This window comes from Diplodia seriata, assembly GCF_021436955.1.
Source record: "Diplodia seriata strain FDS-637 chromosome Unknown scaffold_8, whole genome shotgun sequence".
Taxonomy (NCBI): domain Eukaryota; kingdom Fungi; phylum Ascomycota; class Dothideomycetes; order Botryosphaeriales; family Botryosphaeriaceae; genus Diplodia; species Diplodia seriata.
In genome coordinates this window covers 1,456,835-2,517,369 of record NW_027117315.1, presented here as the reverse complement: position 1 = coordinate 2,517,369, position 1,060,535 = coordinate 1,456,835, and the positions used below count along the sequence as shown (strand labels likewise).

The following is a 1,060,535-nucleotide window of genomic DNA, read 5'->3' as shown; positions in this document are numbered from 1 at the left end:
AGTCGGGGTTGGTAGCAATGCGAACGACACGGGCACCCGAAAGACCTGCAAACTCATCGTCCTGGAACTGCTGGCTGACGAGCCAAGGAATAAGATCACCACCGGCCCTCTGGCCCCTGCTCAAGCTGCTCAGGACACTCTCTCGGCTAATCTGACCCTCCATGGCAACTTGGATAACACAAAGAGGCTCCGGGAGCTTGTTACTGCCTTCGTCGACGGGAGGAACCAGAGCGAACAGTTGGTGAGCCGGGGCATCCGACATGAGTTGCAGGTCATTAGGAGAGTTCTTGTAGTGGCTTGCCACGTAAAGGGCCATCATCTGCTGCAGGAACTTTTCAGAAACAGGGTGGAAGGAAAACAGGGTATCTCGGTTAACGTGCAAAAGCTGGCACTGGGATGGGTCGGGGCATCCCTGGGTATTCATCCTTGAACGGGGGAGAGTTGCGTCGAGGCAAAGCAGCTTGTTCATCCACTTCTCCACAGCATCGCCCGGTGCGTATCTGATGGATTCGGCGAGAGTGATCTCGCGGAGCGAACGGCCACCTGCGACGGAATCCGATCCATTCTTCGCTTCCTTGCCAGTCGAGCGGTCGGCAATCACTTGGTCGGCGCCCTTCTTGGAGCCACCCCGAGATTGCTCCCTCAGCTTTTGGATGAGCTTAAGAGAGAGCGACCGTCCAGTTCCCTCGTAACCGTTGATTGTCGATGCCATGAAAACCAAATAAGGACCCATCAACTTCTGGACCAAAGGCAGTGGAATAGCTGCGGCCTCATCAATGACCAACAGTTCGGCCTGGCCCAGGACATGGGCATCCTGCGGCTGGATGTACTGGATGGTCTGCCTGTGCTGGCGATGCACGTTGACGCGGACGATGGCCTTGTTGAAATCGGGATTCGTGGACTGAATGATGGAGTAGTCGACGTGGTCCATGTATTCCAGCGCGTCAAACCCCTTGAAGACGAACTCGAAGAAAGTCTTCAAGTTCTCGGGGCTCGGGGCGGTGATGAAAATGTTGCTGTAGCCGTGGGCAACGGCAGCGGCAACGGCGACGCCAAGCGCGGCAGACTTGCCACGACCTCTGGCAGCAGTCAGGGTGACGGTGCTTTGGAGCGTCTTCTCCGCGATGGCATCGATGAAGGTCAAAAGACCCTTGGCCTGGTCCACGGTACGGGCGAGGGACACCAGGGAGCCAACAGGCTGAGAGTCGGCAAGCGACTCCTTGATCTCCTCCAGTTCCTTCGCCTGGGGCGTCTTTCCTTCCAGCTCCGGGTCGGGCGGCGGCAGCTGGCGCACGTTCTTGCCACCGGAGATGGGAAGGACATTCAGCTCGTCATCTACCACAAGACACGACTCGCAGCTGCCGAGGGAGAGAATGAAGCGCTCGTTGAAGCGGGCAACGACGTCACCATGAGCCTCGGTGCGGTAGCGGGAGTGCACATCCATGGACATGGTATAGAGCTGCTTCAAGCTGGACATGCCCTTGAGCAGCAGGATGACCAAACCTCCGCCCTCGACAGTCTCGATGGTGCGGGCGAGCAGGTTGGGGGTGAGGGCCTCGAAATCCTGCAGAATGCACATGCCGTAGGTGTTTCCGAGAATCTTGTCCGTCTCCTTGTAGTAGACATAGCGGATGTTCTGGGTGGAGATGAACAGCTCGAAGGGGTCGTTCTCGTCGGCGTCGCGGATACCGCGCTTGATCTCCTTCTTGATCTTCTTTTCGCGCTTCTTGCGGTGGCTGCTGAAACCCAGCAGCTTGTTCTTGTATGCCCACAGCACGCTCTTGTTCAGCTTGACGTCGACATTGAGTAGGATGTGGTAGAGGTTGACGATGACATCCTTCTGGTGGTCTCCGACAACGACGAAAAAGCTGCGCTTGCGCTCCTGGGCTCCGTTGCGGATCAGGGCGGGAATGCGGGCGTCAATGGCCTTCTTGACCATGGTGGGCAGCTGCGGCGCCGTGTCCGCGGCGGGCGGTGGATTCGAGGAAGGGCGCAGGCGATGCGCGGGATGCGGGCGGGGCGCGTCGCGAGCGTTGGATGGCGCGTCGGTCCAGGAAGAAGCGCACGGCGGCGCAGGGTATCTCGGGAGTCGGGGAGGGAGCTGTCGCGCGGCGGCAGTGAGAGGCGGTGGTGTTCAGAGCTGGAGAAAAAAGTGCGCCAAGATTCCGCGGCGATAAGATAAGCTCCGGCTAGCGGGACCCTGGGCTGCCCCGAGCTCGGCTGTGGCTCCGCCTGCGACGACGCGGCCACCATCATGTCGCACAGCCTCACCATCTTGCGCGCACTTCTCCTTCTTTCGCTCGCTCCGCTGCGGCGTCTAATATGATACTTGCCGGCTAACACAACCTCATGGAGCGGCTAGCCGCTCTCTGGATCGCGTACGCTTGTTCCCGCCTGTCGTTCCGCCTCGCGCAGCCATAGCGAAACTCACACGTCGCAGAGGGCTCCTTGCCTGCACCGCACACCTCACCGCCTCCCTCGATAAATCTATCGCTCTCCAACGTCCCGTCCACGCTTCGGTTGTGGTCCTGCTCTTCGCCGGTGTTGCTCTGCTTCTTACCGACAAAGTACGCCCCTTGCGCTCCAAATCCACCGCCCCGGAACAGCAGTATGCGCCAATTCCTTTGTCAGACCTCGGCGATGCGCATGGCTCGCGCCCTGTGTCGCCTGTACCTGCCGAGCCGCCTGCTGTCCAGGATCCCCGTCCGAAGCTCGGCCTGAAGCTGCAATGCGTCCTCCTTGTATTCCTCCTCTGCACTCGCATCGAAATACTGCGCCAGGTTGTCGCAGGCAGCGAATGCTCACAAGCCACCCGAGAGACACTGGCACCCATATTCATTGCTGTCGCCGACTGGTGGTTGGTCCGGCGTCGTCAACGTCCGCAACGTGAACGGAACACCGACGAGAATGACATGGACACGACTTTGTACAGCGATGCTTTCAGCGGCCTTGCCGGTAGTAGCTGGAGGCCTCTGGTGGCCATTGCCCTTCTCGCATGGTCTTGTACCGCCGCCATTGCGCGCGCTCTGCCTGCAAAATCTACCTATATTTGCCCTCCTATTTCCCGCGATTACATCATGATACCCAGGCTTCAGATTGCTGGCGTTTTACTGGATGGTTTCCTTGCTATGTTAGTGTATCAATTAGTAGACTCATATCGTCCGGGACCTGGCCGCTCCGCATCCAGGGGAATAAATTGCCTGGGAATGGCGTGCGTGGTAAGTTTGATTCTCTGCCCATGAAAGGAGCCTTAAAAGGTACCTGAATGAGGATTTACACTCAAGCCTCCCTCTAGAGGGTCATGTCTCTCTCGCCTTCAAGCCTGCGCTTGACTTCCTTCAAAAAAAGAAAAGAAAAGAAGAGTCATTTAACGAAGAGAAAGGACGACTGCGTGTGCTAACTTCACCCCGCCCAGGTGTCCGCTGTCATCTGGATGTTGATCGGTGCTGGCATGTATCAGTATGCCTCTGATTATGGACGTAGCCTGATCAGCCCCACCCCAATGCACTTCACTTCAAGCGTCATCTGGTTAGCAGTCAAAGCATCGCTTGTCATGACATGCGCCGTTCATTCTGTATGTATCTTTTCTCTGCGATAATATCGCCCGCTGACACACAAAAACAGGCTAAGCATTTGGGGATGCTAAATATCTCGGTCCTAATTCTCTTCACTGCTGCCTCAGTTTCTCTCTTCATGGCCACATGGAACCACTCACACCCCTTCCCACCACTTCCGGGAGGAATGGTCCTTTCCCTCGTCGGCATGACCTTCAGCTTGGTTTTTTATTCCCTCCCCGAGTCATCAAATCGTCAAGGACTCCACTCATTGTCCAGGCCGAAGCCGCTTTCGCAGCTCTGGGGCTTCTATCCCATCCTTGGTGCGCTGTTCTTCCTGCAGCTGCTGCTGGTGTACAATGGAGATGACGAAGTCCGATACCATCCAATCGACATGCTCATGTTCAGTGCCAAAGAGAGAAACGATGAATGGCTTCAATGGGCCTCATCCAGCCTCTCGATTGAAACGGCAGCTGTGAATTACACAGCGCGGTATAAAAGACATCCTCCGCCTAATTTCGACGCGTGGTATTTGTATGCCACCGGTCGCTCGTCGGTCATTATAGATGACTTCGACTCGATTCACGACGATTTGCTTCCTTTCTGGTCGCTAAGCCCGGCTGAGATCAGACAGCGCACGTGGGAGGCCATCGCCGACCCGTCCAAAAACATCGGTGGAATCTTCATCCGCGAGGGCAAAGCTCGGATTGCTCCCAACGTGCCTCGGAATCAACGACTGATGCTCGACAGCATTGTACAAATAATCGACAAATTTGGCCAGTGGCTTCCCGACATGGACCTGGCTTTCAACCTCAACAATGAATGCCGGGTGGCTGTCCCTTTCGAGGAAATGGAGACCATCAAGGCAGACGCTGCGTACGCAATCGACAAGGAAAAGCCGGAGAACGACCTGGCAAATAATTACTCTCCAGAGCGCGAGGTTGGATGGCAAAAACTCCCAGAAGCTCCCACCAGTGCGGATTACTTTGTGACTCTATCCAGACGCTCAACTTGGGACGAATTCGGCGCGAGCACCTGCCCACCCAACTCGCCGGCGCGGACTCAACGAATCTGGAACCGTAGAGACTTCTGCGCCTCATGCGCGCTTCCGCACACGCTGGGGGCGTTCTTCGCCAACTGGACGCTGGCCTCAGACATCTGCCACCAGCCCGACCTCGCCAACCTCCACGGCTTCTACACGTCGCCCAACACCTTCGTCGGCACGCACCGCCTCATGCCCGTCTTCAGCCAAAGCAAGGCACCCGGCTTCAACGACATCATCTACCCCTCGGTGTGGAACTACATCAACCGCGTCGCGTACGCGCCCACGCCCGAGCACCCCGACCCGCCCTTCACCGACAAGCAGCCCGACCTCTTCTGGCGCGGCGCCACCTCCGAAGGCTTCGCGGGCGGCGGCGGCACGGCCTGGCGCGGCATGACGCGGCAGCGCATGGTGCACGCGCTCAGCCTGTCCAACGACACGGCGGTGCTGCCGCTGCCGCACCCCGTCGCCAGCTACAAGCGCAAACTGCGCTACGTCCCTATCGCGCCGGCCGCCCTCCGCGCCGCCATCCCCGTCGACGCCGCCTTCGCCGACATCGCGCGCTGCGGCGAGCCCGCGTGCTCCGCCGAACGCGACCACTTCCTCGGCCCTGCCCCGCCGGAATTCGCGTCCCTCGACGCATCCACCCGCAGGAAACGCCGCCGCGACGAAGCGAAGAAGAACACCACCCCCCTGCAGGCCCACTGGAAACACCGCTACCTCCTCGACGCCGACGGCGCCGGCTTCAGCGGCCGCTTCCTCGCCTTCCTGCGCTCGCGCAGCCTGCCGCTGAAAGTGCATCCGCTGCACCGCGAGTGGTGGCACGCCCGCGTCGCGCCGTGGCTGCACTTCGTCCCGCTGGATCCGCGGCTGCAAGGCGTGTGGCCGACGCTGGCGTATTTCGCGGGGTGGGAAGGGAACGTCGGGGGTGTGGATGTTGTATTCGAGGGGAGGACGAAGCAGGCGGAGAGGATTGCGGAGGAGGGGAGGAGGTGGGCGGAGAGGACGTTGAGGAGGGAGGATATGGAGGTTTATTTTTTTAGGCTGTTGCTTGAGTGGGGGAGGTTGACGGATGATGGGAGGGACGGGCTGGGGTTTGTCCCTGAGGGGGGTACGGGGGCGGCGGTCGTTGAGGGGGAGGGGGGGCGGTGAATGTTTGTGATGCGTGCGTGCTTGGAGGGGGATGGGATGGCTGGGATGCATGCGTGTGTCGTTGTATGTACGGACTGCTGATGGGGATGGGGTAGATGCCGCACTCCGACTGCGTGACGCTAGCGATATAACGACGCCTGGCTCTGTTTTGCGTGCCCCAGAAGACTGGGGATGGGGCGTTTCTTGTACGGCTTGTCCCAGCATGGCAGAGTAACAGTGCTGATTGATTCAATCTTGTTGTCTGTTGTATGCCTAACTGCAGCTCTTTTTAAAGGTTCTAATGCCACGTACCTATCGCATTAAAAAGCGATGCCCGAGTTCGCTCGTAGGCGACGAATGCAGAGTACCGGAGAACGAGACCAGCGAATCGGCTTTCTTCTAAGCATTCCACTCCACGCACTTTGCATCGACTTCAAACACTTCGAGTTGCACCTTCACGGTCGCATCCACTTCTACGCAACGCTGTGTTCTGCGCAGATCATTCCTTCGAGTTTCAACAACTCGATCGCCATGGCCGCAGGCCTTCTCGTCACCATTATCCCACAGCCTAACAATGACGCCTCGGTCCAGCAGTATACCTGAAAGTCAACTCGCTTACGAACATTTGCACATCACCTCTCTGGCCAGCGACTCGACTCCCTCTCTGTTACCTCTACGCGTCGGACCTCTTCGACATTCATAACCTAACTGCTCCACCGTCTTCTTATTACAAAAGCAGCGTTGGAAGTTCAGTGTAAAACGCATCGATTCCGATACAGACGTTGGTGTTGCCGTCCTCGAGGAGAATCCTGGAGCGGACAGTGGCAACGCTGTACTGACCTCGATGAGTCCTCGGTTTCAACTCCCAGCCAATACCACTCGTTTCGCCTCGGCGTTGACCAGGCTTCGTGGCTTCCCGTATACTGTGCTGGGGACTTATAATTGGCAGACTCGCTGGCTTGTCTTTTTGGGCGATGTACTGTACTGGCTGCAGGCGAGTGGCGTTTCCAGATGCCAGGCAAGGTGCGTTCGTCATTCATGCTGGATGGATGATAGTCAATCCTCTTTCTTGCTGAAACGGCGGAAGGGGGGATATACCTGTCGGACCGATCGAGTCTGACCCCCGAGCCGGACAAACGAGTTCATGGAGTTGCGAAAGATGGAGAGCCAACTGCGCCCAGTCTCACGAAACACGATCCTTGAGGCCTTTCGGCGTCATGGCGCACCCGTTGACGTCAAGCCGGAAGGCAGAGCCACCGTTGTCAAAGCATGGCTCGCGACCGTCAACCGCCGTGACATTGTGAAGTCCCATCCACTCCGTTGCAGACGGGGTTCTGTGGATATTTCTCAAGCACCTCATCAAAGTCAAGCATATCCAGCGACCGTCGGCAACGGCAACAAACGAGGTAAGGCATTCCGTTATCCAAAAGCCAGGCGAGCCTCATTGTCAGCGGCGCCCGTAGGACATCGGCTCCAGGATCGTCCCGTCCGATTACGGCAAACCGCAACAAGCTTGACGCTCCGTTATGCACACATTTCCTCACGAACAACCAGAGCTGGCAAAGGCCGCACATCTGTATCGGATCAGCAACCCCGCCCCGCCAATCTCACGGGCCAACACGGCTCCGGGCCCAGGCGGGAAGTATTCCGTATCCCCATCGGCGTTGCAGCAGGACGGGAGGCAGGGATTTCCGGTGCGGTCAGCGCCCGAGTTCAGGCAGCTTGACGGGTCCCCCCTTCTCATGATATCGCTGATGATGATGGAACCAGAAGCCATGGCGAGGCGGGAAACACGGCCATTTTGCACGCTGCGTAAATGTACTGCTCTGCGGGGCGGAGACCGGAAAAGTCCCTGTCGGGCAAAGGATATTAGCTACAATCGGGTTGCCGGACTATCGGGAGCAAACCAAAAGCCATGAGCACTGTGAGATCTCTGCGTAGAGCAAGGAAGCATCCGCCGGGGTAAAGCCTCGTGTTTGTCAAGTCCGGGGAGAGAGAGAGAGCATGCTGCTGTTGCTGTGGATCAGAGAGGCGTTGTCATCATGTGTTGTGTTTGGACAATGCCGCACTCGCCTTCATGTTGTGGTCAAGTAGAATCCCCCACCGGGCGCAGCGGTCGGACAAGGTCATGGAACGGCGGCGTTGTTCAAGCTCGGCGGGCTCGAGCGGCATTGAGGGTGCAACTCTGATTGGCGGTGCAAACATGCGGCGGGATTCAAAGAGGCAAGAGCTGTCCTGCCGGCTGGCTTTCGGTCAGGCGGTCGGATGGTAGGAGTCCGTCGCGCAGTCGGACGAACGAAAGGTCGTGCCCATCAACAGATCTGCGGTACAGAGCGAGATCTAAGCGTATCATGGCCCCGGAACTCATTCTCCAGGGCGGGAACAGCTCGACTATCTTGCTGGCAGGCGAGGCGGTCGTACTTCATGTGCAAGATGCTCTTCCTGTCTTACTTCCCTGGCACAAGGTGCTGTAATACAAGGTTCGGTGCCTGCGGTATGATCGGTGCGGCGCTGTTTCATATTCCTGCGCAAGGCCATGCAGGCCGAGTACGGCGTGCGCCATCATGCAGGGTCTTGGCTCAAAACCGATCGGACGTCAAGACTTGACGGTCGCCAGGCGTGCGTCAAGCGCTGCGAGGGTACGGCTGCCGTAAATGTCAGAATCAAGTCAAAGATCACGGTCGGATGCGAGAAACGGTCGGCCGCAGAGTCGTATCACTGTGGGAACGCTCAAGCGGAAGCGGGATGGCTCATCAGCTCGAGCGCCGGCTGGGATGTTTCGCGCAAGCAGCGGGGGCGCGGATTGCTTGAACGCACATGGTCAGATGTACGGGCACACGAGCGTGGGCGAGAGCGGCTGCGTTTGCTAAGAAAACTATGGTAGGTCACGAGCAGTGCGGGCGGCGGGGCTTGCTTACCGTTTGATGAGCTGCTTGTATTTGCGGGTCGCGGAGACCACGCAAGGGTACCACGCGCTGGCTGTCACGGGGAGAAGGGGTGCGCCCAGAGGGCGAGGAGTATAAGAGGATGTCTTGCGGCAGATAATGCTCAAGCCTTGCTTTGAGTAAAAGAGGCTCGTATATGTCCTGATATCATGTCGCGTTGGGGGCTCTCTTGACATCCTGTCCGCGACCCGGTAGCTTGGGTCGCCCTAGACCTGCCGTATGAAGAAGGAGTGGCGCCCAGCGCGGCGGTAGCGGCGCGTGGCAGCACGTGTGATTGGTGTTGTTCGCCACAGAGGCGCGTCTATAAAATGCTCCCCTGACTTTCAGCGGTCACCGCCACCCACGAAACAACTCCCGCCGCGTCACCCAGAAACTTTTTTCTCTCAACCCGCCCTCCAAGGTTCGAGCAAGCTCTGCTCAAAAAGAAAAAAGCTTCTACCATCGCAAAACGCCGAACAGCTATACAGTAAGGAAACCCTCAAGCCTATCCTCATCACTGAGCAAGATAAACCCGCTAACTGATCAGACACTCCAAGCACCCCGCAGTGAAGGTTCAGCCACCATGAACCAGAACACCCTCATCCTTCAGGCTGGCGCTCCCTCTTTCCGCTGGAACGAGCTGCCCGGCGAACTAAAAAACCGGGTATATGCGGAACTACTCCAGTCCGAATCGGCAGTGACCATCGTCTCGTACCAGGAAGGACCCAACCTCCTGCATGACATCCGCCTCGGTCGCAACGACAACTCCCTCGAGAGGAGCCCTGACAACTACTACGACCCGGACAAGCTCTGTCCGAACATCTTGCTAGCCAGTAAGCAGACCTACTGGGAGGGCGCCGCCATTCTCTATAAAAACAGACTCAGCTTCAGCGACCCCTGGACCTTCGACCGGTTCATGATGCGCATGACGGAGCGCCACGTCCCAGCCGTGCCAGTCGTCCCAACCGTGCCAGTCCTCCCAGCCGTGCCAGGCGCCCCCGCCACCAGCTCTGAGCCGCCTGCCCCCCAGGAGCTGGGCGGGCCGCGTGACTTTCTCAAGGCCCTCACCCTGTCACCTACGACATCCCGCGGCGAACAGATGCTGCTGTTCCGGATCGACACCGGCTGGCGCATCTGCGTTGAGCAGTTCCGCAACCTGCGGAAGATTACCCTAGACGGTATCGACATTGCTAACCTCGAAACCGACGTCCGCACCTTCGCGGCGTATGGCGGCTTCCGCCAATTGGTCGATCACCGCCGTGAGAGCAACGGGCCTGCTCTCGTGGATGAAATGATCGAGGTCTCAGAGCGTACTGCGCTCCTATACTGTGAGGCCTACCACGAGGAGACCCCGTCGCCCGACGAGGGCCCTGCTCTTCGCGCCGAGGCTGAGAGCTGGTTCAAGGAAATCATGAAGGACGGCTTGGCTGAGACGGACATGCCGCAGAACAACTGGGACTTCTAAAGGACGATGAAGGGGGGATGTGGTGCTTGGATCGACGTCACATAGGGAGGAAGCTGTGGATGTACTGATGGCGGATAACCACAAATGGAATAATGGGCTCGATAATCTTGACTTTTGACGATGCTGTGATTCTGTGACCCGCACCAAGCGCACTTGCTTGTAGATGGCGTGCTGTACTGCTTGCAGGCCTTTTATTTACTTCTCCAAATGCTGCACGATGTAGCAAGTAGTCATGCCGACAGGCCGTGTCCGCTGCCACTATCTTTTCTGGCGCAACCAGCCGAGTTTCACCACCTCCGACGGGCTCGTTTCCCAGCCGGAGCCGCCGTCGAGCGTCGTCCCTCGCCACTGCCGTCACTATTTTATGAGCATTCCTTTCGACAACACCGTCCCTTATGACTGCTGAAATGCCTGTAACATTGTGAGATTGACGCATCTGGTTACGAACGGCGCCGTAGGTGGGCGTAGTAGGCGGGCGCGGGCAGGCGCAAACGGTCGTAAAGAACGCAGACAGAGGTGTCTCCGCCGAAACGCCAATTAAACGACTTCATATTCGCCGATGACTCGTTTTCACTTGCGCCCGCGTGCACATGCTTACGACGGGCTGGAAGGTATGTAGGAGCCAGCACTGTTGTGTCTATACTTTTATTGCATTACAACCGGAAGATCGATGTACTATTCAGATTTGCAGCCAATGAATACTTATTCAATTATAAGAAAACTTAGGTATACTCGAACCGTTTCGGCGGAGGAGCAAAACGCAAATTCAGGTTATGGCGTAAAATGTGGAATTGATTGAGCACAGCTAATACCATGCTTGCATTTATTAAGACTTTCCTCGGGCTTATTTTCTTCAAATGCAATGTCTTAGGATTATACTTTCTTCCTAATCGCACTTTCTTCCTGTTTGCACTTCTTCTCTAGTTTTACATGGACCCAGCTGCTCGTCGATCAGCGGAGCGAAGATGGGATGGTGTCCATGGCATGATTGGGATGTCGCATCACACGGCTTGATGCTATTACAAGGAGAGGTACGGAAGACCTTCGTCGTGAAGCGGGAGGGATATCTGGGATATCCCAGAAGAGGGTTTGCCGCTGCCAGGCCTAGCTATTCCAAGCTCTACCTTGAGCAATGCTTGTGTTTGCGATATGGCAGTGTGTTGCTTGCCGATGGGGAAGGAAAAACAATGCAACAGACATGTTTGGTGGAGGCTTGGGAGAATTTGAACAACTTCATTGCTATGATCATTTTTAATTCTGTGCCAAATAAAAGCTTGTACCAAGCGGATTTGCTTAAGGGTCGCGTGCTCTCTTGCCTATGGCAGCCTGGTCATACTGCCTGATGCCAATTAAGCGGGCAAGCGGCTTGGCTTACAAGCAGTATTTACATTACTACTATATAAATGTGGCTTTTGTACGGTCCAGAGGCGATTCGGCACGGCCTATCCTGTGCCCAAGCTCATATATATTTCTCAAAACCGCACACCTGCTGTCGACGCCGCTGTCCTGGTATTAATATAGACCCCGAAGGCTTTCCTCCTCGCCGTGCGATTCCCTCTTCCATCGAAGACGCAGACTACTACCAGTAACAGGACGGCTGCCTCTTGCGTGGAGAGAAAATGACGGTCCCGGTCTTTAAGTACGGCTCTCCAAGCCACACCACCAATCAGGTCCACGTAGACAGCGAGAGGTCCATCATGGTCGAGGACCGTCTGTCCGGCCAACCAGTCGGATACTTCATCGAGACCGACTTGAGGCGCACAAAGAAACTTCACCCCAACCACAATCGCCATGAGCCAGAACCCCCAGAACAACATTCAGCCCCAGGGCGCCGCTGCCTCCTTCCCTTGGAACCGGCTCCCGGGAGAGCTGAAAGACCTGGTATACGAGGAACTGCTCGTGTCCCAATGGCCCGTGGGCTGCACCTGTACCGCGACTTCGACGACGAGCGCAGCGGCGCGGGAAACTTCTACGACAGCGATAATTAGCTCTGCCCCGCCGTGCTGGCCGTCAACAAACAGTTTTACGCCGAGGGCGCCGCGATGCTGTGGCGCCGGAACAACCTCGTCTTCGCCAACCCGTGGACGTTTCACCGTTTCATGGTGTTACTCAATCGCCAACAGCAGCAATGCGGCCCGCTGCCCGCCGGCCTCGCCTCGCCCCAGAACCTGCTCTTAAACCTCATTCTTTCGCCATCAGCAATCGAGCAGCCTCGCGGCGACCAGACGAACTTGTACTGGATCGACGAGGGATGGCGCATCTGCGTCGAGACGTTTACCAACCTACAGACCATCACGCTTGATGGCCGCAACATCGGCGACCTGGAGAAGAACGTCAAGACTTTCGCCGGCTGGGGCGGCTTCCCTTCGTTATAAATCTTGGCAGAGTATAGGTAGGTAGACATCACCCGCGGTGAATTATTGTTCCGACGAAAGTTTCCCGATCCGGCTAACGCTTTGGCGTCGCAGTGTTTTGGTCGCCCCGTTCGGTGACTCGGCACGTGCTCACCACCTCCCCAGTCCCTCCCCGCTCATTGGAGCGGGTTTTGCGCAACGCGCACTGCGACATCACGGCCGCCACGCAAACTGCGACCTCTTCGATTCGCACTTGCGCAAGCCGCTCCCGGCGCCGCTCCTTACTTCTGACGATCAACGCGACGCAGCTCATCCGCCACTATGGCGGACACTTCACTTCGCCCGGCTGACATTGAGCGCACCAACCGAGACATGGACGCCGTCATGAAGGGCGACTACAATGGTGACGTTGAAATCAAACCGGAGCTGCTCCAGGTATATAAATCCGCGCCTGACCCCCCTTCACAAACGCTAACAGCCTTTCCACTGCAGATACTGCGCTCTCGAAACCCTGCGACGCCGCCGCCGCACCAGATCTTCCCTTGGGACAAGCTGCCATCCGAGCTCAAGAACCGGATCTACGAGCTCAGCCTCGCCGTTCCGCACCCGCTCATTGTCGACGAGTGGCTTGGCCGCTCCAGCCTTTGCCACGACAGAAGCATGTGCTGCAGCCCGCCCGACCTCGACAACTACAGCCGTAGCTGCAGGCACGCGCTCACGCCTAGCCTGCTCCGCATCAACAAGGAAACGTACAAGGACGCGATGCCGATCATGTACGCCAACGAGCTGTACTTCAGCGACAACAACGTGTTCAGCACCTTCCTCCGCGCCCGCCGGCCGGCCGTGCTGCAGAAGGTCAAGAAGCTCATCCTGTGCGGCATTCACTGGAGGCTCTGCCGTGACATGGTCGGCCTGGTCGAGCTCGACAGCCTCGCGTTCGAATTTGACGGCGAGGGGGTGCTGGGCGTTGAGAGCTGGGCTTGGGAGATCTTTAGCACCGCCTACTGGTACCTCAAGTCGCTTGCGCCGGAGAAGGCGAAGAGCATCGTCAGGCTGGATCCCACAACGCGGGCGAGCATCGAGCGGTCGGAGGATCTTGAGGAAATGGTGCGCGCGCGAGTGCTGGAGCTGCTTCGGGACCCGCAGTACGACATCCAGGCGCGGGCTTGCGCTGGAGGAGATTGCCCCGATCCTCCGAGGCCTTACGACAATTGGACGTGGCAGTGATGTTGACGGTTTCCCGAGCTCGTGGTTTAGCAGCGCCGCGTACGAGGTTCTCTGAGGTCATATAGATATATGGTTGACACGCTCGATCCCATGCGCTCCTGTGACACCGGCGCCCAGTATGCCACCGTTCTCTTCCACGACTCGTTCATGGTTGAAGACCGTCCGTCCGGGCCTTACTACAAAGTCAGCATCCAGGGCTGCATGTCTGGTTCAGGAAGCATACGCAAGAGCGCGTACGCCAGGGGAAACACCGGAACCCAGTACGCGACCGTACTGATTCATGACTTCTTTAAAAACGGAGGACTTCCCAGCGCCGAGGTCATCCGGGACTGTTTTAGGTCCTCGTCCGCCCGCTGTGACGAAAAGGCAGCAGACAATATTAACGCCTTCGCGATGACCCACGAAATGAGGGGCAGCATTGTTCAGGATCCTTGAACCCGTTCGCGCCCGTCAAAAAATTGCGTCCTTGCTGGCCGCCGGGCGGGCGCGCGGCCTGGCTAACACGCTCGCGCACTCCGCCGCCCGGCGCGACACCTCCGCACGGGCTACATTCGACCCGACACTTGCCCGCCCCGGCCTCAAAAGCGCGTCTACCCACCAAGGACCTCCACATCCGCAACATCTCCCTCCACTGGACAACTTTCCATCCACTCTCGAGCCAAAACCAAGAAGAGTCACCATGGAGAGCACGTCGCCCCTTCCGCATGATGTCGAAATGTCCACCGACCAGGATATGAGCAACGTCGTCGAGCCCCACGTCGAGAACGACATCGAAGTATGATTCCCTGCGCTCCCTCTCTAATCGTACGCGCTAACCACCACATCAGGAGAACAAGAGCATCGTCGCCACGCAGCGTCAGCAGAGAGTCTTCCCATTTGCCAAGCTGCCCGCGGAAATCCGCAACATGATTTACGACTACGCTCTCAAGGTCGACTACATCCTCTCCCCCTGGGCCTACGAGCCAGAATGCACTTCCCTCTACAACCCGAACGACAACTTCTGCATATGCTACCCCCCGGCGCGAGTCTGCGGGTGCTTCGAATGTTCCGGCAACGTCCCCAAGCCCAGCCCCGTCCCCAACCTGCTTCTCGCGGACAAGCAGACGTACAGCGAGGGCGCCGCCATGCTCTACGACAACGTGGTCAACTTCCACCGCATCGGCGACCTCGAGCTCTTCCTCAAGTCGCGCCGGCCGGGCTCGAAGCTGCACCCGCGCAGCATCGTCATCAACATGGAGGAGCCACACTGGGAGGTCTTCGTGCACCTGATGGGCTGCGCCGTGGGAGACTGGGAGGACCGTGTTTCCGACGCCGCTCAGGACGTTGCGCCGCACGCCTTTGAGATCTTCTCGGCCGCGTGGGACTACTTCAAGTCGCTGAACACCGATGAGGTCGACGACAACGTGATGGAGCTGAAGCTCATCTTCGGAGGCGCCACTGACCCCTGGTGGACTGGAGACAACTGGTGCTTTTTGATGCCGCGGATGCTCATGCATGCGGTGCACTGGAAGCTGGCGGAGCTGGCCCCGAATCGGAGGTTTCGTGTTCGCGGTCTGGTCGTCAACTCCGATAACAAACAGGACTGGGACTACTACAGCCAGAAGGAAGAGTGGCTGGATGCGTTTCTGGATGACTGGTGGGGACCTATCGAGCCGATCCGCAAATATTGTGCTGTTGAGGACGATATGTTTGAGGAGGATGTGATGCGCTTGATATCGTGGCCGTGGGGTACCGGCCAGTTGTAGAACTCGAAGGGAACTCACAATCTTCTGCAACACCTACTGAAACACTTCACATTTTCAAACCCGAATGGTGAGAAGGACACTATATATTACCATGAGCGAAGCCTGTGGTTGTATGAGTGGTCTGGGAGACGCAGCATTGAACTTGAAGAGAATCTACCAAGATGAGTTCTAGGCAGCGCTATCTAGACCAAACGTCAACACGGCTCTATGAGGAATGAGAGATAGAGAAGAAAATCCCACACTTCTACATCACCTACTGGTACTTGATGAGACTCTTCACATTGTCAATGTCGAGTGACTTCAAGTTTACTGGTGCCTTGGCTCTTCCATCGTCGGCCGGCGGTGACACGATGCCCCCGGATGAGATAGGAATCCGGTGGACACAGTTTACACCTACGGCTGCACTCGATAGAGCGCCGCCCGCTCGTGGTCGGGTTCCCAATGCGGTTAACCCCCTCGCTTCGTCGCCGCCGCCTCCCGCTCTCCTCCCGCTCTCCTCCCGCTCTCCTCCCGCTCTCCTCCCGCTCTCCTCCCGCTCTCCTCCCGCTCTCCTCCCGCTCTCCTCCCGCTCCAACCACAAAAGCAACTCCGCCGACCAAGGACCGCCACGCACCCAACAACTTCTTCGACTCGACTTCGGCCCATCCACCCTGAGTCTCATCCAAAACGAGCCATGATGGAGAACGCTTCGTCTTCCCCGTGTGACATCGAACCGACGAACCAGAACATGGACATCAACGACAACGCCGTCGGTGAGACCGGTCTGAACGCGTGGGAAAGTTTTGGACACAATGTCAAGAGCGAGATTACGGTATGCATTCCGGCGCTTCGTCGTCCTGAGTACGCGCTAACAGTCCGTTCCTCTCAGGAGTCGCCTGTCCAGCGTCATCCGCAACGACCTTTTCCCTGGGACAAGCTGCCCGGCGAGCTCAAGAACAAAATCTACGAGCTCGTCTTGATCATACCGCACCCGCTCACCCTGAGGGGCCTCTACTCGGCAGAAGACTCCCGCGTCAACTTTCACATGTGCTGCGTCTGCGACCGGTCAGAGTGCGACTGCAACTTCAGCGAGCAGGTGTGTGCCACATGCGACCATTGCTGGCACCGGTTCGCGCCCAACCTGCTCCGGGCCAACAAGGAGATTTACCTGGAAGCGCTCCCAATCCTATATAAGAACGTTGAGATCATCCTCGACCGCGGAAGTGACAACGGTGTTTTCCTCGACGCCCGTCGTTTGAGCGTGAACCGTCACTTCAAGAAGTTCATCACGGACGAGTACACGCACTGGACGACGTACATCAAGCTGATTGGCTTCGACCTCGACAGCATCAGCATCACCTGCGGTGTAGACTACGAGATTGACAGCGTGGACGCCGACATTGAGAGCAAGGCTTGGAAGATCTTCCGCTCCGCATACTGGTACCTGAAGTCCCTCGATACAGATAAGGTGTGGAGTGTGGTTAAGTTCACCGGTCCCTGGACCTTTTTCGACGACACGGTGTTTCAAAATGAGGTCGAGGAGGCGGTTCGCGGACGGATCGTGGAGCTGCTTGAGGACCCAAGCCCTGAACTGCGCGCGCGGGTTATGGCTGATCAGTACGGAGCGTACATCGATCCCTCGTCTCCTTTCAACCCGCCGACCAGTTGGCCAGAAATTTACGACTGGAATTATGTCTGGGAACGCGGCCGTATAGGGCTCTGAGGAGGGCAGGTAGTTAGCTAAAAATAGAAGCGCGTGGAAGGGGTCTAAAAAATACGATCATTGCGAGCCTGCTCGTCCTGCAACGTTCACTCAAATTAACAATTTCACTCCGTTGTTATTTGCCACGGACCTCTTCACGTGCTTGCCTTGATTCTCTTTTCTGGGCGCTCTCTCCTCCATTGTAAACGCAAGTCCACTCCCCAAACCCCTCGCGACACCGAACAACTCCTTCGTCCCATCCATCTTCCGCGACAAAATCCAAAAAGCGCTATATGACCATGAACAACGCGTCGCCAATCTCTCACGACGTCGAAACGGACACCACCGACCAATCCAGCAGCCACACGGTCGAGTCCGCATCCGAAAACACCAAAGGCGCCAGCGTACATACGCTCTGCATCTCCGCCCCGCCGTCCGCCCCGCCATTCGCGCCGCCGCCGCCGCCACCTTTCTATCCATCTTCCACAAAAGCCCTCCCCTTCCTCGCCCTCCCCGGTCCGCCGAGCTCCGCATGCGCATATACGCCGCCGCCGCGGCCAACGCCAACACCATCGAACCCAGCCGCAAAACGCGCCGATCTCCAACTACCACTCCCGGGGCCCGCAAATAGCTGCGCGCGCCCCACTGCTGCGCGCCGGCCCGGCGCCCCTCCCATCTCTCTCTTGAGTCTCTGCACGTAACCGGCTATATACTAACTACATGCTTTCACGCCCCGCGTGCCCGTGCCCGTGCCCCGCATAGCACAGTCTCATCCCCATCTCCCTCCCTGCTGCCTCTGCCAACGAGGGAGACAACGATGGTGATAAAGGGGATATCGTCTTTAAGCTGCGGCTGTTGTGTGATGGCTAGGTGCATCTAATGTCGGTTGCGCCGGAGGAAGGAGAGCAGTTCCAGATGCTGGAGATGGTGCCCGGGCGGGCGTTTGAGGTGGGTTGTGTGGTGGTTAATGATGGATATGCGGATCTGGATGAGGGGCTTTGTATAGAGAGGGAGTTGGCGGAGGATCCGGATAGGAATTAGCTGTGTCAGATAGCATCATAAACCTAAGGGGGCAAAGGAAGATGGGATTCGTGAGGGAAAAAGAAGACAATATTGCTCAATCGAACTACCTCCACTCGTGACCTCAATTGCACCATCTGTGACTTTTCTGTTGCCGCTACTGTTGCAGCCAATATAGCGGTATGCTGTCTGAAATACGCTTTCACGATGCATCAGATCAGGCCACCGAGATCTCCATTGACTCCAAGTCGTCCGATTCGGGCTCTGACCAGGCCGATCCTCAACCTTCTCCATCCAAAGCCCCCAACACTCCTCCCGTCACGAGGTCCGCTGCGGTGGCCTCGACTCCGAGCCGCTTCGATGGCGTCATCCGGAGCGCCTTCTGCTTCCAGGATGGCCACGATCTCGTCCGCCTCGCTCTGATTTGCGTATAGAGCGTCTCGCGCCGGCATTCCGATCCGTGCCAGGTTTCCTTCGAACGCTTTGCCCATTTGGGCAATCACCTGGATTGTCATCCTCGAAGTCTTCGCGTCGCCGGTCTGACGCGCCGGGGTCAGCGGCGGAACCCCTTTGCAATCAACATGATCCGTCACCATTTCCGATTAAGAGGACCACGAAACAGAAGACAGCCGGCCAGACCAGTAGGGTCCACCGATCGTCTCGGAAGATGGAGAAGGGGGACTATGCCAGCCTGACACAGTAGGATCCCATGGCGTCCTAATAGTTCCCTGCTCCAACAACGCTGGCTTCTAGGGCCATGACCACGCTGCTGGCAGAGGGGAAGCTAATAGAGCCCCAGTCGCACATGCACGATTTGCTAGACTATGTACATGCGTAGCTCATTAGCCGTGTCGAGGAAGCTCGATGGGCTTACCATCCGTTCAACTCGTCTCGGGGCCTCCAACTGTGTTACCTCTTTCAGTGTCTCTACCCAACTATCTTATAGGCTTTCTCAAAGATTCCAAGTAGCCTTCGGAAGAAACGTCGCTGAGGGATATGTGTTAAAGCTAGATGAATATGGTGTTGTCCAAATCCACAACCGCCGGGTGCGGGGAGAGATTTCAAAACGGCATCCAGAACATCGACAGGTCGTCCGTCTTGACTGAAGAAACTGGGAGTTGCGAGCACTTTAATGGGAACTCCCGGTATGTTGGCTGCAACGCCTCTCATATGTAGAGATACCATGGAATACTGCAGTCTCAGATGCTACGTCTCCCACTGCGCTTCCGTCAACAGAAGGCCGGGTCGACAAATAGATCGCACCGCCCGCACCAGCCTCGCGAATACATCTAGACATAGATGAGCATTTCCAAGCTCGAGGCTTCTTACTACTTGGGAACACAGAAACACGGAGAGGCGAAACTTTCCGAAAAAGAGCTCCTTCCAGTGCAGGATTTGAGTCTCAATGAGTTCCCTCTTTCTACTTCCTCGTCACGTATCCGAAGGGAGCGATCATGAATCCAAAAGGGATAATATTATTTATTGTTTAGCTCAGACTGCCGCATCATGCTAATAACAGGCCCCTGCCGTGGACGCATGTGAGCCTTCAATGCAAATTCCCTCTCCCGAAATCCCACAAATCGCCCAGCCTCGATCCAATTTATATAGAGCCAAGAAAACCAGATCTGTCTCCATCAAAATCGCACATCGCCTTCCCACCAAGTCAGGCATCGCCAAATCTGTCTCCATCAACATCGCGCGTCGCCTTCCCACCAAGTCAGGCAACGCCAAACTGCAACCATCCTGTTGCAGCACGTAAGGTCAGCCAGTGCTGCGCTTCGCAGCCATCCGCATCTCACGTGAGATGCGGATAGTCATCCAACCTGTCCATCTCCCTCTGGCGGCGCTCCATCCTCTTCTGCTTACGCCTTATCTCCTCCTCACGTCCCTCAGCCGTCTCCATGCGCTCGGCCTTCTTCAGCTTCCTCGCCTCCTTCAGCTCGTCCGTTTTAATTCCTCTTGGTAAAGTGCCTCGCACTGCACCTCACAGCAAAGGAGTTGCACAAACCATGTCCACCCCCCCTCCCCTCCACTCTTCCTGACGCTCTGCAAAAACGCCCAGAAATGGCGTCCCCAGACATCATTCGGCAAGCTCGGCACCAGCGGCCCATCATCGCCACCGTCATTCGCCCGCCGATCCGATGATCCCGGCTCCCTCCCCAGCACCTCTGCCATCCTCGCAATGCATATCTCCGGCTCGCCAGTGGCGACGTCCGTCCCCAGCCCGACCTCGATCAGCCAGCGCATCATGGCGACGTAACTGCCGCCGACGCGCACGAACCACTGCGACATGCAACACGCGGCCGCGGGCGGGCAGATGGCGGCGAAGCGGCCGACGTCCGGGGCGACGACGTCGAATGTCTCGAGGCGCGGCGCGCGAGTCCGCAGCGTGTGGTAGATTTGCAGTATCGCGGGCCCGCTGGTGCCGATCCAGTCGCTGCGCGGCGCGGCGCGGTGCAGGGTGAGGTGGCGGAGGAGGGCGAGCGGCGGCGCCGTGGTGGTGGTGGCCGGTGGGTGCGGGCCGCACTCCACCTGGCCCCACGGGTTCTCTGCGCTGCGGGCGGCCGCGGTCTGCGCTCCGTCGGGGGGCGGGTACCTGTCATACAACCATTTGCTGCGCAGCAGGTCCTGGTGCGCGGCGGCGAGTTCGTTCTTGGATAATTTCTTGGGCGCTGGCTGCGGCTGTACTGCTGGTGGGCGCTCCACCCGGCGCAGCCAGGCGCGGAGCTTCAGCTCGCTCGTAAAGACGAACTTGTTCTCGCCGTAGAGGATGGGCGCGGCTTCGGCGTAGGTCTGCTTGTTGAGAAGGAGCAGCGCGGGGACGAGGTTGAGCGTAGGCGGCTTGTCGAACAAGGAGATGCGCTTGTGCGCGTCGATGGGAGCGGGGGTTGTCAACGCGTGTTTGTATATGAGGTTTTTGAGCTCGCCCGGGAGGTCGGCCCAGCGGAAGATGTTGCGGGCAGCGGCGGCGGCGGCGGGATGTCCAGACTGTGGAGTTGGGGTCAGTGGGGATGGGGGTGGGAATGGGATGGGATGACGGACCTCGTGTACTTCGCCATGCTTCTTGCTCGTGGTCTTGGGAATGGGAGTTCTGCTGTTGCTTATGTTCTTCACTGTAATTGTGGGTCTGAGCCTCTTCTTTGGCGGCTTGGGCATGGCATCGTCGTTCTTGGAAATGCGTCCATCAGCTGGGCTGGGACTTGGGCTCCTGGATCTCTTCCGCGATGGGTTCGGGATAGCGTCGTCCGCCATGTTGCCCGGAGGAGTGACGCGCTCATTGGCGGTGTTGCCATGCTGGACATCGATATTCTGCTGCGGAGTCTTGTTCAGTAACGAGTCCGCGGTGGGAGGGATTTCTACCTTCTTGCACTGGTTGCATACTTCTTCTTCATTGGCAGCTGTGGTGCTGCGCTGAGGTGAAACGGGCGCATCGGACGGGTGATATTCTTCCTTCTTGCACTTCTTTCGCAGCGGCTCTTCCGCAATCTCGTCTTTGATGTCGCACGGGGGACCACGCTTCTTGGAAGGGTTGAGGTCGCCGGTCTCGATCTTCTCTTGCATCTTGTCGTACAGGATATCATGCGTGGCATCAGTGGCATCGGCGCGCCTCTTAATCGTCTTTCGGGGAGGTTCTTGCATGTCGTCATGAACCGTATCGCGCGCAGCGTCAAGGTCATCGGCACGCCTCTTGGTCCTCATCTTGGAGGGCTCTTGGATGTTATCGTGGAGGGTGGCGGTGTTGCGCACGGCGGCTTGTGGGCCGTCGGCACGCCTCTTCGTCCTCGGCTTCATCGCTGATGAAGCGGGGTCCGACATGGTGGTGGTAGCTGTCAAAGCTGAAGGTGGGACAAGGTGAGTAAGTCGACAAAAGTCGCGGGTGGAGCGGGTGGGTTCAAGCGTGAAGCGGCTCGAAGGTGGAGTGGATGGAAGGAGGAGGGAGGGCGGCGCCGCGTCGAAGGGCAGCTTATACGGCCGGGGCGGCAGGTTGCGACCCAGCGCACGGTCGCTTACTGGCGCAATCTGATAACACCGTTGACGAAGGGCGCGCCAGTCGACTTGCTGTCCCCCTCAGTTGGCGTGTTAACTGAGGGGAGTGAAGGTTAGGTACAGAGCTGGGTTACGTCATGGGCTGCGGTCGCGGCTTAGGTCAGTCTTTCTTGGGCTACCCGCGATACGCGATGAGATGGCTTGCGCTATATAATCTCTTGGGAGTCACCGCCGAGTGCGCCGTAGTAAGGACGACCGGCGGGTGCGACATAATGGCCAAGGTCGAAATCAGTTTTCAAGAGGCGACTGCCCAAAGAACGCTCCGTACATCTGATAATCGGGGGAAGCTGAGCGGCAAGGGATGCGTAGCTAAAAGTCGCTGCCCGCATCATGCTCGACTGGAGGAGCGAGTAGTGTATGTACCAGCCGGAGACGAGTTAACTTCTGGGCAAACAACGATGCGCAATACCAGACCTAAGCCACCAGCGCAAGCGGTCTGCTTACAAGCGGGCTTTAGATATCCGATTGCAAGCTCAAGCGCTTTATATTAAAACCCTTATCAATCGGGTCTCCAAAGCCGCTGTCAATTCGATTGCTTGATAGATTGACAATCCGCTTGCGCTTGCTGCGAACCATACGGCTAACCAGCTGCGCATATACATACCTTAGCAACTCGGCCACGTCGAACTGGAATGGTCCCATGACCTATACCATTGGCTCCGTTTGCTCCGTAGTAGCGTGTTCATGGCCCTAGGATTCAGTGTTGTTAATATAGAAAAGTCCCTGGACTCCATGGGATCCCATTGTTAACACGACCGGATGTGTCATGAAAGCGTATTTCAGACATCGAATAGATTCCTAAAGCTAGCTAGTTCTATACTAGGTGATGGGCTTCTTACCTATCACCGCTATCAAGTGGCGTTGGGTGCTTCAGGCAAGGTAGCTAACAAGTCACTAAAGACAAAGACGAGGTCCGATCTTTGTTTAATTTATTTAGCGGTGACCTAGATCTTTGTCTAATTACCTAATCTTTGTTCAGGCTCCTTTGTCATTTGTGGTATAGTTAATCTCTGGGGTGCCGAAAAGAAGCTATCACCATGACCCCAGCGACGATTTAGAAGAAGTGCTCGGTCAAGAGAGGAATGGCAACATGGAAAAGAGTCACGACATAACTGGAGGAACCCTGTTTGGTACCAAAAGGTGTTTTATATTTTCCATCTAAACAAACACACGCATACCCATTGCCCTACCATCTGTAAGGCCCCATCAAGACAATTTAGTGCACTGCACCCGGAAAAAGAACCGTAAAGCCAGTCCAACCAGTCCGAGTCCATCATAACAACCATCCAAAGCAGACACAACCGTCCCCCATCCATCGGCCGATCGCTCAGGGGCCATGGACCGGCAATCTGACCCGAACGTGCGAGTGCGGCATGCGCTCCCACTTGATCTGAAAGCTCCAAAGGTCGACGCCCAACTTGATGACCTTCCCGTGGGCATTCACCAGCCTGCGGGTGTGCGTCGGGTAGACGTGCCAGTCGGTGCGCGGCTGGTTGTTGCCTGAATAGCCCGGGACCAACGGGGCCGCTCCACGACGCACCGGCGGATGGTAACTCAGTCCGACGCCGTAACCACCACCACCACCACCACCAAGCGCGGCGATTCCGAAAAGCAGGACCATCCGGGGCGGCATGTAGCGGCGCGCCAGCGAGTCGAGGAAGTCGTGCATGACGACGCTCGGCGTCTCGCGCAGGGTACGAGCGCGGTCTTCATCAACAACAGGCGTCAGGATCAAGCCGGCGCGGTTAGTGGGGATGGCCATCTCCCAGACGAGCGTCTTGCCGTGGAAGACGTACCAGAGCGCGGCGTTGCGGACGAAGACGGCGGCGGGCAGTTTGTGGTGGACCCAGCAGTGGAAGTCGCGGACGGTGACGAAGCGCAGCGTGTTGCCGAGGTGCAGGAACAGCCGGGCCTCCGTGTAGATCTGCCTGCTGGCGCGCAGCAGGCCCACGTTGGGGTTACGCGGGCCCAGGGTCCTGTCGGTGGCGCGCCATAGGCTGTAGTTGGTGGGGAGGTAGGAGGGGGGCGCGACCCTGCCGGGATGCCCCTGCTGCCGGATCACGATGTTTTGGTCGTCCTCGAGCGCGTAGGCGTAGATGCGGTTTTTCAGCTCGCCAGGCAAGTCGTTCCAGCGGAAGATGTTGCGGGGCCGGTTGGCGACGGTGGTGTTCTGGGTGCCAGAGTTCTTCAAGTTGTCCAGAGTCTGAGTGGCTTCCAATCTCTCAGCCACTTCATGCCCACCCTCGTGCTTCTTCCGCGCAGGCTCTTGGTTGATGCCCTGGGGGCTAGGACCAGCTTTGCGCTTCATGACAGGTGAACTTTGGTTGATCGTTGAGTTTGGGTTGATTGTTGGTTTTGCTCGGATGGCCAGTGGCCGGTGGATGTCGGGAGCAAAGGTGGAGTGTGGTGCGGATGTAAGTTTTGAGAAGAGGGCAGACTTATATACCGTCGTTGAGACAGTCAGTAAGTGGCCTGTTAAGTAACAGTGAAATGTTTAGTTTATGTCGAGTGTTTAGTCTATATCGAGTGTTTACCGGGTAAACATAGAAAAGAAATAACATACTATACTATAATTACTTCTCTATAAAAGAATAGTATAGTTAACTGTTAGTTTTAATCTAATTGCGCGCGTAATTACTTTTCGACGAGATATCTATTAGATTACTTAGAAATAAAGAATAGTTAAGAAAAGAGATAGATAAACAAATACTTTAACTAATCCTCAGCGAAGCGAAGGGAGGAGCGCCGTCGCCGCTCGAGCGGAGGGCCGAAGGTCCGTAGCGACGCGGCAGGTGCGCCGACCGTAGCGTAGCTAGGGATTACGTTCAAGATTGGGGCCATCGGTAGAATCTCGGAAGCGTTTCTTGCTCCTATTGGCCGCATGAATGGAAGCTTGGCAAGATTCTCGCTCTCCTATTGGCTTAATCCATTTCCAGGGTAACGTGATCTCGCGTACTCGCGTCGACGCGTTTGCGTACCTTCCTAACTCTTCGATAAGCACCTCTCGGGCGAATAATACTAGCACCAGCAGCGAGCGAATACCAGCACTAGCGACGGCGGCGAGCGAACAGCAGCACCAGCGGCGACGGCGAGCGAACAGCAGCACCGGCGGCGGCGGCGAGCGAATAGCAGTACCGGCGGCGGCGAGCGAATAACAACATCAGCAGCGAGCGAATACCAGCAGCAGTAATCACCGCCTACGCTTCGCTTCGCTGAGGGGGGTTCGCATGGATGACATCAGATATCAGTTCCAATCCATGCGCCTAAATAAGGTTATATAGTCCATATGTTATCCGAGTAATATCTATGTAATACCCGTACATTTAATCGCGTAGACCAGCACGAGAGATATCTTTTAACTAATCCCTTACTTTCTAAATACTTAACATTTCTATAACTCTGCCATGTTTGCAGGACCTGCTTTGTTCGACACGCACAGTCTTCACGAAAGCTGCATACGCGGACAAAGACAAAGGACCCGTCGGAACCAGACGGGCGGCGGCGGATAACGCGCAGCGGCTGCGCATGTTCAAAGCACGTCCACGGACTACTGCTTGTCGTTCGAGGACCAGCAACTCCATGATGTCCGAGTCGGCGAGAAAAGAAGAGGTCCGGGACCAATCTTCTCGCGGGTATGATCTCGCCCGATCAGCTCAGGCGTATTCGGCAAGTTGGAGGCGCAGCTGTTTCTGCGGCGTGGCGAGGGGATTGATGTTTCCGTGCCGTTTCTCACTATTACTACCGGCGCCGACGGCGATGCTGTAGCGGGACGGGGATGCTTGAGGTTCTAGTTCGGCAGTGGATGTGGTGGACGGTGAGTCCCTTTTGGTGACTGTGGTGGTGGGCTCGATCACTGATTGGGATCGGAGTCGGGGTCGGGGTCGGAGTCGGACATACCGTAGGCGCTGCAGAGTCCGGAGTGTCTTGCGGGATCCATTGCAAGGCCTCGGGTGGCCAGTGGGGCGTGATGGGGTGATCGGGGTAGCCGTGGGGTGGAAGTGTTCGAGGGTGGTCGTCGTAGGAGTGCTTGTCGACTCAATTGGGAGAACACGCGAAGACTTGGCTAACTAGACCAAGGTATGGATCTCGATCTGTACTGCGAACTGACGTAAGAGAGCAGTGATTGGAACACAGCATTATGAATGCTGGGAGGTGGCGGAGTTAGTGGGCGGCGGATGGAGATAAGCCGAGTTAAGTCCAGGTCATCCTTTTGGCGCCCATCACTGCCAGGTATTGGCCGAAATAGTCCTCTGCGCGACCTTATATATTGACAGAATATAGAGAAAGACGAGAAGAACATCCTCCTACATTCCAAGCTCCAAAGCCCAACTGATTATCCCACCGAAACACCCACTCCAAGCGCTCTCCCATCCAAAAACCACACAAGACCCAGCACACAACAGCCCCCACCAAAATGCCCCCCTCCCCCCGCATCCTCCTCACCGGCGCAACCGGCTACATCGGCGGCACAATCCTCACCGCCCTCCTCGCCACGCCCACGCCGTCCTTCGCGCTCCCCATAACCTGCCTCATCCGCTCCCCCTCCGCCGCCGCCACCCTCACATCCACCTACGGCGCGACCCGCATCCGGCCCCTCCTCTACGGCGGGCTCGACGACCACGCCACGGCGACCGCGGCCGCCGCCCAGCACGCCGACGTCGTCATCAACGCGGCGCTGGGGTACGACGCGGGCGCCGCGCTCGCCCTGCTGCGCGGGCTGGCCGCAGGCAGGGACGAGACGATTGCGACCGAGCCGTGGTACGTGCACCTGTCGGGGACGTCGAATCTCGGCGACCGCAGCGTGTCGGGGGCGTGGGTGGAGGCGCAACGCGTCTTCGACGACGACGATGCGCGGGGCGTGCACGCGTGGGAAACGCGCGTGGAGGGGTTGCATCCGTACGTGCAGCGGGGGGCGGAAATCGCGGTGGTGGACGAGGGCGTCGCGTTGGGCGTGAGGACGGTCGTCGTGATGCCGCCCATGGTGTGGGGGAGGGGGACGGGGGTCGTGGGGAGAAGGCAGAGCACGCAGGTGCCGGCGTATGTCAAGGCGGCAAGGGCGAGGGGCCGGGCGGTGGTGATGGGGGATGGGCGGGGCGCGTGGGATCATGTGCATGTGGAGGATTTGGCGGGGCTGTACGGGGTGCTGGTGGAGAGGGTTGCGGTGGGGGGTGGGGAGGGCGTGCCGTGGGGGAGGGAGGGAATTGTGTTTGCGGCGGATGGGAGGCAGACGTGGAGGGAGGTGGCGAAGGCGGTGGCGGAGGTTGGGGTCGAGGGCGGGTGGTTGAGGGAGGGGGGAGTGGACGAGGTGAGTGTGGAGGAGGGGACGAGGATTTTTGCAGAGGTGTACTTGGGCAACGTGGATGAGGAGATGGTGGAGTTGGGACTGGCCAGTCATGGGAAGACGGTGCCAAGTGTGGCGAGGAGGCTGGGCTGGAAGCCGACGAGAGGTGGGGAGGAGGCGTGGAGAATGGGGCTGAGGGAGGATGTCAAGGCCGCGTTTGAGACGTCTTAGTGACTATGGACGTAGTCATTCCATTGTCGATCCCAACTATATTGCCCATCGTAATTTAGTCCGTAGTGATAAAGGAGGAGGTCATTTGCTCTCGATAACATGGAAGATTGCAGTACCCACCAGTCTGCTGAACTCTTCCCAGTTCTGGTATGTCCGTACAAGTACCTAACGCCGATTCCCTTTTTGCCCGCTCTGAATATGCTTGTTCTCTTCCACAGCCCGCTCAATCGCACATGCATCCCACTGTTTAGCCATCAGCCAGGATGCCCGCAACCCTCAGGCACAGATCCAGGATTTCCAAGTGCTCGTCCGCACCGTCGACCAGCCTCTTGTCCGTCTCCGAGAAGACCATGGTAATCTTGTTCTTCTTGAGATCCTCAACCTTCTCGTCAAACAGCACCATCTCGTAAAGCTGCGAAACCAGCTGCGTCGCGCTCCAGCCGTCGGCAACCATGTCCTCGACCGCCTGCGCAACGTCGGCATAGACCTTGCCCTTGGCGCGCGGCTGCATGGCGTCGTACAGCCGCTCCATCGTCGGCGCCGGGATCACGCCCGCAATCTCCTCAATCACAGGCACCGAGACGGGCTTCTTCGCCTCATCTACATCCATCTCATCCCCGTCATCCTCCACAACCTTCGCCGCCCCTTTCCTCTTCGTCTGCTGTTGCTGCCCCTCCACCGCCTTCACCGCCCCCACCAACCTCGCCGCGCTCTGCAAGAAAGTAATGGCCTTGCGCAAATCGCCCTCGCTCACCCTCACCAACGCGTCCACCGCCCCATCCCCCAACACGACGCCCTCGGCGCCGGCAATGTCCTCCAACCGCCTCGCCGCACTGCCGGTGTCGAGGCTCTTGAAGCGGAACTTGGAGCAGCGGCTGGCGAGCGGGTCGATGATGCGGGTGACGTAGTTGCAGACGAGGCAGAAGCGGGTGATGCGCGAGTACGTCTCCATGGTGCGGCGCAGCGCGCTCTGGGCGTCCTGCGTCATGCTGTCGGCCTCGTCGAGGATGATGATCTTGAACGGCGGGCACGGGTGCCGCCGGCGGTACTCGACGCCGGCCGGGCCCGCGGGCGGGTTGGACAGCTGCTGCCGCGCGAAGTTCTTGACCTTGTCGCGCACGATGGCGATGCCGCGCTCGTCCGACGCGTTGAGCTCGAGCACCCGCGACCGGATCAGGTCGGGCCCGTAGAGCTGCTTGGCCAGGGCGAGGATGGTCGAGGTTTTGCCCGTGCCCGGCGGCCCGTAGAAGAGCATGTGTGGCAGGTTGGAGGATTGGAGTGTGCGGGAGAGGACGGTGACGGTGTGGTCTTGGCCGTTGACGTCGTTGAGGGATTTCGGACGGCTGCGGGGCGGGGATGAGGACGTTAGTGGTGGGGGGTCGAGATGGATTTGGGAGGCAATGTTGCGCGCTCACTATTTCTCGACCCACGGCTGCAGGCTGCTGGTCTCGTTGGGCTTGGTGGTGGGAGCTTTGGACGAGCTTGAGGCGGCAGCGGCGGCTTGCCGCGCCTTGAGGTCGAAGAAGTTGGCCATTGCGACCGGTGGCGGAGGAGGAAAGCGGTGTCGCCGAGCGAGGTCGTTGAGGTTGTTGTTGGTGGAGATGGTGGTGGTGGTGGTTTTCGCGACGCGTCGGGGTTCGTGTCATGGCGCGTCGGGCTGACACGTGATGACGCAATACCTTTCAATCAGAAATGCTCTTCCCGTTCCTTTTGAAGATATCATCGATGTCGGCAATATCAACGAACGGAAGAGATTGTGACTGATATGAAGAATTGAACTAAAAGTAGTATCGTGAACAGCAAATATCGCGATCAATTAGCAATGTGGAGGCTTTTGACTTCAGTACTCCGACCACATCCTCGCATTTTGGTATACATATAGATTCAGACACGTTTGTCAACGGTTTGTAATGATTATTTTCAATCAGCCTGAGGGCCTTGCTGAGTGGAATATCTAACACTAACTCGCTACTCAATACGGACGCAGTCGAAGCTATGGTTAACCGAGAGAGGGATTAGAAAGAGCAAGAAAAGAAGGTACTTCGGGGTCAGCGAAGTCCGCTTAAGCGCGCTAGTCTGCCTGTCATAAAATATACTCCAACGCCCTGCTAAAATGCACTCGGTCCATGTTCAAGCACCACGCCCCCCTTTCCTGGATATCACGCCGTAACAATGCAAAACACTCTGTCTCCCCGACTATCCATCCCTTCGTCTTTATCTCTTTTTTTCCCTTCAACGTCCTCCTCTCGGTCTCTGCTGCTTATCTTGCACGAGCCTGCTGCCTACTCTCAAGGCGACGTACTTGTCAATGAGCGGATCATATGCAGCCGTCACGTCCAGCACCGTCCTGGCCTTGTCACCGCGAATCTCAATCAAGCCCGTCACCAGAACCGTACCACGCGGGGGCTCGAGCTGCGGGCGCTTCCAGTTCTTCAGTAGCGTGGACGAGAATATCGACAAGGCAATGGATTGAGGAGGAATGGGCTCGAACTCTGGAAGGTTGGTGTGCTTTTCTGCGGCCGCCGTCTTGCCCGCTGCGTTGGCGTTCGCATTTGGGTCAGCACTGGCAACGGTCCGTTCAGACGTGTTCGGGGGTGGTGCGAGCGGGCGGTTAGAACCTTCTTGTTTCGCCCGCTGCATGGCTTCCAGGTGCCGTGCTAGGACGTCGATGGAGGGGTCGACCTTTGGGCTCAGACCGATCCACTCTCGAAGCTTGTTCATCTGCACGTGCCAGAGGTACTGTGTGCTGGCCAGAGCTCCAGAAGCGACAGCTACGGGCCAGAGCGCCCGCTTCAGTCTTTGGTAGTTGATTTGATCCACAGGACGTCTCGTCCACGCAATGTAATCATCGGCGATCTCAATCCTGCAGAGCATTAGCACTCGAATTCGCAAGAAGCAACCTCAAAGTAATCCGACAGCAGGACCTCGTGTTATGTTTGACATCAAACGTCCGGACAACGACCGTTGCTTGTATTGGATGTTTGACATCCAGCGAGACTTCTCGACAATGCCAACATGGGTCCGGCAACACGATTATCTCAACAAATCTACACGTCTGGGATGACTCACCCTGCACGTTCGTATTCCTGAGGAGGACCATCCGGAAAGACGATATCGAGCCAATACCGACCCTTGGTGACGTCCACATGGCCAAGACGTTTCGCAGCCGGATCGCGGGCGATGTGAGTGCGCACCAGGCTCACGAGCTTATCTGTGACACGTTAGTAACACACACCAGCTATCGGGTGCACTGCACATACGGCGAATCTGCTCGTGCCGCTTCTGGTCGAGGGCGACTTTTCTGAACTCCTGCCACTCGGGATCGGAACCTCTGTAGAACCTGCGCGGCACCGGCGTCGCCCATCCTAGGGGAATGAATAGGGCATCGTCGTCCCATTCCTCGTCCTCGTCCCAGTCTTCCCCCTCCTCGCCCTCTTCCCCTTCTTCTTCTTCGTCCACGACCTCGAATAACGGCGCTATGACGAGCAGCATCCAGGTATAGGCGGCGCCCGTGTAAATTGTTCCGGCTAGCAAGCGCCTGAAATAACATGTGTCAGCACTGTTCTAGCGGACCGAGAAGCCTCTCAGCCGGGCGACGTACTTCCAGGTGAAGAAGCGGCGCTTGATGCGCACAGGCGGTGCGTTCAGAGTCGAGGCATGGCGCGCAAACGGTGCGAATGGTTGCCGACGGACGACGGGGGCGACGTGGCGGAATGCGCGCAGCGGTCGTACGGCAGATGGCTTAAACATGGGAAAGGAATGACTCGGCGAGCTGTGTCGCGGCGGACATGAACGAAGCGCGCGGAGAGGGACGCGCGATGCGTATGGATGAGAAAGTATAGTGGTGTCTGTAGCAGCGACGGGCGCAGTGCCGGCGAGTGGGGTGGTGGACGAGAAAGGTGACGAGGTCGGGGAGAGATAACTATGGCGGCGAAAGCGGCGGCGAGGCTTCACAAGATGCTGGGGCGGATGATGAACACAGGTGGCCCGCGCCGAATGAGCTCCCGCCCGACTGCGACCCGGCGTCGGCGCCTTGTTTCGCCGCTCCATCCCAGCTGCAACCCGACTGCAGCAACCAGCATCATCGCCCGGCCAGCTCGCAGCTGTTCCAGTCCACATCCATCTTCCCATCCGCCAACCACCCATCATGAGGCTGTCCGGCAGCTTCGTCGCCTCTTCCCTGCTCGCCCTGGCCGCTGCAGCAGCTCCCCAGCCTCGTGTCTTCGTCCAGGACCTCGGCGCGCCGACACTTGGTAGCCAATCGACTCCCACTCTGAGCCCCGACACCGCCCGCCTGGTGTTTGCGCAGAGGCTGGGCCTTTCGCAGTACCACAGCTTGAAGCATGCCGACGATGACACAATCCAGTACATCAACGACTTTGGCGGCTCGCGACACCAACTCTTTGATGATGAGCAGCTCGGCGATGAGGCCAAGCACGTTATGCTCGTCGTCGAGGGCGTGAAGGACACGGCAGGTAGGGTGCATCTATCTGGACATCATCTGCAGTCGCTAACATGGTTCCGGTAAAGTTCTGGACTCCGCATCCTTCTCTCTCTCCGAAACCCCCGGCGCCGATGCCACCTCTCGTCTGCTTGAGGACTTCACGATCCAGTCCGAGCACCTTTCCTCTGCTGCCAGAGCCTCGAACAAGAACACCGTCCCCAAGGCGATCAAGGACGTTCTGGACAAGATTCCCGAGGATGTTGAGACCAGACTCAGCAATGGTATCCTGATCGCCCACATCCGCAACCAGGATAACAGCGACTACTCCTCGACCATCCGCGAGCTGGCCGATTTGTGCGCCTCCAACTGGCCCTTCACCGTCGCCGTGATGCCGCCCACCACCAGCAACTTCATGAAGCGTTCGCCGAATGCGTGGGGCCAGTACGACGTGCCCAAGCGCTCCGCCGGCGCCGAGCGCAAGCGCCCCGAGGCCATCCTCTCGGAGGCGCCCGAGAGCGACTTCATCCAGCGCGTCAACAAGACGGCGGCGGCGGCCCCGAAGAGCCCCAACAACGCCACCGTCATCAGAGGCATCCTGCCCGCCTGCTTCCCGTCCAAGGAGTCGTGCGAGTCGACGACCAAAGATTGCAGCGGCCGCGGCTCGTGCTTCAAGAAGTACATGGACACGGACAACAACAAGGCCTGCTACACGTGCCGCTGCGAGGCCCAGGTCAAGACCAACGCCGACGGCAGCAAGAAGACGACCTACTACGGCGGCCCCGCCTGCCAGAAAAAGGACGTCGTCATGCCCTTCTGGCTGTTCGCCGGCTTCGCCGTCGCCATGGCTTTCATGCTCAGCTATGGTATTGGCTTGCTCTACACCATGGGTAACGAGGAGCTTCCCAGTGTCATTGGCGCTGGTGTCTCCGGCCCTTCGGCGAGACGCTAAGGAGCTCCGAAGCACCCGCTCTCAACTTTTGAGGGCACGAAACGGTTTTACGAAGGAGATGGACATCCGTATTTGGGGGTATGGTGAGGCGGGTTAGAAGCCGAGCGTTGGTCCGAACATACGATCGAATATTTGATCATTGTTCTTCGAGCAGATGAGCGTCTCGACTGCCCGCGGCGGTCGTGTGGAAGGCAGAAGTTTAGAGAATGCTGCTGTGGAGAGGTCATTATGTGGATCAAATTCCATGTACAAACACTGGTTGTATGGGTTGGCGTCTTTGCGAAATTCCAGGGTTGGTACAGAACTACAGCTTTTTTTCTTTCCTTTCCTACAATGAATGATGCCACCACGGTGAAAGAAGAATCGAGCCGGGGCATCAACGACGCTACCGGTTTTCCTACGTAGGCAGTCAAATCCAACATCTGGATGAGGATGCTGCTTTTAAAAATGCACGAATATGGCCAGATCTTTGGATTCAACGACCCACGAAAACAATGCACTTTTGTGTGAAGGAGATGCAAGCGGGGCCAATTTCTTTTTTTCACCCACTGCAATGAATGCACCTAAGATACTGCCTTAGTAATGTGGCATGTGTAACATGCCTGATATCGCAAATGCGAACCCCCACCAAACGCCTCGCGCCCGCAATGCTTTGAAATCCCTCTCTCCTCAACGACACACACCCCGACACGGGACGGGACGCAAAACGCCCCGTCTATTTCCTGCCCTTGCCCTTCTTCTTGGAGCTCGTGCCGGAGACCATGGAGCCGGCGGTGCTCGGTCTGGACATGGAGCCGGTGGTGGAGGCGTTGTCGACGAGCACGGTGTCGTCGTCGCTGCTCTTGGTGTGAACGCCGGCGGCGGCGGCGGTGCTGCCCTCGTCGGCGCCCAACTCCTTCATGAACTCGGAGCGGATGGCGCCGCGCTTCTTCTCCCACCAGGCCTTCTCGTTGGCCGTCTGGGCCTGCAGCTCCTCGACGCGGGCCTTGAGGATCTGGTTCTGCGCGACCTCGGATGCGTTCTGGAAGATGGTCTGGCCCCAGTTGGGGGCAAAGGCGTTGGCCTGGGAGCAAGCAGCAATGTTAGTTTTTGGATTGAACGAGGCATTGGAAGGGAGGGAAAGCGCACTTCTTGCACGACGTCGCGCAGCTCGGCCTCGATCTCCTTTTCGGCGCGCTGGAAACGCTGCCACAGGTCGTCGCCGACGCTGCCGCGCTGCAGCAGCGACTGCAGAGCTTGCTTGGCGTTGCGGATCTCGACGATGCGGTGGATGTCTTCGACGGCGCGGCGCAGGAGGGCAGCCTTGAGGACCGAGTCGGGCACCTTGGGCTGCTCGATGTGCAGCAGCGAGAGGTAGATGTTGCGGGTGGTGTGCGCGCCGAACCAGGGCGCCAGCGACGCGGCGCGCGAGGCCTTGCGGGCGCGGTACAGGTGCGAGAAGGTGGCCATGGAGCCGATGAGCAGGCCCAGGTAGGCGAAGGGCACCGCGAGCGAGATCCAGTCGACCATGGTTGCGGCGGTGGGTTGTGGTTTGACGCGAGGTTACTGTTAATTGATGGAGGCCGAATCGGCGTCGACGGGGTCTGGTGTTGTCGAGGCAGCTGTGGACGGGTCGCGGTCTCACAGGCGCATCACAGGCGGACGGTGGCAGAACGAGTGGCTGACGGCAGGCGCGAGGACGCAGCTTTGTGCAGCGGGAGAGAGCTCGTTTGGAGAAAGTAGTGACTTGTAAGGAAACGTGTCGACCCGCGCGCCCCGGGGAAATGCCGACCGGGGCCGGCTTGACGTAGCACGCGAGTCGCTAGCTCGAGAAGCTCACCCGCCGCACGACTACCTGCCTGCTTCCAAGAGCTTCCCCGACCACTTCGCGCAACCCCCAAACTCCCGCTTACGACCGCGATCCGCCCCGGATAGCTCCCACACCCAGCTTCGCTCGTCCCCGCCCGCCCCGTCACCGCCGCCGATAAAGCTTTTGGAGTCGACCGCCGCCCGTCCAGCATCCGCAGCCACCCCGCTGCGCGCGCCGCCACCATGATACTCCGCTTCCAAAGCCGTAACGGCCAGTTCCGCCTCACCGTCGACGCCAAGGATGATTTCACCACTGTAGCCTCGCAGATTGTCGAGAAGCTGCCTCCCAATACCGACCTCTCTTCCGTCACCATCTCGCCGAAGCCGCAGGATAAGACGTCCGCTCGGAAGCTCGAGACCTTGAAGGGTGTGACTTTCGAGCGCGTTGGACTCAGGTATGGATACGCTCTTGCCAGCTAGGTTCTTTTTCCACAGCTCTAACCCGTGCTATTGCAGTCACGGCTCTCAGGTGTACATCGACTACGAAGAGCAGAAATCCGAGACAAACGGACATGCCAACGCTCCCGCACCCACCGCCGCCCGCCTCAGCGGAAAGCCCATCGCTGCCGCCGACATGCCGACCGTGCCCATCGGCGCCGCGAAGCTCATTAAGCGGCCGTGGGAGGTTATCAAGCAGTCGCCGCTCGACGACCGGTTAGATAAGCTCGATGGCAAAATCACAAGGCCGAAGGACCAGAAGATGTGCAGGCACGGCCCCAAGGGCATGTGCGACTACTGCATGCCGCTCGAGCCTTACGATGCCGGCTACCTGGCCGAGAAGAAGATCAAGCACCTGTCGTTCCACTCGTACCTCCGCAAGGTCAACGCCGGCAAGAACAAGCCCGAGTCCGGCAGCTCCTACATGCCCCCGCTCAGCGAACCCTTCTACCGGGTGCGCGCCGACTGCCCTTCCGGCCATGCCCCGTGGCCCGAAGGTATCTGCAGCAAGTGTCAGCCCAGCGCCATCTCGCTGCAGCCACAGCAGTTCCGGATGGTAGACCACGTCGAATTCGCGTCTCCCGACCTCATCAACACGCTCTTGGACTTCTGGCGGACATCTGGATGCCAGAGATTAGGTTTCCTGTACGGCAAGTACGAGGAATACACCGAGGTGCCTCTGGGCACCAAGGCCGTCGTGGAAGCGATATACGAGCCGCCTCAGGTGGGGGAAATGGATGGCATCTCACTCAATGACTGGGACAACGAGAAGGAGGTCGACGAAGTTGCACGGTTGTGCGGCTTGGAAAGAATTGGTGTGATCTTCACGGATTTGCTGGACGCAGGTGCAGGCGATGGATCCGTCATCTGCAAACGACACGCGGACTCCTACTTCCTCTCCTCGCTGGAAACGTGTTTCGCTGCAAGGTACCAGGCGAAGTTCCCCCGGCCGTCGAAGTGGAGCGAGACTGGTCGCTTTGGCTCCAACTTCGTCACCTGCATCGTGAGCGGGGATGACGAAGGCCAGATTGCTATCTCCGCGTACCAGGCATCAAACACGGCAGTAGAGATGGTCAAGGCGGATATCATCGAGCCATCGGCAGATCCGACTGTGATGTTGGTACAGAATGAGGAGGAAGAGAACAAGCTTGGCCGCTCCCGCTACATTCCCGAGGTCTTCTACCGTCGGGTCAACGAATACGGCGCCAATGTGCAGGAGAACGCAAAGCCAGCCTTCCCTATAGAGTACCTCTTCGTCACTCTTACTCACGGTTTCCCAACCAACCCCAACCCCAAGTTCGCAGCAACAGGATTCCCTGTCGAAAACAGAGAGGTCGTGGGCATCAGCCAGGAAGTCACGGCGCTTTCGAAGCAGTTGAATGCCAAGTCTGGCGGCCCCAAGCTCTCCGATCCCACGAGCATTGCCCAAGTTGCCGACTTCCATCTTCTGACCTTCGTCCACGGGTTGGGCATTCTGGGCAAGGTAATGTGCATTTCAGTATGGCACAGTGTTTAGGCTAACGTGATTTCCGCAGGACGAGGAGGCATTGCTGTGTCGGGTTGCAGCAGAACACGATGTATCCGAGGGATCTCAGCTTCAGCACACGCCAGGTTGGGCGACGCTGATGGCAATCCTTCAAGAGACTGGTGAGCAACCATCCAAGCGCACGCATTCTCAATCCTTTGCCCCTTCTTCATCGACTCCGTCAGGGCCGCCCACCAGCCGCAAGCGCAAGATGGAAAATGCTGCGAGCGGCGCGGGTAGCGGTGGCAACGGCGGTGGTCAGTCTCAATCTTCGTCAACAAACAACTCGGCATCCGACAGCGAACGACTTGCTAAGCGCATCAAGGGCGTTAGCTTAACCCCCAGCAAGTGAAGAGAGAGAGCGCGCCGACGACAACAACGCTTTGCTGGACCATCATCATTTTCGCGACGGGTACTACGATTGGGAGGGGCTTCTTACGGGAGCCTGCCTGCCTTGCTTTTCCCCTCTCCGTACCTCCTCCTCCTCCTCCTCCTCCATCCACTACGAAAAATAAAACTCAATACCACTTTGGCGTTCTTATCACGGCTTACAGGGCTTCTTCCGCACACCTTGGGATCCTAGGTCTCTAGACATGCTTCGTTCATCTGATCCTTTGCCTTCATCCGCCTCTCTCTCTCTCTCCCTCTCGCGACCGACTACCCCCACGCCGCCCGCCATGCTCTACGTGGTTTCTCTTTTCTTGTTCTTCGGTGGGTTGGAGCGACACGGATTATGCTTTTCAACGACGAAAGGGAAATTAGATTGAGAAAAGGGAGGGGGGAGGGGGATGGTCGGTGACTTTACATTGTGCACACATGCGGCGGCAGTTTTGAGTCAAAACAACTCGCGAAACAAATGACGTGGGATCTGAAGGGAGCTGCCCACTCACGCACCGGCGAAGAAAGGGGATCGATGGATGGGAGGTACCTTTGCTAGCTTCAACGATAGAAAGGGTGGTGGTTGTGGTGGTGGCTATGGAGACTCGGATTCTTTGGGAGTCGTGGCAGTGCGGTTCACTCTGCTCCTGGGAGATGATGCGGCGGAGGAGGGAGGGCTTTTTTCTTTTTTAATAGATGCTGCTTCTGCTGCGTGGATGTGTGTGTAGAGGGGGAGCAATGAAGCTTTTTTGTCAGTGGGATTTGTTTTGCTCAGGTGTTGTGATTGCGTGTTTCGTTCGCTCGTGGTGCGTGTGCTTTGGTGGCGGAGGAGGAGGAGCGGTCGTTGAGGGCCGACGGGAAGGTGACATCCGACCGATACATGCGCCGCTGGCTTTGAAAAGTGGCTTAGCAGTCTGTCTCACTGAGGTATGAAGCTGCGCCTTCGACTACCCCGGCTATGTCCACGTTTATCATCTTGCAAATGCGACCGGAAGCATCCTCGCAGCAGGCGATGGACGATATGAATTCACACTACTTATGGACGTAGTTGGGTCCATTGTTCGGACGTGAATTTGGGTCGTAAATGCGGACAAACGCGTCCATGTATTGGGTTCAACAACCCATGTAAGACGTGTACAAAACTTATATCTACATCCGGGTATCAGCTTCAGCTGTCCATGTAGTAAGAGTGTAGAATTTCCGCCGCGGATATTAAATACCCGTTACTTCCGCCATTGCCGCCAAGGGATCGGTTCTCGCGTCCATACCCATGAGCAACTGGTTCGGGGTAAACCCCGTGGTCGCGTTGACCGCGTTATTCATCGAGGCTTGGATGTGCGGTAACACCGCCGTCCATTCGGTATCGGGGTACGATACGACGTGGTAACGTATCGCGATTTCGACTGTCTGGTTCGTACGTTCGGATTGACCGTCTGCCTGTGGGTGATATGCTGTAGTCATGTGCTGTTTGATTCCAAGCCTTTCGCACGCTTGCTTCCAGAATTTGGAAGTGAACTTCGGGTCACGATCTGTTATTTGGATCCTTGGGAATCCCCATCCATGGGCTAGACCACTGGCGGTGGCTTTGGATAAAAATGCGAGACGGTGGCTGCTAATGATATTGCGTCGGCGTTTCTTGGTTGTGGATCGTGAGATCGTCAATGTAGGCTCTGCTGAGGTCCCGACAATCCCTCAGGATCCAGTTCAACTGCCTTTGCACGTACGCCACGGAATTGATGAAGTAAACGTGAGTCTGGAATTTGGACATACATACCCAGATATCGGATTCCACGGCCTACTGAATAAGTGTAGCGCTCTCACCTGGCCCGCTTGACCGCTCCGCTCCTTCCTCCTTCCTCCTTCCGCAGCTGCCGTCCCAGGAAAGGAAGGAACGGAAAGGAAGGGTATAAAACTCCGCCATGTGACCGCCTCCTCCATCAACTCTACAACATCGCCACCCAAAGACTCTACCCCCGTCCGGCACCTCCCAATCCACGACGCGCCTCAAGCATTGCTCAGCGCGTACACCCCGTCTACGCTCTACAGTAACGACGTCCACAGCGACACAAGAAGGTACTTGTTGCACGTACTCTCACTCGTGCACCTCACCTGAAGACCCACGCTAACCACAAGACGCACAAGTGACTCGATAAAGCCAGCTCAAGATGGCTTCTCAGAGCGAAAAGGCACGCGATTTGACGGAGAACGGCGACACCAACGGACAGGCGCCAGTTCAAGACACGGCCCGTTCCGAACTCTCGTCGAAGTCAATGGCAACGGAGTTGATGGCTCTAATCGCCACATACGAAGAGACGAAGGACCGCAAGTTTCTGGAGCAAGCGAAGGGTCTGATTAGGAGGAATGACAAGGCTGCCTTCTGCGGAAACAGGATGCTGTACAAGCTGGCGTGCGGCGATGAGGGGCTGACGGAAGAAGAGAGCGAGGGCGCGTACGAGGAATTTTGTGTGAGTTGCATGAACGAGTGACTCGACGTATGCATGTGCTGATGGTAGATTTTAGGTCATGGTGCCCAACGCGCGCAAGTGGCCGCTCCAGCCGGCTCACCTACAATTCGTGGCACAGGGCTTGCGCGAGGCCGGACTGACTCTCGTGCCCCAACAGATTCGCCATTTCATGGCCGTGGTGGCGATTCGAACCGACAGCGGAGAATACGGCACCGTTGGAGCGGGCGACTTCGCTCGGCATATCACGGATGAATTGGACTGCATATTTGGTTCAGTTGCGTCTATGGAGCCTTTACTGAATGACAGGCTCAAGGTCCAGTTGAAGTTGGTGGAGGTCAAGCTGACCGACATCGTCGAGTCCAGCCGGGCCTATACCGCGGCACTGAAGAGATCCCTGGACGACGACAAGTTGCCTCAGGAAACGGTTGCCATCATGTCGACGTACGGAGAGATTGCGGACGTTGACTCGGCCAAGCTCCTTGCGACTCGCATGTACAACGACACCGCCGGAGAGATCTTCAAAATCCAGGAGCGTGCAGAGGAGAAGTTGGAAGCCCTCATTGAGGTACTCCAGGCATTCAACAAGGATTAGTTGGTGGTGGTTGTACCTGTAAGCGGGAGGCCTGACGAGAACGATAGGCCGTTCGACTTAGTTGGAACGAACTAACCAGACACTGCAAAGCTGGATTATATCCAGCCAGAGCCAAGTCGCTTGATGGAGAGCAGCTCTTTACGACTATATCTTCACGGCTGCTCTAGCTACAAAAATCATGGCTGATATCTTGAAAGATGTCATACCGCAGGCCGACTGATGGTTCTTCGGCTTTGCCGAAGACATTGACCAGCACAATTGCTGGCACTCTCTTTTTAGATGAAAATAAAATTACTTTTATGCGTGAGAGGAGTGAGTGACTTGTTGGATCGAAAGTCGATGTGATGATGTCTGCCTGCTGCGGGATAGTTCGATCACCTCAACTTTGCGGCACCAAGAGTATTGCACCCTGGCGACGTAAGTAGATGGATTCTATATGTATTCGTGTCAAGAACGAAAACTCGTGTCCAATCTCACTTACGTGGTAGTTGAAGTCTAAGTTCGGATATGCTCGTTTAAATTGGAACTTGTTTGGTCTAACGACTCACGTAGCTCGTCCGTAACACCATAACGAAGCCTTCACGGACCCTGCCGATTCAATGACAGCATCGAAGAAATAAGCGGCATCTTTCCCTTCCCACAGGCGAGGCTCTCGCAACGAGCGACCATCTGCCGTTGTTCTTTCTATCGTCCAATCACGACAGCCACGTGCCTGCCATGATCCCTGCCGCACATCCCCGAGCCATCGCTTCCCCCGGTTTAACGCGCCCCCGGCTACGCCGCTCGGAGCAGACTCCCACTTATCGTAGACCGCATCCGCCAGGGAAACGTTCACCGGCCGATTCACCGAGTTTAGCGTACCACTCATCTCGGGTCGACCACTTGGCACCTTAGGCGAGCAGCTGGGTAAATATAAAGAGCTGCAAGGAGGAGCTTTCATAATGAAGTCGCTCGTTCCACGCCATCCTCGCTCGTTCCACGCCATCCTCGCTCGTTGGTCTCTCCTTACCCCGCAGTATGAAGACGTCAACGTTTAGCGTGGCCGCTGCCGCCGCCGCCGCCACCCTCACAACTGGCGTTAGCGGTGAACAGGACTTCAATCCCCTGCAGCATCTTGGTGGCAACGGGCAGTGGTTCCCTGGTGGGGAATCCCAATCGATACAGGCGAAGAGCGTTTCAGCTAACGTGATCACCAGGACCAAATGTCTTTGGCATTGACCCGGCAGCTCCTGAGGGCTGCACTGTTGATCAAGCCGCTTTCGTGTCCCGGCATGGCAGCCGTTATCCGGACACAGGGGCTTATGCTGAGTGGACCGCTCTGGAGGCCAAGGTACGTAAATGCTTACCCTGGTCCTGTTGCTCTTTTTTATGCGGCCAAAACATTCAACAACCGCATCAATTCCACTGCATTGGCGAGGGTTTCTTACACAAATACCATATACTGACACCAGCAGATCAAAAACGCCACCTTCACCACCAACGCCACCGCCCTCCAATTCCTGCACACCTGGACCCCCGTCCTCACCGACCCCGCGCAACAAATCGCCCAGCTCTCGCCCACCGGCCGCAAAGAGCTCCTCGCCATGGGCGCCTCCTACCGGGCCACCTACCCCACCCTCTTCGAATCGCCCTTCACGCTCTGGGCCAACGCCTACGCCTCCTCCCCCCGCGTCCTCAACTCCGCCCAGCTCTTCGCTCGCGGCTACCTCGGCCCCAACACGACCGCTGATCTATCCTCGTCCTCCATCTACCTCCTCAACGCCACCGACCCCCGCTCCCTCGCCAACAGCCTCGCGACGTCCAACCTCTGCCCCGCCTACGCCGACAACGGCGGCGGCCCGGACAAGGATGCATGGGACGCGACCTACCTCCCGCCCGCGACGGCCCGCATCAACGCGCTGCTGAAGGGCGATCTGGTCTTCGCCCCGTCCGACGTCGGCATCTTCGCGTACCTGTGCGGCTTCGAGACGCAGATCGCGGAGACGCGGTCGCCGTGGTGCGGGGTGCTGACGGAGGAGGAGGTGTTGGCGTACGAGTACGCGCAGGACTTGAGGTACTGGTACGGCGCCGGTCCGGGGAACGGGGTGGCCAGCGTCGCGATGGTCCCGTTTTTGCGGGGCGTGGTGGAGAGGTTTAGAGATGGTCCTGGGGCGGTGTATGTGGGGAGTGATGGGGGGAGCTGGACCCCGCCGGCGTTGGTCGCGGCGTTTACGAATGATGGACAGGTGGCCCAGGTCGCTGCGGCGGTGGGGGTTTTCGACGGGTTGGACGATCTGCCCGGGGACGGGGTGGTGGCGGATCGGGTGTTTCGGGCGAGTCGGTTCGTGACGATGAGGGGGACTGTGGGGCTGGAAAGGTTGAACTGTGGGGATGAGGGCGTGTATGTGAGGGTGAAGTTGAATGATGCGGTGTATCCGGTGAGGGGGTGTGAGGATGGGCCGGGGAGGAGTTGTGGGTTGGAGGCGTATGGGAAGCTGCTGAGTGATAAGTTGGAGGCGGTGGGCGGCTTTAGGGAGGTTTGCAACGTGACGGATACGACGGTGCCCGAGGGTGAGGAGAAGACGACGTTTTTGTGGGATCGCGCGTTGCCGTTTGAGTCGTTGGCGAGGCCTTGAGGTTCTTTATATGCTCTTGAGATGATGGGACCTTGACTCTTGTAGAAGGAGTGACCATACATGAAGATATGCTTTTCTACAAATGACTTGGTCATGGCTGGATATGAAAACTACGCTGTAGTGTCTGGTTGTTTGTTTGCACCATCCACGTTGAGCGGGGAATGCTCTTAGTGCTGTAGAGATGAGGAAGTAGAGTTATCACGCAACCGACATCTGACAACAAGTCACTCACCCCTCTTGCGCTTTGAAGCAACCCGGCTACCATCTACAAGCAACGCACAAGCAGTCAGCCACAGCGCCTACAGCTTCGCCGCCTCCCTCAGCACCTCCCTAGTGAGCACGTCACCTTTCCTGCGCTCCGCGCTGAGCCGGCCCATGCGCAGCAGGCGCGCAATCATGTCCTCGTCGCCGAAATGCGAGTTGTGCTCGAAGCGCGGCTCTTCATCGTACGCGACGCGCGCAGCATCGACCAAGATCCTCGCCGTCATGCCAAACACTCTGAACCGTTCCTCCTCCGCCGCCTGCGCCGCGTCTTTGGGCGGCGGGTCGGATAGCACATCACCCTCCTTACCCCTCGCACCCGCACCCGCCTTCGCCCTCTTCCTCCGCGGCGCCTCCTCTTTCCCCTCCTCCTTCGCATCCTCCGCCTCCCCACCCCTCCCTCGACCACCACCAACCCCCTTCGCCCTCATCACCGCCCCCGCCTGCCCGACCGGCACGTAAAAATTGTGCATGCGCCACCGACTCTCATGCCAATCCGTCCACTGCCCCTGATACCACTTGGCCGGAAACCCCGCGGCCTCGACGCCCGCCTCGGCCTCCCCCGCACTCGCACTCCGCTCGCCCTCGGCGAGCAAAAAGCCCTTGAACGGCGCCGTGAACACGGCCGCGACTTCGTGCGGGGAGAGGCGGGGGATGAGAAGATCTTCGGCGGTGGGGATGACGTTGTCGTCGTCTTTGGCGGCGGAGGCGTCGTCGGCGGCGGCTGCGGAGGAGGCGGCGGGGGAGGCGGGAGACGGGGAGGATGAGGAGGAGGGACGTTGGCGGGGGAGGCGATCCGCAGCCAGAAACGCGACGCACGGCCGCACGGCCAGCTCGGTGCGCGCGAGATTCGCCGGCATCTGGCACAGGTGCTCGACGCGGAAGGGAGACGGCAGTTTCTCGTCGGCGAGGGGCAGCCCGATTTCCTCCCATGCTTCGCGGCGCGCGGTTTGGAACGGGGTTTCCGTCGGGGCGTCGGCGCGGCCTGCGTCGTCATCATCAATCACCGTTACTCCTCACCATTTTGATAAACGGGGGAAAGGGAATGAGAGAGAGAGAGAGAGAGTCTTACCACCCGGAAGCGCGGCGTGGCCGGCGTACGTGTTCATGCCGGCGGCGCGCATGGTCAGCACGACGCGCAGGTCGCCGCGGCGGTCGGCGAAGAGCAGGATCAGCACGGCGGCGCGGCGCGCGAGCGGGACGTTGAAGTATTGCGTCGGCGGGGGCTTGTAGGCGCGGAGGCGCGCGAGGGCCGCCTGGTGGTGCTGTTAGTTCGGGGGTGTGCTGGAGAGAGAGAGAGGGGGGCGTACCGCTGAGGCGGGGGTGAGGGTGGCCATAGCAGCAGCAGTGACAGGCGAGGTGGTGCTGTTGCCATGATGGTGTGTTGTCGGCAGTAGTGGTGAGCACGACTTTTGTTGTCGCCGTTGATGTCACACCCGCGGTGGGACGTGCGGGAAATCCGGGGGTGAGGTTGCGGGGACCTCGGCTCACAACAGCTCAGCCCGGCTCGGATTGCCGTTTGCGGGAATCCATCATGTACGCTCTCGTCAGCCTCTCTGATTTCTTTGCCTTAGCTACGAGATTGGTTTCGTCAAATCACAATGCTCGACACCCTTTTTCTACATGGGTAGTTGTGAATAATACCATCCATCACCCCCAATCCCTACCATCCCACTCAAACTCCTCCCCCTCTCCCGGCGGCGGGCTCTCCCTCATCCCCAGCATCGCCCCTCTCAACCTGTCCATCTCCCCGCCCGCCGCCCGCGCCATCTCTTCCCGCATCGCCGGCAGCACACGATGCGTCGGCCCGCAGTTCACAAACTGCCACCCGCGCCCGACCAGCGCCGCCGCCGCATCCGCGTCCGCCGCGAGGACCGCGTCGGCCGATGCGGCGATGGGGATGTTGTCCGCGTCTGATGAGCCACCGGGCGGGATCAGGGGGTGCGGTCCGACGAAGAGCTGAGGTGCCAGCCGTTAGCGTCCGTCCGTCAAAGACTGCGTAGAGAGAGAGAGAGAGAGAGAGAAGTGCTTACCGCATCGATCCCGGGCACCGCCGCGATATCGTCGACGTTCTCGGCCGCGCGCCTTGAGTCGATCTCGACGACGACGACGAAGCGCGGCGAGGGGCAGCCGGTGGCGACGACTGCGCGTTCCGCTTGCGCCTGTTGTGCCTCCTCGTCAGCATACACATATATATATGACAATCTCCACGTCGATTACTCTACCTTCGTCTCGCACATGGCGACCATGACGCCATGCGCGCCGCAGTCCTGCGCCCACCGAATCCTCTTCTGCTCGCTCGCCAGCACGCGCACGATCGGCGACGCGCCCGCGGCCGCCACGTCGTCGACGACGAGGGCGAGGTCGGCGGCGGTGCCGATGCGGCCGCGCTCGCAGTCGATGATGACGAACTGCTCGTAAAACCCAAGTTAGAAGGGGGAAGGTAAGCAAGAAAGTAATGATGAGAGAACCCCGAGCTGAAGAGAAGGACAGCCGTGAAGGATAAAACGGGAAAGCAGAGAAAAGATAGCCGTAAAGGAGCAAAACGAGGACAAAGGAAAAAAAAAAAAAAAAAACACAGCAACGTACATCGCCGCCCAGCCCCGCGATGCTCCCCGCCAGCTCCGCGTTCCGGAACTGGATCCACTGGCCCACCGCCGCCGAGCAGCCGCCCTCGCGATCGGCCGCGGCGTGCTGCAGGCTGAACTGCAACCGCGTCGGGCCCCGCGGCGGCGACATCATCTTCGTTCCCGGCATCTCAGTGGTGGTGGTGCGCGCGGACGCTAGCCCGGAAATGGTAGTGGGTGTGGTACGTAGTGCACAAACGGCGAGGAGATGGTTACTTGACAAGTGATGGCCGAGAGTATGTGAGGGACGATGACGGCTTTGGGAATGAGATGCCGGAGATGAAGGGTCTTGGAGGGCTGGCGGGGTGGGCGGATTGTGTGCGTTTGTTGGTGGTGGTGGTGGGTGCTCGCCGTCGATGCTTCTCCGACGGAGTTCCGCTTCCGCTTCCGCCGGAGGTGGCCATGCCAGGCTCGTGAACTTGTTGTAGCTGCTTTGTATGTACAAATACTGCGCCATACTTTCTTCCCTAGGTAGTCGGATCCAATTTCCGGAGATGGTTGTCTACATTCAAGACTTGTATCTACGTCTGGACAATGGCTGAGGGAGATACTTGTTCTGCTTATGGACAACGGCCGAATTGAATTGGTATTGGATCCAACTTCTACGCGTCGACTTCTCGGATACCGTAGCTGAACATCTCGTTCGACTGCACCGCGTTCTCATCGACAAGCTTCCTCGCAGTCTCCACGCCCGCAACGGGGACGCGATACTCAAACTTCTTCCCCGGCGCCGGTCCCTTCCCATCGACCAGATAAGGAAATGGCAAGTACTGCAAGCGTTAAGATCAGCAAATAATATAAAGGATAAAGGGGGGAGAAAGGAAAGAGAATGAAGTAGGTCACAAACCTCGGGAAGCAGGCCCAGCTGCCTAAGAAGCGTCGCCTGGTCCCACGCGATATGCTCATGATAGAGCCGATCACCACGGATGTTCACAACAGAGGTAAACGGCACCTCCAGCGGCTTGCCCGTCGGCGGGACTCCCGGCACCCTATCCACCCCGACCCATCAGCACAAGCCAGCCACCTCCCCCCGCACACACGAAAACTTACAACCAATCCACAACGCGATCATGCGTACACCTAAACACAAACTCATCGATAACGCGATCGACCCCCACCGTCCGACTCACCAACTCCAAACTCGTATCCGGCGGGTTGCTGTGGACGAAATGATTGCGGTAAAACTGCGTCAGGCGCTCGCGGCCGACGCCGCCGGTGACGGTCGGGATGTGGTTGACGTAGGGCTCTTGGACCATCGTCGCCATGGTCTTGTCGACGGCGCGCTCGCCGAACTCGTAGAGACAGTGCTCGTTCCAGATGGCCTCGAGGTCGAACAAGGGCCCGCCCAGCAATGGCTTGATGAAGGCGAGGGAGCGCGTGTGGGCGAGGGCCGCCGGCCCGCTGCGGTAGGATGGGTGCGCGGGGAGGGTGAAGTTGGATGGGGCGGCGGGGTAGATGTACGTGGTGGTGGTGGTGGTGTCGGCGGAAGGTGCTGGGGTCGACTGGTCGGGGGCGTGCCAGAGGGTTGGGATGGATGTTGCGGCTGGTGGGACGGGGGTAGCCGAGTAGTTGATGATTGCGGCGATGCGCGGGTTGGTGGCGGCGTTCAACGTCTTGTATGCCGGCGTGGGTAGCGGGACGTAGGCTGTTGGGGGTATATATCGTCAGCTTTTCTTCCTCCTTCTCAGCATGCTTTACACCGCAGCATATCCGCCGAATCCAACGCCCGGGCGTAGACGTATGGTCCGCACTCAAGACCCTCCCCATCTACCCTTCCCATCGCAACACAGTACAAGCATCCCCAGCACCCTGCCCTCCCACCCCTCCCCACCCACACACACAAAAACAACCATACATACCAACAACCCCGATCCCCCCCTCCCCCTCTATAGACGTACACACCCGCCCCAACCCCCTCAACGCCTCCACCGCCCTCCCCCAATCCCCCTCAAACCCATCCACACCACCCGCATCACGCTCATCGCTTAACGTAACCTGCACCACGGCAAACCCCTCCTCCGCCCACTTCAGCAACGGCGGCGGATCCAGCGTCGCGTCGCTGCCGTACAGCGGCAAGTCGGCGCCGACGACGAGGACCAGGCCCGGCCCCGTGCCGCGCCGCGAGAGGGGCGGCTGTAGGACGATGTTGGGGGCGATGGGTTGAGGGGGTGCGGACGGGATGGGGACGGGCGTCATGGTGTCTTTTTTTTTTATGCTTTGCTTTTCCCCGCGGGTGGTGGTGTCGTTCGATGTGTTGGTGGTGGTGGTAGTGGTGGGGACGAGACGGAGAGCTGGAAGATGTCGTGTGTTGGATAGGTACGGTGTGAGGTTTTTGTTGATGATGTGTTTTATCCCCACGTTACGCTGCTGGCTGATGAGGGGCAGGCAACAAACGCAAACACACGAGAGTGAGGGGCTGGCTTATCGCGGCAGGGCTGCCGGCATCCCACTTACTCCCACTCCACTCCACCTAGTAATAAGCCTCACGAATAAGTCCGATTTCTTACAACTCGCCTGACCGATGGGGAAGGATGTGAGCGCGACGACGATGATGATGATGTTCGTCTAGAATAAACAAGCGCCCGCCGCAGACCCGACGATGGCTCGCCAAACCGACGGTAGGTAAAAACTTACATGATACATAATCCTGCACCGTATGAATAGGCAGTCGAGTCAAAGTCCGGACGTAGATATGCGCATTCAAAACCCACATATACGTCCACAAATTGGATTCGACTACACCTGTGGGAAGACTGGTAGCATCGTTGCCAGACTCGAATTTCCCGTCATCTGCTGTGGAATCGAGAGGCAGCAGCATGCGCCCAGATTCGGGTTGCATGCTTCGAGTCCCCCACATTTCGGAACACGACAGGGTGGCTTGCTTCTCTTGAGCAGTAGTACTGATGCACGAGACTACATGCTGTAAGGTCCGCAGATTGCATCGGCCCCCCTGCTTGAGGAGAGTGACAGCGTTCGGATGCACCACTCTGAAAGATGCATCTGGACCTGCAGACCTTGCTCCCGATACGAGTCTCTCGATGATAAGCTTCCGGGTTTCGTGAGTTTATCTACATATATCACGGACGAGCCGGGTCCCGTCGGCAATGACAGGTAAGTAGCGGCGGCTCTGCCCAAATTTCAGCGACAGCGGCAGCGTGGTTAAGTTAACCAGGACGACGACTGCTCTTCGGGCATCCATTCTTCGACGCCGGCGGTTATAAATAAGTCCATACATACATACATACATACCGTGCGCCACCACGCCTCCAATTCGTGCTCCCGTCGTACACAACGGCAAAAGAAAGCGAGAGAGAGGGAGGGGGAAAAAAGGCAATGCATACTCAAATCATCAGATCTCTTTGTGTGCGTGCAACAACGACTAGCAGATAAGCTACTGCTACGGTAGCACGGCGCTTGCGTCAACGATCCGCCCACCCGCCGCCGCCGCCGCCGGCGTCGCCGCCAAGCCGCCGTCTCCGAAACCAGTAGGACCGGACAACTTTTTGGCTCCGTCCAACAAATAATCCCGGCTCTTTTTCTTGGTTGTTAGGAAATCCAAAAAGTGTGGCTTGAGCTTAAATGGAGAACCGGATGGAAAGAAACTAAGAAGAAAAAACAAGGAACACTATTGCCTGGATGGACGCCATCGACGAGTCGATGTCCGGGGATTTTGCTTCGATTACTTGCTTCCGACCACTCACGTAGAAAACAATAATGAAATCTTCGATCTGTATCTGGCTGCTTATTTTGACTACTCACGTAGTCAGAGTAGTGAAGCCCACCACACGACTATCCAGCTATTTGCTTAACAAACCACGAAAGAAACAGACATGAACCCACACCTACGTCTAGTACCGTGCTTCAACCACCCACGTGGCGGAGAGGAGAATTCGTCACCTCTAGCGGTAGCAGGTAGGCAAAGTACCGGGGAGAATCCTTCCCAGGCGGCCACGGCGTGGGAGGGGACAAAAAATCTCCTGTGACGCCATCGAGCTGAACCGAGCTTACTGCCATCGAGCTAAGATACATCGGCGGCACCCACCACCAGCACCCAACCTGATGATCCTGATCGAACGAAACGAAACGAAACGGTCCAGAAGTACGTAGTGAGAGCCTGGGGGATCAGCAGTACCCGCGTCTCCACTCTACTCTCCGTCACGCCCGGATCAACGCGACGATCTCGCAACGTAGGTAGGTAGGTGGTGGCAGCGACGCCAGCCTGCCATCATTCTTCGTCAGAACCAGCACCATGATGTCCTTGCTCTTTCTGCCGGTGGTGGAATCTGAGCGGGTCAGCTCGTTGCTGGTGCATCTGTACCTCGACACCACCCCTCTACAAGTCACTCGCTGTGCTCGAGCAAAAAGCCAGCCGCTCGCAGTCCCGGCGATGGGCCAGACCCAGGCGTCCAATGCATCTTATTCGCCGTCTGTCCCTGCGCATCGATGTTCTTGCCGCCTTGGAGCTCCGGGATCCTGAATATGTCCGGGGAAGAAAGGCGGCGAGCAGAACAAGAATTGCTCGGGAAAAATAGACACGGCTGCTTCACTACTGCAACGCAATCAGTCAAGCGCGATCGAGCGTGTGTGGTGCCTGGTCTTGCTTTCCGTGTCTTCCGCCGGCTAGAAGACGCTGACTCAAGCGTGGAAGTATGCGGGTCAAGCAATGCAGTCAGCGCGGGATCTAGCTGCAAAGCGGGCCTCGGCGCCCGGCCCATGACGGACCGAACGAATTGGATTGTCAACCGAGTAAGTGGGCCAGCAAGCGTACACAGTAGTACACACAGTAGAGCACCCACAGGCTTCGCAGGCTGCTGTCTGTGTGCGGAGACTGGTGCGTGGCTACTGCGATGATCAACCTGCAAAGGTAGAAGAGCAACTCTTGCTCCTTAACAGATCCACATAAGGATCGAAAATCCAAGAATAGGGGTAGTTGTGGATGTTGTCGTGAAAATCAGTGACTGTTGTGGAGCAGGCCATCGACAGCCGATAAACATGGCCTGACCGAGTCTCCGCAGTCGGTTGGAAATCAGCGCGCAAATGGCCTGTTATCGGCCGAGCGGCGCATCCTGGCGGCGCAGTATCCACACTGCGGAACTCACCATGTCCCGGGTCCCGCCGTCACACTATCGCCTTTTCAGCATCCAGGAAGTGGCTGTTGCGGGAGGCAATATATTAATTATGATCTGCGCCGGGGTCGCGAGATGACGGCAAAGCTGATCATATGGACTTCGAACGTCACCGGCCATCTCGGCGTGCAAGAGACGTGCAACGATGCGTTCGGCATTTGGGCCATCTCGAACGGGTATGGGCGGATGTGGAGAGAAACAAAGCCATTCTCCAGGATCTGCTGCGGAGCGCGACGGAAGCGGCGGAAAGCAGCTTTGCGCTGTTCAGCGGGGTGGCAGAACAAAGAGAAATGCTGGACCCTGGCTTCTTTGTATCAGCGAGACAGGAGGCCTGCGAGGTGTCACTGAACTTGGAGGTGTCACTGAACTAGCAGGCGACAAAAGATTCAAGCCTTCTAAGCTCACCGAGGTCGACACACTCTTTCTGTGGTAGTTAGATACAACTTAGACCCCGACGTAAATGTGCGCATAGGAAACTTACATTCACGTCCGCATCCTGTATTCAACCACCCATCCCATGTGAGTATAGTGGAGCATCTCTGCACAGTATGAGGCAGATGCGGGTGGGCCAGTTTCTTTGGCGAGGGTGCCAGGAACCTTCGGTTTGCATGAGCCTGAAGCAGTGTCAGAAGCTGCCAAGGGCGGGCCGGGATCCCTGGTTGCAAGCAGGCCTCGGACAAGAACAGGACGAGAACTGGGGAGATGAGCCGGTCGCAGACCCTGACACGCACGCGGTGTTGTCGGTGTGCAACCCTCGTAACTGCGGAGCGAGGAATGCACTCTGTCGCATGCGGCCGAGGCGTCGCCACCGGGGCGAGTGCGCGTGAACGCGAATACGCACCTTATCTAATCTCGTCAGCATGGGTGTGAGGAGAAGTGCATGCTGGCGGAACGAGCACAGCTGGCTGGGCCGCGAAGCCAGTTACGTCGTAGCCAGGTGGGCGATCGGCAGTCTATCGATGGTGTGCGGGAGGAGGGCGTTGGCGGCCGTGGCGGCCTGACTCCCCGCAACATGACATCTTCGCCGGCTTGCCCAGGCCGCCGACGCCGGGACGCGCCAATGACGACCTGCGGTTTGCGCGTCCAGTGCGCGGAGTGGTGGCCGGCCTGCTTCAGATCGGGCGGAAGGCAGGAGAGTAGTGTGGCAGCAAGGAGCGGCCACGCCAGCTGTCGCAAGGTCTCGTCACCGACTTTCGAGCTTCTTGCCCTCTTCGTCGCAGCCTGGAGCGGCAGGCGTCGTGGCGTGAGGCTGAGGCCGTCTGTGCTGGCGGGCGGCGGGCTGCCAAAGCTTCTTTCTGTCGCCTTCCAAGCAGCGAGGAAACGCAGGCGAGGCAGTCGCCGCGGGCTCGGGGGCGCCGCTATTTTTATCGCCGTCACGGCTGCCCGCCCGTCTGGCGCCCCAGCAGTGCGCCGCGAGCAGCCCGGACGCCTGGCGAGCTGCAAAACATGGTCGGCCGTGGCGCGCAAGGTCGCACTGGGCGCGGCGGCTTGGTGTGAACAGCTCCCGTGCTTCCGGGCGGGCTGTAGATCGAATGCGTCGTAATGGGCGGCTGTGCCAGGCCAGCGCTGGCGCCAGCAAAAGCACGCCAGCCGGCAGCCGCCCTATTTGTCCCAACCACCTCGCTCACGCGTCGCTTCCAAACTCACTCGTCTTCGTCTCCGTTCACCTGCCGCCGCCTCGCTCGTTGCAACACACTGCACTTCACACCCGCACGGCTCACCAACACCTGGCCCGCGCCCTCGCGTCCATCGTCCCCGTCGCATCCATCGCACCGCTCCGGCGCCAGCTGCACTGTCCACGCCCCTAGCCGCGCCGCTATCTCTCGCTTGGTCGCTGATAGCTGCTCGCATTGCCGTTTCCCGCCTGCATTGCGCGGAGCTTTGGCCGTTCTTTTCATTAAATCAACACCGCCTTGCCTGCCCGGCCCAGTTTTCCCCGTCCTTCGGGCCTTCCACTGCAGCTGAAACTACCCGATCCGCACAAACGCCCGTCATGGAGTATCACACGAACCAGCGTCCGCGCTCCAAGAGTGGCTTTAGCTTCAAGAGCGAGAAGAGCGATAAGAGCCATGGCTCCGACCGAGTTCACCGGCCCAAGATCAAGGACCTCCACGAGTCCAACGCCGAGAAGCACAGGAGACAGCTCAGCGGCACCTCGAAAGCCAACCCCAACGCCGCCATGGAAGAAGCCCAGCCGAGTGCGTTGCGCGCCCGCCCCAGCCCCGCACGAATCTACCGCTGACCATCGCAACAGTCGCTGCCGCCCTCGAGGCTCCCACACTGGGATCACTGCGCGCCATATCCCACACAGACGTCGACGGCTCGCCCATTCGTGAGTCTCCCTTCCTGAACGATGACCTGATGACGCGCTACGAGTCCAATGTAGTTAACTTCGCGCCTGCACAGCCGAACCCGATCTCTCCAACCCCACCCGTTCGCGTTGGGAGCGTCCTCTTGACACGATTCGCAAGTTCGAGGCGCAGATTGACGGCGAATACAAGCGGAGGACCGGCGGCGCACGAACTGGTGAGCTCACCCGAGGTGTTCAATTGCATTCACTCCCGCTGACATCACGCAGATGTCGAATCGGTCGCCGATTTCAGCGGTTACACCAGCCGCCGCAGCAGCTACTATGGAGGTACGTGAAACGGCAATGTCTCAGCCCTGACGACCCTTTAATCATGCCCGCGGAGCATCGTCCCCGTTCGCTTTTCTTTGCTTTCAATGCGGCACCTGAGGCCTTTGGCGGCACAGCCAGGCCCATGGAAGATCGCTGCCGCTTCCCGCGTGGCCCGTCTTGGCATGGCGATCGGCATCCCAACCACGAAATACTGACGCATCCGCCCGCTGATCACACGCTAATTTTGGCTCATCGCTTGCAGGAAACGGCAACAATCGTTACTCTAGCAGCACCGCCAACGGCTATGGCGGTGGCGGTGGTGGTTACTACGGCGGCCGCAACCCGGCTTCCCCACGCCCGGCTGAAGATGCCTACATGCCAACTCCCGTCGCCGGCCCCGGCCGTAACCGATTTGGTCAGCGTCTGCAGCAAGAGTTGATGCCTCCGCGTCCGCCTGCGCATAACCAGGGCCTCTACCCAAGCCATTCGTACCAGCAGTCCCGCGACACGGTGAACACCGGCTTTTCGAACAGTTCCGGCGAGGCTTATGGCAACCACACCGATCCCAGCAGCGAGAACAGCTCTATTGAGAGGATGCCCCCCGTTCAAAAGCCTGACCTGGGCGAGCAGTATGGATTCAATGGCTTTGGCGGAAGCCCAGTTGCGGACGGATACGACTACAATGCCAACGGCTACTATGATCAACAAGGTTATGCTGGAGCGCCGGCGGTTGGCGCCGAGCCGCCCTACAGCAAGAGCCAGGCGCCACTGCCACCGGTACCTGCGCACGACAGCGTTAACGGAGCGCCGAAGATGGGTGACGGACCGCCACAGCAACCAATTGCGGCTGCTCCGGCTCGCCGCCCGGTTGCCAACGGCGACGGTGAGAAGAGAAAGAGTTGGTTCAAGAGGAGGTTCAGCAAGGATTAAGCCGTCGTTGTGATGTTGCCGGTCGCCATGGTTTTTTACGCTTCTCGATATCGTGGCTTGTCGGAGGATTAATGACCTTCTGCTGTGCGGGGGAAAGTAATGGCTTGACGAACAACAAATTCCCGGGGTTTTGCATTATCTGTTGGCGTTTTGGGCATACAACAATAAGAACCCCTGGATGGCGGGTGATGGGGGCGTACAGGAATTCGGAACCTTGGCTCGTCAAAGACCCGAGGAAATGCAGGCTCGCTTTGAGCCTCGATTCTTCCACGGTTCTTTGAGCTTGGTTCTAGTTCATATTACGGAACTTTGGCTAAGAAGGCGGCTCTTCTTTTGCCGTTGGCTGACTGAGAATTCACCTTTTTTTTTCATAGATATATAATCTCGATGCACCCCTCACCGCTTTGGCATCATTAATTCGCTTCGGGTTCATCGATAGGTTGGCTTGGAGATGGAAATTGTCAAGGGAAGAGGGATGCTGTTACGAAGAAGCAAGACTGATCCGAAATGCAATGTTTTTCCTTTGAGTGCATGTGTACTTTGGTGGATGTGAGAAGTGACCTTTGGTTCATATGCTTGACGAATGATCGTCTTCGGACGATTACAGGCATGCTTCGGGTCTTGAGAGATGCTTGGTATAGAGCGGGAAACGTAAACATTGTCTTTATTTCTACGTGGATGGTTGAAGAGGTTGGTTGTTTGGACATAGATATGCGATGAGGCGGCGCATAAGAACGTTCGGACGATCTCTTCAACTATCTCTGTACGGGATGAAATTATGTCTTTACAGCATGTTAAAAATAAATTTCCTCTTTGCGCTCCACCAAGAATAATATACAATCCCACATAGATGGGCAGTTGAATACAAGATCTGGGCGTAAATGTGAGTTTTAAATACGTACACTTACGTCCGGATCCTATATTCAACTGCCTATATGAATATTGTGACGACTGGTATCACCAGCATACCACGGTTTCAGTACGATTGTTCGCAAATCTTATAGATAGCATACTGATTACAACGATTTTCACAGGTCGATGAGTGAGTTGTAGGTGTTAAGTTTTGTAGCCATCTTACCATATTTTATGTGCAAGCCCGCCAGAAGCAACCCTTTTTTCCCCTTCCTTTTTGTGCGGGATCGTAACTTGCTTTGTCGCTCCACTATACAGCTTTGGCCACCCATGTCGCCAACAACCCTCTCAGACTCAATGGCTTTTGTGGGATGGTGGAGTTGCGCGGCCAAGCCATTTTTTCTATCTTGCCTTCTTTGCCTCCTTCTCCGCCTCAAGCCTGTCGGACTGGTCTTCCTTCATGGCGACGATGACGTAGCCGATCAGCACTACGTTCGCCATAACCGCGGCCAGGCCGCCGGCGAAGGTTGAATTTCCTTGCGTGGTGTTAGCAAATTGGACAAATGAAATGTTCCCTGTGCTTGTCTTTGAACAATGGGGACAGTGTGAGGGAGCGGCAAACCTTTGAAGATGGTGTTCACCGTCATGAAGTAGGTGCCGATGGGCAGCGTTATCATGGCAAACGTGAAGCCGAGCAGCTTGAAGATGACGTGCCTGCAGATTGCGGGAAGAAGCAGCTGTTAGCAAACACCGTGATGCGCAACTTTGTTGGGACAATGGTCATTGGAGGGGTGGGATTGAATGTTTGTCACTTTGCCGTCTCGTGGCAAATGTGTAGGCGAGACGCATAAAGAGAGGGTATACGAACGCAGGAACGGCGGGCGCGATGTTGCTGTCGCCCAGTGGCGCACCCATGCCTGGCGCGGCTGCAGCATCATCCTGGTCCAAGAGCGTCTTCTCGGTCGAGACAATCCTTCGCGAGGCCATCTTGACTTTTTGTTGCTGGGACTGCTGGATGTCTCGAATGCAGAGAGGCGACGAGGGGAGGAGCGCACTGGACTTTGGGTCTGGCTGCCTTGTGCACGGACGGTAGCGCGCCAAGGCGGGGGCGGCGGCGGCCTGCGACGTTCGGGCGGTGGCAGGGGTTCGCGTTTGAGCGCGATCTCGAGGGACCGCCCGCTCGGACCCTTGCACGTCCTTTCGCGAACCCGCGCTTTCTTTTGGTCCCGCTCACCATCAACGACGCTCTCTTTCTTTCCTCTCCACCCCACACCCGTCATCGCTGCGCTTCGCTCGCCCCGCATTCTGCCCGACGGTCGCCGATCGTTTGCAAGCTTTGCTTCCTCCAGCCTTTGGATACAGTCCAAACTTTTCCAGCAAACGCACATCGAGACCCACATCTTCGCCTTTGGCTCACCCACCGGTGCAGCGCAACCTCGCCGAGCCTCAATCCCACCCGGGTCACGCACAAGAGCATCGCGCTTGCCATGGACAGCGACCCCATTGACACTACGCCCGCGAAGCGCCAGCACGCTGACGCCGCCTACAATTCCCAAGACGACAGCGGAGACGACCTCTTCGCCGATTACAACGAGACGGTTGCGACTCTGCCGCTCTCTCACCCGATCAACCCTCCTGCCCCTCCACAGCCCTCACCATACTTCAGTTCGCCCGCGCCCGCGATTACCCAGCCCACGCAGATCCTGGATACCCCGATGCGAGACCGAACCGATTCAAACGCCGTCGTTCAGGTGCCCGCATCCTCACCGACCCTCACCTCACAAGCTATAAACTCACCTTCCCCGGCCAAGTCCCGCAAACTTGGCTCACTTGCGCAGAACGGAGCTGGCTCCCGCCAGCCTCGCATACCCATGGCATCAGCCGGAAGCTTCAGCGACGACTCACCGGCGGGTGAGACGTCCGACGACGAACTTTCGAAGCCCATGTCGAAGTCCGACATCAAGCCTTCAACTTTCGTCAGCAAGAGCAAGCCTCGCTACAGCATTCCGCCTCCCAAGGATGCTGCCCCGTCCCCCTTCCAGCAAGTTCTGGCGCAGTACTCCCACGAGGAGCCCGCCGGTCGTCTCCAGAAGCGCTCCGCCGATGACATGGCGAACGCTTATTCACCCCCGATGAAGAGACCTCGACCTCAGTCACGTCAGACTGGCCCGTCTCGTGCACGACCTGTCGATCAGGTCGATGAGCCGAAGCGTGACATGAAGTTGGGAGACATTACAGATTTCTTCCAAATGCAGAAGGTCAAGCGGATGTCGATGGTATACTCTGGAAAGCCCATCTCACTACTGTACGAAGCATTGGTTCGCAAGAAGGGACAGTACGAAGATGCCCTCAGTTATGTCTGTGAGCTTGAGGAGGAGGAGCGCAGGAAGGCGCCCAAGAAAGAGACCATCGACCTCACCGAGGATGACGCATCATCGGTCCCGGCCTCCAAGTTCACCACCAACAAGTCTGTGCAATCGAGCAAGTCCATTGCGTCCAAGTATAGCTCCATGCTTGCGAAGAAACCGGAAAAGCCAACTTCTGTGGTTGAGATCGCTGACGACTCATCCGCCACCGAGACGCCGCCGCCGGTGAAGTCACGCGGTCGCTTGATGAGGGGCCGTCGTCCTGTTGCCAAGTCGCCTTCACCAGACGACGAACCAACTCCCCAGAGGCAAGCACCGGAGCGCCCGCCGAAGAAGGCCGTCGCTCTCGATTCCGATTCAGACGCCTCGGACGACGAGGAAGAGGTGGACGAGGAAGCTCTACAGGAAGCCAGGGACAGCCTTCTTGTATACCTCAACACATGCTCCGCCTTTGAACTTGCGGATCTCTCCGAGAAGCCCTTGAAGGACTGTGAGGGCGTCTTGGAGAAAAGGCCCTTCAAGAGCTTGGATGCGGTTCGGAAGGTGGAGCTCAACCCGCCCAAGCTGACCAAGACCGGAAAAGTGCCTCGCACTCACGTATCCACCGGCACGAAGGTCCTGAACGATGCAGAGAGGATGTGGACTGCTTACCAGTCGATCACCGAACTGGTACAGCAATGCGAGGCTATCGGCGAGCCAATCAAGGCAGCGATGGTGCGTTTTGGAGCAAAGTCGATTGCCTCCAATGCCTCTGGCGAGCTCGATCTTACGAGCCTCGATGATGCTAAGAACGACTCCGGCGTGGGCACACCTGGCTCACCCTCGCAGACTGACGACGATGATCGCATTCCTGTGAGCAAATCGAGATCCACCACTCTACGGAAGCCTTCCATCATGGCCGAAGACCTGGTGTTGAAAGACTACCAATTGGTTGCTCTCAATTGGCTGAACACCCTTTGGACTAACAAGCTCTCGGGTATCCTCGCGGACGATATGGGCTTGGGCAAGACCTGCCAGGTTATTTCGTTCCTGGCTCATCTCAAGGAGACGGGCCAGAAGGGCATCCATTTGATTGTGGTCCCCTCCAGTACCATTGAGAATTGGATCAGGGAGTTCCGGAAGTTCATCCGGGAGGGAACGATGCGCGTCGAGCCCTACGCCGGCTCCCAGAAAGAGCGCGGCGAGCTCAGGGTGCTGTACGAGCAGGACAAGCACAACATTGACGTGATTGTCACGACCTACTCGACCATGAGTTCAACGGACAAGAGCGACCAAAAGTTTCTCAGCAGACTTGGCCCGACCGTCACCATATTTGACGAGGGCCACGAGTTGCGCAACAGCACGTCGCAGAAGTACAAGTGCGCGATGCGAATCCCTGCAAAGATGCGCCTTCTGCTCACGGGCACGCCCCTGCAAAACAACTTGCAGGAGATGACGTCGCTTTTGGGCTTCATTATGCCGAATGTCTTCGCCGAACATGCCGACAACCTCAATTTCATCTTCCGTCGCAAGGCTACGACAAGCGAGAAGAGCAGCCACAACACTCTTCTGTCGGCCTCACGCACCGACAAAGCGCGGACAATGATGACACCGTTCATTCTGCGGAGGAAGAAGGAGCAGGTGCTCGGCAAGGCGCTGCCCAAGAAGACCAGCCGAGTCGAGTACTGTGAGCTGCATCCAAAGCAGAAGAAGGTCTACTCGGATGTCCTTGCCCTCCAACAGGAGGCGTTCCAGAGGATGAAGTCGAACCGTTCCAGTTCCAAGACTTCCAACTACCTCATGAAGCTTCGTCTTGCCGCGTGCCATCCTCTTTTGGAACGTAGTTTCTTCGACGACGAGAAGGTTCTGCAGGTAGCGAAGGTTCACTATGCGACCGGGTCCAGCCCTAGTGTGCAAAGGACCGTCGATGAGCTCTTGCCAATGAACGATTACAAGCTCATGAACTGGATCGCGGGCGATAGTCGGTTTGACAAGTTCCAGATGAAGGAAGACCTGACGTTCGCGTCAGGCAAAGTTGAGAAGGTGTTGGAGCTTGTGAAGGGATACCAGAAGAATGGTGATCGCGCTCTTCTGTTCTCGGGATTCACAATGGTCCTGGACGTCATGGGGGATGCTCTCAGCGCCAAGGGCATTCCCTTCCTCCGCTTCGACGGGTCGACCGACACGGCAACCCGCCAAGACATCATCGACCAGTTTTACGAAGACGAAGACATCCCCGTCTTCCTGCTCTCCACCGGCTCGGGCGGCACGGGAATCAACATCACGGCCGCCAACAAGGTCATCATCCACGACATGTCGTGGAACCCGCAGGACGACATTCAGGCCGAGAACCGGGCGCACAGGGTCGGCCAACAGCGCGACGTCGAGGTGGTCCGCCTCGTCTCGCGCGGCACCATCGAGGAGCAGATCCTGGCGCTCGGCCACTCGAAGCTGGCGCTGGACGAGAAGGTCGCGGGCGCCGGAGCGCTCGGCAACGGTCCCAAGATCGAAAAGGTCATGAAGGATACCATCGAGAAGATGTTGATGGACCAGGCCACGGAGCCGACCGGAGATGTGCAAGGCGCCACCGATGCAGGCGGTCAGGACATTGCCGAGCAGTTCAAGGCCGGCATGCAGAAAAAAGGTGTTGAGATGGCGGAGTAGAGGAGGTAGGGAACTGGTGTTTGGGCAATGGACGGAGTAAAAAAAGAACAGAAAAAGGAAACAACATGGGAACCACAATGGGCTGGGCTAATTGCGATAGAATCTTTCTTTCCTCCTGGGTCGGGAAACTCTCCGGTGTTCGTCATCATGGATTTTTGTTTTTTTGTTTCTTTTTTGTGCAGCGTTTTGGCTGCGCTAGAGTTGATACCAAGGTTACATGCATTCTAGTAGTAGAAGACACTAGCATGTGTATAAATATGAATGACACTTCCGATTTGCAAAGGTCGACAATGCAATTGCTGCTGATTGAGCGACTGAGCGTGGAGCGTGCCGCGTGCTGCGTGCTCCTGTAGTAGATTCGTCCAGGACGCCATGTTCTTGCTCCGTGGGCAGTTCAATACAATATCCAGTCATGCGTTTCCGCGTCGAAACACTCCCATCTACGTAAGCACATCAAATTCAGCAGCCAGCGAATGTACGGCTCATTTCTTTGAGCGTAGGTAGGTGGGCATGGCTGTTGCGCGGAACGACGGTTTCGCCGAAACGCCGGAGGTCGTTGGGTTCGCACTGCAAGAAACCTCTCGCGAACTTTTTTTTTCTTTCTTTCCTCACCTCCATCATTCTACCCGCGTCAACAACACGCGACGCACACTGCCCCGCCGCCGCACGCCCGCACCGCCGATTCCACCATGATTCCCGCCACGCCGACGACCTGAGCAAAGTCTGAAGGGCGGCCGCGCGCCCATGGCTTTGCTGCTTCGCTACGTACGACAAACGAGCGAGAGTGCCAATAGGGCCGCGCCGTGCCGTCCGCCCGCCCGCCCATGAATTTCGAAATGTAAGCTACCCATTCTTTTCCCCCTCTCTTTCCACTCGACCACGCCTCTCTCCTCGCACGCGGTCGGAAAAAAAAGCATCCTTCATATGATGAGCAACATCGCAAAACCCGAGAATCATCTCATAATATAGGAAGAGCCGGATTAGGTATGGTTCAGACGAAAATCGCCTGGGCCGTCGCTGCTTATAAAAGGGTGTTCTGAAGAAGGCAAAGCTCAAGAAAGTGTTATTTTTCTTGGTTTTTGATGGCCGCGTCGTGTTTGAGGAGGAGGGCGTGTCGTCGAGGGTTGAAATGCGCGTTTGGATATGGTTGTGCTGACCTCTTTGTGTGTGTGTGCGCGCGTTAGGAACGGATGCCCGACTGTAATTTCGAGTGAACGCATGCGTGCTGCCGCGAGGACTGGCGTCGGAAACGAATGCGTGCTGCTGGACTGTTGCACCACCACCACCACTGGGGATAATGGCTGCTGCCTCTACCGATATCACCACCGTTGCTGCCAACGAAAGGAAACGGAAAAACTGGGGGAATGGGCGAAATGGCCTTCTCGGCGCCTGTGCTGCTCCCTTGCGGAGAGGCGGCTTGGTGACGGTCATCTCCCTGCACCAGCCCTTCCCCGAGTGACTTGGGTACGGACGGACCGGCAGACCTTCGCCCTCCGGCGACCTCGGGCCACGGCGCGACCCTCGCGCGCAATCCTGCATGGAGAGAGGCAGCTACCACCCTTCGAGCTCCCGTCCGTGGGTGAGTTTAATTTCGAGGTATGATGACACAGGAAGGAGCCTTGGCATCGAGGAAGTCCTCGACATGTAGACCTCCCTCCGATTGGACAGCCTCGTGAGTCCCTTCGAGGGCGCGGATGCTTCTGCAACGTGCTCCTACTTTCGGATCTACTGCTGGTCCTTAGCGGGAAGCGGAAATGGGTGTCGTTCTTGAGGAAGTTGACCAAAAGCTGTGTCTGGAGAGCGTCTTCGGGACGATGGCTCTCGACGCCCAGTCGAATGTCTTCACTGTGTGCTGTAAGACCGGGTTCAATTGCTCTGGGCATGACCAGATGATCCGTCGGGACTGTCACTACGTGCAGGGGCAGCCTCTGCGAGGAACGCCCAGGTGATTGGCGTAATCGGTACTAACTTCAATCGCCGGGCAGGCTGTTTCAATAGCAGTTGTAGTAGTTGGAAGGCCAAGGAGAAGTGTGCAGGACGCTGCCATGAGGAAGACTTCATGGCGGTAACTCGCAGTAGGCCGCACTAAGTGACTTGATGACTATGGGTGCTTGTGGGTCTCTAGCACTCGTGTGGGACGAGTTTCGAGACGGACCAAGCGGTGTGATGGGTCAAAATAGATGATTCTCCTGGTGCGAAGTAACGACCATCTTAGTCGCCATTTGCGCGGCGAGATGTTTAGTATATCCACGTTAATACATACCTGCTTAAAACAACACATTCCACATTTACGCTGTAACAAGCACTGCCATAGCAGGGTACAGAAGCTTTAAGGACTGAATCCCACCGACACCACTGCCGCTCTTTATGTTTTCCTTGCCGTGGACGCTGCGGTCGTTGTCAGCGAGGTGCGTGCCAGGCATAGTAGCAGGTTGTAGAAATATTTGAGCTCTCCGAGCGCCGAGTGTTGAAGACACGAAGGAATGAAAGGGAACGAGGAAGAATCGCAATGATGAGAGAGATCTACTTGCATGTGTAGTCGGATCTATTGCCCGGACGTAAGATGTCGGTCTTGAATGCATGCAAACAAACGCATCCCTACCTATAGGTTCGACTACCCCCGCGTACGTACGCCACTCGAGCGCTCTTGTAGCCGCTTCTTGCTGCCGCTTCGGCTGCTTTTTATTTTCGACCGGGCAGACACGTACCCAGTGATCAGAACTGTTGAAGTAAAGGCACCTGCCCTCCGCCAGGCGCCGCAGCCTTGTTTCCTCGTCCAGAGGGGGACCGGCACGAATGATGTATTGGAGGGCGATTCTCCGGTCGGTGCCGTATTAGTAGCTACGGGCGCGGGGGCGAGGAGGGGGAAGACGGGGCGAGGTGTAGAAGGTTTAAGGCAGGGAAGGGACGTACGCCGGCCCTTGATATTGATGCCATTGTTGTTGTTGTGGTGGTGGTGGCGGTAGGGATGTAACTAATGCCTACCTTCTGCAGGGCGCTCTTCCCCATTTCCCAATCATTCCCCTCCGACCAACCTTGATCGCACACACATATACCTCCCCAGCCATCCCGTCTTCCATCAACCGCAGCCGTGTGCGTGGTGGCGTGCTCGGCTACCCGCCTCGTTCCCAAACCGCCATCTCCGCACCAACACATTTCCCGATGCGGCCGGCCTACACCAGCTAAGGCGCCTCGCCTCTTGCCCCGACTCCTATTGCCTGTACCTTCTCTTGCATCGTGCCAAGTCCGAAGGAGGAGACTCTTTGGCCCAGCAGCGTTGTACAAGGGTAAGCAACGAACGACTTGGTCGGCACCAGGCGAAGTCCTTTCAGGTCGATGCGCTTCAAGACCTCACGCAAATGTCCGTCCTTCTCCTGCCCCTCCCAGCTGTCGTTGGCGTCGTTACGGCTACCGAGCTCGTCGTCGTAGTATTCGTCGTACTCCTCCTCCTGCCCCCTCCCAGCTGTCGTTGACGTCGTTGCAGCTGTCGAGCTGCCCCGTGATGATCCATGCATATGAGTGGTAACTGCTGCTCATTACCACTCGCTGTTGAGGGGATGCTCTCTCTTCGTTGGCGGCGTCGTCGACGGTGGAGGGAGGAGGAGGTGGTGCGTGGGCGGAGGCGGAGGGAGGGCCATCATGGTAATGATAATGATAGTGGATGACCGGATGGTTGGCCGCTATGGCCTTCTCGATCCGACCGAGGATGTCGTTCGAATCCTTCGTATAGCTTAGAAGACTTTTCATGTTCGTCGTCGTAGTAGTCCTCCTCTTCCTTCTGCCCCTCCCAGCTGTCGTTGACGTCGTTGCGGCTGTCGAGTTCCCTCCCCCGTGATGATCCACTTGACCATGCGGAACACGAAATCCGGCTTGTCGGTGGGGAGGAGGGGTAGGATATTGGTCCTGGCCTCCATGAAGTGTCCGTTCAACGCGTTGTTGAAGAAGACGCTGGTTTCCGTGAGCGGGAGCTTGGGGACGCGGATGGGGAACTTGTCGGACCCGACCTCGAGGATGATGGTGACTGCTGCCCATTGCCACTGAGATAAAAACGCCCTACGGTGGCGCGGACGGGACTCGTGGTGGACCCGGAGCTCTTCGACCACATCATGAGCGCTGCATGGCACTGTCTCGACGACACCCCCTTCCTGGGAAAGAACCCACTGTTCGCAAGATGCTTTGCTTCCTAGAGCGATCTGGAGTTAGCTGCTTCACAAGCCTCACTCCAATTCTACCCCGGCCTTTTTAAAACCTTGCAGTCTACCACTCCGCCCTTTGTCGAGTTCTTTAAGAACACGCCAGCTGCCCCTAAGTCGATCTAGGCGGTATACGCCCTAGAAAGGTTGAGAAGTCCGTCCTGCAGGCTAGTCGACAGACGGGCGGTAAAGGTGGCGATGAGTGGACAGGTCGTAGGCGTAGAGCGGGCGACGAGACGTGGTGTTCTGGGAAGAGACCGTGGTGTTCTGGGAAGAGACCGTGGTGTTCTGGGAAGAGGCCGTGGTGGTCTGGAACGGCGGCCGGAGAGGCTGGCGGTTGAGAGTTACTCATGTATGGGAAGAAGGGGTGATTTTCTGGGAAGAGGCCGTGGTATTCGACGAGTCGAGGAGGAGCGGTGGCTGGGCGGGGGATTGTGGCTACAGATGGCCAGAGCGGTGTTGCTTGATAGCCGGGATATTTCGTGAGCTGGCCTTCCGGGCCCATCGGTATGGATGGGGTTGGTTGATTCGGGCTGCGACGGTCCTTCTACCGCTGGCTGTGGCGGAGGCGGAATCGACGCCGCGACGGGCGTTGGTACTCGTCATCTTTAGGAATAGGCATGATAGCTTTCTACAGTCGGGCGCTGTCGAAGGGAAGTTCAGCGAAGATGGAGAAGAGGATTTCGATAGAGGAGTTTGTTTTATAAGTCAGGAGTGCGGCAGGTATGGGTATCGTTCGTGCTATGTGGTAGATGTCGTAAGCCAGTGCCCGTCGAATGTCGTCGGCTTCCCACGAGTGCTCTTGCCCTTTTAGGAAATACACCGTGCCGTCCACGGACCATGGCGACGAACGAGTCAAGCACGAATTTGTCTTTCGGGACGGGAACGGACGACCCGTCCACTGCCGCTGCCTACCATTACGGGGTGAAGCAAGGAGAGCGTTGCGAGCGGCATCAGCTTGCCCGGCGCCGGCGCGCAGGTGCGCTCCCGCGGCGCCGGCAAGGGCGTTTGCCGTGGTCGTGGCAGCGGCAGCGGCAGCGGCGAGAAGGGAAGGGCCGCGGCCCCGCCTCCAGCACGACGCATTCGCCCAACTGCTCGCCTACCGCCTGCACCAAGACTACCACACCTTCTTCTTAGCGGGCGAATGGCCCTTGGAACAGCACGAGGATACGGCCAAGGCGCAGGCCACCACCCTCAAGGCTAAAAAGGACGTGAAGAAAAACGCTATTCAGTCAAAGTTCTGGATCATCAAGGACGTTGACGACAAGAAGGGCATTACCCTTACAGACGAGTGCCTCGGAGTCAAGGCAGCTACCTACCCACGTCAGCAAACCCTGATCGACCCGGACCGGACCGCACCCCGAGCCCACCTCGCCCGCTACGACCTTTCCCCACGCAATAGGAAGATGCTCCAAGATTACATGGCGTCTAAGCTGAATAATTTCGGCAAGGACAAGCGTTCACCGACCCACGCCAGAGAAACGCGCTCCTTGAGTGGTCTTCAGCCACTCTGCCATCCTTCCCATAACCCGGTCGCTCAGGATTGTGTAAGGTGGCGGCAGACAGGTCTTTGAGATGTTGATGTCCGTATCGTAGAGGACCCACTGGCGGTACTTCTCTGCCTGGTCTTGTGTACTCGTCTTCTGCTTGCCCTTCTGGTTCTCTCGCTTCACGATGGTACCGCGGGGCGACCGGATCTTCCAGCGTGCGTGCGTATCATTTGCTTTGGGAGCTCTGGGCGTCCAGAATGGGGGCTGGGTATCGTCGGAGTCGTTGCTCAGGGCATTCTGGGAGGTTCGCTGTGCTGGCGGGCGGTTGGCTGCGGTGGGCCCGCCCCATCCCCCACCCCGGGTTCTACCTGCCATAGCAAGCGGGCGATTACTAATCTAGGTAAGTGAGTGTGTATATAATATTGACCAGCCAGCCAGCCAGCCAGCCGCCAAGTGCCCGTTGACATCCGAGGAGAGAAGGAGGAAGAAGAACACGAAGAGAGAGGGGTCGGAAGAGAGTAGCGGCAGCGGCAGCTCTAGCGGTTGCAGTGAGACGTCTGACCCTGATGGCATCGTCTTCATCCCCAGTTGGCGCAGATGGAGCTGTGAAGCTTTCCGTTTGGAGCGCGCAGGAGGTGGACTTGCGGCGGCGGCGGCGGCCGGGCGGGATTGGAGGAGGCGGCGGAGGAGGGTGCGGCAGCGGGTGCAGCGGCGGCGGATGTGGGAGCAGACATGTTCGTCGTGGTGGTGGTGGTGTTGGTGTTGGGGTGTGGACTTTAAAGCAGACCTTGTATACATCTGCGCCCGGGGTAGTTGAAGAAGATATCCGGACGCAAACGTAGATATAAAAGTCGTACAAACACATCCGGACACGGGATTCCACTACCGACGTAAGTAGAGGGTGTATGTAGTATTGCAGGTTGAAGCCGGAAGAAAACTACAACTTCCAATTAGAGCACCTGTCTCATTTCCGCAAATGTGAGAAGAAGCGACAGTCCGCTTTGAACGAACACATAGACCCAAAGCCAAGTATATACATACAACGCAATGAAGGACCATACATACATACATCCATGCATTCGAACAATAATTGTTTTTTTTTTTCGTTTCTTATACATTTCCATTTCTCTTCCCGCGTCCCGTCATCAGTCTTAGCCCATAAACCTCCTCCTCTTCCGTAGTCAATATGCCCATTCCACCGGGAGATGAAAGACCTTACCCCTTCATTCCCCAACCCATCACCCCTCCCTCACAACAAGTCGAAGAGAAAGAGAGAGAATCAGAGTCAACAATTAGCTCTGCGTCGGCATGTTCACGCTCGCCTTCTGCGCCAGGGCGTCCTCGTGGCGCCAGAGCGAAGTCACCGTCTTAGTCTGGGTGTAGAAGTTGATGCCGGGCTTGCCGTAGAAGGTGCTGGCGCCGCCGCCGGCGACGGACCTCTTGTTTCCTGTGAAAGAAAACATGGGAAGTGGGACCGGCAGGGGCACCTGGGGTGTAGCATTAGCATCAGGAGCATGAAGCGGTGGTGGTGGTGTTGGTGGTGGTGCATCGTGGGGAGCGTGGATGGTGGAGATAGGGGAGATTGGGGAAAGTCGTGGCCGCTCGGCCCGGTCCCCGGAGATGCCGGCCCAGCTTCCGGCGTTCGGCCAAGAGCATTTCGAGGAGGGCAGGCTTTCTTTTGCAGAACAAAAGTTCACAAAGGTCCATGGAGTGCTGGAATAGGTCATCCGGACCGAGATTTGTCGTTTGACGTCCAACAATAACCACTCCGGACGACGAATCCGACTCTCGATGAAGGCATACCATGCCTTCTGGATTCCATCCATTTCGAGAAGAGAAAAGGGAAGAAATAAGAAGTCACTTACGTTGATACCAACCTGCCCAGCCTCGATCTCACTGCGGAAGCGTTCTGCAGTCGGGCCGGAGCGGGTGAAGATGGCGGTGCCGTTGCCGTACTCGTTCGCGTTGATCAAGTTAATAGCGTCGTCGACGGTCTCGACGTTCAGGCAGACGAGGACGGGGCCGAAGATCTCTTCCGTGTAGCACTTCATGTGCGGCTTGACGTTGGAGATGATGGTGGGGCCGACCTGTACAAAAAAGAACCAACCACATCAGCACTCTTTTTCTCGTTTTGTCTCTCGTTCAAGAGCTCCCCGACTCACCCAGTTGCCGTTCGGATACTTCTCCGGCTTATACCCCCTCCCGTCCAGCAGAATCGTCGCGCCCTCCTCCTCAGCGCTAGCGATGAGACCCTCAATCCGCTTCTTCGACTCGGGACTGATGACAGGCCCCAGATCGGCGCCGGGCTCGAAGCCGCCGTTGACGCTCAGCGCCTTCGCGCGCTCCGCAATCTCGGGGATCCAGTCCTTCGTCTCGCCGACCATGACCAGGGTGCTCAGGGCCATGCAGCGCTGGCCGGCGGCGCCGAACGCCGCGCCCGCGATGGCGTTCAGCGCGTGGTTCTTGTTGCAGTCGGGCAGCACGGCGGCGTGGTTTTTTGCGCCGAGGTTGGCCTGGCAGCGCTTGCCGTTGGCCGACGCGCGCGAGTAGATGTACTCGCCCGCCTTGTTGCTGCCCACGAAGCTGACGGCCTTGATACGCGGCTCGTCGAGGATGAAGTCGACCGTCTTGGCCGCCCCATGCACGATGTTGACGACGCCCGGCGGGAAGCCCGCCTTCTCGCACAGCTCGGCCAGGATCATGCACGCGCCCGGGTCGCGCTCCGACGGCTTGATGACCAGCGTGTTGCCCGTCGCCGTCGCGATCGGGATCGACCAGAGCGGAATCATGGCGGGGAAGTCTGTTTTTGTGTCACCGCGTCAGCCCATGCATGCGTGTACATCTTGCTTCATGACAGCTGCATGCAGCCAGCCGTGCAGCGTATCACGAACACGTCGAGGAAAAGGACGACTACTTACTAAACGGACAAATCGCCGCCGTCACGCCCAACGGCTCGCGGTACGTCCTCGTCTCCATGTCCTTGCTGACCTCCATCACCTCGCCCGTGAGCTGCGTCGTGATGCCGCACGCCGTCTCGGCCACCTGCAAGCCCCTCAACACGTCGCCCTTGGCATCCGCAAACGTCTTGCCCTGCTCGAGCACGATGCTCGCCGCCAGCCGGTCCCAATGCTCACGGATCAGCGCGGTGAATTTGAACATGACCTGCTGGCGGTGCAGCAGGCTCGTCGCCCGCCACGCGGGGAACGCCTTCTCCGCGCTGTCGACGGCCGCCTTCAGCTCGGCGTCGGTGCTCTGCGGCACGCGCGTGACGAGGTTGTTGGTGGCCGGGTCGTGCAGGTCGATCCATTTGGTCGCGGCCGAGGGCACGAATTGGTTGTCGAGGAAGTTCTGCGTGTCCAATGGCTCGGCCACGGCATCGTGCGTCGTGATGTACGAGTCGACGGTCGAGGCGGCCGTCGTAGTGGCAGCGGCGGGCTTGAGGTGCTGTGCGGTTTGGTGGAGGCGGCGCGTGGCCACGCGGCCGACGGGCGGCTTTGCGGATGCCATGGTTCTCGTGGAGAAGGAAGCTACTCTGGGGCCGACGGTAGTGCGGGAGGTGAGAGCGGGGAAGTTCCGTGCGAGCAGGCGGCGAGCGGCCATTGTCTGGGCAGCGTCGAGCTTGATTGCGGGAGCGTGAGGGGAAGGAACAGAGGATAGAAAGCAGACTCAACTGGCCAACGCTCACAGTGAGAGTGCTTGAAAGGAGAGAGCTAGCAGACGGACGGGCAAGGTGTTGCTCGGCTTAAGCATGACGCTGCCGGCTAGCGGAGGGCGTGGGGAAGATGAAGCCGAGGGTCAACACTTGGCCCCTGCGCGCGCCCTTCTCCGCTCCCGCTGGAAACAAATCCCCTCCTCCGCCGTCGGCGCCGGCCTTGCGCGTCGGCCTGCCTTTTTCGGCATCGCTATCAAGACACAACACGTCGCAATTGTTTCCCGCTTGGAGCAGCGCACATACGTAGGAATGAGCAATCCATTTACCAAACAATAGGTATAACACACCCAACTATCAATATACGCTTTCGAACCAATGAACTCCTATAGGTAGAGAGCACGCCGCTTGAATTTTTGTTGATCCTTCGACTTCCACTGCCACTTCTGCCATCCATCATCCGGCCTTGTTCTACGAAGAGGAGCGAGTCTGACGCTTGGTCGCCTCACCGGCCTTCTCGGCACCAGTGGACACCGCCTCAGCCGCCTTGTCCTTGGCCTCACCAGCCTTGGCCTTAGCCTTGTCGGCCGTGGCCTTGACCTGCTCCTTGGAGGGAGCAGAGCCGCCGCTGAGAACAACCGCAATGAGGGCGATCACGATGGCGGCGATACCACCAAGGCCACCAGCAATGTCGGGAAGCATGCTAAGAGCGGCCATGGGGTCCTTGGGGAGGATCTCGAAGAACAGAGCGGTGCGCTCCTTGATGTAGTTGACCGGGTCCTCCTTGAAGTCGAGGTCAAGGGGAGACTTGGCCTTGTCGTCCTTCTTGGGCTTGGTAGCCTCCTCCTCGGCCTTCTCAACCTTGATCTTGACATCGTACGACTCCTCCTGGAGCTTCTGAGCATCCTCGATCGAGTGGCCGACGTAGATGTTGTCAAAGAGGATGTCCTTCTGCATGGTCCAGATCTCAAAGCCAATCTGCAACTGCGTTAGTGTGCACACGCTAGCTGGGAGCCTTGTCAAAACTTACAGCGCCAATGGGCTCAAAGTTGGCCGGGGTCTTGTCCTCGAAGTAGTCGGGGTTGGCGATCTTGCGAGGAGCCCACGGACCCTTGTAATCCGGGTTGTCGATCAGAGGAGCGGTCCACTTGCCCTTGTAGGCAGGGTTCTTCTTCATGGGAGCGGTCCACGGGCCACAGCCAGAAACCTCGTCACACTTGGGGTTGGGGACAGTAGGGGCAATGAAGTCACCATCCTCCTCGTCATCCCAGTCCTCGGGCTTCTCGGCCTCGGGGTCGGGAATGGTGCTGGGCTCGTCCTCAAGCCAGTCGTCAGGCTTCTCGGCCTCCTCGTCAACAATCTCGTAAGGAGCGTCCTCATCCCAGTCCTCGGGCTTGGTAGCCTCGGGGTCGGCGATCTTGGCCTGGTCGACCCAGTCCTCAGGCTTGCTGTCGTTGGGGTCGTCAATCTCCTCGGCGGGGTTGACGGCGGGAGTGAAGTCCTCAAGGAGGGTGCCGTTGCGGATCGACTCGCCGTTGATCTTGATCTCAAAGGTCTGGTCCGGCTTGACAATGAGAGTGTAGAGGGCCGACGTCTTGGAGATACGGGCCGCCGGGGGGTTCTTGAGGTGCTTCTCCTCGTACTCGCCAGTCTTGGGGTTCTTGTGCTTGAAGATGAAGTGAACCTAGAAAAGAAGTTAGGCATGCACCAAAGTAACGCCAATGCAAACAGTATTGCATCAATGAGCGCACGGAAGCCCGCGTATGCAGCCGCTCAAAAGTGCGAAGAGCATGCGAGCGCACAACTTTCCATGCACCAATTGTTGCAATACTTGTCCGAATGAAGTAGGAATCCACTCCAAACGTACCTTGTTGGTGGCACCGCACTTGTCAGGGCCGAACATGATGACGTAGGGCGAGGCGTTGGAGAATTCTTCGGCGTGGAGAGCCTTGTTGTCCTGGAGGAGCTTCATGTAGGCACCACCGCACTCGAGGCCATCTGGCATCATTGTTAGCTTCTTCCTCCCGAGCCAGTAGCGCGGCAATCACGTACCCTGGAGCTTGACCTCGTACTGGACAACGAGGGTGTTGTCCGTGTTGTCGACAGCCTTGGGGAACTTGGCGGAAATGGCGTGGTGAGCAGCCTTGTCCTTGATGACGAGACCCTTGTCGCCCTCAATTCCCTTGAGGGTGGTGGGCTCCTCAACGGACCAGGTGCCGACGTAGGCCCATTCTTCTTCGGTGTTCTCCTTCTTGGCGTGCGAGACCTTCCAGCGCTCTTCCCAGTCGTCGGTGAACTGCTCGAAGAAGGGAGCAGTGAGGGCGGTAGGCTGCGGAACACGCTGTTAGCTTTGCACTAGCTCTGCACGAAGACTCTAGCTTCGGGGGAGCGACGTACGGTGAAGGTAGGCTTCTCAACAGCCGAGGTGGAGGTGGACGACGAGGCTTCTTCGGCGTGGACGGCGGCTGCGCTGAGCAGCGCGATGGGGAGGATGTTAGCACGCATGGTGGAGTCCGCTTGCTGTGGCTACAAGCAAGGGCGATGACCAATGGCAGAAAATTCGAGTGATCAACGGAATGCGAAGAGGGAGAGGTGGAGATGCGGTTGAAATAGCTGGGCGCGCGAGCTGCTTGTGACCACCGTGGCAGTTACCCGGCGTAATTCTGCCGCGCGCCGCTGACCGCCTGCCCGTGCGAGATCCCCACAGAAGTCGCGGCCGGCTGGCGCTGCGCCACGGCACGTTGGCGCGACGCGACTTCTCCGGCGCCGCGGCCAGTGCGCCTCGGCCAGCCTCAGCCGCGGGGAGCTTATTTCCTTCTAGAGTCTTCGCCCGCCCTGTCATCAAACACAGCCTCGCCGTCGTATTAGGCAGGTGGCACTGCTCCAATCTCGGCCGCGCTCTCGCTCTGTCGTCGACCTTGCTGCTCGGCAGCACGCAGGCAGGAGGCAGGCGCCCTGCCAAGGCTGCGACTGCCGAGACTTTGACGGGCGGAGCGCAGGCGTGGGGTGGAACGCGAAGGAGCCGGCCGGAGGAGGCGAGGGTCTAGTAGAGGACCGCATGTGCTCAGCAGCGCGCATTGACGCACTATATAGAGGCGCGCGCGTGTTTGTGCCACGGTGAAACAGGCACGGCTACGCTGGCCTCATCTCCTGCGGGCTGCCTCCGGATCGTGGCTCTCGAGTGCGTGCAAGATGGAGGCTGGCCGTCCAGTCCGGTGCCAGTTGTTCTTTCCTGCGAGCGGGCCCCAGGGCGCTAGCGACCAATCGGGTGCGGTCTCTGTCGCTCGGCTAGGCTTCTCACGCGCTTCCCCGCCGATTGCTCTGCCAACGTCTTGCGAGTGGGCTCGCCGCACTCGCGACGCCTCTCTCGTCGAACGAAAATGCAGCTCTCTCCTCGCCATCATCACCTGCAGCTCTTGGGTCCCGTGTGCGTGGCATTCTCTGCAGGCCCATCCTTGTCCCGCCCCGAGCCGCAGCCCACAGCGAGCCCTGTTCCGTGACTCTGCTCTTCTCCAGTCCACCAACCCCCCGCTGTTCTGCCCGGCTCTCGAGGCCATTCGTCCAGCTCGTCATCAGTCTTCCGGCGGCGTCTGGCGGGGCAGCAGCGGGCGCACATGAAGCAAGAAAAAGAAAGTTCATTTCTGGTCCTCAACACTAGTCTCGCCTACGGTGCTTTACCCACGTTGCCCCTCTTGTGCGGCCCGAAATCACTGAGGACTCAGCATTCCGGCTGCTCTTTCCACCGCCAGTTCCCGGCTCCATCCAGCTATTCCGCTTCCAAAGAGTGATCTTCAGCAGAGGGAGCCTGTCGTACCACGGGCCAAGCATCTGGCACGTCCGCGCGGCGAGACTGTGAGAGGCCGTCGTTGCTACTGGCACGGCGACCAGCACGAGGAGCACTAGGCCACTGTCAGATTCGCGATGCTCCGGATCGCTAGAGAGGGAGCCAGGCACTCACGATCGAGATCTTCTGGACGTCCATGACACATTAGCCAGCCCGTTCTCTCCACACCGCTCGCCCTCAGGACCCCACCCGTAACAGGAAATTGGCTTACCAGACAAGTGTCACGCTTACAAGGGTCGATGCAGGCCGGGTTGCTTTGGCACCCCTGCAGCGCAAGTCAGAGTGGGCGGGCTGCCAGGCACGAGGGAGCGGCGGGTCATACCGTCATGCACGAACTGTAGGCCGCGTCGCACGTCTTGTCGCAGCCGCCAGAGGACCGCGCCGTGACGGCGCCGGCGGCGAAAACCGTTGCAATCAGCATGGTGGCGGGTCGCATGGCTGCGGTAAGCGAATGGATGGCTCCTTTATCGGCAGGTATCTGTATGTGCTGCGTGGGAGAACCGGCGCGGCGAACGAGTGGACATGGGATTGAAGCGAGCGTGGGAGATTGAGGGGGAAGGAAAGGGAGGGGGACGACGGCAGATGCGACGGTGCCGCGGACTTAAGTACCAGGGCCTCGGAGGGCCCATGATTGGGCGTGCAGAAGGAGGAAGTTGGGGCAAGAGCAGGTGAGCGCGGTGGAAGGCTGGCCGCCTCATCTGCACGTTCTAGTGCTCTGGACAGCGAGGTGAGAAATGCAAGACGTGCCCGAAGGTGCCGGCCGGGAGCCCTCCAGTCGTCTTGGTCCGCCCTGGTTCTTTGCGGCCTCCTCCCACGCACCTGCGAGTCCGCGATAGGGCAGCATTGCGTTTCGAGAGCCATGCGAACGCAGGGCTGTCTCTGTGCGCTAACGAAAAAGCAGAAAAGCGGGGACGCAGCAGTCCCCACGCCTGGAGAGAATGTGCCTGGCACTAAGCCGCAAGATGCAGAGAAGCGGCCTGGCAGCCATGGGCACGGGAGCGGCCACCACCGATAGTCTGATTCAATACTGCTTCTGGCTTGACAGGTCACTGTTACGGCAGTCAGCCCTTGATCCAGCACATACCCCGCCCTTGTTCTAGATCGCCAACCCAATTCGCCCGGCGTCCGTATCTACCTGCAACAGCCAGCTCTTCCCGGATCTTCCACGCTGCCCAACCGCAGCCCGGGGCGTGGGAGAGGGATGCCTGCCCCTCCTATCCCGCCGCTACAGACTCTTCTGCTTGTGGAAAGGCCGGATGCGTGGCCTGCGCACTCTTGTCCGAGGTCTCCGCTCTTGCTGGCAGACTGCCAGGTGCGCTGTGCACGGCCAGTCCAGGCCGAATGTGGCATCATCAATCTGACTCAGGAAGTGTGTGGATTGAAGAGGAGCCTTGTCCGGGATCGTCATACGGATTGGCGGTGACCAGGAACACTGCGACGGAAGAGAGGGTCGTCCCGAGCCCAGCGTGGATGCTCCATGGCCGCCTGCGAGCCGTGAGCGGTAAGGCTGTCCCAGCAACCCGTTCCATGCGATAAAGCACGGGGTCCGAAGCGCGTGCGATTGAGATGCAGATGTAAGCCAAGTGGCCTCACATCGACGCCGGCCACCGTGTGCTGTTGAAGCATCCTTGGGCCACGAAATTGCGCGTCTCTTTACCGCACTTTCGCCCCGGGACCAATGATGCTTCAACGCCCTACAACCTCCAGCTCCCAGGATGCCACGGTGCCCTCCAACTGTTGCGAGCCTGCGCCGACTACGTCCCGCACCGACCTCGCACGAGTCGGCCGCGAAGACGGCTACCCCGCTCCTGTATCCGTGCCCTCTAGGTCTTTCTGCGCGGACCGGCGAAAAACTCCACCCCAGCTCGGTCCTTGCCATCACTGGATAACGGGCCCTGAGGGGCGTGCGGGACTTGACCGCGAATGATCATGACGGACCGCTAAGGACGACACGAGCGCACCCTGCGTCGAATCACGCCGGCCCCCGGCACACCACGGACGTTCTTTCGAAGTCGCTCATGATGAAGTGCGGTCCAGGGTCTGAACTCACGGTGCGAACGGTGAGCTGGGACCATCAGTGCGCACTTGCTACTGGACCAGCATCACCGTGCGCAGCAGTATACCGCTCCATTGGCATGGATCATGTCCGAGATAAGCAGCCCTAGCTGAAGAGGCTGGAAGCTTCCCGTTCGTCATCCCACCCGGGCGCCTGAATCAGGGCGAGCGGCGCAGTCGCAGCGGAAACGGCAAATGCAGTATGCCGTTTCGCAGGTATACGAGCTAGACAGCGCTCCCGCTGCGTCGGAATCATCTCCACCAGACGATCTGCAGCGCCCGACTGGATGCATCACCGACTCTTGCTCAGATACCGCCAAAGCGGAGCCGCGGTACGTAAGGGCCGGAGGTATTACCTCAACCGGATCCGCGCCTATGACTGGATGCTCGCACGCTCTGGGGGTCTCGACTCTAATCTGCATTGACATGTCTTTAGCGTCCCTCTCATACTGCACATCGCCAGAGCATGTGAAGGGACGTTCCACAAAGAGCAATCTTGTTGGACGACGATCCTATCTTTGAAACGCACACCGATTCCCAGCCTACCTTAGTATCTGCTCAGTCGGTTGCGCTCTCTTCTCTCGGGGCTCACTGGATACGGCCTGGACCGGAAGATCACACCGCTGGGTGAACAGCCTTCACCGAGATTTCCAGGGGGAGAGTATGTCACGAGGAACGCAGATATCAGGCTCCGGCTAGGATCCAAGTTGATGTGAATCCGATGAGCGTGAGCAACAGCCATCTGAGATATAGCACCGACGGTGCGTCCGCCCGCCCACAGCATCGCAGGTAAGATCCGTCCCCGACAGTTCGGACCCGGCGCCGGTCTACCCTAAGCTTGTGGGGACCGTGATCTGTGGAGGGGGCAACGACTTTTTCCTTTTAAAGTTCAGTGATTGCTCGCTTCCCTCGCGCCGGTGTGACGTTGATGGACAGAGATGGCAGCTGTGGCAAACCGACATCGTCATATAACACTCTCCACCTTTCTCTTTCGACATGATAGACAGCCTCATCAGCGGTGCTGCGACTATCCCGGTCTCTTGCATCACTGGACCGGAAATCCGACCTTCCCTCTTCCAGAACCTCCTCCGCGCGGTAGTTCGTTCACGTTGCAGCCGGGACGTGCACGGGAATCCGCCGCCGGCCCCCCGGACGACAGAGAGCGTGCAGGCAGCTGGATGAGACGCGGCACCACCCCTCCAAGCTAATCATGCAGCTTGGCTCGCATTACCTTCTCCACTTCCAACCAATCGCCTTGCTTTGCCCAACGGCGACCCAACCCAAGCCTCGCGCGAAACAACACACAACAAACGACCCGGAGGCCGTTCCTGTATGGGATCATGCCCACTTCCCCCTCCCCGATGGGGACGTTGGGCACTGATCCCTCTTACCCTCGCCGTGTATCCCGGGTGGCTGCCCGATGTTGCGGCTTGTTGTTGCCGAACAACGGTCAGACGACGTGCCAATAACCGCAGAGCGGCCCCCCTTACCTAGTCTCGGGTACTTATCTATCGTATCCCTCGTGTCTTAGTACCCTGCCCGGAGCTGATCCTTTTTTTTTTTTTTCGCGGGCACACACGGACCATCGTGCATTGTGGAGCGGGCAGCCCCTCCATCCATAAGTACCACGTGAGCACCGTTGCACATCCAAAAGTATGCCCAACACTGACTCCTTTTTCATACCAACGCAACATGCGCTGTTACCACTGGTTGGGAGAGAAGGATCTTGGCTTTCCTGCTCAGGGGAGGGGGCTGGCTGGCTGTGACGGTTCAGCTGCTGCACGCGCGTCACCTCACTCCCCCCATCCGGGAAGTTCCAGCCAGCTTTTTTTCAGGCAGCATCGCAGAACAGTATCTCGATGCTGCGGCGCTGCTCTGTTCGGCTGCAGGACGTCGTGTAACTTCGGGCTCGCCCGTCGTCACACCGCGGGCAAGTGGAGACAAGTTGGAGCCCTGGACCGGGGACAATCAATATCAGAAAACGTTTTAAATTCCTCACGGCAATGCTGAATGAGCTTAGCGCTTGGGAAGGAGTGAGTCCCCCGAATGGTTTGGTGGTTGGTGTGGAGAAAAGGAAAAAAAGACAAACGCCCAAGGGGGGGGTGGAAAAACAGGAACTGGTCTCTCCCCCGGCCCCCTGCCGCCGCGTTGCAGCATCGTGCAGATCAAATCTACGGCACAAGGATCGGCGGCGAATCACAGCAGTGCGCATGCCCGCTTAGTACTACTCACAAGCATGCCACGGTCTTCTCCAGGACGTCCACCACCTGCGTCCGGAACGCCTGCTGCAGCTTGAGGTCTTCCTTTGTGTCGTCGGTGACGCTGAAGTCTGTGCTGAGACACTTCACGACGACGTCTCGGTACTTCTGTCCCATCTTGTCGCCGAGCCGGTGCCGGGCCTGCTTGATCAGCTGGTCCCGGATCACGTACGGGTCGCGCGCGGTTCTGAATTGGTTTCTCTCGAGGGTGATGGCTTGTTGCCAGAGGCCGATTTCTAGGAGCACGACGCCTGAGGAGTGGGTGCTTTTTGTGAGTAGGTTGCACGTCGAGCGCTTGAGATGGAAAGAAAGGGGTGAAGCAAGAGAAGAAGGAGGGGGGTTGGATATAATGGATGTTGGGTCTGGGCAAATGAAAACAAAGAGGGTATGATGTTGAAGTAAAAGGAACGGCACGGCACGGCGAGGAGAGCACCTACCCAACGCATATATGTCGTGGATCTTGCTAAAAGGCTTGTCCGGCATCCCCTGCCGGACGGGGTGCCGGTACACGTCTCGCTCGGGGTTGTTGTCCGGTAAGCCGTGCGAGAAGTCAACCTCCGGCCTGCTGTACTCGAAGCCAAGCACAGAAGGCTTTCCGTAGTCGATTGTGCTCCTCATAGTTGGCGGTGTCTTGTCGTTTCTCTCTCTTCCCCCTCCCTCCAGCTTACCGGTTCCGTCGGCGTCGTGGAGGGCTCGTCCACTTTCCGGAAAGAAAAGGATGTTCTCGCTCCGGAAGCTCTCGTGGACCCACTTCACCATATGCAGTTGGGCTATACATCGAGACAGCGCAAGGGCAAGTTTGAAGCGGTCGCCGAGGGAGATGCGGCTATTCCTGGACCCGAGGACGCGAAACAAGGACTGCGCCCCTGTTGGCTCCTCGGTGCCTGTCGGAAGCTCGAAAACAAAGGCGACGGATCGGTTGCTGGGTACGTACTTCCAGCCGACGCAGCGCGGGATGCAGAAATCGAGCTCCTTCGGTTGGTTCAACAGCTTGGTGAGCTCGTCGACGCGCGCGCGCGTGCGCGAGTTGAGATCGCAGTACCGGTGCTCTTGCAGGTACCTGCGATCGCCGTGCTCGACCAAACCGAACCTCGTCTCGATCGGAGATGCCGCACGGAGAGACGGAGCCCAGGTATCGTCGAGTTCGGCGGAGGGCGCAGGCGTCTGCGCTGCGTCGCGCGCCGTCAGCTGCAGTGTGGCGTCGATGCTGAAGCCTAGCTTGATGGAGCTCTCGTCTTTTTGAAGGCGGCGGAGGTGCTGGATGTCCAGACCGATATCCGACGCCAGGCAAAGCAGTTTGATCTTCTCGTGGACGCCGTTGTTGAGCTCGGAGAAATCGGACAGGATCTCGGCCGTGCGTTTCTTGTCGTGGAAAGACCATTTGAGAAGGTTGAGAGATGTTTTTGGGAGACTCCTCCATGACGAACTGGGGGAGGGGCTTCTGATGCTGTCTGAGCTCTTCACGGATAGCTCTGTCATTGAACTTGTGCTTGAGTCTGCACGGCTGTGTTTCTCGAGAATCTCCACGGCTTCCTTTAGCACATGGACAGCTCTGTTCAAAGAAACCCTGATCTCCTCTTGAGAATCGACATTGAACTTCTCGAACAACGCAAGGCTGCCGTAAATCGGCGAGGGTTCGAAAAGGAGATGTTGGAGAAGGTGCGTTCGAGTGTTTTCAGTCCGCATCTTGTCGGACAAGCGATTTGTTTCCTGTGTTGGTCAGAGAACAATCTGTTGTGTGGAAAATCAAAGACACTTGCATCTTGAAGTGATCGGGCGTCGCGAACAAGCTGAGCGGTACGCTCGCCCAGTTTCAGCAGGGCATCGCAAGCAGCCAGCGTCAGACCCGCAATACTTGTTGGATCAATCATCCTTCATTGAACCTGGAGCGCAGCATTAGACATGGACTTTCCACTCTTTATTGAAAAGAGTAAAGGGAGAAAGGTGTTCGGGATTGTATGACTCCGACGTGGGGGCTGAAGCCTACGGTGCATGTGACCCAAGCAAAAGTGCGCCACGCAGCAGGGGGTTCTCCAGTACGCAGCCTTGCGCCAATGTTTTCGTAAGCGCTAGAAACCAGAAGCTGAAGGAACTGCCAGCCTCGTAACCTTCGGCTTTTCACCCTCGACGTGCGCCCGTCTTTCTTGCTGGAGTTCATCTTGGTGTCGTGAAACCCGCTATCTTTGTCACATCTGTTCGCTTCCATGGAAGCAGAAGAGGTCCAATTGCTTGACGTGAGCGAAGAGGCCACGTTAGGGCTATCCGCGCAAGTGGCTGACGATTCCCACTTCCCCTTCCCTTGGAACACCACTCTGACCGTTCTGACAAGCGTCGGGGGTTTCTCAAAACCCGAGAGACGCCAAATAAAATCTCTCCAAGACCTTGTCGCGACCATACAACGCCTCGAGCTATCGACGTTTGATACCGCGGAGCTGCAAAATGAACAATTTATTGGGGAGGGAGGCTCGTATAGGGTTTCGAGGCGCGAGCACCCAGGTTCGGGTCGGGTATATGCTGTGAAAGAAATCAAACTGCCGCACGGACATGCGGATCTTGCTTCCTTCGAATGGCAAGTCGGCTGCGTTCTGAGAGACATCGAGGTATACTGCCATCTTCCTTTAAATCCCCTACAAGAATCTTTGCTCAACAACCCAAGAGTGGGGTGTGGAAAGCGTGCTTGTGGCAATTTTGGGAGTATCAATTCTTCCGTAATCCATTGGAGTCTTTGGAATAACCGGACTGATGGTGGCTTACAGACTATGGCATGCCTTTCTGAGAACGAACACATCCTTAATATATTCGGATACGGCTGGAATATCCAGAGAGGAAGCATCATCCCCGTTGTGATCACTGAATACGCCGCCGGAGGAACCCTGAGGAACTACCTTCGAACCAGGCAGGTGCCGCTTCACGAGAAACTTCGGTTTTGCCAAGACGTTGCCCAAGGGTTGCACGCTCTCCACGAATGCGGTGTCGCGCACGGGGATCTAAAGCTCGAGAACATCCTTGCGAGCACATCATCTAGTAATGTCATCGCCTGCCTCTCGGACTTCGGTCACTCCATCCACCTCTCCGACAACAACGAGGACGGAGACGACCACCAGCGATATGGGGGTACCCCGGCTTACAATGCTCCCGAGATACGCAGCAGCAGGTTGCGTAATCACGAGGATCTCGATTACAGGAAATGCGACATCTGGTCCCTCGGCCTGCTATGTTGGGAGATACTCGTCGATGGAGAGCCATACTATCAAAAGTCGAGAGTTGCCAATGCGGGCTTACCGCCGTCGGTAGTCTCAGACCTCGTCGACCACGGGCCCGCTGCCAGCCTTTCGGATTGTAATCTGACCGACAGGTTTCTCCAAAGGCTTGGGGCTGTCAAGCTTCAACTTTGTGACATCGCCCGTGATGACTTGTCTCGTAACTTTGGCTCGCTGCTTACACCTGCGCAGCTAGTGATTCTTCTATCACTTTTCGAACAATGCCTTGCGGTCGATGTCCTTCAAAGAGCTGCAAACGTTCAATCGCTCCCGTTCCTAAGGATAGCCATGTCAGTCACCTTTACATGTTCTTTTCGTATCCATAGAGACCAAGGAAATTTTTTGCTGGAGCGGTGACTAACGAGTGTAGAATCAAGAGCGTATCCGGCCAATCGGCGAAGCTACTAACTTCCGGTCGTACACGACCCTCATACGAAGTAAGAAAAACGGCCTATCATACTACGACACAGCTGACCATGTCTCCACAGACCTTCTGGAAGTCGAACCCGCTACCACACAGATTCAAGTGCCAGCTTCTTGCTGAATGCGAAAGAGTAGCCGGCGACTCGAACGGGCCCTTTATCGCCTCAAGGGCTGCACTTCACGCATCACTTTCATATATGAATGGATTTGGATGTCAGATGGATATCCATCAGGCTATTCATTGGCTGAACATCAGCATTTCCAAAGGCTTTCGAGATGCCGAAATTTTCTTACCGGCATTCGAGGATTCCCTGGTTCCCAGTGACCCAAACATGGAATCAGACGAGTCCTTCAAGTCTTTCATTATCCACCGAGAATGCCGGAAGATTGTACTGAAAGGCTTGGGTCTTGGCCATCTTCATCCGTCAAAGCACCAGTGGTATGAAGACAGGATATCTCAGCTCCGTAAGCCGGGAGCTTCGCTTTCTCCAACTATTGATGCCCAGGATCGAAACGGCAACACCTTGCTCCAACTTGCTTGCAGGGCTGGGGAGTTGGAAACCGTCGAGTGGCTTCTCGAGAAGGGTGCAGATCCGACCATAGCGAACAGTCATGGTTGTGTCCCGTTGCACTGGCTTTTCATGCTTCCACCCGCCTCGATCGCCAGCATCGCCAATCTCCTCAGTCGACGAGTGACAACGAATATCAACGCTTTCGCTTTCGTGGAACAGGTCATAGATGCACAAATCCCGCTGAGGCTTGTTGGCACCCCTCTGGCTTATTCCGTGGCAATGGAATCAAATGAAGCAGTACTGGCGCTACTCAAGCTTGGGGCTGACCCACTCGTGGGATCGGCTCGGTCAATGATGTATTCCAAGGGCCCATTGGTCACTCGTTTCCATCTATCTGCCTTGCATGTCGCCTGCTGGAATCATCTGAGCAAATTTGTCTCGTATTTTGTTGAAAATATTCCGCTGGTGGATCTGAGTTACCGCCACTCAGTCCCCAGTCTACACCCACAAGACGTAGCCGACTTCTGTTGGTATACCTTCCCGAGCGCCTCGCAAGCGGAGCTCGTTCTTCGACATGGAAAAGCAACATCTTCGGCTGCACGCGCAACAGCCGAAGTCCTGATACGATTTGGACAGTGGTATGGCTACAGGCCAGATCCCATGTCGCTGTTCCTTCCGCCGGTGCAGCAAGGAAATTTGAAGGCCGCCTACGTCGTGCTGGATGCGGTGAGGTCCTTCGACGTTTATGGGCACGGTCCACCGATTCGCGGTTATCCATGGTTCGTTCGGGCGACGGATACGGTCTGCTCCGGGTCATTCAGCACTCAAACCAGCGTCGCGTTTCTTGATTTCGGAGTAGAGTTGATGGATGCTCTCAAACCTTGGGCCGGCGAAGCCATCGTAGGGTTTTCTGCTCACATACCCATTGCACGGCACAACGCAGAAATACTGGACTGGTTCCACGCGAGGCTTGTGCAGATGGGAGACGGCTCACGCTCACATCTGGGCTATCTGTTGGGGGAGATGATCAAGAGCGGGTTCTCCTCCGACTATGACATGCGCAAGTTCATCGAGCACGCACCACCGGAAGCATTGCAGCATGCGGCATATACCGCAATTGAGTTCCACGCAGCTTTAGACCTAGAGCAGATCCTCCAATGCGGCAAGCTTGAGGTTGGGGTTTGCAAACTTCTCGACGCGGCAACAGACCTGAGAACGAACCCCCATATTATCAACACTCTTTTGGCGCATGGAAAAGCCCAAGGCGTACCTCAAGGCTCCCTCTCAACCAAGATCAACGAGCTCATGGTCGGTGCTATCCGATCTGGATCGCTGAGCTTGATGCGTGTTCTGATCGACCAAGGTGCCGACCTCATGGGTGAGATATCACCTGGGAGACGGGCTGGCATACCGGGGCCTACATGTTTGTTCCATGCAGTGAGCTCGGGCAGGAAAAGCGTCCTCGGCTTGCTCCTGGAATCAGGCGCGAAGCCCGATCCACAGGTGGAAAGCGCTGGATTCCCGCTACTATACCAGGCCCTCTTCAAACTCGACGATTACCACCCTTCGGCTAATCGGGCGGCAGTGTTTGCCTGTGCACAATTGATACTGGAAGTGGGTGCGGAATTCAAAAGACATGTCAACGGAGGTGGTACGCTCCTCGAGGTGGTGCTGCGGCAAAGAAGAGAGCAAAGTCACTACGATTTTGCAGAGGTCTTGATCTGCCGGGGCGCCAATCCAAACGTTACGGATATCTCTGGCGAATCGTTGCTTGAGTATGCCATCCGCGAGCAAGACCTCAAACTTCTTGGGTTTCTGTTGCAGCATGGTGCCTCTGTCGACAACCCTCTTCTGGGATTGGCGGTTTTCCATGCGTCGCTGAAGACCCGCATGAGTGTTCGAAGTGACCAGCGGATACGTGAGCTTACTGTTCTTTGTGCTTTCATCGAATCGCTCCTCGAAGCCGGCGCGGACCCTCGCGCTGTCGTTATACACGACCCCGTGAAACGTCACCTCGAAGTGGCCGCTGAGGAGAACAATGGGCCTGGGTGCCTGGCCCTATTGAGGATGCACCAGAAACTCGCGAGTATTAAGACTGTTTCCTTGGAGAGTCCACCCAGCAGCCCATGGCACGGCATGCGTCGGCTTTTGCGCGGCAGATACTTCAAGCAAAAGGGACCTTCAAAATGCAGCACTGACGGCCTATTTGATGTCCAGTCGACAAACAGGGCATGGCGGAAAGCCGTGGAACGGGAAAGCTGGGATAGCGTCGCCGCTTTCTTCGAGGCAGGTCTGGCCGGATCCACGAAATTGTTCAGCGTACCGAGTGGGTTGAAGCTTTTGCAGTACGCCATCCAAAACGAGAATGAAGCTATTTTGGTAGCATTCATGGGCGATCGACTGCACACACCCGGTGAAAGCCCCGACGCTCATTTGGGGAAAGTCTGGAAGCAGATTCAAACTTGTTTCCACAGATTCGAAACTATCGAGCGTTACGGCCAAGGAACACTTGTCAATAAGGATTTTCATTTTGAAGAATTCCTAATCGCGAACAAATGCCGTCTACAGAACCTATGCACCGTCGGAGGTTACCACCGTAAGCTGGGATGGCAAGAGATGGTAGAGAAGGGCTACATCGAAACCCAATCCGAGAGTGGTCTTTTCCAAGTGGTCGAGGCAGGCTTTGGTCAGGATTCGGAATCGGAAATGCTGAGCGGAATTTTTCTCAACCCCGAAGTGGAAGAGCAGATTGAGCGCCTCGGGGGCTTCTGCGAATGGCCCCGCTCCACTCCTCAGTCAACGATACCGGTGAGATTCCCTACAGAAGTCATACCAACGATATACTTCAAGGAATTTCCTCATTCCTCCGTTCAAGCTGCCACCAGCTCTCCAGCAACTTGGAACGTTGCCGAAACAATCGTCAGTCGTCTATTCAAGCTGGAAGACGCTTGCTTGATGGCTCCAAGCATCCACGAATATGTGGAATTCCGACTTGACCCCGGCTTCTTAGAGGTTGTTTCTGTCGATTTTGGAAACCATGGATCATGTTCTCAATTTCAATCAGGGCAAGTTCAGGTCTCACTCCTGGCCTTTGAGGCTGCGGTCCGTCCCGCTACATTTGACCAGGCACTTTGTGATCAGGCCATTGGGGTCGCACTGGCTGGCGGCTTTAGTGTTGCACAATTACCAGTGGGCTATCAAGACAGCCTGAGTGGTCAGTTGTTCTATGTAGACCCGCACAGTTACCGTTACCCTTTCCGGCGTCAATACAGACAACTAAAGCACCTACCGAGCTTAACCCCCACGTAAATAAGCTCAAAAGACACAAGGCAAGAATACTTACAAGTAGAAGCGCGTAAGCAAGTTTCTTTACAAGAGAGAAAACTTGTCATAGATCTTACATCCCTCATAGTCGAAAATTCAAAACTCGAACTCATTCCCATAAGTAACCCATCTATCTACTTAACAGCATACATTTAAAGTCTCGCGGTAGTCAAAATCACTATTCACTATTCTATAGAGCCTTAAGATATCTTATACATCCCGTGGTTTCTATATGCAGTAGCAATAGCCTCATATGTAGTTTCAATGCCGATTTTAAGAGGCTGTAAACAAAGCCATACATGGCGCAAAGTACACGACCCGGTCCCAATTCTATATTACTGCGACGAAGAAGTAAATCACATCTACATCTAATAACACTGAGACATTCACACAATAGCACACACGCACATAAAACACAGCAGAAACCACAAAAAAATAGATTCCAAACACCCCAAATCCCACACTCATCCCCTTCCCTTCCATCACACGAAAGGGGAGGAAAGAGAGAGACCAAAAACAGACATCTAAACGCCACACGCTATGACTTCTTCTTAAAAAAGCATTCATCCGAGACGACCATCTATCTCCCTCAAAGCTCCTCCCTGTGGTCCGGCTTCCTAAACTCCCAACTACGCGGCTTACTCGGCAAGCCGAGCCAAAAGTCCCACAAGCGGCTAAGCTCGACGATGGTGATCCGGATACTAAACATCAGCACGTTAGGCAACTCCCCAAGAAAAAGATTCGAAAAAAAACTCACAACTTCCCCGGAATAGCCGCCCACTGCCTGAGCACCCACCAATACGCATTCCACACCAGCTCCGCCTCTTCCTTGACCGACTCCCACGGCGTGGGGTTCTTCAACCGGGGCTTGCGCATAAACGCCGGATACCCGTCGTCAGCCTCCGCCTTCTCCTTCTCCTCCTTTTCCTTCCTTCCCCTCTCCCTCTCCGCCTCCAAACTCTTGCGAGCCTCATACGCGTCCTGAATCGGGGTAGGCAAGACCGGCGGCGCCGTGGGAGCATCCACGACTCGGGACGCAGGGGCGTGCTTCAAGCCGTCGCGCGCGTCGATCATTTGGCGGAACTGCGTGACCGCTCGGATGGAGTGGGAGATGCGGCCGAGAGTGTTCACGAGGGCGACGAGTTCCGTCCTGCGCAGGGGCGGCGCGGCGGCCGGGTTGTGTTCGTCGTACTCGAAGAGGACCTTGAGGGCGGTGCCGTAGCCCGTGACCTGCAGCTTGCCCCACAGGCGGCACTTGTCGCAGCCGACGCAGTCCATGACGCGCGAGACGTTGCGGAAGCGGTGCTTGAAGTCGTCTTTCAACACCGCAGCCTGCGAGTCGCGGAACATGACGGACTCGTCGAAGATGGATTCGCGCTGGTTGGCGGGGATGGTGTCGACGAGGGACAGCACGAGGCTCTTGGTGGCGGCGTCCTGGGCGGGGTCGGCGGCGCAGAAGCGGTAGTCGCGCAGGTGGGTGCGCAGCTTGCCGACGGCGCGCAGCACGAGGGCGTAGTTGAAGTACAGGTTCGAGATGCGGTCCGGGTGCGCGTGCAGCCGCTGCTCGTAGCACGCCAGGTTCGGGTGCCACTCGCCCGTCGTCTGGTTCAAAAAGTCCCAGCACAGGTGCGTGCTGATGGACGCGTGCATGCCGCTGACGACGCGGTAGAAGACGCGCTTCTCCAGGCACTCGTCGTCGAGCTCGAGCTGATTGTCCACACGGGGCCACGTCGCGCCCTTGTTCGCTATCGCCGACTGCACGCTGCGCTGCAGCGGCTGGTTGCGCATCACGTTGCGGAGGTCCTGCGCCGCCTGGCCGGGGACGCCGCCCAGGCCGCCCATGCCCAGGCCACTGCCGGCGAAGGGCGTGACGCCGTCGCCGCCGTCGGGGCGGGGCTTGGAGAAGCAGTTTTCGCGGTAGATGGCCTCCCACACCTGTTGGGAGCCGACGCCGGCGTAGCCGGTGAAGCGCTCGGGGTTGTCCAGCAGCGAGACGTAGTCGCCCTTTGCGGCCGCGCCCTCGTCGTCGGGCACGCAGTAGTCGCGCTCGTCGCACTCGTCGTCGTACTCGACCACGCAGCTCTCGCCCACGCCCTCACCCAGCCCGCCCTTCAATGGCTTCGGTCCCTCGTCCCTGCCCGGGTGCTCCGCCTTGGGACCTTCGAGCTTCCCTAGCTCCTCGGCCCGCCACACCAGCGGTATGTCCGCCTCGTTCTCCAGCGTGTTGACCGCGCACGCCACGTTGCCGCACATGCCGTTCTCGTCCGACCAGAACGGGCACTTCTTGTTGTACAGGTTCAGCCGCCAGTACGAGAAGAAGTCCGTCTCGCGCGTGATCTTGTCCAGGTAGGGCGCCACTTCTTCGTTGATCTCCTCGAGGTCGGCGTACGTTGCGCATGCGTCCGATACGATGGCGCCGGGCTCGAACTGCAAGTTCTCAGTATGGCGTCGTTCTCCTCGAGTGCATGTTGGAGGGCGGGCGGATGGAGACGGGTGTGGAAATCGGAAGCTTACCGCGCATTGATCGGGTTTGTGCTGTGCTGCATGTGAGGCTGCGTGGGACGAGCCCAGCAGGGCGAAGACCGCCAGGTAGAAGCGCGTTGTTCGCCGCATGGGTGGTGGTGGTGAGTGGTTGAAGTTGGGAAAAGCTGCGGAGACGGGCGTCAGTAGTGCTAGCGGGCGTGGGGCTGACGAATGCCAGGGAGAAAGGGCGGAAGACGCACTTTAGGTGGTACGCATGGGGCGCACGCGAGTGTGTGAGAAGGGCAGCAGCAGCAGCTCGCGAGGGTGGGCTTGAAACGGCGGATTATTTGTAGGACAAAGAGGCCAGATTTTGTCTCGCTGAACCACACATGCGACAGGCACCCGCCCCGTCCCGGCCCGGACACGGTGGCGCAACTGTCAAAGAGCCGCCCTAGCGCCTGGTTGTCAATCCTCTCAGCCCAGAACAGACGCCCGTCATGCCACGGTGGAATTGTTTAGGAGTCGCCTGCAGCTGCGGCGCGCCTGAGATGACAATCGTTCCACCGTCCGCCTCTCCCCGCAAGGTGGCCTTCTTGGCCCTCGTATGTTTGATGCACCCTAATAACCACCGTCACCTTCCTTTGCACATGCTGCCCCGCTGCTTGCGGCACAAGCCACACAGCCACAGCCCACCCCTGCCCGCCACACTCTCTCGGATCTGATCTGCCCGTGGCCACTCGCCCCGACGGCCCGCCACGAGAAGCTTCTCCGCAGCAGCCGAGCCAGCCCCGCCGTGACACCCGCCATGATTGAAGCTTCTCGTGCACGCATGTGTTATCAATAGCGATTTGAGAATACAGAGAAAAGGCTCCGGATTCACATTGCTCATCACAATTCTTATGGAAACGACTTTTTGGAGATGTTCATGTAATCTTTCCCAAACCGCCCCATGTTCCTTTGAATCCGCCATCCCTTTCCATCCAGTCTATACATCCCTTTGTTTGCGCATCCGGAATCCATATAGTTCCCTCCCAATGCTGACGCTTGTAATACAAAAAAACAACACCACGCTATGCAAAAAGCCTCGTTAGGCTGGGTATCTTTTCCATTCTTTTATAACAGTTTCCTTCCGAAAGTGACAACGCCCCTTCAGACGGCGTTGATGAAGGCCTCGGCCGGAAGGTTGGCCTTGGCGGATTCGAACGTAGCCAAAGCCGCGTTCGGGTCCCATGCGCTCTCCACGAGGCACATCCTGGAGTAGTCGACCGTCATGCCCGTGTGCTTCGAGAACTCGAGAACCAGCAGATCTTGCTCGGAGAGGACCGGCTCGGCTGGGGCCTGTTCTGGCTGGAAGGCAGTGGATCCGCCGTAGGCGCGGACGGTGAACATGTCGTTGATGACGCGCAGACCGGTTCCGGTGAGACCGGGGCCAAGCGTGATCGACCTATCGTAAGAGCGACGCTTGGTGGCTTGGCCCGTGGAGACGTCGATCTCTTCGTACTCGCCGTGGACCGTGATGAGTAGTCCAACGACTCCCTGGGGGTATTGGCCAGTGCCATCAGGAACAACTGGCAGCGACTGGCTCTCGATGTGGACCTTTTCGGGCTCGGCGGCATGCCTGGTCATGGGGATGATGGCGAAAGCCTCGCGGATCTGATCCTGTCCGACGAAAAGGCGAGACTGGCGTGCCGGAGCATGGGTGATGGCCTTGAGGTTGCGGCTCTTGCGGATGTACGACTCCCACTCTGACTTGGTGAGAGCCTCGTTCGCCGAAGCGTCGCGAAGAGCGTGGGTGTTGACAGCGAAGCTGAACTGGGACGTCTGATCGTAGTAGGCGGTGACCAGGGCGTTGCGGTCGGCGTCGAAGCCTGGGAAGAAGGCCGACACAAACGTGTTGGTGACGTCCTCGTCTCCCAGCATGGTGCGAGGCTTGACGGGGAGGCTCTTCTTTTGCGATGCAGTGGCCTGGGCAACTTCTGCATCGGAGCGAACCTGGACTGCATTCAGGAAGCGAAGGCTGGGGAACCACTTGAGGATCTCAACGGCGTAGTCCGGGACTTGTTCAATGGGGTTGTTGGTCAGAACAAGATGGTCCAGCTTGCGGAAACGGTTCTTCCAGGGGTGAAGGTCCTCCAGCTTGGCGAATTTGTTGTTGCTCAAATCGAGGTTCTTGAGGTCCGGGAACGTGAATGCCAGGGTTTTGACATTGTCCAGCGACGTCAGCTCGTTGCTGTGGAGGGTGACTGCGTCGAACCTCTCCCGCTTCTCTTGGGGCGACTTGAACAGAGTGTCGCATTGCTTCATGACGGCAGGGAAGACCTTGGCGGCCGTAGAGCTTCCCATGTCGAAGACGCCAAGCGACTTGAGGTCGGGATCCAAGCCAAGTGAGCTAAGGTCAAGAAGCTTGGCTTCGGCGTTGTAGCGGCGCTCGAGCATGCTGGTCAGAGTGGCGCGCAGCTTGAGTACAGCGTCGTCTTGCTCAGGGGTGGGTGAGCGCTGCTTGTCTGCCTTTTTGATTGCGATGTTGGCGCCCGAGAAGCTCCAACCATCCATGCGGAGCATAGAGTTTCCGACGTCGGTGGGAACAGAGAAGACCAGGCTATCGTCACTCTCCTTCTGCCATTTGTCGAGGTGGACGTCAACCCTGCCGGTCATGCGGCCCGCCCTCACGGCCTTCTGCCTGCCGATGCGAGTTTTGTTCTGGAGGAAGCTGACCAGAGCGCTGACTCCTTTGTCTTCGTTGGAGGCAGCCTTGCTGTTCTTCCAGCCGGTGACGCGGATCTTGGTGTATTGGGAGCGGGGTTCGTTGTTGCGGGGACGCGAACGGACATTGGTGGAGGCCGAGTTGCCAGAGGCTTGCATGTCGACTTCGTCCTCGAGGGCGTTGAGGTTCAGGCCCTTGCGGCCAAGGCTCGGGCGGTTGCCAGCACCACCACGAGCGCCGGTCTTGCCGATGCGATTGTTACTGTTGCGAGGGCGCGAATCCATGCTGATGTCACCGTCCCTGTCGGCGCGACCGGGGCCGCGCTTCTTGGAGGCAGCACGGCCGGAGGAGAAGTCAGGATTGCGCTTCATGGTGGAGGCCATTGCGAAAGAGGCGGGCGGTTGGTGGTGGGTGAGGTTGTGGGGTTGGTGAGGTCGCTGACAGGCGCACGCAGTGCAGCGCTGATGGGCGGATCGCGACGGGGAGGTGGGTGTGTGGGCGACGCACAGTGCAGTGACGGACTGTGGGCGTCGGAGAGGGTGGGGAGGAAGAGGTAGAGGAGGAAGCGCGACAAAGACGCAGGCCATAAGTCAAGCCTGACTCAATGGGTCCGTGCGCACGGCTATTGTAGCCGCTGCTATTGTGCACGCTGCCTCACTTCGACATTCACTTTCACTTTTGACCAAACACACCAGAACCGAGCCACTGCTTCGCGAGTGCTGCAGCTGCAGTATGGCACAAGTAGCGGTACTATCGGGATTTATAGCCTCACCCGGCTGCGGCCGTGCTGCGCCCCAAGGCAGCCAACACGCCACGTCAGGCACTCACGGTTGGTGCCTGGAGATGCCTGCGGCTCATGTCGCACAGCCGATCGCTCCGGAGCCATACCCCGCAAAAAGCTTGATCTACTTGCCCCTCTGCCCCTCTGCCCCTCTGCCCGCCGGCCTGGTCACTTCTCCCGGCGCGGCGTCACCGGCACGCAATGAAATGATTCGCTTACCCCGGTAGATCACCTTAGGCTTCATCATTCTACGGAGACTACTATCTTCGCAGACTTAAGGCAAATATATTTCCCGTCTCAGACCCAGTGTTGCCACCGACCCAAAATTGCAAAGATACGCTTTGACTGCTCTTGAACTACGTTCATGTTCGACATTCCTCGAGCTGCGCATTCTTGGCGTAAGGTTATGGTTAAATTGGGCGTCGCAACTCTGGATAGGTTGCAACTCTGGGTCCAAGACGACAGTCTTGAATTTTCGTCACCTACCCAATTATGACGCAATTTTTTTTTGAGACACATGGAGGAGTTCAATTCTTTTGCGGCCCACTTTGCGTTGCGCGCCCGCCTATGAAGCCTTGCCCCATCTGTAGGTATGTGAATTGTCCCAAGGTCGCGAGAAGGCCGTCCTGTAGGAATCCCTGCTGATGAGTTTGGGCTTTCTTTTTTTTTTTTTTTGTTGGACCTCTCTTTCATCGGATCATTGACGTAACCTTCCGGCTTCTTCTTGCCGGAAACTCTGGAATTCCGGACTAGTTCCAAGTGCCTCTGCAGTGTATGCTCTTACCTCAGATGAATCGGAAATATCACCATGCTTGGGAAGAAGTGTTCAAACATCTTCGGGCCACAGTAGATTGAAAAGTACTGAGCTCACATCTATGTCTGGTCATTCACTTCTACTACCGACATAACATTTGCATCTCATTCAAGATTTGCACCATCAATGATCGAAAAGTATCGGAATTACTTCATATTGTAGAAGCTATTTATAGCACCCATATCCAAACCAACGCCTTACTAAGAGTACAATGTGCGCGCATTATCATGTATATCGTGAAAAAATCTCATCTACAATCAACTTCCCTCCATTTCCGGCAGAGTCGCCTAAACCTTCTCGTTCTCGATGGTATGGCTGATGCTCTTCTTGCGGATAGCCTCGTCCTCGGCCTGGGCGAGAGACATGTGGCGCTGACCGGGATGCAGTTCCGCAACCTCCTGGAAGGAGACGGTCGGGACGAAGTTCTTGCTCTTCCAAGCCTTGTCGACCTTTCCGTAGAGCTCATCAACCTGCTCCAGCGAGAGGCCCTTAGTCTCGTAAATCATGGCCCAGACGAAGAAGATGCAGATGAAGCAGCAGCCGCCCCAGATAAAGAACACCTTGGCGCCGAGGTTGGCGTCGCCGGGGTCATTGTTGACGAGGTAAGGGGTGGCGTAGGCAATGGCCCAGTTGAGCAACCAGTTGGAAGCGGTGGTCATGGAGAGGGACTTAGCGCGGACCTTTAGCGGGAAGATTTCACCTGTAACCACCCAGGCGACGGGGCCCCAGGAGCAGGCGAAGAAGAAGATGTAGATACAGACGAATGCGATCATAGCGCGCTGGGCGGGCTGGTCGGAAACCGAGGAGACGGTGCCAACGATCGCGACGATGAACTGGCACACAGCCATACCGATAGCTCCGAAGAGAAGTAGTCTGCGACGGCCCCAAGCTTCGACCATCCAGAGACCCGGGAAAGTAGATCCAACGTTGATGCACGAGGTGATGAGAGAGATGGTGAAGGGGTTCTGGAAACCGGCATTCTTGAAGAACGAAGTTCCGTAATAGAAGATGAAGTTCACACCAGTCAGCTGCTGCAGAGCCTGAAGCGCACATCCAGTAGCCAGACGCTTGCCAAGGTTGCCGCGGAAGCAATCCCCGTAGGTGGCCTTTCCGAGAGACAGCTCGTACTCGTGGTTGGCGGTGATCTCGCCGAGTTCCTCGACGATGGCAGGGTGCTGCACATCAAGCCTCCTCAGACGCGCAAGCGACCTGGCGGCTTGCTCGGGCTTGCCATTTTTGATGAGGAAACGTGGAGTCTCGGGCAGGATGAGCATTCCGACGACGAGGATGATGGCCCAGGCAAACTGGACAGCGATGGGAATGCGGTAAGAGCCAGAGTCGTTGCGGTTTTTGGTGGCGTTTCCAACGATGGAAGCAAGCAGCAGACCGATAGTAATGGCAAGCTGGTAGCAACCGACAATGGTACCACGGATCCACTTGGGTGAAGTCTCGGACTGGTACATGGGAATCAAAGCACTGATCATGCCGACTCCGTATCCAGCGAAGAAGCGACCGGCGACAAACAAGGGGATGCCAGTTGCGGCAGTCTGGAGGATGACACCGATGGTGAAGACGAGGGTGGACACGATCAAGCCATAGCGACGGCCGAAGAAGTCACCAGTAGGGCCGGCAGTCAGGGCACCGAAGAAGGTTCCGGCTGAGAGGATAGAGACGATTTCGGAAGTCTGGTCGGAGGTGACGTCCAGGTGGTTGGTCTTGGGGTTGATGTAGCCAGTGGAGAACTGATTCTGCCAGTAGTCCATGCCCAGAATGTCGCCAATGGTACCCGTATCATATCTGCCATGGTCAGTGATGTGCAAAGGGGCGATGGGAGACGGCAGCTGCATACCCATAGAGGACACCACCGAAGGCAACGAAGACTCCAATGACAATGGCGGGCACGGCCGAGCCGACGGCGTCTTCGGGTTTCTTGATCATGAACGGCATGATGGGCAAGAAGCGGGAGCTGCTGCGTCGAGCAAACAGGCAGACTCGTTAGGAACGAACTGAGAGAAGGAAGCGTGTCACGGGTCGAGTCGATGATGGGGGAGCAGCAACAGCGCGGGCTGCCACAGTATTTGTAGAAAACCGTCAGGCGGCGTGGAGACGGGCATTGGGGATCTGGGGAAGGAGCGCAGGCCAATTGGCAGGAGCGAAGCATTGCCGGGGAAGCTTAGCGCGGCTTCTCGAGGGGCCTGGCACCGGCCTAGGACCGCCGCAACTCCACCCTCCATGCGTGTGGCCCCATCGAGATCCTCACTCGCTGGCCAGCAGCCCCGTCCCAAGATCCCGTGCAGCTAGCAGCCCAGGCAGCCAGGCCCCGCCGCCCCGGATTGGACGCCGAGCGTCACATAACGACCGCCGCAGCGTACGCCCGCCGCTACTGCGACTGCTACCATACCGCTACCACCCACACCAACCCCAAAGGCCCTGCAAGCCACCTGCACCTCTAGTCCGAGCCGGCAGAAGCCGGCCGCCGCGTTCGATGCTCTCTCGAGATGACGCAGCACGCGATCCTGTGCTACACCAGGTCGCTGCCACACAATCGGGCCAGAACTACGATGCGTTCGGAATGCCCATGATGAAATGGTCGGATCGACGCTGCAAAGATGTGAGGTCGCCGTGGCGAACATAAGAATACGAAGCGTGTCTGCCCAGCCAGTCGGCCATGCTTGATAGGTGCTTGGCAGCTGGGCGCATGCTTAGCGTTTGTGGGGTTGATGCCGACAGCCACAGGCCTTCCTCACCGTCATCGCAGCCTCTCAGCGAGCGCTGCCCGCCTTGCCGGCCCTACACGCCACCACCCCCCTCATGCGTCGTCGGATCCTGGAGCGTGGCCGTCTGACTGTCGTGCCCGAACCTGTCAGAGCCGAGCCTTCTCTCACCAAGAAACAAGGCCAATCAGACCGACGCCAGTCCTTCCAGAACACGCATGCCGTGCTTCGAAAAAATTCTGCTGGGGCGCCCGCTGCCGTCAGCATCGCCGTTGCCACCGACGCTCAACCACTCTTGGCAGTCGTCCGTTGTTAGCGGCATTAGCGGCGGCATTGCAATGGCCAGAGTGATTGGGTGGGGCTTGAGGCTGAGCTGCACGCGCCCGACGCGTTCCAGATCCATGGTCCACTCCTGCGTTCCTCGAGCTATGACAGCCATTGCCGGCCTCGCCGGGCCTTCAGGAGAGACGACATTTTCAAAGCAATCCGTGTGTCATCGGCTGTCGCATCGGCGCGACCCTGAGACGAAATGGTCGAAATTGCACTTCGGCTTCATCCCTTGGGACCTGTCCAGAATCGTAGGAAACGGCCACGGTGGGATCGATGATGGAGCAGACACTGATGACGATGGCATGATCCAAAGCGCGCAGGGATTGGCGCCGGCGTCATCGCTTGAGCCTCTTCCCCACATTTCTCCATCTGCAGATCATCCTTCTTCTTGTGGCAATCATCTCCATGTCCGAGCGAACCATCGCAACAGTGACAAAAACCGACAGCGCAGCCTTCGCCCCCATCACCCGTCTCCACGGTGATCCACCAATGAATGTGTGTCCATCTCCCGCAGCCACCCACCATACTCTTGCTTCCTGCCGCTGCCGCCGAATAGTATCGCCGCTCACTACAGAAAACTCCGAGCTCCGTTTTCGCCGCATCCTATGGGCTTGCTTACCCGTCCGGGGAAACATCGCACCCCGCCCGCTTCCGCAAGCTCAACAGCATCAGCGCACTTCGGAAATCGCCCCGAACAAGCACATGTATGACAAAGGCTAAATGAACAAGCGTTGTGGCGCCCACTATTGATCCAGAGTAGTCTTTTTGTTGAAGTCCCAAGACCAGGATGCCCAAGGCAAGGGTTCGTACGCTGTTCATGGACTACACCAGGAGATTGGTCGGATGCTTGCTCTGCGGGACTGTAGGACACAGAGGAACTAACCCTTCGCAGTCGTTTCATCGACAATGACAGGCGATCCACGTAGATGAAGCCGTCGTCTGATCATCTACTCCAAACACTTCAACCGCCCAACGGCTGCACTATGCTTTGAATTGGGATGATCACATGCTTCAACGTCTGACAGAAACTGAATGCAATTTCCTCAACAATGATAAGGCCGGCACGCATCGACGGATTGTCACGCTGGCGACCCATGCATGCATAGATTGACTTCTGGCGCCTCGAGCCGCTTAGCGCATGCCTTCATGCAGAGCGAGTAAGTAAAATCACCCAATATTCTCTATCTAGTTCGAGCCCGAGCCCAGCGCGCCCCCAGCGGAGCCCCATCGCGGGAGGGGCGGATACTCGGAGCCGCCCTGCACCGCGGATCGGCCGCCCGAGGAGATTCCAAGCACCCCGCACCCTGCCACCCTCCAGCATTCGAGGCCGCTCCAGCTGCGCAGCTCGCTCTGCTACCTCGAGTCTCTCAAGCACTCTATCCACAACGACCACCAACCATACTTTCACTCCCGGCGACTGTTGGCCTGCACCCAGCGTTCGCCTCGTCGTGAAGACAACACAACCGGCCGCTACGTACGCCGACTGAGAACGACTCAATGACCCGGCTGGCTTTTGACCCGAGACACGCAGCCAGCATTTTTCCCCCTACGTGAATGAATCCAGTCTCAAGCCCGCCGCCGCCGCCGCCTCCACTTCCACCTCTACCGTCAACAACGGCCTCGCAGCCAGCCAGCCATACCCAGAGTTTTTGTCTTTGAGGACGTACGTGGGCTACGTTGCGTGGAGCAAGTCAACACACACACACGCGCGTCACACGCACGAGCAAAAGAAAAGAGAGAGAAAAAGGCCGATCCCACCTCCTCTCTCTCTCGCAACCCACCCATCGTTGAATGAGTGAAAGAAGAAGAAGAACAAGAAGAATAGTTTAAACGCGCCAACGTGGAGACAGGCGGGAGACAGGAAGGGGCGGGGCCGGCGCCGGGGCGGAGCTCCATCATACATCTCCCGAAGTTTGTGTGTGCCTGGTTTCGAGGCAGGTTCTCGCCCCCTTGATTGACTTCCAGATCCCTAGTATACGCACTGCCTGTCGACCGGGTGAACGGCGAATGTATGATGCACCCGATCAGACTGTACGGTACGGGATGAAGGCGCCGCCGGAGCATGACAGAGGAGGAGCAAATGCTCAGGTATCGTCCCGGGTCGGAGGCGGCGACGAGCAGCTTCTCCCTGCTCGATGCCATCGACGTCGATGCTGGGAATTCAGATCTGTCTGCCGGCCGGGTATCGTGGAGCAGGCAGCCTTTTCATCGTGAAGGGGGGATAAACATAGGTGTTCGGAATGATACGACGGGGTCAGTCCCACGTAAGTCGAGTGACAGTTCAAAACTAATACCACAGCACTTTTCCCCCCTCCCCCCTTCAACCATTACGGACTTTTGACACTTATCTACTACTTCATGTCCCACTCTCCCATGCTAAATGCGTTTTCTCGCCACCCGCGCCTAAAAAAACTAATGAATACCGCACGTGTTAAGAAAGAGAAAAAAAACCATGTGAGCAAAGAAAAAAAAAAGGCCAGCTCGGGTCGAATCTCCCAAGTACCAACAGCTTTTCCATCAAACCGTCACCCAAATCAACTTTCCAAGCGCCAAGACAGGATGAAAGAGATATGAAAAGAAAAAATTTGAAGCCCGGCTCCAACCACCGCCGTGCAAGCAGAATAACCAACTCCCCTCTCCCTATCCTTTTCCCCCGCCCATCCGTGCTTTCCCATCCGTAAGCTCCAATCCCACCCTCCAAGTAGGAATGGAAAGGCGCAAAAAACCCTCGTAACCGGAAACTCCAAAAAAAAAAACGCCATTATATAACCAACCCAGCCCAGCCAAAGACCTCTTCCCCCACCCCACCTAAGCACCGCAACCACCAATCGTCGAAAATCCACCCCAACAGCAATCCCCTCAATCCAAACACTTTCCCCCTTCGCCTCCCCCACCCCCGTCGTCACCCCCCACCTCCCCCGCCGCCTACGCCACCACCCCCAACCACTTCAACCTCGCCATCGCTCCGTCCCGGCGACCGCACGGGGACCGGCGGTCGCCGCTCCTCCATCCGCAACGCCTTCTGCATCGCGCAATCACGACTCCGCAAAAACAGTTCCTGGATCAGGGCCAGCCGCCGCTCCTCGTGTTCCCCGTCGTGACGTATCAGCGGTATGCCGCGGGGCCCGCGTCGGGTGAGGATGGCCTTCTCCTCGGCGGACAGCGGAATGTCTTCGAAAATGCGACGCGGCCCGCGATTGGAGCGATGATGGACGTATTGCGCCGGATGCGGGTGCGGCGGTGGGGGTGGCGGCGTGGTTAGTGCGTGGGTGGAGATGCGGGAGAGCTGGTGTTGGTCCCAGGGGGACCGTTGAGATGGCGCGTTTGTGGAGGGTTGGAGCTGGTGGAGCTGGATTGGCTCCGGATCGCCGGGCGGGCGGTACCGGAATGGAGGCTGTTGCGGTGTTGGGAGGTGGAGGTTATCAAATGGCCTCAGTGTGGACTGGTGTGGAAGCGTTCCGGGTGACTGATGCTGATTCACGGTGTCAAACCTGGGCTGGTTCGGATTTTGAGAGGTGGAGAGCGGCCTCAGGGCATTTTTCGGTGTGAAGGAAGCTTCTGGGTGTATGAACTGATGCTGCGTTTGGCCAGCATATACGTGGAGAAGGTCTTGCTGAGACGGCGAAGGAGCGCATTGTTGCTGCGGTTGACCAACTTGAGCGTGATGAGGGCTCTGGTGAGGCGGCGGAACAGCTGATTGTCGTTGATCCCCTTGTTGTAGCACCGGAGCACGCTGGTTCAAGTTGGGAGCCTGCAGACTGGTAGGGGCAGGCGCTTGCACAATTGGAGCTTGGAGACCAGCGCAAGCTTGATTTTCGAGATAATGTGCTTGCAAGGCTTGATCTTGGAAGCCAGGGTGAGGTTGATAGCCAAAAGCAGGTGCTCCAGGAGGTGTGGACCCGTGATGTGGCGGAAAGGTAGGATCTGCCTGCTCGTGCTGCTGATACTGCTGATACTTTTGTCCGAGAATCAACATGATGTCGTTTTCCGAGTCGGAAACGGCATTGGGATCGAGAGTGGGAGGGCTCCAGATGGGCCCGTCACTAATCATGGAGGTGGAAAAGGAGCTGACGACGGATGCGGCATCCAGAGGAGTCAGCGGGCTCGTGGAAGTGCCGGGGGTGCCATCAGGCGATTGGGACCGACTCCAGGACCAAAGCGGTGGATGCGAGTTAGGAAAGGTGTCGAGCCACTCGTGGACGCGCAAGTGGTTGATGTTCAAGCTGTCAATGTAGAAGCGCTGCCTCAGGTCTTTCTGGTGAGCAGATGCGACTCTGACATAATCATCAAATTTGCTTTCATTGTCGACGATGTGACTGCGGAGTCGTGCCAAATCCGTTCGCCGGATCTTGGCTATTGCGTCGTACGTCCTGATGCTGTCTGCCATGGCCTGGGTAAGAAGATTAATTCTGGTATCGCATAGAAGCAAGAAGACTGCTCACCGTGCGTAGCTTTTCCATCCATGTCTGCTGTGTTTTGAGCGAAGAAATGAAGTCGATCAAATCACCTCCAGTGGCTGCAGGTGGATGTTGTTTGAATGCTGCAGTAGGCTGACTGGCGCACAACTTGCCACTGTTTGCCGGCTTGTTTTTCTTCAGCCTCCTGACGTGAGACAGAGGGGGCTTGCTGGACTGAGTGCGTCTCCTCTGTTTGGAGTCAGTGGAATGGTTGGCAAGAAGATTCAGAATGTTACCATGTACTGGGCACGAGCCTTGCCCATCCTGTACTCGGCGCGAGAGAATTTAGCCTTCATGCTTGCAGCTTGCACGACTAGGTGATGCTGGAAAGGCGGTGCGGGGCGATAATGATGAAGTAGTTGAGGCGATGAAGCCTGCCCGTTGACGTGGCCATGAAACCTCTGCACGGGTGCCCAGTGTGCGATGCAGGGCCCCGTCGTCTGACGCGAGCACCGGAGCGGTGCAATTGCGTCAGGAAACCACGCGCGGCATTACCCTGAGACGCTCTTTCCACTTTGTCGTCGGCCAAACCATCACCCGCTTGCCACAATCAGGTGGGCAGGTGCGGCTACAAATCCACGTGCCGCCCACCTGCACCTCTTCCACCACATGGGACATATAAACCCCATCTGCCCCAGGCCTGCCATCTCTTCTTCAGCATCCTCAGATCGCAGCATCGCCAGACTTCAGTCTCAAGCATTAACGTTCAACTTCTTCATCACCCTGTTGAGCTTCCAACCTCCGCATCTCGCAATAATGCCTGCTCCCATCGACACTACCTCCGCTCCTCTCTCTGTAAGACCCCTCCCTCCCCCCCTCCGCATCCTCTTCACTTTTGATGCTATCATGTGATTGCCTTCTTGCTCATCCCCTCACCTGCTTCAATCCAACCTCACTTGCACATACGTCATTCATGTCTGTATACATATAGCTCACATGACATCCTCTTCTCTAGCCTCCGCTCCTGACGCCAAACCTCCCGCCTGACGCTTCCGTGGAGGACTACGAGAAGGCGATCGAAGTGGAGAGGAAGAAATACGAGAAGATGCTCGAGGCGAAGCAGAAGATGCTCGCGCGGTACGACTGGGCCCAGGCCGCGTGCGCCGAGGCCCAGACGGCGCTCGAGCAGCAGCCTTCAGTTGAGCACAACCAGTCTGCTGGCGTCCAAGGCCAGCAGGGCCAAGCCGAGACTCCGGGCAAGGAGCAGAACCAGCTCGAGGTAAGCTCCCTTTTCTCAATCCTTGGGAAAATCTTTCACCACAAGAGAAAAGCGAGAAGCTGACAAATTTCTCTCCTTTCACTCTTGCAGACTCCTGAGTCCAGCAACAACTCGACCCCTTCGAAGCCGGCCCACAAGCGCGTTCGTTCCTCGTTGAACGCCGAGGCGCCCGAGTTCGTTCCCCGCTTCATGAACTCTGACGCGGACGACAAGTTCTCTTCCCGCTGAACACTCCACGAGGTACAACGCGGTCCTCCAGGTCTTCGTGTTCTGACACAAAAACAAAAACAACTTCATGATGATGGTCAAGGTGACCGCTACTTTGGGGGGAAAACAATTGGATCGAAACAGAAATATTCTTGGGACATTTGGTGGAAATCTTTTGAGAGTCCATAGTCTTACTTTGCTAAAGGAAAAGAAATCTCGAAAAGTCACGGTCGACGATGGAGTTTATGGGGCAAGGCAAACAACAAATGGGAGGGAAATTTCGGAGTTCAAACATGGCTTGATAGGTTGGAGGCAAAATCATTTTATTCGGCGGAAAGCATGTACCACATGCCTCAATACATTCTGCCATTTACCACGATTGAACACTCCTTTCACAAAACCGTGTCCCCTCTTCTACTGACCACTGTGCCTCTCAATGCCATCATCATCTGACTGGTCGACCGACCACTTTCAACATACAAGCACTCAAAAAAGAAAAGGAACAAAAAAGGTTAAGACAAGGCATTGATGATATAGTACACATATCCCATTATCATTACAATCATACACCACACTACCCGAACGGCCCCGATACCTCCCCCTCCCCCACCAATTACCACTCGCTCTCTCCCCAAATAAAAAATTTAAACAGTAAAAGTGCCCTTAAGCTGCACATCCCGACTCGACCACCCAACATGCACAGCAAAGTCACCACTCGGCACGCTCCACTCCTGCGCCGCGACATCCCACACCGACAGATCGCGACGCATGAGGCCGAACTCGACGCTCTTGCTCTCGCCCGGCTGCAGCTCGACCTTGTCGAAGCCGCGCAGCTGCCGGACGGGCGTGCCCTCGCCGGCACTCTCAGGAAGCTCGACGTACAGCTGCGGGACGGCGGCGCCGGCGACGTCGCCCGTGTTGGCGACGGTTGCGGTGACGGTGTAGACGGTGTCCCAGAGGGCGGGGGTTCCGCCGGGGGTGACAGCCTCGGCCGCGGGAGGGGCGCCGGCGAGGGAGGTGGAGTTGGAGGCGGGGGCGATGGAGAGGGCGGACAGGGCGAAGGTGGTGTAGGAGAGGCCGAAGCCGAATTCGTACCGGACGGAGATGTTGTGGTAGTCGAAGTGGCGGTAGTCGATGAGGAGGCGCTCGGTGAAGTCGGACTGCCAGGCGTTGGTGTCGTTGGTGCTGGCGACCGAGGTGGTGATGTTGGCGAAGTTGTAGTCGGCCTCCTCGTACGCGATGGTGTAGGGGAGGCGGCCCGAGGGGTTGACGTCGCCGTAGAGGATATCGGCGATGCTGTTGCCGAGCTGGTCGCCCGGCAGGTGCGCTGCGATGATGGCCGTGACGTTCTCGTTGTCGGCCCACGGCATGAGGGTCAGGCCGCCCGAGGTCGTGATGACGACCGTGTTGCTGCAGTTGGCGGCGACCTGGGTGACGACCTCGTCGCCGTCCCAGTTGACGTGCAGGTTGGTGCGGTCCTCGCCCTCGGCCGCCCAGGTCTTGAGGAAGACGAGGCAGACGTCCGGGTCCGGGTGGATCTGCGAGGCCCAAGTGCCCGAGGTGGTGAGCGCCGTGTTGTTCAGGATGTATTGCACGATGCCGTCTTCGGACTCGACGCGGGCCTTGATGGCCTCGAGCGGGCTGACGACCGAGGTGAAGCGGGCGCTGCCGGAGCCGCCGCCCGAGGGCAGGCAGCCGTACTCGTAGTCGTTGCCGTGGGGGTACATGCCGTTGGTGAGGTCGGCGGCGGCGTTGCCGAGGACTGCGACGTTCTTGGGGCTCTTGAGGGGAAGGGCGCCGTTGTTCTTCAGAAGGACGGAGCCGGCGGCACCGAGCTTGCGGATGTGCACGCTGTGGTTGCTCCGGACATCGACCGAGGTCTCGTTGTTGAGAGCGCCTGCGGCCTTCCAGTCATCGTACCAGTTGCTCTCGGGCTGGAAGTCGTTGACAGCGGGGTAAGCACCGCTGGAAGGGTCGACACCGGGGAAACCCTCGTCCTGGCCGAGAAGGTAGTAAGGAGTGAGGACACGCTTGACCATGTCGTCAACGCGCGTCTCAACAACGCTACCGTTCTGGACGGCCGTGGTGAGGTTGCCGCCGAACCAAGAAGGAACGCCGTCAAGGGTAGGCTGCCAGTTCCAGGCACCAGGCATGGTCATGTCGAGACCAGACTCAACAGAGGCAACACCGCTGTGGGTGCCCATCCAGTCGGACATGACGTAGCCCTGGAAGCCGAGCTCAGTCTTCAAGATGCCGTTGATGGTCTTGGAGTTCTGGCAAGCGTAGGAGCCGTTGATGCGCTGGTAGCTGCACATGACACTGGCGACACCGGCGCGGACGGCGTTGGCGAAGGGCCAGACGTAGAGCTCGTGGATGGTGCGGTCGTCCACGTTGGAGGAGACGGACATCTGCTCCTGAAGGTTGGGGACGTGCTCGGGATCAAAGGTGTCCTCAGGGTTGCGCTGGGTCTCCTGCTCGTTCACAATCCAGTGCTTGGCCGTAGCCTGAACACCAGTGCTCTGAACGCCGAGAATAGTCTCCTCCATGGCAACGCCAGTGAGGTAAGGGTCGGGTGAGAAGCCCTCCCAGTTGCGGCCGGCCATGGCGCTGCGGCCAAGAGGACCAGCGACGGGGCCAAGGAAGATCTGGGAGCCCTTGCCACGGAACTCCTCACCAAGGAGCCTGCCACGCTCGTGGATGAGGCTCCTGTCCCAAGAGGCGGCAGCAGTCAAGCCAGCGGGGAAGGCGCTGGCATGGTCGGCCTGGCGAATGGCGAGAGGACCATCCTGGAGACAGAGCCCCTTGAAGCCGACGCGAGGAATGGGTGCGATGTTTCTGTGCTGGAGTCAGTTGACAGTTCATCGGATGAGAAGAGAGCACGCACCCAACGCAGGGACCCGGAGCACCAGTGAGCAGGCTGACCTTCTCCTCGAGGGTCAGGTTGCTGAGGAAGGCCTCGGCCTTCTCCAGCGCGCCAGCCCATCCGGTCAGAGAAGCCGAGTCAATGCCGGTCATGTTGGGCGAAGGGAAGACGGGAGGGCTGGTGGTGAACAGCGAGTGGTCCCAATCCTGGGCAGCCTCAGCGCCAGCTACGGCGCCGAGGAGGAGCGCAGCCAAGTTTGTGAGAGGCGCCATTGTTGCTTGCTGCGAGTTGTCGTGGAGGCTTGGCTTGGAGCTTCATCTGAGGCGCGGCCTCGCTGGCTCTTTAAAGGACGAGCAGAGCGGCATGGGCACGGATGCGGGAACGGTTGGGAGCAACGCTGGCGCCACGACACGAGGTTTGCTGGGCGCAGCGATTGTCGGCGGATGGTAGGTCGGGCTCTGGGGTCAACGTCATCCGGATTCTGGGAAAGGCTCAACACGGGGATGCCTGCGGGCGTGCACAAGACGCGGGGCCGTGCAGAAGGCGGAGGAGCTTGTTCGGGTAAGGCTGCGGAGAGCAAGACTCGGTGTGGAGCCCCGTGTGCCGCGAATCTACCGCCCGTACGGCATTCATTCGCGCCATGGTGGTGAGCTCCTCAAGTGATGCTGCTGTTTCTTCAACATCCATCCACGCTTCTCTCCGCCGATTGCGCTTGGAATGCCGAGGCGAAGGCGTCTGTGGGAGCTCGGATATCCAGCGCCTGCTTCTCCGCAGCGCCTCCCCGGGCGATCAATGGGGGACGTTTGGGCGCCATGGCAAGGCTCAGAGCCGCCGGCGGCAGCTGCCGGGCGGGAAATAGCCGGAGAGCAGCCGGATGGCAGTCCCCGCGGATGGTGGGTGGTGCGAGGCCGGGCGGCTCACGAGAGAGAAGAGGTGGTGGTTGCTGCGAAGTCGGGCCGAGCTGGGGAAATTGCGGGCGGTGGGCGCACCTGCTCTCTTCTCCGCTGGAGGCCCGGATTCCGCCTCTGTTCTCCAACAAATCTTTCTCCACTCTCACCACACTTTCTCGCTTGCTGGCTTGCTGCACCCCGCTATCCCATCTACACGACGCCCGACGATTTGCCGGCAGGGCCCACCCACCCGGGCGCCAGGTGCGCCACCGTGCCACCAATGTGGTCGCGTGCAGCCCCAAAATCTGCCGGTGCGGAGGAGCGCAGGGGTCGACCAAAAGCCGACGATTGATGATGTGATGCCACTCGGGAATCCTCCGCCGGCGTCCGGGGTGCGCGTCGGCTGCTGCGTGAGTGGCGGCCGTGGCGTGCGGCAGGCGTGCTTGGTGTTGCTTCTCTCATTGTACCCAACCTCCAGGCAGTCGACTGCTTGAGCTGATTTAGGCGGTGATGGAAACAGGGGTCCAACGCAGCAGACACTCGCCGTAGTGCCATCACACAGCGGAGGCCTCGGGCGAAGAGCGAGCGAGCGAGGGCCACCACGAGAGCCCGAAGGCCTCCTGCCGCTGACCATGCCCACCGCCTGACGTCGCGTGGCTTGCTGGAGTTCCGACGATGTGCCGTCCGTCCTGGCTCTGGCGGCCGTGAGGTGATGGTCGAATCCAAGTCCCCCGAGTCCTGTCCGCTCCCCACGTGCCCCCGCGTCAAAACTTGGCAGCCAACAAGCCAGCAAGGAGAGCTCCCCCGGCGCTCCGCCCATCCCCGTCTCCAGCCTTCTTACCTCCGAGAAGAGCCGACGGCAGAGCGGCAACGGCGGTGCGGCGTGAAGGAAAGACCACCCCAAGAACTGCCCGCATTGCGCGCTCGGCGTTGGAGTCAGTCTCGCCAGTCATCCCCGGTTAGGCAACGGAGCCGCGCGGAGTTCCCCCACGATCCTCATTCTCTCGGAACCCGAAGAAGTTCCACGACCGGCATCGCAGAACATCGTTGGCCAGCCTGAAACCCTGTCCTGGACGTACGAAGTATCCCTCCCGCAGCATTCTTCGGCAAATGCCTTGCGGTCGCTGGTGAGATCGCCGCGTGATGGTCACCGACTACCCCAACAGTGTGGAGCGTCCTCACTACCCTTGCTCTTTTTTTTTTCGCCAAGGCAATATACCCGACGATCCCTTATGTCATGATGTCCGCTCGGCTCGCGCGGTTTTTTTTCTCATTCATCGTGAGGTTGCATCGTCGTGGTGTCCTTGGCAATGGTGGCTAGCATGTAACCTGCCATCATCACCGGTCTTGTGTCGCGGCAGGCGTCCAGTGGGAACTGCTCGGGCGAGACCTGGAGAATAGCCACGGCTGTGGTGAATCTTTCTCACCTTGCGAAAAAAAGAATAGGAGAGATGGGCTGACCCGCACGAATATGGGAAAATGCGGGAATCGTCTTCCGGGGACGGTGAAGAGAATTGTGGAGAGAGCGGACAACGATGGGGAACGCGACAGCTGAACATCGCTCACTGACGAGTTACCTCACCCCATGCCGTAGTGGTGGCTTTGTGTTGGAATTTTTGAGGGAAGACGCCATTGGAAAAAAAGGAAACGCGAATGTGAAAGTAAATCTCGTCGGCCGAGGGTAATTTTCGGAACATGATGAAGTCGACGATGAGAACGACATTGCTAGCACTGCTAGCAACGAACCAGATGGAGGCCTCCAGTGGACTGTCGGATAGAAAGTAAGTGCTCATGATCCGTGGAAACTCACGTGAAGCGCAAAGTAGCGAAGTAAAAGGCCTCTCTCGGCGGGACTCGCCCCTCGCACACCTGAAGATAAGTCATCACTTCCAGGTCGACCGCGAAGACAGTCCGAGGTGGGAGCAGAGGGACCGACACCAGCGCGGGCGCCGTACGCTTATCTTATACCCGCCGCGCCGCTGGGTAAAAGGCCACACCAACTTCCTCCCCGCGACCCCGAATCCCTCCGCATCTGGGGGTGTCGCGGCTCCACCAGGAGCAACTCCAGGCTAAATGTAAGGGAAACCAACGAAACAGCAAGAAAGCAGGAACTAGTGCATCACGAGAGAGGTTGGTAGCGCCAAGAACGCCGTCATTCCTCTGCCACGTGGTTGACCTGCCGCTTGGGGTGCGACTAAGCATGGGTTCCGAGCGGGAAGCGCTGCCACCAGAGCCAATCGATGGCAAGGGATCAACGTCCATTTAAACTATCCGCTAGGATTTTCGATCCCGGGTACGAAATACAGTGGCCGGTCTGATTGCGTGCGGGATGGATGCCTTGCAGCACTGAGACGTGCCGATCAGCCAGCGAGCGCTGATCGACACCTCAGTCCGCCATCGCCGCAATGTGCGGTACCCCGGTAACAATGGTGAGGCTGGGGAAGATGAGGTAAACTGTCAGCACGGAATGAATGGGATTATGCGGTGTGGCGGTGTCGTCCCTAGGTAATCCAGGAGTACAGCGGAACGAATACCCTTCGTGTGCTGAATTTAGATCTTGCTCGAACTTTCCCGAGACATTCGTTCATCATGCGAAAGTTGATCCTGGCTCTACGTGCCGCACCAACGCATGACAAGCATCCAGGGGAAAACATGACCATCCTATAACGAAAAACCACCACACCGTGCACATGATAGAGGCACACACGCCATCGTGAAGGCCAAAGTGCAAGAGAAAAAAGAGATACACATCACGACTCACCACGCACGCACATCGCCAAGCAAAGAAAAGGAAGGGAAAAAAAGAGAAATTCGGAATAAAAACGCTATGCTCATACCAACTCATACTTCACAGCCATGCACACGCATCATCGTCGTCATCATCATCAAGATCCGAACATATGGACCAACTAATAACCCCCTTTCCTTTCCTCCTCCCACACTCTCTCATCAATCGCGCGTGTATTACAGATGGATGAATAAAAAACATCCCCCAGACCAAAAAAAAAAAATTTCCGCAACATGCCTCTCATCACCTCTTCCCTCTTCCCACCCCCACCCCCAAACAAACAAACGAGAAGAATCTACCAATCATCGAAAGAAAGAAAGAACAAGAAAAACTAACTACATCCCCGCATCCTTCCCCTCGCACAGCGGACACCTAAACTCCCTCCCGCCCTCACCATCCTCATCCACGTCGTCATCGCCCCCCACCGACACCTCGGCCGCCGAGGCCGACGCGGCCGCGGCCTTCTTCGCGGCGCTCTTCTTCTTCTCCTTGAGCAAGCAAGACCGATGCCACAGATGCCTACAAGCAAACACGACCAACGGGCCCACAGCGCCAGCACCGGCACCACCCTCACCCACCCCCTCATCCCCGTCTCCGTCTCCATCTCCGTCTCCGTCACCGCCACCACCACCACCACGCCCGCCGCCCTTCCCACCAAGCCCCCCCTCCACATCCCCATCCCCATCAAGATCATCAAGATCCACCGCATCCGCCTTCCCCTTCCCCCTCCTCGCCCTGCCGGCCTCTTCCGAATCGCCCCTGCACGCCCACCTCCCCCTCCTCTCCCTCTCCCCCCTAGCCCTCCTCCTCTCCCACGCATCCCACACGGCCGCGCCCGCGCCGGGGCCCCACACGCGGCGGCGACACCCCTCGCACACGTTTCCGCGGGGGCGCCAGCCGCGCGCGCGGCGCGCGTGGGCGGCTGCGACGGCGGCGAAGACGTCGCGTTCTAAAAAGCGGTTGGCGAGCCGCGTCAAAGTCTCTTCGAAGGTGTAGGCCGCGAAGACGGAGGCGAGGACGGCGCGGAGGTCGGATAGGGAGGGGCTGGTGAGTGCGGCGCGGGCGAGGAAGGCGCGGAGGATGCGGAGGAAGGAGGGGGAGGGTTGGCCGGGGGCGGTCGCGGCGGCGGCGGCGGCCGTGGCCGTTGTTGTTTTGGTTGTGGCGGCGGTTGTAGATTGGCGTCTCTGTTGCTGTTGCGCCGCGGATGCTCGAGCACCGACGGCGGTGAGCGATTGGTGGCTGCTGCTGGGTTTGATGTTGTCGCTGGCGGCCATGCAGGCGAGGAGCGCGCTGAACGTGTGCTGGACGTTGCTGCGGAGGCTGTTGGTGATCTTGTCCGTGTCGATGGCGGCCTCTTGCGGGCTTTTGGCCTTGAGTTGCGCGATGGATGTCGAGGCTTGCTTGGTCATCGCGACGGTGATGTCGATCAGGTCGAGCCAGAGGAGCTCGTCGGGCTCCAGGTCCTTCTCCGTGCCGAGATCCCCGTTGACGGCCCGCTTTCTCGAGTCTGACGGCTTCCTCTTGTTGCGGGTTTGGCCTTGGCATAGCCAGGTGCCGATCTTGGTGTATTTGTGTACCGCTTCCAGAAGATCTGCGGCCGCTTCTTCCGTGTTTGACTCGTCGGGACTTTCGCCGGCGGCGTCGAGCAGGCCGACCAGAGCAGTCTCCAGCGTGCCGAGATGTTTGACCAGTCTGTCCATGGCTTCCCGGATCAATCCATCTTGGGCCATGAGGACAACGGCCGCATCAACCACGCCGCTGCTCTCCATGGCTGGCAGAACTTTGTCGAGACGCAAATCTCCCGAATTGAGAAGACCAACATAGTCGGCAACGTGTGTGGGATCATACCTACACATGAGTTGCACATACTGTTCGACGAAACGAGCTGTTGGAACCTCGGCTGGAAGAGGCTGCTTGACATGCGTGGCCTGGTTTTCTGGTTCCAGAAGTGCTCTGAGGAACAGGAATTGGACGTAATGATCTGCTTCCAGGGTATCGAGAACAGACTCCAGAAGCACGGGTGCCGAGTTCTTTAGCGTCCGCGCCGTCAGAGCTGCATCGATGTTTGCAAGGACCATTGCATGAGCAAGAATGACAGCATGGACCTCGCTGACTTGTCGTTTGTTGAGTCCCCTGCTTGGTCTCAAGCAGTCTCGGATACACTCAAACACCGCCGGCCGATCATCCGTGTCATTGAGATACGTCTGAACAAGACGCGCGTATTCCTTTGCACTGCTGTACACCGATTTGAGCACACGATAGAACCCAGCCTTCTCGAAAAGCGGAACAAGCGACTGGATGTCTGTCGGGTGGTAGACCGAGAGCAAGTACTCGACACTGAGCTGGCAGTCATCTGCCACGGCATCGGAAGGATAATCACACAGACCTTCAAGCAACTTGTGGAGCGCGCTTCCAGGGAGAATGATGTACTGCGGGAACTTTGGAAGATTGCGAGCCACAAACATGTATAGGTAGGTGGTATCCTCGGACTCGAACTGGCCCTCCGACATGACACCCAGTAGAATGTTCAAGATGTATTGGCGCGTTGGTCTTCTCCCCGAAGAACGGTCGGAGGCGGATACGCCATTCAAGGTTCCATTTGGCGACTGGTCTCCGTTTAGGTAAGAGTCCTCGAAGGCCTCGTTGAGCATGCTCATGAAGCTTGGTGTGTCAAACTTGAGAATTGCCCTCAGGTACGGAAATGACTCGGCAGATTCCTTGTCGTCGAGTGGTTGAAAGACGTCGCCGCTGCCTTTCGGCCACTCTGTAGGTTTTCCGGAGAAAATGTAGGAATACAGCGCATCTTTGGCGCCATCGGCGTCGTCATCCGGCAACACGTTGCCACCAGGATAAACACGCCCCGTGAGGGTATACGCAAGGTATGGGAAGATTTTCATTGCGGAGGCGAGGTAGTGCTCTTCTGCTGGTCCGGAAGGCTCACCACCCGACAAGACGACTTTGACCAGGGTGAGTAGGTCAATAAGCGGGGTGATGTAGTCGCGTATGGATCGGGTCCACACATAGATCAATGCATCATACAGACTGTACTGCCTGCAGAGGATCGTGACCTGGTTGATGTCTATTGTGGCTGTGTCCAGGTGGCAGATCATTTCCTCAAGCCTGTCGGTACGAGTCTGCAACGCGTACTGTGTTATCATGTCCTTCAAAACATCTGGGGGCACGGACGTGATTTCGTCCTCGACAATGTATGGCTCCAGAACCTCGAAAAACACGTCCTCCGACGACGCGTTCTGGAACGCTTCGTACACATCCTCAAACAGGAAGTCCATCTCTTCCATGCTCAGACATGCCGAAAAGCTTGCAGACGCCAACTCGAATAGCTGAGAACGGGAGGTCTCATCGCCCGAAGATTCTTTCCTGGCGAAGGTATATCTCAGGGAGGCGGAGATCATTTCCAAAAGCTTTTCCTGGACTAAAACGTGTCTGGCAGCATCGTCACTAGGCAACCCTACGGTGAGTTTGTCGGCGTCTCCGTTGTAGTAGGAGGTCGCTAGCTCAATGGCAGCTATGTAGTCTCCTTCTTCCATGAGCGCAAGAAGTCGATCTGCCCAGTTCGATAGCGTTCCAATCGAGACGTCATTGAAGCCCAGAAGGAACAGTCTCCCTTTGTAGGCCCGAAAGCTCATGTAGAAAGCATCTGCGACAACACCGTGCATGGAGTCATCCTGCTCGTCCAGCTGTTCCACCACAGAATGGAGCTGACGCGAGAACAGGTCCTGATGGAAAATGTGCTTCTGAATCAGATCAAATGAGTCCGTCATCCGGAGAGAGCTATCTTCCAGGATGATAAGACGTTGACTGATTGTGAGCACACCGAGGACGGATCGGCTGATCCACTGTACGGCAACGATTGCCTCCTCAGCCCTCCATCTACTACGGGGTTTGAAGCGAAGAGAAGCTCGTTGTTCCTTCTCCTGCCGATCTGCGACTTCCACGTCCAGGACTGTGAGCACATTTGACCAGCAGTACACGAGTTTCGTCTTTGAAACGGCTTGCGGGCCGTCCTCCCCCGAACTCTTGAGCTTTACAGCGGGGAACCACGCCAAGCAACCGCTCAAAGTGCTGTGGGGGACTATCTCTTTTGGTCGTGACATTTTGTGTTGCGTCTCGGCAATCGGTGTGGTCGAAACGATCACAAGCAAGTAAGGAGTCAGCAGCGCGGTGAGCCCGAGTGCGTCGGTCGGTTGCTCCACGTTTCCCAAAGGCAACGGTGAGAATGCAAGAACAGAACTGGACTTCCGCGGCTGGTCTATAGCGCCGGCAGAAGGTGGGTATCTTCCTAAAATTCGGGTCGTCTTCACCGTCCGACCGACAGCCCCCAAACCTCGTGTTGCGAGGTGAGAGAAAGCCATGCCACCTTCATCTGCCGACACCAGCGCAGTGTGGCGCGTTCCCAGAAAGCCTAGATGAAGAACAGATACATCGGAGAGATGGCCATCCGACGACCGGTTTTCAGCTTGTCGTTTGTCGATGGGTGGGATATGGAGGAATGGCTTCGCAGATCTAGCGATCTCCCATGTGAAAATATTTCCAGAAGCATGGCCGCCGGCAACCGTCGTGTGGTCGGCCGATATCGCAAGAGCCGTAACCGCGCCAGATTCAATTGCTACACTTTGTTAACATCCCTGGTACTCCGCATTTGATTGAGGGCGCCCTACCTTTTGTACCGGGACCAATGATGGATTTCAGCGTCTGGTGGTAGTCGAAAACTAGAATTAGTCCTTTTGAAGTTCCGATGATAATAGACGCGGCAACGGCCAGACAGGTCGGCCGGCCAAAATTCCGTTTACCAAGCTCTGAGAAAGCCTGGCCGGATATCCTTTTCAGCTTTGTCCACCGAACAACTTCCCATGGCGGCTGCGGTGTGTCTGCTTCGTCTTGGTTCTGGAATAGTTGGCTCGAGAGCGACGACTGTCTCGAGTTGGATCCAAGGAAGGCGGGTGAAAGTGCTCTCGGCGAGTCGCGCGGTGAGACTGGTGTCCTGGCAGAGAATCGACGTTCGAAAGGCTGCAATGATGGCGGTCGCTGGCCTCTCCCGAATGACGCGAATGACTGAGGGACACTACTGCCGGGGGAAGAGAGTGCGGAGCCCTAATAATGTTAGCAGAGCAGCTTGGGAGATGGCAGGAGCAGCGCACTTGTACTGAGGGAGTATCATCCGGTGCTGAGATGGAACCCTCTGGGCTCATGGCGCTGAATGAAGCATTCCGGATGGGTAACGATGGCGAAGGGCTCGCGGGTCCCACGTCCTCCTGCGTTTGCTGTTCCTTGACCTTGCCATAGCCATGGAAGTTGATCCCGTTGGTCCCGTTCGTTCCGTTGGTGGCAGTCCCCGAGTCCACGCGCAGGTCTCTCTGTTCTTCCTCGATAATGTGTCTGAGCTCCGAATCGGCACGCGCCAGGTCAGGCGCGGAATCATTGCGCAGGCTGGCCGCGGCTCCGTCAGCGGTCTTGACATCTTGGCTGCCACCGCTGACGTCGCTGTCTCCGTCTGCGGAGCTCATCTGGGTCGCCTTTCGATGCTCATAGCTTCGCCAGCGGGCGTGTGTGGTGGGCGGTTTCCAATGGCTATGGAGGCGGGGTGGAAAGCTGCAATCGGCGGTAACGCGGGCGGTCCGAGTGCGCGCGACTGGCGTTGGTGCCTATCGTGGAGCGGGCGCGTTGACTGCGGCGCGGGGCGAGACGGACGGCGGGGGCGCGGGGGCGGGAACAGGGTTGCAAGGCTGGTGCGAGGGTGAGCTTTGCGACTCTGGGCAGACGGCGGTGATGCGTGCGGTGGGCTGCTCAGCTTGCCGGAGCTATGAGACTATCGCAGGCATCGATTCGACAACCGGGCGGCGCACGGGCAGGCACGTGCAACGGCGTCCCAGTCGTGCGCGCCTTCCCTGCGTCGTGCTCAGCCACACGCCACAGGCGAATCACCATCCGCCCAGCCGCCAAATGTCGCAGCCAGGTCGTGTCCCGCCTCCGCCCTTGGCTCCCGCCCCTCGATAGATTATCCTCATTTCCTCGGCCAGTCTTTTGTCTCTGCCTCGTCCTCTTCTCTCTGTCCGCTGCTCACTCGCTGCTCGTTTGCCTTGTCGCCTCTTTCGCGCGCGCCTGCCGCGCTGCTGCCGGATCCCGAACGCCTCAACGTCCGACAGTTGCTCTCCCGTCCCAGACAGTCACTGAAACTCCCTGCGTTCCACGCGCAGCCTCAAGCTGCTTCGTAGCCACATTGCGTGTACAACCACACCTTTGCTCGCCCTCTTCAACCTCGCGTCCTTTATTTCTTTCTCTTTCCTCGTCACTCCAAAATCCAATCTTTCCAAATCGCCATCACTGAACGAACGCCTTCTACGCCTCACCACCATGCTCCTGCCCCGCCAAGAACCTGCGGGCGACCCGGCCTTCACGAGCGACGACGACTACGTCTATGACTCTTTCTGGTTCTCTCAAGTAAGCTGCGCCGCTGGCAGTAGCAAGGCCGAACTAATAAATGGGCCACCAGACTGGCATCATCATCAAATATGTCATCTTCGGCACCTCCCTGTTCATCTTCTTGGTCTGGTTCATCGGCGGCTACATCCACGCCCAGCGTCGGATGAAGAAGGGCCTCGCGCCGTTGGCCTACCACAAAGTGCGTAAATCCCGCTCGTGATCTTCGTGTTTTTGAAGGCCAAGACTAACACTGTGCAGTGGCTCGTTCCGAGGTATCAGCGCGCGCGCTTTGAACCGCAGCTGCAAGGCGTAGTTTACTACCAGTATCACGGCCAGCAGCCGCAATACTACGCTGCCGGCCAGAACGGCTATCCCATGCAGGGTTACCAGGAGCCTCCGCCACTGTACAACCAGGACATGCCGCCTACCTACCAGCCGCCTCCCGGAGCCTCCAAGGCCGATCCGCAACAACATTACGGCCCTCCCTCGCCGCAGTACGCACCACCACCGGGACCGCCGCCTTCGGGCTCTCAGGCCCCACAGGGCACTCAGCAGACGGGTGTTCTCGGCAACGAACCCACGGCTCCAGCGCAGGCGCACTACACGGGGAGCTCGAACCCGTATCGTCTTTAGGCGTTCATGACTACAGTAATGGTTCTCATCAAGTTGTAATACACCGGATAATTTGATTCTGCGGGCAAAGTAGGGAGCTGCACCGCTCACTGGATGAGCGTACTAGCGGCGTTTGACGGAAATACGCTGTACACGTGCTACAGACACATCGATACCAACCAAAGTTGCACGAAAATATTACTTGATTTACTTGGGAATTGCATAAGCGTGTGGTCCTACGTATCATAGAGAAATTAATATGAAACCCTCCATCTGCCTCATTCGATTTCCATTGGCTCGACTTCCATGTCGTCGACGGAGCTGTTCGCGTCCGTCGACATGGCGTCGGCGTCGGCGTCTTCAGCTGCGAAGCCATGTCTACCAGGGATAAGTTTCGTGGAGTCGTTCGATTCAGGTAGCGATGCGGATTTCTGCTCTGCTCTGTGTCGCGCTTCAATGATGGCCTTTCTCACGCTGTCTTTGTCTTCGGGGACGGACAACGAGGCAGGCACACTGTAGAGCACGAGCTGGTTGTTGGCAGTGCGCTCCAGCTCTTTGCCGTTGCTCACCAAGACGTGTTTGGGTATCTTGTGGAGATGCTTCTCGATGTCGGGGAGGAAGATGGGGTTCTCCTCATCGGATTCAAGCTCGGCCAGCTCTTCGTCGAGATCGTAGATGTAGACCTTGTCCTTGGTGTCTTCGAGCTGCATCCAATCGTCGTCGCGGGATCGGGGAGCGGGAGTGCGGGAGGAGCTTGGATCGGGAGGCGGTTGGGAGTCGGCGTGGGACGACGATGCGGGGACGGGGATGTAGAGCTTGCCCGAGTTGTCTGGGGCAGCGGGTCAGCGGACGCGGCAGACGCAGCGCGCACGAAGGGGCGGCATACCGATGTTGAGGAGGTTGAAGCGCTTGGACAGGCGCTGCTCGGACTCCAGCGACTCGGCGGCGGCGCGCTTGAGGCCGCGATGCGGCTCAGTGTCCGTGGACATTACCTCCGCGTGGGTGGCCATTCCATCACCTCACACTCTCTCAGCACACGTGCATTCAACAGTCAGCCTCACTCATCGCATTGTCGGTCGGGGAATGCTGCGACTCCGTGTGGGGGCCGTGTTGGATCGAGTAAGCAGCTTCGTGAGTCACGGCGGGCGAGGGCGATATTTATCACCACTTGGGTTCCGCGCGCAGAAGCTTCTACAAATCCCCGGCACTTCCCACCGCACCACCCGCACCCTCCACCCGGCCGCCAACCCGCCCCCAGGCCGCGTGCCCACCATCCGCTCCGCACCCATCGCTCGCGCCGCCGCGAGACCAACCCGCTCCCTCCGACCACCGCCGTGCCCCGCAGCGCCGCCCTCGCTGCAGCCCCGCCGTACAATGGCTTCAATCGTCGACGAGCAGCCCGAGTGGTCTGCCCAGCGTGTGCGCGACACCTTCCTGGACTACTTCAAGAAGAATGGCCATACCTTCGTGCCCTCGTCGTCGGTCGTGCCGCTGTCGGACCCCACCCTGCTCTTCACCAATGCGGGCATGAACCAGTACAAGTCCATCTTCCTGGGCACCGTCGACCCCAACTCGGACTTTGCCACCCTGAAGCGCGCCGTCAACTCGCAGAAGTGCATTCGCGCCGGGGGCAAGCACAACGACCTGGACGATGTCGGCAAGGACAGCTACCACCACACCTTCTTCGAGATGCTGGGCAACTGGAGTTTCGGCGACTACTTCAAGAAGGAGGCCATTACGTACTCGTGGGAGCTGCTGACCAAGGTCTACGGCCTGGAGCCCGACCGCCTGTATGTGAGCTACTTCGAAGGCGACAAGAGCTTGGGTCTCGAGGCCGACGAGGAGGCGAGGCAATACTGGAAGGATGTGGGCGTTGCCGACGATCACATTCTGAAGGGCAATGCCAAAGACAACTTCTGGGAGATGGGCGACCAAGGCCCCTGCGGTCCTTGCAGCGAGGTCCACTACGACAGGATAGGCGGCCGCAACGCCGCTCACCTGGTCAACATGGACGACCCCAATGTCCTTGAGATCTGGAACAACGTCTTCATCCAGTACAACCGCGAGGCCGACCGGTCGCTGAAGCCGCTACCCAACAAGCACGTCGACACCGGCATGGGCTTCGAGCGTCTGGTTTCCGTGCTGCAGAACAAGATGTCCAACTACGACACCGATGTCTTTACCCCGCTGTTCAAGACCATCCAAGAAATCACCGGCGTGAGGGATTACCAGGGCAAGTTCGGCGACGAGGACACCGACGGAATCGACACTGCTTACCGCGTCGTTGCTGACCACGTTCGTCTGCTCACCTTCGCCATTTCCGACGGCGCCATTCCCGATGCTGTTGGCCGTGGCTACGTTGTCCGCCGTGTCCTGAGGCGAGGCGCCCGCTATGCCCGCAAGTACCTGCACACCGACATTGGAAGCTTTTTCTCCAAGATTGTGCCGAAGCTTGTGGAGCAGGTCGGCGGCATGTTCCCCGAAATCAAGAAGAGGGAGCAGGATGTCAAGGAGATCCTGGACGAGGAGGAGCAGGCGTTTGCCAAGAGCCTGGACCGTGGCGAGGTCATGTTTGACAAATACGCAAAGCAGGTCGAGGCGAGTGGAAGCAAGAAGATTGCCGGAAAGGATGTGTGGCGGTTGTACGACACGTACGGTTTCCCTGAGGATCTGACCCTCATCATGGCTGAGGAGAGGGGTCTCACCATCGACGATGCCGAGGTCAGAGAGGCGCAGGCCATCGCAAAGGAGGCCAGCAAGGGCGCGAAGAAGGCTGGTGCCAACGTGGTCAAGCTGGATGTGCACGCTCTCGGCCACCTTCAGGAGACGAAGGTTGCTCCGACGGACGACTCGTTCAAATTCGCAAAGGACAACATCACTGCCAAGATCAAGGCCATCTTCCACCCCGAGAAGAAGTTCATCAAGAGCACCAGCGAGGTCGGTGAAGGCGAGCAGATCGGTCTGGTCTTGGACAAGACGAACTTCTACGCCGAGCAGGGTGGTCAGGAGTACGATACTGGCAAGATCCTGATTGAGGGTGCCAACGAGGCTGCGTTCGATGTTCAGAACGTCCAGGTCTCAAATGGCTACGTTCTTCACACCGGCTTCCTCAGCTATGGCGCTCTTTCGCTCGAAGATGAGGTCATCTGCGAGTATGACGAGCTTCGCCGCAACCCGATCCGCAACAACCACACCGGCACCCACGTGCTAAACTATGCCCTTCGCGAGGTTCTCGGTTCAGATATCGACCAGAAGGGTTCTCTTGTCGCCCCCGAGAAGCTGCGTTTCGACTTCTCGTGGAAGAAGGGCGTCACCGAGGCCGAGATCCAAAAGATCGAGGAAATCTCCAACGGCTACATTCGCGACAACCGCGCCGTGTACATCGAGCCCATCGCCGTTGCCGATGCATACAAGATCCGCGGAGTGCGCGCCATCTTCGGGGAGAAGTACCCCGACCCCGTCCGCGTCGTCTCGATCGGTGCCACGCTCAAGGAGATCATGGCGGACCCCGACAACGAGAAATGGGGGAAGCTCAGCATCGAGTTCTGCGGTGGCACGCATGTGTCCAGCACGGGCGAGATCAAGGAGCTCGTCGTGCTCGAGGAGAACGGCATCGCCAAGGGCATCCGCCGCATCATCGCCGTCACGGGCCAGGGCGCGTACGACGTGCAGCGCGTGGCGGTCGACTTCTCCAAGGAGCTGGAGCGCTTCGAGAAGACGCCGTTCGGGCCGGACAAGGACGCGCTGCAGAAGAAGATCCAGGTCGAGCTGAACGAGCTGTCCATCTCGCTGCTCGACAAGGCCCGCTTCCGCGAGCGCTTCGACAAGGTGACCAAGGCGATCGTGGCCGAGCAGAAGAAGCAGAGCAAGGCCGCCGCCAAGAAGGTCGTCGATGCCATCACCGACTACTTTGCGCAAAACAAGGACGCCAAGTTCCTCGTCCAGAAGCTCGAGTACGACCCCCAGCACACAAAGGGCGCCATCGGGGAGGCCATCAAGCACGTCAGCAGCAAGCAGAAGGATAAGACGGTCTACCTCATGGCCGGCGATGTCAAGGACGGCAAGGTCGTGCACAGCTGTTACTTGGGTGATGTAAGTCCTTCCTTTTTTTTTTTCACCCCGAGAAATCTGTGTTCGAGCATGTCCGGTTGCTAACACTCGATGCAGCACTTCGAGACCCAGGGCGCTTCTGCTGCCGAGTGGTCCAACGCCGTGTCCGGAGCCGTCGGCGGCAAGGCCGGTGGCAAGGGCAAGACCTCGGTCGGTCAGGGCACCAACGCGGACAAGTTGGACGAGGGCTTGGAGCTCGCGACGAAGTACTTGGAGAAGTTCCAGATCTAAATGTTGAATATCGAAAAGGAAATCCAAGAGGAAAATAAAAGGGGGAAAGGAATGGAAAGTGGAAAAAGTATTCCAAGAAGGCTAGATTTTAGTTATGTGAATCACTGCATCGTTGATTGCCGTTAAGCTTGGCCCTTTTCTTTCTCCGGTTCCTTGTGTTTCTGGAAACGTTCGAGCGTGCCCCCTGCCTCTGGAAATTGCATGCCATGAGGCTTGGGCTATCACATGAGGTTGAAATCCTTTTTATCCATTGAGAGACCTGAGTAAAGCGGACGCAATAGTGGCAATTCGTTCGACTACAAACGCAAACATGCCATCTAAGCACAGAAATGAGCTTAAGCAACCGCCCATACGTAAGCGTTCAAATTGACCGAATCTTATGTTTGGACTGCTTCGACCGTGTATGCCATTCCCCATTTCTCTCTTGACAATTCACACTAAAAGCATTTGTTCTGTCACAACAGCCCTCCTCTCTTCCAACTCGCCGAGACCTCACCCACTGCATGGGATTATCTGCCGTCTCCCCAATCCTTCACCCACTCCCCTCCTTCCACACCGGATGAGCGTTGCATACAGCACAAGCACAGTTCCGGACCCCCATAGTATTCGAGAAGCCTTGTCTCACGTGTCGTCTCTCTAGCTCTCCCCCTCCCCCATTGGAGGGGAGGGAGAGAGAAAGAAGGAAAAAAGTTAATTCTTTACAATTGTATTGGAAAAAATAAAGTAAAAAACGAGCTATAAGCACAACATGCTAAACCAGACACACACACACACGCACACATTTCTACACCAGCATCGCCATAACGATGACGGCCGCCAGATCGCCATGCCATCTCCACTGTCAATCATCAACAACAAACTTCCCTCTCCCCCTCCCCCTCCCCTCCCATCTCTCACGCCCACGCCCCCACCAACGCCATCAACCCGCCCCCCGCCACGACCGCCGCACAAGCCTGAAGCCTCCTCTTCCCCCGCAAAGTCTGATAACTCCCATCGCTCAGGAAATCCTCCGCCAGCAACTCAACAAGGCCAGCGAACAGCAACAAACCACTACTAACAGCATTCATCAATCCGACCGTCAAAAGCCCCGTCTGGCTCTCGGGGTCGTACAAATTATGAATGCCCAACCCGATGGCCTGGCCGAGTGGGGTCGTGGTGCCGTACGCGAGGGCCATGAGCCACGGCTTGGGCGAGCGGTGCGGGAAAGCCAGGGCGGCGATGCGCGACCCGAGCGCGAGGCCTTCGAAGGTCTGGTGGAACGAGATGGCGACGAGGAGGACGACGAAGGGAGGCCCCGTGGCGACCGAGATGGCCATGCCGATGAAGACGGAGTGGAAGAGGATGCCCGCTTCGAGCAGGAGGCATTGGAGGAGCTGCTTGCGCTGCTGCTGGTCCGGGGTGAGGGGGGAATGGGGGTTGTGGTGTGTCGGGGGTGCCTGGGGCGAGTCGCTGCTTTGGCGGTTGGAGGAGCGGTATTTTTGCGAGGGCGCGCCGTTGAGGAGGCCCGAGGCGTCGGTGGTGGACGAGGTTCCTCCGCCGGCATAGTCGTCGAGCTCGGGGAGCTCGAGGTCCGAGTCGGAGTCGCTGTCGTCGTCGCCGTGGTGGATCGGCTTCGTCTGGGCCTCTTCGTCGTCGAGCGGGAGACGGCTGTGGCCCGGCGACGGCGTGGGCGGAGGGATCGAGGGCGAGACGCCGGCGACCAGGTTGTCCGTCTCGGCGTAGTCGTCCAGCACAATGTCCGGCGGCCGGTGGGCGGCGTCCGGCCGCAGGCTGCCCTGCTTGAAGCGGTTGAAGCTCGCGCTGCGCCCGTGGCTGCGCGGCCGGCCGTTGCCCAGCTCGTAGTCGTCGTGTCCGTGCGAATGGTGGCCGTGTGTCTCTCCTCCACCCAGCGTGTCGTACTCGCTGCCGTGCACATGGCCCGCTCCCCTGCTCGCGAAGAACATCTCTATCCCAACCACCACGAATACAGCCGTCATGGCGATCAGCCCGGCCATTGCCGGGTACCCCTCGTTCCAAAAAGCCGGCAGACATGGGTCCGTTAGCGAGGTGAAGGCCGTGGGTAGCAGGTGTACGAATGCCGTCGCGATCAGCACGCCGGTGCCGAAGTGTCTCGAGAGGAACAAAAAGTGGTGTGGGACGGGGAGGCGCGGGAATCGGCGGACGATAATGGGGAAGGCGCAAGCTGTGGGAGATCAATCGTCCGTTAGCATTGCAATTTACAGCGCAGGAGTCCGCCGGGTGAGCGGGCAGTCGGAAGCCCTCGCCCTGCCTGCCCTCCTGCCTGCCCCTCGTCCTGCTCCCCAAGCCCCCAACGCCATTGTTCTTGGGAAGATTGTTTTACCTCCGGTGCTCAGGACCAAGATCAACACCAGCGCGAAGACGTGCAGCGGCGTGTTGTACTCGCCCTTCGTCTTACTCCCGCACGTCGGCCGCGACCCGTCCGCGGTCGGCGTCGATTGCTTCATGCCGCCGTGTCTCCGTTGGAGCTCAGCGTGGAGCAGCGCGGTCGGGATGTTGGTCCATGGTGCTCCGGGCGATATGCCTGCGCGGGGTTGCATGAGTCGTTAGCCATGGCTCGCGCAAGTCGGACGATGGGGTTCGTTGCGGTGAGGGGAGCGGGAAAGAGGAGGTGGTGGCTGCAGGGTCTGGGAGGTCGCAGAGGGCTGGTTTAGAGTTCCGGGTAGGATTTACCTCTTGCATTCAACGCATTGTCGTCATATGCGTTCATGGCTCACAGCGTGCTTGCCGCCGCCGGTGCAATTGCTTTTTGCCCTCTTTCTCTTCGTGGGTATACCAAGGGCGCGCCGGAAAATGAGTGCAAGACGTCTCAAACCATGGCGTGCGCACGATAGTGAGAGACAAGGGATTGTGTTGGCAACAAAAAAAAGAAAAGAGAAAAAAGGGTTCAGAAGGGAGAGCGGGATGCGCGCGTTCAACGCACGACGTAACGCGCGGAAGACCCCGGCAGACCGCCGGGCCGCGGAGCAGATCCCCAAACCCTGCCACCTGGTGTTCCAGAAGCTTGGCGAGCACTCCTTCCACGAATTAAGGGGCTTTGTCGGCGTGGGGCTAAGCACAATCTCTACACAGTATTGTCTCCTCTATCTACGAGCCGTCATGCGTACTCTTGCGATAAACACTCCAGAGGCTACGAACGAGCAACGAGGCAAAATGCCCGATAAAATAGAAAATCTCGCTCCATTCCGTTCATCATTGATTCAATCGCTGTCGCTATCGTCGACCACCCTTCTCCTCTTCCCCGCTTGACGGACAATTGGCTCGGCTACCTCATCCTCCTCGTCATCATCGCTGTCCGCAACCACGGCATCGCTGCGATGCTTGCCCGTCGGACTCGTCTTCTTCTTTCCGACCAATTGACTGATATCAGGAAACTCGTCGTCGTCCGAGTCCTCCGGCTCCCTCTGGTCAGAAGACGTGAACAGCTTCGTGCGTTTAGTAGTCGCCCTGATAGAGGGCAACGAAGAGCTGAACATCTCGACGGCTTCGGCGTCGTCGGCGATGAACTCGGCCAATTCCGAGTCGGGCAGCTCGTCGTCCTCCAACTCGTCCTCGCCTTCCGTGTCTTGCGTGCCCAGGTCGATGGCCTGCGACCGGAACCGCATCCGGGGGTCCGTTGGCGGCGGGCTGCTGCTCCCCCCCTCTCCGACCTCGTCCATGATCCGCCTGTTGCGTGATTGCTTGGGTGTCATGCCAATGGGATACCCCGTCTCCTCGTCGTCGCGCTCCGTCTCCTCTCCCGAAACCTCGTCTGCTGACGGCCCTTCCTCGATATCAGACATGTGCAAGCTGTCTCTGAACCTTTTCTCGAGTTCTTCGGCTCCACTACCTTCTATGGTGTGCATTCGGTTGACCATCTTGACAAAGTTCGTAGTGAGTCGACTGTGTGTCGAAACATACTTGGTCCGTCCTCTCCGTCGCTGTCGCTCTGGATGTAAAGTCAGTGCCGGCGGCGCGATTTCTCTGTCGTCATCTGCATCGTGAATGTTCTGGTAGAACCTCTGCAGCTGCCTCTCCTCATGGCTACTGAGGAACGTCTCCTCGGCCGGAACCGGAGGCTCCACTTCCTCGACGACTGGCGCTTTCTTCGTCCTTTTCTTTGCGCGAGGCTTGCCTTCACCATCGGAATCGCCGTTCAGACCAGCAGCTGAAATAAAGCCTGTAATCACGCCATCTGGCATCTGAAACTTCTTTGCTGGCCGCTTGGTCTTCCTACCCTTCCCCGCCCGGGGCATGGGCAGATCGGGCTGTGAGTTTTCAATCGGGATCTCTATGTGCTTCATCTCCACTGTTGGTTCAATTCCCCTCGGTACAATCCTTCTGGCCAGATCCGTGTGGAATTTGAACTCGCTGCCATTAGAGATTTTCTCCTGCATCCTTTCGTATGCGTCCTTGGCTTTGAACGCATCGTTCTCTTCTTTGCCCTCCATCTGCAGCAACAAAATCTTCCCTTTGCGCTTTCGACCGGTGCGGCCCATTCGTTGCAGCATGCGGATCGGTGAGGCCTTTTGGTCGTAGCAGACGATGAGGTCAACCTCCCCGATGTCCAAACCTTCCTCTCCGATGGACGTTGCAACGAGCGTGTTATAGACGCCCGCCTTGAATTGCCTCACGACCTCTTCTTGGCGCCGTTGGTCCATGGCTTCCGAAGTCTTAGTGGCTGCCTGCCCTACGAAAACGTGAGGCCGGATCATAGGCTCATTCAGCTTGAGCACCCGAACGATGTCCTCTGCACTATCTCTCCAATGCGCAAAGACCATGACTTTGGTGTGCGACCCCTCAGGTCCCTCTCCTGCATCCAGGAAATGGTTGAGCACATGTCCGCGGAGGTGCTCGAGTTTCGGATGCCCGATGTAGTCAGGTTTTGCAGTCCAGTCCCTGAGTAGTTTCATTAGTTTCTCAAAGTTCTGGTTATTTGTGATTTCTTTCCTCCACTTGGTCGTTGCATCGGTCTTGTAATCGCAAAGGATGCGGTAGAATGGACGAAGGCCGTGGAACTTGAGCACATCTATCCCTCGACCCAGGCTCATGAGAGCTTGGAATATCGAATTGATCATGCCTTTGACAGGTCCTGACGCTTTCCTACCAGCATCTGACCTCGCCCAGCTGGCTCTTGCTTGGTTGAGGCCGAATTGGCTGATAATCAACGGATCTTTGGACCAGTACGCATTTTGCTGATTCAGCTTGTCCAACACGGGCTGTACGGCCTTTGAAAAGAGGTCCTTGGCTACAAGCAAGTCCTTGTTATCTCTCAGGACTTTCTTCTCAACTTCGCGCTTGTGTATAAAGGGTTGGATGTCCATGGAATTCTCCATTCGAATCTCGACGCGAGAGATCTCCAGCCCGTCAATAACCTTTTGAACCGTCTCGACGTCGGCGCCAGGTGTTGCAGTCAGAGCAAGAACTCGGAAACTTTGGTTGAACCGTCGGACAAACTTGACAATCTCGACGTACGCGTAAGCGCCCGTTGCTCTATGTGCTTCGTCCACAACGAGCAGAGCGATCTTCTTCGCATCACAGTATCCGGTCTTCAAATCATTGATCATAGTCTGCGGGGTCATGAAGAAAACTCTTTTTGTCTTCCACTCCTCTGCTCGAAGGCCGGGATCGACTTCACCCGTCAGCATAGTGGTCTGCGAGCGGCGAATACCGGCAATCCCTAGGCATGCGTCAATCTGTTGGGCTACCAGAGGCTTGGTTGGAGCAACGAAAACAATCTGTGCCTCAGTGGTCCAGCGCAGGAAATTAAGCATGATTGTAGCCGCGATGAAGGTTTTCCCCAGACCTGTCGGCAGCGCAACGAGAAGATTGTGGTACAATCCGCGGTGGACAATGTTGAATTGATAGTCCCGAATACTGCCAAGGTTCGTGGGATACACCCAGGTCTTCATAGCTTCCAGGTCTATTTTGTGATGAGTCGGCGGCTCGTCCTTGTTGGCGGCGGGCCAATTCTGGCGCTTGTTGATTTGTGACGGAGGCACAGCGGCGGAGCCACCATAAAGAGTCGTCTGTCTTAGACCGTTGAGAGGAGCAGCAAGTCGTTGCGGTCCAGCGGGCGTCCGATTATCTTGCGATGAAACCATGATAGCCTGGTCCTGAGCCCTACCGGCTCGCTGAAACTCTGGAGAAGTCATTGATGATATTGAAAATGCGTCGGAAGGGAGATCGAGAAGCTCCTGGTCAATTTCGTTGACAGTGCCGTTCCTATTCACCAACAATGTCAATGGAAGCTTCATAGGGTTTGGAGAGACTTACAAGTTTTGTGCAGAATACGTCGTAGGCTTACTGGCCACAGGAGGACCATGCGACACCAGACGCTGGAAGATAGACTCGTCGATATCGTCCAGGTCGTCATCGTCGAATTCGTCACCACCTGGGGCGGCAAATGGAGTTGGGTGAGCCACCGGAGCTGCATTGGGTCTTGCTGGGCTCGGTGGAGAGCTGGGGAAGTCGTCCACATTTGCTGCATCAATTGGGGAAACATTGTCATCGATGGTGGGATGCTGCGCAGCCTCAACAGAGTCGGGATAGGCAACCGCACCGTCATGGGGATGCGTTGTCGGTGTTACGGCGCTTGGTGGTGAGCTTGAAAAATCGGCTGGATCCAGCTCCATGTCTGCTTGAAAGTTTGGTGCAACAGATCGAGACGGGACTTGCGCATGTGCTTCTTCAGAACTTAGGTTAGGAACTACCTCACGCGCAATTTCAGGAAGTTCTGGCAAGGGCGACCCCGGTGGAGCTGTTGAAGGGCTTCTTCGAGGTGCTTGGATCCGAGGGGATCTTGGGGAGCTGAAAGGTGAGCTGTGGAATGGTCCACTATGCTTAGGACTTCGTTGAAGAGCCTTTGGCGTATCATGTGGAGTTTTCACGGGTTGAGCGTCATGTTGCTTTTGGTTCTGGGGCTGTTGCTGCGCATGATGAGGGATGACAGGGTGAACTCGGCTACTCGCGTGAGCAGGAGGAGGCGGAGGAGCGGGAGGTTTGTAAAAGACAGGAGGTCTCGGTGGTGGCTTTTCGTCCTTTGGCTTTTGCCAGATGGCACCTCGAAGCATCCACGGGGGACTAGAATCATCCTGTGGGAGCTGTGTCAAGAATAACTCTTGTAAATCTCTCTCAGCGGGTTCGTAAGCCTTGTTCTTTTGCTTTTTGCCCGGTCTCTCGGGTGAATCCTCATCTTCATCCTCGTCGAGGCGCTTGCGGGCCTGTCGCTTCGGCTTCTTGGCTGAGGGTTCGCCGTCGTCTTCGGGGACGGCACTCTTCCGCGGCCTTCCTTTCGGCTTCTTGGGCGGCGGGCTGTCTTTGTGCTGCGGGTCGGCGGATTTTCTCGTACTCGCATTCCGCTTCTTTGCCGCCTTTGGCTCCGGAGGGGGCGGCGCATTCTCGCCGTCGCTGCTCTCAAGCACGGTGAAGGTCCGTCTCTTCCTGGGTGGCATGATGGTCACCGCAAGTGCAGAGGCTGCCGCACGGATGCTATAACAGCAGGAGGCGAAGATCAGACACGACGTTTCGGCGATGGATTGACGTTGCTGGTGGCGCCTGCCTGGTGCGGCGAGTCATTAAACGCCTCAGGCCGACTACGTTTCACCGCACATCCGGCCGCTCTTGGCACATGGCGAGGGCAAGGGCGAGCAGTCGGGCGGCAGCTCCCACGGCGGTGGTGTGCGCGTGGACAGGAGGGTGTCTGGTGACGGGGCGAAGTAGGCGGCAGCTGACTTGGCGAGGGCGCGTCGGCGGGCGTGTTTGGGTGCCGGACGCGTCTCGGACTCGGGTGCCCTAGAGGCGGCGCCGAGAGCCGCTAGTCGGGGTGCATGCACGTTTGAAATGAATACGGGCCTAGTCCGGAATCTGCGAGAAACAGAGTGCCCGAAGCATAAATATAGCTAACCCCAGATTTTCCGTGCCGCCAATCCTACTGCCCACGCGCCTTCTCCTATTTAACGCTCTGCCGTTGCTGCCACTGTCGTTTGCCCGCTACCGCCGCTCGTCCTTCGCTTTCTGCCGCGTCAACATTCGCTTCCAACTCCAGCACTACTATCATTCCAACCAGCCAACACTAAACATCATGCGTTTCTCCACCGCCATTGTGACCGGCCTCTGCGCCGTCCTCGCCACGGCTGCGTCTGACAGTGCCACCACCACCTCGGCCTCGCTCTCTCCTACTGCTTCTTGCCTAGCCACGTGCAAGGACGGCGATGTGACGTGCCAGGCCCAGTGCGTTGGCACTGCCCACCCCGACGAGACCAACATGAACGACACCACCGAGTGCATGGCCAAGTGCGACCAGGGCGACGGTTCTGCCGCTGCTGCCACCAAGTTCGCCAACTGCGAGCAGGCCTGCATTTCGTCCTACTTCCCTGTTGGCAGCGGTACCGCCGCCGCCGGCGCTGGTAGCAACACTGCTGCTTCGGCCTCGGCCACTTCCACTGGCTCCTCTGGCTCCAGCTCTGCCTCGGGTTCTTCGGGCTCCTCTGGTTCTGGTTCCGCTTCCGGCACTGCTGCCCAGACCGGTATGTTTGGACACGGCAACGGCCCGGAAAGTGCAATGGCTAAACTAGTGCAACAGGCTCCTCTACCGCTAGCGGTTCTGCTGCGTCATCTTCTTCGTCTGACAGCGCTGCCAACAGCAACGTTCAGCTCGGCATCTCGGCTGCTGGCGCCGCCGGTATCATCCTTGTCGCTCTTGCTCTGTAGGGATCAGTCACTGAACATTGGTGGGACGCGGACGAATTGAACGGATGACGATCTGGGACGGGGATGAAGAAAATTGGAAAACATGCATCGTTCTTAATTAGTGGCTCTTCTTGTATAATATTGCATACCCAACACTACCAAACACTTTAATGATGGACATGATTGTTGTTGTCCTGTGTGACATCAGGCGTACTGACAGCATTCCTGGCCGTTGATTTCGGCCTAGTGTGTAGCACGCGAGCGTGTCTTCGGGTCCGCGTGGTTGTGGTGCGGCGAAAGTCAGCGTGCGGTTGCGGAGCTCGAGCTGGTGCTCCATAGCCGAGTCAGGTAGCGCGCCGATCCCCCCCATGCGAGCTCACGGCGGGCGTCCCGCACCACGACAACAACACCCCGCTACAGCTCCCAACCGACCCGAATTCCTGCACCATGTCTTCCGCCGACCCGTTCGATAGCGCCCTGTCAGTCTCGCTCGCTTGCTGCCCCCGCCCCCGCACGACGAGCGCACTAACCCCCGCCGCGCCAGGGACCTCCTCCGCCGCCTGAACCCCAAGGACACGGCCACGAACGTCGACCGCCTCTGCCAGCTCGCCCCCTCGCTGACCGAAGACCTGCTCGAGTCCGTCGACGTGCCGCTCGCCGTCAAGCGCTGCACCAAGACCAAGCGTGACTTCCTGTGCTGCGACTACAACCGCGATGGCGACAGCTGGCGGAGTCCGTGGAGCAATGAGTTCGAGCCCCCGCTGGAGGACGGTGAGGGCGTCGTGCCCAGCGAGCGCGTGAGGAAGATGGAGCTCAAGGCCAACGAAGCCTTTGACGTCTACCGGGAGCTGTGAGTCGCAACCTGCACGCATTCGGGGGCCGCAGTGGACCTGGCGAAGGACAATGATGTGCTGACGTTGCATGCGATGCAGGTACTACGAAGGTGGAATCTCGAGCGTGTACCTGTGGGACATGGAGGACGGCTTTGCTGGCTGTGTGCTGCTGAAGAAGTGTACGTTTTGCATTGGCTGACGTGGGCAACTGCTGACGACGATACGTAGCCGTCTCGCCATCCAGCAAGACCACGGGCGGATGGGACAGCATACACGTCTTCGAGGCGCTTGACCGTGCTCGCACTGCCCACTACAAGCTCACCAGCACCGTCATCCTCAACCTCGGAACCGATGGCAATGATCTTGGATCGTTGGACCTCAGTGGGAACATGGTTCGCCAGGTCGAACAGGACATGCCTGTGGACGACGACACGTCGCACGTTGCCAACATTGGCAAGATGGTGGAGGATATGGAGCTGAAGATGCGCAACTTGCTGCGTAAGTCCAATGTCGAGGATGATGTATGTGATCACTTTGGCTGACCCTTTACAGAGGAGGTCTACTTCGGCAAGGCCAAGGACGTTGTCGGCGATCTTCGGAGTGAGTCTTCCTTGTCCAGTAGCAGGCGGCGCGCATCAGCTCACCCTTCTCTTTTAGGCATTGCTTCTTTGAGTGAAACGAACCGCGACAGAGCTACGCACAAGGAGATGATCAGCAGCATGGGCGGTGGCCGGTAAAAAGGATCTGGGTGCCCTTGGGCTCCACATAAGGAGACGCTGGAAAAGCAAAGCGAGCATGCAGCAACTTTGCGTGGATTGGCTGATGCACTGCATAGGAACTATTACTTTTTGTGCGCAGGTCCAAAATGGGCGGGGATTCATGCCCGACATGCAAGTGCATAAGCGCTGTCCAAGCACGGCCCTTTTCCATGAGACATCGGCCCACCGGTTTTTTAATCCAATCGATTCCGCCAAGATCCAATTGCAGTTGAACGCCAGAGAAAAAGCCAGCCGCCCGCAGAAGAACTAGAGCGGATTGGTTGTGATCACGTGAAAGTCGGACCAATTGGCTGTGTCCGTAGCCGAAGCGGAAGGATCTCTGACAAATGCCGATTCCCCCTCTCGTCTCAAGCTTCGCCTTTCCTCCCCATCGTCTCGTAACGCGTGACATGCCACCGACATCCGCCACGTCGCATCGAAAGCAGCCTTGCAACGGGTGCAGGTCGCGGAAGAAAAGATGTGACGTACGTCCCGTACTCCTTTCTCGACGCTCTACGCCTATTGGTCTCATTATTATTTCATTTCCCCTTTGCTCCGAACCCTGTCATCATCAATGAGCCGCCTGACCCTTTGTTCCATGTTGACACCATCATTTCCCCACAGACGGCACGTCCCGCTTGCTCGAATTGCCGCAAATGGGGCATCTCATGTGATTACACAAACCGTACTTACGCAGCGGAGAGGGCATTCGCCTTTGGCTCCACCAACGAATGCTTTGACCAGAGCAGTTGGACCTTTCCCTTCCAGGACTCTGTTCCCGCAGTCAACCTTCCGTGGCAAGTGGACCAAGGTTCGGCTCAGAATAATGCTCTTACCATACCAGACATCTTTTCCGGGCTAGACACGGATTTGTCCTCGGAGGTCTTGTCAATGATACCGGAAACACGAGGACATGTAACAAATTCTGTAGGAGTGGATCCCGCCGCTCTCATTCATAGTAGTATCGAAGCACCGGATCAGAACAAAACCCAAGCTTCCGACTCCGGGTCAGGAACTCTTACAGATGCGAGCACTGCCTCGCCTTGTCCAAAGAACGATCTTCCACCCGATCCGTTGTTACTGGAACTGGTGAACATCTACTTTGCCCACCATCAGATCATCCTGCCTTTTCTCCACAAAAGTCGTTACGTACAGAAAGTCGAGCGCTTTCGGCGCGAGAGTCCGAGCCGACAAGAATCTGCACTGCTGTACGCTGTGATTGCAATAGCAGCCGTATCCCATCCGGATGCTGCAGTCCGAGACCATCGGCTTGAGTGGTTTACCAAGTCCAAACAATTAAGCGAAAACACCGAGAAAAGGTATCCGTCGCTGCAAGAGATCCAAGCGAGTCTTTGTATCTGCATACTTGCATGGACCACGGGTGACTATCCTCTTTGCTGGTTGTCGATCGGAACAGCCTGGCGACAGTCAGTCACCCTGGGGCTGAACCGTGTCGATGGCGAGCAATACAGTGTTGTCCAGGAAGGCGGCCTACCTAAATGCGCGCTGGAGAGGGAGGAGCAGCGGCGAACAATATGGACGTTGTTTTTGATGGACCGCGGCATGGCGTTCCCTTGCGGGTGGCCACACGCCATCGATGACAGGCAGTTCATGGTGAATTTGCCAGTCGATGAAGATGTGTTCCAAAGTGCCGATGAAAAGGTGGGACTGCAATCACTTATTGACGGAATCGCATGTTGACCTCAGATATAGACACCAGTGTTGAATAGTACAATGCCTTTCAGCCGCAACCTACGGAAGATGATCACAGCCACTCCAACCGAGGCTAGCCCAACGTCATTCCAGGCCATACTGAAAGCTTATGTCCTATTGGGTCGTGTTACAGAACACGTGCACTCAATGGAAGCTTCTTCCGACCCAGAGGAACATTTCAGCGAATTCCAGCAGTTAGACACGGAGCTCAGCCGATTCAAACTGAGCCTTCCAAGAACCACCACAACAATACGATCGTCGTCATCCGTCAAAGAAGCAACCCACGCATTCTGGTTGAATGCCATTACAAGCATTCTGATAATCCTGCTTCACCATCGGCCCGAGAAAGCCGCGCGTAAGCCTCCACAACCGCCGTTGGCCATCCAAACCCCGGTCTCTGAAAGCCATGGTAGCATCGAGGGCTTCGAATACTGCATCGCAGCCACCGAGAACCTCTCCCGAATGATCCAAGACGCGACGAGGATCTCAATCGACTCCCTGATCAACCCACACATCGGCTCCTCCCTCTACGGCTGCGGCAGGACGCTCGCTCTCCACTACGCTGCTAGCGAAAGGAAGAGCGAGAAGGTCAGATCGGACGTTGACATGTATCTGCTGGTGTTCGATCGCATAGCGGACGTTTATCCGACCCTGGCCACCAAGTTCGGGAATGGGATGAGGTACACCCTCGCGCAAGCGCCTGAGGCCGCCTACGAGATGAAGGCGGACGGCGCGAGGGGCATGTTGACCAAGTGTGGTGACTGGGCCGGATCGGATCCGCAGGCCACGCTGCAGAACCTCACTGCGGCGTTTTCTCGCGGTGAATGACGAACTATTTTCACGGCATGTGAGGGAAGAGACTTGGGTTCAATCAGTTCAGCATTGTAGTGCGGGCCAAGGTCATTTGACGCATCCAAACGAATATATCAACAACCAATCCACGAAGAAAAAGCCATCCCGACAGAAAACCTCGATTTGCTCCTACCTAATCACCATACCCAACACGATCGGAGAACCAAAACGGGCCAGGAAACACACACACACACACACACACCAGCCTCCCCTCCCCCCCTCAAGTCAAAAGCGTGCCCCCATTCGACTCGACAATCGCGCCCGCCGCAAAATGATCCTTCATCAGATACACATACGCCTCCGCCGTATCCTCGGGTCTTCCCACCCTGCCCACCGTCGACCTCTCCCCAAACCTCCTCCTCATCGCCTCCCTCCCCTCCACCGGCACACTCCCCCACAACGGCGTCTCCACCGCCCCCGGCTCGACCAGGTTCACCCGCAGCGGCGCCAGCTCGACCGCCAGCCCGCGCATCGCGCCCTGCAGCGCGCCGCCGTACGCCGCCGCCAGCGTCCACCCCCCGGGCGACGGCCGGTTGGTGTTGACGCCGCCGGTCAGCGTGAGCGATGATGTCGGGCTGGGTGTTGTGAATTCTGGTAGCAGCTTGGCGAGCAGCAGGGCGCCGACGAATCGCACCGCGCCGCCCGCATGGATCGCGGACGCGGTCAGCGAGGATACTGGCGTCAGGGGCAAAGCGTCGCCCGCTGTGTATGCGACGTGGTCGATGCGCCCGCGCCCGTTGCCCGCGACGGTGGCGGCGAGGAGGGCGCGGAGGTTGGCTTCGACGACGGAGGAGGCGCCGTCGCCGCCGCCCGAGAGGTCGCAGGTGTATCCGCTGACGCGCGAGTGGTCGGAGGCGGAAGGGAGGGTGCCGAGCAGGTGCGAAAGCGCGGCGGCCAGCTTGGATGGGTTGGAGCCCGAGATGGTGACGTGGGCTGCGGACTGGGCGAGGGCTTCGGCCGCGACGGCGAGCCCGATGCCGCTGGTGCCGCCGATGACGAGGACGGTTTGGGTGGAGAGCTTGGGGGGCATGGTGGTGGTGGCTGTGAAGTTTCTTCTTCTTCTTTGTCGTCGTCGTCGTCTTCGTTCTGCCTTGAACGGTTGGTTGGGAGAGGGAGAGATGGTGTAGAAGAGGTTGGCGTTGGTGGCTTTTGCTGTCTGGTTTCGATGCTCTTTTTCTCCTCTGCCTGTTGCTGCTGTTCTCCCTGTTTTTACCAAGTAGACGAAGGACTCATGGCCCAACTTATATATACCCTACCTACCTACCACTCTCATCTCTCCCCCGCGGCTTATCCCCTATCACAACTGATCCTCTCCGCCGCCACCGCCGCCGCTTGTCGGCGACAAAAAAGCCAAGGAACAAGAAACCTTCCTCCTTCACATAGCACTACTACTGGTCCAGACGTTGAGAAAGAAGGGAAGGAACGGGAACACTGGACTGGCTTCCCCGCGCGCAGCCGCTGTCGGCGACGCTAAACCCAAACAGGCAATTCGGCGGGCCGCTCGTGCATACATAGGTAGAGGTCCTGCTTTTAGCGTCGCCGCCCGCCGCCGCCGCCGCCGCCGCTGCCGTTGTCCAGTAACTGTTACATAGGTAGGCGAGGGACATGGAGTCGGGATATCAATCTCGCCGACGGGACGTGGGCCTGCAAAAGGAAGCAAAAAGTTACGCCCTGCACCTCCGGCCGCCGAAACGAAGCGCCACGCACGCGTGTAATAATCTACGCCCGCGTTCAGCCTCTCTCTTTCTTTTTCTCTCTCCCAGTCCCTAAGAAACGCGTCGTTGCCACCGTCGTGGCCGTCGTCGTGGGAGCAGTCATGCGTTATTGGCATGCGGTGCAATGAATGTGCCGTGCCGTGCCACCCACATATGTACCTACTCACACCGAAACGAGTGGCGGCAGCGGCTGTACAACGTCGGGAAAGGGGGGTGCGTGCACATTGATTTTCGGGTCCTTTCTTTTTTTCTATTACGTTTATATTCTCGCACGGTGTGTCAAAGAAAGGAAGAAAGAAAAAGAGAGAGAGAGAGAGAAAAAAAAAAAAAGCCGAAAGATGTGAGGAGGTTAGAGATTTAGACAAGGAAGACGGCGAAGGAATTGGCGAGGAAAAAAGTAAGTAGGAAGAAGTAGAGACTGGCTAAGCCTTATTAGCCCCTCGTTAGTTCTAGAGATGTCTCTAGGTACACGAAACCTTCGTGACGCACGTTACATACATGCTGTCTCACCACTAGCAAACAAGATTCACAATAGAGAAAGACATCCAGAATTTCAACACTAAAAAGCTTAACCTACAAGAAGCACCACCACTGAAACAGCTAAGCATCCTCGTCCGAACTAAGACAGAGACAGCTAAGATATGCCGTCACACATACACCCCCAGAACGCAACTGAATCATTTCAACACCAAGCCATGCAGTGAAAGACGATTATGACAAGAGTTTTAGAACTATCGAACCCTCCTATTATCCATCCCTTCCATTTCCGAGTTCCAACACGCTGAATCCCCCACCCATAAGCCCATCAATCGCTGTGATATACAACAACAACAAAGACAGCTCAAAAATAGGAAGGCAAGAAGATAAAAGAGTCAATACACACGAAACGCCCAATGCCCATTTTTGTTTCCCATCGCCAACGCTTCCCACTTTGTGTGTGGTGTGATGATGTGAAAGATGCTGATGACAAAATGCTGTGCGCCCCAAGAAATGCTCTTCCACAAAAGCCATAATGCCTCTACTAGCCATCAACCTGAAAGGGCCCCGAGAAACAAAACATGATAAGAGCGACCAAAAACAAAAGTAGATCGATGCATCGATGCAATGCTTTCCCTTACATGCTCGATAATGACAAACGCGCTGATGATATATGCAGCGTGAAAGAGATGATGGAATCCACCACTTCCAAAAGCACAAAAGACGCCGGAACGAATATGCTCAAACGTCATCGCCGTGCCATTAGACCGCTCCTTGCTCGTCCCCGCTCCTGGGTGTGTTGGTATGGTTACGCCTCGCTCAACCTCTTCTGGGCGATTTGCCAGCCTGCTTCTGATCCCAGGCAGCGCCGTAGGGCTGCGGGGTGAGCCTCTGCTGGCTGGGTTGCTGTTGCATCATGGGCATACCACCCATGTACCCCTGCTGCGGCTGTTGCTGTTGTTGTTGCTGGGGGAAGTAATTGCCCTGCATCTGAAAGTTCGCACCGGGGGTAGTAGGAGTCCCCATCGCCATGCCGTAGTTCTGCATGGGCATTTGCATGCCTTGCATGCCCAAGCCCATCTGCATCTGGTTCTGTTGCATGTGCTGCGCTTGCATCATTTGCATTTGTTGTTGCTGACGTATCATCGCAGCTTGCTGCTCCTGCTGCATCCTCAAGTTTTCACGCTCGGCGCGTCGCTGTGCGTCGCGCTCAGCCCGCGCCGCCTCGGCCTGAGCCTGGTGCTGACGGGCGACAATGGCCTGTTGCACCAGGGCGCTGCGACTGCCCTTCTTGAAATCATCCTTCTCCCTCTGCCGGGCTGCAATGGCGCCCACGAGGCCAGATTGCTTCTCGGGTTCAGCCTGAGCTTTGGTCTTCGCCATGTTGATGAGCGGGGTGCCAGTGAGGCGAGCAACATGTTCTTGCTCGCGAGCCGAGAGCTGGGCAGACTCGGCGGTATTGATGAGACCAGCGGGTTGTGCGTTCAGCATCGCATTGGGACCCCGCGAGTTGGGACGGGCAGGCGGATGCATGGAAGCGTCCAAGGCTGCTGACGCTCCACGAGAGTGGTAGCGAGATGGCTGGTGACTATCATTCAGCAGCGCAGATGCATTCCGCGAATGGGGGCGGTTGCTTTCACGCTCCTTGGGGGGTGTTTTCTGGTGGAGCTGTGACCAATCTCCGGATTGATTCCGGCTAATAGTTGGCGTCTTGCTTTCAGGCCCAAGAAGGTTAGGGGTAGATTGGTTCCGTCCGTGAGAGAACACGGGCGATACACTCGAGCCGGCACGCTGCTGGACCCATTCCTCGGGCGTCAGGCTCAAGCGATAGCCTGGGCTTGCGCTGCGGCGACCCGAAGTTGGCTGCCAGAGCGCGCTCCGGCGGCCGTCTTCGCCATCCAGGTTTGACTGCGGCGACTTCGAGTTCGCGCGGCGATGTCCTGGCGTGTTTGGGCTACTCCTACCGAAGTAGCCTTCCTGCAACATGTCACCCGCAGTGCCAGGACGAGGCGTGTGCGGGTTCGAAAAGTCAGTAGCGGACAAACGATCCCTCGATTTCGATCTTGAGTGGCCGTCCTGGGTGATGGTGCCACTGGTTCCCGGACGGACCGAGTTGGGGTCCATCTTGGTCAAATCGTAGGTTGGACCAAAATCAATGGTAGGAAGGTCCATGTTCTGAGTCGGCTTTGCGTCCTCTTTGTAGCGTGCGTCGCCAACGACGACTTCTTCGTGCGCTGGCGGCGGTGGGGGAATGTCGCCAACGGTCTTCAAGCGCCCGACCCGAGGTCTCTCAATTGACGGTCTCGACTGTTTCGTGCTCGCACTCTTGACGCTGGCGTAGTCGGGCGTGCCAGTCGACTCGTCATCATAGACGCTGCTGGACATAGTCTGCGTTCGCTCAGCTTCATCCTGAGCGGCCAGCTGATTGAGAATCATGTCAGGATTAATCATATCTCTTCGAAAACTGTCAAGACTCGAATTTGAAGGAGACTTAGGAATGGCGGGGTTGTCCGCCGAAAGGGGAGTGCTTAACCGACCTGGAACTGGCTTCCGCTGAATGCTATGTCTAGCAGAGAGACCTCCGGGAGACTGCGATCCTGGAGAAGTGCGGTCGTATTGCCCGCCTTGGTTAGCGGCGGCCATTACACCCTGATGAGGAAAGTAGTCCTGAGGCATTTCCCTGTGTTCAGGCACCGGAGGCGCCGTTGGAGAGAAAGTCGCGCTTGTCGCAGAGTTAGGTTCGCCTTGCGCGATGTACGGAGAGGCAGGAATCGTAGGGAGACGATTGTTTTGCTGGTCGTTCCAGTACTGCCGGTTCTCTTCAATCGACTGCCTTCTGACGTCGGAATATTGATGCTGGTTGCGGTCCCGCTCGTCACTCAAACGGCCTGGAGAGCCCCCGCCGTTGCGGTTCGACTTCCAAGCGGCCGCAGCTGCAGCCGGAGCAAGATGGCCTGGGATGGGCCTGTGGCTGGCTTCAGCCATCTCCTGAAGCGTGGCCTCATCAATGCCAGATTGGGCTCGGCGCATCTCTTCGGCCTCGTAAGGTTGGATTCTCGGCTTCGAGCCGGGTCCGTGAGAAAACTCAGGAGGCGAGTGAACAGGGGTAGGGGGAGGCTTAGCAGCAGACGTGGCGCCGATCTCGGGGAGATCGTGGGGTGATTCGCCTTCTGACGCAAATTGGTCATGGCCGGATGAGTGCGTCGAGGAGACGTCGCTTGCGGGGCTGTCGCGGTTCAGGCCGTTAAGTGCAACGCGATGGGGTGGCGGTGCGGGAGCACCGTCATAAAGATCCTCCGAGGCATTGCGGCTGTGCATCAACCTGGAATTTCCGACCCGTTCAGACACTGAGCGCTGGTGGCGCATCAATTGGCTGCCGGGAGAGGCGGTTTCGGCGCGGCGCGGCGGCAGGACGCTAAATTCTCCGCCCCTTGCAGGAGACACATTCCGAGTGCCAGGCTGAGAGTGAGTAGAGCTGCCATCGTTGAACCGGATAGATGTCGTGCGAGACGGAGGCAAGCTGGTCCGGCTTGTGGTGTTGCGCCGGCTGCGCTGGCGATCGGGCGGGACGGCTGTCATCCTCTTGGACGTCAAGTCCTTCATTTGCTTCCTCCACTGCCGTTCCGACCAGTTCTGGCTGCCATCGCCGTGGATCAGGCTTGCCACGTCCAGAATATCCAAGTATCCATATCTCCGGTCCTTGGGCATGGCAAACATGAGAGAGCGGGTATCCAACGCATCAGCGACCAAGCGTGTTGGCCTGCCGTAGATTCCGAAGGTATCGAATACGGGGAAAAGGAACCGGAGCATAATCTCGAATCCCGAGACTGCGGGGTGCACCTCAGGCATGACGAAAACGAAGCCTTCCGTGGTGGACTCGGGTTTCGAGTGGATGGTGATGCGGCCTTCGACCTTGACCAACGTCGACTGATCAATGAGGGGTTTGGATTGGGGGTATATGGCATATGCTGAATATGCATCTGTGATGGTAGCGATCGGCCGCGTCTTCTTGGTAACTTTCCTCGTCTCGTAGAACTTGACATCGCCCTTCAGCACCGGCTGCGAGCGGTCGTAGATGGTCTGCTTCTTCAGGGCCTTCTGAATCTTATTGACCTCCTTCTCGTCTGGCGGCGTGATGACACACCAGCAGCGTCTCCACGGGGTGCCGGCACCGAAGCGCACTCGGGCCCAGTCTTCATACTTGAACTTGGTCCTCTCCATGATGGCGCGGATGTTGTTCAAGAACCGGCCCTTTCCGGCGATGAGCGATCCAGTATATGCCTCCTGCAGACTCGCGTGCTCAAACATGGCGAGACGGATGCCAGCTGTCCATTGCGTGAGAGAGTTGATAGAATTAAAGTGGAAAAGGTAGCGGTTATTTGCGGCAGTGGAGACGCTCAGGACGTTGTTGAGCATCTGGCTGCCGGGGCCGTTCATCGGTAGCGATTCAATCTGGCAGTGTTAGCCCAAACGTAGCGTGGCTGGGCCGGCTGTCAGCGTACCATTTTGATCGAGGCGTCAGCCAAGTTGATGAAGCTTGGCACAACCTCGCCATCCTCGCCGGCTTCATCCAGCCGCTGGGCATCCCAGACCGAAAGCACGGTTCCCACGAGCTGGGCGAAGACTTCCGTCCAATTCCGGTCGGGGCTGGGCCGTCCGCCTGCAAACGTGTCAGCTCAGCTTGGGTTAGGGGACTTTGCGCGCGGCACACGTACGGGCGTCGAGGTCGTGCAGCTTCAGGAAGTAGCCCTCCTGGTAGAGCTTGTTGGAGTGCGAGTTGAGGAAGGTGAAGATGGGCTGCAGCTCGGGCAACGTGTCTTGGGCGACCTCCATCAGCGGCGGCTGGTACGTCTGGACCATGGAAATGGGGCGGGAGGAAGGCCGCGAGTCGGAGCGGTTGCGCTGCTGCTGGGTGGGAGAGGATTTGACGAAGTTGTCGAGGTTGTGGCTGGACTGGGCAGGCGTGATCTGGGACTGCTGAGGCTGCGCCGGGGTTTTGGGCGAGGATGAAGCAGTGTCGCGGGCAGGCGTGTTCCCGCGCGGCGAGGAGGAGCCGCCCCATTGGGACATGAACGAGAGGACTGCAAGGGAGTCAGCGGCGTGCATGGCCTCAGCCAGAATTAGCAGTTAGGGTTGACGCACCCCGCGGACGAGGCATGTTCGCGGCTGGGCTTGTGGCTAGCCGGGCAGGTGGGATCCACGGCAGAATGCGTGTGAGGAGCTGGGCTGGTGCAGCGCGCGCGTCGGAGCACGCGGAGGTTTGCAGAACTGGGACGTGAGACAGCACAGGAGCGAGCGACAGCCGCTTAAAGGCGACGCGGTATGAAGGAGAAGGGGCGGTCGCGGCTGAGGCAGCAAGGACGGCGGCGGGCTAGGGTCAAAAAAAGACGCTGGTGCTGGGCGGGAGCGCGCGGGTTGCGCTCAGGGTCAGCCGCTTGCTGGATGACGCCTGCGGGTGACGTGCCGGGGCCGATCGGTGGGTGGACTGCTGGCCGTGTTTCAGGGCGGCGCGTCCGCGGCAGAGGCCTGCGTTCTTGTATGCGGCGGCGGCGGGAGAGACGGGAGCGAACAATCAGCGCCCAAGGACAATGCGGCTGTCTTTGCGCTTTAAGAGAATACGAGGCGCCGCGCTGACGCATCCGGCCATGGTGGAGGATTACGTCTCCGCGAGCATGCGGTGCGCGTGAGGCTTCAGCTCTTAACCCAATCCAGCTGCGATTGCTCGAGTGATCGCCTTCGACCGGGGTCGCTGCTCAGGGCCGCCGAAGTGGCTGGGTGGAAGCCCGCGCCAGGCCGTGCCCGCGACGACTGCTCGACAACCATGCTGCGCGCGCTCGACGTCTCGCTCACGCCGGCCCTGATGAGCCCGCCCACGGCGACGCCAGCAGCCAGCCCAGCCCAGAGCACCCGACCCGTGCAGCCGCGTGCGCCCCACGCGCCACCGCCGTCAATTCTCCGCGCCTGATTGCTGCGCCCGTCGCGTCGCCCATGCCTCATAGCTCAGGCCCGCACCCACCGGCCGACGCACCCGCCGCCGCTCAAGCCCGCGCCCACGCCGCATCGCCCAGCGCCCTCCCGCACGCTTCGCCGCAGAGCTCCATCCACCCCGCCCGCGCCATGGCCGACCCAATGCCGCCCGCCGCCAGCCTGCCGCGCGACGAGCGCGACCAGTCCTTCGCCAGCTCGCGCCGCGAGGACTCGGCTGGCCACGAGCGGCCGTCGCCCATGGCCTCCAATGGCACCCCGGCCGCCGACAAGAAGGAGGACGACAAGAAGGAGCCGCCTACGCTGGATTGGTCACAATTCAACGCCGCTTTCACCGTGAAGCACCACGCCTTCCCCAGGGACACGGCCAGGCCCGGCAAGAAGCGCAAGCGCGGCCGCGTCCGCAAGCCGCTGTTGGAGGAGGATGCATTCGACGAATCGCTACAGACTCTGTACACGGTGGAGCCGGCCAAGTGGTGGGACGACACGCGGCGGTACCGCAAGTTCACAAGTGAGTGGGCGCGTTTTCATGCTGGCGTGGGAACGGATAACACTGACAGGGAGCCATCATCATCGTGATGGAAAAGTCGCCAACGAGTCTTTTCGCTCGGGCGATGCCGTGTACGTGAAGCCTGCGGCGGACGAAGCTCCCGAGGGCCCGTTAGAAAGCTGGGTCGCAAAGGTGCTGGAGGTGCGCGCCGCGTCGGAGCAGCACGTCTTCCTGCGCGTTTTTTGGATGTACAGACCGGAAGATCTCCCTGGCGGCCGTAGGCCTTACCACGGCGCAAACGAGGTGATCGCCAGTAACAGGATGCAGATCATTGATGCCTTGACGGTCAATGGCAAGGCCGACCTGAAGCATTGGGCCGAGGACGATGATGGCGATGTGCTAGGCGCAGACCAACTGTTCTGGCGGCAGACATTTGACTGGGCCAATGGCAAAGGCACCGGCACACTTTCTGTAAGAATCTACCTGCAGCACCCAACCGGTGAAAGGCTAATGCGCGCCATTCCAGTCTCTCCGCAAACACTGCGTCGACGAGGCGCCATTCAACCCCGACTCGGTCCTTGTTCACTGCGACTCGTGTGACATTTGGCTCCACGCTGAATGCCTCGAGAACGAAGCGATCAAACAAGCTCACGCGGACAACGGCCTTCCGGAACCGAGCTTCTTCCCGTTGTCGCACCGAAGCACACCATATACGCAAGCTGCCGAGAATGGCGCTGTCTCTAAACGTCCGAAGCTGGGAGTAAAGGCTTCAAGGGTGGGACCAAAGTTCGGTGCGGAAGTTGTGACCGACTCGGACGGAAAGAGCCGCATGCGCTTTAATGACCTAAGAGGTGAACACGTAGGAGAGAGGTTCGAGAAGGCGATCCACTGCCTGAAGTGCGGGGCGCTTATTGAATGAATTGACAGTGTTTGGAGGGAACGTTTCGACGCATTCGCTTACTTCGTCCAAGTCGTTACGGGATCGGGTTCTAGCGAAGTATCCAGTAAGCGAGGCGTTCATGGGTGGGTAGGCGCAGCAAAACGAAGAGAGAAGGAATGTAGGCTTAGATGCGTTTTCGGATATTCCTTTTCTTTTATCGTTGGCGGCCACTCCTGAATTTAGCATAGTAGCGATGACACGACAGACAATAAAGTAAGTATTCAGTGATCAGCGGACCCTTGATTCCTTGATGTTTCGTCGTTGCTATTAATGGAGCAACACTCCCACGTCTCTTGTGATGCGCAATCAGTACCGCGATGGCGGAAGAAGCGGGTCCCACGGTGCAGGGACACAGGGATGAGGTCAGAGTCCCCTCACCCGCACGTCCTGGCATCATCATCCCCACTTGGCGTACGCAAGCACCGCCTCCTTCGATCCACCGTCTGGGGTAAAAAGGGAAGCGACGTGTCAATCTTCGACGGCGCGCGGACAAGGCCGGACTAACTAACCACACCGCCAACGCATCCTTGTCGAGCTGGCTTCTGCCATCCCGCCATCCCGCCTCCCCCAAACCCGGTTTCCATCCCTGTTCCTTTCCTCATTAGTAACCCACTTCGTTGTAGATCATTTTACTTACGCCCTAGTCGTCTGGTTCCCAGTCAACATGTACAAATATGTCATAGTAGTCCTTTACGGGGTTCTGTCACGGTAAGGGTAAGATCCGCCCTCTTGCCCGGGCCGCCTGAATTAGGTCAGCGTTGTGTTATTACCCTTCCTCGCTTGACTACGTACCTCCACAGCCGCAGCGACGGGCTGGGCGAGGGTAGCCGGAGCGACAACTGACAGGATGACGACCGCGATGCAGAGCTTCATGTTGATTATTTTGCAAACTGGAGGTCAGCTATGGAGATAGATGGTTCGTGGGCTCGCACCTTCTTTATATCCCACAGTTTGAGGTGCCGATTGCATGCTTTTTTGCATCCCCAACAATGATAGCTATGTAAGTGACATTGCCAAGACTAGTACCGTGGGTAAGGTAAGATACGATGGCTCCTATCTTCTTGTTGTAGCGCCCGGTTCAACGCTATCGATTTCCTTGGCGAGCTTATTTCTTCCCGGGACGCCTCCAATAATGAGCTAGCGAGGAAGAAGGAATGGGAAGGCAGGGGCGGAATGCGAACGCCTCATTCATCACCTGAGGCGGTCTGGGCGCCGTTGGCAAAAAGGCAAAACAAGGGGGGGAGAGCATGCGTCTTTCCGTCTTTCCGTCTTTCCGTCTTGCCGATGCTCAACATCTGACAGCGCGCGCGTTCAAAATGGCGTGGTGGTTCGCTGACGTGCAGCTTCGGCAAAGCTAACGTGACTGGACTTCTACCGAAATCCTTGATTTTTGCGAATCTCCAAGATCTACAGAAGAGGCTGACAACGGTAACCCAAACGGTTAGGAATCGAGAAAAGAAAAAAGAAACCAAACGGCAAATCTCGCCGCATCTACGACTCCAAGAGTGCAAGCTTCCACCGCAAACAAGACCCCGACTTCTCCCTCTTCCCCTTTGTTTCGAGAGGCTGGCGATTCCTGCCCAGGTGTTGAGAAATGCTGGCACGGTAGCGGTCTGCGCCAAGCTAAACGGCCAAGTTCTCCTTTCCCACATCCGGCCTGATGTCGTTTCTATTCTCGAACAAAACGCGCCCCCCGCCGTCGTTCCGGGTCGGGGCGGCATGACGTTTCTGGCCGATCGCCATCGTCATTGGTCGACGCTAACTGTCCCGTCGACTAATTGATCATTTTACTTCCCGTAGCTAGACGACGAACGGACTCTCGCCCTTTCCACTTCCCGGTTTTGGAGGCCTGGCCTTGCCGATACTACTGCGGCGGCACTTTGCTAGGAGAGGTCGATCAGGCATGCATCTGCGCCAGGACAACATCGAGATTGCGTTCGCTTCCGGCTTGTGGACGCGCGGTGTTGCTTGCCGTGGCGGTGTCTGCCTGACGGACGAGGCAACTTCTCGGAACCTCGGGAAGACACGGGAAATGCTCAAAAATTAAGAAAAATAAATAAAATGAAGGTTCCGTTGATCCTCGATGATTTGTGTGATGGTTGCAATGGAACTGATAATACTATAAGGCTACGGATCATGTTCTTGATGCATGTTGCTAAGAGGGTTTAGCATCACACTCTCATATACCGTAATCCAAGTCTCCCACTGGATAACATGTTCGAGTAGTTGTTTTAGCGTCCGTTCATACTTGCCGGCTCGATTTCGGTTTCGGTAGGATTTGCATCACTGACACCTGATGGAAAGATACGTTCACGGAAAGCAGAACAGTAATTTTGGACAGTGCGGGCCCTGCGGTCGTCCCAGCTCACAGCCAGTAGTTTTACGGAAGACGTTTTGAGTAACGTGAATGAGCTGATGGAAGAATACGATACTAAGTGAATTGAGCATCTGGAACGCAACTAAAGCGTGCAACACGCGCGACGACGTGGCGTCACAACAGCAAGAACAAGGGAAGGGGACGGCGTGAATCGAGAAATACGGTCGCGCGCAAAGGCCCTTTCAGAGGCGGTGCACTGGCAAAGGGCGTGCCGCTGCCGCATTAGGTAAATAGTGGTGTTCTAACGGCTGCTCAAGTCTTTCTAATTTACCAGCCAAGTGTTGCAATACTAACGAAATAGACACCATGATGGATCTAACCGAGCGGAAAGAAAACTTCCTTGGGCGTAAGTCTTCAGGTTACCATGGTCCGAGTATATGGAGAAGCTGGATCCGAAACGGTAGTCCACAGTATAAATGGGAGAAGTAATGACGAATACAATATGACCAATTTGAATCCCATAATCCCAGCAGTTCAGGGCGAGTGTTAAACCACTAACTAGTTTTGTCGAACTCAAGGGTTCAAAGTCAAGTGTAGCATCAACAGGTGATTGCTGGGAGACTGGGTCGACCCTTTATCGGCTTTGAATGGCGTCTACTGGAGAATTGCCACCCCCTCCCCCCCCCCCCAAATAAAAAAGCCCGGTCATATAAAATTTACAGGAAACATGTACTAGACTTTGCACGATCAATAGAAGCATACACCTGGATGAGGTTTTACGGGTCTAAACCTCCATCATGCCATTGCACTCGCAGAAAGAAAATTGTATCTCCGTGAAGGAGACAGAACGAATTCGTTTTTTTCTCTTCCGAATTTCACACCCCACTGCAACTTCATCTATCCATCAGGCACTGGGCACACTCGTTACCAATCAAGCACGAAATTCATTATCTAAGTTCGTAACCGTTTCCCAATCACTTCAGATGCTCAGACGGCTCTAAAATGAAAAAAACCACATGTGGCCATCAAGCGGGCAACAAAAGTAAAAAAGCAAAAGAAACTCCGATCAGATCGCCATGCCCGCATGCATGATCGACTCACATCAAAAGCACAAGCGCCCCCATCTCCATCTCCTTACGCCGCATCTCTCCAACTAGTGCCCGGCCGCTCCCCCTCCAAAAAAGCAACACCCCAAACAAAAAAATTCTCCGAACCCCACCGGACCGTGATGACGATCAACCAGAGCCGCGGCAGCATCATGTGCCTACTAGTCGACGCCGCCCCAGCCAGCCAGCCAGCCAGCCAGCGAGCGACCATCAATCACTTCTTCCAACGACCCAGTACGACGCGACGCGACCCACAAAACCTTAACAAAGGCCCACGCTCCCCCTCCCCTTCCCAATACACCTCCACATCCTCGTCGATAGTAGCGTGCATGCCCCAAACGGTATGTGGTTCCCAATCCTTCCCGCCCACCCCCGGCGGATCACATACAAACGCCCAAAACCACAACAACTTCGAACACGGTCGGCAGGCCGGGACGCTCCTTCCGCCGCCGCTCGCCGCCGCTCCCCGCCCCACCAGCCGGTCACCGACTATCAATTCGGCACGTTCCGGGATATTCATGCAGGAGAAGTCACACTTGACTCCCCCGGACCGGGCGCTCGGTCCGAGAGGAGAGAGAGCGAACATACCGATCGGGAGAAAGAAGAGCACGATCCCCCGCCGCCGCTGACCGGGGGGATGAAAAGAGGCGCGTGATCGGCTGCCGTTTACCCTTTTTTGCGGTGGCGGAGAAGGGTGAAGCTTCAGATCACACACCGGTAGTAGCGGGGAGGAGGAACCAATACTGACTGATTGATTGACGACGATATGGAGGGCGAGAGGGCGAGAGAGAGGGAGAGAGAGCACGGGGGTGATCGGATTTAGCCTCGCAGGCTGCAATCCGATACATGATGGATTGTCCCAGGCCCCCCTCCCTCCCCTTCACCCATGTTCCGTTGTAAACGATAGGCTTGGCGGTACGTACGGCCGGCGGGCCTGGAAGTGAGGCTTTCCGTGAGCTATGACGTGTATATCTGGCCCAGGCAGCCGGGTTGCATGGTAGTTGCGATCGTGGTCACAGTGGTACGTTGCACTCCAGGGGGGAGGTGAAGGAACGGAATATGGCGCCGCTCCTCGAGTGCGAGCTGATGACGTCCGGGTATGGCACACGCGCGGACATTAGATAGGAAAAGAAACAAAAAAAGGCAAAGGTGATTTGGAATGCTTCACGACGCCGCGGCGTAAAGTCTGGGGTGCGTATACCGACGGACCTCTGATTCAGTGGTTGTTCTATTTTTTCCCACCCCCCAATAACGTGCCGGCATAAACCGGCCGCGAGAAAGAGGAACTGATATGCAACGAACGAGCGTTCCCAGGCGGTCGGGATGAGTTGACCACCCCCCCGTCGAAATAAGGATCCGTGATCCCACGGATATGCTATTGGACGTTATGCTATAGTTCAAAGCTTTTTCCCAATTCGAAGCGTCGACACGTAGATCGGCTTCCTCCGCAATTCCAGCCGAACATCATGTGTAGTCGAGGCCAGTGTACGATGTATCATCGGAGGTAGCGGAATAAAGAAGGGCGGCAGCGAAAGGGGAAAAAGCGAGGCCGCAATAGCTGAGCTATTAAGTCGAGCGGATTTGCGTAGGGTAGCAGTTCCCATTCGCCCATCACATCTGCCGTCTCCCCACTACTCTAATATGATCGACGGCAAGGAACACCGGTGGCGCCGACGGAGGCCTCCCGTTGGAAAGCATAATGGCGTGTTCCCTCTCTCCCCCTTGCGGAACGGGAATAGCCGTGGATCGCTGATAAGTGTGACTGGAAAAAGCGGTTGTGGCGGTAATGGGGATTGATCGACGAACGGGTGGAGGAAGCCGGCCGGAGTGAGGCGGGTACATCCCCCGCCCCCTTCGAGTCATCAGAAGGGCTGGACTCAATTCGCTGGCGGATCGACGTGCTCAGAGAGCGGTGGGTGGTGGAACTGATGGAGACTTGGCCAACGAAGAGAGAGAGATGTGGGCCGGCACGGAAGACACTTGGAAAGCAATGCGTAGTAGCCGTGCAGGTCCTTCTCCCCAGCTCTCGATCCGAATTACGAGCAAAAAAGCGATATCGTCCCTGCGATCAGCCGGGGGGATGGCCATCAGACGGGACGAAAAGGGTAAAGTCTTTGGCGATGCTGCTGTGCCACACGAAGGCGGCGAAAATCCAGATCCAACCAAACCGCGCAATCGACACTACTGCAGCTGCAGTCACGTTCCAGACGCTTCCGCGCATCAACCATGGCGAACAGCAAACGGCCGACCGGTGTGACGAGTGGGGGCTGCCGACGCCAATTAAGCTGCAGGCGACAAGGGAAAGGAGAAGAGAATAAGACGGTGAGCCATAGTAGCAGTGTACCTATCAGCGGACTTAACGGAACGCAGGCCACGAGCTTTGTGCAGACAATGCTTCGCCTGATTTGTAATGCAGGTCCACGCGCGCAGGCGTCTGCAAGGTGGAGGGGGCAAAGTCGGGCTGCATGCAAAACGCAATGCACCGCCCCTGCAGCCACACACGTGTCTGCTGGCGTCCGCTTCCCCACAGCAGCGGCATGAAGATCCCGCCCGGCGGGCGGCTAGTGAGGCGGTAAAGCGGGGATCAGACACGGATGAGGAGATAGTGCAGCCGGCTATTAACATACAAGGGGCGATTGACGGACGCCACGGCTCACAACCGTTATGCAGCCATACACGCGGACAACTGATGGAGCAACGACAATGAAACCCCACAACAATCGCCACAAGACGCGTTCCGGTGTGTGCCTGAGGGAGAAACAGGAATGCTCGTGCGGGTTGCTGATAGCGACATCAGGCCACGAGAGGAAAGAAAGGATCGGAAGGAATTATTGGACGCGTACCCATGGGCCGCCCAAGTGTTGGTACGAGATCGACGAGAAGCAACCAGGCTCAAGCATTCGAGGGAGGAGTCCGAAAAGAAACGAGAGGTGAAAATCCCAGAGGCATCATATCGAGCGTGGAGCCTCGACACATCCCAACCGCCAATCACCCTAACGATTGCACTTCGCCACAACAGCTGAGGTATTTCCGCACCGGTCCAACCTCCGCTCGCCACCCAATCCGAAAAACCGATGGACAACGAAACAGACTCCACATCTCTTACACGGCCAGCACACACTTTCCCCGTCGTCACTGTACGTACTTAGCAAAGCATCGCGAAGAACACAGTCCAACCTACGGCCTCTCCTCACATGTACCCGCTCTCCCTACCGCCTCTTCCAGCCGAACCCCATCATCCGCGCCAAAAGTTGGAGATGCCCTTCCGTTCCTTCAGGAACGCGGGCGGGCCGCGGGCGGGGGGAATGGCGGGAGCTGAGCCGGATTTCGCGCCCGAGCTCCAGCGCCAGGAGCCGGGCTGCCTCGTTTCGCCCCTCGCTCCTTCATCCTTCGATACATCGCCGGAAGCGGCGCGGCGGCTGCGCGGCGCGGCGCGTGCCGCTCTCAAAAGCAACAACAGCCAAACGAGGGAAAAAAAAAAAAAGCAAACCGGAGAGACCCCAAAAGCCGGGCCCGCGCATTTGGAAACAAAACCATCTTCTATGTATCTACGTACTACTTGTGTATATCTAACGTGGGGCTTGTCGAAAAAAGGAAAACGAAGAGAGGAGAACTCGCATCCGAGGCGCGCTAGTAGCGGTAGTATCTACGCCCAAAATCTCATTGCTGCGCCGCGCCGCGTTGCGCCCCGGGAGGGAGGTGGGCAGAAGGCGTCGTCGGGAACTAGATTATACTTTGGCACTACTGGAAGCAGCACAGACAGAGCGGAGGGTTACCCAAGACGTACAATAAAGAGAGAAAGAGATGTCGAGAAGAAGATACCAAGAGATCGTCAGGGACGAGAAGGGCGGTGCGTCGGGCGCTAGTAGCAGTAGAGGGACGACAAAGGTATTGAGGCTGTGGAAGGGCCACAGTACATAGTAGTGAGTGACGGCAATCGGCGATGTAAGACATGGCGCGCCGATCCCCAAGCCGGTTAGGCGAAGCCGGGGAAGAGCGGCAGCAGCCGTGAGGGGTGAGACGGGGGATGCTGGAGATTGGAGACGGGTCCCTGGACGCGTTCGTCGTAGCGATGAGGCCGACATGGCCGTCGGACAGCCCCGTCCCTGGGCATGCGTGCGCGGTGAGTCGTGCTGTGATGACCAAGCCTCGGGCCTGAGCGCGTGTGCCCGTGGCCGGCAACCGGGGCGGCGCGCGACACGGGCTACACAGGCTAGGAGCGCGTGCACCCGGGCGCGCTGGCCAGCATGGAGAGATGGGCAGAAGATACGAAGTTGGTGTCGTCAGAAATGCCCCGAAGCCGAGGGCAGAAGCGAGCTGGCTAGCCGCTGCTGACTCGACCACGGCCTGCAATAGGCAAGAGAGACAGAGCCGCAGAGCTTCGCCCAGCCCGCCAATCTCGCTTTCTCTCACCCGCCCCATCACACCAAGCCGCACATCCCGCTCGCTTTGCCTCGGCGCGCTCGAGCCATCATCACCACCACCGCCGCCTGTTCCCATGCTGCCCGAACATACTTCGCCAACGAAACGAGGGACTGGGCCTCTCTTGTCGCGTCTCCTCAGCCCTCTCCAGCCAACCACGCAATGCAGTTGCTACGGCGCACAAGCACCAGCCTCTCCACCTCCGTCCGCCGTCATCGTTGCACAATCGCACTCGGCCATTGACGGCTCTGCCCTGCCCGCCCGGAGATGGCGCCGGCCCACGCTCTGATGATGAGCCACCCGAGATTGAACAAAGCTGATCTTAGACGAACGAACGGCAGCCGGCGAGCACGCTCCCTCCCAGAAGCAGACGCAGAGCTCCTCCTACGATCCGTTCCCCCTTTCCCTCCCCTTGCCGATAGCGCGTCCGCGTCCGCGTCCGCCTTCAGGCGACGTCGAGCGCCGACCACGCTCCGTGCGTGCGGAAACTGACACCAGCCACAGCCGCGACGACGACGCCATCGCTATCAGCAGCAAACGCCGCCGGAGCTCGGTGCAAACGTATATTGTATTGTGCCCTGATTGTGTGGCCGCGGCAACGGGAGCGAGAGGGAGAGACGGAGGAGACAAAGAGTGAATCAGGTCTTCTGGACCGGGACCATATAGCCATTATTTTCTGATTGACCATGTATGTTGCAAATAGCAGTTTACCGCCAGCTAATAAGCGTGTGTAACATGGGCGAAAGACAAACGACGACCATCCCATCATTATTTGCAAGTAATGCATCGTCGTCACAGCTCTTGCTCTTGTCCCTACAATACCCGGCCTCAATCAATCACTCAATCAATCAATCAATCAATTCAATCGACACACAAAGACCACAAACGCACTGTACCCGCGCTTACCCCCTTATGACGTAGCCCCCACCCGCAAGGACCATGCCCTTCGCCCGGGTGTGTGTCCGGGCCCTGTGCGAGCGTCGCGTGCTCAAGTGCCAATGCCCATGGGACGGTCCTCTCAACGGTGCTACGTCCGCACCGGAAAGTGTGAGTGCCCGCGTCCCGTCCGCCGTCTGCCGACCGAAAGCAAGCAAAGCAGGCAGGCAAGCAAGCAAGCCCAAAAAAAAAAAAAGAAACAAGGTGCACACACGCCCCTTGCTGGCACCGTGGACCGACCGCCAGCTGTTCCGGCGGGCGGTCCCCCCATCATCCTCCCCCTACCCCTACATATGACGAGCCGGCCGAAAAAGGGAAAACAAACAGAGAATCCGAACCAACCAACGTGGAGCAGCCCGCCCGCCGGGTTGCCGGGGGGCCCTTCCTCGGCCGAATGTCACTCGACTCGCGCTACTTGTCGAAACGGGTCAGCATGGGATTGTGTTCCCTCTCATCCCTCCCCCCCTCCCTCCCTCCCCAAACGAATGATGATGCGGGATGTAGTAATCGTATCATACGATGATGCTGGATTGAGATCGTGAAGAAAGACAAACAAAGCACATCATCCGAACAAGGCACCATCATCATCATCATCGTCGCTACTGGTAGGGTTGCGGAAAACGGCGAAATGATGGTAGCATAGCACACAGCAGAGAAAATGAGAGAGGAAGAGAGAGAGAGAGAGAGAGAGGAAGTTATCGGATCCCGGCTTGTATGACTTTTCCTTATTCTTTCGCATTTCCCCCCGCCCGCAGCTTTCCCGGAGATCGTCTCTCTCTCTAAATGTGTATGTTATGTACAACAACCCTCCTTTCTCTCTTCCTTCCCTTCCCCACGACAATCCTTCCAACTATAGGCTCTCGGACATTTGTGAACAAATAAGGAGATCGGTGTGGACGTTGATAGGAAAAGACAACAGCAGCAGTAGCAGCAGCAGCAGCATATCGGAAGAACCGAACGAAGACGCTGAAAAGTTTCGAGATGTATGTAGGAAAACAAAAGAAAAGAATAAAAAAACACACGGCATGACGCAGCAGCAGCAGTCAGAGAGCAAGCACACGGGGCAACTGGAAAAAAAATATCACACACACGCGCACACGGCAACAAACAGAACGCTCCGATATTATGCACAAACCAGAGAATGCCACCCACACCCATGACGCTCTCGCCAGGCAAAGCATCCCGGACGCTTTTCAGCTGATAGCTGGGATACCTCCGACGATAAGCAACACGTCCAAAATATGATCAAAACACAGCAATGGGAAGAAGCCCCGCCGTCAGCCCCCATCTTTACCACGCTCAAATGAGCTGGCCTGATAAGGGATGAGAATGTGCAGCTCCTTCCCATTCTATCTCGCCGACTTGGATCGCAACGAGTCCAAAGATCTGAATTATGTTGGTCAAGTTGCACCCTACGGCACCACAGACATGCGTCAAACCATGTCGGAGGCGCGGCTGACCTGATGATGGGAGAGTGAGAGCGCAGTGGAGCTTCGTCCTCGAACTCGGGGGTTTTCGAGCACGATCATTTCCACTGGCGCCAAACTAGGGTTTTTGTTGTGTGGTGGGACAAACGGAAGCCCTCTGTGGGACCGGACTCCGAATCTAGGAGAACTTCAGGAGGTGCAAAGCGGTAATAAAAGGCCGTCTCGTCGTTCGGATTTGAATGTTGTAATGTAGATGTCTGGAGCTCGCGCAAGGGGTATCTTGGTAAAGGAGGGTTTGACGTTGGCTGTATGAGCTTGTCCAAGAGCAGAGGAGGTCGGATGAGTAAATGTTGGAGAGGTGGTTGGAGTTTTATCGAAGGGCGTCGGGTCAAAGTGTTGCATTCGTAATTGGGTCAGCCGTCCACTGCATGAGCGTCGAGCAAATGGCAAGTCAGCAGGAAAAGATTTCGGTTGTCGTCGGGCGGGGCTGTTATGGCCACCAGCCCATTCGCTTGTAACTTTCTACGACGTCCTCAAGCTTGTCCTTCGTGAGGACGGGATGCTTGTATCTGTGGCAGACGGAGAATATTAGCCTCGCACCCCCTGTGACTCGCATCGCAAATGAAGACTTACTCAAATCCAGTCTCTTGCTCGAAGAGACTGCCGTCCATGCTGAGGTCAGTGTCCTTGAGGATTTCTTTCTCCATAAAGGGGCTCAGCGGGTTGGGGTTAGCCTTCGAAATGCCAGCCTTCTCCTGCAGTTCCGCCCAGGGATCAAGTGTTTCATCGTTGACGTCGTCAACGACGTGCTCTAGGTTCAAGCGGGCAAATGCTGAGATAAGGGTGCCGTGGAAGCCGGTCGGGATGTTGAAGGTTTCGTGTATTAAGTTTGCCAGGATTCCTTGAGCTGTACGCACGGTCCTATTAGCAACGCCGAACGCGAACGCCATTTACTCGGACCCTGTGGCACGGCACAGAGCAGTGGTTCGCGACGCAAGGCACAGAGCACGCCAAACGAGCGGGGGACTGCCCTGAATCGTGCACCGCCGCTGCTCAAGGCGAGCGCGCTTGACGGGACGAGTCCAATGCAATTCTTCGCTCGCCAATGCAGCATATTCTCGGAGGACGGGATGTACTTACAGGTGTTGGTGTGGTCGACGACGTTGAAAATGGCCGGCTTGGGCTTCGGCTCCGCCTTCTTGTCGTACCAATCGGCTGCGGTCCACAATGCCCGGGCGACGTCTTCGACGTGAACCGTGTTGGAGCGGAGCTCGTCCTTCCACAGCCACTTCATCTCCTTGCCGAGCGACTGGTAGACGCGAGCCATGCAGAGAGCGGTTGCAAGGAACTTGCTGGTGTAGGGGCCGTAGACGTGCGGCAGGCGCATGATGATCAGGTTCAGGCCCTCAATCTTGGCCAGATCCTCCTCGGCCTGCAACTTCCACTTGGCCATCTTCAGCCACGGCTTCAGCTTGTCCGTCTCCTTGCGCGGCGGCGCCTCGGGCTTGTAGACCATGCCGGTGCTGAGCTCGACAAAGGCCTTGACCTTGCGGCGGGCAGCCTCGCCGCCAACGGCCATGGACAGAGCGTACGAGCGCATCTTGTAGACCTCGTCCTCCTGCGAGTAGCGGGTCTCGCCGCCGCAGTTGAACACATAGTCGAACTGCTTGCCGTCGGGGCGGTCGAAGATGCGGGTGAGGGATTCTGCAGAGCTTAGCGGGAGGGCGGCGGGGCAGAGGGAGCGGCGACTTACGTTCGCGCGAGGCGTCGGCCTGCATGAACTTCTCGCGCGAGCAGGCGTCGGCGAACTCGGGGGCCAGCCATGCCAGCTCGGGCAGGTGCTTGTCGACGATGCGCACCTCCGAGGCCAGCTGGGCGTCGTGGAGGTGCTTGGCCAGGAAACGGCCGGTGTAGCCTGCAAAAGTTAGCCGTGGCCGGCAGCGGGAGCAGGAGCGGAGCAGGGCTACGCACCCAGACCGCCGATTATCAGCACCGAGGGCTTGTCGGCGGGGTCGGCCATGGTGATGGTCGGCGAGGTCGTGGCTGATCGAGGGCGAGGCAGGAGCGGTGGTGGGACGAGTGGGAGGGTGGTCGTGGTGGGCTAGGCGGGAGTGGGCGGTGGGCGTGCGGTGCAATTGGCGTGGTCTGGGAGGGCGGTGTCGAGGAGAGCGCGGGAGCGGTGCGGGCTTGGGCGAGGGGGAGGGATGCGATTGTTCGGGCACTGGCTGGCCTGCTGTCTGCCTGCTAGCCCGGGGGGCAGGTTTGCTTTAATGACCGGCCGCGCTGCGCTCGCGGGCAGCAGATCAGCAAATTTCCCAGCGGCCGCGCCAAATGGCGATGATGCAGCTCCGATCATGCAGCCCCGTTAAGCTTCATTTTTGCGACTGCGCGCCCTCTGTGCGACCCGGCGTGTGCTGCCCTCGCCGTCGCAGCGGGGCGCCGCGCTCAGGCACCTCTGCACGCTCAAGCCTCGACCCAGCGGACGCAAGCGCTGCCGCTGCACGCGCCGGCCAAAACAGGGTCAGCTGAGCGGCTGCTCAGGTACCCGTCCTGTCCCCGGCCGGCCTCCACCGCGCGGCGACGGCGACGACGCTGCACGCAATCCGCCATTGCGCCATCGCGCGCCCCAGGCCATGTGCACATGTGCGAGCCTCCGCCGTGTGTGCCAGCGTGGCCCGCCCGACGGGGCCCCGTCCTCGCGCCCTGCGCCTCCTGTGATTCCAAAAAGCCCTATCGATCTGCGCCGCGATGCGCGGCTTTTTGGGTTTTCCCGCTCCCGTCGCGGCCGTCATCGGTGGCGCCCGCCAGAGGAGGGAGCGGCACTTGCCAAAGACATGCACGTCCATTGAAACTTTTGTCCCTAGCTCTATATATGTCATGCCAGATGAGGCACAGCCAGCCTGCAGTGACCCGGCAGTGGCACACACAGAGATCGTCCCGCACCTGCATGAGCGGCCGCCGGGTCCAGTGTGGAGAGCTGGCTGCCACTCCCAATCCCTCGCAAAACCACTCTGAGAGCCCTATGCACCGCACCCTGCCAAACGCCCCGACGGCTATAGCTTGCCGGCCGCTATGCAGATGAAAATCCATCCTTTTATTGCACCTGCCCAATGCAGGCCTACCCCGCCTGCTGCGCGTCCGTGAGGGCCCAGCCGCGCCCCTGCAGCGAGCCTCCCCGCTGCCGCACGCCCGTCGAAAAACCAAAACACCACTTGCCTTTTCAAGAAATCTTGTGCAAAATAGCAGCCGGCGGCCATCGAACTGCAAGCCTTCTACCCTGCGCCTGACGCCCATGAGCACAAAAGAATGCAACCGGGAGAAATGGAAAGAAATGGTCGGGGCTGCTGTGCAACCCTAGAACTCCCAGTCTTCGCCCGCCGACTTGATCGCCCAGTCGAACTTCTCGCGCAGCGTCTTGGAAAAGAACCGCTCGATCGGCACGTCGAACTTTTTCGAGAACACCACCGTGAGGCGCGGGTCGATGTAGTTCTACACCAAGCGTTAGTACAGCCATCTTCCCGGCACACCCGAGCCGCACTTACGATCTTAGACGTGCCAAGCGCAACTTCCTTGTTGTTATCCTTGTCCTCCAGCTGCACCTTCGCCGTCTCGATGCGTTGCTGCAGCTGCTCGACTTTGGTCTCCAGCTTGTCGACCGTGACACCCTTGCCCTCAGCCTCGACCTTCTTCGTCTTGTTTTCCTTCTTGAACTTCTTCTCCAGGTCGTCTGCGACTTCGAGACGCTCTTGAAGTTCCTTGGCCTTCATCTCTTTTTCACCCTCGGCCACCCGCTTTTCGTTGTCCTTCTCGAACTTCTTCTTGATCTTGTCGCGCTGCTCCTCGACAAGTGCCTGCTGATGTTGCTCGACCCACTCTTGAGTGAGATCTTCAGGAAGCTCAAAGTATTCTGCTCCCTTCTTCTTCTTCACCTTGGTGTCGAGGTCAATCATCATTTGCTTCACGCGCCACTGCTGATACCGGAGACCGTTGATCTTCTCCTGCATCTTCTCAATCTGATTACTGTGGTTGGCAGCAACAGTTCTCTTGTGGTTGCAGAGGATGGCGACCTTCCGGTTGGCTTCGTTGTAATCCTTGACCTTCTCGGCAATGCTTCCAGTCGACTTCATCTCCCTAAGCAACCTCGCCATGGTGTATGAGGCGTTGTAGGTACGGAAAACCTTCGCCGTCAAACCCTGCATGTACGTGCTGAGATACTTGTTCAGACCCGAGGTCGTCAGTCTGTCGAAGACTTCGTCGCCATCCTTCTTTGGCGCCTTCTTGAAGATCTTCAGGTTTTTGAACACCTGCGGCTCGACCTCGACCTCGTCGTAGAAGCGAATGCTGTCCTTTCCGAGGAAGTCGAAGACGACCGTGTTCGGCGGCTTCAACGTGATGTTCTCATACTTCAACGAACAGCAGCCCACCGTATCTGCCTCGTCCTCTCCCTTCTCGTTTCCGGCACGAAGGGCGAATTTGTCGATGAGATAAACGGCCGTGGCACGTTGGCGATCTGCCATGACTTCGGACTTGAGGTCGCGGGTGTAATCCTTTCGAATGCGATCAATATGCTTCTTGAGCTCTCGCGCCTTTTCGAATTTCTTGAAGTCGCTCTGGCCCTTGATGTCGGAGTTCGCTGCAAGCATGACGTACTTGTAGGCACCGTTGATGTTCTCTTGCCACATGGCGAGCCAGGTGCCGGTCTGGTCGTGCTTGACTTCCTTCCACTTGTGGCCAGCCGGGGGCGGCGGAACCTTCGCTTCTTTGCCGATGTTGAGCGTGATCTGCTCTGGCAGGACTCTCTTCTTGACCTTCCCCGTCTTCGGATGCTCACCACGACCACGGAACAAGCCGGGAGGTTCAACGCGGAAGTTTCCAACTTTTTGCTTGCGTCCATCCCAAAGACAATGCATGTAGGCCGCTTCAGCCTCATCCTTTGCTGCCTTCAAAGCTTTCTTCTCCGCTGCGGGAAGCGCCTTCTTGGCCTCGCGTTGTGCCGCGTAGTATTCGTAGATGTCCTTGAAATCGCATTTGTCGAATTTTTCGATTTTGACCTTCTTGCCGTCGGGCCCTTTAGCGTGACCAGTCTTGTCTAGAACCTCTTTGAAATCGTGGAAAAAGTTCTTTTGGAACGTGGGATTCTCGACGTTGTGGGTGGAGTTCAGCATCGATCCGAAGAAAGTGGCGACTTCCTCAGCGTCCTTGTGCAGGCTGACGGGCATTCCGTTGTACTTGAGCTTGACGTTCTCCGGGAGAGGCTCATATTCCGGAGGAAATACGACACCGTTGTGCTCCAGCGTCTGCCACTTGATGGAGTTATCACCCTTGGTCGGATCCTCCCACCATTTGTACTCTTCCTCCTCGGCGTCAGCCTCATCGTCATCGTCCGTCTCCTTCTTTGCGGCTGCCTTGGCCTTGGTGGTCTTCTTTGGTTCTGCCACCTTCGCCTTGCCCCTCTTGGCAGGCGGTGCTTTTTTACTTAGTGGTACGTCGTCGTCAGACTCCTCCTTCTTGACCCCGTTGGCCTTTCTAGCAACCGGCTTCTTCTTCTTCGATAGAGGAATATCATCGTCACTCTCACTTTCCTCCTTCTGGGGCTTTCTCTTGACGGGTGCCTTCTTTTCCGCAGCGCGAATAGCCTTGGCTTCCTTCTCAGCAGCCTGCTCAATGTGTTTCTTTTCGTTGGCAAGCTTTCGCCCGAGAGGAATGTCGGAGTCGGAAGATTCGCCGACATCGGCTGCCTTGATCTTCGGGGGCAGCTGCTGCCTTGCGGTCTTCTTCGCCAAGGGTACATCGCTCAACTCGGAATCCGAAGCAGAAGTGGCCTTGGGGGACGAGGTCTTACGCCGCTTACTCTGTAAAAGGCATCAGCGCAAGTGAAGCGCACAGATAGAAAGTGAGGTGACGCACCAGTGGCTTATCGTCCTCGTCGGAGCTAGAGGATTCCTTGTAGCTTTTCCCGTTGATGCTTGCGCGCTGCTTGCGCTTCCCGTTGGCAACGCCATTCGGCTCGTCAATGTCCATTTCCCGGACGGGGCCATTGCGTATTGATATGTCGACTTCGAGCTGACCGTTCGACGAGGGTACTTGTCGGTCCATGGTGCTGTCCACGCTCTTGGGGATGGTGTCGGCAGACATGGCTGAGAGGATTACAAAGGTCAGCAAAGTGAGGAGGCGGGGCAAAGCAAGGCAGGTGAGGTGAGGTGCAGGCAAGCACGCAGGTGTGAGGGGAAGCGTGCAAGGCAGGTGGCGCATGAGAGGTGAGAGGAGCAAACTGGAGACGGCCGGCGCATTTCAGCCGAGCGAGTGGATCTTGGTTTGACGTACCGCCGTTGGTCTTGCCCTTGACGAGGGGCGTGTCGCTGTCGGAGGAGGACATGATGCGAGGCGGGCGACGGGTGGCGGGTGAGCGTGCGAAAGGGAATCCAGGTCTGCGCTCAGCTGCGACGGCCCGCTGAGTGGCACCGAGTCTGGCGAAGATGCGCGAACCGAGTGATGTCGGCTTGGGGAGGGTGGTGGGCGAGAGCCAGCGGAGGCCGACGCGCGCGGACACGGGTAATTGAAGGGAGGCGATGATGGCGGACCGCAGCGGGCAAAAGTGCACACTGAGAAGCGAAGAGAAGGGAGCGGGTGTACAAAGGGAGCTTAAGAGGAACCCTTCGATTCTGGGCCGGCCGGGTCACGTGGCCGCGGCACTAGCGAATCACCGCAACCTCGCCGTGAGGTTGAAGCGCAACAACTTCTCCGCCGACCATCCGGAGCACCACGCCCACGTCGGTTCGCATCGTCCGCTTCATCACTCTCCCCTCCGCACCCGCCCAGCCCCAATGATGCTCTCGAGAGCTGCCCGCCCGGCTCTGCGAGCTGGCCAAGCGGCCGTCGCCCGGTAGGCTTCCGATCGCCCGCGCCCGCGCCCGCCCTGCGCTCAATCCTCGATTCGATGCAATTGGCATCAGATACTGACTCTGCGCCTGCAATTGCTAGCCCCGCGACCGTCAATGTCGCCGCCGCCGCCAACTACGCCACCCTGCGTGAGATCGAGGACCGTCTCAAGTCGATTCGCAACATCGAGAAGATTACCAAGACCATGAAAATCGTCGCCTCGACCAAGCTCACCCGCGCCCAGCGCGCCATGGAGTCGTCGCGCGTCTACGGCCAGGCCTCCAACGCTGTCTTCGAGCAGGCCGAGACCAAGCCGCTTGAGGCCGATGGCAAGAAGGACCTGATGATCATCTGCAGCTCCGACAAGGGTCTCTGTGGTGGTATCCACTCGGGTCTGTCCAGGTTCACGCGCAGGGTTCTGCTGGAGAAGCCCGACACCGATCTCGTCATTCTCGGCGAGAAGTGCAAGGCGCAGCTGAGCAGAGGCAATGCCAAGAACATCCAGCTCAGCTTCGCCGGCATCGGCAAGGACATTCCTACCTTCGCGGACGCTTCGGCCGTTGCCGACCAAATTTCTCGTCTCCCCGGTGACTACGCTTCCGTCAAGATCGTCTACAACAAGTTCATCAACGCGCAGTCCTACGAGCCCACCCCCATTGATGCTTTCTCGGAGGAGGCCATCACCGAGTCCCGTTAGTTTTCGGTCCGGTTTCCACATGGAATATCAAGTACTAATGCTTCCCAGAGAACCTTTCTTCCTTCGAGATCGAGGACGAGACTCTCCCCAACCTCCGTGAATACTCTCTGGCCAACTCTCTCTACTGGGTACGACTCTTGTCCTTGTGAACAATTGGACGCTTCTAACAGATTCTAGGCTCTGGCTGAGGGCCACGCCTGCGAGCAGTCCGCTCGTCGCAACGCCATGGACGTGAGTAACATTATCCATCTCAAGATATGCCCGGGTGCTGACCTTGCCTACAGAACGCCTCCAAGAACGCCGGCGACATGATCAACAAGTTCCAGATTCTCTTCAACCGTACTCGCCAGGCCGTCATTACTGGCGAACTTGTCGAGATTATCACTGGTGCCGCCGCTTCCGAGGAGTAAGAGATCGATTTGACAGCATCTACTTAAAAATCCCATTCCGTCGATGCCGGAATTCAGGTCAAATCCCCCGATTGCGTGTATGTAGAATACAACCGTTGTCTGATATCCCAACATTGAGAAACATTATGTGAGAAATGCGCTGGGGAAATTGCTAAGCACGATCTCGTGTGAGTGCAGTCAATCCGACTTCTGGTGCTGAAGCGGGTACATCTGAAACAGCTGACACTGCCAGTAGCCGTTCAAGGGTTTCAGGTTGGAACACTGGGCTCTATTACCTATAACGGATGTGATACGTTTACCTTGACCCTGCCTCCCGACAGACCGTATCCAGGTCAATCGAGGAAATAGTGGCCACCCTCATTCTGGCTGACAACCTAAACCAAACCAACAGGAGCGGCTCTGCAATGGACAAGATGTGCTGGTCCGTAACTCGATGCAGTCGAGGGGTCAAGCAGCTCTGTGGTAAGTCTGACCAAGAGTAGGGGGCTTGAAAGCTATGTGGTAAATATGATCTGCACTAAGGGCAATATGAATGTCCTAATAGAGGTGAGATCACTGTGAGTGCAATAGGTAGGTGATACTGTGCCTTTGGGCCAATGAGTTGGTCGATGCCTACGGTACTCAAAGAGCATGACTAGCCGAGGGTGGTAGCGGACAGTCAACAGTCAGGGGCTGGCCATTCAACCCAGGGTCCCAGACGAGAGGACTACTACAGCCGAACGCATTACGATATGTGAAGGGCTCGCATACCATGATTTGGCTGCACCACAACACCGGCCTCTTATCTTGCACTATCAAAGTCTATCGAACCGGAACGTTGGAAAACATATGTTTGCGGAAACAAAGAGGTAGTTGGAATGTGCCGAGTCCCTCAAGGTGTACAAATTCTGCCCGCGCTTCGACCACTCGACGATAACACAGATAGGAGCCGGGAGGAAGGACCACACGCGGCTATGGCGCCTCGGAATTGGGCTACGCAAGGTTCCTATTATCGTGAAATATAGACGACATGATCTGAAACACAGATGCAAGCCATACGACGCCTCACAAAAACCGGGGACTCGGCGATTTTGCTTGGACGGCCGGGGTTGATAATTACCGGATGTGGAAGCCGTGTAACCACGCAATTTTCCCGTTTGGCATCTCTGGGATGATTCAACCTGAAGTCCCAGAGACCCCCAAGGACGCGGAGGCTTCGGTTCGCGCACCAGGGTCTTTTACCGGTGAGCGATGGGCGTCCGGGGTAATGTTTTTGCGCCGTATCCACATTTTTCGAGGCTGGTCACCGCTCTTGTTGTTTACGCTCTTTGTCCCGGCACTCGCCGCGCGCAGCAACCCCCGACTTCTCGCCGACCGCGTCCAAGGCCTTGTCAACACTGGGAGTCCGCCTCACTATAACCCCCTAGCCTCGGATTTGCTTGCAATCCCCGACTCTCCTGCGCGCCATCCTCCCTGCACTAAGGAGCCACCATGATCCCAACGCGGGACATCGGCACCCGCTACAATGGCCTCGCGACCGTCCCGAAGTTCGGTCTGCACGTGCCGGCGTCGGACGAGACCACGGGCGACGTGCGCAAGATGCTGAATGAGGTGAAGCACCTCTACTTCGACCGCCGCTACAGGCAGTGCGCGTCCAAATGCCTGGCACTTCTGGAACAAGACGGTCCGGACGTAAGCTTCCTTACAATTCACTTACTGAACGCCGCTGACAACAGCCATTGCAGCATCACCCTCTGATCCGCACTTTTCTTTACTTCTACGCCGCCTTGTCGTATGACACGCTGGCGCGTTCCATGCACAATCACTCCGTTGCGCGCCTGCCTTCTCTTCAGCAGTCAGAGGACTTCTACAACAAAGCCCTTGCCACGCTGCCAGAGCCTCTGCCCATTCACCAGGAAGGAGATCGCCCGCTGTCGCCGCCGCGATTGTCACTCAGTCTGCCAGCCCAGGATGACCAGCCAAAGAGCAGGCAGGCCATACCCAGCATGTGGGACCTCACCTCGACCTTCGATGCGTTTGACCTTTCGTCTTCGGCTTCGAGGCGTCACTCGTTCAACAGTTCGAAGCACACCCGGACGGACTCGCTCGTGACCGATGTCTCGTGGGCCGGAGACCTGGACTCCGACCCCTTCACCGACGACAAGCACGACCACAAGCCGGAGAACAACTACCTCTCCGTCGAGCCGCCGAGCGTCAAGCGGCCGTCGCCGCTCCAACTCCGCAAGGCCAGGTCCAGCGACTCGCTGCTGTCCGAAAAGAGCGCGCACACGGACTCCCCGGCGCAGACGCCTAGCCGTAGCAACGAAAAGAACAACAACGGGCTGGACACTGCCTTCCGGTTCCCGCCGCCGGAAACGCCGCCCCCGCAGACGCCCCCGCCGCAAACGCACGGCTTCGTGGACATGGTCGAAGGCACGCCCATCCAATGGGCGACGCCCAGCTCGCAGCAGCGCCAACAGCAGCAGCAGCAGCACCTAAGCGACTACGACGACACCGATGACGAGGATGATGATCGTCAGCAGGGACAACAAGACGATGCCGACCCGACCACTCCCACGCCCGCACGTGTCGTGCGCGCGCCCGTCGAGCGCACGCATCCCTGCCCGCGGCTGCTGTTCCCCCGCGACAACATGTCGTCCAGCAGCAGCAACAGCCTGCTCCCGCTGCCGCTCGGCGCGCGCATCCAGCACTACAACGGCGACCTGTCATCGTTCCGCGCCCAGCTCGTCTCGCACCTGCTCTCCATCCAGCTGCTCAAGAGCGCCGACCTCAGCCCCGCCTCTAGTCGCTCCGTCTCCTCGTCCTCGACGTGGTCCGAAGCCACCGCCACCAACTCGGGCGGCGCGGCCGAGGAGAACAGGCGGCGCAGCGGCGTTTTGATGTCCGCCCCATCATCGCAGCAGCAGTCCGAGACGGCAGCGGCGGCGAATGGTGGCGATGGTGCTGCTGCGATGACGAATGGACGCGGCATGACGCCCGGTCAGAAGGCGGACCGCATCCAAGATGGCCGGAAGCGCATGTGGGCCCGGGAGCGCTTCGATCCCAGCGGCTGCCGCGAGCTGGCCAGGTTGGCGCTGCAGGAGTGCGAGGCGTGAGGAAAGTGGCTGGCCGCGTTGGCGACCCTTCCACCACGCACCCACGCACGCACCCACGCGTACCCGCTACAATTTTGGGAGCAACAACTTCTGCTGCCGCGAGCTGGGGGACGGGAGAGATAAGTTGCCGGCGTAAGGTGCGGCAGCGTATTGAGGCTGGATCTGCCCGAGACTGAAATCGAGCAAAAAGACCTGCGGACGGTGCTCTTTGAGCAAGGGAGTCGCGCACTACACCACGCACTTCGTTATTTCTTTTGCCTCGTTGGCAGTAGAGGAGGAGGGCGTCCTTTTCCCCCTCTTTTCTTTCCTTTGTTTTCCCCTTGGTCCCACCCCCCACCCCCCCTTCCTTTCGATTTTTGAATTGTGAATATTAACGAGCGGAGAGAAAAGCACGAGATTAATGACGAGAATCGGGACAGAAGCCGAAGGCGTATGATTGATGAACAAAGATATCAGCGCGAACGAGAAGCATAGACAGCATTGTATGTACGAGACGGAGAGCGAGCATTGGCAGGCATTTTGCTTTTTTTACCTTTTCTTCTCTACTATTCCCCCAATAATGTTTGTAGAGCTTGCCAAAAAGACGGAGATACCCTTCAGCGATAGCACGACATCTTGAAAGACACGAACACTAGAAATTTGGACTTTTGTTAAGCTGTTGTTTTCTTTCATTCTTTGCAGTGTGGAAGTCCTAGGTCATCTTCGTGAAAAAAAAAAAAACCGGTTGCCCGGATTGAAGACCACGAAAAAGCATCTTCCCTTCGGCATGGCTTCAATTTCCATTCGCCGCCCTCTATCAATCACGGATGTAACTTTTGGTCAGGGATAAGAAGCAAAAAAAGCCAGACCCCAAAGCTGCCCCTCTTTTGTAAACCATCGCCACGAAATTACCAAAAACATCGAGCAATATCCGCCCACGCACCAATTCAAATCCCAACCGGAACGCCTTGGCTATGCAAAATCCATCTTTTTGGAGGGTATACGGGCAGCGAGACTACCTCATCAGGTTCGCCATGTTCCTCTTCATGACCTGGCACTTGACCTTGAGCGCCTTGACGCTCTGGATGAACAGGTCGTCGCTGTCGAACTGGCCGGTGCTCTCGACGTTGAAGATGAAGTGGTCGCGCACGCGGCCGAGCTTGACCTTGTGCTTGAACTCGTCGTGGCGCAGAACCTCGCGGGTGACGGTGTCGTTGAAGGGGTTCACGACGACGGCCTTCTTCTCGCCCTCGTGGCCGGCGTACGGCGAGCCGGGCTGGGCGGCCTCGGCGGCGGTGACGGTCTGCTCGGCGACGACGCCGGCGGGAAAGCAGCGCGCGAACTTGTGCGCGTCGGCGCCGAGGATGGGCTGCGTGATCTCGATGTGCGGCAGCAGGCGGTAGGTGGCGGTCGCGACGGGCGAGAACTTGGCGTGGTCGGCGCCGATGCTCTTGATGCAGTGCATCGAGAGGTTGATGCTCTGGCCCGGCCGCAGCTTCGCGATCAGGATGTCCGGGTTGACGGGCTGGATGGCGCCGTCGCCAGCGAAGAGCTCCGTCTGGCGGCCGGTGGGGACGAACTTGATCTGGGACGCGTATACTGTGTGGATCGCCGTCAGTTTTCATGTGGTTGGCGGTGGGCTGTTACGGGCCGTACCATTGGAGTTGATGAAGAGCTTCTTCGGGTCCGTCTCTCCCTTCTTGGCCATATCTCGCGCTTCCGGCGCCCAGTCGCACTGCACGTTAAGCTCCATGACCACGGTGTTGTAGTCGGTGTGCGCCGCTTCCTCGGATTCGCCGCTCTCAGGCTTCTTGTACCAGGTCATGTTTCTAATAGCCTCGGGGTTTCCTTTGAGCGGGATCAGACCCAGGCGGTGGGCCAGCACCTCGTCCTGGATGATCGAGGTGTTCTTGATGATGTAAACATCCTCAATGGCGAGCGTGGGGAGCTCGGCGATCATAATACGGCGGAAGGCGTTGGCGATGGCGGCATCGACGCCGACGAGAGAGAACTGGGCTTCGAACTGCTCGTTCCGGTGGAAATCGACACGGAAGTTCTGGAAGGTATGAGCATGCTGCAATGCGAATGGCTTGGCAGCCAGCGCGTACCTGCTTGAACTTCTCCAGGCTCCATTTGTGGTCTTCGCCGGGGAAGTGACCGGGGAAGTCGGTGGAAGAGATGTTGGAGACATGCTCAGCGTGGACGCCGACGATCTGTGGTATATTAGAAAAGCGCGGGGGAGAAGGGCCAAAACGAGCATACCCGACGGCGCTCCAGCTCCTCCTGGGTTGGCTGATGCTTTTGAACCATGACGTCTGGGCGAGTCTTCGTGCAGTCTATTACTGTCGGCGCATCGAAAAAAGTTGCGACTGCTCTGACTTCTCTGGCGGGTGAACCGCGGCCGAGGGATCTGCCGCCTGCGACCGCCCTGCGACTCGGCTCTGCACCATGCTCGGGAGGCGTGCGAAACCCTGGCCGCAACACAGACGAACAGATGCGAACAACGACCGCGACAGAGGCCCAAATAATGCTTGGATCAGTGGTCTGGCTTCTGGAGGGATACCCTCGTCTCGGATTTCTACTTTGTCTAGCTTCAATCGAGAACAATTGCTCCCATCCGCGCCCGTTTTCCTCAATTCGTGGGGGTGCGTTTGGCCATGGTTTCGCACAGGCGGCGCAGGCCCGCTAGCCAATCGCCGTGGATTTGAATCGTCGACCTCATCATTCGGAGACGCAGCTCCCGCCCATCGCCTCTCCACTCTACCACTCGTCGCCCCCGACAATCGACCTGCACAGGGCCTGGCATTGTTCCCACCAGCGACAATGCCCGTCTCCCTCGCCAGAATCGCCGGCACTACCGCGCGGAGGCTCGCCGTCTCCTCCCGCGCCCCGGCCACGCGCAGCGCCCTCCCGCGCTACACCAACCTCGCCCGCAGCATCTCGACCTCGCTCCCGCGCCACTACGCCGAACCCCTCCCCACCACCCATCTTGTCGAGACCGAGGAAGACTACGCGACCCCCATCAACGAGACCACACTCCACCAGGAGGAGGCCGACGCGAAGGGGCGCAAGATCCGCCACTACACGGTCAACTTCGGACCCCAGCACCCGGCCGCCCACGGCGTGCTGCGTCTGATTCTGGAGCTCAATGGCGAGGAGATCGTCCGCGCCGACCCCCACGTCGGCCTGCTGCACCGTGGCACCGAGAAGCTCATCGAGTACCGGACATACCTGCAGGCTCTGCCCTACTTCGACCGTCTCGACTACGTCTCCATGATGACCAACGAGCAATGTTACTCGCTGGCTGTCGAGAAGCTGCTGAACATTGAGCTTCCCGAGCGCGCCAAGTACATTCGTACCATGTTTGGCGAGATCACCCGTATCCTTAACCACCTCATGTCCGTCTTGTCGCACGCCATGGATGTTGGTGCTTTGACGCCTTTCCTGTGGGGTTTCGAGGAGCGTGAAAAGCTGATGGTAAGCGTGGCACTCGTGAATCGATAAATGACGGTCGGTTTAATCTTTTACAGGAATTCTACGAGCGTGTCTCCGGTGCCCGTCTCCACGCTGCCTACGTCCGCCCTGGTGGTGTTTCTCAGGATCTTCCCGTTGGCTTGCTGGACGATATCTACCAGTGGGCTACTCAGTTCGGTGACCGTATCGATGAGACTGAAGAACTCCTGACGGATAACCGTATCTGGATCGGCAGAACCAAGGGTGTTGGTGTTGTCTCGGCTGCCGACGCGCTCAACTACAGTTTCACCGGTGTCATGCTCCGTGGTTCCGGCGTCCCGTGGGATATCCGCAAGTCGCAGCCGTACGACGCCTACGACAAGGTCGACTTCGAGGTCCCTGTGGGCGTAAACGGCGATTGCTACGACCGCTACCTCTGCCGCATGGAAGAATTCAGGCAGTCTCTGCGTATCATCCACCAGTGCCTGAACGACATGCCCGCCGGCCCCGTGAAGGTCGAGGACTACAAGATCGCTCCCCCACCGCGCGCCGCCATGAAGGAGAACATGGAAGCCCTGATCCACCACTTCCTGCTCTACAGCAAGGGCTACTCGGTCCCGCCGGGCGAGACCTACAGCGCCATCGAGGCGCCCAAGGGCGAGATGGGTGTCTACCTCGTCAGCGATGGCAGCGAGAGGCCGTACAGGTGTAAGATCAGGGCGCCCGGTTTCGCCCACTTGGGTGCCTTCGATCAGGTCTCGAGAGGTCACTTGCTGGCGGATGCCGTGGCTATCATCGGTACGATGGATCTTGTGTTCGGTGAGGTGGATAGGTAAAAGATGGGGGGTGGATGGGAGCATATTAGGAGGTCATAGAGGCAACCTAACCTTGTACATTTGTTTGTAGCGCCATTTACCAGACGGTATGGAATTTCTTTGAAACGACTGTGATGTCTCCAGTGCCTGTGAGTTCGCGTTTCCAGCCAAGGTCGCGCGCGCTCTTCCGCCCTCTCGCCGGCCTTCCCTCCTTCCAATGTTTGGCTGCTTTGACTGTCAGATTGCACTTTCCCTGTCGCCCTCAGGTTTGCGCTCTACCACCCCAATTCTCTACTGAACAAGGCATGTATTGACAACCAACCCATCCGTCACCCGTGGCTGTGTATCGCATGAGCAATGGGTCGTAATCGTACGTTTCGTCGCATCTAACCTCCTGAATAGAATCAAACATCTCTCAAGGTCCGCATAAAATTCAAAGTCATGCTGTTCTGAAAGGCGTTGAGTTCTGTGCTGCTCAGTGTTCGTATCTCGGCCATATCCAATTCTTATACTAACCTCTACATCTTTAAAGGGTTAAAGAACCGCAACGAAAATGGAAGCTACAGTTTTTGCACTACTGTAATCTTTGCTAGAAATATATAGATATCCACTAAGTCTAGAATAGGTACTTTAAATAGAGTTCTTGATATGCATGGTCCCAGAGCTTGGGCGTAGCCGGGATAGTTGGACTCCGTTATTAACCCCTTTCTCTTTTCCGGTCCAACACTACTTTCTCCAGGCCATTACCTTAGCCTTGGGAGAGATCGTACTTGGCCGGGGTAAGGAGGCTATGAGGACGATCAGCCACCTCTAAGAACCAGCACCGGAGTTTCAGACGTCGCAATCATGCGCGCCTCTACGGAACAGGCAATAAGCTGAAAGGATAACCTCGCACATCAACGAGCCACCACCAAGGCTCGGCTCCAGACACATGCAGACCGAAGACGGTGGTGGATGCTACCGAAAACCCCCTCTACATTTCCCCCCCTCCCCCCCAACCACCCCAAGTACTTTTTCCGTCGATCTACTTATTTCTCCACCTCCTCCTGCTCCTCCGTGCTGCCTACCCGGTGTAACGGGTGCCCGACCACCGTCGTCCCAACGGTGTCCGGCCTCGGCGCGCCCGCCCGCGTCGTCGCTTCCACCTCCCTGCACCTGCGGGCCAGGTCGGTGATGTGCTCGTCGGTGCTGTCGGCGCTCAGGCCGAGCAGCGCCTGCTCGAGCTGGTACAGGTAGTCCTTGTTCTCGCCGCTCGGGCCCGAGCTGCGCGCGATGTGCTCGGCGAGCCGCTGGGGGTTCTGGGGGCCCATGAACTGCGGGTTCTCCGGGAGCCCGATGTAGACGAGGCAGTGGATGGGGTTTTTGTTGTTGTCGGAGCCGGCGGCTGGGTGGAAGGGCGTGTATTGGATGCTGTACCCGTTGATCTCGCGGATGTCCAGGTAGTCGCGGACCGAGGCGGCGTGCGAGGCTGGGATGTGGTATGCTGCGCCCCAGACCTTCTCGGCGGGGGCGTCGTGCTGGAGAGAGAGAGTGTGTGTGGTCACGAGGTTATTCCTTTTTTTTTCTCTTGTGCTTGCTGTGCCGAGCGTATGCATGCTGGGACGGCGTGGTACGTACATGGTCGGTCAGAGTTTCCCAGTGGGCGCGGTCGATCAGCGTCGCAACCCTACCTGGCGCTTCGGGCGTGCCGCGGTGGTCTTCGCTGAAGCGCGCGTTCGGTCAGCCCGGGTTTCTGCGCTGGCTTGGGGGCCAAAGAACAGAGGGGGGGTTCGGGGCGCGTACCTCGCCTGCAATGCGGCCGTTATCTCTCTGTCCTGCTCTCGTCCGTAGTCTTCCGAAACACGTCTTGCCGCGCTTGCTGCACTGCCGTCTATTTTTCTTGTGCCGCAGCATCCGTTCACGCAGCCGCACGTACCTGCCAAAAGCGGCGAACATAGCCTTCGATGTAGCCTGGGAGGCGCTGGTCTGCAGGGAGATTCGTGAGTGGCTCAGCAATTGTGGCGGACGGGCTGGCCTTCACGGCGGGGGAAAGTGTGTACCATAGTGTGGCGGTGGCTTCCATATCAGGCTTCTACAGGTGTTGAAATTGGTTAGGCAGGTGGGTCGAGGGGAAGCTTGGACAGAGGACTTACCCGTAGCCAAAGAGCCAGAAATCCTCCTGTGTTTCACTCATGGTTGGTGTTTCGAGAGGTGCTGTGGAGGTGGGAGGAGCTGCAGCAGCTCCCGAGTTCGCGTGGCGCCAAACGTCATCCCGCACGGAGCGCACGCCTTCCCCGGTCCTCCGACTGCACCTCAACACCATCCTACCGGCCATCGTCATTTTCCCAAAGCATGCTGACAGCCCCAGTACGGGGATTCTAGCACTGCGCAATCGTCGTCCGACCTGCGCCTCGATATTGTTCAGCTCTCCTCCGCCGCCAAGCGCCGCCATGTAGATCTTGATAGATCGCCTCCCTCAATTCGTCGACGCGGCACAGCAAGGCAGCGCACGGTAGTCATCAGGAGCATGGAGACCGAAGTGCGTCCGCCTCCAAGTACCGACCCGGCGGAACGCGTTTGATCTACCGAGATATTGATGTTTGCCTGCTATTAAGCGCCCGTTGCCTTGCTCGCGGACCGTGAGCTGATTTGCTGGTGCGGCACAGCACAATCTACGCCTATACCTTTTCGGAAACGATCAAGATCTGGGTATGCAACGCCGTGGCTGCTCGGTCTGGCGATGCAATGCTCCCATCAGTAATTTGAGCATCCCGAGCAACTGATATCAATTCGTGGAACGAGAAGCTCCTCCGAGCACACTCGTCTTTATACCGCCACAAAATAAAGGAAACAAACCACCGCACACCTGCGTGCTTTTCCGCACTTTCCCCATAATAGCAACCTGATCCGGTCCGATTGCGGAACCTCCATTGTAGCCGCTGTAGGATGGAGCTTCCGAGTGGTCTGTCAGCTGTACTTCTAACAAATCAGCTTCGGTGACGCTGTTATCACCCCGTCGACGCTTTCACTCATCCAATCCCAGAGCCGACGACCCCTTAAAAGAATGAGATCCGGCATCGGGCCTGTGGACACGTTCTGTAGATCGGCAATAACGACGTGTGGCGAGTATCGCGGCACAGTCTCAACTATGCTTTGCTGCCTGAGTTCCGCGAATTCTGAATGGATACCGAGAGCTCGGGGGCTATGTAGTGCCCCCCCTGGAAGCTCCATGGGTAAGAGGAGTGCTAAGAATAGCAACGTTCGTGCCTCTCGTCCCAAGCTGCGGTGGACATGGCTCGCCCGGCTTCATCTAGGCTACTAAGCTCGTACGTGATGATCTATGGGTATAAAGTAAGTGCTCGCTGAACTGAATGCTATTGAAACCAGAACTGCTTCATTGACTACACTTTTACTTTTGAGCATCATTCTTGTTCTTCCTTATCCACACTCTTCCTGAACATTGCATGTCACATTGCTCCAGCCCTGTTATGTCTGCTTACGGCACACCTATCCCCGGAGCCTCTGCGGACACCCCTCCTTATTCACCTGAGGCTCTCGCCGCTAAGCTCCAAGAGGTTGGGCTCGACGAACCAGACGTGGAGATGAAGACTGTTTCTCTAGAAGACACGGCACTCGGCCAACTCCAAAATGGCGATCAAGCCAGTCTGCTCGATGTCATCGACGAGCTTCGTGGCCACGGAATCAGCAAGCACATCGACCTCCCGCAACTGATCGTCTGCGGCGACCAATCTTCCGGCAAAAGTTCCCTCCTCGAAGCCATCACGCACCTCCCCTTTCCCACAAAAGATGGCATCTGCACGACATTCGCGACAGAGGTTGCCTTGCGCCGCTCGCCGCGCCGCGAGATCAAAATCAGCATCATCCCCGGGCCCTCGCGCAGCGACGCCGACAAGGAGCGCCTCAAGCGCTTCAGCGCCACCTTCACCAACCCTTCCGACTTCCCCGGCCTCATCGACGACGCGAAGAAGTGCATGAGCGGCAGCTCATCCCTCTTCTCAGACACCCCGACGACGACGACGAGCAGCGCCAGCAACAACAAGTCCATCAACGACGACGTCCTCCACCTCGACATCTCGGGCCCCAACTGGCCGCCCCTCACCATCGTCGACCTGCCCGGACTCATCCAATCCGAGGCGCGCGGGCAGACGGCGGCGGACGTGCAGACGGTGCGGCGGCTGACGCAGACGTACGCGCGCAACCCGCGCTCCGTCATCCTCGCCGTCGTCGCCGCCAACTACGACCACGCCAACCAGGCGGTGCTGCGGCTGGCGCGCGAGGCGGACCCCGAGGGCCGCCGCACGCTGGGCATCGTGACCAAGCCGGACCGCGTCGTCGTGGGCGGCGAGGACGAGGCGGCGGTCGTGCGGCTGGCGAAGAACGTCGAGCACGAGTTGAGGCTGGGGTGGCACGTCGTGAAGAACCGCGACCATGCGATGAAGGATGCCCCGTCCGAGGCGCGCGACAAGGCGGAGAAGGAGTTCTTTGCGAACGGCATCTGGGGGAGTGTGCTGAAAGCGCATGTGGGCGTCGACGCGCTAAGGACAAGGCTGGGTGGCATTTTGCTGCGCCAGATCCGGACGGAGTTGCCGGTCCTCCAGGAGGAGATCAAGAAGGGTATCTTGGAGTGCGAGGGCGGACTGGCGCGGATGGGGGAGCCGCGCGAGAGCCCCAGGGACCAGAGAGCTTACTTGGTGGACATCAGCAAGACGTTCGAGAGGCTGACCATGGACGCCGTCCGCGGGGCGTACCAAAACGAGTTCTTCACCCAGCCGACGGAGGAAGAAGCCCAGTGTCGGCGTCTGCGCGCCGTCATCCAGAACGCCAACGAAGATTTCGCGTTCGTCATGCAGAAGTACGGGCACAGCAACACCATTGTCGACAACGAGGGCGAAGAGCCTGAGTTCAAACGTGCCACATCGATCAATTCATCTGGCTGCTCCATCCTCGAGAGCTCCGCTCCCGCTCCCAGGATCACCCTTCGGTCCGAGTACCTGGAAGAGATCGAGGAGATGGAGCGCAGCCGCCGCGGCTGCGAGCTTCCGGGCATGTACAACCCGCTCCTAGTCTGTGACATCTTCCGCGAGCAGGCGAAGCCATGGGAAGTCATCGTGAAGGAACATGCCGACATCATCTGGCAGGCCGCTCTCGGCTTCCTGGAAACGTTGCTCGACTCGCTGACCGAAGGCCATACCAACTACGCGCTCCTGGAAGAGCACATCCAGCCCATTATGGATGCAAAGAAGAAGGAGCTGTTCGCGAAGATCCAGGAGCTGTTGAGACCTTACAAGTCGGAACATCTGATCACCTATAACCCGCTGTTTCGCGAGTCGATGCAGAAGCTCAAAGTCAAGAAGCTGCAGAACGACGTTTCGCAGCGTCTTGAGCGTTGGTGTGCAGGCCCAGATACGTTGAAGATCCAAGTTACGCCGCAGGAAATCACAAAAGCCATGGATTCGTCGGGTGTGGATGATGAAGGCGAGTCCGCTTCGGAGGAGCTATTGTACTGCATGGAGGCATTTTATAAGGTGTGTTCCCACATCTGGACGCTATCTATTTGGCCGAAACTGACGGTTCGAAGGTTGCTCTCCACACTTTCATCGACAATGCGGCCACTCTTGCCGTGGAAAGCTGCCTTGTATCCGCTCTTCCCGACATCCTCTCACCGGGGGTTGTTTCGGAGATGGACGATGAAACCCTAGCGAGCCTGGCATCCGAGTCCGAGGAAACCAAGAACGAGCGTTCCATGCTTCGGGAGAGGTTGAAGAGTTTGAAGGAGGGGTTGAAGATAGTGGGCAGACATGCCCGGCAGGCGCCACCACCAGGTAGGTAGTTCTACCTCAACTTGATGTACATCGTGTCTTATCAAATGAAACTTCTTGTAAATGTGCTTTGACTCTTCCATCAGCTTGTCTTGCGTAGTTACCTATTACGATGCTAAGTACTTGATAGAAACACCTCGGAAGCCTGCAGCCAGAACTAAGCACGCCACTCCCACTCCTGCAAAGCCAAAGCGTACTCCAGCGCAACCATCTACCCCGTTGCCGAATTCTGAGTCAAGGCCTTCTAAATCTTCATTTTCCATGCCCTCAATGTCAAGGTCGGTCCCTTCGGGCGCACAATCAGTATTTTCCGCCCCCGCAAGCCCACCAGAGAACCGCCCCAGCATTCCTTTCCAGGCCTACGTGGAGAAAATCCATGGAACTGGCCAGACCGAACACTACCAGACGATCACCTCCCAACAGCCTTGGCGCAACTCCTCTGTTGAGGAACTGAGACTGCAGGACTATACCACTTCGCCTGGAGGTGGTCTCTCTGGTGCTAAAAACAACACCAGCAGCGCATCCAGTCCGTTCGGCGGCGCCCAGAACAACAACAGCACCACTGGCGGATTCTTTTCCAACAGCGAAAGCGGAATTTTCGGCGCCAACAAACCACCTGCCACCGGCGGCCTGTTCGGCAATAGCAACAGCAGCGACGCCTCATCCGGTCAGTCCACGCCCTTCGGCGGCAGCAGCAGGTAAAACAAAAAACGAGAGACACCGTCTTATTCATTGATAAACCTGAAGCTGACCGAGTCGACCATCAGACGCGCCACACCGGCCTCAGCTGCAAGAAGGCTTTTCAGCCCGCGGCAAACCTAATCAATTCCGTATCCGTATTCGGAGCGAGCGGAGTCTCGCGGATGACGCTCCGTGTTGCTACGCTGGACCGAGCCCGGTGACGGCGCTGTCGATCGATCTGGCGGGGTTTCATATATCTGGTGGCGAGCAGCATGCTTATTGACGCCTTTCTTCTACCCCGTTCGTCTTATCATCATCATAATCGTCCACGATTTGATTTCTTAGACTTTTGGGCCGTAGTGAAGGGCAGAGGTTTCCGTAATTCCGTGTCCGGAGACGGATGTTGTGTGCTTACACGAGTTGCTGGAGTCTACTTACTTCGGAAGCAATGATTCGATACGCAGATCCACATCTGATGTTTGCTTTCAAATGCCCGCATAGGGTCGTACGGTGGGAGAGACCGATCTGGGACGCGGTCAATTCTTTTGCAGCTGACCCCTGTAGGAACGGCGCGTCGTCTGTCCCGCAAACTTCCGTGTGGCGAACGATGCGGGAAAGCCAGTGGTGGAGAATAACCCAGGTCTCTTTTTCCCAAACGTTTTTCCTATATGCATGGATGGTGTCGCCAACCAAGCTCCCCCCTTATCAGCGATCAACTACCACCCACCAACCGTCACACAGCACCTCATTCGTCAGACCCCTATAGCCTAATCCTTCACATGTATTTTCGTTACGCGTTCCCGTTGCGGCTTTTAAAGAAATGCAAAATATGAGACACATCACATTTCTTCCCCCCCAAACTCCTTTTCGCCACGCGGGACAGGCAACCCACCTTTTACCCCAAAAACACCCGTGTGCATTCCCCGAAGAAGTAAGATCTCCTGTAACTGCACGGCTATCGACCACCATGTAGACATGCATGTCTCAGTGTTGGATCTCAAAGGCGAGTAGAGATGTGATATTTCCAAGCCGCGAGAAAACCGGCTTGCTTCCTTTTTGGGGCATTATGAGGAAAAAAAAAAAAAAAAAACCACACTCGACGCGCCACTTCATGCCACGAAGGGGGAGGGAGGTTGGAGAAACGCAAAGACAATGAAGCACGCTTCGAGCCAAGAAGAACCAGCGCTTTTTCACTTGCCACGGGCACTCATAATTACTAACCACCACCGCCTCCAGCAATATGCATTACCAAACCGGACCAGCCATCATAAGCAAGCAAAGAAGAAGAAATTGAGAAAGAAGAAAAAGAAGACCCCCCTCACAGCGCCTTCTCCACCGCGACCAACTCCTCGAACCCCTGCCTCCACTTCGCGCTCTCCTCCTTGCCGGGCCGGGGCAGCGGCTTGCGCGCGTAGCCGCCGTAGCCGAAGAAGGACGAGAGCGCGCTCTTGGTACCAACAACACCACCACGGATAGCAGCCCAATCACCCCTCGCGACGACAGCCTGCAGCTCGCGTGCGGCCTTGAGGTCGCCCTGCTCGTACAGTTCGATCAGGCGCACGCAAGCCTTGGGAGCGATGTTAGCGAGGCCAGCGATGATGCCAGAGCCGCCAGCGATGAGAGTCTGCAGGGTGAAGTCGGCGGAGCCGCCGGCGCAGAAGAAGCCGGAGCCGGTTTCGGCGGGGGTCGCGGCGGATGTGGCGGCGGCGACGCGGGCGAGTTTGCCCGTGTTGCCGCAGGTGAGCTTGACGCCGACGATGTTGGGGTGGGCGGCAAGGGAAGTGATGGCGTCGGAGCTGAGGTCGAGCCCGGCGACGGCGCCCGGGTAGTTGTAGATGAGGACCGGGACGGGCGACGCGGCGGCGACGTCGAGGAAGAAGGAGGCCACCGTGTCGGCCGCGAAGAGGCCCTGGTAGTAGGCCGGCGGCAGCACGAGCGCGTAGTCGCCGCCCGCGGCGTGCGCGTCGACGCAGAGCTGGATGGCCTCGCGCGTGGATTGCGCGCCGCAGCCGACGATGACGGGCAGCTGGGTGAAGCCGGCGGCGTCGAGGGCTTGGCGGGTGGTCGTGGTGATCAGGTTGCGCTCGGCGTGCGAGAGGTGCACGGCTTCGCCGTTGGAGCCTTGGGTGGTGATGCCCGCGACGCCGGCTTGGGCTAGACGGACGGCATGGGAGGCCGTGGTCTCGAGGTCGACGTCCTCGCTCACGGGGTCGAAGAAGGCGGGGGTGGGGACGTAGACGCCGGGCAGCAGCGGGCGTCTGCCCGTGTTGTTGGTGATGTTGGGTTGCTGAACGGCGCCGGCAGTCATGGTGTAGTTACCGTTGGAGGGCGGTGTGTCTTGGTGAGGGGACATGGTCGGGCGGGGCGTAGATGGAGGGTTTTATGGCGAGGGCTGCGATGGTTGAGGTGAGGTGAGGCAAGAGCGCCGGAGGGTAGGCACGAATGGGGGAATTGATATACGTCGGAAGCAGCGTGGGATGTATCACGAAGGCATAGGAGTGGAAAGAACTAGCCGAGGCGGGATCGGCCATAGGGCAGGCACGCTGGAGAGGGCGTGGGGGTTGCAGCGTGTGGAGAGGGAATTATGGGACGCAAGGTCGGACCGGCAGCAAAGACAGCGGGCGGGAGGGCAGACAGTGCAGAGGGCGACGGTTGCAAACGGATCAGGCACCGGGCGGGACAGGCCAATCGGGAGGCAAAGCGAGCAGACAGGTGGTGTTGAGACGGCGGCGTGGATTGGCCGGCTGTGGCTCTGCTCTGTGGCTCCGGCTCCATAGCGTGGGGGTCACTGGACCTGCGACTGCTCATCTGATATCATCTAGCTGTCACCGCAACGCGCGAAGCCTCCGCTGGTGTTTCCTGCTGTCATGGCCATGCCCCGCGACGCGTGCTGGTGCCAGAAGCCTCGAGCGGTCGCAGCGGGCACCACTCCTTGCACGGGGCGCGCGTCATGGGACCCGGCGGGGTGATACTCGACGGGTGCATCGGCGCTGCGAGGCTCGGGCAGGCTGCAGCACAAGATCTCGGAATGGGCGGAGAGGCGGAGAGGCGGAGAAGCGGAGGCGGTGCGGTCGGTTAGGTTGTTCCTGGCAGTGGCAGTGGCAGCGGCAGCTTCGCCTCAAGCGACGACCCCCACGCGTGGCGATCACAGCCGGCACGACAACCTCCATCAAAGCCCCGAACGAACCGCCGCCCTCGGCACCCTGCACTCGCTGCCGATGTGCCACTGCTTTCCTGCCGAGCCGACCTCGTTGTTACTTGCGGACGTCGCATCAGCCTGCCTGCTTTCGACGGGCTAGCCCCGTCACTGCCCGCCACATGCACCTCTCGGTCCAGCACCGCGGCTGACCGGTGTCCTCGATGATAATTCCTCGACTGCATCGGGCTGAGCTTGTCCGAGGGCAGCCTGGCCTGGATGGTGAGAGCGGCGCCTCGAAGCAAGGCCGGAGCCAGATGGCCTACCCCACAACGGGCAAGGGAGCCGTCTCCGCGTTCCCCGGCGAGGGTCCAAGAGGCACCCTGGAGCTAATCATTCTGGTTCACTGCTGCCGCTTGACCGGCCTCGACGGACAGCCACGGGCAACGGTGGACAAACCGCCATCCTTGTCCTGCAGAAGCTATATGAGGATCCATGTGATGGACGCGAGCCTGCGGCTGCATCATCGGCAGCCCTCTAACGTGCGTGCTGAGCTTGGCGCCCTCGCCATAGGCACCGCGCAGCCTCCATCCCGCGCGAGTCGTTGGTTTCGAAGGGGTAATAATTACTCGATGGGCGGAAAAGGATCAATGGCATCGATCCAAAGACCAGCAGAACGAAGCTCCGCATCGCGCCCCAAGCCTCCACACCCCGCCCTACGCATTTACCCCGCCTCGAGCCCTCCCCATACATGTACCCACCGCCTCCGGCTGATGGCTCCACAGTATACACCTCGCCTTGTACGACCGACTGCTTTTCCTCGCGCGTGAGCCATTTTCCACGCCTTGCCCGCTCTAAGCGACGGCAATTGATTGCAGCTTGGTAATCACAGTGGCTGAATGTAGCATGATGATCCCGTAGCGTGCAGAAACAGGAAGCCTTCAGCCGCGGCATCTCGGCACCGAAACCTAATGCTCGAATGATCGAAGCCGGGCGCGGCTATAGGTGCCGACTGCGTAGGATGCTCCGCTGCTGCTCGAGGATGGTCTATCTATCTGCATCACTGTTCCTCCTCGAGCTTCCTGCAGGCCTTCGAAAGCCGCCCCACGCTGTCCTATCTTTCGATATTCGCGTCGTCTCGGACCCGGGGCTCTGTATGTACACGTTTGGAGGCGAGAACCGTCGATCAGCCCATTCCTAGTCGCGGGACATCGATTTTCGTCAGCATGCAAGGAGCAGTTAGGTTAATGCGCGCGATTTTTGCGATCCAGCTGATGTTCTGCGAGCTGTTGAGATTGGAGGCTCGGCAGGTTGGGGCGTTCTAGACGTCAGCTCAACGCGTCAATCGACATGGCCCCATCGGCAAGAAACACCCGTACGCCCTGCAGCCTCTTCAGTATCCTCATCATCGACTTGGTGTCCATCCCCCCAACCCCCCGAAGTTCGCAAACCTCGACCGTTGTTCAGCTTGTGGTGATTTGTCGAGGCCGTCCATTGTGCGACCCGATGTCGACCCTCGACTTGTCTGCTGCGTTCTCTGCACTGTACCCTCGAATGAGCACCCAGCTTTGGAGTCCTGAGCCAAGTGGGGGAGGATTCTGCAAAAAGTGGCACCACAGCGGCTGGGTGATGGCTTGTTACGCTTGTGCCTAGGACCTGATTAGCGGGAGTGAATCTGAGCATTTGTCCTTGCAAACATCTCCAGTGCCTGACTCTCTAACGGCGGTGACGGGCCAGCACTCTGCGTCTGAGCCCACAGCCGGCGGAAGAGGCTCTGGCCGTTGGCCCCGGCCGTTGGCTCCCTGCGATGCTTCCCCCAGGCAACCAGATGGCCAGTGCGCCTTCCGAACGTGTCGAAACTACCCAACGAACGCGACTTAAAAAACGCGTCGAGCGAAAAGTACTGCTCCACCAACCCTACACCACCGCTTGCGCGACGAAGCGCAAACGACCACTCTTGTTGAGCCGTCATTACTTGGAGTGGCTTTCGTTCACTTCTGCAACCCCTCAAGCGCAGCATTGCTTCACAAGCACCGTCCGGCGTCGAAACATTCAACCACGCTCTTCAAGCCTGCACAAGATGTTTGGTTTCATGGCAATGGTTGGACGTGTGGCCCAACAGGTGGTCCAGACGTTCAGCGCGATGCTGTCGGCGTCGCACCCGGTGGCCCTCGCCCGGCGTGTGCGTTGGGCCTTGAACCCTCCCAAGGTACACTCTCCACCCACCCACGGCTTCAAGAAGCTCAGATCTGCACTGATCAGTCCATCGCCAGAGTTCCTTTGAGGGTGCTGACAACTACCTTCTCGCCCTGCCTCGCGAGCTCCGCGACCGCGTCTACGAGTACCACATCAACCAGCTCACCTTCAACTACATCAGTAACCCCACCTGCAACCATGTGACCAACTTGACTCAGACTGAGCTACACTTTATAGGCTGCTCCATCTCGGGTGCCGGTCTTGACAGTAACTGGCGCGCCTTCAAAGAGGCACGCGGTCTCCATCCGTTGTCGGACGGTTACGATCCCCAGGTCAGCCCCGAGCTCGAACAGGCCTACCTCAGGACCAGCACCTTCCATACCGCCGTCAAGTTGGCCGCAGACTCCAAGGGGGTCAAGAATCCGCTGCGCAAATTTCTCGAAAACATCGGCGGTGATGCTGGTCAGATCTGCAACCTCCAGCTTCGCATTCTCACGTACAGCCCAGAGTCCTACACTGAACTCATTTGCAATCCTGACGCCCTCTTTGATGCTGACGTTTTGACCATGGTTGCCGAAGAAGGACTTGATCTGCGCAATGAGATGAGGCACTGTGCTGCCAGACTGGCGATGATGCTCAGGGCGTACAGATTCTGCGGACAAATTGGCCTGGTGGGTCAATACATGGATGAAGAAGATGTGTTCTTCAGTGTTACTGTGATAAAGAAAGGCCTAGAGGTCGCGGATGTGGCCTTCCGAAAGGGAATGGAATGGAGGGATGTCATCCAGGAGGTCCTCGTGGGCGAAGAGATGGATGCCCTTGTCAGGTTCTCAACTGAACGTAAGTCTACCCTCCTTCACAGACACTCTGAGAACGGAAGGGGCTCATGAAAATCATTCCAGCCACTAGGACTGTGGCCACCTCTGCCTACACGGAGATCGAGTGGTGCTTCGTCAAAGTCGACTTCTCAAAGGAGTAGAACACCAGCTGGTGTGAAGCATACTACGCTCCCAGTTGGGGGAAATAACTGGACTTGGAGGACATATTCCGACTACAGAAACCCGATCAATTGGGTATGTTTGGACGATAGTGGATCGATTTGATTACATCCATTCCAGCAAGTGCTAGGTCTGATACACATTACACTTCAAAGATACCCGGAGGAGTGCACACGTGCTTCAGGCAGGGTTTGTATAGAATGCAAATATTCTATAGAAAGAGTACATGCAACTCAGCAGTCTACTTTCAATGCTAAGCTTCTAGTGCCACGGTAATGCATTGTGCCGATCGTCCGTTCCTAGGATTCCATCAGTAGTGGACTGAATCGCGCGACGATCATTCCTCCTTCGACGTTCGCGTTCTCTTAAATCTAACGTCAGAGCAATCCAAACCGGTTCCTACTTCCGATTATACATCGAACATGCCGTTTGAACACCCTTCTCTACTGATCGAACCTCCGCAGCGTGCGCTCCCTTTAATGATTGAGTCGTCACCATGACTCTCAGCATCAACGCCAGCCTCGCTTACGATGACAAGCGACGCAGTCTTATTCCGAGCATCCGGATACCGCGATAACGGACAGCAGCCACAACATGTCTATAAGAAATTACACATCGGAGCCGGCCGGGTTACAGAACCACGCATCGGTTCATGCGGCTCCTGGCAGGGCCAAGCGATATCGCGGCCAATGAAACAGCCGACAGACGCAACGAGGGCCAGGCGCGAGATACGCGAACACGCCCGCCAAGGCGCTTCATCTCCGCTCCACGGCGGCGGAGCAGCTCGAAAGGGCAGACACCTTCTAATTCACGTAACTGCCAGCTTGGCGGATGCTTGGGACGTGACGACGCCGACGAGGAAGATGTATATAACGAGCCGACGCGGTGCGTCGTTGGCAAGAGAAGGAGACAGCAGCCACTGCGTGCCTCCAATCGCCCACTCCGGCCGTACTCGAACATGCGGACGTCTTCAGGGATTCCATGGGCCAAGGTCGCCGCCACGGCGCTGCTGTACCTGCACACCGCGTCTGCCGTCACCATCAGCGAGATCAACGGCGACGCCTTCATCTCGCCACTCAAAGGCCAAGCCGTGACCAACGTGACCGGCCTCATCACTGCCAAAGGGCCGTCAGGCATCTGGATCCGCTCGTCTACTGCCTCGGAGAGCGTCGGCTCCGACTCCATCTACGTCTTCTCCAGCAGCATCGGCGCCAACCTCACCGTCGGCGATGAAATCAAGCTCGATGCCACCGTCGCCGAGTACCGGTCCTCGTCCGCGTACCTCTACCTCACCGAGCTGTCCTCGCCCAAAAACGTCGTCGTCGTGTCCTCCGGTAATGCCGTCGAGCCTGTCCTTGTCGGCAGCGGCGGTTTGACGCCGCCTACGAAGCAGTTTTCAAGTCTAGACGGCGGCGATGTGTTCGCGGTGCCGAACAACGAGAGCCAGATTTCGGTTGTTAACCCCGTTCTGCAGCCGGACGCGTACGGGATGGACTTTTGGGAGAGCTTGTGCGGCGAGCTGGTGACGATCGAGGCGCCGGTAGCGCTGGCGAGGCCGAACTCCTACGAGGAGGTGTGGGTGAGGGGGAACTGGACGGTGACGGGGTTGAACGGGAGGGGCGGTTTGACCATGACGGATGCTGGTATGTTTTGCGCCGAGTGCCACGAGAGGCAAGCCAGCTGACACAGTTCCTTCTCTCCCTTACCAGACGCCAACCCCGAAGCCATCATCATCGGCGACCCCCTGGACGGCACGACCAGCCCAACCACCATCAAACTCGGCGACACCCTCTCCGACATCACCGGCGTCATCACATACGCATACGGCTTCTACTACCTCCTCCCCACCACCGCCCTCACCGTCCTCGACTCCGCCCTCCCCACCCTCCCTCCCCCCACCACCCTCACGTCCACCAACTCCTGCTCCAGCCTGACGTTCGGCTCGTACAACGTCGAGAACCTGTCGCCCAGCTCGCCGCACCTCCCAGCCATCGCCGCCCACATCGTCACGCACCTCGCCTCGCCATCCCTCCTCTTCCTGCAAGAGATCCAAGACGACACGGGCCCCACCACCGGCGACAACGTGACGTCGGCGAACCTCACCCTCTCGACCCTCGTCGCCGCCATCGCCGCCGCCGGCGGGCCCGCCTCGTACGCCTTCGCCGCCATCGACCCCGCCGACGGCGCCGACGGCGGCCAGCCCGGCGCAAACATCCGGGTCGCCTACCTGTACGACACCACCAAACTCGCCCTGCTCAACCCCCACCCGGGCAACGCGACGGACGCCACGACCCCTATATCCCCCACGCAGCTCTCCTTCAACCCCGGCCGCGTCGACCCCGCCAACGCCGCCGCGTGGACCGACAGCCGCAAGCCGCTCGCCGCGCTGTGGGAGACGGTCGGCGACGGCGACGGCGGGAGGCTGTGGACCGTCAACGTGCACTGGGCGAGCAAAGGCGGCTCGAGCACTCTCGCCGGCGACGCGCGGCCGCCCGCGAACGGCGGCGTCGACGTGCGCGCGGCGCAGGCGGACGCGACGGCGGCGTTTGTCGCGAGCGTGCTGGCCGTCGACGCGGGCGCGCACGTCGTCGTGGCGGGGGATTTCAACGAGTTCGCGTTCGTGGAGCCCGTCGCGCGGTTCGTCGAGGGGAGTGGGCTGACGGATGCGGACGTGGCGGCGGGCGTGGAGGAGGCGGAAAGGTATACGTATCTGTACGATGGGAATTGCCAGCAGCTGGACCATGTGTTTGTGAGCGGGGCGCTGGCGGCGAAGGGGGTCGGGTACGAGCATGTGCATGTGAATACGTGGGCGGGTGGGGAGGGGTCGGTGAGCGATCATGATCCCAGCGTGGGGAGGGTGGATATTTGTGTTTGATTGCGATGGGATGGATGGGTGGATGGGCTTCTCGAGGGAAGGGAAGTGGAACGGCGGGTGACAAAAGTGATTTCCCACCCGCGTCTGCTTCGTGGAAAAATTCTACATGGGAGGGGTGGTTGAATGTAAGATCCGGACGTAAAGATAAGTCATCAGTACGTGGATTTGTGTCCGGATCCTGTCTTCAACTGCCTATATATTATTATGAAGATGCGGAAGCTATGTGAGGCAGACACGGGTGGGCAATTTCTTTTGTCACCCGCTGTGGTGGGAGGCGGAGTTAGCTGGAAAGGAAGGAAACTCGCACTAAGATATCATGAACGAATGAGCCTTTTGTTATAAATGAGCGTTAAGTGCGAATCCGCAGGGACAGAGTCTGGTAGCATCCGATGCCATGACCAATGCGACCACTCATTGAAGGTAAGGAATGTACATTTTCATACGCTAAAAAGTGCTTTTGAAGAACCGCTCACTACTGTATCTATACTTCGAACTCACAACTCTCCGTGTTTCGGGGCAGCATCCTCTTCAACGATCTCTTCGACCTCAATCTTGACAGGCTGCTGTTCGGTGTCTACCTTGACATCCTCCTCCTTAGACTCGACGATAACGCTTTGCGGCAGCTTCTCCTTCTTACCCTCACCCATCTTGACGGCATCGATCCACTCCTCGACGCTCTTTTGAGAGTAGTCGCTGCCCGAGTAGTGCTTCCACCAGGACTTCTTGGAGTTCGTAACGATCAGCTCGAAGTCCTTCTCGTTCAAACTGAGCTCCTTGCGGAGCTTGGCGGCACCTTCATTGTTAAGAGGAGCTGTGAACACAGGGAACAGGCGGTGGCCACCCTGGGTGTGCTTCTTGATAACTTCGGTTAGGGAAGCAAGCGCAAGCTGCGCCTCCTCGGGAAGCGGCTCGGTGGCGTCGGTCTTTGAAGGGAGAAGAGCCAGAATACAGTTGTGAGACTTCGTGGACAGACACTCTTTCTGAAGAAGCTCTTCGCTATCAAGCATGAGAAGGCGCGGGCCAGAGTCGGTAACATCAATGGGTTTGCCCTCGTCAGACGTGGCGGCATCCTCTTCTTTCTTGGTCTCCTTCTTAGCCTCCTTCTTACCATTCTTATCCGCCTTGGCCTTCGCCGGAGCAGGATCAGGGTTTGGTGAAGCGGCCTGGGAGAGGAACTCGACCATAGACTCCTTCTTCATCTCACCATCGTAGATAATGGCTTCCTTGTCGCCGCCGGGAAGCAGAACCAGGGTGGGGAACCTGCCAATACCGAGAGTCTCAACGGCCTTCTTCTCCTTGTTGCGGATCTGAGCGACCTGAATGCTCCCCAGGAAATCGATGGCCAGGGAACGCAGAAGCGCGCTTGTGGTGCCCTTGTCGGTGAACAGAATAGCCTTTGCGCCATCTTTGTCTTCGCTCAGGAAGTCGTCGAACTCCTTGTCAGTCACGCGCTTGACGTGGTTGGGGATCTTCTCGATCACGGCATCGACGATAGCCTTTGCGCTCCTAGCGCCCTTGTAGTCCTCCACGGCGGGCTTGCCCGGCTTCTTGCTGGGGCGCACGATCTTGAGGGTGGGAAAGCCCTGGACACCCATCTCGGCGCAAAGTCGCTTGTTGACATCGTCGTCGCAGTCAATGGCGGCAACCTTGGCAAGGCCGGCGAGACTCTTGGCGACCTTCTCGTAGGTAGGTTTCAGGTTCTGGCAGTGGCCGCACCAGGGCGCGTAGAACCTAGTTGCTAGGGTCAGAAGCTAGGACCAAGTGGTGTTGCGACTACACCGGCAGCTTACTCGACAATCTGGCACGCGTCAGTGGCATTTCAGCAGTACAACGTCCGGCAGTACTTACAGACGTGTGGTTGGACTTCGCGATCAAGCTGCTGTAGTCCTTTGCCTCGACCTGCAGGACGGGCGAGTTCTTGGGGTACATGGCAGCGAGGGCGGGCGACGAGAAGAAAAAGGCGACCGCAGCAGCGGCCAACGTCTTGTGGGACACCATGGCGGCGGGGGAGCTGCGGACGACGAGCAAGAGCAGAGTGAGGGGGCAAGCGAGAGGGGGCGGGCGCGGGAGCAGCAATAATAAATGTTGTGGTGCAAGTGCAAGCTGGCCTCAATGGCGCTAATCGATTCGCGGGGATTCGAGAAGGCGCATCTCCCGCGGCTCGAGGTGGCCAGAGCTCCAGGCGGTCAGCCGCACCAGCACCACAACGTCAGGCACCCGCATCCATCCCACTCCCCACCTTCCTCGCCAGAACCCCGCCATGACGTCCAATATACCCCAGGGCCTGAAGGCCGCCGACATCACCCGCTTCGCCCAGCGCGCCGCCCAGCTCGAGAAGTTCAAGCCCGTCGTCTCCTACTGGTGTAGGTCCCCGCCGAGCAGCCGCGCCCCGCCAAGCTGACCCCGGCCTGCAGGCGAATATTTCATCGTGAACCAGATCATTGCGAAGGGCCTGCACACCGCCGACGAGGAATGCATGCAGTACACCACCACCCTGATGGACAAGCTGGAGCAGACCAAAACCCAGCATGCCGACAATGACGCCATCCTCGACGACGTTGCTGCGAAGGTCTACGTCGAGCAGTTTGCGCTTGAGACCTTTCAGAGGGCCGACAACGCCGTGCGCGCCAACAAGGCTTCAGCGTACGCACATGGCCCCTCCGTGTCCAATTGCCTGCTGACATGCCCTCAGCCAGACAGCAGACACCTTCCGCGCCGCTGCCACCTTCCTTGACCTCATGGGCGTCTGGGGGCCCTTGGATCCCGAGCTCGCCGCCAAGTCGAAATTCGCCAAGTACCATGCTCTCCGCATTGCCAAAGCCCTGAAAGCCGGCGAGGACCCGAATCTGTCCAATCCCGTACAAGAGCCCGAGCCTACCACCGGAGAGTCCGCCCCCATGCTTGATCCAAACGATCCCGAAGTCCAGCGCATCAACGGCAATTCCTCGCTGCAGCCCACCGTTGAGACGGCTCCCCCTTCTTTCGCCCCCTCTCCCTCCCAGGAGCCCAACGCCCAGCCCTTTCCCGGCGAGGGCCCCACCCACGGCGACGTCTCCCCACTCGAGGCCGCAGAAGACCAGGACCGCCAGAACTCTGTCGGCGGGGGCTACTTCCCCGCCGTACCTACCTTTACATCCGAGGTTCCTGCCCCTAGCTTACCCACAGCGCCGGAGCAGGCCATGGACGACGCGCCCCCAGCGGCTCCCAACGATGGCCAGTACAACCCGAAGGACTTCTACCAACCGCCCCCTTCAGCGCCTACGGCTTTCGCGCCACCGCCATCGCAGGGCGTGCCGCCCATCGCACAGACCAACATACCGCCACCTACGGCTCCCCGAGGAATGGACAATTATAGGACGGATGACGATTCGGTGATGAAGGCGCAGAAGCATGCGAAGTGGGCAATCTCGGCGTTGAACTTTGAGGACGTTCCCACGGCGGTCAAGGAGTTGAGGAACGCTCTGGAGACGCTTGGTGCGCGGTGAAGCCCAGGGCGGCTTGGTTCTTAGGATGCGTGTTTGGATTTTGAGCGTTGTGAACTCGCGTTGACTTGTCCGTACCCGCTGTAAGATTGAGTGAGATACCCCGAAAGGATTGTTATGTTCGAGAGTAGTTTGCAGAGTTACAGTGGATTTTTGAAATGAAAAACATGTATTTTTATCAACTCGCGCGGACGCTTACTTTCCTTACTGGGGGTTTCGCAGTGCTGAACTGAAGGACGCTTTGCGAAACAAACCCCATTATCAACAGAGAAATTAAAAGTATCGGGGCTGGTACGAGTGATGGAAACATATGGGCAAGTGGGGGGGGGTTGGTTAGGCGGAGGGCATTAAGTCGAGTGTGGAGGGGATGATGGCACGCATGTCCACCCACGACCCTGCTCATGTACTCGGGAAATACAACGCTCTAATTGGAATATGCAGGAGAAAAGATCTGGGTTTATGTCATACAGAAGCTCTCAGTCACAGTCCCGGCTCCATGCGCGGTTAAGGTGTTGTTCACCTGGCTAAAGATCTTCCAACCAACCTCACTTCAGCAAAAGAATCATACCCTCTGGAACGATTCTCACCGGGGCTTGCTTCTGGGCTGCCGGCCAGGTGAAATGTTCTGCCTCCTTCCGTAACTGACAGGGAATCCTTTATAAGTGTTTGGGCTTCCAACTTTCCCGCTGCTTCCACACTCAACTTCAACACCCGCTCCGCCACTCATCGTCGCAATTCTTGCATTGTTTCACACAGACCGCAAACCGCCCAGAAACATGGGTTTCTTCGACCGCATCAAGGCCGCCGTTCGCAAGGTTGGCAAAGCCGTTGCCGCGGGCCTCAACACTGTCACCAAGACCGTTGCGAAGGCTGCGACAACCGTCAAGAAGACCGTTGCGAAGGCCGTGACAACCGTCGAGAAGGCCGCGAAGACGGTTGCTGCAAAAGTTGCGACCGCCGCAACCAAACTCAAGAACGACTTCAACGCCTTCATCGCCAAGGCATCCTGCTTATTGAGGAGGATTCGCATGAAGCTGCGGATCAAAGTCACCCGTGCCATTTTGTGGGTCAAAGCGAACCCTTGGAAGGCCGCCGGCATCGCCGTCGCAGTCGCTCTAGCCATTGCTTTGCCTCCTGTCATTCTGCACGTCGTGGGTTTCACCGCTGGCGGTATAGCTGCAGGTGAGTGAGAAGAAACTGCACATTCCCCGATCTCACCGTGAGCGCGTTTCCAAGGTTAGACCGAGACTGACCTCGCAACCAGGTTCCCTCGCTGCGGCGATCCAAGCGTCAATCGGTTCCGTCGCCGCTGGCAGTTTCTTTGCCACTCTCACTAGCGCAATGATGGGCGGTTACGGCGCTCCGATCGTATTTGGTTTGATCTACTCCGCTATCGTGGCTGCACTGTTCCTGTGGAAAGGAAGGTTTGGCGGTGGGAACGACAGGATGGCACAATGAGCGCAAGGACTCCGCGGCACTAAGCTTAGCTCTCGCATGGGTGTGGATTGCTGTTGCTTGAAGCCGGTGGGTTTGGTATTCATTGATTGGTTCTACGAGTGCTTGATGCTCCAGGCTGGCACTCCACGCCTAAAGGAAGGATGAAGACTCAATACATTGACCTGAGCTTTCATATTGACTCATTAACGATATACTGAGGTGACAGTTCTGCGCATGTCAATGGTTCATTACCTTGTGTATACGATATTGCCCCTCGCAGTCTGGTCCCCAGGTCGCCACTCTAGCAAAAGGTTCCGGCTGTTTCCACACTCAACATGAAGCCGTTACAAGCGTGAGATTTCTGGTTCTTCTTCCTTCGCAGTTTCTTCATCGCACCCTCACTCCGTCACTCACACCCTTCATCAACAATCCAGCCATCCACGACAACAACAACAACAACAAAAAAAAAAAAAAAAACAACTCCCCAGTTCGAACCACGCCGCGAGCACTCTCACCACCAAGTCACCACCAAGACCAGAGGCAAAAAAGGCAAAAACTTATATGAGCTTGCTCAACCCGAGGGAAGCGTGCTATATAGGAACAGGCTCTTTGAGAACCGCCTGTTTTTGACCGTACCCCATTCTCACCTGGGGCGCCCACGCTCCTAGCTGTCGTGGCAGAAGAATCCTAAACCCAATGATGGGAACGGTTCCGCAAACCACTCGGCCAGTTCTTCACTTGGACGGGTCTATAGTGGGGATTTTGACTTTGTTAATTATATAGCCAAACACAGCCATGGCCGCGTTCGTGTTTGCTACCGCCACGCGCCGTACAGCGGCAGTCGCGTTCGCTCTCTTCGTGATGGTCGCCGTCGCGATACCGGTCATCGTCGTCAGCAAGATCAAGCAACTCGCCACAAACGCCTGCACCTCGGTCAAGAAGGGGCTCGAAAGCTTCCGCTCTGAGGCACCTCCCATCATCAAGAAGGAGCTTATTCGGCTCAAAGACGCTACCAGCGCTTGCTTCCGCCTCATCATCGCTTGGGTCAAGGAACGCCCGTACCTCACCGCCTTGATTGTCATCGCAATCATCCTGGCAATCATGCTCCCTTCGGTCATCTTTCACGCCGTTGACCTCACTGCCACGGGTGGCGCTGTTGGCTCCTAAAACCTTTGGCTTTGTCATGGTTCAGCGCTTTATCTGAGACCAGGAGCCGGGGCGCTTCCGCAAATTTGACAGCCTGAAATCGGAACAGGGTAACCAGTTGGCATCGGTGGAGTCAGCTCACTTCTCCCCGAAAGCCACGCAATGTACTTTTACCAGTCTTCGGCCCATTTCTTTTACCCAGACTATTTCCTCTACGCGCTCAGGATTAGCCGCGCAATCCAGCTCCACTGCTGCGCGTAGTCTGTATTCTCAATATCAAGCAAATACCCAGGTTTAAGAAGATGCCATAACCTTTCATATCAACGCCTGAGAGATACAATGGAGTAACGATGCTGTTCTGCTCAGCGACCAGCACCGGGTGATCGAATTCCGCTTCACCAACATCATCGATTCAAGATCGACCCTTGCCGCCAGGTGAGCATTGCCACTCATCCGCTTAACTCCTAAGTGATTGCCAACCAACATACTGTATTGACGGCAGCGGTATCCTAATTGTTGACCGGTGTTTCCCGAGTATGCCCAAAAGAGTACATGGCGCTGGAATTTCCCCCAATGGCGTACTGAGGTGCATTTGTTGGTTTACAAATAAGCGCGTTGCATCTAGAATACAGTATGACTTCACGATGCAAAAACGTTTTTCACCCCGAATGTTTTATTTCTACACTGGATCTTTCTCTACTCCGACGCTTGCTTGATGAAAATAAAGCAGAGAAATTCCAGTATTGCCGAATTAACAGTTTGTGATACTCGAAGAATAACCACTAGTGTCAAGCCTGTAGGCCTTCCGCATGGCTTGCTTGCTTAGTAGCCAACCGCCGTGAACAACGCATGATGCCGCATACAGGCTGCTCCGCAAAGAAACCCAAACGACAACCTGCGCCGCGGCAGCAAGCTCATAGAAGAAGCAGCCAGGAAAAGAAGAAGAAGAAGGAACAAGAGGAAGAAGTAAAGAAGTGAGTTAGCCCGACCAGCTCACTCACTCACTCACTCACTCACTCCTCCTACTCCTCCTCCTCGTCCTTGCCATCGTTCCACCACTCCATATCGGCCTTGAAGTCATCCAGCATCGCGCCCAGCTCCTGGCCATCCTTGCCCCACTTGGCGAGGTCGGGCCCGCGCTTGGCGGTCAAGGCGTTGATGAAGCCCTCGAGCAGCTCGTACATGTCGTGCTCGATGTTGACGACCTTGCCGTCGTCGTCGCTGTTCTGAATCTTGTCGCTGAGGAGGCGCACATGGGCCGAGAGCTTCCACATGCTGTGCCTGGTACGCTCGATGGAGGTCTCTAGCTCGCTCTTTGTGTAAGGGCGTGTTAGCTGTTTCACTTGTTTGGGGGAGGGGAGGAAGATCGAGATGGGGAAAGAAGCATCAAGGTTGTTAATAAGAGAGAAGAAGAAAAACAAGAAAAGTGGAAGAAAGGAAGAGAGAGAAACAAGAAAAAGAGGAAGGAAGAGAGAAGGAAGGGGAAAAACACACCAAAACCTCCTCGTCCTTGCCCAGAATGACCTTCATCATCAACCACACCATGCGCCTGTCCTTGGCCTTCAACATGACCATCGGACGACCACCATCACCATCACCACCACCACCGCTCGACTTGTTGGCGCCATCGCCACCGTCCTCGTCATCATCATCATCGAGCTCATCCGACGTCATGCCAATCTCCTCGCGCGTCAGCGCCCTGGCCTCGATCTCGCTGCCGTACGCTTCGATGGCGTCGACGGCCGCGTTCAGCGCGTAGGCCGCCTGCCTGTGCCGGTCCACCAGCCGCCAGAAGTCGGTCGTCTCGAGGTGCGCGTCGAGACGGCTCTTGCCGGCGGCGTTGTCGCTGGCGTTCTTGTTGTCGCTGGCGTTGGCGTTCTTGTTGTCGCGAGCAGCGGCGGGACCAGCGGCGGGACCAGCGGCAGCAGTGGTGTTGTTGTTGTCCTTGTCGCTGGCCTTGGAGATGTTGAGCGCAGGCTGGTGCGTCGCCGCCTGGCGGTGGCTCATGTTCATGATGGCAGGGTCGATGTTGGCATGATTGTTGTCCTTCTTGCGGATGAACTTGCCGTCGGCGGGCAAGTGGATGTACTTGGCGTCAGAGCGCGAGGCCGAGGCCATGGTGTTGGCGACGGGAGCAGCGGCAGAAGCGGCAGTGATGCGGGCGTCGTTGGTCTTGTCAGTGTAGCGCGCGTGTTGCTGCTGGTGCGCTCCCTGCTGCTGCGGGCTGTCCATGCCCATGACGTGGTCTTCACCGTCCTTGTCGTCGTCGATGACGGTCACGTAGTCAGAGGTGGAGGCCGGAGCCGAGGGCGAGGCCGTGGTGGCGGCAGACGGACGCGCGGTGGTGTTGGCGACGCTGTTGTTGCTGTGCGCGGATGAAGCAGCATCAGCAGAGAGAACCTCGTCGGCGATGGCGATGGCGGTATCGACCATCTGCGCGTCGATGTCGGCGGGGTTTGAGGGGGTCGCCATGGTTGCGGCAGTGGAAGGTGTTAGGTCGGTGGAGTTTGTGTTGGTATCGGAGGTAGGTTGGAGGGAGTGGGAGGAAAAGAGGAGCGGAAGACACTTAAAGTAGCAGGTTTGCGTGCCCAGTGATTGTACTGCCACCCGGGGGACTTGTATGCCCGGAAATTTTCTTTTTGGTTCCATCACCCAAATCCTTGACGGAGTAGCGTGAGTGTAGAGCACCCACGGGGCACCCAAAGCCTCATGGCAATTATCTACACGACCCCATCTCACACACTTCTTCTCCTTCACTATCCTACCGTCCTCACCTCCTTCGCAACCGCATTGCACAGCTGCACGCCCACCCCAGCCCCCGTCAACACATGTATCCACAGCCTCTGAGTATCGCTCAGCCGGTCATTCTCGCTCTTCACCTCCGCAAACATGACCTCCCCACGCTCGGGATGCCACAAAAACAGATCCGGCACGCCGCCGCCCCTCTGCCCATACTCCTGCGCAACGACCCTGCAAACAGTCGCCAACGCCTCGCCCTCGAAACACTCGGCAATCTCCACAAGGTCCCCGACCTCGAATGCCCAGTCGAGCCCCACGACACACGTCTTCCGCTCCGCGTGCGCGTCCCATACGCCGCGTATTAGCCGCGGCGCGTCGCCGTTGGCGATGCGCGCGAGGCGGTGGTTGATCTCCGACAGGCGGGTCGGGAAGAAGGCGTCGGTGTGCAGGTCGAGCGGGCACGTCTGGAAGGGCGTCTGGAAGACGTTGGGCACATACGCGAAGATCACGTCGTAGAAGAGGTGGGCGAAGAGCGTGCGCACGATGCCGCCTTCGCTGTGGAAGCCCTTCCACCCCTGCGCGCGGTAGTGCGACAGACACATGGCCTCGACGCTGCATTCGCCGCCGCCTTCGTGCTCGTCGAGCCAGATGGTGCGGCGGATGCCGCGGCGGGCTGTGGTGGGGAAGGGGGAGCTGTTACGTCGGTTTTTGTCGGGCGTAGACTCCCTCTCGATTCGAATTCCTTCGATCGTCACTTCGACGGGAGTGGCCAGCCGGACGTGGCTGAACGAGTGCTGGAAGCGTTTGGCGATCTTGAGCGCTTTCTCGAGCTTCGCGACGCGCTTCTGAAGGTCGTAGTGGTATATTTGATGGACCAAGTTGTCTTGTAGTCCTTCCTCGCATGTTTGAAGCGCGATCTGCCTCCAATGCCTCTTCTGCGATTCCTCACTGCGGCCTTCCGATGGCATCAAACCGGCCATGTAATGCTCTTCGAGCAATGCCTTGCGTTGATACCAAGCGCCACGGCGTGATGCATGGAACAAACGTTGGGTGAGCAACTCTGTCAACAGCTCATGCTCCCGCTTGTGTTGCTTGAATTTTCCAAGCACGTAGGTGGCCTTGTGGACAATACGAGTGTAAACCCAAGCGGGAGATAGCCGTCGCAAGTAGGCACCCTCACCGCTGATGTATATGCTATCTTCCTTGGCTTGTTCTTCTTGGATCAGCACAAGCCAACGGGGGTACACATCTTCAAACAAATCAAGGATTACTTGCAAATCTTTCGGACCCGGCGTGCCATTGAATTCTAGGATATTGTCAACTCGGAACTGTGTTCGCAGGGATGCCTCGAATTCAAGCAGCAGAGCCCGGGAGGCAAAGATGTTTGCAGATCTGGATACGACGTAGTCTGGATAATTGCGCCGTGCTATCTTGGCCAGGATGATGGTCGTCAGGGACTTTTCAGTCCATTCCGTAGAACGGTAGAAGACCAAGTGAACCCGCTCGAATAGCTTCAACGCCGGCAAGGAAAGTCGTATGCAGGCACCTGTCTCAGCCATAATCTTCCGTACCCAATGGGTGTCCCGATTCGCGTCCTCGGGCAGAGGCGTGTTTTCACGTGTTGATGAGCTGTCCAGATCACCGTCGGCGGATTTTGTGGATGCGTCGGTATCAGACCTTTTCAGGCCCACCCACCCAAGACCAGTTTGTTTTTGGCTTGCTCTCCGAAAAGATTTGAGGAGCTCTTGTTTATTTCTGCCTTGGACTTTGGCATCCTTTGCCAATGCCTTAAGCTCGTCCAGCTTGAGCAACGACGATGCCTCTTCAAGCGTGTCGATGTGGTCTTCCGATCTGTCCGCCAAGGTGAATGCTGGCCCTAAGGTTGTTCCTGCTGGAGGTTCGAGCTCGCCCGGATTGCTTTGCGCTGGGGCTTTCGAATCAGGCAACGGTCTTGCTTGCTGCAGAGACGCGATTGCCGCATCAAGATCCGCGATATCACTGTGATACCCCAATCTATTGACGCGGTGCCAGGCCGACGTTTTCCGGAGGAAGAGGCGAACGTATCTGTGGAGCCCATGAGCTTTCCTCTTACAGATCGAGGAGGATGTGCATACAGGTACTGCGCCTCGTATTCTAGAGCCCGCCATTGCGAGAAGACCTCCATCTCCGCCTCGTCAAACAAGTGGCGCTCTTCCTCCAGAACAGTGTCCAAAGCCAGGTTAAAGGCATCGACGTATATCGAGCTCCTCCCTTTGACCCACTTGCCCTCTCTCAGTCGACCATCCTGGCCCAGCCTCTCGGCTTCTTCGGCAGCCCGTTGTATCTCGTATGCCTCAATGGCTTCTTTGTCCGTCTCGACCGGCGGCAAAGCGCTCTCGAGATCGGTACGGGCGGCAGGAGCTGGCGCGTCCGCGTCCGCGTCCCCGTCGTCGCTCTCGGCATCGGAGTCGGGAATCACCCTTCGCACGGCCGGCTTTGGCGAGCCGGGAGACTGCGCGTGGTCGGCAGCATCGCCATCGGCCTCGTCGCGCTTGACGCGCTTCAGCGGGCGTGCCGGAGCGCCGTCGTCGCCGTCGTAGTTGGTCGACTTCGGGTGAGGGATCAGCGTGGTCTGCTTCTTGCCCAGCATCTGGTTGTGCTTGGACGGGCTTCGTTGCTGGAGCACCATTCCGTCGTCGCGGAGAAGAAGCGCGGGTGCATCGCGAATCGTAGGTACAGCGACGGTGGTGAGGGTCGGACTGCAGCCTACTGCCGCCGTCACGCGCTAACGCCAGTCGCCACGACGCGCGTGCACGTGATTTGAGTGGCGTTGGTCACCCTTCTCATTGTTGCACCTGCTTTCTTTGATCCTCGTAGTGAATGTTTTCGTAGACATGCCAATGACCCGCTGACCAGCAAAGCCTACGCAATTCGACACGCGTATTGACCCTTGCAAGCTCTTGGAGAACCGTTTGATTCTCCCTCATTGGGTCGAGCAACCTGTCGCTGCGAGGGAAAGTAGGAAACACAAAAGCGGTGGTGGATGTTGCACCAGAGGCAAAGAGGGGGAGGCTGAGCAGCTGCGCGTCACTCCTGGTGGACGACACGTGCTGGAAGGGACCCGTACATGCGGAAACTCAGGGTCCCCACCGGGTTATTCTTAACTGTCGATCAAGGAGTGATCGTGCGAGGAATGCATGGGGGCCGATCCTCTGCGCAAGCAAGTCGGGACACGTAGATCAAGAAGCAGAAAGAAGCCAAAAATAAGTGGTCATGAAGTCGTCTTATGCATTGTGTTGCTCATGCAGAGAGTGAGAGATCAACCGAAGTCTAAATGCCATCGACCCCTCCGCCCGAAATTGCCTTTTCCATGTTCCCAGGATATCCCATCAAAGTTTTGTAGAAGTTTCGTCAACAGCGTCCCAGGAACCAGTCCCGTGCCATCTGTGTCGTTTTTGTAGCGTTCATGTCTCACAAACTGTGCGTGTCGTTGACGGAAAGAGAAAACCCCCGATTCCCCCATGAAACCCCAGGGTATATGTGCCGTTCCAAACCGTGAACCTCAAAGAAGAAGAAAAAGCTAATCGAAGAGAAGAAAAAAGATGGTAAACCATGCACAAGAATCAAAGCACGTAAGGAATGATGGAGAATCGAAGATCACCAAGCCATGTAACCCCCTAGTCATCGCCAAGGATATCCAAGTCTGAGAACGGAGAAAGACAAAGTCTTCATTTCTTCCAGGCGCCGTGAGCACGCTTCTTGTGTGCCATCATGTGGGCGACCTTGTTGGGAGTCCCAGTCTCCACAGTCGTGCCGACGCCGTTGGCGAACATGGAGTACGGGATGGGCTCGCCGGGCTGCCAGTCAGCCGCGGCTTCAGCAGCAGTCGGCGTGGCAGCGGGAGTGGCCCCGGGCGTGACCGTGACATAAACAGTCGTCTTGGAGCGCACAGAGCCAGTGGCGAGGATATCGGAGTTGTTGCCGGCCGGGTATAGAGGGGTCAGGGCGTCACTGACAGCGGGGACAGCGGGGGTGTTGTATCCGTAGGGCGTCGACACCGGGATGGGAGTGGCAACCGGCGTGGTCTGGCCAACGGCCGGAGTCAGGGGAGTCGAGCCATATCCACCCGCCGAAGAGCTGCTGCCGCCGGTGCTTCCGTCGTTCGAGTAGACCTTGAGCGAGTTGATGGACCAGTAGGCGTCCTTGAAAGCCTCGGGGTTGTTCTGGACGTAGTCGTCGCAGGTGCTGGCCTTGGCACTGCACGTCTCGTCTGTGCTCCACGTGTTGCCGGCCCAGTCGCCGCAGAAGGTGGTGTCGAGGATGATGTTCATTTTCTTGAAGTGCGAGGAGACCTCACAGCCACCCTGGAAGAGGGCGCGCGGCTGGCCCCACGAGGTCGGGTCCGGGCTGCCATTGGTGATGTCGGAAGGGATGGAGCTGCGCTCGAAGTACCACACCTGGATTTTGTTGTTGGTAGGGTCAAGCTCGGTGGCGAAGACACCGCCTTTGTCCTGGTTGAACGTGGAGAAGGTGTTGGCCTCGCTGTCGTGGATGGCGCAGCCCGTGTTGTCCTCGGTAGCGTGGGCATAGCAGTTGGTGCTGCTCACGCTGCCCGCCATGGCGCCGGTGCTGGCAATGGAACAGCCCTGGGCGGTGTGCAGAGTCATCTGGTTGGCGACTTGGCTGTTGGTTCCCTCGAGAATGTCGATTTCGCCACTGTCACGTGTCAGTCTATTTGCGGAGGTGAGGTGAGACTGAGATGAGCTTACCCAGCAGGCCACTCGCCCTCGCCGAGCATCCAGAAGGCGGGCCATGTGCCGCAGATGCCGCCGGGGAAATGCTCAAGATCGAGAATAACGAGGCCTTCGTCGTAGGCGGCAGTGCTGGAAATGCGGACACTGGCACGGCCGTCGGAGGACGAAGAGGAATAATCGACGCCCATGTAGACCTTGCCGTCGGAAACGTCGATCAGGCTGGAGCTGTTGGCAGTGGCAGCGTCGACATAGTCGACAAAACCTGGGGCAGAGCATGAGCGACGTGTTTAGGTGGAGGAGCGGGCTCGAGCTTACCGTTGGTCGGGTCGGCGTCGGTGAAGAAGTCGAACATGGAAAAGAAGTTTTCGGGGGAGTAGTCGTCCTTGAGGGCATAGCCAGCTATGCTCGAGCCCACGAGGGCGGACGAGGCGATGAACGACGAGAAGCGCATGTTGATTGTTTGTGGAAAGAGGGTGAGTGCAGAGCCAGTCCGCAACGAAAGGAATGAAGAGAGATCTGGGGGCAGATCTGGAAAGAAAAGCTGACGGGGAGATCAACAAGCGCGGTCAACGGCTGGACGTCGAAAGCGTGGAGTGCAGGTGGCAGGCGCCTATATACCCCGTGCAGCGAGCGCGCGGAGCTAACGATTGGAGATCATGTTTGCGAGGGGCAGGGGCCGGCGGCTGGATGCCATTGGGCGGCAGCGGGCGGCGGGCCAGAAACGCGGGCGCAGAAGAGGTGGGTCTGCGGTCAGGGAAGACAGATAGTACTGTGACTGACGATGGTTCCGAAACGAGGAGCCAGGATGAAAGGGCGGGCGTAGCTGGCCAGTGGCGAGGGCGGCAGCGCGCGCGGGCTGCAGGAACAGCACAATGGGCTGCTCGATGCGGCTGAGATCGGCATGGTATCGTGAAACGCGACTTCGCCAGGAGGTGGAGGGCCTGGCGGCTGGAGCGCAGATGATTCGCCCGCGCGATGCTGTTTCAGGCTCGTGGCCTGCCCGGCAGCCGCCCCGGCCCAATCGATTCCCGAAAATCGTCGTTTCTGCGCGTCGCCCTCTGCACCTGCACACCGCAGCAACGCAACCCACGCCGCCTTTTGAGTCGCGCCTGACGCGAAAACCCAGGCAAGGAGCCTTCACTCCCCTCTATTTGATCTTCACGCGCCACCTCAATCCGCTCTGAAACCCCGACATGCTTCCTCGCGTGCTGCATTATTGACGGCGGACAGCGGCCTGCGCCACCCGTGCGCCCACGGCTGACTACCCTTTCGCGTGCATCTCCCGCCTTGGACCGTTGACGCTATTGCGCAAGCTCTCGGCACGACCAGTTCTTCACGCTTCCGCTCGAACTGTGTGGCGGTGCCGCCGCTAAGCCACTTGAATCAGCACACCACCGGTCAGCGTTGGTCTATCATCAGCTGCTTCTCGCCGCAGTGGAGCTATATGTGGCCAGGCCAGCCTTGCCGGAGAAGGTCCTACAAAGGCTTACGCAACGTCACACGCAGCCGAACGCCACTACTAAAAGTAGTGACTGAGTCCAAAATACCTCCCAGCCTCGCTGTCTTGCCTGCTATATCTCGTATCCGGTGGAGCATTCAAGTCAGCCTCCAAGAACAATGTTTGGCCGCCTGATCAAGGGAGGCGACGACGCTGTTCATGCGTGGTACGTGGCCACGACTTTCTAGCAGTCTTCCTGCCTCGTATCGCAGAGACCATTATCGTCGGAGGTTCCGTGTTAACAGTCCCCTGCCGAGCCGCGAAGCCTACGCAGTAAAGATCCTCAACCTCCTTGTCCTCGCGGTACCTGCCGGGCCAGGCACCCCGTTAAATACCCAGGTTTGCTATTTCTCTGCTGCATGCTTATGCTTATGTTGCTTCCCGAGCCCGCTTGAGCACTACGTCCGAATGCTGCGCAAAGTCTGCAGCCCCCCTGCGCCCGCAATCGGCCGTTCCGGACGTCTCCAAGACATACAAGTGGCACAACTGACCTGCAAGCCGTTTTGTTTCAAATGCTCCTTCGGCTAGGTGATGCGCATGAAGAGCTGGAGCGAATGAGTGCCTGGGCAGCCTTATGCACGCCCACCCCACCGTTAATTCAAGACATCAGCCAATCAGCGCCCGCCTACGTGCTCTCCTTCGCTCCAGCTAGGCAGGTCTAGATGCGCAGAGTTTGCGGAGATTGAGAGAAGGAAGCTGAGTCTGTTTAAGCCTGTGCGAAGGCCGCGATGCCTCGGGGGATCTCCCCGCAAGCTTCGCCAACAACGTCGATCAGCGCGACGCGTTACTACTAGTCAACTGCATGTTTCTTCGCGTCGATGACTCGTGTTCTATTTGCTTCGCCGCCTCCTTTTCTTTCTTCCTTCTTGTTCCCCCAAACGTCGCCTCGGTGCCTATCCGGTACCTGACCCTGAAAATGCCGCGTTCTCGCGTGGACATGGATCCGCGACGATCCCACGACGATCCTAGCATCGGGACAAACCCAGAAGGATCGTGTGAACTTCCCCGCCGCACGACCAGGGTCATGACGGCAGAAGCCAGCGGCGTAAGGAGGAACAGAAAAAGAAAGAAGAGGCGGCGGCACTGGTCGCCGCACCACTACTCACTGGCGGCTACGGCCGGTCCGAATCGGCGACGGGCGCCAAGTATAAGCTGCTCTTGGGCGGTTTCTTTCCATTCACTGGCTAGACGGGTTTGATGAGGGGATAGAATGCACACACAGAAAGAGTCAGTCCCCCTTGTACAGTTGTACCAGCTCCGACGACGGAAAAATGTAGATTGGACTACGGCTAGATGCAGCCTGCAGTGGAAAGACACGACAGCTGCCGGGCGGCCGCGGCTTGCAGCAGCGTGCTGCAAATCCCATCCACCAAACCCTGACTACTGCAGGAACAGAAGCGCAACAACGAAAGTACATAGCGCAGCCAGCTGTGTCATAATCGACCGACGTCGGTCGGATCTCCGATGATAGCCCCCTCGGAGATAAGTCCTTCCTTTTTTCTTCTACTTGTCCTTTATCCACCTGGTGACTGCCGTTGTCGGAGAAGGTTCGTTTGCAAATTTTCGCCTTCGTTTTCTGCTTGGCACTTCCGGAGCACTCGCAACGTTCAAGGGTCACGAACGTACGCTGAGGTGGGGAGGATTCGGTTGCGTCTTCCTTCGGGCGGCTGCGGCATGACGTATAGGACTTTTCCATTGGAGCACTACCCTGACTGTGAGCCCAAAGGAAGAGGGCGAAAGAGGATGCAGATCGCACTGTGTGTGTGGCTATGCAGTTAGGGGTGTATCGCTAAGATAGCAGCTTATACTGGTGTGTGCCAGGGCACGGGATTGTCCCCCGTTCACCTTTCCACCTCCGCATCGTCTATCTTCCTGCACAGATTGCTCCAAGCCTACCAATTCGAGCTTTTGCTGCTGGAGAGACAATGATTCCCGGGCGCCATTTCAACCTCCGCGTCGAACACGTTGCTTGGAGCATGTGTATGCACCTCTTCCGCCATATGCATGTGGATGGGCTAACGCATGCGAAGCTAATGCATCAACCTACATACCATCCCCACATAATGCGTCTACGTGATCCAATCGCTCGCAACGCAACGTGCAGCGAGGGACAAAGAGAAATGAAAACAAAAGAAGACCAGGTTCTTTTCCAACTGCGAACAACTGTGCTTACTGAGCAAGGGTAGCCTCACGCTGCAAGCTTATCTGTGCCAGTCAATCTACCTGTAACGCATGTATAGCAGTGTTTGTACGACGGAAGTGCCATCATTAGCAACGATACAGCACTTGTATCCCAATTTCTTTCTTATCGCTGACTCACACATGCACAGATCATTATCCAAGCCTACCAGTCTGTATTCTGTGCCTCAACAGTGTCAGTGAGGAATCGCCAACCAGCATCCATGGAATTGAATCCGCTCGACTTCGTTCTTCAATTTGAAATTTCTACGCGTCTTGCCCATACCGACCTTCATCCACATCCTATCCTTTCGGCAGAAATGAGTCGAAAAAGAGCAGTGCATGAATAGTAACGGGAATCATCGATTACGATAGCCGGTGACGAATTGACTCGCCCGGTGCCACCGGATTTTAAAGCAGAGCTTTTGATTACCGTCGAATATCACATGTCATGTGCAAGTCTGCGGGACGGACGATGGAGTGCAGGTTTTGCTCCTGCCCAACTTGTTCCGCAACTAGGCCTCAGTAGGCATCAGCGCCTTCCTCACATCCTCAAACCTCAACTCTGAATCCTCAGCTCTTCTGCCCTCGCTCCCCAACACCCGCCCGCTCAGCATGGCGCCACCAAACCAATATCGTCCACGGTACCAGTACCGATCACCTGTGAGGTCGCGATACAGACCGCCTGTCGGACCGGGAGGTGGCTGGCGTCATGATTGCTAAGTATACGCCGAGGCACTCACCGCGAGGTCATACTCCTACCCATGAACTCTTGCGCTCCGCACCCGACCTCGTCCAGATACACCCCCCACACTTTGGTTCCGGCGCGGTTGTCGCCTCTACCCTTGTGGCGACTAGCTTTTAGACTCGCATTTGCGTCCGGATGTTTTGCTTCAGCTATCCATGTAGGAAGAAGAGCCGGGCTTGGTCGTCAAATTTCTCCATGATCTGCTGCGGCGGGTACTGGGATACTACGCGGCCATCTCAAGTTAGGTAAGACAGTGTATACAAGTGATAAACCAGCTCACGTCCAAAGCTTCCTGTCAGTCGGACTATTCGCCATGAATGCGCGACAGGAAATGATCAATTGACATCTCGCGCGCGTCTGCAAGGATTTAGTGCTTGCGCTATACTAGCTACTGCCTGCGTTGCTGCGCTGGCGCGGTACGGTACGGTGGTTGCGGTTGACCGGTCCGTCCCATACTACTGACCACATGCTCGATATTTCGGCCCGTTCAGGTCCCACCTACCCTGCCGAAGGAGTTTCCCGGCGCCGAGCAAAATAAAAAAACAAAAAATGCATGCGGTGTTTGCGCGTCCACCGCCGCGTTTTCCATGCGCCGAGAACGCCCGCTTGCTCGTTGCCGAACCCCCGGCAACCAACCAACTTTTTTCTTTTCTTGGGGATCAAGGTCGAATAAACGGCTGCCGAGCGCGGCCAGCCAAAACCTCCAACGCTGAGCCTCCAATGGTACAGTGCCGCGTTCCCTCTTACCGCTTGCTTCCCCACTTCACGTTACGTTTCACCGGTAGCCACCCGCCGTCGCAGCAGCTGTCCGCTACCAACGATTCCCGAATTCCCTGCCTTATTCGCCCGCCCCGCCACGTCTCTTCACCGCGTTTCAGGATGAATGTCCTCACGACCTTCGAAATCTCCTCATCAGCCGTCCAGGATACCGCTCTCCTTCAGGTTGCGGAACAGCTCGGGCTCGAGGAACTTGGAGATGGTGACGTCCTCGGACAGGCCCTTGCGGCGGCGCGTCTTGAGCACGAAGTCGCGCGCCGTCGCCTGCGCCGACGCCGGCTCGAGCGGGCGCAGCTTGATGTCCTTGTCGAGCGGGTCGCCGGGCACGATGGACCAGCGGTCGAAGACGAGCGAGACGGTCGCTTGGCCCTGGGTGTGGATCTGTAAGGCGGGAAAAGGTTAGTTCTGACTTTGAAACAGCTGACAGCGGGTGATTGATGAGGAAAAAGCTTACTCTGAGGTCGGTCTCGAAACCGAAGGAGTCGATGACGGGGAGCAGGCCCTTGACCGAGTACAGCGGCGTGCCGGCGATGGGACCGTCCTGGAGGACGTGGCCTCTTCTCCGGGCAAGCACCGTGTACGTGCTGCTGACGGCGTCGGCGGGTCCGATCATCGAACAAGAGTAAACGGGCTCCATCAGCCTCGGGCTCGCCATCAGGAAACTCGAGTAACACGCCCGTCTTGCCGTCGGGATGATCTGGCCACCGCCGCGGAAGATGGGCTGAGAATCTAAACTGACGTCCGTGAGGCGGAACTTGGTGTTGCGGATGGGCTCTTCGCAGAGCGGGCCTTCACGGGTCGCCCAGCTGAATCCCTGGCGGATGGTATCGCGTACGCTCCTCAGCACTTTCTGATCCACCTCCGAAGGGAGCGTGTCGTTTTGAAGGATGTTGGGCCCTTGGTCCTCCGGTCCGAACGCCCAGATGTTGCGGGAGGCGAGCAGATCGTAGCCGTAGTTCTCCTCGAAGAATTTGCCGACAACGCGCACCGGGTCCTTGATGTTGACCTTGCCCGCCTCGATGTCCTCCGCGATGCCGGAATCCAGAGGTTCCGCGACCATGGTGAGCTTGTTCTTCTTGTTGGGCGTGAGCGCGTAGCACTTGATGGCCGAAGTCTCGACGACGGTCTCGCAGAAACGAGTCACGGGGTCGGACACCTTGATCTCCATTTCCGCGTACAGGCGACGGAGATCGTGGAGAACGCAGTCCATGTACAGCTCTCCGGTGCCGAGGATTACGTGTTCACCCGATTCCTCCACCTTCGTCGTGATCAGCGGGTAGCTCTTGTTGATTTTCCGCAACCCCTCCAGCATCTTCGGGAGTTCTGAAGGGTTGATAGGCTCCACAGCCACCTTCAGGACGGATTCGAAAAAGTGCTTGACGGGGCGGAAAATGTATGCATCCTCGTCTTCGGGGAGCTTGGGAGGAACAATGGTGGCCGTTTTCACGATCGAGTTGTCGACGCCACCAAGCAACACCCAGTTTCCTGCGGGCACACCGCTGACGGGGGCATTGTACCTCGACTCGGCAATCCAAGCGTCGCTGATGGTCGCCGTCACCATGTCTTCTTCGTCTTCGATGGTGTACCCTTCTCCAAGAACGCGAACCTGGTCGCCCGGCTTCGCGATACCGCTGAGAACCCGACCGAAGGAGTTGAAACTTCTGGCGTCGGTCGTGTTGAAAAGCTTCGTGACATGCACAACAAGGGGGCCATCTTGGTCGCATTTCTTCATGGCCTCGGCTGTTTGTGTGTCCGTGGGGCCTGTGTAGTAACGCTCCAGATAACGGTTTGCTCCTTCAATGGGCGAGGGAACATGCTGAACAATCATATCCACAAAACCGGTGGCCGGACCAAAGAACTGCTCACAGGCGAGCTTGAGGAGCTGCTTCGCATCAGTTTTGTACTGAGAAGGCTTCAACGTAATTCCCAGCGAAGCCAGCGTCTCCTTGAGATCCTCGGGGCTCTCGCTAAGCGTGTGGGAGTAAAGCTTGTAGATGGGTTCCAACACCCAGTGAACGAAGGATCTCTTTGCACCCTCTTCTACGGCCTTTCTGGTGAACTTCCGGCTTCTCGGGTTGAAGAAAATGTCGCCCCACAGACGCTTGGCGAAGTCATCTGGGTTAATGCCGGAGCCGGGGTAGCTGTCGGCGTACATCTTTGTGAAGGATCCGAGGGTAAAGCACCATCCCATGGTGCTGCAGGCGAAGGCCACATTGCCCCTCTCAGGGCTCAACCGGTACTTTGCGCCCTGTCCAGGAATGGTATTTTCGATGACGGTGTTGACCTCTTCCACGACATGCTTGAGCTTGAAGTAGGCATCTGCCGGAGGCAGCTTCAACTCCAGAATCAAGCGATCCATCTTGTTGATGACCAGCGTAAGGGCCATCCCCTCCAGCACGGCATGCTTGATTATTTGCTCGGTGTTCACCTGCACGCCCTCGACCACGTCCACGACCAGCACCACTCCGTCGGCCAGCCTCAAAGATGCGGCAACCTCGTCCACGAAGTTGACATGACCAGGAGTATCCAAGACGTTGACCAAATGCGACTTTCCCTTGGAGCTCTGCAGTACCAAGCTCATGGGACCAGCCTTGATAGAGACACCGCGTTCGCGTTCCAGCAAGTGGGTATCCGTGTAGCGCAGCTGCTCGTCGCGTCTGCGGCCTAATCTCTTGTCCAGCCTTTCCTGGATGTCATGCGTCTCCAGTACCAATGTGTCCATGAAGGCAGTCTTCCCGTGGTGCAGATGTCCAGCCAGGGCTACATTCCGTACTTGGTCCGGGTAGTTCATGAGATCGGTCATGAAGTCGCGGGCAAAGCGCACGGGCGGGAGGTCGGCTTCCTCGATGTTGAACTTCTTCTGGACGACGGGCTCGATGATGGGCTGGGTCAAGGGCTGCGCGTCCTCTTCCTGGACCAGGGTTTCGACATCGGCGCCGTAGACCTGCTGGGCTGTGGGATAGTACTGCTTGTCTTCGTGCAGGATGACGGCATTGGACGGGCCCTCGTCGTCGACCTCCATGAGCTGCTGGTCATTGGCGGGCTCGTCGTCCTCGGGCTCGTCATCGTAGACGTAGGCGTCCGCCGCCGCCGCGCCATGATCGGATTCCTCTTCAGACTCGGCCTCTCCGATAAAGTTGCCAAACCTGCGGCATCATCAGCATTGGACCAGAAACGGGCACGGGAGCGCGGTCGCGTACTCGTCGTATAGGTCATCCATGGTGGGCGACAGGGAGCTCGGCGCGGGGGTGGAGGTGGCGGGGGTGCTCAGCAGCTGCGAGCTTTCTTGTGACGGAAGACTTTCGCGAGCTGCTGGTCGACTTTCGCGCGCAGACTTGGCGTGGCGGTGCGCGACTGTGGCTGGTGGGCTGCGCGCTAGTGGCTAGTGGCTAGTGGCGCTCGGGGCTCCTCAAAGCGGATGGGGGCGAGGGGTCCGCTCTGGTGCGCGTGCTCCCAATTGTTGGTGCTCAGGCCCAAGCTCCGGCGCCGGAGCCTCCCCTCGTGCCATTATTTTTACTGACCGCCAGCCCAACTGCTTCCTCCTCCTCACTCCCCGCGCTCTCTCTGAAATTACCTCTCATTCCTCTCGAACAGTCCCAGCCGCCATCATGTCTGGCCTCCCGACCGTCTACATCGTCTCCGCTGCCCGCACCCCGCTGGGCATGTTCCAAGGGTACGTTGACGGCCCCGCCAATTGCTACCCTCGCGTCGCTGACCTCTTCCAGCTCTCTGGGCAGCCAGACCGCGGTTCAGCTGGGTTCCCACGCCATCAAGGGTATGCATCTGAATCTCCCGTACCAATTGCTGCCTCCAACTGACACGTTTGACAGCCTCGATTGAGCGCGCCGGCGTCAAGCCCGAGGACGTCCAGGAGGTTTTCTTTGGCAATGTCCTCTCTGCCGGGTAAGTCGCCGAACGACACCTCTCCTCTAGGGGATGCGCTGACAGTTGCCAGCCTGGGCCAGAACCCTGCCCGCCAGTGTGCCCTCGGCGCCGGCCTTCCTGAGGCCACCATCGCTACCACGGTCAACAAGGTGTGCGCCTCTGCCCTGAAGGCCATCATCCTCGGTGCCCAGACCATCATGACCAACAACGCCGAAATCGTTGTCGCTGGTGGCACCGAGTCCATGTCCAACGTCCCCCACTACCTCCCCAACCTGCGCACCGGCGCCAAGTTCGGCGACCAGAAGCTCGTTGACGGCGTCCTGAAGGACGGTCTCACCGACGTGTACAAGACGGAGCACATGGGTGTCCAGGCCGAGCAGTGCGCTTCCAAGCACGGCTTCTCCCGCGAGGACCAGGATGACTACTGCATCCGCTCCTACAAGAAGGCCCAGGCCGCCCAGGCGAACGGCTGGTTCAAGGACGAGATTGCCCCCGTTGAGGTCAGCGGCGGCAGGGGCAAGCCCAACGTCCTCGTCGAGCAGGACGACGAGCCCAAGAACTTCAACGAGTCCAAGACCAAGTCCCTCAAGCCCGTCTTCATTCCCGGCACCGGTACCGTTACTGCTGCCAACGCCTCCCCGCTGTCCGACGGCGCTTCCGCCGTCGTCCTCGCCTCCGAGGAGGCTGTCAAGAAGTACAACCTGAAGCCGATTGCTAAGATCAGGGGCTGGGGCGACGCTGCTCACGCTCCCAACGAGTTCACCACCGCTCCTTCCCTCGCCATGCCCAAAGCTCTCAAGCACGCCGGCCTCGAGATCGGCGCTGTTGACGCTTTCGAGATCAACGAGGCCTTCTCCGTCGTCGCCCTTGCCAACATGAAGCTGTGCGGCATCTCCGAGGACAAGGTCAACCTCCACGGTGGTGCCGTCGCGCTCGGCCACCCTCTTGGCTGCTCCGGTGCCCGCATCGTCACCACCCTGATCGGCGTCCTCCGCCAGAAGGGTGGCAAGATTGGCGCCGCCGGCATCTGCAACGGCGGTGGCGGTGCCTCTGCCATCGTCATCGAGACGGTGTAAAAGATGAAAATTTCCAAGCATTTCTTATCTCCTTGTTTAATTCCCCTTTGCTAGAAAAAGCACGACTTTATGGATGAGATATACCAGCTTTTTGGTAGACGACTGGATGGATGCCCTTAGATGAGCATCACTGCCCTTGGGCCGCAGGAGGAACATACTACATACTCCAAATAGCACAATCTACAGCAACAACGCAGCAAAATGCGGTTGGGCTTACTGCGGACGATTATTCCTCCCTTCTTAGTGATCATTTGAAAGCAATCCTTCGCTGTGATATTGCTCGCAAACTTGCGCGGAAAATTCAGCCTCGACTGGACGCGTTGCCCTTTTTAATTACGACCCACAATCAAAGCGGGTTCCCTCATCTTCGACGTCTTTTGTAGGAACAATAATGGCGCCATTATTCTTAATCTTTCCCCCCCATGCTGTTAGGATTAGTAATTGCGTTCATCAGGCAGCAACGTTTTTTACTTTGTTGCGAGATGGTAAGTCGCCCGAGCTGAGACATGCATGGTCCGCTCTGGGAGGTCCGAGCTTCGGGGGCCATGTTTCTTCTTTTACCGTTTTTGGTCGTCCGAGGTGCGTTGTTGGTACGACTTGCTGTTTGTTACTAACTTGAAGCAATCACAAAGGACTGTACCGATGGCTGGTGTCCGTTAAATGCACGTCGGAGGTCAGGGATGTGAGCGAGCGGTAGTACGGTCGTATCATTCTCAAGGGCATTGGATGTTCGGAGATGGGATTCACGGTTTATTGTTGAAAGTCTCTTTCCTGTCCCCTTTCTTTTTCGGAATATTAACAAACACAGCTGCTATATACGTGCATTATTCTGGATGCGAAGCGGTTGGCTTCTGCTTCCGCGCATCCAAGCGAGAATGTGCTCGTTGTAAGCCTGGGCATGCAAACCTATGGCTACTCTCTATTCACATGAGGATGCTTGGAAGCTTTGCCCTCCATAAGCAAGAATTGCGGTAGATCGTAACCATTAAATCAGGACTTACTGGTAGAGCCGAAACCAAACCGTGTTCAAACGCTGAGATAGATTATAAGCCGTAAACCGTTGAAAGCCGGTCCAAACTCTAGTATTAGGACGACCATGCGTTCAGGGAATATTCAAAGAAACCCCTGCCCATAAACCACTTCGAACGAGTTGTTTACATAAATGTTGCAAACTCTCAGCTCCGCATTTTAGGTAACCTGGTTGTGTGACCTCAAAGGGATATCGCGTGGCTTTTCTCGGAGATCTTGTAACAACTCGCATGACCTTCCAAACCAAGAGGTCCGCGGGCTTTAACGATACCAAGCTCTAGATCCTCGCTGAGTCCGGTCGCGTTCCAATCTCTTCAAGAACTTGACGGCATCCGTCCCATACCGGATCGCCCTACGCACATCTGCACCGCCACCAACGAGCACCTCCGCAGTCTCGTCATGGCCAGCGCAAGTTGCCCAGTATAGTGGCGTCGGCTGCTGGCCCTGGGTGAGGTCGACGTTCGCACCTCCCGCCACAAGCAGCCGGGCAATTTCTGTATATCCCTCCCGCGCAGCCCTTGAAAGAGCGGTCTTGCCCTTTTCATCTTGAATATCAAGAGACACGCCGTGATTTATCAAAGCTTTGACTGTCTCTTTATCGTCCAGATGAACCGCTAGCATGAGAGGGCTCATGTCTTTGGCGTTCTTCATCTCCGCTTCACAGCCTCTCTCAAGAAGGGTTTTGACGATTTCAGCTTGACCGTGCTCTATTGCAAGCATCAAAGCAGATCTCTGAGTTGAGTCTCTCGTGTTGATATCGACACCTGCATCCAGAAGGGTCTGCACCATTTTGAGCTCGCCGCCCTTTGAGGCTTCCATGAAGATAAGGTTGATATCGAGTCCTTTCGTCGAAAGTAGCTTGGTCGTCGTAACATGACCATTGATTGCAGCGAGGAAGAATGCGGTGCGTCCTTCTGAGTTTGTAAAGTCGACAGGAGCACCCTTTTCCAATAGTGACTCCACCACCTCTCTTGCTCCATTCTGAGCCGCAAGGTGTAGAGGCGTACATCCACGTGAGTCCTGAGCATCCACCCGAGCCCCAAGATCCAGTAGTAAGCGAGTCATGCTTTTTTTCCCTCTGGAGGCGGCAATATGAAGTGGCCTTTCGCCGCGAGCATTGACAGTCAGCTCCAGATCTGCCCCTTTTTCGACCAGAAACCGTGCAAATTCAAAAGCTTCATCTCGCACTGCCAAAGAAAGAGGCGTGCTCCCATCTGCATATTTCATGTTTATAGTTTCAGGGTCTCGAGCAACAAATCGGCGCGGAATGGAACCGTAAGGATCATCTCTCCTAGCACTCATTGCCACCCGTAGCGGCGTGGCACCTGCCAGGTTCAAGGCCTTTGTTAAAGCATGCGGCGAGGCAAGTAGCATCTGAACAGTGGATTCTGAGCCGAACTGAGCAGCGTAGTGTAGCGGAGTGTCTTTCGTGTCTTTGGTAGCGTATCCGACATCCTCTGGGGTTATCTTGAGGAGAAATTTGACAACCGATGTGTGATTGGCCTTCACAGCAAGGTGGAGAGGAGTCCGACCCTGTTTGTCGCAATCATTATCAGGGCCTGTATAATCCAGTATTGCCTCCAAAACTCTTCGTTTTCCAACAAACGCGGCCATCCCGGCGGCAGTATTTCCTTGAGAGTCGAAAAGACGTGGATCGGCGCCGGCAGAGACCAAGGGCGCAACCACTTGAGCATGACCGCATAGAACCGCACGGCTAATTGGATAGTATCCTTCATCATCACAGATGTTTGGATCTGCACCTGCTTGAGCCAGTAAGGCCACCATATCCACACTTCCCTTGATAGCAGCCTCGTGAAGCGGAGTCGTGCCGGTATTGTCTTTAGCATTGATGTCCAATTTCTGAGTAAGAAGGTATCTCGAAGATTCCTCCTCTGATCCCCGTACTGCAGCATGTAGCACGGTCCGTCCAGTGGTGCTGTCTTTACGGCTTAGGTCGACACCACACTCCACCATCATCTTCAAGGCTTCCGTATTTCCCCAGTTGGCTGCGAGATAGAGCGAACTTCGAGAAATCCCGTTAGGTGCCAAAGGGTCTGCTCCAAAATCCAGGAGCACTTTTACCGAGCGGTTCGAGAGCTTGCCGACTGCCAATGAAAGCGCCTCTGTGACATCAGGGCATATATTATTGGACCGGCAGTGCGACAAAAGGCATTCGACAATCTTGGAACGGTCCAATTTTGCGGCAATTTCCAACAATTTTCTTTCTGTCCCGTTATGATCGATTTCACAGCTTAAGTTTTCCGTCACTTTGAGAAGATGCTGGAAAATTTCAAGATCACCCGTTCGCGCAGCTTCGCGCAGGGCTGGTCCTCTCCTGTGTGATTCGCGCACATGTATGTGCTTGCTCTCGAGGTACTCTAGTGCTCGTTCCTGATGGCAACTCTTGCACGCGAAGTCTGCCCCTAGATCCACCATACGGTCGACCAAGGTTGAAGCGGCCGGGCGTTTGTTTTTGTCTGCATCCACCGTGCGGCGAGTCATGTCCAGGACAGCTGAATGTGTCGACGAAGAAGTTTTCGTTCTGAGGGCATTAATCCATGAGTCGACTGCCGGCTCGTTGTCGCCATACCAAGGGGAGCAGGTCCCGTTTTCACGTAGGTACTGGGCAATGTCATCGAGTGAATATCCGAGGAGTGCAGAGACCATTTCCAGGAAAACACAACCAAGGCTGAAGATGTCAGACGCCCTGTTCCGATCCTGTTTGAGGGGGTCAGTACTTGAAGTCATAGTCATGGCACATTTTCTTACACTTTGGTCCAGGACCTCCAGAGGAGCGTATTTCTCCGTATACGCGTAGGCCACTTTGCCTCTGGTAATGCTCGGGTCTGAATCGTGCCATTTTCCGGAAGAGCCGAAGTCTGTCAGGAGGATTTCATTGCCGCAGACAAGCAGGTTGGGTGGTTTGATGTCCTTGTGCCGCACGTTCTTGCTGTGCAGATACGCCACGCCCGACGCGAGACATCCAAAGAACTTCTGTATCAAGGGATCGCCAATGTGAGATTTGATCCAGGATGACAGGTCTCCATCTGCAACCGGCAGCATTGTGAACGCTATCCATTTCGGATCTTGGTAGCTTCCAACAAAGCGAACAAGGTGGTGGTGCTGGACATCCTTGAGAATTTCAAGCTCCTGCTTGAACAAGTTGATCTTGGCCGCGTTATCTCGGTGCTCGAAAGCCTTCCTCGCGTAAAACTTCCCGCTGAACTGGCCTTGCACGCAATCCACTGTCCCAAAGCCGCCCTGACCGAGTAGCCTGGTTGATCTCAAGGGGCAGCCGTCAACATTTTCGAACAACACATGCTGCTTAGTTCGCGGCCCTGATCGTTGACTCTCAGGAAATACAAGGTGCTGTAACTCAAGAAACTGTTTACAGGCCGTTTCGTCCCGAAAACCACTCGGTAGGGTCCAGTCGGTGTATGGAAGGTGATCGTCGGAATAGTCGCGAAAGGTGTCGTGAAACCGCGTCAAACGGCAGAGGTGCAAAAGAGCATATGTGCGCGGTCTTTTGCTCCCATCCAAGTCCCCGTGTTGCTTGAGTAGTCTCTCAACTTCTGCCACGGTTTCGTCCTGAAGGCGTGCAAACTTTGCGGGGTCACCGACCCAATCGATTGGCTGGAGGACGTTCGAAATGGCAGCCTGAAGTGTTGGAGTAGCCATCCGGCCCCATTAGCGCCTGGCTTGGCGCAGACAGACTGGTTAAGGCAGAGTTGATGAAGTTCGAGGTGCTTGTCCTGGCGCCGCGAGGCTGGGCCGCTGATCCGTGATACTTGGGGTGTCGGGACAGACGGAGCTTCAGTAAACGGATCCCTCGGTTGTCGAGGCTTGGAGCAGGGTTGAGAAGCCGGTCTGGTAGACCGAGTCGCTTGAAGCGTCGGTGCAACTGAAGCGGAGGTGGATGTCGGGGTAAGTGTGTATAAGCATAGGGAACTCCGCCACAAGGCTGGCTTGAGCCGAAGTCCCGTTCGCGATTGGCCGTCTGCGTCGAGCAGATCTCGTGATGTGCGATAGATACCTAGCACCACGTGGGGGCCAACGAACAAAGTCAGGAAATGCTTAAGCTCGCGCCTCCCAACCTCTCAAGCTCAGCCGTAAGAGCTCGCAACTGCAGATCATCGCATACCATTTTCTTGTCTTCTACTTTTTTTTCCTATCTCGATCCGCATTAACTAAAGGAAAAATACAAAGGAAACAGCCGTCAGCGATCCATCACGTACGCTTCTTAATGGCCTCGTCCTTTCCCTCTCTCCCTTGCCACCATCCATCTCTCTCTCTCTCTCCCCCTTGCCATCATCATCCTATCATCAATCCGCCCACCCATCCCTCCCTCAACCTCACAAATATCCCAACCCCGCACCCCCCACGACCTCCAGATCACTCTTAACAACCCACTCTTCCACCCCCAACTTCGCCGCGCCCTCCGCCCTCCTCTGACTCCCCAACTCCATCCACCTTGCCAACAACCCGCCATCAACCACCACACCGCGACTGCTCCCAAACGCCTCGCCGCCGCTTTGTTGTTGGTTGTAATCGGCGGCGCGGTGCGCGCGCGGGTTGAGGCCGGCGGGGTGCTCGAGGGCGCCGAGCAGGAACGTCTGCAGCGCGCCGAGCCGGCGGTACTGGTGCTCCGAGACGGGGGTGAGCAGCGCGAGCGAGCCCGCGAGCGAGGTCACGAGGACGTGGTGCTGGGTGAAGGCGGCCGGCGGTTGTTTGGCGTCGACATCCATGGCGTCGTCGTCGCCATTCGCGTTGGCGGCGGGGTCGTAGTCGTCGTCGTCGTCCTCGTTCTCGTTGTTGTTGTTGGCGCCGTTGGGGGAAGATGACGAGGCGTTGTTGTTGTTGTTCGGGGCGCCGGCGGACGAGGGGGAGAGGGTCGAGGGGAGCAGGGTCATGGTGGTGGTGAAGTGGCCGGTGTGGAAGGTGGATTTGTGGAGGAGGCGCTGGCCCGACAGCGACTTGGGGTGCTCCGGGTCGTACTGCAGCACGTGCAGGTTGCAGTCGGCGTCGGCGACCATCAGGTACAGCTGCTTGTCGTGCGGCAGGAACTCGGCCGCCATGACCTCCATGTGCGCGCGGCTCTTGCCGAAGAGGATCATCTTGTACGGGTCCTCCTGCGGAGAAGAAGCGTGTCAGCGTCGAGTCGTTTTCTGGTCGGGGTGAAAGACTGCTGCTTACCGTGTACCCGACGAACCAAGCTCCCTTGGCGGCGTCGCCCATGAGCAGCATCCCCGATCCCTTCAGCTCTCGCGCGACCGTCACGTAGCACTGCATGTCCATGAAGGCAACGGGCAAGAGCGTGCCGTCCTCCTTCAGCCCTCTGACCATGCACTTCTGGCCTTGCGCCATGAGCAAGAAGCCTTGGCTGCCGACGTCCGTGATGGCAGTGACCGAGCCCCTGACCTCCTCCTTGGCGATCAGCTTCAGCTTGCGGTTGGTCTCTGGACGGCTGGGCTCGGGCACGACGTTGATGACCTCGAACACGTATATGCAGCCGCGGGATGGCAGGTCTTCGCCGCGGATGAAGCCCGTACCCACCGTCACGAGCTGCTTCCGTTCGTGCGTGTTCTCCGAGACTTCGAGGTTGAGCACCTTGATGGTGAGGACTACCTCGAATGCTTCAAGCTCGTACCTGAAACACGGTCAGTTTGAGAGCATCCAAACAATAGATACTGTCCTTACGTGTCAATCACCGTCATGGTCCGCGCATCAAGAACTTTGATCATGCCGTGCTCGACCATTGGCTTAAACGAGATGTCTGGAGAAAGGGTGTCAGCAAAAACCCAAGGCAGCGGAGACGCCGGGGGATATGAAACTCACTCTCTTCAAGCCACTCATGATGATGTTCATCCTCAGGCAATGTGAATGCTTCTTTCTCACCCACACCCAGAACGAGGACATCCTTCGGCGGGTGGTAGCACATGGCCTGAATATCCTGTCCCATAGGGACCTTCTTCACCGCCCAGCCGACGTCGCCGTAGCGGAACCCCTGCGGGAATTGACAGACGCGCAGATTCCCCTGTTGAGAACGCCAGATTAGCGACAGTCGCAAGCTGAAATTTGGTTCGGAGCACCCACATCGGTATCAATGAAGGCGAACCCGCGATCACACTCGGCGGTGTGGAAGCTGCTCAGGTTCTTGACCGACTTCGTTCTCATCTTAATCACCCTCGGGAGGCTTGACGATTCCTTCAGGATGAAGCTTGGCGACGACCCTGCCATGAAGACGGCGCTGTACCCGCCAACGTTGGAAAGAGGGGTTAGGATACACTCCCTGCCATCTGCGAGCTCTTCGGTCTCCAGAGCAGGTTCTTCACTGAATTCTGGAAGTCGCGGCTGAGATACTTTGAGCCATCTCAAGTTTTCAATGAAGGGCTGCTCGGCTTCCTGGGCGGGGAAATGGTATGGTTGGTAGATGACCAAGTCATTTGATGAGGTGCGGACCTGACGATATAAGCAGTTGTTGAGCGTGGGAAGGGGGGGATGCATACAATAAGGTATAGGCTTTTCGACGTCGAGTCGCCAAGATCCGTCACGAGAATTTCACTCAATGTTGCTTTTGCGGACGATCGACGAGGGGTGAAGTCCGCTGTCAGCATTGGCGGCAGGAACCCAAGGCTTGCAGCGACGTAGGCCGGCTTGGACAGATCCGGCATCGTGTACACCTGTTCACAACATCAGTCGGCACTCTGACACGGATGAGAACGTTGCTCTTACATGCAAACCGCCTTCTGCGCTAAGAAGATAGGCCACTGCCTGGTCGCCAGTGGATGGTGATTGATGAATGCAACCCGAAAGCCACTTGGTGGTCAGCAAGCCGTCTCCCCGATCCATCTCTTCCATCTCCCCGTTGGCATCCGCCTGCAAGACGATGACGCTAGAATCATCGCGCAGCACAAGGATGTAGGGGTCTGCAAAGCTGGCACTGACAATCCTCAGTTCCGAGCCGTTCTCGTCTTCCATCGGAAGGATTTGGTCCAGGCCAAGTTCTACACAAACGAAAAATTAGTCATGCTCTGGTAGAATGCACTCCACGGCAATGCACGAATTCGAGGGCAGAGAGAAGGGTAAGGTGGAAACATTGTATTGATCTAAAAGCACATGATTTGTGGAAGCTGCCGCAGTCCGATCTGTCCTCTTGAGCTTCCACGCAATCGCTCTAGCCACAGTTCGAGCTGCGAATTGGCCGACAGAGACACCGCAGCTTGGCCGCCGTGCCGGACCGCTGTAGACCAAGGCAGCTTCAAGCTTCATCTTGGCCGTGCGGGCAACAGTCGGTAGCATGCCGACTGAATGGGCACCGTGATCTAGCGTTCTAGCAGTTATGGAGAACGAGTATGAAAATTTAGACTTACCAGCATCGTAGCTGCGGATCTCAGCTTTCAACACCTGCACTATTCGCGTGCCGCCAGCAATGGTGCCTACATTGATCGTGGCCGCGTCTTCGCGCTCAAAGTCGCCTTGACTGGTCTCTTCGAAGCCAGTGGCTGCGATCTTGAAGACAGCAGACTCTTCGCCGCCCTCATCATTTGATCTCGAGACGATCAAGAACTGGTCATAATCCACATCTGCTGCAAGCTTTGCTTCGGCATCTTGTGGGCCGGCAGCTAACATTCCTTTGGGAGCCGGTTTTTTAGCATGGACGGACCAGACAGCCCGGGCAGTAGCAAACTCTCCTTTCCGCATGATGACAGGATCGATTTCCCGTCTCATGACCGCGAGTGCTCCAGCTTTACCACGCCCGATCGACGCGACCAGGTCGAGTTGGTCCGTTGTCTTCTCCACGGGCCCACCCGCGGCGTCTGTTGCCTTGTGGCCAGCTAGAGCCATATCCTTGATTGGCGCTAAGCTTGGTAAGTTGTCATGGATCCTAAAAGTATAATTGCTAGGATCGCTGGAGTCTGTTGACGCCGCCGCAGTCTTTGCGCTGGACGGTCCATCGCCGTACAGATCGTCGTCGTCCTCCAAATCTTCCTCGTCGAACGACAACTCGGCATCATCAGCAAGCATCTCAGCATGCGTTCGCTTCTTGGATAACTGTGTCGCCTTCTTTGTCCAGCCAAGAACGACCGAGTCACCGTCTTCGCTGCCAATGAACATCCTATTGCGGCCTAAACCCGTCGTGCAAGAAGCTGCTGTGATCATAACCAAGCCTCCCTTGTCTTCCGTCACTCTCCGGATGGATATGCCGGAAACCGACCGTCCATCGAGCTTGAAGCTGATGATAGCCAAGCTACCATCATGAAGAACCACGAGCAAGTCGCCAGTTTCAGAAGACAGGAGCTCTACGCTAGCACCCTCCAGCCGCATTGCAAGGTCAGACTGGTCCGTCATTGGGAAAGAGGAGCATTGCTTGGCAAATTCATTGACAGCAACCGCGTTGGTTTTTCCAGCTTGGTCGACATGAATGAACTGGTTTGCACCGAGGAGGAGGGCGCCACCCACAGGGAGAGGTAATGGGAGGACCTTGGCAGTATCGTACGGAATACCGGGGACTGAAAGCAGGGCGGTGGATGCCTTCTCCTCCAGATCCAGCGTGAACACCGTGTAGGTAAGAACATCCCGGCGCTCGTAGAGCAGTGAAGCAGCGGCCGCCTTGTTTGCTGAGATGATACCAAACGTAGGCTCACGATACTCGTGAAGAAAGTCGAGGTGGACGGGGTGGGTCAATGTAGGATCGATCTGCGGCAATGACAGTGCAAAGGAAGATTTGTATGGAGTCTGAGGCACATCGCCATTGGTCGCCTTCTCCTTCGCGGCAGGAGCGTCCATGGGCTCATCCAAGTCCGGGTCGTAATCGTCGCCCTCGACTAGATCGTCGCCGAGCTGACGGAACGGCAAGATGGCCAAATGTCTCGCGCCAAATTTGAGAGCGGCACATCTGCTGCTCGGATCGGCAACCAGGAAGTTGTGATACTGGCCCAAATCGGCATCCCACGGAGCTCCCTGCAGCTCTTCGCCCTCGTAAAAATGGATGGAGATGGTCGAGAGCGTATGGTTGATAGGATCCCACTCGACCAAGCTCATCTTCGCATCTCGAAAAGCGATGAGAAGAGCATCTGCACCAGATTTTGTGTCGAGGCCCTTGATGCGGGCGAGCGAGAGGACGGTGCCCTGCAGCGGATACTCGGCGACAAGGACCAGCTTGGAGGTGTGTTCGGTTCGCTGGACGAACAGGTCGGCGGGCTCGGAGGGGTCGTCGGCGGCGACAGCTGTAGCGGGGCCATCCTTCTGAGCCTGGCTGACCTCGGTGACGATGGACTTCAGTTCAAAGATCTGAAGCAGCGACGTCTTCGCAACGACGAGGTTGTGGGCCTTGGGGCCCAGGAAGGCCAGGCTGACGGCATTGGAGACGGCGGTGGGCGGGGTGAGCTCAGTATAGACCTGCATGGTGTCGTCGGAGGGGGCGTAGGACAGGCGCGAGCATGGTGCGCGAGGCAATGGACGCGGTCAGTGGAGGGCGCGGTGGTGGTGGTCGCGAAGCGGAATGCCGGACGCGCCAAGCATTCATTGCTGTGGCTGCCGGGCAGCAGCAACGCGGATCGCTGTGGCTGTGGCGGTGCGCACGTCCCCACGTCATCGTGAACAGCTCCCGCAGCAAGCTTCACCCCAGCCGCCCGGAATCATTTCCTACACCTGCTCAGCCCACTTCTTGCCTCGCTCTCCCAAAATTTCCGACTGATCCTCACCCGCCAGCTTCCAGCGTCGCCTGCAGACGCAATCCCTCCGCCATGGCGCTCATCCAGACGAGCTTGATCTGGGTCGCCTACGCCGTCGCAATCGTCATCCTACTGGCCATCGCCGCCATCTTCGTCTACATCTACCAGACCCCTCGCGAACGCGCCGCCTCGGTGACCACAGTATGCATCTTCACCGTGAGCGCCCTCTGGGCCACCATCCTGCTCATGCCCGTCGATATCGCCCTCACGTCGGCCACCAACATCTCCAAGGAGGGTCGCCGCAAGGACTGGGCCACGCACGACAAGGTTGACGACATTGTTTACACTCTGAAGATTGTATACTACACCCTGTACTCGCTGGATGCCGTGCTGTGCCTTCTGGTCGTTCCTTTCACCTACTTCTTCTACGAAGAGTACGACGAGGGTGCCGAAGAGGATGGCACGCAGACCCTTGGCAGCCGCCTTTGGGGTGCCCTCAAGTATACCATCGCTCTGATCGTGCTGGTCGTCATTCTGTTCCTGGTTGGCTTCTTCGTGCCTGTTGCGAAGAGCACCAAGCACAGGCACCTAGACTTGGATTATTTCAAGAACCTCTTGGCTGAAAATCGTAAGTCGTCCTTGGTGCTCGGTCCAATGATAGAAAACTAATACACCCTATCAGATGGCGAGCGAGCCCTCACATTCGCATTGGGCCTTTTGATTACCGTTGGTACTGTCGTGTACGTCCTCTACACAGCTGCCGGCCTCGCGCTGCTGCCTGCAGCAATGATCAAGTCTGCTCCGTCCATCTCTGCCCCAACATTGGCCGAAGACACAGCGTCGCAGCTCGACTCAAACCGCGAGCGTCAGAGACAGCTCGAGCGTCGCAACGAGGGCCGTGCTGAAGGCTTGGATGCTCGCGATCGTCGCGAGCTTGAGTCCCTTGTGCGCGAGGAGCGCACTCTCGTCAGGCGGGAGCGTCTTGCGGTTGAAGCCAGCGGCTCGGAAGAGGGTTGGCTGATGAGGGTCTGGATCAAGATTGAGGCCGTCTTCAGACCCATCAAGCTACTCGGTGGACTCCTCCTGATGATCTTCGCCCTGCTGATCTTCGTCTCCATGCTGATCACGGGCATCGACAAGGCAAAGAACTCGATTTGCAAGGCCGGATGTGGTTACGTTCTTGGCCACATCAACATCTTCCAGCCCGTCAACTGGATCTTCGTCCAGTCCTCGAAGGTTTTCCCCATTGACTACATAATCTTCCTTCTGCTGGTCCTCTTCTTGTTCTCCGCATCAGTTGTCGGCATTGCCACTGTGGGCATCCGCTTCCTCTGGATCACCATCTTCCGGATCAGGAAGGGCCACACAAGCCCTCAGGCCCTTCTTCTGGCAACCGTGCTACTGACGTTGATGGTTCTGGCTATCAACTACTCGGTTGCCATGATGATTGCGCCGCAATATGCCACTTTTGGCCCTCAGACCTATTGCGACCGTCCTGCCCAGCACCCAGGAGAGCAGCCGGACTGCTCGCAACACAAGAGTGCCATTAAGCCTTGCACCGAGCTCGCTGAGAACCCCGTCGCGAAGGATGTCTGCACTCCTAGTGTAGTCACGACTTTCATCAACCGTGTGACGGTAAACTTCCCATTCTTCGGTGTGGTGGACTTCTGGGCCCAATTTGCATTCCTTGGTAAGTATAACTTTTCCTACTCCTCTGAAGGACCGAGCTAACAATGTCCAGCGGTGTATTTGATCGTTTTCATCACCATGTTGTTCCGTACTCCAAGGCTCGACGTGGCTCAACTCGACGATGACCTTGAGGAAGAAGAAGAGGAAGGCTTGCTGTCCAGCACGGGTCGCCGCTTCAACGCTACATGGCAAGACATCACTGGCCGTTCAAAGGCCAGAGCGGCGGCCTATGGGGCGACCGACAACGGCAATAGCAACGGCGGTCAATCCGAGGGAAGGGACACCAACTGGTGATCTCGCAGCAACCTCGACTCTCTCTCTCTCATGAACCTGCACGAAAATAAGCTACCGTATGATGTAATGTCTGGTTACTTCGACTTCTGCTTTTCCTGTTCTTCCTTTGGCTCTCCGTATGCTCATGATATCCCAAGGTGGTCATTATTACCCTTTGTGAGGAATCTGGTAGTGGTGGATTTTTGAATTTTGTTATTGAAATTAAGCTGTTCAAACATCTGCGTGGGTCTTGAGCTAGTTGATACTGCAAGTCCCAATAAAATCTTGTTTGAATTTCCGAGCAGTAAACCATTGAAAAGCTCTGCGTCTGCAAGTCTCGCTGCTGGTAATAGTGCAGGCTGGGGAGGCAGCTGAGTGCAAGCCATGCGGTCTAATTTAACTCACACCAAGTGTTTAACATGACTCAATGAAGAACACAGCCACGGCGATTCTTGGTACGCCATCATCTAGACTTACCCCTCTCGGATAGGTCTCCACCGTTGCTATAAAGGCTGTGGTCGAGAGTAGAATTCTAACTTCGGAAATAGTCGAGGTTCTTGAAAACGAGAATGGCAGCCCGGAGCTTCTTGCTTTGCCCAAAGCTCTTGACATACAGACATCACAGCCGGACCGCTCACCGAAACAAGGTGAAATCACTTGAGAATATTCTAAGCCTGTAGCATCATATCAGGTGTTAATTGCCCATCCGGAGTTGCAAAAGCCCAGACCAAAGTAGTATTTCAACCCGGAGATTTGAACTTCCAGGCTTCAACCCCAAACCGAGCCCAATCGGCGACGGGCTACCTACCCCGTGTAGCACCAAGCCTTGCATGGCCACGTCCTTGTCCGTGAATCAAGCCACCACCATAAGCCGCCGCCCTTGGTCGTCATCGTCGTTTTCCAATTTTTTTTTTTCTTCCGACCAACAACACAATGGCGACGACACCGGCAGCGACCGCAAGCCGACCAGGGGCAGCAGCAGCGCCGACCACCGCCCATCGCCACACTCTGCAAAGTGGCAAACACGCTACATGCCGGCAGGCACGGCTCCCGCCGATGCAAGACTGGGCAGGTGGCGGCGGCGGCGGCGGCCAGAGATCCTGTCGCATGGGTCGGTCAGTCGATTTCTCACTTCACTTTACCGGGCGCGCGCAGCAGCAGCAGCAGCAGAAAGATGTGAAAGATCTTCGTTTTCGTCTCACAGGAATCTGGGGTTGAGGCTCGGTGTGGAAAAGTGAACGAGGATATGTATATAGTTGATGAGAAGGTGGAAGGCAAATTTGGCAGTCGCAGCTTTAGGGGTTTCCTGGTGGATATGGAATGAGTGGGATGTGTCACCGGGCCGGGACGGTAGCTTGCGGGACATGATCAACAGGGCGATACCTTTGTAGATGCAATGGAAGCCATTGACAGTACGCTCAAGCTTTCGGTTCTTCGCCAAAACAAAACAGTCCCGCTCCAGTCCTCATCAGCACCGACAGCGCGAACGCAACAAGTATGACCGGCATCGTAGAGACCGCGGAGTGTCGTTGACTGAGGCAGGGTCTCTCCCATCTCAACCTAGATGGTGCAGTTTCCGTCAGGGTGCTCGATGTCATTTGCCGCATGGGCAAAGGAAGACAAACCGCGAGTGGCGTTGATGTGAAACTTCGAGTCGTATGTAAAGAGAAGAAGGGAGAGCAAGGAAGTGAAGTCACGAGGAAGAAGTCTCTGGCTCAGTTTATATATACCATCACCCACGACCCTCTAATTCCTTCTTGATGTCGACCGCCAGAAGCAATCCAAACACCGTAGTCGTCAGCTAGGTACGAAACCAAAGAAAGTCAGTTCCGCCCGCTTGGCGTCAAGGGTTATCGGGGCAAAAAGCGCTACGGGCACTCACGATTGTACTCCCAATCATGATGGTGAGGATCTCCCAGCCACCGGCGAAGACCTTGCCGCGCACAATGGCATTCTGCTGGCGCCAGAAGCGGAAGGCGCCGAGGATGACCATGGCGATGGCGGCGATGATGAAGACGGCGGCCAGCGGCTTGCCGAGGGCGTGGTAGCCGTAGTGCGGGTCCGGGTTGGGGGCGTGCTGCAGGCGCATGAGCTGGGCGATCATGACGCCCGTCATGGAGAGGGCGATGGAGGTGCGCAGGTAGCCGAGGAAGGTGCGCTCGAGGGCTGTTTAAACGAATCCGGCCGTGTCAGCGAAGACTGAGCTGGTGCTGGTGGTGGTTTCGGTTGATATGCACGCACGCCCCGCAGGGTTTCCCCCAGCCAAACTATATCGCTGACATGGGACGAGAAGGAATACCCCGGGACAACAAAAAGACAAACGGCACTCACCCAAATGATCCCTCATCCCACCCGCCGGCACCGTCACGCTGACCTGCCTCCGCCACCACCTCGTCACCACATCCCACCAACCCACCTCCTGCCTCGTCAACATCAGCTTCCTCCGCTCCCTCACGCTGCATTCGTCCCTGCAAGTCGGCACCTCCGACGGCGGCGGCAGCGGCGGCGCATTCTCCAACTCGCCGAGCACCGTCGCGTCGGCCGTGCTGTCCGACACGGTCGGGATGCGGCCGACGATACGGTGCCGCGACGTGGACGAGGAAAAGGTGGAAGAGGCCGAGGACATGGGGGCGAGCTCCGTGGCCTCGCGGTCGTTGGGCGTGGCGAGGGCCGTGTCGTTTAATGCTCGAGCCTCTGTTTGTTCTCCGGCTCCAGCTCCTTCAGCCTCCGAGACGCGGCGAAGAGGGTGGTGGCCATGATGATTGTCGGAAAGAGGCACGCCGCCTGGCTGCACGGCCAGGTCGTCGCCCGTTGTGCCCTCACCTCGCGCTGCACTTGTCGGGGATTGGGCGCAGTCTGACGGGAGGTTACTAGAAGCACAGGAAGGACGATCGGCGGCGCTGGCTGTCGTTGGTGCGAGGCCGTCGCGCGGTGGAGCGTGGTGACGACCGGGAAGCGATGGCGTGCTCGCAACGCTCCCGTTCGATTGGGCGTTTCGTGTGGAGCGACGCGGAGGACTACCACCTTCGGCGCGGGTCGGCTCGTCGTTGCCGTTGCTTCGGTCCATGGTTCGTCCTAGCTTGATATTGCCTTTTCTGTCCGCACATCTAAAGTGTGGAGAAGGTGGCCGCTTTCCAGCCGGCAATGCATTGATCTGGAGTGGCAATTGCGAGCGTGGAGGGGGAGGAGCGACGCAGGCAGAGCGTTCGGCGATTCGCAGCGCCCTCCCTATTGGATGGTCGGCGACCTCTCCTAGGTCCCGCTCCAAGCTCCAAGCTCCAAGCTCCCTCGGGCAATGCTGCAGGACAGGCGGTGACGTCGCCAGCGCGGAGGCACGGCTATGCGCTCTTGGCCGACTCCGATACGCCGGATCGAAACGGCATTGGTCACGCACATATAGGGAGTACCAATATGAGTAGTAGACTTACCCGGCGATTGCATCATCGAACTACAGGTGCGACAGCTTTTCTTCCTGCAGAACCTGCGCAATAAACGACTGGCTTCTCTACGCCTTCAACAATGATCGAGGAGCCAGGACGCAGAAATCAACATCTATTAATTATTTTGGTAATGAGCTACTCTCGTTCCGCCAGTCCACCATTCGGCAATCTATCAGTTTCCCCTGCATCCTGTTGCTCATCTACACACTGGTAGAGAGTCTTCGTGTGCTGAGAAATGTGCGAAAGCCGTGAATACCCAAACGTCTTGCGCCTACAAAGCTGGCACAGAAAGGGAATTCCAAAGACAAAATAATCGCCCAGTAGCAGATCAGTGGTAACCATTGGGGTACGTCTCCCGGCGCTGTGTGTACTTGTCCAAGGTATCCCCACTCATCGTCCAATGTAGATCTCGACCGCCCAAGAAGTTGACCTCAATCCGCCTCACTTCCTGCTTGTCGCCATGTACCAGCTGCGGCTCGTTCAACATTGCGTATCTCCTTATTTCCATCTTTGCTCTTGAGTCATGTGACACATTGACGCCATTTTTGAATTCGTACTGCTGGATAATGAAGTCGATGAAAGCGTTTGTCCGGGCATTGTCCGTCATGCTTGCCGCCGGGTTATAGCTGACCCTGGTCAAGAACGCCGCACTACTATCGCCGCCAGTTGAATGGCTGACCGGCGTCATTGGGGTTGTCCTTGTGCTTAATGAAGAACGAGGTCGCACGGTTGTGTGTCGCACCTGCGCCACTCGTATGGTGTGGTCCGCTCCCTCGTCGCTGCTCCCCTCCTCGTCCTCTATGCTCGTTGTCTGCTGCCAAAGACCCTGAGCCACGCACAGCGGGGCTTTGGGGGATTTTACTTACTGGAGCGGGCTTGGTCGCCGATCTAGTGTTCGTAAGCTCCTCCACCCGCTTCCCCAGCACCTCAAACTTCTGTTTCAACTCGTTGATCTCCCTTCGAAGCTCCTTGTTTTCTTCACGGAGAGTCTTTCCCGGATTAGCTTCCTCTGTGCTGGATTTGCTCCGCTTGATAAACTCCTCCACCGCCTTCTTCGTATCCCCGCTTTCCTTTCTGACCGCCCTGTTCTCATTATCATGACGGCCGAGCACGGTTCTGGTTTCTTCCTCGAGTTTCTTAAATGCCTTCTTCGTCGCATCTGTGTCTTTCTTAAGCTCGTCGACCGCATTTCCGATGTGCTCATTCTCCCTTGTACGCTTCTCGCTCTTTCGAATAAGGTCCTCTTGCAAGAGCTTTTCAAGTGTCGCGCGGTTGGCCATGGATTCTTCACGAAGCTTCTCAACCTCTTCCTTCAGCGCCGCGTTTTCCTCCTTGACCTCTCGAATCTCCGACATCTTGGGTCCATCCTCCCCCCACAGCTCCTCGATCTGGGTGGGGTTGTTGTTTCGCTGCAGGGTCGATGCCTCGTGATCGTGTTCGACGCGGTCCACGCTCCTTTTCAATGCAGTCAGCTCCTGTGCCATTTCCCTCTTGTCTGTCGCCATCCTCGCATCCAGCTCTTTGAGAATCTCCCAAACTTCGGACGCAACCTCGCCGTCGCCGACCATGCTGTTTCTGATCCATATCTCGCTGAGTGGAAGCGGTTGCTGCTGTTCTTGTTGCTGCGACGGGTACTGTTGATGCTGTTGATGCTGCTGATGGCGCTGAGGCTGCGGCAGCGTATTCTCCGTTTGCATGCTGTTCTGCGCGTAAGAATACGGTGTCGGTGTCGGTGCCGACGCCGATGACGACGCGCCGCCGTAGTCACCCATATCGATGTCGGGCGACGTGTCGACAAGGTTGGTGTAGTGTGTAGGAGGGCCCATGAGCGAGCGGAAGCGGATGACCGCGCGTGACGTGGCGCGTAAAGACGACCAGGAAGAAACTTGCGGGGTGTTTGGTGTAAGGTTTGTGTGGAGTGTGGAGTGGAGGTTTCCGCGATCGGTGCTTTTGTACGCGTGGGCGGCGGCGGGAAGGGAAGGTGCGAGTGGGTTGGGTCGGGCAGGAAGGAGCGACACCCACCGCGCGGGAAGACTTGAAGAAAGATCTGGCCTCGGGCAGTGATTGATTTTCTCGGCCAACGCGCACTGTGAATGTACAGGTTTTTCCTTCTTGCGGGTAAGATCGAACTCCACAGAATAGGGTCGAGGCCGATGAGCTGCGGGAACCTGCATGACGCCCCCGTTTGCTTGGACTAGCAAGCAATACTCGACGGTCTTCCGTTCGTCAACCAGTCCCTCGTCGTCCAATATACTTATCTGTTATCTGTCATGGTTGTTGCTTTGAAACAAGGTCATAGCTTGGGGCGGGTTCTTCAGACTAGTTCAGTGACCATTAACTGTTCCACAAAAGCATTAACCCACGGCAATTATGGTGCTCTCTGCTTCACAATTGACGTACCTCTATTCAGTAGAACATCCAGCATCGAGTCTCACTGCCGCAATCCACCAACGTACTAGGTTGTATCTCAACTCTATTGATTGGCTCCCTACCGTACCGTATTCTAACCCGCTCCGTTCAAAAACTCCTCTAGTTCTCCAGGCATGTCTCTTTGCTCATATGATTCCTTCGGTAAACCCATCCTACACCTCCTTCACGCCCTCGGCCTTCGCAAACTCCCCCTTCGGCCAGCCCTCGACCTCGCCCTCCCCGACCGCGACCCACGCGCTCAACGGATCCGCCCAGATCTCCCACCTCTCGAACCGGCCCTCCTCGTCCCAGCCGCCCAAGACGTACACAAACTCCTCGCGCCACTTCCGGCCCGTCTGGACGCTCTCGAACGTCCCCCTCCCCACCACCGTCACCGTCCCCTTCAGCCCGTGGTTCAGCGCGTTCCCGTTGACGCCGCCGTTGCCGCTGCCGTGCCACAGCAATCCCTGCGCCACCTTCTTCGCCGGCTCCCACAGGTGATGATGGAACTGGTTCTCGCTGGCGCCGCCGATGACGCGGCCGCCGGCCGTCGCGTCCGCCTCGAGATCCACCACGAACCCGTCCACGCCGGGGAAGCTGTGCTCGTCCAGGTGCATCCGCAGCGTCTGCGACAGCGCCGCGAAATACCTCTCGCACGCCTCCGCGCCCACGTGCGGCTTGCCCAGGAACGGCAGCCGCCCCGCCGACGCCCAGTGCGGCCCGTGTTCCAGGATCGTCGGCTCCGCCCCGTGCGACGCCGACGCCGGGTTCACGAAGAATTGGCCGAGCAGGTCGCGCGGCGCGGGCGGCGAGAGCAGCGCTTTGCAGAAGGCTTGGGCGCGGTGCCGCAGGAGGCTGGCGCGGTCGTGGTTGGCGGCGGATGACATGATTCGCGGGGGGGTTTTTTTTTTGGTGTTGTTCTTTTATGCTGCTTCGGATTGGATTTCGGTCTGTAACGTGCGGTCGTTGCTGTTCTATGCCGGTTCTTGGTCTATTCTCCAAGTCTTTTTTCCGGGCGATTGGATGGTGTCGTCGGAGGGGTAATCAGGAGGATGCGTGGGTTGTTCCTGAATCGGGGCGGGCCGGGAGTTTTGTTGTTCTGTTCCTTCTGAGAAAGGAAGGATGGCGTGAGTATCACTGCCGCCGATCGCCGACGTCAATCGCGTCTCGGGAAGCGGTCGGGATTCGTGCTGGTTTTCGGCCCCGGGTGTTGCCTAGCCTTCTTCCTTGACTCGGTCGCTTCGGTCGATTACAAGGCGGAGAGGGGAGGGAGTCTGTGTGTGAGGTTGTAGACGCCAAGGAAATTGAATGGTGAGGGAAGTCGCACGCTGAAGTGCCGGTGCTGGTACAGCCTTACCGCGATAAGCTCTCCCACCCGCCTAAATAGTCGTAGAGGGGCAGTCACGAAGCGACCGAGGGGCACGGAGATTGACACCCCTATGACGTCAACTGGCATGATGTTCCGAGCTCCCCGGATCCTTGACTAATGGGCCAGCTCTGTGAGTTCCGTCGCACTGGGCCAGAAGCGCGGGAGTGGGGAAATAATCTGCATGCATGCGGTGTCGGTCTCTGCAGCTTCGGCGGTGAGAGACCCTTTTTCTCCTGAGACCAATTGAGGACGAGAGTGTATCCATTACAGGTAAAGAAGCTACGCTCAAATAGATTAATGGTAAGAATGATAGTACGTGTCCATGTTTCCAATCCCTACACACGAAAGCCCTCCAACTCCAGGCTGCGTAACCGGTCCCATGTATGCCTGCGTACTCAACAATCTGCCGTTTCCTTCCTTCCTATCCATATTACCACACCCCTAGTATCTCCTCCACGGCAAATCGTACTCCGCCGCTGCCTTCACCAATTTCTTGAGACTCTTCTCCATCGCCAGCCTGCCCTCAAGCGTCTGCCATACCCGGTGCGGGGCCTTGTTCACGACAGTCCAGTCGACGAGGTTGTCCGTCAGATGCGTCAAGTCCCTCTGCTTCCGCTCCCACTCGCTGTCCCTCCTCGTTTCGATGCCCGAGCTGACGACCACAACCGGCGCGTCGCGCTGCTGGATCGTCCGGCTGCTGACCAGCTCGTTCTTCGTGAGCGAGTCCGCCACGAGATTCTCTTGCAGTTGCGCTTTGATGTACTTTCCGCTCTGGTACGCGTTGCGACCGTACACCCGGTCCTCGCGCGTGCGGCCGCTGAAGATAGCACCGCCGAGACGCTCAATGCCAAGCGGAGAGATCACGCCCCAGCCCCAGAGCAGGAAGCCGCGGCCGGGCGAGGACAGCCTGTGCAGCAGGTCTTCGTGCATGGGGTCGACCATCATGATGCCGACCACGTCCCGCAGGTGCCTCGACGAGAAGATGCGGCTGGTGACGCTGCCGATACCGGCAGAAACAAGGATCCAGGGGCCTTCTTCCCCTGCGCGAGCGAGAGCCTCCGAGAGCGCATCGGCCGACATGCCAGCCGAGTGCGGAGAGGGCGCATTGTCTGACCAAGCGTAACCAGGTCTGTCCCAGTAGCAGTAGCGGCTGATTGTCCCGTTCTGCATGGCATTGTAGACCCAGTGCTCGAAATCATACTCGGACGGCTCTTCGCCGGCTTCGAGGATGACAGTAGGTTCTTTCTTGTCGTTGGTATACGTGACGTTGCCAACGCAGGCGAGGTGGACTGCGTACTTGTCGCCGTCGACCAAGTATCTCTCGCCATCCATTGACAGCGTCGAGTCGCGCGCACGGAGGCCGAGTGTGCCCGTCATCAGAATGGTGATGACGACGAAGATGATCAGGATAGTGGTCGAGAGCAGCACGGCGACCCACTCTTTCAGTGTCCTCCGGGTCTCCGGTCGGCCAGTCAGGCGCTCCTCCTCTTCGGCCTTTCCCCATGCCACAATGCGATCGGCTATCACGCACCACGCGGCGATTACTACTGCCCACACAGCAGAGGCAATGCCAATCCAGCCTTCCTCAAGCCGTATCCGAGGGACCGCCAGGACGAGGATCATGTCGATGAGTAGTACGCCCGCAACGATCCCAGCGCTTATGCGCATGGCGCGCGAAGGTGCGGAGAAGAAGAGGAGGGCGACCAGTAGGTTGCCGACAGTTAGGGAGGTGAAGGAGAAGTCGAAGAATCCGGAACCGCGCGAATGCATGCCGGGCGGCGAGACGAAGATGCACACCAGGAGCAGCACCCACCACAGGAAGGAGATTACGAGGAAAAGGACGGTGAGGTAGCGCGTGAATCGCACGCTCCAGAGGTTGTAGGGCGAGACCTGTGGCGACTTAGCACGAGCTTCGCTGCACTGTTAGAGGCAATACGTACGGCCGGGTCATCGGGATCCAGGTAGCCGTCGGAATTGGGCGGATGAGGGTGGTGCAAGAGCCTTGTCCGCTCATCGGGCTCGCGTTCGTCGTAGGACCTTCGAGGACCATCGTCGCTGCGGCGCGGGGCCCCAGAATCGGAGCCGTTCATGTCGTCGTCCTTGTTGGAACCCCAAAGAGAGACCATGCTCGCGAGAAAGTCGGGCGATGGGGGGAATTGGTTGGCGATGGTCGCCTTGAGAGATGCGGGGAGGTCAAGGCAGCGGCGAGGAGGCTGGTATTCAGGGTAGACGGAATGGTGATGTGATTGAATGGAGGATCGGAGCAAGGAAGCGGCGCGCTGGCTGGGCCGGGCACGACGTCATCCGGCGCAGCTCTACGCTCAATGCAGCGTCCGCATTTTCGTTTTGCTGCGCGTCACCTTGTCCACTGGCGCGGCCACCCCGCGATGCTTGCTATCTGGCGGATACGGCTCCGCTAGGCCCGGCTTCTCATTCGTGGCCGCAGCTTCGACGGCAAGCTCGTGCGTCCGATGCAGCTCTGAGTGGCCGGCCGCATGTGGGCTCGTGAGCTCTGACCCATGCGCAGATCTGCGTGCATCAAATCACCCGCCATGCGCCTCACACTCCCCTCCATTTAACACCCTCAAATCCACCGCCACCGGGCTGACACCGAGCGAATATCTGATTATCCTCCAGATCCCCATGCATTGAAAGCTAAGCGAAATCGAGATCGATCAGTCTAGCCCCTCCCGCTGTTCTGGTTATCTTTTGGCGCTCAGCTCCGCTGTTAGCGTATACGCCTCATCAACATATCCCCAGATGTTAAGACCGTTCTGGCCCTCGAAATATCATTGCTGCCTGCGGGGTGCGCCCCAACGTTTTCTCAAGCGCATACATGCTCAACGTACCCGTGTAAACTTGAGCGAACGCGAGCAATCACGGTTAATATATCATCCTCGATTCAATATGCACCAACCAAAAATGAGGGATAGGACCAATGAACAAAAAGCCGGTGCGAGGTAGAAAATGTGGATAGTGGTACAAAATTAGGGGCTTGGAGTATCCGACTCTGCCCATCCCATGGTGGCGTTGGCCACTAAAGATCTTACTGAAAACCGCTACGATATGGAAACCTGCAAATGAAAAGCGCTTTTCCGAACGATAACAAGAAGCCGCCACGGAAACTGTAATAGCCAAGTCTATGACCGACACCTCCCCACGAACCAAGTTCGGTTGCGTCATATGCGCCCCATCTGGCGAACGATCCGAGAAGGAGTGGCTTAATGCGTGTATGCACAGTGATTATTCATCGAGTGGGAATCGTGTCGAAAAGTAAAGTGGGTATCTTTCCCGGAACAACAGAGAAATGAACGGATGGCTTGACAGAATACTTGAACCAAAGTCCCAAAAAATCATGTATCCTGAACATTGACGCAAGGGCTGTTAACACAGGATAAGGAAACGTATTGCTTGATGGCAGAGTGTTTTAGTGACTGTGGCCGCTGCCGTCGCCGTGGTTGTGAGGAGACGGGTCCCGCGTTTCCTCGGTGGATTTGGGAGGGCAGCACTGAGTGCTGTCACCGCAAGCCTCTCCACAAGCGAGCAAGCAGGTCTCGGGCTCACTTCTGAGACTTCCCGTCTTGCTAGCCTGCTTGCTGAGCTTCTTGTTGAGTGTGCTGTTCCTCGAGTTCGGGTCGCCATCGCAAGAGCTGTTGTCGCTGCCAGAAGCGGTATGGTTGTGTCCCTCGTTGAGGCAGAACTCGGGCTGGATAGTGGAAGAGTGGATGCCATATGCGTGCAGGCATCTCCGAATTGCACGCGCAAGCTCCATATAGCGTGCGGATCCCTGACCCTTGAAATCATAGTCAACCTGCACGTGTAGGGAGGCAACCAGCTTGGTATCACTGAGCTGCCACACGTGAAGGTGGTGGCAACTGATGATACCAGGAAGATCAAGAATGTCGCTTTCGATATCCTCGACGTTGATGCTGGTGGGCGCAGCCTGGAGCAGGATACGGGAAGCAGCCTTGCAGAGAGGGATAGCCGAGAGGAGGATGATCACGGTAATGATCAAGGAAATGAGAGGATCCGAGTAGAAACGCCAGGAGTAGTCCGTGAGCCAGATGATGAGAGCAGAAGCAATCACACCAATGTTTCCGAGAGCATCACCCATAACATGGAGGAACACTCCACGCATATTGAGATCGTGACCATGACCGTGGCCACCGCCGTGTCCGGCGTCTTGGGGCTGGTTGTGCTTGTGGCCTCCGTGCAAATCGTGCGAGTGACCGTGCGAGTGGCTAGGCTTGCGCCTGGTCGAGCTCTTGCCGTTGCTCTTTTGCAAGAGCGGGGAGTTCTCAGTAGGGGCAGTACCTTCAGCGGTGCCGTTCTCGTTTCCATCGCTATCCGAAGAATCCTCGGACTCGACAGAATCCAGGCGCGCAGCGTTGATGATCTCGTTCCTGAAAGAAGCCGGGTGAACAGGTAGGTCTCCAAACCCGCCATAGCCACCCCTCGACCTCGACCTGCTGTGACGGCGAACCTGGCGGCTCGTGCTAGAGGAAGGCCTGGCGGTAGCCTCGCTCGAGTTGTCTCCCAGATCACTAGAGTTCTTGGACGACCGCTTCATACCTTGGCTCGAGGGCCAATTTCCAAACCTGCTCTCGGGCAAAACATCCACGATGTTACCTCGCTCGTCCGCGATAGCATCGACGGCGTGGTCCGCATGGCTGTGTCCCTCCTCGGCCGCACCAAGCTCATCGTTACCGTGAGAGTGACCGTGTCCGCCATGGCTGTGGCCGTGGTCGTGGAAAAGGAACAGGCCGAGGATATTGGAAGCCAGGCCAAAGCAGCCGACAATAAGGACAAGCCTAGGGTTGCCGACTTCCTGTGGTTCGACAAAACGTTGAATGGCCTCGAGGAAAATGGACAGGCACAGAGCGACGAGGAAAACACCGTTGATCAGTGCTCCGAGGGTCTCGGCGCGTTGGAACTGCGGCGCGGTTAGCGTATTTGTATTTTATTTTTTTTCATTTCCTTCGTCGCGCGAAACTTACGCCGTAGGTAAAAAGTCGCGAATGGTTCGTTGCATTGGCGGCTCTCACAGCCCAAAGACCGACGCAGAGGGAGAGCACATCATTGAGCTACATTGACGTCAGCAAAGATCTGTCAGACATGTCTGGAATCGGAGTTACGAACCATGTGGAAGGAGTCCGCCACTAGCGCCAGGGAATGGACGGAATAGCCTGCGGGACGTTATTAAGAGGCCGTCGTGACGACAGCGCGCTGCATACCGACGATGAGCTCGAGAAAGAAGAAAGCGCTGTCAATGCCCAGCAGAATGGAGATGCGGGTAGTTTTGGAGAGCCCCATGTTGCCGAGTGACGACACGCGTCTGTGGCGTGTTGCAGAGAGCGGGTCGGCGAGAGGGGTCTGCAGCGGCGAGCTGCGCGGTGGTGTCGATAGATGCAGGCGACGACGGGCGTGGGTGTTGTGGAGGGAAGGTGGTTGGAATGAGAGGAGTGCGTCGTAGAGTGGAGGACCCTCAGACTTTGGGCGGGCAATGTATTAATGGCTATCGATAGCCCGGCCGGGGCGTTCGGGCCACTGCGTTGCCCCCCGGGGCGCCGCCCGCAATCCGCCTGCACCTGCGGTACCGCCGAGTCCACATTTGCACGTGCTGAGTTGCTCTGGTGCCACCGCAGGCAAGGAAGAGCACCACACAACGAACACAGCAGCGCCAATAATACTTTTTCTCCGAGGCGAATGCGCTTCAGCGCGGATTGGCACGTCTCAACAAAGGCAATTTAGGCATCGATCTGATCTATTATTTAGCCCCGCAAGGGCCAAGGGGTAAGGGAGTGAACTCCGAACTCCGGTGCGCTTACGACGGCCGAACGCCTCAAGCGGACTTCAGCACGCCACACATTCATCTCTTCGTCTGCAACTGTTGGCATCCTCCTGCCACGTGGTTTCTCCTCCCGATCAACGAAGGCAAGTTGCGGAACTGTGCTGCGTTGGTCGGATCTGCGAGCGAGATCGGTTCCGGCAACGGGCCTCAATTCCGGAATCCATTTCACTTCCAGCCAGTCGGACACTGATCGGGCACCTGCTGCCATCGAGACCCTGAAAGAACAGATCGCTGCAGCATTGAGATCTCCAGACCGTCAGATCTTTGCACTTGCAACATTATGTATTCCGATCTGGCGTCCCGCAGTTTGTTCTTGTTCGAGGACCCTGAGTCAGGAGTGAAACGTCAATGGTCTTCGATGCTACGCCATCACATGGAGCGGTCCTCTTTGCCGAGTGCAAGGAGATCAGCTGGCCATATGCAAACATTTATGCGACTCAGGACGTCTCACAAGGATGATGATCTTGCAGCTGCAGGTAGCTGCAATAAACGAACTCCGCAACCACAACATGTACGGAATTCCGAACAGCTGCCGACTGGGCTGTATAATCTTCTGTCAGCCACAGAAAATTCTAGACAAACCCACTGAAGGCGGGTCTGGACACCGCTTGAGACCGATGGTAAGGTCTCGTAATACTTAGCAAACAAAGAAGTTCTCAATGGCAAAGAGAATGGGGCTCACGTCAACGCGAAGCTTTTGGGCGGGCGGCTCCGGACACTTATGACGGCATACAATCTAACAGGGTCTTGCAAAGGATGCAGAAGGGAATCATCGCGCTGTTGCATGGTTTGAGCGCTGTGCGATCTAGTAACATGCTCTGTGTTCCGCGTGATTTGTGTGCTTTTGCGAGCGTGGGATATCGCCAGCCAAAAGAGAAGCAGGGTAGCTTAAACTGACAATAATGCCATGCCGAAGTTCGGCGGTTGCACGCGCTCCTGCCTAAGGCGGTAATATACAAGGTGATGTGCTTTCGGCCCTTAGCCCCCGCTGCCCGCTGCCCGCTGCCCGCTCAGCCGTCAGCCCTGTCAAACGTCATTCGACCGCTCCCCACTCAACACCAGCGCCTCACTAACGCGTCCTCCGCAAAACTCAGCCGCGATCGCGAAACGCAAACGCGCCGACCATGCGACCATGTCGTTCACCATCCCCGACAGAGTGCTCTGGCTCGGCATAGGCGCAGGCATTTATGCCTTAGTCCGCGGCGTCAGCTACGGCCTGCACGACGTCTACAACCTGACCGAAGTTGCGCCCGCCCCCGACTCGCCGCGCGCCGTCGCACAAGGCACCGAGGATGGTACGTCGCATGAGAGCGATTCGCCATTTCGCGCGTCGTCTGCACTACCGTTGCGCTAACTCTGCGAAACCAGATATCCCGCTGCCGAGCCTGCAGGTCCTCGCGACGCAGCATCCCAACCTCGAGATCCGCAAGGCCGCAACCTCTATCGTGACGACGCGCGTCCTCAATGACCCGTCCACTATCCGCCGCATCCTGGCCGACTACAAAAAGCCCGACGGCGCCCCGGACCAGCGCGCCGCGCGCAACGCCATCCAGCTGATCCGTACCACCAACGGCGTCGACCTCGAGGATTGGGAGGAGGAGCACAACAACGAAGACGATGCCACGGTGGCGGTTGAAGTGGGCTTTGATGCCGCGGGGCGCGGCGGTCGCTCGCGCTCGACCGCGGACATGCGCCGCGAAATGGCGAGCCGCTACTGGGCGGTCGAGCATGTGGATGGCGACGACTGGGACGATGCGTCTGACGACAACAGCCATGCCGCAGATGTCACATCTGACGACGGAAACGACGATCAGGACCTGACTATCACGGTGGGCGGCGGGCGTGCCGACACTGAGAACACCGGCGCTGGAGCGCAGCCCTCGAGGCGTGGTGGCGAATTCGACGCTTTCGTCGAGGCCGACGTATCCGCGCTGTTCGAGGACATCAGTCGCCCAGAACCCTCTTCGGACGGCGTCATCGAAGCTACTTATGGGACTACGGCTGCTGCTTCCGGCAGTGTCCTCCGCGAGGGCGGCGACACCACAACGGTCTGGGACCGCCACCGTCTTCCGGAGAGCCGGCGCGCTCATGGGCTGAGGGAGCGGCGCCGTGGTGACACTAGTCATGTTGTGGAGGATATCCCGAGACCGCACGGTAGGAGACATCTCCGGGCTCGGAGCAGTAGGGAAAGCGAAGAAGAAGTGGCTCGGCGGCGCGTCAGACGTGAGGCCGTTGTCGTCAATGACGGAGACAGGCCGATCAGTCAGGATGATATAATTCAAAGGCCGCTGCAGCGGCGGTCGTATTAGGGTTCTGGGCGATCGACGTCTTTTATAGTATCGCTGTGCATTGGGTGGGAGTTCTTTGGGAGGTTGGCAGGCTGGGATAGCCAATGATGACATTAGCGAGAATGACTGCGATGGCTTCATTGCATGGATGGGGTTTACGGAGTAGGATGCATAATGATTGATGTTTCAGTCTCTGCTACAGCAAAAGGGTTTTCGAAATGAGAATGCTCTTATTGACTATTGATCTCTTTCGTATGGAGTACATCTTCAATGTAAAGACAGTTCGTCGATTTAAATGGTTCTAGACTCAGCTACTGTTCTCCCCTTTCTTCCATGATCTTTACAGTCTCAACCAGCATTCCTTTCCACAGCTACACCTCTCCCATCAGCACAAGCAAGCCATGCTTAAGCTCCAAGGAGCCCACAAGTAGCAAACAGATCCCAGCAAAAGTCTCAACCTCCCCTCCACCATAGCAGCTACCCACACACACACACACACACCCACACACACACATACCCACTCAATCAACAACCCACTCGTCCACCCAAAAATCCAGCACATCCCGCGCCGTCTGCTCCCCAAGCAGCCACACCATCTCCCGCACCTTCCCCCTCACACCCTCGTCCCCGCGCTCGTGCGCGACCGCCACCGCCGCAACCTCGCGCAGCGACCCGAACAGGTCCGTCAGCCGGAACAACGCGTCGCGGCCCAGCGGCACCCCCGCCGTCGCATCCGCCGTGCACCACGGCAGGAGGTCGAAGGCGGTGTTGAACGCGGACGACGAAGACGACGACGACGGCGCGTCTGCTGCTTCTGCTGCTGCCGCCGCCGTTTTGCGCTCCTGCACCAGTCGCGCGGCGCGTCCGGCGGAGTTGGCGCGGATGTAGGTTTTGAGTAGTTGGGGGAGGGAGGTGGTGGATGGGAGGGGGAGGATGGGGATGCTGGAGAGGGCGGGGTCGGTGAGGAGGGTTGCGCTGAGGTGGGCGTGGGCGTGGAGGCCGTTGGTGGGGGGTTGCTGCTGGCCGGGTTGGTTCGTGGCTGTACTGTGCGTGGAGGTGGGGGTGTCTGGGTTGAGTAGGAAGACGATGATGGAGTCGATGCTGCCGTTGAGCGCGGAGAAGTGCTGGATGCGGGAGAGAGTGGTGAGGAGCGCGGAGGGTGTGGTGCAGGTGGGTGAGAGGAGGAGCACACGGAGGGTGCGTGCGGTGTCTGCATTTCCCTGGCGAGGAAGAGGGAGCGCGAGATCATGCGTGCTAAGGCGGTTCTCTGAAGGAGATTCTCAGTGAGGTTATTGATCTGTGGGGTTTGGATTGCTCACCTCGTAGATTTAGCCCTGGGTTTGCGGTGAGGGCTGGGATGACCGATGAGAACGACTTGCGGCGATGAAGAGTTGTACAGAACATCTTGAAGCACTTGTAGCGTACTTTGAGTGAGAAAGAGAGCGTAGGGCCTTATGCATTCAAGAATTGAGGTTTTGGCCATAAGTAAGCTTTTTTATTTGAAGGGGAAGCGCCACCCGGTGAATGATCCTGCCGGTTTCATCAAGAACACCAATGGCAAACCACAACCCACCAATATTCATAACTGCTGCGAGCTTTTCCATTTTTCGCCGGCGAACTAGAAGCCTAGAATACATCAACCAATAGATAACGCCCCAAACCGTCTATAATTTTTTTTCCCAGTAGTTTTACTGAAGATTCTATACGATGGGAGATTGGGGTATCGACAAGTGGCCATGAGGAGAGAATATGAACATATGGTGGGACTGTACAATATGCTTGTTCTAGAGTGATCCCCGAGAGCCATTTTAGGCCTTCCGAGCTTGCGAAAGTGCTGCTTTCGAGACGTTGGGATCTTCCGCGTCTGGCGGCGTAACCTCTTTCGTTGATGGCTCGGGCGGGGCAGCACGCGCCGCTGATGCATGTAAGGCTCGGTGTTCCGCATCTCTCTGGGCTTCTTCACGGGCAACCTCTTCAGGAGCAACGCGAGCTTTGAGCAACTTGATCTCCTCCATAAGCTGCGAGTTTTTCTCCGCAAGCTCATCCAGCCTGTCGTCGACTACGTCCCGGCGGTCACTGGCCTTTTTCCTCGACCTCCACTGCTCCCATATAATGATGCTGCCCGCAACAAGGAACATGAAGGTCTCGGAAATGAAATTGGCGCCCATATCAATGGCCTTGTTCTCAGAAAGAGGTCTGACCCTCGGATTCTTGGGCTTGTGCTTCTCAGTGATTTCTTCTTTCTGTTTCTCCAGCGCCTGCTCGTCCGCTTTCGTCTGCGCCTCGGTCTTGACGGTGGGAACCTGCGCCGCGCGTCGCTTCGCCTCGGCTTCTTTAAGCTCCCTTTGTATTTGTCGTTCTATGACCGCCGGGTCCTGTAGCAATCCTACGCGCCATCGGACGTCGAGACGGTGTAGGGATTGTGCGAATGCGACGCAGGTTCGTCGGAAGCTCTCATGGTTGCGGGCGCTACGTTTAATGCCGTTCTAGCCGCGATCAGCCCGTGCATTATTGATAGTTCCAACTTGGTAGACTCACGGCAATCGGCTTGGCAAGCGTGCGAACGAAGAGAGACCCGATCTTCAGAGTGAGAGACATGGTTGCTGCTGCCTACAACGGTGCGGAGTTGGTGGGAAGCGTGTGGAGCGAGAGTTGGCGGTAATCCTAAGCCATCGAGATCGAATGCGTGCGAGGACTTGGGGGTGTCGGGTCCCAATGCGATGGATTGCACTCGAGTGGACGCGTTTTGCGGGCGATGCAGGACCTGGGGAGGTGCGTCATGCTCGGCGCTCGGCGGGACGCTGGGTGCTGGGTGGTGCCTGCAGTTCGGGCCTAGCGGGGATGGAGTCGGTGGCAGGCGGTGCAGGGGCCGCGCTGGTGGCTGGTTGCTAGGGCACCTACGCGGTAGTGTAAACAGAAACCTCGGTTTCTCATACCGCTTCCGCTGCCCAACCTCCAAGTCCCCAAAACACCATTACGAAATGTCTGTCCACGCCGACCCGCCTCCATCGCTGGTGCGGGAGCCCCATCGATTTGAATATGAAACCGCAGAACAACTCGGGAAGGGCGGCTTCGCCATCTGCCATCGCGCCGCTCTTCTGGACAATGGAAAGCCCACCGGACGGATGGTCGCCTTAAAGATCGTCAAGTCGAAGATGGAACCTCCCAAGCTTGCGCAGAAGGTGTGCAAATACCTGCGTGCCTGCACGCGTCCTGCTGACGTCCAGCCCTAGTTTGTCACGGAACTGCAAATACACTCGAAACTTCACCATCCGAACATCGTCGACTTCTACCGCGCTTTCTCCTTCGAAACCAGCACATACGTCGTTCTTGAAATCTGCGACAACGGGTCCTTGGCGGATATCCTCAAGAAGCGGAGGCATTTCACCATGCCTGAGATTCGCCGCTTCCTAATCCAGACCTGCGGTGCTGTCAAGTACCTCCACCACCGAAATATCATCCACAGAGACCTGAAGACCGGGAATCTCTTCCTTGACAAGGACATGAACGTCAAAGTAGGAGATTTCGGCCTCGCCGCTGTCCTGATTTCGCAAAACGACCTCGGAGCACGAAGGACTACCATGTGCGGAACGCCAAACTATCTTGCGCCGGAGATTCTCGAGAAGGGCGGCAAAGGCCACAACGAGAAGGTCGATCTTTGGGCTATTGGAATCATCGCGTACACACTGGCCGTCGGAAAGGCGCCGTTCCATGCACCAAAGAGGGAAGATATCTACAAGAAGCTCCAGACACGTGATTACAGCTGGCCGGATGCCGCGAAGACGACGAACGACATTTGCCTTGAGCTGAAGGATCTAGTGGGCTCTCTTTTGGTGCATGAGGATGACAGGCCGAGCCCGGATGAGATTGTCAGCCACGACTTTTTTAAGCTTGGATATATCCCTGCGAGGCTGGACGCGAAGTACAAGGCAGGTGCTCCCAAATGGCCCACACGGGCACTCACTGCCTCGGCGCGTGCCCGCGGCTACTCTGATGAGTGGTTCAAGCTCTGTAAGGAGTCAGGTGTCGGTGAAGTTGCAGAGGGTAAGGTTTTTTCCGTCATTGGAGGTAGGAAGATCAGGTCGGTCGTGAAGGACTGCGAAAAGGAACTCGCTCTTGGACGCCAGCCGGTCGTCCCCATTCCGTCCGATACTGTCTACGTGCCGTACCCGGATCGTAATGACTGGCCGGACGTGAACCCCTGCGCACTGGCTGAAATTGTCGAGGATAAGGAATCATCTCAGGAAGGGGGCCACTTGGCTGAGATTACCGGCAACGACCGTGCTCAATCGGCACTTATGAAGCCACCCACGAGAGGGGGCAGGACGTTCTCGCACAAGGAGAATGTTGCGCCACAACCCCTCCAGACAGGCGAGAAGCTGGAGAGGCCGAAGCGCACGAGGAGTGTCCAGGCAGCAATTCGCACAGTCAGTGCGCAGAGGCCGCCGAGGCCATCAAGGGAAATCCACAACGCACCAATGGCTAGATCTGCCAGAGAAATGCCATCATCAGACTCCTCCTTGGAGGAGCTAGGCGAGATTGAGCCAATCCCCAAGGTTCCGGCGCCGGTCAAGAGAAAACAGCCTGAGAGGGTCGACTCGCTAGAACCGACTTCGCGCCCTTCCACGCCCTCCGATCCCTCTCTAATCCCTCATTCCGATCCCGAGTCGGTACTTGCGCGGGTCTCGACATTCCGCGACAACATCGCCAGAGCTTTGGCCAACCGGCCATACGCGACACGGAAGCCAGCCAGTTCGTATTCGCTCCCATTCGTATCGAAATGGGTGGACTACTCCAGGAAACATGGAGTCGGGTACGTTCTTGAAAACGGAAATATCGGGTGCATCCTAGGAGCCACTTCACGCGAACCGGTGACGCATGTGGTGGTCCGAGATGGCTACAAGCACCTGCAGGCGCTTGGAAAAGAGCCAAGCTCGGTTGACAAGGTGCCACTGGAGTACTACACCGACTGTGGGGAGAAGGGATTGCGCAGCACAGAGGTTGCGAAAGAGAGGAGACGTACAACTGGCATTCTCTGGGCCAAGTTCGGCAAGTACATGTGCCAGCAAGGCCCGTCGCAGGGCGACGAAATGCAAAGCGAAGACGACAAAGTTGCCGTGTTCGTCCGATTCTACCAGCGATTCGGAAGCGTGGGAATCTGGGGATTCGGTGACGGCTCGTTCCAGGTAAGCGAAGTGAAGCAGATCATTGCGGCGGGAATAATCGCTCACGCATTACAGTTCAATTTCCCCGACCACACCAAGCTGGTGCTCTCGGCGGACGGCTGCTTCTGCAACTTTACGTGTCTGTCGCTGGAGGCAGCGCAGTACCTGGAGCAGTTCGGCGAGGTGCCGTACAAGTACATTAAAACGCGCAATACTCTGACGACCTCTCTGCGCACCCTACTCAATGCGACGGGAGAAAAGGGCGCGCCGATCAAGGCGCTGGCAGAAGCGAACTACCTCAAGGAGAAGCTGCAGTTCATCATGACGGTCATTGACGGCTGGGTGGCAGGCGGTGGCCTCGGCTGCTCGACGCGGGCAACGGCGCGGCTGCGGTGGGAGGGGCCGCTGGTGGAGGACGAGAGGAAGCAGGAATGGGTGACGGTGGGGCGGGCTGGCGGCGATGCGCCGCGAGGGTCGGCGTAGGCAGCAGTTGCAGTTGCAGTGCAGTTGCAGTTGCACTTATTCCGGGCTGGGTGTTAGTTAGGCGGGCGGAGTTCTTTGGGATTACCCTGCTGACGCTTGGGCAGCATTGGCGGCATGGCTGGGCGTTGGACGAGCAGCCTCTTTTGTGACGCGTCTTGTTCTGTTGGGATACCTTAGGCAGCGGTGGCTTTCGTACAGTAATGACAAATGAACAGGCAGCAATTAATTCGGTCTAGAGCAACCACCAACGGCGCTGCGGGATGTGCGGGAGAGCGCCAGCTGGCAGCGGGTGGATTGCGCGTCGGGCGCAGCACCGCCACGGCGCGCCACAGGCCAGGCTGGAGGCCCCTTCTGCCGCCTGCCGCGCAGTGAAGCCCGGGGCGTGACGCTGCCCAGTGAGTGACGTCCGCCCGCCAGGCCTCTCATTTCGCCCTCCCGTAACATACCGCGCCCCATTGCGATCTCCATTGCGCGCAAACCCTCTCTCCCCCCACACCCTCTCTCGCAGACTCGCGCCTGTCGACTCGGCCCAGGCTGCTCCTCTGCACACGCGACAGCCACTCCCATTCGTGATACCCGCCCCCGACTCGTGGGGTACAGCTGTTCCTGACTGCCTTCAGGGCGCACACCGGACCCACCATGGTGAGCCGCCGACAACCCCACGCCCCGAGAGCTCGAGCAACTTGACTAACCAGGCTGTCCGCCTCCAGGCCGTGACCAAGCGCGCAGGGCGCAAGAAGGACCAGGGCGGCTCCAAGCAGCCCGCTGCCGGCGGCGGCGGCGGCGGCGGAAAGGGCTTCTCCAAGAAGGCCGTCTTCGAGACCACCAAGAAGAAGGAAGTCGGCGTGTCGGACCTGACGCTGATCAGCAAGATCTCCAACGAGGCCATCAACGAGAACCTGAAGAAGCGCTTCGAGAATGGCGAGATCTACACCTACATCGGCCACGTGCTGGTCTCGGTCAACCCGTTCCGGGACCTGGGGATATACACGGAACAGGTGCTGGAGAGCTACAAGGGCAAGAACAGGCTGGAGGTGAGACTACCAAGGACCGGGTCGGCGCCGCAAAGATACTGATTGCTACGCCGTACAGATGCCGCCCCACGTCTTCGCCATCGCCGAGTCCGCATACTACAACATGAACGCGTATAAGGAGAACCAGTGTGTCATCATTTCCGGCGAATCGGGAGCCGGCAAGACCGAGGCAGCAAAGCGCCTCATGCAGTACATCGCCAACGTGTCGGGTGGGAGCAACAGCTCCATCCAGGAGATCAAGGACATGGTGTTAGCAACGAACCCGTTGCTGGAGTCGTTCGGAAACGCGAAGACGCTGCGCAACAACAACTCGTCACGATTCGGAAAATACCTCGAGATCCAGTTCAACTCGCAAGGAGAGCCCGTCGGAGCAAACATCAACAACTATCTGCTCGAGAAGTCGCGAGTTGTCGGTCAGATCAAGAACGAGAGGAACTTCCACATCTTCTACCAATTCGCCAAGGGCGCCGCACAGAACTACAGGGAAATGTTCGGCATTCAGCAGCCGCAGTCCTACGTCTACACGAGCAAGTCACAATGTTACGACGTGGACGGCATAGACGACCTCGCCGAGTTCAAGGACACGCTCAACGCCATGAACGTCATCGGCATGTCGCAGGACGAGCAGGACAACGTTTTCCGCATGCTCTCGACCATTCTTTGGCTGGGTAACGTAACTTTCGTAGAAAACGATGAGGGCAATGCGGCCATATCAGACCAGTCCGTGGTTGATTTCGTTGGCTATCTATTAGAAGTTGAACCGGCGCACGTCAACAAGGCCCTAACCCAAAGAGTCATGGAGACCAGTCGCGGTGGCCGCAGAGGCTCTGTCTACGACGTTCCGCTGAACCGCGCACAGGCAGCATCTGTTCGGGACGCTCTTGCGAAGGCCATCTACTTCAACATGTTCGATTGGATCGTCATGAGGATCAACATGTCGTTGAAGGCTCGCGGAGAGCAAGCTCACTCGATAGGTATCCTGGATATCTATGGATTCGAGATCTTTGAGCGCAACAGCTTTGAGCAACTGTGCATTAACTATGTCAATGAGAAGCTGCAGCAGATCTTCATCCAGCTGACCTTGAAGGCTGAGCAAGAAGAGTACGACAGAGAACAGATCAAATGGACCCCCATCAAGTATTTCGATAACAAGGTCGTCTGCGAACTGATCGAAGAGAAGAGGCCCGCGGGTGTTTTTGCCACGCTTAACGACGCCTGCGCAACTGCTCACGCCGATCCCTCCGCCGCCGACAACACCTTCGTCCAGCGTCTCAACGGCCTCTCGTCACACCCCAACTTCGCGGCGCGCCAAGGAAACTTTATCATCAAGCACTACGCCGGCGATGTCGAGTATGCGGTACAGGGAATGACGGACAAGAACAAGGACCAGCTCCTGAAGGACTTGCTTGTTTTGGTCGGCCAGAGCTCGAACCAGTTCGTCCACACGTTGTTCCCTCACCAGGTTGATACGGACAACAAGCGCCGCCCGCCAACCGCAGGCGATAAGATCAAGGTCTCCGCGAACGACCTAGTCGCGACTCTCATGAAGGCCTCGCCCTCGTATATCCGTACCATCAAACCGAACGAGAACAAGTCGCACAGCGAGTTCAACGATGCCAACGTCCTTCATCAGATCAAGTACCTTGGTCTCCAAGAAAACGTCAGAATTCGCCGTGCTGGTTTTGCTTCTCGTCAAACATTCGAAAAATTCGTTGAGCGCTTCTTCCTTCTATCGCCCAAGACTTCGTACGCCGGAGAATACACCTGGACCGGCGATTACAAGACTGGAGCCAAGCAGATCCTTAAGGATACCAGCATCCCCGCGGAGGAATGGCAAATGGGTGTCACCAAGGTGTTCATCAAGACTCCCGAGACGCTTTTCGCTCTGGAGACTATGAGAGACAGGTACTGGCACAACATGGCCATTAGGATCCAACGTGCTTGGCGAAACTACTTGCGGTACCGCGCCGAGTGTGCGACCCGTATCCAGCGGTTCTGGAGGAAGCTGAACGGCGGCAAGGAGTTCATCCAATGGCGTGATCAGGGTCACCAGGTTTTGGCCAACAGGAAGGAGAGAAGACGGTACAGCTTGACTGGATCCCGGCGCTTCATGGGAGATTACTTGGGTATTGCCAACCAGGGTGGCCCCGGTGAGGTCATGGCGGATTCCATCAGCATCAGGGGGGAACCGGTGCTCTTCTCGTGCAGGGCCGAAGTGCTCATCTCAAAGCTTGGTCGGTCGAGTAAGGCTGAGCCTCGTACGCTGATTCTGACGAAGAAGAACGTCTACATCGTCAAGCAGGCCATGGTCAACAAGCAAATCACAATTCTTGCGGAGCGGACAATCACCCTGGGAGCCATCAAGTTTATCAGCTGCTCGAATCTCAAGGACGACTGGTTCTCAATAGGCGCTGCTTCGCCTCAGGAGCCAGATCCCCTCGTCCACTGCATTTTCAAGACCGAGTTCTTCACCCACCTTACCAATGCCAGCCGCGGCACCTTTGAGCTCAAGATTGGGCCGACCGTCGAATACAACAAGAAGCCTGGCAAGATTGCCACTGTCAAGACTGCCAAGGATCCCCAGGTTCCGCCGCAGCAGGACTTGTACAAGAGCTCAACGATTCACACCAGCCCAGGAGAGCCGCCCAACTCGGTCTCTAAGCCGACACCAAAGGGCAAACAGGTCGCAGCGAAGCCAATCACCAAGGGCAAGCTTCTACGACCCGGCGGTCCTGGCGGCGGTCCTTCTAAGCTGGCCAACCGGCCCAAGCCCACGCCTCCCCCTGCTCCCGCCGCGGCAGCGCAGCCCAGAGCCATGCCGCAACCGGTTGCCGCATTGTCGAATGGCCATTCACGCACTGCATCATCATCGTCTGGACGGGCGCCCCCACCCCCACCTCCGCCGCCTGGCCCACCCGCAGCGCCGAAGGAGCCTACTTTCAAGGCCCTCTACGACTTCAATGGCCAGACAAGTGGCGAGCTCAGCGTCGCGAAGGACGAGGTCATCCTCATCCTCCAGAAGGAGAACAACGGTATGCTCTTCCAACTCATCATAAACCTGCGACACCAAAAAAAGTATACAGCCAACTAACATATTTTCTCAACAGGCTGGTGGCTCGCCAAGCGCATGGACGGTTCGGCACAGGGCTGGGCTCCCTCCGCCTACCTCGAAGAGGTCGTCCAACCCGCGGCCAAACCCACCCCTCCCCCTCCCCCGCCGCCGCCGGCATCCCGCCCCGTCCCCACGCCTCCCAACGGCGTCGCCGCGGCGGCCGCCGCCAAGAAGCCGGCTCCCCCCGCTCCCCCGGCCAAGCGTCCGGCCGGCCGGAAACCCGCGCCCCCGCCCGCGCCGAGGGACAGCGGTTACTCGACGGCCGAGAGCGGCGCGAGCAACGGTGGTGGCGGCGGCGCGCCCAGCATGGCGGGCGGATTGGCCGAGGCGTTGAGGGCGAGACAGGCGGCGATGAACAAGAAGGACGATGACGAGGATGATTGGTAGAGGTGTGCGGCGTGAAAGGTGACAGGGGCGATAGGAGATGGGGTGGAAGAGGGCGGTTTTTGGCGGAATTGGAATTGATGGATGTTATGCGGGGGGAAATGCATGAATGGGTCATGGTCAGGGCTAGGATGATATTTTGGCCGTGGTCTGCTGCTTTTGGACTCCCTTTTCTTCCACCAGGGAAGGGGCTCGTTTTGATGATGTTTTTTTTTGCGGCTAGTTGTTTACTTTTTTGCTTCTCTCTTGCCTTTTATATACCTCGGTAAATACTTCGCTGGGGCGTTGATGAAGGCGAGAGGATGGAAAAGAACATGAAGCCGAGACATCTCTCTCTCTCTGACAGACAAAGGTGGGAAGAACATAAGGTGGTGGAGGGAGAGCGGGGATAGATTCCGACGAACTTTTATTCAGGTTTGAGACGTGGGTTTAGTATAGAATCTATTATTTTTTTTCTTGTTTAGCACTGCCGCTTGCTACCAGGTAGTTGTTCCCTCTCGCGGTTTTGATGTTCATCCCTCGAAGGTTCAGTTGCGAGCACGTGGAATACTCAGATGGGAAGAGCGTTCTGGACGCGGCACACGATGAGTGGTCATTTACGATGCATTTGAGCGTTGGATCTCGATTACCGGAGTTGGGGGACTTGATAACAGTCCCAAAAGCTACAGGATCAAACCTGAATATTATCAAATGGTCAGAGGCGTGGGTTGAGCGATATCGTTTGGAATTGATCTACGGAACCGGGCGGCTCTGCCTTTGCACGGCCACCCATCAGCCGTGACCTTTTGAGAGTGAAAACCAGAGCAGAGAGCCGGATCACACCACGTTCTTCTCGAGCCATTCCTCCCATTGCTCCTTTGTGAAGCTGCTGGAAATGCTGTTTTCCACAACGCCCTGCCACGTCATCACCCTCGTCAGCCAAAAATGCGAGAGAAAAGTTCGGGATCACATTCGACGGGAAGACTTACGTTGAACACCACGGTGGGCGTGACGTGGATGCCCACGAGCCGGTTCGTCTTGACCATGACCTTGACGTCGTCCGTCACCTTGTTGCCGGTGTTGAGCGCGCCGTCGGGGCCGGGCCGGTCCGAGATCTCGAGCAGGCCGTAGACGTCCCCCTCGTCCAGGCCGACGCCGGCGGCGATCTTGGCCAGGCGCCTGTACGTGGCGTTGCGCGTCTCGTTGACGACGCTGACGTCGAAGAAGTCGGTCTGGGCGTCGAACAGCGCGCGGCTGAAGTCGGGGAACTTGGCCGGCGCGAGCCGCAGCACGGCGGCGCCGGCTTCGTGGACCAGCGTGGACGAGGGGTGCCACGGCTGGATCTGCTGGCGGAAGATGATCTGGAGCTTGGCGTCGTATTTGGATTTGATGGTGGGCAGGACGTGGTCGTAGATGGTGGTGAACATCTTCTTGGAGAACTGTGCCGGATGTCAGCGGCATGGCTTTTTTTGGGGATAGACGCTAGAGTCTACTTACCGGGCAGACATAGTCGAGGTCTGTGAAGAGAGAGAATTGCATGTTAATCATGGCCCTTTGCATGGAGGTGTGGGGGATGTACATACAGAGTTCGAGGGTGTGTACCGTCTTCACGCCAGAAGCGAGCTTCTGGCCAGCGAATTTGGGTGCCAATGCCATTTTCTTTTTTCAGTCTAGTTTGTGTGCGATATTCTGTATACAGGACACCAGAAGGGAAGGGAGAAGAGATCGAGGTTGCAGACTTTGGGGTGGATGGGAGGGAAGCTATGGCACGAGCGAAACCCCGCGATGACGACAGTGGGGCCGATAAGTACCCCGGACGCTTCGGACGTGCACCTTCCTCAACTTGCAAGCAACCACGATAACTCATTTATCCCAGCAATCGATTCAACCTAAGTATGTCCCCAGGCCATAGTGTACGAATAAGAAAAGCCGCTTGCCTGGTCGGAGCAGCGCTGAAGGTATCATATCATCAATCCAACGCCGCGAATAAAGCACCATGCTCCCTAAGGGCATCTCACGCCGAGTTCAAAACGCCCTTGATAACCCATATCTCGCCGTTAGCAACCTTGTCGGCGATGCTGGAAACCTCGATGTTGCCGGGCTGGAGCTGCATCGCTATCAGTACTCTTGCGAGCATATGTAGGCCGCCGTCGCCTTACCATCTTCTTGCCATTCTTGATTTCGTACCACACCGTATTGCCCGCAAGCGACTGCATCTTGTGGTTCTCCTTCCACGGGCTTTCAGGGACGATGTGCGCGTTGACGAAGCGCTCCAAGTTCTTCTGCGCGCGGCTTGGGCCATCGGCTCCTTCGTATGCATTCGCACCCAGAGACTCGTACTCCCGGGGGTCCTCCCAGGGCTTGTGCGGCAGGCCGTGCATGGCGCTGTTATCAGGCGCCAGGATGGTGGCGTTCTGGGAGCCGTCGTTCAGACGGGCAGCAACCGAGTCGACATCCCGCGTGAACCCGCTGAAGATGTTGATGCTCCGATCCTTGCCCATCACGTCGGACAGGATCGGGGCGTCGTCGGACGAGGCGGCGGGCGGCATGACGATACTGGGGATGTTGAAGGACGGCACTTGGTCGAGCACGTCGGCGAGTCTCTCGTGCATAAAAGGGCCAGCTCGGGCGGAAGTCACAGGGAAGAAAGTGGAGGCGAGCAGTGATCCTAGAAGCAGAGGGTGCCACATCTTCGAAGGTTGAGTTGTCAGGGTCTGGAGCAGGGCAAGCGGCGACTGGCCGGGCATGGGAGACCGCCTTGCCCCGGCCGTGCGTCATCGGCGGCCACCCGTCGCGCTATCTTATCGACACGTGCCAGCTCCGTTAGCGCGCCTTCCTTGCTCGCTTCGTCGCGCCCGAGCTTCCATCATCTCTTCCGCCGCTGCTGCCTCTCCTCCGCGCCGACCTGGACAACACCGACCCGACATTCAGCTTCGCGTCTTCGCTCGCACCGTAATCTTGGGTTGCTGTGCCCCAGTCGCTGCTACAAAATGGCCTTTCCGTGCGTCCAAGTCTCCGAGGTACGTTATAGAAGATCCGCGCGTGTCCTGTCTCAAGCTCACATTCTTTGCAGGAGGAGTTTCGCGAGTTCGGCCGCAAGCACTTTCCTGGCGCACCGCAGCCGGCAATCCTTCCGCCGTTTGTGACGTCGTCGACCAATGCGCCGCCTCAGAGCAACACGTCTCCGTCCTCTGCTGTGTCCGACATTGCCTACAATGCCGGCTTCACTGCAGGTGCCAGCTTCGGACACGCCAGTGGACGTGTTTCTGGCTATACTGAAGGCTACAATGCGGCACTCGCCCTGTTCGGCCGCCAGACTGCCAATGTTACCGTCCCTGCTGAGCGGAGCCGCAATCACGTTGAAGGTGAAGGTGAAGACCAGGTCTACGACGCACACGGTTACGAGGGCGACACCGACTGGGGCTTCTATTCTGATGGAGCCAAGCGCACCATTGATGATGAGGCTGTCCAGTTCTACCGTCGCTCTGAGCTCATGCAAATGCTCAAGGACGCCAAGAATCGTGTTGCTGATCGCAAAGATCGCGAGAGGGAGGAGCAGTTTGAGAACGAGGACAAGTCCGAGGCAGAAGTCAAGGCTCAGATGGAGGTCGACGCACAGGAGAAGATCGACACCCATGACCACGGTGACGCTGAGTGCAATGCTTCCGAGCAGATCGAACTGGACAAGGCTGAGCCTCAGGTTGGATATGATGTCGAGGAAGTCACCCAGCCTATCGACCCCCTCGCGTCGTCCACCGGCAGCCCGCTGACCAATGAGTCGAACTCTATCAAGCCCGAAGTGGTCAGCTCATTCGTCGAAGAGGACCAGGCCGATTCGGATGCCAACACCCCCTCGTCTACGTCTACAACATTGGTCGGTAGCGAGTCCTGTAAGCGCCCAATTCCTCTCAATTCAAAGAAGAAGATGACTGCTATCCCAGAAGCAAACAGGGGCAAGAAACGCAAGCGCTCTGCACGAAATCTCCCAGTGGATATTGAAGGCATTACCTACCGCAGGATTGCTCGTGAATTGGATGAGATGCCGAGCGAGTCGGTAGAGCTCGACTACTGACCGCCTTTTCTTGCTCCTCTAAGCTGTTACTATCAAGCCATCGATACCCGTATTCGTCTTTAGCAACCGGGGGGCTGGCATTCTTGAATAGAACCAAGGTACAAGGTATGTACACTGCTTCGGCCCCACATCAGCATGTTATGATGAAACCTTCGTATCGTCATCCTTAGGCGTAGATCGAGGCGCATGATGAGCGCTCAAGGGAGGAACGTCTTGCTGTGCACTTGGTGTACACATGTACGGGACCTTGAGTGCCACATGGGCAGTCTTGATACTGCCGAGTAAAAATCTTCTCTCTGACTACATGCACACACACAATACGTTTTCATCCAAAATATCATCCAAAGCACCGTGCTGACTAGTGCCCTACAGATATGACGAGCCGAAGCTCTACTAGAACGATTTTGCATTGGTAAAAAAAATAAAACTGCGAGGGTTGGGAATACATCTGGACGGAATGCGGTTATGGATCATTACGTAGTCGCGTCCAAGCAATCGAGCCAGCCACTCACCAATCCCAGAGTTACTGTGCCCCACCTAGAAGCGTTGTCACTACTTGAAATATTTCATCGGCAAAGACGGATACTGAAGGTATGCTGTTCATTTTCTTGAGAATTAAGATCGACGGTTAGGAACGCCTGGTAGAAAGGGAAAATGGAGGTGGGAATAGGGTGGATGGACGCAGACGGCGCGATAAGAATTGAGCGTTCTCCACAAGAACAGAGCAAGAATGCTTTTGTGTTGGGTTGATAGGGCTTGACGCAGGCGGTTGCGCGGCCTGCAGGCGCGACACGCGTTGAACCCTGGTTGCAGCCGCGGACAAGGGGCCCAACTGCGCGTCTAAGCTCCCGCCCCAAATCCCGCGCCGCTGCAGCCGCATAGGAGACCCGGACTCCAAAGTTGCTTTCCCCTCGCCCTCTTGCCGCCTTTCAGCTGAAAGATGCCCACCGCTCCTGTGCCCTCGCCCAGTCCAACATGACCGCCTACGATGACTGGGGCTATCCGGTCTCTTCGTCGCGCAACCGCTTCCGCGAACCACCCACCCTGATGCAGCACGTCCAGCTGTACGCCAGATCGCTCCTCATCCGCGCCCAAATCTACAACCCCAATGCCCCCGCCGGCAAGACCTGGAACCCCCGGCCAATCTTCTCCGTGCCAAACATCCTGACCCTCTTCTGGCTGTTCTTCGTGTACTCGAACGAGCGCTCGGCGTTCCGGGACGGCATCGACGCCTGCGACTGGGGCAACTGGGAGAGCTGGGTGCGGCCGCCCCGCGCGTGTATTCGATTGCTGCATCTTGAGCGCTGACGCCATGGAACACAAAATTAGCCGCACGATGCCACGCCGCACCGCCTCGTCTTCGTCGCGGACCCACAGCTCGTCGACCCGCACACCTACCCCGGCCGCCCATGGCCTCTGTCCACCCTGACCGTCGCGTATACCGACCAGTACCTCCGCCGCTCGTGGTCGCTGATCCAGGAGGATCTCTACCCGGACACCGTTTTCTTCCTGGGGGACCTTTTCGACGGCGGCCGAGAATGGACGGCGGACGGGAGCGTGAGCGAGGACAAGACGTGGAAAAACTACGGAGACAGCTTCTGGCTGCGTGAATATGATCGTTTTGGCAGGATCTTTTTCAACCACTGGGGTGATGCTGGAATGGCGCCAAGGCTGGGGCAACCGGGACGTAAGCTTATTGCTGGACTGCCTGGAAACCATGACCTGGGATTCGCTGCGGGCATTCGGACGAATGTGCGCAAGAGGTTCAATGCCTACTTTGGCGACGGTAACCGAATCGACGTCGTCGCGAACCATACCTTTGTCTCGATAGATGCTGTTTCGCTGAGCGCGCTGGGACATGCCGCCGGCTCCGAGGACATTTGGAAGCCGACCCAGGATTTCCTCGACCAGGCGCAGGCGGAGAAGAGGCGGGCTGTTGCGAGAGATCTGAGGGCGAGGAAAGGCTTGAATCCCAACCCGCTCTACAAGCACAAGGTTGTTGGTGGCGCAGACATGGCGACAGCCAAATTGCCAGTTGCAGACGCCGGCGATGCCGAGTTCCCTACTATCCTACTCACCCACGTCCCTCTGTACCGAGCCGAAGGTACTCCCTGCGGTCCGTTGAGAGAACACTGGCCGCCCACCGAGCCACCAAAGGGCCAGAAGGAACCCGTCTTCCCCGACGACCGTAACGCCATCGCCGTGCGGGGCGGTTACCAATACCAAAACGTCCTGACCAAGGACGTTTCCAAAGACGTCACCGAGAAGATCGGCAACATCGAGTACGCCTTCTCGGGCGACGACCACGACTACTGCGAAGTGGTGCACAAGGGCTACCACTCCGGCGGTCACAGCGGCATCCGCGAAATCACCGTCAAATCCCTGTCGTGGGCCATGGGCGTCCGCCGCCCCGGCTTCGTCATGCTCAGCCTGTGGAACCCGGTCGACGACGCCGGGCAGCCCCTCAGCGCGACGCCGGAGCCCACCGTGCAGAGCCACCTCTGCCTCATGCCCGACCAGCTCGGCGCCTTCATCCGCTACGCCCTCCTCTTCGCCGTCACCCTCTTCATCCTCACGGTCCGCGCCCTCGTCTTCAAGATCAAAGCATCTTCTTCTTCTTCCTCGTTGTCTCCGAACTCCGACGACACGCCCATCCTCCCCCTCTCCGAGGACCACCACTACAACAACAACAACAACAACACATCCTCGGCCGAGCAGGAGAAACGAAAGCTCCACCACCTGGGCGCCGCGGCCGAGGAAACCGCCCACAACGGCCGCAACCGCACCGACTCGATGGGCAAGGGCGCCTCGTCCAACTCGTCGACGACGTCGCCCGACAGCAAGACGGGCCTGTCCGCCCGCTCGGCCACGCAGCAGCAGCCGCGGAGCAGTGCCAGCCCCGTCCCCTCCTCGGGCGGCTACGGCTTGCCTCCTTCATCCTCATCGTCGCCGGTGAACGGCTACGGCGTGTCCGGAATCTACGGAAACAGTGGGCCCAGCAATAATAACGGCGGGGCGAAACTACCGCTCGTCGCGTACGCGGGCTTCTTCCCCGACCGCGCCGAGGAGAAGAGGAGGGAGCGGGAGAATGCGACGGTCAGCACGAAGCCGGTGAAGAAGAGGAAGAAGAAGGGCGAGGGCGTGTTCAGGGCCGAGTTGGGCAGGAGCGTGGCGAGGGTCGCGGCGGTCGTGCTGGGATGGTATTTTTGGTTGATATGGAGGTGGTGAAGGAGGGTGTCGGATGGATGGGGTGGATGGGGTGGATGGGTGGATGGGTGGATGGGTGGATGGGTGGATGGGTGGATGGGTGGATGGGTGGATGGGTGGATGGATGGATGGGATGGGATGGGATGGGATTGGATGCGTCTCGGCCCTGTCTGTCTTGTCTCTCTCTTGTCTTCCTTCCCTTTTACCCCTCACCCTCACCCTCCCCTCCCCCCTTTTTGGTCTGTGCGGGGAAGGAAAATAGGTGTTCTTGCTCTTGCACGCGGGTTGCCGATGACGTACTACCACTACTACTATTATTATTACTGCTACTCTGTAACGATGTTGGACAACTGTACACGGGTTCGTCTTTTTTTTTTTTCTTCTTCTTCTTCCCTCGCTCTCCTTTGGTGCATAGATTCCGAGCATTTTGTTTCGCTCTTTGCTGCATTGCATCCATCGGTTGTTGCATGTTACATTACATCACTTCTGGCTTGTTATCATTCTGGTTATGCTCAACCTTAACCCTTGCATGGTTGTTGGTATCTGGCTGGCGTCCGGGGGGTTTTTTTTTTTTTATCTTTTGCTCTCAATCTTGGGAAGAACAACACGCATAAGAGAGACATATACATAAAATTTTCGATCATTTCACCTTTTCGTCGTTCGTTCGTTCGTCGAGGGGGGGAAATACAGGAACAAATATCGTATATCAACGTGCCGTGGAAAGTTTTTACAATTATCTAGTATACTAGCGTCGTCATGGTCGCTTTTTCTCTTTCGTCTTCGTGGTCTCAGTCATCAAAAACATATGTATACCCTCCTCTCATCAAAGCCTATCGTCTCGTCCCTAGAAGGGAGGAGCGAGAGAGAGAGGGGAGAAAGAAAGAGAAATCAAACGTGCATCCACCTCGCCATCCACGTCTCGGTAACCTGCTTCGCCTCATCCACCAGCCCCATCTCCAGCAGCAACTGCGTCGTCCCCCTCACCGCGCTCTCCAACGCCGACCAGATCCACGCGTGCGTGAAACTCGTGTGCTCCCCGACAAACACCGTGTGGTGCTCCGTCTGATAGTAAGCCGGCAGGTACAACTCCTGCTGGCCGACGAGCGGGGACGCCCAGGCGCCGGCTTGGAAGTTGTTGTTTTCCCAGCAGATGCGGTCGTAGGCGCCCGTGAATTGCTCCGTCGCGACGTCGCCGTGCACGGCCGTCATGGCGCGGACGACGTGCGCGACGTGCTCGGCTTCGGTCATGCTGCCGAGCGTGCGGGCGATGGTGCCGGACTGGTACGAGGCGAGGAGGACGCCCGGGCCGGTGCTGTTGACTTGGTACGAGGGGTAGCAAATGTTGCCGATGCCGGCCCAGGCGGAGGTGGAGCCGCAGCCGCCGATGATGGGCGGGGAGAGATGCTCCCAGAAGCGCGTTTCGTAGTGCAATGCGACCTTGCATGACTGCTCGTAGTTCAGAGTGCTGATGGCACGGGCGAGCAGGCCCGAGTAGGAGGGGAGGTCCCACAGGCGCACTTTGGAGAAGGGCACGGCGACCACGGCGTAGTCGAAGGAGAGGGAATCGAGAGTTGTGCCCCAGGGGCCGTCGGGCCGCCAGGATGCCGTCGTCTGCTGCGTAGTCTCGTTATATGAGAGTTGCTCAACCTGCTTGCCGAAGAGGGTTCGGTTGGCAACGAGCGGGGTGAAGGCTTTGGGCAGCCGGCTGAGGCCCTTGTCGATGGTCCGCCATTCCGTGGCCGAAAAGTATACTGTGTCGTATAGCCATTCTGGGTTGTCGCTTGCTGTGGAGACGGCCTCATCGGTGACGTTGAGGTCGGTCTGCAGCTTGTAGCGTAGGTAGCCGGCTTCGGAGAAGTCGAAGTAGCCCTCGGCCACGGCCTTCTTGTGCGCATCGAATACGTTGGTGGCGATATCCCGCATCTTCTCCCACGTCAAGGCATCCCAGACCTCAATCGCCTCGAGGGCATTCTCCACGGCGGTGGCGTTGGAGTAGGAAAGAGTGGCGTCGGTGCTGTCAACAGGGTCGTTGGCGCTCTTCTGGATCCATTTGATGAAGTCGACAGACCAGGCGGGGTCGTGGCCGTTCATCTCGTTCAGCGCATCGGCCAATTGAAACACCATGCGGTGATCCATGATCTGGATAGTATCATTGGTCGTGGTATTGGTCAGGCTGACGGGAAACCGCATAGGTCCCATTTCCTGGTATTGATAGTCCTCAGGAGCGGTGTCATTGAGGTAAGAGGTGTGAACACGGCCTCCAATGCGCTCACTGGCCTCGATGATCTTCCAGTTGGTGATACCGACGGACTCGAGGAGATACTGCCACACAAGTCAGGATGCCAATTCAAACAATCCGAATGGGAAATGGTCGGCTTACAGCAGTCATCAGCCCAGACATGCCACCGCCAATGATGCCCACACTCTTGTTCATGGCTTGAGCCACAAAAGCGGAGCCAGGCTCCTTCTCCTTCAAATACTCGACACCGTCGAACCAAGGGCCCATGGGGTCGGCAATGTCTGCAAAGGAGGTGCTCCTGCGAGCTTTCCTTCTCTTGACCTTGAAAGCATCTGACCTGCCGACCAGCTCATCTCCGGCAAAAGCATGCAGGCAGCCACCGGACTGGATTTCGGCAGGAGGAAGCCAGACGAAGCGAGTTGGTCTGTTGTCCTCCCAGCCTAGATTTCTCTTGGCCAGCGGGTGGTTTCCCACGTGAGTCTTGCCGACACGGTGGTGTGCCTCGTACGGACTGGCGATATCGCAAGAACCATAGTGGACGGAAAGTTCGCCATCAATGGGACCGGCGAAGTCAATGTGAATATTGGTAATTCCGTCGGCTTCAGCAACAAAGGGGCCCCTGAAAACAACAGTCGTAGACCTAGGGACGGCAACGGCGGCGGTATTGCCAGCCAGGAGCGCGGCGGCGGCAAAGGTGCCCGAAATGAGGCCAGCAGAGTGGAGGAGACCCATGTTGGATCGGGAGGCAAGGGAAAGACTTGAGAATCGGGCTGCAGAGCCAGAGGGCAATCCTGCATCCTTCCGGCCTTAAATACTCGGCAGAGGCTGCACAGAAAGCGTGCAGACATGGCAATCTTGCGGGTATCTACCGAGCCTCAACGGTGAAGGCCGGCCTTGGCACGCCCTTGAGCTGACCATTTGCCGGAGCCTGAGTCAGATCGACAAGATAACAGCAGTGGGCGGTGATCGTTTGTGGCCCGGTCGAGCTCTGGCATTGCCGGAAGCACTGCAGATTGCGGAGAGCGGATTCCCCGCGGTCGTCGTGTTAGGCAGCACGGGCTGGGGAAGAGCAGGGGATGCGTGTGGTAAGCATCCTGACGGTTTAGCGAGCGGTGCGACGAAACAGCTCGCAGCGATAAGGCCGGACTGCAGCGGGAAGGCATGATTGACGTAGTGGGCGGCCGGAAGGGGCAGTCCGAAGATATGTCGGGCCCATCGCCGTTCGCCGACGGGAGAGCACCGGCCGGCCTTGGTGATATCGAGAAGGTCGACGCGAGAGTGGATCGGCGACTTGGTGGGTTCGACACGGGAGGTCTTCAGGCCCTGCCGGCCCATCTGGATAAGCGTGTGGTGGTGCGGCTCTGTAGTGACATGATTACGCGCGGCCAAAACGTAAAGTGCGGCGTGGTGTCCATCCAGGGGAGGCTCGGTAGGAGGTGCAATTGTCGGCAGCGGCCAGGTGGTCCAAGAAAGAAAAGAGAAAGGTAGCAAAGAGAAGCGTTTTATAGTCTGCCGTGCAGCCGAGCCTTGGCCCAGTGCGAAATAGGCATGAGGATGGGCAGCTGCGGCGTGTGCAAGGCGACTCCCCGATTGCGCCATGGTCATGACTCGTGCTCCCGAAAGTCGTGGCCGAGATATGACTCGCCAGTCTTTTCACCTCACCATCGCGCCTCCCGCAAAAAGCTTGAGTGAGCGCACATGTCCAACGCCACATCCCCAGTCCTCGCCAGTCAAGTCCCATGGCCGCCAAAGGCTCTCTGTCTTTGAACGCCGCCGTCCGCCAGCCTCCGGATGAGACCGGCCACTCGAAGCTTTTTACGACGACCGTCGTGGCTATCAAAGCCTCATGCAAAGAAACAAGCCCAGCCACAGCGCAAGCCATGGGTCGCCTATGAACCTGCCCCGCGTCCCGAGCATGAAACTAGAGAAGCCCTCTCCGCTGCTTCATCGACCTTCACCCTCGACCACGCAAGGGCGTTGCAGCTCAATGAACTCCTTCGTACCCCAGTGAACCCGCTTCGAGTCCGCTTCACGTGCTCTCCGGATAAGCAGCCCTATCTGGACCTGTTCAATTTGTACCTGTGGAGGAGTTTGGCCGATCCAACCCACCGGAAGACGGCAAAGGCTTTATGGAGGCTGTACATCAAGTTGCAGCTGATTTCGCCCAAGTTCCTGCGAGCCCTGTCCTCCGACGCTTGGGACCTCTTGTGGCGGACACAGTCTCTTCGCACCTTGGCCGAGCCCAAGGTCGCTACTCATTTGACCCAGCTGGTTGAGGATATGCAAGCTACCGGACGTGTGGTCAACTTCGAGCAACGCCTCGTCTACATTGAGACGCTCTTCGGTCAGGGCGCCCGTGAAGCAGCAATCGAAAAATGGCAACAGGGTTACCGAACCGAGAGCGGGTCCCGAACTGGAGATAGCTACAGGTCCGAGTACCTAGAGCTTGGCGTCCGTATTCATGCTGTGGCTGGAGACGTCACCCGCGCCCAGGAGCTTCTCGCCGACTTATTTGCTTCCCATCCGGTGCCGAACCCACGCCTCATTCTGTACGTGTTTGCTGCCTGCCTTCAAGCGCCGGATGAAGGAGACAAGCATGCGAAGCAAGCCTGGGCGCTCTACTTGCACCTAAAGGACCTGCTTGGAGACAGCATGGCAGTGAAGGATTTTGAGAAGTGTTACACTGGTTTTCTGAAAGCGGGATACAGCGGACATGCCTTCGGCGTCTTCCGTGACCTGATGTCGGCTGAAGCACTTCGTGGTTCCGAAGGCCACAAGGCCAATGCAAGCATCCTTAAAGGCTACAACGACCTGGCCGCTGTCCTCGACAGTGAAGACCAACTAAACGAACTCTTTCTGACGGGCTTGTCTTCAATGCCGCAAATTCACCAGAACAAGTTCTTCTTCGGCAAGTGGATCAATAAACTAATTGCGGCGGGAGACGTCGATTCGGCAGTCAGGGTATACGAGCTAATGTTCGAGAGAGACGTACAACCTCAGGCTCGTCATCTCAACGCCCTGATTGGGGGGTGGATACAGAGCGGCGACCCTAGCAACATAGACAAGGCTGAGAACTTGGCTCTTCAGATGGTCGTCAAACGCATCACTACAGTGCGGCGTCGCAAAGGCCTAGTAACATCCCCCCCACGCGACCTTTCCGCAAAGCTACGGCCGCCGCCGAAGCTGTTCCTCCGTCGAACCCTACCGCCTGCAACAAGCGATACATTCGGCTTCTTGAGACAAATCTACCTGCAAAGGAACGACAGAACGAAGCTTGAGAGTCTCTGTACCTGGCAAGTGCTGCATGCCGAGCTCCGCACCCATACCGAGGTCCTGAACAAGCAACTGTCCTTCTACCTTCAACGCGGCTACCTCAGTGACGTCTGGCGCACCTTCAAACACGAAGTCCTCCTCCGACCCTCGCCAAAGGTCAAACCCACCCGTCCGGACATCGGCACCTTCGCCCTCCTCTGGGAAGCCTCCCACTTCAAGCAGCGCACCCTCGGCCGCAGCACCCCCTACGAGCTCCGCTCCCCGCGCACCTCCTTCCCCCCACCCACCATCATCCTCCGCCACACGCTGGCCTGGTCCCGGTCCAACACCCCCGCCGCGCGCAACGACTTGCCCGCGCTCTCCCGTTCCCGAATCCCCAACCACATCGTCGCCACCTACGCCGCGTGGAACGACCTCGCCGGCTGCCTCGTCGCCCTGCACGTGCTGCACCGCCGCCTGCGCTCGCCCGTGACGCAGCGCACGATCGCGCTGCTCGCCCGCGCCCTCGCCCGCCTGGGCTTCCCGCCCGCCGACGTGCGCTCGCGCTCGCCCCTCCGCCGCCGCCAGCTCAACGCCTCGGCCGGCGTCCACCACAACCTCGACAAGGTCCTGCAAGCGCTGCGCGCGCTGTTCCAGCGACGGCTGGACGCCCCTTCTCCTTCTTCTCCTTCTTCCTTCTCCTCAAAGGACAGCAACAACGACGCCGCCGCCGCCGCCGATGATGGTGACGATCCCAAACTCCGTGACAGGGACAGGGGCCTCCTCTTGCTCGAAGCCCTCAGCGAGCTGACGCGCGCCATCCTGCTGCGCCAGGGCGAGCCGCCCGCCCGCATCGAGGCGCAAATCCACGGCATCAAGCGCAGCCTCGGCGACGACGAGCTGCCGACCGGCGACAGGGACGCTTGGGAGATCGCCAGGGAGTTGGGGATACGGTACTGATCATCCGTTCGAAATCATCACGGTTGCTGCTGCTTGATTTTCGACTGACTGGCTGATTGACTAGCTGACTAGCTGACCTGCTGGTGGTGCCGGCAGCGTTGTAGTATTTTTGTAATGTCAACTGTAGTGTATGTATAACAGAGAGTACGGGTTTAGGGATTATTCAACCTGGGAGGGAGGCATTCTTATTCCTTTTCTTTTTTGTATTATCTCCCTTCGGATGGGAAAGGATGTCCGTGAACGAAAACGAAAAAGGGGCGTGTGTATTGTACTGTATAATACTTCGCATCTCCATGGCGTTCGGGGCGGCGGCATTTGGTTTGGAAGAGAAGAAATGTCTCCAAAGTCGGGGGTCTCGAAAACCCACGCGTTCTTCTCAACTCATCAATGATACCCCAACTACTCCTCATTGCATCGAACTGTAAAAAAGAATACATCGCGGGTTTCGCACCAGATGCTATGCAACCACATGCGAAGGGCACTCGCACAATTCTTGCTTTTCTTCTTCTTCTTCTTTTTTTTTTTTTTTGAATCTCATTAACTATCCGTTGTCCATATATGTATGTCTGTTCTTGTACAAATTTGGGAATCTTTTTAACTACTGTGAACCACTACTTTCACGCTTCCATGGTTATCCCATCTCGCGCTGCCCGCTGCTTCTCTCTACTCTTTGACATGTATGGCAAGACCCGTTGGTGAATGTGTTGTGGACCAACACAAGACTGCCTTGAGGCCATCCGAGCCAGCATATGTACAAAGAGTGCGAGATATAGGGCGATGGATGGGGAGAAAGGAAGAAGGAAAAAAGAAAAGGCCTGAAACCATGTCCGTCTATGCAGATAAAAGGAATTGATAAAGTTTTCTGAATCTTATGCAGCAAAGGAGAAGAAAATGCAGAGTAAACCAGATTATCAGTGGGAAAAGGTGTCTTGTCAAAAGAAGAGAGTGACAAAGTAAGATTGGCGAGGTGCCGCCTATTGTGATAGCAAACAAAAAGGAAATGTTTCCGTAAAGGGAATATGCCAGCAAGATGGAGGGTGGTTCGGGAAGCAGAAGAAAAGATACTGCCTCGACAAAAGGCCCTGGGAAAGAGAATTTGACTTGTGTGATATAATGCAGCCGACAAGGTCTGATGAGTCTCAGCCGTGTACCGTTCGCTGAGCAGGCGAGTAGGTTTGCCCTATCGCATCCTCGGTTTGTCATCCACAGGGGACGAATCGTGGTGATCCATGGAAATAGTATATGCAATGCAGTCGTCAAAAAGACGATCAAAGGCCGTTAAGAAAGCGTAGAATGGGGTATAGGCGCAATGGAGAATCTGAAGAGGAAAGAAGGGGTATGCAAGTTTTTTCCCAGCCACACCGTTGAACGCCGCGAGGTTGGCCAACAACTCCTGTTTCAATGATTTTGCTCGTTGCGAAAGGATTCTGAGAGCAATACTCTCTGCTGAAAGAGTGAGAGCGTGGATGTGTATAACCGTGCTGAGGATGAGCGAAGTCCACGCCAACTTCCTGCTCGTCCAAAAAGCGTTTCGTATAATCGAAATGTGCTCGCGCCAAGAAGAAAGAACGGCAGGCGTGAATCCAAGCTTGGCTGGAATACGCCCAATTGTGCATGTGCTCATTCGCAAATGGCCTTCGTAAGCAGGTTCGGCTCGTGCACTAGGCGAGCGAACTCTCTGCCCTTCGTAGAACGCGTCTCGCGGTCCCACCGACACCTTCGACGTCGCTGGTGTCGGTGCTACTCATGCTGACCGATGTGGCGGCTGAGTGGGATGCAGCCAGGCTGCCGTTGATGCTGCCATTGCGGGGTCTTCTGTTTGCCCGTCGAGCCTGTGCCTGTGAGCCGCACGCTTTGAGCGTCCGGCGCAAAGTCTTGAGATAAAGCACATGATCTCTTGCGACCCTGCTAGCTTCAGTCACCATCATACGCTGGTCGGCAGTGTTGTCCAGTGTCGTGGGGTGTGGCGGGGTAGGTCGAGCAGTGCGTAGAGGCATCCTCAGCCTTCCTTGAGCAGCGATGGAGAAGCTTGCCGCGCTCCGAGGCGAGTAGGTAGCAACCGATGTACGAGGTGTCGTGAGTTGAGTGATGTCGCCGGAGAGGGCCAAAGCAGTATCTGGAGAGGCGAAAGTGCTGCTCGAAAAGGACCCGTTCGTGGATGGAGGTGTACTCGAAAGCAAAGAGTCCTGATAGCGCCATGTGCGGGGAGACTCAGGATTGAAGGACGGAACACTGGTTTGGGACACCTGACGCCGGCTCTTGATGGTCTCGTCATTGAGGCCGCCTTCGTCTGGAAGGACGTTTGCCAGTGCACTCGGAAAGTTCGAGAAGGCAGCATCCCCAGATTTCTTCGAATCGCTGCCTTTCGTGCGCCTTTTGGGGTTTATCAGGCGATGAGCTAATGAACCATTCGACTCACGCACGACTGAAGACTTCCTCGACCCGACCGAGACACGGTGCTGCTCCTCACGACCTTCGACAATCGGTCCATGGTCCGACACGTATCCTTGGCCCTTCTCATCATCCTGGTCACCAGGCGTGAGAAGCCCTGAGATCTGCTTATGAGGCTCGGACTGAGATTGACGATGATAGGAGGCACGGTTGTTGTTCTGCGAGAGCTGCGCCTGCTCTTCAAGATCGAACGGGTTGCCGGTGGTGGCGTCGGCGTCGTTGCTGCTGGTAAAAGAATTGACCATGGAAGCCGCTGTGGTAGGACGAGGAACAAGGCCGACGTCAGCAAAGTCCAGATCGATCATCGAAGTCCGTTCAGGCGATCCCGGTGCCGACAGAGAGGATATGAAGTCGTCGAATTGGCCAATGGGTTGTGTCGCCGCGTGGCGAAGCGGGGGGCGCCACGCATCTCCCAACGGCGGCGACGGACCAAGACCTCCCGAAGCACCCCTGTTGCCCGCTGAACTTCCCTCGGCTGCGCCCATTGGGAATGAGAATCCCGGAAGCATGCTGCCGCGACCGTTGCTCGACTGGGCTGCCATGGCGGGCAGTTGCAGCTCCTTCGTACCACGACGTTGCACCAGCCGGCTTGTCCGGTAGTCTGGCTGTGACTCGTCCTCCGATACCTCTGCCGTTGCAAAGGTCCAGTCCATAGTGCGACGGTTCGGCGTGTCCTCAATCTTAGCGTCTTCTGGAATGGGCGGTGGCTCCATGACGGGAAACTTCCAGTCCTTCGTCGCACGCCTGGCAGTCTCGACTGGTGGAGGTTCCATCATGGGGAATTTCCAGTCTTTGGTGGCGCGCTTCTCTCCAGGTGGGTCCATCATCGGGAACTTCCAATCCTTGGTAGCGCGCCGCGAAGTTCTGTTGGGTTGATACGTGTATTCTTCATCATCGTCGTCTTCCAACTCTTTCATGATCCTGTTGATTCGACTAGCGCGCAAAGTGCTTGCATTGGCGAGATCCAGGTTTGGCGTCATCTCGAATCCAGCATCCACGGCGTCCAAGTCGATCATCGTAACTCTGTTCGAAGCGCCGTTCGGCTCCCAGTTGCGGAGCGCCAGATCAGACTGCGACGACCGATCCGGGCCGTCGAGCTGTAGCATTGACGGATCTTCACCATATTTGTATTCCGGCGCCTCCAAATTGAATAGTCTCTCCAGTCCTTCTTCTCCACGTTTGATTTGCTGCTCCTTCATCGCCTTTTGGTGCATCATGAATTTGCGTCCGCGGCCTCTGGGTGCTGAAGCATCTTCCATGTCGTCCTGCCGTACGTCGCCGCCATCGCGAAATGGGTCCACCATTGAGAGGCGCTTCTCGTACGCAAAATCTCTTTCAAACTCCACAGTAGTGCTGAACACCCAGTCCTCGCCAATCTCAGATGAAGGGTCCGCATCTAGCCCCTCCGCTCCTCCTGCAGCCCAAAGCGAAGTACGATTGCCGCCACGGTCTTGCCAGTCCAGGAAACGCTTGACCAGAGTGGATAGGCTAGTGTTTGGAAAGCTTTCCTGGGTTCCAAACACGTAAGGGTGCTCGAGGACTTCCGCAACAGAGGGGCGTTCGTAGGGTCTCTCCTTAAGGATGAATGACACAAAGTCCCTGAGTCCATTGGAATATTGGTTACCTTCTAAACGCGGGGCTTGGCGTCGGTTTGCGAGGAATTCGAAGTTGCGTCCAGCGTCCGGGGGCAATCCAGTTGCCATCTCGAAAATGGTACATCCAAAAGCCCAGCAATCAACCTCGGTTCCATAGCCAGCGCCGACCTGGTCTTTGATCATTTCCGGAGGCATCCAGTTAGGCGTACCGATGATGGTAGATCGCTTGTCAAAGCTGGTCTCGAGCAGTCCAGATACACCGAAGTCAATGAGCTGAACATTTCCGTCCTGACTAATCATAACATTTGCGCCTGTTTGCCAAGGTCAGTACGTTGGGTCCCATGATGCAGGGATTTCGTTCGAGTACTCACATTTGATATCACGGTGAAGGATACCTGCGTCGTGTACGAATTTTAGGCCAACCGCAACCTCTCTCGCGATGGGAATGATGAAATGCTCCTCGAGCGGCATAGGCTTTTGTGGCGTTCCACCCGGAGTAGCTCTCATCAAGGTGCGAACGCTACCACCGGCAACGTACTCGGTGATCATCCACAATTGGGAGTGGAACGCGAAAGATTCGTAAAATTGGTTAACGTTCTTGGCTGAGCTGTCCCGAAGTTGCTGCAGGATAGAAGTCTCCTTGACGAGCTGTTTGACAGTCTCATCTCGGTGCTGAGTGGCTTCTGCGTAGTCAGCTTTATCAATGTCGCAGATTTTGATTGCGACAAGCTCGTTGTGTTCCCGACGTTTGCTATTAGGATGGTTGGTCAGCATGCAGTAAATGATCAGGATACACTTGGAGACATACCCCTTGTAGACACGCCCAAAGGCGCCCTTTCCGATGAGCTCAAGGAAATCGTAAGGTGGGGCAGCAACGCCAGAGCGGTCGGCATGGAGCTCAACAGCCTTCTGCATCTCTCTCGCCGCCTCGGCCTGTCTGGCCTTGGCGCCATTGAGGCGAGGGCTCAGTAAGTCGACTGCCATGTCTTTGCCGCTCGAACGTCGTCTTCCGTTGGAACTGCGACGAGCGTTGCTTCGAACAAGAGTGCACTTGAAACTAGGAGGGTCGAAAAGAGGTTCTGGTGGGGATAACGGTACGTAGTCTACCAGTAGCAGAGCATCGCGTAGATCAGCTGGTGGGAGTTGCGTCGAGGGGGGTGGCGTTGGGTACGCGTCCGAAAAAGTGGTGATTGTGGCAGGCGCTGTAGATGGAGAGCTTGGGAGTATCGGGCTTCTGAATTTCGAAAGGTTCTGAGGCGATGAAATGGCAAGCTGTTTCAGATGTGCAGAGGGTGGCGGCTCCGGAAAGGATGAGAAGGGCTTTGCTTTGTGCAATATCTCGGGCTCGGGCTTGGGTTCGGTGTAGACCCGACGAAGCCTCGGCAATGGTGGCTCGGGAAGCTCTTCCTCTGACGCCCGTGTTAGCGGCCAAGATATTTGCTCCGGAGTCAGCTTGCGCCGGCTCTTCTTTCCGCGGCCCTGCCAGACCTTCCACGCCGGCTCGCTGGCCGGCATGGTGAGGAGGCGTAAGGTCGAAAGTCGAGAAGTTGACGTCGGGCGCAGCGCAGAGGGTTGAAGTTGTTGTGTGACTAGGACACGAAGCAGTAGAGGGCAGCCATGGCGGGTTGGTGGTGGAGGCTGTCAAGGGTGTGGTTGGTGGGATGGGGAAGTGGAGCGGCGGGCGGAAAAGGAAGCGGCGACTTACAGAGGCAGAAAGCGCAGCTACGCGAGGATCGGCTGGTTCAGATTCAATGACGTGATCCTGCGCATGGCTTCCTTGGAGTCGTCGCGCGGCCCAGTGACAGCTGAGGCAAGGTCGCAGGGTTGCCTGGCGACTATCTAGATGTCACGGGTCAAGTTGGGCGGCGGACGCGGTTCCGTCTCCGCCCTGGCAGCCAGTTGGACAATGGCGCGCCGTCTCAGCTGGGGCGGCGCAACGGCGGGGCTGAGTTGGACGGGTCAGGGCAGGTGCAGGTGAGTGAAGTCCGACCGGTGGACAGGTTTCTGTGGGCTGCGAGGTCGAGGAAAAGGAAAGGGTCCGCGTCGAAGGGAGCCGTCTGGCACGATCCGCGACCGGGATCCTCCCGAAACGAATGGCGCGGCGCCCCGTGCGGAAGGGACGAGCGCAGCCACTCACGGCGCTGCGCCCTGCCTGGTTTGACGGTTGCCGCCACAGGTGATGTCAGCCCCGGCGCCCTCTACTTCTTGCTTGCTGCCCCAGCCCGCTCTAGCCCACTCCCTCTATCGCACACAGCACGCGTCGCATCTCGAAGAACATGGCACCAAACGACAACTGGCTCAACCGCTCCGTCCAGGGCGCCGTCGCCGGCGCCGGCGGCTACGTGGGCGGCTTCATCAATAGCATGGGCAACGGCGTCTCCGGCGTGGGTCGCGGCATCGGTAGCGGGTGCGCTCCCTTCCCTCTTGGGCCATCCCCCACGATCTCAACGGCAATCCTCTTGGACGGGCCCCGTGCTGACTCCACCATCACCTCTAGTATCTCCAACACCGCCCGCGGCTGGGGCGACGGCGTGCGCGGCTACGGAAACGGCGTCAAGGACGCGACTCGGGCTTCCGGCCGCCGCGCTCCCACTGCCGCCAACCCTCTGGGCCTTCCCGGCGGCTCCACACAGAGCGCAGCCATGATGAAGTCGAAGGTCAAGGGCATCACCAACAATGGCCCCACGGGTACCGCTGGTAACCCGCTCGGCCTGAAATAAGGGGCAACCACGGTCGGAGTTTCTTTGATTTGGCACGGCAAATGATTTACGATGATGATTTGGATATATAAAAATGTAAAACAACTGAGCGCTCGTCGCTCGCTCAGCCTCACAATCGCCGCACTCATCTCGTGAATTATGTTGATTTATTCTATCTGTCACTGCGCTTTGGCTTCTTCAGGCCCTTTGCGGCAGCACCGACTCCTGTCGCAGCCGTGTCTATCCACGCCGTACCTAGTTTTCAACAGCCCTTCCTTCAAAAGCCCAGCCTATTAATAACAATGCTGAAATGCCAATCCTTAACCCGAGTCGCTAAACTTTTACTGTTCCAAACTCCGCGCTAGAGGGAATCTTGCCATAAAACCCAAGGGGAAAAAAAATGAGGAAACGCCAGAACCCATACCCATACCCTTACCCTTACCCATACCCATACCGATCCGTTCTTCAACTGCTAGGAATTATGTGCTCGCCTCCGTGGCGGTACCGTCTTCGAAGATCTCTTCATCATCCGATTCATCCGCCTGCGAGTCGGAATCGCTGTCGTCGTCCGCTTCCTCGTTATCAAGGCCTGGGATGCTCTTCCATTCGTTGTAATCACCTTGCATCCAACGCTTACTTCTTGGAAGACTGTATGGATCGAAGGGGAAGTACGAGTCCAACTGAAAGGCGCTCTCATTGCTCTTCGCAGTAAGGGCAGTCTCTCTCTCCTGCATGCCGTTCACGGCCCCAGCAGAAACAAAGCGTGAAAGCTTCAGCCGCTTGTTTGTCTCGAGGAGCGGAAATACGTAAAGGAAGCGAAGGTGATGTGCGATGCGGGCAAACTGTGTGACGACACCAGGAGAGCAAACCTTGAGCGGGTTGAACTTCGAATAGATGTTGCGCATCATGAACTCTTTCGCACCCGGATACCAGGCCAGGTCACCGCCTTGAAAGAGGATTTCCTCGTCATCCGCGTAGCTGTCGGTCTCGCTAACAATAAGGTCGCGCCAGCGGAAGCAGAAGATGTAGAGAAGTGCCTGTGCCAAAGAGTAATAGCCAGTGTAGCGTCGTAAATCCGGCCCTTTGCAGTTTCCCTCGTACTTTGCTCGGAAATCATCAAGCTGCCCTCCAAGAACCTCGAATGTAGCTCGGACCGTATCCTTGGGCACATGAGCGCCGCGAGCAATAAAGCTGGCAAGGTAAGCCGCGGCAGCGAGTCGCATCATCTGCGGACGGGTCTTGTCGAACGCAAGATCGGCGCAAACAAACGTGAACCTGTCAATGAAGGATGGCGATGTCTGCGCGAAGTGGAAGAGGAGAAATTGCGTGTGTCGAGACCTGTATGTCGGCAGAATGATGTTCTTGAACTGAGCAAGCAGAAACTCGAAAGTCTCCGAGGCATCGATATGCGTGCCCTTGACGAAAATAGGGTGGTAGTACTCGAAAAGGATGTCGACAACACTATCCATCTTTCCGACCGAGTTCTTGAGCTCCTGAATGCGCTTCTGGTCGCTGTCCAAGCCGTCTTCGCTAGACAGGTCGTCGTCGCTGTCGTCGTCATCATCGACGTCGGACTCATCGTCTTCCTCGTCGTCTTCGTCGATGGCCTCACGCTTGTACAGGGCCTCTTGTACTATAGCTTCCTCGAACTCCTCTTCCAGATCCTCCATGTCGACCTGAATCTGGACGTCCAGCTTGACAAGGTTTTCGGTGATGAGAGCCAGAGCTAAACTCTTGAGTTCCGGTGCGTAGCCCATGAGTTCCATGAGGTTGTTGACGTATGTAAGGTATACCTTGGCGGTTTCCTGTGTGGACGGGAACGAGGACTGTAGTAAGGCTGTCAAGACGCTGCTTGCCGAGGGGATGAGCTGGAGGAGGCGCTTGAGGGTCTCGTGCACACGTTGGCGAAGCTCTGGGCGAGTGATGGACGGGTCTCTCTCGTGGCGCAGATTCGGAGAGGGAACTGTATGGTGTCAGCGAGACAAGCACACGCAGTGAGCGTGAGGTCCGACATACCACCATGGAAGTATTTCACAAGCGATTGGAGGACCTGGGCAGTATATCCTCCATGTGCAGACATCAAACTAGCAAGGAGCGTGACATAGAGGCGCTTGAAAGCCTCGTCCCGAGCCAGCCACTGGCAGTCGAGAACAGCATGGACGAGTCCGGAACAGTTCTTGTTCAACAGGCTCACGTGGCCGATGAGCGCGACGACATATTTTCCCAGCAGCTTTGTGCTTGGGGCAGCGCTTGCCGTGGGGCGTGCCGTGAAGAGAGTCTTGATTTCGTCATAGGACGCACTGTCGCCCGCAACGTGCTTATCTATGGCGCGGCGCACCTCCTCGCGAACGAGCTCGATACCCTTCTCGTCAAAGTCCTCTAGCAGGCGAATGTCGACGGTAGGGTCGAAGGAAACCCTCGGTTTCTTGCTTCTTGCCACAGCAGGCGCTTCATTGTCAGAGTCGGAATCCATGTGCCTGCGCTTGAGGCTGGGGCCTGCAACGAGGGCCTTGGCGGGGGCTGACGGGAACGCGTCAACAGGAGCAGCGAGTGAGACCATGCCGGTCTCGCTCAAGGGTCCGGAGAGGGTGAGGAATGAGAGTAAGAGTAACGATGTGGGCGCGTAAGGGTCGTGTGGAGGAGTCGTGTGTGCAGGGCGGGCAGGATGAGAATTTGGCGATCTGAGCGAGCCGCCAAGACTGCGTTAACGCGGCGGGGCCCGTGCGCTCTGCAAGGGTGCAAGGGTCCTTTCGCCTTCACTTTGCAAAAGACCAACTCACCTCTGCTTCAAGCCGCGAAGGTATTGCGCCATAGTGCTGTAGTTGTTTGAATCCAGTATGTGAGTGCGAATGTCTGCATTCGAGAATCACATCTGCGTCCGGCTGTTGGACCCAGTTGACCAGGTACATGGTATAACATCACTGCAAGGCAGACGCGGGTAGTGTGTCGCACTGTGACGACCATCGTCGTCGTTGCCTCGGCCAAACTTTCCTCTCGGCCTGCATCCAAAGGGTCCGTCCGTGCGGAAAATTTTATGGGCAGCCCCACATCCGACCAGAACCACCTCTTCGCCCAATGAAAAGAACATGGGCAATAGGCAATAAGAATGCACATCCCGGTGTTGGCCGAGGAACAATTAAAGGCCTTTTGTCGGACCCTTCTGCCTGCAAAGTATGAATCGATGGACTGTCTCTTTACAGACACGAAGTCTTCGTTGGAGCAACTAAAGAGAGCCCGGCCGACCGTCTGAACAAAAGACAAAAAGGGAAGCAGACCCTACTCGGCATCAGCTTCCAGAACATAAAGCCAGTAAAAAATAATTGGAAAAATGTCAATATACCGCCATGGAGACGACCCGACTATTGCAACTTGACAAAAAGACATGTTGGTGCGAAGTACGTAGGTCCTACCCGGGATCGGCAATTCCGTCGGCCGCGCGGCTTGCGTCGGCTTCTTGACACACCGGCCCGCCCGGACCCCACGTGACCCCACCCGCATAAAGAAAAGTTACCCCATGTCGAAACCAGCCACAAAAAGGACCCCAAAGCCGACAAAAAAAAGATCGTAGGTCCTACCCGGGATCGAACCGGGGTTGCAGGAATGTTCTGGTGATCAGAATCCTGAGTGCTAGCCACTACACTATAGAACCGAATGGTTGTTGGTGACATCTTCCTAGTACCTGGATACAAATTTTGCACGTTGATTTTATATACTATGTTTTTTCTTAACGTCTTAGAGCAGAGCTCGAAATCCCTTGGTGGCTGTTATCTTCTTGCTGGTCTGCTGCGCCGCGTCATGTCACTTGTTTCAGCCAACTTCGGAGTCACGGACGTGCTTGACAGTCTGACATGATAGAATTGATAAACGCTCAAGATACGTGGGAGCGAATGGACAAATCGCAATGTAACAACTAAAAGAAGGTCTGAGATTTCCCCTCATCGACGTACTCCTCCAATTGCAAAGCACGACTGTGCGTTCCTTGGTGGACGGGCTCGCCATGACTAAGAAGACCTAGGCTCGGTGTAGTCGCACTTGAGGTCGTAAAACTGGACGCCGCGATAGGCTCCCTCCGTCTTGACCTCGTAACCATGCTCGGGGGAGGTCCAGGTCATGGTGAACGGCACCTGCATCACGCTTCGGGTGACGGTCGCGGACGCGACCACGGTGCTGTGCGGGGGCGCCGTCGCTTCGAACGTGGCCGAGAACTCGGTCACCTTCTTCGTGGTCGAGCCCCACTTGAACTCGTTGCTGACCGTGGCCGAGACCTCGATCTTACCCTCGGCCAGCAGCGGGACGCCGCACGAGAAGGAGGTGCCGACCTCGACGGCGAATCCAAGCGTGTACTCGAACGAGGACTCGTTCTCGGTCGCCTCCTTGAACGTCGACGAGATCTTCTGGTCGACGGACGAATTGTTCGAGAGGTTGCTGCGGGCGAGCATGATGGGCGTCGTGTCCAAGATCTTGCCCTCATCGACGTTGAATTTGATGCCCTTGAAGACCATGTTCTCGAAAAAGAGACGGAAGTACTGGTCGTCATACTTTGTGTTGCCTGAGCCCCAGTTGTCCACCTGCGGGTCCTGGTGCGTGCGTGAGAAGAGGATGGTGTCACTGTACGGGCAGACAAGCCGGAAGTTGTTGATGCGCTGGCCGGTGCCTGGCTCGAGCACGAACCAGTTGTCTTCGTACTTTCCGTCTGAGTCGATGGTACCAACATTGGGTTTCATGTGGGTTCTGGAAAAAATGACCTCCTGCGTATGTTTGCTCTTGATCAGGTACTTTCCCTGATGGCTTCCACTCCCCGGAACAATGTACCACCACTGGTCGGCGAACTCTTCGCCGAAAGGATGGTGCCAGAAGTATGGGGATCGGTGGTGACGAGAGAAGAGAGCCCTCGAGCTCGAAAGCCCAACGATCCGGACGGGTACTTCCTTGGGCGGGATGTAGAGGCTAGACATGGTGAATGAACTAGGTGGCAAGGCTTGTCGAGGTTGGATAGAGGCTCGATGGAAGCGTTGTTTGGAATGAAGGTGTAAAAGACTGGTCTTGTCGAGGACCGGGACTTATAGCCCATCAAATAGAAAACCCTTCCACCTACCACTGTGCTTCGTATTCCAGCCGGTTATCCGGCCGATCGCACTTCTTTTAGCATTGTGCGACGAGGCTGGCTTACGCTGCTACCCGGGCGCGTATGCAAGTAAGCGGTCCCGTAGCCATTGATAGCCAATATGCCGCTTTCCGTCGAAAGCGCTGGTCACAAGGCGGCAGAAAGCTGGTTTTGGCCGGCAGAAAACTGAATAGCCAGATGCAGATTGAGCGCGTCCGGCTTCCTGAGTTCACATAATACGTTCTTCAGCCGCCGGAATGCTGGTTAGAAAGTCGGAGCCATAGCGCAGCGAGTGAATAACGATAACACTATAGAACCTTGAAGTTGGGACTGCCGGCATTCCATATATACTAAAACGTCAAAAACGATGCTCCACACTACCATGGCCCACATCGATGCTGATCAACATAGCTAAGTAAAGCATCTTCCGTGTCCGAAAACCACTGAGCCAGCACCGACAGTAGGATGAAACACTTCCGCTCAATGTACCTCACTAAGCCTCTTGTCACAAAGACAGATCAGCGTGGGACTGAGAGAGCCAGACACTGGTAGAGCTGCGCATGTGGGTGCAAAGCAGATAGAGAATGTCGATTCCAGGTGGATTTTGCTGGACAGGTTGTCCATTAAGAGTATGGCAAGTAATGGCGAAGGCTAGTTCATCCACACAACAAGCTGTGGAATCGACCTTGCGACATCTATGACTTGTCGGTTGGCGCATCAAGGTCCTTGATCGACGCGCCCAGTGCAGGGGTGGCAAGCACTTGCATGTGTGGCGGGGTTACATCCGGATGAGATCTCCTCTGGAAGCCCATCTCAATAAGCGCATGGATTTTAAGCTAAATCTTAGTTGTACGCATAGGAGTCGAAACACGGAAGAAGAGCAGGGAAACAGCACAAATTGAAAGACCAACCGCCGGAACGTCGCCGCCTCGCCCCTCCACCAGATTCGTCGCCGGAACGTGAGCGCCTCGCCTCTCCTTCTCCGGATTCGTCGCCAGAACGTGAGCACCTCGCTTCTTCTTCGCGAGATTCGTCGCCGGAACGTGAACATGTCGCTTCTTCTTCGCCGGGAGCTTCGCTGGATCCTGAGCATCCCGTCTCTTCGCCGGAACCTGAGCCTGTCTCCGAACCTGAGGCGCCTCAGCAGCCGGCCGTGCAGCCCAAAGGCAAATATTGTCTTGTAATTGGCCGTGCCTCATCAATAAAACCCAAGCTGATCCAACGCAAGAATAAGACTCAGCCAAAGATAGTTAGTATGGATGGGAAGAAAAATGAGGAAAGAAGAAATGGCGTGGAGTTGGGTCGACGCCTGGTAGCCAACGCACCTCACCCTCATCAAATTACCTGGATCCAAGCAGTTTTCGAGGCTCGCCAGGGTATTATTGACTCGCATTTCTTCAAGGCCATTGACGCTCTGGGCAGGGAAATTGTCCGAATCGTGCGCAAGGTACCAACGAGCCAATTACTTACTATACTCATCTGGTCGGTGGACGGATGGACGGTATAGAATCCAAGTCCTCCGAGATAGCTAATGCATGGCGTCGGGTGAGAGGGAAAAGCTGAATGGCTTGGTGTCTTCATCTTCGGCTAGAATAGGAAAGGCGTTCTAGTCAGTTGCCGGGTCCGGCTGGATGTTCTCTTCATCCCGTCTCTCCGAGAGGAATACCCGGGTCTTGTCATGGTCCATGTCCATGGAGACTTGCTTGGGCTTCTGCGAGCCAGACCTCGAACTTGGCGCCGCAGATCGTTAATCCATAGTGGCGGATAGCAAGGCTATCCTCATCAGTCCAGAAAACATCTGGACGCGCCTTTATGGCCCTATGCCGAAGCTTATACCTGCTGTATTGGCTAAGAATAGCCGAGCATGCCATCCGATTTACCCCTTTTCGGTGACCTTCTGGCTCTCTGAAGTCCCTCTTGTACTCAATCGACATATATGGCGCAAAGGCCCTGTCTTGGTGAACATGTACGTAGTTGATTGCGATTGAGGTCCATTGGACCTTGAAGGGTTGTAGAAGAATGTTTATCTTCGAGTACCATTGGTCTGCTTCAGCTAGTTTTTGCGGTGGTTTGACGTTGAGTGGACGAGCCGTATACTTCCCCACGAAGCAGCGCCAGCCCCCGCAATTGCTTCGGCAGGGTCCCAATCTCCGTCGGAATCGGCTTCTCTGCCACCCAGAACTCTCGCTTCGTGGATTTTGATTTGTAATGTGCACCATCCGACGCACAATGACTAGCGGGCGTTTGGCCAATACCAGCATTTCCCAGTTGAGCTGGCACCAGCTAGGCCCTGGACGGCGGCCTCAGGGGGTGAAGAGATGCTTCTCGAACCCAAACGCATCACATCAAATAAGCGAACCATGTGCAAGAGCTCGCGAGAAGAGGGCGATGCTGCAGCATATCGGCCGATGGAGGGGGCACTGCGGATCGAGAGTGGCCGACAAGGGGTTCGGGCAGAGCAACGCTAGAGTTGCCCCACCAGCCTGTGATGATCAGGGCGGGGAGAACAAGACGAGCGGGTGCTAAGCTGCGAACGGAAGCGGACCGTATCGTAGTCAGGCACTGCTGTATGTCAGCACGTCCAATCAGCGACGCTCCAGCCGGCCAAGCAGCAGCGCGGAATAGGACCGCAGAGGGCCACAGGCGATGATGGGAGCCAGAGAGGGTGGACGGGCCAAAGAGTGGCACGGCGGAGCGATCGAAGGCGGTTGCAGCTGCTGTGCGAGCAAAGGTGCAGATTGGTAAGGGTTTGTTAAGCATGTCGGTGGGATTGCCAATCGCCGCAATCAATCGTCACGTATCCGCTGCGCACGGTCCACGCGCAGCAGCTGTGCCCTCGTCCCGTCCCCCGGGTTAAATACAGCTGCCAGCCGCAAGCGGGAAGCCTTTCAACTAACTCGCCGCTCTCTGCATTCCCCAGCTCTCAGCCCTCAGCTCCCCCCTCTCAGCTCCCACCTCAATTGCATCGATCCGCAACAATGGCTCCCAAGATCGCCATCGTCTTCGTACGTTACCCCGCCTAGCTCGCACGAGCTCAATGGCGTGCTGACAGCTTCCTCGCCAACAGTACTCGATGTACGGCCACATCAAGCAGCTGGCCCTGGCCGAGAAGAAGGGCATTGAGGCTGCTGGCGGCACCGTCGACCTCTACCAGTACGTCAATGCTCCACATCCGATGATGCAACACCACCCACTAATAATACCCCTCTCTCCACCAGGATCCCCGAGACCCTCTCCGACGAGGTCCTCGGCAAGATGCACGCCCCCGCCAAGGACGCGTCCATCAAGACGCTCGACAGCCCCAAGACGCTCGAGCAGTACGACGCCTTCCTGTTCGGTATCCCCACGCGCTACGGCAACTTCCCCGCCCAGTGGAAGGCCTTCTGGGACCAGACGGGCGGCCAGTGGCAGACGGGCGCCTTCTGGGGCAAGTACGCCGGCCTCTTCGTCAGCACCGGCACCCCCGGCGGCGGCCAGGAGACGACCGCCATCAACGCCATGTCGACCCTGACCCACCACGGCATCATATACGTGCCGCTCGGCTACAAGCACACCTTCGCCCTGCTGGCCGACCTCAGCGAGGTCCGCGGCGGCTCGCCCTGGGGCGCCGGCACCTTCTCCGCCGGCGACGGCTCGCGCCAGCCCACCGAGAAGGAGCTCCAGCTCGCCGAGGCCCAGGGCAAGGCCTTCTACGAGACCGTCTCCAAGGTCAGCTTCGCGTGACTAGCTAATGACGGGACGGCCGAGGCCACCACCAACGGCGCTGCCGCCAACGGCGCCGAGAAGAAAGATGATACCCCTGCTGCCACTGCTTCCAAGCAGCAGGCAACAACGTCTCCGAATGAGCCTCAGCAGAAGGAGAAGAAGGAAGGTGGTCCTTGCGGTCTCCCCGTCAAGTGCTCGATAATGTAAACCGGAAACGGAAATAAACGTACCAATTCAAAATCACGGAATCCCGTTGTGTTCAAGCATCCGTGAACTAGTTGGTCTGCAAGTCAATAGCATGAGGTTTCCATGTTCCTCGGACTAAGGATTAAATCCATTAATCTCCCATCACTCCACTCACAGTTGCCCTGAGCATGCAGGATATTGAGTCAATTGAATATGTTCGTAGTAAAATGGGGTATTTGTACGCTTTCACGTCATACGGCGTCATTTATTTCGTCCAGGGCAGTCCCAGCTTTTTCATTTCAACAGCGAGCTGGAAGATGTAGTCCAAGCTGTGAACACAGGATAGTCAGTATTCCGAGTGGACACATCACGCATATCCCATCGACATACCTCTCACACTGGGTCTTGGCCTTGTGGACATTGTCCCCCCAGACGTAGATGCCGTGTCTGCGGACCAAGACAGCGTAGGTGTCGGGGTATTTCTCCATGGCCGCGGCCAGGCTGTCCGTCAGGTCCTCCTCGTGTGCCGTGTTCTCGATGACGGGGATGCGCAGGCGGTCGAAGTAGCCGAGGTTGCCCTGCTTGCCGCGGCCCTTGGGGATGCCCTTGATCTGCTCGATCATCTCGATCTCGAAGCAGGCGTCGCTGCCAAAGTCGCGCTCGATGAGCAGGGTGACTAGCACGGCCCACTGCGAGTGCGTGTGGATGCAGCAGCCAGCGCCGTTGTCGAAAGCGGCGAGGAAGAGCGGGGTGCAGGCCGACGGCTTGAGCACCTGCGGCCTGCGCAGGTACTCGCGCGTCTTGTAGTCCAGCACGAACATGTCGGTCGGCTTCATGAGCTCCTTCTGCACGCCCGACGGCGCGATGAAGATGTGGTCATGCTGCTTGATGCTGGTGCCGCCGCCGGTGCCGGTGACCTGTGCGGAAGTCAGCGGCGCGGCTCTGCTTCCGTGCGGGCGAGTGGTGGTGATGGTACCCAGCCCAGCGTGTAAAACTTGCGGCAGAGCTCGCAGATCAGGTTGGCCGGGTGCTCCGGGTCGGACGAGTGGATCAAGGCGTCATTGTTCTGTTCGGAAGCCATGGCGTCGCGTGCGGCGTGTTTGCAGCCTGCTTGGGAGGGGAAAAAAATAAAAAGCGGCGGAGAAGGCGGGGATGGCCGACTTTTGCAGATCTTATCGATAGTCCGGATGGCGTCACGCCTGTCCACGCCTGTCAACAGGAGAGCACCATGATCAGCAGCAGGACGGGAGCCATGCGCCATGCTTACCAAATGCACGCCGAACACTATCTCGACCTCGAGCACACTATCAGCAGAGTTCGGAGATATTTCCTTGTATACACAACCTTTGCCTACTTGGACCATTGACATCGCCGGGTTGGGAACCGTGACGCAAACACATTTCGAACATGTATACATCATCCACTGACGCTGTCGATTTTAGATTTTCCAGCATGTGGGCCATACGTTGGTTCCATAATGGGTCTCCAGGACTTATATAAGCACATATACCCACCAACCCACAACAACAACAAGCCGTGCTCTTCTCTTCCCTCCTCCAGGCGTAATCAAGCCCACGTCACAAAAAAGAAGAAGAACCACCAGAACAACAGCAGCCATGCCCAAAATCGCCATCACCGGCGCCTCCGGCAAACTCGGCGGCGCCGTCCTCCGCAACCTCCTCTCCCACGCCCTCATCCCGCCCCACGACATCGTCGTCACAACCTCCTCGGGGACCCCCGACGACCCGCGCTGGCAGCACGCCCGCTCCCTCGGCGTCGCCGTCCGCCACGCCAGCTACGACGACCGGGGCTCGATGGAGGCCGCCTTCCGCGGCTGCTCGCGGCTGCTGCTCGTGTCGACGCCGCGCATCAGCATGGATTTCGACGACGCGCCGCTCGGCGCCGGCCGCGAAGCCCACCACATCGCCGCCATCGACGCCGCGCGCGCGGCCGGCGTGCGGCGCGTGTACTACACCTCGCTCGGCTTCGGCGACGACAGCGTGGCGGGCGTGATGCGCGCGCACAACCGGACGGAAGCGTACCTGCGCAGCCTGGGGCCCGACGACATCGCCCACACGATCGTCCGCGAGGGCCTGTACAACGAGTCCTGGCCTCTGTACCTCGGGCACGGCGACCTGTCTGGGTCGGACGACCGCGGCGAGATCGTCGTCGCCGGCGACGGCGCCATCAGCTGGGCCGCCATCGACGACCTGGGGCTCGCGACCGCCACCATCCTGGTCGCGGAGGGGGATGACGACGGGTACGCCGGCGCCACGGTGATGCTGGCGACCACGGCGCCTGTGACGCTGCGGGAGGTCGCGGCCATGGTGTCGGCGGCCAAGGGGCGCCGGGTGGAGCTGAAGGTCGTCGGGCGCGCCGAGCACGAGAGGTACTACGTCGAGGAGCGCGGCGTCGAGGCTGCGTACGTCAGGTGGTGGTCGACGACGTACGACGCCGTGCGGGACGGCGAGTGCGAGAAGAGGGATCCGTTGCTGAAGCGGATCCTGGCCGGGTATGACGGCCGCAAGCCCAAGCCGATCCGGGAGACGATAGAGGAGATGTTTGCGCGACAGTGAGGAGAACGCGGATCTCTGTCTTCGCTGTCGTTCGAGCGGGTCTTGTATCACATATCCCCATCACGAAGGCATTCCGACTGTAACAACAATATCCAAGCCTTGCTCACCCAGCTAAATGTAAATGACCGGTATGGGGACAATGGCATGAGCTCTTGGAACTCTGCGTTTAGAGAGAAGCTGATAGGTGCGTGGATTGGCAAACTTCACTGTACAAACATACATGCAGCTTTTGAAAGTTGATTTGTCGATTTTCGTCTAGCCCTTCGTCACCAATGCTAGAAGTCCCCCTTCAAGTAATGAGTTTATCTCGCTTTGTTTGCATCACTTTGCTCCCTCTATTTGAAGGGCAGATCTGTGAACGCATTTCAACCAACCATCCATCATCCATCACTGCCGTTTCACGCCGTAAAACTCTTATGTACAATGTCCAACCGGATGAGAGAAAGAATAGGGAGGAAGGCACCAGTAAAGTTCGAGAATTATCTCGGCCATGCTGCAAATAGCTGGCGGCACCTGGGAACGAAAGGTAAAGAAGTGAAAGAGAAATCTGAAACCTCACAAGCTGCCGTGAAGAATTGGGGAAAGGGTGGGGGTGATACCGCGAAAAGTTCAAAGACCGACGTGCTTTTGCTGATATTCGCCACTTTGACCGGGACACGCAGAGGGCGCGTGCGCACCATTGAGTGCGGTCATTTTGGAAGGGTTATGTAGACGCCACAGAAAGGCTCTTAAGCGGTAGCGGTAGCCTCAGCGGATTTCTCGTCTGCCTTGCCCTCTTCCTTTGCAGTTTCAATGCTTTCTGCTGCAGGCTTGTCTGCGTCTTTAACATCTTCCATGGCGACGTCACCAGTTTCGTTGGCCTTAACGTCCTGGGGCTTAGGCTCGTCCTTGACCTCCTCAGGCTTGGTCTCGGCAGGAGCATCCGCAGCATCCTTCATCTCGACGTCTTTCGCAGGCTCCTCTGCCTTGGATTCAGCCTGAGGTTCCTCAGACTTCGGCTCTTCGGTCTTAGGTTCCTCAGTCTTCGGCTCCTCAGTGGTGGCTTTCTCCGACTTGGCCTCAGCCGTGTCCTCCTTTGCCTCAACACCGTTGGCCTTCGTCTCGCCGCTCACATTCTTTCCCCAGGCATTGAGCAGATCAGTAGAACGCTTCTTGAAGTTGTAAACCTCTTCCTTGGGGATTGAATCCAGCTTGATGATCGCCTTCAAGACCTTGTTGATCTTCGTATCCTTGATGATCTTCTCCTCAAGGTCTTGGTGTGACTCAAGCTGAGTGAAGTACTCGGCCATCTGTTGCATCTCTTCCTCTTTGGGAGTCTGATCGCGGGTCAGGAACCCCTTTTGGAGACGGTGACGGAGGTACAGGACTAAATTTTCTGGTTAGTTCCCGACTTGTGCAAAGGATGGATGCATATTCGCAACAACTTACTGGCCTTGGAGCGCTTCTCGAACCTTGCCTCGGGAGTGAGCTCTTCCTCGACTGGCTTGGGTGTGGCAGACTCCTCAGACTTCTTGGAGTTCTTCGCCTTCGAAGCCGGGGTCTTCTTTGTCTTCGTGCTTGAAGAGTCCGCCGGCGTCTTGGGGCCATTGACCTTCAGCTTGGTCTTAGGAGTCTTTGCGGGCTAGAAAATCTTAGTTACGTGTTCACAATCAGGGGAACCATAGGCTTACCTTGTCGTCGTCAGCGTCGGCATCAGTCTTCCTCTTCTTGGCACTCTTCTTGCTTGCGGAGTCAGAGCTACCAGCTGCATCCTCCATCTCTACGTCTTCGATACCAGCCTTGCTCTTTCTCTTGCCCTTCTTGGCAGCCTTTTCAGCCTTTTCCGCTTCCTTGGCCGCACGCTCTTCTGCGTCCTCGGCCATCGCTTTCTCGTGATCCATAAGAAGCTGCTTGAAATACTCAAGGCTTTGGCCTTCAGCGGCGACTTTCCAGGCCTCCCACAGGTTCTTCGCTTTCTTGCCCTGATCGTTGTTTTCGACCGCCTTCTTCACCTCGTCGAGGTCGAGACGGGTGAGGTCGGTGTTGACTTGCCATGCGCTGCGCGTCGTGTTAGGATACTGTCCAAAAGCGAAGGGGGGAGCGAACTTACAATTCGTTGGTACCCAGAAACATGACCGGATACCTGCGGTCACGGACGTTTTTGCCATTGTCGGCGAAATCCTCCCGATAGGTTCCATCAGGCCGGATAGCGCTGACGGGTCGCTTGGTAAGCAGTGTTTCAGGGAGCATACCCTCATCGCAGATGATCACGGGCCAGGCAGCGTAGCCCTTCATCCTAGCCCACCAGTAGGTACCGGGCTGAACGTCGAGGTTGATATTGGCCATGGACTTCTTGCTCTTGAGCTGCTTCTTTCCCCCCTTATCGCCACCAGTGGACTTGCGCCTGCCATTGGATGTTGGCGCACCGTTGGCATCGTTGCCAGCCTCAGCTCCTGGATGGTTGTCAGCAGATGTATCGAACTCTCGCAACGGCGAGACTCGTAGCTCGTCCGATGGCTTCCTGACCTGTGTCCTTTTCTTCGGCATTGTCGCCATCCTTGTCCGACGTAGCCGGTTCTCCGACGCTGGTAGAAGTGGGCTCCTCAGCGGGAGGCTGGACTAGACCAAGTGACATCTCGTCAGTATCGTCGCTTACGAGCGCACGCTCGGTGTGCCACTCACCCGCCGAAGTAGTGTCGGGGTTGGTATCGTCTTTGGGGGCGGCTGCCACGCCATCGGTGGTCGCGTCAGCCGTGGTGGCCCTCACCTCGACAGCAGGCGTCGAGGTCTCGTCGGGCTTGGGCGAGGCGGCAGGAGCCGGAGCAGCAGCCTGGTCGGCCATTGTGGTGGATTGGGTCGACACGCGAGATCTGATGTAGGGCGGCTCGAGAGCGACGCGTTGGGGGTGTGTGGCGTGGGCGTAAACAAGGGTCGCAGTCGTGGAGCGCGACGGGGAGGGTGGTGCGATGATGGCGAGGTAGGATAGGAGGATGGAAGGCGATGAGGTTGATGTTCGGGCGTGGGTAGAGGAGGGTGGGAGGATGGGCCTTGGGGTTTTCAGAAGGTCGGGGAAGAACGACGACGGAAAATGTGCCCAGGTGCTTAGTCAAGGCGGCGACGCGACGCGAACGGACGTCGCAACGCGATGCGCGACACAACACGGCCGAACAGAGCAACCAATTGCGCCGAGCGTGCAGGTCGCGTGTCGGTCGTCGGGCAGAGCAGCGAGCCTGGTCGAGTGAGGAGTCGCGTGCGAAAGGCTTAGGCGGCTGAGGGTTCGCTTCGGCGAGAGGAGCGGCGCGCATCAAAACCAACTTCCATGCCCGAGCTTCCGCGTGGTTGCCTGCAAGAGTGAATGAGTCTCTGGCGGCGACGCGCTGCCTCACCGAGTCTTTGTCGATCGACCTGCGCCGTATCGCGCCATCAGCCGGGCTGGAGGCATCCATCACGACCTGTCCGCCCAAGCGGGGTAGCTCTGTCTCCACGCGTCACGGGCGCGGGAGCCGGCCACGCCACACCAGCGCTGCGCTCCGAGGGAGGTTGCCGAGCACCAGATAAGGAAAGCCGGTAATTTCTCCAGATATTCAATTATTTCGTATTTGCTACCTCAATGTCTGGCTGTGCGGGTAGCAGTTCCGCATCTGTCACATGTTATCAGATGCACTTCATGGGGGATTGGAGAGTACTTGCCCATTCAACAGGACCACCCCTTCCCCGGCCCAAGCCCTTGTCTTCGCACCCCAAGTTCGTTTCCTTGCTCTTGCAACCTCATTGAAGCCGTCCTTTCATTTGCAGGCCATGAACCAGGTGGGGGGTTTGTGGTGCGAAAGGTGCGTCTGTTGTGAGATAGTGGAAAGACTCCGAAAAAGAAAGGGAAATCTGCGCTGGACGGGCATGTCCATGCAGAAGGAGACGCAGGAACTGAGAACCCGTTCCGAACGACTGGTCCTTGGCTCCGGTAAAGCGATTCATTGGGAATCAGCCAGCCGGAGCTTGCAAGGGTGAGGAAATGAAAAGGACGAGACGAGAGCGTGCACTACGTGACAGGACCAGCCCCAAAACGACTGACCAGCAGAATCTTACCGCTCGCATTCTTGGTGGTCCTTGTGGGACGAGTTGTTTCGAATACAGACACCGTAACACTTCGCTCCAGACTTTCGCCGTCCACATGGGTTTCAAAGCAGAAGTCGCGAAGAGTGGTGCTTCGGCGTATGCTCCGACAGACTACGTGTTGTCAAGATATTACGCGGGATTCAACGCACGCTCACCTCCGCTGGACCAGGGTTGCTTGCGCGGCAGTGTCCCGTGAAGACGGCATTGTAGACGGCGAGGACCTGATACAGAGCGTAGCAGGTTGTTTCCCTTGACAGGCGCGGGCCCCTACGTAGCGCTAATGCACAACCTCCAACAGTGCGTGTCCGCTCTGTGTCCACACCAAACGCTGGCCCGGCGTCGCCTCGATGAGACTGGCCATATGTCCGGCAGCAACCCGGGAGCGTATATAAGTAGGACCTGGCGATTGAGTCGGCGGTGGGAGCGATGGCTAAGCTCCCATGGCGGGGCGACGTGCGGTCAAATTCCGGGGGCTAGGTGCGAGACGCAGGGCGGGTAAGGCGACCAGGACGTGTTGGGCATTCGCGGCACGCGGTGGATGGCTCGACCAGAGCGGGCTCGCATCGCTGTGAAAAAGTTTGGTTTAGGTTGTGGACTTGGGTGTGCCGGGCTGGGGCTGGCGTGTCCAGGTCCGAGCGGATAGCGGGCTCACGTTGGGCGGGAGTCTCGCTTGCTTAGTCAAAGGCACCACGTGAATCCTCAGGACCTGACATCCCATTTTCTCCAACATTTTCCCAGGGACATGCTGCGAGGTCATTTGCATGAATTTGCATGTAGGCATGCGAAAACCGGGTGCCGGCCTCCTGACTCGTGGGACCGGCTGTCCGCGCCCGTGTACATGCTTATCGATGTCAGATCTAAATCTGGAGCCATGGGGAAGCAGACAAGCAAGGGCCCCTGTGGCTGTTTCCTTCAAATAGGAATCTCTAGCTTAACTTTTGACTGTCACAGCTGAGCTATCGTTTGGTCAGTCACGTCAGCCACACCACGCCATCCAATACCGGCATGCAAGTGTCATTGCGAGGGAATGAAATCGCATTTTCTAGGTCATCATTGGCCCTGTGTTGAATGCCGGTCTGGCCATCTCCACCAGACGATCTGCCTGACTGGAACCATTCAGAATTGTCCATGACGTATCACAGCCCAACTCCTGCCGGTGCTTTGCTTCATCCGCAACGCAAAAGTCCCAAACGCCCATCTCATGCTCCCTTCTAAGCAATATGCCCGACTCCGCCTCTAGTGTCACCGTTGTTCTCAACGGTGGCCCAGTCCATGTCCCATGCATTCTCAGGGTCTTCTCTTCACAAACTCCTCCAGATCCGACCTGGTGGCTACTCCCAGCACGAAGCGCCTGCTCGCGTCTGTTACAACCGCAAAGTCCTGCTTCTGGCCCTCCGTACCATTTCCCTCGAAGAATCCCTCGAGCTCCTCAAGGGGCGTATCCATCGTGATGACCTTGTAAACGCGGCCTTTGCGGCGGAAGCGCTGCATGGCGTCCCTGACAGGGCTTGTCTCCTGGACCTTCCCCTCCTTGAGCTGCTCTTTGAGACGCGGGATATTGAGGTAGCCGAGAAGCGCACGGTTTTCCGGTGATACGACGGTCAAGTGCGTGTAGTCGCGCTCGAAGGCCGACATGAGCGCGTGCGAGACTGGGTCGGTGGGCGAGACAGACAGGGCAGACGGCGGGTCCAGGTCCTCGACCGTGGCCTATACGCGGTCAGCGCCGGATACATCGGGGAGCTTTGCGCATCTCGATTTCGGTCGGGCGGCGTCGGAGGGGAGCACCGCGGGGCAGGTGGGCTAGGTGGGAGGGTGCCGGGGCGAAGGGAGCCCCGCCGACGATTACATGCGTGCACTTACCCCACGATATTTATCGGCCCACAGGGACGTCGTCGCAGGTGACACCCCGTTAGGGGTACTGGCGGGCATTGTGCTAGCGGCCATGGGAGCGTTGTTCGAGCTTGTTGCGAGGAGGAATTCCCGTGTTGAGTTTTGAGTCAAAGAAACGGAATGACGTGGGGCGAGCATGTGAGGTGAGCTGGAGGCTCATGCAGGGTCTCCCGTCCTTTGCGAGTCAAATGCATCACAACACTTCACGATCAACTGTTCATTCATTTCCACTACCGCGCCCTTTTGAACGCCGATTAGCTATGCACAGCACCATCGCATCTAGTACCGTCGGTTTCACTCCTTGAACACCAGCTTGAACTTGAACACCGTCAGGAACGCCGGATCGGTGACGGCGACTTCCTCTCCGCTTGCAAGCAATTCACTCAGCTTTCTCTTAAGGTTCGGTCGGGTCTGCTCTTCCAGACTAGGAGGGAATTGCTGGTAAAGCGTCTTGGCTTCCGATCGGATGCTCGGCTTCTTGAATTGCCTACAGTCTTGTGATTAGTTTTGTTCCGGCCTGTTTTACAGCGAGTACCCACGTCTCCGGCCTCTCTGCAAGGCTTTCCAGGAACTCCTCCAACGAATCTGCCGAGTCGACATCGAGTGTCCTAGCGAGGTTGCCGCAAATTGGGCAATCGTCCTTCTTCTCGTGCTCGAAAGTGTAAGTATACACGCTGTCGTCACCAGTGTAGTACATGTAGTTGCCATTCCCACTGTCCGGCATTCCAAGGGCAGGGTTAGTAGTGGTGGCGATCTTGAAGGCTTCATTGCAGCATGCCGCGGCAACGATAGCATTGGTCGACGCAATCGCAGGGATGATGTTCTTGACCACGCCCTGCGTCATTGAATACGTGACGCCGGGGATGTTGAATTCTTTGGCACGGACGAGAGCCTTGTTGTAAAGCCAAGTGATGTGCTCAGGGTCGTCGGTGTCGAGAGTATCTCCCTTGCGCTCTTCTTCCCAAGCTATGATGTGCGCCCACTCGATACAGTGCTGCGGCTGCCTTGGGATGGTAGCAAGTGTACAGAGAGGAACTGCAGCACGCGGGGCATGCATGTCCAGCTGGCACTCGATGCAAGACGTCATGGTCGGAAGAATGACGCGTGCCTGACCCTTGAAGCCTGGAGTCTGACTTAGCAGTGGTCTTCACAGGTGAAACGACTGCGAAAGATAGCTTACCTTCTGTGCCACCATCGATCAACGGCTTCAGAGAGTCTGGGTTGTCGATGTCGACCATATCAACAAGCGTGGCATTGATCCATCTGCGCGCCTCGATGCTGTCTAGGCCGCACACTACCATGGCAAACTGCAAGTAGAAATCCTCATCCTTGTCCTGGATTTTACCACAGTAAGGCGTGATTTTGACGCCCTTGACGCGCTTCTCCACAAAACGAGCTGCGACCTCGGCCTTGTACTTTCCAACATCGGACTGGCGGAAGAGGAACTGCCGATTGAGGTTTGACACGTCAATGGTATCTATGAACCGGGTCAGGTCATGTGATAACGGTTGGTGCAAGGCTTGATTTAGGCCATACCCATGTCGATAACGTAGATGTCTTTGAATCCGGACAACGCAAGGTTCTTGAGGATTTCGCAGCCAAGACCTCCAGCGCCACTACTTGCGGTGAGCACAGCACGAGGGCGATGGAAGGCGACAAGCATACATGACCCTAGATACATCAGCACGGCCTCGCCCAAAGCTTTGTGTCGAAGACACTCACAAAACCTTCATACTTGCCACGACGTCAAGCACAGCCGGGCTAGGCTCGAAATCGGGGTCCGCGAAAGGGCCATGGCGGCTAACGATGTTCTGGAGGTATTTCCTAAGACCTGTCAGCAAACGGTACCAGGAAAGATGTGGCGGGCATCTACCATCGCGCTGGAGAGGAGCCCATGTCATCTGCCATGGTCTGTGGTGACGATATCAGATTCAGTGCGGCGGGGAGATGCAACGGGAGAGGTGACGGAGCTGTTTGGGGATCCAATGGCGTCAAAGCTCCAGCCTGCTTATCGATAGCCGCCGCTGCCTAATCCTTCGCCGTGGTTTATCCGCGCCACTGCTATTCGTCTGCAAGTCTGCAACTTCTTCCGTCAACACCGGCTTCTTCATGGGCCTGTCGCCATGACTTAGTGCGCGACAATGGATGACCTGCTGACCGCCGTTGGGACCACCAGGCTGAAGCCTGTTGTGGCTCTCGAGGACTCTCTTACTACAACCGATATTGCCGGGGATCCTGGAGCTACCGGCGTAAGCTCTCCGGATCAAGCCTTGGCGGCTCTGCGAGATCAGCCTGACGCCCAGAAATTACACCGTATTTTGAGCTACCTCGAGGCGACAGCTAGCAGCTCGGAGGGTTTCAACGTCAAAGCTCCAGGGCCACTTTCTGCCCAAATCATCAGCACACTCGTGAACGACACCATCCCGAATTATTGGGACGCTTGGCCAGCTACCTTCTCGTCTAAGGATGACAAAGGCATTCTCATTGAGTGTCTGAGGAGTGTCAGTGGTCTTGGTGCCATCGTGGCACGTCTCAAAGGCTTGGTCCAGGACTCTCGCCAAACCCAAAACCAGCCGGGCGGGAAGCCCAATAGTGCTGAACAGCAAATCAGGGTACTCTCTGATGCTTTGGCTAATCTCCTACAAGAGAGCGTCGTGTTAGACCTGTGGAGAGTCATTCAAAATTCTACCAACGCTCCGACCCAGAGACAGATTTTGTGGCGCGAGCTTGTTTCTCTGCTCGCGGCTGGAAGGCTCGTCTCCGTTGCGGCTCAAGCGACAGATTTGCTGAAGAGTACGACAAGTGGTCAGCCTGATCCTTGGTATGCCTCTGGATCAAATTTCGCAAAGTGGATTGGACGCTCCGCAGCTATTTTTGTCAGTGACGCTGCAGACTCAACTGGATCAGACGGTGCACTTCTCTTGGGCAAATCCCTAACGCTAGGATACCCAGGTGAGATTCCACGACTTTGAAACTATGACATGCAGCTAATGGCCAGACAATGTTTTGTGGGGGTTCCTGTCCAAATTCCCCCTCAACGATGCGAACAAGCTTCCATTGTTTCAGCAAACTATCCGAAAGCTTCGTGCACACGAGCAAAGACAGGTTCTTTTTACTCTCTTGAACATCCTATCGAGCAAAATCCTCACAGTCCGAGATGAAGAACTCAAAGAGACACGCAAAGCCATTTCAGCTTCTGTGGTGTTTCTGCAGGCCGTCACAAACAACGATACCATGAAAGAAAGCCTCGCCCTGTGGCTCACGAATCCAACGGGCGGGTGCGCAAATGTATCATTTGGCGCAAGACGTGTTGCCGTAGCCGCCTTGCAATCGGACGAAGGTGAGAGATTCTCCCCCCGTAATAAGCAGGCGCAGAGCTAAGAATATATAGATAGGATGTGTAAAGTCTTGGAAAGAAGCATGGAACAGTTCGGGGATGAGCTCTTCATCAGACACACACCGATCCTACAGCAAGAAGGTGATTGCCTATGTCGAGTGGCAAAATACAATCACTAACGCATCATAGCTTTGGCTCAAATCCTCCTCATGTCCTCGGGCTATATTCACCGCATGCAACCCATGCTTCTATTCACCCTAGCAAGGTCAAGCGTACAAATGCGGGGCACCTCGAATCGCTTGGGGACTTCCTCTCCACGCGCCCGCTTCCTAGGAATGATCGTTGCTGCGGCTATATCTGAGCTCGTAGACAAGCCTGAGAATCAACTGAATTTCGGTATCCCTGATACTGAATCCGAAGAAGCAGGTTGGTTCAGGCAACTTCCTCAGCTGAATGATCCAATTGGTAGCATCGCGGACTTCGAGCAAGTGGTGGCCGAGCGGACGACTCCAGACACCAAAATTTCACGTCCCCACTTGCAGGCAAAGCAAAACACGGGAGATCTTCCGGGAAGACCGAAGAAGGGGCACACAGAGACAGGCCCAAAGATCATCGAAATCATGGATGACTCAGACGAGGACGAGGACCTCGTGCCTTACGCGAAACCAGACTCTGATCCAGAAGACGACTCCGAGGATCCAACTCAGGTTACCAGAAACAAACCCACACCACCTGTCTACATACGGGACCTACTTGCAGGTCTTCGAGAAAGTGAAAATTACGATCGTCACCAGCTTGCTCTGTCGAGCGCAGCCGATCTTATTCGACGGAAGACAGGCTTCGGTAAAGAGGTCAGGGACAATCTTGAAGAGCTTGCTTCCGCCTTAGTTGGCCTGAATGACCAGTTTGACTTGGACAACTTCCAAGAGATGCGCCAGCAGGCTTTGATTGCAGTTGCGATTGCCGAGCCGACACAAATGGGGCCGTACTTGGTGAGATGCTTCTATGCTGGCGATTATTCTATCAGCCAGCGTATCGGTATACTTGCCGCCATCGGTCTCGGAGCACGGGAAATGGCTGGATTCAAGGAGGACGGGGACGCGTCAAATGCGAGGCCGCGCCTGGACCAGGATTTCCCCTCAAAAAAGCTTCCTGAGAAGCTACACAGACTTTATTCGACAGAAGATAACGCGGTAGACGCCATTACGAATAAGCTAAAGCACACCATGATCTCGCCTCTAGCGCTTGACGCAGCGGATAAAGCGGCTGGGCCCAATGCGCTCAAAGTTCGCACCTTCTCGTCGCGCATGGAGGTGGAAAAAAAACGTAAGATTATCACTAATGAACTCGCCAAGGTCGTGGCACAGAGCTACTTCTTCCCGCTTACTGCTGGTTGGTGGACACACTCAAGAGCACTGTAAGTCTAGATATATGGACGCGTTGGCTGCTCATGCTGACTACCATTAGGGGCACGAGCAACATCTTTTACTCACCCACAATACTGCCCGTATTTCTCAAGACACTTGCCATACTCCTGCATTCGTCTGGGTCGTCCACCCTCTCTCTCCCACAGATGACTTCGGAGCTTTGGGATTTGCTGCTTGCAGTCAGAGCGCCTGCTCTTACAGACTCTGCCATCCTCGAGGGAGTTCTTTTTGCGTTGCTGATGCTTCTGGAGGTGAATGAAAACCAGCAACGTCTCGTGCACGAGCACGGCAGAGAGCTTCTAGAGACACAGGAATGGACCAAGATGGTATTTGATCGCACTGGCGGGGGAAGTGGCGAGGAGGAGCGGGTCAGGACGCTCGCGGCGGGAGTACTCGTGAAATGCGGGGAGATTATTGAGAGATATCAAGGGTCGTTGATGGGCGACATGATGGATTTCTAGGCCTCTCCGTTCGATGCATGTCTATACCAAAGATGGCCAGAGAAGAATGGAGAGATAATGGATTCCGCTACCTACATCAGCTTGGTGAATCGGCTCCTCTCAACGCTTGGACTGCCCATGTGCGTTTGCGCTGAAGATCGCCGAAGTTTTCACTGCTGCTCTTCCGACATGGCGAACACGACTAAAGCGGCTTAGCGCGGTCTTGGCGCGTCACGGTTCGGCGGTGCAGCAGAAGACCGCCGCCCGCCGTTCCTCAGCGCCGCATCGTCAACTTCCTGCTCCACCCCCGCTCTGCCGTTTGGACGGACGCACTACATGTCGGTCGCATAAACAGCCTACCCGGTCGAAGCGCATATTGGCTCATCACCGCCACCAGCCCGCGAAGATGTCCGACGGTAAGCTTGACGCGCTCAACGTCACCACCAGCAAAGCTAATGCCCGCACAGCCGACTTCGAGACCATCAAGCGCCTGCAGCAGGAGCGCAACGCCGCCGCTTCAGGGAAGAAAGGTTCAAAGACTTTCGACCCGGCTAACCAGAGGACTGACAACTCAACTAAGGCCTCCCTGACGGAAAGCTTTGACACCGACCTGTATGAACGCAATGGCGGCAACAGATACGACGGCTACCTCACCTCCATCCCCGCCAACGACGATGAGGACATGGATGATGCCGACGACGGCCGCAGGCTCGTCGGCCAGTACACCGCCACCCGTGCCCAGATGGACGAGTTCGCCACGGGAGACGGCATGGAGGAGGACCTTCTGATGGATCGCGAGAAGCAGGCCCAGATCCAGTCTCGCGAGACCGATTATCAGAGACGCCGCTTCGAGCGTGGCACCGGCGACGACGAGGGCCTGAGCTACAAGGACATCATGAAGAAGCGTGAGCGCGAGCGGGAAGAGCGCGAGAAGCAGGAGAAGAAGGCGAGGGGCGAGGACGTCGACGAGCACCAAGCTACCCTGAAGGATGGCGGCGACAAGACACCTACGGGTGGCGACAAGACGCCTACGGAGAATGGTGCCAACGGCGCCGCGGCTGGCCGCAAGCGCAAGAAGCGTTGGGACGTCTCGTCAGAGGACACGGCGACCAATGGCACGAACGGTGCCGTGGAGTCTGAGCCCAAGAAGCGCTCCCGGTGGGACCAGACCCCGTCAGTCCCTGTTCCCGGCGATTCAGATAGCGCTTCGAAGCGCAGGTCAAGGTGGGATCAGGCACCGGCTTTGGGTGCGACACCTGCCCCCGGTGCTGCTGGCCTCGCCACGCCTGTCCACCCATCCCAATCTGGCCAGGTTCTTTCTTTTGGCACGGATATCTCTGGCCGCAACGCCCCCATTTCAGATGAGGAGCTCGACGAGTTACTGCCGGGTGAAGCGCAGGGGTACAGGATCCTCACCCCTCCACCTGGCTATGAGCCCGTCCGCGCACCTGCAAAGAAGGTGGCAGCCACTCCCACCCCCAATACCGCCAGCCTGGCTGGTGGCTTCATGATGCAGGAGCCTGAAAATGCTCGGGCTCTTGGAAAGCAACTGCCCAACGAGATTCCCGGTGTTGGCGAATTACAGTTCTTCAAGACTGAGGACATGCAATACTTCGGCAAGCTGATGGATGGTCAGAATGAGGAGGAGCTGAGCGTGGATGAGATGAAGGAGCGCAAGATCATGCGGCTGCTGCTCAAGGTCAAGAACGGTACCCCGCCTATGCGTAAGACTGCGCTTCGCCAACTCACGGACAACGCCCGCAACTTTGGAGCTGGGCCCTTGTTCAACCAGATTCTCCCCTTGCTCATGGAGAGGACGCTCGAAGATCAGGAACGCCATCTTCTCGTCAAGGTCATCGACCGCGTTCTTTACAAGCTCGATGACATGGTCCGGCCATACGTCCATAAGATTCTTGTTGTCATCGAGCCACTGCTCATTGACCAAGACTACTATGCTCGTGTTGAGGGACGCGAGATTATCTCGAACCTGGCCAAGGCTGCTGGTCTCGCTCACATGATCAGTACGATGAGGCCCGATATCGACCATCCCGACGAGTATGTCCGCAATACCACCGCTCGTGCCTTCGCAGTCGTTGCCTCGGCTTTGGGCATTCCTGCACTCCTTCCCTTCTTGCGGGCCGTTTGTCGGAGCAAGAAGTCGTGGCAAGCTCGTCACACTGGCGTCAAGATCGTCCAGCAAATTCCTATCCTGATGGGCTGTGCCATTCTGCCTCATTTGAAAGGCCTCGTCGACTGCATTGGCGACAACTTGAACGATGAGCAAACGAAGGTGCGGACTGTCACAGCTTTGGCAATTGCTGCACTGGCAGAGGCAGCGAATCCCTACGGTATCGAGAGTTTCGACGACATCCTGAACCCGCTGTGGACTGGAGCTCGTAAGCAGCGCGGAAAGGGTCTTGCTGGCTTCCTTAAGGCTGTTGGCTACATCATCCCCTTGATGGACGAGGAGTACGCCAACTACTACACTAGTCAAATCATGGAGATCTTGCTACGCGAGTTTTCTTCGCCAGACGAGGAGATGAAGAAGGTCGTTCTCAAGGTCATCTCCCAATGCGCCAGTACAGAGGGTGTCACTGCCGGTTACTTGAAGGAGAACGTTCTGGACGACTTTTTCAAGAGCTTCTGGGTCCGCCGCATGGCTTTGGATAAGCGCAATTACAGACAAGTCGTGGAGACAACCGTTGATCTTGGCCAGAAGGTCGGTGTCAGCGAGATCGTGGAGCGCATTGTCGTCAATCTTAAGGATGAGAGCGAGCCCTACCGCAAGATGACGGTCGAGACGCTGGAGAAAGTTATCGCCGGTCTTGGTGCTGCCGACATTGGTGAAAGACTGGAGGAGCGCCTCGTCGACGGTATCCTGCATGCGTTCCAGGAGCAGAGTATCGAGGATATTGTCATGCTCAATGGCTTCGGCACCGTCGTCAACGCTCTTGGTACCCGATGCAAGCCTTATCTCCCTCAGATTGTCAGTACCATCCTCTGGAGACTGAACAACAAGTCTGCCACCGTCAGACAACAAGCCGCCGATCTGGTTTCCCGCATAGCGCTCGTTATGAAGCAGTGCGGAGAAGATGCGCTGATGGGAAAGCTCGGGACTGTTCTGTACGAATACCTCGGTGAGGAATATCCTGAAGTGCTTGGCTCGATTCTGGGCGCTCTCAGGTCCATCGTCACCGTGGTGGGCATCAACCAGATGCAGCCGCCCATCAAGGATCTCCTTCCGCGCCTGACTCCCATTCTTCGCAACCGGCACGAAAAGGTGCAGGAGAATACGATTGATCTCGTCGGACGTATCGCTGATCGCGGTCCCGAGAGTGTCAACGCTCGTGAGTGGATGAGAATTTGCTTCGAGCTTCTGGACATGCTGAAGGCCCACAAGAAGGGCATTCGTCGCGCAGCTAACAACACGTTCGGCTTCATCGCCAAGGCCATCGGCCCGCAGGATGTCCTTGCCACCCTCCTAAACAACCTTAGGGTGCAGGAGCGCCAGTCCCGTGTTTGTACGGCCGTCGCCATTGGCATCGTCGCCGAGACGTGTGCTCCCTTCACGGTTCTGCCGGCGCTGATGAACGAATACCGCGTTCCCGAGCTCAACGTCCAGAACGGTGTGTTGAAGTCACTCTCCTTTCTCTTCGAGTACATCGGCGAGATGGCCAAGGACTATGTCTACGCCGTCACGCCGCTCCTTGAGGACGCTCTCATCGACCGCGACCAGGTCCATCGCCAGACAGCCGCGTCGGTGGTCAAGCACGTTGCTCTGGGTGTGGTGGGTCTAGGTTGCGAGGATGCCATGGTGCACCTGCTCAACCTGCTCTACCCCAACATCTTCGAGACCAGCCCTCACGTCATCGACCGTATCATCGAGGCCATCGAGGCGGTGCGCGTTGCCGTCGGCACGGGTGTAGTCATGAACTACGTCTGGGCCGGTCTCTTCCACCCGGCCCGCAAGGTGCGCCAACCGTACTGGCGCCTGTACAACGACGCGTACGTCCACTCGGCCGACGCCATGGTGCCGTACTACCCCGACATGGGCGACGCAAACACAGTCAGGCACGAGTTGAACATCATCCTGTAGGCTAGGGGAACGAGAGATGTGGCGCGGAGCTTCTTTCCCTTTATCTCATATTCAAGGCGTGGGTTAACTTTGGCGAAATCGAGCGGCCAGACTATTCCTTTTCGATTGTTGATCATCGGCACATTGGGGTTATTTTCCTTTTCGCTTTTCTATGGGCATATGGAGAGGATATCGTTCCCTTTGCCTTTTTTTGTTTTGTTTTCCAACAACAGCGCTGACATAACGGTGGGGAAGTGGGTACTTTTTCTTCGTTTTCAAATCGGGGCAATTGCGAGCGAGTTGTGTGCAGGGAAAAACAAAAAATCGGGTCGGCGATGGTTTTATTTTGCTCATTCTCTCACAGGATCACGGGAGACGACTGGGTAGTGGAAATGCGACAGAAGATATCGTAGCTATGACGATAGTTGACCCTGCGGGTGTGTGAATGGCTGCTGTGAGGTGTGACAGTGTACGGAGTCCATTCAGCTAGCGGTACGGGGTTGATCCAAATCATCAGCTTTCTATTGCCCAACATCTTTCGCCTGTTGAATTCGGCTGTCCCTTTTTGGTTCCTTTGGTGCTAGGTCTCCATGGCACTTCCTTGGCTTTTGTTCCCAACATCCTGGTTCTCAGGTACATCACTACTCCACTAGTATTCTTGTGGGCTTCCGATGGACGAAAACAAGGGCGGTGGCCAGAAGATGAAATCTCCTACGGCCCGCTATTGGCCGAGAGTGCCATCCCTCACCACTCTGGGTACCAGAAATCCACGGTTACTCTTACATACGGTTAGGGCGTGAAGGACTCAGACTTTATAGCGCAAACGGGCGATTACTTGACAGCGACGGGCCATGCCCTCGTATGGCTACCTTATCCCGTCCTGTTTTGATTTTTATATTTCCTATGCCGCTCGATTCTGAAGACGAGAGACGGAATTGGTGCAGCATCTAAGTATCGACGCGCGGACCTCTGGGCGATACACAAAGAGTAGTGTCCTCGAAAACGATGACGTTATCAGAGAATTCTCGAGTTGGTAAGTAACAGCTCTATGGATTTCTCATGAACTAGATTTGGTTTGCTCTCCGCGCTGCCGGACAGTACTCCAAATCTCTCATCAGCGCGAATCATGCGCGTCAAGTACGTATTCCGTGTAACATGGGTGTAGCTAACGCGTTGCAACAACATACAGGCGAACCTTGACGTCAGTTTTCAAAGAATTCGATACCGCTGCGACGCCATTCCGATAGATATACGTATCACATCCTCTCCCACATGGCGACGAAGACCGGAGTAAGAGCAGCGAGCGACGCGACGCTATCTCCTACACATTTGTCACATGAAATTGGAAGGACGCTCGCCCTCGCCGATATCGACAAGGCAGAACGACTGTCACGATACCGCAGCATTCTCATCCGATCGACTCTCAAGGAATTCGCCGGGCCAAGAAGTCATAGCACGAGAGACAGTGCGAAGGACTACAACCTTACAACACCAACTTCCATGCTATCTCTGAAGGGTTGGTCAATCCCGACGAGTATCAGGGGTGGCAGTAAAGCCACCTCTGATACTCGTCGGAAGCCAGGGCTCATGAGACACTGTTCTGCTGCTCTGGAGTGGAACCACGTCGGATCGAATACGTCCCATGTGCTCGAAGTCCCAGGCGATCGCTTCTTCCCGGTTGTATAGCAGCTCCAGAAGAAACTCCCTTTCCAAAGGCAGCAGGCTGTCGCCAATCTTGAGGGCGTCGATCTCTTCTGGAGGGAATTTCTTCCTGATCAGATGATCGAATGGCCCGTCAGGCAGCTCCGCTGAGATTGCCCGTCCTCGCTCAATGGCTTCCTCCCTCCAGCTGGGGTTGTAGGTAGGGACACTTCCGTCCGAGCCGGCATTGCCTACTGGATGCACCTTGACCCCCTTCTTCTTGTACATGGTGTTGACGCGTACTTGTTTTTCTAATACTCGTCGGAAGCCATGTTAAAACTACGGCATATCGAAGAGCGTCCCTTACAAACGCTACAACTGGGAGAATAAAAAGATCAACAGCAATGTAAATACATGGGAACCCGACGAAAGTAAATCGGTCTGAAGCAGCAGAAGCAGAACCCTGTGACAGGGGGGCTTTTTGTCTTCAACTGACGACGGCGAGCCGACGACTGCAAAGGAGAGGTGTATAAACCTCCCTCCTCATGCTCCTCCATCTCTTCTTTGCATTCCGAACAACCTTCAGAACACTGGCTGCCTTCGCGCAGCCCCGGTACTTCAACAGCAGTGCCTCCGCGCGCTGCTTTATCGTCACTTATCCAAACAGGAATCTTGCGCTGTTATAAACGGCTTGGCACATTAACGTCCTGTTATAAACGCCTTGGAACATTCGCTTCGGCCGTTTAAGAAAGCAGCTGGCGCATTTCACACTCATTTTGTATTGCTTATTGCGCGCTGTATTTATTCTCTTCGCCCCTCGTTGCTTTCATAACCTCAACACCACGTCCAGTAGCCCTCAGGGGCAGCCTCTGCCTCCTTGGGGGGTAAAAAGGAAGAAAAAAAAAAAGATACACCCCCATACACACGACGACAACAAAGCTTCGGAACTAGCCAGAAGCTAACCGAGCAGCTGGGATTCGCTACCGGATCCTTGGCTTGTGGGGAAGCGATATTTGGCATATACAAGCGAAGGAGAAGTGGAGAAAAAACGTGGAGGAGAGAAAAAACAGCCATCGGCGTAAAAGATAAAAAAAAAAAAAAAAACCGGAAAGAAACCAAGGCGGCCAGCGGCAGGGGCAAGGCAATATTCAATGCACCAACGGCTACGGCGTAATATGCAGGTCGCTTCCGAAACAACAAACATACATAACATACATATTCTTCAAGCTGGGTGATCAGGCGTATGAACCCGCCGCAACGGTACCACTCGGGCCGCATACCCAAATGCGGAACATGCACCCCAGGAACCATTACGCCCAAGAATATCATCCGTTGACTATTATTACTCTACGTGTAAGGATACGCGGCGTACGTGCCGCCCGCACGTCCAACGGCTTCATGTCTCATCACCACTCCCCTCCCCACATTACTGCAGCGTGCATTCTCCTTGCCGCTGACGCATGAGACATCATCGTCATCATCATCCGGCTACCCTATTCCCGATCAGAAGCCGTGGTCGCTCAGCCAATCGGAGATGACGTCGTAGCCCGCGGTCGCGTTGTAATGCGTCGTCAGCCCGTGTCCGGTGTTCGGCTGGATGTAGGCCAAGAAGTCGGCCGGGTCGACGTTGGGGAACGAGTCCTGGACCTGCGCCGGGATGGACGGGGCCACGCCGCCCGTCTCCAGGCAGTCGCCGCCGCAGAAGGGAAGATCGCCAGCTGCACGTTGCTGTGTCAGCAAACAGCACAGCACCCATAGTCGTTTGACTGAGAGGATGTCGAGGAAGCAGAAGAAAAAACAAAACAAAAGAATGGGGAAATAAGAGAGAGAAGAGGCTGGAGGGATAGGGGAGTCTTAGGGAGGCAAATGGCTGTACATACCACCAGTGAAGACCAACACCGGGCCGTCAAAGTCGTTCACCGCGGGCGCGCTGGCGATGGTCAGCAGCTCGCCAACGGCGACGGGCTGCTTCGTCCTCTCGGCAAGCGCCAAGATGTCCTCGTCGAAGAACGGCGGCAGGAAGAACTGGTACTGATTGGCGCCCGAGTTCGCGATCGTGATGTAGCCGTCGGGCAGGTCCAGCGGCGCGGGCAGCGCGGTCAAATCGACGGGTGCCACCCAGTCGTACAGCGGGCTCGACTGGAACAGGAAGTCCTCGACCGTCTGGGCCAGGCCTGGGGAGCCGAAGCGCAGCGGGGCGTTGATCGAGGCCTGCTGGAAGTTGCCGCCGGCGAGGAACGAGGGGTTGAAGGTCGAGTTGAGCGAGAAACCGGTGAGGACGAGGCCGTCGGTGATGTTGGGGTACAGCGCGGCCAGGATGTACGACTGGATGCTGCCGAACGAGTGGCCGACGTGCACGACGCTGGAGTAGCTCGTGTTGACGCCCGGGAAGCTGCCGTCGCGCGCCTGCTCCGTCAGCGCCCGCAGTGCCGCGATTTCGATGTTGATCTGGATCTCGTTGAGCGGGTCGCCGTGCTGCGACTGGCCGGTGCCCAGCCGGTCGTAGCTGAGCGTGGCGAAGCCGGCGTCCAGGGCGGCGTTGACGTAGGAATAGTTGTAGTCGTGGAACGAAATGTCCCAGTATCTGCGAGGCTATCAGTGCGTGCTGCTTCGCTGTGCTTCTTTGGAAAGGTACACACGTCTTGTCGAAGCCGATGCCGTGGGTCAAGATCTGCAAAGTCGTGTTGTCCGAGGCCGTCTGGTCGTCCCAGCAGTACTGAGTGCTGATGTTGTAGGTGCCGCTGACGGTATGGTACCCAGTCAGGGCCTCGTCGGTGAAGTTGTGGCCATTACGGGTCAAGTTCTGGATGAACCACGTGACATCAATGTTGCTGTGGGGGATGGTGTTGGCGTCGAACACAGCATTGCGGGACTCGACGTCCACCGGGACCGTCTGGTTGAGACACTGCTTTGCGGCCGAGGCCACGGAGACGAGGGCCAGGCCCGTTGCGACAGCGTTGCTAAGCATGTTTGCAAAGTGACAATTGCAAAGGAGAAGGCTCGCTCAAGGAACCGACGGTCCGGAGCTTCTTTATACATATTACTGAACAGGTGCCCGAGCTCCGATGGCGCCAGAAGAACGATTTCTGGGTTTAGTCCGACGACAGGCCTCGGATCCAACGTGCCAAATAGTGATGCGATTGACATGCTGAGTCAGTCATGCCGGCCGGCGATCTTTGGCGCCCGTGTCGGGGAAAGAGAGCCCACTGGACGGAAGATTTTGGCAATTGTCATCTCTTTGGGAAAGGGGGAGCATGACAACTGCGTCCCGGCGTCATCATCCCGCAGGACGGCAGGTACATCTGTCCCCGGTAGCAAATGCACCTAAGACTAGCCGTCCCGGCGTAAGTCGTGCTGTACAGTCCAAGGCAAAGAAAGGGCAATGTCCGATGACGAAGATGCTTTGTAAGGGAGCCAGAGTCAAGAAAGCTTGGGGCAATGGAGGCCCAAGGCTGTCGAATGCCGGAGGAGCCGGAGAAGAGGCTGTGGACGGGGGGAGCCGAGTTGGATTTGGATTTGGAATTGGGCGGTGAGCAATGGCAAGAGAGCAGTGGGCGTCATCCTGAAGAGTGTGGGGAAAGAGAACGCGCTGACCGTGCGCAGCCCCGTTTGCACCGGCGTGCATGGAAGGATGGCGGGCGACAACGGCGCCACGGCTTGTCGTCATTGGCGTCAACCTAAATCTTAGGCGCATACAGAGCCGTCAACTCCACCACGCGGCTCTGTCTGCTGCGGAACTGACGGTGCTGAGGCCAGAATGGCCAGAATCGACCACTGGAGCGGCCCAATGCCGGCGATGGCGGAGATTGACTCGAGCCAAGGTGCTGATCCTCCTCTTCAGGACTCCCATCCGCGTGTATTTGAGATAATTCCGCCCAAAGACTCTTCGAAAAAGGGCCTTGATCCAAAGACAGCGGGCGCCCTCAGCCACAGGGGACGATGCCTGCATGCATGCTCTTGTCAGCTTACACCCCCCCATGCAGAACACAGACTTGATTACAACTACTCTACTGTGTAAACAAGAGCAATTATCGACTCCGATTCCGCCTCCGCCCTGCTCGTCGCGAAGTCCCACGGCCCGGGCAGGCCCCTCTTTGCGTCCCCCATTACGACATCGGCCTGAGCCTGAGCCTGAGCCGCATCCACCAAAACCCAAATGTCCCCGCACATTCTACCGAGGGATGCTAGACAAGAGAACGACTCTACAGACCGGCGGTGAAACAATGCCCAGCTTTTCAATGTGCAGGAATGGGCCCGTACCAACAGAGACCCATCCAAACAACCAACGCCTATCACAATCATGCTGCGCATCAGTGATCTACCCTCCCTCCCGGCAAATGCCCCCTCGTCGTCGTTATGCCCTAGAAGGAAACCCGAGATTCGGGAACAAGTAAAAACCCCGTCTCAAAAATACAAACAAAAAAAAAGACGTAACGCCGCACATGCTCTAGCAGTGGAAAGGAAAAACAATCCTTATTCAAACGTCATCTGCATTTCCTTCTCCTTCCCCCACTCGTCGGCCTCGTCGTCGGCCCACGCGTTGTGCTCGAAGCTTGCCAGGTTGACCGGCAACGTGCTCGACGTGCGCAGCGGCGGCCTCTCGACGCTGGGCGAACTCCACGTCGACGACGGGTTGGCCCCTCCTTGTCTCGACGCTGGCGGCGTCTCGTACGACGTTTCGAACGTCATCGAGATGTTGCCGCCGTCGTCCTCCCACCGGTCTGGGTTTGCGTCGTACTCGGAGCCGTCGTAAAGATGCGACGACGTCGGCTTGCTGCCGCTGCTTTGCTCAAACATCGACTCGTCGAAACTCTGTGTTTGGCGGAGGTTGGAGCGCGGGCTGCCCAGCGCCATGGGCGGAAGAGTGCTGTCAAGCTGTTTGACCTCGATCCCCTGTGCCGCAATATCCGCCGCCTCTTGTTTGATGGCCTCGACGTCGAACAGCACGTTCTTGTTAGCGTCGGTGCCCGCCCCCTTGGCCTTCTCATCGTACATTTCCCATTCCTTCTTCTCCGCCTGTTTCTTCTTGAAAAAGCTCCATCCACTCTTCTTCTGCGGCTTCTGCTCCATTTCTTTGCGCGCCTCTTCAATCTCGTTGATCAGCTCGCGCTGTCTTGCCTCGTGGTTGTCAGGATCCGGGTCTTCGATCTCGGCGAATTCGTCGCTTTCTACAGCCCATCCCATCTCGCGCAGCAGACGAGGGATCGCTGAACGATACGCCATGTGCCCATTCACCATCTCAGTGACGTCGAAGTTCTCGATCCCCGGGCAGTCGACTGGGGCAAGACCAGCCACCTTCATGATGCCTCCGCTGGTTGCGCGGAAAAGATACCCAAGGATCCAGTCGTTCGTTGCGTAGCCGTTGACGAACCGTCCCGAAACAGCCGATCTAGCCTTGAGGTACTCGTCCTTCTTCGCCACCATGGGCGAGCCAAAGAGGAATACGTTTTGCACCAAGCCGTACGCTCCTCTCCTTGAAAGTTCCTGCAGACACGAGAAGATGACACGGGCTCCCAACGAGAAGCCGACGAGCGTCGTGGGCCGCACGCCAAGGTTGCGGTCAATGAGCGAGTCGGCGAGAAGCAACCCGGCCAGCTCTGCGCGTGCCAGTGACACGTTCCATGGATTATCGATGAGGTAGGACAATTTGGTCAAAACGATCGGAAGTTGTAGCGCACCCATGAGAGCAACGAGGATGGTGCTACCAAGGACTTGTTGTAGGCCTTGAGTAAGAGCCTAGAAGCGAGTCAGTTTCGGCAACTGTGATGGTGCAGGGAGCACTTACCTCTGTGGCTAGAATATTGATAGTTTGACCCATACTTTGCAGCATTTCCGGTTCCCAAAAGACCGAGTAGATATCTCCCATCACAGGATCCACCGTACTAAACGGCAAGCGGACATCGTCAACCTTGCCATTCATCCACCCGGACACGGTGATGATCATGTTCACCCTCTTGTTGTTGTGAAGAGGCCTGTACTCGAACGTCTTGACAGCTCCTGTTCTGCGGTGCGAAGCTCGCACACCGACCGTGCCTCCCGAGATTACACCAGTAGTGGTGATAATGGCTGCGCCACCGGCGCCTGCGAGGAAGCTGCTGGTGCCGGCAACACCAATGGTCGTGAAGCCAGCTGCAAGACCTGCGCCGATAACCGGGGCGAGGAGACCTGCCGACAGGCCGATGACTAGTCCTCCTCCAACAGTAGCCAGACCCATCATCACCAGTCGTCTACTCTTCTGCATTTTAGCACGACTTTCCAGATGCTGCTCATCGTTCCAGTTCTGGTCGTTCGCTGCCTCTTGCATCTCAAGCGCATCCGTAACGCGCTTCTCGAAGCGGCAGATGTCGAGATCGGGCACCTCCAAGTATTTTCCGACCCTCTCCAATAACTCCCGTGACCGCGCATCATAGACAGAATCAGCGATTAGTACGAGGAACAGATCGCACAGAACAGTCCATCGCAGGTCAATGTCAATACTCTTGGTTGTGGGGAGTTGGGAAGGAGTGCGGACTTCTGGCATGTCGTCTCCACCATGATCTTCGTAGGGCGGAGGCACCGACGAACCTGGAGTGCCCGGGACCGGAGTGGATGGAGCACTCGACGTGGAGCTAGGCCGCGGAGACGACACAGACGGTCGGCTTGATGCGGGCTCGGCTACGGGATTTTTCACCCGGGCATTCTGCATGAGTGCTGGGGTGAGATCGTTGGGCTGAACTCCATGCTGACCCAGTTGTTCGATCATGATCTGCTCTGCAGATTCGATCTCCATGTGGCTGTACAACCGAACCATCATCTTTTGGCTCCACATCTTCATGGCTTCCGAGGACGTGTCGACCTGCTTCTTGCTTGCCTTTGTCCTCTCCAGCTTTTCAAGCTCCTTGACCATTTCCAGCATGGTCAATCTGACGACTCCGACGTACGCGATCCTCTGGCCCTCGGTGAGCAGATCCTTAGTGGCCTGCATCTGCGACAGCGGATCCCGCGCTTCCTCGTCGTCGTCCGCAACATTGGTGCTTTTCGCACCCTTGAACAGATAAGCCGTGTTGTCGTCCATGCTTGTGGCCGATTGCGCGTCCTCGTCAATCTGGACCCTCGTGTATCCTTTTCCAGCGCCACCCAGGGCGCCGTATTCCATCACCTCCTCATCACTGAAGTCGTCCTTCTCCCGTGCGATCAGCCTATTATCGTCGTTATACATGTCATATGAAGCATAAGCAGGCATTTCCTGCCACCCGCCGTCGTCCCAATCATCGTCCTTCTTTTTCTTCTCCTCCTTCGGGGCCAGCTGCTGATGCGACCATTCCGACACGGCGCCCGCCTCTGTATGCTTGTGATCGGCAGCAGTCGCCTCCGCAACGACGTCCGGTCGGGACTCCGCACGCGTGTGGCCACCTTGCGCCGACGACGCGTGTTCGTCTGACGGGGCCGGCCTGACGTCGTGCTTCACAGCCACATCATCGCCAAGAGCGCTCCCCAGCAAGGCCGGAGGACCGGAGCTCGCAGCGGGCGGCGGGGCATGCTGCGCCGCAAGGGCCTCTGCCTCCCACAGGTTTTCCGCGGGCCTTTCTTGGTGCTGCGGCTCCTCGGCGGCGGCGGCGGCGGCGCTGCGCAGGTCCTGCTCGCTGGCCTCGGAGAGCAAGCGGCGCGGAGGCTTCTTCCGTATGGGCAGGCCGAAGTCGTCGAGTTCGACACTCAGATCGACAGGGTCCTGCTTCGGTGGCGCTTGGGCGGACTGGGGAGCTACCGGCGCTGGGGGCTCATTTGCGGCGGCGGCGGGAGGAGGAACAACAGGAGCGGCGTCCGAGGACATGATTGTCCTCGTCGAGGCGCGGGGCGAGGAACGACGTGGTGGGCGGAGGCAGGAGGTGGCAGAGGACAGTGGGCCGTTGCTCGCGGGCTATGAGGGAGCGGAAGTCGGCATTGAAAGTGGTGTGTTGGATTGTGCTCGCAGAGACAGAGAAGGCCTGGTCATCCCGGGCTGTCTGCTGCCCCATCCGCTCGGCGCTGCCCCTGCCCTTTGAGACATTGCGTAGGCAGGCAGGCACCGGACCGGCGACGGCGGTGCGCACGGGCCAAAGCTTATCTTTTTGGGTCCGCCGGCCGCGTTTTGCTCTGCGACGCTGCACGCAACACCCGCCCAAGCGCGCGCCCAGAACTTTTTTTCTGTGAACGTCGTCGTCGAGCCGCATCCGTCCCGCTCCCCACCAGTCCAGTCACCATGCGCGGCAAGCGGGCGAAGCAGTACCGCAAGCTGATGCACCAGTATGCCCTCACCTTCGGCTTCCGCGAACCATACCAAGTCCTGGGTGCGTCCAATTCCAACCCGCCAACGCAGTCGCCTGCCTGCCCCTCCATCCCGCGCGTCTGGCTAACCCTGTTGCCGCAGTCGACTCCGAAATCGTCCTCGACTCGACGCGCATGAAGATAGACCTCGCCAGCTACCTCGAGCGCACCCTCCAGGGCAAGGTCAAGCCGATGATCACGCAGTGCTCGATGCGCCACCTCTACGCCGCCAAGGACCAGGTCGCCATCGGCCATGCCCAGGCCTTCGAGCGCCGCCGCTGCAACCACCACACGCTCGACGAGCCGCTCTCCACGCTCGACTGCGTCAAGTCCGTCGTCGACCCCAAGGACTCCAAGACCAACAAGCACCGCTACGTCGTCGCCAGCCAGGAGCAGCCGCTGCGCTCCTACCTGCGCAAGATTCCCGGCGTGCCCCTGATCTACATCAATCGGAGTGTCATGATCATGGAGCCCATGGCCGGCGCCACCGAGGACGTGCGCGACAGGACGGAGACGGAGAAGTTTAGGGCGGGCTTGAAGACGCGGCCTACTGCTGCGACGGCTGCCACGCCGAAGAGAAAGCGGAGTGAGGATGGGGAGGGAAGCAACGACGATACGGACATGGAGGACGCGCCCGCACAACCTGAGCCGAAGAAAAAGAAGAGGACGGGACCGAAGGCACCGAATCCATTGAGCGCCAAGAAGCCGAAGAAGAGATCGGAGCAACAAACACAGAAAACTTCAGACAAGCCTCCTAACGCCGACAAGCCCACTGGTGAAGGGGCAACTTCCGAAGAGCAGGCCAAGCGTAAGAGAAAACGGAAGAACAAGGCGGCCAAGGCGGATGGAGAGGCGCCGGAGCAAGCGGAGCAAATCGCGCAAGCGGCATGATGATTTTCTATCTCATCGGCAGTTGCTTTCTGCCCGTCTATGCGTTTCTTCATTGCCGTTTCACTCCGAGGCCATCCCTCCGCGGTTATATGATTCCCAATTTCCGTTTAGCTATTCAGCATTGCCTGGCGTTTTGGTAGTGGGCACGGTGCCCGGAAAAGGAAATGGAAAATCCAAATAGGGTATTTAGTTTAGAATCAAGGATCAAGGATCAAAAATGATACCAGAACGCTTCCGCGCATCCAGATCGAGCAGTTCAGTCAAAGTACGTTCATCAAACTTTCTTTCCCTGCGCCAGGAGATCCGAGACTTTTGGCGGCAGCACGAGAGTGCTCCTATCGTTGCGCTTGAGAAACTCGACAACGGTCTGCGCGCATTGATCCGGCACATCTTCCTGGATGAAATGACCAGCCGCCGGATAGACCTGAAGCTGGAATTTGCCTGCCACGGTCTAAAATTAGTAAAATGTACAATATAAACAGAAACGGGACAAAGAAGCGGCCGTAAATGGGCGTGTGTCCAAGAAAAGATTGGTGCAGTCCGAGAGGATGCATAAGCTGCTGACTGACCTTGCATCTGCCCAATCATGAGCTCCTTGTCCAAGCGATCCGTCCCCGCGAGGAGCAGCAGCTTCGCGCCCCGGGCCGTGAGGAACTTGCTGCTCATGCCCTCGAACCAGTTGGTCCAGTAGGGCTCGGTCTGCGCGAGGTCCGTCTTCCACACCCACTTGCCCGACTCGAGCCGGCGCAGCAGGCTGGGCACCGAGGCGCGGGCGCTGTCCGGGTTGCGCAGCGTGCGGCTGCGGATGTGCCAGTCGATGGCGGCGTCGGGCGAGGGGAAGATGGACGGCCGCGTCGACAGGTAGGTGTGCATGTGCTTGAGAGCGTCGATGGCCGAGCCCTCGACCACGTCCAGGACCGCGTAGCCCATGACGGTCGCTGCGCCGCCCGGCAGCACGCCGCTCTTGGCCGCCTCGACGACGACGGCGCCGCCCAGGCTGTGCCCGACCAGCAGCAGCTGCGGCGTCTGCGCCCACCCCAGCTTGGCCGCCGTGAGCCGGATCATGCGCGCCAGGTCGGCGCTCAGCTTCGTGACCGTCATGCTGCCGTCGACGCCGCCGTCGCCATCGACCACGACCGACCCGTGCTCGCGCGCCTCGACGGCCAGCACGCCGACCTCGGGCATCAGCCGCCGCACCTCGAGCGCGAAGAGCGCCCACGTGAGCGCCGACGAACCCGCGCCGTGGTGCAGCACGAGCAGCGGCGTCTTGGGCGTGGCCGGCGGCGTCACGTACACGTGGTACTGGGCGTGCTCGCCACTGGCGTCGTCGCGGTGCTCTAGGAACAGCTCCTGCGCGAAGTACCGCGTCCAGTCGACATTGGCGGCCGAGGCGGCGGTTGGCGGGGCGGCGGACGGCTGCTTCTGCGTCGACGGGGGCACGACGGTGCCGGTGGATGAGACGGAGGATGCGGAGGACGAGTCGTCTTCTATCGACTGCTGCAGCCCGGGCTCTTCTTCCAGGATCTCGGCGATCTTGTTGGTGTTGGCGCTGGGTGCTTTGGTGCCCAGCTTGGTCTTGCCAATGGTCTTCGCCAGGTCACTCATGCTGGCGGTGTCTCGAAATCGTTGTTTCGGCGCGGTAATTGCAGCATTGGAATTGCGGTGGATTGGACTTGATGGTCGAGGTGAGGTGACAGCATCAGCAAGCTTCCATATCGATAGATGCACGAGCCATCCGGTGGCGCAACCGTCCGCCATGCGTTGGTAGTCGTTGCCGCTCTCGGCCTCCTGCCATGTGCGATTCGATGCAACGAATACATCTGCTGCCAAAAAGAGGGCGGCCGCGCTTTGCAAGCCTGGAGAGCAACACCCCATGGCGACAAGCTGCGCCCGAATACAGGACCCAAAGCAAAAGAAAGTTTCTGGTAAACAGGCTCGGTTGTCCTCAAGCTTGTGCGACAGCCTTTTTTGGGGAATAATGCAGATCAACTTGCCTGCAGGAGTCAGATGTCAGAGCGTACATTGGTATTCGAAGTACGGGCATGAATAGGCCTTGCTCTCTAAATGAAACGCTATCGTCCTCTGCACTCATCAGGCATTCCGATGAAAAGACAAGAACAACATGCATACCGCAAAGCGAGTGAGCAGGAAATGTTTATTTTACTGAGCGCGATATACAATGCATCTCGATGCTGAATAAAGTGTAGAAATGGTATCAATCATTAGTCATAAAGCGCGAGACTACAGTGTTGTTTTCTCTTTTGAAGTCCAAAGGCCCTACCGAAAGATGGGCAATGGTAGTAACGAAGGGGGTATCAGGTCGTTGTGTGCAGTTCCAGTCCGATCCATCCAAACGGCTTTGACAACGAAATAAAGCAACAACGCCGTAACAAAACGAAGGAGAACAAAACAAGCGAGCTGTACCACTACTCGTCTTCGGATGACACTTCGCTGTCATCCTCGTTGATCCTTCTCATGGCGTTGGCGTGTTGCCCGCCTCTCTTGGGGGCACCACTGCCCAGCCGCCAGCTGCCCCTCGCGTCCAGCTCGATTAGGCCCTCCTCACGCAGCCACTTCTCGAGCACACCATCCTTACTCCACCGCTCGACGCCATACATCTTCGCGTCGGATCCCTTGGGGTCTTTCTCGAAGTGGCGACCGACGTGCTCCATGCGCTCTTCCCAGCTGCCAGGGCCCTCAAAGGACCGGTTGCAGAAGAGACATGAGCTGCACGGCGGCGCGTCGCGCAGCTTCAGGTAGCATTGCTTCTGGTACTCGGCCATGTTGTCTTCTGTGACAGGAGCATCCTTTGTGGGCGGGCTGGAGTAGGAACCACTCTTGTTGCCCGGCGTCGCGCTGTTGGATGCCATGTGCATGCGACGCAGATGCTGCGCGAACAGGTCTTTGCGGTTGAAGTCATTGAAGGACTCGGTGGCGCCGCCGTCGAGGGTACTCGGGCATAAATTGCAGCGCCAGAAGCCGAGGCGGATGTGCTGGGTGCTAACGTGTCGCTTCCATTCGTTCTTGGAAGCGAAGGTGGAAGAGCAAGAGTATCCTGCGAAGGGGCAGGGGAAGGGCCGGTTCGCCGCGTTGCTGTCCTTGGTGGAATTCGACTTCGAGGAGTGGGACTTCGAGCACTTGGCGATGCGACCGCGTCCGCTGCTGGCGCTGTAAGACGTCTTGCTTGCGTTGCTACTGCGCCGGGTTGTGCTTTGAGAGCTACCGCTCGAACGAGATGTTCGGCGACGGCGCTGCTTGCTGACAGGCTTCCAGTCGGAGTCGGCTTCATCTTCGCTTTTGACGACAGGCTTGACAGACTCAGCGTCGCGGACGCGGATGACGTCCTCGTCGTTCAGACGGGTACAATGGTGCTCATCGGTCGCCATTTTGCCGTTGAAGAGGATGGTTTCCTGTTCGCAGGCAAACCCCATCTTCATGTCGTGGCATTCATCGTACTCCGCTGGCGGCTCGGTCTCTTCGCAAGGAGAGGGGTATGGCTGGATGTCCGAGAGGGTGCAAGAACCGCCAGCACCAAGGGTCGCTTCATCCATCGAGTACAGTGGATATGTTTTGTACTCGCTGTAGGTCGTGTCTTGGGAACCGTATGACGGACTGCTTCCGCGCTCGGGGGAGCCGAAGCTGTTGGTGCTGAGGTCGTCTTTATGTGAGAGGTTGTAGCTGCTGCTTGAGGACACCGACCAGCTTGAGCGGTAGTTATCCGGAGATCTCGGCCTGATACCCCTTCCAGCGTATGGCAGGGGCTGTGGTTCGAAGCAAGGCTCAAGGTCGAAGTGTTGGTGCTCACGATCGGTTCTGCTGTCGAGTTGGAAGATGTTTGTCTCGAAGAGAGGGCGCTCCGGCCCGCTCAAGTAACGTTGCATGTTGGACATGGCGTACGCCGGCGCGGAGTCCAATGTCACCCCTGAGCCAAAAAGCATGATTGATCTCTGATTGGGACGCGCACCAGTCCAAGGAACCTCCCGATCAGACCATCGGTATCCATCCTGGAGGTGACCCGCGTTGAGCTGGATCTCGGGGAGGTCATTGAATGCTGAAAAACGGTGGTCCATGGTGTGTGTGTGTGAATGTAGGATGGGTCTGCACAGCAGCGGAGGCAATGTGTAGCAACGTATGTGGGTATAGTGGAGGCTCAGTAGCGAAGTGACATCAAGTCAAACTGCGTAGGAGCAATAAGAAAAGAGTTTTTGGTCAAAGCGTTGTTGCGGGAGCGTACCGTTAGTGCTTAGTTCGGGAAGCCTTGATTTGAAGCACAGCTCGGCGATTCTTATACAGCAGTGTTGGTTGCTCAAGACGGCGGAATGCAGAAGGGTGAATGAGGCGGAGCAGGATACACCTTTAGGAAAGTGATAGGTCTGAGGCTAAGAATGGAAGGGCTGCAAAGCGTGTGCTCCGCCCTGAAAGTCGTGATTGTGTATCAATGTCCTGCATCGCAACGACTCCCTGGATCGCGCTCTTAAGCCGGAGGCCCCACGGTACGTCTCGCAGAGCCGCATCGACGCACCCTCCACCAGTTGCACGGGGGCCAGCATCGGCTGGCAGCGTGCCGCAAGGAGCAAGCCATCGACACGCGACCCCTGCATGCTGACCGGTCTGTGTGTGCAGCGCTCGATTTGGTTTGGGGTAAGCCATTGTGGCAGAGTCCTTCTGTCCCACCACAACGGACTGCAGATCCCGCCATGGGCTACTGATCGGGCGCTGGAGCGTGAAGACTCTGGGAAAGAAGGCGGGCGGGGCGTGTGAGAACGGGGAACCAGCGCCGCGCCTGCATCTCTGAGGTGATCCATGCCGTCCGGGGAGGCGCTGATGGCTGACCAGCGCACTGCTGGAGCGCCTAGCGCGCCCGCGAGCGAGAGGCCGGCGGAGCTGTGCGGCTGAGCCTGCTGGCAGGGACGCGCGCGGGACTGCGGGTGCGCCCATTCGTGCCTTGGAAGTTCGGGGGCCAGGAGGGCGTAGAGGTGCGCCGGCGACGGACGAGATGCGACTGACAAACGCGCCGCGCTGCCCTCAACCCCCACGGGTTCGCGGCGTCGCAATCTCGCGCGCAAAAGCAAGCTCGCGCGCCGATGCTGCACCCACTGATCGAATGCGGACGCCCGCAGCGGGGGCAGACTGAGCGGCGGCCGGGGGGAGTCGAGCGGAAACGAGGCAAACAGAGCCGCGAGCAGGCAGCAAGCGGTGCGGGTTGTGCACCACCGCCCTTGATTGAATTGGCTGCCGGCATGTCTTGGGCGCGGCTGATGCCTGGAGCACGTCGGTTGTTGGCCCCCAGCTGCGGCGCTGGCTCTTATCCATTGGACGACGCTGCACCAGCACATGCACCGACAAGCCCAGTGGGGCGATGCACATTTTTCATTATCCATACCGACGGCTAGCTATCGTTAGACAAAAGGAGGCTCTGCTGGCTCTCCGCGCGAGTGTGCCTTGTTGGCTGCCCCAGGCCGGCTGGCCTTCGATCATCCCGCATGCCTCCATGCGGGCGCGGGAACCACCGGTCAGCCAAGGCGCTACCCTGCGCGGGAGCCGTTGCGTGCCGTTTGCTGCTCCGCCCCGTCGCATTTGCGTGGCTGACCTGCAGCGGACCAATAATAACCGCGGCTATGATCTTCAGGTCAACTTCGCCAGCAGCCGCTCCTCGACCCCGTCGAGGATCCAATAGTGGTCCACCACCTCGAGGTTCTCCGCCTCGTTTTGAAACAGCTTGTCCGGGTCCTGGTCTGGGCCCATCATCCCGCCGGGGTTCATCTGCGCCATCTGCTGCGTCACTTGGCTTGCAGCTGCGGGACGTTTGCTGTTAGCTTCCGGTCAACCAGAGACATGGGGGCTATGACGTACCGTTGTTGCTGCCCAGGATGAAGGTGTAGACGGGTTGCAGGCCAAAGAGTGTCAGGAAGTACCACGACAAGCTAGACACCCACTGCACGTCAAGGTCGCGTGTGCCCACGCCCGATTGGAGCATCGACTTGAATTGTGGCGTCAACGGGAAGGGGAGCTTCACTGTAACCTGGTCAGCCGAGAACGTCGCCCCGTCACGCAGCCCATGTTGGGGGCAGTTTTGTATGATGTTGCAACGGCGGGACTTTGCACGCGGGCAATGGGGCCATCTGCCCGGCTTCGCAAGCTGCAACAGCACTCGACAACCTTGCCGGGGCGAATTTCCCCATTCCTCGTGTATACCTGCCCCGCCGTCGACCTGCTTTCCCGGCCAGAAGTTCAGGCAGCCACTTACAGATGACGAATCCAGAGAAGAAAGCATTGATCCATCCCATGATCAGCGTCTGCGGAACCATCATGGCCACATTGCCCTTCATTGCGCCCATCATGCCTTCCATCGCTGCGGGGTCGCTCATTGGGTTGGGTCTGGGCTTTCCTCTGGCCTCAGGATCGGCAAGGAAGGCGCCATCCTTGAAGGCAGACACAAGGTAGTTCTTGCGGCTCTGGAACGATGACGGAGACAGGACGTTGCTGTTGGAGCGCAGGTTGACGCCGCGCATGAGCGACCGGTGCTCGCGCAGCTTCGGAAGGGTCTGCTTCTTGGGCGTTGATTGCAGCAACACCATCGCGTAGTGTCGGAGGACACCCGTGAGGACCTGGAGAGGTCAGAAACGCATGCGCATACTGCTGTTCCACGGCGAGAAACGCACCATGACCACCGTGATGGGCAATAGGATCCACCAGCTGCATCGACTGTTAGCTTCCAGGCGACGACCTGGACCGGCGCTCGCGGACGTACAACAGGGAGGGATCCCGATGGATCGTCTGCGCCAGCGGCTGCGCCATGATGCCGAAGTACCGGGACGTTGAGCCGATCGTGCCTTTCGTGCTGCAGAGCTCGGAGTTGGACTGCGATGGAGGAAGGCGGCGTCGTGAAGTGGACCAAGGCGCGGGCGCGGCTGCCAACGCTCGGACAGGGATCCGCAGCCGGCAGCTCCATGAGAACACCTTGTGCTTCAACCGCCGACTCCGCGGGCCGTGACAACACTCTCGTATATTCGCGCACCAGAGCTCTGCACCGGGACCGCTCACTGTTCGGACCAGTTAGACCTTCGACAATTGCAAGCATGCCGGACCAGCAGAAAATTGCCGTTTATTCTGTCCCCGGTACGCCGCATCTCCGCTGGAAGCTACTCCGATGCGAACGCTGACGCCGTGCGTGCAGACCTTAAGAACACCACCGACGATGCGCTACCCAACTACCTGAACTCCCTGAAATTCCGCCAGTCCCACAGGCTCACCGATGTGCGTCTTGCTATCGGCTACACAGCCGTCATCATCGCCGGCGCTCTCTTCTACTTCGACTACAAGTTCGGCTGGGACGCAACAAAGGCATACACAGGCCCCGCTGTGGTCGCGTACTTTGTCCTGAACAGCGCTTTCATGTACTGGATGTACTTTGTGGAGAAGGGCACTGTGTATTCGGGCGAGAAGGATGGCATTAAGGTATGCAGCCCACGATCCACAGACGGACGCCATTGGACAATGACGCTGACGACGCACAGCTGGACATTGCTTCGCGAGTCGAGAAGAACATGCCAATCTACCACTTGACCGTCCGCTTCGCTCCGAAGGACAAGAAGAATGCCAAAAACAACCTCTCGCAGGAGATCCACCTCCAAGCCCCCTTCACGCGCTGGTTCACGACCGACGGCTACTTCGCCACCAAGCCCTTCCAGCAGTTCATCGCGTCCGAGGTTCCGATCGTCGGGGCAGCGGATCCAAACAATGTGGTCGAGGAGATTGGCCGCGGCTCCGGCCCCGCAAACGAGATCCTCGTGGACGGCAACGTGCAGGATGTGCTGAGCCAGCTGAAGGACGCCGGCGCCAAAGCGAGGAGGAGGGGCTGAATAAGGATCTGGAGGAACGTGGAGGCGTTACGAGTTGCGGGCGTGGCATTGATTGCTTGCATTGCTTTTTCTTATCTGTTCTTGGACGCGTCACGGATGGGCCTAGACGCAATGCGTGCGGAGAGCCGTCACTAAGAGGAGCACGAGCTGAAAATCAGGAAAAGAGGCGTCGTGTTGTGCATTGCTACCCAAGACCTGGTTGGTATCTACAGATACAGACATGCTGGCTTTTACAGCTATGAGCAAAAAAGATTTGAGAGAGAAAACAGGTGACCCCCGCGCCAAGACCATGCGCCTATGCTGCAGTGTGATGTGAATACATGTATGCCTTTATCTTCATCCATTTCGTGGTTCACTCGTCAAGCTCCATCATGCTGAGCATCTCCAATTCTGTCTTGACGACGCGTTCAAATTCTTCGCGCTGAATCCCGGCCGACCGGGCCAATCTGTACAAGCTCTTGATATCGGTGCTGATATGCTGCTTGATTGCAACTTCCGCTTGAGAGGAGGCTTCCGCCGCCTGCTCCATCCGCTCAATCGAGCCCGATAGCGAAGAAGCAGGCGATTCGGGGCGTGGCTGGTTGATCTCGTTGCTCGCATCCTGGCCGTTTTGTTGCGGGGGCGGCAGTGACGAGTCGTACCCTCCCGGACCAAGGTTAGTAGACTCCAGGGGTTCGACCTGAGGCTGGCGTTCGGTAACCAGGGTGTTTCCATTGAGGGTCGACTCGATCGAATCGTCAACCTCCTCTTCTGGGTCGTGCGCATCCAACGCGGGTTGCACTTCCATCGCGTACCGGGCGAAGTACTCGAGTTCCGACGCTGACGGCATCTGCACATTCGAGCCAGGCGCGGGAGAGCGCTTGACTGGTGTTCTGGCAGGTGTCCTACCCGGAGTCCTATCATAAGCATTCCAGTAGTCATCGTCGTCGTCGTCCTGCTCCTCTTGGTTGCTGTGTTGGCGCTGGTCGGGCACGCTACGGGCGTGGGGACTAAGCGTGTCTTGACGGAGAGCATCTTGAATGTATGCGACCTTGGAGCCCTCGTTGGCTTCGTCCATGCTGTCGAACCACTCAGTGCCGTCATTCATATCCTCAAGAGCACGAAGCTCGCTGAGGCGCCACCCAGGACCGCCGCTGGCCTCATCGGTCATGCACCAGAGGTATATCGGCAAAAGCTTGAACTCTTCCAGCTCGAGCCTGGCTTCCAGCGTCTCCTCGTCTCTCCGCCTGTACCGGACACCCTTCACGTCCTCAAACTCGATTTCGCCAGAGGACGGGTGTGGTTCGATGTCAAGGTTCTCGACAATCTTTAGGAGCTTGCTGGCGCGTTCTTTGTCCCAAGAGAGGAGCGGCAGCCATGACTCGTTGGGGCCATTTGTGGCAGAGAGAAGTTGGACGCGCTGGCGCAGAATCGGCGAGAGAATCGGAAGCAGGGCTGGAGGGGGTTGTGGGGACACGAAGGCGGTGGGTAGACAAGCAAGGAGCGGAGGAAGCAGAGTTCGAGGCTCCGGCGGCGGGATAAATTGGACCATTCTCGTGGCTGAAGCGGTACCGTTGGTCGTAAGATGAAGGCTGCTGGAGAACGGAGGATTTGGAGAGGCGGGCGGGAGCTAGCAGCAAGTGTCGTGGGTTGTCCTCGTGAAACGGTAGTGGGTGAGACGTAGCAGTCACATGCAGATCGACAGCTGTTCAAATCTGCAGTTTTGCTGGCGGGCGGACAATTGAGACGGGGCTGGGGGCGAGAGGAGCGGCGGAGGGTGGGAATAAGAATAAAAGCTAGAAGCCAACGCTCGAGCCGTTGGGCAACGGGCAAAAGTCATAGGTGTTTGGTAGCATCTCGACCCCTCTAGATCCCTTCGTCCGCGCTGGGCCAGGCATGCAGCGGCACGACGATGACGCCCGCCGCCGATTTGCCGGACGCGTCCGATGATCCCTGCGCGCCCCAATCGTAAAGTGCCGCGCCAGGGTCCGTCCGTCCTTGGGCTGCGGAGACGAGCTCCGCGAATCGCACGCGGGGCTCTGCTGGCCGGCAGAGCTGCTCCATTGCCACAGCATGTTCGACAGGAGTGACGTGCAGCAGGCGTTGCCGTCAAGCATTGTGCAAGCTTCTGAGAGCAGCACTACGCACGAGTATCGCACCTCCCCGGTCATGCCTATCTCGCGCCGCGTCCCACGCCCCGCTATGGAGCTGTCCCCTGCATTGCTCCACTTGTCTACTCCGCATGCGTGAGGGCGATGCTCGAGCACGACTCTGCGCACCACCTCCGTTCAGCAGTTGAGGCGAGGCACCACCTTTTGGGCAAGATTGAGACCGATCGGACGACATCAAACCCGCTTGCTCAACAAAACCGGCCAGCGGAGCATTACGGGCCGTGTCATGCGCGCAACAGATCTGGTGTGCCCCTAGGGCGAACGCCTCGGCGGAGAGGATGCGACTTCGCTCTGCGCTGATGCCTTAGGCAGACCCTCGGCCACAACAGCCGCCACGGCATCTCCGGGCTCTGGGCCATTTTTATCTGCATGTGGAATGCTTGGCCTGTGAGCTGCGACGCCGCACAAGAACCTCAAACGTTCGCCCGCGTAGACTTGCTGGAGTCCCGAGACGATCAGCAGAAGCTCTGCCACTGCCATTCGTGACGAAGCCAAGGCACATCACTGCAACGTTCTATGTGTCCAGCGCGCGGCGGATTGAAACGCTGTCGCGTGGGGTTGCCGGCTGCCGGCTGCTGCGCGGGCAGAGCCGACGTCGGTTTGGGAGCGCCCGTTGCAGTACCTCCCTAGGGACCGCCACCCGCCTGTCACGAGCTGGGCGCAGCGAGGCTGGACGCGGTGCACCGCCCTGGAGAGAGATCCTAGAGGCAATCTCGCGCGCGGCGAGTCGCGAGCCCCATCATGCTGTCGAGGATCGTCAAACCACGGCCGGCTGCGGTTGCCGGCTCCACCAGCCAGCGGCAATTGGAGAGCCTCATTAGGCACGCAGTCGAGGACAGGGCGGATCCTGCTGCGCTAGGCGTGGCTTTGAATTCCGAAGGGGTTTCATCATTTCGCGCCCGCAGCGCTGTGCGGTGGCTGAGCCGGCCGTTCTGCACCTTGACGTCGCTCGCCCGGCGCGAAGTCTGCCTCGCAGACATAGGCCGGGCCACGAGCTCTGCGCAAGAGCTTGTCGACGGCGATGGCGCCTGATGGATCCGCAGGCAGGCTCCCGCAGCGCGATGTCTTGGCTCGCGCTCCAGCGCTCCAGCTGCTCAGCGCCGCCTCGCGTCAGCCTCGCGTGTCCGCTGCGCCCGTGCTGTGACACTCTCGGCCGGTCTGCTCGCGGCGGGAGTGAACTGGGAGCTCACTGCCTGTGTCGCCTCCAGACATGCCGTCAGCCGGCCTGCCCTGCTTCAGCTTTCTAGAAAAGCGGCCGCCATCCTTGCCCAGCGCGCCTGTGCCTGACTGAGCCGCGGCTTCCTATCCCTCCAGCCAGTTCGCCAATCGCCTGCCCGACGACAAGCGCCCGCCGCAAGCTCTCTTTTGAACTCGGCCTGCCGCTGTCCGCACCGCCATCCACCTCTCCTCGAGCAAGTATTCGGTTGCGCGTCGCTGCCGCCCGCCCCCTCTCGGTGCCTGCCCCGCCGCCGCACCCACTGCTCGTGCAGATCGTCGCGCGCACCGTCGACCCGATACCTGGATAGTCCCGCGCGCCTCTGCTACCGGCGGCTAGATGCTAAATCTGCCATGTCCCTGGTGGGCCCAGTGATCCCCGTCCACTCCGACGACGACGACGACAATAACAACAAGAATGCGCACACCCACGCCGACATCATGAACGACTTTTACTCCGCCTCTGCTGCTGCCGAGGCGTACCACAACCCGCTCTACCGCCCCAGCCACTCGCGCAGCAGAAGCTCCCATAGCCGCACCTCTCGGCACTCGCCCGCAGAAGACATGGCCGCTCTCCCGTCCATGCCCAGTCATGACACCTCCATGAGCCTGCAGCCCCCCGACTTTTCCCAAACACAACCCCCCAAGCCAAGCAACATGTATCAGGATACGCAAATGGCGCAACCCTCATTCAGCACCTCCGCTAACAACATGTCGCCTTCCATTTCGTCCTATCACGAGCACACCACGCCAGAGACCTTTCTTTCAGACCCCGTCTACAACGACATCAGCCAGTACACCACTCCGGGCTTCGACGACGAGCTTCTTGAAGCCCAGGTGAACATGGAATTCCTTTCTGTTGGTGCCATGAACACCTTCAATGCCGGCTTTCCCGACAGCTCCGTGGTCTCGCAGCATTCATCCGGACCCAGCAGTGTCAACGCTTCCAACAACAACCTTCTAGCTCCTACTTTCTCCACAAGCTACGGGGGGCCCACGCATTTGGTATCTCCTTGTCTGACGACCCACTCAAGCCCGGGCTCTAGCAACGAGTGCTTGCCGAACCCGTCTCTTGGCTCGGCACTTGGCGATAACGGTGATTCCGCTTCAAGGTCGTTGACGCCTGGTATGGAGGACCACTCGCACGGCATGCCGATACCACAGCAGCAACAAAGCCCGGCGCTAACGGCAAGCCCAGGTGGCGGCTTTCTTGACGTTCCTCAGGACCGCTCGACGAACTTCCCAAGCCCTGTTGTCCGAATCGAGAACTATAGCAGAGACGAATCACCGGCCCGCGCAGATGTTAACCGTAGTCTCAGTAACAAGCGATCCGGCAATCATCTCTCCCCACACGACTTGGTAGAGTCAGATGATGACGAGTCTGACCAGTCGTTTGTACGAGAGGTTCCGATACGAACAGCACAGGTACCGGCACCGCTACGTGGCGAGGATGGCTCATGGATCCGCAATGCCAGCTCTGGACAGGCTGGAGTGCACCCTGATGAGCGGAAGGACATGCAGGATCAACATGTTCCCAGTCTTAAAGAACAGGAAGATCAGCGTCTCATGGAGGAAAGAAACCACGACGTCGCTGAATGGCTCACGAAGAGTGAAGTGGGGAGTGAAGCTGGTGGGCCCGAGAACCGACCGCGCCGTAAGAAACAAGCGGCAGTCGGACGCCGCAGGGCACGCAGCACAAACGACATTCTATCTCGCCCTCGGGCAGGGCTGGGTGTCCAGTTTCCTCCATTCAATGTTCCAGGACCTGGCGTGCATCTCAACGTCGAATCGGAAGACGAAGATCTTGGGTCTTCTGAAGGAGATGACGCCAGTGATGGCCCAGAGTCCCCACCAGCTCAAGTCGATGTCGAACATGATAGAGATCAAAGCTCCTACTTTCCGCGCATGCCGCGCCCCACGCAAGACGAGAACCTCCCACCGTACGTTAGCCCATGGCGTGATGCTCCACGACCTTCGGAACCATCCGAGGTGAAATACCAACCGGATACGTCCAACGCCGCCATGATGAAATTCCACCAGCGCGCTAGAGACTTGGAGACAGCCTCATTGGCAGTGACTGTTGGCTCGCAGCGCCGCAGGAGCGAATCAGAGATCGGCAGTATACGTCACGCTGCTGGAATTTCGAAGGACATAGGTCCAAATGCCGAAGCGAACAGACCCAAGGAAAAGACACGAACGAGGAAAGGAAGTCTGCTGAACAATCTGAAGCGCCATCCCAGTAACATTCTCAAACGCAAAGGTAGCCACCCAAGCCATCCTTCGCAGCAGGGGACAGCTGCACCTTCACCCCCTGCGCTTTCGCTTGAGACCTCAGTCATCGTACCACCTGAGCGCACAAGCAGCTGGGGGCGATCAAAGTCCCCCAAGCACGACACTAGTCCCACTGCCCTTTTCAAGGATCATGGAAGCCTTGCACCGTTCACATATGCAAAGAACCGCATACGAAGAAGTAGGAGCCGGAGTGACATCGGCAGTAAAACGCCAGGTCTGTCGGAGCTCATGCGAACGCACGGTGGCCCGCCAACCCTGTCCTTGGTGACACCCGCAAACACGACCGATACCTCCAGGCCCGGGCCTCGTGGAGCCGAGGGGAGTGGAGATGAGGACGATGCCGATTTTGACGATGTTGGCGGAGTTACAATGGACCTCAAGGTCCGGTCAGACCCCATCATACCCACAATCGAAGGATTCCGTTCTCACGCACGCTTGCTCAATCCACGAGTCGACGAATACATGATTGAGCGAATAGCCCAGGAGCAGCATCGGCGATACAAGAAGCTGCTCGATCTCAAGGTCAAACACCTAAAGGCAGTCAAAGAGAAGAGCTGTGGGTCGAAGGGCTTCTGTACTGCTCTGGGTGGCCAACCCAAGATCCTTCCTCCCCCCGCGAATAAGAAAGAGGGCGAAGCACCTTTTGCTGGTTTTCAGATCGTTGTTTCGTCCGACGATGAGCTTGACACATCGGAGGAAGGCACTATCATACCGAAGTCGCTCCCGGCCGGTTTCCCCGTTCCTCCTGTTAGACGCATGCCGGCCGAGTTCGAATGTCCGCTCTGTTTCAAGGTTAAGAAATTCCACAAGCCCTCGGACTGGACTAAACATGTGTACGAAGATCTTCAGCCGTTTACATGCACCTTCCCGAACTGCGGGGAGCCCATGTCGTTCAAGCGGAAGGCCGACTGGGTCAGACATGAGGACGAAAGACACCGTCAGCTCAAGAGATGGATCTGTGAAAGGCAAGGCTGCGGGCATGTGTGCTACCGCAAGGACAACTTCGTGCAGCATCTTATACGTGAGCACAAGGTACCAAACCCAAAAGCCAAGGTCGGCCACGCGACAAATGCACCAAGCAATATCCAGATCGATGTGCGCGCATGGAAGGCAGGGGAGGATGTCTTGGGGGGTCCCGGTGACATGTCGGACAAGATTTGGGCTTTGGTGGAAGTCTGCCGACAGGATACACCCTGGCAACCAGGACAGGAGTCGTGCCGGTTCTGCGACAATATCTGCCCCAGCTCGAAGAAGTTGACGGTCCATCTGGCAAAGCACCTTGAGCAGATCAGCCTGCCGATCCTCCGGCTGGTGGAGAACAACCAAGTTTCTGCAGACAGCATCATCAGCCCTGTGGAAAAGCCACACACGCATCGACCACGGGCTTCTTCGTCGGCAGCCCCGGCAGGGTCAGACAGCAACTCGAAGAACAGCCAAAGTCTCAGCGCCAACTCGAGCTACTCGAGCTACAACCAAGATGCACCCGCCCCCGCAACGTCGAACGGCATGCACACATACCCGCCCCCACAGTTCCAGCATTATGGGGCTCAGCCTCGGCAACAGCCTCAGGCAGCGGTGTCGTACGGCGGCAACATGGCATCCAGCTTCACAGTGCGGTCGTACCCGCTGCCGGCTGCAGCGAGCGGCATGCGACTGGACCCCAACCAGTACGCATCCAACGGCTACCCTCCGGCGATCACGCCGATCACGGACTTCGCACAGGGCGGGCAGGTATTCCACTCGCCGGTTGAGGGCGCGCCCTTCGGCAGCGACCTGCCAACGAACCTGTATGCTTACAACAGGCCGCTCGGCTCGGGCTTCGCGGGCGGCATGCCGATGGCGGGACCGGGGCAGAGCGAGCAGGTGAACGGGCCGTACCAGCAACTGCCGTCATCATACCCCAGGCAGCAACAGGGCTATCCTGGGTACGAATATTGATTTAGTTTTCCTTGAGGCGGGCGTCTTTGATTCAGAAGGGGAGGTGGACGAGGGTGTTCTGTTGGCTGGTTTTACGATATCCCCGGGGCTCATGGATGATTCCCTTCTAACGGCCGTGCTCAGCAGGAGATGAGGGTGGTTGACCAACGAATAGGAATCTAGTTTTTCTCATGCTATGGCTGCGAACGTGGCCAGTGATGCGCATTCCGGCCCCCACGCGCGTATTTGGCCCCCATCTTCATCTTCACGGCCGCGCTGCAGGTACGGCGGGCGGCACGCTTGGGGCCGCGGCTGCTGGCGCCCGGCTGGCTGCAGAGCTGCTGGCGGCCGTAGGTTGGCGGCGGGCCGGAGCATCAGATGACGGGGGCGGCGATGCGACAGTGAGCGGCGGCGGAGGGCGGAGGGCGAGGGCGCGAGCACTGGGCTGGCAGGCAGCAGGCAGCAAGGCTCTCGCGTCACCCGGCAGCCGCTGCCCCAAGCCTGGCTGACCCCGGCCGCATCAGCATGCATGCCTGTGTCTCCTTCCCGGCTGAGATCCGCCGTTGCTTTTTTCTTCGCTGCAGCTGCACAACCCATCTCGCACAGCCGCAGCCGCGTCTCTGCCCGCCCACGCCTCGCCCTCGCCCTCGCCCACGCCCACGCCGCGCCCTTTCGTCACACCGGCCTCCCGCCCGACCCACGCATGCTTCCTAAGCCCGCGAGCCCCCGGCGGTGAGGGCGGCCGCGAGTACTAATGCCCCCAGCGGCTCGCAACCACTGCCACTGCCACTGCCACTGCTCCCCGCACAATCCACGGCCCCGAGGCTGACCACGCTCGCGGCCGTCTTTCATGGCTCTCGCGCCCGCACGCCCTCCTCCGCGGTTCTCGTGCAGTCCTGCGCCAAGCAGCCGTTGGTCTGCCCGGCGTGACTTTGTGCTTTCGGGCGCTGACCACCTGCCAGGTCGCCATGTCGCAGAACGGGTACCCGGCCTACACGACCTACGAGGCCGGGGCTGCCGTATGTAGCGTTCTCCCACCCGCTCCCCCGGCGTGCCCGCATTGACGGCTTGCAGTATTTCAATGGCCCCATCAGTGCTCCGCCCCGCCCGTTTGATGGCCGCGCTGGGCCTCCGCCATCCGCCGCCAAGCAGATGGAGCCCGGCATGCAGGCCATCCTAACCGGCGAACGGCATCCCATGACCTACACCTACCCTGGCTACGAAGGCTCGTTCCATGGCACGCCGCCAATTGACCAAAACCTCCAGGCCCTGCTAAGCGGCCACAGGCCTTACGCGTCCGCACGCGACACCGGCGTGGCCTACTCCAACCCCATCGCCAATTTCTACCACGATGCCGACGGCCCGTGGAACAGTGTCCGCGCCACCAACCAGGCCGGCGGCTCTACGGCCAATGCCACGCTGACTGTGCCAGTGCCCAATCTGGACTACAGCAGCTATAGGGATGCACCCCCGTCCGAGATCTCGGACTCGGGCTATGCCTCTCAAGCCGCTGCCTCACAGTCTGTCGTAAACACAAACGCAGAGCCGCCCGACTACAATAGAGAGTGCGCCGCTCTGCCTGTGCAAGTAAACAGCTTCCCATTCACAGCCACCGCGGATAGCTCCCCCTCGTATGATGCTCCGTCCTTTCAGACTCGCACCGCCGACGGCGCAGACCTGAGTTCGGCTTCCCAGCCGACCCGTGCTCAAAAACAACTGCAATGTCCCCGTTGTGGAGAAATTGCAAAGTGTCGGTCGGACTACAAGTGCGTACAGCCCGTCTGTGGCTGCTTTTCTCTCCGCTCACAGCGCATGATGCAGGAAACACCAGCTCAAGCACACGAAACCCCATACCTGCGACCAACCCGATTGCACTCGCAAAGAGGGGTTTGCCACTACCAACGATCTCGACAGGCACAAAAAGAGCGTCCACAATATTCCCGGCTTGACAAAGTCCTTTCGATGTGCTGCCGATCGGTGTAAGAACAAGGACAAAATATGGCCGCGGTTAGATAATTTCAAACAGCATGTGCAAAGGATGCACAAGGGACAAAATCAGAACGACTTGATCCAACGGTACGCACTCAGGGCGTCGACACGGCTGCTCCACCGCGCTAATAGGAACCAGTTCTGTATGCTTTAACCCGAGTCCGTCTCACACTAGATCCGTGTCGCCAATTGAAAACGCTCTGGCCGGGATAGACTCAAAGTCTGGTAATCTGGATGTGGCCAACCACAAAGACTCTCCCGATTTGGTGATAAACCAGCGCCGGGATGACGACGGGTCCAATAGTCTTGTCCCGGACGGGAAATCCTCATTATCTCATACATATGCAAGGCAGTCCCAGTGGGAACAAGGCGATTTCCAGCAGTACCAAGGTGACTCCACTCAGCCTCTTGTGATGTCGGGAGATCAGCGGCCTTCCCGGATCTCACCGTCGGATGCGCCTAAGCTAAGACAGCTAGCGACTGCTGCCGTAACAGCGGACTCCCAACCCACCAGCAAGGCAACCTCCAAGAACGGTTCGAACAAGGCCCAGTCGTCTAAATGTGCACCCGCCATGGAAGACGGACAGAAACGGCTTTACAGCAAGTTCTCCAACATCATTGCTTCGAGCATTGCCAGTGGTGCCGCCAACGAGTCGCTGAACAAGGCCGTTCTGAGAGCGCTGATGGAGCTGGGTCAAAACAAATACATTGTTGCCCCCACCAGCCATCGAAAAGGCCTAGCAGCGAAAGAGGCCCAAACTTCGAGATCGCCCCCGGGTTCTCCAGGACCAGATGGAACAGAGACCACCATGTCGACAGCCGAGGTCAAGACTGCTCTAGCAACGCTCTCTAGAAGCTTCGCAAAGAATCCGGATGCTGTTCCAAACGGCAAAGCGGGCAAGTCGCAGGGCTTCGAATGCCCATGTTGCTCGAGAGTGTCAAAACGTAGATGCGACCAGAAGTAATGACTCTTCTCTCAGCGAGGCATGCTCCATATACTTTTCCCTATGCTGACAATACACTGCAACAGCAAGCATTGGAAACGCCACACCAAACCCTATGGATGCACTTTCTCCAAGTGCTATTCAACGTTCGGCAGCAAGAATGACTGGAGGCGACACGAAAACAAGAAGCACTACGAACAAGTAGCCTGGCGATGCGAACAGCCACCGTGCGATGGAATAAGGACGCGTTCCTCTCCTCCACCGTTGACTGACAACAACGACTCCACCGCCTCTTCCAATATGCCTCCCAAGGTTTGCGGCGACCTCTTTTACGACAATGACGCTTTCGCCAATCACCTCCGCTCCCAACACTCCCTCCCAGAGAACGAAATCTTCCCTGAACTCAGCCTCCGGCGCATCGGCGAAAACTTCCAATCGCGGTTCTGGTGCGGCTTCTGCGAACGCGTGCTACCGCTCAAGGAGCCCGGCTCGAAGGCATGGGACGAGCGCTACAACCATATCGACGCCCACTTTAAGACGAGGAGCATCAACGAATGGCTGGACGTCGAGATCAAGAAGCGCAAAGGCATCCTAAAGAAAGAGATGGAGATGGACCGGCGCGACTTCACGGATAGGGAAGGTGACTGGCAGGACAACATGGAGAGCGAAGGCGGTGCTTTGAGAAGGTCGACGGAGGCGGACGTCTTGGTACTAGCGGTGCCGAAGGGCAAGAACAATGGCGATATGAGTGGCGGTGGCTCGATGGCTGTTGCTGGGACAAAAAGATCGCATGAAGAGATGGAGGTTGCTAGTGGCGGCGGCGATGATGACAGCCGTGCTCGTGTTCGTAATCGTGCTGGTGCTCATGGTGATGAGGGGATACATCGTTCGCGGAGTAAGAGCAAGAAGGGAGAGACTCTGTTCTACTGCGTAAGTCACCGCCACCCTTTCACGTACCTCCGCGCTGTTCTCCTTCACTGCTCGCCTTTGACCTGTTTTTGTTCGCGCAAGGAGCTAACGTGTGTCCTCTGGGTCAGTGTCGCTGCAGACAAGGCCCTTACGCCTGGTCTCTCTATCAGAGCTGCCTCGACTGCGAGCACGAGTTCTGCACGACCTGTGACCGTCGCAAGCACGAGAGCGAGGCGGAAGAAAACATTGATTACAATCTTCGGATTCACGTCAAAAACGCTAGTTCTTCTCAGGCTTGAGGGTTCCCTTCTTCCTCTTTTCATCTGCTTGTTTTTCTGTCTTTGTTCTCCCCCAACGGAATGATGGAGCGCTGTCGTCGGTGTTGTTCTCTTCTCCTTTTCTCCTTTCCTCTGATCGTTAACCCATCCGCGTGTCTATGTCTGTGTGTGTTGGCAGTGTGGGTGCCGTGCTTGTATGATGACGTTCAGTCGGGATTCTTTCTTTCCCCCCCCCCCCCCCCCCCCTTTTTTTTTTTTTTTGGATTTCCCCCCTAAAGGTCGATGCTTGTCGATGTTTAACGATGGAAAACGGTCTGAGAAAACTTGTTCTAACAATGTTGATGATGGACGATGTTTTTTTTATACTGCTGCTGGTACACAGACGAAGGAAATGGGCCAAGTCCTCAACTGAAAATGATCAGTGTCATTCTCTCTCTCTGGGTCAGATGCTTCTGGAACGTGAGACAAAGCTACTACGTCTTGAGCCTAACACCAAGGGAGTTGCAAGATTCCCGTTTAGAACAACGGCATGCCCATAGATCTTGCGAGGGGTTTCTTGGACAGTTCTTCTCTCTCAATCCCGGCTCCACAAGAGTTTGCAGGGTGGTAAATATGTAGAACAAGCCAGATTGAAGAACGGATGTCCAACAGGACGGGCGGGCCCGCGTCACGTATGTATACCTGAAAGGGAAAACAACTCACTTCGCTGGCTCCTCCATGTCAATCCACAAACTCTGCGTCAAGGGAAGTGTGAAAACACTACGAAGAGGTGAAGACTCAAGTACAGTGAAAAAAAAGGAGGGGGGAGGCACAGTTCAAAGCACAATATGTTCTTGATATGCAAATATCCATGTATGTAACTCACGTTCTCATAAAGCTCTTGCTTTTTCATCCAGGAGAAAAGGAGAGAGAGAGAAGAAAGAAAAGAAGAGATTTGGGACTAACAGCCGCCCCAAGTACACCCCACCCTCCCTCCGTTTTCTCTCCAAAAGGGATAAGAGAGAACAGAAACAAAAGCCAAATATATAGATCCCCGCCCCACCCTTCTCCTACGAATAACGCCCACACCGCTAGACACCATTAGATTCGTCCTCGATCTTTCGTTTCAAGAGAGAGAAAGAGAGAGAGAAGGAAAGAAGGAAAGAAAGAGATGAGAGGAGGTGGAAAGAGAGTGTCCTTCAAGAGACTATATACCGCCAGCCCACCAACCTGCATTTATGTCTTCGATCATTCACGCAACACACGCAGAGAACCTCACCCGCCCGCCCGCTAGAAGAGACACACGAATAATCAAGTGAGAAAAGAATAACGCCAGACGCTGATGCCATGCCCCCTACGGTGTAAATTTACAAGAGTTTGGCAGCGAATGAAAAGGCGGGACAGAAAGGGGGAAAAGGTCAGAGAGAGAGAGGCGCCAACAAAGATATGTCTCATTCAGCGAAACAGTCCTCCAACCACTCCTGCCCGCTGCTGCTGCGCTATTGCCGCGCGCTGAAGTTGCTCGCCCGCGTCCTCGTCCTTGATGGCGCCAGCGCCGGCTGCTGAAGGGCCGCCGCCCCCCTCCGCGCCCGTCATTGACTGTGCGCCACCGGAGCCAGGAGGGATGCCCAAATGTGACATCAGCGCCGGGTTGTCATAGATGTCGCGGGTTGATGTTGCGCGGTGATGGTGCGAGTCTGCTGCTTGGTTATTCGCTGCTGGCTCGCGAGATGGGTGTGACCCCGAGCGGACTGGCGTCGTTTCGACGGGCGGCGGCGCATGGTTGTTCCCTTGGGTGGTGCGGTTCACGGCTTGCTTCATCTGCACGATTGGCGACTCGTATAAAGCGTCGCGGTGTGCCGCCGAGGAGTTTTGACCTGCTGTGCCGGATGGAGGGTTCGATTGCATGTCTATTGTTGATGCCGAGCCATTCGGCACTTGCAAATCGATTCGGTCCCTTTGGGCGGCTGGAGTTGCAAATGGATTGCCGACTGCGTGCTGTTGAGACCCTGGGGCTTGGTAGTTGTTGTGATTATGTGCGGGGTGCTGGGGGTTGGCCCAGGCATTTTGCTCGAAAAATTGCTCCTCAGCGGCAGCTCTGTCGGCACGCGATGGGTCGACAGGCCCTGCTGGGCGGGCTGCCGGTGCTACTGGACGGATCGGTATCTGCAGGAGATGTTCAGCCACTGGTCGATCGGCTTATACACTAACGAGGACACTCACTCCCATGGCAGTCAGATCCTGGTCCGTTTCCGGGACACGGGCAGCAGCGAGGTCAGGCGCGGCAGGGAAGCCGACATGTTTCGCGATGCCAGAGAGAATAGACACCTCCAAATTGTAGGCCGTTTGTTGCTGCACTTGCTGCGACCGCTTTTGGGCGAACTTGACGCTGTAGTCCCGCTCGTTTGTTCCCCAATAGCGTCTCTCTCTTTGCAGCTGCGTTACCCGTTTGTTACACTCGGACAGATAGTCCATGCGAAGTTCGGCGGCATCGTGCATATATTGGCCATGTACCGAGTTGCGCATGGCCACGTACTGCTTCCGGAGTATGTCCTTCTTCAATCCTAACCGAACATCCTCCTGCCGGATTTTTTCATCGCGGCGTTTGTCGACAGCTTGCAGCATGAGGAGGTATTCATGATGGGTCGAGTCAGGCCGCCTCAACTGATCAAGTTCGAGTGAGAGCCGGTCAAGCTGTTCCTCCAGCCGTCTAATCGGTTGGTCAGCGTTGGTTCCATCCCAGGCATTTTCCGAGTGCTTACTTCTTTTGGAAGGCCAAAAATTGTTTTTCAATCTTGTTGAGCTCCTCAAGGGCGTTGTGTTTCCGGCCTCCTAGCCATTCATTAGTAATGCTTGCTAATGCTTGCTCGGCTACTTACGCTCTTCTTCAATTAACGTCGAGTCCTCACCCTCGAGCTCACCTTCGTGAGCCTCGTCATCTTCAGCTTCTTGAGGCGTCGCAGCGTGTTCCTCGTTGTCGTGAGACTTTCCTTTCTTGCCTTTCCGTTGCCCCTTCTTCCCTTTAGACTTTTTCGAGCCAGCAGAAGCGTCATTTGTCGCTTCTTGCGCAGCCTCTTCGTTATCTTCACCCTCAGCAAGCGGTTCCTCATTCTCCTTAGGCGTGTGGTCTGCCCCCTCCTCGGCGACGCGTTCCTCACTCTCACCATCCACGTCCATAGGATCGCCATTCAGCTCGACCGGCCGGGTGGGGCTAGGACGCTTCCGTGCGGGCTGATCGTTGTCCAGGTCGTCCGCAATGGATGACAGAGCGCTACTCGATCGCTTGCGCTTGCGTTCGCTACCTTCGGGCGAAGCTGAGTCCTCAGGATCCTCAGGGTCCTCAGGGTCGCCTTCGGCATTGTGCTTGTCCTCGGCAGGGAGCTCGTCGTCCTCGTCGCTGAGGTCGTCGGCATCCGAGTTGGCCTTACGTTGCCGCGTAGGGAGAGCAGGGCTCTGGCTAAGGTTCTCCGGTTCCGCCGGTACGACGACCTTCGCTAGCTTGCTGGGGCTCCGGCCCTCCGAACCATTTGTGACGTCGGTGGCCGTGCGCGTTGGTTTGCGCGGAGTGCTGTCAATGCGCTCCGTTTCCGCCTCGGAGTCGTTCTCGTCGGCTGCGGGCGATGCGACGTCCCGCAACGCGGCCTCGTCGCGGTCCTCGATGCTCTCCTCGGGCTCGCTGAGGCTGCTCGAGCCCTCGTCGCCGACATCGGCGATACCCCCATTCTGTCCGACGTCATGCTCGTTCGTGCCGTTCGTTTCGGCAGACATTGTCGCGAGAGCTTCGGCCGGGGCGGTGCCCGTGGGGGTGTCCTGGGCGGTGGAGCTGTTGCGCGGGTGGGGCACGTCGCGCGGGAGGGGAGGCGACGCGGGCTCTGGCGACTCAAGAGGCTCGGGGGTAGGAGCTTTCGCAGGAACGTGTGTGGGCGTCGAGTGGCCGGTATCTAGCAGCGAGACGATGCGTGAGTGGGTTTGCTTGTGACCGCCAGAGCTCAATGACGTGGTGGGCGGTCGCGACGGTGGGCGTACGTGGGACAGAGGCTATCTCGGCGCTTGCGAGCTACCACACAGCTGGCACGGCGCGACAACGAAGCCTCCGAGAGACATGGCCGGCGTGGGCAGCAGAGGGCGACTTACCAGTCGTGGTGGTTGCTGCGCCCGTCTCTGGAGCGGTCTTGGACCTGCTCCTACTGCTCCGGGGCAGCGCGTGCATGGTGCGCCAGCGTCAGTGGCCCACCAGACGATGTGTAGAGCGGTGCGAGGCCGCGGGACGGCACTCGGGGGCAGGCGGGCGAAATTGGACGATTGCGGGTGAAGTGCACAGGCGGCCGCGCGGGAGCGGTGCGGGCGTGAGGGTGCGGAGAGCTGGGGCTCGTGGTCGAGATGTCGCGGTCGCGCGGGCAGACGGGCACACAGCTGTGTGGCGGGATGGCTGAGCGGGAGGGCACCAGAAGCTCTGGGCTGGTGGGCGTGGGGAGGAGTGTTTTGGCGGGTGATCTCTCGTCTCGCAGCTCTGCACTGGAGCCGTCCAGGGCACACGCCCGCCCGAAAGCCCGCTAGCGTTCGCGTCGGCGATAGAAAATGTCGAAACGCCGATCCCAGCCCGCGTTTCTTTCTTGCGCCCAGCAGCGACAATTATCTGCCTCGCGAAAAAACCTCCCGCCATGGCCAAGGACAAGTCCAAAAAGGCCGCTGCCGCGCCTGCCGCCTCCGATGCCTCGTTGAAGCTCACGGCCAGCAAGAAGGCCATCGACCCAACCTTGGCCTCGCTCTTCGCAACCAGCGTGAGCTTCAGAATTTCCATACAACCCGCCTAGCTGAATTCTCATGCTTTTTCCAGGTCGGTCCCGCGAAGCCGCGCCCCAAAGAGGCCTATCTGCAGGCGCCGCCGAAAACCGCGCCCGAAGCCGAAGACGACGACCAAGAGGACGACGACGACGAAGCGGACGAAGACGATGAGGATCTCTCCAGCATTGACGAGGAATTGCCGGAGGATGAGGATGAGGATGTAGACGAGGACGGTGATGCGGTCATGCCCCCGGCAGAGGACGCCAGTTCCGACGAGGATGCTGCAATCCCTGTCCACGAAAGCTTAGCGGCCGAGAAGTCGCAGCGCAAACGCAAGCGCAAAGGCGACGTAGACGAACTTGAGGATGTGTACATGCGCAAGCTCGAGAAAGAAGAGGCCAGGGAAGAGGCCAAGAGAAAAGCCGAGAGGGGCAGCAAACGCCAGAAGAAGGAGGACGGCGAGGCTGCTGAGGTCTCAGGCGAGTCCGAAGAAGATGGCGAGGGCGCGTCGTCGGATGAGGACGTCCGCTCAGACGGTGGTGGAGACGAGGATGCTGAGTCCGACTCGGAGATACCCCAGCACGAGACGCAAACCTCGCGGCCCAAGGACGAAACCGAGCTGGAGAAGGCCTCGCGCACCGTGTTCCTCGGAAACGTCTCGATCGATGCGATTTCCGAGAAGTCGGCGAAGAAGACGCTGATTAAGCACATGTCTTCTTTCCTGTCCGAACTCCCTGAGAATAAGCCTCCGCACAAGTTTGATTCGATCCGCTTCCGTTCTACTCCCTTTTCAACCTTCATCCCCAAGAAGGCCGCCTATGCTACCAAGGAGGTCATGGATGAGACGGCTCACAGCACAAACGCCTACGTCGTTTATACAACGAACCAGGCTGCGAGGGAAGCTGCGAGGCGTTTGAACGGCACCGTGGTGTTGAACCGCCATTTGCGCGTCGACGAGGTTGCCCATCCCGCCAAGACCGACCACCGCCGCTGCGTTTTCGTCGGCAACCTCAGCTTCGTCGATGACGAGAGCATGATCCAAGAGGCCGAGGCAAAGAGGCTGGGGAAGGAAGTCAGAAAAAAGAAGGAGCCTGGTGACGTTGAAGAGGGTCTGTGGAGGACTTTCGGCAAAGTCGGTACTGTTGAGAGCGTCAGAGTGATCCGCGACCCCAAGACCAGAGTCGGAAAGGGTTTCGCGTATGTGCAGTTTACGGTAAGCAATCCATATGGACCGACTTTGGCTGGAGCGCATTTCACTGACACGCTCGCAGGATGAGAATGCCGTGGAAGCAGCTTTGCTGTACAACGACAAGAGGTTCCCGCCCATGCTCCCGCGCAAGCTCCGTGTCGTGCGCGCCAAAGGCATCAAGCGCAACAAGACCAACTCGGCAACCTCGACTCGTCCCGTTTCGACCAAGGGCGTGTACAACCCCAAGGTCTCTGCTGAGGAGCGGTCCATGCAGGGCCGTGCAGCCAAACTCCTTGGAAAGGCCGGTGCTGCCAAGATCAAATCCGCGGGCAGGCCCGAGGGAAAGAGGGACTTCAAGACTAGGGAGGATAAGCCTGCCAACGGCATGTTCAAGACCCCTGAACAGTTCGTCTTCGAGGGCCATCGCGCAACGGAGAAGCAGGGCAAGACCGGCCTGAAGCTGGGCGGGAAGAAGGGCAAGGGCAAGAAGGGCGGGAAGCCGACGTCAAGAAGCAGCAAGAGAGGTGCAGCATGGAAGGCTGCGGGAGGAAAGAAGGACTAAGCAGCCCTTTCCCCCATACGTGCATTGTTACGGGGTTTCGGCGTAGGATAACGAAAAGTCCCAAGAATTTTTCATCGAGCGTGGTGCAGTGGATGAGGCGACCTATCCCTTTCTCACGGTGCTCAATAAACGGGTGAAACGTTACGTCAGCAGGGGCATCAAGCTCGCAGTCGGTTGCAAAACAATTTGACACTTCTCAAACAAATTCTTTGATATGATCTCGAAATGTATATCTGTATACAGATATTTGCTTTGGCTGTTGTACTGGGGCCAGCCGTGGAAGTCTAAAGGCCCAGCGAGACCGGACGATGTTGCGCTTACCTCCATCCATCCCAATCCACCCCTCAAAGCAAGACGAAAATGTATCACCTCATCATGAGCATCAACTGTGGAGAGACGTCACATGCCGAATCCTCACGGTGGAGAGCTCCACTCCAATTGTATTTGGCCCACTCTCACATCCTCTACTCCATACTCCATTCGTCGAAGCCCGAGAAACACACAGATCATGACATTGCATTCGCCTGCTAGCTAGCTATCTACATCAATCCACATTGGCTGGTGAAAAGCGGACTGTCTTACAGCTGCAGCCTGAACGTCGCAACTTCAAACGCCCTCAACTCGACCTCCACACCACCATCCTCCACGTCCAACTCCTCACCGTCATCCTCGAGCAAGTTCGTCTTGAACGCCTTCTTGACCGGAACCTTGCCCCACTCGATTCTACCCCTTGCCCTGCCGCCGAGCGAGTCGTACACGCGCAAGATGACGCTCCTGCCCGTCCGCTTCGGCAGCTCGCCGCGCGAGACGTCGTCGTCGTCCTCGCCACGCTTGACCGTGTCCAAAATGAGGGCGTCGGAGCCGACAATCTTGAACGTCGAGAGCAAACCCTGGACCGCCCACGGCTCAGGGTGCGCTTGGAATTTGAGTGGGTGGTTGAAGTTGAACGCGCTTCTGACAGTCTTTGAGCCGACGGGGCCGGAGTGCGGCAAGATGGCGTAGCGGATGCGGTGAGATCCCATGTCCGCGTGCGCGTCCGGTGCCTTGGGCGCACGGAGGAGGGACAGGCGCATGAGGTTGCCGCAGGTTGCGAAGCCGTACTTGGAGTCGTTCAGGATGGAAACACCGTACCCGGCCTCGGACAGATCAGCCCACTTGTGGCAACAGACTTCGAACTTAGCCATGTCCCAGGTCGTGTTGTAGTGAGTTGGTCGGCGGACGATGCCGAACTGCGTCTCATACGACGCTTCTTGGTTGACGATATCGACTGGGAACTCCACCTTTAAGAACTTCATTGACTCATGCCACTCAACCTCGCTCTCCATCTCTACATACGAGGGCTGATCGTCCACGGTAGCAGAGAGGCTGACAGTTGTCTTGACCCAGCTCTTGTCGCTGATCCTTGTCTCAATGACCACGCTGGCACGGTGAGGCCCGCTCTCGGAAATGGACCATTGGCTCGGCTTGAGTTCCTGGCGAGATTCAAGGTGGTAAACCTCGACATCCCAAGCCTGCCAGTAGAGTGGCTTGTCGTCGAAGATGACTAGTTGGTTTGCCTTCTTGCCAGATGGGATGATCTCGCGCTTAGCCTGGAGGTCGACGAGGGAGGTAATGACACCCTGGTCGATCTCAACCCTAAACTGACTGTTGGTGAGCTGGTATACATCCTTTCTGATTTCGTTGATAGAAACGGTTGAATTCGTCGAGGCAAGCTGGACGGCGAGAATGCCAGTGGGGCCTTCAACCTGACCCCACCAACTGTTCGAGAGCTTGACAATCTCGCTCCGGCTCCAGGGGAGAGTGTTCAAAGCGACCACTCTAGCAGTGTTACTGGGCTTTTTCTCAAATCCAAGCACGTCCAAGGCATCTGAGAGGAGCTTATCGCCAGTTTGGAACACCTTCTCATAGAGCTGGACTTATGTCAATAATTGAATCAGGGGGGATGTGTACAGAATTACCTCATCCGAATCATCATAACACATTTCGATGGAACTTCCAGGCAAACAATCGTGGAACTGGCAAAGCAGAGTCGATTCCCACATGTCATCGATGGCCTCCTTGGGGTATTTGTACGTCGATTCTCCACCCAGGACAAGGTCTTTGATGCTCGCGAGAGTTGCCAAGTACTCAATGTCGTGCAGGAGGATTTCTGACTTGCGGTTATTGCGCTTGTTGTTGGCCTGGGTTGTGTAGGTTCCTCGGTGCAGCTCAAAGTACAGCTCACCATACCAGGTTACAAAGTCAGTGCCCTCTTCGGCTTTCTTTTCGAGCTTTGCGAAGAAGTCATCCACCGAGTCACCCATCTTGACCCGGGGAAGAAGGCCGACGTTATCACTGACGCCACGGCAGCGCCTCAACTTCTCGACGTGCTGCCAGGTCGGACCACCACCGCCGTCACCCTTGCCGAATACGAGGAGAGAGGTTGCGTCTTGATCCAGAGACTTGTGCTGAGTCACACTCCGCTTGACGTCCCCGAAGTGAGCCTCTGCGGTGTAGGTCTCCGCTGGAGTCATATGGCAGATGACTTGGCTGCCATCCAGCGACACCCAGTTGAACGTGGTGTGAGGAAAGTTGTTGATGTTGTTCCAGCTAAGCTTTTGGGTGAAGAATCTGCTCATGCCTGCCAGTCGGCACAGCTGAGGGAGTTGCGTGGAGTAACCAAAGGTATCGGGCAGCCAGAATGTCTTGCATCTCTGGCCGAAGTGGCTCTCAAAGAACCGCTGGCCGTACACGAACTGACGCACTAGCGACTCTCCACTAGGCATGTTCGTATCGTGCTCTACCCAGCTACCACCAATAGGCTGGAACCTTCCCTCCTTGACCTTTTGCTTCACGCGGTCGTAGACCGAAGGGTACAGCTGCTCCAGCCACTTGTACTGCTGGGCCTGAGAGCAGCAGAAGCGCAGTTCGGGGTAGCGATCCATCAGATCGCACTGGTTGGACCATGAGCGAGCAACCTTTCGCTTGGTCTCGGCCCACGGCCAGAGCCAACAGGTATCAATGTGGCAGTGGCCAATGCCACTTATAATGGACTCCTGAGGACCATCGTACACGGCGGCCGAATCCACCTTATCTCCTAGGTACTTCTTCGCTATCTTGCGGCCCTCTTTGATAGCTTCATTGCTGCCGTGGCCGGCAATGAAGACGTCCATGATCGAGTTGCATACCTGCAGCGCCTGGTGAGACTCCCAGGAGTCGCCGGGGAACTCCCTTGCGCAGTCTCCAATGATCCAGAAGTCGATGTACAGAGCGCGGGCTTCCAGGTTGATGGCGACAATGTCGGCCGTGTGCAGCTGGAAATACTTGTTTGGATTAGGTGGCTGGATGGAGTCGCCACCAGGGGCATTGCCGAACATGCCATTGCAAGCCATCTCGATGTAGAAGACATGCTCCTTGCCGTCCCTGTAACTCTGTGGCAAAATCCACTCGGTACGCTCGCCACCACCAGTCAAACCGTGCACCGGATCGCCATCCTCGGTCCAGATGAGACCCTCGTTGTTGGCATCCCAGTGAAACTCGAGGTGGTTCTTGTGGCGGAGTTCGTCGGGCACAGTCAGGTGGATGCGGAACCAATGGGTCGACCAGCTGGGGCCAAACGACTCGCCAACGGAAGCGGGCCGGAACTTGTGCCTCGTGGCTTCCTTGAAGGTCGGACGGGTGAGGTCGGGAGGTGAGTAGACGGACAGCTTGACATGGTCGCTGCCGGAAGCGCGGGCCTCGGTGATCTTGCTGGCGTGGCATGAGCACATGAATTGCAGAATAAGGAGTCAATGGGAGGCTCACGGCAGAAGTCCCTTGGACTCGTACTGGCCGCCAGAGGTGAACTGACGCAGGCGATCGAGGTAGATCTTGTGGATCTGCTTGCCCACGGGGCCGGCCGCGAGCTTGGGATACTCCTTGGAGGGTGCCATTCTGGAGGGGAGCTGTGTTTCGCCGCCCATGGTGGAGGGGAGGCGGGCGATGCTTGGGGAGCTTCTGGAGAGCGGTGCAGAGGGCAGGAGCTCGGGGGTAGCTGCATGTCCTTGCAGCTTCCCAAGCCAGTCGTGTCGCGCTAGGCCGGGAGCTTGGGACCTCCCAACCCCGCTCCGCTAACCCCGGGCAGCCATCCCAGGGGTCACCAGACGCCCTGTGCGAGCCTCTGCCCTGCTCCGCCAGCTCCGCGCACGTCATGCCATCCACGGGCTCTGTCTCATCAGTAGACTTCGCGAGCTAGCATTGCATATGTCCGGCTGCTTGATAGCTCCACCTGAAAGCTCCGCTTCAATTGACGTGCCTGGATTCATGTGCGTATGGATGGGCGGTACCTGCGGAAGGCCGGCGTCTCCTTGACCAAGTCTCGTGACGCTCCTGCCTGCAGCCATCCTTGATACATAGGTAGCCGTACTTTCACTTTATGCATGTGCTCGCTCCTGCGCAAGGTGTTGTTCAGAAACATTATATTCGTAGAGCATGCATGCACAGTAAACGATTACTTCCATCAATGCTGCGAAGCTTGACGCTGGCAGCCTATCTAAGTGCCTGCGTCGACATGTCCGTAGCAAACCGGTATCCATCGAGAAAAGAATGCCCCCTTTCCAACGCCGTTCCACTCCAAGCTATGCTCCCTGCCATGCAGCTCGCATGCGTTTCGCTTCATCAGGCCTGACCCCGCTCTAAGGGGTGGTGGCCTGCGCCTCAGCCTGATCTCTCTGCTCCCGTTCCATCTGCTCAAGGAACACTTCCCACGTCTCTGCCGTGTTGGCGAAAAAGTTGATGTGAGCGTCGGTCAGGTCTCCCAGCGTGTCCTTGAACTCCAGCGACTTGATCCGCTCAAAGTCCTGGATTTCCTTGACCGTCTGCTCGTCGAACGCTTCAGACGTCCTCTTTGCATCCTCCACTTCGCGCGTCAGGCGCTCTATTTGCAACTCAAGCTTGCGCACGCGGTCACGTCGGCTCTGTTCATGATCCACTCCGCGGATGTCTTCCACCTTGGCACGCAGGAATCCAGATGCGCCGAGCGCCGCTGTGCTCGAGGCACTGGCGAGCGTGTCACGATCCGCCGCAGCCTTGGTCAGGTAGTCGGTCAGGCTTTCAAAATCCAGTTGCTTGTTTTCGCGTGTCTTGAGAAGCAGCTTCACTGCGTCGATGTAGGCATCCATGTCGCGGAGAGAACCCAGGTAGTCGTGTTCGGTGTGGTTGTGAAGGCCGCGCAGGCCCTGACTTGTCGTCTCAACGCTGGTTGCGAAACTGGTAAGCGATTGCTCGACGCCAGGTTCCAATGCGACCAGCTTCTGGCATTGCGTTGCGAGGTCGCCGTAGTCGGTTGAGAGATCGCCCTGTCGCCTAGCCACGCGCGTCACAACCTTCTCCACCAGTCCCAAGTCCTCGTCAAGCTTGTCTGCCCGCTCGCGCACGTCCACAAAGCGCTTGTCCGGCTTGTGCACCTTGCTGAATGCACCCATGAGCGTGTCTGTGAAGCTGTCGAACACGCCGCCTGAGACTTGCTCTGCGTTGGTCCCGCTCATACTGCGCTGAGGCCGCGAGCGCATCGTCTGGTTCCAATCGCTGCTCTCAAGGAACAGCAGGAAGATGGCTGAGCGGCGGAGCACCGGATGCTGCGTCAACCGTTTGAGAAAGCGGCGCAGTGAGCTCGCTCGCCGCTGCGTGAAATCTGGGCCGAACCGGTCTCCCCTCACGTATTCCATCTTGTGCTTGTCGGGTAGCGGTGGCACGGCGCATTGCGGGTACTCTTTGCTCAGCGTTTTCCACAAGAAGACAAAGTCTGTGAAGCGTCGCCGCGAGCTGAATTCGGGTCGCTGGAAGGACTGGAAATCGCTCTGTGACAAGGCGGAAAGGGTCCGTCAGCATTCTATGTTCCGTCAGGCAGCTTCGCGGCGATCCGGGATTCTGTACCCTAGTTGTAACAAGGTAAGATATGTAGGCATCCTTGGTGCCGTCGTTCTCTTTCTGCGGTTTGTCCACAGTGCACTCGAGCATGCCTTCGCTGAAGTCCGTGTCCGCCATGGCGAAATCGATGTTTCTGGAGGATGGGCGGGAAGCAGGTGTTGCAGTGGGGGCGTTGGGCTCTGGAGCTGGACGGCTGCAGATCCAGGGCGGGCGTGTTGTGAGGTTGGTGTCCGTGCTGGGCCGATGACGAAGTTGACTGGCGGCGGAGAGCCCGCCAACCTAACAACGGCTGCATCGACCCCGGCACTCCGGCATAGCAATGTCGACGCTCACGCCTCAGCCCAGTTATGCTTGGCTGGCGTTTCGTTTCTCGACCGCTCCGTGTATCAAAGTAGCGCAGCCGGGCCGCGTCGATTAGAATAGCGGACTAGTCACTGCCTGCGTGTCTCGTATCACGATGGTCAGTTGTTGGGAAAGATGAATTTCTACACAAGCTCCTTCCTCGAGCCCTAGGGAATTCGGAAACGACCGATGCTATGAGCAAAGCCAGCGCGATATGACGGCGGCAGGAACCCAAACGCCAAAAAACTCCAAGCTTCCATATGTTACATTTGCCTCGACAAATTCATCCGTGCTTTGGTTCTTCTTGCGCCTACAGCCCAAACCTCCTTTCAAACTCCGTGAATAGTTTGGGGGTTATCTCATCGCTCGAGTTGCCCTGTACTTCCCAGAGAACGGCCTTTTTATCGTAATGCTCGAGAAGGGGAGCGCTGGTTTCCTCGAATTTCTTGAGTCGCGCAAGCCAAACGTCAGGGCTATCGTCCGCGCGCCTGGTCAATTGATCGCCAGTGACGTCGTCCCGCCCGGGCACCTTGGGCGGGTTGAACGTGGTGTTGTAGACCCGGCCCGAGGGCTCGTGAACCCATCGGTTGCAGATACGGTCAAGAATTACTTCCACTGGCGTCTTGAAGTGGACGACCAGGTTGATCGGGATTATGTCGTCGATCTTCTTCGCTTGAGCGGCGGTGCGCGGGAACCCGTCGAGGATGAAGGAGGCCGAGGGAGAATCAGAGTAACTGAACTTGGAGGTATTGAACGGCGAGGGGATGAAGACATCGTCGACGCTCTCAAGTGGGATCTCCGCATCGGGCGAGGCGAAGTTGACCTGGTACGGCCTTACGGTGTCCGGGACAAGCCAACCACGGGTATTGAGCTCGTTGATTATCAGGCGCACCATCATCGTGTCTGGGACCAGCGCGCCCGTCTTCATCTTCATCTCGGCCTGGATTCCTACGGCGCAATTCACATTAGAGGGTGGCCGTGGCAACTCGGTGTGTAGGCGACCTACCCAGAGGCGTGCGGTTGCGCACATTGTTGCGCAGAAGGTCGCCGGAACTGATGGAACTTAGCTGGGGGAAGCGCTTCATAAGACGCTCTGATTGCGTGCCTTTGCCCACGCCGGGGGCGCCGACAAGAATGACGCGCGCGGCTCTCGACAGGTCCCGGATCATCGCGAAGAGAGGATGCTGTGGTGCGGCGTGAGGGTGTAATTACAGATTGTGTGGCGATGACTGCTGCGACCGTGCTGCGAAAAGCAAAGGCGTTGAGCCTTCAGGAAAGAGAGCACACGAGAACGGGTCAGAACACCATGTCGTCCGGGGTAGTAGTAAAACAGGAAATGAAATAGGGAACACGGGACGAAAGGACGGAGGAGCTGGGCGCACGAAAGGCGAGCAAGCTAAGTCAATCGCGCAAGCCGTCAGCGGCGGACTTTGGGGTGGGGGAAAGCGTTGAGCTCAGCCGAGGGTTCCCGGCGAGTCATGCATCCTCGAATCACCGGCCTGCCATTGACACCATCACGCCTCTCTTCTGAGATGTGATCAGTACAACACCGCAGCAGCCGAGCCAGTTGCATGTGAAGAGCCAACGCAGGACGGATGTGTGCAGTCAGCATCGTGTAGGCCCCGCCGGGACACGTCCGGGCAAGCCGCCCTGCCCGGGCAAGCTGCTCACGTGCGGCTAGCCAACTGGGAGGAGTGCTTTGCAAGCAGACCACAAAGCAACAGACGGACGAGAGCACCGCCGGGGCAGCGGCCGGCCAGACGGCTCCATTTATCAGGCAGGTACAAAGAGCCAGCGCATCCATGGCAGCAGCTCCGGCGGCTGGCCTGGCTCTCACCGATGCGTCGCGCAACTCCGACATCGCCCGGCGCGCGCTCGTGTAGGCGGCCAGCGGCGGCAGACCCTTGGGCCACGCTGGCTTCCGGCCCAGTGCGCGCAGCCCGATTCGGCGGCGTCGCGCTCGGGGCAGAGTTCGGCGCTCGGGGGCTGCGGCGTGCGGGTTCCAGAAGCGTGACGAAGGCGCCAAGGCCCCGCTTCCCCTGCCGCCGATCCTCGCTGGCGGCCGGAATTTGCTGCTTAGCTGCCGCTGACAACTGCAAACGTTGAAGCACCTCCTTCACGTCGCATTGCCTGTCTCCATCTCCGCCGCGCCCAACACTCGCCGCTCGTCCTCGACCACCTGTTTCCGTGCCACCGCCTGTCGCTCTCTTCCCGCCTGAGTTGCGCTCAGCATGTCGTTCAACCGCTCCGCCTCCAGGGTGGCGCCAATCCTCCTGAGAAGCGCTGCCAGAACTCCGCGCAGAATCCCCAGATCGCTGCCCCGCGAAATCTCAGCAATCGCCATCCTCATCCCCAGACACGGCTATGCCACAGACACCTCCACATCCTCCCAGTCGAGCGGCAACTTCCCTCCGCCCGGCTTCAATGCCGAGCAGGCGAAGAAGCCCCTTCCCAAGGAAGACCAGCAGAAAGCACAGTCCGCATTGAAGTCGCAAGTCGACAAGGAGTCGATCAACGTCGAAATCTCCAAAGACAGCGCCACCGCACACCCCAAGACTAATGCCGAGGAGGCAGAAAGCTTGATCGAACTTGCTGCGGAGAAGGCGACAGCAGACAAGTTGGAGCAGAAGAAGCTCGCAAAGAAGGTTGAGGAGCACAAGAATCTCACACTGTGGCAAAAAGTCAAGAAGGAGGCCAATCACTACTGGGATGGCACCAAACTGCTCGGGACTGAGGTCAGGATCAGTACCAAGTTGGCTCTGAAGATGGCAGCAGGCTACGAGCTGACGCGCCGCGAGAACAGACAGGTATGCTTCGATCATGGACTTTGAAACATTCGCATCCGCTAATCGTGCACAGCTCCGCCGTACTGTGCAGGACCTTGGTCGTCTCGTGCCCTTCTCTGTTTTCGTCCTTGTCCCATTTGCTGAGCTGCTCCTGCCTGTTGCGCTGAAGCTGTTCCCCAACATGCTTCCTAGCACATACGAGGGCCAGAAATCCAAGGACAACAAGATTACCAGCATGCGCGCGACCCGGAAAGAAGTTAGCGACTTTCTCCGTCACACGCTGCAGGAAGGTGGTCTACCAGTCAGCGCTGCAAATGCTCAGCGCGATGAATTTACCCAATTCTTCCGCAAGGTGAGTTTGCTAGGTGGCTGCTTTCTGAGAACAAAGGCTCACATTCCAATAGATTCGCAGCACTGGCGAGGAGCCTACTCAGGCCGATGTTATCAAGGTTTGCAAGATCTTCAAGGACGACCTAACTCTGGACAACTTGTCCCGCCCTCAACTCGTTGGAATCTGCAAATACCTGGGTTTAAACACTTTCGGCACCGACAACATCCTCCGCTACCAGGTCCGCCACCGTATGCGCCAAATCAAGCGTGATGACAAGATGATTTTCATCGAGGGCGTCGAATCTCTCTCCGTTCCCGAGCTCCAGAATGCGTGCGGCAGCCGTGGTCTCCGGACTCACGGCGTCAGCCCTGCTCGTCTCCGGGAGGATCTCCAGATGTGGCTGAATCTCCGTCTCAAGTACGGTGTGCCGTCAACGCTTCTCGTCTTGAGCAACGCCTTCATGTACGGCCAGGGCAAGGAGACGGAGATGGAGACTCAAATTGATGCTCTGAAGGCTGTCCTCTCCAGCATTCCGGAAGAGCTGTTCCACGAGATCGAGCTTGAGGTGCACAATGCCGAGGGTGCCGCGACCAACAAGCAGCGTCTTGAGGTCCTGAAGGAGCAGCAGGAGCTCATCGAGGAGGAGAACGAGCAATCGGGGAGCAGCGCTGAGGCGACTGCCTCGTCGACACCAAAGGATGACAAGGACATTGACGAGAAGGAGGAGGCCGAGGCTGAGGAAAAGCAACAGGTTCAGGCGAAGGCCGATGAGGCCGCTACGGAAAAGCCGAAGGTCGAAGCCAAGAAATCTGAGCAGGAAGCTGAGAAGGCTTAATTTGCCTTTCTCCTTGTATATTAGACTATAGATTTTAGCTCTGCTCAATTATAGAAGGCTTTCGACTCACTCCGGGGCGATGGCTGGTCCAGCAAAACTTCATGTTTGGATCCGCAGCCAAGAGGTCTACCAGAAACGGTTCCTTGCCTTAAATGTGACTGCGTAGTCACTCATTGCTGGTCCGAAAGTAGGGCTTGTCGCTGGTAAAGAGCCTGGGTATGCGGAGGTGATGGATGGAAGTGTTGGTAGGCCCATGCCCTAGTCCAGCGAGCGGAGGGTCGACACCAGCGCAACCCAGACAGCTCGTCTACAAAAATTGTCGCGAGCGCTTCCTACCTATGCGAGCGATACAGCGTATATACCACGCTGAAGGGCCGTCGCGGCGTTGTTGTGGGGCGAGCGGCAACCGTCGTGGCGGGCGGTGCGGGCCGCTGGGCGCAGAGCCGCAACACCATGCTCACTTCAAGATCGCAACCCGGCGATGGAGTACACATCTCTGGCTACAGCGCGGTCGGCTACTACAGTATGCCCGTTGTCGACGACAGTGGTCGGCGGTGCTGCAAGTCACTGGTCAGTCACTGCTTGCCCTCATGCAGCGCCCACCGCGCCTTCCACAAGCACCCATCCCATCGCGCCTTCCTCCTCCAGTCCGTTGCCTCATGAACTGCATCACCGTAGCAACGGCGGGAGCCCGGTTGCCGCCTATATAAACACGTCCACCCCTCCACCTCCTCCGACTCTTTTTCTCTTCGTACCACATGGTCACCTTTGCGCTCGTACTTGCTCCAGCACTCGAAGTCTCAGCTCACGCTCCCACTCTCGACCGCTTACGCTCTTCACGCACGCAACCACACTCTTCTCCCAGCTGCCTCGTCCCGGCCTTCGCCATGTTCTCGACCAGCTTCCTCGCGCTCCTCCTCGCGGTCGCCTCGACGACCTACCTTCCTCTCCTCACCCGCCGCCCTCCCTCGCGCTTCTGGCCCGCCCAGGGCATCTTCCTTGTCGCCATGGCTTATGTCATGGCTCTGGTAAGGTTCTTCTTCCCTCTCTTGGCTAACGCTGGTGCGCGCTTCACCCGGTGCCTGATGGACGAGGTCAACTCCCACCTGTTTCCGCCTGCTGCGCCGCCGCTGGAACTGGTCCCCCTCCACGTCACCCGGTACCGCACCCGCACCGAGCCGCCGTCGCCTCCTCGTGCATCCCCTTCGCCGCCCGCGTCGCCGCCTGCCAAGCCCACGTGCGACACCGCTCCTCCAACGCCGTTCATGACCGGAAGCGGAATCCTGAAGACGCCTGGCCGCCGCCCCTCGACGCCATACCCCGTCACGCCTGCCCCGAAGAACCGTGTCGCCTTCTCGTGTTCGGCCGAGTTGCTCGAGTTCAGCCCGCTCCCCAAGTCGATCCTGCGCCCGACCCGCAGCTCGCACTTCAACCCCCCCGAGTGGGCCGACAGCATCGCGGACTCGTCCATGGAGGAAACCGTCAAGAAGTGGTCCGACCGCCTTCAAGTCAACATGGGCCCCAAAAGGGCTCTCCGGTTCGACCCTACTCCACGGATCAGGTTCATCGGCAACGTGCGGTACGAGAAGTGGCGCGGCGATGTCATGGATGAGGTCGAGGCGTTTGACAAGAGCCGGCTCAGGTCGGTCAAGGCGAGGGATGAAGATGGTGATGTCGAGATGGAGTAAGAAGATGATCAGGTGGAGGATAGATCGGCGATGCAGGCGGAGTGATGACGGCCCTTAGTGGTTACCTCTTCGTAGCACGCCTTCTGTTTGAACCCTGGTTGGCCTTCTCTGGATTGTTTTTTTTCTTTTCCTTTGCCTTTTCATTTGCCTTTTCCTTTCTCTTTTCCTTTCTCTTTTCCTTTCTCTGCCGGCTTAGCCCGGCCCCCCTCAAGCGTTGGAGGGGAGTAGATAGGTTTTTCTTTTCTTAATTCATCTAACAGTAAGATCTCCGCGCAGGTCCGATCCCTGCCACCGCGGATCGAGCCCCTCTGTTAGCCAGCAGGTCCAATCCCTGCCCCTTTCGGCACAGCAGCTGATTGCGGTAACTCTTTTTCGTTGGTAGCTCTTGCTTTACGCAGGAGCCCGAGGAAGGAATGAGTTAGAGATAGAGATTGGTATGTATGAGGGCGTTCGGCTCCGGAACCGGTAATCGACGATGCAAGAACGTGGTGTTGACGTTGTTGCTGTCTGGCGTTGACCTGAACGCATGCGCCATCACGCCAGGACTTGGAAAGGGCGCTTGACGCTGCGGCTTAAATAGTCTTGTAATCTTCCCCCTTTGCTGGATGCGAGATACCTTGGAGCTGCGATATGGTGCACTATATTGGCAAAGAAGTGAAGACTTCTCAAAGTCCCCCACGCCGCGCCTCTCAACAGAGATTCGCAAGTGTCCAACGTGTCCAAACACGCGGTGGAGATAGCGGAAGTCGACTCATATCCGGTATACGACGTCCCAATGCGCGTATCCATTGACTGTCTGCCGCCGGCGTACGTCCTGTTGTCCTCCTTCTTCGCATACCAACTTTTGGTACTCGTCGACGACACCAACGCGATCGGCAAGCGCAACCTCCACCGGTTCTAGCCGGCCAACTTCGACACGAAGGGCAACCTCACTCGCAACATCGACCCACAGGACGCCCCGACGCTCGTGGAACGCGATGACGGGACGGTCAGCTTCGCCGCCGTTGACGCGTACACATCCATGGGCGCGCCCGGCGTCGCCAACGCCAATCCGGACATCGACATAGCCCGGCCGGCTATGAAGCCTAGGCTCAATGATGACAACAAGAAGCGAGGCTACCACGTGGTTACCACCGGCGAACCGGATCATATCGACATGGCCTCGTATCCGTTTCAGCTCGATTTCGAGCGATGGGATATCTGCTCGCCACGAAAGAGCAGCAGGCGGAGTACGCCCCGTATCGACAGACCAGCAGTCGGCAACGCACCCCGCGAGACAGCCGTACCGCGCCTCGGTGCTTAACCTCAAGAAAAATGGCCAGCGGGGTTCTGCTTTTGGGTAAAGGAGCGGAGGCTGTGCCGTGTAGTTCGACCAAAAACGATGCTACGCAGCAGCATGTGACTTTCATGCGCTCGGGCATCACTTTAGCGTTATAGCTCGGCACCATCACCACCCCATCATGCCTGGATGCTAGAGCAATTGCCGAGATAAGCTTTTTGCTCACATGCTTTGGCGCCGAGCAAAGGCCAAAGAAAAGTGGTCTGAGAGTCTTTGAGTATCGACCTGTAGCTTTGCAAGCCTCGTACTCGACGACTGCGAAAAGGAAGCGTTGGATAGCGTCGCTCAGATTTCCGATTTTATACACCAAAAAAAGAATCGCTAATGAATCCAGAACTGCCATTTCCCCCCGCATGCGGGAGATTCGATGTTGTACACGCGCCATACGCGCTCGCGCGCAACGCTCCGATTCACATTCGAACTTGTCGCCCCCCGTTCTCCATCCGCAATGCCAATGCCCCATCAACACGTACGTTCACCCAACGGACATCCCCAGTACGAAAAAAGCAAAGGGAAGGAAGCGAAGAGAGACAGGCACACCCGTTCGCTCGCCGAATCCACCCCAACCTCAACCGAATACAACCAGCCCCCGGCCATACAAAAGAAAAAACACGAAAACCGAAATCAACCGACCCACCTCCTCCCCCCGGCCCTCCCCGCATCCCCGCCGTCCGACCTCCTGCCCAACCCCACCGTCACGGCCGCCTGCAACGACACGGTCGAGATGTCAAACGGGTCGTTCCCGTCCACCGCGCTCTGCGCCGCTGCCGGAGGAGGAGGCGGAGGAGCGGGTGTGGGCGCGGTATCTGCCAGGGCTGCCGCGCTGCTGCTGGTGGTCTCGGCTTCTGCAGCGGCGGCGGCGGTCGTAGTTGCCGCGGCCGTGCTTGAAGGGGGGCCGGAGGGGGGTGGGGGCCCGTTGGCGGAGCCGAGGGCGAAGGAGAGGGGTGTGGTCGTTGCGGCGGCTGCTGCGGTGGTTTCGGCGGCGGCGGCGGTGGTAACGGCGGTGGTGGTGGTGGTGACGGTCACGGCGGGCGGGGGCGGCGTTTGCTGGGCGCAGTCGGCGGGGGCGGAGACGGTGACGGTGTGGTCAAAGGTTGCGGCGACGGTGACGGTCTTCTCGAAGGTGGCGGCGACGGTGACCTGTTGGTGGGGGCATGCACATTCAGCTTCCTGTTGTTGTTGATGTCGTCGACGTAGAGCGTCGGAGGGGAGTAGTGGTTGCCGTACGGTCGAGGGCTGGGTGGCGTTGAGCTGCGCCATCATGGTCTCGGTGACGGTCACGAGCTGGACCTCGGTCTGGGTTTCGGTGGCGCCCATCATGGTGACCATCATGGTCTCCGTTTCCGTCTGGTTGAGGTACAGGGTGAAGGTCGGCTCGGCCGTGTCCTGGGCGGCCTCGGGAGTAGCGGCAGCGGCGGTGGTGGAGGCCTCAGCGACGGCGGCTCTGTTGGACGGGATCAGTACTTTATCCCTGGGTGAGTATTGGCTTGCGTGGGGGCTTACATGGTTGTGTTCGCATCGGCAGGTGCATCGTGTCTCCTGAGAACCTCGACGACATGCCTCGCCTTCTTTCGTGGCTGGCCGGCTTCGAGCTGGTCGAAAGGACGACGGAGGTCTACAACAGCATCGGCGTCCTGTGCTGAGACCTGTTGGCTGCAGTCAGTAAGATGGCGGTTGTGTCGGGAAGCGGAATGGCGTACAGAAGTCACGGCGACAGCGGCGGCGGCGGCGAGGGCCGTCACGACTTCGCTCAAACGCCTCATGGTGTATTAGTCGAAGGTGGAATGGGGCCGGCCCTTGAGCAGGAGAAGCAAAGACCACAAAAGGATGATGGCGCAGACCAGCTGGCAGAAAGAATGGAGAGGATGGGCAGAGGGCAAAGGATCACGGATGCATCAGGGCAATCAACGGAAACGAAGGGCTGGGCGGGCGCTGGGAAGGAGCGGCGAGAGTAGGGAGATCCAGTCCAGGCGGTGCAAACGGAACAAGAGGGAGAGCAGCATCATGTAGGACGCTCCATGGCCTGGACACATTGGCCCCACCGAAGCAGCATGTCGGTCTCAGGATGCATCGACCCTGTGAGTGGCCCGGCCACCGGGACGCAGCAGTGCTAAGCAGCGGCCCGGGCGTCACCCGCTGGAGCTTGGCGGGGGCCGCAGCCAGTGGGCGTTGGGTGTGGGGATAGCCCAGTCTCATAAGAGTCGGGCCAAGCTGCGTGGGCATGAGCTCTGCGACGCTGCGCGTCAAGGAGTCGGATGCGAGAGCAGAAGGCGTCTCAGCAACGCCGCCGCCTGCGTCTGGGCGCACGCGTCGTGCACCTTGCGACGATGTGGCGGCGGCCGGCCAGCGGCTGCTCGATCGCAGACTGCGGCACTCAGTCAGCACTTGGGGTGGTCGGAGAAGAGGATGGAGAGGAGCGGTCGACCCCATGGCGGCGATCCGCACGGACCCGATCCGCGGCGATGCCCAGCGCAAATGCTCCTGCTAATACCATCGCCTTGGCGCCTCCTTTGCTCTCTTTGACAGGTGGTAGCGTCATGTCGGCGTGTTTATTGTCCGCCGGCCGTCGAATAATGCATCGTCCCGGCCGCTTGTCCCTGGATACTTATTACCCGGTACCGCGAGTCCTGAAACTGCAACGCACGTCTTGTCTCTACGTATACGGAGCTCGCTTTAATTCATCATGGCCGGCGCCGTGCACGTGCTCGACGACTACTACCTCGCCATCACCCTGCTCATCACCGTCGCCTACCAGCTCTTTTTCTTCTCCATAGCCTACTCTCTCAAGTTCGACAAGCTCACCGACTTCGCCGGCGGCACCAACTTCGTGCTCCTCGCCATCCTCACCCTCGCCTTCGGCGCCGACCGTGGCCATGCCCGCCAGATCGTCTGCTCCGTCTTCATCATGCTGTGGGGCGCCCGCCTGTCTGGCTTCCTGCTCTTCCGCATCCTGAAGACCGGCAAGGACGACCGCTTCGACGACAAGCGGGACAAGTTCTTCCCCTTCCTGGGCTTTTGGGTCTTCCAGATGCTGTACGCCAACACCCCCAACTTCTCAACCACCCCTAGCCACTAACATCCCTCGCAGCTGGGTCTGGACCGTCTCCCTCCCCGTCACCATCCTCAACTCGCCCGCCGTGACGCGCTACCCCCAGCCAGCCTTCGGCACCGGCTGCGACATCGCCGGCGTCATCCTCTTCGCCGTCGGCTTCGTAATGGAATCCGTCTCGGACGTGCAGAAATACCGCTTCAAGGCCCGCCACGGCCGCGAGCCGGGCTCGCCCATCTGCGACGTCGGCTTCTTCCGCTACACGCGCCACCCCAACTACTTCGGCGAGATCCTCACCCAATTCTCCATCTTCACCATCGCCGTCGCCCCCGCCGCGAACGGCTACGTGCACGGTGGCGCCCGCAGCGCCCTGTACGCGTCCATCGTGGGCGCTTTTTTCCTGACGACGCTGCTGATGTTCGTGTCGGGCTTGACGCTGCAGGAGAGGCCGGGCGCGAAGAAGCGCTACGAGAAGGGCGATCGGTGGGATGAGTATGCGAGGTACCTGAACCGCACGAGCATTTTGTTTCCCTTTCCGCCGGCTTTGTATGAGAGGGTGCCGACGGTGCTGAAGCGCACTGTCTTTTTGGAGTTTCCCATCTACGTCTTCGATCCGGTGAAGCATTCAGATGTCAAGAAGCCGGGTGGTGGCCAGGAGTCGGAAGGAGAAAATGACGGAAGGACGGCTAGGAGGAGCAGCGACGAGGAGGCGTTGCATGGCAACTGAAGGTCATTGAATCGAGCGTGGACGAATTCCTCTAGATGGCTGGTTTTTTTTGGGGACTTAGCGCTTTGATCGGGCTTTGATGACTGTACGAATTTGCGATGAACGTCCTTAGGATATAATGTTTGACCTAATAATAATCATCTCCTCAATGCCAATTCAACTACGCGTCAACAGCTGGATGTTCGCTTTCTAGACTTTCGTGCGGTGCCTAGGGCACAAATCGAACGAGGTTAGGTTACATAGTTACCATACAAGGTTTTTGTTACAGTCTACTCGGAGATGGTAGTACACCGGCTAGAGAGGATGAGGGAACTGTCGAAGAGCCCGTCTGCAACACATCTGAACACCATCCAGAGAGCATGCTCGGCGACATTCAGCGCTCGCCGTTTCTCATCGGCGATGCTCTCCGATCCAAGGCAATTCGTCTCCAGAGGTCCTGGCCAAAGTGTTCCCCGGCTTCGTCAGCATGTAGGATTCCAATAGCTTCGTTTTCCAATCGAAGGTGTCCACCAGCAGGCTTTCTGAAGAATCACGACAGTTGGTCCACGGGTGAAAAGGGTTCTTTCAAACAGCATTCTCCCGGACTTGTCACTAACCTACCGCAACATCCTACGTAGTAAGCACGCAGTGAAACCTGTATTTGAGTGATCCGCGCAGCCCTAGTCCGCATACACCATGGCAGCTGTGGGAACCGCTCCGCAAACTAGTGAACGGTAATCTAAAACCCGAAGAGCAAATGCAACGCGAACAAGGTAATCTTTAAGCATATCCTGTTCTGGACGGCCCCGTTTTCATCATTGTCGCCAATCCCGCACCACCCCCGGAAAGGGGAGTGACGTAGCTATGGGGCGGGGCCAGGAAAAGTGGGCTTTGCTCGGTTGGCGGAGGTGGGAACGCATCGAGGGAGGAGGGGCCATCTGCAGATCGGCGGGTAAGCCGGCGAATCACCACTTTTGGCGAGATTGACACCAAGAATTTAGATGAGATCCTTTTTATTCTGTCCTTGCTATCAACTCCTGTGATGATAGCGGCGCCCGCAAGCTCGGGAAAAGTATGTACTTGAAACCTTAACCCGCAAACGTTGGCGAAGGCTCCCGCGGCTACAGTTTAGACCAAGCCCAAGATGCCCTTCTCCTCCTTCCGCTTCGGGGCAATGTCAAGGGCGTGGATGGCATTGCCAACCTTCACCTTGAGCACATCGAACCTGACGCTCATCTGTGCAACATCCTGCTTCATCAGGTCGGCTACTTCCTCCACTCCAGAGAATTCGCGGAGCTCATCGGGAGGCGGCTCAAGGCTCCAAGCGAGGCTGACATGAAAGGCATTGGACCGATCATTCTTTCCGTCAACAAAGCCTTTCGTGCCTTCTGGGTTCTCGGTCGCGGTAGTAGTTCCCCAGCCACCCGTCATGTCCACGCCTTCGGCATGCTGCTGCTTCCGGTCCGTGCCAGCATAAAGCTCGGGGTACCCAAATTTCTTCGCAGCTTGATTCGCCGCCAGCAGCAGGCGGTTCGGTTCATCGTTCGGCGGGCGGCGCACCCCCAGCACAAGGAACCAGCGTGAGCGGTCGAAGTTGGGCACCCACCTCAGGCCGTCGAATTGCGCCTCGAACGGACGCGCGCCGCTGCGCCTGAGGTTCGCGGCCAGAGCTTCCAGAAACGGAGAGCGCGTGTCGGTCGGTAGCGGCAGAGTCCGCGACAACGACACGTGCAGCGGCGCGGGCGTGGACAGCGGCGTGAGGAGCGAGCTGTGCACGGTCTGCTGCGGCGGAGCACCCGCCGCGTCACTACTCGGGGAAGTGTGGAAGTAGAGCGCGACGGCTCGTTCCACGGCGGAGAGAAGCGACTGGAGGGTGCGGGATTCTACGGCATTTGGATGCCCTCGAGGCGTCGTCAGTTAGCCTGGATTCACCCGCCGTGTAGAGGCTATTCAAAGAGATTGACACGAGATTGGCCGGCGGGTATAAAAATAGGCCGAGGAGGATGGCCTGATGTCATGGCGACGTTCGCAACGGGCGGAGGTTTGCAGAGTGCAACGGGCGTAAACTCACACTCTAGATAGACGTGCGAAGGCCAATGGCCGTCCATGTGCGGGATGGCGCGCTTGCGACCGCCATGCAGGGTGGGATCGTCGTGGGTGCTCTGTCGGGCGCCGGTTGCATAGAGGTCGAGGAAGGCCTGGGGCAGCGGCGGCAGGGATGGCGGAGGGCTGCGGGAGTCGGAGTCGGCGGGCAGGGCATCAGCGCGCCTGAGTCGTTTGGCGGGCGGCAGCGCGGGCTGCTCAGCCTCCGAGTCGGAGTCGGAGTATGCGACAAGCGGCATGGCGTCGAGTCTGGACCGCGCAGAGATGGACGTTGGAGAGGCAGAGGGTCTTGTGTCGGCTTGTGCGCTGGGCTGGCCAGGGACAGTTGCTGCCAGAACTGACGGGTGATCGGCAGTGATGTCACGCCCATCCCGGCATCCCGGCCAATGACGCAGGGCCTGCGCCCCGTTTACGCGTACCGTTCTTGGGCTGCGCTTTCCGTTTCGGCCGTCGAACAAATCAGCAGTCAAATGCTCCGCGAGCCCGCAGTCAGCCGTCCTCTCGCTCACCTCTCCACACCTCCGTCTCTCTCATCGCTGGACTTACTCACCAACAATTCCTTATCCGCGAACTGATCCAGTTCACAAATCTTACCAAAATGGAACCCAACAAGGCGGACGCCAAAGCCGTAAGCTTCCGCTGCTCAGATCCCGTGCGATAACACTGCTCACGCTCGCCCAGGCTCACCAGTACCTTATCGACCCTCTGATCGCGCCTGATCCCAGTGATGAGACCGGTCCAGGATCCCATTTCCGCTCCACCTTTGGTCCCCAGCCCTCTAACGTGAGCATGCCGCCGCCTCCGCCCTACTCGCCCCCCAAGGAAGCTCGCGTCCAGAGCCGGCAGTCGACTGGCGCCTCTACCAACCCCTTCCGGAAGTCTTCTGTCGGCTCCAAGGACGGAAGCCGCGTTTCCAGTCACCGCATCAGCAGCTCTGGCTACCCCACGCCTCCGTCGTCGGCCAGCCCCGGCCGCTCCAGTTTCCCCCACCGTGAGAATGCGTTTGCGTCGTACAACACGTCACCACGGTCCCGCCGCAGCAGCCACGGAAGCCACCCGAGCTCTTCGCCTAGAAAGGCCGAGATTCAAGGTAGGCCCCGTCGCAGCAGCTCGCTGCGGGAACGTTACCCTGGTGACCAGTCCGTCAACCCCCTAGACCAATTGAAGCGCGAGGAGAAGCTCGCCCGCCGGTCGCCCCACCTCAACAAGCGTCACATCCCTGGACCCGACACCATTGACCGTCTGGACACGATCAACGGCAAGTACCACCACGAGGGCCCGTACGACGCTGCACTGTTGGCACGCAACACTTCCTGGGAAACCAGCCCGCTTGCTGCTCTGCAGGATTCCAACCTTGAGGCAATCAAGGCGACGCCTCAAGAGAACGTCAAGAATGCCGTCGAGAGGCACCATCCTCTCGACGGCGTCGCCGTTGTCCCACCGGGCATGACGGATCGTTTCGGTCGGAGGTACGACTACGAAGAGGGAGATGACATGATGCTTCACAACGGTGGTAACTACAGGCGCTGGCCCGGCATTGTAAGTTGATTGCCCAAACTTAGTCGCATCTCAGCCACATTCACTAACACTTAACAGGACTACCACCCTGACGATATCAAGGGCAAAGGCGAGCCTAGTTACTCGATCGAAGAGGCCATGAAGAAGCACAAGATCAGCGGAAGAAGCGACGGGATCGAAATGCAATCTCGCCCTCGCAACAGGTCCGACGTCGGTCCTCAGTACAACGGACCCTACCCCGATCCCGATGGCGACGGTTACGTGGGTGAGCAGCGCTTCAACGACTGGTTGACTCCCGACAGCGGCGTGTCTCGCAGCCGCTCCACAGGTCACAAGATGACCGAGGGCTTGAAGAAGAGGATCGGAAGCATCCGCAGGAAGCACAAGGAGAGGGCCGCCTAAGCCTAACGTTTTCCAGTTGCGATTGTGCTTGTTTCTTTTGTAGGATATTAGAATGGGAACTGTCATGAAGCCCATGGGAATTTGTATCAATCCGTTACGACTATTTACGACAACAGTATATTAGACAGCGGTTAATCAGACTAGAAAGGTCACCGCGGAATATAAATTGAAATACATGCATCACTGCAATTGCAAGCCACATTGCAGTTGTGTCAAGCTGTGATGCCAGTACACAGTACGACTCAAATACAAACTTGGACGAGCGAAGAAACCACTGGCCAGAAACTTTCCGCAGTTCAAACTCATGGCTACTTCTTCAAACGCCCATTGTGCTGAGGACCATGACTGTCAAAATGCCGAGGCAAGTCACCGAGATGCAATGTCATCCATGGCCATCCTTACCTGGAGTATTCGAGAAACTACCCAGTTGCTTGATGATGCTGTCCAGCCAAGCACAGACGCTTCTCGCGGCCCGCTGCGAAGATCATCCAACCCCGATCCACACAACCCGCCAGGATCCAGCTGACTAACGACGCAAGTGCCTCAATCGGGTCATCTGCACTTTTGGAGGGCGGTCAGCCAGACGATCGAAGCATGTGCCAGCACGAACCCGGTTCATAGCTGTGACGTGGCCAGCCAATGCCGTCTCAATTGATCAGCTGCATGCGCTGGCTGTAAATTCCCGGCATGTATGTATGTACACATGTATGTGTTGGCGGTTTCGGCGGAAGTTGGTCCCGACAAATTGGGCTCTACGTACCTCATCAGTCTTCCTATACGGAGATGAAGGTTACTGCTGAGTTCAGTGCCGAGACTTGTGTCATCCCACCGAAAGTATCTGTTCCACTTTTGCACTGGTGGGTTGGTCGACACGAAGTGGTATTCAACGTTCTTCGTTGTTGCATCTCCTCAACCTCTCTGTTTGATGATGACGAATGTCTACATCAACATCACCTATGTGGTCTTACGTACAAGGCTCAGATGCTGATGAAACGAAAATTCTGGAAGAGTGAACAGAATCCAACAAGATCCTTCCCACAAACAAAAAGTGCGGTCGTCACCTTTGACGTTCGCGACACTGGAAAAGACAAGAAGTTCACTCGATCGCTTGACAAGGGCCTTAAAGTTGCGAACAGGAAGCTGCTGGTATTTAAAGAGCTGCCGGGAGTGATTGCATTCGCATAAGGTACGTCAGCTGGAGGTAGAGTTGGCAGACAAGACGCCCGGAGGTCAAATATTGTGCAGCTCCCCTGTGGGCGGGCTTACTCCAAAGCAGCGGGGAAGCAACACGCTTCCTAGAGTTACCCCCGAATTAAACCGCTCACTGCGTGCGCCTCTCTGGATGACAATGGGCTATCTGAACTACACTTGGTTCATCTAGACGAACAATATCTGAATGTTGCTGGCGTATAACAATAACCAGCAGCATTGATATTTAATGATCAATAGCAATCATGCATGAAGTGGCTGTACCAGAGATTCTCCGCGCTTTAGTATGCTTATGGCATGGACAAAAGTATTTTATCATGGAGGGACTTGCTCCAGTCAAAAGATTTGGTGTGAAACTCTGTTGTTGTGGTGTGCTCTGCCAAAGTCTGCGGAACTCTGCAGAGAATGTGGAGCAGAGCTAAAGATATATGACTGAGAGGCTGTGGTAGTTGGGGTCACAAGCAAACTTTCATCTGGTGCACGTCGCAAGTGAGGCGCTTGGTGCTCATCAGCTCGGGCTACGAGATTTTCAGTCTCGAAAGGTGACATATAACGCATGCTGCAAAAATTGTCCTATACACAGAAAAGCGTACATTGGCGAACATACGGTTGGGTACGGCGTAATCGCCGGACGAGGACTCCATGGCGGTGATGCGCTCAAGGCGGGGATGGCTAAGTCGGGCAATGGGGGAGAGTACACAAGTGAGAAGCTTGAAGATCAGATTTCAGATGAATTTTGATAGTAGCTGTATGCCCATGACCCTTTCTGTTTGATTTTGCCCACCGCCATTCCCAACAACTGATGAAGTTGAGCTCCTTGAACCACTGTGAAAAAGCGACTTTGTCCACCAGACCTCATTCTGCCCTGAGCATACCAGAATCCCATAGACCGCGGAAGTGAGATGGTGGTGGTGTCACCGCCTTGGGCTGTGTTATGAGAAGCCAGAGTGGAATCGCTGTCATTGACGCGGATGTTGTTGCAGATTCTCAAGGTATGGAGCGAGCGTAGTGTGTTGCGGAGGTTTCAGTGAATTTTTGAAGGTGAGTGCGTTGACGCTGGAGGCAAATCAGATCATGTCACTTCCAGAGCAGACGTGGACCACAATTACTGGTTGTGACTTAAGGTGAGGTCATTTCAGGTTTTGTTTGAATCAGATCTTGCGTGGCGTTACTCGAGTGAGGTGTCGAGAGAAAGCGACGTTGCAATGTGAGATAGGCGATAGAAGGCTTGAAGTCGGCTCTCGTAGGTTGGAGGATGTCGGTCGCAAGCTCCTCCCAACCTCCTGCGAAAAAAGTAGCACCAGGGCTTTAAAGCGGGAGACTCACTTGGAGGGCCCCGCCTGCAGCTCTCTTTGCCTGCGGTTATTGGCCTAGATCACTCGCGGAACGGGTGGGATTGGAGATTGAGTGAAGAGGATGAGCTTGAAGATTGCATGAAGAAGAAGAGAGAAAGGAAGAAGAGAGAGGGAGGGAAGGGTTTTTATATGGAAGGGACCAGATGCCCAGCACCCGACCAGCGGACCCACATAAGGACCCTGGCAACGGTTGCCAGGCTCCAAACCAAAGCGGCAGCAGCCAGGACCTCGCGTCACTTCCTCACTTGGCGGTGCGTCAGTGTCTGGAAGGTCTCGGAAACCCGGTTCATAATCGGGATATATTGAGCCGCACCCCCACCTTTCCTGTATGTAGCGACAGTAGCATCTATTGTTTTCTATATGGTATATCGTTTATTTGGGGCCTGCGTTCAACACGGCCTGGATGTTCATTCCTTCCTCATTGCCGACTGCGCCCGCCTTGGCCCAGAACTTACTCAGATGTCTCGTACCGCTGCCGAGTTGTTAGCGCAACATTTTCTCGAAGGATCGGCTCGGACCATACCTGTCGCAGAGAAGAGTACACAGCCTGTGACCGGGGCCCATTTGTAAGGCTAGCTTCGTCACAGCCACGCCTGACAGCCCGTTAGTTTTGTGCAGAAATGCAGTCCAAGAGAAAACTTACAGTTCACGGCGCTGCTACTTCCGATGAAGATTCCATCCTTCTCAACCAGCCATCTTGCCATGGCCATGGCCTGCTCGTCGGTGACGCGGATCGCATCGTCTACCAATTGCCGGCCGGCTTCGAAGTTGTGCGTCACGCGGTTAATGCCAATACCCTCGACGATGGTGTCGACCTGGTGCCTTCTCCTGGTACCTTCCCTTTCCTTGGGGTCAAACATAACACCGTACTTGACGCGGTTGAACAGGCCACTCCCCTGCGGGTCTGCGAGCACGACCTTGAGCTTGGGGAGGCGAGGCTTCAGGAATAGCGCCACGCCGGAGATGGTTCCACCAGTGCCAGCACCGGCGACGAATGCGTCGAGTTTCCGTCCAGTTTGTTCGTAGATTTCCGGGCCAGTACCTTCGTAGTGCGCACGCCAGTTGGCATCTGTTTCGAATTGATCGGCGAAGATGCCTCTACCGGGCTTGTTCGGGTCCCTGGTGTGCTCGTAAGCCCGCGACCGAGCTTTGTTGACGAACTGGTTCTGGTCGACAATGGGAGCAGGGCGGACACGCTCCACTTCGGCGCCCAGCCTCAGGAGGAGGTCCGACTTCTCCAAAGCCACGTCGTTCGGCATGCAGATGTGAGCGAGATAACCCCTTGCGCGGCAGATGGCGGCAAGCGAGATGCCAGTGCTGCCGACGGTACCTTCGTAGACCATGTCGCCCGAGTTCGGAGTCAGGAGACCGTCGTCTTCGGCCATGTTGATGATGCTAAGCGCGACGCGGTCCTTGGGGCTGTTGCCGGCGCCATTGAGAAACTCGGCTTTGGCCAGGATCTCGCAGCCAGTTGCCTCGGACAGGGATTTGATTCTGATGAGCGGAGTGTTGCCGATGGCGCCTTCAATACCCTCTGCGATCTCTTCGACGGGAGCGGATGAGTCAAGGGTGATGGTGTTGTCTTTGAGCTCGACCTGGTGGGCGGTCCGGAGAGACCACAGCGAAGCCTTGGGATCCAGCCGCCTCAGCCGGGGCTTCCTCGCCTCCCTGGCGGCTCTGTAGCGGCGCTCGAGGTCTGGATAGATGTCTTTGTAGCCCAGGGTCAGGAGCACGCCGGCGACAAAGGCGCCGCCAATCCACCAGCGGGCAAAGGTGCCGCCGTTCCACCAGCGCGCGTGATTGTTCAGGATGTCCATGCTCGTTCGGAATCGGCCAGGGGAGGCCGCTCACGACATGCGCATTACCCGGGCGAATTGACGTGGGAAAGAGCGTGGAGAAAAGAGTCAGAGCAGGCGGCGGTTTCGGAGTGACGTGCAGCGGTGTGGCTGGTGAGGAGAAGCTTGGACCGCTTCAGCCACGCGTGGCGCCCGCCTTTGACGCGGAGCTCGAGAGCGCGCCCGCCTGTCTCTGTCGACGCCGTCCCCTGCCCCGCCAGCCATGGACTCGCCCGTCGTCGCCCAGCTGTTTCGTCAACTGTTCTCGCACCGCGCGAGCCAATGCCTGCGCGCGCCCTCTGTTTCGCTCGCCCGCTCCCAGCGCCGCGCCCTGACGTACACCAGAGATGACGCCGGCCAGGCCGAGGCCAGCTCTGGGAGCAAATGGCAGCAGCGGACCAACATCTTCCCTCTTGAGCGGAGTGATGAGTTTGACCGCTATCCAATGGTGACCGCCGATGCGTTGCGCAACCGGAGGGAAAGGCCGCGGCGGGTGAAGATGCTCATGAGGGACTTCATCGAAGGTACCCCGATTTGCGCATCCGCCGTCTGTTGTCTGCGAACACGTCGCTGATTGCCCTTGCAGACAGCTTGTACAACCCCCACTACGGCTACTTCTCCAAGCAGGTCGTCATTTTCCATCCCGGCGAGCCCTTCACTTTCAGCAACCTCAAAGACGAGCCTGAGTTCTACCGCATCCTGAGCGAGAGGTACACGCAGTTCGAGGACGAGTTGGACAAGAAGGAATACAACGAAACCCGACAGCTGTGGCATACTCCGACCGAGCTGTTCCGCCCTTACTATGGCGAATCCATTGCAAGGTATCTCGTTACCAATTACAAACTGTCGCAGTATCCCTACCACGACCTGCTCATATACGAGATGGGTGCCGGAAACGGAACCCTGATGATCAACATTCTCGACTACATCCGCGACGCACACCCCGAAGTCTACGAGCGTACCAAGTTTCGTGTCATTGAGATTTCTTCGTCTCTGGCCTCCCTACAGGTCCACCACTTAAAGCGTTCGGCTTCCGCGCGCGGTCACTTAGACAAGGTTGAGGTCATCAACCGCTCCATCTTTGACTGGGACACCTACGTCTCCTCTCCGTGCTTCTTCCTTGCCCTGGAGGTCTTCGACAACTTTGCCCATGACTGTCTCCGTTACGACCCCTCCACCGAAGCCGCCCTACAAGGCAACGTCCTGATCGACAACCATGGCGACTTCTACGAGTTCTACACCAACGAGATTGATCCCATGGTTGCACGATTCCTTCGCGTACGGGACGCCGCAGTAACCAAACCCTACAAACACCCTCTGCAGCAACCAAAGTGGCTTCGCATTGCCCGCTCGAGGCTACCGTATGCGCCAAACCTGTCAGTCCCGGAGTTCATTCCGACGCGATTGATGCAGTTCTTCGACATCCTTCACAATTATTTCCCCGCACACAGGCTCGTCACCAGCGATTTCCACAGCTTGCCCGACACCGTCAAGGGCATTAACGCGCCCGTCGTTCAAACACGGTACCAGCGGAAAATGGTGCCTGTGAGCACGCCATTGGTAGGTCTTCAAAAACGCTGTTCCTCCTTTCCAAACATTCGGCATCTGACATAATCACTCGCTTTGCAGGTTCAACAAGGCTACTTTGATATCCTCTTCCCCACAGATTTCGGCGTCATGGAAGACGTCTACCGCGCCATCACCGGCAAGCTGACGCATGTCATGACGCACGAGGATTTCCTGAAGAGGTGGGCGTTTGTAGAGGATACTCAGGTGCGGAGCGGAGAGAATCCGCTGCTGAGCTGGTACAAGAACGCTAGTGTTATGACGACAGTATAAGTTTTTCCGCTGTACAAATTGAAGGGAATGTCGAGATATCAAGATTCCAAGAGCGACTCGCCCAATGTTCCGAATGCGTGACTGTAGCCTTGAAGTGGTGATGACAACGATTCTAACAAGACCCAAGAGTAGTCTACAAGACTCTATTTCCATTCCTTTTTTTTCCCCTTTGAACTCGTCCCGCGTAGAATCATGCACCCGTCGACGGAAAGCATCACATCAGCATCACATCCATTCCTCGGTCGTCCCGATCAATACGTGGGTATCGTTTACGAATGGGGGGGAAGCAGCCGAGGGCCTCGAATCCTCCAGGAAAGCCTAACCTAACGACAACAACAATGTCAAGTATGCCGGCCTTCCCTGTTGAATCACACCCACACGACAAGAAAGAGAAAACCACAGCCGACGGATGGAAAGGAGCCGCCTGTGCCCAGCCCGGAAACCTCCCAACCCCCCATTCCAATCGTCATCATGATAATCATCATCCCCTTCCTCAGGCCGCAAATTTCGCAATCCTCGCCTCCAAATCTCTAACCCAATCACCGACGGTCTTGATGTTATCCTGCAGGGTGCCCTCGCCCTGCTTGAGGCTCTCCTCGACCTTGGTGAGGGCGTCGCCCCACTGGCGAATCTCCTCGGCCTGCTCGGCCTGGCGTTTCTCGAGCTCGTCGAGCGTGTGGGCGGCGGTGCCGGCGCTGGTGTGGATGAGGCGCAGCGTGCGCAGGCGCTCGAGCACGAGCGGCAGCGTGGGCGAGAGCTGCTCGATGGTCTGCAGCGTGCCGAAGAGGGCGTTGATCTTGGCCACGCGCTCCGGGTCCTCGATGTAGGCGCCCATCATCTCGGGCGGCGGGCCGCCGCCGCCGGCAACGTCTGGTGGTCCTCCCGCGCCACCGCCGGCTGCGGCTGCGGCGGCCGCGGCCGCGGCGTTGGCCGAGACGGTGCTGCTGCGTTGCCGCCCGCCCGTGGGAGATGTGCCGCCGTCTTGCGAGGCGCGGGCGGAGCGGCGGAGCTCGTCGAGGCGCTCGGCTTCCTGCGTGAGCTTCTGCACGCGGCGGCTGGCGGCGTCGAGCGAGGAGGTCGAGACCTCGGAGATGGTCTGCAGTTGGCGCTCGAGCGTGTCGAGGTTGTGCAGGATGCTGCGGGGCGGGTGGGCGGCGATATCGGGCATGTTGTTGGCGTTGAGGCCGAGTGCCTTTTCAAGCTGCGAGAGGCGGGCGTCGAAGTCGGCGGCACGCGACAGCGCCTGCGCGGCCTGCTCAGACGCCGCCGTGACCGTGATGCCAGTTGTCGCCTGCGGTATGGCGGTCGTGGTGGTTGTAGGTCGTGTGAACCGCCGAAGCGTGCGAGCGAACTGCGCTTCCGCCCCCTTGATGCCGCCGTGGCGTTGCACGTAAACGGAATCCAGCACCTCGCTCAGCTTCTCGAGGCTCTGCAGCGGATCGTCCTCGTACTCTTCTTCGTCGTATTCCTCGCCAGCAGCAGAGGCAGCAGCCGGCTTCTCCCCGCCTTCTTCTTCCTCCTTTTCTCCTTCTTCCGGTTCTCTCTCCTCCCCCTCTTCTCCTTCGTCTTCCTCCTCGCCCTCCCCGCCTCCTTGGATCACCTCGACACCTTCCTTCTTCATCTGCTCCCTCATCTCGACCTCCTGCTTCACCTCCTCAACCTCCCGCCTTAGCCTCGCCAGCTTCCGCTCTAGCGTCTCATCATCCTCGTCGCTGAAGTCGCCGTACTCGTCGTCGCTGCCGCGGCTATCGCCGCGCCGATGCCGCCTCGACGCGGTGCGGTAGGAGCGACGCTGCCGGCGTATCCGATCCGAGAAATCGACCCCCTTGGCGTCGACACGGGCGGGCTGGAAGATTGCGCGGGCGTCATGCGGCTCGAGGTGCCGGCGGACGATGTTGGAGAGGCCGTCGTCGGATTCGTCGTAGGATGCTTGCGAGGGAGAGCGGGCTGTGGAACTCTGGAGCAGATCGGGACGTATTAGATCAAAACGGACATCGTTTTTGCATAGATAGGTGCAGTGAGAGGCGAGGGGGAAGCGCGTACGGGCAGCGTCGCGTCCTCGGTCAGCTCGGGAGTCTCGTAGATATCTGGTGCATCGCGATCCTGGAGAAAAACGGTTGTTAGCTAGGTTTCGTGCTGGCAATGGCTGCTGCGTGGCATACGAGGTCGGGCAAGTTCTCGTACTTGCGATTTTGGGCCATTGTTGAGTGCTGGGCCGGCGGCGGTGGGCTTTGCGGTGGGCGTGACGCGGAAGCTCGAGGTGGTCGGGACGGGAGCCGTGTTGTTTAAGCCCTCGGCGGCGCGTCTCTGGGGACCCCTGTGCAATGGTCCGTGCGGACCAAGCATTTCCGCAGCAGGCTCCACGCCAGAAGCAGTCAGTTGTTTCTTGCTAGAACAGCTTCTTCACCGGCTTGAGACTAAGGACTGTTCACAGATATCTACAAGATGTGGCCATACCGGCGCTATCCACCCACGAAGTCTGAAGAAATTCGATATTGGCTCTATGAACGAGGGTTGGTGGAGTGGGACTTGATGTCCACTTGACGGAGCCTATCACAAGCGTTTCGTGTCCGAAGCCCTGGCGCATCTGTGCATTGGACCAATGGATAGGGCGTTGACCCCGCCATATTCTTCAGCCATGCCTCTTTTCGGTAGGATGCCCAGGGCCGAAGTATACAAAAGCAACTCGAGATTCCAGCAACTCGGTTGCAAGGTGAGACGCCGCAGCCTTAACATGCTACTGGGATGCAGTCCGGTCGTTTTCTTCACGATATTCCCCAGAACAAGCTGTTTTACGGCTAACCCCAATCACGCCAAGCTCTGTGATGCCTAATCCGACTGTTTCAACTGCACTGGCGCTTGAGAGAATCGGCCGCTATGTCGACGGCAACTGATCAGAACGAGCCCATTATTACACGTGGCAGACTGAAACAAGTGTAGTACGCTGACGATGTGCTTTGTGTGCAAGTGCTCGTTGTTCTGATCCGTGCTTGTGCGGGCCATTGCTGCACGGCGCAAATGGCAGGCGGTGGGGAACGATCGATAAAGGATCTCATCGGACGCTTCGAAGTTCTGTCAGGGCGGTAAGCATGCATGAAGCGCCGTCGTTCCATTCAAGCCGCAAGCAACAGATCGGAAACATCGACGCAGCATGCGAGAGGGGGAAGTTCGAGTCAATGGTGATGTCACTGGAGGCGGTGGGGAATTTCTCAACGGAAAGAAGACCGTGCAATTTAGGCGACCGAGTGAGACAGGTGGCAGCACCAGAGCGTCTAGGGCGTGCATCGATGATATGCTCGGCGGCGGGGCTGTTGTGAGTGCGCGGTGTACCGTGAGGATGAGAGGACGGCGGCGAGCGGCGAGAGTGAGATCGGGCTCGCGCTCGCAGAAACATCGGACACGGCGCTGCATGGGGCCGAAGGCTGGCGCGCAGGCATCGCGAAGTGCCGACAGACACGACGGTGGCTCTGGCACAGCACGCGCAAGCCGTGTGTCGCCTTGGGGCGGGGTGCCTGGGGTGAGGTCGAAATAAGTGTCCGGTGGTTCGCTTGGGTAAGCCCCGAAAAGTACGAGCGAGCGCAGGACAGGATGGCGCCGCCAGAACATCACTCGCAGGAGCGCCGCCCCTCTTGCAGAGAATGAATCGCTCCCGAGAGGCCGCCGCCCGTTTCAAGTTACTGCGATCCTGCTCATGTCCTTCTTTAGCGCCAATCGATTCATTCCCAGCGCCTCTCGCTTCTCGCACATCACAAGCTCCTACCGCGCCTTGAGGAACATGTTCTCCACCGAAACCGCCACGGAGAGCGATGCCGCCGACGCGCATTCGTATCTGCTCAACACCTCCCATGACCTGCTGGAAGACCACCTCGCCGCCAAGGAATCCGAGCTGGACTTCGCCCTGAAGGATGAGCACATCGACAATGTCACCTTTTCCGCCTTCGACCACGGCCCTCTGTACGACCGCTACGATGAATCGGGCCCGTCGTCCGTGCAGCCAGGCGATAACAATGATTTTTCTGAGCCCGGCGGCAGTCACATGAGTCTCAAGGGCGACGGCGACGACGCCCGCCCCGCCCTCGACGGCGCCGTGGACCAGCATGTATCGGTGGAAGATGACACCACCCCCGCTGCCGCCGCTGCCCCTGCGTCCACGAGCGCTGCCATGCATGTCGACAGCTCCAACGGTATGTCGAAGATGATTTCTGATGAGTTTGAGATGAATCACCACACCCCCCTGCATCAGGGGACCCCCGAAATCAATGTCGCCATTCCGGCAGGCGCGACTGGTCTTGCCGGTGAAACCAAGAATACTTTGTCCAGTGGCGCCCAGCGGCGCTCTGTAGGCAACAAAGATACGCCCCGGCCCTCCAGCATGTCCATAAAACAGGAATCCCCCGGCATCACTGCACGGCCGTCAGGCTACCCTCCTATTGGAAAGAACTTACCTGCATTCAGAATCAAATCATCGATACCCGCGCACATCACTGTATTGGAGTTTGCGCGACAATGCATCTTAGCTGCCCAATCGTCGCGGCTCAACCCATTCGCCTTGCATCCTGGCGAGTACGAGCTTCTCAGGAACCACATCACGCATTCTCAAGTCACCGTCTACCTCAACATCCGAAACGCCATTCTGCGGCTTTGGACGAGGAACCCCCTCGTCGCAGTGACCACGTCAGAAGCCGCGGGGTGCGCGAGAGATGCCCGGTATTTCAACATGTCGCAGGTGGCGTATAAGTGGCTCGTGCGGAACGGCTACATCAACTATGGCTGTATCGAGCTTCAAAGCACTGCTGGACCCATATCGAGAGCCAAGGCCAAAGGCGGTAAGCGCAGGACCATAGTCATCGTTGGAGCTGGAATGGCAGGGCTGGGTTGCGCCAGGCACCTGGAAGGCTTGGCCGCACAGCTCGGAGAGCAGTGGACGAACAATGGAGAAAGGCCGCCCCGGGTGGTAGTACTTGAGGGACGCAAGAGGATCGGTGGTCGTGTATATTCGCATCCATTGAAGAACCAGAACAAGAGCACGCTTCCTCCAGGACTCCGGAACACCGTCGAGATGGGTGCGCAGATCATCACTGGCTTTGAGCATGGAAATCCCCTGAACTGTATCATCCGCGGACAGCTCGCACTGCGATATCACACGCTCAAAGACGACACTATTATCTACGACACCGATGGGGCCGTGGTTGACCAAGAAGGAGACATGCTTGTTGAGGGGCTCTACAATGACATTCTGGAGCGCGTCAGTCAATTTAGGAACAAGGCTCCACCACCACAAACCGTTGAAGGAGATCGGCGTCTCATCCAATTAGGCCGGGACCCCACGAATGATTCTGGCGATCTCATCTCGTCGCTCGAGGATGCCGGGGCATCGCAAACGGTGCCCAGCCTGAGCTCCAACAAAATCAAGAAGACGGTAAATCCGAACGCTTTGATGGGGGTTGAAAAGTCGGCTGGGCGAGCGTATACGCTTGCCCCTGGCTCTGGGACTAATGTATCGGCTGCAGACGCAGCGAGGAACATGGGCTGGCAGCTAAAACCTGACACTTCGATCACGGAGAACTTGAATCTCGACCCGGTGACCCATGTTCCTGAGTATCCGACATTAGGCGCAACGATGGACGAAGCTGTCAGGCAGTACCAAAGCATGGTGCAGATGACGCCGAAACACATGCGTCTTTTCAACTGGCACCACGCAAATATGGAATATTCCAATGCTGCCCATGTCAATCAGCTGAGCCTCGGAGGCTGGGATCAGGACATTGGCAATGAATTTGAAGGGCCGCATTCGCACATTATTGGCGGCTACCAGCAGTTACCTCGAGGCCTCTGGCAGAGCCCTACCATACTCGACGTCCGCTTCAACAGCCCCGTGAAATCTGTCCGCGAAGAGAACACGCGTCATATCGTGGAATGCCATAACGGCGACATCATCGAAGCCGATGAGGTCGTCGTCACAATACCTCTCGGCGTCCTCAAGCGGGAAGCAGTCAGCTTCAGTCCTCCTTTGCCAGAGTGGAAGACAGCGCCGATCCAGCGATTAGGCTTCGGTCTACTGAACAAAGTAGGTTCTGATATCTCACAGAAAAGTGCGAAAGACCACTAACGCGCCTCAGGTCGCGTTGGTTTACGACACCCCATTCTGGGAACCCGATCGCGATATCTTCGGCACCCTCAATGAGGCCGAGCTCCGAGACAGTATGGAGCAGAAAGATTACGAATCCCGCAGAGGGCGATTCTGGCTCTTCTGGAACTGTATTAGGACGACTGGGCGCCCAACGCTCATCGCCCTTATGGCCGGTAATGCCGCGCACGATACTGAGGAAACAGATGATCAGGAGTTGGTTCGCGAGGTCACGGACCGCTTGTCCAAAATGTTTGCCCCAGCGGTTGTCCCACTCCCGACAGAGTACATTGTAACGCGGTGGAAGAAGGACCCGTTTGCCGGTGGCAGCTATTCTTTTATGGGTCCGACCGCGCAACCAGGCGATTATGATGCCATGGCACGACCAATCGGCTCGCTGCATTTTGCTGGTGAGGCAACCTGTGGTACTCACCCGGCCACTGTTCACGGCGCGTACCTGTCCGGACTCCGCGCAGCTTCAGAGGTGGTTGATTCGATGCTTGGGCCAATCGAAGTGCAGCACCCCCTGGTCGCACCCAAGGCGAAGCAAGGCACCCCCACCTTGCGCGGCGGCGCTGGCACGAAGCATGGTCGTGACGAGATGGACTCGGTGGAGTCGCGAAACGTAAGACAGGCCAGGAACGAAGACCTGGAGGATTTGATCACAGTAGCGATCCGCGAGCAGGCTGGGGAGCGGCCACACAAGCCGGAGAGAACAGGCAACAACCCATATTTGCTGTACACCAGGGACCACTGGCACAGCGTCAAGGCAGAGTGCGACGAGCAACGCAGGGCTGCCACGGGGGATCCGAATGCAAAGGCGTCGAAGGACAACATTCGCACGGTCCTCGGTGCGAAGTGGCGTAATGCACCGAACAAGGTGCAACAGCCTTACCTCGACGAGGCCAGCAAGCTCAAGGAAGCTAGCGCCACAGCCGCGGCGGCGTACAAGGAGAAGGCAGCCGTCTGGGAGAAGGAGGCCGCCCGGATCCGAGCAGAATTGATGGCCGGCAACTTTGCACAGGGCGAATCTATCAGCGGCAAGACGGCGACTGAGAACGGCGGCACGCGGAGAGAGCGGCGGGTTGTGTCTTGATGACACGGCCGTCGGGTGCGTTGCTGCTTTTGTGCTTTGATGCGGATCGAGCTGTTTGTCGTCCTATTATGTATTTCTAAGGTGGAGCACTCACAGCATGCGGGACGGGTGGGTCAGGCGCACGTCGCTTGGGGGATTGCATGTCAGGCGTTCGCATTGGCGGCGGCGGGTCAGCATTCGCATAAGCTGCAGATGAGGTACGGAGTATCAAGCAGGACCAACTGTCAGACGTGCAACGGAAGCGAGGGCCCGCGGTCGTGAAGAGTGGCACAACATCCGGCTAGACGCGCGCGTCGGCCTGCGTGCGGCCGCGCTTGTCGGGACCACGCGAAGCCGGTGTCGTAGCTAATTAATAATGAGCGGCGCAGACCGCACGCGGGGCCAGGCACCGAGGCACCGCAGCAGGGCAGTCGCGGTGCAGCGGTGCCTGGGGTCACCTCACGTCATCAGCATTGCGCACCCCCAGCCGAACCCAGGACCGTGGGTCGCGCAACGTGCGAAAAACAAACGTCGAGACAGGCGTGGTTCCCATTAGGCTTCCCGGGGCGGCGGAATCCCATCGATCAGCGTCGCTCGGATTAACCCCCGCTTTGGCGGCCGCGGTGCGCGCGAGGGGCGGAGGCGGCCTGAGATTCGCTCGTCACACGGCCGGGGCAATGCAGGGATTGGCGGGCCAGACACGCCCCCGGAGGCTCTCAACGCGCCGTTCGACGCTGGCCGGACGCGGGCGCGGCGTGGGGAACAGGCGGATTTAGGCTGCAGCGGCGCGGCGACGTCAAGCAGCGGCCGCCGCGGAGCGCGAGGCCGTTACATCGCAGCGCTGGGCGCTCCACCGCGAAATGCGAGAGCGAGTCTGCCCTGCAGCCGGCGCGTGGTGACGACGGGCTACAACCGGCACGTTGCACTGGCTCGATGCAGCGCGCGACTGTGCGCGAGGATCTTGTCCCCACCGGGCAGGCTACCCGTTTGGGCGGTTCGCGGAGAATGCCCATGGAAGCTTCACTCGCAGGAAGATGCCGTGGCTGGGGCCAGGTGCCAGGTGCGTTGCCGATGCGCGCGCAGTGAGGCGTTCCTTCTTACGTTGGCGCTCGCGGCCGGCAAAAGCGCGCTGTGCCGCAGAGCGGGCGTCGACGTCCATGACACACTACTGCCCCAGGCCCCTCCTCCCTCCCGCGCTCTCTCGACAAGTGCGCTGCTTGCGCATCTCCACGCGTCCCTCGTTTGCCGTCTGCGCCTGCCCATGCTGCCGCCGCTGAACCCGCCCTCGCCCAGCCCGGCCGCCGCATACACGCCCTCGCCGCTCCCGAAACGGACCCAGCTGCCCCGAGCAGCGAGCGCAGCGCACCACCACGCCAGCACCGCCCTCCGTCGCCATGAGCTCGTTCTTTGGCAGGCTGCGCTCCAATGCGGTGAGCCCTTCTCCGCTGCTGCCTCCATCCCTGACGCCGCCGCCTGCTGACCGACCGCGTCGCAGCCGCCCGCGAGCCCGTCGACGGCCGTCGCGCCGGCGAAGAAGGACCCCAACGCGCCGCAGCCCACGCCGCTCGAGAAGCTGCTCGCTACCGACACGAGTCCCATCCGCGCCAACGGTAGCGACAAGTTCTTCGGATTCGAGAATGTAAGCCAATTGCGCCGCCGCCGCCGTCCATGTCTCATGCGCTAACCCGCCGCTCCGCGTCACAGTTCGGCAGCACCTGGTATGACGCCCGCCGCCACCCGCACTCCCCCCGACTGGCGCACGCTCACTGTGTCTCGGCAGCTATTGCAACTCCATAATACAATGTCTTTACTACTCTACCCCCTTTCGGGAACAGGTCATCAATTTTCCCATCCGCTCGCCGCAAGACTCCCTCGCCGACCGCACCACCAACGGCCTGCTGCGCATTAACACCGATCTCTCGAATGCCGGAGCCAATGGAGTGCAAAATCCGCTGTCTCCGACGAGGCAACCCTCGAGCGCGCAGCTGGCATCCCCTAGGAAGTCAGGGGCCGGCCCAGGGGTGCCTGCCTCGCCGTCGATTACCAAGCCCGAGGAAAATAAGGACTCCCCCGAATACAAGAAGAAGCAGGCGATGGCCGCGGGACCCGTGCTGAACATGGATTACGAGAATTCCAAGGCGTATGGCATGCCCGAGTCGCTGTTTACGTCATTGAAGGATATCTTCGAGGCCATCATCGCGCACAGGTCACGGGTTGGTGTTGTGAGCCCCCAAAAGTTCCTGGAAATATTGCGCCGCGAAAACGAAATGTTTCGGTCTGCCATGCACCAGGACGCCCATGAGTTCTTGAATTTGCTGCTCAACGAGGTCGTCGAAAATGTCGAGCACTTCTCCCGGCAGCAAGGGCAACAGCAAATCGAACAGGAGTCGCCTGAACACAGCGGAGAATCCGATTCTGGACTAGCAGTGGCCATGTCTCCTGTGCTGAGCAGTGCCGTCAAGAATGGTGCCATAAGCAACACAGGATGGGTCCATTCATTATTCGAAGGTACGCTCACATCGGAAACAAGATGCTTGACATGCGAGAACGTCTCCCAGCGCGACGAAGCCTTTCTTGACCTTTCGGTCGACTTGGAGCAAAATTCCTCGGTGACGTCGTGTCTGAAGAGATTCTCGGAAGAAGAAATGCTGTGCGAGCGCAACAAGTTCCATTGCGACAACTGCGGCGGGCTGCAGGAGGCGGAAAAGCGTATGAAAGTTAAAAGATTACCCCGGATATTGGCATTGCACCTCAAAAGGTTCAAGTATACAGAGGACATGCAGCGGTTACAAAAGTTGTTTCATAGAGTCGTCTATCCCTACTACCTCCGCCTTTTCAACACCACCGACGATGCCGAGGACCCGGACCGTCTGTACGAACTGTATGCTGTCGTCGTCCACATCGGAGGCGGTGCGTACCATGGCCATTATGTTTCGATCATCAAAACAGAGGACCGCGGATGGCTATTATTCGACGACGAAATGGTGGAGCCTGTGGACAAGTCATACGTACGGAACTTTTTCGGAGGCGAGAATGTGCTGGCGTGCGCCTACGTTCTCTTCTACCAGGAGACCACCGAGGAGGCGATGAAGAAAGAGCAAGAGTCAGAAGTGATAAGTCCGGTCGGTGACACGGTGTCAGTGCCACTGGAATCGGTGATGACGCCGATCAAGACGGAGGATACACCCTTGAATGGCCATGTGTTCACGCCAGTGACACCAGTTCCGGAGGAGAATCATCAATTCGTCAGCCTCGACCACGCCACAACAGCGCCACCGCTATCTCAGTCGCCGCCTGCACGGCCCGCCTCGCAGCCACCGCTGGAACATGTTACCACGTTTGGTGGCCATCCGACGCTCAAGACGAAATGGAGCGACTCCTTCAAGCTAAACCATCGCGACAAGGATAGGGTTCGGGGAGAGAAAGAGCGCCGAGCATCGCTCAAGGCTCAGGAAAAGGACGCAGAAAAGCAGGCAAAGGCGCAACGTAAAGAGGAAGAATTGAGGTTGAAGGAAGCGCGAACGAAACGCCAAGATGCTCAGAAGAAGCAAGAGGAAGAAATGCGTCAGGTGATGGCCCTCAGCAGGACCACAGCCAAGGAAGAAGCGAAAGTTCGCCGCAGCAGTTCCGTCGCGCAAAGGACTTCTTCTCCCGACCCGCCTAATGTGGCCAACGGCGTGTTGCATAAAGACGAGTCGGAACATGCTCCGCCGAACACGGCCAGTACCACTGCTCCTTCTTCGACCGGTAGTGAACCGCCGACGACCAAGCCCAAGGAGAATGGCCACCATGGCCGTCACATCCACGGCAGCAAGAGCATCAGTGGTGGTCTCAACCGTTTCCGCAATTCAAGCATCAGCCTTCGCCATAAGCCCAAGTTCTTCTCGGGCTCGGGTAAGGACTTCAACTTTGAAGAGGCGCCCCCGACGCCTACACTGCCGCCTCAATACCAAAATAACGAGCCGCAAACCCCAAAGGCAGAGACACCCCTTGCTCCAACTTTCGCCAGTCCGAAATGGAATCCGGACACACCCGATAGAAATGCGGACAGTAGCGACGTCGGCGAAAAAGATCTGCCACCGATTCCGCCGGAGAAATCCGCAAAGGACACCACCAAGGAGAAGAAGAGAGGAATTCCCAAATTCGGCCTAGGGAAGAAGAAGAGTAGCATGTTAGGTTTTGGGTAAGCGTTGACGCTGCTATTCGTTGTACAGTTCCCTGGTCCTCCGTCACCTTGGATGGGCTGCGCTTCTTGTTTTCTTCTTGACCAGAAATCTACACTGATCTGGTCTTTATATCTTGTAGGGATGCCTGCCTACATGCCTGTTGCAACTGCTGCTGTGGCCTGCTGCCGGAAAGCCGTGCCCACATGCGGTAGGAGTTTCACGGTAGTTAACAGCGGTGGTTCCTATCTGATTGCATTTCCGAGCGGGTTTTGATATAGACGGCCAGAGAGCGACTGCCACAAATAGCAAGAAACCGGCGACTCCTTGGAAAGCGTTGGTGATTGGAGGCGGAAGTCGATGCAAAAGGAGGCGCTTTCTTGTTTGCATAAATACCACGGAGTGGCTTGGGCTCGCCTGTGTGATTTCTGATCTTCTATTGGTTGGGAGGGACTTGGTTTTCGAAGTGGGATGGATGGGTTACTTCTTTGGGCATTCTTGTTTCTCTCTTCACACAGCTTTGGTTTAAATTGTCTCGGCCATCCCCGTCGTCATCTTTTACATATCCAGGCTCGAGCTTCGACTCGCGACCATGATGTTGTCGCGTCGTCCATGCGTGCCTTTCTTCTTTCATGGTTCTGCGGTCTGGGAAGGACGGGTGGGGTTTAATCTCGTCTACGTAGGGATTCTTTCTCTTCTCCCCTCGAGCGGGGGCACTTTATATCCTGTACATTAGGAGTGGATCTACAAAATCATCCATCGTGCTGCCTTTGTTTGTCAGAAATGATAAGGGTTCGATTGACATCGTCAGCGCCAGGCTCCGTCGTCTAGTAGGATTCGAAAAGGACTACACGGGTGATAGGGCGAAGAAGGAGAGGGGGTGGAAATAACATGGTGGAAATAAGAGATGGCGACGACAGACAGGATCGATATGCTTTCCTTGTCGCACTGCCACAGTTCGGCATGTCGTAATTATTGTGCCCTTGGTCTATGCTTGCTGGGGCCAATGATTGCCTTCGACTCGAGGGGTCCTTCTGAGGAAACACCACCACCCACACACCTCCCTCGTGTGGCGCTACCACCGCACAGCAGCAGCATTCCCTACCCCTCCCCTAAATTACTAATCGATTGCGTTCGTTACGGTTACGGAGTTAGCGGATAGCGGATGTTCTGCAATCCCGGTTCGACGCAACTGCGGGGCGAGCGGCGCTACTAACTGCTCGCCCATCCGCCCTTCCTTCACCGGCCCTCGTTCGGTGTTCAAGTAGCGGTGATACCGAGGTTAAGGGAAGGGGGCAGGTGACAACGTGGTACGATAATGACTGCATAAATATGGGGTGGGAGTGTGGCTTTTTGGGATGGGTGGGGGAGTTGTGTGGCGCCCTTTTTCGGTGGTACCCAACGGTCGGCCATATTTTTCTTTTCTCTGTACCCTTTTTTTTCTACCTGCCCTTCTTCGAAAAAGGATCCAGGAAGTGAGGCGACGAATAGGCGGGGATGCAGTGAGGCGAACGACGGCGGTTTCCTTATGGGGCAGGGATTTTAACGTTGGCCGTGTAACAAGCATGGACCCCGTATTCGAGATAGACGGATGGATTGGGTGCGAAAAAAGGCACGATGTCGGCGTCATCGACAGCGCATTTGGGCGGGAGGGATGCTGTCTGTTGCTTTGAGGAGGGAGGGGCCCGTGTCACGGCCGAGGAAAAAGGCCGGCCTGCTGCTTCTGGGTAGGGGTGATGAGGTGGTGAGGGGCGTATGGGGTCGATGGCCGCCGCCTGGGCATTGAGAAAGCCGTTTGCATGTTTGCAGGATGCCCGGCTGGCTAGGGATAAGCTTTTAGATGGCGCGCGATCGCAAGGATATTCCGTTTGGCTCTGGCTGGCCACCTGTTTCTCGGGGGCCTGATTGGGCAGAGCCCGCTCCCATCCGATCAGCATCAATCCTGCGAACGGCGCCGTTCTGGCAATCCTACGATCGGAGGCGGATAGGCGGGACTCTTCAAAATAGAACACCAGGGTCGGCTCGGCCGCCGTTTTGGGCGTCTTCGGTTGTCTTGCGAGATTGTGATGGGAGCGCGCGACGGGTCGAAGGGGGTCTCGCGTACGTCCCGATGGGGCATGTCGTTGGCAGATTAACCAAAAATGCTGGCCGCGATCGCCCGCCTTGGGTTGACTGCTCGTTTCTTCGGCACGGTCCGAACGGGCTGTCTCCAACCTTTTTCCCGCCGCGCATCGTCCTGCACCGCATCGGCTTACGCGCGCGACGATGACTCGGCGATGAGAACGCGCGGCTGTGGTCTGATTTGCCCTTGGAGATTAAGAAGAGATGCCGATCCATTGATTGGTTGCCAATGCTCCACAAACCTCTATTGGCTGGTCTGCAGATCACCCGCTGCCTCAACACGCCGTGGTTAATGTGCCGTCTTTTTATAGCATGCTTATCAAAACCGATCCTCCCCTTCCATGTGTCATGATGCTCCCAGACTCCATAAACTATCATGCCCATATAACACACGGCAGCGGCTTGTGGGTCCGCTGCCCTATCGACTGGCGCTCATCCTAGTATGAGCTCGTAGAGAATCACCATGGTGTTGATGCCGATGAGGGGTACTGCGTTTACGCGTCAGCGCCAGGGTCTCGATCGTGGGGAAGGGGCCCAGCTCCGGGCGAAGCGAGAGATTGGCTGTTCAGCGTCATACGGCAGAAGGCCGAAGCTTCGCCTCTGCGTCTGTGTTCCAAATCTCGCGACATCTGTTCTGGACCGCGCACAAAGGCAATGGGTGGACTCACTTCTCATCAATGTCCGCACCGATGCAATGAGGTTTATCAGTTTCGCCTTCACACTCTGCGTGTCTTGGACGCCGCCGAAGCCCGGCTCGGCGGACTGGCCCCAGCCGACTAGATCAAACGAATGGCGTCAGTGGATGCGCAGCACAGACGGGAGTGTGTATGAGGCCGGGGGAGACGGCGAGTACGCGAAGGGACGAGACGCGGTGCGTTGCAGGTAAAATGGGCAGCTTACTGCGGGCGAGGAAGCGGTCTTCGGAGAGCACGGCGATGGCGTTGACGAGCAAGACGGAGACTGCGGGCGGTCAGCGGGGGCGGGACAGACGGAGCGGGGGCGGTGCGCACCGTAGAAGAGACCGCCCAGGCCGAAGAACAGCATCGTGGTGGTGGTGATGAGGTGGACAGTGTGCAAGGTGGTGCCAAGTGGCCGTTGCGGTGCGGCGCTCGCGGCAGGACGGGCGGCCAATGGGCAGCGGGACTTTGCGTCAGCAGCGACGTCGTGCGAGGGATGCGGTCGGCAGGGCTGGCAGACGTGATGCGTGGCGGGCTGCCGGCGGAGGTGGCAGCACGGGAGCTCAGGCTGGCGGACGCGGACGCGGCCAGGCCGTCGGTTCTCCTCTCCACGCGCTTTGCCGCCAAGCGCAGCGGCAGGGGTGCGTTGGCGAGTCAGTGCGCACGCCGCCCCGTTCTCGCTGCTGGTCCCTGGCCCTGCGCCGATCCTCGCCTGCGAGCCCTTTGATTTTCGCCTCCAGCGCAGCTGCAGCCCCAGCAAGGGCGCCTGCCATGGCCCTGCATCGGCGGCAGTGCGCGGCACCCGTCGCAGCGCTGCAGAGCCGCCGACTCGCCCTGGGGCGGCGGGCGGCCAACGGTGCCTGCAAGCGGCTCGGAGTCACCTCCTGCGCCCTGAAGCATCGACGTCATAGCGCGTGCCTCCGAGTCGCCCCAGTGCGAACCGCTGCTCTGCGCGCGCTCTTCATCCGCGGGCTGATCCAATGCGGCGCTTGCTGCCCGCGCAATCCCAGACGGCGCACGCCCCCGAGAGCACAGCCTGCCCGCCGCGCTGCCTTTTGCATCCAAGTCCCGGCCCAGCAATCCCCAATCTGCCGTCATCGACGCCGACGCAGCACCCCGATTCGACTACCAGCGCGCACAGAATTCTAGACCACCGCCCGTCTCCCTAGTGTCCTCCACGCCTCCGCCCAGGCGCAACCACAGGTCCCATCCTCTTTCAACCTCTCCCACCACCCGCCTCTCCAATCGACGCCCATGTGCCCTCCGCCGAGCTCTCGACCCTGCGTGCGCCCGCTTTGACCGCCACACACGTCCACCGAGTGTCCGCCCGTCCGTGCTGCACCACGGCGGAGCATCCCACGCGCCTCGATTTTATCATGCGCAGGTCCGCGCCGCCGTTGCATCTGGCCGCCGGCGCCTCCAACGGTCAGCCTATTCGCGATGCCGCCGAGCCCCAATATGCTGCGCAGAAGACGCAAATGCCACTCCCCGTCAACGACCTGTCCGAGCCGGCCAGCTACTTCGACCTCCATGACAGAGACCCGCCCTCGCCGGGCTCTGCCCGCAGCGAGCAGCTGTCCATTATCATGCCGCCGACGCCCACCACCACCGCCATGGCCCTCGCGACGCTGCAGTATCTGCCCGTGCCCGTCCTTGTGCTCTCGTCACTGAAGACGGTCGTGCTGGCCAACGAGGCCATGGGCCGCCTGCTGGAGGTCGACCGCCCCGCAGGTGATGAGAAGGACAGGGATGATGTGCACACTGTCACCGACACGCTGCACGGCCAGACTATGTTGGACCTTGGCATCGAAATGCTGCAGGACGGCTCCCCGATCCGGATTAGCTGGGAGGTAAGGCGGTTGTACCGCGTCTGTCACCAACGTGCGTCTGGGCTAATTTCTCCAGGACTTCCTCGATTCTGTCTGGAAGCAAGCGCAAGGTGAAGCCGAGGGAAATGTTGGCGGGCCTTCCGAAATGGTGGATGAATCCGATCAAAGTACGCCAACATCGACGCCCAAGCCGAACTCGCTGTCCTCTAAGCCCTCTCTACCAAAGCTGAGCCAATCTAATTTGGCCCGTACGACGGTGCACGATGTCTCTGTTGATGTCATCATCTCGCTGCGCAAACCGGGCAGCGCTCCACGCCCCCCGCCATCAAAGGATGGCCGGAGAGTAAAACCGCGCCTGGAGAGTGACGCGATCCAGGCCACCATGATCATTTCCGTCTGGAACATAGAGGATGTGCAGTATTTCACTCTTACTTTCACTAGCGCAAGCGCAAGATCAAGCACACCAGGCACAAGCGGGCTGAAACCCACGCCTTCGAGTCGTACCGTTTTCCGCACGTCTACTGGGTTACGGAAGTCGCCGGGATCTGGCTCGAGTTCCTCCTCGGGAAAACGCTCACATCACAGCTCCAATGCTGGCTCGGCTACGGCGTCCCCCAGCACGCATCCTCCACTTTTTCCTCCTCATGGGCCCCCGTCTCGAAGCGGAGACACTTCGGCGCCTTCACTGTTCTTCAAAGCATCGCAGATGAAGGACGCAATCCTCGATTCCATTGCTATGCCGGCTTATGCCATGTGGAAGGATGAGAATTTTGGGATTCCCAACAGGGCGATGCTCAGGTTCCTGCCCAATGAAGGTGCAGACGCGCCATTGGATCAGAGGGAATTCTTAGAATCTTTCAAGGCCTACACGGAGGACTTCAAGAGACAACTGGAGGTTGATGAATTCCCTGTTGTTCAGGTTTGCCGCACCAAAGAGCCCGTTCTCCAGCGTCGGGTGGGGATGATCATCCCAGACACTGGCGAAAAAAAGGTTTATGAGATTGTGGGGGAGCCAATTCGGGACGATCGCTCGGGAGAATTCCTTGGCGCCATAGTGGTCTTCAAGGATGTGACCGAGTATACAAAGAGAATTGCCGAGCAAATCGAAGAGAACGAGAAGCAGTTCGAATACATCACTAATCTGATCCCGATAATGGTATGGACGACAAAGCCCAACGGAGATCACGACTGGTTCTCCAAGAGGTGGTATGACTATACCGGTCTCACCGAAGAAGAGTCTCTCGGCAAGGGCTGGAAATTGCCTTTCCACGAGGATGACATGCCCGAGACGAGCAAGCGCTGGCAGCATTCCCTAAAAACAGGTGTACGTTGAGCTAGCCTTAACATGGAGGTAGCGAAGCTGACAAGTTCCAGGAGGAATACAATACCGAGTACCGCTGCAGGCGCTACGATGGCCAATGGAGATGGATGTTGGGCCGCGCTGTGCCTTTCCGTGATGACCTTGGAAAGGTCATCAAGTGGTTCGGCACCTGCACAGACATCCACGAGTTGGTCGAACTTCGAGAGACCGCAAAACAAATGCGGGCGCAGCTTCTTCGGGTTCTGGAGCATGCCCGTGTCACTCTGTGGGCTGTCAATCGCGACAGAAAAATCGTCCTTCTTGAAGGCAGTCTTCTCAATGATTCGTTCTCCCACGTTACTAGGGAGAAAATCGGGACAGACATGTACGACCTTTTCAGCCGGGACGAAGCTGGTCGAAAGACAATCTCTGAGCTGGAAGGTTCGGTAGACAGAATCCTCGATGGCAAGGACTCTACGGAAGTTGTCGAGATGCAATTTGACGGGAACAACCGCTGGTACAGGACGCGCATCGCGCCTTTGATGGTGACATCCCGTCAGGCAGGCATCGAGAAGGAATCATACATCGATGGCGTCTACGGTGTGAGCATGGATATCACCGGTTCGTTCTCCTTTCCAATCACAGCGAGTTCAATCACTAACGTCGTTACGCAGAACTTCGCAAACGTCGAGAGGAGTTGCAAGCGCGAGAGGAGGAGAACTCCAAGCTCATTGCCAACGCCGTCGCTGCCAAAGAAGCAAGCAGGATGAAAAGTCAGTTCCTCGCCAACATGTCTCACGAAATCCGCACGCCAATTGCAGGAGTCATTGGAATGAGCGAACTGCTGCTTGATACAAAGCTGGACCAAGAACAGAAGGATTGCGCCGAGAACATCCAGAGATCAGCCAATGGACTGCTCACCGTCATCAACGACATTCTCGATCTTTCCAAGGTGGAATCGGGGCGGCTGGATGTTGAAGAAGTCCAATTCAGTCTCTTGGTAGTCCTAAGAGACGTGAACAAGATGATGGCATTTGCTGCGCTTCGGAAGAATATCAGCTATGAGAGCAACATTCCGCCCGAGATTGAGCGAGACCTCAAGGTTATGGGCGATCCGGGTCGATTGCGCCAGATTTTGACGAACCTACTCACCAACTCGATCAAGTTCACATCCGAGGGCCATGTCAGTCTGTCGGTGTCAATCAACAGCGAGAACGATGAGACAATTAATGTCCACTTCGTTGTGGAAGATACTGGCATTGGCATTGAGGAGGAGGTCAGACAGAGGCTCTTCAAGCCCTTCAGCCAGGCCGATTCATCAACAGCTCGTCGTTTCGGTGGAACAGGGCTTGGTCTGGCAATCAGCAAGAATGTTAGTGTTCTGAAGCCCCATCTAAGTGACACACTAACGTCTTTAGCTTGTCGACTTGATGCATGGCAACATTGATCTCCAGTCTACGCTTGGCCAAGGAACAAGGGCCTCGTTCTCAATACCGTTCAACAAGGCGCAGTATCAAGACGAAGGCTCTCCTCTTATTGACCTGGCATCTATTCCCGACCGTCTTCAATCCGACATCTCTGTCTCATGCGGCAGTTCTGAGGACTATGGAACGCCTCCTCTGACGCCAGTCGTACCCAACAGTGGAAAGTCGCCCCTTCGCCACGGTAGAGCTCAGTCAATAGTCTCGCTACCAGGAAACGGTAACTTCCATCATGCGCTGCCAGACCACCTCTTTTCTCTTGCAGAAACGGAGCGAAAGAACGTCCACGTTCTGGTCGTTGAAGACAAGTACGTCAATTAGGCTTCGGTCCCTGATGCAAGAACTGACAGTCTGTGAAGCCAGGTCAATCAGCAAATCGCACTGAAGACGATCAGAAAACAAGGGTTTGCAGTAGATGCGGTGTGGAACGGCAAGGAAGCGCTAGAGTACCTTGTGGATGCCAAGGATGGTAAACGAGATCGGCCAGACATCATCCTCATGGACGTTCAAATGCCAATCATGGACGGCTACAAGGCTACCCATACAATCCGCACCCAGGCCCCCTTCAAGGACACACCCAGCATCCGCAACATACCAATTGTTGCCATGACAGCATCCGCCATCCAAGGAGACAAGGAGAAGTGTCAGAAGGCGGGCATGGATGACTATCTGTCTAAACCGGTGAGGGGAAAGTTGCTCGAGAAGATGCTGGTCAAGTGGGCAGTTCAGGCGAAACGCAAGCAAGAGACATGGGACTCTGCTCAAGGGCGAAATAGCACAGTACCGGAAACGATACAAGAGTCTGGTGATGATTCGAAGGGGTCCAAAACGCCTTCGCCTGGGTCGCCTACACCACCCTCGGAATCGACAGACGACACTGAAGGCGACAAACGCAACTCGCTGACCCCAGCGCTGGATCGCATATCGTACCGGGAAAACAGTGCTATGCATAAGACGGACGAGAGTGAGAGCGAACGCGCCGTGCGCAGGGCCCAGCAGGAAGAGAAGGCCGCTGACTTGCGTGATGAGAAGTTACTTTCATCAACGGATGACCCGCATACAAGACCTAAACCCACATCGAAGCCGACAGAGCGGGATCCAGAGAGGAGAGGCGAAGCGAGTCATGCTTTGACTAGGGAGAATATGGAGAAACTGGTTGAGGCGCAAGAAGATGGGCTTCGCAGACGCAAGTCGGTTGATACAGACTGTGGCCACTTGGGACACGCAGGTGGAGGCGCGGTCGGAGGTGCCAGGAAAGCACAAGGGACCGGTAAAGAGGCAGGGGGAAGCAAGGGCGTGGATGGTGCGAGCAGCCGGCCAAAGGGTGTTGATAAGACGCTGCACAGAAGCTCAAGCGCGAAGACGGTAACCGCAAAGAGCATGAGCATCCAAGTGGACCGTGGCTCAGAAGCGTCGGAGGTTAATGAAGAGCCGAGGGAACTGCTCGAGAAATAAGCTCGGGCCTGATGATTGAGGGTGGAGTCGTCTTTCTTCTTTTGGGCATTTTCGCATAGCGCCTGGTTTGTTACTGCATTTTCGTCTCCTTCTGACTTGTCTCGACTTGCGTTTCTGGTCACACACATCGTGCGTACTATTCCCCAATACCTTGTATAAAAGCTTTTTCTTCCGTCTCATGTACTTTACATTTTGGTTATGACTGGGGAATGTGGGGAGGGCTATCTTGTTTGAGCGCTGGCAGCCGGGGTGGGTCATGGGTGGCGGCGGGGGTATTGCTTTCCTAATTATCTGTCTGGTTCAGCATTGCAAGCATCTGCTTTACTCCGGTCACTTTTTTCTTTACGGTATACCAGTATCAAAGCAGGCAAAAGGAACTAACGGCCAAACAAACGAAGACTGCTCAATTTTTCTTCTTCTTTTCTTTTCTTCGCTCCCGTCTTCTCTTCATGCTCCAAAGCTATCTCCTTTAATGCATCTGCAGGCTTGGGGGAGGGGCTGGTCATTCAGCTTTACTGACGTTTGCCAGTCGCCTCTCGTACTCTCCGTTTCCGGTGTCCACTTCCTTCCGGTGTCGTCCTGATGCCTTTCCTTTTCCTCGGATTCTCACGGACGACTCTTTTCTCTTGTTCGAACTGAAATTGCATGTTTACAAGCATGCCTGTTCTTATATCACCGCTATGTGGCCTTCCGGGCGTATTCCAAGGGTTTTGAGGCCTCGCCGTCTAGAATGTGGCGCTGATGTTTCGGATTTCTTCTTTACCGCCTCACCTGTCCAAATTGCATTGTTGCATGTTCGGATTAGTCTTTTTTTTTTCTGCCGTTCGTTTTTGCATCATGATATTGGCAGCACGACCAGGGGCGCTTTTCATGTCACTGGTTGTCCTTGTATGTTTAGAAAGGATCTTCGTGGCACTGTTGCGGGTCCTTCATCGACTGGAGTTGCAGACCAAAATGGGGCGCTTTTTGAGGAACGACTAGAGAGAAGACTGAACTTGCTCAAGCGTTCCGCGGCATTTACTATTATTGGGAGCGGCATGGTATTTGTCTGCGAGGGGAAACGGGCCATCTGAACGTAGCATCAGGCTCTCGGATTGGCATGTGAGATAGGCATCTGGAGACTGGGTTCACTTGCTCCCGCGACGGGCGACCTGGTTCTTGTAAATGAAATCATTCGCTGGGATCTTCAATGATGTTCGTTTCTGCAGATGTTGTGGACCCTGTCTCTTTTTTTGGTTGGTTCTGTGCTTGACCGTTTGTTCCATGTTGAGAAACGACGTTTCTAAACGCCGCCAAAAACCATGGGGTCATTGGGACTGACCCTGAGTCCAAGCTTTGCGGAACGGGTACCCAAAGTTATCACTCCCTGCGTAAGTTTAAGCATGGTCACATCTGGCGATCAGCTCCGGGTAAAAGTCCCTGTTCTATCGTATTTCCTCTTGATTCCAGCTGCATAGTGCGCTGCGACAGCGCTGCTAATTTTTTAGAAGCTTGGAGTTGATACCGATCATGCAGCCTTTGCTGATGGAAACATCAAACTCCATTATTTTTCGTTCTCGCTGTTGTCTGTAATGACTGTTAATTGGAGCACTTAACCATGCCGCTTAGACGCTTCTCACTAATACCAAAAGAATAATATAAATCCCACTAGCCGGCGTTTTATCAGGTGACGTCGCAATATTTGCAGTTTTTACATCACATCTTCGGGATCCGTGATGAGCGTGGATTGGAGCCTTAAGGATGACATATTTTGACCCTACCACGTGCGGAGAACAAGCTTAGGTACGGCCTTCTTGCCTATTCGTGCGAGTTCCCTCATGCCCCACTCTACACATATACCACAGCTCCTAATCTTTCACAGAGTTCGTCAATCCCCCCACCCCCACCCACAAGCTGTCTAGAAGCTTGTCGAGAACGGTACGATTATGGTCAACTTACTTCCCATACATGATCTATCTGAGCATTCGACAGCCTAGAGTGATCGAGAGTGCAGTTTATGAGAGGCTTAATAGTGGGCGAAGGGCTGGAGAAGCGCAGCTAGTGGATAAGATTTTGGCCGTGGTGGAGCAGTGAATGGAGAGGCATGGTGTACGTCGTCTCATTTGACAGGTGGGACTAGACAAGTGGACGATGGCCAAATTCCCCATACACTGACGGGCGACCGGATAGACACCAAAAGAATGGGAGTAGTAACTGGAGAGCTGATATGAGGATGGTATGGGTACTGTCTTCCCCATGAGTCTGCGTACTGATACTTATTACCGGAGTAATAATATCATGTGGATCTTTTGCGGTGATCAGTGACGACAAGAGATGGCTGGGCTCATACGCTTCAATTGCTAAACATAATGAATCATTCTCCATCACTATTTCGACCCTTCCACGATACATGCACTCTCAACATGTGCGATTCAGTTGAGGCCTATGAGGAGGTGAGACCCAATGTGGAACTGCTACTTGCTTTCTCAATTTAAGGCTGACATGTTTATAGCCCCCATAAGACCGTGATGTCAAGTCCGCTGAAATTGCTTGTTTGTTGTCTAAGTACTTTGAATCGAAAGGGCATGTTTGTCGGGTTGAGCGTCCCGACAATGGGACCACCAAAAGCGCAAATCTCTTGCCCGTAGGACTAATTGCTGTGAATCACCCTCCTGAACATTTGTCCTCCAAACTCCGCCTTCTACTGAACTCCACATCCACCATTCGCTGCTCGATGCGTCAAGAAAGGATCCCGGCATGTGGTATCTCCGGAAATATCGTACACGTGAGTTGACCCGCAGATGGCCACGGCATGAAAAAGAAGTGATGGGGCGGCGTCCATCCATGTCGCATTCCTTTTCAGGAGAACTTCCAGCGGTTACCGCAAACCGTGCACTCGCAGAACGTCGTCATAGGTTCATCGGCAGAGCGGGTTTGGGCCTGGCTGTAGCTGACCTTCTTCTGACCGCACTTGCCGCACGTTAAGCTGCTACTGATACTTCTCTCTGCCTGGGCGACCATTGCCTTGTTCATGTTCTCCCTCTCCAGCCGCTCTGCCTCGGCGCGACGCTCCGCAGACATAAGTTCCTCGCTTGACATGACGACAAATTTGGTCGGAGGAATCTCGCCGGCCAGAACCCGCTTGCGCAGCCCCGGATTGGACTTGTTTTTGATATTCTGGAATAGCGAGCGCATGCGTTCCTTGTAGGCGGCCGAGGTTTCCGGTTGATATTTGTTATACGCGGCGAGTTCGACATCTCGGGCCACGCTCAAAACGGACTTGGCAGCTGCATGCAATGGTTAGTGAAAATTATCCCACAGCCATACAAGTATGGTAGTGGGACATACCATCCTCAACATTCAACGCCAATGCATTGTACATCATCTTCAGGCAGTTGTCGCGGGTGGCGCTGCCGGTGAGCCTCCATTCCACGCCATCGGTGTCCACGTTGCGCTTGTCGAGCGGGACGTTGTGCTTCGGCTTGGGCTTCGCGGCCGGCACAGGCGAAGCTGCGGCCTGAGAGGCGGGCGACTGGGTTCCGTTCTGCGTCTTCGGCGTGGAGGAGCGGTCGGCGCCAGCCTTCTTCACGTCGGCACGCCACTTGGAGACGAGCTCGCTGGCCTTCTTGGCGACGTTGGGATCCTTGTGGGTCTTGAGCTTGTTGACGATGATGCCAATCTTTGTGGAGCGCAGCAGGTCCTCGGTGGCCTTGACACCGGAGTGCAGATCATCGAGAAGCTTGATGAGCGACGAGCCGGGCTCGCCCGCGGCCTGGGCCTTTGTGATGGCGCGGCCGTGGGCCTCAACCTCCTTCGCGTCCATGGGCATGATGGGCAGAGACGCGGGCAGCGCTGGGGCGAACAGGCGCGTGGAGTGCGGAGTGGTGTCGAGCGAGTGGCGTGGTGGTGCCGAGGACAATGGGCGCGTGTTGAGCGTTGGAGCTTTCTCGTAAGGTTGGACGTTCACGGCTGGTTCCGCCGCGCTGGCTGATCCGCGGGGCAGGCGCGCGCTAGTGCCTCACCGCCTTGGCCCCAACCGCTGCAGCTTCGCAGTCGCGACGTACCTGCCATCGCAACCTCAAGCTATCGCAAGCTTCCAGTTTGCGGCGCTGTCGCCAACCGAATGCCCTGCTCCACTGTCGCCATCTGCCCTGTCTTGATTGACCTACCTCTTGTCGCCGCGCAAACATGACGGAAAACGCGCCACCGGCCGACGCGCAGCCCAATGCGAACTCGGAGGCTACGCGCGGAATGCCTTACTACGAGAAGCTGCGGCGCGACCTGCGCGAGGCCCTGGCGAAGAAGCGCGTACTTGACGCCACCCTGGTTGGTTGACACGTCCGGGCAGCCTTGGAGCGCGGGTCGACTGACAGCTGGCTTAGAACACCATCGAAGAGAACATATACCGCGCCGAGACAGGCTACCTCGAGGAGACGAGCGCTGGCAATATAGTGAAGGGCTTCGATAACTATATAAAAGGCTCGACTGCCTCTACGGCTGGCGGTGCTGGCGCAGGGAACGCTGCGCGCCGGAAGGCTGCCATCAACGACCAGGATCGCATATTCAGCCGAAGCTCACAAAGCTTTCTCATGAATGTACGCCGTCTTCTGCTGAACAGCTCCGCCGTGACGAGAGGCTGTTGCACGCGGACATCCTCTTGCACGGGTTGTACTGATGCAAACGACAAGGACTGCAATAGCTAACACGGCTGGTTACCAGGACTCACCCGGTCCGACGTCTGCGCAAACAACGCCCTCGCATGCTCCTACTCCAACATCGTCTTTCCCCGGCGCTAGTAATCATCCAACACCCGGTAGCACCACGAGCAAGGCGACTAACAAGAAGCGTCCGTCAGCCAAGGACGACGAGGATACCGACGGAAAGCCAAACAAGAGAGGCAAGATCACATATGGGAGGGACTAGACGCTCGACATGACTGTACAATATGAATTGGCGTTCCGGGCATGGAAAACGCGGCGTTTGGGAGGACAACTGTAACCATCATCTGCGAGTACGATACCCCGGAAGAGGCAGAGCATCAAAAGTTCGTGACTGCGAAGCGAAGAGGATCCATGAGGACTCGGACCATGAATGATATCATACATCGCATTGCCTGGAGTCCTGGGGAATGGGAGCGACATGACATGTGAAAGACCGGAGGGTTCACGACCCGAGCAAGCCGATGATTGCATCGTCAAGCCTCGACCCCAAATAAACTTGAAATGACAGCATGAAAGGGGCCACGATGCCGGCGCTGTGGATGCGAAGCTGCTCTGGGCGCAGCGTGCGCGAGGCCGTGGTGGTTCACTCATCAGGGGAGCCACAATGATGTAGAACCACAGCAACGAGTGGGTCACCACATGATCCCGTGTACCTGGTCTGTCCACAACGCGAGATAGGCTCGTCTCATTTCGCCGGGGTGGCTGGGACCCTGAGGACTGGTGACAGCCAGCACAGCCAGCAGCAGGAGCACGGAGTCAGCACGAGCGCTTGCGGTGGTGATGATCCTTTCCAATCCAGCCCGTCTTCTCCGAGTGAAGCCGCACGCACGCACCCGCCCACACCAACCCACCTCTGTCTCCCCTTCCGTGCAGCGGATGGACCAGGATGGGGGCAAGAGCCCACACAGCTTTGCAAGAGCCAAGTTTTTTGTCGCTGCTAGGGCCATTTCCCTTTCCAGCATCCTTGGCTGCACCAATCGAGCAAGTGACCCGCCTTTCATATCGGTCGTACCTGGCGATCACCTCGTGGCTCTGCTGGGACCAGTGCTGCGCGTTTTCAACACCCCTAATCCATGTCTACGCTGCCCTGAAGGCAAATAGGGCGGGCACTATGGCCATCGGGACCGCCAAGCAGCACGAGCATAAGCAGAAGCGCCGATCCATCTGGGGAGCCTCAAATCACACAACAGCCTCGCCTATGGTTCCGACACGCTTCCCGATGCGCGACGGTGCACCGGCGCGGCGGCTGTCTGGGGCTCATCTCCCCGAGTGAGGGCCGCATGCAGGCGAAAGAACAAGTAGTGCCAATCCTTGCTATCAAAGGAATGGGATGGCGGCAGCTCGGGAAGGACAAGCGCCAGGCCTCGAGATCCAAAACGAACAAAGCCCAGCCGCAGGGGAGTCCTGATTTCTGCACGGCCCGCCGGCGTCCAACGGCGGTCAAAGCGTCTCCACTCTCCCGCCAAAGGAGAGGCCGACCACGTGAAAAGAGGTGCTTTCACGCCCCAGTCAACATCCCTGCCATCCCCCAGCTACCGTCTACCTTTTTTTTCCCTCGATCGTGAGCAAATAAGGCAAAGGCAAAGGCAAAGTGACAGATTTGCACGGCTTGTCGGATGCCCTGAGCGCAGCAGGCCCCATCCCCCAGCCAGCTCCACGGCACAGCATGGCACCACAGAGCTGGCAGGCACACCACCATCTCATGATTCCAGCGGGGGGAAGGATTATTCTAGAGAAGAACTGGGAATATCACGGAGAACATCCGAGCCGCGAGCGGCTGAGTCCTCCCCCGAACGACAGCTGCCCAAAGCTGGTTCCTGGTCCGCACACCCAACCAGCGCGGCGGGTTTGCGGGAGCCCCAAAGGGGAGCCGGAGGAGCGTCGCGGAAAAAAAGTCTATTCTCCAGTGTTAACCGCAGCCGTTCGACCATTGCGGCGGTGCGCCGTGGAAATGCCGTGTTGGTGCCTCATCACGGATGGGGGGACGGTGGCAAAGCATAGCGGCAGGCGGGCAGACACATGTCCCGAGCTACGGCGCCGGGGGACATGTGCATTTGCCATCTCCCCTCTTCCTCTGAGCCGTCCTCTCCTCGGTCCGAGCAATGGGCGAGTGGAGGCGCGAGAAGGGAATGGTAGTTTGTGGAGCACGTGCGGTGGGAGTTGCGCTGGATTCCACCTCGCCACAGCTCGCATGCTGTAGCGCGCCTCCCGCCGCCCAGTCGACTGTAACAGAAGCACCAAAAATTGAAACATGAGGCCGCAAAATGCCTCGTCTGGAGACGGCGCTTCAGACTTCGTGTTTCAGGTGCTGGGGCTGCTTGCGCGTTTGCATCGCCACCGCAACGACCCCTCCTACTAATAGACCAACTAATAGGCGATTTGTAAAATGCTCACGTCTCGCCTGAACAGAGAGCCAACCAACAAGACGGCAGAGGAGCGGGGCGTTAAGCATCGTTGATTGGGGCGACGGTGCGGCGCGCGGCGCGGCAGCCCCAGAGAGGCACCGACAGCAGTCCCGAAAGCCTGCCGCCGCTTGGCCGAGCCGACGCTCCCCGGCCGCATTCGCTGTCTCATGCAGTCGTCGCTAGTAGGGGCCCAGGAATCACTCTGAGGAATGTGGAGGCTAGCATTTTCTGCCCGGGAGAGGGGCGGGCGTTGGAGCACAGCGCGCTAGCGGCGTTAGCTTCGACCGCTCGACCTTCCTCCACCGAGCCCGCGAGTATTGAGTACGTACCGCACGGAGCGCACCAATCCCGGCCTGTCCGCTGGCCAACCAACAAGCCACCACAAGTCAGCGCCGCCGTCGCCGTCGTCGCCGTGTCGCCGCTGCCGGGCTGACCGGAAAGTGGGAGCAAAAAACGCCAGCCGCCGCTGCCCATGACAATGGCAAGGCTCCAGGACCAGCCGCTAGGCGGGAGGCGGTTTAGCGCCAGCAAAGCCCGCAAAGCCCGCCAGCCCGCCGCCGCCAGCCCGCCCGCCCCCGACGCAGTGCGGCGGAAACAGCTCTCTCCTCCCAGACGTCCGAGCGAAAGCCCGATGTAACCCCATTCGCGGCCCAGCGCCTGTGGACAAAAAAGGCGCTGGCGCTGGGCCCCATCCGCCAGCCTCGAGCGCCCGCTCCGCGCGCCGGCGTTCGGAGACGCGAGGACAAAAATAATTGAGAAATCCATCGGAGATGGCTTGCACAAGAGGTCTAGAGAGAGTACGCCGGACCGGGGGCGTTGGTAACTGCTTGCGCCGACAAACACGCCGAGGAGCAAGACGGAGCCACTTCACGAGCGAGACCGCGACAGTTAGCGGCGCCCGGCGGCGCGGTAAACAGCAGCGGTAGTTCGAATAACAAGAGAGTGGTGAACAGAAGAGGGTGGAAAGGGGAAAAAAAGGGAACGGGGAAAAAGTGATCAATCTCATGGGAGTTACACCAACCCTGCCTTTCCATGCAGCAACATCCATCATCATCACGTTCCCCCCTCCCCGGCCCCGCGGCCTGCCAAGAGACAGCCAGCCAGCATTTTCTCCCGTCCCGGCCAACCAGCGTCCGCCACCCACGAAACCCAACCGCCGCCCTCTCCCATCTGACCCGACGACGGGAATTCGCTGGGCTGGCTGCAGCGGAGCCCACACGCACACCCACCCCTTGGAGTGTTCAGCCGTCGCTCCCTCACCGTCCTTATTCTGCCTAAACTTGACGTCGTACCTCGTCATTGGCCCGGCTGGTCCCCGTCGCGCCAGCGGTACGGTATTGTTCCCAACCCAACCTGCTGACCTCTGTGTTCCCCCCGTCTCCCCGCCGGCTCCCCCTGCCCTTAGGCCGCGGGCGGGAAAAGAAGAAAGGAAGCTCTGAACCCCAACCCAAACAAACACGAGCAGTAGTAGTAGCAGCAGCAGCAGTAGTGCCACCCACCCCTCCACCCCTTCCCGCCGTGCAGCGCATGAACAACGAACGCCCAGCTTGCAGCCAGCGGGCGGCGGCGGTGTGCATCACATTGCACACCGGATTTTCTGCTGATTATGCACCAACGGCGCGAAGAGCAAGGCCCCATGCAATGGGTTTTTTTCGCATTGCGGCAAACTGACATTCCGCATCTTCCTTCCCTTTCCTCGCGCCGCACTACTTGCTCTTACTACACACTCTCTCTCCTTTATCGTGCATACACCTTTTTCGCCCATGGTTGCACCCCGCTAAGGCGGCTTGATCCCTGCGGCGGCAAAGAAATAGCTTTCAACGTGTATGTGTGCTCTGCTGCGGGAGGGAGGCGAAGTAGTCACGCACTACTGCCATTGTTCGTTCTCAACCCCTCGCGAGATTCTACCTGCGAGAAATCAGAAGACTCGCTATGGTCATATGAGCTGTGTGTGAACACGTTGACACTTGCTTCCCCGACTTTTGCTTGAGCCGCGTCAGAAGAGTATAGATGCAGCAGCAGTTGCGCTAGCGGCTGCTGCAGGCAAAAAGCATCGAATCAAAAATCTCCCACCTCCCAGACGGCAAGGCCGCACGTGCCACATAAACAGCCGCCCGCACTTGCAGCAGCAGCAGCAGTAGCAGCAGCAGGAGCAGCAGCAACAGGTGCTTGCATTCGCTCGCATCCTTGCAACCTTGTTAACTAGCCGGGCTAAACCGACTAGCACCATGTACGCAGCATGCAGTCGCCCCCCCGGACACCGACATAAGGAAGTGCGTCACGGGGGAAGGAAGAGCAAAACCATGTTTTGCAAGCCAGACAAACCGCCGAAGCCAAAGACGTCAGCGACGGCGGCGGGACATGTTGGGCGGAGGAGCCAGCGACTACCGAGGATGGACTTTGTTGGATGACGGAAGCGGCGGGAGGGAGAGCAGTTGGTTAGTCGGTGGGTTGTACGAAAAAGCAACAAAAAGAAACTTGGAAGGCTAAGCTACTGGGCGACCCAAGCACGCACGCAGCAGCGCCCGCCGCCCGCTCACATCTGGCTGGCTGTTTAGCGGCGAACGGCTGATATTCAGGGTCTTCCGGCATCGTCTGGCATGGCGTCTTGCCGGTTGGCTGACGGGGGTGATGACGAATGGGGTGGCTGGGTGCAGCAAGAGAGCAGCGGGAGCAGCAGGGCAGTGGCTGGCGAGAAGATCCGGCTCGTGTCGTGCGTTTCCTGTTAGTTTGGTCCGTCGGCAGATTTTTGATTTAGTGCTCTTCCAGCCTGCTTCCCGCCGAGCTATTGGATATTGGTGGTGAAGGGGTTGGGCATGTGTAGTGAGAGCGAGGGTGAGGAGATGGTGGGAGGGATGCCCCAGCTCCGCCCGCAGATGTGCTTACGCCAGCCGAACTGCGCCAAGCTGCGCCGCCGACGCCATAGCGCATGGATGCCGGTAGAGAAGGGGAAGAAATGCCCAGGTCCTGTCACCTATCCTCGAACGTCTGTCGCGTCTCCCATCGCAACGGGAAGAGAGCAAAAGACGGCTAGCTGCAGATGTCGCGACGCCTCCCGAGAGGCGAACATTCGCAGCAATAGAAAATAAAAGGGCCGTTAGGGATGACGACGGCCGTCCAGGCTCATGCCAATTTCCCTGCTTATTTTCGTGAAGATGGAGCGCTTGAGCGATTATGACGGATGGTGCCCTCGTTCTCCTCTGCCGCGAATCGTGGATTTGGCCGCTGGATCTGTTCGTGTTTGGCCCAGCTCGGCCCGCGACTGGAGCAATGTGGATGAAACTTCCGCCGCCCGTCGCATGCGCGATTCCGGGCCTGCGGGCTCGCCGCGGTGGGCGGGGAGGTTGAAACCTCGTGTTGCAATATGGAGAGACGGGGTGGCAGTACACAGTAGGGCCTCGAGTTCGTATATTCGAGGTCGAGGTTCCGTTTGATGTCGGGTCGGGTGGGTGCTAGTGGGTAATGCGCGCGCGGGCAGAGGCGGGTGGGAATTGCGCGTGGGCTGCCAGCGGAACGGCGGGCGGCCGGGGGGACTGTGCTGGTGTGTGTGCGGTGACAGGCACGGAGCGGAAGACACAGGGTGGCCAAGATTTCCAACTGCTAGTCGGATGCATTGGTGGGAGCGCGCACGGGCCCGCCGGCAGCAGATGCAGGTGGGCCGGCCGTTGCGGCTGTGGGCAGGTGCGAAGGTGAAGGTGCGACTGCTCCCCGTCGCAGCCCGCCAGTTGCAAGGCCCTCTGCAGTTGAAACACGTCGGCTGCGGCGTGCGAGCAGAGCAAGAGGCTGAGCAGCTGGCGGACACCAAGGAGGGTCCGACGTTAGGGGACGGGTTAGGAGGAGTTGCTCGAAGCAGCAAGTGCCAGCCCGTCAGGCACCCAGAAACCGGTCAGAAGAAAGTGGAGTTGACGTGCTTGTCCGCCGCGCTTGGTCGCAAATGCAAGTGATTGTGATGATTGATTAGTCGATTGACGCTGGGGCGCCATCGTGGCGCCAGCCGTTGATGTCTTTGCGCTTCAGCGGCGGCGCCGCCGCCGCGCCCGCTCCGCGCATGTGGGTGCCGTCGCCGGAAAGCGCTGAGAGGGACCGGAGCGCACCCCGGCGTCCGCGGCTGGCACACGAGCGGCGCTGACGAGTCCCCACGAGGCGAGGGGGGAAGGGGTGCATTCGTGCTGGGCGCCTGAGCAAGAGGTAGGGAAATTGTCAGATTAAACCCGAAACGACTGGCCAGGGCAGCCAGGCTATGCATGCAGATGCGGTAGTCGACGAGAGAAGGGGCGCGGGTGTTTTGCAATAGTATCCTTCGGTATTATTCGTTGAGCGAGCGTCATGAGCCTACAGGCGGCGGGCTTCTATCGCCACGCCCCAGCTCCATGCAAACGCCCCAGTAGCTGTAACTATCTGTATAGCATCCTCCCAGTAGTCCGTCCATACAACACCAACCAGTCCGTCCGGTTCCGTATGCCAAACCGGTGCTTCCTATATCGTACAAGGGACGCGCACCATAACCCTGAGAGAGATCCATCCTAATGTACGGCTCCAGCAGCGCCCAGGCTGACATGAAAGCGAGCGAGCGCCGTGTTGAGACAGGGCGTGCAAGTTCATCGCCGGCAGAAAGAGACAAATGAAAACAAGCAGCAAACGAGCCGACGGAAGTATTAATACAGTGGTAAAAAGGAAACCCCGTGCGTATGTGAAAGTCCCAGAGGAAATGGACGCTGCAGTAAACAGTCATGTGAACGCCTTTCTACAATCCCATCAGAAAACGCCGGCCTGCTTCCTATGCTCCCGGATCCTCATACACGTGAGAATTGCCGCAGAGACATGGCAATAGAAAAGAACCGCAGGAAATGAAACCATACACCGTGGGGGTATAAAAAGTAGCGACCGTCTAGAAGATGAACGGTGTCTCTCCTGGATGTAGAAAAGAAAAAGAAAATCGAAAAGTCGCAAGAGAAAACGCGGAAGCGGGATATCTCGAGAGGAAAAGACACAACCGCAGTGACGACACTTTTGAGAAGAAAAAAGGTATCAGACAGGCCCGAGACAGATGGCACAAAGGTGGGTGCTCGACTGAACGCCGTGTCGCGAAAAAACCGTCATCCGAAAGGCGCGCAAAAGTGGATTCCGCAAGAGGTAAATCAGTTCTCCTCGGGAGACGGCTGGTCGCGCTCGCCCTTGTGGACCTTCCTGTGTCTCCTCAGATTCGAGACGACGGAGAAATGGCGACCACAGCCCTCAACTTCGCAAGCGAATGCTACAATACATGTTAGTCGCAAATAAATTAAAACGAGTTGGGTATGGACATGACTCACGCTTTTCGCCCGTGTGACTGTACATGTGGGTCTGCAGGGAGCTTGGGCGCGTGAATCGCTTGTCGCAAACTTTGCACTTGTGCTTCTTCTGCGAACTCGACGAGACCTTGGAGCTGAACTGGCCCATCATAGACTGCGGCGCCGGGGGCAGGTTGGTGCCGACCAGGGCGGAGGGCCGGGGAAGGGTCCTCGACGACATGTCGCCAACAGACTCGGAAGCGGAGCTGTAGTCGGTGACGGACGAGTCGGCAACGGAGCTGACGGAGCCGTTGTAGTAGGACGGGTAGGTGCTGGCGGAGGAGATGGAAGAGTGTGCAGAGTGGGTGGCGGGGAAGCCGTAGGAGTCGGTCGAGGAGCGCGGGTTCTGGTTGCCGTAGATATTCCTGGGAGTGATATCCTGGCTCATGGCGACCATACCCCGGCTAGCGTCGAGTGCGTCGCTGAAGCTGCTGCGCTGCTGCTCTGCGTTCATCCTGCTCATATAGTCAGCCAGGCTGCTCTGGCGTTGCCGCTGGTAGTCGGCGGTGGCGGAGGGTACTAACGGCTGCGAGGGCCGGCGGGCCAGGTCCTGCTGGTAGTTGTATGCGGGGGCGGCAGCCCTGTTGTAGTCCATCGAGTACTGCGGCGCCGAGGTAGGCGCGTAGGTGGGAGCAGTGGGAGAGGCGGAAGCAGCGTAGGTGGCCCCATACGGCCTCGACGTGTTCATGAGATCTTGCGACATGCCAAGTGAGTTTTGCTGTTCGTACATTGCATCTGAGAGACAAGTACCTGCTCCGAGAGAAGGCGCGCTGACGGGGACGCTGGAGTAGGGCAGAGAAACAGTGGTCGGGCGGACGGGCGCCGCGGTGGTGGTTGCCATGGTGGGCGTGGAGCCGAGCGTGGTAGGGTACAGTTGCGGCGGCGCCGTCGGGGCAGAAACCCAAGGGTTGGTGAATTGAGGGCCGGGAAAGCGCATCGTGTCAAAGCCCAGGCCGTTCACCTGGTGTTGTTGCCGGTTGTCGACTGCCATGGCCATGGTCGAGGAAGTAAGGGTGCGAGATATGTATCGCGGTGTAGAGGGACAGGAAGGAGTGGAAGAGAGGTTGACGGTGCCGTGTAGCAGGGTGAAACACAGGTCCAGTAAGGTTTGCGAAACGTGGAGGAAGACGATCACCTCGCACGACGATACGCGGGATCAGCGGAGCTTTTGAAGGTGTCGACGGTGGGCAGGAACCCCGGCTTGGGCAGGCTGCCGTTGGGGGTAATGATTTGCTCGTAGGAGTGCCGATCTTGGGGCCACGCTGGACGGACCCAACCGCTTCGACGGGTAAGCTCAGGGCTCGCGGTATGACGACGGTCGAGAGGGTGGCTGTTTCAGGTGTGCCCTGAGTGTGGGGAATGCGTGGCGGACAGCGCGCGAGGAGAAGTCGCAACAAAGGAAGCAATGATGCGAAGGGGGGCGACTGTTGCGGCGAGTGATGATCGAGTACTTAACAGCTTGGGAGCTGGGTTTGATTTGGGGGTTCGCGCGCGGCAGGAGGAGTGCAGATCGGAGGAGCAGAGGGGCTCTGGGAGGCGGGCCGTTTGGCAGATAATAAGTTTGGCAGCGCAGCGGTGCGATGGCCGTGGGCGCGGTTGTTACGTCGTCGCTGATGACATCGTAGGGACCGCGCACAAGCGAGCGGACAAGAAAAATGGCTTGAAGCCACCGCAGTCGGCGCCTGCGGGGTCCCTGCAACGCGCGCCGGGCAGGCCAAGCGCTGCGCGCCCGACATCCCTGCCCGCTGAAGTGTGGGGGAGACAAAGCCCGCGACTCAGGCCGCGCTAGAGCAGCAATTAGCACCGCTGCGCCGCCCTGGCCGATACCTGCCCCGCGCGCTCACGCGCCCAATGGCGGCGTGCGCGGTGGGCCGCGCTGCTCGAACGGCGGATAGGGCGTGAGGCCGGGGGCACGCTTCGGGCTAGCTCTATCTGTGCCCTCCTGAAAAGAGACACCAGCGGCCGCAAACAGTGCGTGCGGCTACGCCTGTAGCGGCGCACGGGCGCGCCAGTTAAATCTCCGGCCCAGCGGCGAGGCAGCGCGGTGGGTGCTCGTTGTGCGCGGCATTCCTCACGCTGCGCCGCCCTCCCCCCAGGCCTGCGACCCAATGCTTAGGTGCCCCAGCGGGCACCGTTGGAGCCTGGAGCCCCTGATGCTCCCGCAGCGCATGGCGTGGGTTTGCAAGCCCGGCCGCGTTTGATCGCCTGGCGGCACGGCCGCCGCAGCAGTCACGAGCTGGTGGCCCGCGCAGCAGCTTTAATCTCAATCTCAGCGGCGGCAGGGGGCGCGTCCGAGCGAGGAATGCGGGACGGCCAATGGGGCCCGCGCGAAACGCAGGACGGCGGCGAGCTGCCCGGGATGCCTCATTTCCTGCTGGGAGACGTGCCTGGCGCCCGCGGGCCTGGCGGTGTGCGTCGCGCGGCCGCGGCCAATCACGCCGCCGCGCGCGCGCGCTGCTCGAGCCGTGGTTGCGCGGGAGGCAGCGAGCCCTCTGGTGGTGACGACGCCCTCAAGCTGCAGTAGCGCCGAGCAGCGTCCCTACTCCACACGCCTAGTGACGCCTGCTGGCTGGCGAGCCCTTGCCTTGGCCCGGGGGCGCTCGAGGGCCCCTCCCTCACCTGCGTCGCCATGTTCGTCATAACTCACCCTCGTGCGCGCGCGCTGGGCCAACGGCGATAAGTGGTGGCTCGGTGGCTGCTCTGCCGGGCGTGCTGCGCTGTCCGCTGCGCGATGACGCCACGCCCGCACTGCTGGGCCGCAGCGTCTCACGTCCACGCCTCCGCAGGCTGACTCTGGCGCGCTGAGGCAAGCACGGCAAGCACGGCCGCCTCGGCCAGCAGTATGCTTGAGGAAAGCGGCCTTACGTCATTGCCGCGCTGAGACAGATGACACCCATCCTTTGCATTGCAATAATGTCCCCTCTGCTGGCCGTCTCCACCCGCTGCACCCTGCGCCCACGTTTCAACCAAGCCCCCCAGCCGCGCCGGCCTGGCTGTCTCGCGGAATGGCGTCTTAGAGTTATTCGCTAGCTGCGCTGCGCCGTGGCTCCGCTCACGCCTCGCAATTCGCGGGTGACAGCAGCGCCGTCGATCGGCCTCAGGCGCCGCCATCCCTGTGGACCCTGCAGGCGGACGCTCAGGGCTCGCGCTCCATGCAAGTGCAAGTGCACCTCGCCCACGCAACGACGCGGCGCGGAGCCGGTGAGGCGCCGCTGCAGCAGCACGCACGCACGCTGCCCGCTGCCCGCTGCCCGCTGCTTTGCGCAGCATCTCCACCGGCAGCAGGAACTCTGCACGCGCGAAACCTCGAACACTCGCTCATGCGCACGGCACGACGGCTTCCCGACGGCGGCGGACAAGGCTGGCGGCGATCCGGCAGCAGCGCGCCCGGCGCTGGCAGCCGAGTCATGGCCCTGTCGGCCAGCGCATGGCAAATTCGCGCTGCACTGGCGTGATGGCAAACCCAGTCCCGTTGGCCACCGGCGAGTCAGGCACGCATCCACCGCGCCTTGACGCCCTTCCCACCGCCATCCGCAGGCAGGTCAAGCGGCAAAAGTGGGGGCGCCGGCGAGCTCAAACGGCCCTGACACTCGGCCAGCGGATGGCTTGGGTGGGCTTCCTGCCTGGCACCGGCCCACGACAGCTCTAGCAGCGCAACCAGCGCAGCCTTCCCCGCCGGCCAGCGAGCTGCCAAACTGCTAGCGCCAGCCGCCCGCTCCACCGAGTACCGTGTGCTCACCGCGCCGCTCCCGCGCGCTGGCGGACTGTGGGCTGTGGACGCGGGCGCTGCTTCGCAGCCTGCTCGGTTATCGCCCGCGCCCACGCATTGCATTGCTGGGCTGAGAGGTGCTCGCAGCCCTGCGGGATCATCTCCCGCACGCAGCCCGAAGCGGCAGGATGGTCCTCCTTTTCCGGCAGCCGCAGCAGCAGTTGGCGTGGTTCGCGCGTGATTGCTGGCCAGCCGGCCCGTTTTGCTGCTCGCTCACGACTCGCAGAAACCGGCAACCGGGGTGCGCGCACAGGAACCGCGCCAGCTGCGCGGCTCCATCCAAGTTAACTCGTCGACTTAAGCTTTATCAGATTCTCTTACTCGATTGGACTGCCTTCACGTGGCGCCCGCAGCCCACAGCCCGTCGTCCACAGCCCCAGAGCGTGAAACAGCACGCTACGCCCAAAGCCTGCCCTACTCGGAGATAGTCATTTCCACCCAGCTCCGGTCCTACCACCCCCAGGCTTCCCGCCCGGGCCACCCGCCGCCTTGTCCTGGAATTGCTGCTAGCCTGAACCGCCGCTGGACGACGGGCAAGGATCCAAGTCCTCCCAATCTCTCTGGGCTTGCGACACAACACCACAACGCTGCATGTCATGGCGCCTGCCCCTGGCGGAGCTCCTTCCGCTCTCGTCGCCGCGGCGGGAGCCAAGGGGTTGGACGCCTGGGGAGCCTCCAACGCTCGCATCACATGAATCCATCACGGCATCCCGAATGCTCCCGCTGCCGTCTTTCGAGTGCCGAACAGGTCAAAAAATCCCTCGACGCTTGCAAGCGCAATAACGCTGCCTGGCCGTATCCATGTGGACGCCTGGGCCGGCAGCAGGACGCAGGTGATGGCACTAGCACGCCCAGCTCAAGGTTTTCGACCCGGATTCATGTCTTGCAGCAATTGTCAAGGCGCGCGCCAATTCACCCGCCGGTGGGGTTCTGTACTGCTGGCCCTCTTCCTTCAGCCTCTGGTCCCCGGCCCCCTGCGAAGGATGGCAGATGCGGGGAGTCTGCAGCATCAGAACCGCCTCACCGGTGAGCCTTCAGCTATTGGGCCTGAGCCGGGAGCCTCCAATACAATGCTGGTGCTTGGTGCAGCAGTGGGGCTCTCTCTCTCAATAGGTGCTCGGACGCGTACTCACCGAATACAGGATTTGGATTTCATCCCGGTCGGCCTTTGCATGCCATCGTATCCCTATTCGACACCCCTACGTTTGCCACCAGCTGCTGCTGCGGAGCACCAACTGCGGACGCATCGCCATGCCATGCCAAGCTTCTGCAGCGTACCGCGCCTGCCCGACTCCCGGTGGTCATTGACACGGCCAGACAGGGGTACACATTTCCTCTTCGGCAACTGACCTATCTTATCTAGGAACTGGGCGGTGCGTTCGTATTTGCTTTTCCCACGTCCATTACTTCTTTGGCACACTAGCGACCAAAGCGACCTCTCGTCCTGCTACCCCCGTGCTGCATTCCCGCAGAGCCGGATCCTAGCAATCAGCCGTGCGCGCGAGGCGCTGCTGCGTCTGCGTCGCTAGTGTGATGACTTCCACGATCTGCTCCAGGTTGTTGCGCCTCTTCCTCTTGCGCCCCCGATGATTGACCGTTAAGGGGCGCGAGGGCTTTCATTGTGGCTTGGACGCCAAGGGCTGTGGAAAGAATCAAGCAGCTGCCCGTTTCTTTTCGGGACGCATCGGCAAGGGCGCGCTGCCCCTCGCGAGCTGCAGGCACCTGTTGATCACCTTAACGTGTGGCGGGAGTGCGTAATGGAGACGGGTCTTGCTGCAAATCCACAGGCGATCGAAGGCAAAAGGAGAAACAATCTACAGATATGCGCCGTTGCCGAGAAGGTAAACGGGACGTCTATTCCAACCTACATGCTTCCGGGTTTCGACACTACCGTGACGGCCTCTCTCTCTCCTTTGGGGGGCCGCCGTTGAGCCTATTTGGAGAGCGTCGACGTCGAACCAAAGTTTCGGAAGAAAGTATTGCGCTGCAGGGGTATTGCCTGACGCTGCCGCCGAGAAGAGGCCCTGCGGGCAGCTCGCGACGCAAACGATTATTTGGAATGCCAACAAGGGAAGAAGAGCTTGTTGCGTGGGTGACGGTTGTGGCAGGAGCAGGGACATAAGATTCTCGTGTTATCGTTTCATCTTCCTTTGACGAGATGATGAGCATACAGCATCCACCACGTCTGGTTGACGCGTCGCCCTCCCCTCAACCGCTTCGCCCGCGCCACGCCGAAGAGCACCAGATGCTCACAGCCCAGATCTTAGCGCAGTGGGGACCGCTGAGCTAAGGCAAGCCACAACTGGGCGCTAAGGACGGGGCTTTAATTTCTTGATTACTCTTCGACTCGTCCCTGGCTCTACTTCCCCGAACACCAGTCTATACCGCAAGCGAGATAGTCTCCAGGCCATCCGCTAGGAGAGTGGAGAAGGCATCAATTCCCCCAGCTACTAGCATCAAGCGAGGCCTGTCACCTTTTTCCCTTAGCATCTTGCATCGACGCGAGCCGCTTGCTGGCGTCTTCGGCGGGGCACGCCCCCTTCCCCTCAGGCTTCCAGACCCAAATCCTCCAGACGCTGAAGATAGGAGATAGAACGAAAGAATAAAAAAAGAAAAAAGAAAGGCAGGCAGGGATGTGGCGTCCCAGCCGCCCAGCTAGTGGCATCCAAGCGAGCGGAAAACTAATTGCGCCATGAGGGAAAATAATGTCCATTCGTCCGCACGGATGCTGCATTTCCCTCCCACTTCCGCGTTTCACGACGCCGACGATCGCAAGCAATCACCAACATATGGTCATGCGGACTTGCTTAATTTTTTTGCCCTTGCTGCCATGGATTTCGAGGCAGCAACACTGCTACGCGAGGTTGCTGGATGCACGACACATCATCGACTGCGCCACTTGAGGGGAGGTTGGGACGTGATTGTGATGAGCGGATGGGCTCATGCGTCTGCCATGGCAGCGATGACGTGCATTCATTTTCATCTTCCGATCCTGTGATTCTGCCCCGGTTTTCCAACACCAGCATGAGACTTCACATGTCCGGAAAACGGTAGGCAATGATGGGAGGTGGGTTCGTGCCTCTCCCGGATTGCCACTTCATTGTCGAGGACTTGTCTCTCGCCCGTCCGTTGAAGCAACGCTAGGCAGCGCGCTTCTGAAATCAACGTCCATCGACTTCAACAAGCATCAGACAAATAGCATGTGCCCAATGCTCCCAAAGAGTACCCACAATCTTGTATGAACTTCACAGTTACACCGTGGAACATTCACATCGACTCCCCGGTCTCTCAACTGAACAACACACAAGACTACACTTGAAGCGGCCAAGGCTTGAAGCTCAGCTTTCGTGATATGGGCGCCCTTCATACTGCGCCTTCTTTCGAAGGATTGGGAACAACGTGAGTGGCTTGCCTTTCTTCATCACTTGCCGATATCCGTCAAACTAGATACGCTTTCCACTGGAACCCTATACCATCTTATTCGCATGGGATCAGCATCCAGGGAGAACTATTCAAAGATACGGAGACTGACCATTTTTCAAGCATCATCCCAGTCCTCGTCGTTGCTTCAGTCTTGGTCTCAGCCCGCCAGCACAAATGTAACTCTACAACTCAACCATCGTTCTCCACTCTACCGCAACGATATGTCTGACTTGATAGTTAGTAGAAGTTCCCATCATAAATGCATGCGAGGGGAATATGCCGAAAGGTTTTGATGTGGCATACGGATGCCTCTAACGTGGACCACGAACGTATTCCCACTCCTACATCCAACGAGAGATACTACGCTTTCCCACATGTCTAATTGAAGCTGACCTTAGGTCGTACATCTAGCGCGCAAGCAACAAACGGATCTGAATAATTGTGCATTTCGATTGCCCATGGACGCATGCATGGCCTTCAGCGGCATAGACATGAGTAGGGTAAGTCTTCGCGATCTGTCGTGTACATTTCTGGCAGGTGATTGAGCACGACGAGAGCCTCATCATATCTATATCACCTCATCCGCTCGAGAAACTAGATCAACGATAATACTTCAGTGTCTTGTTAAGGCTCCAGATGCACTTCAGATGCGAACATCTGCCGTCACTCCTTCCGCCGGGGTTTCAGCCTCAAGGCCATGCTCTGGATACCTTTTCCGCAGATCTGAATGTTGTGGGATTTTCTCTCATCATTTCTCGGTACGGTGCTTTCCATAATACTGCTATGCTGTAAAGCATCAACATCACTGATTGCCAGTGATACGCGGGACTACTGCCCAGGGTGTCATTCATATGGTGTTTTTCCCGCCTTTCCCCGTGCAGTAATGATATTGCATAGTAAGCAACGAAAAGTCATTCTTTATCGCTGCATCCGGGCTTCATGCCACGAAAGCTCCACTGTTGCGAGTGCTCTCTTCGGAAGAGCACACGGATAGTTATTTTTCATGTTATACTCGGCCATTTCCGTGCTCCAGTAACCATCAGTCTGTTGCCATTTTTATGCAATGAAACAGGTGTATCCATCAGCAATAGTAGCCGAGACTGAAGCGGAGTGGTTCCTAAAAATTTACAAAAACATGCTGCAGAGCGGCGTTTGGTATTGACGATGTTGCTTCGCGTAGAATCTGCTCCAGATTTCGCCTTACAGATATCCCCATTAGGAAATTTGACCGACCAAAGTGAAGGAAAGCAAGTAATGAGGGACATCGAAATCATCGTCATGGACCCTTGTAGCACAACAGTCAAGGCTTTTTGTATGTAGGCGCTTTTCGTCGTCAAGCAGAAGAAAGACATCGATTTATATGGTGCTGGCACCCTCCTCCGCATTCGTGCATGATGTACGATTTGCCAGAAAAGAATTTACATCATGGGTCACGTAAATGTGTTGTTTCAATGGTGCTCAAGCAGAGGGGGCAAACCGAGTCGCCAAAAATCCGTCGAGCAAAATGCATTATGATATTCGCCAACAGATACGATCCCTCGATAGACGCCGTTGACTTTTTGATCCCTTCTAAACAACCCATGAATCCAAATACACACCACACGATAACGACATGACACGACACGACACGACATGATACTCGTCCAAACGATACGATACCACACTACGCCACATCAACAAACGCTCTCTTTTTCTTCCCCTTGGCCCCCTTCTCCACCGCCTCCTCGACGTCCTCCACCCTAACAACCTTCCCACCCTCCGCCCTCGCACCGACAAACCTCAACGCCGCGGCATTGAAACCCATCATATCCTTCAGCACACCCAACGTCGTCCTCAAATCCTCCCGCATGCCCTCCAGCGCCGTCTTCAGCTCCCTGCTGGCGACGATCTGCCGCTGGTGGGTCCTGAGCATGAAGAACAGCACGCGGCAGACGAGCGGCACGCTCCAGCGGCGCTGGATCCAGATGCGGATGAAGGTGAACAGGCCGGGGACGGCGCTGAAGGGCAGGACGAGGAGAGCGTCGTGCAGCTGGGCGGCGGGGATCTTGGCGACGGTGTTGAGGACGTGGCGCTCGGCAGAGATGCCGCCGAAGGCCATGAAGAGGGGGTCGCGCTGCGGCGGCGCCATGTTGGCGGTCGGGTTCGCGGCCTTCTGCGCGCGCCACGCGGCGACGACGTCCAGGTCGGCGAGGCCGAGCTCCAGGGCCTCCATGATGCGCTCGCCGGCGGTGAGGGTGGCGATGGTCTGCTTGGTCGCGGCGCCGACTTCGTCGTCGTTGTCGCCTTCGCCGTCGAGGTTGGCGGCGAGGGTCGACTCGTAGAGTTCCTCGAGCTCGCGCTCGCGCTCTTCTTCCAGGAAGATGGGCTCGTCGCTTTGGTTCCAGACGCGCATGCTCTTGTCGTGAGAGGCGGTGACGACAAAGTCACCAGTTCGGCTGACGGCCATGGCCCAGATCTCGCCGTGGTGGCCTTCGAGTTTTTGAATCTGCTCGAACTTGTCGCCATCCCAGGTCTTGAGTGTCCGATCCTTACTGGCGCTGAAGAAGTGGTGATTCTCTTCCCTCGAGATCGGATGGGGGATGAACGAGACTTGCATAATGCTGTCCGTGTGCGCAAAGAAAGCCTTGTGACAGTCTCCGAAGTCGAGACCCCAGAGGCGCACGTTCTTGTCCGCACTGCAGGTGGCGATGAGCTTGCTATCAGACGAAATGGACATACTCAGGACGGGAAGCTTGTGTCCGTAAAGGTTAAGGAAAAGCTTGAGGGAGTCGACGAAGAAAACCTTCACCGTGTTGTCGAGCGTGGCCACAGCGAGCAGGCGGGAATCCGGGGAGAAGCGCAAGCTCAGAATGTCGTCGTTGACCTTCAGTGTCCGGGCATGGGCCAGCTTGAGCTTTGGCGTCGTCCGCTTCGTTCCTGGGATCTCCTCCTGCACGATTTCGAAATTCCAAAACTTAGCCGTCTTGTCTGCGCTACCGGTCACCACAGACTTGCCGTCGGGGGGCATATCTAGACTCCATATCGCGCCCTCGTGTGCTTGCACGGTATCCACAAGCTGTGACGATGCAATATCGAAAAGCTCAATCTCTCCGCTCTTGGTGCCCACCACGACAATCTTGTCGCCTGGCAAGAAGGCACAGCAAAGCGCATAGCCGCACTCAAGCGTGCGCAAGCACTGCTTTGTCCGGATGTTCCAGATCTTGAGACTTCCGTTTGATGCAGATGCCAGCATGCGATCATCCGAACTCAGAGCGAGAGAGCGCACGTCAGCCCTGTGTCCCGGGAGCTCGACGGAGAATGACCGCGAGTATTCTGGGGGTTCTTCTTTGGAGGCCTTCTTCGTGCGTTCCTTGGTCGGTACACTGTAATCCTCCAGCAGATTATTTGTGGTGGATACGATCAGCTGCAACGCCTTCGCTGACCCCCGCGCCCAGTCAACGGCTCTGACCTTGCCTCCCGTACGGACGATGACATACGGAACGAAGATTTCTCCCACGCTTGCCGTCGCGAGATTCTCGTCGTCGGCGTCGGCCATGTCCACGTCGGCTCCCTTCTCCTTCAGCTCCTTGAGCTTCTCCTTTCTCCTCCTCTTCTTCCTGGCCAAGCTCTTTTGCACCTCCTCGTCTGACCGGATGCGCCACAGCTCCACAGCCTTCTCCGAACCATGTATCGCAATGTAGTCCAGCTTGGGGTGGAAGCTGATGCCGATTGTCCTGTCCTTACCCGAGCGGTATAAGGTGCCCCTCTCCGATATGAAATCTGCCTCTGCGGTTTCTCCGACCTGTGTCGCAAGTGTGCGCAAGCCTTCTAGATCAATGGTCCACACCTTGATTTCTCCGTCGTTGCCAGCCGTGATGCAGCCATTGCCGTCGGGAGACAGGCCTAAGGACCAGCATTCGCCATTGGTTTGGGCGACGTGGGTCTCGATACAGTGCTGCGAATTGACATCCCAGATTTTGATCAGGGCATCCTTGCTGGTCGACAGCAAGAAAACCGGTCCCTCGTCGCTAACAGCAGGCGCATCATCCTCGTCGTCACCAGCGCCGGTGCCGACATGCAAGAACCGCAAGCCAGTAATCTGATCTTTGTGGCCGCGCAGCTTGAACAGACCTACTTCAGCGACCAGATCCCACACAATGATGTCTGTATCCTTGGAACCACTGGCGAGGCGCACGCCGGAGTCGTCAAAAGTCAGAGTGGTAATGGCAGACTTGTGGCCGTTGAAGCTGATGATCAGGGACGAGGAGCGCGAGTCCCACACGCGGATGCTGCCGTCTGCATGTCCGACGGCGAAGACATCGGGGTCGGTTTTGCTCTGGGCAATTTGGGTGACTTCGGCGGAGCAGGTGCTGTCGCGCCAGGTGCTGAGCAGCTCGCCCTTCTTTACATCCCAGCAAAGCACCTCCTCGTTCGCAGCCGTGTACGCATGGCCGGCGCCGGTAGTGCGAGCAGCGGCGGACTCGGGAGCCCAGACGACGTTCGAGGTCGCAGAATTCACGACGCCGAAGGCCTGCGAGTGCTCATACTTGCTAGTAGGGTCAGCGGAGCACGGGCAACGGCATGCAGCAACTTACACGTAGGACTTGACCATGGTGGGAGATTGGTCGTGGTCGGCACGGCGGCGCAACTTTTTTGGCGGGCGACGACTTTTTGGACGCGCGCCGGGCGGCGATCAGGCCCGTCCAAGCCCCACGTTCTTGGCACTCGTAGGGCGGGCCACGGCCTGACTGCTCCACCACCGCCAACGTCCTCACCCCCCGGAGCTCGCATCCCTCCACCCCGACCGCCTCGACTGCCCGGCCGCCCGCCATGTTGCTCCTCGACTACCAGAACGTGCTCATCGAGTCGCTGCTCAATGACCGCTTCTCCGGGTACGCCAGCATCGCGCCTCTGCCGCCCCGACCCCCCGGGAGCGCCCCCGCGCCGTTGTAGCTACTGACGACCCGCAGCCAAGCTCCCGTCTCCATCGACCAGATCGTCTCCGACTTCGACGGCGTGACCTTCCACATCTCCACCCCCGAGGCCAAGACAAAGATTGTCATCTCCATCGCCGTGCGCTGCTTCCAGGAGCTGCTCAAGTACGGAGCACAGGAGGTGCTGGAGCGCGAGTATGGCCCGTACATTGTCGCCCCGGAGTCCGGCTACGACTTCTCCATCCAGGTCGACCTCGAGGACCTGCCCGCCGAGCAAGGTACAACACGCACGTCAATTGCGAGAGTGCCTGTCGCTGATTGCTGCCTGAACAGAGGCCCGCGATGACCTGGTCCGCCGCATCTCGCTGCTGAAGCGCAATGCCATGGCTGCTCCCTTCGAGCAGGCCTTTGACGAGTTCGCCGCCCTGCAGGAGGAGGCTTCCAAGTACACCTCCGAGTCGGCCCCGCAGGGCTTGGCCGAGGGCGGCGCTGTCCGCGCCATCCACTACCGTGAGGAGGAGGCCATCTACATCAAGGCGAGCCACGACAGGGTTACCGTCATTTTCAGTACCGTGTTCCGGGAAGAGACGGACCGCATCTTCGGCAAGGTTTTCCTTCAGGTATGCGAAGCTTGCAAGCTGTTTAGGAGCATGGCGGTGACTGAGGCTATGACTAGGAATTCGTCGACGCGAGAAGGCGGGCTATCCAGAACGCTCCCCAGGTCCTGTTCAGGAACGACCCCCCACTCGAGTTGCAGGGACTGCCTGAGGTTGCTCAGGTCCAGAAGGGCGAGGTTGGCTACATTACCTTCGGTATGATGTCATCCTTCCAAGACCTCTTGTGCAGCGTGCTGATCGATCTAGTCCTCTTCCCCAGGCACTTGGCGCCCCAGCGCCGCTACGAGGTCATCTCTCACATCCAGACCTTCCGTGACTACTTCCACTACCACATCAAGGCTTCCAAGGCCTACATTCACTCGAGAATGCGGAGACGTACCGCCGATTTCCTCCAGGGTATGCCCGAGACAGGACTCTTTGGCACTCTTGCACCTGCTGACCATTCACAGTTCTGCGCAGAGCCAGGCCCGAGACGGAGGAGAAGGAGAGGAAGACTGCTAGCGGCCGTACCTTCAAGGTCAACTTCTAAGCGACATCGTCACCCACACCGAGGGACTACGAGATATCACTCAGCAGCCTGGAGCGCTGCATCAACAACTCAGCTGACCAAAGCGCTCATGCGCCATGATCCAAACGACTCCTCAACACTTCCCCAAGAAGAAGAGCTGGGCCAAATAATAGGTGTTCATTGTGTAAGACGAGTGGAGATGAAGGAAGCGAATGAGAATAGATGCAAACTCCCAAAAATTCTTTCAGACCCCTTCTGTGGCACCGAAAAGTCAATGTTTCGCTCTTAAAAGCCATTGAGAGGGCTGACCCTCGGGAATTCCCGACTTGACTCCCCCATGTCTTTCCAGTATGCCCTTGCGAAGAGCTCAACACAAAAAGATGAGTGGAATAGAAACAAGAAGAAAAGTAAGGAAAGAGACACCAAGAACGCCTCACCCACTCCAGCTCATCCCCCCCACGCCGTACTTGGTCCGATCACCCAAACCCAGCCTCTCGTACTCCTGCCGCCTCCTCGCCTTCTCCTCGGCCCGTTCGGGACTGTCGGGCTCCCGACCCATCTTGGCCTTCACACGGTCGAACGTGGAGCCCAATTTTGATTTTTGTTTTTGGGCATTGCTCCCAGCTACAGAACTAATTTACGCGCAGAAAGAAAAACGCGGGTCGGGTCAGCAAAATCGGCGGCGGTGAGAGGTGATGATTGCGATTCACATGGGCGAGGCGAGGCGGCGGGGGGAAGGAAAGAAGTTGGAGGCATTTCTTCATTTACCTTTGATGAGCGGCGCCGCTTCTGCCGGCATCGTCGTTGGTGCTGTTTTCGCTCTTCTCGGTGTATTCGGGTAGCGTGGAGACGGTGGTGTCGGTGGATTGCCGGCTGGTCAGGTACGCGTCCGAGGAGGCTTCTTTGGTCTTTGTGGTGGCGCGTGGGGGCGAGGGGGTGTTGCTTTGGTTGGTTGGCGGCGGTGGCGGCGGCGGCGTTTTCTGAGAAGTGGACATGGTGCGGACGTGATGGTGCTCGTGGTGGTGCTCGTGGTGGTGTTCGTTGTCGTCCTCGCTGCCGTGCTCGTCGAGGGGCTCGTCTTGATGCTCGTCTTGGTATTTGTTTGGATTCTCTTGGTGCTCGTCTTGGTGATCGAGGGGCTTTGAGGAGAGGGAGAGGCCGTAGGAGAGGTCACAGAACGCCAGGATGGCGGTTGGATTGTTTATGGGGGGTTGATAGTGGATTGAGGATCAGGATGGACAGAAAATGCAAAGTGAGAGCGACGAGTGATAAATATGAAGATGAAAACCCGGCGAGTGAAAGGGATAAAACCACTCACGATTTTATAACGTTGTGAGGTACTGTCCTGAGGCTCGTCGTGGACAAGCAAGATCAAGCGTTATATGAGCAACACCATCCTTCTGCCAGGATCACTACAGCCCGTTCATCCATCACGGAGACACTTATCATCGCGGAGTCATCCACTCGGCCCAACCGGGGCTCGAAGAAGGCCGTCTAGCAGCCACCACCTTACTGTTCAAGACTTTCCCCCGCCCCGACGTAGCTGGCGGCGGCAGCGGTGTGTCAGCACCCTGGCTTTAGGGCATTCCCGCTGTGCGCAATGACGTTCCGCGCTCAAGGCAACAACATTCTTGACGCAAGCCAAGTGGGCATCCATGGCACGAAACATGCTACCAAAATATGATATACCGTCATTTGAGAAACAGAAATACTAGTAAAAAGGGAGAAAGAAGAGACAGACCCACGGAAGCGAGAAAGTACGTACTTGCTACACATCGTGTGCCAACACACAAACTTCTCGACGCGCAAGAAGCTGGAGCTCTGCCATCCTCGCCGTCCCACATATTCCCCTCATCATGGAGATATCCAATTTCCGACGTCGTGCTTCACGATAAAATGGTGGTGGCAGTGCTTCTTGCAAGGTCATGTTTGCATGTGTGGAAGCGCCAATCAGATCCAACAGAAACGACAAGGCGGGCGGCCGTCCCGTCCCGTTGGGCGCACGGACTTTGCACCCCCAGGCAACTCGATTTCGCAAGCTCCTAGAGGTCGGTTTGCGTGTCTACGTAACAAATGGTGGCTATCCAACTCCCATTTCCAGAACTTAGATAAAGCGAGCCCGGCACATTCTCGTGTCATGTTACATGGTCCTACGCCTCGTCGAACCTTGTTCATCCTTTTTGCGTCAAGGTGGCTGCACAGGCAGCAGCATATACGTACACCGCGTTGATGGTTGCAATCAGTAGAGAGAGAGAGGGACGGAAAGCCATCAGCTTCCCCATCGGCCGTCTTGGTGAAGCGCGCTCCAACCACGTCGGTGACAAAAGAAATTGCCTACCCGCATCTGCCTCATAAAAAAAAAAATTTCTCTCACTGGGTGGGTAGTTGAATACAAGATCCAGACGTAAATATGTGCATTTAAAACGTACATTTACGTCCGGATCTTGTATTTAACTGCCTACGCCAACTTGATAATAATGTAGTGTTTGTAGGGTAAACGCAGAGGTGCAATTTCTTTTGTTACCCGACCGGGCGGAGCGATCTAACTTGTTTTTCTTTTAAAGTTAAAGGGCGAAAAAGTTCCTAAGTTTCTCTTCCTTGCGGCTTTTCAGAATAGCAGATAGTTTCTTTTCCTTCTAAGGGGGGAGGTTGACACGTTCCTACCCCGGGACGATCGGGCAGGGACCGTGCACAGATTAAAGCACATTTCATATTCATTCCTCCTCAACCATTATAATCATTTGGACGGAGGTCAGTCGTAATCCAGATTAAAGTGCTCGATGAACTACCACGGCTGGTGATAGAAGATTTAACGATCTACTCATCTTATATAGATAGTTGAAACTAATATCCGGACGTAAATGTGCGAATTTAAAACTTATATTAACGTCCGGATATTGGATTCGACTACCCATGACCGCTAAAGAGAACGATCTAGCAGCAACGCCAGCTGCGAAAGCTCGAAGCGGCCACCCTTACCGAAGAGCTGCAAGGTCAGGATTTTCTACTTAAAGGCCACAGCGCTCTCTACGAAGGAAAGGGGTCCTAAGAGAAGCTAGCTCGCCTGTTAATCCAGGCAGGCGCCCGGATAGTCCCGGATTGGACTTCAGTAGTCGCCCTAGTGAAGGGAGCTTCGAACTACGGCTCAGCAGTGCAGGACGCTGAAAGAAACAACACGCCGATCGTTAGTTAAGTGGGACCTGATGCAAGTACTAGAGGTAAGGTACGACTAGGGCCAGATCCATCCGAACCGTCTGAGAGAACCGACCACCTTCGAGTGTCGACAATGGCTAAGGAGCGTGGAGATCGAGTCCCGAGCGAACCAGCAGTTGCTACACTGTTTCCAAATAGCGCCCGCCTATCAGAGAAAAGAACAGAAGATTTGATCTACTCATCTTAGATGGGTAGTTGAATCCAAGATCCGGACGTAAATGTGCGAATTTAAAACTTACATTTACGTCCGGATCCTGGATTCGACTACCCATCTAAGATGAGTATATCGTCAAATCTTCTGTCACCCGCTGTGCCACAACATTCGAACACTGTATACTGTAACACAAGTTCTATTGTCCTATATCGGGGAATCTAAAGCAACGACCTCAAGAAACCCTTTTTTTATAGTCTTCATTCAGTCAGCCTATATCTACAGTTTGCCGCCCTCCCACCCGTCCACCCCAAGTCCAACACACGAAAAGGAATCCAAGGGACATACGCTACAGCCGTACGCCCGCACATAACGCAATAATACAGAATATCACATGGAAGAAGAAGAGCCATCGAAACTTTTCTGCTTCAGGTTGCCCCCGTTTGGATGTGCGAAAGGCAACGAAAGAAAGAGAAGAAGGGGTACATCGGCCAGTTTACAGCCTCACAGGCTTGTTGCCGATGAACTCGCTCCACTTTCTGACCTCGCTCGGGATGCCCTCCTGGCGAGGAAGCTTCTCGCTGCAGCACTGAGCGAACAGCTGGGCGGTCTGTGGAAAACAAAGTTAGCTGTGATTCTACTTCGAAGATAATTGAGAGTTGGATTTCACTGACCTTGGGCTCCATGAAAAGCGGGACGCCGAAGTCAACGGCATTCCTGCGCATGACGTAGTCCTCATCCACCAGGCTGCTGGCCCTAACCTTGGCCAGGTTGAAGACGCCACGGATGTCGTACTTCTGGAAGACCTCGCGGAGAGCACGCTTGTCCTCCTTGGGGAACTCGATGACCTCGACCGAGACGCCCTCAGCCTTGGAGTTCTTCTCAAGGTGGTTCTTGACCTCGTTGTTGGCGGCGTACAGCTTGTAGCCGAGCGGAGCAAGGTAGTCGACAATCTTGGCGAGCTCGGGCTTGTTAACGTCACCGCCGAAGAGGAGACCCTCACCAGGCTCGGGCACGCGGAAGTTCATCATGGACTGAACCGAAGTCCAGTAGGCCTCAACCAAGTTCTTACCGAAGCAAGCCATCTCACCGGTACTGGCCATCTCGACACCGAGGTAGGGATCAGCGCCGGCAAGACGGGTCCACGAGAACTGCGGCACCTTGGTAGCGACATAGTCGCGCTTCTCAGCCATGAGATCAACCGGCTTGGGAAGGTCCGTGTTGAGCAGAGCCTTGCTAGCCACGTCGATGAAGTTGGTACCGAGGACCTTGCTGACGAAGGGGAAGGAACGAGAAGCACGGAGGTTGCACTCAATAACCTTGAGCGCAGGCTCGCCGCCCTCGGGATCATCGGCCTTGATGATCTGCATGTTGAAGGGACCAGTGATGTTCCAGGCCTTGGCGACCTTGTCCGCAATCTCCCTGCAGCGGTCGAGGATCGACTTTTCGAGGTTGACAGGGGGAAGAACAAGAGTAGCGTCTCCAGAGTGGACACCGGCATTCTCGACGTGCTCACTGACAGCGTGGACGAGGACAGAGCCGTTGCTGGCGACGGCGTCAACATCGATCTCCTGGGCACCCTCGATGTACTGAGTAATAACGACAGGATGGTCTGGAGAGACGTTGCTGGCGGCAGTGAGCTTCTCCTCGAGCTCGCCCTCAGTATGGATGACGGTCATGGCAGCACCAGAAAGGACATAGCTAGGACGGACAAGGACAGGGTATCCGACGCTTCGGGCAAACTGCTGAGCCTCCTCGAACGAAGTAAGCTCCTTCCACTTGGGCTGATCGACACCAATGGAATCCAGGATCTGAGAGAACTTGTGCCTGTCCTCCGCCTTGTCGATGTCGTTGGGGTCAGTTCCAAGAACGTTGGCCTTGCCGACCTCTTGCAGCTTGAGAGCGATGTTCTGCGCAAGCTGACCGCCGACGGAGACAACAACACCGCTGGCAGTCTCGAGCTCGTAAATATCCATGACACGCTCGTAGCTGAGCTCCTCGAAGTAGAGCTTATCAGCAACGTCGAAATCTGTGCTGTACGTTTCCGGGTTGTACAATTAGGGTGTCAGTAATGGTTTTGTAAGTTGAGTATAAAATTTACACTTACATTGATCATGACAGTCTTTTTGCCAAGCCTGTTCAGGGACTGGGTGGCCATGACAGCGGACCAGTCGAACTCGACGGAGCTACCAATACGGTAGACACCGCTACCAAGGACAACAACACCATGGTCATCGAAGGTGACATCGTGGGAAGAGGCGTTGTAGGTGGTGTACAGGTAGTTGGTGTCAGCAGGGAATTCGGCAGCAAGAGTATCGATCTTCTTCACGAAGGGAGTGATGCCGAAGTTCTTCCTGACGGCGCGAACCTCGTCCTCGGTGCTGTTGACGGCAAGAGCAATCTGCTTGTCTGAGAAACCAAGCTTCTTGGCCTTCTGGACAATCTCCTTCCTCAGACCGGAGAGGCTGCCAATCTCCTTAAGGTCGTTGGTGAGGTCGACAATGTTCTGCAGCTTGTACAGGAACCACTTGTCGATCTTGCTCAGCTCGTGGATCCTGTCAACACTGTAGCCCTCGTGGAACATGGCCTGACCGACGGCGAGCCACCTCCTATCGGTGGGGTTGGCGAGAGCATCGTCCAAGTCCTCGAACTTGTCGCCCTGGAAACCCAGGAACTTGGGGTCAACCTGACGGCAAGCCTTCTGGAAGGACTCCTCGAAGGTCCTACCGATGGCCATGACTTCACCCACAGACTTCATGGAGCTACCAATGTCGCGTTTGACGTTCTGGAACTTGCTCAGATCCCAACGGGGCATCTTGGTGACAATGTAGTCCAGAGAAGGCTCGAAGTTGGCGGTGGTAGTCTTCGTCACAGCGTTGGGGAGCTCAGGGAGGGTGTGGCCGAGACCAATCTTAGCAGCAGTGTAGGCCAGGGGGTAGCCAGTGGCCTTGGAGGCAAGAGCGGAGGAACGAGAGAGACGAGCGTTGACCTCAATAACCCTGTAGTCGAGGCCATCAGGCTGCAGAGCGTACTGCACATTACACTCGCCAACAACACCGAGGTGACGGACGATCTTGATGGCAGCGGAACGGAGCATGTGGTACTCCTCGTCGCTGAAAGTCTGACTGGGGGAAACGACGATACTGTCACCAGTGTGGACACCCAGGGGATCGAAGTTTTCCATGTTGCAGACAGTGATGCAGTTGTCACTGGCGTCACGGACGACCTCGTACTCGGCCTCCTTCCAGCCCTTGAGCGATTTCTCGACCAGGATCTGGGGTGACAGGGTCAGGGACCTGGCAGCCAAGTTCCTGAGCTCCTCCGGGTTGTTGGCAAAACCGGAACCGAGACCGCCCAGAGCGTAGGCAGCGCGGACAATGATGGGGTATCCGACCTTGTCCGCAGCGTCCAAAGCCTCGTCGATGGTGCTGACGGCAATCGACTCAGCGATGGGGATGTTGATCTCACCAAGAGCCTTGGCGAAAAGGTCACGGTCCTCGCTGGTCTCCAGAGTCTTGATGCTAGTACCAAGCACCTTGACGTTGAAGCGCTCCAGAACACCCATCTTGTTCAACTGGACACCCAGGTTCAGAGCAGTCTGACCACCGAAGCTGAGGAAGATTCCGTCAGGCCTCTCCTTCTCGATGACGTACGTCACATATTCGGGGGTGACGGGGAGGTAGTAGATCTCGTCTGCGAGCACATGGGAGGTCTGAATGGTAGCGATGTTGGGGTTGATGAGGACCGACTGCACGCCGGCCTCCTTCAGGGCCTTCAGCGCCTGGGAGCCTGGAGAGATCATGTTAGCCATTGACACCCATGGCACCAATTGGGTAGCCCGAGTTTGGACGAAGATGGTCATGGGTCCTCAACGACATATCTTGAGGCACTCTCGGACAGCCATCCAAAAGCCGACGGCAGAGCCTGGAGGAGGCGACTCACCAGAATAATCAAATTCTCCGGCTTGACCAATACTAAGACCACCACTGCCAATAACCAACACCTTCTTGACGTCCACGAGGTCCCTGGCGCCAGCGATGGCACCGCTGTTCAGGTAGGCTTGGGCGTTGGGAGCTTCAGAGCTCGTGCGGAGGGCGGCAACCCTGGAGAAAGCACGAAGCTGCTGAGTCTCAACCCTAGCCGTCTGGCCCTTCCTCAGCGAGAGGAGCGGCTGCGCAGCGCTGGCGGTGAAGCAGCGGGCAGGGATGGGAGAAGCTCCAACACGGCATTGGCGAAGGAGGTTGGGCGCACGGCGCGCCAGCCGACCGGACATAGCCATTGGACCAGGAATTTTGGGCGAGGGGGATGAGGGCAGTCAAGCCTCTTCAAGCCTCAGCTAGAAGGTGGTCTTGGGGTCTGCGATGGACGTGTGTGCGAGAAAAGCTTTCGGAATGGCTGGCACCGAGCTCGCTCCGCGCGAAGCAAACACTAAGGCGATAAGTGATAAGGGCGGCCGGGGCTCAGGCACGCCTTTTTGCGGCGGTGACGTTAACTGAATTGGCGCGCGCAAGGGCCGACAAGCTCGGTCGGGGAGTCAATGGCTTGGAGAATGCGGGTTGGGCGGGGTGGAAGACGCTTCAGTTGATCGAGGCCTTCCACAGGTGGTCTGCAGCGTGGTCAGTCATCGCGGCGGCGGCAGCGGGCGGCAGCGCCAGCATTAGGTGCGCACCAGAGATGTAGTCCTGCAGCGGCGGAGAGTCAGCTTGAGGTGCCCAACACATTTTTGCACGCAGCCAATGCGCCGGCGGCCGGTTCGCGCGTCTCGCAGCGCGTCGGGCGCGGGCAAGAGCGCGGACTCGGTGCTTTTGCTGCTAGCGCGTCGGGGCGGCCATACCTGAGAGGTGAAGAGGGTCACAGCAGCACGCATTCGCGGAGATGTGTTCGTCGTCGGCTCTGTGGGTGGGAGGGGAAGAGGAAGAGGAGGAGAGTGATTGCGGGCAGAATGAGTCAAGAAATAGCTAGCGATTACGCCCGCGATGGTGTCGGTGCGGGCCATGAAATAATTTTGGCTGCCCGAACATCGGACGCACTATTGAGCCCTGCGCTCCTCGTGCCCCTCCCGCAGACTTTTGCTCGTCACAGCCCGTGGGGCCAATGATGGCATGCGGCACAGAGGCAGCAATTATCGACGCTGCTGTCTCAGCTTGCGACCCGATTGCGGGGTGCCGTCTTTGTGCGCGTCGGCTACTGCTGCGTGCTGCTTTCCGCATTGGCCGTTGCAATTGCCAATTGCGCACCGTCAGATCTCGGATCGTCCATCAAGGCCTTATCAGGGTCTGACTCTTTGATCGAGTGTCACTGGCGCGTGCGACCTGGTGTCCACAAATTTCGATTACGCGCCTCCGTCCCGAGGCCGCCGAAGATCATTTTATCATTTCACATTGTCATCATCCTCGCCCTCCAGCCGGAGTGCTCAACCACTCTCGGCCAGCCGGTGCCGGCGCGTCGCCCGCTGGAGCATACAGATCTGTACAGCCTTTATTTCTTCCCCGGACGCTTCTCCTTGGCCTCTTTCTGCTGCGCCAGCTTGGCCTCCTCTGCTTTCATCCTATCCTTGTACTCGCGGGGGCTCTCCAGCTTCTCCTTCGGCTTGCTGAAGAAGCGGCCCAGCACTGAAGGCTGCGTCCACATCCCGACCCTTCCGTCCTTTGCCCTTGTCTCGGCATCTCTGTACTTTTGCTCCAGATCGCCAAACTCGGAGCCTGACTTGGCCTCATATACAGTAGCCAGCCCTGACTTCAGCATTTCCAACCCGACGTCTCTCCTGAAAAGGCCTTTACGGACGGTGACTGATGCGACCACGCGATCGTACTGGTCGCGGCGGTAGATGTGTGCACGTACGCGTCTATTGAGAATGTAATTTGTGAGCCAATCCTTCGCTTCTTGAGAAAAGGGTTGGGCGGGACGGCCGAAGTGGGCGAGTTCGGGGGCGTCGATGCCGGCGATGCGGATATGTATCTGGTACGTGGGTCAGAGCAGCGGAGGCTGTGCTTCTTGCGCAGGCTTCATACAGTCTTCGACATCAGCTCTTTGCCGCTCGCGGGGATTTTCCTGCCCGGCAGCCAGCCCCAGCCCGTTATCCTCCCGCCCGGGGTGTGGAAGAGGTGGAAGTTGTCTGCATCGCCGACTCGCGTCACGGTGCCAAACAGACTGCGGTCGCGGAAGAAGGCGGGTTTGATGTGGTTTACGCTAGGGATGCGGCGCAGGTAGGATTTGTAGACGCGGACGAAGAACAGGGTGGTAGCAGTGAGCAAGAGGGTCGGAATGACCTGGCGCGGCTCGGTGTAGTGCTGCCAGTCAATGGCGTTGAGGTTCGCGTTCCATTTTGATTCGGACTTGGATTGGTCGTCGTCGTCGGAGCCCGACCCAGGCCAGCGCATGGTTGCGCGTTTTGGGGGAGAGGTGGAGGTTGATAAACAGAGCGGAGCCAGGGCGTCGGGGCAGCTAGCTAAGGCCATCTGTAGCCGAGGCGGTTGGGGCCTGCAACACCACGCAAATCCCGCTAACTCCGATGCCTGTCTCTGATCAGTGGCTCATTTGCGCGTCCAGTCTCGCTTCATACACTATCCGGATCTACCGAAGTTGAGAGCTGGTTTTGGAGCATCAGGCACGCCCTCCACATCATGTGAATTGGCGTTGCAGCGACCAGGGTCCCACGGTACGCGATGAAAACCAACACGTCCTCCCGCAGCTTTGGTAACCACTACCGATCATTGTATCATAAAACAGCGCACCCGTTTTATAAGCGAAGACCCTTATTACTGCTACGTAACTACGGCATCGTACCACCGCTGCAGACGACCAACGGTCGGGTGTCGGCTAGGATACCTGTTTTGGACTAGTCGAAATCGAGTCGGTCTGATATAAGGCGGCAATCATGACCTGTCAACACTGCAGCTTGACAAACGGATTACACTCGGCCATCGCCGCGGCGCTGGCCTGGGAGCCTTTGAGAGCCATAGGAGAGCGAGGGAATTTCCGGGCAATCCTAACACCCGACCCCCGACCATGTCAACGAAGGCTGAGCGCAAACAGTTAGACGCAACCGTAGCGGCCTTTCATGCCAACTACGCTTCTCCTGCCAACTGGGGCTATGAGAGGTGGCATGGCTCGCTCTACCAGGCTCTCGCTAGGCCCACCCGCTACGCCGCTCTGGTGAACCACTATGTCCCTCGTTCCGACTTCGACAAGGTTCTCGCCGCAGTCTCAGGAGAGAACATACGACCAATCCAGCTCCCAAAGGTGCCATCGGACGCCGAAGAAAATGCAGGCTCGGGGCCGCGGCTCCTTCTCCTCCAGCGCGTCGCTCCAGCAGCGGCGCCGGCAACAGACGAAGAAGGCAGCCACGAACTTAGCGCCAACCAAGACGAAGTATTCCTCTTCCCCACCCCGCAGCCCATCGCCACGCCCTCGAACGGCGGAGCAGCCCTCCTCTCCCACTGGAACATGGATGCCGCCTCCGCGCTCGGCGCGCACATGCTCGCCGTCCGCCCCAACGACCGCGTCCTCGACCTCTGCGCGGCTCCCGGCGGCAAATCCCTGGCCCTGGCCCAGATGATCTTCCCGCATCTGCACGCCTCCGCCGCCGCCACTTCCTCAGCACCCGCCCAGGTCGGCTGCCTCCACTCCAATGAAGTCGATGCAGCCCGCAACAAGCGCCTTGCTAACAACCTTCGGTCCTACCTCCCCGGCTCCCTCTTCGCCAGCGGTGCAATCCGCGTTCTGCGTCTGGACGCTGCCGGCGCGGATGGCAGCGGCGCGCGTGGGACCGTGGCGGCGAAGCTGCCGTGCGGCGCTGGTGGCTATGATCGTGTGCTGCTAGACGCGCCGTGCTCGTCGGAGCGGCACCTCATCCACGCGCGCGAGGTGGCGCGCATGTGGCGCAAGGGGTCGAGCAAGGCCCTGGCGAAGCTGCAGGCCGAGCTGCTGATGACAGCGCTGAGGGCGGTCAAGGTCGGTGGGCGGGTGGTGTATTCGACGTGCTCGATTGAGACGGGGGAGAATGATGGAGTGGTGGAGAGAGTGTTGGCGGCGGTGGAGAAGGAGAGGAGGAAGGTTGGTTCGGGGTGGGATTTGAGGTTTGAGTCTGGGAGGGCGGCGCGGGGTATGGAGGTGGATGCTGTGTTGGAGAGACTAACGGAGGAGACAGAGTATGGTAGGATTGCCGTGCCCGATCATTCCGGCGGCGGACAGTGGGGTCCGCTGTTCTTCTGTGTCATCACGAAGGTGGCACGGAAACGGTAAAAGTGCTCTGCCCGCTAACGTTCTAGGGCGAATGGCGAGCCACGTGAAGAATACTTGAAGACCAACAATGAGTTGTCTACACCTCAACAAAAGGCTATGTATACACGACACCTAGGACCCCTCCGCCTCAATCGACATTGATACACACCTTGCCAATATGCTGGGCGCTCTCCAAGTATTCATACGCCTTCACAACCTCGTCCCTCGTAAAACCAAACGTCTTCTCCACCGGGATATCCAGACCCCTCTCACCGACGAACCTGACCACATCCTCCAGCATCTGCTTAGACCCGACCATGATACCCCTCACAACCGCGTTCTTACTTAAAGCCAATAGAGCAACATCCGGCATCTCGGACAGCGGGATACTGGCGAGGAAGCCGATGACAGAGATGATGCCACCCATGGCGATGGCCTCGATGCTCTGCTTGATGGTCCCGGCACCGCCGTTTTCGAGGACGAAGTCGACACCACGACCGCCGGTGATGCGCTGCGCCTCCGCAGCCCAGTCCGGTGTTTTCTTGTAGTTGATGACGTGGTCGGCGCCATACCTGGCCTGCACATGCTTGAGCTTCTCGTCCGAGGAAGAGGTGATTATAGTCGTAGCGCCGGCGGCCTTGGCGAGGATGAGGCCGGTGATGGAAACACCGCCCGTGCCTGATGATATCAAGGTCAGCAATGACTCTTTTCTCGCGAGCTGACAGTGGCCGTAGCAGAGTAACTCACCCTGGAACAACACTGTCTGCCCAGGCTTCAGCGGCAGATTGCCGTACAGCGCATTCCACGCCGTGACACCCGTGCACACCAAACTCGCCCACTGCGCGTGACTGAGATTGGACTCCTTCGGCACTTTGACCACCACCTCGGCGGGAAGCACTATATACTGCCTCAGCACGCCATCCACCGGGCCACCCTGCCCGTTATCCCAGTCGCGCATCGGGCCGTACAGGGCGGTGGGATCGAAGGCGCCCACAACCGTGTCACCTTTGGCAAGATCCTTTGTAATCGCGCTGCCGACTTCGACGATCTCGCCCGCAGCATCCGAGCACGGGACGACCTGGTCTTTGACCGGGAAAGGGTACAACGACTTGGAGATGGCAAGGTCGCGGTAGTTGAGCGCAACGGCGCGCACGCGGATGAGGACCTCGCGGTTGCTGATGGTGGGTATGGGCTCGTCGAAGGTTTGGAGCTCATGGTAGGTTGAGCGAGGGCCTGCGAGGCGGAAGACTTGCTGGGAAGGCATCTTTTCCTTGAGGGTAGTGAAGGTGACTGGATGATTGGGTTGCAAGAATGGTTTGCTGTAGCCTATTGTCGGATGCAGACGGGCTTTATACTGCCAGACAAGACCCAATCCGCATCTACAAAGGTACGAGGCAGAGTTCATGATTGCTAATCCATCGTTACGAAATCAGATGTCGATGCTCGAGGAGCCTCAAGTGGAGCTCATGAGAGGAAGGTGGATCTGCACCACGAGCCAGCGACAGCATCATTTTCTGCTTAGCATGGCCAGAAGATACTACTGAGGTACATTGTGCAAAGAAAAGTAAAGCATCCGCAACGGTCGGTAAGCCATTTCCGACGGGATGCCAAGGGGGTTGGCCGAGTGAGGGTGGAGCAAGTGTCTCCAAAACTTGAACTGATCGCGTTTTTCTCCAATTCTGCTCTCCGAATGTCTGGCCGGCCAAGCTTCTAGCTCTCCAATTACGGGCCAAACTCTCCAACGAGCCACCTCCAAATCTCAAGAGAACTCTCACCGTTATTAATTCTTTGTTCAAGTTGTTCACCAGTAGATGGGGATACCGATGCCAGAATTAAAGCGTGAGAAAACTCTCAATGGCCTCTGCGCCAATAAACATAACCACGTCGCAGCATTCTCAGTCTTCTCCAAAGATCTTCATGACTGAATCCAGCCGATCAAGACCTTTGAAGCAAACCGATTGCTCGCTGACCGTCATACCTTTCACCTATTGTTTCTTCGAGAATTCGGGTGGAATCCAGGCTCCGTTCGTACGATTACGAAAATGTCGACTCCAAAGCCGACAATACTTGCCAAGGATAGTGTTATTTACCTCCAATGGGCGTAGACTTCTGGGATCTCATCACTCATATCAGTATTACGCTTCGCATGTTTGAGGACGTAGGCTTTACGACCATCTGTACGACTGTCCTCTTTGCCGCAACTCAAAAATCAAGCCTTGCGGGATCACGGACATCAAAGAGACATGCCGAGGCTCCGTCGGCATGGCACTTGCGTTCCTACCTGCGTATGACTCTCTTCCATCCGGCCGGGCCACCAGTTCGCTGACATCATGCACTGATGCACCCATCGGAAGTCCTCCTTTCCTACGGAAGACTTTTTATTTCCCTCGAATATGATTTGCCCTAGCGACACCCTTCCTTGCTTCCCGACTGCGGCAAAAATTGAAATGGCGCAATAGGCGAGCGTTCTTTGCCTCAGAAAAGCCCTACGAAGAATCATTATCGACATGGAAGGATGCTGTAATCCTCTTAATAGCTTCTCACGAATCGAAGGATCAATGTGTAAGTACAAGGCCATTGTCTTTGGCTGTTCATGGAAAAAATGGCCCGGGGAAAGGGACATAAGATGACATGGGCTCATCTGGTGGACGTGTTTCCGGATTGGGCCTAGCGGGGCGTCGGCGAAAGGAAAAGGACCCCGACAGCGGCGGCGCCGATTCCCATCAAACCATCCCATTCCCACACTCTGACCACGCCTTCTGACTCTTCGGTGAGCTGACACTGCGCCGGCGACCCAACCGCCCTCATGTCCGACGCCGGGGACCGACGACAAGCCCTCCGAGCAGGCTCTGCATCGCACAAGTACAGAGCCGGCATTCTGGCCAACAAGCCGAGGACGAAGCCTGTCGCGTGAGTGCCTGCCCAATCTGCTGCCTCATTGCATGCTGACCGTGCAAAGGTGTCGCAAGTGCCATGCCCGCAAGGTCAAGTGTTCGGGCGGCAAGCCGTGCGCCAACTGCAGACAGCTGGAATGCCCCGACGACTGTGTCTACCCCGCTCGGGACCGCCAAGTGCGGGTGAGCCAGAAGTGAGCAGCTCTTGCACGTCTGCGGACCGTGGTCTTAACGCTCTCCAGTTACATCGAGGAGCTGCTGGAGGAGAATGAGCGGCTGCGCGAGTCAACCCGCACCAGCCACTCCTCCTCCGCCCTCCCTACTCCCAACCCAGCCACTGCCGCCGAGAATGACCGGCCTGCGGATGTCTCAGAGAATGACGAGGCAGAGCGTAACCCTTTGCTTGAGGACCGGGCCTGGTTCTTTCCCATGAATACGTCCGAGATGCCCATCCACATTGGCGAAGCTGCCGACGCCGCTTTTGCAACCCGCTTCCGCCAAGCCCTGTCCGACACGCCGCACAGGCATATTCCACGCACTCAATACGTGACCGGTGAGGAGCTGATGGCCTTGACCGACGTCGATTGCCAGTGGCCGACTGCCCCGCGAGCTCGCTTCTTGGTCAAGGTCTCTCTCAACACCATCTGCCAACGCTTCCATGCTATTCGCAGGAGCGCTCTGCTCGACGGCCTCGAAATGGCCATTCGCAACCCCACATGTTGCGATGAGCTTTTTAAATGCAAGCTCTACGCCATGTTCGCCTTGGGCGAAGTCTTCTCGACCCGGACAGTCTCCGCCCAAGGCTACTTCCCAGGCCTGCTTTACTTCGCCCGTGCGAGCAGGATGCTACGCGTGATAGGCGAACGGCCAAGGATGGATTCCATCGAGATACTGCTCCTTCTCGTAAGACTGTACAACGCCTCGTAGCGAGTTCTGTTGCTGACTTGTTTCCCCCTTCCAGTCGTTCTACTCTTTGACCGTGAACAGACGCCATGCTGCATACTATTTGGCAAGCTCTGCAGTGCGTCTGGGAATTGTCATGGGTTTGCATTTGAGTGTGCCAGAACACCAGCTAAGTGATAGGGGTGCAAGAGAGCATCGACATCGCATCTGGTGGACGGCCTATATTTGCGATCGCATGTGGGCATCAAAGCTCGGCCAGCCTGCCTCTATACAGGACGACGACATTGAAGTTGACCTACCATCCTGCGAAGGGCTGACCGGGCCTGGCGCGAAGGATTTCGGAGACCCAGATTACATCATCGCAAGCATACGTTTGGCAAGGCTGGCCACTCACATCATCGCCTCAATTTACAAGCGAAAAGGGCAGCATGGGCCATTTTCTCAAAGGGTTCAGCAGGCGTTGCGGAACCTGAGGAGTTGGGTTGAAGAACTACCAAGTCACTTACAGCTCGACACGGACGATTCTCTGCAAGCAAAGTCCAAACCAGTCATATATCTGCACCTTTCTTTCAACCAGGTAAGCCTTTAAAGTCTACGTCTACTCTATTTTCTAACTTGCGCAGTTCGTCGTCCTTGCAACCAGACCCATTCTCCTCCACGTCTTCCGCACGTACCGTGAATCCCTACGGACGCCAGCAAACTCACCGACGCCGCCAATTCCCGAGACAGCTCGTGCGCTTGCGGAGGCCTGCATCCGCTGTGCGCGGCATTCGTACCGTTTGCTCACCGAGTCTTGGATAGATGGCGCCTTTGCCACCTTCGGCTACTTCGACACCCAGTATCTTTTCTCCGCCGCGACGATCCTAGCGATCTCGAGCTTCCTGAACAGCAAGGACGCCCAAAGCGACGGCGACCACTTCGAGACTGCGGCGCAGTTTCTCGGTCAGCTGATGCAGAATGGCAACTTTGCGGCCAAGGAGTTCTGCCAGCATATCGATGCCATGAGGCGCATCATGCAGGAGGCGCGCGGCACCGAACCCTACGGTGCGGATCCGTCTGCGGCGCAGGCCTCGGCGGCTGCCGGCGCGGTCCAAGGCGAGGAATTCCAGTATACGCCAGGCTCGATGGTGACGGCGGGAATGGCGCTGGCAGAGCCGTCGTTGCAAGAGTTCCTGTCCCAGCCAGATATCGACCTGAGGTTCATCGACACATCCATATACGACGGAGGGCTGCAGAGCCTGTATTGGCCTGACTTGCGAGGCGAGGATTGGATGGCGGGTGGTCCTTGAGGTACATACAAACCCGACTTTTCCCCCCCTCTTTTTTTCAGCATAGAATCATGAACGTCATATTCCCTCTCGTACAAGCGCAACTACTTCTCGGCCTGCGCGTTCGACCTCCTCTTCAACAACCGCTCTTCCACCCAATTGTGCATATCCAGCCCGCACCTGGCCGTCACAAGCGTAAGCACGCCGCCCGCCAGCACAAACGCCGCGCCAACCGTGCTCGTCCACCCGATTCCAATCGCATCAATCATAGGCACGCTCGCGCCGCTCGCGGCCGCGGCGAAGCAGTACTGCACGGCATACTTGCTCGCGATGACGGCAGTGCGGCGGCGCGGCATCACCTCCGCGCAGTACGTGTTCAGGCTGGCGAAGGCGGCCAGCAGCCCCGCCGCGGTGACAAAGGCCAGTACGACGGGCAGCGGCAGCCCACCTTTCTCAAACTGCAGGCACCAGCCGTACACCAGGCTGGCGGCGGGTACGACGGCGAAGAAGGAGGCCATGCCCGAGCGGAGGCGGTCCTGCGGCAGGCGCGCGCCGCCGGCGCGCAACCGCATCCACTTGCGCACCGTGTGGTCGGAGAAGCGGCCGCCGACCATGGTGCCGGTCAGGAAGCCGGCGGCGGGCGCGAGGTAGAAGAGGCCGGCGACGAGCGGCGAGGTGAGGCCGAAGCGCGTGGTGATGATGTGGCGCGGCGCCGACAGCAGGCTGTACTGCGACCAGCTCAGCAGCCCGCAGGCGACGTCGGTGAAGAGCACGTTGGGGTAGACGAAGAGCGAGAGCACGCCGGCCGGGCTGAAGGCGCGCAGCATCTGCGCGGCCGTCATGGTCGGGTAGCCCGGCGCGTCCAGCCCGGCGCTGTAGGGGACGCCGACGAGCGAGAGGATGAGGCCCGTCCCGCACATGGCGGATTGCAACCAGAGGATGGTGCGCCACGACTTGTACGTCACCATTATGCCGGCCACGAGGGGCCCCAGGGGCGGGCCGAGGACGGTGCCCGCGAGGAAGAAGCCGGTGGCGGTGCCGCGTTGGACCTGTAGGGGGTGAGGTTCGTCAGCTGGGTTTCGTTCTCGTGTACGTCGGTTGTATGGGGAGGGAAAACCATGGGACTTTAATGATGATGATGGGCAAGCCTCAACTCACCGGAGGGAAATACTCGGCCAAAATGGCCTGGCCAGAGACATGGAAATACGTCCCCGACAGCCCCGACAGCACACGCATGGCCACAAAGGTCCCGAAGTCCGGCGCCAGCGCCGTGCCGACGGTGAAGAAGAACAGCACGACGATGCACATGTTATACGACACCTTCCGGCCGACAATCGTCCCTATCGGGCCCCATATGAACGACGAGAAGGCCATGGCCAGCAGCACGCCGGCGTTGGCGACGTTGACGTCGGCGGCGCTGACGCCGTACGTCGCGGCCACCTCGTTGGCGGCGGAGAAGAGCGAGGTCGAGCTGAAGGTGGCCGCGAGCGTCACCCACGACGTGACGAAGACGATGAGGCATTTGCGCCAGAGCGGGTAGGCGTAGTTGTGGTTGCCGGGATTGGACTCGAGCTTGCGCAGCGCGGATTCGAGGTCGGTGGGTTGGGGTGGTGTGGTGATGGCGTCGTCGTCGCCGTGGTTGGCTTTGGCGTCTTCGTCTTCTTCGGCGTGTTCGGCCGGGGTGTTGATGGACGACGATGGTGATGGTGATGACAAGGCTTCTTCGGGCTCTTGGTCGGCCGCCTCGTGGCGGTGGTACGATGGTGTTGCGGACGCCATATTGTTCTTGGGCAAGACCGATAACTTCTTTTCTTTCCTGGGCTCGAGGCCTCGGGTTTAATTAAGTTTTAGCACGTTTGAGTCACATCGTTCGTGTCTTGCATGTTTGTGGGCGTAGGGTTCCACTTCTATCGATCTGCTTCGGCGTCGTGGAACGGACGCCGCGGCGAGAGTGGTGCCTACACCGAGAGCCCCTCCAATGGACCGAAGCGTTACTTCGCTACCGTTGTACATATATGGTCTAGATTAGCGGTTCCCAATGCTTTTCCTTTTCACTTTTTTTTCTTTTGAACCTACTATGTCGAAAAGGCTGCGTCGTTAAATCGGAAAAAAACAATATCTCCCCACTGGAAGCCTTTCAACAGTGTGTAGAAAGCTCTTCTTGCTTTGTAACCCTCAAAATCCGTGATATGACCGATTTCTACTTTCTACACGATGAAAACGGCCAGGTTTACGCCTGTGTCCACCCGTATTCATCAAGGGATGACCATCTGTTCCCAGCATTTTTCCCACAGTCTCATGTTACCACTGCTACTTCCCCCAAAAAAACAAGACGCCACCACCTCAAACCCCCGTCCCCTCCCAAAACGCCCCCAACCTCCTCCACATCTCCACCGGGTTGCTATACATGGGAAAGTGCCCACAAAGCGGCACCTCGGCCAACTCCACCCCCTCCCTCTTCCCCAACGCCGGCAGGTACGTCAGCCCCCGGTTGCTCTCGCCGTACATGAACATCTTGGGGCACGGCAGGCCGACGAACCAGCCCAGCAGGTCCTCGTCGTCGGAGAAGCGCACCATGCTCTCGAAGATGCCGCGCACGGCGCCCGCGCGCACCTTGTGCGGCACGCCGGCCGCGTGCAGCGCCGCGGCGAGGGCGGGCGAGCGGCGGCCGCGCTCGACGAAGCGCGCGAGGAAGGCGGCGGCGTCGGCGTCGGCGTGCGTCGCGATCTGCCGCGAGAGGAAGCAGTCCTCGGGCGCGAGGTTGCCTTCGATGGAGCAGAAGGAGAGGACGGCGAGCGAGCGGGGCGGCTGCGAGGCCAGCACGAGCCCGGTCAGCCCGCCCATCGAGTGGCCGACCAGGTGGAAGCGCGAGATGGCGTGGTGCTGCAGGAGGGCGCAGGCGGTGTGGACGAGGAAGGGGATGGAGATGGCGGAGAGGTCGGAGCAGTGCGTCGAACCGCAGCCGGGGGCGTCGTAGGCGAGGAAGGGCCGGTCGGTGAAGGAGGGGTGGTGGGCGAGGTCGACGTAGTCTTCTTTCGTGGAGCCGAAGCCGTGGAGGAAGAGGATGGGCGCGAGGGCTGTGCTGGTGGCAGTGGAACTCTTGATGGAGCGCCGGACGGTGGAGAGTTGGAGTTTGACGCCGTCGACTGTGAGGTCTACGGTCTCGTAGGTGAGTTCAGGGTCGTCGGCGGCGTTGACGGTTTCAGAGACTGCCATTTTGGAAGGGGATTCGGTGGTGTAAAGAGAGTATGGTAAGGAAACTCGGAACTCCGCGTCGCCAATGCAATGAAGAATGCAACAGGCGCTTCTAATAAAGGAAGTAGGAAAGTAGATGATGTACAGTCGAGGCGAGGCTATATAAAAAATATCAGACCGCAATTTTGAAACTGTGACTTAATAGGAAACCAAAATGGTGTCGCAGGATTGGTAAGCAGGAAGTAGCCGCCGAGTTCTCTGGGCCGACTTTGACTCCCTTTCGGCGTCCTCGCATCTTCGCCGATAGCGTCGGTCGGTGTTGCCTCCCTGTCCAAATTCGGCAAGTGGACGATCGAATTCCACAAATTATTCGTTCGCCCACCTATGACGTTACGAAAGGCGCAAACCGACAATTCTTATAGGGAAAACGAGAGTGGCCCGCAAGTTAAAGCATTAATAAGAGTAAGCAGTCCTCGGTCTGCTACAGCATTTGCTTCCAACTCTCTCCCCACACGATGGAGAACAGACGAGTTGCATTGAGGAGAAGCAACCAATTATTTGTTTTTGCTTGCCTATGTTTTTTTGGGTTTGAAGGGAAATAAGTAGATGCGAGTGACATGGAGGTAAACGCACCGCAAAGGTTAAAAAAAAATTAATTAGTTAAGATATTCTCTATCACTGCGCCAAGTTAATTGGCTGTGCTGTTGGAAAACAATTAGCCGGAGGCCGACCGACACAATATGTTGAATATTGGAAATTGGTGGAGAATGGTCAAGGTATGCATGGCTGAGTTCAACCAATGGTGCGTCTCGGAATCTGGTCCAGCCCTTTTTGTTTTACTACCACCTTGCCCACCTGCAATCTTTCCGTGTGCTTCATCAGCGCAGTGTAAGTGGCGTAGATACTCGGAGCATTGGGGCTGATGGCGCAAGGCATACTTTAGCATTGGGCTCGCAGCTAAGCTTGTTTGAAGGTTCTGAGTAAGTGCATGCCAGCATTTGATCCTTCGGGATCGCGGAGAGGTAAGATTCAGGATGCGGGGAACTGCTACATAAATACTCGTAATGGATACGCGCGCCAAGCAGGCCAGATCCATGACGCCACCAACACATCCTTTGCAACCTCACCGCTCCACAGCCGATGCTTTCATCTACAATATGCACAGAAACACGTATGTTAGGCCAGAGCCCCCACCCTAAGCCACTACGCCATGGCGGAGCTGCCAACGTCGCACGAGGGCGCAGTCATCCTTCCGCAGCTATCGGACGGCTGGTTACGAGGCTGCATTGGCAGGTAAGAAGGCCTTATAACAAGCAGCTGCTCCATCGAGACTGATAGAATGTGTCCAGCAACCATGCAGCCATCGCATCCAATCAGGCTCCTCGCGCTCGCCGCAGCCGTCGGTGTAGTACAAAACGCCGGCGCTTCCTCCGCTTGGCCCCCATCGCCCGACCAGTTCAAAGCGGGCTCCACCAGCCACAACTGTCCGCTTGGCGGTCAGCTCTTCCTGCCGCCTAGCACAAATCTCGGTTCCAGCGCCGCCCTCACCGCCGCCCATGCGAGTTTGAAGAGCCAGCTTGATGCCGCCCTGAAGCCCGGTGCCATCCTTCCGCTCAACATCACTATTAACGACACCTTCTTCTCCATCGGCGTCTTCTCTGCAGCTGGCGATGATGCTCCAACCTTGTTCGACTACCACTATACTGTTCCCGGCCAGGAGAACGCCACGGCAGGAGCAGAGGTAGACGGCAACACTGTTTACAGAATTGGCAGTGTCTCCAAGTTGTTGACCACGTATACGCTGCTGGTCGAGCGCGGTGATGTCGACTGGAATCAGCCCATTACCAACTTCATCCCTGAGCTTTCCGATTCCGGCGACGATGACGAGGAAGAGCTTGGCAGGATCAGGTGGGAGGACATTACCGTCGGTGCTCTCGCTTCTCAGCTGGCCGGCATCCCGCGAGACTGTAAGATCTCTTCTATCATCCAAGATTGACGCTGACAGACTCCCAGATGCCTACCCTGATTACGTGACGGATTTCACTCAGGTGCCGGCCTTGGAGTCGCTCCTGGGAGTGAATTCGTCGGCGGTTCAGCCCGAGGACATTGCGCCTTGTGCCTTTCCAGTTACGGGAGCCACTTCGCTCACTCTCTGTTCTCGCAAGGGTATGTGTTCAGTCCGGATGAGAAACAGAAAGTGAAGTTGTACTGACATGCGACTCCAGAGTTTTTCGATGGACTCAACAAACTGGGCGCCTACTTCCCTTCATTTGAGTCCCCCATCTACTCCAACGCCGGTTTCCGTGTTCTCGGTCACGTTATCGAAAACATCACCGGCGAAGCCTTCAATGAGACTTTCCAGCGCAACCTGATCGATTCTCTCAACCTCAACGGGACTTCGATAGTAGCCCCAGAAGACGAGACTCACGCAGTCATCCCTGGTGACAAGCTATCAGCCCAGTGGGGCATTAGCCTCGGCGACGAGGACCCGGCCGGAGGCTTCTACTCCAGCCTCTCCGACCTCACCGCCATCGGCCGCTCGATCCTGAGATCCGAACTCCTCTCGCCCGCCCAGACACGGCGATGGCTCAAGCCGCACGCACGCACGTCCGACGACAACCTCTCGGTCGGTGCGCCGTGGGAGATCTCATCGTTCCGCATGCCGCTGACGGCCAACGCCACGGCCGTCGACGGCGACGTCCCGACCACGCGCGTCGACATTTACGCTAAGAGCGGCTCCCTCGGCGGCTACCAGAGCATCACCGCCCTCGACGCGGACCGGCAGTGGGGCTTCGTGGTGCTGGGCGCGGGGCCCTCGCCAGGCGTGCCCGTCGTCTACGTCGGCGACCTCGTCACGCGCGCCTACGCCCCGGCCTTCGAGGCGGCCGCGCGCGAGGAGGCGACGGCCAACTATGCCGGCACCTTCGTCGCGCCCGGCGGAAACAGCTCGCTCACGCTCGCACTCCAGCCGGACCGCCCGGGCATTGGCGTCACGCAGTGGACCAGCAACGGCGTGGATGTGCTGAAGGAGGCATCGGTGCCGAGGGCGTCGGAAGGTGTCGCTCTGGGCGTCCGTCTGTACCCGGCGAGGCAGCGCACGCGCAACAAGGTGGCCTTCAGGGCGCTGTTCGAGTCGCTGCCCAGCTCAACGCTGGGGGGCCCGATGGAGAGCGCGTGCATTACGTGGTTCACGGCGGACGCAGTGCAGGTTGCGGATCGGATGCTTGACGATGTGGTGATAGGGGTAGATGAGGAGACAGGGCGGGCGGAGTGGGTGGAGTTCCGGGCGTGGAGGATGAGGTATGAGCGGGCTTAGTGAGGCAGCGACGTTGTGGGCGAGCGGTTCAGGGTTCCAGAGTACCAGAGTAGCAGAGTAGCAGAGGAGCTCCTTCTCAACGCGACGTGGCTTCCATCTTCTTGTACCTACTCGTTGATTTTTCAGCCACTGTCCCGTAGCAGTCCTCGAATCGCCCAGCTTGTATCACAACTGTCGCCAATATGGACCATGCATTTCTGGACCATTTATTTCTCCTCCCCGACGACAGCATGCCGCCGCCGCCGCCACCCATTATCAGCACCGCCACGCCGCCCGCAACGATCGACCCCCGCCTCCTCCTCAAATTGCACCGCCCAAACCCCGGCGAAGCATCCGTCCGGACCACCTACAACCCCGTCCGACCATACCTCAACTACCTTCCTCCTGACATCTTCCAGCGGATCCTGCCATACCTTCCCTGTCGCGCCATCCTCTCACTGCGCGCCACCTGCCGCTTCTGCCTCCGCAAAATAGAGGCCGCGCTCGATACGCGTCCACGGGTGAACCGCGCCGTCAACGGGAGCTTGTTTCAAACCTTCCCCAGTTCGCCCATCCCGCTGGCTCGACGCCACGTGTGCTGTTTCTTTCTTTTTACGGCCCACGATGCACGGCGTCCACCCAACAACGATGGTAATGGCAGCGTAAACGGCGCTGCTAATCGTGTCGGCCGTCCCGCCACCACCTGTTTCAATCAACAGTGCGGAATCGGCGTGACATATAGCGGCCCCGCTGCTCCTCCAAGCAACCGTGGCACCGCTGCCACGGCGAACGCGACAAGTGGTCCTGCTAACACCACCATCAGCAAGAATGGACAGGGCTTCCTGTACGGGACAAACAACGTCCCCACTACTTCTACCATCCCCACCACCGCCGCCGCCTTCTATAGGCCGAACGCGACGACAAGCGCAAACAACGGCTACCCTTCTTCCATCAACATGGGTCACCCCACCACCACGTATAGAACAAACACGGCAAGTAACACCCACGCTGCTTCTAGCTACAACACGGCCACGAACGCAAGGCTCTTACCCCCTTTCGCAACACCCGCAGTACCCACAAGACCTTTTGCCCCCTTTCCCTCCACGATGCCACCACCACCACCACCGCTCCGCCAAGTAGCCACCCCCTACCAGAACCCCCGCGCCTGCCTCGTCGCCAACTTCGAGGCCGTCTTCGACTATGACGACTACCTCACCGAAACCTGCCCCACCATCGCCGCCTCCATGGCCAAATTCGCCTCCTACCTCGAGAGAGAATTGGGCATCGCCATCGGCGGCATTGATGGCGTTTACGGACCCGCTTGGGGCAATGGCGCGGGCTACTTCACGGCTGAAATGGCGATCCGAGAGCAGCTGTATGAGAAGAGAAGGGGGGAAGGGGAAACCCGACGGGGGGAGTTAAGGAGGGATCTCGCGGGAAATGCTTGGGGGAGAGAGAGGGGCAGGGTAGAGAAGATGCAGAGGCGGCGGGAGAGGGTCCCGTCGCAGGATAGTGCGATGGTGAGGGAGATAAGGCAGTTGGCGGAGCAAAGGGAGACGGCTAAGAGAGGTTTTCGAGGGGAGTGGGGCCGGTTCACGAGGGAGACCATGCTGGGGTGATGAAGAGGGCGCCGGCAGCCTCAAGCACTGGTGGTGTCGAGGGTTCGCTCAGGGGTGTTGTTGCGAATGAGAGATATGGGCTTTGTGAGTAAGAGCGAATGGAGGTATCTGTGAGTTGGATTCGTCTGCTTTGCCGTACCGCTTTGATCTGGCTTATCTATGCGTTATTATTTCTGAGCTGATCTCAATCCCCGTAAATTGCAAAAGGGGGGGTTTTTTTTTTCGAGTTGTTTTGGCGAACATTCTTCTCAGTCAGCGCGACCCACCTACACACCCATCGGCGTTTTACTGGCACAATTGGATTGGTCTAAGCAGTAGACGTGCCTGACGTAGATCGTAAAAATCCTCCAAAGTCTATCTATCTGGACGCATTCATATTGCATTCTACGATAGACTTCAACTTCTCATTTTTTCGACGAGGCTCCGAGAACTTGCAGTGCTTGTGGAGCTCGAATGAAAATTCTTGTCTCATTATTACTCCTACCTGATTTGAGAGACCCCACTCATATGACGTGCCCAAATGATTCCTGTGGCCCACGAAATGGCCCCCAGCTACAGATGAGAGTAGTCGAATCCCAACACGCCTGTATCTACCTCCAGTGTTATTCAAGGAGGTTTCGAGTCTCAGTGTCGACTTTAGCTGGCAACATGCTGAAAACTGCAGTCGTACGTCCACAAGCTCCGGTTAGCGTGTACAATGAATCGAGACATTCTTTCTACAACTTACATTGTGCCAACACCTGCATATTCGGGGCTACGTCGATCTATTCGCGAACATTATCTTGGAACTTCTTCATATGGTATCGGAAAGTCGGTGACGTACCGTTCGAAAACGGTTTGTGGTTTGCTGCGGCTTACTTCTCTTTTGCCTTCACCGGAGAGATGTACTGCGAACCAAAGCGTTGTGTGTTCGCAGGTGAAGTGTGCGCTGTCCCGCGCGGTGATCGCAAGTGAGGGTTCGGCACGGCTGCACGGGTGAGCGACCCGCCACTCGAACCAAGCCACCATGTCGAGGCTGCTGAGCGGGGAGAGCTGCGACTGGGCTTTGGCCGTCTTGAGCATGTCGATCGGAGGAGAGCTGCGACCAAATAACAAGTGGGGAGTTGAATCCATTATCCGGACACAGATGAAAGCTTTTATGCGGACAAACGTTTCCGTACCTTGGATTCAGCTTCACTGGAGTACGAATAATCTAGTATTATCGGCCGGACCTGCTTAAACGAATTTATGCCTGTATTCATGTCCAAATTTTTACTTCAACTGCCCAGGTATGCGGCATGCTTTGCGTGGCACAGAGGGATCACCGGTTTTTTTTGTACCTCTTACAAATTCGCCCTCTCAGTAATTTCATCGTCTCTCCCCCAGTGCGCCTCCACATCACTCACACAATCGTAGGTCAGCAGCCAATCTCCCACGCCGCTGAACCTCCACGGAAACGGATCACTCCCCTGCACGAGGCCCAACGCCTTGGGGTCCGGGTTCTCGCCCCTGCTCTCCATCTCCTCGTACTCGTCCCAGGCTGCAAACAGCCTGTCCCTCTCTTCTTGCTCCTCTCCGTCATGGATGTGGTAAAGATGTTGCTGTAGGTTCCCACGCTGCACCACCCTCTCCGTGCGGTCCTTCCTGCACTTCTCGTACACAGCCAGCGCTCTCCTCTTCTCTTCCTTGCTCTTGTTCTTGATCTTCGCCAGACACAGGCCGAGCACGCTCGCGTCCTCCAGACTCATTCCCGCGCCGCTAGCCAAGTAGGGTAGTGTGGCGTGGACGGCGTCACCCAGAAGGACAAAGGCACCAGACGGATCGGACCAGCTGGGCTCGAGCGTAGGCCGGATACACAATCGCCACTTATACACGCTCTCGCAGAGAGCCAGCAGCTTCGGAATGCGCGGGTCCCAGTCCTTGTACAGGGCGCGCATCTCCTCGACGTTTCCTTCCAGCGTCGTTGCCCCGGCGGGCATGTCGTCCGGCACCAGCAGCACCATGTTGAAGAGCTCGCCTCCTCTCAGGACGTAGTTGACTGTTCCGCTCAAGTCAATACACCAAACTTCCAGCTTCACCAATTCCATCCCAGAGAAAGAAGAACTTCGGCAAACTCACCAGCATGCGCATCCGGCCCCATCCAATAATTGACCTGCGGATCCTCCACGAACCCCCTCAACTCGGGATCCTTCATCATCTCCTTCGTGCTCAACAGCAACCGGTACGCCAAATCGCCCGTCTGCACAGGCGGATCCTCCCTCCCCAGCAAGATCTCGCGACACTTGCTATTGATCCCATCCGCGCCCACGACCAGATCCGCCTCCAACCTCTCCCCACCCTGCAGCACGCAAACCGCGCCCCCCTCACCCGATCCGTCGTCCGTCAACACATCCACCACCCTCGCGCCCACCCTCACCTCGGCGCCCAGCCCGGCCGCCCTCTCGAGCAACGCCCCGTGCAGGCCCGCGCGGTGGAAGTCCCAAAACGGCGTCCCCAGCCGCGCCTCGTACGCGTGGAAGTCCATGGACGCGAGCCGATTGCCCTTCCAGCCGAGCATGTTGCAGCGGCGGGGGCGCGTGCGGTGCTCCTCCAGCGCGGGCGCCATGCCCCACGCCGCGAGGATGCGCGACGAGTTGGGCAGGCACTGGATGCCCGCGCCCACCTCGCCGATCTGCGACGCGCCCTCGAGGATGGTGACGCCGTGCCCGGCGAGCTGGAGGGAGATGGCGGCGCCGAGGCCGCCGAGGCCGGCGCCGACGATGATGATCTGCTTTGTTGGTTAGTTGGAGAAAAGGGGAGAGGGGAGCGGGGAACTTGCGTTGAGCTTGGACGATGGGTCGCGCTCGATTCGCTGCTGGACGGGTGGCGGGCCGGCCGGAGACATGGTGGCGGTTGGAGGAGAGAGACAGAAGAACAGTGACGTCGACCAAAAACCAGAGGTTAGAAAGTCAGGACGGGCTGAAGAATGGTCGTTGTATCACTTGAAGTTCAGCGGACTATCGAAGCTGAAATGGATGGTGCTGAGGCGTGGGTAGCAGCCGCGGAATTTGACATGACGCTTGAAGGGTGGATGCAGCCAAAAAGCAACAGTGGTGGTAGGGTTGGTGGCACCCGCGGGAATAGACTGCATACTGCCGGCGCTGCATGTGCACGGCACGCAGCTTCCCCGCGATAAGGTAGGAGCCTGACTGGGGCGCTTCCCGTTCTTCGTATCATCAGTCCGGGTTGCGCGGCGGCGTAGACGTGGCGCGGCTAGGGTTGAACGCGGTTCGGGAAGGATGTTCGTGCGAGAGTGCAGGAGTGGGGTAAGAGATGGATGGGGGGAGGGGCTGTGACGATCGGGTAGCCGCGTCGCCCGGGGAGGAAGTCGTGGCCTCGTAATTCTCTCTTCGTTCTTCAAACCACACCTGTGCTTGCTCGAATGCTCATAAACAAATGCTGGGTATTGCTATAGAGCGATCTCTGAGAGTTTCATATGACAAAAGATACGGATCAAAGAACCACCATAAAACCAGGCTCGCTTCCCATAAAGCCGTCACCAGCCGTAATGTAGCTCGTCAAATGAAACGACGGACGCTTATGCTGTCTTCCTTGCCTCATACTTCTTCATCACCTCTTCGATTGGCGCGGGCATCATCGCACCCGGTGCCGGAGTGTTCTTGCTCTTGAAGTCATCACACATTTGCTCCATCGTCACCCACTCCACGCCCTCGTGCTTGTTGATATGCTCAATGATTCTGTCTCATCGTTAGCGCGGAACGAATGCTTCCCTTTGTGCTCCACAGCCTACCTCTCATGCATGAGCAAGACATGCGGCCGGCCACTGACGTCCGGGTGGATCGTCATCGGGAAGACAAATTCATCGTACTCGCGGTAGAAGTAGTCGAAGTGATCCTGGTTTTCGCCAATCAGCTGAGAAGTTCAAGTCAGGGTGTTTGGTTGCACGCTACTCACCATCCACAGCTCCTCCACCACCTTCGGGCTGACCCAACCATGACTGTTCGGTGCGCCCTTGATGAACATCATCGGCGGCAGATCGTCAATATACCAGCTCCCGGGAATCTCCACCAGCCCCGTCTCCTTGCCCTTGACCAACGGCTTCATCCACTCCTCGGCCTTTTTCTCATAGTCAATCTTGGTCCACGAATCCTCCGTACGCAGCCAATAGCACTGATAATCGCTGTGACTCATGCTATGATCGTACTCCACACCGTAACCCAACAGCAACTCGGTGCCCTCGCGGCTGACTTCCCACCACGGCGCGACGCTGCCGCGCGGGGGCTTCCCGCCGCAGAAGTCGGTCAGCATGCGCCACGTCTTGTCGAGCACGTCGCGCTGCTGCTCGAACGTCATGTCCTTAGGGTTCTCGTGCGAGTAGCCGTGCAGGCCGATCTCGTGCCCGGCGTCGCGCACCGCCGCGCATTCTTCGGGGAACGTCTCGAGCGAGTGGCCCGGGATGAACCAGGTCGCCTTGATGGAGTATTTGTCGAAGAGCTTGAGGAGGCGGCGGATGCCAATGGTGCCGGCGAACATGCCTGTGGGGGAATTGTCAGAATAGTGGGGTTTACGGAAACGATGTGCCATGGCTGCTGCTTACCGCGACTGATGTCGCTCGTCGAGTCCTCGCCGCCGTACGAGCCGAGCCAGCCGGCGACCGCGTCGATGTCGACGCCGTAGCTGACGAGCACGCGCTTCTTGCCCATAGTCGCTGCTGAGTGGTGTGGAAAGCAAACGAGTCAATGAAGGTTCAATGGGGTCCGAGAACTGTCAGAAGCTGGAACGAGAGCAGTGCTGTCGAAGAGAGAGGGGAGAAAGAAAGTGTGAGGAAATTGTCACCGAGATGCGCATCCAAGAAAAATCCCCGGTCACAAAGCTTTCGCGGCGGGGTAGATTACCTATTGGAAGCGGCCACCGGGCATCAAGACCGCAGGTGGCCGACGGCGAACCCAGCTCCATCCCGACCGAAGAGCCAATCTCGACCTCATCCTGCCCCTCGCCATGGCACGACAGCTGCCGTGAGACTCGGTTTCGATAAGCAAAAAACGGACAGCTTTATCAACAGTGGGGGACCGCGGAAGAGTGGCAGGGGTGGCCATAGCTCCCCCTCCCCTCCCTTGATGACGTGCATTTCCGTCCACCCGCCTGCCGCTCGGGCCCTTGCCCCGCATTCACAGTAGCTCCTTCCTGTCTCAGGCCTTGCCCCACCTGATGACTCTGCAATGTGAGCGGCAAAGCGTGAGGATGGCATGAACCTCTCTCATCTCAATCCTGCCTTCGCTATCGAATGACGGGAAAACGGGCACCTCTTCACGCTGGACTGCTCGGAAGCTACGTTCATGATGCTCTATTGATATCTCTAACCGGAGGAAAACGATTCGTTCCTAATCTACCGTCTAAACAGCAGCTCTACCCCTCGTCTACGCCGACACCTGCTCCTCGAAGAATGGGTAGTCGACATAGCCCTTCGGCGGCGGGTCCGCGCCGTAAAAGGTATCGCGATCGTACTGGTTCAGCGGCAGGCCCTCGGCCAGCCTGCGCGGCAGATCGGGATTGGCGATGAACCACCGACCGAAGATAACGCAGTCGGCGTCGTCGGCCTCGACCACGGGCGCCGCGTTCTCGCGGTCGAAGCCGCCCGCCGCCAGGAACTTGATGCCGCCCTTGGCCAGGATGCGGCGGAACGGCACGAGGCTGTTGGGCGCCTTCTTGGACGTGGGCGCCGTGGCCTCGGCCTCGACGCCGTGCTCGTCGTGCGCCGTGTAGGCCGCCAGCGCGTCCAGCTTGCCCTGCTCGTCCAGCACCTCGTCGAAGCGCGGCTCGACCATGTGCACGTACGCGGGCCGCTGCGGCAGCCGGGCGAGCTGGTCGCACAGGTGGGCCCAGTGCGCGTTGGGGTTGCTGTCCTTGGTGTCCTGGAAGTAGTTGTACGGCGACAGGCGGATGCCGACGCGCTCGCCGCCCACGGCCGCCGCCACGGCCGCCACCACCTCGAGCGGGAAGCGGCAGCGGTTCTCGACGCTGCCGCCGTACGCGTCGGTCCGCCGGTTGACGTTGTCGTGCAGGAACTGGTCGAGCAGGTAGCCGTTGGCGCCGTGGATCTCGACGCCGTCGAAGCCGGCCTCGTCGACCGCACGCTTCGCCGCCGCCGCCCACTCGGCCGTCAGCGCGTGGATCTCGCTGACGCTGAGCGGCCGTGGCGGGCTGTCGGCGTAGGCTGTGCCGTCGAGCGCGTTGCCCGAGATGGGCACGTCGCTGCTGCTGGGCGGCTGCGCGCCGGCGCGGAACGAGGGGGGTGAGGCGCGGCCGGTGTGCCAAAGCTGGCAGAAGATGTAGCCGCCCTTGGAGTGCACCGCGTCCGTCACCTTCTTCCACCCGTCCAATTGTGAGGCTGTGAAGACGCCGGGAACGCCGGGGTAGCCGCTGGCCTACACGATACAGAAACTGAGTCAGTCATGGTGCGGATTTGGTGGTCGAGGAGTCCTCACGTAGTGGCAGATGTCGGTGGCTTCGGTCAGGAGCAGACCGCCCTTGCTGGCGCGCTGCTTGTAGTACTCGACGGCCAGATCCTGGTGCACAAACACGCCATCACTCTCCTTCTGGGCGCGCATACGCGTAAGGGGAGCGAGGACTATGCGATGGCCCAAAGAGAGCTTGCCCAGCTGGGTCGGCTTGAAAAGAGCCGTGTCCTTCAGCGGCGCAAAGGTTGGGGTTGTGATTGGCGCAGGCATTTTTGAGCTGCTTGCAGGTCAAATGACGAAATAGGGTATGCAGCAGACGGGAGCAAGGGAACGAAAGTAGGAGAGGAAACAGATAGTAAAGGGCCCAGTTTGTGCCATCTTGGCTTGCTCTTGTAGGCGCGCAGCAAAACAGTCGCGCGTACGAACACCACCCAGACGCTTGAGTGCGATCTGCACCATGGCCGGTGCACGGGTGGTGGAGGAGTGGGAATGGGGTACTTGAGAGTGGGAGCGAAAAGTGGGAGGGCTGGCGGTTTTAGCGACCAGTAAGCGCTTGAGCGGCAATGCTGACCGACGAATGGTCGAATCTCTGGCTGCGGCTGATCCGCTTCCGTCGCACAAGGTTAACGTCGGAAAGGCGAGGCAAGAGACAGATAGCGCTGCTCCTCCCGACTCCATATATCTTCTGCATCGCGAGAGGGGTAGCACAGCGTTGCCGATTTCCGTGGGAGACTGCTGCGCCGCATTGCCGCCTCAGTCAAGTAAGTTGCTTGCCCGCTCCTTCGTTGTTGTTTGCTGATAAGAGCGCTGGGCAGGTCTGCTCTCTCCACGGACGTAGTTGAAGTAGCGAGACGTGATGGCCCTTCCCAAGCCTCCCCAGGCGGCCCGACACGCCGCCGTCTCCCTCTCCGCCGCCGAGGCCCTGACGCCGTTGATCCAATCGACATACACAACGCCAACCCTCAGATTCTACCTCAATGGCAACAGGGTTGAGCTTGACAGCCCAGACCCGCATTGGACTCTACTCGACTTCATTCGCGCTCAGCATGATCTCAAAGGCACAAAGCTCGGCTGCGGCGAAGGCGGCTGCGGAGCCTGCACCGTCGTCCTCAGCTCGCCCAAGCTTTCCCCAAGGACCAGAAAGGTCGAGTATCTCGCCGTCAACGCCTGCTTGTTCCCACTCATCGGCGTTGACGGCAAGCATTTGATCACCATTGAGGGCCTCGGGACCGTCGACAACCCCCACCCTCTACAGGAGCGCATCGCAAAGCTACATGGCTCGCAATGTGGGTTCTGCACGCCGGGCATTGTAATGTCTCTCTACGCCGTAGTGCGGAATGCTTACAATCCGGAAACCCAAGAGTTCGATCTGACCGAGGACACCATCGAAAGAGAAGGACATCTCGATGGGAATCTCTGCCGATGCACAGGCTACAAGCCAATCCTGCAGGCGGCCAAGACCTTCGTTACTGAGGACCTGAAGGGCAGATTAGCTCCAGAGAAAAAATCCTCAAAAACCCATGCTGTCGAGATCGACCTGACCGACGCAAGCCCGAAAACCGGTTGCGGATCCTCAGCTCAGGGCTCCTGTGGAAGACCGGGGGGATGCTGCAGGGACAAAAGCCCGTCTTCAAGCAGCAGCAACGAATCCGACAGCGAAAAGTCAACATCATCCTCTTCAGCAGTGACTGAGCCGGATCCATCACCTTCAACAGCCGAGATTACGGATCAGCCCAGGAAAGACTCAGCGACTAGCGGCGCCGCGTACGCAAAACCACTCAAATCCAGGGAGCATGATCCAGAAGGCAAGAAGGTTCAAACAGAGCTTTCTGCGCCCTTGGCCGGATCCCACCAGGGCGTTCCACAATTCACCTTCAAACCTTACCAACCAAACACTGAACTCATCTTCCCGCCTAGCCTCTGGAAGTATGAAAAGCGTCCCTTGTGCTTTGGGAATGACAAGAAGATCTGGTTTCGACCCACCACTCTTGCGCAACTTACAGAGCTCAAGGATGCCTACCCTTCGGCCAAGCTCGTTGGGGGTGCAAGCGAGGTCCAGGTCGAAGTCCGGTTCAAGGGCTCTGATTTCGCCGTGTCGGTCTATGTGTCAGACATCGAAGAACTCCAGGAGACGAGACTGCCAAAATCCGAGGCGGAGTGGGATTCCATGACCGAGATTTACCTGGGAGCCAACACGCCGCTCAGCGAGCTGGAGCACGTTTGCAAAGCCGTGTATGACAAGCTTGGCCAACGCGCGTTGGCCCTGGAAGCCCTCCGCAAGCAATTGCGATACTTCGCCGGCCGCCAGATCCGAAATGTGGCGTCCCTGGCCGGAAACGTCGCCACGGCATCGCCAATCTCAGACGGCAATCCTGTTTTGCTGGCTGCCGGCGCGGATGTCATGGTCCGGAGCAAGCAAGGCGGCTCCGTTGCACTTCCCATGTCCGAATTCTTCCTTGCTTACAGAACAACCACTCTACCACCGGACGCAATAATCACTCACGTGCGCGTCCCGCTCCCCCGGGCAGAGGCGCGCGAAATCACAAAAGCATACAAGCAAGCAAAGAGAAAAGACGACGACATTGCCATCGTGACCTCTGCGTATCGGGTCCGCTTGGATGACCGCGGTGTCGTCACAGACATCTGTCTTGCCTATGGCGGCATGGCACCCACCACCATCGAGGCGAAAGGCGCAAAGAAGGCACTAGTCGGGAAAACGTGGTTCGATTCCACGACTTTGGAGGCCGGAATGGATGCTTTGGCCGCCGACTTCAACCTCCCATTCGGCGTTCCTGGAGGGATGGCACACTACCGCCGAGCTCTTGCCGTGTCGCTCTTCTTCCGTTTCTGGCACGAGGTTGTGGCAGAGCTGGGCCTGGGCGACGTGGAAGAGGACCTCATCCAGGAGATCCACAGGGAAATCTCGTCCGGCACCCGAGACAACTACAACCCGCACGAGCAGCGGGTCGTTGGGAAGCAGGTCCCGCACCTATCAGCTCTGAGGCAGTGCACTGGGGAGGCGCAATACGTGGACGACATTGAACGCCAAGACAGAGAGTTGTATGGCGCTATGGTCATGTCCTCGAGAGCTCATGCGAAGCTGGTTGAAGTCGACTGGACGCCTGCGCTGTCGATGCCGGGAGTGGCGGGCTATATCGACAAAGACAGCCTTCCAAAGGAAGCCAATATCTGGGGCTCCGTCAAGAAAGACGAAACCTTCTTCGCTGACGGTGAAGTCCTCTCCCATGGTCATACCATCGGCATGGTCTACGCGGAGACGGCGTTGCAGGCCCAGGCTGCCGCGAGGGTTGTTAGTGTCGTCTATGAGGACCTGCCCGCAATCCTTACCATCGACGAGGCCATCGAGGCCAACAGTTTCTTCGCTCACGGCAAGGAACTCAAGAAGGGACTTGCAATCCAGGGGAAGATGGACGAGGCTTTTGCAAAGTGCGATCGGATCTTCACCGGCGTCACCAGAGTCGGCGGGCAGGAGCATTTCTACCTGGAGACCAACGCTGCTCTGGCCATTCCTCACAAGGAAGACGGCTCCATGGAGGTATGGTCCTCCACGCAGAACACCACCGAGACGCAAGAGTTCGTCAGCCAGGTGCTCGGTGTCCCGAGCAACAGGATCAACGCCCGAGTCAAGCGCATGGGCGGCGCCTTCGGAGGCAAAGAGTCCCGCAGCGTGCCCATCGCCTGCCTTTGCGCCATCGCCGCGAGAAAGGAAGGTCGGCCCGTCCGCGTCATGCTCAACCGCGACGAGGACATGATGACGACGGGGCAGAGACATCCGATCCAAGCGCGCTGGAAGGTCGGCACGACGGCCGACGGCAAGCTGCTCGCCCTCGACACCGACGTCTACGACAACGCCGGCTACTCGCAGGACATGTCGGGCGCCGTCATGGACCGCTGCTGCACGCACCTCGAGAACTGCTACAACGTGCCCGACGCCCACATCCGCGGCCACGTGTGCCGCACCAACATCCACAGCAACACCGCCTTCCGTGGCTTCGGCGGCCCCCAGGCAATGTACATCGCCGAGCAGATAATGTACGCCATCGCCGAGGAAACCGGCTTCGATATCGACGAGCTGCGTGTCCGTAATCTGTACCAGATCGGCGACAGGACCCCCTTCCTGCAACAGATCGACGAGGACTGGCACATCCCCACGATGCTCGACCAGCTCAAGAAATCGGCCGACTTCGAGGCCCGCAAGACCGCGATCCAGGAGTTCAACCGCACGCACCGTTGGAAGAAGCGCGGCATCAGCCTGATCCCGTCCAAGTTCGGGCTGAGCTTCGCGACGGCGCTGCACCTCAACCAGGCGGGCGCGTACGTCAAGGTGTACGCCGACGGCAGCGTGCTGCTGCACCACGGCGGCACGGAGATGGGCCAGGGCCTGTACACCAAGATGTGCCAGGTGGCGGCGCAGGCGCTGGGCGTGCCGCTCGACGCCGTCTTCAACCCGGACTCGCAGAGCTACCAGATCGCCAACGCGTCGCCGACGGCCGCGTCCAGCGGCAGCGACCTCAACGGCATGGCGGTCAAGAACGCGTGCGACCAGCTGAACGAGCGGCTCGGGCCGTACTGGGAGAAGTACGGCAAGGACGCCGAGTTCAAGACGATCGCGCACGCGGCGTATATCGACCGCGTCAATCTTGCCGCCAACGGCTTCTGGAAGATGCCCAGGATCGGCTATGTGTGGGGCGAGTACGACGTCAACAAGGTGAAGGACATGTACTACTACTTCAGTGAGTTTTCCCCTTTCCGAAGGAGACCTTACCTCTCCCCCACCTTACGGAAAACTCTCCAAAAGGGGAAGAGAGGGAAAAAGAACATACACTAACACAACCCCCTCACAGCCCAAGGCGTCGCTTGCTCCTCCGTCGAGCTCGACCTTCTCACTGGGGACCACACCGTCCTGCGCACCGACATCCTCATGGACGTCGGGCAGAGCATCAACCCGGGCATCGACTACGGCCAGATCGAAGGCGCCTTCGTGCAGGGCGTCGGCCTCTTCACCATCGAGGAGTCGCTCTGGCACGCGCAGAGCGGGCAGCTCGCCACCCGCGGCCCCGGCAACTACAAGATCCCCGGCTTCTCCGACATCCCGCAAGTCTTCAACGCGGCCATGTTGAGGGTCGACGGAGACGGAAAGCCGCTGACCTGGAAGCATTTGCGGAGCGTGCAGAGTAGCAAGGGAATCGGGGAGCCGCCGCTGTTTTTGGGGGCGACGGTTTTCTTCGCGCTGAGGGAGGCGGTGAGGGCGGCGAGGAGAGATAACGAGCTGGCGGATGGGAAGTTGGGGGAGAGGTTCTGCTTGGAGAGCCCCGCGACGGCGGAGAAGTTGCGGTTGGCGGTCGGCGATGCAATTGTGAAGAGGACAGCCGTGAACCGGAAGGAGGGGGAGACGCCGTTTTTCGTGACAGTTGCTTGAGGGACTTTGGTCCTTCTCTTACTTTGCTTTCCCCTCTCATTGGTTTGGGCACTGTGCGAGGGATTTTGAGCATCATTGTGCTAGTAAGTCGATGAGGGCAGGGACGTCGAGACGACAGATGACGAAAATATTGGGTGACGAGGGAAATACGATGTGGAGTTCTGCGGGTTTTCAACTCTGTTTGTCCTTCGTCCTGCGATTACGAAATCGTTATTCGAATCGACATCAGAGGCTGGAATTGCGTTTTCTTGGTGTTGTGGGTAGCCAAATATTTTAGCCTCCGGACCCGCTAGCCAATCGATGTCGCAATCGTCCCGACACTCGCGTGTTTGAGATGGCGCGTCTAGCCAATTTTTTTTTTTTTTTGCTGTAGCATTACTAGACATAGTCTGCATGCATGCGAGGAGAAACTGTTGCGTTACCTTTAGTATGGAATGCGATTTGCTATGTCGCTTCTCCTATGGTGGTCGTGCTGCGGTTGCTGCTGCAGGTGGCTGAATTTGCACCATCTACAGGACCCTTATTACATACAAGCTCACTGAGATTGGAGCGTCTGTACGCCGCCAGATGAACATGATGACCAATCCCGGCGGACCGTTGCTCTACCTCCAAAAGAAACGTGATTTGCTGTTTCCGCACCATTTACCATGCGGCACTCATCATTTTCGAGCATGTTCGCATTGACAGAGAGCTTGATTGTGAGTTGAAGCACCACGCGCCAAGGCTCCCGGCAGCCCCAAGGAAGCAAATCTCCCGAGAATCCGATAGGTCAGGGTCTGGGTCTGGGGCTGGGGCTGGGTCTGGCTGAAGCAACTCAACAAAGTGCCGATCGGCAATTCTCGATAGCAACCTCGGACATTACTGCAAAAACTGTCACCCTGTGAAGCACTCCATAGAGGTCCCGAAGCGATCGAGAACGGCTGGGCAGAGCTGGAGCGCAATCGGCCGTGGTTGACGATTGGAAAGGATTGCCGGTTGGGGATAACTCCGGCTGTTACGTAGAGATATGCGCTGAGTCGTTACCCCGCCTTCGCAATCCCGCACGCCCAAGACACAATTGAGTCAATCAACGGATGGCGGCATTTGGAAAGCGGATGCAGGCATCGCACATCTTCGGCGAAACCCAGATTTTGCCGGACAGCTGCAGGGCCTGGCCTTGTTTATCCGCTTGGCCTATCGCGGCGCGCTTCAGCGGAAGCACAGGCGGGCGCGGAGGGCGGTGCTTGGTGGAGGCGGGAGGGGCAGGTGCAGGCGGCGGCGTTGGAGCAACACCGGGAACGCCCGCGTGTCGGACAGTCCGCTGGCGCGCTGATTGGCTGCGTGCGGAGGGGCTGCGAGACGGTGGTTTGTGACGGCAGATAGCCTGGGCGACTTGCTGATACTGGACGTGTGCTGGTGAGGCACGGGCAGCTGGGCCTGATATGTTGGCTGGGGAGTTGATACGGCCGTGGTGTTGTAATGGAATGAGCAACCCCTGCGCCCCCACCCTGCTGGCGGCTGCCCCATCTTCGGGTTAGTCATCGGCGCCGGCGCCAGTGCGCGGCCGCGTCGCCGGCCTCTCGCGCGCGTCGGCAACTTCTCGACGATCCGACCGCTATACCGCGCCTCGCTGCGGAGCCCATGTAACGGCGAGTGGCTCCCTGCGGCTCTCTCCAGCGTCTAGTGAGATGCGACGTCGGGTCAACGCGATAAGCCGCCCGCGGATATGTCAAGTAGTCGGTACCGCCATGGCCGCACGCACGCCTCGACTGCTTCCCAGGCATCCTCCGCCATAGAGCTCTACACTCCTCCGGCTCAGAGCTTCTGCAGCTGCGCGTCACTGAGCAACAGCCCTCACGCACCCTGATACCCCGCAATTGACTCCAAACCGCGTCCGCCATGCGCAACACGTCGCCCACCACCTCCGCCCAGGCCGCCGGCCAGCGTGCGCACGCGCGGAGAAAGAGCAGCACCACGGCTGCCTCGACCGAGCCCCAGCCCAAGAAGTTCGCCTGCGGCTTCGACGGCTGCGGCCGCGCATTCACGCGCTCCGAGCACCTGCAGCGCCACCTGCTGAACCACACTGCCGGCGAGAGCACCTGCGAGCGCTGCCGTGCCCACTTCAAGCGCAAAGACCTGCTTGGTAAGTGCTCGAACGGGCACAGACGACGGGAGTGCCGCCGCGGGCCTTTTCTTAAGAGCCCGCGCGCTAGCTACTCCACCAGCGCCATTGACCCCAGCTTCCTGAAGAATGGGGTGCTCAGCTATTTCGGGCGCCCGTTGCTGGGGTCCAAGCACAGTCCAGCCCTATCCCACCTACACCAACCCCACCCATTGCACTGGAGCTGACACGCTTCCGCAGAGAGACACATGCAGCGCCACCGCCAGAAGGACGAGGAGGCCGGCGCCGAGGGTGCTGGCGTCCTCAACACCCGCAAGCGCATGTGGAAGGACCAGGAGGGCAACATTGTCACCAAGCGCCCCAACCTGGGCAAGAACAGCCAGCCCACCTCGCCGTCGAGTGACCAGCACCAGAGGTCACTGTCCACTTCCACCACGGCCTCCATCGAGGACGCCGTCCGCGCCCTGAGGGGTGACGCCCCCATCTCGCCGCCCATCTCCAGCACGCACTCCTCACAGTCTGACGACTACGGGAGGAGGTCGTCGGACGCGTGCGACGCTACCACAGACCCAACCGTTGAGACCTGGGTCTTCCCACCGCTCGAGCTTAGTCCTGGCCCCGAGACACACGCCTACCCCGAGCTTGAGCCGTTGACGCAAGAGACGGATCGGTTCTGGTCGAGTGCTGGCGGCCTGCAGACGTCGTCTCTGAGGAATCTGTCAGACGACGTGCCTTACGACGACATCTTCAATCCTGACACTGGTATGTCTCCGTTCCACTTTTATTGGGAGCCGGAGTATGCGGAAAAAGCCAGCGTCTTAATTGAATAATGAACGGAATTGCTCAAACCTGTTTATGTGGTCATGTTATGCCTGATAGCCCCCATGGCTGACCGCCTCCCAGCCAGCTCGTTCAACATGCCCTTCACGACCATGAACAACTACAACTGGTTATTTGACGTCGATCTCGGCGCACCAGCAGCACAGCACTTCTCGGCCTCGACCCCAGACATCCTGTCTGGTACGTTCACAGCAACGCACGTAGACCAAGCTGCTCCTGATCCTCAGCCGTCCACTCATACATTCCCTACAGGCGTACCTCCAGAGCATACGCCAGCTGTTAGTGAGCTTGCTCCTCTTTCAACGGATGAACATACGACTGCGGCCCCCACCGCCCCTTCAGCTACCCATTCCCATTCCCAGTCCAACTCTTCAATGCTGCCCGAGTTGAGCCTGCCCGATTCCACCACCCTCTCTCTTCACAGCCTCGAGCCTCAGCACTCCGCCTTTGCAGACGAGCAGCATTCTGTTAGCGGCACTACAATCGGACGCTCGCAGACGACAAACGTGCTGACTCCCCTGAGCATACCGGTCGAAGAACGCGTTAGAGCTGTGCGTGACTCTCTTGCAGCTCGTCAAGCGCATCTCGGCATTGACTTTGAACGGCCAATGTCGTCGATGAACCGGTCTGCCAGCCTTCCAGTCATTGATGAAGTAGCGCGTGCTCAAGTGCTGGACGTTATTGAGGCGGCTAGGCCTATCACACCGGATGGACTCTACATCTCCCGGAATCATCCTTTGCTGTCTCTCTCCTCTCTACAGACTTACTGTGATCTGTATTTCACTCGCTTCAACACTGCCTACCCTCTGATTCACCAGCCAACATTCGACGCTTCCCATGTCGAGACGCTGTTACTCGTGTCTGTTCTGTTGCTCGGAGCAACATACTGCGAAAAGGATGCTCACCAGATGGCAGTAAGTTGCAAACTTCTCACCTAATAACTCATGTTGCTCACGTGACTAGGTCTGTATCCACGATGTTCTTCGGCCTCAGATCTTTGCCCATGCCGGGTTCAATGCGAAGCCGGATCTGTGGGTCCTGCAGACCATTCTGCTGGTGGAGTGCTTTGGCAAGAGCCGCGCTGGTCAGAAGCAGCACGACATGGCACACCTCTTCCACGGACTGCTCATTAATCTCATCCGACGAAGCGACTGTCAGACCATCCGCACGCTGTTCACAGACGAGTGCTCCGGTGACCTTGACAATGACTGGAAAAGATGGGCGGAAGCCGAGCAGAAGAAGCGGTAAGTTGGACGCAGACCCAACCCCCGATCATCAACCGAAGCGAACCACATGGCTGATGACGCTCCAGGCTCGCTTACCTCTGCTTCCTTTGGGATGTGCAGCACGCTGTTCTGTTCTGCCAGTCCCTCTGCATGTCAGCCTTTGAACTCCGCTCCAACCTGCCCTGCAACCAGCAGCTCTGGGAAGCCGACTCGGCAGAACTATGGCAGCGCCTCCGAAAGAAGCAAAGGAGTCCACCGCTGTTCTTGTCTCTCGTCAAGGCCTACCTGACGCCCGGCGGGCCCCCCATCCCGCGGAACCTGAACGCGCTGTCCCGGCTCCTGCTCCTGCACGGCCTCATGTCCATCTCGTGGGACATGAAGCGCCGGGACCAGACCTCGCTCGGCCTCGTCGGCGGCCGCGTCGGCAGCAAGCAGTCGCCCATCGGCGACTGGAAGACGCGCATGTCGACGTCGTACAACACGTGGAAGGCCGACTTCGACACGTACTGCGCCAACTACCTCGACCTCTTCTGCTCGGGCCCCGAAAACCCCAACAGCAGCAGCAGTAACAGTAACAGTAACCCGTCGCCGCTCAGACAGGAGTTTGTCACGTGGGCGACAGCCAACGCGGCCGTGTACCACGCCGCCCACGTGCTGCTCAACGCCGAGTTCCTCGACCTGCAGATCTACGCGGGAGCGCGGCACATCCTGGGCAGGCCGGTGGGGCGCGCGGATTACGTGCGTTCGCAGCGGGTGGTCAAGCGGTGGGCGGGGGCGGGGGCGGCTGGAGCAGGGTCGTCCTCGGCGGGGGGAGAGGCTGTGGACGACGAAGTGGAGCGGCTCCGCGCGGCCAGGGCGGCGAGGCACGCGGCGCTGCTGATCCGCGAGGGCGTCGAGCGGTTGGACGCGTTCGACGCCGGCGGGCTGTTTCACTATCCGTGGTGTTTGTACCTCGCCACATTGACGTGTTGGGCCTGGTGGCATGCAAGGCCGCAGCAGCAACAGCAACAACACCCGGCTCCACCATTGGCGGTACAACAGCAGCAGCGGCAGCGGCAGCAGCGGCAACGTCGCGTGGAAGCGGAGGCGATGATGGACCCAGACGCGGAGGAATTCGACGGAGTCGACGTCCCGTCGGACGAGAACGAGGACGAGATGGTGTGGGACGCGGCGGCGGAGCTGGACGCGTTGGTGGGGTGCATGACTTCGTTGCCTCTGTCGTCGTCGTCGTCGTCGTCTGCTGCTGCTACCAACCACCACCATCACCACAACTCTGCCTCATCGCCAGCATCAGCATCGGCGATAACGCCATCATCATCCTCCAACGGCGGCGGCGGCGGTGTCGTTGCCGCCGTCTCGTCGTCGAAGAAACGAAGAAGTCGCCACGGCTGCTCCTCCTCCTCCGACATGCAAGACGACGACGACGACGTCTTCGCGGCCGAGCGCCAGCTCGAAGCCGTGGCGCGCGCGCTGCGGCCGGCGGTGGTGCGGCGGCGGACGACGGGGCTGACGGCGGTCGTGGCGCGGCACCTGAGCAAGGTGAGGTGGGCGGTCGTGCACGACGGGATGATGGTGCTGAAGGGGCTCGTGCCGTGGCGGATGATTGGTGGGGCCGAGGGGTTGGCGTAGGTAGGTAGGACAGACGAACTTGGTTTGTTTACTCTTTTCTCTGGGTTTTTTTCTTTTCTCTCTTCTTCTTCCCCCTTTTCCTTAGGTTTGGTGGTGGTGTTCAAACTGTGGGGTGGTTGGGATTGGAATTGGGATTGGGATTAGGATTGAAATGGGATCTGTGTAGGTAGGCCAACGTCGAGATGAATGCCATGTGACATGCACCCCTCCTAGGCCAGTTTATCAAGCAGTGTGGTTGGTTGTCTTGGCAGCTGAATTGGCTTGTGGATCATTGACAGGCAAACAGGTCAAACACGCGTGATGTGCAGCTGCAGCAACTGAAAAGGTGTTGACCGGTCGTCAAAGATTTTATATTGCTACGTTCGACCTTGACAGGCATGCGGCTCCTGGCGGCGTTTCGTTGGAGGGAAAAGGCAGCGGCCGATCGTATGCGGTGCCAGCAAGCAGCAAGCGCATGAAGAAATAAATTGTGAGCAGCATGGGCACCGGCCCTTCTTTTGGTTGGGTTTGTTTTTTCTGGGAGTGGGGATTGGTAGGATCGGGGGGCGGGGCGGAGCGAGGGAGGGAGGGGCGGGGTGCGCTTCGGTTGCAAGCGAGAAGCGAAAGCGAGCGGTGAGAGATTGAGTGAGTTGTTGATTGATGAATGGAGAAGGAAGGTGGTCTGCGCGTCGCTTGGAGGACGGCAGCATCAATGCGGTGGATGCGGCGCAGCATGAGATTACGAGAGACGAGGCATTCGTCAAGGGATAGAGAGAAGCCTTCCAGAGGCAGCTTCTGCAAAACTGGCGGCCACAAAGCACAAGTGTCGTTGCTGGATGTTCTGGACTCGTTGGCGAGCGAGGCCGCAAGCGGAAATATACGCGCACCATCTTAATTACGCCGCAGAGTCAACGCAATCTAAATAAATGAAAAAGGGCCGCGCGCGCCTTGAGACGTCATCGCGGTTCTTCCGTCCGTGTGTGATCGCCTTTCTATTTCTGCGCGCCTGTGATGAGGCTCTTATTGCTTTCGTCCACGCCGTCCGTCTTAACGGTTATAATATGCCTTCTCTTATGATTATTGCTACGTTCGAAGTTGCCAACAGCTGGGAATGAACCTTGCCGTCGTTCATTTTCTTGCTTGCTTTTTTCCATCATGGTGCGCAACATGCCGGGGCTGACAGTCTGCACACCTAGGCCAAGGACGGAACGAGACCCTGCACTTGCATATTCTTCAGGGTTCTACCTTTGCATATCTCAATCGAGTACACAACTCATCCCATCACCACTACTCAACAGCTACATTGGATGAACACGTATACTTTCATGCTTTCGACGCTACATGCATTCAAGGCTCAGGGCAAAGACCCGAGAACAACAAGACCCAGAACATTAGATCTTCCAAAGAAAAAAACCATCTTCAAGCCACAGCCACCGCTGGCGCGCCCTTCAACCCGGCCGCCTCGGCAGCCTTAACCCTCTTCTCCTCCTCCTCCTTCTTCCGCATCTCCTCCTTCCACTTCTCGGCACGGCCGTAGCTTTCCCGGTAGCTGCCGCCCACGGCCTCCTCGACGGTGATGGGCGGGTACTTGGGGCCCTCGGACTCGCTCTGGCGGCAGTTGGGCAGGCACTCGATGACGTAGTCCGGGTTGCCGCTGAAGAAGACGGGGATGCTGTAGCGCTCCTTGCCCGACTTGTTGATGACGCGGTGCGTGTTGGAGACGTACTTGTCGTTGGACCAGCGCATCATGAGGTTGCCGAGATTCACCACAAACGCGCCCCGCACCGGCATCACGTCGAACCACTGCTGCACCTCCTTGTCCCAGACCTGCAGCCCGTCCACCTCGTCCTGGAGCAGCAGCGTCACCGCACCAAAGTCCGTGTGCGCGCCGATTCCCCGCTGCAGCTTCTCCTCGCCGTCGCCCTTTCCTGTCGGCGGGTAGTGCAGCAGCCGCATCGTGGCCACAGCATCCGTCGCAAACTCATGGAAGTGGTCTTCGGAGAGGTCGAGACACAGTGCGATGGCCTTCAGGATGTCTTTTGCCAGCGCGACGACGGCGTAGTAGTAGTCCATGCACGTGCGCTTGAAGTCGTCGACGCCTGGGAAGGTGTCGGGGGCGGGCCACTGGTTGGGTCCCGAGTTGAGCTTCTTGTTGACGAAGTATCTGAGACATGGTTAGCTTCGACCGTACGCATCGAGACGGGGGTGGATGCTGACGGATGTGTGACAGGGATCTCGTCGCCGACGTAAAAGCCTTCTTTGAGCTCGGGAAGCGTGCCTTCCTCCAGGATTTGCGAGCGCAGGAGCTCGTAGCCTCGGTTCCACGTGTTGAGTTCTGCGAGAATCAGTGAGGAGTCACAATCATACGCCCGAGCGCTCTCTCACCTTTGCCGACTTTCTTCTTCTCTTCAAGTGGCATGTCGAAAAACTTTTTATTCCATGCCATCATACGGTCCTGGAGCTCAAGCGGAACGGGATGGTTCGTGATCTGGAAGAAGCCATTGTGCAGACAGCAATCTCGTATCTGGCTGACGAGGGCTTGTTTCTTTGCCGGGTCAGAATCGTAGAAGGCGGCGAAATCGAGAAGGGGTGGGCTGCGAGAAGTATTTGGTTGACCGGCCATGGTGGTGGTGATACAAAGGTGGACGCTAGTCTCGATGGAGTAGGTGCGCGTTTCCTATCCGGGAAGTTGAGTGCTGGCCGGGAGTGCAGAGGCGGAGCTGTGAGGTCCAAGTGATATATCCGCCCTCCAGGCTCCGGATTCCACTTTGGGAAGCAGGCAACACGGGTCGTAGCACCACTCTCCACTATGCTGGGGCGCGTCGCTTAGTCAAGGGTGTTCCCGACGGCGCGACGACTCCGCTTGACTTCCCCGCACACTAGCGAAGAGTGGGAGGACACCCCCATTCTTGATAAGCACCTGACGGCTTCTCGACCAGGCTGCCACAATCGACTATCGGCCACGCCGATAAGCCCCGGCGATACTTGCTGTATCACCAACTGAATTGTGGACAAGGCGTATCAGAACAACGAGCGCGGGCTGGAGATTTCCACGGTTGACGTCTTGTTCTTTGTCGTGGCTGGCGAGCCGTTGCGGGACTGTCGGATGTGTTGAGCACAGCACTTGTGGCATTGGCTGCGCATCCAAGAAGGTACTGTCCCTAGCCGCTTTGAGTAACATGCCTGCAGCGCACCTCACGACGTCTGCCGTTGGCCTTCTCCAAGCCTTGGCCGGGTGAGTGTCGTGCTGAAGAGTTATACATACCTTTGCTCCCAGCCGACTGAGGCCGAAGACTCAGTCCTTCACTTCCCACTCACCACTTCGCTCCAACCCGTGCAACCGCAATGTCATCCGACGACATCAAGGAGGAGAAGGGCCATGGCCCGACAGCCAACACCCTGACCCAGACCGCCTCCTACGGCGAGGGCAAGGTGCAGGACATTGATGACCCTGCCGTGCGCGACTTCTACGGCAACTCCCTGAGCGACTCTTACAGACTGAAGTCTGAGCTCGTCGGCAAACACCTGACGGAGATTGGCATGGGAAAGTGAGTATGAAGCCACCAAACGCGAGACGCTGCTTACCAACCCGCATGTTGCAGGTACCAATGGATCCTCTTCGTCGTCACCGGCTTCGGCTGGATCACGGACAACTTCTGGTCGCAGGGCATCTCGACGGTGCAGCCGGCCATGGCCATGGAGTTCAGCGACATCAGCAAGCGGTCGTACAGCAGCGTCGCCTACTACGTCGGCCTGATCCTGGGCGCCTCCTTCTGGGGCATCTCGGCCGACTTCATCGGCCGCAAGCCCGCCTTCAACGCCACCATCATGATCGGCGGCATCTTCGGCTGCGCCGTGGCCGGCACCCAGAACTTCGTCGCCTTCTCCGCCATCTGGGCCGTCATCGGCACCGCCGCCGGCGGCAACGTGCCCGTCGACTCGATGATCTTCCTCGAGTTCGTGCCCGGCAGCCACCAGTGGCTCCTGACGGCCCTGTCGGCGTGGTGGAACTTTGGCCAGGTCGTCGTCTCGCTGGTCGGATGGGTCTTCCTGGCCAACTACTCGTGCCCGTCCGGCTCCGACTACACCACGTGCTCCAGGCGCGACAACATGGGCTGGTACGCATTGCCTTCTTCTTTATTTCCCATCAGAACCTGACGAGAACTCCCGGAACAGGCGCTACACCATGATCACGCTCGGCGCCCTCGCCCTCGGCTTCGGCATCATCCGCATCTTCGTCTTCAAGATGCCCGAGAGCCCGCGCTACCTGCTGTCCAAGGGCCGCGACGCCGAGGCGGTCGAGGCGGTCAACTATATTGCGCGCTTCAACGGCAAGCCCGAGACGCTGACAGTGAGCATGATGCACGACATCGACGCGTCGCTGGGGCTGGCGACGACCGATGCCGACACGAAGCAAGGCCTGTCGCGCCGCGACATCATCCGCGAGAACCTCAAGGACTACAAGGGCGTCAACTACAAGAACCTGTTCGCGACGCGCAAGTTCGCCCTGCACACCAGCCTGACCTGGTTGATCTGGCTGACCATTGGTACGTTTCCCCCCCAATGTCCATCCCTCCCTCCCCCTTACTGAACAAATCCACAACAACAGGCATCGCCTACCCCCTCTACTTCGGCTTCCTACCCTCCTACCTCGAGACCAAGTTCAGCGCCTCCACCTCCCTCTACACCACCTACCGCAACTACTGCATCGTCTCGGCCGTCGGCATCCTCGGCCCCATCAGCGCCGGCTTCCTCGTCGAGACGCCGCGCTTCGGCCGGCGCTGGATGATGGGCGTCTCGGCCGCGCTCACCGGCGTCTTCCTCTTCGCCTACACGGCCGCGCGCACCGAGGTCCAGGACCTCGCCTTCCAGTGCGTGACCGGCGTGCTCGGCAACTTCGAGTACGCCGTCATGTACGCCTTCACGCCCGAGAGCTTCCCCGGCCCGTTGAGGGGCACCGGCACCGGCACGGCGGCGACGCTGTTGCGCTTCGGCGGGTTGGTGGCGAGCTTGATCAGTGCGAATGTCGGCTTTTCGACCGTGCCGATTTACGTCAGTGCGGCGCTGTGGGTGGCGGTTGGTGTGGCGTGTTTTGGATTGCCGTTTGAGACGCATGGACATGCGGCTGTTTGAGCGAATGGGGAGAGGGATGACGAAAAATGGTTGGCTGCTTTGGCTTGGAGATGTCTTGTTCTTGTATTTCGTGATTCCGTCAGTTGATAGATGAAGCATGAGATGTGTACGTTTATTGTTGTAGCGTCCAAGTGGCCCATGAATGGAATGATTGAAGCTTCGGTGACTGCGCGGGATAGTGATGCGCAAATACATATGTGCGTTTATACGTCAGCTTCAATGACTTACCACTTTTCAACCAAGTACCAACCATATCCTAATCACTTGACGAGAAATGAGCTGTCCCATTGTATGTCTAACAACCTACACATCTAAATCTCTCTCTATATATATAACAGTAACGAACGCCATAATACAGCAAGTGTCACCCAAATCATCTAGTCTCATACGTAAACATAAACATACGTGCCAACAGAGAAAACCTCCCAGGGTATCTCAGGACCTCAGCGAATCTGGAAAAGCACCCTCTCCTTCTCCCAAAACTCGGGCGTCGCGAACACCCACCAGGGCAGCCGCCGCCCCGGCTTCGGCCGCTCACCATGCTCCCTCGCATCCACGACCAGATGCCTCGCCGGGCCGGCCGAAGCATCGTCGCCGCCGCCATACTCCAAGAACGGCGACCTCCCACCCTCTTCCCCGCCGCCACTCGGGCTCGCAGTCGTCATCGTCGCTTCCCCAACGACGACGTCTCCTTCGTCGTCGTCGTCCGGCAGCACCTCGAAGCGCTTGCACAGCACGCCGGTCAAGCTCGGATGCCGCTTCTCCGCCGCGTACTGCATGGCCGGCCGCCAGCAAGACTCGCGCGCGGCGCCGTCCTCGAGGACCAGGTACTCGAGCGCGTGGCAGCGGCGCAAGATGGGGCCGAGCACGTCGCCGCGGCGGCAGTCGAGGCGGAGCAGGTGCAGGGCCTTGAGCTTCCCGGACACGACCGGGCCGACGTCGTCGTCGTGCAGGAACGTGTCGGCCAGGAAGCGGTCCAGGTTGCTCGTGCGGCCCCGGGCGGCGCCCAGGCGAAGGACTTCGAGGTTGGGGAGGAGGGAGAGGAAGTGGGTGGTGGTGGCGCTGTTGTTGGAGTCCAGCGCAGCGGCGGCGTCCGTTGCTGCTCCTGCTCCTGCTCCTGCCCCCTGATCTCCTCCTCCGCCGATGATGACGGTCGTCCGCAGCGGCAGGCTCATGAAGAGCGTCAGCACGCGCACATGCGCCATCGGCGCCCGAAGCCGCTCCACCAAGCTCCACTCCCCCAGCACCAGCGCGCTCGGCGGCAGCCCGCCCTCAACCTCCAGCTCCTGAATAGCCACCGCCGCCGCCGCCGCCGCACCACCGTCGTCTCCCTCACCCTCGCCAACACCTGCCGCCGCCGCCGCGATAGCCACAAGCGCCGTCTCAAACGCATACGTCCCCGGCAAAAGCGGGCCGCCACCCACCTGCCGCCCGCCCCACCCCGCGCCGGCCCCCGCGCCCGCCATGTACGCGGGCCAGCCCAGATCGCGGCCCAGCTTGCGGTAGCCCCAGCAGCCGGCGGGCTCGTTGCGCAGGCGCAAGACGCGCAGGTTGGGCAGGCGGGCCAGCGCCTCGGCCAGCAGCGCGACGTCGACGTCGGCGCGGCGGCAGCGGGCCTGGGCGTTGAGGAAGACGGCCAGGGCGGCGCGGCGGAAGGGGTCGGGCACGTGGAAGGGGCTGGCCGGGTCGGAACCGTTTAGCAGCGCGTTGCGGTCGCGCGTGTGCTCGAAGGGCAGCAGGCTGAGGTCGAGGCGGCGGACGGCCGGGCCGAGGAGGTCGTTGGAGCTGGAGAAGGCGACGAGGGCTTTGAGGCTGTGCTCGGTGAAGAGGTGGCGGCGGTGGGCGAAGTGCTGGTCCAGGAAGGGGTGGTGCGTCTTGGCGTGCAGCTGGCGGCACGTCTGACGTAGCGAGAGGAGCTGCCCGCCGGAATTGTTGTCGGACGCGGCGGCCAGGTGCCGGGCGATTTCCTGGATCAGCTCGGTGGGCAGCGAGGGGAGGTTTGGGGAGGCCATGGCCGAGGATTGACTGGCTGGAGAGCCCGGCTCGCGGTTGCGGTCGCGGTCGCGACGCCGCGATGTCGGCGTGGTGTCTCAGGAGGCGCAGGAGACGATCTGGGGGATCCTGCCTCGGTTGCTGGGCCGAACCCTGAAGATCCGGGGTGTCGAGGTGTGGAATGCAACTGCGGCTAGCCGTTGCGGGCAAGTAAGCATGGAACAGTCAACCACCTCCGTTCTTCCAAGTCGCATCTTCAGATAAGGAGAGGAAGGCGGCCCTTAAAAGCCCATAACGACGTCAGGGCACCCATCTCCACGTGCATCGCCACGTGATCTGGACTTCTCCCCGTTTGCGGCCCGTCTGAGATCCGGGCCATCTCCTGCGGCTGCCCGGGATCACTTGCCTTCTGCTTCTGCAGCTTTGTTACATCGCTTTGCCCCGCTAACAACACCCCTTGATCATGCACCAACCTTCCAGACTGCGACTCACGTCATGTTTGTTAGTGCCTTGATGCCTTATTTCGAACATGTCTACCATTATCCAGCCCATACACGGATGGTCTCGGCCCAAAATTGCGAGTTTTATCTACGTCTGAGTAACTGCTGCGCCCTGTTAGCTATTTGCCATTCTCGACTCTCGGTCAGGTACCGCGATCTACTCCCCGTAGGCTTATTTCACGGATAATGCATGGAACTGTCGGAAAACAGTGTCCGCTACCAGGGTCGTCTCTTTCGTCATGGTTGCCAAAGGTTCGATGTAGGAACCACCATTTCCAAAGCCCTCAATGTTACTTTCGGCTAACAAGCGTAGTCATCCTGCCATGCCTGGCGTGATGGTGCGGTGCGGCCCCCACAGCACCCGCACTAGCTAAAAATACATCCCGCCCGGCCCTGCATCTCCCGCGCTTAAAACAGCCTCATCTCCTCTCCCATTGCGCGGGACCATCCGCACTTTTGCTCCACCTCCGAAAAAGAAAAGCAATACGACGACCATGTTAGCCCGCCGAGGTTACTACAACCCCTGGCCCAAAGCCGCCAAGCGATACGGCTCGTCGTCCATGTACATGTTCCTGCTCTTCCTCGGCCTCCTCCCCACCCTCATCGCCTTCTTCGGCTCCATCGCATCCCTGGTGCAGATGCTGCGGCGACGCACGTGGTATCTCTGGCCCGTCGTCGTCGCCGGCCCGCTGACGGCGTGGGGGCTAGTCTACCTGCAGAGCGTGCAGGTGGGCATGGATCCGTGGGTGCGAGACCGCGTCAAGTTTCCCAGCATCTCCTTCATCGAGTAAGTCACATCATCACAGTACACCACTCCTCTCTCTCACCATCATCCCCCCCAACTAGCATCGCCGCATCCCTCCTCGCCCACTCCCTCTTCGCCACCCTCATCCGCCTCGCCTGGTCCGTCCTCCCCACCACCCCGTCCGCCCTCTCCCCCGCCCCCGTCAACGACGCCCGCCGCAAGGTCCTGCGCGACCGCCGCGTGGGCTACTACTTGCTCGCCCCGCACGCCGCCGTCGGCATCGTCGCCACCTGCTGGGCGCCTCGAGCCTCGCGCTTCACGCCTTTCCTGCAGCTGCCGTTTTGCGCCTACTTTGCGTTCGTGGCGTGGGAGTATCGGAGGGAGCTGGGCAGGGAGGAGTGGGGGGAGGAGGGCGAGGGAGATGGGGAGGAGGAGGACGAGAGAAGGGCGCCGGGGAGGTTGTTTGATGCGTTGGTGGTTGCGGCGGGGGGGTTGACGGTATGTGTCTTCCGTTGTTTTTTTCATTTCCGTTTCGTTTTCTTTTCTCTCTTCTCTTTAGAGGGAGGGGGGAAGAGGAGCCGACGCTGCTCGGAACCGAGAAGCGCAGGTGGATTCGACTGGCTGACTGATCGATGCGGCAGGTGCGGTCCATCCTGGGCATCGTCGCGGTGGCCCTTGGCATCTACACGAAAGAAGCCATGTACCCCGTTGCCCTGGCGTGGGCGGTCGTTTGCGATGATTTTGTCATCTTTTGTGAGCCCCTTCTGCCTTGGAAATGTTGATGCTCTCTTGGTGCTGACAAGCTTACGTCCACAGTGTGCTTCAGAGTATTTTGGGCAGCTCATCCGGGGCTGTATTTGCCCCCACAGCTACGTACGTTGAGGTTCGACAAGAAAGCAAGAAGCTCGTACGCTGCTATTGAGCTGGCGTAACAGGACGGATGATGGTTTCTAGTCAGCGCAGCAACGAGAGTGCCACCTCTTTGTGTAGTTCTCAATATCTAGACTTTGTGAGCACCATGAGGTTTTGCAAGTATACAGGGAAGACACAATTTCCCACGCATAAGTATCCGAGCAGACACCCACAAGGGGGCACAGCTTGATCTCTCCGATGAGAGCAGTCACAGGGAGTATCGATTTTGAGGAAGCGGCAGCTGCAATTGCCTCCAGGATTAATTCCGCGATTGCAGCTTTGCATGTAAGCTCTGACGGCAATGCTTCAAACGGGTTTTGTGGAGCACGCGAGAAGCTAAGTGACGAGTGACAGTTCGCAAAGAAACAAGGCGCAGTACGAAAGTGGGCATGTCAGACACGCTGGACGTTCATAAAGTTCAAGACACTTGGGAATCCGGGGAGACCGGGCTCTCATGCTATGCTATTTCCCCACTACCTAGTCTTCATTCACTTTTGTATTTTGAGATGGTGCACATTATGATTCAACCCCAGGTTTATACTACGCCCCCGTCCCGCACCGAAACCAAAACCGCAGCGCAACGCCACCCCCACCCACCCACCATTTCTATGAACCGAACCATGCTTTCAGTTTGCGTCCATAGCCGTTATCCCGGCTCTTAGTACTGAAATGCCTAGGATAAGAGAAAGAAGAAGAAAACGTCAACCTTTCCGCCCGTAACCTTACCGCGCAAGGGACTCAGTAATTCGGCGCCCCGACATCGTCCGTCAAGAAGCCCTCAAAGTACTCGTCCATCCACCTCATGGCCTCTTGGCCGCAGTCTTTGCTGCCCTCGGGCCAGACGCGCAGGGTGCCGACGTAGCCATCGGGCCGTACGACGACGACGGCCGTCTCGTTGCCCTGCAGGCCGCCGAGCCACTTGTCGACGCATCTCTGGCCGCGCGTGTCCGTGTGGGCCACGTCGTCGAGATAGACGGTCCAGGCGGAGTCGCGCAGGGCGTGCGGCAGGTCCTGGATCTCGAAGGCGGATTTCGGCGCGCCCGAGACGACGAGGGCCCAGGTGAAGAGGCAGGAGACGGTGGTGTAGCGCTCGGGGCAGACGAACTCGTCGTGCGGCGCGGCGACGGGCGGCTGCAGCGTGTACGAAGCGTTGGCGGCGGCGCTCATGCGGCCCATGAACGACTGGCCCGCGTTGTTGGCCTGCTTGCACACCGTGTCCAGGAAGCCGCGGCTCGCCAGCGGGTCGTTGCAGAAGAGGTAGACGCGGAACTGGCCCAGCGTCGGGATGTCCAGCTGGATGTCGGTTGGATTCGCGTCCACGTAGCGTGTCACCTTGGCCGGGGTCGGCAGGCAGCCCGGCCGCAGGTCGCCAGTGCCCATGGCTTTGGTCGGCATGTTGAGCGGGTTGTTGCTGTACTCAACGCCCATGCCGGAAATGAAGCGGACGTTTTGCATGAAATTCTGGGCCAGCGCGTCCGAGTTGCCCGCCGCGAAGGCGTTGGCGTGCTCGTAGTCGAAGTTGATCAGGTCCTGCGCGATCTTGCGCCGCTCGTCCTCATACGTCGCCAGCAACTCGGGCTTTGCCAGCTTGCGCACGGCCAGGTTGAGCTTCCATGCGAGATTCCATCCGTCGTGCATCGAAGTGTTCCTGGCAAAAGCAAATTAGCGTCGGCCGGAAATAAATGCTTATTGCGCGTCGAAGACCTACATGCCCTGTGCGGCCTTTGGAGAATGCGTGTGGCTGGCCTGTGCATGTGCGTCAGCATGAGCGATCAACGGCGAGTCAGAGTCCAGATACTCACGTCTCCACAGATGTACACGCGATCCCTTTCATCGGAGAATTTCGTGGCCACCCTTTGTCCGACTTGGTATCTTCCAAACCATTCTGGGTAACGTCAGATTGCTAAATATACCGGAAAGCAAAAAATGCGCGTCAACGTACCAACGGTCTTCCACTTCAGGTGGAAGGGATCCATAATCTCCTGCGCTCTCTGCATGACGAATTCTTGCGTAAGCTCGTCCCTGGACGCGCTTCCTCTGGACTCAGGCTTCAGCTCGATGTAGAGCCTGGTCAGGTTGCGCTCGCGGGGAATGATCAGGACCGATCCAGCCTCTTCGGAGTAGATTACCGCCTTGGACCATAAGTCGGGGAAGTTCGTCTCGATCTGCCCGTCCAAGACTCCCCAGATGGCGTCGGACGACGCACCCACCGGCTGTGCTCCGGCGATGGACTTGCGCACCTGCGAGTGGGCGCCATCGCACCCAACAACATAGCTGGTCGTCATCTTGCTCTTTTGCTGTTGGACTCCGGCCATGCACGTCACCTCGACGGGCGCGGCTTTTCCGGTGTAGGAAAAGTCCATGAAGGCCGTGTTCCTCCGTACGGCGATTCCGCGCTCTTCCATGTCGTCAATGAAGAGTTGCTCAATCATACCCTGATGAACGAGGAGGATGTACGGGTCCAGGAGATCAACGGCCTCACGGGGATAATGCACCTCCCGTCCCGCTCTGTGCATCTCTTCATTGACCGCAGCCCTCTGTTTGCAGACTTAGCAATCTACCAGGGGAGCGCCGGGGCTGGTTCTGACGTACCCAGAAGCAGATGTCAAATACTTTGACGCCCTTGCGCAGCAGAGAATCGGCAAGCCTCATCTGGCGCAGGGTCTCGATTGACTTGGGCTGCAGGCCGTCTGCCCTGCCGGTCAAGGTGCGGTTCGGGCGGTTGTCGATGATCTCGACCTTGATGCCGAACCGGGCGAGGTTGTCGCTGCAATTGCATCAGCATTGGCCGTGGCGGGGAGCGACTGGACGTACGCAAGCATGAGGCCCGCTGGGCCGGCTCCGACAACCAGCACATCGCTGGTGGAGCGGAGCCCGTGACTACCGTTTAGGAGCGGCACATCGGCCGTCAAGACATCGACGCTGCCTTCTCTGAGCTCTTCGTCCGGAATCTTGCTGGGGGACATTTTGTGGAACCTTGGATGTCTGCTGCGCTTGATGAAGTTCCATAGTTGCGGAGGCATTGCCAGTTATGTCGGGCTCGGCTGGCTCGAAGAGTGGGAAAAGTGGTGGAAGGCGGCTCCATCTTCTTGAGTGCTGCGGCGCGGCGTTTGCGGAGAAGCGCCACGGCAGCGGAACGCGCAGACGCAGGGGCGCTTCGCGCGTGCAGAGGCGGCAGGAGGTGGCCTGACCAGCTGGAGCATAATTTTCTCGCTGCGCGCAGCCAGCGGCCACTGGCCACCATGGCTGAGGGCGTTGCGTCGGTGGATGTGCGTGGCGGCGCTCGGGCGCCAGGGGTGGATCGCGCCGGGAATGACCCCCCACTTTCCATTCCTCGCCTGTGCTCCAGCTGCTCCGCCAGCGCCCAACCCGAGCGTGAGCCCGCCATGCGCATCCGCCGCCCATCCTTCTTATCGCCCTCCAGCCTGCCGGCGCAACGGCTGCCGCTGGCCGATCGCGCACTGCACGTGGCCCGTATATGAAGATGGCCCGCGGGCGGTCACGGTGGCCAAGGTTGCATCCTGCCATCTCCAGCACCCGCCGCACTGATGGGCAGCACCGGCGTCGACAGCCCGCCGTGGCTCGCCAAAGCGGAGCGCAAGCGCGCCCTGCAGCAGGCCGCCATTCACTCTTTCCTGTCCGAGTATCCACCCCTTCCGGTGAGCCCCCGCAACGGCGCGATTCTTCACCTGCAGCCCCGTGTTTGAGCCAGCCATGACGTTGGTGTTGCTTTTTCCGCACCCGGCCGTCGCCGGCCACGCCGTGCCCTCTGCCCTCGCTTCTCGCGCAGCATTCTGACACATGCTGCTCTCCCCAGGCCCCCGAACGGCGTGCCGCCGAGTCAGTCCCGGACATCGACGACGTCGAGGAGCTGCTCTCGACCATCTCCACGCGTGCGGTGAGCGCCGAGGAGGTGGTTGTCGCGTACACGCACAGGTGAGGGCCGAGCGCGGGTCGCGTACGGGGCCGCCGTCCTGATTCAGATCCCGTCCCGTTCGCTTCGATCTTCCCCTTGGCCAGTTTTGTGGACATTTCTGACGGCGCGGCAATCACTCGCAGAGCCATTGCAGCACATGGCAAGGTAAGACACCACCTATCACATGTCGCGTGCGCCACCGCATCGCCCTTCGCCGCGCGCTCCCGCCGCCTTCCGGCTAATAGATCTCGCCCTAGACCAATTGGCACGTACTCCCGCTCCCGGGCCGCGCTGCGTGCTAACCGTTGTGTTTCAGCCTTACGGAGCTGCTATTCGACGACGCCGTCCGCCGTGCCAAGGAGCTTGACCGGCACCTTGCGGCGACCGGCAAGCCGATCGGCCCCCTTCATGGATTGCCCGTGACTCTCAAGGACCAGTTCGACGTCAAGGGATACGACAGCACCATCGGCTACGTCGCGAAAGCCTTTCGGTCCGCTCCCGAAGATGCTGTCGTCGTCGCCCTCCTGAGAGAATTGGGGGCGATCATAATTGCCAAAACAAATCTCCCGCAGTCTATAATGGTACGTCGGCACGCCCGCAACTCTGCGTCAACCCGCGCCCAATCGCTGCCCTGTCTCGGCGTGCAGCTCGGGCCTCCGTATCAGCAATAACGCTGAAACGTGCTGTTCAATTTGCTTGCTCAACACTTCACCGTTTCCTTTTTCGAGAACGGCACTTTCCTTCATATGATCGGCCTATACCCCTCTTCTCCATGGCCACTATATCGGCCCTCGAGTAGCGTCGATCTGCTGCTGCGCCCCAGGGGAAGGGCCGCCAAATCATTGGTTGCCTCTAAGATGAGGGTGCTATAGGTTTTGTCTGACAAATACATGCTGATTAGTGGTGCGAAACCGAGAATCCGTTGTGGGGACTCACGACCAATCCTCGCAATCCCGACTTCACCCCCGGCGGCTCTACTGGCGGGGAGAGCGCGCTTCTCGCACAGCACGGCTCGATTGTCGGGTGGGGGACGGATATTGGGGGGTCCATCCGCATCCCGAGCCACATGCTCGGCCTCTATGGCCTGAAACCCAGCGTGCGTGGCTCCTCGACGTACATCCCTGTGCCATGTGGTGGAGGAAGCTTATCCGAAGCAGAGTGGTCGGCTGCCGTACCAAAATGTCACCGTTTCGACCGATGGACAGGAGCACGTCCCGTCTGTAATCGGCCCTCTAGCAAGGACATTATCTTCGCTGCGATTCGTCACGAAGAGTGTTGTCGATGCTGCTCCTTGGCAGTACGATCCGAAGGTTGTTCCTTTGCCTTGGCGGGCCGATGTCGAAGCAGAGATCCAATCTCGACCACTGGTCATCGGTCTGCTTGTCGACGATGGCGTAGTCAGAGTCCATCCCCCAGTCGAACGCGTCGTGAGAGAAGCGGCTCGTAAATTGGAAGCAGCAGGCCATGAAGTGATCCCCTGGGACTACAGCGGTCACCAAGAGTGCATCGACATCATGGTAGGTCTCCCTCCTTCGTCTCGTGAAACAGCCGCCAGCCAACACATGATTCAAGGACCAATTCTACACGGCCGACGGCGGCGAAGACATCCGCCGAGAAGTGCTGGCCGGCGGCGAGCCGTTCATCCCGCACGTCGAAGCCCTCGTGAACAGAGGCAAGCCCATCTCCGTCTACGCGTACTGGCAGTTGAACAAGATGAAGCACGAGCAGCAAAAACGCTACCTCGACAAGTGGAATGCGGTTCGCTCGCCGTCTTCGGGCCGCATGGTCGACGTCCTGCTCACACCGGTGATGCCTCACTCGGCGGTGCCTCATCGGGGTTGCCGATGGGTGGGCTACACGAAGGTCTGGAACTTTCTTGATTACAGCGCCGTGGTGCTGCCGGCCGGCGCTGTGGATAAGACTGTGGACGCGAAGGCAGACGTCGCGAGCTATGCGCCGAGGAACGAGTTGGACAGGTGGAATTGGAATCTCTATGACCCGGAAGCTATGGACGGAATGCCCGTCGGTGTACAGATTGTTGGCCGCAAACTGGAGGAAGAGAAGGTTCTTGGGGCTGCCAAGGCGATAGAGTCAGTCCTTCGAAAGAAGTGATTGCGGTGATGCGGTTAGACGTGATAGATAGCAAAGCGATGTGTTGTTGTCCGCTTCAACAACCTCGATGCTTGTGGAAGATCTGTGAGCACAAGGACAAACAGTCAAGCAAACACTAAGCTATAGGTAACTCTTTTTCCAACGAAACATCCCCCAGCACCACAATAAATTACCAGATCGCATTCCTCGGATACTTCTTCCCCATGACATCTCCAAACATGATCGATAATAGTCTCTGTTCGGGTCACCTGGCATTTCTGCTCCCCCATCATCATCAATACCACCAAAATGCCTCCTCCGCGCGCGGTGGATGCGCCGCGTGATGTAGCTCAGCGCCGGAGGGTGTGATGTGCGCTTTGGTGGGTGACCATGAGTGGTGGACGCACTGGGTAACTTTAGGTTTTACCTATATATACTATGGGGGTTACTTTTCCTTTCAGCAGAGTACAAAGTTACCGTAGGAGTGCAGAGGTTCCGTGTGACAGGACCTGCATGTACGAGGTACTCTTGCAAGAGGTGGGCTGGTTCAGAACTGGGGATTGGGTAACGGGGCGAATGGATTTAGTCCACGCATCTTTTTTTGTCCTGGGCTCCCAAGTTCGATTCTCATGTAAATTTTTTTTTTTTTACGTCTGCTGCAGCACGTTCGTGGAGCTGTATATGGCCCGTGGGTAGGAGGAAAAGAGGCCCGTAAGTAGCTGTGTACTCTAAACCTGCATATATGCGTCCAGACATACCCGTGCAGCGAGATCTCTGTGAGCTCAATTCTTTTGCGCCCGCTGTGGCACGAGAAGCGCGGAACCACGTGGAAGCAGCACGCCCAAATAGGTGTCTTCCAGGCAGGCAGGTGCGCACCGGGCCCTCCCCACGCACGTGCAGCCTGGCCGCCCTCCTACCTTCCGCGCGACTGCCACCCTCAACTCTTCCGCCACCTTTTCTTCAACGACGTCACTCGGAACACCACACGTTTATCGACCGCGTCGGGTCACCCAGCTGAAACATGGCGATGCGGATTACGCCTGAAGTCCTCTGGGCCCAGAGGTCGTGCTACTCGCCCGACAGCAACTACGTTGTTTTGACCATCGCCATCCCCGATGTTCCGAAAGACAGCCTGAAGCTCACCTTGCAAGAGCGCAAGGTCATCCTTGACGCTCACTCGGACCTGAAAGACACTCACTATCACCTTGAGCTGAAACTCCACGATGACACGTACCCCAACGAGACTGAGATCAAGCACACGGACCGCCAGCTGGAACTCAAGCTGTTCAAGGCCGAGCCCGATTACTGGTGGCCCGCTCTGCTCTCGGACGCCGACGTCCCATCGTACGTCAAGCAGGACTTCGATCGCTGGATCAACCAGCACGCGCAGGATGGCGAACCCGACCCATACGAAGAGCTAATTGCGGACATGGATCGCCAGGAATTTCAGGCTATGGCCGACACCGCGCTCGCTTCACTCCCTGGCTCTGAGCACATCGTCACCTACACTGAGCGCCAATCTGGTGCCTACAGAGCCACTGGTGCTTCGGGTCAGCTGGACAATGAGGGTGTCGAGTCTGATGTCGAAGATGATGATGAGGTCTCTGACAATGAGACACCCGGTCTCGATGATGAAACTGCCTCTGGTGATGAAGATTCTTACTCTCCTCCCGGTGGCGGGGGTACAAATGGCCACGCTTCTTCCGATGGTCTTTCTTTCCATGGGGATTCTGCGCCGCAAGGCAAGCACTCTTCTCGTGGAAACGACCCTTCGACCAGTGGCGACATTGACAAAGAACACTCACGTCCAAGTGACAAGAGCCACACACTCGACCCGCCGGTTTGACAGCGTCAGCTTCACGATCTTATCACTGCACTGCTCTGGATGGTGGATTCGCCTACGAGTCGCCTTTTTTTGGGAGGCCGGTTTCAGCTGGCATTCTACTACACCTGGGTGCTGTGTTGTTTTCTTTGTGTTTGCTTCCTGATTTGACGAGTATGCGATCTTGAGGAACTATCCGGGATGTTGGACAACATCAAATTTCCGAGAGAATCACTATCAGCTTGAGATGACATTTCCAGATAGCGGCCACATTACCGGTACAAATGGATAGACGCTCTAAATGTTTGGGTCTGCAAATGTGACGGTACTAACCCGGTGTATCTATCCTACAAGAACGCCCCCTGGATATATCCATCGCAAAACGTCGTTACAACATTCGACAGAACAAAAGAAGGGGGATGCATGTGTGCGCCATGCCATCTCTCACGCTCTTCCTCCCATGTTTTCACCGAAATTTCCAGTGTCAGGAATATGAAAAAAAAAAAACATTAACAACGGAGCATACGCTTGCCCGCCCCCGTCTCTTACAGTTCGAAACACAAAGAAAGAGATCGTCTCTTCATATCTCGCCTCATCATCTCCCTTCCCTCTTCATAAAAAGCTGAACCCTCACTGATGCGACAACCCGACCTGCGCCTGGGCCTGCTGCTCCGCCTCCTCCCTCAGGCGCATCTTCACGGCCTCGTGCGTCTGCATGGCGGCCTCCATCTCGACGTAGCCGTCGCTGCCTCGCTCGGGCTGCTGGCCGGGCTCGCCGACCATGTGGATCTCGCCCATGCTCCCCATCATGACCATGCTGCGGCCCGTCTCCCTGCGGCTGAAGCGGCCGTCCATGCCCCACGCGCGCTCGGTGACCCAGACGCGACCCATGACCAGGAAGTGCACGACGACGAAGATGATGGCCATGCCGATGAGGATGCCGAAGCAGTAGCCGGTGACGGAGGCGGAGCCGTTGGCCTGGATGTCGAGGAAGGAGTAGACGTAGAAGTGCTGGGTGCTGTGGGTGACGTAGGCGAGCGCGAGGTAGAGGGCGAGCAGGACGGTGAGCGGCGCCATGTGCCACCACGGGCTGGGCGCGGTGCGCGGCAGCAGCACCTCGAGCAGCGCGAAGCCCGAGTTCATGGCGTGCGCCGAGACGTTGTAGTAGGCGGTGAAGGGCGTGGTGAAGGAGTTGCCCGCGAGGATGGCCCAGTAGACGACTGGTGGTTTAGACATTAGTTTTTGTTGTTGTGTTGGAGGAAGGACAAGAATCATAATAAAGAAAACTCACTTGTTACGATGAACGGGAAATTAGTAATGGTGCTGTAGTAGATGGCGTGCAGCACCTGCAGGGCCGGGGGCCAGCGGGCCAGCAGCGGGCGGCCGGTCAGCCAGTAAGTGCCGGTGTGCAGGGCGGCGAAGGCAAAGTAGAAGGCCAGACCCCAGTAGGTGAGGTTGGTGAAGAACGAAAAGGATTGGCCGGCGCCGCCGAGGTGGTGGGTGCCGCGCCACGCCAGGTTGAAGAAGGCGGTGGTGAAGGCGTAGACGGACAACAGGGCGCGGAGGGCGAACAGCACGCCTGGCGGCAGCAGCCACGATGTCGCGAACCGGTGCGACGGGTCGAAGGGCGTGTCGACCAGCGAGACGAACTGCAGGCGTTTGATGAAGGCCATGGTTGGTTTTGGCCTCTCCGGTTCTCCCTTCTCGTTCCCGCTCTTTTTATCTGTCTTGCCCTGGGGAATTGAAGTCTGGTTGCGAATGTGCGGACCCTTCTCTTTCGTTATGTTATGTGGAACCGATGCCGGATGCTCCGGTCGGGAAAAGCCTAGCGAGCGCCGAGGCCTCTGCTCCTGCGCACTACCTCTTGGGCCGGAGGCAGCGTTGTCTTGAGAAGGCGAAGGAGGCTCGATGGGGTTTTCACACCTCCAGGTGTCTCTGTTGTCCGGCAAGGGGCATGAGAGAAGAGGAAAGGAAAAAAACGAAAGGGCCAGACCAGGCCGGAGTCAGGACACGGCGCGCATATAAGCTGACGCAGATTCATGATCGGTCGGGTGCTAGGAATGGGCCAAATTGACGGGCGGACAGGGCTGCCGGATGGAGGATGATGTGCCGCTCGCTGGCCTTAGCCGCAAAGTGAAACGGGCCTGTCCCCGGCGAGATTTGCTGCTCGAGTTCTTTTTTCGTGCCCGACTCGCCCGTGCGCCTTTGTTGTTATCGTGGACAAGCTCAGCTTGCAGCGGGTCGATCGGGAGCTGAGGCCCAAAAGGGAGCGCAGCACCGGACGGGCGATCGCAAAGGGCGTCGGCCAACAAGGGCGCCACGAGCTGAAGCTTCACGACTGGCTGTTGACTCGTGGTCCCTGACTGGTCGGCAGCCGCCCGCTCGCTTGTCGCCGCGCCCGTGCGCCATGCACGCCCGTCCCACCTCCGCTCCACTCCTGAACACGCAACCCAGCACCCCGGCCCCGGCCCTGGACGCCATCCAAAGCCAAAGCCAGCAAAATGCACCCCATCGAGCGTGTACAATCGCCACCGCTTGCAAAACGAAGATGGTTCCACCCCCTGCGTCGCCTACTTGGGCCCCACTCGGGTGCATACTGCCGGCAAAAAAAAAATCCCTCGCTCCACCAAGATCGGCATCGTGAAGGTGAATGGCAAAAGAATGAGCGTGTACGAAAAAAAGGAATGTACGACGGCCGAGGTTTGAACTCGGGACCTTCAGTGGTTTCAGGAGCGTTGCGTTAGACGCATTGCAGACTGTTAGACTGACGTGATAACCAACTACACCACCATCGCTGATTGACCAAGCAGAGGCCGCTCATTGGTCAATTTGACTGACCAAGTTATTGATAGAAAGCTACCGCCCGTTTGTGATTATGTACTTCAAAATGTAGAGCAAATCTTCCTTGATGAGGAAGTGACCTTTCTGATGGTGGTCGCCGATGGACTTGGAGGGGCTGTGAATTGGTGGGAATCGAACTCGAAATCATCATCCCCGTCTGTTCCCGCGTCTAGGCGAAGCTCTGCAGTTGGGCTACACCTGATCCGGTAGCTCATGTACAGGCGGTGAATGCGGCGGAAGCTGGGATGGCGAAGGGGAATGTGAGATCATACAGCCAATCAGGCGTGGGGCTACCATCCGATCTTCAAATCACTACTTTCAATGAACAGTTAAAGCTGCTGCATGGACTTGACGTGGCGCCTGCATCCCCAAGAAGATTCACGACGAACTGGCGGAGAATTCATCATCACTTCCTTCTGCAGTCCTCGCCGCTTTTTTTGAATTTTATCTTTCAATCACACTGACAACGATCATCCCCACGAGGTGGACAGGCAAAACAGTGTTCAAAGTAAGGTACAGTAGGCGCCACCCGCTTCTCCTTGCACTCGTGGCCAAACGTCAAAACCGTCGTCTCCGCTGTACCGGGTAATTATACGAGACACGGTATCCCAAAGGGACAGTGAGCGAGAGTCAACACAAATCATGTCTTACGATGACAACGATGCCAAGGGTCAAGTATTCGTCGGCTAAAACATGAGTCAAGAGGCATGGCGAAGGGACGTGTCATCGAATCCGAGCGATCCTTTAATACCGTCTTCTGCCGCATGATCGCGTCTGCAACAGATCGCCACACCTGCATGAAGCGTCGCGTCAGACGCTTGCGTACAATCATCACCTCACGCTTTCCCACCTTGCCGGATGCCCCCTCTCCACTCTTCAAGCGACGTGGATCAGTTATTCATGCCACGTATGATTCCCTCACAGCGCTAACAGGAATGGTTACAAAAATCAATAGGACAGAGCGAAGAGACTGAAGAAGATCTAAGACTCAACATTCGATAGCGTGCGGCTGAAAGTTATACAGGCATGTGGCACATGCACCGCCGTCAGAGACAAGGGGTTGGTGGCGCAAGTCCCAGCGAACACCTTTGCAGGCACGCAAAGCTCACCTCCGCACTGACACGAAAATGGGCAGGTGGCACATCGACTGCTCACGACATCTCTTCGCCACGCTGCCGCTCAATCTCTCAAACTGTATGCATGTTTAACTTCGCCTTACGAAACATATGCATAGTTAACGGTCAGTTGGCTAACAGGAATGCAGGGGGGCCGTTCGTGCTCGAACAGTGGGAGCTACCTCCGACGTGTAACCTTCTCTGTAGGAACACGCAATTGCGCAACCTATGACATTACCAAGCTGCCGGATCAATATGCAAGGTGTGGATGTTCATACGCCCGACCACCTGCGAGGCTTGAGATCTGCATGCGTACATCTTGTCAGGTCCGGCACTGAACGAGATTCAAAATGAGGTGAATCGAAAAAAGTTTCAAACGCACCTGATCATTGGTAATCACGCCGAATGTCACTGGATATGCGTACAAGCTGCGTACACAGCTGGGTTGCAAACAGAACAACGCGACGCAAGAGAAAACAAAGAAACTTCCGGGACCCAAATATTCCCTACCAGGAGAGCCTGTTTTGCGGTTTCTGGCGGTGGATCGGTTTCTGCGGAACGGCAAAGGAAGACTGAGGCAATAATTCACGAACTTCAACCGAAACACCTCCAGGAGTGCCTTGATATGAACGGCGATCGGAAGAGAGGTCCTCGTGAAGCATAACGTTGCCTCTATCCCACGGGCTTTTAGTACTGTCCTTGGGTCAATTTAAAGATGACGAGGCGATGTTGAGCATATAATTTCAATGATGTGGGTAGAGAAATGATATTGATTTGAATGACATTGACTTGAATGATATTGACTACTTGAATGATATTGCAAGTGCTCTCCAGGCGAGCCAGTTCCAAGTATAGTAGGTTATTGAATGAAGATTGCATACTGAAAATGCAACAACAACGAGAAATTATAAATGAAACCCCCTTTTCTAATTCCAAAGCCCCACCATCTATAGTCAAACACATCAGTCATTAGAAATATTAGGTATTAGTCACAAAGCCACTCCACCCCGCTACTTCTCCTCATCATCCACCTTCTCCTCTCCCCTGAACCCCTGCTCCGTCGCCAACGCCTGATCGAGCGGCAAGCCCTCGACGAACATGCTCACGACGCCGGCCACGGCAGCCAGCGCGCACATGACGATCCACACGCGCCTCAAGCCGAAGACGTACGCGACCTTCAGCTGGGCCTTGGCGGGGCTGTCGTCGGCCATGTTCTTGATGACCTCGACGAGGCCGCTGGCGTCCTTGGACAGGGCGGCGGCGCTGGGCGCCAGCAGCGGGAACGTCTCCAGCTTCTTCCTGATCTCGTTCTGGAACACGACGCCGCCGATGGCGACGCCCAGCGTCTGGCCCAGCGCGCGGAGGAACGCGAACATGGTGACGGCGGCGGCCTGGTCCTGCGCGCTGCTCGCCGCCTGCACGGCCATGCCCATCGACGGGAACAGGATGCCCGTGCCGAGGCCGGGCACCAGGTTGAGGAAGATCCACGACGCGACGGGCGTGTCGACGTCGAGGTAGATGAGCAGGCCGAGCCCGAACGTGGTGAGGAACCAGCCGCTCCACAGCGCCCAGCGGTAGCGGCCCGTGTGCGCGATGGCGAAGCCGGCGGCCATGGCGGCCGGGGCGACGGTGAAGGTCTGCGGGAAGAGGGCGACGCCGGCGAGGATGGGGGAGTAGCCTTTGACGGCTTCGTAGTAGAGCGGCGCGTAGTAGAGCTCCGACCAGAGCACCAGGCCGTGGAGGACCGTCTGTGCAAAGGTCGAGGCGGCGGTGCGGTTCTTGAAAACGCGCGTCTGGATGAGCGGGTTCGTGGCGTAGCGGTCTTCGTAGATGATAAACGCGACGAGGGCGGCGGCGCAGACGAGGAGCGGGACGAGGGTGCGCCACGAGTCCCACGGGTATTGCACGCCGCCCCAGGTGATGGGGATAAGTAGGCCGGTTGTGGAGGCGACGAAGACGACGACGCCGATCCAATCGATGCGGGCGAGCTTCTCCAGCAGGGAGGTGGGCTTGAAGTGGAGCTTGAGGAAGAAGATGACGAGCGGCACACCGATGGCGATGAAGGGCAGGTTGATCCAGAAGATCCACCGCCAGCTAACGTTCTCGGCGAAGCCGCCTCCCAGGATAGGACCGAACACAGTGCCCAAACTCCACATGGCACTGATGAAACTGAACCACTTGCCACGCTCGCGCAGCGGAACCAGATCGGTAACGACAATCTCGGTCAGCACAATGATGCCGCCGCCACCAATTCCCTGGATGCTACGGCCGACCAGAATGACGGTGAAGTTGTTCGCAACGGCAGTAATGATGGCACCAATACCGAAGAGGGCCAGAGACAGGTATATGATGGGCTTGCGGCCAAAGACATCGCTAAAGGAGCCCAAGACGGGCTGGAAAACGGTGCAGGTCAGGAGGAAAGATGTGCCGGCCCAGAAGGCTTCAATGGCGGAGCCATGGAGAGCCTTAGCCATGATCTGCGAGGTATGGTCAGTGAGCTGGCTGGTATGAGGCAGGCGTAGGCCTTACCGAGAGCGCGACAGAGATGCTGGTGGCGTCGAGCGCAGCCATCAACGTGACGACGGAAAGTGAGCAGAAGGCTACATAGAAGCGCCAGTTGGGGTTGAATGCAGGCTGGTCACTTGTCTGAGGAGATTCCGAGCCTGGGCTCTGATCTTTCGGCTCGACGAGGTCCATGTCCTTGGACATGGCCTCTGACTTGATTGAAGCGGCCTCCGAGTGAGGTAGTGACATGTTGAAAGGCGTGGATGGCTGGGAGGTGAAGACAGCAACAAAGTACCACGGTACCGGGACCCTTTTGTATAGACCACGGCAGCTGCTCAAAGTACCGTGGGACAGGGTCTGGGTCTGAGCGCACTGCCAAGTGGCTGAAATGAAGTGGCTGAAAAGCTGACGGTTAACGCAGCCAGATCAGCTCGCCACGTTGACGTCGAGGTTCAAAGGGGAGATATCGATAAGGGGTAGAAACGACGTCGTGGATTCGAAGTGCCCGTTGATGGATACTGCACCACTCAAATGCATTATAAAGAAATTCATGGTACGCGATGCGATGCGCATCCAGGTGCAGTCGGGCTATCATTATGGCCGTGTGAAGCAAACGTCAGCAGCGAGAGCGCTCACGGAGATCTCCTGACCCACGCCCACGGAGTTACCGAAGGCTGGCGGGACGATGTTGAAGCCGCAACGTTGGCGCGAGCAAAATGGGTGAAAATCAGCCTCATGGTCGTGGCCGGCGATCCTTCCGCGCACGCCTTCGGGCCGCGCCAAAGCTGTCGCCTGCGGGAGAGTGGACCGAGCGGGCGCACGTTGGCCCGGCTCGTGGGAGAGATGTTTGGGAAGAGCCGGAAGGATTCGCAAGTACCGGCCTAGAATTCGTCCGACTCAAGCCCACTTCACGTGCTCGCTTCTGCTGCTCGGCCCAACCCAGTTCCCCGTCTTCTTCACCCCAGCTTCTTTTTATGCGGGTAGTTGGACGCATCTGTTCGCATTTGGGACCTACATTTACCTCCGGACGTTGGACTAACCACACATGAGCGTGGTGCATCGGAAGGGTGCAAATAGTCGTGGTCGGTTTAACTTTGTTAGTCTGCGATAACAATGTCGTCGCGACTTCTGTTTGCTTCCACTCCACCTGCCAGTGGTGTTGTAGTACAAAGGTCGAGTCCGGGCGAGCAAACAAACAGTGCTTTGCTATGCCCAGGCCAAGCCGATCATGCGCTGCACATTATTTGAGAGGTCAGTTTTAGAAGAACCGCGACACTACTGTCTCAGCGTGTTCCTCAAGTGTTTGTGAATAGCGCTTCCAAGCCCATTATCGCCCTTTATATACTCACGTACCATTCCCTTTGTTACCCCTGCGCCAAGGTCCCCATCCGGAATGCTCGTCCATCCTGCACGTGCTCCGGTGCTGCCCTTTGTTGCAAGAGAGACAGAGACGTTTCCCTACCGTTTTCTCTGTCGCAGCTCCTGAAACATCCAAGTCATTCTGCTGCCCACTTTATAGCGCTCGCAACAGGCATGCCCCACGCCAAGGACCATGCTCCCCCTACAGCCCCCGTGTTCGGATCAAGCCATCAGTCGCCTGCGCTTGGCGGCATGGAGCAGAGCATATCGTCTTTTCGCGACTTCGTGAAGTCCACCCCGCCGCCACCGTCGAGCCCTGCTCCGCACCGCAAACCGCTACCGCCAATACCGCTCTCGCAGCGGCCCACGCTTGGCCCGCTCTCGCAGTCATCATCAATACTGACTGACAGCCTGCAGACGAGCCGTTCGGACAATTTCCTGAAAAGGAGGACGGTGGCACCATGGACGGCAGAAGACGAAATGGACCCAGCAGAGCGATCCCTCGAGCCGCCCAGGGACTTCTTCCTCCAGCCCGCAACCTACACGGCTAGCAACCCGAGCCTGTCCAAGCCAGAACCCCAGCAGCTTCCGCTTCTGCAGCCGAGGAGGTTCGAGCTGCTCATTCCCGATCCCTCGCGAGAGCCGAGCCCGGAGGTGAGGACGCCCGCCTTCGAGTACGAGCATCACGTCGAGTTCCCGCCAAGCCCGGCCTCGAGCAAACCACCGCAAACCCCGCTGCCGCCGATCCCGGGTGCCAGTACCATCGATCCCGTTGCCAAGCCGAAAGATCCGTCCGTGTTGAACAGGAGGACCCCCACGCCGCCATCTCCTGCGCCGTCCCCAAAAGGCACGCGTGTGGTAATCCCGGCGACAACAACCGTTTCCGAAGGAGCATCTTTCGTGATTTCTCCCTTCAGCCTGACCAGCCCGATCTCGCCCTGGACCGGTGCGGAAGATCCCTCGCCGTATCAAAACCACTACCAGCAGTCAGCAGCAGCGTCCACTACCTCGCCACGACGACTCGTGCCTCGCAGTGCCGCTCCGGGCGCCGACGACGAATGGGAGGAGGACTTCGAGGAGGAGACGGCGCGCATCCGCAGGGACCGGCTTTCGCAGGACTACCACCAAGCTCTCGTCGAACAGTACCGCGAGCTCGTTTCCCCCACATCGGAAATCTTCGGTGCCGTTGCCGATATGGAAGAAGAGCAGAACCATGCAGTTCTCAGGGACCCGCCGTCGTATCCGAAGCCGAGTAAGGGAGGGGACAAAGACAACGACGGTCTGGTACCGCTCCCGCTCAAGCCGAGGAGAGATTCCCCAGACCGGTACGATGTTGTCGATAGGAGCAGTCCGTTCCCGGAAGACCACTACGAGCCTCGCGGCCGGCGAAGGTCCAGCCTACTCCGTGAGAAGCTCCCGGCGCTCGCGGCCGGGACTCTCAATATGATCCTACCGTCGCAACATCACCGCCGGAACTTCAGCGCCGCAAGCTCCCGCAGCGGCGAGATACCCATCTCCCCACCGCCGCACCACGAGACTTTCGGGGGACGAGCCGTCCATGTCGCACAGGCTCGAACGTTGCGGACAGCGAAGGTCGGCCGGCGGCGGAGTCGAGCCTTCCCTGCGGCTGCTGCACGCCAGCAGTCGACTGTAGCGCGCGGGAAGACGAAGAAGAGGAAAACGAAAGGGAAAAAGGGGAAAAATGAGCCGGCAGAACATGCGGCACCTCCACTCACGCTCACACTCACCTCGTCCTTGTCGACCAACGACACCTCATCCACCCGTCCTTCCGTAGAGCGCGGTCGCCGCCTCAATGCGAACACGCCCATTCCCACCACCACCGCAGTAGCAGCACCAGCCACAACTGGACCCAACGCCTCCTTTCAGACAACCTTCCTCCCTGCTCCTCCTCATCCCTACACCACCTCCCGCAGCCCCTCGGCGGCAAGTTCATTATCCTACCCCAGAGCCCCACGCTCGTCTCCAAGCGCGGCGGTACCGCCGCCGTCATCCACCGTCATCATCAACAGACCACCCACCCCATCACCGCTCGCCCACGGCCTCAGCCACACCGAGATCCTTCCCCCTTCTTCCTCTTCATCCCCGGCACCTCGTCCAACATATCCACGCAAAATGTCTTCCGGTCCCCCTACCCCCGCCTCAGCTCCGTCACCACCACCACGCCGGCACCGTCGTAAAAAATCGTCCACGACTACTCGCATCGGCCTACTTCAGGCGCTCGGTCTGGGTAAGGGGGAAGGTAGCGGCCACAGCGGCAACAGCAGTGGTACCAGGCTACCATTCGTGCACGAGACGTCGCCGTCGCCATCGCCGCCGCCATCCGATCGGAGGAAGAACCGTAAGAGCAGCAGCAGCAGCGCGGCCGCCACCCGCATGCCGCAGATCCGCAGCCTAGCGGCCGCAGCGATGAGGTCTCCCTCGCATTCTCCTTCCCCTCCTCCCCCTCCTCCTTCTTCATCGTCCTCGCCATCGACGCTTGACAAGGAGCAGCAGCGGGATGGCGGCGGTAGCGGCGGCGGCCGGAGCGGGGCATCGAGTTGGCGTCTCAGCACGTCGGTGAAGCAGCAGCACCAGCACCTGTCGCTGTACAAAAAGGCCGTCGAGGCGCACCGCAGCCACCAGCGCGAGCGGCGGCAGCAGGAGATGAAGAAGTCGATCCGCGTGCTCGGGCAGACGGATCCGCAGCAGGTTGTGAAAGAGTATGTGAGGGTTGCGGCGGGGGCGGTGGCTGGGCCGGGGATTAAGCCGGCTTATAACAGTGACAATGGTAATGACAGGAGCACTGGGGGTGGGAGTGGGAACGGTGGTGATGCCAAGGAGGGTGGTGAAGGATGGTTGTGAGTTTTTATGGGGCTGATTTTGCTGGAGATGTGTATATGATGAGATGTCATGGGGTTTTGTCTTTTCTCGTGAGTCGTTGATTCTCTTACGACGGTATCGTGTACATCGTACTGTTGTGCATCTTTGGGCTTGCGGTAGCAGCGCATACTGTAGCTCTCGTCAAAGCAATTCTGAATTCATCTTACTAACTTGCTGAAGAGGGATGGCCCGTGCATCCGCTGTGGGAAGGGAATTCAGCAGAGCGTGTGTGCATCAACGCTGCGGTGCTCGAGAGGAAGGTGCGGCGCTCCTCGCCAAAGCAGCAGAAGGCCTTAAGAAGGGACTTGCGCAGCGAAGCTTGCTTGCATGTGAAACGGAAGGTCGACGTTTCCGTCCACGAGCGTCTCACCCGGACCAGGCGTGCTGTCAGTATGTCCGAAGGCGTGGGTGTAACATCTTCGAAAATCGAAACCGACGAACGTCGTGATGAGTGGGGGATGGATGTGTCGCGTAGGAAAGATGGGGGAGGAACACCCCCGGTCGAACATGCACGTGACCGCACCCAGGGCCCGGCTGGCGAATCGAGAGCGAGCGGGCGGTCGGGGCATGTCGGCGAATGGCAGCACAGGTAAAGCTTCCAACATCATCGCATCCCACGCGCGGCCGCGCTTGATACACCCGCCCCATCATCAACGCCGACCTCCAGCCCGCCATGTTCGCCGTCCGCAGAAGTGCAGCGAGGGCCACCCGCGCCTCGCGCGCCTCCGTCGCCCGCCAATCGCGCCGCCCCGCCTCGCACGACGCTCACCACCACGCCGCCGACGCCCATCACGGTCCGAAGGAGGAGCACTTCAGCGTACGCCCGCCCGCCCACAGCTCCGCACCCGCTCCCCGCACCATCTCCGACCCTGCTCCCTACCCCAGCTTCCGCGCGCGAACACACATGCCCACACGCCACCCTCCAATGGCTCCCCTTCCCCATTCCCCCAACCCGCCGCAACACCGACCGACTTGGATGCATGCATGCAACGGATAGAGAGAACAGGTGAAATGACAACAGCCACCACCACCAGACCGGCTTCTACGTCGCCATCAGCGCCATCCCCGCCGGCTTCCTGCTGTACCAGTGGACGGGCACCCCGAGCAACCCCGTCGACGGCCGCAAGCCGTACTTCACGCGCATGGTCGACGCGTACGCCGACTACCGCGCCGTCTGGGCCGAGCGCAACAAGCTGCACACCGACGCCATCGAGCAGGCCGCCTTCGACCGCCACCTCTTCCTCAACTCCACCCCGCGCCGCCACGTCGACCTGACCTTCCCCGAGTACGTTCTCTTGCCTTTCTTGCGGTCCCGTCTTCTCTTGTGTGTGCAATTGGGATGGAGAAAGGGGAGTGTCCGATATTGCAGCCCATGCAACGGGGGAGGGGAAGAAATAGGATGACAGACTGGGGCAGAGAAGCGGTTATGCTGACAGAGCACAAACAGGGCTTTCAACACTGGCTCGCCGTACAACGTCCCCGCCGGCTCGCAGGCCGACCTCACGAAGGTCATCGAGCACTACGAGAAGGCCAACTACGAGGAGAATGCCAAGAAGCGCGAGGCCCTCCAGAATGGCACTCTCAAGGCCGAGCAGGCCCCCACCAAGCTGGGTGGCGGCAGAGCTCCCACCGCCGTCCCACCGTCGCCCGCTTAGAGAGAAAGAGAGTTTTGTAGAAATACCATCAAATGCTGTTCGAGAGCTGTCTCCCCCTCTACCTCTGCTCCCAATGGGCGCCATCTTTCCACAACAAGATCAGTGCACGAGTATTTTTCACATCATTCAAAAGAATTAAGCACGTCAAATCATCATGTGTATAGCAGCTACCAGTTCCCCATTTCCCCCTCGTGGTTGTGAGCATGCCAGCTCCCACAGAGTGTGTACATGATAACCATCATGAAAGAAACCTCAATGCAGCCTGTCCCTGCGAAGCGTGAGTGCTAGTAGCCATCTCACTTTGCGGTGGGGGCAGAAGTGGCACTCTCGGTAGAACTCTCCGAGGTAGTCGCGCTTTCAACGGGACAATCAAGGGCGATAGCTGGTGGTGTTAGTGGGTAATGCATAACTGCTATGGTTCGACGACGAGAACATACCTTGCGCGTAGTACCGGTACGTATCGGCATTTTCGACTGCTTTCTCCGATTCCAAGTTGGCTGAATCAGGATAACCGTAGGCATAGTCGCGGGCCGGGGGGTCTAAGACGGTGCTCAGGTGCGCGAGTTCATGTATGACCACTCCCGTCAAGTCCAGTTCGCGACATTTGTCCGTGAGCGCAGGGAGGTTAAACGCGAGGTCGCAGAGGCAGATGATGTGGTATTGATCGAAGGCATAGGCTACAGACCACTCAACCGGATTGGCGAAGCAGAAACCGAGGACGTCCTCACAGTGGAATTTTGTCTGGCCTTGTTCAATTACCTCACACTGATCAGCAATTGCATCGAAGCGAGCGGCAACTCTGTCCTTTTGGACTTTGTCGTCGGTATGGAAGAACTGCTCGAACCTGACGGTCGACAAAGGTTAGCTCTTGCGTCCAGACCATTGATCCTCCGTGACTCACAGCTCAGTCGTCTCCTCCTTTCTGGCATCCTCGGCAGCAGCGTCCGCCTGGTGGGTGCAGCCACCATCGCCGATGATAGCATCCTCAACTCTCTGACCAAGATCTCCCTCGCAGCTGCTTGCGACGTAGATGTCCGTGGTCAACGATTGAAACCTGCTACGAGCTGTTAAGACCGTGTCGTTCACAAGCCGTCCGATCTTGATCTCGATGGTGTTGCTGTGAAACGCGACGGTGTCGCCCTTGAGCAAGGTTGAGGTGCCTTCAGCGTAGGGAATCGATCCAATGGCGACCACGGTGAAGTTTCCACCGGGTGTGAGATCATATTCTTCGGCAGCGTCAAATCGAACCGTGAGCGAGTTGCCGGTCGGGAGGTGGGTGAAGAAGTCAGTGGTGTAGTTTCCAGGTCCGGGAGGCGTGAACCTGATCCCCTCAAAGGGGAGCAGAGTACCTTTCTGGTGTCAATAGTAGTCCCTAGCGTGGAGTTGACTCGATAACTCACCGTGGGAGGCCATGGAGACCTTCTGAACGGGGGCGTCGCCCAGGAGCGTCGCCTTGTTGAATAGGTTGAGGTCACCCTGGCCAGTGTTGGTGATGACGGCCTGCATGAGCGTACGGCCGACCGAGCTCAGTTGAACGTCGATTGCGCCGCATGCAGCCACGGTCGCCAGCGCCAGCAGGCAGAGTTGGAGAATGAGCTTCATGGTGGGGTACTCAGGTGGTAAGTGAGTGTATGCAACGAGGAGATTGAACCGAGGCCACTGCCTGAGAGGTTGGTGGTAGGTAGAGGTAGGATGGAGGATGTCGAGCGAAGCTGGAGGCTGGTGGGCTTTAATAGGCACCCGCCTGGGGTGACCGAAATGAGAAGCGACGATGTCGAGGCGCAGAGGGAAGGTGCGCTTGAGGCTGCACACGACCCACCTGCTCGCCCGCACGCATCTGCTTTACAGGTTTGCTGGGTGGTTGAATACAAGATCCGGACGTATTCGACAGGAACTCGGAGGATGAGCGAAGAGCAGATCGAAGAGAAGGCGCAGCAGAGGGGTTTGGCTATATAATTAACAAAGTCAAAATCCCCAGTAATGACCCGTCCAAGCGACGACTGGCTGAGTGCTAGCGGAACCGTTCCCTTTGGGTTTAGGATTCTTCTACGGACGACAGCTACGAGCGTGGGCGCCCTAGGTGAGACTGGGGTACGGTCGGGTGGGTGTAACGGGAAAAAACAGGCGGTTCTCAAAGAGCCTGTTCCTATATAGCACGCTCCCCTCACGGGTTGAGCAAGCTCATATAGTTTTTTGCCTTTTTTTCCTTTTATGCCTCTGGTCTTGGTGGTGGTGAGCGTGCTCGCGGCGTGGTTCGAACTTGATAAACTTACATCAATGTCCATATCTTGTATTCAACTCCCTATGTGATGGTGTTTTTTTTTTTTTACACACAAAGACATCAACCACCAAAACCCTCCCATTACCGCCCACCGCCCCCGTCTTCACCGCCGCGCCCCATCTCCCACACTGCCGCCGCTGCCGCCGCTCCTCGCCGCCACCATTTCCCTCACTCTCTCGGCAGCGCTCTCCTGCAACCTTGCCGCCAGCCCGTCCACCTTCGTCCCGCGGCACTCCGGGCAGGCGTGCGCGGTATGCCGACGCTCCATGACGCGAAAGCGCGGGCAGTGCTCGAACGCGCGCGCATTTGCGTTGGCGTCGACGCGGCCGCACGGCTCGATACGGCGACGAGCGGCGGTGCCGCCGCGCATATGGCCGCATCTGTAGAGGTTGAAGATTTCGGTGCACATTCTCTCTTTCTTTCTCTCCTTCTTCCCCGCCCCCTTTCGTGGCGGTGGAGATTTTGCTTTTTCGTTGTCCGATCTGGGGGGTGTTGGAAGATGGGGAGTCGATGAGATGAAGAGACGTGTGGTTTTCTGCGCTTGTTTGACGGTGACAGCGAGCCTCGTCTTGTGTTTGGCAGATTGAAAAGGCTTCTTGACTTCGATCTGCGGCGGACTGGCTGTCTGTGGTGTTGCGGCTTCGAGAGGTTTGATATACTGATCAGTTGGTGGGCGCTTGATGGGCTTCGCCGCCTTGCGAGACGGAGCCTACTCTGAGGCTGAAGAGGTCAAACACGGTTACGGGTGAAAGGCGACGGGCTGAGGATAGGCGCGGTTTAATACGTTGGATTTGCGTGCTCCGCTTTCCGTGTGCGACTCAAACGAGACAACACGGCGCAAACCGTATTACTTCGGTCGATCACATCGCGAATGGGAACATGGCATGATCAGACGACAACGCGATAACGGAAGTAGTAATCTTCACGAGAGCCCAACGAATGGAAGCTCGGCATCAGTGCCCGGCGAGAACATGACAGCCCGACGTACCTCGAGTGCGCTCCCTCTCCACTGTACAGCTACCCAAGGCGAGTCCCCAACAACACGCGTATTCGCTGCCTTGTAACTCAAGCGTGGACTACTTGGCCGATCAAACGCCACCCGCCTTTCGCCGACTCATGTGTTGCCGCGGGAAGTAAGGTCAAATAAGATTGCGGGCGCCTATGTTGGTGCCCGAAGACTGACTCAATGCTCCCTTCCCCCATACCGGAACGGCTTCCGCAGCTTCTTTACACGCCGGCAATCACACGTTGCCAACGTGGGCCGCTGAACACTTTGTGCGGATGTTCTCATTCTGTATTGAACAACACACGCCTCGAGTGATCTTCCTCGACTGCCAATTGAAAAGGGTAGTAGGTTCTGTGCACGCGTCTGAAAACTTCTTGGACCACCCATCAAGAGGGTATGTTTTGTATACGTACGTCCAGATATCTTCTTCCGCTGCCCACTAAAGAGGGATGCACGTGTGCGCGCAACATGAAACACGGGCATGCTTCTTTTAACGAGAGATGATCAAATTCTGTGACTATCCAGTTTGAACAATCCTAAGAAAGAATGAATCATCCATACGAAGTCCGAAAACCGAACCAGAGAAATAACCGCTCGGCCGCTCAAAAGTACCAAGACATTGCCCCAATACCAGAAGCCTAGCAAACAAGACCCTTGTGTACTGGAAACCCATCGAGATACTGCTGTTTGATCACTGAGAAGCTGATTTGGTCCTTCTGATCCTTCTGAGGACGTCCGCCATCATCAGATCGTCAACGGTCACGGCCTCGCCACCGAATCCGTGGTGCTCGTCCCGCATTCCATCCGAAGCTGTCGCTTCAGACTCATCGATGTCGTCAGGGCCTAGAAGAGGCTTGCTGGTATCCCTGGACAGCTGCAATAATTCATCCATCTCCTTCTTCATCTGTGTCATCACTTCGGTAGTGTTCTGGAACTTTGAGTTGAAAGCCTCCAAGTAGGCAATTTTTCCCTTTGAATCCTCGTTCTGGGACTCCAATTTGGCACACTGTTCCCGCAGGGCTTCCTTCTCTGCAATAACGGGCTGAAGTTGCGCGTCCAAGTTGGTAACCCGTTCTTTCAGAGCTTCGTTGTCAGCGACAAGAGACTGCAGGCACTTATTCAACCAAGCCGGGATGGCGGCCAAATCTGCGTCTGTTTGCTGGCCCGTGGAGACCCTGAGCGGCACGGTCGAAGTGGGAGTTTTCGCCATGTTATCGTCGGCGTCGTCGGTTTGGAAGTTGCTGTCGTCGGTTGGAAAGTTGCTGTCGTCGGTTGGAAAGTTGCTGTCGTCGGCTGGCAAGTTGCTGTCGTGTTCTGAGAGAGACTCGGGTGGAGGAGGGGAGACTGTCGCCTCAAATGGTTCTGCAAAGTGCGGCGTCATCTCAGTTTTGCCTGTGTGCGCCGAGGGGCCCATGGTTGGCGAAGCTGGTTGCAGGGTCTTCTCGTGGTCCTCGACCCACGGTTGCACCACCTCTTCGGCACCACCGATTTCGGCTTCGATATGGCGCAGAGGAGAGGGTGTCTCATCTTCAGGCTCGGCAAGGAAGTTCATCCCGCAGTGGCGCGCAGTTCCGGCCAGATTGGGCGGCTCCCTTGGATATGGATCCTTTGCGGCTGGACCTTGACCGTCAATTTCGCACTCGATATGGCTCGGGGGGCAAAAGAAGTTGAGACTGCGGTCGTGCACGCTCTTGACCAATTTGGGTGGCACCTCTGGGTGTAAATCGTTCGACCCCTCGTTTTTCGGGAAGTAATACACTCTCTTGAAGCCTTGGGCTCGGGGGTCGAGGCCTGTGATGCTGGGAATTCGGGACGCTGCCATGATTTTCGGCATGAGAATTTCACTGACATCACTCTTCCCATCGCTCTCGCCGCTGCTCAGCGTCACTGACGTCTCTGCGCACGACATGTCCTCTTCAGTGAATGTAGGGAGAGCTACGTCTCCTTTAGGCGGAGGCGTTTCGATGGGAGTGGAAAGCTGTGTTTCATCCTTGGCGTCTTCCTTAGGCAGAGGCGTTTTGACGGGCGTGGAAAGTTCAGGTTCGACCGGTGTGGCGAGGTTAGGCAGGTCAACCGCAATTGAGCCCCTGGTGTCTTGCTCAGGCGGAGGGGTGTCGATGGGTATGGAAGGGTGAGCTTTGACGGGTGTGCAAATGTCAACCGCAGTCGTGTCCCTGATGTCTTGCTCAGGTGGAGGCGTGTCGATAGGTATGGAAATGCGGGGTTTGACCGGTGTGAAAAAGTCAACCGCGGTCGAGTCCGTGGTATCTTCTTCGACCGGAGACGTTTCGATAGGAGTGGAAAGATCGGCCGCAAGCAAGTCCCAGGTCTCTTCTTCAGGAGGAGGCGTTTCGATGGGAGTAGAAAGTCCAGTCGCACTCGAGTCCTTAGTATCTTCTCCAGGCGGGGAAATGTTGGCCGGTGTTGGAAGGTCAGGTAGGTCAGCGAGAACGCCAGGCTTCGCAGTGAGATCTACCAGCTCCGCATGGACCTCAGGTAGGTCAGCTGCGGTAGTAAAGTCCTCGGTGTCTCCTTCTGTTCCCTCCAGATCAACCACTTCTGGAGTGGGGTTGCTGATCTTCTTTCCCTTCTTCTTTCCCTTCTTCTTGTTCTTCTTCTTTTTCTTGGATGGCTTTGGATTCTTTGGGCTTTCTGATGACGGTTCAGGAGCATGATCGCCCTCGGGTTGCTCTCCAGTTTCCGGCTTATCGCCTTTGAGCACATTGAAAGGAGCCTCACGAGGTTGGATACTCTGCATCGACTCATCCCACTGGGGCCAGTCCGAAGATACGCACTTGTTTACGCCTTGTTTTTCGTCTTTCTCGGCAGTGCTTCCAGAGTCCTGCATGTCGCGAGAGTTCGAGCAATCATGGCAGTCGCAGCGAACCACATCGTCGGAACGAGCTAATGTGTTAGTAGCGCTTTCGATCGGGCTACTGATAGCATAGTATTCATCTTCGCTAAGCTTCAGGATCGGAGATTTCAATACTAGGAGCTAGTGTTTAGTCAAGGCTTGCCGGTTCAAACAATAGCATAGGAGCTTTGCGTGCTTACCAATAGCACTTTTCCCGCTTCCATCATGGTGTTCCGGGTTTGCTATCATACTGTCCACGACACCCCTTAAGCGCGCAACTTCCAAGACATTACCCGCTAAGTGAGCATCGGCGAGCTCAGGCATCAATTGCTCAACCTCACGACCAACGCCTCTGTCGTGCGCAAGCTTCCGCTCTGGATCCATGTAGTTTTTGGTAATTTCGACTGCGTTGTCTTGATCTTTCCACATGCGCGTGAACGTTTCTCTAAAGTCGCGATCTCCAGTTTCGTGATTTCCGTTGTCGCGGCGAAAGACCCATTTCACCATTTCCGCGTGTGTGATGTCCATAGAAGAGCGCGCCTTGGCCGCGTCTGGTTTCACGAATTCCTTTGAAACGAATGTGCCTACGAGACATTAGCTAAAATGCCAGAAGGGAGGAAGAATCCATGAACAGGAAGCATCCATGAACATACGGAGTTGAGTAATAAGGTCTGCGACCTTGGTCTGATCACCGCCTCCTTCCCAGAAAGCCTGTTGTCGCACGCCGCCAGCGCGCCAGAAACTTGCTATCAAGATATTAGCATGTGTAACACCCAAGTAAGTATACAAGTTTCATACCCTCCAGGTGGATCCTCTGCCTGAGCTGTTCGCCGCTATCTCCAGCCTCGCCGACGTTGAAGGCGTTGTTTACCACGACGCTTCCAGCGTTGACGGCACGAATGGCTCTGGTCAGCTCCTGGATGTGCAGGTTCCACTGCGCAGCATTTGCGTGGGTTGCGCTCGGGTCCTTGGGAGGGTCAGGTACGGTCGCGAAGTTCTTCAGAAGCTCGGCAGCGTAAATCGTGTTGGCCTCCTGGTCGCAACTGAATGGCGTTTCGGTGATACCTAAGCCGACAGGCTGGTGCGAAGTAGCCGCGCGGACCGACTCGCCATGGGTGATGTACTCGTCCGGTTCGGCCTTCCTGGTTTGGAGGGGCCCATCGTGGGGGGTTTCAGCATTGAGAACCATACGAAGCTCGCCGTTTGGCAGGATGATTCCCAGCAGCCTTCCGTCTCGTTCGTCTGTGACAGTCTCATACTGCACGTGTGGTGTTCCGTCCTCATCAAAGACGGGCGGCGCACCGGCGGCGGTCTGCTGGTCATCAGAGCTATCAGACACGATGCCCGCCTGGTATGCCTTGAGCTCGGCCAGGCTTTTGAATCGCGACCGGCGTGGCCCAGGTTTGGGGAACGGCGCCGGCAGTTGGTCTTCTCCGGTTCTCTCATTCTTCTTGATCGAATCGTCGCAAATTCGGGCAAACTCGTCCATGGGGAGCTCGTCGGCCGCCTTGCCCTTTTTGCCTTTCTTCGGGCCAGAAGCCTTGGCCTTGGCCTTGCCTTTAGCTCCCTTGCGTGTCATTTTTGAGCGGTTGAGTAGTATGCCAGCGGTAGGGCGCGGTGTGCTGAAGTATTGTGTAAAAATGTGCCGGATGGTCGCGCTGCTTGTGTCGTCCACGGATGACGAGGTGCGCGATGCGCGGTGCGCGATGCGCGATGCGCGGTGCGTGGTGCGGCGAACCGCTGGCTCGCGGGTTCTGTAGAGTAATGTGAAAAGACTGGGTCTAAGAAGAGAAGCCGAGTGGCGGACGTCGCAATCCGATGCGACAGTAATGATGTGGTTGGATGGCGGTCGGCGAGCAGCGTGGAGTTGGCGGACCATGGCCACGCGCGACTGCCCTTCAGGGAAGGACCGGGTGAAGGGTCCAGTCGCGCAGCGGGCGCGCTCAGGCTGACTCATAGAAATATCCGTTACATCGTGGGTAGTTGAATCCGATATCCGGACGTGAACGAGAACATTAAGGGCTCGCATTTGCGTCCGGGCGTTGGAATTGGATCGACCTACCTACAGATTGAGAACATCAAAGGTTCGCACTTACAGCCGGATATTGGAGTCGACTACCCATAGAAATAGAGGTGGCGTCGTTTCTGGATCTCAAAGCTTCTGTCTTCCATGGGTCGTAAATGCGCCATAGTATCTCGACCGCGCACCTTCCCACTCATATCCACCACCCATAGAACGACAACAATGCAGAACACGAAAAGCATCGCCGACAAGTGTCCGAGTCCAGTTTCATCTTTCGGCACAAAACAGGCCTGCCGGACAGCGGCCCAGGTGTCGTCATCGCCAAGTCCCGGACAGGTGCTCGTAGCTCGAAAAATATGAGGGTCAAGTAAAGATCCACGGCTCAAAAGCGATTTTGACCCCGGGAATTCGTCGTCTCTTGATCTTCGCCCGTGGTCCAGGTCCGGCTCATCACCTCCACGGCACAACTCCAGGAAGGCTTTGCCATCCTCTTCCTCTTCGCAAGACTTCCACCCCACCACACCATCCCACAGCTCCTCTACGCCGAGCACACCCTCGACGAATTTGTCCGCCCTCCCACAATCGAAAACCAGAAACGGCGACTCCCATGCGGGCGAGAACGCCACGAGCCATTCCTGCCAGTGGACTTGGCAGCCGAGCGCGGCTTCATGCTGCAGGGTGCCCCAGTCAGTCCACTCAGTGCGCTGGTTGAAGATTGACAGGAAGGCGCCGTCACTCTCCTCTTCCTCCTCTTTCTCTTTGTCATCTTCCTCCTCATCTTCCCCATAGTAGCCATGGTCACTGAAGGGCAATTCCGACTCCATGGCAAGATGGTGCGGGGAGCCTGCCCTGTCTTTTCTTCCTCTTTGGCTGTTTCTTTCTTATTCTCCCTCTCCCTTCTCTTCTAGTGCTTTCTGCGAGGAGGGTTCTCTGTCTAAGTAGCACACTCCCGACACAACGACTCGGTCTCCGCAAACAAGTATGAACGAGAGAAGTATGTAGAGCAATCCTAGGGAGAGACCGGGTGCCTACTGCAGAAGACAGCGACACCACAGACGGGTAGTGCGCGTGGGGACGTTGAAGCAGGGTAGAGTCGGAGAAAAGTAAATAGACTAAGAAAGCAAAGAGGCACAGTTCTAGTGGGATTTCCAAGCCTTTTAGACTTTTGTTCCCGACGCTTGTCTCACGAGGTTGGGCGGCCAAAGGAGGTATGGAATGCAGTTTTCGCATGTCCCTGGACGCCCAGCACAAGGCTTGGTTAGCGCATATTTCTGCGTCCGAGACAACGAAAGACTTACACATTCCTCAAACGTAGGGACCTGTCTTGGAATCTTTTGCAATACGCCTTGCCATAGTGAGTAGGGGTCCTATCTGCTCAGTCGGGGCGATCAGCCGATAAGTCCAACAGCGTATAGAGAACTTCGGCTCTCAAGATCTGTTCCTACTATGTGGGCTGCTGAAGCAAGATAGAAAGATACTTTCGACGACAAGGAAAATGATAATTGTATCTATCCACGCTCTATCAAATCTCATCTTGTCCAATAAGATGAAGCGAAATCTGGCTAATGCACATCCGCCCAGAACTCCGAATGAACCCGAGAGAAATTACTAGTAATAGTGAACTCTATTAATAAAAAGGAAAAAGTTCCGGTATCATGTAGGTCGTGAGAAGTCAAACTACTCTTCATGCCGAACCATTGGAGACGCCATTGCCTTTGTTGAGCTTGCCGCCAACAACGGCCTTCTCCAACGCCTGCAAAACATCCCTCTTCAAGTCCTCTCCATCTTCGATACCGCAGCTGACCCTGACGAGGTCGTCAAAGACGCCGGCAGCCTCACGTTGCTCCTTGGGGATGCCTGCATGCGTCATGCTGCCGGGGACCTCGACCAACGACTCAACGCCTCCCAGAGACTCGGCGAGGGTAAAGATTTTGGTGGCCTGGCAGAAGCGCTCGGCAGCCTCCTTGCCACCCTGGACACGGAAAGAAAGCATACCACCACCCATGCCATTGCGGTGCTGCTTGGCGGTGATGTGGTGTTGAGGATGCGAAGGAAGGCCGGGGTAGTTGACAGCGATGACATGCGGCGAGGCCTCCAGAGCGTGGGCGATCTGGGTTGCATTAGTCGTGGCCTCTCTGGCGCGCAGGTGCAGCGTCTTAAGACCACGGTGGGCGAGCCAGCAGTCGAAGGGGCTGGGGACACCACCGATGGCGTTCTGCAGGAAGGACAGACGCTCGAACAGGGCGTCAGAGTTGAAAGCGCAGGCGCCCATCAGCACGTCAGAGTGGCCGTTGATGTACTTGGTCACGCTGTGCACAACAATGTCGGCACCGTGATCTAGGGGGTTCTGGACGTAGGGAGAGAGAAAGGTGTTGTCCACAACAACCATGATGCCGTGCTTGTGCGCTATGCTAGCAACAGCGCGGATATCCACCAGGCTCAGCGTGGGGTTGCTGGGCGACTCAATCCAGATCAGTTTTGTCTCGTCGGGGCGGATCAGGTCCTCAATGTCCAGCTCAATCGACGGCGAGAATGTGACATGAACGCCATGTGCGGCGGCGACCTTGGTGAAATAGCGGTGAGTTCCGCCATAGACGTCGGAGACAGAAACAACGTGCGAGCCCGCTGCGAGAGACTGCAGAATGATGGCGGTGGTGGTTGAGCCAGAGGAAAAGGCAAGGGCGTAGCGGGCATGCTCAAGGGCGGCTATGGCCTTCTCGAAGTTGTCCCTGTAGCGGGCGCTGTCAGCGCGACTTATGCATGAGACGCGAGGGAGGAAACATTGTACCTGTTCGGGTTCGAGCTTCGGGTGTATTCATACTCGCCGACCGGCTTGCCAACCGAGGTCTGGGCGAAGGTAGTGGAGAGGGAAATCTAAGAATCGTGAGCGGGACGCCACACCACCGCGCGGGGCTCGGATTCGGAGCTGCTTACAGGAGCAATGACAGCACCGGTGACGGGATCGTGAGGAGAGCCTGCGTGAACGGCCAAGGTACCGAACTGGTGCACGGGAGAGGGCGCGCGGGGCGGGGTATCGATAGGGTGTTCGGTGTGCGTCATGATGGTGGGTTGGTCCAAGAAAGTGGTGAGGTGCGGGGAGCTCAACAGGACAGTAGAAACGTCTTGAGGCTTCGAGGGAATGGGCGAGGCAGGAGCCGCAGCCGTCTTTTAAGGGAGAGGGCGCTCGAGCAGTTTAGTTATGTCAGAGTCAGACAATGGAATGGACTGAGATGGTGCACGGCTGCGTGGTGGAGATGGCGCAATCGCCCTAAAAGAAGCAGCTCAGGGTAACAACGGCTTTCTAAGCCAAGGCCGCAGGCCGCGACGTTAATAATGCACGGGAAGTGCGTCGAAGGGCGCGGCGTCGCATCTGTCAGCAGCCGCGAGCTTTAGCTCTGCCTTCGCCTCGGAAGCCGCGGCGCGCTTCCCCAGATTGTTGGACGCGACCGCTGCACATCGCTGCATTGCATCATCGCCCATGCACGCGTTCCTGCGCAAGCACGCCGACTCCTCCTGAGCGGCCCTCAGCCGTCGATAAGCGCAACCCGAGTCACCGCACCTTAACCTCTCACCGAATTTCTCACATGCCCCGCCTCTCGTGAGACGCGGGAAAAAGTTTGTCGCCGACGCTGCCGTGAAAATTCTCGAATTAGGTAACCGCTTGTCCTCCGTGTCGACTGTCCTCGTACTACTGCAGCACCTTCCTATTATCCACAAGACTGCCCTGCCGATGATGAAATTCCAAAGCACCTCCACCGCCTTCGCTTCTACCCAGCTAAGTGTGCCAGTGGAGAAGGTGACGGAGGAGAACTTGCCAAGGTCCGCCGGCATCTCTCGCGCAGGGCAACAGATTGCCTTGTTCGCTGAGCGGTATCAGAACCTCCGCTTAAGCAAGGTGTTTGTGCACTTACGGTACAGTCGGGCAACGAAAGAGATACGACAATATCGTGGGGACTTTGCCATCTTATGCTCCGATCCCCCGGTCACTACTGGAGATTGTTGCGTCTGAACCGCGATGGCGTCTATCCTGGCTAGAAAGGAAAGCTTGTTAAATTGATGCCATTAAGTTCTCTCCTCTCGCGATACAGTACCACAAAGGTGCTTACAACTTTCCGAACGGTTCATACAGTGACTCTCTGCGGTCCGCCCGACAACCACGCCGCTCATATGAAGTTTAGTCGTGTCTATGCTCTCAGCCTCACAAGGTGTTTACTTGCGAATCCACCGATCATGTCGCGGTTACTCAATACTTGAACGGCCAAGGTTGATGATGAGGGCGGAGATGCCTGTTTGGGGCATGGGTAGTGTCAAATGAATTATAGGGCGTAGTTAGAATGCATGTCCGCCTGACCGATAGCTCAAAACGATATTAATTGTGTCAAGGCCTGATTTGATGACTGTTTACTGGGATGCTCGTGCACGTGGGTAGAGAAGTCGGTTCGTTTGCGTCTTATAGCTGCGCCAGGTGAGTCTGGCAGTCGCTTGATCGAGCCAAAGGTTGAGAACCAGGTGTGTCCGGAGAGGGATGGATTACATACTAGCCAATCATGGAGGACCAGTCCGGTGATATTGTCGTGGCTATGTCGAGATGCAGGGCTTCATTATGGCGGTTCGAAAGAAAAGTATCACGGTAAAGACATCAAGACAATGCAGACAAATGAAGATAGTCCAAGGCACATGAAGTAATTTTTGAAGAACTCTTTTTTGGTGGTGGCTGGCAGCACCAGGTTATCACATCGTAGCCAGATCCGATCGAGGGGACTTTTTATTGGCTCATGTATCCTTCATGATTTCCGTAGTCTCCATATGCCCCAGACCATGCAACCCCGAAACCCAAACAAGCATTTACTTGAGGGGAATGAAACGCGAGGAGTGGGTGGCACCAATACCGGGCCTACCGTGCTTGACGGGCTTGCTGTGGCAGATGTTAGAACTGTTCCTTAATCTCAACAGGAAATATTGGCGCAACATACTAGGAGATAGAGAACTCAGCCAGGTAGTGGCCAACCATCTCAGGCTTGATCTCAACCTGGTTGAACTCCTTGCCGGAGTAGATGCCGATGACGCTGCCGATCATCTCGGGGACAACGATCATGTCACGGAGGTGGGTCTTGACGAGGTCGGGCTTCTCGTTGGGGCGAGCCTCCTGCTTCGCCTTGCGGAGCTTCTTGATCAGGCCCATGGGCTTGCGCTTGAGACCACGGTTGAACCTGCGACGGGCACGGGCGTGGACAACATCGCGGAGCTGCTCCGAGGAGAGGTCGAGGAGCCTGAAATCGGTGTAAGCACGACACATTCCAACCTCCACCACTGTCAAATTGTACGTACTGGTCAAGGTCGATACCGCGGTACGAAAACTTGCGGAAGGCTCTCTTTCTCTTAAGCTCTGCACATCACCATCTTGTCAGCCAAAGTCCCCGTTCCAGCGTGGGTAAGACCCAATCGGGTTTCGATGGACTGAACAGGTGCATGTGCCAGTGCAGCGATTGCGATGGGTTGCGGGCAGGTACGAGAGTGTGCGAGGGATTTTTAGGTCGTACCGGCAGCCTCCTCAGCGTTCTATCCAAAGGTCAGCAGGGCGCTCGGAGGCGCGACAGTAGCAAGAGTGTACTCACGTATTCCTGGTCAGCCATTTTTGCGGTTGTCGAAGTGCGGGTTGAGAACTTCGAAGGGGCGCAAAAGGTGTTGTCGCAGTTGAAGTCGAGTTGACGGCAGCCAAGTTGGCCCAAATTGTGGTGGGAGCGCCTAAGCGAGCGCCAAGACCCGCCCCCGAACAGCTACCCGAACATTTCACGCTGCTATCGATAGGGCATGAAGGCACGCACTTACATGGCTCTCGCAGGAGCCCATATGTACTACTTGTCACAGTATGTGTTCACAGGGTATTCTGATTCATTCAGCTTGGAACTGCCGTAGCTAAGAATTCACATGCAAATTTTGAGCAGCAATTGGAGGTGCACGGCCTTCTCATATTTTTGGGATATCACACAGCATTTCTGCTGAACATGCTCCTCGTCCGATAGACGCCCTTTTTTAGCCTGCGCTGATTCCTCCAAATTCCCAAGGCATACACGTGAGCCTTTCCTTGCCGGGCCCCGAGCCGTTAAAACCCATCCCGCGCAGAAATGACCAAATCTTGACCGTGATGCGCTTAGTCGAAAAGACCGAAGCCCATATCCTCGTCGGACTCCTCCTTCTCCTCCTCCTTCTCCTCCTTCGCCTCCTCGGCGGGGGCGGCGCCACCAGCGGCGGCACCACCAGCGGGGGCAGCAGCACCGGCAGAGGGGACGGAGGCGAGCTTCTCGGAACCAGAGGCGATCAGCTGATAGAGAGTCAGCATTTGTTTTCGAGAGAAAAAGACACTAGGTAGGTAGGATATCATACCTCCTGGATGTCCTTGCCCTCAAGCTCAGAGATGAGCTTGTCGAGACGGTCGGACTCAGCCTCAACACCGACGGACTCAAGGACGGCCTTGATGTCGCCAGCGGAGGGGGCGGTGTTGCCACCGAGGCCGAGGAGGAGGTAGGCAGCGAGGTACTTCATTGTTGTGGTTGCTGCAAATCGTTAGTGATCTCCGAACTGAACGAGCGAAGACTGCAGCGCGCGGGCGAGCGAGCTGCAGCGCGGTGGAGGGCGCACTTGTGGAGGAGTTTTTTGGAAGAACAAGCGAATCAATCGGTTTAGCCGCGTTGGCGGAGACTGAAACGTCGAGTCCTTGAAGGTTGTCGTTGGGTGTGGAAGAAAAGCAGAGTGCGGCCGCGCTCAGTGTTCAGAATAGCGATGCCCGGTGTGCGAGGCGCTAGTCCCAAAGCGATTGCTAGCGCGCCGTGGTCTCCAGGCAAACGCGCGCCGCCGGGTAGAGGCTGCGTGTGCTGGGGCTCTGGCAGGTGCGCTTGGATATTCCGGTGCCGATGCCCGCGCTTTAAAGAGAGCGTCATGTCCTGCTCTTTGCCGTCCGCACTCTTCTCACCGTCTTCCTCCTTCTTCCTCCATTTTCCACCGCTGGCCGTTTCCCACCCTCGCTGCCATCCGCCCCCCCACGCGCTCGCTCGTCCCCAGCCTTTTCATGCCCGCAGCATGAGCGCCGGCCGTACCAGCAACTATCGGTGATCTTCTGAACAGACGGCTGGGCCTTCCCAACAATGAGCGTAAGCCAGTCCGCTACCGTGTGTCGCCACCGCTGCTCACCTGGTCCGCAGTTCCTCAACAGTGTTCTCTCCTCCATCGGCGGCGGCGCAGGCCAGTCGCAGGCACAGTCTGGACGAGCCGCCCCCTCGCAAGCCCCCGCCCCAAATCCGACGCAAACACCACGTGTCGGTGGCCCAAGCAACGGTGTGTCATCAACAACGACACCCAAGCGCAAGGCAGAAGGCGAGCCAGCGCCCGTACCTGCGAAGGCTCCGCGTAGGGATCTAGACCCGTCCCGTTCGAATCCTGTATCCCGTACTGGCACCGCTTCTCCGGTCGTGAAACCCGCCGCTCCCGCGCCTTCAAGCTCGATGCCCTATCGCGGCACCGCTCAACCATCCGGTTCCACTATCACTCGCAAGCCCTCCACGTATGCGTCGGTCGCCAAGTCGGGCCCCTCCGCCACCACCATCGCAAAGCCCGCTCCGAAGCCAGTCACGAAACCTTCGCCTGCAGTCACAACAGTGCAAGCTGCAGCCGGCCCGGCACCCAAGAAGGGATCATACCAAGAGATTTTGGCCAGAGCAAAGGCGGCACAACAGGAGAAGCCGCCGGTTGGTGCTATCAAGCACAAGCCGCTTGAGAAGTTGACCAAGAAGGAAAAACTTGCACTTCATGAGAAGAACAAGCAGGCTGCTGCTGCCGCAAAGGACCCGAAGCTTGCACTGAAGCAGGGACTGAAGCCGGGATTGAAGGGACCTGCTAAAGGCGTTGACGCAAAGGCTGGCGAGCCTGCGAAGGAGAAGAAGAAGGCGCCGGACCTAGGCTACCAGGGCACCATGCGTGGTGCCATGCGTCCAGCTGCAAAGGAACCAACCTATCAGGGAACTATGCACAAAGGTGCTGCAGCAGTACGCAGGCCCGGACTAGACAGGGGCGACAGGAGTAGAAGCGGCTCGCTCGGTCCACGACCACCCGCGGAGAAGCGCTACCGATACGTGGAAGATGACGAAGAGGAAGAAGACTACGAATCAGAGGGTTCTTCCGATATGGAAGCGGGTATATTCGATGTGGACCAGGAAGAACAGATGAGTTTGCGTGTGGCTAGGAAGGAAGACGAGGAAGCGTTGCGCGAGGAAGAAGCGCTCAAACGCAAGAAGCTCGAGCGCAAGCAGATGTTGGAGAGGATGAACTCGCAGGCTAAGAAGAAAAGGCCTTTCTAGGCTGCGATGACAGACTACTCAAGATTTCTACTTCAACTCTAGCCGGCAGGTGGACAATGGGTCCACGTCGGCATTTACTTCCGGTTTTGAGCATTGCATGGGGCATTGGGTAGACTATTGCTGGTTATAGCGTGGCGTTCGTCATCACTTCTCGCGGCACGATTCATGAAAGGCTTCGGGCTTCAGAGAGGCCCTATATTCTCCGATATTCTTGTTGTAGAAGATATCTTCAGCCACTGTCTTGCGGTAATTGATACAAGACTAATTGCGCGTCATGCGCCTCTACTACACTTCTTCGATATGCTTCTTGTTCTCCACATTTCTGGAATGTTTACTTCTCCTTTTGGAAATATACTCTTACCATCTAGCCAATTAGCATGTTTTGAATCGTTTCCCCTGAGATTGATCATGACTTGTGGCTGAGCTGCATGCACGAACCCCCAAGGGCGAGACACTACACTTGAAATCCTATTTCTCACTCCGTTATGTGCCCTTTCACGGTCAACTGCAGCCAGCCTCAGCATGTAGGCATTGGATTCAGACAACTGGGATCAAGTCGCCTCATGTAACGCCGTCCGAGGACGAGTGAGATGCGTGATGACAGTCAACAAGCAACTCGGGATAAGCTTCGCACCATGCCCTGAGGTCAGACATGGGTGTGGCTTGTTGCTGGTCGACGCGATGTGCAGGAAACCTCGCTTGACGTCGTCTTCCCCCTTGCTCGGTAGGGCTGAAGGGGTGGAGGAGCCAGGGCACAGGGCAATGCCCCCGAGGAAGGCCCCCCGCAAAGCATGCATGCCTCGGCAAGATGGGGGCGATCCAAGCTCCCGCCAACTCCGCTCCATCCTCACTGCTACATCTTCCGCGGCTATTACATCCCACAGATATGAAGCTGGCGCGCACCTCGGGGGGCTGAACAACAAACACATCACCGCAGTGTTTCTTTCGTTAAAAAAAACTTGCACCGCAAGACATAATGGCGGGCGAGGTTCGCCAGCCCATCGACGTCAGCTCACTGTCGAGCTACATTGACGCGAATGTGCCGGAGATCAAGACGCCGATTGATGTAAAACAGGTACTGCGATCTCCCAGCCCATCCCAACCCTTGCCAATACCACCTTCGCGCAGTCCCCGCCTTGAACCATACCATCCCATAGCCAGGAGAAACACAACCTCCCCAAACGCTGACAGCCGCCTCGCGCACAGTTCGGCTACGGCCAGTCCAACCCCACCTACCTGCTCACGTCGGTGCCGACGGGCGCGCGCTTCGTGCTGCGCAAGAAGCCTCCCGGCCAGCTGCTGTCCAAGACGGCGCACAAGGTCGACCGCGAGTACCGCATCATCGCCGCGCTGTCGCGGCACACGGACGTGCCCGTGCCGCGCGCCTACTGCCTGTGCGAGGATGACGCCGTCATCGGCACCGCCTTCTACATCATGGAGTTCCTCGACGGCCGCATCTTCGAGGACCCCAGCCTGCCCGGCGTGAGCGTCGAGGAGAGGACCGAGATGTACGTTAGTCTTTTTTTTTATTCAATTGCCCAGCTTCCGCCGTAAACATGGTAAAATGAGGAAGGCCTGTGGATGCAACGGACATCCTTTTTGGGGAGGAAGAGGAAGAAGGGAAGGGAGAGAGCACGCGCTTCGAAGCCGGACAGCTCATTCATCAAGCCGGGAGCTCCCATCTCGTTGACAAAAACGTCCCTAGTTAGCTAACCACCATTCCCCGTCTCTCACAGGTGGCACGACGCCATCCGCACGCTCGCCAAGTTCCACCGCGTCTCGCCGGCCGCCGTCTCGCTGTCCAACTACGGCAAGCCGTCGGGCTTCTTCGACCGGCAACTCGCCACTTTCGCCACCATCTCGCAGGCGCAGGCGCAGACCGCCGACGTCGAGACGGGCGTGCCCGTCGGCAAGATCCCGCACTACGACGACATGTCCGCCTTCTTCCGCGACGCGGCCACGCAGCCGCGCGACCGCAGCGGCTTCGTGCACGGCGACTACAAGATCGACAACGTCGTCTTCCACAAGACCGAGCCGCGCGTCGTCGGCATCCTCGACTGGGAAATGTCCACCATCGGCCACCCGCTGTCCGACCTGTCCAACCTGCTCAACCCCTTCGTCACCGCCGCCAGCGGCGTCAGCATCGGCGCCGGCGGCAAAGGTACGCAGACTTTCCAGCCCGGCGCCACCCCCGGCCTTCCTACCCACGACCAGCTCGTACGCCTGTATGCCGAGACTGCGGGCTGGGATCCGGCGCCGGATATCGTGTGGGGAGAGGCGTTTAATCTGTATCGTGGTGCTGTGATTTTGCAGGGAATCGCGGCTAGATACGCGCGGCGCCAGGCGAGTTCGCTGAAGGCGAAGGACTATGGCGAGGGCATGAAGCCAATGGGCGAGCTGGCTTGGAAGCTGGTACAGGAAATCAAGCAAGGAAACGCGAGGTCGAAGTTATAGGAAATTCGTTGTATATAGAGAAATCCCGGGAACTCAATGCACAATGAAATGGAAGGTGAAGAGTCGGCGACTCAGTTGTATTCAAGATTTCGCTTGCTTTTTAGTGGCCAGCTGCTAGACTTTGAGCAGCGTTCGCTATCCATTTGTCCCGTGTTATCCGATGAACGCCTCCGAAGAAAAGAAGAGAACCACTTGAGGGACTTGTCAACGGAGTTGTTTCCTCGTTAAGAAAGCTTTCTGGATGGAGCATACCGTGGATGCCGTCCTCCTGCCGAATTTTGTACACTAGCTAAGGCCGTTCCCGACTCCAGTAGCTCCGTGCATCCTTGATTGACCAAGTGGTATCCGTGAAAAGAGAAAGGAAGTTATGTCGACCATACCCCATGCTTGCACCAGTCTACCTGTGGTGGTGCTGACGGTCGTCGCCGCCGATGCGCTCGAGGGCCTGTAAATCAACCAGTCAGTATTCGTCTCCCCAGATATTTTGCCAGATTCGCAATATGCGCAGGTTCAGAGCGCAATGTCGAGAAGATGTCGAGTAGGGGGGGAAAGTCGTACCTCGAGCATGACGACCGAGTTGCCGCGGATGACCTGCAAGATCTTAATCAGCATTCTGCTCTGCACTGAGGCTTGAATGTAGTACTACATACACACATGCCAATGCGGACCTTCTCGCCACCAGGCTTCTCCTCGACGGCTTCGTCAAGGACGATGTTCAGGAAGACCTAGGTATGGGCGTCAGCCTAGAATCGGGCGCAAGGCGGGGCTCAGAGCATCAAAGGCTTGGTCGAACAGGGTGACGTACATCGTAGCCGCGGAGGACACCGATAACTTTGCGGGAGCCGTTGAGCTGGACAAACAGACGCTTGTCAAGGTACTGTTCGAACAATACTGTCAATGGATGTAACCAATCTTCGTGGAGACGGAGCTATCGTGACGGTGGCAGAAACAGTACCTTCTTGAGTTCGGGCTGAGCCTGCGGCATTGTGATTGATTTCGCGTGAGGGTGTAGTAAATCGTGTGCGGTGCGTGTGGTTTCGACAGCTGTGAAGATCGCGGGCGCGTTGTTGTCGGAGGGCAGGTGGTGTTGGAAATGCGCCGGCACTGAGCTCAAGTTCGCGCGCCGACGCGCGCCAAGAGATAATTCTGCCGGCCCTGGGTCCGCTCGCTCACCGCCCGCCGCCGCGACGCTGCCTTCCTAGAGCTGTAGGCCGCCGTTTCTCAACACCACTACGGCATTTGCCCGTTGCACCGAACCTCACACTCAAGTGATTTTCAAACGAGCCGACACGAATTAGCGAACACAGGCGCAAAATCGGAGAAGACAAAAGAAGGAAACACCATGAGGAAATCTTTCGGCGCGCGGCGCGTCCCGCGCAAGGTCGGCCAGGAAGAAGACGAAGATGCTGGCGCTACCAGCTCCGGCACCGATGCGGGGGCCCAAACACCAGGTCAGTATATCTACGCCCTTGTTTACCACCACTTCATATACCTCCTATTCTGACGCGTGCTCCGGACAGATAGCTAATCAGAACCTGGCAGAACCCGTGGTAAAGCGAGCGCCCGCCTCAAAGACCAAGAAACGATCCTCCCTCCGCCTCTCATTTGGCCCTGGTGAAAGTGCTACCGAGGGTGAGGATGACAACGGTGCAGTCTTCACGCCTAAAAAATCGAACCTCAGCAGAATAGCGGCCGAGAAGAACGCCGAGCGCAAAGGTTTCCGTGTCTCGCTGTCCTCAGACCAATTGCCTGCGCAGAGAGACGTCACGGATGAACGACCGAGTTACAGCAAGGAAGCGCTAGCAGAACTGCGCGACTCCCAGCCGTCTACGCCGAAGCCCAGCGCCGACGACGATGACGAACCGGAGGGGAAGGAGGTGGACATTGCGGCCAAGTTCGGGCCGCTGGCGAGCCTGAAATCGTCATCCGCCATCCCCACCGATGCGGAAATTAGAGAGAAGAAAGAGCGTAGACGACGGCTAGCTCAGGAGCCGGGATTCATGTCTCTGGATGGCGACGAGGCCAAGGAAAGGACCGTATATGATGACGAGAACGCCTACGATAGCGATGACCTTGACCGGCCGCGTGACGTTACCATCCGGACCACCATCAAAGAGAAATACCCCGAAGGCCGGTTAGTGCGTGAAGATGAGGATGTGGCAGAGGGCTTCGACGAATTTGTGGAAGATGGCCGCATATCACTCGGCCGTAAAGCAGAACGCGAGGCCGCACGCAAGCGTCGTGAAGAGATGGCTAGCATGATTGCAGACGCTGAGGGTGGTGGCTCTGGTGACGATGGATCCGACGATTCGGAAGACGAGCGCAATGCTGCGTACGTGGCCGCACAAACCAAAGCTGGAACGTACGGATCGCGAGACAAAAATGCAGATGACCCGCAGCGCCCCCGGACACCACCGAAGATTTCATCGTTACCGGAGCTAGGAGGGGTGTTAGCACGACTACGCGCCTCGTTGAAGGAGCAGGAGGAAGTCAAGGCGGCAAGGGTCAGGAGGATGGAGGAGCTGGCAAGGGAAAAGACGGACATTTCCTCTCAGGAGTCCTGGATACAAAGTCAGCTAAAGATTGCGGGGGAGAAATACGAGAAGTTGAGGATTGAAGCTGGCGGAGCTGGTGGAGCGGCCACGCCGGTGAACGGAGTTGATAGCGCTGCCGCAAGTGAGAGGGGCTTGGATAGTCTTGGAGGTACACCGGCACCTGTCGGGAGTGGCGAGGACGCCACGTGAGACAATTGAAGATGCAAGGCTCAGTAGAAACAACAAAAAGTTCATGTTCCCAGCTCAGGCGTCAAGGATTGCCCATTGAGTAAGTGATATTCTTGGATGTCGCCATTTGCGCTCCGAAGTTCGTACAAAAGCCTTCGTAGCCTCCTACACATTGCCCCCTTTCTCCAAATCCGGCCGCATCCTGTGAAATCTCGACAGGACACCCATAAGAACACTAAACTAGTGTCCTATGGTTCCCTTTGAATAGGTTAAGCTTTCCGTAAATCTCAATACACTGAGAAGTAGCTTCCGAAAATACGACTTTACCACAGCATTAGAGTAAAATGCTCAACACGAGTAGGATTGAAGAAGGCCGGGGCTTGCGAGGCATAACTGAGCCAACAAATACCGTGAGACAACCCAACCCCCTGGTGTATGGACTTCTTGATTATTGATTTATATACGTCAGAAGTTAGGTTTAGGGCATGTGCATGTGCGAGCGTAAGAGGTTCATGAAAGATGTATGTGCTTTATATATCTGACAGGGTAGACGCTGACAAGCGTGCTTCTTAACTGTCTGACTGGCCAGCCCTTCACTCGACTTGTTCAATAGAAGCAACACAAGCATCTGAAAAACATGCCATTTCTGAACAGATTTGGCTTTTGCTCTTACTACCCAATCGTGTCTCTTGTCATTGATCTGCCTTGTCCATTGTCTCAACAGCTATAAGCAATCTCTTAACAACTGGGGCCTATATGGAAAGTTCCCCAGATGCGATCTCGAACAACGCCGGCAAATGCCCAACCTCGATCCATCGCAGAGATCGGCCCCGATACGCCAGGAGAAAACAAAGAATGTAGCCGTGCAAGACAGCAAAGAAGACGTCCATCAGGTCATCATCCAGTAGACCAACCAAAGCCCCGAACAAATAGCTAAGTTAGCGACAGAGAATGAACTCAATAGTCCCCTCCATCTTCATCATCAGCCGCAGCAGCAGCGCCACCGACGGGCTTCTTGGCCACTTTCGCCCCGCCGCCCTTTCTTTCCTCCCCATCATCATCCACCCCATTGACCAACTCCCCAATCTCTCCGCTCTCCCTCAACACTTCCCTCGCCCTCGCCTCGCCCACATCCAAGTCCTCCGCCACCAACCGCATCGCCAGCTCCGGCACGAGGACCTCCTGAATGAAACCGCTGACCGTCTTGAACCCGATGAGGCGGTCGCGGCCGGCACTTTCTCTGATCTCGTCGGCCAGCTCGCGCGTGACCCACGCTTCCATGACGCGGCGCCCCCGGGGCCCGTAGTAGCCCACGGTCATGCCCGTCAGCGCTTCGTCCGCGGCCACCGTCTTCTTGAGGTTGCGCCCTTCGCCGCGCGCCGCCGCCTCGTCGGCCGCGTCGCGGAAGGCCGAGGGGCGCTCGCGACGGATGACGCCGACGAGGTCGTCGCGAAAGCGTTCGATGCGTCCGCCGCTAGTACCGCCATTGCCGCCGTCGCCACCACCGTGGCCGGTTTCTATGGGCGGTGTCGATAGCGCGTCAAAGTCGATGTTGGGGTACTCGCGTGCGGCGTACTCTTCACGCGCCGTGGCGCGGCGGTGCGCCTCGCAGAATTCCATCTGCTTTCGTATACGCATATACGCTCGGCTGCCCTGCCATTCTTCCAGCAAGACTCGGTCTACCGGGGCCTGGCAGACAGGGCATTTTGCTGGCGTTTCGTAATTGCCGTTCGGGTTAGGTCCATCGTGGTCATCGTCATCGAGGTCGCCAAAGTCACCAACAAGCGGGCTGCTGGCTTTGATGGAACTGTGGTCGTGTTCGTGGTTCGAGGTCGTTTGAGGTAAGTGCGTTGAGTCGTCGGGGGCTTGGCCTTTGTTGCGCCTTGACGATCGTCGTGTGGCCGTCGTTTTAGATTCCGGGTTCGATGAGGTGCCGCCGTCAATAGACGGGAGCATCTTAAGAGCCTTCACTTTTGTGGGCGTATCAAGACCATCCTTGTTGGAACTATCTGGTTTACTGTTCCCTGTGATGGCTTTTGAAAAAGCTGTCAGATCAATTATTTCGCACTCTTGAGATTCTGATAGTGAAGTGCTTCGTGTGCAGCGAGCCAGTGAAGGAGGGGATTGTATCGGAGCCAGCCTCCTGATTTGCGGCGGGTATCTAGTTTGCGGAGAAAAGTTGATAGCTGGTAGCTTCTTGATCGTCGGATTGTTCTCCTTTCGCATCTCCGGCAAAGGCCCAAGAAGCTTGACATTCGGTTTCTCCCTAGGCAATCTTGTCTCGGAAGTTCCCATATGTTTCGCTTTGGGTCTCGCCGTTCGCAAAGGGGGGGACGATGCAATAGGCTCAAGCGTATCCAACATCTTCATGCCAGCACCAGCACTTTCTCCAGGAAGCCTCTCGGAAGACCGCGAATTGGTGGCGTTGACTGAAACGTCAGAAAGTGGCGTACCTTTGTTACTCTTCTTCGCACCCGCTCGCCCCGTACTCGCCGCCGTCTTCGCAAGCACATGGATATTTTTCGCCGGCGTCGACTGCACACTTTTGGATCCGGACTTGGATCCATATCCCACTCCCGCCGTCTTCTTCGCCTTGCCGCTGCCACGTGAAGCCTCAATGCTCATTACCCCATTCCCATACGTCGTGGTTCGCCTGTGCTTCGCCGGGCGCGCGTTCATCTCACCGAAAAGATCCGTTTTGTCTTCGTCGTCGTCCAATCCGACTGTCGAATCTTGCGTGCTGGTTCCGGCTCCTGCTGCTCCACGCGCTCTTTTCCCATTGGCTGCACCCGCCATCGCTCCTCGACCGCCGAGATAGGCCGGCGCCCTGATCCCTTTCCGGCCGTTCGGAACCTTAAACGGAGATGTCGGCGCCGACGAGGAGAAAGGGGAAGATGCGAACTTGTGGTCATCGTCGGAACCTTCCCTGTCGGAGCTGGAGCTTTCCGGGTCGGCATCGATGCTCTTTCCTTCCGGCAACGGCGCGGGCTTGGGCACCGCGGACGGCGACGAAGATCCCGCTGCCGAAGAAGTAGTAGCCGGATGATCTGCCGAGGAAGGCTTCCCGCCGACCGTGCTCAGTAGAGGCTTCGTATGGCGAGTGAGGGGAGGCATAGTTGACCGGAGGCGTAAAGGAAAAGAGGGGACACCAAGCTAGTTTAGGTGGGCAGATGGCGTGTTAGGAGCTCGCGGTCGCGCAGATAGATAAAGCTTGACTTGAGTCAAGGTCGGCCAAAAAATTATCGCGGGTGGACAGTCGCCAAGGTGAATCAAAAACTCGAACTGAAGCCGCGACTTATCAGGCGGTGTCCTCAGGCATTGCCGTAGGCGGGCGGGTGTCGCGTGGGACCGAGCGGCAGGCAATTGTCGATCCAGTGGCCCAGCTCAATTGGCACGCACAGCGGCCGTCTGGGGGGATGATGATGCAAGGGAGCGCGGGGTGAAGGATGCAGCGGTCGAGTCTCGAGTGTTCGAGTCCTGGAGTCTCGGGTAAGCTGCACGCTCCCGCGCGCTAAGCGGAGCTTGACGCGACGCGCGCGGTCGGGTGGCCGTGTTACTGACGACACGTCAACCTAACTATCAATCCTTCTTCTATGCGACATTCCATTGAATTTATAAGCTCATAGTACCCTTTGCATTAGCCTCTACCTACAGAGCCAAGATTCATATGCGTAAATTTCACCAACTTCTGGCGTCAGGATCACACAATGCATTAAGCTCTTTCTCAACACGTGCAATCCTAGAACATGGGTATATGCATTTCCCTTTCCAGCCGTTGTTCGGCTCCCTGCGAACTTTTTCCAGACCTCAAACTCCCTGCAGGCATTCTGCCCGCCAACCCTTGTAAACGCCATTTTCCCATGCAATTCGCAATCATGCGCGTATACCAAAAGGTATCAAGCAATCTTCCTCCCAACGTTGCCGACTCCTCTACCCACAATGCTGACCACAATATCTCCTTCGTCGTTCCCTGCATCCCTCAATCCCCATCCGCTCGCACCAAACGCCCGCAGGTCTCTGCTGAGCTGGATGACGTCCTCAGTTCCGACAACGTCCCTTCCCATCTGCAATCTTCCTACATCTTCCGATCCCATGGCCATCAGCGTCAGCATCGTCGGCGCCGCGATGTTGGAGACGCAGCCGCCCTTCTCAATGGCCTCGAGCAGCTGATAGGCGCATTGCATGCCAATGTCCTCCGCCGGTACGCCTCCCTGCGGCGGCGATGCCACGTCCGCCGAGTACAGCATACCCGTCGAGCTCTCCGCGACCAGGCTGAGACCAAATCCCACGCCAATCTTCCTCTTATTATCCGGATTCTCCTTGGTAGGCCACGGCACCAGCGGCGCGCTCGACACATCCGAGAAAATGTAGGTATCCGCCACGAACGGGTTGAGCACGCCACGCGCCTTCTCGATCATGCGTGCATTGTTCGCGCCCGACGTGCCTGTGGTATACGCCACGCCGCGGATCTTCTTGACGCGGCCGGGGTTGAGCAGATGCACCGTCCGCGGCAGACGCACCTGGTGCCCGAAGACCAGCTGCACCTCGCCGCCGCCGCCGCGGCCGCCGGGCCCCGCGTTCGACCGGCGCAGCACGCGCAGCTCGATGTCGGCCTGGATGCCGAACTGCGCGTACAGCGGCAGCACCGCCGTGCGCACCGTGTCGACCGACACGTCGCCCGTCGCCGGCGTCGCGCTCGTGATGACGCCCGGCCCCGTGAACGTGACATTGAACTTGTTCTTGGCGAACGGTGCCAGCATGCACAGCGGTATCAAAAAGTAGCTGACGCCGCGGGTGCACTCGCGCGGCACCTCGTGCTTGAGCACGCCGTGGATGTTGGCGCCGTAGCCGGCCGCGCTGCCCGCGATCAGGCCCGGCCGGTAGACCAGTGTTGTGCCCGTGTACGAGAACTCGATGGTGGACCCATTGGTGACGGCGTCGAGCAAGCGGATGAAGGAGACCTCGTGCGGCCGAAGACCGGGGTTGACGTCCTTGCTGCGGATCTGCGAGATGCGGACGGGGCGGCCGGTGAGGGTGGCGAGGACGAGGCGCTGGACGAGGTGACGGTGGCCGGTGAAGGTGAGCCTCGGCGCATTCGTGGCTTCGGCCATGGCGCAGTGCGGGAAGATGATTGTGCTGTCGCGGGGTTGTTTGTTGCGCGTGGTTGATCGCCCCGGACAAAAAAGTTCCAGCTCAGCTTTTTTTGCCGGGCGGAGGAACAGCGACCGCCTGCCCCATTGGGCGGACGGACAGGACCCTGCTTCTTCGCCGGGTAGGCCGCTGGTCAGGGTTGACTTGAGGCTAAACCTACCTCCCGGACCTCGGCACAGCTATGGCATGGCGGAAAGCGCCGCCAATGCTAACACATGGCTGCCCCAGGCAAAAGAGAAAGACGATCTACATACAGCATCTTACGCAGTACGAAAACGCCAAAACCAATATTGTAACAGACCTTTTACTGCGGGCACGCGGCTCGCGAGATGGTCCTTCATTTGGCAAATGAATGTCGGCCGTCGACCAGCGTGTGCAGGGATCGCGTTTAAGCTTCACCGGCAATGGCGGTCGGTCCAGGTGAGCAGAGCGATCAGCCCCAGAGCTAAGCGCGATTTGCGACATATGCGATTGCAATCCCACCCGCCCCAAACCGGCCCTCAGGCACGGCCAAAACGTAAAGCTCTTACCATACCCACTATCGCCCGCCCGATGCCACGCGGGCGAACTCAGACTCAGAGAGAAACTGCTCGCGAAGCGTGGCGTCGGCTCGCCCCTGCGCAAACTCTAATAATATCATGATACTCGCGAGGAAGGAGCAATAGCGTTGGGGAGGCCGCAATGGACAGGCAGATCCGTCCGCATGTATACTAAACATTAAATAGGCATTTCTAAGCATTAGTCAAAGCGCCTGTGCCTCGAGTCGTAAAAAGAAGGCCCCTGCGCGTGAGGCGCCTTGGCGTCCCTGGCGCCTGGCTTTCCCCGGCTTGCCCTAAAATAAAAAAAATAATGCGCTTTACGCAAGTCAAACGAACAGCGGCCGTCAAAGCTCCCCACCCCCTCGGACCTCGTTGCCCTTGCCCTCTGTATAGCTGCCCGACATCATCGAGCGCCCCCAAGCTACCCGCAGCCACGACTTTAGCGTGCAAAGAGACGCGGATGGGAAGATCCCAATAATGAGCCTCCCAACGCCGCTGCCACAAGTACGCGCGTATGACGTTATGTGCTCAGGAACATGACGCCTCCAATCAGACCAAGGCAGCGTGTCACAGCAATACGGACCTCGCCGACACCGTTACTACGGGAAGCAGCTTCTCACTCGACTCTATTGCTCGAAGGGGTATAATAGGCAACCAAGCAAAACTTATCCTCTCTTAGCCATGCGACCCTACGCATGATTGCCACAGCCACACGGCAGCAGTGCATGCGACATGTCTCCGCTGGCGGCAGGGTCTCTGCCGTGACCCACACGTGGCTGGGATGCAGTAAACTTCCAAAGAAACGCGCGCGATGCAGAATGGATGCGAGATGATGCAGATGCAGGACGAATGCAAATGCAGCCGGCCCAACCCAGTCCTTTGTCAACCCCATTTTTTGATGCGCCACTGAAACAAATGGCGCGTTTCGACCCGAAACTGAAAGGAAAATGCCACTTCCGCTACTCATTTCCAAACCGCCGCCCGTCCTCTGACCGTTTTGAAGCCCCAAATGCGCTACGTGAACTCCAAAAGCAAAACAACGCAAATGACACGTGCCTTGGCGTCACGTCGTCCCGCGGCCGCGCTGTTGTGACCACTGATCCAATAGCGCATGCTGTGTAACCACAAATCATGCTTGGGTCCAGTTCGTCAACATCTTTCCGCGCTGTCCCTCCACATCTCCTAGCGCCTGTGTGCTTGCAGGACGCGCTCCACAGATCGTACCTGTGCATGTCCGGTGACCACGATTCATACCCTCCAGCCGCTCCACTACTGCCCTCCCCAACCCCATCTGTTTCACCCAGACTACAGGCGTCAAGTCGTGAAATAATTGTGTGATCGCTCCTCCTCGGCGCCTATTGAGACACCGCAAAGTATTGACTCGAGTCTGAAACTGACTCTGGAAGATGCAACTTGTAGGAGTTTGGATGCCAGTCTCGAGCCTCCGTCCAGGAAAGATTCACCACCGCTGTGGCAACACGGACCGGCACGTGTCTTGGTAGACATCGTGATGCGGAAACTCAGTCCGAAGAGGGGCGACCAATCCTGTGGCTGGAAGGCATCCCGGAGGCACGGCGGAAGCGGTAAAGCAGGCCCGCGGACTGTTCATCTCGATCTCTTGTGGACTTGGCCCTCGATCATTCCCCCGCCCCCGTAGTCCCATCGCCGCTTGAGGGATTCGTTGCTGAAAGAGCTTGCAACAACGTCTTGCCACATGCTTGGCGTGACGTATGGCTGAGCAGGTGTGGCGTACGAGACGGGTGGAGGCAGCTGCGCCGGCACATTGGGGATTTGTTGTGTATGCGGCGAAACACTCGATGACTGGTAATATGCCGAAGGTTGGGTCTCCTGTTGTGGCGTCCGGAGCTCGTAGGTGCCTGGCGGGGGCGGTCTTAGAGGAGGGGAGGACTGAGACGTAGTACTTGGAGGGGGCGTACCGAAAGCTGCATTCCATTGGCTGTGCACCCTCTAGTCAGCATCATTGCACCAACAACAAACATGCAGCCACTTACTCAAAGATTCTGTTTGGGTTCCATTGCACTGGTTCTTGATTTTGCATGGACGGCTGTTGGGGTTGCCTCTGACCCGCAGCCATCATCACCAGTGACTGAACTACGGGAGAGTCAGCCTTGGGGTCCGTGTCGCTCGCGGAGATCGGCGGCGTGATAGGATGCTGGGTATAGTTGACTTGACCTGGTTGCTCCAAAGAAGGGTCCTGCGCCGAGCCGCGATGACGGTACCCACCATCGCTGATGGGGCTGGGGTTGTTGTGGATTGCAGGGCTGCCAAAGGGGAATGAAGGCTTCAGTTCAAACGGTTTGCTGGTATCCGCGGAAAAGGCCTCCCGCAAGTTGTTGACCTGTGCTTGCATCTCCGGCATCGGCCAGTTTCCAATGCACTGCTCCAGGATCCTCATATGGCGCACAAAGAAATCCCTGGCATCTCCATTAAGTTCCGGGTCCGGCGAGGTGATGGCAACCTGATCCACAGTTAGAAGAAAGAAATACACGATGCGATGGGACGATGCCTTACCAGGTGAAGCATAGTGCAGGTCAATACGGAGTAGATGGTGAAGCTGATTCCGCGTTGCATGCAAAGCAGGCCTGGCAGGTGGACATCCCGAATGATGGCTTCCTGCAGCCTACACATGTTCTTCGCAGCAGAGTAACAGAGCAACATGTGCTGCTTCCACATCGGGTCGAAGGACTCGTAGTGGAAGTGCAACTGCGGTCTGTGATGCATGATGATGCCGAGATAGTGGTAGCAGTGCAAGTTTGCAACATAGTGGGATGGAATCCATGGCGGGGAACCATCTGTGGGATAGTCAATCTGCAGATCGCGGGGAAGCTCCCGGGCCCATGCAGCATAAGCATCGTTCAGCTGAACGAAAGAAGGTTCAACCGCCCAGTTCTTTGTCTTCTTGCGAAGAGTTCTGTGGAGAATCGTCGTTTGTTGAATGTTCCGGACGATGCGCAACATGTAAGCGAACTGGCGCGAAATCTGGTTCTCCGCCTCTTCCTGACTTGACATTGGCCGGGGAATGTCGAAGTCAACAGTATCTTCCTTGACGCCGAAATCCGAACGCCCTGGAAACCAGAGTCAATATTGAATTATATGCAGGGGTACATTTTGACATACCTTGAGGACCTCCGACCATAACCTCAAGCTGGAATAGCATGTGCCAGACTCTTGTCTTTGTTATGCAGTCATGTGCTGATGAACCGCAAGGCTTGCCCATCTGATGCAACTCAAAATGGGTGTCCAGATCAAGGTCTTTGGCCATGGCGACACAATTCACAACCGTCATCCAGGACCTGTAGAAATAACCACGTTTGGGCACGGCTTCCCGCGCCTTCAAAGCGAGGATCAAGGCTTGGATCGTGCTCAGGCGAGGTACGTCTTTGAAGCTTTCCTCGTGCTCTAAAACTATGATTAGAGCTGAAAAAATTAAAATGACAAGATGTGTGGGTATACGTACTTGCAAGGAGTGCCAGCCACTTGTTTCCTTGAGACGGATCATCTAGCATTAAGGACGAACACGCGAAGATGGCCTCAAGGATGAGAGGAGAGATTGCGGAACGGTTGGTGTGCCACTGCTGGTTGAAGTATGACCTGTTGATGACCGGAACGTAGGGGTGGATATTGGTGAAGAAGTACTCAAAGTAGTTGAGTGCCTGTTGGTCTGCCGGCATCATGTCCGGGGGGATACGTATCGTCATGTCGGGAGCATGGTCATCAGGAAGCTGAATCTCATACTCTTCGACTGGCGGTGCATTTGCCAACGACCTTTTCTGGTTTGCAATATACGGGGCTGGAAAATTGATCAATAAAATGAGATCCAAAAGGTCCGATGATTCTAGCTTACCGATTGCTGTGTGGTCGATTTTGAGCTCTCCCAGAGCCTCAGTAAGCTGAGAAGTGTCGAGGTTGTTCCTCCACATGGGCTCGCCCTCATTTGAAGAGCCCATTGAGGGCGCAGATTGCGGCTGATAAACTTGTTGAGGGTGGTATTTCATCTGATCCGGATTGGATAGAGGGGCCGGTGGCATGGCGCCATAATGAACACTTTCCTGGCTCTGGGGAGGTGCGGGGGGCATGCCCCCATAAGGCGCTGTTTGATACAAGCGAGCTGCATCTGCATAGGATGCTTGCAGAGGATGGCCCATCAGGGGACCGACCTCTGTGCCCATGGGATGTTGAATGGAGTGGTGTCTTTGGAAATCGCCCGGCGAGGGGACGTGCTGAACATTTTGCGAGGGGTCGTAGTCGTGGCTTCTGTCGCCGATTTCGAATGTGTGAGAGCCGGTGGGGAACGAGTCCTTGTTTTCGTAACTGACAGTCGGCGGGACACAGTTGAGCTTCAGGCGGATGCAAGCTGCGCAGGGCCAAGCGTTTGTGGTTGCGGCATCACATTTGATCTTGCGGCGTCGGCATCCCTCGCAGGCGCGCATCACTGATTCGGCAAAGTCAGCTTCCCTGTCGAGATGCAGGTAGAGCGGCGGCGCGCGGAACTCTACCTTTGAGGCGCTTGTGGCGGTTGTGCTCGTCGACGAAAACATAGTCTGGCGAAGCGGGTCAGCTCGCAGTCGCAAAGCAAAGCAGGTGCGCGTCACGGCGCATGCGGTGCGGCGTACTTCTCTGGTTCTCCCGCGGCGCCAGCGTCTGCGGCGCAAAAGGAAAGCTCTGCATTTGTGCGGTCTGGGGTAGGAGAGGCCGTCCGGTGGACTCGCTCGCCATGTCTCAGCGGCGGAGGAGGTTGGAAGAAGCTCGTCGCGCGCTGGAGCTTATTGGCGCGGCGGGACGGGACGCGGTGAGTTTGCGATGGATTGCTGTAGCGGGGAGGAGCAGGCGGTGCGAGGCCGGGGCGCCAATCGGCAGCGGGTGGGGGGCGTCAGCAAGTGGAATTCGGACGAGGTCGGTGTTGGATCGATCAGCCGCCACTCGGTCAGCTTCGTTTGCTGGAGCTGCGCGCGGGTTGGGTGTGGTTGGACGTCCTAAGTAGGCGGCAGCGGGTGCGCACTCCGATTACCGAGAGCGGGCGCGGCGCTGGCGCATTGAGATGAGGAGTGGAGCCGCGGTCTGGGAGGACGTTGAGACTGTCCGCAGGGCAGGTGCTCTCGCGTACAAGTAACAGTGGCGTAGAGACTCCTGAGTGGGGATTGACGAACGGTCTGGCGGTCGCGCTTGGGACCGTGGAAGCCAGGCCAGGAGCACGTAAGATAGCCCAGCTAGCTCCGCACCCGCCAGACACCACAGAGCCGTGCCAGGGTGCGCTGGGAAGCCGCGAGAGTCAGGCAAGTGGGCGCGGGCAGCCAAGCTCGCGCGAGGGATGCGCAACGCTTCTCGCGAGCAGCGGCGGGCGGGACAAGGATGCTTGCTGGGCTCTGCCGCTGGCTCTGGCACCTCATCAGTCTGGCATTTGGGTAATCACTGGCGCTGCACTGGCACCGCCCGCTGCTGCCGGCATCGCACGCGCCTGCTACCGCCGCAGCGCACCGCAGCATCGAGCCGCGAACCCGGCGCCCTGTTTCTCTGCTCACGCCTTTGTTCATGCTCATGCTCATGCTCATGCTCAAGCCCCGAGCACCGAGCATGCTTCTGCCTCTGCCGTCCGCGCGGGCGCCTCCGCGCTGCCCCTCGCGCGGGGGGAAGGGCGCCGCTGCTGGCCGCCGGCGCCCAAACGCGGCGCTGCAGGGGTAGGTAGCAGCGGCGCGGTTAGGCTCAGGCTGTCAGGCTTGCGCGCCATTAGCCTGCCACCTGCTCAGCACACCCACACTCGCCATCGATTTGCCGAGGAGGCCCCACCGCCTGTGCCGAATCCTCGACGGCCTCGACGGCTGCTGTTCTGAGGGAGATGAGCGGACTGCACGAGGGCCAGCCCTAGCGAAAGAGCTTACGACGTCAATAAAAAATCAGTCTATGCCTGGTCCGTCAGCCTGCCCACCCATCGTGGTCCTGCTGTTTAACGCACGCGCTGTAAGATCTACCTCCCACGTTGTCTCACGCGTCTCAAGATCCTCGCCGGCAGACGCACTGCGGCTGGAACGCTGCTCCGACATGGCCCGCCGCGCTCCCTGTCCGCTCAGCCCTGTCTATGCCTTGGGTTGTACGCGCTCGCCTCGCCTGCGCTGCTTTGCAACAGATCTCCGGGTCGAGGCGTGCAGAGGCGGGAAGCCCGTCTGCTCGACGGCTTCGTCTCATTGCTGACCGCAGCATGTGCGGGCCGCGCAGCTTCCGGCCTCGATGGAAGCGCGGGCTCGTCTATCATCGCCCTTCAGCGCCACGGATGCAGGAACGCCAATAAAACTGCCTGAACAGGCTGGTTCCCGGTAGCCTGGAAAGCGTCAGCATTGGCCGCACCCCGGGCGGTGGGATCCTGCGACATGCAACCGCGCCATGCAGGCCACTATCTCGTTGAGATGATTGTTTGCTCCAGCCACTGCGACCCTGGCGGCTCCGACAATGCAGGCGTGCAACTGGTGTGTGGGCAAGTCGGAATGTCCGTCACAGGGTCAGGCGGCTGGCGGCTGCGACGACTGTTTGTGCTGGGCGATCATTCCAATGTCTTCTCTCTTGCCCAGCGCCTCGCGCGCGACACGATGACGGTGGCCGCCGACGCTCACTACTGCTCTTGGCTGTGTGGCGGCAGAAGAGCTGGCGCGCGCGCGTCACCGCCGCCCACATCAAAACACGCCTGAAACCGACACCAGAAGGTTTGCCAGACGTTCTGGAAGACTTCCGGCCCGAGATCCACGGGACCGTCGCTCAAGGCACGGCCGGGTAGGAACGCGCGGCGCGCGCGCGAGTTGCAGCAGCCCGACGCCTGACAGCGCGCGGCGTGAATGGCATCGGCTGCTCCCGGTGCGCCCTCCATCACCAACCCGACTCCTGGTGGTGATTCCTTTCGCATGTGAAGGCGCCATTCGCCTGCTCGAAGTCAAGAGATGGATCCCAACACCCCGGGTCCGCCAGGCTCGGCGGAGGCCGCGTGCCTGGCCGGCAGGGGATCCTCCCCCATCGACGATCTTGCCCGACTCGTGCGCTTCTCGCTTACCGCCTGCAACACGCCGGGCTGGGTAGCGCGTGGGAGGCACGTTGTTTTGCGGGGGCGCCAGCAGTGGCAGTGGCAGTGGCAGCAGCGACCGCGGGCAGCCAAAGCACCGCAGCAATTTGGCAGACCTCTGGAGGCGCGCCCGGCGAGCAGCCAGCGCCCAGAGCGCTGCGCGACAGGCTTGGCGCGGTGCGGTATTGGCTCCACCTGCAGCAGTCAATCACTTCCCAAGCAACGGCGCTGCAGTGGCGCCGCTGCTTGACAGCTCGTGGAGCGCGATGCCCGGCTGCTGGTGCGTTCCAACGTCCCGCATCAGGCACTAGGCTGCATGCGGGCCTGGCAGGCGATATGGGGAGCCACGAAGTAACCCTCGCTGCGGCAAAGCACTAGTCCGCGCATGGGCTGATGCGAACAAACGTCTTCTGACCACGCGCTATGCATGACAGAGATTGCAAAGGGGGCCGCCGGCTGCGCGGGTGACGTGAGTGGTGAAGACGGCGAGGGGCACGCCAAGCGGGCAGATCCAGCGCGGGAGCCGGGGCCGGGAAAGCGCAGCAGCGGAACCAGCCGCGCTGATGAGGCCTCGGGGATTTCTGCTGCGCGCGCTCTGCTGCGATGTGCGATCTGCTGCGAGTGGGCCGGCACCGGCGTCTCGAGACGCGGTGCAGAGTGCAGCTGCACAGCGCGGGCACAGGCGAAGGCGGCGGCGCCAGATGTTCCGGCTCCGATCCGCCCGTTCGTGACGCATCTAGGTGGGCGGAGATGCGGCGGCGAACACAAGCCATCGCGGCTGCGGGATCCTGCAATTGCTTCCTCTGCGATCGAGTCGAGACGCCTCCCCACACCCGGCGCCGCATCGTCCACATCCCGCCCGCCGCGTCAGACGCCAGACGACATGGATCCCGACAAGGACAACGCCAACCCCACCATCCTCAACCCCTCCGACCTGCCCTCGCGCCGCCGCGAGTCGGCCGTGAAGAAGCATGAGGGCGCCGGCGTCGGCCTGTTCGACGACCTCATCCCGCCGTATAGCTACTTGAATGACCCGTTCGACGCGCCGCTGTCGTCGGGCGACTCGGACGACGGGTCGGTCGAGGACATCGACGAGCAGGAAATCTATGGTGAGCGCCGCGCCGCACAGCTGCCCGCCTTGCGCCCCGCTTGCTGACCGCAACGCAGACCTGATCTCGTCCATTTCCGACCCCGAGCACCCACTTTCGCTGGGCTCGCTCGCCGTCGTTAATCTGCCTGACATCCGCATCCTACCCCCGTCGTCGCCACGCTCGCCGATCAGTACAGTCCTCGTCGAGATCACACCCACAATCACGCATTGCTCGCTGGCGACAGTCATCGGCCTGGGCGTACGCGTACGCCTGGAGCAAGCGCTGCCACCGCGATTCCGCGTCGATGTGCGCATCAAGCAGGGCACCCATAGCACGGACGAAGCTGTGAACAAGCAACTGGGCGACAAGGAGCGGGTGGCGGCTGCGCTGGAAAACGGAACGCTTATGGGTGTGATCCGCAAGATGCTCTCCACGTGCGAGTAACGAATAAAATTGAGATGGCCTGTGATGTACGATCAGGATGCGTGAAAACGACAGCATCGGGAGAACGAAAAGTGGTATGCCGGTGTTGCTCTACGAAAATAGCATCGGCTGCTGTAGCCTTATAGGCTTTCCCTTGGCGAATGCGAAAAGTTAGGTCAACCATCGCACCCATCGCCCATCCACATTTCTTGACAACGCACTATGACTTAGCAACAGCGTCTCCGGCTCTGTATACGGATGATGCGAGCCTTCGTCGCTGACGGCTGCGCGGGTGGCTGCGGCACCCCAGGCAGTTCCTTGGAGAGCGTGAGCTAACCCTCTCGTGATGGCAGGGACGCCGTCTTGGGAAAACACCCATGGCGAGCAGATCATCTGCAAGTAATTAGGGCTCGGAGGCCAAAGCTGAGCCCGTGGCCCGGAGAATGATACCCGAGCAGAGGGCTCTGCGACAGTGCGGGCTTCCACGAAAAGTACCCCTACCGCGCATTGACCGATCACCACGAGAGGTTACCCCCAGGTCCCAAGCTCCACAGCGCCGCTCCCGCTCCCTGCTCACCGTCGAATCGCCGGAACCTGCCAACATGACTTGTTTCACGCTCGCTTCACCCGCTTTCATGAATCACCAAACAGCACGCGGCAAGAAGCGGTCTCACGCAGCTGCTGCTTGTCGCCCACAGCCCATAGCCCACAATCCACAACCCACAGCTCCTCCACCGCCACACCCTGCCGCCAATGGGCTCGTCCAACTGGCCACAAGCACCCCACCGATGAGAGCTGCAGGGATGCCTCAGGGTTGCCTGTGGGCCCGCTGGCGCGTGGTCGAGTCTGGCCACTGGGCCACAGGCCGCCGCTCAGGCGGCCCTCTTTGACCGCCGTGCAAGTCTGCAGATCCAGCAGAATCGAGAAGCCGGAACAGGCCGGTTACCACGGGCTGTCGATAGTCCTGGAGGGGGCGAGGAGCCGGGCAAGAGGCAGTGGGCGATCGCTTATTATCTTTTCCGTAAGAGCATTGAAACAGGCACGCCCGATCTGCGGTCTCGATGCAACGTAAAGCTGCTCCTTCGCCCACGTCCCCACGCACGCGCTGAGATGGCGGTTTATGGCGCGATACCGAAAGCAGAGGCGATGCGCAGACGTCCCGCAGCGGCGCAGTCCGACACCATGTCTAGCACCCGCTCTAGAACTGCCCTTTGGCCTGACGGCGGACCTGGAGCACACTCCGTCGTGTTGAACGCCAATAGGGAGCTACCGCCCAGCCTCGCCGCTCATCTATTCAATACCGAAAACCAAGAGGCAGAGCGGTGTGAGCCAGAGGAGCAGTCCATCACGATATTCGCGGCATTTTTGTCGTCTGCTGCAGTTGGCCCCCAAGACTGCCTGGCGCGCTTTTCCGACTTTCCCGAAAAGGCCGCTACGGCAAATGTGCTATGGAAGTAGCCGCTGGCTGTCGTGGAGGTTGACGGTCGTCAGCCAGCGCCGCTCTGGGCCAATCACGGGGGCCGAGAGGCGGAGCGTTACTGGCGAGAGTTGCAGTACAGACACACGACTATTCGCATCCCCTAATAGTAGCATGCGGTCGCTATCCGACGATAATTCCGAGCCGGCCTAGCCGGCACCGGCAGGACGAACGGGCAATCGGAACATGATCTGATCGGCGTCCCTTTGATCTTCGCCGTTCCATTTCTCAACGCCGCGCAGCTCCACCGGGACGTGTGGTATTGGCTGCGGCCCGAAGGCCGCTCGTGTCTCGCTCAGCGGTTGCAACAAAGGGGCGAAGCCACTGCAGGCGAGTGGGTATGGGCTCGACGAGCGGGCTCTGCCGGTTCCTGCTCCGCGCACGAATTCCGGCCGTTGCGGCCCCGGCTGCACGGGCATGGCAGCCAAAGGTGCGACAACCGACAACCGCCCTTCCCCCAAATCCCGGGGTCGTACGTCACGGGCTCGCTTGCCGGGACGCACCGAGGGGCGAGGCCACGACTCCGGGAGCATGAAGCGGCAATTTCCTCGTCCAGCCACATGCCGGAGCGAAGGTGTTTTGCTTGACGCCACGGCAATTTGCCGAGAGCCGCAACTGCCTCTCCACGCCTGCCACGCGAACTCTCGTGCTCGCCCTCGCTGTGCCCTAAAGCCGTCACCCGCAGGTTAATATGTAATGTGCGTGTGCGTGATGGGACGGGATTGGGCGTGGCCGCACAGGCGCTACCGGGAAGTGCAGCAATCCAATCCGCAGTCTGGACAAGATGCACCAGGGTCCTGCCTCTGCCCTGGACGGAGCTATCACCCGCGTATTATTTCCGGAAACCGCTCACCTCACGCACAGTGCACGCCCGGACGCGCCCGGCGCGGGAGGCTGGGGCAATCGGCCGTAAATCAAGGCAGGACGGGACTGGCGCCGGGGAGGGCACGGGGAATCCTGCCTACCAACGGCTAACCTGACCCAACCCCACAGTTGGGGCAGAAAGCTAATCGCCATCTCCGATATCACATCATCATGGCGACCTCGCAAGCCGGCCTGCCTTCGCCGGCTGCCTGTTCGAGTTTGGTGCAACGGCGAGCACACGTGGGGGGGTGCAGCCAGAGCAGCAACACCAGCAGTCAGACCAAGGCGTCCGTCAGCATGTGACGGGCTTGTTTCCTTCATGGCTCAGTCTCCACCCTTCAGCCGCACGCTGCACACCACCACCATCACCGGCTTCTGCCTGTCAGTCAGCACGGAACGCCTCGTGAGGCTGAAGTATTGGCACCCACCAGGAGCACTACATTCCACAGCTCTGTTGCACACTCCCACGGCCGTCCGCGTCTTGCTCTGTGTTGGACGTTCGCAAGTGACCACTAAAGCAGTTCGGGATGAGAATCCCTGCATTTGATATTGCATCAACTTGGGCGCCACAACATTTGCTCGTGGATGCTTCTTCCTGATACCGAGATACGAACGTTACGCAACTGCTTCTCGTGTCGATTCCGACCCTTTCCTGTATCATCTCGACATATACAAAGCCAAACAGGGCTAGACATCTGCTCCTCGGTTCGACCCGCGCTGTCCCGCGCCAGCCACGCTATTCCTTCTTGCTCACCCGTCGCCATCCCGCCCAAACTACTGTCACATTTGCCGTCCCTGGGTCTTCTCATCTAACCACTCATCTCCAACCACCTTCCTCCTTGCCGCGATTGCACCAATCGGTCCCCCACCTAACACGCCTCCGCCGTCATGGCACCCTGTGATTGTCTGGTACTAATCTTCACGGTAACATTGATGCAGCCCGCCACGCCGCGTCAGCCTTGTCAGTCTTCCAATATACCTCTGCTTACCTTTTCCCGCAAAGGGGAGGCGGCAGAGTAGAAAATACAGGGTGTGATGCCGATCCAACCGACCATTGGACACTTCTTTCTAGCGAGCCTTGCACCCCTCTCCTCCACCCCGATCCGCCTATATGTAGAGACGCTGGGCATCCGGTGGGCTGGACCGGATTTAGCCAGACCACAGGGCGACCCAGCTACAGGGGATGATTACTACAGTCGCGAGCTGAACTACTTGCAGAATTAGAGGCAGGCTCTAGCGGCCGCCAAACGCTGCGGCTAGATCCTTGTCTCCTAGTCTCCTTTTTTGTTAGTATGGATCCATGTATGCGAGACACTGTACCTTTCACCCCGCTCCCGCTCGTCCGGAGTAGCGGCTCACACTCGGTGTAATGACTGTTAGCGAACAAGAAGACCCTAAGTACCCACTTGCTGGAAAAATCGGTAAATCTGTGGGGTAAATTCTCCGTTCGCATAGCAGTGAGAGCCAGCAAAGACACAGGAGACATGCATAGTGTTGTGAAGTGCTGCCCGCAAGGGTGGACAGAAAGGAAAAAGGTGAAGACAACCGGCGCATCAATCACTGGCTGGATCGCGAAAGAGCCACCATCTAGAAACGACAGCATTGATGCTACATGACTCGTTGTACTGCCATATGTCCACAGACTTACTACTTTGATCAATATGCGCGCTGCAGAATACTTGGTACTGCGGATTTCTCCACCATATCACTTTCAGTGCCCCACACCCGTCTGCAGTAGATCTACGTGGCCCCGAAACGCTGGGTGTGTGAACGTGCATTGGTACCTTACACCGCTTAGGATACGGAGGACACGCATTAGGTATCTATGCACTTCTCTTGCTCTTGCTCAACACACCGCAGGTTTTTCGGTTGAGGCCGCGTATATGGCTTTGAAACCCTGGATGTAGTTTCGGTGACTAACTATGATGTGATAGAAACTCCAGGGCTTCGGCGTAATGGTAGCCGAGGGTGGCGACAGATAAAGGAAACCCGGTCGTAGAGGCTTGGCTATTGACAGCGTGGTGGCTGCGCTTTCTTCTGGTGGAAGGGCGCTTCATCCAGACATCGACGTGGAAGCAAGAACTACCAAGCATATATTCAAACTGGCTTTTGAAAGTCATGTAACTACATATATCAAGTTGCTTACATCTCGAATCCTGGCATCGCTATTTCCGATCCTCATTTCTCGTAGTAAGTTTGAGGTAAGAGCGAGCAAATTGCTGCAACTGCGTGACCTTCTATTGTACATACGAGATAAAGTAGAACAGCGTGGCCCAGGCCAAGGTTGCTCCAGTCTCTATGCTTCGAGGCTTCTTCAACTGTTTCACGAGCGACGGGTGGCTGTTTAAAGCTCGGTAACTCACTTTCACCTCCACGCCAAGCATCCCGATACAGGTCTCAATAAGCCCTGCCCTCAATAACGACACAATGCACCCCATCAATAGACCCTTTGTCCTTCACATCTATAGAGACAAGAAACGGCGATTTGACGTAAACCTTATAAATCGAGCTGCCTTTCCTCTGCAACGATTCCCTCTGTTGCACTGAACAAACAAGCATTCCTTTCCATCAGGATATCAGCCAGCCAACCCATCAACCAAGCTTACCCCATCCATTCCCTCAGACCAAACAAGTCAACAACCTCCAAAAAATGCACTTCACAACCATTGCCACCACCCTCACCACCCTCCTCCTCGCCTCCGCCAGCATGGCGCTCCCCGCAACCGCCTCCACCGGCGCCACCGCAACCGACATCTACACGACCCTCGACGACATCGCCAACACCAACTCCACTGACACGGCGGACCTGACCAAGCGCCAATGGATGTACAAGAAGGTCCGCTACTGCGAGAACTCCAACGGCGGCGGCCGGTGCGTCACGCAGTCGTTCCGCCACGGCCTCTGCTACAACATGGACCCGTGGTGGAACGACCGCGTCTCGTCCATCTACCCGGAGAGCAACTGGCGCTGCCGCATGCACCTCAACCGCGACTGCCGCGGCGGCAGCCGCGATGTCGGCCCCAACTGGGGCATCAACGACCTCAAGAGCGTCGGCTGGAACGACCGGATGAGCAGCATCGATTGCTTCAGCCAGGCCGGTTGATCAGAGATTGAGACGGCCGGAGGGGAGAGAGTTGTGTGGGTTGTTTTTGCTCGAAGAGTGCAAGGAGAGGGAGGGGAAAGACGCACGCACTCTTCGCCAAAAGCCCCAGAATGAGTGTGGAGGAGGCTTTCGTGGATCTTTTCTTTATCGCTTTCCAGTATTCTCTTTTTCCCCGGGAAGAAAAGGCTTTCGTTTTCTTTACGTCTTTTCCACTAGATATTTTTTTTTCCCAATTCCCACGTCCCGTACCTTACAATTTCAAAAGTGCTGGTACGGACGAGGAGAAAATATTATGATTTCAATGTACATTTTAAGCACGGCCATCGCCCCCGTACGTATCCCAATCAAGAGTAGCGGTGTTGCAAGGTAGACTATCTTTCTCTCCTACGTATCACTTCCCATATAATTACTCTACGCAACTTCTACAGTATCGCCGGCGTCTCCACTCTGGCTTAGCCTAGGGTGTAGGCGTCGGCGATACACTCGCAGCACTTCTCGGAAGTGCTGGAGTTCAATCCCCTCGAGGGAATCTGCATTCGCAAAAAATCCAAGAGGTCTCACGGAAAAGACCGAGGACGGGATTTCTGCGCGCTCCGTCCGGGGAGCGTGTAGTTTTGCATTTTTGCACAATGCTCTCTTTATTTTTTATCCTGTTCTCTCCCTATCTTTGTTGGATTTTGTCTTTCATTCTCGTTTTCGAAGTCTTTGCCAAGCCTATGTGTGCGCGTGGTGTTGATGGTAGCGAGTTGTGGTACCGTGGTTTTCAGGGCCGTATACACACCATTGCGCATATGAGTCATTATTACTAACTTTTCCATGCTCCGTGAAGCATCCGCTTTGTAGCACCTTTACTTTTAGTCAGTCGATCAAGTGGCCGAACAGCTAGAGCACAACCCAAGCAGCATCACGTATCCCATTGAGCAAAGTGAACCAGCCAGCCAGCGCCATTAGTTGTGATCATCAGCCAGATCTTCACAGTACCACCCACATCGACAATCCGCATGCAACAGCCATATGTCAGTGAACACAGCCCACAGCTCTCTCACGAACATGCCACACCGGGCGTGAGTTTGCAAAGCACCCCATATCGTCCACTCTTCACGCGACCTCCACCATGGATCCTCGCCTGTGCCGCTCCAACGAATCCTTGAGCACGAAGCTCAAATCCTCCCGCAACTCCATATCATCGTTCTTCTCTACACCTACCGGCCTGAATTGCATCAGCAAAATCCGGAGTCGGTCAGCCCAGCTCTGCACCATCGCCGGAGAGGTCGTCACTTCATCATCATCAACCGCAGCGAAACCGGAGCGTAGGCCACCACTTGCACCCCATAAAAGAGCATTGTCGTTTCTGAAGTTGGACGACTGATGGAGCACTTCGGTCATCCTTGCGGCCAGGTACGCGGCGGAGGATGATAGAAGGAGGGAAACGTTCTGCATCTGTGCCCCTTCTGGCACACGCTCGAGCGGCATATTGGACGTTGTGCGACGCCGAGCTTGTTGGCGAGTGGAGAGTCGTCGTAGGGGAACCAAGCCGGTGCCGATGCCGGTGTTGGCGTGCTGTTGCTGCTGCTGTTCGGACTGACCTAGTTGTGGGCGAGACTGCTGAGGTTGCTTGGCGATATCCTCTTGTGTATGAGGAACTTTCTCGACGACCGAAGCTTCCCGGGCTGTTGTATTACGACGCAAGCTGCGGCGGGGTGGCTGGCTCGCAGTGGCAGTGTCAGCAGTCTTCTGCTGTGTGTGTCCTTCCACTTCGTCCCGCCGGGGCGCAGCTGACGGTCGATTTTGCAATGTGAGCCTGCTCTGTGCAGCAGAGATCAAGGGAGGCCGGGGCGGTGTAGGTGCTACTACCTTGAAATTGAAGTTGTGAGTGTGTGCTCCATCCAAGTTTGTTGGCAGCCTGTGCTGAACGGTTGGGAGAGTTTCTTCAGAGGCTTGAGTGCTGTGTTGAACAGACGTACTATTGTCGGAAACACCTGCATCATTATTAGACGGCGTTCCCCGGACCCGTATGGTGCTAGCAGCCATCCAATGACGAATATCACGATCGTGACCATCAGATAATCCGCCACCGTCTGCCGCACCACTCATCACGAACTCATTGCGCACATCGTCTCCGCCCGTTGCAGGAACTTTGCTCTTCCTCAGGAATACTGATGACCTCTTGGGCCGTTGTGATGGCAGATTCGGGAACCAGCTGTCTCTTTCGGGATTGATTGGGGGTTTGTACGGCTTGTTGATTCCTCCGCGCCCAGGCTGTTTCATGCGAGGGGCTCCTCGACGTGACCTCCCTGAGGCCGCTGCTTTAGCCGAGTTGAACGCTCCACTACCCACTGACTGGGGTGTTACAGGGGCAAAGCCGTCATCATCAACTTGTTGAATAGAGCTATGGGTAGATGTCGGATGACTGATGCGTGGTTGAGAGGGCTTTACGCTCAAAGTGGCCGGACTATGTGTCAAGCTCATTCCACCAAAGCCGCCGGTTCGGGCAACATTAGTACTTTGACCATGACTGGGAGATGAAGCCTGCGGTGTTGGAAGATATGCTCTACCTAGCGAGTTATCAGGTCCGGGAGGTGTGCTCATCGGTGGCTGAAACTGAGGCTCCGTATCCTGCTCTCGCGTACGAGCAACCTGCGGACTGCTTGAAACATGTGGCGCTCGGGTTCTGGCGTTCATCTTTGCCATCGTCCATGGATTGGACACAGTGATATCGTTCACGGCTTCAGCAGTATCGTTGTCTGCGATACTTGTGTTTGGGACATCCTGTGTCTCGGCTTCTCCCACGGCAAAATCGTCTTCATCAAAGTCATACATGTTGAACTTCCATGTGCGCCGTCGCTTTGGTCGTGGCTCCCCATCCTTGTCTTTCTCTATGGTATCCTGAGGAGGAATCGTGACAGAATTGGACGAAGCTGGACGGTGAGAGATTTCCGAGTCCGGGATATTGACCAATTCATCAAAGAGGTCATCATCCACCGTCATATCATCGTTGTCAATCTGAGTTTCCGAGGAAAGAGCTGGGACTGTAGCCTCCGGCCGACTTATTCCTGGTTGCGTCAAAGCTTCTAATTCGGGCGTCTTAGCCTTTTCCACCTGCGGAGTGGTCGATGAGTAGCAAGTGTCTAGGAACTCGTCGAAGGCACTGAGTATAGATTTGGGGTCGTCGAACAGTAAGTCGCTCTTCGATGGCTCCACATTTGGATCGTAGCTTCCAGGCGGACAACTAATATTCAATCTCAGGAAGGGTTCTTTCACATCCTCCAGAGTTGGGTTCGCTTTTTTCAGCTTTTCTCTGAAAGCCTTTGCGATCAACTTCAGAGTCCCACGAGCCGTTGAAACCGGCCTCGCGTCGATAGACAGGAACTGGCCAAGTCCAGATATCTCCTTTCCTTCTCCATCCGCCTTTGGCAGGAAAGCCTCAAATTCATACCCGTCGAAGTCCCGGGCAGCATACTCGCACTGGGCCGCCGCACCCTTCCCGACGACCTTCCACACAGCATCCGCCACCGTCCCCTGCCTACCGCCCAGCCCTGACCCCAGCTTCGGCGCGTACACCCATCCTTCCTCTTTCCCTTTCTTCATTCGTCCCTTCATCACCTTCAACGATAATCTGACACCCAACCTCGCGAGTGCATACCCCTGCAGCAGCCTCCTGATCCTGCTCATCGCCCCACCACTACCACCCTTCTCCGACTCCCTCAGCGCCGCCTGCCTCCTCACCGGCCACCTCTCAAAGAATCCCTCCGCCCTGACAGTCGTCCCGACCGGCGCCCCAATCTTCCTCGGCGCCTCCACAACGCCACCACCACCCTGACTCTCCAACCTCAACACCTCGCCCATCCGCTCGCCCTCACACCGCACCGTCACCTCCACCTTCTCGCACACCTCCGCCAAGCTCGCCAGCGCCTCCCCCCTGAAGCCGAGCGTCCGGCGCCCGACATCCCTCAGCACCTCGCCGTACTCGCGCAGCTTGCTCGTGCAGTGCCGCCGGCCCAGCAGCTGCCGGGCGTCGCCGACGGGCGGCACGGAGCGGCCGTTGTCGCGCACAGAGACGACGTCGAGCGCGCCGTTGTCCGAGACCTCGACCGCGATGGATGTGGCGCCCGCGTCGAGGGCGTTGTCGACGAGCTCTTTGACGGCTGCGACCGGGTCGACGATGGTGAGGGAGGACCTGAGGGCCCGCGCGGTCTGCGGCGGCAGGGGACGGATGGAGGGAGAAGATGAAGAAGAGAGGGCCGACGGCGACGGTGGTGACACGGTGTTGGTGCTGGTGTTGAGCGCCGGCGTGAGTACTGGTGATGGCGGTGTGGAGTGGTCGTTCATTTCATTGATGGTGGTAGGTACTGGCATAGTGATGGAAAGCGCGAGGGGCTTCTCTCCTTAATCTTGCAGCTCGTGCGGTGCGTGTGTGAGGCTTGCAGTGGGCATGGGACGTGGTAGTGTCATCGATGTGGGATACCTGCCCACGATATCCGTGTTGGGGGGTAAAGAAGGGGTTCACTCGGGGACGTGTGAGAGAGTTGCAGTTTGTGCGGGTGAGGAGATGTATGACAGTGAGCTCCTGCCGCGTCTGTGGGAAAGTGAGGCCTTCAGGCAGACGCGTGACGTAACCGGCAGGGAAAGAGGAAGGCGCAGCGCCTCGCCTCACCTCACTTTCTCGACCCGCGGGACACGAAGCTTCTGCTGTTCTTCCGACTTTCAATTTGTGAAGCATGATATTACTAAGCCTCTCTACTCTGCTGTCTTCACTTGCAATGAACCAATGCACCCGGACTGTTCTGAGATTCCAAACGCTACCTCTCTAGGCTTCACGAAGGCAACTCAAGCCCGATCCTCCAATGTCCCCCAATCACTTTACGCATCAGCCGTAGACAGGTCCAGAAGTATACATCCAAAGATTTCACAGAAATTGAGATAAGATCAATAGACGGTGAAAGATAATACAGCAGAAAAGAAAATTTACCCATCCACTCACTCACTCCATTCCGCGTCAAAAGGCCAGAGAAATAACACACAGCAAGCTATGATGAAAAGGGAGAGGAAGAAGAAAGAAAGAAGACAACTTCGGTTGTCGTTCAAGGACATCAATCGCGCCATGTGTGTGAGATCGAAATCGCTCGCTAACGCCCACCACGCCCTGCCTTTGTTCCACCCATCATTCCGGCCCCAACCTTGTTCGTGATTCGAGATCCCATGCATGCATGTAGTATCATGTAAATATGCTCCACTGCTCCCAACAGAGCCCTGATAGACTACTACTAATCCCCCACATCCAATCACGCACCTTCCATTTCGGTATCCTGCTCCCCGCTTGTTGCAGCGGCCGCCTTCTCCTCCTTCGGCTCAGCAGCCGTAGCCGCGGCGCTGGGTGCTCGCGCATTGGCGCCCTCAGCAACCGTACGTTGGAACTTCTGCTTGCGGCCATCGACGACGTCTTTGCTGAGGTCCTTCATCCACACGTTGTTCATGACGACTTTCTCCTTAGCCAAGCTGATGCGGTTTTCACGCTCCTGCTCCGCCTCGGCGACGCCGTCCTTGCCACCCGTACGCACTCGGTCGCTCTTGAGCAGATACTCGCTCGTGGGAGGTTCGAAGACCATGGTGAACTTCTCGAGGGCGATACGAATGGTCAAGGACTCCTCGCTCTTGACATCTTGCGACGTCTCAGCCTGCTCGTCGTCGTCGGTGGGCGCGTCCCGCTTCATGAAGGGTATCTTGACCTTTTCGGCTGGAACGCCCTCAGTGGCGCTGATGCGTGTGAAGGAAGAAAGGTACGCGCGCCAATTCTGCTCTTGACTGGTCTGCCTGGTGTCAAACGTGGGCTCTTCCCTTTTGAATATCATCACGCGGGCAATGGCACGCGACTGATCCTGGTAAGCGTCAGTGATTTGTTGGCTGATACTTCCCCAAGTAGGCAACTTACGAATGAGATCTTGTAGACGTCCCCGTCCTTGGAGTACTTCTCAACCGTCCTCCGGTAGTTGAGCTCTGCGTCGTGGGTTGTCTCCTCTTGCTGGCGATCCTTGCGGAAGAGCTGGTAGATATCCCAGGTCTTATCCTTAGCGTCGCTGCTCAGAAGAGCGAAGGCAAACCTAACAAGCGAGCTCAGCAGTTTGTCAAACGAGTACAACTGCCAGCCACTCTGCAGGTAGTAGCGCCTGAGTGTTTCCTCAATCTGCGGCATTTCAATCTCTCCACGAATCTGATCCATGAACATTTCAAGCACTTGCTCATAGTAGTTCGCCTTTGGTGAAGTGTCCCGGAAAAAGTCCTCAGGACGCTTGTCGATGAGGTTGAGTTCGAGGGCGGGCTTGGCGTGCTGAGCCCGCGCGACCAGCTGATGGACATGGTCCTCGTTCTGCTTGAGATGCGAAAGACGCTCGTAGAGGATGACGAACATGCGGAAGAAACAGTAGATCGGGAGGTTGCAGTACATGTTGTAGTTGTCCCGCTTGTAAGGGCCATCGGGCGCAATGTCCTGGATGTCGAGATTGTTGCCGCCGGCGGGATGCTCAAGCCACCTATCCGCGGTAGTGTCCTTTGGCACCGGAGCGGTGACGTCTCCGTCTTCAACCATTTCATCGTCAGCCGCCGATCCTGCCTCAGGTGTGCTGCCGCGGCTGCCGGATGCGTTGCTCTCGTCCGCGTCCTTACGCGAAGCTCTTCCACTGCGGCTAGGGTCAAGAACACCACGGCGGAGATCATCCTTCTTGCCATTGACCTTGAGCGACTTCCGGGAACCGTCGTCCATGCCACCCATCTCATCGTCAGTGGACTCGGCCTGAGGCGAACCAATCTCACGTTCAAACTTCGAGGCACTAAGCCCGAAGAAGAGCGGGACAAATTCCTTGATGAATCCATAGAGCCTGTGCGAGTCGGTCGAGTTGCCGTGCTCTGCATGCAGCAGCAGAAGCTTGGAGGCGTCCAGGAGGACGTCGTTATCATTGAAGCTGTACTCAAACTGGTGCTTAGGCACGGGGAGGCCCTGCATATCGCGTTGGCGCTTTTGCTCCTCATACTTGACCTGGATCTCATTTTGCAGTGTCTTGGCCTGGAATTGACGCTTGTCTGCCGCCTTGGCGCTGGCGCTCTGGTGGTCGAGAGACTTCCAGAAAATCCTCTGCGTCTGCTCGCGCCAGACCTTCTCCCACTCGCGTTGAGCGGCCTTCCACTCCTCCTGCTTCTGCTTCATCCGGTTCAGCAACACCGGAATAACCGTGTAAGGAGTCGCGAAAAGCTGTTCGATGACCTGATTGCCGCGTTCACGGTTGTAGATTTTGTAGATGACGCGCTTGTAGATCGTCTCACTCTGACCACCGAGGTTGGAGGGGAGCGTGAACTGCACCCTCTCCTCCGGCGTAGCATTGAGGAGCTGCTGGGCAATGGGCTCAAGCTGCTGAATAGTGCGGATACAGGCCTCAATTGTGTGGTCATAGTCGTGGCGCTCTTCCTCAATGCGGTGCAGGCCCTCCTCGTATTGGTTCTTGCGATGGGCGACGAAACCACTGTCCTCGGACGCCCAGGTTGGGTGAGACGCCCACTCGTCATTCAGAACCGAGTGACAAAGCTCGTCGCGACCACTGCAGCGGCGCATCTTTTCGGCGCGCGGCAGCTGACGATAGCTGGGGCCAAGACCGCGGCAATTCGAAAGAGCGACACGCCCAGTCGGCGGCTTGGGCTGATTTTCCAGAGATTCCTCCTTGCCGTCGAATCCAAGGAATTTCCTGAACCAGCCCATGAGCTCTGGATTGCCGCCGATGAATTGGTGAACGCGGTGAAGAAGCAGGGCCTTGTCAATCAGATCCATCGAGAACAGGTTGCAGAGCTTGAGGAACTCGTTCATGGTGTTCTTGTTGCCAATGTACTTCTTCACACGGTCAAACCACGCCAGCTCTTCCGGAGTGGCCGTCATCGAAGTCGTAGGTGCCATTGGCTCGGGAATGGCGGGTGTCAGTGTAGGTGAGACCGGAGTAGCGTCGGGCATGGCTGCCGACTTCGCACCGTGCTGTTGTTTCGCGCGCTGTTTGAGCTTCGTTAGCCGCTGGATCTTGGCAATGACACGGCAATTCGTTATCGGATTGTGCTTGGGTGATATGCGGTGGCTAGGTGAGAGTTGTATGGTGAAAGGGTTAGGGAATGGAACAAGAGTCCATGGAAGAGTATCCAAACAAAAATAGAAACCAATGTCTTGGCGGAAGCAAACGGTGATGCGCGGACGGTGTTTGAGGGTGACTCGTGGACACGTGATGCGGCTCACTGAATCGGAAGACCTGCATAAACTTTTCACTCACCTTCGCCATGTTTCCAGTCTGCGCAAATCCACTCCGCTGGCCCGCACCGGCCACCTCGGCAGGTATCGATGCGGGCATGGCAGTCGAGCTGGCAACTGTGCCCTGCCTTTCAGCTCGCTTCCTCTTGTTGTCACGGCTAGCACTAGGCGTGGGGGCAAAGTTGCCGACCGGAGGAAGACGGCCGGAGCCCTGCTCGTTCCTCGGTGTGTGATGCATTTGAGGGGTACCTGCAGGCTCACCCCGCACGTTGCTGAACATAAACTGTTCCTCAGCAGCCTGCCTGGCCTGTGCAGCTCTGTGCTGAGCTGCAGACTCGGGAAGGAATTGCTTGAAGTCCTCGAGCAAGTCGGGTGCAGAGTTGAAAAGCTGCGTCACCTGTGCGTAAACATCCTGGATCGGCTTAGACTCACGCTGATACGTCTGCAAGATCTCTAGGAACTGTTTGTAGATGTCGGGCTGGGTTGCAAAGCGGTTCTGTGCGGAGTTTTAGCCGTGCCTGGCATGGCTGTCGCAGACGCCTTACCTTGATCTTATTGACGTAGCTAATGGCGTGGTTGAACTCCACGGGGCCTCTCTTGTCCAGTCCGGCCTGTACGGCAGCGCCTTGCTGGGCCAAGTGGCTAACGCCATTCATGCTTTGCGCGGGCAATTGGTTCGGAGCTCCACCTGGAGGAGAAATCAGATCAGGCCTGTTCAACAAACCACCAGTGGCGGCTGAAACGGCATTGCTGAGTTGGGACACACCCCTCTGTTCTTGCTGATGCGCGAGCGCGGCGGCTGTGATTTGCTGCTCTCTAGCATGAGCTTCAGGAGAGATCGGCGCTTGATTTCCCTGTCCCTGCTGAGGCGCGAAATGCGGTTGGACAACCGGACGGCTTGGGCTGTAGGCATTTTCAGGACCAGCGCTCGGTTGTTGTTGCTGCTGTTGCTGCTGTTGCGGCCAATTAGCTCCGGGCCCGCGGGCAGTAGCTTCGTAGAACTGTCTCTCAGGACCGCCTGGTCCATCGCCATTGACAGGCACACTGCGAGGGTTCGACAAAGGACGAGGCACCGGCATGGACTGGACGGTTGTGCCCATGGGTGTCGTGACTCTGATAGCATTTGGATCTCCACCGGTTCCACACTCAATCTTGTATCCAGGAGGAAGGAAAGTGTTGAAACCCTGGATGAGGTTGGGATGCCCCGCAAAGAGCGACGACACTCGATCAATGACGCCAGGGGTATCAATACTAGGACTGCTGTTAGAGCAAACGTTGCCACCTCAAATGAATACGGTGAGAGAGCGACTTACGCTCCGCTCTTGAAATCTTTCATAATGTCGAGGAATTTATTATAGACATCGGGATGTTCGTGAAACTGCACTTTTACCTGGTCCAGGTAACTTAATGCATCCTAGGGACAGATGTCAGTACCCAGCCATTTGCCTCGTTCGTAGACTAAGGATCGCTTACATTAAGTATAGGCTGCTGTCCTTGGCCCATCGCCAAGGATTGCTGCATGCCCTGAGGACCTCCAAACGGGACCATGAGACCCTGTTGTTGTTGCTGCTGCTGCTGCTGCTGCTGTTGCTGCTGCTGTTGCGGGGCCGGCGCGGGGTGCTGTTGCAAGCGGGCGCCCTCGCTCTGCTGCTGGCCCGATCCAGATGCGAATATGCTCGCAGGCGGCTGTGATATGGAGCTCGGGCCCATCTGTGTGGAGTTACCCAAAATACCGTTCGGGCCGTGTATGACGCGAGACTGCGGGCCAACGGCCACGGGCTGGTGCAGATGTATCGCGCCAGCGTGGTTTTCATGCGGCGCTTGCTCGATCTGCTGCCGTTCTCTCATTTCGCGCTCCCGCTGTTCGGCCTGCATAGCGAGATCTTCCGCATGCCTGTCATCCCTCATTTCTCTATCACGATCATTATTCCCTTGTTGTGTTTGCCCGAGCTGTTGCGATTGCATTGCTTGGCTGATCCCTGGCAGGGAATACCCAGGGCCACCATGTGCTGTGGTTTGGTGTGCCTGGGGTCCTCCGGGGGGTTCTTGGCCTGCCGATGCGCCTCGTTGGGAAGCCTGCGCGTTTGAGGCCTGCGAAGACTGGTTTAACCCCGCAATCCCGGGCAGATTATGGCCAGAAGGTTGGTTTGGAGAAAAAAACGGCGCTGCAATTGAGTCAGCATGCGCCTGCCCAGGTATAAATCTTCATGCATGGACAGCCCACATACCACTTGGTGGAGGAAGGACAGGGCCATTCCCCTGGGCAGACTGCTGGGGCGGGGGTTGCTGCGAGCCAGCAGCACTCGACCTACAAAGACACGAATCAGCATGCGCACGTCCAAGATGCACCCCAATCCGGCGGTCCCATGGAGGCCCGGGCGAAAGTCCGGCCCCGCGAACACACTTCCACACAACGCGCCGGCAGGTCGCAGTGATCGCGCCAGGACCAAAGACTTGACTTACCCAAACCCAGCTATCGAGCGGGAGGCTTGCGCCTGTGCCTGATCATTGTTTTGCGAAGCTCCTCCACCCTGCTGGCCCTGCGACGGAGGCCAGCCCTCGCGATTTGCTGGATTCATGACGACAGCTCGCTGCGGCGGGAGTGTGGTTGCTCTGGCTTAGAACGCCGACGGGCAGTTTACGCGGTCGGCGGAATGGGACCCGATGCGACGAATCCCCCGAGGATCAGCTCGCGAAGGGCATATGCTCCCTGATCTGGGGCTCGATGGGCGGCTGCGGGGCGGAGATAGCGAAGGCTGCGGCTTCGAGCTCGGCAAGCCAGAGTTGTGCACAACAGCTGGCGGTTGGCGGCCTTTCGCTGAAGCTGCGGCTGAAGGGGTATCGAGTGGAAAAATAGGTGGCCAGAAGACGGAGACTAGCGCGTGGCAGACGTGCGCGGGAGGCCAGCGCTCTAGCTACTGAGGGCGGGCTGTGGTGGACTGGAGGTGATGGACAAGCTCGTCGAAAGAGTCGCGCATCCTCCCCCGGTTCAGTAGCGCGCTGCCGGGCGAGGAAACTCCGATGGCGGCCGGCCCTACGTTTTCCCCCCTTCACGCGCTTGCACCGAAAGAGCACACAACCGCCTGTAAGCGAGGCGCGTGCCGCCTGGGTAGGCAGGTGCCCACCTGCACGCCTGAGGCCTGAGGCACTGTACTGTACACAGCAGCCCCAGCATCATGCGCCCAGCTGCATTTAGAGGGTGTGTCAAAATGCCCGTAGGCAGGTGATCACATGGAGATTTCTGCAATTTGGATTCGTACAAACATTGGATCCGGCCGTTTCTAGAGACTCCTGGGGAAAAAAAAAAAAAAAAACAGGCGGGAGAGCCGGGGTACCAAACCACCGCTCGCGATGCGGCCGGTGCAGAGAAGGTTCCCCCTCATCTTCTAATGCCTTGAATCTAAGGCATCCACACTTGAGATCTGGGCTCTATACGGACTGAGGTCCTTCTCCTGTCTTCCGTCCTCTCCTATCAAAATACCCAAGTGAATGATTCAAGTACATCAAACGAAGTTGAACACCTAGCAACAGATTAGCATTTGGCGGACCGCGAACTTGTGTGATATCGTAGTTCTCACCGGATGTCTGCGGACGAGGAGCCGACGAGAACCTCAAACCGACCCTCCTCAGCAATGTACGATTCCAACGACGTGTCGTAGTACCCGACCGAGTACTTGTCGAACACAAGCTCCACGTTTTTCGTCTCACCGGGTTGCAGGAACGCCTTGCCGAACGCCTGCAACTCCTTCTCTGGGCGCGGCAGTCTTGACCTCACGTCCTTTATGTAGCCCTGCACGACCTCGGCCGCTGCAACGCTGCCGGTGTTCGTCACAGGTACGGTGACCTTCACGGATCCGTCCTTCTCAAGTGTGCGGTCGCTGATGGTTGCGCTGCCATACGAGAAAGTAGTGTAAGATAGCCCGTGGCCGAAGGGGAACAACGGCTCGATGCCGCAGCGTTCGTAGTGCCGGTAGCCGATGAAAAGACCCTCACCGTACACAACCTGGGCGTTCTCGCCGGGCCAATTGTGGTATGCCGGGTTGTCTGACAGCCGTTTGGGAAAGGTCGTGGGGAGCTTGCCTCCAGGGCTCAAGCGGCCCAAGAGGACGTCTGCAAGAGCATTGCCAGCTTCCTGCCCCTGGTACCATGCTTGAATGATTGCGGGTACCCTGTCAGCCCATGGCATGGTGACTGGCGTGCCCGACTGGTTGACGACAATCGTGCTTGGATTTGCTGCAAGTACGGCTTCGACAAGGCGGTCCTGACTTCCATGTTTGGGCAGATCCATCGTTTGACGATCGTAACCCTCCGACTCCCATTCTGCATCCAGACCAACAAAGACGACCGCAGCATCGGCTTCTTTTGCTGCATCCACCGCCTCTTGAAGGAGGTCAATCCCGGATTCCTCTTCGTACCCGATGCGGCAGCCACCGTAGGCGTGTGTCGGCTTGCCGTGGGTAATCTTCGATGCCGGACGCACTTCGTTGGTGCTCTCAACAAGAATCTGAACAGGTTTGCCTGCCTCCATGTGCACAGACTTGAGGACGTCCTCGGAAGCCTCGAACATAGCCTCGCCCTCCTCTATCCAATCCCAGTTGTCGATGAACAACTCGCCGTTCAAGAAAAGCCGACCTGGTCCGACGCTAGAGAAACTGAAAGTGTGGGACCCTGATGTTCTCGGGGTTAGAGTCGTCTTGACCTTGAACGAGTATGCTGGCAAGACCGACTTCGGCGCTGAATCCCATAGGAAAAGGTCGGTATTGGCCTTGTGCTGGACCGATGCTGGAACCCCCTCGAAGCGGTCATGGTAAAAGTATTCGAGTGTCACTCCCGGCTTTCCATCCTCTGTTGTGCAGAACGGGGATGCAAGCGGGAGCCACTTGGCCGTATCGCAGCCACGAGAATAGATAAGCTCTCCGTCAAAGTGAGTGGCAAGTCCGTCGAACGGCGTCGTCGTGTAGTACGGGTTGAGGCTTGCACTGCCGCCGCCCCCGGCAATGGCACGCTTCGCATTCGGCCCAATGACTGCGATCTTCTTCGCAGATCCGATGGGGAGAATGTTTTGCTCATTCTTCAGCAAAGTAAGACCCTCTGCGCCAGCCTGACGTATCACTTGGCGGATAGCGGGATTGTCGTTTGCTCGTTCCTCTGGTTCCAGTGCGTCATTGTTGAATCCCTTCGTTCTTTGGATGAGATAGAGCACATCGCCAGCAGCCCGCTCGACATCTTCGGCGGCAAGCTCGCCCCTCTCGACCGCACGAACCGCCTTCTCGCCACGCCACTTGGTTGGGCCTGGCATTTCCAAGGCACAGCCGGCCGCGATGGCCTCCGCGACGGAGTTGGTACCCGTCCAATCAGACATGACCATACTATAAGAGTCAGCCTCTGATCCCGGTTTCGCTTCATGTCAAATAGACTCTCACTCACCCATCGTACTTCCATTCATCACGAAGGATTTTCTTCAGGGTGTGTTGATGCATGTCGGCATGAACCCCGTTGAGAAGATTGTACGAGCTCATCAAGGACCAGGGTGCCGCTTCCCGGATGGCAATCTCAAAAGGCTTTAGATAAAGCTCTCTCAACGGTCTCTCGGCAATGATAGAATCAATGGTCATGCGCAGCGTCTCCTGTTCGTTGCCAACGAAATGCTTTATGGTCGCCGCAACCTTCCTGCTTTGCAGACCGCGGATATAAGCGGCAGCAAGCTTCCCCGTCAGGAAGGGGTCCTCAGAGAAGGATTCGAAGTTACGGCCTCCAAGTGGTGACCTGTGCAAGCACACGGTGGGAGCTAGCAGGACATCGGCGCCTCGGGCTTTGGTCTCGTCGCCGAGGTGCTTCCCCACCTCTTCCAGCAGTTCCAGGTTCCAGGTGGCTGCAAGAGAGATACCGCACGGGAAAAGGGCAGCCTATTGTTTGTTAGCTGCATGGCTGGAAAAAGGGAGCTACACCAACCGGAGTGCCATTTTTGAACCACTGTCCTCTAGCGCCGTTGGGGCCATCAGTAGTCTTGATGGAAGGGATCCCTCGGTGGGGAAGGGCAACAGTGCGCCAAAAGTCGGACCCTGCCAGGAGGGAGACCTACGATTGCAGAGGTCAGCGCTCCACTGCCGTTGAATTCCCAAGGCTGTCGTGCTCACCTGTTCCTTGAGCGGAAGCTTTGCCGCCAGATCTCGAGCCGGCCCGTCTGGTTGATCGATGCTGTTGACTTCAAGGCTCGAGACCTCTTCATGGAACTTCGAATCGCGGTCGATTGAGTTATGCGAAGGAGGGGACGGAACGTCCGTGGTATCGTGTAGCGCCAACTTCAGCGCAGCTGAGCCACCACCAAGTGTTGGTTCCGCAGCACGCGGCAAGACCACGGTATCGGCCATGACGCGACAAGCGGCAGGACTGTTGACAAGGCGAAAGCAAGGGGCCTGATGCTGCGAAAAGGAGCGTGAGGGCAGGGCACGAGGTGGGTTCCGAAAGGTCGGCCATGGCCGTCGTCGTGTCCATTAAGTAGTCCATGACATGCATAGGCGCGGACCACACGGGAATTGCTCAAAACAGCATACGCCGAAAGACGTCAAGACATGCATTGTAGCTGGGCCAGGTACCTGCGTCTCATTGATGAGCACTATGGCGCGGTGAGCAGCATCGGCCGGCGATTATCCGGCCTTTTGCCTCAAAGAAGCGTGAAGCAGCCTGAATTCTTAATATAGAGGCCAAGATGATGGGTACTATGCGTCGCAGAAACGATAGTCGACAGCGAAAAGAGAAGCTGGCAACTGCGGCTGTACCGTCGACCTGGAGACTCGTCGATGGCGGTTTTCCCGTCCGCTAGCCGAAGGTCGAGTGGTAAGAAGGCATTGCACATAAGCTTCTTCAGACAACGCGGCGATGGCGGACCGGTGCCAACGGCTGCGGAGGGCTGCGGTCCGGGCCCGAGTGAGCATGGCCGTCGTGCAGGCTCGCGGAGGCGCGCGCCAGTCAGCGAATTGTTGGTGGAACGAAGCGAGCGGTCGAGTCGTGTGCGTGGAGATGAGACTGGCTCGACGGCCCTAAATGCCGGCGCCACGTGAAGCACGACCATCGCCTGCTCCTTCCCGACCCGCACGCCAACATCTGCACCTCCATGTGGCCTCACTTAAAGCAGCAGGCATGCATCCGACAGTCCTGAGCCTCGTATATGACGGCACGGCATGATCTTCAATGCGCTACAGCACGTGATAGTCGGCGTTTCAGAATGTCCCGTCAATTGTCCGTTCGGTACCAGAAGCACATGGAGCAGAGAGACGTATATCCTCTTTCCCCATCTGGCCTGACGTCTGTTCGAATGCGTTGACCAGAGTCAGAACGAACCCAATTCTCGTGAGTGCTCTAAGCTCACGTCAACTTCCCATGTCGTTTCAGCACAAAGGGCGCCCCCGACTTTCCAGCCCAAACGAGCATGTGCATGTATAGGATGCTCGAAGTTTTCCTTGGCTCTGCTTTGCAGATGACGTGACGGCTGTGCAGGTCCTATCTCGCCACCTTCGAGGCCAGACGGCAGTGCGACACCTCCGAGAAAAAGAAGCCAACAAGTACTCCTCTGGACGCAGCAGCTAGTTCGTCGGAGGCGGCGGAGTGCAGCATGTCCAAGTCACAGGCCAGTGCTGGATGTCAGACCTGAGTCACGTCAAAAAGCATTCGCAACTCCGAGTCAGATTAAGTGTGGTCTGTTTTCGGGCCTTCAACCAGACGATCAGCACACATCTGCGCTAGTTGCTATTTTTCATCATCGTCGTAGCCTGCAGGACCACAGCACGGGCGCCACGTCTGTTCGAATGTGTTGACTAGATTCAGAACGAACCCAATTCTCTGGAACAGATGGTGCAATCATATCGAGCTTGATAGTCACGGACTGGCTCAACGCCTCCCGTCGGTCGCTGTTCGGACTTTGCAGGCACATGGAGCGTAGATCCCACAAAAAGGCCGCCTTGCCGCCGTTGGAAGGTTGACGTGGTTGAAACAAAGCCTTGGGCGTTGAGCTTATCGTGGCCGTGGAGGCTCGAGCACCAATCGTAGGATTGCAAATGGTAATCAAAGCGGCTGGCATTTCACGTGCATATCATACTCGATTCCCAACGCGCCCGGGAAATGCAAAATGGCCCTTGGGAGCAGACTCGAGTCGACGTGTCAGAGACGAGATGGAACTGGCTCCGGATACTTTCCGATGTCGGCAGTCGTATTGTAAGGCAAACTCGATGGTCTCACCGCAAGACGCCTGAGCTCGCACCACGGCGGGACATTCGACGCGCTGGTGGACCAGCTCTGCTGTAGATTTGTGGCACGCCTCGGACCACACAACAGCGGGAAACGCGCGTGCAGTCTTCGATTCAGCAGTAACCGAGTCCCGCACGGCCTTCATGCAGGTTGTTGCCTCCCGATCTGTGGTTTGGTGGCAAGGCAGGAGTAGTCGCGGTCCTAAAGCAGCTATCCACATGCCGAGAAAGATGCGCAGCACTCGATGCAAGCAATCCTCGACACGGACGCCACCGTTCATTTTAGGTACGTAAACATCAGAACTAGCCTCACTCCTTGACGGGAAATTGTCTCTTGGCTGCTTGCGCACTCATGCCGCAGGGCGCAGCTTCCCGCCAGGAGACTTCCAACGGGTGGTCCGGGCGCCTTCGACGTGGCGTCGCAGCGCATGTCCTCCTGAGAGAGGTCTGGGGGTCCGGATTCAATGTACGTAAGAAAGTGAGGATTCCGTGGTTCTCTGGAGGTCCAGTTAACCTGAAATGGTGAAAGAGGCTGGCCTAATTCCTTCGGGACCCTGATTCACAACCGCCGCCATCGCACCCGCCGCCACCTTCGTTACTGCATGGGGAACAGATATCGTTCCGCAGACACATGCAATGATGCGAGAAATTCGACGAAGCGGGGAGCGAATGCGGAGACGAGTGCACCTACCTTGCATCTGGGCAATCAGGAAAATCTCTCACCCGAAGATGCGAATCGGCTCGACTTGAGGCCAATCGCGTCCAGGCAACCTGACGAGGTCGTCTGACGTCTGACGAGGCGCGCTTCTGGAAGATGCGCGATCGACTTCATGCAACGCGCGGAGAGCGGGCAAGGCGCAGGGGCGCAACTGCACAGTCGACGCGGTGCGACCATGCGGCGGACGCGGTGCGACGGATCCGCGTTTGCGATTAGATAATGGCGGGTGGATGGTGTGAGTGGCACGAGTGGGAGGACTCAGCCGGGCGCTCTTTGGCTGGCGGCACCGGCTGGGCACGCGCGACCAACAAGCTGGAGAGCGCGCCTAAGAGCGCGACCGCGACCGCGACCGGCGCTGCGACGTCACTGCAGACGTCGGCATCTGGAGGCGGGCGGGCACGTGTGCGGCGCGACATCGGGTCGAGGCGGCGCACGAGTAAGGCAGACAGATCGCAGTGAGATTGACTGCGCCGGGGGTTTCGACTTGGGCACCTTCTGTCGTCAGGCCCGCCAGGGTCCGGCCGGGCAACGGCTGGAAATGCGGAGAGGGTCGCAGGCTGGGTCCGGAGGTGTGGGAGAGGCAGCGGCGCACGCGACAGCAGGCCGGGCGTCGCAGCTGTGCCGCGCCTCTGCGGAGATATCTTTCTTTACGTCAAGGCGTGAGTGTCTGGTGGTTGAGTAAAAGGAGTGGTAACGGAAACGCGGCGCAGGGATAGACGGGCTGGCAGTCGGGCAAAGTCGGCCAGTCAGCGTGCACTGATAAGAGAAAGCAGATCTACCCCAGCGCGGCGCGAGGTCTCATCGAATTAAGCCTTCGTTAATGCTTCAGCGACTGCTCGTTTGGGGGAGCAAGCGAATATCCAGTACGTAAACTGCCCTAACTATGACCAAGCCCACGCCAAGCGGGCGCCCTCGGTGACACAGGCGCAGACCGCATCGCTGACACTGCGCGCCCATTACCTCTATCCATCGACACTACTTTATCTATAAGCAACACCGCGCCCGCGCTCCACCGCCCGCCGTTCGTCACCACGCCCAGCAGAGCCGCTGCCCAGCCGCGAGCCACAGCGAGCCGCCGCAGCAGAGAGCGCGCCTCAGGCAAATGACCGAACGCACCATCCACTTTCTCATCTTCCTTTCCCACGGCCCTTGAGATAAGCCCGTCGTCCCCCAGCCGCTGCCATATCGCCGTTATCAGACACGGCCTCCAGCAATCGCACCGCGGCCCTTCTCACTGGTGCGCTGCTGCCGCCGCCCTGGCGACCGACGGGCACTAACCGGCATACCCGCAGGCTCCACGCCGCCCAGGGCTATCTCCGATACTGGCCGCACGATATGACGACCGCCATAGCTCCCCAGCCCATCATGCCTCGTTCGGACCTCGTCCCTCTTGCTGCCGCCCGTCCCAAATCAGCCAAGCCCATGCCGGGCAAGGAGAACCTCTTCTCCTCCCACAAGCCGAACGCCCAGCCCGGTCAGCTCACGCCCGCCCAACGCTCCCGCCGCGAGAGGCCCTGCGACGCCTGCCGCCGCCGCAAGAGCCGCTGCGTCATCCACGAGGGCGCGCTGCTGTGCGTGCTGTGCGAGTTCCACAAGCAGGAGTGCACCTTTGTGCAGAGCCCGCTGCCGCGCAAGAGGAAGATCAACGTCGACGGCCAGAAGGAGGAAGGCGCCAAGAAGAGGTAGGTCTTGTACCGCCATGATCCTGACACTAGCCTGCCCTAGTCGTGTAGCTCACTGCTGACACCCGCGGTCCAGATCAGTCGAGCGTGAGCAGCAGCCGCAGAGCACCGCTCCGCTGCAACAGCCCTCGCCCACCACAAAGTTCTCGCGCCGAGCACCCAACCTCGTCGATACCACCGGCCAGGCTCTCCAAGAGACACTCGGGTTGCAGCGTCGCCAGCACAGCCGCTACATCGGGCCCACCACACCCTTCGACCCGGTGCTAATTGGCCTGACCCAATTCGATACGCGCAACGAGAGCACCTTCGACTTGGGCGTGCTGCGGAAGGTCCATGACAATGAACATTTCATCATGCTGCCGGACGAGAACACCCAGGACTTTGACAGCGAAACCGAGGCTCTCAATGCCGTCGAGGCTGTGGTAGCACCACATGGCTCCCAGCTGATTGATGTGTACTTCCGCTCCGTGCACCCTAACTTCCCCATCATACAGAAAACGTTGTTTATGCAACGGCATCGCGATGCCGATCGTCAGATATCTCCGCCCCTCCTAGCGGGCATCTACATGCTGGCCCTGCAATGGTGGTCGTACGAGCCCAGATTGGCATCGCTACCCAAGCCGGACGTCAGCAAGCTCGAGGCAATTGCTTCCCACTGGCTACCCAAAGCCATGGAGCGGCCCAAGCTCTCGACGATCCAAGCCGGCCTGCTGCTGCTGCAGAGGCCCGACTCGGACTCGTGGAGTCTAACAACCCAGCTCGTCGCCATTGCACAAGAACTTGGCCTGCACCTCGACTGCTCCAATTGGTCAATTCCACTGTGGGAGAAGGGACTGCGTAAGCGGATTGCCTGGGCATTGTACATGCAGGATAAATGGAGCTCATTGATCCATGGCCGGCCATCGCACATATACAATGCCGACTGGGCGGTGAAGTCGATAGCTGACGATGACTTCTTTGAGGACGGCGCTCAGACGGGCGAGGTCCTCCGAGCAGGTAGTGAGGAGGAAGCAGCGGACGAGGAGCGTGGCGCATACGTTTTTGCGCAAATGATTACGCTCACTGCGATTATGGCCGAAGTCGTGGACACGTTCTACACTCAGACCGCGATCCAAGACTTTCAGAATGCCGGGAAGAATTCGACGCGGCTGATCCTCGATCGGGCGAAGCCCGTGCAGATCAAACTCAAGGAATGGTTTGCAAGACTGCCCGCGTCCACGCGGATTGACAGCCACAATTCCGGCCGTTCGTCCAACACCGGTAAGCCCACCTGCCCTTCCTTTCAATACGTCACCCCTATTGATCCAGGTCCTTTGCAGCCACCGGTGCCTTGCATCTGGCCTACTTCGCCACTGAGATCACGCTCCACCGGCGGATTGTCCAGTCGCTCGACGCGGAGACGTCAGATCCGTACCTCCTCTTCATCTGCCGGTCGGCGGCCAAGACGCGCCTGATCAGCGCCATGGACTTTGTGAACCGCTTGACGCCCGCGCACCTGCAGTCGTTCTGGTACTTCGCGTCCAAGATCAACTTCACCCTGATCGGCACGTTCGGCAGCTTGCTGTGGGCCACGGCGCCGGGCAGGGAGGAGGCCGAGTTCTACAAGACGCGCCTGCGCGAGTACCGGTGGACGCTCAGCGTCAGCGCGACGCGCGCGCGCTGGCTGGAGTACGCGGTGCAGATGCTGGACGCAAGCCGCGAGATGCTGCGCGGGATGAAGGAGAAGCCTACGCTGGCCGAAACCATTGTCGCCCAGCAACAGCATCAGCAGCAGCAACAGCAACTGCACCAAGCCTCCCAGCCACAGCAGCTGGTCGTCAGCGACAGCGGCGTCCCGCAGATGAAACCTGGTGGCGCTGGTGGCAGCAGCATCCTGCGCCACGGATTTTCCGTCCAGTTCCCGCATGGCGGCGGCAGCCACCAGCATTACGGCTCGGAGCCGTCCGTGTCGTTCGGGGCATACGATCCCAACGACGATATGGGCGATGATTACGAAGGCAGCATTGGTGAGGGCGATTTCGACGAGCAGATGAGCGAGGTGAGCGACAAGGGCGGCCTGAAAACGCCCGTCAGTGCGGCATGACAACGACAGTGCTGGCTTACCTCCGTTTGATGTTTTTGTTTTCTCTCTTGGACGGTTTGTGCTCAAGGTGGGTATGATTTCTTTCTCTCTAAGTCAGTTCATCCTCGTCTTGCGTTTGTTTAGCGACGGAACTTCATGATGGCTCTTTTGATAATGAGGGAACATGTTCTGGGATGGTTTTGTGCTTTTCGTCCTATCTCTTTCTTCCTTGCTGGGGTATCTGGTTCTTGCGCATGGATCAGCCTACGGGCTGCTATCGACATTATTTTCTGGGTCGTTTGGTCTCTTTTCAACCGTTGTCTTTTTGTTGCTGGCCCGAGGAAGAAGGCGGAGGAAAGGTTTTGTGTTTTTGTGCTGTTCGACGGCAGAGGGAGGACCATCCACCGAGGCTAGCACCGGACTGTCGTCCTGTTTGGTTTGCCGATAGGGTCCCAGCCCAGTGAGGTGGTAAGAAGAGAAGAGAATGACGGTGGCTAAAAGAGGGTTGTCGCTCCGGTCATCATCGGTGCATGAGACCGGCGAAGCAGAGACGTTTTGAGGACTAGACGTAGTCACATAGTTGGCTGTAGCAAACGTCAGTAGCAGCTCTTTTGATAGTCATAGCAGTAGCAGTAGTCGTAGTTGAAATGGGAAAGCAGAAGGTTTGACTTCAAAACCGAGCTTGGAGGTGGGAATGTGCGGTGCTGGCTAGTGATGAGTGAGCAGCGGCCCTAGACAAATGGGATAACGAGCAAGCACGACTTAATGTTGCAAAATAGAGCAAGCACAAGACTGAAATCACGTCACCTGGCCCCTTCCGAGGCGGGATCACCCGTTTTCCCCCGGGGCCGCATCATCTCGCGCAATCCAGTTGAAGGCCAGTGCCGGGGTTTTGACTTACGTCAAGCTAATCGTGGTGAGTGGTTGCTTGCGAATCACCGTGAAAGAATAGTCTTTTCCTCCGTGCGGGCAAGTGTGTTATTTGACGCGACGACGCGCCGACGTGACGACACCTGCATGCTCCGTGACAATGATGATGCAAGGGCGAAAGGAAAAAGAAACGAATGACCAGACCAGACCACGAGCGGCGGCGGCGGCGGCGGCCGTAGCAGCCAGCAACGACGATGACGACTGGGAGGGTGAAAGAAGAGCGCGTGATGGGACGTGTGCGAGCTCTGAGAGCTTATAGACGTTCTCCCATCAACCGTTTGTTTCCGAAAAAGCAGTTTGGCAGATTCCCATTGGAAGTACGGCGCGCGCCCGCCACGCAGCCGCGCAACGGCTGGCGGAGGAAGCGCCGCCGTGTCGTCGTCCACAGGCCACGCGGATGTGCGCCACCAGCAATAAGGAACTCCGGGGTAGTCGTCCTGTTGCCCTATCCGAGGCGTTTGGGTTAGTCATAGGAGGTGAAACTCCTTCCCTTTCGCGCTTTGCTGCATCGGGAAGGTTTGGTGAGAAGCGACCTGCATACCACAGTCCCCTCCCTTCTGCAGCCGGTGGCTAGCGTGGAAAACGGCAGGGGCTCATGGTGGGGGATGATGTGATAGGTCGAACCACACCACCGTCTTGGGCAGTCGACGGGCCTCTAATAGACAGGCAAACCGGATCCATCTAGCCGGTAAGGGAGTGCACTTGCCTGTTGATTGTAATCAGAGCGAGGAATCAGTGAGGGTGTGGCCAACAGGAAAGTGAAAAGTCAAATCGCGTGGTGACCTTGCCCTGGTAACGGCGAGCTTCCCTTTCCGACTTACCAGATCCATACTACCTGTCAGTCCTGTTGCTGCCAGAAGGGCAGGTAGTTACAAGAGGGGTTGAAGGAAATGCGAAGGAAACTCAACCGATTGGAAGGGAAATTGCTGACAAAGTACCACTCTGTCCCCGTTCCCCACACACGCAAAGGTTAGCGGAGAAGCATTGGGAACCAGTTTGGAGTCCGAGAGAGCTGCGAGACGTGAGTGGTAAGTCTATCGGGTGAGATCGCGAGTGAAGGGGAGAAGGCGGAGCGAGGGAGGGTTTGAGGGATAGGCCATCAGGGTGCTCTAGGGATATGTGCGCAAGCTCCTCAGCCTCGATCGTGCCATGCCACTTAGGGCTTCGGGGAAGGCTTAACCGTTTATAATGTAGCCCGGAACAAGGTCGATACTCAGTGAATATTGATTCTTTGTCTCCCCTACTCTCTCAACATTTCGCCGTATCCTGGCATGCAACTTACATATCTACAACCTAGACGCAACCACTTTTCTCTCACGCCTTCACCTCCACACCTCCGCATCGACCCCTCGCCAGAGAAAAAAAAAAAGAGGGAAAGGGAAGACTGCAAGACTCAGCACTCAACGCCGTTCAAATGACGCAAAGACGGAAAACGCCTGGAGGACAACAGATACAGGAACACACAACAAACAAGTAACAACAAAATTTCTGGAAAGTCCCTTTTCTACACTTCTCCTCTCTAGCCTTGAACCGACAACAACAATTCACCAAGCCGCTCAACCCTGGTGCAGCTTCTTCAGCTTCGCCGAGCCCTCGTAGAGCGCACGGTCGACGGCAGCGGCGACGGTGAGAGTACCACCGATGACGGCGCACACGCCGACGAGGAAGCCGGAGAAAGACTTGGCGCGAGATTCGCGGTTGATGACCTTCATGGGAGAGATATCCTGTACATACAAAGTTAGCTGCTATTCCTTCAACCTCCTTCTGAATATTGTAACTTACGTAGGAGAAGAAAACGCCCGGGATACCACCACGAGCGTGCAGGCGCTCCTTGTGGCCTTCCTTCTCGTCGTTGCCACCGGCTAGGCTGCGCTTATGGCTGGTGACGCTGTACTGGTGGGTCTCAATGCTGCCCGCATCGGTGCCCATGCCGTAGGAGCCGAGCGGGATGCCGTCGGCGTCGGGCATGAGGCCGGACAGCGCGGACGTGCCCTTGTTCTCCCAGCCGAGGGGCAGGTAGGCGGTGCTGACGACCTTGACGAAGTACATGTAGTTGAAGGCCTTCTCATCGGTGTGCTGCGCAGTGTCGTCCAGCGGGTTGATGTGGTGGTTGGTCCACAGGCTGCTGGCGCTGAGGCCGGAGGCCTCGAGCTTCGCGATGACGTCGTCGGGGAGTTGAGGACCGAAGCGCAGGTTGTGGATCCGGTGCGAGAAAGAGTGCGAGGCTTCGTCCTTGAAGTAATTCTCCAGGTCGTGGACGTGCATGTTGCCGTTGCTGAAGGACTTGCCGGGCGCGAAGTGGAAGTTGCCAATGACCTTGTTCACGCGAATTCCACCCTCAATGCGGCATCCCTCGCGCCTTTGAGCATCGAGCTTCTCTCCGTAGTGCTCACGCTCACACTGCTCAACGCCATCGCCGCGAGTGAAAGACCAGGAAATACCAGCGTAGGCGTCACGGACCTCGTCGCAAGTGTTGCAGCAGCCGGACTTCTTGGCCGTAGTGGGGGCAGGGGCACCGTAACAGTCACCGCAGTACTCGGGGTCCATGTGCGAAGCTTCGTCGGCGTGCCTGTTGTTCCTCATGTCAGCCAAGCCCTCGGCAGCTCCACAGCATGTGCAGTACTCACAGATCCAGCGCGTTCACCTCAATGGGACGGCTTCCCTCGGTCTCAGGCGTCAAGCGGACCTTGTTGACACCGTGCATAACACCCGTCTGAATCTCGCCCGACACGTCCATCACGTCGAGCGTGAGCAGCTCGCACGGTACCCGGGGGAAAGAGATATTCATGTGAATCTCCATCTTCTCACCTGGGGCAAACAATCAAGTTAGCGAGACATATCCTACAAGGGCCTACTGCGCACCTCTTTCCCCGAGCCTCGCTCCCCCCAGTTTCCAATTCCTCACACCGTCCACATCGTCCAATCCGCGTGTCCTCCGGTTTATCCTTTCCCGGGAACCTGTAAGGCTCAGGAGAAAAGGGAATGGAATAGCACCCACCTCGACTCTTATCCACAATCAGCTCCGGCTTGACCTCGACCCGCCGGTAATCTGCCCACTCGCCCCACACCAGCCACAGGATCATGAGTATGCTCGTGATAGTGACGATGCCGCCGGTGCTAGTGCGCACGCGCGCATCCTCGACCGTTTTGGTGAAGGCGTCCAGCCGCATGAAGCGCGATTTTGGCGGCATGGTTACGGTTTCGGGGGTGCCTGGGGTGCTTCCGCTAGGCTAATGAAATGGTGCGATTCGGATGAGAGGGCTCCGAACGGAGAGGGCTCTGTATGGCGGCGTCTCTCGACTATATCCGCAAAAGAAGGCACAGAAGTGCGATGTTGGTGTGGTGAGTGAGGATGGAGGTGCTGCGGCGACGGAGGTAAGGACGGGGGTGTTCGGCGGTGGTTCGCGTGGTCAGTCGCAGGTGTGCGAAAGGTGGGGAGGGGATGAAAGGAAGGCGATCGGTCGGTCGTCTAGCGCCGCGTCGGTGGGTGGGTGGGAGTGAAGATGGTGGTGGTGGTTCTCGGCGGAGAGTATGCGCGGGAACCCCGGTCCTTGCCTTGCGCGTGCACGCTGCCAGGAACAGGAAGTGACGAAGAGAACGAAGAAAGTGCGCGCAAAAGCAGCACCAGGCAATGCACGAGGAGAGGCTCTGTCGAGTGGGAGAGCGAGACTGGTGCGCGGCAATTGGGCGGATGCTGGTTCGCGGCGATAAATTGTAAAGGCCACCTGGAGCTTGCGTACGAGGCCGGGGACGAGCTGCTGCAATCAGCCGCAACCGACCGACTCGCACACGCGTGTCCCGCCAAAGGATGCCCACCTGGACCCTTCTCCCGCCCGCGCCCCGGCGCTAGTCCCGTCCTGGCCTCCCGCCTTGTGTTTGATCTCCGCCTCGACGGCGCGTTTCATCGCTCCTGCGACTCGCGGCCTGGTTGCTATTTTCGCCAGCAACTACTAGTGTCACGCTCAAGTGTCACGCTCAAGTGTCTTCTTCGACGACAAACAATGATTCATATCCTCTCTGCGACTACCGTGGTATCTCATGTGCTCCAGCCCCGTTTTAGTCTCCCAACACAACTACTCAAGGTTCTATCCCAATGTACTACGCATCGTGCCCAAGAAACGCCGCACCATAACCTTTATCCGCCTAAAGGGTCTAGCGATTTTCAGAAATAACCAGTCGTGTAGACATGAAAAGTGCAAAAGCAAACGGAAAATTAAACGTTAAGGTCCACCTCAAGCATCCTTGGTGTGGGAAATGTCGCTACCCTCAGTACCGCCGTAGTTCTTCTGCCCGTATATTCTCCGGCGCTCAACGTTCTGCACGGCCGAGATCAGCGCGCTGGTGAGGTCGATGTGGAAGAGCGGCCTGTTGACGCCGTGCACCAGCACCTGCTTCGACTTCTCTGCGTAGTTCACGCGGCTGGCCGTCTTGTTGATGCTGTCGCGCGCACCGTCCTCCGACGCGCTGCTGCGCTCCCCGTGGATCTCGTTCTCCTCGTCAACTTGGCGCGTCGACCGGTAGTCAGCGTCCTCTTCCAACGCCGCCGCATTAGCTGCGCTGTCGGCACCACCAAGCTCCGCCACTGAGAAAATGGGCTTCCAGCGAGCGTAAGATTCGCCCGTCTGGAGGTCCGGTGTAGGGTAACCGAACCCGGCTGCTGCGAGCGCACGCTTGGTCCACCGATTGTTGATGCAAGCAAAGTGCCATTCCACTGTCTCGGGCGATGCGTAACGGTCGAGCTGGTTGCGGACGTCAATCAGGTGCTGCACCGACGTGATGTCGACGTTGTTGACCGATGAGAAGTCCAGGATGATGGCCTTTAACGTGGGCTTGTGGTCGTCAACCTCAGCCGCCTTACCACGGCGTGGGCCCGGGTCGTTCCAAGGACGGTCACCCAGCTTGCCGTACGCATGCGGGTTAGTGCGCCGAGTCTGCTGGAAGATAGTTGCAACCATGTAGTCGAGGTAGTGGTTGGCGTTGGGGTAGTTGTATCCCTCGGAAAAGCGGTAGATGAAGATACCAGGCGCCGGCGTTTGAAGGCCCACGTCAGGATTAGTGCCGTCGTGGTGATCGATGGGCAAGAAGACCTCCCTTGTTGAGTCCTCACTGTTGTTGTTGTTGCTGGTCCTCGGCTTCAAAGCATCATCGATACTCTTCGACTTCGGCTCGTCGCCCAGGAGGTGCTCGCCCTCAACAGAGCGGACCTTGACCCTACCGAGGAAACGACCGCGCGCCTTGAACAGGCGGAAGAGGAGAAGGGCTGCCGACACGCAGATCGTCGTGTAAATGCCATTCTCAATTGTGCTGAAGACTGTCACAAGAACGCCGGCGAAGAAAATGGGGACTTCAAGCGGGGAAATCCTCCAGAAGCGGTACACCGTGTTCGGTGGGGTGATGAGGTCCAGAACGGCGTGGATGATAACACCAGACAGGGTGGCGTTAGGGATGTAGAAGAAGACTGCGGGCAAGGCGTAAATGGCGAGAAGAACGACGATGGCCGTGATGACACCAGCGAAAGGAGTCCTAACGCCAGCCTTCGACTTGATGGCAGTTCTCGAGAAAGATCCGGTGGCGGGGTATCCGCCAAGGAACGGTCCCAGAAGGTTGCTGACACCGATCGCAACCATCTCCTGAGAAGGGTTAATCGTGTAGTTGTTCACGCGACCGAACGACTTCGAGATAGAGATGTGCTCAATGAGCAGGACAATAACGGATGCAGGCAAGTCGGTAACAAACGACGAGATGATTTCGCTGTTGACAACGGGAACAGCGGCATGCTGGAAACCTGCTCTCTGTAAGCTTCTAGGGTCTGATGATTTGGAGTGGGCTTCTTACCTCTGGGAACACTGCCAAGGATTTTGAACTTGCGGTCATTCTTTCCACGGTGGTGGCGGTTGACAAGGAAACTGATCAGGGTGTACAGGAGGATGACGAAGACCGTGCGAAGAGTAGACAGGAAGAACAAGATCTTGGCCTTTCCTGGGTACCTCTTGGCGGCGTAGGTACATCCGCTTCTGATTATATACAGCATGGCAAGGGCTGTGAGACCCATGGCGGCGTCCAGCTGAGTATCCGGAAGGCCCTTCAGAGTGTTGATGATGACCTTGTACGTAGAATCGCGAGTCGAGAATCCGGAGATACCCATCATTCCGGGAACCTGGCCAGCTGCGATGTTGATGGCAGAGCCAGTCATGAAAGCGGAGATGGCCGTGAGAGAGATGAAGTCCACAAGCCATCCGAGGCGGACGAGGCCCAGGAAGCATACGATTGCGCCGCAGATGACGCCAAGGGCGGACGCAACCTGATGGCCCTCGTATTGTGGGTACTTCTCGATAGCCCTGAGGACGACGTTTCCAGTGACGGTGGACATGACAGCGACAGGCTGAAAACCGTTAGTCCATCTCTTCAATCGGCTTTCGAGCGTTGGAACTTACCCCGATGGTGATATCCTTGGAAGTAGCGAAGAACCAGTAGATCAAGACACCCATGAAAGAGGAGTAGAGACCATACTCAACCGGCAATTGGGCCAGCTTGGCGTAGGCCATACCCTGAGGGATGACGACAGCGCCAACGGTAATACCTAGAGGGGTCAGCCAGTGCGCATGAGAGGGATGGTGAGGTGCTCACCAGCAACCAGGTCGCCGTAAAGCCATTGCAGGTTGTAGTTTCCGATCCAGTGCAGGAAGGGGAAGAGACTCTTGACATATGTCCAGATATCGCCGCCCGAGGGGGTGATTTCTCTGAACCACTCGCCAACAGTAGGCTCGTCTTCAACGTAGGTGTCAGCACTAGAGACGGAGAACACAGACTCGCCGCGAGTGAGGCTGTCGCCGTGTTCCCGCTCGTCGAGCTTGATGCCCAGGACCTTGGCCAGGCCGGTGGTGACCTTGGACGACGCCATGGTTGGCTTGGAAGCTTGGGCCTGAGACAAGAGTTCTGGGAAGGAGGGATAAGACCGGGCTGATGGATGGTCGCGGGCCCAGGATCAAGGATGGGGCTGCAGAGTCAAACGTGGCCCTGATGAGCACGAGCAGATGGGCCGGCGGCTCGGGTGGGCAGTTTATAGTGACTCTGAGCTCTGCAGCACGCGTCTGGCCAGCGGCAAAATGAATTGCTTTTCTAGGCCAGCCTACAGAAAAACTCGTCAAAGCACGGCCTGACTGACTTGGAATCCCAGAGGAGCGGGTGCTAAGACGCCGCCAGTCGCTTGATGGCTTGGAGGGGGCGCGGTGGGTGCTAGCAAGGCCAATCTAGACGAAAGTAGAGGCGAGTCCGATGCCTTGGGCGGGGGAGTGTGTCAACGAGCTGAGGATTGCGTGATGCTGGGCGGGCAGCCACGGTACGCGACGGACCCTGCGATAGGTAGGCGGAGGGCGGGCGTCAGGGTGACCCGATCAGGCGGACGCGGTGCAGGGAGGACGGGAGAGCGTCGACAGGACAGCGAGAGGACGAGTAGAAGGGCGAGCAGCCGCACAAGTAGGCATCACGACATCGGCGTTAAGTTAAAGTTGGAAATTAGTCTGGCGGAGGCCCCGGGCAGGTCGGAGCAATGCGTGGGAACAGAGGGCGTTGCCCCCGGGGCCACGATCTGTGCATGGGCGAGAGCGCGGGCTCTGACGTGTGGTCGCCTTAGGGAGCAGGGCGGCGGAGACGGTGGTGGACGAATTGGGGGAGGAGTGGCCAATGGCGAGCCGCGTGTCTTGCGTGCTCACGGATGCCGATGTCGTTTTACGCCGCCTGCGAAAGTGCGGGCCCTAGCGCCGCACGGCGCCGGCAAATTCAAATAGCGTGCAGGCTGACGTCTGCCGCCCACAGGTGGCTGCTGCTCCGATCTGGCCGCGGTGCATCTACCGCTGCCCGCTGCCCGCTGCCCGCCCGCCGCCCGCGTCCGCCGTCCACCCAGGGGCTGCTCCGCCCGTTTTTGTCTTGGCGCGCTGCCCGCGGAGCTGGACCGTTGCAACGCGGCCATGACGTCGCCCGAGGGCGTCGTGGCCCGCTAGCCGGCTGTTACGCGCGGCGGGGCCCAGTTCGCCAAGGCCGGCGGGGATCGCTCCATCGACAGGAGACCTACCCAAAGCACCCGCCGTTCTGTGGAGCTGTTCAAATTGGGGACCCAAGCCAGCGACGCGGCAGCAGGGTTGGCGGGCGCAAAGGACACCACGCGCGTCGGCGAGCGTCGCAGACAGAAGAGGAGGGCTGCGCGCGCATAGTCGGGCCCCCCGTCCGCCACGCGACGTGGAGCGGCGCAGTCCTGCGTGTCAATGGCGCTGTCACGTTGTTTGGAAACGCCTTCTGATCTCCGTCCTCGCGCTGCGCACGATACCCATCGCCTGCTCCCGACGTCGCGTTTCGGGCGATCCCCAAGCTCCTGTTCCTGCTGAAACAAACGGCCGCCAAGCCCAGCCTCCGCCGCCTGCGCTGCGACGCTCAGACAACGGCGCCAGCCATCGCAATTTGCAACAACAGAGGCCGCGACAGACGACGACGACGGACTTACGACGCCCATTCGCTGCCTCTCCCCTCTCCCGCCGCCCTGCATCTCCGCGCCCCAGCGGCCCATTCTGCGGCCATGACCAACCTCGACCTGTTCCTCCTCAAGGGCCCGCCGGGAGGCGATCTCGCTGCGGGCCTCGACGATCTGCGCCACCACATTCTCATGACCGGCATTCCTGCGAACAGCGACGGCATGGTACTTACCGCCCTTTGCCCTGGTGCCGCTTGCCCTCTGCTAACGCGCGCTGCGACTCCAGTCCGAGCTGCGCATATACATCTGGCTGACCTTCCTGAACGCGGCGCCCATCCGCACCGATGTGTACCTGGATCTCGTGCGCCAAGGCGCCTCCCCCGCCTACACCAAGATCCGCAACGACACCTTCCGCACTCTTGCCACAGACCCGCTGTTCCGCCGTCGCGTCACCGAGAACAGCTTGACCCGCGTCCTGAACGCCGTTGCGTGGAAGCTGCATGATGCGCATGAGGCCCGTGTCAACGGCTGGCAGTCGCCGCCCACGCTCTCCGACTTTGGCAGCCCGGACCTCACTCGGAGCTCCCTCACCGGCACCACCATCACCGAAGGTTCCCAGTCCCAGCATGGCGACCACGCCGAGCAGGTGGGATACGTGCAAGGCATGAACGTGCTAGCCGCCCCGTTCCTCTACGTTGCGCGCAGTGAGGCCGAGGCTTTCGTTGCCTTTGACAAGTTCATCACCAACGAGTGCCCTGGATACGTGCGCGGATCTATGGAAGGTGTGCATAAAGGCCTAGCTCTGGTGGACACCGTGCTGGAGATTGTCGATCCCAAGCTTTTTTCGCATCTTGCGTCAAAGGGCTTGAAGGCCGAGATCTATGCTTTCGCTTCCGTCTTGACCATGTGCGCCTGCACGCCGCCTTTGCCCGAGGTCTTGCTGCTATGGGACTTCCTTTTTGCTTACGGCCCCCACTTGAACATTCTGTGCATCGTGGCTCAACTCGTCTTGATCCGCGACCAGATCCTGGCCAGTCCAAGGTATGTTGGCGAGCGTGGTAACCAACTGCTCCGGCTGACGCTGTTCGCAGCCCCAATCAGATTCTGCGCTCTCTGCCTCCTCTGCAGGCCAAGTCGATCATTGGCCTCGTGGTTGCCAACGCACAGCGCATTCCAGAGGACGTCTACCAACAAATGATTGATCATGCGAAATGAACGACACGAAATGAAACTTCCAAGTAACGATTATGCATCATGGACAGGGGGATTGGGAATCATGGGTTGGTGTTAATTTTTACGGCTGTTGCACCTGAAAGACGGGCAACGTTGCGCAGTATGCATCCTGGCGTCTTGGGGGATTTTTGTAAGAACGAAAGAGCTCAGGGAAGTTCAGCGGGAAGCCGTTGTCTTGATCACTTCAATGGCAGTTCTCATTTTCTGGTGAGTTTATGGTTGGTTATGAATTCCGGGTCACGACATTTGTATTTTTAGGGCATGAGTGTTGGATACTCTAGACGTTGTATTCGGTGGAACTCATATCAACTTGCATCTCATAGCCTTCGACAGAGACGATGGCCTGGCACATTTTGGCGCATTCTGTCTCAAACGCTCCTCACTCGCCCTTGATACTACCTCTGCGACCAAGCGCAGCCAGTTACCGAATCGTTGTCGGCGCCTTGCCCTGCTTACTTCCTTGGAATGCTACACGCAAGACAACTTCGTTCTCGACCATACGAGGCGCCCCACTATCGCGTATCTGGCGTACCACGTGCGTTGGGCACGCTTGTGGAGGACTGCCGCACTGGCATCGGCGCCTCGAACAACATTGGGAAGCCAATCTGTCATTGGACGGGTTCAGCCCACGGTATCTGAAATATCAATCACCTCTCTGCCATTCAACCAGCATCAAATGCAACAGCCACTCGGCTCTTTTCCCTCTTAGAAACCCAAGCCAGCCTTCTGATTATTTTTTAAACTTTTTGACTCGGTTTCACTAGGGCGCTACGGGTAAGCGTTTCCTGCTGGGCCCGCTTCCGAACTGTGACGAAGCGCTTTGTATCTCTTCCTTCGCGTGTTATGCGATGGTAAGTGAAACTCCGTCGCCGGCGGGAACCTTTATGTAATGGCGTTGGGCCTGGCTGAATGCGGACGATCCGGCGCGAAAAGTGCCGCGGGCTGGCTCGTGTGGGAGCGGTGTGTGGGCGCTTTGTGGGTAAGCAGAGCGATATATGTGGTCATAGTTGTCGTGGAGAGAGAATCATATCGCTCATCAATATTGGGCCAGTCGGGGCATACTAATACTACGAAGCGACAGTTGATACAGCAGACGTCAGTAGTGTACGGACCATGACGGAAGTGATAGCGGAAGCGTCCGGACAGCAATAATGCCGAGTTCCCTCGCCGCGGAGCCGATCCACTTTAACGTCGATGACGTACGGATTGGGAAGGCATGTGGCACTCTTTTCCTCGCATGTCCGGTGAACGCAGAACTGGAGCGAAATAGGTAATGGGCATCGCCCAATATGCAAGGACCCGACTCGTGCCTATATTTCACGGAAGACATGGAGGTCATATCATAACTTGATAACGTTGCTATGGCAACTCATCGCGGATGCGAGGCTTTGCTGAGTATTGCTGGACCAGAACTTTATGCCGCAGCGGTGGCCTAAAGTGTCACACGTTTCATTTACCTCCTAGTCTCGTGCTCTACTGATGGCGTTCTTCATCTCGTTCGTCATCGTGGTTCTTGACCGTTGTCCTGGGAAGCCAGGCCACACCTCAACGCCGCAGTCAACCGATGCGGAAAAGTTACGATAGCTGAGGGTGTAGTGAAGAAATTCATTGAGCTTGAGCTATCACATTTACTGTAGCTCCTTCCTGCAATGTAGTCACTGAAGCACCTATAGGTGTACTCGAGTATACACTCACGGCCGAGAGAATACGCACCCGACACGGAGTTTACGCAGCTACATCAGTCCCTTGTCATCAGCAGAGACCCGACAACACGAGTGCTACCCTCTGCCCACAGACACGGGTCCGCGGAAAGCCCCGCGCATGGAATGCCCGTCCCGAAAATACGGTCGGCTTCATGCGAGACGGCGGGCGTGGCACTGCTATCATCCTCATACCGCCATTGTCGTGGAAGACAATCCTCCGGAATACGGACAAACAAACACCAAATACAGGCCCGAGCAGTGATATCAACGCTGGGAAGGATTTCGTCTTTGGGGGGACGGAGAAATTTCGTTGCGGCGCCCGCGAAGGAGGGGCGCCGATGTCGACATCTACGCTTCAAATGGTGAAATGCTTCGGCCTCTTATCTGCTGCGAAGGGGGAACAGCTCAACGAACGCTTTCGCAACAACGGTTGGGAATGAGGAGATTGGAAGAAAAGCGAGAAGTATTATTCCACGGATAGGCTTCAGTGCGCTGTGGCCGTTCGCCATATCCCTTTGTCCTGCCAAGAGGTCTTCTGCTGTCAAGCTTGCAGCCACATAGCACGCAAGATATTGCTCAGCTCCTTCGCTTTTACTCAATTTGATAAGTCCGCCACGCCGGAGCTCTCTTCTTGCATACCATCTCCCGCAGCCCCGGAAATGTCCTGCAGTACTGGCGCCCGCTCCGCCGTCCGCCCCTGCCATCAGCGGAAATCGCCTGCAGCCAATCTGCACCCTGGACAGCCCATCTCGGGCAATGAAATCCATGGGCATCCAAAGGAGAAAAAGTAAGGAAAGGCGAGAAGGGCCCGGAACCAGACGGTCGCTGTCACGACAAGCAGCAGCAAGCCACCGTCCGCCACACACACCATTTGACGGCCGTCGCGATCGATGGTCCGCTCTGGACTTGGGCGCCAGTTGCGCATCGCCCCAAAATTGCTCCCACGTGGCTTTCTCCTCGGAGATGCGTCGTCACCAGCTTGCTACATGCCCTTCCGACTGATCATGCACTGTTCAGCTCGGGATGTTCCTTTCTCATGCAACACGCTTGCCTGATTCATTTAACATCTCCGCTGCCGGCATCTGCAACGACCGGTCGGCGCAGGGGAGAGTAAAGGGCAGCGAGCACGGCGCTTACCAACAATGCTTTAGCCGACCTTCCTAAGACCTGGGCACCCTTGTAGGCGGAAGAATGGAACGCTTCTAGAGGCGCGTGGCCACGCAAAGTCCATGGGTCCAGCACGGCATATCGACGCTTGGTGGCTTGGCGGCTCAGCTGCTTTCGATGAATCGGGTCGAGAAAAGGCGCGCCAGCCCTACTATTGTGGCATGTCCCTTTAGCAGGGCTTGAGCCTAGATGACGATGATCATCGAGGCATCGCTCACGCATATGGGGTGGCAACCTCCGTCGACTGTTAATTGGTGGTTGCGTGGAGAGGAGGAAGTCCAGACAGTGTCTGGCGCAGCTTGAATATGATCCTCAATCGCGGCAGCTGCAGTGCTGCACTGCTGAAAGAGCTTTAGGCACAAGATCTAATACGTAGTAGAGCCGACAAGTTCCAGCTTAGCCTAGTTTCAATCGTCAGTTCTGTACAGTAATCATTTGTTTACACCCAGAATCGAAAACTCCATGGCTGAAGTACTCACCTGCCAACCGCTTCTACTTGATCACTTGTTGTTTCTTGCTTTTGGACTTTGCTTCTAACAAATTAGTCCCGTTATCGTACTTTCGAACCACTTCTCACTCCAATTCGGTCCTTAAAGCCCACGTCACTGTGTGGCAGTCTGTTCATGTGTCGGATGGCAAGCTACTACTCGCTATTGCATTTTTCTCGCCGCGGGGAAGCTTTGTAAGGCATAATTACATGCTTCAAATAGCATTAGCGTCAATTTTACCTCATTACGGTCCAAGATGCTAAGTGAAGACAAGCATGCATATGGAAAGAACAGTACACGGTCTTTGGAGTTCGATCCCACCCGGGATACAGTGACCGCAGTGACTTGGTGAACGCTTGAAATGGTGTTACGAGCCTTAGTATTAGTCACTTTCACGTCCAGTGAAACCTAGAGTCAGAAGGGTCGTGATGCTTCTGGACATCGCTGCCACATGACGCGTGGATAATTAATTTACTTGATAAGCCAAGAAAGTCCATTAGCAAAGTCTTGTTAATCTCCCCGCTTGGTGAAAAGGTATATGCAGGTTTCTCCAGAAGTCTTGAAAAGAGATCGCATCACTATCCTGAGGAATAGAGAATCAGCAACGGAACTTGATGAAGGTATCATCAGTCCTTTCACTTGACACGTCGCCTGTAGAACAATCATCGGAGTCTAAAAGACTTGATGTAGTAGGACGAGAGAGAAAGCGGAAAGCGAAGAGCGTCTCCAACGAGACCAACACAAGTGTGTCCACTTAAAGCTGTGGCTTATTTAAGAATGAAATATTCCATTGCAGTCAACCAGAAATCGAGCAAGTGAATCTGTTGCTCAAAAAGATATACTGGCCTAGTGATTACATCACATCACAATGAAAGTTCCTCGTCGTATCTGGGAGTCTATCACCTCCCTTGCACTTCACAGCTCGTCCACTATGGCAGCCAGAAGCCACCTTCGCATACGATATAAAATTTGCTCCGCACTCTGGCTTCAGACAGATATGCTTTCCGCGCCTAGCCTGGCTATAACCTCATAGTTCCCCTATGCTTTGTTTACGTCCAGGGACAAACTCTAGCAACATCTTTTCTCCAGTCTCTCCAACGCACCCATTACAACCAATCCACCCCCTCCCCTCTTCCTTACGCAGTCTTATTCTTCCACGCCATGCCAAAGTTCAGCAACCCATACGCCGCCAGCACGCTCAGCCCGATGGGCAGCGGCTTGCCGGTCTTGATGGCGCGCGGGATGGACGAGCCGGCGAGCACGATGCTGGCTAGCAGCGCCAGCTCGACGCCGTAGGGTTGGCGTTGCGAGATGCGGTAGCCGCCGATGCCGTACTAAATTAACGATACACATATTAGATCAGGTTGCGAGTTTCTCAGGGAGATGATGGGGGGGCGCGAAGAAGGAAGCTGAGGGAGAGGTGGCTTGGAGGTTGCTTACGAGAGTGCCGACGGTGACGCCTGCGGCGATGGAGGGGACGGAGCGGGTGCGGATGTAGCCGGTGATGCCGCCGCCGGCGGTCAGAGCGCCGAGGATGTAGGCGATGGTTTCGAGACCCTGTGGTGTGGTGAGCGGAGTCGCGGGGGTGAGGGCGGTTGAGGGCTGTGCGACTGTACCATTGTGGTTGGATGTTTGGGCAATTAATCGTGAGGCTGATGTGCGGAGAGCAGAGATGTGCACAAGACAGAATCGAAGATGGACAGGAACGCGGGGAAAGCTGCGGAGGGGTGTCGACGAGCGAGCCACAGAGCTGATTATTGTAAGCTTCGCCAGCGCCTCAAAGCTCCTGGTCAATGACGCACAACCGAGCACTTTCCCCTTCGCGTCGGGGAATCGGCGTTAAGACCAAAGCAATTGGCGTACGTAAGCAAAGCAACAGCGAGCTCTTCGGTTCCAATTGCGCGTCCCTCGAGTGGTGAGTGGCCCGAGCTCCCATGGTGGACCGAACATCCATCTGGCCTCTACAACGGAGAGCTTAGCTGACAACCCCGACACCACACACCTTCTCCGCCGGCCCAATCGTCCTCCCCGACCACCCACTCAGACAATTACAATGCCTCCGCGCCAGCGCACCCAGCAGGGCGGCACCACGCCCGCCGCCGTGCCCGCCTCCGCCGCCGACCCGTCCGCGTCCGTCCCCAGCGCCGCCTCGCACACGACCAAGGCCAGCACCGCGACCAGCACCACCGGCTCCGTCGGCAGCTCCCAAAAGGTCAACCCCAACGACGCCCAGGCCATCGTCAGCAACGTGTGGAGGAACTACGTCAACAAGACGGACCAGCGCACCAAGATCCTCGACTCCTTCATGGTCTTCCTCGTCGTCGTCGGCGCCCTGCAGTTCCTGTACTGCGTCGTCGGCGGTAACTATGTGAGTGCTGGCCGTGTTCATTTCATTCTTGTTGGTGGTGGTGATTTGCGGACTGGGACTGGGGCCGGGGGAGACCCGGAATCAATCAATGACAAGGGGGAACTCGTTGATGCTGGCGCATCTCATCCGGATTGAAAGCTGACGTTTTGCTATCGCGCAGCCCTTCAACGCCTTCCTTTCCGGCTTCAGCGCCACCGTCGGCCAATTCGTCCTCACCGCGAGCTTGCGCATTCAGACCAACCCGGAGAACAAGAACGAGTTCGGAAGCATTTCCCACGAGCGGTACGTCGCCAAAGAAAACCCCTCCCATTTACAGCATCCCGTTGTTTGGAGAAAAAGACCAGACGGACGCGTCATCTCTCCCACATGGAGCTAATTCGGGATATGAACACAGTGCATTCGCAGACTACGTCTTCGGAAGCTTCATCCTGCATTTCTTCTGCGTCAACTTCATCAACTAGATATCCCTCCTGCCTGCTCAAATGCTCATTTTCACGCAACAACCGAAGACACGAACACTCTAAAAAGTCCTACTCAGCTCGAATGTAAAAAGAAAAGAAAAATTCCATATCGTCCCAGAACAAAAGAATTCTGTATTGTTGAACCTATCGCTCATGGATATATCGCCGGTCTATATGCAATTGTTGAAAAGCCCCAGTAGAAAGTTCCAAACACAAGCCAACGCCGTTGCAAACTTACAGCCGTATTCCAAGGTCGTTGCAACATCGTTCATCAAAAAATATAACATCGCACAGTACAGGCACCGGGGCCTGACCGGGCAAGGGCCCGTCGCTTATCCTACACTTTCTAGGCAGAACAGCTCCAGTGATGGTGGCGTTCTGCATCTCGGCTGACTGGCTGAGCTGAGCCTTACCTACAGCTGAAAACTCTCCCTGAGCGCCTCGCCGAAGCGGCGGATTGCCTCCTGGATCTTATCCGACGGCGCGGCGGCGAAGGAGGCGCGGAAGAACATCTTGTCGTGTGCCGCGTCGGGCTCGGCGTAGAACCAGCTGCCGCGGATGACGAGCGCGCCCTTGTCGACGGCGCCGAGGAAGATTTCCTCCTCGAGCTCCGTGATGCTCTTGGTCGAGGCGTGCGGGTGCTTGCGCCAGTCGACCTCCATCCAGTGCTGCAACACAAGTGACGTATCAGTAATCCGGTTTCATTCCAGTCTCGAAAACACTGAGTGCGGGCTCAGGGGCAAGGACGCAAAACTTACAAACATGCCGGCCATGGGCGGGTTCCAGCTGACGATTTCGGTGGGGAGGTACTTCTCGCAGGCGCCAACAATGATATCGCGGCGATGAGTGTACTCCTTGCGGACGTGGATCAGCCAGTCGATGTAGCCGGTGTGGCCCCAGTGCTCCTCGAGCAGCTTGAACAGCAGCAGCTGGCTCATGCCGCTGGGCCCTTGGGTCGACACGTCGGCGTGCTTGGCGTAGCGCTCGACGATCTGCTCCGACGCGGTGATCCAGCCCACGCGGCTGCCGGGCGCGACCACCTTGGAGAAGGAGTCGAAGCGGATGACGCGTCCGTCCGTGTCCATGCTCAGCAGCGACGGCACGATGGCCGCCAAGAACTCCTCGTGCGACTTGGGCGGCTCGACGGCCTCGCCGCCGGATATGTACTGATCCATCTGCAGGAAGTAGTACGGCTCGTCCTCGAGGATGAGCATGTCATGCTTCTGCGCCACCTGGTACACCTCGCGGCGGCGCTGCGCGCTCTGCGTCGCACCCGTCGGGTTGTGGCCTGTGGGCACGAGGTAGAGGATGTGCGGCTTGCGGGCGCCGCCGCGAGCCGCGGGGTCCCAGTTCGACATGACGGTGTCGAGGTCGGTGGCCAGCATGCCTTCAGAATCCATCTTGACACCGGCGAACTTGACGCCCAGCGGCGCGGCCGTGTCCATGGCGCTGCTGAAGGCGTACTCGTCCGACACAACGTAGTCGCCGGGGCGGGCCAGCATGCGCAGCGACATGTCGAGCGCGGAGGTGCTGCCGACGGTCTGGGTCACGGCCCAGTCGGCGTAGGGCGGGTTGTGCACGATCTCGGTGTGCTCGGTGACCCAGCGCAGCAGCTGCGCCGCACCGGAGCCTTGGTGGTAGTTGAAGGCCGTGGCGATGTCGTAGTTGGACTTGCCGGCGGCCATGTCGTTCTTGCCGGATACGACGCTACCCCATGCGGTGCTGTCGGCGTCGTCGAAGTGGCCTGGGCCGGGCGCCTTGAAGCTGAGGTCGTCGAAGGGGAAGTACTCGGACGAGGGCAGGCCGCCGCCCAGCGAGATCATGCCAGGTCGGCCCAGGTAGACGGCGGCGCCCTTGAGGCGCGCCGGGACGCGGGAGAGGGACTCGACGCTGAATTTACCTGGCAAGCCTCTGCGTCAACATGTTGTCCTTGTCGTTCGTTCCAGCAACCTTTCCCTGTTCTTTCCTTTCTCTTTCAGGGATGCCCGAACTTACTGTCCCACTTCTTGGCCTTGGGCTTGTGGCTGTGCGAGTAGACCTTGAAGTTCTCGCTGCGGGAAGGCGCGGCGGTGCCCCATTGCGACTTGTCCGTCTTCTTGCGCCGCGCGTAGATGTCCTCGAGCTTCATGGGGCCGTCGGTCACGCCGCCGTTGCTGGGCGGGGCAGTGGAGGGGACTTCGTCAATAGCGGCCGGAGGAGACATGGTGTAGGGAGGAGTCCTGGCGGTGAGGTTGTTTATTCGTCGACAAGTACGAGGGCAGTTGCTATATCGGGGAACGAGCTAAGAGTCACAGCTCTAAACTTTTTTTTTCTTCCGTGGGATTTGTTGTGGAGTAGGAATGTAAGTGTGAGGGCTGTGGGAGCCAGTGACGGAGGTGGTGAGTTCAAGAAGGAGGGGTGTTGGTAGGCTTGGTAAAGATTTGGTAAGAGAAAGTCAATTGAAGCCGTGTCTTGTGCATCTGCCAGCTTGTCGAAGGGCGCGTGGTGGCAGGCGGTGGAGGAGATATGCGCTTATCGGCGGATAGCCAGGGCTCTTGGCCGATCTCCGGCGTCGGCTTTTCCTATCGCGGCAAGGCGTGCTCCTCTAAGCACGCAGGGGTGAAGGCGTTCCTTCCTCCCTGCGGGGCTGGCAATTGTCGCCAACCGGCTGCTGACGGCACGCGTGCCCAACTACCTACGCTGCTCAGGGAGATGACAGAGCCGCAGCTTTGGACCGCCCATCCCCTGTGCCCTGCTACCCCGCATCCACACGACGCTCCTTTGACGAGAGAGACGATGACTTGACAGCAACTCCAACCGCGGACTTTGCTCGGCCCGCCTCCGCCGCAGTTCTTCTCGCGTACAAGCAATTCACTCATTCGCTTCTCATTCGCCAATGGCCTTGGAAATCACGAAAGGCGGCTTGCCGATGACGACCACGTTCGCTTTGGACTCATCGCGTTGCAGCGCGTGCAGATGACAAGCACGCTAGGCTTTCGGCTTGATCCAATCTTCCCGTTGCATTGATCGAGGTTATCATTATGACTCTCGGGCATTCTTCTGGAAAGAGCGGGGAACCTTTAAACTGATGTAGGCGCTTCACTGGTGTAGCTGCCGATATCGGTACAGCAGCCCATCTTCTTTGAATCAAAATGTTGCACGTTGTCCCTATCTTTATCAAAGACGCGCGGATAGACAGCTCCTTCCTTGGGCATCCACGTGATTGAAAAATGCGACTGGTCGTAAGTGACTTTGAACAACACTCTAAGACACATCCGAGACCAAGGGACCCTTTTTTGTCATCAGCAGTCTTCATTTTCGCCCGGCATCTTCCTTGAGCTTACTTACCATGTACACCAAGTTCCTATACGCAATCTTCCACCCGCCGTTTTCATGCTTGCCCCACGTATCTTGATACTGCCCATGAGCATACAGCACCTGACTACCATTCACAATCGACGTGACATCCCGAGCGGCACCCAGGTAGTGCGTAGCAGTGTAGTACGTAACCGAAACCGCCACATCCTGAGCACAAACATCAACAATCTGCGTCCCGAGACTGTGTTGCGTCCCACCGGGAAATTGTGCGAGGCTGGCAGACAGCGTGGATTGGATGGCTGAAAGGCCCTTCAGCACTCCCAGAGGCGCGGAGTAGTTGGCGACCGCATCCGCGGCAAAGACGGCGTCGAGTGCGGCCCAATCTTTCCCGTCGACGGCGAGCGCGTAGATGGCGAGGGTCCGCTTGATTGTTTCCGTGGCAGAGACGTCAATGACGGCTCGGGGCAGGAAATGGGAGGGAACTTGTTGGAGTGGTATGGGATTGGGCGAGATCTGGGGGCATGTGGGCGGGTATTCCGGCCATGGTGGGGAGGCAATTGTTGTACTGAGACCGCTGAGCAGCACCAACGGGGAGGTGAGGAAGTTTTTTGTGGCCACCATTTCCGAATGACTCGAACGAGGACGCGTGAAAAACTTCTGCATGATGGCTTCAGCCGAATATAACTGCTTGAAACTGGCCAGAAAGGGTGATGTCATCGTGCAAGGTTCTTTTGGCCCCCGCCGCTACCAATAGATGCGCGACAGGGAACAGGGTCACTCTGATCCAGAGCGTAGCGCTTCAGATGGAACATTGTACCACAGCAATCACAGCCGTTTTGAAGTCCTCGTGGAACGCAGTGCTGGTATAAAGAGGATAGCGCTTGGAGAACATCCAGGTCGGCGATCCATCTAACTTTGTCATGGACAGAGACGACCGCTTCAAGAAAGAAAAGCTCCGCATCCCTGGAACTGTACACACCGATGTTGACAGGCATCTTGAATTCCGTGATGACAGATGTAGAGATGTGTCCGTGAAGGAGTCCAGCAAGTTTCCATTGAACCTCGCGTGGTTAATCACATCCAATTGGCAGTGCCTGCGTCTCTGATAAGAGGTTGCGGTGGTGGTACTAGCATTGCGATGCCTGCTTTTCCAATGTTGCCCTGATACGGCGCACGGTGGACACAGGTTCTTGAATGCTCTTGTAAGGGTCTTGGACGAGAGAGGTGGCAACAAAGAGCGAGTCGCCCGAAGAAATTGCCATGACTGGCTTGAGGTTCTCGGGGTGAAGACTGATTTCTCCCGTCTCCATACTGATCAGCAAGGAAAACATCTCTTCTTTTGTTCGTTCGTTAGAGTACAAGCCAACTTGGGTTCCAGGGTTCCGATCTAATTGAGGTAAAGAATATTGTGCTCATCGGCTCGACTCTACACGAGGTCGCTGTGCCCAGCACGATCCTGTAAGGGCTGGGTGAAACAGTCCAGCCCGGAAATTCAGATTGTGTTGCTGCAACGGCCGCAAGAGAACGCATTGCATCAATGTGCTCGCCATCAAACTGTCCAAGTAGTTGGCTGACGTTTGGGTGCCTCGTCGGTTGGGATAGGGTCGATTCTCGATGGCTTGCATTGGACGAGGCATGGCGGATGATGCAAGTGGTCACGGTGGTGGTGCGACGTATTGGTTCAGCCCTTGCTCCTATATTCAGGAAGAAATCGTGAGAAAGGAAGCAGCCACCACGTCACTGCTAAACATGTACCCTTGCAATTCCCCCTACTCTTGGACTCACGGAGCAAGCTTAAGTCCACCCCGCCAGAATTCCGCTCCCCTGTTCACACGTTAGATATCTATTGCTGCACGCGTGATGCCTTCGATGGGTGGAACTTCTACCCGGGCCGGAAATATTGTCACGCTACAGTACTCACCATCAAATGTCAACCACATTGTCAGATGTTGTCCGTCAAAGGAACGCACTCACAAGAACATTCCAGAATGTCCGTCAGAATTCAAGTGGAGGCAAAGCGGAGACAGCAGACGCCGATTATCCGTTCGCCACATCGGAAGAGATCCCCATCTTGACGTCGTATCTCGATCTCATTCCACATTGAGCTGCATTTGAATGGATATAATGCATACAAAGCAGCGGCCATTACATAATTCAGCAAGACTCCTCTTGACCTTGACTCAAGGCATTTTGGCGGAGTGGTTAACGCGCTGGCCTGCTATTGGTGTCCCGCAGTCCTCAAGGCTTCACCCCCCTGAGTTCCTAAAGACAATCAAGCCCTTAGCTGTATAGCCAGTTCCTTCGGGAGCGTGAGTTCGAATCTCACAGATGTCGCGTACGAGTCTAAAGCAATTTTTTTTGTTCTGTGCCTTGAATTTGGAGTGGTTGGGTCGTGCTGGTGGGACAAGAGGGAAAATGGAGACGTGTTATATGTCGGGCCGAGTTCGGGGCGTGGGACATGATTGGCTGGTCTTCCTTTTTTTGCTTCATCATATATTTAAGGGATAAAGACAGGCAACGACGTTGGGAGAGACTAGAGTAGCTCGTGGTTAGCCGTGCATGTGAAAGAGCCCTGGTGCTGTTGTTCGTTTCATCGTCGCATCTGTAGAGCTAGTCCGGCAAGGCTGCCCGCTGCGTCGTGATGTCCGACGTGTCGGGCAACGGCTTCTCTTGCGAAACGACGCTGCCGCTTCAGAGCAGGAACTACGGCAAGTAAGTGATGCATCAGCTGCCAATTGTCCAGTCCATCACATCTCAAACACGGTTGTCAAACCCAGACACCAGGGTTCCATTCCTATTTCCATGGTACAGGCAAAGTTAACTTCGGAGCCACACCATCCCAAATCCGTCTAAATATGCAAAACAAATATGTATCTGCCATCGCGACTTTTTCGCAGAAAACTTAAAGGAGAAGAAGAAAGAAGACAATCTGCGCCATCCCGTAATGCTATGAAGGCGGAAGAGCGGAAAATTGCATACAGTCGAATGTTCAGAACAATCCACATCAAAGCGTCCAAAACCCACACATACATCATGAACCACAAGATAATAAATAAATCGAACCTGACTCTATACACCCTTTAGCTCTCCAAAACCCATAAGCAATCATGCAGAAAATGCCTTACATCAGCCCAGACTCATTTGTTACCGTCCATCATTCGAGCTGCCTCCACTCCCACCACCAGACGTGAGCCCTGTCTTCTCATCATACACCTCCTCCTCGTCTTCGGGATGATCTCTATACCCATCCTCGCTGTCGCTAAACAACTCATCATCACTCTCTCCCGCAAACGCATCGTAAAGCTCGCCCGCACGCCTCTTGCCCTTGCGGCCACCCGCACCGCCGTTGAGCGCGTCGGCGGCACCATCGTCCTCGGCGCCGTCGACGAGCTCGAACTCGTATTCGCTGCGCGGGTTGCTCCGGAGCCGCTTGCGGCGCGCCCACCAGAGATACGCGCTGAGGCTGCAGCAGAAGACGGCGATGAGCCCGAGGGAGCCGTAGATCCAGACCTGGGTGCGCTTGCTGACGCCGAAGCTGGGGAAGGGCGAGGGCAGGAAGTTGTCGCCGGGCGTGGCCGTGCCGTTGTTTCCATCGGCCGGTGCCGTGACCGTGGGAGCGCCCGTTGCGACGGGCTTGGATGGCGTGACTTCGGCGTCGGTACCGGTGGGCTTGGGCTTGGTCGGGCGGTCAGGGAGGTCGCTTGGCGTGGACGTGGGGGCAGCCGTCGAGGGGACTGTGATCTCGGTGGTGTGCGGATCGGCGATGATGATGTCGTGGTCATCGTCGTCCGTCTCCTCGGGCATAGGCAGAAGGTTTTGCGTGTTGGCGTCGATGCACTCGCCCCAAAGGCGGAGCTTCCAGTCCGTGAAGGTGCCGCTGTGGTCGTTCACGTTGGTATCCTTGACGATGACGGTCCAGTTACCGATGCCATTCTCGCCCCAGTGGGCAACCGACATGAAGGTCCAGTCATCATAGCCTCCCATGTAGCTATCATGACGGCGGGCAGTCGAGAGATGGCTGACAATGCCGCTTGGGCTACGGAGTTCGACGCTGAGGTCTCCGCGCCTCGTGTGGTCAACATTCATAGTGACGGTGATGTGCTCGAGCCTCTCCAGGTTCGCCTTCTTCAGCATCTTCTCAGTGACCTCGAAAGTGCTGGCCAGTCCCTTCTCGCCTTGAGGGATTGCGTGCTTCACATGCATCCACGGAGAGAAGTACCATGCCTGTGGCTTGACCAGCTCCCACGTCTTGGCTGCCTGGACGAGAGCATACGCATCGACCTTGCCGAAGCCGAATTGGTGGCTGTATTGCTTGCCGTAGGGGGTTTCCTGCCAATCGCTTTGCGACTCGAATTTAACAGCCGTGTTGACAGTAATCCATTGGATATCGCGCCACGTCAACGCGGGCCGAGCCTCAAGTGCAAGCGCATATATACCAGCAACAAGGGGGCCGGCAGCCGAAGTTCCTCCGTGGGTCGTGCTGCATTTGTCGGCTCCTACGTCGGTGGTGTGGATGGAATCGCTCATGCCGCTGCTGTACGTCACGACAAGCTGCGCAGAGCATTTCTCCGAGTAATAGGGATGGCCATTCAGCTTATCGATAGCGCCAACGGTCACGCTGTAAATGCTGTTTGTGTAGCCGTCGAAGTTGCAGTTGTCATCACTGGCAGCGCCGTTTCCGGCAGCGAAGACGTAGATGGAGCCTTTTCCGTTGCGGCCTTTCTGAACACCCTTGACCATCGCTCTTCGGATCAGGATCCCCGGCGCGTCCATAGACTTTCCATCATCGGGGGGTCCCCAGGAGCACGAGTAGATATCGTTATCCTGGTAAGCGTAGTTCATAGCGAGTGCTTCGTCAGCGTCGGTAATGCCTCCGGAGAGAATGCGCACTCCAGAGATTCTCGAGTTCCAGGCAACGCCAACACCGCACACGTCATTCTTAGCAGCTGCAACTTCGCCGGCGCATCTGGTGCCATGCCTGTCGTCTGAAAGTCTTGGCTTAGGATCCTTGACGTGGTCGTTGTAGTCGTATGAGCCGTCGCGGAAGTAGTTGTCCTTGAGATCCCCACTATCCATGTCAAGGCCATCGTCAACAATGCACACTGTTGATCCCTTTCCAGTGATATCCTCCTGCCAAAGCCCAGAGACATTGAGGTCGTTTCCGACCTCCAAAGTATTGAATAAGTGCCACTGGTCCGTGAAGATTGGGTCTTTGATTCCTAGAGTGTCAATGACCGACTTCCGGGCAGCGATAGCAACCGGATCCTCTGGGCTAGCCTCCTCTTCACGCTGGGCCAGCCGTGCGTTAGCCATGGCATCCCATGAAACCGGCCCCCTCTTCACCAGGCGTTTCCTCGCAACCTGTTTCTGGTGGAAGCGGACGCCGTCCAAGGGCGTGGACTCGTACGGAGTGTCTCTCTTCCGTCTGCGGCGCTTCAATTCTTTGACCGCATCGGCAACGATGTCGTCTTGGTGCTTGGTAGCGCGGAACAGATGGTGGTCGTCCAGCTCACCAAGCGGACCGTCATATTCGAGCCCGAGTAGCGCAGCTACTTCGGACGGAGAAGAGGAGCCGTCTAATTGTAACGCGTAAAAGTCGTGGGTATCGTAGCTGCGCGGACGGAGGTCCTGGGCGGCGAGCGCGGAGGCGGCCGCCAGCAGCGAGCAGAAAAGGGAACGGCGCATGGCGAGTGGGAGCAGCGCAGATTACGGATAAGCGTACGGAAGATTATTGTATACAGCGTACAAAGGCGATTCTGGGGTTGCAGGAGTCGTCAGCTAGGGCGTGGCGCTGCACAGGCTCGATTGGTGTCGGCGTACAAACAAGGTGTCCTAACAGGGCGGGCGAAGACGAATCGTCGGCTGGTCGCCGGGGGTCGGATGGAGCCTTGGCTGGCTGTGGGAGAGAGCGAGGTCGCGCACTCAGGGCATGTGTCGGCGGGGGTGTTGAAGGGATTCCAAAAGACAGGTGGTTGTGGAGGCCTGGAGCGGCGGCGCATTACGACGCCAGGGAGAAGGTCAGACTCGCGGGAGATCAAAGCCGCTTGCGCCCAGCCGGTCTGACCTTACCGCCTTAGGCAGTCAAGCGCTCCAGGCGACCCAGGGCAACAGCTGCGCCGCACGGACCACCGAGGGCGCCCAGCTTGCGGGATCCGCGTGGCTAGCACAGCTGGGACCTGCCCGCTGCGCATCTCGCTCTTTCCCGTGCGGGTGCGCCTGGGGTGGTGGGAGTGGTGGTGTGCAGCCGTCAGTCAGCAGCACTAATAAGCGCAGTGGCTGGGAGCAGCCACATCATTGTGCGTTTCCCTGCTCAACATCTTCTGCGCTGGCGCTGCCTTCTCTCATTCATATTGTCCACTCGCGCTGCGCTCTTGTGCGCCTGCTGCCTCAGACCCGTTGCCGCCCAACCCGCCCATTGGCCTTGTGTCTACAGCTGTCGCGCTCCGTGGACGCCACCCATTGACTCCCCAGCTCCGCACGCGACGAGCCCATGTCTTCCCGATAGCACGCCCAGCTCATCCTTCTTCCCTGCGTCCGCGCCTCTTGGTCCTGAAGCTGTCGCCCACTTGCCCGCGCGGCTGTGAGCTCACGCGTTGGCGGTTGCGCGTTTGTGCGTCAACCTGGTCGCAAACTGGCCGCGACAGTCGACTGATATGTGCTACAGAAAATGGACCCTCGGCCCAGGCGCAACAGCGGTTCCTATCCGCGCGGCCAACCTCCGCCCTCTCAAGTGCCACCCGCAGGTTACGATCCTCAGCAGGCTTCTTCTTATCGCCGCTATCCGAAGCAGCCCCAGCCCGGGTACGCTCTTGCCAACCACCCTCCAGAGCCGTATCCCGAAGAGATCGACTACGCAAGAGACTACCCCGTCCAGCCGCAGAATGGGTCCAACTCGCAGCGTCGTAGGAGGAGCCACTCAAATCAGCCAGTAAGAAATGGCCAACCAATGCCCGCTCAAGACGCGCCTCGTGGCCCTCCTGTGGCGTACAAAGACCAGTACACTGGAAGTTACGCCGCTCCCGCCCGGTCAAGAAGCCATAAACGCTATGAGCCTAAGCCTGCTGCCGTGCGAAGAAACGTCCAACAAGCACCACCTGGCGTGCAACCGCAACAGCCACCCGTTTCGAGGGAATACGATCCGTCTCCCACGACCCCGGCCGCATCTACTCCAGTATCACCCACTACGGACTTCTCGGAACGGAGAAGTTCGTCTGGCACTGCGGGTGTACAACGGGGAAGAACGGGGTCGGTAGCCCACCGTTCTCCGCTGCAGAAGCTGGAGGGAGCTCTGGACGATATAAGCAAGGAAGAGCGTCGAGCTAGAGTGCTAGAAGCCGAGGCCGCGGCTCAGGAAAAGAAGGCCAGCAGGCGTGGTTCCGTGCAGAATGCCCCTGCAGCAGTTGCTCAACCTCGCCATGCGTCTGGGCCAGCGCAGGCTGTTCCGGGTCCTCAGAGGACGGCCAGTGGGAAGCGCAACTTCTCCTTACCAACCAGCGGCCCTGTAGATCCCCGTCAGCCTGAAAAGCCCAAGGTCGAATTCAGTGAACCATGGCAAGAAGCACCGCGGCAAGAGCAGGGCTCACAGCGCAGAGCTCGTGTCCCTCAGTATGAAGGGCCAATTGACCCTCAAATGAAGCGGAGCTCTCAGGTAGATCCGGATGCTGCCCGCTCGACCAGCTATCGTGACCGCACTGCAAGGGCAGAGGCAACACATTCGCGTCAAAACTCTTACTCCCAGGGCAATGGCGCTCCCATGTCTGCAGGAGCTATAGGAGCATCTGCAGGAGCTGGTATCGGTGTCGGTGTCGCAGCAGCTGGCGATCGTGGGTATCGGGGCCAAGATCAAACGACTGTCGGCCGGAGCAATAGCAGGAAACTTCAGAAGCGTGCTCAGCCCGAGGCGTATCAGCAGACGGGCAACCAAGATGCAGCTGCTGTGTCAGACTCGCACAGGCACCTTCAAAGTGATCGGACCGGACATGCGCAGGGATCTCGAGCTGCGGCGCGCTCTCAGGCTCAGGATCTCTTACCGGCAGAGGCAGTGCGCAATCCCGGTCCAGGACCAAAGTACCAGGTACCCCCACAGACTGCGAATGCGCAACGTGCGCACGACCAGATTGCATTCGGGAGAGAGGATGCTCACATGCCGCCTGCACCGCAGCAGGGCCACAGCCATCATTTTTCAGATGTGTTTCACCGCCATCATCATGAGGAACGCCACTATACCTCATCTCAGCCACTGGAGGAGTGGAGGACCGCTGAAGTTGCAAGCTTGGCAGCGGATGATCTGAACATTGACGGTGCAGAGACAGAAGGCGACTCGAAGATGCCATGGTGGGAGAAGCGCAACTCTCAGCACCGTAGAAGCAGCGGACCCGGTATGGCACAAGCCGATGGTGCATACGAGGAACCACCCGGTCAAACCCACTTCACTCCTCCACTGTACATCAAGTGCGGCCCGTTACTGCGGTACTGCGGAATGACACGCGAGACACGCATGGGTCGCAGCGATAAATGGACATGGAGGGGAAGCGTCATGATCGTGACCATCGACCAACATTCGTCGTATGATAGACGCCCAACTTTGAGGCTCTTTCTCCAGCCAAAGGATCTCCTACCGCCCCCACCGGCACAGCTTGACGAATCGACCGGTCAGAAACTCGCATCGGAATACGTGGATCCCCTCGCCGGCGAAATAAAGATGTCTCGTACAGGCAAGACTCTATACGTCAAACCTGTGGAGGACCTGCAGGAAGAAGCCGACCTTTCCAGGCGAGAGGACGATAGCGGGTTATATGAGGAATCCAAGAGCGCAAGTAACCACACATCCCGCATCAAGAAAAAGGACGGAGAGAAATGTGGCAAGTACCGAGAGGTCAAAGGTGTCCGGTTGTATGCTGAACGGGGCGTTACGTTTTGGCGCTTCAATGTGGAGGTGGAACTCGGCCAGGACCAAGCGCGCGTGGCCTACCGGATTAACAAGGGACCAGCCATTGGTTTCTGGGTTCCTGCCAGAGGGGAGACCATGAACATCATGTTCCACAGCTGCAATGGGTTCAGCTTGAGCGTGAATCCACATGAATTTTGCGGCCCCGATCCTCTCTGGCGAGACGTCCTGAACAACCATCAAACCCGCCCTTTCCATGTCATGATTGGCGGTGGAGATCAAATCTACAACGACGCTGCTACGAGGCAGACCAACTACTTCCGGGAGTGGCTGGGCACAAAGAACGCAGTGCACAAGCATTCAGCTGAGTTCAGCGATGAAATGCAGGATGAACTCGAGGAATTCTACCTCAACCGATATGCAATGTGGTTCTCTCAAGGCTTCTTCGGAATGGCAAACTCTCAGATTCCAATGATCAATATGTGGGATGATCATGACATTATTGATGTAAGCAATAGAGGCTGACACTCGGTTCATATCGCTAATACTCTGTAGGGCTTTGGCTCGTATCCTCACCACTTCATGAGGAATGCCGTATTCTGCGGCCTGGGTGCTGTGGCCTTCAAATATTACATGCTCTTCCAGCACCAGAGCTTGCCCGATGAGACCGAAATCGACGAACCTTCCTGGCTCCTGGGGGCAGCACCTGGCCCCTACATCGACCAACTCAGCCGTAGTGTGTTCATGTTTCTTGGGAAAAAAGTAGCCTTTGTCGGATTGGATTGCCGAACAGAGAGAATGGTGAGTGCTGTCCGACCAGACCGTAAAACTTCCTACTGACGAAAGTTCAGAGAGACGAGATCCTCAGTGCGGATACGTACTACCGTATCTTCGACCGATGTCGCAAGGAAATCATCGAGGGCGACACAAAGCACTTGATAGTCCTGCTTGGAGTGCCGATTGCCTATCCCAGACTGAACTTTCTAGAGAACGTCCTCACATCGCGTGTCATGGATCCTGTCAAAGCCCTTGGTAGGACCGGGATGCTTGGTGGCTTCGTCAACAAGTTTGACGGAGGCGTTGAAATCCTGGATGACCTCGACGACCATTGGACAGCCAAGCACCACAAGGCAGAGCGCAACTGGTTCATCCAAGAGTTGCAGGAGCTTGCAGCTGACAAATCCGTCCGCATTACCATTCTCGGCGGAGATGTCCATCTGGCTGCGGTCGGGCAGTTCTACAGCAACAAGAAGCTAGGCATTCCAAAGGACCGTGACCACCGGTATATGCCGAACGTCGTTTCCTCAGCCATTGTCAATACGCCTCCGCCGGAGCTCATGGGCGACATCCTCAACAAGCGCAACAAGGTTCACCATCTCGATGCAGACACAGACGAGGACATGATTCCCATGTTCACGCACGATGTGGACGGCAAGCCACGCAACAACCACCATCTGCTACCTCGTCGCAATTGGTGCTCCATCCGCGAGTATCAGCCTGGTACCACGCCTCCGCCCACACCCCCGACAAGGACCCCGTCTCCCGGCATGCAGCCCCCTAAACTGACGCGCTCACTGTCTCTTACTCGGAGCGACTTCAAGCCTGGCAATCTCGTCAGGCGACTCTCAAAGCGTGAGAAGGGTCCGCCTGTATCCTTCTTCAACCGCGATTCTCACGGCGGACGCCGCGGGTCCAGCTCTGATAGCGTTGGGCAACGGCGTCAGAGCTCCGACTCTCAGACCCCAAGTGGATATCATACCCCGCAACGTGCTGTGACCATGGGCGCAGGGAACCAGTCTACTGAGTCTTACAGTCAGCGCCACGCACCCATTGCTGATCCTCCCCGCCCCAATACCTTCCACCGCCGCCCAACTGGCCTTAGCATCAAAGCCGCTCGTAAGGGCGGGGCTTTCGCTGATGATGATCCAGAGAATCCAGATCTGGGCGCCATCAACCTCGAAAACGGCCTCGACGTTGTCCTCAACCTCGAGGTCAGCCAAAAAGACCCCGCGGGCATCACTACGCCTTACCGCCTCCTCGTCCCCGCCCTCTACTACGACGGCCCACCTGACGAGAACGTTCTCGGCGAGAAAAAACCGAGCGGTGGTGTACTGAAAAACTTCTTCCGCCGGAAGAAGAAGAAGGACTTTGAGGAAGACGAATACTACGATAGCCGCAGCCCATCGCCGACGGCAAGCGAAGAAGCCGCCATCGAAGAGCTTAGCCAGGTTGGAGGCTACCGTGATGGCGCCGGCGGCGGTCCCCCTCCTTCTCGAGACCGTCGCCCCAGCCGCGGCGGCAATGACTACGGCGGTGACAGCGCCCAACAATACCACCCGCGGGGTAGCGGCAGCCAGTACGCGCCCGCGCCCGTGGCGACGCAACCGCAAGCGGACTACCCGGTGCAACCACGCACCATTGCGCCCGTCGTGTACGACAGCCCGCCTCGTACCAACTCGATGCGCCGTCAGATGCCACCCCAACCACCACCACCGGTTGTCCAGTACGGCAACGAGCCCGTCCCGAGCAGCAGGCGGCCGCTACCCCAACCACACGGGGGACCGCCGCCGCCGCCGCCTCCGGTCGACACGGCAATGGGAGATCGCCGATACGCGCCACGCGAGTTGCCCCAGACGCCGCCTAGTGCCATTCCGAGAGAGATGAGCGGAGCTCGTGATGGTGGCGGCGGCATGAGACGTGAGAGCGGGAGGAGGGATAGTAGAGCGTATTATGACGACGATGATGATGAGTTGAGCGATGAAGACTCTTTGGGGAGCTTTAGGAGTTATGGTGAGAAGAGGCCGGGCGGCAAGGACGCGGCGGGTGGGAAGAAGAAGAAGAAGTGGATGGTTTGGAGGTGAGGGGGCTGGCGGTGATGGCGATGGGGTTTTCGTTCCTGTCTGTTTTTCTTTATTGCTTTGCTTCTTTTTCTTTTCCGTTAGTTGGATTCCCCCCTTTTACCCGTCTCCTTCTGAGTCCTTTTCTTATTCTTTATTAATTTCTCTGGTGTGACGAGTGTATTGCCTGTCTGCGCGACTCTTGTCATTTTTTAATCTCCTGCATGAAGGACTCACGATTGATGACCGTCACGATGGTTGGTTAGTGGAAAATGGGCGGCACATGGCTTGCTGGGTCAGGTGATAATGATGGATTGCAGGGCTTGGATGGTTCCTAATTGTTAATTGGCTTAACTATTGCTAGTGCGACTCTCCATACTCTTTCCTCCTTCGCTTACATTACTGTTCTTCACGGCATTGGCATTTTCATGGTGGGGCTGAGAGATTAAGCATGAGCGTATCTTTGTTGCGCTTCTTGGAGACTTGTGAGACGGATGAGCTTCACTTGCAGCTCTCTTCGTATCGGCCCAAGAGTACTTACTCATCGTAGAAGTCTCCGCAATCTGCTGCCTTCGGCGCACTCTCCGGATGTGATACTACCGAACCCCTACCAAGGAGGGAGAAGAGGGAAAGCTCATCTCATGAGGTGTGAAGGATACTAAAGCTGGAAATAGCAGCAAGAGCTCAGAATTCTTACGAAGCCGACCTGCTTATCTGCTGCAAAGGCGTCGGAGAACGGCGACGAAACTGACGACTTGATCGCAAGAGCCCGCGTGATGTATGCACCAAAACGCGTTAGCAAGCACATGATCTCCAAGCTCGTCGACACAGTCAGCTTGCCTCTGTTGAATATAAAAGGTGTTTGTGTGTCAGTAGTGCATCACTATACGCCAAACACTCTCGCATCATCCAAGAATTCCATCCCTACATTCTTCCTATTGCTTCGAACAGCAAGTCTCAAACAAGTCCTATACCCTTGGAAATCCTCTAACTTGGACAGGAGAGAAACCCTCCACCGTCTGCACGCCATGGCCACAAGCAAGACGCGGACGATCGAGTTCGAGCCCAAATACATCACCTTCGACTGCTACGGCACGCTCACCGACTTCAACATGTCGCGCATGGCGCGCGAGGTCTACTCGGACCGGCTCTCGGGCGCGGAGCTCGACCGGTTCGTCTCGCTCTTCGCCGGATACCGCGTCGACGAGGTGCTGGGGCCGTACAAGCCGTACCGCGACGTGATCCTCAACTCGCTGTCCCGCACGTGCGCGCGCACAAAGGTCGCGTACGACGCGACCGAGGCGGAGCGCTTCTACGCGGCCATCCCGTCGTGGGGCCCGCACGCAGACGTGCCGGGGGGACTGGCGCGGCTGGCGACCAAGTACAAGCTGGTCATCCTGTCCAACGCGGCCGACGACCAGATCGGGCGGAATGTGGAGAAGCTGGGGGCGCCGTTCCACCGCGTCTTCACGGCGCAGCAGGCGCGCAGCTACAAGCCGCGCATGCAGGGGTTCGAGTACATGTTTGAGCAGCTGGGATGCGGGCCCGAGGACGTGTTGCACGTGTCGAGCAGCCTGAGGTACGACCTGATGACGGCGGAGAGCATGGGCATCGGGTGCAAGGTTTTTGTGAAGAGGGGCCACGAGCCGTCGACGCCCGAGTACAACTACTACGAGGTGGACGGCATTGGGCAGTTGGCGGACATGCTTGGGTTGTGAGTGCTGGGTTGTCAGGAGGGATGTGCCGGCGAAAGATGAGACGGAAGGAGCGAACGAAAGAGTCTAATCGATAATGCAATGCAGCATTCCCATTTGGAGCAATCTCGGGCCGGGGCCTCAGCCGGCCAGGAAGGGACGGCGTTTGTTGTGGGCCGGCGATCAAACACCATCAAGCTGAGGCAATGGTCCTAATTTAAGCACATCACGAGGCTCTCTGCTAGCGAGATTCGTCAGGGTCCAGCCGTGTCGAAACGCCTTAAAGCGAGTGTTGGCTTTGTTGCAGCGAACGAAACGCGCCACCCTCCTCCTTCCGTCCCTGGCGATCCGCGTGTGTTGCATTGCGCGTCGGCCTGTGTCGCCGCCACGGGGCCGCCTACGTCACTGCCTCTCCTTGCGCCCTTGCGCCCTTGCTAGCCCGAGCCGCGGCACCGCACAGCCGCCCTCCCGTCTCTTCAACACCACGCCGTCCGCGCGCCAGCTCAGCCTCACTCCCATTTTCAGCATCGTCGCTCGTTTTCGCCCGTCGCCACCCGCGCCCACTAAGCCCGTCGCTTCCTCGATAAAACGCTTCCCGCAAGCCACATTCATTACCGTTTTCGCAAAATCTCCAACCCGACCGCAATCCCTCCAACTGCGCAAAATATAAAAAGAACAACAAACAAAACCAACAATGCACGTCCACACCGTCCGTCTGGGCCTCCTGTCCCTCCTGGTCTCCGTCTCGGCCGCCCGCAACCTCCACCTCAACGATTTCCTCCACCGCCGTGGCGGGGATGACGACTCATCCTCGTCCACCTCCACCACCTCGTCCGCCGCCCACGGCTCCATCTCCGCCGTCCCGCCCGACGTCGTCACCCTGACCGGCCACTCGACCGCCTCGGCCACGGACCTGCCCGACTCGGACGACACGACGGTGCTCACCACCGTCGTCAACGGCCACACGACGCGCATCACCATGGTCGACTCGGCCGCGGCGTCGTCCGACGGCGTCGTCATGCTCACCGGCACCGGCGACTCGCCCGCGTCGTCGACGGCCACCGTCACCGTTTCCAGTACCGGCGGTCGCAACGGCACCAGCGCGCAGACGACCATGCAGACGTCGACGGCCAGCTTGAGCGACGAGGATGCGTCGTCGACGGCGGAGAGGGCCGCCGCGACGGGCGGTGGCGCTGAGCAGACGCAGGCGGCTGCGGCGAGTAGTACGGGCGCTGCGGTGCCGTTGGCGACGGCGGCGTTGGGGTGGGTTGGGTTGATCGGGGCAGGTGTGGGTGCGGCTGTGGGGTTGGTTTGAGAGAATTCGGAAAAAGGTGTCGGATAGGAGTCGTGAGGGTTCTTTTTCTTTCTTTCTTTTCATTTCCTTTAATTTTCTTTCCGGCTTTCGCTACGCACGTCGCTTCTACATTGGCCGTTCTCGAGATGATTGCGACTTGGCATGCATCCTACGATACACAAACATCATGTGAGGTTTCTTTTGGCTGGCTTAAAGGAATAATCATCGGCGTTCAGGGCATATGCACTCCGGCACAAGCGAATACACGTTGAATTGAGTGCAGTTTGCCATTGGCTGACAGAAACATCGGATGTGATTATGGGAGAAGGTCAACAAGGTGTCGCATTCCAACCCCTACAAAAATATGTTTGATGATCAAGCACTCTTTCTCGCCTAATAAGGCCCTCACATAAGCATAGGCCGAACAATGAGAAGTTGACCGGAGCCAATGCCAGGCGGCGCTCGACGCCGGGACCCTAGGCCTGCCCCGCATTGCCAGCCCATCTCACTCCTCACACAAGCCGCCCGACGTGCCGACCACGTAAGCTGGACGAATCTCAAGCTCGCAAAAGTTGTATCGACAGGCAGCAACCAGCAGGACCCTCTCTTATCCCCACTTTTCTTACCCGCAAGCAATGTGGGCCGCTACAATGCAGCAATTAGCAGAAACAAATCCAGAAAGGGAAATTGCACTAATGCATTGCCCTGACTTTGGACTCTCGCTTCGCACTACTTGCTTACAGAGCCTCTTGGAAACCAATGGCGATGCGGCCGTGGTACAAGACGATCATCCAGCACCTGCAGGCAACAAGCGCTTACTGCACGCACCGCCAGGGATGATACAGCAGCCCGTATGCCCCGCAGCGGGGTCATGGAATCAAAGCCTCTATATCACTTTCTGCCCTCGCCGGCGTGCCTCCACAGCTCCATACTTGAGTAGCCCTCAACTGTGCAGCTAATATCCAAATCACAATGGCCGTCGAAGGAGCTTCGTCGTTCAAAACGCAACTCTTCATCAACAATGAGGTAGCAAAACATATATATCCCTTTATATTCCCGCACAAGACGGATTTGTCTAATTCCCACCAGTACGTCGACGCCCAATCGGGGGAGTCCTTCCCCCTCTACAACCCAGCCGACGAGTCCCTCCTCCATTCCGCCATCCCCATTGCCGGTCAGGCCGACGTCGATGCCGCCGTCGCCGGCGCCCAAGAAGCGTGAGTTTCCCTTCCGGTCTTTCGGCCTTTTTTGAACGAAAAACCAACGGTACGGTACAACATCAGTTTCAAACCCACCAGCCCCTGGCGCGCCTCGTTCCCCGCCAAGCGGCGCGCGGCGGCCATGCACAAGCTGGCGGACCTGATGGAGGCGAACGCGGCCGAGCTGGGCCGGCTCGAGACGCTGGCCATGGGGCAGCCGCCGCTGGTCAGCGGGCTGATGGTGCAGTGGGCCGCCGACACCTTCCGCTACTACGCCGGCTGGACCGACAAGATCGCCGGCCAGGCGTTCCCCGCCGAGCAGGACGAGGGCGGCGACGGCGCGCCGGGGACGTACAAGATAGTCAAGTACGAGCCGATCGGCGTGTGTGCGGGCGTGGGGGCGTGGAACACGGCGCAGAGGTGAGTGAGAGAGTCCTGAGCTTTCCTTTCCTTCCATCGCTTGTCTTGTGGCCGCCCTTGGGGATCGGAGCTGGGAAAGAGAGAGAAAGGAAGGACGAACGGTGCTGATTCTTCCCCCCCGCTCTCACCTCGCAGCAACTTCGCCTGGAAAGTCGCCCCGGCCCTCGCCGCGGGCAACACGGTCGTCTACAAGCCGTCGGAGAAGGCGCCACTCGGCGTGCTCGCCCTCGGCGCGCTCATCAAGGAGGCCGGCTTCCCGCCCGGCGTCGTCCAGCTACTCTCCGGCCCGGGCAGCACCGGCGCGCTGCTGGCCTCGCACCCGCGCGTGGCCAAGATCAGCTTCACCGGCTCCGCCGCCACGGGGCGCAAGATCCAGGACGCCGCGACGCGCTCCAACATGAAGCGCGTCACGCTCGAGCTCGGCGGCAAGTCGCCCGCGCTCGTCTTCGCCGACGCCGACCTCGACAACGCCGTGCGCCAGTGCTCGCTCGGCTTCCTGCTCAACAGCGGCCAGGTCTGCGCCGCCGCCAGCCGCACGCTGGTGCAGGACGAGGTGGCCGGCGTCTTCGTCGAGCGGCTCAAGGCCGCGTTCGAGCACACGGCTCGCGCCATGCGCGACCCCAGCCTGGAGGGCGTGCATCCGCTGCAGCTGCTGGGGCCGATGGCGGACCGCGCGCAGTTCGACCGCGTCATGGGCTTCATCGAGCGCGCGAAGAAGACGGGCGGCAGCGGCGGTGAGGATGCGGCGGCGGGGACGCTGCTGACGGGCGGCGGCCGCGTGGGCGACAAGGGCCTCTTCGTCGAGCCGACCATCTTCGTCGACCCCAAGCCCGCCAGCGAGATCTACACGGACGAGATCTTCGGGCCGGTCAGCACGGTGCGGACGTTCAAGACCGAGGAGGAGGCCGTGGCGCTGGCCAACGATACTTCGTACGGGTTGTCTGGTATGTCTTCATGAGTTCTCTCGCGATCAAAGGATGGGAACCTAGTGTATATGTATACTGATGCGAGGGGCCAACCAACAACAGCGACGCTGTACACCAACTCCATCTCGCGCGCCCTGCGGGTGTCGGGTCTGCTCGAGGCCGGTACCGTCGGTGTCAACACGTCCTTCATGCCCAGCCCGACGACGCCGTTCGGCGGCGTCAAGCAGAGCGGTTCCGGCAGAGAGCTGGGCCTCCAGGGCCTGTTGGCCTACTTGGACACGAAGACCATCCATATCAAGTAAGCCCGTTTTTACCAATGAGAGAAATCGAATGCTGACTGTGAGAATCAGTATGAGCGTCTAAAGCATGGAACCACCATGAAGGAAAAAGAAACCGATGAAACTGGGCCTGATATATTTGAGCGAAAGAGAAGCCACAACGCAATGCCGCTTTCACTTTCCTCTGGTTCACCTTGATAACGAGCTTGCAAACACTGCCACTTCCATCCATCAATGTGCCGCTGATAGTGACCGGTTGAGATCAGTGGCGAGTTCTCGACTCGTAGCAATACTATTCGACAGAAACTGGCAGTAAAGTTGTGAATGTATAAGATGTTCCATATCGTAAACTATGCTATACTATCACACATCCTTACAAGCATCATAAACAACTCTCTCATCACCTATTAAAGTTGAAACAGATGAAGGAAAATTACAGTAAATGCTCATCCCAAAGGAAGAGGAAAAAAGAGATCCGCTACTGAAAGATAACAAAGGAGATGTCGTAAAAGGATTGCAAGTCATGGCCTCATGAAGTCATGTAAACTTTTCCAAAAGTCATGCCCAAGGTCAGAATACAGTTTCCCAGCACACACACATGAAGTGCTCTCTGTCTCCAGTGACAACAAAGAGAGAAGTCCAGAAGGAGACATCCCGTGATTTCCTCCCACAGAAGTCACGAGCTTCTTCCAACTTTTCATCTCCCATCAGCCACCAGGACGGGGAGGCCCAAAGGAGTGAACTGGCATGCAGTTTTTGTTTCTTTCTGTTCATCAATTACGTCATTCCCTTCTCGTCACGCTCGTGATACAGCGTTTATTTGCTGCCGAACAGGCCGCCGACGAGCGGCAGACCCTTGGCGCCATCTCCCTTCTTCTTCTCCTTCTTCTTGCCGCCGAGGGCCTCACTGATGCTGCCGAGGCCGAGGCCGTTGAGGAGCTTGTTAATGCCCAAGCCGCCGAGCAGGCCGTTGACGAGGCCGCCCAGGCCCAGGCCGTTGAGCAGGCGTCCGACCAGACCCAGCACGCCCGACAGCAGCAAGCCGACGGCGGCGATGATCTGGAAGAGCGGCTCGGTGAGCAGAGCCCAAAGCGGGTTCAGCTTCTTCTTGGCGTGGGGCATGTCGGCAATCTTCTTCTTCGCGTTGTCGATGGTGGTCACGACCGTTGTCGTGAGCTCCTTCAGGCAGTCCGCCAGGCGGTACTCCTCGGGCGTCGCCTCGCGCGTGCCGGCACGGCCCTTGGCCTGCGCCGCGATGCGGCCGTCGGGATCCAGGCCGCGCAGCGAGCCATTGCACTCCTGCAGGATGCGGCCAGCCTCCTCGATGAGGGGCTTGACGTTGTCGACGAGCTGCTCCTCGTCCAGCTCCTCGCGGGGCGTGCGGTCGGCAGCTTCGATGTACTGTTGATATAATTAGTATCAGGTCTGCCCAAGCGCGCGCGTGTTTTTGACTTACCTCGGTGATCTGCTTGCACACGGGCTGGACGCGTTCGAGCGTCTGCTGGCAGATGTTTGCCATCTTGTCCGCGAGCTCGGCATCCTCCTTCTTCTTGCGCAGCTCCTCGAGCTCCTCCTCGGTGAGGCCTTCCTCCTCTTCCTCCTCGACGATGTTCTCAAGGAGAGTGACCTCGCCAACCTTGTTGCCGTCGTTGTCGATGACGTAGCCGTTGTCGTCAATCTCGAGACCAGCACAGTGGCCGAGATCGCCAGCGGTGAGGCGGCCCATGACGTTGCCGTCCTCATCGCGAACTTCGCCCTCTCTGTTGACGCGGCGGCCGGACATGGGGTTGATGCGACGTTCCTTCTCCTCAGGCTCCCAGCGCTCGGCCTTACCGATCGGGTTGCCGTTCTTGTCGACGATCTCACCCTCCTCATCGACCTTGTGGCCAACAAGCTTCTGAACATCACCCTCAATGATGCGGCCGACGATGCTGCCGTCAGCGGTGACGACGGTTCCGTCCTTAGCAACGGTGATGTTCTCGAAGCCGGAGAAGGGACCCTCGGGAGTGGTATCGACGCCCTTGACAAGCTCAGCACGACCGATGACGTTGCCGGCGTTGTCCCAGATCTGGCCCTCGCCATCGACCCTGCGGCCGACCATCGCCTTAGGATCACCCTCGGCAACACGACCGACAATAGCACCGGCGGAGTCGACGACGTTGCCGGCCTTGTTGACAGTGCAGCCAGCAAGAGCAGAGAGATCCTCGGGCTGAGCCTCCTCCTCTTGCCACGGCTCAGCGTGACCCTTGACATTTCCAAACTTGTCGATGATGTCGCCATCCTCGTCGACCTTGAGGCCAACCAGGCGCTTGGGGTCACCCTCCGTGAGCTCACCGACGACATTGCCATCAATGTCCTCGACCTTGCCCTCGGCAACAACGCGCAGACCCTCGAGGCCAGCGAAGGGACCCTCGGGCTTGGCAACGCGCTCGTTCTCGGGAATAAGCTCACAGCGACCGACGACCTTGCCGGTGTCACCGTGGATCTGACCCTCCTCGTCGCAGCGACGGCCAGCCAGCTCGGAGACGTTGCCCTCGACCAGCTTGCCAAGCGGGATGCCATCCTCGGTAACAACGAAGCCCTGCTTGTTAAGGACCTTGTTGTTAAGGATAGACAAGTCTTGAGGTTCTTCTTCAGGCTCTTCCTCGAGAGGCTCGGCATGGCCCTTGACGTTACCGTACTTGTCAATGATATCTCCATCCTCATCAACGGAAAGACCAATGAGACGCTTGGGGTTGCCTTCGACGATGTGGCCGACAATGTTGCCATCCTCATCGGCAACCTGGCCGTCAGCAACGACACGGAGGTCCTCGAGACCGGCGAAAGGTCCTTCAGGCTTGGCCTCGCGCTCGTTCTCAGGGATGATCTCGACGCGGCCAACGACCTTACCAGAATCATTCCAGATCTGGCCCTCCTCGCTAACCTTCCTGCCTGCGAGCTCCTTGACGTTGCCCTCGACAAGACGAGCGATCGGGACACCATCGTCGCCAATGACATTACCCTGCTTGTTGAGGGTCCTGCCAATAAGGCTAGAGTAGTCGATGGGCTGCTCTTCTTCCACCTCTTCCTCAGGCTCCTCGTAGCGTTCGGCGTGGCCAATGACGGAGCCCTTCTTGTCGATGATATCTCCGTCTTCGTCAACGGCGCGACCGACAAGCTTCTTGGCGTCACCCTCAACGACGACACCAACAACATTACCGTTCTCGTCCTCGACCTTGCCGTCCTTGACGACGATAAGGCCCTCGAGGCCGGCGAAAGTGCCCTCCTGGTCATCATCAATCGGGACGGTCTTGGCACGGCCAATGACCTTACCCTTGTTGTCCCAGAATTGACCTTCAGCGTCAGCAGTGGCGCCAAGCTTGGAGAGCTTCTTTGCATCGCCCTCAATCAGCTCACCGACGACGACGCCGTCGTCGTTGATGAGCTTGCCAGCCTTGTTGACAGTGAGACCATCGAGGACAGAGAGAGGAGGCAAGTTGTCGTCCTCAGCGCCTTCCTCGGCACCTTCCTCAGCACCCTCCTCGGCACCCTCCTCGTCGACAGCGGTCTCGGTGCCCTCGGGTGCCTCCTCAGCTTCTTCAGCACCCTCTTCGGCACCCTCGGCGGCCTCCTGAGCCTGAGCGTCCGCAAGTTTCTCGGCCTCCTCGTCGCCCTCTTCGACCTCTTGAGGCAGAACGCGGACGCGACCGATGATGTTACCGTCCTTGTCAAGAACCTCGCCCTTGTCGTTGAGCTTCTTGCCGGCGCAGTCAGAAAGCTCGCCCTGGACAAGCTCGCCAATCTCTTCGCCGTCCTCGTTGAGCACCTTGCCCTTCTTGTTGACCTTCAGGCCATCCAAGATCTCGAGACCGGGGATGAACTCCTTCGGGCCTTCGAGCTCAGCAAGGCGCTCGCGAAGCTCCTTGGTCGCCTCCTCGGCGGCATCGCCAGGGATGATCTCAACTTTGCCGACGAGCTTACCATCCTTGTCGAGAACCTCGCCCTTGTCGTTGATGGTCTTACCGGCGGCCTTCTTGACGTCGCCTTCGGTGAGCTCGCCAATCTCGTCGCCCTCCTCGTTGAGGACCTTGCCCTTCTTGTTGACCTTGAGGCCTTCCAAGATTCTGATGTCAAGAGCAAGCGGGCGGAGTTGCTCCTGAAGGTGCTCGGCAGCACCCTCAGCAAGCTCGACCGTACCGAGAACGTTTCCATCTTCGTCGACGACTTCACCCTTCTCGTTGACTGAGAGGCCCTTGACCTTGTTGACGTCGACACCGTCGGCGATCTGGCCGAGGACATTGCCCTCGGAATCGACAACCTCGCCTTCCGAGTTGATCTCACGACCCTCAAGGGCCTCGACCCCGGGAAGGTCGGGGACCTCGCTCTCGATCTGAGACTTGGCACCTCCGATGGCCGAATCAGGCCGGCCAGCCTTGCTAGCGGCGCCGGAGATAGCTTCACCAGCCTCCTCGGCCTTGTCACCAGCCTCTTCGGCCTTGTCGCCAGCCTTCTCGACCTTGCCGGTGGTTGAGTCAGCAGCGCCCGTCACGTCGTCGGCGCCACCCTCAACGCCATCCTCAACGCCATCGACAGCTTCCCCAGCCTGGTCGTAGAGGCCTTCGAAGTCTGGGTGGATCTGGGCGCGGCCAATGACGTTGCCACTGTCATCAAGAATCTCGCCCTTCTCATTGACCTGACGGCCCTTGAGTTGTTGGATATCGCCTTCGACAATCTGGCCAACAGTGTCGCCATCGTCGTTAAGGATTTCACCAACTTGGTTGACGGTGAGGCCCTTGAGGATTGAAAGGTCGGGTCCACCCTGGGCGGCCTGCTGAGCCGCCCGCTTCTGAGCATCGATCTTCTCAGGCAGGAGTTCGCAGCGGCCGACCAGGTCACCGTCGTCGTCGAGGATCTCGCCGTTGTCACCAATGGCATACCCCTCGAGGTCTTCAGCGTCACCCTCAACGAGCTGGCCAATCTGGTTGCCTTCGTCGTCGACGATGCCACCATCGCCCTGGACCTCGCGGCCCTTCAGGACGGAAAGGTCGCCAACATCGGGAATCTCCTGGCCGGTGGCGTCTTCGGCGGTGTCCTTAGCTTGGTCGGTGGTGTCCTTGGCTTGGTCGGCGGTGTCTTTTGCGGTGTCCTTCGCACCATCAACGACGCCCTCGGCCTCCTTGCCGAGGCCCTCGGCGGTCTCTTGAGCCTCCTGGACGGGGCCGCCCTTGGCAGTCTCATCTACATCTTCAGCAGCACCACCAGCTGTGTCCTGGACATCGCCGGTGGTGTCTTCGGCGGTGTCTTCGGCAGTGTCCTTCACGTCGCCAGTAGTGTCTTCGGCAGTGTCCTTCACGTCGCCGGTAGTGTCTTCGGCGGTGTCCTGAACATCGCCAGCAGTGTCTTCTGCAGTGTCTTTCGCGGCGCCAGCAGCCTTGCCGGGGTCCTGAGAAGAGGACTTGCTGGCAAGGCTGGAGGCACGGCCGGCAAGGTTTCTCGCGTTGCCGAGCACGTTGCTGCCGGCCTTCTTGGGAGCCTGCTCGGCACCTTCCTGCAGGTCGGCGGTAGACTCTTGCGCCGACTCGGCTGTGTCCTCAGCCGTGTCCTCGGCCTCTTCGCCGAGGTCGCCGGCCTTCTCCGTGGCGTTGTCGTCGTCACTGCGGACAGTGTCGTCATCGTCATCATCGCCGACGGGCTTGGGTGCCTGCTCTTTCAGATCTCCAGTGGCTTCGGAGACCTTTCCGGTGGGGTCCTGCTCGCCGGCCTCGCTAGCAGCGCCACTTGCCTGCTGGGGTGCGTCCTCCGCAGTCTTCTTTGCGCCCTCGACCTTCTCGGAAACGTCGCCCTCTGACGGCCTGGGTGGGAGGTCCGGGTTTTCCGTCTGGGGCTTCTGAGAGGTGGCCTCGCCGGCCTTCTCTGACGCCTGCTCGCCGAGCTTGGGGGGTGCCGGCTTGCGGCCGAGCTTGGTGGGAGTGCGGGGCGCGTCGGCGCTCTTTCCGGCGGCGGGGGAAGGCATTCTGGTGGGAGAGTTTCGGGATCGGGTACTTGTGGGAGATGTTCTAGTGGGCGTGGGAGGAAAGGAATAGTACTGATAGTTTGTGGGAGACCTTGGGGGCATAAAACTGCATGCACAGGGTATTAGGTGGGAGTGTGTGGGAGGATTGAGGGAAGAAAGGTACTTGGGAGCGGGCTCGCAAATGTTAAATGGCGTGTCTGGAATCACCACCGTAAGGCCAAATGCGTGATGACGTCGCCATGAGTAGCTCTCGAAGGGAGCTCATTGCCTAGACGGGGAGCTCGCGCCTCACGCCTGGCAGGCACGCTGCCGGGGGAAACTTGTTTTGCTAGCAACCAGTGGCTTCGTCACGTTACGCAAAGAGATGCGAGGGAACGCGTTCTCTGGCATTGCGTCAGAGCTGTGCGGCTTCAGTAAGGAGGGCAGGCCCAATGGGAGCCGGATCCAAGGACACCTGTGGCTGGAGAGGCGGCATGGAGCAGGTGCCCATCGACGATTGGCTTCTAGACATGCAGCTACGGCGGTCGATGCCGGTACGGCGGCGATCGCGACGGGGCAGGCTTCTCGAAGCGAAATCTCAGGCCTGAGATGAGACGCAAGCGTCAGCCGGGCTGTGGAACGGGGTCCGGAGCGATAGCCGTCGTGGGCCTCGTCTGGCAGATCAGCAAGCGAGTGGCCAGTGAGGAGCGGGCGGCGGGAAGGTCTTAACGGCGCAGCAGGGTTGGGCGGGCTGGAGACGGCACCGGATTGCTCAGTGAAGCGGAGGCCTGGCCAGAAATCTTGGAAGGCGGTGCGGATGACATATTGTGGCGCGTCGTGCTGGAGGGCATCCCGGTAGCTGCAGCAAACAGGATGGGCGCCGCCGTGACGCGCCAGTGGTCGCGCTGTGCGGTGCGGGCGATCAGCGCAGTCCCCGTGCGAGCCGCTCACGGCGCGTAGACCCTGCGGACATTTTGGGACGGGCTGCATCGTGCATTTGCGAATTGGTGCAGCGCACGGCGGATTGGGGTCTGGCATGGCCGTAGTGGGCGGGATTGACGGTGCGCAGTGGCTCCCGCAAACGTCCCCGCCGACCCCGGCCGGCAATGACGCCATCTTGATCGGGCTACAGATCCAACTAGCTCATCATCATCCATCATTTCCAGCCTCTGGCTAGCGCCCGCAAAATTGCGCGCCGCTACCAACGTCGCTGCAACGTCCGTTGCAAGTGCCCCCGCCCGCATGCTGCCCCCCGCCCCTTCGCATGCGTCTCGCCGCCGCACCTGCAACCCAAAACTCTCCGCCAGTGCCAGCCCTGCCGATTCGCCCACCTGTGCGACAACACCTCACACTTTTTTCCCATGATCAGCTCGCCGTTGCCGCCCACGCCCACGTCTCGTACGACACGTATCATTCGATGTGCTACTTGACGTGCGTGATGCACTCGCGCAATCCACCATCTCCACCGGCATCGGAATGTCTGAACCGGCCAGTGGCCGTCTCACCGGGGCGCAATCTTGGGCTCCAGCTACCCGGCTCCCGAGTCATCCATCAATGGACTTCTTGAGACTTCGCCACACACAGAACCAGCCTGGCTGGGCGACGTTTTCACTGAGTATGTGTAACTGGCCATCGATCTAAACGGACTGCCCCGCTGAGGCTTCCTGGCCTTGCATCGTCGTTCGTATAACCAACATGAATTGCAGTGTCGTGGCAGCGGCGGGTCACGGCCGATCCCAGCCACACCACGTGCAGCATTACGACTAAAAGTGGGAATATTACCTTACACTACTCCACAACTCCACGGCCGCTGTTGAGAGCAGGGAAAGGAGACCGGAATCCGGAAGACTCCGAGAATTAGATCATACCCGCTCATCAACCGGCTATCTCTTTCCGTCCGGCGGAATACCGCTTTCCACGTCCCGAGAGCTCACTTCGCCTCTGCTCCGCTTTGTCCTCTCGCCTTTCGGCGCACTGGCCGTGGCCCCGATGCCCAGCTTTCTCAGTATCCTCAAGCGTAGACTATTACTTCTCTTCCGCTCGTCCTCCTTTGCCCCTGCTTCCGCTAGGATCTGCCGCTCCCTTTCTGCGCTCTTGCTCTTGTCCTTCGCCAACTCTTTCTTCTTGGCCAACTCCTCAGGATGGAGTACCTTCTCTTTCCCGTGGCTTGCGTGCTCGGCACCGTGCTTGAACTTCTTGCGTGTCTTGACATACGCCTCCAGCCCAACTAAGATAGCGTAGCTGCGGGAGATCGATACGCGGCTCATGTCGACGTCGGCATCCCGCAACGAGTGGACGAAGGCGCGGAAGTTGGAAGTGGGCGGTCGATAATGACCAGAAAGAGGCGAGAGGCGGCGTAACTGTCCATCCTTGATCTTAATGAGGCCGGCCGCCGAAATGCGGGCGCCATGGAGGAACGAGCTGTGCTGGAAAGCCCCAGATTGTTTGATGCCAACGTAGAGCCGGAAAGAAGTGTCGGCGACCTGTGTTCACTTGATGTCAGTGCTAGAGCATGGTAGTGACTAGAGTCCAACTGACGAATATCCAGCTGTTCGGCTTAACGCTCCGTCGCAGAAGATGGTTGAGGACTGCTGCTGCGGATACGTGCTTGATCTTTTTGATGCCTTTTGCTGTCTCCAGATCATGGTTCACATAGTGCTCTCCTTCTGGATCCACCGAACCCGTGGACATGATCGAGCTCGCACTTGAGGCGCTGCTGCTGGATGAGGTACTGCCCCTGCTGAATGCCGGGGTTCCATCGTCGTTGTGTACGATGCCGTTGACACTGTCCTTGTACTCCATTGATGTAGTGATCCGTTCACCATTCTTCGCCCAGCATAGCCTCCCCTCGCTATCAATCTTAACCAGGTAGTTCTGCCTTTCTTCCCTGTTCAAGTATCGCACCTGTTCCCTTTCCAAACGCTCTCGTGAACACGTTGGTACCTCGAAGCGCTTGCCTTCTCCATAATCCAGCCAGAAGAAGAAATTCTCGTGTGTGCCAGACTTCTTCCACTCGGCGTGGTAAGCGCGTAGGTTGGAGCCGTATCGGTGCTTCTGGTCGACCATTTCAAGCCAGTACTGCAAGTCTTCAGAGAAGAGGTGTGTTAGTCCATGCTAGCGGAATCACCTGGTACGTCCACCAAACCTACCCATCACCTTCGCTGTTCTGTCTCGCTCGCGCTTTGCCTCTGCCTTCAGTGCGCGCCGGCGCTCACGCTCCTCCGGCGACAACTGGGCGTCATCTGTATCGGAGTGATCACGTTCCACGTCATCTCCACCTGCACGGCGTGCTACTTCGCCGATGCGTCGCCAGTTATCTTTCGCCGCATCGGATGCGGCGCGGGACCTCGCGGCGGGGCTGAGCTTGTCTCGATCGCCTGAAGTTCGGTCGTTGCGGGGGACGGGTCGCGTTGCGTTCCTCCATCGCGCTACGGCAGTTCAGCATTAAGAGCGCGCGGAAAAGCGTGGGAGCGCTGTAGGGTACTGAGTACTACTGACCCTCTTTGATAGCCTGTGGAGCAACGCAGATCACCGTTAGCTGATCGGCATTTCCTTCCAACGGTCGCGCCGCAGCAGACAGGACGGAGCGGAAAGGCACGAGATAGCTGGCGCAGAGGTGGGAGAGGAGGGCAGTGGTGCGATTTCAGCGGCGGTGTCTCACGTACCTCAACCCAGCGCGTTGACGGATCCAATCCCATGCCGGCAAGCTCGCGGCGCTGCTTGTAACCTCTGTAGTTGCGTTGGATCAGAGCGGCGGCGACGGCCTCTTCTTCGTCGCGTTGATCCTGCGACTTTGTTGCCTGCATGGCTGCGCGCTTTGCATCCTGACGACGTGCAATGGCTTGGATCTCGTCTTGGGAGGGGACTTGGAGCGCGGCGGAGGCATGCGAGGCAGGGCGCCGGGCCGCAGCAATGCGGTCATCGCTGCCCCACGCTTGCTTGGCGTCTGGGGCCGTTAGCCCTGCGTGGCCAGTCGCCTGTGCCGCCGCTCTCTCCTCGTTGTGGCCGCTAGACCCTGAGGCGTCGCCCATTTGCGGCATGATCGGTTCGAGCGCGAACAACAAAAAGTTGCAGGAGAGCCGTCGCAACCTGCCAGCGGTGCCCCAACAACAGGTTCGACGCCTAGCGATCACTGCCTCCCCCGGCTGACCACGCACCGGCATTGTCACGTGTGGCCCGGAAGTCGGCTTGCACGGCGCTCTGGCCCGCTGCACAACGGTGCAATTTTGGCGGAGAGCAGGGGCAATCAGCTTGCCCGAAACAGCGAAGGATTGCGTACACGACGGCGAAAATCGTGCCGCGATCGTGCGTCGAAACTCAATCAGCACAACGAGCTGGCAGTCGGCAGCCCCTTGACATGGCCAAGTGCAGCGGATCTTGTGATTTCGCTTGGCGCAACTACTGAGCGCTGCTGTCGTGTTCTTTAAGAGAGCGCCTTCCTGATCCCCACAGCTGCCAAATCAACGCTGGCAACAGCCGTCGCGCTCTTTCTGACGGGCTCCAGCATTGCAAAGTCATGAACCTGGCCATCCGCCTCGAAAATCGCCACCTCCACCCCGGCCTGCTGGAGCAGATGCCCAAACTCTTTGCCTTCCCTGAGGAGTGGATCGACGGCCGCAGTGATGATGAGTGTTGGTGGCTGAGCAGCGGCTTGTTCCTTGTCCATTAGAGTGGGCGACGCCAAAATGCTCAATCTGTCATCGTCCTTGGGTACGAAAGCGTCCTTCATCCATCGCAGGAGAGGGGCGTTGAGATACGGGCCGTCATGGAATGTCTTGTACGTGTCGCTCTCTCTGAGTAAGTTTGCGACAGGGTAGAAGAGCCTATCCTTGTCATCAGAACTGCCATCTCAAAAGGGCAGCGTTCGAGTGTTGCACTCACACCTGATAGCTGACAGTCGCAGGCAGCTTCCGTTGGGCGGCTAGTGTGGACATCGCCACGGCCATGTGCCCTGTTCCAACCGTGAGCTCGCGTGATCAACGCAATAATCTTCTCGTTCTACGAACCCCCTGCGCTATCGCCAGCAAGGGCGATCTTGTCGGTCCTCAGGCCATGCTTGTCGCCGTTTTGGACATAATATTCCACTGCGGCATAGGCTTCATCGAATTGCTGCGGGAATTGAGCCTCAGGAGCCGGCGTGTAGTATGGAAAAGCAACAGCACAGCCAGTCTCGCGGACCAAGTCGCTCACCAGGCTGTCGTGGGTGTTTGGGCTGTGCTCGGTTAGCTGCTGCAAGCGCGCGGCGCGCTCCTGGGAAACCTACCTTCCGAGAATCCATCCACCCCCGTGAAAATAGAAAGCAAGCGGAAGTGGAGCGCTAGCGCTCGCAGGCTTGAAGAGGACGGTCTTCACGGGTCCGCTGGTTCTAACCGGCACATCGATATTCTCACGAAGCACGTCTCGAGACGGCTCGTGTTGCTGCAATCCTTCGAGAACAGCTCTCGCCTCGTCTGGCCTCAAGGTTTGAAGCGGGGGTCCCCCCGCCTTGGCTCCAGCATCGACAAACGCTTGATTGACTGGATCAAGATAGGGAGCCATGATGTTTCGAGTTGGGAGCGTTGCGTTCGTCTGAGCACTAGAAAAGCCGAGCTTCAAAAGCAAACTGTTGCAGCCTGCCCTGCTGCTGCTTTTGAGTCCGCACTCCCACAATGCAGCATGCTTACATCATGTGGATTAGCACTGAGCACAGTGTTTATGTGGACGTTGAATAATTGCTAGATAAGCAAAAAGCTGATGACTGAAGTAGCAACCCTGGAACTGCCCAGGAAGCAACAACAGCGGGGCTTGAAAGTGTGGTGGTGATTGGGCTGCGGCTGCGGCACCTTCGGTCGCGTTGGCCGGGTCTCGTTCCAGAGCGAGCGCCACGACACAGCTCGGCGCCGCTCGAGCAACCGACTGTTAGTGCCTTTGGCGAGGGCCGACCTCGACGAGCTGAGATTTTCATCCGCATGGCTTTCTGGAACCCCCCCTGGGAACAGTTTCGTGGAGGCCAGGGTTGCAATCTCCACTAGCCGTTGGTTCAAGCGCTAGGCACACCACGAGCGGCCGGAGGGGGTGGGGGGTTCAGCTGCCGTTGCAATGACAGGAACATAATTCGGTCCGTAGAGTCGCGAAAGTTGACCGGAGCAGAGCGATTCAGCATCAACTTGACGGTCAGATTGGGACGGACCGTCGCGTGAGTCTGATGATATCCGCTGGTGCGGGTGAGACACTACCGGCGTACAATTTCTCGTCCCAGCAGGAGACCGAGATGTCAGGTTCTCCAGCGGGCCTTTGATTGGCTGTACTCTATGTCGACAGATTTTCTCCAATTCGACGATCGGGCCCCCTACCTCGCAGACGCCCACGCCGCTGCCAGCACAGTAACGCCACGCACGTGTCCATGTGGACGCACCGCCCCCAAACGAGCCTCTGCGGCAGAGGTAAAGTGCAACCATGACATGCGCACTTTGTCGGGCGGACGTCTTCACACCGAGATCCTCCATGTGCGATGTCGAGTGAAACTGTCGCGTCCTATCCGCCACCAGAGCTTGCTGGGCCCATTGGCACAACGCGCTGGTCCAAGTCTTCAATCCAGCAGTGCGACACGCCATGTGCTGCCCGGACAATAACTTACATGCTGCTGTGCCCCTCCATGGAGGTTCAAATACGCGGTGGCCACGCCCACACTTGCATGCCTGGCTAGGGAGCTTCGGTCTCGGCGCGGGCGGGGGGCCATTGGATGCGATGGAGACCTGGTACCAGCGAAGGGGGCAAGGCCGAGATGACACAAGCGAGACGCAACTTGATGAGCGGTTGCCAGCCTGTCCTGATCTCCCCAACGGCCATTCTGGAAAACCGTACCTTGCCGTGCGCCGCCGCCGCCTCGGCGGAGTAGCGCATGGCGTGAGGCCAGCGGGTAGCTGGCGGGCAGCGGGCGTGATGGGTGCAGGAGCTTATCCGGGATGGGTGGATGTGCTCTTCATCGGCGCTGAGGGTCGGGATCAGGTCGCGCTAGGCCGTATGCGGCACGCTAACGGACGACGAAAGCTCTCACCAGTCGCCCTGCAGAGCCGGCAACGTTGAAAGCAAACTCTTCCAGCGCCCGGGATCAGCTCTGCAGCAGTCGCCGGCCCCAGCACGAGGGTCCGGTCCGGTCCCGGCCTCGGCCTGGGCTGCTGGACCGCAGGGTTGTTCGAAGGTCAGATGAATACGTGGCAGACCGGCACGGCTGACGCTCCTAGCCACGCCGCTGCTCTTCAGAACCGGGCGGCGCATGCCCGGCGAGGCACAAGGCACCGTTCTGGCGGCTGGCTGCGTGAAGAATGCGGTGGGCAGCCTGTCCCGGCGGCGTGTGGGCAAGAAGACAAAGCCGGCACCATCGATGTGGACGGGGCAACGCAGCGTAGATCTGGCGTCGTCGGCGCTACTGGGCGTCCTGCTGTCGCCGCGCCCTGCCTCTAGGGGGATGGCTGCCGTTTCATTGGTCGAGCCCATCCCTCCACATCCTCCTGACTGCCCACTGCGTCGTCGTCCTCTGCGGCCAGCTTGAGCGCAGAGGGGCACCCGTGCTTGGGGTGGCGCGCGCGGGTGGTGTTGGGCGCGGCGGCGTGAGGTCGGCGTAAGGTTGTAGTGCTGCGGGACCAGCAGCCCCGGGGTCGATTTGATGGTGTTGACCCAAGCGAGGAAGCTTAGGCATGCCCTGAGAGCCTAGCGCGAAGGCAGCGCGCAAGGCCCCGGCCGTCATACTCAAGTGCATCCACTGCCGGCCGCCATCTCTCTCTCGAACTCACCAACTCCGCCCTCTCCCACATCCCCATATGCCAGCTGCACAGTCCACGCCCCTCTGACCCCAGCCCATCCTGTTTCGGCGCGGAATTCCCGCAACTACCACAGCTCCTGCCCGCGCCCACCCACTGCACGCGACTTCCGCCGCGGCATTTGCGTTTTGCGGCGGCAGACCGGTGTCCTCCTTCGTGGTGAGCCGCCTCCAGACCTATGCAGCCCTGATATCGCGCCATCGGCCTTCATTCGCCCCAACGCCTCCCCGCCGGCCCTCTCGCAGCCGTGGACACAGCATTCCCGGTCGCCGCGCCGTGATCTCCGACGTGTCACTCGATGGTCGTCGATGTGGGCGCGGTGAACTCCCCAACCCGAGGCGCGACCAGCGACGAGGCAGCGCGTCCTCCCGCGCAGCCCGTGGACCCCATGCAGGACGTAACGCCCACCAGTAATGGGGCCGCCCAGAGCGCTGAGCCCGCGCAGCAGAGCTCGCCTCAGCCCGCCAATTCGCAGCTCGCCGCGGAGCGAGATGCGCAGCCAACGCCCCCGGCAGCTTCGCCGTCAGGCTCCTTGCCACCCGCGCAGTCGCAGACCCCAGCCGCATCCACGTCGGTCAAGGACGACACTCCGACCAATGCGGGCGGCTACGGCACTCGCTCGCGCAACCGCCCGAGTGCCGCTCGGCCCAACTACGCGGAGGACATAGAGATGGATTTTGAAATACCGGCTGCTGTGAATGGCAGCAATGGAACCTCCTCCGAGCGCACCACTCGCAGCCCCGCCGCCGCAACAGATGCTGGTCAATCCCCTGCACCGAACGCCAAGAAGCCAGCTCCAACGACGAATGGGACGGCGGCGGCTGCCGCTGCAAGCAAGGACCCCTCAATTCCCGGGACTCTGACCTTTTCCGCCAACCCAAACGCCAACGCCGGGACTGCTACTCAGGGAAAGAAGAGGAAAGCGGGTGGCGCGCATGCAGCCGCATCCGCCAACGCCGCTCCCCCGGCTGCTCCCACTTCCGCTGCGTCGAGGCGAAAGGACACCGCGATCGCATACAACATGATTCGCGAGACGAATATGATGACGTTTGAAAAATCCGGCGCGAGGTTAAAGCGGGGAAAGCTGGAAGCTGACGATGGCACCGCGCTTGCAATTGATGGTAAGCCCCTCTTCTCCTTCCGATTCTCGATTTTCCGAGCAAAGTCCGCCCTTTTTTCGGTGGTGCAAACGTGCGGTTTCTTTTCAAAGTTCGGATTTACTGATTTTGGGGTTCTTTTGCTTGGGCAGATCATGCCTACCTCGTTTGCGAGCCCCCTGGGGAGCCGTATTACCTCTGCCGCATCATGGAATTTCTGCATACGGACAGCGAGAATCCCGCATCTCCTGTCGATTCTCTACGCGTGAACTGGTTCTATCGGCCGCGCGATGTGCTGCGCTACAACAACGACACCCGTCTGGTGTACGGAACCATGCATTCGGACATCTGTCCACTAACATCTCTCCGCGGCAAATGCGTCATTCGGCATCGCAGCGAAGTCTCCGATCTCGAGGAATTCCGCAGGAACAAGGACTCATTCTGGTACAACCAAGTCTTCGATCGGTTTATCCACAGATGGTACGAGGTTATTCCCGTGTCGCAGGTCATCAATGTTCCTGAGAAAGTCAAGAGAGCATTAGACGAGAGGTGGAAGTTTGTTGTTGTAGAGACAAGTCGCGTCAAAGAGTTGACCAGTGCAGTCAAAACCTGCAAGCGCTGCTCCCAGTATTGCGCTAAGTAGGTGTTCAGAATCCTGGTGGAGAAACGCGCCTGTCTTTGCTAACAAGATGCAGCAATGATTCCGTTGAGTGCGCTGTTTGCCACAATACTTACCACATGAACTGCGTTCGGCCACCACTCTTGAAGAAGCCCTCGAGGGGGTTTGCCTGGGCCTGTGGTCCCTGCGGCAGAGCGCAGGAGCGGAAGCTAGAAGCACGGCGAACGCCGCTCGTTGGTGAGGCGGCAGCCTCGCAGGAAGAGGAGGAAATGGTCGACGAGGAAGAGGAAGATCCTGGCGCGTTGATCAACACAACCGCCCCGAGCCCCAACGGCTCGGACGCTCCGGTCGATGACCATCCAGCAACCCAAGCCGAGATCGCATTGGCAAAAATGTGGCCCATGCGGTACCTTGGAATCCATTGCCGCGTGGAGGACGCGCTGCAATACGATGACCGCGCTATTTACCCCCGCGCAAGCTCGCGTCTTGGCCCGAGGCACCAGGCGAACGTTAATGTGTGGCACGGCAGGCCAGTCGAGCTCGTCAAACCGGCAGAGATCAGGAAACGTTACAACAAGGGCCCGGCTCACAAAAAGGACCCGAAGCTTTCGAAGGAGGACCTAGAAGCCGATAAGGCGGAGAAAGCAAAGAGACCGAAGTGGGTCCAAGACGAGCCGGTGGGCTACGTGCGGCGTGGCGAAGATTTTCCGAACGATGACCCGAGGTGCACAGCCAAGACATTATTCAAGATGCCTCCAGAGTCTGTGCGCGGCGAAGACGATGCGCCCGACGACCGCGAGAAAATCATTGATGATTACATGTCGAAAGCTAGGACGGAAGCTGCCAAGGTTATTGGTGTCCAGGAATACAACACCAACTTTCTCACTAAAGCCATCGAGCTGCTCTACGCCAACAACTACGACTCCGGTGCTGCGCTCGAACAACTTAAAAAGATCAACAGGCGAAAGGATTTGAGAGAGCCGGAACCGAACAAGGAAGAGAAAAAGCGCTTCGAAGAAGGTGTGGCAAAATATGGCTCTGAGCTCCGGAACGTTCGTATCCACGTCAGGACCATGACCCACGCCGACGTTGTTCGCTACTACTATTTGTGGAAGAAGACTCCCAAAGGAAGAGAAATTTGGGGCAATTACGATGGTCGCAAGGGCAAGAACCAGAAGGTTGTTGCTGACTCATCCACTTCGAGGCTTGCCGACGACATCGCGGATGATGTGGACGATTCTGCATTCGACGTCGGAAAAGCCGAGTCTCGCAAGAAGCATTTCGTGTGCAAGTTTTGCTCTACGAAGGTGTCACGACAGTGGCGCAGAGCTCCCGGAGTTGCACCAGGCCAAACCGTACCCGCTGACGGTCGTAGCAAAGATAAGGGGACGCACATGATTCCCGCCCTTTGTCAGCGATGCGCCCGCCTTTGGAGGAGATATGCTATCAAGTACGAAGACGCGGAGGAGCTTATCAAGAAGATGTCTGCCGCAGGTGGGAAGAAATGGAGGAAGTTGATCGATCAGGAGCTCATGAACGAACTAAATGCCGCTCAAAATGCTCCTCCGGAGCCAATTCCTAGCATCGAACCGGCCGACCCTCAAGCTCATACCACAACAGAGCCTCCTCGGAAGAAGCAGAAGGGTGTCGCCGATAAAGACTCCAGTCAACATACGTCAGCAGAGCCTCCGACCAAAAAGAAGACAACCGTTGCCCCGCCAAAACCTCCGACGCCCCCGCCACAACCCGTCATGCCAAAGATGCGGGAGCTTCCTTGTGCTGTCTGTCTGCAGATGGAGCCCCTGGGCGACCAGCGCCTTGTATGTAGGGAGTGCAGGCTGACGGTCCATCGTCAATGTTATGGGGTGACCGAGTCGCGGTCTGGAAAATGGGTTTGCGATCAGTGCAAGAACGACAAGAAGGAGGTCGTATCTTACGTGAGTTTTCCAACTAGATCCTGGTTCTTGCGTGGTGGACTGACTCCCTTGTTCTCAGACATACGAATGTGTTCTCTGTCCCGTGAAAGAGACTGAGCAGGAATTAATCGAGCCTCCAAAAGTGTCCCACAAGAAGAAGTCCGACAAGGAGCGGGAGAAGGAGCGCCTTGAGAAGGAACTGCGCATGCAAAAGTTAAAGGAGTACCAACAGCACCAGCGAGACAAGGGGAGACCGGAGCTTCCTCGCGAACCGCTGAAAAAGACGGCCGAAAACAACTGGGTACATCTGTACTGCGCGGTCTGGACGGCCGAACTGAAGTTCACTAGTCCCAGCATCTACGAACTGGTGGAAGGCGTAGGCACCCCGTCGATCAAGTACGACCAGGTGTGCAAGATATGCAAGACATCTAAGGGTGCTTGTGTGGCTTGCCACCAATGCCATGCATCCTTCCACGTGGGATGTGCTCATTCAGCAGGGTACATTTTCGGATTTGATGTTACACCGGTCAAGAGTTCCCGCCGGGACGCCGTTCCAACATTCACGCTGGGTCAAGAGACTGGGTCATTATCCGCCGCGATCTGGTGCAAGGACCATACTCCCAAGACCATAGTGCACCCTCTCAACGAGCCAGTGGATGAAAACGGGATGACGGCCCTGCAACTCTATGTGCAGAACTACAAGCTAGCTGATCAGACGTTGACGGGCACCGCTCGCAAAGCGAACCTCCTGGACCAGTTTACGAAGAACATTGCGCCCCCAGCGGCAGTCACGCCAGTCAACCGTCGGACCTCGACTGTGCAAGGTGGCACGAGATCAGCAAGGAACTCGTCGGCTGGTCTACCGAAAACGGAAGAGCCCGACGAGATGCAGAATGGCTCCATTGCTGATGTCAAGGAGGAATGCAAGTGTGAGATCTGCGACATTGAGGTGTCCCCTAAGTGGTGGAAAGCCGAGGACTCCCAGGATCCAGCTGCTGTTCCCGGATCAAATCCCGATCAGCCGATCAACACCATCGAGAGTACAGCAGGCTCTCACGGGGCTCCGGCATCCCAGTCCGAGGGGCCTAGGTTTCCGAACGGAATCATTCATCTTGACCACCCCGGCGTAGCATTGTCTAATGGAAAAGTCACAACGTCGGATGGTGTCCCAATTCCTCGCCCAGGTACTTATCTTTGCAACAAGTGCCATTGGCGGAGGAAAAACAAGCCGGAGCTTCTCAAGCCAGCGAAAAGGTCACCCACACCGCCACCACAGCCGGTCAGGTCTCCGCCTCGACAGTTCCAGCCGGCACCGGCAGCGCCGATGCATCACTGGCCGCCAATTGCAGCCCCCCCTCCGCATGCAAGCGCGCCGCTTCCCGGGTGGGGAGGACACCCGCCGCCACCACCAATCAGCAACGGAGTGGCTCACTCGCCACAGCCCGGTGCGCCGATCCATCATCCGTACCACCCTGCAGTGACGACGCATCATCCGCCGACCAACGGATACCCGCCTTATACGGCGCCAGCTGGAGTGCTTCCCGGGCAGCCTGCGATCCGCTCTCCTTATCCACCTCCAGCGGCCGTCCCGCACCATACAAACTCTCCGATGCTTGGAGGACTCTCTAATGGGATTCGCTCGCCTCATACGGCACCGTATGGCTCCCCAGCGCCCGGCCATATCCCGCCGGCCAGGCAGACGGAGAGTCCGTTCAACTTGTACAGCGCATCGCACAACAGCCCTGGTCCGCTCCACACCAGGCCCGAAACGCCTCGGGACAGCACGCTGCCACCGCAGGCACAAGCGCCGCCGCCTCCGCCGCCTCCGCCGCCACCGTCACTTCCAAACGGGGCAAGTGGGGCTAGCGCAAGCCCCAATCTTCGCAACTTGTTGCACTAAATTTCCTAGTCATCCCTCCGGTGGTAAGAAAATGCGGCTGCTAATGGAGGGCGGTTCAACGACGCAGAGCTTCGAATCGGGAAGCGAGTCAGGCAGAGTGGTTTGGTCCATATGATGGCAAAGCAAAGGTTTCATTTCATTTTTGCTCGTTCGGTGGGAAGAACCTGGGACGGGAGAGAAGGAGTTTTGTGAAAAGGCATGATACCAAGCGAATAGTGGAATTCGAAGAGCATTCGGCGAGGCTGCATTTTGTATTTCGCACTGATCTTTATTTTTCTGTTCGGGATCGCGGGCGGCGAGGGGGGGTGAAGAGATGCTGTACCATAGCCAGACGATAGAATCAATGCTGGGTCGCGCACCGTTCGTGCAAAAGCGTTATCCATTGCATCAGCGGGGATGGTGATGGTGAGTGCAAGAAAGAGGTGTAGTCGGTGTTTCGCAACTGCCGACTCCGCATGGGGATCGACGTCAGGGCAAACCAGCATCCGCCCGCAGCTGCACTGCGCATCCACCGCCACGACTTTCTTATTCCCCCCAACACACCCGACCTACACACCGCGACTCCATACTCTCCCACAATGCCGTCCATCGGGCCATCCCTACCACCCCACCTCACGAAGCGCAAGCGCGACGACAACGACGACGACGACAATCGCTCCGCCTCCTCCGCCTCCTCGTCACCTGGACCACAACTACCAAGCGCACCCCGTCCCGCCTCATCCCCAGATAATGCGCCCGAGAAGCGACGACGCGTAGTCGCCGGCCCCGCGCCGCCTCCGGCGCCGTTGGATGAGATGCCCGCAACCGCTCCTAACGCGGATGAGAATGGGGAGAGCGACGAGAGCGATGATAGCAGCGACGATGGATTTGGCCCTGCGTTGCCGACGGCGGCGGATGTTTCGAGGGTGTGTAGTTTTCCATTATTATTTTTTTTGGTCGTTTGGCCTTCCTAGGGCGACGGCGACGGCGGCATCTTTGTTGGTGTCAATGTTAGTAGCAGAAAAAGCGTGGAAGCTGACTTTGATATCTTTCTCGAAAACTAGGTCAACGCTGCTAAAAACGACGACGATGAATGGGGCGCTGTAAGGCCACAGCCCGGCGACGGCGAAGGGGAGAAGAAGACGCAGAGGGACGAGTGGATGATGGTGCCTCCCAAGCAGGACGATCTCGCGGCGCGCCTGGATCCGACGAAGCTGCGGGCGCGCGGGTTCCAGACGGGCAAGGGTGCGAGGGCGCCGAATCATGGCGGCGGTGGGGACCTTGGGATGTGGCTGGAGACGCCGGAGCAGAAGAGAAAAAGATTGGAGAACGAGGTCATGGGGAAGGGCAGCTCGAGCGGTGCCGGTGGTGCTAGTGGTGAGAGAGATGCGCGGAGGAAAAAGGATGAGGAGACGGCGAGGAGGTTAAAGAAGCATGAGGAGAAGAGGAAGGGGGAGAGTTTGTATGACAAGCATAGGGAGAAGGTGGGCGAGAAGGAGGATGACGATCCGAGCAAGAGGGCGTTCGATTATCAGAAGGATATGGCGAGCGGCATGAGGATCGATGGGACAAAGAGGAAGGAGATGATCAGGAAGGCGGGCGATTTCTCGAGCAAGTTTTCGGGCGGAAGCTACCTGTAGATGGGAGGGCGGTGGAGATGCTTGCTCGGTTCGACGATGAGCTTACCATGGCTACGCGAGTAATGAGGTGCTGGCGCAGACATATTTCGGCCAGCCATGATACCATATCCCCAGCCACATCAATGCCCTTTTCCACCACGGCGACCTCCGGTACGACGGCGTCTTTGACCTTGGGCGCTAGCTCCATGCTGCTCAGCCGTTTTACGTCGTGCTACACAATCCTAGTCAGAGTCATTACCAGTGACGTCATGGCGCATTTGCTCTGTCCCGCTCGTTGGAAATGATTTCCCCACTTCCGACCTTACACGTAAACGAGATAAGCAATGGAAGGGGTGCTTTGGTAAAAAATTGATCGTGTAGAGACTTGTAGGGAATGGTCCAAGATACAGGGGGGTTCATGAAAATTCATGATTTTGACCTATCATACCACCAAAACAAGCTCCAACCTCCGGTTTGGATATGTCGTATCTCCAGAGCAATCTCTAACTCCCTTGTAATGATTCCTGGCGCTAGCACTTTGCTGCAAGAAGGGGCTGTATGTTTGCGATTAAACCGCTACAAAAACTCCGGTCCCACCGGCAAGATGAGCCCCCGCAAAGGCGGATTACGCACCAGCTTTGGTTCCTGTTATTGAAGACTTTGTACAATCTCATCTTACCTTATGTGTGACATTGATAGGGTGGCCCCACTTCCCCGCGATCCGCTGCATCTCTTCCTGCATAGGTTTTGATGCAGCTGATCACAGTGTCGTGAGTCATTTGACCGGGCAAGCACATGCGAGCAAACTCCACTTGACCGTTTGAGATGGAGCGCACCCGTGGTCGCCCTTACCTGAACTGACGCACGTGATCCCACCCCGTCCCTAGCTTATAAGGAGCTTCCCTCTACTCCGCATTCCTTTTTTCCTCATCACCGTCAATTTTCTGCGCTTCTGAACTGCAACCCAATGCTTAACAACCCCAACCGCAACTACCAAGACCCAAGATGCCTTCCAACAGCAAGTCTGGCTCCGGCGGCGACTACTCCTACAAGAGCAGCGGCACCAACAGTGAGGTAAGATAGCAATGTCCTCACCGCTGTAATTGGAAAGTAGATCTTGCTAACTTTGTTCTGTTTCCAGGGCAACCACTACTGCGCTCGCGACTACGGTTCGTCTGCCCCGAATCAGAACTCGTACCACTACTCTAACGCGTAAGTCACTCTCAAAATCATGCCCAAGATACTTGGGTCACATGCATTGCAAGCGTCTGCTCCCCGTTGGCCTTGATCTGACGATATGGTCTCTTTTTCCAGCAACGGTTCTTACTACTACTCCAACCCCAACGGCTCTACCTACTACAACGATGGAAAGGGCTCCGCTACTTACAACCCCAGCGGCGGCAAGTAAGGGAATCGCCTGTCTGGAGTTGGGAACCGTCGAGATTGCCAAGTCTTCTGCTACACGGTGGATTGGAGTGACTGATGTTTTTACAAGAACATGAACCATTGAAGAAGAATTGACTATTGACCACTGTCTTTCCGTATCTCCGCAGCGTGAATTTGATGAGAAAAGCCAATTGTCAAAAGTAACCGACGCCTTGGGAAAGCACGCACTCTGTGGTCTTGGCCGTCCAGGAGCGGCCGAGGCCTGTCAATTGTGATGTGCAGCCGCCGTTGTTGATTGCCGTGATTTTTGCTTTTTGCAATACCACCGTCACAGCCCCTTGTAGTCCATACGGGACCGTCACTTTATCTAAACTGCCACATGTATGATGTCTATGATAGTACAAAGGAGGCAGAACATAGTATCAGCATGGTGTTTTGGAAAAGCAATCACAAGTCGTTTGGAAGGAGCAACGGCAAAAGCGATTGTTGGTGCAAAAGAGGCATCTTCAATCAAACCTGAATGGCAAAAACCTCCAAATAGCCGAATCAACTACCGTTATTCATTGCCGCTTTGTTTGCTTTTTCTTAGCACCTTGTTTCACACCCTGTCCCTCTTGGCTACCACACCATCACTGCGTGATTCTCCTTCATCTTCGCAAAGTAAACATCCCTGTATATAAGCAAAACAAAGGTAGTCAATTCAAGAAACCGGGAGTGTCAATCCCATTAACGCGTTCAATATTTGACAAAACATGAGGAGGCGCGGACAGATAATGGATGCAGTCACGCAATTGACCGTAACATCAAAAGCATGATCCACACAAGGTTACTCGCACAGAAATACAGAGGAGAGTAAATTCTTTCCAAGAAGCAAAGCAAGAGCGCGATACGCTCTGCGCATGACATTGAGTATTTCTTTTCCGTGTCCGGGCATCCAAGAACGCCAATATGATGCTTACTTACTATGAGCACTTGCCCATCACCACCTACCTGCGTCCCCCCTTCCTCGCCTTCTTCTCCCTCTCGTACGCGTTCTTCTCCGCGCCCTCCTCGCCCTGAATCTCCGCCACGAGCCGCTTGTACTTGGCCTCGTACGCGCTGTCGCGCTCCTTCTTCTCGCGCAGCTTCTCGCGCCCGATGAACGACGCGTCCTTGCGCAGCTCGCGCATCGCGCCCTTCTTCTCGCGCCGGTACTCGGCCTTGAGCTTGGCCGCCTCGCGCCGCTCCATGTCCGGGTCGTAGTGCTTGTCCGGGTTGAAGCCTTCCTCGAACTTGGGCACGCTCGACTTGATCGGCTGCGGCCGCCAATGGTGTAGCTCCTGCGGCCGCCGCCGCTGCCGCGCGTTCGCCAGCTGGATCGACAGGTGCTGCGCCGCCCGCCGCCCGGCCTTAGTGCCGAGGGCGTTGACGGCGGCAAGGGCCATTGGCGTGAAGACCTCGGTGAAGGCGGGCGTGGCCGACCAGTAGTCAGCCATGGTGGTGAGGTTGTTGAGGTAGGTGTTGGTAATGTCCGGTGGTGTGGAGCGGTGCTTCAGTGCAAGGGTGGTGAACCGGACAAGCTCGGGGATGTAGCGCTTGGAAAGCGCCTGGTACTTGAGGCATAGCGTACCAACGTATGCGCCGGTGACCAGCTCCTGTGGTGTTTGCGGTGTCGTCAAGCCGAGCCAGCGCGCCATGATTGTAATAGCGGGAGTGACAACTTGGTGGAAGTGGTCGGACGTCGGGTATATGGTTCCAATGGCGGTGAAGATAACCAGGTCCCCCGGGCTGATGGTAGAAACTCCGAGCATCTCTTGTAGGTGGCTCCGGAACGCTTTCGCAACGTCAAGTGGGAAAGTCCGAGAAAGCGAGTGGAGATGGCGGATCAACGTCTCGACTGTTGCCAATGACGGGGCTGGTTTTTGCAGAGCTAAAAACGAGATGTGATCCACCAACGCTCCGCAGAAGTTTGCCATCTTCTCTTTGTTCTCCGCACTTAGTTGAGGGTGGTACAAAGCTCGGATGCGTTGGACTACTACGGGCGTGTCTACCACCGAAACACCCTTCAGCACATCCACCAGCTCCTCGTGTGACTGAGGGCAAGGGTATGTGTAGGATAATTTCGAGGCTTGTGTCTCAAGTGCCTTCTTCGCATTCTGAGCCTTTTCCTGGGCCTTCTCCTCGTCGCTCTTTCCCAGTATACCACGGACAAATTCGTCTTCCTCCTCCTCTTCGTTGATCTGAGGCTCCTGGTCCTCCTCATCAGAGCTCTCGACCTCGCTTCCACTCGGAACATCCTCCTCATCCATCTCCGAGCCACTGGCGACAAGGTCATCATCAATAACGAAATCGTCCTCATCGTCAACGCCCGGTGGCCGCAGGTTGGTATGGAGATCTTGCAAGCCAAACTCCGCCGCGTCGTCCGGGAAAACATCCTCGTCGCCTTGTGCTTCCACATTGCCCTTTGGTTGCTCGTCTTCTTCATCACTGCTGACCTCCTCGCCCCTCATTCTCTTCATCCGTTTCTCCTCCAGCTTCTTCAGCTTTTCGGCCTCTTCCTTTGCCTTCTCTTCGCCGGTCTTGGTCCTTGTAGTCGGAGCTGCGCGCCTATCCAGCTTCATTTCGAACAATCTCTTGTCGTACTCCTTCTCAGCCCTAGCTTTGTCCGCGTTGCTCATAAGCGCCATTCGTTCCGGGTTCATCGTTCCGAGTGCACCCTCGGTCCCGTCAGCGATCGGTAGTGAGTGGGGCTTCTTGACGCCTCGCAAAAGAGACAGCACATCATGCATGTCCGCGTCAAGCTTCTCTCGCAAGTCGTCATCGTCCTCCTTCGCCTGCTGGCGCTCGTATTTGTGGAACTTCGACTTAGCAATGACCTCTTTCATGACTTCAGCCTTGCTCTTCTTACGTTCCGGCGCATCCTCGCCCTCTTCGTCCGTAAGTTCGGTGCCATCATCCGAGTCCCTTCTCCTCTTAAGCCGGCGCGGCCTGCCTTCGTCGTCGCTGCCGCCCGAGAGGCTGCCGGCGTCAAAGTCGTCCTGCTCGCCCTCGAGTTCCAGGGCGCGTCCCATGTGCGTGAGCTGCACCTCCTCCTGATCCTCGTCGTCCTCCAGGTCGAACAGACCCGCGCCCTTCTTGCGTGACTTCTCGCGCGTGAAACGTTCCATCATCTTATCCTCAAGCGACATGTTCGGATCGTTCTCGCCGATACGCCTGTCAATGATACCGCCAGCCTTGTTCCGCTTTTGTAATTCGGGCAGCAGAGTTTTGCGGCGCTGTTGAAACCAACTGTTAGTCTCAATTCGGGGTTTCTCTCCTCGAAGAAGAAAAGTCTAAACTCACAGTCTCCTCGCCCATGCTCTTGGTCACACCTGGCCTTCCCATCATAGTCTTTCCATTCTTGGCATTCGCCTTCTGCAGGCTCGTAGACTCGAATTTCTCAGGCTTCGCGGCCTTGATCTCGAAAGGATTGAAGCTGTCGCGAATGTTGGTGAGGGCGGCGTTGCGCCGGGCGGCGCGCTCTGCGCCATCCTTGCCGGAAGACCTCTTCTTCTCTTTCTTAGATTTCTGTGGACCGACAATGCCCTGTTCGCGCAGGGACGCCTTCAGGCGCTTCAGCTGAGAGGGCGGCATGGCGTGTCGTGGCGGGAAAGAACGCCGTGGTGTACGCGATGGCCGCGGTGTATTTGCGCGCTCTCCGAAATAATTTCCATGTAAAATCGCTTTCTGCCGATGATCGGCGGCGCTCACCGCCTTTCAGTGCAGTCACGTGAGTTAATCTTGGCTCTTGTCTAGAAGTCGTTGCCGCAATCGGAACTATGATTGCTTCGTTTGCAATAATACCATATGCTATTGCTAAGGCGTCCAAATATGCGTTCCTTTACCAATGCAGTCGGAATAATGGCTCCATTCCAACGTATCAAGGCCTAAAATGCCTGAAACCGCATTCACCCGCAAGCTAGGTATTTGTTTCAGTGAGTAGCCATTCTCCCTTTCTCTTCTCGCGTTCGCGACATGAAAGACACTGCATTAAAACAATCTCCACTACAGTCACGAGGTATTGAACCCCGTGTACTACAAATAATGAGGCACGAGCATTTTTTCCAATAGTGTCGCCGCGGCTCCAAGTAGAGCCGGGCGGCCAGCCACAATTCGACCGCTCCATTCTTGGCATCAGCGAGCTTCATTTCCCCACTTAGCGTACCATAGCTTGCTATAGAGTCCACGTAATGCGCTGCACCCGCTAAGTTCCGCTGGAGCTATGTTCCCTGAAGCCGACATGCCATTCTCCGGTATGCTAAGGGGCGTGCCCGTTCCATTTAAGGCCAGCATCCGATGAGCTAAAAGCGGCACATCATCTAGCCGGATGCAGGCAAGCTGGAGAACCGTGACCACCTCCGCCATCACTAAGCTATTCCCACGGACGACTCCCTTTCTGATCTTCCAGTAAGCACAACGAGCGAGCGTTTGCTGACGCGTAACGGGATGCTGCCAATCAGATGTCAGCCGGCTGGACTACGGTGCAGAGTACAGCCCCTGAGATGGCTACTCAAGAGGATGTTTTCATCAAGCCACAAGCGGAGCATGTCCACCACTGAGCCTCCATGAAGCTGCCGCAGCGCCTGCAGTTCCAGCCGAGTGGCGGTGGAGCTACCGGCAATCCCTGATCCTTCATGCTGATCCTCTCGCTCACTGACTCCGGCCGTTCGACAGTACAGGCGTCGCAGCATAGATGCTGAATATCATTGACGAGCGTACAGATCTCGCAAGTCCATGTAGAATCATGAGTGGTCGTGTCTTGCTTAGGATAATCCTCAGTGAGGTCAATCACTTCCGGCTGGCTCCTGCTCTGTGTACTTGACGGGTTCCCGGTCACGAGTCGCGACACTGGGCGGCCTGAACGGGGAGCAGAGACCGAGGAGCCAGATGCTGCAGCATGTGTGGGAGGAGGAATTGGCTTGATCGACGTCGTAGAGGTCGCGTTGCTGTTTTGAACCCCGGTCAATTGCCGAGGCGTAGCCATCTCGAGCCCTCCCTCCGGTGACCAAGTCAGACCTTCCTCAGATGCACCAAGAGCCTGCATCTCCTGCCGATGTGCATCCCTGTCGCCTTCCATCATGGCAATGGCAATAGCCAGTTTGTCAGCGTCATCCATCTCAGCCTTTGTCCTGAAGCCCAATCGTCTCGCTTCTTCCTCAACCTTCTGCTCCATCGCGTGGTTTCCGGATCCACAACCCTGAGTGATTCTATTCCTGCGTTCTGCTGCATCTGCAATGACATTGCGCATATTAGAACCACGGGGAATAGTCGAACCACCGAGCCTCTGACCAGAGCCGGCAGACAGCGTCTTCCGCTTCTCGGCAGCGACGCGGGCCTGTCGTCGAATCTCGGGAAGTGGAACTGCTCTACCACCGACCCTGTGGCCGGCACCTAGGAAGCCTTCCCCTGTGTAGCCTTGTCGCTTCAGCGCGTAATACTCTTCGCGTAGCTCATCCCACTAGACACTTCAATTAGTCTGAACCAAACTTCGTTCTCTTTGTGCGTTGCGTACGAGCTTATAGAAGCGTGCGTCATGCGGGCCACATCTGACGTGAGCGAGCCTATACAGACGTTTAGTATCGATTTTTAGTACGTAGACATGTCAGCAAAAGCACAAGGTCTCCAGTGCAAAGTCAACACATCATAAGAAGTTCCGGATAATATGACGTCAAGCTTATAAAAATCACCAAACAAATCAACTTACTCATGTAGTAAGGTGTCCACCACAGTGTCGTAAGCAAGGAACTGCTTTGGATCGTGACCATATCTGAGGCGAAGGAAAATCTTCTGTCCCTGGTTGACGTTTAAGCCTAGCAGCATGCACATCAGCTCGGGAGAGCATGTAACACATTTCGTGAGATACGGACCTAGGAGGTTCAACTCCGGAGGCAAGAACTCGGCCAGCTCGCCAACTTTCCAGCCCCGCTTCCGCATGATTGGTTTGACGACCGAGGCCAGCTTCTTGAGAAAGAGCAAAGCCTCATTCTGCCGCGGAAGGTCGCGGATATGCACGTATGATCCGAACTGCGGGTCTATTTCTTGAGGCGCCATGGTGCTGTGAATTCCTGAGGCTGTTCCGGTCACAATGATCCTACCGAGCAAATGCCGGTGTCAGGAAGGTGGAGCGCTGGCGGAAGCGAGGCGGGGAGCGAGTGGCCAGACTCGGGAGCGGCTGTGTGTGGTGTCGAAGAAGCGAGGGCGTGTTTGCAGTAGATGACCAGCTTGATGGCGGCGCGACAAAAGTGTCGCTTGAGCGCAGCTTCTGTTCGAGGCAGACGCGAGCTGACCCCTTCCACGTCAGCCAGGCGGCCATTCGCCACCGCACCGCGAAGGGCGTGGAAGCATCGAAGTCGGCTTAGATATCAGCCTCAGCAGGCCGAAGAGCCACGAAGCAAAGCCGTTAGTCGGCGCAACCGGCTCCAAATATGATCGGCGCGACGCGACTGGGCGTGTGGCACTGCGCGCTCACGTGTTGATAGATGCAGCAAAGTAAGCTTATCGCCGCTCTGACGAGGATGACATCGTCTCGACCAGGCCTCTCCGCACCCAACGCGACGCACCACCTCGCGCACCACCCTCCCGCTGCAAGGCACCGGACGTCTCACCTTCCCGAGTCGTATCTGTCAGAGCTTATTCCGACATGACCGCCGACGACCAGCACTTCCTCGACGTGGTAGGATGACGATTCGCCTCGACAGACACTCCGACTTGTCCACTGACACTGTCGCAGCTCGCCGGCATCTCGAGCGACATTCGTAAATTCACCGGCGAGGTCGCTGATGCCACGGACCGCCACTTTGAATCGGTAGCAACTACGATTCGAGAGACCTTAGCTACCACAACATGGCTCCCCGCATCCGCCCGTCCGTCGCCACCGGCCCGCATGATGCAGAGAACGCCAGCCGGCTTCCTTCAGCGCGCGCAGGACTGGGTGTCGCGTAACCGCGCTGTTACTGCCGCTATAATTGCTTTTGTGGGCACTGGTGCCGTTGTGATGTATCAGCAGAAGAAGTCGTATACGAGGAAGCGCAGGGCGAGGCGCGCCAGCAACGGCGCGCGGAGAGAGGTCATTGTTATAGCCGGACCGCCGAACTCCCCCATTACGAAGTCGCTTTCGCTGGACCTCGAGCGCCGTGGCTTCATTGTTTACATCGTGGTGAATTCGCCGGAAGAGGAGCAGATTGTGCAAAACGAGTCGAGAGTGGATATTCGACCCCTCCTGCTGGACATCGTTGACGTAAGACAACCCCCCTTCCCAAGAATGCGTGCAGGATATTAACCAGCGCGACGCAGCCACTCAATGCTCAGTACACTATTGAACGCTTCAACAACACGCTGCTGAGCCCTCACCAAGCATTCCCAGGGGCTTCAGCGCATAATCTTAACTTTGCAGGTTTGGTGCTCGTACCGGACCTCATCTACCCCTCAGGGCCTGTGGAGACAATTTCTCCGGAATATTGGTCGGACGCCCTGAACGCCAAGGTGCTCAATACCGTCGCGACGACCCAAGCGTTCCTGCCGGTCGTCTGCCAGTTCAAGGCACGAGTCCTGCTGCTGACGCCAAATGTGGTGTCGTCGCTGCGCCCGCCGTTCCACGGGGTGGAGAGCACCGTCGTGGGCGCGCTTGAGGGATTCGCGACATCCCTGAGCGGTGAGCTGAGCACGATCGGTATCGACCTGTGTCACATAAAGCTCGGGACGTTCGACTGCAGCAGCGTCGGCAACAAGCAGTACCTGCAGAGTGTCCGCGACCGGCAGACAGAGGCATGGCCGGCGGGGGCGCGGGCGCTGTACGGCGACAACTACGTGACACAGAGCCGGATCGCGCACAGCAGAGGCATGTTCTCAGAAAATGGCAGCACGGCCAAGGGCAGCCATCTGCGCGAGCTGCACAACGCGGTCTTCGATGCACTGACCCGCAAGCGGCCGCAGAAGGTGTGGAGGGTCGGTAGGGGCAGCGTGGCATACGATATAGTTGGCAGCTGGGTGCCGGGCGGGTTGGTCAGGTGGATGCTTGGGATCCGACCAGGGGGACAGGCGGCGGCAGAGCCGCAGCTAATGGACAGCGTGCAGGCGTGGGAGAAGGTTGAGGCCTCGGGCTAGGTGCGCTGCAAACGCCTTTAATCTCGGCTCGTTGACGCTTCTCGGCGGGTGCTGTAAAACGTGTGTCACGGTCTGGGCGCGGCGATGCGGTGCGGCGCGGTGGCTGGCGGCGGGCGCGCTGGCTGTGTGGCTGCATCTGGCTCGCCGCCCTCGTGCTGCCATCGCGCGTCCGCCCCGCAAGGCGCCGGGCAGGTGTTGACGCGGAAGGAATGTGCGACCGGCCGTTGGTCGATGCCGGTTGCGGGCTAGCGTGGTGTTATATCGGGCAGACCAATTTGGCAGGGGCGCCAGGCACTCGCACGGCAGGTGCACGCCTGCAGGGACCAGCGACCCTCTGCCTTCGCCGATCACCGCGCGCCTTTGCTCCGCCAAACCATCTCCGTGCTGTGTGCTCTGCCAGCGCTCGTCCACTCGCTTCATGCGCTGAGTCGTGAGCAGCCACGCCCCCGTCCAGCAGGGAGTCGCACGCCCCCGAAACGGCCGACGCAGCAACGGCCTGCGCTCCCGCCGCGCCCTCGCCGTGCCAAGCCCCTCCTATTGCAACTCGTATTTCCATCGTCGCCCTCCACACCTTCTCTCACCCGTACTCCGGCTGCTGTTGAGCGATCGCCGTCCCGATGGCCTAGACGCGCGTGTCTCACCACACCATTGCCTCCCACCTCTGTCGTTCCTTGCAATCGGTGTGAGCTTGATGTGTTGCGCCATCTCCAACACTTCGCATCCCTGAAACCCCAAGGCGAAGCTCGACCCGCGCCGTCCCATCGCCACCAGCTGCTCAGCCTCTTTTCACGAGACACCTATGCTCAACGCGCCCTCGTACCTCACGGTTCCGGAGCCCGCGCCCACGTAACGACTAGCGTCGCTGCGAGCTCCCCGCGCCCGCGTCTCGCATAAGTCGCATGCTTATCCTCACCACCACTACCGCCGCTGTCGCCGACGCCTTCTCGCCGCGCTGAGCCGCCACCCGATTCCACCTCGCAGCACCCGCCCTCTCGCTGCACCGCCATGCCTTCCGACCGCCCGAATGACCTGGACCTCCGGCCCGGCTCGCAGGAGTCGAACAGGTCGCGTCAAATGCAATTTCTCGGTGACCTGCCGTCGCCGCGCACCGGCGAGGTGCCGCCCGCGCTGTCGCCGCTCGATGCCTTTGCCATGCAATCGCGCCTCTTGGCCAAGAGATTTGAGGAGGAGAAAAACGGCCGCCGCATCAGCAGACTGCCCCCTCTGACCATCCAGAATGAATTTGGAAGGCAGCGCCAGCCGCCGGGCTACTACCGCTCGCGATCCGCCGAGCGCGACGGGTCCGATGGTCCCTCGCCCGAGGATGAGCACTCAACGCCGCAAAGCGCGAAGGAGGTCACGCCCCTCAACCGACCCATGTCGCAGTACCCGACGATCTCGGACGAGTTCGGCGGTCCCATTTCACAGTACGACCCCAAGCTCTCCCCGCTCGGCGAGGAAGAGCGCACTCCCCCCACCGCCCATGAACCCGGAGACTACTTCACAATTCCCCGTGCTGCATCACCGGAGCCGATAGAGGCTCCAGTAGAGACTCGGGTTGAAGAGGCTACTCCCAATACACCAGGAACCAGGAATGGCCCTGCACAAGCTATTCGCGGGTATCCGCAACGAACCCCTACTCTGGAATCGACTACTTCTGCAAGGTCAGATAGCAGAGGCTTGATGCCTCCCAGGTCGCCAGGCCCTGCTCGCTCCCCGCGCTTGGTGTCGCCGACTATCCGTTCGGTAAGAAATGACAGCGGAGATGATGTCGAGAATATGTCGTTGGGTGGATCTTTCGATTCTCTGCCTCCCCGGCAGCTGTCTTCAAACACGAGTTACTCCAGATCTCATTCTCCTGCATCTCCTTACGCACCGTCTCTTCCTCGGTCACCTTCCGTGTCGTCGGAGTGCTCCTACAGCAGCCAAAGACTCGCCAAGCCAGCCTTCAACTTCTCGAGGCCTAGGCCGTCTCTGGATTCGCGTCCCTCGTTGTCGGACCTGCGGCCATCTTTGAACCACAGGCCCTCGTTTGAAAGAGCAAGGACTCCCTCGAGGCAGGCTTCTGGGGATGGTTCTCAACGTGCCCCATCTCGCCAGGAATATGGCGAAGGCCATCAGCTACCGTCCTACGCATATGAGCAGGTCCACACCCCTATTAGCATGGCAAGTGATGATTACATGAGCGCAAATGGCGATGGCCCCGCTCCTTCCTATATTTACGCCAAGTACGCGTTGCCGCGCGGCCGGACTTTGGACAGGGAGTCTCTCTGTCCGCAGGAGTTCATGAACCAACAGATCAAGTGGGAGGATGGCGCACCGTCAGCTTCTCGTGCTGGACAGCGTCCTCCGTCTCCGTCATCTCCTCCGAAATCAGCGACATCGGAGAGATACTACGACAAACCTAAATCTTTCGACATCCCTCGCGGTTCATCGCCCTCTGCTGTTTCCAGCAACAGCACGCTCAAGCCTCATCACTCGCGTCCATCATCTTCGGGTGCAGCTACGAGCGTGACGGCTGGCTCTCGCATCGCCGATATGACACCGTCAATGCACTTGGAGAAAGGCATCGAGTTCCACGAGAAGGGTGAGGTGCAGAAAGCAACCTACCACTGGCGCCTGGCTGCGAAGGCAGAAATCCCGACTGCCATGCTGCTGTACGCTCTTGCTTGCCGTCATGGCTGGGGAATGCGCCCCAACCCATCTGAGGGTGTGAAGTGGCTGCGCAAGGCCGTTGATGCTGCGCAATTAGAATGCGCAGATGACGAGGACCTTGTGACGAAGGGCAAGCCTGGCCCTGACGTGGTTGAGCGGAGAACTCACAAAGCCCAGTTCGCTGTCAGTGTCTATGAGCTGGGTGTCAGTTACATGAACGGTTGGGGCATTCAGCAGGACAAGGGACTCGCGCTTCGCTGTTTCGAGATCGCAGGTAACTGGGGCGATGGCGATGCCCTTGCCGAAGCCGGTTTCTGCTACCACGAGGGCGTTGGCTGCAAGAAGGACTTGAAGAGATCAGCGAAATTCTACCGAATGGCCGAGGCAAAGGGCGTGAGCGTCGCAGGCAACAGCTGGTAAGTTCAAGAAATAGCTCATTCCGCTTTTGGACAGGTTCTGACTCAGGAGTTGCAGGATCCACAAGGACAAGTACAAAGACGACGAAGTGGATGACGACCGCAGAGGTCGTTCAACCAGGAAAGAAGCCGACAAGAAGGCGCGTGACAAGTCGCGCACGCGTGCGCTCTTCAGCCGCAAGAAGTCACTTGCGTAAAGAGCCACGCGTTCCTCATTCTTCATTTTGTCATTTGAAGCTCGGGCCTTTGTCTCTTCACTCGATTTCGTACAGTTGCATTCGAATCATCAAATGATCACCCTTCACTCAGCCTTCGCGTCCGTAGGGGTGCGTTCTGCTCAGCAGCATGAGGAGGTTTGGGTGGAAGCAACAACGGGTCATCACGCTACCATACTATGCGCGTTGATGCAGGAGTTGTTGATTCCAAGACCATTCACAGCTCTTCGCATGTTACTGGCCATGGTATTCCCCACTGAATACCGCTAGGACCACTACCGCTACCCTCTCCGTGTCTTGCTACGCTCGAGGTCGGTAGACCAATTTTGCTTCTCACCCACGCAATGGTAGACTGGAACCATCCTGCATCACATGCATATCCTGCATTCCTCTTTCGTGGTCTTTTTCATATTTCCTTTTTCCTTCCAGGGTCTTTTCATTTCTGCTTTCTGGATTTGCTTTTGGCTGTTTTTCACCTGTGGATATGGTGATGCTTCGGGTTGGTTGTGATGGTGGTCGGTTGCGATGGAATTACATGGGCGAACTCCTTCCATCGTTTGGCATTCGTTTGATATCACTCTCTATTTCTGATTCTGTTCTTTTCTCTAGCTATCTGTTTTGTTTTCTCTTTCCCAACCTGATTCCGAATCACGACGAGACTGGACCTCCTTACTTTCATCCTTATACTCGTTACCCAAAAACTTACTCTCAGGGGAGTCAAAGCGTACGTACAGGACGCCGGGCGACTTGTAATGTTTTATTCCTATTTTGGGTCTCCTGGAGAAAAGGCGCTTAAGCCTGGCTTGATAGACAGGCGCCCAGAGAAATTGTGGAGTAGAGCGTACTCCCTACTTTTCCTTTCTCTTTTCTTTTTTTCATTTCTTTTCTTTTTTTTTTCTTGCTGGTGAACAACGGACAAAGTGTGTTGATGTGTGGAGAGGTATGCCTCTTTCTCAAAGGTTATTCTCTTTTGTTGGTAGAATGACGACGCTCTACACGTCTAGAAAAAAGCACGTTTCGATCACCCATTTTCGGTTCCTCATGCATCTGACTCTGCCGCTCTGCCTGCTGTTGAATTTGGTTCTTGGGGTCTCCTATTGAACTTTACTGATGCTTGAGCGCTGCTTCTTTAAGACCAACACATACTTAAGAACAGCTAGCTGTTGCACCATCTGTAAGTTTCACCTTTGTTTTGCCCATCCAAAGCATGAGTTGCAGGGCATTCTCACACTAAAAACGAGGAGAGGAAGCCCGGCCTGGCCATTTTCGACCTCGATGACCATTCTGCAGCTCCCATGCCCAAAAAGAAAACAGGGCGCATTACTCGGGCTCTTGCCCCTTCCACTTCTCCCTCAACGCCCCAACATCCGTCCCGCACAGCTCCGCCTTCCGCACGATCGCCCGCGCCTTGCCCACGACCGGCTTGTCGATCATCTTGCCATCCAGCGTCCACGCGCCCCTGCCCGCCTCGTCCGCCTTCTCGTCCGCCACCACGACGCGCACCGCCCACTCGGCCTCTTCCTCTCCCGGCGCGAAAGCGCTCTGGGCGACGTCGACCTGGCTCGGGTGGATCAGCTGCTTGCCGTTGAAGCCCAGCTTCTTGCCGTCGGCGCACTCATCCCGGAGGGCATTTTGGCCCTCGTCGCCGCGGAAGGAGGTGCACACAAGGTCGATGGCGGAGGGCAGGTTGTGGGCGCGGGCGGCGGTGACGATGGCGGAGCGGGCGTAGAGGAATTCGCGGAGCGAGGGCGTGCGGGTGAGGGAGAGGTCGAGGGCGAAGTCCTCGGCGGCGAAGATGAGGCCTGAGAGGTAGGGGGTCGATTGGCAGATGGAGGGGAGGTCCATGAGGGCTTTGGCGGACTCGATGAGGGCAATGAGGCGGAGTGGTTGTTGTTGCGATTGGGCGGGAGGGGCGGTGGAGGGATGGCGTTGTGGGAGCGTGTGGCGGATCACGTCGGTGACAAAGTGGAGGTCGGAGGCGGAGTTGACTTTGGGAATGACGAGGGCGTCGAGGTTTGGGGCTTTGAGCTGTGGGGGAGGGGAAGCAGTTTAGATGTATACTTCGAATCAGGAGAATGTGTGACTGGGGGTCAGTACCACTTCAGTCAAGTCATCCAAGGCATATCCGCTGTCGACAGAGTTGATGCGCACTGCTTGCTCGCGGATGCCAGGCACACGGGGCTTCTCAAGTAACTGGCGGAGATTGGCGCGAGCCTCGGCCTTCTTGCCAGGCGTGACGGAGTCCTCGAGGTCGTAGGCGACAGTGTCAACGCTAGCTATGCCGCGCGACTTGTCGAGCATCTTCTGGGACGAGCCAGGCACTGTCAGAGTCTAGTCGTCAGAGTTGGCAAGCTGCAGAGCTGCGAGAGATGATGTACCGTATAAAAGTGCGCGGCGGATGATTGGTGCCGCCATTGTTGTGGTGGAACTGGGGAAGAGGAAGGTGTGGCTCAATTGCACAGCAAAGAAGGAGAAGAGAAGAGAAAAGAGAAGCTACCCTCGGGCATGGAGCTTTCCCCGCGTACGTCACCCTGTTCAGTGTTAGGGCCGTCCGTGCGGGCGGGTGTCGGCGGCACCGAGCTCTGAAACGCCGACGCGGCCTGTGTGACGAGTCGCGGCGAAGGCGCAAGGTGGTAGCTTCACCAAACACTCCACCACCACAGCAGCTACTGCGCTTCACGCCCCAAGCCATGGAGAGCCAACCCGCCCCGCAGCAGGGCGAACTCAACTGGCGTCTCAGCAGCCATCCCATCACCCTCCTCTCCTTCCTGGCTTTCCGCATTGGTGACTTTTATTCCCCCCTCCCCAGCAGGCTGCCAGTAACTGACTCCTTCCAGCAAGCCCGCTCGTCTACATTCTGGGCATGTGGTTCACCAAGAACTTGTAAGCCTGCACGCCGATTCCCTCTCTCACTCACAGCGACCGCAACGACGCCTCGAACGCGCGCGCATTTCCTCCAGGCTGACGACTGCGATCCAGTGTCCTCGTCTTCATCGTCACCATCGTCCTCCTTGCCGCCGACTTCTACTACCTGAAGAACATTGCCGGACGCCGACTTGTGGGGCTGAGATGGTGGAATGAGGTGGACACGACCACAGGCGATGGTCGTTGGGTCTTCGAAAGCGCCGACCCCGAGACTCGCCAGATCAGCGCCACCGACAAGCGCTTCTTCTGGTTGAGCTTGTACGTCCAGCCCGCGCTGTGGATCGCACTTGCCATCGTTGCCATCATCAAGTTTGAGTTTATCTGGTTGACCCTGGTTGGTGAGTGCTGGAATCCATATATGGTTGAGCCACATCAGGTTACTGACCTCTTGTTTCATGCCAGTCATTGCGCTCGTCCTCACCATCACGAACACCCTGGCCTTCTCGCGGTGTGACAAGTTCAGCCAGGCCACCAACTTTGCTGGAAACGCTCTGTACTCGGGCGGAATTGCAAAGAGCATTGCGAGCAACATGGTCAGCCGTCTTTTCCGTTAGCAGAGTGGAGCAACAGCGGCACCGCTTCTTCTTTCAGAGGGTGAAGTGCGTTTTTCAAAAAGGCAGGCACCTTGCATGGGCACCCTCCATGTCTTGGGAAGAACTAAATGAGAAAAGAGGGAGGCAATTGTACCTTTATTTTGGAATTCAGACGTCTTCCGAGTTGATCTCGGACCCATTCAGTGGCATTCAGACCTAGCCCCATCCTGGGAATATGCAATTGGGTGACCGAACTGGTGGATCGAGAACTGTACTATTGGTGCCAAACTGCGGAACAGGAGAGAAACTCGATCCACGCCCAACAGAACATTACACGCTTCGTTTATGGGTGATTGAAGCCAGAATTCGGATGAAGTTGTAGGTTTCGAACTTACACAAACACATCCGAACGTGCTCTAAAACTACCCAGCTTAAAACGAGTAAGCTCCATTGACTGGCCCATGCGCGGTGATGGATGCCGGTGTTCGAGATCGAACAAAAGCAAGGGGCAGGTATTTTGGTGGCGGGCGGGTTACGAGCCCTCCAGATCAAGGTACACTGGTGTGCTGGCAAGAAGAAGAAAAGGCCAAAAAAGCAACTCCACTCGGATGTTGCACATAGCCCACAGCACCCAACCCTCAGACTTAGCGCAGGAATCGAAGTATGGCTCACCAGTCCAGCACGAACAAGACGCATAGGGACACGATACAGCTTTGGCTATGGGACGAGAGGTCTGTGAGCGAGTATAGAAGAAGTGCGACCTGGTTCTTATGTCGTTTTTATCTTACGCGCTTTGCTCTCAGTAGAAAAGGAAAAAGGAACGAGGTTCGAAGTTCGAAGTGACAAACGGCAAAAAGGAAAGCCCATTTTACATCCGTTTTGGTCCAGCGCAGTGCAGCCAGTAGTGCAGGGGCGACCCGGCGACCACCCATGTCTTTTTAACTAGGTGGGCGGCTTCGAAAACCTTCTCCCAGTGGCCCATCCGCGTCCAGCCTTGCCTTCATCCTCCAGCATGTATTCTCTACGACGAGTCCATCAGAGTAGTTCAACTGTTTTCAAAAAGAAGGAATCAAGTTCAGTACGTTAACACCATAAAAAATCCAAAACCTCTATCAAGCCAAACAAAGTTCTTCTGCGCGATGAGAGAAGGAACCGACTGCACAGAGACCCACCACCCAGTCTTGAATTCGCAACCTCCTATCAACCCAACACTCAATACCCCCTCTTCCTATCCACCACGTTCAGCAACCTATCCCCGCTCTCCTTCCGCGCCAGATTCTCCTCCAAAATCTGCAGGCTCCTCTCCACATAGCTCGCGCCGTTCCCGCTAATGTGAGGCGTAATCGTCACGTTCGGGGCGCTCCACAGCGGATCGTCCGCCGGCAACGGCTCGGGATCCGTCACGTCCAGCGCCGCGCCACCCAACACGCCGCCCTCCAACGCCCTCACCAACGCGGGTTGATCGACAATCTGCCCGCGCGAGATGTTCACCAGCACCGGTCCCTTGCCGCCCTTTGCGGGGTCGCGCCACGGCTTGACCCCGTCACCGTTGGCGGCGGAGGCGGAGCCCTTGGACAGCACGGCGAACTCGTCGTCGCCGAGGAAGCCGCGCGTCTGGTCGGTCAACGGCACCGAGACGAGCAGGATGTCGACGTCCTGGGCGAGGAATTGGTGGAGGGACTCCCGGTCGAGCCCCGAATACCAGGCCGACGGGATGCTGCCATCCGGGTCGCCGGTGCCGGGGACGATGAAGCCGTGGTCGCGGCGGGCGGCGGGCGTGTCCTTGGGGGTGGCCGTGTAGGCGAGGACGGTCATGCCCATGGCCTGGGAGACGCGGGCGACCTGGCGGCCGATGCTGCCGTAGCCGAGCACGCCGAGGCGCTGGCCAACGAGGTCGTGGACGGTTTGGGAGGGCGCGTACTTGGCCCATTTGTGCTGCTTTTGGGCGTCGTGCAGGTCGTTGTAGAAGTGCGTGCGGACGAGGGTGGTCATGAGGACCCACTCGGAGATTTGGGGGCCATGGATGCCGCTGCTCGTGGTGATGGTGATGTCCGAGTCGGTGTAGATGGGGTGCTTCTGGATGTGGTTGCTCCCCGCGCTGAGCAGGTGCATCCACTTCAGCTTAGGTGCTTCGTCCAGCGACTTGGGCAGCGCGTTGAACGTGACCAGGATCGTCTTGTCGGCGAAGGCCTCTGCAGGGAGAGCCGTCAGCGCACGCAGAAAAGAAAGAAAGAAAAAGGCGGTCGGGACCAGGGCTGGCGGCGACGAAATGCAAGGAGCGATGGAAACGATAAGTGCTCGAGACAGGGGATGCTTGCGCTGCAGCCACACCCGACGGCCTGCTCGATTTGCAGCCTGCATGCAGTATCTCTACGTATCTGTACAACCTCGCACGACAGACACGCCACGCGGCAACGGGAGAAAGACGGCTGCAGGCATGCCCGGGCGCACCGGCGTGCCATGGCTGAGCAGACGCAATCCTAATATCTCCGGTCCGGGCCTGCAGCGTTCGGGTCCGGAGGGGTTTGGACCAGGGTGAAGGAAAAGAAATAGAGGATTAACGAAAAGAGGAAGGAAAGCATCTCCGTTCCCGCACTACTCCCCGCCGCTCCTCAACGGCGTGATCGACTTTTCCATAAAGGGACAAACAAAAACAAAAGAGGCAATCAAGGACGATATAGAAAGGAGGAGCAAAAACATACCACGCGGCACCTCGGAACTGTGCGGATTGTCGAGCGGGTAGACCTCGACTTCGACATGCGGAAACTTGTCTTTCAGGCGCTCAAGCAGGCCCGTCGGCAACTTGCCCGGTACCGCCACCAGGACCTTCTCGTGCAGGCTTTTGACCTCGGGTCCGCCGCCCATGGCTGCGTCGGAAACTATCGTGGTTTTTGGGGGGGCCGTTGCGACACTCGGCAACAGCAAGTTGGGATGCAGTAGTGGGGGCGACGACGATGAGTCAAGCTATGTTGGCGGCGACTACAACAGCAAAAAAGTCGAGGGACGGAATGTGACGACGAGGACAGAGAAGGGGTCGAGTGTATGTAAAGAGCAGAGGATGAAGTTGCCTTAGAAATCAACGCTCGGGGAAGCGCGCTTCGGCCTTCCATCCCGTCGCGCTTGCCCCACACGAACCCGGCTGCCAGCCCATGACGTGCCAGCTTGCGCCTATGTCGACAGGGCGCACGAAAGCGATAAGCCGTATCGTACTGCGTGTGTATAGGAATATACTCTCCCCCTCCCTCTCTCCATCCGGCTTAGACAAGCGAATGCCTGTGCGAACCTCGGCACTTTCCTTTTTGGTGGGGTATAGTGTTGGTGTGGTGCATGGAATGAACCCTTCCTCCCGCCGTCCCGGACGGTTACACGCGGACGGACGATGGCGCGCATCGGGCGCCCGCTCCTCCCGGAAACGATCGTGTCGCGGCACTGACTCAATCCTTTGCATCATCCCAGCGGCTGATCCTATAATCAGCAGGCTTGTTCTTTGACGACCATGCGAATGATTGATCTTCTCTCTTGAATCTCTACTTCTCGCCCATTAAGTGCCTTCTACACAGCTACTCGAATCTCGGATCTAACTTTAGCGAGCGTGCAGAAATGGAAGACCAGCTGCCCTATCACACACTCCCCTCCTCAAGATCGGACCGTAACCAAAAGAAGGACAATGCGCTGCTACTACTAAATGCAAGGGAGAACGAGAGAAGTAGAAATAAATGACAACGAGCTGGCAGAGTGCGGGTATATGAAACGATCATGAGCCAGACATGAGAGAGCAAATATCGACAAAATGAGACCCCAACCGTTGGCAGTCGCCAGTGCGCCTTTCCAGCTGAAACCGCTCGCTATGTGAGTTCAAGGAGATGCGTTACGACCTCTCTTATCCCTTTTTTCGGTTTCATCTGACCGTGTTCCCTTCCTCCCTTTTTGGGCATCCTAAGAGACCCCTTCCGTAATTCCCAAAGTATAATAAACAACGCCCGGAAGCGTGCAAATCCGAATACAGACTTTTGCAATGAATTGACTTTTGTTTGAGCGAGAGTGGTTGCTGATGCTTTTCCGTCTCAATCTCCTCGAGACGCTCTTGGCACGTATCGACGTTGCTTTTCTGGCCTCATATTCTCGCCTTCGGGTCGTCGTCATCCGAGTCGTCCTGGACAGGGTGAAGTCCTAGTCCACCCCTTGCATGCGTGCTTGCTGGATCCCAGTCTATCCGCGTTCCCGTCGACGTGGGCGGCCGCGGTGTTGAGAAACTTTGTGACGGACTGCGGTATTGCCGTTGCACCTCTTTGCCAAAGTAGTCCGGCGTGTGTTGTCCACTAAGAGGGCTGCCATACGCCGCCGATGGAGTCGTCACATTCGATTCCGGCGACTTGAGGGCTTGCATACTGCTGACGTACGTCTCGCCGCCAGGCGTCTGCACAGTACTTACATAGCCAGAAGATTGACCACCGACCTTGAGCAGCTCAAATGTCCGCGCGTCCGATGAGAAGCGGCGTGCATCGAGTGAAACGAACTCGCGGTTGCCCGAGAACTTCTCTTGGAACCATGTCTTCCAGCCAGTCAACATCGAGGATCGGAAAAGGAGAATGAAGCATTGCACGCCGGCGAGCTATGTCTGTTAGTGGGCGCCTGGTTGATAAATGCGGAGGACTTGGACTTACCGCAAGCATAACCAGGACAGCCGTCACTGTAGCCTGGTCTACAAGCATGCCCTGGGCCATTTCGAAGCACTGTTCCTTCTCATCGGGGTTGTGCACGAGACAGGAAACCCAAGGCAGCACCTTTACAGGATCATGAAGCGCGTCATGTTCCTGCGTGTCGAGATAGACAAAGACGACGGAGAAAAAGATAACGTCGATCAGGATAAACACGACAATAAGTATGCCGCGCCATTGGAGCCAGACCACCTTTTTGACTCTTCGATACACTGCCTTGGCCGAGTTGGTGCGAGTGCGTAGGCTCGACGTGTAGGATGGAAGGCCGGCGCTGCTTTGGGTCTGAGTCTCATCATCGCTCCAGAGGCTCTTGAGGTACACATTGATACAGTACGTGAAAGTCGAGAGCTGTACGACCGCTGATAGTCCGGCGATGCCGAGCAAAGGGCCCCAGAAGTCGGCCAACGAGTTCTGCGAGTTGACGTGACAGGCATCTCCGAAGCGGAAGGACACTCCGGTTATGGTGATGGTAGTGGTGAACAGACCGGCGATGACCGCCCATCCCAGCGCCTGAGAACCGTAGAAGAACTTTTGCCCTGGAGTGATGTCCCAGCAAATTTGGAGATGCATCGACAGTGCTCGGATGAAGACTAGGGAGGCACGTCAGCGCACTGTTAACCCGTAGATGAGACAGGTGGCACGTACTCCACACAACAATGGCAAGACCTCCTGCAATGATGAATGCACCGGACCAAGCGCATTCGAGACTTGTGTACATGTCGTTTGGGGTAATCTCGTCAAAACACTGATCGGGCTGCGCGCCGAAGGGGATGATGAACCCGAGCTGTCCGTTGGTCAGTCACCACACCAAGGGACATGACATGTAGGTAATCTCTTACCCCAAGACTCATAGCACCGAGAACGAGCCCAACACTCAGGTAATGCCGTCGTGTCACCTTAGGAGGCAGTACAGCCCAGCTGACCATCAAAAACAGGCATACCACAAAACTGACGAGGTTGAGACCCTCGGCGACACGGTAGGAGGTGGTGAATGCTGTTCGACGTGTGAGAAGAGTTGATAGGGCGATCGGATGGCTGACTTACTGTTCGAGTAAATCCAGTCAGTCGCAGGACATGGCAGACAGCATTTAAGGTCGGAGTCAATATCAGAGAGGCTGGCGCAGAACCTGCCATCGACAACTGCAGAACATCAGCACGGTAATGGTTCGAGCGGTTCAGAGATGCGTACATCCGCCATTGCCGAATCTGGCCTCGTTCAGGAAAGGTGGTGGACATGTTAGAGACGATGTGTTCGCCATTGCCGCCTCGCTCGTTCTCACTTTGGCACAACCATCCAGCGGTGGGTCACAGATGTACGTCCGACGATATAGTAACAAGAGTTATGCGAGCATCCAAGCGAGGGCCCAAAGAGGATGATGTAAGCGGCGAGGTGGGATGGTTGGCCGGGGATTGTGACACAGAGATGCCACACGATACAGAAGTGAAGAGGGCGCCGGGGGAGACGAGGGGTGGATATGATACTATCTTATGCGGGTGATGAGACGACCGTGCGGATAGTCTTTTTTAGAAGGCGGGCACGGGCACGGAGTCCTAAAAGGGCGTTTGAAACGTGTGACGCAGGGTGCTCAACAAGTCGGGAGGGGCTCGGGCCAGCAATGGTAGGTAGAGTTCTGGTGGGCTGTAGGGCGCGAGATGGGCGACGTCGACGGCGGGCAAGCAACGGCGCGAGAGACAGAGACAGAGGAGAGCAGTCGCAGGCGCGTGCAGGCGAAGCGGGCTGCGTGACTTTCATGTAGACTCGCAAAGGCACTGCCGGAGCTGGGCGTCAGCTCTGGGAGACGGAGGACGGGCTCCCAATGGCACGGCAACCCCTGCAGCAAGCGATCCTATCCCGGACCCCCCTGGCGAGCGAGGCCTGTCGGAGGCGCGGTGACGACCATGGGTGTCTCGGGCAGGATTTGCAGGCACGCGTCTCCAGGTAGGCCTCCGGGCGGCCGCCTTGGCTCGTGTGCGCGATCACCGGCGCGTGCACAAGCCGACGCATCGTGGCGGACCTCGGAGAGGCTAGACGCCAGTGTTTTGCTAACTGCATCGTCCTCGGCTGGCTCCACACTGCCGAGCAGCTGCAATCGGCATAACGCCATGGGCGTGCGGGGCGGCGCTGTGTCATGGCAAGTGGGTGCGGCGGCGACGGGCGAGGCGGCGGCTGTGATTTGCGCTCAGCCGGGCCGGGCTGCTGCGCTGCTGAGGGCGATTAATGCCGCCGGGGCACGGGGGGATGTTGGCGGCGCGGACACGGCGGGCTGATCGTACGAGGAAGAGGGTTGGTAGAGGTCGAGGACTCGGTGTTGTGAATGGCCAATGCCGCTCGTGTAGCACCGCCGGTGACCTCACAGGTACACGGGCAGGGCCTGGCCGCGAGCTGACGGGCTGCGGGCAATCGACGAGGCGCCGGCGCGGCTGCGGCTGGAGGCGGCGGCGGAGACGCAGCTAACGGTCTTCTCCGAGTTGAGCTCTGCTTGGTCGAGGGCAGCGCGAGGCGGTCCAATGGCCGGGCCCGCCGCGGGTACCTGAGTGATCTCCACGCCTGTTTGCTGAGCGCTTCTCCACACTTCACGCTCAAATCACACGCCGCCGTGCCTCTCAGCAGTCGCATGCCGGCTGCGCGACCAAGCTCCTTCTCTGATGCGCCCGCGTCTGCCCGCTGAGTCGCGCGCCCAGGCACCGGCCCCCGCGCGTCTCTGCTCATGAATAGCGCCGGCGTCGCCCTCGTCCTCTCATCACGCCGTCACGCTTCGTCGCCGCCGGACACGAGATTGCGTCAATAGTCCCGCGCCCTGCGTCTGGCGCTGTCAGCCTGTCCGGTACGTATCAAGACGGAAGGTCGCTCGCCGGGCAGTGACGCAAGGCCAAGGGCGCTGTGCCGCCGGGTATTGCAAGAGCAGAGCCCACGTTCTTCTGCCGGTCTCGGCGGCGGGCTTGTGGGCTGGGCGCATCCATGGAACGTTTCGAAGCCCGCAAAGTAACGTTTCACGCGGCCGAAAGTCCCGCGCTCCAGTGCACAACAGCGTGCACAACGACTCAACGCCCGAAGCGGCCGTAGCATCATGCGAGCGACTCATCCTTCAGTGGGACCCAGGGCGGCGCTCTCAGCCCCCTATGCGGTCGACTCCGCCCCAACGTCTATCGCGCCTCTCCCTACGCCGTCGACTTACATGCTCGCCCACGTTGCCATCTGCGATCCTCTCGTGGCGGGCCTGCCGGAAGCTGCGTGCCTGACGCGGTGATCGTCACCGGCCACGACCTTGCTGTCTAGCCCTCTGCAAATTAACCCCACACTCCAGATCGGGCGCACGACGGCCCACCGGGCAGTCTTTGCGTAGCGAAAGCGCAGTCGGCTCAACGCCAACTCGACGCCGTTGAGGCTTGCCTTCTAGAAACACTTGTGAGGCAGCAAATTTCGGTACTGCCTCAGCCCGCTCGCTTCGACTACGCCAGGAAGACTACCGGTCTTCCGTGCCTCGAATTGGCAACCAGCGCCTAGTCCCCGCAGCCACAACCAAACTTCTGGTGCTGATATATCTGACAGAGCTCGGCATGTCATCCTGCCTAGCCTGCGAGACACGCAGCAATGGTGCCATCCAGCATGAGCCCAATTGACATGACTACCGTCCATCACCACCAATTTTGGAACCGAAAGTGCCGAGTACCGCGCCGCAGGAACCGCGCCAGGCCATGCCCCGCTACCGGCCTAGGTACTTACGCAAGCCCTCGTCGTCGACTCTTTCCCTCCACGCTGCCGTTGCGGCATGGCCCCTCCCCTTTGTCATATAGATGCACAAAAGGCAAGGAGCAGCCAGGCAGTATGCAGAGGCCGCAATCCTGCCGGGAAGTCGATAAAACCCACGTTCGCCGCCTCACCTTTTGCGGAGCCACGGCGCGATCCGACCACAAGAATGAGCTTCGATGCTTGGGCGTTTTACCAAACCATGTTTCTGAAGCCTGACACCGGTCCTGTCCTAAGTGCAACACGGTTTGCGAGGACATTCCAAATGGCGCTGGATAAATCGGAATGAGGTAGGCGATCACGTTGGTAGCAACTCGTCCCGACTGACCAGCAAGGGCCCGTTCCTGCAGCCCGACCAATCGTTGTCTTGGCCTGCAGGGGCGCGTCTGCATCAGGCGGCTAAAGCCAATCGAGCAGATGCATCCGCTCCGCGTCTTGCACATGCACGCTACTGTGCAGACATTCTCACGACCCCATTGTGTCGTCGAGCATGGCACTAATCGAGGCGGCCTCAGTCGCGCTCCGCCTGGAGCCTAAGCCGGGTGTGGCTCTCCCCCACTTTGTGGGCGACAACAGCTGCCAGAAGTGAACTGGCCTCTCGGGCACCCCTGCAGTTTGCGCCGCCGGTCCGCATCGCATCCATGCATGTGAAGGCTTCGCCGACATCAACGCTGCGCCGTGCCGGACGACGCGCTTTGTCACGGGAAAAAGCAATTCAGCCAGCCAAGTGATCGTCATGAGCTGTTGGGGGCCGGAAGTGGGAACTTGATCATCGTTTTTTGCTCAACACCGACCTGTCGGTCCTGCCCACGGAGCGGCAGCGCTATTGACGGGTGCCCTTAGATCATCCCCAGCGTCGGGCAACCACGTGGTCGATATTTGACGTCGGGGCTCTCGCGCGGCAAGTGCTCGCTGGTTTATTACCGCTACCATGGGTTGCCTGGTTTCCAGCTGCGAAGTTAGTGAAGCTTGACTTTCGCATGCTGGCTTTGTGAGTCAAGGCAACAACAGTTCAGAAAGCCCTGTCTTAACACCGGAAATATACGTCCCTTAACCCCGGCCTACCAGTACTTCCATCCTCTTTCCTTATTGCATCGACCCGACCAATCCACGGAGTATTGACAAACGCAGCGATGCGCATAACCTCCGTCATGGCGTAAGTCTGCTCACGAGCAATCTCTTGCAGGCCTTGCATCACCACCCCAGAGGTGTGCCTGATTATCTTGTCGCTTCTTCTGACGACACTGCGGTATAATCTTCAAGACATGCTGTTGCTGGATGTCCGTCATGCATTTGTCAAGTTTGAGGATTACACGTTCACAGGCCTGAAATCAAAAGGCTTACATTCGTCTGCATGGACGCGGACGCTCCTCTCGGCACGACGAAAAAAGGATCGATCACGCAGTTCTCCACAAATCCCAAACACGAGATGGTCCGTTGGTGACAAGCTGAGGCGTTCCATAGCCACGGCGAAGGGTGCAAAGGACGAGGCACACATTCAGCGTTGCTTTTCTGGAGCTTCCGTAAAGGCGATCGTGAAGTCGATGTCGTTGGCCTCGCTCCCGCTTTCAGCCAGGCTTGCATATGTAAGATGACCCTGATCAATGCATCCTCATGCAGCACTGCCTGCCGCGCCTCGCATACCGAGCAGTACATACATCCGGGCGATCGTTCGGACGGGGAGCTGCGCCGTCTTCCAACCCTAACGCTGCCCACTTACGGCAATGGTCCTTAGCAACACTTCAGGTAAGCAGCTGGCCAGTTGCGAAAAAGCAATCATCGATCCAAGGCTACGGCAGATAATTCAGCTACACTATCGAGCATTCATTGATTTTGATTCTCTGAGTATTTGCTTGGCTTCGTATACGCATCGTCGTTTTCGTGAGGTATTGGCTCACCCCTTGCTTTTTCTTCTCCGGACCGCGAAAAGCGCAGGGCGCGTCAACATTCTACCGCATTTTGTCAATCGTAACATCTGGATGCCCGTGGTTTGTGGGTAAGCGGGTCCAGCTTGACTCGCATCAACGTCGATTGCAGCCTATCACAGGTTTCCGAGATATTTGGATGGGCATGAAAGAACCAAAGCCCATGCAGGTGACCTACTACAATATCGACGGTTGCCACGTTTGATGCCAGCCTCCCGTTCCGGGCAGTAAAATGGGGATGGTCCTCGGCATGGCAGCTGCACCTACCTGTGGCAAGCAAGAAGAAGAGTGGAAAAGGAGGAGAGAAGACGTGCAAATGCTCTTCAATGGACCCGGCCGGCAATAGTGGCATGTTGCAAAAAGAGCCAAACGGCAACAGGCGGCGATGTGCTTACTACCGCTGATCCCGATTATCGGAGGTACCTGAGCCCTGGTACGTAAGCTTTCACATCTCGAAGCTTTCCACCATTGCCCATTCGTTCACCGACCGATCCCCCTCTGGTTTCCTTCATTCCAAAGGACCGCACACACGACTCAGCACCCTCGCCCGTCAATTAGCCGACCATGCGACCCACGGCTGCGAAACTCAGAATGAAAAAACTCTATTAACGTCTCGATTGCTGGAGCCAACGACGTGCTGCGATGGCAGTCGTGGATGTTCTTCGGCCTTTTTCGTCAACAGAAGGACGTTTTTCCAAGCAACAGGCCGATCCGCCTCTCTCGTTGGCTGACGCCAAATTCCGTCAAGCGCCCCCAAAATAAAATACCCCGGTCGTCGAAGAAGACGTTTACGATATTGGAGATCGGGAAAAAGGGGCCAGCCAGCCGGCCGGCCGGCCCCGGGAATCTCGAGTCAGGGCAGCATCAACGGTCGGATAATGCTTGATGACTCTGGTCTCTCTGCCCGTTGGGTCTTGTGAGCGACTCATCATCACCATGGCAATGCGGCCCGGCCGGCACTGCACAGCCGCACGCTCCGATGGGGGTTTGTGGCGCAGTGGGCATGGTGGTCCGCGCGTAAGGCCCGCAACCACGTCCAGAACACTCGTCAACCCATGATGCCCATGTGGCGATTGTTGTGGGGTTTCCTTCGGCGTCGGCGAACCCGATGATGCGACGGCTTTCGGTGCCTCCGATGTGGTGGCGTTTGAGGTATCTTGACGTTTGGGCCAAGAAGGAATATACGGAGGAGCACGCCACCACGTCAGTGACGACAGAAATCGCCTACCCGCGTTTGCCTCATAAAAAAAAATCTCTCACCGGGTGGGTAGTTGAATGAAAGATCCGGACGTAAATAGGTGCATTTAAAACGTACATTTACGTCCGGATCTTGCATTCAACTGCCTACATCAACTTGATAATAATGCAGTGTTTGTGTAGGGTAAATTCTGGGGTGCAATTTCTTGTGTCACCCGCCGTGCCACGCTGTTTATAGCTACAGAGCTGGGAGCATCAACCGGTGAGTGCTTCACTCGACGGGAAGCTGGAGGATATCGGGATAGGTAGATGGTGGTGTTCGCCTTCCCCGTAGTAGCGCTGGCCAATGGCTTATGATGGCATGTTCCGGGTCCTACTTAATCCACGGTGATGTTTCACCATAGAATACAAAAGGGACTCTCGGGCTCTTTTTTTCTGCGAGGCGGTCAACCAGATGACGTGCGCCGCCGTACTCGGCCAATACAACAGATGGAAACTCCGCAGTCGCGTCATGAAGATTCGTGAGAACGTATCCTGCACCGAAGAAAACGACAAAGCGATTCAACAGTACGGCTTAATGCTGGCTGGAGCACGGGCCGAGGTGTGGATTGCAGAAGCGCAGGTCACAAGGACCGGAGAGTGGATCGGATCCCGAGTGAGACGACTTTTCGAAGGGGAGCTGAAAGGAGTCAATGACATCCATCACCTCGTGAATTGGATTAACGAGATCCACCACTGGGGACTGGGACTGCACGCCGAAGAGGTGAGGAAGGATGTGCGGGTGCTTGGACAGAACGACGGGCGTGAGGTTCCAGATATTGATGGGTGGGTTCGTTGTAAGGTTTACTGGCGCGCGATTCATCCCAAGGATACCTTGGCCAACTTGTGTACCTCTATAAAGGCTCTCCTAAGAGCAGGTGCGGGTAAGGAAGTTCAGTGTTCCTTGAAAACAGCTGGACCATCCGTTGCGAGTACCAAACACAAGAGAATGGTCAGACAGGAGTTAGTACAGGTGCTGACGGTGGAGGACATCTCCCTAAAAGTGTTCGCTGGTGACGACCTTGAGATGTTAATCTCACTGCTGGCGGAGAAATAACGAATTTGTGTGGCCGTGTGGGACTTTGCTGTTTTTCATTTTCTAGTTTTTTTACACCCTATCTTTGACCTCTCGGTTTCGGTTGGAACACATACTGTTTGATGAATTGCATTTAATTGCCAAGAAGCACGTTCCCTTCCTCTTTCTGCTGTAAGACTGAACAGCTTACTTCTCCATGGCCGCCTCAAGCCGATCTGCTCCAGCAAAGCAGCATCCATCACCAAGAGCATGCGCTCCCAATAGCCGACACAGCGTTTCTGAGTCTGGCCTCTCGTCAGGGTCAGCATTCAGCATTTTCAGGCATCCCTCTCGGGCAGCGAAGGGTGATGTTCCCTGCTGAAGTGGTAAGCCCCCGATGTATTCCTTCACCGCATCGATGTTCGCTTGGAAGGACCGGTCCGAGGTGCCTTCTTCCCGTCTCTGCAGTAGTTCATCCCGGGAGCCTGCCAGAGCAGACAGAATCTCGGCAAAAACGCAGCCCATGGAAAAGACATCCGCCTTGAAGCCGCGGATATCCTGCGTGACGACCTCGGGCGCTGCGAACACGGGAGTGTAGGGTGTAGGAGAGCAGGTTTCCGCATCAAGAGCCGAATTGTACGAGCGCGCGATGCCGAAGTCTGCGAGGTATACCTTGGCGTTTGGACCAAGTTGGGCTGCGGATTTCCGGACAAGCAAGTTTTTCGGCTTGATGTCCATATGCTTGATCAGCATTTTGTGCAGATATGCAAGCGTGTTGGTCAGGCAGACGAAGAATCGCTGAAGTGCGCCTGGAACGGACTCGTCGATGTACCTATCCTCCATGTACATTTCCAAATGGCAATCCGCAACCGGGTATATCAAGATGTGCAGGTCTTTGCTATTCTCAACGACGTAGGTACCGATGATCCTGACGATATGAGCATGGCTTGTGCGTTGTAGATGCTCTACCTCCTTTGCTGCGTCTTCACGTCGCAACCGACGACTGCAGCGTATTGTCTTGCGAGCGAGAGTAATCCTCCTGCAGCGCACAAGGTCGACAACTGCAGTTGCCGAGTGTCCAAGGAGCTTTCCCGAGGGTTGTAAAGGGATCCAATTTTCTTCTTTCCGAGAGTATTCGGCGTGCTGGCCTCGCCCAGACCAGTTTTGCTCTTCTGAGACGGCCGGCAAAAGCTTTCGGTCTTGCAAGAATCGTCTCCATGGAGTTACTGCGGATGTTGCAGATGGTGATAAAGGGATTGAGGGCTGCGGACTCCTTAGACTTAGCCCTCTCGCGGAATGATAGCTCGCGCTTCTGCTAGAGGAGGCTGTAGCAAAGCTTGTGCCGGCGCTTTGCGACGCTGAGCCCGCGGCTGTGACAGTAGATTCTGCAAGCGCTGCGTTAGGAGATACTGGAAACCAGTATGATAGAGCAGACTCGTCTAGTATTGAACGCTTCTGGAAGATCCTTGGGCTCTCATGCTTCCGTTCTTCTACTTCGATACTGCGCCACCGTGTATATTGGACGCCGCGGATCCAATCCAAGAAGTATGTCAGCTTCTCTTCGCTGACAGTGTCGTCCAGAATCTCAAGGAATGACGTGTGGGAGGCGGTGAATACCTCCAAGTTGTGGGAAACAGTCGAGTTTGAGTGACGGTCGGGATCTCGAACAGAAAAATAGTCGAGATCTGCGATTTTGGGGCTGCAGCATATGAAGGACAAAAATTCGGAGCCCCTCCTGATGCCAAGTTCCCTGGCGACGGCACAGATGTCCACGAAGTAGCTTCCGGTAATGCATTTGCTAGGTGAAACTCCCATAGCTTTGATATTACAGAGCAAAGAGATGTTTGTGTGCTCTGGTCTCGGGATCAAAGTGGGTGGAGCTTGCATATCCAAGCGTTTGTCGATTGAATCTGTTGAGACCTCACCAGCATCCATAGTCTCCGCGCATTTCACTTGCTCCCTTTCTCGGAGTTTTTGGGTAGGTTCGGGATCACTTCAAAGTAATCGGTCAAAGGGTCATGATCACCAGTAAGGCCAGGTCAAGAAGATACATACCATACATTTACCCTTGAGCTTGATGATTCAGACATAAGCCTTTCCCCATCTGACATGACCGCCAGCTTTTAGACTGTTGCAATATGACAAGGCGGTTGGTTTAGGACGTAGGATGTGGCAGGGCTTTAGCCAGTGACTGTTGCCTGTCAGCCTTGTCGCATGACTGAAACCGGCGCAAACTACTCACCAAATAATCTCTATGGCTGGAGAAAAGCACAAATAGAATGCGGTCGTCGTAGACGCGTCTGCGAAATGTCAGCGAGAAAGTTTGAGTGAAGAAAGACAGCGTGATGGGCTCTGAAACTGGTTTGTGGGGGGCTGAGGAAGGCTCCTATCAGCGCAGCGGGGTAATGCCGCTCCTTACCGGGTATGTCTCCTGCGGCTGACTCTGTCTGGGGCGCAGGGTGGGGGTCATAGCCACTGTGATAAGTCAATTGTCTTCAGCCCCCAGAGATCAGACGCTGGTGGCGCAACCTCGTAATCACTGATGAGTACCAATAATAGTAAATCGAGAACAGCCTGCCGCTAAGATATTATTGGCTGTTTCGAATGTATGACAGAATGGTCCTCCGTTGGGGTTGCAACTGAGGTCGACGACGGAAGGAGTTAACGTACTCTGGAATCAGTTGTATGATATTGTGTAGTGCTTAACGCGTGGGCGAGTCTTTGGTTTGTGGACGAAGGTAGAGCAGAGGAGGGAAGGAATAAATCAATCGCTGTTTATAGCATGCGCCTTTGCAACGAACGAGCCCGCTCGTAGTATACAAGCAAACAGAAAATAATTGGAAGAAAGAGAATGATAAGCTGTAACTTAAACACCTGCCCCAACACCTTCTTTTCGCAAACCCTTCACTCCATTACACTCCCAAAGCTCCCGCCAACCTCGCCCCATCCGCCCACGCCACCGCACCGCCAGTGTGTCCGTCAAACTTCATCCACATGAACGAATCGCGCTTTGACTCGCGCACACTCTTCAACCGCTGATCGGCAGCAACGGCGTCCACCTTCGCCGCCATGTGCGGGTCGTCGTCGTCGGTGACGAAGAACAATGAGTGATCCAATGCCAAAAAACTCTTCGTCCATGTCTGACGCCTGCTTTTGCTGCGGTTCTTGGTAGAGTTTCCGCACTCGACGGCGCTGACTGGACGATCGGTGTATGCCTGAGAAGCGGATGATGACGAGGCGAGGGTGCAGGTGCTCGCGGCAGACGACGATGAGAAATGAGATGGACGCCTCATCCACGGAGACGAAGGGGGTGTCAGTGATGACGGACCCGGGGCCGAAGTGGGTCGGACGAGGAGACATGGGTCGGTGACGATGCGGGCGGGTGGGAGGAGTTCAATGGCTTCCCCTTGGTATTCTTCGTCATCGCTGCCGGGAAGGAGGGGGTCGTAGCCGGCATGGCTCTGGTGGCTGCATGGAACGGTGACTCTGCCCTTGCCCTTGGCGCGCCGTTTGAGCGGGCGGAGTAAGGCGCGGAGGTGGTAGATGGTTGTGTGCCTCATGGTGTGTGTTTCCAGATTGGTTCCCAACTGAGGGGAATGAGATGGGGAAGAATTGATAAAGGCTTGAGGTCGATTGAATCAAGGGATGAAGCGTGGAATGTGTTTCAACGATAGGTATGCCACATACTTCCGGGTCTGGGAAAAGACTGAGATGTTGGCTGAAGAGAAGGAGAAGGGGCGTCTCCCTATGTACTGTTGCACAAGTACTTTTCCTTTTGCCCTCGGCGTTTCGAATCAATTGGGAATCTGGCATCGCGCTCCGGGAAGGAGAAGGCACAGATGGTTGGAAACATGCTAGTACAACGAAGGTCTACGTGATTGGTGTATATGGGGCTTTCGAAATCGGTCACGCAGGAGGTGTGCTGGCGATGGTGCCGCACCAAGAGGGATTGGTTCCGAATCGGGATCAGGCGTTCAGACCATGGTGTTAGTTGGTACGTCCGGGTGCAAACGCTGTTTAACCTCAGACAGCAGACCGAAGTCAAACAGGAGGGGAGGACGAGAAAAGCAATGGTAAGCATGAGAGGTGCGTGGAGATGTGCGGGCGTGCAGGGAAGATGCTCGGGCGATGCTAGCCGTTAAACGCAAAAACAAGGTTAAGTGCAAGATCGGCCACACCACGGGGCCTTGAAGCATGGAATCACACTACGAAACTTTGTACATGGCGAGGAACCGAGGCTCTGGTGGCCACCAGGCAATTGAGGGTTCGGGACAGGCTTATCGGAGAGGCATGGTGTTATACTTATCGGCCGTGGGCCAGGGAAGGTGACGGGCATTTAGAATACGGTATCTCGACGGCCGCCAGATCAGACGTTGCTGTGGTGGTGGTGATGATCGTCGTCGTGGTCGTGGTGCAGCCTCGGAGCTTGCATGAAGGGTCGCACGTGTATGGAGATGAAACAGGAAAGGAGCTCGGCGTGCGGCCAGACCACCTGCGCCACGAGTTCTCGGCCGGGCTGACTTCGGAGAGATGAGTGTGAGCCGCACCGGCCAGCTGCAGAGGCATAGGGAGGCTGCAGATGCGGTGCCAGGGCGGATGCGGAGAGTGAGTGGTTGGGTGTTGCAGAACCCCGCGGCACCCGCATCGGACCCGGCGACTCTGGCCTGGGTGCCTGAGTGCCTGGGTGCCTGGCCTGGCGGGGCGCACTACATACTCCGAGCGATCCGGCGCCAGGGCGCTTAGTATGACGTGGTGAGCTCGAGATGGGCTGCTTACCAAAGAGCCCAATCCTCAATCCACCAACGACGACTCCACTTCCCGCACCTCGACCGCCCGAGGACTCCATCGCCGCATCTCCCTCATCAATGGCTGCGTAACCGGCCTTCCGCTCCGACTCCACCGCCCGCTGCTCCCGCTCCGCCTTGTACGCGCTCTGGTCTTCGCTCAACCTCCCCGACATATCCACCGCCTGCAGCCTGATCACTTCACTCCTCCAACCATGGCCAGAACCTCTGGCGACTACGATGCGCGAGCGCTGGCGCTGCCCGTCGACCTGCCGCCCGAAGAGCAGAGACGTACCTCGCTCCACAACCAACCCCAGCCCGCATGGCACCGCCGCTCTTCATCCATCGCCCGCGGATCACTGGCTTCGAGCGCCGGCCGTCGCCGCGGCGGCGGAGGAGCCCTCGCGCGCATGCGCTCCAACGCCGCCAAGCTGCAACGCCACGGCCTGAAAATATACAAGCGCCTGACGCCGCTGCAGCGCGCCCTGCTGGTGCTGGCCGGCATCGTCTCCTTTGTGCTGGGCATCCTCTTCCTGGTCTACAACGAGCATATCTTCAAGTACTGGATGGCCCCCGTGGCCAAGAAGTGGCGCGACATCCCCGCCGGCTGGATGATCCTGTGGTCCATGACTTTCGTTGTCAGCTTTCCTCCGCTCATCGGCTACTCGACCTGCGTGACGCTGGCCGGCTTCGTATACGGATTCCCCAACGGGTGCGTCTTTTCCTATCCCTCACATCCGCCACGCCATGTGCGCGCAAATTATCCCTGTGATCCCACCTGAGAAGACACCAGCATAACCATAGGAAGAAGAATATTTTACTAACCCAATCTCCAGCTGGTTCATCGTCGCCTCAGCTACCGTCATTGGCAGCACCGCCTCTTTCCTCGCCACGCGCGCCGTCCTGCACCGCTTCGTCTCGCGCATGATCGCCAACGACTCGCGCTTCGCCGCGCTGGCCCTCACCCTCAAGCACGACGGCATCAAGCTGCTCATCATGATCCGGCTCTGCCCGCTCCCCTACTCGCTCTCCAACGGTGCCATCGCCACCTTCCCCACGGTGCACTGGGCGTCCTTCATGCTCGCCGGCGCCATCGCCTCGCCCAAGCTGCTGCTGCACGTCTTCGTCGGCGCCAAGATCGGTGAGCTGGCCGAGCGGGGCGAGCAGATGGACGCCCGCACAAAGGCCATCTCGTACGTCTCCATCATCATCGGCCTCGTCGCCGGCGCCGCGACCGGCTACGTCATGTACTCGCAGACGAAGCGCCGTGCCGCCGAGCTCGAGCAGCAGGAGCGCGAGGGCGCCGCCCGTCATCGCAGCGCGGATGAGATTGCGCGCGAGTACGCCGACGACCCCGAGGCCGGCTTGGCGGCCGAGGTGCTGCGCGAGGAGGAGGACGACATCAGTCTGCACAACGATGTCGCGGACCTGGGAGGTGGCCATTACAGGGATGAGAGCCCGATTAGGGAGAGCGAGGAGGACGGCTTTGATGATGATGCGCCGGACGTGGTATTTGATGTTGGTGACGGGGAGTCGACGGATGGGGCGGATAGAAAATGAGTTCGAAGCCGGAAAGAACAGAAGGGGGGAAAAGGCTAGATGATGTTGGTGGTGGCTGAATAGATCTCTCGCTACTCATCAACCCGCTTTTGGGGCATTTTGTTCTTCATCCACATGGGCGGCGTTCGGGGCAGCACGGGCAATCGGGAGGGACACAGGGGGACCAAGATCCGGGGGGGACACCGGGCTCGGGCGCTGTCCTTTTCATGGGGTGTTTTGTTTCTTGTATGATCGTTCATGACCGGTAACCTATTAGGTTTGGAAGGGTGTTTGTTGGATAGAGAAATCCAAGAAATATTTTGTCCACCTTTCTAATTTTTTTTTTGCTCGAGCTTGCTCGGCCCTCCAAAGTCGTACCACTCTCCGCTCGAGGTTGACAGTACCCCATCCGTGCTCCAAAACCAGTCTCCATCTAATCCGCTCCTCCCGGGGGGGAACGGATGGGTATCTCAAAACTTCGCTTTCCCCTCCCATTTTCCAAGGAAGAAAGGAAAACACACAACAAAAGCACACACACACACACACACACACACACACACACACACACACACACACACACACACACACACACACACACACACACACACACACAGACGAGTCCGACTGACCGAGGCCATCTCACCATCATCATCAAAAACCAATCAAGCCCAATCCTCAAACCCCTCCTCATCTTCGTCCCCCTCCTCCCCACCTCTTCCCTGCTGAGACCCAAACCCGTCGCTCTCCGCCGTCACCCCGGCGAACCCGCCTTCGCCGGCCACGGCCATCATCCGCCTCCTCACCTCCTCCCTCCACCGGCCCAGCTCCGCCGCCAGGCCGGCCCCGCTTTCCTGCTTGAACACCGTCCGCAGCGCCAGCAGGTCGCGCGCGCGCCGGAGGTCTACGTCTTCTTCTTCTTCTTCTTTTTCTTCTGCGGTTTTGTTGTTGTTGTTGTTGTTGTCATTTTCCGGTGCTGCTTCTTTGCCAGTGGTAGTACTCTTCAGCTCGGTGGCCGGGTTCGTGGTGGTGGTGGTGGCGGATACAAGGGCGAGGGCGGCGGCCGGGTCCTGCAATATTCGCATATTTGGTCTTGTCAGTCGTCGTTGTTTGGTTAGGGGGTTCGCGTGTGGGGTATTTGAAGGGAGGGATATGTGTGCGTGGTGGTAATGGTGGTGGTGGTGGTGGTGGCGGCGGTGGTCGTGGTAGGGAAGCTACTTACGCAAACGCGGAGGGAGGTTAGGTCGGAGAGGACTTCGGCGATCTGCATGGCTGGTAACGATCCTGCTGGATGGAACGTATGTATATATGTGCGTATGCTGTCTGCCGTGGTTTTTTTTTTCTCCTTCGTTTGCTGCGGCGAGCGGCGGAGGCGGCGGCGACGGGGATTCGCGTGTACACAGTAGAGCTGTTTGGCCCGTCGTCGGCTTGTTGCTGAGCTTGATCGATGGACCAGGAGAGGCAGAAATGGCCGTGGTTATGGAGGCTGTCGCGGCGAGGGATCGAGAGTTGCTCTCATGGGCGACGGATGGTCGGTGGTCGGGGTTCGGCGATGGTGGTGATGTGTGATGATCGGCAGCGGGGTGCGTGCGGGAGCTGAGCTCTTTTACCTCTTGGAGCCTGTGGCGTCATCGCTCAAACTTTGCCCTAGGCGAAACAGGCAATTACAGTTTGTACATTATTCGTTCGTCCCCAGTTATCCTTCCGTCCCGCAGCTATCTGTGCCGGGATCAGACTTAGGTGCACATTTCCCCTGCATGAAGCCAAACATGCAGGACGGCATACGCGTGGGTGTTTTGCCTGTTGCTTTCGTCTGCATTGCGTGCTCTACCTTTCACCCATCCACCCAATGGCCAAGGGCGACGTATGTATATATGCACCAGAATGGGATAGCAATGCAGCGAGCCGCGTGTCCCACACTGATCCTACACCACCACTACCACCTCCCCCCTCGCTCAGTCACCCAACCCTGTCCCCGTCCTTCCAAACCTCCCAAAACTGCCAACATCCCTCCTGAAGAACTTGCCAATATTCTTCAGATTCTCATTCAAATTCGCCACTGCCGGTCCACCCGCGCCTTCGCCGCCGCCCACACCACCTTGGCCCTGCCCCTCCGCAGCCGCCATAGCCGGAATAACACTACCCGCTCCAACCGGCCCACTACTGCCGAATCGATCGACACCGTCCCTTGCCGCGTTCATGATGCCGGACGCGAACGTCGCGGGGTCGACGAGGAAGCGACTACCAACTCCTTGCATGCCGCCGCCGCCCAGGCCGCCGATCCCGGCAAGTGGTCCCATGCCAACGCCCGACGCCGAGCCGGACGACGAAGAACCAATGGACGGCGTGCCGGAGCCGCCGAGGGTTAGCGGCGTGAGCAGCGCGCCCTGCAGCGGCAGTTGGGCGTGCGCGGGCGACTGCCGGTGGGCATTGAAGAGGTCGACGAGGGCGGCTTGCTCCGACTTGCGGATACCCTTGAGGTCGAGGATCTTGCGGAAGTTGGTGTCGGAGCGGTCGGCGATGTGGATGAGGTAGGCTTGCACGAGGGCTTCCGGCGGCGAGGGACGGACTTGGAGCGTCTTGAGAAGGGGGTCGAGCTTGGCCATGGATTGGTTCACGCGCTTGACGAAGCTGGGAAGGATGTTAGTGAACGGAAAAATCATGCACGACTGAGCCGAAGGCATTATCCTTAATACTTACGCCGCTGGTGGTTGCGCTCCAGGGTCCTCGCTGTTGATTATTGACAGCTCCGTAAAGCCCTTTTTCAACACATACGAGTCCAGGAGCATTTGTTCGGCGCCGACTTCAGAGACTGGCCGGCACTGGAAGATGCTGAGTATGTAGGTATTGACCATTGAATCGACGAGATTGTCGCAAAAGGCCCGCGCGTATTGCTGCTTGTGCAGGTACTTGAGAATTTCGGCTGCTCTCTCCTTGATATGCCGGAGAAGCTCGCCCACGTAGCTGGATTGATCGCCCACACTATCCAGCTTGCTCCATGGCGTGTTCCGCATTTCCCTCCATCCTTGTTCGCAATCAATTTCCACTTTGCGAACCAGTGCCCGAACAGCCGCACTTGCGATTCCCATAAAAGCGTCTGCCTGACTTTGAAGATCGACCTTTTCCTTGTGCTCCTCGTCAATCTTACTCTTGATCTTCTGCTCCAACTGATCACAAGTCGAATAGCAGTAGTCCGCCGTGTTGAGAATGAGAATCATGTCTTCAATGGAAGTCTTCTCGCCTAGGAAGTAAAACAGCACTTGCTGCCCATAGGCATCCAGGTAACGGGAAAAGGTTCTGGACAACTCTAACAACCTGGTACCTGTGGACAACTTCGCGCATTGTGCGAGTGCTGTTCGATAAAAATGGAAGAGCTCGGTGGAAGACGGTATGACAGACGTGTGTGAAAACTCATCCTCGGCATTGCCTAGGGGCTGTTGTCTGTACCTTGGTATTAGTGCAGCGAGCTGCTTATCCTGGGACTCGACCCAGAGACTCATGTACGGCTCGAATGCTTCAGAGATGGCCTGGCGGAAAGACGTTTCCCTGTCTTCTCTTGACATGATCGTATCCATAGACGACCGCGACTCGTTTGAGAACTTGCGTTCAAGACCATTCTCGAAATCGAGCGTCTCCTGGAGGCAAGACAACAGCAGGTCGACATCCAAAGATTGGCCTTTTTGTCTCATGGTACGCTGCAGAAGGCCCTTGAAGTCGTCTCTTGTGCCCTCACAGAAGGCGTTCGCCAGCATCTCATTGACCCTCCAGTGCGGCGGGAAGAGCACCGCGTGCTCGCCGTCGTACGTCTTCAACATGCGATTGAACCACGAGTACCTTCTCGAGATGTTGTCCAGCGAGCCAGCCTCGTCATTGTTCCGGAAGACCTGGCGATATTCGCGCAGCTGCGTGTTGCAGTACCAATTGACGAGGCGCGTGCGGGCGTGTTCCCCGAGCGCATCCATGACCATGCACCCCTCGGCCAGCATGCCGCGGCGCTGGGCAACCTCACTCTTGGCGAAGGTGACCTCGAAGTCCTCGCATATCTGTTCCAGCAGCTCGCGCTGCAGGTCGGCGACGTTACGGCTGAGGGTGGCGATCTGGTCGATCGAGCGGTACGACTTGAAGTGGGCGACGAGCTGAATGACGGCCTGCAACAACTGGGCGCACTCGCGGTACTGGCGGGTCTTGCTGAGGCCGCGCAGCTGTTCGTAGGCGGTGGTCAGCATCTGCAGGCGCTTGAGGGCCGTCATGGACAGGGTCAGGTTGCGCTTGGTATTGTCGAGGCGCTTGATGTCGGCCGTCATGTCGGTGATGGCCTGCTCGGTGCGCACGGCGCGGTCGCGCACATCCTCGATGCGCTTGAACAGCTCGTCTAGCTCCTGCTTTGCGTTCTGGATGTTGCGCACGCTCTCGGCGTCGGAGAGGCTCTGCTCGCCGACGACCTCGGCGATGTCCTCGTCCAGGTCATATTCGTAGTTGCGCAGGGCGTGGGAGGTGTCGTGGATGGAGGCGAGGGTGGAGGGGTGGGCGAAGATCTGGTTGAGATGGTCGACGGGATTGTAGTCGGCTGGCAGCTGGATCAGAAGGGCTCAGTTCGCGGAGGACGTGGGGCGGAGGGCTACCGGAGTCCAGCGACGCTGATGTTGCTGCAGTCGCCGACATGAAGTCAGTCTACGATCGCATTGACCCAACGTAGAAAGTCGCGGACCTTTTGGCGGACGGTGGAATGAAGGCGGCGGAGGCTTCGGGGCTCGTGCAACTGGCGGTTGCCCTGCGTCGGCGTGCTACGGTGGTTTATTGGAGGCTGGCGTTGCGGGAGTGCAGCGAATCCCGGGGTTGCTTGGAGCTGGAGCAGGGGACGCGCGCTAGCTGGCCACTCCAGGTCCAAGCTCCCCGATTGCGGCGCCCTTCTCCTCAGTGCACACTTTTAGACAAAAGCCAGTATTGTTACGAGTAAATGAATTTGCCGTGTTTGATCACGCCCTGTTGTCGGGAGCCTGCCCGAGAGCTGTTCGTCTATCTACCGTATGCTTTACATATATCCGTGATCTGCATCATGTAATTTGGACACCGCCAGAAAACAAAAAGAAATGCAGTTTCCAAGCCGTGGTTGCTATGCCTGAAGACCGGAATATCCCCCGGCAATATTACTTAGAAGTTAAGAATTCCGCGTGAGGGCGAGGCATCTGCCCAGAAATAATGGCTACTTTTTAGTTGTGCATCCCGACATACCCATTCCACACCAGACTGCTTTGATTGTCCTCCTTGTCGCCTGTGCCCGTCCAGTAGAACAAGCCGGCAAGGCGACTCTGTTTCACGTACTCGGCCTTCATTCTCACCGTTTGCGCGTTATCGTACGTGACGAACCCCCCATCGCCGCCAACGCAAAATGCCGCGCCGGTCTGGTCGTCGACGTACTCCTTGGCACCCGGTCGGGGCAAGTCCCTGTACTCGAACGTGCCCTCTTCGCCAGCATGCCCATCGTACGAATGACCCACACCGCGCGAGCCCGTAAATGAGCGGCCGTACGCCGGCACGCCCAGCAGGATCTTGTGCGTCGGGACGCCGCGGGACGTCATGTAGTTGACGGCGGAGTGGCACGAGAGCTGGCAGTGCTGGTTGTGCGGCCGGCGTGGGGACCACAACTGTGCGTGGTGCTCGGTGCTGGGCACCCACGGCCCGGAGAAGTCGTACGTCATGACGTTGATCAAGTCCAGGTAGTAGGCGGCCTGCTGCAGGTTGATGTGCTGCAGGCACCACTCGCCGCACCCCACGGCCGAAGTAAGCGTATACTGCGGCGCGGGGAGGTATGCGCGGAGGGTGGCAAGCAGGCGGATGTAATCGGCGCCTTGTTGGCTGTTGCTTGGGTGCTCCCAGTCGACTAAGCAGTGGGGTTAGACAAGCAGGAAGACAATTCGTGGATCGTAAAACGGTGCAAAGGCAAAGAAAACCATGACTCTCAACATAGTAGCACTACGAAACGCAGAAACAGGCTGCCAAGTTGAAAAGCTTCTCTGCTGCAAGGGTAGATGATGACTCCACCGGAATAACCGGGAGAGAAGGCTCAACTTACTGTCAATGCCGTCAAGGCCATAGTTGACAACCAGCTCTTTACAAGTCTGAGCAAAGCGCTCGCGGGTTGCGTCGGTGCTGGCAGCCGCGGGGAAAGGCGCGCTGGCGGCACCACCACCGCCAACGGACAGCACAACTCTCAGCACCGTGTACTTTTTCTTGAGCTCAGCGAACGCACGCAGACAGCCCTTGACGCCGTCGACGTCCATCTGGTCGTCGGCCCACTCGTCGCTCAAAAACACGGTCCCATCCTCCTTGACATGAGCAAAGGCGTAGAAGGCGTGCGAGACGACGTCGAACTTGAGCGACGACGGCGGGCGGCCCTTGTAGATGTGCCAATTGGGGTAGTAGACGCCGTTGAAGAACATGCTGACCGAGGGCGAGTTGAAGAGGGAGCTGGAGAAGTCGTTGAACCTGCTCGCGTGTCGCTCGTGTTCTTCAGCCGACAGGAGGCGGCGGTTGGTGGGAGGCCTGGGGCCGAAGGGCGTCGAGATGCTAAGCATGCTCGAAGTAGCCTAGCCGGGGCTCAGGGCTGCGCTTGCTCGGCGGAACGGCACGCGGTGCGGAAGCTTCACGGATGGGCCGGCTGTCTGTGCGATCTGGCAGTGTGGCAGGGCGAGGGAAGCGGGAGAGGCATGGCGGACGACTCTGGGTCCCAGGCCCATCATAAGAAGCCGCGCCGGTGGGGAGGGCAAAGGGCGCGACGGATGCGATCGTCTGCCTCGACCTGTCCAGCATGTTGGCGCTCGCGTTGCGTTAGGCCCGCGTGCCGTGGCGCAGGCCTCGCGAGTATTTTCTGGCGGGATTATGCGAGACATCAAGCTAGACGCGCTACTTACGCAACTGCCACTGTCAATCGCAGCTTCCACGCAGGGGAAAGCAGGTTTCGCCCGCCCCGGTAGGTGGATTCGCTCCTCACGCCTCCATCCGGACGCTGTTTGGGGACTAAACAAGCAGGGTCCGGCGCGCCGTCTCCACTTGACTCCGTATGATATGATCAGTCGAGTTGCGAGACCATCAGTAGTATCTTAGCCCCGGCCTACGCCCGCCAATGGCTTCCGGGGCGTCCGGGCGCACCCACCAAAGCAAGTGATGTTGTGACGGCCGGGGTTAGCACGCACCACCGCGGGAGCTCAGCGCAGCGATGACCTGCACCCGGCCGGGGAAGCCAGCGCCCGAATGTCGTAACGCCGCGAACGAGATGGGCTGGAGTTGAATCCGGCAGATCTGATTTGAGCTTCGGAGATCTACCAGGGTGGAGTGTGGAGTCCTCCTGGACCTCAGCATCAGCGGAACGGAGCTATCTGCCCCCATCCAGCACCATGCTCACCTATCTACGAAGATCTCGCCCGTCTTGCCCAATCATTGCTGCAGGACTCCCAATAGAGCTGATGCCTAGATCGCGCGAGCAGATTGCCTAGGCAAATCTCGGGGCTATTAGCCGCAATGGCTTGCTCGCAGCCAAGTCAGCAGTGGAGTGACTGTGGTGGCGGCGGGCACGCTGAGGGATTGCTAGTGTGGGCTGGGCAAGAAAAGGGTGTGTGTATGAGATAGTACTTGTATACCATTGACACGCGTGGCAAGATAGCCCAGGCATCCTGGGAGCATGCCGCAGGTTTGATTGATTAATATGTAAATGCACCGATTGACGGGCGAGGGACATGCCTGCAGTACCTACATAGCAAGCGACGTGATCGGCACTGGAGCTGCCACCGGCGCGGCTACGCGCAGACCACATGGGCTCGATGGCTGGTCCGGCACCCGACGGGAGGAGGATTCCCGCAGCGCGAACGAAGGAAGATAGCGGCGGCGCGTCTGACCTCCCCATGGCTTGGGCGTCAGTGCTGGTGGCGACGCGAGCTACACGTGCCGCGCGCGTCCTGCAGTGGCAGCGCGCGGCCGGGGTTTAGCCTTGCCGTCAGAGCTAGCGGCTGCCGATCACCGCCTTCAGTCGCGTCCACCCACCGCATCGCATAAGCACAGCTCCACAAAGCACAAGCGCCTCGCAAACAACACATCCTCCCTGCCTCTTTCGATCACACCGGCCGTCCAGCCCCCGCTGCCACCCTATGGCCGTCGAGTTCCAGCAACAGCCCGGCGGTGGAGCTCCCACCGCCACCGCCCAAGCCACCCTCCCGCTTGCCCAGCGCATCCTCCAACCCGACACCCAGGCGCACTTCAACTTCAACTTCAGTGACTTCCTCAAGCGCGAGTATCGATTTGGCCTCGACCCCAGCCGGCCCATCTGCAATGCCTTCAAACAAGGCCACTGCCCTCTCGGCAACGCCTGTCCGGACAAGCACCCTACCTCCTCCGCCTTCAACAAGTACGTCCACTCCTTCCACTCCTCGTACACACGCTCCAACTTACACATCCTTCGCCTTCAAACAGCTCCTTCCATGGCAGCCTCGTCTGCAAACACTGGCTGCGCGGCCTCTGCAAAAAAGGCGAAGCCTGCGAATTCCTTCACGAGTACAACCTGCGCCGCATGCCCGAATGCAACCACTACTCGCGCCACCTGACCTGCTCCAACGGCGACGACTGCCTCTACCTGCACATCGACCCTGAATCTAAGCGCCCCCCTTGCCCGCACTACGACCGCGGCTTCTGCCCGCTTGGCCCGCGCTGCGCCAAGAAGCACGTCCGCCGGGACCGCCTGTGCCGCTACTACCTCGCTGGCTTCTGCCCCAACGGCAAGCAATGCCGCGAGGGCGCCCACCCGCGCTGGCAGGACGACTTGAAAAAACCAGAGGTGCGCGCTGAGAAATCACCAGAGGAGCTGGAGCGCGAGAGAGCGCTGAGGGAGGAGGAGGCGCGCAGGGAGGAGGAGAGGGAGAGGGAGCGGTTTGAGGAGAGAAACCCTGGCATGGGCGGGCCCGGGAAGTTCAGGGGTGGTTGGCAAGGGAGGAAGAAGCGGAGTGGGAGGAGAGGAGGAGGCGGCGGAAGGTACTGATGTTGGGATGTTATTGTTTCGCTGGGCGGGGGGCAAAGAGATACCCATTACGGTCTGCCTTTATGTGGACGAAAGTGCCTGGCAAGGGAAAAAAAGGTCATGATTAATAGAATCCCAAGCCATCGGGAGGGTGGCAGGGCTTTTTCAAAAATTCACAGCGTGGAGTTCCGGTTTTGGCATTGAGAGTTCACGAACTATGAAATATTGGCTGCTTAATCGATTCTAACAGACGGGCGCGTGTGAAACCCTTCTCGCATTGCTTCATCTTTCACGGAAGCATGTGCTTAATAAGAGAGACCAGAACTTACTGTGGCGTTCTACCGATAGAGGCAGAATGTTGGAGAAAAGACGTTTTTTTCCTTGTTCGCACATAGAGTGTAGCTGAAAGTGGTTGTTTGGGGAAGTCCGGAGGGAGTGGGCAGGTTCATATGATTGCACTCGACCAGCTGCTCATCCTTTGACCTTGTCCTCTCACCACCTCATCATGAGCATTGTTCGATCCTCACCCGGTGCCTTCACGCTCGTTCGAAAACGAGCAAGTTCACGGGGAGTAAAAAAAATAGCAAAAAAACTACGCAGCCCGAGCGGCTCCACGTAGGAAAGACCCCAAGACTTACCCCGTTCATAGGGAGCTGGCAAGGTTTTTATTATTTTCGCGTCTACCAGTGCCTTTTGCCTAGATCAAGTGAAGTTAGCCCGTTCTTTTGGTACAGTGAGTGGGTTTACCACTTTGCCACGGAGACCGTGGCACTATCCTGTGGACAAGGGAAGAAGCTCACTTACTGACTTATATACTTGATGCACCCCAAACCAAGGCAATCGTCATAAAATATTACCCACCATCTCACAGACTCTTTCTCGGTCCGGCACAAACGGTAGGCTACAACGTCCAACCTACGAAGTCATTGCATCAATTGCTACGGGAGGCAGCCATCTTTTTCTTCATCGCCGAAGACACCTGCGATATCGCGCATGAAATGCATGCCGTCATTACTAGGATATGACGCTCGATTCCGCATCATAAGCACTTTATGCAACCACATTCCTTCGGCCCGTCCCTTCCTTGGCTGATCCCAGCTCATTGACTATTCCGGCTACGTTCTCCCTTCCATCAGGCACTCACTCAAAGTAAAAATCCAGTTCACACCAAAACAGACGCAACAATCACGACACACCGGGGCCACCCTGAGTTGAGATAGTCTATTTGTATTTGAATTCACGTCTGTCTACCGTGTCACCGAACCCTCGGACCCGTCGGCACGCCGCCAGCGTTCGCCTGCTCGGCCTTGATGACCCTGATCTTCGTGCTCTCGCCGAGCTTGTCACCCGACTTGTCGTCTTCGCCGTTGCTGCTGCCCACGCCGCTGTCGAGGCGCTCGCGCTCGAGGCTGCGGTCCCACGAGCTGGGGTCGATGCCGAGGATGCCGCCAACGTTGCCGCGGTCGCCCGGCACGCTGAACTCGCGGAACACATAACGCCATTCGTTGAGGAACCCGCGCACTGCCTTGCCAACCTTGTCCTTGCCGTTCTTGCTGTGGTGACCGGTGCCGGTGATGGCGTAGATGGGCCGGGTCGAGTTCTGATGTTGCATAAGGATCTTGGAGAGATACTGCACTGACTCTTCGGGATGAAGGCCTGGGAATCTTTAGTACTTTAAGGGCGCTAATTGACGAGGACTAGCGGGAGAATTCGGGCATACCATGCAGATCGACATAGAGCTCCTTCGCATTGGGGCTATTGTCTTTGTTACGCTCGTTATAGAGGTGCTCGGCTGCCTCGCGATGAGCTTGCCGCATAAGGTTGTTTTCACTTTGACCTCGAAGGCTAAGAGCCTTGGCTGCGCGAGAGTCGTTGCGGTTCCATGCTTGTGCGGCACTAATCAAATCAGTACAGTCTCACTTGAAAAAATGGTGGAAAGGACAACAAACCTCTGAAGGAACTTGTTGCGTAGACCACCGTGCTTGAAAGCTTCCTGACGGGCCTTGAGATATGCCTTGTTTGCAGAATCGCCCGTCTCAAGCCAAGGAATGTGCTCTGGGGCAGGGATGGCCTGCGCGGCTGCACTGTTCTCCCTGGTACCATTGAAGCTCTTTGCAGGCCTAAGACCTTTGCGCGGCTGGGCCGGGGCAGGAGAAGGCGACATCTTCACAACATCAGCGAGCGTATTCGGGGCGCTGCCGTCCTTATTGACATGGCCATGACCACCGCGCTTTCCGTGATGCTTCTTTCCACCCTTCGCTGCCGCTGCGGATGCAAGACTGGGGAATGCCTCGGGATCATCGGCTGCGGGAGCAGATGGCGTTGAAGCACGTGAATGTGAGATCTGGCGGCTGCTCGATGGCCGAGAATGAGTGCGGTGCGAGCTGGGAGTGAACGTTGGGAAAGGACTCAGGCCAGGAGGAGGCGTGGCAACGTTTCGAACACCGTAAAGTTGCTCAAGTGCGGACTGTTCAGCATAATGACTGTGCATGGAGTGGTGAGATGCCGTCTGTTGAAGAGACGGGAACGCCTCGTAATCCTGGACTTGGAAGTTTGGCTGTGGAGGCGTCGAGCTTCCTTCCAGCATCATCTTGGACATCAGACTCGTGGGGTCATGTGAGAACAGACAGGTGTCGCCGGCGAGGCAATTCCCAGCCAGCCAGTACCTAGGTATTGTCAGCATTGTCCTGAATGATTGCTAGGACAGCGAGATATTTCCACTCACTTGCACACCGTCTTGCTCGGGTCATGGCTGAAGCGGCAATCGGCTCGAGCGCAATGGCCGGTTGTGAGCCAGTACTTGCACAACACGTTGGTCTTGATCTGACCAGCAGGGGTTGAAGGTCTGAACGAGGGGCTCATGGACTTGCCAACCAGATACGTCTTCTCCGGCTGGTTGACTGGCGTCGGCTGCTGAAGCGCGGCAGACTGGTCCATAAGGGCCTGGACGGTTGCTGTGAAATCATAGCCATTCTCTTCCAGCGCTCTCTCTATTTCGTCGTTCGAACGGTTGTCACGCAGAATGGACCGGAGCATATCATAGGGATCCATGTCCATAGTGTAAGGCTGGACCCACTCGGCGGCTGCGCCATTTAAGGAGCCATCTCCGTGGAGTGACGAGGAGACACTTGCAACGTCGTCGTTGACCAGCCAATCCACCGTGTCGCTGCCATAGTCGCCGTAGATATCGGGAGTGTGGCTGGGCTCGCTGAACTCATAGGCATTCAGGTTCGGGCTGTGCGGAATGTGTGGGGTTGCATAGGCCATGCGCGGCGAGGGGCGCGGCGAGGTGAAGGGCGACGCGGTGGAGGACTTGGCGCGCGAGAAGCCCGGAGGCGCAACACCAAAGCCGGGCGGCGGGGCTATGCGCGGCGAGGAGCTGGAGGGCGTGGGAGCTCGTGCGACCTGCCAAGGAGCTGGCGACGAGCGGCGGATGATTGTATGGCGGACGGGGGGCGGCGAGGCGGACGAATTGCTGGAGCCGCGGAAGCGCCAGAGCGAGTCCAGCACAGCGTCCTCGAGAGCCTTGCCGCTCAGCGACGTCTTCTCGCGCACCAGCTCCTCGAGCTGCTCGGTCTTGTCCTCATCCTCGAGCGAGTCGTCCTGCAGGACCGGCAGGCAGAGGTCGTAGATCTCGTCGGACACCATGGCGCGGGTGCGCGTAGGATCGGGCGCGTTAGGGGTGCGCTGGGATCGCGGAGGGCGCGGCGGGGACTGATCGGGTGTTGAGAGGAGGTGCTTGGGGGTGGAGTGCTGTCAGTCGGCGGCTGGCGTAAGCGCAACGGGCCCCGCCGTGAGCTGAGGCGAAGGCGGTCTAGATGAGGGAGCGTCTTGGGGCGGGCTGCGAAGGACCGTGGCGCCGCAGCAGGCCGGTAGTGAACGAAGCGAGGCTCTGGGAGGTAATGGTTTGGGGGGTACGTAGCAGCCTTACGGGAACTTTGAACTGCTGGTACGGATTAGTCTGGGGTAAGTCGAAGGGCCCGTGCCGCTGCTGTTGCCGCCGCTGACTGGCTGCCGGCCACAACTGCTCACCGGCGACGGCGTGAGGGAGAGGGCCGCACCCAGATCAGGGCGAATCGTACCATTCGCCGCATTGCCTGCCGGGCCAGCGTCCAGCAGCGCCGGCATCCGTGGCACCGCAGCTGAGCTCCCACCGCGCCCATCGCCGCCAACGGCCGACGGGGGTTCGGCGCACAAGCCCAGGCCAGCCGCAACTCGCCCACACCGCGGCCCTTCGCAGGCGCAAACACTGCCTGCCAGCCCTCGCACCTGCTGCCTCCGTCGCTGCCTTGGGGTCTTGTGCGAGCTGATCATCAATGCTGCACCACGCCCTCGCTGGTTTCAGCTACCAGGTCATATAATTATGATCCACTGCTCCATTGTTTCACGCCCGAAGGCAGCTGCTCTGACTCGCGCCAGGGCTCAGGCACCGAACTGCTACGCTCTGACAGGCCGCTGCGCCTGGCGCGAGACTGCTCGGTGCACTGCGACGCTCCAGATTCAAGGAATCTCGTCGTCTTCATCACCACCAAACCCAAACGTGAATCCACCCTGGTTCTCGCTCTCCACCGCTGCGCCGCCCCTGACTAGCTCCTGCCACTTGCCCCGCCCCCTGGGTTTCCCCTTCTTCTCCAATTCCTGCATGCCCTGCTCCAGAAGTGCCGGCTCCCTCTCTCCCAGCTTCTGGACAAACAGCCCATACGGATCCGTGACATCGTCCTTGAACCCGCTGGCCTGCTCGGCCTGATCTCTCAGAAATCCTAGAACATCAGCTAACTTTGCTCGCGGGACGAAATTTTGCGTCAATGCAATGCTCTCCTCGAGGTTCAGCACAAGGTGGAACCACCCTGATGGAACGTAGAGAACTTCGCCGGCCGAGCAGATTCCTTCTCGGCAGCCGGGAGTGGCGCGAGCGATCGCGTGGAAAGACAAAAGATATTCCGCAATGCTGAGTGGTGCCGTAATCTCCGACGAGTCTTCCGATAGAAGGACTCCCGGAGGCGGAGGCAGGTTGGCGGACGAAGGGAACATGAGCCAGTACTTGGAACCTGTCAGGACGGCATTCCACGCACTGTTACGATTAAATCAGACTTTGAGTGCACAGCTGGCAGGTGAGTCATGAAGGATTGCCTACCTTGTGGCATTCGGATCCTTGTGGAATGTGCTTCCACTTCTTGCCGGTCCCATTATCATCCACCGGCAATCCGGACGTTGATTGCCTAGCACTGCAAAGAGATCCTCGCCAAAGCACGCGGGCGCCCAGTACGCAGCGCCCTCCTTGTTCTTGCCAACCGTGATTTTCATCTTTTCCGCGAAGCTGCGGTCGAAAAGATAGAGAGGGCTCTCGTCAGTGCTGCTGTTCATGTAATTAACGTAGGTTTCAAGAGGCCAGTCGACGGCTTCCGCACGGAACGGCACATTAGCGTAGTTCTCAAGCAGATATTGCGTCGTCCACTCTCCAAAGACAGGCCATTCTTTGACCGGCCCAGTGAGGATAAACGGTTTACTTGTCCACTTTGTAGAGAATTCTTCATGTGTTAGATCAGTCATGCGGGGAATCGCATTCTCGAGCGGGATCCTTGATGTGAACGGCTTGAGCGAAGTGTATGTGCATTGAAACGGACGGTAGAGCACGTCAGAAAACAAGCCGGAGCAGTCAATGTGAGCTTCACGAGACTCGGGCATAGATAGGTAAGTAGAGCGCCACGAGCCACGCCATTGGAAATCGGTTTTCTTCGACCTGCGATTTGTTTAGTAAAAATGCGGTCGTACTGTATGCTGGGCAAGAGTAGGGGTTGGTGTCTGTAGGGGAATAGTTTTGGTCAACAGGAACAGTCATAAAAGCCGTGATACGCAGAGTAAACAGCGCTTGTCAGACTCTCGTAGCAATGACTTGTCCACTGTGACTCGAATAGTTACTTGTGCGCAAGCTGTTGGGATGAATCATAGTTCATCATCTAGGCGCGTGCTCGAGTGGCGCAGCGCTGCGGGTACCAGCTGACCAGTGCCGTTAAGAGCCTTGGTTGGCTATCGTGTTGGTGACGGAAAGGGAAGGGGCATGGGGTCTTCAAGGTTTGCTGCCCGTGGCTTGAAAGGAAAGCATTACAGAACAAAAGAAGCGATTGTGGAAGGAGACAATACTACACAACTTACTCAGTGAACAGAGCCCTCCACAGCTCATCGAACCTCGTAAAGGCATACAGGACCTTGCAGGTGCCTCCCAGACGAACGAGGGCGGCGGCATCCAAGCATTCAAGAAACCGCGCCAAGAGCTCGTCTGGTAGCATGGAAAAGGACCCTGCCTTGGCCTTCAGGTTGAATTTTGCCGTCAGAGCATTGCCCGCTGGTTTAATGCCGAGAGGGTGTGGGGGGATGACAGCAGTCTCGTCGGCGGCAGCGTCGCTGCGCGGGACTACCTCGACTGCATCGAGTCGCAGCCTTTTTGTCGGGCGCGGCAATGACGCATCGGTTGTGGCGGTTGCTGTGTAGGAAGGCGCCATTGTTCGTCAGGTGAAGGGGGAGCGCGCAGGCCGAAAGCGGGTAAAGGATATTTTTTCTTCGGTGTGCAGACCAGACACCACCCCTGGCAACGCGCGAGGCAGCGGCGGCAACGACTCCGAGCGGGTGGCGAGCGTGCGACGCAGCGGGCGGCAACTTCTATGACTGGATCGCGCGCCTCTGCAAAGCTTGCAAGCGCCTGAGCCTGAGTAAGCCCGGGCGTGCAGCGCGGCCAGGCGTGAACCTTGGGGCGCGCAAACGTTGCCGCATGCCCTCCGCGCTAGCGCCTCGCTAATTGGCTGCCCGCCTCTCTACAAAAACTTTTAACGACTGTCCGCCCGCCCTCCTCCACCCTCCATCAAACACACACATCCAACCACACGAACAACCACTAGATATCCACACGACTCTCACTCTCGAGAGTCCGGTATCTAGCTTCAAACGTCCCACGAGTTTCGCACGCCCGCGGCCCTTTCCGCCCGCCCCTACGTTCGCGTAGCCCCGCCAAACCACTTTTCGATCACAGCGCAACGCCTGTGATCCTTCAACACCGACCGCAAACATGGCTGACAAGGGTCTTGAGGAGGTTCCTGAGGGTACGTCCATCACGGCGGGCGCTCCGTGAGCACGCGCTCGCGGCTGCGCACTACCGCCGCACGTCCAACCATGTTGCGGTTACGCATACTTACGGTCGCCACGTCTGCAGGTCAGATCGAGTCCAACTACGATGAGACGACCGACTCCTTCGACTCGATGAACCTCAAGGCTGAGCTCCTCCGCGGTGTCTATGCCTACGGTTTCGAGCGCCCGTCTGCCATCCAGCAGCGCGCTATCATGCCCGTCATCAAGGGTGAGGTACCCCGCAATCCACTTCACCAGGGCGCAACACTGATACAGAACAGGCCACGACGTGATTGCGCAGGCCCAGTCCGGTACTGGCAAGACCGCCACCTTCTCCATCTCCGTCCTCCAGAAGCTCGACGCCAACATCAAGGAGTGCCAGGCCCTCATCCTCGCCCCCACCCGTGAGCTGGCTCAGCAGATCCAGAAGGTCGTCGTCGCCATCGGCGACTTCATGAACATTGAGTGCCACGCCTGTATCGGCGGTACCAGCGTTCGTGAGGACATGAAGGCCCTTCAGTCCGGTGTCCAGGTCGTCGTCGGTACCCCTGGCCGTGTCCACGACATGATCCAGCGCCGTGTCCTGAAGACGGATGCCATGAAGATGTTCGTCCTCGACGAGGCCGACGAGATGCTTTCCCGCGGTTTCACCGAGCAGATCTACGACATCTTCCAGCTTCTGCCCCAGTCCACCCAGGTCGTCCTCCTGTCTGCCACCATGCCCCAGGACGTCCTCGAGGTCACGACCAAGTTCATGCGCGACCCCGTCCGCATTCTCGTCAAGAAGGCCGAACTCACCCTCGAGGGTATTAAGCAGTTCTACATTGCTGTCGAGAAGGAGGACTGGAAGCTGGACACCCTGTCGGATCTGTACGAGACGGTCACCATCACCCAGGCCGTCATCTTCTGCAACACCCGCAGAAAGGTCGACTGGCTCACCGACAAGCTCACTGCCCGTGACTTCACTGTCTCGGCCATGCACGGCGACATGGACCAGACCCAGCGTGACGTCATCATGAAGGAGTTCCGCTCTGGTTCTTCCCGTGTCCTGATCGCCACCGATCTTCTGGCCCGTGGTATCGACGTGCAGCAGGTCTCCCTGGTCATCAACTACGACCTGCCCGCCAACCGCGAGAACTACATTCACCGTATCGGTCGTGGTGGTCGTTTCGGCCGTAAGGGTGTTGCCATCAACTTCGTCACCGCCGACGATGTCCGCATGATGCGTGAGATCGAGCAGTTCTACAGCACCCAGATCGAGGAGATGCCCATGAACGTTGCTGGTATGTTTCCCCCGCTGCATGATGCAAGGCAATGGATGACTGACTTTGCGCTACAGATCTCATTTAAACGATTTCTTCACGATTGTAGACTACGATCCCTTATGACGACGGTTTTGGTGATTCCCCTTTTTCATTGAGGCACTCGTCAAAAGGGCGCGGTGGTCTTTCGGAGCGGCTCGGGAGCTGCCCAAAAAAAGCTGAGACCTTGGGGCCGGAAGTCTTTGCATCTCGGCGTTAGTGCTTCGTGTCAAAATGCTTTTCTCATCAAAACGGTTGCAGTTTAGAAAAGGCGAGTCGTCAGTTGATGAATTTTTCCTACGACCTAAGCTTTCTTTACATCGGCTCTGGCTTTGTATGTAGGGATCGCTTATGTATGGTCGTCTTAGCGCGTTTGTGGATGTCTGTCCACGAGTGGACGTGCTTGAGATGACGATAATGCTTTCCTTTTTCCTTAATAGATGGTTCCAATTTCAACTTGGCTACTTAGTGATAAGCGTGCTGCGTGTGAAGCGCGAGCACATGACGCGTTGTGCAATTCCACTGAACCGGTCAGGCCCTCAGCCCATCATGCGATTTCTTAAAGGAATGCTTCAGTCAGTATACATTCACATGTCACGGCTACGTGCCTGCTGGTTGGCCGGCATGCGCGGGGTGTGACTGCCAGGATGGGAAATCACGGTTGCGCCTCCCACTTATGTTTGCTTGCCTTCACCCAGCTCCCTTTCCCGCCAATCATTCTCCATCTGCACCTTCACCCAGCTCATAGCCGCACCTTCGAAATACCTGATCTACCTCAACTGACACCAACCTTGTTGCTCGACGCCTCACCTCACTCCACTCGCTGTGTCCGGCTCTGAGGTTTGGTTACCCACTCAAGTCCCACAGCGTTCGCTCGTCGACATACAAGTCAGCATCTCATTCGGCAGTTGTTGCCTGACCCGAACTTCGCCGAACTGTTTATGTGGGTCGGACTTCCAGTCCTTCGGGGCGCCCATCGTTTACTAGCTCGCCCTCAGCAGAGACTCCGTCTCGCACTCAGGCTTCTCGTCTGGCTCGGGCGTCTTTTGTGGGTCTGCCTCAGGTTACTCCTTACCTTGACCACCTGGCGGGTCGTCATTGTCATCGAACAAGTTTTCCTCGTCGCCCAGTGGATCATCATCCAAGTCCAGATTGTGTGGGTCTGCTTGAAGATTTGGAGGTGCCAGTTCTCCATCCACCGCGCGCAGTGGAAGCTCCAAAGAGCGCACAAGAAGAAAGCAGAAGCTCGCGAGAGGGCTATGCAAGGGCATCGGGCTGTCAAGGAGGGACGCTCTTCGTCTCCAAAGTGTGAATCACGGCGACACGGCGTGGACCCTCCGGCTGCTCTCTATTAAGCGTGTCACACAGCCTCGTACCGACCGGCCACTCGTTTCTGCCGCGACTGCCACAATACCCTGATCCGCTGAACCAAAATGGCCTCTTCTTCTGAGGAAGGGAGGATTCTCCTCTATTACCAACAGACCAAGAGAGAACACCAATATCTCAAGAAAAAGACAGAGCAGTTCACCGAGTCGTTAAGAAAGGTCGATGCCATGTACGAAGCTATGCTGGAAAACGAGCTGCGAATGAACGATATGAACGAGAAGCTCGCGGTACTCACTGAAGATAACAATGCTATGAAAGAACTTTTCAAAAAGATGGGTACGGATGAGCGTGGACGGGCTGAGAAAACATCTCAGGAATTGCAGAGCCTCTCCCACAGAGTCTTGCGTATTGAAACCCTGGAGAAGGAGCATGGTACCCGCATCCATAACAACGGCACTCTCCTCCGCGATATCCAATACAAGCTCGCACAGCTCGAGAACGCGGTGGGGGATTTGTCAAAGTTCAAGGGCAAGGTGACCAAACATCCCGATCATCCAGAGATCGGTCGGCTGGCGAAAGAAGTCGAGTCACTGCGAGGGTTGCTGTACGACCAGAACACGAGCATAAAGAAGCTCGGGCAGGATTTTGACGAAACAAAAGAAGCCATTCAACAGGGCGGCAGAGGGATTTCACAAGCAACAGCACAAACAAGAGAACGTGATACACAGCCAAGACCGAGGCCAGAGCCAGAGACGCAGGGCACCGCACGACCGCAGACACCCACACCTCCTGCGGTGAAAAAGCCCGTCAAAAGAAGGTGAGTTATTAGCAGGGATGCATATTGCTGTGAGGGCTAATGGGGGTTTGCCCAACTAGCCAAGCAGTACATAGTACAAGGTTATCGAAGAGACAGACTATCATCTCACCGAAGGGGTCGGAGAAACCAACTCTATCATACATGAATCCAGAACCAGCACAGCCGCCATCTCTTGAACTAGAGACAGGTTCCCAGGGGCTTTCGATGGTACGGGCATCAAGACATACAGATACTCCCGTCCCTGGGAGGTCGCGAGTACCAAAGGAACGAACGCCAATCTCCAAAGCGCCTACTCGAAGATCGCAGCGAGTAAGTGAGAGGAACAAGAGGCAGACGCCTCAGATGAAGGCGGCGTTGGGCGGCGACGGAGATGCAGGACCGGCACGTCAGCCCAGTCAGAGGCCCTTGATGGTTCACATGAATCAGTCATACCCGCACATTCAAGGGCTGCCACGATCATCCGAATGCAGTGATGTAATAGGTTCCAGATCGGGGACGGAGCAGCGTGCAACGTCGAGACTCACGGTTCGGAAGGCCGATCGGGAACATCAACATGCAGCGGCAGAGAGTTCGGCGCAGGATGAGAAGCAGGCGCGCAAGCCACCTGTTCTGGTTCCTCAGCCTCGGAAAAGAAAGAAGCGCGAGCTGCCACCGATGAAGCCCTTACCACCGTACGAAGAATGAGAAGGCATGATGTATTTTAGTTTCTGGCGTTTTGGGGATTTATGTTTCCTTGAACTCATAGAGGCCTTCGCGATCCTTGACGTCCACGTCCAAAGTGGCCAGCTCCTTGTCGCCATAGCTGAGAGCAGCCTTCATGATGTCGCCGGTGGCGACGGGACCCACGCCCTTGGGGGTGCCGGTAAGAACAATGTCACCCTTCTCAAGCTTCATGACCCTGCTGATATCGGCCAGGATGCGCGGGATGCGGAACAGCATCAGGTCGGTGTTGTCGGACTGCTGGACCTTGCCGTTGACGGAGAGGGTCAGGTGGGCGTTGTGCGGGTCGGGGATGGCGGACTTGGGGACGGGGCCGGCGAGGGGGAGGAAGGTGTCGAAGCCCTTTGCTATGGACCACGGGAGACCCTTCTTCTTTGCTTCGTCCTGCACGTTGCGGGCGGTCATGTCGATGGCGAGGAGGTAGGCTGGGGGGGTTTTTTTTTTTAGCACAGTCGGCATGATACCACACATATATACACGCATACCTTCAATCGAGTCCAAGGCGCCCTGCTCGTCGTCGGGGTGCAGGTCCCGCAGCGTCTTGCCCATGACCAGGCCCAGCTCGACCTCGTAGTGCATGGAGGTGCCGCGCGGCCGCAGCAGCGGGCCCTCGCCGGGCAGGAGGATGGACGACGGCGGCTTCATGAAGAAGAAGGGCTGCTTGGGCCGCTGGTTGTTTAGTTCCTTGATGTGGTCGCTGCCGCATGTTGGTCAATTGGTTCAATTGGCTTCGGACGGTGCGAAAGTGGGATGGGTTTATGGGGAGGGGAGCGAGCGTACGCATAGTTGCGGCCGATACACATGACCTGTTTATAATCGCGTATGGGTTAACAGAGTGTCCACGGTTGTCTCGGGAAAGCTCAATGGCTTGCTGCGCGCGGAGGACGGGGGGAGTTTGGCGCGACGCGACGCAACGCGCGCGCAATGTAGCTGCTGGGACGGCAGTGATACGGTACATACCTTGCGGCAGTTGTTTCTGATGGCATTGAGGGTAGCCATGGTGTTGGGAAGCTTCCAAGTTTCTTCTCCGCCGCTGCTCGAACGAGGGTATTGGAGTTGGTGTTGAGTGGTGAGCGGGCTCGGAGCTGTACCGTCGTTCCCCGCCAACGGAGATTCGGAGATTCGGGTTGATGAGGGCGTGGGCCGGTACCTAGATAGCTACGTGCACGGGCCTAAGCGACGAGAAGGAGAGGGTCTTTTTCCCTGTAGCTGGAGAATCTCGAGATGTTGTAATGCAATAAATATCTCGGTGTTGAGAGAGGTTGGGCAGATCGTCAAGATACCGGGATACTTCCCGAATGAAGCTACGGGCTGCCATCCGATACTATGCTCGGGCCGGACGTACTTGACAGCGACCATTCATAGCTAACGGCATGATGTCATATTCATTCAAAAATTCGTTGATATATCAAGGGGTTCCCGCGCGAAATCTCACAGATTTGCACGGGACAATGTTGACAAGCAAAGTAGAATCAACAAAAACAATGTCCACAATAAGTAAAACCATCATCAATTCTCCCAGCCGGGTAGTTGGCATTAAGCGCCGCACTGCCTCTGACAGAAGTCTGCCTTGGAAACAGCCTGATCCATATACGGACGATAATACAATGGAGCGGATGTTACACAAGCTCAGCCCGGTCAGCCTGATTGCACGTATATAAATGTCCTGCACCTCAGCCCGCTCCCTCAAGGCCAACAGCCTTGCTCGCAATCCTAAGAACACATCATCTCCATCGTTTCATTTGCCGCACTCTTCTAATTTCCCACCAAAGCACAGCATGGCCGAGGTCGTTGGTCTCATCGCAAGCGTCGCCACGCTCGCCGAGGTTGCCATCAGACTCCAGAAGCTGATAAGCAGGCTACGCGATTCGCCGGATGAGCTTCTCGCTCTCTCGAACGAGGTTGCTGATTTGAGATTCCTCTTCACCGATGTCGAGCGGGTGATTCGGGGCCACCCGGACTCTCAGGCTAGATTCTCAAGGACACTAGATGAGGCTCGATGCCGAATCAAAGACGTTGATTCATTCCTCCAAAAAGTTGAGATTGTGGATGTGAAGCTCGTGGATCGAATGATCTGGCTCCGCTACAAACCCAAAGTCTGTCGCCACCAGTCGGCTCTCCGGGAAACGAGACTTCAAATGACCGCTTTACTTGGAGTGGAGACGATGTCAGTGCCCTTGATCATCACTAAAAGCACAACGGGATTGCCTTCTGATATAGGTTCACTACAGATCGGCACTTCAGAGAGTCGAGAACCTCGTAGAGACTGTCCAACTCACAGTATCTACTTCGGCTCAGATGGTCCAAAATACACACAACACTGTTCTCACCAGCATGAGCCTACTGGGTACCATTGCTGGGCAAAATCAAACCAAGCCATCGACACCGACAGCCCCAATATCCTACGGCACTGTGGCTTTGACGCGCCGTGCCAGCGTGCAGCAGAAAGTCACCTGTAAATGCAAATGCCACCGAAGGTCTCAAAGTCTCTACCTGAGCAACCAATTCTTGGGGTCTCTCTTCATCGGATACAGAAACATCCCTTTCTTATCGACCCGGTGCTCCGAAGACCTTTGCCGGGAAACGTGTAAAAATCGGTCAACCGAGGCGTCGGCAACATACTACTTCCCGACCTCAGTGATGGGCAAAGCCCTGAATCTCGCCTTCGCTTCAAGTTTGTTCTCGGGCCCCTCGCTCTCTTTGACCCTTTGCAATATCAGAGAGTACGATTCACCCTGGTTCGTATGTGCAGAAAGGGGGGACATTGAAGGGCTCAAGTCACATTTAGAGTCAGGTTCTGCTCGGCTCACAGATGTGGATGGAGCTGGTGAAACATCACTACAAGTAAGACCATCCGATTTGGTGCGCAGAAGCGTCTTTTGGGCATCATACACCGCTTCTCTCCCTGGAAGCCGACTAATATCCGTGAAATACCCAGAGGGCGTACAGGAAAAACAGGCTCTACACTTGTCGGTGGCTACTGCAAGCTGGTGCCGATCCGTGCCATGTTTCCAACTTCGGCTTGTAGGTATTCATCCTGACCTTATATACCCGTTCTTACATGTATAGTTCTTTCGAAGAGCTGCTGCGTATACTGTACGTACGAGAGCCTAGGCCTGAAATGGAAAACCTGATCTACATGATCAATACATCTCCAGAGGAGGAATGGGGACTTTCTGAAATACACAAGACAATACTCGGGATGAGTGCCATGCCTTTATCGAGGAGTATACTGGACCCGGGTTCAAACATCGATGCAACAGATACGTACGGAAGAACCGCTCTCTGGTGGACAGCGTTTCTTAACGATGGCGAGTCCATGAAGACGCTTCTTGCGCATGGTGCGGATCCACAAATCAAGGATGACCATCTGGGTAGCACACCTCTTCACTGGGCAGCTTATAAGGCTTCTTCGAGCGACATACTGGACTGTTGATCCGACACGGCGCAGACGCGACTGCAGTTATGAAGTGGAAATATACAATCCTCCACATGCTAAGCTACAACAAACGGAAAACATTCTGGAGTGACGGTTCTCAAGGCGGCATTGTAAGACTGATGAAGCACTCCAACCATCTCGGCCACCTCTTGAACTCACAGGATTGTGCTGGTGACACTGCCTTGATGGTCGCGGTTCAAAAGAGCAATCACTACGCCGTCAGATCTTTGCTTGAGTGCGGCGCTGACTACACGATGACGAGAAAATCCGGAAGTGGCTTATTGCACCAGGCCGCTTTCAAAGCTGATGTGGCGACTCTGAACGTGTTGGCGGCGCATGGACTTCCAGGAATCGATATCAACCACCGATATCGCTCCGGAGAGACAGCCCTTAACCACTTTGAATCATGGAAAGAGCACAGGACACAAGAAGAGATCGAAGCATTCTACCACATGTGGAGCGAAGTAGCTATGGAAGCAACAGGTACAAGCGGAACTAGTTTTCTGGCTGGTTCCGTTGGCATGTTTGGTGATGACAGAGAACCCGTCGGGGACGGGCAGCAAGAGAAAGAGGATATCGGGAGTTCAAGTGAAGCGAGCAGAAAGGAAGAAGGGGAAGGTGCAAGCATGTCGGGCAGTGGAGATAAGGACAAGGACGAGTGTGAAGACCTGTTTGTGGATGCTCTGGAGGGTTGAGCTCAATGGTCCCATACCTACGTTAGCTCTATAATGGACTGCAAAAGGTCTTACTCATCCGTCGCCCGCGAATGGTGCTGCACTTTTCTCGCACGAGCAGTTGAGATTAGTGCCCGGACGTCAATGCAATCATGAAAATAGTACATAGACGTAAACTTATAATATAATAACATAGGATGTGGGTTTCTTGCACAACAGGCTTGAGGAATATGAATTTTCGTAGCTCACTGTGGCTCTGTTGTTGATCCGTCCATAATCACATTCCTGATATATGGCTAGGCCTTAGCTGACTAGCAGATATCTGATATATGCCTCATTCATCATGGTGTCGCAGAGAACTCTTAATTTGCATCATGCCATCATCCTTCATTCAATCTCGTAAAAGCCGAGAAACTCGACAGAGCCGGCTGTCCAAAATTCTTGTACATGAAAGGAGACACCCGGTTGAATTTACAAGAACTTGCTGGCCAGGCCCATTAAGCCGCTGGGCTTGCTGCCACCGGAGCCGCCACCGCTGGTGTCAGACTTCAGGTACATCTTCAAAGCCATCTGGGCAGCCTGCTGGACGGCACCCTGCTTGCTAGCGCTCGAATCCTGCAAAATTTGTTAGCAACCACTAGTTCCGGGTAAGTCGGGACCTGGATCCACCCACCGTCTTGCCCTGAGCGCTCTGCTCGTCGAAAAGCTTGCTCGCCTGGGCCATGGCCAGGCCGAGGAACTCGCTCTTGCTGCTCTTGCCGCCGCCGGAGCTGCTGTTGAACAGCTTAAGCGCCTGCATGGCCGCGGCGGCGCCGAGGTTGCCCTCGGTGGCCTGGCTCTCGTGGCTACCCCCGCCGTAGAACTTCTTGTGCTGGTTGACGGCGTCGTCCTCGTCCAGGTCCTCGTCCTTCAGGCTCTGCTTCTTGCCCGATAGCAGGCCGAGCGCGGTGCTGAACAGCGAGCTGTCGCCGCTGCCCTCGGCGTGCGTCGCCGCGTGCCGCTCCGCCTGGCGGTAGTCTTCGTCGTCCGAGTCGTCGTAGCGGTGGCCACTGCCGCCGTGGCCGCCCTCGGAGTAGCCGTAGTTGCCACCGCCTCCGCCGCCGTAGTATTCGTCACGGGCGCCGCCGCGGGTGGACTCGTCGTTGTAAGACATGATGGTCTATCGCCGGGGAATCTTGTTAGTCATTGAGCTGTGATGGGGTGTGATACTTCAAGCTGAGAAGTTTGATGAAAGGGAAGTAGGATTAGGGGGGTCGCTGCGGGGTAGCTTCGTGCATGGGTGTTGCGGAGGTGCAGGCGGCGAAAGCTTGGAGGGGTAGGTAGCAGTTGGCGGGGTGAGGGGCACTCACAGGGTGATCAAAGGTGGAGATGGCGCAGAGCTGGTGATGAAGAAGGGTGGTTGGACTTTCAATGGGAAGAGGGCGAGAGGGCGAGAGAGGGAGTGTGTTTGGAGTCTCTCAGACGATGATGTGTTCCGTTGCTACGGGCTGCCTGATCGACAACGTGGGTAGGTAGCGGGGCTGCAGTCTGTGTACGGCGCGCGCAGTCGGGCCATGACGCAGCCGCGCGTGGCTCGTGCCAAGTCCGGTGCGTCACTTGCAGCGCTGGGCGTGTGCCGCACCGGAGTCTGTTGTTATGCATACCTTCACACTGTGCGCTGATTTGTGCATCGCGATATAGTTGCGGAGATATACTCGCTGCTCCATCGAATTGGGTTATGCCTTTGCTGCTCCTCTGGCGACCGGCCATGGATGCTGCCTGCTTCAACCAGTAACCAGTGCGCTTCCCCAGCCTCTCCTCCGCCTAGAGCCAATCGTGCAATGATCGTCACGGCTATGGTGCCGGCTGCAGGGCTGAGGGAGGGTCCGGTGCCGCTCCCCGGTCAGAATGAGCATGGTGCTTGCCGTGTGCATGGGGACTGTCGTGTATCTCCATACTCAGCGGCCTGAGGTGGCGTTACATCTCTCCGCATTGCGCAATCACCACGTCCTGCGTCGGCTTCTCCCGCTGCGTGCGCGTGTTTTCAATCTTCTTGACCACGTCCATGCCCTCGACCACCTGCCCGAAGACGACGTGCTTGTTGTTCAAGAACGGCGTGGGCACTGTGGTGATGAAGAACTGGCTCCCGTTGGTGTCGGGGCCCGAGTTCTGCAAGTGACTCGTCAGTTCCGTCGTGCGGTGATGCAATCCTGACTTACCGCCATGCTCAGCAGGCCCTCGCGGTCATGCTTCAGGTTGAAATTCTCGTCGGCGAACGCACGGGTGCCGTAGATGCACGTCGATCCAGTGCCGTCACCGTTGAGGAAGTCACCACCCTGGATCATGAATTCCTTGATCTGCGTGGTTGCGGTCAGCAAAACAGGAATCCGTACGCGCTCGTGCGAGGCTGCTCACCACACGGTGGAACTTGCAACCCTTGTAGCCCTGCGGCCGGCCATGTTGGTTCTTGGTCTCGCCGGTGCAAAACTGCCGGTAGTTCTCAGCAGTGCGGGGGACCACGTCTTTGAACAGCTCCATCTTCACCCGGCCGAGGGGCTCGCCTGTGCCACGTCCGTGTCAGCATGTCTGGGCGGCCTGCCGTCTCTCTGCGCGTGAAATTGGGCGGGAACCGGGGGCGGAGCAGGGCACAAAGGCAGTGATGAGACATTGGTGTTGGAGGTTGAGATTATGCATGTTTGCAAGGCAGAACAGGATCCTTACCACCGAGGGTGATGTCGAAGAAAACGACGGGGTTGTCGGGGTGCCTCTTCTGCACGGGACTGGCCATGTTGGTGGTGGTGGTGGTGGCTGTGTCGTGTATGGGCGCGCGGAAAGCGGAAGGTCTCTAACAGCGGGCTGTTCCTGGGGCGGCAACCAATGCAGGGCGGCCGGCGCGATTCGACGGCAGCAGCGGAGGAGGCTGATAGCACGCGGGAGCAGACTCGGTGGTTCGGTGGATTGGGAATCTTTTCGGCGGCACCTGCGTTGAAGATGCGTCGATGTGCATCGCGAGGGCCCGGGCGCATGGAGGCCCCCGTCCGCTCGCATCATCCTCAGTGTCGCAAGTTGACGGCGCACACGAGCGAGCGGGCTGCCTGACGACGACAGCACTGCAGTTTCAGCAGCCGCTTACTCTGCGCATGCCCCCGGGGAAGACGCCCAGGCGTAATTTTCACGCGGCCGCCCGCGCGCTGATCTTCGCCGCTCGCAGTGCGCCCATCGGCTCCATCGCCGCAGCCCTTGTGCCCCAGGCCCAGCAGCCGCGCCTCCGCTTTCCAACTACTTGACTACGCCGGCCCCCGCCCACGCCCACGCCCTCTCTCTTTCTCCTCCCACCCACGGCGCGCATGCCGATCACCCTGCCGCGACACGTTCTCCTCTCCGTCCGGCCTCGGCCTGGCTATATTTTCGCTCTCTCCGTAGCGCAGCCTATCGCGTCGCATTCCTGTGTCGCCACTGTCGCTGTCGCTGTCGCTTATCGCTAACCCGCCTGCGCCCGCGACAGCAGAAGCAGTCCAGCCGTCACCACTCGTGCTAGCCTTCCGGATCCTGCCACTCCGCGCCACTGTCCCCCAGTGCCCCGTCTGGCCTCTCGGCTGCCCAGTCCCCGCTTAACCTGCTGGGGCCTTGATCCGATCGCCAACCGGTGATCTGCGCCGTACCACGACATTGTGACCGGCATCGTCCCTATTGTCAGCGCAAGGACCGACTCCGACCAACCCCTCGTTCGCACACCTTACTATATGGTCGCGCGATACCTAGCGACTCCCCTATAGGGCCTTCTTCTCGCTACTTGACGGCGCTTGCCTTATGTGTCGCGACCGTTGGCTATCATGAGTTCGCCGACAACTTCGTCAACCTTCGCCGCCACCACCACCTCGAACAGCAATGGAAGCAGTAGCAGCAGTGGCGGTGGCGGTCCCACCAACTCGCCTCTCCTCTTCTTTGTCGCCCTCGGCTTTGGTGTCGTCTTTACGAATCTATGGTGAGCCGCCAGCGCGGCCCGATGTCGGGCTTGGTTGTCGCAGTCCTTGTTCATGGACCGGCCCATTGGAGGCGAGGCTGATGCTTTCATTACAGGATTATTGTCGGCGTCAAGTACTGCTTCCGCTACAACCAGCGGAGCCGTCTCGCCAGACAAGCCGGCGGCGATGCGGAGATCGACCTTTCTGCGATGCAGCAGCCACCCCGTCGTCGCAGAAGGGAAAAGAAACTGATGACAATGGATGAGGTCAATGAACGCTTCCCATTGATGAAATACAAAATGTGGCGCGCCTCCCGGGAACGCGAAGGTCTATCCACCGCCGGTGGAATATCTGCGGCCCCCAGCCGGCCCACGAGCGTAAAGAACGCCGAGGGAGTTGTTACTGCCGCTGGCGAGAGTCGTGGATCCGAGGACATGGAGAAAAGGATTTCTCAACCACCTGCGGACCAGCCCATGCCGTCTTCTGCCGATGCACCCACTACGTCGAACGAACAACAGCCGGAACCAAATCAACTGACTTCTGCCGAGAAAAATCTGGAACTGGAGAAATGCAAAACCGTTGCGAGTACTGTGGAAGAGCCTAATAAAGAACGCCGGGAATCGGTTCACGACGAGGACGATGATGACGACGACGATCCTATCAGGACCGCCACACCGCCAGAGCTTCTGCAGAGCCCTGGCGATACTTGCGCCATTTGCCTTGAGGAACTCGAAGATGACGATGATGTCCGCGGTCTCAAGTGCGGCCATGCGTTCCATGCTGGATGTCTTGACCCGTGGCTTACTAGCCGTCGCGCATGTTGTCCGCTGTGCAAGGCGGATTACTACGTTCCCAAGCCTAAGCCTGAGGGCGAGCAAAACACCGAAAACACTGGTCGGCGGGCTCAAGGCCTCAGGATGCCTCAGGCTCCCCAATCGGTCTGGATTGGAACTCGATCTGCTTTGCCTGGCCGCGGCGGTCGCTCCATGGTCTTTGCCCGGTCCGGTGACGACGACTCCCGCCGAACCCGTCGGATGCGTGGAGCCGGCCACACAGACTCTCATCAAACACGGGAACGGTCTCAGCAGCAGAATCAACAGCCATCGACAGAGGGCGGCACTGGAATTGGCGCAAGGATAAGGAGTCTTCGTCCAACGATGCCGACTATTCGCAACCCGTTCGCTCGTGGTCAGCAGAATGCCGGCAGTGACGGCAACTCCACCGGACCGTCACCAGGCCAGTTGGAGGCAGGTACGAGGTGATGTAGCTGATCACACCTCATGCATCTACACGGTCCATGGCAAAAGTTCCGGGCATCTTGCAGCTCAGCTGGTCCTCTGGCACTATGCATGTCAATGTCTTGCTTCAAGAGCCCTTGACATCACATTTCCCCCCGAATTACTTCTTCACGACATTCACGGCTCATCCTTTCTCTCTGTACTACTCACGAGCTGTTTCAAGGGCTTATCAGTCCCCACTCCGTTAGCGCGCGTCCTTCTCCGATATTCGGCACGACGGGCCCACAACGGTTGCATTTAGTTATGGTGTGGTTTGCTTTTCCTTTTCTACGGACTATCTGCACTTGCATGGCCGGATTCTCTCTTTAGTCGTTGGCGAAGGTTATGGGTTTATGGGGTTCAGCTTTCATCTTCTTTCGAGCGGGGTTCATGTTCTTCGCAACTAGATACCCACTTCAGCACTCTCCTCCCTCGGCAGCCCTGGCGTGGTGCAGCCCTACGACAAGCTTGCCGTAGCGCGCACCAAGGCTGCTCTCAGAAATGAATTGAAGCAAGATTGCGCGTCATGCAGTCACCAGCCAGGCTTATTTCCAGTGCTGCGCAGCATTGAGGGAGCGGAGTATCGAAGAATATGAGATGGCGATGGGGTGGGATGGTACGGAGTGATGGGTTCAACATGAGGAAAAACGGTACCAGGGTCTGGGGTCAACGTGGCAGCAAGTGGGTAAGGATTTTTGCTTTTGGGGGCTTTTTTCACTACGCTTCATGTGCATATAGATCGACGCGGAAAGGGAGTAATGGGCTTGTCAATGCAGTGCCAAGTAACATTTTGTATTTCTCGGCGGCTGCATTGGGAAGATCGTCAGGGGCGCCGCGTAACAAACTTGACTCGTATCTGCGTTCGGAAATCGACTGGTGGTGTTGAGGCGCACCACAAGGCCGAGCCGGGACTAGCGGCGATCGACACCCGGACGCACTTCTCCACGGCCCGGCTTTTTGGCCGCCGCCCTGGCCTGACGTCTTTGGCGGGCGCGACCGGCTGTGCACGAGCTACACCACAACCGAATCCGACGAGCTTCGAGCCTTGCGCCCTCGACCGCACCAAGCAAAGCGCGACCCTCGCGCGCTGCCCCATTGGCCTCCGCCCACCATGCAAGCCCGCACTGCTTCCTGGGTCTGCAATTCCTGCCGCCGAACCTCCCGCCTCTCGCTCCATCTCACCCGCCGCCGGACGTATGCGACGGTAGGGACCAAGCCGGAGATATACGATGTTGTATGTGTAGGTGGAGGTCCAGCAGGCCTGAGCCTGCTCAACGGACTGCGTAGGGCCACGATGCCATCCACGGCTTCTGCAATTGGGCATGCTGATTGCTGATGCTGTTCGCGCAGGCTCGTCGCCGGTCACGTCAGGTCTGAAGATCGCTTTGATCGAGGGCTTGGATCTTGAGAAGGGAAAGCTGAGGGATGCTTCGCCAACGCATTTCGCGAACCGGTGCAGCTCGTTGACGCCGGCGTCGGTACAGAACTTGATAGGTACGCTACTGCGAGAGATGTAGAGGCCGATTCTGGTGGCCAATGGCTCATACCACTTGCAGAAATGGGGGCATGGTCCCACATCGACCAATCCCGTGTCCAGCCCTACCAGGAGATGCAAGTATGGGACGGAGTCAGCGATGCACGCATCTCCTTCGACTGGGCAGAGGTCGGCCGCCAGCCGAACCAGCCTACGACCATTGCCTACATGATCGAAAATGCCAACCTGACCACTGGTCTCCTCAAGCGCCTATCCGAGCTGGGCGGGGTCAGAACTTTCTCACCCACACGCGTCGAATCCATCCAATTGGGCACAGACTCTCCTGGTGATCTAGACCTGAGCTCCTGGCCCGTCGTGACCCTCAGCGACGGTCAGACCCTCGCAGCCCGCCTCCTCGTCGGCGCCGATGGCGCCAACAGTCCCGTCCGGGCGTTCGCCGGCATCCATAGCCGTGGCTGGGACTATGGACGCCACGGTGTGGTCGCAACTCTAAACCTGGAGGGTCCCGGCTGGGGCGGGCCGGAGCACAAGATTGCCTACCAGCGCTTCCTCCCGACCGGCCCCGTCGCCATGCTCCCCTTGCCCGGCAACATGGCCTCGCTCGTCTGGTCCACTGTCCCCGAGCGCGCCGCTCTCCTGCGCTCTTTGTCTCCCGCCGACTTCACCGCCATGGTCAACGCGGCCTTCCGCCTGACCCCCGCCGACCTCGACTACCTGCACGCCATCCCCGATGGGCAGGCCGAGGAGGTGGCGTGGCGCTTGCCGCACGCTGCCGCTGCCAGTAGCACCAACCCCCAAACCGCCCCACATCTCCCGATGACCGTGACGGCGGTGCAGGACAAGAGCGTCGCCGGTTTCCCCCTCAAGCTCCGCCACGCCGACACGTACATCGGCGAGCGCATCGCTCTCGTCGGCGACGCCGCCCACACCATTCACCCGCTCGCGGGCCAAGGCCTCAACCAGGGCCAAGGCGACGCCGCCAGCCTCGTCCGTACCGTCGCCGCCGCCTCGCGCGCCGGCATGGACGTTGGCGCCCAGCTCTCCCTCGAGCCGTACGTCGCCGACCGCTACCAGGCCAACAACGCGCTGCTCGGTGTCTGCGACAAGCTGCACAAGCTGTACAGCGTCGGCTCGGGACCGGTCGTCGGCCTGCGGAGCTTGGGCTTGAGGGCGGTGGATGGGCTCGGGGCCGTCAAGGGGTTGTTCATGAGGGCGGCGGCGGGGAACGGGAAGGTGGTGCGGTAGAAATCTGACAGACGGACGTTGAGTGATAACGGCGGTCGTCATATGCCTGTGTACCAATCGATGCTTTAAAGTGAACCGAACGATGGAACTGGTATACTTACTGTGGTTGCTTGTTGAGGTTGCTCGGTAAAAGCTTCAGTAAGTTGCTTAGTAGATAACCTATAAGCCCCTGTAGGCAGCTCAAATAGGCGCTTATCTATAGTGATATCCGTATAGTGATATCTGTTTTATAGTGACGTAGCTTATCGTTGGCATATATCTATTGCAATGTATTAGCTATTCTAATAGACTGGTATTTCATTAGGCGTTTCCAAGTCATCGGTCTATAGCGGACAACATATCAACATGCTATCAAGTTAAACCTGCTTCCCAAATATTTGCCGTACAGCCAGCAGCATTAGGGATCGCATCAATTGCGCACTCAATATTCTTCTCTCGCTAGACATGTGACCGCTTTTCCTTGCCTAGTCTTTCTGTTCTACTTTGCTTTTCTAGCCCGCAGCTATATTTTCCACTTCTTCATTCGTAAAATCCGTCACGTTCTTTTCCCTTTTCCCCCTTCATTGCCATATTCCCAGCAAAATGCGCCCGTTGTCTTTTACGCCATGCTCGATGCCTTACTCCACGTTGCCACGCTACATGTATAGCTTAAGGCTATAGTCCGTTTTTGCAACAGCTCCTTGCCATGCTTGACAAACACACAAGTACGTCTCTCGCTCACCCGTTAGTGAACGCTGGCCGCGCCCATCTTCTCCGTGACCTCACTCGCGGCGTTGAAGTCGGCCAGCCTCTTTTTGACCTCGTCGACCATGTTGCTCTTCTCGATGAGCACGCCGTCCTTCTCAGGGTGGCCGTCGGGCAAGCCCATCTGCTTGATCTTGACTTTGCCGTCCTTGAGCTCGTCCTCGCCGAGGATAATGGCGAAGGGCACGCCACCGGCTTCAGCCTGCTTGAATTGCTGGGGCAGCTTAGGCTTGACCTTCCAGCTGAACTCGGCCTTGATGCCGGCCTCCCACAAGGTGCGCGAGACATCCATGCGCTCGGGCAGCAGGCCAGTGAAGCCCTTGCCACCGAAGGCCATGACGAAGACGTCGATCTCGGTAAGGCGGACGGCGGCGGCCGTCTTCTCGGCCTCCATGCGCGCCTTGGTGATGCTGAAGATGCGCTCGACGCCGAAGGATATGCCAACGCAGGGGATCTGCGTCTTCCCGCTGAACATGCCGACGAGCTCATCGTAGCGGCCGCCCGCGGCGACGGAGCCGACACCGACGGACGGGTCGTCAGAACGGTCGTCGTCGGCGGAGCTGCTGGCCTTCTTCTTCTTGCTCGACTTCTGTGTGTTCTGCGCCTCCGGGGCCGCGCCGGGCGCAGAGGCGGGCGCGGAGCCCTCGGTGATGACTTCGTAGATGACGCCGGTGTAGTAGTCGAGGCCGCGGGCCAGCGACATGTCGAAGGAGATCTTAGGCATGACGTTGAAGATGTTGAGGTAGTTGAAGAGGAGGGCCATGTCATCCAAGCCCTTCTTGGCCGACTCGTTGGCTGTCAGCGTCTCGTTGGCCTGCAGCTTCGCCAGCAGGTCTTCGCCGCCCTTCTGGTTTACGTATTCACCAATCTTGTCCGCGACGACGGGATCGAGGCCCTTGTCCTCGGTCATTTCCCTGCGAACTTCGTCCCAGGGTTGCTGTTGCAGGACCCGTTAGAATGTTTTGGGATTGCTTCAACTTAATCTTGACCTACCTTGTCCAGCTTGTCGACCGCGCTAGAAATGGTACGGATTTTGTCGGTGGGCACACCGCAGACGGCAAAGATGCCATCGAGGATCTTGCGGTGGTTGATCTTAATAGTGTAGCGGCCATTCCAGCCCAGGTCCTCGAAAATCTCGGTGGTGATGCGGAGGATCTCAGCGTCGGGGAGCATAGGGTCGTAGGTGCCGGCAATGTCGAAGTCGCACTGGTAGAATTCACGCATGCGGCCCTTGGTCATGGCGGGCTGGTCGCGACGGTAGACCTTGGCGATGTGGTAGCGCTTGATGCTCTGCACGCTCGAGTTCATGGCCAGCCAGCGGGCGAAGGGCACGGTCAGGTCGTAGCGCAGGGAGCACAGCTCGCCGCCCTGGTCGGCCAGGTCGTAGATCAACTTGCTGTCCTCGCCATATTTGCCGGACAGAATCTCCTTCAGCTCGAAGACAGGGGTGTCAATTGTGACGGCGCCGTGGCGCTTGAAGACGTTGGTGATGGAGCTGAAGATCTTGTCGCGGATGACCATGTCCTTGCCCTCCCAGTCCTTGGTGCCCTTGGGGACCTTCAGCTGGAAGCCGCCGCCCTTCTTCTCTTCCTTATCTTTGGCCATTGTGGTGTCGCAGCGGCGGGGCTGCGGGGAGCAGGAAAATTGGCGGGGAAAAGTGGTGCGCAGCAGCGGGCGGACTCGAGCAGGATTGGAGCGGAGTGACGGCGCAGCGGCGGTCGCGAGGGCGCGGCAGAAATTCGACATGCACGGGCTGCGGTCGGTGGAGGGGCAGTCGAGCGGGGGATTTTGACTCACTATCAAAAAGACTCATCCATGACGGCAGTCGCGATGAGCCGACCTCTCTCTTGGCGCATGCACGGACCCGGGCGGTAGAGGCAGGCGCACGCGTCCAAGCTCCAGGCGCACCACCAACCACACCAAACAACCTCGCTCGTCCATGTGGTTTGGCCATCATGGCCCCGCAGGCTGCCATCCAGGCCGCTGACATCTCCGATGCCGCCCGCAGGAGCTTGCTGCTGCTGCTTGAAGGCGTAAGTAAGACTCCCTACCACGCGCATCTCCGATGCAACACACGTGCTGATGACTCCGGCTGTTCCAGATCCGCGGCAAGAAAAACATCGTCTTCGAGAAGGCCTTGTCTGGTCCGCTCAATTTACTTCTTAAATTCTCAACGCTCCAGGAGTACGGCGTGGACAAGCCTTTCTTCTTGGAGACCGGCAACGTCGACTCTACCCAGCGCAATGTTGTCTTCATCGCCCGAGGGGACAGGGCCAAGACCGTTCTCGCCATAGCCGGTATGTGTGTGTGGATCTGCAAGCAGTAAGAATGCTTCTCGTAACTTCTGCCCCGTCATCCTTCTCATTTACCACGGGAACAAAAGAGGTTACGACGAGGCAGCCTACTCGTCGTAATCAGTCGTTTCCCTATATGGATCATGATTATGCACACTTCTTCCGAACCCTCGGAGCGGGAACCAATTAGCCAAGTAGACATACATCCGTGTCTGCCTGGTCAGTCGCTTCCCAAAAGCGGTGCTGTATCACAAGCATAACCACAGGCTCTCCTGTCTGATGCATCAACGGGCGGAGGGTACGAATTGTAATGCTGACATATCTGTTACAGAGCAAATCAAAAAGCTCCGACACAATGGCATAGTCGAACATGAATTCTCCGTGTTCTGGGTGCCCCGAAGAACCCTTGTATCCGACCAGGTTCTGGAGGAAGCCGGTGTGCTAGGCGAGGTCAGTGTGGCAGAATGGCCGTTGAATTTCGTGCCTTTGTCCGATGATCTACTTTCCTTGGAGCTGGAGGACTCAATATCAGATCTCTACGTGGTAAGAATACGCATCACAGTCCTTGAATATCCCATCTGACGGTCACTATAGCGCAAGGATCCCACTCCCACATATCTGGCAGCGAGAGCTCTCATGCAGCTGCAACAGCAGCATGGCCTCTTCCCCCGTATAGTGGGCAAGGGCGACAATGCGCGCCGACTAGCGGATCTCCTCGTCCGTATGCGCACCGAAGTCGTGGCTGGCTCGGGGTCAACAACAGAGTCACCGTTGGGACTGACCCCTAGCAATGTCCTGGAGAGCTTGATCATCATCGATCGAGAAGTTGACTTTCCCACGGCCCTCATGACCCAGTTGACCTATGAAGGTCTTCTGGATGAAGAGTTCCATATTCAGTCCAATCAAATCGAGGTTGACTCCTCCGTCGTTGGGGCTGCAGGCGCAGGCACGTCACAAGGCGGCGCCTCGTCTTCTGCTGCTCCTTTAAGACGCAAAATCCCGCTTGAACCCTCAGATACCCTTTACAGCACTCTCCGAGATACTAATTTCGCAACCGTTGGCCCGCTGCTCAACAAGGTGGCGCGACGTCTCCAGTCGTCATACGAGAACCGCAACATCCAGCAGAAGTCGACTGCGGAGCTCCGTGACTTTGTCTCGAAGCTCCCAGGCTTTCAACAGGAACAAGCCTCCCTCAAACTTCATACCAATCTCGCCGAGGAGATCATCAAGCAGACCCGCTCGGACATCTTCTCACGCATACTCGAAGTCCAGCAAAACTTGGCCGCCGGCGCAGACCCCAGCAGTCAACATGACAACATCGAGGAGCTAATGTCACGCGGTGTCAAGATTGAGACCATCTTGCGCCTGCTCTGTCTCGAGAGTTGCCTGCACGGCGGCATCAGACCGCGCGATCTGGAGAACTTCAAGCGCGCCGTCCTCCACGGCTACGGGCACCAGCACCTCCTGACGCTCACCTCTCTGGAGAAAGCCGGCCTCCTCGTGCCCCGCAGCGGCGGTCTGGGCGTTGGCGCGAACCTGGGCGGCGTGGGCGTAGGTGTGGGCGTGGGCGGGGGCAGCGCCGCCAGCCGGGCGAACGCGGTGACCAACTACAACTCGGTGCGGCGGTCGCTGTCGCTGATCGTCGACGAGGTCAACGAGGCCGAGCCCGACGACGTCGCGTACGTCTTTTCCGGCTATGCGCCGTTGTCGGTGCGCCTCGTCCAGTGCGTACTGCAAAAGGACTACATCAACGCCCTGGCGTCCGCCCGGCCCGCCCCCGGCGCCAACGCCGCGCAAGCCGCCCAACAGCAACAGCAGCAGCAGCAGCAGCAGATGTCCGGTTCCGCCCTCGCCAACGCCCAGGGCTGGCGCCCGTTCGAGGACACGCTCCGCTACATCCGCGGCGCCACCGTCGACGAGGTGCAGGCCGGCGAGGAAAAGGCCGTGCGCGCGCGCCAGCTGCTCAACGGCCATCACCACGGCAGCAATGGCATCAGCGCCCCCGGCGAAGGCAAGACCGTCGTCGTCTTCTTCCTGGGCGGCGTCACGAGGGCGGAGGCGTCAGCCCTCCGCTTCGTGGCCAAGTCTTTGGCCGAGGAGGGACGGGGAAGGAGGCTGATTGTGGCTACGACGAGCGTCATCAATGGCGACAAGGTTGTGGGTAGCGCTGTGGAGAAGGGGTCGCTGGGTGCGCATGTTTGAGTGATGGGTAGTGGGGGGCGAGGGAAGTGAGTCTTTCTCAGGACTGTGGAGATGTGTGAATAATGAGAAATTTTCGTACTACTTTCGCTGTGGTGATGAAGGCAATACCGCATCCCCCAATCAAATCGTTCATTGGCCCATCCATCTGCTGTGCAAGAAGATGAAAGTAGGCAAACCCAAACAATGGGATAAATTGAGACGGGGAAAGGGAACATCCACTGGCTGATGGTTGCAAGAGCCTCGTACCAGAACCCTAGGCTTTCCTTGCGCGGGGAGTCTGACACATATATATGAATGTAGATAGGGGTTCCAAATAACGCAAAAGCATCTAGACAAGGGCTTCATTTGTCCGTATAAGTAGAGTGGACAAACTTAACTGCACTCACTTTACCCTCGGAACAATTAAGTTACCGTGGTACCCTCCTGGCGAACAGAAGAGCCAGTGGTGGAAACTATGTGGTTCCGCACGGTGCTGAGTGCTTATTAGCGCTCACCGCAGCATATGCGTATTGATCACAGCCGTGGATCTACTCCAAGTCGAAGAAAGTATCTGCGATTCTTCAAATTCTTGGTTTCCATAAGTCTTTTATTCAGGTATTCACAGGTTGTCTAGTCAAACCCTTATTGTTTTCTCTCCCCCTTTGTTTTCTTGAGCACTTGCTTCGTGCACCGTGCCGAAATACGGCCGGCGCAGACCAAGCGTTCAGCACTAAACAATAGACAGAATGAAACACAGCACAACTCAAGAGCGCTGCTGTGTTGAACGTAGGCGCTTCGTTCCTTTTCCCCCTTCACCTCGGAAATGGTTTTGTATCCTCCGCCACCTAGGCGTCATGCTGTGGAAAAGGAGAGAGTGGCCAAACAAATGATGCTGAACGCTTATCAAAACAGTTATCCGAAGATGGTTTATGGTTGGTGGTGTGTAGCGGGTAGGGCCGTTTCCGCCGTCTCTTCGTCAATTAAAATGGCTCTATCCAAGTCTTTTAGGGTTTCAACTCCAAGAAGGTAAGTAAAGCTGGTCTATAGGTAACAAGGTGAGTATGTCGTGGGTAGGTTGTTGAGGAGCTCGGACCGATGGTTGAGTAATGGATGCACGGGCGATTGTCTCCCGCCGAAGGTCGAGAGCCGGGGAAGGCGCGAAGGCAAGTCACGTATATCGTGATGACAACGTTTGTACGGGGTTTCGCGCGATCGGATGAGCTTGTCGTCTTAATCGCTCTTTCTCCCGGTGCCGCCGTTGGCCATGGAGCGGGTGACGCGCCTCTCCGGCTCCGCGCTGATGGGGGCAGTCTTGCCACCGATATTCTCCTTCTTCGGCGGGATAGTCAGGCAGTTGATACCGAGGAAATTGCAAATGCTTGACACGACAAGGACGGCCCAATTGGTGTAGACGACGGCGGCGAAGATAAAGTAGCTTCTCAGATACCAAAGCTCCACTTGCGCAGTGACAGGTGCCCATGCCAGGCCCAAGCGCGGGAGATTGACGAGAATCGCACCGCCAATGAGCGGAACAAGCATGACGGTCCAGTAAGGGAAGGGCTGGCGGGTGAGATGCGCAAGAATGATTTTGGTGGTCATACGGCCAAAGACGAGGCTCATAGTCAGGCACCACAAGACTAGATGGCCGCCATTCTTGCCCTTGGTCTCCCAATCTTCCAGGATGCTCGAGTATGGGCTTCCCAGCCATGCGCAGGTCGCTGCGGTGAAGACGATCATAGGGGTCCACTCCTGGAAGACTGGAAGCACTGGTTTTCCCTCGGCACGGCGTGCGCGCGCAACATTGACCACACAAGCAGGCAAATGCGCGATGAGGAACGATCCTAGGAGGATGGGGACCCAGAAGTCACGGAATGTCGTCATCGGGGAAATGTATCCTTCCAGCGAGGGAAAATGGCGGACGAGGGAAGTGGACCAGATCTCAGGTCCATAATGTGCGGACATGATCATCATGGCGCAGGCAATAATGAGGCCCTCTGCAAACTCGTCAGTTCCGTAACATGGACAGCATTGGGCGTAAGAGCCTCTGGAGCGCATGTGGTCTTACCTGTCGGCCCATTGAAATATCCAAGGTACAGAGTATGAGTATGGTATGTTTCCCACGTCGAGAAAAACATCGGGAGACATGGGATCAGGGCGGTGAAAGCGCCGGTCTTGGTGGCTCCGTAGCCCATGGCTGCGGTCTCGAGGAGACTGCCAAGGGTGCAGTTGAGCGAATCGATGCCGTGGCTGCGACAAAATGTTAGGTGACACGTTTCCGCGCTTTGGCGTGCGTAGGGACGTACTCGAACAATTCTCCCAGTCCGCTTGAGGTTCCTGTGCGCCGAGCCTGCTTGCCGTCCACGTTGTCCATGGTGGAGTACCTGGGGGAAACATGTGAGAAAGTGGGTCTGCCAAGCGCATGAAGGTCTCTCACATCCAAAGGCCAAAGGCAAAGCTGTAGTACAGCCAAGGAGGCGCCTACACATCACGCAATTGCATCAGCATATTTGCGCGGGCAAATGAGGCGTGCGCCCGGGGTCCAAGGGGCTATACCGGTCCGACAAGATCAGGGACGAAAAGCTCGAGCAGCGCTACGTTTCCGAGGATGAAGAAGAACCCCAGCAGGGTGACCATGTTCGGGGCCAGCCATAGCGGCAGGATCTCGACGAATGCATTCCACTGTATCACGGCTGTGTCAACACGGCGAGCGGCGGCGGGCGGGGGATGCGGCGCATGGGAGGCGTACGTAATGTTTGAGGATGTAGCGGGAGACGAAGCTCTTGTCGACGCTCTGGTACTTGTAGGTCTTCAGATGGGCCAGAGCCTCCTCCGACACACATTCGTGGGCGGCGGTGTCTGGTCACAGGCGCACCCGTCAGCGGTTGGCACGGAATGGAGCGCGGATTGGAACGGTACATCGGCTCTGGATCTGGTCGTGGATCTGGGACTCGAGGTCTCCGGACTTACTCTTCCCCATGCTTGCAGGTTGGTCTCGGGTGCACGGGCTCAGGGAAGGCAAAGAGAAAAAGAAGAGAAGGTCCGGAAGGCGTGGGAAGTCGCGACGCCATGCACCCTACGCGGATCGGAGTGTTGCGCGGACAGTTGGTCAGGGCGGAAGCTCGGGGGTCGGAAATTCGCCAGCCGCCGCATGTGCTCTGGGCTGGTGCTGCCGGAGGAGCGAGCGAGGATCAGGGTGCTGCGGTGCCGAGCACCGCCCAGCACCAGGGGTCTGCGCCCGCGACGCCTGCGGCCGTCCGTGACGTGCCACCCGCCGCGAGTCTGGGGAAGTTGTGTACTCGTCGTTCGTTGTTTTCACATGTCCGCTTTGGTCGTGAAGACAAGCATTCCTATCGTTCTGTACCGCCTAGGTTCTTGTCCGCGGCCCCGATAAGCCTGCACGCCGCCTGACTCGCGCGCCCCACGCCGCCAGCATTTTTCGTGCAAACCACTGCCTGGCGTCTGGCACCACAACCGCCCGACCTGCTGCCACACAGTCTAACGCCCTCACCGCCGGCTGCGACGGCACCGCTCCTGTGGCGCAAACATGTGGGTGCGCGGACTGTGCGGCGGTGCTTGTGCTGCCTGCAAGCTGCGCCTCCGGCCAGGTCCACAACTATTCTCACATTTTCCAATTCGCTTTTCACTGCCCTGTTCGTGCCAAGCTCAGACATTAATGCTTTCAATTGCATGCAATTTACGTATGTGCTGCCCGTCCCATGCCTCTCATGACTTCATGTTCTCGTGAGCCATCCTGCGACGGCATCCCAAATAGGAAACCCCATGATACACTCCCGTAAAAATCACCCAGTGCCCGGGGCCGTACGGAGCCTTTATTTTTTTTCTGGAGCCCAGGTTTTCGCAATGGTCGGATCATAGCGTGTGCTCTTCAGCGGCCCGTAAAAGGGCGGGTTGCGTCATCTGCAGCGTCGCCAGCAAACTTGCCAAGAGGGTTGTTGACGGTGCCGCCCGCAAGGTTTGCGACGCCGTTCTTGAAGTCCTTGATTTCTTTCTGGTCGGAAGCAGGCACCTTGTTGATTTGGTCTGCGGCGGGTCAGCAAGGCCGGGTTCAAATTACATGCAGCACCAGGCGGCATACCCTTGAGGAGGTAGGAGGCCTTATTCTCGCCCATGGTGCTCAAGGCCTTCTCCTCGAGCTCGCGCTTGAGCGCTGGTGGGATACCGAAGAAGTAGACGTAGACGGTTAGGGCGGCGAGAACGCCGGCAAAGACGGAGAAGAACGTGGCTGCGGTGGGCATCTTGGCTGATTCTGGCGGTGCTAGTGGCCCAGGAGCGTGATTCGGTGGTAGATCGGTCTGCGGCTAGTAATAGGAACACGGCTGACGGGTAGCGATTAGCGACTCTAGAGGCGAGGTTTATGCTGGCGGATGGTGTTTATAAGAGGTGCCTGCACCTGCGACGGCTATGACGTCTGCCGCCGAGCAAGCTGGTTTTGGCCGCCGTTGCCTTGCTGCCGCATTGCACGGCAGAGCCGGTCGCCTTAGGTAGGGAAGCGGCGGGAACTGCTGGTCCGCGCCAGGGCAGCTGAAGGCCGGCAGGCGCAGCGCTGGGCGAGACCGCGGGCGGCGTGACGCCTCCAGCATTTGGTGCTCTCGCGACTCTCGCCTGGCCGCCAATCAAGGCGGGGCAAAGGCGGCACCCGCAGCCGGGGCAGCCCAGGTCAGGGTCCGTTGATAGCGGGCACGAAACGAAACGGCCTGGTGTTCGCACTCCCATCTCTACGTTTCGCGCGTCCTGAGACACTAGCATAGCCTTTACGAAGTCGGCTGCTAAGCCACCTCCATATCAGCCGCACGGTGTCAGCCTCGCGCAGAGCGGAAGCCGTGCCCCGCCTACAGCACAATTATCAGCTCCAGCCGCTCACACCCAAGCAGGCGCCGCCGTCAGACCTGTACTTTCTTTCGTCACAACTTCTTTTTCCGTCCTTGCCCTCGGGTACTATACCTGGCGCTCAGCCTGACCGTCGGGCCGTTGCTTCCACGCTCCCCTCCTGCATCTCCGCTCTCTGCACTCCTCCGCGCGCCCTCAGCTTGACCGAAAACCTCCTCCCTACCCCTACCCGAGAACAATCGCGAAAAACAGGAGCTACAGCCGTCAGAATGAGTCGTAGGTCAACCCCGACGCCATTGCCACATGCAGTGCTGACCGCACCCCGCGTTGTTCAGTTTCAGGCATGCTTAACAAGCTGCACGGTCAGCCCGACAGCTACGACAAAAAGTGCGTGATACCGCTCCCACCGCCGACTGCTCCCTACTGAACGATCCCACGACAGATCCAAGTACCGCTTCGGCAAGACCCTCGGTGCCGGCACCTACGGAATCGTGCGCGAGGCGGATTGCCCTGAGGGCAAGGTCGCGGTCAAGATCATCCTCAAGAAGAATGTCAAGGGCAATGAGCAGATGGTCTACGATGAGCTGGAGATGCTCCAGCGCCTGAAGCACCCGCACATCGTCCGCTTCCACGACTGGTTTGAGTCGAGGGTACGTGGGCACCGCGCTTACAAGAGCAATTGGTGCTGACGCTTGCCAGGACAAATACTACATTGTCACCCAGCTTGCCACCGGAGGCGAGCTTTTCGACCGCATTTGCGAGAAGGGCAGGTTCACAGAGAAGGATGCTGCCGAGACCATTCGCCAGGTCTTGGACGCCGTCAACTACCTGCACCAGAACAATGTCGTCCACAGGGGTAAGGACGCTTGAATCCCGCTTGGTTGTGCGTTTATTGACACTTGCGTAGATCTCAAGCCCGAGAACCTTCTTTACCTTAGCCACGACGAGGATTCCTCCCTCGTGCTCGCCGATTTCGGTATTGCGAAGATGCTCGACTCGCCTGACGAGCAGCTCACCACCATGGCCGGTTCCTTTGGATATGCCGCCCCGGAGGTCATGTTGAAGCGCGGACACGGCAAGCCCGTTGACATGTGGTCCATGGGCGTCATTACCTACACCCTGCTCTGCGGTTACTCTCCCTTCCGGAGCGAGAGCTTGGCGGATTTGATTGAGGAATGCAAGAACGGCCGCGTTGTGTTCCATGAGCGGTATTGGAAGGAGGTTAGCAAGGACGCGAAGGACTTCATCAACAGCCTTCTGCAGCCTGAGCCCGAGAACCGTTCGACGAGTGCGGTAAGCAAAAGGATCACTGTGGGTACAATGCACGTTACTCATATTCTCTACAGGAAGCTCTCGCGCACCCCTGGCTCAAGGGCGAGACTGCATCCGACCACAACTTGCTGCCCGAGATCCGCGCCTACGTCGCCAAGGCCCGTCTTCGCCGCGGTATCGAGCTGGTCAAGCTCGCCAACCGTATCGAGGCGCTCAAAATGCAGGAAGACGAGGAAGAGGACGTGCCCGGCGAGGCGGACGTGCCGGCGAACGCGAGGGAGGCTGCTGGCGAGGCCCTTGGAGGCGCCTCAAACGCACCGGCCTCTCCCCACAAGAGGAGTCTCAGCAAAATTGCCAAGGGTGCCATCTTCCGGGAGGTTGTGCTCGCCAAGGTGCGCGAGATGAAGGCGGAGGAAGACAGGAAGAAGTTTGAAGCCGAATCGGCTGCGAAGCACTGAGGGGTCTACTGTTACATACATTCTTGAAGCGGGACGTTAGAGAGCAGAAAGGCAGGCATTTCTACTGCTGGGGATTTCATTGCACGGGTTCCAGGTATTCTTGTTGATTAGCGATACCCTGTAGGAAGAAAAAATCGACACAAGCGGTATTCGTGGTCGCAAACAGCTCTGTAGTCGCATCCGTGGTTGGTTGAAGGTGGAGTGGGTTGCCGGTCACGTGAAATTCCTTAGCTGGCGTTTGGGCCAACACCTTGCTTGGCACCGCGATCGAGACGCGATTGAGCTGCTGCTGGCCACACGCTGCTGCGCACCACCGCGACCCCCCGAAGCGCATTCACGCCCGCCGATCCCTAAGGCCTGCTGCGCACGCCGTTCCCTGCGCAACCACCCGCAAGCACGATGGAGCGCGAATCGAAGCGCAAAGCTGCACCACCCGCGACACCCGAAACCGAGGGTCGCGCATCCAAAAGACAGAAGCTGCCGGTAAGTGCGCGCACTCCCAGGCGTGCGGGGTGCCATTTCGAGGTGGCGCTGGGTGTCGCAGCCCGGGCTGTGGATGCGTCGCGGTTGAGCTTCCTGGTCCAACGCGCGACGCTTAACGGGCTTCGGCCTTGACCAGCACCAGGCTGTCCACCCTACCCGCTCGCTCCCCTCTTCAAACCACCGCAGCCGCCGCGAGCTCGCCCGCCTGGCCTCAAGCCCGCTGCAACCCTCGGTGCAAAGCGCCCTTGCCGCCCACAACGCTAACGCAATGCACCGCGCTCCAGGACGACGACAATGGCGAGAAGGAGACGCCAGAGACGACTTTCGTCAAGGGAATGAAGTTCCTGGAGACCATGAAGGCGGCGAAGGATAAGACGTGAGTGCTTCTGCCGCTCCGCCCTGCGCGCATGCAGCCCACCGCTGACCTGCTTCACCGAATCGCAGCGGCCGCCCTATTGCGACCAGCTTTCTCGATCTGCCCGACAAGGTACCTATCTGCGAACGGCACCTCCGCCTTCACCGCGCCTGTTGACTGACCTGCCTGCAGGGTAGCATTCCCGAGTATTACCAAGAGATCAAGCTACCCATCGCCTTCAGCACCATCGAGGTACGCCTTCCCGTCGCCCTCTTGCCGCCCAAGCATTTCATAAAGCACTTGATACGTCCGCACACTGCTTCGGAGGGGATTCGAGAGGGCCGGGATCATGCTTGCATGGTCGCGGACACGCTGCAATTTCCCTGTTGCGCAATTCTGTAGCAGCGGCTAACTTCGCATCAGGCCAAGCTGCAAGCCAGAGGATATCCCACGCTTGCCGCCGTCGAGAGCGATGTCAAGCGCATGGTCAACAATGCAAAGCAGTTCAACGACAAGAATTCCGCCATATACGCCGATGCCGAACGCGTGCGCAAGACAGCCTCTAATTTCATGACCAAGAACAATCCGGCCTATAGGACTCCAGGATACTCGGCGATTGCTACCCCCATCCCGGGAGAAGAAGCAAATGGCGTTCCCAGCAGCGTCACTCGTCAACTCAGTGAGCGCCCGAAGCGCAATGCTGTCGTTGCTCAGATTGCGGCCCAGCATGCTCAGGCTACACCGTCAGCTACACCGTCAAGGACGCGCAAGTCGGATAGACATTCGACGCCACGGCAAGAAAAGACCCCGGGCGAGGAAACGGACTTTCGAGGCAAGACATTCCAAGAGGCTCAGGAAGCGCTCGTGCAAGAATTCATTCACTACGTGGATCCGGAAGAGTAAGCCTAAGCACCGCCCATACATGTTCCCGGTCGTGTGCTGACCAACCCGCAGGGGTCTCCAAATCTATCAGCCCTTCGTCAACCTTCCCAATCGCAGTTTGAAAGAATACTATGCTACAATCCCTACGCCCATGTCCCTCAATCAGGTCATGAAGAGAGTCAAGGGCTGGATCAACCGCGAACACGGCTTCAGCGGAACGAGCGACTTCAAGAACTGGCAGCAACTTGAAGAGTGCGCCAGCCTGATTTGGTTGAATGCTCGGGAGTTCAACGAGGATGGTAGTGAGATGTACAACTTGGCCGGCGAGTTCGAGGTACTTTATATCAGCCCCGATCTATCTTGGGTATCTAACACTCGTTAGGAACATTTCAAGAAACGACTAGCGGACGCGATGGAGAAGGTCCCGGCGCCGAAACAGACGATCAAGCTTACCATGGGCTCGCAACAACAGCAGCAGTCTCAGCAACAGAAACCGTCCGGGATCAAGCTCCGTCTAGGAGGAAGCAAGAACAGTCCTGCGCCGAATGCCTCGACCCCGGGAACGCCTGGGGGACGTAGTTCAAGCACACCAGGCGTCATCGTGGACAATGATGCGTTAGAACGACAGCAAAAACATGTGCAGGCTGGAATGAACGGGGGGCCGTCGTCATCCGGAGGACCTGTATGCAACCCCCTCAGCTTCGTATCGATCCCTATTCTGTACAGCTCCTGACACCTAATCTACAGGGAATCGGCACTGCGCGCAGCGGATCCGCTGCTTCACCCGTCCCTAACGGGGTGAAGAGCGAGAATCAAGCGGGCCAGTCTCCCGCGCTCGACAGTATACGCCCTTCCAGCGCGGTACCCGACGCAAAACCGGGAGCATCTTCGCAGCCTCTTAGTAGCTCCATGATGGCGCCTGGTGCTTCTCGTCCGGCAAGCGGAAGCCCATACACCAATGGGCACATGAACATGCCTCATCCATCTGCTCACCCGCCAAACGGCTTCGACAACAAGCACCGGCTGCCTGGATTCGGTACGTTCTTACTGAGCTTTGCAGCCCATCTTCCTTGCTGACTGTGAGGCAGATATTGCCGACGCGCTCCTGCCCAATATCGCTATCCACAGCCATCCGGCTCTGAAGCTCAGCCGACCGTTCAAGTTCAACATTCCGGCGTCGAAAAGCCTCTCGCAACAGTCCATCACAATGTCACTTCCGAGCTCGCACTCGTCGATCCAGATCAAGCCGGTTGTCCCAGTCGCTCAGACGCAACGCCCTTGGCGGCTCTTCGTCAATGTCAACAACACGCGCATCTCGGAGGTGTACCAACCACCAACGCAGCAGCAGCAACAGCAGCAGCCCAATTCTAGCGGGTCGCCGGAGAAGCCGCAGCAACAGGCACGCGAGAAAGGCCACCCGATCTTCGAAGCCAGGTTGCAGCCTGGGGTCAACCGAATCGACGTAGAAGTGATTGCGGGAACGGCCCCGATGCAGGTGCGCGGACAGCCGGTGCCGAAGGAGCGGGACGCGGTTGAGATGGAGAAGTGCACGGTCTTCGTCAACTTGATGCGGGCATAATGATATAACAAACATGTAGCATACCCAATCATCGCATAGCATCGACGATGAGTGATGCGGCAGGGGTATGGTTTTGTTTTTTCGATTCTGAAGGGACTCATAGCCCAGAGGTTTGCATATCGGCAAGGGTTGCGTGCTTCGGCTCTGCTATTCAGGTGCTTGCAGATGCATTTACGAGCAGGCCGAACGGCTGGCCGGCATTTTGGGTTGTTGGCAAATTAAACACGGGGCTGGGCAGTGGTGTAGTATGCAAAATCGATTTGTGTTCCTTTGACACTGATCAGTACAGCGGCTCCGATATCGTACGCCTCCTCGCCGAAAGAGAGGCATGGCCCAATCGGAACATAGCGCACCCTCGCTTTCCCCAGTTCTTGTTGTGCCAACATATCCCCTCACCCATCTGGGGCATACGCAGTAAGTGATTGACAAGGGTCCGACGTCGGACTGACGTAACGAGCTGTCCACACGACCACGTATATTAGACAGCTGAATGTACCGCTGGAAAGAAAGCCCACAAACACTCTCCAGTCCTTTGCTGCTGCTGCATAGGTAAACCTTTGTCGCGAAAAGCATCCACCATGTCCTTCTTGCGCGCCATCTCCCGGCCCACCAGAGCAACTTCCCTCAACCTGGCCAAGCCCTCCCCTTCCACACTCGCCCGACCTTTCTCGTGCGCCGCACCTCGCCTCTCTCCATCCTCCAATGACAACTCCCCCAAGATCCTCCTCGAAGACGCGGCCAACGGCTTCGGCCACATCCGCCACAACCCTGTCCCACCCAAGCCGCGCACCCGGGGCGTGACGGAGATCCGCGGGCCCTACTACAGCGTCATGGGCCCGCGCTACCTGTCGGACGTGCTGGAGACCATGGGCCACCACGTCGACGGGCTGAAGTTCGCGGGCGGGTCCTTCTCGCTGTTCCCCGAGCCCCAGCTGCGCGAGCTGCTCGACATCGCGCACCGGCACGGCGTGTACGTGTCGACAGGCGGCTGGATGGAGCACGTGCTGGCCGGCTCGGGCGGGGACGTGGGCAGGGGCGTCGACCGGTACCTGGAGAAGCTGAAGGAGCTGGGCTTCGACGTGGTCGAGGTGAGCACCGGCTTCCTGAGCCTGCCGCCGGACGACTGGATGAGGGTGGTCGAGCGCGTGCACCAGAAGGGCATGAAGGCGAAGCCGGAGCTGGGCATCCAGTTCGGCGCGGGCGGCGACACCGAGGCGGGCGAGTTGGAGGCCATGGGCACGAGCGACCCCAGCCGGGTGACGAACTTGGCGAAGAGGTTTGTGAGGGAGGCGGGCGTCGAGAGGTGCATGATCGAGAGCGAGGGCATTACCGAGAACGTGACGAAGTGGCGGACGGATGTGATCCAGCAGATTCTGAGGGAGGTGCCGCTGGAGAACGTCATGTTCGAGGCGGCGGACCCCAAGGTGTATAACTGGTAAGTGGTTTCGCTTCGTTGCCCGACTTGAGCTGACCTTGCGCAGGTACATTCGCGAGTTTGGCGTCGATGTCAACCTCTTTGTGGACCACTCGCAGATCGTGCAGCTGTCGTGCTTGCGCCATGGTATCTGGGGCATGGCGGACACTTTCGGAAAGATCACGACTTTCCGGCCTTGAATTTCGAGACTGGGTCCTGATTAATGACGAGGCAATACAAATTTCAATAATGGTGTCTACCAGTGTTCGTTTTCTCCACCTGTGCTATTTGAGTGTGATGGTTAGTCTTTTCCAACATCTCAAAATCAATCAACAATAGTCTCCTGCTTCTTGAAAGCCTCTTATCTCTTGGCTGTCTCTCCTTGTTGGAAGCAGACGATCCCTTGTTGAGCTTTTGCGATCTTGGCATGCTCACTTCATCCTCGATACTACTTAAACCCTTCTTCGCTCCACATTGACGCGTCAAGCGGACGATACACATCTGAAGCTCTGTCATATCGCGTTGAGGTACCAAGGATCCAGCCTTGCCATTCGAGCCGCACCCTTACCGTTATCCTCGGCCTACGGCGGACATGGCAATTCATGCCAGCGCACCTTTGTCGGCTCCCCACCTGTCTGGAATTCACCAAGTCGGACCTGCAGGGTGTGCAGTTCGTTCGGGGTTGCTGGGGTAACACTGTTGCGCTACCTCATAAGCTGCGAAAGAGTGGCATCAAGGCAAATCACACTGTCCTCCGACATGTCCGTGAGCACGACTCTTATACGATGGCTTCGAATGATCCATGGCCGTGGAGAAAAAGGAGGATCACAGCACCGTGAGCGGGCCATGCTCAATTGCAGCAGAAAGAGAGAAGAGAGAATGAACAGGTAAATTGAAATGGGTTTCGACACTAGGTTCTACCGAAGTCGGGATTGCTGGGTAAGCGTCATCTTTCTGCAAATCCGATTCGTAATTCGATGACGCATGTTTCCCGTCAAATTATCGGACAGGGTGCACATTCACACCCATCGCATGTGGTTACGAGCTTCGAAAATGATGCGCATGTCATCGAGTGTACAGAATCACGCCCGACCTGTCGAAGCAGACTCTAAGCAGGCTCGATTAGCAGGGAGCAGTCAAGAATGCGGCTAGGAGTTCGGATGGAACAGATATCTGGTAGGTGGTCTGTTGGTACACTGGCACGTCCGTGCCAGGAAGGGTCTCCCAACACACCACCTTTGCCACTGGATAAAGAAGGTGCAAAGAAAATCCCCAAACACCAGAAACTGAATCGCCAAAACACTCGACTATGGCCTCCTAAGAGGGCCGGCACCGATGATAGTTGAAGGATTATATCTTCGAAGACCATGCCTTGCGAGCGACACCCGCATCCATGGGTACCGTACCAGGACTTCCACATCTGCGAGTGCGAGACCATCTGCAGCTTCTGTCTCGCAGACCTTAAGCAGCCTGAGGCCTTGGTGAAACACGTCTACTCGAATCACCGTACCAGGCATCTCCGCAATTATCCAATTATCAAATCACTCTTCCAGGTATATCTCAAGCGGTCGGAAGCCGTCAGAGCTAAGTTGTAGGCGTATGTCTGCACCCTTCACTTACCAATCGCTAACGCCGCTTTTTGTAGCATCACCTCTCCGTGCCGTTGTGTCGACTATGGGCACTCGACTCAAGGACGCGACTCCCCGCACCATGACTCCGGGTTGCAACAACTGCAATCAGCAATACCTAGCAACCGGCCGACTCCTCCACTTGACGTGGATCCGACTCAGAGTTCGAAGCGACGCGCGGAAGAGCCAGCCTCCGCGGAGAGCGTTCGCCCTCGTGCACGGAAAAAGGCGAAGGTTGGTTCAAGTGCGAGCAATCACTCAAGCGCTGTCTTTGAAGAAGCTGCCCCTGAACCTCCACGCTCCCTCAAAACTACCGCGCAGACACATGGAAATGGAGGGAATGAGCTTCTGACACCCCTCTATCCATTTCCACACTCATTTCCTCACAAATCTGTGTCTCGTGAAGCTCAAACTACCTACAGCGCAGCAACAACAAGTCAAGACCTCGACAAGATTCCAACCATCTCCGTTTCAGAACCATGCGAGGTTTTCGACATGGCCCCCCTCCGCTCGACCCTATCCCCAAACGACATCGACGGCCCATCACGCGTCGCACCGTTTCCACAAACCTTCCCCACATACTACCCCACGCCGGGACGTAACGATTACTACTACTACCAACCTGCTTCCTACCCGGACCCCTTACACACTGAACACTATCTCTCCGATCCTCAACTTGGCCCGTACGACCCTTTTCTTATTCCTGCCCACCTTCCGGCAACAACCGAAGGTTTGCTCATCCCCGCCGTTACCGCTCCCATAGCAGCAGCTGAGCAGTGGCATTGCCTCGACCTACTTGCAGATATGTACGATTGGCCACCGTCCACGCAACAAGTTCACCAAGCGCTCGAGCGACCAGGCGACATGATGAGATCAAATGTCAATCCCAAGTGACGAGGGGAGGAAGAATTCTTACCAAGTTCCGTACACACAAGCCCTTTGATTGCGTTCTTATCTTCGATCAATATGCTCGCTGTTCCGTCGCCCCGCCCCGCCCCTCACCCTCCCCCCCAAAAAGGAAAATACTTTGTCAGATAGCCATCTGACAGACGAAAAACAGGCACCCCTATCAAAACCACTGCTTCTCATCCAATATGAAAGCGTTCCGTTTCCGCCCATCGCGTTCATATCCTTCTTCCTTGAGCGCGTTTCTGTTTACCGTGGTCGTTCGGAATAGTTATACAGCGAGTAGTAGTAACCTCGACGCAAGAATCATTTCTCAACGTTTAAGAAAGATTGACGGGAATGTACAGCCATGGAGAGCACCCCCTCGAATCAACTAGCGAAAAGTGTAGGTATTTATTGGTAATAACGGTAGAATGATGACATGATGGCAGGAAAGCAAGCTAGCTCCTTGTTATGTGGGTTATAATGGACTCAGCGGGTAAATAAGCATGAAGGACTCACCACCATACTTAGATGGGTAGCCGAATCCAATGTGTTAAAATCAAAAAGCATTGCATGGAATAATCCTTGTGCGCATTATATTTCAACACAATGTCGGGACGTAGATGCGATCTTGTTTGATAGGGAGCTGAATCCAATGTCTGGACGCATTTGTGCGCATTTAAAGCTCACATCTACGTCGGGACATTGGATTCAGCTACCCATCTAAATATGGTGCGATGATGTCCGAAGGCAGATATGAATGTAGCGGACAAAAAAAGTTGGCCTCTCCGGTCGTTCACCGAGGACAATACACACTTTCCAAATAGGTAGGTAGTTGAATACAAGATCCGGACGTAAATGTGCGCACTTAAAGCTCCCATCTACGTCCGGATCTTGTATTCAACTACCTATGTAAATGATGATACAGTATCTGTGTAATAATACAGATTGTGCAGGTACTCTCACAGGGAAACGGTTGCACAACACGGAAGCTTTTTGAAGTAAACACTCGTAAATTCTCGACCACTATACGCGCCCTACGTACTTGCGATCCTCTTCTCATTTTCGTTCTTCTCCCTTTTTCCTGATCGCTTGGGAAATATGCCTGGGGGTACCCTTTTTTTTCTTTCGAACGTGCACATCAGGCCACGCATTCACTCACTCGTAACCACCAGCAAACAACGGGAAGGTGCATGTCAAGCCATCATAACCAGTCACTTTTTTGAAAGCCCAAATGCACCCGCCGTGTCTAGATATAAAAAGAGAAAGACCTAGGAAATGAAAACCCGAAACCCCTGCGCACAGCCTGCTGCGCCATCCATTTACCGGGTGGAGAAAGCCTTGGTGACGGTGCGCTTGAGGGCGAGCTCCTTCTTCTTGAGGTCGTCGGAGCCGGCGTCCTCGATCTCGAGCTGCGCCATGGCGTCGCTGAGAGCCGACTCGATCTTCTCCTTCTGGCCGCGCTTGAGCTTCATCGAAGTGCCGGGGTCCGAGATCATCTCCTCGACACGCGAGATGTAGGCCTCGAGCTGTTGCCTCGACTCGAAGCGCTTGGAGAAGGCCTCGTCCGACGACTTGAACTTCTGCGCATCGTCGATCATCTTCTCGATCTCGCCCGAAGAGAGCTTGCCGACCGAGTTGGAGATGGTGATGTTGGCGCTGCGGCCCGACGTCTTCTCGGTAGCAGTGACCTTGAGGATACCGTTGACATCGACCTCGAAGACACACTCGAGGACGGCATCACCAGCCTTCATGGGAGGGATGGGAGCGAGAGTGAACTCGCCCAGGGAGGTGTTGTCCTCGCAGTTGACACGCTCACCCTGGAACACAGGGAACTGAACCGTGGTCTGGTTGTCGGCAACCGTGGTGAAGGTCCTCTTCTTAATGGTGGGGACGGTCTGACCACGGGGGACGACGGGGGCGAAGATGTTGCCCTCCATGGCGACACCGAGCGAGAGCGGGACGACATCGAGCAGGAGGAGGTCGGCAGTCTCGGCCGACGTGGCCTTGCCGGAGAGGATACCGGCTTGGACAGCGGCACCGTAGGCAACGGCCTCATCGGGGTTGATGCTCTTCTCGAGCTTCTTGCCGTTGAAGAAGTCGCTGAGGAGCTTCTGGATACGGGGGATACGGGTGGAACCACCGACAAGGACGATCTCGTCGACCTTAGCCTTCTCGATGCTAGCATCCTTAAGGACCTGCTCGACGGGAGCGAGAGTGCCGCTGAAGGCCTTGCCGTTCAGCTCCTCGAAACGAGCACGGGTGATGGTGGAGGCGAAGTCCTCGCCCTCGAAGAGAGAGTCGATCTCAACGGTAGTCTGGGTGGCGTTGGAGAGAGTACGCTTGGCACGCTCGCAAGCAGTCCTCAGACGACGAAGGGCACGGGGGTCGCCACTGATGTCTAGAATGTTGTCAGTTCTGCTTAGTGTTGTTGATGTGGCACCACTCTCACCCTTCTTCGATTTTCTGCTGAACTCCTTCTTGAAGTGGTCGAGAAGGTTGGTGTCGAAGTCCTGACCACCAAGATGGGTGTCACCAGCGGTGGCCTTGACGGTGAAGACGCCGCCCTGGATGTGCAGGAGGGAGACATCGAAAGTACCACCACCAAGATCGTAGATGAGGACGTTCCTCTCCTTCTCGGACTTGCCGGAGCCGAGACCGTAGGCGATAGCGGCGGCGGTGGGCTCGTTGATGATACGGAGGACGTTGAGGCCAGCGATGGAGCCGGCGTCCTTGGTAGCCTGACGCTGGTTGTCGTTGAAGTAGGCAGGGACGGTGATGACGGCCTTCTCAACCTTCTTGCCGAGCTTGGTCTCGGCAACTTCCTTCATCTGCTCGGTTGTCAGCGCGGCCGCCTAATTTTGCCGTCGCACAAAGGGTGCTCACCTTGACCAGAACCATGGCGGAGATCTCCTGGGGAGAGAAGGTCTTGGTCTCGTTGAGGTACTCGACCTGGACCATGGGAGCACCGTCGTGGTCGGTGATCTTGAAGGGCCACGACTCAATGTCCTTCTTGACGGTCTCATCGTCGAATCTCCGACCAATGAGACGCCTGGTGTGCGTTAGCGGGCGTGGATACTGCGTAGGCGGTGTTGAGGAAGCCTTACTTGACATCGAAGACGGTGTTGGCCGGGTTCATGGCAGCCTGGTTCTTGGCCGCCTCACCGATGAGACGCTCCTCGGGAGTGAAGGAGACGAACGAGGGAGTGGTGAAGCTACCCTGCTCGTTGGCAACTGCAAGAGAATCGTTGTAAGCATGACGGGCGGGCGGGAGCGGGCTGTGGAGGAGACGTACTGATCTCGACGTTGGCGCCCTCATAGTTGGCAACGCAAGAGTAGGTGGTGCCTGTTGAGAAAAAAGTCAGCACGGCGGGCAGCAGGCATTCGGAGCGGGCGGGTGAGCATACCAAGATCGATACCGATCGCACCGTCGTAGACTTCGTCACTCATGGTTGCTGGGGGATTTCTGAAAAGGATGGAGTTGAGGGGTGGGGAGGAGAGGAATGCGCGCTCAGCTTGAACCTTTTGTGCTCGCGCAAAATCGAAATTTTGCCTTAGCTAAGGCGGAGCGCGGCCAGAATATCCCTGCACCCGAGGTCTGTGCGCCACGCTGTCTTTGCCGACCGCCTGCCCTCCAAATCTCGGCTCACGTGCCTACCGGCTTTGACGCCGAACACTTTCTCACTCTCTCCATTAACGCCTTGCGGCCTACATGACGCACGCCTCCCGCCCGAGCTATTGCCTCCACCGCGAAAATATTTGCCGTCGCGCCTCGCCCGGCCTCGCTCCCTCCAACCCCAACTATTGCTGTTCTCCGCTCCGCCCGCTGCCCTCACCTACTCAATTTTCGCTGTGTACAAAAATCAAACAGCCGCGGATGCAAAACGCTAATGATAACGAAACCCTCACTGAAAAGGGTCTTTCATCGTTGGGCGAAGAAGTAATTCGACTCCCCCGCTATGTGCCCGTTCCAGGAACTCCGCGCCGACTGAGAAGGAGAGAAAGAAAACCAAAATTAACGACATGACCACTTTTCCTTTGTTTTTGAAAGTTGCAGTACTTGAGACCCTGGTCTGCCATGCAGAAGGGGGCGTGGAACGAATTTTTTTGTTTGGCTCTTCGAAGGCTAATGAATGGTCTACCCGATCACCAACGACCCAGATTCCCTTCAAGGTTCTCCTTCCTTTTTCTTCGGCCCCCCAAGCTTGAGCTTCAACTTCAACGGCCTTTTCTCTCCATCAGGGCTTGAAGCCGGCGGGCTCGCCGACGGTGGCGCAATCTGTGGCGCCGGCGCTGTTGGCTTCGAGAAGAACGGCTTCGACGGCGCTGGAGGCGCCTGATGTTCCGGTCGGGGTGGCTTGACATGGTGCGACTCGGGCCGTGGCGGCTTCGGCTTCGGAGGCCGATCATGCCTCTGGGTTTGCGAGATCCGCGCCGGCCCATTGGCACTGTGCATCTTGTATGATGAAGTGCCGCGCGCTGCTGGAGGTCGCCCGACAATTTGTCTCAGCCGCTCCGGGTTCACCTTCAGTCTGACAATCTTCCGGCGAACCTTCTTCAGCTTGTCTGGTCTGTCTGATCTGTCATGTCTGTCATGCTTCTCCGTCCTGTCGCCACGATCCGATATTGCAGAGCTTGGAGTAGGTGCTCTTGAATGGCTTGGGGTAGGTGCCCGTGAGTGGCTTGGTGTAGGTGCCCTGGAGTGGCTTGGAGTGGGCACCTTGGGTGTTTGCGATGGACCCCTAAAGAATGGTGATGCCGGCCGTTGGGACAAGGACCCGAGTGGTTTTACTGACGGACCTGGTGCCGGTGGCTTTGACACAGCTGCTGGGGCAGGAGGTTTGAGTATCGTAGAGGGAGGTGGGCCGGACGAAGGGGTACTGCCACTCCCAGCCTTCAAACTGATCTTCAGCGAAGGGATACCGTTTGCCTTTGGCGCCGCCGAATGGGCCAAGTGCTGACGTTTGTTCGGCTCGTCTGCAAGTGACGGCCGCCTTCGCTTCTCGGCCGCCTTCTGCTGGAGGAGTGGTGCCTGCTCCTGTTTAATCTTGCTCAATGGCTTCTGCCGGTACGGTGGGCTGCGGTAGAAGCGCATCTTGCCCTTGCCTTGATGCTGGACCTTCCAGGAGAGGGGTAACTTGAGCATGACCCCAAGAGAATTCTTGGGCTCAAATACGAGCCCGCATATGTCGAGTAGCCTGACCCATTCCTTAAGACTGGGCATTGGAGAAGTGAGGGCATTGCGCATTTGCTCCTCGAACACTTTGTTGCTTCCAAGTTCTGTTCTAAGAGCCTTGATCGCGCCTTCAAGCGTCTGCGTGCGCTCGATCATGGCGGCACGGCTATCGGTAGACGTGTCTTGTTCAATGATCAGGCCACCGAATATTTGGTTCGACGGCTCTTCCTTTTTGTCGCCTATGGCAATGCGGGCCAGTCCGCGACCAATCAAGTAGTAGAGCTGCTCCCGAATGTAAGGCGAAGGATCGTAAGCAAGTGTGAAGATCAAGTACCGCAAGATTGCCGGATGCTTCATCATGCCGAGGTCAATAAGGCACTCCATGGCTTTTAGCCGGACGCTCTCTGCAGCACCTGGCTTGGCGTATTGCAGGAAGTCCAGCATCTTCCGGGGTATTATGCCGTTCTCCATCAGGAGGCACTGGCATTGCAGCGCAGTGACGGTGACGATGTTCTGGTACGATGGGATCCACTCGTCCAAACGGCGGTGACGCTCGATCTCGTTAAGGGCGTCCCGTTGGAAATCGATTTCGTCTTGCTCGTCCTCATCGAAGTCGAAGCTGATGGTGCTCGAATCCTTGTAAGCAAGTTGCTGTGCCAACGCGGCCAGAAGCGCCGCCACGTAATGACAGTCAGAAAACTCGTTGTGCGAGTTGTCGTTGAACTTTAACTTGTCAAGAATCCACATCTTCGACCTCATTAGCCCCTTCCCGCTGGGTTCACGAACTTTGGCGATAGCCCGTGGGATGGCACATTGCACAAGGTATTGGCTCCGATCAGAGAAGTCATTGGAGCGAACCATATGCGATCCCGGAAGACAAAAGAGCTCCTGGAATGTTTTTTCGAGGTGATAAAGGCCAACCCAGTCGAGATCGACGTCATCAATTCTAGGGATGGCACATTTGGCGAGAGCCTCCGTAGCCATGGTTCGGATGCCGTGGAAATATCGCCGATCCATAACTGTCCGAGTAAGATATGTCGAGATCAGCTTGCTTGGCTGCTGGTCCGACAGATTCCGTAGCGCCTCGGCCTGTGCCACCACATCTGGGTCCTGCTGCAGCTGAGCCACCATCATCCAGAGCGGCTGACTGAAACTGATCTTGCAGATCCACTCAAAATCTGCATCGACTCGGATCCACTCATACTGCTCGTTTGCCATCTGCTCTTCTTCTTCCTTGGTCCACTCATCAAAGTTCCACTCCTGGATTTCCTTTTCCGTATCCAGAACATCTCCCAGGCAATAAAGCGGGATCTCATCCGGTAGCTCCCCATCTCCATTGAGGTCGATTCCTTGCGCCGCAGCGGCTCTCTCTTTTTGACGCCGGTTTCGTTTCAGCCTCGTGTACTTGGTATTATACGGCGCATCGAACCTCGTAAGCGCATCGTGAATAGGGATGATGTGATCATAGGGAGTTCCGTCAGCCTCATGAACAGTGACCGTCATGGCTCCAGTGAAAACTCTTGTGCGCTTTTTCTTTGACATGCCGCTCTTCTGTTCGTTGAGATCCTTGAGGAAAGTCTTGGGATCGAGGTCTTCCGCTCTGCTCTCCAGTTCGTTGCGGTCGCCCTGGGTTTGCTTGACTGCGAATTCAATGACAGACTTCTTCTTGTTGAAACGCTGGGTGACGTAAAAGTGCGGGCAGCCTGCCCCGTAAACCCATTGTCTCCAGAAGTCCGGGATCGGCTTGCTCTCCAGGTATTTGTCAACAATCTGGATGAAATCCTCCGTCGAGATTGCGCCGTTTTGAAGCCTTCCAGTCTTCGCCTGGAGAAGTACCTTGTAGATGATCTTTGTTACGCCCATCTTCGCCATCCTCTTGATTTTCTGGTTGAGGATGAACATGACTAAAGGTGCTTTCAGTTCCATGAACTCAATCTCAGACGGATCTACACCAAGATAATCCCCAAGAACCTGCAAGGAAGGGCGGTTGACATCGAGTTCGACAACTCTGTCGGCCATCTGTTTCATCCTGAAACGGTGCTCATTCCTGCCGCAAAGCTGCTCCATAAAGTCGTCGGACATGAAGTAGGAAAGAGCATAGATCACCCACCAGTCTTGACTGGTCTTGGGTATGACGTTGATGCCCATCCACTGGAATGCAAGAGCATGAACCAACTTGCGAGTGACCGGCAAGAGCGGATCCAAAACGTCCTCCGGATAGAGAAGGGAATTACTGCACAGAGTGAGTGATGCAGCATGAGCGATTTCCGGAACGAGATCATCCACGAAAACGATCTTATAGCTTGTGAAAGGATAAGAGATGTAGGTTTTGCTAAAATGGTCAGTTGCCTGCACATCTGTCAATATCTGCGTGCGTAAAGGAGAGTAGACCATATACCTTTGCCAACGCCATACACGTGTTCCTTACTTCGTCGCTCCTCCCCGGAAGACAAAAGCCATGGACACGAATGGCGGCTTGACCCATCATCTCGTCATCGTCGCTTTCGCGCAGATCCGAAAGATCGACGTGCTCCAAGGGACCAACGGCAATCGCGATGTGCTGCGGTAGAACGGCGTTTGCACAGGTGAAGCTAACGGTCTTTCGAGAGGGATCCTTCGGATCGACGATCTGTGACCGTCAGAAACTTTTCTTTCAATTCAGTAGCAGGTCTACCTACATCATCGGTCATGTCGCCAGAGCAGACGACGGACATCTCCAGTGCTTTGTCTTCTTCAGACAAGCCGAAATTATCAACGTCTGCGTCAAGCATTTGGACGTCACCGTCGTCGTGGGTGCCATTTGGAAGACCGTTCGTCAGGGCACCGTTAGCGGCAGAGTGATCATTATTTCCATTTGTTAACGGCGGCGCGGCTTTCCTGAACACATCGCCGACGGTCCTTGGGCATCTGATGGATATTTCCCACGGATAGCGCGCGCTCGCATCGTCTACGCAGGGAAACAGGCAGGAAGCCGAGCCTGCAAACTGGGAGTTCCGAGTGTAGATGTGAGGATATCGTGTGTCCCCCTCTTCCAGCCCAGCGAAGTGCAAGCCTTCGCGAAAATGCTTAATGTCGTAGTGGACGACGACCTTGAGTGGCGCAAACACCGACCCTCCCGCCGTCAAGTCACCGAGCGTGCTGAGCGCGTCGAGCGACGAAGCATCCAGCTCTTTGATCTTCACTCTTGGTGGGACGAATACCCAAAGGTTCTCTTCGGCTACATCTCCAGAATACTCTTCCACCTTCTGCCGCAAAACATTGTGGTGATGGACCGTGCTCTTTTCCGAAAGGTAGATATGAGAGTGAGGGTCATTGTGATCCCATCTTGCCTCGCGCCCCTCCACCGTAACCCTCTTAACGCGAGCCTGTCGGCAGTGGAGGCGAATGTAGGGCAAGTCCTTTGACTGGGGTTGGACATTAATCTCGGCAACTCCATGCACGGAGCGCGCCAAAAAGTCGATGTCGAGCTCAACCTTTGCTGAGTAGACGCTGAAGGATGGGTCGGATGCCGGAGGGGCGGCGGCCGTGGCCGAGGAAGGAGTGTCGAAAGGACCAGGCATTGTGCCGTTCCAGGTGCTAGCCTGCGATCCTCAGCAGCGATGCCCTCCTGCTCATCGCCGAAGTTATGTGCGCATGCTAAGTGACGGTGGGACGCGGAGCTCGAAACGGTCGTATGCGCGGTCGTGCAGCGGCTCAAAGGTTGTTGTTCGGAGGCGATGGCACTGAAAACGGCGAAGTGTTCGGTCGCGCGGAGGCGAAGGGCGGACGGGGTGGTGGCAGAGGGCGCTGGGCGCAGTTGGGTGTCGCAACTCGACTGCAGTCGCGCGGGTGATGCTGCTGCGATGGAGCCTGTGACGCCGCGCTCGTTTCTTGGCGCTCGGGCGGTGGCGCACAGGCGCGGCGCGGCGACGCGTCCTCAACACCACGACCTGCATACAACTTCCCACTCACGTGCTAACAGTCGGCGAGCACCTCACCCTATTTAGATCTCGTGCTCCGGCTGCACCGCCGAAATGCATCACAACGGCTTCTACTGAGGAAGATGAAGTTCATCAGCGAGGAAGCAACGAACAAGGACGAGGAACAAAGGGCACCCGTCCATGACGCACCACGAACAAGAGCATGCTCACAAACATTTATTGTTCTTTTCTGCGTACAGCAGCCTATGGTAGAGTACACCGCCAGCCCCGCATGGAAACACCAGCTCGATGAGCCCGCCGTATATTTTCCACAATCGCCCACGTAAACTGGGACTCTTCAACCTCCGAAAACGCCATGCCACCGTAAAGTATGAATGCATTGATATCCCCATTGGACGTAATTTTAAGCGCCGCAATGGAGCGCCATATTGAAGCGACATGCGGCTACATATGTTCAGAAGCTTACTGCCTCTTCTCTCTCATCATCCGCCGTTTTTTCCGAGCATGGGCGCGCAATGCTTCGGGTGTGAGATATTCTTCGGGGAGGGAAAACTCCTCCTCGGCAGGCTCGGGAACTGGTTGCCCAAAGGCCGTCACATTACGGCCGTGTCTCTGCTTGCCCATGGCGGCAGCGCGGAGGTGGGGTTTGGAATAGAAAGAAGTGAATGGCCGCTCGGGAGAAGGAGGCCGGTAAATGATGGGGGGAGGGGGCGGTCGAGGTCTTGGATGTTTGATCGAGGAACCGCTCGCGGAAATGGCTTCTTGTTGCAACTGCCGCGCGGCCCAGGCATCAACGTCGCTCGAATTTGGGGGGTCGCCCATGCTATCTTCCTCGGTGCGTTCAGCTTGCTGATCGCCTTCTTCTTCATCGTCATCTTTTGCTTGCTGGGCTTGTTCTTTCTCGAGCCTAAGTCTCTTTTCTTCCTCTTTCCATATCCGAAACTTATCCACCAGCGCCCTGACTTCAGAGATGAAGTAGTCGCGCTTTGGCTCGTATTCCTTCTTCTCCGAATCGGTGATGCCAGTGACACCCATGACACGCAGCCAATCATGGCCAAGCAGGCCGTCCAAAAGACGTTCCAGCTGTACCTTTTCATGCATGGCCCGCTCTTTCTCGATATTCCGTAGCTGTTTTTCCTTGCGCTCAGCGCGCCTATGTGCCTTGAAGAAGAAATCATCATCAAGAGGATCGGTCGTAATGTGATGTGGCGTGTGCCGGACAATGGTAGAAAAATCGACGGTTTGTATACCGCTGTTGACTTGAGCGAAAGGTTTGTACCCATTGAGTGTTGTGGCAGGGTTAGACGCTGGATGGGCGGGGGCGAGGAGCGAAGAACGCCTCTTTTCAGATATAGACGAGGACGCAGGGAGCGAAGAGACAGGCCCAGGGACGGGGAAGGGCTCGCTGAGAGGCTCATCGATAATGTGGACGGGCTCGTCGATGTCGAGAAAATCTGGCCGGGGTCAGCTTCGATATCAGCGCGATACGAACGCGTCTACGCACCAGACTTCCTCTCAACACCAGCAATCACGTCGTCGTAATTGGGGAAGTATATGGCTAGGTCGCTCTTGAGACGCGAGCCGCCGTCCTGGCTCCTCAACGTCCGCTTATCCTGAGGCACTGGCAGGCCACCCTGGGCGTCGGGTTTGGGCGTTGCGGACTGGGAGGGCACGTCATCGTCGCGGAGGTCGAGCTGCGTTTGCACGCCGTTGGTCGCTTGTACCAGCCCCCCATGCGGCTGTGTGACTGTGACTTTGGTAGGAGGTCTCGGGTGCTGTTGCTGCTGTTGCTCAGCGCTGGCGATCGGTGTGGCGCCCTTCCTTCGCGACGAGCCACGATTCCTCGTCGCCGGGCGGGGGCCCAGCAGCTTCAACGTCTGGCCGGTCGTGGGCGTCGCGGAGTCGTCCTGGGACGGCGCGACGGGCGTGCTGGCGATGGAGAGCGCGTCCTGCGACGCGGGCGCGGCGGCGGCGGGCGCTGCGTGGTTCTCGTTTGGCTCGGCGGTCGCGATATTTTTAGGACCTCGACGTGTGAAGCGCCCACTTGAGGAGCGGTTCAATGGTCGCGAGGAGCTGACCATTGTTTGCTGGGGCGCCCAAGGTCATCTTTCTGCTGCCGCTGTCTCAGGGTCACCGCTCTCGACGGGCGTTGTAGAAGCTTGCGAGCTCGGGCGTACCGCGATCGTGTTAGGGGACCCTTCTGAGTTTGGTCGTGGCTGTAGGCGAAGGGAAAGCGTTTCGCAAGAGCTCGTCCATTTCACTGTTCACAGTCGCATGCACGCTCACGATCGCCCCGGATCCATTTTGGTTTGCATCTACAGCCGCTGCGCAGAGGCACTGCGGTGGTATTATGGGTCAGAGCGTCAAGCGGCAGTCTGCGCACGCCTGCGTCGAGTGGAACAGCGCGTCTACTTAAGGTTCACGCGGCACCCCGAAATGCAACCCAGCGCTGTGCACACGCGCTCGCGGGGAGCTTCCTGCGAACGCTTGATGCTGCGCCGGTGGGTGCTGCTGCACTGCCGCGTCCGACGCAGCTTGCATCAGAGTTGGCAGACACCGGCCACCAATTCCGTCCGCAAAACGCCCTAACGCCTGCCGGCAATTGCAACCACCATGTCGTCATTTGGCTTCAGTACTGTACCGGTAGGATGGGTGAGCCCCGCGGCGAAAGTTGACTTCACATGGTCTACGACAAATGAACACAATATTCCCTGCGACGAGTTTAGACGTCATCATTTGCCCAAAGAATTTCGTACATTGATGGTCTGCATTAGCATGAGACATTACGCTCACTGATGGTATGGGTTGTTCTGCGCCCAAATCCGTGCTTAAGAAAAAAGAAACTCCTTGAGAACAGGAGACGAAGAAAACTCCGGATTGAGAAGAACACAACTGCACTCAGTCAGCGGGGTATTCCGATATTCCAGAACATCGGGTCGTGCAACGCCGGGCGGCGCGTGTGGGACGGTCTGTGAGTGGCGGCGGGGGCGCTTATGTGCGTCGATAAGAGGGGCAAAAGGTGCTGCCCGCATGTGTCGAGCCTCAAACCGGTCCAACAGCACCGACAGGATGCCACTTTGACAGGAAGACTTGAAGCCAAGGGGTTGTGAGACGTACTTGAGGAAGTATGCGAGTCCTTCCCTCCGCCTTTCCAAGAAGCGGGGGCGGAACCGGGCTGGGATCGTCAGCGGCTGATTTCCTAATCGGGACAGGAGTTGATTTACAGATTACGCTCTTCGGAGGGAGTTGAGGCATCGATGATTCGGCATGTGGGAATGTTTGCGCGAGACGGCGTCGCAGCTCGTCAAACTCGGAATACCTGTAGCTGCATTAGACAGGCATGGGGACGTCATAGATCACGCTTCGACTCATACCGCTTCCTGATCTTCATGGGCCCGCCCTGTCTCAGGATCAGCATCGGGACAGCTGCACGAGAGATGAAACACACGTCGAGGGTCTGCACGGTGCAATTCCAGACCACGTAGTCGCCCATGCCGGGGACGTTGCCGGAGACGATGACATGGTCGTCGATGGTGACGTTCTTCGCCCAGAGGGCTCTGTTCTGGTCGGAGCCCTCAACGGTGTGGTCCTCGAGGCGGATGGGAGCGGGCCTGTCGGAGGCGAGCGAGGCCTCGCTACCGCCAGAGCCACGCCGCTTGAGCCCCGACCAGTACGGTGGAACTATCTGGTGATCACGGGCGGTGGAAGCCTCGCCGCCATCGCGGGCAGCAACATGGCCGTTTGGCGTCGGGTGGCTGGGAGTCTCAGAGCCCGTTGACTCCATCCATCCAGCTAGCGCAAGCCGTGAACCAGGGGTGAAGCGATGATGTTGATGACGCCAGGCGGGCAGCAAGCAGGGGCGATGTTGAGAGGCGGGGCGGGAATAGGCTCAATGGGCCAGCAATGCGGTCAACGGCGAGGCGGGAATATGGGGTTGTCCGTGGACGCGGCAAAAGTAGCCACGGAGGCACGTGAACGGCGAGAGTGGCAGTGGCCAGCGGGCTCCGAGTCTCAGGCCGTGCATTCGGCAGCCGCACACGCCGCAACTCTCAACCGGCCGCCTGTTCCAGCAGCTTCTGGCACGCGAACGGGTGCTGCGCTTGGGAGGCTGCGTGACCGTCCAGCTCGTACGGCCATATGCCGGCGGGCGTGGAGAACGGGAGGGCTCATGGATCTCACGCCAAGCGGCCAGCTGCTCGACTCCGGGCCCGCAGGCAGGGAGGAGGCGGGACAGGCCCAAGCGCGCGAAGGACGGGCGTCGCCGTGGAAGCCTTCAGGCGCGCAGCGGTGCCAAGGGCAGCGTCGTCGCTCTGCATGATCGATCAGGCTGCGCCGTCCAGATGCGTGCCGCTGCATGCATCGTCGCGACAGTAGTGTTGTTGGGCGTGAGGGCAATGCCATGGCGGCCGAGCCATGACCCCTGCACTCAGTAGCTCCCGGGCTGCGATGCGGGCCAGACAGAGGCCGCAGGCGACGGCGCTGCATGCAATGGCAAGCGTGGCGCCGATTGGCCCGCGTTTTGGCGCACCTCTGGCGACAGCATTCCACCTCGCAGCTGGAGCATGCGGAGCAAAAGAGCCGGGGCGCCATTGGCTGCCGGCCGAGCATGGGCAATGGATCGCCGACAAGGGTGGCCATGCGGGTAAGAGCGGACAGCAAGCAGCAGCTCGCGATGGCTCCGCGTCCCTCGGGTGGTGGTGCGATAAGAGCACGGCACTGGCGGCTTTCTATTTTGGCCGGCCGGCGGAGATGGGGCTAGAGCTTATTCTGCACACCATCTATCGCGCTCTTCAGCCATGGCTCCGTCCGTGCGCTAGCTAGCCATGAGCCTGAGCCTCCTCCCTTTCCTTAAATCCCTCCTGCCCGCCTCGTGCGTTTGAAGGGAGTAGTGCGCCCGCCCTCGCTCAGCTGTCACTTTCCGTTTCCGAGCTCCGCCTACCCCTACCTCCCCACTGTCGCTATCCGCCGATCGTCAGTCAAGGTGCGTGCGTCCCTGCGTATAATGCTGCTGCATTCCGCCCACATTCCTCCCACGCAACCCCAACTTGACTTGGCCGAGTCCCAACTTCCTCCCGCTGACTCTCGCTCTCTGTTCTCAGCGCCAATTCGGACCCCAGACCTTTCACCATGCGTTCTACCGCCTCCACCATCGCTGTTCTCTTTGCCGTTGTCGGCCTGTCTTCCACGCAGACGATTGATCCCGACTCGGTCTCGGTTGAGGACAGAAGTAAGCATCGCCCGTCTCCTCAGCCCCGACATGTTGTGCTGACCAGCTGCAGACCAGTGGTGTCTTGCCCAGACGTCGCAATGCCCGCTCATCTGCCTCCAAACCAACAAGGACGCCACCACCCAGTCCAACGAGTGTGACTCTGTATGTCTTGGCTCACGCACCCCGCCACCGCTCCAGAACTAACATGGCCGCCACAGGACACTCTCCAGTACTCGTGCGTCTGCGCGGACGGGCTCTCGCCGAACATCTCCCAGTACAGCCAGACGATGCCTTACTTCATCTGCACTGAGAACAACAACCGCTGCGTGACCAACTGCGCAAGCGGCAACAACCAGTGTGCGAGCGACTGCCGTACAAAGAACCCTTGCGGAGCCCAGAACCCGACCCGCGTCAATGTCACCACCACTACCAGCGCCTCGACAGCTTCATCCACGTCTAGCTCGACTGGTGGCGGCTCCGACTACAGCAGCTTTGGTGACGGCGATTCGAGCGATTCAAGCTCTGGATCCGGCAGCAGTGGCGCTGGTGCCCTGGCTTTGGACCTCGGCGCTAAGTATGGCCTGGCCATGATCGTCAGCGGCCTGGTCGGCGGCGCGGCCCTCCTGTTGTGAGGGTGCGGAGAAGGCGCATGCTTTCGCAATTTGCATTTTCCTCTCATCTTTTACGTTTTTACAGCACGGTGTTCTGGGTAGCATCACGGTCCTTTGGGGAAAATTATCGGCATTACGGGAGCTCTCAGCCGCACCTTCTCTCCCTTATTTTCATGGCATGGCATAGGGGGTTGTACTAATTGGACGAGTCGCAAACGACGGGAGATCTACGAAACCTTAATTACCAACATGTCCTCAGCATGAGGCGGATTGAGTGCTGCAACACAGTCCTTCAGAGCTAGAGTAGGGAGGCAGCACGAAGCGGCCAAAAAAGAAGCAATTCATGCCAACGCAACGCAGTCCCTTCGCGTGCATCAGTCAGTGGACTTGGGGAGCCAATCACTACCAGAAACAGTGTGGAAGACCCTGACTCCATTTTATGCACCCACGATGCTTTCCGCGACCCATTCAGCGGCCGTGGTGACGTCTGGGATGATGGCGCTGGAAGATCGTCGGGGGCTCTGGGCGACTTTCCCTTTCGATGCATGGTCCCCGCCAACCCGGCCACTGGGCCCATGCCTATCCGGGCATGGCGCGCCCGTTAACCTTATCAGCTGGGTGGAGGAGCAGGGGTCAAGCAGCGGAGCGGAGTGGATCGTCTCGCTTGAATCATGTCACGCCGCACTCTCTGCCAGCCTCCCCGCCCGTCGCTCTCAACGGACCAACCCCCGTATCCGCTTTGCATCTGCCACCATCTGTTGTCGGTTGCACTCCCGGCCAGCTGCACGGGAAGGCTGAAGCCGCCGCCAATAGCAACGCATGTTCTAGACCACGTTCGCATGACTTTGATTGCTTATATAGTAGGCCGCTGCTTCTCGACGACACCGCCTGTTCAGAGCGTTTGCCACTTCGCCATGCAACTGCGGAACGGAGGCAGCCCTGCTAATCCATGGCCAGGTCCATGGCCAGGTGATCGCTGAGCCACTGCAGAATGCGGGCTTTGGGCAGCGAAAAAAAAGAGAACACGGATGGCGACTGCGCTAGAAACGAGGCGAAACCGCATTTCCCCATCGCCGCCGTAAAAAGCGCATGGGAAATGGCGAGCAAAAAAGGGCCCATGCCTCTCTCGCAAAATTCGCCCCAACCTCCACAAGGTAACAAGCGCCGGCTCTGCCATCTCCCCATCAACCAAAAGCCGATGCGGTGGGCACAAGGCGCCACTCGACTATCGAATATCAGTCGACCCGAGTCCGAGCGTCCCAACCGTGCTCCGGCCCATCGAAATTGTTTTGCGAACGGACCGCTTCCTTCCTTTCGGCGAAGAAAAAGGACACACGGACCAGCCCGCACGGAGGCCAGAAATCTCCACAGCCGCACCATGACCACCCGACCCTGATCAACTTCGGCACGGCCGGCATCGGCATGCGATAGAAGAGAGGCATCGCGGCGGAGCAAACAGACAAGCAGCAATGCACGTACGCACATGCGCTTCTCTGGTCCGGTAAAACCACAATTCTGTAGGAGTATAACAGTGGCGACGATAGTGCTTCTTCATTTGGGATAGGCTTTCCGCCATCTACTTGCCGCCGCTTCCCAGAAGAGTGCTCGAGCTCCTATGCTTGATCCTCTTGCGGCCCCTATGCACTCTCCCCCCTTCTCCACACTCGTCTCACAGGTATCGTCTACCCACCATATCATCTCTGTTCCGCTCGGACCCAACACCTTATTGCCGAAATGGCCCCTCTCCTCACCGTTCTCCGCAATTGGTAGTCTTCCGAGAGCGCCGCTGATGCCCCGAGACGGGTGCCGAGTGGTAAAGAGATACGGGTCAGCCCACTACTGCGAAGAGTCGGTCGCCACCGTGTAGTGGGGGTTTCTCTTCACGCCCGCCTGTCCGCTCCGCAGTGGATCCCCGGAAACGGAAAAGAAAAAGAAAAGGCCCGGAGCTTCTGGTGGCGACATACTACGATATGCACGCCATACCTTTTAGCGCGGCCCGTTACAATAGCGTGGACAGCAGCAGCGCCACTGGTGGGCCGCCTGAAGAGAAAAAGCCGTTGCTTGTTGAAAGAATAGTAGAGCCTGCAACTCTCTGGATCCGGACCGCCGGGACGAAGCGGCGGCGGCGTCTCACCAAGCGCGCGCGGGGTCGTGCGGAAAGCTCGGTGAGGAGCTGGCCCCGCTGTTTTTGTTTTGGGGGGTGATGCGGTAGAAACGTCGGGTTATGCAGCGGGACGCTGTTCTCGATAATGACGATGGTGCCCGTGGCGGAAGCTTCATCTCCTAAATCAATTTTCTCTTTTTCTAGTGTTTACATTTCTATCACGTTCGTTTGATCATCACACTTCTTTCTCTCGAAAGAGTCGACCTTCTTCATAGGACGCTACTGCTCGTTGGCCATGTTTCGTGTTGCAATTCACTTGGTATCAGGGAAATCATCTTCACTACACTGCGTGCTCCTCAGACTTTCCATGGACATCGCTTCGGCTGTTTCTTCGGGTGCATCTTCTCAGCTACTTCTAACGTTACAAAAGACGCTCACGAGCCCACAGCTGAAGACGGATGAAGAACAACTCTTCTATTGCTCTTTCCCATTACCAGATCCAGATATACAAGAGGGGGGGTATTCTCACATCCGACCAACCTTACACCAGAAAAACGAAGCGCTGTAGAAGTATCATACATCTCCCCAAATTTGCAACCGCTTCACTCAACTCTACTGCGCATCCACTCACCCTTCACCCATTCCTACCCTCGCCGCCAACCCCGATCTTTTCCTTGTAAAAACACCTCCAACCTTTCTACCCACTCCCTCCATCACCTTCTTCAATCCATGACTGTCCTCTGGAGTCTGCTGCTGCCCTTGGCTTGAATCTTTCCTCTCCTTCCTTTTCTCCCCCTTCACTCCAGCGGTCGTCACATTCCCACTCTCATCCTTCCCTTTCACCTCCCACTCCGCCACATTCATCTCCAACCGCCATCCCTTCGACTTCGCCCAATCCACCAACGCCCCATCCACCCACATCCGATACACATCATGCAGCGCCGCCCTCACGCGCTCCCTCTTCTCCTCCTCTGACTTTTCTTCGTCCTCGTCGAGCGCTTCGTCGGCGTTGAGCGCTAGCTGCGGCATATAGTCGTCGGTGAGCCTCTCCAACTTGTCCGCGGGACCCGGGACGTCGAGGTAGGTTTGGATCTCAGGGTAGTTGGTGAAGAGCAAAGGGTACTTGCGCCAGAGGAGGTCGAAGAATTCGTCCGGGGAACTGATGGCGGCGCGCTGGGCGCGGCGGGTGTGGGGTTGGGCGAGCCAATTTTTCAGGCCCGAGGGGTGCGAGGAGGGTTGTTGTTGTTGTTGTTGTTGTTGTTGTTGTCTATTGCTGCTGTTGTTGTTGTTGTTGTCGGCGACGGCATCTTCGGAAATGCAGGCTGAGGACGGTTTGGTGGAATAGTGGTCGATGGTTCCGGGGACGGAGCTGCTATCGTTGTCGTGGAGTTTGATGACGGGTGGAGGGTGGTGGGCTGATGCCGCTGTTGTTGACGATCTGTCTGAAGCGCGGCGGCGGTGGTGCAGGAACGGGACTTTGTGGATGATGCTTTCCAGCGTGGATTGCCGTCGCAGATGCCTAGAGGCGCTTTTTGGGGTGGTGGGGGTGGTGGGCAGAGGAGACAGAGGAGCTGGTTGTTCATGCTTCTTCTCGACAACAACAATAGCCGCAGCGCCGCCGGCCCATTCGGCCTTGTTGGACGAATGATCCAGCGAGAGTGTGTCCTGCTGCTCGTTGTCGGAATCGTCGTCTGCTTCAGAGCCGGACGTCACGGCGGCCGACTCTCGTGACGGTGGTCTTCCCTGGCGCCACTCGATCACGCCGTAGGGCGATGTTGGATTCGCGTCATCATCATCCTGGCCCACCAACAACCCCTTTCGCGCTGCCGGACCATCAAAAACGATGCCCTCCTCGATCATATCGTCCCTCTTCTTCCTCTGATCATCTGCCACCGACGAAGACGCCGATGACGTCCGGACAACCCACGCCCGAACACGCTTCGCCGCCGCCGTCACCGCTGCTCCCGTTGCCCCCGGAGCGGTGCGTGTATCGTCCTCGGGGACCAAGACGCCAGGCTTCCCTTCTTCCTGGCAGTAGCACACGCCTCCCTCCGCCTTCCGTTTGGCGTGCCTGATGCGACGCGCCTCCTCCTTGGTGTACGGGGGGCTACAGTCGTCGGCCGGGTCGGGCTTGATGACGACCGTCCTCCGCTCGAGGCTGCGTTCCCGCCTGTCCCGCTCCTCCTCCCCCACTCGCTGCTGCTCTGGTGCCAGCTCCTCCACCGAGGCCATCCTTCCCCTCCTGAGCACCGAGAACGAGGGCTTTCTGCCGCCCTCGGTCAGCACAACGTCCGTCGAGCGGCGGCTGCCGAACGATGAGAGCCTTCCCATTTTGTTGCTGCTTGATGGAGAGCGTGAGACGGCGTCGGCGGCTGTGGATATGGCAGGCGACGACTGCGTCCTAGAGAGGCGCTTGGGGCGCGGGGCTCTGGTGAAGGAGTGCAGGGTGTGCGGAGCAGGTCGCGGCTGATGCGGAGATGAAGGGGATGACGGCAACGGGGGAAGGGATTTGATTTTGCATTCGAGGCCGGTGTCGGCGAGAAAAGTAGCAGGAATGGCAGGAGCAGCAGGAGCAGCAGGAACAGCAGGAACAGCAGCAGCGACGGCGTCGCGGGCCGGCGACGGCAGCGCCGGAGTTGCTCCTGCCAGGGCTGGGGACGACGAGGAGCTAGGGCATGAGAATGGCGGGGCTACAGTGTCAACTCGCACGAGCACTAGAGTCGCGTTCTCGGGCTTCCGAGTGGTGGCCTCCATGGGGGGGATGACGACAGACCCTCGCCAGGCGAGAACCGTGGTTTATTTAGCGAGAGGGGCGAAATGACCTGGCCGGGGATACGGTGTTGAATCACTGGGGCATGGCTGGTGGACCGTCAGATGAGAGCGAGGACATGGCAGGTTTTTGATGCAAGCCACAGCCCCGTGCGGCATGCGTTGTCCCCGGAGGCCCGCGGTGGGCTCGGGGCTGGTGGGGAGAAAATCTCGGGGGAGTTGTCTCATGTCGTACGACGAGCTGGTGACGCCCCATCTTCTGAGTTTTCCGTTTGTTGCCTGAGGTACGCGCCGCCCTCGTCATCCCAGGCCGCAGGATCCGCCTCGTCCACGGCGCCTTCGCGGCTCGGCGCGGTGCGTTGACGAGCACCCGTGGTTCAAGTCAGGGCGACGAAGCCTTGGCCGGGCCAGCGCCGTTCAGGCCTCGCGCGTGCGGGGAACAAAAACAAGGATGCGCCTCAAGGCCGGCCGTGTCGAGATTGGAAGGACGGCAAGGCAGTGTTTCTGGAGGTTCGCATCCGTCCGAGTCATCCGACAAAGACAGGAGAGACGGAATCGGCACGTGATCGTCTGATGATCTGGGCCATGTCGCATCACTCCATCCGCCCTGGCGCCTGGGAGATCTTCGAGATCGCCCGAAGGCCAGGTTCGAGGAAGCGTCGGAGGCAGCGGTCGTCCTTTCGGTACTGGTCTTTGCTTCATCGATCGGCCCTCTTTCCTGGTATCCGGTCACTCCCTGATAAGAAGGTCCTGTGAGTTTTGTGGGACTCGAGTGGATCTGGAGCCAGCATGTGAAGGGCGAGGCGTTGTTCCTTGTCGAAGCTTTGCTAGGGAAAGCTTACTCGAGTGCGGAAGATTATTGAGCCGCATCCTTGCTCTAGTACCTGTGCAGAGCATCTCTCGAGATCTGTGGCGCATGTGGCGAGTATTGCATTTCGCAAAACGGACTGCTGAACCAATGTCTTGTTTGGCTCTGAAACTGTGCAACAGAGGCGGCGGCGCCAGCTGACCGTGGACGCGGATCATGATTACGGGAGAAGAAGAAGCAAAAGATACAAAACAATACTCCGCGATTTCTCTGCTGCCATTACAACAATAACCCTTGAGTCTTATGCTTGGTATCCGTTTCTTTTAGTGCGATGCAAAGATCCAGAACGCCCAGGCCGGAAATGCATGGTCAAATCAAAGGACACGATGGGCCCATGTGCTAACTCCATGGAGAAACGAAAACATTGAAAGCCAGCAGTAAGTACCCCAAACTTTCTCCGCGCACCTGAAAATGCAAAAATGTCCCAGTGGAAAGGGGGGAAAACATGACCAGCAACCATCCTCTTCGAGCCAATCTCCCCAACTCAAATAGTACCAACAAGAATGGTATGAAGGGGTATAGTATCGCAACGTAGACGGAGATATTTGGTCTTTCCTCGTGAATCTTCAAAAATCCCACGTAAGCTCGCGCAGGTTGCCAGGCGGCCGAGCGCAAAACAGAGATTGCGTCTACATGACCACACACTCTTTGTCGTCCTTGCCCTTTTTCTTTCCTTCGGGCTGGACTGCGCCTGTTTCTCCTGAAGCGGCAGCTCGGATGATGGCCAGCCGCTGTTTCGCGCGTGGCTCGCCTTTGTCGGCCGCGCGAACGTACCAGACGTTCGCTTCGAGCGGGTCACGTCTGCAGCCAATGCCCATCTCAGTAAAGTAGCCCACAGCATACTCAGCCTTGGGAAGCCCTGTTGCCATTCTATTAGGAAAAGAAAAAGGAAAGAACTGCACAAGCGACGGGCTGACTTACCTGTTTCTGCTGCGCGCTTGGCCCATTCGTACGACTCATTCTCATCTTTCTCTAGAACTGGTGGTGCACCAACTAGGTACCAAGCGCAAAGGCACATCATGGCATCCGGGATGTCTTGCATAGCGGCGCCAGTGTAGAAATGGACACTAAGGGCAGGGTCCTTGGGACAATTGAGCAAGCCATGCTCGTAACATTCGCCCATCTTAAAGCAGGCCTCGGCATTGCCCAGCTCGGCGGCTTGAGTGTACAGCTGTGCGGCATAAGCCTCGTCTTTGAAACAGTCATCACCATGACCATGTTCGTGGAGCTTTGCAAGGAGAAGAGGGCCCAGGTTGTACTGCGAATCGGCTGATTCAGAGGCACGCTTTAGCCATTTCAGGCCTTCCCGGTCCCGCCGACCAAGTCCCAACTCCCCGAAAATACAGGCCTGGCCAAGGCGGGATGCAGCGCCTGGATGACCCTTGGAAGCCGATGCACGGTAAAACTGGGAAGCTTTGGCCAGATCCTTGCGGGAGCCCCACCCATGCTCGTACATAAGAGCTGCGCGGAATCCGGATTCAGCATGTCCATGTTTGCTTGCCGCAACAAAGAGAGGGAACGCCTTCTCCTGGTCGGGTTTGCCCTTGTTGAAAAAGCCGGAAAAGTACCCATCTGCAAGAAGATATTGGGCAAACGGATAACTACGGTCCGCCAGTCGCTGCAAAATCTGTCGCGATTCCTTGACCATCACGGACTCGGCATAAGCCTTCTTCGCAGGATCGTCGGAATGGATATATTCTTTGGCAGCCTGAACAAGGTAAACGGCAAACTCATACTGAACCGAGGAATCCGGCGTCTTCTTGACGTTCGCCATGTACATTTCCACAGTCTTTTGGGTATCCAGAAGCGACACATCATTCCCGACCAGGCCGCGTAGAGCACTCTGAGAGAGATCCTGCGCTGGTGCAATTTGCTGCGCATAAGGAACATTGTTGAGCAGGTCAACGTACGAGTGAGGCCTGTTGTCTGGAGAGCGTCGACTGCCTGATAAGGAACGCGCGTATGGAGCGGGAGATGCAGTAGGCGATGGCGTAAGAAGGTCACCAGAGCCCGGAGAAGGGTGACGGTCGCGAGGGTTAAGAGTGAAGGCGGACACCGGTCGGGTCACAGTTGAGCGAGGCTGAGCCAGACCGACGCGGGCGCCCGAGCTGTTGCCACTGGAGGAGCCCTGAGAATCCGAGTAGGTTGACTTCACCCGGTCCTGACGCTCAGCCTTCCTCGGTTTCGCAGGCTGGACATGGTAAGGCTGGTGGAAGTACTGCGGCTGTTCGAACTCAGGCTCTTCCTCCAGGTCCTCATAGCGCATGTCCGAGGCTATGGTATGTCTCTTGAAGTCTTCGGTGAGGACATCTCCGGCCATCGAAGCGGGCGGGCTGTTGGACATGACGCTGATACGGGCTTGCCGGTAGGGGACGTCTCCGTGAATGGCATTGGAAGCAACGGAGTCGCGGTAACGGTCGGGCTCAGGGGTCTCGATGTCGCGGGAGCCGTTTGAAAAGCCGCCCAAGCTCTGCACTGACGTCCTGTTGCCATGGACGGCGCCATTTGGGGGCCCCTGGAGGGTGATGGATGGTTGGCTGTGGTGGCCGTTCACGGGCCTACGGCGCCCAGAAACAGACGACGACGGGGAGGGATATGCGTTTGCAGCATCGTTGGGCTCGGGGCCGGCGCTCTGGCTAGGCGGCTGCGCGGCGCGCTGCACCTGGACGGCATCTTGGTAACCCATGACGGCTGCGGGGACAGCTCGTTATATGGACCCTAGCCGGCTTGCAACCTTATCTCAACCCTTACTCGTGGCGCAGGTGATAGCTGCAGCGGAGCGATAGGAGCGCGATCGTGGCAGATCGGCGCCGATATGCGATATGCGCGCGATTGGAGGCGGCGATCAATGCGGCCGGGGCGGGTCGCAGGTAGAGAGGGTTTCTTTGGCAGCTCGAAGTCAGCGCTGCATGGAGTCGGGAGTTCGTTTGACAGGCGGCAGCGCCGGAGCACCGGTGGTGCTGCGGGTATGTATGCACCGGCTGCTGCAGGGACCGCAGGCACACCCGAAGAATTGGATCGGCGGGGGCTTACCGGACGTGAGCGGAGCGCCAGACGCCAGTGCCGCTGCTGAGTGGCCGTGAGTCTGCGTGGTGGGGTTGGACGCGCCGCCGAGTACGACGTACGACCCTCTTTGTGCCCTCCTTGTCCGCGCAGAAACGACCCCGTTGGGCGCAGGCGAGGCAGGCAGCAGGCGGAGCGGAGCTTGCGGGCTGCCGGGGCGGCGTTTGCTGCGCAGTGGCTTGGGGCCAATTCGTATCGAGCGGAGGCGTGCTCCTCCGCGCGAGTTGCGGTCGGGTCCGGCGAGGAATGGATGGAAGGCACAGGCTTCTAGAAAGCGCGGCCGTGTCACAATAGCTCCTCGCTATAATCGGGCGCTTGGGCGCTGGGAGATTATGGTGGAAGAAGGCTAGGCAAGCTGTCTGTATATGGATGGCTTCCCCCGGCGCCCCGAGGTGATATATGTCTCGTCGGCGCGAAGCTTCCAGAGCGGCCGCGGACGCGGAGGCGGACGCGCACTCAGGCGCTGGCGCGCAGGCGGAGGCGTGCCCGCGGCCTGCAACTCTACCCGCAAGCGCGAGGCATTGCGATCGGCCGACGTCGTCATCTGGACGGGCGATTTCGACGCAGAAATTCTCCAGCGCGGGCTGGAGGCTGCGCCATGCAGGCCCGCTCCGTTTCAGGCCGCAGGTGCACGTCTGGGGCGGCAGTGGAAAGGCGGTCGGGGGGAGGAGCTTGCCGAACGCTTAGGGAGCACGGCGATCTCTGACGCATGCAATGGACCCTGTTGGTCGTGCCATTTACAGCACGCGCGCTGTCACGATCTGTCACCAGCACGCCGCGCCCCACATCGCGATAGCACGACCGCGTCGCCGCTGCTGTCGCCCAGCCCTGCCACCCCCGCCGACCCGTGCCCGCGCTGTAACGCGTGAAATAGAGAGTGCCGCCGCAACTGCCGCATGGAGCAGCCGCCAAGAGAGCCGCATGGTCGCCGCCGGCGTGCCTGGAGTCAGCAGCCAGCGCGCGCGGGCCAGCGGCGGCGTCGCAGCCTGCGAATCCTCTCGTCCCGCGCAATACGCGATGGGCCGCGGGGCGTGCCGGGTCTCGGGGCGAGGTGGCATTTTTCTCGTGAAGAGTCAGGCGGCGCACGGCAAGCGCAAATCGCTCTAGCAGCGCGCCACCGGCTCCAAGAATAGGCGCCTCGCCGCCCTCCATGTCGCTAATCCCGCAGCCAGAGGTGGCATTCAGCCGACGCCGTCGCCTTCGCAACCATTCGCTGCCGTCAGGGGAACCCTGCGCGCTCCGTTGACTACTTCCCCAGGCGCTCCCTGCGAGCGCGTCCTGCTCCAGCCGTGATCCGGCCTTGCTGAGCTCCCCCAGCGCCCAGCCCAAAACAAACAGTCGTCACTCGTTTCTGCCGTGCAACTACCCGATCGCTTCCTGGATACGCGCACGACACCCAACCTAACCTTCGTTCTGCATCCACCTTGAAGCCTGCAGCCTGCCGCAGCCTGCGCATCTACTCGGTGCTCGTTCCCCAGCGCGCCCCATCGCCGCTGCCCTTCGTTATACGCCGCAGCCACCTCTCATCCGCGGCGCTCTCTCAGGACGCCTCGGACGGGGTGCACTCAAGGCGCGACCAGAGCAATCTTGAGAGCTTGGGTGCCGTTGGCCCTGTGGTACGTCACTGCAATCTGCAGAATTCCCGAGCACACCTTGTTTCCTCAGCCTTCCAGACCACCACCACCGGGAATGCAGGCTAACCTGCAACAGCACCGCGCAACATGTCTCTCCCGCTCAGGACACAGCCGCCGTCTTCGCCGCGGCGGCGCGAACAGGCTCACATTCGACACAGCTCTCACGGCCGCACTCGACGAGACTCGTCTACCCGCCGCCGTAGGCCTTCCGACGTCGAGCCCCGGCCGTCGCACGACTCGCGCACATCGCGCGCGTCGAGAACCACCCCGAGAAAGGAACATTCGCGCCATCCGTCTTCGCAGAACGCCCTGCCCTCCCCCCGGACACCAACCGCCCGCGAAGAGGATCCAATGATGGCGGCCGGGCAAGAATTGAACCGCAAGCGCAGTCTAGTAAGGCCGGAGCGCAGCCGCATCGAGCCCGACCACCCAAACTATCACTACCGTCAGCATGCCTCAGGCATGAATGTGCGGCCTTCGACCACTGGCAACGACCCGCTTGCCGAGAATCATTACGAGGCCGAGACTGCGAGCTCCGAAAGTACAGACATCAAAACCCTAGCCCCGAGGGTCCAGCAGCGGAGCTCGGGCAACAACTACTACAACGAAAAAAAAGAGGCCCACAATCGACATGCTGGTGTCGATCGCAAGCTCCAGCGCAGATCCGCCCGGCAAGAACCGAGGAAGAAAGATAAAGACGCAAAGGCCCGAGAGCGCATCCGCAACGGAGAGCGGCCCCCGAGTTTGTGGAGCGTTTATTGCGCCATCCTCACTTTCTGGGCGCCAGGTTGCATTTTGCGCTGTTTTGGAATGCCTCAGAAGGCGCAACAGCAGGCTTGGCGCGAGAAGATGGGCCTGATCAGCATCATCATGTTGATCTGCGCTTTCGTTGGTTACTTGACATTCGGCTTCACCGAGACTGTTTGCCCTAACGGAGGCCCAATGCGGCTGCAAGTGAACAAAGTCGACACTGGTTACATGATCATTCACGGGAAGGCGTACGACCTCTCGAAATCTTCCCACCCCTGGGTACGCGGAATTCCGGAAGGCGCAAATGTGCTTTTCGACCTCCCAGAAAAGCAGGGCGGCAAAGACGCTAGCTTTTTGTTTCAAAACGTCAACGGTCATTGCAAAGGCTTGATAAACGCAGCCGACGGGTCTGACGTGGTGTCTGAGGACAACGGTGCTGAATTGGCCTGGTATTTCCCATGCAACACCTTCAAGCAGGACGGTTCCTCAAAGCCGAATTTCACGACTCCATACTACCTGGGTTATGCATGCCACACATCTAGCAATGCCCGCGATGCGTTTTACAGCCTCAAGAGCGACGGTGACGTCTTTTTCACCTGGGACGATGTGAAGAACTCAAGCCGAAACTTGATGGTCTACAACGGTGATGTGCTCGACCTGAATCTTTTGGAGTGGTTCAACACTACTCAGGTCTCATACCCTAGCCGCTTCGATGATATCCGGAAGAACTCGGCACTCCGTGGTGTTGACATCACCCGCTCCTTCACTTCACCAGAGGACAAGCAAATCGCCAAGTGTTTCTCGGAAATCATCAAGGTTGGCTCTATCGACACTGAAAGCATCGGCTGCATTGCTTCCAAGGTTGTTCTCTACGTGTCTTTGGCGTTCATTCTCTCTATTGTTGCTGCCAAGTTCTTCCTCGCTCTGGCTTTCCAATGGTGGATTTCCAAAAAGTACGCTGCCGACAAGTCCGGGATGGGTCTTAATCACAAGAAGAGGCAGCAGGAGATCGAGGACTGGGCGGATGATATCTACCGTGCTCCGCCGAAGATTGCCGATCCCACTGGACCTGGGTCGATGGATCGCAGCAACAAGCGCAGCAGCAAGTTCTTCCCGTCGACATCCAGATTCACCAGCCCCTACGCAATCGACTCTGGCAAGTCCCGCCCGCCGCCAACGACCATGGCCAGCCAAAACTCGACCGCTCGTCTCATGAACCCCGTCTTCAAACAGGGCAATCGAAGTGAAGGCACTCTTGGTTATGACGTGAATAGCAGGTCTGCTGGAGGCGAAAGCCGCACTAGCTTGATGCTCCCGCCAACTTCTGACCAGCGATACTCCAGCTACATGGGCGAATCCGAGGGCCCTGGCCCGGCAGGATTCATCCACGAAGCTGTAGTCCCGCAACCTCCTGCCGAATGGCAACCGTTTGGCTACCCCCTCGCCCATTCCATTTGCCTGGTCACCACGTACTCCGAGGGCGAGGAAGGAATTCGAACCACCTTGGATTCCATCGCGACCACCGAATATCCCAACAGTCACAAGCTCATCCTCGTCATTTGTGATGGTATCATCAAGGGCAAGGGTGAGGAGTTCTCGACCCCAGAAATCTGCCTTGGCATGATGAAGGACCACGCTGTTTTGCCCGACGAAGTTCAAGCCTTCTCCTATGTTGCCGTTGCTGGTGGATCGAAAAGACACAACATGGCCAAGATCTACTCTGGTTTCTACGACTACGGCGACGATTCGCGCATCCCGGGCGAGAAGCAGCAGCGCGTGCCGATGATGCTCGTTGTCAAGTGCGGCACCCCTGAGGAAGCCGGCAAGTCCAAGCCAGGGAACCGCGGTAAGCGTGACAGCCAGATCATTCTGATGTCCTTCCTCCAGAAGGTTATGTTCGATGAACGCATGACGGAGCTCGAGTTTGAGATGTTCAACGGCATCTGGAAGATCACCGGCATATCTCCGGACTTCTATGAGATTGTGTTGATGGTCGATGCGGATACGAAGGTGTTCCCTGATTCTCTGACGCACATGATCTCCGCAATGGTCAAAGATCCCGAGATTATGGGCTTGTGCGGCGAGACTAAGATCGCCAACAAGCGCCAATCGTGGGTGTCAATGATTCAGGTCTTCGAGTAAGTTTCCCATGTCTGTGCGTGCGATCGGCATCCGATTCCCTAACGGGTAGCAGGTACTTCATTTCTCACCATCAGGCCAAGTCCTTCGAATCCGTCTTTGGCGGTGTAACGTGCTTGCCTGGCTGCTTCTGCATGTACCGCATCAAGGCGCCCAAGGGTGGACAGAACTACTGGGTCCCGATCCTGGCCAACCCCGATGTCGTCGAGCACTATTCGGAGAACGTCGTCGACACCCTCCACAAGAAGAACTTGCTTCTTCTTGGCGAGGACCGTTACCTGTCAACGCTGATGCTGAAGACGTTCCCGAAGCGCAAGCAGGTGTTTGTTCCACAAGCAGTCTGCAAGACGACGGTTCCGGACGAGTTTAAGGTTCTGCTCTCGCAGCGTCGTCGGTGGATCAACAGTACTGTCCACAACCTGATGGAGCTCGTTCTTGTCAGGGACTTGTGCGGCACCTTCTGCTTTAGCATGCAGTTTGTTGTCTTCATCGAGCTTGTTGGCACGCTTGTGCTGCCGGCGGCCATTTCGTTCACCATCTACCTGAGTAAGCCAATCCTAATCAGCGCGACGACGTGTGCGGGCTACTGACGCGAGAGAACACAGTTGCGATCGCCATCAAGGCAGCAATCGAACACACGGCGGCGCCGACGATTCCTCTAGTGCTGCTCGCGCTCATTCTCGGTCTTCCGGCCATCCTGATCGTGCTCACCGCTCATCGGTGGTCGTACGTGGCATGGATGCTGATCTACCTCGTGTCCTTGCCCATCTGGAACTTCGTCCTCCCGACGTACGCCTTTTGGAAGTTTGATGACTTCTCGTGGGGTGACACGCGGAAAACGGCAGGCGAGACGAAGAAGGGCGGGCACGAGGACGACGGCGAGTTCGACAGCAGCAAGATCACGATGAAGCGGTGGCAGGACTTTGAGCACGGTACGTCACCCCCCAGCGCGGGAAGGCGAGGGCGCAGACTGACTTGGAGCAACAGAACGTAGACTCAGGGGCTCCAGTGTGGGTTGGTCGCAGCAGAGCGCGTCGGCCGGAGCATGGCCGGCTGGCTCGCATCAGCAGCAGCAGCAAGGATACGATGGGTACTATGAGCATTAATCATCCTGCATGGTGGCGTTTTCCTGGGAGATGGCCAAGGGCAGATGGTTTCTCAGCGCGTCTGAAAGCTGCATCTGGTGGCACCGGCACAGAGATGATCCGGGGCGGGCATGGTGTGATTGGGCGGCGGGGGGCAGAGGCGACGCGCAGCTGGACAGATTCCGACACGGGCCTTTTTGCCAGCAGCATCTGCAAACGTGCGCTGCTCGCACTTGCATGACGGGCGGAGCCGAGCTGACGGCGGCGGGTAACGCGGGTTTTGACGATGCAAGATGCAAGAGACGAGGCCGCCGGCTGCGCGGTCGCAGGCGAGGCGCGCGCGGCACTGGCGGGCGCATATGTATCTAGCCATTATCAAGTAACGACGTAATTAATCATGAGCTCCAGCGGGCAGGCGAGGGCGTGTGCGGTGCGGAGGAGCTTGTGCAGGGGTGCGCTGGTGGCTCACGCCCATATTCGATGCAGCATGCAGCGCCCGCGTCGGACGAGCTCCCGTTTCCAGCGCCAGCCGCCCCCGTCGGCTTGGGGCGGTTGCACGGTCATGTGCGTCGGGCTGGGCTGCTGCGCGTGGCCCTGATGGGAGCGAGAGCGTTGGCGTGTTCGCGGACTTCGGCTTGGACCCCACAGCGCTGGCGAGCGCGTGTTTAACGTGTTAAACGGCCCAGCAGCGCGCACACGTTGCTCAAGTTGCAGCAACCACCGCAGCGCAGAGCCGCGGCGTCCCTCCGCCCCTGCCCCACACTGCGGCCGGGCCCTTGCCCCTCCTCTGCTCTGGCCCTGTGGCCCTTGGCCCCGTGCGAGCCGCTCTTACCTTATCGCCTGCGCTTGCGCCTGCCCCGGCCCGCAGATCGCGCCCCGCGTCCGCGGCGGAGCGCATCTCCAAGCCAAAAGCGCTGCTGATGCTCGTTTCCTTCTCGCCCGTATCACCCGCCCTCCGTGCCGCCCGTCCAATCCGCGCCCCCGCGACGGGCCCAGCACGCCCGAGACAGATCCCGCTCCCCAGCATCCTCCCAGACCTGCTCAAGCGCGCAGTCGCCCCAGTCCCAGAGCCCTGGCTCAAGCGCCGCCAGCTCTGTCATGCAGCGTGCCGGCCTGCCAGAGCCAACGTGAACGCCCCAGAGCATTGTACATACTGCACGTCTCGTGGCTCCCTCGCGCAGCCCTGCACATACGCCGTTTTGCGACTTCTTCGCATATCCCACATATTCTTTAGCTCCGACCACCCCGGCGAACGTTGGATCTGTCACATCCGATCCACGCCGCGGCCCGCCCGCGCGCTGAACCCCGAAGCCGTTCTGGCGTCCCAGTCCCAGTCGCAGCATGGCCAGCCCAGGGCATGACATCGCCCGCCCGGCCCCAGTGCAGAACCACGCTGCCCCAGCCTTCCAGTATCGCTCCAGTCTCCCCTCCTCCCTTCCCTCGATGGACCCCTTCTCGCAGGACTCGGCATACCACGGCGATACCGAGCCAGACATGGACGGCCTGCCCGACGACGCCGACTCCGATATGGAGGACACCCAGCCAGGCGGCGTCCCAATCCCGTCTGGGGGACCCTACCTGGGCCTCGACCTTGGACCGCAGCCTGCTCCGCCTCTCTCACATCTGCAATCCCCTGCGCCTCAGGAACCCGTGGACGACACCTCATCCTCGGCAAACGATGAGGGTGGCTACCCGTGGGCAGAGACCTTCACCTTCCAAGGAGGAGCGGTGACATTTACATCCATAGCGGACACTGGCAGTGGGACAACACCCGCCTACATCCCCATCAACAACCAGCCACCATCTTTCAGTCTCGGGAACGCGCAGTTCGCCATTCCACCTTACTGGGAAGATTATGAGGTCAACACACCTTCCGTGGATGACTACAACTTCAAGTCAGATATCTGCAAGTTCATGGAGACTTGGAGAGTGGCTGCCGGCATCCCGGAATACGGACTGAGCAAGATCGGCTCCGAGGCTTCCAGAGTCAAGCACTGGGATCGCCCTCGGTCCATATTGAGAGAGGATCTCCAGGGAAACCGATACGACATCCAAGGCATCAACTGGGATAGGCTCGAGACAGTTCGAGAGGCGGCCAGAGACGCCCGTACCAGACTCTATCAGGTTTCCGTAGGTCGAGTCGGCGTACTCCCACCCAGAATGGCGAGAAAACTAGCCAACACGGAGAGCTATTTCCGCTTTCGGAGAATGAACACAAATCACCAGGCTCTGATAGCCCATTTCCAGCTGCGCAACCTCATTGCTGCGACCTCACGAGCTGACATCTTCTATGCGGGCCGGTCGAGGGTGATGCGCACCGACTCGTCGGGCGTCTCGACGAGCTGTGTGATGGATCTGACCAGGTCCCAGTTCGATTCACTGCACTCAGCAACATTCGACATTACGTCGATGACGGCTTCGGAGAATATTCTGATTGCAGGTGGCTTTCACGGAGAATACGCACTGGTCGACCTGCAGTCGGAGTACGGCAGCAAGCCTACCCAGGGCTTCATCACGCACGAGCCAAACGGCATCACCAACCACGTGCACACGTTTGCGAACCGTAGCACCGGCGGCAACATGGCTGTCTTCTCGTCGAACGACAAGCGCCTTCGTGTTTTGGATTGCACCACGAACCGCTTCGTCCACGACTTCGGTTACGAAGACGCCATCAACTGCTCCGCCACTTCGCCAAATGGCCGCATGCGCATGGTCGTCGGCGACTTCCAAGAAACGCTGATTACAGATGCTGAAACCGGCCGTCCATTCGAGCGACTTGCCGGGCATGACGAACACACGTTTGCATGCGCCTGGGCTGATGATGGTATCCACCTTGCCACGGGCGCCCAAGATTCCAAGGTTGTCGTGTACGACGCCCGTTGGTGGCGGCAGCCACTTTCAGTTATCGCATCGGCCATGGCCTGCCCGCGCAGCCTGCATTTCAGCCCGGTTGGCGGTGGGCGGCGTGTCCTATTGTCGGCCGAAGCAGACGACGTGGTCAGTGTGATGGACGCGCAGACATTCGACCGCGCGCAGACACTGGACTTCTTCGGATCCGTCAGTGGCGTCAGCTTCGTTCCAGACGGCTCCAGCTTCTTCGTGGCCAACAGCGACGGCAAGTTCGGCGGAATCATGGAATTCGAGCGGGCCGGCTGGGGCGAGAGGGCTGGCGTCCAGACCGAGCACGAGATGGATGGCCGCGAGAGAGGTGGGTCGAATCTCAGTGGCAGGCGCGTGGGCCGCGCAGTTGACCACAGGCAGACCGAGTGGGCGAACGACGTCGACGTCGACGCCGACGCGAGGACGAAACTGGGTTCCATAGCACGCAGGAGAAGAGGCCTCGGCCTGGGTGAGCTTGTCGTGTAGACGGCCCACTCTCGCCGCACCACCTCGCCCTCGACCACGTCAACATGTATTAACTCCCCAGGGAGCAGCACCATCATATAACCGCGATACCTTGTATTTGTCTTATCACTGCATTACCTACGCAACCGGGACGGGGGATTTCCTTGACGCAGAGACGACGACCAACGATCGAGACGTAGCGAATGCGGTGTGGCAAACTCGCAATTTGTGACTTGCAATGTTGTGGATCTACCTTCTTTTCCTTGCTTTTTGGGCGGCTCTCCTTGTGTCGAAGGCCACCACGTGTGGACAGCATGGTGGCGTTCTTGTGCGTTTCTGTTTCTGGCCTGCTTACGGCTGAAGGTCAGCGTCTTCGAGATTGCTCGAACCAGCACCAAGCACTTTGGTCTCTTAATTTTTGTTGTCACCCTTTTTTTTTTTTCGGATTGTTACTTGTCAGATACCTTTGTGGAATTTCTTTTCCACGACTTCTCGTTTCTTGTGACTAATTTCTACTTTTCCTCTCCTCGCCTGATCATTTTGATCGCCTGATTTCGGGTGGGGTTCCTACTTATTACTTCTCGATGGCACGTCCATCTGCTCATTCAACAAGTATTTATGGGGGCTGTCGTTGCGCAGTCCTTAATCATCCTTACTTGTATACCCCGCCCTCGCCCTCTAACCCCTACTGTGACTGTGGCAACAAGCCATGCTTCGATGGTCTGATAGTCTTACTACCACAGTAGCATGGAGGGACTGGTGCCGAGACTCTTACAAGCGAATTGTATGTACATGATCTACAGCTTTCCTCTTCAGTGCAGTTCACTTTTGTTGAAAAGAGTAGTGATCTCTCCTGATCCCGAGACATGGCCAGTTAGGGGGCGAGGGTGTCTTGGGGTGAGCAAGCGTACCGTTCTCCGGACGGTAGGGAGTGTTCTCTTGCTAGCCCTGTTTCGTCGATTGCTTTGAATCATTTTGTCCATGGCTCACTTTTCGGTTGGGAAGGATCGCGGTCGTCTGATATTCTGAGACAGCAGTAAGCGTAGGTTTGACGGGATGGACTGCGGCTGAGGCGGTGGCATAGAGGCATTGCCGCTTTGGGGCTTGAATCCTGTCGCCGAATACATGCACTATGTTGTCTCGTTTCGCTGACCTGACGGGGGGGTTATGCGGAGTAAGACTTGGAAGTGCGGTCCTTGACTGGGAATGCTAATGGTTGTTGATCCTTTCGCTTTGCTTTTTCTTCCTCCCATGCCGGCTCCCGCCTGGTCGATCGGCTGATCTGCACACGGATGGCTTTCTTGCGTTATACATACGGAGATGCACACGGCCGTTGCCGAGACGGTGAGACTAGGGGCTTTTTGGGAGCGGTGGCGTTTGGCTGCCTCGTGAGCTGGCTGCTGTAGCTGCGGCTGCAGGTCAGCGGAGGCTGACTATTCTTGCCTTGCCATCATGCCTTCACTCTGTGGTTCCACACTTGCCATGCACTCTGCCGTCTGAGGCTGAATTTGCATTATTTTGCATACACTTGATCCTTTCAGCTCGGTGAGCATTGCATTGCGCAAGTAGGGGTACGCGTGCCGGCGGTTACACCCACGGCCATGGTGCGTAGCAGCATACCAAGCAAGGTATTGGCTACGTACGTGCACGCTCGCTTCGCCCTTTCTTCCTTTTTATTTTTTCCCTTTGATTAAACGCCGCCGATCAGTGTAACGGTCGGCAGAGGAGCTTGTCCTTCCCTGCATGGTTACACGCGAGGGAAAAATAAAAACATCGGCGGTGTAACGGGGTCTGCCGAGGGGGGATGATCAGGGAAAAGCTTATGCTCAGACCCGAAGTGGATCATGCTTGTTGTACTTGCTTTTTCCAGCCCGTTCTCTCGCTCGCTCGCTTCGCTTCGAAGACGGGTACGGGACACGCCGACTTTTCTCTCTCTCCACTCTTCTCTTCTCTCTTGGTGCTGGATACGACGGCTATCTTGATGGCGTGAGATTCCGTGGGTTCAGCGTGCCACGGTACCGTATGCTTCCCCACTCTCGGCTGCTTGCGTTTTTGACAGTGTTTACACTTGCAAACTGTTGAGGACGATTACTTCTCGTTTCCAAGTAGTGCTTCAGCTTCACCCACCCGAAAACGACCAGGTGGCAAGCCACCCATGCAGAAACCCGTTGTCGGAGACAGACTGAGGCGCTTTTTGTGCTCTTCGGAAGAAGTCCAGATCTTCCCCGACACGTGCGGCCAGCTTTCCGAAGGGGGCGCCCGCGCCACATTCCACGTGGGGAGAGCAGCGCCTCAACCGTCGCCTCGCGGGTGGTCGCTTGGTCTGGCCCGAGAGCCACATGGTCTGGAACCTTTGAGAAGAGCGGCATTTCGATTGGGTTCATCATTGGGTTGTAGCTCTGCGCCTACATTTCAGCATTCACGTGAGGCTTCAGTCCTCACTTTTGACCATTTATGAACTGCCGTTGTGGTTGTGGTTGTAGTTTCTTTTGTATAGCTCCTGTACGCGCCCCTGAATGTAGCAAAGGTCGTTAGAAGATCTGTTCCGGTAGTGTTAGTTAGAGAGACGTCAGTTCCCTTTTCAAGCTCTATAAACGCCGTTCTCGCGTGGCAGCAAGACAGTCGAGCCTACTACTGAACCCGCCTCGCATTACTTACATCAATCTTCGGGGCCTTATTTGTCGTGAATGGGGCACCGCACTTCTGTTGTCGTTAACGATACACCGTCCGTTTCCTCTCCACGCTTTTCGCTCCCCTCTCCACATGGCCCCGGCTAGTCGCACACGTCATCGCCATTATTCTCGCCTTTATTTTACTCACATACCGATCGATTGAGCTCCGTAACGTCGCATCATGTGCTGCAAATAGTACCAGGCTGCAACAGCGGTAGTCCATAAGCATCAGGGGTGAAGTGCAGGAGAAGACATGATAGGGAGGGGTGATTCTTCAATGCTCAGTGATTGAAATAGATAGGTATGGCAAGGGTGGAAGGCTGATGATAGTACATTTTGCATCAACTGGGTGGAGTGCCCGGGGAGTTGGCTCGGCCCCCACTACCGAAGCTGTACTCACTCGCCTTATCGCCGAGGAGGAGGACCAATTAGCTGGCTTGTTCCCTTCCCGCACTCATCCGATTGCCGCAAGACCCCACGGTCTTATTGCCGTGCTCTCTGAGCATCAAGCCTGTCTCTAAATTTAACTCCTCAACGTTGCAGCAGCCGGAAAGCCCCCAAAACACAGTACTACGCTTTTAGCTATAAGCGTGTTCTGCCGTGGCAACTAAAATATCACCCTCCGGTCGTGCTGGATTCTTTTCTCACATGCAACTCTTCTCTCCTCTCCCAACGCCATGGATTCCTTCCGTCAAACCAGCAATGCTGGCAACTATGAAGTCCACACAGGCTTATGGACCGACTGGACCGACGGCCCAGTATTTGGCGCAACCATTACGTTGAACAAACGGGACGGATCTCTTCTCATTGCCTTCATAGCCCTCTTTGTTAGCGTTGTTGGCACCAGCTTTTGGAGGATCTGCTGCTTTGCCCTCCATCACCTGTACTCGACGCATGCGGCACAAGACGCACTCCATCACCAACGCCAAGCCATCTTCAGGAATGCTGCTAACGGCTCAAGTGGTCTTTGTGCGTTGCTTAACATTTGGTGGGAGTGGCGTAAGACTGCTGTCCATCGACCCTCTCGGCGACTGCTCCCTGTCATCGGGTTTGCCATATGTTGTATTGGCGCCTTTGGTACGGCGGGCACCCTTTCCTCCAAGGTCTCTACTGCGGCCAACGGCGTATTGATTCGCAGCCCTACGTGTGGCATCCTGGACTCAGCAAACAACCCCAATCTGGAGGATTCGGTGTCGTACTATTTTCCTTGGGCAGCCCAGATCATCAGTTCCTGGGCAATATATGCGCAGGACTGCTACCTCAACGTCTCCGACCTGGGATCTTGCAACGCCTTCATCCAACCGCAATTACCAGTTCAAATCGACCGCAACGCAAGCTGCCCCTTCCAGGACGGAATCTGCGAGAGCGAGTACGGAAACATGGCGTTTGATACGTATCTCGACAGCCACGTCGACCTCGGCTTGAACGCGCCCGCTCATGAACGCGTCCGGTTCCGGCGCGTATCCAGCTGCGCACCCGTCAAGATGGACGGGCATCGGAGCATGTTTCGTTCTCCTGAGACTGAGATGAACTACACGCGCTATTACTATGGACCAACGACCGGAAGGAACTTCACTTATGAGTATCCAGAAGTGAGTTGGCGCTCGACACCAAGTAGGCCCGGCGCTGGCTCCAATGGTGGTGGTAGATACACAGTAGAGTAAGCGGGATTGCATCTCTGGTCCGGACTGCCCACTGATTGGATGCAGGGTAAAGAGCGGATGTCTTTACAACGGGTCATACACCGACTTCGCGGATTATGATCCCATACCAGCTCTGAGACAGCCAGATGCAGATGTCCATCTTATCTTTCTGTCGGCCAACAGCATCCTATACACGCAGAAAGTCGACGATCCATGGTATGCTGCCACGACAAACAGTACCACCATCACATCCGCCGAGTACGCAACTGGTCGGGTCCCAGCATACAGGGCAGACCAGCCCGTCTCCGTGCTTGCATGCTCTGTCAAAGAGCAGTATTGCAACCCGAACTTGGCCTCGGGCGAACAGTGTTCCCCCTTTGGCGGCACATATGAATCGCCTTCTTTGGCAGATGGCCTGTGGAAGAACAGCAAACAGCGCACATCGTTCGGATGGGTGAGTGCAATCATATACGCCTTCAGTGTCACAGTCGAAGCCGTGCCCGGCATCCTGAGAGAAAGCTCTCTTCTGGCAAGCTACAAGACCCAGGCCGGGTTCTCAGGAGGGCTCCCCAACAACCAGTGGCAACTGGAGGCAGAAAACTGGCACGCTGCCACTCTGGTAGCGTTGCAGGGAAGCATGACGCAAGTCGCCAAAGGGACTTCGGATGAGAAGCTGAGGGCATTTCTGCGGGCCCCAAACAACACGGAAGAACAGCAGCTTTGCAACAGCCAGGCAAGCGAACCCCCTTCCCTCCCTGTCCAAGGTCCCAGGCGCTAACGGCTCCCGGTGCAGAAAATCCCCAGTGCGGCATACTCCAACTTTTCCGTGTTCGGGCTTTGCTTGACTCTCGCGCTCGGGTCTGTCATTGTTTGTCTGTCATACACGCTGGAGCCTCTGGCAAGCTGGATCCAGAAGCGCCGCAAGTCGCGAGCTCCGAACTATGCGTGTCTGGAATGGGCCACGAACGAGACGCTGCAGCTGCAACGCCAAGCTTATGAACAGTCGGGCATCGGAGTTTGGGAGGGATGCGCGAGCAGAGTCCCCGTCACCAAAGGCGGAGAGAGGCTGGCGGTTCTTGATTTGGAGAATCCGCATTGCCCGCGGCTGAGAGCGGTCGTTGAGCAGGATCATGGCCAAAAGACCTTCCCGCACGACAACGTGGATGCCGGCCGGAAAGCGCCGGAGGACACGGCCACGGAAGTCTCCTTCTAGATTGGAAGCTGTTGCTGCGGGAAGGAAGAGACTTGGTTTCAACTCTGATCATCATCCCATCAACTGCATCCAATACCATGGCATCACAACGTCTACTCGCTTCACCGAGCAACAGCCCCACTCTCTTAACAGTCAGAATGACCAGAATTAGATTGATTGAATGGATCCTAGCGGATTAGAGAACATGGTTATATGCACTTCAAACTTGACTTGGATTCATAGCCGCGAACAACCCACGTCAAGGCCAACACTATCCTCTCAATCTTGGCTCGTTCCCGCCTTGACACATACACACGCAAACCTTCCCCCGAACTCTCACATGTACGCCTTCGTCTCCCTCTCACACCACTCCCAAAACTTCTCCGCGATCCCCAGCCCTCCTTCCTCGCTCGTCGGCTTGATGGCCGCCTCGAGTTCTGCCCGGGGTTGCTGGATCTGGCCCCACGGCACGACGAGGCAGCCGCTGTTGTCGACGCCGACGTCGGGCGACCAGCCGGCGTAGAGCTCGGTGTAGGCGCCTTTGATGGGCGGGTAGAGCATGCCGCGCTGTTCTTCTTGTTAGAACCCGACAGGAAACGGTAGGGAGAGAAGGTATACTCACAGCGACCAGACGCCCGGCAGATCCGCTATGCCTGTACAAATCCGTGTACAAATTTCCGGGGTTCCAAGACTGATTTGTTCCGTTAGCGGCCTTCGTTCCTGCCTTCTACCGCCCCAGTCTAATCGAGGAACTCTGAATTCCTCCTCCTCCTCCCCCCCTATACTGTAGCCACAACTTCTTCCTTCCATCTCTTTCTGTGAAACTTTTCAACCATAACCAAGATAGACACCTTCAGGACGAAAAGGGAAAAGAAGGAGAAAACTTACAGCGCTAACAATGCCCTCGCCCTTACTATACCTCCTCGCAAACTCGGTCCCTAGGAACACATTGCCCGTCTTGCTCTGGCCGTAGTTCTGCTGCGGCGTCCCGAGCACCTTGGGCGCACCCGTCTGCTCGTCGAGGTCGACGCCGTGCAGCGGGGCGAGGAGGTCGATGGCGATCGAGGCGGCCCACGTGACGCGGACGGAGCCGGGAGGGGAGGTCGATGCGGTTTGGCGGAGCAAGGGAAGGAGCAGCTGGGTGAAGAGGTAGGGGCCGAGACAGTTGGTGCCGAGTTGGAGGTCGTGACCCTGTTTTCGTTAATGAGAGAAGGACGACAAGTCAACAACACATACCTCCTCGGTCTTGCTGCCCTTGGGCGGGAACATGACGCCGGCGTTGTTGGTCAGCACGTCCAGCCGCTGCTCCTTGGCCAGGAACTCGTCGGCGCTCTTCTTGATGCTGGCCAGGCGGGCGAGGTCCAGTTGCAGGAACTCGACCCGGCCGCCGCCGCCAGCCTCCTTGACGGTGGCGATGGCGGCGCTGGCCTTGTCGGCGCTGCGGCCGGCGACGTAGACGGTCGCGTTCTTGGCGTACAGGATCTTGACCAGCTCTAGGCCGACGCCAGAGTAGCCACCCGTCACGATGTGGACCTGTTTCTTGGTTACCAGCTGGACAGAAGCAGAAGTGAAGAGAGCTGTACCTTGCCTCGCTGGTCCGGCAGCTCCTTCTCGGTGAACGGAGGGTTGGCGATCCAGGCCGACTGCGCGGCGATGTTCTTGAACCTCTGGAACATGGTTTCGTCTGGGGTATCAATTGGCTGTTGTTGTGCCGAGTCCTCTGGCTGGAAAGCGCACGGTTGGGGGAGGGGGATGATGCGCGTTGAGCTATGATGCAATGGCAGCTAGTTGTCCACGTCCGAGCGCCAATATCGCCCGCCCACCCGACGCCATCCGGCGCTTGACGAGCCTTTTCTTTGGAGCCCTGGCACAAGTGGCCCCTTTACATCAATATGGTCCCTGCCTTTCATTTCCTATTCGGGCGTGAGGCCACCAAGCAAAACATAGATCCAGATCTGATTGAAAGGACAACAATACCTATGTTCTGGGGACAGATATATTCCGAAAATTTCATGGCCATGCACACAGCGTTGAGCCCAGATTCCTGCTGGAGTGTATTCATCTTCGTACATCATATCTCATCACTCTGGACTTCCGAAGGAGTTGAAAAGGCCTTCCGCATCCCCGAAACAATGCTCTGCGATGCACCCCATCTACTCAACACCAAAATACCAGTATATTCCAAAGGAGCATTCTAATCCATCTAATCTCCCGAAACCGCGCCCTTGCTCCAATATACACACTTCGTATACCCAAACCCTCATCATAATCCCCGCCAGACGCGCTTCGAAATCCATCAAGGTGAGCTGGGCCTAGGCATCATCTTGAAGCTTCAAACTCAAGCCGCTCTCGACCCCAGGGAGCATTGCCTTGCCCAGTCCCCAGGCATTCTTAGCAAAGGAGCGGCTCAAGCCTTGGTGCGCATCCATTGCCTGCATTTCATCCGCCGAAAGAAGGTGAAGTTCGGGACTTGGGTTGATGAAGGGTATTTCGACAGGCTCGCACAGCGTGTCCGGCGCGGGCAAGCTGCCGTTGTTGAAATAGTTGCGGATGTACCCCACAGTACATGGCGAATAAGCCGCGAGGGAGCAATGCTGTGAGTGCCAAAAGGTTAGTTCTCCATTCAATCCTCCTCGATAGTGGCTACTCACCCCAGGCGAGTTCTGCGCCAACACTTCCGAGCCAGGGAACAGCGATTTCATCTTGTGCGCACTGTGCTTTACATTAGCCAACCAAAGGGTCAGGATATCCCAAGAGGAGAGAGCTTACTTGATAAGCGGAGTAACTGGGTCCGCCGTATTCCCAATCCACAGGATGGGGTTGGCCGTGTCGCCACCAAACTCGGGCTTGAAATCGGTGAATCTGTACAAGGGCCTGAATTTCCAATTCGCACAATTCATCCTGTGTCCAGCCCACATGGCACCGACGGATGGAGAGATTGCATCGAGCTTGCGCCAATGCTCTTCCATGCCATCCATGTCCAGGAAATCTTGGGGATCGCCATCACTGCACATGATGGCCATTGAAGCTTCGCCATCCACTTGGGCGATATCCGTGTCATTTCCCTTGGCGGCACAGGCGAAAAAGTGCTTGCCTGTGAGATAGTCTTCCATTTCTCCGTCTTCATCGCCACGAGCCACGGCAGCAAGCATCTCGGCCATGCGCGGAAACGCCTGCAATGGTTCATAGAGGGCCATAAACATGAACAGTCTAACATCGCTCCAGGTGACGATTTCGGGAAACTCGCCTTTGACCGAGATGGGGTTGTGATACATCTTATCGAGAACAGCCAAGGCCTTGGATTGGATGTCAGCCGCCGTCGAGTTGCCATCAGCCAGTGGGCAAGCGGTGGGGCCGGCTTCAGCGCAGCGGTCGTAGAAGGCCTGCATCGTCTTCTCCGTGTCGTGGAGGTTGTCCGACCAAAGCGTCTTCATGTAGTTGGAGCCATGGACTACGCCATCCAGAACAAGCCTTCCCACACGGTCTGGGAACATGGATGCAAACGTACTTCCAAGCAGAGTGCCGTATGAAAAGCCCCAGTACTGAAGCTTCTCGGTGCCAGGAACATAGATCTCTGGCAGCTGCAAAGATGCGCATGCACCGTGTGCCTCGCACATCTCAATTGCATCCTCAGTCAAGATGCGCCACGTTTCAGCCTCGCGGTACTGGCCAAAGAGCTCGGCAACTTCCAGCATATCGCGCGCGACTGATGCAGTGGTGACGTAGTGTTTCACATCGCCCTCGTCATGCCGTCCGGCGCAAGACGCTCCAAGTGCATTGACCATGGACCAGCGTCGACCGAGCACGGCATCAGAGCTGCCCAAGATGCCTTGCGAGTCCAGTCGCAGGTTCCACGACTCCCTGATGGATGCAGAGCGGAAACAATGGGCACCAGGAGTGGTTCTGCCAATCCCGCGTGGGTCGAAGCCAACGACGTCAAAGTACTTGGAGGTGGAGTTCTCCGGCGCCTCCGATGCCGGATCAACGGGAGAATCAATGAGCGTCTGGATGGCAAGTCCTCTGGCCGTGACGAGGTCGACTCCAGAGCCTCCCGGCCCACCTGGGTTCAGGAGCACCGGACCACCGTACCGCGGGTCGGTAACGGGGACTTTGGCGGGCAGCATGGTCACGGCCAGGCTGACATGCCTGTCAGGAAAGGTGCCGTTCCACCAGTCCAGCGGCAGCTGGACACGTGTGCACCGAAAATCGCGGTAACATGGCTGGAACGCGAGGTGTTTTGTGGAAGGGACCTATGCGGAATGTGAGTGCCATCAGATAAGATGGAGGGGAGGAATGAGAATGGGCGTGGCCGCACGGCTCCCGGCCAGGGGTCCAGCCTGCCGTGCTGCGCCGTGACTGCAGGGACGGCTTACAGCATCCCACGAGAATCGCGGTGTCTTGGAGGCTTCGGCGTGCTGGCGTGCCCGCTGTTCCAGCTCGGTGCTCACGAAAGCCGCCAGGCGATCAAAGGCGGCGGCGGCGAAGTACAAGAGGACAAGGACAAGGACAGCAGCGCGGGCAGACCGGAAGGGCGCAGGCTGGAAAGTAGGGCGCCTCTCGGCAGGCGCGGGCGCTTTCATCATGGCCGGGTTAGCACCAGGATGCGAGGCAGGAGAGCGCGAGAGCGGCGGGCAGAGTGGTGGTATAAAGCGCGTATCATATCGCAGCCGACGCGATAAGGCGCAGCGGGCCGGGGGTGTGGCGGGCAGCTGGGATCATCTGGGCTTGCTGACTGTCACGGCCGCGGTTGGCTGGCGCTGGAGATGGAGGTGGCGGATGGATGCCCGCTGCAACCTCCGCGCCGCTCGCGAGCCCGCAAGCCCGCAAGCGCAAGCCTGTAGGTAAGCTCTCGGGGCGCCCGCAGTCACGTGCGCTCCGGCTCGTGTGCGGTTGATGAAATGATTTTCCGCCCGTTTGACTCTCGCAGTCCGGCTGCGCTGGGCGGTCTTCTCTGAGCCTTGATCCCTCCCCTCCGAAGCGTGGTGCGTTCCTCTAGTCGCCTGCGTCCGTTGCCGGCCCAGCCCTGTCGCCCTCTGCCCGCCCACAACCAGACTGCCGTGCGACGTGTTACATTTGCGACCTCCCGCCTCTCCCCGTAGCTCCTGCTAGACCTTTGCCTGGACGGTCATGAGACCAAGCCCGGCAGCCCGTCGCCTCTGACTGGGCCGCCAGTCCACAAACAGTCACTGGTGCGAAGGGTCGTCTCGATAGAGCCCAGACAATATGCATAGTTCCATGGGGTATCATCCCTAGGTACGAGCGGAGCAAAGCAAGTTCCAGTGTCTGTTGTACCTTGTCCCGACCATGAAAAGTAAAGAGAAGAGCTGACCAATCCATGTCCTCAATCTTCTTCAAGTCCCGTCCTGCGCCAAGACCCCGTGTCTTGACGCCCTGCAAAGAGTGTGACTAAGGGTATCCCTTTCCTCCAGCCCAGTGTTTTAGTGAGCCGCAGTGGCCCAAGCGAGAAGACAACGCAAAGAAAATAGAGGCCAAGAAGGGACCCCCATCACCACTGGCCGCCTTGCTGGCCTCCTTGGCCCTGGTTGGGATCCCAGCCGCCTGCGGGAGCACCGCCGTACGATTGCTGGCCGCCATAGCCGCCCTGGCTCTGACCCCAGTTACCACCGCCGCCGCCGCCGCCGAAACCTGCGAGGATGTGAGAAATACCGTTCATATGCACATGACCTTCCGCGTCTACTCACCACCACGGCTTTGGTAGCCACCGCCTCCGCCTATAAGGAGAACGTTAGTGAAGAGCAAGGAATGGGGGAGTAGAGTGCGGAATGTGAAATGTCTACGCTATATCACGTGCCAAAACACAGCCTCAAGGAGCATATGGGGGATATGGGAGCAACTAACCGTAACCGCCACCACCTCCTCCGTAGCCTCCACCGCGGGGACCGTTGTAACCGCCACGGAAGCCGCCGCCGCCGCCGCTGGAGCGGTCAGACGCCTTGTCGACGCGGATGGTGCGGCCGTCGAACCTGTAGTGTGAAGTAAGCAACGGCGTTGGTTCGAGCGACGGAACGGTGTCCGTCGCAGATACAGTGGCGGCCCAAGCTGAGACGCTTCACCGCCTTCGGGGACGTCTTGCGACTTACTCGACGTTGTTCATGGACTGAATGGCAGCTTCGGCGTCGGCGTCCTGGGTGAAGCGGACGAAGCCAAAACCGCGGCTGCGGCCGGTGTCGCGGTCCTTCACGACGACCTGCAAGGCTCAGGATCAGTGGATGCCAGTTGAGCTGGAGCGCGATGGGAGCTCGTACCGCTTCTTCGACCTGGCCGAATTCCTCGAACTTCTGGCGAAGGGTGGCATCGTCGGTGTGCCACGCAAGGCCGCTGTGGTCCTGTCAGCCGGTGCGCCTGCCATGGCGACACAGACAGGCGAGCTTACCCTATGAAGAGCTTCGACATTTCAACACGTCGCAATCCTGGATCTGTGCGGAATGTCTCAACGGAATGCCCTCAGATGTGTGGCGGGGTCGACGAAGAACAAGAGTGATGGAAGGCAAGACGGTGTCGGGCGCTGCGCGCCAGACGATAAAGGAAAGAACAGCAGAGCAGGCGCAGAAGGCAAAAATCAGGAAGGAGCGACGCGCGGCTGCGCGCCGCGAACGTCCATGAGAATGAGGGCTAGAGCAGGAGAGAGGAACGGACTTGCGGAACGGTGAGCTGGGTTGACGGTGTGAGCAGCGAGTTTGGGTTGCGCACACGAGAGCAGGCGGCTGCGGGTCGCAGAAAAAAGATTGGTGTTCAGAGTCGGACGGACGCAAAGAGGTGGGATGGGGAGTCAGCACAGCGGCGCGGGGCAACCTGGTGCAATTTGCGCTAGCCGGCAGGGTGATCGAATAATCGCCGCTCACACTCAGCGGCGAAGGCCTGGAGGGAGAGTGGCAGGGAAAGGTGAGCAGCTGGAATGGGGCTTGTCCGTATTATGGATGGGCCCTGCGGTGGATCGGGGCCTTCGCGCGCGCCATTGGACACGCGTGCGAAGGCAGCCTGTGGCGGCCATCCCGAAAGCAGCGAGGGCTCTGGCATCGACATCCCGTGTTCAAAAGATCATGCGGCCCATCGCTAGCCTGGCCCTATAAGGCCCAATGGTAGGAGTCAAGCACCGGAGCCTGCCCCCGCAGCGTGCGCTTTTTTGCCTGCGATTGGCGGGCGCGGCGTGGTGGTGAGGGCGCGCCCACGACCGCCATCCCTACGCGTCGCTGGCGCCCGGCGGCGCGGCGGCGGATGAGTGGCCCTCGCGCGGATTCAAGCTTATCGCGTCGCTGCACGCGTGGAGGCTCGTCCTGGCTCGTGCTTGCCGCCTGTGCAAGGTGAGCGCCCTGGGCCTGAGGCGCGCTGCGAGCGATCAGCTGCTGGGCGTGCGTAGTGCGCCATCCGAGAGCCTGGATTAACGGCCAGCCGGCATATGCATATACAACAGCGCCGTGCTCGCACATCACTCCCCTACGCGAGCAACCAGCTGCGCGCTTCCTACGCCTTCTTTACATAATACTTGCCAGAGCGCTCCCCTGCCCGCGAGCCTGCCTCGCCCTGCGATAACGGGGATCCCCCACGGCGTTCGGACGCACCTGTGCAACGCGAGCCCCGCGCCTGACTGGCCCTCCGCAGCTGCCAGGTGCATGCTCCGCCAGGCCGACGTCCGCCGTGTGTCTTCAACGACGTTCCTGTGCGTGGCCGCGAGCTTCGTCTGGGTGGGAAGCCACTGCTCATCGTGGACGCGGCAGCCCGCCACCACCGCGCCCGCAGCAGGCACGGTGCCGGGCCTGCGGACGCCCTTAGACTGAGTGATTAATTGACATGGTTGATGCAGCAACAACAGCGTTGAGATATGATCTGTTCTCTGCACCGCACCGCATACGCCGGTAGGCCCCTCTGTCTTTCCATAGCACACACTACTTGGTCGCGCCTTCCAGGAAACACCAGCTCCTGCGTCCAACCCACTCTGTCCATCTGCCCCCCTGTGGCCAATCGCACCCGTATCCTTCAGCCTCTTCCTGCGCCCTCAGTCCTCCCTCTGCCTGCCACCGGCAGTCGCTGTCACATCGCCCGAGCGTGCTGCTATACCCAACCTGAGCCGCTGTTACACGACGCATCGCTGCCAGTGGAGTCTCCGCCTGGCTCCCGCGTCATGTCCCTCCCAGCTACATACTAGCCTCGACCATCGCGCTCCACCCCATGCTGTACAACTTCTCCAGCACGGCCTTCAGAGAGTCGGTGAACGGGTCCTGCCGGCTTGCAGTCCGCTGCTGGCTGGACCGCGTCCATCAGCAGCTGCAGCAGTAGCCAGCCACCGCCGCACATGGACGTCCGCAGGTGGCTAGAAGAGACGAAGACCCCGGGCCCTCCTGCGTCGTTGGGCTTACCGGCAGGTCAGCACGCAAGGGAAGGCGCTCCTCGAGACGCGGCTAAACAGTCATCCCCCACCAGACGCAAGTCCAAGCGGCCACAGAAGCACATCTCTTCGGACAGCTCGCTGCTCGGTCCAGATCGGCCCAATGGCCACCCCCAGCCGGTGACGCAGAAGCGGCGGAACGGAGATCGCGCGCGGCAGCACATTGCATCGGATAAAGCGGCTAGTTGCTGTTCTTCTGAGCTTTCCGGGTCGGCTGATCGCTGCGAATCCGAGCTGTACGCTCGCAGGCCCCGCCGCAAGACGCGTCCCGAGATATATGAGCCAAAAGTAGGCAAGAAGCGCAGCAGACGGAACCGTGGGAGCAAGAAGGACCGACACGCACCAACGAGAGAGAAAGATCGCCAACAAACCAGGGCCAGGCCGCCAGATCTGGCGCATACATTGCATGCCAAGAATGTGGCTCAGGACCGATTGACGGTAAGACAGCTTGCATACTCCGCAAATTGTTTGCGACTGACGCAGCCGGTGGTCGGCTATAGCTGAAGCCAAGTGAGAGCCTTGGGTTGTTCAAGAAGGGGCGCGCATCATCGCCTGTCAAAGGACGTGGACGTGAGCCTACCTACCTCGCAGCCTTTTGTGTTCCCACCTTGCCCTCCTAACCTCGAAAGTAGTGCCGGACCTGGTCTTCTCTGAGATGCGTTTCTTGCAGAAGCGGAACGAGCCCGTGGATAGTCGACCAGCAGACGAAGTCTCAAAGAAGCGCAAAAAGAAAGACATCGGTGTGGGGCAAGAGGACGAGATATCGACCTATTTTGCCGTCCAACGTGCTGCGCTTGCAGAAAACGACGTCAACATCCCAACTCTGAAGCGGTCGGAGCGCCTTCCGAGAATCAAAATACGCAAACCTCACGATCATATTTCATCTCCCATCGAGCCGACTCCTGTTGAGGCGCCAGCTGTCTTGCCAAAGAAACCATACCTGGGCTTTGGAGCACGTCATGTGGGGTCCACATACACTTCGACTGCGACCACCTACACACATTGGTCGGAGTCAGGTCGGCATAACAGTGTAGCGGCATCGCAAAGATCCCCAGTACGTTCTGTACCGTCGCAAGTGGGGGCTGAGGATTGGAATGGCATCCAGGACTGCTCTTCAAACGCTGCAGCCAAATTCAACCACGACCGGATGCATCTGGATGCTCCTAGCACCGTGCCGCAGGAATTTGCACTACCACACACGGCCCTGCCCAGAACCAATGTCGGAAGTCGTCATGGCGTCTTCCAGGAAGAAGCGCAAGATAGTCCAGGCTATCAAGTAAACGTGGTGCAAACCGAAAGCCCGATACCTCCGTCGTCTCACAAGCATAGGGCCGACAAGCACCGTCAAGAGGTCACGAACGTATCACCTCGGCAGGTAGTGTTACAGCGAAAAGGCCATACTACGGGAACTGACGTCAATAAGCAGCGAGGCAGGTATCCGAACCATGCACAAACGAACAACCAAGCCCAGCATGCAGCTTCGCGAGGGGCCGGTGTCCGCGATGTCCACAGTATTGGGAATGCAGTGACGGCGCAAGATGCAATTGAGGCCACTTCTGATGCAACCAGATCCCGAGCCCTTCAAAGATCGTCGTCACCACTTGGCAAGCTACTGCGCCAGTGTGATGATGCCTGCCATGATCCGACCGTGGCGCATGCCCTGTCTGTAAGGAGACAATCTGATAAGATTGATGTCGAAAGGCATGTATACTCTCCAAGCCAAGTAAAAGCGCACCGTACAGCGGTGCCACCCCGCCAGGCTAGAGGAAGAATGACGGAGAAAGGTCCGATGGGGTATCAGATGCAAGCACAAGATGCTGCAGCTACGTATGACTACTATGATCCAGGCTGCATCGCCGGTGAGGATGTGCATATGCCAGAGATAGCAGGAGATGCGATGGACAGCGTGGAGTATGAGTATATGGATGATGCTGCAGATATTTATCTGTTCCGAAATCGGAGCGTGGGGGCATTGGACGGGCAAGTCTGCCTTGACGCAGATGACGACTACGGCGGATCTGTGTGCGACCTTGGACGAGGCGGCGGACAGCATAGTGGACAACACGGTGCTGAAGACGAAGATGGAGGGGGATTGGCAAGGTTTTGGCGTCCACATAAGCTGTATTAGAGACGAAAACATTCCGTCCGCCCGCTGCACGGCCCCCTCGTCTAGGCGAAACCACGGCGGAGGCCAAGCGGAGTCGGCGGGAGACGGCCAAGCACGTTGCCAATGTGCCATCGCTTTCCCGACGCAGAGCCTCGGTCGTCGACCAACAGAAGACTAGCAGATCTGCCACTCTAGGCCCCTGACGTGACGTGCTGGCTGTATGAGCGGCGTGCAGCACTCGTGCAGGCGGACTGCGACCCTCGCGGGCAAATTATTCCTTGCGACCGACCTTGGCTGTTCGCGGACTGCCTCGCGCAGACCGCCCGCCCTGACGTTCGTCACGCTGGCTCCTCCTAATAATCCACGCAAGTCGGCCGCCTCCCGCTACCCCACCACCCTCGACAAAATTCAATCTCGCACGCAGCAGGTAGCGGGACACTTCACCCCCTCAACCATCCCATCGTCAGCATCCACCATGGCCTCCGTTTCCGCCAACGCTCCCAAGGAGTTCACGGCCCGCAAGATCGGCGCCCCAAACACCCTCGAGCACCGCGTCTACATCGAGAAGGACGGCGTCCCGGTCTCGCCCTTCCACGATGTCCCTCTGTATGCCAATGAGCAGCAGACCGTCCTCAACATGATCGTTGAGGTCCCTCGCTGGACCAATGCGAAGATGGAGGTGAGCGCTCTCGCCGTCGATGCCGACAACCCCGCCGCCGAAGTGGCCACGCTGACCCGTTGCCCCTATCCAGATCTCCAAGGAGGAGACCCTCAACCCCATCAAGCAGGACACCAAGAAGGGCAAGCTCCGTTTCGTCCGCAACTGCTTCCCCCACAAGGGTTACCTCTGGAACTACGGTGCCTTCCCCCAGGTGAGCCCCGCATCGCTGTCGAGCGACCCCGCCATCGAGCCACAACACTGACAGCCGACCCCAGACCTGGGAGGACCCCAACGTCATCCACCCCGAGACCAAGGCCAAGGGTGACAACGACCCGCTCGACGTTTGCGAGATTGGTGAGCTCGTCGCCAGGCCTGGTGAGATCAAGCAGGTCAAGGTCCTCGGTGTCATGGCCCTGCTCGACGAGGAGGAGACCGATTGGAAGATCATCGTCATTGACATCAACGACCCGCTCGCCCCCAAGCTCAACGATATTGAGGACGTCGAGCGCCACCTGCCCGGTCTTCTGAGGGCCACCAACGAGTGGTTCCGTATCTACAAGATCCCCGACGGCAAGCCCGAGAACCAGTTCGCTTTCTCTGGCGAGTGCAAGAACAGGAAGTACGCCACCGACATTGTCCGTGAGTGCGCCGAGGCGTGGGAGCGCCTGATCTCCGGCAAGACCCCTAGGGGAGAGGTTTCTCTGTAAGTTCCTGAGCATGTTCTGCTTGCCTTATCCATGGACTGACGGAAGCCTCTGTAGCACCAACACCACCCTTGGCTCGTCGCCCGACCGTGTCGACCCCTCGACCATCAACATCCCCGCGGGCGACAACCAGTACCCCGCCCCCATCGATCCCAGCATTGACAAGTGGTTCTTCATCTCTGGTGCCCCCACCCAGTAGATAATCTGTGTCAAAGCTCTAGGCGCGTAACAACGCCTGGAGCACCGGTCCGGACAGTAGAAGTTGGAACACTTTACATAGCTGGCGTGGAGATCGTATAGACAAAAGAACAATGAAACTCAAATGTGAAGAATATCAATGAACCTTCACGACCCATGAAAGGCGCCCCAGTGATATAACTCCGTGAAATGCAATGGCCCGAAATATTAAATGTGAATCTTTGACATGGCTATCCCGACAGCTCCTCCTGTCTTGCGAGCAAGCGCGAATGCCTGTTTACTTCCTCCTCAACTTCCCTAATCTTCAGCTTCTCCAGGTCAAGCTTCATTTCCTTCCCATCCTCTGCAAAGAAACATGGTGTCAGTATTCTGGTCTTGGACATAATCTGCGACAGCTGGCCCCTGCACATTTCTTGAAGACGTCCGACGCAACCGTAGCCCTTATCCTTCCCCGCTCCTGGGCGGATTTGTGACTTACTAAACTTCAACTCTAGTGTTGTCGGCTCTTTGCTAAGCCTCGGCAGCATCTTTGCGTTGATCTTCATCCCATCCGCGCGGGCGTTGGGAGGCAGCAGCGCGAGGAAGTTGCGAGCGGTCTTCGCATTGCGCACGAATGGGTTGAACTTGGTGTTCACCTCGGTCAGGAAGCGGGTGATCATGGTGGACGGCGGTATGCGGCACTCGCTGTTGGGATGGGGGCGGGTCGAATGCGGAGGTCGGGAGGGTGGTAAAGAGGTGCGGGCAGCGACGCTGTTTGTGCTTCGGGGTGAGAAAAAAGCAATTGAGCTTGTCGGAATGGACGACGTACGAGTGGAGGGGTTCCAGCGGGTCGGACAGCAAGAGCTCACGGCAGGCGCGCGTACTACTCTCGCCTTGCGCTCTGGAAATTGTCGGCGCGCCGGAGTTCTTCGGCGGGACTTGGCGCAACGGGCAGGCAGCGTGTGTGTGCACAAGCGGCCACGACATCGGGTAGCTCTGATGACATCGGTTCGCTGTAGCCCATGCTAGCAACGGCATCTTTCCCTGATCGCCCACCGTGGCCTTGTCACAATGACAACCGCGACCTCCTCGCTCACAACGCGCCTCGCGGGCCTGTCTGACCAGAACAAACAGACCGTCCAGCTCATCCACCGCCTCGCGAAGCTCCAGTTTCAGCCCGGTTCCACTCCCCTCGACGGCGAAGAGGGCGACGTCCGCGTCGAGCTTAGCTCCGAGATCCACGATAGCTTAAAACTCCAAGAAGAAGAGCTCGAGTTGCTCAGGCAAGAGGCCGAGGAGCTCACTACTGGTGGTGCGCTGGGCAGCAAGAAGAAAGACAGCGAAAAGGAGCGCGAAAAGAGTAGATTGACCATCCAGGTTGCACGGCTGGGCGAAGACCTAAAGCAGTAAGTGTTGGACTACTTGTGGGGCATTACTGGGGCAGGTGCTGACGTTCGGGTTCTCAGAGCACGAAGCCAGTTCCGAAAAGCCCAATTACAAGCCAAACGCAACGCCGAGGCTGCAAAGCAGAAGGAGCGCCAACTGCTCTTTGCCGGTATCCAAGAAGGCAACACCACACCCACCGCAGGCAAGCGTCGCGGCGGCACCGAGAAGCTCACGCAGGACGAAATCATCGCCAACGCCTCGGGCGACGTGACTGCTGCTCTGAGACGTACACACCAGTTGATGACCTCGGAGCTGTCACGCTCCCGATTTGCCCAAGAAACACTCGACCAGTCGACCGCTGCTCTCGCAGAGCTCGGTGAGAAATATACAGACCTCAGCACGCTTCTAGCAAACTCGAAGACTCTCGTCAACTCCCTGCTCAGATCGCAGAAGAGCGATACTTGGTACCTCGAGACCACCCTCTACATTCTCCTTACCACAATCTGCTGGCTTCTTTTCCGAAGACTACTCTACGGGCCTCTTTGGTGGTTCGCCTGGCTTCCTCTCAAGTTCGCCTACAAATTCCTCTTCTCCATCCTCGCAACGATCGGTCTAGCCGGCGGCGCAGCATCCACCCAAGCCCTCTCGTCACAGGTGGCAACGGCATCTTCATCTTCTCTTATCGTTCAGCCTAGCGCATCCAACAAAGCACATCCCAGAATGTCTGACCAGCCGAACCACAACATCCCCGCTGGCGCGGGCGGAGCGGGGGTCAAGCGCGGTGACCCTCAGCAGCAGCAGGATCCCAGTCAGGCGGGAAGCATGTCCCAGCAGGTTGGGCAGATGGCGGAGCAGGCGTCGAAGCAGCAGGAGGACGACGTGCCAAGGAGAGGCGACGGTGAGCCCTTGGTGGAGTCGGACAAGCCTCGGAACCCGAAGAAGAGGATGTGGGATGAGGGCGTGGAAAGGGCCAAGTACGAGGCGCAGCAACAGGAGGAGCAGAGGCAAAGGGATGAGTTGTAATGGTCGTGTAGAGATATCGATTGCACTTTCCGATGATGCAGAGATGGTATATGAAAGTTCTCACGTGGCTCACTCGCGTTCAAGTCATTCTATTTCAAATTCCGTTGCTCTCCTTCCATAAACGCCCAGGAAACCAAGCTTACGATCAATTAGCGGTATATGATTTGGTTAAGCAGCAAACATATTTTAACATATTGGGGGCGTGGCGCAATGGTAGCGGTAAGTTCCTTCGATGCCTCGTTTTCATCAATATCTTATTCTAAACCCCTTCATAGCGTCAGATTCCAGAACCATATCCTGGAGTATCCTGAAGGCTGTGCGTTCAAATCGCACCGCCCTCATCTTCTTTTTTGCTTTCTCATAGCTCGGTGGGGCGTAAGATGCGGCTGCCGCCATTGTTTTACCATTCGGTGCGTGGGCTGCTTTGTCCGAGAGACCACGGACCACCTCTGGCTTTTTCTTTGCCCGTTTTCTCTCTCTATCTCTCTCCAGTCGAGCAGGGTGAGATGCAAGCTTTGGAAAGACACGTCCCGCAGCTTACTGCCACAAGATCCTTGCATGCATGAAGAAGCCGAAGGAGGACGGACTTGTGCATATGCAAGTCATACTCCTTCCTGACTGTTGCGCGTCTCGGGGCGACGCTCCGACTGAGGACGCGCAATTGCGTAACGGAGCGGCGTGCCACTTGCAACCTTGGATGTCTTACACGGCTTAGGCTTACCGTTACACAGTCACGAATGTCTCCTTCTTTAAGGAAGAAAACCTGCATGTTCAAGTAGCTTTCGACTCCACAACCAAAAGATTCGGGCCGACACCAAGATGACCGTTCAGTATAGGATATGAGGAAGGCGAGGACATGAGAGGTCATCTCAAAGTGTGCATATATTTGTAGGCTTCGAGAATGGCCAGTTTGCATATTGCTAAACGTCAAAGATCATTCCTGAGAGCCGGAAAGCTCCAAAGCCGCAGTTTTCCGGCGCAAGCTTGCTTAGATCGAAATCAACGTGTCCTGTATCTCTGAAGCCAGACGCGAGGAACAACGGACGAGCTTGGGGCTCAGCGCCGACAAACACTGGCAGGCCTTTTTCTTTCCCTTTTTGAAGGGCCAGCTTGACCAGGCCTGACCCGATTCCCTGCCTGCGGCTGGATGGCTTGACATACATGTGCGTTAAGACTGTTGGGATGAGCTAACAGTTCTCGAAACGGAATTAAAGGAAGCAGCGGAACCTACCCAAGTGCTCGATCCCTTCCACTGCTTCTCTGAGTTGGGCAGTGGCCTTGATGACCCGGTGAAAGATATCGGGTACCATGCCTTCCGGAACTTTCTGCTGCTCCTTGTCGTCTTCATCCGCAGGCAGCTTGTACGACACGACCAGATGTGCAACGATTTCCCGCGTGGCATCGTCAACCACCTTGAACATCTCGGAGCTCGGATTCCGAAACGCAGTCTCGATGGTGCGCGTACACTGCGCCGATTGAGCGGCTTCATTGGGCCAGTCTTCGTAGAGGAAGCGATTGATGGCAAGCGGTAGCTTTGAGGCGCGCAAGAAATCGGCGACGGTGGGTAGATCGGATTGAGAGACGGGAAGGATGGAATGGCTTGAAAATGTGACAGACATTGTTTCTTTCTTGTGGCGAAGGAAACTCTCTTCATTGTAGGAGGTGGTAGTCTCCGTATGGCGAGGATGATATACTGTTGTTCATTCAGGCAGCCAGATTCGGCTTCAGTGATGCCAAGGCCTCGACGTGTAAGCCCTTACGCGTTCCAACCAGGCAGCTATGTACAAGGGATAATGTAAGACTTCAACTTGGGCCATAGCCTAACCGGTCATCTCAGCGAGTCTGGCTCCGGTATCACAGTGGGTCAACCGAGCAACTATTCGATCTCATCAAGACTCAGTGATGACGGAGAGAGAGGATGAGTGTCTCATATGCGCTCGCTCAGTCGTCTCTCCAAATGCCGACAGCAAAGTTCATGGCTTGGCCAGGCTACTGCAGGCCATGTCCCATTGAGATAAGACCATCCTTTGAGTTTGCACTGCCCCGGTTTCCCTTCGCATCCACTGGCAGTCAACAGGCAGTCAACTTGCATTGATAAAACAAACGGTCAACATCAACAGTCACGTACGACCATAGGTCGCAGAATATAGGGCTTCCCGTCCGCTCAGCCGTACTCAAGCTGCGAACCGGCCGATTAGTACTCAAGTGGGTGACCATTGGGGAATCCCGGCTGTTGTACGTTTTGTACTTTTTCTTTTGGCTCGTTGTGTGGGCCCATTAGTCCGTGCCCACGGCGCACACTCGGGAATCTGAACTCGGTTACGCTTTCGTCTTCTCTTCCAAAGAGAAGTGAAGCGTCTTCGAGGTATCTTGAATTGCGGCGAAGTGAGCAGAGTATACAAGTTGAGCTGAGTTGTCGCTGCTGTTGGAGACTGCATTTTCCTCTTCTCACGTTTTTGAGCTTGACTCCCAGTATTCGATGTTACCGGGCTTCTTCCGGTAGGTGTTCTCTTTTGCTAAAAGATTTGGAGCATCGCCGATGGGACGGACGACATCAGGGGATGGATGAAAATGCTCAAACTTTGTGATAAATTACCCGATTCCAAGGGGACGGCCACATGGTTTTCTTGGAGGTTCAAGTTTATATATTAAGCACTCTTCATATCAGTATATACATTTCACCAAATGCCAGACGTAATTTCACAACTCTTCTACCTTTTACTCGCTCGCCTTCGCCAGACAGTCCGGCTTGCTAGGGTTCCTCAACCGACCCACAGAGAGGTCTCTCTGCCTGGCAACGGCCATGACCCGCTCCGGATAGTTGCTGATGATGGCATCGACACCGTCGTCGAGAAGCTTGCTGATGGTGACTTCGTAATCGACGGTCCACGGGATCACCTTCATGCCGAGCTCGTGCGCCTCGTCGACCACGTCTTTGGTGGTGAAGGGTGTGTAGCCGGGGGAGTTGACCGTTAGGTTCGAGGGGAAGCCGTGCACAGGGCTCACCACGCTCGAACCGATGGCGGCGGCAGCGGCAACCCAGTCTCCGTCATAGTCGTCGAGGTTGAGGCCGCCGAGCCAGGGGTAGGTCCCGTTGGCATCGGGGACGACGGTGGTGTCGTCAAGGAGGGCGACTATGGGAACGGTCGGGTAGCGGTCGTGGATCCGGACGAGGGTGCGCCAGTCGAAGCTTTGGATAGTGGTGCGCTCGAGCAGGGCGTGCTTCTGGAGAAGGGGGATCAGGTCGAGGTACTTCTCGACGGGCCAGGTCTGCTCGGGTGTGGTGGGGTCGAGCTTGGTCTCGAGGTTGATGGTCACGCCGTCGTCGCCATAGCAATTGACCAGCTCCAGGACTTCCTCCAGGGTGGCGATCTTGGTGCCGGGGTGCGTCTCCTGTTGGGGGTGGTCGTCCAGCTGGAGATCACAGTCCAGACTCTTGACTTGGGCCAGGGTCAAGTTGTTGATGAAGTCGCCCACGTAGTCGCCGGTGCATTTGGAGGGGTAGATGTAGTGCTTTGTTCCTGTCAGCACCCGGCCGGCCAGCAAGACCAACTAACTCACATCGTGCCAGACCACGGGGACTCCGTCTTTGGTGAACAGCGTGTCCATCTCCAAGGTATCGGAACCGATTTCCTGCAACAATTTAACACCATGGCTCTTCTCGACTGGTTGGCGGCGGTACCAAGGCATAGGCGAACGCCTGCCGAAACGAGTTAGCGTCCATCCCTCAGCACCTTTCCCCGTTTTGCTCACCCAGTAAGACTCTTCGGTTCTCAACCCCAGGCCTCCGCGATGTGCCTGCACGTCAATGCGGCCCTTCAAGTCGCCGGCCGGGATGGGATAGGCTGCGGCATTGGCGACGAGGGCGGCGATGCCGAGGGCGAGGGCGAAGGAGGAAGCGACCATGGTCGGCCAAGGCGAACGAGCGCAGGGTATTGAGGGCAGCTGCGGCGGCCCGACCTGCTCTACTCTCTCCATTTATACACACGACGACCATGACAATGCTTATCGCTTGCCTTGCCGTCATCCGTCAACGCCGCCTAACGCATCACTCATCCTGCAGCTTGTGCATATTGTTGGCTCAACCGGATTACCCTGCCTGGTCTCGCCAAGCCCCTTGGCGAGGTGCCTATCTTGAACCGGCGAGTAAGGTGGCTCGCCTTGATCTCGTGCCTGCCCTGACGTACTCTGCTCACTCGTACCTGCTTCCGATCCTGATTCCGGAGTTGCTGCTAGGTCCGAGGGATGATTGTACCGGGAATTGGACATCTTTGTTTGTTTTAGCCGGCGAGATACGTCTTACGGACTCAATGCGCTGACGGATCCTGCGGCTTCGTTAACAAGACTTGTGCGGACACGTGCGCTGACATGATCATGCGCTTTCGTTGTACTCCCATTTTGGATCGGATCTATTGCACATGGATCTGTGAGCTGCTTGCAAATTTTCCTAGGGGGATGGCAGCGGTATTTGAAACCGACCGGCGGGAAAATATCAGCTGAGACGGCCTTCCAGAGCGCAATAGCGGCAATGCCGTTGGCGGCGTTGTCGTCGGCGTCTTTCGGCATGCGTGCGGCATCGTCGGCATCGTCTCGCCGCTCTGGCCGCCGCACTGCAATAGCTTCGCCTGGGGAATTGGTAATGGTGGTGAGATGTCGGGCAGCTACGGGCCTTTGCTGCCATGTATTTATATACTTGCCGTTGCGACTTCACTTATACATCCAACAACAGACATACATCTCTTCCGAGCCAAACTCACCGGAAACCGCCAACTTCAACAGCAACATCCTCCAACACAACCAAAACCAGAAGCTCCACGGAATAACTATTTCCATTCCAACATACCCCTTGGCCGGCGCTCCACAAAACCACCGCCAAATCCAAACAACACCGCCCACAACAATGTCGACAACAACCCTCCCCCGCACCCGCGCCCTCCTCACCACCTTTCGCCACGCCATCAAAAACGCCCTCCCCAAGGAGTCCCACCCGGTCGGCCGCGTGCCCACCACTACCGCCCCCTATAAGTCCGACTGGCGCCGCGCCTGGTACCGCATGGGACTGGCCGCGACCCTGTACGTGCCGCTGGCGGGAAGCGTCATGTTCTGGCCGTTCGCCGTGCGCACACTGGCTATGCCGGGCGGGTTCGGGCACGCGTATGGGTGGGGGAGGACGAAGGCTTGGTGGGAGGAGGAGGACCAGTGATTGGAAGAATGGGTAGGAAGCATGAGGGAGGTGAAGGAAGAAGAGAGATTGTTGAGAGGGTGACGGAGAAGAAGATAGTGAAAGAGAAAGAGAAAGAGATGTGGAGTTGGGGGGGCTTTCTATCTATCGTTTCATTTCCTTGTCTTTTTTTTTTTCTTTTTTGGGACAACCTTCATGTTTTCGGGATTATAGAGATAGGAAATTAGTACAGACGTCGGAGGGACGCTAAACGAAGAACAGTAAATCAGCAGCCGTTTGAGAAAAGGCAAAATCGACATCTTATCCCAGTTCATAACAATCGTCAAGCAAACACACATAGTAAAGCATGCAAATCGACAATTCTCAGCCCTCGACACTCCACGATCTCCGGACACATCTTGAGCCGCGCTACTCTCCCTTTCGCCCGGTCCCCATCCCGCAAATCAACCAACTCGGGGTTTCCTATGACACCGGACCACTTAGACTCCGACCTCAACTCCTTGCCCCTACGTATCAGAAAAAAACCCGGAGTAACGTCAAACAACCACCACCATCCCTCACTCTCTCATATCATACAGCCGCCTCGACCTTCTTGTCGTCGATAGCCGGGCTTAAAAGGCCAGCGGCGGCGAAGTCCTCGACCGAAGGGCCCTGTGGTATGTCGACTAGAACTGCTGGGTCGCTTTTGCGCGACTGCAGCAGGGCTGCGCGGTTCTGTGATGGGGGGAAGTGTAAGGAAGAGATGCGGCTTTTGGTCACAGAATCGTAGCAAGTGAAGGGATTTGGGAGAAAAAGAAAAGGGGAGAAAGTTGAGACGCGTGCTGCATAAAATGTGCAAGCCGCTTACAAGAGAAGTCACCGGCAGCAATACCACGTGCTCACCACAGAATAGGGTATAAGAGGGGAAAACAGAACAGAACAGAAAAGAAAACGCGAACAAACTCACCTCGGGCGGCCCGCTCAACCCAAACTCCTCCAACACCTCGCCCTCTCTCGCCAAATGATCCGGGCTGCTGCCGCACCTCGGCGGCCGCTCATCACCGGCGCCGTCGTCGTCCACCTCCTCTCGTTTCCTCGCAGCGGTCGAAATGCCACCCGCCGCCGACAAAGCGCTGCCGCCGACGATCCGCTGCTTCGACTGATCGGGCGACGTGGGCGTGCCGTCGATCTCAACGGGCGCACCGGCGTTGATGGCGGGCGTCGACGTGTCGAGGTGCGGGACGACGGAGCCGCGTACGAAGCGCGACGGCTCGGGCGCGGCCGGGCGATTGTCGGCGACGGTGGCGGGGGTGGGCGTGGTGGTCATGCCGGTGTTGTTGTTGCTGTGGAAAATGGTCTGACGAGCTCGGGAGAGGGCGGGATGCTAGAAGAATTCGAAGACGAACTGGAGCGCGAAACGTGTGGCGGCAACGAGTGCAGCGGTGGTGTGGATTGCGAGTGCAAAAAGGTAGCGGGGGTGCGCAGATGACGATAGCAAAAAACAGGTGATGGGAGGAAGTGGATGGTGCCGGGAGGGAGTGAGCAGAAGCAGGCAGGCGTTTCAGGGCGCAGGACACGAGAGCAACAAGGCTGAATCGGTGCCTCAAGTCCTCAGTCCGGTCAAAGCCAAAACCTCCACGTGCTGATGGTCGGATTTCGAGACTTCAGATCGTCGCCGTTCGTATATGATTGCGGGCGGGAGCGTGTGAGCGGGGATCGACGGAGGTGGCGGCAGCGTGCGCCTGCGCTATTGTTATTTATATACAGCTATTGTATCCACCCGCCCGCTCAGCTGGGCGAGGAGAACACGAGCAGGCAGGCACAAGGCGGCGACACACGCAGCCCGAGGCGGAGGCGTCAGGCCTGTGCTACTGCCTGCACGCCGCTTCTTTGATGCAAAGGCAATCGCAGAATGGACTGGTGAGGGCTGCGTCGGCGGGCTCGGCCGGCTGGGCGAGACGAGACGAGACAGACTCAACCTGGCCTGGCCTGGCCTGGCCTGGTCGCCCTCTCCACGACGATACACGCGAGCGTGGCTGAGCAACAATTCGTCCGTCTCAGCTGTGACATGTAAGCATCCGTCACCGAGGCAGGTCTAGCCGTGGCCTACGCCGCGCTCTCCACCCCTCCACTGCGAAAATAGTAGCCGCGCAAGCGCTCGATAACAACGGTATTTTCTCTATCAACCTGGCTGCCGGAGTCTTCTGCTCCAGCGTGACAATTGCTACCCGTTGCATCTCGGCGACCTCCTCCGCCTGGTCGCACCATCGACCATCCACTCCCCCTCCTACCACCAATCTGCCCCGATGAAGAAAGATATTGCGGCGAAAAAGCAAAAAGACTAGAAGCAACCAAATCGATGCCGATGCCTCGCGAAGAGAACCGGCCGTGAATGCAAGATAAAAAGGAAAATCCCAGCAAACTAAAGTACACATTAAATGTCGGCGGTTTGGTGGTATCATGAACAAGCCCAGGGGAGAGGTCCGCCAACAGACCTCAATCCCGTGCCCCATCAACGCTAAGCGAAATCGACCAAAGGAGATTGTGAGTGCACTGTTGGAGAGGGCGAAAAGCAGGAAGCAAAAGTGCAGGTGAAAAAGGGCATGAGAACAGGCAGCGCTTGCATAGATGCAACGCATGAAGCACGCTTCGCGTGTGAATCGTATGCCAGCAGAATGATCGACAAGAACAGAAGAAAAGGTGAAGAAAAGGAAATCCCGAAATACGCCGGATGCGCCGTGCCGAGGAGCCCGCTCGCTTTTGTACATTCGCTCATTAGAAGTCCCAGAAATCCATCGGTCAGCCGCTCGCTCTCAGAGCCTCTCCGGCGCCCCCGGGTTGTCGAGGTTACCGAGGATGTGCTCCGGCGGGATGCGATTTATGTTGGCGTTCTTGTCTCCCATCTGTCCAGTCGGCGCCGGCACGTAACCTTCACGCGCCCTGCGGATGCGTTCGGCCGCGATACCAGCCACGACAAGCAGCATGATTAGCGCGAGCGAAATGGCGAGCGCAATGAGCACCACCAAACCGAGCGCAAGATGACCACCTGGAAACACGTCAGTTACACACTCGTCTACGTTACGCATGTCAGCAACTCACCACTTGTCCGGAAGACGTTTTGGGGCTTCTCAACGAAGACTTGCGAGAGACTACCTTGGCCGTTGCTGGCCGTAGTAGAGAGGATGAAGGGCTGGAAGTCGGTGCCGTTGAACGTGACCGCTGACGCGTTCCCGAATCCGGGCACGTTAAGCTCGCCCAGCACCATGAGAATCTTGTCCTTGTCCAGGTTGTCGTTCGAGTCGTGGTCCTCGTTGATGGAGAAAACCTGGAGGCCGCGGACAACAGAGCCTTCGCCGAGACCTTCCCCAACCGACACCCAGTCGTCGGCACCGGTACCCGTGAGCATGACGAACGCGGAGCCATTAGAGGCTGTGCCCGCAACCCAGAACTGTGTTCCATCGCTGTTGGCTGCTGTGATCGCGTCAACAGGCCCAGGAACCTGCTCAGACCCAGGAAGAGTCTTGAATGATGAGTCCTTGACAGTGTAAGTGACGAGCGATGTGCTATTGTCATCAGCGGTAAGGTCGCCGCCAAGCAGGAGCTCGTTCTGTGTGACCCAGAGCATGGTCGAAACCGATCCCGACAGCCCATTGCCAGGGCTGACCCACTGGCCACGGTCGGTGGCGTAGACACAGAGAGCAGGGCAGGTGAAAGCACCAGCCGAGTCAAACTCTCCACCAACAAAGACATCGCCAGAATCAGGCCGGGGAGCGATGGCGTTGACCGAGACTTGCCCGCTGGTGCGGTCGAGGGCCTGGGGCTGAGTGCTGGAGAAATCGGCATTGGCAAGGCTGTAAGAGAAGAGCCCATTGAGCTCCGTGTCACTAGCATTGCCAGTGAATCTACCACCAACCCATAGAGTCGAGTCCGAATCCTGAGTAGCAAGGGTGACAATCGTAGCGGTAGCGTCTAACTGGTTGCTAAGGCCGGTGACCTGGTCTGAGTTGGATGTGTTAACGAAAAGAAGGTTGTTGAACTCGGAACCGTTTGCGCCGGAAACCGAGAAATGACCCCCAATGACGGTGATGTTGAGGCTGTTCTGTTCGTAGACCAAACCAGTGACCACACCCGTAACGCTCTGAGAACTTGTCGAGCGCTTGGTAAGATTTGAAGAGGCCGACTCGGCCTCAGGCTGAATCTGGATGGGGTAGCGTTGCAGGCCAAGCTGTTCCGCGCTGATCAGGCCAACAGCGCCACTCGCTTCCAAAGCCTGAGACGCGACAGCTCCTGCAAACAAGGGGTCGGAATCCGGGACTTCCGTCCAAGCATTGAGCTGACCCGAAACCGCGATAGCCTGCACATCCAGATTGCGAACCCAGTTTCCTCTCGAGGGAGACCAGAGCGCTATGCCTTCAACAGGGAAAGTCGCGTTTTCTCCAAAAGCCTGAACGGCGGTAATGTCGCCGCTCAGTGCAAGGACGAACTCTGGAGTATCGTTCGTCAAGTTGAGGCTGAGGGGAATGATCTGAGCAACACTGCCATTGACACCGGCACCCAGGGGAGTCCAGGTATTGTCGGACGTCGAGTACAATGCGACACCGTTCAGTCCATCCACAGTGGTTTCGGCAGTGTTCGAGAAGTTGCCACCAACAAACAGGTCCGTGCCGTTGAGGTACAGAGCGCGGACCTCGGAGTTGAGGCCACGGTCTGCAAGGCTGACAGTTGTGTTATCTTTGATGGCGAAAATGTGACTGATATTACTGCTGCTGAAGTTGCCGCCAATCCACATCGTATTGTCGTCGGCTACCATGGCATTGATACCCGCAGAGTCGCTAAGTTGGGAACCAGCAGTGTCGACAACAGAGGCCGAGAAATCGTCGCTGACAGTATCAAGGCTGGGGTCGTATTCATAGAGGCCATTGAGGCCGCCAGACGAGGAGCTCATGAGTTCGAAGCGCACACGCTGGGCGACAATGTTGAGGGGCCCTTGTTGGCCGTCGGCAGGCGTAAGTTCGATGAATGGGCGGAATGAATCGGAGATCGCGTCTACGTAGCCATAATAGACCGTGTCGTACTTGTCGTAGTAGTTCGTCTGAAACAAGGTCGTTGAGATTGGCGCGCCTGCAGTCGTGGTGCCATTGGTCATAGTCCCTGTGATGTTGACCTGCCCACGAGTCTCGCAAGTATTGTCTTGTTTACATCCGGGAGTATACAGGCGTACGGTGTAATTGCCCGACTGCTTGACGTTAGGCTTGAAAACCACAGAAGCTGAACTGCTGTCGACGGTCTCTCCGCTTGTGAAGTTCGCGCTGAGCCACTGCGAGCTGCTAGAGTGTGATGCCTCGACTTCCCAGGGGCCGGTTTGCGTGGCAGTGGCGGACGTGTTGGTGCTTTCACAGGTGGGGTGGTTGAAGTCGTTGATGGCAAAAGAGTAGATGTCGTCTTGGTACAACTCGATGCCAGCCAGACCAGCACCGTCGCCGTACCACTCCGAAATATCGATGCGGAAGGCGTTCATGCCAACTTGGTTGACAAAGTGGAAGTCCTGGTGCGTAGTGTTACCTTGCGGAAGGGGGCAGCGAGCATCACACGTGATGTTGTTTCCATCGGAATCGGTGTGGGTGAGGTTCATGATACCGCCATCCGGCAGAGCAGTGAAGCGCCAGGTCCTCGTTCCACGGCCATCCTCGTTGGTGTTGTACAGGCGTAGCTTGGTGGGCTGGAATCCAAATTGAAATTCGGCCTTCCAGAATCCAGGCGAAGCGTCCTCCAACAAGAAAGCATTGCCAGATCCACCCTGTCCTGACTTGCAGAGGATATTCCTGGGGTCACTAAATCCACTCTGCGACGAGGCAGCCTGGGAAGTAATGTTGCCAGCTCCCAAGGGAATAATCTGCTGGTCCTTCTGCTTCGGGGTAGTACTGTTTCCAAGTCCATCAAACGATCCTCCGAAAATGATGTGGCCATCGGAATTCTTGACAATAGAAGAAACGGGCCCGTTGAAACCGGCAAAAGGAAGGTTCGTCCAGCCGTCTACCCATGCAAGAGCGTTCGTGGAGTTCGCCGCAGAGAAAGAGCCACCGACGTACACGGTTCCGGAATCGGAGTCGCAGTACAGACTCTTGACGCTGCCGGTTAGTCCCTCTAAAGGCGTGATGTCAGACGTGTTGGGGTTGAAAAGCGCGATGCCCTGCGTCTCAACGCCGCCTAAGCTAGTGAAGTTTCCTCCGATGACAATGCCGGTCAAAGATCCATCCTTTACGAACGGGCACATGGCCTGGATGTTCGCATCACCCACGGCGAGGTTGGCGAAGGCGCCGTTCGGGAAGCGCGATAGGATTGCCTGACTGCCATTCGTGAGATAGGTGTTTTGCTCTTGGCCTACCCACTCGTAGAGGGAGAGGGCGTCGAAATTGCCCGCAAGCGCGACGCGGCCAAGCTCGGAAATGTCGATGTTCGGCGAATCGACGGGTTCGAAGGAGACGGCGCGGGTGGTGGGGGCGCCGATCAGGGCGGCAGAGAGGAGGGCGGCTGCAAGCCTACCGGCCGACATGACCGGCGATGAGGAAGACGCCCTCATTGCCTGAGCCGGCGGCGACCGGGGGGAGGAAGAGCAGTGCGGAGGGCGGCGGTGTCGTGGCTGTGGAGAAGTCGGAGAGGGAGTTCAGTGTTGACGAGAGCACGACATGCCGGGGCGGACAAGCTGGTCGTAAGGTACCCGGGGCGCAAACGGAGGCGATGAAGCAGACGGGGCGGCGACGAATGGGAAGCGGCGCGCAGGGTCGGAAACAAGGCGGGCCCGGGACGGAGGCGCAGGGGAAGGGCTGGTGTGCGACGTGGCGCTGGTAACGAGTGACTGTGGGTGAGAAAGTTCGAGACGCAGGAAAAACCAAAAGAGAGCGACAGGCGACGGACGTGCGAGTCGGTCGTGGAGACGTGAAGGATGAAGATGGAGTTCAACGGGATCTCCTCTGCAGCGTGCAGAGTCAGCGGCGCGCTGGGGGCCTTCGCAAAACAGCCTGAGACGCTCGCGCCAAGCCCACGTTAGATGAGCTCCTGAGCGGCCTGAGCCACGACCGACGCGACGCGGCCGGCTCGACGACCCACTTCGCGTCCGCACAGAGGCGCCCGTGCAGGTGCACGGGGCGGCTGGCCCTGACAGGTCCGCTAGCCGGTGATACGCCGCCTGCTGCATCATCGCCCGAGCGGGAGTCACACCCAGCGCCTGCCGCCAGCGCCAACGCCAACGCGACCGTTGGATCGCGCCGCAAGGGGCCGCCCGCCGTGCTGCTCCACGCTCGACTCTCCACGCTACACCTACATGTGCACTCTATCCCGACCTCGCTGTGCGCCCGCCCTATTCGCACTGTACCAAGCGCACGCCGCTCCTCAGCTCGTGTGCGCGGACCTTCCGGCCGGATGCGTTCATTTCGCCGTCAGGGCCTGGCCATCCCTGGGTCAGCCAATAACCGCCCCCAGACCCGCTGCCGCCGCCGCGGCTGCCGGCATCCTCTGCGCCGCAGCTGGCTTCCCGTGAACTTCTGGCCGCTGCTGCATGCAATTCGCACATACAGGAGATCGCGCCTGCGACCGGCCATCAGCCACCGGGGAAGCTTTGCCTCAGGCAGCCTATGATTGGCGATCTGCAGTTTGCCGATCTGGAAGGTTCGCACATGCCGACTCCACCATCTGCACTGTGGAGCCGCCTCTCCCAAACCGCCTTTTTGCAGCATGGTGCCTGCGTTGTTTAGCCCAAATGCCCCCAAGCGGTGAAGCGCCAAGGCCATGTCTGGACGATGCCGCGGTAACAGAGACACGTTGTACGACGTGTGCAACTCCAGCCTGTCTTGGAGCATTGCCATGGCAGAGCCGCCAGCCTCCTGTACCTCCGACGGGATGCTCGTCAATAGTGTCGGCGGCAAAGCAGTGTGAAAAGGGAATCAATCCATACTATCTAATGATTCTGACGGCAACTAGCTGTCCCACATCTGGTGGTTGTGAACCAATCCTCTGGAGAGACTCATTTCTAGCAGCATGTCGATAAACACAGCATCCGCGTGCAGGGTACCACAGTCTCAGAGGCGCATGCGCTGCGCGATCGAGCAAGGAGCGCCACGCTTTCCCGTCCAACCCACCCAGCCATTCTCGTGAAATCATTACCGGCATTGCGTCGTAGCAGCATGCTCGCCGCTTGGTCTAGATGTCGTTGTAGCCCAGGAATCTCTTCTGGAGATGTTTGTCCGCCACCGCCCACGTCCATGCGCGCCCTGCCTCTCCGCACCAGAGCGCCGAAGGATCGTCGGACTTTTCCATCATACCGTCCTTGTCCATCTGCTTGATCTCATGGCCCGTGGTGAAGGTGAGGAAATGCTCAAATTCGGGGTCCTCAAGTGTGAGCGCGTTGCCGGAGATACCATGACACAGGCATGGCTCCTTTGTCAAGAGACCACGCTCGAGAATGCATTCTTGGCCACGCCGAATGGCCCTATCGATACGATCCTGCATCTTGGGGAAATACTGCCTGATCGACTGGATAGATGCAACCACACCAGCGGCGCCGTGACAGAACTGCACGAGCCGGTCTTTGCCGGGTGGGATGGAGGACGGCCAGTTGCCGCTATCGTACTGATAGCTGAGAACAGCGCCCAGGTCGGCTTCCAACTTGGGTGCCATGGCGGGGTCGGTGAGCACGATCTGCGTGATGATGCCAATTGTGCCATGGACCGCACCGAGATAGGCCTTTCCGTGCCACTTCCACGGCCGCGGAGAGTCCATGATCGCATCGATGACTTCATCCGTGGTGTCGTCAATGAGCTCTTTGGTATCAACGTCATCCTCGAAGGAAGCCCTCACCAGGCGCAAGAGGTAGAGGTATCCCGCACGACCGTAGAGCCATTCATTTCCAGCATCCTCATCGACAGTCACGGCAGCGTAGTTGCAGAGCTCCTTTGCCATATCCGCGTCCTTTGCAGAAGCGGCGCCTAGGGCGAGAAGAGCCATGATGTCGTCGGTGACACCGCACTTTTTGACCGAAGGTCCGGGATAATTCTTCATGTGCTTCTGAGCAAGCTCAAGATAGGCGGCGGACCAGGAGCCGAGCGGGTAGTCGCCGATGGTCATTTCCGGGTAGAGCTGCTGCAAGCGGAAGAAGAGAAAGGACACGCTGATTGGACCATAATAGAGACCGCCGCCGGGCGGGATCTGGTCGGGCGGGTAATCGTTGACCAGGCGCACTAGCGAGGCTGTGAGCTGCTTGTAGGGGTCTCTCCGGGAGAGAGGCTGGTCATTGCGGAAGTAGCGCGGGAGCGCCTTTGGCTGCGCGGCTGTCGCCATGGAGGCTGTGGAGTTTGTGATTGAAGTGTGCTTCCAAATCAAGGGTTTGATTGCCGTTGTGAAGCTTCAAGGGATGCCGATCGGAATATCAGGCGTAGAGGCTTGGGAGGAGGTAGGTGCTCAGCCGGGCCAGAGTTGCCGTAGAGCGAGTGACGTAATGGGGCGGGTGAGTGCCTGCGACAAGCGCTCCCTTGCTGATGCTGGCAAACGTATGAGCCGGTCTCAGCGAGGGATAGAAATGCTCACAGAGTGAGAATCAGGACTGACGATGAGGGGTTGAGGGGGATTAAAGTGGACTCGGCTGTCTTCCGAGAGGGTTGGAGGTTGTCGTAAGTTGGGCCGCGGCCCTGTGACGGGATTCTGATGATCCCGCCCCGCGACTTGTTTCGAGCCTGAAGCCTAACCACCCAGCCACTTTCATCGTCACCCTTTGCAATTAGCACCCTGGCTCGCGGAACATCATTCCACCAACGCCGCGCTGCCGTCCATTTTCCAATTACGCTCCTCGAACTACACACTGGAACCAGAGCTCATAACTTCCAGTGACACAATCTTGTATCAAGAGCACGCCTGACTTTACAGAATCCATTTTCGGGTTTGCGAATGCATGATTTTAGCAACATTCCGACCAGCTGACAGATGCTCACGTGTCATGCGCCCATCCATACAAATCAATACTCTCGCGAGCTTCTTGTCGTTCTCCTGACCCTCTTAGTCTCCTTCTCTTTCACCTCGAGAACAGAGCGCTCCTCTTCGGGCTCTCTCTTCACCCTTTTCTTGACCGCCTTCTTCTCTATCGTCGTTTCCTCGACAGTCGACCCTTCTGGATCAGGCTTGAGCACCGCCTTCTCATCCTTCGTCTCAACCTTTGCCACAAGGCGTTCCGAGAAAGCCTTCAGATCAGCCGTGAACAGCACCGAGTGGGCCCAACCCGCTTCTTTACCCCAAAGGCTGCGAAATTTATTTGCAACTGCGTCATAGGTGGCCTTGGTCAGACTGCTGTGCTTCCCTTTCCCGAAACGGTAGTCACGCTGTGCGATCTGCCACACTAAATTGATGTCAGTCATGCACAACCGCCTGCAGCTTTGCATACGTGTGCAACACTTACCGTGAGTATCAACCGGCACAGCTTCTCCCCACCCGAGACCCATAAGGCAGACGCAATCGGCTACCTTCGGTCCCACACCTTGAAGGGCAAGCAGCTGCTCGTGAGCGGACCTGTAGCCCTCGCGGCCACTCTCCACGAATCCTCCGGCCGGACTGGCTTCGGCGCCTAATACTGGACTCTCGGGATTCCTGAGGCCGTCCAGCCAGCCGTCCTCCTTTTCTGTTATCATGGCTGCTGTCTGATACAGGTACTTGGCCCGGTATCCGAATCCTAGCTGTCTTAGTTCTTGCTCGACTTTCGAGTCTGTCAACGCAGATGCTGGAGGGAAATCGTGGAACGCTTGCGACCCTATGTGTCCGATGAGCGGACCGTAATTTGTGCACAGCTTCTCCACCATCTGCGAGATCCTAGCAATATTGTTATTGCTGCTGCAAATGAACCCAACCAGCGATTCCCACGCATCCTGCTTCAAGATACGGACTCCGGTGAACTTGGGAGCTTTCTTCCTGAAATTGGCATCCGCTGCTGCCCATTCCTCGTATAGTTGGGCTAGGTTCGGCTTCAGATTGAAGTAGTGCTGAACAAGTTCCAGGGTGTCGTCCTCGGTTGGGACCGGCGACTCGGTTGTGGAGGGCACAGTGGAGGCCGGAGGGGTCAAAGGTGCTTTTGATTTCTCAGGGAATATAGCGCGATAGTGTAGGTACTCGGGATCTTGCCGCAACGAGAGGATTCGGCCATGAAGGGCGCAGGACCATTCGTCCTCGGCGGACTTCCGCCATCTACCGGCGTAACTTGTCAGCGCAATACTGCAAACGGAGGCCACGTAACTAACCTAAAGGACTGACCGCAGCGCAAGGTGGTATTGATACATAGTTCAGTGAGACTTATGGGCAAACGCTGCCATTCGGTGATGCGCAAGTTGCCCATTGTTTTTTTGCAGCGATGCAGGGCGCACGCGAGAAGCAGCGGATGAGCACCTTGGACTGCAATCAACCAAGAAGGAACTCGGCTGCAATCAGGGAATCGCCTCAAAGAAACCAAGATGAGGGGCGCGAAATCGTCAGCAGTCCAGATGTGGGAAGTACGCGGAGAAGGCGACCTAGAGAAGACGCGACGGCGTGCGCCACTTGACGCGATTTCGGTGCCCGCGGAATTACGCGCACGCGTTCGGACAGTGACAATGGCTCCCAGCGAAGACTGATAGACATATCTCGAGTGATGGATCTTACCTAGGCCACATTGAGATCCGACCGAGTATAGACATATTGTGCTTTGAAGCTAGTACGGACCTCTGCGAAAAGCGCGGTCGCGGTGAGGCAGGGACGGGCGCGCGTGTGTTAGCAGTCACGAGTGCGGGCAGTAAAGTGGAGGCAGCATCATGGTTGGCTGCCCGCGCGAGCAAGAGGTTAGCGTCGGTTAGTTTCTTGAGCCTCGCCCAGCCAGCATCTTCACTGCTGTCCAGCTCCACAACCTTGCGATCAACCTCGCCCACCAACCGTCCCCTCGACTGTCGCACGCGCTTCCACAGCTCGGCGGCCCACCAATCGCGCTACTAATCGCCGTCTACGCCTTTGCGCACTTCCGCCGACCATGAACGGCGACAGAGGTGCGTCCGATTCAGCTCCGTTCTTCATCTACTCGAGATACTAACTCCACTAACTCAGATGGTGGCCGGTCGCGCGACCATTATGTAAGCTAGCAAGAACCTCCTGATGCCAGCCGCAACGTACTGACAACCCCACTGTCCAAGTCTTCGCGTGGAGACCGTGGCGAGGACCGCCGTGACCGTGACCGCGACCGACGCCGCCGCTCGAGATCTCCGGGCCACCGAGGCTCTCGACGTGATTACGAGGTAGACACCTACTCCTCTAGCCGTGACTACAGGGAGCGGGAGCGTGAAGACCGTTACGCGGGGAGGGACAGGCACCGCGATGATCGCTGGGACAGAGACCGTGGATCGCGCAGGGAAAGACGGGACGACGAAGAGAGGCCGTCGCGCCGGGACCGCGACCTGTTTGACGACCGTGGAGGACGTGGCAGGAGAGAAAGAGATGAATTCGGCGGCCGAGGAGGCCGTGGTGGCGGCGGTGGTGGTGAAGGCGGCGGTAGGAGGAGGAGTGCCTCGCCGCCGCCCAAGAAGCGGGAACCCACACCGGACCTCACCGATATTACTCCCATCACAGAGCGGCAGAGGCGCATGACGCAGTGGGATATCAAGCCGCCGGGTTATGAGAATGTGACCGCGGAGCAGGCTAAGCTGTCGGGCATGTTCCCCCTGCCGGGTGCACCCCGCCAGCAGCCTATGGATCCCAGTCGCTTGCAGGCTTTCATGAACCAGCCAGCCGGCTCGGCAAGCGCTTCTGCTCTCAAGCCATCAAACTCACGGCAAGCAAAGCGCCTTTTCGTGTACAACTTCCCGACCTCCGCCACCGATGACACCATCCAGGACTTCTTCAACCTCCAGCTCAACCACCTCAATGTCATTTCCAGCTCTGACCCCTGCATTTCGGTTCAAATCTCCAAGGACCGCACTTTTGCTCTTTGCGAGTTCAAGACGCCGGAAGATACTACGATGGCGCTGGCTTTGGATGGCCAATCGATGGAACCGGAAGACGCGTCCAATGGAGCTAGCAATGGAGCTCCAACGGGTCTCCAAATCTCTCGCCCGAAGGATTACATTGTTCCCGCGCAGAGCGAGGACCCTGAGTACCAGGAGGGCGTCGTGTCGGACAAGGTCAAGGATGGCCCGCACAAGATTTCCATCTCGCAGATTCCGATCTACCTCACGGAAGAGCAGGTGACGGAGCTACTTACCTCCTTCGGCGAGCTCAAGGCTTTCGTGCTGGCTAAGGATACTGGCACTGAACAGTCGAAGGTAAACCCCAAGTCATTGGACGCGTCCTCAATTTACTGTGCTGACGACGTGAAACAGGGAATTGCGTTCTGCGAGTACGTTGATACAAGTGCGACCGACATTGCAGTGGAAGGCCTGAACGGCATGGAGATTGCTGCAGACAGTTTGAAGGTCAAGAAGGCATGTGTTGGCATTCAGCAGGCTTCCGGGCTGGAAATGGGCGTCAACGCGATGTCCATGCTTGCGGGCACATCCTCGAGTGATGCTGAGCAAGGCCGTGTCTTGATGCTCCTCAACATGGTAACGCCAGAAGAGTTGATGGATCCCCAGGAATATGAAGGCGAGTCTGTCCCAGCGCAGTTGTTTCCGACGAGCGGTTACCCCTCTAACAGACCATACAGAGATCCACGAGGATGTGCACGAGGAATGCAGCAAGTACGGCCATGTCGTAGACCTCAAGATCCCCAGGCCCCAGCCGCCCAAGGAAAACAAGGGTGTGGGAAAGATCTTCGTCAAGTACGACACGCCCGAGTCGGCGCAGAAGGCTTTACGTGCTTTGGCCGGACGCAAATTCGCGGATCGTACGGTCGTGGTCACCTTCTTCGGCGAGGTAAGCGTGTTCCCGGACGATGTTGCGTAAGACGGGATGCTAATTGGGGAAATAGGAGTACTTCGACGTCGATGCTTGGTAAAGCGGAAGCGCACGTGCGCTGACGAAGCCAGCCCGGCGTGCGGTCGTTGTTCATTGCGTGTTTGGCTTCTAGCAGATTGATTCCACGGCATTCGAGGGGTTTGGGATATAGGTAGCCTCGTGGGAGCGATTTCGAATGTAATTCTAGCGGAGCTTGGGTAGCTGGTGACTAAAAAAGCATGAGGCCTCGGGGCGCGCACTAGGTGGAGGGCCGGAAGCTGGAAAAATACAAGCGGCTGGCGCCTGCACGGCAGACGGGCAATTTGAAACCGCGTCAAATTGAGCACGCTCATGTAGATCGGTATACCCCGCGTGCCGTAAATAAATGGGGACATCAAGGCGGGCGATTTGATTGACGAAGAGTCGTCATTCGACCATCTCGCTTACACGACGCCTCGACGGCGTTGCTAACCCCAAACCTGCGGCTGTCTTGAGGCACCCGGGTTCTCTTATTATGCGGGATTGTCGCGTGCTCCCCAGCATGATATCACCGAATGGCTCTCGGCTGGACCACCTGCTCCGCCAGCCCGCACCGCCTGTATCATGTCGTCGTTGGCCAGCAGCCCGCTCTCGCTCGAAGAGCTGAGCCCGATCAGCAGGCGATCTCGTAAGTCGAACACAGACCGGCGCCCGTCGCGGAGTTGGCGAGCTCGTCGGCCGGCCACACTGACATGACGCAGGCCGCCGCAGCTCGACCGTCCTCAATCCGCGCTTCTACGTCGACAACTCGATATGGCAGGACGCGCCTGTCCTGATGGGCACGACCAAGTTCGAGCCGCTGCCAGATGCGCGCAACATCATGGTCACCGGGGGCGCGGGCTTCATGTACGCCGCCACCCCGCAGCCGAAAGCGCGCGCGCCGTGCAACGCCGTGGTTCCTGAGAGAGCTTTGCTGACAGAGTCGGCAGCGCGTGCTGGTTCGTCCGCCATCTGACGTTGACGTACCCTGACAAGTACCGGGTCTACTCGTTTGACAAGCTGGACTACTGTGCCTCGCTCAACAACACGCGCATCCTCGACACCGCGCCCAACTTCACCTTCGTCCAGGGCGACATCACCTCGCCCGCCGACGTGCGCCGCTGCCTCCGCACGCACGACATCGACACAATCGTCCACTTCGCCGCGCAGTCGCACGTCGACCTGAGCTTCGGGAACTCGTACCAGTTCACCAACACCAACGTCTACGGCACGCACGTCTTGCTCGAGAGCGCGAAGGCGCATGGAGTCAAGAAGTTCATCCACATCTCTACCGACGAGGTGTACGGCGAGGTGGAGGAAAATGGCGACGATCTGGGCGAAACCAGCCTGCTCGCACCCACAAACCCATACTCGGCCAGCAAGGCAGCAGCGGAGATGATGGTGAATGCGTACTGGAAGAGCTTCAAGCTGCCGGTCATCATCGTCCGCGCGAACAACGTGTACGGGCCGCATCAGTTCCCAGAAAGTAAGGACAGGGCACCCTTCCACTCCACAACGCACAGATCAAGCCGGGGAAGCGATGCTGATCACGACTCACACCACAGAGATCATTCCCAAGTTCGCGATGCTGCTGCACCGCGGCCGCAAGCTGCTTCTGCACGGCGACGGCACCCCCACGCGCCGATACCTGTACGCGGGCGACATCACCGACGCGCTCGACACCATCTTTCACAAGGGCGCAGTAGGTCAAATATACAACATCGCGTCCAAGGATGAGGTGTCGAACATGGAACTCTGCCGCCGGCTCTTGAAGTTGTACGGGCTCCCGGCCAGGACGCCAGAGGAGTTCAAGCGGTGGGTTGTACACACCGAGGACCGGCCGTTCAACGATCACCGGTACGCCACCGACGGCACAAAGCTGGCGAAGCTCGGGTGGCGACAGCAGACGAGCTTCGATGAGGGGCTTCGCATCACGGTGGACTGGTACCGGCGCTTCGGCGAGGTGTGGTGGGGGGACATTAGCCGTATCCTGACGCCTTTTCCCGTGGTCGAAGGAAACGAGATCTTCACGCAGGAGGAGCACGACGCTCTAGACGAGGGCACGCAGACGTCGGAGGAAGAGGAATACGTGTGGAATGACAGGGCTCTGTACCATTTGCAGGCGTCAGGAGGCACGGTGTGACTGAACACTTTAGAAGCCAGCATCTGCATTCTAGAGGCCGGCACGCGAGAGTGGAGCATGAATTGCGGAAGACAGCTAGTTAGATTGATTAGATACCAGACAATGCTTTTCCCTTTTTTCTTTTTTTCCGGCAGCTCATCATGCGGCTCCCTGGCGCACGCATTCGTTGGTGCACGTCTCTCGCGGGAAGAATAACAGAGGGGCCCGTCAGGGCATAGTCAGGGCCAGGTCAGGCGCCAAGGCCGCGTTTCGGTGGCGGGGAGCGGATGCGGAGCAGCGGTCGGGCGGGTAAGAGCTGCGCACCTGCAGCTGGCGCGCGGCGGCGACCTTGGGCCGCGAGATACGGGGCCGGGGGGCGTTTCATGCACTGCCTCAGACAACGTACGAAGCGCCGCAGTCAGCCCTCCCTCTCTTTCATAACCCTCCCCTTCCTCTTGTCTTCCTCGCAAGCCAGAATACCCAGCCGCTGCTGCCTAGTCCAGGAATTGCATTGCAGCGCCCAGAGACAATTCGCACGAGGCTTTCGCGCGGAAATCCCTCGTTTCCCCCTCCATATTCGGGAGCCTAAGCAAGCTACGCAGGACCCTTAGACTATCTCCCCTATTAAAGCCATATTAAACCGCGTACCCCTCCAAACAACGCGACCGGAACAAAAAGAACGCACCCAACACAACACCACCGGCCAATCCTCATAGAACCACCCAACCCATAAAAAAAACATGGGTCTTTTCAGCAAGAAAGACAAGTCCGGCTCGGACGCCGCCAGCGACGCCGACCGCAAGGCCCTCTTCGGCGGCGGCAGCAAGAAGGGCTCGCCCGCACCCTCAGCCTCCAACCCCTACGCCCAACCTCCGCCCGGCGGCGCCGCCCCTCCCCCTTACTCCGGCGGCGGCATGAGCGACCGCGCCCGCGCCGAGAAGACCCCCGTTCCGCAGGGCGGCTACAGCGGCGGCGGCGCCTACGGCGGCAGCGGCGCCTACGGACAGGACAGATACGGCGGCGGTGGTGGTGGCACCGCGAGCAGATACGGCGCCGGCGGATACGGTGGCATGGGCGACTCAGATGCAGGCAGACAGGAGCTGTTCGGCAACGCCGCGCAGAGGACGCAGCAACCAGGCGGCGCGCCGTCGCCTGGTGGCACCATGGGAGGAGGAGGGGCGGGCAGCGCCGCGTATGGCTCGTATGCGGATAGGCAGCTGACGCAGGAGGAAGAGGAAGAGGAGGATGTGCAGGCGGCGAAGCAGCAGATTAGGTTCAGTGAGTTGCCACTCTTGCCTCCCTCTCCCCCTCCACCCCGTGGGGATGGTCTGGAAGGAGTTGAGGAGAGGAAAATGGATCCGAGGACGTTTCCGATACTAACAAACTGAACAGTGAAGCAGCAGGATGTCTCCTCGACGAGGAACGCGCTCCGCTTGGCGGCTCAGGCTGAAGAGACGGGTCGGGATACTTTGGGACGGTTGGGCGCGCAGGGAGAGAGTAAGTCCTTACCCTCGCAGGACACCTTGAGTGCTGCACGACGGCGATTGGAGTGCATGGGAGCTCACGCTTCTGGCACTAGGAATCCACAACACGGAGAAGAACCTCGATCTCGCGGAGAACCAGAACAGGCTTGCCGAGGAGAAGGCGCGCGAGCTTAAGACGCTGAACAAGTCCATGTTTGCGTAAGTGCTTCCAGCGAGCTCTCACAGGTACAGTTGACATTGGCTGACTCTTTCCACGACGGGGCACAGCATGCATGTCTCCAACCCCTTCACCGCGTCTAAGCGCCGCGAGCAACGCGACCAGAACATCATCGACACGCACCGCAAGGAGAAGCAGCAGCGCGAGGATACTCGCTCGGCAGCGTACGACTCGGCGCAACGCCAGCAGCAGGTGGCCAAGGACGTCAACCGCCCCGGTTTCGGCGGCAACAAGCAGGCTAGCCTGGCTGAACGCTCCAAGTACCAGTTCGAGGCCGATTCGGAGGATGACGACATGGAGGACGAGATTGACTCCAACCTTGACGCCCTGCACGGCGCCGCCGGCCGCCTCAAGAACCTGGCCTCGGCCATGGGCACCGAGGTCGACACGCAGAACCAGCACATCTCCCGCATCACGAACAAGGTGAGTCAAGACCGCGCTTCCCTCTTATTCTCCCCCGTTTTGCGTCACGCGCTCTCTCGCACTGAGTTACTTTCATGGCTGACGCTCCACCTTCCAGACCGATCGTGTCGACGAGCAGATCGTCATGAACCGCTCGCGTCTGGACCGCATCAAATAAGCGCGGACAGCGTGAGACACCTCGCACACTGGATCCGTTGCCTTTGTACATACATGCGTCTTGACTGAAAACAAAAGTCACCAAGAACAAACACCAAAAAAAATGGGCAACGAATGCGGGAGGAACCGGGTCGGGTTACTCAGAAACTGGGAGGGATACAGACTCTGCTGTTCTCTCTTTCTCTCTTCCTACAGAGTTCCGGGGGAACGTGGCGTTTTTGGGATACATTTTGTCTTCTTTTTTTGGTGCTAAATGGCATGACATTCACCTTTGCTTGATGCGTCACATACATGCATAATGCAATACCGTTATGGAGGGAACTTTTCTCCTTATGTCTCAGTTTGACTCCGTTGCTGCTTGACAGGTGGGGAATAAAATTGGTCTAACCTCTCTTCCACCTTCTCTCCTCCCTCTTGGTTTGTTCCATTTCGAAGGCTTGCAAGTAATCCCCAGAGGTACGAAGTGTCAACCATGGTTCCCCGAGACGTTACTGAACGGGTAAATAGTGCGAGAACCCCGAAAGAAGACTTTTGCGTTACTAAGATGATATTTCATGGCCTGCAAGTCTGTTGAAAATGAGGAGTGCAAGATTAACGCAACAACACATGAGATATCTGATATCATCGCGTCGAAGTGGAACTATGAAAAAGGAGCATGCCAATGCGTCGACCGGGCTTGTCCCAAGAAACCCGTAGAACAGAATCAAAGAAAACGCCTCTCTGTGCTCCCCCGAATTCCCAATCCCTCTCGCCTATGCTTGTGAAGGTTATGTGAGGATACTGTGCAACCGCAACAAAACGGAAAGATGCCGCAGATAAGAACAGATAAGATATAGAAACGCCCGCCCACCCATGCCTTTTCGTTTTAAAGACCAGCCAGCACCGCCTGCACTCCGACACTGCTCGCGTCCTCTCTGTTGCGCACAAAGGTTCTGAGAGCTTCTCTCTCCCCGCCGTTGACGCCACGCAGCCTCTCGCGCAGTGCCTCGGGCCCGATGACGAACAAGTTCGCCACCTCAACCAGGATATCCATGCCATTCTTCTCAAATCCACCTCCGTTCGAGCCGGCGTTCTGCTGGTTGTTGTCCGTGGACCCGCGCTTGCCGGACGCATCGGAGGTGGAGCTACCCGACGTTGGCCATCCACGCACGAGCTCGGCGTACTTGGTCGCATCCTTGGATACGACCAGGCCACCAGTAAGTGAGACGGTGAAGCGGCGGAAGTGATCGAGCAACTGGCCGCGCAACCCGAGGGCAACCTCGCTCAGGAAGAGGCCAAGGGCGGGCTGTGACAATGTGGCGGTGGCTTGGGTGGCCACCCTGTCAAGGAAACGCGTCACCGCCAGGCACGTCGGCGTCTCGGCACCCAGCGACACCAGGTCCTCGTCACGGGGGCGGAAATCTTGCTTTTTCTGGCCCTGTAGGAGCTTGGCTGCCCAAGAAAGAGACACATCAATCGTCTTTTGGAGGATGGTGCTTATCTTATTTTCGAGGTTTGTGATGGTCGTATTCGTGGTTTTCTCAATCTCGCGGCGGGTTATTAGAGATGGTGCTGCAAGGGGAAGGAGGACTGTGTTGATGGACATCTGCAAGAGATGAAGGATACCGATCGCAGTGCGAAGAGAGTAGAGGTAAGAGATATCCGGAGGGTTGTTCTTGACGTTCTCTTGAGAGGTAGCCAATTCGGCAGCCCTGGAATGCCATTAGCGTTTGCGAGAAGAGAAACACTGCATCAAACCTACGCGTCCAATGCCGTCTCAAGGTAGATCTCGCCGACGTGAGAGAGCAGGAGCCCAAGCATGGCTTGAACATCTTTAGGTGTTTCGTTGCCGCCGCCCAACTCAAGACCTCTTCCTACCCCTTCGGCCAACCACTTTAGCATGCGCTTGGCATTTGGCAGGCTGAGCTGTCCGTCCTCCTCAGAAACCTCGATCTCCTTGTCGCTGTCTGCTTCCTTGAGGCCGGCAAGCTGAAGCATCATACTTCTTTGCGAAGTTGAAATATCAGAGGATCCCAACCGCTCCATGTAGGCATCCTTTGCAGATGCGAAGAGTTCACGACCTCTCTGACTCAGTGAGCCCAGATACGATGTCGCAATCTTGCGTCTCTTCGACTGGTAAACAGTGAACTTGAAAAGTAGCGACGAGTACAGTTCTTCCAAGTTTTTCTTCTCTCTTTCGATGTAAGAAGACCCGAGGAGGTAGGGGATGAAGAGATCCTCAAGCTGTTGGTCCAGCATTGCCGCAACGTGCGAAGTCACTGGTTCAGGGTGTTCGGTCAAGCCGTGTGATTTAAGATCGTCCACAAGAGAGCCAATGTAGCTTCTCGCAGCTTGCAAAGAGCGGAGGAATGCCAGTGAAGAAATGGAATTTGCCTTGTCAAGCACCATTTCTAACCGGGCTTGGATCTGCATGGAAGGTCAGGTTCGTTGGTTGAATTCAGCAGCAGTACACGTACAGATTGCTGAAAGACGCGCTGCAAGAATCTGATCAAGACCTCGTCGGCGTAAGGGAATGCCTTCTTGATTATGAAGGATTCTTCTTGGACGACAAGCCTGACCTCGTCGACTAGGGATTGGAGACTTGGCTCGACACCTGGAGGTTCCGCATCCGGGTCGGCAAGGCGGTCCCAGCTGTAAGAAAATCAGCAATCGAGCTACAATTTTGGACGACGGAGCAGTACGTTTCACCGTCGCCTGCCACCTCTTCGGTGACCAATTGACTCCTGTCGATGAAGAACTGATGCTGGTTGACGAACAGTCCCATTACACTTGCACCGTCATTGAAATCGCGTAACGCAGCAGCGCATTCCTTTCAGATGGATTAGTGAAAGTCGTCGTGAATGGGGACAGACCGGTCTCACCCTCATGCCCTCAAAGTTCTGCCTCCGGTAGAAATCATCGAACTGCTTCAACAGATCCTTTTCCAGCATTTCCAGGAACTTCTCAATTATCTCCCTCGTGTTGTGCTTCTTGGCCGGAGCGCCATTCTGCCCGTTGGCACCGTCTGCTCCGTTTGTCCTGGGAACATTTACTTGGCCATACTCCGGATCCAGCCTGTGACTGAGACGGAGCAGCTGTCTGGCAATGTGTGCACATCGGACCTTTCCGTCTCCGCCTCCAAGCCTCCTAACGTCTTCCAGTGATGACAGGTCTCCACGTTCGCTGACTTCCATCCAGCACTGAATGAGGAATTTGGCATCCTGGGCGCGTTGTCTCTGTCGGTCCAGCTCCTCCAGCCGTTCTCCAATCCGGACAGCAATGTTGCCGCCGCTCTCGCTATCCACGCTGCCACTGACGCCTCCATTGAGCGACTCGTCCAGCCTGTTGAACTGCTCAATGGATTCCTCCAGCTTTATGCCCAGCGATTCGTTCTTCTGGGCGTGCTGTGCCTCGGCGCGGCGTACAGAGCCGGAAAGTTCGTTCTCCTGGAGCTCAAGGTCCTCGGATAGCGTGCCTAGTCGAATCAAGGCATGCTCGAATGTGCGGATCAAGGGCTTCGGGTCAAAGGCCACCTGGCGGGCAGGGTTTCCGGAGCGACGGCTGACGGGGACGGCGGAGTCGGAGAGGGTCTCGATGAAGTCCTTGACGATGAAGTCCTGGCTTTTGAAAGTGTCGAGGGAGAACTCGGGGCCGCGATAGGAGACAGCGCGCGAGGTGCGGGTGGACACGACCGACTTGGCGTCGGAGGCGGGACCAACCATGGCGATCACCAGCCGCTGCCGACAACACGCTGGTAGGAGAGACCGGACGAGGCGCGGCGGCGGGCTTCTCGCAGCTCCTCAATGGCCTGCTGCTCGCGGATGGTGTAGCGGTGCTCCTCGGCGGCGCGCAGGTCCTCGTAGGAGCGGAAGGGGAAGTACTGCTGGTAGGGCACGCCGGGGGGCGGATCGTCGTGCAGGCCCTCCTCGTGCTCGGAGGGGGTGACGCAGCGGATGCTCTGGTAGCCGGGCGGGGTCTGGCGGGGCGGCGGAAGCGGCTCGTCGCGGTGGTGGTGGAGGGCGCTGGCGTAGCGGGCGTCGGGCTCGGGGTCGGCAGGTGTGGCGGAGGCAGGCTTCTGGTCAGTGCTCGAGTCGTGGGTGGCGTGGACGAAGACGGCGTGCAGCAGGCCCTTGAGCTTGTGCACAAAGCGCACGAGCTCGGTGCGGGGGTGCAGGTCGCGCAGTTTCTGACGCAGACGCTGCACCGGGCGTTTCTTGCTGCGCGGAGGGGGCATGCGAAGGAAGGAAGGGAGCTGGAGCGGCGAAGGTCTGGACGGCCATCCATGTCGGCCAAGTTAAGCTCGCGTGTTGAGCCACAGGCCACATCATAGCCGTGCGTCGCGTAGGGCTGCCGCAGCCCGGCTGCCCTCCCGCGCCGAGCCTTCTGCGCCTGCACACTGACGACGCCTCAACACTTTCATGCGCGCCTATATATTGTTTGTCCGTGGCGTGACCCGCGCGCCCTGATGCACAGACACTGATCTTCCCGCGCCCATCTCCGCTCTCCTGCTTCCAGCCCCCGCGACCTTTCCCGTCTCCATCTCCACGCCCACGCCGCAACCATGGTCGGCCTCCGCGAATCAGCTGCCCTCCGGAACGCGTCCCACCCCGATGGCCGCCCGCTGAGCCCCCGCGAGCGCGAGGCTCTCCTCAAGCCGTATCTTCCCTCCAATCCCGCGACCGCGAATCCCGCCGCCGAGCCCAAGCCCGCCCGCCGTCCGTCACAAAAGGGTCAGCGCAAGAAGCCCATGCGCCACTTTCTCCGCCAACAGCTCTACCTTGCTACGCATCTCACCATCCAAGCCATCTTTTCCCTCTACATCCGCCTGCGAACTGCCTACCATGCCGTCGGTGACCGCATATGGGCCCTCATGTACTACCACCACCGCGCGCCCGAGCTTATCCAGAAGGACACCAAACACCTCGACAAGCTGCCCCAGCACTTGAGTATCGTCCTGGACTTCAACGACCATGAGCAGCGCGGCGCAGGGCTGGAGGGCTTGGTAGACGACATCAGCGAGGTTGCTTCCTGGTGTGCTAGCGCCGGCATTCCCGCGCTGAGCGTCTACGAGAAGACGGGTATGTACGCCGCGGCGCATGGTTGAGACTTCTCTAAGCTTCCCGCGACAGGCATCCTGAAGAACTACCTCCCGGCCACCCACCGCGCAATCTCTCAGAGGCTGGAGTCCTACTTTGGCGCTGAGAAGAAGCCCACACTCTCCCTCCGCGCTCCGAACCTTCCGTCTTTCAGCCCCCCTGCAACGCCCCCCGAACCTGTCGCCGGGTCGGCTAATGACGCTAATGGCCGTGCTCCTCTCCCGCATTTGACGATCCTCCTTCTCAGCGCCGAGGATGGACGCAGCACTCTTGTGGATTTGACGAAGACGCTTACGGAGATGTCGCAGCGCAACAAGCTCGCGCCGTCTGATATTTCCATGGAGCTGATTGATGCTGAGATCACGGAAAGTGTCATGGGTGAGCCGGACCTGCTGATATTATTTGGTCCGAGAGTCGAGCTCAAGGGCTATCCGCCGTGGCAAATCCGCTTGACGGAGATTTAGTAAGTTTGGTCAGGACCCGCCAGCTCTGGCTACGACTAACATCATTTAGCCACACTCCAGACACCTCGAGTGTCAGCTACCAGACGTTTTTACGCGGGTTGCATAAGTTTGCGAAGGCTCAGATGCGGCTCGGTAGGTAGATTCGCAAGCAAGGCTACGGAATGCCTGTCCATTTTTGGTCTCCTTTCACACAAAAGCAAGCAAGACTGCACCCATGTTTCAATAGAAGTGTTCCTGGCGTTGGTGCTGGGTTACTCCCGGTCAAGTAACTGTTGTACAACAGATTCTTTTCAATTTTTTTTTAACAAGCATTGTATCTTCTGATAGATACCCTGAATTCCTTCTTCAAGGGAGGGTTCAAATAGAGCGAGATACATATCTATTCAAGCGTCTCTTCGAGAAAAATTCCGGCACCATCGTTCACCATATCCTGCAGTCTTTCTCGTAACAAGCAATAAGACTGCATGAGGTGACGTCGAAACGTCCGCCCCACCCACCCCCAACCAACAACTACACCCTCTCCACTCGCTCCACCACAAGCTTGCCCGTCTTCCCCACTTCCATCTCATCCCCATCCCCGCCTTCTCCCCGTCGTCCATCACCATCCAGACGCACCACGGCCTTGCCAAACGCCCTCGTTCCCGTCCCCATCTCAAACAGGGCGTCCAGCTCCTCCAAACTGCGCCCCTTCATCTCCGGCACGAACAACCAGCACAGCGCCGTCACAACGACGGCAGTGCTGCCGTACAGGAAGCCGACGCGCGCGCCCAGGCCGGCGTAATCCGCATTGACGAGGTACGGCACGGTGAAGCTGATGACGAAGGCGCACGCGATGGAGATGGAGTTGGCCAGCATGGCCGTTTTCTCGGCGACGCGGCGCGCGGGCGCCTCGGCCATGGTGATGTAGCTGAGCGGCGCCCACGTCAGGCCGAAGAAGACGCCGAAGAGCATGAGGCCGGCGACGAGCGTGTCCTTTTCTGCCTGGTTCGGTGACGCGACGGTGCCGAGCCCGCCGACGAGGTAGAGGAAGGTGGCTTGGGCGAGGCCGCCGAGGAGAAGCAGCGGCCGCCGGCCGAGTCGGTCGACGATGAGAGAGGCGGTGAGGGCGGTGAAGAATTGGAGCGTCGTGTAGCAGATTCCGAGCGCGAAGGAGTTGGTGTAGCCTTGTTGCTGGTAGAAGAGGACGCCGTATTGTGAGGTGAAGATCTGGCCGGAGAGCTGCTGGGCAAGCATGCCGAGGATTGCGATGCCGGCGCGGCGCTGTTGGGAAGCACTCGTGTCAGTGTCTTGTGTGGTGAGCGGTTGTGGCCGGTTGAAGTGATGCATACCCTATTTGTGCCGGTGAAGACTTCGATCCAGCCACCTTTGCCTTCGTTGGTGCGTGCGTAAAGCATGACGCTAAGCTCCTCGTTGAGGGTTTGTGGATCGGTGTTCTTGCGGAGCTTGCGCAATGCGGTGGATGCGGCCTCCGTGTTGCCGCGGCTTATAAGCCTGTGGGAGAAAATCAGTCATTTGGTGGTCGTTGCCTTTCGTGCAGCCGGTGTGCCTACCATCTCGGTGATTCGACTAGGAAGGGGTACGCTGCGATGAGGATCGTGGGCATCACGAATTGGATTGCTAAAGTACAGTCAGTTCGAGAAACAAGTGATATAAACAGGAACAGCAAACCGAGAGGAATCATCCAGCAAGCATCAGTGTCCAACTGCTTGGTCCCATAGTTGATGAGATTAGCAACTACTTGAGAGAACATGATCTGAATTTGGATCTGGCCTCCAATGAGCCCACGTAGCTCTTGTGGTGCCGTTTCGGCGAGGTATGATGGGATCATCAACATGCAAATGCCTTGTGACGTTAGGTAAAGGGACGATCTGGTTGGAACGTGTGTATTACCTGTCATGAAGTAGCAGGTTATCCGCCCTACTGTGAATTGTGCTGCAGTAGTGGCAGCAATCTGTAGCACAGTGCCACTTCCATATCGTAAGTATAGTGAAAGGTGAGCAAGGGTGAAACTCACATTATGGAGCAGATGGCAATGAACAGCAAACTCTTCTTTCTGCCAAACCGCTCAGCCAAAGGGGCGGCGACCCAAGTTCCCTAGCCCAAAAGTGTTAGGTGTAGGCCAGTACGCAAGGAATTCGGGAGGGCTACAAGGAGCTTTCCAAGATACGGCGTCGAGTTCATGATCGAAGAAAGGTAGGATGGTATGCTACAAGTGCCATCGGCTTCGCACTTTCCGAATCTTTTCTTGAATGCTTTGGTTCGTCAGTCCCTGCGCCTCTTTCCATGAAGGACATTGACTCACGCTCCATGGCCTGGAGACCACTGAAAACGCCAACCTGGAATATGTCAGGTATTGTGGTATGCATCGAAGTCATGTTGAGCGTACATCGTAGCCGAAATTGAACATGGCAGCGCTTGTGTATCTGCAGGCGGGGAAAGGCACAGTCAGGACCCGTAAGTTGGGAGGCTACCGATCCTTCCAGCAAAGCTTACATGGTGACGAAGGCCACAGCAGGCGTGAACAGGGCCATGCGCTGCCTGAAAGACATCGCGCTGGCCTTGTCAGCCGCATTGCGGTCACGGATGCGCGGAGCCATCACAGCGGGCTGAGGAGATGTAGGGACAAGGACGGGGACGCAGAAGAGACAACAGCATTAGGGTTTCGCATGATGACCATCGATTATGTATAAACACAGCATGCTAGCGGAAAAGTGTCCGCCCTGGTCCCAGTTGACGCCGATCTCCTGCAAGCAGCGCGTCGGACGGCTCGAGTTTGAGAGAGATCTAGTCTGGCGTCCGCGACGCTCGGCATTTGGGTATGAGCTTAGGCGACAGATGTCCCGAAGCAGGCGGCCAGGAAGAGTAATGTTTCGAGCAGGTCAGTCCACATCAAGCGCCAGCCCCGGGGCTTGCGGGGAAGCGTGACCGTGCTGCTGCAGCGAAACGCGGAGAACTGGGGCAGCGTGCAAGTCCGGGGGGCCATTCGGGGAAATCTTCGGCGCTACGCAGCAAGGCACAAGCGGACGTCGGCATCGGGCACGGCTAAGTATCATGCAGCAGATGCAGCGCGGGCGTGAGGGGTGGTGGCATCACGCATGGTCGTGGAGCGGAGAGAGCTACGAACGCGCGGGCGGCCTCGACTTACCTAGGTAGTACTCCCCTCTCCGCCGGCGTTTGCCCGGCACCGCGGTCCCTCGGTCGCCGTCGTCGGCGGCCCGGCGTCTCGCTTAGCCTTAGCGTGCCCTGGCTGCGTATAAATTTTCCTCGCACCCGCGCACCCTTCTTTCTTCTTCAGTCGACTTTGTACGTTTTTCCCCCGGGGTAACCCACGAATTTCCACGAGAGCAACCCACTAACAGCTTGTGAACAGACTCATAGAATCATTTCTATAGTAAACGTCTCCTTCTGAGCTCCTTACCAGAGCCACAGAATCTCCAACCTGGCTGATGATTCGTTACCCCGGCGCCCTAGAGTGAAGCCTTGTACTGCGGCTTCGGCTGCAGTGGTGATGATCTCGTCCCTTCCAGATGTCTGACTTCGGTCGGTCTGGCTGGGTGGGTGCTGGTGGTCGTCTGACAGGCTCTGCTTTCTTTGATTTCTTATGGTTGAAATCGAATGCAGAGGGAGTTCGGGGTCTAGGGAGCTATCGTCGTAGGCTTGAAATAGTTGAATCAAATGCGAAATTTTCACTCGAACAATCGTGCTTCCAATACCTCGTGACGCGTCACTCAAGTCCAAAGCATGCGCAGAGCATGCGCGGTCTGCGATGCTCTCGAAGTCCGATTTTGACGCTGAATCGTACATGTGCTGCGAGAGCCTAAATTTCTTTGCTTGAGCGGCCTGCGCGCAAAACTAGCGTCCTGTCAACGCGGGAGTGCCACAGCTAGGTGCTGCGCGCTCCAGAGGTCATCCGAACGTCACGACAGCCACCTGTGGCTTGACCCCGCTATGACGTCCTGAATCGCGTCGATAAAGCTCGCTGGAGCTCCCCCAACATCACTCCCTCAACTTTGCCCAAGACAATCTTGCAGTAACAGGCTGCCGTTAATCTTCTTCGAACTCACTCACATACCGCTTCCGAACTGAACCATCGTTTCACCATGGCGAACGCATCCAGGAAGGAGATCCTCTCAAAGGTCTACAAGATGATCCCGCCCATGCTTGAGAGCTTCCACAAGGGCAAGTCACGGCTGCAACAGCACGTCAATTCCAATATGCTCATACTGACTCTTCCCCGTAGGCCAATTGGGACGTGTGGCCGTCATCGGAGGCAGCGAAGACTACACCGGCGCACCCTACTTCTCCGCTATGGCTTCAGCAAAGCTCGGCGCCGACATGGTACTTTTCACTCCTCCTCCTCCTCCTCCTCCTCCTTCTCGCAGCAAGTTGCACTTTGAACCCTATCTATCGTACTGACACTACCAACAGTCCCATGTCATTTGCGAGCCCGGCGCCGGCGCCGTCATCAAGACCTACTCGCCCAACCTCATGGTGCACCCGTACATGCGGCAAACCAAGAATCTCGCCTCGGGCGAATCCGCAGAAGCCGTCCATGACGAAGTCACTGGCATGCTCTCACGGCTGCACGTCATCGTCGTCGGTCCCGGTCTGGGCCGGGACCGGCTGATGCAGGACACGGCGGCGCGGGTGCTGCGGGAGGCGCGCAGGCAGAACATCCCGTTCGTGCTGGACGCCGACGGCCTGATGATCGCGCAGGAGCAGCCCGAAATCGTCGACGGCTACAAAGAGTGCATCCTCACGCCCAACGTGGTCGAGTTCGGCAGGCTGGCCAAGAGCAAAGGGATCGAGATCGAAGGCGGCGACCCGACGACACTCTGCGAGCGCCTCGCCAAGGCCTTCGGCGGCGTCACCATCATCCAGAAGGGCTCCAAGGACTACATCTCCAACGGCGAGCACACGCTCGTCAGCGACGGCGAGGGCGGCTACAAGCGCTCCGGCGGCCAGGGCGACACCCTCACCGGCAGTCTCGCCACCCTGCTCGCCTACCGCAAGGCCTACCTCGACCGCCTGTGGGACCACGACAACAGCCTCAGCCCGAGCGAGCTGCTGGCCCTGGCCGCGTACGGCGGCAGTGCCATCACCCGCGAGTGCTCGCGGCTGGCGTTCAAGGAAAAGGGCAGGTCGCTGCAGGCGGGCGACCTGACAGAGCACGTGCATGAGGCCTTCGTGAACGTCGTCGGCGAGCCTGGATCGAAGCCTTCTAAGATGTAAGATGTGAGGTTGTAACGGCATAATCAAGGGGTCAGCATAGCGCAAATAGTAATGAGATACACGAATATCATAGCCAAGCAGGAATGTTCCAGCTATCCTCTCCCATCTATTGCTTCTTCATCTGGTGCCCGAAACAAACACACTCTGCCGATCCTGAACTATACACTTGCTCTCTTTTCCTAGGTTCATGTTGCCAGTTGTCGTTGCGGATGTATCCCATAACCATAATACGCCAATCCGATGCCGTCCCGTGCCGTCCCGTCCCGTGCCGTGCCATGCAAAGAAAATAGAAATATTCCCCGAACCAAAAGCCTTCCCCATAGTGAACCTTTTTTTGTGCCCTAACTACTTCACTCTTCGTCGTCGTCATCGCCCAAGCTCGCCTTCTTCAGCTCCAGGTCGCTCTGCAAGCTCCGGAATTTGGCCGCCAGCCTCTGCTTCAGCAGCGGGTTGTTCTGGCGCTCCATCTGCTGCCGCGCGCTCTCGACCTCGCGCTGGAGGTCCGCCACCTCCTCGCGCAGCTGTGCCTTCATCTCCTGCGCTTGCGCCGCGGCCTCGTCGATGTCGTCGTCGTCATCGTCATCCTCGTCGTCATCCTCCTCATCCTGCTCCGTCTCCGGCTCGGCCGATGCCGACGCGCCGGGCGTGGCGACGGGCGTCTCAGCGACGGGCGAGCCGACGATGGTGGCGGCGCCGGCACCGGCGCTGCTGGATGATGGGATGGTGATGGTGGCCGACTCGCCTCCCGCAGAGTTGAGCGCGTGCTGGGCGACGGCGTGGGCGTCAAAGGAGGCGCTGCCCGGCGTGGGGCCCTCGATGCTGGTGATGGGCTGGTCCTCGTCCATGGACATGGCAAGCATGCGCTCCATCTCTTCCGCGTCGACCTCCTCCTCGCCCTCGGCATCGAGGTAGCCTTCGGCGTCCATCAAGTCGCCCATCATGGCGTCTTCATCGCCGACCATCGAGCCGGCCTCGTCGCGTTCCTGGCGGTTCGGGTCGATGAGGTCGTACGAGGCGCTGCCGCCCGCCTTGGATGCTTTGTCGTCCGCCTCCAGCAGGCGCTCGACCTCCTCCTCGACGGCTTCGATTGTGCGTGTGCTGACGCGCTTGCGGAAGCGGCGCTTGCGGACGTAGTGCATCGGGGGCGTCAGGCCGTGGGGATACTGCCATGACTTTTCGTCAACCTCTTTGGGCAAGGGGACGTTCTTGGCCTGCTCCGGAGTGTCGACCTTGGTGTGGACCAGGAGCATCTGGCAAATGTCTGCCGTCTTGTACCAGCCGCTCTTTTTCTCCCAGCTCTTCATGCCCTCGATGATGCACGGGAGGTCCACCATATTTGCCGCATAGTGGTGACCTTGGATTGTGATGCATGCGCGCCGGCCCTCCCTGTCGAAAAAGCGGAAGGCGATGTCCGCGCCGCCCTCCTTTGGAGACAAGCCTACCCTCTTCTCGGCAATCGCCTTTTGCAAGTAGTCGCAATCGGGACCGGGCGCCATACGCAGAACGAATTGCGACTCAGTTACTGGGTCGAGCTCCGCGTCATCCGCCTCGCTGTCGTATCCAACACCGTACTCGCGCTTTGGTATTTGGCCCACATGCTTGACCTTGATCCTTTGAAGCGTCGGCGTCTTCGGGGCGGCTGACTTCAGCTTGATGGAGAGCGAGTGGGTCCGCCCGTGGGCAGGCGGCGCATGGGCTCCGGACGTCTTGAGGGACAGCGTAGGCTTCGACTTTTTCGTCGACGCGGTCGCGCCTCCTGCATCATCTTCGCGCGCACGCTTCTTCGCTGGCTTGGAAGCGGTGGCAGGTCCGGCAGCGGCGGCGCTGCTGGGACCGGCGACAGCTTTCTCCTTCTTGGTATTCTTGCGCTTCTTCTGTTGCTCCGGCGAGGCGGCCGGCTGTCCAGTGGGGCCGGGCAGTTTTGGGGCAGTCTCGGTGACGGGCGTGTTCGCATTGGACTTGGGCTTGAAGCTGAGCTTGAGGCCGCTGCTGGGTGTGGCGGGCGAAGGAGTGGAAGCTTCCGGTTTGGGAGCTCCGAACTTGAGTTTCATAACTGGCGGTTTGGACGGCTTGGGCGGGTTGGAGGACGACATGGTGGTGGGTGCGTTGGTTCCTCGACGAAGATATAGTTGGGCAGTGGCAGGCACTGCGACAGGCGGGCGCGCGGGCGGGTGGTGGAGGGGGCGCGGGCAATGAAAGTGAGGACGCGAAGTGACGTGCCGGAACAGGACGCGCTAAGGCGGACGAGCATTGCCTGGGAATGAACTGACTGACTGCGAGCTTTCCCACCGCCCCCCACGAGCAAACAGCATCCGCATACCACCGGCAATGGCCCAAGAGCTGCACGCCGCCCTCCTCCGCCCGGCAATCCTCCACATCCTGCGCGCCGCCGGCTACCACAGCGCGCGTCCGTCCGTCGTCGATGCCGTGTCCGACGTCGCCGCGCGGTATATGCTGCTGCTGGCCCAGCGCACCGCCTACCACGCCTGGTCGAACCACAACGATGCTGACCCCACTATCTCCGACGTGCGCATGGCTCTGACCGACGCCGGCATGCTAGTTCCATCCATGACGGGCGCCGAGGAGGCTTGGAAAGAGCTCCTGCGCCATCCGCTCGAGGACTTTCCCGAACGCAACGGCTTGCGCCTGAAGGAGCAGCGCCGGCGGGACCTCGAAGACACGGCAGACGTACGCGAATTCATCGACTGGATCACCGGCCCTGCAAACAGGGAGATCATGCGAATTGCTGGCTTGGAGCGAGATGCTGTGCAGGGTGGAAAAGGCCTTGACGCTGCTGCAGACGCGAACGCCGTGAAAGAGGATTATTTGACCTGTAGGCCTACCTTGCTTCTACAGAGGGTATAATTCAGAGACCCGGGGGCTAATCAAATACCAATCCAGCACTCAAGAAAAAGCACAGCAAGACGGGCGAAGAATCGAGATTTCAAGGCACCGTTTTGGGCATCCCTGCTGATGACCGGCCGATTCGAATCGAAGGCGGACCTCCGGAATCCATCCACGACTGGATCCAACAAACGCAAGAGAGGGCTGCCGCTGCGGCGAAGCTAGAAAGCGAAAAGACGGCCAGCAGCAACGGCCTCGAATCCGCACCGAGATCACCACCCACGGAGAAAGAAGATGATGATCCAATGGACGTGGAAAGTTGAAGTTTCACCATTTGGGGTTTCACAAAACATGATATGCATAGCGACGGAGTTTGGAAGGCAACCATCACAGTCGGTGAACTTAACACTGCATCACAAAAGTCAATACCCTGCTCGACGTACCCTGTGGCCTGTTGAGGCCTTTCCACGCGTGCGTCAAGAATCCCGGCAGGAACAGACCCTCATCACAAAGGGTTAGCAAGGGCTGAAAACCCGGTCTGGGAAATTGCAGGAGAGACCCAATATACCTTCTGGCATTTTGGATAGAGAAAACGGGCAGAGGGGAGGTCGACGAAGAGCACGAGCAAGGGAAACTGATCGCTAGAGGGCCAGCTTTGCAGTAGTCGGGAGACGAGGCAAGAGCAGGCTTCAAGACCATGGTACTGTAACCGCCACCGGCAGCTTGACCGTCCACGCAGGACGTTCACGGAATGTCAAGCACAGCATACGTCTAGCCTCAAGACGGGCTAATAAATACCGTCAAATACAATAAACTCATTATCTTTACATGGAGAAAATGACCCTGTGTTTTTTTCCGTTCCCAATCTTTCGTTTTATGACAGCTCACTTCATTACCTCTCGATTACATTCTCCCTTTAGCTTGAAGTGTTCGGGTAGTTGTCCTTGCCCACGGGGTTCGCCGGTCCTCCTGTTTGTCCCAGCACGCCTCCCACATCGACATTGTGCTGTCTCTCCTCCTTGATGGCCTCCCTCATCGGCGCTTGCTCCGCCTTCTTCCTACACATTGCACAACGCGTTAGCCACCCGCTTCTCTTCCCCCAACCAATCAACCAACAACGGAAAGAAGCCTCCTAGGATGGTAGGAAAAAAGACCGGCAATAAGCAAAGAAAAACAATCACGAGGCTGAGAAAAACTCACCTATCCAGATCCGTCTCCAGCCCAGGCTCAGTCCCGCCCGACCCCGTCTTTCCTTGACTCTCAACCGCCGCAGCCACTCGTCCCTCGCCCGGCGCGGCCATCTGCTCCGCGTCCAGCTCGTTGTGGCGGCCGACGTCCTCCTCGCCCAAGCCCTTCGCCTCCTCGCCGGGGCGGCCTGGCGCGCGCACGCCGCGGCCCAGCGACGATGCCGTCGCCTCGTCGGCGCTTGCCGTCTGCTTGGTCGGGATGCGCTGGTCGACGGCGGGGGAATCCGCGTTGGCGCGCGCGGTGGTGCCGGCGGCGGCGCGCTCGGCAGGGTTGTGCGTGGCCGGGTTGCCCGGGGTGGTGTAGGCTTGGTCGAGGGTGGGCTGCGAGGGGCCAGTGGGGTTGAGGTCGTCGGTCATTGTCGCGGGTTTTCTCGTGAGTCGTGTGTGTGGTAGTCGCGGGATAGGTGGGCTCTCTTCAAGATGCTACGGCCAATTGGAGGGCGCAAGTCGATGGTGGATGTGGTCGGGGTGTACGAGGTTGTTCGGTCGAAGAGGGTTGGGAGGAAAAGCTGGAGTCGTTGTCTTGCAGAGCTGGAAGTTCCACTGCTTGGAAAGTGAAGTGATGACCTAGGTATGCAGCGGGTGATGACGTAGGCGGGGCGTAGATACCCCTCCGGTCCACAACCAAATTGGAATGAACGCTAGGTTGATTGGCCGGAACCCGAAACAAGCCCCATTGCTTATCGTAGCTTCGTTTGACATGCGTATTTGTCGTTCGACGGCCATTCCCCTCACGTGGCTCGCTTCCACAAGGTTTGCTCCACGGATTGCTTCCATTGCATACTCATCTACGCGCAAGGTATTGCTCCAACACACGAAATCGTTGACTATCTTCAGGTAGCAACGAATGCCTCTACGGACCGTTTGTACAAATTCAAAAGAAAAGCCGCCGTCTATTAAAGGATAAGGAAAAGAAGTGCCCCTAGAAACTATTCGCCGATGCCATGCTGATGCTCAGGTCTATGCAATTGAAACTCAGAATTCTTTTTTTGGCCCCCGTCTAGACTCCGTACCGCCATGCTCGTTGCTCGAGTATCCAACCCCTCGCCACCCACCCTTCTCAGCCGAACCGAGGAGGTATATCCGTCAAGCTGGTATACACCGGATTGTGCTTGTGCGCGTTGACTTCGTCCACCAGCTTCTTGATGTCCTCCCTCAGCGCGTTGACATTGCGGTCCATGGCTTGCACGAGCCGCTCCAACTCATCTCCCGGGATGGCCAACACACCATCTTCGCGCAGGCGCGCATGGCTTGTAGAATGGCTCTTGACGTGACCCTTTTTGCGGAGAACGTTTCCTCTGCTTCCCATGCCGGCCCCATCACGATCAGCGCTGGCGGGCTGCACAATTTGCTCATTGGGCGGCAGCGTCGGCGACGGGTGCCCGGGGAAGGCGAACATCGGCGGCGGCTGCTGCGCAGAATCATGCTTCGCCTTCACTTCTGGCCTTTCCACCTCCTTCTCCTTCTCCTTCCCTTCCTTCCTGCTGCTGCCCAACCCGATCTTCCTCATCAACGAATCCCTCCTCCGCCTCCCCGTCATCTTCTGCTGCCGCTGCTCCACCCCTCCCGCTTCCACGGCAACAGCCGTCTCTCTCACTCTCTTCACATCGCGACACATATCCCACTCCCTCCGGTGCGCCCCCTCCAGCATATCCAACGTCAGTCTTGCCAAGCTCTTTAGCTCCTCGGCGCGGTCGCGGTACCGGTCCCGATCCTCGCGCATCCCGTCGACGTGCTCGTGCAGGAAGCGGATGACCGAGTTTGCCGTGCTGAGCTGGTCGCGCATGTGCCGGATGAGTTCTTCCCTGTCCCAACTGCCACCACTACTGGAGCCGCCGCCGACGACGCCACCACCAGGAGAAGAGGGGGAGGATGACAAAGAGTTCCCTTCCTCATGAACGCCGTCAGATGTTGCCAGCGCCAACGTCGAGGAGAAGCGGCGCGGTGGCTCGGGCCTGGCGATGGGTACTAGGGACGAATGGAGCGTGGTAGTGTCGACGAGGTTGCGCAGGGGGACCGGGGGCAATAGGGACGGCGTCGAAGTCGAGGCGTTGGCGGTGGTGGTGGCTGGCGCCGTCCGCGGTCGTGGATGTTGTTGTTGTTCGGGAGAAGCGGATGCCTTCCTTCTTCTGTATACGGTTCGCAGTCTCGTGAATGGCATGGCGGCGGCTGCTCTCCTTTTGCTGTTTTCGTTTCAATATCGACTCGAGTCTCTCTTCTTTCCGGAGGCGACGAACAGGCCGGAATTTGTACTGTTTCCGTGAAACCAGGAGGGAATTAGGTGTCGTGGATAGCGAGATTACACTCGACCCTTTGGGAGGAAAATGAGGCTTTCGCAGGTGTCGGCGCGATCTTTTGCGAACAGCTAGGGTAGATGACCGCAAAGGCAGAGGGTATCGGCGGTGTTGCGTCTTGGGCTCTCTCTCTGGGAAGAGAGCAGAGAAAAGAAAGTGCTTCAGAAACGGGAAAGTAAGGTGAAGCCGGCAGCAAAACAGAGGTGGACGCCTTGGAGGAAGTCCAACCACCGGCAGAGCCTCACTTCCAGCCTTTTTTCTTCTGTGCGCCCAACAAACAAGGCGACGGTAAGAGAGCCTCGCACAGCGCGAACTGCTACAGCAACTGCGGCCTCAGCAGACGCGTCCACGTGAACGAGCTATCGGCAAAGACCGGTCAAAGAGCGGCGAAGAGGTGGTGGGTTTCCCGTTTTGTAGCTCCTTGGGATCGGGCCTTTTGCTCGGATTGGGCACTGGAGGTGAAGGATGCTCTTAGCCTTGGGAACGAGGCGAGAAGAAGAAGTAGTGCGCGAAAGCGGTGAATGTAGTCCTAAGCGCGCGAGGCGGGCGAAGGACCGACTGATTTAGAAATGCTCGCTTAAACCGGATGATCGATCTTCTTTTCTAGCTCGCGGGCGCCTACAGCTGTGGATTATACAGCGCCCCAACTCGGAAATGCTCGCTGCTACCCCAGTCTTCTCCGGCGGCTGTTTTGCTTTGTCCGTGGCCCTTGCGCAGAAGCATTAGCTAGCAGTCAAAGCGCCCAGTGTCACCGGGCAAAAGGATGGCTGATTTTTGAACAACTGGAAGAATGAAATTGCGCTTAAATACATTGGCCCATCGCAGCCCCCAAACCCGCTGCCACGAGACCAAGGAGCCGGTGTATCAACTGCGGTAACATAGGAAACAGGTCGCGCAGCGATGACGTGGTCTCGAGAATGCACTAGAGGGTTTCCCATTTGAAATCGCCGTTTTGGTCACGCATGCTCTATTATACATCTCTAAAAACGTCACCGTCATCAGCGACGCCCTAATCGACGGGGTTGATTAGAACGTACTCCCTCGCTTCCCCCGCTTACAAGAAGCTCTTGGTGAAAGCCGTGACGACGTCCTTCAGCTTGCCCTCGAGCTCCTTGCTGAGAGCACCCTCGCGCTCAATCTGGCCGAGGAGCTCCGACTCGTTGGTCTTGAGGTGGGCGATGAAATCGGCCTCCCACTGCAGGACCTTGCCGACGGGCACGTTGTCCAGGTGACCGTTGACACCAGCGAAGATGAGAGGAACCATCTCGTTGACAGCCATGGGCGAGTACTGCTTCTGCTTGAGGAGCTCCGTCAGACGCTCACCACGGTTGAGAGTCTGCTTGGTGGCGGCATCCAGGTCGGAACCGAACTGGGCGAAGGCAGCGACCTCACGGTACTGGGCCAAGAAGAGCTTCAGGGAACCAGCGACTTGCTTCATGGCCTTGAGCTGGGCAGCGGATCCGACACGGGAGACGGAAAGACCGACGTTGATGGCGGGGCGGACACCCTTGTAGAAGAGCTCGGACTCCAAGAAGATCTGGCCGTCGGTGATGGAAATGACGTTGGTGGGAATGTAAGCCGAGACATCACCACCCTGGGTCTCAATGATGGGCAGGGCAGTCAGGGAACCACCGCCGTGCTTGTCGTTCATCTTGGCGGCACGCTCCAGGAGACGAGAGTGGAGGTAGAAGACACTGGCTCTGTTAGATATTCCCTTCTCACATCGGATTCGAAAGCACTTACTCGCCGGGGTAGGCCTCACGACCGGGGGGACGACGGAGCAGCAGCGACATCTGACGGTAGGCAACGGCCTGCTTGGAAAGGTCGTCGTAGACGATGACAGCGTGCTTGCCGTTGTCACGGAACCACTCACCCATGGAGCAGCCGGTGAAGGGAGCGATGTACTGCAGGGGAGCAGCCTCGGAGGCGGTGGCAGCGACGATGATGGAGTACTTCATGGCGTCGTTCTCCTCGAGGGTCTTGACGAGCTGAGCGACGGTCGAACGCTTCTGACCAACGGCGACGTAGACGCAGTAGAGCTTCTTGGTCTCGTCGTTGGAGTTGTTCCACCTCTTCTGGTTGAGCATGGCGTCGAGAGCGACGGCGGTCTTGCCGGTCTGACGGTCACCAATGATCAACTCACGCTGACCACGGCCAATGGGCACCATGGCGTCGACGGACTTGAGACCGGTCTGGACGGGCTGGTTGACAGAGCGACGGGGCAGGATACCAGGAGCCTTGAGCTGCGAACGGCGCTTCTCGGTGGTCTTGAGAGGACCCTTGCCGTCGATGGGGTTACCGAGAGCATCGACGACACGGCCGAGAAGGGCCTCGCCGACGGGAACGTCGACCTAATTGCCATTAGTGACCAGATCAATAGTGGCGTAGAGGCTCAAAATACGTACAATCTCGCCGGTACGCTTGACGGTCTCACCCTCCTTGACGAGACGGTCGGAACCGAAGAGCACAACACCGACCTGGCCGGCCTCGAGGTTCATGCACATGCCCTTGACGCCGGAGGCGAACCTTGGTGGATGTTAGGAAGCGGTTTAGAAAAGCGCCGATTCCGGAAAAGACTTACTCGACCAGCTCCTCGGCCTGGACGTTGCTCATGCCGTGGACACGGGCAATACCGTCACTACACACCCATTGTCAGATAAACCATTGCCCATTGTCGTCGCGTCGTGATGAATTGGTGGTTCGGAAGCGCGTACCCGACGGAGAGGACACGGCCGGTCTCGGCGAGGCCGGCCTCCTCCTGCACACCGCGGATCCTCTGCTCGAGGATGGAGGAAACCTCGGTGGGAGCAGCCTTGGCGTCGGCAGCATAGCTGCGGAGCTGGTTGGAGGCGGCGTTGAAGACGGCCGGGGTCGTGCGGGCCTAGGGAAGCGCAAGCGGGAAAAATCAGCGATGGCTCGTTGCGGACAGCTTCAACGCGATGCGACGCGGAACCCAGCGCCGCAACCACATCGCTCAGGCCGAGGAATTGATCGAAAGCGATTGACGCAGCAGCCCGAGACGACGCAGGCTGCGATGGGCGATGGGCGATGGCGGTAACAAGGTCGATGGATGACTTACCGCGACCCTGCGGGCAGAGATCGCACCGCAAGTGCGGGTGGACTGGCGGAGGGCGTTCCTGAACATGGCTGCGGTGCTCAAGAAGCTTCTTTAGATAGCTCTGCTATCAATTGAGATTGAAGCAGGAGGAGAAGAGGGGAGAGGGTGATGCGGTTCGATGGAGCTGGGAGGAAAGAGCGAACTTGCACGGCACCGGCACTCAATCGTTCTCGATGCGCTAAACCGCTTAAGTAATAGGAACGAAATGCCCTCCGCGCGCCCGCCCCCATAAACGCACGACTTATCCACTGCCACCAGTGCTCGGACACTACTGCACTGCTGCAGCTCGAGCGCGAAGCCAGCCTTTGTACCTGGTGCACCTTGTGAGGCTCGTTAAACGGTGCCCGCATTCCCCAACACCAACCGGCCAGCTCTTCCATGAGCCCGCGCCTGCCTCCGAAGTTTCCCGGCTGAAATGCAATGCAGGCAGGCGCGTGCATCACGGCAGTCACGTCACCCCGGATCTGTAACGGGCGGGGAAAGCTCAACGGCTCACTTCAGCCTCCGGTTTTGAAGCTTTGGCCCTGTATTTTTGCTCACACATGGTCTAACTAGATAACCTGAATATTTGAGCATTACTACTAGCAAGCACCTTGCTATTCCGCCCGCAATCGGCCAATCTTCTATCATATGGCGTATCTTTACTTGCTACGAGAAGAGTCTCGGGTCTAGTCAAAAGCTCGACACTGTTTTTATTTATCCTTCACTTATGTAGTCAGGACAACCACTTCTTGGCCAATCCCTCAACCCGGGGGAGCTTATCGTGCAGCAAAATGATCGTGAGTTGAAGAAGGTCAAAAAGGTAAATGGTATTGAGATGGATAGAGAAGGTAAAGAGTTATGGAAGATGTAACTGGCTATCGGTACGGCTAGTTGAAGTGCTGTTAAATATGCAGGCACATGCATGTACTGTACCTCACATCACCCGTGCGCTCGATGGTTCACCTAGCGTTGCACTACAGCCAAAGTAGTTCACACGTATGTCTTGCTCATGATATTTAGCTACATCATATCCTGATCCGCGCTCCATTGTGTATCCATCGCTACATGTAAAGACGTGTCGTAGACTGATTCCATACTTTACTGCGTGTCAATCTGCTTCATTGATATACAACTATCTGAATGCCGGCTGTAACGTTGTTCACATAATCGATTTCGGGTTTGTCTCATTTCTCACAAATTTGCAACGGCTTGGGAATCAGGCCAATGGACATCAACCAACGCACTTGCGCTATCCTATGCACGTATATATTGCATAGTCGCCAATGTGGCAGGTCTCCTTGTCGAGTTTCTGGGTATGCGCATTGATCGGGCAATGCGCAGTCCGCCATCGTTCAAGGGGCAGAACACTGCGGGCAGACAGCCCTTAGTGCGCTTTCCCGTTCGCGTTTCCGTTTGCTGCTTTCTTCGAACTCTCGTCCTTGAACTTCTTGATATTCTGCTCGACGGCCTTGTCGATCCGGCTCTTGAGCTCCGGACGGTAACCGAAGTGGAAGAGGACCTCGAGCCAGACAAAGAAAGGCGCGAGAAAAAGAGCCTGGACGATGTTGTCGAGCAGCGCGGGAGCGCGGCCCTCGAACTTTCCGTGCCCGACGAACTGTGCGATCCATGCGACGACGTGGACTCCGATGGCGTAGTAGTTGGCGGTGGGGCCGTAGGTGGTCAGGAGGTGCTGGACCGCCGCAGTACCGGCGAATATCAGGGGTGCAAGGAGGCCACCAGCGACCGGCTCCATTAGAATGTAGAGGATGGAATAGAGTGTCGCAAAGGCGGTCCCGGCATTCAGCGGCAGGTTCGGGATCGTCAGCGCATCGGGAAGGGCGACCGCGGGCGTATTTGAGAGCTGCGCGTGGAGGTCAGACGTATCCAAAGCTGCGATAAGCTTGCGACTCTTACAAACAGGAATGCCGTCATCATAATCAAAGGCACGCAGGTGATGTGAACACCGATGTTCACCTAGGATGCGCCGTCAGCACCAACGCAGGCCTGAGCCACGAAAAAAGAGTCATACGGGGTTGTGGTGGTAGCTCCCATACTGCAAGGGTCAGCACAAGTATGTTGCGTGGGGTGACAGGTACGCACGAAGGTGAGCTGCTTCTCGAGGTTCAGAGCCATGTTGGAGTTGTGGAGGTGGGCCGGATAATGCGGGGAGAGGGTGTGCACAAAGAGACAGACCTCGAAGGGTGGATAGACGGCTACATCAAGTAGAAGCAGAACTAGGCGCACCGAGGCAGGAGGATTTGCGAGCGACGGGAAGAGTAGAGATGTCGCGAGAGGCAGGCGGAGCGGAGGGGTCGAGCAAGCGAGCGAGCGAGCGGATACCACTACCGTTCGTTTCCGGCCCGCGGTCCAACATGTGCTGTGGTCCGCGTTTATGCAGCCCGCCAATACCGAACCACTACGAACCTGACCGCCGCATCACCACATCGCGGCGCGTCGCGACCGATCCCTGTCGCTCATTTTGGCGGATTTCGAGAGGTGGAAGTCCCGCCTTGCTCCTCGGCGCGCGCACCGGCGTTGGCGTAGTGGATAGGCGGACACCAGAGCACGGCCTTGCGCGCAGCTCGACACCACCGCGTTCTGTAGACAACCCTCTCAAACTCGCGCTTCCTTCCGCTCACTTCCCCGTCACGCTGCCGCGAGGTCGAACGCGAAGCCTTGCAATTGGAGACGCCGCCCAGCATTGCTCTTGCGTTGCCCAGCGTCAATCATAACACACGATTCCTTGCAGCCGTAACCTAGCCGCACGACTCATCAACACCGCCCGCGCAACACGCCACCATGTTCTTCCTCCACGAGCTCGAGCGCACTATCACACTGCATCCGTCGTTCCTGGGCCCCAACGTGCACGAGTACATCGAGGATCGCCTGAAGCAGGATGTCGAGGGAATTCAGATTGAGAACTACTACATCATCTGCGTGATGGACTCGCAGGACAAGTCGGAGGGTCGCGTGCTCCCGGGCACGGGATACATTGAATACAACGTCCACTTCAAGGCCATTGTGTGGCGGCCATTCAAGGGAGAGATTGTAAGTTGCAGGTCCGCCCAGGAGACCGTGCAGCAATTGACCCAGAACTCTAGCTGGACGGTGTAGTGTCGGCGGTCGTCGACTCGGGCTTCTTCGTGGAAGTGGGCCCTTTGAACGTCTTCGTTGCTGCTAGTGTACGTCGTCCGCCTCTGTTCACGGTCCAGGACGGATACTGACAGGACTCAGATGATCCCAAGCTCGATCAAATACGATGGCAATGCCACGCCGCCGCAATGGACGGACAACGCAGACCAAGTCATCGAGAAGGGCACTCACATCCGTGTGAAGGTCAAGGGTATCCGTACTGAGCTGGGCAACATGTACGCGATCGCAACGATCAAAGAGGATTATCTCGGGTACGTCCCCAAGCCTTCTGCCGGCGCAGCCACTCCGATACTGACTGTGCTAGACCTCTTGGCGGCTGAGGGCGTGGAACACACAATGAGAAATGGAAGGTCGCGCGTTTTGATGCAGTCTATACCCAGCAAGGATGGCACGGGGTGTTTGCGCGGGAGTGCAAGATTGCGGGCGCCATTCCCTTCGCAGAGGGTTCCGACACGGTGGGTGAAAGCGGTCATGTACAACATGCGGGCTCAGCAGCCCTGCGGAGCACTTGCCTTCTCCAGATTCGCACGAGCGGCCGCGATTTTCTTGATAAACGTGGCAATCTGTAGGATACGAGTTGAGCATGACTACCGCCCTGGGTCGCAGTGTGCCGCGGCCCACGGCGAAGTCCAAAAGGCATAGCGGGGTCTCTGATCCAAAATAAAAAATCGGAAAGCTTAGTTGGCCGGAAAGAGTGCTCAATAGCGGGCTGATAGCCCGACCCAATAAAGCATTTTCTTGGCGCCGCTCACGGCGGGACCTGACAGCAATCATGCTTCGAATCTGGCAAGCCCGTTTCAGCTCAGACTCGTTTTCATCGTTGTTAGCACGCAACTCGCACGAATCCGCCAGCCAGCCTTACTACCCGTCGTTAGGATCGTTAGGCGCGCAAAGGGGCATCCCCGGAATGCCGCACGTCGCCGCCGACCCCGTCTGAGCACCTCCACATACTCCACACCGTCCGCGCCGCCATGTCCAAGGAGCGCGCCATGAACGATGAGGAGACGCAGCCTCTGACCAAAGAGGCCGTCTCCCCCCGACAGTCGCAGGACGAGGGCCGCCAGTCCGCCGACACCGACTCCACCACCTCGCTCATCTTCGAAGGCATCAACGGCGCCTACGCAAAGGACCAGCTACCCGAGGCCTACTCCGACTTCAACAGCACGTCGCGCCGCCAGGAACAAGAGTTTGACGTCGAGGACGGCCCATACTACGGCGTGAGGCCTACAGACAAGAAGCTGCGGAAGTGGGTGTGGATTCTCGGCGTCGTCTGCATCGCCGGCTGGGTGCTGGCCCTGTTCGCCTTTCTCTCCAAGGGCGCCTACAAGCACGCATCGACCAAGCCGCACGACCCGCTCGCTACATCGTCGAGAGGCTCGGGGAAGAAGGTTACCTTGGACCAGGTGCTGAAGGGAGAATGGAGCCCGCAACGCCACGATCTGTCCTGGATCGCCGGCCCGAATGGTGAAGACGGCTTGCTGCTGGAGAAGGGCGCATCGGCGGATGGATACCTTGTCGTGGAGGATGTGCGGGACCGCGAGGCAAAGAAGCCTGCGCAAAATGCGACCGTCTTGATGAAGCATGGAGGGTTCTACGTCGGCGAACGCTGGGTCCAGCCGTATGACGTCTGGCCGAGCCCGGATTTCAAGAAGGTGCTGGTCATGTCGGAGAGGGAGCACAACTGGAGACACTCATTCTATGGCCGCTACTGGATCTTCGATGTCGACACTCAAACCGGCCAGGCGTTGGACCCAGGGGAACCGGAAGGCAGGATTCAGCTGGCCTCGTGGTCGCCGAAGTCAGATGCCGTTGTCTTCACACGTGAGAGTAACATGTTCCTGCGCAAGCTGGATACCGAGACTGTCACCCCCATCACCGAAGATGGAGGCGAAAATCTGTTTTACGGTGTGCCTGACTGGGTCTACGAGGAAGAAGTCTTTGGAGGCAACAGCGCTACGTGGTGGTCCAAGGATGGCAAGTACATTGCGTTCCTTCGGACAAACGAGTCAATGGTCCCTACGTACCCTGTCCAATATTTCATCTCCAGGCCCAGTGGTAAGGAGCCGCTGCCTGGCGAGGAGAACTACCCCGAAGTGCGCGAGATCAAATACCCTAAGGCAGGAGCACCAAACCCTATTGTCCACCTCCAATTCTTCGACATTGCCCAGAGCGAAGTCTTCTCTGTCAACATCACCGATGACTTTGCAGACGATGATCGCCTCATTACGGAAGTTATCTGGGCTGGTGGCAAGCAAGTCCTCATCCGTGAGACCAACCGCGAAAGCGATCTGCTCTCCATCAGCTTGATTGACGTTGCGACAAGATCGGGCGCAAAGGTGCGGACAGACAACGTGAACGAGCTTGATGGAGGATGGATGGAAGTTTCAACCACCACCACCTTCATTCCCGCGGATCCTGAAAACGGCCGCGAGTTCGACGGATACATCGATACGGTCGTCCACGATGGATACGACCATCTTGGATATTTCACGCCCCTGGACAACAAGGACCCGATCCTCCTCACCCAAGGAAACTGGGAAGTTGTTGATGCCCCGTCTGCGGTGGACCTTAAGAAAAACTATGTCTATTACGTCTCAACCAAGGAAAGCTCTATTCAGCGGCACGTGTACCGTGTTAAGCTTGATGGCAGTGGTACAGAGGCCCTCACAGATACTGGCAAGGAAGGCTACTACAACGCAAAGTTCTCTACTGGTGGAAGCTACATGTTGCTTTCGTACCAGGGCCCTGATATCCCATGGCAGAAAGTGGTCAGCACTCCCAGCGCTGCAGAGTCTTATGAAAGTTTGATCGAGGACAACCAACTCCTCTCGAAGAAGGCACGCGAGCATGAGCTGCCCATCATGGTCTACTCCACCATGACTGTCGACAATATGGAACTGAACATTGTCGAATATCGCCCTCCGCATTTCGACAAGCACAAGAAATACCCGGTTCTGTTCCACATGTACAACGGACCCGGCAGCCAGCAAGTCACGAAGAAGTTCGGCGTCGACTTTTCGTCGTACGTTGCCTCTTCGCTGGGCTACATTGTGGTCACGCTCGACGGTCGCGGCACCGGCTTCATCGGACGCGCCGCCCGCACCGTTGTCCGCGGCAACCTCGGCCACTACGAAGCCACGGACCAGATCAACGCGGCCAAGCTCTGGGCGTCGAAGCCGTACGTCGACGAGAAGAAGATGGCCATCTGGGGCTGGAGCTACGGCGGATTCATGACGCTCAAGGCGCTCGAGCAGGACGCGGGCGAGACGTTCCGGTACGGCATGGCGGTTGCGCCCGTCACTGACTGGCGCTACTACGATTCCATCTACACGGAGCGCTACATGCACACGCCGCAGCACAACCCTGATGGCTACGCGTCAAGCACCATCACCAACGCGACTGCGCTGTCGCAAAACGTCCGGTTCCTACTCATGCACGGCGTCGCAGACGACAATGTGCACATGCAGAACAGCCTGTGGCTTCTGGATCGCCTGGATCTGGCGGGCGTGGAGAATTATGATGTCCACGTCTTTCCCGATTCGGATCACAGCATCTATTTCCACAATGCGAACAGAATCGTTTACGACAGTAAGTCTTGACTCCTTTCAGCCTCCGCCCCTTTCCAACGGCGATCTCGTACTGATACAATCGCAGAGTTGAGCACCTGGCTCATCAACGCCTTCAATGGCGAGTGGCTGCGAACTGAAGACCCGGCTCCGATACCAGTGGGCGCGGTGGTTGAGAGAGAGGGTGTGGAGAGTGGGTTGAACTATAGAGCTTAGGCCTCTTCGTTGCAGCTGTATTATTTGCGAGTTATGAATATCGGCGCTGTGCTTGTTTTTGACGGTGTGCATATGTAATATTGTAGAACATACGCTGGAATCTACTGCGCTTGAAAGACGATATAAAATTCGGCAGAGAAGCAACAGGTGACAAACTCATTGGCTACTCAAGATTTTGGCACCGTACTTCTGGGTAGTAGAATCCTACACCTTGAAGAATCGCAAATGCGCCCGGATCTTGGAAAGGCAATGGTATAAGAATCATCACGCACAATAATCACCAAGAACATTGAAAAGCTCAGTCAGACACTTGAATTGAATATTACATGAGAGCTCGTCTTAGCTTCGCCATCTCCCGATCGACTGAGATCGCAACGGCTACTGGTCACCAGCACTGCGCAGAAGTGCGAGCTCGGCGGATCGCTGGTGTCCCTCCTCTTGCCGTACGTCACGAGCGTACGCTTTCATTTCCCTCTTGCAGCACGACACGAGCGTGCGCTTCTTTTTGCGTATTTCTCAGCACGGCACGAGCGTGCTCTTGGTGTTTTATTTTTCTTTGCACGTCACGAGCGTGCATTTCTTTTCTTTCTCTCGGCACGTCACGAGCGTGCTCTTTTGTTTCCCGCTGCACGTCACGAGCGTGCGCTTGTCGTAATTCGTTCATCCTACTCTTGCCACACGTCACGAGCGTGTGCTTTTCTGTCTTCTTTGACCCAACCAAGATTTTTTTTTTTCGCTTTGAACAACTGGAAAATCAAGAACGCCGGAGAGACCGATACGTACGATGCTTGAATCCAGAGACCCAGAAATGACAGCGGAACACCAGAAGGTAATTGGACGCCAGAAGATACTATCCAGAAAAGGCCAGCTATGACAGGAATCTCTTTGTCGTCCCGGAACTCGCTGAAATGCAAAGGCTTTTGTAGGTTTGTGAAAACGAGATACAAGTAATCCAAATGAAGTAGCTACTTGACTAAAGACTCGAATCCAAGAGAAGTCGTTGAAGTGTCCAGAAAGGAGCGAAGAAGTGCCTAAGTAAGTTCCCGAAGCTGTGCGTAAGCCGAACGAGGCGCTTGCGAAAGAGGAGTATATACGTCCAAGGGGGAATTCGCGGAGAACCAACGCGTCGCGTGGCGGGACAGAAGTGTCAGGGAGAGATAAGGGAGGGCTTGAGAGCCGAAGAACTCCAGTGGTGACAAGTGGGCCGGTGCGATGTTGCGTGGCGATTACAAGATGAGGTTCAGAACTAGGGCGCTGTGGCCAGCGGTGAAGATTGTTACAGGGAACGTCGCGGCTCGGAATGGAAGATCCTCCGGCAGGGTTCAAGTGGTCGATCGGACCTGCGCATGTGAGCAACGAAAGGGGGGCTTCGTGTCAGCAGCAGCAAGTCAGTGATCTCTAGGCATTAACGCGTTTTCAATGGATGGCGGTGCGCTTGAAGGCGAGGCCGTGTGGCGTGGCGAAGCGATGCGTGGTTGATGGAAGGCCGTAGAGTGAATCAAGGGCAGTGGAACAGAGGCGTAGTGTCCTAACGCGATGCGGGAGGTGGAGGATGAAGGGAAGGTGGAGAGCCGGCGACGGTGTGTGCGTGGCGTGGCGTTCAAGGCATTACAGTAAGCGTTTACTCCATGGTCAAGTCCCGAATCCAAGAGGAAGTATTAGCGAAACTGAAAAGGAAAGAGAGATGGGGTCTGGGAAGAGGGCGATGAGCGGGTCGAATATATACGCAACCGCGGCGGCCCGTGCGGTCGGGGTGGTGACTGGTCACAGGACTGTACCTATCGTGGCGCCACCTCCGCATGACGTAGCATGATCAAAACGCAGGTACACTCCACGCATCTAGAAAGGCCACCGGTCTGCTGCTGTGTTCGTCGTGTGCTCTGGAGAAGAGTCGCTGCTTCCCTTCGCCTCGCGTGACCGGCTTGCTCTGCAATGGCTGCGCCCTCGTGGCCTCTGGCATTGCAATTCTTTCACCAGCTCAAAGACTCGAAGAGAATGTACAGCGGAATGGATAGTGGCCACAAGCATTTGCTGAAACGAGGGGTCGAGTGACCAAATTGCCCCGTCGTTGTTAGGTAGCCCCGGGTGCCAGCTTCACCCATGAAAATGGCTCACTACGTGTTACAGGCTACGGTCCAGAGTGTTCTCTGTACGCTAACGTGATAATACTGTGTGTCTTGCTGCCGTGATGCATGTGTCCCTACAGTGGTTGTCATTGGAAGCTGGTTGCAGCTGTGCACTCTCGTGGTCCAAAGACCTGAAGTCACGATAGGAGTGCTATCCGCGCCTCCCTCTCCGTCCGCCAATAGAAGCTATCGGAATGCCAGTGAGGTGATGGTGGCGAGGTTGGCCTGTCAGTAAGGGATTTCCCCGCACGCCAATTTCTTGGGATCATCAGCCTTTCCTGCAGCCCGTGCCGTGTTCAGCTGCGCTCGCTGCGAGCCAGTGGGAGTTGCAGGATCCTTAGTGCTACTCAAGATTACGTTGCACCATCATTCATGCATGCCCGAGCCATACTCCCGAGCCATACTCCCGCTTACACCCCCATTTGGAGGCCTGCGTGCTAGTGCAGTGGAGGGTGCTTGCAGCAGTGAGTGCGTCGCCAGCATTTTTGTGGTGCATATAGTGCCTAAGAAAAACCACTTCCATCAACAACCGGTAAGATGGTCCTTCCACCTTGCAACAGCCGCCCGGCTAGCTCAATCGGTAGAGCGTGAGACTCTTAATCTCAAGGCTGCGGGTTCGATCCCCGCGTTGGGCTCAATTCCCACATCTTTTTGTTTTGGGGGTGTCGGGGGCCTGGGGGTGGTCGTCGGGGAGACAGTTGAGTTTTTTGCATGCGGTGCAGGGATCCGCGCGATCCGAGCGCGTTCCTCGGCACGAACCACGCCAGTACGTTGACGCGGGCCTGCCCAGAGCTCTAGAGCTCTTTTGGTTGGCCCGTCTGCTGCAAGTGACGATGCTGGGTTTCAGGGACGATTTGCGCAACCAAGCTGTGGCGAGTATTGACTGCTTGCTGTAGATGCTACTTGCTTCACTCCTGCGTCTTTTTGATTTATTGTAGTTACTCCAGCCATCTGCTCACTACAAAGCCCCGACACAGCAGGTAACAAAAGAATTGAGCCGTCTAAGCTCCATCGACGACGCCACTGCCCTTCCTACATAGGTAGTTGTATCCAAAATCCGGACGCATTTGCACGTATTTCATAGTCGCATGCACGTCCATATAAACTACCACAAGTAGGATACAATTTCTCTAAGAGGAAGGAAGATTGGTGACGAACATCAGCGTGGATTTTACTCATGGGTTGACTAACATAGACGGGTGACAAAGCTGTCCTCTTGTCAGCGGTCCAACAATTACTTTCAGTTGTCAGGTTTCTTCTGCCCTCTCATCACTTGCTAGTGTGCATTATGGCTATGGTTGAAGCACCCAGACCAAGCCCCGGTGAATGTCCCTCTATGAGAGGGAAAAGAAAAGAGGGTTGTCGATAGCGGCTCGGAACATTTATTTATTTCTGGATTAGTAGATGGATAATGCGGAGTTAAGGCGGGTGTAGCTCTCATCAAGATGTTAGCGCGGATCCATGACGATGTGCCGATCTCAACCAGCCTATGACGCGCTGTAGAGCCGCGCACGACATTGTGTGCATGTAGCGCCACGCTATTGACAAAGGTCATACTCAGCTCTGATGCCGCGACAAGACTTCCTACCTACAACGACATTCACGCAATGTCGCCCCATCACGATGAGCGTTCCCCGCTTCTTCAGAATGGCTATGGAGAAGACCCTGAGCACAGAGAGGTAAGCTTGGGACCATACACCCTCACAGAAGGTGACAGAAGATTCGAGCATTCGAGCCACCGAGGACGCGCCACTCTTCCTACGTGGGTAGTTGAACCCAGTGTCCGGACGTAGTCCAAATGTTGGATTCGACTGCCCGCGCAAGTTTGTGTGCAATGTCTCTGCGAGGTGGATGTTGGTCCCCTTCGTGCCTCTTACTTACATTGTTGTAGCAAATTCAGTTTTCTGAGGATGATCCAGGAAATCCTCGCTCATGGACGAGAAGGAGGAAGATGGCCAATGTCGCGGTCATCGCCTCGATGGCCAGTAAGCTTATCACCTGTTCGAGGATGAGAGATGGAAGAGTCCGCTCATGAATATTCCACAGTCTTGAGCCCGCTTGCGAGTTCCATGTTTACGCCAGGAATGAGCCAAATTGCTGAAGGACTCCACACCTCCACCGACACTGTCGTCGGCGCAACAACCGGCTTCGTCGTCATGCTGGGCATCGGTCCGTTAGCCCTGGCTCCGCTCTCCGAAACCTTTGGACGCAGGAAGTTATATCTTGCATGTTTCACCGTGTTCACTCTTCTTCAAATACCCACGGCTTTCAGCCCCAACATCGCGGTGATGATTACACTCCGCACTTTCGCTGGCTTCTTCGGTAGCGTTGGCATCGCCAATGGCGGAGGAACCATCAGCGACATGTTCTACCCAGAAGAACGGGCCGGTGTGTTTGGTTGGTATCTTCTGGGCCCGCTGCTTGGACCTACCCTTGGACCACTTATCGGAGGCGTCATTGTCCAGAGGCTAGGCTGGAGGTGGATTTTCATCGTTTTGGCCATCCTCTGCGGAATCAATACGACGTCTGGCTTCTTCTTTCTCAAAGAGACATATGCACCAGTGCTCTTGAAGAGGAGGAAAGAAGAGATGGAGCAGAAAGCCGGCTCAGAGGACACGAAGTACTGGTTCGAGGGGGAAGACTGCAGGCCAATGTCTACCAAGCTGGGCCACTCCTTCTTGCGCCCGTTGCGTATTCTACTCCATCCCGTGGTCCTAACCATGTCATTGTACCAAGCCTTGATATTCAGCACGACTTACAGCTTGTATACCAACTTCCAGGACATCTATGGCGGGGAATACGGCTTCAACACGGAGCAGGTTGGGCTCATGTATCTTGGCCCCGGAATTGGATTTGTATTTGCAGTTCGACTTTTGGTTCCTAGGATTGACGACGTCTACAAAAGGCTGAAGACGCGCAACGGCGATTCAGGGAAACCAGAATACAGGCTTCCGCTTGCAAACATTGGAGCGGTGTTCCTACCAATTTCTCTCTTCTGGTAAGTAAACATCTTCACTCCTAAGCTATATCTTCTGGAACCTGACGCGCCTTGCAGGTTTGCCTGGACCGTTCAACTTCGTACTCATTGGCTCGCCACCATTGCCAGCACCTTCTTCTACGGCATAGGGCAAGTCATGATCATCAATTGCACGCAAAACTACTACATCGATGCATTCGAGAAGTACGCCGCCTCCGCCATTGCAGCAGGCGCCGTCTTTCGCTCGGTCGTTGGCGGAGTGGTGCCCCTGTTCGCCCCATTGCTGTTCAAGAGCGTGGGCTACGGATGGGGGATTTCGGTCTTCGGAATGGTCAGTCTACTGCTTGCCCCCGCTCCGCTGTTCTTCTATCGATACGGAGAGCGCATCCGAAAGTCGTTCGCGGTCGAGCTGTGATCTAAGAAGCTTATCGACGGAGCGGGCCGCCCCACAATGACCCGGCCATTGGGGCCGCGAGAGATAAGCATATACTGTATTATAAGCACCGTGGTAGAGCTAGACAGGCAGATCAAGCCTTTGGAGGATTAAGTGATCAGCTGTCCCACATGGGCGACTACGTATGCCTGCGGAGGATCGTCACTGCTCCGATTGAGTCGATCAATGCACACCAGAGATTACGGGGAAGGAATATTACTATGTATGTACCCGGATGTTGAAGGACAGGCATCGAATATGTCGAGTTCGTACCGGGTCGAGCGGAGCATTTGCACTTGTCATGGCGGTGCAGGGACATACGCAGAGGCATGCGCAATCGGAGCGGCAAGTACCTAGCAAGACTGCCCTGCACGCTTCAATGGCGAGTTATGACCAGAACTTGGTCCAGCACGGCACGTGTGTCTTCGGAAACGTTGTTGCCTCATCTCCGAAGGTGCCAGACGAAGGTGCCCGACATCGCAATTGCGCGAGATGCAGAAGGGCTTTCATGTGCACGGCGCAGAGCGAAAGCTGATCGGTCTCAAAAGGGTATATAGCTTGCCAATCGCCGGACTTTACGTCCGAACAGAACCTCCATCGTCTGCACCCGAGCCTCGTTTACTACCTCCCCATGCTGGCTGCTGCGGACGGCCATCTTTCCGCGGTTGCCGTCGAGGACGGTGATTGGCCCTGCATGTATACGAACAATCTGCGCGGGAGAGAGTTCACAGGTCCGCCCTTCTGACTACATGCATCCCGCCCGTGCCGTGCGCAGGCACGCATTCCCGCCTTTGCCAGCAGAATTCTATCTTGAGTCGTTCGTTGCAGCTGATAGGCTCAGGAGTTGAGCTTCTTGTTGCGCTTCTCCCTCCGCTTAAGTCTCTCGACGCGTTTGGCGTGCATCTTCTGGGCCATCTGCTCGTATCTCTCACGCTCTGCCTTCTTCTCGCGCTTCTCCTTGATCGCGGCAACCCGTGTCTACACGGAAAGTGTCAGCTGCATGTAGTAGTGCTATAGCCGGCAAGGTCACCGACCTGTCTCTCGGCCTCCTTCTCGTCCTTCATTTCCTTTTCTTTGGCCTTGACGGCGGCAAGCGCTTTACGGTCCTCGGCGCGCTTCGCGTACGAGGTAAGACCGGATCCGGGGCGGAATGCCTTCTTAGGCTGGTGCCATTGCTTGCCTGTAGGCACCGTCAGCAACCAGCGGCGCTTTTCGCACAGCAACCAGGAGAGAACGCACCGTTTTTGCGCATGCCAGCACCGGCCGGCTTGGGCGCGCTGGCGGCTGCAGCAGGAGCAGCAGGAGTAGCCGCAGGAGCGGTGGCGGAGGTGTCGGCGTCGGAGGACATGTTCGGGGATTAGAGGGTGAGGAGTGCCAAAGGCGTGCAGTGGTTTGCTAAGAAAAATGTTGGCAGCCCTGCACTCGATCTGATAAAATTGATGGCGCTAGATAACTCTAAGCGGGCACTAGCCTCAGTCAGGCCAGCCGGCCGGCTTGGCCGCCCCGCAGACGCGCGCTGGATGGGCAGCTGGGACCGCTGGGCGTCCAAAATCTTTTCGCCAGCCCTGGTCTCGTTTGCTGCGACTCCGCCGCCCGCCCCGGCCGCGCAACTGCATGGCGATGGGTCTTGTCTTTCGCATGACTTCACCCACACAGCGCCGCATGCGCCCAACGTGCCAGTCAAATTCCGAGCAAGAAATTCCCTCAAGCCCCAGCGCGGTCACCGCGCTTAGTTCCGCCTCCCATCACGCGCTATAAATACTGCCGCTGCCCGAAAAGCCCGCAGCCGTGGCCGCCCTGCACGCCATCACCACTCAATTCCCGCCGATTCCGCCTGCCTGTTTCTCCTGATTCTTATTTATCCCCACCATGCTCCCGCGATAGCGATACCCCTCCCAGAAAGAAGAGAAAAAAAAAGCCCTCTACGCAATCCGCCCGCCCGCAGTGCACAATGGCAGCTACTTATTCCGACCGTCCGCTTGGCGGGTCCGACGCCGAGCTGGCCATCCCTACGCCCAACACCACCCCGGACTCCACCAAGGAAGCGCTCGCCGGCCAAGGCATGGAGGCCTTGAAGGACATCGCCTGCGGGTCCCTTGCCGGCATCATTGGCAAATACATTGAATATCCCTTCGACACGATCAAGGTGCGCCTGCAGTCGCAGCCGGAGCACCTTCCTCTCCGATACACCGGGCCACTGGATTGCTTTCAAAAGTCCTGGGCTAAGGATGGATTCGGGGGCCTGTACAGGGGCATCAGCGCGCCTCTTGTCGGCGCTGCCGTGGAGAACGCCAGCTTGTTCTTCAGTGTGAGCGCCACCTTCCCAGCTGTTTGGAGTCACCCCGCTAACTCGGCGCTGTAGTACCGCCTCTGCCAGGAAGCCCTCCAGTCCACAATCTACCCATCCACACAACCATTGCCCTTCGGCGCCCTTCTTCTCTGCGGCGCGGCGTCCGGCGCCTTCGCCTCCTCGCTACTCACACCTATCGAATTGGTCAAATGCAAGTTGCAGGTTCCCGTCGAGACCACCAGCGGGCACTTCGTGAAGATGGGCCCGCTCGGAGTCATGGCGTCGGTATACCGGCACCAGGGGATTGCGGGGTTCTGGCACGGGCAGCTGGGCACGCTCATCCGCGAGACGGGCGGGTCGGCGGCCTGGTTCGGCGGGTACGAGGGCATGGGGCTTGTCTTCCGGCGCGCGCGCGAGAAGCGCACAGGCAAGAAGAGCGACGCGCCGCTGCCCATCCACCAGCAGATGGCGTGCGGCGCCACTGCCGGTGTCAGCTACAATTTCCTCTTCTACCCGGCCGACACAGTCAAGAGCCGCATGCAGACCGAGGACGTCAGCCGCGTTGTCGGCGGGCGCAGCTCGTTCTGGTCCGTCGGCAAGCTGATCTGGCATCAGCATGGCTTGCGCGGCCTGTACAGAGGGTGCGGCATCACGGTCGCCCGGTCCGTACCTAGCTCCGCGTTCATTTTCACAGTGTATGAGAGTTTGAGAGCGTATGTTGGTTGAAACGCATCCTATCCTATTTTGGGTCGCATTCCTTGGTGTTATGGGTGTTGGGAGCAAAAAAGCAACGAAGCGCACTTTCATACAAAAAAGGGGGTACATTGCGCGCACACTGTAGACTGGAGGACTCTTTCGAGCGTGGATACCATTTTTTGCTACACATAGATGACCTGGGGATTTATTTTGTCCAATTTTCAGAGGGTTTGCTTTATTATGATGGCCTCCTTATTGTAGAGTACCAATAACTGCCATGAAGCAGCTCTCCTCGTGCTTGCTGTTCGAATTGTGAGCCTCTCATCATAGCTTAATTGAGGCGGGGTTCTCAGCTAGACAATGGCGACGCCTGATAGATGGCGCAAGCGCCGCTCCGACTGTTGTAATATCGCGCAGCTGGCCCAGGAGAAACAAACACGCGTCCGACGGCTCATCACAGATCCGCTTGAGACAAAATTGCCGCGCCCGCCAGCAGAGCTGCAAAGCTACTCTTCACCGGTCAACTTTGTCTCAAGGCCTAGGCCTGCCAGAGCGAACGCCAACGACTCATTGTTAGACTGATGCGGCGCTGTAGTTAGCATTCCTCTGGCGTTTTTGCCAAGTGATGATAAGGAAACGAGCACGGGACACAAGAAGCTGGCGCAATGCCTAAAGGCACGGAAGTGCATGGTGGCACGGTGGGAGCGGACCGTTCGCCTTTAGCTCCGCTCCTGCAGCTTAAGAGGGGTACGAGGGGTGACTGTTTTTTTTTTTTTTTTCTCTTTCCAAACGAAATCACAAGCCACAATCACATGTCATCAAGCCTCAGCTCTGGGTTTCTTCTGGAAAGGAATTGTGGCTGGGGGCGGAAGAAGACGAATCGGTAGGGCCAGGGCTGGCAGGCATGCATGAGCCGAGGATGCGGGCATGTGCGCGACCGACATCATAGCCGGGGGTAGGGCGGCCAGCGACGACCGCCCGCGCGCCGTGCCGGCTGTTTGCGAATAGCTGTAGTAGCGGTTGCCAGCAGTTTCGTCTGGAACATGCCCTGGACTTGATGACCGCAAGTCATCTGCTTCTTGGCCATCTCTCACAAAGCTATTGGAAGTCGGCTTCGTTGCCCTCTGACCGCAGAGCGCCCATATCATCCCCGATCTCGCGACGGAGCTTCCGAGCTCACGGCAACGACCACGACGACGACATCTGACGGATTTGCGACGCTTGGAATCCTTCACTTGACGACGCGCCTCCCGCTGTGATACACTGCGGCCGGAAAGGAGCGCTCGACACAATGGATAGAGCAATGGAGCTTGTAAAGAGCCTGGAGGTCAGTAATGGTGTGGTTGTGCTGGGTTCCTCTTGGGGGAGAAGTTGCTTCGCTGCGCCGCCGCTGTCGACGCGATGTTGTGGCCCAGCAAGGTGCGCGGAAGCAAGACAGCCGACGGCGCACGCCAGATGAGCTCCATAGAAACTACAACACGCATCGATGGCTGACTGGAACTCGGGCGCGTTGCAGGCCTCGGCGGAGCGCATCGCTCTCGACCCGAAATACCACGAGGCCCTCACGTTGGTCAAGGGCATCCGGAATGGTATCGTCTACGGGACGAAAGTGCGGTTTCCGCACGCCCTGGTGTAAGGCCCGCCTCCAATATGCGCATTTGAAGATGCTGACCGCAACTAGGATGATATTCCTCTTCCGCTCTGGCGAGTATGTATTCCCTACCTTTCAAGAGCGCCTCTATCTACAGACCTCTCTCGGAAGACATCGCCAAAGAAAAGAGCTAATGGGTATTTCTCTACAGCCTCCGCACGAAAGCCAAGCTCGTTTTCAAAGCCACGCGCCAGCACGCGCGCAACCTGGGCATGTTCGCGCTGGTCTATAAGACTGGGATGTTGCTGCTGCGGCACCTGTCGCCGAACGGGAAGGAGCGGCACTACGACGCCTTCGTGGCCGGGCTGGCGGGCGGCTACGCCGTCTTCGGCCGCACCATCCACAGCTCCGTCAGCCAGCAGATCGTCATCTACGTCTTTGCCCGCGTCGTGCTCGCCTACGCGAAGCTGCTCGTCCAGCCCAAAAGCGGTGACCACAAGGCAGGCCACCACCACGGCCACGGCCACGGACACGGCCATAGAGGGGGCGGTGGCGGCTGGGAAATCATCAGCGACCCTGTGCTGGCGGCCAAGGTGAAGGATAATGGGTGGACCGTCTTCGCCAGTGTCAGCTGGGCCCTGGTCATGTATCTGTTTAGGTGGCATCCCGACACGCTCCAGTCGAGTCTGCGGAGCAGCATGCATTACATGTGGGTGTTTTTCTTTCTCCTTCAATCTTGTCCTTTTACGCTCGTGCCGCGCAGTCTCCACGCAAGCCTCTTGATCTCCTGCTAATCATCTTTTGTTCTTGCTGCAGCTATGAACAGTCGGACCACTGGGACTCTTTGCGGACACTTATCTGGCACAACAAATGAGAACAGGAAAGAATGCGAGGAACCTGGTGGAATGTATCGGATGGCCGGTAGGCCTTTTTCTTTGGGGATTGCATAGGTAAACGGCGTCGTGGCGCAGCGATTGCACTGGACGGATCTAAGTCGTGCGTGGGAAAGGGAAACACGCGGAATTCAGGCTTCAAGGCCGGCTCTTTCGCCTTTCTGGTGGGGTTTTATATTTGCAAGGGGTTTGACTTGGTGTAGAGATGTTTGCGCACCGGTTGTAATGTGATTCCTTGAAGACCTCTCCTGGAACCAGGGTATATAGAAAATTGGTGACTGACTGCTATGAAAGTGTCCTTTTCTGGAAAGACGGCTGCCAAACGGTATCTGAGACGGCAATGCACAAGTACCGAATGCCAGTTACGTGCATCGGCAGATAAGCGAACCACAGGACCGATGACGTCGACACTCCACCATACAACGTCAAGCTTGCCGTCCCTTCTCCAACTACGCAAGCACGCTTTGACAAGCAGCCCGCGTTCCAGATAGCTCCAGCGGGGCAAGGATCGCAATCGCCTCTCGGTCAGTCCGATGCGGCAATTACAAGCATATCTTGCCAGCGCATCTGCTTCTGTATGTCCAGATAGGTATGACTCTGACGAAAGTACGGGCCGGCCACACGGTCAATTAATTGCGCATGCCAGGATCGGGCGTGTTTCAAGACCGAGACGCGTGGTGCCGCAATGCCAAGGTGTATACCACGCTTGGCAGCTGAGGTGGATATGGGTGCGGCAGTCCCTTGTGCATGGCTGCCTGAGACGACTCCACGTGTGGGCTGTGGGTAAAGAGAGGGAGGCTTGGATGAGCACAAGACCGCAACACAGAGCAGCAGAGCGTTTGTGTGTTCGTACAGCGGCAGGGTTCGCGATCCTTCTCGCTGCATATGTACCCCAAAGTCGTTCGTCCCCACGGCGAGGGTGGCGATGTTCCTCTGCAGCCCGTTCCCACCAGCGCGGCCAAGAAAGGCGTTGCGTGCATTCTGTGCCGAATTGGAAAGATCCGAGGGACTTGTCCAACGTCAAAGGCGCGCTGGGGCACAGGGCGACCAATTGCGCGTCGCGAGAAGAGCCGCAAGTGCGTGATTTTCAAGCGAACACGTACCTTGTACAACGGCCCCTGTTGGTCAGTACCACGAATATCGAGGACGGCAATGAGGGATATCGGACAAGGTGCCAAGTATGGGGTCGCGCTCTCCGGCACCAGCACTTGTGGTAAGCCCAAGCCGGCGGAACTCGCCATCGCCGGTGACACAAGAGGGAACGATCAAAGTCCGGATGGAGCTCACAGGAGAGCAGGGCCAGCAATGGAGAGGAAGAAGGTCTGAAGGCCGGTTAGTGGCGGCTCCATCATCGAGCTACTGCCCGACTTCGCCCTCTGTACGCGGGTTCGCAGCCATGGGCAAAGGGATAATGCGACGATCGCTCAGGTGGTCAGCTGCTCGGCCGAACCGTGATAGGTACAGCGAATCCGCAACGGTGGGATTGTTTCTTTTTCCAGACGATTCGCCTCGCGTGGAAGCGGGGACAGGGGGCGCTAATCGGCGCACTAGCCCACCAAGGCTGACCTGATGCTCTGACTCTGCGCGATGCGACACGGAAAGATAGAAGTCTGCCTTGGCGGCTTCTAGAAACAAGGATCCGCTCGCCGGCCACCTGTGGAACGCTGCTTTGGTGCTCGTCACACCCTGCCGTTGCTCTCATTGCCTCGCAGCCTGACGTCGGTAGTCCGCGCCGATATTGTGTCACGGTGCAGCTGACCTCTTACGGCACCGGCTGCCGTGTCACGACTGCACCCGGCTTCGCCTACCGACTCGACACCTTAAGAATTCGGCTGCTGCTGTTCTCTGTTGCCCGTTCTTCCTGCCTTTACCACAGCAAACCAGTCTGTTGCAATCAGTTGCTCCCATCCGAACCCTGACATACCTTTCATTCAAGACAACACCCACGAACCTACAGAACTTCCCCGTTCACTGTTGCGAGTTGGAATCCCCACGGCCTTCGAGTCCACTCTGCTGGCGGCCCATTGGATGCGATTGCGCAAGTTCCGTCTCTTGCCCCGGCAAATGCCCCTCCACCACGAGCTCCGGCCGCCCTAGACCTCGCCGTGACTGCTCCCAACATCTCGATCGTACGCTTCTCTTGACCTTTTTTGATGACCCAGACGTGCTCATCAGCATGTCCACAGAGATCATCCACCTCGCCGAGACAACAGATTCTTTGAGCGACTCTAAATTCAGAGAGGAGCGGCATACTGGAGAGGAAGGCTTCGACCAACAACGTCGAATGTTCGCAACGGAAACCGATTCCATGCCACCACGCGCAGAAAGGGGCTCGCGAAAGAGAGCAGACACCATGTCAGCATCCTCGCATACGTCATCAGAATGCCCAATGGGGGCTTGCGACTGCCAATGCAACGGTGCGGGCTGCTTCTACCACGGCAAGAGCGGCCACGACCACAGTGGAGTTGACGCCGAGTTTGATCTCCTTTTGCTTGGGACAGGACGCTTGGAGCGATCATTCTCACAAGGAGAAGAAGAGGAAGAGGAAGAGTACACACCAGCCTTCCCTTGGCGGGACCCCGGCTTCGGCAAGCACGTCGACAACCGCTTTGGCGGCTTCGACATGACCAAGGATGGGTTTCAGCATTCCGAGAGCGACGAGTGCGAGCCATTGCAGCGGTCAATGATTTTGAAAGACCTGGCTACCTTCAATCGGACCGCAGACTCAACTTCACTGGCCAATGAGGCCACAAGTGGAGTGGCTAGCGTGGCAAGCTCCGGTTTCCTTCCACGACGGGCAGAAGCTGCGCAGAATTTGCTGGACTTTGTCGGATCGTGGGATGAGACATCGGCCGGCTCAGGATACCATTTCTCCGGCCAGCCGCTGTGGCTCAGTCCGTCGGCGTGGTCTGCGAGACATGACTCAGGGCATGTGGGCTATCCGGCAGGCATTCGTGAGGAGGATATGGAATAGCCGTGTCACAGCGGGTGACCAAAGGATCGAGCCCATTCGAATCTGCCTCATGGAGATATCACAACATATTTCTATAGGTAGGTGGATCCAATGTACGGATCTTGGATTCATCTACCCATGTCAGAAGAGTGTAGCGACCTCGGTGGGCTTGGGGGGGGGGCTCAATTCTTCTGTCCCCTGCCGTGGTGTGGATGGACGGGGCTCAATCGTTGACGATAGCTGGAGGCGTTCTGGGAGGGGTGTGGGATTTCCACCATTGGACTTTTCGCGGGCTTTTGGCATATGGATGGCGCGTGGCGGCTTCGGCTGGTTATTGTATGTGCGCAGATTCCGGTCGCCTGGCCGAATTGGTTCTTAGCGATATCGGCCCTGTTTCGCCATTTTCTTAGTAGCTGATTGGAGGGTCGCGTCGATTGTCTTACTGGGTTTGGGACTCTATCAGACGTCAATTTCCACCACATGTCAAGCTGTACCTCAACCGATGCGTGCGCGTTCGCACGAATTTGCCTGTTTTCGTCCACGGGGGGCGCCGACTCCTCGCAGTGGCCGTGTTTCACGATGCAGGGCGCTTATGAAGGGAGCACGAAGCTCGACTGCATGCATCTGTTGAGTGCCGGAGATAAAGCGTTGACACGCGGGCTCGCACAGGCATGCGCGCCGCCTCCCGGCTCGGCGGGCAGGAGCATCTCCGCTACGCGGGGGCGCTGAGTCTTATCAGACGATCAGCGCGTATCCGTGGGGCGCTCTAGCGCAGTCCGGGGAGCTGCAGTCGAGACTCCCGTCCTGACCGGTGTGCGATTGGCCCCGCCGTGGCCACGGCCAGCACCTCCAGCGCGTGCCGAGTCATCGCTGTGGTGTGAGAGCTGCAGAGGCTGGCGGCACAGCGGGCGCAGTGCCGGTCTGCGGTGAGAACGGCGCCTCCAGCCACGAGCAGCGCGCCAATCGGCCACGGCACGCTATCCGCTCCATGCATCGCGAAGGGCTGTCTGGCGCATGCCCGAAAGTAGCCGGCAGCGACGCCTCGTTTGCACACCGCATCTCGTCCCAGCGACGTCGCGCCGCAACTGCAGCTGAACCATGATGGCGGTGCGATGCCGGGCTATCTGGTGCGTGGGGCCCGCGGGCGACTTAGCTTGTTCTCGACCATTCCAGGGCGCGTGCAGTCCCAACCGCGCTGGTTGCGAGCACGGCGAGGAAGTGCTTTTTAGGTGCTGGCCTGTCCCTGTCGTGCCGCGCTGCTACGCCGTGGGCTCCGTCCACGATTGCGCCGGGCGCTGCCTACTAGTACCGACGAGCCCGTGTCAGCCGCGACCCCTCCGCCCGCCCTCCTTCTCACCGGCCATTTTCCCTGGCACGCTTCGCCCCGGCCGCGACGTCGTACCAAGCACCAGCACTCCGCCCCGCCTGGACTTTGCTCCAGGACCCGTCTGGGGGAGCGGACGGACAATAGTGGAGCCCGGCCTCCTGACCGTATATTTTTGGGTGCTGCACGGCCGTCGCAATACGGAGGGCGCGAAGCCTCCTGCCTTCGACTCCCTCTGATCCATCCTCAAACCCCGTTGTGTCCAGCATCTTCTGCGTCGTTCGCCCTCGGGTGTAGAGCTTGCTTGGCGCGTCGCCCGTCCACCTACCTAGCCAGATCCTGCTTCTCCGCCATTGGCCACCGTCACTGGATCCTTGACCCGCGGCTCCACATTTCTCGACGTCACCGTCGCCGGCGCACCACTTCGACAATTTAGACAGCAGACCGACGTAAGCTCTCTGCAACAACTGGCTCATCCCAACTCCCTGTCGCCTCTGTGTTCTCCCGTCCGCGCAACTCTCCAGCGTCCCGGTTCCAAGGTGCGTTCAAAAAGGTCCGCCCTGCGTCTCTCCTGCCACTCCTGACCCCCTTACTGTGTCGCAATTTCTCAACTTGGACGTGCTGACCCGGCTCGCCAGACCAATCCAGTCGTCTCTGGACATATCTCGGTCCCACCACCTCGAGCACCTCGGCTGCTACAAGTCAATTAGAGCCCTGCGGTCTGCCCCGTCGCTCTCGAAACAATCGCTAGATCGTTGGCCAATTGGAACGCAAAGGAGCACAGTATTCCGATTCTTCGTGGCTGCAGCTGTTTGTGCACGCGACAGCTTGCGAGCGGCGTCCCGATTCTTTCCGATCACCTCCGCCCCGCAGTCGCTTGAGCGCCAATCGTCGCGCTCCTTCGCCAATATAGGTTGGGACATGCACTGGTGGATTGGAGACAAAGGCGTTGTATGACGAAGCTCCCATTCAAATAATCCACCTGCCGGCTGGGATATAGTCTTCCTCGGGTCCTCGTCCCCATAGAAGCGGCTACGAGCTGCACATCACCTTTTCCCTTTTCGTCAGGAGATCCTGTCAGCTTTTTCGTCATGTCTTCCTCTCCTCCCCCGAAGCGGCGTTTTGTGCCGGAACCTGTGGAAACAACAACGAAGTCTTCTCGAAGATTTGCACCCGAGCCCGTGGAAACAACGACCAAATCCTCAAGACGATTTGTGCCGGAACCCGTGGAAACCACCGTCAAGTCATCACGGAAATTTGCACCGGAGCCTGTGGAGACAACAACAAAATCCTCTCGCAAATTTGCTGCTGAACCGATTGAGACCACAACCAAAAGCTCTCGGAAGTTTGCCCCGGAACCAGTTGAAACGACCGCTAGAAGCAGCAAGGATAGGCCGCCACCTGCGGATGAAGCCGCACCACGGAGACGGTTCGCTCCGCAGCCCGTCGAAACCACAACGAGAACTAACCGGGCCGGGGCCGAAAATGGTGTAAACGGCGCTGAAGTGCGGAGCGCCGACACGAGCTTCTCCGATAGCCAGGGTTCTCCGCAGATCGACGGCCCCCCGCAATCAGCAACAAAGCCCCGACGCAAGTTTGCGCCGCAACTCATTGAGACGGCAAAGCGTACTAGGAAATCAGGGGATGTTGGCCCTGCAGTGAACGAAGGAGACAGAACCGAGGCAACCCCGGGTAACAGCACGCGCAGCCAAGGCAAGCGGCAACGCGTTGTGCACGCACCGATCCCGCCTTCCAACACACCTTTGCCTGCACAGAGTAACTCCCTGTCACAAATGCCCACCATTCGTGATGCTCGCCGTCTCGGAATCCCCACTCGCAGCGACTCCATAAGCAGCAACCGTTCACACTCCTTCAGAATTCCTGATTTGGATACCATAGAATCTTCGGAGTCTGAAGAAGAAGGCACACCATCCTTGTCTACTACTCCATCTGCCGAATCAGACTCAGAGCAGTCATACTTGTATTATCATGCCACGCGGCGCAGGGAAAGCGTAGACGAGCGCTTCTCTGGCTATCTGCTGGAAATCGCCGCAAAGGCAGCGGAGAAGCAGATGAGAGAGGCGGCGATGGCAGCCTTCCCTAACGATGAGCACCATGAGCCCGTTGCCCATTTCCTTGGTGAAGAGGAAGACGATTCGGCAGGTGAAACCATGGAGGAAGTGAACGAGGAGCGTCGGGAGTCGTTCACAAAAGTGAACTGGGAGCTTTTGGCCATGCAGAAGCACGTGGAGGAGAAGGAGGAGGAGGGACAAAATGGAGATAAGGGCGCGAAGGTGAAGAAAGCAGATGAGCCCACCAAGAAGAACATTTGGGGCGAGCCTCAATGGGGAGCGAAATCAACCAAGAGCGCAGTTGCAAACTCTTCAACGAAGGCTCCCTGGGGGAACCCGTTTGCAAACCAACGCGGTCGCCCGGACGAACAAGAAATGAAGGGGATGCAGCGGGGGGCAAGGCCGCCGATGCTTGGTGGCGATATTGTTTTCCCACGCTGCCCTTCGCCAGAGCCCGCAAGGTTTGATGTCACACAGGGTTCTGAGGCGCTGAAGAATTCAATGTGCTATCTAACGGAGCAGAGCCTGCCCAATGAGCCTCAGGGGTTGTGGTGGCACGAGAGGAAGAAGGAAGAGGACAAACACAAAGAAGAGCACAAACTCGAGGCTCCGAAGCCGACTGGATTGTCTGCCAAGGAAGGACGCCGATCAAAGCCGCCGACGATGCTGTGGTCAAACCAAGGGAGCCGCTCTTCCAGTCCAATTGGCCTGTGGAACGGGTGCTGCCTTGGGCCCGGTTCGAGGGAGGACACCAAGCAGGCGGGCATGCTTACACCAGCGATCGAAGTGGGTAATCCATTTGACAGCCCACCACCAACGCCAGCAAGAGCGCCGCCATCTCCGCCGCCGTCCAACCCTGACATGGCAAGCATCGACGACAAGCTCGCTGCACGCAAGGCACTTGAAGAGGAATTCGACGATGCTTTTGTGACGCAAGTGTACAACTACCTATCACTTGGATATCCTTCGTTGGCACGGAAGTTCGATGATGAGCTGAGCAAGATCAGCCGGATCCCGGTCGAAGAACTGCGGCAGGATGATGAGCTAGCGCAGGCTCGAGGGTACATTCGGCTCGGCGAGGATAACAACGCCCGAGATGCAGGTATCACCGAAGATACTTGCATGCGTTGGAGGGCGCTGAGAACCTACATTTTCGAATGGGCCAAGCAACAGCCACGCTTCTTTCACGCGGGCTATGCGCTCGGTGGGTTTGGTGTTGCTGCTCGGCGCGGCAGTTGGGCGTGGTAGGAAGCTAGGCCGTTGGGCCAGCCAAGTCTGTATACATTTTGGAAGGGGTATCCTCCCGCCGAGGGCCCCTGGCGCGTTTATCATCTTCCCTGGATTCCGGCATTTAGTTGGCGTTGTTTTATTGTACTGCTTCTGGGAGGTCGAGCACGGCGTTGGAAAACAAGTGCGAGTTTGCGTATGCGCAGAGCGGGTCCAAGAGCGGTATTGTTTCTAGCTAGTTTTGAGCGCGGTTTGAAGTACTATGCATCTGGGAACACAGGCGTTGCATCATCGGCCTGCCATGGAACTGCAACCCCGCCGTGTCGTGCCGCCGCGGACCCAGACTGCCGGGTCGGCCCAAATCTCGGCCGCGCACGGGCCCTATGTTTCGTTTGCTCAGCGCCATGAGCTCCTGCCCGCGGCCGACCGAACCTCCATCTGCCTCTCCTCGCCCACTCCCCCTTGCGACGCGTCCCGCTTGCGGCGCCCTCTCCGACACCATGCAGCTGTCTGCCGCCGACATGAAGCTCTTGAAGAGCACCAAATTCCCTCCCGAATTCGAGGAGAAGGTCGACACGACAAAGGTCCAGATGGACATCATGAAGAAGTGAGCTCCCCCCGCTACCCTGTCGAGACCCTGCTAAGCATGACAAGATGGATTGCCACCAAGGTCCAACAGATCCTCGAGACCGAAGACGACATGGTAGTCGACTTTATCTACAATCTGCTCGATGGAGAGCGCCACGTACGTTGCCTCGACACTTCTTGCTCCAGAGACCTGCCCCGCTGACGTCGTCCCGCAGCCCGACCCCAAGAAGCTTCAGGTTGCTCTCGGCGGCTTTCTACACGACGATGCCCCGCGCTTCGTAAGGGACTTCTGGAACCTTTGCCTCAGCGCCCAAAGCAACAAGGATACACTTGGTGTTCCCCGTGAACTCCTGGAGATGAAGAAGGATGAGATGAAGCAGGACAAGGTAAATCCTGCCTCGTTCAGCCCCACGAACACGGCTAACACGGTGGCTTGCAGAAAGCACAGGAGAAGGCTGCCGAGGAGGCTCGCAAGCGCCGCGACAACGAACGGGAACGCGACGAAGATATCGACCGAATCCGCGAGAGGGAACGTCGTGAACGCGACCACACTAGGGACCGCCCTCGCGGCAGGGGTCGTGGTGGTGGCCGCGGAGGCTCCGCATTCTCATACCGCCCGGGGCGCTCCCGCTCGCGCTCGCCGCCGCCCTTCCGCCGCGGTCATGATGAATTCCGCCGACCACCTCGTACGGATTCATACGTTCCCGCCGGCCGGGGTAGGCGTAGGGACTATTCGCCTCGTCCCTCGCCCTCACGTAGCCGCTCTCGCTCTCGCTCTGAAACGCCCCCGCGCCGCCGCCGCCGGCCCTCGTACAGCCGGTCGCCATCCCGCTCCGTCAGCCCACCGCCTCGCCGTAGCCACGGCAGCCGTCGCTACAGCAGAGACAAGTCCCGCTCACGCAGCCCTGTTGCAAGATCGAGGCGGGCCAGGAGCCCCGCCCGTGGTGATGATCGAGCCCGACCTTCCGCGTCGCCCGAGACATCTCGCTCACGCTCGCCTAGACGCCGCCGCGGCAGAGACCGTTCGCCTTCGGCTGCATCTGTCAGTCGCTCACCTCCTCCACGCTCGCGCAGGGACCGTTCCCGGCGCCGTCACACTCGTTCACCGTCTACATCCCGCTCGCGCAGCCCCCGTCGCTCTGATCGCAAACACAAGAGATCTCCCTCCTCCTCTGACGACGACAGAGACAAGCGCGCTGATGTTCGCAAGGATCGTGATCGTCGTGACCGTCGCCGCAGGCGTAGTTTTAGCAGAAGCCAGAGCCCTCGTCGGGACAACAAGCGCCGCCGCTCCCCTGACAGGTATGAGCCAGAGAAAAGGCGTAAGGATACGTCATCCGCCGAGCCATCTCCTCCGCGGGCAGACCGCATGCCTTCGACAGCTTCTGACGCATCGATGCACGATGTGACGGAGAATAAGGTTGGTGAATAATTTTACGGATGGAGAGACCATCCCTCGCCACCATCTACGAAGTGCTCTCTTTTCACATCACCATCGCCTTGTGTCAATTAGACGAATCAACAAAAGCCGATGCTCTTCTACATGTCCAGCGCACCTCTTTGGGTTCATGAATCATTCGACGGGAAACCCGTTTTAGTAGTCGTGCGGTTCACCAGAGGCTGCTCGATTTCAGTTAGCAACAATCCACGCGCAGGCGCCGTTACGACTGATCGGTCGTCACTTCCGACTATACAGAGTCTGCACCCTCGATGATGACGAAGACTCATTCTCAACTGCACTCCTTTTAATTGCCCTTTCTCCTTAGCGTCACTTGTACAAACAAATATGCAATTTAGCAACTAGCAATCCTCACTCAAAAGGGCGTGGTTGGCATGTCCTTCGTACTTGACTTGAATTTTCATGCTTTCGAGCACAGCGTTCTTGCAGTCCTTTCGGCGGATGTCCATTCCCGTGAAGGCGCCGTGAGTGCTTTCCCACTCATAGGGCGCGACAGCTTTCCACATGGCGTGAATCTCAGGTGGAGAGAGGGGAATCATGTTGGGAATGGACCACATGAAGGAATAAGACGTCGTACCCGGAGGCCGGTCATGGTGGTAAAGTCCGGACTAGGGGAAATTTAGCTTCGATCAATTCTCCTTGTCATCTGCTTGTCATGGGGGGGCAAACGAAGAGCGCGGCTTACCGGCACGGTGACGAAGGTGTCGGCGATCATCAGATGCTTCTTCCAGAGCAGGACCAGGCTGCCGGGGAAGTGCCCGCCGGTCTTGATGGCTGTCACGCCGGGTAGGATGGTCTCGGTCGTCTGGGAGATCAGGCGGCGGACGGGGAAGGAGGAGGTGGAAGGGGGGAAATCGGCGCGGTTGAACCAGGCGATGTCTTCAATCGACGTGTAGATGGGGATGTTGTTGAAGGCGCGAGCCCACTCGAGGTGGGTGGTGTAGTAGTGCGGATGGGAGATGACGATGGCGCGGAGGGGGCCGCGGGAGTTGATCTTTTGTCACGATTACTTTTGTGTGTTTTGTTTGTGTTTCCGCGGAAGGAGACGTACGAAGTCGATGGTTTTGGAGTCGAGGTAGGTGATGAGGTCCCACAGCACGTTTCCTTCGGGCGTCTCGATCAGGATTGCGCGTTGGCCGATGGCGAACTGTAATGCAGCAGTTCAGCGCAACGGGACAAATCGGGAGAGCAGCGGATCCCGTACTTTCGGCTCCGTCCATATCGACCACATTCCCTTCTCTTCGGCGTCTTGCTCCCATTTGTTCTCGTACTTTCCGCGCCGCAGCTCGGCCATGCTCGTCCACTTCTGCCCCGCGGGTGGGACGAATTGGCGCGGGTCCTAAAAAAAAAAAAAAAAGGCGTGTGAGCATCACAGAGAAGAGATCGGCATGAGTGGATGTCGCGAACGTACGTCACATATTCTGCAATTGGGGAGCGGTTTGGACGCGGGCACGTCGAATTGCGTGCCGCACGTGTGGCAGATCAGAAGGTCTTCTGCATCGACCATGGTAGGATGGGCCCCGTAGTATCTCTGTTTGTGTGCGTGTGTGCTAAAGCGCTTTGGCTGGATGGAGCTCAGGTGTCGGAGCTATTTATGGTGACTGCGGGGCGCGTCGCGGGTTGGCAAAGGTGGGGTCGGAGGGCAAGAATGAGATCACCCGCTTCCCACCTATGCGAGAGTGGGCTTGACGCATCCCGAGTTTTATGGACCCGAAAGAAGCCAGACTTGTCCCTGATTTGGATAAAGCCTGCTAAGCGGGTTGGGCTGACTAGATACATATTGGCGGAAGCACGGTCATCAAGCACATTGCGCATGCACGTTTTGATCTTATGCCTTTTCACTCAAACCGCCGTCACCCAGCGCCGACAGCTACTTTCTTGAGACCTCCGCCCTTCACAAACTGCACCGCCCGGTGCGTCCTCTCCTCATACCCAGCACTCTCGCCCCGGTGCCCTTCGTTCCAGCATTCTTGACAATACAGGTCGCCATCACAACCCAAGCAGCGCACCGTCGCATTTGCATAGCAGATGATACACCAGCTGTCGATCTCTTCGTCCGTGAACTTCGACGTCTTGACAGGCGGTTTCTTCGACGGCGCGAACGAGGGCGCAGAAGGTAAGCTGTTTGTGCCCCCCGGTCCGGGACTAGGGCTGCCGCGGGCCAGCGCCGCGAATCGGGCAGTCAGAGCATCATCTACAGCTGTGGCCTTGTCGAAGTCGTCCTGAGCGGGCGGAGGAGGTGTTGGAAGAGAAGTCGGGGCTGCGGGCAGAGAGAAGGATGGCTCATCATCTCCATTCTCTTGCTCATCCGCCTTCTCTGAAGGACTCTTATCGGCCTTAGCCGGTGAGCTCCCACCTGTCGCTTGTTCAACAGCAGCTCCGCCCGCACCTTCGCCCTCCTCATCCCCGGTCTCGCCGTACTTCGTCTCCAGATCTAGCTCCGCGAGTACCTGCGCGATGTACTCATCCGCCTCCTGCTCGTCCAGCGCGTCCCGATCCGTCTCGTCTTCCTCCTTATCACCATCTCCGTCCACGTTCCCACCCCCTCCTCCACCTGCAACATGTCCCTGGCTTTCTCCCCGCTCCGGCGTCGGTACAGCTGGCAGCACGCTCCGCACCTCCCTCACCAACGCACCGACATCTCTCTCGTCCTTCCGCGAGACCTGCCACCCCTCCTGCTCGCCACCCAACTCCTTCAGCAGCTCATCCAGCGACCTTCCCTCCTCCCCAGCCTCATCCGCCGCCGCACTGCTCCCCGTTGATGTTGTGCCGGCAGTCGCTGCCTTCCCGCCATTCAGCCGCTTGAACCGCGCCGCGAGGTCTAGTATTGGGTCGCCTCCGTCTGGTCCCTCGACGGATGCTAGCGGCTGCTTGTCGTCCAAACCCAAGTCGCGTAGTGCGTCGGGCGTGATTTCATCTGTGGAGGATGGGGGCGCTGTAGAGAGCGACGTGAGGGAGGATTGCTTTAGGGCGTTGAGGCGCGCGAGCAGGGCGTCGTCGGAATTTGGAAGCGGTGGCGGCATCGCTTATTTATTTTACTTCTCTCTCCTTCTCTTCCCCCTTAGCCCGTTTGTACGGTTGCTCCTGGCGTGCTGGGTGCCGCGCAACGTGGTATTTGGTATGGCGGATGCAATGAGATGGCGGCTGTTTCACGGTGGTCGGTGCAACGGATGTGGAGGCGGTCGAGCTGTCGGATAGGGATGATGCAAGACTGCTAAGGCCATGTGGTCATCATGGGCGGCGGTGGTGCTGCTGCATCGGCCGGGTCCGTGGCGCGGGGGCAGCTGTTGCGGAAGCTTGGGGCACAGCGCCGTGTCGTCACCGACAAGGGTCCTTCGCTAAATGGTCAACCAGTCTGTCGAGTATTCTCCACCCCAAACGGAAGATGGGGAAGTAATGAGTCGTACTAACGTCGCTTTCTTTCTGATGAGCGAACGCAGAAGCCTTTCGAAGGAGAGAAGCAAATTTTAGTAGTAACCCCGTAACTCGCAGGATCAGGAGACTGGCATCGCTCCATTGAGTCGGTGAATGGACGCGGTGCTTTCTCGAGACGAATCCAATCCCTGGTTTCTGGACACTTTCCGCAGTATCACACGCCCGTGATAAAAGGATGTGCTGAAAGAGCGTCATTGTTTCCTATCCTTGTTTGATATAATACATGAGAACGAGCTAGACGTTTTTGAAAACACCCTTTTCAAGCGCATTCCGATCATTTCGTTGTTATTCTCGTTACAATGGTTCTGTTGGGTTTTCCCGTATTCTGCGCTACGCTGTAGCCTTACTGTTTCTTGTTCTTAGAATAGATGAAGTTAGCAGCTGCGGCGGTCAGTTCAGTGGACCTAGACTAGCGCAGGTAAACTTACCCACGGGAGTGAGACCATTCTCCTTGGCCCACTGCTTGACACCATGCCGTTCCTTGCCGGTACCCCAGTTCTTGCGATCCTTCGGCTTGGTCAAGTCCAGTGGCTGGCTTGTGCTGTTGGCCGGCGCAAATACAAGGAACACATATCTGTGCTTCCAAGTTTTTGGTGGAGGGCCCGGCGGATAGTACTCCATGATTTCCTTCAGTCCGCTGGCCGTCGTTTGGGCAAGAGCTTCAGCGTCAGCAGAAACCTGCAGATTGATGCTTGAGCTGGCACAAGAAGCACCAGACCCAGTAAGGGGAATGCCGGCAACGATCCAATGGCAGACCTCAGCCCACTCCGGGTTGTCACGCGATGGAGCATCCGGGTCGGTCATTGCGAGCACATAAGTCATGTTCGATTTGCAAGGGCTCAGGGCAGAAGCAGAGGTTGGCTCATCGTTGAGGTGAACCGAAGGAGCTTTCTGCAGTCCTTTCGGTTTGATGTTGTTGCCCAGGTCAGCAGTCTCGTTGGACGGCCAGGTGATGTTGACCGTAAGGGAAGGGAGAAAGTCGTCAATAACTGAACCCGGCGCGTGTCAGCAGGCAGGGCACCCACGGTTCGTACGATTGAGCTGCTCACCGGTCGGGATGATTTCCGCTTTGATAAGCCTGTTCAGGTCCGTAAGCCTCTGCTCTAAGACTAGCCTACCGAGACAAGAGAGCCATACTCAGCACGAACCCCCAGGATACTCTCCGGAGCGGTAGCAGCACTGTCCAAGACGTGCTGTCCAGTCGGCGGCACCAAGGCATTGACATGGAGAACAAGCAGTTGGAGAAGGGCGAATCCGAGGAGAAAGCTGGTGCTTCGCTTCAGAGCAGGAATCGCTCCCACTGTGGGATTGGCGGAAAGTCTCATTGCGGTAAACGTCTTAGCTGCGCGGGCGATTCGACCTGAATGCAATTGAGAGAAGTCACTGTGTGAGTGTTCGGTATCGAAAGCGTTGCGGTGTGAAGCTCTCGCTCCCCGCAGAATTGCGTCATTGTGTCGCAGGCGTGTCGCGAAAGGCAGGAACCATGCATGCACTTCATTCAGGCACTACAGCGGGATTCCGCAGCCGACGGTTAGCGCGGAGTTGCTTTTTCATGGAAAACCTGAGTCTTAGCCTATCATACCACCAGAATCAGCATACATTACCAATTCCGACCAGTCACATCCCCGGAGCAATCTATGACTCCCCCTGTTATGATTCTCGCGCTAACACTCCGGCGCAGAACCCGTCTGTAGAATCATGAACACCCTTGCTCAACTGGGCTTTTCGCTTATTGGCGACGAACCCCGTCACAATCCTGTGTCGGCGGTGGAGCTGCAGCAGTTTTCTCGAGTCTTTGAATTGAATATCCTATCTAATGTGGTATCTTGATAATGTATGAAAGCCAGTCCCAGTATGATGCGTAAACCTGCAGCAGAAAGAAGCCCTTGCGCCGCACGTCCAACGTCGCATTGTAATTAATTGTAAGCCTGCTCATTGCAGGATGCCGGTAGCCTCACAGGGCCCACCCTGCGTCCCATGCATCACAGTCGTGTTTCAACGACGACAATCCTCATGGAACCGCAAAGTTCGTGGCTGATCCGGCGTCTGTACGGCTGACTGGCCATGGGAAAAAGTGGAGGGGAGCATGGGAGAATCCGCCAGCGCTCGCCGGGGTCGCCAGGGCCATTAGTGCTTCTCCGCAGCCAAGAACGACTTGCTATCAGTCACGAACCCCATGTTGGTGGCGATGTTGTAGTCGCTAACGATCTGGGCCTCTGGGCCGGTCATCGTTCCGGTGCAGTCGCTAAGCAGAATGCAGTCGAAGCCCCACGAGTAAGAGTCCGAGACGGTTCCAAAAACGCACTGGTCGGTATTGACTCCCGCGAAAAGTATCGTTTTCTTCCCGCTTTCGCGAAGGTACCGGTGGAGAGGCTCGTCCGGAGACCACATGCCGCTCATGCGGTTCTTGTCGAAGAAGAGGTCGTCGCCGGCGACCACGGCTTTCAGAGGCTCGTAGAGTTCGGCATTCCAGGTTCCCTTGAACAGGCAGCGGCCACGTCCGTCGCCCATGTCGACTCCAAGGCGCGTGTGCCATCCGTAGCCTCGCGTCTTTGCGATGTTGTGGCAGAAGCCTCTCTGAACGGCAGGGGGCATGACACGAAGGTCATGCTCGTCAAGGCCCCAGTTGAGCCAGGCCACCTGGATTCCTTCTCTTCTGCAACGCTCAATCACCTTAATGGTGGGTTCGACAGCCGCAAGCCCGGCCACATGCTTGTGAAAGAGCGGGTGGATGAAGAAGTTCTGCATATCAATGACCACGAGGACCGTGTTCTCGGGGTCAATGATGCATCCACGATGGTGGCGGATGCCATCGTCGGCGTCAAGAGTTAGCTTCCTCTGGGAGCCTCTGCTGAGGTCGAAGCGCCTCGTTTTGGGGTCGAACAGCCACTGGTCATCGCCGCCGAATGTGACTGGCTCTGACCAGCGCTGCTCGGGAGCCGGCTCCGGAAAGACAATGTCATCAACGGCCTGGAGAGCGCCGGGTGCCATGTGCTTGGTGGTGCGCGTGAAGGGAGAGGCAGTGAGGCTGGAGAGTTGTGGCTTTGGTCGCGTGAGTTGCGTGTAGCAACGTAGGAAAGAGGATGACTGGGGAGAGGAGCGAGACAAGAAGCAGAGATGAAGGAGGCTTCAACTTTTTCTTCCCTTTCTTTATATCGGGCCTGCTGCCACACGCTAGATAAGGCAAGTGGCCAGGGCGGAGGCCGCGCCTGGCCGACTCTGATAACGGGGTAACATGGCGGGCACGATAGGCGGCGCGGCCACAATTTTACGCGGTCAGCAGCGCGGTGTATAAGGACCCTGGAAGCCGGCGCTAGAGAGGCGCGCAAGAGGCCGGCGCAGGGATGCTAAGTGTTGAGAGGAGAGCACGGCGATAACAAAGGAGCTGGCAGCAGGCGGCGCGTGCACACGTCCAAGCGCAATGCGCTGTCCGGGCTGCCGTACCGGTTGCGGTAACCTGGGCGGTGGACGACGCGGACGAGCTGGCGCTTGCGTACCCGGCGCGCTACGGGCGGCGCGGTGGCCGCGTCGCGCAGCCTGCCAGTGCCGACACAGCAGCCTATGGCATCTTCTCGTACTAGCGGTCTGGGCCAGGCGCAACGGCTACCTAGACTGCAAAACCGGGCAAATCGTCACCCGGACGTTCCTCATCCGCTCTCGCTTCACTCGTGCCCGTCATCTGCCCCGGACGCCTGCACGCCGCCGCGCCGCCCAGTTGCTCCCCCGAGTCCGCCGTGTTGACCGCCCGCGCCCGAACAAAAACATCTGCATCTCCCAAGAGCGCCCCTCCCCGCGCGCCGCCCGTGTACTCCCCTCAGCGCCCGGCATCCTTCGACAGACGCCCGCCGCCAGGGCCCGCCTTCCCCAGCAACCATGTCTTTGGGAGAGGACTTGCTCAAGATCGTCAACAAGCTCCAGGACCTGGTCTTCAACACCATCGGCAATGATTCCCTGGACTTGCCGCAGATTGTGAGTCTCACCCGGCCGCGGCCCCTCAGCGTGCCCGCCGCCTGCTAACCCCCGCCCAGGTCGTAGTCGGCTCGCAGTCCTCGGGCAAGTCGTCGGTGCTCGAGAACATTGTCGGCAGAGATTTCCTTCCCCGTGGCAGCGGCATCGTCACTCGTCGCCCGCTCGTGCTCCAGCTCATCAACATCCCCAGCGACAGCGACAAGCCCGAGGGCGACGAGGTCCACATCCCGCACACCCCTGCAAGCGTTGCAAACCAGGACGAATGGGCTGAGTTCCTGCACATTCCGGGCAAAAAGTTCTTCGACTTCGGCGAAGTGAGGCGCGAGATCGAGAACGAGACGGCAAGAATAGCGGGCAACAACAAGGGCATCAACCGCCAACCCATCAACCTCAAGATCTACTCGCCCCATGTGCTAAGTTTGACGCTGGTCGATTTGCCCGGCCTGACCAAGGTCTGTAACACGCGACGAACGGCCAGGAAGCTAGCTGACCCGACAAACAGGTGCCCATCGGAGACCAGCCGACCGACATCGAGAAGCAGACCAGGAACCTCATCACCGAGTACACTGCCAAGCCGAACAGCATCATCCTCGCAGTGTCACCTGCCAATGTTGATTTGGTGAACTCGGAAGCGCTCAAGCTCGCCCGCCATGTGGATCCCATGGGTCGCAGGACAATCGGTGTGCTCACCAAACTGGACTTGATGGACCACGGAACCAATGCACTCGACATTCTCTCCGGCCGTGTGTACCCGCTGAAACTGGGCTTCATTGGTGTCGTCAACCGCTCGCAGTACGACATCCAGGAGAACAAGTCTCTCTCCGACGCCCTGCAGGCTGAGCGCGACTTTTTCAAGCAGCACCCAGCGTACCGGAACATGGCGAACCGCTGCGGAACCGAGTTCCTGGCCAGGACTTTGAACACCACGCTGATGGCGCACATCCGCGAGCGGTTGCCCGACATCAAGGCTCGTCTGAACACGCTGATGGGCCAGACGCAGCAGGAGCTTGCCAGCTACGGCGATGCTGCCTTCATTGGGAAGGAGCACCGCGGTTCCCTGGTCTTGCAGCTTATGACTCGATTTGCTTCGTCCTTTATCTCCTCCATCGACGGTACTTCTTCGGAGATCTCGACCCGGGAGCTTTGCGGTGGAGCCAGGATCTACTACATCTTTAACTCGGTTTTTGGCAACTCTCTCGACACCATTGATCCCACCCAGAACCTGTCGACGCTGGACATTAGGACTGCGATTCGTAACTCGACAGGTCCTCGGCCCAGTCTGTTCGTGCCAGAGATGGCTTTCGACCTGCTTGTAAGGCCTCAGATCAAACTTCTTGAACCTCCAAGCCAGCGTTGCGTTGAGCTCGTCTACGAGGAGCTGATCAAGATTTGCCACACTTGTGGTTCCAACGAGCTTAGCCGCTACCCGCGCCTTCAGGCCAAGTTGATCGAGGTAGTTTCCGATTTGCTGCGTGAAAGACTCGGCCCTTCCTCTACCTACGTAGAATCTCTCATCTCTATTCAGCGCGCGTACATCAACACCAACCACCCCAACTTCCTTGGCGCGGCTGCTGCTATGTCTTCCGTCATCCAAGACAAGCAGGAGAAGGAGAGGAAGATGGCGGCATTGGAGGAGAAGAAGAAGAGAGAAAAGAAGCGCTTGAAGGAGCTGAATGGCGTCAACGGAACGGAGACGCCAGAAGAGGAGCAGGATGAGACAGAGGCCCCCGGTGAAAAGGCGGCCAATCTGACAATTCGCGGCCACGCCAGCAAGAACAGCAGGAGCATGTCTCCGGCTGTTGGCCGTGGGACTCCCTCTGGAATTGCAAGCGCACTGAATGGTGCTCGCGGGGCCTCGCCACCTAGGTTCCAGCAACCCGGATCCACCAAAGATAGCTTCTTGAACTACTTCTTTGGTAAGGAGGGTGGTATGCCCATGCCGAACACTCCACCGAATGCTATGATGGATGCGCGTCCCGGGAGCAGGCACGTCACCCAGAACCAAGAACCCAGCTTTGCTGGCAGCTTCAGAAGAGGTGACAACCGCACACTCGAGCGCCCTGCCATCTTCGATGTCTCGCAAGACGAACCCGAATTTGCGATCCCCCGGAATGACTATGACAGCCCATTCGTAAGTTGGCACACGTCTGACCTTGGAGGTTTGTTACTGACGTTGAATAGCCTGGAGAGCCAGAGCCCCCTGCGCTCACCGAGCGCGAAGCGTTGGAGACGGAGCTCATTCAACGCCTTATCTCGTCTTACTTCAACATCGTTCGCGAGACGATCGCCGATCAGGTGCCAAAGGCTGTTATGCACCTTTTGGTCAACTTTTCCAAGGAATCGGTCCAGAACAGGCTGGTCAGCGAACTCTACAAGGAGTCCCTGTTTGAGGAGCTTCTGTACGAGGACGATGCCATCAAGTCGGAACGTGAGAAGTGCGAGAAGATGCTCAAGATGTACAAGGAGGCTGCTGCCATCATTGGCGAAATCCGGTAGGCGTCGTTACCGCCATGACCTCCAAAGTTCTCTGCGATTGACCTGGCGAGCGCAGTGTGTATTAGAAATGTACTTTAGAAAGAAGGCAAAGTAGCCCATGAACACGTGATGTTTTGAAGTGCTGGGCAGACATCTTTGTGTTCTTTGTTCCTCAGTCCCGTAGATACGACTGGGTTTGGGGGGGCTTTGCAAGAAGGAGCTGGGGAGGCGTTGAATATCGCTGTCTTCTTCTTGTCGCCAGGGTTGGCTTCATCGTTTCTTCGTCGTTATACTCGTATGCTGGCATTCTTGAGATTGCATTCTGGCCACTTTTCTCACTCTACGAAGACATGTACATTCAAGGCTCTCTACTGCCCACAGACACCCATGAACTTTTGCATTCCCACAACCCTTTTCCACCGGGCTTTTCTGCTTCCTAGGACTTGAAGATGGATATGCTAAAATGCGCTTGGATCGCCGCCTTCTGCCGCCGACGGGAACGAGCGGACCAAATCCCGCAGCCGATCAACCGGCGCAACGAGCAATCCCGCGAGCGTTTCGAGTGGCGGCTGGTTCGGTGCCGACGGATGGCTTCGCGTCGGCACGATCTTCTTGGTGCGCATGAACTCGGCAGCGAGCGCCTTGCTCTCGTCGGGCCGCAGCAGCCTCTCGAGACGCGGCATGTCCTCGTTCTTCTCGTGCTCGATGTGGGCGTGCAGGTCGTGCATCAGGCGCTCCAACAACGGTGCAAATTCCACGTTGGCGGGCGACATGTCTTGCAGCTTTGCGAGGTCTTGCTTGACCTGATTCCCTTCGTCAGCCTAAATTCTTGTTTTTATTTTCTCCCGCTATGTCGGTTGTTCGTGCCCTGGAGCCAAAGCCGAGGTAAACATACAGCTTGGTGTTGTTCCCGATCCTCATCTGCGAGCCTGTGCCCTTCGTCGCCGAGGTGCTTTTCCATGGTCGGGTAGTACGTCAGTTCCTCGCTGATGGCGTGCCGCGCGACGGACCATGTCAGCTGGTTGCGCCATTTGGTCTTTTCTTCGATATCCTCGGCAGTGACGATGTGTTCGTAGCAGGTGTCGAAGTAATCGTGGTCGGCGCCAATGGCGGCCGATATGCTGTCGTAGGTCTCGGGTCGTGCGGGCGGAGCGGTGGCGTGCTGTCTGCTGGCGTCGAGGGACATGGTTTCTTTGGTATGCCTTTTTCTTCTGCGGTCCTGCGTGGTTGTTATACTTCTGTGTCCTGTGGCCATGTGCCGTACATACATTCGCGGATGATGTGCGTATACAATGTCCATTTGCGGGCTTCAACAGCGTCATGATTTGTCCAGAAACGGTTAGAACGGATAGCGGCGTCAGTCTCTCGCGCTGCAGGTCTGGGGCCGACTGCAGGTGGATCCATCCCCGAGTTACGCAGCAATTCTTCTTACGGCCTGTTGAGTATTCCAAAAACGATAACATGTGCATACGGCTAGTTGAAACCTTCATGTGGATGTACGGAGTGGAATGCATCATGATTGTTGACACAAGCCCAACTTTAAGCGAATACACCCTGTATCCAAATTCCCGTCTGACATTTACGTTTGCTCCTACTGGATGCTCGTTGCGGGGAACAGCACGATTGACGAGATGACCCACAGGACGATGACACTCTGGCTGCGTAGATCAGCGCAGGGTCCTAAGCACTACTTTCTGCGGCCTTTATTCACTCCAAACCAGATGAGCCGTGTCTACCCTGGGTAGGGCTACTCTCAGCCATTCCTCACATGATGACCAGGACGCGGACCTCTCGCACTTCAAGCAGGAGCACCTAATATGTATTGCAGTCTCTTATGTATATATCAAACGCATAGCTAAGCGCTGTTTTGCTGTGCTTTCGGGAGCAAAGACATTGGCTCTCTCAACTGCCGACTTAGCAAGCCGACATAGGAGGACAGGACAGCCATCGCCTTGGCGTTCTCAACACCGATGCTGAAATTCATGCAAGAATTTGAAGATTTCCAGCATCCGTTCTCTCTTTCGCGCCTATCAACGTCAATCGCATACGAACGCTTGTCATTGTCGTGGCTCTCATCTTCCAGCACCCCAACTCTCTTCGGTAGAGATGGCCTATCTTCTCTTCGCCACCACCGCCTCTTAACCCCGCAACTAACTTTACCGTCATGCAGTGAGATATCTCTAAAAACGCCAAGCGCTATGGAAAGCATAGCCAGATCCCTTTAAGTACCCATCATTACCCACATTTTTGGGTCCATCAGACCATAATCCTCGTTTGATTTCAAAAAGGCATCTCCCCTGTTCTATCAGACCACCATTGTCTTTGCGTAGAATTCGGGGTGCTGGCTCTGAACCATGGTCGTCACGCGTTCGACCTCCTCGGCCAAGCCTCTGACATTGTCATCCCACTTGCGCAACTCGCCGCCGACGACGCGCTCGAGATGGCCGGTCTTGCGCTGGCCAGAGCCCTCGCCGCCCTCAAAGTAAATGTAGCGGGCGATCTGGTCGATGTAGCCGGCCAGGCGACCCTGCTCAATCATCTGCGCGGCGTACGCCTCGGCGCGCTCGGCGTCGACGTTGAGCAGCTCGGCCAGCTGGTCGATGCCGATGTTGCTGTACAGGCGTGACGCCGCGAGCAGGTTGTGCTCGAGCACGGCCTTGTCGAGCACGGTGCTGCCGTCCGACGTCTTGGCCAGCTGATGGGGTTGGAGTTTGGCTGCGAACGCCTCGACCTCGACCGGGATGAGGAGCCGGTCCAGGAAGATTTTCTCGAGGATGGCGTACTGGTCGACCTGCGAGGCGCGGTCGTCTTTGTAGAGGCGGGCGAGGGTGCGCGAGCGCTGGGGACCGGCAGGCGCGAGGACAGCACAGACGATTGCGGCAGAGAGACTGTGGAGACGCTCCTCCTCGTCGATGATGAGCTCGTTACTGATTTGGTGGTACGCGGCGCTGGCATCGAGGAAGTTCCGCTGCGAGTCGTGGATGCGGGCTTGGGACAGCTGGAACTGGAGCTTGGTGGTCTTGTCTGTGACGCCGTGAAGAACATTTTTCACGCGGTTGAGATATGTCGTGGCGGACGTCGGGTCGTCTTCTTCCAGATAGCAGCGCACGATGCGGATCCACACGGCGGCTTTGTCGTCGGCGGAGATGGTGCGCTGCGACGAGTCGAGCGGAATTGCCTGGAGGATTTTCGCGGATGCAATGAAATCGTCGTTTTCCTGGTAGGCGTCCGCTAGGATTTCCTTGATGGCAGTATCCTGCTCCTCGTACGACACCACCTTGGGTGCCAGCAGAGCCAATGCGCGCGTGCCAACCTCGACCTTGACGTCGGCATTGTCGATTTCGCGAAAGCGTGACACGAAAGACGCAAGCAGGGGCCGTGACGCTACGATTCCGATAGTGTCTCCCAGAAGCGATTCGACGTATGCAACAAGGTTCGGGGCGAGAGTGTCGGGGGTCGAGGTATCGATGATTTTGGTGAGCAGCTCGTTGTAGCCGGTGGTTTTGGACGAGACGGGCGAGGACTCGAGCTCCTGCAGAGCTGCAGTGATGTCGGCAGAGGCAAGAGTGTCAGGATTCATGGCAGCAGCGTCGTGGAACGGAGGAGAGTCGGAAGGGGTTTGCTGGTGGAGCTCAGACTGGAGGCAGCAGCACCGAGCTCCAGGAAGGTGGTGGCAGTGGGAGGCGGCGGGAGCTTATCGGCGATAAGAGCCGCAGCACGCCCCAGTAGAGGGCCCGGGCGCAGAGCTCGCGTCGCGGCTGGGCATGACGGAGACGCTGGTTGCAGTTGCAGGCCGCGCTTGTCTTCCGCCTCCGCAACCACAACCTCTCCCATTGTCCGCACCGAGCGCCCACCACGCCCCACGCCCCACGCCACTGCGCCCGCCAACCCACGCCCTCGCCGCTTCCGCAACTACTGCCACGTTCCCAGCGACTCTTCCATTCGAACTGCGCCGCGCTTGCCGGCGCTCCATCAACAGCGCCCGCCATGAACGGAGTCAAGATGGAGACGGATCCTCAGATCAAGCCCGACCCGGATACCAAGTCGCCCAGCGGCCCTGGCTTTGCAGACGTCGACGACATGTACGAGGACACCGGCGAGCTCAATATCCCGACGGACTTTGGCGACCGCCAGGTGTGGCTGACGCGCGTGCCGAAATGGTTGTGGGAGGTCCTTTCTAAGGCCGAGGATGACGACGAGATTGAGATTGGTCGCATTCTGGAGTGGCAGGAGGGCAATGACACCAAGGTGCGCCGCGACACCTCTTGGGATTTCTGCTGCCATTCCGCTGACATGTGAGATATGCGCAGAGGAAGCTCCAACTGCGCCAGACGGTAAATGATTTCGCCGAATACCCCAAGGAGTACAAGCTTAACGTCACCAACCCGCACCCCATCAATGAGTTTGTCTTTTCAGAGAAGGATCTGGAAGGTTACAATCCTAATGCCTACAAGCGACCCCGCCAGAGCCAGGGCAGCTTTGGCGGCCAAGGAGGTGGCGTCAAAGACGGCAGGGTGGACAAGTGGTGGAACAGAGTCGGCCGAAACGGGCGGAAGCAGCCAATTCCTAAGCATACAACCCTCGTGGCCCGGTCTGCGCTCGACGTTAACTGCGTTCCCGTTGATAATGCCGAGCTGGCACGCTTCCGTCTGCGCGAGAACAAGAAGACGGAGCAGGCGTCCAATCGTTTGGTGCTCGAGAACAACCTGCACGAATTCACCCGCCTCATCGGTGGCACTACGCCAGCCGGCAACCCCACCATCGACATCCAGGCAGCCAGAGCGAAGCCGAAGACTCAAGACAACAAGTTTGCCCGTATCCCGCAGAACCAGCTGCTGGATATGCTGCTCAAACTTTTCCAGGAGTACAAGTACTGGCCCATTAAGGCGCTCAAGGAACGCACACAACAACCCGAGGCCTATCTCCGCGAGACACTTTCCAAGATCGCTACCCTTGTCCGCACTGGCCAGTTCGCCAACACGTGGATGCTCAACAGGGACGCCGAAGAGAGTAACTACCTTTCCAACTTGGACGAGACGGATGTCAAGGAAGAGATGGCGCCCGAACCCGAAATGGGCGAAGATGATGACGAGGGCGACGAGGAGATGGAGGATGCGCTGTGAGGTTCTACTCATCATGCAACGAAAGTCCCCAATCGTAGTTTTGGAGGCATTTTGTGTCTGGACCTTTTCTGAGCCTTTAAATTCTTGCATGGAACGGCGTTTGGCAATACAGATCGAGCGAAAAGGAAACTATCGGGACTTGTTTACTTCTTCTTTTGACATTTTGGCTTTCAGGGGACGGAGGAGACTTTCTATCATTGCCAGGTGCGGATGAAGAGCCGTTGCAGGGTGATGCGAAAGACATTGTGCCTGGGCAGAGACTAGGCCAGGTATATCATAAGAAAAACCATTGTAGTATATTTTTTTTACCTACAGTAATACATGTGAGCTTCACAAGAAGCAATCATGATTGCCAACGGTGTTGTGAAAAGTAGCAGCGGTTCCACAGATTGCGGAGGAAATCCTTGTCGACTCTGCAGCCATGATCCGACGCATTCACGCTGGAAGTCACTCACTCGTCTGCGCATTAGAATATCCCACTCTTGCCGAGAATGATATCAACAAGATTTAAAACTTGTTTGGCCAATGGAGCTGTACGAAGCCGGGTTTCTATTTTCTTTCTTGGAAGAGCAAATACTCAACAACGTCCTCGAGCAAAAGGCATCCCAGCCTTATGGTGCGCCCCTGCTCTCTTTCCTGAGATGCAGCATGATCGGTATCAAGGTTTCCTTACTTTTGCATGCCGAAAGATGAAAATTCCCAATCTTTGATCCGTAAACGCCATATGCCATAGTTCCTGTAGACGGGGGGCTACTGATAAGCCAATTATACGAGAAGAACCGCGTTAACGCAACCGTCATTCTCTATAGTACTCTGTGTCAGTAGCGTGGTTCCAAAAGCACCTACAGCCCTTCCAGATGCCAAACAAGGCCGTCCTGAGGCGAGGGTTGAAAATGGTCTTTCTCAGTGTTTTCAGATAGCAACGTACCAGGGTTGTTTGTAACCTGGGCCCAGCGCCCCCAGACTACCTTGCCGCTTGCCGTCGTCTTCGATAGTTAGCAGGGACTTCTCGAAAATAAAGCGTAAACGAAATGGATTCCACTTACAAGACCCATGTCCGACACGTTCACTTCAATGATGGTCCCGCGAGTCAACACACCAAGTTGCGTGTAAAGAGCTATTGTATGTATTAGTGAGTCTGCTTGAATATTTCAAGTTTCTGGCGGGAGGGTCTCACGGTTACTCGGATTCTTCTTCTGTGGGGTTGTTAGTAAATGCCGGTCGGTCCATGAAAAAGGAAGGAGATACGTACGACGCTGATGATCGGAAGTTGGACAGTAACTCCAAGCTCAGGGTGAGTGACGTTGCATCGCTTGTATCTTAGACCTTGGAGGTTGTCAGCTTGAAACTTGTAGCTGTGGTGGTGACGGTGGTTCGGGGCCTCCCGGGAGGGAGGGGGGGTATTCTAGGAATCCAGAAATCTCCAAGAGACGTACCCATGGGCCTGATAAAGCGTTCGAACTTGACCGGCCGACGTGTGAAGTCATTGCCAACGAAGGTTGGCTTCGTTATCATCCTCTTCCTGGGAAAGAATAAGTAGTGCCCTTTGCTATCCAAATACGGCAACATACCAGCCCTTCTTCTTGGTCTTGGCACCTGTGGAGATAACCTTGAACATCTCTTCCTCCGATACACCCTTCACCTTAGGAATTGGGACCGAGAACTTGGCGGCCTAAGGTCGAGCATAAGCGGGAAACATTCTTGAGTCTAGCGGCCTCGAGCTTCCTACCTTTTCGTTGCGTTTGTTCTTGATTTGTTGACTTTACGCGGTGTGATCAGCATTGGGTGCCATGTGTGCAGGTATGCGAGAGAGACGTACGACAAGGCCTTTGCGTTGTTGGTGTCGCTCCTATCGAGGAGATATTGCGGGACTGGCGTCTTGGATGGTTCGGCGGAGTCGGCGGACTTGACGTTCTTCTCTTCCTTTTGTCTGATCTGCTTCTTCATCTGGATCTTCTCCTTGCGGCGCTTCTCTGCGAACTGCTTGGCACGCAGGCCGCGAAGGTTCTGAGCCTTTGCGGCGGTCTCATGGCCCTCACGCGCGATTCTCTTGCGCTTGCGCTCCTCATGGTCGAATCGTCTTCCGTGCTCCTTTCGGAACTTCTCCATGCTAACTCCGGTCTCAGCACTCCAGAATCTACGTGTGGCGACGTCCCCATGCTCGAACACATGGTGGGGACAGGAGCAAGGGTTCGTCGCTTCCCTTTAGTGTGCCGGTGAAACTTACTACTCGTTCTGAGGCATGGCGTCGGCGGGGGCAGCGGCGGCTGCGGGACAATGTACGGGATGGGGCGAGTACCGGGCGGGGAGGTGGTTTGGACAGTGATGCGGCTGCTGAAGAAGTTCTGGAGTCGCGCGGCGAATAGCGATTATTTGCGCACGGACCCGACTGGAAAAACAGCGCGGCCGCCCACGCCCGCGCCCGCCGATCCAGCACAACCTACTCAACTTCAGCCTGCAATTGCTGTTCCCTCCACGCCCCGCGGGCCCCGCTCCTCACAATGCTGTCCCGCTCGGTAGTCCGGCGCTCCGTCCAGGGCGTCAATGCCCTTTTGCCCGCCGTCCGCACCCTGCCAGTGCTCGCCCGCCCTCTCTCCACAGTCTCAAACACCCTCGAGCCCGGCAACGTCCCCGACGAGCTCATCCGATCTGGCGTGCACAAGACCTCCGAGCCCGCGAGAAGACCAACCAAAGCCGCGTTGCCCTCGTCCGCCGAAACGCCCTCGTCCGCCTCTGCACCTCTGCCCTCCCCGTCCGCCGAAGCGCCTTCGCAGGGCACCACGCCTCTTTCGGACTCGGTCAAGGAGCTGCTGCCGCTGCTGCAGGCCCAGAAGCCGCACTACATCTCCGCCCATATCCACGCGAAGCCATATCTCCTGACGGCCGGCGACACCCTGCGCCTGCCGTTCCTCATGCACGGCGTCCAGGTCGGCGACGTGCTCCGCCTCAACCGCGCCACCCTCCTCGGCAGCAGGGACTTCACTCTGCGCGCACCCGCACCCGTCAAGGGCACGCGGGAACGCCCCGGCACCATTATGCAATACTTGGACGACAGGTTGTTCGTGTGCAGGGCCGTGGTCGTGGGCGTCGAGAGCGAGCCGATGAGGGTGAAGGAGAAGACGAAGAGGAGGAGAAGGCATGTCAGGCATGCGAAGAGCAAGCACAGGTACACCGAGTTGAGGATCGCAGAGTTGACGGTCAGGACACCGGAAGAGGTGGAGGCCGAGGGCTCAGTCATGCAGTAAACGGGCATGCAGCTCGGTGGGGACCGCGTGAAGGCAGCACTTCATACGAATTTGTGGGCGCAGGATGGATGAACGAAAGAGGAATAGTATCGAAAGAACTTCGCCCTGGTCATCAGGATATCAATGACACGGTCAGGACTACAGTCAGGAGGAAGAGGGATCATCGCAAACGATCAACTTTTGTATCATATGGGACTGGATATATCCAGACGCTCACAGCAGGTTCCGTTCGGACCAAAAATTTACTATCTGTAAAAAAAATCAGGTTACCTCGTTCGCTCCGACCAAAACTTGATTTCACTTATCCTGAGATTCTGTGCGCTTTAGCCGCTTGCAGAAGTTCCAGACCATGTTATGCCAACCCTTCAAAAAAGACGATGGCCCCTGGGTCGATGAACAGCATCGAGATACTGTGAATCACCTCATCCTCATTCTACAAGGCAACGGAAATGCGAGAAAAGGCCCACGCTGTACCACTTTCGGCTCGATGGCAGATGCTCAAACTTGATTAACTCTGGTCCTTTGCTATTAGCGTTCTACTTAGCGATAAGCATTCTGTTCATCGCGAGACTAGCTTCATCCAAATCTTCACACCGGGTAAAAGCTGAAACCGATCTTTATGCCTCGGACGATATGTTCTTCCTCCATGGGCATTTAAGGCAAATTTGCGGCCGTGGGTGTAGGTTGCAACCGTACAGACATACGATTCCACTATACGCGGAAGTGTGGTGCGATCTCTGCGAAATAGATGTAGGTCCAAATCATTTTGCAGCAGTCCTGATATTCAACGTATTCGCCGCAGCAGATACTTGTCATGTTCTGACATGGATGGCACTCCGTCACTGCTGGTTAGAAGATTCATGGATGCTTCTAGACCTTAATTCTCAACCCCTAATTCTGACTTGGATTAGTGCCCTACCATTCATTCTATGCGGCCCACTCAGCTGCTCTATCGTGGCCAAAACCGAAGCCGTGGCTACCGTATCTTCAGCACTTCATATTACAGCTTGTCTTTCATTACTGATTGTCCGCTCCTTTCAGCGCAGTCTTATACAAATAGTCGGTTTCCAATACTAAGGAATACTTCCAATCGACTCAAAGGTTCAGTGCAATACTGTCTAATGCCACACGGCACCCCGCACTTGTGACACTGTTCCCGCATACTCCTAGTTTGTTCAGGTTGGTTACTATATTGGCCATGTTCGATGGGACAGCAGCAACCAAGCCACTAAATACACACAGTACTGCGGAAATCATATTTCAAGCCCAAGCTGCATCTTCCCCGTCCGTCAATTGTAGACTGCGGGAGGCACTCATATAATCGGTTTTGCCGCTTATTTTCTCCAAGGTCATAGAGTAAGATATTATTGGGGTCTTTTAAAAGGTGTAGTTGCATGTAAATTTTCCGAAATCTCTTCTAGTCTCTTAAAAGTCCTTTTCATGGGCCTTTCCCGCAGAATCTGTCATTCCCGGCGAAATATTGCGAATTGGGTGCTATAATTAGTCTGCCGTATCAGCTGTAGAGACACAGTGGCTAACAAAATAATTAGCTTTGAGCTTACCCAGGACGATACACGCTTCATACAAAGGTAGCTGACTACAAGATCTAGACGTAACATGCACATTCATAACTTACTTTATGCTGCATCTTGTATTCAACTGCTAATGGAAATATAATAATGTAGGATCTGCGTAAGGCAGATGCGGGCGGGCAATTTCTTTTGTCACCCACCGTGAAGACGCAGTCATTCAGTTGCTGAAGTAACGAAACGTCAATGACAGTGCCAAACTTCTTCATCCATCTAAATAGTACACATGTAGTAGCGAAAGTAAAACTTTGCTCTTGGAAATTTGTATGCATTCTTCCATGAAGCAGCTTGAAATTCAATATCAGCACAACCCATGCGGGAAACTGGACATTCTTCTGCAAAAAGACGTGGAGATACTTGTTTTGATTGAAATGTTTGTAAGCCTAGTCGGTGGAGATGAAGCAAAGCCAAACCCACGAGCTTGTCCTTCCATCACTCAGCCTATTTGAAGGAGACAGCTTGCGGTAGCGTGGGGGTTCATATATAATTTATCTCCGCCACTTCCTTTACTATCCAGCTGATGACGGCTACGTGGTTCAATGGTTTACCGCCCACGATTCCTAGGCAACGCTTGAGGGATAAAGCGTACGGATATCCAAAAACGGAGATGGCCCCTCGTGTCTCCGTTCTGTAGCGCCTCTGCACATACGACCGGCTTAGGGAATCCTGCGGGGTCTCGCCCATGTAGCCGGCCGTGCGGTACTGTCTGGTCCTGGGTTCGATACCTTGCGGCAGCAGCTTCAGTTTTGCATTTTTTTTCTCTGGTCGGTAGGGAGGCCGAGTTCACATGCAGTTAACAACCACTCGGGTAGCGTTCTGCAATGCTTATTTCTAAATGTTCACGAACCGCCCGCCAGATATCCAACATGCCCTAACCCCAACCGTTCACTGTATCGTTGAAATCCCGTTCATGCACATCAGCGTACCCTGCATGGTACGCGCGTTCTCCCAAGCCCATGACCTGTAGTCTCCCCACGCCGTCCCATTGGCCTTCTTTAAGGCGTCTGCATCGACGCTCCGTGGAGGCCTTGCAGCGGGCGGGAATAACCACAGCCACTGCTGGCGCCTTACAACCTGCAAGCATCTTCCCTGGCTGAGCGAATCTGGAGCGGGAGGGGGCCGGAGCTGCGGAGCGATATGAGCATGTTTGTTGCAACTACCGCCGTGCGGACTAAGACCACTGGTCACTGCGTGATGATCAGCGGCGGTGGTTGGAGGGGAAAGAAACCGGCGTTCCTTTTTGCTCTACACCAAGTGTTACGCTGCTTGAACATCCCATATAGATTAGAAGAGGATGATGTACGTCAATTTGCCAAGCGCAAGAGATGGTCGCGACCAGAGCCCACTTTGCCTATTTCGTAGGCAAAAGGACGTGTCATCCCTTCAAGTCCCTAGGCGCCGAGTCATGAACAGGAACCTCACGAGAAATCGAGATCCGGGCCAGGGACGGTAGGGCTGCCGCAAGCCATAGCCTAAGACGCCGACGCCACACCACCCGACAGATCGAACACTTAGTTTTCCCTGGCGCTTGGATGGCGGATGGCGTTTTGCATCCTTCGCCGTTCCCTTACCTCGGTCGTCAGGCTTTCTTATCGGACGGGCGCAATGGACCGGGAATAGGAATGGTGGAAGGAAGTCTAGGGGCGGGCCTTAAAAGGAAGCATCGACCATCTAGTCCGTACCCGGTAATGGTTCGGACGCGAACCTAAGCCTTCTGTCACTCCCGATCTCGACCGGGCATCCCCGTCCAGCAGCCCTGCCCGCACCGTCGACTTGCAGCGATGACCCTCGACAAGCGTCAGCCGGAAGGAAGCGAAGGAGCAAAAAGAGGAAACCCATCAAGGGCCGTGCGAAGAGCAGAGAAGCCAAGAGACGAAGGGAAAAACACACGATCGCCCGTCGCACCCCGCGTAGGCGAAAAGGAAGCTTGAAACGTTCGTTTCCGCACCGTGCCCGCGCCTGCGGCTGCGCAATCGACACCAGCAGTAGTGTGCGATCGAGCCGCCATAGTCTTCAATGCTATTCTAGAACACTTCGCAGGATCAGCGGTTCCCGCCCACGTCCCCGCACCAGGCTGGGTTACGTAACCCGAAGCGGAAACTTTGCTTGTCGGCGATCGGCGAAGCTAAATGCGACAACCCGTTCCCCACCGGTTGGGCAGAAACGGGGTTCCTCGTTCGAGACGAGGACGATCAAGTGACCGTCCGTCAGCGGCGTTACGGCGGCCGTGGTTGTGCCTTTTACCTTTGCACTGTACTGTTCGGAGGGTTCCGTCCCTAGCACATCTGCCCTATTTTTTTTTCCTTCGTGTTGTTTGAGATGGCTCACCGGCGCGTTTTGCGTGGGTGATCAGAGAATCGTAGGATGTTTGGCAGTCAGAGGTCGGGGCGTTGACGGACCCAAAAAGATGTGGGTACACTGGCCATGGCCGTGCGTCGGTGGCAATCGCCATCCTCAATGATACGGGCAGTGAGCCCACGGGCAGAAAGATTGAGTCTTGGTGTTGATCATGCTTTTTTTACCCAGTTGGCGGGGCAGATCTCAGACTGGATGAGCCTTGATCTGCAAAGGCCTAGCCCTTAACATCGCCTTGCAAGGGCCCCGAGAAGCATTCGGCCGGCCGACTGGCTTTGCGGATCGCGGTATGGTGATTTTTGTTGATGAGGGCTCGAGGCTTCAATTGCCCAACGGTGGTCGGAGTATTGGCTATTTTGCAAAGGTATCGTGGAACATAAGATGGTCGAGCCGCACGCAACAAAGCAAAAACACAGGAGGTTGGTCGTTTGCATAATGTCATTGCTCAATGCAGCCACAAGGCGTGTTGGCGTGTACATGATCGGTACGCATGGAGTCGGGAAAAGGTTGCAGCTGTGCCAGGCCTTCAACATGCAAATTCACCTTGTTGGAGACACGGGCTACCCCAGCTGCTCTCGACTGTCAAGGCGTCATGTGCTTGTCGGAACCAGTGAGCAGAACACCATCGGCTTCGGTACCCCAGGGAATATACGTGACGTACATGCAAAGTGTCACACAGCACCCGAGTACACTTGGGCACTTATGACGTTGGAGTGAGGCGAACAACAGCGGATGCGGAGTGATGAGAAAGTTGAGTGGGAGTCCAGATGTGAGGCGTTGTTGGGCGGGCTTGTGAGAAGTGGGCTGACCTGAGAGGGAAGAGTGAGATGTTGGCCGTACCGGACCAGGTAGGCTGCTAGAGCAGGGGCGACGAAAAGCACGAAGGGGAAGCGCAGGCCGAATACCAAGGAACAGGGGGGGATCGAGCAAGAGTAGGGCGTGATAGGAACAAGGCGTCAGCGAATGCAGTGGCGGTGATCGGGGATGGCAGCAGCCCCCGAGACTGGTAGCAGTGGTGTGCTAGGGACCAGGTCTGCGGGAAAGGAACTGGCTGGTCGGACGTGGTTCGGTGAGGGCTCATGCAAGATGGGGACGTACTCGGACAGAATGCTCAGGAGGGGGGTTGTATACAGGACTGTCTGCCTTGGACGAGGTAAGCTGGAGGGTGACCTTATCGGAAGAGATTTGCCCGAAGCAGGCTAGCCATACGTCAGAGATTCCAAATGTCGGTGCTACGCGATCGCGCACGAACTGGAGCTGCTGCTGCTGCGATAGATTGCGGGAGCAGCGGAGGGCCTTGGTATCATGTCACCGTGTCGGGAGGCGGTCCAGGGGCCTCGCTGCCTGCCAGACGCACCATTCCCAGAGACATGGCGCTTCCGCTCTCTGGCATGCGCGCGCGGGGTTGCCGGTCCACCGGGGCTGAGGCCGGCGCAACGCTCACAAACCGGGCGTCGCAGCCTTTGGGGCACGAGCTGTAGGCTCGCTCGTGCCTGAAGCGCCCAATGCGGCGGCAGCGCCCAGGGCGGCCACTGGCGGAGAAAGAGCAGTCGGAGGTTTTGCGCTGGGTGAGACAGACCGCCATGGCAGTGGCAGTGGCAGTTCCGCTTTCGGCAGCTTCCCAGATGGGACATGGATTCATGCAGTGCGGCGGCGCACGGGAGCAGGTGCCGGCGGGAGCGGTGATGGTGACGGTGTTCGCGGTGCGACGCTTCGAGACGGATTGTTTGCCAATGCTCCCACAAGGCTGCAGCGCCTTCCTATCAGACGCACGCGACGCCAGGCCGACGGCGCCGTCGACATCACATGGACTCAGCCAGGAAAGCCCGTCCTGGCCTCGCACCGCGTCCACAGCTCTTGCTACAGTGACCAGGACGCGCTCCGGGATACGAAGGCAGTGACGCGGACGGCGGCAGCGGAGGTGCGCTGAAACGGCGGAGAGGCCCCGAGCGCAGAATCTGGTGCTACGGAATGCGCCGGGGCGATGACAAGCATGATCTTCCCGCTGCAAAGCTGCTCTCCTGCGGCGGCACGTGAGGGCGCCGCGACGGCTGGGCGTGGGCTGATGGGAAATGCAGAAGAATCGCATGAATGCAGCCTCGATCGTTGGGCCTCAATTGCTTAAGAGAGGCGGCTCAATGGCCAGCGCGCTCGCCCTGTGTTTGCGCCCTTGCGGCAACATGTCAGCTCACCCCCGGCCGTCACCTCCGCAGCACGCAGCAACCGGATGCACGCAGCCAGCCCGCCGGGCGAGGTTACAGGTACAGCCACAGCTCGCCGCTGCCACTCGCAACCCTCCCCCCGACCCCGGCCTCCCTCTCCAAGCGCAGTTACACCGCAGCCACTCCAGCTACTAGGAACTCGAGCCCGCCATCCGACGACGCATTCTGCAACTCTTGCCGCCGCACCCTGTCCGCGCCGCTCTGGACCCGTCCGATTTCTGCAGCGCGCCACAACCCGCCCTCCCCATCGCGAGACCAGGAAAAGAACCCGTCGAAGCTTCACCGCGCAAAGCTCCGTCGCGCGACGGTGCCAGTGCTCGCCGCCATGATGTCACAAGGCCTCCGTGCGGAGCTGCGACGTCCTGAGCGCGGCCACCAAGGCCTTCTAGAAGGCCGCTAGAAGTCCTGTTGAATCTCCGGGCAGCAAGGACCAGCCATGCACAATCTTCCCGACGACGGTGGCTCGCTGGGCTGACGGCTTAGCACCCGTCCGGCGGGCGTTGAAGGCTAAAGGGACGTTGGACCGGCACGCCCAGCCTTGAAACGGGCCTGTGTTTACTCCAAAGGTATACGCAAATCTCGGAGCCGCCCCGGCCGTCTGCGCTCACTCGTCGAATGGGCGTTTTTAGCGTGCGCACCAGGGTGTCAGGCTGGAAGAGCTGGATGCAAAGTTGGACGGATGACATGCCCGCCAATCTCCCGCGACGCGCTGCTGAAGGAACACCCCGGAACCCGCCTCGTCGGTCCCCGGCCGCGCCGTCGATACTTGCCGCCGCCGCCAGCCGGCGTTGTGGTGCTGAGTCCGCGATGGCGTCGTCGTGAGGGTGGCCCGGCGTGCGGTGAAGAATGCCTAAGGCACTAGTTGCAGACGGTCGCGCGGCGAGGCTGGATTAAGGCCAGGAAAGCGGACGGGCCGCCCGCTGCTGCAGCGCGAATGTGTGACGGGAAGGGAGAGTCTGCTGGTCACACTGCCGGCGTGTGAGTGGGCGCCGGATATGGCGCGGGCATCGGCAGGCTGGGGCGTGCAGTCAGCGCCAGCGGCAGGCAAGTCGGCCGCGACGCCGCACGCTGCTGGAGAAAGAGGACAGGGCCGGGCAGGGCAGCGCGCAGCGGGCGGCAGCCTCGGGGCGACGAAGATGGGTCGGAGAGCTCTGTCGACGTCCTGCTCGCTCGACCGCGCAGCGGACACTGCGCAACATCCACAGCGTCCAGCATCTGCTGGGGGGCCAGAGCCCTCTGGCGTCTCGGCGAGCCGGGGTGATCGGGCGCTTGGATTCTCTGGTCAGGATGGCCCGAGGGCGGCGCACGGGGGGCCACTCAGTGCTGGGAGCGCTTTGGCGGTCCTGCACTGCTACCTGAAGCGAATGATCACTCTAGCTTTGAGGCATCGAATGACAGCGCCCGCGGCTTGTTTCGCGTGCATCCCAGTCGCGGACAGGCCTCCCCACCCCTCACGCTCGTGAGTCGCCATCCCGGCTGAATGAAAGCTTGGGCGCCGCGATAACCAGAGCGCAGATACATTACGGCTCCGCCAGCCCACGCCGTCCCCTCCCGCTTTTGCACACAGACACAACCATCATCGCAGTTGCTCACCCTGCTGGCCCGAGATCTTGCCCCGAGCACAGCCAAACGCCGCGCGTTTCCCCTCCAAATCTCAGCGTGCACACGATCCGCATCCGAGCGTGCGCTGCCCAGCCAGCCCGCCCGTCCGTCTTGCACCTTTTCCCGATCGGGCGCGCTTCACCGCTTCTCAGATCTGCAGTCACACCGACTGTACAAGTACTGCCCGCCCGCGCTCCACCCATGGCGCACCACCAGTCTATGGACTTCACCACCACCAACAACACATCACGACCATCTCACGACTCCAAGCCAGCCTCTAATTTCTTCGACGACAACGACTTCGCTAACGACTCACTGCTGGACAACCAAACCACGGTCATGTCCCCTACCACCAGTGCCGCCGGCATCTTCTCGCCGGAGGCCAACTTCTTCGACAGTGACTTTGCACCCGCATACCTGGACCGGAGTGCCAATGTATCAACAAACCCCTTCTTCCAGGGCTCCACCAACAACCCCTACATGCGCCACACCCAAGCACAACAGATGCCCGGCATCTACGAACAGCAACAACCCGTGTGGCCGCCCATGGCCGAAGAGGACTCCCGGACTCCCGCATCCAACATGTTCGGCCAGGACTACGACTCGAATTACCTCGCCGTCGGCTCGACCGAGCCTGCCGCCTACTCCGGCCTGCCCATGAACGTTCGGCCCGCTTCCGTGTTCCAGCCGACGCCATCCGGCAACCCGCCTTCGCCACACTCCAACAAAGAGTGGATGGCCATGGCAGCCCAGGAGATGGAGTCGCGCCCCATCAACAAGCGCATGCGCCCCAACACCCCTCCGGCCCGCTCCTTCTCCCCCTTCCCTCGCCGTGATGGTATCCGCAAGAAGAACGCCCGCTTCGAAATCCCGCCCGAGCGCAGCCTACTCAACATCGACCAGCTCATTGCTCAGTCCACCAACGAGGAAGAGATCAAGGAGCTCAAGCAGCAGAAGCGTCTCCTCCGCAACAGACAGGCCGCGTACGACTCTCCCTCCCGCATTTGGTCTTTTGGTTCTTGCAGCCGCCGTGCTTTGGTTTATTGATCCCTCTTGCTAACTTTTACTGCAGTCTCGATTCGCGGCAACGCAAGAAAAAGCACACCGAAGAGCTGGAAGAGGAGAAGAAGCTCTGGACCGAGCGTGTTGTGCAACTCGAGGACGACCTGCAGAGCATGAGGTTGCAGGTCGAAGCCGCGATGCATGAGAAGGAGCAGTGGCAGAGGCAGCAGCTTGAGGCCCAGCATGTCATTGACACCCTGCAGTGGGAGAAGGAAGAGATGGTGCGCACTCACACTCTCGAGACTGGCGAGCTTCGCAAGAAGGTCTCCATCCTCACCGAGAAGCTTGAGAGCCAGAGCAGTCCCACCATGTCTGCTGTGCCCAGCTCCACCTTCACTGACTTTGCCAACGACATGGACAACCTCAACATGGGTGGCAACGAGTGGGACAGCTACATCTACAACGACTTCTGCATGGAAGAGGCCAATGGCCAGCAGCAACAGCAGCAGCCGATGGAGACGTCGCTTGTCGTCAACCGCAGCAAGAAGGATGCCAGCGAGCCCGAGAAGCCGGCGGCTTCGGGTCTTCTCCTCATGCTTCTGCTGTGCGGTGCCTTCGTCGCCAGCAACTCTGGGTCGGCTCCCGCCATTCCTCGCATGCCCGAGGATGTCCGCGCCGCCTCGGCCTCCGTCCTCGACAGCATCTTCAAGGATGCCGGTGTCGAGCCGTCAGCGCAGTCTGCGCACAGCCTCATCGTCAACCGCGTCGAGGCCCTGGAGCCTGCCCCGTCCGGCACTGCCTGGCCCAAGCCCACGCTCTCGGGCGCCGAGTTCGCATCGATCTCTCACAACACCGGCAACCCGCAGTTTGACCACCTGCATGCCCAGTTGACGCAGCCTACCAAGGAACAAGAGGCTGAACAGGTCTTCTCCATTACGCCAGCACAGTACAACAGCCTTACGTCTGCCGACTTTGGGCGTCGCGACGAGGGCACCCCGCCCGCCACGCCCACCTCGCAGCACCGTCGTAACCTTGCCGAGTCGCTCGCAGCCATGCGTCAAGAACGCAAGGGCGAGACTGCGGCCGACGTGTACACCCGCAGCCTGCTGTGGGACAACATCCCCACCGATGTGGTCCGCGAGTTCAAGCGCATGGTCGAGGAGAGCAACCACCTTGCTGGCGGCAGCAGCCCTGGCAGCGTGAAGAGCGAGGCGGCCAACGTCTGAGACAAGCGCGCCCGCTGGTCATCTGTCCCGACGATCATTTAAACCACCAACAAGACCACACAATCCTCAGCCCGGCGTGTATTCGCTTCCAAGATTGTCTACCACCCGAACGATTTCCATGGATTTAGCCTGCTTGTTTCTCGGCCATGTCATCACACCATAGGCTTCAAAGCATCGAGGGCATCCTCAGTGTCCAACGCGGACTGCAGTCACGCCCGCGACGAAACGCCTCGTCCCCTATTGCGGGAATGAGCGCATGGCCACGCCGGCCGCACGTTGCTTGATGCGGCGAGGCTAGCGATCACGCACACGACCTCGCCGCGGGCTCAGGGTTGTTGTGGCCCCCCTTCAACATTTTCTTGCGTCTAACAACATTTCTGGTCTATTTGCTTTGTCTGACTGATTGATTGATCCTTTTTGTTTTTAGCAGAGCGTGGCGAGCGATCGTTTTCCTGTTTCCTTTTGCTAGGCATTTCTGCGGTCGCGTGTGTTTGGATTTCCTTGTTTCCTTTGTACACTCACGAACACATGGGTTTGGGCTATCAGGCAGAGGGCATAGCGTGGGATGGGCGGAATGCACGGGACATGTGACACGAACGGAAGGACGATGACGAGTGATGTTGATACGGCGGGCAATTTGGAGGCACTTTTCCACATCTGGCAGCAAATTTTCCTTGCTTTTCGCTTTTTGGTTCGGAGGACTGGTCGGATTGGGAACTGGCTTTCCATGTCGACACTTGATACAATGGCAAGACGGCGAATAGGCATCCTCACTTGTCCGAGCATTCGATTCGATTCTCTTGGCGCTGGCTCAGCGCGTCTATTTTGGGCATGGCTTGAAGGAGCGGGTTTTCTGTATCTAGTGCTACGGCGTGGATATCGGTTGGGGGCGCCTTGGACTCTTGCAAATTGGATCTCACGCCGGCTTCTCCTTTGCTTTGCTGGCAAGCAACCCCGCCATCACGTCGTCCTTTGCTCACGCACACGCGCACGCACGCACGCACTTGTCTCGCACATGGGAATAGACGGCGAGAAAAGGATCTGCCGGCTGCTGCAGGCGCACGGTGACGGGCACTCTGGTGGCCGAGTCGAGGGACCCTGATGGGCGGGCGCCTCCGCAATCGTGCAGGACCTGAGACATTCACCGCCATTATGACCACGACGGCGCGCGCAGCCACTGAGCAGCGCTTCACCCACCGCGGGCTGGCACGCGGCGAGGGCGACGGGCAGGCTAGGGCGGGTGCGGGAGGGGGGGGATGGGGGGGGATGGGGCCGCACCTGCCGCCTGCATCGCAAGCGCCGGCTGACGAGGGAGTTGCGCTGCCCATGCCCGTCGACGCCTGCCCTCTCTACCCTCTCGCTGCTGCCACGGCTGCGCGCTGCAGCCGCAATCACAGACAACTTCCCCACAGAGATGTACGTCGATGGTGTCACACACGCACTTGCCACCGCTAACCCTCTGCCACTGCCACAGTGGCCGCCGCCAGCTGACTGCCAGCCGGATCAAGCCGCCCCCAGCAACGCGCGCAGCCAACCAGCCCCGGACTGCGGGCCGTCCAGATAGGCAGATAGGACGCGCCGCACCGCCGCCGTACCGCCGCAGCCACTCCGGCCTGGCCAACGACGCGCGGGGCGCGCGGCTTTCGCGCGCAAGACAGCCACGACGGCGACTGAGCACCGGGCGCCCTAAAGAGCACACAGACGCGCTCAAGACGTCCTCACTGACCACTGCGCCCGCACAGTCTCTCCAAGCATGCAGCGTCGTCTGTTCTCGCCACCTGCTCCGCGAGCTATGGCGCCGCACACTGGCCACCGTATATCAACAAGCGCAGCACGCGTCTCCCTGCTGCCCGCACGCTCCCGACTCGTCTGGCCGGATAGCTATCCGGATAGCTAACCGGCGGCCGGAGCAACGGCTCCGAGCAGCCCAGCGCGCGCACGCTCCCACACACGGACGACGGCCGCCGTCACGATGCAGACGTGCAGCAGCAGCAACAGCCCGCTGGGAAAAGCACAGAGCCACACGAGGGCCACCACGAGGAGGCGCAGCAGCGCTGGAGCGCGACTCACTGACCATCCGCTAAACTCAACACCAAAGGCTCCCACAGAGGGGCCGTATGCGCCTGCAGCAGGATAGGCACACCAGCAACCAACCCTCAGACCACCGCGGATTGCCTCGGTCCGTCTAACGTCTCTCACTTACTGCTTTCTCTACCTGCGTCCGCGGCCGGCGCCGGATTGGAGTCTAAGCTTTCCCGTATTCCCACCCGCAGTGGTGTAGGTACATCAGCTACGCCGCCCTATTCGCGAAGGCGTTAGATGAAGGAGCACCGCCGGCGGGTCTGCCTATTCTCTGACCGGCGCCTCGCATCCTCGTTGGTGGCGCCCGCGCCCGTCCAGTAGGGCAATGGCGCCAGACGCGCGAGCGGAGCGGATTGGAGGAATTGCGTTCGTTGGATGGGGCGCGGGTCCTATGGGGCCTGCGTGCTTAGAGCCGCAATAGCAGTTAGAAGCTCCGGAGCGGCAGCACGCATCGAGGCAAAAAGGCTGCGTGCGAGTAAGTGCGGAGCAGGCAGCCAGCGACAGACAGCGACGGCACATGAACTGCGGACGATCGAACCCCCACCTTGCGCAGCTTACTCGGCCTCATTCCTCAGGCTCGCATGAAAAGCTCAAGCCTCTCGGAACAAGACGAGCATGGCCGGCGTCAAGCACAAGCCTCAGTATGGCTGGAGGCAGAGGCGCCAGTGAGCACAGCCTGCTGAGCCAGGCTGCCGATACAGCGGGACCAGAGCGCACCAGACACAGCCAGAACCCACGAGACTGTGCGCAGCGTCTGGTGGTTGGCCCTTCCCGCGCGTCTGGCTGTGCGCGCGCAACAGCCGCAATAGCCCTCAACCATCGGCCCACCAAACTGACTCTGTCAACCCCACAGTTTTCGCCTGCCCGCCAGCCACCTGAATTTTTCAGAGCCTCTCGCTGCGTCCCCACCGGCCATGAGCTGCTGCGAACAGGCCACCAGTCGCCGTTCTGAAGATAGCACGCGCCTCATCGCAAACAACCAAGATCGGCCTGACTTGGCGGGCCTATGCACCTGCAGGAAACGTACGTGAAGAAAGATCTACGAACGCCGAGTGCGACAAACAAACAGCCCGCTTTTCCCGCTCCTGCAAGAGAGACTTGAGCCGCAAGTGGGAACCGGCCGTACAGGCCCCATCGTAGATTGTCGACAGCACGACTAAGATCCGGAGCGATAGGGCAGAAAGGATCAGACGCGGAGCTTGGAGACCCGCGAGGTGTTCGTTTGCGTGTCAGTCAACTGCCTCTGTTCCCACTTTCCTGCTCCCCCCTTTCGTGCTGCGAGCCACCAACACTCCACACTTTGCGCAATGTGGATGTTTGTGATGTGAGATGTCGTTATCTGACGATCTCGTTGCTGCTCTTGGCGAGCCGTGTCCGTCTCGCTTACTCGCAAAGCTCCCCACCGCCGGCACCGCCGTGATGGTGACACAAGCGGGGTCCGTGAAAACTTTGGAGATGAAAGGACAGAGTGCCGACATTCGTCATCATCACTCATCATCGACTGGTCGTCGTCATCGTCGCCCATCACCAAGGTAGGGACCAAACACGCCATCCCCTCACGTACATCCTCCTCATCATCTACCGTCCCCGTTTCCCCCTTCGGAATGCCGAACTCGTCCGAACACGATGCCCACATCGAACCCTGCACCCGGGCGGAAACGAAAGAAAAAGTGAATAAATAATCAGATAGTAAGATTTTGTGGACCCTCGACTTTGCCCTGCCTTTCCCCCCTCTCCCAACCGATCTCTTCTCTCTTCCCTCTCCGCTTCCCCCTCGGCTTTCCTCGTTCTGGGCGTTGCCTGTTCCGTTTCCTTCCCTTTTCGGTTTCCCGCCCCTTTCCGGCATGCCGAAGTATGTCAAGTAAGCCGGCTGCGTCTTCGGTTCATCGTCCTATCGTACGCTTTCATATGCGCGTAAGCATACATGGGCATCGCAGCGGAAACGGGGCAATGAAACATCCCAGCCACGGCCGTTTCACGGTTCGTTGCCGCTGTCCTAAGAAATCTCAACGGCATATGCGGCAAGGGACGACGCCGGGGACGAGGGAATCGGAAGTGACCCGAAGATTGCAATCGGCATGCTGCTGCTGTTTTCCCACGTGAAGGCAAAACCATATGCAGAAGTATTGCTCGGTAAGCACGGAAGGAAGATAGTGTCCATCATGCACGTGGGGACAAGGGAACAACCAATGATCAGACAGCAGTGCTGAAGTGACCTTTCTTTGTCACATGGCATCTAGTGTTTGAGTTTTGACTCGGAGAGCTGGGAAGCGGAGCGCAACTACTCAGTAAGCACTAACCAACCAACACTCGAATCAATTTTGGTACCGTCGCTTGTTCCCCTTCCTCGCTTTGTTTGACCTTAGTCCTGCTGAGCCACACGGGTGCCGCGCGTGTTCATCTTCTGCCTAGCCCCTCCCTTTGGCCGTCTGTCTCGCTGGATGAATCGTTAGCAAAGGATTGAATGGCTGATTGGTTGAATCGATGTGCATGACCATGACTACTGAACGACTCGGCATGTTGGAACAGTGGTAGCATGACCCGCACGCAGTCTGACTGGTCAACGCTTTATTTTAAGTTCAGCAGATTTTTCGACAACGCAGTTATCACAGGGTCTTGATTAATACCAACCTCATGATAGCTACATGGGATCATTCCCCTTGCCACTGCATTGGCCCTTCCCCCTTCTGGCGTGAAGCTGAGCGGATTGCGGGTCAAGTGTACGTACCGCAGAGCAAAGAACGGGAAGGGACGGAAGAGGCGGCGACCCAGCGCGTCGCCGATAGTCTTTCTCTCGGCCCAGTGCCAGGCCACCAAGCAGTGAAGATTCTCATTCGTCAGTAGCCAAAGTCAACGGTCCGGGAGACAGCAAGAACGAGGGAGAAGGACCAAGGTAAAGCTGATTCGTCGCAAGACATTCAACATGAAGGGAGCAAATCATAGAACTTCCGATGAGCCAGTTTTGCTTCAATTAAGCTAAGATAGAACCTTTCCCTGATTATGTTTTTCCATATCCCCCCTTGAGTCCTTTGCCCCTTTCCTATGCCCATCCCACCATTCCTTATTTCCTTCCTCGAAACAAAGGGAAAGTGACCCAGCCAGTAAGAGTATCCAAAAGGAGAACAGAACAGAGATGAACAACAAAGCAGGAGCGACTGAAAGAAAGACTGTGTGATGACAGCACATACTGCTGTCGAACAAGGCTAAAGGGGTAGTAAAAGAAGAGAAAGCAATGAAAACGGATATGTCCCAACGACAACATCCCGCCAGCCTACCTGCTTCCAGGCCCGGCATGTCTGCCGGCGGCCGGCCGGGCGCCCGTTGCCATCTTTCGGCCGCCTCGCTCATCATATCCCGCGGCGGGACGGATTGAAAGGAAAACCGGAATGAAGAGCGTTATGGGAAGAAGGCCGCGTAGACAGTAAGAAGTACCATGGGCAACCCATTGCCCGTCCGCCTTCTGTTCCCATTTACCCGTCCTGACAGTCCAGTCTTTCCATTTGGCCAACAGCAAAGGCTGGTAGATGGAAAAGGGAAGAGGCCCGAAAGGACCAAAGGAAAAAAAAAAGGAAAAAGCCAACGCCATCTCTTTCTCTCGCTTTCTCCGTGTGCCAACGGAGCTAATGACCAGCCACTGCCCACCTGCCGTCCCGTGTGTGTGCGTAAGAGCTGCGCCTCTTCTCACACTACCCAGCCACTACTTCTTCTAGGCTGCGGCGAAGCAAGCCATTGTCATCATCATTATCATGTCTTGGGGTTGTACTTGTCCTTCCAGATCCTGTGAGCCGGCAAAAGTCAAAATGTCAGCAGATCCGTAATCCCACAACACACTTGAAGCAATGAGATGGCGAAACAAGAAAAGAGACCAGCTGCCGCGATGCACCTCCTGTCTGCCCCGCCTCTTTCTCACTCATGCCGAATTATTAGCACGACCATCCACGTCCATAGTTCCATGTCGATTGCCAACACGTCGTTATGCAACGCGTGCACGAGACCAGATCGAGGAATGTAATGCGAACGGGATGGAGTGAGAAAACCCAGGTCCGCATAAGCAATACATTGCTCGCTCCCGGAAGGACGGGAGACGGCATGTACTGTCAGATCGGCCAGGGGGAGCGAAAGCAGCGAGCGGGTTGGATCGATAAGCAGAAAACAAGGGTAATGGAACGAGAGGAAGGAGAATCGGAAAAGGAAAGACACAACGACGAAGGACAAGGGAAAGAGAGGGGATGCCCGGGGCTGCCCTCATGCCGTTTCCTTGCGGTTCCGCGAAGTGCTCCGGTTGCTTGCTCCTGCCTCTGTGCCGTGCGCGGGCACCTGCCGTCTGGGACGCATTTTTCTCTCTCGGCCCCGGCGGTTCCCCGCTGCTGGCGCCCATCTGGGATCGGAATCGCGAGAGCGTACGCAAGATGGACCGCCAGACCAGCACCACCGGCGGCGCACCCGGTCGACAGGCTCAACGAACCTGCCCGTCATCGCGCGATCCAGGCTGGTGGTGGAAGGCAGGCCGGGGTGGTGTGGGTGGTATGGTGGGCGCAAGCGAACGGCCAGCCGGGCGCGCACCACTGCTGCACTGCCACGTGTATGCGCGGCAGAGGAGAGTCTTGGTTTTGGGTGCTGGAGCTGCAGGGTAGGGCGCATGCGGACGGCAGTTGGGGCATGGCTTGGGAGGGGTCGGCTGGGACAGGACTAGGGGGGTGGGGGCCGAGCCGTGCCTCTTCTCCGGCGGCGCTAAGCGAGAGCGTCGAAGAGGCTGATGACTTGTTGTCGGAGCTGTGTACGCGCCTCCAGCCCACAGCCAGTGCTTGCCAGCACCCCCCCGGGCCTTGACACGCGCTAGCCCGCTTTCCGCCGCGGCAGCCGTCCCGTTCGGCAGTGCCCGTGACGAAGCCACAGCTGGCTCCACGGCTGTGTGTTGTTGAGCGTCCTGCCGCAGCCGTCACCATCACCATCACCGCCGCCCTCGCCGCCGCCTCGCCAGCCGCGGGACGAACGCGGCCAGGGTCCGCCAGGTGGATGCCGATGACGCAGTGCGATCATTTGCGGGCTGGCGTGGAACCCGCTTCCCGCGAAGCCGTCATCTGCCGGTAACGTGACGAGCAATATCGCCTCTCTCGCCGCGCGTGCCAGCCTATCCTCTGCAAGGCCAAGGGCAGCCCTCGGCGCACACGCGCAGGGCCCGGACATGAAACCAGTGTTGTAGGGGAAACGGGAAAGCATGCTTACCAGGTGTTGCCAATCGTCTTGTTTCCCTTCTCTTCCGCCAATCGAAGGAACTGTGCGGCTTTGTACTGCAATGCGTGTGAACCAGATTAGCCCCTGCCTGTCGCTGCCCAACAAGTGAGGCTGTCGGCGAGATGTGCCGGCGCATGATGCGCAAGATGTGGCTTGCGCAGGACATATTTTCTTTTTCTTTCCTCTTTGCCCGCCTGATTGCCCGGAAAGGCTCGACGGGTGACTCACCTTGTCCTTCTTGCCCCCAAAGCCTTCGACATAGCACCATGCCGCCTCGTTCATTGCGTCAGTGTCGCCCAGGTTGGCCGCCGTCTCGTAGTATTGTCTGGCAGCCGACGCATCCTTCTTGACGCCCCAGCCGTGCCGGAAACTATTGGCAAGCTCAAACATGGCCAGCACGAGCTCGCCCTTGGCCGCACCGCCCTTCTTCATGCCCGCCTGCAACGCTAGAGCCTCGATCTCCGCGCTGTTCGATGCTGCATACGAGAGATACGTGACTGCCAGCTCAGGATTTGGCGGACATCCCCAGCCGTGCCTGCCTCGCATGAATCATTATCAGCACGCCGCCCGCAGATGTCACAGCTTCCGCATGATGGAGGGGGGAGGGGGGAAGCTGAGGTGTGACTGACCTCAGGGCGAGCCCGTATAGCACCTGGCTCAACGCATTGTTGGTTCCGTTTGGATCTGCCAGCCGCCCAAAAATCTCCGTCGACCGCTCCAGGTCTGACAGCGCAGCCCCCCAAAGTCAGCATCAGGCCCGTCCTCGTATGACCGCGTGAAACTCACCGCCAGCCTCGTGAAGCCGGATGGCTTCCTGTATGTTTGCCTGCACGCGCCAGCCTTAGCATACAATGGCCCAGCTGCTCTCCGTGAAGCAGGGGGAAGCGGGCAAAAGTGACAACATACGTCTTTCCCCGGGTCGATGCCGGCCGGGCTCGGGGCCCTGCGTGGCTGCGCGTCCAGCCCTCCATCTCCCAAGCTCCCCGACTTGCTGATAAGCGTACCCTTGGCCAGTATGGTCGCCCTCTTCTCCCACTGCGCCTCGGCGTCGGCGCTGCGCGCAACGCTCTCGTCGACCGCGGGCAGGTCCGAGGGCAGGCTGACGAGGCTCGAGGCCGAGCGCGAGCGGCCGCCGAGGTGCAGGCGTTCCGAGAGGCGCTTGTTCTCGCCGCGGGGCGAGGAGCCGGCGCTGGACAAGGTACGAAAGATGCTCCGCCGGGTCTCGGGCGTCGACTTGGCGCTGGGCGAGATGTCGTTGGGGGAGAGGAAGGCGCCGTGGTGGTTGGTGGGCGTCCTGGGCGGCGGCTGCTCGCCGGGGAAGCTCGGCGGGGCGATGACTTCTTGGGTGCTCGTGGTGGTGCGCATGAAGGTGAACTCAGGGGGCGGCGCGCGTGCTGCTGCATCGTCGGCGCTGGCACGCGGCGGCAGCGGCTGCGCGGCGGCAGCCTCGTCCCCAATCCTGTCCTTCTTCTTCAGCAGGTCCTTGAGGGTCATGGTGTTGCTGTTGGCGGGCGGGCCGCTCTCGGCGGATGCGCGGGGGTTTCTAAATTAGACCGGGCTGGCGAAAGGAGCGGGTTTGGAATAAAACGGCGTGCTCATCTGACGCGGCGATTGACCTTGTAGCGCTTGCGGGTCTGAGAAGGGAGCAGCGGATGCATGGAGCTGGGCATGAGGCTTAATGTACAGGCGCGCAGGAAGCTGTGGTCAGCGGGAGGGGCTGAGCTGCGTACGGGCGGTGGTGCCTACTGAATCGCCAGCCCCAGTCTGTCCGGCTTGGCTAATTAAATGCGCCAGGCACAAAGCGCTCGCTGATCGGCCCAACGCGGCCACGAGCACGCGAGCCTCGTCCGCCAGCATATACTGAGCTGCGAACAAGGGCGGGAGATCGACCTTCCCCGCATGCGAAGCACAGTAGTGATCGGCCAGCCGGCGTCGTGCGGAGATCAAGTTTCCCTTCTGGACGCGGATGGCACTCGCGTAGTGCGATTCAGTTAAGCTCAGGTGGCATAGACTCCATGGCGGAGGCGGCTTGACACCGCCCGTCCCGCAAATTTAGCGTGGAGAAGGTTAATTTTCTCGAGACCGTTTTCATTTCTTCTCTGCCCGAGCTACTATACACTCTTCGTCCGTAATCCATCGACGGGTATCACGCCTCTGCGGCCGCGAATCCAATGACTCCAAGCAATGCTGCGCAGCGGCCTACACTGAGCACGCCGCGGCCGGAATGAAGGTTCCACCGAATGGGAAGTCGGTGGCCCTGGAAATAGCACTACAACAAGTGGGAATCTCTCCTCTTTCTCCATGCGGGTGCAAAAGGGAGGCTGCAATCGCCATTCACCTGTTGTCGTGGGCACTTACTCTGGCTGATCAGAAGCCCACAAAGTCCTGCTGCCGCGACAGCTCCTGACCGTTGTCACCCGAGCCTTGCATGACAATGTCTTCCTCAATCCCGTCGTCCGAATCGACGTCGTCGCTGTCGATCTCGTCGTACTCATCGTCACTTGACAAATCCGGGGACCCCAGCTCGGCACTGGCCGTTTGCGCCGCGGCTGCCTTGCGGATCTGGCCAGCCCGGTCAACGTGAGGGAGCCGGCACTTCGGGTTGCGGCAAACTGCATGGTTAGCATAGTCAGGACACTCAAACACATGGCGCTCAGCGCAGTCAGATCCCTTCTCGCAGTAGCCAAGCGTCCCAAAAGCACGGCACACAGACGCAGTCGGGTTAACTCTGATGTGCGCGTAATGGCAATCGTCGTTCGTGCAGTTGCCGCGCATGAAATGCACGCATGCAGGGACACGATTGGGCGTGGGGTCGTGCGACAGGTCGCAACCGTCGCCAAGCGCGCAGTTGCCTCTCAGCAAATAGTCTTTGCAGATGGCAACCTTGTGCGGGTCATGCAGATAGCGACATAGCGGCCCCTTGGCGCACGTTCCTGCTCTTCGCGTTAGTGGGGTATACGAACCGGACGGCGAGGCGCAGGCCCTCGCGTTTATCCTTTGAGTGGGAGGGAAAGGGCCAACCGGTGGTAGTGAACCTTGGGCAAGGCTCATTGATCTTCTTGATAGGTTTGTTCCTGCGGCGACGTTAGTCCGCTGGTGGCTGCACTCCTTATCCAGACGTACTGCTTGTTCTTGATGAGTCCAGAACGGTAGAGGTTTCCGTTCTTGCTTCTCAAGAACGTCACACCACCAATCTTAGCCTGCTTCGGAGTTGCGCGTGCCGTGTTGGGATCGTCTATCGCATTTTTAGAACGTCCATTTACCATCTCAGCGGCCATGTCCGTCGACGTACTAGAGATCCTGACGAGCTTGCTGCCGCCGTCGGTGACGCGGAAGCGGATGTTGTCAACTTCGATTTCGTAGTTCTGTGTGGTCGTGGCAGCGTGGCTTCCAATCGGGGCATGTCCAGGCTCCTGCTTGATCTGAAAGTGTTTGCTGAGCCTGGCCTTTTCCTTCAGATTGCGTTGCTGGCGGCGCTGCTCAGCGCTCTGCTCTATATCTTTGGCCCGCTGCTGGGCCACCTGATCGTAGATAGCGGGGTTGATCAGCTGCATATGCCTATCACGCTTGACGACCCATCCAGATGGCTCATTGGTGAGCGGCGAAGGGGTGCCGGCCGCAGTGGTTCCGTTGGTTGGAGAAGTGACATCGGCCGACGAAGCGCTACTGGCTCGGTTGTTGTTCAAGACCAGAGTGCGGTTGAACACCTTGCCACCACGGCCACGCGGAGCGCCGTATGGGGTGCCACGGTAGGGCGCCCAACCGCCACGTCCGCGACCGCGACCTTGTCCGGTATCAGCGATGCTATCCTCATGGTGGCGAGCTGTTCGTTTCGCAGGGTTACCATAATGGGTGGGAGGCTGGTAGTCATCGTTCTGCTGTTGTTGCTGCTGCTTGTGGACGTTGATCCTTCCTGCGGCGGACACGTTTGTCAGGGCGGGCGGCGACAGTGTTTGGTAGTCTGCGGCTTACCGGCCAGAGCCGCGATCTTTGCTTGCAATTCGCTGTCTTCGGACATGTTGAGCGTTTCGACTGTGAGTGCGGAAGCACGGGTGAGTAGAAGCGAACAGCAAGGGCTCGATGAGCTGTGCGCGCAATGTTGCAGGTGGCTGTGCGACAAGATGGAAGATGAGGGAAGGCGGGAGTTTGAGGCGCGCACGAAGTGAGGTCGACGCTACACGTGATTGTCTCAGCCCTACGACATGACTCGCAGCGAATGCACCGAAGCTTTTCCACTTTAAGCTTCTGCTTCATTCATGCAGCGGGTACCGAACCGGTCTGAGCTTGTTCGTGATTTTGATCCCCGCTGACCCCTTTGTATACCGACTGAGATGCCAAAAATTGAGATCTTCATTGCATCTCAACGGTCGGGCTTCGTTCGACCATTATCAACTTGGCAGAAATTCAGGAGTGAACGGTGGCAAGCGACCGGTGGAAATCTTCATATTGCTTCGTCCATGAGGCGAATCTAACAAGTCTCCAGCACTTTGGACATAAGTCCACCAAGAGGCCCGAAGTCGGAGCCTTCCGCCGTGAAGATTCTCTTTGGTATCTCATACTCCACAACCGGAGCCTTCTTTATCTCCTTGCCAAATTCTGCTTCAATCAACTATGGATTTTTGTTAGTGTCTGCTGTACACTCAGGAGTGCTGTGTTGCGTGAGACTTACCCCATTGTATGAGTGATCCAGGAAATCCTCCAGATTGTAAGATCGTTTAGTAAACTGCTCAGAGATGATTTTGGCAAGAGTGGCGACGTTGGGATGGTAGTGGGACTGCAACGTCTCGAGTTCCCAGAGACTGCTCTCGATAGCGTCGGTCTCCATCGGATCGGGTTCCTCCATTCTGAATGGATCATCCATACCCTCCTCCTCAAGCTTCTGCCGCACTTCGGGATCCCTCGTCACTCTGTGGATCATGAAAGTACATGCAGGGTGCTTCATCAGCATATTGTACACCCAAGGAATGACAACAACGATGCCCGCCGGCGGTGCATGAAGTGCCAGCCGCGAGAGTCGCTTGATAAAGCTGGCTACTAGCGACGCCGGCAAGTGAGTGGACGACATGAACTCATCCAAGAGGCGGAAGAACCGTGATCTGTGCTTCGAGTGCAGGATTCCCTCATCCAGGAGGGAGTAGAGTTTGGTGAAGAACGAGGGGTAATCCAGGTTCTTTTCCCGCATCAGATAGAAGACACCGGAGAGCGCTAGCAGCGAGGTACCGCCGCCCACGTTATACGAGTCAGTGAGGAAGTCCATGAGCATCTCGACCTTGGAGAACCACGGTGTGACCTTATAAGTCATGATGTTCAAAACAGTCTTCCTCTGCTCCTTGTCCAGACCTGCTCGGAACAGAGCAAGCCAAGCATCCTGGCCTTGTCTCTTGTGCGCGGACAGCGAATAGAGCTGGTGCTTTTGGTGATCGGGCTCCGGGCCGTAGAAATCCTCAAGCTCATCCTTGGATTCCGGAACACCTTCCAGGCTAGAAAGAACCGACAAACTGCTGGCGACAGTCTGTTCCTGCTCGGTGGGGGAAGGCGAGTTCTTCAGGCATGACCTACCGAAGTCAGCAACATACTTCACAAGTCGATATGGAGGCAGCGTACGCAATCGCAATCAGGGCGTAAAACCTGACATCATCATGCTCCTCAATGAACTTCTCCACGAACTCCTCGCGTGCGTGCTCGGCAGTAGCCGAAGCGAGCAAGGTGTACACCAACTGGTAGAACACGCCATTTCTCCATGCATCGTCTCCGGATCCCTTCTGAGCTGAAGTTTCCTCCTTGACCAGGCGCATAGCAAGAGTGAGCGCAGTGCTCTGCGAGACAGGCTCCCCACTCTTCAGCAGCTGCAGGAGCACATCCACATATTCCTTGTACCTCTCTTTCAACCACTGGATGATCATAATCTCGGAATCTGGCAGGCCCTTGCTTTTCTTCATGCTCCCGGCGACCAGCAGCCGGCAGAAAACGCGACAAAGCGCAACCATGGCGAGGGTCGCGGACTCCTCCGTACTGTTGTCTTTTGCCAGCTTAATCAACTCAACAACATTGTTGTAGTGGCGGCGCGACTCGGTGATTTGGCTTTCCAGCAGCAGGATTCGAGCTTGTTCGTCGTCGCCATCGGTGGGTGCGGATTTGGAGGAAGCTTTGGGTTTCGAGCGTTTCTCGGCGGCGCCCTTTTCGGCGATCCGCTTTCTCTTGTGGCCAGCGACTACTCCGGGGGCCATCATGGGCGTTTCGAGGGGTGCAATGCGCGTGGGTGGGTAGGCTGTCGCGTTGCTTGCGCATCGAAAAAGTTACGAGGGACGGACGCCGATGGTCACGGTCCGTGCGCATCGGCGCCGATGCCAAGCCGTCCTCAGGTTCTTGCAACTCGACTTCCGAGCTCCTCACCAAACGTCAAGCCGTCGAATACCTCTCCGCTCCCATCCGCAACAATGGCTTCGCGTCTCGCAAGAAGCGCCGTCGGTATGCCACAACCCAGCCCGAGAGCGACCGGAGCGATTGGCGCCCCAACTGACCGCGTACAGGCGCCGCCCGCCTCCGCCCAACCGTCCCCGTTCGCGCCGTTCCCGCCGTCTTCGCCCAGGCCCGCGCTGCCTCCAATGTCCCGACCGAGGAGCCCAAGAAGAAGGCGCAGTCCATCATTGACTCGCTGCCCGGCAACAGCCTCGTGTCCAAGGCCGCCATCCTCTCCACCGGCGCTGGTCTGTCTGCCGCCGCCATCAGCAACGAGCTCTATGTCATCAACGAGGAGTCTATCGTCATGCTGTCCCTCCTGACCGTCTTCTTCGCCGTTGGCAAGTACGGCGGCCCCATGTACAGGGAGTGGGCCGAGGCCCAGAACAACAAGATCAAGGGCATCTTGAACTCGGCGCGCCAGGAGCACACCCAGGCCGTCCAGAATCGCATTGAGAGCGTCAAGGACCTGAGCGGCGTCATTGACACCACGAAGGCGCTCTTCGAGGTTTCGAAGGTATGATCCCGAATGCAGCCGTGCCGTTGGGCGCGCATTGCGCCTTATTTTTGGGATATCCGCTGGGCCGAGGAAGCCTGACAGTGGTTGCAGGAAACCGCCAAGCTCGAGGCCCAGGCCTATGAGCTCGAGCAGAAGACTGCCCTCGCTCACGAGGCCAAGACCGTCCTGGACTCCTGGGTCCGTTACGAGGGCCAGGTCAAGCAGAGGCAGCAGAAGGAGCTCGCCGAGAGCATCATTGCCAAGATCGAGAAGGAGCTTGAGAACCCCAAGACCCTCAAGCAGATCCTGGACCAGAGCGTCGCCGACGTTGAGAGTGAGTTTCCGCCAAACGAGGCAAACCCCCGCAATCGTGCTAATGACGTGCAGGGATCGTTGCCCAGAAGGCTTAGAAAAAGAAACCAGCACTCGACTGGCCATCTAACAATTCTCCGCCTGTTACATAGATCCTCGTGCAATACTAGTCATCGAGCTCCGAGATATCCATCGTGACTATTTCAAATTATCTAGCAATCCGATCGTCTACTGAAAGGTGACGCAAACTGATCAACGCCGTGCTGATGAGAAAACCCCAGGATTCGTGGCAGCGCGCCGCCTTTCTTCCCTAACTTTCAACGTCCAAGCGTTGTAGCGGAAGATACCAAACGCCGTGTGGAAATCCAAATGCCGATGATGCATCGCCTACTCTCGTGGGCACCGCCCGTTTCGATACTGCCAGAGACGACTGAAGTCCTTGACCTTTGGGTACTTCGGCAAACGTCGCGAACTACTTGCCAACGAATGGGTCGAAGCGACAGGAAGGACGGGACTGTTGAAGTCGTTAACAATAGCTTTGTCCGAGTCATCTGAGTCGGAGTCTGAATCGGAGCCACTCAGGAGATCGCACAAGCTATCTTCCAGCCCCTCCCTGTCAACGTCGAAATCGTCGTGGTCAAGATCAACCTCACTGTCCATGAAGTCGTTCTTGTCAAGCACTCGGTTATCCGAGCCCAGCGGGAACATGTAGTTCAGGTAGTGCTGGTTGAGCAGGTGGCCGGTGCCCTTGCGCTGGAAAAGACGCCCCATGAAGCGGTTCGGCTCGTGAATGAAATGCAGCACGCCCCACCTGGCAACCATGTCCTCGTCGTTGACATAGTGCTCGATGTAGCGGATAGCCTTCTTTCGTCTGCGACCCTCGCCATCCTCGTCGTCACGTGGGTGAGAGGAAGACTTGGCGGGGTTGTTGAAGTGATTGGCGGCGTTGCCAAAGGTGTAAACCTCTAGCTTTTGCAAGATGTCCTCGGACAGCTCGGCGAGCAGCCAGTCGATCATCAGGCTGCCCTGGAGGGCGCCCTGGCTGTGCAGGATGAGGACGACTTTCTTGCGGTTGGCGTCCATGAGGGCGTCCTTGACGAGCTTGTAGGCATCGCGGATGTCCTGGGTGGAGTAGTTGAGGTTGCGCTCGATCATGCACTGGACCAGGTCGAAGATCAGGCCGTTCGTCTTGTTGTGGATTCCGGTTATAGGCCGCCCGAAGATCCTGGCAAGCCTGTCCAGGTTCGCTTGCAGCCAGTACCTCCTGAAGGTGGGAAGAGATGCCTGTTAGCAACACGTGACGTATATGGGCAGATTCGCCGGGAAAGGGGCTATTTCACTCACCCGACGGCAACGCCGTTGATGAAGATCCAGAGCTCGTCTGGGTGCTCGTGCTCGGAGGCGATGTCGCGGCGGGAATGCACCTCGTGCTTCCTCCCGTTTACAATCATCCAGATTGGGACGCAGAGGGCGATGGCGGCGGCGGCGTAGATGAGGAACCAGGCCAGCGGCAGGATGAGGCAGAAGGGCAGAGACAAGATGAAAAGGACCTGGTAGACGATGAGGGTGATTTGCCAGCTGAGCTGGATGCCGTTGCCCAGGTCGGGGTAGATCTCGTCGCCGCGCCGCTTGCCCCAGGGGAAGAAGATGGCGGGCAGCAGGTAGGAGACACGGAAGAACAGCTTGAGGTCGCTCCAGATGAGCTGGGCGGGATTCGACGTGTACGGCAGCGGGCTGGGACCTGCAGCGCCGCGAGGGCTGCCGATTCGCGAGGGCAGGAGCTTGACTGTCTCGGCGCGCAGCATCTTCAGCCTCGACGGGGAGAAGCCGTTGGTTTTCTTCTTGCTGGGCGAAGGGCAATCGCCCTTGTCTCGGGTCCAGAGCATTTCTTTTTTGTTCTTTGGGAATCAGGGCCGAGGAAGAGAAGAGAGGAGTCGGGCCAGCGACGGGGCTAGAAATAGGAGGCTGGGTCGTGTTCTCAGTGTTGCGGTTTGATAGACGATAAGACGGTTATTAGGCCTGAGCTGCGTGTTTCGCCACTGCTGCGTGCAAGACGGGGAAAGAAGCACGCGCGCGTTTATACGGCGCTGCGCGTGCTCAACGAGAGTTGCACAAGATTCACAGCCTCAGGCGGACGCAACATCAGCCCTAAGCAGGCCGGGGAGACCGGCGCGTAGGCCGCCGCGTGTGATTATTGATGTCAGCGGACGGGCTTTGGAGCGGTGATCAGCGGCAGCCGTGTGTTTAGCGGGGCCCTAGCAGCCCACCTCCATCTGTCCTTTTTCGGCCGCCGGTGGTGGCTTCGGCGCATGATGCCTGCCCTCCACACTGTGTTCTGACGGGGGCCGCGGGCGATGTGCCCAAAAATGCACTGGTGCTTGGGCCCTTGCCTTGCAGGCGGGCCCTTGTCACGGCCGTCGCTTCCGCTCATCTCCCGCTCAGCTAGCCCCTCTCAGCTTCACTATTCCCCTCTTGATTGGCTGTTGATGCACATGTGAGCGGCGGAGCAACTCGAAGCTGCGGCGACGAGGCTGAGCGGAACGTTTGCATCTTTAGACATAGGCCTTGCGAGGAGGCTTACGCTGCGCTGACAGTGCGTGAAGCGCCGGCTGGTGCAACCATGGCGGATATAATCAGCCCATTGCATATTGCCACTGCGTCTGCCTTCAAGGCATCCGCGGCGCCGCTATGCCAGGGTGGTGTAAGCATTCCATATGTAGCTTCGGCATGCGTGAAGAATGCCCCAATTTGGACCCCAACAGCCAGCTGAAGATCCGTCGCCATCCAGCCACACGCGCCGCTGCCTTTCCAATTTACAGCTTGGACTTCGTGCTGGACTCGAACATCCCCTCCATCAGAGCCTTCCACACCAAAACACTTTCTTCGTCTATGGCGTTGCCATCATACGAGACGCTGAACTTCAGTCCCTCCTCTGAACCCCAGCATCCACACAAAAACTCGAAGTCTCGGGCACGCACACCAGTTCGGTCAAAGGTGTAGAGGTCCGCAGCAAGCCCGTTCTTCCGAACCGTGTCTTCGTCGAGGCTGTATTTTCCCCGGGCGAGGAAGTTCTTTATAGACCCGATCGAACTGACACCACACGTTGCCGGCCTCCACTTGAAGTTGGCTGGGTAGGCGCCTTGGGGATTGACTCCGGTCTTCAGATGCTCCGGCCTCATTGCGTCGGCCCTTTCGACAGCCAGAAGGTAGCTCGACGCAATAATGCGGGCTGGATCGGTAGGGTCAAAGCTCCCCTTCATCTTCTCGCCCCGAATCCGCTTCTGGTACAGACCCAGTTGCCTGTGCGCCTGACGGACCAGGAGTTTGAACCTTCCCTCGGCAGGCAAGTCTGACGGCAGGAATGGTAACCATATGCCGTCGCTGAAGGTGAGCATGACTGAATCCGCGGGGCCCGTGTAACCAAAGAACGGGCGAGGGTTGATTGGGAAAGAGCCGACGTACGGCAGGCGTTCTGACAGCAGTGTGTGCGGGTCTCTAGCTTCTTCGATTTCCATCATAGCCATGCCCACAAGAGCGAAGCAGGCGGCACCCACGCTAGCACCGACTGATTTCGAGAGTCGCTCGATACGAGCAGTAGCTTCCCTCGAGAGCTCGGCTTTGACGTTGAAGCTGTTCATGGGCGGCTTGCGGTCTTCCGAGTAGTCCAAAACCTCGGGGTACTTTGGGGCCAACGTCACAGCTTGCTCTCTCCGGTCTCTCCGCCTTAGAGGGTTGGCGAAACCTGGTGGTGGCGGCCTACGGACATGTCGGAGAATTCTCATGACGGCCCAGAACCACCTCTTACGTGCCGGGCTGCCCTGGACCAACGGATAGAGATCTTCTTGTGCTCTGGGGAGACGGCTCCAGAGACGATCCGGAGACCTTTCGGCCTCAAGTCCTCTGCGGAGGTCTTGTTCTGGCTTGTTCAAGAGTTCGAGCAAATGCGGCCCCCAGTTGTAGAGTACAACGACACCGTCGCATATCTCGTGTGCGCATACGAGCGTGAAGGTCAGCTGGAAGGTGTGCTGGGAGACGGAGGCAATTGGGTGGACGAAAAGCCGCGACAAGGTCTTATCTGAGTCCACGACTCGAGCTGTGTTGCTGATGTGTTTGTACCAATCGTTCATGTCTACTTGGCCGTAGTGATCTTCAAGAAATGTGATGGATTCCAAGGCGTTTTCGGTCACCTCGGCGTCCGTTGTGGGCAGACCAAGAACAAACTGCCTGTAGTCTGTCACCGGGTCCCGGCTGACAGTGGACATGAGGAGAACGTGATGAAGCCGAAGATTGGCCCAGGCGAGAACGATCCTTTGGCGCAATTGCTCAGGCGTCAGATTGCTCCGAATTTCGAAGGATATGGCCGTGTTTACGTCGGCCCTGCCGCCGAAAAAAGCTCCATCGTTGTCAAAAGACGTCTCGATAAGTCCGAGAGGCCTCTGGAAAACTTGTCTTCCGTGGTGTTGCGCTCGACGCCAGGCGTGATAGTCGTTGGCGTAGCGGCCAAGCCAATGGTCCTGACGGCTCTCTTGCTCCATGATCGGGAAAACGCCACCCAAATGCGGTAGTTGCAGCCCACACCACGAATACTAGCGCACCAAAGGGGCTCCGAATGGGACGGACGCGCGGGCCTGGGTAGGGGTGGTTTCAGCTGTGTGGATCAGTGCTGGGGCTGCTCGCCTACGGTCACTGACTGTTGCAATGCTCTTCTGGACGGTTGCTGCAGCGCTATGTGTCCAGCGGTGTGAACTATGGGTAAAATGCAGAGCAAAAATCTTTTGATTGGGACGAGATGCAGTGCGATGCCGGCAGAAAGGCGCCCGGTGGCTACGCTAGGAGTACGCCGGACGCGCACGGAACAAGTGGGGCTCCAAGGCGCGAGGCAGTCGACAGAAAAAGATGTATATGTAGAATGCGAGGCGGGACTGAAACGACGACGATGGAGTTGCCGGGGCCGGCGAACGCGCCCTACGACACGCGGAGTTGTGGGTGGCGGCCTCCGCCGAGCGCTGTCACTGGACCCCTACATATCGGCTCACCGACGCGTCGCTGGTGCCGTCGGACGGGCAAGCCAATGCAGGCGATAGGACCTACTGTGAGTTTCGACAAGCAGAGCCGGTGGTTGCCAGGACGGTCGAGGCGACGGGGCTGCAACCGGAGCTGTCGCACGCGTGGTCCGAGCTCTCTGGGAGCGATACGTAACCAGCCTGAGGCTGAACTCGAATACGCGCTAGGCAGCCGGTGGCAGCAAGCTCACAGCTCCAGGCGCATCCTCCTCCGGACAACACCTGTCGATCCGTCCTCCGTCCTCCGCCCGCCACTCCCTCGCATCCCCATGCCATCATGATACTGAAAAACGCCGTGTGGCTCAGCGCGCTGCTGGCTATCGGCGCCGCCGCCAAGGCCGACGAGCCAACCATCAAGAAGCACAAGTTCGAGACGCCGCCAACTGGCCTCTTCTTCTTCGACGACACCGAGACCGCCCTTACCATCGAGTATGGCAACAGCAAGGTGTGGCGCACCACCAACGCCGGCCTCGACTGGGAGTACCTCGACCGCCCGCTCGGCGAACGCCAGGTTGTCGGCATCCTCCACCACCCCTACAACAACAAGGTTGCCGTGGCATTAGGCAAGGAGAAGAAGCACTGGTACACTAAGGACCAGGGCGAGACATGGCGCGCCTTCGAGACCGATGCCGCTGCCGGCCAGTCCCCCATCAGCTGGCACACCGACGACCCTGAGAGAGTCCTCTTCCACGGCGCTGAGCGCTGCGATCTTTTCGGAGGCTGCGTCGGAAAGGTGCGCATCCGTCCTCGCCACCGCGCTCTCTTTGCTAACTGCTGCCCAGACCTGGTACACCACGAATGGCTTCGAGCATTTCAAGCCTCTCATTGATTCGCGCAAGATTTGCATGTGGGCACGCAACACCGACGTCTTCACCACCACCATCGACAAGTACGACCAGAACCGTATCCTGTGCGTCACCGAGGGCAAGTTCTCGAAGCAGCGCAAGGACTACCGCCTTATCATTACCGACGACTTTGGGGAGAATGTGATCGAGCCACCATTGTCTGAGGGCCGCACTGTGGCTGGCATTGCGCATCTGGCCTCTGCCAAGGGCTATATTGTCGCCGCCGCCAAGGCCGAGGGCACCGACGAGATGGCTCTCTACGTGACGGACGACACCCGTACTTGGCACAGAGCCGAGTTCGGCCAAGACCACAAGCTTCAAGAGGATGCCTACACCATTCTGGAGTCCACCAACTACAGCATTCAAGTAGACGTCATGTCGTCCTCGTACACGGACATGGGCAGCATGTTCACCAGCAACTCGAACGGAACCTATTTCACCCGGAACATCGCGCACACCAACCGTGATGCTCTGGGTTACGTCGACTTTGAGAAGCTCACGAACATCCAGGGCGTAATACTCGTCAACACCGTGAAGAACTGGGAGGCGATTGAGAAGAACCCCCTGTTTGAATCCAAGAAGCTACACTCCAAGATCAGCTTCGACGACGGACGGACATGGCAGGACCTGCACACGGAGAAGGACCACATTCTCCAAGTGCATTCCTACACGGAGCAACACAACAGTGGCAAAGTCTTCTCTAGTGCAGCGCCAGGTCTGGTTATGGCTATTGGAAATACTGGCGATGTCCTTAGGCCCTACAAAGAAGGCGACCTGTGGACTTCGGACGACGCAGGCGTGACCTGGCACCGGGCTCTTGAAGGGCCCTACAAATACGAGTTTGGAGACAAGGGCTCTTTACTCGTTGCCATAAAGGATGGAGAACCAACCGACAAGATTCAATATTCTCTGAACCACGGCAAGGACTGGAAATCGGCCAAGCTCCCGGACAAGGTCACTGCGTACGAGCTCACCACCATACCAGATTCTACCGGCATCAAGTTCGTCCTGATAGCGAGCAAAGGCGACGACGATTGGGCCATCTATACCCTGGATTTTGCTGGACTTCACGAACGCAAGTGCAAGGACGATGATTTCGAGCTTTGGCATGCCCGTAAGACTGAAGATGGCAAGCCCAGTTGCATCATGGGCCGCAAACAATCCTTCCGCAGACGCAAGCCGGATGCAGATTGCTTCATCTTGGACGAATTTGTCGATCCCGAGCCGAAGTGGGAGACATGCAAATGTACCAAGGAGGATTACGAATGCGACTTCAACTTCGTTCGCAAGGATGGCGAGTGCGTCCCGGCCGGCCCGATCCCTGTGCCCAAGGGACAGTGCAAAGAAGGAGACAAGCATTTCGAGGGCAGTTCCGGCTGGCGTCTTATTCCTGGCAACAAGTGTGACAAGGATGGAGGCGTTGTCCTTGACAAACCCAAAGAGCGCGACTGCAAGGACTCTGAGAAGCAACCGGCGAGCGGAAAGGTCGAGCACACGTTCAACCGCTTCAAGAATGCCCGTGATTTCCGGGAGTACTATTATCTGGAAAGAACGGAATCCACGAATCGTGAAGAGACGGATGAGACTATTGTCATGCTTGACGACGACCGCACGGCTTGGATAACCCACGACCATGGAAAGACTTGGAAACCGGCCGTTGATGATGAAGTCATCACCATCTACCCTCATCAATACTTCAACGACATTGTCTATTTCTTGACCGGAGGCAAAAAAGTCTACTACTCGAAGGACCGTGGTTTGCCCAATAGTATCCACGCCTTCGATGCCCCGGAGCCGCCGACCAGGGAGAGGATATCCACTCTCGGTTTCCATCCACACGAGAAGGACTGGATTCTTTGGACCGGCCGGCAAGACTGTGAAAGCTCTAGCAGCGATTGCCACTCTGTGGCTTACAAGTCAACCAAAGGAGGAATCGAAGGAAGCTGGGAGCCGCTGCTTCGCTTCGTCCAAAAGTGCCAATTCGTCTGGAGGGAAGAACGCGAAGACAGTGAGCAGCTTGTTTACTGTGAGCAGTTTGCCAGCGAAGATACCTCAAAGCCTCTTCAGCTTCTGTCTAGCACCGACTGGTTCGAAACTAAGACGGTGCACTACGAGGATGTTGCCAATTTTGCTACCATGGCTGAGTTCATCATCGTTGCAAAGAAGACGGATGATCACAAGTGGCTCAAGGTGGATGTCAGCATTGACGGCAAGACTTTCGCCGATGCCAAGTTCCCGCACAAGTTCAACTTGGAACATCGCCAGGCCTACACCGTTCTGGACAGTTCGACGCACGCCGTTTTCCTGCACGTCACGATGAACAACGAAAGGGACCAGGAGTATGGGTCCATTCTCAAGAGCAACAGCAACGGGACCGAATACGTCCTCAGTATCGCCAAAGTCAATCGCAACGAGGCTGGCTATGTCGATTTCGAGAAGATGCAAGGGCTGGAAGGTGCGGCTTTGATCAATGTCGTGGCCAATGCCGATGAAGTCGATCAAGGCGCCTCAAAGAAGCTGAAGTCTATGATCACGCACAACGACGGGGGAGAATGGGCTCTGATCCCCCCTCCCGAGAAAGATTCAGATGGCGCCAAGTATCCTTGTTCTGGTGCACTCGACAAGTGTTCTCTGCACATCCACGGGTACACTGAGCGCAAGGATCCCCGGGATACCTTCTCCTCCCCATCCGCTGTCGGGCTGATGATGGGCGTTGGCAACGTTGGAGAATACCTGGGTCGCTACAAGGACGGAAATACGTTCGTCACGAGAGATGGCGGAATCACCTGGCATGAGGTCATGAAGGGAACATTCATGTGGGAATATGGCGACCAGGGTTCCATCATCGTCATTGTTCAAGAGTCGGAACCCGTTGACACCGTCTACTACTCTCTCGACGAGGGCAACAAGTGGGAACCGTACAAGTTCAGCCCCGACAAGCCAATCATCGTTGACTCAATTTCGACTGTTCCCAGCGACACATCGAAGAACTTCCTCCTCTGGGGACGCTCGGACGGCCTCGTCACTGTCAACCTGGACTTTTCCGGGCTGTTCGACCGCACATGCGATCTCGATGAAAACGATCCTGAGGCTGGCGACTATGAGCTGTGGGAGCCCAAGCATCCGATGCAGGAAGAAAACTGCCTGTTTGGTCACATTGCCCAATATCACCGCAAGAAAATCGGCGCTGAGTGCTGGAACGGACACGATATCCAGCAGCTGCACAACATCAAGAAGAACTGCAGTTGCAGCAGATCCGACTTCGAATGGTAAGGCCGTTCGACTCCCCTGTCCTGACAGCAGAGCTAACGTAAATTCCGCAGTGACTACAACTTTGAGCGTGAGGAAAATGACGGCAGATGCGTACTTGTCGAGGGTCTTGAACCAGTCGAGAATGACGCTGTCTGCAAGAACCCCAACGTCATTGAGTACAACTACATTACAGGCTACCGCCGAATCCCCCTGACAACGTGTGAGGGCGGTAAGGAGCTCGACCTCACCGCCGGCACCCGGCCGTGCCCGCACAAGGAAGAAGAGTACAACAAGAAACACGGCACCTCGGGCATCGCCATCTTCTTTGCCGTCGTCCTTCCGTTTGCCGCGGCCGGCGCGATCGGCTGGTATGTGTGGCGCAACTGGGACGGCAAATTCGGCCAGATCCGGCTGGGCGACAGCCACCCCACGTTCGACAGCGACAGCCGCTTCGTCACGTACCCAGTCGCGGCCGTCTCCGCCGTCGTCGCCGTGCTCTCGGCCATCCCGCTCCTGGCGGGCTCGCTGTGGCGTAGCGCGTCGAACCGACTTGGCGGCGGTGGTGGTGGGTACTCGGGCCAGACGTACACGACTCGCGGCTCGTTCGCGCGGGGCAACTACGCGGTGGTGGATCCGGACGAGGGGGAGTTGCTCGGTGAAGACAGCGATGAGGAAGTGTGAGATCGGTTTCCTTGCCTATTTTTTCTTCCTCTCGTATCCGTCTGTGCTAGCGACAATAGATGATTCCGAGGGAGGGGGTTGGCCTTGTGGGGAGTGAGGCAATTTGCAAAGGATGGAGGAGGGAAAGTGCGAGTGCGTCAACCTACCCCTTTTTTCTTTTCTCTTGTACAATGTCTCAAATAGGGCTATGCGACAAAGTCTTTTCTTGGTTGCGACTGCGTGCACAGCGGGTCAGGTGGAGTTTTCCGTCAGTCTGAGACTGAAGCGTTCTCATCTTTCCACTCGGTGTTGGTGATTAGAATGCGTTGGTGTGGGGTGGGGCTATTTGAGTGGCTGTGTAGAGAGGAATCAGCCGGGGATGAGTGGATCGTATATGTACATGCATGAATTAGACTTGATGTTTGCGAGGTGCTTCACGATTCGTGCCTCCTTGTGAGTACTAATCCCGGCAATTACCGTCCACAACTTATATCGCGAAGAAATGAACAGGTATATCACGTTCGCTTTAGCATTTTTGTACTCCGTATCTCTGTCTGAAAGCAGGCGGAAGTGGCGGAGTCAATCCTAGCTGCCATTGGTTGTCCGGAAGCGGGCCTTGGAATCTCGTGTTGGCTGAGAATCTAGACAGCAAGGCCAAGGCTCCAAGGACAAGAGCGGTCCCAGACACATGTATGCAGGCTTGCTTAGATATGGTCAGACATATCTCTCTGTCTTTCACTAGGCCCCAACTGCACGGCCGAATTGCTAACCGGTTTGTACAGACCGAGCATGCGGATGCAGCGAGATATGTACGGCTTGCACAACTGTTGTTGCAATTTGCATGCTAGTGGGGAAGCTGCTTCATCCGCCACTATGAGGGAACTTATCATCTGGGGTTTTCCCGATGCCCTTTGCCATCTCACCTATTATCTGGTACGCCGAGTACTAAGGGTCGTTGACTTCGCATTGAGCAGCATCCAGTTCCCAGACAAGAAAAAATTGCGGTATCGGCATCGGGGTATGTGAGTGCCATGAGTACTTGTAGATACTCGTGTCATCCGCTAAGCGACCAGACCGTCACTGAGAGCTTTATTCAGAAAAACGCAGTGCCTTTTCAATAAAACATAAGTTAAGGGGTGTTTGTCAAGTAATAAAGCTGAAGAAGCGATGGGTTGGTTGTGGAGGCCAAAAATGTAAACTGTGGCTAGACCTTAGCACCCGACACAAAAGTAGGCAAATGAGTCACAAGGCTGGCCGACCTTAACTTGCAAAACCAATCAACGGTCACCGGCTTTCCAGACACGAGCGCAGCCTTGCGACCTCATCACACAGGAATCATTAGACAAACGCCTCATTCCTTTCCATTATCAGCCCAAGAGTAATTCCATATAAGCCATCCGACTACTATGACGCATGTATACTTTAAGCTGATTGACCGGGCACCACCATCCGCAATTCACACAAGGCTCAGCCGTCCTCAAAGCTAGACATTGACCAAAAAAGATCAAGAAAAGGGTCAAGAAAAAGGGGACAGAGCAACAAAGTCGAAGAAGGAGGGAGGAGAATTAAAGACAATATCATCCAGGGGTATCAATCACTGCCTACCAAGAGCAACCGAAAAAAAAAAGCGCTAAAAAAGACCACAGCCCCAAAACCCTTATCTCCCACTGTCCAACACTGTACCACAACCAGCACACCCACTCCGATTCCCCTTTCTTTCTGCACTCTCACTGTTTCTCCCACGTCTTCGGTCTGAACCCCACACCAGGCACCTTACTCCTCAGCATCAGACTGCTGCACACAACGCTCACACTGCTCATCGCCATGGCCAAACTTGCCCACACAGGGTCCAGCCTGACATGACTGCCACCTGCCGTCTTGACAGGATACAGCACACCGGCGGCGATGGGCATGGCGCAGATGTTGTACACGCCGGCCCACAGGAAGTTGAACCACACGCGCCTGAAGACCTTGCGCGACAGCTCGACCAGTGTCAGGACCGCCTCGAGCGAACTGGTCACCAGGATGAAGTCGGCCGACGAGATGGCGACGTCGGAGCCGGAGCCGATGGCAATGCCGACGTCGGCCATGGTCAGCGCCGGGGAGTCGTTGATGCCGTCGCCGACCATGGCGACCGTCGCCCTGCCGTTGTTCTTCTTGCCCTTCTTCTTGCTGCCCAGCGTCTTCTGCAGATACAGGATCTTCTCCGCCTTCTGGTCCGGCAGCACACCCGCGATCACGTTTGAGCTCGAGATGCCGACCTGCGCGCCCACCGCCACCGCTGTGGTCGGGTTGTCGCCCGACAGCATCCACACGTCGATGCCGCGCGCCTGCAGTGCCTCGACTGTGCTGCGGGCCTCAGGCCGGAGCGCGTCGGCGATGGCAAAGTCAGCGGTGAGGGCCCAAGGCCCGTCTGGAGACGTGCATGTGGCCATCAGAGCTACCGACTTGCCCTGCCGCTTCCAGCCATCCAGGACGCCGTGGGTGGCGGCGGGGACGATGACGTTATGGTCGGTGAGGAGGACCTCGTTGCCAATGATGGCTTCCACGGTCCGGGGTTGCGGCTCGACCGTCTTGAAAGTGCCCTTGAGGCCCTTGCCGGGGAGCTCTTGGATGTCGATGACTTGATACTCGCGCATTTTTTTGGAGGCGGCGAAGGTTGAGATGGCAGTGGCGATGGGGTGGCTGCTGCTTTCTTCGAGACGCTTGGCCAGACCACAAACCTCATCCTCTTCCAGAGGCGACAGCAGCTCAGCGTCGGTGACTGCAGGCTCGCCTCCCTGAGTCAAAGTGCCGGTCTTGTCGAAGACGATGCAGTCAAGGGAGCTCGCTTCTTGGAAAGCTTCGCCACCGCCCTTCACCAGGATACCGTGGCGAGCGGCGAGACCGCCACCAACGAAAAGCGCCGTTGGAGAAGCAAGTCCGATGCCACAGGGGCAGGCGACGACGAACAGAGCGATGGCGAACCGCAATGACCAAAGCTCCCAGCTTCCAGAGTGGTTGCTACGGTAGTCTTCCGGAAGCGACCCAGAGAGCCCAAGGGAAAGCCAGATGATCCATGTCGTGATGGCAACAGCGACGACGACAGGAACGAAGTGGCTGGTGATCATATCCGCCACCCGCTCGACGGGCGCGCGGCGAGTCTGACCCTCACGGACAACCTTGATGATCTGGTCGAGCATCGAAGAGCCGGAGATTGAGGTCAGCTTCACCTGGATCGGGCTGCCCTTGTTCACTGTTCCGGAATAGACGGTGTCGCCAACCTCCTTGGAGACCAGTCGTGATTCTCCTGTAAGGCTTGACTCATCGAACTTGGCGGATGCGTCCATGACCGTGCCGTCAAACGGCGGCGTGCTTCCGTGCTGGACTCTGACTACATCACCAACCTCGAGCAGGTCGACGCTCACCTTCTGGTCCCTCATCTGGACAGTGTCCACAAGTACGGCCTCGTTAGGGCGAAGGCTTCCAAGAGCAGTTACAGCATCGCCGGTCTTGGTCTTGCTGTATGCTTCGAGAAATCTCCCGAAGAGAAGGAACATGGTAAGGAAAACGACTGAGTCGAAGTAGTAATTCTCCTCGTCCACGTGCTCAGTGCCGGTGGCACTCAGGCCAAGCTCAGCGATAGATGCGAAGTACGCGATGCTAGTGCCAAGAGACATCAACATGTTCATGCTGCCGAACCGGTAGAACCTCTGAAGAATAGGCGTCCTGCTCCCACGTCGCCACAGGGCACGAACCTCCTTGATGGCTCGTTTGTGGAACGTGTCGGCTGCAAGGAAATAGATCGGGGTCGCCAAGATGAAGAGCGCCCACTGAGTCCGACTGACACCGCCTGACCACATGGGCTCCATGAGGAACATGCGAGCAGTGTTCTTGCTCGAAACAAGACTCATGAAGACGATGCCGATGATAAAGGTAGGGATGGCGACAGCGACGGAAAGACCAAGCCGCAGAAGGATTCTTTTCCTTTCCCGGGCATGCAAATCGCGAGCCCGTTCTTCAAGGGTCGGAGGGTGGTGGATTGCAGGCTCGAGCGCGGGGTTGACATCCGAGATGGTCTTGAGGATATGCCTGATGGTGAAGTTCTGGGGAACGTTCGGGGTGTACTTGATCTGCAGGATCGGCTCCTTGAGAGTGGGGATGCCCTCAACCTGCACCGCACCCATATATTCCCGGCTCAAGATGTCAACTACGTTTGACGGGCAATGGTGGCAGAACATTCCGTCTATCCGGATCATAATGGTGCGACGAACATCCTGTTGGTTCTCCTGCACCAGCCTCGACACGTTGTCCAGCGCTGCGTCAAAACCACAGTCCTCAATTGCCTCCTTAATCGCGTCCGCGTGTTCCTTTCCGTCAAAGACGACAGTAGCACTATGCGACAAGAGGTTGACATTGACTGACTCGACCCAGGGGAGCTGCTGGACGCCGGCGGTAACGGCATTAGTGCAAGCACTACATGTCATACCACCGACGGAATAGACCGCCTTCCACTTGTCGCTAACCGGTTGACGGACAGATTTCCTGCGGTTGTCGACTTCTTCGATGTTGTCGAGGCTAGCATCGAACCCGGCGTCCTCGATTGCTCCAACAACGCTGCTGACGTTGTCCTTACCCTCAAGCTCAACCGACGCGCTGTGGGTCAAGAGGGAGACGGCAATGGATCGAACGTACGGGAGCTCCTCGACGACACGGGTAATGGAACCGACGCAAGCAGAACAGGTCATGCCTGTGATGGCGATTGAGGCATGGTAAAGCTGGGCCGGCCTGGGAGTAGTGGAAACAACGGAGTCGAGGCTGAATCTTCCGGAGAGGCCAGAGTCGATGCTGTGCTTCTCGGCATCGAAAGTCTTCTCGGAGTCGACGAGGCGGAGGGCATCAAGCTCGTGGACCGAACCAGCGGCGTGTTTCTTGGAAGGATCGCACTCAGCGGCGCACTGCGCGCACTGTTGGATGTGTCTCTGGCGCTTCGTCATGTCGGGGACCTTGCTGCTATTTCTCCACTGGCTCCAGCGGCGGACGGCTTGGTCTAGACTTTTTTCCCACTCGGCATCGTGGTCATCGAGGTCGGCGGGAGAAGGGTCCGAGGCGTGAACAGGGTGGGAGTCCCGGAAGATGCTGTGGACCTCGAAGCCAGCGAGTTCCAGAGCGTCGGAGATGCGATCGACAGCCAAGCTGGGGTCGTGACAGAGAGTGACCGAGTGCGACACGATGCTGTGAGATATGGAATCCGGGGCGGGGTCGAGGGTGTGGAGGGCCTCTTGGATGCTGGTCACGCACGAGGGGCAGTGCAGGTTTGATATGAATACGGTCGTGTTGACACGACACGGGTCGTGGTGGGCGTGCCCAGAGCTGGGCGCGGCCATTTTTGTAGGGGTTGGCAGAACGAAGGAGCTGGCGCGGAGGAATGCAAGTGAAACCGCGTACTACGGGTGGAGCAGGCGGGCGTCTGTGAAAGTCGCACAGCCAGTTGATCGGGACGGGCTGGGGTGATTTTAAGCCGGAAGGGGCTGTTCTTCAGGTGCAGTGAGCCTGCCATTCTTCGACGCTAGCGGCTTCCGCACAACAAGCGCATCGCTTCCGCACAAAAAGCGCATCGCCGCCCATTGGCGCATTCCTCGCGGCTAGGCGGCCCATCCGGCACTGTCGCCATTTTCGCGACTTGGCGGGCGGGACGCATAAAAAACGCGGGCCGCACAAAAAACGCACGCCGGCTTCCGGAGGATCGATGATGACTGAGCGACGTTGTGTGGCGTTGGGTCGCCATCTGAGACGGCAACGACGCAGCGGACACAATTGGCTTCGCTTCCGGACCCAAGCTTTTCGCTTCCGCCGCCGCACGCCTTGACGTCAGCTTCGTCGCCTCACAGCCAATCAGCTCCCCGGCCGCCTGCTTAAACTGACACCGTCCGCTGCCAACCCCTTCCCTCAGCCCTCAACCCACCTTGCATGCTGACGACTGCCGCCGGCAGTCTGCATCCTCGGGTCTCCCCATCTCACGCCCTGTGGCGCCAACGCCGGCTCACTTGCTGCTGCAACATGGTGAGGCTCTTTCCCAACTGCTCGTCGTACCATACAATCTTGCACATGTCCCAGTTCCCTCACCGCTTCAACCGCCCTTCTGCAGCTGCTGCACCGGCTGCTGGACCGCTAGATGAAACGGCGTCGTTAGCATGAAACAGGAGCTCTTATCACCAGCCGATCCAGCTTGTGTTACGCGGTCCTTCCCCACACCCACAACTCCCAAACGTCCGCCCAGCCAACCAGCCCTAGCGTGCCGCCCAAATGCCGCCATCAAACACGCACCGGCGCCAAACGTGCCCCTTTCCTTTCCCCACAGATTCACCGCCTTCCAAAAGCTTAGCAATGCTTGGCCCCCGCCCAGATGCAACGTGAGCCCTCAGTCCGAGCTCCGAGACTCCCTTGTCTTGTGGGATCTGTCCGCTTCATCAATCTGCGCCAGGCTGTAGAAGGTCGGTTGGAGACTTTCACACATCATTGTATGACTTCGACTGCCTCTCTCGTCTACCATTGCTCTGCTTTCCTGTCGTAGTAATATTAGGCGAACCTATTTCGTCGATCAGTCAACTGCATGCTTTAACGCCGGTAGTACGCCGGCTTGCCATGCGTCAACTCCTCTCCGCCTCGCACAGCAGCGAGGAAAGACTTAATTATTGGGTCATTCAACGGACATTGCTTATGGCGACACTGCAGTTTCTTTTAGATGCAGAGAGTGAGATAATTTCCAGATTCAGTACTGATCTACAACGCATGTATGCTTACCAAACCCGCTGCCGTTCATACATTCGCACCGCAGCTCTTGATCACTTTTAGTTGCCTGGTAACAATGACCGATTTAATATCCGGAGTGGCGATCGCCACTCACGTCCCAGGGGTGGTAAGAAGTTTGGAGACGAAATATCATCATTCGGCAGGAGGTAAGAGAAAAAACCTGCAAGGAGTGTGACATAGTCAACATGCCTGAATACTGCACGTGTTTCATCCTAGCCATCTCGTGCTCTATCGATAGGGACATCCCTCTGTTCGATCGAGGTGCAGAACTGACGTCGCCAGAAGACATTAAAAAAAAAAAAAGTTCAGCAGCAAGGATAGCGCGTGCGACTTTCGCACGAAGGACAAAAGGAGACAAAACGAGGCAAGCCCAGGTTTCAAAGATTATAAAGGAGAGGTAGTTCATGCAACAGACAGGCCAATCCTTCGAAGATTCATACCACGAGATTAGAAGAAATAACGGGTATCGTGCTAGCGCCTGACAAGAAGCCAATCCGGGAAAAAGAGAAAGCAAAAGGGAAACAGGCATGCGACACGCCCGATATCTCTGGACGGTGGCGCCGCAGTGATTACACTCGCATGCCTCGGCGATTGCGAGGTAACCTCTCCGGATCCGGTCCAGTATCGTACGGGCTTTGAATCCTAAAAACAAACGTGGAGTATAAGAAAGAAGTTGACCAAAGTCATCCGGACAAGAGAGACTTGGACTCATCCACCGTCTTAGCCAGTTTTCAGTCAAACTGGCCCGTTTCCTTCTGCCAGTTAAGGTTCGCTATCACAGCCTTCTGCGTCTCAAGCTCCGCCTCTAGAGCCGTCACGCGCGCCTGCAGCTCTCCAATTTTCGCATTCCTCTCGCGCACGGCCAGGCGCGAAATGTCCCTGCCCCTAGCCAGGCCTTGCGTGCGTAGCGTGTGCGACCTGAGCACTTTCTGCAGCGCTTCGCCGGTCTCCTTGTCCAGGTTGACGCCATTCTCATTCAGCACCTCCAGCACGTCCGGAACGAGGGTGTCGCTAGCATCATCGTCACCGCCGCCGCCCCCGGTGGGCGGCGTTGTAGCGCTGATCCTCACAGACTTAGGCGTTGCCTTAGCACCACCATTGCCCCGCTGCGAGACAGGCGTCATAACCATCGCGCTACAACCTCCTGGCGTCGCGCCCTCGTTTCTCTTCAACACCTTCCGCGACGGAGTGCTTACCGCATCCACCGCTTTCCCAATCGCATCCTCCACGCCCACATCCTTGCCCCACCCATACTCATCCTCGTCATCCTCATCCTCCGTTGTTGACGCCTCTCCATCGACCTCCTCCTGCCACTTCCTCTTCGCCGCCGCTCCACCGGTGGTCACCACTCCTCCGCCGCCTGCCGCCTTTCCTACCCCAAGGCCGCTACTACCCCCGACATCGCCATCACCACCCGCCAGCTGTTGCTGCGGCCCCCTCTGCGGCCGCCCCTCCTCCCCCTTCCCCGCCGCCAACACCGCCTCCTCCATCCTCGTCTTCGCATCCTCCTCCCACAAAAAGAACCCACACCGCCGCTCATCCGCGGGCTTCCTCTGACAAACGTAAAACCACCTCCCCTTGTTGGGCCCCTCCTTCTTCACCCTGAACCTCTCTGCCGGCAACAACAGGTCCTTCTCACCCTCTCGACAGTCGCAGTACCACGTGTTGTGCTCGAAGCGGCCGCGCGGCGTGCCGTTGTTTGCGGCACCACCACGACCGCCGCGACGACCGCCGGTGGCGGTGGAAAAGCGGCTGCCACGACCGCTGCCGCCGCCGCCGCCGCCGCGCGGCGTGTGGTGCGAGGAGCTCGCGTGGCGGGAGAAAGACGGCGTCGTGGTCGCGGACATGGTATATGCGCTCTCGGCGGGGGTGGTGCGCCGAGCGGTTGTAGGAGTAGTAGTAGTAGTACCTGTGGTAATGGCGGTCTTGGGTGTAGAATCGGTGGCGCTCTCGGCGATGCGGACGGTCCGAGGCGTTCGCGGCGACCTTGTGGTCGACGACGGCGTCTTCGCCCCGTGAAGCCAAGGTAGATGCCTTCGCGGCGGGAGAGTGGAGGAGTGGTGGGGCGTGCGGGGCGTGGCTGTCCCGTGTTTCTGTTGCTCTGTCGAGGACGCGTTTGCGGCGGATGCGGTTGTGGATGTTGTGTCGGCAGGCTTAACGCTCCGCATGGAAAGATATGCCCGAATGTCGTAGCCAGGCATAGATGGCGGCGCAGGTGGCTGCTGGCGCGGGGGCAAGTGTCGGTTAGGCAGCAGCACTAGCTCTGACGGGATGGGGAAGCGCACAAATGGAATGACAAGTGCATTGATCGAACACGGGACGACGGCGGTGACGGGTACGTAGCAGCTGAGGGAAGCTTGGATGATGGTGGTCAAAGCTCCAGCCACCCCGCTACCAGCCACACGCCCGCAGGAGCGGCCTATGGAAAAGTGTCTATCCCAGACTCTCGTACGCACATTCATTCCAAGCTGCTTTATTGATAACTGTGTACACGAACGAACATAGCTTCCATAGTACGCCCACAACTGCCCGGCAATCGGAGGCCATGAACGAGACAAATCCATGGCCGCAAGCCGAAACTTGATTGTGCATACTTTTCCTATCCCATCACCAACCGATCCCATCAACCACAACTCCTGCGAAATTTGTGCTACTAACAGACGCCCCACGGCTTTATTTGGCAAAGTGCAGGTCGTAGTTGAGCCACTTCCTGGCAAGGACCTGAGGCACGTCGAGACCAGGCTTGCCGTAGGTGAGCGGGGCGAAGAAGAAGAAGCCCCACACAAGAACTGCAACAATGACACCAGTCGCTGCCCAGGTGCCGTACATGTTCTGACCTGCCAGCCTCTCGCGGACGGGACGAGAGCTACGGGCGGTACCCTTCTTCTTCTTCGCCTCCATCTCTTCAGCGCTTGGGGGCTCGATGTTGAAGATGAACTCGACGAGAGCCCCCGTCACAAGCGCCGACGCCAGGTGTGCTGGCAGGTAGTGGTGAAGGAAGAGCTGACGTCCCATGATGAAAAAGGGCACGTAATGCGCAGCCCATGTCAAGAAGAAGAAGCCAGTGGAGTTGTAGAGGCGGGAGCGAGTGCCTACTCAAAGTTAGTTGAAGACCAATGCAACCTAGTGGTATAGAACATACGTAGATCGAGGGCATCGACACCTCGGCGGAGGGCTAGCTGGTCAGCTCCGATAATACCAGCGAAGACGGCAAGCAAGCTGCTAGCCAGCCACCAGCCAAGCGGGTTACCGAGGAAATAAATCTGCTGCCTCGTGTCGTTCTCCGTCCAGAAGCTGACACCGCGAAGCAAGAAGGGCCAGGAGATGGGGAAACTGGAGTACGGGTGGCTGCTGGTCAAGGCGTTGTTGTGGAAGAACATGGCCCGCTGCAACTCAAAGTACTTCCTCAAGAAAGGCAACTGTTTCACCTTCCGAGGCTCCTGAACGCGGCGTTCGCTATCGACGGGGAGGGATGGAATCTCGTCCACGTACCAGACATTGCTGGACTGCTGGATGTTCTTGTTACCGTTGATCTCAGCCTGCTTGTAGGCCCAGTCCGGCAGAGGGGTGGTGTGGGTCCACATGGCAACCTTGGTCGGCCAGTGAACGAGTTTGAAGTGCGACCCCATGCTCTTGAAATCCTGACCAGGCTTGCCGTTCTCGATCTTGATCTCGAAAATGGTGTCGTTGAAGCGATCGCCATTGGCAGCCTCCATGTCAACAGCGGTGAATTCCTGGTTAGTCGGATAGTAAGGCGAGGCAACATCGTGCGTTAGGAGCATAGTGTTGGTCACCAAGTGGCGGAACCTGACCAAGTCACCGTTCTTGACACGGCGCGGCTGATCGACGGGAGCGGTAGCAGGAAGAATCTGCCAGTGGTTGTTCGTGTCGTTGTGGGGGTAACCAGTAACCTGCTGACCCTGGCTGGAAATACGACCATCATCATACCGGAGAGGGTAGCGGTCCACGTGGCTGTGCAGGTACACCTTGGTCTCCTTGTGGCGCATAGTAATGGCGTCAAAGTAGTCAATGCTGAGGGACTGCATGGTCATGACATTGTCGCTGAGGGTCTCCTGGAAGTCAGGGCTCATGAAATCATCACCAGGGCCGGAGCGGTTGAGGATGGAGAAGTGGACCTGGAACCAGAAAAGGTACAAAAAGAAGGGGATGATAATGAGAGCAGTCAGGCGAGCGGCGAAGTGCTTGCCAAAGTCGGGGAGAGAGAGCTGGCCCTGCCTCCGGTTGACGTCCAGCAGATCCCAGAGGTCGAAGGCAACGGGAACTCCGATGGAAAAGAAAGTGAAAAGACCGACGTATTTGGTGGAGATGACGCAGCTCAGGCAGACGCCGGTCAGAATCAACCACTTCCACCACTTGCGGGAGAAAGCAGCGTGGCGGTTCTTGTAGAACTTGATGTAGCAGAGGACGCTGAGAGCCATGAAAAAGATCAGGGTAGCGTCGAGGAGAATGAGCCTGGTCTGACCAACGTGGGCGTTGTCGAAGAGGACAAGGGCGGTGGCAGTCAGACAAGCCGGAAGACTGTAGCCAGATTCCCACATGATCAGGAAGACGGTGGGAACAGTGAGCGCGCCCAGGGTGGCGGGCAGAGCTCTGTAGGCCACATAGGGAACCTTGTTCGTGATGTACGAGTCGCCAATGTTCTCGAAGAGGAACGAGCCGTCATAGCCGACGAGCCAGCCGGCGAAAGCGAAGAGCAGCTTTCCGAAGGGAGGGTGGACGTCGAAGAAGTAGGTGCGCTGGAGGTAGTACGAGGCAAACTGCGGACACGGGGGTCAGGATAGCTCGCAGGGCGGGATTGAGGGGGGCGGCTCACCTTGCCGAAGTGGACCTCGTCGAAAACGACCTGGTCGGGGTGGGTGATTCCCCAGAAGCGCGTCCAGAAGCCTAGCAGTGTGACGACGGCAAAGGCGATCTTGTAGTCCCATTCGGCGCCAATCTTGGCCTGGGCCTCGGAGGTTGCGCGCTGGAAAGCGCCATTGGCCTTCTCGGCAGGGCTGTCGGCGGTCGGCGTGGCCGGGCGCTTCTTGTCGCGGCCGCGGTGCTTCAGGGTGGAGGGTGGTGGCTGCGAGCTGCTCATGGTGGGCCACAGGCTGCGAGCCGCAGAGGACAGCTGGGCGAAGCGAACGTTAGCGGGCTGCGCGGACGGCATGGCGGGAGGCTGCACGGCGGCTTACCTGGTGCACAGGGCGAGGGCAATTCTTAAGCTGGGCGGCGAAGGAGTGTGGTGTCGAAAGAATTTGGATGCCGGTGGTCGGTTTGCAGCTAGGTGTTCAGAAGGTCGGTGGAGCCTGTGGCTGGTGGATGCAGGGGGGTGCGCGTCGTGTCCCCCCTCTTCCCTCCACCTCCGCCCATGCGCCCGCTCCGCTAAACCCAGAGGTACCTGCAATCGCCAGCTGCCATGCGTCGTGGCCCCAGTCCTTTTCCGCCGCGCTACTCCGTAGAAGCTTGCTTGTTACAGCGCTGCAGCTGTTTTCTGCTGGGCTCTTTACCGAGCACCTTTGCTCCCCGCAACCACACACTTCTGGGCGACGCGCGGTCTGCGGCAATCAAGTTTCATCTGCGCCGCATACCAGTCCGCATCCGCTCGCCACCTTCAATGTGCCGTTTCAATGCTTTTGTTTGAACACGCAGGCCTATTGTTTACCAGGAATGTCACCGTCCGTGCCTGCATATCGATGGCACGTAAGGGGCAAAACGCCACATTACAAGCAGCAACTTTAAATATCATTCGATAGTATCGCTGCTTGTATTGCGGAGGATTCCCCGAGCCATGGCTTGACCCATGTTATGTTAGTATGTACAGAAGAAACCCGTGCGACTAAACCATCGTCATACAACTTCGTAGCACACCTTGAATCTCGATCAACACCCAAAGTTCCTGTGGCGCCGTGTCTATTCCTTGATGCTCTCCAGCCGTCTCCCGCTACGTCTATGTCTTTTTGATCCCAATAGTTGGCATCGAATGGTTGGACTTCATTTGCCCTTCAGCTCCTTCAGCCTTTCTGCCTCCTTCCTCCTCTTGATACCAACCGTGGTCTCCCAGCCATACAGACCGCCCGCCCCGAAGACGACAAAAGCACCGAACATCATCTGACCACCCATCTTATTGCCGAACAGCCAAATGCTGATCAGGAAGCTGACCAGCTTGCGGATGTTGAGCACAATGGTGACCGTAACTGCCGAGGACTTCGCGCTAAGCAGGTTCACTCCGGTGATGCAGAGAAGCTGAGTCGTCGAGTTGAGCAGCAGCATGAAGACCGCCTCGGGAACCGAGGCCAGCATCTTTGCCGCTGGGAGCGGCAGCGAGGACGAGACGGACAAAGGGAGGTAGAGCGGGGGCGACGAGGCAAGACGGGTGTATTGCGACATCAGAGTACTCTGCAGCGGAAGAAACATGGGAATACTGATCAGGTGAGAGTAGAAAAGGTTCTCGTCCCAATGCTTGCCGTGCTCCTCGTATATCTCCTGCACGTAGACGCCCATGTACGCCGACAGCAGCTGCGCGATGAGAAGAATGAGAAGACCCGCCTCGAAAGATGCGTCCGTGAAGTTGATCCCGGCCGTGCTCATGGATTTCCCCTTGAACGGCTAGTCAGCAAAAGGTCCCCCAGAAGGTTTGTGATGCTGAATTCGCACCTTGCTGGCAGCATCGGCCCACGCGGAGATGATCACACCAACTGTGAGCATCGCCACGGAAAAAACTTGCAGGGTAGAATAACGCTTGCCACGAAGCCACCCGGCACCCATGGTAGTGACGCTGCCAAAGCTGCGCAGGATGATGTGCACTGGGACGGAGATGCGGAAAGCGAATGCCCAATTGTTCAACATATTGACAGCAAAGAACATGGATGCGCTCATGACCCATTTCCGGAACGGCACCGGACTTTGTTTGAGAAAAAAGGGCCGGCTGGCATCGAATTGCGACGGAAACGCTGCGAGGCATACAAGAACGAATTGGCCGAGCGTGATCAAGAGGCCACTGTCCGGCTCCCGTCTCCCTGGTGTGAGCTTTGATTGGATCAACAGGGTGATATACACTCACTTGACAATAGCCTCAAGCGCATAAACCTAGCGCAAAGTCAGTCATAGTTGCTGGGTGGGGACAAGCGGAGCCCTACATTGGAGCAGCAGCCGCCGAAAATAAGGGCCGTGATGCCCACTGGTGCGAGAGGTATCATGATCGCCGTAGAAAAGACAGCTGAGGTCTAGGACGAAGCCTCTGAAGATGAGGGATGAAAAGGTAGGAGAAGGGCCTGCAGAGAGCGATGTCAGAAGTGATGCCGGCTGTTCAAGAACCGGGCTAGTGCGATAGGCTGGCTAGTGGCTCTCGAGCGATTGATTGGGGTCCGGCGTACGAGGGTGTGGCCGCACGGGGATCTATTGCGTCAGTGGACGGCACCGCCAGTGGGTTGGATGCTGCGAGGGGACTGCAAATGTGGACCACGCCGCGTTGAGGACACCGTTCTGCAGGCGCAAGTACTTCGGGGAAACTGGCGTTCACTTAGACTACTGTCATCAAGGCTTTCTCCTGGCGGCGGCGAAAGCTTGTCGCAGGTCGATCTGGCAACCGTGTCATGGACTTGCCAACGACTCACGCACACACCCCTGTGCCGCTTGGCTTCTCGGCTGGCCGTAGGGCTGAGGATCGCCGTCGCAGCTGGATTGCTGGGCGATCGCGTGCGCCAGGAACCACTCCATAGGAAAGGCGGCACACGTGCGACGCACTCGTGCAATGTCTGCTTGTCAAATTCACGCTCTGGAGCACTGCAAGGCACTAGCAAACACACAGGTCTCGTGGACTAGTCCTTTTACATTTCATTTCCGACGTCTGTGTCGATGCGCCCACCATTCCGACTCTACAGTCTTGGCTCATCGACATCATGAGAATGCTATCTAGCTGCATCGTTGAGTACGACGAAATTAGGCGCTGGATTAGTGAGAAAGAGCAGAGTGCGGTCGGGCGAACGCCTCCCAGATGGTCCTCCATGAGCCCATTGCTCTTCTTACAATGCCGAAAAGACGAAAAGCTGCGAGTCACGTTAGCCGTTGCTACCTCGCCTTTACCCCTTGGACCAAACTTACGTTGTTGGTTGCCGCGATGGCAATGCTGTCCTCGTTCGGGTGCCAGCTCATGTGCAGGATCTTCTTGTTGAAGTCGATCTGGTCCGCATCCGTCTCCTTCCTCATCCTCTGGCCAGGGCCGATGGCGCCAGCCGCCGGGCTTCCCGCCCTCGAGCTACCCTTCTTACTCGAACCAGTCGGGCTCGTCGCCGCGTTGCCGCCCATCGGCGTCGGAATACCCACCTTCTTCGCCTTGAACGCCGACTTGTCCGCCTGCAGAACGACCTCTGTTTCCTTGTCAGGGTCAGAGGGGTAGATCATGAAGTTGTTGTTGTAGCTGCCCGTCATCACGTTCTTCGCATCGCCCGAGAAGACAACCTCGAATTTGTCAAAGATGCTGTCGTTCTCATACGTATCGCATAACCTCGGCCTGAGGTGCTCGTGGATCGGGATGGTCTTGATCGGCTTGTTCTCCATCTTCACGTCCCAGATCTTCACAGTGAGGTAGTCACGAGAAAGAATGTAGCGGCCATCCCGCGAGAACCGCACGTCGGAGATAGAGGAGATGATCTCGGAAAAGAAGGAGCGCGACTGAGGATCCTCCTCCTGCTCGAATTCTGGAATAAAGTTTAGCCATTGCGCACTGAGGAGCTCCTGCAATACTCACGCTTCGAGTGTTGGTCGCAAAGCGCACTCTCTCGCATGTCTGCCAGCTTGATCGTGCCCTTGGAGCTGGCATACATGAACAGGTTACATGACTCTGGGTGGAACTCCGCAGCCGTGATGACCTCCGTGAGCTCTTCCATGTTCGCCGGCTTGATATCGACAATGTTGAAGCTCTGGTCCTGGATGTTGAGGTTCCATAGGTTGATACGCAAGTCATCACTGCTGATGAAGGTTTCGCCATCGCTGTTAACGGATATGCTGTTGATGTGGTATGCGTGGGCATTAGCATAGGTCTTGCGAGGTACGGCGGCGACGACCGTGTCGTGGAGCGTCAGGCGCGGCAACTTCAGATCGGCGGCAGAACGGAACGCGGGGCGCTGGACTGGGCCACCAGCGCTAGGCACGCCTGCCGGGGTCAACTCCTGAGAGAGGTTGTTCTCCGCCACCACCTTGAGGGACTTCTCAAAGACCTTCCATAGCTTTATCGTCTTATCGTTCGTGGAGAGCAGGTAGTGGGAGGGGTTCTGGCGCTTGCACCACTTGATCTTGTTGATCTTCTCTTCGATCTCTAAGGACTTGAGGTAGTCGAACTCGGGCTCGTGCGATTGGAACTCGGTGTGGAACTTGTACTCGCAGGTTTTTTTCTGCGCCGGTCAGCAGATGCGGTGTGCGCGGGGCGAAAGCTATCAACGCACTGTCCTATTCCGCTCGAAGAGGACGACTCTGCCGCCCTTGTCACCGGTTGCGAGATAATCACCCGTCTCATCGAATTCGACGGTGGATATGATATCGGCTGCAGCCAACATGTGGTTAGCTCGAGTTCTGGGTGGTGTACGTCGCGCAATGGAGGGCGCGGGGGTGGGGCGCTTGGACGCAGAACAGCCGAACACACCTTCCGTGATATCCTCTACATCTCCCTTGTCACCGAAGCACCTAGAGGCGTCGCAGTCAGCCGTTGTTCAGAACGCCGTTTTCGGGCATGCGGATGGTAGGAGGCTGAGGAGCTTCGTGGAAGGGCCATGCCATGGGGCCGGGTCGAGACGACAGCGAGAAGCGTCGGGCAAGACCAGGCGGGTGTGCGGGCGGCAATGGGGCTGAGCTGGGGTGGCGCTTACTGAGTGAACTTCCAAGTGGTCGGGTTGCCCTCTGCTTCTACCATCTTTTCCAAAGCTGCACCAACAAGGCCTCAGGCTAGAGCAAGCGAAAGCAGGGCAAAGGATGGCGTGTTGAGGATCCGCAACGGTCGGTCGAGCGGGCGGGTGTGATCAGCGGCGTCTTCGGAGGGTATCAGCGGTGGTGTTGCAGGCGTTGAGACGATGTCACCGCGGAGCACGGCTGGACGAAACCGGCTAGGACTGGGCGCGTCACCGTTGAATGGGGAGTGGGCGGGCGGCGAAGAGGCACGGCCGGTGGGGAAGCGAGTCTCCAGCTGTGGCGGGGTGAGCAGGCGGCGACGGCGGGCGGTGGGCAATTACATACGGGAGATAGTCGGGGTGGGTGGTGATTGTTTGGTTGTTAGCGGGGGCTCTGTTCTCGCACATTGGAACAGCGGGCGGCAGAGGTGACGAGCCCCGGAGCCTGGGAAAGTCCGGACGCCAAGCAACTCGAGCGGGTAGGTTGACACAGGCCCGCTTGCCAGCGCATGAATCCTCACAGCGCTCGCCGCTTATTCGACTGAGGATTGATTCGGACAGCACAGCAGCACAGGGCGATGCAGACCGCTGTGTCGCCCGCCCGATCATGCGTTGCGCGGCAGCGCTGCACGGCGCATGACGTAGGTGTCGCCCGCATGACTCCCGCCAGCGCTGGTACCTTAAATCCTCCATCGCCTTCCCTTCTGCTGCTGGGCTGACGCGCTCAAAGCCTTGCCGCGCAAGCAGCCAGGCGAGGGCCGGGCGCCTGCATGAAAGCAGCGCTGCCCAGCCGGGCTGTCAAAGAAACGCCCACAATCGCAGACAGCCACGATTGCCGCCGGGGCCTTGACACCAACCAACCTCGATGGGCTGTTCCCGCCCGGATGCTGCAGAACATAAGCCACGGTGCCTGGGCTGTTTCTGGGGTCACGTCATGCAGGAGAGCTTCCCTTGTGGAGCTACCCTGGTGGCCGGCACCGTGGACCAATTAATAGTTGCCGCTTGTTTTAGCCAAAGGCTTGACCAGACCTATACACGCTCACGAAAACTCGCATGCTGCAGCTGGCTGCTTCTGCCCCTTTCATCAAAGTAGTGCCGTTCAATTGGTAGTAAAGGGCACGGCCGACTTGGCGTCCGAATGTGTACACGCGCAGCGAGGTCAATGGAGAGGTTAGACGTGTCTTGCAGAGGTCTTACACCCGATCGCATGCTGGATGCCGTTCCAATTGCGGATACTCCTGTGTTGCCTATGCAGCGCTTATTTGCACAGCTGGTAACAAAGAAATCGGGCCCATCCACATCTGCCTCACAGAAATTTTTGTAACGTACTTACGCATGTAGTAGAATCCAATTCCCGGATGTGAATTCAAGTGTGAATGCGCGCAAATCCGTCCAGATGATGGATCCAACTACCCATGCAGGAAGAATGTATCATTCTTGATTAGGCGAGAGCGCCCAATCTTCTGTTTACCTGCTATGTTGGCTCGATTGTTTTCTCCTTGCACCGTGTAAATGTGTAAATATGAGCGTGGGAGAGCGGGTGGGGGCGAAGACCTGCTGGGATGCACAGGCACAGGGCCACTTATGGATACAATGCAAAGACTCCAAGTACAAAGGGCAGTCACTATTCCCGAAGAACCCCGCCATCGCGCGTGGCTGCTGGCGGCCCTGATGGCCTTGGCTAAGATGTTGGAGGGTGTGTGCCGCGCCGGCACATCCTCGGTTCTCACTAGCGCCTTTCGCCTAACTCCCACCAGCTCGAAAAAGCCCACGGCTTCTCTTCTTGCTCAGCGAGACGACACAAGGACGACGACAACCCTCCCTCGACACCGTCGCAAAGATGTCCCACCGTAAGTACGAGGCGCCTCGCCACGGTTCGCTGGCCTTCCTGCCCCGCAAGAGGGCCTCCCGCCACAGAGGAAAGGTCAAGAGGTACGTTCACCCCAGGCGTCATTTCTGCGAATTCGACAACCAGCACTACAAGAGGAGGATGGAAGATGACGAGGCTGCACCCAACGCGAGCGAGCAACCTGAAGACGGAGTATTTTCAGCTATTACTCCCGATGTCAATTGCATGGCTTTGGGATTTGGAGCACGATTTTCGCAGCTTTTTCCACACCACCGCAATCGCGCGACCACAATCACTGACGTGCAAATTATTCCAGCTTCCCCAAGGATGACGCCAAGAAGCCCGTCCACCTCACCGCCACCATGGGCTTCAAGGCCGGTATGACCACCATCGTCCGTGACCTTGACCGTCCTGGCGCCAAGCTTCACAAGAAGGAGATCGTCGAGGCCTGCACCGTTGTCGAGACCCCTCCGGTATGGATCCAATGCAAAATTCTCAATCAACCCACATTTACTAACGAATTGCAGTTGATCGCCATCGGTGTCGTTGGTTACATCGAGACTCCCCGTGGTCTCCGTTCCCTCACCACCGTCTGGGCCGAGCACCTGTCGGATGAGATCAAGAGGAGGTTCTACAAGAACTGGTACAAGAGCAAGAAGAAGGCGTTCACCAAGTACGCGAAGCAGTACTCCGAGAACAGCGGCAAGTCCATCACCCGCGAGCTCGAGCGCATCAAGAAGTACTGCACCGTCGTCCGTGTCCTCGCCCACACCCAAGTCTCCAAGACTCCTCTCAAGCAGAAGAAGGCCCACCTCATGGAGGTCCAGGTCAACGGTGGCAGCATCGCTGAGAAGGTTGACTTCGCTCACGGCCTCTTCGAGAAGCCTATCGAGGTTGGCTCCATCTTCGAGCAGGACGAGGTGATCGATGTCATCGCCGTCACCAGGGGTCACGGTTTCAACGGTGTCACCTCCAGGTGGGGCACCAAGAAGCTTCCTCGCAAGACCCACAAGGGTCTGCGCAAGGTCGCCTGTATCGGTGCCTGGCACCCGTCCCACGTCCAGTGGACTGTTGCCCGTGCCGGTCAGATGGGTTACCACCACCGTACCTCGGTCAACCACAAGATCTACCGCATCGGCAAGGGTGAGGATGCTGGCAACGCCTCGACTGAGTTCGACGTCTCCAAGAAGACCATCACTCCGTAAGTTGCACCCTCCCTCATGCAAACAGTGGATTCTAACAATTGGCAGTCTTGGTGGTTTCGTCCGCTACGGTGAGGTCAAGAACGACTTCGTTCTCCTCAAGGGCTCCGTTCCCGGCACCAAGAAGAGGGTCGTGACTCTCCGCAAGTCCATGTTCACCCACACCAGCCGCCGGGCCCTCGAGAAGGTCGAGCTCAAGTGGATCGACACCTCGTCCAAGTTCGGTCACGGTGCTTACCAGACCCCCGCGGAGAAGAGGCAATACCTTGGCACGCTCAAGAAGGACCTTGCGCCCGCTGCTTAGGTTATTTTCTCTCTTTAGTCTGGTTTAGCATCTCAATTCATGATGGGCTGGTGGTAGCTTACATGGCGTTTTCATGTTCCCCCATTTTCAGTGTGAAGTAGCCAAAAGAAGCACGCACACTTACCAAAAAGATACTCAATGAGAAGGTCATGGACACAATGGAATGCCAAATGACGTCCGCTGCAAGTAGTTGATGTGCGTTTTCGCAATTGCTGGTTCTGGCATGCACGGATCATAAACATCTACCCTTTCCGAGGTGTGTTCCAAACATCTGGGTAGGAGGAACCATGTTCCTACATGCTCACTTAGCTTTACTTCCACCTACGGACTAAACGTACATGTTTGCGACGCTTCGCGGAGTTTGTCGAAGAGGGTTAGGTAGTCGCTTTTGCCGCCTGATATGATGGGGTAAATGTATAACCGCGGGGGCGGGTACGGCCAGACGCGGGAGATGATTCGGGGGAGTTCTGGCAAGCTCCGGCCATCTTCCGGTGGAGCGACGTTGTGAACAGGACACCAGCTGCGAAGCCGGGCCTTGCGTTATGTGAGGGTTCCGTTACAATTTAGCGATGCTGTTCGTAGTCGAACCAGCATTACATGTTGGCAGAGGGACTGTGTGAAGAAGACGGTGCATATGTTCGCGGAGCCGAAGGCGCGCGGTCATCTGATCTACCTTGGCCAAGCAATTCGGCATTCACATGCCGACGACCTGGGATGGCAGTGCATGCAATGTCTACCGGTAGGCACAGGGCAGCGTTGGAGCGCCGGCAATGTTAGAGGCGAATGCGGCGGCGAAGATTTGTCGGGTCCACGGGGTCGGATGGTCCATCTCACGACTGTGCACGCGGATCGCGGGCTCGAGGCTTTGGCCACAGTCCCGAGGTTGGCCGACAGCCAATGAGCGTGCTACCTTTTTTCCTGACGAAAGCGAGGACAGTCGGATAGCGCATCGGTACCAAGACCGCTCGCATACGCTCTTGCAACACCATCACCACTCCACTCTCCTCCATCCCCAAAATGTCCGCCCTTAGGTTGCGGCAGCTGGCCGCCAAGGCACAGGTACGCCGCCCTCTTCCCCGCCTGCCCCCCTCATCGCCCGCCCGAGCTCCGAACGCAACGCCGCAGCCCCGCGAGCTCGCTCACTCCCCGTGATGTGCCGATGTGCCCAGGGCGCGTGCCGCCGTCCGCCTCAATTGCATCGACGTGGATCGATACCGCATCATTCCGGCATGCCATTGCCGCTGTGGCTGACGCGCACCGGTACAGTTCTCCCGGGCCCTTCGTCCCCAGACGCGCGCCTTCTCCTCCACCAGGCCCGTCTCTAAGATCTTCACGAACGAGCCGCTCCGCGCCAAGGAGGCATCGCCTTTCCTCAGCAACAAGTACCCTGTGATTGACCACGAGTACGATGCCCTCGTTGTCGGTGCTGGTGGCGCCGGTCTTCGCGCCGCCTTCGGTCTCGCCGAGGCTGGCTTCAACACTGCTTGTATCTCCAAGCTGTTCCCCACACGTTCTCACACCGTCGCCGCGCAGGGCGGAATTAACGCTGCGCTCGGAAACATGCACGAGGACGACTGGAGATGGCACATGTACGACACTGTCAAGGGCTCGGATTGGCTCGGCGACCAAGACGCTATCCACTACATGACCCGCGAGGCGCCTCAGAGTGTCATTGAGCTTGAGAACTACGGATGCCCTTTCTCCAGAACTGACGATGGCAAGATGTAAGCTTGGGTCCATTCGCGTTGAAAAGGGTGCTAGCTGACTTTGCCACAGCTACCAGCGTGCTTTCGGTGGTCAGTCGCAGAAGTACGGCAAGGGTGGCCAAGCATACCGCTGCTGTGCCGCCGCCGACAGAACTGGTCACGCTCTTCTCCACACTCTTTATGGGCAGTCGCTGAGGCACAACACCAAGTACTTCATCGAGTTCTTTGCCATTGACCTGCTTATGGAGGATGGCGTCTGCAAGGGTGTCATTGCCTACAACCAGGAGGATGGCACGCTTCACAGGTTCCGCGCTCAGAACACCGTCCTGGCTACTGGTGGCTATGGCCGTGCTTACTTCTCTTGCACCTCCGCCCACACCTGCACTGGTGACGGCATGGCCATGGTTGCCCGTGCCGGTCTCCCCAACCAGGATCTCGAGTTCGTTCAGTTCCACCCCACTGGTATTTACGGCGCTGGTTGCTTGATTACTGAGGGTTCGAGAGGCGAGGGTGGTTACCTACTGAACTCGGAAGGTGAGCGTTTCATGGAGAGATACGCTCCTACCGCGAAGGATCTGGCTTCCCGTGACGTTGTCTCGCGTTCGATGACCATGGAAATTCGTGAGGGTCGTGGTGTCGGTCCTGAGAAGGACCACATCTACCTCCAGCTCAGCCATCTTCCTCCGGAGATTCTCCACGAGCGTCTCCCTGGTATCTCTGAGACCGCCTCTATTTTCTCCGGCGTCGATGTTACCAAGCAGCCCATCCCCGTCCTACCTACCGTCCACTACAACATGGGTGGTATTCCGACCAAGTACACCGGTGAAGTTCTTACCGTTGACGAGCAGGGCAAGGACAAGGTCGTTCCCGGCCTTTTCGCTTGCGGTGAGGCGGCCTGTGTCTCCGTTCACGGCGCCAACCGTCTCGGTGCCAACTCTCTTCTGGATCTTATCGTCTTCGGTCGCGCTGTTTCCCACACTATCCGTGACAACTTCACCCCTGGCCAGAAGCCCCAGCCCACGTCCGCCGACCTTGGCGCCGATTCCATCTCTGTCGTCGACCACGTCCGCACCGCGGATGGCCCCAAGTCCACGCACGAAGTCCGCCTTGCTATGCAAAAGACTATGCAGACGGACGTCTCCGTTTTCCGTACTCAGGAGTCGCTCGATGAGGGTGTCCGCAAGATCCACGACGTCGACGCCATGTACTCCCAGGTTGGCACCAAGGACCGCAGCATGATCTGGAACTCGGACCTCGTCGAGACGCTGGAGCTCCGCAACCTGCTCACCTGCGCCGTTCAGACCGCCGAGGCTGCCGCCAACCGCAAGGAGTCGCGCGGTGCCCACGCTCGCGAGGACTTCCCCGATCGTGACGACGAGAACTGGATGAAGCACACGCTCACCTGGCAGAAGAAGCCCCACGGCAAGGTTGACCTCAGCTACCGCTCCGTGACGGGCACTACGCTCGACGAAAACGAGTGCAAGAACGTGCCGCCGTTCAAGAGAACATACTAGAGAACCGAAGGGTGTTTTCAGCTTTGGGCGTGATCGGAATGTGATTGATGGAGTGGTCAGCAAAAGACAGGACTGATTGAGTCAGCATATTCAAGGTGCTGTCATGTAAATTTTTTCCCAATTGTTACAATTAAATGGCGTCATTTATCAACGTACCTACGACGCTTTGTAATAGTCATGAGTGACTTGCGATGTGTGAGATGCGATGGTCACAAGTCCGGCCATTTTCCACGATGCTGAAGACGATGAGACTTCCGTCCTTGCAATTCAAGAAACGGGTTCAAGATCCAAGGGACCAGGGGTCAACACGCGGACTATGCCAGTATATACTCATTCGTCTTCTCGCATCCCAAGCAAGGGAGAGAAAATGGCTTTTTGATTATACAGTTGTTCTCTAGCAGATTTTATCATCACCTTCATATGCCAAAATCGCCACGCATCCATCTCGAAGCATCCATTCGTCCCTGTCAAGCTTGTTCGTAAAACTCTCCTTCATTCCCATTACATCCTTCACCCTCTTAACGGCTCAGGGCGATGTCATCAATTCTGAGGAGCAGCTTCACGGTCTCGGCGGCCAGTTCTATGGCGGAGGTGGAGACGAGCAAAGGCTGAAGGACGTTCTCATCGGCGATGTTGTTCTTAACCCCGCCGCTCTTGATGGAGATGCCAGCCTGCTTCTCGCCGAGAGCGTGGCGGTGCCGCAACTCGGTGACGACCTTGATGGAGTTGAGGCCGGCGTTCTCGGCGAGGGTGACGGGGATGATCTCCATGGCGTCGGCGAAGGCCTTCCAGCAGATGGCCTCGGTGCCGGAGAGCGAGCGCGCCTGCGTGGCGAGCGACTGTGCAATCTCAATCTCGGGCGCGCCGCCACCGGCGAGCAGGGCCTTCTTCTTCACAAGGCAGCGCATGACGCACTGGGCATCGTGGATGGAGCGCTCGACCTCGTCGAGGATGAGCGAGTTGGCGCCCCGGCACACCAGCGAGACGGTCTGGCCTTGCGACTTGACGCCGGTGACCTTGACTATCCTTGCGCCGGAGCTCTGAACCTCCTCGATCAGGTCGGCGGAGCCGAGCTTGTCCTCGGTGAAAGAGTCGATGTCGGCAATGGGCTTGCAGCCAGTGCTCTTGGTGATGAACTCGATCTCATCGCGCTCGATTTCCTTGACGCAGAGGATGTTGAGCTTGGCGAGGAAGTGCAGGGAGAGGTCGTTGACCGCGTCCCTGAGGATAGACTTCTGGATGAAGAGAACGTTGCACTTGGCCTTCTTGATCTTCTTCACCATGTTCAGCAGGTATGTTCTCTCCTCCTTGAGAATCTTGTCCATCTGCCTGTAGTCATTGACGACGATCTGGTTCTCCATCTATCAAACAGTTAGCAAGTGGCCAGCTCTACGTTGTCCCAGGCTCCGTTCTTACATCGGGCTTCGGCGGGCTCAGCTGGAACTGGATCAACCCAATTCTAGCTTTCTCCATTCTCACGGGGCCGCCGCCGCTCTTGACAACCTGCTGTTGCAGCACTAGTCCGTCAACCATCTCGCTCTCGTCCACGGTACCACCGGGCTTCTTCAGAATTCTAATGTTCTTCAAGTCAACATTGTCCGCCGTCTTCGCATCGATGATCTTAAGGACGGAATCCACGGCCATCGGGGCGAGCTTAGGCTCCTGGGCAACGATCTTCGAAGACAGGGAGGTGGATGCGGCCTTAAGGAGCGCGGCGCGGTCGGTAAGGGCGAGAGGGATGGACATGTCATGGAGGACCTGGACTGCTGCCGCCGCAGCACGCTGGAAGGACTCCGAAATGGTGGTGGGGTGGATACCTGCGCACTTCTGTCTCAGCATACGTTCAGATCATGTTTCTGGCCTCAGAGGTATACCCTTTGACAATAACCGCTCCGCCGCTCCGAGCAAGCTACCGCAAATCACAACCACCGACGTCGTGCCGTCACCAGCCTCAATGTCCTGGGCGTTTGCGAGGTCGACGAGCATCTTTGCCGCAGGGTGGAGAACACTCATGTCACGGAGCATAGTGTTGCCATCGTTGGTCTGGATCGGTCAGGACCTCAGTACGTCTTGAGGGGCGCGGGGCTTACAATGAGGGTCTCGCCTTTGCCGGTTTGGATCTGAAGAGATGTCAGGAAGCTGTAGATCGGTTTGTAGACGGGACACCTTACCATCTTATCCATACCCCTCGGACCCAGCGACTAGTATTGCAACGTTAGCCTGCTGTCCAGCTCCTGCTGGTGCTCCCCTTTTGGCTTACAGTTCTGATGGCATCCGCAACAGCTGCCCCGAGAGTTAGCAAACGTAGCTTCAATCCACGCTGCAAAGTGCATACCTCTTGCGGCAACGATGTTGGCCGTGCGCACCGCCTGGGGCTTCTCCTTGTCCTGCGATACAGTTAGCTGCCATCTGCAGCTGCTTGGGAATTGTTTTGTTGACCTTGAAAGCGGCATTTCCGGAGCCACCGCTGGAAACTGCAGCACTGGCCATTTTGACGCGTGGTGGGAGGGCGGATGGAGGTGGTGGCAGGGAGTAACGCGGAGGGGTGCAGCAGTGACACTCTCCGAAAACTGCGGGACGCGATGCGGGCGGTCGAATTTCGCGGAAAGCTGCCTCAGGCACGCCGGAACAAGCCGCCGCCTTGCCCGGCGTACGGCGGCCATTACATACCTACGCACCGACCTACCTACCCTTGGACGTTCCGCCAGCGGCGCGAGCTCCAGTTGCATCAACACCTCACCCATCCACCGCGCTCCATCCTCACCCACCACCACGCCCGCCCCGCTGCCAACGCGCACTCCGCACCCGCTGCATCCCCGCCCGATCCTTGCGGGTATTCGTTTCGACGTGCGACACGTCGCCTCGCCTCCAACATGCCCAGTGCCACCGGCCAGAACTGGGAGAAGTTCCAGAAGAGCTACGCCGATGATGAGGTAGAAGAGAAGAAGATCACGCCTCTTTCCGATGAGTATGGCAGCGCTCGCAGCTCCGGAAACGCTGCACAGCCGCTGACTCCGATGCAGGGACATCCAAGTGCTCAAGACCTACGGCGCCGCGCCCTACGCTACGGAGCTGAAGAAGCTCGAAAAGGAGATCAAGGACAAGCAGCAAAGCGTGAACGAGAAGATCGGTGTGAAGGTAGCATGCTCCACCCGCGTTAGCCATTGTCGCCATCTCACATTATCGCTAGGAATCTGACACCGGTCTTGCGCCGCCGCATCTCTGGGATATCGCCGCCGACAGACAACGCATGAACGAAGAGCAACCGCTGCAAGTCGCAAGATGTACGAAGATCATCCAGGATGAGAAGGACTCAGAGAAGAGCAAATACGTGATCAACGTGAAGCAGATCGCCAAGTTCGTCGTCAACTTGGGCGAGCGTGTCAGTCCTACGGATATTGAGGAGGGCATGCGTGTTGGGTAAGTCAATCCTCTTGCTGTGAAGCATAGCAATGATCCCCTAACAGAGTCGCGTTCGCCGACAGCGTCGACCGCAACAAGTACCAGATTCTCCTGCCGCTGCCTCCCAAGATCGATCCGTCCGTTACCATGATGACCGTCGAGGACAAGCCCGACGTGACATATGGCGATGTCGGCGGTTGCAAGGAACAGATTGAGAAGCTGCGTGAGGTCGTTGAGATGCCGCTCTTGTCGCCGGAGCGTTTCGTCAACCTTGGAATCGATCCCCCGAAGGGTGCTCTGCTCTATGGCCCCCCCGGTACCGGCAAAACGCTCTGCGCTCGTGCTGTCGCCAACAGGACAGACGCCACCTTCATCCGTGTCATTGGTTCGGAGCTGGTGCAGAAGTACGTTGGTGAGGGTGCTCGTATGGTGCGCGAGCTGTTCGAGATGGCGCGGACGAAGAAGGCCTGCATTATCTTCTTTGACGAAGTTGACGCTATCGGAGGAGCACGTTTCGATGACGGTGCGGGCGGTGACAACGAAGTGCAGCGAACCATGCTGGAGCTGATCACTCAGCTGGACGGTTTCGATTCGCGTGGTAACATCAAGGTCATGTTCGCTACGAACAGGCCATCAACGCTCGACCCTGCTCTCATGCGTCCTGGACGTATCGACCGCAAGATCGAGTTCTCGCTGCCTGACATGGAGGGACGCGCCAACATCCTCCGCATTCACGCCAAGAGCATGTCGGTTGAGCGTGACATCAGATGGGAGCTCATCTCGCGCCTGTGTCCCAATTCCACCGGTGCTGAGCTGCGCAGCGTTGCTACGGAAGCTGGCATGTTTGCTATTCGTGCCAGGAGAAAGGTTGCTACCGAGAAGGACTTCCTGGCTGCCGTCGACAAGGTCATCAAGGGCAACCTCAAGTTTAACTCGACGGCTACCTACATGCAGTACAACTAATCGGAGAGGCTACAAGTTGGTCTTGTGGTGCCTTCTCTGTGTTACGAATCTTACTTCTGGATTTGCGCGTTCAGGAACGGTGGGCGTGGACTCTGCATGGCGATCGAAGGGCGTGTGTATGTACAATACTAGAGGATCCTCGAAAGTAGAAGATCAAGCATCACACACGATCAGTAATGACGTACTTAGGGTTCCGATGTAAGATGTGAGATGATTTGCACCGAGGCGTGCTATGCGGAGAACAGGCTTCTCTGGTGTACTAGGCCAGGCGAAGCCCCGATCGGAGACCAAACCTGACAGACCTTTTCTCGTCCTCTTTACATTCCTGGGAGTATTGCAGCTAGCCATGGATCTCCAGAATCAGGTGGTGACTGCCGGAGTAGGGAGGCCTTCCCGACCGGACCCGAAGGCGGCCAGAGATTGGGCCCGGGCGCTTTGCCGAAGGCTCCCGGCAGGCTGCGCGAGTGCGCCGAACTCCGCCATGCCTTTGAACTCTCTTCCTTTCGTCCTGAGAGAACTTGTCTCTGCGCTCATTGGCCCCGCCCTTGCAATCCGCACGTACGGATCTAATCTTATCAGGCAAGGTTCGAAGCTCGGTTGCATGTGGGACGAAGGCTCGCAAGCGGCAAAATAGTCCGGCGACGGCCTTTTGTCTCTCCTCAAACCCTCGCTACCAGTGCTGTGCTCATAACACTCAAGAAGTGTGCCTTTCGGTCTTGTGTGAGAACGTATCCACGACAAGCCTGTTGCTCACATCGGAACCCTTGTTCGCCATCCTGCATCACCCGACTCAGACACCCCCGTCATTCCCCGCATGAGGCTTGACCTTCCGGCTCATCTCAAAATCCTATAGGAACGTCACTTCTCCCTTCTCTCTGTACAACATGGACCGCCAGCGGAAGCCCGAGGAGCACAAGGGCGCTGCGCCTCCTCGTAACACCGGCAAAGAGCCATCTATGTCATCCAGAATCGCCGCCTCGGCGTCAGGCCTCGCCAAGGATATGCTCGGTAGTGGCAGCGCCGATGAGGCCCAGTCCGCCTTTGCCTCAGGATCCGGACTCTCAAGGAAACTCCAGAACGGCACAGGGACCGCAGGTGCTTCGACCTGGGCGCAATCGCTACCTTCCAGGCAGAACGGGTCGTCATCACGTGTCAGCAACGGAAGCGGTGAGCCTTTCAGGTCTCAGGAAGGCTTCCGGACCACTTCGACCGAGTCCAATGCATTTGAGGACTGGACTATCGACGAGTTCCTTGCGACAGGTCCTCCGGCCACGCTTTCGGAAAGCAACGGTGGATTTTTAAAAGATGGACTGAACCTTACTCCTGGTCAAAGTGCCTCCAGTGGACCCACTGGATTCGACGACGGTGCTGAAGTTAGACTACTGCTTTCCGATCCCGCCTTCTCCGCCGAAGAAAGCGCAGACATGCAGATGGCGGATCCCACGCCAGAGACGGTCAATGACCTTTTCGGCCAGAACTTTTCTCCGGAGGAAAGGGAAATAGCTGAGAAAATGAAGTCATCCCTTCCGCCGCCACCGCAACACAATGGTGTTTCGCCGCACAACCCTCTGAATCTCCGCCCTGAGTTTGCCAATCCGCAGTTGGAGGAAGAGATCAGAGATCTGTCGCGGACCCTAGGGCCGGGAGAAGAGGGCGTTATGACGTTCAGCAATGCGCAGCGGCACCACTGGTTGGCTGAATGGGACGACGTGCTCAACGGCTACACGGATGAAGTGTGGGGTGAGATGCTGCCAGTGGTCAAGGAGGCCCGGAGTCAGCTTGAAGAGGTCAAGACAGGGACGGAGCGTCTTGATAGCAAGGCCGTGGCGAGGCTGAGGATGATCCTGGGCCACGTGGTCGACACGGAACAAACAGCCTTGCAAGATGGGATGCAAGATCTACGGCAGCTGCACCGTCCGACGCAGCAATTCGATGGGCGCAGTTACGCGGTGCAGCAGCCGTCATACGGGAAGGAGGAGCAGAACGACAGCGATTGGGCGGTTCCAGCGTTCCACTGCCCCTACGTAAGCTGTCATAAGGTAAGCCACCCGCTCTTTGTCCCGAGCTAAGCAGGCTAACGGGCACCCAGCAATTCCGCAACGCGTCACAGCTGCGGACGCACTCGCAGCAGCACAACGGCTATGCGTGCCCGCACTTTGGCTGCGGCGACCGGTTCGAAGACTCCGAGGAATGGGCAGGCCACATCAAGCGCTCGCACCACGGGCTCCTGGAGGCACGGCCGGGAGACGAAGACTTGGGCGTGTAGAATAATCGAGTGTCTATTAGCGGCAACAGGAGGCAACGAGGGGTCCGGGGCCGGCATGGATTGGCCTTCTCCTGAGGTCTCCCCACGCACTTGGTGGGTCTTTTTGTCACCATCCCCACAATACGTAGAGCTGCGGTCCAGGCACCTGATCACTATAGACTTCAGGAACTGGCAAAAGCAAGCAGCGCACGAGTCATAGGCCGGTCCACAAGCCACAGTGCAGCATATAACACAGACTGGGCCGCCACTGCCCGTTGTTCTCCCACGGCTGTGCGACCCCTCTCGCCCTCGACGCTCTCTACACGTCACGCTCGGAGCCGCCAAGACGCGGCGGAGGGTCTAAGCTCGGGGCGATCAGCGCGATAACTCTATCGGAGGGGGCCGCCTCCCACCTTCACAGGAAAAATGTCGAAAGGTATGCTGCTGCCCGCCACCATGCCCCAACCCGCTCTAACCCGCCATGGTGTCCCTCGCAGCCGCCCAGACGCTGTTGCCCGACGACTCGCCCGACCTCCCGCCCGACGACATTTCCTCCGAGGATGACCAGCTCGCGCTCGAGCACTCGTCCGACGACCGCGACACGCCGGAGAACGGCAGCGATGCAGCACAAGACGCCCAAAAAAGCAAGATAACGGGTGCTGGTGACGGGGATGCGGGCGCCAGCATGGATGCCGGCGGCAGTGCTGCTAATGCATCCGACGGCGCACAAACCGGTCTGCTGCCCAGGGATAAACAGCGCAGGACGGCCTTCTACGACCGCGCCTCCGAGAAGCAGATGAGCCATTCCGAGGCCAAGCAGTTTTTCCAGCGCCACCAGCTCGAGACCCAGGTCGGCAGCAATTGGTCGCAGGACGGCGACAACGACATGGTTCCGCGATCCCAGCGCTCGCCCCGCGCCACCGTCCATGCCCAGGGACACACCAGCTACAGGTCCACTTTGCCTGTCGAGGTCGAGTCCCCAAACCCGGACAAGCTGCCCAGCCTCGCCGGAGCATTCGGTGCCCCTAGCTACTACGCTCAAGCCAAGCCAGACGACCCTTTCCTCGAGGCCGACCGCATAGCCCGCTCCCACAATCACCATCCTACTCTTCCGCATGAATCCAAGCCGCTGTTGGAGCAGCACGGTATACACGGTGCCGGGGCTGGAGTCGGCGTCGGTTATGGCAATGGCGGCTTTGCCGCCAACGATTCCAGTGTGGCCGAAGAGTTGCGGAATATCTACACGCAGATCCAGAAAGTCCTCGACATCCGCCACAAGTACATGCGTCTCTCCCTGCAGGGCGACTTCGACAACCCCAAAGATGACCCGAGCTGGGAAATCTATCCGCCGCTGCCGGATCCTGCCTGGGACCACAACCGCTATGCAGGCGCTGCTACCAATGGCCTCAACAGCATGAGTAACAGCCAAATGCTTGATCCTGACGCGAAGCCGCGAGCACCCCCGAAACCGCCAAGGAAGCCGGGCCACGACATCGGCGAGGACTTCGACATTGATGATTTGCTGCCTCTCCCTGGCCCGTCGGAGATGAACTTCAAGCTCGACGACAGCAGTGTGTTCCAGGTCTATGAAACCGAGGCTTCGGCTGAGCTCAACAAGCCCATGGTGAACATTCCAGATATCAGGGAGTTCTACATGGATCTGGACGAGATTATCAGCGTATCTACCGACGGACCCATCAAAAGTTTTGCCTTTAGGCGTCTGCAATATCTCGAGGGAAAGTTCAACCTCTATTACCTGTTGAACGAGTACCAGGAAATAGCAGACAGCAAGAAGGTGCCCCACAGAGATTTCTACAACGTCCGTAAGGTCGACACTCACGTTCATCACTCTGCCTGCATGAACCAGAAACATTTGCTTCGGTTCATCAAGAGTAAGATGAAGAAGTCTCCAGATGAGGTCGTACTGTACAGGGACGGCAAGCATCTGACCTTGAGAGAGGTCTTTGAGAGTATCAACTTGACTGCGTATGACCTCAGTATTGACACTCTTGACATGCACGTAGGTTTGACGGCAAGCTAGATGTGGGGCGTTCTTTGCTGATATTTGCAGGCCCACACGGACAGCTTCCACCGATTCGACAAGTTCAATCTGAAGTATAACCCTATCGGGGAATCCAGGCTGAGGACCATCTTTTTGAAGACTGACAACTACATCCACGGACGCTATCTGGCGGAGATCACGAAGGAGGTTATGGCGGATCTAGAGTCCAGCAAGTACCAGATGGTGGAGTGGAGGATCTCCATCTACGGCCGCGATCTCGAGGAATGGGACAAGCTCGCCGCATGGGTCGTCGACAACAAGCTCTTCTCTCTCAACGTTCGATGGCTCATCCAGGTCCCTCGCCTTTACGACGTCTACAAGAGTTCCAACTTGATGAACAACTTCGAGCAGATTGTTCGCAACATTTTCCAGCCCCTGTTCGAGGTCACCAAAGACCCCAACAGTCACCCCAAGCTGCACGTCTTCCTCCAGAGGGTGATTGGCTTTGACAGTGTTGACGACGAGAGCAAGCCTGAACGTCGGCTTTACAGGAAGTTCCCCAAGCCAAAGTGGTGGGACACTAAGCAGAATCCTCCCTACAGCTACTGGATCTACTATCTCTTCGCCAATATTGCTTCGCTCAACGTCTGGCGCAAGCAGCGGGGCTTCAATACATTCCTGCTCAGGCCGCACTGTGGAGAAGCGGGCGATACCGATCACTTGGCGGCAACGGTGCTCTGCTGCCATAGCATCAGCCATGGCTTGATGCTCAGGAAGGTCCCCCTTCTACAATATATTTTTTATCTGGACCAGATCGGCATTGCCATGTCTCCGCTCAGCAACAACGCACTTTTCCTAGCGTACGAGCGGAACCCGTTCCTCTCCTACTTCAAGCGCGGCCTGAACGTGTCTCTGTCGACGGATGATCCGCTTCAATTCGCTTTCACCAAAGAGCCCTTGATCGAGGAATACTCGGTGGCCGCCCAGATCTACAAGCTCAGTGCGGTGGATATGTGCGAATTAGCCAAGCATTCGGTCGAGCAGAGTGGTTTTGAGCACGCTGTCAAGCAGAGATGGCTGGGTGCGAACTACCATCTGCCTGGTGTTGCAGGAAACGACATGAGCAAGGTCAACGTTCCGAACATCAGAGAGGCATTCCGCCACGAAACGCTGCAGGCTGAGCTCGCCATGTAAGTGGATCGACAAGTCTATTGCGAACAGCTGTTGACATGATGACAGGATTTCTCGATACACTAGCACTGCCACCACTGAGCCGCTCTCGGTGCATAACGTAGCAGCGAAGACGCCGGCCGAGCAAGCAGCAAATGGAGCAGCACGGCAACCAGCTTCGCCCGCGACAAGAAAGACACTGCAGGTTAACGTGCCTCTCGCTCAAGCGCCCACATCAGCACCCCAGGACCGGCTGAAGAGCGTGAAGAATGCCCACCTTAAAATGTCGGCTTCTTCCAGCGACCTCGTGGGCCACAATGACGGGTCCACGCCCGACAACCACATCAACGTCACGCGCAAAACTAACCGCTCGTCCTCGATGGTGGCGACAACTCCGTCGGTGATTCCGATGCCGCAGCCTTTCTTCGGGCCGCCTCTTTCTCCCCAGCAGAGCGTCACGTCGGCGTCGGCCTCACACCTCGACCCTCACGAGCCTAGGCTTTTCCCGGGAGTTGTGAGCAGGCATCGCAAGAGCAGCAACACACAGAGACCGGTACTGGAGACTGGCGAGCTGGACAGTACCTGGGTGGGGGTGAAGAAGAGCGGGTCACACCCACTGACGGATGCAAGCGATGCGGCGGTCTTTGACGAGCCGTTGGAGGAGGAGTCGGAGGGCGAGGACGAAGGGAAGGAATGAAGAGGATAGAAGATGGCTGACAGCGGCTCACTAGAGAAATGGCGTATGTTTCAAGGCAGAAAGGACGTTAGGGAGGCGTTGGCAGTTTGCGAAGAAGGGACGGAAAAGGGGATTTCGGAACCACGTCTTTCTTGCTGGCTCTTCTGCTTGGATACGATATGCATTCTAATGGAGTTCAATCTCTGCTCGCAACAAGATGGTCTCGTGCTTGTCTGCTGCAAGGGCCGACGACGCTCGGTCTGAATGTATGCACTTCGCAGCATGCACCGGTATACTGCAGACATGCCGGCAATGCAGATGGTATGTCCCTTTGTTTCATCTACAGTTTTCTTTCGGCGCAAGATAAGGCTCACATCTCCACTGCGCCTTTTTCTCCCCTCCAGTCATGTCTCGTATTCCTTCGATCCTTCGCCGGGTATTGCGGGAATATGCGGACTTAAGGCAGCTGACGCGCGACAAGGAAGCGGCGGCCAAGCATCACCTCCGCACCTCCCCAACCACAGCAGCTGACTCACAAACATCATCGGTCGCAGCTATCCGTTGCGCTCCCATCAATTGACCCCGCCCTGTTGTTTGCCCTCTGCTCAGAGCCGTGAGTACTACCACCCAACCACAGACGTTCCTCAACCCCGCATCCCTCCGAGCCGAGCTATCCCAGAGCTGATCCAAGCTAATCCAACAAACAGCTCCAACAACCATGCCGCTCACATCGCAACTGTTCCCCTCCCCAGCCACCCTGTGCAGCGCCTTCCCCTCCGTTCCGTCCTCCGATGGAATCGCCAATCGCACGTCATCGTCCTCCAAGTACCCGCCCGCGCACCAGGAGCTGTACGGCGCCTGGAGCGCCGTCGACGACGCCAAGGACAGGGCAGGCAAGCTGAGCGACGCGGCGGTGCAGGAATTTGAGAAGGCGAGAGGTGTGGCGCAGGCCAAGGCGGCGCAGGCGAGCAGCAGCAAGATCGAGCTTTACTCGGCCAAGTATTACGCCGCGTGCACCTTTGGTGGGCTGCTAGCGTGCGGCCTCACGCACACGGCCGTCACGCCGCTCGACCTGGTCAAGTGCCGTCGCCAGGTCGATGCGAATCTTTACAAGGGCAATTTCGAGGCCTGGGGCAAGATCGCGCGTGCCGAGGGCTTCCGTGGCATCTTTACCGGTTGGGGGCCGACATTCTTTGGGTACTCGGTCAGTATTTACCCTGGTTCGGGGAGCATTGAGGGCTGATGGTGATGGTGTTGTGAATAGGCCCAAGGTGCCTTCAAGTACGGCGGATACGAGTACTTCAAGAAATTCTACTCCGACCTGGCTGGTCCTGAGGCAGCCCAGAAGTATAAGACGGTGCTTTACCTGACAGCCAGCGCCTCCGCAGAGTTCATCGCCGACGTTGCGCTCTGCCCCTTCGAGGCCGTCAAGGTCCGCATTCAGACCACCATCCCGCCGTTCGCCAAGGGAACTTTCGATGGCATGTCAAAGGTGACGGCGAAGGAAGGAACCGCAGGGTCTGATTACCACCGCATTTCAGCTCCGTAACTTTCTACTGACATTTCCTTACCCTCAGTCTATTCAAGGGTCTTTATCCCCTCTGGGGCCGCCAGATCCCGTACACAATGATGAAGTTCGCGTCCTTCGAGACCATCGTCGAGGCCATCTACAACTACCTGCCCGGCACCAAGAACGACTACGGCAAGGGCGCGCAGACTGCCGTCTCCTTCTCCGGTGGCTACCTGGCGGGAATTCTGTGTGCGATAGTGTCGCATCCGGCCGACGTGATGGTGTCGAAGCTGAACGCCGAGCGCGCTCCCGGCGAAGCCTTCGGCGCCGCGATGAAGCGCATCTACAGCAAGATCGGCTTTGGCGGGTTGTGGAATGGGCTGCCGGTCAGGATCGTTATGATTGGCACGCTCACCGGTCTGCAATGGATGATTTATGGTAAGTTTAATGCCTTCCTGCACGCACACGGGCAATAATCGCTGCACGGGATGCTCTGCTAATACATGTGTCCCTTTGCAGATTACTTCAAGATCTACATGGGCTTCCCGACCACGGGCGGCCCGTCGCCGCAACAGGAGAAGCAAAAGGCGTAAATTTCGTATGGCGGTGGTCGTTGTTCCTTGCTGGCAAGAGATGCTGAGTCAAGCTCCTTTGTTTCCTTGGTTTCTGAGAGTAGGGGAGGTAGGTGGTCGCAGGGGATGATCGCCACCCTTTCCTTTGTATTATAGTACCTTTGATCGACGAATATGACAGCCAATTCCACTCCTGACCTTGTTGTGTGGTTTTGAGCAGTTCTTGATGAATCTCGAGCCTTCGAGTGCTGCCACACAAGCAAGTGGTTCAGCACATAATGTCGACGCTACTTCAGAATTCATTTGCTCACCAGCAGCAGTGCAAGAAGGTCTGCCTTTCGGTCCCTCTCGGTTTAGGTCGTAGGACATGGCGGTGGCAAACGCGGCTCTACGTCGCCCTGCCTCCCCCATCTGCCCTGCATTTCGCTGGGTTTTCCTACTTATGCCGAAGACGCGGGGCTAATGTGCGAAGTGAATTTCATCTGAGATGTGTTCTGCTGACGCGGGCAGTTGAAGGCTATGTTTGGATATTTCTGTATTGGTTTCAAAGGTGAAGCGCATTCTTTCTCGCAATCTTCGGTGCTAGGGCGGATATATTACTACAAGCGGTAATTATCAAACGCGCTTACATTTCCACAACAAGCAAGGGCCCGTGCGCTCAGCCGTTGGGAACGAACAGCGAGCTCTATCCTCCTTGCTTGATAATAGTTGTATCTCATGTTCGTATGCTGCGAAGTAGGGCAAGAGCGACCCTATGCTGCAAGCGGTGCGCCAAAACCTTAGTCTGATGCTTATTCCTGCGCACAACGGCAAGGTAATACCCCACTTGCTGACAAAATGCATCGCTGCTCCCTGATCAGTATCTCCGACACTTAACCTCAGTGGTTTGTGAATCAATGCAAGCATACGCGTCTGACCTGATGTCGTTATGACCCCGCCGCTTAGCAATCCATCTGCTTAACAAATCAGCCAAGCGGTATTAAAGCTACGTTGGTTTCCTCCCCAGCACAACCAGTCAGTTCATCACACCGACCATTCATCAAGTCATGGAGAACAACTCGATCGCCTTTTTCCCCGCCTCGGGAGGCATCGGCGGGGGAACGTATCGCCACCTTGCCAACCTCATCGACGCGAAGAGGCTCATTCTGGTCGCTCGAAGCCCGGAGAAGGTGCCTGAAAAATACAAGGCCGCCGGAGCGGTAGTTAGGCACGGCGACTACGACCACCTCGAGACTCTCGAGCATGCATTCGACGGCGCCCGCTACCTCAACCTGGTTTCCTACGCCAGTGTCTCGCACAAGCATCGCTTCAATGTAAGTGGCGAACAAGACCACCACCAACACACCTTGAAGCCGGACAAAACACAGTCATGCTAATCGCTCCCACAAAAAAAGGTCCAAAAAGCCGCCATCGACGCGGCCATCAAGTCCGGCGTCACCCACGTCTTCTACTCCTCCCTCGGCTTCGCCGGCGGCGCCGACCCTAACAACACCGTCGCCCACGTCATGAAGGCCCACCTCGACACCGAGCGCTACCTCGCCTCCCTTTCCGCCAGCAACCCCGACTTCACCTACACCGTCGTCCGCCAGGGCCTCTACACCGAGTCCTTCCCCATGTACCTCGCCTTCCTCGACCTCGCGAACCCGCCCGCCGAGGTCAAGATCCCGCACGACGGCACCGGCCCGGGCATCTCGTGGGTGAAGCGCGACGAGCTGGGCGAGGCCACCGCGCGCCTGATCGCGAGCTACGTGCGCGACCCGGCGTCGTTCCCGCACGTCGACGGCACGCTCTTGCTCTCCGGCCCGCGCGACGTGTCCCTCGGCGAGAGCGTCGCCATCATCGGCCGCATCCTCGGAAAGGACATCAAGGTCCGGCAGGTGTCCGTCGACGAATGGGAAAATCAGGATTCGGTCAGGGGCGCGTCGGCCTACCTGGAGGGGGGCATGGCGAAGCCGTGGGCGACGTCGTGGGATGCGTTGAGGGAAGGGGAGGGCGCTGCGGTCACGCCGCATCTGCGAAACTTGCTCGGCAGGGAGCCGGAGGCGTTTGAGAAGACGGTTGCGGATTTGGCGAAGCAGTGAGTGGGGTGATTGCGGGGCGATTGTGGACACATGATTTGGTAGGTAGCTAGCCATGTGATTCATTTCACTTTGCTCAAGCCGACATGATCGATCGGGAAAGGGGCCACTGTACCTGAACTCGAACAGTTTGGCAGATTCCACGCGTGACGCATGACATGGACCGATCCGGCGTGTGGGATGTGCCATCCCCATGAGTCGGTTCGAGGTTGCCAAAGCCTTCCGAAGCCTGAGTAGATAGTCCGCTATAGCGATGTCACCGGGGTGCATTTCTCATCCGAGTCGGCACTAGTAACGACTGCAGAGAAGCCAAGGACCGGATTCTGAAATGCAAGAGGTCAATGAAGCAACGACGATGGCTCGAGGGGGCAACCTCTCCGCCTTTATAAATGGTGGTCTACAACTGAGGCGTGATTATACACCCCGAGTCTCCGGTGTAGATGGATATGACACGTTCACTACAGCCTCGAAATGTAGCAGCTGGGATCCTTAAAACTGACAAGCGTCATGTCGATGCACGGCCACAGACCGTTACTTTGACAGCCATTCATTTTTGTCTTCTCTATTTGCAGCAACGGTGGATTTCCTCGAAGTAGAACTTCAAGTCATCAGGGTTAACGAAAGGCGTGATGCCTATGCCAATGGTTAGTTAAAGCCAGTTTTCATCAAGAGATTGTAGAATTCGTACCGTGACCCAGGTTAGCAATCCAGCCCTGCTTGCCGCCCCCGAAGCCGCGCACCATTTCCTCCACGGTAGCAGTGATAGCTTTTCTGCTGCCATACAGGACGCCAGGATCGGCGTTGCCCTGTACAACCTTACCCTTTGCTTGGGAAATCTTGTATGTCTCAGCGGGGTCATGCAGCCAGTCAAGGCCAATCACGTTGTAGTTGGTGTCGCAGAGGTCCTCCAAAGCATACCAAGCACCCTTAGCGAAGACAGTCATGGGCACAGCCTCCTGGCCAAGCTCCTTCAGGCGCTTGGGCAGGTTATCGGCGATGTGGTTCAAGTATGGCAGGGAAAAGACCTTGAAGGTGGCAGGCGACAGCTCGCCGGCCCACGAGTCGAACACCTGGACCATCTGGGCGCCAGCGAGAACCTGCTCGGCGAGATAGTCAACGCACAGCTCGGCAATTCTCTGCAGCAGAGCCTTGCTCGCATCGGGATATTTGTAGATCCACGTCTTGACCTCCTTGAACATCTTGCTGCCGCCGCCCTCGACCATGTAGCTCATCAGCGTCCACGGGGCGCCGCAGAAACCAAGCAGCGGCACGCGTCCGGCGAGCTTCTTGCGCGTCAGAGTGATGGCGTCGTAGACGTACTGCAGCTCCTTCTTGACGTCAACGTCGCGGGCCATGATGTCCTTGTACTGCTGGTCGTCCGGCGAGCGGAGGGGGTCGGGGAAGTGCGGGCCCTTCTTGTCGACCATGACGACGTCCATGCCCATGGCCTGAGGGATGACCAGGATGTCGGAGAAGATGATGGCGGCATCGATCAGGCCGGCGAAGCGCTCAATGGGCTGGAGGGTCAGGGTCGAGGCGATCTCGGGCGAGCGGCAGCACTCGAAGAAGTCGCGATTGCCCTTGGCTTCGTGGTACTCGGGGAGGTAGCGGCCGGCTGGAGGCAGAAAGCGTCAGTGGTGGTGGCGCCGGCAGGAGGGCGAGAGAGGGTTACCTTGGCGCATCACCCACATGGGGGCACGCTCGACCTTTTCGCCTGCACGCGGGATCTTAGCATGTGGGAGGGCCAATTGGGGCGGCTCGAGGAGGCGGCTCACCCCTGGCGGTGCGCAGGATCAGGTCATTCTGCAGAGGAGCGAGCTGCGTCATGGTTTGGTTGGAGGGGAGTGGATGGTGGTGGCAGCGATGGAAGCTCCCCGCGGTGGTGGGGTTGATGTGACTTTTTGGGCGGGTGATCGACATCGTGCGCCAACGGTCGGCCGCCGCTGCCTGCCAGGGCCCCGGGACCGACTTTACTTGACCAATTCAGTCCTCTCTTTTGCCTCGCGCTCCTTTGCACCATGGGCCTGCGCCCGCTGCCTCTCAATGGCCCGTTCTCTCGTCGGCTGCCCCTCCGGCCATGCCCTGCCTTCCCACGCACGGTGCAAACGCGCTGCGTCGCGTCGAGCCTGCGCCCGCGAGTCGCGCCGACTGCTGCGTCCCTCCGCGTGACTGTTCCCATGCTCTTTGCCCGCGGAAAGAAGACGACCACATTGGAGGCCAATGATCTGCCGCAGGGTCTCATCGGTGGCGCGCCCCTCGAACCCGACCCGGACGACGATGCCGGCCCTGCATATCCAACTGTCTTGCAGCAAGTCCGCAACAACATGCGCAAATTCGACCACTGTGTTCTTCTGACCCGCGTTGGCAACTTCTACGAGGTTTGCCGCCAGCCTCTTTTGTATCGAGCTGCCATGTTCTGACTGGAGATCAGCTCTACTTTGAGCACGCCGAAGAATATGGGCCTCTCCTAAATCTCAAGGTCTCGCTACGGAGAAGCAGGCCTGGGCTTGGCCCCATTCCCATGGTTGGTCTGCGAAAGATACTGCTGTGACTTCTGTTTGACACCGCTTGCGCAGGCCGGCTTCCCCTACTTCCAGCTTGACCGTTTTCTCAAGATGCTGGTCCAGGACCTCAACAAGTACGTGGCCATCAGCGAGGAGTTCCGCAATGACGCCTCTGGCAAGGTCAAGTCCGGTGGCCTTTTGTTTGACCGCAAAGTTTCTCGCATCATCACCCCTGGAACCCTGATAGATGAGAAGTTCATCGATCCTTGGGAAAGTAATTACTGTCTCAGCGTACACATCGAGGAGCCTGAGGCGTCGGGGGATGAGCCTCCCGAGGCCCAGAACAAGCCTCCCCACGTCGGTCTTGCCTGGCTCGACCTCTCGAGCGGAGAGTTCTTTACGCAGAGTACGACCATGGCCGAGCTATCCTCAGCTCTGGCTCTCATCGGGCCCCGCGAGGTTGTTGTGGACAGCGCACTAGGAGACCCGGGTCATACGAGACTCGTCGACATGCTGGAGGAAGACCGCCACGTCATCACCTTTCATGGGCAGGAGCTAGGCAGCCAGGTTCCAGACGATTATGCTCGCTTGGTCACCGAGGCTGTGCCTGGGTGTAACCTCTCAGCCTTTCCGCCCCTTGAGCTGGGTGCTGCAGCCTTCCTCCTCGACTACGTGCACACTCAGCTCCAGGGCTCGAGTGTTGCCTTGCAGCCGCCAGTACGCCGCGATGCAGATGAGTTCATGAGCATCGACAAGAACACTCTGAGGGCGCTAGAGCTGCGGACCACGTTGAGAGAGGGAAAGCTCGAGGGCAGCCTACTGCACTCCGTCCGGAAGACCGTCACGAAAAGTGGCACACGATTACTGACACAGAGACTCAGTATGGACTCCACCGCCACCCATCTGCTCGCAAACTGACAGTCTAACAGCATCCCCCTCCATGTCACTTGACATCATTAACCAACGACTGGATCTCGTGGCCGCACTGATCGAAGGACCGGCATTGCGTGAAAACCTGGCCGCGCTTCTCCGCCGGTCTTTCGACACGTGGCGCCTTGTCCAGAAGTTTTCGATAGGTCGAGGGGACGCGGACGATCTTTTGGAGCTGTCGAAGACAGTTCAAATTACCAAGGACGTTGCACAGCTTCTCGAAAATGAGACAAACGGTGGAGAGTCCCTCGACGGGCTGGTCCGTCGCCTTTCATTGGACGGCCCGGCCCGGCTTGCCAAACGCATCCTAGACGCCATCGACGAGGAGGGTCTTTCGGAGCAGCATCGGATGGAAGATGATGAGGCAGCAGCAATGGCGGGCCTCGCGGTCGAGGTGCTCGCGTCGGAAGGCGAAGAAGTCAAATCCGGAAGCATTGCGAAGCGGGCCAAGGCTAAAGAAAGCAGCAAACCGGGGCCAAGCAAGGCCGTTGACACGAGTATGCCTGACGTTTGGATCATGCGTCGCAGGTAAGGGATGATTCCAAGAGCCTCGTGGTGCGTCATGCGTCGGCTGACTATCCAAGTGCGAGTACAACATTGACGAGACTGCATGAAGAACTGGAAAAACTAGCTCGGCAGAAGGATGATCTTAGTGTCCGCCTGCGAGAGGCAACGGGTTGGCTAACCTGCTTTTCCCTTGTCGAGCTACGGGCGCTAATCCATGCTCGCAGGAGCTCCGGGGCTGACGTTGCGGTGGACACCCGGCCTGGGACACATTGTTCACATCAAAGGCAAGACCGGGACTATAGCCGACCTGGACTCAGCACGGCCCGTCAGCTCGAGCAGGACCACTCGTTCGTATCACGTTTCCGATTGGACTCATCTGGGAAACCAGGTGGACGATGCGAAACTGCGTATCCGCTCCGAGGAGCAGCGCGTGTTTAGCCTGCTTCGAGCGGAGGTTGTCCGAAACCTGGTTTACCTGCGGCGCAACGCGGCCGTTCTCGACGAGCTGGATGTGGCGTGCTCCTTCGCTACGCTGGCCGTGGAAAGAGGGCTGGTTCGCCCCAAGCTGAATCACGGGTACGTTGACCCCGGCAATCTCGATCGGCTTGGGATGACTGACTGTGATAGGACCGCCCATGAGATCGTCGGCGGAAGGCATCCGGTCGTCGAATCCGGCCTGATGGAGCAGGGCAGAAACTTCACCTCTAACAGCTGTAACGTTGGTGATGATGAGCGCATCTTGCTAATCACTGGGCAAGTTTCTCCCCACACCACCTCGTATATGCTTTTTTCCCTAACGTTCGGGCAGGCCCAATATGGCGGGCAAAAGCACATTTCTGAGACAGAACGCATTGATTTCCATTCTAGCTCAGACAGGGTCCTTTGTGCCTGCAGTATACGCGGAGATCGGGCTTGTCGACAAGATTTTCAGCAGAGTAAGATCCGGCAGCTCGGATCCATTGCGACGGCTAACATATCTGGCAGGTCGGATCTGCCGATAATCTTTACCAAGACCAGTCGACCTTCATGGTGGAGATGCTCGAGACCGCCGAGATTTTGAAGCAGGCGACGCCCCGCTCCTTTGTATGCACACCCCTCTGCTGTGGACAAATATGAAGATGGCTGGCTGACATGGGGTTTGCAAAGGTCATCATGGACGAAGTTGGACGGGGCACGACGCCCGAGGACGGCATCGCGGTCGGCTATGCATGCCTGCACCATCTCTACCATGTAAACAGGTGCAGGACGCTTTTTGCGACGCACTTCCATAGCCTCGCCGACATGACGGCGGGATTCGAGAAGCTGGGCTGCTACTGCACAGATGTAGAGGAAGGAGCCGACGGCACGTTCGCGTACGTGCACCGGCTTCGAAAGGGGATTAACCGGAAATCCCATGCGCTCAAGGTGGCGCGGGTCGCTGGTAAGTTGCGATCGGGGGAGCTGCACGGTGTGGGTGCCAGTGCAGCTGGCTAACGAGTGCGTTGTAGGACTGCCGGACGAGGCCATCAAGGAGGCCGAACGGGTATTGGAAGAGTTGGCCAGGTCGGCCTCCAGGTAGTGAAAGGTGAGCAGTCCGAGACGGTCGCACAGTGAGCTGTAGCCCGCGCAGGGTCCACAGTAGCTGTACGTACAGTTGTGACTCCAGGGCCGTGGCAGAGGCGTGCCACAGGGCGGCTCAGGGCCGCCGACTGGGTGCCTCTTTCACCCCTCCCCGGCTCTCAGCTGCTGTGCAATGGTTACGTGACTCAATAAAAACAGCAGAGCCGGTGACAGACAGCTGATCGGCGGGAGGCGCTGGAGTATAGTGGGTGCGTAAACTCCATGTCATTCACCTGCCGTCTTAAATATCATGTCGACCCTGGGCCTGCCCACGCGTCAAGTACCTTGAACTCCTCGACCACCTCGACCGTTACATGTTCCCGCTCTCAACAACTCACCCTCGCAACCGTGCCGGAAGCCCTGCCGGCCTAGACAACCGCAACCGCCGCCGCCGACCCACTCTCCTGCAACTTCACCAAGTCGCCAATCACTAGCCCTGGGCTCCGACAAAACGAAACATCGCCGGGTCCCGCCACCCGCAAAAGAAGCATTTCCGCCTATTGCCTCGGCCCAAGCACGCCGCCGCTACCGATTATGGCGAGTACGAAGCTCAATAACATTCGCTTCCCGGCCGGAGACGATGACTACCGCGCTGCTCGGCTGCGGTGTGCAATGGCCTGTCAGGCATACAACGCGATGCCGGAGAACGCGACCGTGGAGCATCGATCAAGGCTCTGGAGAAAGTAAGTGAGGCCATGTGCGGTCGTGCCGGACAGAAAGCTTACAGGCGGTGTCAGTATCGTTACCGACGGCTCCATCACGCCTCCGTGTGAGGATGAACTCGAAGACATGGCGGCGGGTCGCAGGAGCAACAACCCCTTCTCCAAAGGTGCGCCGTACGTGAAGCCACCGGTGCACATCGACTACGGCACCAACCTCCAGATCGGGGCGTCGACTTTCATCAACCGCAACTTCACCGTCTGCGACACGCCGGTCCTCCCCGTCACCATTGGCGAACGGTGCCTCATTGGGCCTAATACGTCAATCTATGCCGTTGGCCATCCGCTCGACTACCGCGAGCGTGCCGGGCCCCTGGGAGCGCCGAGCCTTGCCAGTTCGGTAACCATCGAAGATGACTGCTGGATTGGCGGCAGTGTCATCATCATGTGAGTATCACGTCGCTCGAGCGGTCGTCTTTCCTGCTGTGATTAAGCTGACGTGGTTGTCTTGTAGGCCTGGTGTGCGCATTGGAAGAGGCTGTGTGATCGGCGCCGGCAGCGTAGTGACGAAGGTAAGCAAAGCAAACCCAAGTGCATGCAGCGCACGCCCAACCTGCAAGCACACAGCCCACCAGGGCGATCAGGTCCTCCACCAAATTAAGGAAGACGGCGGCCACCAATCCCGGGCCGCCGCCATCCTCCGCCCTACCTTGTGCTTCCCCGGCCCTGTTGCCTGGCCACGGCCAACACAACGGACCCTCCAGCCTGGTCACGGAATTCCGATCCGCGCGCCCCGTCCGCTAACATCTCACAGGACGTGCCGCCCGAACATCTCGCCTACGGCAATCCCGCGCGCGTCATTCGCAAGGTTGCCGACGCTCCCGCCGAATCAGAGCTCGCCCCGGCCAGGCAGATCTCATCCGCCCATCTGCCTCGCGATTCCGATGCAGCAGAAGCCGCCAAGAGCGATCCGACAATGCCAACATCCCTGACGGCGCCCCCACGGTCCGCGTGCTCCCACAGCTCCTGCTCCTGCTCCTGCTCCTGCTCCTCGGCTTCGTCTTCGCCTGCACCCTTGCACGAACGGCTGTTGCTGACAGTGCGCCGCAACGTCCCGACCGGCCAGGTGCTGCTCCTATTCGTCGTCCTTTTCCTGCTGCTGCGCGCCCACACGTAATCCGCCTTGTCGGACCTGGCCACTCTTGCTCTGCCCTGCACTTGGACCAGTTCCGGCCGTGTGGTTACGATGCGTGCGCACTCGCGGTGCCGCCGCAGCTACCAGCACAAGCAGCCGCCACCGCTGGCTGCGGGTGCTCCATTCTGCTGCGTAACCACCAAAGACATGTCACCTCGCGGCCGAGGTACCACAGTCCGGCACGGACACGCTGATGATCCCGGCATGCTTGCAGATACTCAAGCGCGCACCTTTGTCTGCTTCTGTTTTACTTTTTCTTCCCACGAAAGCGACTTTGAGACGACATGGCATAGCCTCTGGGATATCCGGCGCTCTCTCCTATATTCTCTTGCAAATTCTTCTCGACTGCTCAGTGGTTAGGGTTACAATGCATACTGCACGGTGAATGGACGGGTATTCCAGCTCGTCGGCTTCTTTCCCCTCTTGCCCTTGCGTTCATTTCAACTGTTTTCTTTTGCCTTCGATGCTACACATGCATGCTACCAGGCGCGGAGGGTGACAAATAGGGCGATTGAATTTTGATTGTGAAGATTTCTCTCGATACCAGAGCAATGGATTCCCTTTGCTGCACTGTTGTATCGATTTCATGACTGGGACATGGTCACGGATTTTCACACGCTACGCTTGGGCAAGCTTTTGCTCCGCTCTCCTCTCCAGCCGGGTATATGCGTGCATTCTACATGCGCTTGCGTTGCAGGATAAGGACCGGTCAGAGTAGGTGGTGAGGCAAGGGAATATAGGGATACGACACGCGCGCTAGAGCGGCAGCACCATGGCCAGGGAGCCAACAAGATGGGAGCCGCCAGCAAGCAGCGGCAGCAAAACCGCCGGCCTGGACCAGTGACGGGAGGCTACCAAGCATGCGTACACAGGGATCAGAAGCTTTCAGCAGGGTGGAGGCACCGAGGCAGGCAACGGACCGCCCTGCAGCAGCGGAACGGGTAGTTTGTGCTTCCGCGCCTGCGTCTCGGGGCCATCATCGGCGCGATCATCCGCATGAGAAGGTACGGGCGTGAGGGACGGAAGATCGGGTCTAGCAATGCGCATGTTCGGTATTGGCCGCCTTCCCCTGTCTCCAGTTGTCCTCCCTTGGGCCGGGCTGGCCTCCGTCTCCGTACGTGCATCCGCTGCAGTATGAGCCTCCTCCCAGGTCAACGCTAAGCTTACATGTGCACGCATGCTTGGATTGGCTGCTTCCCTATTTCGGGACGCAGGTGGAACACGAATCACGCTTGATATTGCCGCTGCTAGCGGCAAAGGTCGACATAGTCTAGGCGTTGTATGCAAGAGCTCCGCTGTATCCTTTGTACCCACAGTCACGTCTCTTCCCACCTGCTGCCCACGCATCGCCTACATACATTGGCTAGCCGTCGCATGTACGTACATGCTCATGTCGTGCCCGGCCGGGTTGCCGCTGTCTTCACGGGACATGCATCATACGACGACGCCGCTGTCGTGGCAAAAGTGCCCAAGCGCTGGGATGCTCCCAAAAGAAAGACGCTCGAGGAGTGTCGTTGAGACGCTCACTTCACACTCGCTTTCCCCAGCAATTGATGGCGTCAGAAGAAAGCAAGGCCTCCCGGCGCAACGGTCAACACCGCCCCCCCGCCTTGCTTTTTCCTCCCCCGCCCCCCCGCGCGTTCCTTTTCCTCCTCGCTATACTAGACGCCACTCTCGATAACAGCATCCTCTTTCAGACACATCGGCGTGTCGCACGAGCCTCGTCTTTCCAGAAAATTCCCCCACTTTAGCCCCCAACATTCAGCGACGACGAAAAAGCAAACACATCTACCCGTGAACAAGGAAACGAGGTTTCGCATTGCTCGCGTGAAGCTCGCGCATCTCGATCTGTCCTGCCGCTTGCGTCCTCTGGGGCGTGCGATTTGCCGGGCCGCGCGGCTGATAGGCTGGCCCCTCTTCCTTTTCCTTTACTCTTCCCTGTCACTGGCTTGCCCTATGCGAACTCCTTCTCGGGGAAATCGCTGGAAGCCTCCTATAGCCACTTTCAAACGGCCCTGCATTGCCATACGTCAGCAGGCGTCTGTTTTGCCCGGCAGGCTGGCAGAACAATTGATGCCCCGAGCTGGACTGCCTTCTCAGCCAGCCCTGTCCCTTTCCATCACCATCTTCTTTCCATACCCATGCCAAAAATCCCACCAGGCCGTTTCGCCTCTCGCTTACCGCCCTTTCCGACGCGGTAATCGACCCAAAGACATGGGTCCTATCTTCGGGATTACCCTTTCCGCACAACCGTGCAGGGCTAGCCAGTTCAAGGCTTCGGAACTAGTCTGGGGGAGCCTACCTTACAATAGAACATACCGAAACAAGGCAAGCAATAAAGGCAAGTGTGAATGCTCTCCCAATGGCATAGCACGCTCTCTTTTCCTGTTCTCACCTTTTCTTTTTCTTCTCCCTGTCCTCTGCCCTGCTTCCGGAGGATCTGAACCATGTTCAGCCAGCTCACGATCGGGATCTTGCCTGCCGCATACCGTTCTTCAAGAAGGAGATCTGTCACACCTCATGTGCGAGCGAGGCAAATTCCTTTTCAGCCGCCGCCCCCGGGCTATAGTAAATTTCCCCCCTTGCACTTTCCCCTCTATTCTACCCTGTCTCTTCTCGGCCTCACCGCGCGGCCGATTCCCTCCCCTTTAGGCACCGGGAGTGATATGTGTGTGTGAGTCCCGCCATCTGTCCGATATAGAACAGTTCAGGGTCAGCGACGGGAAGCTGGCAGATGAGGAAGACTTTGGTGGTGAGTGGAGAGACAACGTTAAAACTCACAAAAAAGAAAGTTGGGCTTCAGTGGTCAATAACGTGGCTGCGGCCCTTCCCTGTTTTGTGTTCCCGGGATACCCACATCCTCCTTTAACCCCCCGTTTGGCGCCATATTTGGTGGAGCTATAATTTCCAGGTAGCGGCACGCCCTTTTCGCGACTTGGCTGAGAAAGGGGAAGAAAGGAAAAAACAGCAACCGAAACAGTAATTGGTGGGAAGGCTGGGTGTAGTGGGGAATAAGAGTAAGACCGGGATAACTTCTTTGGTGATCAGTTGGTAGGCAACTCAGCTTTTGCTCCAGCTCAGCCCATTTTATCTCAGCTCAGCTCTCCAGGGATGCTGGCCCTCGGACGCTTACATATCCTTCGCCATCATCCGTTGTCGGCAATTGGATATCCAGCCAAAGGTTTTCAGCCACCATGTTTGATCATGCGGGTGTGAGAAGCGGTTGTCGAATTCCATACACTGTCATTTTCCGTTTCCAGATGACGTGTAGTAGCCTCACTCGGCTTTTTCTGCTTCCGCCTCTTCCTGCTATCTCTCGCGACTTCAAGTGCAAGAAACTCGCCTTGCCGACTTCACTGATAATGCAGAGCAGCTTCTATTCACTGATCGTCCATTGGCCATCATATGGTTGACATGGTAGATAGGTCCAGCGAGATGTTCATAGGCCACAGCTGTGATTCGCAACTCGAGAAAACATTTTAGGAGCGGAGAGCAAGGTACATAATGGTTTTCTTTCCCCCTGACCCGTTCGAATAATCCAGCCAAAATCAAAACTTCAAATCAGAACCTCGCACGATACATGCGTCGAAAGGAACCGTCATCTTTGACTCCATATCATACAGTTCCCATCACCGTGCCACCACATGATCGTCAGAAGCGCACCCCAGTCTAACTAGGCACAAGAAAAGTGAATCTTTTTCGCTGCGGGTAATCATTATCACCGCAGCCCGTAGCCATCCGCTCCAACCAAAGGCTCGATTCACCTCAGGCATGGTTGTATAGCAACACTTTCTTTCATACAGAGCGTTCCCCGGAGACCTCAACTGCCGCTCACCTTCTATGCCATACGGTAGAATGGTGGTGGCTGATCACGTACCAGTTCACTATCACCAGCTTACTGGCTCCGGTTGGCGCTCTGGCTGGTGTAGTCAATGCGCAGGCGCCTGCCATAGATCTCCTTCTCCTGGAGCACTTCCATGGCCTTGGCCGCGCTGGTCTCGTCCATGAAGTCAGCGTGAGCGAAGCCACGGGGCTGGCCGGTGCGGCGGTCGATGGCGACACGAACGTCGAGCACGTTGCGGATGTCGCGGAATAGCTCGTTGAGATCGCGGTCGCTCATCTCGTACGACATGTTGCCGATGAAGAGCGTCTTGCTGGGCGGATTCGGAGTGTCGCGGCGAGACCGCGAGCGATCATTGCGGGGAGAGTTACCCTCCCGCTTCTTGTGGTACTGCACCGTCATGCGGCGGCCGTCGAGCACGCGCTGGTTCATATCCACGATCGCGTTCGAGGCAGCCTCATCCGTGGCGAACTCGACGTAGCCAAATCTGGAAATTGAACACGGCATCCGTTAGCATTCAAATTTTCCAACCACATGAACTCTGCACCCAATTCAGAAATGGTATGGGTACTCAAGGAAACATACCCTCTGCTCATACCGGCGGGATCCTTGATGATGGTGGTCTTGACGATGTCTCCAAACGGCGAGAACTCCTGCCTCAGCTGGTCCTCGTTGGTCTGGTAGAACAGGTTGCCAATGTAGAGCGTCCTCTGGCCCCCGTCCGTTTCGAAGAATTGTTGGTTGCGGTTGTCGGGCGTGGAGCCAAAGGCAGCCGACACGGCGTCGGCGGCCCGGGAAGCAGTGGCACTGGCGACCTCGGACGCCTGCTCGAGGGGCGAGGTGGAGGAGGACTCAACCTCAGCGTTAGTGGACTCGACCTCAGCGTTGCCAGCGGCGGTCTCCTTCTCGGACGCCGACGGCTCTTCGGTCGTCGTCTCCTCGCTAGGGCGAGCGGCGTTCGCGTCCTCGCTGTTGTAGCGACGCTGACTGACGGCCAGCCATTGCTGCTGGTGCGCGCGGAAAGCGGGGGTGGAGGTGAGGCTGGTGAAGGTGCGCGGCCTGGCGGCGACGGCGAACGATGCGCTCGTGGACGAGGCAGCGCGGAGGGCAGCGCGGCGGAGAAGATACCTGTGGGGGAATGATTGTCAGCATCTGTTTGAAATAGACGTGATTCGCTGCAATGGGGTAGAGCGGCTTACATGGCTGAGGGATTGGTGAAGTTGTTGAGTATCCGAGGATGGAGGCGAAGAACGACGAGCGCGAAAGTTCGGCGTTGGCACTTAACTTTCTCTGCAACTTTTTGCCGCTAGCATGCACGGGGCAGGCGAAGTCACCAGCCACAGCTTGGCTGCCACTGCCACAACTCGTTCCACCCGCCGCACGGCTTACTCATCGTAAACTTGTGCGCTCCCGTAGATTATTATAGCAGAAGATTGGGCGGATTTAGTTCGCTCGAAAAATACATTGTCTCTGCGAACGAATGTCTTTTCCGATGAGGATCTATGCGACTCGTCTATCAGCGAGAGCAACGGATCGTCTTAGATCAGTAGCACAAAACATTCAGCCCTTCCTGCTCGAAAGGAGCGGCAGGCTGCTGTTTCGAATTGGATGCTTCATGCGGTACTGGAACAACAGATTGGACTTTCCTGAAGCCGGCACGTACGCTCGTCAAATCAAAATGTCTTATTCCGTACGTCTAGTCTGCTCACGGAGTCTATTGACAAAGCCATCGGCGTCATTATAGCGGAATGTATCACGCCGCCTAAAACCCACCCACCGGTCTCCATGACAGTCCAACCAAGCACTATGCAAATGCCCTCCCTTTCTATCCATGAGTCATGGGCACAGGCTTGCATGAGTCTCTTTTTTAATAAACCAAAAAAACAAGATGATCGCGGAGGTGGTATCTGCCGCTCTATCGCCAAGATGACTCTAAAGGTAATGCGGAAAGGAAACCCTGGCGCTGAGCTGTGTATCATGCCTCGGGGAAGACGAGTCTCTGTACAAGACGGATATAAGAGGAAATTAGAGAGTTGGGTTCGAGCGGTACTCGGGAACGACGCCGTTTGCCTGAGACTTCTTGGTCTCCGACTCGGCCTCGAGAGGGTTCTCCGGCCCGTCCTCGTGCTCTACGATGAACTTCTCCGCCTCAAGCGCCGCAATGCAGCCGGCGCCGGCGCTAGTGATGGCCTGCCTGTAGCGCTTGTCCTGGACATCACCAGCAGCGAAGACACCGGGCACGTTGGTGAGGCCACGACCAGGCTCGGTGATCAGGTAGCCGTCCTCGTCCATGTCCAGCTGACCCTTGAACAGGGCAGTGGCAGGGTCGTGGCCGACAGCGTAGAAGAGACCGTTGGCTTCCAGAGTCTCCGTTTCGTTGGTCTTGTTGTTCTTGACGACAAGGTGCGTCATGAGACCACCAGCCTTCTCCTCGCCCTTGATTTCGACACCGCCCGTGTTGTACTTGATCTCGACTTTGGGGTTGGTCTCAAGTCTCTTCGCGTTGGACTTCGACGCACGCAAGACATCGCGGCGAACGAGAACGTAGACCTTCGAGGCCTTCTTCGTAAGGTAGATGGCCTCCTCAACGGCCGAGTCGCCGCCGCCGATAACGACAAGGGGCTTGTTGCGGAAAATCGGGGCAGAGCCATCGCAGACAGCGCAGGCACTGACGCCGTTGCCCCAGAACTTCTCCTCTCCAGGCAGGTCCAACCTCCTTGCCTTGGCACCAGTAGCAATGATGATGGTATCCGCAGTGTGGGTCTCCTCCTCAAGAGTATCGTCGTCGCCCATGGGGTGGAGCCAGTACTTGAAGGGACGCTCGCTCAGATCGACCTTGCCGACGGTCTGCGAAACGATTTCGGTGCCGCAGGCTTCAGACTGAGCGCGCATTTGGTCCTATACGGCGTGGAACGCACAATCAGCTGGCTGTTCCCACGGCGAGGACAGAAGACGCGGACTTACCATAAGAGTAGCGCCCTGGATGTGCTTGAAGCCGGGATAGTTCTCGACCTCGTCGGTAGTGGTCAATTGGCCACCGGCCGCAATGCCGAGCGCAAGGAAACCCTCATACATGACGGCTGCACAACTGTTAGCTGGAGAGTCCACGGCCGAGCGGCTGACGGAGTGGCTTACGCTTCAGATCAGCGCGCGCGGCATAGATGGCTGCGGTGTGGCCAGCAGGGCCGGAGCTGCAAAGACATCAGTCAGTATCCAAATCCTCTGGAGTCGAGCGGCCCGAATAGCAGCCCCTCGCGTGCAGGAAGGAAAGATTCGTACCCGATGACTGCGGCAGATGGTTAGTTCCCGCTCGAACGCGACTCTTGGGACACGGAGATACGTACTAACAAGCTTGGAGTGCATGGTTCTTGCGCCTCTGACTGCGTTGGAGATGGAGGAAGCGGCTGGGAAGCCTGTTTGTCTCTGTTGCAAGGATGCGGCTGCGGCGAGCGGGACAGAGAGGGAGGCGCGAAGCGGGGCGGCGGTCGCTCTACGAAAGGCTGCGGCGAACAGTTTGGCGGTTGCGAGAAGAGAGTCTCTGGGAGCGCAATGGGGTGAGGGGGCGGTGGTGTTCGGGTCCACCGAGGTGCGTAGAAATTCCTAAGGGCGGCGGCGGGCCGGCCAAATGACGGAATGCGGGCGGTGGGGCGGGGCGGAGGACGGGCAAAAGAAGCACAGCGATAAGGTGCAGCGGCGGAGGGCAGAGCGAGGCCAGGCGTATTTATCGGCGGCGACAGTGGAGCCTCTGCTCGACGGCTTTGATTTCTAAGTAGTGGTACTCGAAGCTCCATGGCGCAATCGGCCGGCAAAGGGCCCTGGGGCTGACTCGGCGTGCGAAAGCCGGCGCCGGTGCTTCTCCAAACCTCGACTGCTTACTAGATGCCCCCGATCCAGAACTCAACGTCACTGCCCGTGCCCCTGTTCAGCCTTAGCTACCCCGTTCCAGCCTCTCTTATCGCGGTAATCACTCGTCACCTCCCCCTCCACGCTTGCGCAGATTCGCGATCCCATACAACAGCTCGCCCAGACCGTCGCTGTTACTTGTCTCCGCCGTGTCCAGCCGATTCGCCCGGTCCAGCTGTTCCTTCCCCGACATCGCAACCTCGACGATCGCGCTGTCCGCCCACAACAGCCGTGCCGCCTGCTCTGCTTCCTGTGCCCCCTCGTTGTTAGCTGCCTCCTCACCGCCGGCTATGCGACCTGTGGTCTTACCTGCTCAGCGCGCTTGTCGGTCATCGACCCTGGCACGTGAAAGTTGTCCACGGAAATGATCAGCCCGTCCGAACCGGCGGCCACATCCAAGACATTGCCCGAAGTGGGCATGGCCGTCGCCTGGATCGGCTCTTCGCTGTGCAATGCCTCTGCGCTTATAGAGATCAATGCAGGCACACCCTCTAGTGCCACCAGGATTGCCCTCTGTTTTGATTAGTAACGGTGCACATGCCTTGGAGGATTGCGCTCCTACCTTCTCCTTCGCCGTCTGCGGGACGGCCCAGATGCCGGACACTGCAATGCTGAGATCACGTCTTTTCTCGCCCGCAAATTCCCCTGCGTCGGGAATGGACGACAAAATGTCTCGAAGTGAAATCTTTCTCAGCAGACGGCCTTTCAACCAATCCCAGACGAACAAGTGATCGTCGCCGCCGCCAGACACAAGAGCATGTGGCGTTGCTAAACACATCTTGCTAATGAACTCTTTATGGCCAAGGCAGAATCCTTCGATGACGTGACTCTGGGGTTGGCCTCGAGAGATTCGAATGTGTTCATCGCGGTCCGCAGTCAAGATGTAGTTGCGAGGCTTTGCAGCGGGTACGTCCGACTCCGCCCTTAGGTCCTCGGCATCCAGGGTAACAAACAGCAGATCCGTCAGCATCGATACGTGGCCAAGTAGTAGTTCGTGTTTGAATCGCAGAGGCTCCTTCGATTTTGCCTGAGTCTCCTGTTGCTTGAGCTGAGCTTCTAAGGCCTTGCGGTTTCTGGCCGTGTGCACGGTCAAATTAGTGGCTGACGGGACAAAGGTCTTCGGCGCCTGCTCCGCCTTGGTGGCGAACGCTTGCTCGTCCTCTGAAGTGTGCTGGAGCGGCAGGGCGTAGACGTCTCCGAATTTATCCGCACAGAGAATCGTCTGGTCATCCTGAGTCACGGCAATCGCGCATGGGCGCTTTGGCATGGACCTGAAGTCTGAGTTCAATAAAGGGAAACACGGACAGGGAGAAGTAGTGTTCTACCTTTCACTTAAATGCTTCAGCGTCCCGCTGGGGTCCAGGGAAAAGACGCGCACGCGCTTGTCCTCGCCGGTCACAGCGACAATGTGCTGGCCATCATGCGAAGTCACAAGCTTGATAATCCTCGGATGCTGAGCCGAGTCTTCCGAGACTTTTCTTTTCTTTTCTGGCGGCCCCTCTGGCGTTTCTGGCTGCTGGCCGTCTGGCTGTCGCAAATTTAGCCAAATGGTTACAGGGAGAGTACAGAGAAGAGGGGGAGCAGCGGCACTTGGAACCTTGGAAACTCGGCTCCAAAGATGATCGAAATCACACTTACGGGAGCATTACTGGGGGAGACAGCAGACCATATGCTTCGAATTTCTCCGGCGGTGAGGTCGATGCAGAGCAAATTATGTGCGCTCGCGGCGAGCAACAGCTTCACCTCCTGAGAGCCCACGCGCTCGAGAGCGACAACGCATTGGTAGGGGTGTTTCATGGCGGCAGCGTGATTGAGGTCGGTGGTGAGTCTGGGTCTTGGCGCGGCCAAAAAATGGGCAGGCACTGGGCGATCGGCGCTAGCGCGCGCAAGCGAGGCCACACGCCGGCGCGACATCATTTCAACTTTCTTGCGCTGGTGCTGTGCTGTGACTTCAACAACATCGTTCCGCCGCCGAACGCCGCCCACTACCGAACAGACGCTTTTTGACTTCGCCTGAAATATCCTATACCTCACCGAAGCTATGGGGGGCAAGTCTCAGAACAAGGCCGCTTACTTCGATAAGCTCAAGGCCCTCCTGGACGAGTACAAGTCCATCTTCGTTGTCGGCGTCGACAAGTGCGTCTCCCACCCGCGCCTTGCCCCGCCGGTCATGCGTCTAATGCGCCTCCAGTGTCTCCTCCCAGCAGATGCACGAGATCCGTGCCTCGCTCCGTGACGTTGCCGTCGTCCTGATGGGCAAGAACACCATGGTTCGCCGTGCTCTTAGGGGCTTCATTGGCGAGAACCCCGAGTACGAGCGTCTCCTGCCCCACGTCAAGGGCAACGTTGGTTTCGTATGTGGCTCGATCGTGTGGAAATGGGCAATTGAAGCAGTGGCTGACAGAAGGACTAGATCTTCACCAACGGCGACCTGAAGGAGATCCGTGACAAGATTCTCAGCAACCGCGTCGCTGCCCCTGCCCGTGCCGGTGCCGTCGCCCCCGCCGACGTTTTCGTTCCGGCCGGTAACACTGGCATGGAGCCCGGCAAGACCTCTTTCTTCCAGGCTCTCGGTGTCCCCACCAAGATTGCCCGTGGTACCATTGAAATTACCTCGGACCTGAAGCTTGTTGAGGCTGGTAGCAAGGTCGGTGCCTCCGAGGCCACCCTGCTGAACATGCTCAACATCTCCCCCTTCACCTACGGTATGAACGTTGCCCAGATCTACGACAACGGCCAGACCTTCGACTCCTCCGTCCTCGACATCGAGGAGTCGCAGCTCCTTGCCACCTTCTCCTCGGCCATCAACACCATTGCCTCGATTTCCCTGGCTCTCAACTACCCCACCCTTCCCTCGGTCATGCACTCCGTTGTCAACAGCTACAAGAAGGTCCTGTCCGTCGCCATCGAGACCGACTACTCCTGGGAGGCCATCGACGAACTCAAGGACCGCATTGCCAACCCCGACAAGTACGCTTCGGCTGCTCCCGCTGCCGCCGCCGGTGGCGCTGCCGCCCCTGCTGCCGCTGCCGAGGAGAAGAAGGAGGAGCCCGAGGAGTCCGAGGACGAGGACATGGGCTTCGGTCTGTTCGACTAAGTTCTCCAAGCGCAACGAACAAACGCTTCTGGTTACTAGGCGAAACGTCGGATGTTCCAAAGAATGCTCGCTTCGGCGAGGTGAACATTCAAATAGCATACTGAAATGGAGACATTGGACAATGACACTCTAGGCGACGTGATGCTGAAAATGCTCATAAGCCTTTTGTGCTCACAATCTAAGGTAAGCATGTTTGTCTTTGATTTTTGTCACCTGCGGATGATTATACATTTTTAACCCTGATCCCCATGAAGATCAAAAACGCAACAACAAACACTCTAATTTTTTAATGACGCAACCACACATATGTTATTCAAACATCATCTTTCTTGGAGCTTTGGCTAACAGAAAGTTCAGCAGGTTCAATACACATCAATTGTACAAACGCTCAGTGACTTTCAACATTCTCTTATGTTCTCGAAACTTCCGACATGCATCAATTTCCGTGACATGTTCCGCCCCATACCAAGCCATACAAGCCCATCCGTTGATCCTGCCAAGTCAGACTGTCAGAACAAGGTCGTAGCTGTTACATACCAATGGAATTATCAAACTCACACCTGGTCTTGCCTTTGCTTCTCGTGACAGGATTCATGTGCAGAAGATGAACAGAAAGGAATTGCCGTTCTATCAAGGCGACGCTGAGACGATTTCTCGCACTCTATCCAGATCTATCCTTACCCAGTACACATGCCAGTCCTGATCGGTGCCACCCAGACTCTTGCAAACGCCGTTGCTCTCCGCGTTCTCCAACGCCACATCCGCATGCGCCAGCCCGTTCAAGTCGTCCCCAAAGGCATCCCACCCCTCCTGAAAAATCTTCCGACCCATCGCCTTCGCCAATCCCTTCCCTCTATACTCCGGCTCGACATGCAGCGATGACAAGCTCCCATCGACAGCCAAAACGGCCCACGCCACGGGCATTTCCTTCTGCTTCCCTCCTTCCTCCCGCCCTGCACCCGAGGGCACGGCAGCAAAGACCGCCACAGAAGGCAACGTCCTCAGCGTGCGGTTCGTCCTCGGAATCGCCGTCCTGCTCCTCGCGACAGCCAGGTCCTCCTCCCTCAGCGTCCCCCAACGCAGCCCTTCCCACTCCCCTTCCCCCATAACCTTTCCCCTCGTCTTCTCCGCCACCTCCTCCTCCCCACCATCGCGCCTCGTGTCGTGGAAAACATACTTCCGATACGCAAACCCCGTCCCCACGCCGTCCCGGTGCAACAGGCCCAGCCCCCGCGCCCACTCGACGCCCGTCGCGTGCATCGTGCCGACCTTCAGCATCGCCGGCGCGTCCAGGTCGTCGAGGTACCGCGCCGCCGACGCGCTCGTGTGCGTGTGGTACTTGGCGGCCGTCTCGCGCGCGTCGGCGGCGGTGACGGCGGCCCAGATGTCGGCTTCCTCGGCCGGGGTGAGGGCGGGGTAGGGCACGACGGGGTCTTCTTTGCCGGTGGCGATGTGAGAGAGCAGGGAGAGGAGGTGGCGGCCGCAGGTGCAGGCGGAAGTGGATTGCGAGTGGGAGGGATGGTCCCAGGAGACGTAGAGCCAGCTCTCGGTTTCGGGACGCCGGGAGCGGTCGGTGTAGGTTGCTGCGAAGCATTGGTGGAGTCGCTCCTGCGTTTCCTTCGGTTTTGGTTCGCCGTTGGTGGGAGTGGTGGTGGAGGGGGACGAAGAGTCCTGTGCGGGCACGGTGGCGAGGACGCGGGTATGCTGGCTGCGGTGTCCGAACTGGATGCGCCGGTAGAGCGGCAGCGTGTAGGGTAGGGCATAGTGCAGATGTGGAAGCAGCGTGACCTCGGGGCTCTCGGTATGGTCGTGGATCTGTGGACGTAGGGAGTGGCCGGGGTTGGCGTTGACTCCTTCGGCAATTGGGCCGACCATTTTTACTCCTTGCTCTTACTTGGAGAAGAGCTCGTCGCCCTGTGCTCTCTCTTGCTGGATTGTTCTGTGTTCAAGTGGTTGGTAGTGGCGAGGTCAAATCGGCAGGTGAAAGGAAAGGCAAGAAGAGAAAAATCAACGTCAGAGATTTCACACGTAATGCCGTATGTCATGTGCACCACCCGCTTGCTGCAGGCGTGTCGTTCGACTGGCGCGGAATTGGGCTGTAAGCCTGCGAAGTCGATTGCATCGACCTTCCTGTTTGAGAGGTGCTCGGTGCGGAAGATGTTTAAAACACGCCAATTACATTGACTCTTGGTGGTGACTCAAAGGGAAACGAGTGCGCAATCTTGCGGATTTTGTTCACAAGGGTGGGGGTCCTGAGCCTGGATGGTATCGCTCTCAGAGGAAGTTAACTCTCCAAGAGGAATCTCGGGTCAAGACAAGAACTTCGCCGTGGGCATACGCAGTGCACATGAACGCCGATGCTTTGCCATTTGAACTACCGTAGAACGCCACGAGAAACCGGGTTGAAGCGAGGCGCCACTACCCAAATCTCTGCAGACTGAAACACCCAGAAAAGCCCCCATCCTGTCTACCTGGTTGAGTCTGCCAAGAGAATAAAACAGAAAGAAGACGCGGAAAGAGGAATGCATAAACGGAAATGGGTCGCTCGATCTACTGCAACAACCACAACACCAGGCAGACTCCGTTTCCCTAAAGGGAAGAGAAAATAAGAAAAAGCCATCATGAATTAAGGAAATGCAGATTGCTCCCTGCGACATCGAACCAGACGGCTGTGCCCGGCTCCAGGCATGTCTTGACGGAGCCCCGCACTTCTCAACTAATCAGCTTTTACGCTCTGCGACCGTCCCCATGCTTTCTTTGAAACCTTCCCTCATCACCATGTGCAACTGATATCATTGTGGTTCGTTGATCGTTCGTAGCCTTATAAACCCGTGTGAGTCGTGTCGTCGATTACTGGGATGCGCACTGCACACGCTCGGCGCCAGGGTGCATGTCGTCGTCGTCGTCGTCCATCGAGGCAGCGCCGCGTGCTCTGGCGTTTTCTCTGGTCGGGTCAATGTTCTCGAGAGGGAAGTCCTCGACCATCGCGTCGGCTGGAGGCTGGGCCATTTCGACCTTGCGAGGACCCAAGATGCGCTCGAGCGCAGCTTTGTCTTCCTCAGAGAGCACACTCTCCTCCGGCCCGATCTTCTCCGGGAACTTGACATCGAATTGAATGTAGAGGTTGCCGAAGTCGTGATGTCTGTACGAGGGCATTCCCTGGCCGCGGATAACCTTGACGGCACCTATTCCGTTATCAGCATTTCTAATGTGCATGGTACTGGGTTTTGCGAAGGATCTTACCGGGTGAAATGACCTCGCCGGGTGTAATCTCGACAGACAACCACCTGTCGTCGAGGTGCTCGATGTGAAGGACGCCGCCAGCAAGGGCGGTGACGAGGTCAATATCGGCCTGGTAGAAGAGGTCGTCCTCCTTCCTCTGGAAGCGAGGATGCGGCTTCTGCTCGATCTCGAAGACAACATCGCCGGGCTCGCAGTCGGGAAGCTGGTCACCCTCGCCACGGAATTCGATCCTGGTGCCGCTCTTGACACCCTTGTCGACGTGAACGTGCAGAACCTTACGCTCGATGACGGTCTTCTTGCCGTTGCACTGCTTGCAGCGGTCCTTCTCGCGGATGATTTCTCCCTCGCCCTGGCAGTCAGGGCAGACGGTCTGGAAACGCTGGATCATGGGACCCATCTGGCGCATCATCATCTTCATACCACGGCCATCACAGCCCGTGCACTTCTTGACAGCACCCTCCTTGCCTCCGCGGCCATCGCACTTGGGGCAGATGACGGACTTTTGCAGCGCAAGCTTCGAGACCTTGCTGCGGTAGATGTCCTCGAGCGAGACCTTGTGGACATGGGAGATGGTACGAGCCTTCTTGGGACCAGACTCCCTCATGCCACCACCGAACATGCCGCCGAAGCCGCCGCCGCCACCACCGAAGAATTGTGCGAAGAGGTCTTCCGCGGCCATGCCGCCGCCACCGCCGCCGCCATTCTCCAAGCCCTCCTCACCAAATTGGTCGTAGACTGAACGCTGCTGCGAATCCGAGAGAATTTCGTATGCGTGCGACAGCTCCTTGAACTTCTCGGCGGCGTCGGGGTTGGTTGCGTTCTTATCTGATACGGAGTCAGGACGCGGGAGTCGCAAGCGGGGAAACGGGTGTGCGCAAAAACCTACCAGGGTGGTACTTCAGGGCGCCCTTCTTGTAGGCCGACTTGAGCTGGGCCTCGGAGGCGTCTGGCGACACGCCGAGGATGTCGTAGAACTTCGTGTCTCTCACCATGGTGGCTTATGTGTCGAATCGCGCGAGGGCGGTTGTTGGGGGATTCAGCCGGGTCGCTCGTGCTAGTTTGACAAAAGGTGTCTGTTCGCGGGGATCGTCAAAAGAAGCGCGCAAATTTCTGTCGGCGGGCCGGTGAGCTTTCGGTCTTATGTAGGCAGCAGTGGAGGGAAGTGAGGCTGGTGCCGGGAGGTGGACGCGGTCCAAAGTGGCACGGCGCGCAAGATTTAAAGTCGTAGCACAGAAGCCGCAGGCGCAAGGCTGGGGGGCGTGGGTAGGTAAGCAGGCGGTGGAGGACAGTCCGGACGTACCTCAGCAACAAGCGTGACGGAGATTGGAGCGGGCTCCGAGTGTGAGAGCGAAACAGCAGGGACGGCGGGGGGAGAGACGGAGGTGCAGTCGCGGCGATTTCTAAAATTCGCGGCCAAGGGTCGTTGGGTACGCAGGCAAAGGCTAGATAATTCCACGCCTTCCACCTAGTTCGCTGGAGTTCCATCGAACACCGCCCGCATGCGGCAGGCGGTCAGCACCCCGTCTGCCGAGCCGCATCTGCCCAGATCCGCCCTCCCCAATGCCCAAATAATGCAGGGCACACAAGCAGCGCCAAACGACAAATGTCAGCCTGCCGCCTGCCCCGCCTGCGCGCGTCAGGCCGACATTCTTCAGCCCTGCCGCCTCAAGCTCCCGGCCCAGCCTGCCTTCGGGGCGAGCGCCGTTGCACTGCGCGGCCGAAGGCCCGACGTTATCACGATTGGCCGTTGTCATACGTACTATGTAACGCCTCTGTGGATACAGCTACAAATTCATTCGCTGCCTCTGTCTTTGCGCCTGTCGTCCTTTCTCAGCCTCGTCTTCCATCTCGCTCTCGCGACTCGTTGCATCTCCGTCTAGCTTTGCTCTCACCTGCGTCATGTCTGACAGTGATCCCGGCTTTGTGGCCGCCCTTGAAGAGGCTAAGAAGGGCTACGAGGAAGGCGGCATTCCGAGTATGAGCCGCGCACGCCTGCCTGTAAAGTCCCGTTATTAATCCGTGCTTAGTTGGCGCCTGCATCGTGTCCAAGGACGGCAAGATCTTGGGCCGGGGCCACAACCTGAGGATTCAAAAGGGTAGTGCCACGCTTCACGTAAGTCATGGGGTGGCGGGAGCGGACTGATGCTAGTAAGTAACAATGATGCAGGGCGAGATCTCCGCCCTCGAGAATGCAGGCAGACTTCCCGCCTCGGCCTACGAAGGCTCGACCATGTACACGACTCTTTCGCCCTGCGACATGTGCACTGGTGCATGCATCCTGTACAAAGTAAAGCGCGTTGTCTTGGGCGAAAACAACACTTTCCTCGGCGGCGAAGAGTACCTCAGGTCGAAAGGTGTCGAGGTCATTAACGTCAAGAGTGCTGAATGCGAGGCTTTGATGCAAAAGTTTATTGCTGAAAGGCCGGGCGATTGGTAAGAGCCTGTTATAAGCTGGTCTTTGGGCATGTTCAGTTACTAACGCATACTGAACAGGAACGAAGATATTGGCGAGCAGTAAGAATTGTGACGACTCCGCACAAATGTGTTCGACCCTGGCTGCCACATAAGCAAAATTCGTGTTGGAAGTGGTGCAAACAGAAAGCAATCGCAACTGCCTTAAACCAACACTTCTTCCCAGCTTGCCAGTGATTGGTCCAGTAACCTCCCGTCTGTTTGCCTGTTCCTATGGCCGTGCTTTGTCGGGTATTCCCAGCCGTGAACACTTGCTAGTCAGAGACACGTTGAAGTACCAAATGAGGATGCAGACGTAGCGACACTACAGAATCATGCAGCGAGATGGATGATGGCTTCGATGAGACCCTAAGGATGCTGTCGATGTAGCAGTGGTCTGGGCGCAGCGTGCGGCTGACGCAATCACGTAGAAGCGGCGGAGCCAGTCATGATTGCTGGCTTCGTCAGGAAGCGCATGTTCTTCTGTTGAGTCGATGGCAGCTGCACATGTGCCAAATGGCCAATGTCAACCGTGATCATCCATATTTCTCATACCTCAAGCAGGCGGAGCGCACTTTCGAATGCTTTGACAACTTTCATATCTGACGCGCTGTTAGTGGCACCATAGGAGCGTGTCAAGGACACTCACAGTGCTCCCTCTTCTTCTCAAGTTCGCTTTCTGATTTCTGGACATGAGCCATACGTGTCCGCAGTCTGCGCCATGTTAGCAAGTAAGAGTAGCCTCAAAAGCATGCGATGGGACACTGACCGATAGAAGCTCCGGTCTCCTTCATGATGTGGAGTGGTCTTAGCCCAGAGATGAAAGAACTTTTGGAAGTCAGCCACGGGCGGTGTCGCAGCAAGGAGGACCAATTACGGCTATGAGTCGCTGGAACTCTTCGGACAGTCGGTCGTCTTCTTCGGTCTTCTCTTCCATTGCTTTGTGAAATTTCTCCTCTAGATCTCGCCAGTCGAAGTCTCCTAGTGGTTGCTCGGGATCCAGCTCATCTTCATCCACTCGGAACTGCGTTTCAGGTTGTTCTTCGGCCTTGCCATTTTTGTGCGGGGGCGTTGATGTTGGCTTGACAGAGTTGTCATCCCCGCCATCAGAATCAGAGCGGGCAGAAGAGATTTCAACGGGCGGAGAGGCGCGTTGAGTACCCTGTTGTCCTGTGGCCATCTCGGAATGGTTGCGTTTCCGGGTCGGACTTGGCTCGCTTTCCGTCCCACTGCCGGGCTGGTCTTCGGGGGAAGGCGGAGTGCTCATAGCGGCGAATTTACTGCTGAGTGAATTCGTCGCGGGTACTCTGTAGGCTCGTGACCGTGGCTTACAGGTGTGGTCATTCGTCACGCAGAACGTGCGCACAAGGTGTGGCTGGTGAGTGTGGACGGAACGTGCGCTGTGTCCGTGTGTGCGGGCGTTTTCGCGCCAAGGCGGAGGTTGCATGGGTCTGACCGATGCCTGCGTCACAAGGAAGCCACCACACCGAAGCGCGCCTTCTACTTCTACCAGCGACCGCTCTTGCACTGCACCTGCCCTCTGCCTCCTTCGCACTTTCAGATCTCCCCGCTGTGCACGCAAAACTCAGGGGCCACCGAGCGCAACGAACGCCAGCGCGGACAGCAGCAACCCGTCTATGGATAAGTAGCCGCTTGGTCGCCGTTTCCAGCAGAGCTCACCATGTACCACGGTCCACGCCCGCCAACCTTCGAAACTCCTGAGACGTGCTCTGTACCCTGAATAGCTCCCGCTTGAAACCATCTTCCACCATCCGAAACACTCTCGCCCGAACAATATGGACTGCGACCTCTGCGGCAACGAGTTAACCGCGAGGGCCCGCGTACACTGCCCGACCTGCGCTCGTGCCGCTCTCTACCCGTACCGTATCGAACAAGCCACGACACTCTTGGACCGAGAGAAGTTTGCGCAGCATGTGGAGGCTGTAGTCAACGGCACCGAAGACCGGGCCGGACAGGCCGTATCACTTGGCGAGACTCTGGTCGATACTCACGAATGCTCCAAGAGGGTGGCTGTCGAGCGGGACCTTGCCACGAAGGAGGAGTTACAAGAGCGTATGCGTCTGATCACCGAGCAGACCGACCTCCTTAAGCGCCAGATTGAAGAAACGCGGCGTGAAATCGCCGCTCGCAAGGCTGCCATCGCCCAGCGCCATTCAGACCTCGAATCCGCCTCGTATAACGTCGACAAGCGTCGCGCCAAGGACTTGAGCGTGGTCAAAGAGGTCATCGGAACGGTCAAGCATGCCGACGATATAGGACATCGCGAGGACATCCGTAGCAAAGTGTGGCACTGCAAACATGCCGCCGACATCGCCGGTCTGAAGCAGCGGAGACGCCGCTCGAAGGATGGTCAGACGAAGATGGAATACTACATCGGGGGTGTGCGGATATACGATCTGCGCGACTTGAACCGTACGAGCCTGTTATACCCCAGACTAAGAGTTAAATTAACCCTGTTAAAGCTGCTTCCCCAACTCAGGTCACCACATCGCTTACTCTCCTGGCCGGCCTCGTCGTTCGGGTCGCCAACTACCTTGCTGTCCGGTTGCCGGCTGAGATTACTCTACCGCACAAGGATTACCCTCTCCCGACGATCTTCTCCCCTTCCTCCTCGTACACGCATAAGGACGTGCCATTTCCGGGGACCACCCCGATCTCCTCTTCCAGCAATAGTCCCACAGCATCTCGTACTTTTGAGAACCAAAAGCCTCGCCCGCGTCCGAGACCGCTCTACATTGACCGCAAATTACCTGCGCTAGCAAACGAAGACCCGACGACGTACGCCCTGTTCGTCGAAGGCGTTACGTTTCTAGCCTGGGATATTGCGTGGCTCTGCCGTTCGCAGGGTCAAGTCAACGCATTTACCGAATGGGAGGAAATTTGCCCGATGGGGAAGAACATGTTCAAGCTCCTAGTCGACGACGCTCAGGCCACGCTGAGTGCACTAGAGCAAGAGGCCGCGCGCAAAGCCGAAGCCAAGAGTGGCGCGCCGGCTCGCTCAGCGGGAGTGCCGGATGTGGTCATGGGCTATTTCTCGCACGGCATGTCGAAGGGCTTCCTGGGCAGCGCGGAGGGCACGAATTACATGAAGGGCTGGAGGTTCCAAACGGCTATGAAGGCGGTCGATCGGGTCAAGGGCCACCTGCAAGCGGAGATGCAGGGAGCGGAATGGGAGGTGCTGGACGAGAAAGAATGGGAAATGGACGAGGAAACGCCTCAGGGAGTGGACTGGGCGGGGGAGATGAAGAAGGTGTCTAGCGGCACGAAGCTTGCGAGTGCAGCTATGGGCAATGGGGGCACCGACGAGGGGCAGGGCAAGGCGCGGGGATGGACAAAGTTGAAGAGCAGGAGCGATGAGCTGCGATAGGATAAGGCGGATCACGATCAGCAATCAGCCATGGCAATCGTGCGGAGTCTGTCCTAGACAGAGAAGATCTCTCAAGGCGGCCAACGGTCGAAACAGTGGCCTGTCGATTACACGCAATGCCGGGCCTTACAGTAGGGCAGGCTGATAAGGGCGATAGGTGGTAGCAGCGGGCGGCGCAATTCACAGTAGAGGCTGAGGCACAATCTGGACAAGCAAGCAACGACATTGCGGTGGCTGCATGAAGTGCGTGGTGGCTTGATTGGACCCCCTCTCGCGCAGGCAATGCAGCCCCTCGATGCTCGGCTCAAGCCCGTATTGCTAGCGACGGACAAAGCGCGCATTTCACGAACACGACGGAGCTCGACGGCAGCTCGGGCGGCGGTGGCGGTGATATTCTGGAAGACGGCTGCCGGGTTCTGGCGCGTGGTTTGGCCGAGCAGAGGGGCCTTCGCAGCACGGAGCCGCAGGCGGTGACGTCGGGCGGAGCCCTACGTCGAAACACGGGCGTGACCCTACGCATGCAGCAGTCAGCCCTATCGAGACACGGCGCCGACATGAACACCCGCCGCAGCGAACAAGCATCGCGAATCCGGACGCGCGCCGCCGCCGCCGCACCAGGAGGGGGTCGCTCCTCATCTCTGCCCCCCCCCCAGCAACATCCCCTCAATGCGCTGGCGAAGCGGCGTCGATCGTCATAGGGCCAGTCCGCACGGGGACTGGCCACGGCGCCGGTGTGGAGCAGCAAGAAGTGGAACAATACTGGAGCGCTTGGCCCATGGTCGTGCTTGGCAGCCAAGGATACGACCACCTCATTTCGCAGTGCTGATCGAAAGCGCGCAGGCGACGGGCGTTGGGGACGGCAGGCGGTGCTCGCAGGGCGGCCGGCGGCGTTGAGGGGCTCCGGGCTGGCAGGACGGCCAGGAACAACACCCACGCGGCCGCTAGCTCCCCCGCGCACGAGGGCGTCGAGACAAGACTTGGGCGGCGCCTTCTGGCTGGGGGAGCCCTGCGGTGGGCGCCGCCCGCACTGGGGCCCATGTTAGCGGCGGCCAGTGCTCCAGGGGAGATTGCAGCATTCGGCACCACCACGCCCGAAAATAGCCTGGCTCCGGATCCCCAGAGCGCGCTTGGGCTGTCCATGGCCTCTCAATTGCCTCATGCGGCCGGCTGCGCCTTTGAGCGATCGCCCAGGCACAATCTCAACGCCGCCCCTGGCCGCTGGCTGCGTCCATCAAAAGGCGGGCTGCCCACCGTCCATCCCAACCCTCACCACGGCATCTAGCTCTCACGAACAGTGCAAGGCATTTGCCCCAGTCGCTCTTTTCCTCTGCTCGTTACTTCCGCTTCACTCTTTCAGCGGTCCGCTCTCTAATCTTTAATCTTTCTTGTTGCTACACTAGTAATCAACATGAAGTCTGCTCTCATCGCCGTGGCCGCCACGGCCCTGCTCGGCAACGCCGCCGCTGCTGGTGGTGTCCACGACCGCCACCAGGGCTTCCACAACCGCCGCAACGCCCTCGAGGTCCGCAACGATGACGGCGAGGTCTGCGGTTGCACCACCTACGTGACCACCGTCACCGGCCCGGCCACCATTGCTCCCACCCCCGAGTACTCCGCTCCCGTTGCCTCTCCCTCGAGCCCGGCCGGTGTCCCCTCGGCCGGTGTCCCCGCTGGCTCTCCCTCGGCCCCCGCTGGCACCCCCTCGGTCCCCGCTGGCTCACCTTCGAGCCCGGCTGGCGTCCCTTCGGCCCCGGCTGGTACCCCTTCGGCCCCGGCTGGCTCTCCTTCGAGCCCTGCCGGCGCTCCCTCCAGCTCCAACGTCGAGGGCGTTCCCGGCACCACCCCCGCTGCGGCCACCACCCCCGCCGCTGGCGTGCCCTCGAGCGCTGCCCCGAGCCAGCCTGCTACGCCCGAGTCCCCGGCTCCCACGCCTGTTGTCTCTACGTACGCTACCCCTGGCACGTACACCATCCCGGCCACCACCATCACCGTCCAGGACACCACTACCGTCTGCGGTGCCACCACCACCAGCCTGACCCCTGGTGTCAACACCTACGGTGGTGTGACCACCTCGGTCGTCACTGCGACCACCATCACCTGCCCGTACGCCACCATCGAGACGGCCGACTCCACGACCACCAGCGTCATCAAGACCACCACCTACACCTGCCCGGCTGGCGGCGAGTACACGGTTGTTCCTCCCTACACCACCAGCGTTCCGGAGGGCACCGTCACCCACTACCCCACTCCCGCCACCTACACGCCTGGCACCTACACGGCCACTGAGCAGACCGTCACCATCACCAAGACCAACGATGTCTACGTCTGCCCCGCTGCCACTCCTCTCGGCGGCACCCCCAGCGGCAGCTCCCCTGCTACCGCTACCCCCACCAGCAGCGTTGACGGCGTTGTCGGCAGCCCCTCCAGCACCCCCGCCCCGGTCTCCAGCACTCCCGCTGGCGCCGTCGGCACCCCCTCGGCTTCCACCCCCGCTGCTGCGGCCTCCTCCACCCCCTCCCAGGGCGCTGGTGGCTTCACTCACAACGGCAACCAGTGGGCCATGACCTACACCCCCTACAGCTCCGACGGCCAGTGCCGTGAGGCTTCGGGCGTCATGGAGGACCTGAAGGACATCAAGAGCAAGGGTTTCACCACCGTCCGTCTCTACGCCACCGACTGCGACGGCCTCAAGACCGTTGGTGACGCCTGCAAGGAGCTTGGTCTGCGCATGATCATCGGTATCTACGTCAAGGAGACTGGCCTCAGCGGCTCCGACATCTCCGAGCAGGTCACCGACATCATCCAGTGGGGCCAGGGTGGTATGTGGGAGCTTGTCGACCTTGTCGTCGTTGGTAACGAGGCTGTCTTCAACGGCTACTGCACTGCCTCGGAGCTCGCCAGCTTCATCACCAGCTTCAAGTCCAAGATCACCAGCGCCGGCCTGTCCCTCACCAAGATCACCACCACCGAGACCCTCAACATCCTCCAGGGTACCGAGTTTTCCGCTCTCTGCGATGCCATTGATGTCATCGGTGTCAACGTCCAGCCTTACTTCAACTCCGAGTGCACTGCCGACAAGGCCGGTGACTTCGTCGTCTCCCAGCTCGAGCTCGCCAAGAAGGCGTGCCCCAACGTCTCTGATGTCCTGAACCTCGAGTCCGGCTGGCCCCACCAGGGTGGCGCCAACGGTGCCGCCTCGGCCTCTGGCGACGAGCAGGCCACCGCCATCAAGTCCATCATCGAGAAGGCCGGTACCAACTCGGTCATCTTCTCGTACGGCGACGACAGCTGGAAGAGCAGCGGCGAGTTCGGTGTCGAGCAGTACTTCGGCTGCGCTGACCAGTTCGAGCTCGTCTCCGGCACCCTCAAGATCGGCGGTCTGTCCCTGTCCCTCGACATCGGCTCGGACGGCATTGACCTCGACCTCGACCTCAACCTCTAAGCGGCTTGTTGATCTTTGTCTAGTCTGAAGGAAATTTCCTTAGTCTTTTGTAATTTCGTTGATATCAAATTCTCCTGTATCATGATGGAGCGTCTTCGTGTGTCTTACTAGTGTTGTGTAGCATGGAGAAGGTTGGAGATAGAGCGGTTTGAAATAGTAGTTGTATTGTTGTCGAAATATAGGTGGTTGAGTATAGTCCTATCGTGGCGCACCGAGTGAAAAGAGCATGCCTTGTAGTTTACCTGCCTTTCTAGTGTATAATATCTCTTCATGTTGCCTTTAGGACTGGAGAAAATAAAAGTATACCCAAGTTTGTGTTTCTCCGTCCTGCCCTGGTTGCTGTCCATGACTTGCATATTTCCTGGAAGAGGAAGCCCGCATGCATATCCCCTTGGCTTCGCGTACACGTTTGTTTCATCCCCGCCTACCTGAGAACACGGCGTCCCCCAATCCCTCCCCACTCTTCTCCTCCGCATGAAAAACAGAGAAAGCAAGCATAAACGCACCGACGCCGCCAAGAACCACGAGCCCACGGCTTTCGCAACCCCTCCACCCCTGGCCTCTGACACCTGAGCGCACAAGCGAGCTAGGATTGGGGAAGACTATTTCATCTCGGTCCCTTTCCCCCTTGACGACTCCCCCTCTGCCATGTGGGGGCTTGGTTTGGGCTATCGCATGCAGGAATCGATAGACAGTGCTTTTGACTCGAGGCGGCCTCGGTAGGCGGGATTGGTATTTCTCCCATCCCTTCCTTTCTGCCGATTGCCTTGATTGTCATTTTCCCTCCTCCTTCGGCTGCCCTGGTGGAAAATGGGGAGGATAGCGGTGAGTGCAAAAAGATGCATTTCGGTCCCCCTCTTGATGTGAAAACTCCCAAGGCGCGGCCGCCGCCAGCACTCGGGGCCCTTTAGCGAAGTCCTGTGCACGAAGGAGAAGTGGGAAAAGGCTGCGGACCAGCCCCTGACCGTCGACTCCTGGCGTTTCCAGGAAAGACACGGCAGTGACACGGCGCTGCATCTCATCAGGTTCAAAGCGTAGGTCATGCGGACTATACAAAGGGAGTTCAACGGCGATTGGAACCATTACATCAGAATGATCATGTCCAACGCGTTTGTTGTAGGGCTCAATGGGCTATCAGAGTACCTGTCGGTTACACTTCTATGAAGTGGTCAGCATTGTTGCCCAAAGACAGCTGCGGCAAGACGATTCGGGAATGACTTGTTTGTCAGAATGTTGCGAAGCATCGCGCGCTGCATCAGTGCGATAGAGTTGCCCTGCGGTATGCTCAAGAACACTTGCGATATACGTCGTCTGGTTCGACGGTTGACTAAATGCTTTGTTGTCCAAAGGTATGACATGTCACGAGTAAGAGAATAGAGGACGGGGAAGTCTGGATCTTTCCCTATTGCGAATTTGCCATGCTCCAAGGAATTGTAAGGGACGGGTCTCGCTAAAAAGGCTTGATCAAGCAGGGTCTGGAGGCGTCTCACGTGAGCTGTCCAAGATGTAGCCAACATTCCGGAAACGATAACGAAGCAGCTTAAATGACATTTCCGACAGGGTTCTTGTAAACGAAGCGAGCAGAACATTTCGTGATTTATGTCGGCAGTTGGGAACCCAAGAGAAAAAGTTCTCCAGATTGTACTAGAAAATCCTATCGAAGATTTGCAAGTACAGTAGTAGGCATGTCATATTCATGGTTGCTATATATCAGACTGGAATCCTGAAAAGCCTTCCACTTTACTGCCTTTTGCTTGCCTTATTCGTACACTCCAATTTCTGCGGACTACAGGTACAGTGATGGAACTACCATAATAGGTAAGAATTTGCTTTGAACATAGCCGCTCACACTTACAAACTTCAGGTGAGCCCATGTCTGCAAGAGAGTTTCCGGGTTGGTAACATGACCTTAAATGGTGTACATACACATCGAAGCATGGATTGACAGTGTGGACAATGTACCCCACGAGAGGCCGTTGTAAATGGAAGACGTGGTTTTCAAGAAAATGGGGGAAATGGAATAACTGAAAGCCATTAAAGAGTTCATGCTCAGCCTTAAGTCTCATGATCCGACCTTCGGCCGAGATTTTCCATCATCCTAAGTAGTCACAGCGCGAGCCGACGAGCAATTCCTTTACTACAAGGAAACGAGCCGCTTAGCTTCTCAAGTCAACAAGACGGGTTCGGTCGAAGTTATAAGTAGGCTCAGCCGCTTTATCCTTCTCCTGCCCTCACGGATGGGCAACAACAATTTACAGGTTGTAAAGGTAGTTTTCCACGAGCGAAGATTATAGTATTCGATGTTCGAGGATCAAGCTCGCCTAAGTCTTTTCGCCCCCAATTGCTCAGCCACCACCGCTGGCCGTGTTTGCTCCTTAACCAATTTGGTGGCGTAGGATTCGGTGACGCGTCTGTTGCGCAACATGGTCCATTGAGCAGATGCATACAGACATGGTGGCCCCGGCGCGCGACCAAGAGCTCCACTACCCCACGTGGATATACTATTTTTGGTGTAGCGCCTCGCTTTCGGACCTCTCTACGTGCTAGTGAAGCTTAGACGGTAGGGCTGCGAAGGTGCCGGCTACTTTGTTCCTAGATGCCGTCACGCCATGGCCCGAGCCTGGAACTTGGCGGGAAGGATTCCGCAGGATGCCAGCAGATAGTCCCGAAACGTCGTCAAAGCATATAAATCGGACGGCATCCACGATTGATTTGCTCCAGGCATTCTTATTCGAGTTCCTGAGAGAAGTTGCCGAAGATGCAGCTCCTCCTGCCTGTCGCTATCGCGTTTCTTTCGCCTCTCCTTGCGTCCGCCCAAAACTCCTCGAGCTCGCTGCCGGTTGTGGACCTGGGCTATGAACTCTACCGTGCTAACAGCTTCAACGTAGGGATGCCGTAACACCCTCGTGCGCCCATTCCTCATGCTTATACGTGCTCTGCAGGAAACCCGCAGCTACTATAACTTCTCCAACATCCGATATGCCGCTCCACCCGTTGGCGACCTGCGCTTCAAGGCCCCCGTGCTCCCCGTCACCAATCGCTCTGTGATCAACGACGGCAGCGTCGACCGCATCTGTCCTCAAGTCTCGTCGACCAACTCAAGCTACAGAGACCCCCGCGAGACCGAGGATTGCCTCTTTCTGGATGTCATCGTACCGCAGAAAGTATTCCATGGGAAAGGGGCTCCTGTCCTCGTTTGGATCTATGGTATGGACACGACCAAAACTGCTTGGCTGGCTGCTAACGGGTGCGTCAGGCGGAGGTTACACGGCCGGCTCAAAGGCGGCGGAAAGAACGCCCAGTGGATTGATCCAGCGCAGCATCACGAACAGCTCTGATGGAGTCATCTACGTAGCCATGAACTACCGCGTCGGCGCCTTCGGATGGCTCTCAGGACCGACTTTCCAGGACAGTGGCACTGCCAACGCCGGTCTGCACGATCAGCGCTTTGCCCTCCAGTGGGTTCAAGACAACATCCACCTCTTCGGCGGTGACAAAGACCGCGTTACCGTGTTCGGAGAGTCCGCGGGCGGCGGCTCCATCATCCACCAGCTCACGGCATACGGAGGCCGCGCCAAAGCCCCTTTTCAGCAAGCCGTGGTCCAGTCCCCTGCCTGGCTCCCGTTCCCTTCGCTGTACGGCCAAGAGACGCTTTTCCAGAACTTCCTCAAGGCAGCCAACGTCAGCAGTCTGGAAGAGGCCAGGAAGCTCCCGTCGGAGCAGCTCATCCTGGCAAACGTGCAGCTGGTAGCAGCATCCTCCTTCACCCCAAGCATCGACGGAGACTTCGTCACCCAAGACCCCAAATCCCTGCTCAGGCACGGCCTCTACGACAAGTCGGTGAAGTGGATGGTCGGCCACAACACCAACGAGAGCTACACCTTGACGGCGCCGGTGACGAGCGACGCGCAGGTGGACGCCTACATCCAAGCCGTCCTGCCCAACACCCCCACGGCCGTCCTCGAGTACCTCACAACGACCCTCTACCCGCCCGTCTCCAACGGCACCGCCGCCGCGCTGTACAGCACGCCCTTCGAGCGCCTCGCCCTCATGGTCGGCGACGCCAGCATCCTCTGCAACGCCTTCGCCCTGTCCAGCACGGCCGCCTCGGCCCAAAACGAGACGTACGCCTACCTCTTCGCCGTCTCCCCCGGCTACCACGGCCAGGATGTGCCGCACACGTACTACGACCCGGGCTCGGCGCCCAGCAGCGGCGACGGCGGATTTGCCGCGACGCTGCCGTTCAACACGACGGTTGCGACGGTGCTGCAGGATTACATCACTAGCTTCGCTATGACGGGCGTGCCGGCCAGTGCGCTGGACGGGCTCTCGAGCTTTGTCGAGTATGGCCAAGACGCGAACCTAGTTAGTCTGAGCGGCGGGGGTATCAGCGTGCAGGCCGATCCGACGGCGAATGAGCGGTGCAAGTGGTGGGGGCTGGCCATGCTTTCGTAATTTCGCCGCCGCCGGTTGGTGCTTTGATAGATTCAGCCAGCAAGTGTAATATAATAGTATGTCAGGTATTGATGCACATCTGAAGACGCGGTCCTCAACAGGCAGTCAACAGGCAGTCAACTTGCATTGATAAAACACACAGTCAACCTTGTCTGCCACGTACGACCATAGGTCGCAGAATATAGGGCTTCCCGTCCGCTCAGCCGTACTCAAGCTGCGAACCGGCCGATTAGTACTCAAGTGGGTGACCATTGGGGAATCCCGGCTGTTGTACGTTTTGTAGTTTTTTTTTAACTCCCTTAGTGGTGGCTCCATGGTCTGTGCACCCGGCTCATGCTCGGCAGACTCCATCCTCTCCTCTCTTGTGCCCGTCTGATGGCATATGCGTCCGCTGATTTGGGAGCGCTGTTATTATTCCATGAGCTGCAATCATTTAAATATGGAGGAGTGTCGGGGGGTCTTTTTTTTTTTTTTTTTGGGAGTACCTTATTCAAACACTCATCTACCCATTCCTTGACTTGAAAACATTCGTGATCCATGTATACTCCAATATAACAGTGTCCACCCAAGGAATCTCATCTGCGCCAGGAGCAAGTCAGATGCAGCCACGAACATGATGGGACAACAGATCATTGGCTCAATTCACACTAGTCTGGGGAATATAAGACCGCAGATGCTCCACCCCACTTTGGCAACCTGCATTTTACGCCAACAGCATCAAGTCCAGAAACATCGCCACTTGTCGGGGAGAAGGAAGGAGCATGGAATAGAATCATATTCTACAGAATCAAGATAATACAATTCAAACTGTGGCTTTCTGTTGCTTTGTGCTTTCACTTTTTCGTTCGGCGATTTACCCTTGACCCAAGCAAGCATGCCCAACAAACACGCCTTGTTTCCCTGTCTCGATTGAACCACGTCGTGTCTTGCAACACATGTGCTCATCATCCTCACAATGGCGCCTCCACGCTCACATACTCCTTTAGCTCCGCCGAATGCAGCCCCATCCACACCAACAGCCGGCCCATCTATACCAACAGCCATGAGAATGCTTCCATCCAAAGAGCAAAAAAAGCAGAGCAGAAGAAAAAGAAAGAAAGAAAGAAAAAGGGATCGGGGGCCGACTTCGTTATCTCGCCGAGGGATGCCCGTTGTCAATTCGATCCGCAAATGGTGGCCAAGGAAGTGAAAGAGAAAATCCAACTGGAAAGGAGAAGGTGGCCGTTGCCTGAAGACGAAGAGCTAAGCGTCCTTGCTGCGTATTCGTCTTGAGCTCGTGAAGTTCGTGAATATTAAAATAAGAACCATTACCATCATCCAACCTGCGCAGCCATCCTTTGCTTGGCAGTTTAGAAATCCCAGAAGGAACCTCCCGAAGTCTTGTTGGGGTCCCTCATCGAAGTGATCTTCCTGCCGGTGATGGTGCTCCTCCCCGTCTCCTCTGCAGCGTCGTCATCCCCATAGAGCCAGTCGCGGTTACTGCCCTTCTTGCCGCCCATTCCGTCACCACCAATGTTGATGCCACGCTCCTTGGTGGCGGGCTTGTCGGTGGATTCCCAGTTGGCGTCCAGATCCTTGTACAGCTTCTTCATCTCGGGCACCGCGCCGCCGTTGGTGTTCTCATTGGCAACGTGCGACGGCTCGGGGCTGTCGTCACCAATTTCAAAAGAGCTGCCGATATGCTTGTTGGACGGCTTTTCATTGGCCTTCTTGCTGACATCGTTGAGCGCGCGGTTCCGGGCCGACTCTTCCTCTTCCTCCTCGTCAAGGATGGGATCCTGGTAGAGACCCATGCCCTTGCTATGCTTGGTGCCCTTGCCGCCAACGTCCTTGGTCCTCTTTGCCACGGGAGTAGCTTCGTCGTCAAAGTCGAAATGAGTCCTAGCATCCTTGCGCGGCTGGTGAACGACAGGACGCTTGATTGGAGATTCTGCGGCCTCCTGTAATGCGTACACATGTCAGCTCTACCCGTCATGCCTGGCTAATCTGGGCGGATGTACGTACCTCGTCGTCACTCCAACCAATTGACTTGGTGTGCTGCGGCAGGATCTTGGTGCGCGTTACCTCGGGGGTAGCGAAGTCCTCGAATCCCCACTGCGGCGTGCTCTTCTTGGACTTGGAAGCCGGCCTCTGGTCGGCCTGGGGAGCATCCTCGCCCTGGCCAAACTCAAAGTGGTCATACTTCTTCGAGTTAGGCTTGATACCGCGCTGCGCCGGCTCCCTCTCGTGCGTCTCGCCATCATTCTCGAAGACTCTGATGGGGTGGTAGTGCTTAGCAGCGCCGGCCTTGGCGGGAGAAGCGCTGCGCTCAGGCGCCTGGTGCTCGGGGGAGATGATCTCGTGCAAACCGCGCGACACAGGCTTGGTCGCCCTCGCGCGCTCCACCTTGGGCCCACCGGGCATCTGCGGTCCGTCTTCCTCCTCACGAGGCACAAACAGCGATAAACTCGCATGCGGGTCGGTGGTGGCGCTGGTGTTGCTCCTGCTGGTCTGGGGCCTGCTCCCGGCCTCACTGTCACCTGCGGAAGTATTGCGGCGGGAGGAAGCGGCGGAGGCGGCGGGATCACTGGCGGCGCAAGCGTTGATGAGGCGGATCTGGTCCTTGGCGTCGCGAATGGGCCAGTTGCGCGCGCGGGAGCCGATGACATCGACCTGCCTGAGAAGCGAGGCCTGGTCCCAGTGCATGCGGACGGAGACGATCTTCTGCTGGGCGTCGAAGTGGACAATGTGGATCTACGCGCGGAGAGCTGTTAGCCACGGTCTCGCAAAATTCGGCGCATCCGGCGCGCTTACCACAGGGAACGTCACGGTGCGGTCGGCAATGAAATTGTCATCCAGGCCCGGGAGGTAGGCGCCGCCGCCGTTGACGAGCTCCAGGGTGGTCTCGACATCGAGGCAGAGGCCATTGCCGCTCTCAATGGAGCTGAGGATCTTCTCGCCCTTCTTCTTCAAGAGCTTGCCCTGGGCGGACAGGTGCTTCAGGATAGCGGTGGGCTCGGTAACCGTAGTGGTAGTGGGGACGTAGTTGAGGGAGGCGCTCGGGGCCAGCTGCGAGGTCGCAGGCGCGCCGAGGAAGGACTGGTATGCGGCGCTGAGAGCCATGGTGCAGCGCGGGGAAGGCTTGGACCGGGTGCTGTGCAGCGCAGGGGGCTCTGGGGGCGGCGATCGATGCGTGGTGGTGATCGGTGCAGAGGCGAAGTGGGGGCGCTGGAGACAATTGGCGGGGGAGAGGTCGAGGGAGCGTGGTGCCAAAAAGTAAACAGAGGGAAGGCGACGCTGGAGGTCGCTCTGGCCGGCCGGCGGCGGCAAGATATTGGGCACACAGCCTGAGTCAGCGCGCTATGGCAGGGGCACCGCAGGACGCGCGCTGAAACACAGGAGAGCCCTGCAATTGCTACGCAGCGCGCTGCCAGTGGCTTTCTGCTCTGTTGTGGCCTTCTGCTTCGAGCCCGTTGGTCCGCTCCCGCGGAGCGCCTCCCCCGCCGCGGCTGGTGGGCGCCACGGCCAGCCCTGTGCAAGGTGCAAGGGCACCTGCAGCATCGTCTTCCGTTCCGCACGCTGCGCACAACGTCAGAATCACTGCCCGCTGCCTTCTCCCACCCTTTCCAGCGTGAGTCTAGATGCCTGCTGACGCGCAGATACGCGTCGGAGGTGCGCCCAGTTCGCGCCCTGCACGGATCGTCTTCCAGGACGTGGTGTGCACATCAAACGCACCATTGCCGCCTTCGGCTCCATCCGCGAGCGACCGGCGCCGTCATTTGAGCGCGTATCACCAGCCCTACAATGCCTCGGTCACACACAGCACTGGACTTGGCTGAAGGAGTGGCAGCTCTACAATTCGCGCGCAATTAAGGAGAGTAGATATAACAAACGGGCTAACGGAAACAATGCGACGCCGGTAAACACCAACTGCAAAGGAATGACTGGAAAGCAATGAAAAGTCGCCCATCATCGCGCGTCGTAGCAAATGCCTCGCTGGAGAATGCATGCCTCCCAGGGCCAGAGCAGCAGGAATGCCTCCCTCCATTTTCCATCCCATCCTCTATTAATACCCCGCTACACCTGCTGCTCTCCCTCTGCATCGAAGCACGTTTCCCAGCAAAGCACATCCGCCGGGAAGTCTCTCTCCACACTCGGCCGCTCGCGCACAAACCACGCCAGCCCAGCACCTGCCGCTCCGAACACGGCGAGGCTGGTCCAGAGCGCATAGTTCGTTGCTGCCACGCTGTAGTCGGTGCTGAGGTAGAAGCTCGCACCGCTGACCGCGACTGCGAGCGCCTTGAACAGAGAGGCTGCCTGCATGAGTCCAATGACTGTGCCGGCGGAAAACGCGTCGGGGGCGACGTTGAGCATGAGCAGGATGACCAGCACCTGCGCTCCTCCGGCAAGAAGATGCTTGATCATGATGGCCGCACTAGAAATGATGGCCGTGACCGGGGTCGAGCACATGGTGAGGAACGCCAGCAGTGGCGTGATGATGTAAAGGGCCGGGAAGAAGAGCGCGCAGGAGCGGAACGGTCGCAGAAGACCAAATCTTTCAATGATCTTCGGCACAGCATGGAGGATGATGGCCCCTGCGATGGCACGAACTGCCAGCAGAATCAAACCAAGCCAGTCGCAGGGGATACCCATCCCTCCATGCATGGAGCTACTGTGACCCAGATGGGGAAGGACGACGTCAAAGGAAGATGCATGGAGTGAGAGCAAGCAGAAAGAGCACATGAGGACAATAAGGGAAGGTGCTTGGAGAAATTGGCCGATTGAGATGGGCTCGGGGCGGGTGAAGTCGACAATGCGGATCGAAGGGACGTCGGAGTCGTCTGAAAGGGTTTGGCCTAGGAAAGCAGCCTTTTCGCAGTCCATGTCGGACTCGTCAGCAGAGTTGGAAGTCTGGGGAAGCGTCTGAGAAACGGTTAGTGACTGTATCAGATTGAGAGCGGGCGGGAGTTATGACGTATCCCACAGGTCTTGCGCACCCACCCACGACAGCCACATGGTCGATCCCTAACTATTGCAACGGAGCAAATCCTCTTGGGTACACGTAGGAGCCGCATCAGCGTCTGGCCGCCGTCGCACCTGCGCTTTCGCGAGGGCAGCTCCTCGGTTTTCCCATGTGAAGATTCCCAGGCTATGCAATAGGGTCGGGACCATCCAAGTAATACGGTGTGAAGTCGTGGGTGTGGGTGAAAGCTGCAAGCCCGTGCGATATGTCGTTCCCTTCTCCTCGGCTCAGCAGGGTTGGTTGTGGCAACAAACCTCCTTGAGAATGAAAGTGGCAGCAATGGTAATAACAAAAACCAAGCTGCCACAAGCAATCTGGCTGCTAAGGATTGGGAATTTCTCCCAGATAGCGCCATGAGCGTTGATACTTCCGGCGACCATACCCTGGATCAACGGGCCGATGGATCCGCACACGCCAACAATCGGTAGCCTGGATACATTCTTCGTCCTCTCCTCCGGGCTCTGGCTGACATCTCCAAGCATGGCAAGGGTGCTGACGACGATTGCGGAACTGACAAGGCCAGCCACGAAGCGGAGAATGGTGCACGCAATCAGATCAGTAGCAAAACCCATGGACAGGCAGCAGGCCGACATGCCGTACAAGCCCGCCAGCGCAACGGTCCTTCGTCCGACGCGATCGGCGAGGTATCCCCAGAGAATGCCGGCGGCAGCGCCGAAAGCGTAGGCGCAGTCGAGGATGCTGCGGAGATACGAGCCGGAGAGCGTGCTGCAATACTGTTCGTTGCTGGAGACGAGCATCTTGAGTTGAGGCTGAAGGCTGGACGCCATGATGCTACACAGACAGTCAGCGGGCGTGCTAGACGGGAAGGCGGCGGGGTCCATACGCTTCGGCGAGGAAGACGACGTAGATCCAGGTCAGTTGGGTGTGGTTGGTGCCGGTGGGTTCCGTCATTTCCGAGTCGTACTCTTCCTCCTCCGTCAGGAACTCCTGCTCCTCCGTACCAGCTACCTTCTCATATTTGGCCAAGTCCTTGACCGGAATCAAGGACCGGGTGCGACGGTGGAACCCGAACATGGTGATTAGTTAAGTACTGCGGCGCGAAGCCGACGAAAGGCGTATGGTAAGGCTGAGAGAGCGTCTTGGGGTCGCGGCCAGCGCGGGATGAAAGTGGAAAGGACTAGAGACTGTGGGAGGTCGGATGGACCAAGTGTGGTGTTGATGGTGGTTAGAATGAGCGGCGGGCAGGCGCTGCAGACATAGCTGTAGTCGCGATGCTGGGCGTGTGAGTTGTTCTTGGAGAGAGGATCGCGCGAGAGGGGAGGGTCTGTGATGGAGCAGCAGCAGGGAGAGCAGCGTGCCCGGCTGCCGTCGTGGTCCTTGCGGTGGCACATTCGGCATGGCGCGCCCCAAAATAGGCCAGGGGTCTGCCGGCTCCAGTGCTTTCTTAGCCGTGTTTGACCATCCATACGCGAGCAGCCCTCCGAATTGAAGCACTCGGCGGCGCGCATCGCTGCGGCCCACAGCAAGAAAACCTTTTCGTGTGGCCGCGGGCGCTTCGAGTGCATCGTGTGATGCGGCAGGCCCGCTTATCGCCGCTGCACAAGACGCTCTCGCGCATGCGGCGGCGCTAGCCCGCCAGCGGTTCCTGGTGATGATGATACGCGCTCGCACTGCCGGTCCCGGCGGCTGCCGCCCGTGATTGGCCACGCGCTACGCGCCCGCCTAGCGCGATAACCTGCGTCGACAGCCACGGGCGCTTTTTCCCAATCGGCCTTTTGCAGGGCCTCAACTGCCCGACGTCAGCGCCGTGCCTTCGACTCGGAAACCCACGTTGCGACGATCGCCTTTTGCAAGCCCCCACACGGCAGCTGATCAGATTCGGCAAGGCTAGCAAGTAACGAGCAGCTTGGCCGCTCCTAGAGTGTATCGATATTGGGAAGAAATCTACATCGCCCATCACGCGCTCCCAATGCATGGAAGTCCCCGGCCTCCAAGCCCTTAGCAAAACACCCATCGCTGAACGAACAGAAGAATGAAGAAAAGCTCCGCCGGCTGAGTCAAAATAAAACAACAAGCGCCTCAAATGCAAGATGGAAATCAATCGGAGATGACTTTGTCCATGCGGCAGAAAGCTCAAGCCACCTGCTGCAGAAAACGCCCGCTAAAAGTACAACAAATCTACAAAGCTAGAGATCATACAGTCGTCAAACGAACGTTAGAGTGAAGCGTAATCGTAGAGGAATAGGCTGCAGTCTACTGCTTGCCCTTTTTGACTTTCTGGAAGAACTTCCTGACCAGGTTGCCTTGTCTGCTGCTCAGGTTGATGGCGAAGGGTCCGTTCATGCCCGTGGTATCCTCGCTCACCGGCGGGAGTTCTTCGAGCGCCAAGGGATCTGCCTCCCTAGAAGCTTGGTGCTGCTGCCAACCGTACAGCATGTCCTCGTCGGCGCGCAAATCTGGCCGTGTGAGTGTCATGCGGAGTGTCATTTCTCGGTTGCTCGGGAATGTTTGTGGATATACGTCCGGTGATCTCTTGCCCTTATTTTGCAGAGTGGGCAGACCATTCGAATCTAGTGACGAGTAGTTGGATTTAGGGATCTGCGCCGCCGTGTGGAAACTCTCATCAGGATCGGCCGGCGTGTCCGGAGTGTCGAGATCGGCCAGGCTGCTCTCCTCGTCCGACTCATCGCCGATATCGCTATAGTCCAAGAACGAAACTGCGTCGTCCCGGAGGAAGTTGTGCAGATCGCGGTTGGCTTGGCGCTCGAAGAAGGTGGTGCGGGAGGACGGCTCTGGCGAGCCTTCGGGGGTGGACTGCTGAGTGGAATGCTGCTTGTCCAACGGAAATCCGTACTCCACCACCTCGTCGAACTTATGGGGCGAGGCAAGATAGAGACGGAGCTTCATGCGGGCTTCCGGGTCCTGGTAATATTTTGTCTCCGACTCTGCTTCCCCCCCGTAACGAAATGACCCGACGTGAGTGGTGGTGGCTCTTGGCCGTTGGTTGGTTTGTGGGGTAGGACCGAACAGAGGAGAAGGGAGAGGGGGCGCAGAAGACGTGGACAGTCGTCCAACAATAGTATTAGAGATAGAGACCGTCCTGCGGAAAGAGGCTCTCCTATGGCCGGTATTGGGACGGGACTGTGTCGAGGGGTGCGGCATGTCTTCTGGTTGTTCCTCGGTTTCCTGGGAATAGTAGGCGTCGATTACAGAGTCTCCTTGCGAGGACCTTGATCTCCTCCTCTTTTCAACAGAAAGCGGGGAGGTCTCGTGATACTTGGGGAGGTCCGATGTACTGTCTGAGTCCAACAGGAAGGTCTCGCAACGTCCGGCCAGCAGAATTGCTTCCTCACGACTCAAACAGGACTTGATGACCTTGTCCGGGAGGGAAAGGAACCATTGGGCCTCCGCTTCGGTGATGTCGCCCGCAGTTTGCGCCTTCCTCAGCCGGCGGCGGCCACGGCTTTCCGACCTGGGTTGGCTGTCGCTGCGCCTGGAGGAGCGGCTTGTCTGAGGACGCCGGGGCATGCGGTTGACGTCCGGAACAGGCTGTGCGGCGTGCTCCATTCTTAAACGCTCCAGGGACGAGAAGTATTTGCGCCTAAACATGGTAGTGTCAGCGATGCGACGGGAGAAGAGGAGCGACCAGGCTGCATGCGGGACGGCACATGGCGCCAGTGCTGCGGGCGACAACGGCGCCCTTAAGCCATGGCAACCGCGAGCGCGTGCAAGCACAGGATAGCTTGACCGCCTGTTCAACGGCAAAGTGCGCTGAGACAGCGTTCCAGGTGGCAGCAAGGCGGCGCAGGAAGGACTAACCGGACGGCATCAGGCATAGACTCGTACTCAGCGGCGGAGAGCAGCGGCGCGGGCATCCTGGAAGGGGGGAATGGCTTGGAGCTGGAACCCTCGGTGGTGACGGGCCGTGAACGGCTTCGAGAGGAACGGGTGCGGGCGTGCTGAGGTAGCGGGCAGACTGATGCGCGGGGGAGAGCGCCTGCAGGGCTTATATTCCCGCTTCGTCCAGGCCTTGGGGGCGGAGGGGACATGATTGGAGCTGACATCGATGCAGATTGCTGAACCGCGGCGGCGGGAGCCATAGTAGCTTCGCGCCTTGCAGGTGGATGGCGTTGTGCCTCGCATTCGCAGCAGCTAGTCGCAGCGCCGCGCCGTAATAATAGACGCCCTGATGCTCCCGAATCGCAGGGATATACACGGTATGGCCCTGGGCCCACCGCACGCGCCTTAGTGCGTGTGTCACAGCGCCAAGCACGGTCGTCCAAGCTGCTCGTTGGCTGCGCACAGATGCCGGCCGGGGTGTCGCGCCCCTGTGAGCTGTTCGGCGTGCGTGGGCACCCGCCCGGCGTGGAGCGCCGTCGCTGCCGTTTGCTCGCAACCTAGGTAGGTAGGCCAACGCGGAAGCGACCAACTGAGCTCGTCTCCGCCGCGTGTTCGCAGCCCCGACGACTCGCGCCCGCACTGCAAGGGCGCGCGGCCTGGGGCCGGGCGGTGACAAGGGGGATGGAGATGAGAATGGACAGCCCGAGCATCGCTGGGGGACGCGTGACGCTCCTTGCTGACGGCGGCGATGGGCGTCCTGGGGCCAGACAGGCCGTCGACGATATTGAGCAGCCGGACGAGTCCTGCCCTCACCTCCGCGCTGCTTTGCGGGTGAGGGGAAGCTGCGCGCTGCACTGCAGCGCTGGACCCAGGCGACATGCAGAGCCAGAGGCGGCGCTGTGGCCTCGACCTCCACCGCGCACGGCGTCTCTCTTCTGCAGGCATGCAGGGAAGCACGTCGACGTTTCATGAGGCCTTCCCTCGCCCGGGATGCCTCTGCTGATCCTGCCTCCTTCAACGGCTCCTCTCCGTCAGCTGGCCCGCGGCTGGTGACGCTGCCCGGCGGCAGATGCCATCCACTGATGAAGCCTTGTTGGGCTCCGCATCCCGGCGCCGACGTCAACGGGAACCGGCGTCGTTGCAAATAAGGGCGTTCCCGCCGCGCGATCTCGCCCCAGCGCTAGCAGCAAGCCCTCCACCTCGATCAACGTCAGTTGGAAAAGCGGTCTGGCACAGGCTACGAGCAAGTACCTACGTCCCGGGAGGTCGGAGGCCGGTGAAAGCGCCAGGCGCCACCCGTGATCGACCGGCGACCAACACGCCCCACGAAGCCGGCCGCGTCGCAGACAGGCCGCAGCCTACACAACCACCTCACCATGGTGAGACGCTCGCAGACTGCATTGCCGTCCCGCCCCACCTGCAACTCCAACACCGCGGGCGTCGCCGGGCTCTGCAGCGCGGCTCGGGCGCGGCTCGTCGACGCTCTCGCGCAGCGCTCAGCTCCAGCCACGGCGCCCAGTAGCAATGCAGACACGCAGCCTTGCGAAAAGCAACGGAGGCATTGTCAGATCGGCAACCTCGGAGCTCCACCATTTCCTTCTTCCGGCAGAACGGCCCCAAAGGCGGCCGCGACACGGACCCCCGTTTGCCGACGACCTCAATGCATCCCATGTCCCTGTTCTTCCAAACTTTCCGACCGTCTTGGCCCAATAACCTTTTTTGAACCTTGCGACGTGAGCAAACCAAACGCCAGCCGCCGCTCCCTTCCCAGACGAGCCTGTCCGCACGGCAAGGTTTGCGCCTGGCCGGCGTGTGTGAAACGATGGCGCGCCGCCGCCCAGTGACGAGGCTTGATTTTCAATCAGATTGTGCATTCCAGAAGATCGGAAGGAATTCTTCCTTTTTGACTTTGCCTCATCCATTCAGCCCCAGCTCCCGAGAGCCCAATTGGTGCCCCCAGACGTCGGGTGCCATTGCCAGTTATAGTGGCTGTGTTTATAGCCTCTGCTAGAACATCAGCTGCTCGGCATTGATGCGTCCACAGCCGAGGTACTCCAATACGGCCCCGGCCCCCAGCCGATAAACGTACATGGTTATATGTGCAAGGCTGACTGTTAAAACTTGCGTCAGATCCGTGCCCAGGGCTCCATCGCACAAGTCATTGCCTGCTCGTTAAGAGAGCGGTGGCGGGGATTGAGCCTGCAATGACTCACGCTATACCGAGCTACAGGCACAACGACATGCCGTGCCCAGACTAAACTTCCGTGGGCCACCACGGGGAAAGAGCGTCATTCGGATCATCGTCCATTTCTGAGACGTTTGCCAGCTGGACGACAAGGATAGTGGTCAACTGACACAGCGTCTGGTCGCTCGACCCGCCGTCATGGTATCAAGGCAGCTTCAGACATTGACCCTATAGGCCAGCGCAGACACACACTCACTTCCTATCACACTGTCACTCAGACGCCAAACTCTGGGGTTGGCTACATGCATGTGCACATATACAACACCCCAGAGACCACACCAGCATGGGCGACCACATTTTCACGGCAAACCGCGATCACTTGACAACCTACTACAATCCAAGGCACACCCGTGAAGATTGCAAAACGCATGGGCGCGTCATCTTGTTGGTCTTCCATTCCATCCCTTCATTAGCTGGCGAACGTCATAACCACCGAGCAAACTGCGGACACCAGAATATGCAAGGCGAACAATGAACTAGCTTCTTCGTGGCTGTCGCAAGGTGAGCACACATCTAGAATTTTTTTTTTCTTGTTTACATTGTCTTTCCCCCACTTCTAGCTGCGGGAAAGCCGTCGTCCGTCGCACAAGGAGCAGCGCGACACACTACACACGCACAACGTAGGTAATGTCTTGGATGGGATCGTGGGACACTGCGGCGGGGGCGGGGGCCGCGCGCGCCGATGTCTGGTGGTACGCGCGCGCCCGCACGCCTCCTTACAATTTTCCACGTGCCCGGGAAATGATTTGTGTTTTTGGAAGGCAAGGTAGGCCGGTATGGCAGGGGAGGCGGTGTCCTTCCCCAGGATCACTTTCCCTCCTGTCATCCTTCCCCAGAATGTAGATCAGCCGGCGCAAGACATCCCATTTTTTTTTTCCTCCTGGAGAGCAAGCGACTAGCAACAGCAATCTCTTCAACTCCACTTCAATCTCTTGTGCGAAGGAAGGAACAGGCCCGATTGAGGCTCGCAATTAGCAGCTGTGGGTTCCTTCCTTCCGGTCATGGGATCTGCCGAAATAGAGTAGAACGTGTAGAAGAACGGCTCTGCAGCCACTCTCGGGGGTCCTAGGAGCCAGGTTTGCAGGATTAGACCGAGCGCAGGAAAATAGTAGGGGAGCATGAGTAGTGTAGAAAGATCGGTGAGGTGGTAGCGCGATCTAGAAGATTGCTTCACCAGGGTGCTCGGCGCGCCACAGCTAGCTATCATAGCAGCATTCCTGCGCCGCACACCGGTGAAGGCTTTCTCCGAGCAATCAGCCGCGAGGCAACGTCAGCCATTGAATTCGGATCGTCGCTCGTAACATGACACTGCCTTCCGGCTGCTGATCCGATCCGTGACATCACATCTCAGACATTCCAACGCGAGAATCCAGAAGCTTGAGGCTCGGCTGCGCAAAGAGCGGGGAGAGCGAGGCAGAACAAAAAACCCGTTTGACAAACCAGAGTCACCCTGAAATATCCAATTCGTGTAGCAGCCACCCGTGGTGCTACGCATTCCGTCCGCATCCCATCTTCCGACTCCCGACTCCCGACTCCCTCGGTTCCCAGAAAACGCCGGCCGTCCGTTTCGCTTGACATTACTACAGCACCAAAGCCCAGCGCGGCCGTTTCACGACTTTGGACCAGCATCGCTTTTATGCGCATTCGCTGCCGGCAATCATAATGATCACCTGCGTCAACCGCCCGCCGCCGACCTTTCCTACTAATGTGCTCAGAACTCAAAGTCCTTCCTGAATCTCTCAATGTCCATGCCAGGGCCAACCATGTCGCCCAGGTCTCGCCGGTTCATTTGGCTGAACACCCGTCTGAGCGTGTCATACAGGTTCGTGCTCTGGTTCTGGCTGATCATCCGGTCGAGTTCCGCCTCGTCGACGCTGTCGCCCACGACCTGGCGCGCCTTCTCGCGCCCCTCTTGCTCGACCACCTTGTGCATCGCAAGCGCACCGAGCAGGTGCTCCGCTGCCTCCTCGTAGCAGCCGATGTTGATGCAGCTAACGCCGAGATTGTAGCGTGCACGCACGAAGTTGGGCCGCAGTGCCAATGCGCGCTCGTACGCGTCGATGGCCTCCTCGCTGCGCCCCGAGTTCGCCAATGTCGCGCCCAGCCGGTTCCACAGCAGGTGCACCTGGTCCTGCTGGTTGCTGGTGCCCGTCTCCGTGCTGGCCAGCGCCGCGCCGAAGCAGTCGACCGCCTTGTCGTACTCCTCGGCGCCGTAGAAAAGAACACCCAGCCCGACCTGAACGTCCGGGTCCATCTGCTCTCCCGCCGGCGAAAGTTGCGCGGCTTTGATGAACAGATCCGTCACCTTCTCGTGCAGGAGATGGCGGTCCGTGAAGCCTACATCAGCAGCCGTGGAGACATCCTCAGGCTTGATGAGCTGCGGATATTTGGTGGCAAGCCACCTTTCCAGCGTCCTGTAGGCGGTGCTGTCGTAGCCCTCATTCGTGTAAGAGACGGCGAGACCCATAAGAGCCTCGAGGTTATTGGGATCAAGTTTCATGGCTTGCTCCAAGGCTCGGATTGCTGGAGACTCTTTCTCGTTCTGTGCCTGGGCTGCGCCCAGTTTCGTCCACGCCTCGACATGTTGGGGATCCTTTTGCACGGCCGCCTCGAAAGCGAGCGCAGCCAAGGATAGGTTTCCGCCATTGTGCAAGATGGCGAGCCCTTCTGCGAATGGATCGGTGACTTCCTTGAAGGGATTCGTCTGCTCAAACATGTAGTCACCCATATTCGGGTCGCGCAGGGAGGAATGTGTGTTCAGACCATCGAAGCCCTCCCACTGTTCCAGATCGCCCATGTGCAGGTTGTTGGAGAATTCGTCGTCCACGAGAGCTCTGGCATTTGCGATCTCAGCTTCGTGAATCCCCAGCCAGATGCGTTCAAAATCGCCAAACTCATTAGTCTCGGAGAGGACTGACCTGTCTATGTCATTCAGCTCCGCCTCCATTGCTGCATTCGCCTCCTTGTCCAGAGCGTCCATGTCTTGCTGGCCTGTCGACTCGAGTTGTGCGAACTCGGCCTCCCAATCCTTGTCGTCAAGCTCCACCATCCGCTCCTTGCCTTTGGACTCCTGCGGAGCTTGCTGAAATTGTTGATTGTGCATCATGGGAGATCCCATCATGCCCATTCCCATCCCTCCCATGCCCATGCCCATGCCCATGCCGTACATGGGACGTTGATAGCCCATCATACCGGTGGGCCCGCTTGTGACCGGGCTTGCTGTTCTACCAGGTGCGTTTGTCCCCATCTGTTCGAACTTGGCAAATTCAGCCGCGCTGAATCCGGGGCGTGCGTTCTGGAAGGCGGGACCGACGGGACTTGCTTCCCTGCCGGCATCGAATTCGGTGGCCCAAGCAGGCGAGGCATTGTGTTGGGCGCGCGACGCTTGCTCCAGCTCTCGGCGCATCTGCTCCATGGCGAAGGGCGACGCCGGACCAGCCGCTTGGGGAAGGTGGGATTGCTCGCGCATGAACTCGTCCATCATCTGTAGTAACAACCGTCAGCGCCTCCGCTTCCCCGCCCAGTGGCAGAGCTGCCACGTACATGCTCTTGGCCGCCCGGCATAGCTTGACTTCGCATCCCCTCCTGCATGCCCGGTCCCCGGCCGACCAGGCGATCTCGTTGCAGCGACTTGTCATCCTGGACGTGCTTTGTGAATTGACTGAGCGGGTTGCCGGCGGTCGAGCACTCGGCGCCTCCAAGGAAGGACATGGCGGATCCAAGAATCTGTGGCGCAAAAGAAGTGGGAACCGGAAGGACAGCGCGGGAGGTCGATGATGGCCAGGACAGACGAGAGGTCGGGGTACAAGCAGGCAGAAGGTTGGATGTGGGGTTGAAGGCCCTCGGGCAAGAGAATGGTAATCAAGGTGCCGCGGCTACGGTCGGTCGGTCGCCGCTGCCGCCGCCGTCGCCTCCGCCTGCCAGGGTTGGAATGCGGAGACCACATCCCGGCTCCTTGCACGTGTAAGAGCCTCAGGCACACACTCCATTTAAGGCAGCTTCTTCAACCTGATGACCACTGCTACTACCACTGCCACGCGAGCGCCGGGACGCGTCGTCGCCATCAGATCGCCGCGGCCCTCGGATCACTCACACCCTCGTCCCGCGACACGTCAGGCCCCGCGGCGCCTTGCAGCTCGTGCAGCTCTTCTCTCACCGCATGTCATGATCGTCACAGCAAAGCGTTCGTCCTGACTCGAATACGATTCCTTGACTCGACTGACAAGCACCACCCTCTGCCTGACTCACGGATGTATCTGCCCTCGTTTCAGCCGTTTGATCTCCTCCGCCTTTACCAACAACGGAGAGTCTGGCATTCTGCTCGTATCCGCGTTGTTCTGGATGCACCCACACCCGCCTTTCAGCCGTACAACAATTCGTACTTCCACTCCGACTCTGGCACATCCCTGTACTTGACGCTGGTCGGGTGCCTGTGTCGCGCAGGCAGCACTCTGCGGATGTACAAGTCGCCTACATTGAACGGTTCGTACTGCGGCTTCTCCCCAGCCGCGATGAAGCTATCCAGCGCGTGGATGTTGGCGTCAGGATCCGGCGTGAGAAAGAACGGCAGCGAGTAGCGCCTCTCTCCCGTCTGATTGCGGACCCGGTGGACCGTCGCCACAAACCTGCCATTGGTCTGCCGCTCCAGATACTGGCCGACATTGCAAACGAATGAGTTCGGCTTTGGCGCCGCCTGGACCCATTGGCCGTGCTTGTTCAGGATCTCGAGAGCCGGGACCGAGTCCTGCAGGACCATTGTAAGCCCTGAGGAGCGGTGTTAGCCTTTAGCCGGTTACACAACAGTCGGGATACTCGACACCATCGGAACCACACAATGGCCAAAGTGGACTACGCCCTGAACGGATGAACTTACAGGAGAAATCGGTGTGAGCTCCGAGGCCGATGGTTCCGCACTCTTCCTTTGGCATTGGAGGGTAGTGCAAGGCCCGCATCCCGGTAATCGGAAACTTGAATATGCCGTCGAGCGCTGCTTCCTCCAAACCGAACGCAAGCGCGAAAATGCGTACCAGCTTCATCGCCAGCGGAAACACATGGCTGTAGTAGTTGTACAGCCCCTCTCTCAAGAATGGTGCGTCCTTCGGCCAGATGTTTTGGGGCATCTTGATGTACGGCGGAGGGTCGTCGCCTACTCTTCCCTTGTAGTCTTGCTCGGGTTCGATCACACAGTCGCCCATGGTGAAAGCTTCTTTGGAGTCTATGGCCTCGCATTAGGATCTATCCATATCGAGGCGTCGCTCAACCCTACCTCCTTTCGTTCTTGGATCATTCCGCGTTTCCAAAGGTGGCTCATAGCCTCTGATGGCCGGGTTCTTCTGCACGTGCGCATCCATCTTCGTGTCGTGGTCAAGCGCGAAGAACTCTTTCATCGTCTCGAACGTCCGATTCAGCACTTCTCCGGGGATGCCATGGTTGGTCAGGTAGAAGAAGCCGGAGACGCTGCAAGCATCGTATATTTCTTTGGCTATTCTTTTTTTCTCCTCCAGTGATGGACTGTCGATGTTCGAAATGTCTATCTCTGGGATTGAAGTGAACTCGCCTTTGGCTGCTTTGCTGACTTTGCGATAGGTTGCTTGAGAACCCGAATGGAAGTACACATACTACGGTAGTCAGCTCTGAACACCTCCCACGCCATGCGTACGGATATGGGGACATTACCTCCCCATCTTCGGCGGGCTCAGCATGAGTTGCTGTCACAGTAGCCATCCTTCGTAAAGGTCTTTGTCGCCCGGATGTCTCTGTGGACAGCCCAGCACGAGTCGTTGTAGTTTCGAGTCACACGAAAGGCGCCCTCCTGAGGCTATCGTGATTGAAATGCCACACCTTTAGGCTGGCTCAGTATCTGGCAAGTGAGGAATCCCGGACAGCTCTTATCGCATGCCCGATTACCTGCCCCGCAAGGTCAGCCGAAATACACGTGACTTTCACCCACTCTTGGCGAGGTGAGGTGATAGAATGAACCTATCACAGCATCAGTTAGGCAAAAATGAACCTCGACCTCACTTCATCTGCTGCGGTGTCGGCACACCGCGGTATTGTGCTGCGGTCCAGGGTGAAATGATAGTGGGGGGATCGATGGTGCCAATCCGCCGTCAGAACATGTCCGCTGCAGTTACCTTGAGCCGGTGTGAAGACAATGGGAATTTCGGACTTGTCTCAAACACCCTCTTCGCGCTTAGGAGTGATGTAGTATACTGTTCTTAATTGATGACCTCGCTATAACTGACAGCTTACTCACCGGCTCGATCTCGTCTCGCGACAAGGGCAGGTCAAGGTCCCACTTTTGGTATCCATCCGGTACAACGGGTGCTGAGATGAGCCCCCGTCCTTGTAATCCTCCTCCCATGTCTCCATTATGCGGAAAATCAGTCTGACTATGGACGGACACTCGGCGGGATGTGTTGATCAATGGTGAAGTCACGATGGAATGTCTTCTCGAAGCAAAGTCAAGTACATACAACTCGGAGAATTCTCTATTGAATTTGTATCTGTATCTCAAAGCCGTCTATGGGTCTCCTGTTGAAGCAAACAAGAGAACAAAAAAGCAGATGAAGCCCCCGATGAGGTTGACGGCCAGAGAAGAGATGGAGTTGTAGCGTAGGGGGTCTCAGCCGCAGATGGTGAACTGGACGACACCATCCAAACCAGCACGGCACTCGAGTGGGTGCGAACACTGGGGGTCGTCGTTCATTGGTGGGCATGTCTTTTCAGAAGTATACCAGGCCTCCGGATCGTCGTACGAGCGAGCGTGGCCCGGCTGCCATTCGTAAAGGCAGGGATCGGGGCTGGGTTCGCAGGACAGTGTGGAGCCTGCTCCATCGTTCAAGGAGTTGCAGTCGGATGGGTCAAGAAGCTCTCCATTGACGAGGATTTCTGCGCGGCGGGCTACGTCTCTAAAGGGACTTCCATCCACGACGGAGAGATCTGCGGACAGCCAGTGGACGTCCGGGTCCTGGTAGAAGTAGGGTGTGTACTCCAGCTGGTAGACGTGGCCGGTAGAGAAACTCGGGTCCTCTTCCCTTTGCAGTTTGATGGTGACTCCGTGAGCGTGGTCTGCGGCATCCGGAGCACCTTCACCGTTGCCATAGATGGGCATGAAGGCAGCGTCGTAGGTACCACCACCGGCGGGCACCTTCACCATGGGAGAGTCAAGACCGGCACCATCAAAGTCGGCCTGTCGAGTGGTCTTGGCCCAGACATCAAAGTCGCATTGATTGACAATGTGTCCCGACCAATCGGCAGACACGAGGCCCACGAGAGCGACCAGAAGGATGAAGACTGTTCAGCCGACAGATCAGTAGCATCTGTTACTTGCAACATGGGTAAAGATCTGAGGAGCAGTACAAGTGAGATCGATCTTCATCGTGAGGGAAGAAGAAGCGTGAGAGAAGAAAAGGCGTGAGAATGGATGAACCGAGAATGAAAATGGATCTTGGTGAGAGCGCGGGTTGCCGGATGAGATCTTGAGTGGTGGATGTAGAGGGAAAGGAAGAGGAGCAGGATGGACGGAAGATCTGAGGGTTTATATAGGTGGGCCAGCAGCCGGAAGGGTGTCGGCCCGGTGAGGGAAGTGACCGGGCAGCAGGACAGGTTTATGCAGGGCACGTGTGTGGGCAGTAAATATTGGCACCTTGATGTCTTATGCAAGGTCCCATGGCTCAGGTGTCGATTCGTCCGGTTCGGTGTTTAGGTCCATGCTCTTCCACTGCCGGATGTAGTCACGGCACGCCATCACTTGAAGAATACCTTGGGATGTTGGATTGGATCGCCAATAGTGGATGTAATCAGCTATTTAGAATCCTTTTGTAGCCATGGACGTTGTTTGCTTGTTGCCCGATTCAAGTTTGCCTGTTTGTGCACGGTTTAGGTTTCAACACTGGATAGCAATTCAAATTCGCAGTTTGTAAGGTCACCTCTCCGCTCAACGGTGCCGTTTGTTACGCGTAAATGATATCCAATCGTTTGTGTGAAGAACAGGTAGACACAGTCGTGAGATAGAAGCAGTCACCTCCATCCAAACCAGTGATTAATCCTACTAGATGGCACATCCACCGCATTCTGCTCATCCCAGAAGAGCCCTTCTCGTATTAATTTGATGTGGCAGACGGGAGCGAGCAACCATCATCATTCACAGGAAGCACCACCTCATATATAGAGGCGTTATGGCTTTGATAAAAGCGTCACAAAAACTACAGCCCCGAGAATCCTTGGACAGTACTGAGGATTACGTCTGGATGGTTTCTCCCATGCTGCAGAAGATCTATAGTGACTACGGGGGCCGATGCCATCGTAGTGATCAATACTGGAGTCTCGGTCCCCAGCCCGATGATCAGCAAGCCGTAGTGACACTTGGCATGACGTGTCCGCGCTGACGTCCCAGATCAGGGGGTAGGCGGATCAACTCGTGGCAGTGCTGGGCCTTGGATTGCCGCCCTGTCGCATGTGGCTACTGCTGGACAGGAGTATGTATGTACAGTTGGTGGATATTCGTGCTCGTTTGCGGCGACAACGTTAGCGAGAGTGTAGCGCAAGAATGACCGGGGAGGCCCCAGGAGCCGGCCCGTCGGGAGGAGTAGGATGGGGGTGGGAATGAGCCGCAAGGCCGTGGAGCTTGAATGACGAAGCGCATCCATGGGTGAGACGGCCACATGCATGCGGTCGCACAGGCTCGAGCAAGCGGAGCACGCGGGGATGAATGGCGCAGGCACGAGCAGCGACCGACAGCCGGCGACAGGATATGCGTGCGTGCAGGAGCTGGGGCGATGGTGAAGCATTGCGGGGAGCAGGGCAGGGCCGGGCAGGGTAGAGTGAGGAGTGGGAGTGGAGCTGGCTGCCGGATGACGAACGTCGGGCAGCGCGGAAGTGCAAGCAGGCAGCGATTGGGCCCGGCCTGAGGCCAGGTGCAACATCAACCCCATCCTCCTCCGGCGAGAAGCTGCTCCCTCCCGTGTCGCGAGTCTGCATCCAGCTCCGGCTCCAGCTCCAGCCCCCAGCCGCACTGCCCCGTCCGCGCCGTCCAAGCCTCCCGCGCCGCCGGCCACCGCGCGCCCGCCGCCCGAAGCTCGCACATCCCGCGGCCTCCCTACGCCTGCATTCCGCACCACCGCGAGCCCGAACCCGCTCCCTGAGCACCGCCAATCCCCTCCCGCTGCCGCCGGCCGCGCCGCCTCCGCTGTTCTCAAATGGCCTTCGTCGGAGTCTACCGCGCCGTCTACGACTACGCGCCGCAGGGTGAGGGCGAGCTGGAAATCAAGGATGGCGACCTGCTGTTCGTCCTGGAAAAGGACTCGGACGACGACTGGTGGAAGGCCAAGAAGAAGGCTGCCACCGACGATGAGGAGGAGCCCGAGGGCTTGATACCGAACAACTACGTTGAAGAGGTGAGTGGAAGAGGGGGCTCGAATTGGCTCCGTCACGACCTCAGGACGCGCTGCCAGCCATTGTCAAGCCTGCCATCGGCTGACGTACAGGGAACCACAGGCCCAGCCCCTCGCTCGCGCAAAAGCCCTCTACGACTACACCCGTCAGACCGACGAGGAGCTGTCCTTCACCGAAGATGCCGTCCTCGACGTCTACGACACCACCGACCCCGACTGGTCCTTGGTTGGCCTGAAGGGCGAGTTTGGCTTCGCCCCCGCAAATTACATTGAGATCACAGAGGCCCTCGAGGCTGAGGAGCAGGCCCCGCCGCCGCCTGCGCGCCCTCGCATCCCCGACCCAGAGCCCGAGGACGAGGAGCCTGCTGCCCCGACTCCTCCGTCTCCCGCTGCTGCCACCGAGAGCCCCGCGGCTGCCCTCGCCGGCCTCATCCAACAAAAGACCGGCCAAGCGCAGGCCGCAGCCCCTCAGCGCACGGTTGTCTCCCCTCCCCCGGCCATTAGCCTGCCGCCGCGCCAGCCCCAGTACACCCCCGAGGAGTCCGACGAGGAGCCTCCTGCTCCCAGATTACCCACGAGACCCATCTCCCAGGTCTCCTCGCAGCCATCGCCCATCCCAACCCCGACCTTCCCCAACCGCGAATCGTCAAGCCGCTCCCCGCCCGGCGGCGTCATGCCCTCGCCACCCTTTAACCGAGCATCCCAGCCCCGCGTCGAGTGGGACGACGATGTGATCAAGAAGGATGTCAAGGTGCCGCAAGGCTACCACCTGTACAACATCCACGAAATGGTTTCGCACATGGGCAAGAGCAAGAAGATGCCAATGACTCTGGGCATCAACATTCCCAAGGGCCTGATTATGATAGCGCCGGAGAAGTCCAAGGATGGTCCTCAACGGGAGTGGACTGCCGAAAAGCTGACGCACTATTCGATCGAGGGAAAGCACGTTTTCATGGATCTTGTCAGGCCGAGCAAGAGCGTGGATTTCCATGCTGGCGCGAAAGACACTGCCACGGAGATCGTCGCCATGCTGGGAGAGCTGGCTGGCGCGGCCAGGGGCGAGGGTCTACGTGAAGTCCTCGCTGCGGCCTCCGGTGGAAGCGGTCAAAAGAAGGGCAACATTCTTTACGAGTTCATGGCTCAGGGAGACGACGAGGTCACGGTCGCCGAGGGTGACGAGGTCATCGTCCTTGACGACCAAAAGAGCGAAGAGTGGTGGATGGTACGACGATTGAAGAACGGCAAGGAGGGTGTTGTGCCCGCCAGTTACGTCGAGATCACCGGCTACCTCGCATCTAGGGAAGACCCCGGCGTTCTCCAAGCCAGATCGATCGTGGAGCAGAACCGGCTGGACGAGGAGCGCATGGCAAAGGAGATGATGAAGAAGAAGAGAGAAAGCGAAATGCGCGCGGCAGAGGTAGGCCCTGGATTGTCTTTGCCACGGCGTTCTAGCAGTTTGTTGCATGGAGATAATAACGTGAAACGCTCAACACAGAAAAGCAAGCGCGACAGCTCGGCCTCCAGATCATCAACGGCTAAACCGAGTGAGTATACCCCTAGTCATCAGCGGTCTCTTTCACAGGCCAGATACCAACGTTATAAACGTGCAGAGCCCGATCCCGGGAAGACTCGCACCTGGACCGACCGCACTGGGTCGTTCAAGGTCGAAGCCGAGTTTATTGGCTTGAAGGATGGCAAGATCCATCTCCACAAGCTCAATGGTGTCAAGATTGCGGTGCCAGTTCCCAAGATGTCTGTCGAAGACCTCGAGTACGTCGAAAGGGCGACCGGTGTGTCCTTGGACGAGGACAAGCCGCTGTCGGACATTAAGCGGCGGAACACGACAAAGGACGCTCGACAGAACCGGTCCTCGTCTGCCCCACGGGCGGGTATCACGATTGGTGTCCCGGAGTCGACTTACGATTGGTTCCAGTTCTTTCTCGACTGCGGTGTTAACCCACAGATTTGCGAGCGGTATGCACAGTCATTCGCGAAGGACCAGATGGGCGAGGAAAACCTGCCTGATATCTCGGAGAAGCTGCTCAGGACTCTGGGGTTGAAGGAGGGCGATATTTTGCGTGTCATGAGGTTTTTGGATACCAAATACGGCCGTACAGGTGAGAATCAGAAGCGGAGCGTCAGTTTCGGTGATGCCTCCGAGGATGCCAATGGTGGTCTTTTTGCAGGTCCGGGCGGAGCGCTCAAGAACAACACCCGGAAGGGTCGTCCGGCACCGGCCGTGCAGACGAACGACGTTATCGACCCCGAGGCGCTCAAGGCGAAGACGGCGGACGGCGTGAAGAACGACGCTACAGGAGCTTCACCCGGTTCGGCTACGGAGAAGACGCCGGGTGGCTTCGACGACAACGCGTGGGAAGTCAAGCCATCCAAGCAGCCAGCGACAACGGCTTCGAGCGATGCCGCTGCCACTGCCGCGGCCCCTGCCCCCGCTCCTCCCACAGGCGCCATGGCCGAACTTTCAATCCTTTCTCCTCCGTTAGAACCGACGCCTGCACCGCCGCCGGCAACCACCGCTCCTGCCCCGGCCCCGGCTCCCGCGCCTGCTCAGGCACCCCAGCCCACTGGCCCTCAAGGTGCAACTCCTGGTCTGTTCGAGCAGGTTGCAAACCTGCCTCAAGCACCGCCCAGGGCACGTCCGCAAGCACCACAGCAGACGGGCGCGAACGCGCTCATTGCCCCTCCGCCGCAACGGTCGTCGTCGGCGCCCCAAAACTACAACCAGTTTGGCCCTCCCCAACCCATCCAGCCGCAGATGACCGGCATGCCTGCTCCGCCGGGTCAAAGCCTGCAGGATCTCCAGAACCAGCAGCGTATGCAGCAGTTTCAACAGCAGCAGATGGCCATGCAACCCCAGCCTACCGGTTTCATGCAGCCTCAACAGACCGGGTTCCCTGGCCAGTTTGGTCAGCAGGGTCCTATGATGCCGCAGCAGACAGGCTTCATGCAGCCTCAGCCCACCGGCTTCCCGGGCCAGTTCGGCCAGGGCGCGCAGATGGGCAACCAGTTTGGCTCGCCATTCGCGGATCCCACCCCTCGCCCGAACTCTTTCGCGCCTGGCATGCCGATGCAGCCTCAACCCACCGGCTTTGGCCAGCCTGGAGGCTTCCAACCGCAACCTCTCCAGCCGCAAGCTACCGGTATCAACGCCTTCCTCCCGCCCGCCCTTGCTCCCCAGCGCACCGGCGCCCTCAACGGCTTTGGAAACAACAACAGCTTCCAGGCCCCGCCCGTTCCGCCCATCCCGCAACAGCAGACCGCTGCACCTCTCACCCCGCAGAAGACGGGTCCGCCGCCACCGGTCAGATTCGGCGTCAACCCGTCGGCGAAGAAATTGGCAGCTCAGCCCACCGGCAGGAGGGCGAACTTGAGTCAAGCTAGTAAGTTACATTTCCCCTCTTCAATGTGTACGGCTTTTACGCGGTGTCTAAGTGTATATTTGCAGCTCCCGACAACCCATTCGGATTTTAAGTGTCTTGAGGCTGTGGTTTGTTACTATGGGACTTCGTCACGATGGCGTCATGACACGGTTTGCGTGCGTTCTTCGTGGTTCGTAGCGAGCGCCAAGGTGAGCTGGAGGCTTTTTTGTTGGAGAGGGAAAGGCTGTGCTGGAGCTTGGGGGACCTTTCAGTGTGGTTGTGGTTGTTGTTGTACATAAAGTAGCTTTTCCCTCACTGTTTCTTATTCTTTCGTTTTATACAGTGTTGGTTACTCTCTCCTGGCAGATGGGGACAAGGGAAGAAGGGCATAGGAGGTGAAGACAGGGGAAAGGGATCTATATGGAAACTCGGCGCTAATGTATAGCCTTCTGTGTTACTCGTCGTTAATGTTTTCGTTAGCTGTGGCTTGTTTGGGAGCCTGTCGTCTTAAGCTGTTGGTGATGCGTTGCTGCGTGCTCTCTATTTTTGCGCGATGGGAGAGGTTGTATCCCTTGCCTAGGCCGTTCGGTGGTCCTGGTCATTGATTGGACTTGAGCAGTGATGAGTGCGAAGGATATCGATTAGGTGGTGCCGCAGGTGGTGGTATATATCACCGCCTGCTAGCAAACTACGCTAAGCCTAATCGAGTGAACACACACACAAACAACCCGCCTGTGGCCTCATATATGAGGCAGGCCTGCTGGGCTGCCGGTCAAGCAGCAACATCTCCCTTTTGGCTTATTATCGCTATTCCGACGTGGATACTGTGATGCTCGATAGCATTGAATGGTGCTCTTAGAGGTTGGACTTCTCTTGTCAGCACTGAGAGCGCCATTGTCAGATACCCTCAGCAGCCTCGGGCTTCGACTTCGTATTATCCGCTCTCACCGAGACCTTTACTACTAAGGAACGGCATTGTAACGTTTAGCGTCATTGATACAACACGCAAACCGCTAGGAGCTCTGGCTTCAATCAATGTGAACAACATCCCAAGGCTTCTAATAAGTAGTTGGCTCTAGAAAATAGATGCGTAGTTGAATATGTGTCTTCTGCTGGGCAGTGCATCAGACTGGACGCGGGGTTGGATCTGCTGGCATCCCTGTCAGTAATCCACCAGCTCGTGCTCGGACTGTCCAATCAGCTATAGTCAGGAGGTTGCCTTTACATTCGATGCCTGCCATCAGCTTCTTAGCCTCAAGATTCACGTCATTTGGCGAATATCAAGTCAAATTATGTGCAATTCGTTCAAATATATCTACAAGAATGACAAATCCGCAATGGGTATCACAATCCGCTACACAGCCCCCCTCTTTACATATCAACATCTGAGTGGCCCCCTCCACCGTCACTTTTTACATCATGCTCTTTCCAATCTCGCTCTGCCAGTCCTTGGCCCTCTCGAATCCGTTGGTGTGAGTGCTGTAGTCCATCATGGCCTGGTAGACCTCCTCCTGGCTGTTGACGACGAAGGGACCGTACTGCACGACCTTCTGGTCCAAGGGCAGACCGGCGACGATGATGAAGCGAGCCTCCTCGGTGGCATCGGCGGCGACGGAGGCGACGACACCGTCGCCCTGCTGCTCGAAGACGACGTTGTGGTAGGGGCCGACGGGGGCGGACTCCTTCTCGAGAATGGCGTCAGACAAGCCCTCGGCCGAGTCGACGCCGCCGTTGAGGAAGCGGGCGGTGCCGGACAGGGTGTAGGCAAAGGCGTTGAAGCCCCTGGGCAGGGCCTGGACGAGGCGGCCGCCGGGCTGGACGGTGACGTCGAGCAGCCAGACGGGGGTGTAGGCGAGCTCTTGGACGCTGTCGACGCCGTGGCTCTGGCCGGAGATGACCTTGACGTGGACCTTGGCGTCGTCGATGTCGACGAAGGGGATCTCGGAGGCGCGCAGGTCGCGGTAGCGCGGCTCGCAGGCCTTGAGCTTCGCGGGGAGGTCGACCCACAGCTGCAGGCCGACATTTGGCGAGCCGTCGGGGTTCTGGCGGGGCATCTCGGCGTGCATGATGCCGCGGCCGGCCGTCATGAATTGCAGGTCGCCCGCGTGGATGGTGCCGCGGTTGCCGGCAAAGTCCTCGTGGTCGACGCCGCCCTGCAGCAGGTAGGTGATGGTCTCCTGGCCGCGGTGGGGGTGGTCGGGGAAGCCGGCGCCGGGCGAGATGGTGAAGTGGTCGAGCATCAGGAAGGGCGAGAAGTTGCGTAGCTTGGGGGTGCCGATGCTGCGGCGCACGCGGGCCCCGGCGCCCTCGGCCTGCTCGCGGGCCAGGAAGAAGTTGGCGATCTTGCGGGGCTGCATGCTGGTCGCGTCCTTGCTGAGGGCGGGGTTCTCGGGCGGGACGACGGGCAGGCCGGGGAAGGCTTGGGAGGTGGACATGATGTTTGGTGCGCGCGGCTTGGCGAAGAGCTTGATGCGCTGGAAAAGGACGGCCGTTGTGGACTTGATGGTGGCGGTGTTGGTATCGAGCTGGTGGTAGCAGAGGGCGATTGCTGCGAGGCAGACGATGAGGCTTGAGAGTAGCAAGCGCATGGATGTGGGAGAGAGCAGTAGGATTTATAGGAGCAGCAGAAGAAGACGATGGAAAGGTCGCAATAGCGGCGGGGTATTTGTGAGGAGCGCCATGGGCCCTGCGTAATGCTTTGTGATTGATTAGCAGAGCTGTGGCGTGGCCGAGGAGAAAGCCACAGATGACAAAGCCATTGCAAATCAGCGCCCGCCAATCAGCGCCGCCCGGAAACAAAGCCCCCGTCGGATCGGATTAAACCCTCAACACCACGCCTCCCCTTTCTTAGGAGAGTGTCGAGCCTCTTCGCAATTCACAGCAAACTCAGATGGATCAAAGTCAAAATGATTAAAACTCCCGTCTCATTCCTTTTTCTCCACTACGTAGAAAAGAAAAGGCCGTCAAGCCACCATCAAATGTTCCCCAAACCACCACCCCTGACAAAACATCGTCCCCGAAAAGAGAAACAAAAGTAGAACGTCTAGTAATCCGTTAAAGCCATCATCTCTTCCCCTCTGTTTTCGAAATTATTCTTTCATACATGATGAATCCTCTCCCCTTTGAAGTGCTTAGACGGCAACCTGAAGACCGCCACCAACGGTGAAAGCCATAGGCGAGCAGTACGAAGCAACACCACCGACAAGCACCCACCTCATCTCCTCCTTCTCGAGAGTAGCAGGTCCCTCATCCGGGTCGCTGACAAGGAAGAACTTGGTGCTGTCGTCATCGACATTGCAGACGACCATGTAGAAGGCGTTGCCCTGCGAGTCGACGGCGACGACGATGCCACCGTTGGTCGTGGTGCTCGAGTCATCGACGGGCATCAGCGTGATGATGTCGGCGCTCTTGGGGATCTCGGTCGAGCCGGCGAGGCGGAAGCGGGACGCGCCCAGCTTGTCCATCTCGTCGGGGTGGTAGATGAAGACACGGTCCGAATCGTCCGAGACGACGACGTTGGAGTAGGCCGCGAAGTTGAGGCCCGCGTCGGCGTCGCCGACCGCCTGGAGGCCGAGCACGCCAGTGTCTTCGTCAGCCGACAGGTGCCACGCGCCCGTCGTGTCGGTCAGGGTGGTGTAGGTGAAGCCGTCAGTGTCGGTGTCAGCCTCGGCACCGGCAATGTTGAGGAGAGAGTCATTAGACAGCGCGCTGCCCTCATCATCGTCGGTGGACGTGGTCGAGGCCGAGGCATCCGAGGCGGTGCTCGTGGTGCTGGCAGTGTCATCAGTCGCCTGGCGCTTGGTCACGGTGCTGTCCGAGTTGGTGTCTGCGGAAGCATCGCTGCCCTCAGTCTGAGAGGCCGAAGACTCGGTCGACTCGTTGCTGTTAGCAGCAGTAGAGCTGTCAGTGTTGTCCGAGGACTGCTGGCTCGAAGAGTCCGTGGTGCTGCTGCTCGTGGAATCATTGGTGGCATCAGAAGTGCCCGTAGAGCCAGTGCTGGTCGAGTCTTCAGTCGAGCCAGAAGTAGCAGACTCATCAGTGGTAGTCGAGCCAGAGCTGGTGGAACCCTCAGTGGTAGAACCCTCAGTCGTCGAACCCTCAGTCGTCGAACCCTCGGTCGTCGAGCTCTCGGTGGTAGTCGAGCCGGAGTTGCTGGATCCCTCGGAAGTGGTAGAGCCAGAGCTGGTCGAGCCCTCCGTGGTTGTGGAGCCAGAGCTGGTCGAGCCCTCAGTAGTAGTCGAACCGGAGCTAGTCGAGCCCTCAGTCGAACCGGAGCTGGTCGAGCCACCGGTAGTGGAGCCCGAGGTAGCAGAGCCATCGGTAGTGGTCGAGCCGGAAGTGGAAGATCCGTCAGTGGTGGTCGAACCGGAAGTAGCAGAGCCGTCAGTGGTGGTCGAACCGGAAGTAACAGAACCGTCAGTGGTAGTCGAACCAGTGGTGGTCGAGCCAGTAGAGGTCGAGCCAGTAGAGGTAGAGCCAGTAGAGGTAGAGCCAGTAGAGCTGCCAGACAGCAGAACGCAGTCCGAGGCCAAAGCCTGAGTGTCGGCCTTCCAGATGGTCGACTGCGACAGGCCGAAGAAGTCCATGCTCAGCTCGTCACCGAGAGTCAGCGCATACGAAATACCATTGTTGCACTTGCCGGGGTTGACGTTGTCGTACTCGTACTTGGCGTTGGCGGCGACGTAAGGCTCGTTGGTGATGGAGATAAGCTTGCGGTACTTGAGCGGCGTGATCTCGAGGCCGACACCGACGGTCAGGGGCAGGCCGACGCGCGCGTCAGCCGTGATCTGGCCCGCGGCGGTGAACTTGGTCTTGAATTCGGGCTTGAAGTTCTTGATCGTGGTCTGGTCCTTGTTCACAATGTCCAGCTTAGCGTAGAAGTTGTTGATGGCAGCCTCGGCACCGACAAGGATCTGGCCCTGCGCCTTGATGTCGAGGGTGAGCGAGGCGTCCATGGCAATGACAGGGCCGACGGAGATGACGTTGGGGATGGAGAAGCCCGGAGCACCGTACGAGGCGATGTTCTTCTTGAACTTGTTGTTGTACGTGCCGTCGGCCGCGAGACCCAGGTAGAGACCGGCCTTGACGCTGCCATCGATGGTCACGCTACCCTTGTTGAAGCCGCCGCCAAGAAGAGAGAAACCCAGCTCGCCCGCAACATGTGCGTTGCCGGTGATGCCGCAGTCAACACAGTACACGTCAACGGTGCCGGTCAGCGCACCGCTCGCGGCGCCGTGGTAGATCTGGTACTGGTTGCCCCAGTACTTGGAGTCGACGGTGCTGCTGGGGGTGAGGTTGATTTTGAAGTTACCCTCGGGCTTGGCCGTGGTCAGGCTGTCGATCTTGTCGTTGATGAACTTGATTCCCGCCGAGACAGCGCCGTTGGTGTACTTGTCGGCAACCTTGATGGCCATGTTCTTGAGGTCGTCGATCTTCTTGTCAACCTTGTCAATGGCCTGCGAGATCGCCTTGGGAGCAATCTTCTTGATGAGAGACTTCAAGCTCCAGCGCTTGCGGACGATGGCGCTGGCGCGGGCAGCGGGGCTGCCGTAGGAGCGGCGGCGGAGAGCGGTCTCGGCAGAATCCTCGTAGTCGTAGTCATCCTCGGAGTAGTCGCCAAGGCCGGGGGCAAAGTCTTGCAGGCTGGAGCTGAAATCGCTGTCGAAGTCGTAGTAACCGAGCTTATCGTCGAGAATCTTGTCGAAGTCATCACCGCAGGGCGCAGTCGGGAAGCCCGAGATGGTGGCCTCAGGAGCAGCACCACAGGAAGACGACGAGCCAGACGAAGACGTGCTGCTACCGCCAGTCGAGTTGGTGTAGACAGAGCCACCGGTGGAGAGAGTAGAGTTGCCACCGAACGAAGTAGTGCCGTTGGCGGAGCTGTCAGCCGCAATAACGGTTCCCCACTTGACCTCAACATCACCGATTGCCTGCTCGATGGGGATTTCGGCGCAGTTCAACTTTGCGCTGTGGTTGCTCTCATCGAACGTTTCGCTGGTAACCAACCAGTAAGTGTGCTGGCCAACCGTTGCGTTCACACCAGCAACGCTGGAAGTGACACAGACCCATTGCTCGGTGCTTGCCCAAGCACGCTGAGCATACTGGAAGGACTCGGCGGTGGTGAAGTCAACCTCAAGGCCGCCGGAGACCACAACAAGTCTCGAGATGTACGCAGAGTTGTCAAGGATAACCGAGGGGTAGGTGAAGTTAGCCTTCATAAGAGCGAAGATCTGACCGTCGGTGCTGGAAGATCCAGTGCTTGAGTAGGTGCCATTGCTGTAAGAGCTACCAGTGCTGGAAGAGCTGCCACTGCTGGAAGAGCTGCTCCCACTGCTAGAAGAGCTACCATTGCTGGAAGAGCTGCCACTGCTGGAAGAGCTGCCACCGTTGGAAGCGCTGCTGCCACTGTTGGAAGAGCTGCTGCCACTGTTGGAAGAGCTGCTTCCACTGCTGGAAGAGCTGCCACTGTTGGAAGAGCTGCTGTCGGTGTTGGAAGAGCTGCTGCCACTGCTAGAGCTGCTAGCAGAGTTGGAAGAGCTACCACTGTTGGACGAGCTACCTTCGTTGAAGTAAAGAGAGCCTGTGTCCTTAGGGGCCAAGTGGGAAAGAACGGAGGCATCGTGGCCCGGCGGGGTGGCGGGCTGAAGGGTGGCGATAGGACCCGCAGTAGTTGTCCAGGAAGATTCGCCAAGAACGACATCGCCGGATCCAGACTGAACGTTGGACTTTGAAGAGCCACTGCTAGATGATCCAGACTGAACGTCGGACTTCGAGGAGCCGCCGATAGACGATCCAGAACCAGAGCCCGACGAAGAAGAGCCGGAGCCCGAGTTGGACTTGGATCCGGAGTTGTAGCTGGAGGAATCAGAGCCCGAGTTGAAGCCAGATCCTGAGCTGGAGGAGCCCGAGCCCGAGTTGTAGCTAGATCCCGAACCGGAAGAGCCCGAGCCCGAGTTGTAGCTAGATCCCGAGCCTGAAGAGCCCGAACCCGAGTTGTAGCTCGAGCCAGATCCCGACCCAGCAACCCCAGAGGAAGAGCCCTGGCTACCGCTACTACCGGCCAGGCAAGGCAGACCGGTGGTAATGACATAGGCTGTCTGGGTCTGAGTCGCAAGCGTAGTCTCGACCTTGGTCGTCAACGCCGTCCGGTAGATGGTGTCGATGACGGTGGTGTGGTAGACACCCGCGTCGGACTCCTGCTTGTTGTTGACCTGCTGGGCCTGGACGACAGCGGTGGAAGTCGAGTTTTGGTAGCGGGACAAGCTTGTAGCCGTGACGGCGCCGGCACCCGCGAGGGCGGCGAAGAGGAGGTTTCCGCGCATGATGAAAGTGAAAGTGAGCGTGGTATGCCCAAAGGGCAGATTATGGTATTAGGTTGTTGAGTAAAGACCGTAGTATGGTAAAGAATGACCAAACAATGGAAAAGAGAGGATCCCCGAAGGGAGAGAGAGAAGAGGACACTGAAGGAGTGAGTGTGCAGAGAAAAGGCCTGGCTAAAACGGATGCATCACGATATATAGTCGGTGGGCAAAGCCGTGAAGTGCTTCGGCGGCTGTCAGGAGAACAGGGCGTTGCGGATACGCCGATAGAGTAAAGCCACAGATAGTTTTGCCGATACATTGAGGCTGGGCCTGGTGGTCTATGGCGGAGGGGGTGGGCTGGATGGGGAGAGCTGAAAGGGCTGTGGCTGAGCTAACTAAACTGCGGCTGCCTCGTGGCTTTCTGCGGCGGTTCCTCCAAACAGCATGTCAGATGCAGTCGAACACATGTTGGAGATACCGCCCAAAGATGTAACGGGGATGACTGCTCTGGGGGCGTTGCTGGAACAGGCCTACATCCATCCATGTCACACATCTGCGAGGTGAAGGACATAGGGCTGTCTGAGAGCGTAGCCTCGTACTGCCTCGAAATTGGGTTTGTGTTAAGCTCCACCACGTGCTTAACCTTGTGTCAGATAGTCACTGGGAGGCGTTCGCAGCTGTCCTATCGTGAGCATCGCAGTTGCCGCAACGGGTAACTGTCTCTGTCCACGGGCCCCCTTCTGCGCCGTGCACTCATCTTTTCTCCACAAAGGGGACGGAAAGGTCCGGTGGCTCAACTTCGCTGCCAGAAGGCTGTCCAACAGAGGAGCGGAAAGCATGCGCCAAGAGGGTCTGGAATAGGCACCGGCCGATGGCGCCCGTACGCGAGACTGTGCGGCGCGGTTTGCGCTCCGCGCACGCCTTTGGCGCTGGCTTTGGTCTGGCCTGGCACAGAACATCGACCACGGCTCGTTGAAATTCTCTCGGGGTCGCCGTCAAATGGGATGAGAGCGGAGCGTTTCGGTGTCGAGGCGTCGGCAGGTGCGGAGAGGAAGGAGCCTCTGAACGGCGCTTGTTGTTGTTGTTGCCGTTGACCCCTGATCAGGCAGCCGCGCCACGCACGTGACTTTGTTCCTCAATGACTTCCATTGCACTACTGTTGGGATCTCCCGCACCGCAGCTCGCTTCTCATGAACTGCCGGTGGCAAGCCCCCTTGGTGCTGATTTGTCGTCTCGAAAGACACAAAGCCGTACCGCGGCTGGGTTGTCGTCGCGCGATGCTTAGTGTACCAGGGACCGGGTGCTTAGCCTCACCCCTCGCAATAATAATAAGACCTTTCCGGCTCTCGCCAGAACTGCCGCTGCCGAAACCGGCCATCCTGCCGAGATAGAACACCATGGAGAAGTGCCAGCCAATAGGAGAACTGCCGTTCGTAGTCAGAAGCATCAATGCAGGGGAAGGAATCCCCGCGTCCAATCGGCCATGGAAGATCTGCTCCGCCTAGCCCATGTGGATCACGACCGGACGGAAGGATACTGTGGAGGACCGTTGAAGCCGCCCAATCACCGCGGCGGCGCGTCCACATCTCTTATAGAATCAAAAAAACCAATTGTACTAAAGAGGCTATCGAAAAGCGTAGTTACACCATGCTTCCTGCATAATCTTCCCTTATTTTCAAGCCCAGGGGAACTCCCAACGAGCGAAGGGTCCAACAAAGTAGGATTACCCAACCTTTACGTGCGCCAAAATCCACCTCTGAGTACGTCTAGTACTCGGCCTCCTCGAGATCACCCTCGTCCAGCGCATCGCTGGCAACCTCTTCGTAGTCCTTCTCGAGAGCCGCGAGATCCTCGCGAGCCTCGGAGAACTCACCTTCCTCCATACCCTCACCGACGTACCAGTGGACGAAAGCACGCTTGGAGTACATGAGATCGAACTTGTGGTCGAGACGGCTCCAAGCCTCGGCAATGGCTGTGGTGTTGGAGAGCATGGACACGCAGCGGTCGACGGCAGCGAGCTCGCCGCCGGGGACGCGCTGGGGCTTCTGGTAGTTGATACCAATCTTGAAACCAGTAGGGCACCATTCGACGAGGTTGAACGAAGCCTTGGCCTTGAGCGCGGCAACGGCCTGGTTGCACTCGCGGGGGACGACGTCGCCACGGTACAGGAGCGCGACGGCCATGTACTTGCCGTTGCGGGGGTCGCAGACGACCATCTGGTTGTTGGGCTCGAAGCCTTCACAAATCAGCATCACACCCGGACCCAGGAACACTGTCGCCACTTACACTGGAAGGTAAGGTCGTTGACCTTGAAGCTCTCGTGGGAGCTCTTCGAGGCCGAGATGACCGGGGCGTAGCTGATAAGCGGGTAGTGGATACGGGGGTAGGGGACCAGGTTGGTCTGGAACTCGTTCAAGTCGACGTTGAGAGCTCCGTCGAAGCGCAGGGACGAGGTGATGGAGCTGACGACCTGGGCGATGAGGCGGTTGAGGTGCTCATAGCTGGGACGGGGGATGTCCAGGTTGCGACGGCAGATGTCGTAGACGGCCTCGTTGTCGACAAGGAAGGTGCAGTCCGAGTTCTCGATGGTGCTGTGGGTGGACAGAACAGCGTTGTAGGGCTCGACGACGGCGGTGGAGACGCGCGGCGCCGGGTAGACGGCGAACTCGAGCTTGGACTTCTTGCCGTAGTCGGTGGAGAGGCGCTCCAGGAGAAGGGCACCGAAACCAGAGCCGGTGCCACCACCGAAGGAGTGGAAGATCAAGAAGCCCTGGAGGGAGGAGCAGTTGTCTGGGATATCGTCAGTGGCATTCGGCAGGATGTCGTGGAGATGACGCACCTGCGACACGGCGGACACGGTCGATGACGTTGTCGACGAGCTCCTTGCCAATGGTGTAGTGACCACGGGCATCTGCATCGCATTAGCTTCAGCTGCGGCAGCTGCCAGACGCCGTCAACCCACAGTTGTTGGCGGCATCCTCCTTGCCGCTGATCAAGAGCTCGGGGTGGAAGAGCTGCCTGTAGTCGCCGGTGCGGATCTCGTCGACGGGCTGGCAACGCATCAGCACATTATCCCTTTGTCACCCATCGGCAGCGCTGTTCTTACAGAGGGGTCGAGATCGACGAAGATGGAGCGCGGGACGTATTTGCCGCCGCTGGTCTCGGTGAAGAAGGTCTCGAAGGACCCGCCCTCGGTGTCGGCCTGGCTCTCAGGGTCGGCGCGACCATCGGCCTTCAGGCCGTGCTCCAGGAGGTAGCTGGCGCGACAGTGTCAGCGGCAAAGAGCCTCGTATAGATGGAATTGGAGGTCGTACAGCTCCCAGGCGCTGTTGCCGAGCTGGATGCCAGCCTGGCCGATGTGGATGTGGCAGACCTGCGCGTCGAGACACGTTAGCTGGACCGCGCAGATCAGGGGGAGGCAGCTTGGCGGCGGCGGCGTAGGTCGACGAGGCGGATTTGGGCATTGGCGAGGTCGCGTCGGACGGGCGAACGTACTTCTCCCCTCATGATTGCTGGTGTCCGGGTATCTCAGGTGGTGGTGGGCAGGAGTAATTCAGATGCTGGGGAAAGGCAGCGGTGAGCGAAGCGGTTTTGGTGTTGACAGCGAAATAGCGGGGCAGGCCAAAATAAAGGCGTGCATGGATGTGCGCCGCGCACCAATCATGCGCCGTTCTCCGCCTGCCGCTATCCCCGTCGCGTTACCTCCCCCCAGGAACCGCCAACGACGCGCTTGCCTGTACGCCCGCACCCGCTGCCGCACTCACGTTCGCACGTGCACAAGATGACCACACAAAGTACCATGGAATCCATTATTAGCCTCTGCTCTCTGAATCCTCTATCTACCCCATATACCTTTGGAAGATGCTTGGTAACCGTGCTCTCGCCCGCTGATCCCTATCTCATAGCATCATTTGCAAACGCGTCTGCCCCTTCATCTGTTGGTCTGGCCTCTTGTGCACCAAGTCTAGGCACCATCAGCGGCGCGGCTCGCCTGGACATCCGTGTCGGCTGGAACACAAGGCTCCGCATCGCCGGCGACCTTGGTCTTCTCGCCAGGCTTGTCCGCCTTCGCCTCGTCAGGCTTAGCACCCTTCTCGTGCTTTGCAGCCTCCTTCTGGACCTGCGCAGTGAGGCTGCCCTTCTCCGTGGCACCATGGGCGCGCGTATCGACACTACGCATCTGGACGAGAATCAGTGGCTATATCCTAGGCGTCTGAACAGGGCGATGGCTTACCGTGTTCGCATCTTGTTTGGTGATATCCTCTGGGTGCTTCTCGAGCTTGTCCTTCATCTCCTCAGCGACAGCATTGAAGGTGTGCTCACGGGCGGCAGGAGACTGGTCAGCCGCGACGATGCTCTGACGGCGGCCACGACCACCAGGAACCAGCTTCTCGAATGAGACCCCCTCTTGAGCGGGGTTGTCGTTGGCAGCAGCAGCGCGCTGCATGGTAGCCGAGATACTATCTTTGGGCGGGAGGTGGCCAAGAACCTTGTGTTCCGCGCTCAAGACCTTTTTGGCGTCATCGGCGGTAATGCTGGCCGGATCCTCGTCGAGCTTCTTCTGAGCGGCATCGACGGTCTTGTGCAAGATCTGCTTCAGTGTCAGCGAAATTTGCACGAGGGCAGGCTCGGAGATTGCAGACTTACCTCAACCTTGTCACTCATTGACTGAACCTGGGCAGCAGCACTACCCGGAGGAGGGCGGAAGCCCAGGGCCTTGTGCTCAGCACTCTGGACGCGAGCAGCGTCGTCGGGGGTAACATGCTCAGGCTCTTCCTTCAGCTTGGCAACTCCTTCGGCGACGGTCTTCTCGAAGCTTTCGCCAAAGGCCTTAGCTTCAGTCGAAAGCGCGGGAGCGTTCTCCTTGGTTGCCGTGGTGGCCTCGTGCGAGACCGGGACGCCGTTGTCGGGCTGAGCGCTCATGATTGCGGTGGTTCAAAGACGCGTGATGTTCCGTGAGGGTTGATGGAAGGAGCTTTGGAGTTGTAGAAGTGGAAATGGAAGTGGAGAGGAGGGAGTTTGGGTTTCGTTTGCGGCCGGAGCAGTATTTGAGGGCTTGACGCGCCAGTGGCGGAACGGCGCTGCGGGTGGAAGGCGCGAAACCGCGGGAAAGTGCACCCCGGCGCTCTGCACCTTCCCTCCGCATTCACTTCACCAACACTACTGCTGCCAGGCGTGTAGAGTTGAAGCAAACATCCAGACCCATATGCACCGGACGCGGACGAGATCAAGAGCCCGCCGGCTCCTTCAACTCTTCACGTCTGCTGAGCAGTAATAGTGACCCAGAGTATTTCCTTACAAGTCGCCCATTCGCCATGGTCCGCAACAGCGGCGGCTGTATTGACTGCACAACGGGTTGCAAAAGGATGATGACCAGCTACACCTGTCTCGCAGAGATATGTGCGAACCGTGTAATCCTACGCCTGGGAATTTTTGCAAGTTTAAGATTTACATCTACGTCCAGATAGATGCTTCAATTGCCCACGTATAACGAACATAGCGTCCTCGACAAGACCATGAGGCTCAAGTCTTGTCTATCTGCTGCGACAACTTTCAGCATCTGCAAGAATATCAAAACTTATAACAAGATGCCTTCTGCGCACTATTTCAAACAAAGAACGAACGGGAATTTGGTGCGCCGCGCGCGAGAAGAGTGCTCTATCGAGCGCGCTTCGGGGCAGATTAGAATTAACCATCTTGCTAAAGAACGCTACACGCTTTGAGACAGCGTAGAACACTTCTCCAAGTACCCAAGCTTACTTCAGTACTATAACAGGTTAAAGGAGATTGAAGTTTGAGAGTTCTAAGCTCCGCGCCGAGGACGCCACACTCTTCCTACTTGGGTATCTAATTCTAATTTCTGGACGGACTTTTGCGCGTTTAAGACTTACCTTCGTCCGGACCTTTGATTCTGCTCCTCAATGTAAATTACCGGCGGGAGGACTTGCTTGGTGCTTAGAGGGGGACTCGATACTTGAGGAGCGAACGTGTGCTGTAAGGCGGCCCAGTGATTGGAGGAGGGACTGAATTACTACAGGATGTCTCACCTTCAAGCTAATTAGCAGCGAGTTGCCAAAATGGGTAATGTTGAAGCACGTCAGCAGCTCGCTCAGCATGAAAATACAACCTTCCCCTCTACATTCCATTCGCCTTCATCCCCACCACAGCTCCTACCATTATCGCTCTATCAACTCCTCGCGTATGTCATACGCCAGCTCATCACATCTGGACCACTCCACACGCGCCGAATTAGTTGGGTGTGGAGGGCTAGCAGATACCCCTACGCGAGTAAAAGCAGCGATAGCTTGACATTCGAAGTGAAGAAGAAATGGGAAAGAGCTTGATTGCTTCACGCGCTAACGCCAGTCCAATAATTACTTGCCTGCCTGCAGTCAGCCGCATTGCCACGTCTGCATTGCATGCAGGTCACAGACCATATTGATCTACATTTACAAGGGCAGCACGTCCCTACGTCATCATCACATGGCGGATTAGTCCCGCAGTTCCATACATGCTCCTCTCGTCAGCGGTAGACGGAACTATAATTTGTTCGTGGGAGGCAGCGATGGACATAGTCCGGACCACAAAGAGAAGAAAACGAAGGAGGTGAAGGGAAGGACAATACGGTATCAAAGGCCAAGGTGGGTTGGCAACATAGAACCTATCGACTTCCGCGGAAGAGCCTTACTCAAACAGCTGTCAGAGTGGTATGACGATGTCATTGTTTGATACCTGGCAGCCGAGACAGGCTGAGCTGGATAGCGGGGAGCCTCTGTCCACAGACCCTCACGTAAATTTCGAGAAGGGCAAGCACTACCGTTGCGACCAAACCTCCAGGCATGGGACGAGCAGATTAGAGAAGGGGCGAGACGAGGCAAGATGGCAACCAAGTGGCAGTATGCAAATGCCAGACAAACAGCGCCGTCCCGAACAACGACAACCACTCAGAGATCAGCAGCATACCTGTGTCTTTCACCATCAGCCGCAGCTTTCCACCACCAACATCACATGCACCGTAATCATCTGGTTGGGCGAGTACAGGCACCGCTCCTAGCTGGCGTTGGATGGAAACGTGCTGCACCTCGCTGAGGAGCGTGAGCAGTGCTAACTCGGTACGTGGCCACGGAAATCGGATTTATGCAACTCGTACAGAGGGTTCCTCAGCCGAAGGCTAGCGCAACGTTACAGGTCCTGCGAACAAGGGGCTTTGGTAGTAGTCCAGTGATGTGATAGGTCAGACCCGCGTCGATTCATTCAAAAAGACAAAAGAAAAAAAAAATCCGCGCCCTTCTGTACACCCCGAGAGCGTGTTGTGGACCTCGCAACTCGCACCGCAACGTACTGCCTGTGCGCCTTCAGCTGGGACAGTTTTCCCGCTCTGGAGGCTGCATGACTCGGATCTCGGATGATCAATGCCAGACCCAAGGCGCGGGTGAAAGGAACCAGTTCTGTCGTGCAGCCGTCGATGTTGTAAACAGAACCTGCTGTCTCCTACGTGAAGCAGATGCGTGGCATCATCAGCAAAGAAAGAAAAGTCAACCAAATAGGTGGACGATCCGCGACTTTGTGATGCACGTGAGGTGTGCTCCGACGATCGTCTCGCAATTCACAGGTGGTGGACCGCAATCACAACGGGCTTCGCCGTTGTTCATGGAGCAGCAGCAGGGGCACGGTGGTGGTACGCGTTCCGAGCAAGAGGTCAGCGGGTGATCGCCAGTTCAAGAATCCTCAGCTTGGGAACGCGCAACGTCATTGAAATCTTCAAGCGCCCGCAGTGGAGAGATGGGCCAGCTCGAAACGTCAAAGGAATCCTGCTGAAGTAACCGCGCAGCAGCGGTGAGGGCATTCCGCCATTGTTTGTCCAAATGCCGCCCCATCGAGTGGATATGGCGAGTGCAGGGATGACGAGATCGGCCTCGCAGTGGCCCGGCTCAGGAATGATCGCTCGGGGATGGTGCTGATAGAGTCGCGCACCGGGGGAGTCCTCCGCGATTCGCCCATCCTCACCGCCGGAGGGGCCCTCACAAGACACAGGCGAGATGAGGGCGGGTGGGATGCCTTTCACGAGCGAGCTCCAGGCGGGCGGCTGTACCGGGCGACGGGGCGGCGCAAGGGCCTGTCCACCGCTGCAGAGGCACCGCAAAAATGCCGGTACGCGAGGCTGGGAGCACAATGGACCAGGTGGAAACGCAATCCCAGAAACGACGCGCAGCCGGAGTTGAGGCAGGGCAGCGGACGCCTATCTGGCGCGCAGCACTCCGTTATCTATTGCACCAGCGCGGCGGTAGGCTGCGGCGCCGCCGCAGGGCGTTGCTTGGAGGATGGTCCCTGAAATTTTGGAGCCAGCCGCAGCTAGCAGAAAGCTATCGCGGGTGGAAGACGCCGCGGCGGCTGTTGTGGCGCGCGCCGGAGGTGAGGTGCCGTATGCGGCAGCATGTGGCAGTCTCGCGGGGATCAGCAGAGGTGCGGAGGCAGGGCCTTTCAGGGGCAGGTGCGTGGTGATGCTCGCAGGCCAAGCACTTCGCGAGCCCAGAGCAGCGCGCGGCCCAACGGCTGCGCAGCGCTGACATGGCTGGCAACGTCGAGCAGGCTGCGATGGCCCTGCATGGCCACCAAGGAACGCCGGCGAGATGAAACGAGCGCACCAGCAGCCACCAGCGCCCGCTCCGCGCGCCCTGACTAAATCTGCGGTTGAGGCGACGGGGATCCGCCACCTCGGGCGCGGGCAGGACGAGGCAGGACGGCTGTGTGCGTTCTCGACCTCACCTCCAAAAATTTGCGCGAAAAGCAGCCGGCGCGACACGACGGGCGGCTGTGGCTCCCCTGCAGCGTGCAGCGGCGGCGCGCGGGTTGCCCCTTCGCGGCTTCCGTCTGGCAGGCTCTTCAGGCGCCCGGCTGGGTGGCGCGGCCACCGTGGGCGCCACAGACGTCGGCCGGCTCGCGACTTTCTGCGCTGCGCGACTGCTCTCAACAGCCTCGACTTGGCGACCCACAATTGGCTTATTTTCAGACGCCCAAAACCGGAGTGATTCGCGGCGTGCCCATGCCTGGAGTCGCGTCCACCGGGCCCACCGGCTCCGGAATCAATCGTCATCCCAGATCGCTGGCCTCAGCGCCTGGTGTGCCCAGCCGCCGTATCTCTCGATCGTCCCGTTGTGCTACCCGCAATAAAACACACTTTCCCTCCTGCTCGCCGCCCATTGCTCTCGTCTTGCCCGCTCTCGTATCGCCCTTCTTTTAATTGCGCAACCGCACTCGCTACCCCACCCGCCATCGTCGATGCTCGCCCGGCGCTGCCACTGAGCGTGCAGATAACCTCGCGATCCCCCGCGAAAATCAGTGGAGCCCATCTTTTGGAAGCCTCACCTCAGCAGCCATGACGACCCCCGTGGACGAGAAGGCCGAGCCTCGCTACTACCACCCGCACGCGTCCGACGAAGAGGACCACACTGTCATTGGCGAAGATTCCACCAGGAACAACTCCGACCAGGACCATCGCTATGTCGACCCGCTCGACACCACCCACCTCTCCGTGCACAACGACCCCAGCTTCCTTCGCGCCCCGAGCGGCATCACCTCGCCGTCGGCCTCGCGCGAGCAGGCAAGCCGTCTGGACGATGACCTGCAGATGCTGCAGATCGAGAGGCAGATCTCCGCCGTAGAGGAGGCCAAGAGCACTGATGGCCGCTCCATGCACCGCTCCCGCTCGCGCCACCAGGAGCCCGTCGACGAGTTCGATGCTGCAACCGAACCAATCCACGCCCAGGCCTCCATGTACAAGCCCCCGGAGAACCCGACCACCACTTTTGCCAAGTTCTTCAAGAAGGTCCACAACTCGAGCTGGGTGATTCGATACCTCACCTACATCGTCCCCGTCGTGTGCATCATCCTCATCCCCCTTCTCCTCGGAGCTCTCCTCTTCACTGAGACGGCCGTTGGCGGCGTAGAACTCGTTTGGTTCTGCATCTGGCTTGAGATTGTCTGGTTGACTCTATGGGCTGGCAGAGTAAGCTTTCCCGTGACGCCTTTCGTTCTCGCCAACTTGAGCTGACATTACTCTCAGGTCCTTGCCAAGTGCCTTCCGTGGCCCATTGGACTCGCTGCCAGTTTGTTTACGAACAATGGAAAGAAATGGCGCGACATGGGCAAGCAGCTCGAGCTTCCGGCCACCCTGTTCTTCTGGTGGCTGGCCATAATTATTTCTTTTTATCCGACTATGACTTACCACCACATTAATGGCAACAGGGGCGTCAAGGGCTGGGAGAAAACCATGTACAAGGTCTTGGTGTCCATTTTCATCGGCTTCACCCTCAATTTCGTTGAGAAGATCATCATCCAGCTCATCGCCATCAGCTTCCACTTGCGCACCTACCAAGACCGAATTGAGTTGAACAAGTTCCAGATCGGAAGCTTGGTCAAGCTCTACACGTTTTCCAAGGACAAGCTTACCATGGAAGATTCTGAGTTCGAGCAACGCGAAGCCGGTCTTGGTTCAGGGGCTCGTACGCCCGGCATGTTCGTCAAAGAGGCACAGAAGAACACGAAGCAGGCCATCACGAAATTTGGAGACGTTGCTGGAAAGATCGCGGCTGACTTCACCGGACGTGCCACGCAACGAAGCAACCACCCTCACCAGGTCGTTTTGGCGTTGCTAAGCACTACCAGCGGCAGCCAGGTTCTTGCTCGTCGTCTGTACCGCACTTTCGCCCGCGACGACACGGAGACGGTCCACCCCGATGACCTGAGCAGTGCTTTCGACAACGACGATGAGGCCAATGCGGCGTTCTCCATGTTCGATAAGGACATGAACGGCGATATCTCCATGGAAGAGCTCGAGGCTGTCTGCGTGGAGATTGGTCGTGAACGCAAAGCTATCACTGCCTCCCTCAAGGATCTCGACTCGGTCATTTCCAAGCTCGACGACGTGCTGATGTTCATCGTTGCTGTCATCACTATCCTGGTCTTCATTTCTCTCATCTCCTCCTCTGCCAGCAGTGTTATTACCAACGCTGGCTCCGCCGTTCTGGCCTTGTCTTGGCTCTTTTCTGCCACCGCCCAAGAATTCCTGCAGTCCATCGTCTTCGTCTTCGTCAAGCATCCGTTCGATGTCGGTGACCGAGTGAGCGTCTACGGTAACACTGGCGCCACAGGTCTGGGCGATGACTACTTTGTCAAGGAAATCGCCCTCCTCTACACGGAGTTCAAGAAGATGGAAGGTCACGTCGTCCAAGCGCCCAACAGCTACTTGAACAGCCTGTTCATCCTCAACCAGAGGCGCTCCGGTGGCTTGGCCGAGGCTGTGCCTATCATCATCAAGTTCGGTACCACCCTTGAGCAAATCGAACTGCTCCGCACAAGGCTGCTGGAATTCGTGCGTTCGGAGAAGCGTGAATATCAAGGCAACATTCTCACGGAACTTCGCGAAGTCAGCGAAGCTCACTCGCTCACGCTCAACGTCGTCTTCTTTTACAAGTCGAACTGGCAGAACGAGCTGCTGCGTCTACAGCGCCGCAACAAGTTCATCTGCGCGATGATGGTGTGTATGCAGGATCTCGGCATTGAAGGTCCTCGTATGCGCTTCCCTGGCCAGAAGGAGTCCTTCCCCGTCTATCTCCAGCAGATTCCTCATCAGGCGACTCCTGGTACGGGCCACGGTGGCAACCCAGACAACCCGACCGGCATTATTGAGCGCCCCAACACCGCCAGGAGCAACACATCGAATCCCAATGATCCTCCCTTCGTCTCTCCCGAATCCCCGACCAGTGCTCAGGCACGCCGGCCCTCACATTCGATTCTCCGCACCAGGCCTCGTGGCGAATCTCTTGCGGCTATGGGCAGGCGTGTTGATTTTTCGCTCGGCATGAAGGACATCTCATCTGGTGATTTGACCGGAGACATTTTCGAGGATAGGAAGCCCATGCTTCCCGTGCGAGTCACGTCGCCTGGCGACTCGCACCGTGGTTCCCAAGACTCTCGTCCTCGGCCTTCTCATGACACGGGTCGATCGACTGGACACGACTCGGATCTCGCTCGAATCCCCACGGACAGTTCGGCCGCACGCAGCCGGACCAGCCACCGCAACCGTTTCTTCTCGCGTGGAAAGGGACCGGCGGATCTGGAAGGCGGCCTTGCCATGCACGACATCCCTGAGACAGCGGAGCGCATTGATCCGCGCAGCGGGACCATCAGCCCTGCAGCATGGCGGGCGAGCCATGAAGAGAGCAGAACACCCACCGCCTCAGGCGCCCTGGATGGCGCCGAAGGACGCTTTGCTCCTCCACAAAGGAGTATGACCGAGAACATCGGCTTAAAGCACAAGTAGCGGTTTACGGCCTAATTAGAACTTAGACTTGCGTTCCATTTTTTGAGTTTCGGCCGGCTTCGTCCGGAATAGATTGAGTGTTCCCAGCGAGCGAAAGGTCGGATTCATTCATTTTCACGCCATACGCCAGGAAAGAAAATTCTTAGAGAGCGTTAGACCGCCAGCCAACCAGGCTTGTTTCATGTAATTACTCATTTTTCTCGTTTTCATTTGGGCGGCGGACCAGGATAGCAGTCCGCCGTAAGGATGGGAAGGACGGTTATTGCTTTGGCCTCCATGGGTTCTGTCTTGTATTCATACCACAAAGCAAAGCATACACACGAGCGACGAATCTCGTTTTTCGATACTTCTGCGGCCAGGATCTGCGCGTGTCAAGCGAGACCGTGAAACAGATTACTAGCAGGTCTTCATTTGACTCGTTCTTCAGGCATCCCACTCTTGCATGTGATCACGGAGTGGTCCTCGCCAGACCAAGCCACCTCCCCTTACTGACCTCGTCTCTCCACTTTTCGTGTGATGGCCCAGGTGGATCAACCGTCGCGTCTTCCAACGGTTCTAGAACACGCGGCATGTTCTAGAACTCGGCAGTGCGCACGACCGATGTGAGGGCAGAGGTGTTTCTGATCTCGGGCTTGTTATCCGGAGGACGTCGTTTCAGGACGATGGTACAAGCGAAGACAGAGGAAGCGACCGTCTTATGCTTGCTTCTGCTGTCCCACCTTCCCCACTTCTGCACTTACTTGCAATTTTTCCATCCCCCCCACCATTCCTCCCGTCCCGCCCGTGCCTAGCCGCTGCTATCTATGTATCGGTCGCACAAGTACAATTGTTTTCTGCGCTTGCTTATCAACGAACTCCAATCAGCAACGGCAAAGCGCATGCGGAGTCCGCATGCGGCTCGTCCCCTCCCGAGTTTGCACCAACCAGCGACGGGTCCTTGGTCGGCTGTGTGGTTATGGTGAGAGTGGTGGGGGGTGAGCAGGAGACTGAGAGCGATGCGGGGATAGCGATGGCTGACGGTATAGGGTGGGATTCAGCACGTATGTAGTAGTGCTATGGTGCATGGATTTCTACTCTATGCTTTTTTCTCCTGCTCTCAGTCCGCCTGTGCTTCGCTCTTCAATCATCCGGGTCACGCTGCGCTCGCGGTGACGTGACACATCTCCTGAGCTTCTACCGTTTGCTTCTTTCAGTGTAGCATTTCTTGCCGACGGCGCTACTGCTGTGCAACAAGTGCTGGGCGAACGAACGAACAGCAACCTTTGTCTTCGACCTTGCCTCTTCTCGAACGGAGACGGAGAGGGATCACGCGTACCCCGAATCACCGTCACCGCCAAAGGTAGGGGAAAGAACGATGACGCCGTCATCGAATCTGCACGAGGCGGCACTGAGGGAGGCCCCAGCGGCGGATGGGGAGAAGCAACAGCAGCATGTTTCGTCATCCTGGGACGCGGATCGGGAGGTGGTGGTGGGGTCGACGGCAGTGTTCATCGACAAGGCGGCTGAGAGGTCTTACGGTGAGTCTTTTCTCGTTTCAGTAGACCATTGACGTGTTTTACTGATTGTGATGTAGTACGGAAGCTGGACTTTTACCTCCTGCCGATGATGAGTCTGGTCTGTACGCCTCTTGGCCCCGGTAGCTGGTTTCAGGTCACTGACTGATGCGAGGCGGGCTGCAGATGTACTTTTTCAACTCGGTGGATAGGGTGAGTCTTCCTTGATGGGCCGATGGATGGCGAGACACGATGTGCTGATGACGCGCCCGGCAGAGTAACTTGGGAAACGCCAAAACGGACGGCATGGACAAGGATCTTGGCTTCGTCGGCGAGCAGTATTCGCTGCTGATCCTCCTGTTCTACGTACCGAACGGGCTGTGCGACCTCCCGCTCAACATGCTGACCAAGCGCTGGTCGGGGAAGGTGATGCTTCCAGGATGTAAGACATTGGTTTCGACACGAGAGCCCGTGCTAACATGTGTTTCTGTGGAAGTGATGCTCAGCTGGGGCTCATGCGCGCTGCTGCAATGCGCCACGACGAACTTTGCCGGGATGCTGGTGCTACGGCTGCTTCTGGGGTAGGTGCAACCCGCATCTGCTGTTGAGATGCTGATCAGGTGTTGCAGTGCATTCGAGGCAGGCTTCTTCGCCGGATCTGTCTTCTACCTCACGCTCTTCTACACGCGTGGCGAGCTCGGCTTCCGCATTGCCATCTTCTTCGGCAGCGCCTTGCTGGCGGCAGCCTTCAGTGGGCTGATCTCGTTTGGTGTTTTCCGGATCCAACATGTCTCGATCCCGGGGTGGAAGTGGCTGTTCATCATCGAAGGTTGCCATGGCCCGTCCCCCTGCGTGTTCCAGCGCCGACGCTGACGGTCCATCCAGGCGCCATGACGGTCGTCATAGCCGTCGCCGCCTTCTTCTGGCTCCCTGCCTCCTCGTCCAGCGCCTGGTTCCTGACAGGCGCGGAAAAGGCGGCCGGGCTCGCGCGCGCGCGCCGAGACGCGTCGGGGGCGGCCGCCGAGGAGTACGACACGGGGGCCATGTTCCGCAGCTGGCGGTCGTGGAAGTTCGTGCCGTGGTGCGCCATCAGCTTCACGTACCCGGTGGCGTTTGCGACGGCGTCCAACTTCCTGCCGCAGATCGTCGCGCGGCTGGGCTACAGCACGGTCAAGACGAATCTGTGGACCGTCGCTCCCAACGCCGCCGGCTTCTGTTTCCTGCTGGCGGTGGCCTGGTCTTCGGACCGCCTGCGCGAGCGCACCTTCCACATCGTCTTCGCCCTCGCCGTCAGCCTCGCGGGCTTGATCGTCCTGGCCGCCATCGATCCGCTGGCCCGCCCCGCCGTGGCCTACGCCGCCACCTTTCTCCTTGCCGCCGGCGCCTACATCCCGTCCTGTCTCGTCCACTCCTGGCACAACAACAACAACCTCTCGGAGAACGCGCGTGCGGCGACGACCGGCTTACTCGTGGGCTTGGGGAACTTGGGAGGCATCCTGAGCGCCGCCACCTTCAGGTCCGAGTATGCGCCCGCCTACGTGCCGACCCTGGTCGCGACCGCGTGTTGCAATGTCACGTGCATCATATTCACCCTGGGCTTGGGCGGCTGGATGAAGTGGGAGAACAAGAGGCGGGACCGTCTCATGGGCTGTAGCTTGAGCGCCGGCGATGTTGATACGGCGGAGCTGAGGGAGCAGGGCGAGAAGGATGTGAGGTGGAGGTACTTTACGTAGTCATGGCATTGTTCTTGAGAGGTGGTAGAAATCCCGGTAGTCTTCTATGGACCAGTGCTTCATCAAATATCCTCGCTCGCCATCTCCCCGTCTTCTTCCGCCCTTCGAAGATCGACCGGGCGGTCGGGCACGAGGAGCGTCGCGGCATAAGTCGACGGAATGGTGATGCCGAACATGACAAATGCGATGATCAAGTTCACCATGGGGCTGACCTTTGCAGCACCAACGCCGAAGGCCAGGCAAGAACCGATGGATTCGAAGGATCGCATCAAGCCCACGGCCAAGGTCAGCGTTTCGATGTCGTCAAAGAAAGTCCCAAGGATCCAGTACACGAACATGTAGTGGGATTCGTTCATGAAACTGTAGATCCGTCAGCTCTGGAATGTCACAACACAGTGCAAGGCACCAACCGAAAAAGAACATTGACGGCAAACCCGCGCCCGAACCCGGGTTGGCTCCAGTCGAGGGTCGGCTTAGGGCTCGCATCCTCGTACAGCTTCTCGTTGGCAACCTGCCATGCGAAAAGAGCCAACATAACGACCGAGAAGACGGTCCATGTGACCTTGGCCAGCTTCGGTCGGCTGAAGACCTTGAGATCGTAGACCCAGCCCCAGATCAAGTTGGCCGCCGTGGCCGCGATGCCGGACATCAGCGCGCCCAGTGTCCTTGCCCGCACCGAGAAGTACTGCGTGAGGTAGATGCCCTGGTACGTTCCGTTCCAGTTGAAGCCCACCAGGATCGGGATCAGTAGGTAGAACTGCTTCATCTTCAGTAGCGCCCACCACTTGTGGAACTCCTTCGCGACCGCTCTGTCTTTGGGGCGGGCCAGAGCCTTGCGTCCGTCGCGATGGATGACCTTCTCCGGCGGCGAGACCAGGCAGGCGAGCGGCAGGCCGAGGCACTGCAGGCCGATGAGGATGAGGTAGGTCGAGTAGCCAACCTTGCCCCGCTGGCCGTTCTCCACGTTCAGCGACAGCTGGATGGAGGCGCCGATGAGCTGGCCCAGCTCGCGAAGACCCAGCCAGATGCCGGTGAACTTTCCGCGATCCTTCACGCCCGCGTACCCAAGTGCGATGGCGCCTTCGGATGCCCACAAGGCGGATGCTGCGATGCCGCAAGTGGCACCGCCAAACAGGACAAACCATTCGGTGCCGTAGCGGTTGTTGACGTACAGAGAAGCCGAGTAGGGGGCGTATCCCAGGGTGCCAAGGATGAGGATGCTCTTCAAACCGTACTTGTTCGCGAGGATGGAGAAGATGGAGCAGCCAAAAACCATGATACCGAAGGTCAACGAGTTGGCTCCGTTCACAAGGTACGGCTGCTGCTGGCCTCCCGCGCCGGTGTCTATTGCCCCGGTCAGTGCAGTTGGAGAAGGTTTTGGGAAATGGCCTACTGTTGAGCGCATTCCAGATCCCAGGCTGCGTAAAAGAGATCAGGCCGACGACGATCACGTTGAAGAGGGGACTGCGGTACCAGCGCGTGAGGCGGGATACTGGCTTGGAGGTGGTCCCCTCAATGGCCCCAACTTCCGGCTCCACCTGCTTGGCCGACATGTCGCAACGGGCTCGATAGACTGGCTCGAAATCTGGTGGACGAGAGAACGCTGCGAGGGCGTCTATTATAGCTAAACTGCATATTGGCGTCGCGAAAAAGTCAAGACCACCCTATGCTTCTATTGGCTGGGCGCTTCTTGGTATTATGGCGTTTTGCGGATCCCTTATGAGGCCATCTGAACGAGATTCTCCACGATCCCCAAAGCAGCGCTCCGAGCCGCTCAGTACCTGATTGACCTTTTCTCTTGTGGCATTCTGGCCGATGACAGATGTTCAGGCACTTTTGCCGGTCGGGAGATGTCTTCCTGCGAGTCATTGCAGACTCCACCTACACCTGGTTAAGTAGAGCACCCTGGCCCAGTACCCACGCCGCAAGATTGCTCCAGACCTTCGCGTAGGATAGAAGCTCAATCGTCGAGCTTAGCAATAGTGAAGTGGGCGGCCTTTGACAGAATCAGTCGACAAACAGTCAACAGCCTGTTGACTTGCAGTTATAAAACGAACCATCACCTTCGACTGCCACGTACGACCATAGGTCGCAGAATATAGGGCTTCCCGTCCGCTCAGCCGTACTCAAGCTGCGAACCGGCCGATTAGTACTCAAGTGGGTGACCATTGGGGAATCCCGGCTGTTGTACGTTTCGTCTTTTCTTTTTGCCCGATGGTGGACCGTTTTCACGGGCCGAGACTTCCCGTTTTGGGTGTGTGACCGTCGACGTTCGAACAAGCGAGACCGCTAGTAGTGGCAGCGGATCAATGTGAATTTTGTCGGCGTTTTTGTGCTCTGTTACATCCCGGCGATCGTGTCGATGGCATTGAATACTGCGCAGAAAGCAGCTTTTTGTGAATTCTTGAAGCAGACTACCGTCGTTGCATATTACCTCGCAGTGATTCACCTAGCTATAGCACCGCTATTTCTGATACTTCGTCTGAGTACTCATAAGTCAGCATGAGGCGGCTGCTCTACCATGTCCGCGCTCCCTTGTAGTCAAATCAGGACCTGAGCTTTCCCCTTGAACTCTTCACGATGTGCAACTCAGCCATGACATCTTTGCTAGGCCTTACTTAACCACCACAAAGCCAACGCCCTCTCTCGCCCTCTTGCAAGCCTGACGCAAGGCCTGGTCCTCCGTATCCGTCCATTTCACACTGATTTCATCCCATTTCTTGACCTTGTACTCCTTGTGAAACTGCTTCTTCATTTCCTGCAAACGTGTCACCTCGCGTGGATCGCCGCTGCCGCTGTAGACCATGAACGCCGTGCACGGCGGAAGCTCGTCGTACATCTCCTTGAGGCGCTGGGCCGTCTTTTGCACGGCGGCAGCCAGTTCGACGGCGCTGGGTTCGGTGGGAGAAGTGTCCACGGCGGCGAGGGTGTCGTCAACAGTGGAACTCGGCGCAATGGCCTGATCTTTCGTGTCTTCGGCTGCACTGGCGGTCTCAACGGCGTCTACAATGGCAGCTTCACTTTTGACCGCAACTTCCTCTGCCATGACGGTCTCACTGTCAGTCCTCGTGCAATCCGGCTTCGCGTCGCCACCGCCGCCGCTCAGCGCGTTGGCGAGCAGTTCTGCATTATCCTTGGTTTTGGTCCTCGTCCACCAGCCACGGACGGCCTCTAACTCCCGCATGCGCGCCCATACAAAATCCACGCCCTTGCTGCTGACCGGTCTCATGGGATCTGGAACGCCGTTGACGGCCTTGAGGACGTTCGTGACAACGTCGTCATCGTTTTTGCAGCCGAAGCAAACTTCCGCAGCCGCTCCAAAGCCGCGCTTAGGCTCGCCCCAATCGACGACAGCGCCCGTACGGTACTCCTCGGCTGCGCTCATGGCCTGGTTCTTCGGCTTGTGGGCTCGACTGAGGCGCTTGAAGATGGATTCCCCGTTGGCTTCGCTGGTTCCCCAGAGTTCACCCTTTTCGCACTTCTGCTTGACGAGCTCGAGAGTGCTGCGAGCGTCTTCGGTTGGGTCGTGACCGGAACTTCCGTGGCCTTTCTGAATCTCCTTGGACAGGTATTTCTGTGCCAGCCATTTAAGGGAGTTCTTCAACGGCGGGCCGCGCACATGGGGGTAGAGAAACGACGTGTCGACGAGGAAGGGGTGTGTCATCTTCAAGGCGTTGAGGTCGGAATTAAGTGAGTGGCCAACGAGGATTGTCTGAGGCGTAATCATTTCCAGTAAGCGTCTCTGGATGTCGGGAAGGGTAGTCGTGACGTCCCTGAGCATGGCTTCGGTGATTCCAGAATATGGGGTCAGGTAATCTGTGATAGGGCGTTCTGGCTTGACTAGTTCGTCCATGACAATGGTACCATCCCAGTCAACGACGCCGATTCGTGTGAGTTCGAAGTCTTGTTCTCCTGTCTTGCACATCTCACAGTCCAACGCAAGTATCTTCCGGCCGGCGGTCACGCTGCCCTTCTCAATCTGGTCATCGGGCACGTCGCCATCTTCGAGCGAAGCGACAGGCGTGTCGACCCAGCCGTGCGCATCGTCCTTACCCTTTAAGATCCTTTTTTGCAAATAATCGGCCTTTTCTGCCGACGAGGGTAACATAGCGGGGTGTATTGTCCATTCATCGCCATCGAGCATTTGTTCCAGTTTTGCAAAGTAGTTGGTAATGGGCGTGCGCTTGTTCTTCCAGTTGCGGTTGTTGGCAGACTGAGGACCCTTCTTCTTCTCCTCCTTTGGCTTCGGTATAGGCGCAGTCAGTATTGCATGCAGCGGCGAGTGAAGCCTCATGTATTTGTCGTCGCCAGGACTCTTGATGGGCCAAATGTGTGGGAACATTTCTGCGAAGGGCTTCAAGGGCTCAGGCAACTTCTCTGGCACAAGCTGAGTGGGATAGTAGTCGTCAGGAGAGACGTTCGATTGCTCCTTCTCGATGTGCTGTGCTACAAGATCTTGCTGCTCGGAGGCAGCCTCGTCAAGTGGAATCTGTCCATTGAACATGCCAGCCTCGAGACCAGGCACCATAACGGCGACGATCCTCCTGATTTGCCCAGAATTATTGACTGCAACCCAGCGGGGCGAGGGCGCGTCGCTCAAGATGTAGAGAATGAGGTTCTGTAGGTCGCTGAGCTTGACGGTTGACTGCAGGCGGGCATTCGGGGAATGGGTGATCGAGGGGTAGTTTTTCGATCGCTGGCCCGGAATCTTCTTGAGCTTCTTGGTGCCCTTGCTCTCGTATGTTTCCCATCCGTCGTTCGCGTTGTTGGCGCCATCGGCGGACGCGTCACGAAGGCTCTCAGCCTGCTCGTGGCGAACATGAGATTCGTCGACGGTCGGATCGCCATCGGCGAACTCCTCATGGCTGCGTTTCTGGCCAGCCATGATGACGTTTGCGGCGCGAAGTTCTGGCGCTGGAATTGGTTGGAGGCAGTAGTTGTTGGAGCTCCGAAAATCTGGAGGAAGCGACGCGCCCGATAAGATCGAGTCGGCCCGAACACACGTCTTGGCGCAGCTCAGGGTCCGGTGACGTAATCATGTTGCCATCCTATCACCTCCCGTCTTGCAATGGATTCTTTTGAACAGTCAATTGGTGTGGGAAGGGTCCAGGCAATCTCCGACACATTCAAATCTATATACACTAAAAATATACACAGGCTTCTAAAACACAGCCCGGGCCTTGACGCTTCCAAATTGGAAGCGTTAAGCTCATGGAAATTAGCGCCGTTTGGCGGTAGGTTTAGTCCAACATGCCCTTTTCACCAAGCATTTTAACAAATCGCAGGACAACTTCTGCATCTTGCCGATGCTCTTGCGCTGCCATCTGCTTCGATTAGCAGCCATACCAATAAGGCGGAGAACGGTCCAGACTTACCCTCTCACGCAATGTCACCCTCTTGGGTACTTCGCTGTCCTTGTCTCGACGAGGGCGTGTGGGTGCGGCTTGAGGGGCTTTTCGGTTGGGCAGATGGACCTTCATCGGCCGCTTGGCTGACGATTCCTCCTCCGGAGGCGCGTCACCATCACTCGAACCACCGGAAGATGACGAGCTGTCCGAGTCCGAGTCAGAGTCCGTTGAGACTTCAGATGAGCTCTCCGCAAGTGACATTGAATCTTGGTCACCGCTCTGCTCAGTGCTGTTATCGCTGCCATAGTCGATGCCGAGGTTTTTCTTTGGCACTTCCTCGTTTGTATCCCTACTCTCCAGCTTTGCCTTTGCCTTCGCTATCGCTTCCTCGGCTTTCCTTAGCTTCTCACGGAGCTTCTCTGCCTTCCTAACGGCTTTATCCTGCACGTCATCATCCTTACGCTTCCTTTTCTTAGTATCCTTCTCCTTCTGTGGGTACCTTGATTTCCTATCGGCCTCGGCCTCCTTTCTTGCACGCCCTCTCTCTTCCTCCTCCTTTTGTCTCTGTGCAATGCGCTCCTTTGTAGGAAACCGTTTCCTCCGTTCCTCGATCCAGGCAGCAATGTCTTCAGCACTTTTCAGGGTAGAAGATCGTCCTTTGTACTCGAATTGAAGACTGTGCAGATTAGTGCCATCTCAATACGCAGCAATAAGGGAGTGTAAATGACTGACGCTCCACCGGTACTTTTAAACTTGGCCTCCTCATCGACATCATCCTCTTCGCTATCCTCACGCATGTCGCCACGAGGAGTGAGACCGAGCACATTCGCCTTCCTCTTTTTAGGCTTTGTCCCCACTGCGCTGCCATTGAGCAAGGCTTGTGGTTGTGTTGTGGGAAGGGCAAACCCAAAACTCGGCACAGAGGGGGCAGCCTGAACCCTTGGCTTGTTTGTGGGCCGTGTGGTTGAGGGCGGGTGGAACGGGCTCGATGCGGTCGGCGCAGGCGGTCTATGCCCTAGGGTCTGACTTGGTGGAACTTGGGAGAACCACGACTGGGCCGTAGGGAGAGTTGGATTTATGAATGCCGGATTGATGTGTCCACCGGCAGGCAGAGTTCCTATGTTGAATGAGGGTGCGCCGGCGGGCACATTTTGCTGGGGAGAGAGGTGCTGCTGCGGCCGAGGGCGACTAAACTGCGGGGGGTAATTCATAGCGGCATGGTTGTTAGCGGCACCTCCTCTGCCAAAACCGCCGCGATTTTGGCTGCCTCGTCCTCTCCCACGACCGCGGCCTCTGTCTCCTCCACCCCTGCTCGGGCGCTGTCCGTAGCCACCAGGTTGTGTCTGATTCGTCGCAGAGCTTGCATCCTGGGATGTCGCCTTGGGCGGAGGCGGAGGAGGTGGTGGGAAAGAGAAGCCGGCCATTGTTGGCAGACAGTTGGCGTAGCGAGGCGCGCAAAGTGTTGGAGCAGATGGCCGGGGTCGCGTCGCGTCGGCGAAAAAAAGACCGGGATGGGCACCTAGGTATGATGAAATCTTGCCAAGGCCGAAGGCGGTGAAGGTTTCGTTGCCCGCGCCCACGACCTTTTCCTCCACCTGCCACAGTGTCGGCCAAATCTGGAGTAGGGCTGCTCGCGCGCCCGGTCTGGCCCTCGCTTATCCGGCACTTCTCTCTCTGCTCTAACCCTCGTTTCTTCCACTTCCTCACCGGTTGCATGCCGCACTACCCACCTCCAAAAGCGCGGCCATGTTCTTGACTGTATGCACGCCCGATCGAATGCTGTGCCCGCTGCTGACGTCCTGCAGACCACCATCTCGGATTTGATCCAGATCAAACCCGAGGAGTTTGAGAAGTCTAGCATCCAAGCCATCAAGGATGCAATCCACGCCAAATACGCCAATAAAGTCAGTCCGCCCACGTGGCCCGTCGCTCCGGCAGATTCACTAATGCAGTGCTGCCCGCAGGTCATACAGGAGGTCGGCTTGTGCATCTGCCTTCGCGACATTCTCAAGTCCTCCGAAGGTCTCATTGGCCATGGTACTGGAATTGTCAACGTCAATGGTACAACGCTCCTGCACCAGTCCCGTCAAGCCTACATCATTCCGCTGTAGCTAAGTCTTCCTACACAGTCGAATTCAGGCTGGTCGTGTTTCGCCCCTTCAAGGGCGAAATCATCGAGGGAAAGATCAGCGGGTCTGACCAGGAAGGCATAAAGAGCATGTTTCCCTCCAAAATTAGGCTCACATGACGGCCGTTGCTGACATTAGAATAGTCGCGTTGGAGTTCTTTGACGACATCTTTGTCCCTGGACCCGTTAACCTGTTCGAGGGCGTGAAGTAGTAAGTTGCCGCTCCTCACTGGTCCGCCACCCGGCTACTATCGACTTCACCGGCGCTTACACCGCACCCCGCTTCTTTAGCGTTGGCGCCGAACACGTTTGGGTCTGGGTCACCGAGCAAGGTGACGAGCTGTTCTTCGATCTCGAGGAGACTGTGCGCTTTAGAGTCGAAGCCGAGATCTGGACCGATCAGTCGCCGCAAGCCCCCACCACAGATGACACTCCAACGGAGAGGAAATCGCCATATCGTATCATCGTAAGTGGCGTACCCTGCTACTACAGACAGGATCTGCTGATACCCGTAGGCCTCAATGGCGCAAGCAGGCCTTGGCCCCACCCTGTGGTGGGAAGAAGGCGAAGCGGAGGAATGAGCACATTGGTTACAAAACGCCACAGCCGCCTCTTCCGCCAAACTTGGACAATGGGCAATCACCTTCGGTACACGGAGTACTCCGGACCATTCCAATTGATACCCCTAAGTCTCTGGTAAGGACAAGCCTTTCAAGCACAGTATCAAGCGTTTAAGGCAAGCCCTGCCATATGGACAATGACAAACCTGAAGTCACAAAAAGTTTCTTGGATACCCTTGCTCCGGCTTCTGTCACGTTCACAACTAGCCATTGGTGACTCCAAAAGTATGGACAACAGCACAGCGTGCAGCAATGGGTGCGGAACTGATACCCCGACTGCACAGTGGCTGACGCACTAATGCCCCAGGCGCATTGACTAGCTACACAAAGGCGGAGCAATTCAAGACGATAAAGTTTCAGCGGCAGAAAAGTCTCTATTGTCCTACAGCACGCGACACATATCCAAAAAGATCAAGGTTTCACGGAATGTGCGGTGTCAAGAGACGGTTGTAGTAATCATCAATTACCCGAGGCAATGGCAAGTCCACTCGAACAGTTGGGAATCGTTCTGCATATCCTGTTACTCCGATTTTCCTTTGATTGAAGCACGCCCGGATCAACCATCCATCCACCATGATTCGCGCCATTAACCGGGAAGGAAATCAAAACAACTTTTGAGCGCCGATCCACCAAAGGCTGTGCGCCTGCAAATGCCACTTCCGTTGGTGGGCTAGAAGGAAACGGTACAGTATGGTGCCGGACTCCCGCGCGAATCCGTCGAAACTCCGTTCACTCCAATGAAGGCCAATTTCGGACCAGAAGAACGCCATCCGTAGAACTCCGAGGTCAACTGCAGGAGAGCAATTGGTCAGTCTTGAACACGGCCAAGGCTTGCAAATCATACTCACTGGAAGTCAATCGTCCATTAGTTGACAGGGGTGCCGCACGCAGGGCAGCATTTGCCGGGGATGACCCAAACAGTTTCTCCCTTGGCAAGGCACGAAGGGCATTTCCTGCCAGGAACCTAGTCACCGCCAGTAAGCACAGCAGCAAAAGACGGTAGAGGCGAGGAGTTGCTCACCGGGAGCATGACAAGAGGAACTTCAGGGCGGCGCTCTTCGGGCTCAACGTCGGGGTGTTCCTGGCCGGGCATCAGGGCGGGAAGCTGCTCGATTCCCAGACGCTCGAGGATCTCATGGCGGCGGATGTTGTTGAACTGGTTGAAAGACATTGTGGGATGGCGGTGACGAAGATTGGAAGTTGGAGTAGACGGCGGGAATGAGTGAGCTGGCTGTGATGGCGGATACGATGGCGAGGAGGTCCGACAAGGTATTTATATGCTTCGTCGACCGCCAGTTCGCTTTCGTTGCTCGCGATTGCCCAGGAAGAGGTTACCAGAGCTCCGGCATGACGAGGCACAAGGCGCTAACTCTGTCGACTTTGTGAGAGCTGCTCACATTGAAAGTCGGTCTTGACGCTGGATCCCACAGGATAGCATCAAACGATGCATGGAGCGGCCCGTAGGTGGTACAATCGTACCGTGTGGAGCCGGCAAGGTGGAAGCCAATGATCAGGCAGCGCGATCCGACGAGGGCCGCCGTGCCTGAGACTAACGAAGCTTGGGGCATTGGAGCAATTGGGATTCTCGGGACGATGTCAGGACTGTTGGGGACGCCTGACCCGCGTCTCCCTGGTCATATTTGCTGGGAAGCTTGCCAGGCTCGCGTGGGCCGTAGCTTCTGGAAGACGCGGGCCCACAGGGGGCTCAGCCGTGGCAGGGATGCTCGTGAGGCTCCATTTCGCGGAGGCTTTGGAGGACAGACTGGCGGGTGGGGTTTGGGAGGAGCATCGGGGCCAGGGGAAGCTCATTTGCTGGGTTGGATTTAGCTCGTCACTTGTGATCCCAGAACCTTCCGGCTGGGACCTGGCGTCGATCGGCATCTGTGGAAGCAGCGTCGAAACCGTGCTCTGGCAGCTCGACCGGGACGGCGGCGACTCAGACGGGGGTTCGGCGCTGGAGGGTGGTACAGATCAGCGGGCTCTGACTCTGACTCGGAGATTTACTGCTGCCGGCGGCCGCGGCGAGCAGCGGTGGGGAGGAGGACGTACTGGTCACATTGTCACCCTGGAGCAGGGCTGGCGCTAGGCCGACCCGCGCGTGTTTTAGGTTCTGCGATGGTCACTGTATTCCCTCGGCCGTCTCGCGGATGCAAATCCGGGCTGATATGAGCTATCGCATGCAGCAGCCAAGCGGCCCTACTGGCGCAGCAGTTACGCAACAAGCAACGGCGCTACGCCAGCCGCCCTGGCCCGCGCCCGGTTGATCAGGAACACGCTGCGAGGCGGCTGGCAGCGCGCTCCAGCGCTGACGTCGCGCGCTGGGTCGTGGTTAAGCGAGCGGTAGGGCTGACTGCCTGGGCTGCTGGGGCTCTGGCGTGGGCGGCATCTGGCGCGCGCTGCGATGCCGCCGCCGCCGCGCAACCCCAGCGAGATCCAGCGTGGTACAGCAAAATCCAGGCGCGCTGCCGTGACCCCTGCGCCGAAAGAGGGTCCTCGAGAAGTGGAAGTGGCGACGCAGCATTACTAGGCGGGAGGTAGCCGCCGCGGCGCCGGACCCGGTTGCGGCTGCCGGGAGCGTTGAACACTAACACTGACCACCACGGTCGACCTGGCGATACCAACATTCGCCCTCTCCGCCGTGCCCCAGTCGCACCAATTCAATTGCCAGCGCCGCCGACGCAGCCGCCCGCACCACCGGCGCCCGGCGACCATCTGCGAGTCCGGCAGCGCCGTTCAGCTGCGCGGCGCCGGCTCGCACCTCACCGCCTCTTGCGCCTCGGCGGCCCGGTACGCCTTTTGCAACGGGCCTCTCCAGCCGCCCGTCAGCGGAGGAGAGGCATTGGCAGCTCCGGGCTCCTCCAGCCTCCAGCCTCCAGGAAGCCGCAGCCCCGGCCGGGATCCGCTCCCGAACCCACTAGCGCTCCAGAGCCCGATGCCCCGCCACGCGGCGAAGCCACGATCTCGCCGCCAGCCTGCACGCGCATCTGCTGCCAGACGCCGTCCGCTGCCCGCCAGGCTGCTTGCTTTTGCCCCCGCTGCTCCATAAGCCGTCGCAGAAAAGCAACGCGCGTCTCGTCCGCCATCGCGCTGCTGACGTCGTCTCCAGTTTTCTTGCAGCCGCGCCCATGACCCGTACCCGCAATCGCGACCAGGACAACGTCCACCGGCCCGCTTGTGCGCCGCGAGTCAAGCATCCGGGGTCTTGCGGATTCAGTGTGTCGACTACTTGCCATGTCAGCCGATTCCCACCTTCCTCGTCCAATTTCCCGGCCCCGACGGGATGGTGCCCAGGGATGGTGACCCGGAATGCGGTGTCAACTGTGGGATCGCGTCCGCAGCCGCCGGCTCTTGTTCAACCGCTCACCTAAGGGACGTTTCGTAATACCTTCCATCATCGGCTTCGACTCGCGGGAGGCGGCGCTTTGGGCCCAGGAACTGACTTTGACCATTCGGCTCAAACCGACGAGCCAGTAGCTGGCATGCTGACCATTACTCGCCAAGAACATGTTCTATGCGCTACTCTCGACCGACTCCCAGCCTGCCGTTAATTGTCTCCGATACCTAGAGCATTGGCTGATCACTTGTGGGCCGACGAGCGTAAGAAGAGGGCAAGACAGAATACGTTGCTTGATCGCGCAGCTGGGTTGATGCATGTTCAGTGCTTCCAGGGAGGATGATGCTCACAGACAAGCCTCCAGTCCAATGAAGACGTCTGAGCGAGCCCTCTCATTCCATGCCCACGCTCCTTGGCCACTGCTTGCCGCATCTCCAGGGATTGGATATGCAGTATCCATGGCCTGGCGCTTTGCTGGCCCACAGAGTAGCCTCTACGGCCCTCGACTGGCCTCTTCCATTCGCCTGGGTATGCTTCGGGCATTCTACATCGGGGCTGACAGGTACAACTGGGCTGGGTACCATAACCTTTCACGAAAACTCTAAATATCTCCGAGTGCAAGCAATTGCCGTTGTCCTGTCCCACTGAAACTCAACGGTGGCCGACCGAGCGATGCGGCTACTAGGCTGTAATCGGGGCTCAAGGCAACAAGGGACGTTTCCACTACTGCTGCAGCCATCCGTACTGCCTCTTTCTAGTCAGCCAGAATGTGACACTCGCCAGTGGGTGAAGGCTGCTGTTGGTCTATGCTGCCGCTCGCCATCGCGCCACTGCCTGCCCTGGTCGATCTTCACGGAAGTCATTCGCGCGACTAGAGCCGGCCAGGTAGCTTCGCCGGAAATATATGCACGCTGCCGTATCGCTTGTATTTCCTTGTGTATTCGCACTCGGAGGCCAATGGTGGAGGCCAGGTCACGACCAGGCAACACATATCCCATCATCCGGGAATCAAGCCACGTTTCACCGATAAGATTAATGGAGATTAAACACCTGGTAGGGGCCGTTGACATGGTGGACTTTCAAGAAAAGGCGGTATGTACGTGGGCAATGTGGAAGTCGGAGGAAGGGGAAAAAGGAAAACTGCACTGCATGCGTTGCTTACGCAGGTCCGCCGCTGTCACGCTTTCCCAGAGTGGACGGGTGCACGTATGTTTTGCTGGCGGACGAGGTGGGGCTCATCATTTACCTGATTCCGGCTGCGGGACCGTAAGGCAAGCCTCAGCATCGTTAATCTGCCTCAACGGCGCGTTCCTCTGCTAGCCTCATCGAAAAGGCCGTTTCGGTGACACACCTCAGCTAAATCCTCCACCAACATAGTTGTTGCAGCAAACGCTCAGAAGAGCTCGCTTAGACCAATGGGCAGCGCCTCGCATTTTGACTGTTTGCCTTCTCGAAAGGATGGTCTATCTGCTTCGGTTGTGATTGTACCAGGAGGCAGGGCAAAGAAGCACTTTCTCATGCCTCTGGCAAGCCTTGCTCAATGCAGGCTCGCCGTTTGCTGCCAGGAGATCTCGGCTTACTGATTACGTGTGCATCCGCCTTGATTATGTACGCCAATGCGAGCGCGTCCCCATTCGACTCACCGGCCCGTACCACACACCCGCATCATGAGATGCTACATGAAGCAGCGTGCGTCATACATTCTTTGGCATGACGAAAGTAGTCGTTGCCGCTGCTGCATCAAAAGCCCCCTTTTTTCTTTGGCATCTTGTTTCCTTTCCATGATCAGATCCACAGGCGGTGCTCTCGTTCTTACCGATTTTTTCTCGTCCTCATGAACCTCGATCTGTTCAGAGGCAACGGAGGACGGATATGAGGTCTACAATTAGCTTATCGTTGTCATCTCGAAACCGATATCGCTTCTCACAGCTTTGCAGCGGGCTAATCGGCTCATCCCGGGGACCTTAGTTCGTGTTACACGGCATGCGTACATCAGCCACCTCAGCCCATCTGCTTCTTTCCTCCCCTCTTCGACAATGACCATTGAAAGCCTCACATGCTATTCTGACCTGATTAGTTCTATCCCTCACCGCCTCGTCCGCCTTCCTGTCTTGCATTCCCGTGCTTCTCACCCCGCAAAACCAACGCACTCGTTACACAGACATCGTTGCGGCTCCGAAACGCTTGGGGGTTTCATTGCTTTTTGCTTCGACGGGAGAAAGGGTCATTTCTAGTGGGTGGAACAACGAAACGGAAGGAAAAGGAACAACTGCTGGAAACGGGGGAGTTGCATACGGCGTGGCGCTAGTAGCCTCCTTAGACCCTTCCGGGTACGTGCAGTAGTGGCCGGCGCCGCAGCACCTGGGGTGTGTGGGTCTTGCCGTGGAATCAATGGTGCCGGCTGTGCGTTTAATGCTCCGATCGGATGGCAAAACGGGAGATCGCGTGAGGCAGGAAGCTTTGAAATGACGACGGAGAGATACACCTACACGCGATCGTGTCTCCGGCGAGGTTGTCTCGACTGGCCTTGGCCAATGAAGTTGCTACGATGCGTTCGCATTTTTTTTTCTTTCCCGCTCTTTCTTTCACGCCGCCCTACCACGGGCAGTTCGGGAACAGCAAAAATGTTCCAGCAACGACGTTACAAGAACCCAAAAGTGACGGGTCTCATTACATCACGACAGCCCCAGAAACAGGCAAATGGGCATGCGAGCGAGCAAGATATGATGATCTCCTTGCATCCCATCATGAGCACCTCAGCCTGATGTCTTCCATTCGCGTTCATAGCTGAATGACAAAAGTCTAATGTAAATCTTGGGTGATCAAGAGTCATTTACTTCCTTCTAGTCCTGTCTCTTTCCTAAAAACCGAAGTGAGACGCAATTTGAAGCTACAGGCATAATGCTTCACAATCCCGGGGCCGAAAGTAAAAGACGGAAAAACAAAAAGTTTAACCTGACCAGGAACTGCTATTCTGACAGCCGCGCGCCCTATGCATGAATCTGTATGACATGACGTCTCTGGTTCCATAGCTCGTACAATGTAAATGCAACTCACCGCCCATTCCCAATCCCATCTCCCTCACCAATTCGCATCCCCCTACCCCCGATATCGGGGGCAGCGGTGGAAACTGGTTGAGTGATGAGACCAGAAACACAGGTAGCAAGTCGACAACGCCAGCACCTTCCTGCCCCGTCTCGCAACCATACTCGTTGTCCTTACAACAGTCGCCTACGCCTGCAACTTCTTCACCTCCTCCACTACCGCATCCAAACTTTCCTCCTTCTTCGAAGGCGGAGGTGTCTCGTCGACGAAGTTCTTGGTCACACGCACCAGCAGCACTCCCTTGCTCTGCACGCCTCCGGCATCGAACAGGTGGATGAGGCGGAAGCCCGTCTGCAGTCGATCGAGCCGGAAGCAGGCCCAAGCGGCCAGGTCGTCGCGGCCGAATTCGTCGTCCATGACTTTGAATCTGCAGGAAAAGCGTGTTAGCTGCTAAGGCCTGTTGTCGAATGATTCTTCATGTGACGTTCATGGAAGAGACTGATCGGCAAGAAAAGGGTGTGACTTTGGGTACGGGGGTACAGGGGTGGACTGGTGGGGCTTGCGGATGCATCCATCCGCTACTGTTTCCTGAGCGGATGGCGAAGTGCAGCTGGAAGAGACTGCCGTGCGGTGCACAGTATGACATTTGTGCACGGTGACACGCAGAAATATGAGGCTGGTGTGCAACAAAAGCGAGGGTCTGGTAGGAAACAACAGGATGTAAACGGACTCACCTGACGAAGCTCAGTTCTGGCGTGACACCGGGCACACCTTCAAAGCGCAGGACCTCTCCAGCGAAGTCTGGATCCTGGCCCTTCACGGTCTTTGAGCGTTGCTTGTATTCGCCTTCCTTGCTCTTACTACCACCGGGGATGGGTTCGCCAAGACGCTCCTCGGGCTTCTCAACATGCAGCTCGCATTTCACGTATGGATGGAAGCTCTTCGCCTTGCTCTCATCTGGAGGCAGCGGCACGTCCTGGCCGCAGAGGACCTCGATCGTCAAGTCAAGCGTGCCATACGTGAGTGCGTGCGGGTGCTTCACTGCCTGAGAAGTGCTGCGGTATCCCTCTGGTTTAAGGACCCATCCGGCGGTACCCGCAAACATGCCTTCATTAAGCATCATTGCTTCGTCCCAACGCTGCCAGTTCAATGCAACAATTTGTACACCTTGCCTCCAGAATACGGGTGCGTCGAGGTTGGAAGATGAAACACGAGTGCCCTTGGGGTAAGCACGCATCATATGTTTCTTTACGTAGTGTCAGCCACCCCACATACGTATACGAAGAGGCAAGTTCAAAGAATTGTGCGTACCTTGTTGTGTTGGAAGAGCTCTGCAGGCGAGTGCTGGTGGACTTCCATTAGACGACCTTCGGACAACGAAAAAATGTGGGCAGGATATTGAGCCTCTGCACAGTACGTTTATTAGGAGAGTCGAGAGGTGAGCGGGAGCAGCTCTTACCCGGCTGGTTCAAGTTCTGGAAGCGTATGGCCCAGGCGTATACGCCGAGCCGGCTAAGATTTTGACAGATCTTGCTCTTTGCAGGCTTGGGCTGCTCAGTTGCTGCAGCAGAAATAGTGGCATCCTCCTCTGACTCAGAAGGTGTCGTGGGTTCAGACTCCTGCGGTGGTGTGGTCTCACCTGGCTTCGTGGGAGGCGCGTACTTGACCTTGATCAGGATTTTGCGCAGAAGCTTCTCCAGAGGAGGTAGTTCGAGGCTAGCTGGACTCGCTTGATCCTCCGGTGGATGATCGACAAGGAATTCCTTCCATGTCTCATTCATGATCTCAACCATGATTTCCTGTTGCTCAGCACTGGTATGCACTTCGAAGCTGATGATGACAGGAAGCTCCCTACAGCCAGTCAGTACTAGTAGACTTGTTGAGAACCGCCTGCAAGTTCTGGTACTCACGAGGTCACGAAGGCGTAATCCCGGATGGTCTCACAGACAGAGCGGAAGGAGATGTCAGAAGTAGCAGTATAGCCTTGGCAGTCCAAGTATTAGCAAGTATTCCTGCGGAAAGACAGTCAGGGATACCCATACCGTGGTAGACCTTTGGCTCAGCACGGGTTGAGTTGGCTCTCCAGGGCCTCGGCCTCTCGCTCTGGCTTTGGCAAGCACCATCCATGCTCGCCACAGAAGGAGTCTCCTTCTCTTTCTTGGGTTCGCTCTTCGCGGAGCTCTTCTTCCCGAGCTTAGCCTTCAAGCGGTCCTTCAAGCGGCGCGTCTTGCCCGCCTTGCCATCTTTCTCGGGTTCAGAGTCGCTACTGCTACTGGAGTCCTCCGAGTCCGACGGGGCGTCGCCATCCCACACGTCAACCTCGACGCAACGGCAACCCCGAAGCAGAACCTACTGGAGCTTAGCATGGTCGGAGATTCACGGCCGCTTCATGCGCTTACATTCTTGTAAGCGTCCGTGCTTGACTCGCCGTAGAGCTGGTGGCCGGTCAGATAAGTGTTGTGGCTCGACGAGATGAAGTAGTTGGAGATTGGCCAGCTGAGATCAAGGGGCTCGGGTGCACCCAAGGCATTCACGTGGTGGGATTGGAAGTAGCTCTTGAGAGAATCGACGGTCAATTTTTCCTCCTGGATGGGAAGAGCGCCGGCAGGGTGGGATTGGCCATTGATCAAGAAGTTGCAGAGGCCAATCTTGTTGGACACTTCGTACTCCTTCTCCAGCTGTTTGTATATCTTCTCGATGTGGCCTGAAAGGGTTGCGTTCAACCTGTCGATCTTCTGGGCGTTTTTGATAGTGTAGCTGGCGGTACCGCCACCAGCCTGAGCGGGGGTATTGGTCACGGATTCAGGCTCCGGGCCGGCACGACCCTCTGCAGCCTGGGGGACGGTTGTAGCGAGATCGGTCGCCATGATGGGTGGTGCGGTTGTTCTGGTGAAGCAGCGGCGCGGAGGGGGCGTCCTGAGGCGATACTCGCTTGAGAAGCCCAGCTGAGGCAGCGCTCGCTTGATGAGTCCTGGCGCCTCTGGAACAGACCGCCAGAAGAGCGTCGCGGAGGCTCACGTGTCCCGAGCTAGGGAGAAAGACGGGCTCTGGGGCGAGCGAGTCAGAGGAAAGGCTCGAAGAGGATAAGGCACGACCAGGCACAGGCGGACGTTTTTGACCCACGGGGTTTCATGTCGGAGGGCTGATGATCTCGGCCGCTCGAGCGCGCAAACGGGCCCGCCTCGCTCTTGCCGTCCAGGCCGCCGCGTCCAAATGGATGCACAGCCCCGACTGACGCTGCGGTCCATGTTGGCCGCCAGCAGGAGCAGCCACGAGCGCAAACAAGGCATGCATGCGAACCGCAGGGCCAAGCGCAGCTGCCAGGCGTTGCGGGCGGGCGCCGCGATTGGCTAGCGCCGCGCAGCTGAGGGAAGGAGCGTGCCGACGGCTCAACGGTACGGTCGACGTACGTCATCCAGGGTCTCCCAGAGACGGAACCCCTCATCGTGGACGATGAAGAAGCAGCTTTCACTAATCCGACACATCCTCGAGTCCTTGCGCTCCACAGCTTTGCACACACCCACACGACTACCATGCCCGCGAAAAGCCAAAGAGAAGCCGAGAAGGAGGTCCGCGGCTGGGGCTTCCGCCACGTGTTCACCTGGTCTGATGGCCCGTAAGTGAAGCGACGGCTGTCTGCCAGCTGAAGGCCCGGTGGCTCACCCTAGGCCAGAAACGCCCACTATCCGCCGCACTCGCATAACGGCCTGACTACCCATCTGATCGTCGACGGCGAGCTCACCATCACCTATCCCAAGGACCAGAGCCCCACAAAGGAGACATTCGGTCCTGGCGCCCGCCTTGATGTCGACGCAAAGCGTATCCACGAGGTCTGGGTTGGCGACACGGGCTGCACATACGTCATTGGCGAATGAAGTGTTGTAGGTCCGAATGCAGCTGCTTTCCCTGTATTGAAAGGCTACGGCGGGGATGAATCCTCCACGTGGACCCCCGTACGTGGCCGGTCCATATTGCCTCTTGTTTCATCGTGATTGTGCTGTGACTGCGGTCGCGGTTCGTCGATGTTGCGTGGAGCATTTGACGATCACTTGCACATCCTCCGGGCGGCGGTGCAGGCGGTCGCAATTGCTTGCGCTCAACGACACGAGGTTTCAGTGAATAAAGCACGGCGGTCGACCAGTGAAGAACCGAGCGAATATCCCACAGGCGACTGCGAGATCGTCATGGAGGGCCCTGTCATCCAACTACTGCACATTTACCCTTTGAGCTGCTGAAACATCGACTTCGACATAGCTAAGCCAGCTGTCCAGCCGTTTGAGCCCCTTTCGATCACTGTGCTGCTGGCCACGCAACAAGCTGTAGCCCATACAACAGCGTCACCTGGGCAGACAGCATGGGAAATGTGAAACGCGTGCTCAGCTGTGATGAGCTTGGCTGTGCGCTCCAAGTATGCAGCGCGCGTTCCAGCAGACGCCCAAGCACGGCGCCCACCTGAACCTCTGCTGACGCCTGCTGACACTCGGCGCCTCCAGCGCATGTCTCGCAGACTGTGGGAGCGGGACGCTGGCTCCGGAACGGCGCCCAAGGCGGGAAAACCCTACCTAGCAGGTCGGCAATGCGCGGTGTGTTAAGTCATGACCGTCGCCAGAGCGTTTGCGAGGCACCCATGGCTCCGTTTCGAGCTCGCATGAGGCGTGAGCATCATCCTCGCCGAAGTTTGAAGCGGGAGGCTCGCGAAGACTACTGAAAGGCCCCTGGCTCGACAGTAGGTTCGGCAGGCAAGCCTTGCATCGTTTCATCAGCAAGCTCCCGCGCCCTGCCGATCAGCCACCCTCGCGCTGCCTGTATCTTACCGTAACCGGTAATGTAATCGCCGTCGGACTGCCCATTCAGCCCATATAGCGAGGGTGTTGCTATAGGAGCATCGCTATACTGTGTGCGCCACGGCTAGCCGCAAGCACCGTGCTACGGACCGAGGCGATGGCAAACAAGCTACGAATCAATAGCTCCCAGAGACGTTTGCTGCGGGCGGCAGAAGGTCGCAATAATATTCGGTGCGGGCTGGCTGCGTTTGCTCGGTCCGTCTGGGGGTCGGAACTTGCCTGCTGCGCTGTCGAGATCTCCGGGCGGGAGATGAATCGTGGGCGGAAATGATGCAGCGCCGTCTCCGACCGCGACGTGTTGGAACGACGGCTTAACGTAGAGGCCGGCGCAGAAGCCGGGCGCGTCACGTCCACGCGGGATAGCAACCGCTGTTGCTAGGGACCGGGCGCTGCCCGATGACCTAGACACCCAGCCCCCTGCTGGCGGTCGCTTACGCAGGTAACAAAACGCCTTGCGAGGAACAGTTGCGCGGGTCCCCTGGCTTTGAGGCGCATTGCAGCTGCCTCGCACCCAATCAGCGATGAGTGCGTTGCTGCGCATTACGCTCAGGAAGACCCGCCGTGCGGGCGGTATGTTTATTTCCTTACCCGAGCGTCCACCTCCCAATCTCCCTTTCGTCGTGCCTGGCATTCCTCCCAAAGCGTGCGCTCCACTTCCCAGCCTTGAAGCTCACGGACCGGCGGGCGACTCTAGATGCGGCGCCGCCTCGCCCTCCCCCAACCCTCCCAGCAATCCAGCTCACGCCGTCCGATATTTCCCTCGGTGACATGAATGGGAAGCTGTGGTCGCCCTCCGAGAACGATGCGCGAACACCCTCGCCCTCTATCGTGAACATGCCTTCCACCAACCGAAATGGCGTCTACGAGCCCGCCGTCCAGATCCCCCCGACCCCTCCGCTCTCCGACCTCCCAAACGGCGTCGCCAACAACGGCACCTCGCCCTTCGCAAACCCCTCCAAGTCGACCACAAAGGTCATCGAGCGCCTTACCGCTTCCAATGACGCCCTCCGCCGCGACCTCAACTCCGAGAAGGCCAAGAACCAGGAGCTGACGGAGAACTTGCGCGCCAAGAACAACGTCATTGAACGCCTCCAGGCCGACAACAACACCCTCCGCTCAGCCGCCGAGGCCGCCGAGCGCACCCGCAAGTCCCGCAAGGAATTCGAGGAGACACTGCGGACACAGCTTAAAAACGAGGAGGAGCGCCGAAAGCAGGCTGAGGCGCAAGCGACTGGCCTGGGAATCCAGCTCGGACAGATATCCTCAACCGCAAAGCAGGAGCTCGCCGCCGCGAAAAAGGAGCACACCGACGAGCTCGCCCGCGCCCGCCAGGAGCAGACCCGGGAGGTGTCCAACCTCCGCGACGAGCTACAGCAGGCCCAGGAACAGCTACGACGGATGACGGAGAAGAACAAAGAGATTGAAACGCGCTGGAACGCGTCCGACAGCATCTTCAAGGGCGAACTCAAGAAGCGCGACAGACGGCTTGACGCCATTGCCGAAGGCCGGGACGAGGAGCGCCGCCAAGTAATCCGGCAGGAGAACGCCATCGCCGCTCATGATGTGGTCGTCAGCCAGCTCCGCAGTGAACTTGAGAAGAAGGATCAGGTCGCCCTCGAGTTGCAACATCTCTTCACCACGTACAAGAATACAACCGAGTCGGAAGCCAAGAAGTACAGAGAAGAGACGGAAGGGGACGTCGGCAAACTGCGCAGAGACGGCGCCGAGATGCACAAACAAGTCGCCGATTCTCTCACACATCTCGACAAGGTTCTCCCGCAGGCGGAAGACGCCATTGCCTTCCTCCGCTACGTCAAGCAATACCACATGCCTGCGAAATAATCAGCCTGCCGCTCCTACAGCACATATCCGATTGTGCCGTCTCATGTCCTTGCCGTCCCAGACGTCCGCTACGTCACAAACGTTCGTCTTCGAATGCCGCGCGCACATATTGCACAACGGCATGAAGCCGACGTCAAGCGTAGCCCCAGTCCAGTCTTCTACCCGCCAGTACAGGACAACGCTCTTGTCTTTACCTTCTTCCACATACTCTTCCTCGGGACCCTCAAGGCTTGTCTCTTTTTTGGGCTAATGACGAGACGACATCAATCGCTATTACAGGCATATCACCTCTGTTCTTGGAATTGCTTTATGAGATCCGCATCTCCGGCGCAAAGAGCAACACAATACATACAAAGCCGGCTCTTCCCAAGGTGTCGCAAGGAAAGCGTGGGCGTAATTCGGCGTACAGTGCTGGCTTGGTTTCCAGGAAAGGCGTGGCGCAGGTTGTCTGGCGCATTGGCGGCCAAAGTTCTTGTTACCTTCTCTTTGGTCCTTCCCCTCTCTTCTGTCTCTTGCGATACCACCGGTACAGGGGTGAGGACCTGGATGGACACTGAACCGCTTTGTTTTTAAGCTTTCGGCCCACGAGAGATTGGTGCCTGGACATGTTATTGGGCGGCGCTTTTTCTCTCTTCTCTTGTATAATAGAATGGGAAAGAAACACAGCGGCCGCCAAATCCGCCCCTAGTACCGCTTTTGGAAACCTTTTGTTTCTCTTTCCTCTTTACTACTACCTTGCTTGTTGCTTCTGCGATACCAATGTTCTCATGTAGATCGAAAAGGAAGGGTTTGGGCCGTCATTCTTTCTAAAACGTTTAGACGGGTTCTTGGCTGACTGGCACTGAGCTCTACATAGCTTATTCCATACCTAATCATGAATCAGCGAATAGATCAAACTCATGGCCTTATTGAGCCAGCATTTCAAGCAAGCAAGAGCATGTAATGCACCTCCCCGGTTTGGGGTCTCTGCGTTCCGGGGCTTCCTAAATCATGGACACGTGAGACAGTCTTCTTGACCAGCGGCTCTCCCTCAGTCGTTTCTGCCGTGGTGTCAATCAAACACAAATTCGTGGTGATGACATAGCCTGCAGAACATGCCAACACGTGGGGAGGATGACTAGACAGCAATGAATTGCTAAGCAGTTTGAAGCGGGCCAGAAAGCATCAAATATGTACCAGTCGTGGGCCAATGGTTGTGAAACACCGGATGAGGAAAAGGTGGCCGGCAACCGTGTCCTGCTCCGGATCAACGCCGGAAAACACTCAAACTCAACAGCGCTCTGCGTATGTGGGGAACGGCGCTGACGCCGCTGGCCCGGGCTTCGTCTAGAATGGACACATACCTCCTTCCAAGCCTTCAGCTCCCTCATCTCTGGCGCCTCTTCCGCACCGTCCGACCGTGGGGGCAAGATTAACGTGACGGCACGTCGACGAGAAGCGAGAAAGCAGGACGCCCGCCGACGTCAGACGTCGCTGCATCAACTCAGCCGCCAGAATCATCCACTATCCGTCCGCATCCGTGAAGATGGCGGAAAACAAGACAATCAAGAAGAAGTCGCCCGTCGCGGGCAACGGCCTGTTCGCGAAGCAGGACATTGCGGCCGGCGACCTGGTTTTTGCGCTAAACAGGCCCCTCATTACGGTGCTGGACAGCGTCAGTCTGGACAGCTGCTGCGCCAACTGCTTCGCATCCACGGGCTTCGGAGCCACCAACAACCAGCTTGACCTGAAGGCATGCACCGGCTGCCGAACCGTCAAGTACTGCGGTAGGGTAATGCAGCAAGGACATTGCCGATTTCTCCAGACACCGACTAATATTTGCCGCAGACCTGCCAGAGCCAGTCGTGGAAGCGCCACCACAAGTTCGAGTGCCCGGTGCTCAAGACTTTGGGTCCGGAGAGGCAGCTGCCCCATGCCGTGCGCGCTGTCATCCAGGCGTTGACCATGAGAAAGGCTGGTCTCATCTCAAATGAAGACTGGGAAGGCCTGCAGAGCTTACCGGACCATCTCGATGAGCTGCGGCAAGATGCCGAGTGGGAGAGGCATGCCGTGCTAGCCATGGGCGCACTCAAGTACTCCAGGGCAGAAGACATGTTCAATTCCAACGTTGCCACAGCCATCTACGCAAGGGTAAGAGCAAGAGCCCGGACGTTGCAACAACTCCACCTAACCCGCACTAGGTCTTGACCAACAGCCTGACCCTCATCGGCAGTGCTCTCGAGCCGTTGGGCATTTCCTTCGACCCACTCGCATGCCGCGCAAACCACTGCTGCGACCCCAACGCCTTCGTCATCATGGACGGCGCGCAGCTCTCCTACCGCGCCCTCAAACCCATCGCCAAGGACGACGAAGTTTTCATCTCCTACATAGACGCCACGAACCCTTTTGAGCGCCGTCAAGCCGAGCTCCGCCAACGCTACCACTTCTCCTGCGCCTGCAGCAAATGCGGCAAAGGCCCGACCCTCCGCGAAGACCGCTGGCTGACGGGCTCCTCGTCGCTCCAGGTAGCTAAGGCTGGTGCCATCGAAGGCACCGCCTTCGCGAAGCTGGAGCAGGCTCGCGGCGGGTCGCTGTACGTGCAAGAGCTGCAGCCGATCGAGGAAGGGCTGCGTTTCTGCGGCGAGACGGGCGTGTACCCAGCGGACCGGCAGCCGTACGCAACAATGCGCGACGAGTACATCGTCGGGTGCCTGTACGCGAGCCGCTTCGTCGACGCCTGGCTGCACGCGGTGCGCCGCTACTTTGACGTCGATCCGCTGCTGTACCCGCAGCCGCACCACCCGCTACGTGTCGTGCACAAGTGGAGCCTCGCCATGCTGACGCTCGTCGTGGCCCAGGACCACCACGAAGCACTCGCGCGCACGCTAGGGACAGAGTTTGCGAAGCTGAACTTGGGCGTTGTGCTGTTCGGCGTGCTGGTAGAGACGGTGGCGAATGTGTCAGCGAGTCACGGCGCGGGCAGCGGGTTCGCGAAGATGGTGATGGACAAGTTTGAGCAGATCAGGGTGGATATGACAAGGGGAGACGACGCCGTGTTGGCGGGGATGAAGACGAGGATCGAGGAGCAGTGGGTGATTCTGAGGAAGGTTGGGGACCAGATGCCCTTTTGAGAGGCTTTCGTTAGGCGTGACTCAACTCCGGTACCGTTCCGGAGCCTCACCTCTCCGAGATCAAGGCCATGGCCGGACGTAGACGCAAATTTCAGATGCGCGTAACTGCGTCTAAACATATCTGTAGGAACGGTACAAAATGGGACCCAGGGTTTGGCGTCAAACGTGCCGCACTCCACCTCGTTTCAGAGCAGAGAAGCATAGGGTGGATAGTGAGAGACAGCAAGCCGTTTGCGTGTCACCTGCCATGCCCTTTCCCCCGCGTGCTTGCCATACGCATTCAATCGACCTCATGCGCAACCATCAAGGTGAGGTGGCGCCGCCCGTTCTTGAGCGGCCGCTCGCGCTTCTTCCTCAACACCGATCCGCCTCCGGGCTTCTATTCTTCGCAGCCAGCAACACACACCTCTTGCCTCTCTCTCCCCCCACCCACCAGCATGAGCACGACCAAGACCAGCTCGGTTATGACCACGATAGAGGATGGCAGCGCCCCACTCCTTCCGCATGAACTAAGCGCGCTCACGGCCCCGCTGCCGCTACCTCACAAGCCCAAGCGGCTGCCGCCAAACATCATGTCGACGTACGCACTGACGCCCCCGCCTCAAGCCATCGTGTCGCCCGCAGTACCAGTCGTCCTTCGTCATCCGGCCTCGCCTCTCGAGCCTTTCCCGGCCTTCGACCCGAGGGTTGGCCCGCCAGAAGAACCATTGTACCACCACAGCCGAGCAGTTCACCGCGACAACAAGAACGGCGCGCCGGCCGCCCGCACGTCCACATTCGAACCTCAGCTGCACCAACGTCGCGAAGACGGCGGACAAGAAAACCACCACAGCGGCTCCAACATCGGCCGCCACCCCAAGCCCATAACCACACCCACAGCTTCCATCACTACCTCACTTCTCTCCTCGCACGGAAACGAGGGTGAAAGCCCGTTCCTCAAGCTGTTGATCCGCTGCCACACGCTCTGCGTGCTGGCGGAGCGGCTACTCCCGTCGACGTCGGCAGCCACGAACAGGAGGGCGCTGGCTTACCTGAACGAAGCCAGGAGAGTGCTGGCGGGGCTGGAGAAGCAGAGCAAGTGGAAGCTGGGCGGATGCGACTGCACCCCGCAGCAACGGCAGCAGCAGCAACTGATTGAGTTCTCAGCGGGCATCTTGAAGGAAAAGCTGAGTGCAGTGGAGGAGAGGGGCTTGGCGGACAAAGAGAGGAGGGATGAGGACGAGCATAACGAGAAGACGGCGACCGTGACGGCTTGGCTGGAGGACCTGTGAAGGTGGACTTTTTCTCTTTCATTGGGAAGGGTGGACACGACAACTGGGGGCTGAAACAGTCGGGTTTTTTCTTCTTAGAGGGGAAAAGGGAAGGAAGTCTGTGGTGGTTTGCTGTTCCAAGGACGGCATCTAAGTGGCAAGGCTTGGGCGATCATGGGGCCAACGGCTTGGAGGATGGCGATAGCGACGGTAATAACTGCCGGGGTAGTAGTGGCGAGGGTTACATGGTCTACAGATAGTACAGTGGCCATTACTGAAAGCAGAGACTTGCCCAAGAGCCCCAAGCGAAAAGAATGGTGGAAGAGAGAGCGTCGCGTGATGGCGAGGCTAGAACTTTCCGGGCGGCGGCTGCAAGGAACCGCGCAGGCCAAGCAACGCTATCGAAGCTCATCTCCGCACACTCTGCATGATCGCGTCACACACGAACGCATGCTCTCGCCGATGCAGGTGCACGCCTGACAAAACGAAAGGATGAGCGGAAGGATTGATGCGGTGACGGGCCTCAGGCCTGCCAGCTCATGCCTGGCGCAGACGGTCTCGCCCGGGCTCGCTCGGGGGCCCCGGGCGCAGAGGTTCGGCTGGCATCCGGCTATCATGCAGGCACCAGCGGCCACCGCCAGCCCGAGCAGGATCGTGAGCACAAACACGAGCCTCGCGCCGGGCTGATCCTGACCCCAACGGCGGCATTATTACTGCGAATCCGCAGCCCACCGCCCGGAAATTGCGCCTACGCGAAAGCGCCGGCCAGAACGCCACCGCCGCCGGGGAACAATGGCCATCGACCGCGTGTCGTTGTGAGCCAGCTGGCCTCGAGAGGCAACGAGGCCGGAATGCAAGGCACTGGCGGGCGCAGCAGCCGCAGCAGCAGCAGCCGCAGCGGTAGGTAGCGCGGCAGGATTGGCCCTAGGCGGCGGCCCCTTTTCTGCCCCACGAGAGGCTAAATGCAACCTTAAGTCAGAGTCGCGGATCCCTGCTAGCCTTGCTGTCTGGGGCACGGCAGGGCTGGTGATCCCCCAGCCGATGCCCTCTTCCCATCCATGGCCTCTTGCACGCTGTTGGCTGAATCGTCCATCATGCTCATTATAAGAGTTTTCCTTGGCCTTGGGCCTGTTTCCATTCCGCCCACATTCTTCTGTCCTGTCTTCCTCCCAACCTTCGTTCTTTGCTCACCCGACAACACTGAGTAAATACTCGCTCCACTCTTTAATCCGCGCCCGCCCGCTGCTCTACGCATTCCACACTACCTGCCAGCAATCCACCATGCGCTTCTTCTCCACCCTTATCGGCGCTGCCGCCCTCGCCTCGAGCGTTGCTGCTCAGTCGCTCGGCATCACCAAGGCCCCGTCCTCTGTTGTTGCCGGCCAGACCTACACCATTGAGTACACTGCGCCCGCCGGCTCGCCAGTGTCCCTCGTTCTGCGCAAGGGTGACCCCGACAACCTGGACACCCTCACCACCCTGACCTGTAAGTCCACGAGCACTTCCCCGGAACTGGACCCGCGCAGTCGCTAACCTTACCACAGCCGCTGCCAGCGGAGGCTCCTACGAGTGGTCTGTCTCCAAGGACCTGGAAAGCGACGACGACTACGCCATCGAGATCAAACAGGGCACCGAGAACAACTACTTCGGTCCCTTCAGCCTCAGCGGCGGCTCTGCTTCCGCCTCGGCATCCAGCTCTTCTGCGAGTGCCTCGGCCTCTGCCAGCGCTTCCGCTTCCGCTTCCGCGTCCGCTTCTTCTGCCTCGGCCTCTGCTTCGGCTTCTGCCAGCGCTTCTGGCAGCTCGACCAAGAGCTCCACCATCACTGCCAGCGCTTCTCTCTCCTCGGCTGCCTCGTCGCTGTCGTCGCTGATCTCGGCCGCCAACTCGACCCTGGCTTCCCTCACCAGCGCCAACGCAACTATGACCAGCGGCAACTCTTCCGCCACTGCGTCATCCAACGGCACCCTTAGCACCTCTATGCGCACCTCGACTGCCACCTCGACCGCCACGTCGTCGGATGACTCGGGTTCGTCCGAGACTGCCAGCTCCACTGGCAGCGCGCCTACTTCGGGCGCCGCCATGCCCAACATGGTCAGCCCCATCGCTCTCATCTTGAGCGCCGGTGCCGCCATGATCTTCTTCAACTAAAGAGCTGACGTGTTGCGCGCATCTGCGGGAGGAACATCTGAGCATTTCATGGCGAATGGCTTCGGCATGCTACTGGTTCCATTTTACGACCTAATTGCTCCATTTTCTTAATGAACGAAACACTATTACGGTGGACGTTGTCACGCCCAGCGATACTCTTCATGTATAATTTCTATCCTTCACAGGATTCATGCAGACGGACGCCCATCAGCGCCGCCCGCGAGCTGATAATAATGAAACTCGGTTCGACGGATACCACCAGTGGTATGCCTATCCACTCCCCCTTACTTCTTTGTCCCTTGTTAAAGCCTCGCCACCTTGTGTGATCGTACTCGTTTCATACCGCTCACTGTTGACGCTGTGTGACGTTTCACCTGTCAAACACGCCTACAGTTGCCCTGCACACATCTATACCGACAAGAAAAGCGCTGGCTCTTTTCGTGCCCCGATTGAAAATCTTGCTGGTTGCTAAGCCCACACAGAGCTTTTATAGTATAGCAGTCAAGTGAATATACGGCCTGATGCCTTGGTTTCTCTCGAAATAAAGCAAGGGATGCTCGCTATGGCCGATGTAAAAGAACACAGTTTCATCAGCCCGGTTGTACAGCCGACATCCACTCCTTACACCTTTACATGGATTGCGCTCTCTTGTGGACGCACAGCATTCGCTTCGCCACTCTCTTTCTGCCCAGCTCATGCGAGTCAACGTGGCCTCTCAATCTCCCAAGTTATTTGTTATGCATGCACGGCTCGGTTACCTGCATATGCACGCTATCGACGAGCCTCATTCTTCTTCCCCACGCATGCTTCTGGGTTGCCATCTGCACATGGCGTGTGTCGTGATTACCGTCTTTACCCCGGATTGATGCGCGCCGATCTCCCTGTTCGTATCGGATAACGCACCTGCAGACCCCCGCGTTGCTCGTCTTCGACGACAACTGCAATAATGCTGCCTTGATTCGAATACGAGAAGGCGTGGGCGGTGATGACGAGAGTCGGCGACCTGTGACTCGTACTCACTTTCTCGTGGCGTTACCTAATTAACCATGACCGCCGACGGAACGGAGGTGAGGAGCATGTGCTGTTGAAGCCCCGTTTGGCCCGTATCGCAAGACGGCCAGTCCGTCGAGAAAACGGCTTCAGCAGGCGATGCATGATTGACCGACCAACTAACGTGACCCGACCCCTTTCACCGACCATACAATAACGTCCACAATCCGTCTACGACGTCATCCTTCGGCCAGCAGAAAACGCGCAACAATCTCGGTCGAGCGCGCGCTCAGTTCTGCGTCGAGCCCTGTCCCTGCCGCCAGCTTCCGGCGAGTGGTCGACCAAAGGCTGCTGCCGGCGCTAGCAAGAAACCAAGGGCAGGCACCGGCCAATAACACACAACACTAGCGGCAGGGGCCCAAGCGAGTAATATCCAGCCCGGCCTATCATCCCGGCAAAAAGACCAACGGTTCTGGCCCCAGCTGCATCTCGCTTTCCAACAGCCGAGCCGAGCGAGCGAGCCCACTGGCCGGCTGCACCACCCACCTACCCCTTTTATATTGGCCCAACGAGCCAACATCGCCAATGGCATCGTGGCGCGGCCGAGGGTCAGCATAAGCGCCCGCCGGCATGTGGGTGAGGATCGATAAGGGGGAGGAAGCAAAGAGGATCGCTACGCCACATTCTCTTCAGCCCATGATTCCGCCCCTCCTCGAAGCCCACGTCCTGAAGGGGTATTGAAGGCTGCACTAGCCCTAATCCTCTGCCTTCCACCTTTCTTCGTCTCTTCCCTTGCTGATGCTGCCTCGCTTGGAGCTGTACGCCACCCCTGCTCTCGTCACCGAAACGACGGCCGCGCCTCGGCATTGCGAAGCGCGTTGGCAAGAATGCTTGGAAAGTATCCAAAGAGTCGCGAGTAGTCGGCGTTAAGAGCGCGCTGGCGCTGCGGGCCCATGCTTTTATAATTGCGCCGCTACCTCTGACCGCCGCCGAATAACGGACGTTATCTTGCAAATCCAATTTCCCATCCATGCGGACGATCTGGAAGGCGCCGGGGGCCATCTGTCTAGGCTAAGTTGGACGGAGATAGAGTAGTGTGAGAGCCAGAGTGAAATGATATAGAGTGCAATCTCCCCGGCTTCTGCGAATCCCTCTTCTTTCTTTTCCTCGTCGCTGGTTTGCTCGCCGTACTGCACCCTAATACCTGACCGTCTGTCCTTCCTTTTCCCGACAAACCACTTGCTCCCTCGCAGCAGCCGACCCCGCCAGTCTTTTACGCTCCGGACCTAGTCGCCTTTCAATAGCCCGCCCCCAGCATTCTTGCACTATACCGGATCCTTCCTTAATCAACGACCACCTGTCTCCCGAATAATCCTACAACTGCCATCATGAAGTACACCGTCACCTCGCTCTTCGTTGCCGGCTTCGCCGCCCTGGCCTCTGCTGCCGAGAACGCCTTCATCATTCCTACCGAGTGAGTACAGCCTACGCCATCTTCGCTTTGCCGCTAACATCCGTCGAGTGGCTTCGCTCCTGTTGCCGGCAAGGACATCCAGCTCCAGTGGGACCCCACCGCCGGCAAGACGGTCACGCTCGTGCTCCGCTCCGGTGCCAGCAGCGACCTGAAGGAGGGTTCATCCATTGCCGGTACGTTCCTCTTCTTAGCACCTCCAACCCCAAGCTCCTTCTCCCAGACGCTGACTCCCATGTAGAGAAGATTGACAACTCCGGCTCCTACACCTGGTCTGTCCCGAAGGACGTGGTCCGCGGCTCCGACTACACCATCGAGATCATCAACGACGACGACCCGAGCGAGACCAACTACTTCCCCTACTTCGTCATCGACTCGACCGTCACCGTGGCCTCTACCACGAGCACCTACACCTACGGTGCCGCCACCACCACTCCCTCGGCCACCTCTGTCAAGGTCGCTTCTGCTACCAAGTCATCCTCCGACGACGAGTCCTCCACCATGGCCACCTCCACCAAGTCTTCTTCGGCCTCGGCCAGCGCATCCGCATCCAAGTCGTCGGGCGCCTCCAGCTCCTCCTCGTCCGCTTCTCGCACCGCATCGTCGTCGCAGAGCTCGGGCACCTCGGCCTCCGCCACCGAGTCTTCCTCTGGCAACGCGCCAACCAGCGGCGCTGCCGCCAACCGCGTCATCGGTGGCGGTGTGGCCCTGCTGGTCGCCGCCAGTGCCTTCTTCGTCTTGTAAGGGGGAAGAATGGGAACTAAGAAACGCGCGCGAATGGATCGTGGAGAGAGACTGGGGCACGTTGTGGATGAGATTCTTGTCGGTTGACGTGGGATGAACAGATTCCGATTTTTAATGTCGTTATTACCTTTCGATTCTTTTTGGCTTTCCGATGAGCTTTTGCTCTTTTTAGCGGCTGGTGGTTTGGATGAGCAAGTTTGACGGGAGAAACGCGGTGTGCGGAAGGGAACTGATACCCCGATGCGAAGCAACAGCTTTTCGATCTTTCGATCACATTTCTAGACGGGTCATTGCGATCTTTGGGAGACAGGGTTTGATGAGGAAACAATCAAGAAAATCACGCCATCTGCCATGGACGCTGGGCTGGGTCCGCATTGATGCTGTCCATTGGTGGTTCTGTGGTGCATCGCATGATCAGTAGCGATGCGTGTGGAAGCGAGGCCATTGTGAAGCGACGGGATCCAACAGGGAGGTACCAGGGACAAATGTGCGTCTGAGTCGGATCTCTGTCGCATACAGAGTGCTTCTCTAGCCTGCATCGCACTGCGTGATGTTGTCCCGCTCGCGGGTGTATACGGCTCAAATGTCTTGTTCCTGCATCTCCGCGGAGCTGATGGAAGGGTGCGGGGGAGATTCCAATGGTTGGCGTGTTGAGAGCGGACTTTTGCAGCGAAGGTGGTTCAAATTATGTCAGAGATTGCATCATGTCCATGGCGTCCATTCCCTGGGTTTCGATTGCTAAGAACAACATATGGATGAGGAGAAAGCTCTTGGCCGTGCGGAAGGCTAGCCGACCCGCACCGTCAGCGGGTGAAGAGGAACCTCCTTATTCTTCGTCCCGGATCGGCACCCTTCCCGAACGGAGGAAACTCTGGGGTAATAGAAATCCGGGGTAAGGTCAGGTGTGCCGCGCAGCCACGGCCTAAGGGCTAGTTGGCTTGCCGGTGAGCTTGGCTTCTGCCCCTTGTGCACATCGCCGGCAGCGCTGTTGGCGCCCATCACGGCCAGCCGTTCGAGAAGAAGGCCCTTTTCCCTTATTGAGGGGTCGCAGCAAAGGAATTGTGGGGTCCCTGCGTCGATGGAGTCCCACCCAGGGCTCGAGTTACCGCTTTCCGTCCGTCGGGCGCTTCCGCCAGCGTGCCAGCCCTTCCTCAGCTTCTTTGAAGTAATGCGGAGCGGGCCCACTGGCGGCAGGGACAACTGGCTCGCGGTGCAGCGACACCGCAACTGTCGAGGGGGCGGTGCGCCTCCACTGATGGGACGTTGCTTTGACCTCATAGTGCTGGCAGCCCCTGGTCATGCCGGCGTTTTGGGAGATGATCTGGAATCTGGGGAAGGCGTCATGTGACGGGGTTGGGCCGGCCGCTGGTCCTTTCGAATCGCGAACGGACACGGAAGCATCACGCAGCCATCAGGCGCGCGTCTCGTCTCCTTTCTCCTGCCCTTGCATCACTTGACACGTACATGCGCCCCCGGCCGGCCAGTGCAGCATCGGGTGCGGGGAAAGGAGAAATGTGTTACTCACGCGAATCCAGCGTACCTGGCTAAGGGCCGGGCTAGCCACGGCTTTGGGCGCGTGAGGCTCGTTGGGGCGGCCCTGGAGGCCTTCTGGCGGCTCTCAGCTAGGATTGTGCGGGGAAAGCTGGGGGGCCGGAGGACGGGAGGGATGATCCGGCACGATTGCTGCAGGCCGCGCTGGTGCAGCGGTGAGGCTCGGGCGCCGCGGGTACGGGCGGCTTTGGTAGAGGAGCGGCATCGCAGCAGCTCGCGCCAGAGTGAGGTGCGATGGCGGGCAGACGTCCGGGGTCGGCGCGAAGGGCTGAAAAATTCGCTGCGGTGATGACGCAACGGCAAAGGGTCCGATCACCGAGATGCGCCCGGCTGAGTCACCGGCCCTGCTCTGTCGCCGTGCTGCTTCTGTTCCACTTCTTGCGCCTTCTCGCAATCCACAATGCGCGCACAGAAAAGAGAGCCAACGCCCTTACGCAATAATGCTGCAGGCGCTGGGGCGCGGTGCCTTGGCCCGACGCTCGCCAGAGCGCGGTTCCCGTGCGCTGGAGTTTCCTGGGGGTAAGCAGAACTCGCTAGCGGCCAGGATCTTTCCCGAACGGGAATTAAATGGGGGTAACAGGAACTCGACCGCAGACGCTCCTTCGCACCTTGTGATCATCGCCCTGAGCTCTCCGAACCTGCACCGCTCGCCCTCCGGCGTGCAGCTCGCGCGTGCGCCCGCGGCGCGCCGCCGCTGGCTCGATTGTTCGCCGCCAAGCCGCAGCTTCCACCGCGCACCATCCCAGCGCCTTCCGCGTGGCGCCAGACTCGCCTGCCCGCAACCTCCCTCTCTCTGACCATCGGCCCATGCTGCTGCTTGCAGTGACTAACACTCGCGCCCGTGCGGCCCAGGTTTCATGGTGCTTCAAAGGGTCCTCCGGCCTCGTGCGCGCTGCTGATATAAAGCCCCCGGGGCCGCCCATCTTGCCACCCTTGCGACCCTTTGTCCTCTGCACCTACACCCATCCCCGTCCACTACAAGACCCATTCAGAACCCGCCATTTCTAATCCGCCCGCAACGCATCCAATGCACATCAACGACCTCCCCTACGAGATCCTTTCCCAAATTCTCGACGAGGCCACCAAACTCAATGAGACAGAGGGCGTGACCTTCACCTTCGGCCTCTCCCAGGCCCCCGGCCTGGTGGCCAAGCCGCCCGTCCAGCGCTATGTCCGCGGCCCCGTGCCGCCCGACATGCTGAGGTGGGATGCCACCTCGGCCATCCGCTCCGTGTGCAGCGCCTGGCACGACTGGGGCCTCCAGTATGCCTTGCGCGACGTCTACATCCGCAAGTGGAAGGGGGCCGAGCGGTGGGCAGACCTCCCGCTGAGTCGAAGTATGCCGTCCGCTCCGCCAACCCTGCCGTCACGCCGCTAACCCTTTGCCAGAGTCGTACGCCACCTACGAGCTCATTGACAGGCCTTCGAGCACTCCCTTGTACAGAGACCCCTTCTGCGCACTCAGCAACTTTGGAAAGCTGGTCAACCAGTACCCTAACATTGCGCAGCAGATCCGCCGCATGTGGTTCAATGGCTTCCATGTGTTTGACACCAATGCGCAGATCTTCGCTGCACTCAAGTGCTGCACCAATCTCGTGTCGCTGAGCGTGCCCTGGACCATGGTCCGCCATCTCGATGCCCGTCAGTGGGCCCGGGTTCTGCGCGCCGACCTCTCCACCCCTCTCGAGTACCTCGAGCTGCAGGCCATCACCCTGAGGGGCCAGCAGGCCAATGACCCGGCCAACCAGGTCGACTTGCGCCCCTTCGAGTCCCCTCTCGTGGACTTCAGCCGCCTCAAGAAGTTCAAGCTGATGGGCAACACCACTTTCATGCCCATCAACGACCGGGACCTGTACGATATCGCACGCACCGCCACCAACCTCGAGGAGTTCCACATGACCTGCCTCGACACGGTTAGCATCGACGGCGTCATGGCCATCGTCAAGTCATCCCAGAACACGCTCCGCGTTCTCGAGCACTCGCCCCGAAGCAACGCTGGCTTCTTCCACCCGCATCCTGGCACTCCTTCGTCCAACGAACACCTGTGCGAGGTTCTTGCCAACTGCCCCCGCCTGACCACCCTCTCCATCTCCATCCCGTCCATGTGCCCGACTCTCTTCGCAAACTCTTCAGTTCGGTGGACTGGAGACTGCCAGGTTCGTGCCCTTCGCCTCTGCGACCACGACTACTCCAAGGGTAGCAACACTGCGCTCATTGCCGAGCCTCTTGCCGAACTCCTTGCCGAAGCTCGTGGACTGTCCGAGAAGCGCGCCCGCGGTACACACGGTGTGGAGCTTGCCATTGAGCTCTTCTTTGGCGGCTTCATCTTCGAGCCCCACATGAAGGCTGTGCATGGCGACTTCCAGATCGCTGAGGTCGAGTCCGAGGGACAATGGCCCCGTAGCCACGAGCCCAGCCGGAAGGGACCGTACGGAAGCACTGGCCTGTATGGCAAGGACGAGGAAGATGTCTTTTCCAAGGTTGATGAGGCCGAATTCCTCGAGGGTGTCTGCAGGCGCTCTGTTTACCTGAACTAGGCCGGATTCACAATGCTCGTCGGCCATGCGCTTGCGCTGCCGCTCGATTCCATTCTCCTGGCCAGTGACAAGATTTCACTGGCCAACCCTTATCTACTACACTCATACCCCTACGATTTGGATCGCGTTCTGCTATTGTTTCCAAAAGTCAACAAACGTCGGAACTTCTTTGGCTCGATATCGATGGGTTTGTCACGAAAGCAAGGCGTTGGTCATTTGCGAGGCATTCATTTTGCGCGGGAAACAAGAAAAAGCGAAAACGTCTTTATAAAAAGCATGGCGATGCGTCTACGGCCAGACTGTTTCCTAGATGCACACTGGTTTGATCTCTGGACGGTTGGAATATACCAGGAGGGGATGTGATGATACCCCTCTGATTGAATTGCTGGAAAAAAGCATTCAACAGGTTTCGTTTTTCTGGATCTCAGCGTAGCGTCAGCGATTATGTGCGGGTTTTTTGTTTTTTTGGTTGGGAAGGCTATGCACTATCAAATTAATGACGCTTACTCCGCTATGGGTGGACTGCGCTTGCATTCCCATCTACTCTGCTCATCTGTTTCGCTCCCCCGGGAGGCTGTACTGACGGTCTCGTGATGTCACCAACTGTCAGTCCATCTAGCTGTGCCACGAACAGACCACTGACCGCCCCTTACTATTCTTAGATACTGCTCACAGTTCAAGATTGGCAGGTGACAGCGGCGCTCGTGGCGGCTAGATTACCCCGGATCGCCTCGCTGGGCCCAGATGGGTCATCCGACCAACCAGCGTGGTAAGCTTTTCTCTTACCAACGATATGCTCTTCACAGCGGGAACTAAACACGTATGAGGAAAGAGATTCCTCAAATGTGTCCGGGGTGGTTTGTTAAGAAGCTGATTGGCGAAAGGGTGCAGGGACGCGGGCCGGGGAGGGGGAGGGATTAGCGGGGAGCGGGGGTAAGGGATTGGCAGCGTGTGGTTGGTGCTCTCCTTGCGTGCTAGGTAAGTTCATCAGGCAACTCTCGGCTCGGCCCGAGGAGGCCCGGGTCAGATCCGGGTGGCGAGAGCGGACGGGGATCGGGCTGGGCAGCTCGGTGGTGAGCATCATGGGATGGGTGGTGAGGTGACACTCTTGCTTCTAGTGCGCCTTCTACTACGATGGCGTAGGTTCTTCCCATATATAGGCTGAGTGGTACGAGTTTCCACGTTCTTCAACTTTGCCCTCGGGATTAGGAAGGCACTATCCGGCGGCGACTACGACAAGTTCTCGGCTTCCACTTCCACTCCTTCATTCTTTTCATCACTCTCCATAACTCCAACTATCATTCAAAGGCCCACCCAGCTCTCCGGCCAGCCTAAAACAACATTACCATGTCTCGGGCAAAGCTTGAGCTACTTCCTCCGGAGCTAATAGAGATCATTGCATCATATCTCCTACCTGCCTACGGCCTAGAGAACGAAAGGTCAAGACAGTACACTCGCTGCCCCACCGAGCTTTTGTACTTTCGCCTCACCTGTCGGATACTCTATTCTCATATTCAGCACTTTTTCATCAACAAAGTCCTCCTGGCGAACAAACAGCGCTTCCGCAATTTGAGCGGCGTGAGCACCACCTTTACCAGTCTCAATCACCTCGACGCTCTTTTAAGAATTGGCCCAGTCACAGAAACTGTTGAGAGTATCAAATTCGACAGTACGACGTTGGATGAGTATAGCCTTCGGCTTTGTGCTGGCCGCTGTCTCGGATGTGACAAGATGTTCTTGGACTTCGAGAGGGTTAATCTTACACGCATGAGGATCGAAGATATTGTCAACAACCCGGAAGCTTCGATGACGCTCCACATGGACTATCAAGATCACCTCTACGAGCAGGAGTGGATGATGGCTACACAAGACTACGACGCTTTGGTCAACAGCATTTTCAGCCATGGTTTCGCCAAGCTCAAAGATATCTCAATTGGACGAAGCAACGACAACACCTTAGGACGCTTGTATGCGTATGAGCGTTCCCACGGTCACTCTCTTCTGGTCAACGGCAAAATGGAGTGCTCCTCAAGCCTTCTGCCCGGAGTTTGGCGCTCCCAGCACGATCAGCTCACTCGTGCGTCTGCTGCAATCATCCGCTCATTAGCAAGGAACAACGTGGAGGCGAGGAGTTTGTCAGTCGTCCAGGGAACCAGCTACTCCGGAAATTTTCGCCTTGGAACGGCAGGGGTCTGGGTGCTCGATCAGCCTCTTCAGATATTACAGGCATTCCAGGTCCACGACCTGACTCTGCAGCTGTCGAACGGAACAAATGACTCGCACCCGTTGAATTGGACTACAAGTCGCGGACGTGACATTTTGATGCGTGCTTTAGATGCTCTATCCAGCCTCCAGGGCTTGAGTTTAGCCCCGACCCGTTCAGACATCTTCGACTGTGACTTCACCAGACACGTGTTGCAGCATTGTCCGCCAAGATTGAAGAGGTTCCGGCTTCACGACTTCGCTGTGAAACGACAGGCTCTGAGCGACTTCATCGACCAGCGCAGGCGTACGCTCCGTTTCCTTGGATTCACCAGAGCCCATCTTCTTAGGGAGCTATGGCGGCCATTGATCCTGCAGCTGTACAGAATCGGGATCCCTCTCCTAGAAATTGGCTTTCTCTACGAGCTATCAGAAGAATCTTACCGTATCATCCAGTTTCCAGCGCTACCCCGAGGCCATGGGGCGGTTCCCAACGATATGGGTTCGTTCGAAAATGGCAGATGGCGAGTCGGTCAGCAGGGGGAGGAGTTCTTCCTTCAGCTGAGCATAGACAACCCGATGGACGAGTACAAAGTTCAAGCGGGTCTGTCTCACGTCCTGAGAAACGGATCCAGGCCCGAGTACCGTTGGGCCACGAGTACGGCGTGTTCTCTAGTCCCGGAATACCAATCCAGGCACAAGTACCGTTGGGCCACGAGGGTGGCGTGGCTCGATACAAAAGAAATGTTTGTCGCACCCAAGTACGAGACATTCGCGATGGGATTCTTCGGTGTAACACCTTTCCGAAGAATACTTGCGCTTAGGGGAAGATGACTGTAACTGAGAGTCTTGATGAGAATTATTGGTAGACTTCTGGCCAGAATGAACGACATTCATGGCTCGGAAGGCGCAGGCGCTCCGAGAAAACGAAGAGTGGGACCTCCCCGACAGTCAGAGCAAGCAGTTTTGCTCAAATAGCACTTGTTGAAAAGAGTTTGGTCATACATGAAGTAGTGACTGGTCCACACACGTAGGAGATATGTTGGTTCGACCTGACTTGGAAAGGACAGGTGCCACAGTATGCTGTGGTATCCGGGTTTCTTGTAATGGGCGGTAGTGGGGCGTTCTCCTGATGTCTGCCGTCCCGCTGCCTTCCAGTCTGGGATAGGAACATGGCTGGGCGCGGATTTAGTCCAACCAAGCGTGCACATTCTTCGGAAGCCGATAGTGTGCTACTACACATGTCGGAGTGAGGAAGACAGTGGACGGATAACGGCGTGAGGGTTCCCGGGGCAGAACAACAGGGTGCGGTGGCAGCAATGGCGGGGCAAATGACGAAACAGCGGACATTACCCCTGCAGCGAGAACGATTGTACTGGATTTGGATGGGACGTGGAAAAGTAGTTGACCGTTTGGTCGCGTGGGGCTAGACCGCCGCCGTTTCCAGCCACCCATCCTTCGGCTCGCACCCTCGCCATTCTCCGTTCCGAAGCCGTGGCGTCGGATTCCAACAACGTGCTTCTGTGCATCATCCTGCATGGACATGTCTCTTCGCCGGTGCACAGGCACGTCGCTTCTCTCCTGTTTCGGATGCATCGTCAGAGAGCGTGGCAACCGCCCGCATCGCGTGGCCACGCCGACGCTTGCCTTACTGTCTGCAACACCTTCAGCATGGCACCGGCTCCCCGCTTACGCCAAGATGCTTCAGTGCGTGGAAGTGTACATCGGTGGGTACTTCGCCGCGATGCCCATGCTAACCAGCCCGAGCTGCGAGCTAGCACGTCCTATGCCATGGACCATCGCGGTTTCGGGACGATAACCACGACGCGGATGCTCGTGACTTCCTTCCCGTGCCGCTACCTCTGCCTTGGCGCCACACCATGATGTGTGGGCTTGCGGCAGCAGTCTCTTTCTTGGCTCCTCTGGACAAGATCATCCAAGCCCATGAAGCATCCGAGTTGGCCAATGCCACTGGCGGTTCATGTGTTAATCCTCGGGTTGGACCTGGGCACTCATCCTTTGGCCTGTCTTGGTTTAAAATCCCCCGTGCAAGGCCCTTCAGGCTCCGCTCCCCTCCACACTTCTCTTGTATCTTCTTTCTCTCCAGTACAGTCCAGCATCCCCATGGCGTACACAATGGATGAAAAAGGCGCCTGGGTGAAGTCGGACAAGGACAACCGAGCATCCTGGCTCTCCGGCACCACCCAATACTCCTTTAACGACCCGGGACAACAAGACTCTTCGGTCTCCATCACCAGTGCGTCCTCCCCTGGCCCTTCCCAATACCCGACCGCCGCCGGTCCTGGCGACTTCCCCGAAGGCGGGTTCCGCGCGTGGTCCGTGGCCGCGGGGACGGCGGCGGCCCTGTTCTGCACCATGGGCTACCTCAACTCCTTCGGCGTGTATCAGACCTACTACCGGTCGCACCAGCTGTCCTCTATGACGCCGTCGGCCATCTCGTGGATCGGGTCGCTGCAGAACTTCTTCGTCTTCTTCAGCAGCCTCTTCGGCGGCGCCCTCTTCGACCGCTATGGAGGGCCCGTCATCGTCGCGCCCGCCGCGGCCGCGTACGTGCTGTCCATCATGTTGACCAGCCTGTGCACCGAGTACTGGCACTTCGTGCTGGCGCAGGGCGTGCTCGGGGGCATCTCCAACGGCATGGTCATGAGCCCCGCGCTGGCCGCCACCTCGCAGTACTTCTCTAGGCGGCGCGGGGCCGCCATGGGGCTCGGCATCGCGGGCGCGTCGTTGGGCGCTGTCGTGTTCCCCATTGCGCTGGTCAAGATGCTCCCGGACGACTCCTCCCCCAACGTCGGCTTCCCCTGGGCGGTGCGAGTGTGCGGCTTCATCGCGCTGGGCATGCTGATCTGGCCGAGCATGGCCATCCGCGCGCGCCTCCCCCCTCGCAACAACAGCCTCATCCTGCTCTCCGCCTTCCGCCGCCCCGTCTACCTCGTCACCGTGGCTGCGACCTTCCTCCTCTTCCTCGGCTTCTTCACCCCGCTCTACTTCCTGCCCAGCTACGCCACCGCCCACACCGACCTTTCCGCCCCGCTGTCCACCTACCTCGTCGCCATCCTCAACGGCGCCTCCTTCTTCGGCCGCGTCGTGCCCGGCGTCCTCGCCGACAAGCTCGGCCGCTTCAACACGCTCGCCTTTGCGGGAATATCCTCGGGCATCCTCACCCTCTGCTGGACGCGCTGCACCACCGCGCCGACCATCATCGCATTTGCCGCCCTCTACGGCTTCTGCTCCGGCGCTATCGTCTCCGGCTTCACCGTCGCCCTCGCCTTCTGCGCCGACAGCCCCAAGAACATCGGCACTTACATGGGCATGGGCATGGCCGTCGCCTCCGTCGCCATGCTCATCGGCCCGCCTGTCAATGGCGCCTTCCTCGCCCGTTACGGCGGCTTCGAGGAAATGGCCATCTTTAGCGGTCTCGTCTGCCTTGCTGGCGGCTTCGTTGCCCTGGCGGCCAAGGTGGCGCATGGGGAAAGGCTGTTGTCGCTCTTGTAGCGGAAGACCCTTCCTTTGTCCTTCTCTACTCTTAAGCTTCTCCCTTCTCTCCATGTCTTTAGGTGCGGATGTCTCGCCGACATACTGTCCGTTCGTTGTATATTGTTTTTCCCTCGGAATTGTCTTACATGTGCTTGAGGAATGCGTCTAGAAAGTGTTACACTCGCTGTGATCGACTAGGAAATAATTAGGGAATGTGATATGCAATATGTCGATTGAGGCAAGGTGTGACCGCGCGTAACGCAGATCTATGACTTCACGTTAGTGCTTGGCTCCTTCAATCCCGTGCTGAAACATGATAAGATCAGAACGTCATCACTCTATCTACTCCTACCTACATGCGGCCAACCGGAAAGAATGCACACGCTGTCATACGTACCGAATCCTCTATCCATCCATCAATCCCAAAAATAACCAGATCATTTTCCCTGCCTTTGAGATACGTCCGCCTCAATTTACAAGCGTTAGAAAGCGGCGTCCTCCCTACCCAGACTTCATTCCGCCCCCAGCACCGTGCCTTCATTCATCATCATCATCCACCTCGTCCATGCCCAGCCATGCCGCCCGACACTTGACTGCCTCGAGTCTGACTGCTCTCTTGCTATCGTCAAGAGCTGCCGTCAGCTTCTTGACAACCTGCCGCTTGAAAGGCAACACAATCTCGCCACGTAGCCTCTCGGGAATAAGCGCGAGGCACTTGAGCGCAGCTGCCCGGAGAGCTGGGCTGTTGGTTGGCGTAGCGGCAGCAGCCTTGGTCTTCGCTGACGCAGCGCTTGCGGTGTTCAGAAGTCGGGTGATCAGACTAGCGGCGTGTTCCTCAAGTGCCTTGGGCTCGTGGGTCAACACCGCAATCAAAGTGTCGACCGTAGCCTTCTTGACATCATCGAACTGTTGCTGCTGCCCTTGTGGGGCTTGAGATTGCTGCAGGTCCAGGCACTGTAGGAGTAAGGGAGTCAGCTGTGATAGTTCCGGCTCAATGATTGTGTATGGAATCCAGCGTAAGATTCCAGATAGACCAATCAAGTAGTTGGTTTTGGTTGACGGGTCTGCAGTCTTAAAGGAGGACGCGATTGCTGGCACAAGAAGGTTGAAGACCTTCTGCTTGTGCAGTCCGGAGACCATGCAATAGTTGTCCTTTGTCAGAAGGTCATGTGGGGCGAGTATAATACTAAAGCCACGGGCCACAGCGAGACCATGCTTAGAATCCTTTAGAAGCTCCAGGAGTGACGGGAGGACGGTATTGAGGACAGGGGCGTTGCGGAGAGCAAGGCCCTTGATGATTGCGAAAATGACACGAATGTTCTTGTCCTCAAGCTTCTCCGTGGATAGTAGCTGTTGCGGCTCAAAGAAGATACTGTTCACGATGTCTTTGATTTCGGCCGAGGGGATGAACTTGTTGGCCACAAGCGAAATCTGGGAATTTATTGTCAGGCGGACTCGCGGAGGGATATCCTCCAGCACTGCCAACTCCATCAGCGCGGTGAGAAGCCTTCGAGAATCTGCAATAGGTGCGGCTTCACGGCGGAGTGCTGCGAGAATATGCGTGGAGACGATCAACTTTCTTCTCCTTTCGAGTGAGGTATCCGTGCTGAAAGGAGGCACGCTGTCCGGAGATTCGCCAGAGAACAAGGTGTAAGTATCCGGCGCAATCTTCTCCTTCTGGAACGCCACGGTCTGCTTCTGAAGGATGGTGTTGCACAAGCGTCCAACTATATCAAGGGCGAACTCGTTATCGAAGGCTGTCGACCTCGATCCGGAGACCTCAGAAAGGAGCGGGAGAATGATCTCATCGTAGTAGGGACAGGAGTCAGTGGTTCCTTCGAGCTTTACTGTTCCCTTTGAGAACGCGAAAAGCTTTGCGGAGAGAAGCGCAATGATGTATCCATCCGAAGCGCCCTGCTGGATGGCGGCATTGCATTTGTTCTTCAACCGCAACACCACCGTCGGGAATATCTGTTCCTCGGTAGCGAGCTTCGCAAATGCTTCGAGCACAGGAGCGTAAGAATCTGACCCTTCGACATCCTTGTCTGGCAACTCTGCCATGAAAGCTGGGAATGCTTTGTCAATCACCAGTTGAGGCTTTTGGTGCGCAACCTCGACCAATCCAGTGATCGCTGCCGTCTTAACTTCATCCTTCCCATATGACTCCTCAGAAATGACAATGTTGTGGAATATGGCAATGATCTTGGTGATGTCATCGTCATCAAGGACAAGTCTTGCCTTGGAAAGTTGCAAGAGTCCATCGAGCGCCGCCAGACGAAAAGAGACCTCTTTAGCCGGCGCTGTGGCAAGACCATTGCTCATGACCTCCAAGGCTTGATCGCGGAACTTTAGAAGGGCGTTATCAGACGTCCGGGAACCAGCGTGGACAACCTTGCTGTCAACAAGCCGCCATTCACCGTAAACCTCGATGTCGGCCCTGACCAGCTGGGCAAGGACCTCTATCAGACCTCTCCTTTTCGCCATGGAATCGCTGGTCTGGTAGAGATTGAAAACATTCGGCAGAACCGCGCCAAGTACCGAATCCTCGACTCCGGGAGACACCTTTGAGATAGAGTGCAATATTTTCCCGGAAGCTGCCGACTGCTTTGTTGGCGCATCCTCGAGATGTTCGTTGCACTCCTTGGTGATTGGCTTCAGGTAGGCATGTAGTGAGCCGGCAGTGTTCTGTGTCAGCTGTCTTGCGATCTCCGCAAGACCTTTCAAAGCCTCTTCTGCAAGGTCGTCTTCCTGCGCGCTCAGAATCTCAAACTTCAAAGCATCCCATAGAGTCACAGCATACAGGGAAACTGTACGTGGCCCGTAGTCTTGAACACATGCAGTCAGGGTTTGAAGGACGTCTCTCTGGTGTCGGTTAGATGTGCCACCACGATTAATATTGAGATACTTACCTTTGTGTTGATAGAAGTGGAGTCGAGCTTGTCAAGGAGAGCAGGGAAAGAGTAAGGAGCAAAGTCTGCCGTAGATGAGATACACTCTCGCAAACGGTCCTTTAGGTGCTGGGCAGTGATTCCGTAAGGGTCATCCGGTGGAGGCCTGAATGTGATGGGGAAGTAATTAAAGACGGCATCGAATAAGTCCTGTTGGCGGTTAGCATACAGCGAGACAAGAGTGCTGGGTTCGGTCGTGCTTCTCGACCATTGCAAGACTAACCTGAGCATCCGGGCCAAGGGTCCATTCTGTCATGGGAACCTTAAGGATTGAGAAGACGACCATCAAGTTACGAGGGTCTTTCTCTCCATCAAAGTAGGAAATGAAGCGTGAAAGGAAACCTGGTGTAGTCCCATGCACGTTTTGGACCGCTGTTTAAGTCAGCGTCGAGTCGACCGCTACGACCGAGGTGAGTTACCTTCTCTATACTTGGCCACAAGCATGTCAATTAGCCGCAACACGGAATAACGCTCGCTCTGAAGCTTGAATTGACGCAGTGGATCAGTATTGTCTATAAGGGAAGTGAGCACCATGGCGGCTCTCTCCTTCTCCCACGCCCCACGCTCTTCCAGAGCCATGAGGGCCTTGGCTGAGGAGCCAATGCCCTCATTGTCGTCGGCTATGCGGGACAATATGAAGTCGCAAAGAAGATTTCCTGCTCAAGGTCAGGTGGAATTCTCCCCAGAAAAAATCATGTCAAAAATTTTCATGCACGACTGAAGCGATGGATGCAATCGGGGCGATGCCCGCAAACATGAAGCAAAATGCGAGGCGGGTCCGGGACGTACTGTGTTGGCGGGTAAAGACCTTGGGTGGCGTAGCCGAAAGGACGTCGGCGAGGTAGGCCATGGCTGGCAAAATCAGTACATACGGGGCAAAACAGATTTGGTGGGGGCGGCGCACCCTTTGCCCTCGTGGGCCCGTCATCGTTGTTGAGGAACTCCCCAAGAGACTCAATCAACTCGAGGAGCTTGAGCTGCTTGCTCTCCAGGCCTGGGCGCGGTCAGCCTGGGCTTGACGTCAGCGGGGGAGGGTGGGGGCGCACGCTCGGCCGTCTGGGACGCAATCCGCGCCGCCTCGTCCTTGTTCCGGGAGAACTCGAACAAGTACAGCTGGATAGCGGACATGGCGTTTGGGGTCGCGGTGCGGACGCGGTCTGCGAATGGCGGAAAAGCCTAAGGTAAGCAGCTGCGGGTGACGGAAAGCACGTTGCGCGCTACGCCCGAAGCGGAAGTAGCGCGCGGGCGCCGGCGTCGGGGCCAGCGCGGCCAAAATATTGTCGGCAGTTGGCCGTCGCCCTGGCACAGCCCAGAAACTTTCACCATGTAAGACTGGACGCGCTGCTGCTGCTCCTAGGACGGCCCATACTACTGATCGCAGACCCCGCAGGTCCACCTACCTCGACGACGACAACGAGATGGCCGACGCTCCCACCTGCAAAGTCGTTTTGGCCGGCGGTGTTGCCAAAAAGCTGCTGGCTGAGGTCCAGGACGGGCTGAAGCACCTCAACCGCTCGCCGCTACTCGTTGGCTTCCTCGCCAGCGGCGACCCTGCCTCGCGCGTCTATGCCGACTGGACCGGCAAGACGGCCCGCGAAAAGTGAGCCTCCAGTCGCTTTGTTGCTTCCGCAATAGCCTCGTGCCCCGCGTCCTTGCTAGATCCCCGTGTCTGACGAGTCTTGTGCTCCAGCGGCTTCCAGTACGAGCTTCGCGAGGTCGACCGCGAGGAGCTCGAGGATGCCATCATCAAGGCCAATGGCGACGACAGCGTCGACGGCATCATGGTCTACTACCCCATCTTCGGCACCCGCCAGGACCAGTACCTGCAGAACGTCGTCGATGTGGGCAAGGATGTCGAGGGCCTGACTCACAAGTACATTTCCAACATGTACCGCAACGTCCGCTTCCTCGACGACGCCCAGCAGCTCAAGAGCGTCTTGCCCTGCACCCCGCTCGCTGTCATCAAGATCCTCGAGCACCTCCAGATCTACAACACCATCCTGCCCTACGGCAATCGCTTGCACGGACACACCATCACGGTCATCAACAGGTCGGAGGTCGTGGGAAGGCCGCTTGCGGCGCTGCTGGCCAACGACGGTGCCGTCGTCTACTCCAAGGACGTTGACAACGTCCAGCACTACCACAGAGGCGAGGGTCTGCGTAAGCGGAGGCACGAGGTTGAGGAGAAGCCTGGTTGGGGCCTGGAGGAGATTCTCCCGCTGAGCGACGTCGTCATCAGCGGCGTGCCGGGTGACAAGTTCAAGGTCCCTGTCCACCTCCTCCGTGAGGGCGCTGTGTGCATCAATTTCTCCAGTGAGAAGGTGAGTGGTTGCGCATTAACATTCACTACACCAATTGATATTAACAGTCACAGAACTTCGCTCCTGAGGTCAAGCAGAAAGCTTCCATCTACGTTCCTGCAATCGGCAAGTGCACCATCTCCGTGCTACTGAGGAACTTGCTTCGCATTGTCCAGAACAAGAGTGCGAATGCTCAGGCTAAGCCTGCTTCGGCGGTGGAGAAGCAGGGCACTCTCGAGGCCGGCTCCTAGATTGCTTTCCTTGGGTGCAGATATAACCCCTAGATAAGACTGCTTTGGATGGTCATCATGGAGCACCTGGTGTAGAAGTGAATTGGAAGGGTCTAAGCACCCTCCAAAAAAATCGTGACTGATTTACTTGTTGATTGCACTATCAAAGGTCGCCCGACCGACTGTTAAACCCCAATAGATAGATACCATAGAACGCCAGTTTGTTTTCCACCCAGACCCGCGCCCGCTCAATGCATAGAACCTTGGTGAAAGACTTTTTATGCCGCCCATCACACACGGGCACGCTTGGGGTGCGTTTCCGGTGCAAGATCCTCGTCCATCTCTTCGTCACTGATCTCGTCCTCAATCATTGTGCCACCATCCTCACTTTCCTCCTCAACATCCTCCTTGGAACGCTTCAGACCCTTCATCTTGCGGGTTTGCAACTGGTTGAGGTCCTGCTTGCCGACGTGGACCCTTCCGACCTTATCACCCATGATGTCCGTCTCGATGTTCTTCTTCGTCTTGGGCTGTGAAAAATGTCAGAATCGCGTTCACGTGGGAAAGTTAGAGGTGAAAGGGTAAGACGTACCTCAAGCTGCTTAGGCTTCTTGAGAGCATCCTTCATCATAGACTCATCCGCCTCCTTGACCCTACCGACCCTGAAATCAATCCTGGGACCCATCTCCTCGACTTCGACGCGCGGCAGCTTCTGACCACTCCTCTTTGTCCTGATGAGATACACGCGCATGTGGATCGCAGGCTTGGGCTCGCCGTCGACCTCGTCCTTGGCGCTGAAGTGGATCATGAATTGCAGACCCTCGACATCCACGCTCTGCGCATCCCCGCCGCGGAAAAAGTCCGTAAAGTAACTCTTCGCCTGGGTGTATGCATTGGGAACAGGGCTCTCGAAAGGGGTGCCGGAAAAGCTGAGCATGGGCTTCAAGCCGACGGCGGCCTTCTTGTTCTTGAATTGGTTGAGCTGGCGGAAGGTGTTTGGGTCGATGTACAGCTCGAGCATGTCGAGAACCTTCCACTGGAAGAAGCGCATGAAGGTCAGACCGTGGGGCCGCTTCTTGCTGTGGTGGCCAAAAACCATGAGCGAGGCGTCGTTCTTTTCGCTGAAGAACTCAAGCGAGTCGGTGTTCTCGAACGGGTGAATGTCGTTCTTCTTGTTGAACTTGATCGCGAGCGGCTCCTTCAGCTGCTTGAGGTCCGCCAGCGCGTACTGCGCGATCTGGCTGCATGACGTGCCGCGCAGGAAAAGCGTCGTTTTCGGGTTCTCGTGGACCTGCGCCTCGCGTTTCTCGAGGGCGCGCTTCGTGCGCGCGCTCTTAGGCTTGCTATGAAATTTTGGTCAGCGGGTACTCGAGCAGATAAGGTTCCGGGTGATTGCGTACATCTGGCGGAGTGGGATTGACATTGTGGCGGAGCGTGATCTTGAGGTGCGCTGCTGGGCTGTGACTTTGCGCCGGGGAACTTTTTGATATCCGCAAAGACATTCTGCCGCGAAGGCGGTACCTATTAGAGACTAGCGTCAGGGCCACTCAACCCGGGATGGTCCAAAGCACGTGCGTCCTGCTTTTCCTGTTCGTCAATATATCTGTATTTCTCTGCCCCTCAAAGACGATTGCATTGCTCGACTTGACGAAGTCTGAGCCGATGGGCCCGTGTGTGTATGAGACCGTTTGCGGCTGCACCGCTGACCGCAGATATTCTCTACTACAATCCCTTAGTCACTATATGGCTATGCGCTGATCAACCCCATCGCATCTCTCCCCGACCCGCGTCAGAGGTCTGTGTCCTCGCTCCCAGAGAAGGTCCCTTGCCTAATCAACTCTGGACGTATGCCTCTCAGCCCATGCCAAAGCTAGTAACAAAGCCTCGTGAGAATGATAGTATTGCAACAGTGTCATTTTCCTCCGGAACGGGATGGAAGCTTTTTCGGCTTTTTCGGATTTCTCGGTTTCTGCGGCATTTCGAATTTGAGGAAGTGGTTTGCCAGGCTCAGCGAGACTGAATTTTCGACGCCCTGTAGCTTTTATCGCATGGACTTTCGAAAAAGATGTCGAAAAAGGTATCGGGTTACTTGTTGGTTGATTCGTAGCCTGACCGGGAGCTGATCACTGAGGTCTTGGCTGGGATATCCGCAATGTTGGTGCTACGGAGGTTTGTCAGCTTGCTGGCGTGTGGCTCAACCAGCGATGACGTGACAAAGTAAGTGGCCTGTGCGTCTCCTCGGAGGAGCTTTTAGGCGGCGGGGCATATCAATCAGTTGGATCTGATTACTCGACGACCACCGTCACTTTTAACTTCTCGCACGCCACCAACAACCTTCTCTCGACGCCCAATTCATCCCGACAGACTCTCACGTAGAGCTTCACCGACGCTTCCCTCCGACTGCCGAAGACACGCCCTGTGCGCCGCCAAACATGAGCGCCACGACCGTCACCGAAATCACCACCGACGCCGACTTTGCGGCCTACGTCCAGAACTTCCCGCCCAATGCGCTACTCGTCGTCTACTTCCACGCACCGTGGGCGGCGCCCTGCAAGCAGATGACAACTGTGCTCGAAGCGCTGGCCAGCACGTACACGGTTGACTCGCCACCCTCGATCGGCTTCGTGTCGATAAATGCGGAGGAGCTGCCCGACGTGTCGGAGGCGTACGATGTGACGGCGGTGCCGTACATCGTGCTGCAGAAGGGCGGCCAAACGCTCGAGACCGTGTCCGGCAGTGATGCCTCCAAGGTGCGCGCCGCCGTCGAGCGGCACGCCGGCAAGAGCGGCAACCCGGGCAAGCTGGGCCTGCCGCCGGCTCAGGCCGTCACCAAGCCCGCTGAGTCAAACGGCAGCGCTCAGAACCTCGTCGGCTACGCTCCCGGCCCCAATGACCCGGCCACCGCGCCCGAATACTCATCGGGCGAGCAGGAGACTAGCAAGGAGGAGTTGTTCGCGCGCCTGGACGGCCTAGTCAAGGCGGCTCCGGTGATGCTGTTCATGAAGGGTACCCCCAGCGCGCCACAGTGCGGCTTCAGCAGGCAGACGGTCGGTCTACTGAGAGAGAAAGGTGTCAGGTACGGTTTCTTCAATATCTTGGCCGACGACGAGGTCAGGCAGGGTCTCAAGGAGTACGCCGAGTGGCCGACTTTCCCGCAGCTGTGGGTAGGCGGTGAGCTTGTGGGTGGACTGGACATCGTAAGTTGATCCATTTCTCCATTCTTGATGTGCAGAGTGTGACATGCCCATGTCATAATCACGACTTCAGTGATGTTTACTTGACTGACAAATTCCTAATAGGTGCGCGAGGAGTTCGAGAATAGTCCCGACTTCCTGAAGGAGTATGCAGTCAGTACGCAGCGGAACACTGGTGGTCCCGCATCTGCCGACGCACAAGCGCAGCCCGCCTGAAAGGAGCGCGGCAGTATGCAGCAGCATTAAGTTGTGCAACGGATTAATGATGAGGAACCGACGATGAACGGCACGAACGGCATCATAGGGCGCGATGGGAAATGACGACTAGCATTGGGCAAACCTCAGCCCACAAAAAACCTTCCCCTATGTAGAAGAGCCTCTATAGTAGCAGATACCACCTCGGTCAAATGACTTTTATGCGCCAAGCCAAGCTGTTGGCCCGACCACGATTAAAATTAGATGCCCACATATCGTTTATCGTACGAGCTCCCCCGCCAAGATCGGAGGGCCTGCACGCGAAAAGTGGCGGCGCGTGTTTCGCGCCTGTAGCGTCAAGACGGGGCTGTGGTGTACCATGTTGGTTGGAAGTACAGTGCAGGAGCCTGCAACACCTGTGCAACGTAGAGAAGCCCACAATCCTCTCCCCCAAAAAAGCATTCGCATAGCACATATCTTCTGTCTTGCAAAGTCTTGAGTAATTATTCGATAACTATATGGTATCATGGGATGCAGAGGAGAAGTTGATTGGAAAGTAAGAGGAAAGAAACATTTCGCTCAGCGACTTTACTTCAAGTCGGAGGTAAAGGAAAGCCTGTCTCTTCTTCTCTGGTTGGTGTAAGGCGAGCCTGAACTAGGAGCCACGTTATTGCTCCGCTTTTTCCCTGCTCTGCTACGCCTCATCGATAACAGAAAAACTCTCCGAACAACCGAAGCCAAAATCAACGTCACTCCGTACATTCCGAACTTTTTCGCCTTCGTTCCCGCGAGGGAAAAGGGTGAGGTTTATTAAAAGGGCCAACGTGTAACATAGTATATAGGAGAGAGGTAAAGAGGTATTGGAAGGATATACAATGAACAGATAATGATGATGCTTTACGTATTGGGTTTTCTTGTTCTCGGCGACGCCACGAGGCGCCCCTTTCTTTTTTAATTTTTCTTCTGTTGCGGCGTTGCTCACCAGTTGTTCTTCGACTTGCCGTCCTCGGCACTGAGGACGAACGCGCCAGACGTGAGAGCGTCGAGCTCCTCCTCGTCATCGGAGACCTGCCGCTTCTTGCCAAGAGAGACGCTGGTGACACCGTTGTTCAGCAGAACGGTCTGCGTAGAGTCGAGCACGAGGCCGGCGATAGAGCCAAGCAGGCCAGACGAGGTCAGGCGGACCTTCATGGCGCCGGGGTCCTGGCGCAGGAGGGGCTCTTTGTCCATTAGGTAGGCCATAACGCCGGTAACGTGCGGGCAAGCCATGCTGGTGCCGTCGAGGTACTGCACGACATTGTCGCCGCCAATGTACGTCGACAGGATGTCCTCACCGGGGGCGTACACGTCAACGCAGGCGCCGGTGTTGGAGAAGGATGATACCTCGTCCGTGATGCCCACGCTACCGACGGTGACGACGGACGAGTTGGAGCCACCGACGTTCGAAGGCGAGTAATCGCACGCATCCTTGCCCTTGTTGCCTGCCGCCACCGAGGCGTGAATGCCGGCTTGCGTGGCGAGCTTTATGACATTGCTCAGCGTGTCGACCGTCTCTTCAGTACCGAAAGACATGCTCAGAATGCTGCCCACGAAGTCCGCATCGGTCTTGCGCTTGTCGTGTTGCTGGATGACCCAGTTGATGCCGGCAATGGTGTCGGAGGACTTGCCACCTCCGTCGGCATCGAGGACGCGCACGGCGATGATGTTGGCACCGGTAGCAATACCGAGGGTTGCGCCAGCAGAGGTGCCAGAAACGTGAGTGCCGTGTCCGGCACCGTCCGTGTAGTTGCCCTTGTCATCGGTCCAGCCGCCCGCAGGACGATCCGCAGTGTCCGGGTAGGCAGTCCAACCGTTGCGCGCGCGTCCCTGGAAAGCAACGTGGTCGACGTTGACGCCCGTATCAACGATGTAGATATCGACGCCCTTGCCGAGCTGAGAGTTCTCGTACGAGTAGGTGAAAGCGAGACCATCGGTAGCATTACCGCCCACCTTCACCTCGCTGGAGATGCGCTGCAAGCCCCAGGGGGAGCCCCGCCGCGAGCTAACATCCCTCTTGCTCTTCAGATAGGAAGCAGACATAGCGGCAGACTTCTCCACAGACTCCACTTCCACCATTTCACCCAAAGCCTTGATGCAGTGTTCCTTCATGTTGGCCGAGAAACCACGGAAGGCGCTGTTGTTGAATGTATACCGCACATCGGAATGGTTGGAGGAGAGCTCCAAGCGGCTGAGGATCTCTTCGACCTCGGGAGGTGTGGGGTGTGAGGCATTGAAGAGGACCAGATGTTCCTCGCCTCCGGACTCGTGAGACGTGCCAGTAGTTGCTGCTGCTGCGGCCGGGCTCGTAGAGGTCGCGATGGCCGACGCGAGAGCAGCAATATTCTCTGCGTCGGTGTCCTCGGAAGAACCGCGGTTGAAGCCCAGAAAGTTGCCATGCCAGTTGGCAGGGATGGGAATTGTCCACGCCGAGGCAGAGCCCAGCAGGGAAAGAGCGGCAGCCGAAACGGCAAAAGCGTGCTTCATGATGAAGGAGTGGAAAGAGCGCTCTGGGCGATCTCAAAGAATAGCGAACGAAGGCTGACCTAAGGATAGACCTGATAGATCGACGGGTAAAAGGGAATGTGATGCTGTGTAGAGCTAATGTCAGACGTAGAAGTTCAACAGGTCACGGATCGAATATCCAGTGGTATGGAGAGCTAGGAGAGATATTCTGGCGTGTGGCAGCATCATGATGAAGCATGGACAATGCCATCATAGTAGGCCTAGACGTAGGAAAAGAGACAGGCGAAGACGTATCAAGCGGTTTGTCCGTTGATATGGAAAGTAGAGCAGGGATGGGGGGAAGAATGGAAGGATCCTGAGTCTTGCTCTGTATGCTGCTTAGTACTCACATCTACACGTTGAAGCACGCTGCTGCCAGGCGATTGAGCGGAGCAAATGAAGGTCTGATTGTGTGTGGTAGACCGTGCCGGCACGGGGTTCCGTATAGGCTGAAGAAGAGGAATTCAAGGAGAGAGCGTATTAGATACTAATAAAGAAGGGAAAGGCCGTATATCAAACACCCTGGGAGCGCACGCCAGAAACACAAGAAGAGACTTGGGGAGAAAAGGCCAGTGAGATTTGGGGGAAACAGTGCATTTTGATGCATGGCGCGCAGCCTGCGCCATGGAAGCCATTTCGCGCAGGGGCGAAACGTGCAGCGCTCCCCACGGGCTCACGACGTGCATTTTGCGCCAAAGGGCTCGAACGACCATTCTCCTTCCAGCACCAGTCCGTGGCTTGAAACGCTGGGCGGACCGTGAGGAGCGCACCCACGCGGCGATCCAGGCAGAGAATGCCGAGAGCAATGCAGCGGTCCGTAGCCAGTGGGATTGCGTCCGCCGCAGCGCTTGGCTGCAAGGCACAAACACCGAAGGGAAAACACGGCCTTCGCGGCGACCCAAAGCGGCAGCGACGCGTCTCGGAGGGCATGGCGGCCGGGGGCTCTGGGCGCTGGTTGGCACAGCATTCGAGTCTCTGGAAAGCGGTGCGACGTCCAGGCGCAGGCACAGGGGCGGCATTCGGCGTTGGCGGGTTTCAGGTCTCAGCCTCGTTGCCTCGGGCGAGCTAGCCGACCGTCTCACGCACCAGGCGGTGGGCCTCCAGCTGGCCTGCCCAGCTGCGGACCGCCCGGACTGGGCCCGATGTCGTTAGATGCCGTCTTGCCGGTGTGGCTTCGAGCTCTCTAGACCAGTGGCCAAGAGACAGTGTTTAATGCTGAAGCACGGGAGCGGGTGGTCTGTCGCGTCGCGGAGGTCGGAGCGGATTCGGCGCCTCACGTGGGCCGGCGGCGGGTCAGCGGTCAGCGGCCAGCGGGCCAGCGGTCGCCAGCAGCCAGCAGCCAGGCTCTGCTGTGCGTCCCGCTGCATCTGCATCTGCATCTGCATCGGCGTCGGCGCCTACAGTCCATCCAACGCCTTCCCCGCATGCGCTGGTGACGCACGCCAATCTGCCGCATGTGCGATGAAAAGTCCTCCTCTTCGGTCCCAGAGTCAGCGCCCTCGACGCGCGTGCGCCGCTGCCGTTGGCTGTCCGCGGCGTCAAGCCCGCGCGGCAGCAGCGTCGAAGCTTCGCTTCACCCGGGAAATGCCATCATGCTAAGATGTGTGCCCCAGAGCTCTCGACCCCTGGGCGTCCGCGCACCGTTGCTTCTGGCCGGGCGAGTCCGATAGTCTGCCCCTCAGGTCAGCGATATCTGGGCAATCTCCGGCGTACGTGCCGGTCGATCGCAGCTCTGCATGTCCAAAGCCAGCCGGCGTCGCGGCGGCATTGACGGTCGCATCAGGCCGAGATGTGTCGAGGGGTCCGCCGTTGTCGGGTCGTCGTCGGCGTCGAGGTTGTGCTGCAATCCTTCCAGGCACAGGACTGGCGGGGTGCAGAGACGTGGTCCAATAGACCGCTGGGCGAGCTCCATCCTTCGTTCGAAGTCGACCGGATCCACCAAGTATTTAGCAGTCCTACTGCGCCGCGCACGTGACTTAGGCGCCGCAGAGGCATTATATCGCTTCACACTCGCCTACACTGGTGGGGGCGGCACAGCAGCGCTGAGCATCCTTATTCGCCCAGAGCTACCGTCTGCGAACACGTCCTGCCGCATCCTCCCACGATGTGCGCGTATAAACAGGCACTTGTCCGTCCGGGAACGAGAGTTCGTCGTCCTGGAACCCCACACGCCCTTGGGAAGGCAAAAAAGCATGCTTCTGTCCTTCGGGAAACCCAGAAGGCCCCGAAGACTCGTCACAGCCATCCTTACGTGGAACCGCAGCGTTGGAAGGGGACGATCTATTTCGGGCCCAATTCGACCAATAGCAACGTCTGTCGCGTAGCACAGCGGCTATTGTAGCAGATCACTTGCTGTGCCTCACCACCTCTGAAGGCTCAAAATGACGGTCGCACTCGGCACCAGTCTCTGGTCAAGCATGCACATTCGACTGCTGTCCCCATGGTGTCGCGCTCTGTCTCCCCTGTCTCCCCAGCCAGTCCAAGATGGAGTCGGCCAGGTTCAGTGAGCGACGAACACACCGACGAAGCCGCGCAAGTCGAGGCCACCCCGCGCACCCCAACATACGAAGCCCCGACTCCGCATGCGCAATCCCAACATCCAGAGACTTCGCAAGGAGCTGCCCACGAGGCCTCTGCCGGCCAGACATACCAGGCTGCAGCACAACCCGCGAGAGCGGACTCTGCCCTCTCCTACCCTCGAGAAAATGAGAAGCCCAAGCTTTGGACGCCTTTCTTCCTCCGCCGCCCGGTCCTTTTGTCTTTCGTCGCCCTATTCGTAGTATTAATCATTGTACTTGCTGTACTCTTCGGCCTCTCGTCTAGAACTGAGCGCCTGGCTTCAGCTAACTCGAGGCTATACTATCTCTGGGTGTACGGGCCAACAGCCGGTACATGCTACAATCATCACCATTTGAACGAGTTGAGCTAAGATTACATACAGTCTTTACTAGCATCGCAGCGTTCTGGACACAGGTCGACTACCGCTCTAAGCAGATGACGCCATGGGTTCTGATGGCGCAAGCGCCGCAGCCCGTACGAATGAGCCTCTTACTCGATTACATTGATCCCATGAACATCGTTAGCCTATTCAGCTCATTGCGAAATCGGCACTGGATTGTTCATTCGGCGCTTGCGGGGACCTTTTTGATCCAAGTAATCACAGTCTTGTCCAGCGGCCTGTTCATTTCGGCCCAAACCACGATCCGGACAGAGGACGCAGGCTTGACTGCCTGGACCGTCTTTTCCGGCTCGGTCCCAGCTACTGCCGGCTCCGAACCGGCATCGAACGCGTATGCAATCCTGGCATCCAACCTGTCTTATCCGAACGGTACTCGTGATCAGTACGCATTCCAATGGTTCAACTCATCCAGCAAAGGCATTCTCAACATGACCGCCTCCGTGGACGTCTTCTCCGCGGATCTGTCATGTGAGGTGGCCAACGTAACTGACCTCAAGATCGGTCAATCGTATGGCAACAATACGAACACCCTTGACGAAGCCCTTCCTCTCTCAACAGGACTCGAACATTCACAAGCTGAGATCACAATGGACACTCCTTCTTGCCAAAATCTTTACATATCAGTGAAAGACGGGGATTCCTTTGGTTACAACGGAAGCTATTGCAGTAATTTAAACTCAGAAGAGGACGCTGGCCGTTTCGTCTTGGTTTGGGGCGAGTGGACGGATGCTGCTTCCACCCTGGCAAAGCGCGCGCCGCAGGACATCCAACTCGACGACAGCTGGACGACTTTACGAGATGCGACTACCGATGGGGGATCCAACACCGAAGCGAGCATCCACACAATCGGCCATGCGAGTTCTACAAGGCCTACTTCAACAAAGGGTTCCACCATCACCGCCGCAGCTTCTCCGCAGTCTGGCAGGCAGACGTCTGACCCATCAGTGATCTCCATCGATGATGGGGACCTCGGCCTATCTTCCACTCGCCAGAGTCGCGTGACTACTACATCATCCAGCGGAATGAGTCCAACTCCAGGCGTTCCGTTCACACTCGGCAGTCTAACCCTGCAGGTAGCGGCACCCACCTTCAGCCCCGCGCTCGGCCTTGTCTGCACACCTAGCTACTCTATTCGCAAAGGTAGTGTGGCACTGAGCAAAGACAACAATGAGGAAATCACGCCTTCCATCTCCTTCCTTGGAAATGAGACTGCAGCCATGCTCTCGAATGTGACTTCTTGGAACATTCTGAAAGCATTTGCACAGACGATCGCACAGACTGAGAGATCCATCTCAACCCTGAACATGGAGGCCCTCATTAACGCAACAATCCCACAAGCAAGCTTTACAACGGACGCAAACACTACACAGACAGCGCTGATCCGACTCTTTCGTCTCGTATCCGCGCAGTTTGCTAACGTATACCTTACGAACACTACGGAAGCACCGTTGACAGGCGTCGCCGTATCGAGAGAAGCACGGCTCCAGCTCCATGCGCTGTCCTTCTGGCTGATTGAATTTCTCCTCCTAACTTTGATACTTGCAACGATGTTCCTTATTTTCAAGTCTCCCACCATTTCTGCGCCACGCGATCCGTCGAGTATAGCAGGTCTAGCCACCATTCTGGCTCAGAGTACCGCAGTGATGGCCGAGCTGAAAGGGACAGGGCTGTTGAGCACAAGGGATATTGACCAGCGTCTTGAAGGTCATCAATACGGCACAAGCGCGACAGTTTCGGCACACAGCGATAACCCAAGTTTCCGAATTGAAAGCGCAGAGGGCGAGCGTTGGACGTCAGCCAGAGCGACTCAGGTGGGGGCGAAGAATAGCAAGGATGTGACCTGGCACAGGCCATTTGTGGCAACCCTCATGGGACGAGGTCTCGTGCTCTCTGCCCCGCTGGCTCTTATCCTTACTTTGGAACTTCTCTACCAATACTCCGCCCAAAACAACGGGTTGCTGGCTGTAGACGATGCCAACTTGTTCGTTCATTACGCCTGGACGTACGTTCCGACCGCTGTCATGGTTGGTGTGGGCCAAACATTCGCCATGCTCGACACAACGGCCAAATTGTTCAACCCATATCACAACTTGCGGAAAGGAAATGCTCCTCCTGAAAAGAGCATCATGGAGAACTACATGCGATCGGTTACCGTTGCCGCTTTATGCCGCGCCGCTCGCAAACTGCAGTACACTGTCGTCGCCGCTGGAATGGCTGCGGTGCTGACCCCCTTCCTGACCATTGTTGTCAGTGGTCTTTTCAACGCAGAGAGCGCGCCCACAAGCTACAGCGCCGAGTTCGCTCGGCTCGACAGCTTCGATCCGAACATGACAACTACAGGTGCCGGGCTGACATACGCAAACCTCGTGCTCGCGAACAATCTGTCGGAGCCGCTCTGGACGTACCAAGACCTCGCATTCCCGGAACTTGCTCAGAGCGCATCTAGTATAACTGACGTCAATGACAACACTGTATCTGCAGCTACAGTAAATGCTAGTAGCCTGTCTCTAGCTCTCCCTGCTGTTCGTGGCAATCTCAACTGCACTCCAGCCACGCATGCCGAGGTCTACTGCAACGATCTGGCACCCTACCTCCTCTCACAGCCCAACAGCTCTTACGGAGATCCGCGGCAGAACCAGTACTTTAGTGGCACCGGCTACTTCGGCGATGTGTTCGCGCTGGACGCAAGGGTATACCCAGGCTGCCCGGCCGTCATGATCGCCTTTGGGCACGTAGACAACAAAACCATCGATACCGTGTCTCACCTAGCATGCACGCCTTACGTCGAGACTGTCAACGCGACAGCATCTTTCAAGCTCCCCAGCTGGGAGCTCGATTCCTCTTCGCCTGTGCAAAAGGTTGAGAACGAAACAAGTGTCTTCTACGATGGGCGACTGCCCAATTTTCTGACGGATTCGGGCTACTCGTTCGCCAACCCGCTGCCGGTCAATCGTTCGGACGAAGACTTCGCTAGTATCTTCCCTTTGGTTATATACGGCCGCAACGGCACGCCTGTGGCAGATCTCTTTGGGCCGGACAACATCGGGAACCTCCAGCGAGCTGTCGAATCGACGTACGCGCTGGTCATGGCACAGGTGCTCAACTGGGACCGTCGAAAGCTGGACGGGGACGCCATGTCGACGGATGCTGAGTTCAAGGGAACACTAACAGATATGACTAGCATACGCCTCGTGCAGAGCGCTGTGTCGACACGTATCCTGGAAGGGCTGCTCGCGACCATGTTTGTTTGCGCGGCACTGACGTTCACGTTGTTGGATACGAAGAAAGTCTTGCCGAAGAATCCATGCAGTGTGGCAGCCATGGCCAGTCTGTTGGCTGAGTCTAAGCTGCTTGCGACTATACCGGAAGGTGCGGAATGGATGTCGGATATGCAATTGCGGCAGAAGGGCGTGTTTGTGGGAACAATGTTTAGCATGGGCTGGTGGAGCGATGAGTGTGGGGTGAGCGATGATGACGGAAGGTCATCCTCTGGCGGTGATGGTCAAGTAGGCAGAAATAGGTTCGGGATTGATATGGGCACTGCTCAGGACGAGAAGAGGGAACGTACTGAGAAGGAAAGGCGCCATGGTGCGAAAAGGCGTTGGTGGGCTGTGCGGTGGAAGAGACGAGAGAGCCAAGGGTAATAATTCCATGACTAAGGAGGGGACATCCAACCTTAAGAAGCCTCTGTGGTCGCTGCGCCGCAACCCACACCCTAATACATATCGTTGATAGGCACCACAATTCCTCTATGCAACCGCTCCCTAAGGTAATAGGCCAAGTGTTGTCTGTCAAATTTCATGACATCGTGTCGGGAATTGCGCTTGCCGGGGGTTTGGAAGAAAAGGTGTGCAGCTGAGGAAGCCGTTCCGAACACCAGCAACAGCACCAACCGGTCGCCACACGAAGGACGCTCGGTGTTAATATTCGTCCGTCTAAATCTCTGGTTCATATCTCCGGTGCTCTGTTAGTACTTGGCAGGCCATGGCTGGCTGACCGATTTCGACGACGACAATCAATATGTGCACTATACGCATGGACATTCATCCCAATGCTCGACTTCTAGAATATTCGCAGCATACAGCACGCTCTGTTTAGTTTGCGGTGTATCTCCCCGTTCCAGCATCATAGATAAATACCAGGACAATCTAGGCATTCGCGCCTTTTTTTTGCTACCCTCGACAGAAAGCAATGGGGCCGAGTCGACGAGACGTGACACGACGGATGACGACACTGCTGGCTTGACCGGCACCACCCTGTACCGACCACACCCGACTCAAGCAGAGTCCCGTGTCAACTCGTATCTTAGAGGGGCTGCTTGCCACTATGTTCATCTGCGCCGCGCTGGCGACCGCGCTTTTGGAAACCGACCGTGCCTTGCCCAAGAATCCATGCAGCATCGCGGCCGTGGCGAGCTTTCTGGCTGGGAGCGAGCTACTCGCTAGCATACCGCAGGGCGCCGAGGGGATGTCTGATAAGCAGCTGAAGGAAAGAGGTGTCTTCGAGGGGAAAGTGTTTAGCATAGGTGGTGGGATGGCAGCATGGGTGACAGGGATGGCAGCAGGCGTTCTTCGGGTGGGAAACCGTTTGTGATTGACATCGGAACGACTATCAATAAGAAGAGTAGAGAAAGTGACAAGAAAGATAGTAACTCGGCGAAGGCGAGGTGGAGACCCGCTTGGCTAAGGGGCAGGGCAAGATGAAGTATGAAGGGACCGCTTATATTTCAAGAAGGAAATGGATGAGAACTTGATACCCACGTGTTGTTTGTCTTCTGTAGCACAATTTAATTTCTCCTATATATAGCATCAAACACTGATGGGTATTAGACACATATAATGGATCCCACGTGCCCACGATTTGCTCCCAGAGAAAACAGAAATAGTGGTAGGCAGTCCCCTCGTCCCCAACGCCTGGGCTTTCTATGCCGATCAAACGATGGTATTGAGGAAGGCCACAATGATCTGTGGACACACATAGTATTCGTCAAAGGTCGATTTTGATATTTAGGGCCGACGAGGTCTTCGACCGGATCTCGGACTTTTACACTACCTAATCGGAACATTGAACGGTACCCGACACCGTCTTCAGATCTATTCCGCTTATGTTGAGACCAGCTGCTTGCGGAGTGAGATGGACAGGGTCAGCAGCGCCCGCGCTTCGTTCGTCGCTATCTCCAAATAATGAGAGAAAGCAATTGTAATTCGTTGGAGGGCTCCAATGACTGTGCCATTACCGCCGGTAGCTTGGGGCGGAGTTTTGATGTAAGCAGGAACACTACTCGGGACGGAGGTTGTAGCTTTCCTCTATTCCTCGCTGACCCCGCAGGAGACGGTGAATGCCGGTGGAGCGCAAGGAATGAGCGACCGAGGAAGGATACTTAGGCGTAGTGGGAACGTCACTTGAAGATATTGATGGGTCGTTATGACTATTATTTGCTGAATACCGCAGTACAATGTTTTGTTCTGCGCCATGTCGGCGTAGACCATCCGAGGAACACCAAACCGCGCCCTTGATCTGCCACAACAAGAGTCACAGCACAATAGAGTCCTTAGATAGGATTTCGGCTCGAAGAAATCTCCTGGGCGCAAGAATCTCTTTTGGGGCTTCTATCGGGACCTCGGGATGAATATTCATTGCTAAGCTCAAGGTGACCTGTGAAGTCGGCACGCACGAGCAGTGTGAGTCCAGAAACTGAAAAGAAGGAATCTACCGGGAGCTGAAAAGAGTGTAGATCCACACCAAAACATTGGCAAGCTTTCAGTAGGTGCTTGAGCTGGGGCGAGCGTGGAAGCATTTGGGCACAAATGATTCAGGTAGGCTCCTTTCTTTCGAGCCATCTTCGGTCTGCAGAGTCATAAAGCCCGCAAGCAAAGTGTTGTGGCGCCCGTCACCCGCGGGGAAGCAAGGGATGGAATTGGGATAGCGGTGGTTGTTGCCTGTCACGCTAGTAGGCTGGCATCTGGACCGCGTGAAGATGGGGAACGCACCATTGTTCCGTACCAATGGCTTCTCCATCAGACCCGCCCGTCATGGAGGTGCGTCGGAGAAAGCTTAGATGAGCTTACAAAATACCCATCATCCAGACCTTTGTGCTATTACTCCGAGAAAGGATTACTGCCAGGTTCCGGTTTTCCACGGCGGAATTCCCTCGTAGCGGATGTTCGAACAATGGACGGCGGGGAACACCCAAGTGCTTCGTTGCTAGAAAGGCAGTGTGACCTGGTAGCCAGTCACCATTGAGCCCCGTTTCAGCCACTGTGGCTGTGAGGCTGGAGAGGATCAATACCATCGCAGAGTGTCCACCGCGAAGGATCATTGGGAGAGGCACCTTTGTCAAGTCCTAAGCACATGTTGAGACGTGGACCTCTACTTCCGAGATTTACAGGGGCCGTGATGAAGACGTGTGGGTGGCGGACAAGGCACTTTGTTTTCTAAAAGACAGAATATGAAATAGGAAACTCGGCAAGGCGAAGTAGGTGTGGTGGCGTTTACTAGAGCGAGCTCACAATGGTCGAAAGCAGCTGCGCCTCGATTGCGCGGCCGAAGCTAATATCCATAGTGCTACCAGATTGCGTGCGTGATGGTGCGGGAAACAGGAAGCACTCCGGCGGTGGCCGTTCGTTTGGGCAGCGAAGACCGTACCCACTTGGAGTTGGTCGTTGTCTCGGGGAAAATATTGAGTAAGTTCTACCTTCAGTACTTAAGGCAGCGGTCTTTGGATCTGTGTTTTCTCAGCAGCATCTCTGGCTCAATTCCTCTCATTTCCCAGATCCAGTAGCATTTGCAGCAGTCGCTTTAAGGTACTCAGCACGCTCACTACTTAGCCGTCTTTGCATTCGCGGTCTTAGTACTTACAGTAAGTTCCTCTTCACCACCAGTCTGAATCGTGACGACCAACAGCAGCAGAAGCCTTCGAAGTCACAACGGCTGGCTTGATGTCCAATTCCTCCGTGATGGCTCCCAGCTCGCCCACTTCGCCAGGACCCAGCGTTCAGGCTCGCCGCCGGTCATCCATTTTCAGCGGATTCGCCAGCCTCAGCTTGACCAGTAGCCACAACCAGGGTCGCCGTGGCTCCAAATGGTCAATCACGTCCTGCTTCTCCGAGAGCAGCAACCCCGATAAGGAAGAAGGCTTTTCGCAGCACGACTATTCTCCGCCTATCTCTCCCGTGGCTGTAAGCTTCGACCAATCGACCATTGCTTCCAAGCGTAGATCGTATGTCCCGAAGCGCGGTGTCGAGCCCTTTTCCAACTCGACCACTCCGATGTGTGCTCGCGAAGCCGGTGCAGTGCCAGCGAACAGGGCGCCGTCCAAGCGAATGACATACGCTACCCAGTATGGTTACCGCACACCGGTTAGCATGACTCCTGTGGAGATTGTGGCCGCCAGCAAGCAATGATCTTGGTTCGACCTTCGACATGCTTCGTCGGAGGGATGTCAGGAAAAGATTAGCCTAGGGCAGAACAGGAAGAAGGCGTTGGGCGTCAGTTCAGTCAGGATACCGCGGCCTGAGCCGTGCACCCCCGCTACGGCACTCGGCGGCAGAACCATATAATGCGGAGTTTTGGAAGGGTCTGACTCTTTACAATGTTCTGGCGTTTCTTTTGTCGACGGAAATACACACTCAACGATAACATGATACTGCAAACATCCACTGAGCGCCCCGTTCGGGTGAAATGGTCTTCGCTCACTTACTTTGGCGGCAATCAACTTCACACAACTCAACGAGGAAGTCTGCTTGCCTTTCGTAGCCAGATCTGTCACAGTCACTCTGGTAATCGGCCAATCGTGTGCAATGCCATGGGCGCCGTATCAAATGCGATGGCCGCAGATCTCGAGGGTTCTGCAAAGTCAGAGTGAACTACATTGGAAAAACGGAGGGAGTCGCCGTCGCTTGATGGCCGCCGGACACTGCAGATGCTGCACTGGACAGCCGGGGGCCCGGAGATGACAAAAATCCCAATTCTTTCCAGTGACCGCTGGACTCGGGCGGACGGACGACGAAGTCTATATTGTACAATGTACAGGTGTTACATCCGTGAGCCCTCCCAGTGCAACGGTGAAAGGCCGCGACACACTCGCTCTTTCCGCAAAGCCCTGTCTTTTTTCGCCTATTACCTCCCCGGGTCTCGACTGCTCGTGTGCTGATATTCCCGCTCCATGGTGTGCTGCTTATTTCTCCTCGGCCTTCGCCTTCAGGAACGCCTCCAGGTCGAACTTGGGGTCTTCGGGGTCCGTGATCACTGCGAAAGGCACTGGGGTCAGCACTTGCCGTTGGTCCGCGGGTCCAGCACGTACGTCCAGAGCGCGAGGGCGGCGCAGTCTTCTTGGTCCACTCCTCCTTGGCCTTCTTGATGAGCTCCTCTTTCCGCTGGTACTCGCGGTTGATGGAGTCGAGCTTGTCCTGCGAGGAGAGCTTGGCCTGGTGGTAGACGCCGTAGAACAGGCCGAGGCCGAGCGCAGACCACCTCAGGACCTGCGAAAGCGCGTCAGCGGCAGGAACACAGCGGGCTTGGGGGATTGGGGGCGATGGCGGCCGCCAATGCGTGGAGGGGGAGGGAGCGGCGTACGTTAACCCCCGTCGATGCCATTTGGGCCGTGGGAAGCGATAAGCTGTGGAGCGGGCGGGCAGGTCAATGGCGGAGCCGCGATGCAGAGAATCGCGGGCGGATGGTGCAGAGACGGGGCGATGGCGGGCTGGGGGCGTTGGGGCTCCGGGGCAGCTTTTCTCAGCGGTGATGTGATGGCAGAAGCGTCGAGCAGATGCGACAAAGTCAAGCGGTTCGCTCCGAGGCGCCGGCACCTGGTTGGCTGAATCATCCGCTCTCCAGCACCAGCACACTGCACCACCCACCCCAGCACCCACGCCCACGCCCACACCAGACCGCCCGCCGCCCACGCGCACTCGACGAACCACCCCGGACTCCCGCTGCGCGCCCGCGCCCCTGATCCGGACGGAGCCTCCTGCGCGCTGCTGTTCCGCCTCCGCCCGTCCGCCGGCCACCACAACCACCACACCCACCACCCGCTCCTGGCCCCGTCACCATGTCCGACCACTCGGCCGCCACTATGCAGCAGCGGCGCGACGAGATCCTGGCCAAGAAGGCGAAGCTGGCCGAGCTCAAGCGCCAGCGCGAGATGCGCCAGAAGGAGTTCACCGCCAGCCGCCAGAGCATGTCCGACGCGTCCGATGTACGACCTGCCCGCTGCCCCCGTGTATTGCACTGCTGATGTGTCTTCTCAGCTAGTGTCGCCCACCCCGAGCCGAGCTGACAGCAGACGCGAGCTAGACAACCTGATCCAGAGCTTGGTCGAGGGCCGCCCTGGCTCCGGCGGCCCCAGAGACCCCTCGTCACCCGCCGGCGGCAGGGGCAGCAGGCCTACCTCAGTCGTCAGCGCCGGCCAGCTGTCTAGCATCGCCGGCGAGACCTTCGACAGCACGAGCTCGCCCCCGGCCTCGACTCCGACTACGATGACCGTCCCGCAGACGCTGACCATTGCCCCGCTCACCACCGTCTACGAGTCCCCTTCGACCCCGAAGCCTGAAATCATCACCTACAGCAAGGGTGTGCAGACCACCGAGCCATGGACCCCTCCCCAGCGGCGGACGTCGGTGGCTTCCACATCCGAAGCCGAGCCAGATGGCCCTGACTGGTCCCCATCCAAGGCAAAGAGAGCAAGCAAGCGCATGAGCCGGATGGAGCGCCAGAGGGACGAAGAGCTGCGTCAAAACCTGAGGAAGGAAATCGAAGAGGAGCTGAAGGCTTTGCAGAACGAGGGTGCTGTTGACGACGACGCGGTGGAGCCGAAATTCCCCGCGCGGGCACTGAACGACGAGGAACTCAATGCCGTGACCTCTTCGGACGACTTTTTGGATTTCGTTGAGCGATCCAGCAAGGTCATCGAGCGTGCGCTAGACGAGGAGTACGACCTCCTTGTCGACTACGCATTGGCGGGTGTTGAAGAGGTGGACGACGACGATGATGGCTTCGGCACGGCGAAAGGCAAGAAGGGACGGCGAGTACGCGAGATCACACAATTCTACGACGAGCGGTGGAGCAAGAAGCGGATGATCAGTGATCTTAGCTTCTCGCAAAAGGTGCGGGCCCTCTTGCGTGATTACTGCGTAACATGCCAGCTGACAGAGATTGCAGTTCCCGGAACTGGTGCTGGCCTCCTACACCAAGAACCCCTCGGCACCGCACGATCCCGATGGCCTCATCCAAGTCTGGAATATGCATATGCACGACCGCCCCGAATACATATTCCACGCCCAGTCCGATATCCTCACTGCTCAGTTCTCGCCCTTCCATCCTAATCTCATCATTGGCGGTGCCTACAGCGGCCAGGTCCTTCTTTGGGACACGCGTGCCAAGTCTCAGCCCGTGCAGAAGACGCCTCTCACCGGCTCCGGCCATACGCATCCGGTTTATGCCATTGACATCGTTGGAACGCAAAACGCCAACAACATCATATCGTGCTCCACGGACGGTGTGGTCTGCGGCTGGACGGTTGACATGCTCTCCCAACCGCAGGAGTTCCTGGAACTCATCTCGCCGCCTCCTGCGAAGACGGAGGACATGGCACCTACCTGCATTGCTTTCCCGCAAGCTGATCCCACCTATTTCCTTGCCGGAACGGAGGAAGGCTCCATCTACCCCTGCCACCGTTACGACCGTGCAGGTGCCAAGGCAGGCGTCGACACCCGTGTAGCGTATCGTGGTCACGCCGCTCCCGTCATGTCACTGGACTTCCACCCAGCCCGCGGCCCCATCGATCTGGGTGACCTCGTTCTGTCTTCCAGTGTCGACTGGACCGTCAAGCTCTGGAAGGTGCGCCCGCCGGCGGCCACGGCGACTGTGGCGTCGAGCGGCCCTGGGAGCGCCCCGCAGGCCCAAGCACCGGTGTATGAGTTCGTGCGCGAGGATCTTGTCTATGATGCGCGCTGGTCGCCCGTCAAGCCGGGTGTCTTCGCTTTGGTCGATGGCGCCGGCAGTCTCGAGATCTGGGATGTTAACATTGACGTCGAGGTGCCCGTTGCTAAGACGTCGCCAAGCGACAAGCGTGGCGTCAACTTCATGGCTCGGAGCTTGAACAAGGTCTCGTGGGAAAAGAACGAGGGCAAGCGTCTTGCTACCGGCGGTCTTGACGGCGTCGTCACCGTTTTCGAGGTGGGCGCTGAGCTGGGAGGTCAAGACAATTTGAGGCAGGAGGAGTGGACCGGTGTGAAGAAGTTCGTGCAGAGACTGGACACGGCAGGCGGCGTCGTAACGAATGGAATTGGCAAGTAACATGATGATGAAATGAGGAAGGGAACCAATGGCCCGATATGTATGTGTGACGACGGATTTTAATGCGCTGCTTGTATGGCAATGATGGGGATGCGGGAAACGAATTGTATAGGGAGACAAGCTTTTCCTTCGTTCTTGTTGGGCTTTCTCAATTTAAGGGGCTTTCAGGAGTCTTGGGTCTGGCTGGTTTCACTGGCGGCATACCCCCATCGGTGGCAATTGAATTAGAACGCTTCTTTTACATTACGCCTTGGCCGTCGAGGGGACGTCGGTACGGATGGGCAACCGACGTTCAAATTGAAATGGGACGATCAAGGCTGGAACGACTGGACCGGGATGTGCTTTGAACGTTTCGAAATACTTGCTGAGTCTTTGTGTCTCCTCTTCTCGGAATGACCATGCTAGTGTAATGGCAAAACCCAGACGGTAGTTGCAGAGCCCGTTTCTATATAGTTTGATACACGGGCTACCTGTTTAAGATACCTAATACCTCTTCAGATCCTTTTGTGGTTCTACAAGTTCTTGTTTGCTAAGGAGAGCTGAACATTGAAGAAAAGAGATGACGCATCTACTTGCTGAATCTGGGTGAACAAAACCTGTTTAATCAGCCACATTACATATTATCACCCCATACCTATCCTCGACTCGGAAAAATTCAAGTGCCTTTGCAAATCAACGCCCCAGCTGTTCTAAGCTCCCGTACTGATCCATACACAATAAACAAGACGACAAGCCAACTTTAGCCCTCTTCAAAGTCCTTAACCGGTCTATGCCAGTTCCTATCTCCAACAACACGATCGCTCCTATGCCCCCTCGAACCAGAGAACACCACAGGAACGACTGGCACCACAGCAGGAACGTCTCCGGTCTGCGGCGGCATTCTTATTGTATAAGGTGAACATCGTCATCCTATCAGTCATGGCGTTCGATCAGCAATTTCAGACCATCTCCGTCTTCTACTTTTCCACTGGGGCCACAGACTGGATCCACAAGCACAGTCTCAAACCATAAGCATCGTAAGGCAACGAAGAGGCCATAATCGGGAAACCAAGTTCAGCCCGACTTCATGCCCGTTGACTTCACGCCTCTCCCCTGAGCGCCCTGAAACCCTCTTTTCTCCTGTCCAGCTCCGACAGAATATCCTTCGCCCCCGCTACGTTCGCCTCACCCGCCCTCACCCGCTCCGAGATCGCCTCATCAGTCTCCTTGGTCGCCTCCATTGCCGCGCGCGCCCACGCGCCGCCGCTCTCCGCGTCAGGTCCAACCAAGTGGCTCTCACTGGCAAGACGCTGGGCCGTATTGCGGGCTTCTTCTTGAGCCGCGGCGATCTGATGCCGCAGGTGCGTCGCTATCTGCTGTGCGATGACGCGCTCGTCGTTGGCAGATCGGAGAAGCGCAGGGATAAATGGGAGAGCGGCCGATGGTGGGAGACGGGGCTGCTGCTGCTTTTGACCCACGGATTCTCCATCATCACCACCGGATTGTTGATTAGATCCGGGCAGCGTAGACGGGGCATTGAGCGCCTTGGCAGAAGCAGCTGCGGCGTCCGCGGCCACGACGAGTGAAGTGCGGGCGGCAACGTAGCGCTCGTATAACGCGTCGACTTGCCCCTGGATTGAGTCCGCATCGTCATCAGTCCCGGTGTCCTTATCATCCCGCCGGTCTGGTCTCTGCGGTGTTCCGCTACCACTGAGGATGCTCTCGTCGCCCTCGGGCATCTTCGCAAGCTCAGCCTCAATCCAGGCTATAAGCTCGTCCCGGGCGGCCCGCAACGCTCGCACCTGCGCCTCAACGCCCCGGCTCAAGGCGGAGCTCTCCGTCGACGCCTGAACCACCGCTGCTCTGCGCTGCATCTCGGCGTCTCGATTCTGCTTTGCGAGCAGCAATTCCTTCTTCAAGCGTAGCACGTGCTCCTTGGTTTGGTCTGCGGCGGCGGCGGCTGCGGACGCGGATGCATCGTGACCAGCAGTATTGCCGCCACCCGCGATCTCCGGAGGCGGGACGGGCGCGTCGCCCAGTCTGTCCTTGACCCATTGGCGTAGATCGTCCCTCCGCAACGGGTTGTCGTCGGGTTCGGCGTCTGCGGCCCGGTCCAGGGCGTCCAGTAGGATCTGCAGCCTGGCATGCCGCCGGCGCTGGTGCAGCAGTGAGACATAACTTTGGATATCGTGGCGGGAGCTATTGCCGTGATTTCCACTGCTGTTTCCGACCATCGGTGCGGCGGATGAAGGAAAGAAATCCGTTGCTGGGCCGGTTTGGGCCCCCGCTCGGGCGGCGTGCGCTTCCCGTTGCAGTTCGTTGAGCTCACGGTGCAGGGCGTCCCGACGGCGCTTGGCCAGGGCATGCGCTTGCACGGCTTCCCAGTACTGCTTGCGCAGCCCAGTCAGCTCGGCCGGGGGCGGAGGAGGGGCCACGGAAGCGGAGCGTGTCTGATCATGTTCGGGCAGCAGCGAGGGTGGAGCGCAAGCCAGGGTTAGCGACGTGATTGGCGACGTGGACTCGGCGCCGTGCTGCCGCTCCGTCCTGTGCATCTGCGACTGCAGGTGCTGGGCCAGCGTTTTTCTGATGCGCAGAGTCTCCTGGCGCGCCTGGATGTAGGGGCGCAGGGCCTCCTCAACCTGCGGGAGCGGACACGGCAGAGTGGTCATGGTGAGGCGGCCGTGTTTTGCTTCGTGTGTTGGGAGCCGGAGATGGTGGTGATGATGGCCATGTGAGTAGTGTTCAGCGGTGGCCGGGGATGGCCCGCGGCGAAGGCAATCTATCGCGCATCCGCCTGCGCCTAATGCCAACTCTATTCAGACCCGCATGCCCATCACCACAGCCTTGCGCGTTGGTCCGTCTCCACCGCGAACGGGCTCTGCATGGATCATCGGGCTGCAGATGTTGGCGGATCATCCCGCGCCGCGCCTAAATGCCCCTGCGGCATCGTTGGGCGGGATTCCAGATTGCGGGTAACTGCTCCTCTTCCTCCGAGTCAAAGCATCCAAACACTCAACTCTGGTCACGCTTGCTGGGAAAGAACATTTGATAAGCCTGACTCATGTCCTTCATTACCTCGTGCAAAGGGTATATTGTAGCTGCGTTAACCCCAGCAGCCCAGCCTGGGTTTTGCGCCCAGCACCCACGGCTCCATCGCGACATTGGCTGGGCATGCTGGCCGCATGGCTTGGCGATCGTGGAAACAAGCTCGTGCCCCCCGGCCTCTCAGCTGAGATCACGCCCGTCTCCGCCTCGAAGCCGCGCGGCACACCACCGGGCAGCGGAGCACTGCCTCGCCCCGACTTGCGTTTCATACATTCCCCACACCAAGCCGACCAGAATTCGCTGGATGCAGCATCTCCATTCCTAGCATTCTTCGCTTATCCCCCGGGCGCTCCTCCCTTGTCGTCATATGTATAGCTCAAGCTTATCAATCCTTCCCGCTGCAGCCGCATCGGCCTCCCTCATTATGCGCGCAGCAGGCCGTAGAAGAGAGTCCAGGTGAGCACGAAGCTGCTTAGGCTGCCAAACACCTCGCCGAGCCACAGATCCCCAAAAGGTCGGTAGAAGTAGCTCTTCGGCTGCGCCCCCGCCCTCAGCATGAATATGAGCACCGACACCAATAGGCTGCCAGCGAGGTAGAAAAGAAAGCCGGGGTACGATTCCAGCCCCAATGTGCCAGCGGCGACGCCGAACAGCGATGCGGTTAGATTGCGGATTGTGGAGATGGTCTGACGGGTGTGGCGGCTATGTCAGCGGGCGCACCGTCACAGAGATATGGTGGTGGCGGAGCAGAGGAGGACAAGGAGGGCAGTATGATGCGTACGCGGGCATTATGCTGGACACTGTCCTGCACGATTGGTGCAATTGCGAGCTCGCGTTCGTCATGCATGATGGACGCCGGTGACGTGGAGCTAGCGGGCGGTGGCGGAGGGGAGCGGTGTCGAGGTACAGCAGACTAAGGCGGGGCGGAGGCAGTCAAGGTTGTTCTGTCAAGCGGACGGGTGGCCGCGGGTGCGTGGGAAGCGTAGTCCCGGCCGGGATGGCGGCGACGGACGATCGGCGGGAATGCGCGGGAGGGGCCAGCTCCGAGGTCGGTGCAACCGTCGTGTTCGTGCCCAAGCGCGCTGCAACAGTGGTTAGGTGTGGGCAGGCGTGAGGATGGGTGAGAGCGGGAAGAGCTGAAGTGTGTCCTGTGCGAGGAGCTTCGGGTGCGAGCTCCTGCTAGTTAGTTCCACGACTGACGTCGGCAGATCGCCCGCCGTAATGCCGACCCCGGCAGGCGGGCACAGCGGGCACCACACGAGCAATCAACGCAGGCGAATTGAGAGTGGCGATCTACGTTTTCTTCCGCACGACTGTCGGAGAATTCTACCTAATGTCTAGATATCCCCGATAAGGCTATGGTACCAAAATATCCATGACCTCGTGCTCCGTATTCTCGTGCAATGACTATGGCTCTCACGCCACCTCAGCCAGCCAAAGGGCCGTACTCCTCCAGATACCTGTGACGTGTGAGCCTCGGAACCGTCGGCTTGCGCATGCAGGGCTTACTGCTGTAAATGCTCCGGTAGCTGATAGCCTGGCATGTTGGCTGTCATTTGAAGATACTGCAAGGCCTGGCTGAAGTACTGTGGACTATTGCGACTATACGAGACGTTGCCAAGGCTCATATACGCTTCTGCAGCCTATACGTTCAGGGTCAGCCCACGTTGTACTTGCTTGGCTAGCGGCCTACGGACCTTTTCGAGCAGATCTCCCGTCACACAGCCTTCCGCGTACGCTGCCTGTACGGCTCGTGCAAAATAATCCGATGCAGGCGACAGCACTCCTCGCGCCTCGACATAGTGGGCCGTATGCAAGCGAGCTTCGGAAATCTGCTCTCCAAAGCTGCCCCTACTGCTCCCAGAAGAGCCACGCTCGTCCGCGTGGATCTTCGCTAAGGACGGCTGAGCTCGATGAAGCCAATACTGGCCCAATCCTGACACGAACCATTAGAAACCCATCTGAAGTACCACCAGGAATGACTTGCCTCTTAGGGCGGCTGTGCTATTCGGCTTTTTCTCCAGTATAGCCAGCCACTGGGTCTGGCACCAGTTCGTAATGTCCGTCACGCTGCCGTTGTCTGCGTCGGCAAACCCAAGGTCCTGCAGCACCGTAACGAAGTAGGCCCAGTCTCCTGTTGGTAGCGACTGCATAGAGCTAACTGCCGTGACAATGCTCCTTGCCGACTGTAGGTAGTTCTGCCAGGCGTGCGGGTGCGAGTGAAGAGCAGCCTCAATCTGCGTTACAGCGGACTTGCATTGAGCCAGGCGTGGGTCACCCATGTTGTCGAGCTTCGAAATGATGCCTTCTTCAAAATCGGTGCTCCTGGGAGTAGAAGGTGGACTTAAAAACTGGAACGACATGGCCACCGGCGGTTCGATATAAAAGCTTGCACCGTCCCCCAGAGCGGCAAATGCGACTCTGTCGTTAGTGAAAGAGGCAAATAGAGTAAGCAGCTCGGGCGTGTGATGGATCGGTGCAGAAGAGCGAATGGTGTAGAGAAGAAGCCGATTCTGACAAGCAGCATGGGAGAAAGAGGGCGGACAGGCGTGTTCGGGCGGTATATGAAAGTCCCTCAGACGTGACGAGCCTGGGCGTGTGTTGATTGACAAGCAGATGACCATGTCGTGGGGCTGCCCGGGCTCGTTTCGATAGGTGAAATTGGCATAGCGTTCCAGGATCTGCGGCAGCCTGCCCTCGACTGCCGCGGCGGAAGCATATGTCGACGGGAGCTACCTACCGTTTGGGCCAACTGTGAGCCGCAGAGTCCGGAGCGATGGCAACGGCGTCATCGTGAAATTTAGGGCTGACCATCGGCGGCGCCGTGTGGCGATTCCAGAGAGCTCCGGGACATGGCAGAAGTGCGGGCAGCGTCGATGGAGAGGACCTCGTCCTGCCTAGCCTGCGATGCTTGGCGGAGGTGCCAAGGCCGCGGCCCATTTGCATATGGCTACGTGAACGATGCTCTGCTGGGCGTCTGGCAGTCCCGCACCGGACAGTCTGGTCAACGGGGCGGAGCAGCATCCGGGCAGACGTGGATTCAGGGGGCTATGTCGTCCTTGGTCTGCCCGGTGCTGCCGGGCTGCGGGCTGGGGATGAAGTCTGCCACGGCGAGTTTACGCAAGCCCGCCGCCGCACCGCAGGCTGAAGCGCAGCAGAAGCCGTGCCGGGCGGAGGCAGAGTAAGCGGAACGGACACACGGGTTGGCGTCTACGGCGGAGAGCAAGAGCTGGCGGGGAGGGCAGCGGCAGGGCTGCCGATTTGACGGCCGATGCGGACCGGCAGCCACGGCATCACGCAGTGAGTTGCGGTCAGGAGCAGGGCAGCATGCTCTCAGGGCCACAGTCAGGGATTTGTCAGACGGGCCGCGCAGTGGTGGTTCGGAGGTGAGGCGCTCGGCAGCGCTGACGAAGAGGAGCAGGGCGGAAGAGCGCGGCCCCTGCTCCCAGGCTTCCCGTCCAGATGGGGCTGGTTTCGCTTGGCTCGCTCGGGGCGGCGGTGCTGCCATCGCATTCGCCCTGCCCGCCCGCATTCAGGTGCGCTGCATAACGGATGCGCGCTCGGCGGCTCGCGAAGGGGCCCGCGCCCGCCGCGTGGAATGAGGACGCCCTCCGCGCTCTCGAGCTTCCTCCCCTGATGCGCCGCTTGCGCGCTCGAAACACCGCCGCGCCAACACCTGCAGCTGCTGCGCTCCCAATGGTCTGAATCAGCATGCGCCGCGTCTGAGCCAAACATCCCGCCGCACGACGTCACGCGCCCAACACCAACCTCTCCGTCCACCAACAACATCTCCCCACTGCCGCCGCTCCGCTAAGCATGCCCGGCGGCTGTTCGCCATGGAAAACATCATATACGAAGACTCGCCTCTAGCGGCGTACCTCGAGGGTGCGTCAGCCTGCGCTTCCACGCCTGCGATTTGCGTCATGTCTGAAGAAGAGTCACAGCGGCCGAGGCTAACGCTCGCCGTAGGAGAGGGCACCGGTGAGCCTGGCTGGGTGGCGTCCGTGGACGACGACCGCAAGAGCGACAAGAGCCAGGAGACCTCCTTTGCCCCCCGCGGGCCCTCCAGCCTCCAGTCCAAACTGCGGAAGAAGCTGCCGCGCCCGCTGAAGCTGCCTCAGCGCGGCTCCGTCCATCGCCTCCAGAATGCCTACTCTGTAAGCCGCCCTCACCGCTTGCCGCCCGCCCTGCGCATCCAGCACGCTGACATGTAGCCCAGCGCGCCGTCAATTCCCGGCTAGGCAGCGCCGACAACACCCGTTTCCTCGAGCATTTCCGCTTCACCATCGTATCCTCGCAACTCCTCAGCGAGAACTCCGGCCAAACAGCGTTCAAGGTTCCGTCCGGGCCCGCAGATGGCTCCGCCCAGACGGTCGAGTATAAGGGCGGCTCCATCAATGTGACGGGGGCCGCAGCTACGGGCGTGGGGGCTTTTTTCGTTGTATCGTTGCTTCACTGGGCCCGAGAGTCCAAGCAGGGCGGTTTTAACAAGGGAAGGCTCCTGGTCGTGGTCATGGCCACTGCCGTCGGTCTGACAGTTGCATATGCGCATGCAAGGCGCCAGTGGCTGCAGAATCTCAGACACCGCGCCGTTGCCGCTGCCTCCGCGGTAGTGTCCAACCTGCAAGCTCTCGATACCTCTGTCTCTTCGGCCGTGATGCTGGTCCAGGAAGTCGAGCTAGTGTCCCGGGGCTACCGACTGTAAGCCGCGCAGTTTGCCTCCCCGTGACTCAACGCTGATGTCCATTCAGAAGCACTCCCATGCCACCAATCACCAGGCTGGATGACAAGAGCCAGATCAAGCGGTGTGTGCGTTTGCGACGTAGTCTGCGCAGCACATTCGCCGCCACCCTCCCTGCGTTCGCTGATGAGTGCGCCACCCTGCGCGTTTTAGTGGAGCCAGATGATCTTGAAAGATACCTCGATGTATACGACATCACTTCGCAGGACATGCAGGAGGCGGCACTGGGGTATTCCGAGGATGAGTTTGAAGACGGCGAGAGCCTCAAAGCCCTGCGCATCTGGCAGTACCGTTTGGTTACCCTGCGCAGGATTTTCTTATGCTCGCTGCTCGCCCTCGAAGCGGACGGGGACAGCGAAGACTTCGCGCGCTGGCGCCCGGCCATCAATGCCATGGAACGTCTTACCGAGCTGTCCGGGAAGTGGTGTGAGAAACTGACGCGCATTCTGGGAGAAGAAGAACGTAAGCTCATGTTGTCTCTGTCAAGCCGTCAGTGGGCTGATTGTTATAGAATTTGCCTTGCCTTCGCCGCAGCCGAAAGCACCTTCCACGCCAGGGAAGGAGAAGATTCGGGCTTCGGTTCGGCAGATGAGCGCGCTGTCACAGGGTATCCGAGGCTTGCAGGCAAAGATGCAGATCCTCCGCGAGGAATCCAGCAAGAGCTTGGAGGAATCAGTCGAGGTGACGGAGCTCGGCTCGACTTTGATGTCGCAGTACGACTCAATCGGGGCCGATCTCAAAAACCTTGTGCAAGCTTGGGAGGCAGGTAAGACGTCCTTGGCCCTGAACATCGACAGGCAAGAGCGCCGCATCTCGCAAGCATCCAGCGGCGGCCTACGCTCGCCGGTGCCCAGCCTGGGCGGGCTCACGGCTGTGGACGAGATGGGAAGTCCTAGCGACGCTCTCCGGGCGCTCAACGGCGACTTGCCGCTCTCGAACAACCGAAACTCGGGGTCTTCAGCTGCATCCAACAGCGGATCGGACGAGGAGATATTCGAGGCCATCGCCATGCCTCGCACTCGCATGTCGATGACGCGGGAAGAACGTATGGCCAAGATCCAGGAAGATCGGGTTCGCCAGGTGTCTCTCCGGGAACAACGCGACGCGAACACCAGCATGCTGCGGGAGCTGGAGTCGGTCATCAGCCTAAGACCGGGACAGAAGAAGCCGCGTCCGGCGACGTACGGCGGAAGGGTATCGTCCTATTGAGCCTCCCGAACGTGCACGACTTATATTTTCGCATTTGCATAGATCTGGCGTTTGTGCGGCGCGCAACGATACAATCCGGCGTTCCTCGGGATACACCAGCGGTGAGGTAATCTTGGAAGCGACACGAGGAGATAATGTCAAAAGCAAGGCCGCATGCGGGACGGGCGTTTTCGGATTTGGATGATTATTTCAGTTGGGGCGGAGACCTCTTGCGTTGCGCTCGCGCATACACACAGCCATTTTCCATTCCTTATTTTCTATTTTGCACGGAGCGGAGGGCGTCTTACATACGGCACGGCTTTGGTGTGCACAACACGCGATACCCCAGCACCGGGACGCCTGCAGTGCGTTCGGTAACACGGCGTCAGCTGATTGGCATAGATTTAGTTACGAATAGACGACTAGTAGGGCTCGGGGACGGGCTCGAAAGTCAATAGAGCGTTTTGGCAAGCCGAAGGATGTTCCAGGCAAGGGGCGGCCTCGGTGGGGGCGGACATGCTCGCTGATGAAGTTGTTGGAGGTGAAGCTGACGAATGGGCTAAATATAACGCCGACGTGGGTGTGGCAGGATCTGCTGGATCTGCACTGGCTGCAGGAAGTGGGGAGACGGGGTCCAGCGTGGCTTGGGATCAATGAGAACATGAGTGTGTCAGAACCTTAAACTCGCCTCGTCGCGCCACCACCGCCGTCCACATCGACAACCGCCCCGCGAATCAAGAAAGACCCCCGTTTGTGACCCGTGCAAATCGAGGACTACATAGCGTCCCACCTGCTTCGTCGGTCGCTTGTGCATCCGACCCATCGATAAGGAGCGGGTGCAACGTAGCGCATCTCCTGCTATCTCCGGCTCGGATTAATCATCTTCGTAAAAGAGACGACGGAATCTGCCCTTCGACGCATGGCCCTACGACACATGGCCAACCTCAAGCCGGCAAAACGCCCCCGCTCCGGGAGCCATGGCGCCGCCATGCCTATCTTCCCACTGCACGTCTGGCTTGGCTGATGCAACTCGATCGCCCTTTTTTTTTTTTTTCGCCGTCCACCGTCGAACGTTCGATGAACTTCTCAGACCAACGGAAATAAGCCCGTCCCAATGACAAGTCAAGCCGCACAGACGCGATCTTGCCTGCAGCACCGTTTCAGCTTCTGCGTCTTTTGCTGCGCGAAAAGCGCGGGCTTCGGAGGGTCTGGTCGCGGCCGAGAGCTCCGGCAGAGAGATCGATCGGCGCCTGCTGGACCTGCTGTCAGTCGACTTGCAAGCCCTTGGTGTCGGGTCGGACTCTCAGGATCGGATCCGGAGCGGCAGGACCCTAGCGCCCCGAAAGCTTGAGCCCATGAGCCCCCTCCAGAGCCCACTTCCGCTCCAAGTTGCCGACCTAGCGCCGCTGTTAGGAGTTAACGTCGTAGCCATTGCTAATGCCACTCAAGTCTCGTTCCCCTTGCGCTAGAGTCCCGCCGAGCTGCTGAAAACATATAAACCATCTGCTACGCCCTCTTCCGCTGCCTCTTCCACCAAAAGCTCTCGCCCTGCCCTACCGCTCGATATCCTCTGCATCCCAATTTCAGTCCTCTGTATCTCTCTATTCCCAACATGTCCACCGACTACAAGTTCGAGGGCTGGTGCGGCCTGAGCCCCGAGGCCGTCGAGGGCAAGATGGTCTGGCAGCAGTACGAGCCCAAGCCCTTCACCGAGGATGACGTCGACATCAAAATTCAGGCCTGCGGTATCTGCGGCTCTGACATCCACACCCTTCGCTCCGGTACCTACCTCCCCATCCCTCCCTTCTCTATCCACTCTAACTCCCTTCACAGGCTGGGGCGCCACTCCCTACCCCTGCGTGGTTGGCCACGAGATCATCGGCCGCGCCGTGCGTGTCGGCAAGAACGTCACCCACGTCAAGGAAGGCGACCGCGTTGGTGTCGGCGCCCAGGCCTCGTCCTGCCTGAAGCCCGACTGCGCCGCCTGCGCCGACGGCGAGGAGAACCACTGCTCGTCCATGGTTGGCACCTATGCCGCCAAGTACCCGGACGGCAGCAAGAGCTATGGTGGCTACGCCGACTACAACCGTACTCCCGGCCACTTCGTGCTTAAGATCCCCGATAGCATCTCCACCAAGGACGCCGCTCCCATGATGTGCGCCGGCATTACTCTGTACAGCCCATTGAAGCGCGAGGGTTGCGGCCCCGGCAAGAGGGTCGGTATCGTCGGCCTGGGCGGCCTCGGCCACTTCGGCGTGCTGTTCGCCAAGGCCCTGGGCGCCGACAAGGTCGTTGTTATCTCGCGCACCGGTGCCAAGAAGCAGGACGCCCTCGAGATGGGCGCCGACGACTTCATCGCCACCGACGAGGACCCAGAGTGGGCCTCGAAGCATACCAATACCCTCGACATCATCGTCTCCACCGTCTCCTCGCCCAAGATGCCGCTGATGGGCTACCTCAGCCTACTGCGCTATAAGGGCACCTTCATCCAGGTCGGCGCCCCCGAGGACGCCATGCCCCAGATCAACGCGTTTGCCCTCATCGCCAAGCGCTGCAAGCTCGGCGGCTCGCTCATCGGCGCCCCCGGCGAGATCAAGGAGATGCTGGACCTCGCCGCCGAGAAGAAACTCAAGCCTTGGATCCAGGAGCGTTCAATTAAGGATGCCAATCAGGCCGTCGTCGACATGGAGGACGGCAAGGCTAGGTACAGGTACGTCCTGATTAATGAGAAGCACGCCGAGTAAAAGGCTGCGTATGTGTTGTTGTGTGTACAAAAGATGGACTTTCGGAGTTGGTTCTTGTAAGAGGGGGTCCGATGGCTTAAATTAGACAAGGATAGACTAGTGAGTAATGATAACGAGCGAAACGATGTACTATAAAGAAAATCGGTCCGGCTAAGCCGTGGAGACGCGTGCATGGGTTAACACGCTTTGCTGCTGCAATAGCTCCGCTTAAGAGTTTCGACGCCCTTTTCCCTACATTCTTCGCGCATAATATGGGTCCGTCAAACAGCAGTACACGAAATCGACTAGGTGGAGTAGAGACGTTTGTTTGGTATGGATACATGAGTAACAGCCACCTTCTCCAGTGGCACAACGGGAATCATCTCGGTTCACAGAACGAAAGAGAAAAACATGATCTTCAGGTATCTCCCCACTTTTTCTCCATTCCACACGAATTTCCTTTTGACTACCGGAGAAATGGCAAACCTATGAATACCACAGAAAGAGTATCGGGAGTTAATGGAAGATGTTCGCCTTTCTCGCCTGGCAGAGCGCTATTCCTCGATCAAGAGACGTAGCCAGTAACCGGGTGCATCATAGAAGCAATCGGAATATACTCCAGGAGCCTTTTCTTCCCATCCAGTCTCAATGAAAGACAGCACACCCATCCATGACCGTCCGCGCAGCACGCTCGCTGTGGTGCAAATGGTCGTCGCCAAACCGCCCAGCGAAAGAAAGCAATAAGATGTCCAAGCAATGTTCGCCCCGAGGTATCTACATCATCGAATTCCTCTCCGGTGTGCCGTTGCCCATGAAAACGCTTCCACCACCCATGAATGCAGGATTGACCGGTTGCTGTTGTTGTGGTTGCGAAACTGTCGGCGATTGCTGCTGCGGTTGTTGCTGTTGCTGTGGCATCGCGCTTGCATCGGACATTAGATCCGGCATACCCATTGGCCACATAGGGTTTGAGGGGTCCATGGCGGTGCCCTGGACATAGGAGTCCCAAGCGTCCTATCGAGTATTAGTCTATGTGGTAAAAGCTGGCAATGCTCTCACTCTGCTTACCCAGTCAAGGTTAGTAGAGGGTACGTCCATGCCCTGCAGCGGCATATTCGATGTACCAAACATTTGCGAGAAGGGGCTCGCCGCGGAAATAGGACCAGTATTCTCAGCACTAGATGAAGGGCCAGTGTACTGTGGGGTGAGTCCAGTACCGGATGAGACTGCAGGGAGAGGGTCGTTTAAGATGTTGCCCATGGAAGCGGGGAAGGAGGGCCTGTTGTCGAACATGTTCGAGCTGTTTGGAGTCAGTGCGCCAGTACTGAGCATCCCAAGAGTCATTGCAGCCGAGTGCTCAGGCGCAACGTTCGCATCATCCTGGATGTTGGCAGTAGCGGGATATGCTGCAGCCGCCGCAGCGAAGTTCTGCGCTCGCGATGATTGGTTCGATTTAAGCGTGTTGACCATAACAATAAGAGCTGTGTGGGCTTTGTACGCCTCCATAGAGCCGTTCTGGAGTTCTCCCCAAATAGGGATCGCGCGCTCGACCGCTGCGAACATCTCGTCTCTCCGGTTATGGGTCCAGCCGTAAAGATCACCGGCGGTTGAACGGCCTGCACGGTCGGCCTCCGATATGTGATAGAGGTCAAGAGCAACGACCATTGCTGCCACAAGGAAGTCGTTCATTGTCAGAGACGTGATGAACCACTTCACGGTCCGCAGACGACCATTTGGTTGGGATTCACGATGAATCGTAGCCTGATGCCTGAGCATTGCCATTGATGCATCGATGCAGGTACGGCGGGAGTAGGCATATCTGGCGTTCTCGCGAGAGGGGCCTAGGAATTTCTTGTGAAGCACAATCTGCGACTTCAGATAGAGGAGTTCAAGGCTGAATCGCTGCATGATCAATGTCGCCGGATCCCTTGCCGACTCCTCCATTGACCGCAGTTGAAGATGAGGCGGAGTGTCCGCATGGATCTCACGCAGTCGTTGATCAAGCTTGGTTATGCCGTCATAAGAGGTACAGCTCAAGACTTGAGATTTTTCTACCACTTCCGAGAAACCGTAGACAAGACGGGATTTCGCAATCATGTATGAGCAGGGGGTTGCTTCAGTCATTGGCCTTGACGGCGGAAGTGACTTCATCTCCTCGTAAAGCTCATCGTCGTAAATGTTCCGTGGGAGCTCAGCGCTGGTATCAGTAGCCCTGATCATGGGCGGCTGTCCCATCTGGTGGGAGAACAGAAGATCCATTTTCCGTACGACGCACCAGACGCGGCGGCGCATTTCGCCGTTGAAAGGCGATAGCGCCCTGTAAGGCGCAGGATCTCTGTGGTAGCCCATACGCATGGCCAAACGAACGATGATTGTCCAGCTGACCAGCACACCCACCTCGGCATCCCTGCTGCGGGCGTACTCGGCCTGCACGTGGAGAATGAGCGTTTCCAGCGTATTCGCCACGGGAGTTGTGATGTCGGCTCTCAGTAGACATTGTGCACAACGTCGCCTGTACTCGCTGGACATGTCCCAAGACTTTCCGCGATATTCAGGGGGTTCATCTCCTGCGCGATGGTAAGACTGTAGGGCGATACACATCATAGCATAAGCCATGCCGAGCCAGATGACCGGGGTCTCATCGGGATTTAACCAATGTTGGTCGTACTTATTCGGGTGTCAGCAAGGTCACGAGCTCAGCGGACTGGTCTGGGAAACCAACCTGTTTCTGGAAGGTAGGTCCATGAATGATGTCTTTGAGAGTCAGCACCGGGCCTGCTAGCGCATGGGATGGTAGCACTTACGAAAGCCAGGATCGTACACGTTGAAATACCGGGTGATTAGCAGGTCCGCGACCACTTTCGCGGGAAACGCTGCCATCAATTCTGCCCTTTCAGCGGGCTGCACCGAGCCAAACAAGAATGCAGTGCCGGGGCTTATATCATCCGTATACGCGGTCTGATGCCTGCGCAACTGCTCCTCGTACTGCTTCTTGTGGTCGTTGAAGTAGGTTTTCACCTCGGCAATCTGCACGCAAGCTGAGCTACAGTACCATGGTTGCCGGGGCCGGATTGCGACGTACCTCGCCCAGGATGGCGTACCAATGGGCTTCGGATGCAAATATCGTCTTGTTGTTGTCCACCTTCATGACTCCAATGGACTTAGCTACCTGTTCAACGTCGCTGTCTTCGTGAACCGTACCCCCTTGCTCTTCTTTGATCGGTTCGGGCGCATCCACGTCGATGGCTTGGTCCATGGTGGTGCTGCTGCCACTAATGCTGCCTTGGTGGCTCTGGGGGTTAGAAGACGCGTTCATGTTGGCAATGGCGGCGGCGGCAGCAGCCGGGCCAGCCGACTGCGATCCATTCGTCATCAGGGACAGAACCAAGCCTTCCAGGCGGTCGATGCGATTTTGCATGTCGTCGGGAGAGGTCATGGCGCTGTGAGTGGATGAGTTTTTCTTGCGGCTCCCAGGAGTTGCGTATGTGCAGGAGGCATTATCACCTCGCTTGGTGCAGTTGTCGCAAGGGTGCCCGCGGTTGCACTTGAGCCTGGTGAAGGTTATCAGCGATGGTTCTAGTCGGCAGCCTTGGGGGAGACTCACTTCCTGTGCCTGCAGGGTGCACATGAGAGGGGCACCCTATTCCTCTTACGAACAACGCGAAACTGGCCATCTGGAGACTGTCCAGAATTGGACGAGTTTGCAGAGGGAGGGGTGGGCGTCATGGCGAATGATGTACGTACGACCGGAGGAAACGGAATTGTCGGGCATCCAAAGCCCGAGGAGAGAGGTGCGTGATTACACGCGCGAGTCGGTCAACGACCCAAGCAATGTGCTCTGCAGAGCTGGGCCGAGAGCTCAGACTGGTCGTAGGGCGTGACAAATTCGGATGAGGAATGCCAATGCCCAGCGGAAGTGGGCTTGATGCTGGTGGGATTGGCCGAGATTGGTAAGGCGATTGGTCGCGCAAAAGCGGAGTTGAGCACGGAGATGGCTTAACTCCAGCTCCCTTAAGTAGACAGTCGCAGGAGGGGACGCGTCAGGGAGACTGCCTGATATGCACCCAGCCCCTCGACAGCCAGCTTCCTGACGGTGTCCCAGCACGGCAACACCGTTGTTTCCGGGCGGGCGGTGGTGCGACCTGGGGCCGCAACAGTATGTCCTGTGCAGAGGAGAGGATCTAGAGTGCCGCTGACCGTTTTCGAGGCAGAACGATTCGTAGGAGGCAGCTGTCGAGTGTCGGTCGAGTGGTGGCTTAACGCCGCGGTAACTCCAGGCGGGCGCGGGACGCGGTGGGCGGGGCTTGCCGTCTGTCCAGGTCCAGGAGCACTCAGTCAGCCTCTGCGACTGGCAGGATCGGGGTAGAGGGGGAGGCGGGTTGAAATAGTGCTGCGCCCTCGCTCTGGGCCAGCACAATGCACCCCAACGCGGCTGCGCTCACCTCGACGATACTCCGATAAGGCGGGAGGACGGGCGCGCGGACGCTCGCGGCGGACTGGCGGCGCTGGAGAGGGCGACTGGCAGGCGCAGCGGGGTGGACTGGTGGAGAGGAGGTGCCGATGATGGTGGATGATGGAAGCAGGCACTCCAGCGGCGTGCCGTCTGCTATCTTCACAGCAAGCGGCCGCGCCAAGACTAGGTCAGTCGTCTACCCTGCTCCTTCGAGCGCCAAACGGCTCACTGTCTTCGCGCAGCTGTGACTCACAGGCCTCTACGGACATGCGCTGCACATGCACAGCCTTCGAGCGCTCCCTCGACCCTCACAGCGCTAATCTCCTAACTCCGCGACGAGCTTTTCGCACATGCCATCGCCCTGCCACTGCCTGGGCCTCAACTCCATCTCCTTCGCGCGTCCAACGCTTCGA

The 1,060,535-nt window shown here is 57.7% G+C and overlaps 332 protein-coding genes and 4 non-coding genes across 336 annotated transcripts in view; 156 read left to right on the top strand and 180 right to left on the bottom strand.

The window, feature by feature from the left end:
* The window catches only part of NAT10 (N-acetyltransferase 10), a gene marked incomplete at both ends in the record, with an annotated part of 3,294 nt that extends 1,355 nt beyond the window's left edge, over positions 1 to 1,939 (bottom strand). Inside the window, one exon of the mRNA XM_066779786.1 lies at positions 1 to 1,939. This exon is cut by the window's left edge and continues 1,069 nt beyond it. Coding sequence (XP_066630590.1) covers positions 1 to 1,939 — 1,939 coding nt within the window.
* Positions 1,940 to 3,762: 1,823 nt separating this feature from the next.
* Positions 3,763 to 5,748, top strand: SLS55_008374 (uncharacterized protein; the record flags this gene model as incomplete). The annotated part of the gene is made up of 1 exon (XM_066779785.1): positions 3,763 to 5,748. The coding sequence occupies one exon, from the start codon at positions 3,763 to 3,765 to the stop codon at positions 5,746 to 5,748; it is 1,986 nt and encodes a 661-aa protein (XP_066630589.1).
* Positions 5,749 to 9,234: 3,486 nt separating this feature from the next.
* On the top strand, positions 9,235 to 10,116 carry SLS55_008373 (uncharacterized protein; the record flags this gene model as incomplete). Its single annotated transcript, XM_066779784.1, has 1 exon — positions 9,235 to 10,116. One exon carries the CDS (start codon positions 9,235 to 9,237, stop codon positions 10,114 to 10,116), a length of 882 nt encoding a protein of 293 aa, XP_066630588.1.
* Positions 10,117 to 11,907: 1,791 nt separating this feature from the next.
* On the top strand, positions 11,908 to 12,491 carry SLS55_008372 (uncharacterized protein; the record flags this gene model as incomplete). The annotated part of the gene is made up of 2 exons (XM_066779783.1): positions 11,908 to 12,043; positions 12,316 to 12,491. The coding sequence occupies 2 exons, from the start codon at positions 11,908 to 11,910 to the stop codon at positions 12,489 to 12,491; spliced, it is 312 nt and encodes a 103-aa protein (XP_066630587.1).
* Positions 12,492 to 12,791: 300 nt separating this feature from the next.
* SLS55_008371 (uncharacterized protein) lies at positions 12,792 to 13,697 on the top strand (the record flags this gene model as incomplete). Its single annotated transcript, XM_066779782.1, has 2 exons — positions 12,792 to 12,905; positions 12,963 to 13,697. 2 exons carry the CDS (start codon positions 12,792 to 12,794, stop codon positions 13,695 to 13,697), a joined length of 849 nt encoding a protein of 282 aa, XP_066630586.1.
* A 90-nt stretch (positions 13,698 to 13,787) lies between these two features.
* On the top strand, positions 13,788 to 15,442 carry SLS55_008370 (uncharacterized protein; the record flags this gene model as incomplete). Its single annotated transcript, XM_066779781.1, has 3 exons — positions 13,788 to 14,028; positions 14,372 to 14,472; positions 14,525 to 15,442. The coding sequence occupies 3 exons, from the start codon at positions 13,788 to 13,790 to the stop codon at positions 15,440 to 15,442; spliced, it is 1,260 nt and encodes a 419-aa protein (XP_066630585.1).
* A 673-nt stretch (positions 15,443 to 16,115) lies between these two features.
* On the top strand, positions 16,116 to 17,144 carry SLS55_008369 (uncharacterized protein; the record flags this gene model as incomplete). Its single annotated transcript, XM_066779780.1, has 1 exon — positions 16,116 to 17,144. The coding sequence occupies one exon, from the start codon at positions 16,116 to 16,118 to the stop codon at positions 17,142 to 17,144; it is 1,029 nt and encodes a 342-aa protein (XP_066630584.1).
* Positions 17,145 to 19,938: 2,794 nt separating this feature from the next.
* On the bottom strand, positions 19,939 to 21,959 carry SLS55_008368 (uncharacterized protein; the record flags this gene model as incomplete). The annotated part of the gene is made up of 3 exons (XM_066779779.1): positions 19,939 to 20,120; positions 20,177 to 21,131; positions 21,186 to 21,959. 3 exons carry the CDS (start codon positions 21,957 to 21,959, stop codon positions 19,939 to 19,941), a joined length of 1,911 nt encoding a protein of 636 aa, XP_066630583.1.
* Positions 21,960 to 23,517: 1,558 nt separating this feature from the next.
* On the bottom strand, positions 23,518 to 24,498 carry SLS55_008367 (uncharacterized protein; the record flags this gene model as incomplete). Its single annotated transcript, XM_066779778.1, has 1 exon — positions 23,518 to 24,498. One exon carries the CDS (start codon positions 24,496 to 24,498, stop codon positions 23,518 to 23,520), a length of 981 nt encoding a protein of 326 aa, XP_066630582.1.
* Positions 24,499 to 27,949: 3,451 nt separating this feature from the next.
* On the bottom strand, positions 27,950 to 29,560 carry RFC2 (Subunit of heteropentameric Replication factor C (RF-C); the record flags this gene model as incomplete). Its single annotated transcript, XM_066779777.1, has 3 exons — positions 27,950 to 29,045; positions 29,133 to 29,141; positions 29,556 to 29,560. The coding sequence occupies 3 exons, from the start codon at positions 29,558 to 29,560 to the stop codon at positions 27,950 to 27,952; spliced, it is 1,110 nt and encodes a 369-aa protein (XP_066630581.1).
* Positions 29,561 to 29,934: 374 nt separating this feature from the next.
* SLS55_008365 (uncharacterized protein) lies at positions 29,935 to 31,194 on the bottom strand (the record flags this gene model as incomplete). The annotated part of the gene is made up of 3 exons (XM_066779776.1): positions 29,935 to 30,565; positions 30,772 to 30,913; positions 30,963 to 31,194. The coding sequence occupies 3 exons, from the start codon at positions 31,192 to 31,194 to the stop codon at positions 29,935 to 29,937; spliced, it is 1,005 nt and encodes a 334-aa protein (XP_066630580.1).
* A 655-nt stretch (positions 31,195 to 31,849) lies between these two features.
* Positions 31,850 to 33,095, top strand: SLS55_008364 (uncharacterized protein; the record flags this gene model as incomplete). Its single annotated transcript, XM_066779775.1, has 2 exons — positions 31,850 to 32,177; positions 32,233 to 33,095. The coding sequence occupies 2 exons, from the start codon at positions 31,850 to 31,852 to the stop codon at positions 33,093 to 33,095; spliced, it is 1,191 nt and encodes a 396-aa protein (XP_066630579.1).
* A 715-nt stretch (positions 33,096 to 33,810) lies between these two features.
* Positions 33,811 to 34,604, bottom strand: sec66 (Translocation protein S66; the record flags this gene model as incomplete). The annotated part of the gene is made up of 2 exons (XM_066779774.1): positions 33,811 to 34,158; positions 34,224 to 34,604. The coding sequence occupies 2 exons, from the start codon at positions 34,602 to 34,604 to the stop codon at positions 33,811 to 33,813; spliced, it is 729 nt and encodes a 242-aa protein (XP_066630578.1).
* A 522-nt stretch (positions 34,605 to 35,126) lies between these two features.
* Positions 35,127 to 37,258, top strand: NPL4 (nuclear protein localization protein 4; the record flags this gene model as incomplete). Its single annotated transcript, XM_066779773.1, has 3 exons — positions 35,127 to 35,338; positions 35,400 to 36,864; positions 36,917 to 37,258. 3 exons carry the CDS (start codon positions 35,127 to 35,129, stop codon positions 37,256 to 37,258), a joined length of 2,019 nt encoding a protein of 672 aa, XP_066630577.1.
* Positions 37,259 to 39,449: 2,191 nt separating this feature from the next.
* On the top strand, positions 39,450 to 40,341 carry SLS55_008361 (uncharacterized protein; the record flags this gene model as incomplete). Its single annotated transcript, XM_066779772.1, has 2 exons — positions 39,450 to 39,749; positions 39,805 to 40,341. 2 exons carry the CDS (start codon positions 39,450 to 39,452, stop codon positions 40,339 to 40,341), a joined length of 837 nt encoding a protein of 278 aa, XP_066630576.1.
* A 1,017-nt stretch (positions 40,342 to 41,358) lies between these two features.
* SLS55_008360 (uncharacterized protein) lies at positions 41,359 to 42,956 on the top strand (the record flags this gene model as incomplete). Its single annotated transcript, XM_066779771.1, has 4 exons — positions 41,359 to 41,482; positions 41,538 to 41,671; positions 41,796 to 42,400; positions 42,854 to 42,956. 4 exons carry the CDS (start codon positions 41,359 to 41,361, stop codon positions 42,954 to 42,956), a joined length of 966 nt encoding a protein of 321 aa, XP_066630575.1.
* Positions 42,957 to 43,255: 299 nt separating this feature from the next.
* Positions 43,256 to 44,326, bottom strand: PCD1 (8-oxo-dGTP diphosphatase; the record flags this gene model as incomplete). The annotated part of the gene is made up of 3 exons (XM_066779770.1): positions 43,256 to 44,202; positions 44,225 to 44,232; positions 44,319 to 44,326. 3 exons carry the CDS (start codon positions 44,324 to 44,326, stop codon positions 43,256 to 43,258), a joined length of 963 nt encoding a protein of 320 aa, XP_066630574.1.
* A 2,564-nt stretch (positions 44,327 to 46,890) lies between these two features.
* On the bottom strand, positions 46,891 to 47,802 carry SLS55_008358 (uncharacterized protein; the record flags this gene model as incomplete). The annotated part of the gene is made up of 2 exons (XM_066779769.1): positions 46,891 to 47,489; positions 47,799 to 47,802. The coding sequence occupies 2 exons, from the start codon at positions 47,800 to 47,802 to the stop codon at positions 46,891 to 46,893; spliced, it is 603 nt and encodes a 200-aa protein (XP_066630573.1).
* Positions 47,803 to 52,963: 5,161 nt separating this feature from the next.
* Positions 52,964 to 54,520, top strand: SLS55_008357 (uncharacterized protein; the record flags this gene model as incomplete). Its single annotated transcript, XM_066779768.1, has 5 exons — positions 52,964 to 53,168; positions 53,225 to 53,302; positions 53,377 to 53,496; positions 53,549 to 53,608; positions 53,853 to 54,520. The coding sequence occupies 5 exons, from the start codon at positions 52,964 to 52,966 to the stop codon at positions 54,518 to 54,520; spliced, it is 1,131 nt and encodes a 376-aa protein (XP_066630572.1).
* Positions 54,521 to 56,859: 2,339 nt separating this feature from the next.
* FUN30 (DNA-dependent ATPase fun30) lies at positions 56,860 to 60,381 on the top strand (the record flags this gene model as incomplete). Its single annotated transcript, XM_066779767.1, has 1 exon — positions 56,860 to 60,381. One exon carries the CDS (start codon positions 56,860 to 56,862, stop codon positions 60,379 to 60,381), a length of 3,522 nt encoding a protein of 1,173 aa, XP_066630571.1.
* A 5,653-nt stretch (positions 60,382 to 66,034) lies between these two features.
* On the bottom strand, positions 66,035 to 66,439 carry SLS55_008355 (uncharacterized protein; the record flags this gene model as incomplete). The annotated part of the gene is made up of 2 exons (XM_066779766.1): positions 66,035 to 66,378; positions 66,433 to 66,439. 2 exons carry the CDS (start codon positions 66,437 to 66,439, stop codon positions 66,035 to 66,037), a joined length of 351 nt encoding a protein of 116 aa, XP_066630570.1.
* A 917-nt stretch (positions 66,440 to 67,356) lies between these two features.
* Positions 67,357 to 69,571, bottom strand: ALD6 (aldehyde dehydrogenase (NADP(+)) ald6; the record flags this gene model as incomplete). Its single annotated transcript, XM_066779765.1, has 4 exons — positions 67,357 to 67,551; positions 67,930 to 68,151; positions 68,227 to 68,864; positions 68,983 to 69,571. 4 exons carry the CDS (start codon positions 69,569 to 69,571, stop codon positions 67,357 to 67,359), a joined length of 1,644 nt encoding a protein of 547 aa, XP_066630569.1.
* A 613-nt stretch (positions 69,572 to 70,184) lies between these two features.
* Positions 70,185 to 72,218, bottom strand: SLS55_008353 (uncharacterized protein; the record flags this gene model as incomplete). Its single annotated transcript, XM_066779764.1, has 5 exons — positions 70,185 to 70,691; positions 70,744 to 71,397; positions 71,581 to 71,711; positions 71,766 to 72,042; positions 72,111 to 72,218. 5 exons carry the CDS (start codon positions 72,216 to 72,218, stop codon positions 70,185 to 70,187), a joined length of 1,677 nt encoding a protein of 558 aa, XP_066630568.1.
* A 5,622-nt stretch (positions 72,219 to 77,840) lies between these two features.
* On the bottom strand, positions 77,841 to 79,632 carry SLS55_008352 (uncharacterized protein; the record flags this gene model as incomplete). The annotated part of the gene is made up of 3 exons (XM_066779763.1): positions 77,841 to 78,121; positions 78,308 to 79,580; positions 79,627 to 79,632. 3 exons carry the CDS (start codon positions 79,630 to 79,632, stop codon positions 77,841 to 77,843), a joined length of 1,560 nt encoding a protein of 519 aa, XP_066630567.1.
* Positions 79,633 to 85,978: 6,346 nt separating this feature from the next.
* On the bottom strand, positions 85,979 to 88,002 carry ERO1 (endoplasmic oxidoreductin-1; the record flags this gene model as incomplete). Its single annotated transcript, XM_066779762.1, has 3 exons — positions 85,979 to 86,090; positions 86,147 to 87,816; positions 87,904 to 88,002. The coding sequence occupies 3 exons, from the start codon at positions 88,000 to 88,002 to the stop codon at positions 85,979 to 85,981; spliced, it is 1,881 nt and encodes a 626-aa protein (XP_066630566.1).
* A 999-nt stretch (positions 88,003 to 89,001) lies between these two features.
* Positions 89,002 to 90,939, bottom strand: MEX67 (nuclear mRNA export, poly(A)+RNA binding protein; the record flags this gene model as incomplete). The annotated part of the gene is made up of 1 exon (XM_066779761.1): positions 89,002 to 90,939. One exon carries the CDS (start codon positions 90,937 to 90,939, stop codon positions 89,002 to 89,004), a length of 1,938 nt encoding a protein of 645 aa, XP_066630565.1.
* Positions 90,940 to 92,438: 1,499 nt separating this feature from the next.
* SNF3_3 (Plasma membrane low glucose sensor) lies at positions 92,439 to 94,098 on the bottom strand (the record flags this gene model as incomplete). The annotated part of the gene is made up of 2 exons (XM_066779760.1): positions 92,439 to 93,948; positions 94,001 to 94,098. 2 exons carry the CDS (start codon positions 94,096 to 94,098, stop codon positions 92,439 to 92,441), a joined length of 1,608 nt encoding a protein of 535 aa, XP_066630564.1.
* A 6,310-nt stretch (positions 94,099 to 100,408) lies between these two features.
* SLS55_008348 (uncharacterized protein) lies at positions 100,409 to 101,099 on the top strand (the record flags this gene model as incomplete). The annotated part of the gene is made up of 3 exons (XM_066779759.1): positions 100,409 to 100,447; positions 100,608 to 100,871; positions 100,962 to 101,099. 3 exons carry the CDS (start codon positions 100,409 to 100,411, stop codon positions 101,097 to 101,099), a joined length of 441 nt encoding a protein of 146 aa, XP_066630563.1.
* A 623-nt stretch (positions 101,100 to 101,722) lies between these two features.
* SLS55_008347 (uncharacterized protein) lies at positions 101,723 to 104,213 on the bottom strand (the record flags this gene model as incomplete). Its single annotated transcript, XM_066779758.1, has 2 exons — positions 101,723 to 103,913; positions 103,963 to 104,213. The coding sequence occupies 2 exons, from the start codon at positions 104,211 to 104,213 to the stop codon at positions 101,723 to 101,725; spliced, it is 2,442 nt and encodes an 813-aa protein (XP_066630562.1).
* Positions 104,214 to 107,954: 3,741 nt separating this feature from the next.
* Positions 107,955 to 113,144, bottom strand: VPS8 (Vacuolar protein sorting-associated protein 8; the record flags this gene model as incomplete). Its single annotated transcript, XM_066779757.1, has 4 exons — positions 107,955 to 108,138; positions 108,391 to 112,246; positions 112,299 to 112,731; positions 112,785 to 113,144. 4 exons carry the CDS (start codon positions 113,142 to 113,144, stop codon positions 107,955 to 107,957), a joined length of 4,833 nt encoding a protein of 1,610 aa, XP_066630561.1.
* An 847-nt stretch (positions 113,145 to 113,991) lies between these two features.
* SLS55_008345 (uncharacterized protein) lies at positions 113,992 to 114,693 on the top strand (the record flags this gene model as incomplete). The annotated part of the gene is made up of 3 exons (XM_066779756.1): positions 113,992 to 114,078; positions 114,131 to 114,259; positions 114,319 to 114,693. 3 exons carry the CDS (start codon positions 113,992 to 113,994, stop codon positions 114,691 to 114,693), a joined length of 591 nt encoding a protein of 196 aa, XP_066630560.1.
* A 257-nt stretch (positions 114,694 to 114,950) lies between these two features.
* On the bottom strand, positions 114,951 to 115,661 carry SLS55_008344 (uncharacterized protein; the record flags this gene model as incomplete). The annotated part of the gene is made up of 2 exons (XM_066779755.1): positions 114,951 to 115,501; positions 115,559 to 115,661. 2 exons carry the CDS (start codon positions 115,659 to 115,661, stop codon positions 114,951 to 114,953), a joined length of 654 nt encoding a protein of 217 aa, XP_066630559.1.
* A 385-nt stretch (positions 115,662 to 116,046) lies between these two features.
* ALA1 (Alanine--tRNA ligase) lies at positions 116,047 to 119,013 on the top strand (the record flags this gene model as incomplete). Its single annotated transcript, XM_066779754.1, has 2 exons — positions 116,047 to 118,764; positions 118,840 to 119,013. The coding sequence occupies 2 exons, from the start codon at positions 116,047 to 116,049 to the stop codon at positions 119,011 to 119,013; spliced, it is 2,892 nt and encodes a 963-aa protein (XP_066630558.1).
* Positions 119,014 to 119,906: 893 nt separating this feature from the next.
* On the bottom strand, positions 119,907 to 121,007 carry SLS55_008342 (uncharacterized protein; the record flags this gene model as incomplete). The annotated part of the gene is made up of 1 exon (XM_066779753.1): positions 119,907 to 121,007. The coding sequence occupies one exon, from the start codon at positions 121,005 to 121,007 to the stop codon at positions 119,907 to 119,909; it is 1,101 nt and encodes a 366-aa protein (XP_066630557.1).
* Positions 121,008 to 122,231: 1,224 nt separating this feature from the next.
* MPH1 (3'-5' DNA helicase) lies at positions 122,232 to 125,645 on the bottom strand (the record flags this gene model as incomplete). Its single annotated transcript, XM_066779752.1, has 2 exons — positions 122,232 to 125,235; positions 125,287 to 125,645. 2 exons carry the CDS (start codon positions 125,643 to 125,645, stop codon positions 122,232 to 122,234), a joined length of 3,363 nt encoding a protein of 1,120 aa, XP_066630556.1.
* Positions 125,646 to 127,093: 1,448 nt separating this feature from the next.
* Positions 127,094 to 127,722, top strand: SLS55_008340 (uncharacterized protein; the record flags this gene model as incomplete). The annotated part of the gene is made up of 2 exons (XM_066779751.1): positions 127,094 to 127,538; positions 127,595 to 127,722. 2 exons carry the CDS (start codon positions 127,094 to 127,096, stop codon positions 127,720 to 127,722), a joined length of 573 nt encoding a protein of 190 aa, XP_066630555.1.
* A 426-nt stretch (positions 127,723 to 128,148) lies between these two features.
* Positions 128,149 to 129,271, top strand: CAP2_2 (F-actin-capping protein subunit beta; the record flags this gene model as incomplete). The annotated part of the gene is made up of 6 exons (XM_066779750.1): positions 128,149 to 128,180; positions 128,246 to 128,551; positions 128,634 to 128,713; positions 128,763 to 129,032; positions 129,087 to 129,134; positions 129,192 to 129,271. 6 exons carry the CDS (start codon positions 128,149 to 128,151, stop codon positions 129,269 to 129,271), a joined length of 816 nt encoding a protein of 271 aa, XP_066630554.1.
* A 1,755-nt stretch (positions 129,272 to 131,026) lies between these two features.
* On the top strand, positions 131,027 to 131,833 carry CAP2_1 (F-actin-capping protein subunit beta; the record flags this gene model as incomplete). Its single annotated transcript, XM_066779749.1, has 1 exon — positions 131,027 to 131,833. One exon carries the CDS (start codon positions 131,027 to 131,029, stop codon positions 131,831 to 131,833), a length of 807 nt encoding a protein of 268 aa, XP_066630553.1.
* A 244-nt stretch (positions 131,834 to 132,077) lies between these two features.
* Positions 132,078 to 132,887, bottom strand: SLS55_008337 (uncharacterized protein; the record flags this gene model as incomplete). The annotated part of the gene is made up of 1 exon (XM_066779748.1): positions 132,078 to 132,887. The coding sequence occupies one exon, from the start codon at positions 132,885 to 132,887 to the stop codon at positions 132,078 to 132,080; it is 810 nt and encodes a 269-aa protein (XP_066630552.1).
* A 1,981-nt stretch (positions 132,888 to 134,868) lies between these two features.
* SLS55_008336 (uncharacterized protein) lies at positions 134,869 to 139,207 on the bottom strand (the record flags this gene model as incomplete). The annotated part of the gene is made up of 4 exons (XM_066779747.1): positions 134,869 to 138,501; positions 138,552 to 138,709; positions 138,765 to 139,130; positions 139,192 to 139,207. 4 exons carry the CDS (start codon positions 139,205 to 139,207, stop codon positions 134,869 to 134,871), a joined length of 4,173 nt encoding a protein of 1,390 aa, XP_066630551.1.
* A 959-nt stretch (positions 139,208 to 140,166) lies between these two features.
* Positions 140,167 to 141,443, top strand: SLS55_008335 (uncharacterized protein; the record flags this gene model as incomplete). The annotated part of the gene is made up of 3 exons (XM_066779746.1): positions 140,167 to 140,545; positions 140,595 to 140,995; positions 141,051 to 141,443. 3 exons carry the CDS (start codon positions 140,167 to 140,169, stop codon positions 141,441 to 141,443), a joined length of 1,173 nt encoding a protein of 390 aa, XP_066630550.1.
* Positions 141,444 to 152,301: 10,858 nt separating this feature from the next.
* On the bottom strand, positions 152,302 to 153,692 carry SLS55_008334 (uncharacterized protein; the record flags this gene model as incomplete). Its single annotated transcript, XM_066779745.1, has 4 exons — positions 152,302 to 152,579; positions 152,813 to 153,376; positions 153,426 to 153,587; positions 153,644 to 153,692. The coding sequence occupies 4 exons, from the start codon at positions 153,690 to 153,692 to the stop codon at positions 152,302 to 152,304; spliced, it is 1,053 nt and encodes a 350-aa protein (XP_066630549.1).
* A 1,334-nt stretch (positions 153,693 to 155,026) lies between these two features.
* Positions 155,027 to 158,048, bottom strand: TOP1 (DNA topoisomerase 1; the record flags this gene model as incomplete). Its single annotated transcript, XM_066779744.1, has 4 exons — positions 155,027 to 155,161; positions 155,215 to 157,524; positions 157,580 to 157,809; positions 157,997 to 158,048. 4 exons carry the CDS (start codon positions 158,046 to 158,048, stop codon positions 155,027 to 155,029), a joined length of 2,727 nt encoding a protein of 908 aa, XP_066630548.1.
* A 561-nt stretch (positions 158,049 to 158,609) lies between these two features.
* ATP3 (atp3 gamma subunit of the F1 sector of mitochondrial F1F0 ATP synthase) lies at positions 158,610 to 159,658 on the top strand (the record flags this gene model as incomplete). Its single annotated transcript, XM_066779743.1, has 4 exons — positions 158,610 to 159,243; positions 159,297 to 159,376; positions 159,426 to 159,479; positions 159,533 to 159,658. 4 exons carry the CDS (start codon positions 158,610 to 158,612, stop codon positions 159,656 to 159,658), a joined length of 894 nt encoding a protein of 297 aa, XP_066630547.1.
* A 1,470-nt stretch (positions 159,659 to 161,128) lies between these two features.
* Positions 161,129 to 162,753, top strand: SLS55_008331 (uncharacterized protein; the record flags this gene model as incomplete). The annotated part of the gene is made up of 2 exons (XM_066779742.1): positions 161,129 to 161,329; positions 161,383 to 162,753. 2 exons carry the CDS (start codon positions 161,129 to 161,131, stop codon positions 162,751 to 162,753), a joined length of 1,572 nt encoding a protein of 523 aa, XP_066630546.1.
* Positions 162,754 to 163,747: 994 nt separating this feature from the next.
* RPC40 (DNA-directed RNA polymerase core subunit rpc40) lies at positions 163,748 to 165,042 on the bottom strand (the record flags this gene model as incomplete). Its single annotated transcript, XM_066779741.1, has 4 exons — positions 163,748 to 164,331; positions 164,389 to 164,788; positions 164,841 to 164,945; positions 164,995 to 165,042. 4 exons carry the CDS (start codon positions 165,040 to 165,042, stop codon positions 163,748 to 163,750), a joined length of 1,137 nt encoding a protein of 378 aa, XP_066630545.1.
* Positions 165,043 to 165,555: 513 nt separating this feature from the next.
* On the top strand, positions 165,556 to 167,021 carry NdufS2 (ndufs2, NADH ubiquinone oxidoreductase 49 kd subunit; the record flags this gene model as incomplete). The annotated part of the gene is made up of 2 exons (XM_066779740.1): positions 165,556 to 166,209; positions 166,263 to 167,021. 2 exons carry the CDS (start codon positions 165,556 to 165,558, stop codon positions 167,019 to 167,021), a joined length of 1,413 nt encoding a protein of 470 aa, XP_066630544.1.
* Positions 167,022 to 168,028: 1,007 nt separating this feature from the next.
* On the bottom strand, positions 168,029 to 169,173 carry SLS55_008328 (uncharacterized protein; the record flags this gene model as incomplete). The annotated part of the gene is made up of 3 exons (XM_066779739.1): positions 168,029 to 168,517; positions 168,783 to 168,858; positions 169,133 to 169,173. The coding sequence occupies 3 exons, from the start codon at positions 169,171 to 169,173 to the stop codon at positions 168,029 to 168,031; spliced, it is 606 nt and encodes a 201-aa protein (XP_066630543.1).
* A 1,294-nt stretch (positions 169,174 to 170,467) lies between these two features.
* On the top strand, positions 170,468 to 172,830 carry SLS55_008327 (uncharacterized protein; the record flags this gene model as incomplete). The annotated part of the gene is made up of 2 exons (XM_066779738.1): positions 170,468 to 172,525; positions 172,579 to 172,830. 2 exons carry the CDS (start codon positions 170,468 to 170,470, stop codon positions 172,828 to 172,830), a joined length of 2,310 nt encoding a protein of 769 aa, XP_066630542.1.
* A 259-nt stretch (positions 172,831 to 173,089) lies between these two features.
* On the top strand, positions 173,090 to 173,521 carry SLS55_008326 (uncharacterized protein; the record flags this gene model as incomplete). Its single annotated transcript, XM_066779737.1, has 2 exons — positions 173,090 to 173,097; positions 173,164 to 173,521. 2 exons carry the CDS (start codon positions 173,090 to 173,092, stop codon positions 173,519 to 173,521), a joined length of 366 nt encoding a protein of 121 aa, XP_066630541.1.
* Positions 173,522 to 174,818: 1,297 nt separating this feature from the next.
* SLS55_008325 (uncharacterized protein) lies at positions 174,819 to 175,853 on the bottom strand (the record flags this gene model as incomplete). The annotated part of the gene is made up of 1 exon (XM_066779736.1): positions 174,819 to 175,853. The coding sequence occupies one exon, from the start codon at positions 175,851 to 175,853 to the stop codon at positions 174,819 to 174,821; it is 1,035 nt and encodes a 344-aa protein (XP_066630540.1).
* A 2,863-nt stretch (positions 175,854 to 178,716) lies between these two features.
* On the top strand, positions 178,717 to 179,811 carry SLS55_008324 (uncharacterized protein; the record flags this gene model as incomplete). The annotated part of the gene is made up of 3 exons (XM_066779735.1): positions 178,717 to 178,845; positions 178,910 to 179,672; positions 179,735 to 179,811. The coding sequence occupies 3 exons, from the start codon at positions 178,717 to 178,719 to the stop codon at positions 179,809 to 179,811; spliced, it is 969 nt and encodes a 322-aa protein (XP_066630539.1).
* A 977-nt stretch (positions 179,812 to 180,788) lies between these two features.
* Positions 180,789 to 182,705, top strand: SLS55_008323 (uncharacterized protein; the record flags this gene model as incomplete). Its single annotated transcript, XM_066779734.1, has 2 exons — positions 180,789 to 181,473; positions 181,540 to 182,705. 2 exons carry the CDS (start codon positions 180,789 to 180,791, stop codon positions 182,703 to 182,705), a joined length of 1,851 nt encoding a protein of 616 aa, XP_066630538.1.
* A 494-nt stretch (positions 182,706 to 183,199) lies between these two features.
* On the bottom strand, positions 183,200 to 184,703 carry SLS55_008322 (uncharacterized protein; the record flags this gene model as incomplete). Its single annotated transcript, XM_066779733.1, has 3 exons — positions 183,200 to 184,436; positions 184,496 to 184,503; positions 184,554 to 184,703. 3 exons carry the CDS (start codon positions 184,701 to 184,703, stop codon positions 183,200 to 183,202), a joined length of 1,395 nt encoding a protein of 464 aa, XP_066630537.1.
* Positions 184,704 to 184,965: 262 nt separating this feature from the next.
* Positions 184,966 to 186,190, top strand: SLS55_008321 (uncharacterized protein; the record flags this gene model as incomplete). Its single annotated transcript, XM_066779732.1, has 3 exons — positions 184,966 to 185,068; positions 185,120 to 185,348; positions 185,398 to 186,190. 3 exons carry the CDS (start codon positions 184,966 to 184,968, stop codon positions 186,188 to 186,190), a joined length of 1,125 nt encoding a protein of 374 aa, XP_066630536.1.
* A 493-nt stretch (positions 186,191 to 186,683) lies between these two features.
* Positions 186,684 to 188,791, top strand: SLS55_008320 (uncharacterized protein; the record flags this gene model as incomplete). Its single annotated transcript, XM_066779731.1, has 4 exons — positions 186,684 to 186,690; positions 186,944 to 187,369; positions 187,452 to 187,619; positions 188,460 to 188,791. 4 exons carry the CDS (start codon positions 186,684 to 186,686, stop codon positions 188,789 to 188,791), a joined length of 933 nt encoding a protein of 310 aa, XP_066630535.1.
* A 1,001-nt stretch (positions 188,792 to 189,792) lies between these two features.
* SLS55_008319 (uncharacterized protein) lies at positions 189,793 to 191,242 on the bottom strand (the record flags this gene model as incomplete). The annotated part of the gene is made up of 2 exons (XM_066779730.1): positions 189,793 to 190,083; positions 190,265 to 191,242. The coding sequence occupies 2 exons, from the start codon at positions 191,240 to 191,242 to the stop codon at positions 189,793 to 189,795; spliced, it is 1,269 nt and encodes a 422-aa protein (XP_066630534.1).
* A 284-nt stretch (positions 191,243 to 191,526) lies between these two features.
* Positions 191,527 to 194,177, bottom strand: SLS55_008318 (uncharacterized protein; the record flags this gene model as incomplete). Its single annotated transcript, XM_066779729.1, has 2 exons — positions 191,527 to 193,507; positions 193,624 to 194,177. The coding sequence occupies 2 exons, from the start codon at positions 194,175 to 194,177 to the stop codon at positions 191,527 to 191,529; spliced, it is 2,535 nt and encodes an 844-aa protein (XP_066630533.1).
* A 1,039-nt stretch (positions 194,178 to 195,216) lies between these two features.
* Positions 195,217 to 196,693, bottom strand: SLS55_008317 (uncharacterized protein; the record flags this gene model as incomplete). Its single annotated transcript, XM_066779728.1, has 3 exons — positions 195,217 to 196,204; positions 196,258 to 196,504; positions 196,558 to 196,693. The coding sequence occupies 3 exons, from the start codon at positions 196,691 to 196,693 to the stop codon at positions 195,217 to 195,219; spliced, it is 1,371 nt and encodes a 456-aa protein (XP_066630532.1).
* A 4,885-nt stretch (positions 196,694 to 201,578) lies between these two features.
* SLS55_008316 (uncharacterized protein) lies at positions 201,579 to 204,663 on the bottom strand (the record flags this gene model as incomplete). Its single annotated transcript, XM_066779727.1, has 3 exons — positions 201,579 to 201,824; positions 201,898 to 204,589; positions 204,644 to 204,663. The coding sequence occupies 3 exons, from the start codon at positions 204,661 to 204,663 to the stop codon at positions 201,579 to 201,581; spliced, it is 2,958 nt and encodes a 985-aa protein (XP_066630531.1).
* A 388-nt stretch (positions 204,664 to 205,051) lies between these two features.
* Positions 205,052 to 206,404, top strand: ERG10 (erg10, acetyl-CoA C-acetyltransferase; the record flags this gene model as incomplete). The annotated part of the gene is made up of 4 exons (XM_066779726.1): positions 205,052 to 205,116; positions 205,169 to 205,218; positions 205,274 to 205,346; positions 205,399 to 206,404. The coding sequence occupies 4 exons, from the start codon at positions 205,052 to 205,054 to the stop codon at positions 206,402 to 206,404; spliced, it is 1,194 nt and encodes a 397-aa protein (XP_066630530.1).
* Positions 206,405 to 209,811: 3,407 nt separating this feature from the next.
* On the bottom strand, positions 209,812 to 216,838 carry CFT1 (mRNA cleavage and polyadenylation factor subunit; the record flags this gene model as incomplete). The annotated part of the gene is made up of 10 exons (XM_066779725.1): positions 209,812 to 209,856; positions 210,203 to 210,707; positions 211,904 to 212,562; positions 212,627 to 213,080; positions 213,131 to 213,206; positions 213,269 to 213,467; positions 213,527 to 213,892; positions 213,940 to 214,113; positions 214,166 to 214,437; positions 214,804 to 216,838. 10 exons carry the CDS (start codon positions 216,836 to 216,838, stop codon positions 209,812 to 209,814), a joined length of 4,785 nt encoding a protein of 1,594 aa, XP_066630529.1.
* Positions 216,839 to 217,179: 341 nt separating this feature from the next.
* SLS55_008313 (uncharacterized protein) lies at positions 217,180 to 219,090 on the top strand (the record flags this gene model as incomplete). The annotated part of the gene is made up of 3 exons (XM_066779724.1): positions 217,180 to 217,735; positions 217,790 to 218,797; positions 218,849 to 219,090. 3 exons carry the CDS (start codon positions 217,180 to 217,182, stop codon positions 219,088 to 219,090), a joined length of 1,806 nt encoding a protein of 601 aa, XP_066630528.1.
* Positions 219,091 to 220,866: 1,776 nt separating this feature from the next.
* Positions 220,867 to 221,531, bottom strand: SLS55_008312 (uncharacterized protein; the record flags this gene model as incomplete). The annotated part of the gene is made up of 3 exons (XM_066779723.1): positions 220,867 to 220,905; positions 220,952 to 221,235; positions 221,525 to 221,531. 3 exons carry the CDS (start codon positions 221,529 to 221,531, stop codon positions 220,867 to 220,869), a joined length of 330 nt encoding a protein of 109 aa, XP_066630527.1.
* A 1,306-nt stretch (positions 221,532 to 222,837) lies between these two features.
* On the bottom strand, positions 222,838 to 224,335 carry SLS55_008311 (uncharacterized protein; the record flags this gene model as incomplete). Its single annotated transcript, XM_066779722.1, has 2 exons — positions 222,838 to 223,335; positions 223,376 to 224,335. 2 exons carry the CDS (start codon positions 224,333 to 224,335, stop codon positions 222,838 to 222,840), a joined length of 1,458 nt encoding a protein of 485 aa, XP_066630526.1.
* Positions 224,336 to 225,091: 756 nt separating this feature from the next.
* SLS55_008310 (uncharacterized protein) lies at positions 225,092 to 225,805 on the bottom strand (the record flags this gene model as incomplete). The annotated part of the gene is made up of 1 exon (XM_066779721.1): positions 225,092 to 225,805. The coding sequence occupies one exon, from the start codon at positions 225,803 to 225,805 to the stop codon at positions 225,092 to 225,094; it is 714 nt and encodes a 237-aa protein (XP_066630525.1).
* Positions 225,806 to 226,728: 923 nt separating this feature from the next.
* Positions 226,729 to 228,413, bottom strand: SLS55_008309 (uncharacterized protein; the record flags this gene model as incomplete). Its single annotated transcript, XM_066779720.1, has 2 exons — positions 226,729 to 228,177; positions 228,228 to 228,413. The coding sequence occupies 2 exons, from the start codon at positions 228,411 to 228,413 to the stop codon at positions 226,729 to 226,731; spliced, it is 1,635 nt and encodes a 544-aa protein (XP_066630524.1).
* Positions 228,414 to 229,714: 1,301 nt separating this feature from the next.
* Positions 229,715 to 231,600, bottom strand: ZRC1 (Zinc resistance conferring protein; the record flags this gene model as incomplete). Its single annotated transcript, XM_066779719.1, has 4 exons — positions 229,715 to 231,220; positions 231,285 to 231,371; positions 231,427 to 231,473; positions 231,522 to 231,600. The coding sequence occupies 4 exons, from the start codon at positions 231,598 to 231,600 to the stop codon at positions 229,715 to 229,717; spliced, it is 1,719 nt and encodes a 572-aa protein (XP_066630523.1).
* Positions 231,601 to 233,270: 1,670 nt separating this feature from the next.
* SLS55_008307 (uncharacterized protein) lies at positions 233,271 to 234,447 on the top strand (the record flags this gene model as incomplete). The annotated part of the gene is made up of 2 exons (XM_066779718.1): positions 233,271 to 233,433; positions 233,507 to 234,447. The coding sequence occupies 2 exons, from the start codon at positions 233,271 to 233,273 to the stop codon at positions 234,445 to 234,447; spliced, it is 1,104 nt and encodes a 367-aa protein (XP_066630522.1).
* Positions 234,448 to 236,234: 1,787 nt separating this feature from the next.
* Positions 236,235 to 237,024, bottom strand: SLS55_008306 (uncharacterized protein; the record flags this gene model as incomplete). The annotated part of the gene is made up of 2 exons (XM_066779717.1): positions 236,235 to 236,912; positions 236,965 to 237,024. The coding sequence occupies 2 exons, from the start codon at positions 237,022 to 237,024 to the stop codon at positions 236,235 to 236,237; spliced, it is 738 nt and encodes a 245-aa protein (XP_066630521.1).
* Positions 237,025 to 237,407: 383 nt separating this feature from the next.
* Positions 237,408 to 240,074, top strand: MYO1_3 (class II myosin; the record flags this gene model as incomplete). The annotated part of the gene is made up of 2 exons (XM_066779716.1): positions 237,408 to 237,608; positions 237,660 to 240,074. 2 exons carry the CDS (start codon positions 237,408 to 237,410, stop codon positions 240,072 to 240,074), a joined length of 2,616 nt encoding a protein of 871 aa, XP_066630520.1.
* Positions 240,075 to 240,713: 639 nt separating this feature from the next.
* MYO1_2 (class II myosin) lies at positions 240,714 to 244,199 on the top strand (the record flags this gene model as incomplete). Its single annotated transcript, XM_066779715.1, has 4 exons — positions 240,714 to 240,716; positions 240,770 to 241,108; positions 241,167 to 243,837; positions 244,030 to 244,199. The coding sequence occupies 4 exons, from the start codon at positions 240,714 to 240,716 to the stop codon at positions 244,197 to 244,199; spliced, it is 3,183 nt and encodes a 1,060-aa protein (XP_066630519.1).
* A 1,221-nt stretch (positions 244,200 to 245,420) lies between these two features.
* SLS55_008303 (uncharacterized protein) lies at positions 245,421 to 246,239 on the bottom strand (the record flags this gene model as incomplete). The annotated part of the gene is made up of 4 exons (XM_066779714.1): positions 245,421 to 245,498; positions 245,573 to 246,022; positions 246,081 to 246,100; positions 246,167 to 246,239. 4 exons carry the CDS (start codon positions 246,237 to 246,239, stop codon positions 245,421 to 245,423), a joined length of 621 nt encoding a protein of 206 aa, XP_066630518.1.
* A 358-nt stretch (positions 246,240 to 246,597) lies between these two features.
* On the bottom strand, positions 246,598 to 247,330 carry SLS55_008302 (uncharacterized protein; the record flags this gene model as incomplete). The annotated part of the gene is made up of 2 exons (XM_066779713.1): positions 246,598 to 246,690; positions 246,743 to 247,330. 2 exons carry the CDS (start codon positions 247,328 to 247,330, stop codon positions 246,598 to 246,600), a joined length of 681 nt encoding a protein of 226 aa, XP_066630517.1.
* A 243-nt stretch (positions 247,331 to 247,573) lies between these two features.
* Positions 247,574 to 248,655, top strand: SLS55_008301 (uncharacterized protein; the record flags this gene model as incomplete). Its single annotated transcript, XM_066779712.1, has 2 exons — positions 247,574 to 247,603; positions 247,657 to 248,655. 2 exons carry the CDS (start codon positions 247,574 to 247,576, stop codon positions 248,653 to 248,655), a joined length of 1,029 nt encoding a protein of 342 aa, XP_066630516.1.
* Positions 248,656 to 249,630: 975 nt separating this feature from the next.
* On the top strand, positions 249,631 to 251,883 carry SLS55_008300 (uncharacterized protein; the record flags this gene model as incomplete). The annotated part of the gene is made up of 2 exons (XM_066779711.1): positions 249,631 to 249,915; positions 249,985 to 251,883. The coding sequence occupies 2 exons, from the start codon at positions 249,631 to 249,633 to the stop codon at positions 251,881 to 251,883; spliced, it is 2,184 nt and encodes a 727-aa protein (XP_066630515.1).
* Positions 251,884 to 252,750: 867 nt separating this feature from the next.
* SLS55_008299 (uncharacterized protein) lies at positions 252,751 to 254,833 on the bottom strand (the record flags this gene model as incomplete). Its single annotated transcript, XM_066779710.1, has 2 exons — positions 252,751 to 254,184; positions 254,243 to 254,833. 2 exons carry the CDS (start codon positions 254,831 to 254,833, stop codon positions 252,751 to 252,753), a joined length of 2,025 nt encoding a protein of 674 aa, XP_066630514.1.
* Positions 254,834 to 255,840: 1,007 nt separating this feature from the next.
* On the top strand, positions 255,841 to 258,313 carry SLS55_008298 (uncharacterized protein; the record flags this gene model as incomplete). Its single annotated transcript, XM_066779709.1, has 2 exons — positions 255,841 to 255,985; positions 256,032 to 258,313. 2 exons carry the CDS (start codon positions 255,841 to 255,843, stop codon positions 258,311 to 258,313), a joined length of 2,427 nt encoding a protein of 808 aa, XP_066630513.1.
* A 1,661-nt stretch (positions 258,314 to 259,974) lies between these two features.
* On the bottom strand, positions 259,975 to 263,343 carry SLS55_008297 (uncharacterized protein; the record flags this gene model as incomplete). The annotated part of the gene is made up of 3 exons (XM_066779708.1): positions 259,975 to 262,670; positions 262,731 to 263,110; positions 263,168 to 263,343. The coding sequence occupies 3 exons, from the start codon at positions 263,341 to 263,343 to the stop codon at positions 259,975 to 259,977; spliced, it is 3,252 nt and encodes a 1,083-aa protein (XP_066630512.1).
* A 1,292-nt stretch (positions 263,344 to 264,635) lies between these two features.
* SLS55_008296 (uncharacterized protein) lies at positions 264,636 to 265,079 on the top strand (the record flags this gene model as incomplete). The annotated part of the gene is made up of 2 exons (XM_066779707.1): positions 264,636 to 264,766; positions 264,857 to 265,079. The coding sequence occupies 2 exons, from the start codon at positions 264,636 to 264,638 to the stop codon at positions 265,077 to 265,079; spliced, it is 354 nt and encodes a 117-aa protein (XP_066630511.1).
* Positions 265,080 to 265,537: 458 nt separating this feature from the next.
* RRN3 (DNA independent RNA polymerase I transcription factor) lies at positions 265,538 to 267,618 on the bottom strand (the record flags this gene model as incomplete). The annotated part of the gene is made up of 2 exons (XM_066779706.1): positions 265,538 to 267,021; positions 267,075 to 267,618. The coding sequence occupies 2 exons, from the start codon at positions 267,616 to 267,618 to the stop codon at positions 265,538 to 265,540; spliced, it is 2,028 nt and encodes a 675-aa protein (XP_066630510.1).
* A 1,006-nt stretch (positions 267,619 to 268,624) lies between these two features.
* Positions 268,625 to 268,707, bottom strand: SLS55_008294. The gene has a single exon. It is a non-coding gene; the product is annotated as a tRNA-Gln (tRNA).
* A 352-nt stretch (positions 268,708 to 269,059) lies between these two features.
* On the bottom strand, positions 269,060 to 270,013 carry SLS55_008293 (uncharacterized protein; the record flags this gene model as incomplete). Its single annotated transcript, XM_066779705.1, has 1 exon — positions 269,060 to 270,013. The coding sequence occupies one exon, from the start codon at positions 270,011 to 270,013 to the stop codon at positions 269,060 to 269,062; it is 954 nt and encodes a 317-aa protein (XP_066630509.1).
* Positions 270,014 to 273,140: 3,127 nt separating this feature from the next.
* On the top strand, positions 273,141 to 273,885 carry PST2 (flavodoxin-like fold protein; the record flags this gene model as incomplete). The annotated part of the gene is made up of 3 exons (XM_066779704.1): positions 273,141 to 273,167; positions 273,230 to 273,315; positions 273,381 to 273,885. The coding sequence occupies 3 exons, from the start codon at positions 273,141 to 273,143 to the stop codon at positions 273,883 to 273,885; spliced, it is 618 nt and encodes a 205-aa protein (XP_066630508.1).
* Positions 273,886 to 274,318: 433 nt separating this feature from the next.
* On the bottom strand, positions 274,319 to 275,134 carry MDE1 (Methylthioribulose-1-phosphate dehydratase; the record flags this gene model as incomplete). Its single annotated transcript, XM_066779703.1, has 3 exons — positions 274,319 to 274,382; positions 274,444 to 274,970; positions 275,030 to 275,134. The coding sequence occupies 3 exons, from the start codon at positions 275,132 to 275,134 to the stop codon at positions 274,319 to 274,321; spliced, it is 696 nt and encodes a 231-aa protein (XP_066630507.1).
* A 535-nt stretch (positions 275,135 to 275,669) lies between these two features.
* Positions 275,670 to 276,629, top strand: SLS55_008290 (uncharacterized protein; the record flags this gene model as incomplete). Its single annotated transcript, XM_066779702.1, has 1 exon — positions 275,670 to 276,629. The coding sequence occupies one exon, from the start codon at positions 275,670 to 275,672 to the stop codon at positions 276,627 to 276,629; it is 960 nt and encodes a 319-aa protein (XP_066630506.1).
* Positions 276,630 to 277,357: 728 nt separating this feature from the next.
* Positions 277,358 to 279,450, bottom strand: SLS55_008289 (uncharacterized protein; the record flags this gene model as incomplete). Its single annotated transcript, XM_066779701.1, has 6 exons — positions 277,358 to 277,995; positions 278,058 to 278,250; positions 278,300 to 278,666; positions 278,719 to 279,061; positions 279,135 to 279,227; positions 279,291 to 279,450. The coding sequence occupies 6 exons, from the start codon at positions 279,448 to 279,450 to the stop codon at positions 277,358 to 277,360; spliced, it is 1,794 nt and encodes a 597-aa protein (XP_066630505.1).
* A 2,558-nt stretch (positions 279,451 to 282,008) lies between these two features.
* Positions 282,009 to 282,650, bottom strand: uba3_2 (NEDD8 activating enzyme; the record flags this gene model as incomplete). Its single annotated transcript, XM_066779700.1, has 2 exons — positions 282,009 to 282,428; positions 282,582 to 282,650. The coding sequence occupies 2 exons, from the start codon at positions 282,648 to 282,650 to the stop codon at positions 282,009 to 282,011; spliced, it is 489 nt and encodes a 162-aa protein (XP_066630504.1).
* A 255-nt stretch (positions 282,651 to 282,905) lies between these two features.
* Positions 282,906 to 284,512, bottom strand: uba3_1 (NEDD8 activating enzyme; the record flags this gene model as incomplete). Its single annotated transcript, XM_066779699.1, has 6 exons — positions 282,906 to 283,098; positions 283,151 to 283,733; positions 283,792 to 284,088; positions 284,148 to 284,227; positions 284,277 to 284,282; positions 284,334 to 284,512. 6 exons carry the CDS (start codon positions 284,510 to 284,512, stop codon positions 282,906 to 282,908), a joined length of 1,338 nt encoding a protein of 445 aa, XP_066630503.1.
* Positions 284,513 to 284,752: 240 nt separating this feature from the next.
* On the top strand, positions 284,753 to 285,567 carry TEL2_2 (telomere binding protein; the record flags this gene model as incomplete). The annotated part of the gene is made up of 2 exons (XM_066779698.1): positions 284,753 to 285,432; positions 285,564 to 285,567. The coding sequence occupies 2 exons, from the start codon at positions 284,753 to 284,755 to the stop codon at positions 285,565 to 285,567; spliced, it is 684 nt and encodes a 227-aa protein (XP_066630502.1).
* Positions 285,568 to 286,099: 532 nt separating this feature from the next.
* TEL2_1 (telomere binding protein) lies at positions 286,100 to 287,369 on the top strand (the record flags this gene model as incomplete). Its single annotated transcript, XM_066779697.1, has 2 exons — positions 286,100 to 286,106; positions 286,282 to 287,369. The coding sequence occupies 2 exons, from the start codon at positions 286,100 to 286,102 to the stop codon at positions 287,367 to 287,369; spliced, it is 1,095 nt and encodes a 364-aa protein (XP_066630501.1).
* Positions 287,370 to 288,221: 852 nt separating this feature from the next.
* Positions 288,222 to 291,911, top strand: prp10 (U2 snRNP component prp10; the record flags this gene model as incomplete). Its single annotated transcript, XM_066779696.1, has 1 exon — positions 288,222 to 291,911. The coding sequence occupies one exon, from the start codon at positions 288,222 to 288,224 to the stop codon at positions 291,909 to 291,911; it is 3,690 nt and encodes a 1,229-aa protein (XP_066630500.1).
* A 3,123-nt stretch (positions 291,912 to 295,034) lies between these two features.
* Positions 295,035 to 296,499, bottom strand: SLS55_008283 (uncharacterized protein; the record flags this gene model as incomplete). Its single annotated transcript, XM_066779695.1, has 3 exons — positions 295,035 to 295,249; positions 295,412 to 296,115; positions 296,171 to 296,499. 3 exons carry the CDS (start codon positions 296,497 to 296,499, stop codon positions 295,035 to 295,037), a joined length of 1,248 nt encoding a protein of 415 aa, XP_066630499.1.
* Positions 296,500 to 298,004: 1,505 nt separating this feature from the next.
* Positions 298,005 to 301,341, bottom strand: SLS55_008282 (uncharacterized protein; the record flags this gene model as incomplete). The annotated part of the gene is made up of 2 exons (XM_066779694.1): positions 298,005 to 299,267; positions 299,317 to 301,341. The coding sequence occupies 2 exons, from the start codon at positions 301,339 to 301,341 to the stop codon at positions 298,005 to 298,007; spliced, it is 3,288 nt and encodes a 1,095-aa protein (XP_066630498.1).
* Positions 301,342 to 301,749: 408 nt separating this feature from the next.
* Positions 301,750 to 302,705, top strand: SLS55_008281 (uncharacterized protein; the record flags this gene model as incomplete). The annotated part of the gene is made up of 2 exons (XM_066779693.1): positions 301,750 to 301,837; positions 301,918 to 302,705. 2 exons carry the CDS (start codon positions 301,750 to 301,752, stop codon positions 302,703 to 302,705), a joined length of 876 nt encoding a protein of 291 aa, XP_066630497.1.
* A 274-nt stretch (positions 302,706 to 302,979) lies between these two features.
* PPE1 (Protein phosphatase methylesterase 1) lies at positions 302,980 to 304,310 on the bottom strand (the record flags this gene model as incomplete). Its single annotated transcript, XM_066779692.1, has 2 exons — positions 302,980 to 303,146; positions 303,275 to 304,310. 2 exons carry the CDS (start codon positions 304,308 to 304,310, stop codon positions 302,980 to 302,982), a joined length of 1,203 nt encoding a protein of 400 aa, XP_066630496.1.
* An 821-nt stretch (positions 304,311 to 305,131) lies between these two features.
* SLS55_008279 (uncharacterized protein) lies at positions 305,132 to 306,775 on the bottom strand (the record flags this gene model as incomplete). Its single annotated transcript, XM_066779691.1, has 1 exon — positions 305,132 to 306,775. The coding sequence occupies one exon, from the start codon at positions 306,773 to 306,775 to the stop codon at positions 305,132 to 305,134; it is 1,644 nt and encodes a 547-aa protein (XP_066630495.1).
* Positions 306,776 to 308,330: 1,555 nt separating this feature from the next.
* Positions 308,331 to 309,503, bottom strand: SLS55_008278 (uncharacterized protein; the record flags this gene model as incomplete). Its single annotated transcript, XM_066779690.1, has 5 exons — positions 308,331 to 308,500; positions 308,559 to 308,720; positions 308,953 to 309,313; positions 309,368 to 309,401; positions 309,457 to 309,503. The coding sequence occupies 5 exons, from the start codon at positions 309,501 to 309,503 to the stop codon at positions 308,331 to 308,333; spliced, it is 774 nt and encodes a 257-aa protein (XP_066630494.1).
* Positions 309,504 to 309,784: 281 nt separating this feature from the next.
* On the top strand, positions 309,785 to 310,567 carry SLS55_008277 (uncharacterized protein; the record flags this gene model as incomplete). The annotated part of the gene is made up of 3 exons (XM_066779689.1): positions 309,785 to 309,824; positions 309,883 to 310,163; positions 310,223 to 310,567. The coding sequence occupies 3 exons, from the start codon at positions 309,785 to 309,787 to the stop codon at positions 310,565 to 310,567; spliced, it is 666 nt and encodes a 221-aa protein (XP_066630493.1).
* Positions 310,568 to 310,919: 352 nt separating this feature from the next.
* On the bottom strand, positions 310,920 to 312,098 carry SLS55_008276 (uncharacterized protein; the record flags this gene model as incomplete). The annotated part of the gene is made up of 1 exon (XM_066779688.1): positions 310,920 to 312,098. The coding sequence occupies one exon, from the start codon at positions 312,096 to 312,098 to the stop codon at positions 310,920 to 310,922; it is 1,179 nt and encodes a 392-aa protein (XP_066630492.1).
* A 2,188-nt stretch (positions 312,099 to 314,286) lies between these two features.
* SLS55_008275 (uncharacterized protein) lies at positions 314,287 to 318,162 on the top strand (the record flags this gene model as incomplete). The annotated part of the gene is made up of 1 exon (XM_066779687.1): positions 314,287 to 318,162. The coding sequence occupies one exon, from the start codon at positions 314,287 to 314,289 to the stop codon at positions 318,160 to 318,162; it is 3,876 nt and encodes a 1,291-aa protein (XP_066630491.1).
* Positions 318,163 to 319,109: 947 nt separating this feature from the next.
* SLS55_008274 (uncharacterized protein) lies at positions 319,110 to 321,095 on the top strand (the record flags this gene model as incomplete). Its single annotated transcript, XM_066779686.1, has 3 exons — positions 319,110 to 319,160; positions 319,216 to 319,706; positions 320,306 to 321,095. The coding sequence occupies 3 exons, from the start codon at positions 319,110 to 319,112 to the stop codon at positions 321,093 to 321,095; spliced, it is 1,332 nt and encodes a 443-aa protein (XP_066630490.1).
* Positions 321,096 to 321,374: 279 nt separating this feature from the next.
* Positions 321,375 to 322,673, top strand: SLS55_008273 (uncharacterized protein; the record flags this gene model as incomplete). Its single annotated transcript, XM_066779685.1, has 2 exons — positions 321,375 to 322,004; positions 322,644 to 322,673. The coding sequence occupies 2 exons, from the start codon at positions 321,375 to 321,377 to the stop codon at positions 322,671 to 322,673; spliced, it is 660 nt and encodes a 219-aa protein (XP_066630489.1).
* Positions 322,674 to 324,439: 1,766 nt separating this feature from the next.
* Positions 324,440 to 326,008, bottom strand: SLS55_008272 (uncharacterized protein; the record flags this gene model as incomplete). The annotated part of the gene is made up of 3 exons (XM_066779684.1): positions 324,440 to 324,950; positions 325,003 to 325,072; positions 325,120 to 326,008. 3 exons carry the CDS (start codon positions 326,006 to 326,008, stop codon positions 324,440 to 324,442), a joined length of 1,470 nt encoding a protein of 489 aa, XP_066630488.1.
* Positions 326,009 to 326,901: 893 nt separating this feature from the next.
* Positions 326,902 to 328,776, top strand: NOP12 (Nucleolar protein 12; the record flags this gene model as incomplete). Its single annotated transcript, XM_066779683.1, has 3 exons — positions 326,902 to 327,021; positions 327,078 to 328,238; positions 328,297 to 328,776. 3 exons carry the CDS (start codon positions 326,902 to 326,904, stop codon positions 328,774 to 328,776), a joined length of 1,761 nt encoding a protein of 586 aa, XP_066630487.1.
* A 578-nt stretch (positions 328,777 to 329,354) lies between these two features.
* AMS1 (Glycoside hydrolase, 38 vacuolar alpha mannosidase) lies at positions 329,355 to 332,687 on the bottom strand (the record flags this gene model as incomplete). Its single annotated transcript, XM_066779682.1, has 3 exons — positions 329,355 to 330,686; positions 330,735 to 332,505; positions 332,560 to 332,687. The coding sequence occupies 3 exons, from the start codon at positions 332,685 to 332,687 to the stop codon at positions 329,355 to 329,357; spliced, it is 3,231 nt and encodes a 1,076-aa protein (XP_066630486.1).
* A 741-nt stretch (positions 332,688 to 333,428) lies between these two features.
* SNX4 (intercellular trafficking and secretion) lies at positions 333,429 to 334,779 on the bottom strand (the record flags this gene model as incomplete). The annotated part of the gene is made up of 2 exons (XM_066779681.1): positions 333,429 to 334,592; positions 334,669 to 334,779. 2 exons carry the CDS (start codon positions 334,777 to 334,779, stop codon positions 333,429 to 333,431), a joined length of 1,275 nt encoding a protein of 424 aa, XP_066630485.1.
* Positions 334,780 to 335,314: 535 nt separating this feature from the next.
* ADK2 (Adenylate kinase 2) lies at positions 335,315 to 336,173 on the bottom strand (the record flags this gene model as incomplete). The annotated part of the gene is made up of 2 exons (XM_066779680.1): positions 335,315 to 335,952; positions 336,011 to 336,173. 2 exons carry the CDS (start codon positions 336,171 to 336,173, stop codon positions 335,315 to 335,317), a joined length of 801 nt encoding a protein of 266 aa, XP_066630484.1.
* Positions 336,174 to 337,235: 1,062 nt separating this feature from the next.
* On the top strand, positions 337,236 to 338,956 carry YLH47 (LETM1 domain-containing protein ylh47; the record flags this gene model as incomplete). Its single annotated transcript, XM_066779679.1, has 3 exons — positions 337,236 to 337,811; positions 337,864 to 338,142; positions 338,195 to 338,956. 3 exons carry the CDS (start codon positions 337,236 to 337,238, stop codon positions 338,954 to 338,956), a joined length of 1,617 nt encoding a protein of 538 aa, XP_066630483.1.
* Positions 338,957 to 339,843: 887 nt separating this feature from the next.
* SLS55_008266 (uncharacterized protein) lies at positions 339,844 to 340,644 on the top strand (the record flags this gene model as incomplete). The annotated part of the gene is made up of 1 exon (XM_066779678.1): positions 339,844 to 340,644. One exon carries the CDS (start codon positions 339,844 to 339,846, stop codon positions 340,642 to 340,644), a length of 801 nt encoding a protein of 266 aa, XP_066630482.1.
* A 775-nt stretch (positions 340,645 to 341,419) lies between these two features.
* SLS55_008265 (uncharacterized protein) lies at positions 341,420 to 341,947 on the top strand (the record flags this gene model as incomplete). Its single annotated transcript, XM_066779677.1, has 2 exons — positions 341,420 to 341,491; positions 341,546 to 341,947. The coding sequence occupies 2 exons, from the start codon at positions 341,420 to 341,422 to the stop codon at positions 341,945 to 341,947; spliced, it is 474 nt and encodes a 157-aa protein (XP_066630481.1).
* A 660-nt stretch (positions 341,948 to 342,607) lies between these two features.
* Positions 342,608 to 343,746, bottom strand: SLS55_008264 (uncharacterized protein; the record flags this gene model as incomplete). The annotated part of the gene is made up of 4 exons (XM_066779676.1): positions 342,608 to 343,123; positions 343,211 to 343,427; positions 343,487 to 343,629; positions 343,684 to 343,746. The coding sequence occupies 4 exons, from the start codon at positions 343,744 to 343,746 to the stop codon at positions 342,608 to 342,610; spliced, it is 939 nt and encodes a 312-aa protein (XP_066630480.1).
* A 920-nt stretch (positions 343,747 to 344,666) lies between these two features.
* On the top strand, positions 344,667 to 345,759 carry SLS55_008263 (uncharacterized protein; the record flags this gene model as incomplete). The annotated part of the gene is made up of 2 exons (XM_066779675.1): positions 344,667 to 345,016; positions 345,072 to 345,759. 2 exons carry the CDS (start codon positions 344,667 to 344,669, stop codon positions 345,757 to 345,759), a joined length of 1,038 nt encoding a protein of 345 aa, XP_066630479.1.
* Positions 345,760 to 346,866: 1,107 nt separating this feature from the next.
* Positions 346,867 to 347,846, bottom strand: USB1 (poly(U)-specific 3'-to-5' RNA exonuclease; the record flags this gene model as incomplete). The annotated part of the gene is made up of 2 exons (XM_066779674.1): positions 346,867 to 347,639; positions 347,810 to 347,846. The coding sequence occupies 2 exons, from the start codon at positions 347,844 to 347,846 to the stop codon at positions 346,867 to 346,869; spliced, it is 810 nt and encodes a 269-aa protein (XP_066630478.1).
* Positions 347,847 to 348,439: 593 nt separating this feature from the next.
* Positions 348,440 to 349,761, top strand: SLS55_008261 (uncharacterized protein; the record flags this gene model as incomplete). The annotated part of the gene is made up of 3 exons (XM_066779673.1): positions 348,440 to 348,469; positions 348,523 to 349,380; positions 349,438 to 349,761. The coding sequence occupies 3 exons, from the start codon at positions 348,440 to 348,442 to the stop codon at positions 349,759 to 349,761; spliced, it is 1,212 nt and encodes a 403-aa protein (XP_066630477.1).
* A 2,936-nt stretch (positions 349,762 to 352,697) lies between these two features.
* cys12 (Cysteine synthase 2) lies at positions 352,698 to 354,142 on the bottom strand (the record flags this gene model as incomplete). Its single annotated transcript, XM_066779672.1, has 3 exons — positions 352,698 to 352,797; positions 352,849 to 352,918; positions 352,969 to 354,142. The coding sequence occupies 3 exons, from the start codon at positions 354,140 to 354,142 to the stop codon at positions 352,698 to 352,700; spliced, it is 1,344 nt and encodes a 447-aa protein (XP_066630476.1).
* A 463-nt stretch (positions 354,143 to 354,605) lies between these two features.
* Positions 354,606 to 355,999, top strand: SLS55_008259 (uncharacterized protein; the record flags this gene model as incomplete). The annotated part of the gene is made up of 3 exons (XM_066779671.1): positions 354,606 to 354,684; positions 354,747 to 355,720; positions 355,790 to 355,999. 3 exons carry the CDS (start codon positions 354,606 to 354,608, stop codon positions 355,997 to 355,999), a joined length of 1,263 nt encoding a protein of 420 aa, XP_066630475.1.
* A 493-nt stretch (positions 356,000 to 356,492) lies between these two features.
* Positions 356,493 to 358,200, bottom strand: SLS55_008258 (uncharacterized protein; the record flags this gene model as incomplete). Its single annotated transcript, XM_066779670.1, has 3 exons — positions 356,493 to 357,956; positions 358,043 to 358,102; positions 358,162 to 358,200. 3 exons carry the CDS (start codon positions 358,198 to 358,200, stop codon positions 356,493 to 356,495), a joined length of 1,563 nt encoding a protein of 520 aa, XP_066630474.1.
* Positions 358,201 to 359,774: 1,574 nt separating this feature from the next.
* On the top strand, positions 359,775 to 363,222 carry SLS55_008257 (uncharacterized protein; the record flags this gene model as incomplete). The annotated part of the gene is made up of 2 exons (XM_066779669.1): positions 359,775 to 362,066; positions 362,119 to 363,222. 2 exons carry the CDS (start codon positions 359,775 to 359,777, stop codon positions 363,220 to 363,222), a joined length of 3,396 nt encoding a protein of 1,131 aa, XP_066630473.1.
* Positions 363,223 to 364,595: 1,373 nt separating this feature from the next.
* SLS55_008256 (uncharacterized protein) lies at positions 364,596 to 367,388 on the top strand (the record flags this gene model as incomplete). Its single annotated transcript, XM_066779668.1, has 4 exons — positions 364,596 to 364,631; positions 364,697 to 364,840; positions 364,906 to 364,919; positions 364,982 to 367,388. The coding sequence occupies 4 exons, from the start codon at positions 364,596 to 364,598 to the stop codon at positions 367,386 to 367,388; spliced, it is 2,601 nt and encodes an 866-aa protein (XP_066630472.1).
* Positions 367,389 to 371,538: 4,150 nt separating this feature from the next.
* SLS55_008255 (uncharacterized protein) lies at positions 371,539 to 376,227 on the top strand (the record flags this gene model as incomplete). The annotated part of the gene is made up of 8 exons (XM_066779667.1): positions 371,539 to 372,030; positions 372,068 to 372,158; positions 372,690 to 373,315; positions 373,366 to 373,912; positions 373,966 to 374,663; positions 374,710 to 374,992; positions 375,038 to 375,080; positions 375,132 to 376,227. The coding sequence occupies 8 exons, from the start codon at positions 371,539 to 371,541 to the stop codon at positions 376,225 to 376,227; spliced, it is 3,876 nt and encodes a 1,291-aa protein (XP_066630471.1).
* Positions 376,228 to 379,065: 2,838 nt separating this feature from the next.
* On the bottom strand, positions 379,066 to 380,035 carry tfs1 (transcription elongation factor TFIIS; the record flags this gene model as incomplete). The annotated part of the gene is made up of 2 exons (XM_066779666.1): positions 379,066 to 379,493; positions 379,555 to 380,035. The coding sequence occupies 2 exons, from the start codon at positions 380,033 to 380,035 to the stop codon at positions 379,066 to 379,068; spliced, it is 909 nt and encodes a 302-aa protein (XP_066630470.1).
* Positions 380,036 to 380,394: 359 nt separating this feature from the next.
* On the top strand, positions 380,395 to 381,129 carry SLS55_008253 (uncharacterized protein; the record flags this gene model as incomplete). Its single annotated transcript, XM_066779665.1, has 3 exons — positions 380,395 to 380,532; positions 380,589 to 380,801; positions 380,926 to 381,129. The coding sequence occupies 3 exons, from the start codon at positions 380,395 to 380,397 to the stop codon at positions 381,127 to 381,129; spliced, it is 555 nt and encodes a 184-aa protein (XP_066630469.1).
* Positions 381,130 to 388,567: 7,438 nt separating this feature from the next.
* Positions 388,568 to 389,653, bottom strand: SLS55_008252 (uncharacterized protein; the record flags this gene model as incomplete). The annotated part of the gene is made up of 2 exons (XM_066779664.1): positions 388,568 to 389,623; positions 389,648 to 389,653. 2 exons carry the CDS (start codon positions 389,651 to 389,653, stop codon positions 388,568 to 388,570), a joined length of 1,062 nt encoding a protein of 353 aa, XP_066630468.1.
* A 7,864-nt stretch (positions 389,654 to 397,517) lies between these two features.
* On the bottom strand, positions 397,518 to 400,445 carry DIP2 (beta transducin; the record flags this gene model as incomplete). Its single annotated transcript, XM_066779663.1, has 2 exons — positions 397,518 to 400,383; positions 400,429 to 400,445. 2 exons carry the CDS (start codon positions 400,443 to 400,445, stop codon positions 397,518 to 397,520), a joined length of 2,883 nt encoding a protein of 960 aa, XP_066630467.1.
* A 218-nt stretch (positions 400,446 to 400,663) lies between these two features.
* ARC35 (Arp complex subunit) lies at positions 400,664 to 401,913 on the top strand (the record flags this gene model as incomplete). Its single annotated transcript, XM_066779662.1, has 5 exons — positions 400,664 to 400,725; positions 400,804 to 401,045; positions 401,101 to 401,387; positions 401,444 to 401,780; positions 401,834 to 401,913. The coding sequence occupies 5 exons, from the start codon at positions 400,664 to 400,666 to the stop codon at positions 401,911 to 401,913; spliced, it is 1,008 nt and encodes a 335-aa protein (XP_066630466.1).
* A 3,839-nt stretch (positions 401,914 to 405,752) lies between these two features.
* CPA2 (carbamoyl-phosphate synthase (glutamine-hydrolyzing) cpa2) lies at positions 405,753 to 409,535 on the bottom strand (the record flags this gene model as incomplete). Its single annotated transcript, XM_066779661.1, has 4 exons — positions 405,753 to 405,866; positions 405,931 to 407,253; positions 407,364 to 409,045; positions 409,199 to 409,535. 4 exons carry the CDS (start codon positions 409,533 to 409,535, stop codon positions 405,753 to 405,755), a joined length of 3,456 nt encoding a protein of 1,151 aa, XP_066630465.1.
* Positions 409,536 to 410,734: 1,199 nt separating this feature from the next.
* Positions 410,735 to 411,636, bottom strand: LCL3 (putative endonuclease lcl3; the record flags this gene model as incomplete). Its single annotated transcript, XM_066779660.1, has 2 exons — positions 410,735 to 411,214; positions 411,268 to 411,636. The coding sequence occupies 2 exons, from the start codon at positions 411,634 to 411,636 to the stop codon at positions 410,735 to 410,737; spliced, it is 849 nt and encodes a 282-aa protein (XP_066630464.1).
* Positions 411,637 to 412,264: 628 nt separating this feature from the next.
* On the top strand, positions 412,265 to 413,500 carry SLS55_008247 (uncharacterized protein; the record flags this gene model as incomplete). Its single annotated transcript, XM_066779659.1, has 1 exon — positions 412,265 to 413,500. The coding sequence occupies one exon, from the start codon at positions 412,265 to 412,267 to the stop codon at positions 413,498 to 413,500; it is 1,236 nt and encodes a 411-aa protein (XP_066630463.1).
* A 127-nt stretch (positions 413,501 to 413,627) lies between these two features.
* SLS55_008246 (uncharacterized protein) lies at positions 413,628 to 414,884 on the bottom strand (the record flags this gene model as incomplete). The annotated part of the gene is made up of 2 exons (XM_066779658.1): positions 413,628 to 414,157; positions 414,227 to 414,884. The coding sequence occupies 2 exons, from the start codon at positions 414,882 to 414,884 to the stop codon at positions 413,628 to 413,630; spliced, it is 1,188 nt and encodes a 395-aa protein (XP_066630462.1).
* Positions 414,885 to 416,285: 1,401 nt separating this feature from the next.
* Positions 416,286 to 418,565, top strand: SLS55_008245 (uncharacterized protein; the record flags this gene model as incomplete). The annotated part of the gene is made up of 6 exons (XM_066779657.1): positions 416,286 to 416,389; positions 416,439 to 416,567; positions 416,616 to 417,276; positions 417,335 to 417,394; positions 417,785 to 417,853; positions 417,900 to 418,565. 6 exons carry the CDS (start codon positions 416,286 to 416,288, stop codon positions 418,563 to 418,565), a joined length of 1,689 nt encoding a protein of 562 aa, XP_066630461.1.
* An 83-nt stretch (positions 418,566 to 418,648) lies between these two features.
* On the bottom strand, positions 418,649 to 420,323 carry SLS55_008244 (uncharacterized protein; the record flags this gene model as incomplete). The annotated part of the gene is made up of 2 exons (XM_066779656.1): positions 418,649 to 419,593; positions 419,703 to 420,323. The coding sequence occupies 2 exons, from the start codon at positions 420,321 to 420,323 to the stop codon at positions 418,649 to 418,651; spliced, it is 1,566 nt and encodes a 521-aa protein (XP_066630460.1).
* A 564-nt stretch (positions 420,324 to 420,887) lies between these two features.
* SLS55_008243 (uncharacterized protein) lies at positions 420,888 to 421,760 on the bottom strand (the record flags this gene model as incomplete). The annotated part of the gene is made up of 2 exons (XM_066779655.1): positions 420,888 to 421,706; positions 421,755 to 421,760. 2 exons carry the CDS (start codon positions 421,758 to 421,760, stop codon positions 420,888 to 420,890), a joined length of 825 nt encoding a protein of 274 aa, XP_066630459.1.
* Positions 421,761 to 423,093: 1,333 nt separating this feature from the next.
* Positions 423,094 to 425,055, top strand: SLS55_008242 (uncharacterized protein; the record flags this gene model as incomplete). The annotated part of the gene is made up of 2 exons (XM_066779654.1): positions 423,094 to 423,667; positions 423,965 to 425,055. 2 exons carry the CDS (start codon positions 423,094 to 423,096, stop codon positions 425,053 to 425,055), a joined length of 1,665 nt encoding a protein of 554 aa, XP_066630458.1.
* Positions 425,056 to 425,990: 935 nt separating this feature from the next.
* On the top strand, positions 425,991 to 426,653 carry SLS55_008241 (uncharacterized protein; the record flags this gene model as incomplete). Its single annotated transcript, XM_066779653.1, has 2 exons — positions 425,991 to 425,994; positions 426,175 to 426,653. 2 exons carry the CDS (start codon positions 425,991 to 425,993, stop codon positions 426,651 to 426,653), a joined length of 483 nt encoding a protein of 160 aa, XP_066630457.1.
* A 1,322-nt stretch (positions 426,654 to 427,975) lies between these two features.
* On the bottom strand, positions 427,976 to 429,189 carry SLS55_008240 (uncharacterized protein; the record flags this gene model as incomplete). The annotated part of the gene is made up of 2 exons (XM_066779652.1): positions 427,976 to 428,670; positions 428,751 to 429,189. 2 exons carry the CDS (start codon positions 429,187 to 429,189, stop codon positions 427,976 to 427,978), a joined length of 1,134 nt encoding a protein of 377 aa, XP_066630456.1.
* Positions 429,190 to 430,209: 1,020 nt separating this feature from the next.
* On the bottom strand, positions 430,210 to 431,335 carry SLS55_008239 (uncharacterized protein; the record flags this gene model as incomplete). Its single annotated transcript, XM_066779651.1, has 4 exons — positions 430,210 to 430,369; positions 430,423 to 430,526; positions 430,587 to 431,167; positions 431,230 to 431,335. 4 exons carry the CDS (start codon positions 431,333 to 431,335, stop codon positions 430,210 to 430,212), a joined length of 951 nt encoding a protein of 316 aa, XP_066630455.1.
* A 714-nt stretch (positions 431,336 to 432,049) lies between these two features.
* SLS55_008238 (uncharacterized protein) lies at positions 432,050 to 433,360 on the bottom strand (the record flags this gene model as incomplete). Its single annotated transcript, XM_066779650.1, has 2 exons — positions 432,050 to 433,057; positions 433,118 to 433,360. The coding sequence occupies 2 exons, from the start codon at positions 433,358 to 433,360 to the stop codon at positions 432,050 to 432,052; spliced, it is 1,251 nt and encodes a 416-aa protein (XP_066630454.1).
* Positions 433,361 to 433,946: 586 nt separating this feature from the next.
* SLS55_008237 (uncharacterized protein) lies at positions 433,947 to 438,530 on the top strand (the record flags this gene model as incomplete). Its single annotated transcript, XM_066779649.1, has 2 exons — positions 433,947 to 437,844; positions 437,956 to 438,530. The coding sequence occupies 2 exons, from the start codon at positions 433,947 to 433,949 to the stop codon at positions 438,528 to 438,530; spliced, it is 4,473 nt and encodes a 1,490-aa protein (XP_066630453.1).
* Positions 438,531 to 440,408: 1,878 nt separating this feature from the next.
* On the top strand, positions 440,409 to 441,461 carry SLS55_008236 (uncharacterized protein; the record flags this gene model as incomplete). Its single annotated transcript, XM_066779648.1, has 2 exons — positions 440,409 to 440,652; positions 440,872 to 441,461. 2 exons carry the CDS (start codon positions 440,409 to 440,411, stop codon positions 441,459 to 441,461), a joined length of 834 nt encoding a protein of 277 aa, XP_066630452.1.
* Positions 441,462 to 441,515: 54 nt separating this feature from the next.
* SLS55_008235 (uncharacterized protein) lies at positions 441,516 to 444,326 on the top strand (the record flags this gene model as incomplete). Its single annotated transcript, XM_066779647.1, has 4 exons — positions 441,516 to 441,651; positions 441,925 to 442,385; positions 442,435 to 442,715; positions 442,784 to 444,326. The coding sequence occupies 4 exons, from the start codon at positions 441,516 to 441,518 to the stop codon at positions 444,324 to 444,326; spliced, it is 2,421 nt and encodes an 806-aa protein (XP_066630451.1).
* Positions 444,327 to 445,724: 1,398 nt separating this feature from the next.
* On the bottom strand, positions 445,725 to 446,928 carry SLS55_008234 (uncharacterized protein; the record flags this gene model as incomplete). The annotated part of the gene is made up of 3 exons (XM_066779646.1): positions 445,725 to 446,469; positions 446,523 to 446,640; positions 446,691 to 446,928. 3 exons carry the CDS (start codon positions 446,926 to 446,928, stop codon positions 445,725 to 445,727), a joined length of 1,101 nt encoding a protein of 366 aa, XP_066630450.1.
* Positions 446,929 to 447,650: 722 nt separating this feature from the next.
* On the top strand, positions 447,651 to 449,438 carry SLS55_008233 (uncharacterized protein; the record flags this gene model as incomplete). Its single annotated transcript, XM_066779645.1, has 4 exons — positions 447,651 to 447,853; positions 447,908 to 448,423; positions 448,482 to 448,852; positions 448,915 to 449,438. The coding sequence occupies 4 exons, from the start codon at positions 447,651 to 447,653 to the stop codon at positions 449,436 to 449,438; spliced, it is 1,614 nt and encodes a 537-aa protein (XP_066630449.1).
* Positions 449,439 to 449,698: 260 nt separating this feature from the next.
* Positions 449,699 to 451,450, bottom strand: SLS55_008232 (uncharacterized protein; the record flags this gene model as incomplete). Its single annotated transcript, XM_066779644.1, has 2 exons — positions 449,699 to 449,733; positions 449,977 to 451,450. 2 exons carry the CDS (start codon positions 451,448 to 451,450, stop codon positions 449,699 to 449,701), a joined length of 1,509 nt encoding a protein of 502 aa, XP_066630448.1.
* Positions 451,451 to 454,325: 2,875 nt separating this feature from the next.
* SLS55_008231 (uncharacterized protein) lies at positions 454,326 to 456,610 on the bottom strand (the record flags this gene model as incomplete). Its single annotated transcript, XM_066779643.1, has 6 exons — positions 454,326 to 455,235; positions 455,296 to 455,333; positions 455,390 to 455,472; positions 455,530 to 456,124; positions 456,180 to 456,354; positions 456,402 to 456,610. 6 exons carry the CDS (start codon positions 456,608 to 456,610, stop codon positions 454,326 to 454,328), a joined length of 2,010 nt encoding a protein of 669 aa, XP_066630447.1.
* Positions 456,611 to 457,135: 525 nt separating this feature from the next.
* SLS55_008230 (uncharacterized protein) lies at positions 457,136 to 459,615 on the top strand (the record flags this gene model as incomplete). Its single annotated transcript, XM_066779642.1, has 5 exons — positions 457,136 to 457,246; positions 457,405 to 457,523; positions 457,820 to 458,084; positions 458,643 to 459,020; positions 459,076 to 459,615. 5 exons carry the CDS (start codon positions 457,136 to 457,138, stop codon positions 459,613 to 459,615), a joined length of 1,413 nt encoding a protein of 470 aa, XP_066630446.1.
* Positions 459,616 to 460,615: 1,000 nt separating this feature from the next.
* On the top strand, positions 460,616 to 461,440 carry PTGES3 (Prostaglandin E synthase 3 (Cytosolic); the record flags this gene model as incomplete). The annotated part of the gene is made up of 1 exon (XM_066779641.1): positions 460,616 to 461,440. The coding sequence occupies one exon, from the start codon at positions 460,616 to 460,618 to the stop codon at positions 461,438 to 461,440; it is 825 nt and encodes a 274-aa protein (XP_066630445.1).
* A 606-nt stretch (positions 461,441 to 462,046) lies between these two features.
* SLS55_008228 (uncharacterized protein) lies at positions 462,047 to 463,089 on the bottom strand (the record flags this gene model as incomplete). The annotated part of the gene is made up of 2 exons (XM_066779640.1): positions 462,047 to 462,636; positions 462,708 to 463,089. 2 exons carry the CDS (start codon positions 463,087 to 463,089, stop codon positions 462,047 to 462,049), a joined length of 972 nt encoding a protein of 323 aa, XP_066630444.1.
* Positions 463,090 to 464,103: 1,014 nt separating this feature from the next.
* Positions 464,104 to 464,211, bottom strand: SLS55_008227. The gene has a single exon. It is a non-coding gene; the product is annotated as a tRNA-Val (tRNA).
* Positions 464,212 to 466,382: 2,171 nt separating this feature from the next.
* On the bottom strand, positions 466,383 to 468,126 carry SLS55_008226 (uncharacterized protein; the record flags this gene model as incomplete). The annotated part of the gene is made up of 2 exons (XM_066779639.1): positions 466,383 to 467,849; positions 467,902 to 468,126. 2 exons carry the CDS (start codon positions 468,124 to 468,126, stop codon positions 466,383 to 466,385), a joined length of 1,692 nt encoding a protein of 563 aa, XP_066630443.1.
* A 1,590-nt stretch (positions 468,127 to 469,716) lies between these two features.
* On the top strand, positions 469,717 to 472,098 carry SLS55_008225 (uncharacterized protein; the record flags this gene model as incomplete). The annotated part of the gene is made up of 2 exons (XM_066779638.1): positions 469,717 to 470,520; positions 471,472 to 472,098. 2 exons carry the CDS (start codon positions 469,717 to 469,719, stop codon positions 472,096 to 472,098), a joined length of 1,431 nt encoding a protein of 476 aa, XP_066630442.1.
* A 691-nt stretch (positions 472,099 to 472,789) lies between these two features.
* On the top strand, positions 472,790 to 473,771 carry SLS55_008224 (uncharacterized protein; the record flags this gene model as incomplete). Its single annotated transcript, XM_066779637.1, has 3 exons — positions 472,790 to 472,933; positions 473,151 to 473,401; positions 473,564 to 473,771. The coding sequence occupies 3 exons, from the start codon at positions 472,790 to 472,792 to the stop codon at positions 473,769 to 473,771; spliced, it is 603 nt and encodes a 200-aa protein (XP_066630441.1).
* Positions 473,772 to 474,067: 296 nt separating this feature from the next.
* On the bottom strand, positions 474,068 to 475,373 carry SLS55_008223 (uncharacterized protein; the record flags this gene model as incomplete). The annotated part of the gene is made up of 4 exons (XM_066779636.1): positions 474,068 to 474,153; positions 474,209 to 474,615; positions 474,673 to 475,120; positions 475,172 to 475,373. 4 exons carry the CDS (start codon positions 475,371 to 475,373, stop codon positions 474,068 to 474,070), a joined length of 1,143 nt encoding a protein of 380 aa, XP_066630440.1.
* A 2,376-nt stretch (positions 475,374 to 477,749) lies between these two features.
* SLS55_008222 (uncharacterized protein) lies at positions 477,750 to 481,491 on the bottom strand (the record flags this gene model as incomplete). The annotated part of the gene is made up of 4 exons (XM_066779635.1): positions 477,750 to 479,962; positions 480,164 to 480,496; positions 480,566 to 480,658; positions 480,711 to 481,491. The coding sequence occupies 4 exons, from the start codon at positions 481,489 to 481,491 to the stop codon at positions 477,750 to 477,752; spliced, it is 3,420 nt and encodes a 1,139-aa protein (XP_066630439.1).
* A 2,128-nt stretch (positions 481,492 to 483,619) lies between these two features.
* Positions 483,620 to 484,697, bottom strand: CYS3 (cystathionine gamma-lyase cys3; the record flags this gene model as incomplete). The annotated part of the gene is made up of 2 exons (XM_066779634.1): positions 483,620 to 484,664; positions 484,690 to 484,697. The coding sequence occupies 2 exons, from the start codon at positions 484,695 to 484,697 to the stop codon at positions 483,620 to 483,622; spliced, it is 1,053 nt and encodes a 350-aa protein (XP_066630438.1).
* A 2,083-nt stretch (positions 484,698 to 486,780) lies between these two features.
* RPS15 (40S ribosomal protein uS19) lies at positions 486,781 to 487,568 on the bottom strand (the record flags this gene model as incomplete). The annotated part of the gene is made up of 5 exons (XM_066779633.1): positions 486,781 to 486,850; positions 486,909 to 487,205; positions 487,264 to 487,321; positions 487,476 to 487,494; positions 487,551 to 487,568. 5 exons carry the CDS (start codon positions 487,566 to 487,568, stop codon positions 486,781 to 486,783), a joined length of 462 nt encoding a protein of 153 aa, XP_066630437.1.
* A 518-nt stretch (positions 487,569 to 488,086) lies between these two features.
* On the bottom strand, positions 488,087 to 488,478 carry RPP2B (ribosomal protein P2; the record flags this gene model as incomplete). Its single annotated transcript, XM_066779632.1, has 2 exons — positions 488,087 to 488,257; positions 488,320 to 488,478. 2 exons carry the CDS (start codon positions 488,476 to 488,478, stop codon positions 488,087 to 488,089), a joined length of 330 nt encoding a protein of 109 aa, XP_066630436.1.
* A 599-nt stretch (positions 488,479 to 489,077) lies between these two features.
* SLS55_008218 (uncharacterized protein) lies at positions 489,078 to 490,286 on the top strand (the record flags this gene model as incomplete). The annotated part of the gene is made up of 1 exon (XM_066779631.1): positions 489,078 to 490,286. The coding sequence occupies one exon, from the start codon at positions 489,078 to 489,080 to the stop codon at positions 490,284 to 490,286; it is 1,209 nt and encodes a 402-aa protein (XP_066630435.1).
* A 976-nt stretch (positions 490,287 to 491,262) lies between these two features.
* SLS55_008217 (uncharacterized protein) lies at positions 491,263 to 492,740 on the top strand (the record flags this gene model as incomplete). The annotated part of the gene is made up of 3 exons (XM_066779630.1): positions 491,263 to 491,361; positions 491,493 to 491,794; positions 492,023 to 492,740. The coding sequence occupies 3 exons, from the start codon at positions 491,263 to 491,265 to the stop codon at positions 492,738 to 492,740; spliced, it is 1,119 nt and encodes a 372-aa protein (XP_066630434.1).
* Positions 492,741 to 493,250: 510 nt separating this feature from the next.
* On the bottom strand, positions 493,251 to 493,725 carry SMG1 (Serine/threonine-protein kinase smg1; the record flags this gene model as incomplete). The annotated part of the gene is made up of 4 exons (XM_066779629.1): positions 493,251 to 493,331; positions 493,391 to 493,465; positions 493,546 to 493,617; positions 493,696 to 493,725. The coding sequence occupies 4 exons, from the start codon at positions 493,723 to 493,725 to the stop codon at positions 493,251 to 493,253; spliced, it is 258 nt and encodes an 85-aa protein (XP_066630433.1).
* Positions 493,726 to 494,082: 357 nt separating this feature from the next.
* SLS55_008215 (uncharacterized protein) lies at positions 494,083 to 495,484 on the top strand (the record flags this gene model as incomplete). Its single annotated transcript, XM_066779628.1, has 2 exons — positions 494,083 to 494,191; positions 494,265 to 495,484. 2 exons carry the CDS (start codon positions 494,083 to 494,085, stop codon positions 495,482 to 495,484), a joined length of 1,329 nt encoding a protein of 442 aa, XP_066630432.1.
* Positions 495,485 to 499,359: 3,875 nt separating this feature from the next.
* SLS55_008214 (uncharacterized protein) lies at positions 499,360 to 500,574 on the bottom strand (the record flags this gene model as incomplete). The annotated part of the gene is made up of 1 exon (XM_066779627.1): positions 499,360 to 500,574. The coding sequence occupies one exon, from the start codon at positions 500,572 to 500,574 to the stop codon at positions 499,360 to 499,362; it is 1,215 nt and encodes a 404-aa protein (XP_066630431.1).
* Positions 500,575 to 502,758: 2,184 nt separating this feature from the next.
* SLS55_008213 (uncharacterized protein) lies at positions 502,759 to 505,712 on the bottom strand (the record flags this gene model as incomplete). The annotated part of the gene is made up of 6 exons (XM_066779626.1): positions 502,759 to 503,030; positions 503,091 to 503,110; positions 503,166 to 503,632; positions 503,686 to 504,239; positions 504,292 to 504,573; positions 504,632 to 505,712. The coding sequence occupies 6 exons, from the start codon at positions 505,710 to 505,712 to the stop codon at positions 502,759 to 502,761; spliced, it is 2,676 nt and encodes an 891-aa protein (XP_066630430.1).
* A 3,387-nt stretch (positions 505,713 to 509,099) lies between these two features.
* On the top strand, positions 509,100 to 509,751 carry SLS55_008212 (uncharacterized protein; the record flags this gene model as incomplete). The annotated part of the gene is made up of 2 exons (XM_066779625.1): positions 509,100 to 509,325; positions 509,384 to 509,751. The coding sequence occupies 2 exons, from the start codon at positions 509,100 to 509,102 to the stop codon at positions 509,749 to 509,751; spliced, it is 594 nt and encodes a 197-aa protein (XP_066630429.1).
* A 5,027-nt stretch (positions 509,752 to 514,778) lies between these two features.
* On the top strand, positions 514,779 to 515,174 carry SLS55_008211 (uncharacterized protein; the record flags this gene model as incomplete). The annotated part of the gene is made up of 1 exon (XM_066779624.1): positions 514,779 to 515,174. One exon carries the CDS (start codon positions 514,779 to 514,781, stop codon positions 515,172 to 515,174), a length of 396 nt encoding a protein of 131 aa, XP_066630428.1.
* A 2,585-nt stretch (positions 515,175 to 517,759) lies between these two features.
* SIN3 (Transcriptional regulatory protein sin3) lies at positions 517,760 to 525,159 on the bottom strand (the record flags this gene model as incomplete). The annotated part of the gene is made up of 10 exons (XM_066779623.1): positions 517,760 to 517,811; positions 517,882 to 518,693; positions 519,042 to 519,319; positions 520,465 to 521,050; positions 521,104 to 523,200; positions 523,472 to 523,945; positions 523,995 to 524,137; positions 524,465 to 524,709; positions 524,763 to 524,863; positions 524,923 to 525,159. 10 exons carry the CDS (start codon positions 525,157 to 525,159, stop codon positions 517,760 to 517,762), a joined length of 5,025 nt encoding a protein of 1,674 aa, XP_066630427.1.
* Positions 525,160 to 527,023: 1,864 nt separating this feature from the next.
* Positions 527,024 to 529,820, bottom strand: SLS55_008209 (uncharacterized protein; the record flags this gene model as incomplete). The annotated part of the gene is made up of 4 exons (XM_066779622.1): positions 527,024 to 528,818; positions 528,877 to 529,355; positions 529,402 to 529,527; positions 529,587 to 529,820. 4 exons carry the CDS (start codon positions 529,818 to 529,820, stop codon positions 527,024 to 527,026), a joined length of 2,634 nt encoding a protein of 877 aa, XP_066630426.1.
* A 3,955-nt stretch (positions 529,821 to 533,775) lies between these two features.
* On the top strand, positions 533,776 to 536,175 carry DAL81 (Fungal specific transcription factor; the record flags this gene model as incomplete). Its single annotated transcript, XM_066779621.1, has 3 exons — positions 533,776 to 534,092; positions 534,169 to 535,352; positions 535,412 to 536,175. 3 exons carry the CDS (start codon positions 533,776 to 533,778, stop codon positions 536,173 to 536,175), a joined length of 2,265 nt encoding a protein of 754 aa, XP_066630425.1.
* A 2,465-nt stretch (positions 536,176 to 538,640) lies between these two features.
* ERV46 (ER-derived vesicles protein erv46) lies at positions 538,641 to 540,275 on the bottom strand (the record flags this gene model as incomplete). Its single annotated transcript, XM_066779620.1, has 4 exons — positions 538,641 to 538,808; positions 538,867 to 539,653; positions 539,712 to 539,892; positions 540,083 to 540,275. 4 exons carry the CDS (start codon positions 540,273 to 540,275, stop codon positions 538,641 to 538,643), a joined length of 1,329 nt encoding a protein of 442 aa, XP_066630424.1.
* A 1,041-nt stretch (positions 540,276 to 541,316) lies between these two features.
* On the bottom strand, positions 541,317 to 543,985 carry SLS55_008206 (uncharacterized protein; the record flags this gene model as incomplete). The annotated part of the gene is made up of 4 exons (XM_066779619.1): positions 541,317 to 542,869; positions 542,920 to 543,466; positions 543,519 to 543,664; positions 543,712 to 543,985. 4 exons carry the CDS (start codon positions 543,983 to 543,985, stop codon positions 541,317 to 541,319), a joined length of 2,520 nt encoding a protein of 839 aa, XP_066630423.1.
* A 1,668-nt stretch (positions 543,986 to 545,653) lies between these two features.
* Positions 545,654 to 546,763, top strand: cdc16 (the record flags this gene model as incomplete). The annotated part of the gene is made up of 3 exons (XM_066779618.1): positions 545,654 to 545,773; positions 545,835 to 546,589; positions 546,640 to 546,763. The coding sequence occupies 3 exons, from the start codon at positions 545,654 to 545,656 to the stop codon at positions 546,761 to 546,763; spliced, it is 999 nt and encodes a 332-aa protein (XP_066630422.1).
* Positions 546,764 to 552,192: 5,429 nt separating this feature from the next.
* Positions 552,193 to 552,968, top strand: OST2 (oligosaccharyltransferase complex subunit epsilon; the record flags this gene model as incomplete). The annotated part of the gene is made up of 3 exons (XM_066779617.1): positions 552,193 to 552,507; positions 552,668 to 552,789; positions 552,902 to 552,968. 3 exons carry the CDS (start codon positions 552,193 to 552,195, stop codon positions 552,966 to 552,968), a joined length of 504 nt encoding a protein of 167 aa, XP_066630421.1.
* Positions 552,969 to 553,381: 413 nt separating this feature from the next.
* ARO8_3 (Aromatic/aminoadipate aminotransferase 1) lies at positions 553,382 to 555,171 on the bottom strand (the record flags this gene model as incomplete). Its single annotated transcript, XM_066779616.1, has 3 exons — positions 553,382 to 553,636; positions 553,727 to 554,868; positions 554,964 to 555,171. The coding sequence occupies 3 exons, from the start codon at positions 555,169 to 555,171 to the stop codon at positions 553,382 to 553,384; spliced, it is 1,605 nt and encodes a 534-aa protein (XP_066630420.1).
* A 3,278-nt stretch (positions 555,172 to 558,449) lies between these two features.
* On the top strand, positions 558,450 to 558,599 carry SLS55_008202. The gene is made up of 2 exons: positions 558,450 to 558,486; positions 558,556 to 558,599. It is a non-coding gene; the product is annotated as a tRNA-Ser (tRNA).
* Positions 558,600 to 559,409: 810 nt separating this feature from the next.
* On the bottom strand, positions 559,410 to 561,950 carry KEX2 (pheromone processing endoprotease; the record flags this gene model as incomplete). The annotated part of the gene is made up of 1 exon (XM_066779615.1): positions 559,410 to 561,950. The coding sequence occupies one exon, from the start codon at positions 561,948 to 561,950 to the stop codon at positions 559,410 to 559,412; it is 2,541 nt and encodes an 846-aa protein (XP_066630419.1).
* Positions 561,951 to 563,680: 1,730 nt separating this feature from the next.
* SLS55_008200 (uncharacterized protein) lies at positions 563,681 to 565,677 on the top strand (the record flags this gene model as incomplete). The annotated part of the gene is given in 2 exon segments (XM_066779614.1): positions 563,681 to 563,684; positions 563,696 to 565,677. 2 exon segments carry the CDS (start codon positions 563,681 to 563,683, stop codon positions 565,675 to 565,677), a joined length of 1,986 nt encoding a protein of 661 aa, XP_066630418.1.
* Positions 565,678 to 565,950: 273 nt separating this feature from the next.
* On the top strand, positions 565,951 to 568,013 carry SLS55_008199 (uncharacterized protein; the record flags this gene model as incomplete). The annotated part of the gene is made up of 2 exons (XM_066779613.1): positions 565,951 to 565,957; positions 565,999 to 568,013. The coding sequence occupies 2 exons, from the start codon at positions 565,951 to 565,953 to the stop codon at positions 568,011 to 568,013; spliced, it is 2,022 nt and encodes a 673-aa protein (XP_066630417.1).
* A 617-nt stretch (positions 568,014 to 568,630) lies between these two features.
* On the top strand, positions 568,631 to 569,707 carry SLS55_008198 (uncharacterized protein; the record flags this gene model as incomplete). Its single annotated transcript, XM_066779612.1, has 2 exons — positions 568,631 to 568,635; positions 568,990 to 569,707. 2 exons carry the CDS (start codon positions 568,631 to 568,633, stop codon positions 569,705 to 569,707), a joined length of 723 nt encoding a protein of 240 aa, XP_066630416.1.
* A 2,106-nt stretch (positions 569,708 to 571,813) lies between these two features.
* Positions 571,814 to 573,824, top strand: SLS55_008197 (uncharacterized protein; the record flags this gene model as incomplete). Its single annotated transcript, XM_066779611.1, has 5 exons — positions 571,814 to 571,828; positions 572,067 to 572,194; positions 572,261 to 572,596; positions 572,732 to 573,540; positions 573,625 to 573,824. The coding sequence occupies 5 exons, from the start codon at positions 571,814 to 571,816 to the stop codon at positions 573,822 to 573,824; spliced, it is 1,488 nt and encodes a 495-aa protein (XP_066630415.1).
* A 792-nt stretch (positions 573,825 to 574,616) lies between these two features.
* On the bottom strand, positions 574,617 to 579,792 carry SLS55_008196 (uncharacterized protein; the record flags this gene model as incomplete). The annotated part of the gene is made up of 2 exons (XM_066779610.1): positions 574,617 to 575,201; positions 575,257 to 579,792. 2 exons carry the CDS (start codon positions 579,790 to 579,792, stop codon positions 574,617 to 574,619), a joined length of 5,121 nt encoding a protein of 1,706 aa, XP_066630414.1.
* A 1,862-nt stretch (positions 579,793 to 581,654) lies between these two features.
* SLS55_008195 (uncharacterized protein) lies at positions 581,655 to 583,802 on the bottom strand (the record flags this gene model as incomplete). Its single annotated transcript, XM_066779609.1, has 3 exons — positions 581,655 to 582,254; positions 582,310 to 582,849; positions 583,437 to 583,802. The coding sequence occupies 3 exons, from the start codon at positions 583,800 to 583,802 to the stop codon at positions 581,655 to 581,657; spliced, it is 1,506 nt and encodes a 501-aa protein (XP_066630413.1).
* A 392-nt stretch (positions 583,803 to 584,194) lies between these two features.
* SLS55_008194 (uncharacterized protein) lies at positions 584,195 to 585,309 on the bottom strand (the record flags this gene model as incomplete). Its single annotated transcript, XM_066779608.1, has 4 exons — positions 584,195 to 584,594; positions 584,653 to 584,722; positions 584,778 to 584,983; positions 585,035 to 585,309. 4 exons carry the CDS (start codon positions 585,307 to 585,309, stop codon positions 584,195 to 584,197), a joined length of 951 nt encoding a protein of 316 aa, XP_066630412.1.
* Positions 585,310 to 588,875: 3,566 nt separating this feature from the next.
* Positions 588,876 to 592,342, top strand: SNT2 (putative PHD type zinc finger protein with BAH domain-containing protein; the record flags this gene model as incomplete). The annotated part of the gene is made up of 6 exons (XM_066779607.1): positions 588,876 to 589,222; positions 589,363 to 591,106; positions 591,191 to 591,223; positions 591,282 to 591,636; positions 591,700 to 592,276; positions 592,333 to 592,342. 6 exons carry the CDS (start codon positions 588,876 to 588,878, stop codon positions 592,340 to 592,342), a joined length of 3,066 nt encoding a protein of 1,021 aa, XP_066630411.1.
* A 1,747-nt stretch (positions 592,343 to 594,089) lies between these two features.
* SLS55_008192 (uncharacterized protein) lies at positions 594,090 to 594,721 on the top strand (the record flags this gene model as incomplete). Its single annotated transcript, XM_066779606.1, has 2 exons — positions 594,090 to 594,095; positions 594,146 to 594,721. 2 exons carry the CDS (start codon positions 594,090 to 594,092, stop codon positions 594,719 to 594,721), a joined length of 582 nt encoding a protein of 193 aa, XP_066630410.1.
* A 984-nt stretch (positions 594,722 to 595,705) lies between these two features.
* On the top strand, positions 595,706 to 596,108 carry SLS55_008191 (uncharacterized protein; the record flags this gene model as incomplete). The annotated part of the gene is made up of 3 exons (XM_066779605.1): positions 595,706 to 595,774; positions 595,842 to 595,912; positions 596,015 to 596,108. The coding sequence occupies 3 exons, from the start codon at positions 595,706 to 595,708 to the stop codon at positions 596,106 to 596,108; spliced, it is 234 nt and encodes a 77-aa protein (XP_066630409.1).
* Positions 596,109 to 597,072: 964 nt separating this feature from the next.
* Positions 597,073 to 599,698, bottom strand: NOP14 (nucleolar complex protein 14; the record flags this gene model as incomplete). The annotated part of the gene is made up of 2 exons (XM_066779604.1): positions 597,073 to 599,340; positions 599,408 to 599,698. The coding sequence occupies 2 exons, from the start codon at positions 599,696 to 599,698 to the stop codon at positions 597,073 to 597,075; spliced, it is 2,559 nt and encodes an 852-aa protein (XP_066630408.1).
* Positions 599,699 to 601,528: 1,830 nt separating this feature from the next.
* On the bottom strand, positions 601,529 to 602,155 carry SLS55_008189 (uncharacterized protein; the record flags this gene model as incomplete). The annotated part of the gene is made up of 3 exons (XM_066779603.1): positions 601,529 to 601,562; positions 601,809 to 601,914; positions 601,972 to 602,155. 3 exons carry the CDS (start codon positions 602,153 to 602,155, stop codon positions 601,529 to 601,531), a joined length of 324 nt encoding a protein of 107 aa, XP_066630407.1.
* Positions 602,156 to 602,987: 832 nt separating this feature from the next.
* On the top strand, positions 602,988 to 604,207 carry SLS55_008188 (uncharacterized protein; the record flags this gene model as incomplete). The annotated part of the gene is made up of 2 exons (XM_066779602.1): positions 602,988 to 603,341; positions 603,398 to 604,207. 2 exons carry the CDS (start codon positions 602,988 to 602,990, stop codon positions 604,205 to 604,207), a joined length of 1,164 nt encoding a protein of 387 aa, XP_066630406.1.
* Positions 604,208 to 605,212: 1,005 nt separating this feature from the next.
* Positions 605,213 to 607,475, top strand: SLS55_008187 (uncharacterized protein; the record flags this gene model as incomplete). The annotated part of the gene is made up of 2 exons (XM_066779601.1): positions 605,213 to 607,278; positions 607,337 to 607,475. 2 exons carry the CDS (start codon positions 605,213 to 605,215, stop codon positions 607,473 to 607,475), a joined length of 2,205 nt encoding a protein of 734 aa, XP_066630405.1.
* A 1,338-nt stretch (positions 607,476 to 608,813) lies between these two features.
* SLS55_008186 (uncharacterized protein) lies at positions 608,814 to 609,794 on the bottom strand (the record flags this gene model as incomplete). Its single annotated transcript, XM_066779600.1, has 2 exons — positions 608,814 to 609,521; positions 609,591 to 609,794. The coding sequence occupies 2 exons, from the start codon at positions 609,792 to 609,794 to the stop codon at positions 608,814 to 608,816; spliced, it is 912 nt and encodes a 303-aa protein (XP_066630404.1).
* A 389-nt stretch (positions 609,795 to 610,183) lies between these two features.
* TVP23 (Golgi apparatus membrane protein tvp23) lies at positions 610,184 to 610,972 on the top strand (the record flags this gene model as incomplete). Its single annotated transcript, XM_066779599.1, has 4 exons — positions 610,184 to 610,277; positions 610,331 to 610,376; positions 610,473 to 610,756; positions 610,821 to 610,972. The coding sequence occupies 4 exons, from the start codon at positions 610,184 to 610,186 to the stop codon at positions 610,970 to 610,972; spliced, it is 576 nt and encodes a 191-aa protein (XP_066630403.1).
* A 1,191-nt stretch (positions 610,973 to 612,163) lies between these two features.
* On the bottom strand, positions 612,164 to 613,816 carry SLS55_008184 (uncharacterized protein; the record flags this gene model as incomplete). Its single annotated transcript, XM_066779598.1, has 2 exons — positions 612,164 to 613,143; positions 613,654 to 613,816. The coding sequence occupies 2 exons, from the start codon at positions 613,814 to 613,816 to the stop codon at positions 612,164 to 612,166; spliced, it is 1,143 nt and encodes a 380-aa protein (XP_066630402.1).
* Positions 613,817 to 615,065: 1,249 nt separating this feature from the next.
* SLS55_008183 (uncharacterized protein) lies at positions 615,066 to 616,387 on the bottom strand (the record flags this gene model as incomplete). The annotated part of the gene is made up of 3 exons (XM_066779597.1): positions 615,066 to 615,563; positions 615,616 to 616,259; positions 616,315 to 616,387. 3 exons carry the CDS (start codon positions 616,385 to 616,387, stop codon positions 615,066 to 615,068), a joined length of 1,215 nt encoding a protein of 404 aa, XP_066630401.1.
* A 7,413-nt stretch (positions 616,388 to 623,800) lies between these two features.
* Positions 623,801 to 624,346, bottom strand: SLS55_008182 (uncharacterized protein; the record flags this gene model as incomplete). The annotated part of the gene is made up of 1 exon (XM_066779596.1): positions 623,801 to 624,346. The coding sequence occupies one exon, from the start codon at positions 624,344 to 624,346 to the stop codon at positions 623,801 to 623,803; it is 546 nt and encodes a 181-aa protein (XP_066630400.1).
* Positions 624,347 to 628,592: 4,246 nt separating this feature from the next.
* Positions 628,593 to 629,937, top strand: TVP38 (Tlg2-vesicle protein; the record flags this gene model as incomplete). The annotated part of the gene is made up of 2 exons (XM_066779595.1): positions 628,593 to 629,089; positions 629,214 to 629,937. The coding sequence occupies 2 exons, from the start codon at positions 628,593 to 628,595 to the stop codon at positions 629,935 to 629,937; spliced, it is 1,221 nt and encodes a 406-aa protein (XP_066630399.1).
* Positions 629,938 to 631,868: 1,931 nt separating this feature from the next.
* Positions 631,869 to 636,488, bottom strand: VPS53 (Vacuolar protein sorting-associated protein 53; the record flags this gene model as incomplete). Its single annotated transcript, XM_066779594.1, has 4 exons — positions 631,869 to 632,544; positions 632,614 to 634,480; positions 635,162 to 635,794; positions 635,987 to 636,488. 4 exons carry the CDS (start codon positions 636,486 to 636,488, stop codon positions 631,869 to 631,871), a joined length of 3,678 nt encoding a protein of 1,225 aa, XP_066630398.1.
* Positions 636,489 to 640,172: 3,684 nt separating this feature from the next.
* Positions 640,173 to 641,516, bottom strand: SLS55_008179 (uncharacterized protein; the record flags this gene model as incomplete). Its single annotated transcript, XM_066779593.1, has 3 exons — positions 640,173 to 640,573; positions 640,638 to 640,813; positions 640,867 to 641,516. 3 exons carry the CDS (start codon positions 641,514 to 641,516, stop codon positions 640,173 to 640,175), a joined length of 1,227 nt encoding a protein of 408 aa, XP_066630397.1.
* Positions 641,517 to 641,638: 122 nt separating this feature from the next.
* On the bottom strand, positions 641,639 to 642,565 carry SLS55_008178 (uncharacterized protein; the record flags this gene model as incomplete). The annotated part of the gene is made up of 1 exon (XM_066779592.1): positions 641,639 to 642,565. One exon carries the CDS (start codon positions 642,563 to 642,565, stop codon positions 641,639 to 641,641), a length of 927 nt encoding a protein of 308 aa, XP_066630396.1.
* Positions 642,566 to 643,417: 852 nt separating this feature from the next.
* On the bottom strand, positions 643,418 to 645,417 carry SLS55_008177 (uncharacterized protein; the record flags this gene model as incomplete). Its single annotated transcript, XM_066779591.1, has 3 exons — positions 643,418 to 643,988; positions 644,052 to 644,657; positions 645,071 to 645,417. 3 exons carry the CDS (start codon positions 645,415 to 645,417, stop codon positions 643,418 to 643,420), a joined length of 1,524 nt encoding a protein of 507 aa, XP_066630395.1.
* A 560-nt stretch (positions 645,418 to 645,977) lies between these two features.
* On the top strand, positions 645,978 to 647,386 carry TIF1 (translation initiation factor eIF4A; the record flags this gene model as incomplete). Its single annotated transcript, XM_066779590.1, has 4 exons — positions 645,978 to 646,011; positions 646,122 to 646,265; positions 646,318 to 647,319; positions 647,376 to 647,386. The coding sequence occupies 4 exons, from the start codon at positions 645,978 to 645,980 to the stop codon at positions 647,384 to 647,386; spliced, it is 1,191 nt and encodes a 396-aa protein (XP_066630394.1).
* A 1,384-nt stretch (positions 647,387 to 648,770) lies between these two features.
* SLS55_008175 (uncharacterized protein) lies at positions 648,771 to 649,484 on the top strand (the record flags this gene model as incomplete). Its single annotated transcript, XM_066779589.1, has 1 exon — positions 648,771 to 649,484. The coding sequence occupies one exon, from the start codon at positions 648,771 to 648,773 to the stop codon at positions 649,482 to 649,484; it is 714 nt and encodes a 237-aa protein (XP_066630393.1).
* A 719-nt stretch (positions 649,485 to 650,203) lies between these two features.
* On the bottom strand, positions 650,204 to 651,199 carry SLS55_008174 (uncharacterized protein; the record flags this gene model as incomplete). The annotated part of the gene is made up of 4 exons (XM_066779588.1): positions 650,204 to 650,625; positions 650,686 to 650,897; positions 650,981 to 651,006; positions 651,161 to 651,199. The coding sequence occupies 4 exons, from the start codon at positions 651,197 to 651,199 to the stop codon at positions 650,204 to 650,206; spliced, it is 699 nt and encodes a 232-aa protein (XP_066630392.1).
* Positions 651,200 to 654,784: 3,585 nt separating this feature from the next.
* SLS55_008173 (uncharacterized protein) lies at positions 654,785 to 656,062 on the bottom strand (the record flags this gene model as incomplete). Its single annotated transcript, XM_066779587.1, has 4 exons — positions 654,785 to 654,928; positions 654,987 to 655,472; positions 655,910 to 655,917; positions 656,056 to 656,062. 4 exons carry the CDS (start codon positions 656,060 to 656,062, stop codon positions 654,785 to 654,787), a joined length of 645 nt encoding a protein of 214 aa, XP_066630391.1.
* A 207-nt stretch (positions 656,063 to 656,269) lies between these two features.
* CYP3 (Peptidyl-prolyl cis-trans isomerase H) lies at positions 656,270 to 657,080 on the bottom strand (the record flags this gene model as incomplete). Its single annotated transcript, XM_066779586.1, has 4 exons — positions 656,270 to 656,461; positions 656,512 to 656,649; positions 656,708 to 656,853; positions 657,014 to 657,080. 4 exons carry the CDS (start codon positions 657,078 to 657,080, stop codon positions 656,270 to 656,272), a joined length of 543 nt encoding a protein of 180 aa, XP_066630390.1.
* Positions 657,081 to 659,414: 2,334 nt separating this feature from the next.
* On the top strand, positions 659,415 to 661,051 carry COQ6_2 (putative ubiquinone biosynthesis monooxygenase; the record flags this gene model as incomplete). Its single annotated transcript, XM_066779585.1, has 2 exons — positions 659,415 to 659,508; positions 660,885 to 661,051. 2 exons carry the CDS (start codon positions 659,415 to 659,417, stop codon positions 661,049 to 661,051), a joined length of 261 nt encoding a protein of 86 aa, XP_066630389.1.
* Positions 661,052 to 661,092: 41 nt separating this feature from the next.
* COQ6_1 (putative ubiquinone biosynthesis monooxygenase) lies at positions 661,093 to 662,274 on the top strand (the record flags this gene model as incomplete). The annotated part of the gene is made up of 1 exon (XM_066779584.1): positions 661,093 to 662,274. One exon carries the CDS (start codon positions 661,093 to 661,095, stop codon positions 662,272 to 662,274), a length of 1,182 nt encoding a protein of 393 aa, XP_066630388.1.
* Positions 662,275 to 662,998: 724 nt separating this feature from the next.
* On the bottom strand, positions 662,999 to 664,623 carry HTS1 (Cytoplasmic and mitochondrial histidine tRNA synthetase; the record flags this gene model as incomplete). The annotated part of the gene is made up of 2 exons (XM_066779583.1): positions 662,999 to 663,955; positions 664,012 to 664,623. 2 exons carry the CDS (start codon positions 664,621 to 664,623, stop codon positions 662,999 to 663,001), a joined length of 1,569 nt encoding a protein of 522 aa, XP_066630387.1.
* A 350-nt stretch (positions 664,624 to 664,973) lies between these two features.
* On the top strand, positions 664,974 to 667,514 carry VPS33 (Vacuolar protein-sorting-associated protein 33; the record flags this gene model as incomplete). The annotated part of the gene is made up of 4 exons (XM_066779582.1): positions 664,974 to 665,051; positions 665,120 to 665,315; positions 665,644 to 665,855; positions 665,907 to 667,514. 4 exons carry the CDS (start codon positions 664,974 to 664,976, stop codon positions 667,512 to 667,514), a joined length of 2,094 nt encoding a protein of 697 aa, XP_066630386.1.
* Positions 667,515 to 668,723: 1,209 nt separating this feature from the next.
* SLS55_008167 (uncharacterized protein) lies at positions 668,724 to 669,864 on the bottom strand (the record flags this gene model as incomplete). Its single annotated transcript, XM_066779581.1, has 3 exons — positions 668,724 to 669,487; positions 669,559 to 669,740; positions 669,797 to 669,864. The coding sequence occupies 3 exons, from the start codon at positions 669,862 to 669,864 to the stop codon at positions 668,724 to 668,726; spliced, it is 1,014 nt and encodes a 337-aa protein (XP_066630385.1).
* Positions 669,865 to 670,040: 176 nt separating this feature from the next.
* On the bottom strand, positions 670,041 to 670,470 carry SLS55_008166 (uncharacterized protein; the record flags this gene model as incomplete). The annotated part of the gene is made up of 3 exons (XM_066779580.1): positions 670,041 to 670,172; positions 670,240 to 670,349; positions 670,410 to 670,470. 3 exons carry the CDS (start codon positions 670,468 to 670,470, stop codon positions 670,041 to 670,043), a joined length of 303 nt encoding a protein of 100 aa, XP_066630384.1.
* A 909-nt stretch (positions 670,471 to 671,379) lies between these two features.
* SLS55_008165 (uncharacterized protein) lies at positions 671,380 to 671,749 on the bottom strand (the record flags this gene model as incomplete). The annotated part of the gene is made up of 2 exons (XM_066779579.1): positions 671,380 to 671,534; positions 671,569 to 671,749. 2 exons carry the CDS (start codon positions 671,747 to 671,749, stop codon positions 671,380 to 671,382), a joined length of 336 nt encoding a protein of 111 aa, XP_066630383.1.
* Positions 671,750 to 672,684: 935 nt separating this feature from the next.
* CMK2 (Calmodulin-dependent protein kinase cmk2) lies at positions 672,685 to 674,071 on the top strand (the record flags this gene model as incomplete). The annotated part of the gene is made up of 5 exons (XM_066779578.1): positions 672,685 to 672,728; positions 672,784 to 672,991; positions 673,041 to 673,197; positions 673,249 to 673,634; positions 673,688 to 674,071. The coding sequence occupies 5 exons, from the start codon at positions 672,685 to 672,687 to the stop codon at positions 674,069 to 674,071; spliced, it is 1,179 nt and encodes a 392-aa protein (XP_066630382.1).
* Positions 674,072 to 674,470: 399 nt separating this feature from the next.
* Positions 674,471 to 677,370, top strand: SLS55_008163 (uncharacterized protein; the record flags this gene model as incomplete). Its single annotated transcript, XM_066779577.1, has 9 exons — positions 674,471 to 674,554; positions 674,839 to 674,930; positions 674,999 to 675,041; positions 675,102 to 675,161; positions 675,333 to 675,808; positions 675,864 to 676,125; positions 676,174 to 676,473; positions 676,539 to 676,827; positions 676,880 to 677,370. The coding sequence occupies 9 exons, from the start codon at positions 674,471 to 674,473 to the stop codon at positions 677,368 to 677,370; spliced, it is 2,097 nt and encodes a 698-aa protein (XP_066630381.1).
* Positions 677,371 to 677,948: 578 nt separating this feature from the next.
* Positions 677,949 to 678,984, top strand: SLS55_008162 (uncharacterized protein; the record flags this gene model as incomplete). Its single annotated transcript, XM_066779576.1, has 2 exons — positions 677,949 to 678,805; positions 678,852 to 678,984. 2 exons carry the CDS (start codon positions 677,949 to 677,951, stop codon positions 678,982 to 678,984), a joined length of 990 nt encoding a protein of 329 aa, XP_066630380.1.
* A 3,638-nt stretch (positions 678,985 to 682,622) lies between these two features.
* Positions 682,623 to 684,750, bottom strand: SSB1 (Heat shock protein ssb1; the record flags this gene model as incomplete). The annotated part of the gene is made up of 6 exons (XM_066779575.1): positions 682,623 to 683,701; positions 683,753 to 684,131; positions 684,187 to 684,352; positions 684,408 to 684,534; positions 684,596 to 684,646; positions 684,708 to 684,750. The coding sequence occupies 6 exons, from the start codon at positions 684,748 to 684,750 to the stop codon at positions 682,623 to 682,625; spliced, it is 1,845 nt and encodes a 614-aa protein (XP_066630379.1).
* A 718-nt stretch (positions 684,751 to 685,468) lies between these two features.
* On the bottom strand, positions 685,469 to 690,036 carry taf2 (Transcription initiation factor TFIID subunit 2; the record flags this gene model as incomplete). The annotated part of the gene is made up of 4 exons (XM_066779574.1): positions 685,469 to 685,875; positions 686,101 to 688,825; positions 688,941 to 689,105; positions 689,155 to 690,036. 4 exons carry the CDS (start codon positions 690,034 to 690,036, stop codon positions 685,469 to 685,471), a joined length of 4,179 nt encoding a protein of 1,392 aa, XP_066630378.1.
* Positions 690,037 to 690,858: 822 nt separating this feature from the next.
* On the bottom strand, positions 690,859 to 692,477 carry SLS55_008159 (uncharacterized protein; the record flags this gene model as incomplete). The annotated part of the gene is made up of 2 exons (XM_066779573.1): positions 690,859 to 691,850; positions 691,901 to 692,477. The coding sequence occupies 2 exons, from the start codon at positions 692,475 to 692,477 to the stop codon at positions 690,859 to 690,861; spliced, it is 1,569 nt and encodes a 522-aa protein (XP_066630377.1).
* Positions 692,478 to 692,981: 504 nt separating this feature from the next.
* SLS55_008158 (uncharacterized protein) lies at positions 692,982 to 694,180 on the bottom strand (the record flags this gene model as incomplete). The annotated part of the gene is made up of 2 exons (XM_066779572.1): positions 692,982 to 693,082; positions 693,757 to 694,180. The coding sequence occupies 2 exons, from the start codon at positions 694,178 to 694,180 to the stop codon at positions 692,982 to 692,984; spliced, it is 525 nt and encodes a 174-aa protein (XP_066630376.1).
* A 1,343-nt stretch (positions 694,181 to 695,523) lies between these two features.
* On the top strand, positions 695,524 to 696,237 carry SLS55_008157 (uncharacterized protein; the record flags this gene model as incomplete). Its single annotated transcript, XM_066779571.1, has 3 exons — positions 695,524 to 695,623; positions 695,676 to 695,767; positions 695,824 to 696,237. The coding sequence occupies 3 exons, from the start codon at positions 695,524 to 695,526 to the stop codon at positions 696,235 to 696,237; spliced, it is 606 nt and encodes a 201-aa protein (XP_066630375.1).
* Positions 696,238 to 698,861: 2,624 nt separating this feature from the next.
* SLS55_008156 (uncharacterized protein) lies at positions 698,862 to 700,651 on the bottom strand (the record flags this gene model as incomplete). The annotated part of the gene is made up of 3 exons (XM_066779570.1): positions 698,862 to 698,882; positions 699,038 to 699,493; positions 699,923 to 700,651. The coding sequence occupies 3 exons, from the start codon at positions 700,649 to 700,651 to the stop codon at positions 698,862 to 698,864; spliced, it is 1,206 nt and encodes a 401-aa protein (XP_066630374.1).
* Positions 700,652 to 702,586: 1,935 nt separating this feature from the next.
* On the bottom strand, positions 702,587 to 704,643 carry CHS4 (Chitin synthase 4; the record flags this gene model as incomplete). Its single annotated transcript, XM_066779569.1, has 2 exons — positions 702,587 to 702,816; positions 702,879 to 704,643. 2 exons carry the CDS (start codon positions 704,641 to 704,643, stop codon positions 702,587 to 702,589), a joined length of 1,995 nt encoding a protein of 664 aa, XP_066630373.1.
* Positions 704,644 to 707,116: 2,473 nt separating this feature from the next.
* Positions 707,117 to 710,537, top strand: CHS3_2 (Chitin synthase, class 3; the record flags this gene model as incomplete). The annotated part of the gene is made up of 3 exons (XM_066779568.1): positions 707,117 to 709,542; positions 709,599 to 710,089; positions 710,149 to 710,537. The coding sequence occupies 3 exons, from the start codon at positions 707,117 to 707,119 to the stop codon at positions 710,535 to 710,537; spliced, it is 3,306 nt and encodes a 1,101-aa protein (XP_066630372.1).
* A 1,189-nt stretch (positions 710,538 to 711,726) lies between these two features.
* SLS55_008153 (uncharacterized protein) lies at positions 711,727 to 713,994 on the top strand (the record flags this gene model as incomplete). Its single annotated transcript, XM_066779567.1, has 2 exons — positions 711,727 to 711,733; positions 712,031 to 713,994. 2 exons carry the CDS (start codon positions 711,727 to 711,729, stop codon positions 713,992 to 713,994), a joined length of 1,971 nt encoding a protein of 656 aa, XP_066630371.1.
* A 3,708-nt stretch (positions 713,995 to 717,702) lies between these two features.
* Positions 717,703 to 719,501, top strand: SLS55_008152 (uncharacterized protein; the record flags this gene model as incomplete). The annotated part of the gene is made up of 4 exons (XM_066779566.1): positions 717,703 to 717,722; positions 717,784 to 718,305; positions 718,355 to 718,742; positions 719,082 to 719,501. 4 exons carry the CDS (start codon positions 717,703 to 717,705, stop codon positions 719,499 to 719,501), a joined length of 1,350 nt encoding a protein of 449 aa, XP_066630370.1.
* A 315-nt stretch (positions 719,502 to 719,816) lies between these two features.
* On the bottom strand, positions 719,817 to 721,156 carry RDH1_2 (short-chain alcohol dehydrogenase; the record flags this gene model as incomplete). Its single annotated transcript, XM_066779565.1, has 4 exons — positions 719,817 to 720,047; positions 720,369 to 720,671; positions 720,717 to 721,031; positions 721,064 to 721,156. 4 exons carry the CDS (start codon positions 721,154 to 721,156, stop codon positions 719,817 to 719,819), a joined length of 942 nt encoding a protein of 313 aa, XP_066630369.1.
* A 1,089-nt stretch (positions 721,157 to 722,245) lies between these two features.
* Positions 722,246 to 723,858, bottom strand: SLS55_008150 (uncharacterized protein; the record flags this gene model as incomplete). The annotated part of the gene is made up of 2 exons (XM_066779564.1): positions 722,246 to 723,626; positions 723,854 to 723,858. The coding sequence occupies 2 exons, from the start codon at positions 723,856 to 723,858 to the stop codon at positions 722,246 to 722,248; spliced, it is 1,386 nt and encodes a 461-aa protein (XP_066630368.1).
* A 1,128-nt stretch (positions 723,859 to 724,986) lies between these two features.
* Positions 724,987 to 725,894, bottom strand: SLS55_008149 (uncharacterized protein; the record flags this gene model as incomplete). The annotated part of the gene is made up of 6 exons (XM_066779563.1): positions 724,987 to 725,126; positions 725,183 to 725,212; positions 725,340 to 725,464; positions 725,582 to 725,688; positions 725,747 to 725,819; positions 725,875 to 725,894. The coding sequence occupies 6 exons, from the start codon at positions 725,892 to 725,894 to the stop codon at positions 724,987 to 724,989; spliced, it is 495 nt and encodes a 164-aa protein (XP_066630367.1).
* A 4,572-nt stretch (positions 725,895 to 730,466) lies between these two features.
* IPP1 (Inorganic pyrophosphatase) lies at positions 730,467 to 731,555 on the top strand (the record flags this gene model as incomplete). Its single annotated transcript, XM_066779562.1, has 4 exons — positions 730,467 to 730,670; positions 730,744 to 730,863; positions 730,928 to 731,355; positions 731,414 to 731,555. The coding sequence occupies 4 exons, from the start codon at positions 730,467 to 730,469 to the stop codon at positions 731,553 to 731,555; spliced, it is 894 nt and encodes a 297-aa protein (XP_066630366.1).
* Positions 731,556 to 731,784: 229 nt separating this feature from the next.
* Positions 731,785 to 732,213, bottom strand: MRPL44 (mitochondrial 54S ribosomal protein mL53; the record flags this gene model as incomplete). Its single annotated transcript, XM_066779561.1, has 2 exons — positions 731,785 to 731,897; positions 732,033 to 732,213. 2 exons carry the CDS (start codon positions 732,211 to 732,213, stop codon positions 731,785 to 731,787), a joined length of 294 nt encoding a protein of 97 aa, XP_066630365.1.
* Positions 732,214 to 732,604: 391 nt separating this feature from the next.
* SEC20 (Protein transport protein sec20) lies at positions 732,605 to 733,942 on the top strand (the record flags this gene model as incomplete). The annotated part of the gene is made up of 2 exons (XM_066779560.1): positions 732,605 to 732,939; positions 733,000 to 733,942. 2 exons carry the CDS (start codon positions 732,605 to 732,607, stop codon positions 733,940 to 733,942), a joined length of 1,278 nt encoding a protein of 425 aa, XP_066630364.1.
* A 1,208-nt stretch (positions 733,943 to 735,150) lies between these two features.
* SLS55_008145 (uncharacterized protein) lies at positions 735,151 to 735,561 on the bottom strand (the record flags this gene model as incomplete). The annotated part of the gene is made up of 1 exon (XM_066779559.1): positions 735,151 to 735,561. The coding sequence occupies one exon, from the start codon at positions 735,559 to 735,561 to the stop codon at positions 735,151 to 735,153; it is 411 nt and encodes a 136-aa protein (XP_066630363.1).
* Positions 735,562 to 736,660: 1,099 nt separating this feature from the next.
* On the bottom strand, positions 736,661 to 737,848 carry SLS55_008144 (uncharacterized protein; the record flags this gene model as incomplete). The annotated part of the gene is made up of 2 exons (XM_066779558.1): positions 736,661 to 737,463; positions 737,500 to 737,848. 2 exons carry the CDS (start codon positions 737,846 to 737,848, stop codon positions 736,661 to 736,663), a joined length of 1,152 nt encoding a protein of 383 aa, XP_066630362.1.
* A 4,068-nt stretch (positions 737,849 to 741,916) lies between these two features.
* On the bottom strand, positions 741,917 to 745,656 carry SLS55_008143 (uncharacterized protein; the record flags this gene model as incomplete). The annotated part of the gene is made up of 2 exons (XM_066779557.1): positions 741,917 to 742,149; positions 742,203 to 745,656. 2 exons carry the CDS (start codon positions 745,654 to 745,656, stop codon positions 741,917 to 741,919), a joined length of 3,687 nt encoding a protein of 1,228 aa, XP_066630361.1.
* Positions 745,657 to 747,299: 1,643 nt separating this feature from the next.
* On the bottom strand, positions 747,300 to 748,857 carry SLS55_008142 (uncharacterized protein; the record flags this gene model as incomplete). Its single annotated transcript, XM_066779556.1, has 2 exons — positions 747,300 to 748,418; positions 748,852 to 748,857. The coding sequence occupies 2 exons, from the start codon at positions 748,855 to 748,857 to the stop codon at positions 747,300 to 747,302; spliced, it is 1,125 nt and encodes a 374-aa protein (XP_066630360.1).
* Positions 748,858 to 749,107: 250 nt separating this feature from the next.
* On the bottom strand, positions 749,108 to 750,471 carry OGG1 (8-oxoguanine glycosylase ogg1; the record flags this gene model as incomplete). The annotated part of the gene is made up of 3 exons (XM_066779555.1): positions 749,108 to 749,484; positions 749,545 to 750,323; positions 750,377 to 750,471. The coding sequence occupies 3 exons, from the start codon at positions 750,469 to 750,471 to the stop codon at positions 749,108 to 749,110; spliced, it is 1,251 nt and encodes a 416-aa protein (XP_066630359.1).
* Positions 750,472 to 751,134: 663 nt separating this feature from the next.
* Positions 751,135 to 753,038, top strand: SLS55_008140 (uncharacterized protein; the record flags this gene model as incomplete). The annotated part of the gene is made up of 3 exons (XM_066779554.1): positions 751,135 to 751,150; positions 751,248 to 752,774; positions 752,800 to 753,038. 3 exons carry the CDS (start codon positions 751,135 to 751,137, stop codon positions 753,036 to 753,038), a joined length of 1,782 nt encoding a protein of 593 aa, XP_066630358.1.
* Positions 753,039 to 753,632: 594 nt separating this feature from the next.
* Positions 753,633 to 755,190, top strand: SLS55_008139 (uncharacterized protein; the record flags this gene model as incomplete). The annotated part of the gene is made up of 4 exons (XM_066779553.1): positions 753,633 to 753,640; positions 753,780 to 753,914; positions 753,998 to 754,533; positions 754,613 to 755,190. The coding sequence occupies 4 exons, from the start codon at positions 753,633 to 753,635 to the stop codon at positions 755,188 to 755,190; spliced, it is 1,257 nt and encodes a 418-aa protein (XP_066630357.1).
* A 719-nt stretch (positions 755,191 to 755,909) lies between these two features.
* On the top strand, positions 755,910 to 757,450 carry SEC9 (Protein transport protein S9 plasma membrane t-SNARE; the record flags this gene model as incomplete). Its single annotated transcript, XM_066779552.1, has 5 exons — positions 755,910 to 756,447; positions 756,562 to 756,666; positions 756,749 to 756,851; positions 756,921 to 757,293; positions 757,391 to 757,450. 5 exons carry the CDS (start codon positions 755,910 to 755,912, stop codon positions 757,448 to 757,450), a joined length of 1,179 nt encoding a protein of 392 aa, XP_066630356.1.
* Positions 757,451 to 758,314: 864 nt separating this feature from the next.
* SEC10 (Exocyst complex component 5) lies at positions 758,315 to 761,662 on the bottom strand (the record flags this gene model as incomplete). Its single annotated transcript, XM_066779551.1, has 6 exons — positions 758,315 to 759,140; positions 759,191 to 759,855; positions 759,906 to 760,080; positions 760,131 to 760,258; positions 760,311 to 761,123; positions 761,174 to 761,662. 6 exons carry the CDS (start codon positions 761,660 to 761,662, stop codon positions 758,315 to 758,317), a joined length of 3,096 nt encoding a protein of 1,031 aa, XP_066630355.1.
* Positions 761,663 to 761,989: 327 nt separating this feature from the next.
* Positions 761,990 to 762,988, top strand: SLS55_008136 (uncharacterized protein; the record flags this gene model as incomplete). Its single annotated transcript, XM_066779550.1, has 2 exons — positions 761,990 to 762,506; positions 762,558 to 762,988. 2 exons carry the CDS (start codon positions 761,990 to 761,992, stop codon positions 762,986 to 762,988), a joined length of 948 nt encoding a protein of 315 aa, XP_066630354.1.
* A 510-nt stretch (positions 762,989 to 763,498) lies between these two features.
* Positions 763,499 to 765,585, bottom strand: SLS55_008135 (uncharacterized protein; the record flags this gene model as incomplete). The annotated part of the gene is made up of 10 exons (XM_066779549.1): positions 763,499 to 764,248; positions 764,317 to 764,479; positions 764,539 to 764,605; positions 764,657 to 764,830; positions 764,879 to 764,955; positions 765,003 to 765,082; positions 765,137 to 765,240; positions 765,291 to 765,324; positions 765,375 to 765,411; positions 765,482 to 765,585. The coding sequence occupies 10 exons, from the start codon at positions 765,583 to 765,585 to the stop codon at positions 763,499 to 763,501; spliced, it is 1,590 nt and encodes a 529-aa protein (XP_066630353.1).
* A 1,503-nt stretch (positions 765,586 to 767,088) lies between these two features.
* Positions 767,089 to 768,220, top strand: SLS55_008134 (uncharacterized protein; the record flags this gene model as incomplete). The annotated part of the gene is made up of 3 exons (XM_066779548.1): positions 767,089 to 767,224; positions 767,307 to 767,326; positions 767,417 to 768,220. 3 exons carry the CDS (start codon positions 767,089 to 767,091, stop codon positions 768,218 to 768,220), a joined length of 960 nt encoding a protein of 319 aa, XP_066630352.1.
* A 350-nt stretch (positions 768,221 to 768,570) lies between these two features.
* SLS55_008133 (uncharacterized protein) lies at positions 768,571 to 770,313 on the bottom strand (the record flags this gene model as incomplete). Its single annotated transcript, XM_066779547.1, has 1 exon — positions 768,571 to 770,313. One exon carries the CDS (start codon positions 770,311 to 770,313, stop codon positions 768,571 to 768,573), a length of 1,743 nt encoding a protein of 580 aa, XP_066630351.1.
* A 235-nt stretch (positions 770,314 to 770,548) lies between these two features.
* On the top strand, positions 770,549 to 771,085 carry SLS55_008132 (uncharacterized protein; the record flags this gene model as incomplete). The annotated part of the gene is made up of 1 exon (XM_066779546.1): positions 770,549 to 771,085. One exon carries the CDS (start codon positions 770,549 to 770,551, stop codon positions 771,083 to 771,085), a length of 537 nt encoding a protein of 178 aa, XP_066630350.1.
* Positions 771,086 to 771,980: 895 nt separating this feature from the next.
* On the bottom strand, positions 771,981 to 772,668 carry SLS55_008131 (uncharacterized protein; the record flags this gene model as incomplete). The annotated part of the gene is made up of 2 exons (XM_066779545.1): positions 771,981 to 772,122; positions 772,265 to 772,668. The coding sequence occupies 2 exons, from the start codon at positions 772,666 to 772,668 to the stop codon at positions 771,981 to 771,983; spliced, it is 546 nt and encodes a 181-aa protein (XP_066630349.1).
* A 2,991-nt stretch (positions 772,669 to 775,659) lies between these two features.
* Positions 775,660 to 777,750, bottom strand: ATP1 (Alpha subunit of the F1 sector of mitochondrial F1F0 ATP synthase; the record flags this gene model as incomplete). The annotated part of the gene is made up of 6 exons (XM_066779544.1): positions 775,660 to 776,299; positions 776,349 to 776,956; positions 777,011 to 777,131; positions 777,187 to 777,243; positions 777,320 to 777,486; positions 777,685 to 777,750. The coding sequence occupies 6 exons, from the start codon at positions 777,748 to 777,750 to the stop codon at positions 775,660 to 775,662; spliced, it is 1,659 nt and encodes a 552-aa protein (XP_066630348.1).
* A 1,339-nt stretch (positions 777,751 to 779,089) lies between these two features.
* Positions 779,090 to 779,838, bottom strand: SLS55_008129 (uncharacterized protein; the record flags this gene model as incomplete). The annotated part of the gene is made up of 4 exons (XM_066779543.1): positions 779,090 to 779,566; positions 779,620 to 779,679; positions 779,735 to 779,758; positions 779,806 to 779,838. 4 exons carry the CDS (start codon positions 779,836 to 779,838, stop codon positions 779,090 to 779,092), a joined length of 594 nt encoding a protein of 197 aa, XP_066630347.1.
* A 666-nt stretch (positions 779,839 to 780,504) lies between these two features.
* Positions 780,505 to 781,178, top strand: RPB7 (DNA-directed RNA polymerase II subunit; the record flags this gene model as incomplete). Its single annotated transcript, XM_066779542.1, has 4 exons — positions 780,505 to 780,753; positions 780,807 to 780,887; positions 780,940 to 781,109; positions 781,163 to 781,178. 4 exons carry the CDS (start codon positions 780,505 to 780,507, stop codon positions 781,176 to 781,178), a joined length of 516 nt encoding a protein of 171 aa, XP_066630346.1.
* A 651-nt stretch (positions 781,179 to 781,829) lies between these two features.
* On the top strand, positions 781,830 to 784,640 carry SLS55_008127 (uncharacterized protein; the record flags this gene model as incomplete). Its single annotated transcript, XM_066779541.1, has 2 exons — positions 781,830 to 784,446; positions 784,513 to 784,640. 2 exons carry the CDS (start codon positions 781,830 to 781,832, stop codon positions 784,638 to 784,640), a joined length of 2,745 nt encoding a protein of 914 aa, XP_066630345.1.
* A 2,688-nt stretch (positions 784,641 to 787,328) lies between these two features.
* On the top strand, positions 787,329 to 787,401 carry SLS55_008126. Its single transcript has one exon. It is a non-coding gene; the product is annotated as a tRNA-Lys (tRNA).
* A 1,449-nt stretch (positions 787,402 to 788,850) lies between these two features.
* SLS55_008125 (uncharacterized protein) lies at positions 788,851 to 790,158 on the top strand (the record flags this gene model as incomplete). Its single annotated transcript, XM_066779540.1, has 2 exons — positions 788,851 to 789,764; positions 789,822 to 790,158. 2 exons carry the CDS (start codon positions 788,851 to 788,853, stop codon positions 790,156 to 790,158), a joined length of 1,251 nt encoding a protein of 416 aa, XP_066630344.1.
* An 855-nt stretch (positions 790,159 to 791,013) lies between these two features.
* On the bottom strand, positions 791,014 to 791,428 carry CGR1_1 (rRNA-processing protein cgr1; the record flags this gene model as incomplete). Its single annotated transcript, XM_066779539.1, has 3 exons — positions 791,014 to 791,154; positions 791,211 to 791,356; positions 791,416 to 791,428. 3 exons carry the CDS (start codon positions 791,426 to 791,428, stop codon positions 791,014 to 791,016), a joined length of 300 nt encoding a protein of 99 aa, XP_066630343.1.
* Positions 791,429 to 792,127: 699 nt separating this feature from the next.
* ORT1_2 (mitochondrial ornithine carrier protein) lies at positions 792,128 to 793,192 on the top strand (the record flags this gene model as incomplete). The annotated part of the gene is made up of 2 exons (XM_066779538.1): positions 792,128 to 792,484; positions 792,539 to 793,192. The coding sequence occupies 2 exons, from the start codon at positions 792,128 to 792,130 to the stop codon at positions 793,190 to 793,192; spliced, it is 1,011 nt and encodes a 336-aa protein (XP_066630342.1).
* A 1,456-nt stretch (positions 793,193 to 794,648) lies between these two features.
* Positions 794,649 to 795,547, top strand: ORT1_1 (mitochondrial ornithine carrier protein; the record flags this gene model as incomplete). The annotated part of the gene is made up of 3 exons (XM_066779537.1): positions 794,649 to 794,794; positions 794,844 to 794,870; positions 794,965 to 795,547. 3 exons carry the CDS (start codon positions 794,649 to 794,651, stop codon positions 795,545 to 795,547), a joined length of 756 nt encoding a protein of 251 aa, XP_066630341.1.
* Positions 795,548 to 801,716: 6,169 nt separating this feature from the next.
* Positions 801,717 to 803,243, top strand: SLS55_008121 (uncharacterized protein; the record flags this gene model as incomplete). The annotated part of the gene is made up of 1 exon (XM_066779536.1): positions 801,717 to 803,243. The coding sequence occupies one exon, from the start codon at positions 801,717 to 801,719 to the stop codon at positions 803,241 to 803,243; it is 1,527 nt and encodes a 508-aa protein (XP_066630340.1).
* Positions 803,244 to 803,722: 479 nt separating this feature from the next.
* SLS55_008120 (uncharacterized protein) lies at positions 803,723 to 805,055 on the top strand (the record flags this gene model as incomplete). The annotated part of the gene is made up of 4 exons (XM_066779535.1): positions 803,723 to 803,829; positions 803,877 to 803,967; positions 804,026 to 804,196; positions 805,050 to 805,055. 4 exons carry the CDS (start codon positions 803,723 to 803,725, stop codon positions 805,053 to 805,055), a joined length of 375 nt encoding a protein of 124 aa, XP_066630339.1.
* A 555-nt stretch (positions 805,056 to 805,610) lies between these two features.
* Positions 805,611 to 806,776, bottom strand: SLS55_008119 (uncharacterized protein; the record flags this gene model as incomplete). The annotated part of the gene is made up of 5 exons (XM_066779534.1): positions 805,611 to 805,877; positions 805,955 to 806,263; positions 806,321 to 806,416; positions 806,474 to 806,608; positions 806,723 to 806,776. 5 exons carry the CDS (start codon positions 806,774 to 806,776, stop codon positions 805,611 to 805,613), a joined length of 861 nt encoding a protein of 286 aa, XP_066630338.1.
* A 346-nt stretch (positions 806,777 to 807,122) lies between these two features.
* SLS55_008118 (uncharacterized protein) lies at positions 807,123 to 807,910 on the bottom strand (the record flags this gene model as incomplete). The annotated part of the gene is made up of 2 exons (XM_066779533.1): positions 807,123 to 807,836; positions 807,905 to 807,910. 2 exons carry the CDS (start codon positions 807,908 to 807,910, stop codon positions 807,123 to 807,125), a joined length of 720 nt encoding a protein of 239 aa, XP_066630337.1.
* A 1,137-nt stretch (positions 807,911 to 809,047) lies between these two features.
* Positions 809,048 to 810,029, bottom strand: TFS1 (carboxypeptidase Y inhibitor; the record flags this gene model as incomplete). The annotated part of the gene is made up of 4 exons (XM_066779532.1): positions 809,048 to 809,085; positions 809,133 to 809,693; positions 809,739 to 809,782; positions 809,842 to 810,029. 4 exons carry the CDS (start codon positions 810,027 to 810,029, stop codon positions 809,048 to 809,050), a joined length of 831 nt encoding a protein of 276 aa, XP_066630336.1.
* Positions 810,030 to 810,831: 802 nt separating this feature from the next.
* SLS55_008116 (uncharacterized protein) lies at positions 810,832 to 811,695 on the bottom strand (the record flags this gene model as incomplete). Its single annotated transcript, XM_066779531.1, has 1 exon — positions 810,832 to 811,695. One exon carries the CDS (start codon positions 811,693 to 811,695, stop codon positions 810,832 to 810,834), a length of 864 nt encoding a protein of 287 aa, XP_066630335.1.
* An 882-nt stretch (positions 811,696 to 812,577) lies between these two features.
* Positions 812,578 to 815,169, top strand: DNM1 (Dynamin-related GTPase protein; the record flags this gene model as incomplete). The annotated part of the gene is made up of 4 exons (XM_066779530.1): positions 812,578 to 812,673; positions 812,733 to 813,125; positions 813,176 to 814,804; positions 814,855 to 815,169. The coding sequence occupies 4 exons, from the start codon at positions 812,578 to 812,580 to the stop codon at positions 815,167 to 815,169; spliced, it is 2,433 nt and encodes an 810-aa protein (XP_066630334.1).
* Positions 815,170 to 815,606: 437 nt separating this feature from the next.
* SLS55_008114 (uncharacterized protein) lies at positions 815,607 to 816,334 on the bottom strand (the record flags this gene model as incomplete). The annotated part of the gene is made up of 2 exons (XM_066779529.1): positions 815,607 to 815,951; positions 816,044 to 816,334. The coding sequence occupies 2 exons, from the start codon at positions 816,332 to 816,334 to the stop codon at positions 815,607 to 815,609; spliced, it is 636 nt and encodes a 211-aa protein (XP_066630333.1).
* A 1,119-nt stretch (positions 816,335 to 817,453) lies between these two features.
* Positions 817,454 to 818,728, bottom strand: SLS55_008113 (uncharacterized protein; the record flags this gene model as incomplete). The annotated part of the gene is made up of 1 exon (XM_066779528.1): positions 817,454 to 818,728. The coding sequence occupies one exon, from the start codon at positions 818,726 to 818,728 to the stop codon at positions 817,454 to 817,456; it is 1,275 nt and encodes a 424-aa protein (XP_066630332.1).
* Positions 818,729 to 819,135: 407 nt separating this feature from the next.
* On the top strand, positions 819,136 to 820,271 carry SLS55_008112 (uncharacterized protein; the record flags this gene model as incomplete). The annotated part of the gene is made up of 2 exons (XM_066779527.1): positions 819,136 to 819,396; positions 819,459 to 820,271. 2 exons carry the CDS (start codon positions 819,136 to 819,138, stop codon positions 820,269 to 820,271), a joined length of 1,074 nt encoding a protein of 357 aa, XP_066630331.1.
* A 1,179-nt stretch (positions 820,272 to 821,450) lies between these two features.
* NSA2 (Ribosome biogenesis protein) lies at positions 821,451 to 822,380 on the bottom strand (the record flags this gene model as incomplete). The annotated part of the gene is made up of 5 exons (XM_066779526.1): positions 821,451 to 821,467; positions 821,708 to 821,793; positions 821,843 to 821,943; positions 822,001 to 822,031; positions 822,091 to 822,380. The coding sequence occupies 5 exons, from the start codon at positions 822,378 to 822,380 to the stop codon at positions 821,451 to 821,453; spliced, it is 525 nt and encodes a 174-aa protein (XP_066630330.1).
* A 392-nt stretch (positions 822,381 to 822,772) lies between these two features.
* On the top strand, positions 822,773 to 823,516 carry SLS55_008110 (mitochondrial 54S ribosomal protein bL21m; the record flags this gene model as incomplete). The annotated part of the gene is made up of 1 exon (XM_066779525.1): positions 822,773 to 823,516. The coding sequence occupies one exon, from the start codon at positions 822,773 to 822,775 to the stop codon at positions 823,514 to 823,516; it is 744 nt and encodes a 247-aa protein (XP_066630329.1).
* A 7,969-nt stretch (positions 823,517 to 831,485) lies between these two features.
* Positions 831,486 to 833,512, top strand: SLS55_008109 (uncharacterized protein; the record flags this gene model as incomplete). The annotated part of the gene is made up of 2 exons (XM_066779524.1): positions 831,486 to 832,267; positions 832,357 to 833,512. The coding sequence occupies 2 exons, from the start codon at positions 831,486 to 831,488 to the stop codon at positions 833,510 to 833,512; spliced, it is 1,938 nt and encodes a 645-aa protein (XP_066630328.1).
* A 7,304-nt stretch (positions 833,513 to 840,816) lies between these two features.
* Positions 840,817 to 842,323, bottom strand: SLS55_008108 (uncharacterized protein; the record flags this gene model as incomplete). Its single annotated transcript, XM_066779523.1, has 3 exons — positions 840,817 to 840,885; positions 841,058 to 841,368; positions 841,834 to 842,323. 3 exons carry the CDS (start codon positions 842,321 to 842,323, stop codon positions 840,817 to 840,819), a joined length of 870 nt encoding a protein of 289 aa, XP_066630327.1.
* An 873-nt stretch (positions 842,324 to 843,196) lies between these two features.
* Positions 843,197 to 844,847, bottom strand: SLS55_008107 (uncharacterized protein; the record flags this gene model as incomplete). The annotated part of the gene is made up of 3 exons (XM_066779522.1): positions 843,197 to 843,441; positions 843,936 to 844,742; positions 844,802 to 844,847. The coding sequence occupies 3 exons, from the start codon at positions 844,845 to 844,847 to the stop codon at positions 843,197 to 843,199; spliced, it is 1,098 nt and encodes a 365-aa protein (XP_066630326.1).
* Positions 844,848 to 845,297: 450 nt separating this feature from the next.
* On the bottom strand, positions 845,298 to 847,056 carry NOC4 (Maturation and nuclear export of 40S ribosomal subunits interacting protein; the record flags this gene model as incomplete). Its single annotated transcript, XM_066779521.1, has 3 exons — positions 845,298 to 845,438; positions 845,499 to 846,384; positions 846,434 to 847,056. The coding sequence occupies 3 exons, from the start codon at positions 847,054 to 847,056 to the stop codon at positions 845,298 to 845,300; spliced, it is 1,650 nt and encodes a 549-aa protein (XP_066630325.1).
* Positions 847,057 to 847,266: 210 nt separating this feature from the next.
* Positions 847,267 to 848,197, top strand: ATP4 (atp4 subunit B of the stator stalk of mitochondrial F1F0 ATP synthase; the record flags this gene model as incomplete). The annotated part of the gene is made up of 4 exons (XM_066779520.1): positions 847,267 to 847,297; positions 847,360 to 847,805; positions 847,899 to 848,121; positions 848,175 to 848,197. 4 exons carry the CDS (start codon positions 847,267 to 847,269, stop codon positions 848,195 to 848,197), a joined length of 723 nt encoding a protein of 240 aa, XP_066630324.1.
* Positions 848,198 to 848,486: 289 nt separating this feature from the next.
* On the bottom strand, positions 848,487 to 849,985 carry SLS55_008104 (uncharacterized protein; the record flags this gene model as incomplete). The annotated part of the gene is made up of 2 exons (XM_066779519.1): positions 848,487 to 849,363; positions 849,444 to 849,985. 2 exons carry the CDS (start codon positions 849,983 to 849,985, stop codon positions 848,487 to 848,489), a joined length of 1,419 nt encoding a protein of 472 aa, XP_066630323.1.
* A 927-nt stretch (positions 849,986 to 850,912) lies between these two features.
* SLS55_008103 (uncharacterized protein) lies at positions 850,913 to 852,361 on the bottom strand (the record flags this gene model as incomplete). Its single annotated transcript, XM_066779518.1, has 1 exon — positions 850,913 to 852,361. One exon carries the CDS (start codon positions 852,359 to 852,361, stop codon positions 850,913 to 850,915), a length of 1,449 nt encoding a protein of 482 aa, XP_066630322.1.
* A 1,078-nt stretch (positions 852,362 to 853,439) lies between these two features.
* On the top strand, positions 853,440 to 857,940 carry VPS10 (vacuolar protein sorting/targeting protein PEP1; the record flags this gene model as incomplete). Its single annotated transcript, XM_066779517.1, has 3 exons — positions 853,440 to 853,895; positions 853,945 to 857,276; positions 857,331 to 857,940. 3 exons carry the CDS (start codon positions 853,440 to 853,442, stop codon positions 857,938 to 857,940), a joined length of 4,398 nt encoding a protein of 1,465 aa, XP_066630321.1.
* Positions 857,941 to 859,646: 1,706 nt separating this feature from the next.
* SLS55_008101 (uncharacterized protein) lies at positions 859,647 to 863,285 on the bottom strand (the record flags this gene model as incomplete). Its single annotated transcript, XM_066779516.1, has 1 exon — positions 859,647 to 863,285. One exon carries the CDS (start codon positions 863,283 to 863,285, stop codon positions 859,647 to 859,649), a length of 3,639 nt encoding a protein of 1,212 aa, XP_066630320.1.
* Positions 863,286 to 865,442: 2,157 nt separating this feature from the next.
* SLS55_008100 (uncharacterized protein) lies at positions 865,443 to 865,912 on the bottom strand (the record flags this gene model as incomplete). Its single annotated transcript, XM_066779515.1, has 2 exons — positions 865,443 to 865,845; positions 865,908 to 865,912. 2 exons carry the CDS (start codon positions 865,910 to 865,912, stop codon positions 865,443 to 865,445), a joined length of 408 nt encoding a protein of 135 aa, XP_066630319.1.
* Positions 865,913 to 867,384: 1,472 nt separating this feature from the next.
* PMT4 (Dolichyl-phosphate-mannose--protein mannosyltransferase 4) lies at positions 867,385 to 869,881 on the bottom strand (the record flags this gene model as incomplete). Its single annotated transcript, XM_066779514.1, has 3 exons — positions 867,385 to 867,803; positions 867,854 to 869,489; positions 869,546 to 869,881. The coding sequence occupies 3 exons, from the start codon at positions 869,879 to 869,881 to the stop codon at positions 867,385 to 867,387; spliced, it is 2,391 nt and encodes a 796-aa protein (XP_066630318.1).
* Positions 869,882 to 870,705: 824 nt separating this feature from the next.
* CDC55 (protein phosphatase 2A regulatory subunit cdc55) lies at positions 870,706 to 874,265 on the bottom strand (the record flags this gene model as incomplete). Its single annotated transcript, XM_066779513.1, has 9 exons — positions 870,706 to 871,311; positions 871,369 to 871,615; positions 871,775 to 871,800; positions 872,328 to 872,397; positions 872,458 to 872,496; positions 872,740 to 872,759; positions 872,815 to 873,410; positions 873,461 to 874,103; positions 874,155 to 874,265. The coding sequence occupies 9 exons, from the start codon at positions 874,263 to 874,265 to the stop codon at positions 870,706 to 870,708; spliced, it is 2,358 nt and encodes a 785-aa protein (XP_066630317.1).
* A 2,167-nt stretch (positions 874,266 to 876,432) lies between these two features.
* On the top strand, positions 876,433 to 877,947 carry RPL3 (60S ribosomal protein uL3; the record flags this gene model as incomplete). Its single annotated transcript, XM_066779512.1, has 4 exons — positions 876,433 to 876,524; positions 876,758 to 876,914; positions 876,969 to 877,642; positions 877,692 to 877,947. 4 exons carry the CDS (start codon positions 876,433 to 876,435, stop codon positions 877,945 to 877,947), a joined length of 1,179 nt encoding a protein of 392 aa, XP_066630316.1.
* A 1,017-nt stretch (positions 877,948 to 878,964) lies between these two features.
* Positions 878,965 to 881,167, top strand: SDH1_2 (succinate dehydrogenase flavoprotein subunit; the record flags this gene model as incomplete). Its single annotated transcript, XM_066779511.1, has 3 exons — positions 878,965 to 879,006; positions 879,214 to 879,671; positions 879,724 to 881,167. The coding sequence occupies 3 exons, from the start codon at positions 878,965 to 878,967 to the stop codon at positions 881,165 to 881,167; spliced, it is 1,944 nt and encodes a 647-aa protein (XP_066630315.1).
* A 518-nt stretch (positions 881,168 to 881,685) lies between these two features.
* CCT4 (T-complex protein 1 subunit delta) lies at positions 881,686 to 883,657 on the bottom strand (the record flags this gene model as incomplete). Its single annotated transcript, XM_066779510.1, has 8 exons — positions 881,686 to 882,528; positions 882,584 to 882,984; positions 883,042 to 883,210; positions 883,258 to 883,287; positions 883,339 to 883,368; positions 883,428 to 883,450; positions 883,503 to 883,554; positions 883,607 to 883,657. 8 exons carry the CDS (start codon positions 883,655 to 883,657, stop codon positions 881,686 to 881,688), a joined length of 1,599 nt encoding a protein of 532 aa, XP_066630314.1.
* A 383-nt stretch (positions 883,658 to 884,040) lies between these two features.
* RPT1 (26S proteasome regulatory subunit 7) lies at positions 884,041 to 885,532 on the top strand (the record flags this gene model as incomplete). The annotated part of the gene is made up of 4 exons (XM_066779509.1): positions 884,041 to 884,135; positions 884,191 to 884,305; positions 884,358 to 884,587; positions 884,635 to 885,532. The coding sequence occupies 4 exons, from the start codon at positions 884,041 to 884,043 to the stop codon at positions 885,530 to 885,532; spliced, it is 1,338 nt and encodes a 445-aa protein (XP_066630313.1).
* Positions 885,533 to 886,416: 884 nt separating this feature from the next.
* Positions 886,417 to 887,798, top strand: SLS55_008093 (uncharacterized protein; the record flags this gene model as incomplete). Its single annotated transcript, XM_066779508.1, has 2 exons — positions 886,417 to 887,571; positions 887,622 to 887,798. 2 exons carry the CDS (start codon positions 886,417 to 886,419, stop codon positions 887,796 to 887,798), a joined length of 1,332 nt encoding a protein of 443 aa, XP_066630312.1.
* A 460-nt stretch (positions 887,799 to 888,258) lies between these two features.
* On the top strand, positions 888,259 to 890,973 carry AMD1 (AMP deaminase; the record flags this gene model as incomplete). Its single annotated transcript, XM_066779507.1, has 2 exons — positions 888,259 to 889,797; positions 889,849 to 890,973. 2 exons carry the CDS (start codon positions 888,259 to 888,261, stop codon positions 890,971 to 890,973), a joined length of 2,664 nt encoding a protein of 887 aa, XP_066630311.1.
* A 1,370-nt stretch (positions 890,974 to 892,343) lies between these two features.
* PIC2_2 (Cu/Pi carrier) lies at positions 892,344 to 893,728 on the top strand (the record flags this gene model as incomplete). Its single annotated transcript, XM_066779506.1, has 4 exons — positions 892,344 to 892,829; positions 892,890 to 893,143; positions 893,203 to 893,573; positions 893,655 to 893,728. The coding sequence occupies 4 exons, from the start codon at positions 892,344 to 892,346 to the stop codon at positions 893,726 to 893,728; spliced, it is 1,185 nt and encodes a 394-aa protein (XP_066630310.1).
* A 1,025-nt stretch (positions 893,729 to 894,753) lies between these two features.
* SLS55_008090 (uncharacterized protein) lies at positions 894,754 to 895,788 on the top strand (the record flags this gene model as incomplete). The annotated part of the gene is made up of 2 exons (XM_066779505.1): positions 894,754 to 895,020; positions 895,102 to 895,788. The coding sequence occupies 2 exons, from the start codon at positions 894,754 to 894,756 to the stop codon at positions 895,786 to 895,788; spliced, it is 954 nt and encodes a 317-aa protein (XP_066630309.1).
* A 559-nt stretch (positions 895,789 to 896,347) lies between these two features.
* On the bottom strand, positions 896,348 to 897,612 carry HEM12 (Uroporphyrinogen decarboxylase in heme biosynthesis; the record flags this gene model as incomplete). Its single annotated transcript, XM_066779504.1, has 4 exons — positions 896,348 to 896,418; positions 896,474 to 897,400; positions 897,458 to 897,499; positions 897,561 to 897,612. 4 exons carry the CDS (start codon positions 897,610 to 897,612, stop codon positions 896,348 to 896,350), a joined length of 1,092 nt encoding a protein of 363 aa, XP_066630308.1.
* A 350-nt stretch (positions 897,613 to 897,962) lies between these two features.
* On the top strand, positions 897,963 to 902,435 carry msh1 (MutS protein 1; the record flags this gene model as incomplete). The annotated part of the gene is made up of 11 exons (XM_066779503.1): positions 897,963 to 898,163; positions 898,217 to 898,309; positions 898,362 to 899,169; positions 899,219 to 899,716; positions 899,951 to 900,302; positions 900,354 to 900,439; positions 900,621 to 900,661; positions 900,711 to 900,809; positions 900,873 to 901,146; positions 901,214 to 901,268; positions 902,042 to 902,435. The coding sequence occupies 11 exons, from the start codon at positions 897,963 to 897,965 to the stop codon at positions 902,433 to 902,435; spliced, it is 2,901 nt and encodes a 966-aa protein (XP_066630307.1).
* Positions 902,436 to 907,074: 4,639 nt separating this feature from the next.
* Positions 907,075 to 912,720, bottom strand: TRR1 (thioredoxin-disulfide reductase; the record flags this gene model as incomplete). The annotated part of the gene is made up of 10 exons (XM_066779502.1): positions 907,075 to 907,507; positions 907,606 to 908,148; positions 909,071 to 909,918; positions 909,985 to 910,100; positions 910,156 to 910,211; positions 911,034 to 911,173; positions 911,233 to 911,436; positions 911,486 to 912,194; positions 912,249 to 912,334; positions 912,562 to 912,720. The coding sequence occupies 10 exons, from the start codon at positions 912,718 to 912,720 to the stop codon at positions 907,075 to 907,077; spliced, it is 3,294 nt and encodes a 1,097-aa protein (XP_066630306.1).
* A 244-nt stretch (positions 912,721 to 912,964) lies between these two features.
* Positions 912,965 to 914,020, top strand: RPP0 (60S ribosomal protein uL10; the record flags this gene model as incomplete). Its single annotated transcript, XM_066779501.1, has 3 exons — positions 912,965 to 913,059; positions 913,115 to 913,277; positions 913,337 to 914,020. The coding sequence occupies 3 exons, from the start codon at positions 912,965 to 912,967 to the stop codon at positions 914,018 to 914,020; spliced, it is 942 nt and encodes a 313-aa protein (XP_066630305.1).
* Positions 914,021 to 914,650: 630 nt separating this feature from the next.
* SLS55_008085 (uncharacterized protein) lies at positions 914,651 to 915,895 on the bottom strand (the record flags this gene model as incomplete). The annotated part of the gene is made up of 1 exon (XM_066779500.1): positions 914,651 to 915,895. One exon carries the CDS (start codon positions 915,893 to 915,895, stop codon positions 914,651 to 914,653), a length of 1,245 nt encoding a protein of 414 aa, XP_066630304.1.
* A 975-nt stretch (positions 915,896 to 916,870) lies between these two features.
* YDJ1 (Type I HSP40 co-chaperone) lies at positions 916,871 to 918,255 on the bottom strand (the record flags this gene model as incomplete). The annotated part of the gene is made up of 3 exons (XM_066779499.1): positions 916,871 to 917,205; positions 917,264 to 918,088; positions 918,150 to 918,255. The coding sequence occupies 3 exons, from the start codon at positions 918,253 to 918,255 to the stop codon at positions 916,871 to 916,873; spliced, it is 1,266 nt and encodes a 421-aa protein (XP_066630303.1).
* A 907-nt stretch (positions 918,256 to 919,162) lies between these two features.
* On the top strand, positions 919,163 to 919,700 carry FCY1 (Cytosine deaminase; the record flags this gene model as incomplete). The annotated part of the gene is made up of 3 exons (XM_066779498.1): positions 919,163 to 919,238; positions 919,291 to 919,376; positions 919,431 to 919,700. The coding sequence occupies 3 exons, from the start codon at positions 919,163 to 919,165 to the stop codon at positions 919,698 to 919,700; spliced, it is 432 nt and encodes a 143-aa protein (XP_066630302.1).
* Positions 919,701 to 920,137: 437 nt separating this feature from the next.
* On the bottom strand, positions 920,138 to 920,981 carry SLS55_008082 (uncharacterized protein; the record flags this gene model as incomplete). Its single annotated transcript, XM_066779497.1, has 5 exons — positions 920,138 to 920,215; positions 920,270 to 920,316; positions 920,364 to 920,428; positions 920,484 to 920,521; positions 920,592 to 920,981. 5 exons carry the CDS (start codon positions 920,979 to 920,981, stop codon positions 920,138 to 920,140), a joined length of 618 nt encoding a protein of 205 aa, XP_066630301.1.
* Positions 920,982 to 921,510: 529 nt separating this feature from the next.
* Positions 921,511 to 923,102, top strand: SLS55_008081 (uncharacterized protein; the record flags this gene model as incomplete). The annotated part of the gene is made up of 2 exons (XM_066779496.1): positions 921,511 to 922,147; positions 922,198 to 923,102. The coding sequence occupies 2 exons, from the start codon at positions 921,511 to 921,513 to the stop codon at positions 923,100 to 923,102; spliced, it is 1,542 nt and encodes a 513-aa protein (XP_066630300.1).
* A 1,408-nt stretch (positions 923,103 to 924,510) lies between these two features.
* Positions 924,511 to 926,544, top strand: SLS55_008080 (uncharacterized protein; the record flags this gene model as incomplete). The annotated part of the gene is made up of 2 exons (XM_066779495.1): positions 924,511 to 924,515; positions 924,741 to 926,544. 2 exons carry the CDS (start codon positions 924,511 to 924,513, stop codon positions 926,542 to 926,544), a joined length of 1,809 nt encoding a protein of 602 aa, XP_066630299.1.
* Positions 926,545 to 929,465: 2,921 nt separating this feature from the next.
* SLS55_008079 (uncharacterized protein) lies at positions 929,466 to 930,999 on the top strand (the record flags this gene model as incomplete). The annotated part of the gene is made up of 2 exons (XM_066779494.1): positions 929,466 to 929,751; positions 929,801 to 930,999. 2 exons carry the CDS (start codon positions 929,466 to 929,468, stop codon positions 930,997 to 930,999), a joined length of 1,485 nt encoding a protein of 494 aa, XP_066630298.1.
* Positions 931,000 to 932,348: 1,349 nt separating this feature from the next.
* Positions 932,349 to 934,101, bottom strand: SLS55_008078 (uncharacterized protein; the record flags this gene model as incomplete). The annotated part of the gene is made up of 3 exons (XM_066779493.1): positions 932,349 to 932,939; positions 933,004 to 933,732; positions 933,793 to 934,101. The coding sequence occupies 3 exons, from the start codon at positions 934,099 to 934,101 to the stop codon at positions 932,349 to 932,351; spliced, it is 1,629 nt and encodes a 542-aa protein (XP_066630297.1).
* Positions 934,102 to 935,055: 954 nt separating this feature from the next.
* SLS55_008077 (uncharacterized protein) lies at positions 935,056 to 937,036 on the bottom strand (the record flags this gene model as incomplete). The annotated part of the gene is made up of 3 exons (XM_066779492.1): positions 935,056 to 935,901; positions 936,256 to 936,793; positions 936,846 to 937,036. 3 exons carry the CDS (start codon positions 937,034 to 937,036, stop codon positions 935,056 to 935,058), a joined length of 1,575 nt encoding a protein of 524 aa, XP_066630296.1.
* A 1,179-nt stretch (positions 937,037 to 938,215) lies between these two features.
* On the bottom strand, positions 938,216 to 939,632 carry SLS55_008076 (uncharacterized protein; the record flags this gene model as incomplete). Its single annotated transcript, XM_066779491.1, is given in 2 exon segments — positions 938,216 to 939,612; positions 939,626 to 939,632. 2 exon segments carry the CDS (start codon positions 939,630 to 939,632, stop codon positions 938,216 to 938,218), a joined length of 1,404 nt encoding a protein of 467 aa, XP_066630295.1.
* A 4,126-nt stretch (positions 939,633 to 943,758) lies between these two features.
* Positions 943,759 to 945,758, bottom strand: PEX5 (Peroxisomal membrane signal receptor PTS1; the record flags this gene model as incomplete). Its single annotated transcript, XM_066779490.1, has 2 exons — positions 943,759 to 945,531; positions 945,591 to 945,758. The coding sequence occupies 2 exons, from the start codon at positions 945,756 to 945,758 to the stop codon at positions 943,759 to 943,761; spliced, it is 1,941 nt and encodes a 646-aa protein (XP_066630294.1).
* Positions 945,759 to 946,407: 649 nt separating this feature from the next.
* SLS55_008074 (uncharacterized protein) lies at positions 946,408 to 949,428 on the bottom strand (the record flags this gene model as incomplete). The annotated part of the gene is made up of 5 exons (XM_066779489.1): positions 946,408 to 946,811; positions 946,921 to 947,262; positions 947,314 to 947,504; positions 948,785 to 949,343; positions 949,410 to 949,428. 5 exons carry the CDS (start codon positions 949,426 to 949,428, stop codon positions 946,408 to 946,410), a joined length of 1,515 nt encoding a protein of 504 aa, XP_066630293.1.
* A 1,819-nt stretch (positions 949,429 to 951,247) lies between these two features.
* Positions 951,248 to 955,118, top strand: SLA1 (cytoskeletal protein binding protein; the record flags this gene model as incomplete). Its single annotated transcript, XM_066779488.1, has 2 exons — positions 951,248 to 951,445; positions 951,546 to 955,118. 2 exons carry the CDS (start codon positions 951,248 to 951,250, stop codon positions 955,116 to 955,118), a joined length of 3,771 nt encoding a protein of 1,256 aa, XP_066630292.1.
* Positions 955,119 to 956,231: 1,113 nt separating this feature from the next.
* Positions 956,232 to 957,407, bottom strand: PRN1 (RNA pol II transcription cofactor; the record flags this gene model as incomplete). Its single annotated transcript, XM_066779487.1, has 1 exon — positions 956,232 to 957,407. The coding sequence occupies one exon, from the start codon at positions 957,405 to 957,407 to the stop codon at positions 956,232 to 956,234; it is 1,176 nt and encodes a 391-aa protein (XP_066630291.1).
* Positions 957,408 to 957,950: 543 nt separating this feature from the next.
* Positions 957,951 to 962,141, bottom strand: SLS55_008071 (uncharacterized protein; the record flags this gene model as incomplete). The annotated part of the gene is made up of 1 exon (XM_066779486.1): positions 957,951 to 962,141. The coding sequence occupies one exon, from the start codon at positions 962,139 to 962,141 to the stop codon at positions 957,951 to 957,953; it is 4,191 nt and encodes a 1,396-aa protein (XP_066630290.1).
* Positions 962,142 to 963,886: 1,745 nt separating this feature from the next.
* On the bottom strand, positions 963,887 to 965,627 carry TUB1_2 (alpha-tubulin; the record flags this gene model as incomplete). Its single annotated transcript, XM_066779485.1, has 7 exons — positions 963,887 to 964,356; positions 964,407 to 964,910; positions 964,960 to 965,031; positions 965,083 to 965,170; positions 965,227 to 965,377; positions 965,435 to 965,493; positions 965,616 to 965,627. The coding sequence occupies 7 exons, from the start codon at positions 965,625 to 965,627 to the stop codon at positions 963,887 to 963,889; spliced, it is 1,356 nt and encodes a 451-aa protein (XP_066630289.1).
* A 457-nt stretch (positions 965,628 to 966,084) lies between these two features.
* Positions 966,085 to 967,043, bottom strand: SLS55_008069 (uncharacterized protein; the record flags this gene model as incomplete). The annotated part of the gene is made up of 3 exons (XM_066779484.1): positions 966,085 to 966,300; positions 966,355 to 966,711; positions 966,768 to 967,043. 3 exons carry the CDS (start codon positions 967,041 to 967,043, stop codon positions 966,085 to 966,087), a joined length of 849 nt encoding a protein of 282 aa, XP_066630288.1.
* Positions 967,044 to 971,496: 4,453 nt separating this feature from the next.
* Positions 971,497 to 974,442, top strand: SLS55_008068 (uncharacterized protein; the record flags this gene model as incomplete). Its single annotated transcript, XM_066779483.1, has 2 exons — positions 971,497 to 972,126; positions 972,184 to 974,442. 2 exons carry the CDS (start codon positions 971,497 to 971,499, stop codon positions 974,440 to 974,442), a joined length of 2,889 nt encoding a protein of 962 aa, XP_066630287.1.
* Positions 974,443 to 976,241: 1,799 nt separating this feature from the next.
* SLS55_008067 (uncharacterized protein) lies at positions 976,242 to 977,668 on the top strand (the record flags this gene model as incomplete). Its single annotated transcript, XM_066779482.1, has 3 exons — positions 976,242 to 976,361; positions 976,521 to 976,764; positions 976,821 to 977,668. 3 exons carry the CDS (start codon positions 976,242 to 976,244, stop codon positions 977,666 to 977,668), a joined length of 1,212 nt encoding a protein of 403 aa, XP_066630286.1.
* Positions 977,669 to 977,730: 62 nt separating this feature from the next.
* Positions 977,731 to 979,221, bottom strand: SLS55_008066 (uncharacterized protein; the record flags this gene model as incomplete). Its single annotated transcript, XM_066779481.1, has 3 exons — positions 977,731 to 978,028; positions 978,079 to 979,012; positions 979,062 to 979,221. 3 exons carry the CDS (start codon positions 979,219 to 979,221, stop codon positions 977,731 to 977,733), a joined length of 1,392 nt encoding a protein of 463 aa, XP_066630285.1.
* Positions 979,222 to 980,282: 1,061 nt separating this feature from the next.
* SLS55_008065 (uncharacterized protein) lies at positions 980,283 to 982,553 on the bottom strand (the record flags this gene model as incomplete). Its single annotated transcript, XM_066779480.1, has 1 exon — positions 980,283 to 982,553. One exon carries the CDS (start codon positions 982,551 to 982,553, stop codon positions 980,283 to 980,285), a length of 2,271 nt encoding a protein of 756 aa, XP_066630284.1.
* A 448-nt stretch (positions 982,554 to 983,001) lies between these two features.
* On the bottom strand, positions 983,002 to 983,813 carry SLS55_008064 (uncharacterized protein; the record flags this gene model as incomplete). The annotated part of the gene is made up of 2 exons (XM_066779479.1): positions 983,002 to 983,672; positions 983,810 to 983,813. The coding sequence occupies 2 exons, from the start codon at positions 983,811 to 983,813 to the stop codon at positions 983,002 to 983,004; spliced, it is 675 nt and encodes a 224-aa protein (XP_066630283.1).
* Positions 983,814 to 984,762: 949 nt separating this feature from the next.
* On the top strand, positions 984,763 to 985,725 carry rpc25 (DNA-directed RNA polymerase III complex subunit Rpc25; the record flags this gene model as incomplete). The annotated part of the gene is made up of 5 exons (XM_066779478.1): positions 984,763 to 984,774; positions 984,822 to 985,077; positions 985,289 to 985,355; positions 985,436 to 985,610; positions 985,660 to 985,725. The coding sequence occupies 5 exons, from the start codon at positions 984,763 to 984,765 to the stop codon at positions 985,723 to 985,725; spliced, it is 576 nt and encodes a 191-aa protein (XP_066630282.1).
* A 904-nt stretch (positions 985,726 to 986,629) lies between these two features.
* SLS55_008062 (uncharacterized protein) lies at positions 986,630 to 986,935 on the bottom strand (the record flags this gene model as incomplete). Its single annotated transcript, XM_066779477.1, has 2 exons — positions 986,630 to 986,728; positions 986,786 to 986,935. The coding sequence occupies 2 exons, from the start codon at positions 986,933 to 986,935 to the stop codon at positions 986,630 to 986,632; spliced, it is 249 nt and encodes an 82-aa protein (XP_066630281.1).
* Positions 986,936 to 992,329: 5,394 nt separating this feature from the next.
* Positions 992,330 to 995,010, bottom strand: SLS55_008061 (uncharacterized protein; the record flags this gene model as incomplete). Its single annotated transcript, XM_066779476.1, has 7 exons — positions 992,330 to 992,570; positions 992,878 to 993,389; positions 993,455 to 993,510; positions 993,561 to 993,994; positions 994,054 to 994,126; positions 994,186 to 994,492; positions 994,543 to 995,010. The coding sequence occupies 7 exons, from the start codon at positions 995,008 to 995,010 to the stop codon at positions 992,330 to 992,332; spliced, it is 2,091 nt and encodes a 696-aa protein (XP_066630280.1).
* Positions 995,011 to 995,676: 666 nt separating this feature from the next.
* On the top strand, positions 995,677 to 996,018 carry SLS55_008060 (uncharacterized protein; the record flags this gene model as incomplete). The annotated part of the gene is made up of 2 exons (XM_066779475.1): positions 995,677 to 995,759; positions 995,817 to 996,018. The coding sequence occupies 2 exons, from the start codon at positions 995,677 to 995,679 to the stop codon at positions 996,016 to 996,018; spliced, it is 285 nt and encodes a 94-aa protein (XP_066630279.1).
* A 1,803-nt stretch (positions 996,019 to 997,821) lies between these two features.
* SLS55_008059 (uncharacterized protein) lies at positions 997,822 to 998,829 on the top strand (the record flags this gene model as incomplete). Its single annotated transcript, XM_066779474.1, has 1 exon — positions 997,822 to 998,829. One exon carries the CDS (start codon positions 997,822 to 997,824, stop codon positions 998,827 to 998,829), a length of 1,008 nt encoding a protein of 335 aa, XP_066630278.1.
* A 1,525-nt stretch (positions 998,830 to 1,000,354) lies between these two features.
* SLS55_008058 (uncharacterized protein) lies at positions 1,000,355 to 1,001,939 on the top strand (the record flags this gene model as incomplete). Its single annotated transcript, XM_066779473.1, has 3 exons — positions 1,000,355 to 1,000,600; positions 1,000,657 to 1,000,959; positions 1,001,010 to 1,001,939. The coding sequence occupies 3 exons, from the start codon at positions 1,000,355 to 1,000,357 to the stop codon at positions 1,001,937 to 1,001,939; spliced, it is 1,479 nt and encodes a 492-aa protein (XP_066630277.1).
* A 572-nt stretch (positions 1,001,940 to 1,002,511) lies between these two features.
* On the top strand, positions 1,002,512 to 1,003,210 carry SLS55_008057 (uncharacterized protein; the record flags this gene model as incomplete). Its single annotated transcript, XM_066779472.1, has 2 exons — positions 1,002,512 to 1,002,519; positions 1,002,661 to 1,003,210. The coding sequence occupies 2 exons, from the start codon at positions 1,002,512 to 1,002,514 to the stop codon at positions 1,003,208 to 1,003,210; spliced, it is 558 nt and encodes a 185-aa protein (XP_066630276.1).
* Positions 1,003,211 to 1,004,470: 1,260 nt separating this feature from the next.
* Positions 1,004,471 to 1,005,338, top strand: SLS55_008056 (uncharacterized protein; the record flags this gene model as incomplete). Its single annotated transcript, XM_066779471.1, has 2 exons — positions 1,004,471 to 1,004,675; positions 1,004,734 to 1,005,338. 2 exons carry the CDS (start codon positions 1,004,471 to 1,004,473, stop codon positions 1,005,336 to 1,005,338), a joined length of 810 nt encoding a protein of 269 aa, XP_066630275.1.
* A 2,378-nt stretch (positions 1,005,339 to 1,007,716) lies between these two features.
* SLS55_008055 (uncharacterized protein) lies at positions 1,007,717 to 1,008,543 on the top strand (the record flags this gene model as incomplete). Its single annotated transcript, XM_066779470.1, has 3 exons — positions 1,007,717 to 1,007,802; positions 1,007,851 to 1,007,975; positions 1,008,041 to 1,008,543. The coding sequence occupies 3 exons, from the start codon at positions 1,007,717 to 1,007,719 to the stop codon at positions 1,008,541 to 1,008,543; spliced, it is 714 nt and encodes a 237-aa protein (XP_066630274.1).
* A 2,578-nt stretch (positions 1,008,544 to 1,011,121) lies between these two features.
* On the top strand, positions 1,011,122 to 1,012,631 carry SLS55_008054 (uncharacterized protein; the record flags this gene model as incomplete). Its single annotated transcript, XM_066779469.1, has 2 exons — positions 1,011,122 to 1,011,431; positions 1,011,484 to 1,012,631. The coding sequence occupies 2 exons, from the start codon at positions 1,011,122 to 1,011,124 to the stop codon at positions 1,012,629 to 1,012,631; spliced, it is 1,458 nt and encodes a 485-aa protein (XP_066630273.1).
* Positions 1,012,632 to 1,016,713: 4,082 nt separating this feature from the next.
* SLS55_008053 (uncharacterized protein) lies at positions 1,016,714 to 1,018,349 on the top strand (the record flags this gene model as incomplete). The annotated part of the gene is made up of 2 exons (XM_066779468.1): positions 1,016,714 to 1,016,718; positions 1,016,951 to 1,018,349. 2 exons carry the CDS (start codon positions 1,016,714 to 1,016,716, stop codon positions 1,018,347 to 1,018,349), a joined length of 1,404 nt encoding a protein of 467 aa, XP_066630272.1.
* A 519-nt stretch (positions 1,018,350 to 1,018,868) lies between these two features.
* Positions 1,018,869 to 1,022,407, bottom strand: SLS55_008052 (uncharacterized protein; the record flags this gene model as incomplete). The annotated part of the gene is made up of 7 exons (XM_066779467.1): positions 1,018,869 to 1,021,193; positions 1,021,241 to 1,021,429; positions 1,021,503 to 1,021,651; positions 1,021,699 to 1,021,899; positions 1,022,069 to 1,022,131; positions 1,022,184 to 1,022,273; positions 1,022,326 to 1,022,407. 7 exons carry the CDS (start codon positions 1,022,405 to 1,022,407, stop codon positions 1,018,869 to 1,018,871), a joined length of 3,099 nt encoding a protein of 1,032 aa, XP_066630271.1.
* Positions 1,022,408 to 1,022,697: 290 nt separating this feature from the next.
* mtd1 (Methylenetetrahydrofolate dehydrogenase [NAD(+)]) lies at positions 1,022,698 to 1,023,830 on the top strand (the record flags this gene model as incomplete). The annotated part of the gene is made up of 3 exons (XM_066779466.1): positions 1,022,698 to 1,022,879; positions 1,022,970 to 1,023,600; positions 1,023,654 to 1,023,830. 3 exons carry the CDS (start codon positions 1,022,698 to 1,022,700, stop codon positions 1,023,828 to 1,023,830), a joined length of 990 nt encoding a protein of 329 aa, XP_066630270.1.
* A 269-nt stretch (positions 1,023,831 to 1,024,099) lies between these two features.
* RPF2 (rRNA-binding ribosome biosynthesis protein rpf2) lies at positions 1,024,100 to 1,025,232 on the bottom strand (the record flags this gene model as incomplete). Its single annotated transcript, XM_066779465.1, has 3 exons — positions 1,024,100 to 1,024,339; positions 1,024,402 to 1,025,152; positions 1,025,210 to 1,025,232. 3 exons carry the CDS (start codon positions 1,025,230 to 1,025,232, stop codon positions 1,024,100 to 1,024,102), a joined length of 1,014 nt encoding a protein of 337 aa, XP_066630269.1.
* A 1,009-nt stretch (positions 1,025,233 to 1,026,241) lies between these two features.
* GRX3 (glutaredoxin) lies at positions 1,026,242 to 1,027,219 on the top strand (the record flags this gene model as incomplete). Its single annotated transcript, XM_066779464.1, has 2 exons — positions 1,026,242 to 1,027,006; positions 1,027,109 to 1,027,219. The coding sequence occupies 2 exons, from the start codon at positions 1,026,242 to 1,026,244 to the stop codon at positions 1,027,217 to 1,027,219; spliced, it is 876 nt and encodes a 291-aa protein (XP_066630268.1).
* A 957-nt stretch (positions 1,027,220 to 1,028,176) lies between these two features.
* SLS55_008048 (uncharacterized protein) lies at positions 1,028,177 to 1,029,721 on the bottom strand (the record flags this gene model as incomplete). The annotated part of the gene is made up of 1 exon (XM_066779463.1): positions 1,028,177 to 1,029,721. The coding sequence occupies one exon, from the start codon at positions 1,029,719 to 1,029,721 to the stop codon at positions 1,028,177 to 1,028,179; it is 1,545 nt and encodes a 514-aa protein (XP_066630267.1).
* A 3,020-nt stretch (positions 1,029,722 to 1,032,741) lies between these two features.
* SLS55_008047 (uncharacterized protein) lies at positions 1,032,742 to 1,036,342 on the top strand (the record flags this gene model as incomplete). Its single annotated transcript, XM_066779462.1, has 2 exons — positions 1,032,742 to 1,032,745; positions 1,032,903 to 1,036,342. 2 exons carry the CDS (start codon positions 1,032,742 to 1,032,744, stop codon positions 1,036,340 to 1,036,342), a joined length of 3,444 nt encoding a protein of 1,147 aa, XP_066630266.1.
* Positions 1,036,343 to 1,040,874: 4,532 nt separating this feature from the next.
* TIM11 (F1F0 ATP synthase subunit e, mitochondrial) lies at positions 1,040,875 to 1,041,293 on the bottom strand (the record flags this gene model as incomplete). The annotated part of the gene is made up of 3 exons (XM_066779461.1): positions 1,040,875 to 1,040,945; positions 1,041,001 to 1,041,178; positions 1,041,273 to 1,041,293. 3 exons carry the CDS (start codon positions 1,041,291 to 1,041,293, stop codon positions 1,040,875 to 1,040,877), a joined length of 270 nt encoding a protein of 89 aa, XP_066630265.1.
* A 454-nt stretch (positions 1,041,294 to 1,041,747) lies between these two features.
* SLS55_008045 (uncharacterized protein) lies at positions 1,041,748 to 1,043,993 on the top strand (the record flags this gene model as incomplete). The annotated part of the gene is made up of 3 exons (XM_066779460.1): positions 1,041,748 to 1,041,894; positions 1,041,947 to 1,042,801; positions 1,042,857 to 1,043,993. The coding sequence occupies 3 exons, from the start codon at positions 1,041,748 to 1,041,750 to the stop codon at positions 1,043,991 to 1,043,993; spliced, it is 2,139 nt and encodes a 712-aa protein (XP_066630264.1).
* Positions 1,043,994 to 1,045,072: 1,079 nt separating this feature from the next.
* On the bottom strand, positions 1,045,073 to 1,046,641 carry SLS55_008044 (uncharacterized protein; the record flags this gene model as incomplete). The annotated part of the gene is made up of 2 exons (XM_066779459.1): positions 1,045,073 to 1,046,111; positions 1,046,475 to 1,046,641. 2 exons carry the CDS (start codon positions 1,046,639 to 1,046,641, stop codon positions 1,045,073 to 1,045,075), a joined length of 1,206 nt encoding a protein of 401 aa, XP_066630263.1.
* A 2,325-nt stretch (positions 1,046,642 to 1,048,966) lies between these two features.
* SLS55_008043 (uncharacterized protein) lies at positions 1,048,967 to 1,049,380 on the bottom strand (the record flags this gene model as incomplete). The annotated part of the gene is made up of 2 exons (XM_066779458.1): positions 1,048,967 to 1,049,342; positions 1,049,376 to 1,049,380. The coding sequence occupies 2 exons, from the start codon at positions 1,049,378 to 1,049,380 to the stop codon at positions 1,048,967 to 1,048,969; spliced, it is 381 nt and encodes a 126-aa protein (XP_066630262.1).
* Positions 1,049,381 to 1,050,853: 1,473 nt separating this feature from the next.
* On the top strand, positions 1,050,854 to 1,052,967 carry SLS55_008042 (uncharacterized protein; the record flags this gene model as incomplete). The annotated part of the gene is made up of 5 exons (XM_066779457.1): positions 1,050,854 to 1,050,902; positions 1,050,987 to 1,051,174; positions 1,051,237 to 1,051,718; positions 1,051,769 to 1,052,220; positions 1,052,270 to 1,052,967. 5 exons carry the CDS (start codon positions 1,050,854 to 1,050,856, stop codon positions 1,052,965 to 1,052,967), a joined length of 1,869 nt encoding a protein of 622 aa, XP_066630261.1.
* A 1,591-nt stretch (positions 1,052,968 to 1,054,558) lies between these two features.
* SLS55_008041 (uncharacterized protein) lies at positions 1,054,559 to 1,055,690 on the top strand (the record flags this gene model as incomplete). The annotated part of the gene is made up of 2 exons (XM_066779456.1): positions 1,054,559 to 1,054,727; positions 1,054,780 to 1,055,690. 2 exons carry the CDS (start codon positions 1,054,559 to 1,054,561, stop codon positions 1,055,688 to 1,055,690), a joined length of 1,080 nt encoding a protein of 359 aa, XP_066630260.1.
* A 753-nt stretch (positions 1,055,691 to 1,056,443) lies between these two features.
* SLS55_008040 (uncharacterized protein) lies at positions 1,056,444 to 1,059,105 on the bottom strand (the record flags this gene model as incomplete). The annotated part of the gene is made up of 5 exons (XM_066779455.1): positions 1,056,444 to 1,056,683; positions 1,056,738 to 1,058,336; positions 1,058,392 to 1,058,423; positions 1,058,474 to 1,058,696; positions 1,058,752 to 1,059,105. The coding sequence occupies 5 exons, from the start codon at positions 1,059,103 to 1,059,105 to the stop codon at positions 1,056,444 to 1,056,446; spliced, it is 2,448 nt and encodes an 815-aa protein (XP_066630259.1).
* Positions 1,059,106 to 1,060,535: the final 1,430 nt, after the last annotated feature.